Consider the following 1,057,879-nt stretch of genomic DNA (forward strand, 5'->3'; position numbering starts at 1 on the left):
TTTAATATTGCTAGAACTGTAATAATAGAAAAGTATCTTGCTTGCTTTCTCATTGCAGTTGGATGGAGGCATGGGTCCTATCTAGTTAGTCAGTGCTTAGTATATTAGTGTGTATAGGTTTGAAGCCTCAGTTTAGTGCATTAGTATTTTGTCTGAGCTTTAGCTTAGTTTAGTTATAGCTATGTATACACATATAGTGTGTGTGTGTGTGTGTGTGTGTTATATACTTACCTTTTTTCTTTCTTTTTCTTACTCCTTTTTTTCTTCTGAATGTCAATTAGATTGTCTGCATTAAAACTAATAAATAATTACAAGGAAAATAGTGTAGGGATCAAGAACTGTATCTTTACTTTCTCTTTTACCTCACTCCTCTCTCAAAAGAGAGGTTGCTCACATTAAAATAGTCAGAAAGTACATAGTTTTAAAACCAAAAATGTACATGCAACTCTTGCCTCCAGAAACTATAAAATTCTATTAAGATCATATATAAAAGAAATCTTGCACACAGAGCAAGATAACCTGCAGTTTTATCATCACAAAGCTGAAAAAACACACTTTTATAAATATAATCCAATCAATTCTGTAACATACAGAGTTGCAAAAATTCATTGTCATCTGTGTAAGAAAGGTATTGTAGTCCCTGAATAACACGTTTATAACTTGTCCACATACACAAAAGTCCTAGCAGATTAATTCTAGGACACAAAAATATCTGGCATGTTGATCACATATCTTACAAAGGTCACAGTTTGTAAAGGTTACAGTTTGATCCAAAAACCATTTTCAAGCATGTACAAAATATAGCAGAAACAAAAATCCAAAATAATAAATCACAACTTCATAAAAAAACAGAAGCAGTGATACTATTAAATAGGCAAAAGTATTTTTCTGATCTTACTGATCAGTCTATATGACAGGATTGCATCAAATAAATCAGAGGAGGACCACATCATATACATGGCACATATTAGAAGGTCTAGATATTTACTATATGCCTGGTAAGAAATTTGAAATATTAAAAATAAGCTAAATTCCCACTGGTTACTTGGCTAAGGAATGCAATGCCCAAGACAAGTAATTTATTTTCCCATCTCAGCCTCCCAGTTATTTTAGGTTCATTTCCAGCTTCCTAACCCCTCCAGAAGGAATGTTTGTTCATCTGTATTTTCTATCTGTAATAGGCATTTGGGCATTACTCTTGAAAGTGGCTACTAAGATCTTCAGCAGGAATGGCTCTGAATCTTTAGAGTTGCTGCTGCTGCTCCTAAAATTCCAGATTCCCACAGGTGGTTCCTTCAGCTTACTGTTGTATCACAATTTAATTTAAACAATTTGGCAAAGATTACATCCATTGCCTCTTATCAGTCTTATGTTTTGATTTTTGTCTTTGTCACTGCTCCCACCCAATACTCTGCAGGACATATCATGTTTTCCATGTTATATTGCATTTAGAAAACTAAACCAAAGTTACAAGTATGCTAAACTGATTGCCCGAGCCTCTGATTAAATTAATAACTGGCTGCTTTCACTTGACATATATTACAACTGTCTAAATCAAATCTAAAATACTATGCCCTTTTCAATTATTTCAGTAAGTATTATATATCTTTTAAGTTCTACTTTACAGCTTGTCTTAGGTTGTGCAGTTGTCTCTCTATCTTACCCTCTTCTAGACTGCTTAACAAATTGTGTGTGTGTGTGTATACACACACAATGCCAATATTTAATAATGTAGTGGACCCATCCTGGTAACATGTACTGATGCTCTTGAAACTGATCCAAGATATCTCTTTGCCACATCTACTACTGAGAATGAAGATACATTTTTTCACTCAGTTTGAGCAGTTTAGATTATCTAACTTGACAATAGAATTCAAATGCATTAATCCCCCCCCCTCCTTTTTAAAATACTGGAATAGCTTAATGCTTATTTTTGTGTCAGTTTCAATCAATTTTTGTTTTTCTTGACCTTTCTTCCAAAATGCTCTGAGAAATGGAACATTTTCCTATACTACCTACCTCACCATTGACATTTTTTCCTATGGCAAATTGAGGCTCTACTAAACCTTTTCCACGTTAGGCCAAGTCTTCATGTGCATTTAGGGTTGAGATATTCAGAGAAGGTACTAGGTTTTTTTGTGCTGGTTCAATCACCTCTGAATAAGGAACAGTATACTTTTGATTGTCCTGAAATACCTTGTGGCGTGACAGAACAATGTAACAGCAACCAGGTTGTTGCACAATATAACCAAATAAAAGGGCATTTGTTTCTATAGTGTCCCTTAACACTATACACCGTAGATTTATCCTTCAAATCTGAATGCCTTACTGTAACCTCAAGTATCCTTTCAGTTCAGCTGCCATGTACTTTTTTTTCAATTTGGAAATAATACGTATAGCATCCACATTTAATAGTGGTTCAAAGAGAGAAGGTGCTGAGTTTGTTTAGTAACTACTGGTGAGATTCACTAGTGCAGGAACAGGTCTTTGTATCCTCTTAGAAACTGGCTGGAATTTGATTATAGGAAAAATACTAAAAAGAATAAAGTGACTTCTAAAATAGATTTATGGTACTGCTGAATTCCTCAATTTTGGCTGTATTTGCTGTAAGTGACTTTAAGTGCTGTAAGTGGCTCCCTTGTTTAAGGAGCTCCACTGGCTGCCGTTCATCTTCCGGTCCCAATTCAAGGTGCAGACCATCATCTATAAAGCCCTGAACGGTTTGGGACCCACCTACCTCCGTGATCGTATCTCCTTCCATAAACCTGCCCGTTCCTTGCGATCATCCGGAGAGGCCCTGTTATCACCATTGCCTATATCCCAGGCTCGCCTTGTAAGTACAAGGGAGAGGGCCTTCTCTGCTGTGGCCCCCCGATTGTGGAACTCACTTCCCACTGAAATAAGGCAAGCTCCCACTCTGTTAGCTTTTAGGAGAGAATTAAAAACATGGCTCTTCCATTGTGCTTTCGGTGAGTAATGTCTGTCATATATCTCCGTATTACTCCCCTCCGAACTTCTATCCTCTAGATTACCCCTTCCAAATGTCCCTGCCCATAGTGGAGTACTTCTCTGTCCCTCTCACTCCGGGTTTTATCTTTGTGTTCAAGCGGCCTGCCCTTGATTTATTGTTTTTTTGTTTTTTTTTATTTCTTGATGTTCTGTTTATTATTATTTATTGTATTTTAAATGGTGTTATGATATGTTGTTCTTATATTTTATTATGTTGTATTGCTCTGGGCATGGCCCCATGTTAGCCGCCCCGAGTCCCCATTGGGGAGATGGTGGCGGGGTATAAATAAAGTTTTATTATTATTATTATTTATGCTTAAACTATATTCCATCGGTTTATATCATTTCTACCTTATCAGGTGAAATGCAGCAGACCTACCAAGTCTGCGGCTCCAAGTGCTTTGTAGCCTCTGTTATTGCTGGCTTCCCTAGGACTGTGAAAAAGACATTGTTAAGTATCTGGCATGCCATAATACATCATTGCATTCAGCTTTGTGCACCACAAGTTGTGCAGGCCAGTATACAAAATAATGCTTATTAGTCAATCAGAGACCTGTGTGTTTGGGATCTTCTTAATCATTCACATATGTAATTCAATTATGGCATCTCTTTCTTGTTCCTTATTAATTCCAATATGACCAATCACAACCTAGCAGTGGACACTTGGACTTAAATCAGAGCTGGGTGTTTCCCATCAGCCCTCCTTAATTTGGCTAAAGGTGAGGGACACTGTACTTCATTCACATTCAAACGTTCAATGATTCCACATCCATTGCTTATTTTCCAGTTCCAGTATGGTTTGATATTATTTTAAATGATATTTTGAAAGATTTCTCAAGTCTCCTTTTAAACCAATATGAATAATTTATATTGAGGTAAGAGCAGCTGATAATTACTTATCCCAGCAAACAAAATCCAATCCAAACCAACTTAGCTTTCTTTGTGTCAGCATCATTTCCTGCTAGATGCTTGGGAGAGAAAGGTTTGCTTCCAAAATAAATTATGGGCATTTATCTTTTTAAAAACACAGCATGAAATTGTACTGTAAAAATGACCACATTTGTGTTTGTGATTGCAAGTACAAATCTAAAAGGACCTTGAAACATTTGTAGGCATGGAAAGTATACAATACAAGGAGAGCAAAGCAGAGGTGTAGAAATCCAGGGGCATCTACAATAAAATTAAAAATACTATCATTGAAATGAAACTTGAATGACTGAGGCTGCAGTTCTTTACCTGCTTACCTGTAAATAAGGCCTGTTGAACTTTATGGGACTTATTTTAATTTGACATTTATATGATTGCGTTATGAAAGGAGGGCATGGGTTTCTGTTCATTTCTTTTATTAAACTGCTTTAATATTAAGGACTATTCTAACCTAACAGAGCAAACAGAAGTACTGAAATCTGTCAACACTGGCTTGGCGGTTACCAGTAGATGTTGACTTAACCCAGGAGCACGAGTTTTTAAAAGAGCTTGAAAAGTTCCTTAAAACAAAACAAAACACTACAACCCATTGTGCCATAACCTTGGGGATTTCTCAGAGTTTTAGTCCAAAAAAACTATTTCCCCCAAGCTTTAGTTTTAAATTTAGTCAATATACAGAGAAAAAAGGCATTTTCTTTAGAGTAATAATTGCCAGTCTCCAATGAAAAAGAATAAAACTTTCCAGATCAGAAGCCATAATATCCATAAAGGAATGGGTAGAATGTGAAAGTTACCTTGTTATCTCACCACTGCCACAATTCAAATAATTATACAGAAACATTTCACAGGCATCTACATACTGGTATGTATCAAAACTGGCAAAAATTGTTGCAGCTCTTCCACAATCTCCTCTCTGAAATGGGAAAGGGAACATACATAAAATTGAAAGATAAGAGGTTATGTCCAGATTTCATAAAAGCATGTCATCTGTTTCCCCAGTGAAAGTGAAAGACATCCAAATTTGCCTCTTAACTGAAGTATGTAATTCAAGGGTGAGATCGCCCCCCCCCCTCCCAAAAGTTCTTCCACATCCCTTGGCCTATATAGAGAAATGACTGGTTGTCATTCTGCCTGCTACTTAGGGGGCATACTTGATCATTGCAGTCATTGCCTCCACACTCCTCTGCTGAAAATCTAGTAGGATTTCTTGGAAGCCCTGCTAGACTGACAGAATGTCAATTAGACTGGCAATCCCCACTTAGGTGGTAATAGGGCACATGCTTGTATGGATTTTCTACTTAAAAGATGCTACCTTTGTACAAAAGATGAAGAAAATCCAGCCATTCTTTTTATGCTGTAATATTCTGCAATGCTTAAACATACTCCTTCCCAGGTATAATAATCTCCATACTGATCAGTCCACAGCAGATCTTTTGCCAAAATGGTATTTAAGGAGGTTTAGATGGCATTACTAGCAGTTTAGAAAAAGGTTGCTGTAAATGAGAAACACCTACAGATTCATTGTAGCTTACTCTGGGGTTTTCTGTACTACAAAAAAAACCCCACCCCATATTAGCCTGTAAGAACAATCTGAGTACAGTGTAGAAGTTGGTAATTTGAGACCCAAATAGTTTCACTGCCAAGAAGCCCTTAATGAGGAAGATGGGGCTTAACACAACCCATTCAAAACTATGAATGTAGTAGCACATTTGGAAAGTATTTTGCCAGATAAGATGGTATAGTCACCTTACAAGGAGGATTGTCTGGAAGGAAGAATTACAGCAGGAGCCTATGTATATCTGCTTAGAAGTAAGTCCAAGTTGAATGGGATTATTCCTAGGACTGCAGCCTTAGGTGTATGCCCACATTGATAATTTAGGGTAGTTCAAGCCATTTGTGGCCAGAGGAAAAAGTTAAAATGCAAATATTGTCACTTTGAATAAAACTGTTAAGGGGAAAACTCAAATTTTGGCCACAACACAGAAAAGGAGACATGGCGTGCAAGAGACATAAAAATATATATCTACATTTAGTTTTAAAAGCACACTTGTATTTGGCACAGTTTTGCTTTTGGGAGAATGTTAAAATTTTCATCTTAAAAAAGTACAATAAGAAGCTGAAGTTAAAGAATATCGATAAGGCCACATGGCAAGTTCATAAAAGTGCAGGTATTAGCCAAAGAGAAGTCCCAAAGTATCCTGCAGCAAAGGCATGAGAGGTAGGTAATCCACTTCTAAAGATCCATGTCAATGGTACCAGAAGAGGTCTTCAGTGGCACAGAGTCAAAACCATCAGATGTTCTCTAAAGACAACATAAAAGGAAGTCTGGTTAAGGCTAGGAAAGAAAGGTTGCATTTTTCTCAGATTATGCTTTCCTATTTCATATCCCACTTCTTTAACCACGCTACTAGTGACTTTCAGTAAACAATTCTCTTAAGCCTCCATCTGCAGTGACCACAATAATTACTTTCAAGTTGTTATATAGTTGGGATAAGAAACTTTTATTATTTTTACTCTTAGAGAAGTGGCACTATGGAGGAAAATAGATATATGCAAATATCCAACATCTAGTCCAGGATGGGTAAAGTGCATCTCTCCAGATGTGGAATTACAACTCCCATCTGCCCTAGTCAACATAGCAGATGATGAGAAATGCTAGGAGAAGCCGCCAAGAACCTTTGGAGGGCTGCACTTTGCCTATCATGATCTAGTCTGAAGAGCCAAGGTTGATTTAGATAGCATAACTTGTGTAAGGGGAGGGGAAAAATCCACTCACACTCTTCACTCACTTCACTTCACTTCACTTCACTCACACTTGCTAAATGCCTGTACTTTATCCCATGTAAATATATGATCTTGCTATTGCTCTCACTACCCTCTCAGGCTCCTTCCACATGGCTAAATAAAATCTCACATTATCTGCTTTGAACTGGAATATATGGCAGTGTGGACTCAGATATCCCAGTTCATAGCAGATATTGTGGGATTTTGTGCCTTGATATTCTGGGTTATATGGCTGTGTGGAAGGGCCCTTAGAAACACCATTGGCAGTTCTGGCTCTGATTCCTAAGGGATGAAGCTGAGCAAGAGGCAGTCAATTAGGCAGATAACACAGAACCCATCGTGCATTTACTCTCAAACGTACAATGAGCAGCCATGTATTTAAGAGACAAGATAAGTTCCAGCCATGGTTAGATTATAATCTTGTACTTGTATCTTGAATTAATGCCCATTAGTCTGTCTAGTGCACACTTCACTCGCATGTCTTCTTCATCCAAAGAAAGGAGGCTACAGCTCTAAAAAGCTGGCAGCTGTGTTAGAGTTTCTCATAATGCAGGCCCTCCTCTATGCCCCAGTCGGACCACATGGTCATCTCATCTAATGGAAATGGATTGTTGCATGTCCTCAGTTAGCTGGTTTGCTTTTAGACACAGACACACAAAACAATACCATTTATATTTGATCTCTATCTACCTGGAAGACTCTTCCTCTTAGTTCACTGAGAACAGCCCTACACACAGAGTTCTGCCAACCCTGACTGTACCTAAGAAAAGCCTACAGGAAAACAAATAGCCACATTAGAAAGTAAAAACAAAGCCAGAACATTAGTCAATGCAGTAGGAAATACAACAACACATGCAGAGAGTCTCACGGGGCTGAAGAAAGGTCATAGGTCTATCCTGGAGAAAGGATCCTATGAACATTTGTGATGCTTGTCTAACACAAGGAAAGCTAACTGCATCTGGTGTGTTAATTTTTGGAAGGAAGTACATTTTTCTCTTGTACTATCCTTCTCTGCCAAGAGTTTTAGGAGGGTAGTGGAGAATGAGGCTCACATCAGTCTTCGTAGTCTTCTGTCTTGTGTAGTGTTCAGTTTACACTCATTAAGACAATTAATTACAAATAGCCCAAGTCAAAAATGAAAGGGATATTGACTTGAAGAAGAAAATATATGCATGCCTCAGTGATATCTTGCATATTAGGTGGATTGGGACAATGTCTATTTAGATATGACCTAGAAAAATAAACTGGACACCGCAAAATATCTGTCAGGTTAAATAAACAGTGGAATCAAGCCCAAGGCCTCCATTGCTTCATTTTTCCCATTGTAGCAACAGGGATCCACAAATACCTCACCTTGGTAGTGAATGCCTTTATTTTGCCAAAAAGAGAATTCTTGCTTGTGAAAATCAGGTCATCCTCTACATCTTCCCCCTCCATGATGGCACAACTGTCAGCAGCAGGCAGCTCACTGTCCTTGGCACTGGCATTCATCACTAGCTTTGAATATTTATATTCCAGTCTTGAAAGAGAGAGAGAGAAAAGTAAACTTGAGGGAGAAAAACAGCTTGCAGACCTCTTTTTGACATCATCCTTTAATTCTCTAAGCACATTGTCACTTTTTGGTTACTCCTCCTTTCAGCCCCCGCTTCTTCTAATCACAAAAATTCCTTATTCTGGTACCTCCTCTATAAACAAATGAATTTATAATGTGTGAATTGATAATATACAGTCAACCCTCCACAATTGCTGGAGTTAAGAGCACAGGATGCCTGCAAAAGGGAAAACCCAAAAATTAAAAATTCTATTTCTTTTACTCGAGGGAACATCTTTCTAAGATTTTCTAGGTCCTCCAGCATGAATCTGTGGTCACTTTCTTGTGGAAGTTGAGCACAGAGTTGTGCATTGGAGGACCTAAAGATTCCCTAAGAGAATATCAAATCTGCAAATAATGAATTCAGCAAAAGCCAGGCTTGGCTGAAGTATAACAATGTATAAAGATAAACATATATGATTCAATAGGTAATGTTATTTGAAAAACAAATTCAGCTTCTACTTTTGTCTGTCTGTTATGTTGTTCAAGGTTATCATCTGACATAAAAGGTAAACTAGAAGAGGATACTATACAGTGCTATCTATGTAGCTATAACTAAGAAGCAGATGTTGGGACCTGTCAAGAACAGGAGCTAGCTTACTTCTGATTTTTCTTCCAGAAGTAGCATGTCATAGCTGTTAGCAGAACAGCAGCACAAGTCCCAGCTGAAATTCCCACTTTGAGCCAGAAGTCCATGGTTTTGCAGATACTGACTTTTTGCTCTGGGAGCAGGATGCCTCTTGCACAGAGCTTTGGCTCCCGCCAGACATATGTCGTTCGCTGTAGAAGAAAAAGCAAGTGTGCTTCTTTTCAGTCATATATACTCCTAGCTCATATAGACAAACAATAGTAATACTTTGTTACATATAAGCAGCAGTAACAGTTGCTACAGGGATCTTAAAAGAGATAAATATATCTTAGCAAAGATAGTAAGTGAGCTGTTGCAAGATGCTGCCAAAGTGTGTCATCATTTAAAAGCTCTGTGTACTACACATACACATCTGAAATCAGTAGTAGTAGTGTAAAAATGTTTTAAATCTGACTATGAGTACTCCAAGACCACACTTTTATTGTGAAATCACTCTATGTACCTCTCTGTTGTGGCAAATCTGATGGTACCCAGTGGGGGGCAGGGGATGGGGATGGCACTCACCACCTCACGCCCCACATCGCCCAATATAGCCCCACAACCCACATCACCCAACATCCTACGGGGGCGAACAGTCGGGGGAATTGTCGACTGCTCAGCTTCTGTCCATTGTCTCAACATGGGAAGCCTCCTGTGTTGCTGCAGTGACATGCACCAGATCTTCTATAGTTTTATAGTTTACTAGCTGTGCCCGGCCATGCGTTGCTGTGGTGAAGTATGGTGGTATAGGAAATAAAGTATTGAGGAACTGGTGGTAGTTAAGGTAAAGGGTAAGGATTTCCCCTTGACATTAAGTCCAGTCATGTCTGACTCTGGGGGTTGGTGCTCATCTCCATTTCGAAGCCGAAGAGCTTGCGTTGTCCGTAGACTCCTCCAAGGTCATGTGGGATGACTGCATGGAGCGGCATTACCTTCCCGCCGGAGCAGTACCTATTGATGCACTCACATTTGCATGTTTTCGAACTTCTGGGTTGGCAGAAGCTGGGGCTAACAGTGGGGGCTATCTCCGCTCCCCCACTCTCACTTATTCAACATAAACGGGCCGGCAGAATGTTGGATAAGTGAATATGTTGGATAATAAGGAGGCATTAAGGATAAGCCTATTAAACATCAAATTAGGTTATGATTTTACAAATGAAGCACCAAAACATCATGTTAGACAACAAATTTGGCAGAAAAAGTAGTTCAATACGCAGTAATGCTATGTAGTAATTACTGTATTTATGAATTTAGCACCAAAATATCACGATATATTGAAAACATTGACTACAAAAATGCGTTGGATAATCCAGAACATTGGATAAGCGAGTGTTGGATAAGTGAGACTCTACTGTAATTATTACATAGCATTACTGTGCATGGAACTACTTTTTCTGTCAAATTTGTTGTATAATATGTTTTGGTGCTTAATTTGTATAACGGTGACCTAATTTGATGTTTAATCGGCTTTTCCTGAATCCCTTCTTATTATCCGACATATTCATTTATCCTGCCAGCCTGTTTATGTTGGATAAGTGAGACTCTACTGTATATTGATAATCTTATATTATCTGCTTAGAACTGGATTATATGAGGCCCCTTCTTCACAGCTGTATAAAATGCACACTGAAGTGGATTATATGGTAGTGTGGAGTCAAGATAATCCAGTGCAAAGCAGATAATATAAGATTATAAATGGGTTATATAGCTGTGTGGAAAGGACTTGAGCCTATACTGCCATATAATCCAGTGCAAATTAGATAATCTGTGGAAGAGGCCTAAGTCTGCCTGTCCCCTGGGCTGAGTTGGTTGCTAGGAGACCAAGTGGGCAGAGATTAGCCCTCTAAATGGCAGCAATTGGATAAAAACAATTATTCCTTTCCTTCTAATTAGGACTTTATTTTTCTTTTCTTTTTGTTGTATCAACCTAGAGGCGTGGATGATGGGTTGTGTTGTCAAATTTCGAGGTTGGGGGGGCCTGTAGTTTTGTTGTTTTGTCGGTCACCGTGATGCCATCATTCATTTATATATATAGATAGATAGATGGAGCCCTGTCAGAAGTAGTTCAATGTCCAGGGGCAGCTGAACCTATACGCAAACTACGCAAATGCAGAAGGCGCCAATCCCCTGGGGGCTCTATTGAGGAACCCTCAGGTTTCCCTAGGCTGGGAAGGTGTCCCGCGGCACTTCGTAGCTGCTCTTCATGGTCAACACCAGGCTCTGGGTGGCGGCGCTGCTGCTGCTTTCCATCTGCGTGTTTATATGTGAGGGGAGTGCGGCTGTTGTTGCTGCTGCTGCTGCCCGTGAGGCGGTGGGGCCTGAGAAAGATGGCGCCTGTGGGTGCACGAAGGAGGTGGGAGGAAGGCGGGGTACCTTGGCAAGAAGCCTCCCGTTCTTCTTCTTCTTCCTCCTCCTCCTCCTCCTCCCCCCCCCCCCCCCCCCCGCAAAGGCCTGGCCAAGGAAAACCTGGGGCATGTTGCTAACACGCCCCGCATTTCCCAAAAGTTCCCCAAAGGGCCTAGGGAAACCCAGGGCGCGTTGCTTTGCAATACGCCCCGCATTTCCCCAAAGTGCCGGGCCTTTGCAGGAAGGAGGAGGAGGAGGAGGAATGGGAGGCTCTGGGCAGCAGTGCTAGTGCGAGGAGCCCTCCCTCGGCCTGCCCCCTGGATGTGCACACCTTCACCATGGCCGCCCTCCAAGGCTGAGAGAGTGTGCCTTGGCCAAGGGCCAAGGAGTCTCCACTGAAGCTCTATCACCAATCCTTGTTTCCACAGGGCACAGGCAGCAAAACAAACACCACAGGCGTGTTAAGCCTTCCCTGTGCTACGCAAAGCTCTCTCTCTAAAACAGGTACATATTTCAAGTGTAACTCCAGCCAAAGGTAGATAGCCCCATCTATTAATCCTATAAAGAAGCTCTTCCCTCCGGTAAAGGCCCGGCACTTTGGGGAAATCTCCATGGCTCTCTTCTTCCACTCTCACTACTTTTGGGGGGGGGGGAGGCAAAATACTCTTTGCTTACACTTGAAAATTGCCTAGGGCTGGTCCTGTAAATGTCATCTGATAGGAGCTGGCAAGCTCTGTCATAAAACCATAGAAGAACTGGTGCATGCCACCGAAGCTAAGCCCATTTTATGAGGTAGACAGTTATTGTTTGTAGCAAGGCAGAAGGGGTCTATATGTTGAATTTCATTTACAACCCTTCCTGTTACATGGAATGGGAACAAGAAGTCATTGTTTCTTTCTGTTTGGCTCATGTGCCTTTTCTTACATACGTGTTCATTAATTTCGGTTTGCTTTTCCTGCATGGCAGCGGATTGGACTAGATGGCCCATGTGGTCTCTTCCAATTCTATTATTCTATGATTCTATAAACTGACAGTTGGGATGTGGTACCTTGGGAAAAGCTCATTTTAAAATTCATGTAATTCTATGTACAAACATGCAGCTTGCAAACCTGGGAAACAATGAAAACTCAAAAAATGGATTCTAAATCTCTACCTGTATCCCTCCAACACAAGCACTGGTGATGGCATGATAATCATCTGTAGAACAAAGGGGGCAAGCTTCAACAGTCTCCCACAGGAAATGAAAAGTGCATCCATCACAGGTTCCATCAGGGCATTTGCTATTTGCAAATTACAAGAAGTAATTTTGAATGGAATTAAATCATTTCAATCACTTCTCCAGTAGTAAACAGTCTCAGAATCTATGGATTAGGCATTAGACCTTTCTTAGCTACTACCGAAAATCCTTTAACCAATTATTCTACAGACCAGGGATGGCCAGCTGCATTAGCCCCCAGGATATCTTGGAGGGCCATCCGGCCAAATCTCCTCCCACAAATAACATTTATTATTTCTGCTCTCTAAGGGTTAAGGGGGCATATTCACCATGTACACAAAATAGGAACTCTGCTATGCTCCATCATCAGAATCAAATAAAAGGATAAAAATGAAGTGTAGGATACTTCACTTAGGCAGAAAAAATGAAATGCCCAGATACAAGATGAGTGACACTTGACTTGACAACAGTCCATGTGAAAAATATCTTTGAGTCTTTGTGGACAACAAGTTGAACTGTAGGAACATGATCCAACAATGTGATCACTGTCTCCCAAAGCAGTTACTATACCCCCAAATTCAAGAATGGAAAATAGATTGTTGGTGGAGAGAAAAAGATATTTAAAGATGGGCTTAAAGCTAACATTAAAAACTGTGGCATAGACACTGAGAACTGGGAAGCCCTGGCCCTTGAGTGCTCTAATTGGAGGTCAGCTGTGACCAGCAGTGCTGTGGAATTTGAAGAGGCATGAATGGAGGGAGAAAGGGAGAAATGTGGCAAGAGGAAGGCATGTCAAGCCAACCCTGACCAGAACCACCTTCCACCTGGAAACTGATACCCTTATTGTGGAAGAACATGCGGGTCAAGAATAGGGCTCCATAGTCACCTATGTATCCACCACCAAGACACTACATTTGGAAGGCTATCATACTCAGACAACGGGGATCGCCTAAGAGAAGAGCCGCAGCTAAAAAGCCCATGGGATTTTGGGCTATGTCAAAAGGAGATCAAGGGAAGTATGGTGCTCCTCTTTTCTGCTTTGATCAGATCTCACTTATACAACAATGCTTGTGTCAAAAATACTTTTTTTCTAAGTTATATTTCTAAGCATGAGAACTAAAGTCAGTTCTAGCAATTATGATTGCATCAAACTAGACACAATAACAGAGATATCTTTAAGCAATTGTGATACCTTACATAGGAGCTCCACTTCTTTAACCAAATTAAAGCATGGGGGACAAGAATGTAACACTTCCTTTTACAATATTTTACACACACCCCCAGTGTTGTCTTAATGCATGAGCATGCTGGGCAATTGCCTGGGCGTGGGTGGGGGGCATTAGTTTCAATCAAATAATTTATTGTACAAACCCAAGGCCATGACAAAAAGGTACAGGTACAGGGTGCACTGAATAGTACCCTCAAAGCAAACAGGAAAAAGGATAACAAAGACCATAATCATGTTCACACAAAGAGCAAAAACAATGGGGCATAAGCATAGACGCTCCATTCTAACCTATATACAGACTAGAATGTAACACTAATTTTCCACCCCTCTCAAACATTAAACTCTCCTGCTAACTCCATAAAAGAAGAAAAACTATGGCTTATAGCTGAGAGTTGGCATGTCTGCATTCATGAGATAAATGTTACTATTTTTAATGCTTGCAATGTTATCAAAGCAAAATATTGTAATGGATTCACGGGAGGCAGTGAATGGCTGGAGACAACAGTTGTTTCCATTATTGCAAGCAGAACCTCTGCTGTTTGTGTTCCAGGAATTCTATTTGTGTAATGAAAGGTTAGAGGTAGTGTAAAAACGTGAGGGAAAAAACTGTAGACTTATTATGTAATACTAATATGATTCTATGATTCTATGATTCTAATAAATATAAGCTTATTTTATCAATAATATGCATTTTTATTCCTGTAAGTGGTTGTGAAGGCAGGGTCTAGTGCACTGCTTTACCTGAGGGCTTATAATTCTGTTAAGATGGCTCTGATATAACCCACCCAAACAAATATCTGCCTTGATATGGACTGTTCGGTAAAATATATGCACTTGTATGTTTTGGAATAGGAAGGAAATTCCAACTTCACTTAGAATAAATAGTGGGGCAACAGAAAAATTTAACTGGCAAAAATGATACAGAAGGGCAAGACTTGACCTTATCTCCTCAAGTGCTGGATTAGTTATGTTGATTTGAGACGCATGTGGTTAGTATTTGCAAAAAGCTTTAGGAAACAGAGATGCAAGTATATTTTTAATATGACTTTACTAGGAGAAGAATGGGATCATGGACATATTTAATACTCATTTAAAACAAAACTATCAAGATGGTCAGAAAGGAGATTCCAAGCAGGAATACATTCATTTATAGGTGAATTCATCATTACTAACCAACACACGAGTGTGTGTGTGGGGGGGGGGGGGGGGGGGCGGGCGAGGGGGAAGAGGTCTCTTAGAAACTTTTAAACCAATGGAAATAATAAGGTTTTTTAACCATAAAATGACCATCACAGGGTTTTAGTAGGTACTTTTCTCAGAGGGCTTTCCATTGCCTCCTTTGAGGCTAGAAAAGTGTGACACGCCTAAGGTCTCCCAGTGAGATTCCATAGTTAAATGGTGATTCAAACATAGTCAAACACTCAAATCACTACACCTCATGGGCTTTCATAGGATATATACAGAACATGCATTAAAATTAGAAACAAGCATACACATCCGAAGTGTGAAGTACACAGAAACTGGGCCTTCTCCATAGGTGAAAAAGCATGCCAACTCCCCTTCAGAGGTACAACAATAATTCCCGAAATGTATGAAAAAATATCTGTTCTCTTGCCTTCTGCATATTATATATCTGAACTAACAGTGATCGCAGACTTCAATTTTTTTGACATCTCTTAAATTAGCCTCTTAATTACTCCCTCTCTGCACCAATTTCTGGTGTGCCCCATTGTGGAGGTTAGGGCAGATTGCCAATGGGACACAGCTGCTAGCAAGAAAAATACTAGCCAGCAAACTTACTTTGGCACAGAAAAAGTTCCAGTCTGTGGCTTTAGGGGATTACATCTCATTCTGATGGCAGTGGCTCTCCCCTCATTACATGTCTGGGTCACATCACTGGATCTGCAAGTTAACCAAATATATTAGCTTATGATATGCCTGTAACAAGTGGTAATCCCACACCCTGGATAGAAATCAGGCTCATGTGTAGAGTTAGACAGAAGACTGAACTCATTACATGGATTACAGGAGGGTGGGAAACATCATTCTCCAGCACTAAAGAAAAAACTTTAATTTTCTGTCTTGTTCTCTAGTTACTTGTTACAGCTATTTTCTGGTTTAGAAAGCAAAGTTTATTTATTTATTATTTATTTACAGTATTTATATTCCACACTTCTCACCTCAAAGGGGACTCAGGGCAGATTACAATGAACATACATATGGCAAACATTCAATGCCATCAGCCAAACAACATACAGACACAGACAGAGGCATTTAACATTTCCAGCTTCACGATTCCGGCCACAGGGGGAGCTGTTGCTTCACTGTCCACTAGTGACTGTACTTCCTCATTCCTTTCCGGCATGTTGCTGGCAGTTTTATGGTGTTGTAAATTAGTTAAATTAGCCTCCTGCATAAAGCGTACCTAAATTTCCTACCTGACAGATGCAACTGTCTTTCGGGCTGCATAGGTCAACAGCAAGCTGGGCTATTTAATGGTTGGGGGCTTAACTCGACCCGGGCTTCGAACTCATGACCTCTCTGTCAGTAGTGATTTATTGCAGCTGGTTACTAGTCAGCTGCGCCACAGCCCAGCCCTGTTCCCTCTGATGCTAAAACATCGTAAAAATATTCAAGACAAAATTCATTTCATTGCTAAAAATGGACAGTACCTACTATTTATCTTTGTTTGACAATCTTTAGCTTACCTGTAAAAGAATATCACATCTGGTAAGCCCACATTAGCAGGGAAATCATCAGCAAGAGAGGTTATGTTGTCCAGAATAGGCTGTGTTGTTACGCCTGCAAATTAGTAGCAAACCAGTAAAAAGGAGACACTGCATAGGGGAGGATGTAATTCTAACCTAAATTAGCATGAACCCTAATACCCCAAAATACACTGTGCTATAGAGTTCCTCCACAAAAGAGAACAATGTCATATCATTGCCAATTTCAGCAAAGAGACTTGTTTGTCACCCCTGCCCTCCAGCTTTTTTGCAAATTTGAATTAGGTCCATGGCATCATGTGAGTTTATGATACCTTTGGCTGGGGAAAGAGTCTTCCAGAACCTGTTCAACCCTCAGCAGTCCTAGTCAACATGGATGATACTAAGGGATAATAGGAGCTACATTTCAACAGCACTTAATAGTCTGCACAGTTCCTAGTTCTGGGTTAGGAAATGCCAGTTAATGTGCATTTGCTTTGCGTATTGCATTACCAGTTTTTTAAATCATAAAAATAAAACCTTTATGGTTGAGCCTAAACTGGGGCATGAAACCCAGTCTAAAAACAGTGTCATTCTTATACAGTTTTAATATATAGTGTTAATGTTGTTATTTCTAAAAAAATACAGTCATGTAGGAAAAACCCCGGATAGCTCCTTGCTTTTCTAGGAATTGAGTCAAAAGTTCAGCTAGAACTTAGTGTGGGAAAGACTAAAGGGAACAGATACCAACTGGCATTAAGTTTCTTGATTCAAGAAATCATATTTTTCAACTGAAAACCTATTTGGATCTTGCTGGTTTCCAATCTACCATTTTTATCTAGCAAACAGATGGGCAGGGTTGGTCTAGTCACTTCAATCACTTCATTTAACATTCCCTAAAGCTTCCATCGAAAAATTGCATCAGCTCTCAGGTCAAAACACAGAATGACGGTAGCTCTCACCTATGAAGTGGTCACCCAGGCTCACAGGCTGTGAAGACATCACTGTTTTGTAGCCCATTACGTCAGAGGGGACAATGACAGACTGGCATATGTAGGACAAAGTTGCTTTGGAGAATTCTGTCTCCTTGCCAAGGTCATGTATATCAGTGACATTATCAATGCAAGTAGCTGTCTTCCTTCCCTTCAGGAAAGGAGAAAGAGAAGGAGAAAAAACACTGTCGTAGTACTTTTATTTTTCATTGAATTAAAAATTCTTTTGGAAAAAAATCAAAGATTCAACTTCTCCACCCAAATAGACAGATGCATGTCAACAGTGGGACATTTTTATTAGGTCACAGTTTCGACCCTCCTAAGAGTTAAAGAAGGGAATACTATCAATCAGCAGGTGCTAGAAAGGATTCATATGGTATAATCAGGCAAAGCAATATATCAAAAACTGTAATGAAAGTTTTCTGTGTAGTATTGACTCTAATGTTACACGAGAGCTTGGAAACTCTCCACACAATAGGGGTTGACCATATTGTAGAATGGTTTTACAAGTTATAGGTCTCTGTGAAGGAAATATGTCTTGAATATCTTGATGTGACTTGCCATATATGTGTACATGTACTTACATTGTTCCCACAGAGGCTGATGTTGAAGTGATGAAAATACTTCAGTCCTTTTGAGGTAAAGCTGGGTCCTGATAGAAAGGATGTGCTGTTGGCCAGTGCTGAAAATTCATACTCCAGAGTCCTGCCATTTGTGTGGACTGAGAGGTAGCAATCATTGTAACAGAGAGAATGGATCTGGGGAAGAAGAGAATATAAAGTCAGTTTATTGCCCACAGAGCCATTCAGAAATTATCCTTTTCTCCGGTGGTACTTTTGACCTCTTAGTTCTGAGACGAATCAATCCTGATTTGAGATTATTCTAATGCAAGCCACAACCATACCACTCAGGAATCCAATATGCTTCTGTCCACATGAATTGCTCATGCCAATACAGGATGTCCACAAAACCATGTGAATGGTTTCACAAAACAGATATGAAGCGGGAATTGCTCACCTGCTTTTGGGTTTCTTCCATTTTGACAGAACATACCATCTTTCTGAGAATATGTGCACGTGGGGCTATGGCAGGAGGTGTATTTGTGAAATAACAGGATATTTCCATAAATAAGGAATCCTTTCCTATCTCTATTTTCTAGATAAAATACACACATGTATATTTATTTATGTATCAATCAAAGTGTGTAATTTTATTAATTGATTGATTGACTGAAATATTTTCATCTTGATCTATTTCTAAAGATCTCGGGTTTAAAGCTATACAAACATGCAAATCAATGTAGAACGAGTCAACAGGCATATGTGTATGTATATATTTATGGGCCATGAGCATATGTGCATGTATCTGTATATAAACATAAACAAATTAATATATGTGTGACAAGAATTACATATATTTAAATAGATGGATGAATTGGTCCATGGAAGGGAGGAATCAAAACAACAGAAGGATAATGCTCCTGCTGTGTTCAATTAATATACTTCAGAGTACCAAACAAATATGATCTCAAAAGTCAAATCACAATGTTATAAATTTTGCATACTCCTATTATAATTATATTACCCTGCTGTTGCTGCAATCTAATTCAATAAATATCCTTCTGTCCATTAAGTTAATTACTGGCCTCTTATACTGTTCTTCTGTTTAAGCCAATCTAAATCTATGCAGCTATCTCAGTTTAGGAATCATCGACAATCAACACAGAGGGTGAAAAAACAGTACCTTGTTGCTTGTTGTGCCAGGGCCACAAGGGATGCAAGCCTGATTGCCATAAGGCTGGTGAGCTTTCAGATAAGTATTAGATGCACATGGATAGCAGCCACCAGAATCTCTGTCAATGTAGTGTCCATGGGGACAGGAAGTACAGGATGAACCAGAAGATTCGAGAGCACATGGCCGGCAGTAGGAAGCTACACCATCAATGACATTGGTCACATTGACAGAGTATAGCTTGGCAACGTCATTTGTGTATTTTCTTCCCTGGAACAAATGCAGACAGTACTATAAATGAAGCAGAAGTATTTAATAAAGGCAGAGAGCTGCAGGAAATAGCTTCACTTTTTAATTATAATCTCTTCTATTTTGTAGGACACTGAAATATTTCCACCATTCTTAGTGAGAACTTATGTAAAAGGATAATTAAGAGCAGCAGATCTCCAAGGAATCCACCATCCTTACCGCCTCATGATATGCTGTCCTTTGGAAAGCCCATGTGAAGCTCATGGTGGCATTCTTCTCAATGATGTAGGTGTAGGATTGCTTTCCCTTAGACCCAACCCAGGTTTCCACAGGTGTGTTCGTTCTGGAATTCACACCCTATCAGGAAGGGAATGACAGGGGACCAATGAAAAAGGAATAGGCACTGATTTCCAACTAAAGAACTCTTTACTACAAATACAAAATAGTAATACTTCCATAATCTGAGGATGAAGTAGGGGAATAATGCTAGCAATGAGATAAAATTTTGCAAATGGCAATCTGATAGCCAACAGAATGGGGCACCTGCAGAAAAGTGAAAAGAGGGAGATGGAGGGGAAACGTGCTGAAGTGGCTACAGTATCTTGGAGAAATTTCTATTTACATGTATTGCTGAAAAACTGAGGTAGGTTTTACCACTAAAAACATGGAGAAGGACTGAAATATTGTGGTTTATTCAATTATTCATGACCTGCAGAGAATCTAAATATAAATGTAAAATTTTCATCGTTCTTATTATTTTTCTTTTTTTGTATTTGTGTATCTATTTGTGGATTTGCTAATTCTAGTCTATTTCTACATACATTTGTTGTTGTGTTTCTTCAAGTCATTTCCAATTTATGGTAAGTCTAAGGTGAATCTATCATGGGGTTTTCTTGGCAAGATTTGTTCAGGAGGTGTTTGTTTTTGCCTTTTTCTGAGGCTGAGAGAGTATGACTCACCAAGATAACCCAAGGGGATTTCATGTCTAAGCAAGGATTTGAGCCTGTGGTCTACTAGTATCCTAGTCCAACACTCAATTCTTTAACAACATAGAATGTCATAGTCAAAGGTTCCAGATACACCATGCAAGCTCTCTCCAAGATATCTGCTATTGATCTGTCTGTCTGTCTGTCTATCTACACACACACACACACACACACACACACACATATACAACATAATGTATACATACACACACACACACATTCAATATTTTTAATATTCTCATACTAATCTTATTAACAATATTAGCATTACCAATGGAGAGATTTTTAATTAACAGTTATCCTTCCACTTTTGTGGGTTCATGCTTGTGGTTTTGATTATTCACGAGTTTAAAATGCTGCCCCCACCTCCCAAAGTTGTGGCTGCCATGTGAACATTGTCCACAGGAGGTGAGCAAGGGGGCTGTTTGGGAGATGCAGCATGTTTGTTTTGCTGAGCACTTTCCTTCCTTTGCCCAGCTGTAACAGACATTTGCAGCAGTGTAAGTAAGAGGAGGAGCTAGTTCCGCATGCCACTTCACTTGGGCAGCAAATCTATCAGATGTTCTGCAAATGTCTGTTTTGTCTGAGGAAAATATGACAGTTTTTGGGGTAATGGGAACATAAAGCACACACACAGAGAAAGGCAAGCTGAATCTTCAAGGCAAGTGACATTGTAGGCATGCCTGGAGCTGTTCCCCCTCTTCTTCCTGTTTGCTGCATGTTTCTATCTTCTTCCTTTGCACAGGCAAAACAAAGATCCAGGAAGAATAAAAGAACCAGAGATTCTCAGGATAAGTGAAGTGCTTTCCCAATTCCCCCATGAGCGGCATCCATAACCCCTGACAAAATCTGAGAGATTACTACATACATATTTTTAATTGAATACATTTTTCTACATCCACTCTGTTCAGCTTCTGACTGGGGAGGAAAGTGGGGTTGGGTTGAGAGGAAAAAAGATATAGCATAAATTAATCAAGGAAGGAATGTACAGCTTTTCAGTTTAAAGTTCCAGAAATTATAAAGACATTTTTAAAATTGCCAGTCTTTCATGGATTGCAGAGAAGAAGGAATTTTATTCCTTTTGTAGGCTGTCTTGTCCTATGGCTGAGAGCTCAGAAACTCAAGCAGAGTAGATCAAAAGAAAACTTATCTACTTTAGATGGATAAGTTAATTGGAAAAAAACTCACCACCATGAAATAAAGCTCACAATTCATACTGCAGATAGTTTCAAAGACAAATGTTATTTGTGCTATCTTCTTATTTTCAGAATCCTCCATTACCGTTTGTGGAAGACTGTAAAAGGACAAGAAAACCCAGATGGCATTAACTGTTTGAAATATTAGTGAGAACTTAGCAGAGGACAGTGAAAGAGAGCAGGAATGCCTAAAGGTGGATGCACTCAGTTAGTGGTTCTCACTTCAGCGGTGAGAAATTAGAACATATTTGTGAAGGATATGTTTCAGGAATTTGCATGGATATGTGGAACTGTAGATAATAACAAACTCTAAATGAAGGATTTCTGGTGTAAGAATACAATAGAGTCACACTGGAACCTAACAGATGACACAAAAATGCCTAAAGAAAATATATGGTAATTTGTTGCATGTGGATAAAAGAAATTACAGATACCTGTTCTGCAGATATGGAGGTTGTACTGTATTCTAATTTGCAATACATTTGAAGAAGCTAAGGGTTCTTACTCAAAAAGAATTCAGTGCTTGACTATAGAGAGCATGTAGCAGCTATACACAGTTCATACACATAACAGGTTGTTACTATTGTGATATAGATGGTTGAGAAATATGTGCATAAGTAAACAACCATTCTTCTAAGCCTGCAGTGTAGAAACCAGTAATAAAAGGCTTAGGATATAGGAGAGTGCATTCCTAAAATTGACCTTCATGTCATCTCCATGTTGGCTGTTTGAGAGATAAGAAAGAGTATATTATGATCTAACCTGCCATTGTTCACTCTCTTGTAGAAGTATAAGTGTGATCCTGTATATAGTGTAGTGAAAAATGTAAATAAAGCTAAAGCCACTCTTCTGAACTGAAAGAAGGCTGTGGCTGATTTATTTGATGGGGTCAGCAGAGCAAGATAGCCTTGTGCTCAGAAAACAGATGTTTTCCTGTGTACTCAGAAAACATATTTTCCTAGGTCGCAAAGGGGAACTGTCGAGGAGATTTATGGAAACCTCAGTTTCCACACCACCATCAGTTACACAAAATAGGAATTCAATCCCTCATCTACTCTTTCAGTTGCTATGCATTACTGAGAATAATAAATTAAGAACTGTGGAATTATTGTAAGCACAACACTCTCACTGGAAGAAGAAACACTGCTGCGTGCAATATTTTACTGCACCTATTGCATTTTGACTGTATTGCCTTACCAACACCAACAATTGTGAATACTCACTTGAATCCATGAATCAACAATGTCAAAATCATGAAGTCATTGTCAGAAGCTCCTGCTGCTGTGTAGATGTAATCACCAGCCACTTCCCATCCTGAAAGAAGCAATCAAAATCTAACTATAGTTTCTTTTTAAAAAAGAGTATTTCTGAGCATGATTCTATCAGATCAAATAGGTACCATAATTCCTTAAACATGTACATTTCATCAAGGCTAGAACAGAATTTCATAAACGTTGAATGATGGCAGCTGCTGAAAGCAACAACTCTCTGTCTCTGTTTTATATGATCACATTGCTAGAATGTCAGCAAGATTTTTACCACAATGAGTGTTTCTTGACCTGTTCTATATTCACTTTTTAGGTACTCACATGGTTAGGAAAATTCACATGGTAGTAACAGTTTTGTAATATTATAAGTTATCAGGACAGTTGAACGAAGGGGACACAGAACTATTGTCTGTGGCAGACACTGAATGCAATTTCCAGCTTGATACCTGTATCACTTTCCAGAATGGCTTGTTAAGAAAATAACTTCTATTTTGACTAGGTGGTTTTTACACACATTCTTTTCCTATCCTTTCAGGTGAATTAAAATGCGCTGCTCTTAAAAATCTAATACTAAGTACTAAGTGAATTGATATTTTCATTGACAGTGCTTTCCGAGCAAGCCTAAAGCCCATAGTTATCCTTCCAGAAGAATAATTTCCCCCAGCAAACAGCTAGAGAAGATAAGAGAAAAATCACCTCTTGGGCTCTTAATCAGTTATTTACAATCACACAGAGGTTTATATTCCAACTTGAGCACATACTGATTAATATTTATGATTTTTTTTATTTGTAGAGCTTATGTAAGTCAACTTCTAAATACTTGCAATATTCAACTTCATCATATTGATTACTTTTCTATCCCTTCCTGTTTTTCTTCAAGGACTTTATAAGGCATTCACTATTTGGTTTTCCATTTTATTTTTATATCCATCTAGTAAGAAGTAAGTTGACTGGGAGATGGTTCTCATTATTGTGTCTTTCAAGTAGTTTCTGATTTAAGGTAATTGTATCATGGGGTTGTCTCAGCAGGATTTGATCAGAGGGAGTTAGCCTTTGCCTTCCTCTGAGGGTGAGAGTGTATAATTTGTCCAAGGCCACCCAGTGGGTTTCTATAGCTGAGCAGAAATTCAAACCCTGCAACCCAGAGTCGAATGTTCAAACTATTATACCACATTCTCAGAGAATGAGACTGAGAAATGGTGATTTTCTACCCAAATCCACTTTACACTCATTGCACCACATTGGTAATTAACAACTGATTCCAACAAGAAGAGCTAGTCAGCCCCACAGTTTAATTGCATGTGAGTAAACAGGCTGCATAATAAAAAAAAATGGAAAGGACTTTGCATATCATCAAAGAATGTAGTTGGCACACTAAAAAGTATATCCATTCCATATATGCTGTATAACAGTATGTCATGAAGGTACCTGTCATTTGCTTGTATTCAAAACTAATTCCACTGAGGACTGTTGTTTCCATGTTAGAGGGCAGAGTGTTCCACCATTTATATTCAAAACCTAGTGCTGGCTCAGTCCCGATAGGACAGTTAACACAACCTGGGAACAGAAGGAAATAGCATTATTAGATCTCAGTAGGAAATGCAGCTTCCTGAATGCATTCCCAACTCCTGAATGTAGTAAGTGATTATTCTCTAAATATTTGGAACAACAAAAGTCAAATCTAACTGGCATCATCAGTGAGCAGAGGCAAGGGGGACTGTAAGCCAAAATATCTGGAGCTTACCGGGTTGACAAAGACTGCCCTAGGAGAAAACTATTACTAAGTGGCTAGTAACATCCCTTCACATGTATCATGCTGAAATTCGTTTTGAAATACATGAATAAAAATATACTACAGAGACAACTTTAATAGTACAGCTTGAGAATCCCTTCTCCAAAATGCTTAGGATCAGTTGTGTTTTTTATTTCATATTTTTTAAAATACTTGCATAACTAGAAGATATAGTGGAGATGAAATTTATTTATGTTTCATATACATCCTACAATCATACTCTGAAGGTAATTTTATACAAATATTTTAATAATTTTGTACATGAAACAAAGTTTGTATATATTGAACCATCAGAAAGCAAAGGGGTCAATATCACAGTCATTCATGTGGCAGCTTTGAGAGTATTTTGGAATTCCAGATAAGAGATACTCAACTAATACCATAATATGTTTGAGTTCTCATGAAGAGTAGCTGAGTTTCTTCGCTCAATATTATGTGGTAAAGTGATTTAGTTTACCATATCTAAGGTACATTAGAAAAATTATATTCCTTTTCTAAAATTCAATAATGTTCCTGCTTTCACAAGAGTAGATCACCTTGTAGGTTGTGATTAAAAAATAGAAAGCAATTACATGGTGATTTTTTTTTTCATTTCCAAAATGGTTGGGTGCAGTCAAGTTCATGAAGAAACCAGTAGCACTCTCTGTACAACTCTATGAAATTCACACCAAAAAGAGGGCTCCATTCACCATTGCTTAAAATTAAGTGAGGTAAGTAGGGAGAAGAAACCAGTGTAAATCATGAATTGGCTACAACAACTTTTCAGGCATTTCAGGCTATACTGGCTATGCTAATATGACTGATGGCAATTGTAGTCCCACACCCACCCCAAAATCTGAAGGATCACAGCTGCCTCTCTTTAGTCGAAATAGATCAAGCAGCAATTTTCCTGGTGCTCTTTTCAGTCCCATTACTCTGCTGCCACTGATAAAAAATATAGATAATTAGAATTAATGATGAAGAAACCAAAGAGTGGGAACAAAGCTCGCACAAACAGGACTAGACTTGTTTTTTATAACTTCTGAGTCCAGAAGGCACAATTAAAATAGAGGCTTTAAATCCCAAGTCTCTGCTGCTTAGGGAGTGCATTGCACTGATAATTGTAGAGATCCCTACCAGTTTCAGAATTTTTAAGGAACATAATTCATGTAATAACTTTTGCCAGACTCAAAAGGTAACAATGGAATAGCATTACCAGACCCATTCGAATAAGTTCCATATGGGCAGGGCTCACAGGAACTGGTATTTGTCTTGAAAAATCCAGGGTTGCAAGGCGGACACACAGTTTTTATGCCCGACGGGGGCAATTTGACAGCCTTTGGAAGATCTTCATTACAGATCTTTGGCTCAGCCCATTTGTACATTAGCTGAGTCTGTGAAGACAAAGTGATATAAAGCTATTAATACCAAATGTTTCAACAACACATTAGAGTGCAAAAAGATCGATTCCCCTATATCAGATATCAGATTTGGCTGGATATCAAGCAGAACCAAGCCTCATAAGACTTATTTGTGTGCTTTTCAAAACTGAAATAGAACTAAAGTTAAACCTGCACAAAGACTTATTGTCAATTAAGCTTTGAACTGGCTGGATTTGTACCATGCTGGGAGAAAGGCAGGATATATTTTATTTTATTTAATAATTTACTTTGCTTATACCATGCCCCCTTTCCCTCATTGAGGGACTCAGAGTAGCTAACTGCTGGCGATATAAATAAAATGAATAAAATAATTGGCAAGATAGTATATCATGACAGATGAAGGAAGGAGGGTTGATAAGTGCATTTTCTAAATACAGAACACGTTTTACTAGTCTTTTCCATTACTGTGCTTTGGAGACAAGGATAAATGCAATTCCTTATTTGCTCAGCTGTTAACTGTTCTTTGCAGCAGAAAGTGAACAGTACAGTACTTGCAAATCTCTGAAGCTCTTGTTCTGTGCCAGAACCTGTCTTCAATTTTTTTGGGACATGATTTCAATTATTCCTTCCCAAACAATAAACTAACTATTCTCTGTGAACTTTCTTTATGCCACAAGACCTTTCTTTTATATATATATAGCAATCCTTTATCTATGCCAATTTAAGCAGGCAGTTAAACCATTATTTTCCTCTAGGAAGAAAGAATGCATCTCATTTCCTGTTGTCCTTCTTCATGTTCATACATATGTTTTAATTATTATAATCAGAAAAGGAGATAGATATTGTAAACGGAAGTGCCTAACATCCCGAAGGCACTAAATTATCTCTGATCTTGGAAGCTCAGCAAAGTCAGGCCTGTTTCATACTGGGAAGGGGAACTGCCAAGGAATACCATGTGCCTCAGGCTGAATTTCAGAGCAAGGAAACCCACCTCTGACTATTTTTTCTTTAAAGAAAAAACATAATTCATAGGGTCACCATAGGTTGATAGGCAGTTTGAAGGCAAATGTACATACACATACACAAGCAGCAAAACAAAGCCAAGAGAGCTACATTCATTGGCATTTGATCATCACCACAAACAACAAAGCTACAACCGTAAGTATTTTTATGCCATTATCATTATCTCACAGATTTTTTTCTGGAAATTCCTTTGTTGATAATTCCTGTTTATTTTCCCTTGAAAATGTAGGCTTATTTCTTTAATTCATATCATACATTTTCATGTGCACACAAACTCCTTATTGTCTTCCTCCTGAGTTAGAACAATTTAAGTTGAAGCAGGAATTTAAGCCAGTACATCATTACTTTTAGGAAAGCTAATTATTTGGGATTCTAGAACCTTGTAGAATAAATAAACATAACAACAACAACAACAACAACAACAACAACAACAACATGTAAAACTGTGGTCAGCAAAGAATACACTCAAAGGGTCAGAAAAATTCTCAAAAGCAAGCTCAATGGAGGCAACACCATCAAGGCCATAAACACCTGGGCCATACCTGTCATAAGATATACTGCTGGTATTATAAATTGGATGCAGATAGAACTGGACAATTTGGACAGAAAAACAAAACTCATGACTATTCATCATTCACTTCATCCTCGCAGTGATGTTGACCGGCTATATCTGCCTAGAAGATCTGGTGGCAGAGGACTCTTACAAGTAAAACAAGCAGTCAAAGAAGAAGAACATGCTCTGGCAGAATATGTAAAGGAAAGTGAAGAACCTGCTTTGATTGAAGTAAAAAATCAGAAACTCCTCAAAGCACAGCAGACAAAAAATCAGTACAAGAAAACTGCACTACGAACTAGAGCTGACAGCTGGCACAACGAAGTATTGCATGGGCAGTTCCTTGACAAAATTCAAGGAAAGGTTGATAAGAAGAAGACCTGGCTATGGCTCACGAATGGGACCCTGAAGAAGGAGACAGAAGGCCTGATTCTTGCAGCCCAGGAGTAAGCCATCAGAAAAAATGCAATTAAGGCCAAGATCAAAAAATCAGCCAGTGACCCAAAATGCAGACTGTGCAAGGAAGCTGATGAAACTATCGATCATATCATCAGCTGCTGTAAGAAAATCACACAGGCAGACTACAAACAGGGGCACAACTATGTGTCCCAAATGGTTCATTGGAACTTATGCCACAAGTACCACCTACCAGCAATAAAGAACTTGTGGGATCACAAACCTGCAAAGGTAATGGAAAATGAACACACAAAAATACTGTGGGACTTCCAAATCCAGACTGACAAAGTTTTGGAACACAACACACCAGACCTCATGGCTGTGGAAAACAAAAAAGTTTGGATTATTGATGTCGCCATACCAGGTGACAGTCGCATTGATGAAAAACAACAGGAAAAACTCAGCCGTTATCAGGACCTCAAGATCGAACTGCAAAGTCTCTGGCATAAACCAGTACAGGTGGTCCCAGTGGTAATCGACACACAGGATGCCGTGCCAAAATATCTCAGCCGGCATTTGGAAACAATAAACATTAACAAAATTACCATCTATCAACTGCAAAAGGCCACCTTACTGGGATCTGCACGCATCATCCGAAAATACATCACACAGTCCTAAACACTTAGGAAGTGTTCGACTTGTGATTTTGTAATACGAAATCCAGCATATAGATCTCGTTTCCTGTGTCATTTTTTATTGTTGTTATTATTTGAGAAAAGGTTACAGTTAAATATACATATTCTATACATTTCCCCCTCTTTTATTTACATTCACCCATGTCCTCCCCTCCTCCAGAGCCATCTCTTCTTCTGTAGTCCCACCAAAAGTTCAATTCTTCATTTGGAGGTAAATTCCCGTCTTCTTTTTTCCAATAATTTTTCTAGAAATTTTCTCCAAATACCTTTGAAGTCATTTTTCCCCCATAATCCCTTCTTTACTTTTAAATTTGAAGTTAGCTTGTCATTCAGTGCCATTCTCCAAACTTCTTTATACCATTCACTAATTTGTATTTTCATTTCTCCTTTCCAATATTTTTCAATTAGTAATCTAGCTGCTGTTAATAGCATATCTATTAAATTTTTTCCCTCTTATCTTTCTCATCGTGTTTTTTAATTAAAAGTAATATTTCCACTGGATTTCTTCTAATTTTTATATTCATAATATTTTCTATTTCCCTTATAACCAATTCCCAAAAATCTTTTACATGTTTACAATTCCACCACATATGCATGTAGGTTCCAATTTCCTGGCACCCCCACCAGCATTTTTCATTATTGTTTTTATTCATCATATTTAATCTCCTCTGTGTTAAATATCACCTCCAAATTAGTTTACAATAATTTTCTTTTATTCTAATTGACATGTTTTTAATTGTCTTGTTTTCCATATCTTCTCCCATTCTTTTTCCGTTATCTTTGTTCCTACTTTCTCCTCCCATGATTCTCTTAATGTTAATCTTGTCTTTTTTCCTATGTCTTTAATTAATATTTTATATATTTTACTTGTTGTTCCTTTTAATGGCTCACTATTTTCTCTTTTTAATGCTTTTATTATTAATTCTTCAAACTGCATCATTTGCTTTCCAGTTTTATTTCGGGCCCACCAGTTTTCATTCCATTTTTCTAATTGAATCCAATGAAACCAAGAAATGTTTATACCTCTCAATTCTTCTCTCATTTTTACCTTTTCCATGTTTTGTTCTATCCAATTTCCCACCCTTTTTAATTCCCTTTTTTCTAATTCTTTATCTAGCGTTCCTTTTAGTTCCTTTGGGAAATCTTTTTCCATTATTATCAGTGTTAAAACTGAATTCTTATTGATTAACTGCCCTTTATATTTGCTCCATATTTCCATTATATTTCTTAATATATATTTCCAATTTGTTTTATCTCTTTCTTTGAGATTTCCTTAGAGAATATGTTATCCTTTCTCCACTCAATTGCCTTATTCCCTAATGCCATCCATTCCAAACGTTCTCCGCCCATCATCTTCTCTACTACATATCTTAATTGGTTTGCCTCATAATATTTTTTTATATTCAGAAGGCCCAGTCCTCCTTCTTTTTGGGGTTTGTACCAAAGTTGTTTGTTTAATCTGTTCTTTTTACCATTATTGCAATATTTGTTTATCATTTGTTGCCATTTATTTGTTTCCTTTTCTGAAATCATTAATGGTGTAATTCTGAACAAGAAATTTATTTTGGGTAAGACTTTCATTTTTTTTACTAAGGCTATTCTGCCGAACCATGATAATCGTAGATTGTTATAATCCTTTAACTTCCCCTCCATATCTTTTCCTAATTCTTCTAGTTTTTCCTTTCTATAGATTTTAGATCTTTGGTTATGGTTATTCCAAGGTATTTTATATTTTCTTTTATGCATATTCTCATTTCTTTTATATCCATTTGGTTTTTAAACTCCTCTTCCTCCTGCTTGGTATAATTAAATAATATTGCTTCTGATTTATTCCAATTTATCTTCAATCCGGGCGCCCATTCAAATTCTGTTAAATGTTTCTTAATTATTTCCATTTTCTTCAGTATCTCCTTAATTGTTATCAATGTGTCGTCCGCAAATAAGCTATTTTTTCCTAACTTTGTTCCTATGCCTTCTAGTTCCTTGTCTTTTCTTATTACATTAGCCAGTAATTCCATTACCATTGCAAATACTATAGGCGACATAGGGCATCCTTGCCTTGTGCCTCGTGTTATTTTTATCTCTCCTGTGTCATACTATGTCTTTGTGTCAATGATGATGATGATAATAATAATAATAATTATCATCATCCTAATTATCATAATAATAATAATAATAATTTCAATAACAGCTGGAAAGTCACATGATTTCCATACAACTTAAATTGTAATAGGAGCCCCGGTGGCAAAGTGTGTTAAAGTACTGAGCTGCAGACCGAAATGTCCCAGGTTCAAGCCCCGGGAGCGGCATGAGCGGCCGCTGTTAGCTCCAGCTCCTGCCAATCTAGCAGTTCGAAAACATGCCAATGTGAGTAGATCAATAGGTACCACTCTGGCGGGAAGGTAACGGCGTTCCTGCAGTCATACCGGCCACATGACCTTGGAGGTGTCTACAGACAACGCCGGCTCTTCGGCTTAGAAATGGAGATGAGCACCACACCCCAGAGTCAGACATGACTGGACTTAACGATAGGGAAAACCTTTACCTTTACCTTTAAATTGTTCTAACTCAAGAGGAAGGCAATAAGGAGTCTGTGTGCACATGAGAACATATGATGTGAATTAAAGAAATAAGCCTAAATTTTCAAGGGAAAATAAACAGGAATTATTAACAAAGGAACTTCCAGGAAAAAAAATCTGTGAGATAATAATAATAATAATAATAATAATAATAATAATAATAATAATAATAATTTCAATAATAGCTGGAAAGTCACATTATTTCCATACTTGTTTTGGAGTCATGCACAGTGGTTATTTCTTAAACAGTTTGAACTGCTGATTTTCTAAAGTAATTCATTATGTTACTATTATACTCAGCCTGGAAAATGCCAGCATCAGTGCTTCTGAAAAGGGCAACTTGCCTCTTAATTTATCATTGCCACTCATATTTATATAAGTTATGTGGAGTAGATTTTTTTTTGTTTTTTGTCTTTTTAACTGTTGGACAAATGTTTCCCATGTTTCTCAGAGTAGCACAAGGCTTCATGTGCCGCTGCCTCCAAGTTCTGATGCTGAAATTCAGGTCACTGTACTCAGCAATGTGAGCTGCTTCTGCCCGCCACAGGGAGTTCAGGTGGCTCCCAGTAACATTTATGATAGTTGCTACAGTGTGGCTTCTTAAATAACATAATTTCAGCATTGGAATGGGTGCTGTTCAGGCCAATTTGTCAGCTGTTAACTATGCAGAACTCTCACCCTTAGTTTAAATGAAAGTCAGCATAATGAATAATTAATACAGTCTATTCCTCATCACAGCAAGAGGACTCGTGTTAATGTTGTTCTTCCACTGCCACCTCATTCAAAAAATGAACAAATTATTAGGGGTAACAGTGTTGCTTTGAATGTGTTATGTTTAGGCCCTGTCACTCCTTAGCACAACAACATCATTTCTTTCAGATGCTGGACTATGCCACATGCTTCTGTTGAGGCTGGCAGCCTTACTGAAGATCTCCAGAACACCACCACAGAGATCATGTGACTGAAGAAAGCAATGGTGAAGCTGAGAATTTTGCAGAATTGTCTCTTGACATGGTGAGGAGAAATAAGGGACGGACAGTGACAGTACATCTTTTTTGTATGCAAGTGGATTCTAAATCCAGCCCTTGGTCTCTCCAAGTTCACCTGTCTTAAACCACAGTGAGCCACTAACAATACAGGTAAAGAATATTGAGATAGAAGGGCTAATGATCTACTATAGTAGGAAAAAAGCTTCTAATATCCATCCCAAGGTTGAGGTGCTTATATTATAAACTAATCCTGTGCTGCTCTTCTTCATGTGTGCAAAAAGCATTGTGAGGATATTCCAGTAGGAGAAAAAATGGTTAGCTTCACCCATGTCAGCTGATGGGACAACAATCAAAAGTCAGGAATAGAATAAATCTGTCCCTCCCTCTCCACCTTCTGTTTCTTAATGTAATTGCAGGGTTTGGGTCAAGTGTTTCAGTCTGTTAACATTTTTAAATCCCTCTTTATAAAGCAAGGGTTGGGGAGTTTGACTTTTGAGTCTGCTTTCTTACTCAATTCATTGGTGCAAAATGAGCACTGCAGGGGGAAAGGGGACAGTTCAAAGCAGTTGCATGTTAGACTACACAGCAGCTTCCTGCTGCACTCAGTCCAAAAGATGTGAAACACAGCAGGGTGAAGAGGTTCAGAAGAAACGTGCTCTCATCTCTCTTCCCTCCCATCTCAGTTGACCTTGAGAACTGCATGTGGGCTGCTTGACTGAGAGAAAGATTTCCCCTCTCAGCAACACAATTTCTTACTGCTTCTCATCTCCACAGGTGAAAGAAGAAGTATTTGTATCCTTGCTATTACTGATGCTTGGAGTCAGTTCAATCTCTCTAGAGTTCTAAGAACTAGCAGTCCCCAATTTCATTAAAATTATTCTGTTTCTTTCAAGCTACAATCAGGTTACACATTAAAAAATGTCTGTCAAAGGCCAGTTAAATCCTGTATTGTAGTACCTGATTCACCTGTTGGGTACTATAGGTGAGTCATTCTGAAAACTGTCAACGTCACAAAGCAATGAATTAATGGAGTCTTAATGCCACTGCTTGCCAAAAACCCAAAGCAGCCCTGTTTTTGTGAACAAAATGCATTCATTTTAAAGGACATGCCAACCATCTGCAAACATTGATCATTAAAAGTGCTCTTAAAAAAAGCAAAGAGGCATTGCTTGCCATGTGTTTTGGGTTGTAAAGAAAAGAAGATAAAAATGATGATGACTGGTTTGTCCTTATGTGATTAACCATTTTTCTGGTGTCAAAATACTTTCCTGCCTGTAGTATTAAAGATTACGAACTGCTCTTCTGCTCTTTCTTTCAGTAGTAAGAAAAGAGGGAAATAGTACATGAAGATACAGCTAGAGGAAAGTGGCTGTGCCATGTTCTCCCCTCCTTTCCACTTTAAAGATAAAAAGAACTGGGCATAACAACTCTTTGACAAACAGAACCACCCTGGAATAACAGGAAAGGGGTACACTTTAATTTTGAAAATAGATCACCATATGGTGGTGCTATAGGTACAAAAGCATTAGTCATCAAGGAATGCAGAATGCTTCTAAGCAGGTACAAAGGTATTGCACTTCAAAAACCTAAATAAGAACCTAGAAAAATCCCACTGTTAACATGTCACCATTGTAATGAGAATGAACTAAAGAAGCTGCATACCTCTCCATTTGTATCACATGCTGTATGAGTATAAAAGTAATCCTTATCTGTACAGGCTGGGCGTGGCTTGCATAATGAAGAACCTGGTTCTTTATTGCAGAAAGAAACAATGGTTATAGTCACATAGAATGAAAAAAAAACACAGAAACAACTAAGTAGAAAGCTGTTTTAAAGATATGTGTATGTACATATACATGCATGCACACACAATCCTCTTTTCCAGTGCCAATATTTGCTCTTCTAGAAACAGTTGAGTTCTACAAATAATGTCTTATATTTGCTTAAGGCACTTGGTTCTGATAGAAACAAAGTCTAAGTTTTTGTATAATTATCCTATGTAATAGGAGCAGGCAATTACCAGTCTTAAGCATGTTTCCCTTAAACGTGTCCTTCTCCCCAAGTTGAGTCCTGAAGTCATGGGGAGGAGGGAGCAAGCTTGTTTTCTGCTGCCCAGGAGACTAGGATGCAGAACAATGGCTTCAAACTACAGGAAAGGAGATTTCACCTGAACATCAGGAAGAACTTCCCTACTGTGAGAGCATTTCAGCAGTGGAACTCTCTCCCCTGGACTGTGGTGGAGGCTCCTTCTTTAGAGGCTTTTAAGCAGAGGCTGGATGGCCATCTGTCAGGGGTGCTTTGAATGCGATTTCCTGCTTCTTGACAGGGGGTTGGACTGGATGGCCCGTGAGGTCTCTTCCAACTCTACTATTCTACGATTCTATGATTCTATGAGAAGGAACCACTCAGGAGCAAGTAGCTCACTATTAATCTTCCCAGTGCTTTCTAGTATTCTAACAAATTGCATCAAACAACACATTTTGCCCATTATAATTACCCCAATTTAGGATAAAGTGGCACCAGAGTTTTCAAATTTGTGGATTTTTTTTCAAATTTGAAAATTTAAAAATTCCAATATATGTGCACACTATTATAGAACCTTTTTGACAGAATTGGCTGGTTGTTACCAAGAGCTTTTGGAGAGTTCTTAGGGAAAATCTCCACCTTGGAAGAACTAAGCCTGGATAGGTTCCTCTGCCATTACTAATAACCATGTATGCCAGGTTTGCGCTTCCATTACCCACTTCTCTAAACTTTTCCAGGTTACCAAGGAAAGGGGGAAATGAAAGATGAGGACTGTCTCTAAATTTACAGGACACTATAATGAGCATGTAAAGTTTCTGAGAATGCTCATACTCTTTGTTGATGAAAATATGACTTTCTTTGACAGAGAACAGAAGAAATTGGGTTTAAAGTAAACTTGAACAACAGTATAGTGAAATGAAGTTGTCAAATTTTCAAACAGCTAGGGATGTGGGACACTTTACTTATTAAAGTTGGGGAATCAATATCTTTTATAGTGTTTAGATAATCAGTGGAAACATCTAAAATGTTACCTGAATACATTGCTGGTTCACATTGCTGGCAGGCAGTTGCTCCCTTGCTAGAGAAGGAGTTTGCTGGACACTGTCGGCAGGATGAGGAACCCAATTTGGATGTGTAGGAGCCTGCTTTACAAGGAAAGCATTCTGAAGTATACGCTACTCCTAAGGAAGACAAGAAGAAAATATGTGTGGAGGGGAGGGGTTGAAAAGATAGACTGGACTGCAGTGAATAAAACAGTATTTTGGCCCCTAGCAATACTGTAGAGGCAACAGGCACTGTGGCAAATAACTACACTGCATGTGCCAACCCAAAAAACAAAAAACAACAACAAAAAAACCAACCTGTAATTGCAATGTTCCTCACCAACACGGGCTTGGGAGTTTTGGACCACACAGAAAAGGCTGTTGTTCTCCAATATAAGGCATTATTGCCACGATTCAGCTTTACCTGCAAATATTAAACTCAAAGTTACAATATTGAAATGGTGTACTATTTGCGATTTTGAGACTGTTTAAAAGAATGTACAGATTTTCTACAAAGCATTAACAACCATTGGTCTACAAGAATAATTATTATTATTACAAGCATCATGACCATCTATGAATTAACTTCTTCACTTACACTGTGCACCTCCCACCCTTTCTCTGTGGTCGTCATCCATCGTGATTCCTCTACTGTGGGCTGGCACTGATCATTCTGAATCTGCAACAAATGAAAATCTAGAATAAGGAAAGTAATTGACTGGATTTACTTAAGATATCAACCAAAAGGTTAATAGCCATGTCCCACCTTCTGCAGGTGGAAGAAAAACCCTTTGTATGAGCCAAATTTAATAACGCAGAAAGAATGCCTTATCAATGAAAACATGAAGGATAAAATGTGATAAGTTTATTTGGGCTCCTACAAAGTGAATTCTAGGACAAATGCTCTAGTGAGTTAGAGCATCTTATTAGAATTGTAACAAATACTTTGAATCATTTTATGTTCATTTAATGCACTAGCTCACCACTTCCTTAAAACCAAGTAAAATACAGTAAAATCAGTAAAATACAGTAGAAACACCTCTGTAAACAAAATAATCACAAAATACTTGAGTATTGTTAAGTCAACTACAAAGCAATTTAAAGACAGTAATGTTGTATGAGTTCTGTCAACCTAAATTCAGGTGCAAATGTTGTCTGTCAGGAGTGCCTTGACAGTGTTTTTCCTGCCTGGTAGGGGTTGGATTGGATGGCTCATGTGGTCTCTTCCAACTCTATGATTCAATTCTATGAAGTCTTTTGGTTGTCATTATAGTGAATAGGGAAGAAAAGCTGCCCCAAAAAATTATGGTTTTTTTAAACACACATTATCTTTGGAATGTAAGGAAATTACTATTATATATTAAGAAGGAATGCAAAAAACTATTCCTATCAAAATGAATTGGCCAAGAACTATACTAGAAAGAATGGCGCAGTAGACAGGTAAAGAAGCTACTGTGTGTCATTAAATTACAGTTGGCCCTCTCAATTTGCTGTGATTATGGGCATAATACCTCCACAAAAGTGAGAAAATATTTTTTTTTACCTGAGAGAACATCTCTCTAGGAATCTTCAGATTCTCCAATATGACTCTATGGTGAATTTTGGTTGGAAGTTGACCATATAACTATTCTGGAGGTACTACAAAAGTTTAGAGAAGTCTTCTCTCTTAAAATCTTTAGGTCTTCCAGCATGATTATACAGTTAACCTCTGGCGGAACCTGACCATAGCTTCTACAAGAAGCTGAGGGGCATAGAGATTTCTAGAAAGAACATATTCAAATCTGTGAATAATCAAATTTGCAAAAGTTAAACCCTGCAAATATGGACAGCTGACTGGAAACATGAATATCTATTGCCTTTCAGTATCAGTTTTAAATCTCAGAAATCCTTCCCCTCAGCTTTGAAAATGAACTTTATTTTTTTCTTACATAGTCTAAGATGGCCTCTTAGTCAATGTATGAAAAAAATAAAGTTCACTTTATTTATGTATATGATTACATATGCAGAGGTGATAATTTTTGTAAGATCGTACATTTTCAACAGCATACAGTAATACAAATCGAGACAAGTTGTGGGAAACATACAAAGAACTCAAAGACGATGCTGCTGTCTGAGTAGATGTACTCAAAGGAGACGGTGCCAGATTGTTTGAGATTAACTGCATACATCAGAGTGGCAGTGCACTCATCTGTGTTGGAGGCAATGTAATCTCCCTTAGGAGTCCATGTTGACCTGGAACAGAGCAGAGAAAGAATCTCAGCAGTTAAGAATACCACTCCACAGTTCAAGAAAAGAGGTACTTTCAAGATGTTACAAGGGAGTCACATTAACAGCTGGCATGAAAAAGCTAAAAGCATATATGCTAGACATTATCCCTCCAATGAAACAATAGCTGTAATATTTATAAAGAATTCATTCCGTCTTCTAAGCAAAATGCAGAAGTCGCAGAAGCAATCTGATTCTTTGATTAAACTGTGCCAGGTTAGAGTTGATCTGAAGATCAAGAGCAATTAAAGAAGGCAGATGCTCTTAGCTAAGTCATGCTATCAGAGTATACGGAAATACTCACATCTGTTGTACCAAAACGGTCAGCAACCCAGTACACATTCTGGATATTACTCATTTACTATATGCTAGGGATCTATAATGAGTAAATCATTTATCATGCAAACATTTTTTTTCTTCTCCATACGACTCTCTTCTCAGAGGCTCAGAAAAACATAGTCATCCCCTGACTGCAGTCACCCCAAGACCTGAAACTCCCAGAAACTTGGCCTCAAAAGGTGCAATTTGCCAAGGGCAATATGATAAGGCGGCTCTCTGACTACTGAACCACATCATATGATCACAAACCTTACTAAAATATACGAGTGGAAAGTGACTCTGCTGCACAGGTAAAAGTTGAGAATTTTGTGAAATTCCTAGTAAACACATTCTTATCAAGAAAAAGAAACAGCTCTAAGCATGCTGCCAGATTCAGACATTACTGCTTCTGTCTCTTCAGTAGAGAGACACTACAAAAGTTGTTTCTCCTCTTTTTCTGGGAAACGCATGAAAGTCTTCCATCTACAAAACCTACCATGGGCATGCTCTCTGAAGCTTGTGCTTCCTATATCTATGGCACAGAATCACTGCCCAAAGGGAAGGCCTGAAATCAGTTGTGTAACTCCATGGTTCTGGATTCTTCCCAGTACTTGCCTTCTCAATTTGGTAGTTTCAGTCATCTCCAGCTAAATCTCATCTCTGTTACCCTTCTAGCACAATTTGATCTGCTGTGTCCTAAAATCCCTAATGATCTTTCATGAGTCAGAGTGTAGTAGTTAAGTGTCAAGCTCTCTGCCTTCTTTTCCACCACACAGGCCAGTTTGGACATGATGTTGGGACAACTTTTTGCATCATCATGGAGGAAAACAATCATAGTACAAATGTTGCAGGCCACCGCAGAACAATCCATGCTTTTTTGTCCTGAGTATGCTGTGGCACAGCTCCCTGGACCTTCTTCTCATAAATTGTCCCCCCACTAAACATCTGCACAAAACACCCATTTACTCTCCCTCTTAATGAGTTTGTGTTTATAAGTCTTTGAAGTTGTGAGATCAACTATATAGCTCTACCTCAAACCAAATCATTCGCTCATTTCTTCTTAGCAGTGTCCCCTCCTCCTCAAACCATGTGCTCAACCAGAGCTCACAAGTCCAGGGAAAAAAGCTCACAAGCAAACTTCCAAACAGAGTCCACAAGACTGTGAAGACAATGAACAACATTTTAATAGGTTGGTAGAAATGTGACAATGTTTGTGAGGTCCTCATTGTTATTTAATTCTGCTCGCTTCTCATGTATCCTGCTGTAACGAAGTGTGAATTTTAGTTTACAGATGCCATGTTTAACTGTGTTTTTAAAAAGGTTAATATTTCAGTTACTCTGCACCATGAGTTGGTTGCCATGGAGAAGGGGGCGGAGCCAACTGGGTTAGCTGAAGAGAGAGCAGAATTTGGAGGGAAACTCAGTCAGTCAGTCAGTCAGTCAGTGTCTGTGGTCAGCGAACCACAGGGAAGTCCAATTCTCAGTTGGAGGATGAGGGTCGCTCAAATGTGGGATTTTGAGTCAATTCTAAAATAAGTTTGATGACTTATTTTAGGTAGTCTGGGCTCTGTTGAAGCTCAGGGAAGGCTGATCCTAAGTTAGGGGATCAGGGATAAAATAAGTTTGGTAGCTTATTTTAAGGTAGTCTGTTAGTGGAGAAAGAACTGACGTTTTAAGAAGTTTGGAACACCTCAATATAACTTTGCAACTGTTCAGTAATGTGCCTCAAACAAGAAGAAAAGTTATTGTAACCATTAAGCTGTGCCTGAATAAACTTGTTATTGTTCTCTCAAACATCTCAGTCTGTCATATATACACACATCAAGAATAAAGAAGAAAAAAGAAAAATAAAAGTCTCCTCTCTAAGTAGCCAGTGGCTAAATCTTCTAATGGTGGTGGCAAGAGTTGATAATCCCCCTAACATTTGGTGGCAGCATTATAAAGACATTTGGTGGCAGCTTTTAAATAAAAATATCTTTATATTGGTGGCAGCGGATATATAATATAAATATAATTAATTAATAGAAAATCCTCCACATCTCCGCAATCAGTGTCAGAGGTGGGATTTTTGAAAAGATTTCCCCCTTTCTGACATCTCCACACCTGCCTTACTTATATACATGTCTGCTTTTCCCCAAACTAGGCAATCATTGGGTTGTTGTATGTTTTCCGGGCTGTATGGCCATGTTCTAGAAGTATTCTCTCCTGACGTTTCGCCCACATCTATGGCAGGCCTCCTCAGAGGTTGTGAGGTATGAAGAAACTAAGCATGGAAGGTTTATATATATCTGTGGGAAGTCCAGGGTGAGGGAAGAACTCTTGTCAGTTGGAGGCCAGCGTAAATGTTGCAGATAATCACCCTCATTTGCATTGAATGGCTACATCTACTAGCTACTTTCTGCCTGGGGGCATTCTTTGTTAACTGCCCCTAGTTCCCATGTCTCAGAGTGTTGCTTCTTATTTTCTGTTCTGATTTTTGAGGTTTTTAATACTAGTAGCCAGATTTTGTTCATTTTCATGGTTTCCTCCTTTCTGTTGAAGTTGTCCACATGTTTGTGAATTTCAATGGCTTCTCTGTGTAGGCTGACATGATAGTTGTTGGAGTGGTCAAGCATTTCTGTATTCTCAAAAAAATACTGTGCCCAGGTTGGTTCATCAGGTGATCTGCTATGGCTGATTTCTCTGGTTGAGTTAGTCTGGAGCCTTTCATGTTCTTTGACTCGTGTTTGGGCGCTGCGTATGGTGGTCCCTGCCATTTCTAGATGTTCTGGTCATCCGCAAACCCAATCAACAATTGGGCCACAAAGTTTACAGAAAACCTACACACAAAGATAGATACCTTCATAAAAACTCCAACCATCACCCAAGTCAAAAAAGAAGCACAATCAAAGCCCTGACAGACCGTGCACAAAGAATCTGTGAACCTCACCTCCTCCAAGGTGAACTAAGCCACCTAAACTGGGCTCTACAGGCCAATGGATACTCTGCCACAGACATCAGAAGAGCTGCAAGGCCAAGAACAAGCCATGAGAGTCAAAACAAAGATTCACCCAGAGGAAAGGTGTTCTTACCATACATCAAGGGAACCACTGACCGCATAAGCAAACTGATGAAGAAGCACAACCTACAAACCATCTACAGACCCACAAGGAAAATCCAACAAATGCTACGGTCAGCGAAGGACAAGAGGGATCCTCTCACCTCTGCAGGAGTCTACCGTATACCATGCAGCTGTGGACAAATCTACATAGGGACCACCAAATGCAGCGCCCATACAAGAGTCAAAGAACGTGAAAGGCACTGCAGACTAACTCACCCAGAGAAACAACTTCAACAGAAAGGAGGAAACCATGAAAATGAACAAAATCTGGCTACCAGTATTAAAAATAACTCAAAAATCAGAACAGTAAATAAGAAGCAACACTCTGAGACATGGGAACTAGGGGTAGTTAACAAAGAATGCCCCCAGGCAGAAAGTAGCTAGTAGATGTAGCCATTCAATGCAAATTGGGGTGATTATCAGCAACATTTACCCTGGCCTCCAACTGACAAGAGTTTTTCCCTCACCCTGGACTTCCCACAGATATATAAACCTTCCTTGCTTAGTTTCTCCATACCTCACAACCTCTGTGGATGCCTGCCATAGATTTGGGCGAAACGTCAGGAGAGAATACTTCTAGAACATGGCCATACAACCCGGAAAACATACAACAACCCTGTGATCCCGGCCATGAAAGCCTTTGACAATACATAGGCAATCACTTTGATCCCCCAAATAACATTCCTCGTTTCATCAAAAATACCTTGCTTTCTAACCAGCCTTCCATTCCTTCCCAAGTCATTATAGTTAGTTTAAAAATGCACACAAGGTTGGCTTTACTTTGAAGCATCAGAAGTTTAGATAAATCTCCCAAGTGCATAATATAAGCCAGCCACATATTTTGGAATTTCATGAACATTTATGAAAACCAAAAGAAATGTGTTCTATTTATTTGCAATAAGAGCAACTCATAACTTTCAGACAAACACACACACAATGGCAGCAACTATGCCATCTCTGGTCTGCCATCTCCACTGAGTGGAAAGTTCTCCTGAATCGAAGACAAAGTGGCAGATCTAGACAACTCTTAATGAGACAAATTCGCAATGGTAATCTGCCGCTCTGTTCCCATGCACAGACTTAGAAGTTTGATGAATAATTTAAGTGATATGAGAAGTAGGTTACATTTGCAAGTTGCACAAACACTTCACAGCACCAGGTTGTTGAGTTTTTCCTCCAAAAGTTCCTCTCTAAAGTCTGTCTCTTGTCTGATTAGTCTGAGCTCATTTTTCCTCAGCATCAAAATGATCAAAGCACCAGGAAGGAAAAACAAGGTGGCAGTATTAGACTCCAGTAGGTAACCGTTAGAGTCTGATGGATAGGACAAAGAGCCCATCTTTGACTAGAGTTAACTTATTGCACACTTTAAAATCACAAGCTCACAAAATATTCACATCACACCAGTATTAGGCTTAACTGCTACAACTGGGATTAAACCATAGGCAGACAAGAGCAGAATAGAAACTGCTAAAATCCATGTTGGCTGAGTTCGGGCAGCAGGAGCGGACCATGCATCATAATGAGCCTCCAGTCCACAGACCAAAAAATGTGCCCAACCACTGTCAGTTTTGTTAAGGCGGTCAGTTGTTTTGTGTTCCAGCTTCTTGGCTTGATTGTGTTCAGTTCAATCCAACTGTAAGAAGCATTGGCTAGGATCAATAATAATACTGGAGCAGCTGCCTGGGTGGGCGCAAACATGGCAAGTGGGTTAGTGGGGTGCAGTTTTAAATAATGATAATAATTATTAGATTAATATGATCAGTGATTACCACCATCCCTTTTCCATGCTTCGACACTAGCACAAAATAACGTCAGAGTAGAATCAAACAAATAAGGATGTGCTCCTGCCGATGTCATGTACAGGAATCAGAATGTTGAAGTAATTTGTTATTGAAAACAGCTGCTACCTGTTTCAACATAACTTTTAAGGTAAGTGGAGGGCTGGGAAACATGCACTGATGCTGGTGTTTGGACTCCAATGAGGTGTACAATAAAGGTAATGGTTTCCCGTTGACATTAAGTCTAGTCATGTCCAACTCTGAGGGTTGGTGCTCATCTCCATTTCTAAGCCAAAGAGCCGGCCTTGTACATAGACACCTCCAAGATCATGTGGCCGACATGACTGCATGAAGAGCCACTACCTTCCCACCGAAGCAGTACCTATTGATCTACTGACATTTACATGTTTTTGAACTGCTAGGTTGGCATAAACTGGAGCTCACCCCATCCACAGATTCGAGCTGCAAGTTCTGCAGCTTAGCAGTTCAGCCCACTGAGCCACCACAGCCCCTTAATGAAGAGTATGTTTACATATTATTTGTACAGGGCAGGGGAAGTGTCACCTTACCTTGTATATAAGGTGGTCTTCCTCTGACCCATAACTTGGCACCTCCTAACCCTAGAATGTTAAATACAGTAGAGTCTCACTTATCCAACACTCGCTTATCCAATGTTCTGGATTATCCAACGCATTTTTGTAGTCGATGTTTTCAATAAATCGTGATATTTTGGTGGTAAATTCATAAATACAGTAATTACTACATAGCATTATTTCATATTGAGCTACTTTTTCTGTGAAATTTGTTGTATAACATGAAGTTTTGGTGCTTAATTTGTAAAATCATATCCTAATTTGATGTTTAATAGGCTTTTCCTTAATCCCTCCTTATTATCCAACATATCCGCTTATCCAACGTTCTGCCAGCCCGTTTATGTTGGATAAGTGAGACTCTACTGTAATACCTCCAAGGAAGTGTCAGTTCTTCTGGAACTGGAAGGCATGTAATGTGTTATTATAGGGAGTTAATAGTTTCATGCGTTGGTTCAAGGAAAGGAAAAACTCTTTTCTGGGAATGGTATAAAGGAGATCAAGAAACATATTAAAAATGGTACATGGGGAAAATGTTTTACAACTCAGAGAGTGCCAAAAAGTTGACTGATTACTTCAATAATCACAGCAAGTGTCAAGTATTTGCTTTCCAACCAAGCAGGTTGTTAAAATTAGAAGAGACTTTGTAAATTGTGCATATTTGCCTGACATGTGGAATTAGAGAAATAAGTCTTGAGAAAAGTAATGAGGAGTATAATGAAAAACAAGGCATGTCAAATCAAACTTGAAATTGACCCCCATTATCATTTTCATTATGCACTATTTTGCTAATATTGTCTTTTTCATAATTAAATGGTACACATTTTGAATAATAGGCGAAGTTGATGAAAAACTATTCTTCTCATTAAACAAGTGAATGGAAAAAATCATATTAAAAAATGAAGAAGCAATTATTTCTTGCTGTGAAGCTAAACAGAAATTTCTATAGTGAAGTTTAAAAAATAGGCAAGATTTGGTTTTGTTTATCTTTTCTTTCAGTATCTTGCATCTATTTCATGAGATGTTTGGATCTTTTCCCTTCTAAATAAATCAAATTTTGGAACACAAAAATAATTAATTATTACATTCAACTGATAAAACTGCATGATTAAAAATTACTAGAATTTTAAATAGGTTATATTTTTGTAATGTAATAATCTTTCTTCTGAAAAATCATGTTGATTTGAGTCAGTATGGTATAAAGATTTGAATGCTGGACTGCAAATCTGGAGACCAGGATTTGAATCCCTCCTGATCTATAGAAGCCCACTGAATGACCTTGGGCAAGTCAGACACTCTCCACCGCAGAGAAAGGCAAAGGCAAACCCACTCTGAGCAAATCTTGCCACCAAATCCCCATGATAGGTTTGCTTTAAGGTCACTATAAACCAGAAATGACTCGAATGGCACACAATACACACACACACACACACACACAAATGCTATGGCTATAACACAAACAATCTTGGTTTACAAATTAAATTGTCCTTTTTTTTTAATAAACACCCTAACTTGTGGTCTAAAAAGAAGAATAAAGAGAGGGAGACAAACTGCTACAAGTTAAAATTAGTTGTCCAAATAGTCCAAAGTGGATGGAATATGGAATTACAAGAAGCATTGTTAACTACAGTCCCACTGACTGTAGCATATGATCTTATCATCTATCATCAAAGTGAAGTCCCTGATCAAAGGAGGATGAGTGGATTCCCCCCATTATTGTCACATATGGAGACATTGTGATCCATATCCCATACTCTGATTTAATGCTGAGAATTATCAAATCAATTTCAGGATTGGCACTTTGCCCTTATTTTTAGTTCATGCCTCTCCCCTTCCTTTCAGGTAAACATGCACATGGGGAAGTCATAGGGAGGAGGGAGCAAGCTTGTTTGCTGCTGCCCTGCAGACTAGGACACAGAACAATGGCTTCAAATTACAGGAAAGGAGATTCCACCTGAACATCAGGAAGAACTTCCTCACTGTGAGAGCTGTTCAGTTGTGGAACTCTCTCCCCTGGACAGTGGTGGAGGCTCCTTCTTTGGAGGCTTTTAAGCAGAGGCTGGATGGCCATCTGTCGGGGGTGCTTTGAATGAGATTTTCCTGCTTCTTGCAGGGGGTTGGACTGGATGGCCCGTGTGGTCTCTTCCAACTCTACGATTCTATGATTCTATATGTCCATTAATTAAATCACAGTGTGAAAATTGATCATAATGTGTCCCACACAACCAGATCAAATACCTTTGTCAACTGTATGTGCATGCAGGCATGCATCAGTTAACTGTAAGTAAAACAAAACAAACAGGCCACACAGTGGAAATCATAAAATCAAGAGCAGAATAGCAGAGAATTAATGAGTTGGTAGTACTCTGGAAACAAGTTTGGGTAATGTAAAACCTACTCACTTCAATGGGGGAGAAATTCACAAGTATGTCAAATCAAACATGCTGCCTAGTTTTTCAAATCTACAGCAGTCGTGAAGGTACTAACTGATGCTGAGCAGCACAGATGGTGTATTCCAACATTAATGATAACAAGCTCACTCACATGCTACAATTTCCCAAGGATTCTGTGAGGCTGTAATCAACTCCAAGATTGGTTGCCACACTGGCAAAACCATGGGGCAGTTCATCCCATTCATCAAACCTGATGCCGGTCCCCAGAGAATACGTGCCCTCTGCGCATGGTTTGCATGACTGTTCTTTCATATCCAAAAACGTGCCTGCTGTGCAGGAAAATGCTGAAATGTAGAAGAGCAAAAGCAAGATCAGGTGAAAGGGAGAAAAAACAAACAAAAAACAAATAGAGATTTTTTAGATTGATTCCTAGCATTCTGGTGAACCTACAGATAAGCGGAGTAGTGCCTGCTGAACCTGGAGTGAAATCAGAAAACATTTTGATAAGGTTGATTCTCTTCTATGCATCTAAAGGCTAAAAGATTTATAAACAAACCAAGGCAAAAAATATCTATGATTTATCTGTTAAAATCATTGACATCTTGCCTTTCTATTGCATACAGTTGCTCAAGGAGCCCAACATACATTTCATTGGGTTGTTGTATGTCTTTCGGGCTGTGTGGCCATGTTCCAGAAGTATTCTCTCCTGACGTTTCGCCCACATCTATGGCAGGCATCCTCAGAGGTTGTGAGGTATGGATAAACTAAGCAAGGAAAGGAAAAAATAAATATCTATGGAGAGTCCAGGGTATGGCAAGGACAGCTAATGACTGAACAAAGGATGCCCCCAGGCAAGAGACAAAACCTTTCCAATGCTAATGAGGGTGATTAACTGAAACATTAATGCTGGCTTCTCAGTGACAAAGGCCTCTTGCCACACTCTGGACTTTCCACAGATATATATTTTTTCCTTTCCTTGCCTAGTTTATCCATACCTCACAACCTCTGAGGATGCCTGCCATAGATGTGGGCGAAATGTCAGGAGAGAATACTTCTGGAACATGGCCACACAGCCCGAAAGACATACAACAACCCTGTGATCCCAGCCATGAAAGCTTTCGACAACACATACATTTCATTGCGGCAGGGGGAGGGGGGCATGAAACCAGATACTAATACTGCAGTGCTAAACATACCTATGAGGGACAAATCCTATTGAACTCTGTGGAGCTTATTTTTGACCAAGACTGCATTATAAAGTTCTACACACACCTTGGGATAACTCTCATTGCACTATATGGATTTTCTTCTAAGTAAATATGCTCTAGCTTGTGCCATAAAATCTTCTACAGGCACAAGAATAAAGCCAGGTATCCTACTATACAAACAAACCATAGTGTTTTTGCCCTTTGTACAGTTGTGAGAAAGTGATTGAACATGTCCACTGCTGATTTGAGTTTAATTGGAAGTCCCTATTATCTTGAATCAAGATTAGAAACTGTGACTTGATCTTAGTTCATTCCCACTAATCTGAGAGTAAACAACCATAGTTTCCTGAGCTTGGATATAACAAAAACTGTATCTTTGACATGTGGAAGAGAAAGGATGAGGGAACCACAAAAATCAAATACAGTAGAGTCTCAGTTATCCAACATAAACAGGCCGGCAGAATGTTGGATAAGCAAATATGTTGGATAATAAGGAGAGAGTAAGGAAAAGCCTATTAAACATTAAATGAGGTTATGATTTTACAAATCAAGCACCAAAGCATCATGTTATACAACAAATTTGACAGAAAAAGTAGTTCAATACACAGTAATGATATGTAATAATTACTGTATTTAAGAATTTAGCACCAAAATATCGCGATGTATTGAAAACATTGACTACAAAAATGCGTTGGATAATCCAGAACGTTGGATAAGCGAGTGTTGGATAAGTGAGACCCTACTGTATATGGAAGTTCAACTGGCCTATAGTAATAAGTTAGTTTTTTTTCATGATGATGAAAAGCGTGCAGGAAAACAAATGGGTAATCTGCAGCAAGGTGTTGCAGAATCTAGAGTCCTCTCTCGTGTACCCACCAGTTGAACATATAGGGACAATACCAAGATCTTTATGGTGGTAAGAAATAAATTCTGGATTTTCAAATCTTGGTTCTCTCTATTACTCTCACAAAGCAGACATTAAATTGCCATATCTCAAATTTTTAAAATCTACCTGTTCCTGCAAAGTGTTGTGAAATTTCTGTATGCAAAGGAGAATTAAGGGGGGGTGACATTTTAAACCTTCTCAATGGTTTTAGAAAAGAGAAAAACATTAAAGAAAAATAAATGAGTATTGACATACTAGGCTGTTTTTTTTACATATTTGAAGTTACAGCCTAGCTAATCAAATTGATTTTGTAATTATGATACAATAATATTTGTATCATAATTTAATGGCTATTTAAGATTGTCTTATATCCATAGAGAAAAGAGATCCAAAGAGCCCCTGGATACACATCACAACTTACATCAGATTTTGTTTACTGTACCACACTCCATGTAGACCTGCCTATCAGAAGTATTCAAGAACTACAGATGCCACAAAATATTCCAGACAGATGGTTACTGGGACCAGTTATAGTATGCATGATCCCCTTGCTAACGACAGCTTCACTGGCTTTTGGTCTGTTTCCAGGCACAATTCAAAGTACTGGTTATTAGTGATAAAACCCTGAGTCAAGACTAATCTGAAGGATCATATTCTCCTCTACAAGTTTGCCTAGGAGCTGAAATCTTCAAGGGAAACCTTTCTTTCAGTATCATCATGCCTCAGTAGTTGCCTCCAGTCTCTGATACTCTCTTTTTCAGGTGGGCCTTTGGTGACTGGCATTTTTCTTTCTACAGGGAGGGCTTTTTCCTGCATTAGTGCTGTTTTTCCTTTTGCTGTTTTCAAATGTTTCAGCCCTTTTATCCTTGCAATCTTTTTGTGTTTGTCACATTGAGGCACACTCATTGGAGAAATGTGGGGTATAAACTGAATAAATCAACAAGCCTGTTTATACCATTAAATTCAAGATGTGAAATCATTATTACAATCGAAACAGAAAAAAGCACCTTTCAGTTTAGTGGGAAGGACCCATGTGCCTGTCAAATTTGCTTATTCTGGGCAGGTCACTTTTAAGTCCTTACTCAAATTTCTTTAGATAATTTATCTTTAAATTTGACATGCATCTTATCAGCCTTCCAAGTAGAGGACATGTTCAAATAGAAAAATGGCCTCTGTAAAAGTAGGACCTGTGGCCCATGACCATTGTGTTACTGTAACCACCTATTATCCTGCTTCTTCTTTCTGTGACAAGCAAAATGTAAAAAAAGGAATTGGTTTCAGCTTGAAAACATTGGTTATGCCTCTACAACTTGGATTCTGATCAAAATCTGACAGTAGCAATTTAGTTACCTGGGAGAAGTTATTTTTGGGTAATGACATTTTTAGGAACCCACATTTCAAAAATAATGCACTGAAGAAGAATGAAATGAATTAAAGCTTCTATTGACTGTACATTACGAATTTACTTTTAAGGAGCATTATTAAGAGACATTTAGACAGGGGGTTGTATTCGGTTTTTTGGACGTCTTATATCATTCTCCTAATCGTCCTATATCCAAATCCTGCTGGAATAATAGACTTTCCGAAACTCTGTTACATAAGCTGCTACATTTTCTTAGAGCCTGCATTAGTGTGTGATCCCTAGTGCAGTCAATTATTCAGCAAGCACACACACAAACACACAGACCTCTCATAGTTTTGACTTGGTAGGTGAGGAGACAAAGAACCTTTGTACAATTTTGATGAGTTGAAGATGATGGTACTAAATGTACAATCAGTTGTCAAACTGTGGGATGCATGTTATACTAAACATTTGCAGGTTGAGTATCCCTTATTAGAAGTGCTTGGGATCAGAAGCGTTTTGGATTTTGGCTTTTTGGGGATTTTGGAATACCTGTATTTGCATATAGTGACATAATGAGATATCTTGAAAGTGGAATCCAAATCTAAACATGAAATTAATTTATTTCATATACTTTTAATGTACATAGCCTGAAGCTAATTTTATACACCATATTTTTTTTTAGTAATTTTGTACATGAAATGAAGCTTGCATACATCGAACCTTAGAAAACAAATGATAATTTCAGATTTTGGAGTATTTTAGATTTTGGGATTCCAGATAAGAGATACTCAATCTGTATAGAAGCTTTATTTTATGCTCTTAAAAGAAGTAACAGAAAGTAATATAAAAGTCATGAGCAGTACAACAAGCAATATAACATGTTTTAAACATTAAACATATTATCAGGCAACTCTGCTGCCCAATTAACAATGAGCATTTTTCTGTCAATGAACTGAATATGTCAATTAAATAATGATACAGCAGCCATTTTACTGCAGCCCTTGCTAATAATAAAAGAATGTCAGCAAAATGTCATTTTAAGGCCAGATATGGTAATACTAACTCTCTCAATATTTTTACTCTTCAGACATAGACATTCAAACATTTTTTACAACAGGTCAGAGGAAATGCCAACTGAGGGGTATTCCAGATCATTTGGCATTTCAATCTCTTTCTTCTCGTTGTTCAAACATTAGAAGAGCTGGGGAATCAGTTCTACTTCCAAGCAAGCAGAACGGTGACGTGGGTTTTATTGAAATGACAGCACTGCCTGTGTATCCTGAAAATAGCTCTCTCATGCCAGTGGTTCAATGAGGCCTAGAAATCTTCAATGTGCTGGAAAAAGCTATGAGCAGGAAAGATGCAATGGCAGCAATAATGGCTTACAGCATTCTGTGCCTTTGATGGGGTCTGGCAAGCCGGTGCAGAGTCCTGGAGTGTGTGGCACAGCTACTCTCCATCTGGAGCCTATGCTGTCGCATGCTGTGTATTCATAATGGTATTCAGACTGGAAGAGAAAATACAGGGATAAAACAACACTGTGTGCATTTAGCATATATGACAAACACTTTCCCCATTACTACAGGAGATTGTTTCTCCATAGGAAATAAGTGAAGTTGATTATTTTTGGATATACTGAAAGCTGAGCAAAAGGAAAACACTACTCCATATCTTAAAGATTTCAAAAATGAGGTACAGTAACTCCAGAGTCACATTCTAAACATGTCCAAACTCTACCTCATAGAGATGTCTGTGGATGTGTGCATGTGCACGAGCACTCAAGTTACCTGTCAATTTATGGCAACTTGATGAATTTAGTAAGGCAAGGAATATGTGGTGGTGGTTTTGCCATGGCCTTCCAAGAAATATATTCAACACCAAATGGTATTCGTTGGTGGTCTCCCATCCAAGACCTAACCAAAGTTGATTCTGTTTCACTCCCAAGATTAGAAGAGTGCCTTTAGTGTTTTTAGAGCAGTCTCAGGCTGGATCTACACTACCCTATATCCCAGTATCTGATCCCAGATTATCTGGCAGTGTAGACTCATATAATCCAGTTCAAAGAAGATACACTAGGGAATCAGATCCTGGGATATAGGGCAGTGTAGATGATGCCTCATAGAGACATAAATACTGTCAAATCTGCATGTGCAAAAAAGCTGCTTTGACTCTCATTATCTTAGTCCACTTTGACCCCTTTAATGCCACACACATCTATTTAATCTGATGTGAGATCGGCCTTACAAGTTACACACATACCACATGCTACTCCACATTTCTCCTACTTGAGAGATAAACAAGGTTTTATAATCATACGCAAAGGGATCTCGTAGCACCATAGAGATGAAGAAAATAAAGTTGATAGCATAAGCTTTCATAGATCAAGATGCATGTGAGGAAGTGGACATTTAGTGTATGAAAGCTTATGCTACCAACTTCATTCTCTGTTAGTCTCGAAGGTGCTACAAGATTCCTTTGCATATTGATATTCCAGACTAACATAACTATTTGAATAATAGGTTTTATAGTTATTTACATATGCTCTCAACTTGGGACACAAGGCATCTGATGAAGTAGACTTAATCTACAAAAGCTTATTCTAGCAACTTTTTTCTCTGAGCTAGTCTCAAAGTTGCTACAAGATCTTTTTCTTCATTTTCAGATAGTTATCATGTTTTACTGTTGATTTTACTTGCAATGTATGCATTGTTTGATGATGGTTTATTTTGGGAAATTAGATAGTAACAAGGGATGCTTTACTCTCCATACACCTGTAGATTTTGCACTACAAAACAACGAATTATACACATATGCTGGAGCAAGAGGACTTGAAATGAGTAAGAGCATTACAGTCAGTCCTCTCTTTCCATGGATTCTGCATTCATAGATACAACTACCCATATCCAGAAAATATTCTTTAAAAAATCCAAAAAAGCAAATCTTAATTTTGCCATTTTATATGCTACTAGCTGTGTCCGGCCACGCGTTGCTGTGGCAAAGTGGTGGTGGTATTGGTTAAAAATTGTTGTGTAATTTTTATTTGACGTTATTTGTATTTTTAAATTAATTTTATTGTAAGTTATCTTTTTATTTAATATATATTATTATTTTCCTGTATTATTTTTAGTTATTTTCTGTTATTATAGTATTTTATTGTATTCATCTTTTAGTGTTTTTAATTATTTTTTAGTGTTTTTTATTATTTTTTATTGGGTTGCTAGGAGACCAAGTTGGAGGAGCTTAGCCTTCTAACTGGCAGCAATTGGATAAAAGCAGTTATTCCTCTCCCTCTAATTAGGACTTTAATTTTCTTTTCTTTTTGTTGTATCAACTTAGAGGCATGGATGATGGGTTGTGTTGTCAAATTTCGAGGTTGGGGGGCCTGTAGTTTTGTTGTTTTGTCGGTCGCCGTGATGCCATCACTCTTTTATATATATAGATTGTATATAATGGGACTTGAGCATCAATGGATTTTGGTAACCACAGTGAATCCTGGAATCAAAGCCCAGTAGATGCCATGGGTCCACTGTACATGTGTGAAGAATGGCATCCTTTTTCTTGTCTATTTGCATCACTTTTACATATATAGCACTAAACAGTACAAAGCAGTTTAACACATCTGCACACGTTAGTCAAATAAACATATTAAGCATCAATATCAAGCAATAATGAAACATTACAACAAATAAGGATCACATAACTATAATTAAGTGATAACAAATAAACATTTAGAGACAAGACTTAAAATTGGGAATAATAAAAGTTAAACAGAATTTAAAAACCAAAGTAAAAAGCGATTTCCATAATCTTTTCTTTTTTGTTTGTTCCAGATGTCCTCCTCTCTGTATGCTTGTTAGCATAAAAGGGTCTTTATATTTTTAAAAGAGTGCAAGGAGGGGGCCGTTTTGATCTCCTTAGGAAGTTCTAGAGATGGAGGACAACCACAGAGAAGGCCCCGTCTCTTGTTCCCACCAGCTATGCTTGAGAGCAGGGCCTCATCTGCCAATTGTAGCACCCGAGCAGGCTTGTATGCTGTGAGTCTCTGGTTATAAAATGTCACAAACTGAATTTGCATGCATTGTGTATTGTTGTTAATTTATCTTTAAACAACATAATGAATAATAACCTTTATGCTAGATTTCAAAATATTTAAATGCCCCCAACAACAAAAGAAAAAATCAGTATAGGTGACAACGCTACACAATTATGTTGTTTATTCCAATAAACAATATGAATCCTTGGGGTACATTAGCAACTATCACATTTTGTTTAGTAAAGATTTTTACAGACTGTAATTCACTTCATTAGACATGGTAGCACTCATTCTGCTGCCGTACGACAAGAAACACATTCACTGTTATCTAGCCACAAATCTGAAACAATCTGGGATGGAACACAGGGATCCGCTTCATAAGTCACACCATTAACTCATCTAGCTCAGTACCGTATGCACTAACCAGCAACAGGATTTCAAATGGGTGTTCCCCACAACCTTAAAGACTCATACCAAGAAAAAGCAACATAGCTAATCCTACAAGTATCACAGTATTACCCTCCTAGATTACACAGTCTCAATAAGTCTTTGTGTAGAAAGATTACTGTCAGATGACAGCAAGAATAATATTTTGTCCTTTGTTCTATTCCTGAATACCCTACAGCTCTTGGCTCCAGCACAATTCTCATCATTATTTCATAACTCTCCCAAGTCTTCCTCGTACACTTGCCTTTCTTTTTTCCTTTCCTTTTTCCCCCATGCCCAACAGATCTTTGTGCCCATGAGCTTTTGTTCATCCATCTCCTTCAATGTGTCCACCACCCTTTCTCCTAGACTTGCCTCTCTAAATCATACCTCCTATCAAATCACTTATTGTCAGCCCTTATTGTAAGTACATAAATTTAAGTATGGATGCATCCCGACTTGATTGAAAAATCCAACATTTTGTTTCTAATATTTCCAATTTTATATTGGGTTAAAATAAACCTATTAAAAGGTATCTGACCATACTGGGTTGTGACAGGGAACATCATAGGATAAAGAAAACATTATACATAGCCAAACTAAAATCAGATAGAAAATAACAAAATCTGGGATTTTCCTGTCTTGTAATCAGCCAGGATGCAATAAACCAAAGCAATTACATCTTTTTTCCCTGTTTAGCTCTAACGCCTCCATTGCCATTTCCTTCCCTCTCTCTGTTGGTTTTCCTCTGTTCTAATTGTAACACATCTTCCTATACTCTGTAAAGAATGATGCACACTAATGGCACTTTATAAAAAAAAATACTATTATAGTATCCTAAATGTTATTCCCTGTGGAAAAAAATATATAGAGAGAGAGAAGGAGCGAGCAGGAGAAAGGGGGAGTGATTGGTGTGATTTTCAGAAGATTTTTTCATCATTAAGCAGAGAAGCAGCTACTAGGATATGTTGACTTATTTTAGAAACTTAAGAACATTAGCTACATAGAGCCTATCATCCTGCACTGTTGTGGTGTTATATTAATCCACAAACTGGCATTTTAAACAGATTCTGGCTGGTGATTTATCAGGTGTGCTTTGACTGTGTGATACTGAATGGCAGGTGGGTTGGATTGAATGGCCATTATAATCTCTTTATGTTTCTGTCATCCCCTACAATATTCCACTAAATGCATGGATCTTAGAATGGGGAAAGAGAGTGGGAGTCAACCCTTTGAACACTAGACAATTTTGGTAATATTGGACCTCTAAGACTTCTATGAAGGTTCCACAGAAATTATTAATCAGAAGAATACTAAATAATCACAAGCTAATATTAAGACAGCTACTGTTGTTATTCACAGAAATAACAAAGGCTGCTTGAAATATATGCTGTAAACTTATTTGTGAATAAGCAGTACTGGATTCAAGGAGAGTATTTCTAAGTATATATTGTGCATCTTGTAAGAATCTTCAGATTTAAGAAAGTTTCAGTGATAATGAAGGAAGGAAGGAAGGAATTTGCCTTCTCTCTGCAAGTAGGCAAAATTACTAAAATCCTGTTTGCCTATATTGACCACCACCCTAAAAACAGTTCTGAAATCCCTATCTAAATTCCAGAACTCTGAAGAGGGCATTTGGGATCCATCCATCTGGAAGCACCTCAGATCTAAAAGATTTCAAAGGTACTGACCAGTATTTTGATCTCAACCAAAGAAAGTTTTAAACTATGAGTGCTGGGATCACATCTCATGCCCCACCTGCATTAAAAATCTACCAGCTGCATTCTGATCTAACTAGAGCCTACCTTGAGTTGGACAGGAGCTGTTGCAGAATACAGTTCAACTCCATGAAATGCTTTCCAGGACTTTAAATAACCTCCTAATTTCTCTTCAATTGAAAATAATAGCAAAAGAACTCTGTGGACGAATATCTGACCTAGATGTTCTCTAGGTTCTCTATACTCTTTCTTCAAGAAGTATGGCACAACATAAAATAGGAGTACCTCTTCCTTGTCTAGATTACATTTAAATTGATTGTCCCTCATCCAGTCCATTACTTCTTATGGGCACAGTAAATAAGAAAGGGGGCATACTGGCTTGGGGAGTTCTTCCAGGTACCGTCCACACAGAAAAAACATCAAAGTTCATCACTATCAGCTAGGTAGAGTACTGTGTCTATAAATTATTAGGATACTTTATAGATTTGTTAATTGTATGTATAACATGAGCTGTTACGAGCTGCTTGTCTTACTCATCCCATTCCTTTACTTTAAACCAGTGGCCCCAAGCTTTGGGCCTCCAGGTGTTTTGGACTTCAGCTCCCACAGTTCCTAACAGCTGGTAAGCTGGCTGGGATTTCTGGGAGCTGAAGTCCAAAACACCTGGAAGCCCAAATGTTGGGAACCACTGCTTTATACCAATACCTTCTGATGAAACTGAAACATAATTAGAAGCTTCATAATACCTCTACCCTTTGAGAGCTCATCTTGAATAAGAGGGTACTAGAGACCTGTAATGAAGATATGTCTCAAAAATATAACTGATAGGAAGTTTTCCAAAGTGTTTTCCATGACCCCTGTTTTAATTTTAAAGGTACCTTCAACATACCAAATAGCACACAGAATGGTGTTTGTCCTGGCATTATGGGAATTAATGTGGCAATGCCTATTGTTCATTAAAGTTGCTCCAGGAGAAACCCAGATGTAGAATTTCAGAGATGCCAGCAAAAATAACACAGTTTCTTTAGTGCTTAGAATAGATAAAGAATCAAAGTATTAGTGCACTGTGCCTCAGTATAACCTGAACAAGAACATGCTGTCCAAGTCAAGGATAAGTGGCAGTGCAAAAAAGCACAGAAATAAGCCTTCCATCTCTTTGTTAAATTCTTGTGGTTAGCTGAGATAGGAAACTTCTTAAAATGCATCATATTTTATGTACCTGTTTTCCATAGGTCTTGTTAGCCAAATTTTCCTGTTTTTCTAACGTTTTATTAAACTATTGCAAAGGCTGCCCTGCTTGTGTTTTTATTATTATTATTATTATTATTATTATTATTATTATTATTATTATTATTATTATTATTATTTTCTCTTCAGTATAATGTAGCTATTTCTATTTATATGGAAAATATCAAGGTCATGGGTATTACATGCCCTACTTACTTATCTTTTGCAGTATGTTGTTATAAATTTAACATTTATTTGACACTGATAATCCAGACTCCAGGATGACTACCTCCTTCCTTCCTTGGTAAGGGTCTGTTTGTTTTATTGCTACTCTGATTTAAAATTTTCTTTTAAAACTACCTGATACATAATATCAGGATCTATAGTATTAGAATAAAGTTGTGTGTGTCTCTTAAAATAACCTATGGCAATCTCATGGATTTAATTGGGATTTTTTAGGCAAGAAGTACTCAAATACAGGCTTGTTTTGGGTATTCTACAAAGAAGGTTTTTCTTCATTGCCAAAAAATAGTTCAGGGTGCAATTTTCAGCAGTTTGACTCCAACACATTGCTTGAACATTTGCAAAAGAACAAAGGAAAGTTAGCAAACAGTACATAAATGCCTGATCAAAGGGAGGAATTGCTATGTGCCTGGAATTAGAAGTGAAATTGTGCAGTTTTGTGAATTAACTTTTTTCAAAAGGAATCAAACAAGGCAAAATAAGATATTGATGGCTTTGAAGTCAGAACTCTTGTCTGGTTGCTGTAAGTAAAATGATTAGCACTATGGCCATTGGGGAAGTGGAGTAGTTTAAAGTGATGCCCCCAACATGCCCAAAATCACATGTCACAGGATGTTATCACATAAGTCTCCTAAAATTGTTTCTCTTGTAGTAAACCTGTCTTGGCTGATATAGGAGTTTGACTGCCTAGCCCCACACAAATCCTTTTTACAGGTGCTTTGAGCTTGCACTATGCAATGAGATAAACCATGGGGGGGGGGGGAGGATGAGATATCCATTGTGGGCTGTGTTTCCTGACCACAGATCAAAAAATCTCTCCCCCAGCCCCTTGGCAAATCATTCTCCTTAGCTCAGAGTGCAGCTACACTCAAATTCATGCAATTCGACAGCTCTTTAACTGCCATGGCTTGATGCTGGGGAGTTGTGGTTTCATAAGGTCTTTAGCATTCTCTGCCAAAAAGTGCTGGTGCCTTACCAAACTACAGCTCCAAGGATTCAACTTGCCATTCCTGTAACTGGGATGGCTCAATGCTAAATAATCCTGGAAACTGTGCTTTGGGGAGGTAATAGCACTCTTTGGCAGAGAAGGCTTAAAGCCCTATAAAAACGATAGGTTCTTCTATACTGCAGAATTCTTGTACTCTGGCACCACCTGAACTGCCATAGATCAATGTTATGAATTCTGAGAGTTGTGGCTTTTCAAGGTATTGAGCCATCTCTGCTAACAGTGCTAATGCCTCACCAAACCAGAATTCAGGATTCCACAACATTGAGCCATGGCAGTTAAAATGGTGCCAAGGGAGAGAAAGGACCCATTTTTTATCTTTGCAGCTGGGAAGGAAAGAGTTAATTTTTAGTTTTCTGCCTTGAAGCACAGCCTACAATGGACTTCACATCCCCCATCCTTCTCAGACCCCTCCTACACTGCCATATAAAATCCAGATTTGCTTTGAATTGGATTATACGGTAGTGTAGACTCAAAATCCAGTTCAATGCAGATAACGTGATTATCTGATTTGATAATCTGGGTTATATGGCAGTGTAGACAGGACCTCAGATTCAGAGTAATAGGGGTTTTTTTTCATCACAGGGTTAATAAAGCTGGGTGGAAATGGGTTCAAGAGAAGTTTCCTAAACATATTCATTACCTACAATTTTCAGGTGACTTGAAGCTTGTTTAGGAATGAAATTATAATGATGTCATGTGGTAAATTATGCTTTTATTTGTGTCTAAGAAATCACCAAGGTGGCTTAAGCTGTGGTATAATCATCTCTACATTCCCCAAATTCACTGTTGATGTGCTTTTGTATTACTGCACCATCTGAAAACACTTTGAACACCGATTCAAAGTATTTTCAGCTACCTAAAATGACAGTCCCCTGTTTTTTGAAATGTACTTTTTTTAGCATGAGTTGAAGACTGGCTTGAGGTAGATGTAGAATGACACTGTGTGATAGTAAGCACCTATGTTCATGGCTGGGAAACTTCAATTCTCTGCTACCTGCCATTTGTGGTAATGCCCATAGTGCCATATATTCCCAATATTTACTTAGAAATATTTTGGAGCAGGGCATTCAGTGTAATAGCACCTCCATCAGAACTTCAATATTGTCCAACAGCACTTAATTTTCAGTTGTTAAAAACATGGAAAAACTTTTATTTCAGCAAATATTCATTGACTAATCCAATTCAACATCTATTTCTTATAGTTAAAATGTGTGTTATGTTCTATGTTTTATGCATGTTTTCTTACGTTTTATTTATGTATACCCTAATGTTTTGGAAATAAGTGATATATAACAGGACCATAGCCAGAAAAAAATCAGGGGGGAGGGGTTCGAAACTTTTTTTTAGAGAATCACTAAGAGTAGTTCCATAACACAAAATAATTTAGAAATCAGGCTCCGTCGATAAACTTCAGTGCACACTCAAGACAGATGAACTTCAGTGGAAACTCATGAGGCTTTAGTTAACCAGTTAAAATTTATGAGTAAACCAGTATTTTTTAACCTGAAAAATTTTGTGTTGGGGGGGAAGTTTGAACCCCTAACTCCCCCCCCCTACATATTTGCAAATAAATAAATGAAATATACTAAATATACTAAAAACGTACTATTGTTGCTGGACCCTTTCTTTATTGTTTAAGGATTATGCTGTGTTATTCCAAAAGCTTTTGTTTTTTTGAGATTGGTATTATATTACAATAAGCCAATGTGGTATTGTGGTTTGAATGTTGGACTATAATTCCAGGAGACCTGGATCCAAATTGTCTCTTAACCATAGAATTCCACTGGGTTACCAATCACACTCTCTGTGTCACAGAGGAAAGCAATTGCAAACCTCTCTGAATTAATTTTGCCAAGAAGACCACTGCTGGTGCTGTCATAAGCGGGAGCTGACTTGAAGGAACATAAATACATTATAATATTATTAGTGAGTGGATATATATTAGCTAATAAGAAAAGGTTAATCAGAACCTTATGTCTGCTCTTCTCCTGACTGTGAATAATTTCAGGCATTTGAAGCAATACTGACTTCAGGCATTTGAAGTACACAGCCACTGATGCATATTGCATAACCACTTCTTGTCCTATTTGAAAGAGAATATGCTAGGACTGCAACTACTTATGCATTTGTAACCCAAGTTGTCAAACCGACAGGCAAATCTGCTTTGCATACTCTGCTGGTGGCCTTTCAAGTAACATTATATTTTGCTCTGAACTGTTCCTAATTGAATCTGAGTAGTTTGTAGTTTAGCCACAGATTAAAGTGATACCATATTCTTCAGCCCATTTATTTAAGTATCTGCCTCAGAGGCAGGTAAAATAGACAAAATAATTTTACATATCCTTCAAAAATAAAAATAAAGAGAACAGAAAAGTACTACAGACTATATACAGCCTACAATACTGGCTATACAATACTGGCTAGCCTGACAACATTTCTAGAGGGAATGTTCCCAGACTAGCTATCTTCTTGAAGGCCAACCCGAAGGTCTCTAGTCCCTACCCTCAAATTGCACAGTAGTGTACGGAATGGTTATCAGCTTATGGCAGCATTATTTCTTTTCAGTTATGATATAACAATTCCCACTGCTGATATAATTTCTTATAAACCACTGTAATTATTAATATGAGAAACATGAGCAACTCTCAACTAGAATAGACCCAATCAATCGTTAAATGTTGAGTTAATGCATAGATGCATACTATTCAATGAGTCTAAAACTATGAATAGGGTCCAAGTAAGTAACTGATAAGATGCCTGAGTAATCTGCTTCCAATAAAATTTAATGGATGCAAAAGTATACTATCAATGTTATATAAAACAAACTGCTCATTTATAATAAGATTAATCATATCATTCCACATCAAAAATCGTGATTTTACTCCCAGTTCTTTTTTTTAAAAAGGACATAGCTTGGAATAAATTACAGCAGAGTCTCGCTTATCCAACCTTTGTTCATCCAACATTCTATATTATCCAACGCAATCTGCCTCCCACCCAGATCCACAGATGGTTCTCTAGGCAGACAAGGATCACAGATTTTTTAAAAACTTCACAGGACTGAACTTTTTACCGATTTAACTTCCGACAGTGTTGTTACTATAAGTTCATTTTATGCAATTCTATCCTTATTTGTAGTCAATTTTTTAGTAACCAATGTTTTTTAGTCAATTTTTCAATACATTGTGATATTTTGGTGCTAAATTCGCAAACACAATAATTACTACATAACATTATTTATTTGTTTATTTATTTATTTATTTATTTATTTACAGTATTTATATTCTGCCCTTCTCACCCAGAAGGGGACTCAGGGCGGATCACATTGTATACATATAAGGCAAACATTCAATGCCATATACACATAGAACAAGGACAGAGACAGACGCAGAGGCAATTTAACCTTCTCCTGAGGGGATGTTTGATTCCGGTCACAGAGGGAGCAGCTGCTTCATCATCCACTGCGACAGCACTTCCTCATTCCAATGGTGGCTGGATGATTTTTATGGAGTCGTAAATTAGTTAAATTAGCCTCCCCACTTTATAGTGGTACCTTAATTTCCTACTTGATGGATGCAACTATCTTTCGGGTTGGTAGGTCAGCAACGAGCAGGGGCTATTTTTTATTTTTAATTGTCGGGTGCTCACCCTGCCATGGGCTGGCCTTGAACTCATGACCTCTTGGTCAGAGTGATTTATTGCAGCTGGCTGCTCACCAGCCTGCACCACAGCCCGGCCCCTGCTATTACCGGCCCCAATACATTATCGTGTATTGAACTCCTTTTTCTGTCGATTTGTTGTAAAACATCATGTTTTGGTGCTTAATTTGTAAAATCATAACGTAATTTGACATTTAATAGGCTTTTCCTTGATCCCTTCTTATTGTCCAACATTTTTGCTTATCCAACATTCTCCCAGCCCATTTATGTTGGATAAGCGAGACTCTGCTGTAGTTCCAAATAATTAATTACATGTATTATCTCCTTTTTCTAAAGCTATGTTTACATCCAAAGGGAAACATAATGCAATTGGTGGTATAACTAACACTAAGTGCATTTATTTTAACAGCTATAGGAATGTAGTCTCACTAATGGAAGAAAAAAATGCAGTGTTCAAGCGCTGATTCATGCTCTCTCTTGAGGTCTGTTAATGGATGTTGAAGTAGCAATGTACTAGAAGGGAGAAGAGTATTTGTTCAATTGTAAGCTAGCAGCTTATAGCATTCAAATGTTCTTAAAGTAACAAATATTTTAATATAAGGAGATAGTAGCAATTTACTTTTTTAAACATTGCAACAGAAACTACTTTTAGAGTCCTGGTACTAAAGTAGCCATGAAATTGTTTTTCAGAATAACTATCTATAAACACTGTTTAAAACACCAAATCCACCAGTTGAGGCTCATTCTCATCGCCCCTAATAAGACATATGTAAGTAGAAATGCATACTGTAGGAGTTTTGGAGTATGGTACCACATATATGCAAATGACACCCAACTCTACTACTCCTTTCCACCTAATGCCAAGGAAGCTGTCTTGACCCTAAACCAGTGCCTGCCATCAGTAATGGACTGGATGAGGGCAAACAAACTGAAACTTAATCCAGACAAGACAGAGGTACTCCTAGCCAGATGGAAGGCAGATCAGGGAATAGAGATGCAGCCTGTGCTGGATGGGGTCACACTCCCTCTGAAGACACAGGTCTGTAGTTTGGGGGTCCTCCTGGACTCAGCATATTGGACCAGGTATCGGTGGTGGCTGGAAGGACCTTTGCACAATTAAAACTTGTGCACCAACTGCGCCCGTTCCTTGAGAAGCCAGATCTGACCATGGTGGTATATGCCTTAAGTTACATCCCATCTGGATTATTGTAACACACTCTACATAGGACTGCCTCTGAAGGGTGCTCGGAAACTTCAACTGATCCAAACACCTGCAGCCAGGCTGCCAACTGGGGGGTGGCTACAGGGAGTGGACAACCTACTGTTGAAGCAGCTCTACTGGATGCTAGTCTGTTTCCAGGCACAATTCAAAGTGCTGTTTGTGACCTTTAAAGCCCTAGACAGTTCAGGTCCAGGCTATCTGCCTGACCACATTCCCTTGCACGAACTTGCCCGGGCCCTGAGATCTTCAGGAGAAGCCCTTCTCTCAGTCCTACCTCCATCTCAAGCCTGGTTGGTGAGAATGAGAAAGCAGACCTACTTGGTGACTGCCCCTCAACTCTGGAACTCCTTGCCCAGGGAAGCCAGAATGGCCCCCTCCCTGCTATCCTTCCATTGGCAGGCCAAAACCTTTTTATTCGGGCAGGCTTTTAAAGAAGAAGGCTTTTAAGATGGGCCACTGTGCTTTTATGTTTTTATGTATTTAATCTGAATTTTTAAAATGCTAATGGTATTTAATGCTGTTTTAATATTTGTATGTTTGTATATTTTAAATTGTATGCTGATGTTTTTATGTTAAGCTGCTTTGAGTCTTCTGCGGGAGATATAAAGCGGGGTATAAATAAATAAATAACAGGCCCTTGGTATCTGCTGGTAGATGTATGTAATAATATAGCAAAATGATGTTCCTTAAACAAAACCACTTTGGGGATGAATCTTTGGATGCAGAATCTATAGATACAGATGGTCGACTGCATTTAGATGCATTTAGATTTATAGTCATTAGAATTCAGAGCTCCCCTTCAAACACAAAAGGACACAAAAGAGTGAGGATAAATCAAACATATAAATTTACTGAGGAAATCTTTGACCATGAATATATCCTGGCAGTAATGGATCATTGCCGTTAAAGGGGTGGGGGTGGGGATTAACAAAAAATGGGAATCTCAGTTTTCCTTCATATCTACAACATACAATATTTCAAGTATTAATTACTGTACCTTTTTAAAAAAAATCAATATTAGTACTTTATTTAAGAAAAAATGTTATCACAATCTGAACACATAAAAACACAAAAAATAATGGTTAAACATCACTTTAGATTCAAAAATATAGGCTAGATATTAAATCTTAAGAGTTCTACAACCTGTTCTAGCATATAACAATTTCTTTGTCAGGAAAAAAAAACCTGACCTGCAAGGTGTAGATCATGTGCTGTTCCTTTTGTAAAGAACAGATACTACCTGATCTGAGCCAACAGGCCAAGACAGAGTAGTTTCCTCAGTAAAGAGTTTATGATACACAGTTGAGATCCTTGCACCTTGATCTTTTCCAATGAAGCAAAGAAAACAGTCATTCAGATTATGCTCTCAGACATAAAAATGCTGGCAGAACAGGCCTCTCTTCTGTGAATTTTAATGTCACTGTTGCCAAGATGGACAAATGAGGCGGGGCAGGGAATTACTTTTGTGAAGTGCTTGAACCTTTTTTTTTATTGCTCAGTGAAAATGCATTTTATAAACTAGTCTGTGTATTTATATAATAAAAAATAGCTGGAATTGTACATTCTTAACTATTAAAATTTCCCCATTCGTTCTATTACACCTACATTTATACATAACTGAACCTGAAATTAATTACCATATATTGACTTTCATTCAGGTTATTCCATTTAAATAGTTAATTAGTATCAACATTGAACTGAAAAGAACTAAACAGATCATGCTACTGTCTTTGACATTATTACTATTATGTTTATATATACCCTGCTTTTTCTCTCCACAAGGAGATTCAAAGAGGTTTAGAATGACATTGATTATACTATGTTTTCATCCTTGTTCGCTTTATCATGTCATTTAGTAAGCTGCTTCCAAATATTAGTGGCAAACCCAAACAACTTATTTTTTTAAGAAATGGATTCTTGGGAAAACCAGAGTTCTGATGACTACAAAAAGGGAAATTTGAGGTGTATGTGGACAAGTGCCTCATAGGCCACACTTTGCTCACCCCATTTTACACTCATATCTCAAATTCTGATATTTGTATCTCTTGTTGACATATTCATATACTGTATATTTTAATACAAGAGCATAAAAGGCACATAAAATCTCTTTTTATATCTGGAAAAATATAGGTACAGGTATTTGCATTATTCAGTCAGTTCATGAAACATTTAGAAGCAAGGCAATTGTTATTTACATTGCACTACCCATGGGGAAAATTTTCCCCTCCTTCATCTAATAAAAATTCCATCTACAGGTAATAAATTCAATCTATATGCACTGTAAACAAATATATCTCTAAGGCCTTCTTTGTGTTTGTATGTCCAGAGAGGATTGCACTAACATACAAGTACACCTTTGAGCTGTTGCTATTATGGATTCTTTTTATTATATATCTTGCTTGGAAATCTATCACATGTAAAAAGAACAATTGTATGCTAGTGGACTTTAGGTGACAAGAGCTCCCAACCATCTCTAGAAAAGGTTTTATACTTGGTCTTATTAAAAAGTTTAAATTGATATCTTTTCCTATGAAACTTTGTAAGACTATTTACCTGCTTATGGAAATTCCATAAGCTGTTACAATTTATTTATGGTCTATATTTCTGTGTATAAGATAAATTGCACTTAGTATACTTGAGGTGGTAGCTATCACTTTCTTAATGGACTGCCATCCATCTTGGTTACATTGTATTGTCTCCAGATCCTCCATAGTGTAAAAATATCATTCAGATCTCATTGGTAAAAGGCCGTATGATCTTTGAATAGGTTTCTTTCATCAAATATCTCTGTGAGTCTACTTAAATCTATCCATAAAGATATTATTCAACTTAGGAGCAAAAGATTTGGCATCTGTTACAGAACCTTGAACCAGGAGATATTAAAAAAAACCTAGGGTTGCCAGGAAACATAAGAAAGCTAAAGATGAAAACCATATTAATTCATCCTTTTATCTGAAGTCACTTCAACAACATCCACAGCATTATATTTAGGAAAATTTGTAGAAAATGAGATCACTTCTATACTTTATCCTTCTGAGCTTGTACCAAGTGCAATTTGTTTTATTCACACATGTTTAGGCCACAAAAACTGCAACATACTGGGTTTCTGTAAACAAGCAGATATTCTTATAACCCAGTTTCATATACAAAGGCATCAAATGAGAACAGCAAATTTGCTTTTCACAGACACTTGTCTAGTTTTAACTTTATCTTGCACTATGCTCTGCGCTCCATATGGAAGAACAGCTGTCTCCTGGGCTAATGTTCCCTTGTAGCTAATTACCTTGAAAACTGACACCCTCCAAGCAGAGCTCTGAGAAGGATGTTTATGCTCAGGTTATGTTAACATTTAAAGCAAACACAACCACTTGGAACATACAGTCTGAATGTTTTCCAAAACACATACATCAGTTTCAAATCCACTCCTCACTTCAGTAGAAAAGTAAAAAGGTGTTGCTTTTAAAAGAGAAAACTCAGCACCTCATTTTTGAATGAAATTATTTAAACAACAAAATATTGCATCTGAGAATAAGTCTCACATCTGGACAAAGATATACAGGACAGTTGCATAATATAAACACTATTTCTGGGAAATAGCTTTTTTGTTGTTGTTGTGTTTGGCATCAGTTCACACACACCCCTTTGAAACTATTGGTGTAATGATCAATGAGGAATGGGGCCTTTTGCCTGTTTCTACCTGCAATTCCCATGTTTAGCTTAACTTGTCTATAATGGTCTTTTTGGGTAGAACTGAAAGCAGGTAGACTTAATCTCCATAATCAGTAAATAGTCTTAAAACTCTTGGAATACTGAGACATACATAACAGAAGAAACATTATGAGATCAATCTTAATTATTCAGCACCAGGGAGGAAAAAAAATAGAGGGTTGAAACAAAGGTTATCTTTTCCCCAACAGGCAGAAGAGCATAATGACCCAGCTTGAAACTACTAAATGACTGGGTAAATAAATATAGTCCAAGTGGCAGAAAGCTCATTGTGAGTATGAGCAAATGTCAAGACCCAGGCTACAGAACACCAATAACCATGCGCAGAGGCCGGATTCTATCTAATATCTTTATTATAGGAATATATAAAGTCAATAAAAACAAGTGAAGAATATAGTTCAGAAGTAGACCTTTCAGGAAAGGTCAAATATAGTCCAGGAAAACAATGTCCAATATGTGATATTAGAGTCCAAAGTTATAATCCACTTGACCGAAACACACACTATTTGGCAAGCAATAGTGTGGGGAACAGTCCATAGTCTTTCGAGGCTTAAGGTAAATCCGAAGGAAACTGGAAAACAAGGCTTGAATCTAGGAAGCAAGGTCCGTGGTTTAAAACGCAAGGCAAGGCAAGACTTGAAACTTAGCAAGATCAAACTTGAAACAAGGCAAACATGAAACAAGAACTGAGTCCATAGAAGTCCGTGGAACAAGGCAAGGCTGGAAACTTGATCCGGGAAACAGGGAACTGGAGTACGAAGTCTACACACGATCTCACTCCTCAAGCTGACGAATTGACTCCGCAAGGTTTCCTTCGCGGCAAAACCCCTAAATAGGGTCTCGTTTCCCGCCAGAAGAACACTTTCCCTGGAGAACTAGAAGTGAAACTCATCTCTGTCCAGATGCATGACTCCTTAGAATTTCCCAAGGGAAGCAGACCTAATCAGCTAATTGTTTGGCTGCGATTCTGGCGCTCCGGCGATTCGCCTCCCTCGCTCCTCTATCTCTATTATAATTGTCCTTTCGAGAAAACGGGGGAGAATTCTGCCCAAGGCTTGTTTGGCTGACTTCTTGAGGGCAAACATCCTGCAGGTGCAGGGGCTCCGATTCTGGCTGAACCGGTGGAAATCCCATGTTTTCCTCTTCGTCTGCCACAATAGTACTAGGAACGGGACTACAAGGCCCATGAGACATCACAGCAAACACAAGGGAGAACTGCTGTATGGAAGCGGCCTTGGTCATTCTCAGGTGATGGTGCTGACATGCCTACTTGAGACCCCTGTGTTAAGATCCACATTTGAGTGGTGGGTGTCTTCCTGGATTCATTATCCTGTAGAAATGTTGGGTTGGAATACTTTCTATCAACTTTTATTAGCTCATCTGCTCTGTGTCTCTTATATATATAAAGCAGACCTAACCTCAGTTATGCATACCTGTTACACCCCAAGGCAGCGAGAGCACCGAAAACCAACACAGAGACCAATAACAATATAATATCTTTATTAAAGCAAATAAAGTTCCAAAAGGAAATAAGCAGCAAAGTTGAATAAGCAATTGACCTTCCAGAAAAGATCAAAATTAGTCCAATAAGTGATAGTCTTATGTCCAGTATTAGAGTCCAAAGTCCCAAAACCAAAACACACTCAAACTCGGCCCGAGTATTGAGTGGGGAAATGGATCAAAGAGGCAATAAGAGTTCTCTGGAGTAAATGTCCAAAAGCAGGATTTCAAAGCAAGGCAGGAACTAGATGAACAGGAGCTGAAATGCAGTCCAAACTTAGGCAGTGAGGTAGACCGGCGCCCGGTCTACTCAAGAGTAGCGCACCTTCAGGCCGCTTGAATTCCAGGAGCTAGAGACGATGTTGCTTTCCAGCCAGAAGTAAAGTTGACACCACAAAGGAAAGTTCTCAGCGCAGTACTTTTATTGAACTTCATAAGCTCCCTAAAACTTCCCAAGAGAACTGAGCTTGTCACAGTCACCGCACCAGGTGTCTAATTCCCAAAATCTTCCCAAGAGAACACGGTTTAGCCATAGTCTCCACGCTTCGCTAATCTGGCGCTTCTCTGCAAACTTTGTCTTTGCGATCTTTCTGTTTGTACAAATGCCCTACAATCAAACACTAAACCTTCCGGAGAATCTGGGAGAGCCGGCACAGTTTCAAGGGCATCCTTAATAGGTTCTGGCTCAGAAATGTCAACATGAGGCATCTGGAAAGGAGTTGAATCTTGCTGACATGGGAAAAAAACCAAGTCTTCTTCGTCCTGGACAGTAATGCCCACAGGGTTAGGGGCCAAAGGTGCCATAGGCATCACAATACCATACTTAAAGCCAGACAGAACTATGTCAATGCAACATGGAGCTGCCTTTAAAGATAACCTGGGAACTTTAATCGGTACAGAGTGACGCTGCTTCATTCTTTGTTATTAGTTGAACAGACAGACTACAGCCCAGATCCTACACACTTTTGACACCGCATGTGCCAGCATAATTTTGCAGGATCACACAGTTGTATAACTGAATACATGAGGTCACCATGAACTTGAGGATTCATTGTGCAATGGTAGACAAGCACTCCTTCCACCAAATCAAAGGAGTCAAACATGAGAGTCGTGGTTGTATGTATGGTTGGTTACTGTAGGGACAACACTTATGCCATTCCTGAGAAAATATAGTAATTTGTGCAATGGGTTCTACACCAGCATAGTGCCCAGGATCCCAGTCTATCTTGGACCAGTCCCATAACAGTCTCATTGGCTATCAATAAATGTCAAAGTTTATTTTTAAGGACTGCTTTTGTTTTTTGGAATATTGAATGATTTAGGTCAAAGGATATCTGAATAATCAGTAGATATACCTGCTCATATTTTAAGATCATAAAAAAACCTATTTATTGGCATAATACTAACATAAGATTGACAGGCATTTGGTTAGCACCTCCTGAGAGATGTATACATAAGAAATTAAATAAATAACCAGTGTAGAGACCCCTGCTTAATATAATCAAGTTCACAACTCACAAAAGCATAAGTTCCACAATTCTGTTGTTGTTTTCAGAAAAGTAGGTATCAAATAATGCAGAACCATATAATAATTGTCAAAACCTGATTCTAGAATAGTCTTGGAATACCTATCTCATAGCCTTGGTAAACCATTTTAAAAATGCATGAAGTACAATGTTGATTAAGGATGACAATTGAGGAAATTGTTATCATTGAGTTATCAAAAGTGAATTAATAACAGTTCTTAAATTTGTTTCATCAGACAAATACATATCTGAATTGGAAAATACACACTGAAGTTAAAGAGAATAGGCCCAAAAGCTCAAAGCAGCATCTAATGATACTTCATAACAGCAGCAACTATTATTACTGCAAATATGACATTTTTCTATCTTTTTGCTTTGTTTCAAAACCAGCCTTTGGGCTTACTAGCTTCTGTTAAATAAGGACATTTTGAGACTACAATATAGCATGTTCTTTAAGAAAGACAAAGGGCTCACAAAAATTTAGAGCCCTCCAAAAACACCAGTTATTTCAGCCTAGTCATTACCAATGCATAAAATTGGTTTTGTTCCTAGACGGATAATAACTGATGTGTAATATTAGCTGGTTCAAAATAGAAACTAAAAAGATAAAGTTTCACAGCACTTGAATATCGGGAAAGGCAAAAGGCAAGGCAGGAGTTATATTAAGTCTGTTTGATAGGGAAGATTTTTGAAACCCCTTGATCTTTCTCAGCACATCCAGAACTTCAATTGTTACAGAAAGGTACAGCCACTCACTTGTTTCTAGAACAGCATCTGCCAGCTGATCAGAGAATAATAATCAGATGTGAAAGAAAATGCATTTTAATAAGCCAGGAAATGCTTTCTCTTTTTCTTTTTTTCTTTTGCTTTGAAAAGCACGCACCCTATACTTTCCTCTATAGAATACAATACATGTACATGTGAAAAAGATCCAATGACTGCAAGAGTATTTCAGCTTTGTGGAGTTAGAGCTTGAAATTTTGAACATTAGTGCAGATCAGGAGCTAAATTAGAAACATTGACTGCACTTCACACAAGTATAGTGCAGATCCGTTGGTGGCTGGGTCCAGTGCTCCCTGGATGCAGGTGAACTACAACTCCCATATGTCAAGGACAATCACCGCCAAACCCTGCCAGTATTCATAGTTGGCCATGTGGGGTCTGTGTGCCAAGTTTGGTCCAGATACATTGTCATCTGGGTTCAGTGTTCTCTGAATAAGGGTGAACTATAATTCCTAGATTCCAAAGTAATCACCTCCAAACCCTGCCAGTATGCATAGTTGGCCATGTGGGGTCTGTGTGCCAAGTTTGGTCCAGATACATTGTCATCTGGGTTCAGTGTTCTCTGAATAAGGGTGAACTATAATTCCTAGATTCCAAAGTAATCACCTCCAAACCCTGCCAGTATGCATAGTTGGCCATGTTGGGTCTGTGTACCAAGTTTGGTCCAGATCAATGATTTGCTGGGTTCAGTGTTCTCTGAATATGGGTGAACTATAACTCCCAGATTTCAAAGTCAATCACTTCCAAAGTCCACCAGTATTCAATGTTGGCCATATTGACACTTTGTGCCAAGTGTGGTCCAGATCCATCATCTGCTGAGTTCATGTTCTCTGAATACTAGTGAACTATAACTCCAGGATGCCAAGTTCAATCATCTCCAAACCCCATCAGTATGCACACTTGGCCATGTTGGGTCTGTGTGCCATGTTTGGTCCAGATCTCTTATCTGCTGAATTCAGTATTCTGTTATAACCCAGCCAGCCATGGCTTCAGAGCCTGATCAGGAGCTGAACTCTGAGGTTTCAGAGTTGAGGTTTATTATGACTTTTCACCCAGTTCCGAGAACCCTTTGCAGCTCCAGGAGCCTGGAGAAATCAGCCAGGAAGAGCAGTTAATTGGAAAGGAGTCTCCCTTGTCTTGGCCAGATGTTCTCACCTCACCTGAGAATGTGGGTTTTAATCGGAGAGAATTTCTGAATCGTGAGAGAAGTGTTAAACAAGGCTTTTGTAGAAGTCAACGTCTGCTGTCCCGAGGGGATAATGGTTAGAGTTCCTATGGGAACTTTTTGGGATTATTGCTCTCCCTACTTGGGATTCAGTTTAGGATCCATAAAAGCGTTTTGCAATGTAGATTCCTTGCGGTGTCAACGTTGCTTTCTTCGAGAGAGGTTTCTCCGTTTTTAGCTCCAGTTTCCAAGCCAAATATTTCCAGTACCAGTCGGGCCGAGCTGAGCCGCGACACTCGAGTAGACCTTGATTTTACTCCGGTTGTTATTTCCTTGTTCCTGTTTCAAGTTTGCCTCTGCTTTGACAACTTTGCTGCCTTGATCACTACGAAGTATCGCCAGTGGATTGAACCCTGTTTCCTGCCAGCCTTGTTTTCTTGTTGCAATTCATGGACTTTGATTGCTTGGGAGAGCTAACGAGCTCTCATTGTGGATGATAATATCGGACTTTTCCTTTTACCCATCTGGAATCATTATTGACTTTTCAGAAAGAACTATTTCCTCCTCAGACTCTATAACTATTTTCATCTGGATTTATATTTGCTTTGATTTATATTTCATGGAATACATGTGAACTATAACTACCAAAGTTAAAGGTCAATCACACCCAAAGTCCACCAGTATTCCCAGTTGGCCATGCTGAATTTGTGTGCCAAGTTTGGTCCAGATCTGTCATAAGATGGATTCAGTATTCTCTGAATACAGGTGAACTATAATTCCTAGATGTCAAGGTCAATCACCCCCAATCCCTGCCAGTATGCAAAGTTGGCCATGTTGAGTCTGTATGCCAAGTTAGTTCCAGGTTTATCGTTGGTGGGATTCAGAGTGCTCTTAGATTGCAAGGAACTATACATCCCAGTCCTTACAACTCCAATAAATGATGGTGAATTCTCCCCAAACCTCTCTCTCTCTAATATGTTCAGTTGCTGTTTGCCATATGAAAGAATAGGAAAGAGTTAAGGGAGAGGCAGTGGGTGGGATCATGGAAATTCCACACCAATGGAGACAGAAAGGAGCACTGGGATGTGGTACTCACTATAAGCTGCAGTGTCAGTGGAGGGAAGGCTTTGGGGGCTCCCCAGCATTGTCAGTTTGTGGAGGCTGGAAGCTGTCTGTGTAAGCGGGTACCCCTGCCACATACACACATACACATTTTCATTTTTATTGTGTGTATAGAATGGATAGATGGGACTCATAGTGAGTAGTTTTGGAGGTCATGGGTGATGGGCTCATGGGTGGGGGTAGGAGCGGAAAGCTTGGACAGAATATTGTAACGTATTTGTTTGGGGTAATGACATCTTTGTATCAGATGTATTTAATTATTTCTAAACATTTCTCCTTTTTATATTCTGCATGCCATTAATTTCACTCAACAATAATCTTTAAAAAGACACACACACATAGGTAAATCACATTATTCAATGTGTTTACTTCAATTAGGATTGATAATAAAATATAAGCCTGTACATCTACCACGCATTTCATGTACAGGATTTTCTAATTTTACACATAGGATGTCTGTTTCTTGGGATTTTATTTATGTATGATCTTAATAGGAATCTTACAGTATATATCAGACATTTTCCCTGGGATACATCCAGCTTCCTTAGTCAGCTGTGTTCCACATTATGACACTCCAATTCCCATAGGTCTCTCAGCCATCTAGAGCACACCAAGTTGAGATTGGCTGGAAAGATCTTGCACAATCCATATCTATATTTTGATATTATAGGCCTGACTGAATTGCTCATAGGTTAAATAAATCTTTCTCAACCTGACACTCTTCAAATGTGATACTATGGAATCTGTTCCCCGACACACATAGGTTCATACACACAGCTCGTACTATTGCAATTAAAGTTAAGAATAATGTACTTTCCACATCTGAAAAATCAAGGTCTCAAGTTACATTAGCAAATGACTTCAGGTAAAACTGACAAGATATTCCCAGTCTTTTAGCTGTTACATACCCTGTTTGGTAAAGAAGTAGTGGTGCTTTAGGCAGTTCTCCATCATTACGTACTTGCTGAAAAACCAAACAGATCCCCAGCTAAATAACAACTCATAGTCACAATGCTAAATGAAATGCATAATTTTATGCCCACCTTGTCAAACAGAAACAAGATATTACAGGCTTTACTCTCTGTACAGATGGACCTAATAATAGCCTTTGCTAGAGCATATTTTCTGAATTTATTTGCCTAGCAGAGTATCAGGATATTTTTGGTTTAATTTTCTTTCAGTTCTATATTTAGCAACAGCCAATCAAAATATTAAATTCATAATATATAGTTAAAGTAAAACTGGTGATATTGGATGAAGCCTAATAGGAGTGGAAGCACATGGTTAAGTGTTCAAAAACCTCAAGAATATAAATTTTAATATCAAGAATCTCTGTCTTCTTTTGAGGCTTTTGACAGCCTCCAAGCCTCTTGGTAATTTGTTCATACCACCTACTCAGTTTTGCTCTACTGGCAGAAGGTAAAAACTTCAAGCAAAATGGAACCCACTTTTATCTGGCAAAATACTAGAGGCAAGTCTTTTGATTCCACACATAAATGCAGTAGTGGATGTGCTTAGGAATGACAGAAAACCCAGATAATTTCAGATCTCCCACATGCAAGCTGACCTGCTAATTCACACTACTCAATCCCCCCCCCCCCCCGACATGGGTTTTTCTGCCAGCAGGAATAACATGGGCTTTTAATCTATGGTTTAACTTGGTTACATTACAATTCCCAGGTTCCCCAATGACCATGTGAGCTATGGGAGTTGTTACCCAGTAAAGCAACTGTTCCAAATTCTGATTAAGCATGATATTGAAAATTGGAACTTCGGCCTCCCTTTCATCTAACAAGCCATACGAATAAGCCACCATTGATTATCACTGGCCAACACACATTTTGGTGCCTCAAATGTTAACCTGTTTCTAGGTATATTTGACCTACTAATTCCCAAAATGGCACCATTTCCCCTTTATCACCTCTAGTTTTTGAGATATAGAACACACATCATATACCAGTCAGTATCTACTAGCCCATAAATAATCATGATAACCATATCTAAGGACCTCATCAGATGCAGGGTTCCCCATTTCTAAACACTTTAAAAACAATTTAAAGATGAAGTTCCACAGAGCCCATCAAATGACACAAGACTACTTCTGGCAGTTCCCTGTGGGACTCCATTTTTAAAATGTTTTTAAAATGCATAGAAACTGAAGTTGTTCGAGTTAGGGAGCAATTGTCTTCAGAGCTTCCAATTCATGCAGAAACAGCTAAAGGTGCTTATGAGATCGGAACTTCCCCCATTTTAGATCTTTGTAGCGATGATCTAAAGGGCCCCTGGTGGCACAGTGTGTTAAAGCGCTGAGCTGCTGAACTTGTGGACCAAAAGGTCCCAGGTTCAAATCCCAGGAGCAGAATGAGCGCCCGCTGTTAGCCCCAGCTCCTGCCAACCTAGCAGTTCGAAAACATGCAAATGTGAGTAGATCAATAGGTGCCGCTCCGGTGGGAAGGTAACAGCGCTCCATGCAGTCATGCCGGCCACATGACCTTGGAGGTGTCTACAGACAACGCCGGCTCTTCGTCTTAGAAATGGAGATTAGTACCAACCCCCAAAGTCAATCACAACTGGACTTAACGTCAGGAGAAAACCTTTACCTTTTACTTAGTGATGTTAAAGAGTGGGTGTTCTTTTGCGTGGTCTCTAAATGTGCCTTGATGCTTTTTTCTCACTATAAATCCTTTTGCATGAAACTTGTACAGCAATTTTTGAAAATAGTTTATTTTTCCGGAATTGTGAAATTTCAATACATCGCCAGTGTGCTGTAGCAATATTTCCCCCCTTTTTTTGACCTGGGTTTTCCCAATTTCGAATTTCTGCAATTATGAAGTTTCTCTTTTTTTTTAAACTAAAAATGAATACAGAATGGGCAGGGAACACATTCACCCATGTGACAGTTCATAACGTGGAGGATTTGTGTAGAAATTGAGAAAATACATCACATGTGAATGGGGGTGAATATATTTTCTGTTTTTCTTATACACTGAAAGGACTGAAATGCTACGGTTAGAAAACAGGGAGCTCTGGCATGGACTGGTCCATGAGGTCACGAAGAGTCGGAGATGACTAAACGACTAAGCAGCAGCCCCAAATAATGACAGGAACAGGCCTATAAACCAAGACACCAAGAAATTTTATTTTTTGGTTGGGCTGTGTTATCACTCTGGTTTATTGGGAGGGAGACAACCCAAAGTTCCTAGTCTAGACATCATGATAAACCAGGAACTGGAAACAGAGCCTCTAGATTTCTTGGGATGAAAACTCCAGTAATCCCTGGGCTGGCAATTATGGTATTGTAGCCATAGCTGCCCATTCCTACACTAAACAAACCACAGACAGAAAAGCCCACGTCACAGCAGAGCAATCAACCAGTTTGTACCTGCACCTGACACACTCATGGTAAATACATTTTTAATGATGACCAGACAGTTTAGAAAAAATAATTTTTGAAACTACAACATCCAGAATATCCTGGCCAGTAAGGTAAAATGGCTTGCTGGGTTTCTGGGAGTTGCAGTACCAAAACTTCTAGCTTCAGGGATCACAACAGTGTTATACTACTTCACATACATTAAAAATGATTCTGCTTGCCTACCATTGCTCTATGAATGCATACAAACTAGGCAAGGGAGTGTTTGGCAGATAAAGAAAGCACTGACACTTTCCCAGGCAATTTAGAAATTCCACTTTTAACTGAGCTATATCTTCTGTGATATTCATGAAAATCCTGGACATGAGCTTGCTTTTTCAATCCCTTTTATTTTCCTGACAAGAGAATGACATTTGCTGCTGGCACATGTCTTGAACTGTTCTTTATTTGGCACATGTCAGGATAACCTGCCTGAGTGTAATGAGTAAGAATACATCAGGAAAAGGGAGGGAGAATCATCCTATTTACAAGCTGCCTTTCCAATAAAGAAAATAAAATATTTATCAAATTAAATAGAAAACAAGAGGCTTATAGTGAAAGGCACAGAACTGAACTATTATTTTAGATTGAATGGTTTTAATTATTGGTTTTAATGTTTAGATGTTTTTTAATTTTCTGGTTTTTAATGTATATGTTTTTTATTTACATGTCTGTTTATGTGGCATCGAATTGTTGCCTACTTGTAAGTCGCACTGAGTCCCCTTCAGGGTGAGAAGGACGATGTATAAATATATCAAACAAACAAATAGGGCAGTCTTCTTATGTAGAAAAAGATGCTGTGGGATAAAAAAAACAAACAAAACAACCACAGTTGGTCTATCGTGGCAGAGAAGAGTAGTAACACAAGTCTATTTAAATGATTATTAACTCTGGTTTGAATCAAGAAGAGAGGCACCTAGCCCTCCGCCCTTGGAACACATAGGCAAATATGCATACCCCACCATCACCAGCTTTATAAACTTCCTCATGTGAAAAGCTGTGAGTCTTAAAAAGAGGTTCTTGCCCATATCTGCCACACCTCTGCTCTTCCAATGTCTTTCCTCATGTAGAAAATCTCCCATCTGAACAAGAATCTCTCTTCTTTGGACATAATAACTTTCAATTTTTTATTAACACTACTAATTCTGTTGTTTTATTTTTATATCTCCATCAAGTGCACACAGCAATTTACAATAAAGCAAAATAAAAACAAGCAAAAACAATGGGTCCTGTCAGAGGTGTACAAACTACAATATGTGTGTCTGCCTACCAAAAGAAAAAAACAACAAATAAAAAAACTACACAATTGCAAAATAAACCATCCAATTACATGCAATTAAAAAACACAACATAATAGAAAGTCGACTGACAATACATGTAATCAAAATATACTAGACTACAAAATGAGCAAAGTGGTGATAGGAGGGGAAGGATCAGACCAGGTAAGTAATTCCTGAATCAAACAACAAATGTAGAGTATGCGAAATCACCTCCATGTAGCAGAGGAAAACAAAGATTCCTGTCTGAAGCTCCATGGAGTTGCTATGCCAGGATAGACTAGCAGCTCACAAAATGGTATATGCCCTCCCCACACCTTACATTGGTCACTATGCCAAAAAAATTCCCTTACCTACTATAAAATTGGATCCAATGGACTTCCAATGTTATTTAAAATATTTTTCTGCCCAGATTGGACTCATAATCTTGTAGTACACAATCGAGTTTCAATGAATTGATAATTAAGGAACTGGCTAATCTTATAACTTCCTCCAATCTTTTTATCTACCAGGAACAGGTTGGAATAACCTGTAAAACAAGAACAGGGAGTTCTTATCTATACCCACCACATATTCCTTTAGGCATTTTGAACCAGATGGCCTGCAACCTATTGAAATCATGTACAGGCAGTCCTCAAGTTACAAACAAGATAGGTTCTGCAGGTTTGTTCTTAAGTTGCATTTATATGTAAGTCTGAACAGGTACAATTTTAAGTCCTTTGGATAACATAGGGAAGGGTTAACACCCCTGTGGTGTTTGTTTGCTGTCTGTGCCTCTATTCAGAAGATTTCACCTCCCTTTCTATCCTTATGATAATTGGATTTTGAAAAATCATGGCTTGTTGTGAAAACAATGATTGGTGAGAAAGCTTCAGTGGAGACCTTTCTCCCATGATAACTCTTTCAGGAGTAAATTTCCCTTCCCATGGGTAGATTTCTCTCACTTCCTGCTGTCTCAACCCTGTTCTTAACTGTGAGTTTTTTGTAAGTTGGATGCTTGTAACTCAGGGACTGCCTGCACTGGACATTAGCTGGCCATACCAGCCCCACTACCTGCTTCTTGTTCATGCAAAGCATATAGTGCTAATTGGTAACCTCTGTCTCCTTTAGTTTGGTGGTGGAACAATATTTCTCATGCAATGCCAGGATCTACTGGTACTCTCACAGAGTATCTGTGTACTGTCTCTTCTACAAAAATATTTTCACACATGTTGACTAATATTTAATCCCTTTGCTAACCATTTATGAAATAAATGGCTTTTCACGCTCAGTGAAGTCTTGCAATACTATAAACCCCGTTACAAATCCAAACCACTAGCTTTTCCAGTTTTTCTGCGTGTGCACACAATTTGTCAAAGTGCTTTCCCCATGGGATTGCATTGCTTCATTCACTTCTTTTTCAAAAGCATGAGAAATCCACATAATTCTGCTACCCAATCATGGGTTTCACAGAGAATCCACATTAATTGGGTCAAACCAGGGCAAGACACTGCACACTGGAACTGGGATATAGCCCTCATCTGGATTCAGCTCTGGATATTACAAACTACAGAAATTAGCATTTATTTCTCTTTGCAATAAATCACTGGAAGTTTAAAAACATATTGTATGGTATATAGATCAAATTAATTAATATGTATAGGGTCAGCCTCACATGAAATACTATGGATCAAAATTTAGTTAGGATAAACTAGAGAACAGCTGAGATAGAGAAATTTGTTTCAGTCAATCATACATAATCATGGCATGACACAATTACCAACGTACTAGTGCCTCTGCTAAAGAAAACTGTGTGACCCTCCTTCCCGGGCATACATTGCAATAAGTGGTAAAGACAAAAGATACTCCATTCTTTTTTCATTCACACAGAGTATTGTAGTATATAACATGAAAGATTTCAACTTATTGAATTCAAAAGGTTTTTGGAAAGTGTTATTATGAAGAAATAAAATTAATTGTGTAATATACCACATCACATTTTCACATCACAGATTTTCACATTTTGGAAGGATGCTTGGAAAAACCTGACTTAACATAGACTACAAAGCATACATCAACCAAACTTGGAGGCTCTTGGGGAGCCCAAATTATTTATTTCATTCATGTGTTAAATAGAGTCTCTGAGCAGGCATGATCTCTCATTTGAGTACCAAAGAGGTTGGCATTCGACATTCAGAGCAATAGAAAAGGATGAAAATATAAGCATATACACGAAACATGGATTTTTACAAATTAAAAAGCAGCTATTCTGAGTGATACTAATTTAGCAGCAAATTATCTGACAGACAGGAGCGGCTCCAGTCATACTGCAAAGTACGCAAATGCGGAATTCCACGATTCTCTGGGGGTTGCCCTCACGTGGATATACATAGTTTGTGTATAGCTGTTGAACCACTCGGAGCGCCATTGCTTCTCCCCTCACGTATCTTCAGAAGGGCCTTTGCGCTGCCATTTTCCCCTCAGAGAGCCTTTTCCCACCCAAATGGGGTGGGGCTTCACTCCCATCGCCTCCCCTCTCCTCCCTCCCTCAACCGCGCATGCACGCCCCGGGCCCTGCCCGCCCGCCCACCTGCCGCCCCAATCGAAAAGAGGACTGAGGGAAGAAGGATGAGAAGAAGGAAGGGGGAAGAGAGAGAGGAAGAGGAGGAAAAGGAGGAGGAGGAAGGCCAGGACATGCCTCTGAGAATGGGCAGAGGGGGAGGGAGGGGCTCTTTGGGGCCTGGCCACTCCATCTGGGACACTCCACCTTCACCCCCACTTCCTACCACAGAGCACATCCTGCCAATCATATATATGCATTTCAATAGCATGGCATTTTCTCTGTTTTGATTCAGGCCCCTTCTATAATAATGATAATAATAATGATATAATAATGATAATGATAATAATAATAATAATAATACAGTAATAATAAAATATATAATTAGAATATATAATAATAATATTACAATAATAATAAAACAATAATGATAATAATAAAAAACTTTATTTCTATTCTGCCCTATCTTCCCAAAGGGACTTTTTATTATATATTATTATATAATAATATAATGATATAATTATTATATTATAATAATATAATACCGTATAACAGTATAATGATAATAAAATAATGGTAATATTATCTATATATATAAAAATGTTCTGATCATAATTCCCTTAACTTAAACAGCAAAACTACTGGAGCAAATCACACCAAATTTGGAAACAAAAGACATAGTCACATGATCTGTGTTTTTACATCAAAAAGGTGAAGGCACCTCGGCACCACTTTTAACTGCCATGGTGGCCAGGCCGCCGCAGAGGCCAGGCCACGGCAGCGGAGGCAGGAAGGCCACGCCTGGCCAAAGGTGCCTCAATGGCGCCCTGTAGGCACCCCCTAGAGGATGGCGCCTTCAGCAACCATGTTAGATCCCAGCCATCCATGGCACCAGGGCCTGCAGTGATTCAGGACATGAACTTTGACACAGATTATTTTGAGGACTGTACAAACATTTTCCCCTCTACAGAGGGGCCTCTGCAGCTGCAGGTGCCCGGAGAGATTGACTTACTAATTGGGGAGGATTCTTCTACTCGTTCCTCGCTGATAGAGCCAGATGTTGTTGAGATGCCTCAGAATGCGAGTTTTAATCGTAGAGATTTTGTGACCAGAGAGTGAAGTGCAAACCAGGGGGTCCGCCGGAGCCAGAGATTAGCGAACAGATGGGATAATGGTTAGTGTTCCCATGAGAAAGTTCTGGGAGTTCGTACTCTCTAATTGTGGACACTCTGAAATCTGTTAAAAGTGTTTCACCCAGTAGTTTTCTTGCGGTGTCAACCTTGCTTTTCCTTGAGAGAGGATTCCAGTCTCCAGCTCCTGCTTGTTTCCATGCCAAGTTTCCAGTTCCAGTCGGGCCATTGCCGTGCTGCGACTCTCGAGTAGACCTGGACTTCAATCCAGTTGTTTCCTTGTTCCTGATTCAAGATTAGTATCAGCCTTGTTAACTTGCTACCTTGGATTACTACGAAGCATTTCTAGTGAACCTGAACTTGTTTATTGCAACTCTGTTATACTGCCTCAATCTTTGGACAACCTATCTTCCTTAGAGAGAGCTATCGAGTTCTCATTGTGGATTATAATATTGGACCTTTCCTTTTACCCATTTGGAACTACCATTGACTTTCTAAAAAGAACTACTCCTTATTCGGACTCTATACCTAATTTCCTTTGGATATATAATTGCTTTAATAAAGTTATTGTGTGTTATATTGGCTCTTGTCTGGTTTTCAAGTGTTCACGCTGTCTTGGGGTGCAGCAAACCGCTTACTTTGCCTAATGGTTGAACCGCCCCTGTGAGCGAGTGAGATTGTCTCGCCATGTTGCCGGGCTGCTGCGTGCCGCTGCAATCACTGGCCCCCCTCCCTCCACCCCTTCGTGAAAGCCTAGGCAGCCAATTGGTGCCCAGACTCCGCCAAGCGAGCGTGCTGATAGGTTCATGAGGCAGAGCAGCCTCCGCCGCCTGGTGCTTGTGTATCGCAGCAACAGCAAAACCTGCGCGCTGCCAGGCATGGGCAAACTTAGGCCCTCTTGGTGTTTTGGACTTCAACTCCCACAATTCCAAACAGCCAGAATTGTGGGAGTTGAAGTTCAAAAGACCAAGAGGACCCAAGTTAGCCCATGCCTGGAAATTACAGATAAAATATACACAAATATATACAGAAAACCTGGCTCCCACCATTAAAAGACTCTAAAACCAAGACACTGAATACAGAACAACATTCTGAAAACAGGGGAATTCCAGGCAGGAAACAACCAGGGCCAGCGAACACCTCCCAACCACAGATTTCCGCCCAGGCAGGAAGCAGCCAGGCTTTGAAGCTGCAAGGCCATTACATGCTAATCTCAAGGTGTCTAATTACAACATTCATTCCTGCTTCCAACAGAAAACAGTGCTTTCTCCCACCCTGGACATTATTCCACAGGTATATAAACACTTGCCAGGTGGTTCCTACCTACAGAAATCCATTGCAAATGAACAAAACTTGCCTCCCACCATTAAAAAACTCTAAAACCTGGACAGTGAATAAAGAACAACACTCTGAAAACAGGGGAATTCCAGGCAGGAAACAACCAGAGCCAGCTAACACCTCCCAACAAAATATTCCCCAGGCAGGAAGCCACCAGGCTTTGAAGCTGCAAGGCCATTACATGCTAATCTCAAGGTGTCTAATGACAAAATTCATACTTGCTATTCAAACTGGGCAACCAATGATTCCACAATGTAGAAAGCAGCCAGGCTTAGAAGCAGCAAGGCTATTCAGTGCTATTCAACTAAGCCAACCAACATTATATTGCATCTATATATATAAAAGGATAAAGTTGCGGGCGCAGTGACTATAACAACACAACTAAATGCCCTAGAAATACAAAACTTGTCAACACAACGCAAAAGCCTTGCCTCCCGGTTGTAACAACACAATCACACCACAAAACCACACTGGACCCACAAAACTCACAACAACGCATCGTGACTATAACAACACAACTAAACACCCCAGAAATACGAAACTTGGCGACACAATGCAAAAGCCTTCCCTCCCGGTTGTAACAACACAACCACACCACAAAACCACAATCCAGACCCATAAAACTCACAACAATGCATCGTGACTATAACAACACAACTAAACGCCCCAGAAATACGAAACTTGGCACACAACTAAATGCCCCAGAAATACAAAACTTGACAACACAACGCAAAAGCCTTGCCTCCTGGTTGTAACAACACAACCACACCACAAAACCACAATCCAGATGCACAAAACTCACAACAAAGCATTGTGACTATAACAACACAACTAAACGCCCCAGAAATACAAAACTTGGCACACAACTAAATGCCCCAGAAATACAAAACTTGACAACACAACGCAAAAGCCTTTCCTCCTCGTTGTAACAACACAACCACACCACAAAACCACAATCCGGACCCACAAAACTCACAACAACGCATCGTGACTATAACAACACAACTAAACGCCCCAGAAATACAAAATTTGACAAAACAACGCAAAAGCCTTGCCTCCCGGTTGTAACAACACAATCACACCACAAAATCACAATCCAGACCCACAAAATTCACAACGATGCAGCATGACTATAACAACACAACTAAACGCCCCAGAAATACGAAACTTGGCAAAACAACGCAAAAGCCTTGCCTCCCAGTTGTAACAACACAATCACACCACAAAACACAATCCGGACCCACAAAACTCACAACAACGCATCGTGACTATAACAACACAACTAAACCGGATGGCCATCTGTCTGAGAGGTTTGGGTGGGTTCTTCCTCCATGACAAAAAGAAAGAAAGGGGTTGGACTGCATACAAACTACAAATTCCAGCACCCCATGGCATGGAGTCCATGCATTTCAATTAGAGGCCTCTTCCTTCTCCCTTTCCCCGCCATCCAACCCACTGACCCAGTTCCATGGCTCTGCAGGCAGGAAAGGCTGGGACGGATAGAACGAAGGAAGGAGGGAGGGAAGGGAAGCGAAGGAATGCCAAGTACAAGAGCCCTCCCTCTCTGCCCGGAAGGCCAAGAGCAAAAGGGACAGAAAGACCATTGATCCGGTTATATTTACCCTCCTTTCTGACCAGTGTGTTCTTATCAGCGAGCTCAGGATCGGAGCAGAGAAAGGGAACAGCATAGGCATAAAGGAAACAAGGAGAGCACCCACTCTATCTATTCATCCACTCATCTTTCCATCCACTCACCCACTAATAATAAACACCTACACAGGCAAGAATCAGCCATGCACTGAGTCTACAAGGCCATTCGGTGCTCATTCACCTCCCCAATCCCTACATTCACACTTGACCTCCAAAAAAACAATTACAATAATAACAATGACAACAACAACAATAAGAATCTACACCATCACAGGCAAAAGCAGCCAGGCACTGAGGCTGAGAGGCCAGTCAGTGCTACACTGGGCCTCCAAAAAACAATACAGTAGCATCTAACTTATCCAGCCTTCATGACCACTACAACAACAACAATAATAAACACCTACACAGGCAAAAAAAATACTATTGTACCACAATAAGATGTAAACCGCACTCAGCAGAATCAGACATCACGATTAACAACAAACCAAAGACAACAGGGATCTCAAGCAATTATCAATCAACACAAAATTTGAAGAAGGTAACAAACTTCAAATACTACTACTTATGTGAGTATAAAGAAGGGTGGAGGTCACAGCATAAATACAACCTAATGTAGACTGACCAACACCACCAGACTAAGCCACAGCAACGCGTGGCCGGGCACAGCTAGTTATATTTATAAAACCCTCCCTGATGCTCCATTCCAGTTTTGTACTTCATCTCCCACAACCCCAAACTCCCTACCGGTACCTGCTGTTAGTAATTGTGGGATTGAAGTCCAAAAGACCCGGCGGGCCCAACAACATGGCACAAGTCCCTACCGTCTCACATAACATTATAATATAGACCAGCCATGGGCAAACTTAGGACCTCTTGGTGTTTCGGACTTCAACTCCCACAATTCCTAACAGCCGGAATTGTAGGAGTTGATGTTCAAAGCACCAAGACGGCCCAAGTTTGCACATGGCAGGTAATTACAGATAAAATAGACACAAATATATGCAACAAACTTGACTCCCGCCATTAAAATAAAAACCAGGACAGTACATAAAGAACAACACTCTGAAAACAGGGGAATTCCTGACAGGATATAATCAGGGCCAGCTAACACCTCCCAACAAAGAATTCCCCAAGGGAGCAAACAGCCAGGCTTTGAAGCTGCAAGGCCATTACATGCTAAGCAAGGTGACTAATTGCAGCATTCATACCTGCTGCACCGAAACTATTCATTGTATTCGAGCTCACCAAACAAGGATTCCCATAAGAAGAAAACGGCCAGGCTTTGAGGCTGCAAGGCTATTCACTGCTATTCCACCTGGCCAACAAATGATTCCCATAAGCCACAGCAACATGTGGCCAGGCAAAGCTAGTAATAATATAATATTGTATAATAATATATAATATTATAATATCATAATATTATATCTTGTAATATAATAATAATATAACATTGTGATAATATAATGGTAATATTATTTTTTTCATGTCAGGAGCAACCGGAGTTGCTTCTGGAGTGAGAGAATTGGCCGTCTGCAAGGACGTTGCCCAGGGGACGCCCGGATGTTTTGATGTTTTTACCATCCTTGTGGGAGGCTTCTCTCGTGTCCCTGCATGGAGCTGGAGCTGATAGAGGGAGCTCATCCACACTCTCCCCAGGTGGGATTCGAACCTGACAGCTTTCAGGTCAGCAACCCAACCTTCAAGTCACTTAGTCCACTACGCCATCTGGGGGCGTATAATATAATAATAATAAATCTGTATTTAATTGCCGCTTTTCTCCCACAAAGGGACCCAAAGCAGCTTCCAGCTTGTTATAAAGCAATTAAATGCAAAATAAAACCAACCATCAACAACAAATGCAATATAAAGTCAACAACAATCAATAAGTAAAGGTAAAGGTTTTCCCCTGACGATAAGTCCAGTCGTGACCGACTCGGGGTTGGTGCTCATCTCCATTTCTAAGCCGAAGAGCCGGCATTGTCCGAAGACATGTGGCTGGCATGACTGCATGGAGCGCCGTTACCTTCCCGCCAGAGTGGTACCTATTGATCTACTCACATTTGCATGTTTTCGAACTGCTAGGTTGGCAGGAGCTGGGGCTAACAGCGGGCGCTCATTCCACTCCCGGGATTTGAACCTGGCACCTTTTGGTCCGCAAGTTCAGCAGCTCAGTGCTTTAACACATTGTGCCACCAGGGGCCCCTAATCAATAATAAGCAATTAGTAAAACCTAAATAGAATCCTACAGTTGGAAGAGACCTCGTGGGTCATCCAGCCCAACCCCATTCAGCCAAGAAACAGGAAAATCGCATTCAAAGCACGCCTGACAGATGGCCATCCAGCCTCTGCTAAAAGCCTCCAAAGTAGAAGCCTCCATCACACTCCAGGGCAGAGTTCCACTGCTGAACAGCTCTCACGGTGAGGAATTTCTTCCTAATGTCCATGTGGAATCTCCTTTCCTGCAGTTTGAAGCCATTGTCCCGCATCCTAGTCTCCAGGGCAGCAAAAAACAAGCTTGCTCCCTCCTCCCTATGACTTCTCCTCACATATTTATACATGGATATCATGTCTCCTCTCAGCCCTCTCTTCTGCAGGCTAAACATGTCCAGCTCTTTAAGCTGTTCCTCATAGGGATTGTTCTCCAAATTCTTGATCATTTTACTTGCCCTCCTCTGGACACTTTCCATCTTGTCAACATCTCTCTTCAATTGCGGTGCTCAGAATTAGACATAGTATTCAAGGTGTGGTCTGACCAAGGCAGAATAGAGGGGCAGAATGACTTCCCTGGATCTAGATACTATACTCCTATTTGTGCAGGCCAAAATCCCATTGGATTTTTAAGGCACTGCCACAGTGTTGGCTCATGTTTAACTTGTCTCTTTGGAGACATCTACACTGTAGGATTAATGCAGTTTGACCCCATTTTAACTGCCGTGGCTCAATGCTATAGAATCAAGAGAGCTGTGGTTTGATGAGATCCCAACACTCTTTGGCAGAAAATAATAATAATAATAATAATAATAATAATAATAATAATAAAGGCTTTCATGGCCAGAATCACTGGGTTGCTGAGAGTTTTCCGAGCTGTATGGTCATGTTCCAGAAGCATTCTCTCCTGACGTTTCACCCACATTTATGGCAGCCATCCTCAGAGGTTGAGGTCTGTTGGAGACTGGGGAAGAACCTACAGCCCGAAAAACTTACAGCAATCCAAAAAATGCAGTGCTTTCTCAAAGTGTTAATCCCCCCTCAATAGTGTTTCTTTGTATTGACTCTTGTTTTCTAAAGTTTTAATTTGTATTTATTTTACACTTGGTAACTGAGGGTTATATATACATCTTAGAACCTAAATATCCTAAAAGTAACTCCCATCTGATTTTGGGAGCTAAGCAGTCAGCCATAGTTAGTACAGTACAGTCTCGCTTAACCAACCTTCACGTATACAGTGTTCTGGATTATCCAACGCAGTTGGCCTCCCACCCGGATCCACAACTATTTCTTTAGGCAGCAAAGACTGAAGTTTTTACGGATTTAACTTCCAACAATGTTCTTTTTGCAAGTTTATTTTATGCAATTCTATCTTTATTTGCAATCAATTTGTTAGTAGCCAATGTTTTTGTAGTCAATGTTTTCAATACATTGCAATGGTTTGTGCTAAATTTGTAAATATAGTAATTCCTACATAACATGACCATGTATTGAACTGCCTTTTCTGTTGATTTGTTGTAAAACATGATGTTTTGGTGCTTAATTTGTAAAATCATAATGTAATTTGATGTTTAATAGGCTTTTCCTTAATCCCTCCTTATTATCCAACATTTTCGCTTATCCAACGCTTTTATTTTTCAGTGATTGGTTTGGGGGGGAGGGGCGCCAAAATTCTGTTCACTTACACTTGAAAAATACCTAGGGCTGGCCCTGCTGACAGAGGTAAAATGATAGTTAACCTCTGGAAAACCTTACACAACCAAACAGGCCATTTGAGAAGAAAGACAGCTAGTAAGGAACAAGCAAAGCAGGATGTTGTAGCCACTGGTCAAACTAGAACATAGCTAGGGAAAAACCTAAAAATTCTTCAACATGAACGAATATGCAAAAATGACTGCACCATTAATGGGAAGGGGTGAACAAATAGGCTTTGGGGGGATGGGTACTGATGTGGACTTTAAAAGTTTATGCTAGCCACAACTCACTAAATGTGCTTAATTGCAAGCAACTGTATACCATGATCAAAGACTGTAGCAATAGATATACCACCATTCACTCAATGTATGCTGAAAACTAATTTATGAAACTAAAAACAAAAATTGCACTGGCATGAAACCTTCACCAGCTTCTTCCAGTTTTGCCCACCAGCCAAGTATGATGAACCTGACTGGCTTGTTTTTCCCCACTCTTTCCAAAACCATTGGAAACTATAAGGGCTCTTGGGAAGAAGACATCTGATGGCACAAGAAAGATGGTGACCATCTGTCCTACTCTTCAGCGTTTCAAAAATCACTCACTGGTAAGTCAAGGGATGCTACAATTGAAAATACTAAACATCTCAATAATTATTATGAAAGATTAAAGAGAGTAAGGAAAAATTCATCTTGCCCAAGATGTACAATAAAAAGAGTGAGGCCATTATGTATACATGCAGCAATAGTTGAACTATCAAACATCTGTCATTAATATACGACAGCCATACAATTTTCCAAAAGTCTTTGAGTGTTTTCAAAAGGGAAGATGGCTACTAACATATTTAACAACTAGTAGAACTTTATAAGTAGTCATTTTATTGTACATACAATAAAGTTCAATTACACTTAAAACTTACCAAGGACTTGTTCACTCCTTTCAATGTGTAATTATTACTATTAATTTTATTTATAGTAACAGATGACAACTCTACTAAATGGTGGAAGAAGAACATTACATGGTTCAAAAGCTTGGCTAGACCTCATTTTGGAATATTTCGGTGGCAATAACAAAGATAAGAGGTGAGTATATTTTGTACCATAAGCCACAAGGTTGTTGTATTGATGTGTGTTTTTACAAGCAACCAAGAAGGTATTTGAAAATCAGAAAGACTAAGGGGTATTTTTCATAAACAGATATGTTAACTTTATATGTTACTAATTTATGTTACTACTTAGAGGTAGTGTTGGAAGTAACAAAATACTTGTTGAAAATAATTTTCTAAGCTCTGCCTGATATCTATGATCAACAAAAACACCTAAAAGAGTTTTTCTACCTCAGACTGATGGGAATTAGCCCTAGGATTTTTCTTCCCTTTGTCCAAGACAGTGATCTTCCTGTAGAGCAAAGAAATACAGTCCCAAGAAGACACATATGTGCTCTTGATGCCTTTCTACTTTTTCCTCTTCTCTGCATCAAATACCTACTATTTCTCATTCTCCAGTTCAGATAAGTGACATTCAGGCCATGATGTATGCTCATAGCAACAATTGTATATGATCGCAAAGAAATGTAATTCTACACCAGAATAAGGATAGCATTGGTTTTGCTTTGAGAGTGAAGATGAGTTTAATGTTAAGATCTTTAAATATTAAACATCTTCTTTGCTTCAATAAAGCAGGAAGTGATTCTCACACTACATATACCAGGCATGGAAACCTATCAGTCCACTATCCCCAAATCCAGCCCAAGGATCTCTCCAAGTTATCCCTTCCCCACCACAAACTCCAACTACTCAGATGGAGTCTCAAGTAGCCCATCCACTTTGCTATCCTCTCCCATGAGAAGGTGGCAAAAAGGATGAAAACTAGATGTTCAAATGAAATGGTGTCTGTCTGGATTCCTCAATCTGATGTCATCCTTTCTTTGACTGATGACCAGATGATATCTGGAACGGACTCTATTTATCTGACAGTATCTAGCCTTCCAGCAGATAAAAATTTCCCAACTGACACATAGGAAACTGCTCATCAGGCCATTTATCCATTCTTTTTGTGGGAAGTCATATAATCTATCACTCACCTACAATATTAGTGTGCTGATTTACAAATAAAGTCTTCCTGAATAACATTGATGTGGGAGGAGAGGTGTTTTTATTCAGCATTTAAGCAAATAACAAGCAAAACAAACAAAAAATAAAAAGCAGCAACATCTACTCATCTTAATAACTCTTGTCTGAAAATAAGATGACTCTTTGTGTGCCAAGAAATTTATTCATAATGTATAGTAGCACAAACATGATTGAAATAAGCTATTCTCTTCCAGCTCCTACTGAGCAAGCAGGAAAGTATGGAGGAGTTCTTAAATATCTTACTGGGAGAGAAATAGGATTGCCTGGTTTTCAATGAATGGCCATTTGTCTAGTAGGTTGAATTTGAAAGAAAATACTTGGGTTTTTATTAAAACACTTTTAAAGTATCTTGAGGTAAACAATGGGTTTATGCAAGATGATTGACAAGAAATGCAGAATAATTTTTTAATGTTAATTCACAACATGCCTAAGGCCATAAAACATGTCAACGATATTCTAAGCCATTCAATTTTAATGTAGCTTTCAAAATTAAAGAAAAAATAAGCCTCTAAAATACCTTTTCTTTATAGAGATCAAATAGCATGCAAATCATATTCTACCCAATTGCTTAGACAGAATAGGAGATCACAAATTTCAGTCTTAAATGCAGATAATACAAGATGTTTGAAATAAGCTTATTGATTTCAAGCAGATTATGCATCTGCACTTAAGCATATATTATTATGCACTACCTCTTTCTCCCCTTGTCAAATTGTTTTTAAATTGTATTAAGGATATTTCAAAATATATTAACATGTAGATAGTAGGAAAAAGGAAAAAAAGGAAAAATGGAAAGAAAACACATTAAAAGACAACAGAATTACAATGAATTTCAACTTTCTTTGCAGCGATTATAAATTTTAATATATAAAATCTTAATTCTTCAGCTAAAAAAGGAATATTTCACATGTTTTTTCCACTACTTCAAAGCTATTAATTATCAAAATCTGCAATTATTATATTCTCTTTTTCTTTAAAAAAGCAATCAATGGCTCTCAATTCTTCAAGAATCTTGCCAGTGATTTTTCTCTGATCAAAGCGATAATTAATCCTTTTCAGCTAAAATCATTCGATTTTTAAAGCCAATGCACTCTTCCATTTTTGTGCATATAGCAATCTTGCTGCAGTGCTCATATATCATAGTAATCTTCGATATTTCCTTTTCATTTTCTCATCCATCCATCCATTCATCCAAATAAAACAGGTTTAAGCTATCCATTAATCTTCAAAACCTTCTGTATTAAAATATGTATTTGAGGCCAAACTTTTTAGCTTTTTCATATATCTATCATGTGATAAAATGTCCCAACATCTTGCTTACACTTCCAGCATATATTTGAAACATCTTTATGCATTCCAGCCAAATTTTTCTGGGATCAACGAACGGTCAGTATATTGCTTTATAAAAATTATCCTTTAGATCATAACATAAAGTAAATTTTAATCCTCTTGATCACATGTTTTCCCACTGTTCCATCCATGTGTTATATTCAAATTTCTAACCTGTTTATCATAGAGTCTCAAATTTTCACAGATGTTTCTACATTTTACCAACCAAATGACCATCATATGTACATAACTTCACTCAAATTCTGATTTGTTTTGTTAAAAATGAAATGTTTTTTGTATTTGGAACATTATTTCACTTTGTGAAATAATTTGAATGTAAAGATCATTTCTTCTATACTCTTCCATCTACATGAAATCTTTGTCTTCAGCCTGTCTGCTGGAAAGTCATTATTTTCTTGTGTACAATTCTGATTGGTGTCTCCTTCAGCATGATCACATCTTTTGATTCATTTTCTTAATGTTGCTGTAGAACTTGATCTCTGGTCCACTTTTCCACACAGTGAACAATCACATTCTTTGGCAAATTTCTCTGTGTTGTGACTCATGAATTAACTTTATAGACCTAACCCACCTCTAAATCCATCCCTGCACTTTATTTCTCCAAGAAGGTTGCCAATATCTCAATCATTCTTTCTGATTCTTTCAATTACTCTCGAATAACTCTAAACTTCAGGCATTCCTCCTTTTCGCTTATCTCTAATAAAGCAACAGCATTCAAATATCATTCTTAATCTATAATTTGTCTAGTTGAATTCTGTTGTCATTTGACTTGTTTTTGTATAAATACACTATTTTGTACTGGAGCGTAAGTATGTTAAATCCCAGCCTAAGCAAATGAAGAAACTGATCCACCAGTTTGGGGCTGACAGACTGCAGTAATTTCACGTTTGTGTTGTCAACTTGTCGTTTCCATAGCATCTCTTGATTCACATGAAAATACTAGTACAACTAGGTTATTCCTTTTGTCCATGGAGGGGAAAACCTTTGGCTTCCAGGCATAATGCATACAAGAGTGCATCTACTGTACACTGTAGAATTAATGAAGTTTGACTCTAAAGACCTCATCAGATGGGGCCTTTTTCAGCGGCATATGTCAGCTCAGCAATAGTTTAGCCATGGAGTCCATCAGCTCCCATCCCATGACGTAATACTACTTCTGGCTGGGCTCTGTGGTTAAACTATCACGAGACTAGTGTATGCCACCATGGCAGCAACACAAAAGGCTTCCCATGTTTCACCAGCAACAATAGGCAGAAATCAGGCAGTCGACACTCCCCTCCCCACACGGGAAAGGATTATTGGTGAGTCAAGCGATGCAGGGCATGGGATGATGGATTCCTCATGCCCCCTGACAGGCACCGCTGGATTTGCCACAATGTGGGGCAATTCTGGCGGCCTGTAGAATAAGGCCGTTAGTTGCCATTGCTCAATGCTATGGAATCCAAGGATTCATCCTTTAGCAAAGAAAAAGCTGCTGTAAAACTTCCACAATTCTATAGCATTGAGCCATGGCAGTTAAAGTCATATCAAATTGCATCCAAACAGTGTAAATACACCCACACAGAGACTTTTAATATGGTCCCTTACCCTTCCTAATGTTTTTGCAGAGCTCTCTAGGCTATGCAGTCCCTTTCCATTGTTCTTTCTTTCCCTTGGAGGAAATGTGGCGAGGCTGCATATAAGTCCCCTTTTCCATACCATCTAGCTGTGCTCCTGACTAACTGTAACTCACCCTTCTTTTCACTTCTGACCATGGAGAACAGTTCCTGGTTTTCTGCAATACATTTGCACTATTCACTACTACAAGCTAGTGGTGAATTGGAGAACTAAAAGCATTTTGTCAGAAGAATTTAAAATGTTTGCACAGGCACAGTGCCACACCTACAAAGAAACCTCAGACCCTAGCTTCACAGACATACATACAAAATAACATAGAAGTCATATGTTTCCCATGATACATTGACCCAAGATGCCATTGAGACTCAAATGGAATGAAAGTACTTTCTAGCAGTTGTGCCACTTTTTGCAGGTTCAATTTTCATTGCAATGAGATGGAAGGAATGCCGATAAGCCTGTCATGAAACTGCAACAGGGAAAATAAATCTTCCGTCAGCTGTGTGTTGCTACCTGTTAACATACAAAGAACCTGGCATTTCCAGATCCCCCCAAAAAACGAAACAAAACATGCATGCAGCAAGAAGTGTGAACCACTTCATCCAGTTCAGCTCATGGAATATCACAATGGTGTCTCCAGCAGGCAAAGTAACAGCTGTACACACACCCTTGCACCTGGCAAATGTTTAATGAATTTCCTGTCTTTGTTTCACTGCCTTTGATTTTTGTTTCCATAATTCATATTGTTCCTATCACTTTCCACTTGTTGGAGGGGAGAGAAAATGAAACACAAGGAGAAAACAAAACAAGAACGGTAATACTTAGGGAGAAGCAAAATGTAACTCTTTGTTGACACAATACTGGCACCTGATTCACCAACTGCCACGTTATCAAGAAGAAAAAAGGAGTTGCGCATAGTAAAGTTTCTGAAGATAAATTGCAGCTCAGTTTAATGAGGGGTGTGGGATGAAGGAAAACAAATATTAGCTTCAGATGGCTAAGCAGCACTGCTCTTCCAGTTAAGAGACAGTCAATCTCTCTTTATTCCCAACAGCAAACTGTGTACTGTACTCCTGATTATTTGTGATTAAAGCTAAGGAAGGCTATGGAGAGTTTTAAGAGGACTACGGAATCAGCATAATTGTTAAGGTTAGACAGAGACCCACCGAAACAATGCCAATTGCTATGGTATATTATTCTGCCTAAATACACTAAAAATAACAGATCATGTCTAATATGTGAAGCTAACCCGGTTCCATTCTGCTTAATACTTGGATGGGAGCCACTGACCCAGGTGGTGTTGGCTATATTTCAAAGAAAGGAATTTCTGAGTATTCTGAGTATTCTTAGCCTAAAAAACCCTTATGAAATTAAAGGGGACACTATAAGTGACTTGAAGGTACAGGTGCAAAGACATGTTATATTGAAAGACTTTAATCTAACTCCTCTCCTGTCTTACATGGATGTGGAAATTCAATACAGATAATATCCTAAAGGCACCTAATTCTGCCAGATTTTGGAAGCTACTCTGGATCTGCCCTAGTTAGTATTTGAATGGAAGACCACCAATGAATACCAGATGTCGTAGCCTACATTTCAGAGAAAGGAACCACCCTGTGGATAATCCTTGCCTAAGAAAGCCCTATGAAATTTATAGGGTTGCTGTAAGTTGATAAGTGACTTGAAAGTGCATGTACCTTAAAAGACCTTGATGTAGCACAAGGCTTTGCAGCACAACAAATACATTCACTTTACAAGCCTGGAAAGATGAGCATATTTATCATATCATAACTTTTCAGTGCAAGGGGCATATGATTCCCACAGACCACAAGAAATGTTTCTGAAAAGTAAGCACAAACCCAGTGCAAAAGAAAGAAAAGAATGGCATTGACCTTTGAGTGCCTGATCTTGGAAGCTAAGCAAGGTCCGCCCTGGCTAGTACTTGAATATGAGAGCACCAATAAATACCAGGTGTTGTAGGCTATACTATAGAGGGAGGGAGCAGCAAACCACCTCTGAGTATTCCTTCCCTAAGAAAACTTTATGAATTTCATGCGGTTCCCATAAGTTGACAGGTTTCTTGAAGGCAGGCATATGTTTCTTAAAATACTTTGTTGTAACACAAGGCTATGTGGCACAACAAATACGGCAGACTCAGTTAACCGAATTAGTAGATGCCAGATAAACCAGTTTCTGGTTGCTTGAGAGTTCATCTTTAAAAAAAGACCTAACTAATCTTATACCCCATACTATACCATATCATAAATTCTGTACTGACTAATATTAATCTTGAAATACAAAAATTAAAAGCAAATAAAGACCAACCTAATGTAACACAGTTTTACTGTATTATAAAACAGCTTTTTTTTTAAATGAAAGTATTGATGCATTATTAAAGGCTTTCATAGCCAGAATCACTGGGTTGTTGTAAGTTTTCCAGGCTGTATGGCCATGTTCCAGAAGCATTATCTCCTGATGTTTTACCCATATCTATAGCAGGCATCCTCAGAAGCTGTGCGGTATATTGGGAACTAGGCAAGGGAGGTTTTGCAGACTCAACCAGAGAAGTCAGCCATAGCAGAGCACTTGATGAACCAACCAGGACACAGAAATGTTGGACCACTCTAACAACTACCATGTCAGACTACTCAGAGAAGCCATTGAAATCCACAGGCATGTGGACAATAACAATAGAAAGGGGGAAATAATGAAAATGAACAAAATCTGGCTACCAGTATTTTAAAAACTCTAAAATCAGGACTGTAAATAAAGAACAACACTCTGAGGAATTCCAGACATGAAACAACTGGGGAATTCCAGACATGAAACAGTCAAGGCCAGCTAACACCTCCCAAGGTAGGAGTCAGCCAAGTCTTGAAGCTGCAAGGCTTTTCAATGCTAATCAAGGTGGCCAATTGCATCATTCACACTTACCTCCAACAGACAAAGAGTTCTTTCTCTCAACCTGGACCTTCCACAGATTTATAAACCTCCCTTGCCTAGTTTCCAACAGACCTCACAACTTCGGAGGATGCCTGCCATAGATGTGGGCAAAATGTCAGGAGATAATGATTCTGGAACATGGCCATACAGCCCAGAGAACTCACAACAACCCATTGAGTTCTGGTTAAGGGAGAATCTACCGTACCGAGTCTACATTTTATGGTGGGATGAAGATATCTCTTATGACACTGCCTTTTAGCACAAGGGGCACCTGACTCCCAGGGACGACAGGAGAGGTTCCTGAAAAGCCAGCACCTTTCCCTCTGCCTGCTTCTTCACCTGCTTCACCTCCTCAGAGAGATGGAGCCTTTTCATAGAATCATAGAGCTGGAAGAGACCTCGTGGGTCATCCAGCCCAACCTCCTGTCAAGAAGCAGTAAAATAGCATTCAAAGCACCCCCAACAGATGGCCATCCAGCTTCTGTTTAAAAGCCCACACCACACTGCAAGGCAGAGAGTTCCACTGCTGAACAGCTGTCACAATTAGGAAATTTTTCCTAATGTACATGTGGAATCTCCTTTCCTGAAGTTTGAAGTCATTGTTCCGCGTCCTAGTCCCCAGGGCAGCAGAAAACAAGCTTGCTCCCTCCTCCCTATGACTTCCTCTCACATATTTATAAATGGTCATCATGTCTCCTCTCACCCTTCTCTTCTGCAGGCTAAACATGCCCAGCTCTTTAAGCCGCTCCTCATGGGGCTTGTTCTCCAGACCCTTTAGTCACCCTCCTCTGGACACATTCCAGCTGGTCAACGTCTCCCTTCAATTGTGATGCCCAGAATTGGACACAGTGTGATTCCAGGTGTGGTGCGACCAAGGCAGAATACAGGGGTAGCATGACTTCCCTGAATTTTCCTCCCTGCCAAGGAGGCAGCGTCCTCATCCAACCGCCTTGGGCTCCACAGACTCTGGATCACTTCAGAGTGGAGTTTGAGGGAGAGGAGGAGGCAGGCTTGGGTCTATTCTCCCTCGGCCCTCATGTTGTCGCCCTTCCTGAGGAAACGTCCCCTCTTTCTCCCTTACCTCTTTGCAGGCGTGGAGGTTCTCCCCTCGGGCCACAGCACCTGCCCAGAGAAGCAGCAGCGAGAAGAGGAGCGGGAGGGACCTTTTCCCGGTCCCAACAGGAAGGCACGTCGCCGGGGAGAGTGAGGGACAGCACTCTTCTATACCCAACAAGGGATGGAGCCCGCCAGCCTCAGCCATAGTAGCGAAGGGGAGAAAGACAACGAACAGGTGTGACAGCACCACCACCCGCCGCCTCGTCTTGTATCCTCCTCCTCCTTCTCCTTATTGGCGGCCCAAGAAGGATGCAGCGGCGGCGGCAGCCTCGCCTCCAACTGGTCCCGCCTCCTTGTCAGGTTCGCACCGCCCACACTTCGTCGCCTAGCGACCACAAAGCTGCCGGGCCTCGGAGGCGGAAGCGCACCTGAGGGCTTGGAGAGGAAGATGCTCTTCTTTCTCCCCCTCCCCCACCCTACCTCCTCATGAGCGCGCGCGCGCACCCGAGAGAGAAAGAGAGCCAGCTAGCCGGAAGCGCTACTAGGAGGCCATGCTTGGTTGCGCTCGCGCGGCTCTTTTCAAATGAAAGTGAAATAACAGAATGACAGAGAGAGAGAGAGAGCGCGGGGGGGGGGGGGAGAGAGGAAAGAGGGCGGGGAGGCCGCGTGCTGCAGGCCTGGAGCGCGCGAAGGAACGGTGGACACGCACACACACACACACCTATATCAGGCATAGGCAAACTTGGGCCTTCCTTCCAGGTGTTTTGGGCTCCAACTCCCACCATTCCTAACAGCCTCAGGCCCTTTCCTTTCCCCCCTCAGCCGCTTAAGTAGCTGAGGGGGAAAAGGAAGGGGCCTGAGGCAGTTAGGAATGGTGGCAGTTGAAGTTCAAAATACCGGGAAGGCCCAAGTATGCCCATGCCATATATATAGGTATATAGATAGATAGAGAGCGAGCGAGAGAGGTCTTCTAGTAAAGGTAAAGGTTTCCCCTGACGTTAAGTCCAGTCATGTCTGACTCGGGGTTGGTGCTCATCTCCATTTCTAAGCCGAAGAGCCGGCATTGTCCGTAGACACCTCCAAGGTCATGTGGCCGGCATGACTGCATGGAGCGCCGTTACCTTCCCGGCGGAGTGGTACCTATTGATCTACTCACATTGGCATGTTTTGGAACTGCTAGGTTGGCAGGAGCTGGAGCTAACAGCGGCCGCTCACGCCACTCCCGGGGTTTGAACCTGGGACCTCAGAAGTGGAGTGGGCAGATCAAAAGACAACTTGGCAAGGTGGCACTACCTGGAGGAATCCTCCACCTTGTGTGACTGTGGAGCTAAACAAACAACTCAGCATATGTATGCTTGCCCACAATGCCCTGCCTCATGTACGGAGGAGGAGTTGTTTAAAGCTACAGACAATGCGGTTGCTGTTGCCCGCTTTTGGTCCAAAACTACTTAGTTGCTTGTGATTTCTTTTTTATTTATTTTTTATTTCCATTATTTGAAATGTATTTGTTATACAATGCTTTTGACACGAAATAAACCTGGGACCTTTCAGTCTCCAGCTCAGTGCTTTAACGCACTTCGCCACCGGGGCTCCTAGAGGTCTTCTAATTAAGTATATTTAGATATAGTTACTGTAGTTATATATAACTATATATATAAATATATAAATAAATATATTTATATAATTGCTATAATTATAAATGTTTATGATGATTTTTACATGGAGGAGATAATTTTATATATCCCCTTCTTTAATTTATATATAAATATACATACTGTATATATAGACACCCACCCACAATGATTACATGTTACATATATGCAATATGTAATTAATAATATATCATTATTTAGTTTTATATATTTATATATGCTTATACATAATTATTTTTAGATACTACTGTATATATATATCATAATTAAAGAAGGGGATATATACAATTTTACATATAATATTATTTTATTTTATTATTAAATTAATTTAATTAATCTTACTGGAAACCGCCCTGAAGGCCCTTTAATAGTAGTGTAGAAGGAAAACAAAAAGACTGAGCAGTCGTGGATTGTCGAGGAAGCAGGGATGCAATAACCCTGTCGTATGAATGCAGTTTGCCTCCCCTTTCATTGCCCTAGCTCAATGCTATGGAATCCTGGGATCTGTAGTTTGGTGAGGCGCCAAACTATAAGCGAAAACTACAAGCGAAACTGCACCTAATTTTCGAAAAACTCCAACATTTTTTAATTTGAATGGAAGGGAAGGCTGGTCTGCTGAGCGCAGAACGTTGTTGCTTGTTTGCTACGGCTTCCACATCTGTCCTTTGTGGCAAATCCTTCCTCCGGCGCCTGCTGTTCCTCTTTCCAGCCCTTAGGGGGCGCTTGAGAAGCTGGCTGTTTCTTAGCAACTTCGATGGAATCCTAAACAAAGCTGACAGAAGCCCAGGTCTGGTGCAAGTATTTGTGCTGCTGCTGGTTCTGCAGCCTGTGCTTTCGGGCCCTGGAGCATGGCCGCCACCACCATGAACCCCCTCCCATTCCCAGACTCTGAAAGTGAAAAAGACTACACTGGAAACGAGCAGACTTTCCCGGTAAGAGATAATTTTTTCAAAAAGAGTTATAACTGCATTAAATACAGTAGAGTCTCACTTATCCAACACTCGCTTATCCAACGTTCTGTATTATCCAACGCATTTTTGTAGTCAATGTTTTCAATATATCATGATATTTTGGTGCTAAATTCGTAAATACAGTAATTACTCCATAGCATTACTGTGTATTGAACTACTTTTTCTGTCAAATTTGCTGTATAACATGATGTTTTGGTGCTTAATTTGTCAAATCATAACCTAATTTGATGTTTAATAGGCTTTTCCTTAATCTCTCCTTATTATCCAACATATTCGCTTATCCAACGTTCTGCCGGCCCGTTTACGTTGGATAAGTGAGACTCTACTGTATATGCACATTCATTTATTTTATATGCCAGGAAGGGAATTTTAGAGCAGGCATGGGCAAACTTGTGCCCTCCAGGTGTTTTGGACTCCAACTCCCACATTTCCTAACAGCCTCAGGCCCTTTCCTTTTCCCCCTCAGCCGTTTAAGTCCAAAACACCTGGAGGGCACAAGTTTGCCCATGCCTGTATTCAAGGCAACCCCCCTTCCTTCAGGCAAGAGGACAGTTTTTTATATACTGTATTTCTTTTATTCTAAGACACAATTTATATATATATATAGTGACACCCTGTTTTTAGAAATGCTTATATGGAGGGAAAGTGTGCCTTAGAACTGAACAAATTGTATTTTTTTTATTGTGTCAGAGGCGAATTGAGAATATACTGCAAGTCGCTTCTGGTGTGAGAGAATTGGCCGTCTACAAAGACGTTGCCCAGGGGACGCCTGGATGTGTTACTGTCCTGTGGGAGGCTTTTCCCATGTCCCCGAATGGGAAGCTGGGACTAACAGATGGGAGCTCCCCCCGTCTCGCGGATTCGAACCACCAACCTTCAGGTCTTCGGGTCAGCAGTTCAGCCAGCACAAGGGTTTAACACATTGTGTCACCGTGGCTCCTAAGAAATGGGTGTTAATAAAGCATTGGGTTGGTATGATTTCTATTTTATGATAAAGTTACTGATCTTTCAGCAATATCTGGCCTTAATATCAGAGGAAACCGGGGGAATCCAGGAATAATTATAATAATAAAACTTTATTTATATCCCTCCACCATCTCCCAAAAGGCACTCGGGCGGCTTACAAAACACCTAGTAGTGCAAAATACACAAAATACAGTAAAAAATACATAACATAACATTGTCAATTTACAGAAAACTAATAGTATATATAAAATAGCATAATAAATTACAGATCTACAAATTTAAATGCTTGATCTGCATAAATTGATGGAATACAAGATACGATTGCTAAGCATGCACACACACACACACAGAAATGATTATATATTAAAGATATTATATACAACAGAAAATATTTTTATTAATTTGGGAATATATATATACAGTATAATTTTATATATTTATATATGATTGTATAGAATATTTTTAGACATTACTGTATATATATTATGTAATTAAGTAAGACTTCCTAGCATATATGTAAGATTTCCTGGTAGTCCCACAGCCTTGAAATTTGAATCCTGTGGAAATGTTGTTGTCTTCTGTCTTCAAGGCATTTCTGACTTGCAGTGACCTTAACACAGGGTTTTCTTTGCAATATTTATTCAGAGATTTGCCATTGTTTTCCTCCGAGGCCAAGGGAGGATAACTTGTCAAGGTCACCATCCAGTGTGTTTCTATGAGATTCAAAGTCCTACTCTAGCATTAAAACCATTACTTTCCCACGCACTTTGCATCTTATATATGTCACAATGTCTTTTCTTAAAAGTTAATCCAGATAAAAAACAGACAAGAGATTCAATTTCTGTACAAACCATCTCAAAAATATGTCAATACATCTCATAAACATATTTTGCCAGGCGGACTGGCAGCAGGCAGCAGCAACAACATGTGTGATCCATCTTTTCTTCTGCAACCTCTTTCCGTTGTCTTTCCTAGCTCTAGGTGGCTGAAGAGACCTATTCTTGACCCGCATGTTCTCCCACAGTGAGGACATAGGTTTCCAGGTGAAAGGCGGTTCTGCTCAGGGTTGGCTTGACGCTCCTTCCTCTTGGCACGTTTCTCCCTTAAGCCCTCCATTCGTGCCTCTTCAAACTCCACAGCATTGCTGGTCATAGAAAGTACAGAATGGGTCAAAAGTCACTGATGTTTTCATAACTGTTTGAAAACATTTTACACATAGTGAAATGTAATTTCCTACATATACTGTATATGATGATGTATAAATTCAAAACAACAAATAAATATTGAAAACATATTGGGAAGGGATTACATCATTCAAGCTAAAAGAAGAAGAACAAGGAAGACACCTTTTCATTCTCATTTTACAGTCCCCAGTGTATACACTATGTCACTCAGAGGCTCACCAGGCTCCTAAAGCCCCATCACCCTCCCCTCCTCATGTTGATTCATGTAGGAACCAATGATACGGCTAGGCATACCTTTCAAAAATCACAAATGATTTTCAAGCTCTTGGAACAAAGCTAAAACAAAGTAATGTACATGTGGTCTTTTCATCCCTTCTCCTCATTGTAAGATGTGGTCCTGCAAGGGCCAGAAAAATAGTACAGGTCAATAAATGGCTCAGAAAATGGTGTCAGAAGGAACGTTTTGGCTTCCTTGACCATGGCCTGCTTTTTGAGGAGGAAGGCCTACTGGCAAGGGATAGACGGGGGGGGGGGGGGGGGGGGACAGGACGGGGACAATAGCCTTGTGAACAGTATTTTACCCACGACCACAGGGAATCGCCATAAGGCTAAATGAAGGGTTGCACAAACACAACAAGGAACAATTACCAAGAACACAATAATCCCAAAGGAACATCTCAAGGGAAGGTCCCAGGGGTTTAATTGTCTTTACACTAATGCACAGAGCATAGGGAATAAACGAGACGAACTCCAATTTTTAGCACAACACCGCACTTACAATGGCATAGGCATCACTGAAACATGGTGGGATGACACCTATCACTGGAATGTAGCCCTTGAAGGCTGTAACCTCTTTCACAGAAACAGAAGAAAGGGGAGAGGGGGAATAGCCCTATATGTCAAAAACATTTATGCTGCAGAAGAGATGCAAGACGGCAATCCGGGAAACCAGCCTGAAAGCATCTGGATAAGAATCAAGGGAAACGGGACTCAAAAAGATCTCGTCGTGGGTGTCTACTACAGATCTCCGAACCAGGATGAAGAACTTGATGAAGCCTTCTGTCAGCAGCTGACCAAACAGGCACAAAGAAGAGATATAATAGTCATGGGCGATTTCAACTATCCTGATATTTGCTGGAAAACAGACACAAAGAAGAGATATAGTAGTCATGGGCGATTTCAACTATCCTGATATCTGCTGGAAAACAAACTCGGCCAAGAGTACAAAGTCCAACAAATTCCTCGCTTGCCTTTCAGACAATGTAATGGTCCAGAAGGTAGAAGAGGCAACAAGGGGATCGGCTAACAAATGTGGAGGACTGTGATGACTCATGGGCCTTGTAGTCCTGCTCAGGACATTGTAATTCCTGATGAAGATGAAAACTTGGGTTTTTTACCTTCCCAGTCTGAACTGGATTCCTCTCAGCCAGATCTTTCCCAGGCAGATCTGGGAACCTTGCACCTGCAAGAAAGTTGTCTCCCAGAAGTATGTCAAACAAGCCCAGAGCCTACTTCTCCCGTATTCTTGCGCCGGGAGTTTTGTAAACAACAGAGAAGTTTAGATTCAGCTTCGCGCAGGAGTGCGAGGATTGCAGCTAAGAATGTGGCCAATTAAGACTGCTTCTCGTGAGAATCTTTGGGGAGTCTCACATCTGGTCTCAGAGTTAGCTTTCGGTTCTGATTCCCAGAGAACTGCTTCGGCGGGAAGCTAGACTCTATTTAGGTGTTTTACCCGCGTAGTAACTTCGCGGAGTCAATTCGTCAGCCTACGGAGCGAGTTGTGTCTGGACAGCGCGCTCCGGTTCAAGCCTCGCTCCTGCTCAAGCCTTGCCTTGCTATCCAGCCTTCGCCTTGCTTCCCAGCCTTTGTTTATCTACGGACTTTGCCTTGTTTCCCAGGATCAATCCTTGCCTTGTTCCACGGATTTATCAAGTTATTCCACGGACCTTGTTCTTGTTCTTAGTTACCTTGTTCCACGTTCAAGCCTTGTTTCAAGTATCAAGTTATTTCCTAGCCTCGCTCAAGTTTCATGGACTAAAGGACCTTGTCATCTCCCCTCACTTTGCTTGGCAAAGTGAGTGTTTCGGTTATTGGATTACAACTTTGGACCTTAATATTTCTTATTGGACATTGCTTTTTTGGACTAATTCTGACCTTTCCTGAAAGGTCTAATTCTGGACTATTTTCTACACTTGTTTTTATTAACTTTATATATTCCTACAATAAAGATATTAGATAGATTCTGGCCTCTGTGTATGGTTATTGGTGCTCTGCAGCCTGGGTCGTGACAGTTTGACTCCGCCACCCTAAGCACCAATTAACCTCGGCCAGAATGTCTACCGGAACCGTACCTGGGCCGAGCGGCCAGCCGATTACCTACACCATCGACAAGGAAGAGGTGGACCGAATCCGTGATAAGCTCAATGCACAGGATGGAGAAATAAGGGGTTTGAAGGAACGCGGAGTTCGTCTTCCGGCCATGGCGTTGCCAACCAAGTTTACTGGAGAAGCTTCTAAGGTTCATGTCTTCCGTCGCCAATGTCAAGCTTATCTGGAGGCCCGTGCTGCCGAGTTCCCCCAAGAAGACATCAAAGTGGCATGGGTTTACAGTCTTCTAGACGGGCCAGCGGCCAGCTGGGCGACGGCACTGTTCGACCAAGCCTCTCCACACCTAAGATCAGCGCAACACTTCTTGGACCACCTCAAGGAGACTTGGGGAATCGAGGACAATTTGGAGGCAGCCGGTCACAAACTCCGTCGCCTTTTCCAAGGAGACAGACCTATGTCTCAGTATATAGCCGAGTTCCGAGTGCTGGCCCACAACACCGGCTGGAACGATGTAGCCCTCAGGGGACAATTCCGGGAGGGTCTCAACATTGAAATGCTGGAAGAAATCTCCAAGGTGGATCCTCCCCAGACCCTCGAGGCACTCATTGATCAATGTTTACGGGCTGAAGTCATGATTGCCAACAGGAAACAGTGGGTTCGAGGCCAGGGCAGTAGAGCCGGGGCAAAACCCCCCGCTCCCGCCAGCGTTCAGCCACGTCCGGTGTGGAGACCCCCACCGCCAACCCCATACCCCAGAGGAGGCGAGGAGGTGCCGATGCAGTTGGGCAATGTGCGTCCCAGACTAGATGCCGCCGAGAAGGCCCGTCGCCAACGCTTAAACCTCTGCTGGTACTGCGGGAACGGGGGCCACTTCGCCAGAGAGTGCCCAGCCAAAGGGAAGCCTGCCGCCCGTCTTGCGGCGGCGTCCTCCACGGAGACGAAGGCGTCTGAGCCGACTGGCACACAGCCGGCGGGGGAAGCCAACGACCGGGTGTAGAGGGGCTCGCCAACCCGGTCAAAAAATCCATCCAAGAGCCGCCAACCGGGGTCCTGTTCCTTCTCGTGGTCACATTATGGTCAGCAAAAAGGGGACCCGTCATGATCCACGCCATGATAGACTCTGGAGCTACCAACAATTTCATCGATAGAGAGTATGCCGACTCTCTGGGATTACAATATCATGATTTCAAGAATGCCCGTGTGGTGCAAGCCATAGACGGCCGTCCCCTCAAGACGGGCCCCGTAAGTCAGTGGTCGGAACCCACCAGGATGTGGATAAGGGAACATATGGAAGAGATTTCCTTCTTTGTTACCGAGGTTCCCCATTTCCCTGTGATTTTGGGAATTCCATGGCTGACTCTCCACGACCCTAACATCTCCTGGTCCAACAGAGAACTGCAGTTTGCTTCACCGTACTGCCAAAACCATTGCCTCGTAGCCAAGGTATGCCATGCCACAGACACCGAGCCCATCATCACCTTGCCAAAGAAGTACTCCGAGTATTGGGATGTATTCAATGAGAAAGAAGCCGAAAAATTACCCCCACATAGACCTTATGACTGTGCCATTGACTTGGTGGAGGGGGCCCCGATCCCGCGAGGGCATCTCTACTCCCTGACTGAACCAGAGCAAGAAGCTCTCAGGGAATTCCTAGAGACAAACCTTCGCAAGGGATTCATCAGACCCTCTCAATCCCCAGCCGCCTCCCCAGTGATGTTTGTGAAGAAGAAGTCAGGGGAACTACGCCTGGTGGTGGACTACAGAGCATTGAACAATATCACCAAGCGGAACAGCTATCCCCTGCCTTTAATCTCGGATTTACTGGATCGGCTTCGAGGAGCCAAGGTTTACACCAAGCTGGATCTTCGGGGGGCTTACAACTTAGTTCGCATCAGGGAAGGGGACGAGTGGAAGACCGCCTTCCAGACCAAATTCGGATTATTTGAGTCCCGAGTTATGAATTTCGGTTTATGCGGAGCCCCCGCAACGTTCCAGCATTTTGTCAATGACATTTTTCAGGACTATCTAGACAGGTTCTTGATAATCTACCTGGACGATTTTTTGGTGTTTTCCAGATCACAATCAGAACATGAGAACCACGTCAAAATGGTGTTACAACGATTGCGGGATCATGGACTTTATGCCAAGCTGGAAAAATGCGCTTTTGATCTACAAGAGGTAGATTTCCTTGGTTACCGCATCTCGCCTCTAGGGCTTTCCATGGATCCAGCCAAAGTTTCAGCAGTATTGGAATGGCGGGCGCCAACTAACAAGAAAGAGGTGCAGCGTTTCTTGGGGTTCGCGAACTACTACCGCAAGTTCATTCCAGATTTTGCCCGCTGGTCCGACCCCATCACTAGCTGCATCCGTGGAAAGCAGCCTTTCCGCTGGACTGATCAAGCAGAGAAAGGGTTCCAGCAACTAAAGAAACTATTCACCTCCCAGCCAATTCTACAGCACCCAAATCCTGGAACCCCTTTTGTGGTGCAAGCGGACGCCTCTGATGTGGCAATTGGGGCTGTACTCTTACAACCGGTGGGAGATCACCTCCACCCCTGTGCCTTTTATTCTCGTCAACTAACCACACCAGAGAGGAATTACACCATTTGGGAAAAAGAACTACTGGCCATAAAGGCAGCCTTTGAAACTTGGAGACATTGGCTAGAAGGGGCCAAATTTCCCATTGAAGTCCACACTGATCATCGTAATCTAGAACATCTAAGAACTGCCCGCAAACTAAATCAGAGGCAGCAACGTTGGGCTTTATTCTTTGAACGTTTCAACTTCCAGATCCATTATGTGACCCCAGCCCAAACCAAGCAAGCAGACGCCCTGTCACGTAAACCGGAATACGCTGCAGGACGCAAGGAGACCTTTGAATCCCAACTGCTACAACCTGAGAACTTTGCCACGCTCACGGTGGGGAACACCAAATCCATTCCCATTGGTTCAACTTCCCCTACTCCAGGACCCATCTGTGCTCAAGAAATCAGGGCTAGTCAGCAAGCAGATGCCTGGGCGCAGGACCAACTTCGCCAAGGTCTGCATTTTCCCTTTTCACTTAAAGATGGGCTGCTCTGCTATAGAAATCATGTCTATATCCCACCCGGACCGGGCAGGGAAAAGGCGCTTCGTCTGTGTCATGACTGCAAACCAGCAGGACACTTCGGACTATTTAAAACTATGCATTTGATCCTAAGGGATTTTTGGTGGCCCAAGATCCGCAAGGATGTGGAAAAATATGTCAACACCTGCCCAGTATGCCAGCGCTCCAAGATACGAAGGGAGAAGCCCTCAGGGCTTTTACACCCCCTTCCTACCCCATCTCGCCCATGGGAAATAATCTCCGCGGATTTCATCACTGACCTACCACCTTCCTGTGGGTTCACCACGATCTTAGTGGTGGTGGACCTATTCACCAAGTTAGCCCATTTCATTCCCTGCGAAGGCCTCCCCACGGCCAAGGAAACTGCGGATTTATTTCTTCAACATGTCTTCAGACTACATGGATTGCCCAAGAGTTTAGTCACAGACCGTGGATCTCAATTCACCTCTCGTTTTTGGAAGGCACTACAAAAACTATTGGGCATAGACTCTCGCTTATCTTCAGCTCATCATCCCCAAACAGATGGGCAAACGGAGCGCACCAATGCCACTTTGGAGCAGTATCTTCGCTGTTATGTAAACTATCAACAGGACAATTGGGCTTCTCTGTTACCACTGTCTGAGTTTGCCTACAACAATGGAGTTCAAGCTTCTACAAAAGAAACGCCGTTCTTTGCAAACTACGGCTTCCATCCACGTTTCTTTCCCCCTGTCATTGAAACTTCAGAGGTTCCCGCAGCAGAGGATTGGCTGCAGGAACTCACAGCGGTGCAACAACTTTTGCTCCAGCAACTGGACCAAGCCAAGGAGGACTATAAACGCCACGCTGACAAACATCGCCAGCCGGGCCCCGAAATCAAGGTAGGAGATCGGGTTTTCCTGTCCACTCGCTTTCTGCCCTCCCACCGCCCTTGCCGGAAGTTAGATGCCCGTTTCATTGGCCCCTATCCAGTGGTGGCGCAATTAAACCCCGTGACTTTCAAACTCCAACTTCCGCGTTCAATGCGCATTCACCCAGTGTTTCACCGTTCCCTGCTCCTTCCGGCGGATGGTGTGCGTCCTGATACAGACCAACCGGCCCCCCCTCCTGTTTTGATGAATGGGGAGGAGGAGTTCGAGGTTGAGGACATTTTGGATTCTCGCTTTCACCGCCGCCGCCTACAATATCTCATTGACTGGGTGGGTTTTGGCCCTGAAGAACGCTCTTGGGAAGACGCCTCCACAGTCCATGCTCCTGATCTAACCCGTCGCTTTCATCAGACCTATCCCGCCAAGCCGCGACCTCGCGCCTCGGGGAGAGGGCCCCAGTTTGGGAGGGGCCTTGAGGAGGGGGATAGTGTGATGACTCATGGGCCTTGTAGTCCTGCTCAGGACATTGTAATTCCTGATGAAGATGAAAACTTGGGTTTTTTACCTTCCCAGTCTGAACTGGATTCCTCTCAGCCAGATCTTTCCCAGGCAGATCTGGGAACCTTGCACCTGCAAGAAAGTTGTCTCCCAGAAGTATGTCAAACAAGCCCAGAGCCTACTTCTCCCGTATTCTTGCGCCGGGAGTTTTGTAAACAACAGAGAAGTTTAGATTCAGCTTCGCGCAGGAGTGCGAGGATTGCAGCTAAGAATGTGGCCAATTAAGACTGCTTCTCGTGAGAATCTTTGGGGAGTCTCACATCTGGTCTCAGAGTTAGCTTTCGGTTCTGATTCCCAGAGAACTGCTTCGGCGGGAAGCTAGACTCTATTTAGGTGTTTTACCCGCGTAGTAACTTCGCGGAGTCAATTCGTCAGCCTACGGAGCGAGTTGTGTCTGGACAGCGCGCTCCGGTTCAAGCCTCGCTCCTGCTCAAGCCTTGCCTTGCTATCCAGCCTTCGCCTTGCTTCCCAGCCTTTGTTTATCTACGGACTTTGCCTTGTTTCCCAGGATCAATCCTTGCCTTGTTCCACGGATTTATCAAGTTATTCCACGGACCTTGTTCTTGTTCTTAGTTACCTTGTTCCACGTTCAAGCCTTGTTTCAAGTATCAAGTTATTTCCTAGCCTCGCTCAAGTTTCATGGACTAAAGGACCTTGTCATCTCCCCTCACTTTGCTTGGCAAAGTGAGTGTTTCGGTTATTGGATTACAACTTTGGACCTTAATATTTCTTATTGGACATTGCTTTTTTGGACTAATTCTGACCTTTCCTGAAAGGTCTAATTCTGGACTATTTTCTACACTTGTTTTTATTAACTTTATATATTCCTACAATAAAGATATTAGATAGATTCTGGCCTCTGTGTATGGTTATTGGTGCTCTGCAGCCTGGGTCGTGACAAGGACCAGATCAATGGAGTTGAAATGGTTGGATCCTTAGGGGCAAGCAACCATGTGCTCCTTCAGTTTGCAATGCAAAGGAAAGCCGAAACGAAGACAAGTCAAACTCGCATTCTGGACTTTAGGAGAGATGACTTCCAAAAAATTAAGGAAATACTGAGCGGCATTCCATGGGCGCCAATACTAAAAGACAAGGGAGTTAAGGATGGATGGGAGTTTTTCAAAAATGAAATACTCAAGGCGCAAATGCAAACAGTGCTGACAAAGAACAAAAATAAGACAAGTGCAAATAAGCCAGAATGGATGTCCAAAGAACTTCTAACTGGTCTAAGATTCAAAAAAGACCTGCACAAGAAGTGGAAAAAGGGAGAAATCACCAAAGAAGAATTCAAACGAATAGCCAACTCCTGTAGGGAAAAGGTTCGCAAGGCTAAAGCACAAAATGAGCTCAGGCTTGCCAGTGACATTAAAAGCAATAAAAAGGGCTTCTTTGCTTACGTCAATAGGAAAAGGAAGAACAAGGAGGCGATAGGGCAACTGCGAGGAGAAGATGGGGAAATTCTGACGGGATAGGGAAAAGGCAGAACTATTTAATGCCGTCTTTGCCTCAGACTTCTCACAAAAAAGCCAGTCTCAACCTCAGCAACATGGAGTACATGAAGGATTGGGGAAAATCCAACCCCAAATAGGGAAACAAGTCATCCAGGAATATCTGGCCGCTCTAAATGAATTCAAGTCTCCAGGGCCGGATCAATTACACCCAAGAGTATTGAAGGAACTAGCGGAAGTTATTTCGGAACTACTAGCAATAATTTTTGAGAGTTCTTGGAGAACGGGAGAAGTCCCAGCAGATTGGAGGAGGGTGAATGTGGTCCCTATCTTCAAGAAGGGAAAAAAGGACGACCCAAACAATTACTGTCCAGTTAGCCTCACGTCAATACCAGGCAAGATTCTGGAAAAGATAGTTAAGAAAGTGGTCTGCAAACACTTAGAAACAAATATGGTTGTTGCTAATAGTCAACATGGATTTATCAAAAACACATGCCAGACTAATCTGATCTCATTTTTCAATAGAGTTACAAGCTGGGTAGATGCGGGGAATGCCGTGGATGTAGCCTATCTGGATTTCAGTAAGGCCCTCAACAAGGTCCCTCATGACCTTCCGGCAAACAAGCTAGTCCAAATGTGGGCTAGTCAAAACTATGGTTAGGTGGATCTGTAATTGTTTAAGCGAACGAACCCAAAGGATCTTCTTCATTCTAGAAAGAAGTCACGAGTGGAGTGCCACAGGGTTCCCTCCTGGGCCCGGTTCTGTTTAACATCTTTATTAAGGACTTAGACGAAGGGTTACAAGGCACAATCATCAAGTTTGCAGACAACACCAAACTGGGAGGGATAGCTAACACTCCAGAAGACAGGAGCAGAATTCAAAATGATCTTGTTAGATTAGAGAGATGGGCCAAAACTAACAAAATGAAGTTCAACAGGGACAAATGCAAGATACTTTACTTAGGCAGAAAAAAAATACAAAGATACAGAATGGAGGACGCCTTGCTCTACAGCAGTGCGTGTGAAAAAGATCTTGTAGTCCTCATGGACAAGTTAAACATGAGCCTACAATGTGATGCGGTGGCAAAAAAAGCCAATGGGATTTTGGCCTGCAGAAATAAGGGTCTAGATCCAGGGAAGTCATGCTACCCCTCTATTCTGCCTTGGTCAGACCACACCTGGAATACTGTGTCCAATTCTGGGCACCGCAATTGAAGGGAGATGTTGACAAGCTGGAAAGTGTCCAGAGGAGGGCGACTAAAATGATTAAGGGTCTGGAGAACAAGCCCTATGAGGAGCAGCTTAAAGAGCTGGGCATGTTTAGCCTGCAGAAGAGAAGGCTAAGAGGAGACATGATAGCCATGTACAAATATGTGAGGGGAAGTCATAGGGAGGAGGGAGCAAGCTTGTTTTCTGCTGCCCTGCAGACTAGGACGCGGAACAATGGCTTCAAACTACAGGAAAGGAGATTCCACCTGAACATTAGGAAGAACTTTCTCACTGTGAGTGCTGTTCAGCAGTGGGACTCTCTGCCCCGGAGTGTGGTGGAAGCTCCTTATTTGGAGGATTTTTAAGCAGAGGCTGTATTGCATCTGTCGGGGGTGCTTTGGATTAGATTTTCCTGCTTTGTGCAGGGGGTTGGACTGGATGGCCCGTGAGGTCTCTTCCAATTCTACGATTCTATGACTGGCTCTGTGAGCAGGGCTGCCCTAACTCACAAATAAATTGCTATTCAGGAAAATACGTTTCTTCAAAATATAGATGTTTGCAACAATTATTTCAAGCTCTAATGCCTTTTATTGGTCCAGAAAACACCTTATCCAGAGCGCAACCATGTTGTCCCAGAGCAAGACCCTTGGAGTCGTCTCCATGGAACACCTACCTTAGCAAGCATCCGAAGAGAAATCTGGTACTTACAACCTGAGGTAAAAATATTTTTGCTACTTTCTTCTTTGTTTATTTTCCAGTTTGCCTTTCCCATCCCATCATTCTTCCCCTTAAAATGTATGACAGGTACAAAGATAAATTGTAATTTTCCTTTAATGAAGATCATTTAGTCTTCATGTTTACATTGGAAGTTTCTCTCGTAAAAGGATATTTCTTGGAGTTAATCACACACAAAGTTATGTTATTTGCTTACAGCAAGCCATTAATTTATGCATATAAAAATGTGAATACTGATTTGTATCCACAATTCATCTAGCCTTCGAAAGACAGTCTGGATTTTCATCTCACCGCTCTGTACAATCACCATGAAGACCTGCTTAAAGACAAGAGCAAAGTAGTTCTCCATAAAGAAACACTCTTTGATACCCATGGGTAAGCATAATTCATTGACTGCCTAGCATTCAGCCAACTGTAGGTTCCCACAACATTTATATTCATATTGGTAAACCGCATCAAACAAAAGATTGTAGCTGCAAAGCCAACAGTGGCATGTGATTAGATATACCATATGATACACAAGCTTGGAAGCAAGCACGAGCACTTTAAATGTTTTCATGAAAACTGACCTTTGTATCATCTGTAGTAGAGCCATATTTCAAGGCTTTCCCTCAGAGCAAATTGGCCGTGCTGCCAATTCACCATAATAATGTTAGAAGTTTTTTAACTTTGGCTGGGATTGCACATCATCCCACATTAGATTGGTGTTGAAATTTGCACACAGTATTTAAGCAAGCAGCTTTTTGTTGCAGATTGGAACTCAGCCTAGTGAATGTTTACTTCATAGAGGGGGCTATTTGCTCAGCCTACTTTATATGTGCCAGAATATCAATATCTAAAAGTGTAATAGGAAATTTCTAGAGGTCTGAATTGGCAGAGGCTATTGTCATTATTGTACCAGTCATTGTAGCTCTATAATCAAGTTGCAGCATCAAGATCTAATTTTTATCACTTGAGTATCAGGTCATAGGACTGGAACACAAAGCCAAACAAGTGAGCACAATGATTGATAACTGCTACATATATTCATTTACATGAATATAATTCCCCTTGCTTCTTCTGTCATAGCTAGGACTAGGACTTCTACTTATTTATGAGCTTAGTATATATAAAAGTGCAGTTTGCCCAAAGATCTGTCAACTGAAGGCAGTGTAGACATGAACTAGCTTGTACTGTTGAAAGTAAATGTACATTTAATTTGCAATAATGCAAATATAACTCTGGTTAAATAAATCCTGCTGCTTCTTACAGAAGTGTTCCCTAGCATTTGTTTTATTATATCTCCCAGTGTTTCAGTGATGTACAATCTGTGTATTTCAGATCACTTTAGCATTAATAATATGCTAACACTTATCCCCCCTCTTGTTTTTGAGCACTGTAGGATACCAAGGGTTTTAGAGCCTGGACAGGAACATGTTGAACCTTCAATTCATCGTCCCACTTCCAGGGGAATCTGTGTTAGACATTGGATCAGTCCAATAAAAGAGTCAATCCACAGTATTGAGGGGGCCATTGGTAAGCACAACTAGTAGATACCTATTAAAGAGAAGTTAGCATAAGAATATAAACCCTCCAGAGTGTATAGACCCTTACTTTAAGCAGATCAATACCCTAAACACCTCACTTACTTGGGTTCCTAATTATTTTGACTGTCAAGCCACTTTTTTTGGAGAATGTAATCATTTATCCTTGAACCTTGCCACTTGTTATTACTTATATGAAAAGTGATAAAGAAAAGTGATGATTGTGAAACCCAATAGGGGCTTGTATGCTGAAAGCTTGCTCATCTGGTGATCTATTGAAATGTATGGTATAGCTCTTAAGTAGAAAACAGCAAGATTAGAGAACAGTTAGCAGTTCTAAAAAATGCTCTTGGATAGTTTGAATTTTTTTAAAGAAAAAAAGGTGGGTTAGATGAAAAAATGTTTTTATAAAATAACTAGACCTATCTAAATTATAGGGCTTTATTCTACTCAAAAAGTAACCTGTTATCGTGTATCTATTTTAAACACAACCATTTTCCTCACTGTTGTGATAGAGTGGGTTTCCTGTATGTACGAAAAATTCAATGTTTCTGTTATTCACAATATATAGATGTTTTCCAAAAGCATGAGGATTATCTTAAACCAATGTGTGGCAATCCTTGGTGCTCTGATAGTTGAAAGGTTTTTCAGTATTTTGAACACTTGGGCCCCTTCTACGCTGCCATATAAAATCCAGATTATCTGCTTTGAACTGGATTATATGACAGTGTAGACTCAAATAATTCAGTTCAAGGCAGATAATCTGCTTTGATCATCTGGAATATGTAGCAGTGTAGAGGGGGTCTCAGGAAGAAATTGACACTATGGCTTTTGTTGTTGTTTTGCAGAATCTCCACATACAGCAGCCACTAACAGTGGATACTCTCGCAAGGAGAATGGAGGGATCTTCTATCACTAAAGATGTCACCCAACTGACTGGCCATGCTGATGCTTTGATCCTTTCAGCCTGTAATCACTTAGTCCTGGGCTAACTCTGCTTGGAGTTCCTTCATTAAACCACGCAGCTTCACAGAATTCTAGTAAGGGCACAGTGATATTGTATGCCAGTGGTTAACAAAAAACCGTAGGCAAGGTGTTTCCTACTGGTAGGTGAATCTGCAAACCCAGCATGCCTAAAAATCCAAAGATTTCATGATGGATTTAATCAGTCCATACTGAGGTCAATTTAGACTGAATCATACCTTATTTGATTCTACTCTCCCATATTAATCTAAGATGGTTAAAAATATTCACAGTAAACTAGCTGAATAAAAGCCACATAGATAGCTTACTCCCAAACCTATCAAGTCTTCTGAACATTTGTTGCAATATCCCGAAAAACTTGTTTTTTTTGTTCTGTATTAAAGTCAAAACTATAGGAAAATTCCAGGAAGAGAGTGCATTATATTTTCATAAACCATGTGAACAAGTGTGTGCTTGCCTTATGATTAGAACTAAAATGTATGCAGCCAGAAGTAAACATTTAGTTTTTTTCTGATAGATTTGACCATACATGCCAGCAAACTTGAAAACATTATCAATGCAAATATCAAATAACCCTTTCTGTATTACAAATAACTTGGCACACATCTCCTTTGACCTACAGTTTAAGGATACTGTTTGTCTGTTCCTGTGAATCCCAAAGAGCACTATTTCCTTTAGCACTATATCTTAAGTCAAATGCTCCAGGGCAAGTCTCCACAAGAACGAACTGCTTAGAGGCTCTGAAGGCTGTAACCATTATATTCAGTCCACTAACCTCCTTCCAAGTGAACCAGGAACAAGGATGGGCTGAATGCCAAAATACACACACAATACTTTGGAAGAACAAAATGTAATACTGATGAACGGGACAAAGCCATTGAAATACTTTCATTATCACAATGGCAGTGTGCAAACTAACTAGAACAATAGCCTGTCGCCAAAAAACAATTGCAACCCTGACTGGTTCAAATCATGCAGTCCCATATTGCCATCAGGATTTGATGGCTACTTCCTCAGGATGGCAACATAGCTGCTATTACTACACAATTTAGCAAGTTTGCTCAACCTGGTACTTCCCAAATGTCTTATTACGATTATAATATTTATTTATATCACACATTATCTCCCCAAAGAAGGTCTTGATTAAACTCCTTTCATTCCCAGTCAGCTTGGTCATCCGAGTGGAGAATATTGACTGGGAGAGACTGTGGGTGCCTCTACACTTTAGAATGAATGCAGTTTGAAAACACTTTAACGGCTTTAGCTGAATGCTATGAAATCATGGGAATTCTACAGTGCAGATGCACCATGTTCCAGTACATCTTTAACCCCCTTCCAGTTCCTGTCTACACTCTTTCTGTTCTGCTTTCATCCCTTTCAACAGTACTTTCTTTACTCTCTCAGTATAACTTCTGATTTGTTTAAAATATTTATATTCCATCTTCTTCCAGATTCTTGATTGATGCTTGATTCTAATTACTTTTCCTTACCCATGCCTCATTCTCCTGTTATTTTCCCTTTACATTAAAAACAAAGACACTAACACATTCTTCATTTAGCATTCTGAATCATGTACAGTAGAGTCTTGCTTATCCAACATAAACGGGCCGGCAGAATGTTGGATAAGTGAAAATGTTGGATAATAAGGAGGGATTAAGGAAAAGCCTATTAAACATCAAAATATGTTATGATTTTACAAATTATGCAACAAAACATGTTTTACAACAAATTGACAGAAAAAGCAGTTCAATACATGGTAACATTATGTAGAAATTTACGAATTTAGCACCAAAACATTGCAATGTATTGAAAACATTGACTACAAAAACATTGACTACTAAAAGGCAGAAAGCGTTGGACAATACAGAACGTTGGATAAGCGAAGGTTGGATAAGTGAGACTCTACTGTACTTCAGCTTTCTTTTCTCTGTGGACTTAATAGTCCTCGGACTTCGTGTCTAAGGTTTTTAATCCCATCCAAAATATCCATTTTGCTTCCTGAATAAGAATGCCAAACTGTTCAGTTCCTGGAGCAATTAAACATCTCATGCATTATAACATTCCAGGAAACAACCTTGAGGTTTCACTGTTGCAAGTATAATACTATAAAATGTAGGTCTACAGTCAAAGACGGCTATTTAAAGCTTTGCTCAGCATTTGACTATCAGAAGAAATACTCCACACAGCAAAAATGAGTTTGTAGTGAATTTTCTTAGTAATCATTTCTGATAAGTAATGTCAACAGGCTTGTTAAGAAACAAAAATAAAATCCTTACTAATTAGTTTTATTCAATATTGACTATAAATAAAAGAGCAACATTCTGGGGAGAAAACAAGATGGAATACAGTACATCCATACTGACACAGCATGTGTCACAATTAATGAGACAAAGAGCTCAACTCTTTCACAAGTACTTAGCAAACAATTAGCTTTGCAGAAAGAAAAAAGAGCTGAAAGAGAACTATAAAATGCCTTAAAGACAAGATTGTAGGAGAATGGAGAACAAAAGAAAAATTCACACTTCTGCAAGATCAAAGAAATGGCAAGAGGTACGGATTTTATTTTATTTTTCAAACCTGAATAATCAATTCCTCTGACATTGAAAATGCTTATCGTGAGATGATATCTAGGATCAGTGAAGTGTCCTAACTAGGGGATATACAGCGAAGAGTCTAAATTTGTGGGCATTTGGGTACAGGACCAATGTGAAAATGAAAGGAGAAAACTGCAAATTAAAAAAAGATTTTTTTTTCTGAGTGAACATCTCTTTAGGAATCTCTAGGCCTTCGAGTTCAGCTCTGCGAGAAGTTGACCACAGAATCAAACTGGAGAATGCAGATTCCTAGAGAAATGTTCTCTCTAGGTCCTTAAGTACGTCTCTTCCTATGGAAAAACCACAGGGCACTGGTACTGCAATAATGTCCTTTTTAATTGTGTATCAACCTCCACAAGGTGGCAGCATTCTTAGATGCTCTGAGATGTGAATATGGCTCTGAAACATTCAAATATTAGGTCTCCTACCAAAGGAAGCTCCGCATTGTAGCCATATTTTACTATAATGCAGCCTGAGCCCTGCCACATGCACAATTGAGGACCTTCTCACAGCGACACCAAAGGGACTTCAAGTGCCCCAGGCAGGAACCAGCCAGGGTTTGAAGCTGCAAAGGTATTCAGTGCTAATCAAGGTGGCCAATTGAAATATTTACACCTGCCTCCAACAGGCAAAAGCTTTCTCCCATCCTGAACATTCCACAAATATATAAGCCCCACTTGCGTAAGTTTCCAACACCTCACAACCTCTGAGGATGCCTGCTATAGATGTGGGCAAAACGTCAGGAGAAAATGCTTCTGGAACATGTCCATACAGCCCGGAAAACTCACAGCAGCCCAGTGATTCCAGCCATGGTTCCTTCCATCTCTGTGCATAAACAACTTTAATGATTTTAATTCGGTATTTCACATTGTAGATTCTGAATTGTATTTTTTCCTTTAATGTTGTGAGCCTCTGTCTCCATCAAGTGATAAAAGCAGGATATAAATAGTAATGGGTTACTGTGAGTTTTCTGGGCAGTATGGCCATATTCCAGAACCTTTTTTCCTGATGTTTCGCCTACATCTATGGCAGTCATCCTCAGAGGTTGTGAAGATTGTTGGAAACTACGCAAGTAGGGTTTATACATCTGTGGAATGTCCAGGGTGGGACAAAGAACTCTTGTCTGTTGGAGGCAGGTGTGGATGTTGCAATTGGCCACCTTGATTAGTCTGTGCAGTCTGACATGGTAGTTGTTAGAGTGGCCCAGCATTTCTGTGTTCTCCAATAATATGCTATTAGTGTTGACATAGCCTTAGCCAGGCAGGGGCAAACCTCGGCCCTCCGGGTGTTTTGGACTTCAACTCCCACCATTCCTAACAGCCTCAGGCCCCTTCCTTTTCCCCCGCAGCCGCTTAAGCTGAAGTCCAAAACACCTGGAGGGAGGGCCCAGGTTTGCCCATGTTCGCTTTAGCTAAACGCAGGCACGTCTAAAGGCACCTCAGAAGTTGAAAGTTGCAAATATCGTGAGAACTTTCACACGAGAGCGCGAGCTAACAGATTTCCCAAAATGCGCTGCGGCGAAATCAATAAAAGGGCAGGGCTTGCCGGTTCCTCGGTCAGTAGCCGGGGCGAGAGAAAGGCGCGTGAGCGGTGGTGTGAAAGGTGCGAGAGGCTGAAAGGGCGCGTGGAGCGTGCGAGTGAGTGAGAGGCGCGCGAATGAGGCCCCGCGCTGCGACGTTTACAATTCTGTTACACGTTGATCTTATTTGATCGGGGCGAAGGGCCTGCCGCCGCGTTCTCGCCCCGAAATGAGAAGAGCCCCTTCCCGTGAAGCCCTTGCCAAGGGCGCTGTACGGAGAAGAAGCTGGTCAACCGAGCCGGCGGCACGTTTTGAGTCGGAAGTGATGAATTGATCAGATAGATGAGGCCCCGAGGCTGGGCCCGCCCTCCTCTCGGCCGATGTGTATCGAGGCGATTCTGATCCGACTTCAACGCGACTGGGCCGCATCTACACTAGAATTAATGCAGTTTGACTCCATTTAGGGCCCTTTCAGACAGGCCCTACCCTATATCCCAGGATCTGATCCCAGGTTTTCTGTTTATCCCTGATTATCTAGCAGTGGGGACTCGTATAATCCAGTTTTAAAGCAGAAATCCTGGGATCAGATCCTGGGATATAGGGCCTATCTGGAAGGGCCCTTGAACTACAATGGCTCAGTTCTATGGAATCCTGTAAGTTATAGTTTGACAAGGTCTTGAGCTTTCTCGACCAAATATTACTCTTTATGTTTTGTGTTGTTGAAGGCTTTAATGGCTGGAATCACTGGGTTGCTGTGAGTTTTCCTGGCTGTAGGGTGGCGAAGTGTGTTAAAGTGTGTTAAATGGGAATTCCAGGCAAGAAATAATCAGGGCCAGCTAATCACCCCCCCCCCCCCCACCAAAAGATTCTCCCAGGCAGGAAACTGCCAGGCTTTCAAGCTGCAAGGCTATTCAGTGCTAATCAAGGTGATCACAAGAATGTGAATGTATATTATTGTTAGAAACTTTTTTTATATGTTTTATACTTTTTATTGATGTATGTGGATTATCGTTTACATGATTTTAAAACGATGTAGGCTGTTTTGGTTCCCGTGAGGGAGAAGAGCGGGATATAAATATTTATTATTATTAATAATAATTGTAATATTCACATGCCTCCAGCAGACAAGAGTTCTTTCTCCCACCCTGGGCCTTCCACAGATATATAAACCCGACTTGCCTAGTTTCCAATAGACCTCACAACCTCTGAGGATGCCTGCCATAGATGTGGGTGAAATGTCAGGCAGGAGAGAATGGGGTGTTGTGAGTTTTCCAGGCTGTATGGCCATGTTCCAGAAGCGTTCTCTCCTGATGTTTCACCCTCATCTACGACACACATCCTCAGAGGTTGGGAGGTCTGCTGGAAACTAGGCAAGGGAGGTTTGTATATCTGTGGAATGTCCAGGGTAGGGGAAAGAACTCTTATCTGCTTGAGGTACGTGTGAATGTTGCAATTTGCCACCTTGATTATCATTTTAATGGCCTGCAGTTTCAAGACCTGGCTGGTATCTGCCTGGGGGAATACTTTGTTGGGAGGTGTTAGCTGGCCCTGATTGACTTGTCTGGAATTCCCCTGCTTTTTGAGTCTTTATTTACTGTTCTGATTTTGGAGTTTAAGAGAGTGCTTCCGGAACATGGCCATACAGCCCAGAAAACTCACAGCAACCCAGTGGTTCCTACCATGAAAGCCTTCAACAACACAGCAATGATAGCTGGCAAGACATAAACTGGCAGAACTCTATGCTAGGGAATCCTGGGAGCTGTAGTTTTGTGAGGCACTCTTTGACAGAGAAGGCTAAAGACCTTGTGAAACTAAAACTCCCAGGATTCCATAATCTTGAGCCATGGAAATTAAAATGATGTCAAGTTGCATTAATTCCACAATTCACCCCATGGCTGTGCCCACAATGCAGAATTGTATCACTTTGACACCACATTAACTGCCGTGGCTCAATACTATGGATTTCTGGGATTACTGGTTTTGAGATACAGTGTTCCCTCACTTATGGCTGGGGTTAGATTCCAGGACCACCTGCAATAAGTGAAAATCTGCAAAGTAGGGATGCTATATTTATTTTAATAGTTATACATTATTTCAGTAGTTATACACTATTTTAAGTCTTTATCAACCAATCGTGTGTTGATAAATCACCTTCTCCCGTTGGCACTTGGGCTCCTTTTCTCTCCCTTTGGCTTCTTCCTCCCTTATGCTGTAAATTGTAATTTTTTATGATTTATAATAGTCTTTTAGAGTTTATTGAAAAACTGCGAAACAGCGAATCCGTGAAAAGTGAACCACAAAGTAGTGAGGGAATACTGTATTTAACTTTCTCTGAAAGAGAGTATTGATGCCAAAACAAACTACAAGTCTCAAAAGACAAGAGTAGGCATGGGCAAACTTCGGCCCTCCAGGTATTTTAGACTTTAACTCCCACAATTCCCAACAGCCTCCGGCACTTTCCTTTTTCCCCTCAGCTGCTCGGCTGAGGCTGTTAGGAATTGTGGGAGTTGAAATCCAAAACACCTAGAAGGCCAAAGTTTGCCCATGCAGTTATGGCAGTCAAAGTGGTGCCAAACTGCTGTAATTCTGCCTTGTGGATGAGAGGTTTGGTTTCTCGGTTTGCTTTGAGAACCTATTTTGTGGAGACTTTCTGGAAGAAAGGAGGAGGTGGTTGAACAAAATACCTCTTTTCTGTCAATCCTGCGTCAGCCTCCATAATTGGAGTCTTTAAAGAAAGCAGATACATTTTGAACATAAAGTACTGCCAATGTACTTAGGTAGAGAGAATCAACAGCTCAATGGGGCTAGGAGCTTTACAGCCATTTCAATCACTGGGTAATTATCTGTACCACTGTTCCATGGAAAAAGGAAGATATAGCTTGCATAGGACATTGCATCCCTCTTCACATAAATATGTAGTACAATTATTAATTATTTCTAATCTGCCCTCTCCCCAAAGGGACCCAGGGCAGCTTCCAAGTACAAAGGCAAACATTCAGTGCCAGATGCAATCAAAAACACAGCACAATAAAATAACAAATCATAGTTTAAAAGCGCATATAAAATAGTCTATGGGGAAGATACTAATAGTAGTAAGTACTGTTTAGGTGTAGAATCTAGAAATGTGAAAGTGGCTCTACAGTGTGTTATTCCTTAACAGGACATTTTTCAGGAAGGTGTTACACTTGTGTAACTACCAGTTATTCCAATGTTAACACCTGAAGCTTCTTGACTACCCATAGCCAAATAACTGGTTGGTGTTCTTGGTCGGTATTCAACATTGGTATTCTGCACTAGTAGTAGCTCATTTTCAGAATTAGCACAAAGATGCTTGTCAATAGTTTTTTGTTGCATAAGCAACGGTGAACACAACTGTAATCCTGGACAAATAGGCTCGCAGGGATTTTCACCCTGCTAGCAGTATGTTGGATTTAGGCCATAGTTTCCTATCCCTAGACTGTCTGTATGAATTAAATAGCAACATGTAATGAATTATCCGAACTACTGATCATTATTGATCAAAAACTAGAATGACAGCAAGATGTTCCCCTCTATAAAGATGAAAAGATCAATGTTTTAATCCCTGTAATTCTCTAGAATTCATTTGCCTGTTTAGCAAGGTATTTTTAGAAGGTAAAAGAACCATAAACTGCTAAGCTATCTCAGAAATGTTTTCAATAGGATCATAGTTCTTGAGACAATTTTATCTGCTCTGTTTTGCAGTGAAATTAGCAAAGATTGCTGCTGCTCAGTCTCCGATTCTTCGTGACCTCATGGACCAGTCCACGCCAGAGCTCCCTGTCGGCCATCACTGCCAAGCCAGTCACTTCAAGGATACTGTCCATCCATCTTGCCCTTGATCGGCCTCTCTTCCTTTTTCCTTCCATTTTCCCCAGCATCGAGATCTTAGTAAAGATTAAAATTACAAAATTATACTTACCTTGGTTGTATGTCTTTCGGGCTGTGTGGCCATGTTCCAGAAGTATTCTCTCCTGACGTTTCGCCTACATCTATGGCAGGCATCCTCAGAGGATGTCTGCCATAGATGTGGGCGAAACGTCAGGAGAGAATACTTCTGGAACATGGCCACACAGCCCGAAAGACATACAACAACCCTGTGATCCCGGCCATGAAAGCCTTTGACAACACATATACTTACCTTGAAAGAAAACCCCATTGAAGTTGGTACAAAAATATGACTGAATCAAACATATTTCTAACCGCAACTGAAATGTTTTGTGAAACTGACCCTCTACTTTTCAATCTAGAATCTAAGAGTTGATAAGACCCGTTTTTATTTCTTCAGATCCCAGCTAGCATGCATAATCAAAAAAAATTTAAAGGAAGAAACTATTCCAATGTGTATTAAATATAAAATATGGGAAAGAAAAATAAGGCAGATTTATTCATACACATATTGCTGGAATACCCGAGGCTAAGACAGGACTTGAATATGATAAATTTCTGTCTGAAAAAATGTACAAACTTGGGAAAAAACAAACTTTCTTTTCCAGATTTAACCAGCATTATACAAATAATTGATTTTTTGTTGTTAAAAGATTAGGTCTCAACCTTGAAATCACTTTGGAGTCTGTATAATTTCCATTAAAATAAACTTCAAATATACAAGTTAAACATGCTTTTTAATGCAGGAGATTTACCTCCAACACTTGAAGCACAAGGTAACAGGAAAGGACCATTCAAATTAAAATGTGGAATAAAGAAAACTAATAACTGTATAATTAAAAATAAAGAACATAAACACAAATCTTCACTTTTAAAGTCTGTACACTTTCCAAAATATACATGTTATGATCTTTCAATGTGATTTAAACATTTTAGCATCTATTAACTTAATGTAACAGTATATGTCCTCACTGCTTTCTCCTACATTGTCAGCCAGAAACTGGCTATGTTTATGTTGTTGGCAATTCTTAGTTGTGGGCTAGGATTGATGGAATGTGAAGCATTTCAGGACTCTTAGCTATCTGTAAAAGGTAGCAAGACTGTTACTTATTCCAAGGTAGATGTGAATAGATCACAAAACATCAATTCCTTTCATTTCTGGTTAAGATACTGTCTTTGTTCAAGAATACAGAGCACATAAGCACTTCTCCAAAGTATGCAAGAAATTTACTATTAGCTAGTTTTCTATATAGTTTTCCAATAATTCATTTGTATAATAGCTTTGTCCCCAATCTTAAACTGTATTAATCAGAGGAAAAGAAATTAAAGCAAACCTTTATCTTCCCTCACTGTTTACTGTCAATTTTTAGATATTTAGAGCAATTCCCTTTAGAACACCAGACATGAAAACGTTTGCCTTTTCTAACTCTGCCAGACTTTGGGGAAAGCCTTTCCATTTCTATTTGCCAGAAACAATTCATCTTGCCCATTTCTATTTACCACAAACGTATGATGTTTACTTTCTGCAGACTGTAACACTTATTTTAATAATCTGCACATGAAACACTATTTGTTGACATTCAAGCTCTACTAGAAGCACAGAGAGTGGTTGTTATTACCAAAACTACTCCCTTGGTCTGAAAGAAGGCTTGGCCATAGGAAAATATCCTCTTGACATCCGTGTAAGGTCCTGTGTACGTTCCTCTAAGAGATAATGTCCTCTGAAGCCAAAGAGATAGGCCTTCTATAGCATCATTCAAACAGCACTGTCCGTCCGATGAGCTGGGATTCATTTTATGAAAAGGACATAAAAAGCCATGACAATGCAGGACATTGCTACTGCTGCATGGAGTCTTGTACCAATCACTGCAGCTGTAAAACCAAAACATATTTGACACAATAGTACAGAGTATATGTTACTTGTTTCAATTGTGAGAATTTGGCAAGTTCTATTTTATTGCTACAAACACTAAAAGCACAATCCTGCTTCATGCCCCTTTAGTTGTGGCCCTCATCTGCAAGACATTCATGGGGTCAGTTTTACAGCAAATAACTATTGTTCCACTTCAATGGCCATAGCTCAGGGCTATATAATTATGGGAGCTTAAGTTTTATGTGATCTTGAGTCTTCTCTGCCAAAGAGTGCCAGCGCCTCACCAAACCACAACTCCCAGGATTGAAGAGCACTGATCCGTGGCAGTGGGGGCAAACTGTTCATTCTACAGTACAGATGTAGTCTCCATGCCTTAGTTACATCTAAATTGGATTACTGCAATGCACTCTATGTGGGGATGCCTTTGAAGACAGTCTGGAACCTGCAAATGGTGTAAAAATTGGCAGCCAGGCTGCTAACTGGAGCTAGTTACAGAGATGTAACCGCATCTCTCTATGAATCGGTGTGAGTTCTTAGATCTGCTAGGGAGGCCCTTCTCTCGCTCCCATCTGTCACAAGTACGGTTGGTGGGGACAAGAGAGAGGGCCTTCTCAGTGGTGGCCTCCCAGCTCGAACTCCCCAGGGCGATTAGATTAGCCCCCACCCAGTCCACTTTCCATAAAGACTTGAAAACTTGACTGTTCCAGCATGTTTTTGAATAATGGTTTAGTTCGCGATCTTGGCTGCCCAGCTCTAATCTAATGCCTTTTCCAGCACTTTATTTCCTGCCCCGGCCCTATTGTTCTGCATTTTGCACAAGCCTTGCCCTTCCTCTCATATCTGAACATGTCCACTTTTTCCAGCACTAATTGTGATGTTGATTGCTGTATTTTTATGATGTTTTTATTTTCTAGTTTTTAATTGTTTTAATTATATTGTTTGTTTGTTATATGTTTTAATTATGTAACTTTCAATTTCTGTGTATGCTGGGCTTGGTCCCCATGTAAGCCACCCGAGTCCCTTACTGGAGATGTGGCGGGCTATAAGAATAAAGTTTTTGTTGTCATTATTATTATTACCACTCTTAAGCTGTGTCCTTTGACACATCACAAAATCCTCAAAAAGAAGCCACTACCAGGTGAAGACTTTTGTAATACACAAAAGAACTCTCAAACATGACCTCCTGCTGCTAGAAATGTTTTCACAACCTCCTGAGAAGGCACCACATGATCTTCTCTCCTTCAAGTTGCCCAAAGTTGCATCTCCACTGTAGAATTAATGGAGTTTGCATAAATTAGGGAGCCGAGTATCTTTAGCATGGAGAAAAAAAAGGCTGAGAGAAGGGGACATGATAGCCAAGTTTAAATATTTGAAGCTCATGGAGACTGACTTTTGTCCAGGTGGCTTTTTTGTTAACTTTGATATGTTTTAAATGTGTTTTTAAAATGTGTCCTGATAATTTATATTGTATATTTATATCCCTCACTAAGTTGAATGGTTTTATAAGTATATTCTGACATCCTCTGTATGGTTGTTTATTATTTGAAGTGCTTTATTATATTATGTTTTATAGGCATTGAATGTTTGCCAACCTTTTTGTTGTACACTGTCATGAGTCCCTTTTGGGAGATAGGGCAGTATAAAAATAAAGTATTACTGTATTATATTATTGTTGTTATTAAGGGATTTTACATTAAGGAAGGTGTGTGTTTCCTGCTGCTCTGGAGCCTAAGACACAGTGGATGAATGGATTCAAATTGAAAGCAAGGGGATTCTACATAAACATTAGGAAGAACTTCCTGAAGGTAAGAGTTGTTTAGCAGTACATATGCTACCTTCTCGAGGTTGTCTGGAGGTTTTAAAGCAGAGGTTGGATGACTATTTGTTTGAAATTGTGTCTTCCTGCATGGCAGAATGGGGCTGGACTGGGTGGCCCTTGGGGTCTCTTCCAACTTTTGGGATCCTGCCTATCTTCACAACTGCATTTTCCTCTGTGAACCAGCATGGGACCTAAGATCTGCCGGGGAGGCCTTCCTCTCGCTCCCGCCACCATCACAAGCACAGCTGGTGGCCTCCTGGTTCCTGGTTGTTTGAGATTTGTTGTGATAGATTTTAATGTTTTATACTCTGCTGTTTTTAATTTTATAATTAGATTGTTATATGTTTTTAACTGTATTTTAGTTTGGTAAGCTCTATTGTTGCTCATATTGTTGCTATATTGTTTGTTAAAGAACTGGGCATGTTTAGCCTGCAGAAGAGAAGGCTAAGAGGAGACATGATAGCCATGTACAAATATGTAAGGGGAAGTCATAGGGAAGAGGGAGCAAGCTTGTTTTCTGCTGCCCTGCAGACTAGGATGCGGAACAGTGGCTTCAAACTACAGGAAAGGAGATTTCACCGGAACATTAGGAAGAACTTCCTCACTGTGAGGGCTGTTCGGCAGTGGAACTCTCTCCCCCAGACTGTGGTGGAGGCTCCTTCTTTGAAAGCTTTTAAACAGAGGCTGGATGGCCATCTGTCGGGGGTGCTTTGAATGCGATTTCCAAGGCAGGGGGTTAGACTGGATGGCCCTTGAGGTCTCTTCCAACTCTACTATTCTATGATTCAGGGCTTGGTCCTGCATGTAAGCCGTCCTGAGTCCCTTCGGGGAGATGGTGGCAAGGTATAAAATTGTTGTTATTATTATTATTACACATGCTCATAGAATCACAGAATAATAGCGTTAGAAGAGACCACATGGGCCATCTAGTCCAACCTTGTGCCATGCAGGACAAGCGCAAAGTACCCATTATTTAGTACTGTGGAACCATGGGAGCGGCAGTTTTACAAGGTCTTTAGCCTTCACTGAGCGCCTCGCCAAGCTACAACTCCCAGGATCCCATAGCAGTGAGCCATGGCAGTTGAAGTGGTGTCGAACGCCCAACCAACGTCCCCAACCGTCCGTTGACCCGCTTCCGTCCTTACCTTTGTAGAAGACCCCCCAGACGCCTCTCTTCTCCGAGAGCAGCCAGGTTTTCAGCCGGGGCACCTTCCGGAAATAGGCGCAGGTGCATATGAAGAGCAAGCCGAAGACCAAGAGCCCATCCAGGGAGTACACTGCGGTGGAAAGAGAGAGTCACTGCCAACCGCGGCCTCAGGTTGGCAAGGAACGCAGGGAGGAAGTGCGCCTCTGAGGCCAAGGGGAGCTGTCAGGAGGAGGCCACCGGCTGAGTGCGGAAGTGGGCCCAATCCGGCGCCAGAGAGATCAGGCCAAGCCGAGGAAACCCATCTTGATCTGCCCCCGCCCGGCCCCCAATCCCGCTCCAAGGCTCACCATTCGCCATGACAGCAACCCGCAAGAACCAGATCAGCTCCGCCGACTCCGCATCGCCCAGAATGGAAAGCCAGCGCGGCACCGGAACCGCCAGGCAGCGCCAAACGAGCGCCGATGCAAAGGGGGCGTTGTCTTTCCCTCGCCTAGGCCTCAGCAGCGATGGGTCAGGCAGCACTAGTCGAAAGCCGAACCTCCGTCCTCGGATTACAGACCCGGATTTACTGTCTCGATGTCTCATCACACTAGAGTGGGCATTGGGAAACTTGGGCCCTCCAGGTGTTTTGGACTCCAACTCTCACAATTCCTAACCGCCGGTAGGCGGTTAGGATTTGTGGGAGTTGGAGTCCAAAACACCTGGAGGGCCTAAGTTTGCCCATGCCTGCATTAGAGTTACCCTGGACTGTGCCCTGACTTACAAGAAGCACTGCTTGACTATCAAGCAAAAAGTGGACGCTTGAAATAACATCATTCGAAAGCTGACTGGCCCAACCTGGGGCTCACAACCAGACACAGTGAAGACATCTGCCCTTGCGCTTTGCTACTCTGCGGCTGAATACGCATATCCAGTGTGGAATACATCTCACCACGTTAAAACAGTAGATGTGGCTCATAATGAGATATGCTGCATTATCACAGGATGTCTATGTCCCACACCACTGGAGAAATTATACTGTTTAGTCGGCATTGCACCACCTGACATCTGCCGGGAAGTAGCAGCCAGCAATGAAGGGACCAAGGCAGTGACGTCTCCGGCCTACCCCCTGTTTGGGCATCAGCCAGCACACCAACGTCTTAAATCAAGAAATAGTTTTTAAGAGCTACAGAAATTCTCGCAGGAACACCTCAGCAAGCGAGAGTCCAAAAGTGGCAGGCTAAAAAACCCAGAATCTCAATCAGTGGCTGATGCCGGATGAGAGACTCCCTGGGAACACAGAAGGCTGGGTGACTTGGAAGGCGCTGAACAGACTGCGCTCTGGCACCACGAGATGCAAAGCCAACCATAAGAAATGGGGTTGCAAAGTGGAGTCCATGACATGCGAGTGTGGAGAAGAGCAAACCACAGACCACCTACTACAATGCAGTCTGAGCCCTGCTACATGCACAATGGAGGACCTTCTTACAGCAACACCAGAGGCACTCTAAGTGGCCAGCTACTGGTCAAAGGATGTTTAGTATAATGCCAAGTTGTTTTTAACTTTATTTGTGTTTTCAAATACATTACAACTTGTACCCCCAGTTCACTTCTGACACGATAAATAAATAAATCACACTAGAGCATGAATCCACTTTAAATTCGGTTTCTGCCTCTTGCAGAATTCTGAGGTTTGTAGTTTGATGTGGTCCAGGACCTCTCTGGCTGAGCATTTTAAAGCCCCTTCTCTAAAGTGAAAGATCATCAAGGCCATAGCTGTGGCTTCATGGCTTCAAGGATAAGTCATAAAATTATAAAACATAAAATATTAAAAACATACACATAAGGGATCCCACCATCCCCTAATTCGAAGGTACTGGGGGCATCTGGTCCCGGATGGAGTCTTTGGGGTATGGAAGTTGACCTGGAAGGTTGGGGCTTGTCAAAGGGGCAGTTTTGCTCTTGCTTTTTTCGTGTCAGGAGCGACTTGAGAAACTGCAAGTTGCTTCAGGTGTGAAAGAATTGGCTCTCTTCAAGGATGTTGCCCAGGGGACGCCTGTATGTTTGTTGTTTTTACCATCCTTGTAGGAGGCTTCTCTCATGTCTTCGCATGGGGAGCTGGAGCTGAGAGAGGGAGCTCATCTGTGCTCTCCCTGGTTTGGATTTGAACCAGCAACCTTCAGGGTAGGAACCTGACCTTCAATTCAGCAGTCCTGCCGGCACAAGGGTTTAACCCATTGCACTACTGGGACACCTAAAGGGGCAGTAGAAATGGGGAAAAGAAGGGAGAGAAGCCCTGCTTGGGCTGTGAAAGTAAAAAAGGAAAGCAAAAAAGGAGGCAATGAAGGCTACAGTGAAGCAAATATGAGGGCAAAAGAACACCGGGGTGTCCATTTATTAAAGGGGTTGTTTTGGAATTCATACAACTTCCATTCTTCATCTTTGCAGTTTACTAAAGTTCTTATAGTCCTTATTTCTTTTTCTTTTTCAACCTATCTTTGCCCCAATTCTTCATTATTAAAGCAAATTGGGCCTTCCTTCTTTCTCTCTTTTCCTTAAAAAATATCTTTATCCTTTCCTTTGATTTTCATACATTATTTGAAGGGTCACCAGTCCGTTGCTCTTATAAAACCACCTGAACTTTTTTTCAATAAAAAGACTAGTCTGTCCATATCCATAATGTCAATTATTTTTTCTATCAAATCATCTTTGGTTGGGACTTCTTCTTGTTTCCATAGTCTGGCGTAGGCCATCCTTGTTGCTGTCGTTAAGTATACAAACAAAATATCTTTATTAGTGTCCAATTTCGTATCCTCATTCATCATACTCAGTAAAAAAATATTCTGGTTTCAGCTGTATTTTCGTTTTTAAGATCTCTTGACAGATTTCGTGAACCATTTTCCAATAGCCGCTTTTTACACGTCCACCACATGTGGTAAAATGTTCCTTCTTGCTCACCACACTTCCAACATTTATTTTGTGAATTTTTATACATAATTCCTCATTTTTGTGGTGTCATATACCAACGGTACATCATTTTATAGCAATTTTCTCTTAAATCTGTTGCATATGTATATTTTGTTTTCATATTCCACCACTTATTTAATTTAATTGGTCTGCCTATATTAGCTGCCCATTTTATCATGCAATAACAAGATTATATAATAAGCTATTGGAATGGTCTACCAAAACAGAATTAGTAAAAAAAAATTGCATGATAAAATATAAGCCCACATCATCATATGCAATACCTGATATAAAACAAATTTATATAGCTGTGGGAGTGAGATAGATTTATTAGGATCCAGAAAGATGCAAATCATGTCCCTTATCCTAAATTTTCAAAGAGTTACAGTGGTTAGCAAATGTTGATGTGTGAATGCATGCACCAGGTCTGACACTATATACATTGGATTTGTCCAAGTTCATTATTTGTTTGACCAGTTTTTGTATTAACTGGCAAATGTTGGCCCATTTAAATGTGTCCTGTACATGACTCTGGGCTGGACCAAAATCAGTTGTAGCTGAGAGAGAAACACTCTCCAGATATGACAGTGTTATTTTTTGTGATCTACAGCTTCTTTTAGTGTGCAGAACATTTTTTCTTTATTGATTATTGCCATCTTCTTTATCAGCCATTTATCATTTTCAGAATGGTTTCACAGAATAGCAAAACTATTTTTATCTTGAAGTGGACACTTTCCTGAGTATGGCAATATGTGATTCGAGGTACAGTAGAGTCTCACTTATCCAACATAAATGGGCCGGCAGAACGTTGGATAAGCGAATATGTTGGATAATAAGGAGGGATTAAGGAAAAGCCTATTACACATCAAATTAGATTATGATTTTACAAATTAAGCACCAAAACATCATGTTGTACAACAAATTTGACAGAAAATGTAGTCCAATACACAGTAATATTATGTTGTAATTACTGTATTTACGAATTTAGCACCAAAATATCATGATATATTGAAAACATTGACTCCAAAAATGCGTTGGATAATCCAGAACGTTGGATAAGCGAGTGTTGGATAAATGAGATTCTACTGTAATTAGGATATGTTTTAGGGATTTGGATATTAACACCTTGTGTTTTGATTTATCTCATGGATTTAGTGGTGTTGCAGAAATGAGGGATAGGGAATAAGTAACCATCTTCAGCCTTGTGAGCAAGTGAGGAATGTATCAAGTGCCATCTGTTTGCAACAGAAAGTAGGACTGGGGGTGGGGAGAAATAACAAGCTACTGGAATCAAAACAAGATAAAGCTCCTTAGATTTACAACTTGATCATCATATTTAAACAGGACTCTTGCAAAGAAGACTGAACCTCAGTGGAGTAAATCGGGTGGAATTCAGTGGAACCTCTGACTAAGTTGCTTTTAACTTTTGTATTAAGGTGTTTTTAGCTATACAGTAGAGTCTCGCTTATCCAACATAAACGGGCGGGCAGAATGTTGGATAAGTGAAAATGTTGGATAATAAAGAGGGATTAAGGAAAAGCCTATTAAACCTCAAATTACGTCATGATTTTACAACTTAAGCAACAAAACATGTTTTACAACAGAAAAAGCAGTTCAATACACAGTAACATTATGTAGTAATTACTGTATTTACGAATCTAGCACCAAAATATCACAATGTATTGAAAACATTGACTACAAAACATTGACTACTAAAAGGCAGATTGTGTTGGATAATACAGAACATTGAATAAGCGGAGGTTGGATAAGCGAGACTCTACTTTGTTTTAACTTGTTGCAAGCTGCCTTTATGATAACATATGAAACAAAATCTAAAAGAAAGAAATAACAAGGTAGATAGCATCACATACACATAAATATGTATTTACAAAACAAGGGATTTCAGCAAAGTCTGCCTCCAAAACCTGTGATTGGCAACTGATAGTTTTTGCAGCATTAAGAAGAGAAAGAGAAGATTTATCAATACACAATCTACCAATTTGCTGAAGAGATACTAGAGGCAATATTAGATTTTGAAATGTGATTTTAGATTAGATGTTTGGTTTTGAAATTATACATATATGAGGCTTTTAAAGGCATCTCAATACTAATATTGTGGGAGAATAACAAAGATATACATCTAATTGGTAATTTATTATGTTATCGAAGGCTTCCATGGCCGGAATCACTGGGTTGTTGTGAGACCCACAACCTCTGAGGATGCCTGCCATAGATGTGGGCAAAATGTCAGGAGAGAATGCTTCTGGAACATGGCCATACAGCCCGGAAAACTCACAATAACCTTGCTAATTTATCGTTGCTACACGCCTTTATGTCACCGTAGAGTTATAGCCATCCTATCGTAGGGTTTTCTTGGCTATTTTTTTTGTATTCATAGGTAGTTTGCCATTGCCTTCTTCTATGGCTGGAAGAGTGTGATTTGCTTTAAGTCTTCCAATAGGTTTACCTGGATGAGCAGAAATTCAAACCCATTCCTAGTCTAACACTCAAAATACAACCTATGCTGGCTTCCCAACAAAAATAACCCCCCTGAAGCAATTGGAACTTGGTATGTCAAAATGTGTGGAACTTACATTGATTAAACCAGGGGTCCCCAAACTAAGCCCCGTGGGCTGGATGCAGCCCTCCAAGGTCATTTGCCTGTCCCCTGCCCTCAGTTTTAGACTTAGACTTGTCCAAAGTCTGAAATGACTTGAAGGCACACAACAACAATCCTAATTAACTTGGCTATCTCATTGGCCAGAAGCAGGCCCACACTTCCAATTGAAATCCTGATAGGTTTATGTTGGTTAAAATTGTTTTTTATTTTTAAATATTGTATTGTTCTTTTATTGTTTTTTTTTTCTCGCACTACAAATAAGACATGTGCAGTGTGCCTAGGAATTTTTTTGTATTTTTTTCAAATGATAATTCTCCCCCTAAATATTCTGAAGGATTGTGGACCGGCCCTCTGCTTAAAAAGTTTGAGGACTATCCTATGAAATGTATGGAATCACAATCAGTTATAGGTAACTTAAAGGCATACATACTGTGGCAGTATAATGGACCTTGGTTTTTATTCAAAGTACAATCACCTCGTTCCTTGGTGAAACTGATTTCCACAGTAGTTTATATGTAATCAAAATCAATGTGCAGTGAAGTGAATGAACCCAAAGTGTGTTCACCAATGCTTCCTCTTCATACTGGAGAGAAGTGATGAGTGGAGTGCCCCAGGTTCTGTCCTGGGCCCGGTTCTGTTCAATATCTCTATTAATGGCTTAGGTCAGGGGTCCCCAAACTAAGGCCCATGGGCTGGATGCGGCCCTCCAATGTCATTTACCTGGCCCCTGTCCTAAACTTTAGACTTAGGGTTGACCTAAGTCTGAAATGACTTGAAAGCACACAACAACAACAATTCTAATTTTGAACTATTTCATCATAGTCTGGCCCCCCAACAGTCTGAGGGACTATGAACCGGCTTTCCACTTTGAAAGTTTGAGGACCCCTGACTTACATGAAGGGTTAGAAGGCATGACCATCAAGTTTGCAGACAACACCTAATTGGAAGGGATAGCCAGTACTCCAGAAGACAGGAGCAGAATTCAAAACGATCTTAACAGATTAGAGAGATTGGCCAAAACTAACAAAATGAAGTTCAATAGGAAAAAATGCAAGATGCTCCATTTAGGCAGAAAAAGTGAAATGCACAGATACAAATGAAATGGCTCAACAGCAGTACATGTAAAAAAGATCTTGGAGTCCTCGTGGACAAGTTAAACATGAGCCAACAATGTCACGCAGTGGCAAAAAAAAAAAAAAAGCCAATGGGATTTTGGCCTGCATCAATAGGAGTATTGTTCTGCCTCCATGCTGAACTAAATGAACTGGAAGGAACCATAGCACGAAGGACAGATCGGAGACTGTATTTGGTGAAACAAAATATTTTATTAATAGACAAAATTGATCTCTTTTCCTCTTGTTGCCACTATGAAGTCTCTTGTGAGGAAAGAAATCTTTAAGTCTATGCAGTTCTGGATAGATATTGCCACAGAGTATAAAGTCTTGTTATGACTGGATTCTTTGTATCTTTGAGATGACTTCAATGCAATGTAATGACATCTATTGATGTAGTCTATGGCTTTTAAATCTAATTTGAATACAGTTCCAACGTGACGTGAATTTCTGTGATCCTTTTGCTTCCTACACTTCCTTCCAGTGCTTCACCAACTGACAAATCTAACTGACAAAAAATAACTGCCATTTCAGGCTGGCAGGAGCCAAGGCTAAGCTCCGCCCTTTTAGAATCTTAAAGAGACAGGACAGCAGGTGATATTCTGTCTCCTCGTGGCATGACAAGTATAGTGTCTAGATCCAGGGAAGTCATGCTGCTCCTCTTTTCTGCCTTGGTCAGACCACACCTGGAATACTGTGTCCAATTCCGGGCACCACAATTTAAAGGAGATGTCGACAAGCTGGAAAGTGTCCAGATCAAGGGTCTGGAGAACAAGCCCTATGAGGACCAGGTTAAAGAGCTGGGTATGTTTAGCCTGCAGAAGAGAAGGCTGAGAGGAGACATGATAGCCATGTATAAATATGTGAGGGGAGCTCATAGGGAGGAGGAAACAAGCTTGTTTTCTGCTGCCCTGGAGACTAGGATGCAGAACAACGGCTTCAAACTACAGAAAAGGGGATTCTACCTGAACATTAGGAAGAACTTCCTAATTGTGAGAGCTGTTCAGCAGTGTAACTCTCTGCCCCGGGGTGTGGTGGAGGCTTCTTTAAAACAGAGGTTAAATGGCCATCTTTTGAGGGTGCTTTGAATGCGATTTTCCTGCTTCGTGGCAGGGGCTGGACTGGATGGCCCACGAGGTCTCTTCCAACTCTGTGATTCTATAAAGTACAAAAGTGAAATGAAGAAATGGGGAGTAAGTAATCTTTCAGACAGGTTGGTGGACTCAACCTGCTTCCCATTTCATTTTCCTTTGCTACCCACCCCCAATTTTGGGAGAATTGGTGTTTTCCATGGATATTCTTTCGCCATCATTTGTGCTTGGTCTCCCTGTGTGTTTTCCCTGTATCCTTCCTGGCAGCATAAATGTTGAATATACTAACTGTTTGGCCAGTCTAGCAATACATTGATTGAAGTGATATATAGGATTTCCTTGTTAGACATGGCAGCTGAAATCGGTTTTACCTGATGTGTAGTAATCCACTGGTCTGCTAAATCCTGTGTCATCCTAAGAAGTGTTGTCAGAGCATCAGACTCGGAGAATGACATCCCCTGCTTAATCAGCCCAAGGTTCTTAAAGGAACAGGTCACATGACACTTGTCTTTCTCTGTCTCTCTGCCACTGCTCCCCTTCTAACTACACACTCAGGGATTAGTCTAAGGGCTTTAATAGGTTTTGTGAAGAGCCTGCTAAAAGAAGCAGGGTCTGTCCACAATCACATTATTGTCTCTTCTGCAAAGAGAAGATAAACAGATAGGGAAACTTGGTTCATCATGACGAGGCATAAAATCTGCAGCAAAAGTGTGCTAATAATATTGGGATCCTAGTCTTAAACTACTCTAGCAGACTGGATGACTTGTAAAGTACTTCAAAAGACAACATTTTACTGCTTGAAAGGAAACGAAAACAGAGAAAAACAGAGGGGGGAAAAGGAAGGCTCCCTCTTGATCAGGGCCATGGGGGCCTCCCAGTCAAAACGGGTGAGTAGTTTTCCTCTTGATGGTCTGTCAGAAGGGATGAAGCTTAAAGGACTTGTCACATCTCATGATATGGCAAGATCTCTTTGATCAGCAGAATCTATTCCCCTGCCTTTGTTGACTGTATACAGAGTCTGCAAGTGCTTCCAGATGAGGTTGTCATTTTGTAGTCGTTCTGGCTCATTTGTGGATTTTGTATGGGACTGGGAAAATCAATGCTGTCTTTCTGTTATACTGCCCACCTCTTCCATTTTTTCACTGCTCCCATCAGTTGAGAAGGTAAAATTGGAGGAATAGTAGCGCCAACTCTTTGGGTTGTGATTGCTATGACCCTATGAAAAGAGATATGTGACCCTCCTTTTTAGCAACACCCACCTTTCTTACCTCTTTTTGAAAGTAAGTCGAGATTACACATGCTGGTCAGCCATGCCAGTTTATACACAGCAAGGGTGGCGCTCCCCCCCCCCTTGATATCTGGACTACGCAAGTGTTATGGCATCGCCTACGCATGAGGAAATCATGTGTCTAGTTTCCCAAGGGTGCAAAGAAGTGAACAGTTGATCATGTACTGAGTATAGCCATGTGATGTCACTTAAGAGCTAAGTATTAACCTTTTGCAATGGTGAACTCTCTAACTCACAGAGCTATTGTGCTATAAATGTTAATTGATTTTTTACAGGCGGAAGAAGCAAACAGTTCTTGCACCCACACAAAACTGCCCTGCTGTAATAACTCCTAGATAATGTGCAAACTTGCTGTCGTGACTGGTCTACATTTTCACTCTTTCACTGATCTAGTGCACACAACTGTTTTCCCCTACATCCTCTCAATAGCAGCCCAAGCACAACTAAAGCCCAAAGGGTTCATTAATGCCTTTCCAAAAGGCACTGGGTTGTTGATACCACAGAGGAAGCAGAATGCAGCCTTGCCTTCCACAATCCCATCTCATTTGTTTAGTTGCAGAGAAAAGCATCACTAATCAACATTTCAAATCCAATCAAGGAAGAGGGAGAAAGTTCAGAGTGAAAGATGGAAGAGGTACTGACAAAACCACATGGGTATTCCTGATCCTCCCAAGACCAGAAAGAGTGGTGTGAATTACAATGTTGAAATAATTTTCTTAGGAAAAACAACATCATGCAAGGAAAGGGAGCAGCTCACTTTACAGGGAGAATTGCTGAAATTCAGCATCCACGGAAGGCTTTGGAACTAATGAAGTGTCTGCAAAGTTTATCTTTTTTGCCCCATGAACGATAGCTTCATTCTACTGCCTCAATACATTCTACAAGTAAATACGCTTTTTGCTTATGTTCTCTGTATGGCTGGTCCTAGTACTAGGCAGAGTGCATAAGGCCCCCACTTGAAGTGGAAATGGCTGTAAGATAGGTGGTGGCTCTGGCTACTCTCATCTTTTCCAACTAAGAAAGAAGTGTTACTGGCCATTAAGAAAGAAAACTGTGGGGAAAACCAGCGGTATTTTGATTTAAGTGTACAAAGAAGCATCTTGTGTGGTTTGCTCCTATTATTTAAGACTAGCTGTGCCCGGCCACGCGTTGCTGTGGCGTTGTCTGGTGGTGTCTGTATTTTATAGGCAGTGTGGAAGAGGCCTAAGTGAGGCCTAACTTTGCCTGTCCCCTGGGCTGAGTGGGTTGCTAGGAGACCAAGTGGGCAGAGCTTAGCCTTCTAACTGGCAGCAATTGGATAAAAACAATTATTCCTCTCCCTCTAATTAGGACTTTATTTTTCTTTTTGTTGTATCAACCTAGAGGCGTGGATGAGGGGTTGTGCTGTCAATTTTTGAGGTTGGTGGTGTTTAGTTTTGTTGTTTTGTAGGTCGCCAGGATTCCATCACTCTTTTATATATATAGATAGCATTTGTTTGAATAAGCAGTAAGCAGATATGAAGCACAACCATGAGTGAGCAAGCACCGGCAAATACACTCATATGTTACTCCTGAGGTAGCTTGATACTCCCTGGTTCAGTAATGGATGCTATCCCATTACTAATGCTAAAGTAAGATTCATCTGCCACTTCATTCAGCTTCACTGGGTTGAGCAAGGTGTGTATGTGTGCGCGTGTGTGCACATGTGCTTGCATGTACGTGCCTGTCTGCCTGCATCTGTCACATTGTCTTTCAGACCACACAGTTGTTAATGTGTGTTATTCTCAGTTCCTACCGTGTTTCCCCGAAAATAAGACAGTGTCTTATATTAATTTTTGCTCCCAAAGATGCACTAGGTCTTATTTTCAGGAGATGTCTTATTTTTCCATGAAGAAGAATTCACATTTATTGTTGAACAAAAAAAAAATGAACATTTATTATATACTGTACAGTAGTTGTCATCACAAACCAGCCTAACCAGACAAACTGTGAATCCTATCAAGAATTTCTTGTTACTACCAATATTTCCATGTACAGCAATCTATGGTATGTACATTTACCGATCCTGCATGCTCTGGTGTTCTGTTCGGTGGGCATGCTTCCAAACACAAATTTTGCTAGGTCTTACTTTTGGGGGAGGCCTTATATTTAGCAATTCAGCAAAACCTCTACTAGGTTATTTTCTGAGGATGTTTTATTTTAGGGGAAACAGGGTACTCATGATAAGGAAGGATACAGCAGAAACATAGACAGTTGTTTTTCTGCTTTAGAGCAGAGAACAAGTTGCTGCATATGTTTGGCTAGAGAGGTCTGGATTAGCATTTGATGGGGTGACCACTTTTTGGGTGATGTCTGTTACTATAGTCGATATATTTTGTTTAAGTTACGTTCAGCCTTTCCCCAACACATGACCCAAGAGGGCTTACAACAAATTAAAACAAGGTATACCTAAAGTCTTATAACACCACAGTATTATACAAAAAAACCTCCTCAATTATATTAAAAGCATACCGTTAAAATGGTTTAAAGTATATTTGGAACATTAAAAAGCAAAAAACACAGTACACTAAATTAAAAGACATTTCTGCCACATGTCCTAAGAGTAAGCACTACCTACATAAAATGGTATTTACAAAGAGATAGTAAAGAGAGGCCAACTGCCTCTTCCATGGGAAGAAGGTACTACTGTATACTGTTCTCCACATCTTGTGTAGTGTAATGATCTTATGGTTGTAGTATTGGACTGAATTCTGGGAGAAACTCGCTGGACGACCCTGGGCTGGCCACTCTTTCCCAGCCCCCTTGTCTTCACATAATTGTTGCGAGGATAAAATGGGGATAAGGAGAGCCAAGTATACCACCTTGAGCTTTCTTTTTTTCCCCATACGTTTTTATTGAGCATTATCAAAAAAATTTCACATAAAAAGAAAAGAAAAACAAAAAGGCGGATAATGATAGTGGCATCCTTGTTAGTAAATTAAATCTTTACAAATGTCTGTTTTGTCACCGAGGGAGAAGAAGGGAGTTGGGGGGGGGGGGGGAGAGAGAAGCCTTGTATTAGTTACAATTATTACATCTATTACTTCATCTCAATTGCTATTATACACACTGTCTAAAAGTATTAAAATTCCATATTTTTTCTATAACAAAAAAGAGTATACTCCTGTCATCCAATGTTAAAACTGGTAGTTATGTCTTCTTATGTTGTCCCATGTTCTTTCTGTCATCTCTTCCAGATCTTACCACCTTGAACTTTCTTGTTGTTACTGGCATTATTGGTTTGCCTGTATTACTGGGGTTAACATAAGAGTCAGGTTAACAACACCACCCAATTGCCCAGCTAGAGTTCTTCTGAAAGACTAGTGAGAGAAAAAGTAATTAGGACAACTAGTGGGAACTCCAGTCTTCATGCCTAATGCCATCAGCATATTCTTAATCTTGCAATAGTGTCCATGAAAACTTTGGGTATTGGGTATTGATAGTGGTAACATTACAATATTTTTCTACAGTTTTCTTGGATGAGGTACACAACTTTAACCTGACAGACGATGGGCTAATCAGCAGTGGATTAAAAGGAAATCTGCTCAGAGATAGAAAATCTAATCTTTCAAAGCTGCACAGAGAGCCAGAAGGATCCAGAATAGCCTTATCATTTTCAGATAATCTTATGAATGATTGAGACAAAATAGAAGAAATCTAGAGCGGTGGTTATATGGTCTGTCTAGCTTAAATATTTTGTGCAATGCTAATGCATTTTTCCATCAGCTGCCAGACTGGTCGGAAAGCCTAAGTAGTGAAGAAAGCAAGACTTATGCATGGTAGACACATGAAGATGCCAGAATGTATAGAATCATACAGTTGGAACAGACTACAAGGATGATCCAACTCAACCTTATGCCATACAGGAATACACAATCATATGGCCATCCTGTCTCTGTTTAAAAACCTCAAAACAAGGAGACTCCACCACACTCCAAAGCAGTGTATTCCTCTGCCAAACGTTTCTTACTATCAGGAAGTTCTTCCTAATGTTTAGGTGGCATCTTATTTCCTATAGTTTAAATACTTTGCTCCACCTTATAGTCTCTGGTGTGGCAGAAAACAAGCTTGCTCACTCATCAAATATTCAGACATGGCCACCACTTAACCTTTTCTTCTCCAAGCTAAACACACTCAGATCCCTAAGCCACTCCTCATAGGGCTTGGCTTCCAGACTTATTGATAGATCTAAAGCAAGGGTGAAATGTCTGTTAAACTGTAGTTCCCATTCTCCTTTACCAGATACTGTCAAACTGTTTCCATACTCTTCTACCAGCACAACTAATAATGAGAATGATTCATTTGACTGTTCAAATGGAAGATCTGTATGCCACGTTAGACCAAAGGCTGAAGTTGGTGTATTGGGGAAGCACAAAAGAGAGAGGAAAAGAGAATTCAAACTCTGGAATGTGTCTGTGATGAACATTGCCTGTCTTTAGAGAGTGGGTTTTGCTGTTGCGTATACAGGCTCTGTATTCGTAAGTTTATTAACATTTTGCAACACTATACTCTTTCTTTGACCTCTTTCCAATAAAATGACAGCAGGTAACATTCAGGGACCTTGGAACGTTTTACCACTCAGAGAAGTGGGTGAATCATGTAATTTGGACACTATTTATTCACAGCTTTCTTGGAAAGTCATTTTCTTCCCTAATTTCATCTTTTCTGTGTTAGGGTGAATACAGAACCCACAAGAGCAACCGGAACCCAGGTAAGAATACACTGCACACCTATACCTTTCACTGAGTCCAACACAAATTCATAACAACCCACGATTCCATGAAGGCTGTCTAACACCTATTGAGTCTTATATCCTGAGGAAATGCTAGACATTTTTCTGTGTTGTCTTCACATTGAATAGATATTGTTAGCCTCCTATCTTAATAACAAAGAAAATGTATTTTCCTTCTTTATATTTTATTGATTACATTTACATCAGTTTTCCTTCAGGTTAATGTACAAAAGATAGGTTAGACCACAGATTCTCAAACCGTGCTCCTCCAGATGTTTTGAACTTCAGCTCCCACAATTCCTAACATCTGGTAAGCTAGCTGGGATTTCTGAGAGCTGAAGTTCAAAACACCTGAAGGAGCACCGTTTGAGAAACACTGGGTTAGACTTTGGACAGATGATGGTCTTAAGTCACCCATTGGTTGAGAAGGGATTTGAAGGTCATTCATTCTTGTTTGTTCGCCACAACATGTCACCTTAGGGTCACCATAAGGCAGAAACAATTTGAAAACACACAACAATAGCAGTAACAACAAGGAATTTTAGTTATTTTCTACATTCTACTTTACTGCTTTCTGCTGTTTTATCCACACTGTTGGTTTTACCTTTCCTAATTTTAATTGTTTTATCATTGGGATTAGATTGCATTTATAATTTGTACACAGCTGGTAACTGAGGAAAATGTAAAATATTAATCAAATTGATTAATGGATAGTTGTCCTAAATATAAATATGTCAATAAACATAATTTATGTTGTATTTTTAATGGAGCCAAGAATGTTTCTCAATAGTTCTACATGTAAACAATTGTATAAACCGCTATGCCCTTGTGTAATGAAAATAACAGTAAATGTCAAGAGATTTCAAGTTCCAAACATGTTTTGAGGATGGAATTTCTGGTTTCACCACGTGGGGGCGCATTAATATAATAATTAACAGAGGACGTGATACAAGGTCTCTTGATGGACCATTTGTGTGACTGACTTTCTATGGCAGCCGAATTACGAAGAAAATCTCAAAACCAGAAAACCAGTCAAGATTTCCTTGCATGGCAATTGCTTGGGCTCAATCAAGTCATCCAGTATTGCTCAGGTATTAAGCAATATGCCTGTCCATGCCTTTCCATCTCTACAAAGTTAGAAAACTCTCCCCAGTTTGATACTGGAAAAATGTAGGACCATGGAGAACTCTGCAAAGGAACTTTCTAGGCACTAAACCTAAGAAAGCAGAATGAGCCGAATGAGGAATTCTAAGGAATTTTCCAGCTGCCGCAAAACCCTGGCTCCTGAGCTATATCGCAGAAGGCCTCTGTTACCACACTATTCTCTTCCAGAAGGAGACAGAAGTTTTGAACATGGGACCTACCAGGCATCCGAGAGCCACAGAAATCTCATTGAGCCCAAGAAGCTGCCAAACCCAGTGAGAGAATCTAGGCATCACCGGGAGTTGCACCGAGAGCTGCTCTTCACACAGAGGAGGTGAGTGGGACTTCATTAAGCATTGGCTGTTTAAGGGAGTTGGCACTCTTTTTCTACATGCAACATGAGAGGCAAGCACAAGTCATTGATGCAAGGAGACTGCTACTGAATGAAAATGAGACTGTGGTATCTATAACTAGATAGTGCAAAATGGAAACAGTTGTGGCCTTGTGCTTTTGGTTTGCTTTGATGTAATTCCCGACCTACAGTCATTCTGAGAAAATGGCAATTCCCAGAACTCTGTACCAGCAGGCATGACCTTGGCATATGCTTTTTGGTTGCAAGGCTTGCATGATACAAAGGATTTTGACTGAGCCAGTTAAAAAATTGCCAATTTTATACCCCGCTTTTTCTCTCCACAAGGAGACTCAAAGTGGCTTATATTAAAAGCATTTCAGTACAATTTTAAATCTACAAATATATAAACATTAAAACAGAATTAAACATCAATGGTTTTAAGTTTACAGTTTAAATCCATAAAAACATATTCAAAACTAAAAACCACAGCACCCCTGACTTGATCTTAAAAACCTTCTTCTTTAAAAGCCTGCCTGAATAAAAAGGTTTTAGCTGCTGCTGGAAGGACGACAGGGAGGGGGGCCATTCTGGCTTCCCTGGGAGGAAGGGAGTCAAAGGGCAGCCACCAAGAAGGCCCGCTCTCTCGTTCCCATCCGTTGAGCTTAAGATGGAGGTGGGACTGAGAGATGGGGCCTCTCCTGAAGATCTCAGGGCTCAGGCAGGTTCGTATAAGGAGATGCAGTCAGCCAAATAGCCTGATATGCAGAGAATATTGAAGTATCACACTTACGTGGACACTGGTTAAGTGGGTTTAATGAAAGAGCTAAACTGAACATATAGAACCCTGGTTATTTTCCAGCTGACCAGATAACTATCCCAATTAGATATCTCCGCTGGGGAGATGGTGGCGGGGTATAAATAAAGTTTTATTATTTTATTATTAGTTTTATTAGACAGAACAGACTAAAGAAGCATGAGTTCTTGTGACATATTTAAATTCTGATGCCAGTAGAATCTTGGGTTTTCATTCAATCTGGATGAGAAAAAAATGCAAGATTGCTGTAAGGACAGGGGAAAAAAAGCTGAGTTATAGGTGTTTTGACTTAGGCTGTATTGTTGTTTCTGTAGGGGCTTGCTTCCAGAACACAAGCCTGAGCTTCAGCGAGTACTAGAAGCCAGGAGAATTAAGCAACTGAAACAGCAAGAAGAGAATCAAAAGCCCTTGACAGATCTAGAAGAAGAGCTCAGAAAGCGACAGCAGAAACTTGACCAGGTTTGTTCCTTACCATTGCATCATCGGTGCCTTTTGATCTTTCATAGCAACATCAAATTATCTTCTCCATCTCAGAATTTAGCAGTATCTAATCTTGTTGCAAGGGAACCCTCGGTGGCTTAGCAGGTTAAACCGCTGAGCTGCTGAATTTGCTGGCTGAAAGATCGGTGGTTCGAATCCGGGTAGTGGGGCGAGTTAGCCCCAGCTTCTGCCAACCTAGCAGTTTGAAAACATGCAAATGTGAGTAGATCAATAGGTGGCGGGAAGGTAACGGTGCTCCATGCAGTCATGGCGGCCACATGACCTTGGAGGTGTCTACGGACAAGTCCAGCTCTTCATCTTAGAAATGGAGATGAGAACCATGCCCCAGAGTCGGACTCAGTTAGACTTAATGTCAGGGGAAAACCTTTACCTTTACTAATCTTATTGCAATAGTAGGCAGTATTATTTATTTTAAACATGTGCATGCCGCTTTTCAATTGTATGAACAGCTGGGCTCAATATGATCTGTATCTTGTTTTAAATTATTAAAGCCATAACCTGTTTGGGCACAGTTACCTGAAAGACCACTATCTTCTCCCATTGGTACCTCCCTTTCAGGGGGCAAATGAATGGAGGTGGATGGCTGTCAGGGAGAGGGCCAATTCACTAGTGGCATCCCAGTCATGGAACAGCCATAATCAAAAGATTCACATGGCATCCCCTTTATAGGAGGGGTCTCTGTGCTATAAAGGCCATTTTGCTCATTTGAACCTCTTGAATAAGCACATCTTCTAGTGAGGGCTTCTTATTTTTAAAACCTGTGTTTGGAGCTTATTTTTATGCTCAGTAACTTTTATTGGTCCATGTGTTAACTTTTGCCTTTTTTTAACCATCCAGAGAACTTGTATTATATTGTAGGAGGAATGGGAAAAATATTCCTTATACAAAGTGTTCCCAGAGCAAGCAAACTAACAAAAATCAAATGTTTTCTGGCACTTGAAAAACTCAGTGAGGAAAAATAATAGAAAAGCTAGAATTTAGTGTAAGTTTCTTCCAGTTTTCAAACTTCTCAAAGTGCTGTGGAGAAAATATTCAGTGTAGAAAAAGTCATGTGGAGTTTTGAACTAAAATACTGTTTTCTTCACATTAAAATTGTGCTAAAAGCCCTCTGTTTTCTACATAGAAAAGTTTTCTGCTTCACATTTTTTCTGTTCAGAAAATGAGGTATTTGTGAAATAAAACCATATGTTTTTCTATGCTGAATAATTCCTCCACAATACTTTGAGATGTTTGAATGCTGGGAGAATATTGCAGAATACTAAGTTATCTCTGTGTTTTTTTTGGTAGTTTCAAAAACAAATAAACATTATTTACAAAGCTGTAACAGGGAGCAGGAGGAAAACAATGTCTATGAATGACTGGAAACTATGCCTTCTCAATCCATGTTAGGTCTCTTTAGAAAACTGATATCAAATCAGTGTTAGTGAAGTTTGAAATACCATTATGTGGTCAGTCACTTTATGATAGCTTGTTTTATAGAGAGTTTCTGGCATGGGATTTTTGCTTTTGCTACAATGAATGATGAGGCATTGAGATATTTCCCTCTTTCTCTCCTTTGTTTGCAGTACGAGCGAGAGATAGTTCTGAAGGGAGAGCAAGATGGCAGGCCTGAGTTCATCCTTGTCAAAGAGAGCCTGAAGAAAATTAAACTTTCCACAGAAACGGACATAAGGCAGACATGAGAGATCAGCTGCAAATGCCGTTTCTGTCAGAATGACTCCTTGACAAGAAGTATATGTGAAGGAAATAAAAAAAATGCTTCAAGAGCACTTTCAGTGAACATCAGTAAACTTCCTCTCTCTATGGGCTGTGAAATCTGTGCTCAGGCTAAACCCAGGACAACAGGATGAAGACAGGAGAAAGGACTATCCATCTGATAAATGGAGTACAGATGGAGATTAGCTGTCATTCAGCCTTAAGAGGGTGGTCATTTGGGAATTGATGGGCAAACTTGAACTTGCTCTGCAGACTGTTCAACAATGCATTTTTATGAAGAAAATATTGGGATTGTTGAATGTATTCCAACTTTTAGTAGGTTCCCATCCACTCTAGCTAGCTTTCTTCTAAAAAAAAAAAAGAGAGCGAAATACTGGTAACAATTTATCTGGTAGCCCCACTAGTAACATTTGCAGCAACTTATCATTGATGCTAAGGTTGCTGCGGAAGATTATGGTGGAAAAGTAATGGTTGCTACCAGAACAATCTTTTTAGATTTAATCCACATCTTTAGGATTTAACTAAATAGCCTACCTTTCCCCCAAGGATGATTACAGGGCATGGATTTCCCCAACATGTATTGCTACCATCCACCCTTCACTTTATTTATTGTTGTGTGCCTTCAAGTCATTTCTGACTTATGGTGACTCTAAGTGGAACCTATCACAGATTTTTTTGTCCAGATTTGTTTAGAAAGGGTTTGTCATTGTTCTCCTCTGAGGCTGAGAAAGAGTGGATTTGCCCACGGTCACCCAATGGCTTTTCATGATTGAGGAGAGACTCAAACCCTGGTCTCGAGAGTCATAGTCTAATATGCAAACTACTATACCATGCTGGCTCTCAGTTTTATTTATATTCCATCTTTTTTCCAGATTGAGACTCAAGGTGATAGAAAATTACAACAAAAACATATATAATTAAAATATATAAAAGTTGAAATTAAATATTAAATAACAGAATGTAAACAATTTTAAATATTATTTTAAAATCAAAGACAAAAACATTACAACATCATGGAAAACTCTTTTCTTTTTGGCATGGCCAGTGGCTTGCTTAGAATGGAAAGATCTTTACCTGGTGTCAAAAAGACAGGAAATATGGAGCTATCCTAGCCCCCTAAGGAAATAAATTCCAAAGTCTAATAACAGCTGCAGAGAAGATTGTCTCTTACCTTCCCAACAAACATGCCCAGGAAGATGGTTGCATATAGAGAAGTGACTCCACTGAAGATCTAAGAAGTTCTAAGAGGCTCATATGAGAAGATTCACTTCTTCAGATAGCCTGGACCTTAGCCAGATGCTTTACCCACCAAAAGCAGAAGCTTCATAGATTTCAGACTTGAAGGAATTATTTATATTTTACTAGAATCCCAAGATCCACCAACCTCATCCTGGTGCTCAGAAATCTGTTTTAATACCATAACGAGACACAGCTCATACAACGTATGTTTTGTTGTTATCAAATGTAGTCTTCATTTTAGGGGGTAAAGTCATTTTGATGTTGGTTGCTCGCTATTGTTGAACTACAAGGTGTTTCAAAATGATGGACCCAGTTTCAAAGCAGTTTATTTCATGATGTCAGCATATTACATCATAAAACGAGTTATCAAGTTTTACTAACCATTTTGATCCAAAAACAAAACAAAAATAATCCTGCAAATGGGGAATATTTCATTAGGCCTTACGTTGAGGGATTGCCATCTTGCAAATGACTGAAGCTAGGGGCTGTTTGTGAGTTGGGAGAGGCAGCTTGTGGTAATCGAACTCTATTCGCCACCCTTTCAAGGGGTAAGACTTTCATTCATGGGTGGTTTGTGATTGCAGTGATATAGCAATTTCAAATCAGGTCATATTTTTTAAAACATCTTGATTAATAGTGATACATCTGTTGCTAATCTATAGCAAATCATTCACATCTACAATAACACCTTGGGCCCACTTTGATTATACAGCTATAATCAAATGAGATTCAAAAAGATAAAACTGGGAAAAAGAAAGTGAGGTATACTTGATGACACAAAAACAGCACTGGTGGCCAGTTCAACCCTCTTGTGAATTGCTGTGAGTTTTTTTTTAGTAGGATTCAATTTTACAGTTTCCTGTAATAGATGTTTCAGCAGATCCTGACAGCATTTAAATCCACCTGTCTCTGAACAGTTCTAATAAAAATTAACATTATAATGGTGTCTAGCGTTTGTTTGACTACACCTTTATTGGTCTTTTAATTTGCTGAGGTGCTGTTTAATTACTTCTTTAACCTGCCATCACCTTCCTATCTGAGCATTTTAAAGCATTCTAATGCAAGCAAACAAAATATGTTTCTGGTATCCAGAACAATGCTTTTGGTTCCTTTTTTAAAATCATATTTTCATACCAAATGACTGGAACGTAAGCTCAAAAAAACTCAAAGGGATTTGTTGACCCTATTTGGGAGAGGGTAGTGTTATTCATTATTTTTAAAAGGCTATGATTAGATTTCCTGCTGTTTCCATTCTCTACTCATTTCTTCCAGTTAATAATTTTAATAATGATCTAGTATTTTAATTTTTTTCATGCCAGGAGCGACTTGAGAAACTGCAAGTCGCTTCTGATGTGAGAGAATTGGCTGTTTGCAAGGATATTGCCCAGGGGACGCCCAAATGTTTTGATGTTTTTACCAGCCTTGTGGGAGGCTTCTCTCATGTCCCTGCATGGAGCTGGTGCTGATAGAGGGAGCTCATCCGTGCTCTCCCTGGGTTGGATTCAAACCGGCAACCTTCAGCTCATCAGTCCTGCCAGCACAATGATTTAACCCACCGTGCCACAGAGAGCTCCGTAATATTTCAAATTAATTATATTTATATTTGTCATTGTAAGGCATCTTGAGTGCCACTGCTGGGGCGTATAAATTTGCTCAATAAATACAACACAATTTAAAATATTTTATCTAAAAAATAGAAAATCATCAAACTGATAGATGCTGAGAAAGTATCCAGTATAATTCCTAATTGACGAATTAGTCACTTACCAGTCAGACTTTACTCAGAAAAATGAGAAGCATATTTTAATGAGATGCTGGCTTGAGTGCAGAAACAAAATATCCTCAACAACTGTATTCGTTTCTCTTTGGAAACAGATAGGTAGATTTATTGAACTGGCCAATACCAAGTTGGATTGTTGACAGTGAATTATATGAATAATAAAACATCAGCATGGCAATCAGACAAGAGCTGCAGGTAAGAAAATGAAATGTTAGTGTAAATAGGCTATGTGGTTTTTTATGTAATGAATTGGATAGCAGAGAAATAAGTAGAATAATTATGAACTCATATTTTGCTGGGATGGGGTAGGGGAGATTTAGATCACAAATAAGCTGGTGGAACATTCACTTTATACAGTGTATATCCAGGAAAGAAAATAATAAAAACATTCTAGCAGTAAATCCAAACTCAACTGAAGCCTGTCCCCCTGCTATTCGGGAAACACCACTAGTACCTAATTATCATGAACATGCCAGCAATGCCATATATGCATGGATGAAGCCAAATTCACAGGAAATGGGCATGCATGTACACAATGACACAGTAGTACCCTGAATCCCACCAGCCCCAATTGCTCAGCCAGCAATGCCCTTCTACTTCAGCCAGTTCTTACACTTTTGCAAAGGCATGGCTTCAAATCCTCTTTAAATGATGGCTTTCAAGCACAACATACAAAGATGGTGGAGAACCCATGCAAATCAGCACAGCAGTTATAACATTTCCTGACCAGGGGGCTTAAATGAAGCACAGACAGTCTTCTTGGGATCAAAATTTATCTAGGAAGGAAAACATTATTTTGCTAAGCAAATCAAATGGGTGGCAACCAGAGACTCATTGCACCAGCTAATTCTAGTAAACTACTGCATAAAGATTGTTTGGACAGACCAACATTTAAACTGCCCATGGTCTCTTATAGTTTGAACAAAACAACAAACTTTGATTTGTTTAAAATGGAACCAGTGGGTCTCAAAGCTTGGGGTGGAGAGGCAAATATTTTTCTGCTTTGTACACCATGTGAAGAGACCCCCCCCCCCCGACACACAACATTTGATTTTTAAAAAGTTTAGTTTTAAAACTGTCCAAAGTATTGAAAGTAGCTCGTGTTCCATCACACTAAAGCAGTGGTTCTTGACCTTCCTAATGCTGTGACCCCTTAATACAGTTCCTTATGTTGTGATGACCCCAACCGTAAAATTATTTTTGTTGCTACTTCACAACTGTAATTTTGCTACCGTTATGAATCATAATGTAAATATCTGTTATGCAGGATGTATTGTCATTCACTGGACCAAATTTGGCACAAATACCCGATTCGCCCAAATTTGAATACTGGTGGGGTAGTGAGGGGGATTGATTTTACCATTAGGGAGTTGTAGTTGCTTGGATTTATAATTCACCTACAATCAAAGAGCATTCTAAAGTCCACCAACGATGGAATTGAACCAAACTTGGCACACAGAACTCTCATGACCAACAAAACATAATGGAAGGGTTTGGTGGGCATTGACCTTGAGTTTGGGAGTTGTAGTTCACCTACACCGAGAGAGCACTGTGGACTCAAACAATGATGGATCTGGACCAAGCTTGGCACAAATACTCAATATGCCAAAATGTGAACACTGGTGGAGTTTCGGGAGAATAGACTTTTGGCATTTGGGAGTTGTAGTTGCTGGAATTTACAGTTCACCTACAATCAAAGAGCCCCTTGAACCCCACCAACGAGGGAATTGGGCCAAAGGACAGGCAGACAGATCTTCATCCTTCTCTGCCAAAGGGGCCTAAGACCATCAGAAATATGTGTTTTCTGATGGTCTTTGGCGACCCCTCTGAAGCCCTCTCACAACCCCCCCCCCAAGGGTCCTGACCCCCAGGTTGAGAAGAACTGCATTAGAGCATGGCTCCACTTTGAATCCAGTTTCTGCCTCCTGCAGAATTCTGGGACTTGTAGTTTAGGGAGGGGCCATTAAAATGCTCAGCCAGAGAGATTCTGGGCCTCACTAAACTACCAACCCCAGAATTCTGCAGAAGGCAAAAACCAGTTTTAAATTGGACCCATGCTCTAGTGTGATGAGGCTGATTTTTTGAAAGATAAAAATATGCTAATGGCATAATAAGTTTTCACAAGAAAACTTCTGATTAACCCTAACTAGGCAAGAAAGGCAAGACTGTTTAAGAGATTTATTTTGTTTGGAAATACTAGTCATAACCACAGTGAAACTACTGAATAATATGAGGTCCCCGAGCTGCCTCTGTATTCGTTGTTTATGCAGTTAAATTGCCACAATCTGGTTTCAGAAAAAAAATTCACACACCTACTGTTCTCATTCATCATTATTAGAAACACTCTTCTTGATAAGTCCAGAAAATCACGAGTCCACTAGAATTTATGCAGGACAGGACAGGAGGCAGGATGAAAACTTGCATCAAATAAGGAAGAGGATGGTGTGTGCACACATTAGATCACTTTCTGGAATAAAGTTATCAACCAGCCCTTTAGATATTGAAGCAACAGTTCTCGCTCATCAAGTAGATGAGACGTGTCTCACAGACCCCCCAGTTGTACATCTCATTATCTGCCATAGTCAACTAGCCAACATGAACTCTGCAATCTGAAAAGTGTAGATGGGTAGGATGGTTGGTTGAAGAAACTCTGTTGCAGGGCTAAGAATAGTATGGACTTTGACATTGGTGAATGCATATCACAACATCTGTCACATTCCTTATGTTGGTTAAATTATGGTGAAATTGAGAGATATTGATGAATTTTATCAATAACGAGGGATGGCAGAATCATAGGGAGGAGCAGACCAGCAATAGGATGCATACAACATCATTTGATAAGGACCATCAACAAAGGTGACTGTCCAGCTGCAATGACCATTTGCCAGCCGCCTGCAATAAAGTCCTATCTGTCAATTTTATTCCTATTCAAACAGTTCATGGCTAGTGCCAGGAATCAGAGTGACATATGCAAAGGCGGTTCCCAGTGTTTCACCTCAGTATCAAAATGCAGTCTTACACATCTACTAAAATGTACATCCCTATGATTTCACTCTGGCTTATAGTCCCAAGTAGAGACAGTCCCTGAGTTACAAATGTCCAACTTACAAATGACTCCTAGTTAAGAATAGAGGTGAAACAACAGGAAATGTGAGATAGCTACTGCTCAGAAGAAAAATTCACTCCTGAAAGAGTTATCATGGGGAAAAGGTGCCTCCACTGAAGCTTTATCACCAATCCTTGTTTCCACAACAAGCCATTTTTTTCAAAATCCAGTTATCACAGAGACAGAAAGTGAGGTGAAATCTTCTGAACAGGGGCACAGAAAGGAGAATAAACCTCCAGAACATTTTTTTTCATAAGTTAGGGACTGCCTGTACATGGTTATAGAACCATAGCCTTAGTGTATTATTTTAATGCTCTAGAAATTATTAAACTGGTAAGTAGCAACTGATATTTAATGATACAACTGCAGCGTATGTTGTAGCATCTAAAGCTGATCATGATAATTGGATTGCCCCTTTTTGAAGCTGAATACTTTGATTTTGCTTATATTGACACAGACATCCTTTTGTGAATAGTAAATGTATCTCAGTTATCAGCTCTGCAAAAGATAATTAAAATAAGTCTAACAGGAACATTTCTGTCCTTCAAGGGGGACTCCTTCAGTCCTCAAATAAGTACCAAGGAATATGAAAATCCCATAGACTTAAGGATCTTTTAATGGAGGTTGTTTTATTTCTTCTTGTTGCTCTGTGGGTTTTTTTTTTAAAAAAACCTAGATGATGTTTTCTGTTGTTGAAAGTATTTTCTGTAAATTCTCAGCACCAGCATTAATGTTTTATTTCCTCGATTGAGTGCTTTTCTTTTTCATTCTGAAATTGGAATAAAAAAGTACCAATCCTCACTTTTCTGCCATTTTTAAAAAGAATTAGACTTCAACAGTGAATCAGTGACATGAACCTTATACACTATAAACTCAAAAATAAAATCAACAAAATTGTCTTTCAAATCATAGAACCACCTCAACAAATTATATCCTTTTTTAAAAAAGTAATTGGATCTGGTCACTGAAAAGCCAAGAAATTGCCATAAACAATCACAAAAATGGAATACTTTTATGTGTAGGAGCCAGCAATTAACAAAATGTAGTGAAATGTATCACGAAAACTAACACTTCTTCAGACTCACCCAAAGGAACTTTCATTTCTTCTATTCATAATATGTTTTTATACCAAACCATTTAAGATAACTTCCAGATACACAGAATGCAATTGTCACCCCAATCTCTTAAAAGGTGCAGCTTCAGAGACAGGGCCAACAAAATAACCAAGCATTTCTTGCTCCTAGAAAGGAAGTTGTATTCTGAAAAAACTCAGAAGAGGTAGAAAAAAATACAGAGAACTGGAGCTCCAGTGCTGGCACCAAGATGAAGGATTGCTGAGCAGTGACAATGTATTGGCTTTTATAGTTTTATAGTGTTGTACCACCCTTTCGGGTGTTACTCAATCAGACAGTTTCACACCATGGTCCATGTCCCCACCCTATGGCCTCCCTTTGTCCAGTTCTTATCAGTAGGGTCTGTTTGCCTCAACCCAACATGTACGCAGCGAGTACTGATGTCAATCAACAGGGGAGGGTCAGGCAAGCCTCTGGCTTACCAAGGCCATCTGTGTCCAGCAGGGTAGGTGACGGGATACTCACACCATCTTATTCCAGCCTTCAGTTCTAACCCAATCCAGCATCTATTTGCTTCAAGCTAATGAATGGCTTTTTGGGTTCCAGCCTGGTTTTTTTTGTCTGCTGAGCAACCATTAACTATGCAAACTCAAAGCTACAAAAATCAGCTTGATGGACATTTGATTGACTGGCTGATTAAATAAAACCTTTTATCACAATGTCAATTCAGCACGCACTGGACCACTCTGTCAGCAGCTTACATTTTGGAAGAATATTATCTGCAAATGAAGCAAATAAAAGCTGCCTTGAGTTGTGTAAACCACTCTGAATTCCAGTATAAGAAAAAGGTGGGTAGATAAGTAAGTAAGTAAGTAAGTAAGTAAATAGTAGTATATTCAACAGGTACAAGTGATTTGAATAGTGTCCTGGTCTGAATCATGATCTCCATTTGGAATTTAACTACAACCATGACCCATTGAATGTAACACAAAACCAGTGTAATGGTTGTGCATTGCTATTTTTTCATTTTTATTTCCCTATATAGAATGTTAATTTTAAAATAAATAAATTAGAAACAATGTATCAATATTTTCTAAACACTTCACATTTTCACTGACTCATGAGTCTGTATCTTGATAATCAGTTTGGCTGCAGGGAATACATACAGATATTTTTCTTCTTTTTCCATATCTTGATATTCCAGTATAATTGGACCTGATGAAGAGTTCCAGAAAACTTTAAAACTTGCTAAATTTGTGACATCTTACTGATTCAAAGAAAGGTATCACACAATTCTGGTTTTTATTTATTATTTAATCATGCAAATATCTTGCCTATCTGTGCAAGAATAAGAATTAACTTTGCCATCCAAGAAGACAGTAGAACGAGAGTCTTCAACAGCTGCAAAGGCTGGAACAAAACCCTGGAACAGAACCTTTGTCAGTTAACATTTCTTTGTCTACAGTAGTTTTGTCCTTTTTTTTGCACTTGTTGCTTCAGAGCTTACACTTTTATACTGATCATTTATCATTAATTCAATACTGTTTAATTCATACTGCGTAGATGAGTCATTTCAAATTCTAAAGTATATAAAATGTTTTGCTAATTGGCTTGTAAATAATTAATTGACTGTTACCTTGCTCCAATGTGGTTTTGAAATGAAAAGGAGAGCAGCATCAACATTTAAAGAGTGTGGAAAGGAGAAGAGCAAAGGTAATACTGGAAAGTTACATCTATATATAAAAAATGAAATGCCTGATATGGTTAGGTTAGGCACAAATATACAGTTTCCTTTAGAATGATTTACCAAACACATTAGGCATTTTACAATTTTATAAATTTAATTTTCTGATGCCACTTTAATGTTTTTCCTTTGATAAAGTGTAGTATATTAAAATGTTGATGTTAATAACTTGCAGAAGTTGTTTCTTACTTATACATAATGGAGCATTTCACAGAAATTTGTAAAATTTAGGAGGAAAGGATCTTGCTTAAGAATGGATTTTTTCCCTGGTGATTGTAAAGCTTAAAACACATGTATCAGATTCAAGGCCCAAGAGCTAAATCCGATCCTCCAGATGCTGGACCACAACTCCTGTATTCCTCATCATTAGACATCACAACTATAGCTGACGGAAGGCTGCAATTTGTTCTGTTTAGTCAGGATAATAGGGTTTGAATTTAGATCCAAGTCTTGTGGATATTATATCTGACTTTATATTGTCCTTTAACCTTTCCTCTGAGCCACAAGTGATGTTGGGTTGCTATTCCCACTATCCCCAGTCCACATGGTGGATAATCAAAAGTGATGGAAGTTGTCATTCAATAACATTTGGGGACCCAAAATAGACAAAAATAGAGAGCACTGGCTACTATGTAAATAATTATTTTAGGCCCTCTGTATCCACAGATTTTCCATCCATGGATTCAACATGGATTTGAAAGCAACCATAAGGCTCATGTGCACTTGGTAGAAAATGAGATTGACCACCCTGGCTTAAAAGTTGTCAGAGTTCAAATGGATATCTTACCACAAGTAAGCCATTAGACTTGAGAAGCTATTCTTGATAAGCACTATGTGATATTTCCTTTGATGCATGCTTTAGGGACAGTGGTATTTATTTTCTGTTTTCATAAAATCTGCAGTGAAACAAGCAGTCATCACTGGATTGCAAATGATAATAAATGCACATACTCGTCAGACATAAGCATTCAGACACCTACTTTCTGAAATCTTAAAGGATTTCCAAAACTGGGTCGATCTCAAGCATTCAAGTTGTTGTTGCTTGACTGAAACAAACCTCTACTTCTTCATGAAAAGCAAGAGGAAGTTACCACTAGAAAAACAAGAAAACCACTCCTTAGATACCACCCACCTGCCATAGATCGAATGTGCTTTGGCGTCCTCTTGCAACAATATTGCTAAAGAATCTTCAGTGAATCCTTGCTAAGAGATGGAAGCTGCTCAGTTGGCAACTACATCAGCAATGACAGAAAACTGGAGCAGCAACTTTGAAGCATACCCCATTGATTATGATGGATTAGATTCAATGAATATCTGCCACCTGGAACTGCCATTTGCTTACATCTTTATCCCCATTCTCTATTTCCTCAGTTTTCTTATTGGTTTCTTTGGGAACCTATTTGTGATCCTACTGATGGCACGAAAACAAGGCAGCAAAAGGCTTGTGGATACCTTCGTTCTCAATCTGGCCATAGCTGACCTGATCTTTGTATTTACTTTGCCTTTCTGGGCTTTGTCAGCAGCTCTTGATGGCTGGCTCTTTAGTGAAGGACTATGCAAGCTGAGCAGCTATACCATCTCTGTCAACCGCTGCTCAAGTATCTTGTTCCTGACTGGCATGAGCATGGAACGCTTCCTTGTGATGACCAAGCGTTGGGATGCCAAGTCCATTGGAACCAGGAAGAATGCCATCACGAGCTGTGGATGCATCTGGGCAATCTCACTACTGCTAGGAATACCATCACTGGTCTACAGAAACCTGACCTTCAAGGGAGACAGCAAATATTCATGCCAGGGTGACCCCCCTGCCACCTTCAGTGTGGTCATGCTCAGCTTAACCTTCCTGTTGCCTTTGGGAGTCATCTTGTTCTGCTATTGCTCTATCTTCTCCAAACTTCGGAGCCATGCCAGACTAGGCAAAAGAAGAAACAACGCCCTTAAAATCATCTTTACCATCATTGGGGCATTTGTCTGTTCTTGGCTGCCTTTCAACACCTTCAAGATGATCTTCACTATGACTCAGAACATTGAGCTCTCTTGCCAGGCCCTGAGAACTCTCTTCGGGGGACTCACCATCACCGCTTGCCTGGCTTTCGTAAACAGCTGTATCAACCCTGTCATCTATGTCTTTATGGATCAGCACTTTCGACGGCAGGTCCTGATGTATTTCCCTGGATTTTGCAAAGCAAAGGGAAATATGCAAGCCTCCAGCATGTCCTTTTCATCTACAGAATCAAGTGTTTTGTTTGGCAGCAGGAAAAAGCTCCCACCCGCCACATCTGTTCAGATATGAAACACAGTAAAAGATGTATGAGTTTGTAAACCTCCAAGATTTGGCACGTTTTTGGCTTGGACTGCTGAAAATAACCACAGGCTTTTTGAATTATGTTGATTACGAAAAAGAGGGTAAGGAGATGGTCTGTAAATGTGGGTGGAAAATTGATATATTTTGACTATCTGTTGTAAATTACAATAAAAAAGAATATATTTTTATCATTTCTAATGTGTATACACAAAATAACTACCACTTATATAATTTGACCCAATTTCTATTGCATAATAAGAATAGAGATTTAACATATACTCATCTTTATAAAGCTATTTCTGCTTGCTAAAATTGAGATGTGCTATGACTGAAAAGGAGTGGCTTGTAATTACAAGTGTATCTGCAGCTTAATGTGAATTATTTTGCTTTTACTTCCAATTACATATGTTCTCCCCACCCCATTATTGGATTTTTGTGTAGTTTTTGTAAATTTGATGACTAGATCTTGATTGCTCATTGAAAATGTTTAGCATGAAAGAAAAATAAACAACATTGTAATTCTAGAGCAGATTTTTTTAAAGCAATAAGACAAGCAGGGAGACAAAACTCCACCAAATCCTGTATGCTTAATTAAAGAAGAATATAGAACTAAAATTGTTCTGCTGTTGTGACATTATTCAAAAATTCTTGACAATTTCCTTTGTATCTAGGTTTCTCACAATATGCTTTCTTAGTTTTGATTAAAACTGTAAATCTAACACTGCGTGTGTAAATCTTTGTAAACATGATAATTACAAATTAACAAATAATTAAATATGTGGGACCTACTCTTCCAGTCATTTTACATTTTCAAATCTAAATTGGCCATTGATCTACTGGCTCTTAGGAATTGTGGGAGTTGGAAGTGCAAAACACCTGGAGGGCCAAGGTTTGCCCATGCCTGCCCTATATCCATCAATTCACTCACAACACAGCAATCTGATTGTCTCTGTTCTTTTAGGAAGGCATAGGGAATTTTTAGGCTTGAGAGATATACTTGATTTATTTTAGAATCTTGAAACCCATCAATGAGAGACAGATGCAAAATTAGCACTTTGGAAGGGTGGACATAGAATTCCCAAAAAAGTACCTCTGAGCCTATATGCCCAAGTACCTCGCCAAACTCTGTAAGATGCAGCCATAACAGTTAAAGTGGAATCAAACTATATGTATATGTAGACACACGCATTCACACATTCCAGGTTAGAGTCTACCCCATTGTTATTAAAAAGAATGATCAATGCTATTTTGCGACAGACAAGATGAAATCATTGCCTTTTAAAACTGATCACATTGTCTGCTAAAAAAAACCCCAAGCTATGTGTGAAAAAGAAATAATATGACTAATACCCATGCTGACTAATTATGAAATGCAATCTGTTAAAAGTGGGACTTTGATTTCCAGCCTCACCTAGGTTTTGGTGAACCTTAATAAATCTTGCCAAGATACGATTGCCGTAAGCTTAAGTTAACCCGAAGGCACATACAGCATTTTAAAAATCCAGTGCTTAGTACCTTAGCAGTGTGCTAACAAGTTTGGCAACAGTATCATAAAATAATATTGGCATGAGAATCAAAAACATCACAGCACCTGTCTGGTAAACATTTTAATTTCCCTGGAGACAAAGTTATAGATCTCAAAGTAGCCTCTTCCACAGAAGACAAACAGAATATGAAGAGCAGAATAGAAACTCATATTAACTTCGAACTGAGAATTGCAAGTTTGATGCTCGTTACAGACACATATTTTGTAGCTATATTCTATTCTTGCTTGCCATGTTTGATTCCATTTGTATCCTGTAGATATCTCCTTACACTTTGTACCTGTCTGCATAGCTCCATATACAAATGGGACCTACATTGAACTAAAGAAAGCGTTCCTTAAGACTCTGACCAATAAATGGCAGATATTCCCTTGAAAAAAATGAGCTAATTCTTCAGTCATCTTTGCCCATTCTGAAGTTCATAACACTCTTCCTTCAACATGTTTATATGAAATATGCCCACCTCTTACACACAATTTTCACTTTATTTGTCTTTCTTCCTCATATATATTCTGGTAATTCTGTGCTGTGTTTCATAGACATTTATAAGACTAGAACTCACTTCATTAGAGGCTTCTACGTCACAAAAGTCCATGCATTTTTTAAAAATTGCATTTTTGGTTCTGTTTTGATTTTTTACTACAATAGAACAGAAAATTCTAATGCGACTTGATTTATCACCATCTGATTTCTTCTCTGAGGAATTGCTAGAGTCGTAATAATGCAATTTAGAGATGCCAGGGTAGAAATCAGTTAAATGGCAGTTAAGACATTTGTTAAATCTGAGGATAAAGAAAAAAATAGTTTTCAAAATGAATCACATAGCACACCTGCAAAACAATTTGGCTCCTATCCTGTATGAAGGTTAGGAAGCCATCACCAAAAATGGTGAATAGTGCAGGAGAATGAGCATTGCAAGACTGTAACCACAAAACCAAGTTGCTGTAACAAACATCAGTGTTACCCCAATGATCAGAAAGAAGTGGGCACAGGTCACTAAGCAAAAATGCTAGAAGGATGCAAGGAGCCATGCAGGCAAAGGAAATACAAGGCATCCCCCCCCCCCCCCAAAAAAAACATGTATGGAACAATAATAAGTTATAACTCTGGTCATTTTAGAGTCATTTACTCAACCCCACATACAGTATATATATCTTAATAGCTTATCATTCTGAAAATTCTTTTTAGCAATCTCCCCCAACCCCAATATATAATAATAATAAAACTTTACTTGTATCCCACTCTATCTCCCTGTGGGGACTCAGGACGGTTTCCAACACAACAGGCAAACATTCAATGCCTATATAAAATGGAAACCATAAAAATGTAGACAAAGAACAATACTAATACTACACACCTCAAGAAAATTAAAGATTGCAATAGTAGATAAGCACTGCAAAATTAGAAGATAAACTTTTAACTGAGGTCTGTAACTATGTGCTTCAACAATGCCAGTCAAATTGGGATAGCACACACACACACCCTTTAACTGCTAATAGTAGCTATAGTGATTATTGGAATATATGTATTTGGGGCACCCTATAGGTTCCCTGCCTGTGACTGTCTTCACATTCCCACTGTACAGCCACTTTCTAAACTAGTGATGCATCCACACTGCAGAATTAATGGAGTTTGACACCTATTTCACTGCCATGGATTAATGCTATGGAATGCTGAGCGTTGTACCCTGTTTCCCCGAAAATAAGACAGGGTCTTATATTAATTTTTGCTCCCAAAGATGCACTAGGTCTTATTTTCAGGGGATGTCTTATTTTTCCATGAAGAAGAGCTCACATTTATTGTTGAACAACAAAATGAACATTTATTATATACTGTAAAGTAGTTGTCATCACAAACCAGCATAACCAGACAAACCATGAATCCTATCAAGAATTTCTTGTTACTACCATTATTTACATGTACAACAATCTATGGTACCTCTTGCAATTTAGGTTTCACAAGGTTTCCACGCTGATTTCTCTCTATTCTAGTTTCAATGTAGTCATGAATGATGAATAATATAATATACTATAATAATAATATGATAATATAATAATAATATAATGATATACAATATATTAATGAGATAATATAATATAGGATATAATAATAACAGAATATGATAATAATATGGTATTAATAGGATAATATAATAATGGGATATAATAACAGAATAGCATAATAATATAATAATAATAGGATAATATAATAGAATAATAGAATGGAATAGAATGATATAAAATATATTAATAGGATAATATAAAATGGAATATAATAATAACAGAATATGCTAATAATAATAAAATAATAATATGATAATATAATAGAATAATAGTATAGAATATAATGATATAAAATATATTAATAGGGTAATATAAAATGGAATTTAATAATAACAGAATAATAATATAATAATATGAAAATATAATAGAATAATAATAGAATAATAATATAATGATATAATAATAATAATAGAAAAATATAATATAATGATTTAAAATATATTAATAGGATAATATAATAATGGGATATAATAATAGTAACAGAATATGATGATAATAATATGGCAATAGAATAATAGTATAAAATAATCAGTTTCATGGCATAGGATAGGAAGATGAGAGGAGAATCCCAATGCGTCCTGTACCTTTAAGGAGCGAAAGCAGCAGGACGAAAGCCCTCTTCCTTCCCTCCCTCCCACCCTCCCTTGCCCTGGCTCCAGGAGCCAATCAGAAGCCTCTGGGAAGCAAGGCAGCATGGCCAGGAGGGAGACGGAAGGAGGGAAGAAATGGCAGCGCAGTAGCAGCCACGGAAGGTTCTTCAAGCCTCGGCTGGGGGACAGACAAGGCAAGGCAAGGCAGGGAGGCACAGAAAGCAAGCACTTTCCCTCCCTCCCTCCGGTGTATGAATGAGTGCTGCTTCTGCCCCGCAGCCATGCTTCCCAATGGAACTCTGCTGCAGCCTTAGTTGCTAGGTCTTACTTTCAGGGGAGGCCTTATATTTGGCAATCCCCCCAAACCCCTGCTAGGTCTTATTCTTTGGGGAGGTCTTATTTTCGGGGAAACACGGTAGATTCATGAGGCACCAGTGTTATTTGGTAGGGGAGGCTAAAACTGTAAAACTACAACTTGCACGATTCCATATCCTTGAGCCATAGCAGTGAAAGTGGTGTCAAACTGCATTAACTCTACAGTGTAGTTGCACCCTGGGCCATTTACTTGCCAACAAGTTTGAAGGAATAGAAAGCTGGGAGACCAAGAAGCAGCTTGAGAGTGTGGAGCCACCTGCTTGTTACTTGGGAAAAGTTACTTGAGAAGTTACTTGAGAGAAAACCCAATAGCAACCCCTCAGACCTGCATTTAAGGCTCATTTGCATCTGTTTCTTATCCTCAAAGTGGCAAAGCCTCACTGCATTCACACTGTTCTCTTCAAACAGTACATAGCTTACAAGACAAGATGGCTTTCTTGCTGTTTTTGAAAACCAGCAGTTACAACAAGAGTGAGGAAACACTGATACAGGTGAACATGAATTTGGTTCCTGTCTCCTCCGGTTTCTATATTCTTCAATTTTCACAGTAGGCAATGAAGCATTGCAAACCCCTGCCACTGACACAACTTACTTGAAAACAGACCGTTTTGCAAAAGAAATTGCTGCAGCAATGATGAGAAGCATGAGTGAATTCATCTTTAAAATGCAAACTTTAAACACAACGAGATGGAAGAGTACAGAACGAAAAACCACAGGATTCATGACTCAGTTTATTTAAAGATGGCCATCATGCAACTTAAATATATAGGTGTACCAGATCCCCTCTAATCTTTCAAGCCAACCATAGTTAGCCAGAAAAGAGCTTGCAAAACCACCTCTGAGGGTTCTTTGCCTAGAAAAATCCTGTGAAATTCATGGGGTCACAACAAATCAACAGGCAACACAGAGGCACACTTTCACACACATAAAAACACACATATCTCAGTTAACAAAGTAGTTGTGTTTCTGAGCATTACGTCTTTAACAAGAAATGTGATACTAGCAGCAGAAATAATGTAGAAATAAAATAAGCAGTTTCCTAAATCACCAAATAGAAGAGAATTTTAATATGCTTCAACAAACTTTTAATCCAAAACTAATAATTTCATACATACAAAATTAAGCAATCTGGTCAATCTTTTACATTGGTGACTATAAAAAACATTGCTAAAAAGGAACTTCGTAATTAGAGACTTTGTTAACTGAACAATTTGTTTGTTCAGTTTTGTTCAGTTTGTTCAGTAATTTGTTTTAATATAGGCATCTTATTGTATGCATTCGGAGCCCCCAGATGGCGTAGTGGACTAAGTGACTTGAAGGTTGGGTTGCTGACCAGTGGAAATTGTCATGAAGTGTTCCTGCACCCTTTAATTTTCCCCTAAACCATGGAGGAAGTTCCTGATGATTCTGTTCTCCCTCCACCAAATATAATTTTTTTATTCACTTCTTCCTCTAGAGCAGATAGCATCTAATGTCAAAATGTCAGAGAAAAATTAGTGTAATTTGAAGTTGAGGAAGTTTTATGAATCATGAACCAGCAAAAGTCTGCTAACTCTGGGAACCAGCAGAAATGTTTCTGTGAAATGGCTCAACTTTGATCTCTCAATATTTAAAAAAAAAATTAGTTTACACTTATTATATATGAGGATCAGTTCATTGGGCATGTGATTTTACCCTTTCTCATTTCTAAAACAGCAGCATTTATTCACTTCATCTCCACCCCACAGTGGAGCTGCGGTTGCGCAATGGGTTAAACCCTTGTGCCAGTTGGACTGCTGATCTGAAAGTTGGGTTGCTGACCTTGATGACTGTCACCCCGGCTTTCAAATTGATTTGGACCCGCAGCGGAGAGTTCCGCAGATCCATCACCAAAAGGAACGGAGCGGGACCGCAGCAGACTATTATTAAAAGATCTTTTTTTCTTCACTTTCCCCTTCCCTGAACTATGTAACAAATCCCCCAATAAAAGTAGCCTTCATTTTTAACAGTAACACTCTCTATCTGGTTATTTTGTGTCTTTCTCTGACTCCTTCCTTTGCATGCAATTTCTCTCTCTCTCTCTCTCACTAACCCGTCCGATCTTTAAACCCTGGCGGAGGCTTCGCCCGCCATAGATTAATACGGTGGGCGATATAAATTGGCTCATATCTTTATCAAAATTACCCCTAGCACACTCTTCTTTTAGTCCTAACCCTTTCTAAGGCTCCTGACTCAAGGACCACCAGCGGAACCAAAATCGGTCCAGTTCTCGGCACCTCATCAGCTGACTGTCAAACGGGACCGACTGCTCTTTTCAAGCCAGACTGCTCTCTTCCAGCCTTAGCCCGGACTTTCCTCTCCCCGCGACCCGCGGAATGGTTTTAGGAGATCCCTGGTCCCTTTCTGTGAACTGGGGATGGGGGATCGCTCTCCCGCTGGGGAGACATAGTTCTCCAAGGACCCTCACCCTCCCTACAGCTGCCAGGAGGGTGCCTGGACGGGCGCACTCCACGTTTCATTCATACCTTCATAATTTTATGACAGAGAAGAACACTCTTCCCCAGACCTATCCCTGAACTTATGAAATCTTATACTTCCAAAGACTGCAACCCACATGTGCCTCTTCCCCATGCCATCTCTATGAATTCCTTCCACCACAGATGAACTCCTTTCCTCATGTATCCGTGAATTTTCATATTCTATGTACCTGGACACCCTCATGAATCACTGTTGTATGAATTTCTAATCGTTGGGCTACCTTCATGAATTATGAAATCATGCTGCTAAAACTCCACTTTTATGAATTTCCATATTGGGTTCCCCAGATGTTGTGAACTTCGTTCTTATCAAATGTTTTCAAATTGTTTATATCATTCATGATTCCCCTTTATGCAATGTAACCCACCTCTATGGATTCTCCCTTACTTCCTTGAAATCTATCTATCTGCCTATATGTATTTGTACTCTTTGGGATCCCCGGAAAATATGTATTTTTCCCAGCTGGGTTCATATTCCAACTTTATTTTATTTTTTCATTTTATTTCATATAATTGCCAAGTCATGAAATCAGATAGGGAATATTTCGAAACTCCACTTGAACCCCAGGACCTGCCCCATTTCCTATGACCCAGGTTTACCTTCCCAGAAAAAACAAAAGGTTAATCCGCTGCTGCTTAACCTAATCAGATTCAGATTGCATGAACAATATAGGGCTTGAGTCGCCGAATTCGGAGTATTTTGACCTAAAGGTGATTCACCCTCAAGGCAAACATTGTCATATCTCCTCCAAAAGGAAACCCAGGACATCTCAGGAAGGCGCCCTGCTGGGCCCATTTCCACCCATCCTTACTTCCACCTCTGACACCCCAAGGCATATCTGAAATCAGTGTACATGACAGGGACCCCTGATTGCTGTCATTAATCCCTTTAGAATCCGGCCGGGCAGGAATTAATCTGATCCTTCCTGCTCAGTCACTTCATTGTTTCAATAACTCCCGCCTTCTCCTCTCTGATTGGCCCGAGTGGGGACAAAAAGCAGCTCCCTATTGGGCCAGCAGAGCAAGGCGGGAAACGAAAGCCCGCCTCGTTCAACACTCTAGCCTATCCGCGATCAGATGGGCGGGGGAGCGGGGCGGGAAATTCAAGGGGCTGTCAGACTGAAACATTGTATAAATATGGCTTTATTTTGGTTATATGGTACGCTAGTAGGCTGAATGATCGCTACTAGTGTCCTTTTCAGCTGAATCGCTCAATAAAGACTCCTTGGCGGATTTTCCTTCAACTTTGGCGGACCTTCTTCATTTCGGCTCCAGGTTGTATTGCGGCTCATATTCTCCTATTGGCTCCGCCAAGGTCCGTTCTCTCAGGACCGGATCGGCTCTCTCCTTAAGGGGCCCGATCCCCTAGAAACGCGGTCGACAACATAATTTGGCTTTACCACGAAGGGACTTGCTTGGAAGTTCCAAAAATCAATTTCTAGGCTAAAATTCCAAGCGGCGACCTTGGTCCAGATATTCTGGAACAGGTTGGGGAGAGAAACGGCTGCAAGGAGGGCCCTCCGACCAACAATTTGACCTCATTTCACATCCAAATTTCTCTGGCAGTCCCTTTCTCTCTCTAGATCTGATTCAGGGTACTGAACAAAGGAGCCAGATAGGAGGAAGCAGATTTTTAGCTCCTCGAAGGAAAGGCGCCAACGTGAAACAGGGGACGCCCTGAAAAAAGGGAACCGGCTCCGTTGTTGAGACCCAGGTGGGCGGAGCTCTGGAGGTATTGCACTTCGGATCAGGGCTCGGTAACAAATTCCTGGTGAAACGCGGGAACATCTGGCACCTGAAGGCGTGTGAGAACAGTCTGGCTTGCAGATTACAGGTTCAAGGATCGTGGGGTAGGGGAACAGTTGTGTTCCCGGGTCACCTGCGGATTCCACGAACGCCAGCCATTCAGCCTTAGTGGAAGGAACTCTTGAAAGGACGAGCTGCATCCGGCCGGTTGGGTGAGTCATTACTCCATTAACTGTCAGTGTAGGCAGGGGCTGAGCTAAGGATGGGTGTTTGTTCAGCACGTCTAGGGTGTCCCACCCCAGCAGACATCCCCAGGGATTCTCCATTGGGCAAGATCCTGGCCAATTGGGGTGGGCTTGCATCGAAAAACATGGTGCAGGCCAGGTTGGGCTAACTCAGCGCGCATAAGTGGCCCCTTGTGGCCCTTGAAGGGGGAACAGCTTGCCCCCCTCCGCTTGAAGTCGCCGAATTAAAGGTGACTCGCCATGGGGAGGGCAGGTGGTTCCAGCTTGCTTATGCCACGATGTTCATGGCCCTAAAGCCAGGGAGAGAATTGGAGGGGGGAGGGGGTCCACGTCTTCCCATGCAGAGATTTGGGCTCCAAAAACAACCCCCCCAAAGATTCCTCTCTAGACCCTTTCCCCTTACCCCCTCCTCCAGAGGATTTTCTGGACACATTTGCTTGCCTTCTCCCCACCCCATCAGCCCCCTCCTCCAATCCCTATCCCTACTTTTTCTCCTCACCCTGAGTCCTACACTGATCCTGGACTCCCAAATTGGCCTTCCAAGGGAACCCTTACTTCAGGGATCCCCCCCCCAAGAAATTCCCCTCCAGAGAGTTCAGCCCAGTCTAACGTGGAGGAGGGCTCCCAGCCCCCTCCCCTCTCACCCCGAAACACACCTGATCCAAAACACTGTTCCTCTTCTCAAGACACACACACTCAACTATTCTCCACCTCTCCACCCCCCCCAACCGAATCCCTCTAAGCCTTTTCCCATTCCACCCCAAAACTCCTTCCCCCTTGCGGCCCCCCTCCCTTAATCTCTCTCTCTTCCTCTCGCTCGTCTTTTCGGCCAGAGGAACAGGGGGAAAGGAGGGGCCGTGGGGAGATGAGGATCATCAGGGGAAGGAGGAACTGACTGTTCAGAGACCATAAAACATCCATTGCCATCCTGTTTTATCTGAAGCCTGCATATTGAGTCAATAGTTTTCCAAAGAATCATTTTCCCCTCTCTCCCTCCTTTTAAAAGCTATCTATTTTTGAATTTTTTTTTGAGTCACAGTTCAATCCCCTTTTTCCCCTCTTCTTTTCTGTTTGTTTTCAAAACATTACCCATAACTCCAGAAACTCCCCAAAGATCCCAGAGGAACATAAATTTTTAGACTGTCAATTTGCATTTTTGTTGGTTACAATTTGCAAGTGGGATCTTTGATCTGGCATTCTTTCAAAATCGTCAGATCACATCTTGAAGTTAGCTCAAACTAAAGGGTCCTGTGTCCCCAAAGACTCCTTTCCCTTTTTCTTTTTTTCTTTTCTTCACCCAATCCCTTTGGGCAACCCTGCAAAAAAACCCCTCCCCTTTTTGAATCTCTCTCTCAGCCCCCCCCTCTCTGGGGGTTATTGTGTGTCTTTGGAAAACCTTCCATCTTCAGGGACTGGCTGAGTCCTGCCTGGGGCTTCCCTGTTCTCTGAGTAGTATTCTTTGTTTGTTGCCTTGATTTTGGAGTTTTGTCTGTCCTTTAAATATGGGGAACCAAGTTTGGTTCCTCTTTCTCATGGTTTTCTTCCTTAAGCTATCCTTTCTGTTTCTCTCTCTCCCTCTTGTTTGCTATTTCTTGAATGACTGTGTATACAATGGGTTAGGGGTTTTACTAACACTCTCTCAGTATAAAAGGGACTGTTGGAAAATATAGAATGGGAACCCTGGCACCCCACATGGAAGGCACCCCACTCCGACCTGGACTACCAGGACCATCATCCGCTCCTGTGGCTGTAAAGGGACTCTGAGAAACCCAGCTCAGATAAGGCAAGAGCAACCAGTGGGGTGCCATCACGGTGATGAGGCCCCCACCCACAAGCTGGCTCCGATCCCTGGCAGGGGTCGTAAGACTGACCCTGAGCAGAAGAACATCCCCCTTCAACTGCAGGGAGGAAAGGGCGCCCCCACGAGACCAGGAGAAGGCTGGCAGGTAAGGGCGACCCCCCCTCACCTGAGAAGAGGCGGCAGAGGCTAAAGGTGTGTCCCCATGGAGCCACGAACAGGACCCTCGCTGTTGGTCGCTGGGTCAGGCGCGAGTGGGGAGCCCTAACATGGCTGCGAGGATGCCAGAGGAACCTTCAGTATTGGAAACGTCCCAAAAGGTACGAATGATCTATTCCATTTTTTTCCCTTTTTTTCCCTTCCTTCTTTACAAAATTAACCCTCCACACATAGGGTCTTGGGGGGAAGGGAGTGGGGATGGGACACGTGATCTCTCTTCTTTGCTGTCCTGAGGCGTTCTCTACCCCTTGGACTTCCTCCCGGGTGGAGGTGCTGGACCTGGCTGTGGTCACTAGGAGGCGCCTGGTGAACATGGCATCCCGACCTCCTCGAAGTCCTCCTGACCTCCTACACCGCTTGCAAGGTGCTGGAATCCGTGCCAGGATCCATCAAGAGTGCTCCGGAACCAGAACCAGCCCCCACCAGCGGCGAGGAAGACAAAGACCTGTGGACTGCTGAGCTGGGAGACGACCTGAGGGTGTTGTTCCGGAAAACACCTCCTCAGGGCCTGCCGCCCGCAAACTGTCCTGACCCACACCCTCCCGCGGCCTGGAGAAAGACCAAACGCCAGAGACAAAAGCACAAGACCCCCTCCGAGGATCCCTCCAAATCCCATCCCTCTAGCACCATGGGAACACCCCTTTTTGGACCTACAAACATTTGACAGCTCAATTTGACAGCTGTCAAGTCCACCTGCCAGCTGATCGGCTCTCACTTCAACCCCCACTCGGAGGGGCCCGCACTGCGATACCGCTGGGAGCTGTCCATGGTACTACCTCAGGAGCTGTGAGTTCTAATTTTCTCTCTATTTTTTTCCTCTCTGTTTCTTCCCTACCTTTCACCGCTGGGAGCTGTCCAGCGTGCTAACCCTAAAAATGCTAACCCTAAAAATGCTAACCCTAATTCTCATTGTTTCTCTAACTCTCCCTGTCAATTCTAGCCCGGTTTTGTAAAGGATTTCTCCTCTTTCTAGCTGTAATCCTTTCTTCTAATAATAAGCTGCTGCTGGTCGCATTTCCCCGCTCTGTTCCAAATTTGTCGCAAAAGAACAATTCGAACCCCTCTCAACAGATGGCCATGCTGCCGCTGAGAGGTTACAATGCTTATGCGGTAGGGCAGGGGCGAAATGGGCTCCTCCCACTTCGCCCCGCCCTCCCGAGTGGGGAATATGATGACCGTCACCCCGGCTTTCAAATTGATTTGGACCCGCAGCGGAGAGTTCCGCAGATCCAGGACCACGGTGGCACAATGGGTTAAACCCTTGTGCCGGCTGAACGGCTGACCTGAAGGTTGGTGGTTTGAATCCCCAAGATGGAACGAGCTCCTATCTGTTAGCCCTAGCTTCCCATGCAGGGACATGAGAAAAGCCTCCCAGCAGGATGTTGGCCACAATTGAGCAATACTGCTCTTTAGAACCAGCAAAATGTCACAAAAGTTGCAAACTCTTGATTTCTTTAGAACTCTTCATTGGGCAAAGTGGTATAAAAAAAACAGAAAATAGGGCAAGAAATAGAATTTAGGAACAGGGTTGTAGAATATCAGCCCAGCCCCAATTGTGTTACCCAGAAATAATTCTCACTGTGATCAAAAGGACTAAAGCTTATAAAGCTAACATACAGTGCAGTCCTAAAATGCCAAGTTAGAATAAGTCTGACTGAGGTCATTGGGCTTTATTCCCAGGTGTAGGATTGCAGGCTGAAGCTGACTGATTTGAAGAACTTGAGAACTGAAGGACCTCACAATTGTTTCTTGTCCTTTGCTCAGTCTGCCTTTCATTAAGCCGAAAAGGATCATCTTACCTTGCCATGCAGTTTTGAAACATATATTGGATTTCCCTAAGGTTGCCGTCTCCAAACTTAATCCATCCTTATCAGATAAAACTTCCTTTGCTAGTCGTTGTACTGAGAAAAGACATAAATAGTTTCTAACTGTTTGTTTTTGCATATTCTGAAAACTCATGTTAAATGAGGACTGAAAAAGTCATAAACCTGCACCTTTGTACCTGTGGGAATTGTCAGGCAGAGTAAGAGTATTGTGGAAAATGATCTCTTGAGATTCAGTATAGGTTAGCACACCACATTAGAGATCTGTATGCAAAACCTACATATCCTTGCTTAGTGCTTTGACAGTGTAAAAAAGTATTTTTGGATTTTGTATAAACAAATATCTCCATTTCAGCAGATTCATAATGTGGATGGTTAGTACATGCATGCTAAAATAATTTGAACTGATGTCTAGATTTAAACTGGGCAAAAATCTCAGGCTTTCAGAATTACGTTCTGTGCTTTTTAAAGAAAAGGCAAAAGTAGTGTTGAAATTGCACAAAAGACACAGTGAGTTACCCTGGCTAGTTGTATTACAAGTATGAGAATGTGTTGCCACCTAGTGCTGATTCCTGTTTTACAACATCAGGACAGGCTCTCTCAGGAGGCAGAGTGAATTGCATGTACCAGGCAGAAGATTTTAGATGTCATGATAGCAAATATTTAGTTAATAAGTTGTCATTATATTGTTAGCACTCCAGATTTTTTTTTTCATGTTCGGAGTGACTTCAGAAACTGCAATTTGCTTCTGGTGTGAGAGAATTGGCCATCTGCAAGGATATTGCCCAGGGGACGCCCAGATGTTTTACCATCCTGTCAGAGGCTTCTCTCATGTCCTCGCATGGGAAGCTGGAGCTGACAGATGGGAGCTCACCCTGCTTCCCGGATTCAAACCATTAACCTTATGGTCAGCAGTCCTGCCAGCACATAGGTTTAACCCATTGCACCAACAGGGGCTCCAGCACTACAGATGAAATGAGGGGATTCTTGATTTTTCTGCTTCCTACATGAAAATAATGTATATTGCTTTGGACACGGTGCACCTTTACAGTGGAGCAGGTTCTATATTGTATACAGTTCCATTTATCATCATCATCATCATCATCATTTTTATCCCTCTTTTCACATGATATTAGGACTCAATGCAGCTAACTGTAAATATGAAACAATGTGAATATATAGAGATATAAACATTAAAACACAATAATACTGTTTCTTATTCAAACCATTAAACATTACAATATTAAAATACATTGAAAGGTTAACTCATCTTAAAATCAATCACATCATGTTTATAAGACTGCCATTCATCAGATTATAAATCTTTGATGGCAGAGTAATATTTTTACCTGCCTGTGAAAGGCAAACAGGGATAGGGTCCTCCTGGTCTCTTGGGAGGAAGTGCCAGAGTCTGGGCACAACTACTAAAAAGGCCCTTTCCCTTGCACCCACCAAAAAAGCTTGAAAGGATTATTGGATAGGAAAAAGGCCCCCTCCAGACAAGAACAGTGTTCTGAAGGTTTCATAGAGAGAGCAAGAGATAAGGTCCTTCATATGACCAAGACTCAAGCCTTACAGGGCTTTCTAGCTCAAAACCAGTAGTTTGAATTGTGCCCAGAAACAAGGTGGCAGTCAATGGAGAAGTTGTGTGTTTCCTCATGGAACAATTGATTTGGGGGGATGGGACAACCCTGTATAATAGAAATGTGTGGAGAGTGCAGGAATGTGTCCCCTACAAAGAGCTCTGTGTTGATGTCAACATGATCTGATCTACTTTGCATGGGATTTTGATCCCATTGTGAATAGAAGGAAATGTGGCATATTATATACACAAGACAGGAAATTCAGGAAATATTAGTGCTGAACAGAGTCACATTATATTCAAAATTTGAAGACCATGTTTTTGAGCACTTCTGGTGCACCATTATTTTATTGATGGCACACTGCTGTATCATGTATAGTGAAATTTGTAATTACAAGGCAAAATGTAATATGGTGCAGCATGTCACTGACATTGGGTGCATTTACTCTACAGAATTAATGCAGTTTGACAACACTTGAACTGCAGTGGCCCAGTGCTTTGGAATTTTGGGAATCATAGTTTCACAAGGTTTTGAGCCTTCTCTGCCAAAGCGTGCTGGTGCCTAACCAAACTCCAAAGCCCAAGATTCCATGGCTAGAAGCCATGGCAGTTAACCTGGAATTAAACTGCCTTAATTCTACAGTGTAAAAGCACCCATTATAAAGGTTTTGTGGAGCGTACCATAATGAACCATTTCAGAACTACTTTGGATGCCAGTTTAGCTACAATGAAATAAGAAGATTAAACATGGTTTAGAAAAAATGTTGGAACACTGTAGAATCTAGAGAAATATCTTAACACCATAGTGCTTATACACTTAGTAGGCAGTGAGCTCTACTGAATAGTGTCGACAAAAGTAAACAATTCTGTTGTAAATCAGTTGAGTTCTATCTACCTACCTGCCTAATCTACCAAATTTATATCCTGTCTTTCTCCCAAGATGGAACTTAAGCAGTTCCCAAACTGGATATTTTCCTTTCTAAGTTTCTTAAGTTTTCCAAAAATTCAGTGCTATATTGGAAATGTACTGTATCCTCCTGGCTGGTCAGTGCAATGTTGGCAGTGCTCAACCATAGGGTGGGTATTTATTAGATCCACCATACACATATATAGTCATGAGCATAAACTTAGACTTTTGAATGCTATGATTTTAACATATCATTATAAGATATGCTTCTTAGCAGGGGGTTGGACTGGATGGCCCATGTGGTCTCTTCCAACTCTACTATTCTATGATTCTATGATTCTAGATGCTACAGTTCCTTGTACAATAAATTATAAGAAAAAAGTCCCTAAAGCTTACCATCGTGCAGTTAGGTACACATCCTCTTTTCTCCTGGTTTCCATCACTAGAGAATGAGTCTTGAAAGAACTGCAAGATGTTCACCACTCTTTTGATTTGCAAGGCATGGGAGTGAGGTGGGGGGGTTAAATTTGTGGCTTCAGTAGCATAACTGTTCTTACCCAGATGACCGAGAGAAAAATTTCCTACTGCCTAATCTGCCAGCCATTCAAAGAGGATGTGGTCAGCTCAGTAAAAGGTCACATTTTATCTCTGATTCATCTCAGGCACTTTGTGGGCACCTAGAAGAGCATTTTCTCATGGGGTATACAGACAGGGCAACCTAGATGTGTCTGTTACCTCTGCAACCTGCTTTGACTACTGCTGGGAGTGAGAACAGCAAGTGCTTGATGTAGCCAACTACAATTCACAAACTAGACCAGAACTGGCATGTAATGAAACCAGGCTGATTTAGGCCTTCCTGAGGAACTTTGTAGAAGATTGCCACAATTAATTCTATTAACAGAATGAAATCAACCAGAATTTGTAACATATATATGTCAACCTGTAACTTTGGCCAACTTTTGAATGGTAGCTGATGCCGACTGAGGCTGGTAGGCCATAGGATGGGATCATCAGATGTGGTACCAACTACATTTAGGCAATGTCTTACCTCCTCACTTACAAGATATCAGAATGTGTAATGCCTCATCTACCCCAACAGTAGGGACCCCCCCCCCCCCCCCAGTTCTGACACAGCTTTTGTAGAATGGGTTCAGTCGATTCATCATTTCCTAGTCTGAACATGGTGATGGCTGGATGGCCATCTGTCGGGGGTGCTTTGAATGCGATTTCCTGCTTCTTGGCAGGGGGTTGGACTGGATGGCCCATGAGGTCTCTTCCAACTCTACTATTCTATGATTCTATGATCTGCAGGCAGTAAATAGCAGGAATTGAGCCCTTAGGTAGTGGTATTATCTGTGTTGTGAACCAGGAATCTCATGTCTGTACTACTTGAATTTGCAGGATGGAGGAGGATAGCTGTGCTTGCCTTGGGTGCTAGGATGACTTCCATTAACCTTGCCCTAAGTATATTTTCAGAGCAAGCTTGCTCAACAGTCAGACTCTATCCATACTTATATTCTCCAAACCACTGCTTCTTAAACTGTGGATCCTGATCTCAAATGGGTCCTCTTAGCTCAATGTTGCAGTCCCAAAATTGGCAACAGTAAAGGTTTCCTGAATGTTACCTAATGGCTGTTTTAGATGTTTACAATAATCTGTTGTGCAGTGTTTACGGTGGAATCTGCAGAAGATGCTTCAGTTGTACTTAGTAAAAAGGGAAAACAGCCTTGCAAATGTTGATTTTTTTTACCAGTAATGTGTCATCAGTTTGATTTTTATAACTATTTTGTACACCTGTATACCCAAGGTCATATAAAATTTTCTTAGGTGGTGTTGTGTACTCATCTTCTCCTTAGCAGGAGGTAGAACAGGAGGCTGAAGATGTAGGAGTTGGGGATTTGGGGCCAAGTGTTGAGGAGGAGGAAGACGGCGAGGAGACCATACTGCTGGTTCCTATGTTTCAGGAACACCGAAGGGCGAAAGAAGAAAGGAGAAGGTCAGCTAAAATTGCTGCAAGGACTCTAAATAATCAGACTTCACCCTAGGAGCACCTGTACTGAGAGCTGAGGCTATAAATCAGCAGTAAAGCAAGTGGTCTATGCTGGCAGCAACCATTCTACTTTATACTCCGGTTTCCTTGCTTGCAGCTCCAGTGTCTGTGAAGCACCTTGCAAAGACTTTTTGCCAAAGACTCTTGTTTCATGTCTGATGTAAGACGTTTTGCTTTGCTTTTGGGATTTAATTTCTGTTCCCTTGCTGCTGTTTGTTACATTAATATCATTTTGCTGAAGTAAAGCTTTCTTTAGTTGCTTTAACCCTTGTTGTAAGGCTATTTCTGGGACAAAACAAGACAGGCGGGAAGGAGTTGTGAGTGAAAACATTTAAGAAGTTCTGCTACAAACTATAGATTCTTCTGTTGTCTCAGTGTTTCTTTCTTATGTTCATCAGGTTCCTTGTTTGCACCTCTGTCCGCCCATATTTTCATTCATGAATGAATTCATACTTCAAACCATGGCTTGCAACTGACTAGTCTTCTGTCTTAATCATATTATGGATCTGTAATTGCAGACTGCTTTGGGGAAGCATTTGCCTAATTCCAGGCTGCTTTACAGTCCTTTCCTGAGGGACCCCTGGCTTTTGAGTGGGGTACAGGAGGCAATAGAGAGAAGTGGGATTAGAGAATCGATCATGCTAGTCATCCATCCAATATCTCTTTGCATAGACCATGCTGCACACTCACACTTTACATTTATTTATTTATTACAGTACTTGTATCCCGCCCTTCTCACTCAGTAGGGGACTCAGGGTGGCTTACAATAAAACATATATAAAAATAATACAGAACATTCAATCAATTAAAATTAAATACAATAAACATTCATAAAAATATACATATAATATACAATTGGCGCATTTTAATCAGCACTTTGGTTCATGGGGCTTGGTATGAAGAAAAACAACAATGTTGATAGATGGATTATGCAAAAGGACAGAAATTGGGGTAGCTTCTATAGCATCTTTCTTGAAGTAGGCCGAATATCAACAAGAAAAGGAGGAGTGATGTATTTCGGTAAACAAGTAGATATGGGGTTGGCCTTTGTACCTATTTGGCTGTTTAAAATGAATTAAATAAATAAATATACAAAATGTACAAGCAGAGCAAAGTAAGTCTGATGCCGTGATAAGCCTGAATAGTTATTTTGCTAGTGTGACGTTTGGTTAAATATACAGAAGATTTAACTCAGGCTTTTAAAAGATAAGCTTTGTAAACGGTAGGCTGTCCAAATTAAAGGAGTGGCATTTACAACCACACAATACCTCTGCAGATGAGTAAACATTTGATTTCCCCCCAAATATAAGCCTCCTCCTTGACAATTTTCCAGAATTCCCCAGTCAGCTTGTTGGAGTGTTCTGGAGGATGTAGTCCAAAAAAGGAACTTTGACAAGCAGGTTCATTGTCAGAAATAAGATTTCAGAATTTAAAAGCATATATTTTACCAGTCTTTGGCATAATACTAATTTTATATTCAGCATTGTCCCCACCTTGTAGAGAAAGATGACTGAGAAGAGAGATGGAGGGTCCAGTTCAGGTGGCTAAAGAATAAATTATGAGCAGAGCTAACAATAAATACCATGTTTGTTCAATATGCTGATTTTAAGGACTGGAAGATAAGGCAGGGATCTTAACATACATTGTTTAGGATTATTATGCAGTGCATGAGGTGCAGACCCACAAGTAATAAGAACATCAGCCCTGGCCTTGTCTTTCTCAACTGCAGAGTATGCCTGTCTTGTTTGGCACAAGTCTGCCCATGCAAAGAAGGTGGACATAGCACTGAATGAAACATGTAGAATAATCACAGGATGCTTTAAACCTACACCTGTCGATAAACTCTACACGTTAGCTGGCATTGCCCCTCCTGACGTGCGACGGGAAGTTGGTGCTAACTGCGAGAGAAATAAGGTCGAACATTGTGAAAGCCACCCACTGCATGACTATCAGCCTCCTCCCACCAGACTCAAATCAAGGAAGGGCTTCATGAGAATCACCACTCCTTTTGATGTTCCTCCAGCAACAGCAAGGGTGTCCTTCTGGGCAGCTAAACCAGGCAATCCCAACTGGATGGCCCCTCCAGGAGCAAACCAAGAATGGGCAACTTGGAAGTCCCTAAACAGACTGAGAAACGGAGTGGGTAGATCAAAAGACAACCTGGCAAGATGGCACTACCTGGAGGAATCCTCCACCTTGTGTGACTGTGGAGCTGAACAAACAACTCAGCATATGTATGCTTGCCCACAATGCCCTGCCTCATGTACGGAGGAGGAGTTGTTTAAAGCTACAGACAATGCAATTGCTGTTGCCCACTTTTGGTCCAAAACTATTTAGCTGTTTGTGATTCCTTTATTTTATCACTTTTACACTTATTTATTATGCAATGCTTTTGACACAAAATAAATAAATAAATAAATAAATAAAGAATGCTTGTCACATGATGCCATTATACCATTATAGCAATTAATCCTGCTTTTGCCTCATACTCATGACATGACATCATGGCTCTCCTGCTGTTGTTCTGCTGTAAAGTAATTGGGAATTCCATTTTTCTGTGTGCTGGAAATAATCCATTAATACTTCCCTTTCCCACTATGGTTCAGCAAGCAGATGATGTGTGAATGTCTCATTCTACTTCATTGTAGAAATTATTGCAGAGTGGGCATTGTGTGGCTGTGGTCTGGGGGATCCCTTCCTTGGAAATCTCTGGCAGGAAAGCCTTGGGTCATGAGGAGGGAGAACAAGAATTCCCAAATAAATACCTGTGTTTCCTTGGTTATCTGTGTTTTATGCCCTTGAAACCCCTTTTACTTCTAATTTTTTTATACTGCAAACAATTTGCAGTTATAGTGCAAAAACATTGTGGTCCTGAACAATTGGAAATCTCTTTTCAGATGCCTTAACTGTATGGAATGTTTTCCAGCTATTCCTCCTTTACTTTCTTGTAGAACCATATACCACACTGTAATTTATGTTTCATTATTATAATTTGTAATGCGTTAAGGCATAGCATAATAGCACTGTTACATTATGCCATGATTGTATTAGAACAACTAAAAAATATTTTAAGGCAATGCAGTCATGACATAGCCTGGGCAAAACTAGGCAGTATGAACAACACTGTCAGTACAGGGGACCCCCTTGGTGGATTGTCACCTTGTCGTGGTGAGGGGGCTTGTGTGTTCCAGTGAACACGTAGGTGTAACTACCAGAGGGGCAGCAGGGGTGGATCCAAATGAAGCAGAGAATGTTTGAGGATCGGGACATCTGTAGGGAGACCAAGATGCATGTTTATAAAGCTATTGTCCTCCCAACCAAGTTATACGCCTGTGAAATGAAGACTGTCTACAGATGTCACACACAACTCCTGGAACGATTCCATCAGCGTTGCTTCTGAAAATCCTGCAAATCTCATAGGAAGATAGGCAGAGCCATCCTGAGGTAATTTTCCTTAGTAGGTAAAGGTACTTTTTGGCGCCCCCCCCCCGCGCGGCGTGGGAGGTGGGGCTGTGCGGTGCAGGGGTGGGGCCACGCGGGGGGCAGGGGGCGGGGCCAGGCTGCGCGGCACGGGAGGCGGGGCCAGGCCACATGGACTGCAGCGGGAAGGCCCAGCCAGCATCCTGTTAGGCATCCTCAGAGGTTGTGAGGCATCCTCAAAGTCTCTGAGGATGCCTGCCCTAGATGTGGGTGAAATGTTAGGAGACAATGCTTCTGGAACATGGCCATACAGCCCAGAAAACTCACAGCAACCTAACTATATTGTAGTTTGACACTGCTTTAACAGTCACAGTTCATTGTTATGGAATCATGGGAAGTTGTAGTTTTACAAAGTCCTCAGGCTTCTCTGCTGAGTGCTAGTCCCTCATCAAACTACATCTCCCATGATTCTATAGCACCGAGCCATGGTAATGAATGTGGTGTCAAACTGAATTAATTCTGTTGTGTAGATGCACACCCAGTCTACCACTTCACTTCTCCAAGCAACGCAGTACACTGCTGGCTTCACCTGTGATTTTTCTGTTTCACTGAATCCTATTATATTATCCTGATCATCTTTTCCCAAGTAACTTGGAGGCATTCCTGGCCCCTGCTGTGTGCTAGCTTATTAGTTTTGCCATGCTAGGCTTGGTCTCTCTGGCAAAGAGTTCGGCTAATCCATCACTAATACGACATTAATAGCCAGCTGCCCTGCACACTTTCCTTCTGGGGGGATCTCTCTGATGCCATTCTTTCACACGTTCTCACGGCACAAAAATCCGCCACAGGGGAGGCATTGTATTGCCGGGAAGAAGCGCTTTGATTCAGCAAATGACTCTTTCCTACCACGAGGGCCGAGGCAAGCTGGGCTGGAAACGGGGGTCAGAGGAAGGGAGGGGGTGGCTAGCATTCCCTTATAAACTAGAAATTAACATAAATCACTAATATCGCCATATGAAAAAAGAGAACCTTGTAGCGTGGGATGTTTTTGCGCTACATTTCCCAGGGAATTCTTGGAAATTTTCCCATTCCTTTCTAGTGGAGCACATTGAGGAGAGAGATCCCCCCATTTTCTTCCAGGAATGGTCTGCTCCAGGGACAGATGTCTTCGGGTCTTTTAACATTTGGGATGTCGCTAATGCCCAAGTTACACGAAGTGTACACGAAGGTTGACTAAAGTACCGAGAAGAGCAGGAGAAACCTGGAAGGCGGAGGAAGCAGCAGCAATAACCCCCCTTCCTCCACTCCCTAGGCATAGAGGAGAAAGCCAAATACATGGAATGACTTGCTTTTCAAATAGGTAAGTGAAAAGTTGGGCAGAACTTTTTGAGACGAGTGAAATGAAACCACCTAGCCATTCGGAGGGAATATGTGTAACTAAACGCAGATGTGATGGAATCAAGGCACTCTTACAAAGCACAGATCCCCTTTTCATGTAACTTGGGCATTAGCTTGTTCATAGAAGTTCTCTTTGACTATCCGAGTTGGAATTTCCCTTCCTGAAACCCTTTGATGGGCACCCAGAGTTAAAGCAAAGTGCAGACAAAAGCTGGATCTTCTTCCAGTAGCTCCTGTTGTTGGAGTCCCTGCTACTACCAGTGGTACAAGATCTCAGCAAATGGTTGAGGAGGAAATGGTGTGTGTGTTGATGGTTCTTGAAGAAGAAACTGATGAGCAGAGTCTGGAGAAGTTACTCTTTTGAAGCACAACTCCCAGAGTTGCCCAGCAGTAAGTCCCAGAATTGAGATGTTAAAAAGTTACTTTTCTCGTATCTGGTTATGAAAGATAAAAATAGGGAACTTCTTGTTGGAAAAGGATCACCTCCTTAGTCACAGAACCAGAAGAAAATAAATGGTTTGTATTTATTTGGACTTTAAAAAGTAGAAGTATGTGAGTAAACAATTGTTTCTGGGCATAAGAAACATCTGCAGCAGTTTAATTCTTCTCCATGCTAGGATACATTTGTCATTCATTAATGTTTTCAAATGTCATTTTCTCCACAGAACTAAATTTCTTAGGGAAAGATCTTTAGACATGAAAACTTTGGACTAACCACAGCAAGTATGTGACAAAGAACTATGAGTGAGGTTTAGTTTGCTCCATAACTGAACGAATGAACTGGTTCTATACATGTGTAACTAGAATTTAAAATTGCTTGTAGTGCATCTGAGGAAGTAGACTTAGCCTATGAAATAATGTGCTACCAACTTCATTCTCTCAGTCTCAAAGACCCCTTCTACACTGCCATATGAAATCCTGATTATCTGATTTGAACTGGATTATATGGCAGTGTAAACTCATGTTTTTGTGTCAAAAGCAAATTGAGAACATACTGCAAGTTGCTTCTGGTGTGAGAGAATTGGCCATCTACAGAGATGCTGCCCAGGGGATGTGTTACCATCCTGTGAGAGGCTTCTCTCATGTCCCTGCATGGGAAGCTTGGGCTGACAGACAAGAGCTCACCCCAACTCATGGATTTGAACCGCCGACCTCCAGGTTAGCAGTTCAGCTGGCACAAGGATTTAACCCATTGCGCCACCACAGCGTCTATCCGTTTTAATAATATGGATTATATGGCAGTGTAAAAGGGGCCCAGGGTACTGCAAGACCTCATTATATTCTTTCATGTATCTGCACATGAAAAATTAAAGGAACCTAAGCATCAGACTCCTAGTCATGTTTTGGTCATATTTGCCAGAAAGTCAACTTCAATTTACTGTATTTTTTTCAATTCTAAGCTACCATTGATCGTAAGTTGCACACTAATTTCCATACACCAATAGAAATAAAAGCTCTCTCTCTCTCTGTATATAAAAGCACCCACAGTTCTAAGATGCACCTTATGTTAGAAAATGTATCTTAGAATTGGAGAAATGCAGCCCTACAAATAAGAGACCTCTAGGAGCTCCAGTCTTCAATGGCTCTGTTCTGGTCTTGCAAACTCAGGGCTATAGAATCTTTGATTGAATCAATCCAGCAGTGGTCATGCTGTCTGGGGAATTCTGGGAGTTATGATCCAAAAAGTAACATTTTCAACAACTGTCAATATCAACAGTCTCAGGGTCACTATCCCTTTCCACTTTTTACCATTTTCACAGTCTATTGCAGTTTTCCTGATAAGTACCATGCACTCAAAACGCTTTGTCTACAAAACAATGGAGCATCATTACTTGTGGTAACTGTGGAATTGGCTTCAATAAAAGTTGGAATGCCTGAAAAATGATCAGGTACACAGACCTTTAAAATAATAGTTACATATCCTTTTAATTTATGACTAACATGGTTAATAGGCAGGGAAGTGGGACAGATATGCATCTGTGATAGGCTTTATCTTTCTGGAGCAAAAGGAGTTGGCCTCTCCTCCTGGCCTTGATGGGATGATGGATGGCCTGCATGCAGGGGGCACTAAAAGGGTGTTTGTCCTTCCGTGCTCTTTATTTGCAGAGGGCACGTCTGGCATCCATTGGAAAGAGGGAGATGAATCCCTTCAGTGTTATGAATTTCCCTCCTGTGAGGCTGCCTCTGATGACAGAGCCTGGGAGAAGAGAGATAGGACATGGTTCTTTGGGAGAAAAGCCAAATGGGATGATTGGGGTGTTTATGATAAGCTTCCTCCTCATAGTAGATCTGGGAAAGCTTTCCGGAAGGCACAGTGCAACACAAGTTATTTTGTACAGTGCTTCCATTGGCAAGGGGACAGCTGAAAGAGAAGTGAGGAAGAGTTGGCTGAGAACCTAACTCAATTCCCAGAGGCAAGGGTACTGTACTCAAAAGAAAAGGCTGCTGTTTGCAGATCAACGGATTCTTTATCTGGCAGTACCTCTCTGCAGTCCTGAAACTTGGCTATCTCACATATATCTTCCAATGCTCAGTTGTTGTTGTTTTGTTAAATCATAGTGAAAAGGTAACAAAGCAAGTTAGGTTGGACACAATGTAAATGTCCCAAATGTAAAACAATATTTCCCGTATGCATCTTAGGTATGCTGTTTTAATTATATACAGTATTTGTATCAAAGTGACCGCATCATCTTACTGAAAGAGCTACAATACGTAATATTCAAAAGAACTCCTCCAGATGGAACTAATGTGTAAAAAGGTTGTTTCTGCAGTTCCTGGTACCCTGCATACCCCATTTGGTCTTGAGAATTGCAATGGGAGTGAAGTGAGACAAAGCTTCTATTTCACTAGTGACCAGACACAAGTCAGATGCAGTGCTTGATGTAGGCTGTGATCACTGATCCATGATTTGGAAACCATCTTGGGTCTCACTCTAGGAAAAAAGCATCATACAAATAAATTAAATAAATATTGTGCTTGGAGCCCCCTGTGGGGCAGCGGATTAAACCACTGACCAAAAGGTTGGCGGTTCGAATCTGGGGAGCGGATTGAAAACATGCAAATGTGAGTAGATCACATTTACCTCCCACTCCGGCAGGAAGGTAATGGTGCCCCATGCAGTCATGCCAACCACATGACCTCGGAGGCATCTATGGACAATGCTGGCTCTTCAGCTTAGAAATAGAGATGATCACCACCCCCCAGAGTCAAACACGACTAGACTTAATGTCAAGGAGAAACCCTTTACCTTTACCATGGTGCTTAGCTTCTCCCTTGGTGCACAACTCAGTTATTCCGTGCTATTTTTGTTATTACTTACTGTGGACAATTCAGACAGTTCATCACCTGTAGCTATCTGGCTGGCGATAAATGTCAAGTAACTCAGTTATGTAGAAACTTCAATGAAAGTGCCAATGTGGTGTAGTGGTTTGAGTGCTAACTAATCTCATAAATGCAAGTATGATGGCATTATGTACACCTGGTGGTGAGGTTTTTCAAGATTGACCTTGTAGAAAAGATAAACTACCCATCAGGGACAGTATGATAGGATAGTTTGAGTGTCGGATTATGACTTTATTGACCAGAGTACAACTCCCTGCTCAGCCCTGGAAACCCACTTGGTAACCTTGGGTAAGTCATAAGATTTATTTTACAGCTGGGAGGGTGGGTAAGTCACACACTCCCAGTTGTAGAATAAACCTTGTAAAGAGAACCTTATGATAGACCTATGATAGGTTGGAGTCAACTTGGAACTATATACCGGTAATAGTAGCAGTAAACTTAAATGAACATTTGTTCATTAGTCTCATCCCCAAATGGCAGTCTTCATCCAGAGCTGAACTCTGATATGTTTGTGCCATACCATAGTAAGGGACCAAAGTAGGACTTGCGGAAGCAACTAAAATGTTTAACTTCAGTTTTCATGCCTGTCAGCTGTCTTGTCCAATCACTCTTATAATGGTCAAACTATACATTATGTTAAATATGTGGGTATATCTGATCCAGCTGTAACCATAGTGTGAAGGCTTGATCAGGAACTGAACCATGACACATAGGAATAAAGATTTAACATTCCAGCTGCTTCTTCCAACAAAGACTGCGATTTCTTTAAGAGAGAAGCTGCTACAGAAACAATAGTTGGGGATGGGGAGGATAAAATCCCTCTATGTTTTGTGCTATTGGTTTTGATTGTTGCTGTTATTAAAACAAAAACACTCAGAAACATTTAACGTAGCATGTTGTTTTGTCCACTGTTTTCTTAATGCGGCAGGAATGAATATGCAACAGAGGTCTTTTTGAATAAGTGTGGTCACTCTTTTCCTCATTATGATCATTTTTCAGCTGTGGTACTAACTTTTGTTTATATAAATCATGAAAAATATGGATCCTCTTAAAAGTCAGTATGCTATAACATTTGATTGTCCTGAGATATAACCTGTACTCAGGACAAGAAGGTACTGTTAGGGCAGAATATGTAGAAATTGAATGGTTTCCAATTAGCAAGTGAGTTAGGCAGGACTGCATTTTATCACGTTATCTGTTTAACTTGTATGTTGAACATATATATAAAGCAGGATTAGACTCAGAAGATGGTGTGAAAATTGGAGAGGGAACATCAATGTAGGATATGTAGATGATACCATATTACTAGCAGAAAATAGGGAAGTCTTAGAACAATTATTGAAGAAAGTCAAGGAAAAAAGTGAAAAAATGATAATAGATGATTTGTATTACAAAAAAAGATTGAAATAGTTCAAGATTTTCCATATTTTGGCTGAGTCGTTAATTGGCATAGAGACTGCAGTACAGCTATGAGAGAACTAGATAAGATCCCAAAGTGTAAAGATATATCACTGAATGTTAAAATGGGCACTATTCATGCCATCATCTTTCCATTTCTATGTATGATTATGAAAGCTAGATAGTGAAGAAAACTGATAGGAAGAAAATCCATTCATTTGAAACTTGCCGCTAGAGAAGAGTTCTACAGATATTGTGACTACTAGAAAGACAGTAATGCTTGGTAAGGCATAAGGCATTTGAAAAAGATGAAAGCCACATTCCAGATGAATAGAGCCAATCTAGGAAACCACCGCCCTGAGCCTGCAAGACCTGAGTAGAGCTATTGAGGACAAGGTGACTTAAGGGTCTCTCATGCATGAGGTTGCCATAAGTCAAAGTTGACAGCAGTTAATGACAATTAACCAGTTTGCTCCAGGAAATTCCTTCTGAAGCAGTAAGACTTGGAAAAAAGGTTTTTAGAATGGTAACTTCCTAAATCTCCAGCTAGTTTTTTCCATAGCTGTAAAAAGTAGAGTTGGTACAGGCAGTCACCACATTACAAACAAGATAGGTTTTGTAGGTTTGTTTTTAAGTTGAATTTGTATGTAAGTTTGAACAGGGATATTTTTAAAATTGTCAGCCACATGTATATAGAGAGCTTTTATAGCTTTGGAAAGAATAGGGAAGGGTTAGCATCCTTGTTGTGTTTGTTTTGCTATGTGTGCCCAAGTTCAGAAGATTTCACCTCACTTTCTGTCCCTTGGATTTTGAAAAATGTGTCTTGTTGAGGGATTGGTGAAAGAGCTTCAGTGGAGTCACCTCTTTCTCTCCTTCCCCAAATTTTGCTATTGAGCAATTCCATCTCTTTATTTCCATTAGGTTAGCAGGAGTAGCAACATTGTCAACATTTCTGAAAGTTAAGGAGCTGCTTGCTCTTGTGTTGCTTTCTTAATATATTTCATGGGGCTTATTGTAGTACACTGAGAAACATCTGGCCTATTATTGAGGCAAAAGAAGCTGACCACCTGTCTAGCAATCAAAGTTCAGAAGTCCTCTTCCTCCCTCAGACTTCCAGAATCCTCCAACCAGCAGAGCCACTGGACAGATTCTAGAGGTTTGTCATTCAAAAATATTTTTCTAGTTTGAGAAAGTGACCATATTTTCAGGAATAGTAATTTAAGCATGTACGCTTCAATCCTTCCAACTCTGTAAACATTCCTCGTACCAGCGCCCTCTGGTGACATTAAGACACAATATTTTGTTAATGGTTTTGTAAACCTTTATCTCTCTGGATGGTTTTGACTCACAATGCACAGAAGAGCTACCTAACATAGTCAGTGTTGAGGCAGTTTTGGGAATTATACTGGAAAACTTCTGGAGAGCCAAAGGTTCCCCACAACTGCTATAAGGCATCTATTAAAACCTCACTAATCTTTAGGAAGTAGCTGCAATGAGGCTGCTGCTGGAAGAACCACGATTCATAAGAAGAGTTTCACATGTATGGTTATTTGACTTGTAGGGGATATTTGCACTTTGTATCTGCTTTGGGTTTCAATTAAGAGAGAAAAGCAGGGGGATAATGTGCACAATATGTTTTCCAATGGATAAAATGCCAATCACTAGAACATGAGAGCTGACCATTCTGTCTGGTGGGAGGATAGGATTTGTAGTTCAAAAAGGTAACTTCTGGACTTTGTTCCAGTTCTCAGTATCAAGAAACACATGCTTGAGAGAAAAGTTGTAAATTTTTATTGTTGTTGTTGCTGCTGCTGCTGTTCTGTTTTTAAGCATTAAAAACAAATACATAAAGTTAAAAAGAAACAAGCAGCAACTATACACACTGCATTTCTAAATGTGGTTTATTTGTTATACAACCTATTGCTTTTCTTTCCGGGCAAGACACAAACAAAGGGGCCCACACTTCAGAGCAGAAGGTTATCTAAACCATTTTCAAAAGACCTTGACTTTCTTTCATCAGGAGGTAAGTTAGATCCCAAGTATTGTTCCTAAATGCTTTGTAAAGTACTTGGGAAGTGGGAAATTGTCAGGGTGGGTAATCTTATCATTGATTATTAGGCAAACATTTACTTCTGAAGCTCTAGCATGTTTGTACTTCCTGACAAGGCTCCTTTAAAACCTGCATTACCAGCAAACATTTTAACAGAGTGAAGCATTTCTCATTGCTTCATACTGGAAAATACAGGCTGTCCTTTTTCTTGTCTTTTTCTGAACATCACCACAAAGCTGTGGTGGAGGAACTTGGCAGCATGTGAAAGAACTTGCTAACTGAAGTCTCCCGCCTTTAATATTTTTATTGGCATTAGGGATCAAATGCATAGCAGTAGATCAAGGATGGAGAATGCTTCTTTTGCAATATGTTTATTAGGGTAATACGGCAAGAGCAGTTTCCTATGTAATTCTCAAAAACCAAACACACATGATCAAAAGTGATTCCTCTTTAAAAAATTATTGTTGCTAACAACATTTTCGAAGCAGCCAAGATTTCAGATTACCAGGAATTATTTTTGAGAGCTGAATAATATGTGTTGAATCTGTTCCACAGTCCAATGGCATATGATTCTCATAACAGGGCAATTGACAAAACAGTACCATGTGTTAGGAGAAAAACATGTGTCTGTACAAGTTCTCTGTTCTTTGCTTCAATAGCATATAAAATCCATTCCATACATTGTGCAAACTAAGCCTGTGTTTGACACATGAGGCTTCAGATGATTTCTGGGTAAGAAGTAGTAAACTAACCTGGGGTATGTTTACACTGTAGAATTAATGCAGTTTGACACCACTTTAACTGCTATGGCTCAATGCATAGGAATCATGGCAGCTGTAGTTTCACAAGTCTTTTAGCTTTCTCAGTCAGAAAGTGTTGGTGCTTCAGCAAATAACAATTTTCAAGATTCAATAGCATTGAACCACAGCAGTTAAAGTGATGTCAAACTGCATTAGTTCTTCTGTGTAGGTACATCCTTGGTCAGACAGAGAGGGAGTGATTATAGGAGTGGCGAGAGGAGAGAAAATAAAACAACAGCTGATTAAAAAGTAATGCATTGCTGGGCTGCGTTCTTTCTTGAGGCACTTACTATTTTATGCTAGATAGTTCTGCTACTGCTCTGAACCACATATCCCAATCCCTCAAAGAAAGGGAGTGAGAAAACCCCATTTATTTCTATAATGTAGAGACATACAAAGATTAAAAGCCTTACCAGCAGTCAAATTGCTGCATTTTGAACAATGGAAGTTTCTAGATTTCAGTGACAGATCAATGTAGTGTGTGTTTCAATAATAATCTACTCTTATTGTAACTTATAGGTGTATGTGGTAAGTTTTAACTTTAGGAAAGTTGTCACTGGTATACCACTACACTTAGCACTCGATCTATAAACAGTTTCAATTTTATTCAATGCTAATCAAGGTGGCCAGTTGCAACATTCACACTTGCCTCCAACAGACAAGAGTTCTTTCTCCCACCCTAGACCTTCCACAGATATATAAACCCCACTTGCCTAGTTTCCAACAGACTTCACAACCTCTGAGGATGCCTGCCATAGATGTGGGTGAAACTTCAGGAGAGAATGCTTCTGGAACAAGGCCATGCAACCTGGAAAACTCACAGAAACCCAGTGATTCCAGCCATGAAATCCTTCGACAACACAGTTTTCAATTTATGTACACTTTTCAAACCTGCCTTTTATGAGGGAAATAAAGCCTTATTCAGAACCTGTTAGCTATTCAGACTAGCTTCTCCAGCCCAAACCAAAACAATATTGTTTGAATTAAAGCTCAGATTTGCCCATGTTTGTATCTCTTGTGACATAAAATTCTCAATCCTTATGAACATAATTCCTAGCTTTTATGATAACATCCCATGGGGAAAATCCAACTGCCTTAACTATATGGCTACTCTTAAAAGCTCAGTGATATTGCTAAGCCTGAATGTTGAAGCTTCTATTTTGTACACATCAGAACAGAAGGGAAAATTACCACAAATCTGTATTGGCATTTTACCTTGAACTGTCATTAGCAAGCCCCGAGGATTTGTTCATCTGAATAAACATCACATTTCAAATTTTATTCAGTTATACATGGAGACCAGAGCAACAACAGAGTAAATACAATTCCCAGGATGGAGATTTTGTTTGTTCTGCACATCTGGTGTTGGTGCCTCATTGAAGTGCAAATTATTTGTTCAAGTAAAAACAGTTGTTCTGATTGAGCACCACAATTAAAATAATGTATATGGCATTTTAAGTTGAAAATATTTTGCAATTCCCTTCGTGTTCATATCTGGGACGACACTATGAAACAGGTTATTCTGGTTTGCCACTTGGAGAAATAGGACTGAGTCTTGATTTACTCAGCGTGAGTCCACTGATGAGCAAGAAGTTGGACTTTGGTCTTATGCATCCCACATTCACTGATGGTCTTTCAGAGCTGGGTTGTGGGAAGCAAACAGAGATGAGCCAGGGAATTAGAGTTATATAGTAGTCAAGGACTGAAATTCTAACTCAGAACCATAGGACTTATAAGAGGCAGCGGCAAGAAGCAGCTCAGAAGGACTGAAGAACAATTCAGGACTGAGGGATAAACCAAGAGGCAGAACTGGAAATCAAGCTAAAAGACAAGTCCAAAGAACAACCAAGGATCCATGAACATGTCAGAGCCAGTAAGGCCTTGTTACTTAAATAAGGCTTAGTAGGAACAGGGAGTCCTTTTACACTCCTTCCTGTCCAGACGTTCTGATAGCCAGCCTGGACTTGAACATGCCTCACTGAGAAGATGCCAAGTTCTGTTGTGGCCAACCACAGATACAGCATCTCCTGACAAGTCTTCCCTAGTGTTTGAGCCGTAGGATGTTCAGACAAGGAGCCCAGAATATCAAGGAGTCTGAAAAGGTGGGGAATCTATGCCAGTGTTTTTACTATTTCTGATGCCTAATGGAAAAAGAAAGAGGAAGGAGTTCACAAGGAGGAAGGTGATTGGATCTGTGCCATACAGGAATGTGTGTGTGTGTGTGTGTGTATACAGAGGGGGAGGGGGACTGTTTTGACTGCATCAACATACAGTAAGTTGGGCATTGACGGATATATGGTAACAATGTAAGTATGGGAATGAACATCTTTTTTTACATTGTCTCCCCTGTCCCTATTCTTAGTAGATTAAAAACCAGAGTCTGCATCTTTCTGACGGCTCTTTGATTTATCTGTATGATATGCATGTTGATCAAACTGATTTATGGGATTTTGCTATCTAAACGGAAATTCTGATTCCAGTCCAAACTGATCATGTGTAGATCTGGGGAGAATGTTATTTTCTTGAAATGCAAGTTGGCACTGGTAGATGGAGGATTCTGAATGTTGTGGTCTAGAATTTCTACTTTTCCAAGTATTATTACCCTTGACTGTTGTATAGTTGAAAAATATTGGTCATTATAGCAGAAGCATAACTAATGGATAAGCAGCAGCAGCACAGAGGAGATGCATGACAGCAATGAATGTGGTAGAAAATAATGGTGAGCAGGCTTGTGGGTAGTCAATGGGGGAACAGTTCATTGCTCCTTCCAGATCACTGCTATAGTTTATGGCAGTGTTTCTCAAACTCTGCTCCTCCAGATGTTTTGGAATCCAGTTTCACAATTCCAAACAGCTGGTAAGATGGCTGGGATTTCTGGGAGCTGAAGTCCAAAACACTTGCATGAGCAGAGTTTGAAAACACTGGTTTATGGTATGGATAACCCTGGTGATGGTGAAATGTGGTACATTTGGATGGTACCATATTGAAGGGGGCTTTCAATTTTGGTGACAAATGTACACATAAATTTGGGATTGGTACATTATAAGGAATCTAAATACCTTAAAGGTGCCAGTTCCATCAGATCTTGGAAGCTAAGTGGGGTCAGTCCTGGTGAGAACTTGGATGGGAAGAGCACCAATGAATACCAGGTTCTGTAAGCTATATTTCAGGGAAGGAAATGACAAAATCACCTTTGAGTATTATTTACCTAAGAAAACTCTGAAATGCAGGAGGTTCCCATGTTAACAGGCAAATTGAAGGCACATACACGAAGGGAAGCAACAGATTTTAACAGTTTAATTGTCCCTGATAACATTGATCACTCCTTAATTTGGCCGGGACCTGGCACCCAGATCAGGGCTTTTACACTGTTTCTTCCTGGATTTGGTTTTCCTCATTCTATAGTACAGACATTATTGTCCTGCTTCATTGTAATGGGCATGGTTTAGACAACAGTAGGCACCCGCATGAACCCTGACCTACTGCACAGTGTTTATTGCAAGATCTGGCTTAAAGCTGGCTGTGATAATGCTTGGCTTGGCTTCCATACCCATGTCTGCAATAGTTTAAATTGAGGAAACAGCTTTCCTGCTTTTGAATTATTTTTCTTGTCATTCTTTCCTTGATTTATATGTACTTTTGAACTCTCTCAGCTATTCTTGACCAGTGACTATTTAATTGCAGTAATTCATAGAAGAAAGATTCAATCCTTGATTTAATTTGATTTGATCTGATTTTGCATTTTTGATTATCAACTTACTAATATATAAACGGAAGATTGCACTTTCTAGACGTGGGGAGGAATTCTTTTTAAAATACATTGTCTTTCAATAATGTGTGCCGAAGTTGCCATGTTTTAAGTATTGCTTTTCTTGGAAAAAAGTGGCCAGTTGGTGGCTTTTCATTAGTGGCATTTGCTTTTAATTTGAACCTTTAAAGAGCTATCAAAAGTATTGGACCTATTTTCATGTATTATTGGTACCTTGGATAATTTATTTAATAATCAAACTAAAGTTGGGAATAGATTCACCCCTGGCAGGTTGGAGTGGACAGCAGCCACTTAAAATAGCAATTTAAGAGTGGTTGAATCCCTCTTCTATTACTTTTTGAATAATTCAAATGTGAGCAATAATCAGAGCTCATACAAATATGGGAAATTCTACTTGACTGTCAGGACTGAACTGTTTGCTCTTGCCAATGCAGTTTCAATTTATTTCCTGACACTTATTTTAGTAAAATGAAGGAGCTTTAGGAGGAAAATATCTAGGATCCCATGGACAATGTAGAAATTGCAGTGAAAAGTACTGTAGCAGATAGAGGGATGTATTGTGTACCCTCATATCAATGCTTCTCTGCTGTAAAATCTCTCCTCTGAAAGCTGTATTTCTTTAACACTACTTGTCATGGCTTTGTTATGTGTCTGAATGACAGATTTATTTGTTTTTATATTCTCAGTCTTTACCAAAATACAAAATGTTGTTGTTGTATGCCTTCATACTACTTCCTATTTATAGTGATCTAAGACAAACCTATCATGAGGCTTTCTTGGCAATATTTGTTGAGAGGGGCTTGCCTTTGCCTTTCTCTGTGGCTGGGAGAGTGTGACTTCACCAAGATCACGCAATCACTTTCCATGATCAAGCACAGATTCAAACTCTTGTTTCCAGAGTTGTAGTTCAATGGCCAGTTGCATGCAACCACAAGATGCAGAGCCAACCTTAAGAAATGGGGCTATAAAGTGGAGTTCACGACATGCGAGTATGGAGAAGAGCAAACCACAGACCACTTACTACAATGCAGTCTGAGCCCTGCCACATACACAATGCAGGACCTTCTTCCAGCAACACCAGAGGCACTCCAAGTGGCCAGCTACTGCTCAAAGGAAATTTAGCATAATGCCAAGTTTTTAACTTTATTTGTGGTTTTTTAAATACATTATAACTGTATTCTCAATTCGCTTCTGACACGATAAATAAATAAAAGTTCAATGGTCAAACCGTGCTCGCTCTCAAAATAGTGTAGCAAAAGGTGCTCTCTAAAGTTATTAGGAAAGGCTTAAATACCAAAGGCACTGGGCCATATCTGATTTTGGAAGCTAGGCAGGGCCAGCCCCAATTAGTATTTGGATGGGAGGTTGTAAGGTGCTATAGGTAGGATGTCAAAGGGAGGAACAGGCAAAACTGCCTCTAAGTATTCTTTTCCCAAGAAACCCAATAAAACGCATGGGATATGTTGACAGGCAATTTGAAGGCACTCAAAGTACAATAAACAAATTTTAGTATAGGAATAATCTCATGTTTAAGTGCTAATGAAATGCCAGATAAAGGCTCAAAGCACGTTTATTTCACAGGAAGTTTTAATAAATAAAATGAGAGTTTCACTGCACATGGGCAAGATGTATTCTTGGTCTTAGCCTGGCTATGATTAAAATATTTCTACTTTTTTTTGTCAATCAATTGGTTAAGAAGCGGAGGGGATTCCTGGCTGCCTTTTGCAAGAAGCTTCTTTGCAAAGTCCCTCCCCTCGAGTGCCATGTGTTGGCTTGTCCTTCTGCGCCTGGAAGGATTTGGCTGTGCTGATTCTGCCGGGACTGAGAAGGTATTGCTCACCTGCCCCTCCCCTCTGACTCAAGTCAAGACAAGTCACACCGTTTGTTTGGCATAGCCAGAGCCAGAGCAAGAGCAAGAGCAAGACAGCACCTGGAAGAGGGAAGCAGCCAAGGGATCGGAAGTGTGGACTGCACAGAAAATTCAGTACCAGGCTTGGTTTTCAAGCACTGGAATAAACCTGTCAAGAGTTTCCTTTCACTGATTTTTCTCTCAGTTCCAATTGCTGAATCAGGGACTCAGTCCAGCAGGTAAGAAAATCTGGAGGCTTTCTTTTATACTGAACAAGAGGGAGAATTGCTGTTTATTCAAGACCAGGACAATCCAATCTGTTAGAAAACATTGTCTAAACTCTTTAATGATGGGGTTTTCTTGCTCCTTGATGTTCAAGGGGGTGGAATCAAATTTGCTGGTTACTTTCATGATTTTATTAATACTGGGATGATAGTTAAATTAGAGGTCTGATTAAACCATCTGTCCATTTCCTATGTGGGTTATTTCATTCATTACAAATTCTGTACAAAGAGGTGACCAGTATGACATATAGCTTGCCATGTGTTACTTGTGTATTTTTTTTTTTTTGCTTAGGCCATTTGTAGCTTTTGTATGTGTGTGATAGTCAGATAAACTACATACAAGTTATCCTGTATAGCTATTACTTTCGTATAGGAAGGCTGTTCTGCAAGAAAGGGCTCTGAAGCTTTTTAAGCAAGATGCTCCTCTGTTGTTCTCTTAAGTGGTTTCTGTATCTAGAAAACAGGACTGAAGAATTGGTATGGGAAGACATCCAAATGAATAAAGGCAGGATTGAGAAAGAACAGACAAAAGACAAATTTTGTTTCCATCCTTATTTTGAGCTTCTTGAATGACAAGATAGAGAGGAGTGGGTTCTTGGAAAGATTACTTTTGGACTACAATATCCAGAATTCTTCCAACCAGCGCGGATGGACATTCACTATGCAGGCTCAGGGGAGGGATTATGAGATTGGGGAAGGATTCTGGGAGACTGAGAGAAAAAACAAAAATATATCCATGCTCTGGAACTGTATGGTTGCAGTGAACTCTGGAACTTTGTGACTGTTACTGTGAAGCCCTTTCCTTAGCAGTAAGAGGCTGCCACTGCTGACCTGTCAGTAAATAGAAAGGGAAGTGAACTTAGTACCTGTTCCAGTGGCAACAGTTAAAGGGTCTTCAGGTCAGCAGTGTGGGAACAGAGCTGCTGCTTAGCTAGTGTCCCCAAACATGAATACATAATATGATTATCCATGGTCCTCAATACTACTTGCTCCTCAGTCAGCAGTTGCACACCTGCATAGTGCTGACCTAGCAACCTCCAATGCCTTCTCCACTGGTGTGGAAGTCATGCTCCTAAGGGCCTCAAGTTCTTCTCTTTGTTGATTGCTTTTCAGTATTAGTGGCCTTTTAGGCCCCATCTACACTGCTAGATAAAATACAGATTATCTGCTTTGAACTGGATTATATGGCAGTGTAGACTCAAATAATTCAGTTCAATGTGGATTATCTGATTTGATAATCTGGATTATATGACAGTGTAGAAGGAGCCTTAGGGAACCCTTCCAGTGATTGTTGCTGCTTCTAGTCTTAGCATATCTCAGAGACATCTGCTGGCCATCCTAAACAAAATAATGTCTTACTTTGTATTAGCATTTAAAACTTCAAGTCTAATTGGAAATAATGTCTTACTTTAAATTAACAATTAAAACTTCAAGAGTTGTCCCCTTTGAGTGGTATAAACAGTGAACACATAGTCTCCACAGAGAATGGAATAAGGGATGGGTACAAAATCACTAAAGCTTTGTTGATGAGATAGATACATAGTAGTTCAAAATGAAATTAGGAGAAACTTGTTGCTGCTTTTGTGATTGTCAGGGAGATAGTTGGTATCCTTGGCTTTAGGTGTCGCTCCAGTCTTAGACTGAATGGGATGCAACATTTATTTCTGTTGGATGTAAGCAAGACAAGATAGCACGGTGTAGTGCTTAGAATATTGGACCTGGATTCCGAAAAACCAGGATTCAAATCCCCACTCAGCTATGGAAACCCCTCTGGGTGACCCTTGATCAAGTCACACGCAAACTAACTACGAGTGTGGCAAACCTCCTCTGAGTAAGTCTTGTTAAGAAGACATGATGATAGAGTTACGAGCTGACTTGACATCAGAGAACAAGAACAAGCATGATCTACATTTCCTAACAATTAAGGTCAATGAAATTTCATAACTGCAGTTCCCCCCAGCAGAAGAAATTGCTCAAACTTCAGAGCTGGGGAAAGTTTGTTTTATGGACTACAGTTTTCAGAATTCCTTTCAGCCAGCAAAATTGTGCTAGTGGGAAATTCTGTATCACCATCCAAAAAAGCATTTTCCCCCTCTCAAACTTGTCATGTTTAAACTATTACAGAAGGTTTTAGTATTTTATTGATTGGGTTGCTGTGAGTTTTCCAGGCTGTATGGCCATGTTCCAGAAGCATTCTCTCCTGACTTTTTGCCCACATTTGTGGCAGGCACCCTCAGAGGTTGTGAGGTCTGTATTGTATTGATGTTGATGATGATGTTTATTTATATCCCGCCTTCTCTCTCCATAAGGAAACTTAAAGTGGCTCACAATTAAATGTATTATAATACAACTTAAAATATACAATATACAAATATTAAGATAGTATTAAAATTATTAATATTCAAAACGATTCAAGTTAAAACCATAAAAGCATATAAAACCACAGCATCCCCTGACTTAAACACCTTCATTTTTAAATGCCTGCCTGAATAAAAAGGTTTTAGCCTGCTGCCAGAAGGATAGCAGGGAAGGGGCCATTCTGGCTTCCCTGGGCAGGGAGTTCCAGAGTTGAGGGGCAGCCACTGAGAAGGAAGGCCCACTCTCTTGTTCCCACCAACTGAGCCTGAGGTGAGAATAGGAATGTATTAAATATGTATATAAATATTTATCATTGGATACATATTACTAGTAAAAGGTAAAGGTTTCCCCCTGACATTAAGCCTAGTAGTGTCCAACTCTGGGGGTTGGTGCTCATTTCAATTTTTAAGCCCAAGAGCCAGCGTTGTCCGTAGACACCTCCAAGTTCATGTGGCCGGCATGACTGCATGGAGCGCCGTTACCTTCCTGCCAGAGCAGTACCTATTGATCTACTCATATTTGAATGTTTTCAAACTGCTAGGTTGTCCGAAGCCAGGGCTAGCAGTGGGAGCTCACCCCACTCCCCGGATTCGATTTTGGTCAGCAAGTTCAGCAGCTCAGCCGTTAATCCGCTGTGCTACCCGGGGGCATATTAGTAACTGTGGAAAATAGGAAGAGAGTTTAACAAAATAGGTACCTCTGGACAGTATAATATTACAAGAGGCCCATTTGGAATCCACAGAATTCTTCCTCTGCCCTGGAGGAAACATAGATGTCCAGACCTCTCAGGGAGTGGGGTATCTGGGAGGATTCTTGTGAAAGGAGGTGATAATTGTAATTCAGTATCGAGATTTTAATCTTATAATGTTTCAATTAGTCAATTAAAGTTGCACAGTTAATTAGAAATACAGTTCAGCCAGTTGGCAGCCCTATTTCTGGCTCAGAGAGTAGAAAGCAAATAAAAAGGAGCTCACTCAGCACGAGTTACTTTTAAAACTGCTCAGGGGCTTGTTGAAACATCCTCTGACTTCGATAGGGGAAGAAATGAAGTTTTTGAGTCACAGTCTGGGATTGGGTGCCTGGAGGACCTTTCCAGGAGGACATTTTATTGTTACAAATAAATCCAAAGTTCTTAATCAAGACCCATGGGCAACAGGGGTTGGGGGACAGTATTTCCTGAAGCAGGGCTTCTGCTTGGAGAATATTTTACTTCTTAAGCAAATCATTCACAGTGACTTGTAACTGTAATGCTGTATTTATTCATGTCCCATTACATTTCCCTTGGAGTGCTGTGTGCACTGCATTTGCAAATGAGTCTTGATTGTCTACCGGCTAATGTTTCTGTCATCAATACAATTTATCCTCCCACCCATGCTGCATACTGGGGAAGTAAAACAGCAATTATAAAATAATAACAGTTTATATTATGTAAATTAATTACAGCTATTATTATATGTATATTATTATACTTCTGAATTATTCCAGCATAGAATGCCATGTTTATGTCTTCCTCACATCAGTGTTTCATATTTTTTTAAATTAACCAATACCAATCCCTTTTTCTTTAGTTCTAAATCAGAGCTTTCCCAACATTTCATATTGGTGACTCACTTTTTAGATATGCATTATTTCACAACACAACAATTCAGTTTTACTAACTGACCAGAAGTTAAACCAACCCCTTACAAGAAATATCTCATTAAAACCTTTCTTTTATATATTTTCAATATATGCGTTATTGCTTACTTCAAATAGAATCAGAGGTGTCTCATTACATTTGCGCGACACACCTACACACTGTAGTCAGTACACTAATGTGTCATGAAACACAGTTTGGAAAGCTCTGTTCTAGACTATACATTCCCCATTGTGCCTGCTGTGTTATGTTGTGTCTGTGTTTTCAATCAATTGGCTGCTTTACTGAAATCCAATCAACCCCCCCCCCCCCCACCACCACCACCACCACCACCACACAAACATTGTTCTCCCATCTCGTTCAAGACCCTTCCCTTTATTTGGACATTTACTGTGGACATTAGTGGCCAAATTTGGGTGGGAAGATATCTGGACATTAATTAATTTTGTAACCACCACTGCCTTAATCCTCTAGCTTTACTTAAATGACAGTAATATGCTTCCTGTAGCTTTCTAAATGCTAAGTAATCAGTCTTTCATATAAGCTATGGGATAAAAGGCCTGGAGCCCCATTTTAATCATTGAAACACAAAGGGCAGATTTTCATTGGGAGCCAGAGCTTGAAAAAGTTATCCCCAGCACTCCTCAGCCAGCATAACCAATTGAGAATCCCAAGACCTGCTGCTAGAACGGAGTCCAATGAATACCTATTTTTTCTTTCTAAAATGCTGCACAACGCAGTAGTATTGTAGATATATCCTTCAGTGGGAGGCTAGTCTTACCAGGATCAGTAAATGAGCTAGAAATGCAGATGAGTTATTACTTTTTCAGAAGTGAGGTGTATTTTAGATGGTTGGCTCCAGTACCTCATGACGATTTTGTTTTCCCTGAGTAGTAAGATCATCCGGGGAAGCCCTGACTCGCAGGCGTGACTGTTGGGTATGAGAGACAGGGCCTTCTCGGTGGTGGCCCCTCAGCTATGGCACTCCCTCCTCTGATCATCAGGAAGAAAGTGAAGACATGGTTGTGGGACCAAGCCTTTGGACAATGATTCCTAGTGCAATAATGATATCTTAGTGCAATAATGAATAATGCAAGTGACAACCGGAATGGCCCCTGGAATATGCTTTTAGTTTATGTGATTTTATGTGATTGATTTAAGTTCATATGTTTTAATTAGGTGATTTTAAATAGACATTGTTTTATACTATTTATGTATTCATGGCATTGAATTGTGCCTTTGTTTTGAGCCGCTTCGAGTCCCCTTTGGGGTGAGAAGGGCAAGATATAAAAAGCAGTAAATAAAAAAAAAATAGGTATGGTCCACTTGTATTCAAGAGGGAAGAGTAGATGTAGAGAACTATCAGGAAACATTCGCACAGCTACTTATTCCCTGCTCAAATGAATTTGTTGCTTGTGTTTGAACCAGTTGTTCACAGGTCAACTAATAAGTTGGAAATATTTGTGGTTCTGGTATGCACAACCATACTTCATCTACATGGGATCAAGTCGCTATGGAAATGAGGTTGTAGATAATGTGTAAACATTGTGCTAGATATGCCGAGGTCTACACTGAGTTCCCCCTGCCTCAAGATGACTCCATTGTGCCATGCTACTAGTGTGTGATTTGGTTTTTGCTTTCCAGCAGTTGCTCCTGAACGTTTCAGGGGAACTGTAAAGAACAGGGAACTGACCAGCATGATGTCTTGTTCTTTAAATAGACTAGTATTGGCATATGCTTTCCCAGTCTAGTATCTAAGATAGTGCAGAACTTAAATAAAAACTGGGCTCTGTGCCCAGGGAAACTGGAAACTAGTGTTCCCTTATACAACAGGTAGATATAATGCATCTTCTGATTGGCTGCCTATGGCAAACTTCTCTTTGCTAACAAACACACGGTGATATTCTTTGTCAAGCCAACAGGTTTGTTTGGAACTTTTCACCATCATATATCCAGACTTTTCTTTAAACTATGAGAGCTGGAAACTTTTTTGGGGGGATGGGGGTAATAAAAAAGGAAGACAAGAAAATTTCAGGATTTGAATCTTCTATGTTTCTCACCTGGTCTTCTAAATTTTCACGTACATTAAAGCAATCATGTAGCTCTGGGGAAGCCAGTCAATGAGGAAAAGGCTGGACAAAGTACACAGAGAGGCCAAAAGGGAAGGTAAAAATAGGAATATGAAGTTCAGGGTAGCTTAATGCAATTTTAAGTAAGAAAAGGGTGGACTTTAAGAATTGTATTTGTGTGTGAATAACGTCTTTCTGCAAGCAAATTTTGAATAACCTCCCTTAGGATCATATGAATTAATATTTGCCTAATGCCGTGAGTAACAGACATCTCTCTACTTCCAGAGAGAGAGTTTCTAATGCTACCAGTCAAAAAACAATGCCCCTCTCCCTTTCAAAATGTTTTTGTAAGTAAAAGACTTAAGGATAATTATTACACAGCAAAGGGCTTTTCTTTCTTGAACCACCTTGGGCCTCTCCAGTTTTAGAGTGCTTTCAGACCTAGCACAAACAATCAGAAGGCATTCTGCAGCAATTGTATCTCCTCTTCCCTCTCTCTTGCTTTTTCTTGTATGAAAAAACCTGCAGGAGTGACTATGGGGTTTCAACCTAGCCCATAAAGTTTAGTGAGTAAGTACATAATAAATCTTTATCTACAGACGGGATTTTTGGACTTGGTGTTTCTAAACATGATCAGACATATTTACCAGGTAGGGATTAAAGGCAGGAAATCTCAAATAGAAGTGTGGAAATTTTTCATGTAAAAAAGATGGCCATGTTTGGCCACTGACTGGCCACACAGTCATATACTCGGTTTCTGATGCCCTTTGCACGCTTGTTCCTTCGAGTCCTATCACACGATGCATGGTCTGCTTCGTAGAAAACCTGTAGACATCTATAGGTAAAGGATCTGCCAATAGTACCTTTTGCAAAATGGGAAATAGTCGACTTCGCTCCTCCTTTATTTCTCCATGTTTGTCAGAGTGTAGCTTTTGAGATGAGGTGGTACACTTGTCTGCAAGTCATCTGCAGTTTGGCCTCTGTTAGCAAATTGTGGAGTTTTCCATGATTGTCTCCTTTAAAAAAAAATGGAACTGAGCAGCTTCACAGAACCAAAAATATATTTTTACATTTCTCCTTTTGTATGGAGGTTCTGAATTGGTATGGTTGCGCAAGATCAGCCAGAAAAAGAAAAAGGGAAGGCCGTGACACAGGGGAACATCCAACACTGGGAGGAGTCATCCCTCTGCCGTGTGATAAGTCAAAGGCACATTGGTTTTTTAGACATGGAAAGAAGAGATCCAGATGTAATGGGCTGAGTATGAATACATGAAGGTCTCAGTCCCCACCTCACCCCAATATTTGTTCACTTACCTTAAAAAAAATAGCCTGGTTTGGCTCATGGTAGGTACTAGGGACCAAAATGTGCCCCTTGTCCACACCAAAGTTGCCCACCCATGCTTTAAGTTGTCACAATGCTCTTTGTTGTTTTTGCTTCAACAGACTAAGGCAGCTATCTATCCCACCCGAAATCTACGCAGGCAGATTTGCTTTTGGGATTCAGTGTTTCCACATGCTTCTTAACTTGGCTTTTTACTGTGCAGTCACTGAGCCACACAGAGTTTTTACAGAGGTCCAATGTCATAATTGCCTTCCCTCTGTAATCCTGCCATCTTCTTCAAATCCCTTCAAAGAGGAATAATCAAAACAGTTGCATAATATCTTTTGACTGGTAACCCTTGTAGCCATCCAACGGAAGTCACCCTCCTTCTCTGGTTATAGCTACCTGGAGGAGGAAAAATACAGAATTCCTTGAATGATTAAATCAAAGGCACATAGCATTCTGTAGGAGCTTGCAGCAATCTATATGTTTTGGTTGTGCAAGTAACTAGTCATTAAAACTATCTATTAGTCACATCACTGAGGCTAGTCTTCCTTGCTTCCTGGCCTATAAGTATGAAAGAAGTATGTTTGCCCTGGTATCCACCTAGTGAGTGTGGTTCATAGAATCATAGAGTTGGAAGAGACCCCAAGGGCCATCCAGTCCAACCCTTTTCATGCAGGACACACAATCAAAGCACTCCTGAGGGATAGCCTTCCATCCTGTATTTAGAAACCTCCCAAGAAGGAGACTCCACCATGCTCCATGGCAATATATTCCACTGTTCAATGCTCAGGAAGTTCCTCCGAATGTTTACTTTTTTATCAGTTGTAGCTGGATGTCTTGTTTTTCCTTTACATAAGAGGACTGCTCCGGCGGGAAGGTAACGGCACTCCATGCAGTCATACCAGCCACATGACCTTGGAGGTGTCTACGGACAACGCTGGCTCTTTGGCTTAGAAATGGAGATGAGCAGCAACCCCCAGAGACGGACACGACTGGACTTAACATTAGGGGAAGCCTTTACCTACCTTACCTAAGAGGACTGTGGGACAGTGTACATAGTAGTAGTAGTAGTAGTAGTAGTAGTAATAATAATAATAATAATAATAACAATAACTTTATTTTTGTATGCCTCCTCCATCTCCCCCAACGGGAATCTGGAGTGGCTCACATGCACGTCCATAGCAATCTCTCCATTACATTAATGCAGTGTCCAAGCATAAAATTTAGCCTGGTGCCATTTTGAAGAAGGCACATTCTGTACTGTTAGTAAATTATGTAAAGTGCATTATATCTATGGTGGTAAAATATCCTAAAGTTTTCCCAGCTAGTTGAAAGAATTAAATGTGCGAACTGCTTGCATTTTTTTTCTTTGTAGCTTACATTACAAAATTGTGTAGCCACTGGCTTTCAATACAGTAGTGATCATGCTTCTTATTTCTTTCCTGACCTTTTTCCATTTTGCTAAACTCTGAACATTTCTCAACTTTATCATAGGATCATCGAATCATAGAGTTGGACATCCAGTCCAACCCCCTGCCAAGAAGCAGGAAATCGCATTCAAAGCACCCCGATCAGTTTCAGTTTGGAAATGTTTATGAACTACAAAATCCTCATTATGTTTACATTTGGACAGAGTCCCCAGTGGTTAGGCTGGTTGGGGATTCTGAGAGTTGCAATCCAAAAGATAATGGTTATTTCAAACTCAGAGTAAAGTTAATAAGGCTGCCTTAACATAACTCACTTCCATTAAGCTTGCAAAGCTGAATTGCTTTGGCTACTTTAAAATGCCATCAGATTTTGTTACACAACAACTTGTGAGATATCAATGCCTTGAAGTAATGGCATGTCATGGCCTATCATTTTCCATACCTGAAAGCATACCAAGATTGTTCCTCGCCATCTGATGCCCTCACACGTCTCACTGTCTCTCTCGGTTTTATTCACAGTATGCATTACACACCACTTACCTTGTATACCCTGAATGAGATTCATGACGCATGCTTACCACATTTGAAAGGAAGACCAACTGCATTATTTTCAAAAAGAAAATACTAGTCGAGTATCTCACCCAAATACTTAAAAATTGTCCATATGGGTGGCTAAGATAGGGCCATCTTTGCTTTCTAATAATTTGGTTTGTATAAAGTTTGTCTTATGCACCAAACTATTTAAAAAGCTTGTGTATAAAATTACCTCTAGGCTATATGTATAACGTATATATGAAACATAAATAATTACGTGCTTAGACTGGGTCCCATCTCTCAAGATATCTCAGTATTTCAAAATGGAGATATAGAATACTCAACCTGAACTTCATAATCACTTTTTAAAAAATGCTTTTGGGGAAAAAACAGGAAAATATGTCATATTTATCCTCTCCCCCCCCCCCAGTGTTTCCCTCTGATTCTTCACATATCTGCTCTAATGAGCACATGTTTGATTCATGTCAGCCAGCATTATGTAGTTTCTTGAGTATTAGACTATGACTCTGAAGACCAGAGTTTGAATCTGAGCAGAGGCTCAGTTATGGAAACTCATTATCTCACTTTCTCAGCTGGAGAGGACAACCAAGTCAAAGCCCACTCTGAATGAATCTTGCTAAGAAAATCTGGTGATAGGTTTGCCTTAGGGTCACTATAAGTCATAATTGACTTGAAAGTACACAACAAAAATCAGGCTTAAAATTGACAGCATAAGGTTTGCAGTGTGGGAATGCAGCCAGCAGAGTTACTTTACTCAACCTTCTTGCCTAAACATGTCTTTGTTATTAGAGCAACAGGCTTCTCTAGCTCCAGCAAAGCTTTACTTCTACCTACCTACATCTAACACAGAGAAGCTCTCACCCTTTAAAAATCATTGATTCAAAACCCAGACATATTCTGATGCCATTAGAGCAAAGACATTTTGGACAATTCAGCTTTAAGGGCCTTCTTTCCATGTTGTTTCCATCCTCGCAACAATTTTTGTACCAGTTTATCATCTATTCCTTTTAATAAAAAAGAAACAGGAAAGTATTAGGCTGGTAATGTTTATGAGAAGGTATGGATGTCTTTTGATGGTAACTCTTCACACAACCATAGGACTGAGTGGATTTGGACAAAACTCATTTTAAGATGCAGTAGTCATATGACTGATTTCCTATACCTTCATTTTATTATGCAACTAATTTTTTTCAGTCTGTTACTTAGCCTCTATCTGATAAAGTAGCATGAAAAATTTGGTTACTTGTGTGTAGTGGGCAAGAAATCACAAAACTGCTTAGTCTCTTGCCACAATACAATGAGATTGCTTGGGCTATGCAGTTGTCATGCCAATGTGGTTGTGTGAACTGGCCACCAGAGAAAGCAGAAGGATCACAGCAGCTGGTATAGGATAGTGGCTAAGGGAATGCTTTCTGAGCTGAAAATGGCATGACCAAGATGACAGTTGTATGTAAATGAGTGCTTAAGAGTGCCTGTACAAATACATTTATGTCCTTCATATATTTAATTCTCATATTTTTGTATCTTATCCACCTAAACGTTCTCTAATTCATGATGCTTTCCCTATATCAGTTTATGTCAGTGTACATGTACTGTGTCATATGGGAAGCTCAGGAAAGAATCTCTTTTGTACACATCATATGAACACATAGAACACATCATATGACATGTGGGGCTTGATGAATCCAAGGCTGGAATTAAAATTGCTGGAAGAAACATTAACTACTTTAGATATGCAGATGATACCACTCTGATGGATGAAAGTGAGGAGGAGCTGAGGAGCCTTATCACCAAGGTGAAAGAAGAAAGTGCAAAAGCTGGGTTTCAGTTAAACATCAAGAAAACCAAGATTGTGGCAACCAGACTGATCAATAACTGGAAAATAGAGGGAGAAAATGTGGAGGCAGTGACAAACTTTATATTTCTAGGCACAAAGATTACAGCAGACGCAGACTGCAGCCAGGAAATCAGAAGACGTTTCCTTCTTGGGAGGAGAGCAATGACCAATCTCGATAAAAAAAGTGAAGAGTAGAGACATCACACTGGCAACGAAGGTTTGCATAGTTAAAGCAATGGTATTCCCCATAGTAACCTATGGATGTGAGAGCTGGACCATAAGGAAGGCTGAGAGAAGGAAGATAGACACTTTTGAACTGTGATGTTGGAAGAAAATTCTAAGAGTGCCTTGGACCGCAAGAAGATTAAACCAGTCCATACTCCAGGAAATAATGCCCGACTGCTCACTTAGTGGGCCGGCGGGGGGGGGGGGGGGGAGGAGGAAGGATATAAAAGACAAAGATGAAGTACTTTGTATCATGAGTATCATGAGAAGACAGGAAAGCTTGGAGAAGAGAATGATGTTGGGGAAAATGGAAGGAAAAAGGAAGAGGGGCCGACCAAGGGCAAGATGGATGGATGGTATTCTTGAAGTGACTGGCTTGACCTTGAAGGAGCTGGGGGTGGCCACTGCGGACAGGGAGCTCTGGTGTGGGCTGGTCCATGAGGTCATGAAGAGTCAGAAGTGAGTGAATGAATAAACAACAACAAATGACTCCCTAAAACATAAACCAGTTAATACTGTGGTCAACATTATGGCTGACTATTTTAGCTGGAAATGCCTGTAATACCCTGCCTTGGTCATGCAGCCCTGGTAACCGGAAGCTGGTGCCTGGTGTAGAAGTTTCATGCCTCAAGACCTGCATGGGTTAATGCCCCAACTGAGTGAATGTATAATTCTGGGGAAAGTATTCCACAACTTTGCCTCATGAATGGACTCACCATTGCAATCAAGATGGAGAAGTACACACCTACATAGCCTCTTGTGCTAATGTGATTTGAGCAATAAACCAGACAAGTTCCAGTGATGTTATCCCAGGCCATCTTTGGATTGACACCAGTGTCGTGAACCTTGTCCATCCGGCTCTTTTTGCCATTTGTTTCCTGGGAGATTGGCAGTCCCAGGATAAGCTCCAGACAGAAACTCAGTGTGACTTTCAGATTGACTCATTCAGATAGGGGTGGAGAAGTGCTGTGTAAACACAAGCATGGCTGCAAGTAGGAGAAAGGTCTGGAGCGATGCCTAGCTATAAGGAAAGCAAGAGGATCTGTTCCTACCAAATGATGCCACAGGATCTGAGTGACACGCCCTGGCAATGGGACCTTGAACAACTGTCACCTGTTCTTTTGATATTGAAACTTCGGTGGGGGGAGTATTCATGGCCTGGGTGAGCATCTTTATAGCATTTTCTGCACTGGTTAGTTGTGTGCTTTATCCACCCTGCCTGCTTTATGGTGACATTTCCCATGATATGTGAGATTAGTGTGAAAAAGAAATGTAGCAGGAAGTGAACTGATCAGACATATGGTATTTTAACAAGGTTAGAGAGACATCATGTAAAACCAGCTGCAGGAGCTAAAACTGCATATCAGATTGCCTCTGGAAGCCCTAATAACTAATACCATATCCTGACAGACAGCATGCTTATTTTCTCTAATATCTATATTGCAATAGTAAGATATTGTTTTTTGATCATAGCAAAAGATTATGTTTCCCTCTCAGTTACCCCATCTATTTGCTTTGTGGTCTGGTGTAGATATAAAAATGACAAAGCCTAGTTGGCAATGGAGTGACTGGGCCATGAATTTATTTACTGAGTTCATCATTCAGAGTGAAAGGCAAGGCATTTTGTCTCGGGCTCTCCCTCCATCCCCATATGAAATATGAAATCACAGACCTGATGGTTGTGAACTGCTTTGAACACTTTAACAAGGTCCATAGCAACACTAAAGTATTATTAGATGTACAGAATGATAGTTCAGTTTCTATGCTATATGTGCAGCTACACTTGTCACATCAACGTGTATTTCAGATAAATGAATACCCCACGTTGTGTGCATCAGATAAACATTAGAAATCTTTTGGAGGACTCCCTGTGTTTACTGGAGTGAATAGTGCCTTTGAAGGTGTACTGTCAGGCCTGTAGCGGGAGGGGGTGTGTGTTCAAACCACCCCTGAAATTGTTCAGGTTAAAAAAAAACTTGGTTTACTCATGAATTTTAACTGGTTAACCAAATCCCCATGGTAAGTCTATGAGACACAAAAAATTAAGAGTCCCTCTAGGAACTATCTCAAGCAGATATTGACAGGTCTGTAGCCCGGGGGGTGGGGGGGTGGGGGGTTAGTGGTTCAACCCCCCCCCCCCCCCCAAATTTTCAAAACCCTCTTCGATTTTTTTTCTGGCTACGGTCCTGTAGTACTGTGGATATGTAACATACAGGCAAATCTCAATTGACATAAAAGCTGCATTTGTGGAGCTGTGGTGTACATTATTCATCTAACTGTAGTGTTATAAGCAGAATTACCACTTTTGGCACTTTTAATGTTAACTCACTTGCCTTCACACCATCACGATTTATCTGTTGAAGCTGAGAGAGAAAACCCTTCCCTCCAGCTGCACCAGAACTCCAAGATTCTAGCCTCTTCCTCCCTCTCTCACATGGCATTTCTAAATGGACAAAGGAAACCCCTTCTTTCTAACCATACCAAGACTGTAGTTACTTTCTCCCTGTCTCTATTCTTTCTACATAACAAATGAAGAAATCCAATTCAATCCGCTGTTCCTCTGCCAATATGCCAATAAATGCAGTCTCTTGACATTGCATCTTCCTTAACTTCACAGGGACACTGGGGGAGCTGTGCATTATGGATGTGACTTGCACTTGATGATTTATTTCTGGAGAATCATGGTAAATTTGAAGTGTTGTAAATAGGGATAATGTAAATCGAAACTTGCCTTTGTGTTTTTTTCAAGCATGCCTTAGCATTTGTCTTGTTGGTTTTGTTTTAGCAGAAGACATTACGGCACTTTCCAGGTGTGACCACACCAGCTCCCCAAACCGCCCAGAGCTTGGCCATGAAGAGCAGGAGTAAGGATGAGACTAGCGACACAGACAGTGGGATCATAGTGCAGTCAGGTAAGTGAGTAATGGGGGGAATTCCTGGATTTCTTCCTGTGTCAACAATTACTCTTCTGTGAGGTCTTCCTTTCATCGCAGGACCTGGAGCTGCTGTAGACTGTGGTCAGAAGACTAAGCTAGTAGCTGCCTGAACATTGTGGCCCGTGAGATAAAAGCATAGCTGCAGAGAGACAACCTTGCCCCCTCTCTCTGTTACTCATGGCAGCTCCCATATTTTTTATCCCAGCTGGGCTGTGACGTAAGCCAAAATATTCAGATGGAGGTGTGCAAGGTTCCAAAGTATGACTGTGGTCTTGCATTAGCACATATAGCCAGGAGCAGGTGATATCAGCATAGTGGAAGGGTGGAGTCTGCTCTTTTGTCTTGTACTTTTTAATATCCCTTATCTTACAATGTAATTAGTAACCAACAGAAGAATAGTTCCTTAGAAAAGAGGTTGTCTTAAAAATTGAGGCAGAATTTTGTTGAAATGAGGAATGAACCCTTTTTGAGTAGGTAGCTTTTGCAAGTGTTTCACTAAAAACCCAGGACTGTGTTGTTTCTGGCATCCCCCCCCCCCCCCCCCCCCGCTATAAGTGCATCCCAGTATTTCTGTTTCTGCTTTTCTGTTGAAAAATGCTAAAGAAGTCTAAATAAAATGCCAGTAGAAAAGGTAAATCAGGAGGCCAAATTGGAAATGCATAAACATAGTTAGATTATCATGTATGTAGAGAAATGTTGCATATGAAATGTGCTTTTATGGTTTTAAATCATTTTTTCACAATAATAATAATAATAATAATAATAATAATAATAATAATAATAATATTAATAATAAATTTATTTTCACCCCACCACCATCTTCATGAAGGGACTCGGGGTGGCTAACAAAATACAGCAAAGTGCCACATATAGACAATACACAAGGTGGTTCATCCACTCAATTTGCTCTAATGAAGAAATGTTACATGAGATCCTTAATCCATGGCATTTTTCTACACAAAAGCTGAAGTAGAAAGCGTGGAGGTTTAGATGGTGGACTAGTGTATTTGCCAGTAAGACACAAGATGTGTCCTGGATTCTCCCATGCTACAGTGTTCTTGTTTGGCAATGGGTGAAATATTTCCTGGTCTTTCTTCTGTATTGAAGTTAAGAACAGAAAGGAGAAATGCAGCCTAAATATGATTCTTAGATTTATAACCTTTTCAGAATTCAAGAAAGTTAATGTTTGACTAAAACTTCCGAATATCAAAATGCAATAGTAACTGAAGGATTTAGAAAATTGCAGTGTACTAAATAGCTTTTCCAGGGCTGTCTAGGACCACAGCAATTAAGTGGCAAGGAAAGAAAAGAATAAAGTTATTCAGAAAGAAAAATGGGTACATTCTGAACATTGTCATTTCATGACACTTATTACAGAAATGAAGTAATACAAAACTTTGACATTTCAGCCTCTCCTTCTGAAACTCTGATTTCTTGTGCAATTCCCAGTGCTTGTTTGTGTATTTCAGAACACATCTGAATAGGAACCGATCCATTTCAGTCATTCAGTATTAAATTAGAGAAATTTCCTGGGTACAATCTGACATCAGAAAACCTTCTGTACCCATTCATCTTGAGTCATAGCTGTGTAATTGTCTCCTGCTGGATGATGAACCAATGCAGACTAAGACCTATATATGACTGGCAAGAAGTGAGTGAGTTAACTGAGTACCTCTGATCTCTGGAAGAAATCCTGTGGCTGATGCCCCTTAAGTGAGGTCTAAAATTTTCTGGAGCTCTGTCTCAAGACTTTGCAAAGATCAAAGTCTTTCTCCCTCTTTCTGTCTCTTTTTCCGGTCTATAGGCAGAGCAGCAAATCGGTTTGCTTAGTTTTCCAATAAACCTAACAATCAGGAACATGTCCAGGTCTTCTTTTTATCTGATCTGCAGTGACCTTGAGCTGCCTACAGCCTGTGAAGTAGGAGCTAATCAGTCCCTGGTGCTGCACACATTCCTTGCCCACCTGATGAGCTGTCAAAACAGTCGCCCCTTTGAAGTTCCGCATCAGTTTTATGATAACTGCTAATGACATCGGGCTTTAAGATGCATTTGCAAGGCCTGCAGCTGGCTCCAGCCAGCTGCCAAAGGGCATCCCCATCTGGCTCGTTAAACATTGTGGATTCTCTTTTCTCTTCCCTCACTGCAACTGGCTGAAGTGTCTTTCTGTGTCTTCGGTGTCTCATTCAGGACTAGACAGCCCCATGGCTCCCATGAAGGATCTCACCCAAGCCATGAGGAAGCAGCAGAAGGCTTTGGAGGAGAAACTTGAGGCCTGCGTGCAGGAGCTGAGAAGGCTGTGTTTGCGTGAGGCAGTAAGTGGCCAGCAAAGCTTTGGGGGTCTCCACAACCTAGTGTGTATTGGGAAGGGGGGGTGTATATAAAAAGTTCTACTAAAGAGAAGAAAACACATCTTTGGTGCCCAACAAAAGGGAGAGGCTTTCCATAGAGTTGCTAGACCTGCGAGGCACTCAGATAGGAAGAAAGCAGGATTGGCAGGTCTCGAGGTGCCAGCAAGAGTATCAGGGAGTTGCAATGTTTCCCCATCTTTCCAGCTGAGCAGATAAATATCAGGGCAAGCAATGCTGGGAAAAAAAGCTTGTCTGGCTTGCACCTGTCACATTACAAGGCCTCTGGTCTAAGTTTTTGGCTCTGAAATCTCAGGGAATGGGATGTTGTTGACCTGGTAGCTCTAAGGAAGATGTAATCCAATGGCAACACTAGTGGAAAATATCTGGAGGCAAATAAAGGGCAAAGTGGGTATCAGTACCATTGCTCTGTGTAAGATGTTTCTGTATTATTCTGAACGTATCATAGTAAAACTATGAAAATGCTTTAATTGAGCTTAGCTACACTACAGGGATAGGACCCCATCATCCTTCAATATTGCCTATGCTCGGTCTCAGGAAAAGGGAAAGGTAAACCTTCTCTGAACAAATCTTGCCAAGAAACCCCATGATGGGTTGCCATGAGTCAGAAATGATTAAAGCTGCACAACTACAAGTAGCTGCAATCATATTCTAAATAACATCTGGAGTACCATATGTTGATCACATAATCAAAGGTCCCCATTTCAAATTTTTGAATGAATCTCAAGATGTCATTCCCCCCTCTATATATCTAAATACAGATATAGTTATTTATTCCTCTTAACCTATTGTTATCCTTCCTAATTCTTTGTCATAAGATGGAAGAAATATAAAAAAGCTAATATCAAATCAGCACCAAAAGATATTCCTTACTTCTGCAGTCTATGCTATAATCCTGGGAGGCTAGGAGGGGTTTTTTTTGGATCAGTCCAAAGCTAACTTTGGTCATCACCTCTAAAGCCTGATAATAATAATTAAAAAAATTAAAACACAAACAATTTATTATATTAAATGACTTGCTGTGGGAATGTTTGAAATGAACATTGTCCCAAGTATTTTGCATGGTAGCTTTTATGTGCCATTTGTGAAACAGTCCCTTGTGCCAGATGTTAACTCATGGTTATGGAAATATGAACAGCTGAACATTAACAATGAACTGCCCCATTAAAAGAGACAAGACATATTTTGTGAATGACTCTCAAGATTTACCTTCAAATCATGGGAAAAGGTAAAATAAAATAAATATAAAATAAATAATCTGAAGTGCTCTATTAAATGGAGGAATTAAATATTTTTACATGCCCTCTTTTCCAGCTAGCTTTAGATACTTCAGATACAAAAAAAAGAGTCAGGCCTTGAAGCTGGCAAGGCCATTGATGCTAATCAAGATAATTAATTACAACATTCACACTGGCCTCCAACAGACAAGAGTTCTTTCTCCCACCCTGGACCTTCCACTGATATATAAACCTCCCTTGCTTAGTTTCCAATATACCTCACAACATCTAAGGATGCCTGCCATAGATGTGGGCAAAATTCCAGGAGAGAATGCTTTTGGAACATGGCCATACAGCCCGGAAAACTCACAACAACCCAGTGATTCCGGCCATGAAAGCCTTCGGCAACATTTCAGATACTTTCTTGCCCAAGACAGTAGAGCAAATGTTATTTCCCTCCACACCCCCATCAACCAAGGTCTAGGACCACTTAAATTATTTTGGCACTTTTATCAGTGGTGATCTCTGTTGTAAACTGTGACCTACTCTTCTGTTTTCTTGGCAGGAACTGACAGGATTGCTCCCTTCAGAGTATCCCGTGAAGCCAGGAGAGAAGCCTCCAAAGGTGCGCCGTCGAGTTGGTGCAGCTTTCAGATTAGATGAAAAGGCCATTCTTTCAAGAGGAGCGGTAAGGGAGTTTCTAGATTGGGATGAGAAGAAATATACTTTGCGACTTACACTAGAGCACTGTTAGCAATTATGGCTGGCTATGGTTCTGGCCTGTGAGTCTGTACTACAAATACACCAGTCTTTCTGACCCTTTTCTGATGGAATCTGCATTCATCATGGCCGAGGAGCCTTATTAATGAATACTATTCCCAGTATCCCCCCTCACACACACACACACACTGGCCAGACTACATGGAGCTAATGGCAAGACAATTAGCTATTTCTAGAGGGGCAGTGTGCTGGTTCCTGACAATGCTATATCCCATTAAATTACATCATCCCACCAGGGATCAAATTGGCATTCACTTAAACTGAAAAGGAAATTCTGATATTCTCTGTAACAAAAAGAAGATTCTGTGTAGTGTGAGCAATAAAGCCACAGTAGTTTTGTTTGTTGTGTGGATTACTTCTCCAAGGAGAATAATTTTGTCCTCTTATGAGAGATTTTACACACCTTAGTGATTTCCTGTGGGTAATTTTTGTCAGAGGTTTGCCACATAAACTTGCAATTTTAACAGGTAATTAACAGGCATAGAGATGTGAGGGGGTATTTTTAACTCTTGTCCTTTTGATAACAAATTAAAGCTACTCCAGAAAACCACAACCTTTCTATGTAGGGGAAGGAAATATCTTGAATAGAATCTTGCTAACTATGAATTCCTATGAAGTACAAGATGTCAGATATAGTTGTCAGCGTAAAGTATTAATTCTACGTAAAGTATTAATTCTACGCTTTGTTTGGAAAGGCAAAGGGATGTGGAAGTTTCAGGCTTCAAACAAAAAAATCATAGTAAAAGCCCATTATCATCAAAGGTGCTTCTTAGGTTGTGCAATTTCTCTCTCCCTCTTTCCTGTGGCCTGTTTTAATAAAAATCGTAGTAGGAGGCAATCTGGGTGTGACACTGTTTATTCTTTCTCTTTGTGCTCTTAGTGGGTGGCAAAGGGCATGGCCGCTGTGTTGAATTGTTCTTTTGCTGACCATAGATTTTTTCTAATACATGCACACAGGAATATCATTTAAAAAAAAATATTACTGACGTGTTGCTTACAACTCAGAGAGCAATTTCAGAAATGATTTTTATCACACCATAATTTTGCCTCATGAACTGAATTTCAAAGAGGCTTAACAATATGCATGGTATCCTGTTAGTGATACACATGGCAAAGTCACATTATGCACACGAAGTGAATTATTCACCGTGGTGGAACATATATATTCTGCTGACAACCGTTTAAACAGAATTGCATATACAGGAATGTTGTGCATTGCATCTGAGCATTGTATTTTCATATTGCACAACAGTACCCAGTCATTAATATGTGTTACACATTGTTGATACTTTGCATGGGGGTTGTGTAGTGCTGCGATAGCATATCTCATACAGAGATATCTCCATTATGCTGAAAGGCTGTTGGACTGCAGCCAGTGTCTCTCACCATTTGTAGCTATTCCCTGTTTTTCCATCTCTACATCTCTTTTCCTCTACCAAAGAAAATCTGTCAAAGAGAAAAAGGTGGAATAACTGCACAGTGCTTTCTAATGGGTAGCCTCAGGAGCTCTCTGTCTGGAAACGCCTAGCCTGAGCTTTCTTTGCCCCTTCCTTCATTCTTAGGCACAATCCCTCTTTGTAGTCTTCTTTTTGTAAATCTCCTGGGTTTTCCCTGGCTGCTGCTTTTTTTCTTCCATATCAAGGGGAGAAAGATGGAATGCCTTTTTATCAGTAAGATTAGTAATCTACAAACACCCTTAGTCTGTGAAGAGTTTACTTCATTCATATTTATGGGCTTATTGGACAGGTGGAAACCAAGCCTGGGACTTACATCTCATGGTAAATTCAAAGGAACACACCCCTTAAACTGCATATTATCTAAATCCAGAATAATTACCATCTCTGGCTCATGAGTCTCAAAACTCTCACTGGATTAAGCAGACATCAAAGCAGAGGAAGGTCACCTCTATATTTTTTAATCAACTGAATTGCAAGAGTGACAAGAAGGCTGAACTGGTTAAAGGAAGCATTCTTAATTTGTAGTATTTTCAAAGTCTTATCTCTATTAAAGTGTTTTCACCACCCATTGCTTTCCTCATTAATCCAAGAAATAATGATATTATGGAGATTGGGCATTATCCTAAAGTGTTTGCATCTCTTGGACTATTCCCAGAAGATTTTTGCACATTAATGCTGTCTAATGCACACACACTTTTGACATATATCTGCATAGTGTAATACTGCCATTTTCTATCCTGTAATCTGCCATATTGCTACTGAAGCTCCCATGGCAATTCATACCTGAAGGAGAGTGAGAGTAAGTATCTGGTTATGTCCCCTAATGAGTAACAATGCAGGTATGTATCTGCTGAGTCCCTCCTGGTCTCAGCAGCTGATATAATTACAGTAGAGTCTCACTTATCCAACACTTGCTTATCCAACATTCTGGATTATCCAACGTATTTTTATAGTCAGTGTTTTCAATGCATCGTGATATTCTGGTGCTAAATTCGTAAATACAGTAATTACTACATAGCATTACTGCGTATTGAACTACTTTTTCTGCCAAATTTGTTGTCTAACATGATGTTTTGGTGCTTAATTTGTAAAATCATAACCTAATTTGATGTTTAATAGTCTTTTCCTTAATCTCTCCTTATTATCCAACATATTCACTTATCCAACATTCTGCCGGCCCGTTTATGTTGGATAAGTGAGACTCTACTGTACTTTATGTCTGACTACAGGGACATAGCCTGACACTTTTGCAATCCTTCCCTCCAGGCATGAATAGCTGTAGATGAATGTCTTCTGACCTCAAAAACTGTGGCGTAAATACTGACAACTGGGACGGCCTGCCCCTTGAGCACTCTAACTGAAGGTCAGCTGTAACCAGCAGCACAGTGGAATTCAAAGAGGCACGAATGGAGGGCAAAACTTTACTTACTTAGGCGATCCTTTGTTATCTGAGTATGATGGTACTCCAAATGTAGTGTCTTGGAGATGGGTACATAGGTGACTGTGGAGTCATATTATTGACCTGCGTGTTCTTCCACAGTGAGGACATCGGATTCCAGATGGAAGGTGGTTCCGGTCAGGGTTGGCTTGACATGCCTTCCTCATGGCACGTTTCTCCCTTTCGCCCTCCATTCGTGCCTCTTCAGATTCCACTGCCCAAATGTGCAGAATTCAGATATTTTGCTCCAAATTAACACATTATTAGAAAGGAATTCAAGCATGGCTGTAACTGTGAGTGGGAAAATGATTCCCCCCCACCATCACTTAGATTTTCTTATTAACTTGTAAGCCTCTTGGGATGTTATTCTGTGCACATCACAAACAAGTTTTTGGTTTTGGTGCCAGTAACATTATTGGTTTGAAACATACAAGTCTTATGCCAGCATAATTTCATACATCATGTTTATGCCAGCATCTTATGCTAGCATCTAAACTGGAGTGTGAGAAGGAGAGAGCTATGTATGGGCCAAATGTAGCCTCCAATGCTGTTTTTTGCATTTCTCCCAGACTCCTTTGTGAACTGTACCATCAAAATTTGAATTCAAACTTGGAAAACCCAATGCTAGTATTTTGCTTGAATTTAATGGTTTGCAGTAGTTTGCTATGAAATTTCAGGTGCAACCTAAAATGGATTTGGGAGAGGAATTCACCTTTGAATTCACTAAAATGGCTGAACATGTTTGTCGTCCCACCCCACACAAGATATGAGTATCATCTAGGTTATATTTTTCCCTTGTTTCGTTTCCTTTGGAGTTCTATTTCTTCATTTTGTCTCTTGCTGCCATGTACTTCCTCACCCAGTATTGAAGCATCAAATTTGTGTTTGGAGGGGGGGGAAGTAAATTTGGTTGCTTTCTCCATATAAGCAAGGGTTTTTGAAACATAGCAAATGTTATCCCTACCAGATTTCCACTACATAAAACATAGTTGCAAAGTCTGTGATGTATTCCAGCCTGTCCTAAGAGAAAGGTGGGATATTAAATAAATATATATATAATGTAAATAAAAATAAAGTGACAAGTGTATACAGCTCTAGAATGTGCAAATAATATAACTAGGAAGAGAAAGCAATCAACACTCATCATCTAATTTGGTTTACATTGAAAAGATTCTTCAATTTAAAGAGTTGAAACTGAGGACAGAATCATAATAGTGGAAATAGCTTCGATACACCCACTTTCCCAGAGTACAGTGTTCCCTCACTTATTGTGCGGGTTACGTTCCAGGACCATCCGCAATAAGTGAAAATCTGCGAAGTAGGGACACTATATTTATTCTATGTGTGGAGGAGAGCAAACCACAGACCACTTACTACAATGCAGTCTATACTTTATTTTAGCAGTGAGGGAGCGAAAAGTGAACCGTGAAGTAGCGAGGGAACACTTTACTTTGATTTTTGCATAGCTTTGACTTCTAATTCCAACATTTTGGTCCCTATGTGCTCCCTTTAAGATGCTAGATCACCTCAACCTTTCTAAAGAGTCATGTCAAAATGTCATAGTTTGATAAAACACTTGTCTTCCTCACAGGATCCTCTGAGCACACTGGAAAGAGACCTGGCTCTCCAGCTGCAAATCGCTGAGGCTTCACGTTGTCTTTCCCGGGAAGAGAATCTCACCAAGCAGGTTCGGAAGCGTCGGAAAAGTGCTGTGTTGAAGGAAGAAAAGAAGCTGAAGGAGCTGGAGCATGCCCTCATTGAGTATCACTTGACAGCCAGGCATTCGTCACAGCTAAGGGCCAGTGCTCCCGCATTGGAAGGTGAGCTGAATCTATTTGGAAATACAGTTCTAGGCTAAATGGTCCTGAGATAATTCCCAAAGGATTTCAAACACAAGAATATTAAGTGTCTGAGGGGAGAGAGAGATGATCTTAAGGAAGAAGGTGGTATAATAATGAAAAATTAAAAGTATCTAAAAGATTGAATAGGGAGATATTTGATGTCACTGCGAAGTAGGACAACATTAACTACCTTTGTAAACTGAAGTAGCTAATATCAGGAAGTGTTTCCAAAGGAGTAATAGAACAAAAAACAAAAACAAAGACCAGAGTCTTCTAACATATTAAAGACTGGCACATTTGTTATAGTTTGACAAAGCCTATATCATAATGTTTTCTTAAACTCAAATGTCACAAGACACTACACTGTTATGAGGAAGTGGGTTTTGTAAATATGAGTTGTATGGAAACAAGAAAGAAATTTGGATTAAATACCTGTCCCTGGAAATCACAAGAAGTAGGTCAAATGAACTTTTGGCAGGCATGGTTTAGTTGGAATTCATCCCAGATCAGGGCAGGAAGCTGGCCTTTTATGGTTTTTTCCTGGTTTAATAATCTCCAATCTGCAATTTTCTGTAAGCGGTTGCCAAAGAGAGCTCATGAAAGAACAGGGAGAGCCAGCTGGAGGAGGAAGCATGTAGAAACCTGTAGTGATTGACGCAAAGATGTGTAGCATTAGATTAACCCTTAGTAAATATTAGGAAGAAGAAAACTTTGTTTCCAGTCCAAATCACCCCCTCTTATGCAATCATATGCAAAGATACTAAGAATTAATAGATCACAGTGAGACTCAGTTGCAAATAAGATAATCAGGGATCCCCCATCCCCTGAATCCACTGCCCTAACACATACATAACTGAGATATTCTATGTATCTGCTTCCTAAACCAGGAATTTTAGTAAGGAAATGTCTGTACTGAGAACAGTTCACTGGTATGAGTGGGTGGTTACTTATGTTCTCAGTTCAGTGGTGTTCCTTGAAGAATGAACAACATTATATAGTTTCACATGAAAAGTGAAAAGCCATTTCCTTCACATACGACATCTCTGAAACATGGACCAGAATCCTGTTTATGCCTTCCATAGGTATGCGTTCCTCTACAGAACTAATTGGATATTTTTATCCAAAGTGCCATAGCACCCAATATTTCTTGAAGAAAAAGGAATGGAAACTTTCATTTCAAAGTTAAGGAATTGTCTCTGTAAATGTGCATTCCTGCCCAATTCATATTTTTCTGGCTCTACTGGAATTGACAGCAGTGCTCTTGCAGTTGTGCAACACTGACATTCAACAAAAGAATTGCATGACACTAACAATAGCTATGGTGTAAACTCACGTATAAATCTAAAAACTTGGGTCAACTTAATCATAGATCAATATAGGTACTGTACTTTAGCACGCGTTCACACACGCACACACACATGAAACCATCTCTGAGCAGAGTGGCAGAGCAGAGCTTAATCCATTCTAGGAGACCCTAAATAACCTCTACTCTCTGCCCCAATCCCATTACAGTCTTTTTGAATTCCTGGGCAGGAAAATGGCAGTGGTAGCCATTTCTCCTCTCCACAACATTACCCAAGACCTATCTACAGATCATATCAAAATACATAATTTTGGCCTCCAAACCTGCCCTTGACTTATACAGAAGGCTGATTTCTACATGAGTATATGTGGTAACTCTTCTTGTAGAGGTTTGTACTATGCAACTCTGATGTAGGATTGAGCCATAGAAAACCTGCTTTATATCAGATTAGAATATTAGTCTGGTACCAACAATGGCTCTCCAGACTTTCAGACAGAAGACTTTCCCAGCCAAACCATACAGGAGACTTTTGTATGAAAAACACATGTGGCACCACCACTATGCTGAGGACCCTCTGCCAGTGTGGATAGTCAGAAGGTTCAATTGTAGGATGTCTTGTCTGATGAACTTAGTTCCCCATTCAATTCCAGAGCTAACCTTTGTGGATAGTGAAATGGATTCAGTATGTGCCAGCCACACTCTGCTGCAGAGTTAAGTGTGCTTAACCCAGTCATGGGCAAACTTTGTCCCTCGATGTGTTTTGGACTTCAACTCCCACAATTCCTAATAGCTTCAGGCCCTTTCCTTTTCCCCCTCAGCCTCATAAGCCATGGAGCATAGAAGTAAGAGGCGCAGAGAATCCCATACTTATGGAAGTACAGAAAATATATGGAAGAATTCTAAAGGAGGAAATATTCTAAAATAGCTCAATGAGAACTGAACCTGCTCATTGATCACAGAATGCTGCCATACTGTTGATGGAGGGGGCGGATATCAAATGGAAAGTGTGGAATGAAATTATACATTTCAAAACTTCAATAGCAGCACTTTGTATGGCAACGTTTTGTTACAAGTCCTGTTTTTCAAGGCCCGTTCCTATTTTTCTCCCAGGATTCAGTGCCTGTGATGAGAGCCTCCTGTTAGAGCCTTCTCAGGTAGAGAAAGGTAAGCTGGAAGTTAATGATCTCAATTTTATTGTCACCTTATGCATATCCCTTTCCCTCTTTTGCACAGGCAAGCGTGAGAACAAAGTTATGGGAGTGGATTGCAGCCTTTCCCAATGCAAATCTTGTTTCCCAGGCTGTGATAGATTTGAGCAGTCCCATGCCCGCTATGACACTCCTCTTCATGGCTCTCCATTCCGTACAAACCAGCCTTCTATAAGATTGTGAAAGAATGACAGAATGCAGAATGGAGTACATCAGCACTATAGAATCAATGCAGTTTGATGCCATTTTAACTACCATGGCTCAGTACTGTGGGGTCATGGGAACTGTAGTTTTACAATATCTTTAGCCTTCTGTGCCAGAGTGCCTATGCCTCGCAAGCTACAAATCACAGGGTTAAAATGCATTCATTCTAGAGGGTAGGGGCCCCCAAAGTATTTATTGCATGGATCTCAGTAAACTGCAGTGTTTCTGAGAGCTGGTTTTCTGTCAATCAATCTTTCTTGGGTCCATATGAGCTGGCAAATATACCAGATGCAAGACACTAAATTGGAAATGGTGAAAGTCCAAAAAAATAAATAAATAATGGAAAAGAGATCTTGCTTCCTATTAAAAAGGCTCCAGGAAAGGCAAATCACATTTCATTTTCAAAGAAAAGGTAATCTAGAAAATCTGAAGGAGTACTGCCAAGTTATGCACTGCTCCCATACAGATTGCACCCTATTTAGCGCAGATCCCTTACCCCATTGCCAGACTTCAGAACTATCAATCCACGGAGTATCCATTTTACTCGGATTCTGGTTTTTGGCCTCCATTCAGCTTATTTCAGCATCTAGACTCAGCTGATTCTCATGCCATGAAAAATAGATTACCACTTCTCCATGATCTTGTATCACACAATTAAAGAATTGGCTATGCCATCTTAATAAACTCAAAAAATAAGCAGGATTTTATCTAAGTTGGTACACATGACCTAAGCAGTTCAAAGACTGCAGAGTCATTTCTAATGGGTCTCATGTAAATTATCAAAGGGAGCCCATGCACATATGAAAGTGTGTGTCTGTGTGTGTGTGTGTGTGTGTGTATTCTATATAATTCTGAAAAGCTGTTAAATTGAACAGCCTATTTTCAGTTCAATTTAGTGATGATAACCTTCGGTGTGGATTTTGAATGGAATAATGAAACTAAGATCGCTGTCTCTGATGCTACCATCTAATTTTCTATTGTTGGCAAGTTGTAATTTTTTTCACATTTTTTTTCTTTAAGAACCCCAGATGGTGAGCCCTAGTCTTCCACCAAAGCTTCCAGCTTCCACACACTACCAACCCTTGCAGAATCCTTCAGTCCAGTCCTCTCATCCTGGCTTGCCAGAAAGACAAACTCACAATCAAGCCACCAGTGTGGAAAGCTCGCCTATCCAAAACAGCCCATGGAAAGAGACCAGTCTGGATAAACCCTATGAGAAGCCCAAGAAAACTTCAGAGCCCAGCAGTGTGCCAAGGTGAAGAGAGTTCACTCGTCCTTCTGTTGTGCCTTTGGTATAGGACAGTTTTCACGGATCTTTTAATACTGAGTTGAAACCTTCATATGTAAACTATAGCCTTCAGGCAAGCAATTTGATAGCACGTATAGCACAGTCAGGTGTTGCCAATGAAGTGCATTATCTTGAAGTCATTGGATCAAATATCCATTCATGAACTCTTAGCAATCATATCTGGCAATATTATTCACTTTAAAAGGTTGTTATAAGAATGATTAAAATAAGGTATTTGTGAAGCTTTGTTAGGAAAAAGGCTGTAATATTTATTCCAGAGATGAACATTAGGAAGAACTTCTTATTGTAAGAGCAATTCAACAGTAGAACAGGCTTTGGCTTTGGAGGTATTTAAGCAAAGGTTGGATGGGCATCTTTTAGGGATGATGCAATATGTGTATTTCTGCATGGCAGGGAGTTGGCCCAGATGCCTCTAAGCGTCTATGATAGAAACTGAACTTGTTTGCAGGATTCATTTGTTTTTGAAATCTCATCTGTAAGAAAAATCAGTCAAACATTGAAGGGTGGGTCATTCAGTAGGTGGTACTCTGGTCCTTTTGTATGGGAAGCAGTAGATTGCTTTTGGAGTCAGTTCATGCACATGCATTAGAAGTATTCAAGAGAAACTTGAATCTTTTTATGCCACTTTGGATTGATCCATGCTATCTCCATGAAATCCTGTGTGGAATCAATTATTTTGTGCTTTTGGTTTAAATGTTAACTAAGGTTTTAAAAGTGTTTGTGGAATAGGCTTCACTTGTAATGCCACTATTTATTTTACCCATCTACAATTTTAAAGAGGGTTTCCCCCTTTTGTTTTCCTGTTTTATTCTGGTTGTTTTATATTTCTTCAACTAATTCCTAAGTGTGGTAACACTGAAAGGCAGTCTATAAGTCTGCTAGATAAAATAAAATGTAAAGTATGTACATATCTTTGCATTAAGGAAGATGCAAATGCAGAAAAGCTATTTAGTGGCCTATAGACAACTACTGACCTAGAGACAGCAGTTTCAACTAAACAGTTAACTATGCCAGAACAGCTGACTTTGCAAATATGCTTAGATCTGTGGTCCTCATTGTTTTGCTGGCAAGGAAAAGTGATAACAACTAGAGGCTAGAGAAATAGACTATTCTCTAATATGTCATTTCATTTTTGTTGTTGTTTGTTTTGCAGCAGTCCAGTTGTGGTGGCACAACCTGCACCCAGTCCTGCTGCTCAGAGGAGAACTGAGGCTTCTGCCTGCAATGTTGTTCCTCCTAGGAAGCTGGAAGGAAGGAGGCAGGCTGGTTCCAGTGCTCCACCAACACCAGAATTACTGGGAAGAAGAGGGCAAGCTCAACTGATAAGGTACTAAATGTTACTCTATGAAAAAAGAGGTCCTGATAAGGTACTCTAAAGTGTAATGCCGATGTGAGAAATTTGCCCTTGTTACCTGACTTTGAATCTGGAACCTAAACAGACTCTTATTATCTTGTGCCTCAAATAAAGCACCAAGTCCTGATGTTCTTGAGGTAAGTAGAATAGTTGGCATAAATTCATTGCATACTTTGAAAACTGTGCCCAATATCTGTTTTCCTCTTCTCTGATTCTGTTAAACTATCTGAGATTTGGGGTATAATGGGATGATGTACTCTTGCATGAGAACAAGAATTGCTGACATTTGGAGTTCTAACTATACCCTTCTGGCCAACAGGGTGTCTTCATCCCGGGACGGTTTGGAGCCCCACAGAAGAAGCGCATTGCCAAGGCGACGCCCCACCTACTACACAGTCACTGTCCCTGAGTATTGCTTTTCTACATCTAAACCCAATCCAGCCATCAAACCGACCTTTCACTCTGCCTCAGAAGACAGCAATTCAGATGCTTCCAGCATCTCTTATACTACGTCTGCAGGGAGCAGCAGTCCTGACATCTCCTTCTTGAAACCAGTGTCTTCAGTGCCCATGGAGGAACCCTTCCAGCCCCAGACCAGCAGAGGACAAGAAGCAGAATACCACTGTCAGTGTCCACAGAAGCTGTTGTCATCTTCAGGTTACTTCCCTGCTGTGGAGTATATAGCTGATGGTCACATTCCTGCTGGGATGGAGTTTTGTCGAGGTCGGCCACCCTTTTTGTCTGCCAGCTCTGCCCACTTGGCCTTCAAGGAAGAGGTGGTGCCAGTCAGATTCCACAGGTCCATTGTTTCCCAGAGTCGGGTGGTACGCACACCCTCACTGAAGGACTGCCCCCCAATAGGCCCTCGGGCCCTCTCCAAGTCAGTGGTGACAGAAGAGCTAAAATCATGGCATGAACGGACTCGGTTGCGCAATGCACGGCCACATTCACTGGACAGGCAAGGGGCTTTCCACATGCGCAGTGGGCCAGGCAGAGAGGCGCTCCTTTCATCTTCCAGAGGGCAACAAGTTCAGGTAAGATCTAATCTGGGGAAAGGAGAACCCATATTTCCCATGACTCTTTGTTCACAGCCCCATAATTCCCTTAACAGACCAGCTACTGTTATCTAAGAATGCAAGCTAATGTGCTAGCTTGTTAACCTTTTATTATAAACCAAGAGTGAGCAACTATGGCTCTCCAGAAATTAGCAGACATTGGCTGCCATCCTATTTGTTAGTCCCAGCTAGTAGATTAATTCAATAAGTTGTTGAATTGTGAGTCAATGTAATTTTCAGTTATTCAGTAGTTCTGCTCTAGGCAGGACTGATAACAGGATTTAGTCAGTAAAGCCCAGCATCCTTCAACAACGGTTTTGATGAACATTAATGGTGGGAATTGCAGTGCAGCGAGGTGACCATGTTATGAGCAAATGAATGTGTGAATCCCTTAAAAGGAGTGCATAGTGTCTGAGTGCATTTTTCAAGGTGGATGAAGGCTATGGATTGAGTTTTATGACTACTAACAACAGAACTGTAAAAGCAAATCATAGTGTGTTGTTTCACTCAAGAAATACTGCTCTCAACTTGAATGACCTTTAGTTGTCCTTACTGATACCATCACATAGCTACATTTCAATTATTATGTGATAATGTTGCTGTTTCTAGGAAGATAATATCCAAGTGAAATTAAAAATGAGCAACAAGTGCCTGTCCTTGCAGTTTAGTTAGGAACCGAATTCAGCCAACCGATCTATTTCCTCCTCCAAAGCAGATAATAGCTCAGTTATTCTGAGTCCAGCTCAGACCACATTGCTCTCCTGATGACATAATTGAACCATGATAGAATCTGATTATAATCTTCCCTGGAGTGCTGAATCCCCACTTTTCCATTTTCATTTAACTAAGCTGGATGTGGCAACAATAAAAATTCTTGTTGGAAATCCCCCAGCCCCATTTCCTCCTAAGGCAACAGGAGGTATCTTGCTACTTGCTCACTGATGTCTTCTGGACTGGTGCAAAAGCAGTGCCACCAGTGCCAGGATCCTCTGGGCATGCTCCTTGCCCCAACTTTGGGCAGCCAGAGAGTGGAAGGAATTCAGTGAGAACTTACTTTGGCATTGCTGCCAGGAAAAATAAAGAGGGAAGACAGGAAGGTGGCCAGAGTAATTCAGAAGGCTGCAGCTCAGGTCTCATATTGAAAGTGAGCTGTACAAACTACTCGGGTTTACCTTCCAAACTTGTGACTGAGGCCTTTTCATGAAATCATTACCACAAAAGCAGGAGCCAATTGCCAGAGTCCTTTTAATGACCTGGGGTTAAATTAGTATAAGTCCTTTTTTGGTTGTCGCAAAAGAATGTATGGAGTGTATATTCTTGCACAACTCCTTACCCCCAGAAGGCACATTGCAGTAATGCGGCTGGGGAAAGAGAACTGGTAGTATGTTCCCAGATGGAAATACTGGAGGGTGGTGTCAACTCCCCACCACAGAACTACCCAGGCATCTACTATCTTTCCAGGCTAATAAATGGCTGTTGTAGGGTACTCCAATGATTGAAGCATGTCTTCGGAAGCATGGCAAGAGCATTAGAAACGAACTGTGTAATGGATGATTCTTCGCATTGAAGAAATCAGCCAGGACAGTAGCTTGAGGAAAGTTGCAAACAATATGAGTCATTGTTTGAAGGAAAGTACATTCAGAGCCCCTTTGTGGGCGAACACTTGACATGACTTAGGGCTGACAGATTATTACAGTAGAGTCTCACTTATCCAACGTAAACAGGCCGGAAGAACATTGGATAAGCGAATATGTTGGATAATAAGGAGAGATTAAGAACAAGCCTATTAAACATCAAAATAGGTTATGATTTTACAAATTAAGCACCCAAACATCATATTATACAACAAATTTGACAGAAAAAGCAGTTCAATACGCAGTAATGCTATGTAGTAATTACTGTATTTACGAATTTAGCACCAAAATATCATGATGTATTGAAAACATTGACTACAAAAATGTGTTGGATAATCCAGAATGTTGGATAAGTGAGTGTTGGATAATTGGACTCTACTGTATATTTTATTATATTATTTTTTCTTTTTCTGAAAAAGCAGTCCTCCAAGGGAGTGATCTTGAATAGAAATATCATGAGAGCAAAAGGGGTACTTTCATTTCTTTCCCATCAGCTATTGAGTGCTTCAAATAACCCTAAATTTCTTATACAGATCAGTAATTGAAAATGGCTTGAACATTCAAAATTATTCATGGATTATAAATGTCTGTATCAAGGCCTAACACATTGCTTAATGTTTGTGATTACGAGAGATGATGTTCTCTAATCATAGTTAATATGTATTATAACACCTACATTTTGTCTACTGGATGTCTTCTGAACTTCCTTCTCAGCAAAATCCAGCTATCCATAAACTTCTGAACCTCTTAATTTATATGCTTACTAGCTGTGCCCGGCCACGCGTTGCTGTGGCGTTGTTGGTGAGAAATTGTTGAGGTAGTGGTGGTATTGAATGTCTGTTGTATGGTTGTCTTTATGTTTAGTATGCACACTGAAGTGGATTATATGGCAGTGTGGACTCAAGATAATCCAGTGCAAAGCAGATAATATAAGATTCTAAATGGGTTATATAGCTGTGTGGAAGGGCCTTGAGTCTACACTGCCATATAATCCAGTTTAAATCTGATAATCTGTGGAAGAGGCCTAAGTGAGGCCTAACTGTGCCTGTCCCCTGGGCTGAGGCGGTTGCTAGGAGACCAAGTGGGCGGAGCTTAGCCTTCAAACTGGCAGCAATTGGATAAAAACTATTATTCCCCTCCCTCTAATTAGGACTTTATTTTTCTTTTCTTTTTGTTGTATCAACCTAGAACCATGATTGATGGGTTGTGTTGTCAAATTTCGAGGTTGGGGGGCCTGTAGTTTTGTTGTTTTGCCGGCTGCCCTGATGCCATCACTCTTTTATATATATAGATTGGAGATGTTGTTAGATGTTTATTCTGATGGTCATTGTTTTGAGGGCTAGTTACAAAGGCACAATCTTCTGGAAATTTTGCACACTATACTTTTGACATTCCTTGGGAAATATACTCAATGAGATGTGTTCTGTATGATATATATCCTGGTTTTGTCTTTGTGAATTATGTCTTCTAGATGTATGAAACTGTTGCACACCCTTCCTTGGGTATCTCCCTAGCCTGAGGCACTGGGAAGAGGCCCAAACCATGCAAGTGAGAGCTTGCCTTTTGGGTTCCTCCCATTCTGTTCAATGCTTGCCTCCACTCTCACAGACAGGAACAATGAAATTTTAATCTAACAAGGATGGACCCCTCCTGGAACTCTTTGCGCAACAAGAAACAGGTCTCTGGACTACACATTTGTGTGCCTTTGTCCACTCAATCCACTTTCATTGGAACTCGGATCACGCAATATTATCTAAACCTGTGGCAAGATAATGGTTAATGCTGAAATTCCAATAGTGAGGCATATGTGTTTTTTTGAGTGTCTTGACTTTATGAGCCTTGGAGCTCAGTTTCAGGTGAAAGACTGGTCTGGTTTCAAATCTTTTTTGCATGATGAATGGAAGCGCATGGTTTTGATTCTATAAAATTCCTTTATAGCAAGGTCTGTGCTGCTGCTGTTGTTAAAATTAAACAATTAAAAAAAATATTAAAAATACATAATTAAGGCACACATGCACACCAGCATGATTAGCAAAACCCAGCACATTATATAAATGGGTTTATACAGGAAACTATAAGGATTCTTATTGTTATGTATGATTTAGTATAATTGTCAAATGAAGCAGTCTTGAGTCTACGAATGCCACATTAGTCTTCCATGAGGATTTTAAGGTATCTTGTAGCAAAAGACAGAATATAGCAACTCTTCTAAAACAAATAGTTGGAATTCTAGCTTTGTAGCTACTGGGCCTTTGGGTGTCACAAACATGAGAAGCAATACTTGAGATTTCGAGCTCATTTGTGAAACAATTCAGATCTAGTCTTAGGGCGGGGAGAGGCAAGTAATTTGTATCCTTAAATGCCAATACTGATGTAAGTAAGAACTGTCTTGTCTCTGGCAAAGTACTTCCCTACTCTTGGTAAAACCCAAGATTTAAAAAAAAAAATCTGAGTTGTCTGATTCTATGCTGCTGTGTTCAGTGAGTTAAATTTTTCTATACACTCTGTGAATTTTGAATATTTGGTTGCTGCCAGACACTCAGCTTTTAAAAGTGAATTCCTTTAGGAGATTATAGTTAATTAAACACTATTGAATATGAGGAACAGAAGAAAAACAATTTCTCCCCTTGACTTAATTATAAGAGTGGAACTAATTTTTTTAAGTAGAGCAAAACAAATCACATTTTCCTGACACAAGAGAGGTGAGAAGTGACTGTAACGCATAGCATATATTTTAATATTGTCTAAATGAGAAAAATCTCTTTAGCAGTTGTGAAATATTTATTGGTGGACACTGCTATTAAAAATTGGATTTTGCATTTTGCAGGTGCCCCGTATCCATATCTTGAAACGCTCTCCAGAAGGAGCCCCTGTGCAAGTCTATGTGCCAGAAAATGGTGAAATAATTACTCAAGTCTGAATCTACCCACCTTGCAGAAGTTGGCATTGTCAGCAGGCTGACCATCTAGAATAAGGACCTGGACCAAGCATAATCCTGAATCTACCAGTTTTGCTATATGAGAGAACATTAAGAAGCTTGCAGAAGAGAGTATACTTCAGGATTTTTCTTTGCTCTTATGGTCATCTGACAATGAATTTACCATTATGGATTTACCACCCAATAATTGGGTTTCTTTGTGCTGTGTGGATTGCAAAGGACACGGAAGACCTTCAACACTAATTAGCCTATTTATTCATTTCTGTCTGTGCTGGAAACATCTGGGGTGCCTGTAGGTTATGAAAACAAGATTTAGTCTAAAGAGCCATTCATAGCTTCTATGAGAAGAACCATTCTGAGTGTAGTTTATTTTATAAACCACTGTTCTGCTTTGCTATGGAGGCTGCTATAGAAATTCTGTCTCTTTGGTTTTATGTATGAATTGCAAATTCTGTATTTTCGGTTTTAATAGAGAATTGTACTCAAAAGGCAGATCATTTTCATGGGTGAAACATACTATGTTGCTCTGTTTTTGTAGGTATTTAACCCTCATTACTTTATACAGTGGAGACATCTCTTTCTACTTTCTTGCCACAAGATTAAGTCTAGTCATAGTTTCTACTTGCTGACCAAACTAGAGGGTTTTTAAAAAATTGCAAGTCAGTAGGGCGGGCAATGAATGTACAGTAAGACAGCTAGTATTGTCCTGAACTCTGGTGCAAAAACATTGGACATGCCATTCACAGAAAGCACCTGAACATTACAAAGCATGTGTGTCTGCATGTGTTTAATTTAGGGCAACCCCAATACATTTTATAGGATTTTCTTAGGCAAGCAATACTGAGAAATTGTTTTGCTAGTTCCTTCTTCTGAAACACATCCTACAGCACATAATATTTGCTGGCACTCTCCAATGCAAATATCAACCAGAGTTGACCCTACTTAGATTCTGAGATAAGTCACAATCTGGTCCTTTTAACAAGAATATGTGTTATTCCAACCTTTTGTCTTTTGCAGACATCTGCTTTAGCTTCTTACTGCATATTACACGACCATTTCCAAGCACCTCGTTCTACATAATCCTTGCCTTTTTTCTGTAGTAAAACTAGGGATGCCAAACCACTACTAATCAGACATGATGGGTAAGGATGTAGTTTCTGCAGGACTTATTGTCAATTAACCAAGTTGTGCAAGTTTTGTTTCTGAAGTGCCTGTCTCTGTAATGGTTATCCCTGACTCGGCAGTAAACAGTGTTAAATCTATTTGGACACTTTATTTTGAATAGAATACATCATTGAAATTTCATGTTTTTCTTGACACTTCAGCTTTCATTTCTTTTTTGGAGACAGTCAGTGTTCTATTTGAGCCCCAAAGGCATGCTCTAATTTAAGTATGGAAGTACTATTCACTTATAAAGAAGAGTTTGGATCTCATGCTACTTAATTCTGCTTAAATCTATTTGTTAATGGCTTTATCTGCTATTTTCTACTGGACTGGAGTCACTTGGTCAAATCCACATCAAAAAACAAATTCATTAATTTAGTCTGTATACTATTTGGAGAACCTTTTTGTCTCTTTCTTATTTAAAAAATGCAATGATTTTCTTAAATTTATTTATTAATAGGAGAAACAAACACGTTCATTGGAAAACCATGTACATCCAGAACCTTAAATAACTTACACTATTTACACAGAGGTATAAAATATTACACACCTTATTATCCTTTCATACATATGCGCGCGCACACATACAAAAGACCATTATGCCAGATGATACAGCTCCTCACAGAATCCCCAAACAAGCACCAGCTTTTTGTTAAAAACACACTAAAACCCCAAAACACAACCCTTTCAGGACAAGAAAAGGCACATGCTTTTTGAAGCAAAGTCTTGTGTAGACAGAGACCAACTGGTGGAGCAAACAGCCATGTCTTAGGTTATTTATGTGCATAAGGACCTTCCCTGCAGTGCCTCTTCTTGGGATGCAGGGAAATTGTACTTTACTCTATCACCAGGAGGCCTCTCTTAATTGAAAAGTTGTGCCATTGGGACACCATGTTAGTATGGCTTAAATCTCCCAGTGCTGCTGGACAAACTAAGAAGATTATGTAAAGCCACCTTTGAGTCTTATTACAGTGTCCCATTGATGAACATCAATAGGCCACTAGAAACAGATGAGATTTTCGGCTTTTGTTATTTTTAATCCTTTCCACTATGTGCTTCAAGTACTATCCCCAGGAGGGCAAACTCTCCTTAACAAATTCCAATAAAATGCTTCCACCAGATTGCACCTGATTTCAGTTTCTAGAGATTTGCACTTTCTGCCACATCCATGGGAACAGGAGGAGGGAGGGAGGGAGAGAGAGAGAGAGAGAGAAAATGAGAATAAGTATGAGAATAAGAGTAAATGTGGCTGGGGTTTCTTCAGTATGAGGAAATATAATCCCATACCCTAATTGCTAAGAATAGCATTAAGGCACTTGGGACTATATGGCAATATGGTCAATAATTTAACAGATGAGAAGAGTGCCCTCTGATTCAGTTATATCAAGTATTATTTTATAGGACATTTTATATTCTTTGTTCTACACAAACTTCCTACGAAAATATAGGAAGGCTTCAGGTGAAATGTGTGTAGCTAATTCACAATCTATTCCTAATTTTTTGTAGGCAAAAAAAAAAACATTCACAGGTGACTACAAGCTTCCCTAAATACTAGCCAAGTTAGCCTAGGTAGCTATGTGAGGGGAATGGGGATTGTGCCAATTTTGTTGCCAATGGAAGATGGTATCTCTTCCATGATTTAAACAACTGAATCATTTCCTAACTCTGTCCAGAATGACAATTCAAAAGACTAAAAAGACAACATGATTCAATAAATATCAGGCTTAACATTTATGAACAGCTTATTCAAATGGTTCAGCTGGCAAAAATACAGCAAGGCTTGAACATTGCTTGCCAGCTGTGAAGACAAAGCAGAGAGCCCAGCTGTTCTCAACATGCCTTCATTTTGCTGTTTGAGCTCTTCAACTCAGAAACCAGGGCCAGTGAAAATGTGCGTTCCCCAGACCAATTCAAGTTTCATTGACATTAAACACAAACAAACAAAACTCCAAATACCTTAGACCATGAGGTAGGTTAACTCAAAACAAGTCCTCACCTTCTTAAAAGCATTCACTCTCACACAACCCCCTCCTTCCTGCTACCCCCCCTCCCCCAAATAAAGCACAAGACAATATGCAGAACCTCTTGAATACTCATATAAAATTACAGTACAATTTCCTACTCCAATGGAAGAAACCACAGCTTCACCACATAGAAGTGAGGTCTTCACAATGCCTGTAGGTGGACAAAGTTCATAGCCAGCCCAGTTTATTAGAACAGATGCTTCTTTCAAACCAGGGCAGGGGAAATGCTGTCAAAGAGCCTGAAGCATCTGGGAGGCAAGGTCCCTTCAGTCTGATTGTCCACATTTGACTACCAGCATGCTGCTTTCCCCAAGTCTGCTGGCCATGAGCTGTGATGAGACTTCAAGTATGAAACACATTACCATCCAAGTGAGGGAAAGGAGAACCCAATAAACACTCCAATGAGATCCGGGCAGCTCTGGAATGTTTGAAACAGGTGAAAGCGGCTGCTTCTTTCTTACATCAAGTGTCCATTGGTAAACTCAAGTAGGTTGAAAAATGTCCAGTGAAATTCAAGCTGAGTGAAGCATAGAGAATCAAACCTCTCCTGCGTATTTTCCTTGTGGTGGCGACAAGAATATACTGTAAATATGAAGAAATAGTATCTCTATAGTTCAAACAGGTGTAAACAAAAAAGGTGGATTAATGAGATTAAGGAACCAAGCTCATTTTCTTCAAGGGAAAGTGTTGTCACTCTTGTCATTGTCACTGTCAAAAAGTTCTAGTGCCTTACCCTGTTTGAAGGCTGAGGGGGAAACTCACCACCATCATGACACACATATCTTTCTGCTCCCAGACAAAAAGGTATTTTCTCTCAGTGTAAAGAGTCTTTTTTTCTGTATTTTGCGATTGAGAGAAAACAAAGTAAACAGATCTGCAGTCTAAAATTATTTTGGATTTGCCAGGCCACTTGAGAAAAATGTTTACAGTGAAAATCCAATGCATATTCCAGAAGACTGACCCTCTTTTTTGCATATCCAAAACAATGGGCAAAATATCTTATAATTTCTGGTTTGAGACTGAAATCCCAAAATTAACCTTCCAATTTAAAGAAATCCCAATTCCATTAAAAATAATGCACTAATGTTATAGTTCTCATTGAAACAATGGAATTGCGCAATTTTAACATGAGAAAGGCAGCATGACAACCACTTAGGTATCTCAAAATGAAAACATTTTGAGCCATTATACTTTTGAAAGGAAAACTGAGAGAAAGCACACATGCACTCAAATCAATGTAACTCTTTTTCACATTACTTCTTCCCATCCTTCCCCCATTTAAAAATAATAATGGATGAACAAGCAAACTAGAACAAGAAATATTCTCTAAAATCTGCCAATCAGCTGTGCAAGCATTTGGCATGTGTAGATTTCATTTTGTCAGTGTCACTGTTAAACCATAAAGGCCTAAGCTGGAAACAGGCAGCTCCATGGTCATATAGGAGATTGCAGACATAGCTCCCTAAGGTATTAGGGAGGGAGCGGGGGATCTCTCACTTTTATCTTTTAGCAAAACTCTGGCCTACAAACTGAAAAAAATCATCTATTCGCAGAGCTCGTCACCCATCTTGACAGGGAACTATATATATGGCAAAGGAATTCCAATGACTTGAGAAACACATTCAAAGGCCCCAGCTTCACCTACTTCCCTTGCTGGCAATTTACAGTTTCATTTTATCCTTCTGTTAATATTGCAAAATCTTATCACACATGAAAATGGTAAAGGAAAAGTGATTCCCTTACATCATTCAACCAAAACACTTGCTGGTATATATAATACCTAAAAACCAGGCTGCCATCTGTTCATGAAGCTTTGAGCATGGAAGATTCCAATGGAAAGCTAAATACTACATCTTAGCCCCAGAAAGCTAAGTTCAGCAAGGACACCACATTTGCCTTCTTGCAATCCCTACTGTGGTCCATCACGTCTACTTTTCCCCCAGATTCTAGGTGTGGTTCTTCAGTAGCTTCCTTGCACTCCAGAGCTTCACTGTCAAATCACTGGGAAACAAAGAGGAAAAGTTGAGAATATGAAACCTATACAGTCAAGAGATGACAAAGGGACAGGCTAGGAACTTGTAAAAGGCATGCTTATGTGGCCACATTCATTCTGAAACATAAAACTGAAGAAAATTTGCCATTGGGGACCACCAGTCTGGCTCATGCTCCATGATGGTTTCCTGTTCCAAATCCCTCAACAGTTGCTATTTGCCTCCTCCTATTTATTTATTTTTACTGTAAAGAGCTCTACTGGAGGCAAAGAATAGCTGAGAAGACGGTGGCAGGAAAACAGGCATATCTCTTGTCAATCCAAGTCAGGATTCCTATGTAGCTGCTTTCAGCTTCAAACTAAAATGGGCCAGCTTAGGCATGCTTTTTTAAAAGTGAGATTAACAAGACATGCCATCTAACAAGGCTGTGACATCATCTTATTTTAGTGTGTCCAGAAACAGTAATAACAACAAAGCCTTGGCTTCTCTCATCTTTTGTCCTTTAGAGTTCCCAAAGGCACTAAGGTTAATGATATGGAGAGTTTCAATATCTTTGCTATTGTAGAAGAAGGCTGCAAATGAGGGTGGCTTATAGTGCCACCACAGAAAATCATGTGCCCCTTTTAATGGATCCCAAGTGACCCTTATATATTGAACCTGAACCAGTTTTACTGGAAGCAAGGTTCATTTATTTCACAGTCTGGGACAGAGTGCTAAGTGAAGCATGCAGCTTTAGCAGTGTGATTGTGATGGAAAATAAGGAAGCATAGTGAGATAGGACTTTAATGTATATTTTAGAGGTGGACTAGTAGGGAGTCATGTCTCCCATGGAAAACACCTTCACATGCTGCCCTAAAAGGAAAGAAAAGCAAGTAATCATTGCATACCGTTAGGAAGTAGCTGAGATCAGCTCGCAGAGAGAGGGGTAGGGTAGAGAAAGAAATGGGGGAGAGAGAACAGAGTAAGAAAAGGTAAGCAGAAGAGAAGACAGGAGGAAGGTCAAGGCAGACTGGTAGCACGGCCCTTGATGGCAAGGACACGTCGTGGAAGGCAGGGGGTGAGCCCAGGCACGTAATTCCATAACTTTACCCGGCAGTCACTGTGACACAGAGAAAGAGACAGAGGAGAGAAAAAGAGAAAGACAGAAAAGGGAAAAAAGTAATGTAGCCGGAAAAGAAAAGACCAGAGACTGCATAAGGAAGAAACTGAGTGATTCGGTCTGGATTGCCCTCCCAAGGAATGCCCACTTGATTTTAGTGTGCATGTTCCACTCTCAGAATCCCTCTGTGTCAATGGCACCAACGTTTATCAAATGCTCCTCTAACTCTCCTCTCTGTTGGTTATTATTGAGATAAGCCATTGTACTCTGCCTCAGCCAGAAAAGTATTTTTTAAGTTGTCCAAGTACCACTTACTGGCTATATCAAGGCACAATTATATAATAAGCAGTGTTGGAGGAAAAGATCTGCATAGTACAGAATCTTCTTGCAGACATACAAGGAAGTGATGAGCAAAGGAAGCCTCACAGAGATTCTGTTTCTTGGCTTCAGGGACTCAGTTATTGGCTCTGGCAGATTCCCCAGTGCTGAGTGGACGCCAGGAAGGAGTCAATTAAGAACAATGGTTCTCTGCAGTTTGTCTTTCAACCAGGCACTCAAGCCTACAGCCAGCTGATCTCTTAATTAAACCTTGTATAGTGAATTGCCTATTATTTATTTATTTATTTGTGACATTTATATCCCGCCCTTCTCACCCCGAAGGGGACTCAGGGCGGTTTACAAGTATATATACATACAATATATTATATTAGCCTAGCTATAAGTACTGGGACTGAGTGGGAAAATAGCTTTGAGGATGTTGGTCCAAGATAAAGAGGAACCCTCACCCAAAGACTCACCTGGAAGCAGTGAATATGTGCTTGGAATTGGTGCAGATGGCATTGATGGGACTGTCATGTCCCTTGATGTCCCCAACGGGTGTGAAGTTATCAACATTCCAGACCTTCACTATGCCACCACGGCAGGCGCTCAGCAGCATGGGCCGGCTAGGCACAAAGGCCAAAGCACAAACCCAGTCTTTGTGTGCATTAGGGATTTGCTAAAAGCAGAAATTACAATGACTGGAATTAGTAAGAACAAACCATCATACACAAGTCATTCTACCCACAAAGGCTTTCAAGAGCCAATGGACCCTTGATGTTGGGGCTCAGATGTCCTCTCCAAGCACCCATTAAGATTGTGGCCCGCTCAAGGAATCTCCACTTTTACTGACATTCAGTGATTGGAGATAACTGTAGTAGTCCGCCTCCCTGCTAGGCTCCAAGGGATGGAGTTTGGGAACTTCCACAGACCAGACTGGATACAGACTAGATGCTCCCCATTCCCAAGTCCACAGCATGCTTCTGCCTCTTCATACCTGGATGAGCTCTTGCTGTTCTAGGTCCCACTTCTTGATCCCATTGTCTCTGGAGCCACTAAAGAGAATGTCTCCATGAATAGCTAGGCACTCAATGCCATCATAATGTGGAGGCTCAAAATTGTGAGCAGGGCCAAAGTTCCCACCAACTCCTTCTGCAATCTCGAACATCTGTCAAAAAAAGTGTTCCAGACAAACTATTTAGACTCAGTTTGCAATATTTTGGTTTCATGTCCTGCTTTACTTTTGAAGGACTAATGTGTTCTCCTGCTTCGCTCTCCAATTGACTCTTTTCCTAATGAGTAGTAAGTCAATAAATGCTAATAGTGGGATTCGGGAGACCTTGACTTTCTTTTTAAGACAACTACATTCCTTTCCTATTGTAGACAAAAATAGAACATGAGGTGGGTTTCAGCTCTAGGGACAATGTAGATTATTTATTTCATCAGTACACTTAGGCTTACTCTAACACTTAGTCTGCACTCTAAAATACTTTGGATTAGTCCCATAATGTCCTTGGAGTGTTGTCTCATTCTACTTAAGCAGAGAGCCTTTTTTGCAGACTGGCAGATGTATATATAGGATACCATGAGAAACACAGGAAATGTATTGATGACTTGTAATGTGAAGTATGACAATCAAATTTGTAGTGGGTGGAATATTAGGCTTTTCTTACTGATAAATAAGAGGCATAGATGGAAAAATAAGAGATGGATTATCAAAGAGACAAGCAAAGCCCTTAAGAAAGTTGAAGACAGTGTTTTCAGCAAAACATGGTAAATACCTTGACGTAGTGATCTTTAGATCCTGTGATGACCAAATCATGGTTGCTTGGAGTCTTGTTAACTGTGAGACACATCACAGGGCCAATATGGCCTGACAGCTTCCCGATGGGTTGAAATCTAGTCAAAAATAGGATGGCAAGGTAGGGAGGAAATAGCAGTGAGAGTCTAACATTTAAATGCTTGTGTATGAAACCGAATATTCTTTCCTCACACAGGCAAAGAACCCAAATGAAAAGGAGCCTAAGTCAATCAAGTTAAGTTAACCAAGGAATTGAATGCTGCAATAGTTTGTTATACTGAACTAGATTTGACAGGCATCTTTAGTTATAGCTGCCTATCAGTTAACAGGTTTATGGCAAGCACGACTAAGTCTAGAACTAGCCCCAAATAAAATACTTCAGAACTATAGCCCAAACTCTTCTCTTGGTAATCTCCCCTTGCCCTTTATATCCCATTCAACATGCATTGAGAAGCTACCCTAGATCAGCCTCTGTGACCTGATAGCTTCCAGATGTGTTGGGACTACAATTTCTATCATTTGTAGCTAGCACTTTCATTGCAGTCAAACACGCCAGGGATACAAGATTAGGGAAAGTCTCTTTAGGTAACCCTGGGTCACAGTATTCCCTCTGACCTGTTCAGCTCCCAGATGCGGACAGAATTGCCACTGGCTGCATAAAGAGTGGTGCCTGTGGGGTTAAGTGCAATCTGGTTGATCTGGTGCTCGCCTTGCACACTGGTGATGGTGCGGGTAGCAGTTCCAGCACAGGCATCGCCAGAAATCACTTGGCCTGATGAACTAAGAGAAAGAGAGAGAAAGGGGAGGTAGAGCTGAACTAAAACTGAAACAGATAACGAAAAGCAGTAGAAAATCTGACTTCTTCTTCCCTTTCTCCATCAGAAGGGCTCTTGCCATTTTTGCATGTACTTTTAAAAAAGTATTGTAATATGGAAATGAAATTCTACCTTAATACTGGAAAAAATATATCTCAATGTGTAAGAGGCGATTTAGTATAATGTATGACTATTGCTCACCATGGCTAAAACTTTCTTGAACTCCAGATTGAAAACTCCTAAGAGGTAACACCAAAATTTGGGAAAGCTCTAAGGCATGGAATGAAGATCTTCCAAGTACTTACGTGAGAGTGCGGATACACTTTGCAGAATCCCGAATGTCCCACACTTTGATGTAAGAGGTAGAGACTGTGAATACCAGGCCAGAATGGCTGCAGTATTTTATGGAGACAACATTGTTTGGATGGCTTTTTAAAGAGACAATTTCCTGGCCAGTCACCAAGTTCCACATTTTGCAGCTTCGATCTTTGGAAAGAAAATAACACTTTAGTTGTGACAGTCTTGACCTTGCTTCTCATCCAAAAGTAGAAGCTATCTTCTGTGAAAACCAACATATTTCTCCTGTTTTAACTATATGTGTCTATAATTTCTTAAAAATCAATGCATGTAGCATGTAAAACAGGAAGCACTTAGTTTTAACTCAAATATTTATTTATTTATTTACTTACTTACTTCATTTCTACCCCCCTTTCTCACCTGAAGGGCGGCTTACAAGTCTGGCAAGAATTCAATGCCAACAATAACAATAAAACGTAAAAACAATATGGGATCTGAATGGTGCACAATAATTTCCTGTTTTATGGAGTCTGCTTTTATATCTGCATATAAATTCACAATAGCTTCTTTGTTTTAGAAGACAACTGGGATGTGATTATTTCTAAAGTCATTATACATATCATATAAATCTAGAAATTATAGTAAAAATATAGACCCCCAAATCCTGGGTCAATTTACCCACAACTCAATGTAAGTACAGGATCTAAAACTTATCAAAAAAGGATCCATCCCCTTCTCTGAGTAAAGTGGTGATAAGAGTGAGCTTAGTCCATTTTGGGACAACCTAAAAGACTGATTCCTTCTACTCTCTCTGCTGAGATGCCACTTCTATACTTTTTGAATGCCTGGATGGGAAAATGGTGGTGGCAGAACCTAGGGGCAGCTGGCTCTCTAGGGCAGAGCTAGCACTTTCTCCTCTCCGTGCAATGATCCTCAACTTATCTATTGGCCATATCAAAATCCATAATTTTGACCACAAACCCTGCTCTCAACTTATACACAAATATATATATAGCACTCATACCTACACCTAAAGACAGCCTGCTTGAAATTGCCGGCATTGAGAACCTCTGGCCCAGAGTTAACTAGTTCCAAGTCATTAGAGACAATCACTGCCCTTCCGTAAACACACACACACACCTTTGGATCCAGAAAACAACAATTCATCAGTAGCATCCAGGCACAGAACAGGCTTGGTGTGTCCCTCTGCCACAGAGATGCATTGCAGTGGGGCTGTCCGTGCACTCCTGGAGCCTCCCACTGGGTTAATGATGCCCCTTGCATGGGAGAAAAGGAGAGTTACTGAGAGAGAGGCTTCTTGCAGCCAGAATAAGCAGGCATCTTAACAGCAATCAAGCATGCACCAGGGAATTCACATTGCTCAGAAGACATGACCTGCTGAAAAGGCCAGTTCCACATCAAGCTCCAAGTAAAAGACAGGCAGGCACATGCACAATTAATCTAAGGAGCACACCATAAAGTTCTGGGCACAATGCTCTGAAATATTAAGAGACATAAGATGTCTTTTACTGGTGTTAATACCACTTTGTAAGTTGACACACCCACTCCAATGTGTATAGAGGGCACAGGAAATCCATACATAGGCTGTAATTTGCCTTAGGAGGAATGGGACATAGGATATTGCCTATCACTGATCCACCTGACTGAAGAACATCTACACTGACTGGCAGTGGCAAATACAAGAGTCATTCCAACAAGGCTAGACCTTTCTGCAGGAAAAGCAGAAGTTCTAACATCAAGCTACATCCCCCTTCTCATCAATAATTCAAATGCACTATAGTTTCATTTTCTATTTTCCTTTTAAAAGGTTCTGACTAAACAAAATATTAAATTTTCTTTGTGTAAGACCAGGATGCAATTTAAGATAGCTTTGACTTAACAACAGTGCAACCAAAGGCCCCTGGCTTCAATATGTAACTAAAGACTGTTTTGTTCTTGCTCACAATGATTGTATGGATTCGAAGGTCAGTTGTTTTAGACATCTACTTGATTCAGCAAATGTATCAGATGAAAGGTTTCAGATGTATAAAGGCAATGAAATAATTATCTTGTATCCTTTTACTGTACACAATCGCAATGCTATGATTTGACTTTAATAGGGGTAGCATTATATCCTATGGAATTATGGAATTTGCAGTTTGAGGGAGGATAGAACCAGAGAGAAGTAGAAATCAGAATCTCTACTTCTTCACTAATCTACTCCAAAACAAATCAGAGCCTCTACAGAAAAACACCACTATCTTGCGTATGCAATAAGTACACTACCTCTGGCTGATATAGAAGTACTTCTATGTTTCCTGATAAGCTTGGCTATGATGACCTTAGACACAATCAGTAAGGTATTTTATCATCCCCACATAGTCTAGATTTCTGCACCTGTTGTTAGTGCCCAAACCAAACCAGAAGCCTTTTCCATCAGTAGCCTCTTAGACATGCACAGGACTGAAAAGGCCAGGAAGAAATGGCTCTCCTTAGGAGATTTAGCTAACGCTATTTGAGTGATGGAAGAAGTGAACTGCAGAAGAAACACAGTTTTCATAGCGAAAGTACAGGTCATAGTTGTCAAATGAAGGATATACTAAGGTTTGGACCACCAGTGGAAGCATTAGACAATATTAAATCTGAAATATTTAAGGTTGTTTTTTTTTTAAAAAAAAAAACCCAAAACCCAAATGTTTGAGTAAATGGAAATGATAGAATTGTATACAGATTATTATTTTTAATGTACATCATAACATATACCCTGGAGTGACCACAAAGGCTTGCCAGGAATCCTAGGCAATCCCTTCAGTTGCAACATCTGCTACTAGAAAGTAAAGAAGATTCTGAAAATTCACTTTCAGCATCAAAATTCATACACAGGAAATTGTATTCTGTGCTTGAGTGCCCCTGGTGGTAAAACTGAGTTAGCAGAACAGGCTTTCTCCCCTTACACAGGCAAAAATATACAAACACATTCATCTTCAATGGGATTGGGTAATGACTAAAGTGTGCTTTACATGCAAGCTATTTAAAAAGGATGGAAACTCATTCATATCCTGCCAGTTCCTGCTTTAACACCAGATCTAGTTACTAGAATAACTAATGTCTCCTGTTCTGCCTTCAGAGATTCTGGTGTACACACAATACAAGTCTGGAATGCATTGTGCAAGTTAGAAAATGCACCTATATTTAGCTTCCATAACATAATAGGGATTTCTAAAAATGGGGCTAGAGGATTGACATTAGGAACAATAGCGCTACAGAAGGAAGGACCCTGAGCCTTGAAGAAGAGCTGCCTGCACATTTCCCAGACTTCTTTCTACCACCATGAAGGCTAAAAGTGACTCAAAATTTGAAACAAATCCAGCACTCAAAACCAGATTCATTAAAATCTTGACACAGTGACAATGCATGCAACAGATTAGCAGCTACCCTTAGGTTATGACTACACACATGCACTACCTGGAAATGAGTGTGGCTAGTCCTGGTCCAGAAATTGGTGTTTTTAAGGTCTAGAGGAACTGACTAAAACTTTCAGATGCAGTGAGCCCTTGGTAGCCACTGGGAATATGTTCAAAAAGTCTCTGTGAATACCAAAATCTGTGGATGCTTATGTCCCAATATATACAATGATACAGCAATATGGTGTCTCTTATATACAATGGCAGAATCAAGATTTGGTGTTTGGATAGTTTAAAAAATATTTTCAAGCTGTGGATGGTGGAATCCATAGATGCAGAAAAGGAGGGCCAACTGTATAAGTGTCTTGGTGCCTTGTTTAATGATATCATGTGCCCTAACTACACAGGCAACAGTTGCTAGCATCAGTGCAACAACAACAGGAGGGCAGGAAAAACATGTTGCCCTAGGTAACCTATGAGGATGGGCTGGCTTTCTATAGAGAGCTGAGAAAGCAAATCTGCTGCTCAGAAAGCAGAAGCAGCTCAAAAAAGAATCACCACACGAGGTTTGGTTACATGCAGGTTTTAAATGCAGGGAAGGGGAAAGTGTGAAAAAAGAGAAAGGCTGGAAAAGTTATGCAATAAACAGTAAGTTTAATACCTCAGCACCTCCGAGATAGAGGAGTCACTGTCATCAGACCTAGGGGACAGAAAATTAGCAGGATTATGGGTAATAAAACCAGGAGAAGGAAAAGCAGCAGCAAGAAGTCAGAAAAGGGAAGGTTGTTATTGCATCCAAGCTAGCGGGCAGAAAGGAACAGCAAACCACAGAGAGAAAAGGGTCAGAAGCAGAGGGACTTGAAGAGAAACCATTTGAAATTTCACTAGGCATTTCATCACATACTTTCAAACTTATTGTTACAAAGGCTAGAAACTGGCTTTGAGAAAATATTCATGAATGACCACACATGTCTGCTTCTTCCAGAGCAATCTGTATTTTATGCACACAAATCTACCCAAAGTCCATGGCCATTTATTGTGGCTTCCATGCATGCGATATTGTGATATCCTCTGCATGCAGTTATGGACAATGTATTCACAGAAATCATTAAAAAAATAGGTTTTAACTGCCTACCCTTAGGTAGGCTTCAATAGGCACTTTTCTTTCTTTTGAAAACAGCCTGTGTCCTTAGCCTTAATGATATGATAAAGTACATTCTGTTCCATTAATGTCATTGAAAAGGCCTTGCATAAACCACTATATTAAATGGCATTGAGAAGGCCTTGCATAAACTAAACATATATCAGAACAAAAGGCAACCAACCCAACAGATTCAAAAGGGAATCCACTGGTATTTGGAAGGCAAATGACACTATTCAAATTCTTCATTTTTAATGGAGATATGTTGAATAATCAAGGTAAGTCCTGATCAATGCACAGTTGTGGTCAAAAGCAATGATACCTGGCCTATTAAAAACTGGCAAGAAATCCAGGTTGGTACAGACAGGATGCATAGAGGGTTGGGAAATGTACACTTCTAAGCAACAAACCAGTTTTACAAGCATGGGAGAAAAGGAGCAAAAACATCAACAGGAAGATTTTCTAGGGGTATAAATCCTGCAACACTCCAGATACCATTGGAATGCAACTCCCAGCATTCTTCACCATTGGCTATACCAGCTATGGCTACTGAGACTTGCAATTCAACAATATCTTCACAGTTACTTGACTCCCCACGCTACTTAAGACACTAACAAAGATGCTTGGTTCTGGGTAGAGGACCTTGGTTCAGAGGCCTTCCTATAATAGTGTCATTTAAACTCCCTACTTATTTGGGGAGGTTTTAAGATGCACAAAAATGCCAAGGTGAAAGAGAAAGAGGATTACTTCTAGTACAACCACCAGGAGGCTAGAACAAGAACAGTCAGTTCTTGATGCTGGGTAGAGGGGGATGTGACTACATAATATTTCTAACATTAGTAGCTGCCAGTTTTTCTGTTCATCCCTGGGATAAGTGTCTCTTGAAGTCTCAGGGGTGGTCTTACTTGTCTAGAGCTGAACCCAGGCTCTGGTTGCTGGTGAGGCGAGAGAAGACGTTGCGGTCATTGCGCGGCCTACTAGGAGGGGATGAGGGAGGAGTGTATCCTACATCTGGGTTTCTAGGCAAGAAAAAAGATGCAGGGATTTAAACTGATGAGAAAGAGGGTTACTTCTAGTACAAGTACAACAATTACCAGGAGGCTAGAACAAGAACAGTCAGTTATTGATGCTGGGTAGACTACACCACAGGGTAATGTAGTCATGAGCAAAGCAGAAAGCTCTCAGTTGGATATACATTCATTCTCTCTCTCTCTCTCTCTCTCTCTCTCTCTCTCTCTCTCTCTCTCTCTCTCTCTCACACACACACACACACACACACACACACACACCCCTTCAAAAACTCACCTGATGGGCTGACCCCGGTCATATGACTTCCTTCTTGTGAGGGGTGATGTGTCTGCACCACGAGACTGTCGGGGGCTAAAGAAGAAGTAGCCAGGGTTAGCAAGTGTTCTTTCCAAAGTTGTGGTCTCCCAACTTGGAACTATGATGAGGATGTGTGAAGCTTGACTGCATATTACTCAGAGCAAACAGAGGGTGGTCTGCAGGTTGCATTGTGCAAGCACATCAGGGATGCTGGAGAACACAGAAATATATTCCCCTCTGTGAATGCATACATTGCATAGGCAGAAATGGAGAAATTCTGATAGGGATCTTCATGTAAACTGCAAGATAATAGGGTAGATAGTGGACTGCACGTAGGGAATTTTCATGTAGGGACTGAGAGCTTCTGTTGTGCCAAATGTTATGGGACTACAGCATTCATGACAGCCAGTCTTAATATTGGACTACAACTCTGGAGATTAGGGTCTGAATTCCTACCTGAACATAAAAACCCACTGGGTGACCTTGGGCAAGTCATGCCCTGTCAGTCTCAGAGGTGGGCAAACCAACTCTTCCTCAAACAAATCTTCCCAATCTAAACATATTAGGGTCACTGTAAACTCAACAAGATTTGAAGGCACACAGCAACATCATTCACGCCCTTTAACTATGTGGTCTTGAGAAGATGGGTCTTCTAAATCAACAACAGCTGGAGCTTCGCCACCCCTTTGCTCTTGGTCTGGGAGTTGGTAATGTTATTTCAATTTTCTATTTCTATTTTTCAAGCCCAAATGAGCAATCGTATTTGTTTCAGTCTTTGCTTGTTACTTGCCAGTTTGTCATTGCTAGAGGCTAACAGAAGTGATACCACCCAGACTTCTGAATTCACAACAGTAGTAGCATCCAGGAGATGAGGGAAGAGGTGCTATCTGTGAAGTTGTTGGTTGTGTGGGGCCTGTGAGAAAATCTGGTGGGAAATTCCACAAGGATAAAGTATCTAATTAAGCAGAATCTCCCCATGTTGCTGCTACTTCTCATACAAGTTTCGGCAACAAAAGAGAAAGTTTACCTTGGGACAAGAGCAAGCTGGGGCACACTGTTTCCTCCTACTGCACTCTCCACCCCCAAACCAAAGAAGAAATTTCATTTGTCAAATTTTGACTGATATTTCCCACATAAGGGATAATGCAGATGTATTAGTCCATAAACCTCTACCCAGTTTGCTCAACAGGACCTGCACAAAGGTGGATGTCCATAGTGACCATGGCTTACAATGTGCTCCCCCGGATGGGGAGGCTGATGGTACGGGAGACTCTCTCTTTGTAGTAAGGATCACGAATAGAAAACCCAATGCCATCCTCTTTGATTTCCATGAGTGATGCTAATGACTTGGTGATGTTTTTGGTGGAGATGTCCAATGTAGGGCCCAGGCACTCTGCAGATACAGCCTTCATCTGCCCAGAAAGTTTGGGCTCTCCCTAAAAGAAAGCCCAGAAGGCAGGAGTCAAAGAAAGAACATCAGTCAACATGACAATATGGAAGAATTTCCCTGGCTAACCTCTGCAGGAAGCACTTACACTGAAACCAGAGAAAACCAGAACTAGAATGCTAGCAATTCTTTGTCACCTTTTCTGCAGAAACCCCTCAGAAGGTATCCTAAGTAACTCTGGAAGCTCTTGCTGGCTGGTTTTAAAATTGGCATGGTCAGGAGCAGAAAGCACATCTTAAGACTGAGCAGCAACTGCTGTGTCACAAGAGCACTAATGAACTTGCTGTGATCACCACACAGGCTACCTTTAATGCTACTCAACTGAGTGGCCACCCCAGGTTGTGGGCAGTGGTGTCTTGTCTTGCTAAAAAGCTTATTCAGCAAAATCATGGCCGGGAAAGATAGAAAGAGACAATTAAGTCAGCCTAAGCTACATTTTACTGCTGACTCATTGCAGCAGTATCAATGCTCACACAGCCAGAAAACCATGTCAGAAATAACAGGAGCAGGGTTGAAAAATTATATGAAACATAACATCACATAGGTTAAAACTTCTGGTACTATCATTTGGTTAAGATTTTTCTGTGCTGCCACTATAACTAGAAAGCCAAAACATAGAACATGTTCTGAGCATGTTAAAATGGGTTTATTCAGAGGTAAATAAGTATAAATCTGACCACATGAAGCACCTTCACAATATATAAAATCTACAACATAGTGGCACTTTAAATATACCTCCAAGGGGCACACAGATGTTAAGGAAAAAGCTCATTTTCTGTTTGTAGCCTGGCTACTTGCAATGTTGAAGTCACATAGTGGCTCTTATCCATCCTTCCTGTTATTGCAACCTATACAAGCAAGTAAGCAAGTAAGCAAACATCCCTAGTGCTGTATTTGCCAGGAGACAACTTACCCTGCATTTGAAGTCATCCTGACTGGCAGAGCCCTTCATGGAGAAAGACTGGGAAAAGCTATAGGACACATAAAGAAACAATGGGAATATGGAAAAATTGACAGTAAAAACTGCAGAACTTTGAACCAACAGCCCACCAAAGAATTTCCTTCCACCCCCAAGAAGTGTTTCAGTCCCATACTCAGGAATGAAGCATCTACACATTCCTGGAGTGTGTTCCTAGTCCTCCCCAAAACAATATATATCCATGCTGGGATTTAGGAGATGTTACAAAGTACAGGAGTTCATTGATTCTAAAGCAGTGGTTCTCAACCTGTGGGTCCTCAGGTATTTTGGCCTACAATTCCCAGAAATCCCAGCCAGTTTACCAGCTGTTAGGATTCCTGGGAGTTGAAGGCCAAAACATCTGGGAACCCACAGGTTGAGAACCACTGTTCTAAAGTGATTTTCTTCAGTTTTGCTGATCAACAGGTGGGGCTTTCTACTTTTTAAATGTCAGTATTGGAGAAGGAAAAATGAGGCTACAATATCCTCTTTGTCCTCTTCTTTCTCTTGGACCACTCACCTCCCCTCTGAGGCCAAACTGAATTCAGAGAGCTCCTCATCTGTGCTGGCATATCCATTTTCTGCAACAAACAAAGCAAACATCCAAGTTATATTAATTAGCATTTTTCATCAGTAAGGTGGTGTTATCATTTGGAGAGCCAACAAAGTCAATGTATTAATGATCTTTTATTTATTTATTTATTTATTTCCAGCATTTATACCCCGCCCTTCTCACCCGGGGGGACTCAGGGCGGCTTACAACAGTTGGCAACATTTAATGCCAAGAACATAATAATAAAACAAAAACAGTACATATCATCAATTAAAACTATAAAAATACATCACTAAAATACATTATAACATTAAAAACATATTTAAATTAGATCCATTTGTCTAAAAACCTCATGCTTCAGCCTTAAATCGGACCATCTTTTAGGACATTTGACTATGACATTGTAACCCACCCCCCCCCCCCCCAAAAAAAACCAGGGTGGAAATCTCCTAACGTGGATGGAAAAACAGGTTGTCTTAAATATTTTATTATTCTAAAATAAAATATTTCATAATTAAAAATATTTTTATTATTTTTCCATTAAAAAGCTGAGGGGAAGGAAATGTGCATGATATGCCATAAGAAGACTGCTAGCTGCCATGCAATTCCACATAAAAAGTAAAATCTCATTATCCCACCTTGCTGTACATTGTGGATAAGTGCTTGCAGCTCCGGGTGTGATTCTGCCTTTTCCCGCAGGGCATCCAGGATATGATGGTTTTGAGAGGAGCCAGTTACATCAGTTTGTTTCAAGCGTCCTTCCAGCAGACGGATTTGAGCTTCCTTCTGAGCTACCTGTAAGCTCTGTTTACAGAGAATCAAATGTAAGAATCAGGTGTATTAGTGATGGTTTTCTAACTCTTAAGAAGCAGCAATGGAGGATGTGAGGATGGGGTTTGGGCTTGAGCTGTTTCAACAGAGCTATACTTAGAGCTTTTACTTAGCCATATATGAGCATAGCTCCAAAATTATGTTATTATAACTGCCAATGGGGTTCTGTGTGTCTTTATTTTGGATTCTGAAGAAATGGGGAGAATGCAGATCTCAAAACTCCCAACCCTAATGGAGCCTACTGGAGATTTTTTTAAAAATTTCTCAGTAAAATTGTAATGATTGGATAGACCACGAAGCCCCAAAAGAATCTTGGGCCAAATGCAGAAATTTCAGTTTTTCAAAACAAACACGATTTTGAAATTGGTTATCCAAGTTCAATATCTTTATTAATTAGAAAAACTGACAGCTCTATCTTGGATCTTTTAAAATTAGACTTGAACAAATAAGCTGTGGATGGAAGATTTCTAATTCTGTTTTGACCTACTTTGTCTATGGATGCCTTAAGGAAATTGTCCAGCAAAAGCCTTGCCTCAGCCAGGGAGCAGGAGCTGATCACCACCGAGGTGTCGGTAGAATCCAGTTCTTCCTAGGAACAAGGACAGACTCATGAAGGACAGACAGTAGAAGAAAGGCTAGGAAAGGGGTAAAAGTGTTCATTTTATTAGCTTCACATGCGTCATAGCCTAGCATACACCTTAGGAGATCAAATCAGTAGATTCTTGCATGCAAATAGTTATCATTTTCATATCATCCACTCACCCCCTAAACACAAACCATATGCACTATGAAAAATTAGAAAGCTTCTCAGGAAAGTTCATTTCAACATGGGTACCACATTCTTTCAGTTCTGAAGAAGATAGTTTTATAATCTTTGCTCCCTCTACAGGGAAAGAGAACAGGTGCAGGTCATTCACAGGTCCCTGGCATAAAATAAGAATTGAAATTGTAGCTGTATACTGATCTGTTTCTGTGACCAAAACTCCATTTTGGCAATAGCTGACATCTCCCTATGGCCTATATTGTTTGCTGAGTACTATATTTGTGCTTTGCTAGAAAAGCTGTAAAGGCAATATTATACATACAGAGCCACCAACCTGATGTTATGGCTACATATAGTGGCAGACCCTGAAAAACATCCTCATCAAGAAATCATAAAAACATTCTGTGCTAGTCACACAGACCTCAGATAAGGATTAACACATATGTATTAGATATTGCTCATGTACACTCAGTCTTTGTGTAAATGAAATCAGTGCTGGGCTTAGTAGCTAATTTGGCCAAAGTTATTTTTGTTGTTTATCTGCATCCCTGCTTTTCAGGGTTCATCCTAACTTTGTTTCCCACCTGAGAGGATACTGTACATCCTAGTCAACAGATTGGTTGTTTGGTGACTCGCTCCACCTCAAAACCTCTCCAAATGTGCTCCTAAACCATAGCAGTTTGCTTCCTGTCCTCCCAAAACCTCCCCAAAACACAAAATAAAAATTTAAAATAAATTAAAACGGCATTCAGAAGTGATTTCGCTTTACTTTGGGCATGCTGAAACACACCATTGCTGCTTGCTCAGTGTGAAAATTACCCCTGCAATCTGCACAATTTCCTATTTCTGCTATATGTTCTATTTCAAATATTTGCCTATTTTCAACTTTCAATTTAGAAACAGAGACCTTTTGGATTCACTTATTCTAAATCAAAACCGAACTGGCCTTATCTTATCTCTAGTCTCACATCCAGAACTACAGTATGCCCCTCACTAAACCTGTGTACATGTGGGGCGCACCTTGGTCTCTTCAATCTGCATGATGGTGGCCTGGCAGTCTGAAATGCTGTCATTAATGTAGTCAATATTGGCTGCCAATACTTCAATCTCCTCATTCAGTTCCTGTAGCCCCTTCAGCTCTTCAGGGCTTTCTGTTTGCATTTTCTCTCTCTTCCCAAGGAGCATCTCCTGCATCAGTGATAGTTCTTCACGTTTCTGAAAGCGAGAATAAAAGACGGGACTTTTCCTTTCAGCCAGCGCTCTACAACCCTGTCCAACCTTTGCCCTCTGCTCTATGGAAAAATGGCTTCCTCACCTTGATGAGTCTCTCCATATCAGATTCCAGATTAATGACTGTCATCCTCTGCATGACAATGTCAAAGACACGACGTTCCAGTGACTGCCATTTCATGCGGGCTGTTTTACTGAAGGTCTGGTTTGCTCCTTTCTTTGGGAACTTCTTCCTACAGATAGAAATTATTTCATGTGAGCTGGACAACATAATCTTGCCATTGCTCTAAACCAGTGGTTCCCAACCTTTGGTCCTCCAGATGTTTTAGATTTCAGCTCCCACAATTCCTAACAGCTGGTAAATTGGCTGGGATTTCTGGGAGTTGAAGGTCGAAACAACTAGAGGACCAAAGGTTGGGAACCAGTGCTCTAACTACTCAAGCCAAGTAATTCTAAGGTGATACACTTGAAAAAAGACCTACTCTGAGTGCTGCTGAATAAAGGAAGGTTCAGAGAAGCCAGTGTTTCCTGTCCTGTCCTGTCCAGTCCTGTCTTTCTTTGTTTCTTCCCTAACTCATCTTATATTCAAAGAGGAATGATATAGGCAATTTAAAAAATCATTAAATAATTTAAAATAATTTTAAATAATTCAATAACTAATCCTTGGTTAGTCAGAAATCAAAATATACTCAGATTTTAAACTTCCCTAGAGCCTGACCTGATGGTTCGAGACCCATTTACAGATGAAGGAGGGTCTCCCAGAAAGGTGTTGATTTTCCGATTCCACTGGCGCACAATACTGGAAACCGAACGAGAACCAGATTCGTGATCTGAGGAGGTGGTGCTGGTGGACACCTCAGCACCTGAGTCCACCATGGCTTGCTTCTGGTTCATCCTTCCAGCAACCCGGTCAGACATAGGTTTAGTCAGACGACGCAGAGCAGAGACCTGGAGAAAAAAAAAGGTAATAATTTCACTGTTTTTTATAAGATTGTTATGCTGTCTGAGTTGGGATGCAGGAACCCTGTATTGCAATGCTTTTTCCCTAAACACTGACGGTCAAATTCAGAAAGTTGTACAATAGTGCTCAGTGCTGTTTTATGCATCATACTGTTTAACACCTAAACTGAACCGCTTGGATAGATAGTCCTGAGATATGGGCTGGTGCATAACCAACATATAAGGATGACAGCCAGTTCTATATTTCTCCTTCATCTAATAGAGGCAGTTGATTCTCTGAGACAGTGTCTGGATTAGATGATAGACCACTAAACCAATCATCAGTCTACAAAATAGAAATATTTTTTATGGTTGGACCATATGACTAGTTGAGTGGTTTTACATCTATTTAGGAGTATGTTGCACTCTTACAAATGACAAAAACATAGCTGGGGGAGGGGGGTCCTACACTCAAGTGGAAAACGTGAAGCCCACAGGTCTCCGAACCCTGCTTTTGCAGCTTCCAAAGCCACTCAATGTAACCTTTTAGTGCAATAATTGAGTTTTTACAAACAGAATTGTATAGTAAAAGGTCATACATACATATAATAAAATAATAATAATAATAATAATAATAATAATAATTATTATTATTATTTATTTATTTATTTATATACCGCCCTATTTCCCGGATGGGACTCAGGGCAGTTTCCAATCATAAAAACAACACATACATTACATAGAAACATAATAACACATTATTAAGCAAGGTAAAACAATACAATTATATAGCAATAAATAACACTTACACAACCTGATCAAGGGGACGGGAACCATAAACCCAATATATTAAAGTGTATCATTTTAGGCTAAATAAAATCTTGTGCAATATATTCAGGCCCAGAGATCGGCGGTATTCTAATGTAATTACTCAAAAACCTGCCGACACCACCAGGTCTTCAGTTCCTTATGGAAATTGGACAATATAGGGGATTGCCTGATCTCTTTTGGCAGTGCATTCCAGAGCCGGGGGGGGGGGGGGGGGACACTGCCGAGAAGGCTCGTTCCCTCATACCCACCAGCCGCACTTTATATCTATATCTATATATATAATAAAAGTGAAATCGGAGTATGTATCAGCGTTTTGATTGGCCTGGCGGAATATGTACTCGCGTTTTGATTGGCCTCGCAGAATATGGATCAGCTTTCTAATTGACCAGCCGGAATATGGGCCAGCTCTGATTGGCTGCCACTTTCACAGGCCACTGGGATCGCTGAGGGAAAAACTACTACCAACTGGCTTCGTTCGGCCTACTTCTCTTCTCAGAACGATGCTAGCTTTGCGACAGTTAACAGCCTCGGCTTACACTTTGGTAATCCAAAACACCACTGCCACCACCAGAAAGGCCGGACCTGGACCAAACCTGACACACATCACCGCATGAACCCACTGACAATGGATGGCCCCCTTTGGCCCCACTGCTGACATGTTTAAGGCCTTCCAGGCTGGCCCCTCGCTGCTAGGCCGAAAAGGAAGACACCATCTTGCCTCAGCTTTCAACTTCTTTGTAAGGCCCTACTTGCCTCAAAAGACAGCAGAGAACATTGTTATTATCTTTTTAACGATATGCTTATGAACACTTCTAGCCCCCAAAGCCCCAATCCAAGCCTCCTTTGATCATTTTGCTAACACATTTCAGGCCTTGCAGCCTGGCTCCATTGTGCTAGGCCGCAAAAGAGGCAGCCATCTTCCCTGTTCCATATGGTTCCAAGCAGAGCAGTTTTTGCCTGTGTCTTTTGGATACAGCACTCTCCTTCAACAAGGTAAGGCGGCAGTACGTAAATACTATTCACAGCAGACTAAAGAGAAAATAATGACTATCTTTTTATTCTTTCCTTTTAAGGATCGTTTACTCCCCCCCCCAGTTTTTACTGAGGCAAAAAACTACCACAGAGCAGGCTTTGGCCTACTCACTCTAACAGGCCTGACACATACAGTCCCCATGGCCTACTATACATCCAGGCCCTGTTTGGAGTGGGATGGACCATGGATGATGGACTTGCATATGGGAGTTGTAGTTCACCTGCCCCACTGAACCCTGCTATTTCTTATTTATACTACTATTGCTTGACATTACTTTTATGTTTTATTTATATGGTGGATGTTAGCATGTGGCTTAATGACCTTGCAAGCCACTTTGGGTCCATTGCAGAAAGGTGGGGGAGAAATATCAGAATTAAATAAATACATAATAAATACATGTCTCAATGGTATGTATGGTTGGAATGACCTTCTGTCGGGAGGGCTTGAATGGTCTCTTCCTTTGTGGCAGAAGGGGCTGGACTGGATGACCTTCAAAGACCCCTTTCAAATCTAGGACTCTATCTATCTCCCAATCGTATGTATGACTGGATGGCCATCTGTCAGGAGGGCTTGGATGGTGTCTTCCTTTACAGCAGAAGGGGCTGGACTGGATGACCTTCAGAGACCCCTTTCAAATCTAGGACTCTCTCTATCTCCCAATCGTATTTATGACTGGATGGCCATCTGTCGGGAAGGCTTGGATGGTGTCTTCCTCCATGGCAGAAAGGGGTTCGACTAGATGGCCTTTGGGGCCCCCTTCTAACTCTAGGATTGTATGGAAGCCTTTAAACCAGTCATGGGCCAACTTGGGCAGGTGTTTTGGACTCCAACTCCCACAATTCCAGAGAGCCTACCCCATGATGCGTTTTATGTCCTGGTGCCGTTTGCAGGATGATGGACCATGGATGATGGGATATGTAGTACTTTCAATCGCTACGATTCCCACAGACCACTGACATGCCCACCAGTGACGGAACTGGACCAAATTTGGCACACAGATGGGACATGCAGTACCTTCACTCGCTTCTTGAGACCACAGCAACTGCTACATATGACAGAACTGAACCAAATCTGGTATATATATATCCTAAATGACACACTTTATATGTTGCAGCAGTTTGGGGGAGGATGGACCAAGGACGATGGGATTTGCAGTACCTTCATCCAATTCACCTCCCACAGGCCACTGTGATTCCCATGAATGATGAAACTGTACCATACTTGACACACAGGTGCAATGTGGCCCCCTTTACGCCCTGGTCCAGTTTGGCGCAGGGTGGGCCATGGATGATGGGATTTGCAGTACCCTCACCCAATTCACCTCCCATGGACCACTGTGATACCCATGAAAGATGAAACAGTACCATACTTGACACACAGCTGCAATGTGATACAATTTATGTCCTGGTGTGGTTTGCAGGAGAATGCACCAAGGATGATGGGATTTCCAGTACCTTCATCCAATTCACCTCCCACAGACCACTGTGATGCCCATGAATGATGAAACTGTACCAAACTTGACACACAAGTGCAATGTGGCCAGCTTTAAGTCCTCCTGCCGTTTGAGGAAACAACTGACCAGGGAAGATGGGATTTACAGTACCTTCACTCACTTCCTCAGACCACTGCAACCCACACCAATGACTGATCAAGATCAAACTTGACACATTGCGTCCCCATGACCTACTTTACATCCTGGCGCTATTTGGAGGGGGATGGACCATGGACTTACATATGGGAGTGGTAGTTCACCCATACCAATTGAAGACAACTGACACTGGATCGAGACTAAACTTGGAACAAAGGCAAACAATTCCATTCTCAAATAACCCGGGCACCGTCGGGCCCCCAAGCTAGTATATATATAAAAGAATACTATGAACATGAAGTTTATCAAAGTGTGAGATGCAATCTGTTTACTTCTGAATTACAATAAGATCATGGAAAGGCTGTTTTGCTGGAGCTATTTGTGATGTCTCATGGGCCTTGTAGTCCCGTTCCTAGTGCTATTGTGGCTGATGAGGAGGAAAACATGGGATTTCCACCGGTTCAGCTTGAATCGGAGCCTCACCACCTGGAAGATGTTTGTCCTCAGGAAGTTGACCAAACAAGCCTTGGGCAGAATTCTCCCCCGTTTTCCCGAAAGGACAATTATAATAGAGATAGAGGAGTCAGGGAGGCTAATCGCCGGAGCCTCAGAATCGCTGCCAGACAATTAGCTGATTAGGTCTGCTTCCCTTGGGAAATTCTAAGGAGTCATGCATCTGGACAAAGTTGGGTTTCACTTCTTGTTCTCCAGGGAAAGTGTTCTATTGGCGGGAAAACAAGACCCTATATAGGGGTTTTGCCGCAAGGGGAACCTTGCGGAGTCAATTTGTTCAGCTTGAGGAGAGAGATCGTGTGTGGACTTCGTACCCCAGTTCCTTGTTTCACGGATCAAGTTTCCAGCCTTGCCTTGTTTCACGGACTTCTATGGACTCAGTTCATGTTTCATGTTTGCCTCGTTTCAAGTTTTGATTTAGCCAAGAATCAAGTCTATTTTCCAGCCTTGTTGTCAAGTTACTTTGGACCTTAAAGACCCTGTCATTTCCCCACACTTTGCTTGGCAAGTGTGTGTTTCGGTCAAGTGGATTAAAACTTTGAACTCTAATATCTTATATTGGACAATACATTTCTGGACTATATTTGACCTCATCAGAAAGGTCTGCTTCTGAACTATATTCTTCACTTGTTTTTATTGACTTTATATATTTCTATAATAAAGATATTAGATAGATTCTGGTCTCTGCGCATGGTTATTGGTGCTCTGCAGCCTGGATCCTGACACTATTGTACTGAGAGAAGTACAAGTGAATCTAACATCTGGAATATTCAAAGAATTCTAAGATGAATTATGTCTGGAGAAAATGAGGGATGTGTAGAAGGGAATAGAAAATGCCCAGATAATTAAGAAATTTGGGATGGAATACTGAAAGCAGTGAAATTAATAGAAGAGGGTTTGAATCAGATGGTGGCCATTTGGACATAGTTACAAACATCATAAGACAAATGTAAATTAGCTTTTTTGTTGTTCTTTTTTGGTTTCCTTGATGTTTACTAATGCTCTCCTTCAATTACTTGTTTCTTTCTTTAACTGTAATTTACTGTGTTGGAAAATATCTAATAAAGTATTATAAAAGACTATGTCATCAAGACCAAGAGAATACATGCATACAATTTTAACAGCAGAGATGGTAATATCAAAAACAGTAATGAACAAGCTAAAATTAAGGTAAGATAAAAACAACACTGAAGATTTCAATGCAGCAAAAGATAAGAGGAATACATCCGGGGCAAGAGGGATGAAGCACTTGTCATATTTGAGGCCAGTAAACCCAACACTCACCTCTTGTGTTTTCCTGCGCAGTACAATCTCCTGTTGGCGCTTCTGAGATTCTAGTGCGCGGATCTGAAACTACAAAGATGGTGGGGGAAATCAAAGTTTCTTTTAAAAAGCCTCAAGATAAAGAAAACAAAATCTGTACTGTTATCTTTAAGTACTCTTTATATCAACACGAATCTTGATAGGGTCAACATTTTACTGAATTACTCATAAAGTGAAAATGACATTTAAAAAAACCATAGGATCCAGAATATTCATGAAACCAATATTGTCAAAATTTCCAGGAAAGAGACATCATAGACCTTGTCCCATCACCTAAAGCTGAAGCATCACTGAAGGTATGTACTCAAACCTCAATAATTTCTTAAGACATTTTGTATTAAATAGCATAATTTAATACCAAACTGCTAATTCCATCAAGTAGACTCTTCATCATGTGTTAACCTCATCCAACCTCCCAATGATTTTTGACACTTCTTGTTCTTCCTTCAGTAAATGAGAATAATGAGTAAGGGATACTCATTACAAATTTCTCGGTATCTTTGACAGAAAGCAAAACTGATAGATATCACACTCACTATCTTCATTCTCTTGATATCAAGGATTGCTCTTGAGGCATTACAAGGTATCTCTACTTTCCTTTTAGCCATTTTTCACTATGACTGTCAAAAATAGCTGAAGCACAGGCTTCTAATAGAGCCATAGAGACAGCCTGAGGCATGGTCCCTTCTTGCTCTGAGAAGCCTAGCACCAAGCTAAGTAGTAATTCAACCAATTTTATGTTCTTTAATTTTCCAATAGAAGGTCATTTGGCTATGGCCCCATCATGTACGCTGACCATATAATGCATTATATGAGTCTACACTGCCATATAATGCAGTACAATGCAGTTAAACATCATTATGGAACTTGCATTATATGGCAGTGTGGATGGGGCCTAAGATAGACTGGAGCAAATACCATTTCATGAACTTATCCTTAAGAGATTGGTTCTTTTTGACCCCTCTAAAAATGTGAAATTGTGACAATGTAAAATTCATATTAAATCATCTAACTTGTAAGAACAGGGTGCCAAGTTTTAAAAAAGCTTTTAGGGTCCTCATCTGATAGATTCTTTATCAGATCTACAATATAATTATATCAGCCACATAGCATTACATTAAAAGTAATATTACAATAGGTAAGATAAAGGTATTCCCCTGACATGAAGTCTAGTTCGAGTCCGACTCTAGGTTGTGATGCTCATCTCCATTTCTAAGCCGAAGAGCTGGCATTGTCTGTAGACGTCTCCAAGGTCAAGTGGAAGGCATGACTGCATGGAGCACCATTACCTTCCCTCTGGAGCAGTACCTATTGATCTACTCACATTTGCATGTCTTCGGACTGCTAGGTTGGCAGAAGCTGGAGCTAACAGCAGAAGCTCATCCCGTTCCTCGGATTTGAACCGCTAACCTTTCAGTCAGCAAGGTCAGCAGCTCAGCAGTTTAACCCGCTGCGCCATTGGGGATTCCAATATTACAATAAGGAAGCATTATCAAATCCACTGGCCCAACTTTTTATTATGGTCTGTTTCTTGAACTATCATGTCCCTTTCTCAAAATACTGTCTTCTATGGCTATAGATCCTACCAAGGTCAACTTCACAGTCTTCATAAGGGACTTCACTGACTACATAAGGGAGGAGCAAAACACCATCAGCTAGCAATGATACTTTTCTCCAACAGTCATACACCCCAAGGCTATGCCTTCAATATTCACATATTCCAGCTGAATAAATAAGGCTCCATGACTTCACAGCTCAAGCTTTCAGGCCATGGCTCTGCAGATGATCTGTGAAATTCATCAAAACATTTGAAAACTATGTTTTCGTGCATTTTTCTAGGAAAGGGGACTATAGTTTTCATCAGATTCTCAGTCTTTGGACTCCATGGCTCTCAGTTACCGTTGAATTTAAGAACTACTGGAATACATGTACTTGTGTTATACTTCCACAATATTGGGCTCTGCATATAGGGCATGGCCATAGAAGCTTTCAGGTGTTGAGGCCACAGGAAACTGCCAGAAACTCCCTCTTACTCAGATGCTCACTGAATGTGCAGTGTTTGTCCTCCATGAAAAGGACCCAGTGCAGGGGAGCATCTAAACTTTCATTGTCCTTGATTCCTCTTACGGTTCCTTTCCTCTTCTCTCTTCCCTCAACAATCTATGGTGAATACTTCAGCATGCTACAGGTGTCATTCTCGCCTACCTCTTGCCTGCGCTGCTCTTTCTTCAGCTGGGCAATCTCCCGGTTCCTCTTGCTCTCTGCCAATCTCCGCCTCTGCTGCTCCTCACGCATTTGCTTCATCAGTGCCACCTGTTGGTGAAATGGTACCGGTAGACTCAACAGAAGGCATAGCTAGAAAAATGGAGTTGCTCTGATGACTACAGGCTCTGAGTGTCGCTGATTGTGGTCCTGTCTACACGAGACAAATTATGCAGACTTATCTTCCAGCCGCTATTGGGAGTTCACAGATGGATTCTCAAAAGAAGTGCTGCATCTAGCCATTAATATGGTTCAAGGGGAAATGAGATTTACTCTGGAGTCTCCAGGAAGCTCTGGAGTCATCCTCGACTTTCAGAGATGTGGATCTGACCTGAACTATTTCCAAACTTCTATTGCATTGCTAGCCACAAGCAACTCCCTGGCAGAGCTTATCACTTCTGATGAGATCACACCAGGTCATGTCACCAGGAAATTCGATATCACCTGCAAGCCTTGTGATTACCAATGTGGCAGTGCCCTTGATTTTGCCAGCAGTGTGGATGCACCTTTGCTGCACTGCAGCAGATACAGAATAGTTTTCCCTAGATTCATTTGGTGAGTGTGATTTCATCTGAGTTAACAGATGTATGCTACAGCAACTAGTACACTGGTTATAGGAGCTCTATCTAGGATCATGTGCCTGCTAGCGTAAAAACATATTAAACAATCAAGGACTGGTCATTAGCTTTTGACTGAATTGATCAGGTTGTTGTCAGGATTAAATTCTGACAAAAGGAAAGGAGAGAGTGTTTATAGCTTCCATATCACATTAGTCAACAAAAATTCCCTGTGATTGGCAGTGTCTCTGCCTCCAGCTTGTGTCCATGAGAAAAGTACCAATGAAGAACAACTCATACTCAAAAGCCATTTTTCCATCAAGCTACCTTGGCCTTTTTCATTTCTGCAACCTCTGCATGCAGTTTCTTTAACTCTCGCTCATATCGAGACTGGTTCTTGAGGAGACGGGCATGTTCCTTCTGGGCTGCCTGCAACTTCTGCAGATCCCTGTTCATTTCCCTCAGACGTTTCTCATAGTCTGCTTTGATCTTGTTGGCCTTCTCTTCTGTGTAACACTCCATTGAACCTGAGAGAAGAGCAGTCCAATGGGAGAAATTAGGCCAGTCTTCTCCCCAGCACCATAATCAAGCAACAACTATATGGGGAGAGAGCATTCAGCAATGACCCAGCATTTCCTTACTGAGATTCTGTAAGACCCTATCTCTCTCCAATTGGGTGTCACGGATCTTGTTTTGCAGCAGAATCAACTTCTCCTCATATTGGTGCTTCAATGTCTGCAGGCGCCTTTGGCTGTTCTCCAGTTCATCTATTAGCTTCTGTTTGATCTCAATCTCACAGGTTAGGTCAGCTAGATCAGCCTGGAAATTTGCAGCTAGATATTTAAAGAAAAAGAAGGAAAAGCTCACTATCTTGAGGAAAGTGGGATCCAAACTCATTACAGCCTCTTTGTAATATAGGAATAAGCACTCTACTTATTAAACTGCAGGAGAATAGAAAAGGTCTAAGAGTCTTTCCCACTTTGAATGTACTGAGCAGCAACTTCCATCTTCATACAGTCAGTGCAAGCACAGCTGAATTAACATTAGAGAAGTTTTTACAAAAAGCTTGGTGGAAACTTTATCACTGGTCATTTCTGTGTCAGTGGAGTGGCTAAAGTTTGAAAAGTAGTTTATTCATTTAGATGCCATCTTTCTGTCAGAGTGGGACCCATGGTGGTTTCCAATATATGGATCTATTTTGGGTATAGGGTGTATTAACTTGCATAGTGCCTTTAAAATTCGGACTAAAACTTGCAGTAGATTCACCACACAACTGCGGCCCCATCTACACTACCACATAAAATCCAGATTACCTGCTTTGAACTGGATTATGTGGCAGTGCAGACTCATATAATCTAGTTCAAAGCTGATAATGCAGATTATCTGCTTTGATAATCTGTATTATATGGCAGTGTAGATCGAGCCTGAGATGACCACCAACTATTTACATAGGTATTTACACATGCACGGCCAGGCAATGTGCATACAATGTTTACATCTGCAGCTAATGCAAAGATCTTGCCTCCGTATGCAGCTTGAAGACTGCTGCATATCCACCTGTGTATCTACAAGGACTGCATCAAACTGCAATGTCATAAGCACATTTTGAAAGCGCGAGTCAGTCTCTTTTATATCTGTGCATTAGCCTACCCTTTTCTTCAGCATCTGAGTCAGAATCCACTAAACTTTCTTCACTTCCTGAATCTTCTTCTTCTTCTTCCTCTTGACCGCCCTCTTCCTCACAACCACTTTCATCTCTTTCTTCCTAAAAAGGAGGAGAGGGAGCATAGCAATATGAGAAGAACAGCCATGGGGAAGTTCATTCCTAGCTGCTGTAATTCCAACTACAGCTCATATTTGGCAGGAATTTTCTGTCTTTTGTTCATTAATTCAGAGTAAAATATACATCAATAGACATACTGTTGATAAAATCAAATCTTGGAAGAATATATACATATACAGCAGGGATGAGCAAACTTAGGCCCTCCAGGTGTTTTGGACTTCCAACTCAAACAATTTCTAACAGCCAGCCCTCCACATTCTCTGGGGTTAGGGGCACAGGATCTCCACAGAACCGAGAAACCACAAATTAAAATTTGTTTTTTCAAAAAAATCTGAGGAAGCATCTTTTCGGAAGACCTAGCTTCTCCAGCATGATTTTATGATCGACCTCCACTAGATTGTATTGGAAGACCAAGAGATCCTAGAGAGGATTCTCTTTAGCAATCTTTAGGTCTTCCCGTTTGACTTACAATCAACTTCCATCAGAAGGACCTAGAGATTTCTAGAGAATATATGAATCAATTCTTGAATAACTAAATTCTCAAGTCAAATCTGCAAATGTGGAGGGCCAACTGTACGTGTGTGTGTACACACGCACGCACACACACACTCACTCACTCACTCATAAAGAGAGGGGGCATATTTATATATATGTATTAAAGTAACTTTGATGTTAATCTGACTGGGAGAAATTAGCACATTTTGGTGCATTATGAACACTGTCCTAGAATCCTAGAATCATAGAATAGTAAAGTTGAAAGAGACCTCATGGGCCACCAAGTCCAACCCCTGCCAAGAAGCAGGAAATCGCATTCAAAGCACCCCTGATAGATGGCCATCCAGCCTCTGCTTAAAAGCCTCCAAAGAAGGAGCCTCCACCACAGACCCGGGGAGAGAGTTCCACCGCCAAACAGCTCTCACAGTGAGGAAGTTCTTCCTGATTTTCAGGTGAAATCTCCTTTCCTGTAGTTTGTCCTTTTATTAAAGCAGTCATTTGTATTTTGAGGGATACAAGACAAAACATAGATCAATTGCACTAAATAGGCCCTGGCTTCTTTACTTCATATATCTAAGAGTCAGAGTAAAGGGAAACCTAGCAGAAGACCTTTACTGAGCTCCAGAAATAAGTTGACTATTGAGAAGTGCAGAGGTCTCTGGATACAGCAGTTAAACTTAGTTGATGAAAAGAGACTTATAAAAATGGGCTCTGGTTTTCTTATTGTGATGAAAGGTAGGCATATCTTCACAAACATGGTGCCATCACAGCCAAGTGATGACCATGGCACACTTGACAGGATTGTAAAGCAAGCCAAGATCTCTTACCTCTTCCACCTCATTTTCATCTGCCTCATCGACCTCACTTCCCTGCTGCAGCTTCAACCTCTTTTTAAACGCTTCTTTGTCTGGACTGTAAGAAAGGAGTACATATATATGTAAGCATATATGTTTAATATCATTCATTTGTATTCTGGAAACATAAATGAATGTAATGTTTAAGTTTAGGTCCAATCTTTAAGACATCTCATTATGTTCATTCAAATACAGGCATTCCAAGATAGGTTCTATAGTAAGTAAGTAAGTAAGTAACTTTAGTCTTATATCCCGCGACCATCTCCCAACAGGGACTCGGGGCGGCTAACAAAACAAATACAACAGTTAAAACACATTACAGTAAATAAAGCCACAATAAAATCGACACTATAAAACAATAAATTACAATGATCATAAAACTCATTTAAAAGCATAGGTTTGTTCTTAAGTTGAATTTGTATGCAAGTTGAAACAGGTACATTTTAAGTGTATTCTAGCCCCATTTTTTAAAGTTTGGGATAGCAGAGGGAAGGGTTAACACCCTGTAATAGCTATCTGTGCCCCTATTCAGAAGATTTCACGTTCTGTCCCTGTGACAACGGGACTTGGAAAATTTTGGGTTGTTGTGGAAACATAAAGCTTCAGTTGAGACACCTTTTTCCCATGATAACCTACAAGAGTGAATTTCTCTTCCTAGGAGTAGATTTCCTCTCACTTCCTTTTGTCTCACTCCCATTTGTAACTAGGAGTCATATGCAACTCAGGGCCTGGCTGTTTTCAAATCCAAAATAATCTGAAATGCAGAACACTTCTGGCCTCAAGCATTTCAGATGAGGGATACTCAACCTGTACTACTATGTGGTTATTTTCCTCATTCTGACTTCATATTTACTGTCTATCCCAAAACAACAAGTAGTAAATTTAAAAGCTTTTTTATTCCCTTACTTACTTGCCAGAGCGAAGAAAACCTATTAACTACCACAGAAGATCAAAACAAGTTATCTGTGCGACTCTGAAAAAATCCCCCAGCTCTGCTCTGCTGAACCATCCACATCTATACCCTTAGGTATGGAAAGAGAAAACAGAAGTCACAGGGAATAAAAGAATTACACTCTCTCACCTTATAACCTATAGATGTTTTAGAGTCTGTCCTGCTAGCATGACCACTAGTCAGGAATACTAGGAACTATTGTCCAAAGCATCTGTTAGGCAACAGGTTGGGGGAGACTATTCTAGGCAATGATTGCTATGTGAAAAAGAATTGATTAGACAGAGTGAGAAGGAAGAGCATATACTATATTTTCCCCTCTGAAGTTCTGAAGTTGTGACTCGCAACCCATTCAGACAGAAATGTCATACCTTTTCCTTCGCTGTTTAGTTTCCTTTTTGAGCCGTTCTAAGTCTTCCTTGGCACACTGGAGGACCTCAGTAACTTCTGCTTCCACAGAGGTAACAGGGCTATTTGATGCCCCCATCCCAGGGCCTGGAGATAAACCCAGGGAATAGGGAAGCCTGGACGAAACCCGTGACAGATTGCGACGCAATGACTCATTCATAGCTTCACTCTCTAGGAGTTTTGTCCTATAGAGATGACAAACAATGGAAGAAAGGTTTCAGTCTGCCAAGATACAAAGCCTCGCTTACTTGGAAATTAAAACGTTTTCTAGCCCCAAAGTAGTTGTGGAGAGTCACAGCATGGCCTACCGATTTGAACATTTGACTAGGACTCTGGAGCCCACTGTTTGAATCTCTACTCAGCTACAGAAACCCACTGGATGACCTTGAACATGTCATACACTCTCAGCCTTAGAGGCAAAGGAAAAACAGAAGTAGGAAATATATGGTCCAAAGACTGTGTGCTGTTAAAAAGTGTGTTTTGGGAATTCCCTCATCCCAGAAAGATTTTTAAAATTGGCAAAAAAAGAGCTTGTGTAAGCCTCTGGGTATAGTTGTGTTCAATTCTCCAACAGAGGCCATTCCTTGCCTCTGAACCCTGGGGTCCCAAGTAGTTCTTGCTTGATAGATGATACTTCTAGAAGTGATATTCTGGTCACTCCTAGTTTTGTCAAAAGGAGCTGTGCAGAGCGGGGTGACTGAAGCCATTCCCTAAGACAGTTGTTTACTCCTGATTTGAAAAATACAGGTCGCAAAAATCTGGAAGATATACAGATATAAGGTTTTGCCTGATAACTACTTGAATAGTCATCAATAAAGTTTATCTGAAAAGGATCCAACTCCATTTTTTCTCAAGCAGATATCACTTTATGTAAGATGGGGAAAACAAAGCAAGTACAGCTTCAAGTTACCTGAGCTCTTCAATTTCCCGAATGTAATTCTGGATCAGAGCACCAATAGCCTCATTTCCATCACCTGAAAAAGAATGAAGAAGCAAAACATTAAATGGTATTAAAATCATAGCAATAAGCTAAGACAGCAAGCTAAAGAAGAAGCAAGTTCACAGTGTAATCAGACAAGCCACATTGTACATAACTTGGTAAAAGTGCTATATCTTAGACCTCAGAAAATAAGGTTTTACTCCCAAAATAGTTGAAACTACAAAAGAAGTGATAAGTGAGAGGCAGAAAATCAACTACAGAAGAACCTATCAATGATATTTGGAATTGTTTGGTGAGACTTTGATTTTGTAAAAAAATATTAATGAAAAGGGTTTGTCAAGTGATGTGATACTCAACCCTGTTTTTGGGAGGGGTCAATGCAAAGCAAGTGCAGAGATTCCAATCCAGAACTTGTTTACAATTTGGATCAGGTCTGGAAAATACTCCTGACCTAGATGTTATTTGTCCTCAGTAGTAATGTTGGCAGTAAACAACATCTGCACCCAGAAAAACAACAGAACAGGACTGTCACCCGAACCTAGATCACATTATGGCATCAAATCTGTTTTTCTCCATATAAATATGGTTGCATATTTCTTTAACTACAGGATGAACATCACATGTAGTATTTAAGAAAATATGCTAGAATAAAGCCAAGTGGAAACTTCAGCCAGTGGCCTTCACCGTCTCACCTGCCTTGGCAAGAATCAAGTTTGCTTCCTGACTCATCAAGTGGGTAACCCGGATGTTGATAGCATCAATAGCTTCTTGCATGGCTTTTACCCGCATACGCAAAGTGGTGTTCTCTTTCTGAAGCATGGCATTCTCATGAAACAGGTCGCTGTAGCCGTCTGAACCATCCTCTCCAATGACACGCTTACCCTGTAAAGAGAAGACGGCATTCTCATGAAAGGAGTGGGAAGGACTATATCTAAGTATCAGTCAATTAAGGTGGAAATGGCTGCCCTGCAACAAAAGAGAAAATATATGGTTGTCATAGGACTGTCATAGGACTGTCCCACTTCAGATCCATCAAGATCCATGTAATCTTACATTCATCAGACTCTGAAGTTGTTGGACCTTAAAATATCTCCTCCTCTGCATTCACTCAGAGGTAGACCTTCAGTTTCTCCATATTCAAACAACAGATAATTGCAGACTATATTGCAGAAAATGAACTCCATAAATGGAAGAAAGCATTGATATCGGGTGGACAAAATAGCTTTATGTCACTCCCGTTCTTTCATTTAATTTAAACTTGTATTTCAGAGGCTAAACCTAATTTTACTCACAACTACAGTATTTTTTGAAATGGATGGAATTTGTCAGTAAACATGAAGGTGAATTCTATTAAATCAATTCTCATTTCTGTGTTATTCTTCCTGACCAGGTTTCCCAGGTGTAAGGAAACAACAACATTTTTTCCTCTAATTCTACAGTGGTGCACCTGAAATAATCAAAGGTGGAGATACTATCACTGGGAAAAAGGGATTGTTTGTAGTGCTGAAGGTCCCATGGTTCAAATTCAGCAATCACCAAGAATGAATCCATGGCAGTCAAATGTTCGCGGCTTCTCCTTACCGCCTTGTACTCCATGAGCTCCATTTGGAGCCGAGCAATTTCAGCTCGCAGGGCACTGATCTGCTGACTTGTCTTATCCTGATTCACCACCACTTTGTTCTTAATGTTGCGAGCACGATTGGCATACTTAAGGGTGTTCAGAGTTTCCATAAAGTCCCGATCTGAAGGGCTCACACAGGCAATCATTACAGTTTGGCTGCAGAGGAGGAAGAGCAGTTCAGGTAAGCAAAGTGGAGTTATTTGATACCTTGTTATATCATCTAATGTGCAGCATCAGGATAACAATATGGTGGTCAAGACATCCCCAACAATGGCTTCAGATGCACAATGCAATCTGACAGCTCAAACCATCAAACTGGTGTAATATACTAAGGTTCAGTAGATTGTGAAAACAAAGTGAAGAGGCACACATGAGAAGTAGATAGTGCTTCATGTAGCAAGATTTGGTAAGAATTCTAACAACCTTGACTTTCTCTGCCTTTCTGTCCAAAAATAAACAAGAAACAGGGGATCTCAGATACAAAACAAGAATTGTCTAGACAGATCATGAGGAATAAAAGAGCATCTGTTAAGGGGAACAGACTAGAAAAGGAGGGCATAGGAGAACAGATTACAATGATCCCATGTTAGGAGGTTCTTTTGCCAACATTTGGGATCAAAAACAGCTTAGGGATATGTTACATAATCATTCATTATGCAGAAGACAAAAATCGTATTTGGACCTCAGGGAATAATGAAGCTTGGGAAGTGTTTGAAAATGCCTTTTTTGAAACATTTTGCTTCAGGGAGCTCATTAATGAAGCGCAGCCATAGCCATATATTGCTAATAGTAGCACACAACCTAGGATATTTTGTCACCAATGCCAGCAAGCCTACATAGGCTCTTCCAATTTTCTCATTTGCTACAATTAGATGTTTAGTGACTCTTCTCATTACCTGTTTCCACCAAGTGAGTCTTGGAGAAGCCGTGTCAACTTTGAATCCCGGTAGGGCACATGCAGGGCTTTCTTGCTCTGATCTCCAAGAGCACTGATGACATTTCCCAGTGCTAACTGTTAAGGAAATGTACAGGTCACTAAATAAGCTTGGTGACTTTGCCTTGTCGCGTTATTTTAAAATCACTGCTTCAAAAACAAAAACAAAAAAAATCAACAAAAAGTAACCCAAAGGTCCAAATTGCCATTTTTTCCCAATTGCAATTAGGTTCTTTTACACATATTCATTTATTTATGTATTTATTATTTACTTTATTTTTACCCTGACTTTATCCCCATGGGACTCAAGGCAACTTGCAATTACATTACACAACACAATAAATTTTAAAACAAAAAATACAAAAATTAAAAAACAATTAAATATTTGTGACATGGATATTAGTTAAAATATAGTTAAGATACAATACATAAGGTTAGAATTACATTTAAAACTCATAATCCCCCCAGAGCCCACAACCTCCCCAGCAGTATGCCTTTCATCCTCCCTGCTGGCACAGGAATGTCTTTATATGCTTGCAGAAAGCAAGCAGGGATGTGGCCACTCTGGTTTCTCTTGGGAGGGAGTTCCAAAATCAGGGAGCAGCCATCAAAAAGGCCCTTTCCCATGTTCTCACCAAACATACTTGAGTGGCTGGTGGGACAGAAAAAGGCCTTCCCCAGTTGATCGTAGGTATCTGATAAGTTCTAGAGAGAGATACAGTCCTTCAGATAACCTGGATCAAAGTCGTATAGGGCTTTGTAGGCCAACTAGAAATTGGTTGGCAGCCAGTGGTGCTGTTGCAACTGCTCTTTGAACCAACTGAAATTTCTGAGCACTTTTCAAAGGCAGCCCCACATAGAGCACATTACAGTGATCCAACTGGGATGGAACTAAGGCATGTACCACCATGGCCAGATCCAACTTCTCCAGGAATGGGCACAGTTGGCACACTAGATTTAATTGCCTGGGCCTCTGGGTTCAGAGCCAAATCCAGGAATACCCCCAAACTGCAAACTTGAATTTTTAGGGGGAGTGTAACCTCATCTAACTCAGGGTGAATCCCTATTCCCAGATCTGTCTTACAGCTGGCCAGGAGCACTTACTAGGTTGGAAGTGAGCCCTCTTTACTTAAAACAAGATCAGACTGGTAAAGGTCAGTAATTTTCCATTTGGGGTTTACTATGATGCTTGAGGAGCCACCTCAATGGCTTTGCAGACTATGTAGTTACACATCTCACTTATCCCTGCTATAAAACAGGAGTGGACAACCGTGGCCTTTTAGATGGTTTTGGACTAATACTCCCATAATTCCTCAGCATTCGGTGTGCTTGTGAAGGTTGATGGGAAGTGTACATATGGAAGTCAATAAAAATATCTGGAATACTTCAGGAATTGCTCCTTCTTATATTAAAACATAGGGAGTAGCAGTGAGACAATCTTATATGGAACTCTGTACCCATATTTATCTATCTATGTAACTAAAGTCATACCAAACCACAATTGATGGAGATCCCTTCTTTGGCTCTCTCGCCTGTAGCACCTGTCCGCTTCAACCTTTCTGAGCCAGCCAGATCAACAAAATGAAATTTGGCTGTTCGTGTCTCGTACTCGCTGGTAGGCTGGGATCCCTCAAGAAGACTGTTTGTGTCTCCATTCACCTATGATCAAAAAGTACCAAAAATCAGAATTTGATAAATAATTGAGACATTAGTATAAATACTGACTATTGTTGTTCGTTTGGCCACAGATAGCAACATTTGTCTACAGAACCCATAAATGAGATTGTTGCTCTCCAGACAAGCAATGGTCAGTTTCCTATTATTTCTTTATATGGCACCATTGATGTATCATACAATATTCAAAGAATAATACCAGACATTCCTGCCAGTAAAAAAGAAATATAAGAGAAAGGAGTGGCAAATACAAAATACGTAATCTTGATATGCAAAACTATAAATGTAAAATTAATCATTTCCTCAAATAGTGGAAGACGATTTGATTTCTCTATTCCCTGCTTTCCACAAAGGTTCTTGCACAAGTACGAGGGTTGAATGAAAAGTAATGCCTCCACCTTCGTAACTCCTCAACAGATGGCAGTACTGGTATGCGGCTGGTACTGGCTTGTTCAGGAGACCTTCCTCTACAGTTCCATTTGGCAGGAAGCCTTAGCATTGAACAGTTGTGTTATTGAAGTGTGAAGTATGGAACCCTGCGCAGACTGTTGGTCAATGTGACTTAAGCAACATGCAGTCATTGAATTCTTTACAGCAGAAGGTGTCACCCCAAAGGAGATTCACCAGAGAATGCAAATTGTTTATGGTGATTGTGTTGATGTGAGTACTGTGCGTCGTTGGACGAGTAAGTTTAAAGATGTTGAGGTGGGAACATCTGACTTGCATCACAAACAAAGAGTTGGATGTCCTGTGATAGCAACCACCGAGTTTCACAAGCAAAAGGTTGACAGATTGATTCAGGACAATTGTCATATCACTCAGATAAATTTCAAGCTTAACTGGCATTTCACAAGAACATGTGGGTCACATTGTTGCTTTGCTTGGCTATTGGAAGATCTGTGCACAATGGGTACTGTGAGACGCTGGTTGTCGAAACAGAGTGTCGACTTCTTTCATGACGGCTTCAGAAAACTTGTTCATCGTTGGCAGAAATGTATTCAATTGTTTGGTGATTATGTGGAAAAGTGAATAGTGGTAGTTAGAGCACATTCTAAAGATTATTTCTGTGTTTGATTTATTAAAATATTCCCATCCAAACCCAAATAACGAAGGTGGAGGCATTATTTTTCATTCAACCCTCATATCTCATGAATTTCTCTCCAACTACAACAAAATGTTAGGATGTTTTTAAGATGTTTTTAAAGATGTTTTAAGATGTTTTTAAATTGTTGATTTTAGCCGGTTCTTGTAAGCCGCTCCGAGCCCTAGGGGAGTGGCGGCATATACGTTTGAAAAATAAATAAATAAATAAATAAAAAAGGGATGCACAGACAGTGCTTCCATACTCTCATCTCACTTACCAAGTGTACAGGAGAGCAGACACGCATTTGGCAAAGGTAGATGGTGAAGATAGCATGGGAGCGGGAGCTCTGGACATTCATCTGGGTGCTGGCTGTGGTTCGTGACAGAGCTCCCTGCTTCAGGCACTGAATCAGCTACAGCAGAAGAAAGCATCTGTAGTTTACATTTGCTGCTCAGATGCAAGCTTCCCAATCCTACCCCTCCAAACACATAAATGCAAAACAGATTATTTTCCAAGCCCTGTTTTTAAAAGACTGTAGTTAAGTTTCCTGTATGACATTTATTTCACCATTAGCTTTTATAAGACTGAACCCTTTGGCATATTATAACAACCAGGGCCAAACTAGATCCTATATGCTATGCTTTGAGTGTCTTTCTTCTAGCTAAAAGAAGTTGCTGAAGAAAGAGTTGTGGTGAGGGAGGAAAGGCGAAAGGGATGCTTAATCTTCTTTGCTCTGGCTTTTTCTCTATTCAAAATAATCTCCCCTGAGCACAGTTACATGGGAATTAAGTCCAACAAAACTCACTAGAACATACTCTCAGGTAACTGTGTACAAACAAGGTGATGAAATTCAACTAGACCTCAGAACAGTTCAGAAATGTGCAATATCTTAGGCAAAACCTTCTGCCTTTAATCTTCTAGGAACTTAATGAGTGACCAAAATTGCCTCCAGAATGAACCCAACCACACTAGAAGTGGCTGATAATCTTCCACTGTTTTTTAAATGGGTTAAAAAATAATGCAACAAGATTATATGACCTAGTCCAAAAATAAAATGCTGCTAGTGGAGCCTTCCAGAAGAGGTGAGCTACATTTATAGCGGTAGTAGTTTCCCCAAGAAATGCTATCTAGCACATATTTTAACCATTTTTAAAAAACTAAATGATGCAACAACTATCTCTTGGTGGTTGCTAGGCTATTTATTACAAAGCTCTGTAGACAATCAAAACCTCCAAATGATTCTCTGTTCCAAAGTATGGAGAAATGTGCAAACACAATTAACAAAAAAAACACCCAAAAAACAAATGAGCAAAGTCAGAATACAGAAGGATAAATTCACAACCAACAAGAGGAGAAGCCAAACACTAGATTCCTTCTTGTAGCTGCTCTTTATGAAAAACAAGATAAGGAATTTGTAACAGTAGCATCAATTTTGATCCTCAAGCTTTTTAAAGGAACAATATCTACCCAGGACCATCATGATAAAACTAACTTCAAAATTCAGAGTGCTTTCCACCAGGTAACACTCATACTACAGTTAGAATCTTAAGAAGGAACAAGATAACTATTTTAGCAGAGGAGGGGTGTAAAGAGAGAAACAAAAAGGAAGATGTATTCTGCATCATCAAAAGCAAAATGCAGATGGATTTGAGAGTTGACTCATTGAAAAACAGACTGGTTTATGCACTTTTCTCAAATAAGGGCATGCCAGTGAGGATGCCATATAGAATAGTAGCCTTTTAGCATGTAATTATGCAAGAGCCTGAAACACAGTTAGGGAATTCTCATGTAAAAATGTTTCCAAGGCAACAGGAGACACTCATAACTTTTTATTACATCACATACTCAATGTCCCTTCATACAGATAGTTTAAAGCTAATCTTAAAGATAACTTCTATTACATATGACAAACGTCAGCCATTTTACAATATATGTAGGATTGCAATTACATACATGCATATGTGTCCCCCATATACACTCCTTACACATGTGGACAATGAGGAGATCTTAACTTCTGTGAGTGCTTGGAATCAGGAGGAAGTAGTTACATACACTAATGAACATGGGATGCAAGAGCAGCTTAGTTTACCCACCTCGTCCTGCGAGCCAATGAGACGTGATGTGACACCTGTTGTATAGATCCCACCATTGGCATCTTCATGGATTTTGATGTTTGACTTCCGGTGGCGGGAATCAGGGTCACGTGTGCTATCAAAGAGGTCCAGGATCTCCTCATTATACAACTAAATAAGAAAAGAGAGAGAAAGTTATTTAAAAAAACAAGTTGCTTTGTTCTCAATAGATTGCATAAGGATAATGTTCAAGCAAATGTATACAATGCCTGCATCTCTGAACATGAAGGTTGCCTTAGGAGTTCATCTCACAAGGGAGGGAAAGCGGGTGCAAATGTCTTCTTTGCATGGGCTTTCATGGGGTCCCGTCTTTTAGAAGACAGAGAATTTACTCACCCTCATCACCCAGGATCACATCTTTCTCTTTCTAGCTCAATCATCTCAAGGATGTCAGTACATTTTCTAAAACAGGCATCCTTTTTGAGACACCACTTTCCATTGGATCATTTGCCCTGAAGCCCCTACACTAAAGGAGACAGAGGCATCCTTTCCTTTGGGAAACAAGTATCACTTTCCATGGGCTCATTCCCCTGAAGCCTCTATACAAAAGTAGACAGGCACAATTTTTAAAACTTTTTTTCAGTGGGACCCACATTGTCTATAAACCATTAACGGAAATAGAAGGAGCATTAGGAGACAGCTCACATAAACACTCACAGTGAAACAACACAGTGAAAGTGTGAGACAAATCCACCACTTCCCATCACAAGGAAAAACATCAGTTTTAAAATGTTTCTATCTGCAGGGAAAGCATTGGATTCAACTGGTGCCTGTCCTTAAAATCCTTCTGTTTTTACATGCTGTGGAAATGGACTCCCACAAGTAACCACCGGAAGCAGTCCTGCGTCATTTGATGGACTCCATGGGAGTCTGTCTTTGAAGTGTGTAGTAACGGGTAGCAACGGAGGAAAACTTCCATGTGACAAGGTTCTTAGAGATCAGCACAAGACTTTGTATTGGGGTAAAGCCTAGATTTGATGAAGACATCAAAGGTTGCATAATAATCAATATGTCTCAAATTCTGTTTCTGGAACAGTTTGTTTCACCCAATTTATTTTCTTTGGTTACAAAATTTGATGCTGTTCTTTTGGCAGGAATTTGGTTGACACTTTGGTATGTTCTTTTGGCAGGAATTTGGTTGACACTTTGGTATGTTCCAGGGAGAGAATATAAGACAAGGCTGAGATTCTAGAAATCCTCGGGGCAAAGCATGATCATGGGCCATGGAAAGGTAGTATGTTATGCAAAACAGTTCACTTATTTATTTATTTATTTATTTACAGTATTTATATTCCGCCCTTCTCACCCCGAAGGGGACTCAGGGCGGATTACAATGAACACATATATGGCAAACATTCAATGCCAACAGACAAACAACATTCAGTTTTAGACAGACACAGAGGCATTTTAACATCTTTCCAGCTTCACGATTCCGGCCACAGGGGGAGCTGTTGCTTCACCGTCCATTGGTGGCTGTTCTTCCTCATTCTTTTCCTCGTGAGCAGTTTTATGGTGTTGTAGATTAGTTAAATTAGCCTCCCGCATAAAGCGTACCTAAATTTTCCCTACTTGACAGATGCAACTGTCTTTCGGGGCTGCTAGGTCAACAGCAAGCCGGGGCTATTTTTTTTTTAATGGTCGGAGGCTTAACCCGACCCGGGCTTCGAACTCATGACCTCTCGGTCAGTAGTGATTTATAGCAGCTGGTTACTAGCCAGCTGTGCCACAGCCCGGCCCCAATGGTCACCATTGACAAGCCTGCTACAATCAGAAAGACTATCGGTCTTGTAGGTGCCCTGGGTCTGTTTCAATCCTATATGGAAACCTATGTGAAATAACCAGTTCTGCATCACTGGTGGGATTTGTAGACTGTTACATGAATCAGCTGGACTTTTTAGGGAAACCCTGTACTTGTTATCAGGAGTATAGGATATTCTTAACAGGGCCTCTTAGTCATGACAAAAAAAGTTATGACTACAATCAAATCCACTAGTACACAGAGACCAAATAGCAATATGCCTATCAGCAATTCCATCTATTTTCACATATGAATTCTCTCTTTTAAGTCTCCATTCTCACCCAAATACCAATGCACTTACCTCCAAGAACTGTGCACTAACTTTGAACTCTGGTGCTGGCACACCTTGCTCCTGTGCTGCTCTTTTGCGCTCATCTATCCCATTGAACAAGTGGGTAATGGCCCGTGGGATTATACCATTTTCTTCTTCAGAGATGCTCATATCAAAGCCAGTGCCCATGGTATACGTCTTACCTGCACCTGTCTAAAAGCAAACAAAGCAGGTGTTTCTATTAGTAATGTGCCTCAGGGTCAACATTTCACTTTGATGTAGTGAGAGACCGTACACTCTTGGGCTCTCAGCTATGCAGCTCTATTGGCCATTGAGGTACACACACAGAATCACTGCTAAGTGAAACTAAGACATGTAAACAAGCCTGTTCTTAGAATCCCAAATCTAATAAGGAAACTGGACACGCTGACACACAGATTCTGGGAACTAAAGTCCAAAAATTAATTCTTCCAAGTTCAGATATATTTTACTTTATCATTCCAGTTCAAACATATATTTCCATGTATTTTCCCTAATTATTCAAGTTATAGAGTCTACAAAACTTATGTCCCTTAACAATGCAACAAACCTGTCCATGTGGAAGGGGGAAAAGAAGGAATATTTGTAAAAAAAAAACAAAAACAAAAAAAATAGATTTATGCAATCTTTTTAACTTGATTACTTAAGCTATGTTTTGAACATTAAACTGAATGGCCTTCTCATTGCACTTAATTCATTTCAAATTTCTTCCCAGCCTTTCCTAAGAGCTGATGCAATGTGAGCTGGTATGTGAGACTTCCAGCCTCAGATCCTCACACAGCCATAAAGTTCCCTGGGTGGGCTTGAGTGAACCAGTATTACTCAACTCCACAGGACTTCCATGAAGCTAAAGTGCCACTCCTTAAAGTGTATGCCTCTTGAGAGAAAGGTGCCAGAAAGAACAATGGGGTTCAGCCAAAATCTTTAAAAAGGTGTATGACAAAAACAGAATTTGAGAAGAAATGTGACATTTCTCCCTCGCTTTATTTGTATCCCACATTTATCCCAGTTTCAGGCTTTTTGTTCAGATCTGCTGTTATCTTTCCCTAAACCCTATTTGTTGGCCTTCTCTATCTTTTAAATTAGAGAGGGCCAAGAGAAAGAGAGAGAGTGCAATAGTACAAAACTATACACCCTTCATGTGCACCATCTGCAGAACAGGACTGCTTAGGATGACCACAAATGAAAAAGTCATGCTTAGCTTTGCCATGTGCACAATTGGACAAAGTTATACAAATATCTGCTTCTAAACAACAAGCCTATCCCTGTCCAACATAAGCAAACACTAGTATAGAAACATCCTTCAGGATTATTGGCAAAAATATTACGATCCACTCACAGCAGAGGTTGTGAAAGGGGCAGAGGAAACACCTACCTGACCATACGCCAACACTGTGGCATTGTACCCCTCGAAACAGCCCTCGATAAGCTTGCTCACACAGGTTGTGTAGATCTGCTCTTGCCAAGTTTCCAGATCGAAGACAAAGTCGTAGGTAAAAGCTTTGTCCTTTCCCAGAAGTACCTGAGGTTCTCCGGGTGTCACTGATGTGCAGATGTGACATCCTTCGATCTTCTCCTTTGGCATCTGAGGACGGATCCTTTAAAAAGGAAGAAAGAAAAAAAATAAAGATTACTTCCTTTTAATTCTACAACTATCATAGATTAATTACTAGAGAAGAGGGGAAGTTGTAAATGCTATTGTGGGACCCAGACATCATGGAAGCCTTCAGAATTGGTCCAGAAATTATGTTTCTCAAAGGCTGGTTTCCCTCACTACATTTCATGGTACACATGTCACACTGTCAGAAAGTTAAAAACACAATCTATTCATTATAAACAAATTTCATTTTAAAAAGTATAGATTGGGGAAATACATTTTAGAAATCTAGAATTTTGTACTATTTCTTTAAAAGAAGAATAAAATATGCACTTTTTTTTGCTTATTTGCTGGTTTTGGATAAAGTAATTCCTTTCTTATCTTATATTGCTATTCAATAATATTATTAGCCACCTGATATTGTGGTATAGTGGTTTCAATATGATTTTGGAGATCAGGTTTGCATCCCTGCTTGGCTATGAAAACCCATTGTGTGACCCTGGGCAAGTCACATTTTCTCAGTCTCAGAAAACCCTGTGATAAGTTCACCTTAGGGGCACCATAAATCAGAAATGAGTTGAAGTTGATGTATAACTAGAAAGTGCTGAATTAGTAATACCAAGTAGTCCAATACTATCGAGACATTGACATATTTAAAAATCAAAATAATCCTTCAAAACTAATAAATGCATTGGGCCACCAGTTCTTCATGGGTTAGTGACATAAAAAGTTATTCTTAGTTGGCAAGCTACACTGACCTGCACACATACAGAGTGGGGATTTTTATCAAATGAAATGCAAGAGATACAGTCTATGAACATTTCTCTGTAACTGGATACAAAAGACACAAGCAGTGACCTGTGTCTGATACAGATAAGGAGGCATTAGTGTTTCCCATACTGGATACTTGGATTTTTTTTAAGGATGAGATTCTGACAAGCCATCCTTTCTCCCTCCTATATTGTCCATGAGAGCAAGAGGAAAGGGAAGTGGCAAGTCCAAAAAGACTGCTTAAGACAGGAATGGGGAACCTTTGACATTCCTAAGGTTGCTAGATGTCAGCGCTCACTAAAACTGACTACTGGCAATACTGTCTGGAGCTGATGGGAGTTGAAATCCTACAATGTTTACAAGCCCACAGGCTACACAGCTGGCTTGTTCCGACTTGACCACATAGCATTTAAGAAAGGCTCTGGGTTTTGTTATTCTGAATAGCAAACATTAAGGCCACAGAACAAGTAAGGAAAGGTTTAAAGCTAAATGTGTTATGGCGTGTAGAGATCTACTAAACCAAAAATTGCAGAGGGAAATACTAAAAGATGTTTGGCATACTTTATGTGCTTCTCCAGATTGTGGTTTTGTAGGCGTGAATATGGAGGACATGCCACTGCTAGGAACCATTCCCTTACTGGACTGTCTGCTAAATAGCTTATCACAAACATCAATAATGGTTTCAGACTCTGGTGAGGAAGGAGTGGGGAGGGAATCTAGTAGGAACAGAATGTCTCATGGCTCCCCACCCCAGTTCAGCCCCACATGCACATGCCACCTGCATCTTAGAGAAACGACAGCTTTGCATTTAAGGAGATGGAAGTAGCTAAGCTATTACTATGTGTAAACCAGGGCTTAATGAGAGTCACAAGGTAATAGCACTAACATGACCTGGCAGGTGTCACCCTTCTGAGCTGTTATGCCACAGCGTGGAGAGCACTGCAGTGCCACAGGCACAAAAGGCTGTATTCATTCAATACATGACCTCACAAATCCATAGGAAAAGGCACACTGAAGGCTCATTCCTTTCCAAACCCTTCAGACAAGCTGCTGCCTTATTTGCCCCCCCCCCCCCCTCGTTCTCAGAAGAGAACGATACCAACGAGTATTTCACTAACAGACTAGAAGAGGCTTAAGTACCCTGCTGTGTGGGGGCTAGGAGTATTAGAAGACAATGGGGGTCACACCAGGACTTGGTTTTAATGCCTTCCTGATGTAGCCATCTGCTATTACCTCTTTACTAAGAAACCATGGATGTGAGTGACCACACAAGAAGGTTAGAACATCCCTTCAATCCTCTACAGGTACAAAGTGGTACAAATGTGAAACATCTTTTGCGTTTTCAAACACTTCAGTGCCTGTTTACCAGCCATTACTAAGATTTTAAGGAAAATTAAGAGCAGGCCAAAAATTATACGGAAGCAGTATCTCATAATATAAAATGGACATGAAATAGGAAATAGACTTGTACTAAGAGATATAAAGGAATCCTGTAGCATTTTTGAGATTAACCATGAAATCTCCAGCATAAGTTTGTTAGTTTCAAAGACACTATAGTTGCCTTTATATCTATTTATGCTTCAGCAGATCATCAGAGCTTGGAATAGCCTTATAATAAGTCAAACTTTTCTAGTTTAATATTGAAATATTGTGCCTGGCTTTCCAATGTTTCAAACTGGGGCCTTTCTCTCTCCTACCTGGAGACACCAGAGATTGGGACCTTATGAATGCAAAACATGCACTCTAACATAGAACTACAGTCTTTCCCTTAGGTTAAAAACAACCCCAAGAAAGCCTTGCATGGATCAACTTGCCTGCAGTAGCTTGAAAACTAAAATCAATTATTTTAAAAGAAATTCTTCTAGTGACAAAAGCAGACACGGTACTTGATTAGTAGAACAGAGAAATATTCCGCTGGTCTGAGTGGCATGTGCAGATGGTATCAGATAAAAATGTGGTAACGTGAGGCTGACAGTACCAATTTTGCACTGTGCTCTCCTTTTGTGATCATAGTTTGACAATAACAAGCTCATCTTCCAAGAACTGTGCATGTCACACACACACACACACAACACTACATGCTATTTCAGTGAAGCAGAATTCTGGCAAAGTAAAATTCCTGACCTAGAAAATTATCATGCATGAAACCAAAACTCAAATGAGCAAGGTCTCCAAATTGCTTTTCTGGCCTTTCCCCATCCAAATTGTGACATGATGCATCATCCCTTGATTTTTCTGACATTACCAACTGATTTCATCAGTCCAGATTAGGGTGTGCATATAAGTATTTTTTTAAAACTCTGACAAAATTTATTTCAAGATTTTTCTCTTGCCACCCACCTCTTTTCAAAGGATAATCTTTTGGGACAACAGGAATAGAGGTAAATAAATGTTCTTCAGGGAGAGGCTACTGACACAAATGCGTATTCGGCCTTCCTTTTTCTCCATAGTGTGAGACCTGTGTGATGCTAAAACAACTATACTTGATGCTTTTCATGGGCCAGGCATACTTTGCATCTTTAACTCTACCCACCATGTACACAAGTTCAAGTCCACCTCATGTATACACCAGAATCAGGTTTTGGAGCCAACATTAATGGATTTTTATATGCTGAAGGTCATTGAACAGAGAGGCGAAAGCCCCAATGTTGCCCCAGGCGGCCTGCCACCCTCGCCAGCACTCCTGTGTTTCTTCCCAGGCATTTAAAAAAGGCCAGAAGTGGCACCATGGTGGAGGCAATAGAAGGGGTCCTTTTAGGTTTTCCTGGAATGGACGAAGTTCTTGCCTTTCTCCACTCTACTCAGTGGAGAAAGGAGAATGGTTCCTTTTTTGATCAATGTTAAGGTGTAGCACACATATTTACCCATGGACAAGTTTTTTGGATTAATTTTCTGACTAAAATTTATGGACTTATACATGAGTATATAGGGTAAGCCCACAAATACAATTAGTGCACATCTGACAGTGAGATTCTTCAATGCTGTGTAGTCATTCAGAAGAGATAGACTGTCCATCAGTGAGCCCACATCCAGTCTGCAAAGCATCCACAAAGCCCTCTGCTGAAATAGAAAGCCTGCCCCACTGGTAGCTTGGATATAAGTCTCTCTGTGTCGGCAAGGTAGAAAAACAGCAGCCCCCATGACATGATTGCCTTGACAACCAAGCCTTTACAGAAGAAGGAGGAGGAAAAGACAACTTGAAAAGGGGACACACTGACACACTATATAAAACACCACTCAGGCATTTTCTCCAGTGGCTCTGACATACACAATGGCCTGACTGTTCAGCTCCATCAGCAAAAGCCAACATTTATAGAAAGGGGAACCATTTGGGCTGGGGTCCAAGGCACAAATGGGCTCTAGTCTTATACTGAAATCCACAGCCCCCGGGGCCAAGAAGGAGCTTTCCCTTTTCCCCACCCCCTTGGCAGCCTTACTATATAGAAATGCTTAGTCCACAAAGACCCCCATAGAGAGGATTTTGTCCTAAGACTTCCCTGATTCCATCCTAATCTTGCTTTTGAGAGCAGAATGCATCCTATAACTATTACTGTTAAAGAGAGAGATTAAATTCTTCTTCACACAGAGATGGCAGAATACAGAACCTGGCAACTAACAGCTTTTAAAAATCTTAATTTAGGTTTTTTTTTTAATCCACCATTCTCTGAAGGACTCTTTTCTTCCGCCAGTTTTCTTGCAGGCCAAAAGATTATCTCATACTGGATAGAAAAGATAGCTTGGGATGGAGCATCTTATACTGGCAAAGTTTCATCTTTCAATCTGCAACAATGAAGGGTAGCAATCTTAGGGGGCATGAAAATGTAGACCCGAACAACTCCAGTCTACATTTCTAGTATTTAATTGATATAGATAGAAGCCCAGGTAATTAAATGGTGAAAAGCTTAAGCCTGGCAGACTCAATCAGCAAATGTACCTCCCGTTCCGCTGTCACAGATTAAGAGAGGCCTTTAGCTCTTTAATAAGAACATTAGTGCTTTCCCAAACTTGTTCGTATAAAGCCACTAGGAAGGAAATCCAGATGTATATATGACAAAGGATATGTGAACAGTAAAGCCCCTTTGAGAAAATGAGCAAAGCAAGAATGTGATCAAGCTGGAGGATAAATCTGAGGAATATGGCTTGGTAAGATATATGCTTCTTCTCTTTTAGAATCATAGATCATAGAATCATAGAATAGTAGAGTTGGAAGAGACCTCAAGGGCCATCTAGTCCAACCCCCCGCTAAGAAGCAGGAAATCGCATTCAAAGCACCCCCGACAGATGGCCATCCAGCCTCTGCTTAAAAGCTTCCAAAGAAGGTGCCTCCACCACATTCCGGGGGAGAGAGTTCCACTGCCGAACAGCCCTCACAGTGAGGAAGTTCTTCCTGATGTTCAGGTGGAATCTCCTTTCCTGTAGTTTGAAGCCATTGTTCCGTGTCCTAGTCTGCAGGGCAGCAGAAAATAAGCTTGCTCCCTCCTCCCTATGACTTCCCCTCACATATTTGTACATGGCTATCATGTCTCCTCTCAGCCTTCTCTTCTGCAGGCTAAACATGCCCAGCTCTTTAAGCCTCTCCTCATAGGGCTTGTTCTCCAGACCCTTAATCATTTTAGTTGCCCTCCTCTGGACGCTTTCCAGCTTGTCAGCATCTCCCTTCATCTGCGGTGCCCAAAACTGGACACAGTATTCCAGGTGTGGTCTGACCAAGGCAGAATAGAGGGGGAGCATGACTTCCCTGGATCTAGACGTTATTCCCCTATTGATGCAGGCCAAAATCCCATTGGCTTTTTTAGCTGCCGCATCACATTGTAGGCTCATGTTTAACTTGTTGTCCACGAGGACTCCAAGATCTTTTTCGCACACACTGCTGTCAAGCCAGGCGTCCCCCATTCTGTATCTTTGATTTCCATTTTTTCTGCCGAAGTGAAGTATTTTGCATTTGTCCCTGTTGAACTTCATTTTGTTAGTTTCGGCCCATCTCTCTAGTCTGTCAAGATCGTTTTGAATTCTGCTCCTGTCTTCTGGAGTGTTAGCTATCCCTCCGAGTTTTGTGTCATCTGCAAACTTGATGATCGTGCCTTCTAACCCTTCGTCTAAGTCGTTAATAAAGATGTTGAACAGAACCGGGCCCAGGACGGAGCCCTGCGGCACTCCACTTGTCACTTCTTTCCATGATGAAGACGACGCATTGGTGAGCACCCTTTGGGTTCGTTCGCTTAGCCAATTACAGATCCACCTAACCGTAGTTTTGTCTAGCCCACATTTTACTAGTTTGTTTGCCAGAAGGTCGTGGGGGACTTTGTCGAAGGCCTTACTGAAATCTAGATATGCTACATCCACGGCATTCCCTGTATCGACCCAACTCGTAACTCTATCGAAAAAAGAGATCAGATTAGTCTGGCATGACTTGTTTTTGGTAAATCCGTGTTGACTATTAGCAATGACCGCATTTGTTTCTAAGTGTTTGCAGACCACTTCCTTAATGATCTTTTCCAGAATCTTGCCTGGTATTGATGTGAGGCTGACCGGACGGTAATTGTTTGGGTCGTTCTTTTTTCCCTTCTTGAAGATAGGGACCACATTCGCCCTCCTCCAATCTGCTGGGACTTCTCCTGTTCTCCAAGAACTCTCGAAGATGATTGCCAGTGGTTCTGAAATAACTTCCGCTAGTTCCTTCAATACTCTTGGATGTAGCTGATCTGGCCCTGGGGACTTGAATTCGTTTAGAGTGGCCAGGTGTTCCTGGACAACTTGTTTCCCTATTTGGGGTTGGATTTCCCCCAATCCTTCGTCCATTCCATGTTGCTGAGGTTGAAGATGGCTTTCTTTTTGTGAGAAGACCGAGGCAAAGAAGGCATTAAGCAGTTCTGCCTTTTCCCTATCCCCTGTCACCATCACCCCATCTACTCCTTGCAGTGGCCCTATCGCCTCCTTTTTCTTCCTTTTTCTACCAACATAAGCAAAAAAACCTTTTTTGTTGTTTTTTATGTCCCTGGCAAGCCTGAGCTCATTTTGCGCTTTAGCCTTGCGAACCTTTTCCCTACAGGAGTTGGCTATACGTTTGAATTCTTCTTTGGTGATTTCTCCCCTTTTCCACTTCTTGTGCATGTCACTTTTGAGCTTTAGCTCAGTTAGAAGTTCTTTGGACATCCATTCTGGCTTCTTTGCACTTGTCTTATTTTTCTTCTTTGTTGGCACTGTTTGCATTTGCGCCTTGAGTATTTCACTTTTGAAAAACTCCCATCCATGCTTAACTCCCTTGTTTTTTAATATCGGCGTCCATGGAATGCCGCTCAGTAATTCTTTCATTTTTTGGAAGTCAGCTCTCTTAAAGTCCAGAATGCGTGTTTGACTTGTCTTAGTTTCAGCATTCCTTTGTATTGCAAACTGCAGGAGCACATGGTCACTTGCCCCTAAGGATCCAACCACTTCAACTGTATTGATCAGGTCTTCCACATTTGTTAAGATTAGATCAAGAGTTGCTGATCCCCTTGTTGCCTCTTCTACCTTCTGGACCATAAAATTATCTGCAAGGCAAGTGAGGAATTTGTTGGACTTTGTACTCTTGGCTGAGTTTGTTTTCCAGCAGATATCGGGATAATTGAAATCGCCCATGACTACTATATCTCTTCTTTGTGCCTGTTTGGTCAGCTGTTGACAGAAGGCTTCATCAAGTCCTTCATCCTGACTCGGAGGTCTGTAGTAGACACCCACGACAAGATCTTTTTGAGTCCCGGTTCCCTTGATTCTTATCCAGATGCTTTCAAGCTGGTTTCCCGGATTACAGTCTTGCATTTCTTCTGCAACGTAACTGTTTTTGACATATAAAGCTACTCCCCCTCCTCTCCCCTTTGTTCTATTTATGTGAAAGAGGTTATAGCCCTCAATGGTTAAATTCCAGTGATGGGAGTCATCCCACCAGGTTTCAGTGATGCCTATGACATCGTATGTGTGGTGCTGTGCTAGGAGTTGGAGTTCGTCTTGCTTATTTCCCATGCTCTGAGCATTAGTGTAAAGACATGTAAGCCCCTGTGACCTCCCCTCGAACTGTTTATTTGGGATTATTGTGCTCTCTGTACTTGGTCCTTGCTGTGTTTGTGCAGCCCTCCTTTTAGCCTTTCGGCGGTTCCCTGTGGTCGTGGGTAATATAGTGTTCGCCAGGCTGTTGTTCCCCTCCCCCAGTGGATTTAGTTTAAAGTGCGCCTGATGAGGTTTGTGAGTCTGTGTGCAAAAAGATGTTTTCCTACTTGTGTGAGATGCACCCCATCGCTTGCCAGTAGTCCATCCTCTTGGAAGAGTCACATTACACATAGATACGACATGTATTTATTTACATGTATTTATGTATTGCAGTGTGGTCAAACCTTTAGTTACCCGAGGGCCAATCAAACTTTAGTATAGGAATGTGAGGGCCAGAGACATTCCAGAAAGAAAATGTTTCTTAAAATTTTAAAGCAGTAAGAAGGGTAAACATTTTTTCCAAATATTTTTCCAGTAAGAAGGGCAAGGGCCAACAAAAATGAATTGGTGGGTCGCATGAGGCTCGTGGGCCGTGGGTTGGACCACACTGATGTATTATATCTGAAAACACCAGGTCCCAAGATACAATGTATAAATATTTTAAAACATTTAAAACAAAATACACAAATAAGAACTTATAAATGTGGATAAAAATAACTGAGAACCATAAATAGGTAAAACAGCCAAAACAATCACTATCACTTTACGTAACACAAAGCATAAAAAGAACAGTTTTAGCTGTTCATCAGAAACTCAAAAGATATGGAGCCAGTATATATTCATTTGGGATTGAGTTCCATAATTGTGGTACTGCAACAGAAAGAGCCCACCACCTACCAGGTTGCACCCACCAACCTAACCACAGTAGATGATAGAATATGTAACAGGGCCTCCATTGAGGATACTAAATTCCCAGCAGGTTCATATAAGAGAAAGCAGTTTTCAGATATCCTATCCACAAGTCATTTAAGGCTGCATGGGTTAAAACGAATACCTTGAACTGAGCTGTGAAGCAAATGGAAGAAAGTCCAGTTCTTCCAATATCATATAGTCTCTAAAATGCACACCTAACAATAATCTGGCTACTGGCATTTTGTATTAGCTGTGGCATGCAAGCATTTTCCATGGACATTCCCACACAGAGATCATTATGGTAGCCTAATTGGGAGGTAAATAAGAGATGAGGCACATCTGCCATCCCTCAGATAAGGTACAGCATGAATGCCAAGTAAATCTGGTGGTGGCGCTTTTAGCAGCTACCTGGTTTTCTAGACGTAATCTCAGGTTCCACAGCATCTCCAGACTATGAACCTGATTTTACGGGGAGCACAAACCCATTTAAACAGGTTGTAATCCTAATCCCAGGTTAGTTTTCCTATTGGCCAATAGAACTTCCATTTCATCTGAATTCAGAGTATTTATTCATTCACATCCAGTCCTTCAAAGCATCCAGATAACAATTCTGGACTTCCACATCCCCCTTGGCATCAGTTGCAAAAGATAGAAAAATCTTCAGCATACTGATGACATGTAAACCCAAGAAATATTGACCAATATAGAGAAATATAGAGCCCAAAAGCTAATGGCAAAGAGGTCAAACAAAAGTCCTCCAGCAATGTTTGAGAATGCTCAGACGAAAAGGCACATCATCATTATAAAACAGTTCCCCTGAGTACCACACTAGTCAAATGGACAGTTAGAAAAGTCACAAGAAGGGAACCTAATATCAATATTTATGATATAAACAGATTAAATGAACACTGTTGCTTAAAAAGTCTGCTCAGTCATGGAAACCCACAGGGTGACCTTAAGCAAATCACACATTCTCATTCCAAAAAAACCTTAGGGTCATCAGCAAGTCAGAAATGTCTAGAAGGCACTCAACAATAACAAATGTATTCAGATGGTCCTTGTGGTCTCCCTTGAAATCTATAATTCTATGTCTGAGTGTATTTTCATATTAAAAGGATAAGACTTATTGAGATGTTTAAGACTCTAAGTAGCCATTTTCGGTGATAAACAATCCATATTTCCAGTTGTAACCAGAGTCAATTTTCTACATATTTTATATTTCTCCAGATTTTGCATGCTGCAAGAGTAAAATGTCTTCTCTGTTAATACTGGCTGTTAAACACCTGATGTATTAAAATCTTTCAAGCCTCCTTATTATTCCACTAGGAGAGAAGGACAAAGTGATCCATGTCTTTATGAAGGATTTAAACTTCAGTCATGATAAAATGTATACAGTTTTGGAGATATACACAAAGTAAAGAACAATGTTTTAGTTTTTTTCCCATCCAGTTTTAAGTACAATACCATCCACCTTTCCCCATAATATAATTTTACTATGGGAGAAAACTAACCTTATTCAAGCTACAGAAAGACAGTGCTTAATATGGATTTATTTCACAAGGCACAGCTCTTTACAAACATTTCCTGTTAATGTATACTATAAAGGATTGAGAAATTCTGAAGAAGCCACTCAGAGCAGAATATGTAGTTACTGACTCCAAACTTCAGAGAAGAATGCCTAAGCACTACGGTCTTTTATCAAATACACCCGTCATGTGCATCATGTGAGCACCAGGCTTATAAAATGTTTGGAAATCCAGATGAAATCTGTGAAAATTATTGTGGCTGCAGAGTTGCTTTCAGGCATAGGCAAGTCCAGCTCCCCATATCCCAATTCTACTTGTGGCTCTGTACGGGTGAGAATATTATCCCTGTGGGAAATGTCAGTCCTTCATATCACACTAGTTTCAAATGTCACCTTTCATCTCAATATGAAAACAAATCATGGTATTTATAACATGTCTAAGTCAAACCAATCAGCCTCTGAGCTCTGTCTTGTAGTCACCCTTCAATTAGAACTGAAACTACGTTCAAGGTTCACATGCAAAGTGTGTGCTCACAGGAGTTTAGAACAATTTGTGTTCTTTTGCATTGGCAAAAGCTTACAAGATATACTATATGGGGGGATGCCAAAATGTATCTCAGCAATCTTTCACCAAAAACATCAACTAAGCAATATCTTAGCAAGAACTGAGCTGAATAATATTCTATTGAAACCACTGACCACAAACTTTATGTCTCAACATTCTCAAAAAATATGGCTTGAATCATTGAGCATTTTCTTGAGTAGATTAATCAAGAGTGCAAAGTGCTATCCACATGCAACAGAAACACGGTTTGTAGAACAAAAGTGTACATTCTTTGCATCTTGTAAGAGAATCCACAGTGTATTTTAAGAACTAGCCAGATCCTTTAAACAAGCTTCCATTCAACATGTAAGAAGATCAAGGAAGAGGCTATTTAAGCCATAATGTCTATGACCAGGGGACTATTACCATGAAAAATAGATTAGACTAGGCACAAATGATGAGGCTTTAGGGTCCCATTTATCAAGGGAAGAGCTATTATCTTCCCAAATGCAGGCTGGGGAAGCAGGAATGACAGATACGAGCATAATCTAGGCCACACAGACAAACAGCTTCTGGATGCTTTTTCTAGTCCTAGTGCTAACCTTGCAAACTCTGGCCTGTCATTATCCAATAAATTTGGGTACATCGTGCATGTTTTCCAAACATCAGTACTGAGTAGCATTAAACCTAATAAGTGACTAGACCTTAAGTATGTGTGCTGGCAAGGCTTAGAAATTGCGATGTGTAACTCCAGAAATTGTACCCGCACAAGATAATCTTTTAAGAGACTTAGCATTTCCTACATGGCTCCAGATCCCAGTTAAATCCATATACTTATAGCTGTCTTGAGAGGTTGCTTACCCCATTTCAATACCAGCGAGCAGGAGGATATGTGCCCCTCCAGATGGTGTTGGACTAGAAATCCCATCTGCTCCAGCAAGTGGTGAGGAACGGTATAAATTCCAATTCAATAACATCTGGAGTGCCACTCATTCCCAGCTATTCAGGTTCTTTTCTCTCCTATTTGCATCTCTGTCCATTCTGCCTTGCAGCATAAAGCAACCATACACTCGGCAAACATATTTTCAGTCTGGCTTGTTTTGAGGGCATAGCCAGGAGTGTGCTGTAGTTATTTCATCCAAGTGATATTCACAATGAGTGTTCTTCCATTTCAAAATGTTTTTAATACAATAGCTAGAGTTTATTATACTTGTACATTATGTGAATTAAGAACAGTGGCACATATTAGAATAATTCACAGAATTAGTTCTGCTTCTGGAAATCACTTGAAAAGAATGGGCCAAGAAGAATAATGTAGCCCTGTTCCCAGACAAGCCCTACAAAACTCTTACACCATGATTCACAGGATTCACAACACAGTAATATATGTTCAAGCCTTCTGGGTCATGGGTGTATTTTTTTAAAATAACAGGATTGGGATTTTTGGGCAGGTAGAATTCTATGTTTCCATACATTTGAACATTTTAGGACAATGAAAATAATCAAAAGTCTGGAAACCATGTCTTGCCACACCCTGGACTCTCCACAGATATATATTCTTTCCTTTCCTTACTTAGTTTATCCATACCTCACAACCTCTGAGGATGCCTGCCATAGATGTGGGCGAAACGTCAGGAGAGAATACTTCTGGAACATGGCCACACAGCCTGAAAGACATACAACAACCCTCTGGAAACCATGTTCTATGGGGAGTGGATTAAAGAGCAGAATATGTTAAACCCTCAGAAGAGAAGGCTGACCCGAGACATGATCACCATGTTTAAATATCTGAAAGGATGTCATTAGTAAAAGGGAGTAGGTTTGTTTTCTGTCACCCTAGAGACTAGGACTCAAAGTAATGGGTTCAAATGCTAGGAAAGGAGATTCCACTTGAACATTAGGAAAAAATTCCTGACCGTGAGAGCTGTTCAGAAGTGGAACTCTCTGCCTTGGAGTGTGGTGGAAACTCCTTCCTTGGAAGCTCTTAAACCAGTGGTTATCAACGTGTGGGTCCCTAGAGGTTTTTGGCCTTCAACTCGCAGAAATCCTAACAGCTGGTAAACTGGCTGGGATTTCTGGAAGTTGTAGGCCAAAACACCTGGGGACCCATAGGTTGAGAACCACTGTCTTAAACAGAGTCTGGATGGCCATCTGTTAGGGGTATTTTGTGCTTTTCCTACATGGCAGGAGGTTGGCCTGGATGGCCCATGTGGTTTCTTCCAGCTCTATGATTGTATGTTAAATACTCACTTTGAACTTTGCACAATGCTGCATCTTGGCATTTTTTCCATGCAAAAGGGAGGACACTATAAGAGATAGGTTGTAACTATTTACAATTTTAAAAATACATTGGACATACTTTCTAGAAACAAGGTTGCAGATTGCTTGCCTTATCTCGAAAACAGATATGCATCAACTCTATGCATTTCTCTCAGAACAGAAGGAAGCACGGCCATATCTTCTAAAAGTAACACATCCTTCACATTCATTTCTAGTGTTGATACACCAAACATATTGGTTGTCTGAGGGACAACCCTACCACAAGGTACAGCTAGGAGATCACTTAGGGATCAATGGCAGTAGCAGCACACATACACATACCAGCCAATTTTCCTGCACCCTACCCATCAACATGGATAAGATCAACAAGTACAAACTCATAAAATACATGTATCTTATAATAGATATTTGTTTCTGATAATAAGTTACATTAGTTGGAGAAAGAATTTTACTGGGGGGTCAGCACTTAGTTATCCACCTCAGTTTGAAAAATGACATCAGCTGACCCTACTTGTTTCTATGTGCTTAGAGCAGTAGTTCCCAACCTGTGGGTCTCCAGGTGTTTTGGCCTACAACTCCCGGAAACCCCAGTCAGTGTATGTCAGAACCCTGGCAGCAGAGCACCAATAACCTTACACAGAGGCCAGTCTCTATCTAATATCTTTATTAAAGAAATATATAAAATCAATAAAAACAAGTGAAGAATATAGTTCAGAAGCAGACCTTTCAAATGAGGTCAAATATAGTCCAAAAATGTATAGTCCAATAAATGATATTAGAGTTCAAAGTTTTAATCCACTTGACCGAAACACACACTTTGCCAAGCAATAGTGTGGGGAAATAACAGAGTCTTAGAGTCCAATGAAGCTTGACAACAAGGCTGGAAATAAACTTGATTCTTGGCTAGATCCGTGACTGGAGACAAGGCAAACATGAAGCATGAAACAGAGTCCGTGGTAAAACCGTGAGACAGGGCAAGGCTTGAAGCTTGATCCGGGAAGCAAGGAACTGGGATTACGAAGTCCACACACGATCTCTCTCCTCAAGCTGATCAATTGACTCCGCAAAGAATCTGTGACGACCCATGGGCCTTGTAGTCCTGCTCAGGACATTGTAATTCCTGATGAAGATGGAAACTTGGGTTTTTTACCTTCCCAGTCTGAACTGGATTCCTCTCAGCCAGATCTTTCCCAGGCAGATCTGGGAACCTTGCACCTGCAAGAAAGTTGTCTCCCAGAAGTATGTCAAACAAGCCCAGAGCCTACTTCTCCCGTGTTCTTGCGCCGGGAGTTTTGTAAACAACAGAGAAGTTTGGATTCAGCTTCGCGCAGGAGTGCGAGGATTGCAGCTAAGAATGTAGCCAATTAAGACTGCTTCTCGTGAGAATCTTTAAGGAGTTTAACATCTGGTCTCAGAGTTTAGCTTTCGTTTCTGATTCCCAGAGAACTGCTTCGGTGGGAAAGTTAGACTCTATATAGGTGTTTTACCGGCGTAGTAACTTCGCGGAGTCAATTCGTCAGCCTACGGAGCGAGTTGTGTCTGGACAGCGCGCTCCGATTCAAGCCTCGCTCCTGCTCAAGCCTTGCCTTGCTATCCAGCCTTCGCCTTGCTTCCCAGCCTTTGTTTATCTACGGACTTTGCCTTGTTTCCCAGGACCAATCCTTGCCTTGTTCCACGGATTTCACCAAGTTATTCCACGGACCTTGTTCTTGTTCCTAGTTACCTTGTTCCACGTTTTAAGCCTTGTTTCAAGTATCAAGTTATTTCCTAGCCTTGCTCAAGTTTATGGACTAAAGGACCTTGTCATCTCCCCTCACTTTGCTTGGCAAAGTGAGTGTTTCGGTTATTGGATTACAACTTTGGACCTTAATATTTCATATTGGACATTATTTCTTTGGACTAATTTTGACCTTTCCTGAAAGGTCTGCTTCTGGACTATCTTTTACATTTGCTTTTACTAACTTTATATATTTCCTTAATAAAGATATTAGATAGAATCTGGCCTCTGCGTATGGTTATTGGTGCTCTGTAGCCTGGGTCGTGACAGTTTGACTCCGCCACCCTAAGCACCAATTAACCTCGGCCAGAATGTCTACCGGAACCGTGCCCGGTGGGCAGCCACTGAGCTACACCATCAGCAAGGACGAAGTGGATCGCATCCGCGACAGACTCAACGCCCAGGATGGAGAAATAAAGGGCTTGCGGGAGCGCGGAATCCGCCTCCCGGCCATGGCGTTGCCTACCAAGTTTACTGGAGAAGCTTCTAAGGTTCATGTTTTCCGTCGCCAATGTCAAGCTTATCTAGAGGCCCGTGATGCCGAGTTTCCCCAAGAAGACATCAAAGTGGCGTGGGTTTACAGTCTTCTAGACGGGCCAGCGGCCAATTGGGCGACGGCACTGTTCGACCAAGCCTCTCCACACCTAAGATCAGCGCAACACTTCTTGGACCACCTCAAGGAGACTTGGGGAATCGAGGACAATTTGGAGGCAGCCGGTCACAAACTCCGTCGCCTTTTCCAAGGAGACAGACCTATGTCTCAGTATATAGCCGAGTTCCGAGTGCTGGCCCACAACACCGGCTGGAACGATGTAGCCCTCAGAGGACAATTCCGGGAGGGTCTCAACATTGAAATGCTGGAAGAAATCTCCAAGGTGGATCCTCCCCAGACCCTCGAGGCACTCATTGATCAATGTTTACGGGCTGAAGTCATGATTGCCAACAGGAAACAGTGGGTTCGAGGCCAGGGCAGTAGAGCCGGGGCAAAACCCCCCGCTCCCGCCAGCGTTCAGCCACGTCCAGTGTGGAGACCCCCACCGCCAACCCCATACCCCAGAGGAGGCGAGGAGGTGCCGATGCAGTTGGGCAATGTGCGTCCCAGACTAGATGCCGCCGAGAAGGCCCGTCGTCAACGCTTAAACCTCTGTTGGTACTGCGGGAACGGGGGCCACTTCGCCAGAGAGTGCCCAGCCAAAGGGAAGCCTGCCGCCCGTCTTGCGGCGGCGTCCTCCACGGAGGCGAAGGCGTCTGAGCCGACTGGCACACAGCCGGCGGGGGAAGCCAACGACCGGGTGTAGAGAGGCTCGCCAACCCGGTCAAAAAATCCATTCAAGAGCCGCCAACCGGGGTCCTGTTCCTTCTCGTGGTCACATTATGGTCAGCTAAAAGGGGACCCGTCATGATCCACGCCATGATAGACTCTGGAGCTACCAACAATTTCATTGATAGAGAGTATGCCGACTCTCTGGGATTACAATATCATGATTTCAAGAATGCCCGTGTGGTGCAAGCCATAGACGGCCGCCCCCTCAAGACGGGCCCCGTAAGTCAGTGGTCGGAACCCACCAGGATGTGGATAAGGGAACATATGGAAGAGATTTCCTTCTTTGTTACCGAGGTTCCCCATTTCCCTGTGATTTTGGGAATTCCATGGCTGACTCTCCACGACCCTAACATCTCCTGGTCCAACAGAGAACTGCAGTTTGCTTCACCGTACTGCCAAAACCATTGCCTCGTAGCCAAGGTCTGTCACGCCACAGACACCGAGCCCATCATCACCTTGCCCAAGAAGTACTCCGAGTATTGGGATGTGTTCAATGAGAAAGAAGCCGAAAAATTACCCCCACATAGACCTTATGACTGTGCCATTGACTTGGTGGAGGGGGCCCCGATCCCGCGAGGGCATCTCTACTCCCTGACTGAACCAGAGCAAGAAGCTCTCAGGGAATTCATAGAGACAAACCTTCGCAAGGGATTCATCAGACCCTCTCAATCCCCAGCCGCCTCCCCAGTGATGTTTGTGAAGAAGAAGTCAGGGGAACTACGCTTGGTGGTGGACTACAGAGCATTGAACAATATCACCAAGCGGAACAGCTATCCCCTGCCCTTAATCTCGGATCTACTGGATCGGCTTCGAGGAGCCAAGGTTTACACCAAGCTGGATCTTCGGGGGGCTTACAACTTAGTTCGCATCAGGGAAGGGGACGAGTGGAAGACCGCCTTCCAGACCAAATTCGGATTATTCGAGTCCCGAGTTATGAATTTCGGTTTATGCGGAGCTCCCGCAACGTTCCAGCATTTTGTCAATGACATTTTTCAGGACTATCTAGACAGGTTCTTGATAATCTACCTGGACGATTTTTTGGTGTTTTCTAGATCACAATCAGAACATGAGAACCACGTCAAAATGGTGTTACAACGACTGCGGGAACATGGACTTTATGCCAAGCTGGAAAAATGCGCCTTTGATCTACAAGAGGTAGATTTCCTTGGTTACCGCATCTCGCCTCTAGGGCTTTCCATGGATCCAGCCAAGGTTTCAGCAGTATTGGAATGGCGGGCGCCAACTAACAAGAAAGAGGTGCAGCGTTTCTTGGGGTTCGCGAACTATTACCGCAAGTTCATTCCAGATTTTGCCCGCTGGTCCGACCCCATCACTAGCTGCATCCGTGGAAAGCAGCCTTTCCGCTGGACTGATCAAGCAGAGAAAGGGTTCCAGCAACTAAAGAAACTATTCACCTCCCAGCCAATTCTACAGCATCCAAATCCTGGAACCCCTTTTGTTGTGCAAGCGGACGCCTCTGATGTGGCAATTGGGGCTGTACTCTTACAACCGGTGGGAGATCACCTCCATCCCTGTGCCTTTTACTCTCGTCAACTAACCACACCAGAGAGGAATTACACCATTTGGGAAAAAGAACTACTGGCCATAAAGGCAGCCTTTGAAACTTGGAGACATTGGCTAGAAGGGGCCAAGTTTCCCATTAAAGTCCACACTGATCATCGTAATCTAGAACATCTAAGAACTGCCCGCAAACTAAATCAGAGGCAGCAACGTTGGGCTTTATTCTTCGAACGTTTCGACTTCCAGATTCATTATGTGACCCCAGCCCAGACCAAGCAAGCAGACGCCCTGTCACGTAAACCGGAATACGCTGCAGGACGCAAGGAGACCTTTGAATCCCAACTATTACAACCCGGGAACTTTGCCACGCTCACAGTGGGGAACACCAAATCCATTCCCATTGGTTCAACTTCCTCTACTCCAGGACCCCTCTGTGCTCAAGAAATCAGGGCTAGTCAGCAAGCAGATGCCTGGGCGCAGGACCAACTTCGCCAAGGTCTGCATTTTCCCTTTTCGCTTAAAGATGGACTGCTTTGCTATAGAAATCATGTTTATATCCCACCCGGACCGGGCAGGGAAAAAGCGCTTCGTCTGTGTCATGACTGCAAACCAGCAGGACACTTCGGACTATTTAAAACCATGCATCTGATCCTAAGGGATTTTTGGTGGCCCAAGATCCGCAAGGATGTGGAAAAATATGTCAACACCTGCCCAGTATGCCAGCGCTCCAAGATAAGAAGGGAGAAGCCCTCAGGGCTTTTACACCCCCTTCCTACCCCATCTCGCCCATGGGAAATAATTTCTGCGGATTTCATCACTGACCTACCACCTTCCTGTGGATTCACCACGATCTTAGTGGTGGTGGACCTTTTCACCAAGTTAGCCCATTTCATTCCCTGCGAAGGCCTCCCCACGGCCAAAGAGACTGCGGATCTATTCCTTCAACATGTTTTCAGACTACATGGATTGCCCAAGAGTTTAGTCACAGACCGTGGATCTCAATTCACCTCTCGTTTTTGGAAGGCGCTACAAAAACTATTGGGCATAGACTCTCGCTTATCTTCAGCTCATCATCCCCAAACAGATGGGCAAACGGAGCGCACCAATGCCACTTTAGAGCAGTATCTTCGCTGTTATGTAAACTACCAACAGGACAATTGGGCTTCTCTGTTACCACTGTCTGAGTTTGCCTACAACAATGGAGTTCAAGCTTCTACAAAAGAAACGCCGTTCTTTGCAAACTACGGCTTCCATCCACGTTTCTTTCCCCCTGTCATTGAAACTTCAGAAGTTCCCGCAGCAGAGGATTGGCTGCAGGAACTCACAGCGGTGCAACAACTTTTGCTCCAGCAACTGGACCAAGCCAAGGAGGACTATAAACACCACGCTGACAAACACCGCCAGCCGGGCCCCGAAATCAAGGTAGGAGATCGGGTTTTTCTGTCCACTCGCTTTCTGCCCTCCCACCGCCCTTGCCGGAAGTTAGATGCCCGTTTCATTGGCCCCTATCCAGTGGTGGCGCAATTAAACCCCGTGACTTTCAAACTCCAACTTCCGCGTTCAATGCGCATTCACCCAGTGTTTCACCGTTCCCTGCTCCTTCCGGCGGATGGTGTGCGTCCTGATACAGACCAACCGGCCCCCCCTCCTGTTTTGATGAATGGGGAGGAGGAGTTCGAGGTTGAGGACATTTTGGATTCTCGCTTTCACCGCCGCCGCCTACAATATCTCATTGACTGGGTGGGTTTTGGCCCTGAGGAACGCTCTTGGGAAGACGCCTCCACAGTCCATGCTCCTGAGCTAACCCGTCGCTTTCATCAGACCTATCCCGCCAAGCCGCGACCTCGCGCCTCGGGGAGAGGGCCCCAGTTTGGGAGGGGCCTTGAGGAGGGGGATAGTGTGACGACCCATGGGCCTTGTAGTCCTGCTCAGGACATTGTAATTCCTGATGAAGATGGAAACTTGGGTTTTTTACCTTCCCAGTCTGAACTGGATTCCTCTCAGCCAGATCTTTCCCAGGCAGATCTGGGAACCTTGCACCTGCAAGAAAGTTGTCTCCCAGAAGTATGTCAAACAAGCCCAGAGCCTACTTCTCCCGTGTTCTTGCGCCGGGAGTTTTGTAAACAACAGAGAAGTTTGGATTCAGCTTCGCGCAGGAGTGCGAGGATTGCAGCTAAGAATGTAGCCAATTAAGACTGCTTCTCGTGAGAATCTTTAAGGAGTTTAACATCTGGTCTCAGAGTTTAGCTTTCGTTTCTGATTCCCAGAGAACTGCTTCGGTGGGAAAGTTAGACTCTATATAGGTGTTTTACCGGCGTAGTAACTTCGCGGAGTCAATTCGTCAGCCTACGGAGCGAGTTGTGTCTGGACAGCGCGCTCCGATTCAAGCCTCGCTCCTGCTCAAGCCTTGCCTTGCTATCCAGCCTTCGCCTTGCTTCCCAGCCTTTGTTTATCTACGGACTTTGCCTTGTTTCCCAGGACCAATCCTTGCCTTGTTCCACGGATTTCACCAAGTTATTCCACGGACCTTGTTCTTGTTCCTAGTTACCTTGTTCCACGTTTTAAGCCTTGTTTCAAGTATCAAGTTATTTCCTAGCCTTGCTCAAGTTTATGGACTAAAGGACCTTGTCATCTCCCCTCACTTTGCTTGGCAAAGTGAGTGTTTCGGTTATTGGATTACAACTTTGGACCTTAATATTTCATATTGGACATTATTTCTTTGGACTAATTTTGACCTTTCCTGAAAGGTCTGCTTCTGGACTATCTTTTACATTTGCTTTTACTAACTTTATATATTTCCTTAATAAAGATATTAGATAGAATCTGGCCTCTGCGTATGGTTATTGGTGCTCTGTAGCCTGGGTCGTGACAGAATCCCTCGCGCCAAACACCTATATTGGGCCTCGTTTTCCCGCCAACAGAACTCTTTCCCTAGAGAACGAGAAGCGAAACCCAACTCTGTCCAGATGCATGACTCCTTAGAATTTCCCAAGGGAAGCAGACCTAATCAGCCATTTGTTTGGCAGCGATTCTTAGACTTCTCCGATTAGCTTCCCTGACTCCCCTTTCTCTAGAATAAATTTCCTTCCTGGGAAACGGAGGGGAGTTCTGCCCAAGGCCTGTTTGGCTGAATTCTTGTGGGCAAACATCAACATCCTGCAGGTGAAGAGACTCCAGTTCTTGTTGAACCGGCGAAAACCCCATGTTTTCATCTTCATCTGCCACAATAGTACTAGGAACAGGACTACAAGGCCCATGAGTCATCACAGTGTACCAGCTGTTAGGATTTCTGGGAGTTGAAGACCAAAACATCTGGGGACCCACAGGTTGAGAACCATTGGCTTAGAGTATCTGCAGCATCAAAGCAGTAATCAAAGAAAGGCATGATAAGACCCCTTTAAATCTGGGGCAGGACTCACACAGTCCTTCAAAGGATATCCAACTGCAGGTCCCATCAGCCCTAGTCAATCGTAAGGAACACTTATACCTGTAGCTCAACAGTATGATTCATACCTCTGCTGCTTAGGTCTGGGTTTCTCCAGCATAATTTTCTAGAACCCTAAGTGTCTGCAAGGATTCCACAAGTGATAATGCTTGGGGAAAAATAAAATATTTTTGAGCTTCAGATAAAGTATAACAAGTGTACCTCCAGGGGAAATAATTTGAGAAACACTGGCTTAAGTCCTAGATCACATACACTTAATCACTTATGCACATGTGTTCAGGTAACGAAAAAGGAAATATAGATTTTAACAGCAGCTGCCCAAAATCAGTAATGGGTAAGAATTTTACATCATACTGATTTTAATTAGAATTCACCCCAAATACCTAAAATTCTTTATATTTGGGATGAAAGGAAGAGTTAAAACCCTCAAAGGCAGGAGGGAATAAATCAAAAGTGGGAGATTTCACCACTGTCACAGCATTGTCTCAGGGGAAGTCATCCGAGTTAGATTTGCATGTAAACTCCTCTTTGCACATTCCATGTCCCAAGCCTGTCTTCCATTTCATGTAACAACAGAGCATATTTTGACAGTGTCTCATACAGGATACTCCCCCAGAGCCCAGAAGGTCAGTTCAACCAGGCACAGTTAGGCAATAAATATCTACATTCATTTGCTCTCTTCAACCCCCAACACTCCTAGAAGGAAAGCATCTTCTGTTCTGCAGATCATTGTATGGATATGCAATTTTTAAAAAATCTCTTTCTCTCATTAGTTTTAATCTGTCAAAGATTTTGCTATTGCTCTTCCTGTTCCAAAACCTCCTTCTGTATCCTGTACACTACTACTTAAAACATTCACATATATATGCCTATGTGGCCCAATCATCTTTGTTACAAAAATATTTATTAATGTGCTTATCTATCTGTCACACTTTTGGTGTATGAGCTAATGGGACTAAGCAAAGATCAAACCAAGGTTTTGGACCCAATCTATCAAATACTTTGAACACCCCAACAAACAGTTCAAATGTTTGCATGATTTGCTTTGCAACACACATTTATGTACTGACCACAATTGCTATTTACGTCTAAGTGGGCATTCCAATTGTTTGGGGTGTTAGATCAGCACCTATCACCTTAAAGAATCCAGTAGGCTCAATTTTTAAGACCAAACAATAAGGATATGTTACATTTATTTTATTCCATGCTCATTTCAACTACGGCTACCAACAGTCATGGTAACCTCCAAGCTTTTTGTGTTTCACCTCTTTAAAAGTCTAATTGGCTTACATTTGATCAAACAACTGAATCTGCAGGATATAATGGGAGAAGTTTAAAAAACACCACCCACATTGTGATCTGCTCTTAACTTTGTGTTAATAGTACACCAAATATTATGCCTTCCTGAACCTTGTGTCTTGTGATCCTCACAATACCTCAGTCATCTCCATGGGATTTGCTACCATTTGTCTTTAGTGCAATAGGAGGATTCTACTGGAAGAAATCTACAAAGGAAGCTCCTATCAGGCAATGGCTTCCTTTCTGGGAATTAATAAAATTTGTGCCTTGTCTTTGCCTTTCATCTTGAGCTCTTGATTGGATGCCATGCATATCCTTTGGCAGATCATATCAGTTTTGTAATAACCTTCCCATTTTGTCTAGATCAGTGGTTATCAATCTGTGCGTCCCCAGATGTTTTGGCCTTCAACTCCCAGAAATCCTAACATCTGGTAAACTGGCTGGGATTTCTGGGACTTGTAGGCCAAAACACCTGAGGACCCACAGATTGAGAACCACTGGTCTAGACTAAATTTCATCTTCTTCAGTCATTTATCCCCAACTACTTCCAAGCACCTATCCAGAGTGCCGCAACTTTCCTGGGATGTCATCTACATACTGGTGATACTGTTAGCAATGCTTGCCAGGCTGTGCCCTCATAATTATAGTCTAAATTCCATATCACCACTAGATTTCACACTAAAACACGAGAAGAAAATAATGAGTCTCTCCTCACATCACTGTTTCTGCAATTTGCATAAAATCATTCTGAACAAAACTATCTTTTCCCTTTCTGAAACAAAATATGCAGGCATAGCAAGATCAGAATTATTGGTGAGGTGATTAAAAATGACACAACCAATCCATCAGATATTTCTAATTGCAAATGTTCATGCAACAAGGCTACAGCTATGGTAGTATAGCTATATAGTCAGTATAAATATTGTTCATGCAAATGCAAAAACTCTCTGGAGACCAACAAAGACATCTCAATGTCTTCTAAATGAGATTTTTTCTGTAGTTTTTTTCTCCTTACAAGCTAAAACAAAAAAGCATCTTGTGTGTGGGTTTCTGAAAAAACTGCTGCGTCCCTCTTGCTCCCTGTTAATCCAGAAAACTCTGCCATGCCTCTCTGTGGCTGAAGAACAATATAAAAGTAGAGACCCCATTATATATATGTTGGTCCAAACTTCCTCTTATTTTTTGAAATTCTATATTGCAGTTCTGTCTGAACAGACTGTTAATAAATAAAGAGATAACATGAGGTTTTTTGGCTAAGCACCAACTGCGTACTGCATGAGAAATCAGTGAGGTCAAACCCAAAGCCACTATAGTAGTGAAATAAATTCCCTGGCATGGTGCCAGAATACCAGAAAGAAAGGGGCATTCTGTGAGAAAAAGATGTAAGCTAAAACTAAAACATTCCCTTTAATATGGCCATATTACCCATGAAAATTGCTTTGAAGTTCTACACAGTTCCAGAAAATTTCTTCTCTGCAGATAAAGCTAACAAGAGGAATGAACCAGAGAAGAGAACCATTATAACTGTCAACACGCCCTGCCCTTTATTTGCTTCACGTGTTTGGAGCCCTCAAGGCAAGATCTGACACAAAGAAAAGCAGAACTGTCTAAAGCTCAGCACAGGCAAGGACTGATCTAATACTCACTGTAGGAGTCAATGCTCCATTAAAGCCAGACAGGCAAAAAGGAAAGATCAGGGAGTGTCTCTCTGAGTATCTAAAAACTGTACACTTACAAACAGTGGAGGTTGCCCCTACTATTAGGCAACAACAACAGGCAGCAGACTGTTGGAAGTAACAGAAACACATTATCTGTTGAAGGATAAAGTTGTACGAGTCATATCTCCTATTTCCACAAACAACCCTAGTTTCTCAATGTGGGGGAAAGGATGCCACCAATATTTAAGTGTGAGTTCTGCCTGCTATTGAACGAGGAATAGGTTCAGTTTGTCCTTTGCATCAGATAGAAAAAAGACTCAGTACACAACACATGGGAATGATCTGTAAAGTAATATTCCCATCCCACCCTAAGCTTACTCTACCACTCATGAAACAAAATATTTATTTTATGAGATCTTTGAAAAAGCTGGTTAATACAGCCCTTATTTCTGTGGACAAATCATTTAAGAAATTTTTATCTCCAGTGATTACTACTATTTTTGTATTTTATTGGGTTTTACCCATATTTGGGATGATTTTTATGCAAGTTTCTGGAACAAGTATGTCTTATTACTCTCATTCATAATGCATTCATATTCATTGAGGAATGAACCTTTTCTAGCAATAATAAACTGGAGTATTACTGCAAAAACGGCTGCAATTTCATTTTCTTCAGATGCTTCATCCAGATGATTATTCCAGGGTACTTTGTGGTTGGGGAAAATGTTAAACAAAATAAAACAAAATGTCAAGAGTGAAACAAAAAAAAATGAGGTTAACAATGGATGGGTATGTCATTATTTTACCTCAAAGTCCTAAAACAAATGCAACATCCAAGTCACTTCTTGATATTGGTATTTTTGAGATGAAAACTGAATTCTAAAATGTGGGAATGTACATACAGTAGAGTCTCACTTATCCAACACTCACTTATCCAACGTTCTGGATTATCCAACGCATTTTTGTAGTCAATGTTTTCAATATATCATGATGTTTTGGTGCTAAATTCGTAAATACAGTAATTACTACATAGCATTAATGTGTAATGAACTACTTTTTCTGTCATGTTTGTTGCATAACATGATGTTTTGGTGCTTAATTTGTAAAATCATAACCTATTTTGATGTTTAATAGGCTTTTTCTTAATCTCTCCTTATTATCCAACATTTTCACTTATCCAACATTCTGCCGGCCCGTTTATGTTGGATAAGTGAGACTCTACTGTAATTGGAAGTACTACTGTGTCAGAACAAGACAAGTATCAGGCTTGTAAGGGACAAATTATTATTTATTTGGAAATTTTTGCATTTTATTTTTCTCTTGCTATTAGGTAGGTTTACCTAAAATATAGAACAAATGCAACTTCTCTCCTGTTCCTACCTAGAAATATTCCCCATTGAAATTATTAATACTGATTTCTAAATAATCTGGTGAGTGTTGTGGGCATTCCTTATTCAGAGAAAAAAGGGCGTGTGATATCAGGATGGAGTCCCCTACGACCATAACTAAATCCATTATATATATTCCCTCTGTGTGTTATGTGCTTCCTTTCAATATCAACCCAATGGCCAACACGACTTTCCATTTGGGTTGAAAGTGATGAACTGTTTGTGAGAGTCTCAGAACAGAGTACATAAACAGGCTGTCTTGCTTTGCTAGCTCCTTCTCTGCCTTCCTTGCTCTGACAGATTCAGTGATGCCAAATGAGATCTTATTGACGTGACATCAGACCTTCCAAGAACCGTAGGTAGCAAGGCCCCATTTGTGCTGATCATCAGCCAAAAGCAGCATTTATATCTTTCATTGGCGGACAGTTTTAAGACAATGGGATCCCACTTGCAGTGTATTGTTATGTTTTGGAACTTCACAGCCAAGGGAATTAATAAGCCCTACCAGGCAGAGAAAAAATAGCTCATCCCCCAAACAACCACACCACAACAGACTCATTCATTGAGGAATACCATCTTTGCAGATTTGGTACACACACAAGCATATATACTACCTACATGCTTGCAGAGACATTAAATGAGTGGTAAGGTATATTCTTTACATCTAAAAACTAGGGGGAACATTGGAAGATTGAAGAAAAAAAAATACTTGGGAGATGTGTGTGACCTGCAGGTACATTTTATCCATGCTTGGAAATTTGCATGTATCCAGGGATAACTGCCATTTCAGATCTGGAATGTATCAAGCACTTCCTGTTTTCTGATCCATTTTAATGTTATATACTGGACAGCAATACCTCAAAAACAAAACAAAAAACCAACATTGAGGTCATTGATACTTTAAAATCAGCATTTCAAACTTCCTTTCCCGACTCCAAGCATACCCGCCAATTATATCCTGCAAAGTTTTCCTTCTGCTGAGATGAAATCAGAGCAAATACTGAGGGCAAGGAGCAATGATGCAGGGAGATGTTCTCAAACACATCAAAGACCCACCTAGCCAAAAAGTTACAATTAGTAAGCCATAATTTAAGACCCACTCCTCTGGCGTAAAACATGCTTTTGTCAAAAGTTGCTAGTGCTGAAACATGATGCCCTTTCATCCTTACAAAGGAGGAAAGGCACTTGGCATATGCCAGAACATAAGAGGGGATTATCAGCAACAGAACCCCCACTTCCATTTCTTTGAGAGATCAAGAGCATGGCATGTTGCAACAAGAATGTTTATAAGACTGGCTGAGGTCTGGAGGTTGCAAGGGTTTAAATAAACTTGAAATCTACTTCCTTTCCTGGTTTCACAAGCTTCGTTTCCTGACTCTTCTCAGCTCTGAAAACAGTTCACAGACACTACAGGAAACATTCAGTGGAGGCTAATTTAAGTTTTAAATTTCAAAAAACACTTGTCTTTGATTCTGTTGTAAGCTCCCACTTAACTTTCTTTCTAATTAGTACTTCCATTTGGCAGTTCTAAGCTAAACCTTTAAGACCCCTTTTTCAAACAAATGAAAATTGTGTCTCTCCAAAGCAACCCTTGCATCACTTCATTTTCTTTGACTGTCAAATGTGATGGCAGACTTGACTTGACTGGTATCATAAGTCTGCATGCTCTGTGTCCCTGCAGATCCAAGATATTATGAATGACTAGAGCTTCAATTTCCATACTTGTGGTTTGTAGAGGAAACAATAGGAATAAAAATCTTGGGAGAGCCAACACGCAAGCACTTCTGAGGAGGGTGTGGATGATTTCTGAAGTAAGGCGGGGATACGTCTGCTAGATCACAGCACAAGCAGGCAGGAAACCCACAAAGCACTATAATCCATTTAACTGCTGCAAAAACACTGACAACAGCCAGAGCCTGAGAAATTATTTCCACCTTCAAAACTGGAGTTAATGTTATGTCAGATTAAAATCAGGCTTCATTAATTAGGATCTCAAATGAAATCCAAACAAAAAATATCACTGTGGCAAATCGGGACTGATTTGGAGAGATCGTTATGTCTTCTTCAAACTGAATGTGTAAATGAGTTTAAGGTAATCAACTTTCAAGACAATCCAGAGACAAAATAAGTATGATTTCTGAGTGGTATTTAAGGTCTTTTGATCATTCCTTCTTCACCGTCTGACTTCATTGTAGGATAAATGTCAGTGGAGAAATGTAATGGAGTAGTTAACACAGGCAGATTTACTAACAAATGTACCCAGGCTATTTTGCGCATGTCTATAAAACATGCACATATGACATCAATTGTTTAAGAATTTGTTTCAGAACAAATGGCCATGTTTCCCTCTTTTAAACATTCACTCAAAGAGTGGGGGCAGGTAAATCCTTGACCAAGCACTGACTGCAATTGTTTAGAAAGGAAGAAGAGCATCACACATGTATTCTTCTCAATTATTTGTGTACAGGGTGTTTTAATATGATGAATCCAATTTCAAATAAGTATATTTCACAATGGCAACATGTTACAATTACACAAAAAGTTGCAAACACTTAAATGAGTTATCAACCATTTTGAGCCAGAAAAAAAATGAAAAAATAACTCCCCAATGGAAAATATCTCATATTAATAATATAAATATCTCTTATATTGCGAGGTTGCCATGTTGTGAATGACTGAGGCTAAGGGCTGTTTGTGTGCTAGGAGAGGCAAGCAGCAGTAATAATTTGAAACTCTATGTCCCGTCCTTTCAAAGGTAAGAGTTTCATTCATGAGTGGATCATGGATGCAGAGGCACAGCAATTTTAAAGTGGGTCCATCTTTTTGAAACACCTTGCATTTTACACACTCTGTGTAATATTGCCATTAGATGTTTGAATTAAACCTCTTTATCAAATCTTTGGCTCCTGAGCTACAATACAATTTTGATGATCAGGGTATTCTACTTAGTAAATAATAAAGAGAGCTGAAAGAGACCTCGTGGGCCATCCAGTCCAACCGTCTGCCAAGAAGCAGGAAAATTGCAATCCTGACAGATGTCCATCCAGCCTCTGTTTCAAAGCCTCCTAAGAAGGAGCCTTCATCACACTCTGGAGCAGAAGGTTCTATTGCTGAACAGCTCTCACAGTGAGGAAGTTCTTGCTAATGTTCAGGTGGAATCTCCTTTCCTGTAGTTTGAAGCTGTTGTTCCGTGTCCTTGTCTCCAGGGCAGCAGAAAACAGGCTTTCTCCCTCCTCCCTATGACTTCCCCTCACATATTTGTACATGGCCCTCATCATATCTCCTCTCAGCCTTCTCTTCTGCAGGCTAAACATGTCCAGCTCTTTAAGCCACTCCTCATAGGGCTTGTTCTCCAGTCCCTTGATAATTTTAGTCGCCCTCCTCTGGACACATTCTAGCTTGTCAACATCTCCGTTCAATTGCGGTGCCCAGAATTGGACACAGTGTGATTCCAGGTGTAGTCTGACCAAGGCAGAATAGAGGAGTAGCATGACTTCCCTTGAGATTTTTATATATATATATATATATATATATATATATATAGAGAGAGAGAGAGAGAGAGAGAGAGAGAGAGAGAGAGAGAGAGAGAGAGAGTAAAATAGGACTCTGCAAGGCTGTGTAGTTGTCAGGGAGGTACAAACACGTGGTTTAATCTCCCCCTCATTTTGTGTATTGCTTGACAAGTTCAGAAGACAAGAGAACTGACATAATACACACTTCCTATCAATTGTCAATACATCCTTTGTATTCTGTCCTGTTCAGCTCCAAACTGAACTTTTCTGGGACTAATTTTAGCCTCATATCCTTTGTTTCCGGTTCTTCTAAGCATTTTATGGTCAGTATCCCCAAACACTCAAAGCATGGAAATATTCTTTGAAAAAATACTTTGTATCCCTAGAAGGTCAAAAAATGAAATACATTTTGAGGTGTGTTGTTTTTGTAATAATTAACATTTTTGTTAATGGCAATGATCACAATTTTAACATCAAGAAATTAGCTTTGGTTTAACCATTCAACATAAAAATGTAATCTGTTGACTTAGAGGTATTTCATTAGTAGGACCTCCATAAGTCAAAGTTAACTTGACAGCAGTTGACAATAATAAAACCTTTTAAAACTCCATTTGAATGCCACATTCTCCACCTTTCTGTAGTGACACTGACAATATCACATGAGGCAGCGTGATATTATTCTTCAATCATTTAGTGAGGCACAATTCTGCTTTTCACAGTAAGTTATGAACAGACATGCAGAAAAGTGGTTTAGGCTATACTGTGTAGTAGAACAGGAAAATACAAATCCTTCTCTTTCTGGGCACTAGCCACTATTGCACTGAACACTATTAAAAAGAAGAAACCATAATCCCTGCTACATCTATGAACCTGAAATATGTGGAATGATACAGCCCCTCTAAAACATTTATTTTATTAAATAAAGAAGAAACAAAAGACACAGAAAAGCCCAGCTTTCTTCTCATTTCAAATGATCTCTTAGCCTTCCACACAGAGATCTCCATGTCCCTAAAACTGCAGCATTATAAACTCAAATCAAGTTTGGCTTTTTAAAAATATCATGTGAAAAGGATTAAAGAGACATCTGGATAAACAGATCAGCTGATAAGGCCAGCATTTCTGTTTGGAAGCAGGCTGATAGGCAAAGGAAGCTGATCACACATTTTTAAAAAATATATAAAGGCAATTCCCATGTATGTGGCATAAGGGTATTGTGGTTTCACCAACTATTTTTTTAACAGCCTTGACTTTTGCATGCGTGACACATTTTGCTTATAGTAAGCATAAATTCAGTAGCAGATAAAGGCAGCAGAAGGATGGTTACTGATGTGGAAAAAGCACACATGAGGAACAAGGCAGCAAGGACTTACAAAAGGTAAACTGTGCCAGATGATGACAGTGCAACACGCTGTTCCAGGCTACAAGAGAGAGGGTCTTCATCAATCACATGCCATGTCACAACCCATGGATGGAGTGGTGCCTTGATCTCAAAGGAGTGTGTGTGCAACTATGCATGTTCTGAAGGCTTATGCCTGACTAATCTGATATTCTTTTTAGGAAGACAATTAGTTTTCTGGGCAAGGGAATTGCAGTATGACATGGACAATCATTAACAAATGGCAGAAAATAAACATCCAGCAAGATGAAATGAGAACAGCCTATCTACAGGGAAACTGAAAAAATCCTTGGGGATCAATCAAGAGGTCTGTTTTTATCAATATTTTCCTTAGTGACCTTGAGATACACAATATATTTATGACATTGATTGATGCCATCACGTTAGACAATGGTGCCAATAAAGTGGATAATTAATATCAAGTAGATGACCTTTAGATTAGTGTTAGGCCAACAGCTTGGAAGCCTTTGTACAGTAACTGCAAAACATAGTCATATGGCTGGAACTAGCTATGCAATGATGGGCTTTTAAATGTTAAAGCAGCACTGAGCTGATGTCAGCTTAGACCCTGTTTAGCTCCTTTTCCTTAGCACTGCAAACACCAAATCTTATGGTCAACACTACAACTATGTAGCTCATGCTGAAAATCACTAAATATAGACTAATAGATTAAAACAACCACAAGAAGACCAGTATAAAATGGCACAGAATCATAGAGTTGGAAGAGACCTCATGAGCCACCCAGTCCAACCCCCTGCCAAGAAGCAGGAAAATCGCATTCAAAGCATCCAGACAAATGGCCATCCAGTGGGTACTGGAGCAATACAGTGTTCCCTCACTTATTGCAGGTGTTACGTTCCAGGACCACCCTCAATAAGTGAAAATCCGCAAAGTAGGGGCGCTATTTTTTTTTTAAAATATTTACACATTATATTAGTAGTTAGGTGGACTTTCTCCCCTTTACAAGTCTGTGCTTCTTCTTGGTGGCCTCCCCTCCGGCACCTTCCAGTTTCCCTTTTGTGTATGCACCACCCTCTCATTGGCATCTAGAGAGGCCCGGCTGGATGCTGGCGAGAGGGAGGGCACATGTGCAAAAGGGAAACTGGCACCATTTGTGCATGTGCCACTGCTCAGAAAAAAACTGCAAAGCAGTGAGGGAGTGTAAAGCAAACCGCAAAGTAGGGAGGGAACACTGTAATATCTATGTGATCACACAGAATATTAACAAAAGCTCCTGAAAGTGTTAAGGAAGTTGTCCTTGTGATAAGCTATTCCAGACATATTAATGCCAAGCTCACTCTGGGAACAAAGCTTTCAGAAGCATCCCTATGGCTGCTGTGATGTATGTATCAGATTTTCCTCTGCATGTTGAGCCTTGTTTAATGTGTTCTGACCTTGAGAGGCAAAGCACACATCCTTCCTTTTGTTCCCCATTTTTGGGGCTGTCTCATTATCAGAAGAGTCAATCTTTGTTGACTGACATATTGAATGGAGAGGACCAATACCATTAAGTATCAAGATAGCATGACCCTTTAGATTGCCATCTTCTCTTTCCTATCTCCCATTTATCACTAGCATTCAGCACTCAGTTCAAATGATTCTGTTATCCGATTAGTAAGAGTTAACTCATCATGCACTCACAGATGTATGGCCTTACAGTTGCCTGATAATATTTTCCCTCTGGTCATGACTCTCCAAGCAAACTAATCTAAGTTCAGTTTAGGATACCACTGAACTACTTAATGGTGTTGGTACATTAAGTAACTTCTGATGTCTGCTCTTCTGACTAGTTTGTACTTCACATGCATTGTTAGAAGTCTGAGAACTTGGACCTTCCTATGATCAATTCCAATGGAAAGCAGGGAGGTAGAGAAGATGCAGTCCTGGATCAGTCTTCAGTTCTCCTTAAAATAAACTACTTTCCCTTCCTCTATGTTTCTCTTCAGCTTCAAACATGGTCAGGACTGAAAAGGGAAATTAAGGTACCATTGGTTGGACTTAATCAATACTGAGAGCTTGTATAGCAGGGTACAATCATGGCAGAGACATGTCTATACATATTGTACCTGCACAAGGAGAACCGCACAAATCTCCCTCTCTGCTTTTTGTTGGCAGGTTTACAACTCCTCTTGTTAATTAGCCTCTCAGCTCACAGATCCTCTTTTAGATACAACTTTGCCAAAAGCTTTTCAATGAACTTTTAGCACTTTCCTCCACCCACTAACACTCATGGACAATTCTAAGTATAAGTACACGGTGAATGAAGTAACACATTTTCTCCTCCTCGCTTTCTCTTGTTTCCCTTGTGACAAATTATAAAATTCTGCCTGAATTATGCATATTAAGTAGCCTTGCATGCATTTGCTTAATTTATTGTTCTTTGGGGAGGAGAAGAATTAGAAACCTATGCAGAACCTGAATTCAGGGAATGCAGCTCTGTCTCTCTTGAGCTGACAATACTTTAGGAAAATGTTTAAAGCAGGGATTTTCTCTGAACTAAAACTCATTTTCCCCCCTCAACAAATAAAAAATTAGCTTCTCCTGAGGTTTTTTTATCATGTCAGAAGTTAATTGAGACAAGTCACTTCTGGAGTGATAGAAACGGCCGTCTTCAAAAACGTTGCCCAGGGGACGCCCAGATGTGTGACCATCCTGCGGGGGTCTTCTCTCATGTCCCTGTACAGGAAGCTAGGGTTGACAGATGGGCGCTCACCCCATCTCGCAGATTCAAACCGCCAACCTTTAATTAATTATCTGCACTAAAATCAGATCCTGTGCTCGTGTGACATAAATATAGACAGCATACACGGTGATGGTCTATTCTCCAAAGAGGAGTATTTATCTAAAGCAATAATTCCAGAACCAAATCTAAGACCTTTCTCTAGCAGCTCTTCATCTAAAGTAGGTGTGGTTTGATTTCAAAATCCCTCCTCAAGTGATCAGGTCAAGAGTGAGAGGAAAATAAAGACAATGGATGTCCACTACCGCTAGGCTATAGCCCAACCAACTACCAGTTTTAGCACAATATGAATGCAGTTTTAGTCCCTGAAGGAATGCAGCCTTTGACGTAAAAATTAGGTTCCCTAGCCCTTAAACATGGGGAAAAATATATTTCATATATTCCAGAAGTACAACTCCCAAACTACCCCAGCCACTATGGCAGTGTTCAAGAATGCTAGGAGTGATAGTCTAACAACCTTCTGAGCTCTGTCTGTCCCTCTTGTTTCAGTACTGGGACAAGTCACAGTTCAGCACTGGGAAAATGGATTGCAGGTATAGCTGATTTTGTTTAATTTTTCTACACATGCCCAAGGGCTGATCTGTCCAGCTGTAGAACAGTCTCCTATAGGAATCACCAGCATGCAATTACAAAAGTGGGCTGCTGTATACATCAGAATGGTCTCCTCCTGTCTTCCCTTTAACGTCTGTCTCTTAGAGAGCCAGCTGTACGACACAAAATGGCCTAAAGGCAGAGAGCACACAAGCCAGAAAAGGGAGGCAGCAAAAGCATCCTTTTTTCACAGCCCCCAGGCCAATGAATTGACTTGCCTTGGCCAAGCCTCACTGGCGGGAAACAGTAGGGATGAGCAAAGGGTTAGCTTTTGCTTTGCAAGGAAGCTTCAGTATGACAATACACGATGGGAAAGCAATGCAAGGACACATTTCTGAATCTGAAAGCAACAAAAATGGAGGGAGCCCTTTTCCAGCACCTTGGGTGCAAAATGAAGAATAAGAGAAAGAAATCCAGCTCTGGATTTAGCCATGGCAGGCACTGCCCTCACCTGGCCTCAGCATGTCCACTTTTGTTCCACATTTTGTACAGAGAATTTATCCTTGCCTGGCAAAAGCATTGATGCCTTGCCAAAATGGCAGCCCCTTTAGTCTCTGTACTCAATATACCCTAGTCTAACATTTGGGGACAAAGCCCCTCTCCTCCCCACTCACTCCAAGTCAACAAAGACCTACTTGACCTCATAATATGACAGGCGGTATTCCTGAACAACCTCTGAGAAAAACAAGTGTAACCCTTCTTGATGTAAAACACAGCTGTAATTCATAGTTAGTACTAGATGTAGTCTCCAGGTTCTTAATAAAGATTCTTAATAAAGCTCTTTCAGCTATACAGGCACACAAAGATGTAGTGTCGATACAAAAGAAAGAGACCTCGGATAGCTTTGTCACTGCATGAACACCACCCTTCCTTCCCATGGATGAAAACGGTTGCCCGGCTTCAGGTGGGAAGAGAAAGGAAAGCTCTACCTGCAGCACATTTACACTTGACATCCATTGCAGGCAGGAAATGCTCAGAGGGCTGCAGCATTCAGCAAAGGAAGGCGAGAAATGGGTGTGAAGCAGCCCTATTCAGCGAAACTGGCACTGCATTTGACAAACCCCACCCCAAATGAAGGGAGGATGTTCAAAGGAGGATATTATGCACCTGCATATGATGACAGATTATGGCACAAACATGGTATAGGAAAAATTAAGTCTCTGCCAAAGAAAATAGATTTTCTGTGGCAGGGAGATAAGAGGTGAACAAGGGGAAGGAACCGGCCAGCCCCCTACGGAAACCTGACAGCACTGGATTTATCAGAAATATCAATAATGGAGAGAAAGGCAAGCTTCCATGCAGCCACCCAGACAGAAGCAAAAGGAGAGGCAGAACAACACAGAGAAAGAGGGCAAATGTGCGAAATACAGGATTTCCTGGTTTCTCAGGCTGGGTAGAAAAAGAGGAGGGGCAGCCCTGGGTTTCTCCAAAAGACTGAAGCACACACATCTCTTCTATGTAGCTATGGCAATAGCAGGAAATCGGCTTTGATGGCAAAGAATTTTTAAAAGGCTTCATAAGAAGGGATTGACTTTTTCAGTCACTGGGAGGTTGCTTATGAAGGGGGAAAAGGTATGGAGAGAGAGAGAGCAACCCAGAGTGACAAAGAGAGAAGGGGGAGTGTGACAAGTGATGCTGCCCAAAGCACTGATACAGTGAATGACATGCAGAGACAGAGAAAGAGATGGGGAGGGAGGCAGAGGTAAACAGATACAGGGAAAAGGAGGAAGAGAGAGAGATAGAGAATCATAGAACTGGAAGAGACCTCATGGGCCATCCAGTCCAACCTCTGCTAAAAAGCAGGAAAATTGCATTCAACGCACCCCCAACAAATGGCCATCCAGCCTGTGTTTAAAAGCCTCCAAAGAAGGAGCCTCCACCACACTCCGGGGCAGAGAGTTCCACTGCTGAACAGTACTCATAGTGAAGAAGTTCTTCCTAATGTTCAGGTGGAATCTCCTTTCCTGTAGTTTGAAGCTGTTGTTCCGCATCCTAGTCTCCAGAGGCTGGATGGCCATCTGTCGGGGGTACTTTGAGTGCGATTTCCTGCTTCTTGGCAGGGTGCTGGACTGGATGGCTCATGAGGTCTCTTCCAACTCTATGATTCTCCCTATGACTTCCCCTCACGTATTTATACATGGACCTCATCATGTCTCTTCCCAGCCTTCTCTTCTGCAGGCTAAACATGCCCAGCTCTTTAAGCCACTCCTCATAGGGCTTGTTCTCCAGAGCCTTGATCATTTGAGTCACCCTCCTCTGGACACATTCCAGCTTTAGAGTCAGCATCTCCCTTCAATTGTGGTGCCCAGAACTGGACACAGTGCGATTCCAGGTATTGTGAATAGTCAGAATAGAGGAGGGAGCATGACATCCCTGGATCTAGGCGAGGCATGGGCAAACCTCGTCCCTCCAGGTGTTTTGGACTTCAACTCCCACAATTCCTGGCCTCAGGCCCTTCCTTAAGCTTAAGCGGCTGAGGGGGAAAAGGAAAGGGCCTGAGGCCAGGAATTGTGGGAGTTGAAGTCCAAAACACCTGGAGGGACGAGGTTTGCCCATGCCTCGCCTAGACACTAGACTCCTCTCGAAGGAGAGAGGGAGGAGAAGAAAGAAAAAAAGATGAGAAGGGGAGGGGAGACATACAAAAACAGAGAGGAATACAGACACACAGCGAGACAGAGAGAGACAGAAAGCGAAATAGAGAACTACAGAGAAAAGGGAGGGAGGGAAAAACAGAGACAAGAGAGAGGGAGACTGATGCAGAAAGAGAGACAGGGAGAAAGGAGGTCCTGCGATTGGACCGTGGAGCCTCCCACTGTGTGGACCTCTGCAGAGGAAACAAAGAGGTATACTACGTTACTGCTGCCAACGCGTGTCTCTCTCTGTGTGTACGTATACACACGCGGACAGAGGTCCGTAAGGGTGCCATGCCCCAGGCGTGGTGCTGCTGCTGCCGCCGCCCTCGGGCACCTATTTGCAAGCTGCTACCTAAACCCAAAAGGCTCCAAAAACGCCCAGCAAAGCCTCCCTTAACCCCCGCCCCCTTAGAGATGAATGGAACAGCCCGGCGGCATGAGCGAGAGAGAGGCTGGGCGCGAGCAACTGTGGAATGGGGGGGGGGGGGTTCTCTTTGTCTCTGGGTGAGAAGCCCCCCAGCGGCCCGCTCACCTCACGGCCACCTTGACGCTGCAGCTGTCCCCCGGGGCAGCCATGCCTGCCTCCTCTTCCTCTTCCTCTCCGCCTTCCTCCTCCTCTTTCTTCGCCTCCGCCGCCTCCGCGCTGCTCTTCAACCACCATGGGGCCAGGCGAGGGCCAAGGCGAAGGCTACAAGCACGAGGCTCCGAGGCCGCCCCTGGCGAGGGAGGGCATGGCGCGAGAGCGAGAGAAACAGAGAGAGAGAGAGAGAAAGCGCTACGCGGCACCCCACTCCATCCTGCCCGCCCCGCAGCGCCAGCGGGACTGTCGAGGCGCCGCGAGTTGCGCGTTGCTGGGCGCAGGAGGCGGGGGAGGGAGAGGGGGAGGGGCTCCGGGAAGGGGGGCAAGCCACGCCCCCACCAGGAATTGGGGGGCGAGAGAGAGAGAGGGAGGGAGGAAGGGGCGCCCTCAGTGCCTCAGTTGGGACTCTAGCGGGGCTGTGACTCTCTTTACGCACGGAATGAATGGCGTTTGGCGGCACTTGAACTGCCAGGGCTTAGTGTTAGGGAAGCAGGGGAGCTGTCCTTGGGCAAGAAGGCAGGTGGGCAAAGGTCAGCGTTCTCCGTGATTGCATTTCCCCCTACCAACCCAGGATCTAGGAGCCTCCGGTGGCCTAGGGGATAAAAGCCTTGTGACTTGAAGGTTGGGTTGCTGACCTGAAAGCTGCCAGGTTCGAATCCTACCCGGGAGAGGACAGATGAGCTCTATCAGCTCCAGCTCCATGCGGGGACATGAGAGAAGCCTCCCACAAGGATGGTAAAACATCAAAACATCCAGGCGTCCCCTGGGCAACGTCCTTGCAGACGGCCAATTCTCTCACTTCAGAAGCAACTCAGGTTGCTCCTGACACGAAAAAAACCCCAAAAAACCAGGCTCTTCTGGGAAGGCCCTCCTCTCGCTCCCGCCATGGTCACAAGCACGGCTGGTGGGGACGAGGGAGAGGGCCTTCTCGGTGGTGGCTCCCCAGTTCTTCCCAGAAAGATTAGGCAAGCCCCTTCTCTATCTATCCTCTTTCCACAAGGATCTGAAAACCTGCTGGTTCCTGCAGATCTTTGAGCAGGACTAATCCTTGGCCCTCCGGCAATGACCCCACTCAGCACTTGATCCACTTCCTGGCCCCATGCCATCCTGTTGCCCTTGACCTTCCTAGCACCTTATAGTTGGCCACTCCCAGTGTTGTACCCCTGGTTACTGTATCTTGGCCCGCCGATGGAATATCTTATTAGTTTTAAGTCTGTGGTTAATCGATTGATATGTATGTTTTGTGTACTTGTGTTATTTCATTATGTTTTGTTGTTGTATGGTTTTAAGTTATTGTATGGTTTTGTTGCTATGTTGGAAACCGCCCTGAGCCCCTTGAGGAGATAGGGCAGTATATAAACAAAGTACAGTAGAGTCTCACTTATCCAAGCCTCACTTATCCAAGATTCTGGATTATCCAAGCCATTTTTGTAGTCAATGTTTTCAATATATCATGATATTTTGGTGCTAAATTCATAAATACAGTAATTACAACATAACATTCCTGCCTATTGAACTACTTTTTCTGTCAAATTTGTTGTATAACATGATGTTTTGGTGCTTAATTTGTAAAGTCATAACCTAATTTGATGTTTAATAGGCTTTTCCTTAATCCCTCCTTATTATCCAAGATATTTGCTTATCCAAGCTTCTGCCGGCCCGTTTAGCTTGTATAAGTGAGACTCTACTGTATTATCATTATGATTATCATCATCATCATCATCATCATCATCATCATCATTATTCTGGAGGAAGCAAAGACCACCATGAATGATTCTCCACCATCAATTTTGCTGGACTGGCTTGCTGGAGCAGTGGTTCTCAACCTGTGGCCCGTGGACCACCAGTGGTCCCCAAGAACTACCGTAAAATGTGGTCTACGGCCTTGGCATTACTATACCGTTGCAACGAGAGCGGCTGCTCTCACGAACAGCTGTTATAGTTCTGAGGCAATGGGGGATATCAGAAGGAGAGAGGGCTGACTACCCACAAAAGGCACGGCAACAAGCCTCCTGACTACTGCTTATTTATTTACTTCAATTGTAAACCACTTTTCTCCCCCTCACCTGCCCCAGTGGCGCATCGGGTTAAACCGCTGAGCTGCTGAACTTGCTGTCCGAAAGGTTGGAAGTTCGGTTCTGGGGAGCGAGGTGAGCTCCCGCTGTTAGCCCAAGCTTCTGCCACCCTAGCAGTTCGAAAATATGCAAATGTGAGAAGATCAATAGGTACCGCTCCACTGGAAGGTAATGGCACTCCATGCAGCCATAGTGGCCACATGATCTTGGAGACGTCTTCGGACAGCGCTGGCTCTTCAGCTTAGAAATGGAGATGAACATCAACCCCCAGAGTCAGACACGACTGGACTTGTTGTCAGGGGAAAATCTTTACCTTTACCTTAACCTTTACCTTTCCTCCCCCCAACAGGGACTCAAAGCGGTTTCCAACATAATTATGGCAAAATGAAATGGCTTACAAACAAAGACCTAACACAATAATAGTAACATACAATAATCGATTAAATCATAAAACAACAACATCGTTTAACATTGCATCATTTAATATTTGCGCTTCTCCTGAAAAGCACAACAACAAACCTCCTGACTGTTGCTTCTCCTCCTCCTCTCTCCCCCTGAGCAGGGCTGTTCCATGTGGCGCCTGGAAGCAGGGGCGCCTTGGTGTCTTTGTTTTTAGGCCTGTTTCTGGGGCTATTTGGGGTACTGATTCAGAAAATTACATTGGATAGACCACATCAGCTCTAGATTATTGAATATGGTTTTCTGTGGGCGAGCAGATTACGACTGCTGGATGGCATATGTTCTGTATCAGAAACTAGAGCTGATGTGGTCTATCCAGTGCAGTTTTCTGAATCAGCACCCCAAATAACCAAACCAAATCTAAAATTGACCACAAACGTCATAACCCTTTTGGTACTAATGTTGGAAAGTGGTCCCTGGTCAAGTGGTCCCTTGTCAAAAAAACAAAAAAAAACAACAACATTGGGAACCACTGCTTTAATGGGTACAAAACATACAGTTGGCTGAGAAAGCTGGCTCGCCCTCCTCCCTTTCCCAAATCCCAAATATTGTATATGGTAATACTTCATGCCATTTGACATAATGAAATTATCTACATGGTTTAAAATGTACTTAAAACTAAGTGGCCGAGGGGGAAAAGGAAAGGGCCTGAGGCTGTTAGGAATGGTGGGGGTTGAAGTTCAAAACACCTGGAGGGCCTAAGTTTGCCCATGCCTGTTCTAACTGGAGGTCAGCCATGGACTTAGAAAAGGCAAAAATAAAGGGAGAAGTGTAATAAGAGGAAGGCACTTCAAGCCTTGTTAGGACTGCTTTCCACCTGGAAATTAGTGTCCCTGCTGTGAAAGACCATTTGGATCCAGAATAGGTCTCTGCAGTAATCTATGGATCCAACACCAAGACTATCTCTGGAACACAATCCTGCTCGGCCATAAGTGATCACCCATGCACTTTGACATGATCTTGAGCTTTCTCTACCCAACAGAGCTGGTGTCTCATAAAACTACAATTCCCAGGATTCCCTAGCATTGAGCCACAGTAATTAAAGTGGCATCAAACTACATTCATTCTACAGTGCAGACACACTCTTGGCTATGGAAGTCCACTTAGGCCAAATCACACACTGGGTTCACCATGAGTAGTAAAAGACTTTAAGAGCAACATCTGTTTTCTGTCCTTCAGTCCTAAACGTAAACCAGGAAACCGTAATAGAGAGCTTGGCAAAGTATGTGCAAAGTGCATCTAGATTTGAATAAAAGAAACCAGAAGAGTTTAAGGAGCTGTAGCAAACTGTAAATGTGTGAACATGATGTGTCTTAGTTGCCATACAAATCAGTGATGGGAATAAGATGTGTGGAGTGAAAGTAGGCTACAAGGACAGGACAGGATGGTTGTAGGAAGGGGAATGATGATTTATAAACACAATTCAGTATTGTTCTAAACTAAGGCTGCAGTCCTATATAAGACATACTTGGAAAGGTACGGAAACCCAATATGTCTTTCTTTCTCAGAGTGTATGTATTGGATTACACAATTAAAAATGCATAGGGAGATCTGCTATCTCACTGAATGGGCAGATTTGTTACATTTTAGTAACTAAAAGGCAGTTGAGAGCTAGTGCAATGAAGTAGATGGAGTACTGGACTAAAACATTGAGAGACTTGGTTTCAAATCTGTCCTTGGGCATGAAAACCCACTGTGATAACTTACACAAGTCATGAGTCAGAGGAAGGCAAAAACCACCTTTATTTGAACAAATTCTACCACAAAAGCCCTGCCATAGGTTCACAATAGGATTGCTGTAGTCAGAAATGACTTGACCTATAGCAACTCATTTGACACAACAGCAAAGGGAAGAAAACTAGAGAGAAATTACCCTGTGCCCCCTACTGGACATACTGTATGTGTTGTCAAAGGCTTGCATGACCAGAATCATTGGGTAAATAAAGAGCAACACTCAAATAACAGGAATTCCAGACAAGATACAATCAGGGCCAGCTAACAGCTTCCAACAAAGAATCCCCCCAGACAGGAAGCAGCCAGGCTTTGAAGCTGTAAGGCTATTCAATGCTAATCAAGGTGGCCAATTGCAACATTTACACTTTCCTCAAAGAAACAAGAGTTCTTTCTCCCACCCTGGACATTTCACAGATATATGAACCTCACTTGCCTAGTTTCCAACAGACCTCACATCACTGGGGATGCCTGCCATAGATGTGGGTGAAACGTCAGGAGGAACATGGCCATACATCCCAGAAAACTCACAGCAACTCATACTGTTTATGGTTAATTTTGTGAGTGTGAATTCAAATTTGGGTTTAAGTACTCCAAAAGCACCAGATCCCATCTGATCTTGGAGGCTAAGCAGAATCAGGCCTGATTAGTTCTTGGATGGGAGACCACCAACAAAGACCAGGTTCAGTAGGCTATAATTCAAAGGAAGAAACTAGCAAAACCACCCCTGAGTACTCCTTGCCTATGCATACACACATGCCTTTAAATTTCCTGTTGATTTACGGTGACCCCAGGAATTTCATAGGACTTTCTTACGGAAGGCATGAGATGGCAGCACTGAATGATTTGCTCGTCCACTTGTTTCATTCAGAGTGAATGACCTGCCAATTCAGAAACTTATTCTGACATATTACATCAAATTATGGTTCCTTGTCCATCACAACAGGTAAGCATGTGGGCCAAGAAGCATATAAAATCACTATTGAGTTCTAGGGTGTACTGTAATTTGCCTAATGTATACGTGTGATATATATTTTGGTTTAAATTAAAATGTGAAATACACTTATGTTGAATTTTGTAAATATGTTGAGTGTTTTCTTTTAACCTGACACAAGTAATACTTTTAATGCTGAAAATTAAAGAAATAAAAGCTTAAATACTAATACATACTAAGGAGACTGAAGAAAACAATAAAAGGTACCCAACCAAGTCAAAATGCATAGTAGTCAGTCCTCCTTATCAGTTTGATTCAACCAATGGCCCGGACTACGTTTGTGGATCATGTGAAGTATTATGTTGTATTCTGGTATATGCTTTTAATTGTTTAATTGTATTTTGTAAGTCTGTTTTAAATGTTTTTGTGCACTGTTTTAAAGGCATTGAATTGTTGCCTATGTTGTAAAGCCACCCTTCGGGATTCCGAAAGGGGGGGAAGAAGTGCCGCAAATAAATAAATAAATAAATAAATAAATAAATATTTTTAAAGCAGCTAAGAAAGTGGAACTTCAAAGGATGAACCACGACTGTGCCTTTTAAATCCAGACAGTTGGAGTGTATGTTTACGACACCACTGAAAATTATTGAACTTGAGAAAATCACACCACTTTTGCCTAACATAGGTGAAAAATGTTGGATAGGATAGACATTGCTGAAATGCAATTGCCAGAAGTCCTGGCCAGCATAAACCATGGCGAAGAGTTATGAGAGCTGTAGTTCAATAATGTTTAAAGGCCCACTCTGGCTCTGTATTTGCTTGTGTGAAGGGGTCCATTCTTGTCATGGCCCTCCTACATCTGTTTCATAGCACAGTTGGAGTTCTCTTATTAGCCGTAGAAGGTGGGAGGAGTGGGCAGACAGCAACCGTAGGGCATAATCCATGAGAGAAGACAAGGCTGCTTCATCTCTGCTACCTCAGAGAGAAAGAGAGATGCATGTTCTCTAAACTGAGTATTGACAAATGTTTTATTGTATATATGCCGTATATCTTCTTCATTACACTACAGAATGAAAGAAGATGATTGAAGAGTTCTTTCTGAGTCAAATGATTAAAAGCTCAGGGCTCTGGATGAACTACTTCAGTATATGCTGTTATAAATAATTTGTTTCATGAAGCTGTATTGGCTGGACTAAAAAAAAAAGATATCCTTCTGGTTACCTTAGTCTCTTTTTGTAAGCCAGTGCTGTGTTAGGTGTGAAAATCCTAGTTTACAAAGCCCATGCACCAGCTGGCTGAGCTGGCAATTTTCCTTCCTGGAAGGAATTATTTGTTCCTTTCATATTTAAATACTGAGCGCAGGCCAACAAAACCCTGCTGAGATGTGTTAATCAGAACCAGCATCCACATTTGAGCTTTCTACTGATGTGCATTCTAGACAGCTGGTTTTAGATATAATATTATATACTTTATTTATATTCTGCTCTATCTCCCTGAGGGGACTTAGGGCGGATTACAGAACACACATATGGCTAACATTCAATGCTGTTATACAGTTCACAAGGACAGACAGTACACAGACAGAGGTAAATTATTATTTCTGGCATCTTGGAGACTGTGCTCGACTCCGGCCACGGGTGGGTGTGTGTGTGTGTGTGCGCGCGTGTGTGCTGTCACTCCATATTCCATGTTGAGGAGCTTTTGTTGTCCTTAGACATCCTCCCGATCAATGTCCTTAATAGCGCCTTTTGTTACCTCCCCGCTAAAAGTGGTATCTATTTATCTACTCACATTTCTGCTTTCAATCTGCTAGTTGGGCAGGGAGCTGGGGCTAATGATGGGTGCTCACCCCAACCTGGGCTCGAACTGCTGACCTTTCGATCAGTAGGATTTTCTGCACAGTGGTTTTAGCCCGTTGTGCTAAGCCCTGCCCCTATATGGCTCAGTAATATTTAGTCCCCTGGTTCCCAACAGGAAGCATGCGCTCCACTCGGGGGCGATTTGATTTTTAAGGGGGGCAATTCAAGAATGAGTTATTAAGAGTGATTTTGGGCATTTTTTATGGTTCTAGGGGCCTCATATACAGTACTACATATAGATAAATATTGTGATAAAATCAGAAAGTATACCATGGTCAGCTATTGACAATGGAGAGGGGCAAAGCCTGCTAATAGAGAAGAGTGGTGAGCGCATAGTTAACTAGAAAATGCGTGAGCACAGAAAAGTGAGGCAACTTGCGTTCCAAACTCCCCTACTTCTCTCAGTGTTCTTTTAACATTACAAGCTATACAGAATATGTAAAAATGACTTTTTGTTCTGCATATGAATGTAGCGAGAAATCTGTGAAAAAAAATCCAAAGTACTTTAGCTGTTCTTTCATTCTTTGATTTTTCTCTTTCATGGATTCCATGTTCTTTGGAAGCTTGTTTGGACCAAGTTAGTGGCCTTTTAGGCTTCCTCCATGTGAATAGGAGTTCGCTTTTTGAATAACAACAATTGTATGTCATGGGAGGTGGGGGCGTCAGGATTTTAGACATGCTTAGGTGGGACATGGCCAAAACAAGGTTGGGAACCACTAGTCCTTCATAAAGTTGTGGTATTATAACTCTCATCATCACTCTCCATTTGATGACTTGAGCTGGTGAAAGCTTCAGTGTCATGATATTGGGTCACATGTTGCGCATCTAAGAGCTGCTCTGTTCTGGCTTCACTGGCACTCTGTAGTCTGCATCAAGCTGGCTGTACTTTGTACTTAGCTAAATGCTTTCACTTTTCTTCTTTCAGCAAGTAAGCTAATTATTTTGAAACATGCTTACTCTGTGTTGTCGAAGGCTTTCATGGCCAGAATCACTGGGTTGTTGTCTGTTTTCCAAGCTGTATGGCCATGTTCCAGAAGCATTCTCTCCTGACATTTTGCCCACATCTATGCCAGGCATCCTCAGAGATTGTGAGGTTCACACCCTCTGTCCTTTATCCACTGATAATACAGGTGACCTTCCAGATATTGGACTCTAGCTCCTATCATCCTTCATCATTACTAAAAGTGGGGAATGGGGACTATTGCAATACAGTAACAACCATGGGTAATGTACTCCCCATCCCTGATCTCGATCCATCGTCATATCATCCTATGCTCCATCGGTTGTCATTGGAGGCCAATCATCTCACCAGGCTACCTTAACTGTATCTATCTCAGCTTGCATTCATTTTCTTCCTCTATGCCCATTCAAGTTCTTGAAGTGTCATGCCTTTTAGACTGTAAACTTGTTGAAAGGGGCTGTATTATTGCTTTAGGAGCAGCTCAGAGAGTCTCCTTGGCTAGAGTGAGGAGGAATTACTTTCAACAAGCACAGAGCTTTAAAAAAACCCCATTGCTTATAATTATATGAGACCCTCTGCTTTCTTGCAGTTCAGGGGCACAAGACCCTCATAAAAGTGGGGAAAATACATTTTTTTAAAATTGTATTTCAAAAAAAAAAAAAGCATCTAAAAAGAATCTCTAGGGATTTCATCATACTTAAGACTGGGATTCGCCATGCATCTTGGCAAATCTGGTAGGGCCCGGTGTGGGATCCCTGTCGCTCCATGCCCCACATCACATGGCTTCCTTCTCACCCCATCATACAGCAGAAAGCATCCATTCCCCGCCTCCCCCCATTGTTGCCACAACCACAGCTTACCTACATCACGAAGCCCCGCTGGATGTAGACCTATGTCGTGGTGCATGTGAAAAAGGAGTGTTGTACGACGGGCAATTTTTCCCATGAGGTAGTAGGTCCTCCAGTGCAGCTGTGTGGTCAACTTCCACCAGATGTTAACCATAGAATCACACTGAAGGACCTCTAAATGTATAGAGAAGTGATTTCTCTAGGAATCCCTAGTGGAAATTGATCTTAGAATTATACAGGAGGACCTATTATTGTGTTGTCGAAGGCTTTCATGGTCGGATTGTTGTGTGTTTTCTGGGCTGTATGGCCATGTTACAGAAGTATTCTCTCCTGACGTTTCCTCCACATCTTTGGCAGGCGTCCTAAGAGGTTGTGAGGATGAAACGTCAGGAGAGAATACTTCTGGAACATGGCTATATAGCCCGGAAAACACACAACAACCCTGGACTTATTATTATTATTATGCTTATTTATACCTCGCTTTTTCTCTCCACAAGGAGACTCAAAACAGTTACAAGGAGACTCAAAGCAGCTAGAGATTCCTAGACAGGCCATACTAATCAAATCCACAAATAGTCAAAAATTAAATCCACAGATTTGGATGGAGTGCTGATTGTAATGGTGTTTTTCAAATACTGAAGGCATAGCCACATCACATTTTGATTTGTAATTTAATGATATATAATTTTGCATCTTTTAGTAGTGCTCCTGCAATTTTTAAATTACTTTTATAATTGTGGCCATGTGATCTCAATGGAATTTCATATGATTCAAGTGTTGATGTTGTGCCTCAAGTTACCTTTTCAACTATATAAGTGGGGTGGAGGGGTTATCTAACTGTAATAAATAATTTTAAACAAGAAAAATTCCAAGCCCTAAAATATGTGGAGAAATCTGTCTCCAAGAGAGAAGCGAAACAGGAAAGGATTTATGGCCTGAGCCTCCCAGTTAAGGAATAAATGAGATGCAGATTTGTCTGAGCAGAGGCATCAACCCAGTTCTGTCTTTAGTTAGGAAGTCATGGAAAGGTGATCAGTAAAGGAGTGAGGAGTAACTCATACTCCCTTCCCCATTCCTGATCTAATATACATGGTAACCTGTCACTTCAGGATATGGTTTCAGACCACATTGTAATGCAGACAGGCTTAACGGCTCCTGTTGTTAAAGATTTGTTTGCCCATTTGAAGCTAGTATGTTGGCCTGGCTGTGAGAAAACTTTATACCATTGCAATTGATTCTGTGCAGTGCTTGTCTTATAGTCTGTATGTACAGTCCAAAATTGTTTCAAGAAAGGGTATAATGGATAATCATAAATATCTATATCTATACACATAATAAAAGTGAAACGTGTATGTGTGTATGTGGCACAGGTGTCCACTTACACAGACGCCCACCTCCACAAACAGCTATATTTCCTAGATGTTCTGTTTTTCCTCCAGAATGGACATCCCAGGGTTCCTTACTTTGCATGACCCTGCCCACTGCCTCTTCCTTAACCCTTTCCTATCTTTTTCTATGGCACACAGTTCACAGAGGAATTGATCAGCAACTGAACAAGAAGTTTGGGGAGATTCACCATGATTTACAGGAGTTGTACTTGACCTACACCCAGAGAGCAGTGTTAATCCAACCAATGATGGATCTGGACCAAACTGGGCACAGAGAAGCCTCATGACCAGCTGAACATACTGCAGGGGTTTTAGGGGAATGGACCTTGATTTTGGGAGTTATAGTTCACCTGCATCCAGAAAGCACTGAACCCAGCTGACATCAGATCTGGACCAAACTTGGTACACAGACCCAACATGGCCAATTGTGCATACAGGCCGGGATTGTCCTCGCATCTGGGAATTGTAGTTCATCCTTATCCAGAGAGCCCTGAACCCAGCTGATGCGGATCTGGACCAAACTTAGCACACAGACCCAACATGGCCCACTGTGAATATTGGCAGGGTTTGGAGGGGGTTGCCCTGGGAATCTGGGAGCTGTAGTTCACTCTTATCCTGAGAGCACTGAACCCAATCAATGACAAATCCGAACCAAACTTAACTGATATTACCTAACATCCCAAAACAAACAATGCCTTCTTCTAATAACCCAGGCACTGCCAGGTCCCCAAGCTAGTATATATATATATATATATATAGAGAGAGAGAGAGAGAGAGAGAGAGAGAGAGAGCCCGGTGGCGCAGCAGATTAAACCATTAAGGGAAGGAAAAGAAAGAACCAAAGGTATAACAAGTGATATTTACAAATTGCTAATAGATAAAGAGCAGGAGCAGGATCACCTTAAAGAAATGTGGGAGTTAGATTGCAATAAGGAAATACACCCTCAAATCTGGAAAGAAATGTGGAATATGCGTATATTAAAAAACATGTCTATAAGAATAAAAGAGAATTATTATAAAGTGGTTTGGAGATGGTACCTCACACCAATTAGATTAAATCAAATTGATAAGAAATACTCTAAGCAGTGCTGGAGGAGCTGCCAGGAAAATGGTACATATATACATATGTGGTGGTCCTGCAAATATGTTCAAAAATTTTGGGAGAACGTTTTTAAAGAAATAAAGGGAATCACCAAAACAGAAATAATAGGAACGCCTGAAATAGCACTGTTGTCATTTATGGATAATATTCAAGTATCAAAAGAGTTAAAGGAACTAATCGCCAATTTGCTAACAGCAGCAAGATTGTTAATAGCCAAAAAATGGAAAGGTAGTGAGGAGTGCCAATTGGAAGAATGGTATAAGGAGATTTGGGATATTGCGATAAATGATAAATTGACATGTAAGATTAAAATTAAAAGAGGGATATTAAAAAAGGATGATTTTGGGAAGATATGGGGAAAATTTATAGAGTTTGTATATGTAGAAGGTAAGGGGAAAAAACCTGTAAAAGAAACAATTGAATTTTGGAAATAAATATTGTAATTGGCTGGTCTGGGGTGAAGGGATAGCACTAGGTGAGGGGTAATAAAAGGTAAATAATATGAGTATGTAATATAGAGAGTGAAAATACTATATGAGCTTGATATACATAACTCTGTATTGCAAATTTGTTTAAGAATGTATAAGTTTTAAGTATAAATAAATAAAAAAAATTAAGCATTAAAAAAAAGCTGCTGAACTTGCTGGACGAAAGGTTGGTGATTTGAATCCAGGGAGTGGAGTGAGCTCCCGCTGTTAGCCCCAGCTTCTGCCAACCTCACAGTTCAAAAACATGAAAATGTGAGTAGATCAATAGGTACCACTCCAGATAACGGTGGTCTGTGCAGTCATGCCAGCAGCATGACCTTGGAGACATCTACGGACAACGCCAGCTCTTCGGCTTAGAAATTGAGATGAGCACCAACTCACAGAGTTGGACACAACTAGACTTAATGTCAAGGGGAAACATACACAAACTCTCTCTCTCTCTCTCTCTCTCTCTCCCTCCCTCCCTCCCTCCCTCCCTCCCTCCCTCCCTCCCTCTCTCTCTCTCTCTCTCTCTCTCACACACACACACACACAACATAATGCTATCTAATCTTAGCTATAGCGGCTATGATAATGAGATATTTCCCTGGTTTTCCAAATCTCGCTGCAGTCCTGATTGTAATTCTGGAAGTCATTTAAGTTGCCCCCTTGGGATGAGCTTCCAATCTGATAGAGACATTGAATAAGGCTTCATGGCAAAGAAGATTTGCATAAATGTCAGCTTAATTGGCATTAGCTAGTCATACCATTCTGCTCATAGAGCAATCAGGAAATGATATTGGAGAAACTGCCTAGGAGTTTATGTTTTGTAACTCTTAATTACACATTCAGTACTTCAGGATTATTAACCTTAGTCAACTTCCAATATTAATGTTATTATTATTATAGCACATTATATGATGAGTGATGCTTTACGAGCAACAAAATGTATGATGGGTAGAATTTGGTAGATCCATCATATTTACTGCAGAGGGAGAGTACTATTGCTTTCTGGATATTGATTTTTTTTTCTGGATGCTGAATGTTGAATGCTGAATAACAGTCAGCAAAAAAGCAAAACATTCTATAGTGAATCATTTCCATTTCCCTGGAAGTAATATGGTATGTTGTCAACATGCCTTTTCCTCTACAAAGACTTTAAATACAGTGTGTATTAACTTGTCTTCCCCTTTCCGCCAAAACGTTGGTTCTACACAGCTACACTAGAAGTCCACTGTTTAAAATGCATGACTCTGAGAATCAGTTGAGAGCCGAGTTGAGCCTGAATTTGACTATAAATCCCAGTAGTCTTAGCCTTCCAGATGTTGGACTATAATTCCAGCAACCTTAGCCAGGATAAGCAATGTATATCAAGAACAGCATTTCAGCAACAGCTGGAAAGCTGCCTGCTCCCACCCATGCTCTACTACATCATTATTGTTGTTGTTTATTCATTCAGTTGCTTCCATCTCTTCGTGACCTCATGGACCAGCCCACAGCAGAGCTCCCTGTCTCATCACTCCCAGTTCCTTCAAGGTCAAGCCAGTCACTTCAAGGATACCACCCATCCATCTTGTTCGTCTTCCTTTTTCTTTTCATTTTCCCCAGCATCATAATCTTTTCCAAGCTTTCCTGTCTTCTCATGATGTGGCCAAAGTACTTTATCTTTGCCTCTAATATCCTTCCCTCCAGTGAGCAGCCAGGCAATATTTCCTGGAGGATGGACTGGTTGGATCTTCATATGCCTTACTAAATAATTATTTATTCTGTGCTGATCATTTTAATAAACTTTAAATAGTTCTTCTGTTGATCCTCAGAAAAAGAACTGGGAATTGGATCTTTAAGTACAAAAAAATAAAAAAGAATCAGTTGAGAGGAAAACAACTTGGCTACCATTGGGGAAATAATTCTGTTGACAAATGATAATAGGAAATCTAATCATCATTTGTCTTGACATAGAAAGCATGATAGATTGATTAATTAATGGACTCACTGACAAGTAAGTTTTCAAGCTTACCATTACCCAATGTACTCCTTAATGTGTATTTATTTTATAATAACTTTCAAAAGCTTTCTTGTGGGAATGAATGGCACATTGATTCTTATATCTTATTTAATACCCACCTCAATTGAATAGGTTTTTGTAGTTACCTCTCCTGTTTTATGCTGTTAAGCAATTTCTGACTTATGGTGACCCTAAGGCAAGCCCATCACAGGGCTTTTATGACAGAATTTGTTCAGAGGGGTGTTGCCCTTGACTTCCTCTGAGGCTAAAAGAGTATGATTTGTCCAATGTAACCCAGTAGATTTCCATAGCCAAGTGGATCTACACTTTCAAATAATACAGTTCAAACTGCATTATTTGTTTCTATACTGACCATAGTATAGCAGTAGATTCAGCCTCATTTTTTGTTAAATAAAATGAAATTGTGAAGTGCAGGAGTTCTGCCAAAAGCAAATCTAGCATCCCTGATGACGGTCGCCCCCGCTTTCAATCTGATTAAAAAAAAACGCAGCAGAGAGTTCCATAGATTACTCTCCAAAGGAACGGAGCGGGACCGCAACAGACTATTATTAAAAGACCTTTTTTTCCTTCATTTTCCTCTTCCCTGAACTATGTAACAAATCCCCCCAATAAAAGTAGCATTTATTTTAACAATAACACTCTCTATCTGGTTATTTTGTATCTCTCTCTGACTCCTTCCCTTGCATGCATTTTCTCTCCCTCCCGTCCCTTTAAACTCCGGTTGAGGTTTCTCTGCCATAGATTAACATGGCGGTCGATATAAATTGGCTCATATCTCTATCAAAATTACCCCTAGAACGCTCCTCTTTTAGTCCTAACCCTTTCTAAGGCTCCTGACTCGAAGACAACCAGCAGACCCGGAATCGGTCCAGTTTTCGGCATCTCAACAGCTGACTGTCAAACAGAACCGCGTTTCTCTCCAAGCCAAGTTGCTGCTTTATCCCGGGGTTTTCTCTCCCCGCGACTCGCGGAATGGTTCTCCCTGGCTCCTTTCTGTGTACTGGGGATGGGGGGAATCGCTCCCTCGCTGGGGAGACATAGTTCTCCAAGGACCCTCACCCTCTACAGCTGCCAGGAGATGCCCGGACGGGGGCCCTCCACGTTTCATTCATAATTTCATGGTTTTATGAAAGAGAAGAACATTCTTCCCCACACCTACCCCTGGAACTTATGAAATCCTATACTTCCAAAGACTACAGCATACATGTGTCCCTTCCCCATGCCATCTCTATGAATTCCTTATGAACTCTTTCTCCTCATGTATTTGTGAATTTTCATATTCTATGTACATGACTCACTGTTGTATGAATTTCAAATCGTTGGGCTAACTTCATGGATTGTGAAATCATGCTGCTTGAACCCCACTTCTATATTGGATTCCCCAGATGTTGTCTTATCGAATGTTTTCTATTGCTTATTTCTATTGTTTATATCATTCATGATTCCCCTTTATGCAATGTCACCCACCTTTATGGATTCTCCTTTATCTACCTATCTGCCTATATGTATTTACACTCTTTGGGATCCCCGGAAAATATGTGTTTTTTTCCCTGCTGGGTTTATGTTCCGACTTTATTTATAATTTTCATTTTATCCCATATAATTGTCAGATCATGAAATCAAATGGGAAATATTATGACCCCAACCTGAACTCTAGCCCCATGACTCAGACCTCCCCTTCCCAAAAAACAAAGGGATAATCTGCCACAGTTAATCCCATCTCACTCCGATCGCATGGACAATATAGGGCGAGTCACCAAACTAAAGGTGACTCGCCCCCAAGGCAAACATTGTCACATCTCAGGCCAGGACGCCGCAGGAAGGCACCCTGTGGGGCCGTCAATGATGGCTCATCAAATCACCACTTCCCGTCTGACACCCCAAAGACATATCTAAAATCTGCGAACGTGACAGGACCCCGGACATCCTTGATGGGTGTCATTAATTCCTTTAGAAATTGGCTGGGCCAGAATTAATCCGATGTTTCCTGTCCGGTCACCGCATTGTTTCTATAGCTCCCGCCTCCTCCTCTCTGATTGGCCCGAGGGGGGACAAAAAACAGCTCCCCATTGGGCCAGCAGGGCAAGGCGGGAAACGAAAGCCCGCCTCGTTCAACCTCTCAGCCTATCCGCGATCAGATGGGCAGGGAAGCGGGGCGGGAAATTCAAAGGGCTGTCAGACCGAAACATTGTATAAATATGACTTTATTTGAAACATATGTTACGCTAGTAGATTGAATGATCACTATTAGCGTCCTTTTCAGCTGAATTGCTCAATAAAACTCCTTGGCGGATTTTCCTTCAACGTGGCGGACCTTCTTCATTTCAGGCTTCAGGTTGTATTGCGGCTTATATTCTTCTTTTGGCTTCGCCAAGGTCCGTTCCCTCAGGACCGGATCGGCTTCCTTCTAAAGGGGCCCGATCCCCCAAACGCGGTCGACAACATAATTTGGCTTTACCACGAAGGGACTTGCTTGGAAGTTCCAAAGATCAATTTCTAGGCTAAAATTCCAAGCGGCGACCTTGGTCCAGATATTCTGGGACAGGTTGGGGAGAGAAACGGCTGCAAGGAGGGCCCTCCGACCAACAATTTGACCTCATTTCACATCCAAATTTCTCTGGCAGCCCCTTTCTCTCTCTAGATCTGATTCAGGGTACTGAACAAAGGAGCCAGATAGGAGGAAGCAGATTTTTAGCTCCTCGAAGGAAAGGCGCCAACGTGAAACAGGGGACGCCCTGTAAAAATAAAAGGGAACCGGCCCCGTTGTTAAGACCCAGGTGGGCGGAGTTCTGGAGGTATTGCACTTCGGATCAGGACTCGGTAACAAATTCCTGGTGAAACACGGGAAGATCTGGCACCCGGTGGTGTGTGAGAACAGTCTGGCTTGTAAGATTACAGGTTCTAGGATCGTGGGGTAGGGGAACGATTGTGTTCCCGGGGCACCTGCGGATCCCACGAACGCCAGCCATTCAGCCTTGGTGTAGGGAGAACTCTTGAAAGGACGAGTTGCATCCAGCCGGTGGGTGAGTCGTTACTCCATTAACTGTCAGGTACTGGGCAGGGGCTGAGCCAAGGATGGGTGTTTGTTCAAGCACGTCTAGGGTGTCCCACCCCAGCAGACATCCCCAGGGATTCTCCATTGGGAAAGATCCTGGCCAATTGGGGTGGGCTTTGCATCGAAAAACATGGTGCAGGCCAGGTTGGGCTAACTCAGAGCACATAAGTGGCCCCTGGGGCCCTTGAAGGGGGAACAGCTTGCCCCCCCCCCGTTTGAATCACCGAATTCGGAGTGTTGACCTAAGGTGACTCACCATGGGGAGGGCAAGTGGTCCCAACTTGCTTATGCTGCGATGTTCATAGTCTCAAGCCAGAGGGAGAGTGGAAGGAGGGAGGGGGGGTCCAAGTCTTCCCATGCAGGGACGTGGGCTCCAAAACCTACCCTCAGAAGCTCCTCTCTAGACCTACTTCCCTTCCCGCCTCCACCAGAAGAGGAACTTCTGGAGACATTTGCTTACCCCCCACCTTACCAAACCCGACCCCCATCCCTTGCCTCACCTCATCCCCCGTTTTCCCCCTTGTTCTGAGTCTTGCACCGACCCAGAACCCCCAAATCGACCCTTCAAGGGAACCTCTGCTTCCCGGGATCCCACTCTCCCAGACTCACTCTCTCAATTCTCTGCCATTTCCCCCCGTCTCCCTTCCGTTTCCCAGCCCTCTACTCTCTCTCTCAGCCCCATTTCCCCTCCGTTGCCCAACCTCCTATTCCCTCTCCACCCCTCCCCAACCGAATCCCTCTCAAGCCTTTTTCCCTTCCACCCCAAGACTTCTTCCCCCTTGCAGCCCCCCTCCCTTAATCTCTCCCTCTCTTCCTCTCGCTCGTCCTTTTTGACCAGAGGAACAGGGGGAAAGGAGGGGCCATGGGGGGATGAGACCTCAGAGGAAGGAGGAATTGACTGTTCAGAGACCAAAGAACGTTCATTGCCATCCTCTGTTTTATCTGAAGCCTGAAAATTGGGTCAATAGTTCTCCAAAGAATTATTTTCCCCTCTCTCCCTCCTTTTCAAAGCAATCTGCTTCTGAATTTTTGAGTCACAGTTCAATTCCCTTTTTCCCTCTCCTTTTCTGTTTGCTTTCAAAACTTTACCCAAAATCTCTAGAAACTCCCCAAAGATCCCAGAGGAACATAAATTTTAGACTGTAAATTTGCATTTTTGTTGGTTACAATTTGTAAGTGGGACCTTTGATCTGGCATTCTTTCCAAAGCATCAGGTCACACCTTGAAATTTGTTCAAGCCAAAGGATCCTGTGTCTTCAAAGACTCCTTTCCCTTTTTCTTTTTCCCTCACCCAATCCCTTTGGGCAACCCTGCAAAAACCCCCCTTTTTTTGAATCTTTCTCTCTCAGCCCCCCCCCCCTTTCTCTCTGGGGGATATTGTGTATCTTTGGAAAACCTTCCATCTTCAGAGACTGGCTGAGTCCTGCCTGGGGCTTCCCTGTTCTCTGAGTAGTATTCTTTGTTTGTTGTCTTAACTTTGGAGCTTCTGTCTGTCCTTTAAATGTGGGGAACCAAGTTTTGTTCCTTTTCCTCATGATTTTCTTCCTTGAGCTATCCTTTCTGTTCCTCTCTCTCTCTCTCTCTCTCTCTCTCTCTTGATTGCTATTTCTTGAATGACTGTGTATACAATGGGTTAGGGGTTTTACTAACACTCTCTCAGTATAAAAGGGACCGTTGGGAATTGTAGAATGGGGATCCTGGCACCCCACATGGGAGGCACCCCACTCCGACCTGGGCTACCAGGACCATCATCCACTCCTGTGGCTGTAAAGGGACTCTGAGAAACCCAGCTCAGATAAGGCGAGAGCAACCAGTGGGGTGCCATCACGGTGATGAGGCCCCCACCCACAAGCTGGCTCCAACCCCTGGCAGGGGTCGGAAGGCTGACCCTGAGCAGAAGAACATCCCCTTCAACTGCAGGGAGGAAAGGGCGCCCCCACGAGACCAGGAGAAGGCTGGCAGGTAAGGGCGACCCCTCCTCACCTGAAGAAGAGGTGGCAGAGGCTAAAAGTGTGTCCCCATGGAGCCACGGACAGGACCCTCGCTGTTGGTCACTGGGTCAGGCGCGAGTGGGGAGCCCTAACATGGCTGCAAGGGTGCCAGAGGAACCTTCAGTATTGAAAACGTCCCAAAAGGTATGAATGATTTATTTCCATTTTTTCCTCCTTTTTTTCTTCCTTATAAAACTAACCCTCCACTCATAGGGTCTTGGGGGAAGGGGAGTGGGGATGGGACGCGTGATCTCTTTTCTTTGCTGTCTTGAGGCATTCTCTATCCCTTGGACCTCCTTCCTGGGTGGAGGTGCTGGACCTGGCTGTGGACACTAGGAGGCGCCTGGTGAAGATGGCATCACAACCTCCTCGAAGCCCTCCTGACCTCCTACACCGCTTGCAAGGTGCTGGAATCCTGGAATCCATGCCAGGATCCATCAAGAGTGCTCCTGAACCAGAACCAGCCCCCACCAGCGGTGAGGAAGACAAAGATCTGTGGACAGCTGAGCTGGGAGACGACCTGAAGGTGTTGTTCCGGAAAACACCTCCTCAGGGACCGCCGCCCGCGAACTGTCCTGACCCACACCCTCCCGAGGCCCGGAGAAAGACCAAAAGCCAGAGACCAAAGCACAAGACCCTCTCCAAGGACCTCTCCAAATTCCATCCTTCTAGCACCACGGGAACACCCCCATTTGGACCTACAAACATTTGACAGCTCGCTTTGACAGCTGTCAAATCGGCCCTCACTTCAACCCCCGCTCGGAAGAACTGAATACCTTAGTTTTCCTGCTGGGAGCTGTCCGGCGTGCTGAATCAGGAGCCGTGAGTTCTAATTTTCACTCTATTTTTTTTCTCCTTGGGAGCTGTCCGGGGTACTAACCCTAACCCTAATTCTCATTTCTTCTCTAACCCTCCCTGTCAATTCTAGCCCGGTGTTGTCCATTAGCTTCCCATTGACAACTCTCTAAATCGCACACATAGAGAAAAACTGTCTCATTTGAATGCCCATTTGGTCCTGCCCCCAGGATGGTTTTTCCTGTGTGGACAGACAGCCTATGGTTATCTACCTGCCAATACCTCCATGGGGAATTGTGCCTTGGGTAGGCTGTCTCTTTTTATGCCTTCCAAGAACGACCTAGAATTGGCACACTCTTTGGGTCGGAAGGCAAGATCCATTCAAAACTTGGATCCAAATTGTGACCCCTCAGTGGTGGAAAAAGGCATCCCACAATTTGTGGCGGCTGCATTGTTCACTCCTGGAGTGGCCTCAGCCATGAATTATAGGGCCATAAAGCATCTGGCCTGCGCTCTGGTCAAAAACATCAATTATACCTCTCAAGCCTTGGCATCAGTGGCAAAGGAAATGCATGAGCTGCGGGAGGCTGTATTAGATAACAGGGCAGCTATTGATTTCCTCCTATTGAAAAACCACTATGGCTGTGAGAGTGTAAGGCACATGTGTTGCTTTAATTTGACAGACCAGACTCCTATGATTCATAAATCCATCGAGGGTTTGGATGATTTGGCCTCAGGAATTAAGGAGACGACTGGATTCGACCTTAGTTTTCTGACCGATTGGCTCCCTTCTTTAGACTGGTTGAGGAAAGGTTTTCTCCTCTTTCTAGCTGTAATCCTTTTCCCTCTAATAATAAGCTGTTGCTGGTCGCATTTGCCCGCTCTGTTCCAAATTTGCAGCAAAAGAACCATTCGAACCCCTCTCAGCAGATGGCCATGCTGCCACTAGAGGTTATAATTTTTATGCGGTAAGGGCAGGGGCGAAAATAGGCTCCGCCCATCTCGCCCCGCCCTTACCGAGTGGGGATATGATGACGGTCGCCCCCGCTTTCAATCTGATTAAAAAAAAACGCAGCAGAGAGTTCCATAGATTACTCTCCAAAGGAACGGAGCGGGACCGCAACAGACTATTATTAAAAGACCTTTTTTTCCTTCATTTTCCTCTTCCCTGAACTATGTAACAAATCCCCCCAATAAAAGTAGCATTTATTTTAACAATAACACTCTCTATCTGGTTATTTTGTATCTCTCTCTGACTCCTTCCCTTGCATGCATTTTCTCTCCCTCCCGTCCCTTTAAACTCCGGTTGAGGTTTCTCTGCCATAGATTAACATGGCGGTCGATATAAATTGGCTCATATCTCTATCAAAATTACCCCTAGAACGCTCCTCTTTTAGTCCTAACCCTTTCTAAGGCTCCTGACTCGAAGACAACCAGCAGACCCGGAATCGGTCCAGTTTTCGGCATCTCAACAGCTGACTGTCAAACAGAACCGCGTTTCTCTCCAAGCCAAGTTGCTGCTTTATCCCGGGGTTTTCTCTCCCCGCGACTCGCGGAATGGTTCTCCCTGGCTCCTTTCTGTGTACTGGGGATGGGGGGAATCGCTCCCTCGCTGGGGAGACATAGTTCTCCAAGGACCCTCACCCTCTACAGCTGCCAGGAGATGCCCGGACGGGGGCCCTCCACGTTTCATTCATAATTTCATGGTTTTATGAAAGAGAAGAACATTCTTCCCCACACCTACCCCTGGAACTTATGAAATCCTATACTTCCAAAGACTACAGCATACATGTGTCCCTTCCCCATGCCATCTCTATGAATTCCTTATGAACTCTTTCTCCTCATGTATTTGTGAATTTTCATATTCTATGTACATGACTCACTGTTGTATGAATTTCAAATCGTTGGGCTAACTTCATGGATTGTGAAATCATGCTGCTTGAACCCCACTTCTATATTGGATTCCCCAGATGTTGTCTTATCGAATGTTTTCTATTGCTTATTTCTATTGTTTATATCATTCATGATTCCCCTTTATGCAATGTCACCCACCTTTATGGATTCTCCTTTATCTACCTATCTGCCTATATGTATTTACACTCTTTGGGATCCCCGGAAAATATGTGTTTTTTTCCCTGCTGGGTTTATGTTCCGACTTTATTTATAATTTTCATTTTATCCCATATAATTGTCAGATCATGAAATCAAATGGGAAATATTATGACCCCAACCTGAACTCTAGCCCCATGACTCAGACCTCCCCTTCCCAAAAAACAAAGGGATAATCTGCCACAGTTAATCCCATCTCACTCCGATCGCATGGACAATATAGGGCGAGTCACCAAACTAAAGGTGACTCGCCCCCAAGGCAAACATTGTCACATCTCAGGCCAGGACGCCGCAGGAAGGCACCCTGTGGGGCCGTCAATGATGGCTCATCAAATCACCACTTCCCGTCTGACACCCCAAAGACATATCTAAAATCTGCGAACGTGACAGGACCCCGGACATCCTTGATGGGTGTCATTAATTCCTTTAGAAATTGGCTGGGCCAGAATTAATCCGATGTTTCCTGTCCGGTCACCGCATTGTTTCTATAGCTCCCGCCTCCTCCTCTCTGATTGGCCCGAGGGGGGACAAAAAACAGCTCCCCATTGGGCCAGCAGGGCAAGGCGGGAAACGAAAGCCCGCCTCGTTCAACCTCTCAGCCTATCCGCGATCAGATGGGCAGGGAAGCGGGGCGGGAAATTCAAAGGGCTGTCAGACCGAAACATTGTATAAATATGACTTTATTTGAAACATATGTTACGCTAGTAGATTGAATGATCACTATTAGCGTCCTTTTCAGCTGAATTGCTCAATAAAACTCCTTGGCGGATTTTCCTTCAACGTGGCGGACCTTCTTCATTTCAGGCTTCAGGTTGTATTGCGGCTTATATTCTTCTTTTGGCTTCGCCAAGGTCCGTTCCCTCAGGACCGGATCGGCTTCCTTCTAAAGGGGCCCGATCCCCCAAACGCGGTCGACAACATCCCTAAGTCATTGGTGTCAAAATAGCCACATTGACCAGTATGAGTTGGTGAGTATTGTCCACTTTCCCTGGCATGATAACACTTTTCATCATGCATTAAATGAAGAGCATTTGATCCTTACAGACAAAGGCAGCAGGAGACAGAAAGGAGAGCCAGGCATTAATTTTGTGGCCACAGGCCTTCTTGCTTGTCCCCATCTGTCCCATGATTATAATGAGCTGTGATTAAAATTTTTCCTTGAAATAGCAAGGTTGAGAGTGTTTGCCTATGAAAGATTCTCCTTGTGAGTAAGTACCCTGGTCTCTGTTCCTTAGTATGCCTTCTTTTCCTAAATTATCCCCAGACTGCTCTTTATAGATATATATTATGTAATGTAGCAGAGATTACACAAGGGTAAAAATCAAAAAGGACTGGGAAATGACAAAGGGCAATTGCAGTGCAAGTATGGCAGAGAATATCCTAAATTTCAAGGCTTAGCTATAAAAGACAACAAGAAAAGCACGTCCCATTACCACTTTCCTTCTGCAGCCATTTGCTTCTCTTCCTAATACTAATTTATAATTAAATGTTTTGACATGGAAACAATTCCTTGGACAGCTGGGCATGTAGCTGCTCATTGCTCCTGGGCTTTCCATTGCTGACATTGGCTTTAATAAGAATTTGGCCTCCAGAGAGATGAGGGTTTCCTTTAACTATGAGGGAGAGAGAGGGAGAGGTCTCCTGCTCCCTTTTCACAGCAGCATGGATGTGTGCATTGCTTCCTAACAGCCCCTCACCCATTCTCCCCTTTTTTCAAGTTAACAAATAGAAGCCCTGAAAGCAGCCAGCTCTGTTGATTCAGCACCTCCCTGGAGATGCATAATTCCTCAGTATTTTAATATTTATTAATGCTGAGGTGAAATGAGTTCTGGAAGGAGTGGGCTGTTGTGATTCTTGCAAACACAGAATGTTGAGAGAGGGCAATATGCCATGACAGGAGAGGCATTTTGGATAGGAGATGCACTGAAGGGATTCTGTTACTTGCAAAATGGCAACAAGATTTAATGGAGGGGGGGTGTTTTACCATCTCAGCTCCTTTTGTCAGGAGAAAAGAGTTGCCCTTAGGAAAGTATTTATTTTCTTTGCAGTGAACAAGCAAAGCTTTCAATGGCCCTATGAGGCATTAATATCTGCTAATATTAGTATCTGGTAACATTGTAGATGTTAAAGGCACATGAGTAAAGGCTTGGGAAAATATTGGCAACCCTGTAACATAAAATCATAAATAAGATCCACTAAACCAGATATTGTTCCTCAAAATTATTACTCTGCACTTGTACTGAAGTTCTGCTAGAGAAAATGGATGAAAATCCCATTATCCTCCAAATGTATATGAATAACTGCTGACTAGTGTTTAGATTTAATTGGTTTTGAATGTATCACCATGGAGGTTTTTATGTTTCCTTCCAACATTTTTTGAAGAGTAGGTTAGATATCACACTGACTGTAAAATATCATTGAATACCAAAGTCAAAATAACCCAGCTTAGTATTTCCAATTTCTGTATATGATTGTGAAAGCTGGATAGTGAAAAAAAAAAGCCAAGTGAAAGAGGATCAACTCATTTGAAATGTGATGCTGGAGGAGAGTTCAGTGGATACAATGGACTGACAAAAAGATGAATGAATTAGTCCAAGCCTGAACACCCAGTAAAAACTAAAATGTTAAGTCTGAAGGTACTGTACTTTGCACATATCAAGAAATGACATGGCTCATTAGAAAAGATGATAAAGTTGAAGGCAGTAGTAAAAAAATTAGTATAATTTTACACATGGATATATCCAATCAAGGAAATCATAGCTTTGAGATATGATTAGACCTGAGTAGAACTGTTGAATACTGCGACTCTTGAAGGTCTTTCATTCTTAGGTTGCCATAAATTGAATCTGACAACAATTAATAAAAACAGCAGATTATACATATTAGAATGTCAGGTACATTTGAAGAAATAACTCACCATTCTTGGGTCTTTCAGTTTATTAAAAATGCTAGTTTTTAACCAGTGTTACTTTTTTTAGAACAAAGTTATCAGAGGGTGCTTTTCAATATGTTACGAAGGTGCCGGGGCCAGGGGAAGAGGAGCCTCACAAAAGTGTAGAGACTGTGATGAAAGATACCCCATTGCCCCCCATTTGAAATATCCTGGTCATCCCACTCCTAAAATCACCTCTCTGGACATTCAAGGGAAAAAGGTATTCCCTCCCCCATCTCTTCCATTTGCTCATCATGCTGCAGTCAGCAACCAGTCAAAGGTCAGTAGTGACAGCTTTTCATGGTAACCAACCACCCCAAAGCAGACAAACAAGTCACTCTGCATAGCAGCACTGCCAGAGAAAAAAGGTCTGGGGACTAAATCTTACAATCTGGTATTTGTAATGGCCATAGTCTGGGACTTTTACAGAGATGTAGTTGAGCTTTCTCTTCTCTTCAACAATGTGGCAGCTACCTCCTCTACCTCGGTCACCTCCATCTGGAAGGCAGCAGCCATCTCATTTCTTGCAACTTTCAGGAAGGAATAGTCTTTTGCTAAGGAGTTGAGTCCCCCAGAGGTCAGTGCCTATAGGAAAGAGAATGTAATGTGAGTTGGGACTATGCCAAGCCCATAGGAAAAAAATCTCAAACATTTTCAATGCAGCTATGCCAGTGGTTCTCAACCTGTGAGTCCCCAGGTGTTTTGGCCTACAACTCCCAGAAATCCAAGCAGGTTTACCAGCTATTAGGATTTCTGGGAGTTGAAGGCCAAAACATCTGGGGACCCACAGGTTGAGAACCATTAAGCCAGATGCTTAGTTGCTCTGCTTGAACCCTTGACAGCAATTAACTATATAGTGCTCTATTGATGTGTTTATATATTTCATATTACATGGTCGAGTCCTCATGTTTCAGACACTTTAGTGTCTTTCGTTATCAGAGCTCTCATGGATATTGCAGCAGGGCTTTTTAGCAAAATCTGTCCTCTTAAATAATCTATCATATAGTGGCACAGCATGGTCACAAAGCTTTGTTGTGGATAAAGAAATGGCAGCAAAAGATAAATACCAAATCTCATGCTCTAAGAAGAACTAGTGAAAAAAATGTGGAGAGAGAGAGAGAGATAGAAGAAATATCACCCTAATAAACCGCATCACAGAAGATTGTGCAAGGTATTGATCGAGGTCATATCTGCCTTATCACACTAGAGCATGGATCCACTTTAAATCCAATTTCTGCCTCCTGCAGAATTCTGACAATTGTATTTTAGTTAGGCCCAGGACCCCTCTGGCATGATCAGTTTAAAGGCCCCTCCCTAAGCGACAAACCCCACAATTCTGCAGGAGGCAGCCACAGGATTTAAAGTGGAGCCATGCTCTAGTGTGATGAGGTCCTATATAGTTTCTTTCGATCTTCTGTCTATAGATGTGTGGCCTTTTCCCTGATTAAAAGCGGTACATGCTTTCTCTTTGTTTGGGTGAACAGATTCTTCCTTTATAATCTCTTCCATCTCAGTTGGGTTATATACATTTGGGCATTTCTTGTCTAGTAGGATCAATTTCAGAGCATCTCTTGGTTTGTGACCATAACAATAAAAAAATTCTGGGAAGTAAAAAAATTCAACAGAATAAGTGAAACATTTTTTTTTCTACCAATGAAAGTGGGAGTTAAATAGGGTGTGGGAATGAGGAAACCTTTCTCAGATACAGAACAGGTAATAATATTCAAGAGTAAGACCAGAGTGCAGCTCTCACCTCACAGGTGTTCCTCTGCTTGTTTGTTTTTTTGTTTCTTTGTAATGTAAATATCCTGCCCTCCTCAGAACCAAGGTATAATGCTTGTAGAAACCAGCCTTTTCATGGACATTTTCCATTTGTCACACCAACACATTACATAACCATATCCCATCACAATTTCTCTATTGCAGGGGTCCTCAAACTTTTAAAGCAAAGGGCCGGTTTACAATCCTTCAGACTGTTGAGGGGCCGAATTATCATTTGAAAAAAAAACCCGAACAAATTCCTATTCATACTGCACATGTCTTATATGTAGTGCAAAACAACAACAACAATGAAAGAACAATACAATATTTTAAAATTAAATCAATCTTAACCAACATAAACCTATCAGGATTTCAATGGAAAGTGTGGGCCTGCTACTGGCCAATGAGATAGTCAAGTTAATTAGGGTTGTTGTTGTTGTTGTTGTTGTTGTTGTTGTTGTTGTTGTTGTGTGCCTTCAAGTCATTTCAGAATTTGGGTGAGCCTAAGTCTAAAATTAATTATTTATTTACTTATTACATTTATTTACTACATTTATATCCCACCCTTCTGTGATGACTCATGGGCCATGTAGTCCCGTTCTTAGCGCTGTTGTGACAGATGAAGAGGAAAACTTGGGTTTTCCACCGTTTCAGCCAGAATTGGAACTTTCCCAGCCAGAATTGGAGCCCTTGCACCTGCAGGAGGTTTGTCTTCCAGAAATCTGCAAACAAGCCCTGAGTCAAAATCTCCCCCATTTTCTCGCCGTAATTATTATCAACAAAAAGGAGTTCAACAGGCTAATCGCAGAAGCCTGAGAATCGCAGCCAGGCATTCAGCTGATTAAGCCTGCTTCCATGAGAAACTTTAGGGAGTCATGCATCTGGACACAGAGATTGACTTTCGGTTCTGTTTCCCCAGAGAAGTGTTCTTTGGTGGGAAAACGAGACCCTATTTAGGTTCTTTGCCCTGTAGGAATCTTGCGGAGTCAATTTGTCAGCTACTGGAGTAGGTTGTGTGTGGACAGCGCTACTCCCGCTTCCAAGCCTTCGTTCCCGCTTCCAAGCCTTCGTTCCTGTTTCCAGCCTTGTTTTGCTCCACGGACCTTGCCTTGCTTCCTAGGACTCAGCCTTGCTTTCCAGGACCTTGCCAAGTATTTACCACGGATTTTGTCCCTGTTCCTCGTTCCTTGTTGCCTTGTATCAAGCCTTGTGTTTCAAGAATCAAGTTTACTTCCTAGCCTTGCATCAAGTTCCTTGGACTAAGAACCTTGTCATCTCCCCTCACTTTGCTTGGCAAAGTGAGTGTTTCGGTTATTGGATTACAACTTTGGACCTTAATATTTTATATTGGACATTGTTTTCCTGGACTATAATTGACCTTTCCTGAAAGGTCTTCCTCTGAACTATATTCTACACTTATTTTTATTGACTTTACATATTTCCTTAATAAAGATATTAGATAGATTCTGGCCTCTGTGTATGGTTATTGGTGCTCTGCAGCCTGGGTCGTGACAGTTTGACTCCGCCACCCTAAGCACCAATTAACCTAGGCCAGAATGTCTACCGGAGCCGGACCGGGGACCCAGCCACTCAGCTACACCATCGACAAGGATGAAGTGGACCGCATCCGTGATAAGCTCAATGCGCAGGAGGGAGAAATAAGGGGATTGAAGGAACGCGGAATCCGTCTCCCGGCCCTGGCGTTGCCAACCAAGTTTTCTGGAGAAGCTTCTAAGGTTCATGTTTTCCGTCGCCAATGCCAGGCTTATCTAGAGGCCCGAAATGCCGAGTTTCCCCAAGAAGACATCAAGGTGGCGTGGATTTACAGTCTCCTAGACGGGCCAGCGGCCAACTGGGCGACGGCACTGTTCGATCAAGTCTCCCCACATCTGAGATCAGCGCAACATTTCTTGGATCACCTTAAGGCGACTTGGGGGATCGAGGACAATTTGGAGGCGGCCGGCCACAAACTCCGGTGCCTCTCCCAAGGGGACAGACCCTTGTCCCAGTACATAGCCGAGTTCCGAGTGCTGGCCCATAACACCGGCTGGAACGACATAGCCCTCAGAGGACAATTTCGGGAGGGTCTCAACATCGAGATGCTGGAGGAAATCTCCAAGGTGGATCCTCCACACTCTCTTGAAGGACTCATTGATCAATGTTTACGAGCTGAAGTCATGCTTGCCAACAGAAAGCAATGGATCCGAGGCCAGAGCGGTAGGGCTGGAGCGAAACCTCCCGCTCCCACCGGCATCCAGCCGCGTCCGGTGTGGAGACCCCCGCCACCAGCCCCATACCCCAGAGGAAGCGAGGAGGTGCCGATGCAGCTGGGCAATGTGCGTCCCAGGTTAGATACTGCCGAGAAGGCCCGCCGCCAACGCCTAAATCTCTGTTGGTACTGCGGAAACGGGGGCCACTTTGCCAGAGAGTGTCCAGCCAAAGGGAAGCCCGCCGCCCGTCTGGCGGCGGCGTCCTCCACGGAGACGAAGGCGTCTGAGGCGGCTGGCGTGAAGCCGGCGGGGGAAGCCAGCGACCGGGCGTAGAGAGGCTCGCCAACCCGGTCAAAAACCCCACTCAAGAGCCGCCAACCGGGGTCCTATTTCTCCTAGTGGTCACCTTGTGGTCAGCGAAAAAAGGACCCGTCATGATCCATGCCATGATAGACTCAGGAGCCACAAACAATTTCATTGATAGAGAGTATGCCGACTCTCTGGGATTACAATATCACGACTTCAAGAACGCCCGTGTGGTGCAGGCCATAGATGGCCGCCCCCTCAAGACAGGTCCAGTAAGCCAATGGTCAGAACCCACCAGAATGTGGATAAGGGAACACATGGAAGAGATTTCCTTCTTTGTTACAGAGGTTCCCCACTTCCCTGTGATTTTGGGAATTCCATGGCTGACACTCCACGACCCAAACATCTCCTGGTCCAACAGAGAACTGCAGTTTGCTTCAAAATACTGCCAAAACCATTGTCTTGTAGCCAAGGTCTGCCATGCCACAGACGCTGAACCCATCATCACCTTGCCCAAGAAATACTCAGACTTTTGGGATGTATTCAATGAAAAAGAAGCCGAGAAACTACCCCCGCATAGACCTTATGACTGTGCCATTGACTTGGTGGAGGGGGCCCCGATCCCGCGAGGGCACCTCTACTCCCTGACTGAACCGGAGCAAGAAGCTCTCAGGGAGTTCTTAGAGACAAACCTCCACAAGGGGTTTATAAGACCCTCTCAATCCCCAGCTGCTTCCCCAGTGATGTTTGTGAAAAAGAAGTCAGGGGACCTATGCTTGGTGGTGGACTATAGGGCATTGAACAATATCACTAAGCGAAACCGATATCCACTGCCTTTGATCTCGGACCTCTTAGACCGGCTTCGAGGGGCCAAGGTTTACACCAAACTGGATCTTCGAGGAGCTTATAATCTAGTTCGCATCAGGGAAGGGGACGAGTGGAAGACCGCTTTCCAGACTAAATTCGGTTTATTCGAGTCCCTGGTCATGAATTTCGGTTTAAGTGGAGCTCCCGCAATGTTCCAGCATTTTGTCAATGATATCTTTCAGGATTATCTAGACCGGTTCTTGATTATCTACTTGGACGATTTTTTGGTGTTTTCTAGATCACAATCAGAGCATGAGAACCACGTCAGAATGGTGTTACAACGATTGCGGGATCATGGACTTTATGCCAAGCTGGAAAAATGCGCTTTTGATCTACAAGAGGTAGATTTCCTGGGATACCGTGTCTCGCCACTAGGGCTCACCATGGACCCGGCAAAGGTTTCAGCAGTATTGGAATGGCGGGCGCCAACCAACAAGAAAGAGGTGCAACGTTTCTTGGGGTTCGCGAACTACTACCGCAAGTTCATTCCAGACTTTGCCCGCTGGTCTGATCCAATCACCAGCTGCATCCGTGGGAAACAGCCTTTCCGCTGGACAGAGCAAGCAGAGAAAGGATTCCAGCAACTAAAGAAATTATTCACGTCCCAGCCAATCCTCCAGCACCCAGATCCTGAAACCCCTTTTGTCGTGCAGGCGGATGCCTCCGATGTGGCAATTGGGGCTGTACTCTTACAACCAGTGGGAGATCATCTTCACCCTTGTGCCTTTTACTCCCATCAACTGACCGCACCAGAGAGAAATTACACTATTTGGGAAAAGGAACTTTTGGCCATAAAGGCAGCCTTTGAAACTTGGAGACATTGGTTAGAAGGGGCCAAATTGCCCATTGAGGTCCATACTGATCATCGGAATCTAGAGCATCTAAGAACTGCCCGCAAGCTAAATCAGAGGCAACAACGCTGGGCTTTATTCTTTGAGCGTTTTAACTTCCAAATCCATTATGTAACCCCAGCCCAGACCAAGCAAGCAGATGCTCTGTCACGGAAACCGGAATATGCAGCAGGGCGCAAAGAGACCTTTGAGTCCCAACTGCTGCAGCCCGAGAACTTTGCCACGCTCACAGTGGGAAACACCAAATCCACTCTAATTGAATCAACTCCCTATACTCCAGGGCCCCTTTGTGCTCAGGAAATCAGGGCCAGTCAACAAGCAGATGCCTGGGCTCAGGACCAACTTCGCCAAGGACTACATTTTCCCTTCTCGCTTAAGGATGGGTTACTTTGCTATAGAAATCGTGTCTACATCCCTCCAGGACCGGGCAGGGAAAAGACACTTCGTCTGAGTCATGACTGCAAGCCAGCAGGACATTTCGGACTATTTAAAACCATGCATTTGATCCTAAGAGATTTCTGGTGGCCCAAGATCCGCAAGGATGTGGAAAAATATGTCAATACCTGCCCGGTATGCCAGCGTTCCAAGACAAGAAGGGAGAAGCCCTCAGGGCTATTGCATCCCCTTCCTACACCATCCCGTCCATGGGAAATAATTTCTGCGGATTTTATCACCGACCTACCACCTTCCTTTGGATTCACCACGATCCTAGTGGTGGTGGACCTTTTTACCAAATTAGCCAATTTCATTCCCTGCAATGGCCTCCCCACGGCCAAAGAGACTGGAGATTTATTCCTTCAGCATGTTTTCAGATTACATGGATTGCCCAAGAGTTTGGTCACAGACCGTGGGTCTCAATTCACCTCTCGTTTCTGGAAAGCACTACAAAAACTATTGGGCATAGACTCTCGTTTATCTTCGGCTCACCATCCCCAAACGGATGGGCAAACTGAGCGCACCAATGCCACTTTGGAACAATACCTTCGCTGTTATATAAACTATCAGCAGGACAATTGGGCTTCCCTGTTGCCGCTGTCGGAGTTTGCCTACAACAATGGTGTCCAGGCTTCAACTAAAGAAACCCCGTTCTTTGCAAACTACGGCTTCCATCCACGTTTCTTTCCTTCTGTCATTGAAACCTCAGAAGTCCCTGCAGCAGAGGACTGGCTGCAAGAACTCACAGCGGTGCAACAACTTTTGCTCCAGCAACTAGATCAAGCCAAGGAGGACTATAAACGCCACGCTGACAGTCATCGCCAGCCGGGCCCCGAAATCAAGGTAGGAGACCGGGTTTTCCTGTCCACTCGTTTCTTGCCCTCCCACCGTCCCTGCCGGAAGCTAGATGCCCGTTTCATTGGTCCCTATCCAGTGGTGGCACAACTAAACCCCGTGACTTTCAAACTCCAACTTCCGCGCTCTATGCGCATTCATCCAGTGTTTCATCGCTCCCTGCTCCTTCCGGCGGATGGTGTGCGCCCTGATGTAGACCGGCCGGCCCCCACTCCTGTTTTGGTGGATGGGGAGGAGGAATTCGAGGTTCAGGACATTTTGGATTCTCGCTTTCACCGCCGCCGCCTTCAATATCTCATTGACTGGGTGGGTTTTGGCCCCGAAGAACGCTCTTGGGAAGACGCTTCCACAGTCCATGCCCCCGATTTAACCCGCCGCTTCCATCAGACCTACCCCACCAAGCCGCGGCCTCGCGCCTCGGGGAGAGAGCCCTATTTTGAGAGGGGGCTTGAGGAGGGGGATAGTGTGATGACTCATGGGCCATGTAGTCCCGTTCCTAGCGCTGTTGTGACAGATGAAGAGGAAAACTTGGGTTTTCCACCGTTTCAGCCAGAATTGGAACTTTCCCAGCCAGAATTGGAGCCCTTGCACCTGCAGGAGGTTTGTCTTCCAGAAATCTGCCAAACAAGCCCTGAGTCAAAATCTCCCCCATTTTCTCGCCGTAATTATTATCAACAACAAAAAGGAGTTCAACAGGCTAATCGCAGAAGCCTGAGAATCGCAGCCAGGCATTCAGCTGATTAAGCCTGCTTCCATGAGAAACTTTAGGGAGTCATGCATCTGGACACAGAGATTGACTTTCGGTTCTGTTTCCCCAGAGAAGTGTTCTTTGGTGGGAAAACGAGACCCTATTTAGGTTCTTTGCCCTGTAGGAATCTTGCGGAGTCAATTCGTCAGCTACTGGAGTAGGTTGTGTGTGGACAGCGCTACTCCCGCTTCCAAGCCTTCGTTCCCGCTTCCAAGCCTTCGTTCCTGTTTCCAGCCTTGTTTTGTTCCACGGACCTTGCCTTGCTTCCTAGGACTCAGCCTTGCTTTCCAGGACCTTGCCAAGTATTTACCACGGATTTTGTCCCTGTTCCTCGTTCCTTGTTGCCTTGTATCAAGCCTTGTGTTTCAAGAATCAAGTTTACTTCCTAGCCTTGCATCAAGTTCCTTGGACTAAGAACCTTGTCATCTCCCCTCACTTTGCTTGGCAAAGTGAGTGTTTCGGTTATTGGATTACAACTTTGGACCTTAATATTTTATATTGGACATTGTTTTCCTGGACTATAATTGACCTTTCCTGAAAGGTCTTCCTCTGAACTATATTCTACACTTATTTTTATTGACTTTACATATTTCCTTAATAAAGATATTAGATAGATTCTGGCCTCTGTGTATGGTTATTGGTGCTCTGCAGCCTGGGTCGTGACACCTTCTTACCCCGAAGGGGACTCAGAGCAGCTGTATGAACATACAATATATTATATTATTAGCATAGCACAATATTAGCATTATACATTACTACAGTAGAGTCTCACTTATCCAACGTTCTGGATTATCCAACGCATTTTTGTAGTCAATGTTTTCAATATATCATGATATTTTGGTGCTAAATTCGTAAATACAGTAATTACTACATAGCATTAATGTGCAATGAACTACTTTTTCTGTCAAATTTGTTGTATAACATGATGTTTTGTTGCTTAATTTGTAAAATCATAACCTATTTTGATGTTTAATAGGCGTTTTCTTAATCTCTCCTTATTATCCAACATATTCACTTATCCAACATTCTGCCGGCCCGTTTATGTTGGATAAGTGAGACTCTACTGTATATTGAACTATACCACTATACTGTAATACTATATGTAATATATAACATATAATTAATATTATTATATGGTATTATTATTAGTATTATTTTGTATAACATTATAATATTTTTATCAATATTATATGTGTATACAATATATTATATTATTAAAACTGATATAAAAATATATTATAAAACTGAGGGCGGGGGCCAGGTAAATGACCTTGGAGGGCCGCATCCGGCCCCCGGGCCTTAGTTTGGGGACCCCTGCTCTATTGTATCTCACCTTGTAACCAATCTCCATAACTGATTTTTGCTCCTGCATGTCAGTCTTCTGCCCAAATGATAAAGCTCAGGAAAAACTTGTTTCTGATGCTTGTAGAAACTGGTCTTTTCATGTTCAGAGAAGGAATAGCAAAGAGGTCAAGTTGCTCTTGACAACTCTCTGTACCCTCCCAAGGAAATGTTCCTTTGCAAGTTAAAATTGTCACACCTGCCATAACCATATCCCTTCACAATTTCCCTACTACATCTTGCCCTATAAACCAATGTCCACAATGGGGGGTTGTTCTTATTCCTGCTGATGTAAAACCATTTTCACCTCTTGATTGATCTTCACCCCAAACTCACACTTCAGACAAGCAATATACCAAGGTTGCTGAGAAACAGAGAACTAATAAACATTTGTAGAACAGGCCCGAGATTTTGAGCAGTTTTGTGAAACACTTTGCTTTGCAGGGGTATCTCACTAATTTTCCAGCACATTTACTTGGGAGTAAATCCAATGGATTTACTATAAATTTTAGTTCCCATTCTCCAAAATATAACATATCAGTGCCTTTTAAACATTGGTATCTGCATATAAAAAAGCATCTTCAGGTGTCTGCAAAATACTTTTAAATTGTTTTATCAAAATGAATTCAAACATTTGCAAGTGAAATTGTTTCAAAGTCACTGTTGTCCTTATGAACCCACTGTGCACCATGAACTGTCCCTGGTATTTGTCATATTCCAGCATGAAAGTAGATCCAGTTAAAAAGTATACAAAACTTAGAAGTGTACCTCCTGGATGAGCTGGATAGTGGCTGGAGAAGAGGCATCTGTATCTCTTTGTGTCTTTCCTTCACTTGTACTTGCAGACTGTGATGGTTTATCATCACCCGCCTCCTGTGATTTATTTGAGGGAAACTGCAAAGAAGGAAGAACACATATAACTCAAAGTAAGCTTCTGGCAGTGGCTGCCCATCCCTATGACTCTGAGTACCATAAGCAATTGGCTACCTGTGAGGATGTGTTAGAGAGGATGTGAGATGCAACTTTCTGCAGTAGAAAACCTAAGTATGGGTATGGAGGAGTGGAATCTAAAAGACCATTAATTATGTTTGAGCAATGGATTTTCTGTTGAAGTGGGAATGATTGTATATAGAGTTGTTTAAATGTAATTGATTTATAGTGATAAAATGTGAGCTGGAGATTGCATCATGCACTGTCTGCTGTCCACTATGCGAGTGTGTAAAGAGTTAACTGTGTATTGCATCAGACAGCAGAGGTGGTTATAAATAGCTCCCTGTGTTATCTGTTCGCTCTCTGCCCTCTGCTTTCTGCCTCTCTGCACTCTGTCTGTACATATCGTTTGTTGTTATCCGTTTGTTAGTAAATCTTTTGTAGATAGCCAAACAGGCTTCAGCCTCTTTATTGGTGCCAGTGATTCTTCGTTGATCTTCCGCTGCATGTGTGTTTATCCAAACAATGTACTGAATAGGGTGGACAAATATGGTTAGACAGAACACCACAGTGAATGCTATTGATAACAAAAGCTGCTTCCATCCTAGCCCCTTCTTTGCTATTGCCAGCCTTTTGTGCACAATACAGATGATGTCCCCGTTGTTGTTGTTGTTGTTGTTGTCCTTTCAGTCTAATTTCTCCTATTTTAAAAATCCAATGCAACTACAGACTCAGCCTTCCTAATGTAAACAAGCCAAGACATCTGAAGGTTTTCTGGGCTTGTGGCTCTTCAGTTAAAGGCTTCCTGCCTGCTCTTCTGTGTTTTGTTGCTTATTTTGAATGTGGCTGATAGATAGTCAATAAAATGTTCACTGTTTCTGTCAAGGGTTTTTTCCCATTTTTATATGAGACATTTATTCCTGATTTCCTCTAATTATTTTTATTATTATTATTTCATTTAAATATAGTGATATAATTGCTTATTTTGCTCTCTCTATCTATGTGTGTGTGTGTGTGTGTGTGTGTGTGTGTGAGAGAGAGAGAGAGAGAGAGAGAGAGAGAGACAGACAGACAGACAGACAGACAGACAGACAGACAGACTGAAAGCGTTGTCTGGATAAACTAAAACAATGGTCCTAGGCTCACGTTTACCTGCATGATGGAATATTCTACTTCCGAATGGCTATTTATACCTTGTGCTGGCAACTCACTCCTTTTTCCTTGAAGCTTTTTAGGCTGGACATAAGATTTGTTAGCTGGATGAGAAGGAAAGAAATATGTTGAATACTGGAAATATTTGTTATGCAAGCATTGTAACCATGTCTTACAGCACGAGCAGAAATAAAAAATGGTAATGATGGACCAATGTATCAATATAAAAACATCTGAATTATACAGATTAGAACTCACCTCGAACAGATAACTGAGGAGATGGTGGCAACGTCTTATCTCTTCTAGTTTCATTCTCATACATCATCCTAAGGGGCAAAGCATGATTGTAAATACTCTATCCAAAACAACTATTTGTACAGGTTAAATTGAAGATGCCTCTAATGATTGTAGTTTTGCATCGCTTTACCTGCCATGGCTCAATGCTATGGAATCTTGAGATTTGTAGTTTGGTGAGGCACCAGCAATCTTAGCAGGAAATTGCAAAAGACCTTGTAAAACCAAAATTCCTACGATCCCATAGCATTGAGCCATGGCAGTTAAAGTGTTGACAAACCACATATCTTCTACAATGTAGATGCATTCTAAAGTTTTGTTTTTTAGTGTAACTCTGTCCAAATGTCTCCATACATTTCTTTTCATACACACACACACACACACACACACATATATGCAGTATCACAAAAGTGGATGGCAATCCATGTTTGGCTTCCATACCTTTCATACATAATAGTGCCTTTTCAATACAACGTTTTGAAAAATGAAGGCTACTAAAGTAACAACAAATAGGAACACCTTGTGGCTATTGTAAGCTAGTGAGAGACTATTACTGATTAACTGATTGATTTGATTTCTATACAACTTTTCTATTTATTTATTTATTTATTTATTTATGTATTTTTATATGCATTTTTAAAAAAAATTATCTCACTCGTCTCCCAATGGAACTGAAAGCAGCTTATGATACATATAAAACAGAACTGCTAAAACAATACAAAATACAAATGTTAGAAAAGCATTAAAACCATATGTCTTTTTAAAACTATGGATGCAGTTCAGACCACCCTCAACATATGTGTTACAGGCCCTGGGTTCTTGTAATCCTTCAGGACACTTCTATCTAGGTGTGCATTCAGCCATGCAATGTTGCCATTCAACAAAAGTGTCATGTGGCATTCTCAACCTGTGATGCAGCATGCAGAAATTTACACTGCACAATCCTGATGTAGGCCCAGGTGTCGGCCGTGGCTGGGAGGGCCTTTGCACAACTAAAACTTGTGCGCCAGCTGCGACCATACCTCGAGAAGTCTGATCTGACCATGGTGGTCCATGCCTTAGTTACCTCTAGACTGGACTATTGCAATGCGCTCTACATGGGGCTGCCTTTGAAGACGGCCCGGAAATTACAACTAGTACAACGTTCGGCAGCCAGGCTTTTAACTGGAGCGAATTACAGGGCGCGTTCAACGCCTCTGTTTAAGGAGCTCCACTGGCTGCCATTTATTTTCCGGGCACAATTCAAGGTGCAGGTTATCACCTACAAAGCCCTAAACGGTTTGGGACCCACCTACCTTAGAGACCGCATCTCCCTCTATGAACCCACACGTTCTCTTCGCTCGTCGGGGGAGGCCCTTCTCTCGCTTCCACCACCCTCGCAGTCACGGTTGATGGGGACGAGAGAGAGGGCCTTCTCCGTTGTGGCCCCCCAGCTTTGGAACTCTCTACCTAGAGAGATCAGGCAGGCCCCTACCCTCCTCTCCTTCCGGAAGAGCTTAAAAACCTGGCTCTTCCAAAAGGCCTTCAATGTTTAGTTGTTGCTGGATTGATCTATCTGTCCATTCCATAATAGTCTCATTATTGTTGTCTTGCCATTTTATACCGCACTTTATTGTCCATTCAACTGTGAAATTTCCTTTTCCCATTTCGTAACACTCTGCACTTTGCCTGGGATCTACAAATTAGTCTCCTGTTTTTAACACTGTATCCTGCTTGTTGATTTTAATTATTGTTTTTATTGATGTTGATGTTTTTTACTGGGATAATTGTTTTATTGCTTTGTTACTGTTATTTGTTTGTTTTATCGGGCCAGGCCCCATGTAAGCCGCCCTGAGTCCCTTCGGGGAGATGGGGCGGGGTATAAAAATAAAGTTATTATTATTATAGGTTCTCAAAACACTTTCAAAGGAAACATTTCCAGGGAATGTGGCAGCAATGCTCACTATCTCATGGAACTGCTCCTAGATACAACAAGCAGGCAGGAATCTTTCTGTTTACTTCCAAAAATTAATTATCTTTGTTTTTCTATTTTTGCTCACCCAAACGTTCCCTCATTTTTTAAAAAGAAGGCAAAGAGAACATCTGGTTTAAATTTTTATCTGCAGATTCAGAAATGCTGCTTGATGCATTCTCTAGGTTGCATATCATCATTCATGACCAAACCAGAAATTAATGTTGATACTGAGCGATTTGCCCCCATGGCCTTTTTTTCCATCTCCCACAATAGGTTTTACCGGGTTGCGGCATTGTTGTTGGCATTGCTGTTGCTGTTGTTCACATTGGTGCCTCCTCCTGCTGGGAAATCATCAAGAAACACAGGGGAATCCAGCTCTTCACTTCCCATCTCGGTGAATTGCAGAGGTCTCTGGCTGGCCACATGGGGTGGAAGAGGGCTGCTGGGTTCCATGAAGGTATCAACTTGGCCAAACAAACCACCTGTCCTCTGAGATCAAGAGAAAAGTCAGGAGCTGTGTCACTTAATTGCTTCTTAAATCCTTTATATCCCATATTGGGGGCGGGGATGGAGAAAGAACTAAACATTCAATCATTCTTAAAGTCAGGCTGGACATTATGTTGAAACTGTCTCAGGCTATCATATTTGTCACTTTCTTTAGAAAATGTATTTATAGATGACTCTGCATTGTTCAGGCCCATAGACTGAAACAATAGAATTTAACCCTTCCACCTAATTCCATTTTTATTACAACTGCTCATTACAACTAAAAAAACCAATTGGTGGTGGTGGTGGTAATGATGAAGAACGATGTGGTGTTTCCATGTGAGAGAGGTTGATGTGGTGAAAGGGGGTGACTTGTTGTGTGAATAGGGACTGTAAGTGGGTCACGGACACAACTATGTTTGAGGGATATTTTAAATGCCCATTATGGGAATATTATTTCCATGCTCACTTACCCTATAGATGCCTTCCTCCATTGCTGCCTCTACCATTGCCCTTTCAAGCTCCTCTTCTGCAGTCAGATCCCCAGAGATTGCTCTTTTGATCTCAGGAGCAGTTTCTTCTTCAATGGTCCTCAGGCCAGCCTCGTGAAAAGTGGGAGGAAAGGATTACTATGAGTATGTGTCATTCGCACTACAGTGGGAAAGTGATGGTGCAGAAGAGTGGGGAGAAGAGTGTGATCCAAGTCACCTGCTCCTATTTCTTTTTCTATCCATAAAATAGACCTGGGGATTGGGCTTGTGCACTATTTTCCAAACCCTATCGAGTAATCTCCCATACAACTTTCCACACAGTATGAATTGATGCTGATGTTGATACCAGGGACAGGGGATGTTTCTACTCTGGCAGCTTCTAGGGCTACCAAAACATGATCTGCTGTACCTACAAGTAGAGGATGGGAAAGTACTGTTTGGATTATAACTCCCTGAGAAGTGTGATCAAAAACATTAACTTTGAGAATCACATATGTAATAACATGACACATTTCAAAGTATTTGACATTTTCTGTATGTGCAGATTTAATGATGTTCTCTCCATAGAAGTCATTGTGCCAAAGTTATGTGGGCAGGAAACAGGCAAATGATTGGGTTCTTTAAAATCACTTTTAAATTTTTCACAGAAATAGTTTCTCATTTAAATATTATTGTAGGATAAATTACAATATTTTCCAAGTGTTTAGTAGAAATGAATTAAGAGAACAGAGGAGATTAAAATCAATCAATCAATCAATCAATCAATCAATCAATGAATAACACAGCTAAACTGTCATTACCTAGAAAAGTTATATTCCAAAGCTGAACAGTCAATTAGTAGATGAATGGCAATAGATCCAGATGCCTGAAGCTTTCAAGAATAATTTCAAAAACCATGGGTCTTCAAAATACAAAAGAAAAGCACTAAGGTGATCGCCATCTGTAGAAACTAGGCTAGTTTTGATGCTTTAACAGACAGTACCATTTTGAGGTTTCAAAAGATAAAGAATATACGGAAGAAAGATGATTTTATGAAAATTGCCGTATTAGCATGTTATGCTCAGCCAGGTTTTACAGGAATAAACCTCTGTCATTTTGAGTAAAGTCTTTTGCTTTTGTGTGCCTCCATCTCTCTTTCTCCTATGTAGTCTGGGGGGGGGGGGGGGCAATATACTATGATTCAGTTGCTATTTCCTTGATTCCCAGCTTGTTATATATGGACTTTGATATATAACAAATAATTCAGATGCTAATAGGATAGCTGGTTTGTTTAAAAAACTAGAATTTATATTAAGCTTGGTTCACATGTACCAAAAACCAGTAAAATGGCAAAGGGAAGTTGTGTCACACCTTTTTCTTTCTTCTGATTATGAAGAAAGACAGGAGAAGGGGAAATGTGTGAACCAGATGATCCAGTTAAACTCAAGCTTATGCATGAATTGTTATGTACATTTGTGTCTCACCCTCTTGTTCTTCATTGTAGTTGGAATACGATTGCTCTTAGGACCAGGTGGAAACATACTGGATTGCTGTGCTCCATTTTGTACTGACCTGGATTTCAATAGCATTCTTCTTGGGTCGGTAGCCATAATACTCTTCCTGACGCTTCATGAATTTTCTGAAGTGCTCCTGGATGAGGAAGGTAGCATAGAACTTTCCCACAGTCACCTCATCGTCTAAAGAAGCACACACCAGGGAAATAATTCTGTTTAATCAGCAACAGTACCTGGGCCAGTCTGCACATTCCAGGCTGTACGGGAATATGCAAAGCTGATTCAAGATAGGTAGCCTACTCACAAAGTAGGAAGAGGTATGAGGGTAGTACATTCTTTCTTGATTGCCAGGCTGAAGACTTACCTCCAATTGGTGGAATGACTTGATCCAAGAGCTTCATGCTGGTTCTCTTCCAGATTTTTTTGATAATCATCCTCAACTCTTCATTGGCTTGTTCAAAGTTACCTACAAAATCACCAAACAGTCTTTTCAAATGGTTCTATACTGTATTGGATCATTGGCCTATCTGACCCACTGACTTCTGCTTCAACCAGAAGGCTTTTTATTTGAAGAAGCCAGGGTCTGAATGTGAAATGTACAGCATCTAGTCCAGTAGTGAGCTGGATTTTGACAGTGAGTCAGCTACAGTGATTTGATCACTGTCCTTGCCCTTGATTTTATCAGCTGCTACTCATGCTGAATTTGCCAGTGGCCTTTTAATTAATTAGTTTATCTACAAAATTGGTTTAATTTCACAACTTTTCCACTACACAATGCCACACTTGTGTGGAATCATAGGATGACTTTTCACAGGTATCACATTTTACTCTCATGATGGCTACATCTAAGGACAAGTGTAAGTAACAATTGAGTCCACTAGACTATACTTACCCAAGTACATAAATGCATCAGTAGGTGATGTAACATTTAAAGTGTATTTACATATAATTGAGCATGTATTATTTATTTTCATCAAACAAAGTTTATTCATGAACTAATATTATATTTTAAAATATAATAGCTTTATTAGTTGTGGGTGAAATTTAAGATTACATGTATTTGTTGACTGTTTTCCTTGTATTGCTTCAGATAGGTGTATATTTATTTATATGTAATTGTTTTGATGAGTTGTTGTTTTTCCGTTGTCATGTGGTTCAATGCCTTGAATTGTCTCTAGACAAGATTAGATTATAATTACTATGCTTACATTAATAAGAATGTTCTCGTGTATCAGGTCTCAGGTGGATGAAATTCTTTACATTTGTCTTTTGTAAAGCTTAGGTTCTTGAAACTGCTCCGGAAGTTCCAGAAACAGCTTGTTGGCATGAGTCCACGCTGAAGGTACTTATGTTAATTTACAACAGATGAGAATGTGACACTTTGAGGTCTTATGATTAAATGCACCAGAAAGGCATTTGTTACTGTTGATTTATAGCATCTTCCGTTGGGCTTGTGTAATTGTGCAGTAATGGATTTTAAGGTCAGCAGAGCTCCTACTAGCATATAAAGTGACAAATGTTCTTTCACACTCACAAGATGAATAATGGCTGCTATGAAAGAGCACAATAGAGTCATTCAGATTTAACCATGGATAGGTTTCGTCTCTCACCTTCTGTCTTGATCTTGAGGGCGGTTCTCACCAGAGCAAAGAGGGTAGCATTGAAAGTAACTGTACCATCACTATTCAGGGGCATATTCATGCCTACCAAGCGCTGAAAAAAAAGCAACCATACATACAAATAAATGTGAGTGTTGTCCCAGGGGACAATGATTCAGGTGTTGAAGAGAATAGGGGAAGGCATTTTCCTTCTCTACCACCACCCTCCCAGTGAGAAAGCTTTAAGGGAAACTATAATAGTGTACTCATGTAATTGTCATAAAGCTCTACATTAATGGGAAGCACGCTTTAGTAAGATTTCTGATCAGAGGGTTCTTTAGTTGTGTTCACCAGGATATTGTTACATTTTCCCTTCAGACCTTTCCATAGGGAGGTTCCAAGAGCTGGAGATGCCATGCACATTCCTGTTCCCTCCACAGATAAACTTATCAAATGTCTTTAAAAAATTCTCCTATTTATCTTTCTGTTCACACATGCATAGATAAACTCAAAATACATCTAGGTCTCTCAGCGTTGACAGCCATCATAATGTATTGACCTTAACATCAGATTGTAGCATTAAATACCAATCTTTGTACATTTATGCCTTTTCAAAAATTACTATAGTCCATGGGAGATTATGATGTTGATTGGTACAGAAGACAGAAATAACATGGGCATGAAGATAAGAACTTAGTCCTAAGTTTATAATGAAACACTACCTTGCAAGCTACACGATGTGGACAAAACTTCCCAAAGCCCAGGGGAGGCTGGATTCGTCTCAACAGAGTGACCACATCTAGATGTTTGATTCGGCCCCTGTGAAGAAGAACAAGAGAAAACTGTGACATCACCTGTTGTAGAAATGGCTCTTCAGTTCCTCACTCTGGGAACCTGGAAGTCACAGTTCAGTTATTTATTTGGCTCATGCTTTCTCAGTTAAGATATATACAACACCTAGTTATATGCATTTGATCTGCTGATGTCACATACAGTCCAAAGTATATTTTTGACCCATTCCTTAGTGCTCATGAACAGCGATAAGGCCGCTATGTAGACTGAGTGGATCCCAGTTTCCTCCAAGCCTAGTGAATAGGTAAACGCTCACTTACATAATCCTTGTGAATCTGTATATGATTGATATAGACAGAACTGTATATGAACTGTGAATCTGTATATGAAATTATATAGGCAGAACTATATGAATCAAACTCCTTCTCTCTCTGTTCGTTACATTTCAATGTTCATTTATCTACAGGTTTAACATATGAGAATATAGATTTTTGTTTGTGAGTTATAGCACATTGTGATGTGAGCCAAAGCTAGAGTAGACTTCAGTTTCATTCTTGTAGAAGATAAATAGCTTTGACACGAAAGAGCTGTATTTCATTTTTTGCAGGATATTGAATACATAAACCAGCCATTGCATGTAAATTATGAGTTCAGAAAAACATCCTAAGTCTCAGGAAGATCCTTTATACACATGATATAGCTTCAGTATTAATACAAGCTGTGCAGTCTTCAGAATGTTAATCCATTCTAAATTTATCCTGCCATTCCTTGGGTATAAAATACTTGTTGTTGTTGTTATTGTTGTTGTGTACATTTAAGCCATTTATAACTTATGGTGGCTCTATGGCTACCATATAATGATGGTTATTATTTAATTAGAATGCGGATCCCTGTCTTTTTTAAATAGTCAAGTATAGGAAGGAAAAGACTGAGGAAAGGTAGCCCAGTCATACCTCAATTATAAATGTCCTTTCAAATAAATTCATGGGAATTCCAGGTAGGCATCTTGAGATAAATGTTATTAGGACTGAAATACCTTGCAACCAAAGGGAGCTGGAGGAGGGAAACCTCAAATTACTGTTGCTCGTTTTTGTAAATCAAGGGTGGAAATCCTGAGCTCCATGTGCCCCCTTCCTTCAATGTTTTTTGATACTTTCTATCATTTTGTCTCCTAAATTTTGTTTTGGGGAGCTTCCCATCCTGAATCAGCAAACAGGGTGCCATTCTGGAGACTGGACATGATTTCTGGTCAACTGAAGCAGCATTTCCGGGCACTAGTGGGTATGCAACTGCAGGCCAGTGGGGAACTGAAGAGGCTAAAATGGCTCTTGAACCCCTTGGATGTATCAACTTCAAGCTACATTGCCTGGCAGTAGCTGTTCATAATTTAAGAGAAGGAATAGTTTTCCAGTCCACCCCTACCTTAGTCTGCTGACTTGGCATGGGAATCATACAATCAGTCTTGGTGGGGTAGTGGGTAGGACTAATGCAATCCTTCAGATCCACACTGATTTCCCCAAATCCCTTCCATCACCACCATCAATACATCTTCAGCTGAAAAATACTTGCCCTCCATTTAAACATTGCATTAATAGACATTTAAACACTGTTAGGACAGAGGGTTTTTTTTTCGTGTCAGGAGTGTCTTGAGAAACTGCAAGTCACTTCTGGTGTAAGAGAATTAGCCGTCTGCAAAGATGTTGCCCAGGGGATGCCCAGATGTTTTACTATCCTGTGGGAGGCTTCTCTCATGTCCCCACATGGAAAGCTGGAGCTGATAGACGGGAGCTCATCCCGCTCCCCAGATCTGAACCGCCAACCTTTTGGTCAGCAGTCTTGCCAGCACCATTGCTCCACTGGGAGCTCCTGTTGTGACAGTGAAACAGCTAAAACAAAAATCAATCTTAACATTGACCCAAAAGCTGACTAAGAGTGATAAATTATTACTTCTGGTTCTCCAGTGTATTATGGCTCTTCACAATTTTGGAAGAGCCAAAATAGCATGGTATGGCATTCTGGGCTTCATAGCACACAAACTCCTTCTGTAGTTCACATATGACTAAAGGTTTTCTAAGCATTATCTAACTTCACATTTTTTTTCTGTTAAGAAATGCCGAGTTGTACTTTAATTGCCAATTGAATAATTAATTACAAGTTTAGTAACAGTATCTCACTTGGCCTCTGGATCATATTCTGCCCATATTTTTTTGAACTCATCCAGATGATGTGGACCTAATATGGACCAGTCCCGTGTGAGGTAGTCAAAGTTGTCCATGATGACAGCAACAAAGAGGTTGATAATCTAAGGAGAAATGAATTGACAAAACATATAGAAACATGGTAAGGTGTGATGCTACTGAGCTGGAGTGCAGTCAGCCAACAACTCATGGATCAATCCTTCAATAGCATTTTATTGCAGCAAATTGTTTCTGTGCAGCTGGCTGATGAAACTTGGCAGAGATTGGGGAGAAAAAACTAAAGTACAATTTCCAGAACCACACAGCCTATGTGACCATTGAATGGCCCATAATAAAGGATCAAAGCTTTCAGAAGACTAGAGTTTATTTTTTTTCTTCAGCAAGAAGCCTTTACAAATATTTCTAGGGTTGATATGAGTAATAAAAAAATTTAAAAAAATTATGTTGTGTTTTTACTTGGCTAATATGAGGAGACCCAACAGAGATCAGGCTCTCTGCACACAAATAAAGGAGGTTTGATCCCTCCCATTTGCAGGCTCCCCTCCCACTAGTTTTTGTTAAGGGTGTAGAAACTAAAAATGGAGAAGAAGAAAAATGCCCTTGGCAGCTCTGATCATTTTCTCAATTTATAGCCCTTCCCCACCTCAAACAAATGGGGATGGAGGACAATTCATTTCCGGAAAGTTTAAAGTTTCCTTATTCACTTGTTTCAGGCTTGATTCAGATCAGGTTCCACATGCTTACTTGTAAAGTAATTTGCACACAACACATTAAGCACAGAACATTAAGCCTGTTTCAGCGGAGACATTCTTTCCCTTTGCTTTCCACTTTCTTTCTGCTTCAGAACCAATTTTGATTGTATTTGGTTTTGAAAGGCAATATATTAATTCTGGTACCTGTTGCTTAGGCAAACCATCCATGGTTCATTGGTCTAATAGGACTACGGGCACTTTATCTATGAGAAAGCTTTTTGCTAGGTAGACTTGAGGATCACAGGCAGTCAATGGCTGAAGTGTGGAGATTTAAGTTAAGCATTCACTAACACCAATTTACTGTGAGCTGCCCCGAGTCCCTTCGGGGAGATGAGGCGGGATATAAGAATAAATTTATTATTATTATTATTATTATTATTATTATTATTATTGTTGTTGTTGTTGTTGTTATTATTATTATTATTATTATTATTATTATTATTGAATAGCCTGCCATCAGTGAGGAAAAAAAGAGTTACACCTAGCAAAAAGACTAAGCCTGGGGAATGCAGGAGAGGAAGCAATTTGATATATTTCCCCTGTGTGTTCAGTTTATTATAAGCTTCTCGTTTAGCCAGTAAAGATGCTGATGAAAGTATGTTTACTCATGTTCCACAATAATATGATACTAATCAAGGAAATACACATGATAGGACAGCAAAAAAGAACATACCAAGAATGCACAGAGCATGTAGAAGCTGATGAAGTAGAAATAAGCAAATCCTGTGCCACAGGTGTATTCTTCTCCAGGAGAATACTCTGATTCAGGGTCACACAGCTTTCCATAGCTGGCAGCCAATAGGATTTCCTGCCAGCCCTCCCCTGTGGCACACCTGGTGAAAGAAATGAGCTGAGACACGACCAGATTTCCAGAATGCATTAATTGGACAAAAGAGTGTATGCTAGTTTCAAAAAGGTGTAGAAATCAGTACTCCTGAAGTCTAATTCCATATGTTGTAAAATCAAAAGCAATCCTTTGTCTTTGATTTCCAAATTGCAGGAATTAAAATGGGGGGATATAAAAAATCACAAACAAGGATCATCTGCCACATTGTAGGGTGAATAAAACGTGAAGTGCCACTATTCACTATTAATTGCTCCAAAGCTCAATTATTTTTTATGCAGATTGTATGTTTTGGCACACATTGCAATTTGCCCTGCAAGTTGTAAGCCTCAGAAACAGAGCCATTGAACGCAGCTGTTTCACAATAAATGAGAAATGATACAAGGATTCAGGCAGGACATACAATTGGTGATATGGTATTCCGTCCTCATGATGGAATAACATATCACCTTTTGATCTGAGATTGGCACTACAACAGTTATTTAGGGGTGATAAATAATACATAAGGATTTGCTTTACTTTTTATTATTAGTGGCCAGACAGGTCATTGCCAGTAATTGGAGAAATCCTACAATACCAATAATAATAATAATAATAATAATAATAATAATAATAATAATAATAATAATAATAATTTATTTTTATACCCCTCCCCATCTCCCCGAGGGGACTTGGGGCGGCTTACATGGGGCCAAACCCAGGCAACAAGCAATATAAAACTCAGCAATAAAAACAAATCATAAATAAATAAAATCACATATACCAATAAACAATAAGCACACTTTGATAAAAAATACCTATGATATAAATGTGAAGCTTGTCAAATGTACCAAATTCATCTGAACAATTTTTATAGAAATGGGGAAAAACATGCTGAGGATATGCATTCTTTTGCTATAAAACACAGTTTTCCAAGCCCTGTAACTGATGATTTGGTACATTTTTTAGTTGATCTGTACGTAATATTCTACTCCTAGTCAACAGTATGCTGTCTCATATAACTCATTTTTTCTTTTCCTTTTTTTGATTTGTTTCCTTTTGGAAAACAAGCTCCACAAAGGGTTTGCAATTTGGCACTATCAGAAACACTGACATGATAAGTGAGACTGGGAAAAGACAAGAAAGATAATAATGTCTTTGAGGCAATGAAACTCTCATTTATTTCTTATGCAAATCAAACCAATGAGGGAGACAGTGATATTCCACTGACCCACAGGCCCCTTGGAAAGGATTAATACAACAGAATGAAAATTTTCAAAGGAATTAATTTTTAATTTCAAAATTATGAAGATATAATTCATGTTCCATGTAACTATTGTTAATGTTTTTATCTTGGTGCTCTATTTTTAATGTTAATATTTACTTTTTAATGAATAAAATTATTAAAAAAACAAGAAATCATAGAATTGGAAGAAATCACAAGGACCATTAGTTCAGCCCCCTGCCATGCAGGAAAATACGATTAAAGCACTCCTGACAATAGGCCACCCAGCCTCTGCTTAAAAGTCAAATGTTCCAAGATTGGAAACTAGTCTATGTGTACCTCATTCACAGATTTGCATTTGAAGCTCTGTTAGGGAACAGTCCTATATTGGAAAATGTCCTCTGTATGAAAAGTTGTCCAAATCCAAGATTTAAAAAAAGAAGGAAGAGTGGATGTCTTGAGGTTGCCCAACAATTATTAGGTTCTGAGTACTAGACTAAGCAGGCGCTGAGATTCTCAGATCATAGTATTTGCCATTATGATGAGATATATTGTTGTAATTATTTCTAAATGTGCATCTGTACATATACATTAGTGTATGAACAATTCATGTAAAACAGTATCCTTTTCGTGGTGTATTTTTTCTTCTGTTCATCAAAAAAGGCTTACCTGAACAGCATCAACACTGCTTGTGGAAAGGTCTGAAAATTGTTGTTCCGATTTATTTGAGTTCCATCAACCAAAGCAATTTTCCCAAACATCTGTAAATCAGAAGGTTAGTTCATCATTGCCAAGAACCCATTCTTGTGCTAGGCATCTATTCCTGTTGTGGGTTTCTCTAATAAATCTGTATCTTTTTATCGGTTTCCTTGCTGACACTGTGGGTTTTTATTTCAGCTGTTTAGTTGGGTGCTTAGGTAGACAGCTCCTAGTGGTATAATTTAAAAAGCTACTATTCCATCCTTCCTTCCTTAAAAGGTAAAAGAAGCTGTAGGAAAACATGAGATGATTGGGCTAGCCATCAAATTGACATCATTTCAGGGCACCCATCACTGCCCAGATTTCTCATTGTGAGAGGTCATGCTGATAGAGAAATAGATTACACCACCCCCTGACATTTTGATGTCTTTATCTTGTTAAAAGCAAAGGTGTTTATCATGCTAGCCAGTTGTTTCTGGTTGTTCTGTTAAAAAAACTTTCATGATTTCCTGTTATAGTGCAATACTGTTCTTATTGCATAAATGGAATTACCACTCTGATGGCACAATGGTATGGTGGGATAAAGGCCAAGGCCTTTAAATTAACATGTAATTTGGCTGTGAGAAAGACAGAGATTCTGAGATACAGCAAGTCTTCCAGAGAAAGAAATGAAAATGTGATTTCTGACCCTCTCTCCCGAGAGGTTTCATGACTGGATTTTGCCCCAGGGAAATGCAAGCACCGTCCCATATTCTTACCTGCATTCCAATTACAGCATAGATAAAGAACAACATCACAATCAGCAGGGCCACATGAGGCAATGCCTATGGGGCAAAACAGAGAATTAATCAAGGATCATACATAACTGCTACACAAAGCGATTGGATGGAAACTGTGCGGAGAAAGGTGGGATAAAAATAAAGTAAATAAATAAAATAATACCTGCCTCCACCTCAACCAACCCTATCCCACTTTCAGAACCCCTCTTTCAACTGGAGTAGTGCATGTACCCTTCCAGCCAAAGTGATGTTCTTACCTGAAAGGACTTGATAAAGGTCCAGAGTAAGTTTCTAATGCCTTCACTTCGGTTTAGCAGTTTTACCAGGCGCAGGACTCGGAAAAGCCGGAAGAAAGTGATGGAGATCCGGCCAGTTTCATCAGGATCTATGGCAGAAGCCTATGGAAAGAGCATGTGGAAGTGAGAGAAAATAAGCAGACAGAAGCAAACTAATGGCTATCTGTCATTATATCTGTTTTGTTCATCATATATGGCCATTACAATAAAGCTATTATCCATGATTTAATTGTGGATGAGGAGGGGAACTGACATGGAATGCATTCTGAAACTTGTTAAGGAGAGGCTAAAAGGTGCTGACTTGTCTCAGTACTGTTTACCTGAATTTTCAATACTGAAAAAACACACAGCAGGAGTATACTATGCACTATAATTTATTCCCTCTCCCTCTCCAAGATTTCACTTTAGCACAGCACCACTATAGAGTCTTGATTGTATAGTATATTTGCCACCCTTGTTTAACAATCTCCTTTGCTGAGCTACAGGAGGTGGTCTCAGACATGGTAATAAGGCCTTCAGCTTGTTCTGGGTAACCTCAACATCCAAACAAAGGCTAATTTGTCAGTGTTGGGGCAAGAGTTCATGGCCATAATGGCACTGTTCAAATGTGTAATTGTCCCAGTACATGTGGCAGATCAGCCCTTGACTTGATCTGAGAAATAAGATGGTGATCTGGGAGCTTTTGATGTCAAGCGATTATATTTTATTCTCCCAGGCTTCTGAAATAATTATTAAATTTACAGTAGAGTCTCACTTATCCAACATTCTGGATTATCCAATGCAGCCTGCCTTTTATCAGTCAATATTTTTGTAATCAATGTTTTCAATACATTGCAATGTTTTGATGCTAAATTCGTAAATACAGTAATTAATACATAACATTACCGTATATTAAACTCCGTTTTCTGTCAATTTGTTATCAAACATAATGTTTTGGTGCTTAATTTGTAAAATTGTAATGTAATTTGACATTTAATAGGCTTTTCTTTAATTGCTCCTTATTATCCAACATTTTTGCTTATCCAACATTCTGCTGGCCCGTTTATGTTGGATAAGTAAGACTCTACTGTATTTCAAATACTACACTATGCTTTATTTTCATATGATGTCCACTTGAATGGGGTGTATGACTATTATAAATAAAGAATTAAACAAGCATACCTGTGATGTGGCTTCTCCAGCATTGATGGCCTCCTGGATCATCAGTGGTTGGGTCTGTGAACATATCCCATGGCAATAAGCACAGCAATGGTTGCAACACAGGTAGAACTAGGGGCTCAGGGTCAACAGCATGCTAAATTATGGGATGGGATAAAACTACATTGTTGATTGCATGCTGATGAAAAATACAGGAAGATTCATGCCATCACCATTACACTGATTCCCAATGGTAATTCCTTCCTGGATTGTCACTGTTTGAACTCTTGGACTGCTGGCTTTAAACAAAGAATGAGTCTGAACCATCAGAACTTATAGGAACAGCATGGCATGATGGAAATGAAAGGGAAGATCACAAGGCATAGTATACAGGTTGTCAAGAAGAAGGTAGCACTGGATGATCTAGTCCCATCACAAATGGTATCTATGCTACTAGTGAAAATTGGAGAGATGCTATAATTGAAAACACATCTCCCAGCCTTAGGAACCAGTCTTAGTAGTTTGGTGTATCTATGAAGAGTTACAGTTAATAACATCTCTTTCAGGCAGTTAAACTGGTTTAGATTTGTGGCACAAATATGTTCTAACACTGCAGGGAAAAGCACATCAGTGGCTATCTAACAATCAATCTTGTGCCATTTCTGCAGACTAGTTCACATGGGTCTGTGTAATAGGATGCATTCAGTGTCAATCTGATCCATAGATTTCTGTTTCTGCAGAGTAGGAAAAGCATTATTCAGAGTTTCATTTGATAGATAGTGCATAAGCTACAGGACATTCTATTTTGACTGTATCTTCTTCAATAATAAAGCTACACAGTACAGTTTTCAGCCTGGATTGGGAATGAAAATGGGATTTTATATATCTTAGAGACAAGCTTGCAGGCATTTGCTGTACATCAGAAAGCAAAATTGGCAATTGTATTGCCAATGCTGTTCCTGCCATCTGTTTTGTAGGACTGCTCCCTCTGTGAAATTATGGGCAAAAAAACCCATCAAAGCAGTACTAGATATTTAGCATAAAAAGCAGAATGCAAGAAGCTGTTAGCACTATGCAATAGTACATTTTACAGGTCTTAAAGATAAATAAATATAAATAATATTACATATTCTTGCTCGCCATCTATGCATAATATGCAATGCTTTATTTCTGAGCAAGCAATTAACAAACAATGTTCTTATCTAGACATCTGTCTTTGGTAGATGTTTGGGACAAGGGACAAACAAAGGAACAACAATTAATTGCCTTCAAAGCTTTTACACATTCAATTAATTCAAGACCATTTCTTTTGGGGGTGAATGCTATACAAATACTTCAAGAAGTTGGAAGGGTGGTAGACATGCCTTTAGGCTTGTTCCCTCCCAGGACCAATGTAATCTCCAGAGACTGACAACTTACTCTCTCCTCTATTAGAGGACTATTTCTGAAAACTCACTGTTGTCATCAGTCTCATGCAATCCACACTAACACAGCAGGACATGGCAATAAGGAATGGTCTAGGAAGGGAAAGAAAGGGATACATGAACAAAACAGATGGTCCACAACAAGCTCATGCAGCTGATATTTACAATGCCATTACAGCCACCGCTTAGGCAGTACAAACCACCACTGGAAGCAAGAATTGTCTGTCAAGAGAATAAAAGAGTCAGGAATTCCACAACTGCAATGCAAAGATAGAGGAATGGGAGTCAGAATGAGTTTGAAAGACAAGAGGAAGGAAGGAAGGAAGGAAGGAAGGAAGGAAGGAAGGAAGGAAGGAAGGAAGGAAGGAAGGAAGGAAGGATTAGAGGAGTGAGAGGAGCCTTTTTTGATTGAGATTATAGAAGATATACTGTGACAGCTACAACAAGAAAGACAGGTGGATGGAGCAAGGAAGGGAAGGAAGAGAGGAGTGAGAGAAGTCCTGTTTGACAGAGTAAAATAATGAAAGATGCTAACTATGCAGCTACAAGACAAACAGGTAAAGAGAGAGAAGGAGGAAAGGAAGGAAGGACTAGATGAGTGAGAGCTTATTTGACGGAGTGAGATTATAGAAGATACTAACCATGACAGCTACAACAAGAAAGACAGGTTGAAGGAGGAAGGGATAAAAGGAAGGGATAAAGTAATGGATGAAACAAAGCAATTAGATACAATAAGGACATGGTCTTGATCAATGAGTGAAAGAAAATATCACTAAACTGTAAACTGTATAAATAGCACTAAACTGTTCAACAGTTCCACAGCTCCTCCATCATTACGGCAATTTTTAGCTGAAACACAGAAAATTCAAGAGATCTAGTTTACATGAAACTGGGAATAGCCCTAAACACAGGGACATTCTTGGCCATTTTAAAAGATTTGTATGTTCCTCTGTTAGATGCCTACATCAATCTATGTTGCATGTATAGCTATAGTCAGATACTAAAGAAATCACTAGTGAGTGAGATTTAAAACAGATGTCAGATGTTTTATGCACCTCATAAGAGATCAGGGCTCTCAACATCAAGCCTCCCTATTAGGAATATCACTGTGGAATTTCATGGCTGTATCTTTGGAAGGAATTGGCTCTCAGTCTGCCTCACATTTTACTTTATCATCTTCAAGAGTGGGGAATAGATTTTTTCCCTTTATCAGTGGAAATAACTGCAATAAAAACTATCTAAGAGAAGAAATCTTTTACATCATTTAAGAAATTAACCCATTTCCTGATCCTGTATGTAAATTTACATTTACGTCCCTGTGGCCACACTTTTTTCATCATGTCAGAGGTGACTTCAGAACATACTGCAAGTCGCTTCTGGTGTGAGAGAATTGGCTGTCTACAGAAACGTTGCCCAGGAGACACCCAGAAGTATTACTGGGAGGCTTCTCTCATGTCCCCAAAAGCTAAGGCTAACACACGAGAGCTCACCCCATCTTGCAGATTCGAACTGGCAACCTTCAGGTCTGCAACCCAACCTTCAGGCCAATAGCTCAGCCAGCATAAGGGTTTAACCCACTGAACCACTGTGGCTCCCTTGTGGCCACACTGAATCCAGCAGAAAAGAAATGTATGTATGTATTTGCTGTATCTGTGTTCCAATATGTTCCTTCCTTTTTCTTGGCTACCGTTTCTATCTGAATAATGTGTTTCTCATATACAAACATATGATATCTGGGGAAGTGCCTTAAGTAATGCAACTGGAGTTTTTTAATGGTCATAAAGGATATCATCTTTACGCTCATCTGAGCAGGGAATTTATGAAATCAATATATCAATATAGACATTATTTCAATGAATGAATTAGGGGAAAAGAGAGGAAGCTAACACAGAAAGCACAAACTTAGCATAATCACTAAGTTTACAAACTAAAGATACAGTATGCTGGGATGAAAGAAACAGTAACAGTGGGAATGCCTTTCTGTCTTATGGAACAAAATGGGGTTATGTGATTCTGCCAGCACCAGGGGATGGGGGAAACTTCTATGATAATCCTGATCTCTTCTTAGATTTTTGCAGCCAGTAGCCATTCAAAAGGAAGCACCATTCTAATATGAAGATCAGTCACATGAAAGATAAAATTAGGGCAAGAGCTAGTCCTGTTTCTGATGATGAACAAAACAGGAAGTTCTAAAGCAAGGAGAAGGGAAAAGGTGACAGATCTTCCCTTTGAGACTTTTGGCCATCTGCTTGATAGGTTATACTCAGTGAGAGAACTAAGTGTTTCTGTAAATGTGAATAGACTCCCAAAGCCTCCGAACTAGGTCTAAAAGGATAACTTTTATCCTCAGAAAGAATGTTTTTGAAAAAATCAGCAGACTATTGATAGGAAATATTTGAGTACAGCTTTAGACCAGCCCTCTCCACTTAGGCTTGGAAACTATCTCTTCAAATAGACTGGTCTTTGAGCAGCTGATTTCTACAACTTCAATACTGGCTGATAGGGTAAGTTTGGTCTTTAAAGAAGGGCAGCATTTTTTTTCCTGGATGCTGGAGTCTATAAAGGAAGGCAGAGTTTTAAGTTTCATATAGGAAGACATCCTTGGTATGATTTCTTAGAAATAAGGAATTAGTCATGACCATTACTGGCCCAAAGCTAACTCAAAATATAAGCAATAGCAGTGCACCAAGCACAAAAAAGCACATGAAGACATTTAAAACCAGTAAGTTCTACTTGTGTATTCTGTACCTACAGATGTACAGGGTGTGGTACACACGTGCTATCTACATATGATATTTTCTGTACTCTATCAGTCATACACAGGTATACAAAAAGGCTGCTTTATATAGCAGTATAGCAGCAATAAAAGACAGGCACACTACATATCAACATAATAAGCTGATATTTGAAAGATGGTTGCCATGGACAGCAAAGTAGAAATTATCTGCAGTTACCATAAGGCAAGGCATTTCAAGCTTCATTTAATACTAAATTTGCCAGCTACGTATTATTTGCCGAGAGTATATATTAAAGAGGACACAGGGATAACAGAGCAGATGAAGTCTTTGAGGTATAAGTCTGTAAGCTATGATCAAGAATAGGTCTATGGGTGGAAAAGAATCTTGTTGTCAATGCGAGCTTATGCTACTAACTTCATTCTCTCAGTCAGTCTTTAAGGACCTCATCAGATGCAAGCCCTCTCCTGTTTCCACGCACTTCTAAGACATTTCAGGGACAAAGTGCCATGGAGCCCTTTACACAATGTAAAACTATTTCCAGTTGTCACGCATTGCATTTCATCCCTGAAATGTAGTTTAAGTGTAGAGAAACTGGGGAGGGGGGACTGGGAGAAATCACCTTCTGAGCTCCTGATGCAGGTGAAAATGAGAGAAAGAGGGGAAATGGGATATGTCAGATTCCTTGGGTCATTTTGGTTCAGTGACATGGAGCAATGGGTTAATGCTAATGCTCCATCAGACGGCGTGGGTCCCACTGAAAGAAGTGTTTAAAAGGGGTGCCTTAACTCTCCTTCAGTGAAAGGATCCTGAGAGAAAGGACCCCAGGGAAAGCAGTGCCTTAAGAACAGGATCTGCTTCAGTGGAAGGGTCTTGAAGCAAAAATGACCCCAGGAAAAATGATGTTTCAAAAAGGATGCGTGTTTTTAAAAAGTGTGCTGATGTCCTGATTTGGGCCAAAACTTCCATTGTTAACAATCAACATGGCCAATGGAGTTGTGGACCAGGGTATCTGGAAAGCATCAAGTTGAGAAAAGCTCTTCTATCTTCAGTTGGAGGTTGGGAAGCTGCCCAACCCCCCCAACCTCTTCTTCAATTTTACAGTTGTCCTTCGGAAATGTTGTTGCGGCTGCTGCTGTTGTGCCTTCACTTCATTTCTTTTTTTGCTGTACAACCAAGAGCTTTATTGGTCGGAAGGGGGGGAGTGTACCATTGTTGGGATCATCTTCGCCCATATATATATATATATATATATATATATATATATATATATATATATATCACAACCAGGACTGGCTCAGATGTGGATTTTGGGGGGAGAAAAGGAGTGTTTTGCTATAGTTTGATATAGGAGTTTGCCTTTGAATGTGACATACCCAAGGTCATCCAGTGGGTTTTCATGATCAAACAGAGATTTGAACCCTGGTCACCCTGTCTCCTAGTCCAACACTCAAACCAACACCCCCTCCCCAAATCCCTGCAATGCTAGTTGTCCTCATTTTACACTTACATCAATCTGACTCAGGATGACATCAATGATGCTACCGATGACTATGAGGAAATCAAAGACATTCCAAGGGTCCCCAAAGTAGCCCTGGGGAAAAATATATAAAAGAAAGTGGTCTTCAAAGAAGTGGAATTAAGCTGAAGCACAACAAAATAGAGGGTCTTTCAGCTTGTGCAGATTTATTAGGGTTATAAACTGACATGCAATCACACATTCCTCCACTTGCTAGCGCTCTGGTAGGAATACTCCTACCAAATGTTTGTGACAATTACAGACCAATCTCCAACCTCCCATTTCTGGGCAAGGTTCTGGAGCGGGTGGTTGCCACGCAGCTCCAGGGGTTTCTCGATGACACCGATTTTCTGGACTGCTCGCAGTCTGGTTTCAGGCCTGGGCACAGCACCGAGACGGCTTTGGTTGCCTTGGTGGATGACCTCCGCAGGGAACTGGACAGGGGGAGTGTGACCCTGCTGGTTCTCCTGGATATCTCAGTGGCTTTCGATACCATCGACCATGGTATCCTTCTGGGGAGGCTCTCCGGGATGGGGCTCGGTGGCACGGTTTTGCAGTGGCTCCAGTCCTTCCTGGAGGGCCGCTCCCAGATGGTGAAGCTGGGGGACACCTGCTCGGACCCCTGGCCATTGACCTGTGGGGTTCCGCAGAGGTCTATCTTATCCCCCATGCTATTTAACATCTACATGAAACCGCTGGGAGAGGTCATCCGGAGTTTTGGAGGGCGTTGCCATCTCTACGCAGATGACAAGCAAATCCACTACTCGTTTCCATCTGACTCCAAGGAAGCCCCTCGGATGCTGAACCAGTGCCTGGCCGCTGTGGCAGACTGGATGAGGAGGAACAAGCTGAGGATCAATCCCGACAAGACAGAGGCCCTCCTGGTCAGTCGTGCGTTGGATCGGGGTATTGGGTGGCAGCCTGTGCTGGACGGGGTTGCACTCCACCTGAAATCACAGGTCCGCAGTTTGGGGGTCCTCCTGGATTCAGCGTTGACACTTGAGGCTCAGGTGTCGGCGGTGGCCGGGAGGGCCTTTGCACAACTCAAACTTGTGCGCCAACTGCGACCATACCTCGTGAAGTCTGATTTGACCACGGTGGTCCATGCCTTAGTTGCCTCTAGACTGGACTACTGTAATGCGCTCTACGTGGGGCTTCCCTTGAAGACGGCCCGGAAATTACAATTGGTCCAACGCTCGGCTGCCAGATTAATAACGGGGGCAAGTTACAGGGAGAGATCCACTCCCCTGTTTAAGGAACTCCACTGGCTGCCGTTCATCTTCCGGTCCCAATTCAAGGTGCAGACCATCATCTATAAAGCCCTAAACAGTTTGGGACCCACCTACCTCCGTGACCGTATCTCCCTCCATAAACCTGCCCGATCTTTACGATCATCCGGGGAGGCCCTTTTATCACCACTGTCGTTATCCCAGGCCCGCCTTGTGAGTACAAGGGAGAGGGCCTTCTCTGCTGTGGCCCCCCGACTGTGGAACTTACTACCCACTGAAATTAGGCAAGCTCCCACGCTGTTAGCTTTTAGGAAAGACTTGAAAACATGGCTTTTCCGCTGTGCCTTCGGTGAGTAATTTCTGTCATATATTTCTGTGTTACTCCCACCCCGAACATCTATCCTCTAGATTACCCCACTTCCATATGTCCCTGCCCGCAGTGGAGTACCCCTCTGTCCCTCTCACTCCAGGTTTTATCTCTGTGTTTATGCGGCCTGCCCTTGTTTTATTGTTTTTTGATTTCTTGATGTAATGCCTATTATTATTTATTGTATTTTAATGGTGCTATGATATGTTGTTTTTATATTTTATATTGTATTGCTCTGGGCATGGCCCCATGTTAGCCGCCCCGAGTCCCCGTTGGGGAGATGGTGGCGGTGTATAAATAAAGTTTTATTATTATTATTATTATTATTTGTTTATATTGAATCTTTCTAGACTGGCTTTTGGGATGTTCCCCAGCTAATATGCAATATAAAACTGAAATTTAAAACATGATTTTAATTTAAACAATTTAACAGATAAATCAATTAAAATGAAATACAATTTCATTTTATACACCAGTACCTCACTACAGTGAACAGCACGAAACCTTATTCCATTAAAGAGTGGACTGCATTACACTACTCAGAATTTCAGACTGGGAACCTTATACATCCACTCACCTTAGCTTTGAAGGCTATCAGTTTCAGGATCATCTCCACAGTAAAGAGAAGAGTGAAGACTACATTGAAAACATCTGAAAGGTGGTCCATTGTCTCTGATTGATTATAATGCTGCAGAGATGTTTGAAAAGTAAATTATTTATAAAGCTGTCAGAACTCAACCACATCATGCACAGGTTTACAGCCCTCATCAAGGAAATAGATAGCCTTTCCCCCATTGCCCTCTTTTTCTGCCTTTCTCATTTTTCTCCTCCTATTTCTGTTAGACTGAGACTTCTCAGGGACATGCCTCTTTTTATTCAAAGTTTCTAGCCACATGGCAAGCTTATGAGTCCTCCTGTGAGCATGGAGAGAGAGAAAGAGATGTCTGCAGAAAGCTAGATAGTTAGATAACTAGTGTTGTATCCCAGCCACAGGCTGGCCAGATTCTAGATGAAGATGGAGGGGATTCTGGGGATTCTGGATTTGGGATTCAAGATCAGCAGTCTGAGGCAGAAGTTAGCTCAGACATGCAGTTGCAGGATGAGCTGCTGATTCCAGGAGAAACAGATAACGGTCAAGCTGACATGAGAAATATTGAGGGAGAGACTTCAGGCTTGGAAATTAATGAGGATGACGGTTTAGCTTCTGACCAGGTGCAAGATAACGAAGAGTTATCTAGAGAGGACCATTTGTCTTGGATGGGTTCCCAGGTCCGTAGGAGTGAGCGTTTGGCGCGCAAATGTGAATCTAGCTGTGGGAAGAGGAATGCATTCCTAAGTTGTTATTAAAGCATGCTTTCACAGACTATTTTTTGTCAGTGCAATTTCATCGCTTCATCTGTGTGGAAGTTCTACCTAGCCAGCGTTCTTGGATTCTTGGGCCTTGTTCTTTGGACTCTTTGCCTTGTGGTTTATCTTGGATTCTTGGACCTTGTTCTTGGACTCTATGGACTAATTCTTCACCTTGTGGATTATCTTGGATTCTTGGATCTTGTGCTTTGGGCTCTATGGACTAATTCTTTGTCTCATGGATTATTGTTCCTGCTATGCTCTTTGAACCTATGGACCTAGCCTTTTGGATTAAATAGACATTTATGTACTTTGTGAATCTCTTGGACCTATTGACTCTTTCACTACAACTTTGAACTACCTTTTGATTGCTTGCTTGATTTATATTCTGCTTTGCTTAATAAAAACTTCAAAAGACTACCTGTGTGTCTGACTGGGTATCTATAGGAAGGTGAACTTAGCCTGAGGTGAGACAACTAGGCCCTAACTTAAGTATAAAATTTTAAATAAAATATAGATCTTACAGAGATAGATCAGGAAAAGAGCACTGATATGCTATACAAAACACAGGCTCATAATAAAGAACAAGCTGATTTCTTTTTTTAGAACTCCCAGAACAAAATTCACCAAGGAAGTTCAGTTATTTGAAATTGGATTTAACACACAATGAAGAAGGAACCACTCATACTACTGTTCTTCCACCAGCAGGCATACTTCAGAATCCCACCACTACCACCATTATGGTCCAAAGCTTGGAAGAACTTGTATTCATCCATACCTGCATGCCCAAACAGACGGTATTCAGTGTGATCAGGAAGAACATGAGGTACTCAAAGTAAGAAGAGGTCACAATATACCATATCTTATACTGATAGGGGTTCTTGGGAATGTAGCATCTCAATGGGTGTGCTTTTAATGCATACTGGACACATTGGCGCTGGAACAAGAGGAGAAGAAGGTATGAATGGAGCTAAAATGATAGGCAATACCATGCATGCTCAGTTCCGTTATTTACAACGGTATAGTAAAATATTATCCCTATATAAAATAGCAAAATCAATATTTTCTTTTTAAAAGGGTTGTGGAGGGAGGATATTTATCAAGCCATAGATAGTTGTATATGTCTTCTACTATTTCAAATATCCCAGATGTTTCCAAAGCTAGTGGGTATAGTTTAAAACTTCCACAGCCAGACCTGTTATTATTCCTGGCTGAATGGAATATCTCCATCATACTTAGCATCCACAAACGAACTTGTTTTTGATCCAGGACCTAACATTTTGACCTATAACACTATGTAACAAAATTTGAAAAAACTACGTTCCTGGTTTGAAAGTGTTATTCCTGTTTAATTGTGGAGTACTTATTTTGAAAGTAGTTGCTATACTCCAGAAACTTTGTTTTTGTGGCTACCACAATTGGTTGAGATGCTATGAGATAGCCATTGTAAAACTGTAGCAAAACGTGCTGCAGGATGACCTGCAGAAACAAATTTTAATAAACTTTCCCCATATTTTTATGATAAAAACCAATTAAGAAATGACATTTATAACCCAGGAACAAAAATCATGTGACATAGTGAAATCCAAGAATGAATCTTTGTTCTTTCGATACCTTCCATACCCATCTTACTTAGAAGCTCAGCTTGCAAATAGGTTTAGTTTTTGCCCTTTGGCCCAATGTACTATACCTGATTCTTGTCCAGTTCACAGTCTTTGTATTCTGTTTCACCTTGCTCTTGGAAGGTTACAATGACAAAACCAACGAAGATATTCATCATGAAAAAGGCTATGAGGATGATATAGATGATGAAGAAAATGGCAATGCCCATACGATAATTATATATGGGCCCCATGTCTTCAGCGTGGGTATCAATTGCTATGTAGAGCAGTCTGCAAAGAACAGCATAACAGTCAAGATTAACTGACATGGCTGAGAAGCCATTGAATCAGTGGGCGGTGAAGGTATACTGCATGGTAGAGGCATGGATAGGGATAGGGTTATTTAAATTTTAGCAATTTTCTTGCTGCTGCTTGATTTTCAAAGTATTCACGAATCAGATCTTACTCTGTAAAACATGCATATGGGAGAGGGTTGCCCCGAAAAGAGCATTTTATGCACAAAAAATGTTCTGTGCAGAAAATCCTGTTTCCTACACAGAAACTATTCTAGCTGTGGAATTGCTCTGAAGACTGTTCACATAGGATTTCCTGCACAAAAATTTACATTTTTTGCATAGAAAATTTATTTCTTTGTTTGTTTGTTTAAAACATTTATATTCTGCCCTTCTCACCCTGAAGGGGAGTTAGGGCAGAGCACAACATATATACGGCAAACATTCAATGCCTGAACATAAAATAAACCATAAACATACATAAACACTAAAATCAGCTATCTTCACATTAAAAATGCTGTTTCCTTGGCAAAAAAATTGTGCAGTGTACGTCACAAGCTGCAAAATTTCTTGTCAATATAAAATTCTCCTTGTCAGAGTTTCTTAAAACTTGAGAAACATGTTTTTGGACAATTTTCTGAATATTTTTTAATATTCTTTCCATCCCTAATAATACACAACAGGGGTATGCCAGCTAATTCATAGCAATTCAGTTTTCACCCTCTCTCATAGTGGATTTTGCACTTACTTAGGCCATCCTTCAAAAGTAGATACAGTGAAGAGAGACATCATGGCTGAAAAGACGTTATCGAAGTGAAAGCTATTGTGGAACCATATCCGCTCCTCTAGCACAACTTGTGTTGGATCGGCATCAACATAAGTAATGTACTGTCCGCTGAAATGTGAAAACTCATGTAAGTTAAAGACAAAGAGCCTGGTCCTATTTAATGTTATTGCAGAGCAATGTCTACAGGGAAGTAAGTTGTATCGAGTTCAATGGACACTTATTCCAGAATAGAATCCAATATTGAACGGCAGTCTTAATTTCACTCACTCTTCATTAAAATAAAAATGGATTTTGTTCATCTTAAGTTTTTAAAATAGACCAACACACAAATTTTCACAATATTCTGTATGTCTGCTGCATTGTTGCTGGAGATAATAGCAACAGCAGCATAAATATGGATATTGTTAGGTTAAACTTTAGGAAATATTTTTTTAAAGTCTGATGTGATTATGGGAAACGGTTGCTGGGAGAATCTACTGAATATCCCCTATGGGCCTTTAGGCAACTTAGAATCAAGAAACAACTCCAAACTATGTATCATACTGATCAGGAAAAGTTCTACACCAGCTTGAGGAGGTTGCCACCATAAAATCATAGAATAATTGAGCTGGAAGAGACCTCATGGGCCATCCAGTCCAATACCCGACCAAGAAGCAAGAAAATAGCATTTAAAGCACACCAGAAAGATAGCCACCCAGCTTCTGCTTAAAAGTCTCCAAAGAAGGAGCCTTCGCCGCCCTAACTCCTGAATAGGATGCTCACATTATGTGAGTCACAGATTCACAGAATCTTTATCAGCTTCACATTGTTGGCCCCTATCCAGCATATCACTTCCGCCATTCATTACTTTAGCACCATTTTGATTCAGTATTATTTTAATGTTACTGTTATGAAAGCTTGAAAATATTATTTGACAATTCTTAGTGGTTTCACATGGATATTAAATAGAATGAGAAAAAGAATAGAACACTTCAAGATTCTATGAAACTTAGGGTGTTATCACATCATGCTGATCATACCATGATGATGATGATGATGATGATGATAATAACTTTATTTTTATACCCTGCCCCATCTCCTCAAAGGGACTCGTGGCGGCTTACATGGGGCCTTGCCCGATACAACAATCAAATATCAATAACAAAGCCATAACACAATTATCCCAATAAAAACATCAACATCAGTAAAAACAATAATTAAAATCAACATGAATCATACAATGTTAAAATCAGGAGACTAAATTCATAGATCCTGGGCAAAGTGCAGAATGTACCAAAATGGAGAAAGGTAATTTCACAGTTAAAATGGACAATAAAGTGCAGTATAATAATAGTAAGACATCAAGGATGGGGCTATTATAGAACGGGCAGACAGGTCAATCCAACAACAATTAAACGTCAAAGGCCTTTTGGAAGAGCCAGGTTTTTAAGCTCTTCCGGAAGGAGAGGAGGGTAGGGGCCTGCCTGATCTCTCTAGGGAGTGAGTTCCAAAGCCAGGGGGCCACGACGGAGAAGGCCCTCTCTCTCGTCCCCACCAACCGCGACTGCGAGGGTGGTGGGAGCGAGAGAAGGGCCTCCCCTGACGAGCGAAGAGAACGTGCGGGTTCATAGGGGGAGATGCGGTCTCTAAGGTAGGTGGGTTCCAAACCGTTTAGGGCTTTGTAGGTAATAACCTGCACCTTGAATTGGGCCAGGAAAGTAAATGGCAGCCAGTGGAACTCCTTAAACAGAGGCGTTGAGCGCGCCCTGTAATTCGCTCCAGTTAGAAGCCTGGCTGCTGAACGCTGTACTAGTTGTAGTTTCCGAGCCGTCTTCAAAGGCAGCCCCACGTAGAGCGCATTGCAATAGTCCAGTCTAGAGGTAACTAAGGCATGGACCACCATGGTCAGATCAGACTTCTCGAGGTATGGTCGCAGCTGGCGCACAAGTTTTAGTTGTGCAAAGGCCTTCCCGGCCATGGCCAACACCTGGACCTCAAGCGTCAGCCCCGAATCCAGGAGGACCCCCAAGCTGCGGACCTGCGCCTTCAGGGGGAGTGCGACCCCGTCAAGCACAGGTTGCCACCCAATACCCCGATCAGACATACGACTGACCTGGAGGACCTCTGTCTTGTCGGGATTAAGTCTCAGCTTGTTCACCCTCATCCAGGCCAATACAGCAGCCAGGCACAGCAATACATTAGTCCCACTTTTGCTTTAGGAAAGAAGCCCTGTGTGCAAGGACATGAGGCTCTCCACTACTTCTTCTTTCTGTTGGTACTGCTTCTCACTCCTGGCACACAGGGCTTCTTCCCGCTCTTTGCCACTTCCGCCTCCACTTTGATGGAGCCCAGAGAGAGAGAAGCCAGATCCCAGATCCAAAGTTTTCCAGTCACTCCAAGCAGGGAAGCTGGAACTGGTCATAAAAGAAAGTTTGCTCCAACTTTAAAGATTTTTCTCCTTGTAGCAAATCAGTGTCAATGAATTATGTGGCTCCAGTTTTCTCAACTGCTGCCACTGCTCCTGAAACTTTTTTTCAGTGATGGCAATGACAAAGAGCAACAGCCCAGGGAGGAGAGGCTATGAACATCTGTCAAAAGGCAGCAGCAGTGGAAAGGCTTTCAGCAAGATGTCCAGGAGAGCAGGGTAGCAACACAAAGAAATAAAGCTGGGGTGAGGACTAGAAAAAAAATTCCCCAAAATTGAAGCAAAAAGGGGATATATCTTACAATCAGTACTACATTTCCCCTCAAAATTACAGCTCTAGAATCAATAATCTTAGAATCAATGGCATCTTACAAGTCATGAAATACAGTAGTTTTGATTTATGTTCTGTTGTGATTGTATTGTTCTGAATAGCAGAACGTTATTGTAATCAGCAACCAGGGAGTGGCTTACTTGCATTCATCTGCAGTTATCTTGGTTATATCCGTACAGCTGTAAAACTTCCCCTACAATTAAACAGAATTCAAAATAATTATTGACATTATTGTTTAGAAGTAATGGAGGAGGGATTGGTCATTTTTCTATTCAATTACAGTTTCAACAGACTAACAAGTTAGTGAAGTTTGAGAAGTGAGATTCTCTTAAGTTACACAATGGCAAATACAAATTGCTACTGAAGCGAAAGAGGCAGCAAATTCTAAATGGAGCATCTTTGTCCTTGTTGAAGTAAAGAACAGTAAACATTGTGGGTGTAGAAGCAGGGGCTAAGATCTTGCCAATTTGATTTGCACATTGACTGAAGGGAAATATGCATTACAATAACACTATTATGTCTCCGCTCAGAAAGTACAGAATTTACTGTACATCATCAACTCTCCTTAATTGTGTTCAAGTTAATTCATCTTATATATACAATGTATATGCCTCTTGTTTAGATCAGAGAATTTTGCCAAATTATGCCTACTCCAAAAATAAAGCTATATATTTCCAGATATTACATTTAAAAAACAGATTTTGTAGATACTTCCTGGATTCATAACATATGAAGACATTGGTTCACACAGAAAATGAAATAATCAAGTTGGAGGAATTTCACACAGCTGGAGATAAGGAGGCGTTTCTACCTAATCCTTTCTTCATGCATGATAGTAATGGAGATGAAAAACCAGTCCCCTTCTGTCTACTCATCTTCCAGAAATAAAAACTCCAAGGGCTAATCTGCATGTGTCAGCAATTGGCATGCATTTTGAAAAGGGATTACTCAGATCCACCCCAAGTTATTTTACTCTCAGAGACTGAGTAATAAATGGTACTATTTAAACTAAGATAAGGTAAACTGTGCCAAGTTATTTTTTCACCTAGAACAGAAAATTCCATGATCATTTACAACCCAACATCTTTGGCAATAAAAATGCAATAATATATTTTCAACCCTTTTGTAACACTACCAATAAATTGCCTGTGGTAGAATGTCTAACTCTTCATTATGGTGAGGGGTAGGGCTTATGCCTGAGATTATTTTTATTCATTGAACAAGAAACATGGTCCCAATTTTAGTCTGGTGAGTTGAATCAAAAAGCACCGCTTTAAACCACCAGCTGCATAGCACTTCATGACTCCAATATTTGGGAATGATTCTGACTGTGGCCTTCCTCTTGAGTGTCTCATGAAAAATTCTGATGCTTTAGTATGTCTTCTTTAATGAGTTGCATGGTTAAAAGTTTTTACACCATGAAGACACAAACCTAGCTTGCTGATATTGTTCAAAGGTGAGAAGATAATAAAGGATACATTATTTCACATATTCAAAGGCAATGTGTTGTTGAAGGTTTTCATGGCCGAAATCACTGAGTTGTTGCGAATTTTCCGGGCTGTGTGGCCATGTTCCAGAAATATTCTCTCCTGACGTTTCACCCATATCTATGGCAGGCATTTTCAGAGGTTGTGAGATATATACCTCACAACCTCTGAGAATGTCTGCCAAAGAAGTGGGCAAAATGTCAGGAGAGAATACTTCTAGAACATAGCCATACAGCCCAGAAAATTATGCAACAACATAGTCAAAGACACTTTGCATATTACAGTAGAGTCTCACTTATCCAACACTCGCTTATCCAATGTTCTGGATTATCCAATGCATTTTTGTAGTCAATGTTTTAATACATTTTGATATTTTGGTGCTAAATTCGTAAATACAGTAATTACTACATAGCATTACTGTGTATTGAACTACCTTTTCTGTAAAATTTGTTGTATAACATGATGTTTTGGTGCTTAATTTGTAAAATCATAACCTAATTTGATGTTTAATAGTCTTTTCCTTAATCTCTCCTTATTATCCAACATATTCGCTTATCCAACGTTCTGCCGGCCTGTTTACAATGGATAAGTGAGACTCTACTGTATTACATTTAGGCAACTGTGTTGTTGCAAAGGAAACCCGAAGTTGATACATTTGCAATTGTTCTGGAAATGACTTCTACTGGTACATTTATTTCTTTTGGGGTAGAATCCCCTTTCCAGGCTGAACTTTTTCCCACAAAGACAGAAATCTTAAAATTATACAGGAGTTTGGTGATACTTCTGCATTTCTCCAAACACTCATAATAGGCATGCCACTGGGATTGACACTTTAGACCCAGGGATTATAGAACCCTTGGAAAAGGGTGTGTTTTCCCAAGGCTAAGCAAAGAGGTCATCAATGCTTACTTAGATTCACTGGCTTTAAGGCCTCTGACTCAGGGATCTCTTGTTTGTAAGACTTGGGGGACTGTCTCCTTGCTCTCCTGTCTCCATTTGTTGGTACCAATGGTTTCTTAACCACTAGAGCCATGTCCACATTACTGCATGATTAGGGCCATGACCTATACTAGTAGAGTTGCTACTTCACACATGAGGACTTCTATGAAGTAGAGTACTTGAGACAGACCAAAGATATCTGGCAAATCCAACTTTGGATTCCAAGTTTAGGCAAACAAGAATAAATACTTAAAAGAGCAACACTGAATAAGTGATCTCTGGAAACAAGCATAACTAACCTGATTTGCAAAGAAAATCCCTTGATTACAAATTTATAGAACAGAAAAGAGCAAAAATGTTTTTAATGTAACAAGGAGAAAAATTCACCTTGAACAGCTGCACTCCAATGCAAGCAAACATGAACTGGAGCAAGAACATGACTAAAACAATGTTACCGATTGTCTTGATAGCCACAAAAACACACTGGACTACATGCTAGAAAAAGAGAAAGAAAGAGAGAATTGGGCTGAAATATGTCTACCCACGATTTTCTTAATAATCTCAATAAGAAGCAAAATACAAGAATAAAATTGATTTGCATAATTTTTGAAACTTGAGAGCCATGAAGCATCACACCCCACTTGCTATTACTTATTCCTAGGTTATCCAATAAATCAAAACATTCACATCATGACTATGCTTACCTTCAACCCCTTTGCTCTGTTAATGGCTCTAAGTGGTCGCAGAACTCTGAGTACCCTTAGGATTTTCACCACTGAGATGGCACTAGACCTGTGGCAGCAAAATGGGAAGATACCTTAGCTAAACGTTAGGCTTTTGTGCTTGTAATATACAGTTTCAAACTTGCCCATCAAGGCATCATTTGTCTTTATGATATCATCTTTAGATGAAATGGTCTTTGGACTATTTTAGAGATGGAACGAGGCACATCATGGCTTGGAAAATTAGTCATAGAATTCAGCAGGACTTGTCTAACTACCAGGACAGCTTGAAATAACTGTTCAAAAGACTAGCATCTCTGTTTTTGCCCTGAGACTTTTACTGAATTGTTTTCAAATCCTCAGGTTCAGAAAGGGAAGCATACAATTTCCATCAAATGCATGTAGTAAAGCAATGGCAATATGGGAACTGCAATCTGTACAGTTCAAATACCACTCTCTCTGGTATCACCTAAACATGCAGAAGAAGGGCTTGAATGAAATCAAAAGACATTATGCAGCTACAGTCAGCCCTCCTCATTTGTTGGAGTTAGGGGCCCAGGACCCCATGAAAGTAGAAAAAAGTCTGAAGAAGCAATAAGAAAATATGGAATGTTGAGCAAATGTAAGCTGTCATTGTTTAGACTTCATGTAAAATATTTTGAATGAGGTTGACCAACAGCACAGTATAAGCCTCAGTTGAATGCTCTGTAATGAAGATGGAAAAAATCTAGGTACCTAATATTACCTTAATTGTGCCACTAGCTGAAACAACTAACCATAGTAAATAACTGAACCTGAGACCCTTTGAAGAGGTTTTGTGAGAATAATGAATCATCACACACAATAAAATCAGTGTTTCTTCACATTTAAGAACCCATCACATGACACAAATTCGTACCGTGGGTTCCAGGTATTTTGCCATTTTAAAGGAGTGCTTTTTCCCCTACATTCCTAAGTCAATTGTCAAGGACTTCTTTTTTAATTCCCCATGTGTAAAATGTGAAATTTAATGTGTGATGGGAATTCCCCATTGACCGCTAGTAAAGATAATGATGACATTGATCTGGAGGGAGGAGCCAAGATGGGCAGTATAGGATCTTTTCTACATGGAGCTACCTTTGAAAATTGTTCAGAAGCTCTAAGTAGTCCAACAGGCAGCAGTTGACAACCCCCCTTTTAAGTCAACTCAACTGGCTGCCAGTCTGCTACCGAGCACAATTCAAAGTGCTGGCTTTAGGCTATAAAGCCCTAAATGGTTCCAACCCAATTTACTTGTCCAAACACATTTCTCCCTATGAACCTGTGAGAACATTAACATCTGCAGGGGAGGCCCTGCTCTCGGTCCCACCTCCTTCGCAAGCACGGCTGGTGGGAACAAGATAGAGGGCCTTTTCAGTGGTGGCCCCTTGGCTGTGAAACAGTGACATCAGATTTGGTTTTCAGGAAAAGTGAAGACATGGCTGTGGGATCAAGCATTTGCATAGTGCAATAGAGAACTGGCATAATTGTAGCAACACAAACAATGACTCCTAGACTAGGTATTATGGTTTTTAACAGATTTATGGTGTTTATATGTTTTACTGTTTGTTTGTATGTATTTAATATATTGTATTTTATTTGTTTGTATATGCAGCATTGAATATTGCCATACTGTAAACCATTCTGAGTCCCTTTCAGGGTGAGAGGGAGTGCGATACAAATATAGTTAGTTAGTTAAATTAATTAATTCTTCTGCCATAATCTTCAGAGCTGAGGAGGAAGGAATTGTAATTTCTATCTTTTTTAACAATATAAATTCAATAGAGTTACGTTTTGAATTGAGAGGTATCTGTAATTATAAATTGCAATGTAGAATAATATAGAATAGAAAAAATCCCATGTAATGATCTCATGTTAAAAGGTACTTCCATGAGAACAAACACAGAGGATTTCTTCAAGTAAAAGAAAACAAGGGAGAAGACAGTGGGAGGAGAATGGCAAATGGATATTTTGAAAAGAAAGCTGAAGAAAAGCTTGTGATGGGCAAGGAAAAATCATTTGTTTAATTACCAAAAGGGGTGTTGAGAAGTTTAAGGAAAAAAGAATGATCTCCAATGCTTTATTTATTGTATTGCATGAAGTCCTAACAGTGGAAGGAAAAAGGAGAACTATATAGCCAATAAAATCCTTACAGAGCTTCCCAGCAGCATTTAATCACAGGAGCTCACTGCACCTCCAATTTCAAACTGGGAAGGTGGTAGCAGGAAATTATATACCACTTTCAGCATTTTGATTGATAACATAAATATTGTCCTCAGCTTTGAACACTTCAGTCCTCTCCAGTCTTTATGAATCTTTTAGACTTCAGAATCTGATGTGCCACTATTATATAACGTCCTCATATTTCTTCATATACGGTATATCCTTAATATATTTCATAATTATTCTTACGTTGTGGCAAAATATATACACTCCCATATGATCACATTCCACAGACTCGGTTACCATCATGGAAACATAGCTGAACATCAGTACCATTTTGCCTCTGAGAGAAATAACACTGCAATGTTACAGATTGTCTTGCACTGCACAAGGAATCTAGAAAAGACCCACTGGAATCCCTGACTCTGTGTTTCATGCTTACTCAATGCCCATGGAGATGAGGGAGACTGCGACCACAAGCAAGTCCAGGATGTTAAAATAGTTGCGACAGAAGGAGCCCTTGTGAAGGAAAGCACCAAAAGTAGTCATCTGTTGGGGAAAAGAAGCCATGGTTAGTCTGCAGTAGATCCATTTATGATTATTTTCGTGAGATAGCTAGATGATGGGGAATAGACCATAAGCTCAGGCAATTAGCAATCTTTCATTTGGGGGCTATTAACTCTCTGTAGTGGAGATACGTTCTTGTGTAAATTGATTTCCTTTATAACTCAAGGGCAAGTTTTGGGTTTTTATATTCCAGAATGATCCTCCTTGGACCTTTGTCAATGAACTGATTGATAAAATGTCTTTAAACTTCCTACTTTTTCTGTATCTCTATGCTTTGCATTTTTCTGCTTTCAATTAATATGTCAGCAATGTGTAATGACTGTCCTAGTCCATATGTATCTTTCATTTCCTCTTACATACATGAGCGTTTTCAAGTTAAACACATGAAAAGATTTTTACAAACACATGTACTAAAATGTTCACAGAGAAGCTAGCAACTCAAAGTAAATAACAAGCTAAAACAAGTGATGATTACAATAATTGATATTATCATGGATTTCCATGTTGTCGATTGTGGGCATGTGTTAATACATTCTTTCTAAGGCTGAATCCAGATATAGACCTATATTCTAGGTCCAGTGTACAATATCAATTAATCGGAACACAAAACGGTCTTGAAAGCCTCACAGTTCCACTTCCCACTAAAACATAATCCAGATTATCAAAGTAGATAATCCACATTATCTGCTTTGAACAGGATTATATGAGTCCACACTGCCATATAATCCAGTTCAAAGCAGATAATCTGGATTTTATATGGCAGTGTAGAAGGCACCGAGTTTCTCAAACCCTCCTCCAGATGTTTTGGACTTCAGCTTCCACAATTCCTAAGAGCTGGTAAACTGGTTGGGATTTCTAGGAACTGAAGTCCAAAGCACCTGAAGGAGCATAGTTTGAGAAACACTGTAAAATGTTACATACCGTAAATGAAAATATGCAATGGTAAGAAGAAGCTCTTTGTGAGAGTATATATAAATGTATGTAACTCACCTTTAGAACGATTTCCACTGTGAACACAGAAGTGAAGCCAACGTCAAAATGCCCTAGAATCTGGAGATAAACCCCACAAAGAAAGGTGTTAATTTTTTTTACAGTACTCATGCAAAATTGAAGAAAGGAACATCTCCTTAAAACTTTTTTTTGGATTCTGTGATGAAAAATAGGACAAACAGCATTATCCAAATGTTGATTAAGTGAAGCACCTTCTCATTCATACACATGGCAAGGTTTCCACAAATTCCAATGCAATTGCTATAGATATATACAAGCAGCATCCTGATTGCTAAAAAAGCTAAAGATTACAACTGTTTTGTATTCTCCTCAGGGCATAAAGAAAGAAGTGGTTATATTGCACAGGAAAACATAGAAGTACAGAGGTGCACAGCTGTGAACCACTAAGAGAACAAAAGCCCAGTTTCACAAAATTATGAACTCTCAAAGAAAGAAAACAAAACAGAGAGGGCATACATGAAGATGGGGGGTGTACAGTTTAAAAGGAATTACATCCCTGCAGATGCTGTAAGCTAAATGCACTTAGAGGTTTCTTGAAGGGCTTTCAATAAAGCTTGATGTGATAACAGGAGGTGTTAGAGTAGCTAGCTAGCTTACTCCAGTCTCAAGTAGGAAGGGTTTGTGACAACAGAATCCATTTTAGGAGCCTCATGTGGTAATGTCTCTAGGAGTGTCAGTGGCAATAATGCCAAGATCCATCCTCTGTTCTTATGCTCATGTTCAGGGAAAGGGTGATAGCACCAATGTCCCATATGGACAATGGATTGGGCTGAATCAAATCCAATCCAACTAGCCAGACTGCTCCAAAGCCGTAGGAAACTTCAAAGTTTCCAGCAAACTCTGAAGCATCCCCAGACTTTTCATGATGCAGGACAAAGCCAGTTTAAAGTTTAAACTCCAAGATGTGCATAATGAAGACAGCCTTCCATTTGCAGTGAGCCCTGGGATTTTGGCTTGTGTGGACAAGCCCCAAGGCTTTTTGTTATTCAGGCAGTTAGACTGCTGAAGAATATATTTAACTTTTTACTTTTTTTTTTTTTACTATAGTTACGTATCTCCTGATTTTTAAATTACTGTGATATTGTAAACCATTGTAAGTGTTCTTTGCTCCTTGCCATTGCTTTTAGCATTTTTTTCCAATTCATACCAAATAGTTTTTACCAAGAAAAGGGCTGCCATAATGCATGCAGACTTCTTGTGAGTCAGTCTGGAAGATCTGGTGTATCAAGCTAGGAACACAACTGCTTTGTAGTCACCTTATTTCTGAAGGACTCAGCCCGTATTGGATCCTCAGCTGCCAGTGAGATACTGCTAAGCAGGATGAAAAGGAGGATGAAATTGGTGAACCAAGTAGCATTCACAATTCGGTGGCACAGCACACGGATCCTGAAAAGAAGGTTGGAGAGAGAGGCAAATTAATACTTGTGCCAAGCTATGATACTTAGTTATTACAGGTGTACCTTTTTTTCCTCTCTGGTGTTTCTAGTAGTGCACACAGGGCTATCAGCTAGTCCTATGACATTTGACAACCTACATGTACTCCCTCCATGAATTAAGTGCTCCAAACATGTTGATGCTGGTACAGGTCTATTCATCAGTGGAACAATGTGATGAGAGAATGTGATATCCCCTATAGAGCTTTATGACAGATCCATTCTGAATATGGACATCCTAGCAATTCTTGACACACATCAAAAGTTCAGAATCAACTGAAATTATGAGCGTATGCTTATGAGACATTCCATCCCAAGATTTTAACATAGAAATTGCTATTTGTTGGCACTTTGACTGCTCTGTTTGCCATGAGTATAATTTGATAATCATTCAGGGAAAGTTTCAAGACCAAGATATTCATGTGGAGATACCTTCATGTTACCTTCATCTCTAGGCTTGGTCATATAGGAATATGTGTCTGTTGGCAACCAGAAAATCATTTGAGTGTGTGGGAGACTGGAAAGAGAAAGGAGATACAGAAGAGGAAGATGAGCAGGACCTACTTGTTGGTTGGGCTGAAGATGAAGAATGAACTGGATTCAGGAATGGGCACAGCCTTTTCCTTCAACTGCAGCTCTGCAAGAGGCCGTGGTCTTGGGCTCAGTGGGATCTCAGGCTCATCTTCTTCATCATCACCTACAGGGCACATAGCCAGTCACTAAAAAACCTCATGGCTGAATTTTTCAAACCAAAAGACAATTCACACATATTGCAGACCTGAAATTTTCTTAAGAAAGGCTTAAACATTATTGGTAGGACAGTGCTACTGTGTTTAGTGTACCAGCAACCATTTGTATTCTTAGGTTAGTCTTAGCAGGGCTCATCAACATTTACAGCTAGCAACATCATACTTAAGAAATGATGTTAACACCTTCTTTTCTCTTGATTATTTGTTTTGAACCTTCCCTCTAGCCATTCTTCCAATCTTGCCACTGCTTTTTGAAAATCAAATTCCAGACAATTTGAAAGCACAAACCAAATTTTCAGTTGGTGCAGTCAGTTCACAGGACCATGTTATAATATACCACCCAAGTATGTGTTAAAGATAAGGACTTTAAAAAAGAGGCTCCTTGCCCAAATTCAGACTTACAGCCTCATCAGACAAACTGATTTGTCCATTGTATGCCGCTTGCTCACCACTTTCGACACAGAGCCCATCATACAACTCACAGGAACTTCTAGCTTGGCTCCATGCCAAAAGAGGAGAGCAAGAGTCGTACACCGCCGCCGCAGCATAGGAGGCTTCCCAAGTTGCCTTAGGGGCAACAATGCTTTTCCCTGTTGGATGGGGATCAAGGTAAGGCAGGCAATACAGGGCATGAAGTGACACGTTCATGCTCCCCACCAAGCCCCCATGGATTTGCCATGGCGTGTGGTGAATCCATGGGCCTTTGTCTTTCCAAGAGTCTGGGGCCTAGATTGCCAAATATGTCAATCTGGAATTCTCCCATGTATGATTTTTAATATCATACATTTTTTCCATGATAGATATGAAGAGTTTGTAAATGTTAGTAAACTCTTAGAAAAACTATAATATTTTACAGCCCTTTTGTTTGAGAACAGAGAACAGATATGTTACTAGGAACTATTTTTCAACCCACTTGGATGTATGTAAAACTAGGTGATAATTTGTTTTCAGTAATTTTTATATTTGGGACCCTAATAAACAGTAGTACTCACCTGTTCAGAAAATAACTCTCAGAATCAGATTTTGGCTGAAGTGACTTGTAGACAATTTTGGTAGTAGTGGAATAGACAGGCTGAGCTGAAACATCCTTACCTGGGAAGTCAGCAGAAGGATAGGGGTCCTTGATCTCATTGACATTGGATTCAAACTCATCCACTTTCAACTGAACATAAGGGGGTGAGGGGCAGGAAGAAAAAAAGTCACTGTTATGGCACTGCCCTCCTGCACCAGCAGGGAACAAAAGAGTAAGACCAATGAATTGAAAATACTGTATAAAAGCATGCAGTAGAAAGGCCTTTTTTGCTTTAGGAACCCTTTGTATATACAAGCATGGAGCAACACATGTACTTTGTTGCACACAACCACAGTTTATGCCTGTATTTTTGCTGTATACACAATTCCAAGGAAGACATAGTTAGCTTTGAAACAATAACATATATTGCTATTATCACATATATTACATATACCGTGTACTGCAGTTTTATAGTCTCCAATTATGTTATAATGAATTCTGAATTCTCAGTAAGTTACAATCTACCTTGAGACGGTTAAACCTAAATGGCAGTACAATGGCTAAAAGGAATTCAAAATTAAATACATAGGAAAACTTTCAGAGAGAAAAATATACAATGTGTGAAGTGGCTTTTATATGGCTCTTGATATGTGAAACAAATGTTTTTTTGCTGTCAACACAAATATTATTCTGAGAGTGAGGGTGAGGGTTTGGGAGCCTTTGGGGAGTTTCTTGTTAAGATGACCGGTGCTCTCATTCAAGTCCAAGTTGTTCCTAAGAATCATCTCATTGGAGTCAGAACTCAATCAACTCCCTGGTTTACCTGTGAACTAAGAGTAGGAAGCAAGGCCACAGGTGGTGTAAAACCCAAATATGAATGTGAGCAAGAAAGTGCTTTTTATAGCATTTAGTGTTTAGGCGCTTCTTCAGCTTTGCCCACTTCTTGAGCAATGTTAAGGAGCTCTCAGTTGCATGCTGCATTCTAGACATTTAAATGATAATTGTTCATATGTGGCACAGCTTCAATGCCAAATAGTCTAATGTGAAGCTTATATGTCTAATGTATCATCTCATCCTATTTTGTAGGATGACTTTCAGTTACTGTGGCCTGAAGGAGACATAGCCCATATGCCAATGAAGCTTTCATTCAGATTGTTGTTGATGGTACAGGCAATGCACAAAGAGCAATGCACGACAGTTATATAATATTTGCTGTCAAAATGGTTGTGGGTTTGTTACCCTGAGGCATAAAATATTGTGATGTGACAATTCCACCAAAACATTAGGGAAAACTTTATGAAAGTAAGAGCTGTCTGACAATGGAATATGCTGCCTAGGAGTGTGGTTGGGTCTCCTTCTCTGGAGATTTTTAAACATAGACTGGATAGCCATCTTTCAAGAGTGTTTGATCATAATTTCCAGCATGGCAGGGGGTTGGTCCGGATGGCCCTTGTGGTCTCTTCCAACTATGATTCAATGTTTTGTACTGAAAACCATGTTGTAAGGGGCTTTGCTTTGGGTAACTGGGTAAAAATACTTACACACATGCAATAAATAAAACATGACATTGGTAGCTGTCACCCATGGCTGACCTTGGCTGTGGTAGGCATTCCTTCTCCCTTGGCTTTAAATTCAAGTTTCCTAGCCAGTGACATTTTTTCCTCTTCAGATTTCTCAGGATAACCTCTAGAGACAAAATGTAAGAAAGCAAGAGGAGAGCAAAGTGTAATGTTTGGGATCAAAGAGAACAACTTACAATTGAGCAAACCATCCTGTCGTGTTTCACAGGGGAGATGTGTCCTGAAGGAATTAGTGCTGTGGGGTCTTTATACCACTATGATCCTACTTCAACTGCAATAATAATAATACACTTTATTTATATTCCGCCCTTCTCCTCTAAGCGGATAACAGCATTTACATACATAGGCAAACATTCAATGCCTTTACAATCATATACACACAAACACAAACAAAAGCAGATGCTTCTCCATTTTCATTTCCGTCTTTGGAGCCAGTGCTCATTTCTGGCTCTGGCAGATTCTCTTTCTCTATTTTCAAATTGCGGAACTAGCGACGTTACCTCCTGGTCATGTAGCCTGCAAGAGTGCTTGGAGCGTATCTTTGCCTTTTCCTGAAGAAGCAGTACCTCTTTATCTACTCACATTTTCATGTTTTCGAATTGCTAGGTTGGCAAGGAGCAAGGGCTGACAGATGAGAGCTCACTCCCATCTCACAGATTCAAACTGCTAACCTGCAGTTCAGCAGATTCAGCAGCACAAGGGCTTAACCCATTGCGCCTGCATCTTGTACAATTTTGGGGTTTGTAGTCTGATAAGGAACTAATGCTCTCTAAATACTCAGCCCTAAACAGCAAATCCTATGATGCTGTAGGATAGAGAAATACACTTAGGACATTATCCCACACACACACACACACACACACACACACACCGGTTTCTCCACACTTGTAATACAGAAAGGAAACTTTGTATAACAGAGCCCATCCCATGACACGGGTACTTCCTAGCTATGTCCATCATGCCCTGTTAAAAAAGTGTTTCTTAAGTGTCAGGACAGTAGAGTGGGGGGAAGAAGATGGGCAGAGATCATCTTTTGAGCTCAGAAATCTCTATACAATTGGAGAAAATGACAAAAAAAATGTGAAATGGGATCTGTCAAATTCCCCGCATTGAATCGAATTGATGATGTGGAGTAAAGAGCATTCCTATGGGCATGCTCCCACCAAACAGTGACATTTCTCTCCCAAAATCCTGCTTCATGAGCCTGGAATGGTGCATTTTAAATATTAATTTAATCATGAGCAATACAAAATTTCAAAATATCATAACTTCGTTTTTCCTGTCATTTCTCCATCACAGTAATCTAGCTAGAGACTAATGAGATTGGGAGGAAGGAGAGGAGTCCAGGCCAATGCCTCCTGTCTCCTCTGGAGTTGCCGGATTGGAAGGGGAAGTCTATATCCCCCCTTAAGGTTCTTTTTTTTTTTAATGGAGTGGGAGAGAACTGCACTCACTTGTGTGATTAATCTGAAAATGGATGATTTCAGGAGAAAAGACAAGAAAAAATGTGATGGGATCTGAGAAATGATACCATTTGCTTTCTAATGTGACAGGACATAATGCCACTGATATATTATCCCCCCCCCCACACACACACACACACACACACACATACACGGGATACCATCCTTCAAATGGAATCACAGTATAATTTTCCAACGGGGAAGGTCCCATGATCAACAAAAGATAGAACAGACCTGCCCATTTTCTTTCTCCTTCTCTCCTCAGCTTTGTCTTTCTGAGCAGAAGTTAATGTTTCAGCCTCAGCAAGATTGTCAACAGCAATAGCCAAGAAGACATTGAGTAAGATATCTGTAAGGTGAGGAGGGTTAAGAAACTTTATAATATGAGTTAAGGTGGCATGAAACTAGTGAGTCAAAGGTTTGGGGGCTTTTTACTTAAGGAGGTGAATTGAATGGATTCACATCCTTAATTAAGAAGTGAATCCACTCAATTTTTCAGCTAAGAACAAAATCAGAGGCATATAAAACAGAGAGAACAGCATCCTGGGGTTTCCTCATGCCAGAAATATGAAATTCGATGTGCAGTTTTTGAAGCCAGCCCTAGGTCCTCACAAAAGCACACAGTTTTGACAGATGAGAGTTGATTGACTTTCTGGCACCTATACATGTAGGACCACAGAGTGGGAGAAAACACTGGACGCTCATCTGATGCTCAAATATGTCATGTGGAATGAATAGGAATTCTGTTCAACAACTGACATCAAGCCAACTGCATCTTTTGTAAATACAATGCTGTGGAGGAAAAGGGGGATATGAGTTCAGCAGTGGCCAAGCTGCATAGCCAGCACAGGATGTTGCAGCCAAGTGACAAGCATTACGTACCCATTAGAGCCAAACTCTTCAAATTTTCTGCCATGACAACACTATCTTGGCATAACAAACCAGATCTGATGATGCTATGAGATGAATGCATCCATCCTATATTTCTAAGGACAAAAGTTGCTATTTACACAACCCTGTTTTGTTACATCTTTCATATTGCTTGGCTCTGAATGAAACCAGAAACAATATTCCAAATCTCATGATGTTGTGAATATCTGTCTGTGCATATGATTCTGTGTGTATTAGTACACATGCATCAGCAGAGAAAAGGAAACATTCAGCAGTATAATGAATAACCAGCCTGGGCCAGTGATAACTGTATTGTAAAATATATTGTATATACTTATGCACAAGTCTAGAAATTTTAGTTAAAAATGGACAAACTGGGCCATCTTATCAATGTGAGTGTTGTACCTTAACACTTATAAGAAAAGAAGAATCCCTTTCTCTAAGTAGAGTAGTGAAAGAGAAGATTGAGCTCAATACACTGCTATATAAAATCCAGATTATCTGCTTTGAACTGGATTATATAGCAGTGTTGACTCAGATAATCCAGTTCAAAACAGAAAATGTGGGATTTTATTTAGCTGTGTGAAAGGGGACTCAAAAAAACCTCTATTCTCTATGTCATGACACCACTTCATCTTTTTTCAATATCTGGACAGGAAAATGGTGTACCCAAAAGAGTACAAAAAGAGCAGAGGGGAGTAATTCTTTTTTAGGTTATTCTAGTTAGTACTGTATCTTAATTTTAAAAGGAAACATTCACTACTCTCAGCAGAGTAGGAAAAAAACCTTTTTGAATGCCTGGGTGGAAAATCTGCATTATTCGGATAGATCTTTAACATTTAAAATGGGTTGGTCTTTAAGATGACCATACTAGTTCAATGATGTTATTACTTGTATATTGGTATGTTTTAACTGTACTTTGTTTTCATGTTTTAATTGTATCATTTATTTGAATTGTATTTGCTTCCTTCTGTACTATTAGAGTAAAGAGGCAGGATATAATTTAAATTCACAAATAAAAAATAATAGTGGACTATCTGTCTACTACACTGGCAAACACACATTTTGTAGCCTGAGAGTCTACTTTCTTCTAGTTCAACAATAAAAGGGATTAAGGGAATAAAATGGAACGTTTTTGAATACCTTCTTACTTTTTTATTGTGTCAGAAGCGATTTGAGAATATTCTGCAAGCCGCTTCTGGTGTGAGAAAATCAGCCGTCTACAAAGACGTTGCCCAGGGGACATCCTGTGGGAGGCTTCTCTCATGTCCCCACATGGGAAGCTGGGGCTGACAGAAGGGAGCTCACCCTGTCTCACGGGTTCAAACCGCTGACCTTCACGTTTTCAGGTCAGCAGTTCAGCTGGCACAAGGTTTAACCCATTGCACCACCGTGGCTCCCTCTCACTGCAATGTTGCAAAATGAATACAATCACAATCCAGTGAAGAAGAGTTTTTCCTCTTAACATGAGAATAGACTTAATGGAGCAACAATACTCAAACAATAGTCAAAGAAAGGATACAGTTCCCACAGACAAAGAGAACAACAAAGTAAAGGCAGACTAGGATCCCAGGATAGCTTGGTCCTCCATAAGACAGAATCCCATTGTACATAACTGAAGTCCAGTCTTCTCCAGTCAGGACCTAGAAACAAAGAAGGCATTTCTGTGAGCAGTGAGCACAACTAACTGTGTTAGGTCTTCAAATGAAGAAGAGAACCTACAAGTCGCTATCCCTTTTCTCGGGTTTCAAAAAAGTCTGGTCACAGAGCCCATAAAATATCCCAGGAATCAGGACATCTCTGTTATTATTAGAATCATAGAATCATAGAATAGTAGAGCTGGAAGAGACCTCATGGGCTATCCAGTCCAACCCCCTGCCAAGAAGCAGGAAATCGCATTCAAAGCACCCCCGACAGATGGCCATCCAGCCTCTGTTTAAAAGCCTCCAAAGAAGGAGCCTCCACCACAGTCTGGGGGAGAGAGTTCCACTGCCGAACAGCCCTCACTGTGAGGAAGTTCTTCCTAATGTTCAGGTGGAATCTCCTTTCCTGTGGTTTGAAGCCATTGTTCCGCGTCCTAGTCTGCAGGGCAGCAGAAAACAAGCTTGCTCCCTCCTCCCTATGACTTCCCTTCACGTATTTGTACATGGCTATCATGTCTCCTCTCAGCCTTCTCTTCTGCAGGCTAAACATGCCCAGTTCTTTAAGCCTTTCCTCATAGGGCTTGTTCTCCAGACCCTTGATCATTTTAGTTGCCTTCCTCTGGACGCTTTCCAGCTTATCAACATCTCCCTTCAACTGTGGTGCCCAGAATTGGACGCAGTATTCCAGGTGTGGTCTGACCAAGGCAGAATAGAGGGGGAGCATAACTTCCCTGGATCTAGACGCTACACCCCTATTATTCATGGTTTTATTTAAAATGTTCTCTCTAGTAATCTCTAAGTCAGTGATTTTCAACCTGTGGGTCCCCAGATGTTTTGCCCTTCAACTCCCAGAAATCCTAACAGCTGGTAAGCTGGCTGGGATTTCTGGGAGTTGTAGGCCAAAATACGCAGGGACCCTCAGGTTGAGCACCACTGCTCTAGATCCTCTACAATGAACAGGAGGTCAATGTACTTCAGTCATGCTGGAAGACCTAGAGATTTCTAGAGAAACATCTTTCTAGGAATCTCTAGGTCCTACAGTGTGATTCTGTGAACAGCTTCCAGTAGATATTGACTACATAATCATGTTGGATGGCCCAGAAATTACAAGAGAGGTGTTATCTCAGATTTAACCATAGCAATTTCTTTATTCATGTTTTTTCACTTTCCTTGGGAACCTGGGCACCTAACCCCCGCAAATGTGGACAGCTGGCTGTGATTCTACTATGTACCTTCAATCATAGAAAAATTTAAAAGCTCTTTCAAATTTCAAACTGACTTAAAATAAAATTTTACAGATCATCCCACCCATATTCTTAGGCATTTTGATAGATTCTGCTGATAAAGATTCTAGTTAAAACACCAGCGTGAACCACAAGAACAAGTTTAACATGCATAGTTTAGACATAGTGTTTGCCTATTGTTAGTTAGTGTATGTTACTACCATTGCTTTGATTGGTAAATGATGTTGCTGGGCAGTTTTACATGACTGATAAACTTGATTTCTCCTTCTGTTTTTCCTGACTTCCTAAATAAACTGGTTCTTCAGGCAGCTAAGCCTCTACTATTTCAACCCTAAACAGTTATTACCTCCACAGTCCTTCCCTTAACTTGGTAACAAAATACCATACATTGTACCTGGAAAACAGTGATGAGAGCCTGGGGGAAGTTATCAAAGGTGCTGCGCCGTATCTCTGTATCATCAAAATCAAACTTTCCTCCAAAAAGCTGCATTCCTAGCAGGGCAAAGACGGAAATGAAGAGGAAGAGTAGGGTGAGGAGTGAGGCGATGGAGCGCACTGAATTCAGAAGAGATGCCACTAAGTTGTTCAGAGATGTCCAATACCTGGAGAGAGAGAAAATCAGGTGATAAGGTAGATATGTGCCTAACTTTGAAGAGATGCTGGGATGCATTCTTTTAAATATTGTCTTATTTAACACCATGCCATCTCAGTATGGTGTAAATATAAAATCAATACAAGACGTTTAAGAAAATTTTAAATTTCAAACAGTGGAAGTTATTTAAGTAGACTAAATGCATATTAAACAATTAGAGGATTAAAACAAATGTAAGTGGTTTTAGAACAGTTTTAAAACAGTTTAAAACCATGTACATGTATGTTTTGTATTAACTCAAACAAGCTTCAAAGGCTTTAATAGCAAACATGGTTTTACTTAACACCAGAATGGAGTCAACATTAGTGCCAATAATGTCTCCTGTGAGAAGGTATTTAAATCCAGATGCCACAGCTGAGAAAGCCTTTTCCACATCTTCATGCCTGTATTAATATTCTCTTTGACAGAACACAAAGAAGGACCTCTGTAGCAGACCTCAGTCAATGGGCATGTTTATATAAGGAGAGGTGTTCCTTCAAGTGTTGAGGTTCCACAATTTTAGGGCTTTGAATGTCATCCCAAGGATATTTAATTTAGTAAATTGACCATTAATGCAGTTCCTTTGAGACTGGAGTCATTTGTTTGATTATTTTGATTTATTAAAATATTTATATACAGCCCTCTATCCAGCATAACGAATTTAATTAGTTGTGCACATGATACTCTGGTCAGAAACCTAGCTACTGCATTTATACCAACTGCAGCCTTTGGGTGATCTCCAAGGACAGTCCCCTGATAACATAGTTCACTAGAAAAACACATAAAATATAAACTATTCTAGTGTCTAACCTTTATTATCACTTGCACTGCCACTTTTATGAATACAAGGAGTGTTACTGTCAAAGCTAATTCTTTAGTATGACTGCAGTCCTGAATACAGTTCTGAATACAGAAGACTAGGCAACTGGGAAGGCGCTGAACCAACTATACTCTGGAACCACGAGATGCAGAGACAATTTTAAGATATGGGGCCACAAAGTGGCGTCCATGACATGCGAGTGTGGAGAAGAGCAAATCACAAGCCACCTATTATAATGCAGCCTGAGCCCCGCAACATTCACAATCGAGGACCTTCTTATATATAGCAACACCAAAGGCACTCCAAATGGCCAGCTACTGGTCAGAGGATATTTAGTATAATGCCAGGTTTTTAACTTTGTTTGTGTTTTTAAATACATTACAACTGTACCCTTGGTTCGCTTCTGATACAAATGAATAAATAAATACAGTTGAGAAGGTAAAACAATATACAAAACATTAACCTTTATTTATTTGATCCTGTTTCTGAATTTACTTCTGTTAATAGTCACAAAACCAGTTTTGCAAGTAAACAACCACAAGATATCATATAATGAAAGCAAAAATAAAATTATTTTAAAGATCAAATGCCAACATGAAAAACAGCTTAAAAGGTCAGTTTAAGGATATGTGCTTGATATCTTTCTAGCAGTTTCAAAAATGTGAGGTAAGTTATAACTCTGAAAGGAGAGCATTGCAAAAAACTGGGGTTAGTCAAACTTCAAGATAAGTACAATGGAGGAAGACAATAAAGATGAATATAAAATAAAGAAGTAACCCTAAGCATGCTTACTAAAAAGTAAGACTTGGCAAGCAATGTGTATTCTAAATACATAAGATGAATCTACACTTAGCCAAATAATCCATTAACTGCTCTGTAATTTATCAAAGCCCTCTTGGGCTCTGGAACATCTTGAATTAAGACAGCTGCTTGAATGATGAGAACAGCACAGGGTTGTAACCACAGGAATGTAGATATTAGCGATATATTTTAACAACAATTTTGTTTCTACCAAATGGAAACTTACTTAGTTATCTTGAAGAGTCTCAGCAGCCGAATGCACCGCAAAACGGAGATGCCCAGGGGTGTCATTGAGATAATCTCCACCAGTATGAGCTCCAGGATGCCAGTGCACACCACAAGACAATCAAAACGGTTGAAGATGGACATGAAGTACTGACGAAAGCCTAGAGCATACATCTTCAGAATCATCTCAATTGTAAAAAGGGCCAGAAGAACCCGGTTGGCAATGTCTGCATGTAGGGAAAAAACATCTGATGATGAATGGGTTTAGAATGAAGCCTTTCCCTAGAGTCCAGTCATTCCTGAGACTGAATGAGAAAGGGGAGAAGAAACCTGCACTACTTACTTTGCTCTACCTAATTCTTTCCTATTGTGAAGCAGCACTTCCACTTCTAGCCTTCAGCTAACATTAGTTATTAATTATTATGTTTGCCAGGTCCAATGTTATGGATTAATGGCTAGTAGGCAATGCATTGCCATTCCTACACTCCTAAATAAAAGACATGAGAAGTTTATTTTAAGACACTAGTCAAGAAAAAATGCCACATACTACAGTGGGGAAGGGGTCAGGAAATAAATGGAATATAGTTACAATGTGGGTGGGTGAGACTAGGGCCCCTTTTACACTGCCATATAAAATCCAGGTAATCTGCTTTGAATTGATTATATGGCAATGTAGACTCATATAATCTAGTTCAAAGCAGATAATGTGGATTATTTGCTTTGGTAATCTGGATTATATGGCAGTGTAGAAGAGGCCTAAGACATTGAAAAGCAAAGAGAGATCATAACACAGTTGAGAAAGAAAATTTAAGACAGACAGCAGTACAGTCTCTTATGATTTTTTAATCACAACCTCAGGAAATTCCCAAAATGCTTAACTCACCTTGGACATGGGTGAGCCAGTTCGGCTGATTGTGATGCTCAGAGGCAATTGAGATGGTGTTGAAAGCAACTATGATGATCACAAACCAATAGAAAAACTTAGACTTAACCACTTCACGACATTTTCTCCGGAAAAGACGATTCCATCGACGCCAGTGTCGACTAGATGGAAAAAGGGGACAAGGAAATCTAAAATCAGGATGTGGACAAATCAGTTCTGCAGGTCAGCTTGCATTACTGACTTCAGAATCAGTACAAAACTTCAGAATCCCAGATCTTCCAAAGGCTCACCTCCTTTAATACTCCTGCTGTGACACAGAATGTCATAGAATTTTTGAAATATTTTTCAACAAAATGGTTTTGAGGCTGCACTAAGGCAGACCTGCAAAACATAACATCATTAGAGCAACTGGAGCTACTTTCCTTACTATTTGTAGCCTCCCAGGAAGGTTCTAAATATGTATTATTTGTGTCTGGTTGCAGGGAATATATATATATATATATAATTATATATGAGAACCTAGTCATATCAAGAGAAATATTCTCTCAGGGAAAAAATAGAATTTGTGATTTCTATTTATACAGTAGTCCAGATATCCACAAATAATCAAATCTGCACATTCTTAACACACAAATGTGGAGAGACAATTTAACAAAAAATGAAAGGAATGTGCATGTGAGACTGAAGCCTTTCTTTTAAATCCCTTCTCAAGGGGGTGGTAAGATATGAGAGAGGTGTTTGAATTTCCAGTTTGTTTGTTCAGTTTGTTTTTCAGGGAAGTTCAACTATGTTTTTCTCTGAATATAACTATTTTCTTTTCTGTACTTTTTGTACTTTGTGCAGGGCACAGTCATATCCCTGCACTGTATCCCTTCATGGTCAGATGTCTCTAGTTCCAGATTGGCCATGATGCTGAGGTATGCTTGAGCACAGGGCCCCGTTGGCAGGTCCACTTTCCTGCCAAAAAAAAGTTTTTTGTAATGGAATTTCCTTATGTTGTGCAATTCTTTATTTGAAGGCATTCTGTTTTGGAGCAATTCCAGACATAATGATAGAGTTGATAGTCTATGGCAGTGGTTCTCAACCTGTGGGTCCCCAGATGTTTTGGTCTTCAACTCCCAGAAATGCTAACAGCTGGTAAACTGGCTGGGATTTCTGGGAGTTGTAGGCCAAAATACCCTGAACCCACAGGTTGAGAACCACTGGTCTATGGGATTGTGTCATGGGCCTACCTGGCCTATCTCCTTCACGGCCCAAGTGTCTCATTGGTCCTAAATCGGTCACTAGATATCTCTTTGAATGTGTCTTCAGTTTGCCATTTGGGTGCTGTCAAATTGTTGTTGTCAGATAGGTAGATCAGACAGTTAGATCAGATGACTTCATCTGCTAGCAATTAGTTAAGTCAGGTTATCCCACTCAAGAAGCCCTTCATAAGGGAAAAATCCCTTTTTTTCATGTAAGACTTTTAATGTATATATTATGTATATTTCTGTGAATGCTATATTTGCATCTGCGTGCACATTTGTATGCCAAACTAGAAAAGGGGGTGGGGATAAATCTTGAAGGGGGTACTGAGTGGATAGTTTGAATTCTGTATATTTTCATGCAAATGAATCCTGCAATCCCAGAATGGTTCCAAAGGCACAAAAGGGAAAGAGAGCAATTCTTACCAAACAGCATTTTTAGAAACATGATTGGAGTTAGAGAAGGGTCAGGTGTGATAAGAACCCTATCAAACATGGGTGCTGTTGACAATGATGAAACCCAGAGACTTTTTAATTGGGTGCAGCAAGTGAAAATTATGTTGTGACTCAGCCTTTGCCTTGTGTGACTCTGATGAGGAGTCTGGGATGCAAGTGCATAATGATGGGATTCAGATTCAGGATGAGTTTCAAGATGACTCTGATGGGAATTATGGGATTCAGGTGCAGAGTGTTCCTGCTGTGGGTGTTCCTGCAGTGGGATATGAAGAGCAGGGAGTTTTTCCCATGGGAAGAAATGAGGTTGTTTCTGATGATGGTTTTCAGGTGCAAGAAGCAGAAGGCGAGAGTAGCTCTGATAACACTAACAAGCTCAGTGGCCTTAACAATGAGGCCTTGAGCTCGATCGCGCTAGTTGGCTGGAATTTCGGGGGGTGCGTAGAAGCCTCCGAATAGCAAATAAGAGGGAGGTCAAAGGGCAAAGAAATGCCTTCATGTTATGCCATTAAAACAGTCTGCTGAAAGAGAGATCTTTGTCAAAAACAACTTCTTAGCTAGAGTCAAGAACCAAGTCTGCTTTCCTGTATCAAGTCTGCGTTCCTTTATTACCTCGTAGCCTGGATATATTCTCATTGCTGGGACTCTGACTTCCTTTGAAAGGACCTTGTTTCATGCCTATGCTTCTATGAATTTGATGATTACAGCCTTGTTTTGTAACTATATTTTGGAATTGAACTTTTACCTTTTATGAATCATTTTACTGCCTATTTCCTAATAAGCTACAAAAGACTATGTTCTTTTTGCAGCCTGGTGTCTTTAGCAAGGTGAAGCTAACCTGAGGTGCGACAAAGTAGAACACAGAGAAACCCAGTCTGGTATGGAGATGTAAGAAAGTAAAGGAACTGAAAGATGCAAATATTGAGAGATATGTGATGGTTTTTTAAAAGCAGGTATTTGGAGGTGGGGGAGAGAGAGAAGGATATGCTATAAAGCAGAGGGAAATGGGAGTTTCTCAGACTGGCAAAAAGAAAGTTTCAGAAAGATTTGTAGTCATGCAGGAAGTCTAAAAAGAATGTGCTATCAGGTACAGGGAGAAAGGTATAGATTCATGATTTTTGTAATCAATTCTTTTCTGCAGATAATATAAAAATGATACTCAAGAGTGATTTGATTTGTGCATTCCTGCACTATAGATCATGACAATGTTAAGAACTGTATGCAGGAAACTTACAAAAAAAGAATCCATTTATTCATGCCTTCAATCTCGTAGAGGCTGTCTGTCTCTGAGCCGCCTTCATCTGATGACATTCCTGAGGAAAACAGGAAAGAGTTATGAGAGAAGTCAGCTGTATTAGATAATTTGAGGCACAGATTAATTTCTAACAAGGTGTATTTATAAAACTAGTAATACAAGCACTTGGTATCACATCCTGCAACTTGTCTAATCTAGGTCTGAGATGTTGCACTTCTGCTAACTTTCTGACCTTTTCCTCTAAGATTATATTCCTGCAACTTTATATCTGAAAACACCACAAACCTCTAAAAATAAAGACAACAAGCATTTCTGGATGTTATCAGGAGATATTCTATGATCAAGGGGTACCTGTTGAGAGCTGTATTTTCCAAACAGACTAACATTTCCAGAAATGAAGAGCAATTTGACACTCTTAAACTAAGAGGGACTAACACATTTGTGGCATAAGCTTTCATAGATCCCATCTGATGTATCCCAGATATCACATGCAAACCATCTGAACAAACAACAAAAAACTACAGATACAGGGCGAAAAGGAAGGCATAATAAAAGCAATTAATCAACTGCGGAAATTGGCTGAAACCATGAGATATCCCTCAAGTACTTTTGGGCTGGAGCACAGAAAACTTTGTGTCTCAAGTCTGCCTCAATCTTCATAAGGCTTTTAATCTCCAAGTCATTTTCATCTAACTGTATGCTCCCCAGGAAAAAGAAGAACCTTCCTGGAATTAATTGGTCTGTAGATGTATCTGTTGCATCTGTGCAATGGTCTAATTGCTGCCGGCTATGCTACAGGACAAAGGTAAGGACTTCTTTCTCTTGCCATCCTTATGCACAAGCACAAATACAAAATGGCTGGGCAGTGGGCAACCATGGTTTACTGAGCAAGTTCTCACCAGACATGTGTCATCAAACCCTTTTGAGAATGTAATCAAAAGCAACAGAAGACATGAAGGCAACATTCAGAAAATTAGCATTTTGTTAAATGGAATTTTCAAAAGAAATAGTGGGATGGACATCTAATCTGAACTGGAAATGGATGTATGTATTCATGTATTTAAATACTTGCATTTTACCATGGTTCTAAAGGCAGTGTAGAGGAAAATGGATTTAAAACAATAAGAATAAGTTGAGAATACCACGTAACAGTGAAAATAGGGCAATTTAAAACCAATTAAACTAGTTTAAAGTAATTGAGACCATAACACATGTGCCAATTTGGTTAAAATCAATTAGGCCCAAAGACTTTAATTAAAAAGCTCTATTTTGACATTGTGCTAGAATGACAACAGAATTAGTGCCAGTTGGGCCTCTAATGGGAGGGCATTCCATACCCGGAAAGTCCTATTCCTGTGAATTGCTCCTGTCATTCAGAGGGGACCCCCTCCAACAGACCTCTGTTCTTGGACAGTCATTTGTAAGAAATGCTTCTTCAGGAATCCAAATTCCAACATATTTAGGACTAAAGGTTTATTATCAACACTTTGAATGTATACCAGAGCTGTGTTGGGTTATATATTGTACATAGACAAGTGCAGCTAAAGGGACCAGAAATGAAAGTCATGTCCAGAGTGAAGAGGGAAGGTGTCTGAAACAATTTCTCCTCAGGAAATCCATGATCCTCATTCCATAGATTCTGTTTCAGACTGGATTGCGCCCCATGTCTGTTCTTTTCTTTCTGCTCCAATGGAAAAACCTAATCTATGAAGGGCCAAGTCACTTCATGCCCAAACCAAGAACAAGATAACCCCATGGCAGTGGCTAACCACTCATCATATTTTATCCTTAACCAAATAGCATACTCTGGAAAACTCTTTATCAGAATTTCCAGGAGTTTCTGTCCTGTAAAATTTCCCTGGAGATCTTTTCTTTTTTCAGTTAGTCAGGCAATGCTGCTTGATGAGCTATAGCACCTTCACCACGTGTCCGTTCACTGTCCATGACTTCTGCATGTACAATCCAGTCCATGTAGCCTTTCATGTCCTCCTCTAGTTGCTGCTTTTCCCTCAGTTTCTGGAAAGTACCCCGTGATTTTGCTTTCTCACGCTCTTTGCTGAACTCCCTGAAATGAATTTAGATGAGAAGTGGTATTACATAATGATTAAAGCTCATGAATTGTTGTTCTCAGTTGGGCAGCTCAGCAATGTCTGGACAGCTTCATGCAAGAGCCAGGTCTCAATCTGGAATACACGTACTGTAAATTATCTTGTTTTACAGACTTGTTGAAGAGAGTACTTAAGTAATCTACATGAAAATGCACTGAGCCCCAAATTAGAATGGACAAAAGTGATTTTATCTACAATGAATTCCTTAAAGCTATTTCTAAAACACTAAAAGGAAATGAGATAGAATGACCTAATCTCATCACCTTTAAACCAGGCGTGGTGAGATGAGAGGAATATAAACAGTGTAGACATTCTCAAAGGTTGTTGGCATTATCGTCATTATGTTATGAAATCCAAGCTTTCATATTTTCTTCCCTGATTATAGGTGTCCTATTTTCCAAGGAAAATATTTGTACACATGGGGAAGGAGAGGAATCTTTGCATCCCTAACTCCAGATTTACCCTGAATTTAGTTGCCTTCTTCTAACATTAGTCATTGCTAGATAGATGAAGATGCAAAAGAAACTAATGGCCCTAGCCAGAAGGTTGCACTAGTAGATTGTTGTGTAAGTTTCAGATTTTTACACAATTACTTGTGTAAGGCCTCAAGACATTGCATAAGGTCTGCTGTGCTAGTGAAGCAGAACTTGAACTACTTTGTATGTGTTCTCAGATAATAACTGAATGGAAGCAAGAGAGATGTAATTTCATTGCAATGTATCCCATCACTTAACAGTATCAATTTTATTTATATCTTGCTTTTCCTCCAGCACAGGAAACTGACTTGCACCATTAACATTAAAAAGAGACAGGAACATTGCCCCCGGGAGGCTGCTGCCTCCCGGGGGCAAAAATACACCATATCACTCAGAGGCTCAGCAGGCTCCTAAAGCCCCATCACCCTCCCCACCTTATGTTGATTCATGTAGGTACCAATGACACCGCTAGGCATACTTTTCAAAAGATCACAAATGATTTTCGAGCTCTGGGAACAAAGCTAAAACTGTATAATGTACATGTGATCTTTTCATCCCTCCTCCCTGTTGTAGGACACGGCTCTACAAGGGCCGGAAAAATAGTACAGGTCAATAACTGGCTCAGAAAATGGTGTCAAGAGGAGCATTTTGGCTTCCTTGACCATGGTCTACTCTTCCAAGAGGATGGACTACTGGCAAGCGATGGGGTGCATCTCACACAAGTAGGAAAACATCTTTTTGCACACAGACTCACAAACCTCATCAGGCGCACTTTAAACTAGATCCACTGGGGGAGGGGAACAACAGCCTGGCGAACACTATATTACCCACGACCACAAAGAACCGCCGAAAGGCTAAACGGAGGGCTGCACAAACACAGCAAGGACCAAGTACAGAGAGCACAATAATCCCAAATAAACAGTTCAAGGGGAGGTCACAGGGGCTTACATGTCTTTACACTAATGCTCAGAGCATGGGAAATAAGCAAGACGAACTCCAACTCCTAGTACAGCACCACACATACGATGTCATAGGCATCACTGAAACCTGGTGGGATGACTCCCATCACTGGAATTTAACCATTGAGGGCTATAACCTCTTTCACAGAAATAGAACAAAGGGGAGAGGAGGGGGAGTAGCTTTATATGTCAAAAACAGTTACGTTGCAGAAGAAATGCAAGACTGTAATCCGGGAAACCAGCTTGAAAGCATCTGGATAAGAATCAAGGGAACCGGGACTCAAAAAGATCTTGTCGTGGGTGTCTACTACAGACCTCCGAGTCAGGATGAAGGACTTGATGAAGCCTTCTGTCAACAGCTGACCAAACAGGCACAAAGAAGAGATATAGTAGTCATGGGCGATTTCAATTATCCCGATATCTGCTGGAAAACAAACTCAGCCAAGAGTACAAAGTCCAACAAATTCCTCACTTGCCTTGCAGATAATTTTATGGTCCAGAAGGTAGAAGAGGCAACAAGGGGATCAGCAACTCTTGATCTAATCTTAACAAATGTGGAAGACCTGATCAATACAGTTGAAGTGGTTGGATCCTTAGGGGCAAGTGACCATGTGCTCCTGCAGTTTGCAATACAAAGGAATGCTGAAACTAAGACAAGTCAAACACGCATTCTGGACTTTAAGAGAGCTGACTTCCAAAAAATGAAGGAATTACTGAGCGGCATTCCATGGACGCCGATATTAAAAAACAAGGGAGTTAAGGATGGATGGGAGTTTTTCAAAAGTGAAATACTCAAGGCGCAAATACAAACAGTGCCAACAAAGAAGAAAAATAAGACAAGTGCAAAGAAGCCAGAATGGATGTCCAAAGAACTTCTAACTGAGCTAAAGCTCAAAAGTGACATGCACAAGAAGTGGAAAAGGGGAGAAATCACCAAAGAAGAATTCAAACGTATAGCCAACACCTGTAGGGAAAAGGTTCGCAAGGCTAAAGCGCAAAATGAGCTCAGGCTTGCCAGGGACATAAAAAACAACAAAAAAGGCTTTTTTGCTTACGTTGGTAGAAAAAGGAAGAAAAAGGAGGCGATAGGGCCATTGCAAGGAGAAGATGGGGTGATGGCGACAGGGGACAGGGAAAAGGCAGAACTACTTAATGCCTTCTTTGCCTCGGTCTTCTCAGAAAAAGAAAGCCATCTTCAACCTCAGCAACACGGAATGGACGAAGGATTGGGGGAAATCCAACCCCAAATAGGGAAACAAGTTGTCCAGGAACACTTGGGCTCTCTAAACGAATTCAAGTCCCCAGGGCCAGATCAGCTACACCCAAGAGTACTGAAGGAACTAGCGGAAGTTATTTCAGAACCACTGGCAATTATCTTCGAGAGTTCTTGGAGAACGGGAGAAGTCCCAGCAGATTGGAGGAGGGCGAATGTGGTCCCTATCTTCAAGAAGGGAAAAAAGAACGACCCAAACAATTACCGTCCGGTCAGCCTCACATCAATACCAGGCAAAATTCTGGAAAAGATCATTAAGGAAGTGGTCTGCGAACACTTAGAAACAAATGCGGTCATTGCTAATAGTCAACACGGATTTACCAAAAACAAGTCATGCCAGACTAATCTGATCTCTTTTTTCGATAGAGTTACGAGTTGGGTCGATACAGGGAATGCTGTGGATGTAGCGTACCTGGATTTCAGCAAGGCCTTCGACAAAGTCCCCCACGACCTTCTGGCAAACAAACTAGTAAAATGTGGGCTAGACAAAACGACGGTTAGGTGGATCTGTAATTGGCTAAGCGAACGAACCCAAAGGGTGCTCACCAATGCGTCGTCTTCATCATGGAAAGAAGTGTCAAGTGGAGTGCCGCAGGGCTCCGTCCTGGGCCCGGTTCTGTTCAACATCTTTATTAACGACTTAGACGAAGGGTTAGAAGGCACGATCATCAAGTTTGCAGACGACACAAAACTGGGAGGGATAGCTAACACTCCAGAAGACAGGAGCAGAATTCAAAACGATATTGACAGACTAGAGAGATGGGCCGAAACTAACAAAATGAAGTTCAACAGGGACAAATGCAAGATACTTCACTTCGGCAGAAAAAATGGAAATCAAAGATACAGAATGGGGGACGCCTGGCTTGACAGCAGTGTGTGCGAAAAAGACCTTGGAGTCCTCGTGGACAACAAGTTAAACATGAGCCAACAATGTGATGCGGCTGCTAAAAAAGCCAATGGGATTCTGGCCTGCATCAATAGGGGAATAGCGTCTAGATCCAGGGAAGTTATGCTCCCCCTCTATTCTGCCTTGGTCAGACCACACCTGGAATACTGTGTCCAATTTTGGGCACCACAGTTGAAGGGAGATGTTGACAAGCTGGAAAGCGTCCAGAGGAGGGCGACTAAAATGATTAAGGGTCTGGAGAACAAGCCCTATGAGGAGCGGCTTAAAGAGCTGGGCATGTTTAGCCTGCAGAAGAGAAGGCTGAGAGGAGACATGATAGCCATGTACAAATACGTGAAGGGAAGTCATAGGGAAGAGGGAGCAAGCTTGTTTTCTGCTGCCCTGCAGACTAGGACACGGAACAATGGCTTCAAACTACAGGAAAGGAGATTCCACCTGAACATCAGGAAGAACTTCCTCACTGTGAGAGCTGTTCGACAGTGGAACTCTCTCCCCGGGGCCGTGGTGGAGGCTCCTTCCTTGGAGGCTTTTAAGCAGAGGCTGGATGGCCATCTGTCGGGGGTGCTTTGAATGCGATTTCCTGCTTCTTAGCAGGGGGTTGGACTAGATGGCCCATGTGGTCTCTTCCAACTCTACTATTCTATGATTCTATGATCTATGATTCTATATCAGTTCAGGAAATGTTTCCTTTACTTTATTTCATAATATAAAAAATCACCCAGAACCAAAGGACTGGATAAGGTTAAGTCACATTTAAGATATACTCCTACTTCCATGAGAACATACAAAAGGTAAATAACATCTCACATGCTCAGATGAGCTTACCCACTCAGCACGCCCAGGATCAGGTTAAGGATAAAAAATGACCCAAGTAAGATGAGGCTAACAAAGTAGATCCAGGGCCACTCATTGCCAATGGCATCATTTACCTAAGGGAGAACAGAAATGAGACAATAATAATCATGAGATTTTTTGTATTCATGGCGCACTGTGAAATTTCCAATTCAAAAAAGAAAGTATAGGGCCTGGTGAGCCAACAAGACAACACTGAGGACAGACAATCTTTATCCATCAAACTGCATAAATTCTATAAAACTGAGAAATCTGGAGGGTAACTGCTAATCGGGTTTACACTTCCATCAATATTTTGTGATGGATTGATCTGAATGAATCATTCCTAGTTTGAATCACTGCTGACTTCAAGATGCTTATACAAAGGAGTTTTTGTGTGTGTCAGGAGTGGCTTGAGAAACTCCAAGTTGCTTCTGGTGTGAGAGAATTGGCTGTTTGCAAGGACATTGTCAGGGGACAGCCAGATGTTTGATGTTTTACCATCCTTGAGAGAGGCTTTTCTCATGTCCCCACATGGAGCTGGAGCTGACAAAGGGAGCTCATCCATTGGATTCGAACCAGCAACCTTCAGGTCAGCAACCCAATCTTCAAGTCAGCAGTCCTGCCGGCACAAGGGGGTTCCTCTTATACAGAGTGCGGCTCCATGACTTATCAGGATCTTGGAAATGGAGCCCTTGTCTTATATCCCCTGGTTGTGTACGTCTTCCTTCACTAGTGGGATGTTCTTTCTGTTAAATGGTTTACTCACAGGAACCACAGAGTTATACTGTAGCAAGTGACACTGTTTTACAATGACATTTCATGTGTAGCCTACCCAGTAGAGGACTTGAGTCCACCCCTCCATGGAAATACATTGGAAAACAGTCAGCATAGAAAACCCAATGTTATCGAAGTGGGTGATGCCATTGTTGGGTCCTGGCCACTTGCCCCTGCACTCAGAACCGGGGATAGTACATTGGCGCCCATGGCCTGCGCTTGTACACGGAGCCGGTTTGACACCTTCCACAGTAGCCAAGATGTCTGAGGAAGGAAAGAAAGAGTCACTTGTAAGACTTTAAAGGAAGGTTAATGCATATTTCTATCTATCTGATTTTATTTATATGTCACCTTTTTCCCAAAATAGGATCCAAAGCAGCTCACAAACAAAATTAGTTAAAAGAATACAATTGTAAAAATAATTTTAAAAAAGTAAAATACAAAAGTTAAAAACATAAAAACAGAGCACATATCCCATTTTCTTCCCTGAGAATGACTACATTTCAAAAGCCTGATTGAGTAGAAACATATTTGCCTTCTCATGTCCCCAACAAGTAAGCCTGTGATGGTGATAGGATTGAAAGAAAGCCTCCCTTGTAGAGTTTAGGTCCCTGCTACACTGCCATATAATCCAGATCATCAAAACAGATAATCCACATTATCTGCTTTGAACTGGATTATCTGAGTCTACACTGCCATATAATCCAGTTCAAAACAGATAATCTGGATTTTATACAGCTATGTAGAAGGAACCTTAGAGTTCTGGCAGGCTGTACAGAGAGATACAATCTTTCAGATAGTCTGGACCTAAACCATATAGAGTTCTATAGGCCATGATCAGCACTTTGAATTGTTTCCAGAAATGAAACAGTGGTCAGTGTTGCTTTTTTAAACAAGCAGCTATAGCAGGCATGGGCAAACTTAGGCCCTCCGTTTTTAGACTTCAACTCCCACAAGACCTACCGGCTGTCAGGAATTGTGGGAGTTGAAGTCCAAAACTTCGAGAGGTTTGCCCATGCCTGAGTTTTAGGGTACCTATAACTGGCTCCAATCAGCATCTAGATAACCTAACATGTAATCCAACCTCCAGTTCTAAGTAAAGCAGAATTTCAGAAAATTCAGTGCCTTGTCCCAATTCCTATGTACACAAGAACATCAGATGTTGATACTCTGCTTTGTTGTCATTCCTCAAAGTATCTGGGGCATCTATTGCCTCAAACGTCTTTTGCATCTTTGTTGTTTTGGCCAAATCATAGGCCCACCTACCTGTCCCATTGTAATAGCAGGTCTTGTGCATCTTGCCCTTGAAAAGCTCCTGCCCCATGATGGCATAGATAATGATCATAAAGACAACCAGCACAGCAATGTGAAACAGGGGCAGCATGGCTTTGACTAAGGAGTTCAGTACCACTTGCAGACCTAGAATAGAGAGCAAGAGAGCAAATTATTTACATCATCGTTATTCTTCACACCTAAATTCCAAACATCACACACTACCGTATAAGCCCAACTCCAATTTAATCTTTATTGCCCTACATCTCACAAGTCATAGCAACAAACAAAAATTACTTGAGGGAGGAAACGCTGTGCTATTTTACCCATTTTAAAGCATAATATTCTTATATTTGCCCCACCCCCATGTTGTTGATCCTGATATGTACAAATGTTATCCTTGAATACTACAATTAGGATGGTTCATGTTATTTCTCCATTCGTTGAATAGTGAAGAAAGCTGATAGGAAAACAACTCATTTGAAATGTGCTGCAGAAGAAGTGCTCTATGGATATTGGTGGGCTGCTGCAAAAAGAAGAATATGGGCCCTAGAGCAAATCAAGTCTGAACTTTCCCTAGAACTAAGATAACTGAATTATGATTGTTGTACTTTGGACATGTCATGAAACACAGGAGTCACTTCAAAATACAATAACACATGGGTAAGTAAAAGGCAGGAAGGAAAAAGGAAGACAACATTCCAGTTGGATCAGCTCAATCAAGGAAGCCACAGCCCTGAGCCTATAAGACCTTGGCAGGGCTGTTGATGGTAGGGTGACTTGGGGGGTCTCTCATTCATAGGGTGGCCACAGGTTGAAGCCACATCATGGCAAATAACAACAAAAACATTGCCTCCACTTCCACTTCTGCTGTTCTTTATAAGGACCATTTGTTGTGATTTCAGCAGCAGTGTTCCAGTTTTTTAATGGGTTGTTTTGCTGCAGTGTTAGAAGGGCAAATGTTCCTCCTCTCTGAATGTTCTTTTAGTTACAGAGTTACAGTGCAAAAGTGCCATTTCATTGATGTACTGATGCATTATATATGAAGAGAGCAGAAGGGAACAAATTGTTCTGATATGTCTCAGAATGAAAAAGAAACCTACTTAATGGCCAGAATCAAATGTTGCAGCTACTGGCAGGATTTCACAGAAAATAGTCTGGAGCAACAGTAACATTATTTGGATAGTGAAATGAAAACTTCAGCAGTGAATACCATAACCTCCCATCATATCAGCCCTCTCTAGAGGAACTCATTGTGTATTGTAACTATGGTATCTGCTTATTCATCACCATCTTCCCCAGCTTATTATAAGAACATAATCTATTTCTATTTTTTATTTCTCCTACAATCTGTGCATGAAAAGGATTATAAAAATTGTGTCCAAACATCCCATTCTAGCCTTCCACATGCATCCAATCATCAAACTTCAAGAAGGTTTTACTCACTTGGTATTCCCGATATCAGGCGCAGGGGCCGCAGGACTCGAAAGGCTCTTAAAGCTTTGACATCAAAGCCTTGTCCACTAAGCAGCGCATTTTCCATTACATGGATTCTCTCCAGGATGACTGTAATGACTCTATAAGGAGATGATGAGGTAAAAAAGACAGGTACGAACAACATAGACATGCAAGATGCAACTAGAGAATGAAAAATAAGATGGGTAGAATAGATATTTTCTCCTTGTATCTTAAGAGAGAGGTGAAGGTGGGTTCCTATGTTTCTGTTGGGATGAATGCGCATTTTGTAGTCACTTTATGGTCTTTGTGAGTGTGAATAGCTGCCTTCAAATTGCCGGTCGACTTATGCCAGCCCAATGACATGTATAGGGTTTTCTTAGGCAAGGAATACTCAGAAGTGGTTTTGCCAATTCCTTTCTCTGAAATATATCTTACAGAAACTGGTGTTCATTGATATCTCTGAGCCAAATACTAACCAGACCTGACCCCACGTAGGTTTCATAATAAGGTAGGCCACATACTAACTAACTATCGTGAATTGTTTTCAGATTAATTTTCAATTTGTCAAAAAATTGTATCCTTTATATCTACATTTCTCTTCTTGTTCTGATCGACTCATTTCCTCATGTTCTCTGTTTATTGACTTTCTCTATTTTTTCACTCAGATAGTGAGACAGTGCATATTTGTGCTTCATATACAACCAGTTATTTCTCCTCTCCTTAAACTGCTAACATTTAGATATACTTTAATTTAATTATAATTTATATAATTAGTATCCATGATGATAACTTTGACTAAAAAGCTTTTAAAACTATTTTTTAAAGAAAATTTTCGAAATGTAATTTAAATTTTCAAAACCCTATTTTGATTATGAAAGAAAAATGCACATACTTAATTTTTATCAGTCCTATTCTTCCACACTGCCCTTTATCCCAGGATCTGATCCCAGAATATCTGCTTTAAACTGGAATATATGAGTCCCCACTGCCAGATAATCTGGTTAAACAGATAACCTGGGATCAGATCCTAGGATATAAAGACAGTGAACAAGGACCCTAAGTCATTTTATTACATCTTATCCACTCTATGTGCTAGCATAGCAAAAATAGTCAATTTTACACAGATAAGATGCTGTAGATTTTACAGTGTAAAATAACAATTTGTGGCATGGCACGTGCCTCCATGTTGAGTGATTTAATGTGTCCTCTCCATGCGACAATGAAATAGGATGACATTCATCAACATTATTGTTAATGTTGCCACTAGCAATTCTGTTTCAGTTGATGCAGCAAATGCTGACTTCTTGCCAGCTTCTCCACAGTACAGGTATGTGAAATATGACAGGGAATATCCATGACATTTATTTATTTACTTACTTACTACATTACTACAGTATATATACATAATGAGAGCCAATATCATCATAGCAGTTTGAATGTCAGGTTAGGAATTTGGGAGACCAGGTTTTGAATTCTTGACTGAAACCCACAGGGTGATCTTAGATTTGGCACATCAGTCTCAGAAAAATATAATGGCAAACCCAATCTGAATAAATCTTACAAAAAAAACCCCATTATGATAGAGTTGCCTTACAGTTTCCATAAGCTGGAAATTATTTTAAGTCAGTCAAAAACGACATTTATGGCATAACATGGAATACATATGTCAAGTGGGATTGCTGGTTCACACAAATGTTTCTTTAGGACACTTCTGAGCATGCAGAGAAAATAACTCAAATTTAAAATTGTACATTAAATATGTATACTGTTTGCTGTAAACAGAAGTGAAGACACATCTCCTCAACATTCAGGAATATTACAGGCTGCAGCTTCTAGGCGCATATGGTTTCCAAAACCTATTTTCGCCACATTTTATGACAGAGTTACAAACATAGTTACAAAAAAAATGTTTAATGTGCAATACTCTATGTGTCTAATCAAGAGGTAGATGACTATAAGGATATATTCCTAGGTATACAGGATTGTGGCTTCTATGTTGTTTTTGTGGCCTTCAACAACTTATGGTCAATTTATGGTGACTCTAAGCTGACTCTGTTGCAGGGTTTTCTTGGCATGAGTTGTTCAGGAGAGGTTTGTCATTGCTTTCCTCTGAGGCTAGGTGAGAACGACTTTCCTAAAGTCACCCAGTAGGTTTCATGGCTGAGTGGGGATTCTAACCCTGGTCTCCAGAGACCTAGTCCAACACTCAAACCACTAAACCACACTGGCTCCTTGCTTCCATGTATATGAACACAATTTCTTCCAAAAAATAGATTTTTTTCCTGGCAGTCCCTGAACCATTTTTTTACACACAAAGCTAAATAAAATAGAGTGACTTTACCCTAGAAAGACTATGGTAAAATCCAACACATTCCAGCCACTTCGGAGGTAGGCATCTGCATGGAATAGAAATCCATAGGCAATGATCTTCATCGCTGCCTCAATGGCAAATACTATAAGAAAGAAGTATTCTAATTTTTCCTGCAGGACACCCAAAAGGAGAGGGAAAAGGTGTGAAAATGTTAGTAATATGGATAAAAGTATGAATTATGAATATACTTCTAGGCATGCACATGTGTGTATGCATGCACACATTACTAACTGATTTATATCCTGCCCTATATCACAAGATCTCAGACAGCATACAAGTAAAATAAATCTAAAACAATTAAAAATTTAAACAGTAAGAAATAATTTAAGGACTCTAAAATTACATAAAATGGGATGGGGGTTTTGTACCAAGTACCCTTGTAGATTTGAAGGAAATCATTGGTTTCTAATGGCTTTGATCTTAAAAAAAAGTCTTATATGCCAGGATGAAGGCAATGACCATTCCAATCAGGCCTCCAAGAGGCAATCCACAATAGGAATGTTAAAGTAGAAAAGGCTCTCTCTCATACACTCATGTGGTACATTGCTCCCATGATTGGAAAACAGAGCAAGGATCCTCCAGGAAACCTCAATAATAATAATAATAATAATAATAATAATAATAATAATAATAATAATAATAATAATAATAACAACAACAACAACGCTTTATTTGCATTCTGCCCTATTTCCCCAAGGATACTCAAGGCAGATTTCAACAGACAAAAATATAAAGGCAAACATTCAATGTTTTGAAACTAAAAAAGGTTGGTGCACCACATTGGAGCCTAAACCCCAGGGATGCATAAGTGCTGTGCCGGCGTCAGCAGTACTGTTTTCACTATACATTCATTGAACAGTAGTGCAATCCCAAGGTAAGGATAGCTTATAGGCAGATATATTTAGGGAAAGGTGCTCCTCCATGTATCAAAGTCTGACACCATTTGGGATTTAGATGTCATTACCAGGGAGAGTGCAGCTCTATTTAGGGCAAGTCACTTAGCCAGTTCCATAAACCACCAACCCACTGAACCTCCTTCTCATTTGGGGTCCAGCTTCAGTTTACTGGCCCTCATCCAGCCTTTTGTAGCAATGAGTATTGGTATGGCACCTACACAGCCCCAGCTGATTCCAACAACAAGGAAATGTAGAGCTGACTGCCATCAGCTTGTGATAGCACCAGCCATCTTTATTGCCTCAGTCAGATTAGTATTGATAATAAACAGCACAGGGGATCAGAATAAGATGTGTGGTATTTCATAGCTTAATAGTTATCAGTCTGAACATAATTCCTCCAATTTCATTTTTGAACTGGTCCCATGAACATCAGCAGTATCAGCTCAACACAATGCTTCCTGCTCCCATCCAAGATAGCCCATGGTTAGATATGTAAGCAGGAGGATAAAAAAAATTCAGGTTATTTCAGTCCCACACCCTGGCTTGAAATCAACCTGAAATTGCTTTGCCACACTTATGCTCAAGTAGCTTCCCCAAAAAGGGAGTATCAGCAATGGAGCAATTGTTCTCAGATAGGTCTGTGCCTATCTGAGGTCCTCTTTAGGACCTGTGTAGTGCAACCGTTCTAAGTAACAGGCACACACTCCTAACATAGGGGGATGCCCATTACTACTAGGTGTTATCAGTCAAAATGGGCCTAGGAAAAGTTTTATGTGTGGTGGCCACAACAACTGAAAACGATCCTAAAAAACAGGCCAGATGGGACATGTTTACTTTTTAAATAAATAAGCTAAATTAAGCTTCGAGGAGTAGATTCATTAAATCAGTTGAGTTAATACTTGTGTAAATGCCATTGATCCATTTGGTCTACTGTAATTACAGCTGACAAAAGGATTTTGGGCCTGGTTTGGAAATGTTGTTCAGAAAATTAAGATCATATACATAGCTCTTTTAATAAGTACTTTTAATCTTTTGGGGATTTAACAAATCCAACCTTTTTAATTTTGTGGGAACTTCAAGGTTACCCACTACTTTCTATTGTTTTCTTTGTGCCATGTGCACAAAGTGTTCTGTCTAGATAAAACCCAGAAAGTTATACAATTGAAAGACATCACTGCCCAGATGTTATCTGTGTGTAGCAGAATTAGAACTGTTAATGGGACATTATTTGAATTTAGCTTCAAACACTTCTCCCATCTCTGAATCATTTCTCTTGTACAATGTTGTTCTTGTTTTCTATATAGGCAAATGAAATTCCCATCTAGGCTTAACCATGAAAAAAGAATGCAGACATAATATCAATCCTTTCATTTACAATTAACTTTTTTTTTAATCAGCAGAAGCACTGTTATAAATTACTTTTTAAAATAGTAATTCTCAGAATTCCTCAGGCAGCATTGTAGCGGCCAGAATGTTATGGGTGCTGTTGTTGGAAAAAGTGTTTTTTTAAAGCTCTTTTCAAATCACCTGGTTGTTTCATGTCAACTGAACAGTGATTTCATTTAGGAGCTGTCCAAGGTGCTGTCCAAGGGGGTTAAGGTTCATTATCTTGGGTAACTCACTTACAATCTCATCACATTTACTTTTGGAAGCATCCTACAATGCTTCCACTCTGGCTGGAGGACGAATAGGCCCACCGCCCATCACACAACATAAGGGAGACCCCTCCTCCAACTGGAAGGAAAGTGTCGTACAAAGCTTCCCTCTCAACATGGGAGGTTTCCCATGTTGTACTGGCTCGAATGGAGCCAGCACACTTCTGTGGTGCCTGGGCAACTCTTCCCCATGTGATGGAGGAAGGGTTGCTGCAAGGGAGCAGCGTGCGGGGTGACGGATTTTCCCCAGCTGCCCCTCATTTTGGCAGTGAAGCAGGAGACTGCCTGGCTAATATGATAAGGTCCTTAAAGTTTAGGCTAAAACTCAGAGCACATTCATCTTCTGTTACATTAAAGCTGTGATCCACTGCCCATTCACTTCATCTGGTTTGACCCTTTGAAGCAGGACTTCTGGTGCTTTACTTAAGCATAGCTGTTTATATTTTATTGAACTGTGACTAATGTTCTCTCTGATTTGTTGGAAACAAACCCAATTCAAAATGTTTTTAAAATTAAAAATAGCACTTTAATGTATTATTTAAGGTTCAGAAGATGCTAAGCAGATTATGCAAACATTTCCAAATCCTTCTCTGTAGCCACGCTGAAGGAAGAGACAGGAGAGGGATGCAAGCAAGCCCAAATTCTAGTGAGACTAATTAATGTCAATCTAAATTATGGTTCAGTTGTGACATCTGAATGCAACCAGATAATTCTGTTTAGCTAATGCAGGTCATACGAAATGATTCAGTGGGAAAAATAAGAGTACAATTATACAAGTACACAGAGAATAACACAACTACATATTTACAACATGCTTGTAGAGTGTGAAAATCTAGTCAGCAATTGCACCATGATTATGGCTTAAATTAAATTAAAGCTGAATAGGAGAAACTTTCCATATTCAATCTAGAAAACGAGGTATTTTGTTATGATTAGCAGATATTAAATACAACTACACAGGGCATTAGCTTTGAACCTGTTAAACAGACTACCTAGATTCTTATTCTAAGATAGAGGTTATCAAACTTTGGTCAGTGAACTCTATTCAGGGCATCTTCAGAAGATTTTCACAATTGTCAGGAACACTTCAGTGATCTGTTTTGACCAGAGCTGGATTATCAAACAATCCAACAAGGCCCTGACCATTGATTTTTATAATTCAATGTTGATGCAATAATAATAATAATAATAATAATAATAATAATAATAATAATAATAATATCTTGGACATGCTTAAAATTTTATATAATGTGATTTTATTTTGTAATGGTATCTGTTTTATATGAATTGTTCTTTTGTAGATTGTTTTATATGAATTGTCATTTTTACATTGTTTTTAGGCATTGAACTTTTTGCCTATTTATTTTAAGCCGCTTTGAGTCCCCTCGGGAAGAAAGGTGGGGTAAAAGTGATGTAAATAAATAAATAAATAAATAATTTGTTTTTAACCCATCCTCTCTCCCCCTGGGGATTCAAGGTGGCTTCTAAAGTAAAAATGGCTAACATTCAATGCCAGTGCAATAACATCATAAACAATTAAACAAACCATTAAAAGTAAACAGATTGTGTTTACAATTGGCTAAAACATGTGAATCAATATCCCTCTAATGATTGATGACTAAAGGACATTTTCAGTGGGCTTCCTGTGGTTCATGGTGATGATAATATGATGCTTGGCTTAACAATGATGATAGCATTGAAAAATGTGTAAACATTACAATATGTGTGTGTATGTACATACAGTATATGCATATATGCTCACAGATTGATAACGAAGACAATTGTGTATTTATACAAAGAAATTATCTTCAGCATAAACCAGGGGGTCCCTATTGCCTTTTGAGCAAAGTGATTCTCCATCAGCACTTTTTCTAACTAGAGTGCATCTCAGGCCCCTTCTACACTGCCATATAAAATCCAGATTATCTGCTTTGAATGGGATTATATGGCAGTGTAGACTCATATAATCCAGTTCAAAGCAGATAATATAGATTATCTGCTTTGATAATCTGGACTATATGGCTGTGTAGAAGGGGCCTATGTCAGTACTTTGAAGTATGAGAGACATAATCTAATAAGCATCTAGCGAGGGAAAAGAAAATTTTATAAGCACCACCGAGGGTCTGCTTTTTGAAAAAAGAGGACACTGACTGGACTTAATACTAATCCATCCTCAGCCACTTAGTGCCACATCTGACTTGACTTTCAGCATGGCTGGCCACCTTTGGCATACACATCTTGGAATAGTCACTGTGGTTGTACTTTTCTCTCTCCACCCTATCCACCAAGTTCACATCCGAGACTGCTCTTGCCTGCTTCTCATTCACAGCTGCAACTGTCCATCACCCTTAACTCCCTGCAAAATGCCGAGTGCCTCTACTCCACCAAGCTTTGCATGTTTCAATAGGAAGCTGTTTGAGGTTACCAATGTTTATCTTTATTTCAGTTACATGGAACAGAGACGGCACTTACTGTTTTTAAGTAATCCTTTAGTGACTGTTTTTGAAAAGCTTTGGCGGATAAGAATATGATTTGACTACAACTCGGGGGGAAAGCTCCAGAGGTGGAACTTGTGGGTTTTATTAAGGACTTCTTCCCATCTTTTCCTTCATACTAGTGGTTTCTTTCACTGGCATTCCTTTCTCCCATTTGGGATGGCTATCTAATAACTAGAACCACTAAATGCCATCTAATGCAAGGCTCATATTTCTACAGACAACATTCCCAGGTCTTAATGTGGCTCTCCTCTCTGAGTTGCAGTGATGACAGTCAACATGCATCCTGGACAGGTCGTCTATGCCTTTAATAGTTTGCACACATGGGAAAGATTAAGAGACACAGCTGTGATGTTCAATGGAGCTGAACCTGACTTCTTGAGAAAGCCATCTCATAGTGGACATTCTCTCTACTGAAATATCATTCTTCCTATCCCTGTCCCATGGTGTCACACCTGTATGTGTGACATTATTTGGGATTCTACTTTATTCTTCCACTTTGCTTCTTTTTCTCTCCTTCATGTTTGCGTTATCCGCTTGATTAGTGTTCCCATTATAGAATTTAAAATGTAAGTTCAGAATATAAAAGGTGGAGCTTGCTATGTATCAAGTTTCTCTTTCAGTACTATCTCTAACTATATGAAGAATTCAGCATTCACAAAATCTGTATGAATGAAAGAAAGTATCAGGTTTTCTACTATATGTTGCTGTGAGCCCCTTTTTCACATTTCTAATGTAAGGAAAACACATTTATCAGTTACAAAAATGATGGCCTTTTCTATTTTGCCACCCTGACTTTGGACTATCCTCCCACAGGATGCATATTTAAACATTGCTCATTTTAACAGTGCTATAGACCACTTGAAATGTTTCAAAATGCACCTAGAGATTTTTTTTTGTCTTTCACCAGCCCTTGTTTTAATTATGCTGTCAATTTAAGTGGAAAGACTTATAAAACTGTGCTTCCTTCATCTGTGGGAGACAGTTGACTTGCTTGTTGAGGGCAAGCACACAATGCAGTTGGATTGGCTGAAGTAAAATCCAGCTGTTTCACATTCCAAGCCTCATTGCATTATATATTGCTGATATGCAGCTGAACCAACACTAAATGTTTATGCTTTTATACCTATATTGTTGTCTCAGTGTCAATACTGCTGAAAGAAACCCTCCAGTAAAACACAAAATTAGGTGGGTCAAAAAGATTTTGTAAAATCTTCTTTGTCAGAGACTTTGTTAACTGAAGTGTGTCTGTAATGTTTAATGGTGTGCAATAATTGAGGTCTATCTGTTCACAATAATTAACTCAATATATGTTTCACAACTTATTATACTACTATTATAATAGTTGTTATTAAGTAACATCTAAAGCAGGCATGGGTTATCTTGGGCCCCTCCAGGTGTTTTGAATTTCAACTCCCACAATTCCTAACAGCCGGTAGGCTGTTAGGAATTGTGAGAGTTGAAGTCCAAAACACCTGGAGGGCCCAAGTTTGCCCATGCCTGATCTAAAGGGCCAGAAGTTTCAAATGTCTGCATTAGGGACTAGGTCTAGTCTTTGCAATGTTTCTTTGAGAATTTTCCAACAATTATGATACTGCAATATTATGTAATGTTAGAATGTTAGTAAATACAGTAGAGTCTCACTAATCCAAGCTAAACGGGCCGGCAGAAGCTTGGATAAGCGAATATCTTGGATTATAAGGACTGATCAAGGAAAAGCCTACAAAACATCAAATTAGGTTATGATTTTACAAATTAAGCACCAAAACTTCATGTTATACAACAAATTTGACAGAAAAAGTAGTTCAATATGCAGTAATTTTATGTTGTAATTGCTGTATTTATGAATTTAGCACCAAAATATCACGATATATTGGAAACATTGACTACAAAAATGGCTTGGATTATCCAGAGGCTTGGATAAGCGAGGCTTGGATTAGTGAGACTCTACTGTATAACCATTTGTTGGAGATGAGGAAGCTAATATGATAAACAAGCCAGGAGAAAAAGAGGAATTTCTTACCAGTCTTGTATTCATTTTGTTTGTATCATCATGAGGCATGGGCAGGTAGATAGCCAGTGCTACACAGTTGGCAATGATGGTTAGCAGGATAATGGTCTCAAAGGGTCTGACAGTGCTCATTAAAGAAAAGCTTACCGTATCACAATATTTTTGTCAACAGCCTGAGAATGGTTAAAAATCATTAACAAATGTTACTGAATCAGGATTGTGGAACTGGGACCTGCAAACTGGTTTGACACCAGATTCTATGGTAATAATAATAATAATAATAATAATAATAATAATAATAATAATAATACAATAATAAAAATAATAATAACAACCTTATTTTTGTATCCTGCCTCCATCTCCCTGAAGGAACTCAGGGCAACTCACACAGGGAAGCCCAATGACATAGTTAAAATGTAACATATTAAAATTCAAATAACAGCATCATAAAACAATATAAAATAAACAGCAATATTTATTTATTAATTTATTAATTTATTTATTTATTACAACATTTATATCCCACCCTTCTCACCCAAGAGGGGACTCAGGGTGGCTTACAATAAACAAAACACACATATAAAAATTATACAATACACTATAAAACAAATTAAAATTATTAACTTACATCAACATTCATAAAAAAATATTCTGAAATACAAATTGACATGTTCAAGTTCAAAAGACTGGGTCTGTCAATTGAATTCTGGAGTACATAATAATAATTGGCGCTGCTGATTCTTATTCGAAAGCCTGGCCCCATAATATAACACAGTATAAAATAGCCATCAACAACAACCAGTGACCTAAAATAGTAAACGGTTCCTGGACTCAGTGGGCGAGGTAGTAAGAATCAGTTGTGAGAGCAGGGCTGATGGATAAAAGTGCAAATGTCAGATGGGAAAAATTAGGGATAGAAGGCAATATAAGCAGAGCACTATAATCCTGGGTAGGAAACAGTAGTAGAATGCAAGGACTACAATTTGGATCACAGCTGGGGCCAAGGTTTTCTGGGGAATCGTCTAATCAAAAGCACATTGGGACATCCATGTTTTTAGCTCTTTGCAGAAGATGGACAAGGTAGGTGCCAGCCTGATCTCCCTGGGGAGAGTTCTATAGCTGGGGGGGGGGGGGCACAGAGAAGGCCCTCTCTCTCGTCCCCACCAGTCGTGCTTGTGATGGAGGTGGGAGTGAGAGGAGAGCCTCCCCTGAAGATCTTAAAGATTGTGCAGGTTTGTAGGAGAAGATGTGATTGCGAAGATAGGCAGGTCCCAAACCGCTCAGGGCTTTAAAGGTGATAACCTGCATCTTGAATTGGGACCGGAAACTTATTGGCAGCCAGTGGAGCTGTTTGAACAGGGGGGTTGACCGCTACCTATAATCACCTTCCTGAACTCAAACTGGTTCCAGACATGGCATTCAGATAGCACAATCTTTCATCACAAACTGATTCCAAGATGGATTATACTGTTAGTGCAGAAGCACCCATAGTCTAAGAATTCCTCACACAAAACCCTGCTATAGCTTCTGTGTCAGTCAACCTAGGATTTGCCATGTTGATGTGATAGCCACATGCAACAACCATTCTATCATTGGTAGAGAGTAGAGGGGATTAGAGAAGTATCTGGATATGTTCTCATAGCCAGATGTAGACTGAAAACATTTTCCACCAAGATCCACCAGGTTTGTCTGGAGGTCTTGGCAGATAATACGGTTCTGCATCTGGCCATGGGAATATCCTGGCCTGATCCCCTTCACATTATAACAGAATGAGCTTTGGGGATATCTATCACAGTGACACAGTGAGTTGGATACGGCTGGTCATTGAAGAGGGAGGGAGGAAGAGTATTTTGAATAAAAGAACTCTATTATTTGCTACTTAATCTCTAAAAGTACACATCATTTATTCTCATCATGCTCACTAAGTTCCTCTTACGCCTGAAAAGTGTGGGTTTGCAATGCAATAGTAAAATAACAGGAAGGCAAAAATCGGGAAATGTACTTTCTCTGCTCTGTCAAAGCAAAAATGTACTTTCTTTGTTCTTCTACCTGAGCTTTTCTGGATGCAAGGCAGTTTACAACATACCCAGAGAGCTGGGGGCATGCAAGGTTGTTTGTGATGTATACTAATGTAATTTGATGCAAAGATCTCTCTCTCACACACACACATACATGTTTCTGTTCCTTGTTTGTTATGAGAGATCACTTGACCTTCTCAATGATTAATGTAATTTATCTCCCTCTCACACATCAAAGGGCATTAAGAACACTTGCACTGAAACAGTTCTTAACTTTTCTCCAGTTTTAAGGCCAACCCATATATGCCACATGAAAAGCATAAAAGGTGCTTCAGGCTTATTTTGAAAATGTCATGTCATACCTAATAGCTGAACTGGAACAACAAACACTGCTTGATCTATGCTTTTGGGAGGACAATACCTACCATATTTATAAGATAATAGAATTTGTCAAGCAAATTTTCACCTTTATTAGTACCATGCCTATTTGTATATAATTTGACTTCATGTATACATTGTGGGAAGGTTTTGGAGGCAAAAGTATGAATTTTGATGTGACCCATGAATAAATCAAGGACCATCCTGGACTTAGTTCAATCTGGATGAACATAAAATGAGTATTTGATCCCCTACTCTCCCTGCTCTCTTCTGAGAAGAAGTGCCAAAGAACTGCCACTGCCTAGGCATTCAGAAAGGCCAGAAACAGAATAAAGAGTGTCAGTGTTTCTTTTAGGTCTTCCTGGGACAGATTAAGCTAGGGGTCTCCAAAGAAAGGCCCACGGGCCGGATGCAGCCATCCAAGGTCATTTGCCCGGCCCGGCCCTAAACTTTAGGCTCAGGGTTGCCCTAAGTCTGAAACTACTTGAAGGCACACAACAACAATCATCCTAATTAACTTGACTATCTCACCAGTCAAAAGCAGACCCACACTTCCCATTGGAATGTTGGTAAATTTATGTTGGTTCAAATCGTTCATTTCAAATATTATATTGTTATTTTGTGGGGGGTTTTTTGCACTACAGATAAGATGTGTGCATAGAAATTTGTTCATTTTTTTTCATACTAGACCACCACTCCCTCCCCAAAATCTGAGGGACCATGAACCAGCCCTCATCTTAAAAAGTTTGAGGATCCCTGGATTAAGCCCTTGCCTTTCACCACTTCATTCAGAGAAGGAATGGTTTATTTATGTATATAAGAGTCCAGGTACAGTACCCATAGATAAGTTGATCTATAAACTACAGTGTGAAAAAGTATTAACAGTTAAGATTGGAAGGGGCAGAGATAGTTTGTGGAGACACTGACAGTGTTTGAATTCAACTGTTTATAGACTCAAAGTTTGAAGAAACCAGTAGAGCCATCCAGCCCAAATCTCTGGCATGTAGGAATGCAATTTAGATTGGTTCCTGCTGACTAACTCATTGCTTGGACCATTACTTATCAGAACAAAGCAAATTGACAGATAATGAAGTGGAGCTTGTCACAATTGACCCTTTGGATAAGTTTTGGTGAAGCTCCTACAAAAGTGTTTCTTTTGATACTTTAAAATTGTATTTTTTCCATCCATTCAGTCCTTTATTTCTAAATACTTTGTCACCACCATCAACCCCAAACCTGGAACTCAAAGAGGCTTACAAATCAGAGAGAATTACACTAAAAACAACATGGTTTAATAGACCAAAAGCTGGGCTTAAAATAGCATTGAATTAACAACAATATTAAAACCATTTAAAGTGGAGGTCTCAAACTTGTGGCCTCCAACTTGCAGAAGCCCTAGCCAGTCTATACAATGACCAGAAGTTCTGGGAGCTGAAGTCCAAAACACCTAGTGTTTGATAATCATTCTGTACTTTAAGGCACACAAAAACAACAGTAATAAACCTTGATTTGAATTGTGCAGTCAGTGGAACTGTTTCAACAAGGGACTTGTGTGCTCCTTGCAGTCAGTCTAGTTAGCAGTCTGGCTACAGTGCTCTGGAGCAGTTGAACTTTTCTAAACACAGGTCAACACAGTAATTCAAAAAGGATGTAACTACAGCATGTATCACTCCGATCAAGTAAGACATTTCAAGGAACAGGCTTGGTTGGTGCTAATTTTTACTGTTTAGAGCTGAATCCAGAAGACCATCAAACAAACAACCTGCATTTTCAAGAAGAGTGTAACCCCATCCACCAGAGGTTGATTCCCTGATCTGCCTTTCAGCTGACATGGAGCACTACTGCCTTGACTAGATTAAATTTCAACTTGTTCCATCTAATCCAATTAAACACTACCTACAGACTCCCCATGTAGAAGTGAAAATCTTCCTTGGAGACACACTGAAAGGAGGGATAGAATTGTTGCACCAAATTCCTGATATCTAGACAACCTCTCTCAGGGGTTTCCTGCACATCTTAAATGCCATGTGGCAAAAACAAAACACAAGCCAATAACCAACTTGGAATACAAAGTCAAACAGTTGTCTGGGAATGGGGGCATCCCAAAATATTAGTCTGCCTAATAATAAAGGCAAGTGATGGATTTCCTTCAATCCTTATTCTTCAATTTGTAAGGCAGCAGGCAGGCAGTAAGCCTTTCTATTTTAATGAATCTGTCAAATGGAAAAGCGGCAACTCTGATAATTTCCTATTACTTTAACAACTCTAGCTCATCAAAGCATATATTTAACTTCAGCATTAACTGGAGAAACTTATCCTATGTTAAGAATTTCATCACACAATGGAAATTCAGTGTCCTAGGGCATTTCTGCTCCGGTTGACCCACAGAGCCCCATGCCATCCATCACACGACATAGCCTTACTTCTGGCAGAGCTCCATGGGTCAACTGGGGTGGCAGCATTGTAGGACACTGCACCATCAACATGGGAGCCTGCATTTGGAACAACAGGGCTAACGCGAGGGGAAGCCACACAGTGACACTTCTCCACGTGTGATGGGGAAGCTTCAGCTGGCCATGAGGTTTTGCCCTGCTGCTCCACTGATTCACCATGGAGGCTGGCAAATCAGAACTCAGTGTGATGAGGTCTTAAGACACATGTAACCAACCACAGCAACAACAAAAATCAATACATTGATGATGTAATTATCAAGAATTTATGTTTTCCCATTTAGGAGTCATTCATTTATGTACTGGGATCAACATACAATAAATTATTTCCAGCTAAATTTTGAGATTCATTTAGAGCCAGTGACACGGTACCTATCCAACAGATAAAGATAGCAAGTCAGTTCTAATATTAGGAACCAAACAGAGTGAATCAGTTTCCAATATATGAAGGGGAAAAGGTCCTATAGCCATCTCAGGAGACACTAAGTTAGGAAATGCAATGAAGCAAAGCAACTCATGATGATCTTCAAGTGAAAGCCAAGGACAGCTGTATTCACAGGAGAAAATATTTTTTCTCTCTATTTTACTTGTGAATAGATGCAGACACATAGGAGACACATCCATTGAGATGTTCCAGGCAACATAAAAGACCTTCATGCACTGTTCACACCTCCTAAAATCACCATCTCTTTGCAACAGCCTCCAGTGTTCCATTATCTTCAACATACTTCATAGTTCTGCTACTACTATCAGAAATAGTATTAGCTCAGTTATATTCATAATTTATTTTATACATCAATATTATTAACCCAATGCTAAATACTGAGTGTGAGGTCATGGCAGAGGTAAAAGTTTTAGCCTTGAATTCCCTGGATCAGAGTGGTGTCTTTTATTACTACTTTTTTTTACTAGTTATATTCTAAGGATGAGAATCTAATTTCTCTCCCCCATAAATTCAAGAGTGTTTTTTTCCCTCTAACAAGTCAGATTTCCTGCTGCTAGCTTTGATGGGCTTAAAATTGGGGCTTGGAAATACCTTTGTCAAAAGTATTCTATTACTTACTACAATCCTTAAAAAGTGACCTGTTCCTGCTACTTATGATGATGATAGGGAACGTTTACTCATCACATTACTCATTCTGCTTTTTATATTTACATTAATGTGCTGTTTTGAAGGTAAAAACTTGTAGTGTTTTGGCACTTGAAGATGTCTGGTCAAAGTGCCTCTTAAATGCCATTAACAGTACTTTTTAATAACATGCTGCTACATGTACATGTAGCTTTGCTTTTACTTGTTATGTTGTTTTTAAACTTTGATTTGTAATGGTTACACACTCAGTGTGTAACAAAATTAACAGACAGCAATGATACTTTGTATCAGTTGTTTCCAAATTCTGCCTAAAATCAATGTGTTCAGAGAGTAATCTTTAATCTCCAACTGAAAGATGGCATCACCTGTAATTTGTTTTGTTGTTCAAATTATAAATGAGCTTAAAGACACAAACCTTCTTACTACTGTACACAGTCCTAACACAATAGTTTTATACTAAACTAATTGGGAAAAGAGACCCCGGTGGTGCAGCGGATTAAACCACGGAGCTGCTGAACTTGCAGACCAAAAGGTAGGCGGTTTGAATCTGGAGAGCAGGGTGAGCTCCTGCTGTTAGCCCCAGCTTCTGCCAATCTAGTAGTTCGAAAACATGCAAATATGAGTAGATCAATAGGTACTGCTTTGGCTGAAAGGTAACAGCATTCCATGCAGTCAGGCCGGCCACATGACCTTGGAGGCATCTATGGACAACGCTAGCTCTTCAGCTTAGAAATGAAGATGAGCACCAACCCCCAGAATCGGACACGACTAGACAATGTCAATGGAAAACCTTTACCTTTACTAATTGGGAAAAGAATAACATTTCATTTTCCATCTTTTAACCAATATTAAATAACAACTGGATTTATATTTTATTCTATGACTCATACAGGAATGATCAGTTTCTTGACTCCAGTTATGATCTTTTTTACACCACTAACTTTAGCATAGAATCATTAGGCTCAGAGACACATAAAGAAGAACACCTAATCCAAAGCTCTGTCCTTCTTCTCCCATTATCAGCCCAGAAGTACTTCCAAGATTTCAAAAATAGCTCTTTGGAGCAATTTATTCATTTTGCCCAAGTTATAGTAAGTCACAAATAGAAAGCAAGAGAAAAAAACAACCACATAGGAGACACGTTTGCTCATTTCCAAAAATTGCTCCTCTAAAAAATCTGATTACTCCAGCAAGCAAGACAAGCTCCATGCTATCAAGGAAGGTTTGTTGTAATTTTTTTTAGAAATCCACACCAAATTGATAGCTGATTTTGAGTTTGTGAAGATTATATCCTGACATCAAATAAAGCAATATGTTGACTCTTAAGCAAAATTACTCCTCAGAACTACCACAGAGGAAAATGCATTGGCCTTTGTATCTAATGTTATTTTACTCCTCAAAAATGTGTAATGGGTTGGGAGGAGTTGTATCTATATTCAATGCACTTCATTTGAGAAACCAGATGAAATAACCTGTACACATTCATTCTGTACTCATATCCCTTTTGGAATCTATGACATATCCTTTTGAACCATAATGGATTCTACAATTGTACATTTCCAAGTGTTTCTTAATCTTTGAATGGCCACAGAAGACTATAACTCCTGTTCCAGTAATTTCCAAATCACACTCACATCCACCTACCAATTCAGTCTGGGTCAACACAGTCCTTTTCTCTTGAATTCTCTCCCCCCCCCCCTCCGCCCCCATCTCAATGCTTCACCTAGCAGAGATAAATGCCAAAATCCAGTGGCTTTCTATCATTTCTAGAGAAGAGAAAATCATATTCAGGGCTTATCTTTCACAAGAGAGATTCATTGATAACAAATATTCACCAGCCCTTTGCCTTTTGTTTCAGCTGGTGCCCATAGCACCTATACATCAGCCTAGAGCTGGCCCCATAGTTTCCCCCAAAGGATACTTCCATTCCACAATAGCGATGCAGGCCTTGCGCACTGGGTTCTGGAGAGTGAGGCAGAAGAGAGCTCGGGGAGGCCTGGGAGGAAGTTCCAGGGCTGCTTTCTTAGCTTTTTCCTTTTGTTGCTTTTTCTTCAAGCTGTCATCTTGGGCCAAAGTGGTCTCCATGATCACTCCCCTTCAGTTGCTTCCTCCAGACAGAGTTGTCTTGTCCCTTCTTCGGCTCTCCTTTGTCCTACAAGCAGCCCCCCACCCTTCCCCACACAAGGGCGGCTGAAGCCCCCTCTGGGTCACTTTCCTGCTGAGCCAAACTTATCAAGGCAGTGTGGGATGTGGGGCTGGGAATGACATTCCCACAGACACAAATACACCCAGCGCAGAGTTTATAATTAGCCCCCAGCCTGGCTCCCAGGGCTGTCAGATTTCCTGAGACAGCAAAAGGAACAGCTGTTCCTTCTTCGTTCTCAATCCATGGCCATTTTTGAGCTACCAATCCAGGTCAGGGGAAAGGATGTGGGTGGGGAGGTGGGCTTCACATATCAGAGCTTAGAAAAGAAACGTTTTAATTCACTTTGATTCATGTTTGACAGATTTATCAAGGAGTAGCTGCTGCCTGTATTATCAGGATCGAAGCCACTTCAACATTAGCAGTGTATGGATTACATACTTTGATGGTTTTGAAACTGGCAGGATTTCACAGTAATGGAGATTTTATATGTGTGTGTGTGTGTGTGTGTATATACACACACACACACATACACAAACACACATGCACACACATATATACAATATTTCTTCAATTCTAAGACACTATCAATTGTACGAAGCACACTAATTCCAGTACCAACAAAACAAAAAATATTTAAATATATCAAAAAGCACCTGTGTCCAATACAGTATGTTGAAGGTACACCACAGTGGAGAAGATTGGAAGTCACATTTTTCTTTTTCTTACTATCCCACTTCCCTTTCCCAGATCCCTAGTAAATATGTTTTTTTCTTCTTCTTTTATTGTTCACTTGCTGTAGTATTCCCCTATTTTAGCCCCACTCCCCCCATGCCCCTCTTTTTAAATTGTAGATAATAGAATCCTGAGTTCCTAATTAATAAAAATATATTTTACAAAGACAGTATGTTGAAATACTATGAATTGTATATATTATGATTCTCACTTTGATTTATATTCTTTTTATTATGATATGTTTGTATATGTATGGAAATGTATTCAGTAGTAGCCAGCAACAAAATACAACAAAACCCAAAAAATCCACAAAACAGTGGAATCTTTAATGGTGTAACTAAAAAGCACATGATGCAAGCTTTCAAATCTTCACTGGCTTCTTTGTCAGGTAAACATATTAAATATCATATAGGAGAAAAAAAAGCGATGATACCAGAGCCATAGGGCATTTTGGATGATGTGGTGTTCTATTGCATGGCCAACATGACTACCTCTGAATATGTTTCCTGGATTTGAAGTTATCAAATCTAGCTGCAACAAGGTAAACTTTAATAAGAGGAAGCTAATGGATTGGGACTTTGAATTATATATGCAGCAGGATTGTTGAGAATCGAGTGACTTGTTGATAGTCTCTCCTTCATAAATTCACCATAAATTGAAATCAGATTGAAGGCAGTTAACAACAAATAGATAAAATGGGAACTGCAATTGACAAGTTTAACCTATTTGTTGCTAACTTTGATTTTCCCTCCCTGAGCTTGCAGAAGTGGTCTCTGGCGTGGTGCTGGCCTCCCAGCGCCTGGTGGTGCTGGGGGACTTCAACATTCACGTGGAGGCCCCTTTAACTGGTGCAGCTCAGGACTTCATGGCTGCCATGACAACCATGGGACTGTTCCAGGTCATCTCTGGACCCACCCATCAGGCAGGACACACCCTTGACCTAGTATTTATTGCCGACAGTGGATTGGTTGGAGTGGAAGAGCAAACTATTCTTCCATTGTCATGGTCCGACCATCACCTGGTCACTTTAAGACTTACCGTGACCACTAACCTCTGCAGGGGTGGTGGACCCATTAAGATGGTCCGCCCCAGGAGACTAATGGATCCAGACGGCTTCTTGAGGTCTCTTGGGGATCTTCCTGTCATTGAGGCTGACAATCTTGTTGATGTCTTGGTCGATCGCTACAACAGCAAGATGGCCAGGGCGATAGACACGATCGCCCCTGAACGTCCCCTCTCAACCCGCCGACGCACCAGAGCTCCCTGGTTCACAAGGGAGCTGGCTGTGATGAAGCGGTCGAGAAGGGGTCTAGAGTGCTCCTGGCAGAGAACTCGTAGGGTATCCGACCAAACACGGGCTAGAGCCGCTATTAGGGCCTATTCTGCGGCCTTGCGGGCAGCCAGAAAGGCTTTCTCGGCTGCCCGCATAGCATCTGCAATCAATAGACCAACGGAGTTGTTTCGGGTTGTTGGGGAGCTCCTCCATCCTCCCCAGGGGGAGGAGACCCCTGACAACCCAGCAACCCAGTGCAGCGATTTCGCGCACTTTTTTGCAGATAAAGTCGCTCGGATACGCTCTGAGTTAGACACTGGGGTTAGTGCAATGCCAGGTGAGGTGCCTGAGGCATCTGTCTGTCCGATCTTGATGGATTCGTTTCGGCTTGTTCGCCCTGATGACGTGGACAAGTTCCTTGGAGCTACGAGAGCGACCACTTGTTCCCTAGATCCTTGCCCCTCCTGGTTAATCAAACTGACCAGGGGAGATTTGTTAATTTGGCTTGAGAAAATTATCATCTCATCTCTGGAACAAGGGATTTTTCCATCTAGCCTAAAACAGGCAGTAATTAGGCCTTTTCTTAAAAAAGGCATCCCTGGATCCGTCTACTCTTAACAACTATAGACCAATTTCCAATCTCCCTTTCTTGGGCAAGGTACTGGAGAGGGTGGTTGCTTCTCAGCTCCAGGGATTCTTAGACGACACTGATTTTCTGGACCATTCACAGTCCGGCTTCAGGCCTGGTCACAGTACTGAGACGGCTTTGGTCGCCTTGGTGGATGACCTCCGCAGAGAGCTAGACAGGGGGAGTGTGTCCCTTCTGGTTCTCCTGGACATCTCAGCAGCTTTCGATACCATCGACCATGGTATCCTTCTGGGACGGCTCTCTGGGATGGGCCTTGGGGGTACTTCGCTCCAGTGGCTCCAGTCCTTCCTGGAGGGCCGTTCCCAGTTGGTGAAGCTGGGTGATACCTGCTCAGACCCCTGGCCTTTGAAATGTGGGGTCCCGCAAGGTTCCATTTTATCCCCCATGAATTTAACATCTACATGAAACCGCTGGGCGAGGTCATCCGGAGTTTTGGAGTTGGGTGCCATCTCTACGCAGATGACACTCAACTCTACTACTCATTTCCACCTAATTCCAAGGAAGCTCCTCAGATACTGAACCAGTGCCTGGCCGCTGTAATGGCCTGGATGAGGGCGAACAAGCTGAAGCTCAATCCTGACAAGACAGAGGTCCTCAAGGTCAGTCGCAAGTCTGATCGGGGTATTGGGTGGCAACCTGTGCTCGATGGGGTCGCACTCCCCCTGAAGGCGCAGGTCCGCAGCTTGGGGGTCCTCCTGGATTCATCACTGACACTTGAGGCTCAGGTGTCGGCGGTGGCTGGGAGGGCCTTTGCACAATTAAAGCTTGTGTGCCAGCTGCGACCATACCTCGTGAAGTCTGACTTGGCCACGGTGGTCCACGCCTTAGTCACCTCTAGACTGGATTATTGCAATGCACTCTACGTGGGGTTGCCCCTGAAGACGGCCCGGAAACTTCAGTTAGTCCAACGTGCAGCTGCCAGGTTGTTAACTGGAGCAAACTACAGGGAGAGATCTACTCCCCTGTTTAAGGAGCTCCACTGGCTACCGATTATTTTCCGGTCCCAATTCAAGGTGCAGGTTCTTACCTATAAAACCCTAAACGGTTTGGGACCCGCCTACCTTTGTGACCGCATCTCCCGCTATGAACCCACTCGTCCTCTTCGTTCATCCGGTAGGGCACTTCTTTCGCTCCCGCCACCATCCCAGGCTCGGTTGGCGGGGACGAGGGAGCAGGCCTTTTCTATTGTTGCTCCCTGGATCTGGAATTCCCTTCCGGAGGAGATCCGGCAAGCACCCACCCTGGCTTCCTTCAAAAAGCTGCTTAAAACCTGGCTCTTCCGCTGCGCCTTTGGATAACTGAGCCCATAGCTATAGTAGTTGCACAGGCCACCTCTTTGACTTGAAACACTGCACTTTATTCCTCTGCCCCAAAGCATCTTAGAATATCACATTGCATTTTAGTTCTAGTGGTCCCTCCAGGCCATCCTCTCCTCCATCCCAGTGGTCTTTTTTTTTCTCCTCTTTCTTTGCAGATTCATGTTATTTGAGTGATTATATTCCTTCTGCTTATGTGATTGTTTTAGTCAATTGTTATGTTTTGTTTTTGTTTCTAATTCTTATAGCGTTTTATAGTGTTTTCAGTGTTTTATTGTACAATGTTTTATGCTGATTTTATATTGGAAACCGCCCTGAGTCCCTTTCGGGAGAGAGGGCGGTATACAAATAAACTTTTACTTACTTACTTACTTACTTACTTTTATGATGAACTTATAAATGAGAGACCATTACCTAATCAACCTATCTTCAATAGTTCTGCTGCAGCTATAATAGTACTGAGACTTCTTGAGAAATTGGGTGTTCTCTGCCTGAGAAAAGGACAGTTAGCCAACTATTGTGCTATATATCACTTGAACTCTCATGGCAACTTCCTATGGAATTGGGATTTGAAGTTCTGGGATGGGCATCTATAATTTTCAGCCACAGAACCCAAGTGCGTCACTACAAACTCAGGATTCCATAGGATATAGTTAAGATAGTTAAAGTGGAATCATAACTGTTTTCTATTGCAAGGGGTTTCATGTATTATATGTTCCTGCCAATCTATGTGTCAGAATTTCATGTGTCCCAGGACGTCCTTCCTTGACTCTTATCTCTCATGCTTTGTTCATAACTGGAGTAAGACAAAGGCCTCTTCCACACAGCTTTATAAAATGCACATTGAACTTGATTATATGGCAGTGTGGACTCAAATAATCCAGTTCAAAACAGATATTGTGGATTATCTGCCTTGATATTCTGGATTATATAGCTGTGTGGAAGGGCCCAAAATGAAACAATTGCAGGCACAAACAATGGCTGCAAAAAGCAACAGCAGCAAAACACACACACACACACACACAACCCATATCTTTTAATCACAGGTCTTGCCACCTTGCTAAAGCTGCTTCTTTGAAATATCCAAATCTACATGATAGTTTCCATAGTGATGAAGTCAAAGGTGACCCCCCCCCCCCCAAAAAAAAAATAGAAGATAGTTTATAATCAGGGAACCTATAGTTTTGCCAAGGACACCAAGCTGGGTAATACGAGTTAAATCTTGGACAATCACAAGGAAAGCTTCCCATGTTAAATCTGTGTACTTTTGACCAAGGGTTATACAGTATTCTATATTTTACATTTCATACATTTATAGCAGAAGGTAACTGAGATATTTTACTGGAGTTTACTGTAATTTACTAAAACCCTGGCACAAAGGGTGTTTGATCTTTTAGCCTGAGGCAAAAATTAACGATTCTCCTAATCCTTTCCTACACAAACAAAAGGACTCCCTTTTGTCTAGAGTTGAGACATATCTAGGCTAAAGGTTAACAAAGGAAAAAAAACAATTTTAAACAATATGCTTTACAATCTTGCCCTTATTTCTCAAAATTTGAAATGTATTCTTCTGCCTATCTTTCTGCCTCTCTGTATCACCTTTGACACACATTTTTCTGTTCCTTTAGACTAGACTCTACTGCCCATTTTGCTCCTTTTCCCTTGCCATTCATTTCCCCCTCCTCTCTCTGTTTCCAACTATTTAACCCATAATCCCCTTGTACCGGATTTCCTATCCCATCTCATGTGTGTTTTCCTTTGTCTCTGGGCACATTGCCTCTGACCCCAGGAACATGTCCCCTACTATCCTTTTCTATAACTTCATATTTCTCCCCCACGAGAAGGCATGAGTGAGGTAGGAGCCTCTCAAAGGCCCTTGTGGGCCCCAACTGTGTGTAACCCAGATCTCCACAGGGGCCGGCCTCCACAAGTTTGGGTCCCCCTCAACCCCTATGGATTCCTTATGTGTGATCCCCCACTTTGCCCCCCAGGGGAAGTGCAGGGGAGATCAGAGCCCCCTATAGCACCTTGGATGAAACTTGCATCTGTCTCCCACCATGATGGAGATGCTGAATATCCTTTCTCCTCCATTATGAACACTATATGTGTCTTCTATCAATTTTATTATGTTTTTATTATATTTTATGATTTCTTATAAAGTGAAGCAAGTGACCTCGTTGTGAACTCTGGCCAGCATTCCTTTTGACTTAGGTGCCACCAGCCAGCCCCAGGACCACATTCTTGCTTAATGGACTTATCATGATCACCATCTGCAATAACTCAATGGCCTCTTTCTTAAGCTTCGGAGGGCAAAGCCAGACCACTTAAGAACTGAGCAACTTTTGGACATTTTAATCATCTTCCATGAATGACAGATCCCCTCTGTGGAGAGACAGGTATGCTCCAGCTGTTCCAAGACAATACCATATTCCTTTCCCCAGATCCTAAATCACCTAATCCCATCATCAGCCATTGCCTCGACTATTGTTCAGAGATCTGCCAGCCCCTTTTTCATCATTGGACAGAGGGAGAATTTGCATCGAAGGCAGGCGGCACTCTCATTGAAAGAGGTGTGCCACACTCCCACCTCTCCAGGGAGCCCCTGCCAATCACAGCAAGACTGGGTCCAGCAGGGGCAGTCGGAATTTTGAACCTGGAAACTGTATAAAAGTGCATGCTTTGCTATGTTGTGTATTTCAGCTTATTTTGGCGAACTTTCGCAGGCTGACATCACTTTCAGCTGAAATTAAATAAAATACCTCGGTGGCTTCTGCTTCTACTTAGTGAGATATATTCTGTAAATTATTGGCTTCTTTTTTCTCACCAGGCTTAACCCACAGCTGCTTGGATCTCACTATCCAAAGCTGCTCTAAATTGCTCAATATCAGTGACTAGAAATGCTAATTTGGCTAAACCATCTTTGCAATGGGCTATAAGACCTCTGAATATTTTTTCTATTGAATATCAGTACATCTGAATCAATGAGAAAACAATAAGCAATTAAACCAAAGCCAAATATTCACCAGTTGTTGCTGTTGTTTTTAGAGAAGACAACATTCAGGCCTAGCCTACAGCATCTCATTTACATCTTGTTAAAAGTTCTATTGTTTTCACTGAGTGAGTGAGAGTGAGTGTCCTGAGTGAGAGCTGCAGAGTGCTTGGCAAAGCTCCTGATGCTTGTAATGGACCATGGATTACAGTTTATTTAAAAATAGCATCTGCGTAATAGCCTCTGGGTAGTAATAATTTTAAGATGAATAGGACAGCTCTGAAACACATTAGCAAGTTATTATTATAACAGCAGCAATACAGGTTCTCAAACTTGTAATATATGTGTAGCCTTTATTGAATAAGTGTTCAGGGTTGTCTGCAATATTAAGAGCTAGGTCATTCTTTATCTTTTGTCAGCATTGTTTTACAGTTTTCAATGTGATGACTTGACATTTGGTATAGTCCCTAAACTGGTCCCCCTCTTTCTGAGGAAATATAGGTTGTTTTCAGACAAGACAGTAATGAACAGGGAGAGCATGCCTTTGCCCAATATAATGACATCTTGAGTTGACCCTAAAATACATGTGAGTAGACCTTAAATGGGTTTGCCAATAGCCAGTTTGCCTAAAGTAAGATTTGAGTGGAGGTGGGGGGGGGGGGAGAGACTTCCCAAGTCCCAAACCCTGAGCTGTTGAACTTGCTGACCAAAAGGTTGGTGGTTCGAATCCGGAGAGCAAGGTGAGCACCCGTTGTTAGCCCAAACTTCTGCCAATCTAGCAGTTTGAAAACATGCAAATGTGAGTAGATCAATAGGTACCACTTCAGCAAGAAGGTAACAATGCTCCATGCTGTCATGTCAGCCACATGACCTTGGAGTTGTCTATCGACAACACTGCCTCTTTGGCTTAGAAATGGAGATGAGCACCAACCCCCAGAGTAGGACACTACTGGACTTAACATCAGGGGAAACCTTTACTTTACTATATCTGATTTTTTTGCTGTGGACTTTCATATGTCATTATTACCTGTGTTTTATTTATTTATTTATTTATTTATTTATTTATTGGTAAGAGGTAAGTAATTTGTAACATTTTCACAATTGCATATAGAAAACAAAATATTATGTTTTACCTTATATAACACATTCTGCTGATTACATTTTATTGTTTACAGTTCAATACATCTATTACTTAAACCTGTCCATTTCCCCCCTCCCTCTTCCTTCCTCCCACCCCCCCCCCTCCTCCAGGAACAGATGTAACTATAGTCATTGGTTTATATTATTTGTTGGATCATGAAGATTTTTTGGTTCAGATCCTTATATTTTCCTTTCACTTTTGCTCTGACTATAATCTCTTTCCACCTTAACTTCCAGTTCTTCTTTGGATGACCATTCAGCTATTTTGCTCTCCTTTCAGATATGTAGTCTTGGAGAATATACTCCGACAAATATTCAAGCAATTTTTAAAATTCCCTTTTCACTTCATCTTTCCAACCTAAGGCAACTGTTGCTTGGGTGGCTGCTAGCATATATTTTGCAGTTTGAATCTGATCTTTATTCCTCCCATTATCTTCAGTTTGTTGGGTAAAGAATTGTTTTTCGTTTAATTCAGTTTTTCTCCTTAATAATTCTTCCATCTCTAGATATTTTGTAGCTTTTCACAATCCCACCATATATGAATAAACTCTCCCATTCCCCCGCATTTATGCCAACCAAGTTTTGATTTTTTAAAAATGTGGGGCCAATTGATGTGAGGTTTGATACCATTTTGTCAAGTGTTTAATTTCCTTAATTGCTCTTATCCAATTCTCAATGTCATTCTCCTTACAATTCTGATTTCTGACTTATTATCATGTCTTTCTCTGTTGGTTTGCTTTCCCTTTGCCAAGCCTAAGGGCAAGTTATAAGCATGCCCAATATTAGGACCAGGAAGTCACCCAGATCAGTACTGGACATATATGATCATTTCAACATTGCTAAGCTGACCATCTGGGCAGTTTTCCAGTAAAAGAACCAGCTGACTTCTGCCACACAGTCATGAGAAGAGGGGACGGCTTGCAGGCATTTTTGATCAACAGCCAGATGCATAAAGAGATGGGATAGAAGACTCTGCAGCTGTCCCGATCTATCTTCCTTCAATGTGATGGGAAGCCAAAGGCCTATTGTAAAGCAGTAAAATTAATAGCAGAAGCCCATGCAAAGTAGAATGCACATTACCAGACAGGAATCCCAGAACACGAACTGATATAGTGCTTTTTGGACTGCGAGTCCCAGAATCCTCCAACCAGCATGGCTGCTATAGCCCAAAAAATAACTTTCCCAAACTCTGAAATGGAGTCATGATAATGGAACCTATCTTGCACACATCTTAAGGAGTTTTCCTAGAGGAAGATATAGATCTCACAGGAACTCCAACAGGTTTTTTTTTCGTTTTTTTTTACTGTGACTGGTACCAATTTGAAATCTGCATAATTACACCAGAATGACCTGTTAAAAATCTATGAGGTTGTGATCTGGAAAAGAGTAACTTTCCTCTGTTCTGATGAATCTGCTTGCCCATTATTCAAAGCCATTAATTATGTCCATAGCAGGAGTTTTAACTGCTTCAGAATTCATGTGTTATTGTAATATAAACTGGAATATATGCAAGCAGTATGTCGGTGCTTACAACTCACTTCTTCCAGCATCACCCCTTCCTTTGAGCAAATAGGTAAAGAAACCATTCCATCTAAATTACAATATGTTACAAGGCGAGGACAGATGTGCAACATGGAAGGGTTCCAACAGACACAGCTCCTCCAGGTTAATCCAGCATTGGGTGAGATAACATCTTGGATGTTTCCCATTCCTTCTTTCTTCTTCCACCAAAAAAATGTGTTTGTATTGCTTTCCTGATTATTTAATTATTGAAATCCTGATTTTTTAATTATTGAAATCCTCTGAAGATCCGGTAAAGATCCATTCTCACCCTGATGGAAAAAAATACAAAAATTAAGAGCATGTTTATAAAATGAGTATGACAGAGGTCTCTTAAAGATTTAGCAAAAGAGGTAAGGAATATAGAGAATCATGTGCTTTAAAGAATAACACACTGATCCTGAAGCAGTTAAAGCTCTTGCTATGTCTCTATTGGAGCCCCGGTGGCAGAGTGTGTAAAAGCACTGAGCTGGAGACCGAAAGGTCCCAGGTTCAAACCCCAGGAATGGCGTGAGCAGCTGCTGTTAGCTCCAGCTTCTGCCAACCTAGCAGTTCGAAAACATGCCAATGTGAGTAGATCAATAGGTACCGCTCCGGCAGGAAGGTATCTGCGCTCCATGCAGTCATGCCGGCCACATGGCCTTGGAGGTGTCTATGGACAACGCTGGCTCTTCGGCTTAGTAATGGAGATGAGCACCAACCCCCAGAGTCAGACATGACTGGACTTAACCTTAGGGGAAAACTTTTACCTTTACCTATGTCTCTATTAACTATGGAAGGGGGATAATATTTAAGTATCAGTCTCTGGAGACATCTAGTGGGATACTGGAACATAGCAATTTTCAGCGGAGCAATAAGGAACAATTTAAAAGCACTAAGAAAAAAAATTGGGTTATGCTGTGTTCTTGTTCTTACTAATGATATTACAATGTTACTAAACACGATTTTCCGACCAATTCTTGCCAATATCATATTTTCCCACACCCAGGAAGATGCCAGGGAAACAACAATAAATATTCAAAGCCCGAAGACACTCAGTTTGCTTGATGCAACCCTTGAGATAATTATAGGCATATCTAAGGTATCTGAGAAGGAAGCTTCTTTTTACAAAGTCTTTTTATGTCTGCCCAGTGCCCAGTACTATTTATCCCTTGCTTTTTATTTAGTCAGTGTCAGCATTGGGAGGATGGTGAAGGAGTTAGATCAAAAGACATAAAAGCATGTTTGTAGTAAACATTACAAAAAAGCTTTAGCAGAGAAAAATCAATAAAGTATAAACCCCACTTGCCTAGTTTCCAACAGACCTCACAACCTCTGAGGATGCCTGCCATAGATGTAGGCGAAACATCAGGAGACAATGCTTCTGGAACATGGCCATATAGATCGGAAAACTCACAGCAACCCAGTGAGTCTGGCCATGAAAGCCTCAAACAAAAACCAATCAAATTGTCATCATGTGTGCCTTTTTACAACCACCAAGGTAAACAGCAGCTGCCTTTGGAATCCATTGCTGAATAAAAAAGAACAGCAAAACAGAGAAACAAAGGGAGAATAAATAAAGCATGTAATCTTATTTTAAAGCATAGATATATAAGTCTGGCCACCCAAATGGAAAGTATTAGAAAGTAAAAGAGAGTGGGGGGATTTTCTCTTGATGTGTTTTTAAAAGAAATATCTTTTCTGTTCTTTTGTGTATGTTTTTGTTCAGTCATGAAGTGTTTTCCTGATCTGGTTGTTTCATTTCACATGTTCATAACTTTAGTTGTGAATAAAAAGTCTGCTGAAACATGTTTAAGATGCTCATCTTTCCATGTCTTTGGCACCAAAATTTCAATTACAGAAGTAATATCCAGGAACACATCTACTTTGTTAAGTAGGAACAGGTACATTGGTACATTTTTAAGTATAACTCCAGTCACTCATATATATGTGTGTGTGTGTGTGTGTGTGTGTGTGTGAGAGAGAGAGAGAGAGAGAGAGAGAGTATATGTATGTATATATATGTATGTATATGTATGTGTGTGTGTGTGTGTGTGTGTGTGTGTGTGTGTATAAAGCTTTGGATGGCATAGGAAAGGGTTAATACCCTGCGGTGTTTGTTTTGTTTTGCTGTCTATGTCCCTGTTGAGAAGATTTCACCTCACTTTCTGTCCCTGTGATAATTGGATTTTGAAAAATGTGGCTTGTTGTGGAAACAAGGATTGGTGCAAAAACTTCCATGAAGGTACCTTTTCCTCATGAAAACTCTTTTAGGAGTGGATTTATCTTCCGAGGGGTAGATTTCTCTCACTTCCTGTTTTCTCACTCCTATCCTTAACTATGACTCATTTATAAGTCAGATGTTTGTAACTCAGGGACTACCTGTACCATAATTGATATAGGATTAAAGTACACACTCCAACTGTCCCGATTTTGCAAGGATGATCCAATTAATTCTCTGCAAACCCACCTTTTCAGCTGCCTTTGGGATGTCAATGTTTTTTTCTCCTCTTTCTTTTCCCCCTCTTTGTTCTCTGCATACTTCAATTACTTCGAACTGGGAAATGCAAAAGTTGTCCAATTATCTTGACAGAGGGAGAGAATAGCGTCTTATCCTTCCCACCAGATGACTGGTTCTCAAAGGATTAGGCTGGCTACCTCTTAGCTGAAAAGCATAGTGCAATGTTCTGTGGCTACCTCTAAAGCCTTGAAGGTCTTGGAAACCAAATATCTGAAGGAGTTCCTCCCCCTCCTACCAAACTGTGGGGACAAGTCAGTGAAGTCCATGTCAGGGAAAGTTCTGCATAAGAACCAGGCAGCATTTAGTATTAAATTTTTATCCCACTTTTCTCTACCAAACGGCAAATCAAAGCAGGGAATCAAACCAACAATCAAATATATAAACAAATAAAGGTCAACAAACATTAATTAATTAAAATTAATTAAAATTATTTAAAATCATTAAAGTAATTAATATTATTTTAAGTCAGCCGAAGCACACTGGGCTAAACATTTCCTTTCCATCAACTCAGGAAAACTGTAAATCTGCCTGATTAAAAAGCTCTTTGCCTGATAACAAAGAGAAGACTAGATGTTTAGCTTGGAGAAAAGAAGGCTGATATAGCCATGTTTAAATATTGAAAATTAAATATTTGAAAGGATATCACATTGAAGCGGGGGCAAGCTTGTTTTCTGCTGCTCTGGAGACCACGAGAAATAGAGCAATGGATTCAAAAGGCATAAAAAGAGATTCCACCTAAACATATAAAAGAACTTCCTGATGGTAAGAGCGGTTCAGCAGAGGAATATGCTGCCATGGAGTGCGATGAAGTTTCCATCTCTGGAGGCTTTTAAGATGAGGCTGGATGGCCATATCTGTCAAGGGTGCTTTGATTGTGTGTTCCTGCATGGAAGAATGAAGTTTGACTGGATGGCCGATCTTTTCCAAGTCTATGAGTCTATGATTGGGAAGGAAATCCCTCATTTTTAGAAAGTCCTCCCCATTCGATTTTGATTAATGCCAGTATTGTTATAATTTTGCCGCCAGATTAAATGTTTTTTTCCTCTTTAAATACATATTTGGAAGTGTTGCCTTGACATGTGTTTCAGCATGTGTTGCTTTTTCTGTCTCTGCTGTGTTTTTACTGTACATTTGTTTTAAATTTCTATTGAATTATACTCACTCATGGTATGTTTTGGATTTTATGGCTTTTATTCACTACCATGGGATCTAGGACAAAATAAAGAATACTTTAAAGGGTAAAGGTACTGTTGAGCTATCCCTTGACACAATCAGCATTTGTTTAAAAAATGAAGTGTTGGCCAGGCCTAAGGCATGATTAGCAGAACGTCAATGTTTGGAGGCAGGGGAGATGGAAAACCTCCCTCTTCAGCTACAATCTTGATGACACGTCCATATGACAGCCAGCATTGGTGGGAAGTCTTTGACACAAAGGGAGTGTTTTCTTCCCAGATGCTAATGGGCACATGTGAGTTTCAATAAGATCCTGGTTTTGGAAAGACTTAACACACTCACACCCCGCTCCATATGCTGTCACCTCCCTTTGCAGATGCCTGCAATCTGGTTTTGCAAAACCGTACAATGTGACAGCTAAGTGTTTAACATCATGCAGATTAATCCCTTGTGAATGCTAGTATGGAATTGCTACACATATGGAATGAAGCAGGATATTAAAGTCTGCTTGTATCCCTTTCAGGGTCATGCCAGAGATTTATTCCCACTGCCTGTACTTTATGCAAATCAAATCCAGAAAAGCCTTGATGCTGTGTCATATCTAGGTTAGACGGGAGAGTAGGAGGCTTAAAGCGAAGAGCATTACTGTAGCAGAAGTATTACTCACTTGTTAATTAAGGTACAACTTGTTCACAGGCCTCAAATAACTGAAATACAGAATACAATTAATTAAATTTAAGTTTTGTATATTTATTAGCACAATCCATATTTCTGGATAAGACTCTGAAGTCTGTTAAACATGACAGACCTAAGGCCCTTAGTATGTTTTATTTTGACTTTCCAAATCTGCAATTCTTAATTTTTAGTATGTTGTTTTCTATGACACACAGAGAGAAAACATATGATATTTGAAGGATAAGCAAAACATTGCAAGAATAATGTACATTTGATGTTATGTCGTCCACTCATTCTGGTTAAAGTGCTCTATAAAAACAACGTGAATGTAAGGTATGTGAAGTGAAATGTAAAGGTAATAGCATTTGATTTGACAGCCATATATTTACCTGTGTCTGGAAGAACATTGAACTACTTAAACTGGATCCATTAACTTTATGAGAAACCCAGAACCACCTTCTATGTTTCTCTGAAGGAGCCAGATGGCAGCCGAAGAAATCTATAAAAATGCTACAAGCGGATTTCTGTTTCCATGGCAAACTGTCCTTAGAAACGTCATCAGAGCATCACAGCAGTGTAGTTTAATGGAATCATAGCCACCCTTCCTCGTTTAAGTACATTTCAAACCATGTAGATAATTTCCTTATGTCAAATGGCATGAAGTATTATCCTATACAATATTTGGGTTCTGGGAAGGTGAGGAGGGTGAGCCAGCTTTCTCAGCCATTGTATGTTTTGTACCCATTAAGCATACAGTCAGACCGTCACAATTGTTGGAGTTAGGAGCACAGGACACTCCTGAAAGTGAAAATCTAAAAATAAAGAAACTGCTATTTTTTAAAAACCTGAGTAAAAAAGCTTTAGGAATTTCTAGGTCTTCCAGCATGACTCTGTGGTTGGCTTCCACTGGAAGCTGACCATAGAATTACACTGAAGGACCTGGAGATTCCTAGAAATGACTTTCATGGTCGGAATCATTGGGTTGTTGTGGGTTTTCTGGACTGTATGACCATGTTCCAGAAGCATTCTCTCCTGACGTTTCTCTCCTGACGTTTCACCCACATCTATGGCAGGCATCCTCAGAGGTTGTGAGGTATATTGGAAACAGCTTCCTAGAAAGATTTTTTTAAAAAATCTCAAGGTCCTCCAATGTGAATGAAGGAAGTTGACTATAGAGCCACACTGGTGTATCTAGAGATTCCTAAAGAGAAGATTTTAATAAAATAAATGAATAATCAAACCTGCAAAAGTCAAATCTGCTAATGTGGAAGAAAATTGTGCTTGGGAATCATTCCATTTCTTGTCTCCCCGAAACACATTAAGCAGAATTCACTGCAGGGCACCATCAATGACTGGCTTAGGACACTGTATTTTTCACTTAGGATTCTGAATTTTCACATTAAAAAGGAGTGTGAGGTCAAGATATCCTACAGCTTGTGGTCTTTCTGCACTGTTCAGTATCTCTTATGATGCTACCTGATGCAAGGTGCTTTACTTACTGACAATGGAAAGGGGCTGTTGGTGGCATATAGCTCTTACTCATCAATGGGCTGTGATATATTACTGTCCCTGGTTCAGTTACTCCAATGCTAGAAATTTGAAGACTGAGGCCCCTTCTACACTGCCATACAACCCAAATTATAAAAGCACATAATCCATATTATCTGCTTTGAACTGGATTATCTGAGTCTACACTGCCATAAAATCCAGTTCAAAACAGATAATATGGATTTTATACAGCTATATAGAGGGGATCCGGAGGAAAATTTCATGGGCGAGCAGGATATGCCCTGATCCTCTCCCCCCCCCCCCCACACACACACCAGCATAGTTACACTCCTGATCCACATGAGTGATTTTGAACTAGCACAGAGTCCCTTCACTTATTAAGACCTTATTACACTAGAGCATGGATCCACGTTCAATCTGGTTTCTGCCTCCTGCAGAATTCTGGGACTTGTAGTTTAATGAGGCCCAGGAGCTCTCTGGCTGAGCAGTTTAAAGGCCCCTCCCTAAACTACAAGCCACAGAATTCTACAGGAGGGAGAAATGGGATTTAAAGTGGACCCATGCTCCAGTGTGATGAGGTCCTAACACATAAAACTCATAACCTTCTCTTTTAAGATTAGTGCAAAAAGTATTGTTTTAAAAAGGATATATTGGGCTAAAAAGTGCTGGGCAAAAATATCTTGCCAAACTCTCACCAGAGGGGTTCAGACCAGCCTCCCTTTCTATTAAATGAAAAAAGATTCCAAAAGATTCCAACAGACTAAGGACTTCATCACAATACACAAAAAATGCAGGTTGAACTGGATCTTGCCATAGTATTCCATGGTAGCCATGTTTTAATAAAACTGAGAATTCAGTCTCCCCATCACATGTGTCCATCTCATCTACAATCCCCTACTTCATTTGCCATCACATGAAGTGGCGTCCCCGCCCATCTTGCTTTCTGTCTCCCCCTCCCCTTTTAAAAAGATTTACTGTGCAAAACCAGAAGTATGAAACCTCACGATTTTTGAGAAACGAGAAAAACGATAAGACAAATGGCATCTGCTGCTGCTGTTCCAGATGTTTCCCTGCTGAAACGTTCCCCTAAAATGGCTGTTTTCCTAATGAAATGCGTGCATTGCTACTGAACTGTTTACACACGTAATTTACCTTGCAAATTACTTCACTTCACTTTATTTCTTAATTAGTCACTCTCCACCAGAGTGCTCCGCGCGACTTACAATTTAAAATATCATTCCACAATATAAAACATTCAACATAAAAACATTCAACAGTGACTATTTGGCACTATTACTTCATAATTACTTCAAAAAATATTTCCAAATGAGAATTCCTTCAAAAGGAAAGAGTATAATGTTAATGCATCGAGTAATGAAGATGGAGTAATTTCAGAATGTCCTAAAAAATAATAAAAGAAAACTTACCTCCAAAGGGTTAGTTCTCATGGAGTAATGGTGGCATGAGAGAAACTGAGGGAAGGTGTAAAGACTGACCACAAATATACTTCATAAAATGGTATTACTCAGAGAATTCCAACAGTTTATATCACACATGAAAGTTCATGTGTTTTGCCACTTCCACGTGCATAGAAACAAGTGGAGCTGATAGATACCTGACTCTGAAAACTCCACGTTATTATGATATATAAAAACAGGATCCAACAGGTAACTCTTGGAAGTAATTTTGCATCATGTGATCACCACCATGGAACTTCCTTTTCAAAATATGAAGAAATGAAGAAATTTCTACATGTGATGAGGTCCTAAATGACTTCATGCATTTCTTTTGTGTCCTAGGTTACTTGGCTTAACTGAAATAGATTAACAAACAAACAAAATTCTGTACCGGTCCAGCTTGTTAACTGGAATGACATCTTAGGGTGATGATTAATATTTGGAAGTAACAACAAGGGTGACAAATGTTGTGAATCATGGGGCATGGCTAAGGGTTACATGATGTATTGATGACCATTAATTAATACTACTCAACCACAATTACATGGATCTTTCTGGTAATTCTATTAGAGCCTTCTAATGAGCAATTAACACTTAGTTACAAGTTGAAGAGTTGTGACAGAAGCAGTTCATGTTAGTTTTCTTTTAAACAGTGACCCAACAAACTTGGTATTCTCGTGTGGAAATGTTGTTAGTGGCATATTCAAGTATAATTTCACCTTATGCTTGTATATGCATTGTTGTTGTCTGTCTATGAGAACATTGTCAGCACTTCTTCAGTTCCTCTCTCCACCTTCCACCAGTCACAGAATGGCCATGGGCAGGTAAAGGCAGGGACATTGCAGCAACATAGCAAGCCCTGGAGTTGGTATCTGTAGTGTAGTTCTGCCTACAGAGCACCTACATTATATGTAAGACAATGACTAGTGGTGTTCAATGTTGGGACAATGCAATTCCAGTATCATGAATCCTTCCATGTTTTATTTTATCTGTTATGATTTTTTCATTTGCATTGTATAATTGTGTACTGGATGATGATCTTATTCTGCTTTTAACCATGCTTGTATTTGCTTGTGTATCAGGGAACACATCTTTTCCAGAATTGTTTAGCTACATAGCAAGTAAAAACTACAGCCAGAAACTGCAAAACTGTTCTTTTGAGAGAATTAGTATGAAGAGGGAGAAGCGATAACTCTTGGGGTGTTTTTATCAATTGGCAAATGGGATTAGAGCAGGTGTAAAGAGGGAATCTTTTTATTAATGGACAAATGGGATTGTAATATGTGTTAAGATTGACTTGCTTATCTATAAATGTGCTGTGGAACTGTCCCTGTAACAACTATGTGCTGTGATTTACTTGCTTTCATAAACAAATCTTCTAGGCTTTTGTGAGCTTTTACTTTCTGAACTAGAGTTTACTTATGTGACATTCAGTCACAATACAGACACTTGCTGCCATACCTTTGCCTGAGAGAGGAGAAGCTGTAAATCCTGATAGTAATATCATATGGGGAAAGCTCTTGGTTTCTGCTTAACATGTTCATAGTGTTGTTATACTGATTGCATTATAGAAGCATAGGATGTAATGTTCCTTGGGTAGCAGACAGCAGATAGAAACCAAATCCACCACCCTTAATTTCAAATAACTAGTCTTACACCAGCTACACTGGATACATGAAGTCTGGCTGAAGGAAGGGTGGCATGTCAGTAACGCCAAAAGATTTACTTTACTAGTGAATAACCAAACATTTCCAAGCACTAGGGAACAATGGGCAAGATCCTATAACAGTAAACTGCTGCTATTATGTATGGTCTGTTATTCTCTCTGTGCCCAATCAGGTGGTGGCAGTGGCAGAACTGTGAGGAGAAGCAGATAAATTAAAGTCACAAATATCTTGAATGTCTAGCCTCCTTGTCGGGACTCAGGGCCAAAGCACTTCCGTGGGAGAGATGGTAATCCAAGTTTCCTCCCTCATTTGAGGGCATTTGAGTAATGGGCTGCTTAGAATAGGCAAAGTTCTTTTTCTGTTCCCTCCACCAACCTTTTTCTTATTTTCCTTTCCATGGATGCCATTATTGTCTTTTTCTTATTGCTGCTATTATCAGCACCACCATCACCTCTGTCTTTCGTGTAACCACATTATCAGAGGTTTAAGACCTTCAGCAAGATTTCTAGATCAAAAGGTGTGATTTCTAGCCCTTGCACTTCTTAGAAAGTATGCATGGATTGAATAAGAATGGCTTGTGGGAAATGGATACACATATGCAGCATATTTTATAAAAGCTTGGCGCATTTCACAGATGTGCTTGAAGAGCAATTTATGTGCATGGAAAATTGATTCTGTCTTTAACTCACAATCTGCTTTTGTCTTACAACTGGAACTTATGTTGCAGTACAATATGATTAAAAAAACTTTTTGTAACTGAAATAAAATGGTTGAGATTTTTCATATAGCAAACAAAATGAAACACGCCGCACCTGCACAATTCTGTGTCCCTCCTTACTCCACATAATTTTCCTTCCTTTCAGAGCTTAGAAAGCCTGCATCTTAATGTGTAACAAGATCAAATGAAATATGAATATGTGATATGTTGGTATGAATGGAAGAATGAATGTGAGCTAGTAAATTTGAAGACACCAGTCTGTGAACGAAGTCCTGCAAACCATTAACTACCTGCTTGCTGAATTGTAATTAAAACCTGCTAATGAGACCTGAAATAGTTGACCTGCCTGGTAAACAGTGATAAGAACTGTGAATGATAAGAGAAATGTTTACATCTGTTAACATCTGTCAACATTTGCTGACTTGATAAACTTTTGGGGCAGAGCTGCTTGTTTGCTAACACCAATCAAAAGGAATCAACATCTGGTCCAAGAAGCTGGGATATTCCAGGATGGAAGATGTCTATCATTCATTTACAACTTTGGAACAACATCAGCAAAATATTGCTATATAAGTGACCTTATGATAGTCCAGAAAGTGTGACAGACAGAGACACTGTTCACCTGCTATGCTCTGCTCCATTGGGAAGGAGAGAGATAGTGTATGTGTCAGATCTGCTATGGGAAATCAGGATTCTGTTCAATTTTTAGAGCTTCCTTTTCTCAGGGAAAGAGGAAGGAGTGCATTTTGAAGTCATGGTCTTTTTGGAGATTTGAAGCTTTGAAGTTTTGGCATTTTGGAACTACAGTAGAGTCTCACTTATCCAACACTCGCTTATCCAACATTCTGGATTATCCAACGCATTTTTGTAGTCAATGTTTTCAATATATCATGTTATTTTGGTGCTAAATTCGTAAATACAGTAATTACTACATAGCATTACTGTGTATTGAACTACTTTTTCTGTCAAATTTGTTGTATAACATGATGTTTTGGTGCTTAATTTGTAAAATCATAACCTTATTTGATGTTTAATAGGCTTTTCCTTAATCTCTCCTTATTATCCAACATATTCACTAATCCAACATTCTGCCGGCCCGTTTATTTGGATAAGCGAGACTCTACTGTATGTGTTGGCAGGCGGCAGTGGAAGCTGGGTCTGGCCTAAGCAGGTGCTTCTCCAAGGAGGCAGAAAAGGATATGGTAATATTTGTATGCATGAAGATGGATGCATGTAGATGTGTGTGAATGCTGAATAAAATGTACCTCCCTTTGTTTGTTCTTAGCCAATGCATCTGAAGGTTGTTTATGAATCTAATGTAGTTGCATAGAATCTGAATCTCTGTATATCTAATGACATTCTTTGTTGTTCTGTAAAAGTTCTGCTATATCTCTCAGACTGAAATTGCAATAAAAAGAACCTATACTTTAAAGTTATTGAAAAGTTATTCATAACATTTTTGGTGTCAGAAGTGAGATATTCTGTTCAGTCTGAGCAGGATATTTTAACCTTTGTTTTAAAAGTATTCATGACACATTGTCTGAATTGCTTCTCTCCAGCTCCTTCCCACTGAGAAGCAACTTGATAACTACCAGGGAGTGATTGTGAACAGTCCACAAAGCGATAAGAGAATAGTACCTTATCCTTAACAAGAAGAAATATATGCACATGTATGTCACTAAAAATTTGCCTATGCCTATTCAATTCAATGCAGACGATTATGACATCTCTTATCGAATGTGTTTTTGTAGTTTTGAAATGGAATATCCCGATTCCTGAGTCCAGAAGACAATATCAGACCACCTTCTTGCCCTCCTTTTTTATGATTGTTTCTGATGTTAAACTGATGAATCATGCCAGAGCTGATAGGAACTTCCCCTGCATTGTCATAAATTGCACTCTCAATGGACTAGAAATGTTTTCAAAGGGGGGGGGGCACAGGATAATGCCATAAGTTATACTATAATGCAATGAAACCAATCATCATATTAGAACAGTGGTTCTCAACCTTCCTAATGCCGTAACCCCTTAATACAGTTCCTCATGTTGTGGTGACCCCCAACCATAACATTATTTTTGGTACTCCTTCATAACCGTCATTTTGCTACTACTATGAATCGTAATGTAAATATCTGATATGCAAGATGTATTTTCATTCACTGGACCAAATTTGGCACAAATTCCCAATAACCCCGATTTGAATACTGGTAAATGATTTTGTCATTTGGGAGTTTTAGTGACTAGGATTTATACTCACAATAAAAGAGCATTCTGAACTCCACCAACGATGGCAGTGAACCAAACTTGGCACACAGAACTCCAACAGAAAATACTGGAAGGGTTTGGTGGGCACTGAATTTTAGTTTTGGAGTTGTAGTTCACCTACATCCAGAGAGCACTGTGGACTCAAACAGTGATGGATCTGAATGAATACTCAATATGCCCAAATGTGAACACTGGTGGAGTTTGGGGAAAATAGACCTTGGCATTTGGGAGTTGTAGTTGCTGGGATTTATCCCCTTGAACCCCACCAATGATAAAATTGGGCAAATTGGGTTTTGGTGGGAGAATTCACTGTCTGTTTCCAAAAAGGAAGAGAAGGACAGGAGAAGAGATCTTCAGCCTTCTCTGACAAAGAGGTTCCTAAGACCATCAGAAATATGTGTTTGGTGATCCCTCTGACCCCCCCCCCAGGGTTCCCGACCCCCAGATTGAGAAACACTTTATTAAAAGAACAGCTAGTTTTTTTAAAAATTAAAAGGGCATTAGACCAAAAAAATAATAATTAGGCAAATGCCTGCTGAATCACAGTTTCCATAAGTGCATCTAATCCCTTCTGTGTTGATTTTTAGTTGTCACTTCGCTGCTAACAGGATGTCTATGAAATCACCTGTCATTTCTAAAGCCAATTCATGAGGTTGTTGAGTAGTCAGTATGACTCCCCTGTCCTGCCTATGCAAAGTGTCAAGGATGTTTATCTGCTCTAAATGTTTGGTAATATTTATAACACTGCAATTCATGATCAGAACTTCAGCTAATGACCATCCCAAATTCAATTACTGGAATGGACATGAGCGCAAGTCTTATGACCTGGGCCTGCTTATGTACAAATGGGATCCACTAATTATCTCTCTTTGAACAGCCGGTCCAAAATCTGCATGCCATTCTTTCTATTCATTCTGAATGTCTTTCTAAAAAGCAAATTGTTCACCAGCTGGTTTTCTGTACAGTTCTTGCTATCTTCTGCCCTCTGCATTGGGAAGAATGGTACCTCAGATCCTCAAAAGACCGCATGCTCTGTCTTTTGCAGCTAGTGGCTTCCTGATGTATTATCAGTTAGGGGTGGTCCGGGCCCTGAAGGAACTAGCACCTGAAATGATAAACTCACTCTCCAGGGTTTATGGTTCTTCCGGTGGAGCACTTGTTGCAGCAGTAATAACCTGTGATGGTGATTTAGGTAAGCCTTTGAAAACTTTGGTTTATTCATGGGGTGGGCACATGAGGAGAGTTGAAGGACCATTTGAGATCCTTCTAATTCCACCTGGGTGGAAACCAGCCATGTTCCTAAATCTGGAAGTGAGATCCCTCTCACTTCTGCTCACTGTTTTTGCTGTCTGGGTGATGCTTTGGAGTAAAGGAGATGGGAGCAAAAACAGTGAGAACACAAATCTCATGCCCTCCAGAGGTGTTTTTGCATTAAAATTGTGTTAGGCTTTAGCTGAGTTTTTAAAAGCCTGAGATTTGGGGAGAGATTCAGGTTGTAGCAGGGCACATGAGTAGCTCCAGACTGCATGCAACCCTGCAGACTTTCAAATTCCCCATCTTGTTATAGGCAGAGTAATATTTACTGGATGCTATTGCCCAGCACATTTACAGATTAATATTATGGATGTGTGGGTGGACTGGGTTTCAAGCACACATGCACACAACAACATGCGTCTTCATACTTATGTGTTATTCAGGTGTACAGTAATCCTATACAGAGCTTTGTACTTAATCCTTTTTTTTCTTTCATAACAAAAGTATATATAGTACATCATAACTTTAATATAAATGCAAAGAGTGTAGTTTAAATTCTAGTTAAACAGTGGAAGAGGAATACCACAATTTGAGTTTGTTTAATATCTGAAATTCTGTGAAAAACTGGAGAGTTGTTTTTTCAAAAGGATATGTATACATAATGGTTAGTAACTGCCAGAGGTGGGAGTTTGGAACTATACATGTACCTGCAGTAATTGGTTCAATCAGCCATGTAATAAAGGATTATAGACTATGCTGAATTGGCCTGTTTGCAGAACCAGATGGTTTAGGTCTTGTGAATTCATATTTTGATGATACAGAATACACTTTAATAAATAGTTAGAAAAATATGGAGAGAAGAAAAAAGGAAAGAAGAAATAGGAAAAGGAAAGTGCAACAACATAGCATCGGTAGTTATGCATAAATGCCAATAGAAGGCAACTGAAGCAAGAAAAAGCTTGGCTTCACATGTGCTAACCTAGCAAAATGCTTTTGTATTACCCTGGTCTTCCCTCCATAAAAACAAGGTATCATTATATAGGTTACATTTTTCCCTATGGCATTAAGAGATTGGGAATGGGTTATGTAGTAAGAAGGCCTTCTCTGTTCACCTATTAGAAGTTCAAATGGTAGCAGACTGAGAACAGGAAACTGCAGAGGACAGAAGGAACGCACACAACACGCTCACAATCAGACATCACTGACTCCAAAGTTGCTGCAGAAACGGCTTGAGATTATTACACATCTGAAAACACTTGGAAGACTAATTGAACACATGTTCAGCAGCCCTAAAATGGGTTCCTCTGTTTTCTTCTGTTTGTGAATTTAAGATTGGTTTGTAGTGGGTTTGGGACAATGTCATGCAATGGTAAGTTTTTTCATTTGTGGCTAGGAAACCTCCAACACATATTGCAACTCTCATGGGGAAAAGTCCTGAGTTAACCTTTTGTTCCCACCCTCCCTAGATGCTTTTCAAGAATGTCTCTTCAAAGCTGTGGAAGATTCCAGAAGATCATTTTGGGGTCCTTTTTCACCATTTGTTGGGGTATTCCGGACATTAAAGGAAGGGTTAATTAAAAATCTGTCAGAGAATTCTCACCAGAAGGCTTCAGGGAAACTCTACCTTTCTCTTACACGTGTGTCAAACTTGCAAAATGTCATGGTTTCAGAGTACAAGTCAAAGGAGGATCTAATTGAGGTAAAATTTGATTGATTCTTCCATATAAATCATTGTTCTTCCAATTCAGTTATGCCAAAGGCATTGCGGATATTAACGCATGAATTCGGGTGATACAGGTCTGAAAGCATCAATGTTCTCTTGAGTTTAATCCTTTAGACTAGTGCTTCCCAAAGTGGTCAATACTGTAGTAGGGGGCAGTATAAACATACAGAAAAAAGAGAAGACAATTTTGAAAATCTGTTCATACATGCTTCATCTGTTGTGTAACGTCATGTAATCATGGCATTTAGTTCTGTTGTGTTCCAAATCACGATGTTACTTATCACATGCCATCTGATTTTTCTGGTTTCTCTGTTACTATTTTCATCCTTATCCCATGAGCAAGTGGATTCTCCCCCCTCCCCCCTTTTTTTTAAAAAAAAAGGAGTCTTACTTCAACATTGCAAGGGATCAAACATTTGCAGTATCAATATTTGCGTTTTAAATGAATAGAAAAAACAGAAAACCTCACTATTAAAGGCCAGGAAAAATAACAATCTACTAAAGTAGTGATATTTATTAGTTTTTTTAATTACCAAAAATGATTGAGCAACTGCATTATGGCAGAGTACCGGAAACTCATTTCTGGTTAGAAGACTCTCTATAGGACAGTCTATTTGCCCATGTCATCGATTAAATTCAATGAGAGCTATTATGACAGTGGCCATCCCATGGTTTTTTGTTTTTGTTTTTTGTTTTTTTTGGAGTTTTGAAATGGAATATCCTGGTTGCTGAGTCCAGAAGACTATCTCAGACCGTCTTCTCCCCTCTCTCTTTTTGAGGACTGTTTCTAATGTTTACATAGTGAATCATGATGGGCACAGGCAGGAAGTACCCCTGCATCATGGGATGGACTGTGTCCTTTTTCACTGCCTCAAGGGATTAGAACTGTTTTAAAATTGGAGTAATAGCAATTGTTATTTTTCAAATGAACACACAAAATACAAGTCATAACTGATAAGTGGTCATGTCTTTTGAGCAAGTGTGCATTATCAGGAACTCCACCATACATATCATGATTTGTTTACAATATGATATTATAAATGGGTGACAACTATGAAATCAATTTAGATTGTTTCTGAACGATGTGACAACTAGTTCATATTAGTGCGGGTGCAATAAGTACTTAAAAGTTTAAGTTCATGCTGCTGACAAAATAGAGATGAACATTAATAAACTGTTAAATAAAGAATGTAGGTAGAAATATAAGACCTCAGCAAATGCAAGGTTGTCCCTGTTTCTACACACTTTAAAATCAGAGTCCCATGGAGCCCATGGTACTCCATCTTTAAAGTATATAGATATGGGAAGATTGTAAAGTCAGGGAAGAATCAACTTCACTGCTCTCCTTGCACATAAAAAATGGCAGGTGGAATGGAAACTATTGGATTTTAAGGATGGGAACTATTGGGATGGGAACTGTTGTCTGCAACCAGTCTGTCAGTTTTTGCAGCAAGTGTTGAGCATATAGCTTTGAGGTGATGTTAAATAAGCTTTCGACTGTAGAAAGATTCTGAATAATGAAATAATAAACTTGCTGACCAAAAGGTCAGCGGTTCGAATCAGGGAGCGGGGTGTGGGGTGAGCTCCTGCTATTAGTCCCAGCTTCTGCCAACCTAGCAGTTCAAAAACATGTAAATGTGAGTAGATCAACAGGTACCACTCTGGCGGGAAGGTAAAGGCATTCTATGCAGTTATGCCGGCCACATTACCTGGAAGGTGTCTACAGACAAAATTGGCTCTTCGGCTTAGAAATGGAGCTGAGCACCACTCCCAGAGTGGACATGACTGGACTTAATGTCAGGGGAAAACCTTTACCTTTACCTTTTAAGCTTCACAAAAACTGTTTTATGTAGCTTACTTATATTTCTTCTTCATGGTCTCTGTGAAAATTGCACTGATGGTACCCCTTGCATCTGCGCAGTGGCTCCGGAATCTTTTAGCAAGCATGACATAAAGCCGGGAAGATGGACAAGGATGTCTGAATTTCACAGATGACCACTCAAAGAAACACCATTCCTTCTTCTTTGTGGTCTCTGTGAAAATCACACTGATGGTAGACTAGCAAGCTCCTCACCCTTTGATGGTGGTTCCTGCAGGCACAGTTAGTACCATCAGTGCAAATTTCAGAGATGACTACTTGAAGAAACATGGTTACAGATAAGCAACCATTCCTTTTCTCTGTTTTTCCCAGGCTCTCATGTGCAGCTGTTTTATTCCAGGGTATGGTGGTTTGATACCACCCACCTACCGTGGTGTGGTGAGTCAGCTTTTTCTTTGTTAAAAATATTATTTTATTGGCTTGTATAAAAAGAGTATGGCATTTCAGCATTATATTTAAAAAGTATTAAAGAAACAAAATCAACCAATACAAGGAAAACATATTACATATTCTTCTGGTATAACTCATTTTTTACTCCTTTCTAATTCCTTCTTAGTTTCCTACTTATACCTATCTGCTTCCCCCACACACACACACACCCACTCTCCTACCTCCCTCTGTGAACAGTTCTGATTCAATTCCAGCTTTTATTCTATTTGTTGGATCATGAAGATGGTCTGATTTAGTTCCTTTTATTTTATTTTCCCCTTCACTTTGGCTATTGGTTCTTTCCATTTTGAGATCCAGTTCCCCATAGGATGTCAGTTTATATATTTATTTTTACTTTCAATAATATAAACCTGGTCAGAGCTTTTTTTCTGTACCCTTTCCAAATACCAGAAAAATGAGATTTTGGCTAGATATCCAGGGAGACACAATTCTATCAGTCTCGGTTTCCCTCCGTTTTTCATTTTTTCTGTCTTAACTTATTTGTTGCTTCTGCATGTGAATTCTTTTAAAGTGCTATGAAAATTCCTATGTATTTTTATACATTATAATATAATTTTTGCAAGTAGTTTCTCATAACATTATGCATTGTTGTATACTACTAAGGGTGCAACTGCATTGTAGAATTAATGCAATTTGACACCACTTAATTGCCATAGTTCAGTGCCATGGAATCATGGGAACTGGAGTTTGGTAAGGCATCAGCATTTTTTAGCAGAGAAGGTTAAATACTTTGTAACACTACAACTCTCATGATTCCTAAGCATTGAACTGTGGCCGTTAATATGGTGTCCAATTGCATTAATTCTACAGTGTAGATCCACCTTGAAATACATGTTTGTGTGCAGATTCCCCTAATATGCAATTTTGGTGCACATTGATTAGTGCAGAAGTTCTCAAACATTTTCAGCTGCGAAGCCCTTTTTGAAGCAAAAGTTTCTCGTGGAGCCCGAAGAAATCTTTATATATTATATTATATATAATGTATATATATCAGGCATGGGCAAACATTTTGACACACTGTGTTTTAAAATTTGACAGATGGGCAAGGCAAGTGGTAGATGGATGGAGAGTGTTTGTGTAAACTAGTTGAAAAAAAACATGAACAAATCCCTATGCACACTGCACATATTTTGTCTGTAGTGAAAAAAATAAAAAGAAAAGAAAGAACAATGCAATATTTAACATGAAGAACAATTTTAACCAAAATAAAATTTGCAGTATTCCAGTGGAAGACCCCAGGGGCCATCCACTCCAATGCCCTCCTGCCATTCAGGAAAAGCACAATCAAAGCACCTCCCCCAACAGATATAATAATAATAATAATAATAATAATAATAATAATAATAATAATAATAATAATAATAATAGAAGAAGAAGAAGAAGAAGAAGAAGAAGAAGAAGAAGAAGAAGAAGACGACGACCCCAGGAGCCATCCAGTTCAAGTCCTCTGTAGTGAACCATAGGCCGGGAAAGAAGCCTGGGTAACAGTGAGTGAGGCAGATCTCCATTTTGTAGAGGAAATGCCAGGCAGCCATTTTGAGTGTGGTTAGAAAGGGGGAGAAGCTTAGAGAGAGACTCCTAGGATTGGCCAACCAGAGCAGATGAGAGGAGCCAAGTCTTAGAGTGCAGGAAAAAAAAAAGAGCTCCAGGGAGTTCAGTTTTGGAGTTTGGAAAGGAAAGAGCAGTTTGGGAGTTTGGAGTGTGTGTGTGAGAGAGAACTGAAAGCTGTGGAAACTGACAGGCTAGGTCAGGCAGTTTGGATCTCTTGAGAAGAAGATAACTCAAGGGATTGACTCTCACTTCTGGGCTGGTTAATAGAAGGACTCTAGGTTAGAGTTAATTAACAACCCAGGGGAACTCGTGACTATTCTCAGCAAATAGAGCGAGGGTTTTTGTGACCAATAGATAGATTGGTTGGTTGGAACTGTTTGAAACTAAGTGAAGTAACCTGAAACATACAACTAAGTCAAGCTGAAGAACGTCTATAACCGTTTATGCTAATGTACCTCTCTGAAGTAATCATTTGCTTGTTTTAAGAAAATAAATTTTTATTCTATTTTTCAACTTTCAAAAGCCTCCACAGTGTATATTTCTAGCAAGAAACCTTTATAAAAGTTCCAGCAATACAACAATAAAATAACACAGAAAAGCCTCATAGTGAACATCAGTTTGGGAGCCAGGTGTAGAAACAGTGTGGGCAGGGAATGGGGGAAGTTTGCCTCAGGCACATTTTAACAACAAAAATCCTAAAGACATTTTAGGTTGGTGGCATCTACCAATTTAAAAGGAAATCTAAAATCAGACAGCATATCCTCGCCTCTCACATACGTGTGCGTGTGTGTGAGAGTGTGTGGAGTGGAGAGGTGTTCGTTATATTTGGCTTCAGCTCTCTTCTTTTCTATTTGGTGTCTTCCCTGCTCTTCCTTTATATTGGTGGCAGCGGTGGGATTAAAAGATTCCCCCCTGCCTGAAGGAGCTGCTCTCTGCTCATTTCCTTTATATCCTCCCATACAAGAAAAGCACAGTCAAAGCACCTCCTGAGTGGTGGGAAGGAAATAGGCTTTTGGCAGCCAGGGAAGTAAGGGAAAAAAAAGACTTTTGGTAGCGAGGGAGGCAGTGGAAAGGGAAGATCAGGAAAGAGGAAGGAAAGCCACCCTGAGTCCCTTCAGGGAGAGAGAGTGGGTTAAAAATAAAGAATTATTATTATTATTATTATTATTATTAGCTTGGAGGGGGAGGGGGAGAGTGCGGAGCCCCTTAGTAAGTTTCACGGAGCCTCATGGGCTCCGCGGAGCACACTTTGAGAACTGCTGGATTAGAGAATTGTATTACAAAGTTGAAAGAAATGCAATTGCTAAATATTAACCATATTTCCATTCAGATATTGCCTCATGGAGTATTTATTGGAACCTGTAAATTTTTAATTTCATGGAATCTGAATTAACGTTAATAAAGATGGAATTGATCATAAGTGTGTCTGTGCCTGCTCATCTAGACTGCTGGAGAACATTTACTTTTTGAAGAATATGACATGACATGCATATACACATGCACATATATACACACGTATGCACATTAATACACACACACACCAACTTCATTGCTCATAAATAGTATTGGGAATTTGGGGAGATTATGGCATAGTGCTACCACCACTCTAAGTTGTAAACATATACAATATTTCTATACTGCTTTCCAGTAGCTCAGTTTTGTTTTTATCAAATGTTGGAGGTGTGAAGATATTTATGCAATGACCACAAATGTTTGAATTTCCCATTCAGCATAGAAAGCACTATAATAATTTAGTCTGGTTTTCCCAGACTAACCCAGGAGGGGTTACTGCAGCTTTAGCTAATGAAAAACACTTGTTGCCATAGATGTTGCCTGGATAGCTAGAGGGATGAACAAATATTAAAAACGGATATCTGTACTATCACCCACTTTATTTATTTGTGTATCACCTTCTTTTTTCCTTTGTGCTAGAGATATATGGATGGAGGCTTTACAAACATGCAACCTTGCCATGATGTAGAAGGAGTGATTTCAATATCTCCCTTTACAGGAGAGATTGATATTTGTCCAAGAGATAGCCAAGCTCTTTTCAGCATAGTAAATATCTTTGGAACCACCATTCAGCTTTCCATGGGGAATTTTTCCAGGGCATTTCATGCGGGCTTTCCACCAACTATCACGGTGAGCGTTTCAATGCAAGTTTTGAGAATGTAACAAAGGAACTTAAATTTTTAATGGGATGGGAATTTTCCAGTTTGCCTGGCAATCGACTGTTCTCAGTTATTCCACCAATTTATGGAAAGGTCCTTCCACATGTTGATGGCGAGTAAATCCATAAAGGGATACAAGTAGAATACTATTCCATGAATAATGAGTGTTGATTTCATTGTGTCTTTCCTGTTCCGTAGGTGATGGAGCGATACCATTCACTGGGCTATCAGAATGCCATATCCTTCTTACTCATGACTAGTAAGTGTGTTCTGAACAACACTGCCCTGTCGCCGGGATAAAGCAAAGGTTCCTCTGTAATTCAGAAGAGCTTTTCTTAGTTTTCTCCTTGCTCAGGACAGCTCTTCTTTCTGTTGTGCACTGATCATCTGATTCTACTTCCATGGGCAGAAATATTAGCATCTAAAATTAATTAAACAATGTGGGGGGAAATCAGCTTGACCAAATAAATCTGATAATCCATTTGTCCTGCCCAGGGAGGCATCAGAAGTAAAAAGACATTTAGATTAGACAAAATTTCTGCTGAAAAGATCTCTTTTATTACACTGATTTGCAACTGGGGTAGCTTCATTCATGCCTGTCTGTCATCAAATGGACGAGATGACAAAACTTGACAAATTCTCAGATCTTGGTTTTTATCATGACTATCTTTGTTATGGTTCATTTAGCTTAAAACCTTTAAAAAAGCAACATATTATTAGTATGTGTAAATTTGTTAAGCATATTTGAGGTCACAAAATAAATGGATAGCACATAATTTGTCCAGGATTGCAGCTAGGTGTCAAAAGTAAGTGATTTGAAGGTTCAGTAATTTATTTTAAATACTGAATTCTGGCAGTTTTTTCTGTCGGTATCATATAACTACTTTTAAAATGTCAGTTGCAATCCTGATGCTGTACCATTGTTTTCAGGAGATATGAAGAAAAGCATAACTAAAATCAGTTGTAGCAACTCAACTTCACCAATCAAAAAGGTACAGTACAAGATTCCTATTAATTTTTCTGCTTATTATTGGCTGAGTTCAACTGTTGTACAACCAAGTAAGACCTCCTTTACATTGAATGTGGTCTCAGATGAATTAACTTGATTTTTATAATTTTATTATTATATGATTTTGAAAAAACACCATTCAGCAAAGCCTTATTTATGTTTGTACTAAAAGTGACATGAGGTGTTTACTACTTCAACTGCAATGGTTTCCCCAAAGATTCTTAAGAGCTGTAGAAAGCACCAAGAAAAATTTAGTTATTTGGAGGAAATGTTCTAGAGCAGGCATGGGCAAACTATGGTCCTCCAGGTATTTTGGACTTCAACTTCCAAAACACCTGGAGGGCCAAAATGTGCCCATGCCTGTTCTAGAGCATGCGGGAACCTCTCCGCTCCTAGAGTTCCTGGATGAAATGGGGTTTTTAGGTCCTTTTTAATCTGGCTATAGGCCTGACTATGGAACTAAGACAGCTTTGCTTGCCTTGATCTACATAAGGAACTGGCAGGGAGGGCCATAAGGAACTGGAGGGGAGTGTTTGTTCTACTGGACCTTTCAGTAACATCAAACACAGTATCCTTCTGCAATGTGAGATTGGGACACTGTTCTACAGTGGTTCCAATCTTGAATAAGTCAGAAGGTACAGTCGTGCGGGATTTCTACTCTACCCTCTAGCCTGAAGGGTTCATAAGAGTTCAGTTTTGTCCTCCATGCTGCTCAACATCTACAGGAAACCGCTATGAGAGGTCATTCAGAGTTTTGGAGTTGAGTATACTGATGACACACAATTTCATGTTTTCTTTCCATCTAATTCTAGAGAAGATGTTTCAAGTGCTAAACCAGTGTCTGTTGTCAGTAATGGACTGGAGGAGGAAAAATAAACTGAAGCTGACTCCAGACAAAAGAGAGTGACTGGGGTTACACTTCCATTGAAATCTCAGGTTCACAGCTTGGTCTGTGCAGTTTGAATCCACACTCTCTGAAAAAGTGTATCTCTCTGTATAAGCCTAACTGAATTTTAAAATTTTCAGATAATGGCTTTATCTTAAGAGAAATGTTTGTAGAGGATCCAGGAAAGAGCCTTCTCAGTGACTGCTCCAAGATTGTGGACTTTTCTCCTGTAGAAAATTACTTTTTTACTTTTTTCCTTCCCTTTTTCCTTTTCTTTCACTGGTCAACTAAGACCTTCTTATTTAGGCAAGGCTTTGGTAAAAAAAAAAAAAACTAGTATGTAACAGGAAGGTTTTTTTTTCCGTTGGTGTATTTTTTAATCTTTTTTACTATGATAGATGTTTTATGTTATTTTAAAATTTTGCTTTTAATTGAACTGTGATTTAATACTTTTAAAAAAAATCTGTAGAAAGTATGTTTTAGTTTTATCCTGTGTTTTTCAATACTGTAGGTTGCCTTGGATCCTGCATAGGGAGGAAGGTGGTAAATAAATAATCAGCACTATCAACATCATCATGTTTTATAGCTAAATTTTGATTATGCTTTATTTTTAAAAGTATTAATTACGTGGCTGTTTTATATTCTTACGTTTTACTGAATTTGTGTTTTTAACCTTTTTGTTATTTTTAACTATGTTTTATTTTAATTATGTTTTTGCTTTGATGGACTGTTTGTATTTGTGTCTATAGGCATTTTGTCCCATATGTAAGCCACCCCGAGTCCTGTTTGGGAGATGGTGGTGGGATATAAGAATAAAATTGTTGTTGTTGTTGTTGTTGTTGTTGTTATTATTATTATTATTATTATTAAAAATTGACATGATTTCAAACTCCTCCATGAAGGGCAGGTATACATCTGAATACTAGCGCTATTTTAGTACCATGGGATTGGCATCACATGGACTTAAGAAAATGACAGATAGGAAAACTCTTTGTGGATGCCTAGGACACATTATGCAAGATTGTAGATGTCCTTCACTTTAACTTTGGAGTCAAGAGAAACCATTATTAAGATATGTATTCCTGATAATGGAGAGGACAGAGTTTCACTAACAATTTGAAATCTGACTGTTTATTTATCGTGTCAGAAGCAAATTGAGAATACAGCTGTAATGTGTTAAAAAAACCACAAACAAAATTTAAAACTTGGCATTATGCTAAATTTCCTTTGACCACAAGCTGCCCATTTCAATTGCTTCTGGAGTCACTGTGAGAAGATCCGCCATTGTTCATGTGGTAGGGCCCAGACTGCATAGTAGCAAGTGGCCTGTGGTTTGCTTTTCTCCACACTTGCATGTCATTGACTCCACTTTATGGCCCCATTTCTTAAGATTGGATCTGCAACTCGTGGTCGCAGAGCACAGTCTGTTCAGCGCCTTCCAAGTCATCCAGTCTTCTGTGTGCCCAGGAGGGAGTGTCTCATCCGGTATCAACCACTGATTGAGGTTGGCAAAACCAGGAGTTACATCAGAATCTATCATTAAAAAAATCTACAAATAGGGCAAAGTTTTTGGGTAGAAACATAGGCCCAGTTTCAAATTGGAGCATCTTGAAAAAATATTTACAAGCACACTGTTTGATCAATTTAAATGAAATGTGAAAAGCTGCTCCCACAAGTGGGTTCAGCCTGCTTTCCCAAATCCAAATCCAATGTGGCTCGCTCCAAAGTAAACTGCACAGGATTGTATCCCGATATAAAATTTAAGACACAAATGTATCTATTAAATGTATATATGGTATATTTTATAAGATATTAACGTAATAGCCTTCAAAATACACATGTGCTAGCAGAGTAAACCTCATGGATAGAATTGTCAGTGGAACATCCTGGCAAAAGATCTTCTATTATTTGCTGAGGAATTGCTGAGGAAGGGATACTTATCACTTCATTACCATTCTGTATAAAAGAGGAGAAAATCAGACTTTGACAACTCTCCAAGTATTGAACAAGAAATAGTTTAAAGGTTTAACTGACATTTCCTATACATAAAACATGTATTGTGACTTCATAGGCTGAAATCCAATTGATGTCAAATGGAAGTATAACCTTCTTGCATTGTCTCCTCCCAGCTGTAGAGTTGTCCAGTTGCTACCTGCTCACTTGCTAAATTATCTGAACTGATCCATAGTCCAAAACTGCATCTGGTAAACAGGAGACCACAGATCTGCACCTTGAAAATAAATTGTCCAATCATGACAACAGTGACTTTGAATACCATTTGGTCTTTGAAGCAATGGCAGTATCATTAGACTTTGTATTCCCATGTACATGTTTGAAGCAGTTGACTGTAGAAACAAATACATATATTTCTGTTTGTCTTCATATTTACTTTTCAGATAATGAATTATTTAAAGCCAGTAATGAGGGTAGAAATTGCTCTTGACTCTTGACTTTGAGGCCATTTGTGGCCACACAGTTGTGATGTTAGACACAATTTATGGACTTTAATAATTTGGGGAGAAGAAAAGAGGAAACCTGACAATAGAATTTTGACAAGCAATGCATCTTTCATTCATAAAGATAGAATGGCTGAATGCTCTTTGCAGGAGTTTCAGTTCCTTCGATTCTTTATTTTTTTTAAGGTTTTAGATTAAAACCATATTGATTTCTTAACAGTTTGCCCTGGTTGCATTAGACGAAGAATCCTTTTGGGGGGCTTCTGAATTGTCTTCCAAACCAGATTATCTCTTCCAAAACTTCCACAGATGTTCTAGTCTTTAGGGGGGGAAAGACAGAAAATATACATTATAGGCTCGGAACAACTGTAAAACATAACATTTTGCAATCTTTTGAGTCTAGACAAAGACACATATCCCATCTCATCTATAAAAAAGCTTATTTAAGATCACACTTTTGTCTATGATTTAAGGCAGCAGAGTCACCAGAAGCAGAAGCACTTTGGCACAGGAATTTAAAGATGACCCCATCTATACTGCCATATAATTTGAGGCTTATTATATGGTAGTGTAGATGGGGACACCTTCTCTATGACTTCATCCAGCCTGTACCTTGGTGACTGGCCTCCCCAAAGCTGCATGAATAGCTCTAATGTCCTATACACCATCCACTATGCTAAATAATAATAATAATAATAATAATAATAATAATAATAATAATAACTTTATTCTTGTATCCCACCACCATCTCCCCGAAGGGGTGGCTTACACAGGGACAATCCCAACACAACAACATAGCTTTACATAAAAACAGTTATTAAAAAAAGTAGTTTAACACAATACAGCAATAAAATATGCACATTACATAATAATTTCTTAAAAACTTAGCATCAGTAATGCAAGCCAGATTTGCTTTTTCATCCAGGATTAACTCCTGGATGGCAGTTGTTTTGCCATTAATGGATCTGGTATTTAACAGCAGGACCTTAAGTCCAGGGGGTCTGTCATGTAGGCTATCTCGTGCACTTCTCCCTGGACTTACAGACTCGATCGTGTCCTCTCCTTCCCCACACAACCCCAATAGTGTCCCCCCGGCCCTGGACCCCCCCCCCCAAGACATAGACAGGGGCAGGGTCCAAAGAGGCTAGTCAACTCCTTGGCCCTGATGGGCTGAGGAGTGTACTACTGAGTAAGGAAGCTGATAGGGAAAATTCCTGTGCTAGTTGAAAAAAGAGATTATTTTGCATGTTTGGGGGTGAACTATTCGAGGATGATGTCAATAGTATGGGAAGCTCTAATTTCCAATCTAGTTTCATTATATCATTTCCAAAGAATACTAGCATTACTAGATAAAAGGCTGATGCAATACCTAAGGGAGTGTGGTAATGATCGAGTCATAACCATGTGAGGGTTATTGCAAAGGGGTTGCATCAGCCAGCGTCCTTTACTGATGACCTATCAGCAGGTGGATATATAAGGAGGATGAAATGTTCCATCTTTCTCTCTCCTGTGTGACTTGGTCGTGAGTATCTGCCTGTGTTGTAAATGAATATCTGAGAATCTGATTGTTTGCAAGTACAGTAGAGTCTCACTTATCCAACATAAACGGGCCGGCAGAACATTGGATAAGCGAATACGTTGGATAACAAGGAGAGATTAAGGAGAAGCCTATTAAACACCAAATTAGGTTATGATTTTAAAAATTCAGCACCAAAACATCATGTTATACAACAAATTTGACAGAAAAAGTAGTTCAATATGCAGTAATGCTATGTAGTAATTACTGTATTTACGAATTTAGCATCAAAATATCACGATGTATTGAAAACATTGACTACAAAAATGTGTTGGATAATCCAGAACGTTGGATAAGCAAATGTTGGTTAAGTGAGACTCTACTGTACAAAGAAAGTGGATCTGATTGTTTGCAAGTACAAAGAAAGTGGATATCCTGTTTGTACATTTTTATATATTGCAACTGTTAGGATCGCATCTTCAACTATGAACCTGCACAAACTTTAAGATCTGCCGGGGAGGCCCTTCTCTCATTCCCGCCGGGAGCAAGGAAGAGGGCCTTCTTGGCGGTGGGCCCCCGACTTTGGAGAGAAATTAGATTAGACCCCACCTTGTCCACTTTCCAGAAAGACCTGAAAACTTGGCAATTTTGATTGATGAGTTACAATTTGACTTGGCCCTTCTACCTCTACCTTAATATCTAACTCTGCACTTTATTACCAGCCCCTTGTACCACTTCACATATCAACATCCCAGGACAGTTCTCTGATAAGAAACATGCTTTTATACAGATCTTTTTACATTCAGTTTTTGTCATCACTAATTTTTTTAAAAAGATGAAGAAGATGGGATAAATGGTCATATGAAAGCCCTCTATCTGAAGGCCTTGAGAGTTGCTGCAAGTAAAAATACTGTATGCATATGCAAGACTAAAAAGGCATATACAACAGTGGCATGGCAAAGCAAACGAGATCTACCTTGGAGGACCTAGGTATTCCTGGAGAGATGTTCTCATGCCTCTAACTCGTGTGAAAGTGGAGGGTCTACAGTACATAGTTTTGTATTTTTTTTTTAAAAAAAAAACCCTCAGAACTACATCATATTATTTTGAGAAGTGTGCAATCCAAAGGATAAAAGTACTGTAAAACCCAGAACCTCAATCAGTGGCTGGCGCCAGAAGAGACACACAGAAGACTGGGTGACTTGGAATACACTGAACAGACTGCACTCTGGCACCATGAGATGCAGAGCCAACCTTAAGAAATGGAGCTACAAAGTGGAGTCCACAACATGTGAGTGTGGAGAATAGCAAACCACAGACCACCTACTATAATGCAGTCTGAGCCCTGCCACATGCACAATGGAGGACCTTCTTATAGCAACACCAGAGGCACTCCAAGTAGCCAGTGACTGGTCAAAGGACATTTAGTAAAATGCCAAGTTTTTTAAACTTTGTGTTTTCAAATACATTACAACTTGTACCCTTGGTTCACTTCTGACATGACAAAATAAATCCATAAGTATACTGAGAATGTACAGGTTAACTCGGTGAGTGCATATTAAAAAACTTAGCTTCCATACTTAAATGTTTTACAGCTTCCTTACTTAGTCTCTATCTACTGTTAGCTTTTTCATACATCAAGAATCTAATTCAGTTTAAGGAAATGTCCTATGTAGACCTATGGTGTTCTTAAACAGTGAGCAGCACCTATTTTCTTTCTGCACCAGGCCAGCATGATGTAGTGGTCTGGGTGCTGGTAGACCAGGATTCAAATCCCTTCATGGCCTGGAAACCCACTGGATAATTTTGGGCAAGTCAACTTCAAAGGAAAACGGGCAAAACACCTCTGAACAAATTTTGCACAGTATAAGTTCTCCTTAGGGTTGGCATAAGTCAGAAATGACTTGAAGGCACACAACAACAACTAGCTATTCATTTCTCATCAATACAAAATACCATACTGCTTTTAACTGATAGGTGATGCCATGAGAGACTGCATCAAAGAATCTCAAACATGATGTTTTACCTTTTATAGAAAGACCATGCAACTCGTGTTGGACTTGTCAAATGATGCAGCATGAATCCAGCTACTGAGCTTAACAATCCAGACTTTTTCTGCAAGTTCAGCACAGCAGAAGCTACAAGCAGAATCCAGAGTGGGAGGGTGAGAGGGTGGGAAAATAATAATAATAACTAATAATTTCTTGTGGGCAATAGAATCGCATCTCAACCCCACCCAAAAATAATCATCACAAAATATTTCTCTAGCTACAACTTTGAAAACATCTGAGAAGTCCAAGTGCCAACTTCTCATATTCTCAGTTGGGTCTGGTAGCTCTAAAACCAGTAATTTTCAATTTACAGTTGATCTTACAGCCACATATTATTACTACTCTACAGAATTCAACATCTCTGAAAACTCTGTCCTAGCTCTACCCATTACTGGGGATGCATGTCGCCACTTGAACTATCATGGTTCAATGCTATGGAATCATGGAAGCTGCCCTTTTACAATGACTTTAGAGTTCTCTGCCAAGGAATGTTGGTGCCTCACCAAATTAGAAATCCCATGATTCCATAGCATTGAGCCATGGCAATTAAAATGTGTCAAACCACATTAAATCTACACTGCAGATGCACTCTTGAGTTTGTTCTTGGTCCATTCAACTTCTTTCCATAGCAAGTACTTCTTTCCATAGCAAGTACTTCTTTCCAAGGCAATTGTGAAGCTACAATTACAAAGCTATGTATTTCCTGACCAGTAACAAAAAAATAAATAAATGCACACTTTCTGAGCCTTTTCTTTGTCAATCACAGACCCCAGAAATTAACTTCCTAAAAGTAACTATTTTTTGTTATTGTTTTTTGTTATTGTTACAATGCTTGAGAAGTACACAATCTACTCATATAAATTGTTACAGCAGGAGAAAATGTAAATTTGTTGCATTATTTGTTGTTCTACTCATTATTTTATTTAACTTTGTGCTACTTTTCTAAGAGGAAAAATGTAAACATGATGAGGAGATAAAACTTGAAACATTTTTGTCAAAATCTTTTTAGTGGCTTTTTAGAACCCATGCCTCTGTATGCATTTTCCATGAATGCAGTTTCTTGCAGTTTTCAAACACCTGAAACTATATATTCAGAGGTCTTAACATTGCCTTCCTCTAAGACTGAGAGAGAATGTCTTGAAAAATGTAAGACAGCTCTTATAAAAAAATAAAATTACTTCCTTCTGCAGTTTTCTAGAGGTGTAGCCTGTTATTCTATTGCACTAACAATAGTTTTCTGGCACATTTAATATGGATTAAATAAACTTTCAGAGACACTTTAGCAGATTCATGTTGTAGAATTCACTCTGCATTTTGCCATTGTCCTAATGCAGCTTGCATCTCTGATTACTCACAAAGAATGAAAACAGCCAGTGAGTGCTCCAGCTCTAGTCTCTCCAATGAATGCTATCTAAAAAATATGGGTGGGTTGGAATAAAGTCTAAATATTTACAAATTGGCAGATTTTCAAATCTTCTGAAAATCCTACTGGAGAAGCTAATCTGTACTGTGAAGAATGCAGATCAGGAGTCCCTAAAAACTCAGCAGAAATGTCTTCTGCAAGCTGAGCCTTCTCATCCATGGAAGTCAGATGCTCACAACCCACTGTATTCATGGTTATCTTTCTGGAAGGTTTCCTCGTTGATAACCACAGCACATTTTCTCAGACAGGCATTCCAGAAAAAGTGATTCATGAAAATTAAATGGACAGCATGATACTTGAACTCCTTACCTTTTCGACAGCGTTGGGGTAGGTGTTGCAATACTCTGGTGAAAATTCTGTGTAGCCTGCTGATTACAGAATGCCTTAAGAAGTTTTTTAAAGATGTCCCATTGGCTGCGTTGAGGACTCCCATTCCTGGTTTTTGGCAGGAAGTCCTATCCCCATCATGGAACAAATCATTTTTGCTGAACACACCTACAAATTCAAATGTCACTGTCTTGGCAAGACAACCATGGTCAAAAATATCTGTAAAGAAAAATAAAAAAAATATTCATAAACAATAGCATAAGATGAATCTTTTATGCACAGAAAAGGACACAAGCTTCTGTAGACAGGTACTTCCCACAAGCCTTGTTCCATGAAATTTGGTGGTCATGTTCATCCCATAGAACAAACAGTATAAACAGCAATGGATAAAATCCAACATTGCCTCAGTGGTTTGCAGGGCCGTAGCCCTCCCTTTCGGGAGGGGTTTTGAAAATTTCGGGGGGGGGGGGGGGTTGAACCCCTAGCACATACCCCTCCCCGCTACAAACCTGTCAATATCTGCTTGAGGTAGTGCCTGGAGGGACTCTTAATGTTTTGCATCTCATAGACTTAGCATGGGGATTTGGTTAACCAGTTAAAATTCATGAGTAAACGAGATTTTTTTTATAACTTGAAAAATTTCGGGGGGGGGGGGGGTTGAACCCCTAAAAAAAGAAAACCTTCCCTACAGGCCTGGTGGTTCGCAACCTGTGGGTCTCCAGGTGTTTTGGCCTACAACTCCCAGAAATCCCAGACAGTTTACCAGCTGTTAGGATTTCTGGTAGTTGAAGGCCAAAGCATCTGGGGACCCACAGGTTGAGAACCATTGGAAGTGGACAACAGGAACAGTTAAAAGTGACAAAAAGAAGCCATACATTTATGACATTTGCTAACATGCATAAACGCTTGTCAACCTACTGCAAATCACACAAAGTTCTACATGGTTTCAGTGCGTCAGATTCTGAATTAACTTCGCCAATCTTTTCAGAGACCAAAGGAAGAGAGGATGGTGGAAGCTGGAATCTGATCATATTCTGAACCTAAAAACTGACAATGCTCTATCTAACTCAGAACTGAAGCATATTAAATTATTGGATTTGAACTCACTCATAGAGGTGCTGTAACAGAAGCCAAGTCACTTGCAAGAGGCATTTGAGTGGCTTTTTAAGTGACATGACACCTCCAATAACTCCAGTGCGGGTCTGTAAACCAGGGGTCCCCAAACTATGGCCCGGGGGCCACATGCGGCCCCTCGAAGCCATGTATTTAGCCCCCACAGCACCGGCTCCCTCCTCCTCCGCCAAGGAAGGCGGCTCCTCCCTCACCCGGTGTGCGCCTTCCAAAGCTTTGCTTGTTTATAATGGTATTTTAATTATTATTTAATTAATAATTAATCATTAAGGGGTGCTTTGCTAGTGCTTTTGGTGCACAAAGGCAGAAGGGGGTTGGACTAAATGGTCCAAGGGGTCTCTTCCAACCCTCTTTATTATTATTATTATTATTATTATTATTATTATTATTATTATTATTATTAACAACATTGAGGCTGGGTGGCCATCTGTTAGGGGTGCTTTAGTTGTGCTTTTGGTGCACAAAGGAAGAAGGGGGTCGGATTAAATGGCCCAAAGGGTCTCTTCCAACCCTCTTTATTATTTTATTATGATTATGATTAACATTGAGACTGTATTTGTTCCCATTTTGTTTTTTTATTCAAAATAAGATATGTACAGTGTACATAGGATAGTTTTTTTTAAAAAAAAACTATAGTCCGGTCCTCCAACAGTCTGAGGAACCATGAACTGCCCCCCTGTTTAAAAAGTTTGGGGAGCTCTGCTGTAAACAAACCACTTCTAACATGTGAAAAACAATAAATCTGAGTTTTTCCAGCTCATTGTCAATAGGATATGTGCATTTTAGAGCTTTACGAAGAGATATCAGAGCTTAGGGGTGTTATTTTTTGGACAACTTCACTAATCCCCCAGTTCCCATAGTCACCGGAGATGTAATTTAAGAAAAGTAAGCTTTCTAATCTCTTTCTGTATAATGTAAAGCAGTGTTGTTCAAATTGCTGGTCCATGGACCAAGGCCAGTCCACAAACCTCTACGGTATGTGTGGGTCTTTGATGAATTTCCCGGAAAGAAACAATTGTAGTAAAGAATAACACTTTCTTCCTTATGGTTCAGGTAACACTTACTGTTTCTGTGCAAGAAGAAAATGGCATCTCGATACCCTTGTGAATAAAATTCATTCAAAACCTGTGGAAAGACCCACATGTCATAATAACAAGCAAACAGTATTTATGAGTATGGCTGTGTTAATTACAAAGTTAAGCATTTCAACTTTTAAAAATGTATCCTGGCAAGTTTTGTATGTTTGCCAGGATTGGAAAGAGAAGTATTTAATACTAAGGGCAGAGTTCCAAATCTTATTTTTCATGTGAAGACTAAACAAAATGTAGTTTTTAAACAAAATGTAGTTTTTAGCTGCCATGACTCTGGAGACATGTTTGGCATTACTAGTTGGCAATGTCTACCGAAATTTCACAAGCTAGTGAAGCAACTGAGTAAGATGCCAATAATTTAAAGGTAAGGGTTTAGTATTCTGCAGAACTTGTTGCCTTCCCACTATTTTCAAAGCCCATGCCCTCAGATGAAAGCTGAGAAATATATGTACGTTCCATTTATTCAGTGATTCATCTGTAGTTAAAACTGGCAGTTAAATTGGTATCAAAACAACTATTGAATAAATCACACAAACTAAGAAAAATATTGAATAAATTATACAGCTTGTAGAAACCTTACAAGATAATTGCATTTTTAATTACAGGTCTTGATTTCATTACCCTTTCTCTCTTTTAATATTCATAGACTTTGAGTGATATCAACAGGCAAATTAAATAAGTTTTAGTATGATACTCCTTGCTGCCATCTTGAAATAAAATGTTTAAAAGATGTGTGTTGAACTGTCCTTCCAGCATGGCCAGTGTAGAATGGGTCCCAAACCTATCAGAAATGTTATGATAATGTTATCATTATTATGTTATGAATAATGCTATGAACACAAACTACACCTTGTACGAGAGTGGAAGAAAAGGAGGGGCCAAACTAGGTGCGACATTCTATGGTTAGAATGTCCTATTGTTTGTGTTCTACAGTACTGGCTGCTTTTAAGGTTAGAAGCACAGTGATGGTCAACAACTTGGCGAGTTGCTTTAAAAAGGCAAAGTTATAATATTATCCTCATATCTAGCTATCCATCCTTGAGATGATTTGCATGATGAACTATAGCAGGGGTCCCCAAACTAAGGCCCAGGGGCCACATGCGGCCCATCGAAGCCATTTATCCGGCCCCAGCAGTGGCGGTGGCTCCCTCCTCTTCCACCGAGGAAGGCACGTGCGGCGCGAGGGAAGAGGGAAAGGCGCACAGCTTTCCGACCTCCTCCCTCACCTGGTGCGCGCCTTCCAAAGCTTTGCTTGTTTATAATGGTATTTTAAGTATTATTTAATTAATAATTAATTATTAAGGGGTGCTTTGCCAGTGTTTTTGGTGCACAAAGGCAGAAGGGGGTTGGATTAAATGGCCCAAGGGGTCTCTTCCAACCTTCTTTATTATTATTATTATTATTATTATTATTATTATTATTATTATCATCATCATCATCATCATCATCATCATTATTGACACAAAGACACAGTATAACACAGCAAACAAGATATGTATGCTGGATTTTCTATTATAAAATCACAAGTTGAACACTTCCCAAGGGTTTAGGACTGTGTGATGTATTATTATTATTATTATTATTATTATTATTATTATTATTATTATTATTATGACACAGCAAACAAGATAGATATGCTGGATTTCATATCACAAAATCACAAGTCGAACATTCCCAAGTGTCTAGGACTGTGTGATGTATTTTCGGATGATGCGCGCAGATCCCAGCAGGGTGGCCTTTTGCAGCTGGCAGATCGTAATTTTGTCAATGTCTATTGTTTCCAAATGCCAGCTGAGATCTTTTGGCATGGCACCCAATGTGCCCATCACCACCGGGACCACCTGCACTGGTTTCTGCCAGAGTCTTTGAAGTTCAATCTTGAGGTCCTGGTAGCGGCTGAGTTTTTCCTGTTGTTTTTCGTCAATGCGACTGTCACCTGGGATGGCGACATCAATGATCCAAACCTTTTTCTTTTCCACAACTGTGATGTCTGGTGTGTTGTGTTCCAGAACTTTGTCAGTCTGGATTCGGAAGTCCCACAGTATCTTTGCGTGCTCATTTTCCAATACTTTTGCAGGTTTGTGATCCCACCAGTTCTTTGCTGCTGGGAGGTGGTACTTGAGGCATAAGTTCCAATGAATCATTTGGGCCACATAGTTGTGCCTCTGTTTGTAGTCTGTCTGTGCAATTTTCTTACAGCAGCTGAGGATATGATCAATGGTTTCGTCGGTTTCCTTGCACAGTCTGCATTTTGGGTCATCAGCTGATTTTTCGATCTTGGCCTTAATTGCATTTGTTCTGATGGCTTGCTCCTGGGCTGCAAGGATCAGGCCTTCTGTCTCCTTCTTCAGGGTCCCATTCGTGAGCCAGAGCCAGGTCTTCTCCTTATCAGCTTTTCCTTCAATTTTGTCAAGGAACTTTCCATGCAATGTTTTGTTGTGCCAGCTGTCAGCTCTAGTTTGTAGTGTGGCTTTCTTGTACTGGTTTTTTGTCTGCTGTGCTTTGAGGAGTTTCTGATTTTTGACTTCAATCAAAGCAGGTTCTTCACTTTGCTTTACATATTCTGCCAGGGCATGTTCTTCTTTGACTGCTTGTTTTACTTGTAAGAGTCCTCTGCCCCCTGATCTTCTAGGCAGATACAGCCGGTCAACATCACTGCGAGGGTGCAGTGAATGATGAATGGTCATGAGTTTTCTTGTTTTTCTGTCCAAATTGTCCAGTTCCATCTGTGTCCAGTTTATGATGCCAGCAGTATATCTTATGACAGGTATGGCCCAGGTGTTTATGGCCTTGATGGTGTTGCCTCCATTGAGCTTGCTTTTGAGAATTTTTCTGACCCTTTGTGTGTATTCTTTGCTGACCACAGTTTTCACATGTTCATGCTTGATGTTGTCAGCTGTAATATGCCCAGATATTTATAGGCCTCTGGCTGGTGACACTTTATTGTTTGGCCATTAGGCATATTTATGCCCTCACTTTCAATGATTTTTCCCTTCTTCAATGCCACTGTCGAACATTTGTCCAAGCCAAACTCCATGCTGATATCAGTGCTAAAAATTCGGACAGTGTTAGTCAGAGACTGGATTTCAGTTTCCGTTTTTCCATACAGCTTCAGGTCATCCATGTACATCAGATGCGAAATTTTGTGAGAATTCTAGATGTTTGATAGCCGAGATTTGTTTTTTGTAAGATTGTTGACAGAGGGATCATGGCACTAATGAAAAGCAGAGGGGACAATGAGTCTCCCTGGAAAATTCCTCTCCTGATGTTGACAAGTCCATAGCTTTCATTTCCAACAAACAGTTCAGTTTTCCAGTGCTCCATCATGTTTTCAATGAAAGTGCCAATGTTTTTACTAATCCCGATGGCGTCCAAGCACTTGATGATCCAGCTGTGTGGGAGTGAGTCAAAGGCCTTTTTGTAGTCAATCCACGTCATGTGAAGATTAGCTTTTCGGCTTTTACAGTTCTCCAGAATCATTTTGTCAATCAATAACTGGTCTTTTGTGCCCCTGCTTTTCCGTTTGTTGCCTTTCTGTTCATCTGGCAAGATGTTTTTTTCTTCAAGATAGTCTTGAATACTGTCAGCTATGATGCCAGTCAGTAGTTTAAACATAGTGGGCAGACATGTTATTGGCCTGTAGTTTCCTGGTGCTGCTCCTTTTGCTGGATCCTTTTGTATCAGGTAAGTTCTTCCAGTTGTTAGCCATTCACTGATACTTCCTTTCTGCAGCATCTCATTGAATTGTTGGGCCATTTTTCCATGTAAACTAATCAGATGTTTGAGCCAAAATCCATGAAGTTGATCACTACCAGGCGATGTCTAGTTCTTGACTTTTTGCACTCGTTTGCTGATCATTTCAGTTGTTATTTCCATCTGTTCCATTTTGTTCTGTGAGAATTTTCCTTCAAACTCCTTTATCCACCCAGCGTTTTTGTTGTTTATTATTAATTATTAATTATTATTTATTATTATTTGATGATGATGATGATTATTATTATTATTATTATTAACAACATTGAGGCTAGGTGGCCATCTGTCAGGGGTGCTTTGCTTGTGCTTTTGGTGCACAAAGGTAGAAGGGGGTTGGACTAAATGGCCCAACTGGTTTCTTCCAACCCTCTTTAATATTTTTAATATTATTATGATTAACATTGAGGCTGTATTTGTTCCCGTTTTTGTTTATGTTTTACTTAAAAAAAAAGAGATGTGCAGTGTGCATAGGAATTTGTTCATAGTTTTTTTTTTTTATCAACTATAGTCCGGCCCTCCAACTGTCTGAGGGACCGTGATCTGGTCCCCTGTTTAAAAAGTTTAGGGACCCCTGAACTACAATCACAATGGATACATATGCCTCTAAGTAGTCATCATGATCCCAGAGCAGCCTGTAGTCTCAGCAAGAGGAGGAGACTTCACCACAAAATGTCCAGGTGAGACACTTCCATCCATTCCATTTGGATTATGAGCCTGTCATGATCATAACGAGCTGCCTTTATGTATACGTATTATTTGCTGGGGAATACAATCACATGTGTAGGTTTGAGTATATGAAGTTACTGTGTTCATGTCCTTCTTGTGGCTTCCCTTAAGCATCTGGTTGGCCTCTGGACAGGCCTCGGGTCTGACCCAGCATAGCTCTTCTTATGTTCTTATAAGGCAGAGCTCTAAGAGAGATACTTAATACTTTCCATTAGCGCCCATTGCTTGATCTGCGTCATTCCTCCTCCCAAAGCTGCTAGTAATTCCATAGCTAACTTAACAGCAGCCGAAAGCAAGATAGGAAAGAGAGTTATAGCTCAATAGCAGAGCAAAGGCTTTGTACACATAAGGTCCATTCTTGGTAATTTTAGATACATTTGGGAAAGGCTCTAGCCTGAATGTCTGGAAAGCCATTACAGAGCAAGATGGAGCAAGGGGCTGATTCAGCACAGGGCAGTTTTATATGTTTCTGAGGTGCAACTGCAATGTGTCCAGAGGTCATTTTTTTCCTGGGAGCCACAAGGACTGTCAAACTGACTGAAAACAAACATATAAACAAAAACTGAAGAGTACAGAGGTCCACTTCTAATTTTGAAACATGGGTTTTTGAAATGTCAAAGGGTGAAGGTTGCAAGAAATGAAACCAGTCACATTTTGTTTCCTAACCAACCTCTTCCCTTTTAAAATCAATGTATTCCTCTGCAAACCCTAGCAAATACCACTGTGCTGTTTCAGAAAGAAAGATCCAGTACAACCAGCTGCTGGATTGGAAGAATTATGGTCACAAGGCAAGGAGACATAATTATAAACATCTCATTGAATGTTATATGTGTTTATAGTGAACATCAAAAATATTTGGCTTTAGCAAGATCAGTCTGGCAATTTTGACTCATACTATTCAGTTGCACATATTGTGCAAAATAAACACTTTACTCCACCAAATCCTTGCTGGCCTTCTGGCTGCTCCCTTTCATACTTTCACCCATGTTTATGCAGCCTTCATTAATTTCTCTCACTCTGAGTCTATTAAAAATTAAGAAAGGAAAGGGGAAGTGACTCATCAAGCAACAATTTAGTCATTAGCTGTACTAATTCAGGATCTTAAGAACCATACTTTAGAAAATTAATTTTCCTAAAGCTCTACCCAAACCAATCTTTTTGGCCCAACATCTGATAAATGCAGTAATCATATGACTGGAAGAACTTACCCGGTAGCTGGGTGGGAAGAGAGCATAGCCAATCCTGCACAAGTTCTCTATGGAGACCTGAATGCTGCCATGCACAATATGCAAACTGTAGAAAATGGCTGGGCAGTCTCGAGGACAGATATCAATCTCTCCTGTAAATGGAGACACTGTAATGGCAGTCTCCAGGTCAGAACGAGGTTGTAAGTTAGTAAAGCCACCATCAACATAACGCTGTAGGAAAGCAACAAGAATATTTCAATATATTTCAAGATAATAAATGAAACAGAGATGAAGCAGAACTATTCAAAGAGCAAAATATTTGAATACTAGTATTATTACATTTTGTTCTGTTCCAAATTATTATTTTATTCTGTTCCAAATTTATCTTTTAGGCATTTATTTTGTTTTATAGCTAGCCAGTCTCATGGCTGTAGATATGGCCAGCCCTGCATATCCATGGATTCTGCATCCATGGACTCAATCATCCATTGCTTGATTTTTCTAAAAAATTCAAAAAGCAATCCTTCATTTTGCCACTTTATATAAGGGTTGCCATTTTACTAAACCATTATATGAAATGGGATGCGAGCATCCATGGGTTTTGGTATCCATAGGGAAAGGGTTCCTGGAACCAGACCCCAGCAAATGACATGGATCTACTGTATGCTGGAGAATAGAGATACATGTTTCTCTCTCCACATGACTGTCTATAAAAATGTATATTTTGATACTGAATTCTCAATGATACTGATCCAATTGTGTATGCTTTCATTGCAAAGAGGAGAACAGATTTCCCTGCACTTAGGAAAGAATAGGAAATTACACAACCATTCAATTACCATGTAACTAAAACACCTCTGCTTTACTTGTCTCTTAGCCTAACAAGACAAAGTGCAACTAAGGTACATTCTGCTGTGATGACTGATTGTCTGGTGAACATCTGAGAATGATCTTAAAAAACAGAACAACCAAACTCTTCTTGGTCATTTGCTCATGCAAACTCACCACACCTCGGAAGGAGGGAGGGATGAATCCAGCATAAATTGGGACAAAGCAACTGCAAATCATTGCCTGTGGGAAAAGAAGGAAAATGTAGAGGAGAGGCAACAAGAATGTTTCATAGAAGCACTGATATGTCATGTGGTCAGAAGATGTGATTATGCCATATTATTGATGGAGAGTAACAATTTCCAAGGGGTTGTCAGGCTAGTTTTGTGACACTATAGAAATGGATAAATTAATACCAAGAGCTTTCTTGGATTATATTGCACTTCATTAAATGCATGACAGGTCACTTTGAGTTGAGAGTGTCAATACAGAAAGTGAGATTAGGGGAAAATTAAATCCAGAAAGTATTGGGAGTGGCAATTCTAGTATTAACACAAGGCATTCAACATAATAAGGTAAAGGTTTCCCCTGACATTAAGTCCAGTCATGTCTGAATCTGGGGGTTGGTGCTCATCTCCATTTCTAAGACGAAGAGCCGCCATTGTCTGTAGACACCTCCAAGGTCATGTGGCCGGCATGACTGCATGGAGCGCCGTTACCTTCCAGCTGGAGCGGTACCTATTGATCTACTCACATTGGCATGTTTTCAAACTGCTAGGTTGGCAGAAGCTGGAGCTAACAGCGGGCGCTCACTCCGCTCCCGGGATTTGAACCTAGGACCTTTCAGTCTGGTAGTTCAGCAGCTCAGTGCTTTAACACACTTCGCCACCGGGGTCCCTTGCATTCAACATACATAAGAGCAAACAGGCAATTTCTTATGGAAAATACATAATAACATCACAAATACGTAAAGGTAAAGGTTTTCCCTTGACATTAAATCTAATGGGTTTTCCCTTGACATTAAATCTAATCTAATTTGCTGGCCACACTATTATTATTATTATTATTATTATTATTATTATTATTATTATTATTATTATTATTATTATTAAACAGTTGACAAAACAGAAAAACATATACACATCTCAATGGCTGTGCAAAAAGGAAATGAAGTGAGGACAGGGAAGGGATAAAACAATAATGGGGAAGGGGTTGGGGTGGGGAGAAAGACATTGACTCTAATCAGATAGAAAGATTTGAGTATAAATGTCCTGAAGTGAGGAAACAAAGCAGCATAAGGTACAATTGCCCTACGCCCAACCAGAAACGAGGAGATAACAACAACAACACAAAAAGGGAAGAAAAGAAAAGAAAACCAAATTTTGCTGGCCACACTTGATGCATACAAATGTATTGATTCAGATTAGAACTTTATAATACAACCTTGCTATCGATTAGAGTCCTGCTGAACTCAACTGAATTTCTCAGCCAGCCCAGTAGCAGTTATTCCCCAATTTTGTAAGATACAATGAAAGAGACAAATTATGGTTTTTGTTGAAACTATGCAGTAAAAACAAATCCTGATAATAAACCTTTGCATCATTTTCTTTCATGCATGCATATTTCAAAGCACCATAGCCTCTCTTTGTCTCTCCTTTATTACTTTACAATTTACTGCCTCTCGTGCTCATCCCCTCCTACAGTTAATTCCTTTACTGTACTGCCAACATTTGGATGCTCAACAGACAAATACATTCTTATTGAGGTTGTCCATTGTCAACAAGGTTACTATAATTTGGATTGGAACTGTAGTTGTAAATGGATGGCACACAACCTCAGCTCAGCTCCCCACATGTAATTTATAGGCCTGCCTTTCGAATTATATGTGTGAGAACACCCACAAGACACAGAAACTGTCACGTAGGATGCATGGACAGTGGGGGGAGGCTGAGTGTGCCTGCCTGACAGATGGTGGAGCAGACAAAAGTACATATCCAGCCAAGACACATATAGGAAAGGCTAAGGATGATATGTATATCCCTAGCAGTGAAAAAGAACAAGACACACTGCTGAGTTCCAATTAATTAGGAAGCTGCAATCTGTCACCAGATAAAGGAATCTTAACACATGGTGGCCTATATCCGGTTGATTAGTCTCCACTATAGTACACCCACTGAATCCAATTGTGAGTAAAATGTGAATAAATCTCATTGTTTCAATTATTCTATCAAGTTGAGACAAACAATAGGATTTAGATCATATAACACATTTAGGCAATAACACCACCACCAACAACAACAACAACCTCTGCCTTGTGACAGGATGTTGATCTTACCAGCAACGGTTATGTGAATAGCTTGTGTTAATAATAACTACCAGTACTTTCTGCACATAATTTCACTCTTACTTTACCAGCTATTATCTTCTCCCCCAGACATGTGATGTATACTGTAACTCCAGATAGTGCTTTATCCAGCCCTCTGATTAGATGAGTTATAGTCTCTGAAATTATATGCTACTGTGTTTCCCCGAAAATAAGACAGTGTCTTATATTAATTTTTGCTCCCAAAGATGCTCTAGGTCTTATTTTCAGGGGATGTCTTATTTTTCCATGAAGAAGAATTCACATTTATTGTTGAACAAAAAATGAACATTTATTATATACTATACAGTAGTTGTCATACTAAACCAGCATAACCAGATAAACTGTGAATCCTATCAAGAATTTCTTATTACTACCATTATTTCCATGTACAACACTTTATGGTACGTACATTTACCGATCCTGCATGCTCTGGTGTTCTGTTCGGCGGGCATGCTTCCAAACAAAAACTTTGCTAGGTCTTACTTTTGGGGGAGGCCTTATATTTAGCAATTCAGCAAAACCTCTACTAGGTCTTATTTTCTGGGGATGTCTTATTTTAGGGGAAACAGGGTATTACAAATGTGCTATTCACAAAGCACTCTGCTCTATTTTGATTTAAAATATTAATTTGATCAATTTCATTGTTTTAATGATTGCATATTTAAGATGGCAATCCTAAAGTGGAGAAAGTAAAGGAATAAATGATCCACTATTTCCAAAGCCCAGACGGCTTTATAGGTTATGGCACCAGATCCTGTCTGATCTTGGGAGTTAAGCAGGATCAGTCGTGGTTGGTATTCGAATGGGAAACTGCTAATGAATATCAGGTGCTGTTGGCTATATATCAGAGGAAGGAACTGGAAAACCGTCTCTCAGTATTCCTTGCTTTAGTAAACCCTATGAAATTAATGGGGTCATTTCATAAATCAATGGGTGACGTAAAGTCGTATATACAACCTTTGTTGTACTCTTTATTATTGTGGATGGTTATTTCCTTGATGGTTATTTGTGAAGTTATATCACCAGGAGTAATATTATGTAGCTAAAACTGCACTTTACTTTAGTTTTTACATAAGTGGTTTGGAAATAGAAACATAAACAAAAAGAGGGGGAAATGTTGTTACCTGAATAAGCTCCTCCTTGGAATTGTACTCTGAAACCACAACATTCTTCCCATCCATTAAACGTGTGAGAGAAATATAAAGCCTCCCTGTAGCCATCCGGTGTGAGTTCTCTGGCAGAATTTGGTGCAGCCTTCTTTGCAGGATCCGAAGAATGCTGCAACCAGGGGCAAAAGGACCAAGAATGGTTCTCCGGGCATCTCTTGCAGCTCCATATAAGCACTTTTTAACATCATCTGTCCAAGAGAGTGGGAAAAGATCAAGCCATAAGGACATGCAAATCAGGATTGTTAGAACTAAGGTAAAGGTAAAGGTTTTCCCCTGACATTAAGCCTAGTTGTGTCTGGCTCTGGGGGTTGGTGTTCGTCTCCATTTCTAAGCTGAAGAGGCGGCATTGTCCTTAGACACCTCCTAGGTCATGTGGCCAGCATGACTGCATATGAAATTATAGATCCATACGCTAATAAGGATTTTTAATTTATCAAGAAAAAAATGAACTAGGATGGTCTAAGATTATCCTAGAGTTATGTGGGTGGGGAAAAGTTATCAAACAATAAATGAAAAACAGCCATAAGACCACACACAAAAGGTAGTTACTCTGGAGTACTTTGAAATGTCGCTCTTTGTCAAGGGAAATTCTTCACATTTTTCTGAGACTTCCTAAATTGCTACTCCAGACTCTCCCGCATGGCTTATCCAATTGCATCATGACTAACATACTGGTGGCTAAGAAAATGTATTTGGCTTTTGTGTAATAGTAAATGATCAATCATGGGTGAAGAGCCAAATCAAAAGCGTAATATTGCAACAAATTGAAGTGAAATGCATATTTGGCCACTAAACCCAAATAGAACGGAATATACTCTTGCCTGAATTGGTGCCCTCCATATATGCTAGCCTGCAACTCACTGCACCCCCCTCGTGATTTATCCTGACTGTGGGATGCTGGAAATTGCAATCCAATGTATTAGGAGAATATCAGGTTGGCAGAGGCCAGTAAAGTATATGGCCAGAATGGCCATACAGACATTTCTCGTATTCTGGCAGGAAATTAAGAGTCTTGTAAATCTGAAGGCAATCGCTTGATTTATCCAGAGAATATTGCTTTCCATTTGGCAGTGATAAGGTCTTGGGTGCTATTTATTTCATGTATCGCCATCACTCTAATTTATTTCTATAAGTGGGCAGAAATTGTTTCAGTTTCAGCATTGGATCCAAACAACAATTGGATCCAGCTTTTATACATAAACAATCATAAATCTTTTAGCATTAGCGATCTCCATACTGGGGTAAACATCATTTTTTAGATATTTAGTCTGGCAACCCCACCCTACTTTTGAGAAAGGAGACATAAAGTTAAATATATCATATGCTTATGCAAATGATTAATGTTGACAATATCAAATGAATTGCCACACAGAAACTCATGCATTACTTTGATAGGTTGAAGACTAAGGTAACCCAAGGAGCCTGGTCTAGAAAAAAGGGACAGGCAGACAAGTTGGCAAGCAGACAGATTAGATAGGTCAGAAATATCACAGTGTCCTGAAGATACTGGACCTTTTGGAATTAGGGCTAATATAGATGTTTGAGTTGAAGTAAGGGAAAGTGCAGAGCCAGTGCAAATAAGGTCGTGATTTTGCTAAACATGAATTACTGAAATGTGCCCAGAGAAAGGCAAATTCTGACTGCTTGATCGTTACAAGTATAAACTATGGAAACATTGAACTCCTTGTGGCTTGGAGCCCACATTAGCAAGAGGCCCTTGAACTCCTAAATCATAACAAAATATCAGTCAAATGGGACAACTAACTCTGGTACAGAATGTACAGATAGTTTCTCATTATAAGCTCACCCATGTTGACATGGAGATCCCAAGCATTATTTATGGCATTGAATGTTTGCCATCCTTTTCTGGAAACTGCCCTGAGTCCCCTTGGGGAGATAGGGCGGGTTACAAATGCAGTTGTTGTTGTTGTTGTTGTTGTTGTTATTCAAAGATGAATCTCATAAATTCCAAGGGACTTATTGGGAAGCAAATGTGCTAAATATGCAACTAAAGAGATACATAACTAAAACTGCTGATATACATATTATTCCTTTTTTTTAAAAAACCCTCAGCTTTCCAATTATCAACACCATTAGGACAGGAACCTTTGAAATAGTTATGTTACTTGGGGCAAGAAAAACAGCAGAGATGATTTTAGCTAAAGTTTTCATCACATATTCTGATTTATTCACACTTTTAAGGGAAAGGTTCAAATCATGCTTTTTTGTTTCTTTTTTTAATTTCCATAAGAATATACTTTTAAGGTAATGGAAAAAGATAAAATAGCAGCATTATGCCTTTTGAAAGGACCAATTCCTGATATGTATTCTTAGTGACCTGTAATGTTTTCCTTTTTCTTCCTCTCATGACACACTCTGATGCTATTTTTATATGGATGTTTTTAACAAGCCCAGTGAGGAAAGGCTTGCTCTTTTTGCTCCCACTCAAACACATGAAGGATTTTGCTATTAATTTTAATGGGATCAGGAGGACAGGCTTCTCTGTCAGGTGCATGCCGTCTACTGAACTGAACAATGTAAGGCATTCCCAAACAAACCCAGCTGCAGAAACTGGCAGGACCGTCACAGCTCTTCCAGTTCCCAGAGATCTGTTGGACTGTGGTGGGAGAACACCAGTGTAAACCAGGAGTGGGAAAGCTGTAAGTCCACTCTGAAACTGACAGGGGCAGGGGCTGAACACACACTATGGCTGCTGTGCCCTACTGAAAGCTGACAATGAAAATACAATGGGCTTTGGTATCTGCTGAGGTTTTGGTTCCAGGAACCTCCAGGGATACCAAAATCCACGAATGCTTAAATTTCATTATATACATTGATATATATAAATGGTATCCCTTATATAAAATCGAGCTTTGCTTTCGGGATTTTTCTTTGGATGGGAGAGGGGAATATTTTCACATCATGCATAATTGAATCCATGGATACAGAATCAATTGATGCAGAGGGCCAACTGTGACCAGAGATCCATTTTAGGTGCCCCCAATGCTATACACATCTTTAAACTAACATATATGAGTAACATGTGTCTTGTTTAAAAGAACACTAGTGTTTGTAAGCAGCCGAATCGTCAGTGAAACTAAGCACAAATTGGTTATAGGCATTACAACTGCATCAATTTCAGTGACAGCAAGGGTTGTGGCAGGGATCATAAAAATGGGCAGAGAGCCATATGAGGTCTGCATATCGAATTTGTTTTAAATCAACAGATATAAAGTGTGGGTCAGTATGTACCCAAACAGTTTCCTATCAGTAATGCATGAAATCAGTTTCATTGTAATCCATGCAGTTAAACTGATGTGCTCCAGAGATTTAATTTACACAGTCATATTCTATCTATTGTTTTCTTCCCATTACACTTGGATAATATATGACTACTCTAAAACAGGAGACCAATATCATAAAGTTAGCACAAAAAGGTGTTACTGGGTCAAATTCATGGCCAAAAATTATGAGGTAAATTTCATTATGCTTTGTGATCACAAGACTTTTCTTGTGTAGGCATCAAGAAAATTGAATTATTTTCCCCTCGTGGAAGAAATTCTGTTGGAAACATGTACAGATATCCATTGATCTAACAAATCATTGCACTGCCAGCAACTTTTCATATTTAAATAGTGATTAATTGACATTTTGATAATGTTTTTGATGTTAGTTGGAAACAAAACTACTATTACCATCTCATATAAAAGTGAGCTCTCAACATTACCTTTCTGTGCAAAATTGAGAGAAGAATGAAACTCTGAGGACTGGATTTGTGAAAGCAACATCACTGCAACAAACACCCCCTCCATTAAATTTCAAAATGCATTCTCTGTTAATAGATAATATAAGGGCATCAAGAATAATCCAAATCTAGATCGCTTACCGATACTGAGTCCACACACCACAGCTGCAGCTATGATCGATCCAGATGATGCTCCATATACCTTTGGTGCAGATCTCAAAATTTCTGGTGCTTGTTCCAACAAACCCTGGATTACACCTATTTCATAAATGGCAAGAAAACCACCACCTGAAAAAGAAAGAGAAAACGGAGTACCAGACATACTTAAATCCACTTCAACCAGCCTCAGCAGAATGATGGCAGAGTTGTCAGTCTCTTCTTAGGTAAGTTTTCCATTCCGTTTAAATGTCAGCAATTCAGTTGGACTGGAAGATGCTCAACATTTTCACTACTATTGCTCACAAAAATGCACTTTTTAAGCTCCATGTGTTTTAGATCAGAGCTACCACTGCTTCTCTGGCTGAAAACAATGTTCTTGTCCCACTAAAGTAGCTCTAGAGACTTCAAGCAATGCCTTTCTTTCTTTTTCAGCTGGAATGAGGCTCTGCTTTTAGATAATAAATCTCCAAATAGATACAATATACAGTCGGGAGACTGATGTTTGTATCATGGAGCTAATGCTTGCCTGCTATTGCATTTTCTTTGCAATTTTTTCATGATGTTTTTTCTTCCCAGGTCTTCTTCATGAGTATTTTTCTAAATTGGATTTTCTTCTTAGAAACAGCTCAGCGGCACTGAATGAGGAGAGAGATCTGTGCAAGGAACACAGGAGCTGTTGCCCAATGGATTACACAGAAGGCAGGGCTATGTTATATCACAAAACATGATGAATTAGTTCAGTCTTGGGGCTGTTCCTAGCGAATGTCTCCTAAGACAAGTCACGGTTGCTTTTCCCACCAGTAGAGCTACAGTGGGATTTTTACATGATCTGGAATTTACAGCGTATAAATTAGTCTTTCTGCAATCTCCTCCTCCCTATATTATAAGCTTCCCATTCATAGGCAGGCTTGTCTTTAACATTTTAAAGAAATAGTGTCTTCAACAGAGAACTAATCAAGTGTACAAACTTTTAAAAAGCATTTTATCAAAACTCTACAAGTATACTGACTTTTCTATTATGGTTGTTGTTCATAAAGTCTGCAATGTGTGCTCTATGATGGAAAGACTTTGAAAATATTTGGAAGCTCTAGCTAGTGCAAAATGTACCATGTTATGTGTGACTGAGGCCCCTTCCACACAGCTGAATAAAATCCCACATTATCTGGTCTGAACTGGGATATATGGCAGTGTGGACTCAGATAACCCAGTTCAAAGCAGATATTGTAGAATTTTCTGTCTTGATATTCTGAGTTATATGGCTGTGTAGAAGGGAATTTTAGAGAATGTATAGCAACAGTCTGGCCCGTAGCTAGGATTTTGATTCGGGGGGGGGGGGGGGGGCTGAGTCTGAGTGAGAGAGGATCTACCCTAGCAAACCTTTTGTATCGTTATCCCAATACCCCCATGCATATGGGATATATTGAGCATGGTGATCAGATCATGATATGAATAAACATAACAGTTTAAATAATAAATATAAGGCCTTCTCACAGACTACCTTGAGAATTTCGGGGGGGGGGCGGAACCCCTCAACCCCCCCCCCCTCCGGGCTACATGCCTGGCAACAGTCATGAATTAATGCCTCAGATTATCATTTATTTCTATATTCAATTCATGGTATTGGTATTGACCAGATTTCCCAGCATTATAGCAATATATGCTAATGCTATTCATTATTTTTCTCCTGGGGATGCATTTGGGAGAAATGCATAATTTGTTTTGAGTAAAATAAAAGTGTTAATTTTTGAATCCCCCAGGGAACAATTTTCTATTACTTTTTCTGGTGGATTGGGTGGGAGGATAGGCACCACAGACCTGATAAGGTGGACCAAGACTAAGCTTTACTTGCCTATTTTTATCTCTTTCAGTTAAAACTATTAATACACACCAATGCAAGACCTTATAGATTAGAATGTAAAACCTGTACTTCCATCATCCAATGCAAGACAATATACATCCTAAGCTAAGATCGTCCTTTGTAAAGTGGAGGGCAGCGGGGGAAATCGTGAGGCAGCATAGAGAACAGTCTGATTGTGTTCCCTACTGTCAGGGCCCGTGCCATGCCTTCCCACAACTGTCCTGCTGTCCACTTTGGCTCCTCTGCCTTTTTTGTATGAGGAGTCAGGTGTATACTCAACTCCTCTGGGCTCCATTTCTCTCTACTGCCGGCACGCAGCCAGCACAGCATCCCACAGAATCCCACCAAAAGTGGCCCTGTATCATGGATGGACTCTGTGGGACTTCTCTAGGCCAGCAGCACAAAGAAGCGGGGAGAAGACGCTTCTCTGCCTTCATCTGATGAGGTCGTAAATCACACAGGAAGCAGCAACACAGTCCTTCCAAGCATCCTAGGACTTCTGATGCTCCAGGAAGTGTTTGGCTGTGTTGTTTCCTCTGCCAAGACTTAAGATCTCATCCCACAAAGGGAGGACGTGGGTGGAATCATCTTCTTTGTGTGGTGTTACATGATGTTCTGTCTTTAAAGAAGACAATTTATTCACCCTCATTACACAGGGCCACCTCCTTCCATTCCTAGCTCAACCATTTCAAGGATACCAGCACATGTTTAAAAAACACTTCTTTCCATTATATCATCCTCTTTAAACACCTTCCCCTTGTTTTAGTAATGAATTTTATTCAAAATATTTTTTAAAAAATTAAGTAAAATAAAGATGCTCAGGAGAAGTATAAGATGGGAGGGGAAGGGGTCTTTGGGGACAGGAATAGGGAAAAGGGGAAAGGAAAAGGGGGGAAATTGTTGACTTCCCATCTCCTTCCTGGTGGTATATTCAGTCTTTGTCTCTACTCCTTTATGATTTCTCAGTGGTTCTCCTTTTCTTCCAGTCCTTCCAGGATAAGTAAAGGTAAAGGTTTCCCCTGACGTTAAGTCCAGTCATGACCGACTCTGGGGGTTGATGCTTATCTCCATTTCTAGGCCGAAGAGCCAGCGTTGTCCCTAGACATCTCCAAGGTCATGTGGCCGGCATGACTGCATGGAGCGCCCTTACCTTCCCGCCGGAGCGGTACCTATTGATCTACTCACATTTGCATGTTTTCAAGCTGCTAGGTTGGCAGGAGCTGGGGGCTAACAGTGGTCGCTCATTCTGCTCCCGGGATTTGAACCTGGGACCTTTTTGGTCTGCAAGTTCAGCAGCTCAGCGCTTTAACACACTGTGTCACCAGGGGCCCCTTCCAGGATAAATATTTATTAAATCCAATGGATTAATCTAATTTTTTAAACTTTGTTTTTCTTGAACCATATAGTCTTTTATTTGATCTCCCTTTGTGTTTCAACAAAAGTTGTGTTAGTTTGTCTATGTTCATAATTTCCAAAAATTTTTACCTTCCATTGCTGCATTGAAAGGATTTCCTTTTCTCTCCAACATCCCATGAAACCTTCTCTCAAGGAGAAAGCATCCTTATTAAAACACTTATTTCAATGGGATCATACTCTTTAAACCTCTTTAAAATGTATCAAAATGTAACCTAGAGACAGCCACTTCTCTGTGACCCTGTTTAGCTCCTAAGAACAGAAATGTTGAGCAACTCTCTCTAGCTATTTCCCAAGCCAGGCAACTACTGAAACCATTGTGTTCATATAAAGATAGATTATCCTCTTTATCAGCCAGATAAATTCATGATGTTTGCTCACCTATCCAGAGGCTGAGAGTCTGCTGAAGCAGGGGCTTAGAAAATATGCATATATTAACTTTATTTACTGACAGTCTATCCCTCAATTGCTCAGGACCAGCACCTTTGTGTTCTGCGAACTGCTTTTTTGGCCAAATCATTATAAACCTCTGTGTCTTGTCTTCAAACTGGTAAGTTCATTTCTCTGTCCTGGCCTATCTGGTTTAGCTTATACTCGCTGAGCATAGATCCTTAACCACAGTCCTAACTGAAATCATTACCGGAGCGGTACCTATTGATCTACTCACATTGGCATGTTTTCGAACTACTAGGTTGGCAGAAGCTGGAGCTAACAGCGGCCACTCCTGCCGCTCCCGGGGTTTGAACCTGGGACTTTTCGGTCTGCAAGTTCAGCAGCTTAGCACTTTAACACACTTCGCCACCGGGGATCTTAACAAATGTGTGCTAATATATTTTCTTCATTTATTAAACCTGGATAGTTTTTTTGAGGGGCATGTTCTGTGAAACTGTGGTTGATAACTAATGTATCAGGTTTAATGACATCACCAGCCTCCCCCAACCCCACTGCCCCCTGTGGCATCACAATGGGTCATCTCCAGCTCTTTGGTTTTAGCTCTGAAATCTGAGGGCCTGGCAAACCTATGACAAGTATTTGATGTCTGCTATGGATGAACTGATCTGAATCTCTTACTAGCCATAAGAAGCTATACTGTCTTCCTTGCCTTATTTATTTGCTATACTCTTCACTCTGTTACTGAAAACAAACCCCAAAAATGAGGAACTAATGAATTGACTCACAAGGTCCCACACTGTCCTTTCTCCCAAGTCCCAAAACCACACAAGGCTTCCCATCAGGGCTCTGGCCCCAAATTGCATAAGCATTTCACCATACTTACATCATCACAACAAGCAGGAATCAGTGTTGGATGGTTTTCCCTGTGTCATAAAGTTCCAAGTCCAGCAGGTACTGAAAGGCCATTTACCCACCTCGCTGCCCCTTTATCATATCTGTGGGGTCCATCAGGGCACCTGAATGCCCACTGTCTCTGAATCCCAGGACTTGAGAGCTGTGGTCCCAGGGAGAATCCTCTCAAGCACCCATAATCTCCCAGCTGTGCCCAAATTCCATTCGCAGACCCCCCCAGGAAGGTGGACACACCTGGCAACACATAGCTTAAAATTCAATCAATGACAGTTTATTAAAATTTCCACCAGATCACGCAGCCAATCAGCAACCAAAAGTCACAGACCTTTAAACTTTCAGCCAATTCGCAGCCAGACACAGACGATATGCATCCAATGAAATCACAGATCCTGAAACTTCTCCAATAATCTCTGTTCTTTGTATTTATGTAACTTTTCTATAAAACATCCAGAGAGACTCGCTGCATTTGGGACTGCCTCCAGTGCCCACTCTGGTCAGAGCTGAATAAAACTGATTTCTGTCCTGCCATCGACTCCTGCTGTGTGTGTTCCATTGGGCTGATTAGCAGCTGTCGCACACCGGGAAAAATCTGATATTTTGAACAACTCTAACAATGGATTTTCATTAACTGTGCTGCCACCCTAGAGAATGCATTCACAGCTATGCTCACTAAGGCTGATGAGAGTTGCAATTCAACAGCATTTTGTGGGGTTGCATGATTTCTACCAGTCTTAAAACCTAACTTCTGCTATTGAAAAACAGGTAATCTGAAATTTTCACTCTGAACATTTGGTTTTGCAAAGGCCACATCTGGCCTTTGGAACTGCAATATGAGTCTACACTAAATATATAATGCATACAACTGCATTATATGGCAATGTAAATGGGGCTTCATAAAACAGTCCAATGCTATTAAACTGCATTATACCATATAATGCAGTTCCACATTCCATTGGATGGCAGTATAAATGGGGCCAAAAATAATAAATATAGAATATGTTGTCCTTTGCTAAAATAATAAACAATAAAATGGAATTTGAAAAGACTAATACTGCTAAATCTTGGGTATCTAGAATATGATGGTTTGACACTCAAGAACATTTCCCTCAATGAATCAACCAATCTATCTATATGGAAATGAGTAGGGTCAGTATAGATAGGATTGCCAGCCCACAGATTTCAGTACTCATTACAGCCATTTGTCCATGGAGAAATTACAGTCAAACCATTAAGGATGGTCAATTAACCATGGTTGCACAGAAAATACCACTCAAATAAACAGGAACTCCAGTTTAATGAAAGAGGGAAGCATATCAACATACGTTTTTCAAGTCAGCATTCTTCCTTAAACATATTTGGAGGTTTATGGCTTTCATGCTATCTTCACGCTGTATTCTCTGGGGAATGCAATACTGCACAAAAAGCATAAAATCTTTTGATTCCTGGTGTTTTTTGGGGGCTAATTTTATTACTCTGTTTACTGTGGACCCAATTATTCTTTCACAGTTGCACAATATGATTCATGGACTTTGTAATGTTTTGTTCAATAAGGAGATTTCATTTCTTGCTCAGTCAGAAAAATCTGGGACAGTTAAGACATGCAAAGCTTTAAAGTACTAAACTGGCTTGGTGCCATATTTCAATTAAAATTGTGATTTCAACTGCTCTCCTCCACGAGATTATCAGTTCTTGGCCGCTGCTTAGTTATTTATTAAACACGATCACAATGATGTGCATAACTGAAAAACTAAATAAATTGTACACAGAAGACAATCAGAACAATATGCTCTGGCTCCTGTGGAAATATCCTACAAAGATTAAAATATGATTCACTCATACTTCGAAGTTTGTTCAGACAGCACTATAATGTCTATAATGAAAACATTATTAACTTTGAAATTATTTAGATTCCACTTTGCCCATTGTTTTAAAAAATGACAGTCAGAACCCCCCCCCCCCCACACACACACACACACACACAAAATCCCCACCAAAATATATCTGCTAGTACCCTTCTGCCTACTGTATTGCGTTGTTTGGATGTTATGCAGATGGAAAAATGAAAATGCGACACAATGGGAAAATGACATTTTATTACATCAGCCTTTTATGGAATACACTCTGCAAAGTAGGAACTCTGTGCAACGCAACCACTTACATATCACAACACCCTCATAAACTATTTACCTTTTTCATTACTATTAACAAAAAAATCTACCATTAGCCTTTTTATCTTAGGCACCATGTGCACTGCCATATAATGCAGTTTAACTGGGCTGCATTATATGACTCTACACACTGTCATATAATGTAGATCAATGAATATTTCTATGTAAATGAAGCTCATTTACGTCTAGATTTTAGACCCACACGCGCGCACACACTTCTTGGCAACATTCTTGTGTTTAAAATAGTTTTTGGTGGTTTGGAAAGGCATCTCTAAAGTCTTATCTTAAAAGTAAATTTTATTAATGGGTTGCTGTGAGTTTTCTGGGCTGTATGGTCATGAACGAGACACATTCTCTCCTGACATTTCGCCCACATCTATGGTAGGCATCTTCAGAGGTTGTGAAGTCTGTTGGAAACTAGGCAAGGGAGGTTTATATATCTATGAAAGGTCCAGGATGGAAGAAAGAACTCTTGTCAGTTTGAGGCACATGTGAATGTTGCAACTGGCCATCTTTATTAGCATTGAATAGCATTGCAGCTTCAAAGCCTGCCTGCGTCCTGCCTGAGGAAATTCTTTGTTAGGAAGTGTTAACTGTTTGTTCTAGTTGACTGCTAATTTTTCTGATCTTGACTGTCTCAATAGATCATTGACACAGAAATATGACTCTCTATATGTATGTGTTTTCTCTATTCCGTAAAATGCTCCCAAAGGGACCCCCCAAGGGACATCTAGCCCAACCCCCTTTTGTCAGGCAGGAATGCAAGCTAATAATAATAATAACTAAAGAACTATCATATAGCTCTATAAAGTCTATTATGAATCATTTTTTAAAAAAACAAGTCATCAGAAGGTTGTTGTATGTTTTCCAGGCTGTATGGCCATGTTCCAGAAGTATTCTCTCCTGACGTTTTGCCCACATCTATGGCAGGCATGGCCATACAGCCCAGAAAACATACAACAACCCGGTGATCCCGGCCATGAAAGCCTTCGACAACACAAAGTCATCAGAAGTATGAAATGTGATCCTCAAATAAATGAAGTCAGAGACAAAGGAAATAATAATAATAATAATAATAATAATAATAATAATAATAATACAGATTTAAACTCTCTTATCTAGAATTCAAAAACACTCCGAAATCCAAATTGTGGCTGCAATAGTGAAACATGTACTTTCTAATGGCTGAAGGTACTCAGTGTGAACACAACATTATTAAAAATATTGTGTAATTTCTTTCAAGAATTGTGTGTAAGGCGTATATGAAACTCCAATGAAATTTCGTGTTTAGATGTCTTCAAGACACAGTAAATAAAGAACAACTCAGAAAACTGGAAAAGTCCAGGCATGAAACAACCAAGGCCAGCTAATACCTCCAAACAAATGAATGCCCCAGGCAGGAAGCAGCCAGGCTTTGAATGCTAATTCAATGCTAATCAAGCTGGCCAACTGCAACATTCACACCTGCCTCAGACAAGAGTCCTTTCTCCCGGCCACCCTGAACATTCCAGATACATCAACTCCACTTGCATAATTTTCCAACAGACCTCACAAACCCTGAGGATGCCTGCCATAGATGTGGGTGAAACGTCAGGAGAGAATGCTTCTGGAATATGGTCATACAGCCTGGAAAACTCGCAGCATCCCAGTGATTCCGGCCATGAAAGCTTCCGACAGCACATTTCCCATCTACTCTTTGAATCTGCGAAAACGTTTTTAAATACCAGATTATCAGTCTATTAAAGGCACTGAGCACCCAGCACTTCCGCTTCCAAACTTTACCCAGCCTGCACTGCGCTTCATTGCCCCACGGCTCTCACGGTAAACCTTACATCTCGCGAGACTTGGTTTCCTAGTTCTGACGAGAGCGGGAAGAGGCGTTCCCTTTCCTGGTCCATCGAGGCGGCAAGATGAGGTGGGTTCCTCTTAGGGCTTGCGGCCTGTCGTGTGAATCCGGAGCCATCCGTGTTTCTAGGGCCTCCTTCGGTTCTGTGAAACGCACCTCGTCGAGCAGGAAGGCGAGGGCGATGCGAAGGGACGGGGTTTAACAAGAGGAGGATTGCAGGAGAAGGGCACCGGGGAGGAATAGGGAGGGCCCCGCTCTGTTAATGGAGGCCTCCTGCCTTAAAGGGAGGGATTGGTTACCCTCCACACGCGCCCATTTTAAGCATGGATTCTTTTGTTTTCCCCTCTTCCAAAAACCTTCATTTGGAACTTAATTGGAGTAAATCTACATTGTAGAATATAGACAGTCTGACACCACTTTCACTGCCGCAACTCGATGCTATGGAATCACGGGAATTGTAGTTTTACAAGGTCTTTAGCCTTTTCTGCTCAAGAGGCTTGGTGCCTCATAAAACTTCATTAATTCTGCATTGGGTAGTTTGCACTATCCAGTTTAGATGAAGTCTAAATGGAGTTGTTAGTCTCAACTAGAGTAGACTTGGAGTGCATCTGCACTGTAGAATTAAAGCAGTTTGATAGCATTTTAACTGCCTTGATCCATGTCATGGAATCCCGGGAGTTGTAGTTTGGCTTGGTACTAACATTCTTTGGCAGGGAAAGCTAAAGTTCCCAGGATTCCATACCATTGAGCCATAGCAGTGAAAGTGGTTTCAAGTTGCTTAATTTTGTGGTGTAGGTCAGGCATGGGCAAACTTGGGCCTTCCAGGTGTTCTGGACTTCCAACTACCACAATTCCTAACAGCTAGACTGTTAGGAATTGTAGGAGTTGGAATCCAAAACATTTGGAGGGCCAAAGTTTGCCCATACCTAGTGTAGGTAGACCAATTTTCAACCATTTACTTAATTGATGGCAGTGCATAAGTCCCATTGGTTAATAGATCCACTGTAATCACAATAGCAGTTAGATTTGGGTGTTGGTTAAGATCAGGTCTGTGGTAAAAATGAACCTCATCCAGACTATCCCATTGTCAAATGATTGATAGTGAACACAGATTGAATATCCCAGAAATGGTCCAAAATTGTCCATGTGGAAAGTAGAGATAATGACACCTTTGCTTTTTGGTAGTTCAGTGTACTCAAACACTGCTTCATGCACGAAAGTAATAAAAAAGGTTACTTTCAGGCTAGGTACGAAAAATGTATAGGAAACGTCAATGAATTTCCTGTTTAGACTTGGGTCCCATTTCTCAAGAAATCTCATTATGTATATGCAGATACAGTAGAGTCTCACTTATCCAACATTCACTTATCCAACATTCGCTTATCCAACATTCTGGATTATCCAACGCACTTTTGTAGTCAATGTTTTAAATACATTGTGATATTTTGGTGCTAAATTTGTAAATACAGTAATTACTACATAGCATCACTGCATATTGAACTACCTTTTCTGTCAAATTTGTTGTATAACATGATGTTTGCTTACTTTGTAAAATCATAACCTAATTTGATGTTTAATAGGCTTTTCCTTAATCCCTCCTTATTATCCAACATATTCGCTTATCCAACATTCTGCCGGCTCGTTTATGTTGGATAAGTGAGACTCTACTGTATTCAAAAATCTGAAATACAAGCAGTTCTGGTCCCAAACATTCAGATAAAGGGATACTCAAGCTGTACAACTGTAAGCCTAATGGGTTCCTGCATATGCTTTATATAACCTGATTTGGAAAATATGGTCATTCTTCCTGGCCTGCTTCCTGAGTTAATAGACTGTTATATCTCTCTCTCACACACTTCTCTCTGAAAAGCACAGAGGTTTAGGTAGATAGAGAAAAGGAGCTCTCTTTCCCTGTGAAGTAAAACATGCAAATCGGGTCTGTGGAACCCACGGGGAAGCTACCACTGACTTCCTGGGACCTGGCAGATTATCTTGAAGGAGCATCTGTTTTCACTAATGGATGTACTCCAAAGATTAGGCAGATCTTCTGCACCTCAGTTTCTATAGTTCTTACCCACTGGCCTTTTTGACTGGGGCACCAGATCCCATCTGATATTGAATGTTAAACAGAGTTAATTCTGGTTAGTACATAAATGTGAGAGAAATGTGCAAGAGATACCAGGTGCTGCAGGCTATGTTTCAGAGGAAAGAAAAGGCAAAACTACCTCTGAGTATTTGTTACCTAAGAAAACCCTTTGAAATACAGGCAGTCCCCAAGTTACATTTGACTCCCAATTACAGATTCAGTCTTGAAGAAGTTGCCAGTGTCTGCCAGCTTTATCAACAATCCTCGTGTCCACAACAAGCCAACATTTGTAAAAGCCGATTATCACAGGGACAGAAAATGAGGTTAAATTTTCTGAACAGGGACATAGACAGCAAAAGACATCCTTACAGGGGTGTTAATTCCCCCCCAAAAAAAACCCTAAAAACATACATACCCTGTTTCCCCTAAAATAAGACATCCTCATAAAATAAGACCTAGTAGAGGTTTTTCTGAATTGCTAAATATAAGGCCTCCCCCAAAAGTAAGACCTAGCAAAGTTTGTGTTTGGAAGCATGCCTGACGAACAGAACACAAGAGCATGCAGGATCGGTAAATGTACCTACCATAGAGTGTTGTACATGGAAATAATGGTAGTAACAAGAAATTCTTGATAGGATTCACAGTTTGTCTGGTTATGCTGGTTTGTGATGACAACTACTGTACAGTATATAATAAATGTTCATTTTTTGTTCAACAATAAATGTGAATTATTCTTCATGGAAAAATAAGACATCCCCTGAAAATAAGACCTAGAGGATCTTTGGGAGCAAAAATTAATATAAGACACTGTCTTATTTTCGGGGAAACACGGTAGATTTGACTGGAGTTACTTAAATGTTATATTAGTATTATACAACTTCTAAACAAGTTGTATAATAATATAACAAATCTGCAGAACCTATCTTGTTCGTAACCTGGGGACTGCCAGAACATTGACAGTCAACGTAAAGGCTCATCCCAAGACACACGCATAGGGAACTCTGAACATCTTCTTTGGATCAACCATGGTTGTCTTATAAAACCTTAATATATCTGGGCGATACTGCAGGATGTTCCTTCTGAGTATGCATTGTATGCTCAAGGCCTCTGGCCAGATCACTAGTAGAGCAGACCTAGTTTTGCTCTCGTTAAACTTTAAGCAGTTTGTGGTAAAGCAAAACATAACATGCATGTTGTGTTATATTGTCTTCAAACTTTTTAGGAACCTTTTCAGCATGCAATATGGTTTTTAAGCTTATGAAGCTTGTAGTACATGAAACCGGATTCCCTCTCATATTACACTATGTAACAATCTTTTTTAAAAAAAAAAATGTTCCTGATTTGAAAGTGTTACTTCCTGATAATTGTGTGGTACTTACTTTAAAAGTAGTTGTTATACTTCAGAAATTTTGTTTTTGTAGCTGCCACAAACTGTTGAATTGGTTGAGACTCTGTGAAATATTTATTGAAAAACTATAGCAAAATGTGCTGCAGGATATCCTGCAAAGGTTTTTGCAGTTTAATAAACCTTTTCTCTGTTTTCATAACAGGACCAATTAGCAAATGACATGTATAACCCAGGAACAAAAATTGTCTTTCATAGTGTTATTGATCATGTAGCATCTCATGATAAAAAAAGATAGAAACGGCAGGGTTGCCACATCAAAATGGCAAATTTCCTCTTTCAAAAACTATACAAACCAAGGTAGCTTCTCGCCTTTTGTCACAGTGCTTGCTTTATGGAAAATAAGAGAAATTTCACTATTTGTCCAGTATAACCTGAGAGCGGTATTCTTATGAGAGCTTTTCTTCAGAGAATTGTGTATTCAACTCCTATTGTGCCTTAATAAACATGTTTCACATAACTACTGTGTTTTTTCCTTACAGCAAGGTCTCCCGTGACACGCTGTATGAAGCGGTGAAGGAAGTCCTTCAGGGGAGCCAAACGAAGCCACGCAAGTAAGAAGTTTACCTCTTTAATTCTAGTTCATACCTCTTAATGCTTGATTAGAAATACTTTGATCCATGAGAGCTCACGGCAGAATGACAAACTAATCCTATGCAAAATGATAAATAAAGGCCCTATAGGGGTTCACTTCCCTTCCAGTTTTAGGATTGGAATTTGAAGGATGTTGGGCATGTTGTGTTCATCTCTTGCCTATTAAGTGCAGTTTAGCAGTGGCAGCCAAGGTTCTATCCCACAATGCTTTCAAAGAAGCATGGCAGGTTATGTTTGCCTTATAACAGAGGAGAGTGCAGTACTTGTGAACTGTCAATTCTTTGTTCTTTCTCAAAGGATGAGGAAATAAAAGGCAGCTGGCAAAGTAGGCAGTATTTGAGTGAAAATACCCTTGTTTTAATGTGATAGTGTGGGGAAATGGTGTTCCCTCGCTACTTCACAGTTCGCTTTTCACTGACTTGTTTTGCGAGAAACTTGTTGGATCTTTTTACGGGTGTTGTTGCTGCTGCTGCTCCTTCTCAGGGCTGCTCCATGCCCACCATGTAGACTTAATTATTGACTCTGCCTCCTCTTCCAAGTCCTCCACGCTTCCCGGCTGGAGCAGTGTTCCTTATTCCCTGGCTGCAGGAGCAGAGGCAGCGAGAGCAATATGGTGGGCACAGTACAAGGGACCCGCCGGCGGTGGTAGGGAAGGCTTCACTGTCTCCCAGGAACGGGCAAGTTAATGCCAGAGCCCAAGGTTCTGCAATCCTGGGAGTTGTGGGTTTACAGCGAACAGTTCAAAATGGTCCATGGGCCTCCCCAGGGAGAAAGGCCACCTAACTATTAAAATAATGTATAAATAATAAAATAAATATAGCGTCCCTACTTCACGGATTTTCACTTTTCACAGGTGATCCTGGAACGGAACACCCGCGATAAGTGAGGGAACACTGTAATCAGATCCTGAATGTCTGAAATAAACACATTTCCCTCCGCTTTTTGTTTTGTGTAGTACCAATTGCAGAGCAGAGTTGGGGAGCTTTAAGCGTGAAAAGACAAAGTTGGAATTAGCAAGTCTTAGCCCCTCAGTGAACCACTCGAGCAACTTGGCCCTGTTCCCTTTGGATGGGATAGAGGAGGTTTAAAGGCTTCTTAATATAGTGTAGGGATTTGCGCTTATCTCTTCCCCCAAAAAGGAATTAAATCTGTGATAATTCCAGGAGTAACTGCTCTTAATGTTTCTAGTGGGCAAGTTTCTCTTTCTGATTCATTATATTTAAGTAGATTTGTCACTCATCATATTAATATGTTTCGGGGCCATGGTCTTCCCAAATTGCCTAGTGGAAACTGGGATCCTTGATCCTTGAACTGTAAAAGTAAAAATGCTTCTAAAGTGAAAGCTTCTAATCCATTCCTGCAGTGTGGATTATATTGCTTAATTTGCCCCAATTGCATGTGGATATACATATTTTGAGTGTTACCTAATTCTTTTTAAGCCTATTGTCTGCTTCACATTCTGTTTCTTTAGATTCTTGGAGACTGTGGAGTTGCAGATCAGTCTGAAAAACTATGACCCACAGAAGGACAAGCGTTTTTCTGGCACCGTCAGGTTTGGATTTCTTCCTGTTCCACCCAGCCTTCAGCCTGCACCCTGCTCCTTATTATGAAGCTCTGAGTTCAGGCTATCTGTTGCATAGTTGTAGCGTGTTGACTGCTACAGTGTATAGTAGCTGGGTGTAATGTTGAATTGCCCGGGTAGTTCAGATCCTCCCACTCTGTAAAGTGGGTGTGACTGGACGGACCCCTACCCTGGGTCTTAAAACATGAGGGAAGGTGTGGTGAGGCTGTCGTGCTGATCCCACCGACCATTTTTAAAAGCCAGACATAAACGCTGGTGGATGAAGACTTCCCAGCTGGTAGCGGTAAGGCTTTCCGGCTATGATCCTGAACATATCTTTCACGTTTTGTGTTGCTCTGCCAGATGTGCAATGTGGTTATTGGTCACATCCTATCCTCTTTCCCTTAGGCTCAAGTCCGCTCCGCGGCCAAAGTTTTCAGTTTGTGTGTTGGGGGATCAGCAGCATTGTGACGAGGCCAAAGCAGTTGACATCCCTCATATGGACATAGAGGCTCTGAAGAAACTGAATAAGAACAAGAAGCTGGTCAAGAAATTGGGTGAGCAAAATTGGAAAGCGGTTTCTGAATCACTGAATGAACTATGTTAAAATGTATGGACCTAGTAGTTAAATTTATATCCCACAGTTTCTTCAGTGGACTTATGGAAAGATACATGGGTATTTCTGTGGTCCTCAGAACAACCCTTTGCAAGTAGATCAGGTTGACTAATCCAGGATAACCCACCTAGTTTAATTATTTATTAGGAACAAACCTAGGTTTTTACATCCCACTTTAACACCAAAGACTACAAAACATTGGTTCTCATTCTTGGGGTGTCAGACTGTATTTATTTTACAAGTAGATGAGAGAAGGAAAAACACTACTTGCATTCAGATATCATGACAAGCTGAATTTGTAGAAGTGGCTAAACAAAATTGATACCAAAGGCTTCTCTTAAGATATGATGCCATCACAAATGGGTATGTAAACAGCTAATCCTTCACTGTAAGTTTTGACATTAAAATTGAGTCTCAAAAATGCTAGGAGTGAATCTTATTTGGTGCCGTTTGAAAATATCTGTACTCTGAGGTGTAAGCCTTTGTGTTTTCAGTGATCTTAGTGATACATATTAAATTTCGGGGTTTTTCTTCAAACAGCCAAGAAGTACGATGCTTTCCTGGCCTCTGAGTCCCTGATCAAGCAGATTCCTCGAATATTGGGCCCGGGACTGAACAAGGCTGGCAAGTTTCCTTCTCTCCTCACTCACAATGAGAACATGGTATCAAAGATGGATGAGGTTAAATCCACTATCAAGTTTCAAATGAAAAAGGTGATTTTAAAAAAATGCTACAGATGGTCACATTTTTGCTTAGATTGTATTGTTTGATTTTCCTTAAAACCTAGCTATAAATTACATATCTAGATTGTGGGTTGTATGATTTAGTTGTATGGAATAAGCTGAGTCTTTGAAAATTACAACTAAGATGGCTTTATCTTATTCAAAAAAAACCTAAATTGATTGCGGGAGAAGTGCAGGCAGAGGACAAAGGACAAAAGATCTAAGATCTTTAATGTTGTACAAGTTGACAGTTTTTCTGTGACAAATTGCTTAATGTGTTCAGTTCTACATTTTAAAACTTTTGTTCTGATTCTCACAAATGAGGAAATTGTTACCATCTCTCACCCTAAAACCATTTGTATCCTCTTCTGCCAGATTTCCCATTTTAGCAGAAATCGATATCACTGGCCGACACACATCTTAGTGCCTCAAATGGTAGCCTGTTTCTTGGGTATATTTGACCTGCTGATTCCAAAAAAATAATGCCAGTTTTTCCCATCAGCTCTAGTATTTGAGATACGTACATAGGCTATATACCTAGTCGCCAACTGCTTGCCCATACAAAACCATTTTAACCGTATATAAGAAACTAGAACTGATTCAGTTTGTTTACTGATTTAATGAATCAGCGCCCCACATAACTCCCAGAAACAAGCCTAAAAACAAAGACACCAAGCATTCTAATATAACAATTCTTTATTCAGTGTGAATTTAAATTAGATTAACTTCTATCCTCTTCAACTTCATGCCTAAAATGTATTTGTCAATACAATACATCTAGGCTATCAAATGGAGCAGCTTCATATCTTCATATTTGTTTTACCTGTGTACTACACCCTCCTTATTTTTCCTGAACTTTTATCACTTTATTTCCTGAATGTTTTAATCCACTCTCCCAGGTGCTGTGTTTGGCTGTGGCTGTTGGCCATGTCAAGATGACCGAGGATGAATTGGTCTACAACATCCACCTGGCCATCAATTTCCTGGTATCTTTGTTGAAGAAAAACTGGCAAAACGTGCGGGCCTTGTATATCAAGAGCACCATGGGGAAACCCCAGCGCTTGTATTAATAACAATACAATTGGTTTTGTCTACCTTACTTGTGTAGCTTTTTGATTTATAAAGTTCTGGAACTTGGAATCTGAGTAGTTAAAATGAGGTCCATTTAGGGATTACTAGCAGCAACATTCAGATGAATGTGTAAGCCAGAATTGCAGAGAAACAAGTTGTGATAATATATCAGTAGAATGCAAAAGGATATTTAGAGGTTCATCATCGGATAAGGTTTTATAAAACCTGTTGGTGGCCTATTCAGGAGAATACACCTCATTAATAAGAGCAAAATAAGGGACATAGTGAATCCAGGATTTACTTCTGTCTCAATTCCAACAGATCACTTTCAACGCCTACAGATTTTGTATTGGGTGTGAATGCAAATATGTGATAGGAAGAGAAATGCGATCACCCTCTGAATAAATTCTGCCCAGAAAACCCCATAGTGAGGTAGCAATAAAAGGTTTGAGGGCACAACACCCTTTTTCCTTTCCAATTTTCTTTATTGGGGTATCTCACAAGGCAGGCATTCCAACAAAAGTTAATTCATCTGTCTTTAGCATATATAGCCAGCCCTCCAAATTTTCACTTTTGACTTTTGCAGATTGGGTGGATCTGTAATTGGCTAAGCGAACGAACCCAAAGGGTGCTCACCAATGCATCTTCTTCATCCTGGAAAGAAGTGACAAGTGGAGTGCTGCAGGGTTCCGTCCTGGACCCGGTTCTGTTCAATATCTTTATTAATAATGTAGACGAAGGGTTAGAAGGCATGATCATCAAGTTTGCAGATGATACCAAACTGAGAGGGAAAGCTAATACTCCAGAAGACAGGACCAGCATTCAAAACGATCTTAACAGACTAGAGAGATAGGCTGAAACTAACAAGATGAAGTTCAACAGGGACAAATGCAAGATATTCCACTTAGGCAGAAAAAAATGGAATGCAAAGATACAGAATAGGGGATGACTGGCTTGACAGCAGTAAGTGAAAAAGACCTTGGAGTCCTTGAGGACAGCAGGTTAAACATGAACCAAGAATGTGATGCAGCATCTAAAAAAGCCAATGGGATTTTGGTCTGCATCAATAGAAGTATAGTGTCTAGATCCAGGGAAGTAATGCTGCCCCTCTATTCTACCTTGATCAGACCACACCTGGAATACTGTGTCCAATTCTGGGCACCCCAACTCAAGGAAAATGTTAAAGCTGGAATGTGTCCAGAAGAGGGTGACTAAAATGATCAAGGGTCTGGAGAACAAGCCCTATGAGGAGCAGCTGGCCTGGACATGTTTAGCCTGCAGAAGAGAAGGCTGAGAGGAGACATGATAGCCATGTATAAATATGTGAGGGGAAGTCATAGGGAGGAGGGAGAAAGCTTGTTTGCTGCTGCCCTGGAGACTAGGACACGGAACAATGGCTTCAAACTATAGGAAAGGAGATTCCACCTGAACATCAGGAAGAACTTCCTCACTGTGAGAGCTGTTTGGCAGTGGAACCCTCTGCCCCGGAGTGTGGTGGAGGCTCCTTTGGAGGCATTTAAGCAGAGGCTGGATGGCCATCTGTTGGGTGTGCTTTGAATGCGATTTCCTGCTTCTTGGCAGGGAGTTGGATTGGATGGCCCATGCGATCTCTTCCAACTCTTATGATTCTATGATTTGACTATTCACAGATTAAATTAAAAGTTTTTTTCTCCAGAACCTCTTGGTCTTCTGATTTGACCCTAGTCAATTTCCTTCAGTCATGATGGAGGACCTAGATGTTTCTAGAGAGAACACCTCTCTAAGAATCTAGGTCCTTCAATCATTCTTTTACCATTTATCTTCTAGAGAGGAGTTCTCAAGTAAAAAAAAATCACAATTTATTCACTTTTTTTTCATTTTCATGGGGATCGTGGTCCCCTAGCCCCAGCTAATGTGGAGGGCTAACTATATAAGTTTTCACTGCATTTAGAGAGAACGTTAGGTCTTATATTGGAAATTATATTCCCCTCAAAAAGAAAATCCTATGAAATTTTATGGGGTTGCCATAAATCAGCAAATGACTTGAAGGCAAATGCTCACATCATAACAACAGTAGCTTTTACATTACTAGAAAAAAGCAAGGTCTGATGGATCCTTTCTCCAAGCTGGTTGTGCAGTTTGAAACTCTTGGGCTCCTGTCATCTTCCTCCGCTTTTTGAGATTCCTCCCTGGACAATGTACTTGAACTCCAAAATGATTCCTTATGTGGACCAGTGGCTGACTTGTTCTGTGTGTTGACAGAGATTTGCATGATCAGATTTAATCAGAACTAAATTGACAGCCAGAAACGGTTGTAAAAAAGATACATTAAAATAGGTGGGCCTGTGCTGTATAGAGACTCACTAACATGCAGGAGCAGATTGGAAGCATTAAAGAGGTGTTTGAATAAGTATAGCTATTAATCGAAAGTTAAGAGTGTCTTCTGGATATAAAGAGCAGATCCACTAGAGTTATGGCTCAGAAGATGAGAGTAGCAACTCAAGAAATAGGATGTGGTGCTGAGAATAAAACCTTAGTATTTGAAGAAACTAGTTTGCTATTGCAATGCTAAACATTTCTGATGTGCCAGATTGCAGTACTTATTTGAGGAGAGTAAAACTGCCCCGAATTACATTCACTCCAAACAAGCACTCCAAAAAAGAACTAGTTTTGGGGAGGGGGGAAAATTAGTGGGAAATAATAGAGATCTGAGGTATAACTGTCAGGAAGCTTTACACCACACAGTACTGTGACCAGACAATTTCCACTCAAAAATACTCTGGCCCTACACTTTCATCATAGCATTAATATATACTAGTAAGCATGTGTGATTAAAAAAATGGTTCTAAACTGTGTTCAAAAATAAGGGGTCTTTCTAAAGTCTCCGAATTTTGGGGGTAGAGTTTTCAGAACTCTAAACTTAAGAATCCTCCTAAGTACTTTGTTAATGGCGGTCGCACATGCTTCATAAGAAAGACAGCACTGCCAGTGGGAAACTTCATTGGCCTCATTTTTAAAGCTATTGAGGTGAAACGTGCTATAATGATAGAATACATTTACCACTGTTAGCTCACCAAATTTCAGAACATTTGACTTATCCACATATTTTTGGCAAATTTTCATTTCAAATTTTTATTTAATTTTTTTTAATAATAAAGAAAATCTCCTGGTTTGAAAGTGTTATTTCCTGTTTCATTGTGTGGTCTTTACTTTAAAAGTTGTTCTACTCCAGAAACTTTATTTTTGTGGCAGAAACTTAAATTGGAGACTCAACAAAGCAAAATGTGCTATATAATATATATAGGACGATGTCCCTTGCACAAAAACAGTTTTTGTAGTGTAATAAACTTTTGCCATGTTATTATGACAGAACCAATTGCTGCTCAGTCATTTAGTCGTCTCTGACTCTTCGTGACCTCATGGACCAGTCCACGCCAGAGCTCCCTGTCAGCCGTCACCGCCCCCAGTTCCTTCAAGGTCAACCCAGTCACTTCAAGGATACTGTCCATCCATCTTGCCCTTGGTCGGCCTCGCTTCCTTTTTCCTTCCATTTTCCCCAGCATCATGATATTTTCCAAGCTTTCCTGTCTCCTCATGATGTGGCCAAAATACTTCAGCTTTGCCTCTAATATCCTTCACTCCAGTGAGCAGCCGGGCATTATTTCCTGGAGGATGGACTGGTTGGATCTTCTTGCAGTCCAAGGCATTCTCAGGATTTTCCTCCAGCAGCAGAGATCAAAAGCGTCTATCTTCCTTCGCTCAGCCTGCCTTATGGTCCAGCTCTCGCAACCAATTAGGAACTGCCATTTATAACCCAGGAACAGAAATCATAGGACAGACACCATCAAGGGACATCTAGACTGACACCCTTCCGGGCAGAAAGGCACCATCCAAACTTCTGACATCCAATTAATATGCTTCCCCTATTGACACACAATGCGCACCCTAATTCTGAGAAGGTAATTTAATCAAAAAAAGGTAAGCATTAGAATCGAATATGTTAATATGCCATAGGATTCTGTGTCTTCCTTAAAAAAAATCAGTTTCCTGAGAAATTGGGCTTTGCTTTCTTTTACTATTGTTGAGCAATAAAAAGGAACCTGATGTTGAAGAAGTGCCTCAGTGCTTTCAACTCCATTAGACACTGATAGAGTGTGAGAGGTTATTCCCTGATCAGAATTACATTCCAAACTTTACCCCACTCCCACTAAATAGTACTAAATTACCTTGAGATTTCCATCCCCTCTATTTCATTTTGTGCAACTGAAATATTATTTCTTTGCACTTCAATATCTTGTTTCCAGAGAATAAACTGATGGAAGTAACAGCTTCACAAAGAAGTAGTTGGTTACAGCAAAAGCTGTAACCAATAGAATAAAAGATGTGTGAAAAGATGCATTGCACAACCTCTGCAACAGAGAAAGATCCCTTTAAGATTCTCTCAAAGTGCAAGATTTGGGGCTCAGAGTCATTTCCAAATTATGGTAACCCAAAGGCAAAACTATCGCAGAGTTTTCTTGGTAAGATTTGTTCAGTGGAGGTTTGTCTTTCTCATTCTCTGAGGCTGAGAGAGCGTGACTTGTTTAAAATCCCTGAGTGGATTTCCATAGCTGTGCAAGGGTTCAACCTTGATCTCCAGAGTCATCATCCAGTGCTTAAACCACACTGGCTTCAGTCCTCTGCTTTAAAGAGATCCTAGAAAGAAGCCCAGGACTCATTGCTGTTTGCTGATCTGATCTGGCATACCTTTTCAGCTGCACCAAAGAGGAGTTGTGAAGAGCTCCACCTTCCCATCATGGTGTAACTTGATTTGGGCACATGAGATGATCAAGGATCCCACAAAGAAGCTCCTTTCTAGCCAGTTACAACCGCTTCTCCTTATGCTCAGACAGACATCACTGCAGCTTATGACTGATCAAAAGCAACAAAGCTTCTTTCAAGAAGGATTGTGCTGGGGAGGGGATGAGTTTTGTTGGAAAGAGTAGCTATATCATGGTTGTAGTTCAGTGCTATAAAAAATAGGTCAGAAAGCAGGGCTGTCCTTTGACATTTTGTTACCTGGAGTGACATGTCAGGTATTAAGATAGCCTGCATGCAATATAATTTGAGTGAGAGCTGTCTGCATATTCTCATCAGACGGCCTTTCCTCCATTCATGTTTTGAAGGTGCTTACTCCAAGGAGGCATGCTTTAGATGTGATTAACTACAATTCCAATCATCCCAAGCCAGCATGTCGCAATGTATTTGAAGGGTGCTGGGCTGGATGAAAAAAAGTTTATGAGAACTGCATACATTTGAATACGAATGGCAATCCATCTGAAGTGGGGAGGCATAGTTTTGCTTTAAGAATTGTGCATATGGAAGACCTCAGAAAACCTACAATAGGTTCACTGTGACTCGTAACTTGGAGGCACAGAAAAATGACAATAAATATGAGGACAGGAAATATTTTTTTAAAGGACTCCTATGTGAAGGAGAGCAGCATATGGGTGAGGAGAGATTGTGCCTCTTTGAGAATAGCTCTTGGCAATAATTTATTATGAATTCTGTAATAAAAAATTTCTCAGGAGTAACATTTTAGCTGATCAGATTTATTTCAGTGACTCAGTCAGTTAAACCTTGAAACACTCAATAAAAGAGGAAGAAACAAAATCAAAGGGCTGAAAATTAAGAATGAAACATTTAAATTGAGCATTTGCAGATAACCTAGTGGTTACAATAGAAGACCCAACAGAAAACATAGAGAATTTACTACATACATTAGAAGAATTTGGAAAAGAAGAAGAGAAGAGAAAGTTGAAAGAATTATCAGGATTACAAACTGAAAAAAAGTAAAATACTTAGGAATAACACTCTGAAATAAGAATATGACACTATTTCAAGACACTTATGAAAAGACGTGGAAAGAAAATCAGATTTACAAAGATGGAGCACATTAAAGTTGTCACTGTTGGGAAGAATATCTGCTATCAAAATGAATATACTAGCAAAAAATGCTATTTCTTTTTAAACAATGGAAAAAAGACTTAACCAAACACATATGGCAAGGCAAGAGACTTAGAATTAAAACCAAAATTCTGAAGGATGAAAAGCAAAGGGGAGGATTGGGGTTACCAGACCTGAAATTGTACTTTGAAGCATACATGCTAGTTTGGATGAAAGATTGGCTAACCTGAAGAAATGAGAGACTGTTAAAATTAGAAGTTCATGATCTACGTTTTGGATGGCATGCCTAAGCAAAAGTACACATAGACTTTAATCACCAATTCAACAGAAGAAGCCTTTTACAAGTGAAATACTGAGAAAGGAGAACCCTGGATTACGTACAGAGATTAATAATACATGAACATAAAAAATACAGACTAAAAACTCAAAAAGTGTTGAACCCCAAAGGTACAAAAGCAGTCTGAAAACCACACTGGGGCCAGGTGTTCAAACAAAACAGTTTATTGAGGGTTATATATATATATTTGCAAGCAAACAGCGGAAAGAGTCAATAGAGTAAGTAGTCCATCATATAATGCCCACAATAGTTCAAAAGATAGTTCTTCAAAGTCTTTCAAAGTTGTAATCCACAAACAGAACTCAATGAGTTCCAGCAAAGAGTCAATGTCAGTAAGCAGCCAAGAGTTGCAGGAATCAGGGACAAGACACTGCAAAACGACAACTGGAGGGTATTCCTTGGAAAGCAGGGAAACGAGTAACAAGGCGGGGTATATTCGAGAGTCACAAGGCACGAACTCCAACTGGGTATCCTGGAAACGGCATGGGAACAAGGCAAGGATCAAGAGGCAGGAATGGAGATGCTTCTCCCAAGAATGGCAATGTTGACACCGCAACGAAAACAAGGAATGAGGTCCCTTTAAGGAAACCTCAAGGCTACCGTTCAATGAGATCCAGGGCAATCACAGCTTCACATGGGAAAGTTTATTCATTACAGTGCTTGAGAGCCAAACGTTTACTTCTTCTCAGCACTTCCCTTTGACTCCTATCCTGTGAGATAGATTGTCTCCGACCAAAAGACACATCCTCCCCTACAACAACTCCATCTGGTGAATCCAGCCTTGAGTTAACATCGGAATGTTCCCCAATTAGCTGTTCCTCTGGAAGCACAACTTCAGGCACTTGCAAAGTCATTGGGCTCTGATCCAAATCACAGAGAGGCTCAAAATCCAAATCAGCCTCTGAGTCCCACTCCGTCTCCTGTGGAGGGCCAGATCCTGACAGCTGAGCTATAACAAGAAGAACTGAAGGATGCAGGACTTCATCTATAGTGGTACAAATATAGGCAACTGAAAGAAAGATTTGCAGTAGTCAGTAAAAATATAGGATTCGAAAGAGACCAATCGAAATTTGAAAAGGAACTGTGTACTAATGAATAATACCTTATTGAAAAAATATAAAGTATTACGGAAAATGGAAATAGAAACAGAACTGATAAAGGATTGTATAATGAAATGGGCACAAAATGTCAAGCACACCATAGATATAGATAAATGGGAAAAATGTGGACTATTGACTTAAAGAAAATTCAATGCTATGATCTTAGAGAAAATTTTGTGAATTTAGTACCTAATTCCAGCAAAACTAGCTAAAATGTATAAGGCAAGAAACAACAAATGCTGGAAATCTAAAGAACAGGAAGGAACTTTCTTTCACATGTGGTGGTCCTGTAAAAAAGCAAGAGAATTCTGGAGCAAGATAACAAAAAACACAGCAAGAATTTTTTTCATTCAAAGATACAATTGGAGACTGAAATAATTTTATTGGGAATGTCAAATAACCAAACAAAACCACTAAACTGTGATTATAAAATATTATATTGCATAATCATAGCAAGAACAGTTTGCGCACAGTTCTGGAAGAAGGCAGACCTTCCAACAATAGAAAAATAGATAAAGTCTTTAAAATCCCAGAAATTGACAAATTAGCAATGATGAACAAAGAAAAAAAACACAACAAATATTTATCAAGGACTGGGAACCATTTCTAAACTATGAAAAAAAGAAAGAAGGAAAAGTTTTTGTAGATGGCTTCATAATTTAACCTGTTAGAATCTATATAGGGAATTTATAAATAATAAACATCAGGCCAGAAGGAAGAACAGACAAACAATGTAATAGGAAGGAAGAACAGAATTATATATGAATGTCTCCAACCCAAGGGACGGGAAGTCACTAAATTGGGAGGGGTAGGAGGAGGGGAGAGCATAACCAAACACGAATATTGTATAGATGTTCAGAGGTATTGTATTGGAGCATGCATATATACATGTATATGGATTTGTTTCATTGTTTTTATAAATATGTAAATTGAAAATAAAGCATATTAATCAATAAACAATTAAATGCTCACAGCACATGTTCAATGATACATATATGTGTATATTGTATTATATTGTGTGTGTGTGTGTACATATCTGACTGCTTTATTATGTTGTAGCACTCAACCATGACATTTTAAATACATCATCTATGAACCTTTCACAATTTATTCAAATTAAGCCTTGATTAAGGTTCCTAAGGAGACAGCTGCCATTGAAATGCCTTGAACAATGCTGATGTGATTGTCTGAAATGATCTATTTTGTGGAGGCTGCCCTGTTAGGTCAATATTTATAGCCTTTGCAATATATCCCACTACTTACTTCAGCTACATAATGGCATTTTCCTTCCAAGATGAGATGAAGTAATTGAAGCAAAATCAGGTTTTCAGCTTCACTAACTCACTGCTAGAAAGACCAGCACAGTGTTTACAAGACGGTAGTCATCCGGTTTATAAACAAGGGGCTTCACCAGTAGCTGTAAAAGTGCATTCCAAAGATGTTCAGTTTGGCAAGAGGCAAGTCTGCTTTCAGGGGGGCAACAAGAAAAGCAGTGCTTGGTTTCCACAAGTCGGTTTCACAGCATAAACCTTTGTCCCCTGCCTCTCCATCTTGGACTCTTAATGCTCCCTCCTGCAGGAAGGGAATGCCTTTGTGTAGACTTTTTTTTATACCTTGTGACAATACTCATATCCTTATCCAGGTAGGTCATCTATTCTTATATTTCATATTTAGATGAGGAAAGCTGAATGCAAAGATCAGAGATCACAGCTATGTTGAGACAAAACTATGTGGACTCTCCCTCTTTGGTGCAGCTGCATTGTAAAATTAAAGCAGTTTGACACCACTTTGATTGGCATTGCACAATACTGTAAACAATGGGAGCTGTAGTTCTGTGAAGCAACAACACTTTTTGGCAGAGAAGGCTAAAGACATTATGCAACTACAACTTTCAGGATTACATAGCATTGAGTCATGCGGGTTAAAGTGGTGTTAGTCTTCATTAATTCTATAGTGTAGATGCACCCTTTGTTTCTTTGCTAGTGTCTCAATTTAGTGTAATTAAGACCAGAGCTTGTGAGCTTTGAAATGAGATTCAAGAGAGAAGAAAACCACATATTTTTCTCCAAGATCAAAGCAAAATATTCTTGAAGGTGGTTAGCATCTCCAAACATGATTTAGGAACCCAGCTGACTGATGTTATGGCTTGATATGTGGGAAAATGGGAGTTTCTAGACAAGAACAATACAGCAGAATTGGAGGCAAAAGTAGACACGGGGAGAAACTTTCCTCATAGTAAAAGAACAGATGGTAGATAATGGAGACATGTTGCTGTTTTATCTTTTGTTTTCCTCCATGTTTGTCTGTGTGTACTATAAATGTTATTGAAGTTACCTTACATGGTGTGGCGTCACATGAGTCTGGCTTTTAAAAATTATGCAATACAGTTATTTCAGATTGGTATTGGCAAATGTCTCTAGAGGTCAAACGTCTGTCTACCCACGGACCCTGTGAAGGCCAAAAGAATGGCCCAAAACAGAACTGGCAATAGCTAAAATTCCACTTCTGGTTTTTAAGAATTGATGTTAAAAAATGTTAGTGAGTCTACTTAAAAGTTGAACTGTTGTTTCCAGAGGCTTCTAGAAGAAAATCCCTGGGGGGAAGGGATGAGTCAGGAAAAGGGTGTCCGGACCCTTTGGCTGACCTCAGAGATTATACTTCTATACCCTTAAACATTTTACAGATGACCACTGTGACATATATGGTCCAGCAGCATCAGAGCATGACCAAGATGACAAAGTTTATTAATTAGAAAGGACCTACAGCCTAAGAGAGGCTGGAACAGTTTGCTTTTGCCTGAGTTTACTAGGAAGGGCCTCCTCCTGTCCTCTTGCTCCACTGAGTTTGAGTGCAAACTATTTTTCCACTTTGAAGTCAGCTTGAAGCAATTGAAGTAAGCTGAGAATAAAGGGGGAAAGTGGGTGGAAGAGAAAGAAATTGGGATATTATCAAAGAAGACAAAAACATGGGATGACAGAGGATTAATTGGAACTGTTCCTGCCAAATCAGGTCAGTTAAAGAGTATGCAGTTTGCCCATCACTCTTTTAATAAGTAAACCTTTCCTCCTAACCTCTTAGCATGTGACGTAGCTCGTCGGCATGTGAATAAAATGTTTTATTTCAGCTGCTGTAGAGAGAGTATGACCATGAATACAGCATATGTTGAGTAGCTTGAAGGGGAAAAAAGCCTACCTCTCCTGAACCCATGTGGAACAGGTTCATTCAGGTAGAGAAATCAATGTGCTGCAAAAAGAATGGAACAAACCAACTCCTGAAGAAAAATAACACATCTCTGCCTCCTCTTTTATCCTGTTCTCTTGAAGTGTGGGTTGGGGTCCTTAGATCGAGAAGAGCTGAAGACTTTCTAAATCAACCGATCCCTTCCTGCTTGTTGCCTTTCTGTCTCGGCTCTTTGCCCTTGGCTTGGATTATCTCTGCTTTTTTCTGCAGGATAGGCTTAGGCACAGGGAGCTCCCAACAGCTTCCTGTGCATTATAGTGATGATGAACAGGCTGTGAGGAAAGATCTGTCATAAACAGGTGCTCTCAGAAGAAAAGAATGTCCTACTGCAACAGCTATGAGCTCTCCATAGTATCCCCCTGCCTCCTTTGCCGTTCTTTCTGCTGCGCCTCTAAAGCCATTCCGGGATCCTTGGAAGGAAGACTCATGTGAAGGTGAAATGAGGCACTAGTTAAGTTAGTCATGCTGGTTCACATGTACTTTTTGCTCTTTCTGCGTGGACAGAATTGTCTGTAGCATGATGAAGTCTCCCAAAGAATAAATAGCATTTGCTGTGACCCTGGAAGCTCTCTTTAACCAAACAAGTGGAAATATTTCATAAAACAAAGAGGTATGTATTTCATGAGGGTGTTTATATGACGGTCTCTTTGCAGAACAAAATTGCTCGTATATGGCTGCTCCTTCTGGGAATACAGGGCTGGGAGAAGATTGTATGCAACTCCCCCAACTGTTAGCAACAAGTTCTGGCTTTTTCAGGACATATCTGGACATCTTGAAGAAAGCATAGTTTCAGTGCAGCCATTATTACAGCCAATCTGTAAGTAAATTCGCTTCATTATCTCTGTTCTTCAAAGGTTGGAAAGAGGATTATGTCTTGTATGTTATAAAATATTAAACTGTAGAGCATATGGTTATATCCTCCTTTAATGAAAGAAAAAAGGAATTGTATTTTAAATAAAATTAAATCTTCCCACATATACTAGCCTTGATAAGTTTCAAATATTGTCCATGTGTGTATAGCTGCCATGTATGTTTTTATAGTGCATTTTGATCTGTAATCTATCATTATTATTTTTTGTCTTCTGCATTTATCGTTCGCCACTTAAATTTGACACTTCACAGGCTTCAAAAGTGGCAGTGTTTGCAAATCTCTTAAGTGTGTGTCTCTCTGTGTGAATAATGGCCTGGTTCATATGGCCAATTGCTGAACCATAATAACTTCCCACAGATAATTTGCCTTCAAAGTAAGCATAAGATTCCATGGGGTAGTAGTTTTATACACAGGCCTGAAAATGTTGGTTACACTTCTTGGGCTAGTATGCTACTGTTATCATTAACTGAATTGATATCCCACCTTTTTCCCAGGGTAAAATCCATCTTCCAGTCATTCTAAAACACTACAGGCAGTCTGCAGGTTGTGAACAAGATAGCTTCTGTAGGTTTGTTCTTAAGTTGAATTTATTTGTAAGTCAGAACAGGTACATTTTAAAGTGTAACTCCAAGGTATATGTATGTGTATATGTACTGTATATGTATATGCATATGCATATGTACATAAGCTTTGGATTGCATAGGGAAGGGTTAACACCCCTGTGGTGTTTGTTTTGTTTTGCTGTCTGTTCCTCTGTTCAGAAAATTTCACCTCACTTTCTGTCCCTGTGATAATTAGATTTTGAACATTTTGGCTTGTTGTGGAACCCAGGACTGGTGATAAAGCTTCAGTGGAGACCCCCTTTCCCCCATCATAACTCTTTCAGGAGTTAATTTCTCTTCCTAGGGGTAGATTTCTCTCACTTCCTGTTGTCCTGCCCCATTCTTAACTATGAGCCATTTGTAAGTCCAATGTTTTTAACTCAGGGACTGTCTGTATTAAGTTAAAATCTAAAAGAAAAAGAAATAACAATATCATTTAAACATGCCTAAAATAGTTAAAACATATTTAAAACATAACGACAGATAAAAGATAAGAAACACCACACCACTCACAGGCATTACTGCCACATAATTGAAACCTCAAAGGCTGGCCTGAATAAGAAGGTCTTCACCTGTTGGAGGAAAGAGAGCAGGAAGAAGGCTCGGAATCAAATTCAATTAGTGCTGAATTAAATATGATTTAAATAGCACCTAGTCTATGTGCCTATGCTGAATCTGGTTTGAAAAAGAAAAGAAAAACGTTAGTAGCATCTACTTCCTTATGTTTATGAAATGAAGTGCCTTAGAACAGACCTTTTATAGGCAGTTTCAATGTATGAATAGCCATAGAAATGCTATGTGATATGGTGACAAATGGAGTTTTAACAGTGGATGCTGGGAGACAAAGGCAAGAGGAAAGATGGGTTGCTGTGAGTTTTCCAGGCTGTTTGGCCATGTTCTAGAAGCTCCTGATATTTCACCCACATGTATGGCAGGCATCCTCAGATGTTGTGAGGTTTGTTGGAATCTAGGCAAGTGGGGTTTATATATCCGTGGAATGTCCAGGGTGGGAGAAAGAACTCCTGTCTGCTTGAGGCAAGTGTGAATGTTGCAATTGGCCACCTTGATTAGCAGTGAATGGCCTTGCAGCTTCAAAGCCTGGCTGCTTCCTGTCTGAGGGAATCCTTTGTTGGGAGGTGTTAGCTGGCCCTGATTGTTTCATATATGGAATTCCTCTGTTTTCCGAATGCTGTTTTTTAAATTTACTGTCCTGATTTTAGAGTTAATTTTAATACTGGTAGCCAGATTTCGAGGAAAGATGTTATCCAAAGTCAAAGTGAGTAGATAACCATATGTATGATGGAAGAAGTTATTGTTATGTAATGAGATGCTGACTGGGAACCAGAAAGCAGATGTGATAAAGTGGCCAAGAGAGCCCTCATGGCATGGAGTGTCAACCAGTGTTATAATATGTGCACTGTGCCAGGAAGCCATTGTTCAACTTGCTTTCAATGGACTGGAGTTTGTGGATATACAGTATTCCAATCCTGCTATTTCTCTATCCAAACTTCTTTTGTAGTTTTTGGGTTTTCGAACAGTTGTTTTGGGGTCAGAAATGAAATGCCAAGGAAGACTGAAGTGTTCTGCAATTGTTTTTTTGTCTATTCAACTCTATATTCCACTTTGTATATCCATTTATCCTCTGGCACAGAGGCAGGTCTGTTTGCCCAGTGTAGAGTACTGAAGGGATTGTTGGCAGTGGATGGTATGTATCAAACTAGAAGATGAGCAAGAGAAGTACCTCTAATATTATGTGATGTAATTAGGTCCTATGATGTCATTTCCTGAGTAGATATGTGGGCAGAGTTAGCACCTTGGTCTTCTACCTGTCTCCCCATCCATGTTGTGTTGTGTGTCATCCTGCAGGTAAGTGACTGTTTGAGATTGGAAGGTTGTCTGTAAGCCAGTAAAGGCCTGCCACCAAGAGCCTTTGAGGACAGCATTATTGTCCAGAATAGGTAGTTAACTGGTGATACATCTGCGTGCTCTCACTTGGGAACTGCATGTGACCATCAGTGTAGTTCTGCCATTTCCTGTCTTCAGTCCGTTCTGTAATAGATTGGTCCTGGGTACAACTCTTGTGTTGTAGTGCCCCCCCTCTCCCCCTCACTTCATTAATGTGGCTTGACAAATAGTTAATTGTAATTCCATGAATTTGGCATTCTTGTTCTGTGAGCTGAGCAAATGCAATTGTGTCAGAAGAACTGGCTCAAAACTATGAATTTGCTAGTGTTTTCAAGGGAGAAACTGGAGGCATGAAAATACATCTAGAAGTTAATCAGTGTGCAATATAGTGTGGTACTCAGATGTCTGTTGTTAGCTATGAAGTGTCCAGGAAGTGGACTTCTTCTGTTGATAGCTCCAGACTGAGTTTGGAAGTTGGAAGTTGCTGAAATTCTGGTGAAATGTATTGAATAAGTAATATCTACGAATACAAATTATATAGACATCAACAATGTACTTTATGGCATGTCTTTGAATTTTACACCAAATGTAATAGAAGCAATATTTGATCAATCCACATTGATTAAAGAGTATAGTGAACATTGTCACAAAGTTGTAACTCAGGCCAAAGAGGGGCTGGAGATAAAGCATCAAGATATTGTATTTCACCATCATGGGCTGTCTTTCTGCATATTCCCATCTTTCATCTCTCTGAATCTTTTGTTCTTTCAAAACTTTGTGGTAGAGTTTTCTTATTGAGTTTGGCTAGCTGAAAGTTGTGCAGCTACACATTTGCTGCCAATTCATAAGATCGGGAAGTAAAGCAGTAACTTTTAAAGAGAGTTTGTGAGGATAGGCGGGTAAGAAAAATTATTATTATTATTATAAGTACAAATATCAAGACATGAAAACTGCAGTGAGAGATCTTTCACAAATTCACTTTGCACATGACAATTGTTCTACATTGATATCCCATCTGTTTTGGAAATCTTATATGTATACTATCATGGATTTTTTTTAAAGACATCCAGAACTGCAGGTATATACATGATGGTAAACATTCAGCTTAAAGGACTGTAATTTGTTGGAAGTTGCCCTAAATTTGTAAACTTCTTAGGAACTTGGGTTAGTGAAAGATTTGATTAGACTATTTATCGCTATTAGCCAAAGGGAACGGAACTCACCAACACTAAGATAATTCCACTGGCCCTACTGTTAAGCAAAGTGAGGCAGCCACCTCAGATAGAAAATATTGTGGGTCAGTCCTAAAGCTGTTGTCATTAAACTTTTCAGTTGTTCTTCCCTGTGAGATGATAACTAGCTTTCAGCTTCCTAAACTAGTCAAATGACTTGGATGTGGTAAAGCAGTGTGGTCCAACCCGTGGCCTGCATGTGGACCACCAATTCATTTTTATTGGCCCTTGCCCTTCTTATTGGAAAAATATTTTAATTTAACATTTGAAAAAAAATCATTTACCCTTCTTCTGTTTTAGGTTTTTAAGAAACGTTTTCTTTCTGGAATGTCTCTGGCCCTCACATTCCTATACTAAGGTTTGATTGGCCTTTGGGTAACTAAAGGCTGGACCACACTGTGGTAAAGGATTCTATTATTAACTATATTCCACTTTGACTGCCATGATTGTCTTCAATGGAATTCTGGGATTTGTAGTTTGGGAGACCTAAAGCTCTCTAGCTCAGTTATAAATACCCAGATTGTAAATCCCAGGATTCCATAAGATGGTTCAATGACAGTTAAAGCGGAATATATCCATTTAATTGTGTAAATTGGAAAAATTTACACAAATAATATTTTACTCATGACCCAGTTAGCTTTTGTATGTCAGGTAGAAAGGTTATCAGCAGTAAGCCTGGAAATGGGTAAGGCATTTGGTACTCTAAGAATCTTATGAATTAGACCAGTGGTGTCAAATTTGTGGCTCTTCAGGTGTTTTGGACTTCAGCTCCTACAATTGGACATTGGAAAAGCTGGCTAGGACTTTCCAATGGGAGTTCGAGACCCAAACATCTGGAGGACCCAAGTTTGAGACCTCTGGATTAGACACTCATAAAGCTGCATGAAACTTGAGTTGGTGCCATTAACTTCTCTTTCGCTTTATTCAGTCTCCATTTTCTACCTCTGTAGTAAGAACAATTTCATTGCCATCCAAGACTTCATAGATTAGAAACTGGGATACCTGCAACCAAGCCACATGAGAGTGTGGTCAAAAAGATGTGTTTTGACAACAAGAGGCAAAGGATAGTAATGGGGACAACACACCAAACTCTTATTTTAAGCAGAGAGATTCTGGAATATATGCACTCTGTTTAGGAAGGGCAAGACTCTGTCTTCTCTTCTTCCTGCTGAGTTAACTGAATGCAAACTACTTCTATATTTTGAACACAGCAATTGAAGTAAGCTAGAGCAAAGATGAGAAGTGGAATGAGGTCACAAAAACTGGAGCATTTTAAAGGTTGCTGAGAAAGTGGGACTGCAGAGAATTAAATTGAGCTAAACCTGCCAAAATTGGTCAGTTGGAGAGCATGGAAAGGATGCAAAAATGTAGGTTTTAGTGTGCAGTGCAATTGCTTTTTTAGTATCCACTAGAAAACCACAAGAAAGAAAATAATACTATAATAAGATTGCTGGTATTTTTTAAAAATACAAAATAATATTAACAGACATTTCTCTCACTCCTTGGTCACTGCTGAAGACCAAAATAACTTATTTTCCCTTCCCTCTTGTTATGTAACTGAAACCAAACTGATAAGAAAGAGCATCCCATATCAGAGAAAGGAAGAGGTAGGAATATGAAGATGCAGCTTCTCGTTGAATGAAAGAGGGGTTTGAGAGCTAGGGCTGAAGTGGTCTGATAACAATCATAATGACAGTCGCCAGGCAGTTCACTTGCAGAATCATGAAGAAGCCAAAATGCTTCTGATTTCCAGATAAGTAATTCAACACTTCAGTTGAGCATTTAGAAATACAGTTCAGGCATCTAAAGAAAAGGAACAGCTGCTATTACCTATGGAATACAAATGCAGTAAATATAAGAATTCTGGGTGTGAACAATTTTTACCATCTCACTCTGCAATGTTAGACATTCAGGGAATGAAGAAAAAAAATTCAAGGAGGAGCCAGAATTCTTAATGGGGGAGCCATGCCCCTATTTTGCCCTCAGCCAAATAGATAGGTAAAGGTAAAGGTTTTCCCCTGACGTTAAGTCCAGTCATGTCTGACTCTGGGGGTTGGTGCTCATCTCCATTTCTAAACCGAAGAGCTGCCATTGTCCGTAGACACCTCCAAGGTCATGTGGCCGGCATGACTGCATGGAGCACCGTTACCTTCCCGCCAGAGCCACCTATTGATCTACTCACATTGGCATGTTTTCGAACTGCTAGGTTGGCAGGAGCTGGAGCTAACAGCGGCCGCTCCCGCCGCTCCTGAGGTTTGAACCTGGGACCTTTCAGTCTCCAGCTCAGTGCTTTTTCAATACACTTCGCCACCGGGGCTCCTTATTTGCCAGCCAAATAGATAGATCCCATTATTTTCTTTCAATCCAATGTTTGCCCCTTTTTTTGCGTATATGCCTTCAAATTGCCTGTTGATTTATGTCAATCCCATGCATTTCATAGTGTTTCTAAAAGAAAGGAATACTCAGAGGTAGTTGTGCCAGATGATTCCTGCCATTCTGATTCCAATGAGGTTGAAATTCTACATGTTCTCAGCAGATGGCCCTCTTTCTCTGTCTTTAACTTGTTTTCCTATCTTCTGGATTAGCAGGTACTTACTTAACAGCTAGCTGCCTGGAAGACTGCAGGGCCCAATTGCCAGTGCAGTGGAAATGTGATAGATGCAAACCTTACTGTGGGTTTGTGACTCATAGTTTTTTGGGGAAATGCCTTTACAGGGAGCCTCTCTGTGTCCAGTTTACCAGGGAGGAGAAGGTTGTGGCAAGAACTCTGCAGCATTGGCTGCCAGCCTCCTGGGCCGGCTTGGAGATGGTGTGGTGCCGCAGAGGTAAGGTTGCTGAGTCCATGCCAGGCAGCATCTGTGGGTGATGCTTGTGTGGGAGGGAAGAGGGTGACTGCAAAGCAATGCCTGCAGCTGCAGCACCCCATGGAAATGGATCGTGCTGGAGAAAGTGGTCCCGAATGAAGTAACTTCTGCTTTAAAATCCATCCTGCTCAAGGATGTTCAGAGGTTCTCATTGCAGGGACTGTAACACTGTGACAGGGTGATCAGTTAGAGGAATCTTGTACAAGTCTGCTTGAGCACAACACTCTCCTCTGTGCTAGTGGAGCCCTGCGATCATTAATTTATCCTGTTATTTACCCTTCAAGGAAAGAAAGGCTGATGCAGCAGCCAGTGGATCTGGATGGGCTTGTGCTGTCTCTGGGCAGAGGTAAGGTCACAGGGCAGCATGGGGATGGTAGCTCTAGGCAAGGCAAGGGCTGTGCCTCATTTCAATGGGGCAGCTGCCTGAAATGGTTTGTTAGGATTGGCAGAAGCCTACTGTGTTAGTTGGGGTTTCACCGCTTATCAGTTGTTCAATGCTCTTAAGGGTTTGCATCCTAATTCAGCAAGGTGGTGTCAGGTGCTTTGCTAAAAGGGACCTCTTCAACTTATTATACAAGTGGAATGAATTGTTTCTGTCTTGTGTATCTACCTTCAAGTCACCTGTCAATATATAATGACCCCATGAATTTCGTATGGTTTGTGTTGGCAAGAAATACTCAGAGGTGGCTTTGACAGTTCCTTCCTCAGAAACAGAGCCTGACATCACCTAGTGGTCTCCCATTCAAGTACTCACCAGGACAGACCCTGCTCAACTTTCAAAATCAGATAGGCTCTAATACCTTTAGGATATTTAGGCCTGTATTCTTCTGGTATGTCTTAATCACTAACTGTGAAAAGCACAGCTCAGATCACTGACCTTACAGCCTTCACAGGCTCCTGTTTGTTCAGACAGAACACAATAGGAACTCAATTACGCATATCCAGTCGCTTTTTGCTCTGTTATCACTCCCAATTTGTCTCACTCGCCCTCTCTTTTTATCTTCCATCATAGCACTTCACAGCCACAGTGGAACCAAAGTGCTGATCTGATTTACCCAAATGTATTTTGCATGCCTTGGCTACTTAAAATGGTGTCTGCTTGGTTATTTACCCTTGCTTTCACAAGAAAATTCAGCATTACTTTCCCTTTTATTTTTCTGACATGAAAGTTTTCCATATTAGTGGCTTATTTGTGCTGCTGGATAGTGCTGCCTTGTAAAGTCTCTACACTAGAGACTTTCCAAGGTGTGAGAGGATGGTTCTACTACTGTTATGCCTCCTTCTATATTGAGATACCTCTGATTGATTATAATAGTTTTTGGACTGGTTCTAGCCTGAAATTTCCTGGTCAGTCTGGTTTGATCATTGTCTTTGGTGCTATGTCTATTAGGAATACAGTAGAGTCTCACTTATCCAACATAAACGGGCCGGCAGAACGTTGGATAAGTAAATATGTTGGATAATAAGGAGGCATTAAGGAAAAGCCTATTAAATATCAAATTAGGTTATGATTTTACAAATGAAGCACCAAAACATCATGTTATACAACAAATTTGGCAGAAAAAGTAGTTTAAAACGCAGTAATGCTATGTAGTAATTACTGTATTTATGAATGTAGCACCAAAATATCACGATATATTGAAAACATTGACTACAAAAATGTGTTGGATAATCCAGAACGTTGGATAAGCGAGTGTTGGATAAGTGAGACTCTACTGTATATTCATAACCTGTTAGAATTAAGATACCAGTATGGTTAGATATTGGTGCAGAGTAGCAAAAATACAAAAGTCTTGGGGTTTATGTGAGCAGAGGTGAGAAAAAGACAAAATAGCCAGCCTCCCTTTCCTTTTAAAAGAGTCATGCGCATAAAATAAGCATCAGAGACATCAAAAGTAAAATAGTAAAAATATTTTTACTCACAATCTTGTATGATGATGGTCATACAGGTAAAAACATCTTAGTTCCAAAAAGAATACAGTTCAGAATACTACATATCTCTTAACAAGTAACATCAGGCAGTATGACTGGATCAAAAAGCAGGAAGAGGTGAAGTAGCAGGAAAAAAGAGAACAAAAGAAAGTCTCCCCTTTTATGCCCCAAATTCTAAAGGCATATGTAACTTCCTGTATGTCTCCAGGAAGTATACTCCCATTTCCCACATTACATGCAAAACCCCTAAAATGGTGCCATCGACTTTGGAATGCAGCTTTGGCTTCAGGTTACTAAGCGACAAACAAGCTAACTACACAAACCATCCCACATTGAAAATACATGCATGATTGCTAGATAACCCAACAATCCCATCTTCTCAGGTTTAAGTAAATCTCAAATAAGCATTAACTCCTTACTTGAAATGAGGCTTTCACCCACTCAAAGACTCTTAAGACCACCTGGTTGCTTTGCACTTTATACCAAAGAAGAGCAACTTGTTGTTTTCCATATGTTGTTACCAACAGGTACCATCAGCCCTAGCCAGCATAAATAAGTGAGAGGTAATAGAAGTTGCAGTCCAGCAATGTCTGGAGGACCATTCTCTGACCCTGTCTTGCAGTCAAATAATGAACACACAACACTATTTGAACTCTCTTTATAAAGAGCAAACTTGTTTGTCTACAACAATAGCACGCTTTTGCTTTTCTGTTGTAATTTGCCCCTTGTCCTTTGTGCTACTGGAAAGGGTTCACTTGGCACAAATGAACATCAGAGCCTGCTTCTCTTCTAATTCTACCATGCTTCGTTGAAGGATGCAAAAGTCCAATGATAACACTAATTCTCCTGCTGGCTTCTGATTTTGAGAGTGAGAATTCCAATCTATAATGACTTGACAGAAGCAGTAACACACCAGAACCTGAGATGAATAAAATTCTTGCCTTTTTTTTTTGCACTTTATTTGTAGGAGTAATGGCCAGTTCAGAAGACAACTTAGAAAGGACGGGTGAGGAGAAAAGTGAAAATTCTGAGAGCACAAGAAAGGTAGGTTGGACTAGGTTCCTTTTACTTTTTTATTTGTTTTCAAAAATAGGATTTGTGTGGTGCTGATAAGGCCCTTCTAGCAGTGTATCTGTGGCACTTTTACATTATACCAGGGGTCCCCAAACTAAGGCCCATGGGCCGGATGAGGCCCTCCAAGGTCATTTACCTGGCCCCTGTCCTGAACTTTAGACTTAGGGTTGACCTAAGTCTGAAACGACTTGAAGGCACACAACAACAATAACAATCCTAATTTTGGACTATTTCATCATAGTCCAGCCCCCCAACAGTCAGAGGGACCGTGAACCGGCCCTCCACTTTAAAAGTTTGAGGACTCCTGCAGTATACAGTTAGCGCATTATGGTTCCATCTTTATTAACATGGTTCCATTCCTTTAAAACTTGAGATTATAGTTTGGTAAGGCACTAGAGTGTTCTGACTGAGAATTGTTAAAATGCTTCAGTAAGCTACAAATCCCTGTAGGATGGTGCCATGGCAGTCAGATGTGAAATCGTCTATATATTTAAAAATGTAGTGTGCGTTTTTACTATGGAGTAAACAACAAAACCATGAACCAAATCACACCAAATTTGGCCACAAAAAACATAGTCATCCAATCTATGTCTTTCAATTTAAAAACCTAGAAAAATAGTCTGAATTACAGAGGACGAGAAAGAGCCTTTCTCCCCCTAACTGCCAGTCAGAAAGGTAGGCCCTGCTGCCTTTAGGCCCCACGCCCTTCGTGTCCTAGCAACTCCCTCAACCAAAATGGCGCCCAGGTCACAGGCAGAATGCACTTAGGGCTCATCCACACTGCCTATAAAATACAGATTATCTTATTTGAATTGGATTATATGGCAGTGTAGACTCAAGGCCCTTCCACACAACTATATTACCCAGAATGCCAAGGCACATAATCCACAGTGTCTGCTTTGAACTGGATTATCTTGAGTCCACACTGCCATATAATCCAGTTCATTGTGGATTTTATATAGCTATGTAGAAGGGGCCTCATATAATCCATTTCAAAGCAGATAATATACGATTATAAATATAATATATAATAATTACTGTGGTATAATAATGCAGAACAATATAATATCTAAAATCAGGACAGTAAATAAAGAGCAACACTCTGAAAACAGGGAAATTCTAGACAGGAAACAACCAGGGCCAGGTAACACCTCCCAACAAAGAATTCCCCCAGGCAGGAAGCAGCCAGACCTTGAAGCTCCAAGGCCATTAAATGCTAATCAAGGTGGCTAATTGCAGCATTCATACCTCCTGCACCGAGACTATTAACCTGGCCAACCAAGGATTCCGCAAGGTAGAAAGCGGCCAGGCTTGCAAGCAGCAAGGCTGTTCAGTGCTATTCAACCTGGCCAACCAAGATTTCCCCTAAGTGGAAAACCCCCAGGCTTTGAAGACACGAGGCTACTCCATCCCATTCAACCTGGCCTAGCAAGGATGCCCTATGTAGAAAGTGGCCAGGCTTTTAAGATGCAAGACTATTCAGTGCAATTCAGGCTGGCCAAACAAGGATTCCCCTACAAAGGAAGTAGCCAGGCTTTTGAAAGAATGTGCCTGACCCAGGGTTACACAGTGCTTTCTATGGCTGAGTGTGGTTTGACCCCTACTCAGAATCCATGTCCAGCATCCAAACCACACTACACACTGGCTTTCATACTGAATTATATACAGATGCACATTTGGAAATCATTTATTAAATTTAAATTAAATGGAAAGTAAATTAAATTCCATTTTGGGAAAAACAATGCTAGTTCATTTTGCTATCCAAATATTGACCACCAGTGAGCATCTGCAAGGTCCCTTTCCTCCTTCTATCTTGAAACTGGATAATGCAGCCCATTCAATGAAGACCTACCCCCTCCTCTGCAGCAACTGAGATATGGCTAACTTGCAATCTATCTAGAGAACTGCTTTTTTCTTTCTACCTATTCAGCTGCCTCCTCTGTATAACTTGAGAATTGCCTGTGTCACTCCTTTTTTCCACTACTCAAGATTCTAATTCACACTGTCACATTTACATTCCATTGTAGCTTCTGTTTTCTTTTTACCCTCAGCCTTCTGCTAGGAGTCCCCAAGAACAAGCAAAGAGGACCAGGCCTGGCAGCAGAGAACTTGGCGTACACTTTGAAGACAGTGGTGAGAGCGATGAAGGTTGGTGAGTGAGTCTTTGCCATTGCTTTCACATTTGAATTCCTTCCCTGGAGGTGTTTTTCCTCCATTAATCACTATCCTCATATTTTTTACTTTTAATTTTTTGCATCTTGCAGATCCTCTCCCACCCATTTCCTTTTATTTTAATTCTTTTTCATTTCGCTTCTGCCTCTTCTGCTTTCTCACTGTGAACTTCTCTTTCAAACTCTCTACATCCCTAAAGGACCTGCATGTTCCTTTTTTTGACCCCAAAGAGAATGGTTGCTCATGTGTAGGTCACTAGGCACAATCCTTAATGGGCTCCACACAATTCTTGTTCTACCCTTTCCCAGAATTCACCTGGGTAAACCTGTTCCTCCCACCCAAGTCCTTCTTCGTCCTTTTTCAATTATACCTTTTTGGACTTAATTGTTTGGCATTTCCAAATGAAAGCTACAGGCCTGAGGTATCCAATTGTAAATGCATCTCCTCTTTGAGTTGTATTGTCATAATAGGATAAACCATGTATCTGCAATATCCGTACACATATATGATTCATAGTATGTTAACTAATATGGCTGCATCCAGCAAAATCCCAGCATTTGTAGTTCTGTGAAGTATTGAGAATTCACAGTAGATCATGACAGAGACTTCTACGGCTGGTACATCTGTGGCCAGTCCAGACTAAAAACAATCCAGATGGAAGTGGCCATACACACTTTCCTAAATCAGTTACAGCACTGCATTGGCATCTATGCAATCCAGCCTGGCCGAGACCGCTTTGATCCATCTGAACTATCACCATCACATGACTAATCCTCCCAGGTAGATGCATACCTCATGTAAGCTCCTGGCTGTTACAGGCATCCAGAGCTGCCCATGCAGCCAGGAAGAAGGAGGTGCCCATAATGGCCAAAAGATGAGATGGAGCTCTGTCTGAACTGCAGTGTGCAGAATCTAGTGGCAACATTGTACAGGGAATGGCAACTGGGAATGGCAGCAGCAGTGACATGTGCACAACCCATCCCGTTTTCACTGCTCTGATCAGTGGACCGGTCCAAATCATCCCAGTTCAGTTGTCCAGAAGGCAAAGTTACAGGAGTCTCCATCAGACTCCAGAACACCCCCCAACTTTGCCTGAAGCAGGACAAAGCCAGTTTAACCCAAGAAAACCCTGAATACTTACTAAAAGTAGCCAAACATTGTGAGGACAGTTAGGTTAGTCTAGGTTTTCTTGCCCCTGTAGATTTGTAGTTCTATGAAGTATTCTTCCAAACTGCAAATCTTAATAATTCTATAAAATATAACCATGATAGTTCAAGTGATATCTGACCACGAGAATTCAGCAGGCACATCCCTAGTTTTATGTGCTTTTTACTATTGTAACACTCTTCTTTAATGTTACCTTTTAAATAGACTATAGGAATTTGTATTTTGCAATTCTACCACCAAAATTTGATCTTGCTAGAACAATCTTTTTCACCATATACAGCATAGCAAAACAATTTACTCTCCCTGTACCATGTCGCCACTAGTTTCTGCACACTGCAGTTCAGATGAAAATGTGCTGATGTGCATTATGGAGTGGGTGGGGCAAAGTGAACGTGCACTGCTGAATGTGCAATGAAGTAATCACGTGTCTAAGTTTGCAAAGCATACATGGCATTAAGCTATTTAGCATGGCCAGCTAGTCTAGGAAAATAATATTCAGATCTACTTCTGTACTGTTTGATGGATTTCAAGATTGCTATTATAGTCTGTGCGGAAGGACATACTGGGTGAGGTACATATACAGAATATGTCCATGCTGCAGAAATACTTCTTTTTAATATTTTAAATAGTAAGTTTCTAACCTTGTGGATTATGAAGATATATTTCTATGAGCAGTTTCTGTGGAGACCTCTGAATTCTGTAGTTTTAATAAAAATTTCCACTGGTTAACAATTCCATTTTGAGTGTCCAACTCCTTCCCATTACTAGCAAAACTGTAATAAATGTATTGCAAATCTTATTCACCAAGCCCAATTTAGTATCTTGGTTCTGACATACAAAGCCCTACATGGCAGGATACCTTCTTATGTGTCCCCTTTTGCATTTTAAGATATTCATTGGAGACCCTTCTCTGAGTACCCCCTCAAATCAGAAACTCAGATGGAAGGACTGATCTGTAATGTGTCATCCTTTTATGGATAGTTCTGCCCCATGAGACATGTTTGGTATCAACAATGAAATATTTTTTAGCAAGGAAACTTTTTTATTCGCTTAGATTTAAAAGGTTTATTGACTTAATTTTCAGCATTTTTATGTTAATATTAGAATGGAGCAGCTATTATTGGCTTGTCAAGCAATGCATTTATGTATGGGATTGTTCTTGTGTTGCGTTTACTTACCCAAGACAAATATAGATGTTTGCATTGCTTTTATTTGTTGGCTTCAGTGTTTAATTTCAACCTATAAAAATTGAAATTTACTCTGAGAACCTTTGTTTTGAGCGAGCAATGCATATAGTAAATACATACGAAATAAGAATGATGCAGAATTTCAGTGTTTGTAGTATAAGAGTAGACACAGAAAAGGAAAACTGCCATGGGATTTCTAAAACATCTTGGCCTCCATTGCCCTCTTTACATTCTTAATCTTTTGTTCCTCTTGAATCTGTGTTGTCCATATGCTGCCTTCCTCAGAGAGGCAGAGTGGCATTATAGCTTGAGTATTGAACTATGGGGCACAGTGTTTGAATCCTAACTCATCCATGAAAACCCACTGGATGACTGAACAAGTCATACCCTCTCAGTCCAAGAAAACTCTGTGATAAGTTTGCCTTAGAGATACCATAACTTGGAAATGACTTGAGGGCACACAATAGCTACAACAGCAACATGCTTCCCACTTGCTACCGCAACTATATTCAACAATCTTATTGGTTCCCAAGATGGAGCTAGGGGAAAAGAAACAGCATTTGGGGATAGTGATAGTCTCTATATTATTTTGGTTAACTCATTCTTTGCTTATTTATTGTCTTCTTAAATGGAGGTATTTTAGTAAGATCGGTGCTTTTAACATTTTAATGCTTTTTTCCCAGCAAGAGCAGTTACTTTTGATGTTGATAACATGTTTTCAGTCATTGCAATGGTTCTTTTTAAAGTTATGTTAATTTGACCTATGTATTACTGTTTTTTGCATTGTTTTTACTGTTACTTGCTGTAAGCTACCCTGAGTCCCTTCTAGGAGAGGGAACAGGATATAAATAAAACTTATTATTATTCAACAAGAACTCTATTTTGTAGCAAAAAGTTATGTTAGAGGCAACATTTTCTTTGTTGATTTAGTTTGGGTTCTAACTATAAAGCCCTAGTAGTAATTGGCAACCTTCAAAACAAATATGTAAAATACAGTACATCAACTGGTTTTGATCATTCTTAGCCTATTATACCTTGAATTTTTACATGTACCAGGATAATCTTACATGGACAACAAAGGGTTTTTGATGTTTCCTTGTCTGGCTTGTTGGTCTGTGTTGTTGATTTTGTATTTTGTTGTCTAGATACAGATCACTCGGAGGACTCGTTGAGTTCTGCGCTAATGGAGCTTTCTGTCCTGCAAAGGCTGGGCCTACATAGGTAGGAACCTTCTGTGTGTCTACCCATTGTCTGGGGTACTTCGCTCTAATAAAGTGATGTCAAGGTTTGGGTGAAAGTAAGTAGCTGCTGTTGGAATATAAATCCATGCTAAAGAATATCAAAGAATATTGTAAGATTACAGGAAGTGTTACCAAATTAGTGCCAGAACTATCCCCTTCAAGTATATTCTGAGGAGAAAAAGTACAGCAAACTGTAAACTAGTGGATTGTAATTTAACCTGCTATCCTTTGTCTCAGTCCTCTCCTGGCCGAGAATAAGAGTGGCCCCTGTCTATATTAAACCAAACCAAAACAACATCCAGTGCAGAAGTTACTCTAACACTGTTGCTGTTTTTTTCTTTTCCTGTGTGATTTTTTAAATGTCCTTTGCCTGATGAAGAAGCCACTGAAGCTTCAAAAGCTTGCATGATGTGTTTTGCACATTTTGGCTAGCTCTTTTGTGGACTATGGATTTTGTTTTTATAGATCTGTCCATAGATAGATAGATAGATAGATAGATAGATAGATAGATAGATAGATAGATAGATAGATAGATAGATAGATAGATAGACAGACAGACAGACAGACAGACAGACAGACAGAAATAGAGATATAGTTATGGAATAACAGTGCCACTAAAATCCTTTGGAACTGTCCCTGTTTGAGTTTCCTTGCCCAGAAATTCTGGCAGTAGACTGGTGAAGGATGCATCAAGGTTGTACCCAATACACACACAAAGCCATGAACAGTAAGGGATTGGGTATCCTACTTCTATCCAGTTCTATATCTTCACTAAAATGACCTCAACAGAAAGGAAGAAAAATGATATGTCTAAGCAAATTTATTTGGCACAATATCAATAACCTATTGTTTGTACAGCCAAAAAATCTAAAGAAGGGAGAAAATGGCTCCTGTCCCAATGCCACTTATGCAGTGCTCCCTTTATCTTATTTTCCTTTCTGTGCCAGGGAAATGAGTTATTATTTTCCCTAAGCTTTTTAGATGCTGTTTTGATTTTGCTGTTTCATACTATCTTATGATTTAAAGGCTTATACCATCGTTTATTATATCAACATATTCATTGTTTTCCTCTTTTTTTGTTTTTTGATAAATCCTGGGACTATATTTGAAGGGTATGATTTTTTAAAACTTCTCATAAATCAATAAGGAGGTTGAAAATCACAGACCCTTCTCTTTGCTTAATTTTGCCAAAGATACATCTACACCAGCGTTTCTCAACCTGGAGATCAGGACCCCTGGGGGGGGGGGGTTCAGAGAGGTTACCAAAGACCAGTATTTTCTGTTGGTCATGGGGATTCTGTGTGAGATGTTTTGTCCAATTTGATTGTTGGTGGAGTTCAAGGGGCTCTTTGATTGTAGGTGAACTATAAATCCCAGCAACTACAACTCCCAAATGTCAAGATCTATTTTGCCTAAACTCCACCAGTGTTCAAATTTGGGCATAAGTTTGTGCCAAGTTTGGTCCAGATCCATAACTGTTTGTGTTCGCAGTGCTCTCTGGATGTAGGTGAACTACAGCTCCCAAAGTCAGTGCCCACCAAGCCCTTCCAGTATTTCCTGTTGGTCATGGGAGTTCTGTATACCAAGTTTGGTTCAATTCCATCATTGGTGTAGTTTAGAATGCTCTTTGATTGTAGATGAACTATACATCCCAGCAACTACAACTCCCCAGTGACATCCTGCATATACATCCTGCATATCAGATAGTTACATTATGATTCATAACAGTAGCAAAATGGCAGTTATGAAGTAGCAATGAAAATAATGTTATGGTTGGGGGTCCTCACAACATGAGGAATTGTATTAAGGGGTCGTGGCATTAGAAAGGTTGAGAACCACTGATCTACATTGTAGACTTAATGCAGCTTGACACCACTTTAACTGCCATGGCCCAATGCTATGAAATCCTAGGATTTATAGTTTATGAGGCACCAACACTTTCTGGCAGCTCTCATAATTGAACAATGGCAGTTAAAGTGATATCAAACTGCATTAGTTCTACATTCCAAATCTTTAGGGTTCTGTCCTTCATGGCTTTGTATGTTTTTCCTTGGCAGGATTGCTTTGACTGAGCAGGATGTGGAGGTGAGTACTGCTATCTTAATTTGACTGAATATAACCCATTCGCTGCACCTCTTCAAGTTCTTCCACGAAATATTCTGAGGCTTACCAATTTTTTATTAGACCAACCGCAATGATGGTAAAAATCATCTGTAGTCTCACAGCTGGCTTTCTTATTTTCTTTTAATCAGTCAGTCAGGCCTTCTGGGCATCCTAATGGCAATAATCAGCGCAACTAGCCTTCAAGCAAAAATTGGAAATGAGTCATGTCTGTTGGTTGAAGTGAAGTAGAAAGAAAAGATATTGCATTCATTTTTTCAATCAGAATCTAAAACATTTCAGCAAAACACAGTGGCACATCCTAAGATGGTCTACACACAGGTAGTCCCAAGTTACAAACATCTAACTTACAAACGACTCATAGTTAGGAATGGAGCTGAGACAACAGAAAGTGAGAGAAATCTACCCCTAGAAAGGGAAATTCACTCCTGGAAGAATTATCATGGAGAAAAGGGGTTTCAACTGATGTTTTATCACCAATCCTTCCCTGTGCTATCCAAAACTATCTGTCTATCTATCTATCTATCTATCTATCTATCTATCTATCTATCTATCTATGGCTATCCAAAACTATATATCTATGGCTATATCTATATCTATATCTATATATTTGGCTGAAGTTACACTTAAAAATGTACCCATTCCAACTTACATGCAAATGCAACTTAAGAACAAACCTTCAGAACCTATCTTTTTCATAACTTGGGGACTGCCTATATTTTTTCCTCACAGCAGAGGCTATAAAAACTCTTTCCAAGCTTTTGATACTTTAATGGTACTAGTGAAGGCTCTGTTTTCCTATAAAAGGCTTTTCTTGAAGACTCTGCCCGAATGCAGTAGAGCTTTCTTATCAGTATGGTTTGTTTGACCAACTGCCTTCTTTGGCAGGCAGCTTTTGCACACTTGGCTTTGGCCTTCCGGTGTGACATGTTTACGTTGAAACGGCGGGTGCAGGTTGAAGAGCGGGCAAGAAACACAGCCGAGGAGAATATTCAGATGGAGTTGACAGACTGCCAGACAATGTTGCAGGTCAGTGAAGCCAATCCTGGGCTCTTTTGAATATTTCTTGTTGCATTTCTGGGATGAAAATCATGGTCCATAACTAGCATTGCATATTCACAAAAAACTAGATACAGATTACTCTGAGGATAGATTGGTAGGAACCTTCAGGAGATGGGTTGATCCCAGATTGTTCATGATCCTTCACTCCCACTTCAGTAAATGGGACTAAAATCATAACTTACTCATTACATTAATTTCAATGGGGCCTTCATTCAATTGACATTTGAAGTCAAGCCAGTTTCTACAAAAAATTGGTTAGGTTTCGGTGTTCCTGCAAGCACCTGGGTTTTGCTATGTGTGGTTAGCGTTTGAGCCAATCCTGGGAATTTGATCATCTTGTCTTTGAGATTAAATTCAACTAAGGATTTGGCTGATTCCTGGTTAACCCAATAATAGTGTTCCCATCCCTACAAATGGTTTGGACATGTTCACTGGTTGCAATATTTTTGTTGCATGTATTATAATATGCTAATTTTATATTACATGTGTCTCAGAATATAATCTTTTAACAATCAATATAGTCAGGTCCTGCAAATTCTTACTGTTGTCAAAAGACTTGCACTCCAAGGCATCTGTTTTCAGTGTTCAGAAGTTCTCACTGCTTTAGCTACTATAAATACTCATGTATAAGTCTAGAAAAATTAGCCTAAAATTTACTCCCAAAACCTAGGTCCACTTATCCACAGGTAAGTAATGTACTGTCATTGAGTAGATTGGAGAAATATGAGTGTTTCATTGATCCTGGGAAAACCCAAAAGAAGCAACAGTCCCCTCTATTTTCTCTGCCATTGCCTTTTTGAATGCCTGGGTGGGAAAATGATAGTGGCACTTTCCCCTCTCTGCGGAAGTATCCTCAACTTTATCCACAGATCATATCCAAATTCATAATTTTGTCCTTCATACCTGCCCTCAACTTATACATGAACAAATACAGTACTTGTGAACATGTATTTTATGACGCCAGCTTCAAGAAAATGTTATTTTGGAAATAAGATCAGCTTGCCTATCCCATCCTCATAGCCTGTGTTTTCTCGCTCCCCTCCCTCTTCTTTTTCTTTCTTTGTAATTGTACTTTTAAAAAATTACATATTTATGTATATGTGTGTGTGTGTGGACACGCACAAATGAACTGACATGTGAATTAATGTATTTCTTCTGTTCTATTCCCCCCAGAAGCTGGACCAGGCCTGCACAGACAGCAGGTGCAAGGAAATGGTAGAACACCTGAAGAGCAGTCTAACAGTCCTGGCAGGTGCAATCGAGAGGGCAACCGTTGCAGCAGAGAAATTAGGAGCTGTCCACCAGGTTAGGTTTTCCCCCCTGAAAGACTCATAATTTGACAGAAATAGATAAAAATAGCTCTGAGGTCTTTTAATATTTGAGCTGTATCTCTATGCTGTTGCAGGAGAGAACATTAAATAGAAATCAAATGTACATTCCTGCCAGTAATGATCTTGCATTTACATCACTGACTTATATAAAGGAAACCAGTCTTGAGCCTCTTGTATAAAAATGTCCTAAGAAGTTAGGAAAAAGTTAAATCAGGGAAAGTCTCTGGATCAGTAGCAGGCACAGCTAAGACCACAGCAAATTGGAAATAGGTAAAGGTAAAGGATTTCCCTTGACATTAAGTCTAGTCGTGTCCGAATCTGGAAGTTGATGCTCATCTCCATTTCTAAGTCGAAGAGCCAGCATTGTCTGTAGACACCTCCAAGGTCATGTGGCCAGCATGACTTTATGGAGCACCGTTATCTTCCCGCCAGAGCAGCACCTATTGATCTACTCACATTTGCATGTTTTCGAACTGCTAGGTTGGCAGAAGCAGGGCTAACAGAGGGAGCTCACCCCGCTCCCCGGATTTGAACTGCTGACCTTTCGGTCAGCAAGTTCAACAGTTCAGCGGTTTAACCTGCTGTGCCATCGTGGCTCCAAATTGGAGATAGTCATGTGAAAATCTTAGAAATTTGTCTACTGCAATAACTTTCAGGCATCTCAGTCGGCAATATCTTTAACCTGATATGAGAGAAAGACAAAGGAAGTTCTTCAGGCCAGATGATCCATCCCTGAAGGTTCCTTCTCCTTGGACGAAGATTAACTACTTCTTCAAGATGTTACAGAATATTCCCTTGAGAATAATGTCTCCTGGCTTATGCTTGAGTATAACATGGAATCTGACAGGTCTTTCCTGATGTTTGCCTCATCAATTTACTTACAATATTGCTCATTACTGTAAGATCAGAACACAGTAAAGATAAAATGTTTTGCAGGTAGTCCGAACCTATGCATTCCTACCACCATTGCTACTTCTAATTCTTAATGTTTGGAATGATTGAAAAAGATAGTGGTGAGGAACCTCTTTCGGATATTGAGCCTAGACTTCTCCTCACCATATGTACAGGGAAATTGTCTAGACCTCAGCTGGTCTGATTTGGCCTCATCTATAAAGTAATGTGTCCCACACAGGGTGAAGATTGGCTTGCACATCATTTCTAACATGCTCTTTAACTGTTTACAATCTTTCTCATCATCTCTTCCATCCCTTCCAAAATCATCTTCATATGTGAAAAAGCTGTCTTGTTTCTTATACTGCCCCCATTGATGAAGATATCTCATTACATTGATATTCTGATGTCAAGGGGAAAGGTAGCCTGACCTAACAGTGGGCCAAGACTATGCTGAGTGTTTGTAAGATGCAACTGCTATGTAGTGCAACAAAATCTGCAAAGCACAATTTTAATTTTCCACAGTGCCTCTCGTGTGCTGTTCCTAAGCATTGTGGGAAGCTGAAATGCCATGTTCAATTTTAATCAGCTGTAACATGCATTATTAATGTATGAGCAATACTTTGAAATTATTAGCAATTTGGTGGCATGAATGAGGTGCAGAATGTGTTTTGTTTTATTTTTCTACATTGTGATTTATTTTAGCACTGCTTTTTAAAGATCTTGTTTACAAATAAGTGGAAGGAGAGAGTTGCTGCTCAGGCTTGCTTAAGTTTATTTTGAACCAAAGGTAGCTAGTAGATAGAACCAACAGATACTTGAAAGTGGTCATTTCACTATGGATAATATAGCAAAACCTCTTGGTAGTTTTGCATGATTTTGCCACATTTTAAACAGCCAAAAAATGATAGAAGCATTTTTGTACTGAGGTCTTGCAGAACATTGAAATAAAATCTTGTTCAGTGAACCATTGGTAGATATTAAAATCCATGGATGCTCAGATCCCATTATATATAATAACATATTAAAATGGTGCCCCTTATATAAAATGACAAAATAAAGGCTTGCTTTTTAGAATTTTAAAAATCTTTTCAAACCATGGTTAATTAAATGTATAGATATAGGCTCCTTGAGTGCAGAGAACCAAGTGCATGTTTGCTTTGAAAGCTAATATAATGCAATAACTATGAACTGCTTTCCAAAAGTCTCTGGTTGAGTTTTCATTTTGCTATTACTTTTATACAATGAATGGTCATACTATGAAGCTTGGTTGTTGGTATTTTTATTATTATTATTTATATTCAAGAAAGAGAAAAAATAAAACAAGCATTTAGAGATATATAAATGCCCAAATTACTAAAACTACACAACAATATATTATCCATTCCAACTGAACTACAACGAAGCAATTATTTGATAACAAAACAGAAAAAAACATACAAAGTTTCCACTCTCTGATTACTGTTATCCACTATTCATCCATTTGCTTTAAATGATAATGTGATCACATTTCTACTTTAGGTAACAGTCTGCTAATTTATGAACCTGACAATTGATAAATGGTTAAATGCCCCCATCGTAGTTGTGAAAAAAATGAGGAACAGGTCCCAATCTTTTGTAAAGTTAGTCAAAGATTTCTCCTATATCTGCATAGCCCATTAGACTATTTCACATATCTTCCTCAATCGTTCTTCTTGTGTTAGGATATCTGGTTCCTTCCATATCTGAGCATATATAATTTTTGAGGCAGTTATCATATATATACTGTTAGGTTCTTCAGCAATCCAGCCCACCGTCAACAGTCTGTAATATGGAATAATAAGAAATGTACTTCAGACAGTCTACAAAAATGCCAAATAGTACTAGTGCAATATCCATCAATCAATGCAAATTTTAGTAACTGAGAACATTACACTTGAGCTATATTGTACCATTTGTGGGAGAAGTGCTTGGTAATCTGTGTTGAGGTTTCCTCCAGGATGGTTGCACTGGATGTTCTAGAACTGTCTGACTGCTCTACTGCTTTGTTTTAATCACCCCTTTCCTCCAATCCCTCAGGAGGCCCGCATGAGCAGAGCAACGGAGGTGATGGTGCAGCATGTAGAGAACCTGAAAAGGCACCACCTGAGGGAGCACACGGAGCTGGAGGAGATGAAGAGGCTGATCCAGCAGAACTCCCGCAACCGACAGCTGGCAGAAAACAGGGGTGAGGTGGAGCCTGCCTCCATGCAGAGGATTGTATTTGCTTCTGGGAATAGAAATGTGGGAATAGAAATGCAGTAAAGTGGCTGATGTACAGTTGTGCAAGATCTTGGGAATGAAAAAACACTTATCACTGGAGCAGATTCCTGGGACAATTTGGGTGGACCTCATTTCTGTCTGTTTGAGGCCACACAACACAAGGCTCTGTGGACATTCCAGTAGGCTGTAAAGGTACCTGAAACGTGTTGGATGACATTGTCTCCATAAACAATGAAAAGGGGCAAGGATAATGTTTTGGGGGAGATAGTGGGAGGGCAATCCAAAATACTGTGTGTGTGATATTATTTTAACACAAATAGATGCTGCAATCACACAATGGTTCTGAAGATGTGATAGGATATAAAACAATTTTGCTTGAGTAGAATTTTACAGAGAAAGCAATTGTAATGGTATAAGAGGCTCATGTAATAAGGCTCTAAGTCTTTGCTGTCCATCGGTTTAGCTCAACTTAAACATGTTCCCCAAAATTAGGGTTTTTAATAGTTCCAACCACACCAATTCACCTATTTCCTGAAGCTACTTCATAATCCATCAGACTGACATTATTTTCCCAGCCATTGACATTATTTTTGCAAGCAAAACTCTTTCATTTGGTCCTGTAGGTTGCGACTTTCAGCTTGTGCTTCTTTACCTTATTTAAATAGGAGCTGCGGTGGCACAATGGGTTAAACCCTGTCCCTTGTGCTGGCTAAACTGCTGACATGAAGGTTGGGTTGCTGACCTGAAGGTTGCCGATTTGAATCCGCAAGACGGGGTGAATTCCTGTCTATCAGCTATATTTTGCGGGGACATGAGAGAAGCCTCCCAGCTAACACATCCGGGCGTTCCCTGAGCAATGTATGTTCTCAAGTCACCTCTGACATGATTTTAAAAAATCTTATTTAATTTGAATTGGGTCTTCTGACAATGCCACTGATTCTAGATTACTAGAAGCAGAGCTTAAAAATAATATTTTAAAGTTATGGATCCCATAATTAATTAGCCAAGCGACTGAGGAGTTCTAAGAGTTATAGATCCAAAACAAGGATTCCAAGTCATGATTGGAGCCTCCGATTTAGAGGGCTGATTAAGTGACCTCTGACAGTTGAAGCTTGTACCAATTAGCCATTTACTTGGTGGTTACAAGCTCATTGGTTCCAGGATTACTAGTGCTTAAGAGCTGAAAGCCCACTTTCTATAGCCTTTATCAGGATAATAAGATGATGTGCCAATTCAAGATCTTGGATTTCTGTTGGAGACCACTAGCCTGATCCTGTTTTTTTTAAAAAAACAAAAAAACCTTAAAAGTTTATATTGCAGCAATTTAAGAAAGCTTGTTAATTAGTTAAAACATTGGGGTTTAACCCATTCTTCCTCTGTTGCTCGAAGAAAATCCTCCAGAAGCAATTTTTTTCAGATTTTCAGCAGGAGAACAAGGGGTTACATCCCTTGCCACTGTCTTCAACTTTAACTTCATGCATAATTTGGTCATAAGTAAGAATTGCTTTGTTATTTTATTGTTTCATTGTGATGAGTAGAAAAGATGAGGAAATCTGACATTGGCTGTCCCAACTCTTGATTATGTTTTCCTCACAATATCTTATGAGGGATTTTATTACGTGATATTACAAATCAATTTGTTAAAGTTTGGGTGTCAAGTCTTGCCAAGGAAGTAAGATCTTTGTAGGACTCAGAGGCAACTTTTACACAAATTAGTCAGTCCAGTTGTACATCCCTGCTCTCTGCAAAGCATGATTCACACTGTATCCGCCCTGAGTCCCCTCGGAGAGATAGAGCAGAATACAAATAAAGTTTTATTATAGTTTTATTATAGTGCAGCTGTGCTGCTCACCTAAGCTGTTCACCTAAGCCTTATATTGAGCAGGCAGACATAAAGGAACAGCCTGACCCCATTCTGAATGTAACTGCGATCTTCTGAATATGGTTGCCATCTTCCTTCTGACCTTTCTGCTCAGGGCTTTAAAACTGTGGATGGAGGGAGAAGGGATGGCTGTCTATATTTCTGTGTTCATTTTCCAGCTGCATGTTTTCTGTACATAAATATCATGCCACCTGAAACATTCTGTGTTAAGAAGTAATAATCATCTCAAAACATTGAGACATATATGGCAGGCATGCTCCAGAAAGGTATGATTAGTCATGTTTTCCTAGCATATTTCTACTGCATAGTTTTGTGCTTTACAAGTTAATATTTTCCATGATTTGCCATATGTTGGCAAACATGACTGCAATTTAATTTGAGAATCCACTGTTAGTAAAAAATTGAGTTGAATGTATAGCCAAGGCAGGGCCCATCTCTGGAAACCTAAAGGAAGTGGGAATAAAACACTAGAACTGTGAAAGCCATGCAGCTTAATGTAAAGCAAATTAGTGACTGTATTTAGATTATTTTATATCATTGTGAATAAGTTCCTGTCTGTCATTCCTCACTTTATGCAAATTGCAGTTAAATCCAAAAGAACCTCTTTCTTCACCATTGTGCAGGTTTGACGAACTATGACGAACAGTTTTAGAACAAGCCAGGATCTTAAAGCTGTTTTAATATCTTGTTAAATTGTTTGAAGATGTTTACTTCTTTGGAGGAGAGCAATGATCAACCTCAATAAAATAGTGAAGAGTAGAGACATCACACTGGCCACAAAGGTCCGCATAGTTAAAGCAATGGTATTCCCCATAGTAACCTATGGATGCGAGAGCTGGATCATAAGGAAGGCTGAGCGAAGGAATTTAGACGCTTTTGAATTGTGGTGTTGGAGGAAAATTCTGAGAGTGCCTTGGATTGTGAGAAGATCAAACCAGTCCATACCCCAGGAAATAATGCCCGACTGCTCACTGGAAGGAAGGATATTGGAGGCAATGATGAAGTACTTTGGCCACATCATGAGAAGACAAGAAAGCTTGGAGAAGATAATGATGCTGGGGAAAATGGAAGGAAAAAGTAACCAAGGGCAAGATGGATAGATGGTATCCTTGAAATGACTGGCTTGACCTTGAAGGAACTGGGGGCGGTGACGGCTAACAGGGATCTCTGGCGTGGACTGGTCCATGAGATCACAAAGAGTCAGAAGCGACTGAATGAATAAACAACAACAACAACAACAACAACAATTGTTTGAACACTTGTTTATTGTAAAAGTATAACCATAGTTTCCTATTCAATCTGAAATGGCAACCCACAGTTCATTAGAAATGTTCTGTTTTTTAACCATAGCTATGAAAATTAAGGGAGGGGGGTTGTAGGTGCAAATGAAAGTCTTGTTAATATTTTGGCTTATTAAATTAAGAGATTATAATTCATCCATTTAAATCAACCACAATAAAAGTCCAATGAAGATCTTCCACTGCTTTTGTTAGAGAAATCAAGAGAATATCTATCCATTGTATCCCCCTGCATGTCCTCCAGGTCTGTCCATTTGCTTGGGGGATGTTTTGGAGTAGGTTTATCTTGGCTCTGTTTCCTGGAACAGATGTTGATTCCTCTTGATTGGTGTTAGCAAACACAAGCAGCTCTGCCCCAAAAGTTCACCAAGTCAGCAAATGTTGACAGATGTTAACAGATATAAACATTTCTCTTATTAGTCACAGTTCTTATCACAGTTTACCAGGCAGGTCAACTATTTCAGGTCTCATTAGCAGGTTTTAATTACAATTCCTAAGCAGGTAGTTAATGGTTTGCAGGCCTTAGTCTACAGACTGGTGTCTTCAAAATTTAGCTCTCTTTCATTCATCACTCACACATAATATATTCATATTTCATTTGATCTTGTTACAGAAGTGGACTTCTCCTTGTCCCAGTTTGTATTTTGCTGCCAGTCGCATGAAGCATATTCTAAATGAGAGAAGAGCAGAGTGGAAACCTCCAGATGTTGTTGGACTATAGCTCCCTTCACCCCAAACAGGATCTAACATGATTTTAAAATTGCCTTAAGGAGCATCAGAAGTTGTTTTATATCAGATCTAGCATTTCAACAGCAGCTGTTCAGGATTTGAGCCCGTGGTTTCATAGCAATAACTAGATGTGCCATGGATAGCACCGGTTGTATGCAAAGCACATACAGTAGAGTCTCACTTATCCAACACTCACTTATCCAACGTTCTGGATTATCCAACGCATTTTTGTAGTCAATGTTTTCAATATATCGTGATATTTTGGTGCTAAATTCGTAAATATAGTAATTACTACATAGCATTACTGCGTATTGAACTACTTTTTCTGTCCAATTTGTTGTATAACATGATGTTTTGGTGCTTAATTTGTAAAATCATAACCTAATTTGATGTTGGGAAGACGTTACTTCAATTGGGATGGTTTAATCTAATTACGAAGACTCAATCCAATTGTAATGGTGTCAAAGCAAATTGTAAATGCTGCTTCCACTGCTGAGGGGATTTTTGAATCTTTTAATCCCTCTAGATTATATATATATCACCTTTATAGGAGGGGAATTACAGGGGGTGATCTTTATTTCAAGATCCCAGCCTCTGTTTCTGTAGTTAGGGATTTCTGTGTTGTTGTTCCCTTTCTGAGGTAACTGTGACTATTACTCTTCCCCAATTAGGTGATTTATTAAGGTAACTGCCACCAACGTGAGGCTTTTGAATTATCACCGATGAAATTTGGCTCCACAGACACAGATTAGATGAAATGAGTCAGTTGTTAACAAAGAACAACAAGTTTATTGCGTACAAAGCTTATGGTTGCAGGTTGATTGATTTACTTATGGAACTTTAGATAAACAAGTGGTTTAATAACTCTTATAACCACCGCACCAGTAATTCCACTCTCACTCTCCTACTGATGATATAAATTGTAGTGAACTCTAACCTCAGCTGAGCTCCTTAGTGAACAATGTCCCAACTACAATAAAAGCCTTTAATTTGATCTACTACCGATCAAATTCCTGATCACTAGTCCTTCCCAACTAGAGATCTTGACTAGGCTCCCTTTAGTCTGCCTTGACTAAAGATTTTGGCCAGGCCTGTCTCCTCAGCCCTTCTTGACTGAAAAGCCTCCAGCCACGCACTCCTGGCTTTTTTTAAAAACTCCCACTTTTTTCTTTTCTTGGCTCCGCCCACTTCTCCCTCTGGTGAGCTAGCCAGCTCCGTCTCCTTGGTAATAGCACTACTGTGGATTGAAACAAGATGGCTTCTGTTTCAGCTACTGTGTCAACTAAACACAAATGCATACTCTAACAGTTAAAATCAAACATAATAACTATGACTTCTCCACAATGTTTAATAGGCTTTTCCTTAATCTCTCCTTATTATCCAACATATTCGCTTATCCAACATTCTGCCGGCCCGTTTATGTTGGATAGGTGAGACTCTACTGTACTTTTAATATGTGAGCTGTGGCTTTTTCTTAACGGACTGCCTTTGTTTCCATAGATGATGGTGAGCAGAGACCAAAGCATCCCTCAATGCGAATGTTTCAGCAGGTAAGGAGATGGAGAACAAGGACTGAATTGAGCTTTTTAGCTGCTCCATGGAGCACAAAGCCAATCTTAAAATTATGGCATAGAAGTAGGAAGCACATGAGCCAGTCATCATCTTATCTTACCATTCTCTTGAAAGGGCAGCCAGAAGCATCCATTTTCGTCAGACAATGCCAAATGTTGACTATAGAATTAGATTAGAGGAACTACAAATATTTAGAGAGGTGGTCTCTCTAGAAATCTCTAGTTCCTCCAGCACAACTGTATGGTCAACATCCTCCAGAAGTTAACTATGGGGTCACACTGGAGGACCTAGAGATTCTTATAGAGAGCATATTAATCAAATTAGTTAATAACCAGATCCACAAAAGAAACCCATAAATATGGAGGGCTAGCTGCATTTAATATTAATCAGATAAGGTCTAAATGAATGCAATATTTTTAAAGGCACTCATTGCTAGACATTGGAAAGCAAAAAAAAAGTTTTCCTTCTGCCTGGTCAGTGGGAAGAATAGCTCTTGCACATGTACCATTATAGGCACATGTGCAAATGGAATAGAGGTCTCTTTTAATGAAAATGTAATAATTAGAAAAGAGGTTTGAACATACAAAAAAGGACATGTTGCTTGCCATCACCTCTATAGACCAGCTAACCAGAATTCTCCCTTTTCCTGGTAGGGATCAGCTCGTCGTCGTGTCAGCATTGCAGTTATTCCCCGGCAATTAATGGTAAATAATTTATTCTACTATGAGCTTTTTTTTTTTTGGCAAGGAAACAATTTCTTGCTTGTTCTCATAATCCTGACTTACTATGATATTCACTTGGCCATCTTGTACTATATTTCACACCTTCCATTCAGGGGCATAGTTTTGAATTTATCCACAAATTTATTAAAATATTTTGTATTTTTGAACTCAGAATAATAAATGTATATTAAACTGTGTTTATTAAGGCTGATCAATACGGAAGATTTTGTCATTCCAATATGCAATTGCAATGCATTTTGGGAAATTTATCAATTTCCTTGTCTGTTGTATTCCAGCTCCCAACATGCACTTTTTGACTCCAGTGTAACCTGAGACAAACATGACCAAGAGTATGTTCCCTGACACCTCTGAGGAGATGCAAAAGTTTCATTCTAATGGCAGGCACTGAAACCTTTGGGGCCTCTTAGGCTAGAAGTGTCCCAGGAGTCACAATTTGCCCACCCCTTCTATGAACACTGCTGATGCTACAGAAATACTCCTGAGCCACAGAACACAGTACACCTCGTTGTCAGTGTTCCTTTTTAAAATGCAGTCTTCCCTAATTCTTCTTGCAGCAGTTTCACGGCTCTGAAAATGGGAAAGGAGCTGAGGGAGAATCAGTTAAGCCCAAAGCAGTGGAGGAGGAAATCCCAAGAAGGTAGGAATAAATGTATTAAAACAGTCAGAACCTCATCTATTTGTTGACAATGTTCTCCCTTGTTCCTTGGCATAACTGGTTATCTGTGTTTCCTCCAAACAGACAATCCCACTGTCTCCAGGAAGACTCCACCAATAATTATTTTGCTCTCCATACCACAAAATGTCCCAGCATATCACATCAGAACCTTCAGGGACCCAAAAATATTGCATGTGATAAAGGCAGAAGCCACTGCATAGCAGGGTAAGATTAATTATGCAGCTTTCCTATTAGATTTGGTTTTCATGTTCGTGTGTCATCCATCTATAGATTTTTACTTTGCACTGTGGAGTGAATGTTTTTGCCAGAAGTGGATGGGCATTTCTCAAAACATATGCATTATAAGGAACTTTACATTTCCCTGTATCTGGAAGGTGTGACTAGACTGCAAATTCCAGCACATGTATGTTGGTATTTGAAGATACCAATCAGTTACTCTCACTTTGTATGTTGGGAAACACTGGTTCTCTGTGTTTGCCATGTAAAAAGGAAGCAGGCTTCTGATGCCATAAAGCAGGGGTTCTCTGGGGAGCACTTGGGGCTCAGTGGGGGATAGTGAGGGGCTCCCCAAAGCCGCCTCCTCTTTCCTCTTGAAAAAGTGGGAAAATAAAGTTTTGAACTGCTGGAAACAACAGTAGCAGCAGCAGCATCTTCCTGAGGCACAGGTCCTTTCTCCCCCACCTCTCTCACCACCCAGACTCTTTTCTTGCTGCCCCACTTTCTTTGTTTCCAAAACCCAATTTCTCTCCCACCATTTAGGGGATGCTTTGATTTTGTTATTCCTACATGGCAGAAGCGGGTTGGATTGGATGGCCTCTGGGGTTTCTGCTGCTGCTATTATTATTATTATTATTATTATTATTATTATTATTATTATTATTATTATTACAAAGGCTGGGCAGCCATCTGTTGTGTTTTTGTGTTTTTACTGCATGGCAGAACGGGGTTGGACTGGATGGCCCCCGGGGTCTCCCACTGAAATACTGTTACGTTTATGTTGGTTAACATTGTTCTTCATTTTCAATATTGTATTGTTCTTTCTTTTTTTGCACTGTGTGAATTAGTTCACACAAATGCTCTCCATCCATCTGCCACTGGCCCGGCCCATGCCTGATATATATACATTATAAACTTTTCTTGGGACTCCGCAATAAACTTTTGCTTCAAAAATGGCTCTATAACTTTAAAGGTTTGAGAACCTCTGCCATAGAGTGAGGCACTAAGGTCCCTTCTACACTGCCATACAATCTATATTATCAAAGCAGAGAACCCACATTATATGAATCTACACTACCATATAATCCAATTCAAAGCAAATAGTCTGAATTTTATATGGCAGTGTATGTCCCTTCCACACTGCCATATAAAACAGAATATCAAAACAGATAGTCCACATTATCTGCTTTGAACTTGATTATCTGAGTCTACACTGCCATTTAATCCAGTTCAAAGCAGATAATCTGGATTTTATATGGCAGTGTAGACGGGGCCCTAGAAGGGTCCTTAGTATTCCTCTGGTTTTTCTCTAAAATGTGTCCCAAGCTTCAGAGATGAGGGTTCCCAAAGAAATTCCCTTCCAATGTTTGACAAGGCATTGTCAGCTATAAACTCCCATCTCTAGCTGTATTTAACACTCTTTTTCTGGGGTGTGAAACAAGCAGTAAGGGATCCCCATACTCTTTCCTCCCAGGAGGGGATCTGAATTTAGAAGCAGAATCAACATCAGCCAAACTGTACCAGAAGAGCCCCATGAAGAATTGGGTGGTGAGGAGGTCAATGAAGAGTGTGAGGACCTGGACACTGACACTTTCCTGTGAGTGAATGCCCTCTTGCCATCCACAACACTATATCTAGTAATTTTAAAATTATGTCACAAACAAGGATCACGTGCTCCATACAACCATTGGTGAGAAGAACAGTGGAAACCAGGGCTGGCAGGTGGATCCGTGGCCACAGGATTTCAATTTGTTTCTTTGCATTTTAATACCTCTCCTCCAATATCTTCTCTAAATTGAATGGGAACTCTGTTGGTGCTGAAACTCCTATTCAATGTGGACCACATCCTCTTGGAGTGGATCTTCATCCATCGTTCCATCCCTGGTGGAAGCGGGAGTAATAGGCTCGCTCTTCTTTTAGCATGGTTGCAAGCTTATTGGATTGTTCTAGTTCTATTTGTTCTTCACATTTATTATGAAAACATTATATAATCCACAGTTCAGGTTGCCAAAAATTGAGGAGCTGGAAAAGGTGTAGAAAGGACATGCAAATGACTGTGTGACTAAAGGATAATTTCTATGAAGGCTTCTTCGTTTATTAAACATGTGACATTACAAAGTAGATAAGGGCTGGATCTACACTGCCATATAATGCAGTTTGAATTGCAGTATATGGTTAGTACAGACCCGTATAATTTAGTTCAAACTGCATTACATGGGTCTACACTGACCATATAATGCAATTTAATGTACATGTTTTTATTTGCCAGATATGTGTTGTATGGCATCGAATTGTGCCTCTGTGTGTGCTGCTCTTGAATCCCTTTCGGAGTGAGAAGGACAGGATATAAAAATGGTAAATAAATAAATGAATTCAAAATGCATTATATGGCAGTGTAGATCGAGCCTTAGAGAGTCTTTGGCCCTCTGGACATTTTGAACTACAGCTCCATAAAGACACAGGCAGTAAGGGACAGAGGAAGTTGTAATAGAAAACAAAAAATATCTGTCTTTGTGATAAAATGGTGCATGATGTGTATGCATGTGAAAAGTAGATGGTCTCATGTAATAAAATTGATGTGGGATGGACAAAAGGATACATATATTCAAACCACAGTTGTTTCATAGAATTTTCTACCACTGGTTGTAATAATGATTATCTCAAGAAAGAACTAATGGAAATTTTAATTGACATATCTGCACACATTTCATGGATTTGAGCTCTCCTGTACTATAAAATGGTATCAGATTGACAGATGTCTGATTGTACTGGATAATAATTTCGCTATTTATTCTTGGCAGGTCAAAAGGATCTAAAATGGAGCTTTGCAGAGCCTGGTTCTCAATGCCCACCTACTACTGGGTTTTGTTGTGGCTGTTTTTCCTGGGGATTGCTTGCCTCGTTTTGATCCGGATCCTGGAGTTGCAGAAACAATACCCATTTACAACCTCAGACTCCTAGGCACAGGAGAAGCAGATGAACTGTTCCAGAACCACAAGATAGTTTATATATGAACAATAAGAATAAGTAAAAAGGTGTTCTCAAGCATGTGTGAAACCAAGATAGTATGGGCTAGGATGTGATGCTGATGGTTAATTGTTATGAAAAGAGCAGGAGAAATCTATAGATAGCTCAACACATCCTCTGAACCCAAGAGGGTATAAACTGCCATTCTATTGATGGTTTCAGTGTAAGTCCAGTTAGGACATTTGCTGAGAGATGTCTAATTGGGATAATGCTTGCAGTTCTGCAGAATAGTAACACCAAGATATTTCCAGTGCATTGGAAGGTTAGCAATTTGTGCGGACTGTAGCTCCCAGAGTCCCCAAACACATAAACCCACCGGGGATTTTGGGGGTTGTGTTCTCAAAATAACTTCCAAGTTCTGGATATTATTCCAATGTTTTGAAGTTAAATACGGCGGGTCCTTGGTCTCTGCTGAGGCATGGTTCTAGATCCCTTGATTTATACCACAATCCATGGATGCTCCAGCCCCATTATATGCAATGGCAGAGTCAAATTGTGTCCTTTATATAAAATGGCAAAATCAAATTTTGCTTTTTGGAATTTGTAAAAATATTTTGAAGCCATGGATGGTGGAATCCATGGATATCGAATCCATAAATACAGAGGGCTGACTGTATTCTTTCAGGTTTCTCTAAAAGAGCAGCAATTCCATTTCCATATTGGTGAATTTAGCACATTCAAGGCTTTCTCTGCAATGCAGTCTTAGGCTTCTCTACTCAGAATTCCTCTCTATCTGGTCGCGCATTTCAACTACTACTCAGTTTGCAAGTGAATCCCATCTTTGTAAAGTTATTAGTGGTTACAATGTCCTTTGTCAAAAAGGCTGTTCTCAGGTTTTACCAATGTTAATGTTATTTGTATTGCAACAGCATGGTTGAAATATATGATTGTACACATTGTTCTGTGGAGCTTTTTAAAAATATCTGAAAGCAATCTATTCTGTGAAAACACATAGCACAAACTCATGCTGCGGATGGGATGCATTGCCACGCAGCACTCTTCTTGACCAAGAGGTGGTGCTGAAGCTCACACAGAGCCACTGACCGGCATCTGGCAATGCAATAAAAACAGATGCTTACAGAGATGGGAAAGGCAAGGATGGAAAAAGTATAGCCCTCAAGGTCAGGGATGGGAATTGTGCAGCTCTCCAGATGTTGCTGCCAGCAGTTCCAGTGATAATAGCCAATGGTCAAGAATGCTGGGAGCTGTAGTTCAACAAAATGTGCAGGACTGCATGATTCCCACCCCTGCTCTCTATGTGGCTGAATTACACCTTTCAGCATTTTTCACTATGCTGACAGAATTATAGTCCAACATAATAAGCACTTCCCTCAGCTCATCTAGGCTCTAAAACTACACTCCTTGCAACTGGGAGTGAATTCCATTGAACTCAATGAGACTTCTCGACAAACATTCTTAAGACTAAACTTGTATGAAAAGAAAAACCCACATTCTGTCTGAGAAGACCCAATAAATAAAATCACCTCCCTGTCTGACAGAACTCAATAAAGATAGTCCCCAAACATAAAGCCACAAGATTCTGTCTGATTGTGGAAGCTAAGCAGGGTCATCCCTGGTTAGCATTTGGATGGAAGACTGCCTAGGTGCTTTGGGCCAAGGAAAGAATTGGCAAAGCCAGCTATGGAAACCCTATGAAATTCATAGGATTGCCATAAGTTGATAATTAACTTGAAGGCGCACACACGCACACACACATACATTTTATGTATTTTGTTTTAATCCTGCTTTTCTTCAGAAATAGTGACTTGAGGCAGCTGGGATAGGCCCTACAAGTAGGCAGTGATGCAGTTACATCAGGCTGTAGATGTTGTGGAAAGAGTTTTTTTTTCATGTCAGGAGCAACTTGAGAAACTGCAAGTCGCTTCTAGTGTGAGAGAATGGGCAGTCTGCAAGGATATTGCCTAGGGGATGCCCAAATATTTTCATGTTTTACCATCCTTGTGGGAGGTTTCTCTCATGTCCCCAGATGGGGAACTGGAGTTGACAGAGGGAGCTCATCCACACTCCCCGGATTTGAATTGGCAACCTTCAGGTCAGAACCCAACCTTCCAAGTCAGCAGTCCTGCTGGCACAAGGGTTTAACCCATTGCGCCACTAGGGGGCTCCTGTGGAAAGTGATTTACAGCAAACGGTCTTGAACAAGTCCTGAGGAAATAACCCGTGAATGCTCATCATTTGCAAAATACATCTTAAATCAAGGTCTGGCACCTATGAAGGGGACAGGAGCCATTTTCACCTCACCCCCACCTTAGGAGGCTGCATAATTGCAGTTCAGCACATCATTTGCAACTGCCATTGGACTGATATTTGGCTGTTGGGCAGGAGTTAGCTATTAAGAGAAGTAAGCCAGTCCGGGGAAAGAAATTATCTGGAAATTAGCATGATTCTTAATAGGGTCTAAGGACTTTGGAGAGGGATCCGGGGAGTTTAAAGGGCCCAGTTTGGAGTCTGTAGAGCCATATGCAGCCCACCACTCACTCCTGTTTTAAATGCCCACCTTTTGTACAGACTCCCTGATGGCTGGAAGGCAGAACAGGACAGCATTTATCCTTTTGGATCAATGCATATAATGCTGGGGGAGGGGGGCAGGGTGAGAGAAATGCGAAGATTGTTCTGCCTGACAACTCACAGGCCCTGTGTCCATTGTCCCTTGGATTTGGAAATCATGTGTTATTTACCTCGAGTCAGGATGCAATCACAAGATGGCAAGAAACCCCTGGGAGAGTCAACAAAGTCTTTCAGAGGCAATGATATGTCACCTGCAAACACAGTATGGTACCTGGGCTGAGGACAAATCCTTGCTCTGAGGTTTGCTTAAATACATCACAGTGTTCACGTCACACAACTCCAGCCTCAACATTACTATAAAAAAATTGTTTAACATTCACCATGTTTTGTTTACAGAGAAAGCATATCACTCCACCCTGAACAGACTTCAGTTTAACAAGAGGCTGCATGCCTGTTTGGAAAGCAATGTCAACAGATTTCAAATCAAACTTAAATTAAAAAATACAACAGCTGAGAGATCTAACACAGATAACCAGGTAGAAAGTCAGGGGAGCAGTTACTATGTGGGTGGGAGGGTGTTTCAGGTGTCAGGCGTATTTCTTTTGGCGCATGTGATACCAGCAAGTAGTGCAGGGATAAAGCTGCAAATCCCTTTGCAGATTACTGATAGTCCAAATGGCAGATTGGGAGCTGGCAGGATTATTATTGCAGGTCAGACTCGTGACATAATTCCACAAGGTAGGAACTGACATGCATATCCCACAAAGTAAGTGGAACCACTTCCTCCCTTTTCCCACTTCCGTTCTACTTTGAGTTTGGAGTTTTTGATTACTAAATCAGCCACAAGAGAAGCTGCCACTTAAATGTGGGGTTCAAGACTGACAATAGAGGTAATCAAGGGGAAATTACAGCTAGTGAATGAAATCAGCAATGAAATCAACAAACAATACAAAGAAAAATAGGCTATTGAAATTATTTTCTATATTGAATAGCACTGTAATTCCAGAGAGTCATTTTAGGATGATGTACAACAATGAATGCCAGTTGTCTAGGGTGCAAAGAATACACAGGATTGAGAAACATCTGGAGAGAGGCCTGTCCTACCACATTCCCACATCATCTGCTGCAGTTGCTTCACTGACAAATGGAAAAGCCAGTTCTGTAGCCAAAGCTCAATTCACTTCTGCAAACTGTGTTGTGGTGGCTACTTGCAATACAGATGGCTAAAACCTGGGTAGGAAACTCCACCACATCCAAGAACCATCCCCCCCTACCTATTCTCTTTGGGGTTCATAGAATATTTAAAAGTTGAAAATGTGAAAGTAACTGAGGGAATATTTCCTGGTTTGGGGGAAAGTGTTATGTTAATGGGGTTATGTGCAATGCATTTAAAAGATGAATTGTTTCTCCTAGAGGCTTAAGGAAGAGGCAGTTTATCCCCTTATGGAGAGAAATGGGGCAATCTGAAAGTGGGGCACATAACATCATAAAAGCACACACTTGTGGCTGCAGGATTGCAGTTTGTCTACTTCATGTCAGAAGCTGTCTCGTGGCAAAACATTCATGGGAAGCACTTTCCCACTGAGGTCCAGTTGTTGAAAAATCACATGAAAAATCATATAGATAAAATATATATAGTATACGATAGCTAAATTTGCTGATTGCCATTTATGCAAATAGAGCCTATGCAGTGGTACGGGTTACATGTGGTTTCATTTGCAGCTGGCACCATGTTGTTTGTGTGTATCTACACCAGACCTAAAAGCCTTTTTCCTGCTCTTGTTCCCTAATGTTGAATTTCCTGTAATAAACCATTAGTCTTGAAAGCAGCGTAAAAGCACATAAATGAGATCCACCATCCTTGCTAGAGCTAAACCAATGGATGCTTAGAGACTTTCCAGTTTCGTTGCCATGGTAGAAAGGAAGGATATAAATCAAGGATGGGCTCCAGATGTTTTGACCTACATTTCCCAGCAGCCCTACCCAGCTCAGCCAACGATAACACACTGAGGTCTCCCTATTCTTGATAATGAATGATAATGACATATGTAGGGCTGACATGTTGGGATTAAAAAACAATAATAGTCTATGATATCTCACTCTATCTCTCCTGTAAGGGACTGAATTTATCCAGTAGTGATATTAGTGAGCTACCCTAGTTGGAATATCAAATATTTGGGAATGATTTGGTTTTTGATTAAAAAAAACCTAAGTGCCAGGTTCTACAAAGGACCTAGTACTAGTGCCATTAAAAATGCCACGAGTGACTTGTTGATGTGGATCTATATAACTTCGTCCATCTTTTGGATTCTTCTTGTGGCAGAGGATACATGTCAGTATTTAGACTCGGCTATGACACACTGCATTCTGCACCAGGGGCTTTTGAGACTTCACTGCTCTCTTTCCAACAGCTCACATTTTCAAACTCCATTAGTAGGTCTCTGTACTTACTTTTTGTGCCTGTTGTTAGTTTGAGGTCATCCTCATGGACACGTTGAAAATGCTTCCCATTCAGTTTCTAAGGGCACATCTACATTAATCACTTAATGCAGAGTGAAACTGGCAGATGAAGAAATTCCAATATGGAATTGAGTCCACACGAAGTTCAGGAATCAGGTGGAGGCCTGGGTGGTGCTTATTACATACAGAAATTGCCTGCTACCCAGTTCCAGGATATGCAAGATTCACTGTGGTGGGAGATTTAGATTGTTTTTCTTTTCAACTCCCTCTGTCCCAGTGGTATGGGCAAGTATGAATTGCTTGAGTACTTGTCCTTTTAATAGGTTTCGCCTTGCAATGTGGTTCACCTATGTGCACTCGTACACATTAAGGGCCTAGCTTAAGGTCTCTCATTCACAATCCTGCCCACATTTGCACTGTTGTCCCATCTACACTGACAATTGAATGCAGTCTGAACCTAGATTTAAAATAAAAACTAAAAAAAATGTAAACAACTTTTAAAAGTTTGCATTAGCTTAAAGCGACAGGGAGCAGATGGCCAGGCAACAAACACTCACAAAAGAGTGCAAAATAAAGCTCTGGATGCACATCAATACTCTGTGGTTTGTGTACATCCCCATCGGGGCCTCAGAGTGGTTCTAGGGTTTCCTCTGGAATACCGGTTTGGAAACTGCATAAAATGATTGGTATTGTAAGGATTGTTGGGTTGCTGTGAGTTTTCCGGGCTGTATGGCCATATTCCTGAAGCATCCTCTCCTGACATTTTGCCCACATCTATGGCAGGCATCCTCAGAGGTTGTGAGGTCTGTTGGAAACGAAGCAAGCGAGGTTTATATATCTGTGGAAAGTGCAGGGTGGGAAAAAAATAATAATATGCTGTGTCCAGGTTGGTCCATCAAGCACCCTGCTATGGCTGACTTCTCTGGTTGGGTTAGTATGCAGAGCCTTTCATGTTCCTTGATTCGTGTTTGGACAATCCTGTATTTGGTGGCCCCTATGTAGACCTATCTACAGTTGCATGGTATACAGTAGATTCCTGCAGAGGTGAGAAGATCCCTCTTGTCATTTGCTGAATGTAGCATTTGTTGGATTGTCTTAGTGCAGGGGTCCACAAACTACGGCCCGCAGGCCACATGTGGCCCATCGAAGCCATTTGTCCGGCTCCCTCCTAATCTGCCTAGGAAGGTGCAAGGGGTGCGAAGGAGAAGGAGGGAAAGATACACCTTTCTCTCCTCCCTCACCTCACAGCACCTTTCCCACCACTGCCAAGAAAGACACACACAGGATGAGAGAGGAGTGAAAGGTGCACGCCTTTCCCGCATCCTCACTCGTGCCACATGTGCCTTTCCCGCCTCCTCCCTCGCTCAGTGTGCGCCTTCCAAAGCTTTGCTTGTTTATAACAGTATTTTAATTGTTATTTAATTAATAATTAATTATTAAGGGGTACTTTGCTAGTGCTTTTGGTGCACAAAGGCAGAAGAGGTTTGATCTAAATGGCCCAAGGGGTCTCTTCAAACCCTCATTATTATTATTATTATTATTATTATTATTATTATTATTATTATTATTATTACAGTAGAGTCTCACTTATCCAAGTTTCTGGATTATCCAAGCCATTTTTGTAGTCAATGTTTTCAATATTTCGTGATATTTTGGTGCTAAATTTGTAAATACAGTAATTACAACATAACATTGCTGCGTATTGAACTGTTTTTTCTTTCAAATTTGTTGTAAAACATGATGTTTTGGTGCTTAATTTGTAAAATCATAAACTAATTTGATGTTTAATAGGCTTTTCCTTAATCCCTCCTTATTATCCAAGATATTTGCTTATCCAAGCTTCTGCCAGCCCATTTAGCTTTGATAAGTGAGACTCTACTGTATTATTATTATTATTATTATTATTATTATTATTATTATTATTATTATTATTATTATTATTATTATATTGACACAAAGACACAGCAAATGAGATATATATGCTGGATTTCATATCACAAAATCACAAGTCAAACACTTCCCAAGTGTTTAGGACTGTGTGATGTATTTTCGGATGATGCGTGCAGATCCGAGTACGATGACCTTTTGCAGTTGACAGAGTATTTATTTTTATTATTATTATTATTATTATTATTATTATTATTATTATCATCATCATCATCATCAAACATTGAGGCTGGGTAGCTATCTGTCAGGGGTGCTTTGCTTGTGCTTTTAGTGCACAAAGGCAGAAGGGGGTTGGACCAAATGGCTGAAGGGGTCTCTTCCAACCCCCTTTATTATTTTTATTATGATTATTATTAACATTGAGTCTGTATTTGTTCCCGTTTTGTTTTTTTACTTCAAAATAAGAGATGTGCAGTGTGCACAGGAATTTATTCATAGTTTATATATATACACACACACACACACACACACACACACACACACACACACACAGTAGCTGTGCCCGGCCACGCATTGCTGTGGCAAAGTATGGTGGTATGGGAAGTAAAGTATGGAGGTAATTGTGGTAGTTAAGTTTAAGGGTAAAGGTTTTCTCCTGATGGAGCTTAGCCTTCTAACTGGCAGCAATTGGATAAAAAGAATTATTCCTCTCCCTCTAATTAGGACTTTATTTTTCTTTTCTTTTTTGTTGTATGAACGTAGAGGCATGGATGACGGGTTGTGCTGACAAGTTTAGTGTTTCTGGGATGTGTAGTTTTGTTGTTTTGTCCTAGGCCGAAATTTCATTACCCTTTTATATATATACTAGCTGTGCCCGGCCACGCGTTGCTGTGGCGAAGTCTGGTGGTATTGGAAATAAAGTATTGAGGAATTGGTGGTAGTTAAGGTCAAGGATAAAGGTTTTCCCCAGACATTAAGTCCAGTCGTGTCTGACTCTGGAGGTTGGTGCCCATCTCCATTTCTAAGCCGAAGAGCCGGCGTTGTCCATAGACTCCTCCAAGGTCATGTGGGATGACTACATGGAGCGGTGTTACCTTCCTGCCGGAGCAGTACCTATTGATGCACTCACATTTGCATGTTTTTGAACTTCTGGGTTGGCAGAAGCTGGGGCTAACAGTGGGGGCTCTCTCCGCTCCCCCAATTCAAACCTGTGGCCTTTCGGTCCAGAAGTTCAGCAGCTCAGCGCTTTAACACGCTGCGCCATCAGGGGATATTATTTCCTAAAGGTTGTGAATATACAATATTTCTGATTGGTTTTTTTTGTTTGTTGGAGGCAAGTATGAATGCTGCAATTAGGAAAAATGATTAGGATGTAATGGCCTTGCAGCTTTAAAGCCTGGCTGTTTCCTCCCTGAGTGAATTTTTTGTTGGGAGGTGTTAGCTGGCCCTGATTGTTTCCTGTCTGGAATTCCCTTGTTTTCAGAGTGGTGTTGTTTGCGATATTTTATGTGCTTCTACTGTCTGTGGCCCTGAGAAAACAGAGGATTTGCCAGACTTTGATGATGGGAATACTTTGTTGGGAGGTGTTAGCTGGCCCTGATTGTTTCCTGTGTGGAATTCCCCTGTTTATTTACTGTCCTGGTTTTAGAGATTATATTGTTCTGCATTATTCTATCCCAGTAATTATTTCATATTAAAGAAGAATCTCACTTATCCAACATTCGCTTATACAATGTTCTGGAATATCCAACGCAGTCTGCCTTTTCATAATCAATGTTTTTGTAGTCAGTGTTTTAAATTCATTGTGATATTTTAGTGGTAAATTTGTAAATACAGTACAGTAGAGTCTCACTTATCCAACATAAACGGGCCGGCAGAATGTTGGATAAGCGAATATGTTGGATAATAAGGAGGGATTAAGGATAAGCCTATTAAACATCAAATTAAGTTATGATTTCACAAATTAAGGACCAAAACATCATGTTAGACAACAAATTTGGAAGAAAAAGTAGTTCAATACACAGTAATTCTATGTAGAAATTACTGTATTTATGAATTTAGCACCAAAATATCACGATATATTGAAAGCATTGACTACAAAAATGCGTTGGATAATCCAGAACGTTGGATAAGCGAGTGTTGGATAAGTGAGACTCTACTGTAAATACTACATAGCATTACTGCGCATGGAACTACTTTTTCTGTCAAATTTGTTGTATAATATGATGTTTTGGTGCTTAATTTGTATAACGATTACCTAATTTGATGTTTAATTGGCTTTTCCTGAATCCCTTCTTATTATCCAACATATTCACTTATCCTGCTGGCCTGTTTGCGTTGGATAAGTGAGACTCTACTGTATATTTCTAATCTTATATTATCTGCTCAGAACTGGATTATCTGAGGCCCCTTCTTCACAGCTGTATAAAATGCACACTGAAGTGGATTATATGGTGGTGTGGAGTCAAGATAATCCAGTGCAAAGCAGATAATATAAGATTATAAATGGGTTATATTGCTGTGTTGAAGGGCCTTGAGTCTACACTGCCATATAATCCAGTGCAAATTAGATAATCTGTGGAAGAAGCCTAAGTGAGGCCTAAATCTGCCTGTCCCCTAACTGAAACCTGGCTGTCCCTTGGCTGGTTGCTAGGCAACCAAGTGGGCAGAGATTAGCCCTCTAAACTGGCAGCAATTGGATAAAAAAATTATTGCTCTCCCTCTAATTAGGACTTTCTTTTTCTTTTCTTTTTGTTGTATCAACCTTGAGGCGAGGATGATGGGTTGTGTTGTCAAATTTTGAGGTTGGGGGGCCTGTACTTTTGTTGTTTTGTGAATTGCCGTGATGCCATCACTCTTTTATAGATAGATAGATAGATAGATAGATAGATAGATAGATAGATAGATAGATAGATAGATAGATAGATAGATAGATAGATAGATAGATAGATATATTTAGTCTGGCCCTCGGTTCCCTTGATATATGGTAAGAACAGGGATAAGGATTGTATTAGTCCAGGCACGGGCACACACACTTCGGCCCTCCAGGTGTGTTGGACTTCAACTCTCACAATTCCCAACAACCTACCGGACTAGGGCAAGGCCTTAATTCGCACGAAGCGGGCCGTGTGGATTTATTTTGCGCCTCTCTTTGCCTTGAAGCGGCTTTTCAAAGTGCCCGGCCGGCGACTTAGCCCCGCCTCTGGGCGAGGAGGCTCCCACTCATCTCTCTCTCCGCCCCCCGCCTCCCCCCCTTTCAAGCCTCGATGCGCCTTTCCTCTCCGCCCGGGGCCACCGCTGGACGCGCCCACCCCGCAGCTTCGGAGGGGGGGCAGCTGAGAAGGAGGATCTTTCCGAAGGAGAGGAAAGAAGAAGCAGCAGCAGAAGGAGGGGGCCGGAGGGGAGGGGGAGAGAGAGAAAGAAAGGAAGAAGAAAGAAAGAGAAGGCGGCTCTCTTCCTCTGCTTCGGGGTAGAGGCTCCGGAGCGCCTTGGGATCCCGGACAGAGCAGCGACGGCGCTGAACGTGAGTAGAAGGCTTGCCTTCAGGAGGGAAATGTCACCTTAGGTCAGGCATGTGCATGGGCAAACTTGGGCCCTCCCTCTAGGTGTTTTGGACTTCAACTCCCACTCTTCCTCACAGCCTCAGGCCCCTTCCGCTTAAGCGGCTGAGGGGGAAAAGGAAAGGGCCTGAGGCTGTGAGGAAGAGTGGGAGTTGAAGTCCAAAACACCTAGAGGGAGGGCCCAAGTTTGCCCATGCCTGACCTAAGGTGCATCTTCACTGTGGGGTGAATGCAGTTTGACACTGCTTTCACTGCCATGGCTCAATGCTGGGAGCTGTCTTTTCATGAGGCACTCTTTTGGCAACCTTGGAAAGCTACAACTTGCATGATTCAGAGCCAGTGGTGTCACACTGCATTCATTCTGCTTGGCGGATATACAGTACACCTCTTCTCTTGGGCCATCCAGCCAAGAGGAAGGAAGGAAGAAACGCTATTTGGTTCAGTATTTGGTTTATATCCCTGGCAGGCAGGCAAGGCAGCTTTTGGCATATTGATTACACTATGTAAGACGATTTTTTTTTTGTGTTGTCGAAAGCTTTCATGGCCGGGATCACAGGGTTGTTGTATGTCTTTCGGACTGTGTGGCCATGTTCCAGAAGTATTCTCTCCTGACCTCCATACCTCACAACCTCTGTGGGCGAAACGTCAGGAGAGAATACTTCTGGAACATGGTCACACAGCCCGAAAGACATACAACAACCCTGTGATTTTTTTTTTTCCTGGGAGATAAATGCAATTACCTAATTGGTTCTATCATTTAAAAAAATGGAAAATGTCATCCTGCGGCACATTTTGCTATTGTTTTTCAGTAAATTTCTCAGTCTCTCAACCAGTTCAACAAAAATTGTGGCAGCCACAAAAACGGAGTGCCTGGAGTATTATTATTATTATTATTATTATTATTATTATTATTATTATTGGGTTGTTGTGACTTTTCCAAGCTGTATGGCCATGTTCCAGAAGCATTCTCTCCTGAAGTTTCGCCCACATGTATGGCAGGCATCCTCAGAGGTTGTGAGGTTTGTTGGAAACTAAGCAAGGGATTAAAGGGTTGTTGTATGTCTTTCGGGCTGTGTGGCCATGTTCCAGAAGTATTCTCTCCTGAAGTTTTGTCCACATCTATGGCAGGCATCCTCAGAGGTTTTATTTATTTATTTACTATATTTATACCCCGCTCTTCTCAACCCCGAAGGGGACTCAGAGCGGCTTACAGATTATGGCAAAATTCAATGCCGCATTATACAACAAATAATAAATATAACATATCAAATTATAAAACAATTAAAACATATACATGCAATAAAACATTAAAACATAGTTTTAAAGGAGCAGATGTTCCATCAGGCAATGAGACAAAACTGGTGTCGCAGTGCCAGCATTCACTCGAGAGGGCCCAGGTGAGTCAAGGACCATGGCCGGAAGAAAAAATGCCAGTATCTCTGTGCTGACCCCAGGATGCTGAAACGGAGGTGGGTCAAGATGGAGTCTGGCAGCACCAAGTGGCCAGAGTCCCCAGGAGCTGAGCCAGGGGCAGCAAGGGAAACAAACACTGCCCCTTCCCTCCAAGCCCCTGGTGATGGTACCTTCACTTCTTGCTTTGCCTGAGGCCCTGCAGGCGACATCCTTTTTATGCTCCAGCCTCTGAGCAGCAGGTGTTGCTTGCTGGCTTTGCAGAGTCAGGGACACAGTTCTGCCAGGAGTGAGTCCCCAGGAGCTGAGCCAGGGGCAGCAAGGGAAACAAACACTGCCCCTTCCCTCCAAGCCCCTGGTGATGGTACCTTCACTTCTTGCTTTGCCTGAGGCCCTGCAGGTGACGTCCTTTTTATGCTCCAGCCTCTGAGCAGCAGGTGTTGCTTGCTGGCTTTGCAGAGTCAGGGACTCAGTTCTGCCAGGAGTGAGTCCTCAGGAGCTGAGCCAGGGGCAGCAAGAGAAACAAACACTGCCCCTTCCCTCCAAGCCCCTGGTGATGGTACCTTCACTTCTTGCTTTGCCTGAGGCCCTGCAGGTGACGTCCTTTTTATGCTCCAGCCTCTGAGCAGCAGGTGTTGCTTGCTGGCTTTGCAGAGTCAGGGACACAGTTCTGCCAGGAGTGAGTCCCCAGGAGCTGAGCCAGGGGCAGCAAGGGAAACAAACACTGCCCCTTCCCTCCAAGCCCCTGGTGATGGTACCTTCACTTCTTGCTTTGTTGTGAGGTATGGATAAACTAGGCAAGGAAATTGTTGTTAAACTAGGCAAGGAAAGGTTGTGAGGTATATCCATACCTCACAACCTCTGAGGATGCCTGCCATAGATGTGGACAAAACTTCAGGAGAGAATACTTCTGGAACATGGCCACACAGCCCGAAAGACATACAACAACCCTTTAATCCCGGCCATGAAAGCCTTCGACAACACTGTGGAAGGTCCAGGGTGGGAGAAAGGACTCTTTGTCTGTTGGAGGCAAGGGTGAATGTTGTAATTAATCACCTTGAATAGCATTTAATGCATCTTCAAGGCCTGACTGATTCCTTCCTGGGGGAATCCTTTGTTGGGAGGTGTTAGCTGACCCTGATTGTTTCATGTCTGGAATTCCCCTCTTTTCTGAGTGTTGTTCTTTATTTACTGTCCTGATTTTAGAGTTTTTAAAATATTATTATTATTATTATTATTACTATTTATTCATTTCTATCCCACTTTTTCCCATGGGTGGGAGTCAAAGCGACATAGAAAGGATTAAAAAAAAACCAAATACACATACATAGGTACATAAAATACATGATCAACTAAAAACATCATGCACCAATTTAGAAAATAACCCAATTTGAACACCCCGTATATAACAATTAATAACTTACAACAACCCCATTTTAAAAAAGTATAACAACTACTTTCAAAGTAAGGACTGCACAGTTAAACAGGAAATAACACTTTCAGACTAGGGACAGAATATTTTTTGAATTTTGTTACATAGTGTTATTATAATAATAATGGCATCAGTAATAATAATGCAATGATGCTAGAAGTTTCAGTGTCAAGCCTGGAGAAACCCCCCTCAGTTATGAAGCATGAGCGAGATGCTGGACCTCTGGTTGGATCCCATTGCCCCTGGTTTTGGGTCTGGGTCATTCCAGTCCATTAGGTTCTGAGGTTTGATTTTATGGCCAGACGATTTGTCCTCCCTGCCAAACCTGTTTGGAAAGTTGTATAAGATGTTTTCCTCCTCAGAATAAATTAGCGAGAGGTCGTTTCCTGCTTCCTGATTTCTTTTTCATTTTCATTTAGGAAATAAAGAGGAAGAGTGAGCATGTCTGAGCATGTGCAAAGTGCTCGCTGTTGGCACTGGTATTGAAACACTTGACTGTTAGGTCAAAGGCCAGCTTTCAAAAGGGCCCTGTGTTTGCTTTAGTTCCAGGAGGTATTGATCCGGCAAATTAATGCTTTGCTTCAACAAATAGAGATAAAAAGCTACTTTTCTAAGATGTGGGTCTTATTCAGAGGTGGAACTACAGAGGAATGGGATGAGGGTACATCTCTCCCCCTCCCAATAATGATTCTATCCCCCTCTAGTATTCAAATTTTTAGCGTTGCAGAGTGTGAGACACTGAAAATTATTCACATCTAGAACTCTTGGGGAACCTTCTTCAGTCCCTATATCAGGAGAAAGGCAGAATGAAAATAAAGTAAGTAAGAATAAAAATAAAAGTAAGAATAAAAATAAAATAAGTAAGTAACTTGAATAATGTTTGGTATCTCAACTATAAATGCTCCACTGACATGTTAAGTTACTACAGTAGAGTCTCACTTATCCAACACTCACTTATCCAACATTCTGGATTATCCAACGCATTTTTGTAGTCAATGTTTTCAATACATCATGATATTTTGGTGCTAAATTCGTAAATACAGTAATTACTACATAGCATTACTGCGTATTGAACTACTTTTTCTGTCAGATTTGTTGTTAAACATTATGTTTTAGTGCTTAATTTGTATAATCATAACTTACTTTGATGTGTAATAGGCTTTTCCTTAATCCCTCCTTATTATCCAACATATTCGCTTATCCAACATTCTGCCGGCCCGTTTATGTTGGATAAGTGAGACTCTACTGTATAATGCAGAACATTTGGGGACTGAAGGGCAGAGTTCTTATTCAGAGTTCTCAATTTGCTCCCTTCAGTAGCTACAGATCTAATCCTGTTACTCTGTCCTGAACCCGATTCTCCTTTTGCCTTGTAGACAAGCAGGCACCGTATCTGTAAGAAAAGCAGGGCAGGTTGCCTTCTGTGCCCTTTAGCTGCAGAAGCCAAAGCTACGTTTTGCTTAGCAGTCCTGATAACGTTGCACCTGGGCAAAGGGAGTTGGCACTTCCTGATTTTCGCTCTTACTTCCTTTAGGCCTCAGGCAGCTTGATTGCTGAACTGAAATAGAACCTATCTACTGTTTGGTTTTGGCCTCTAATAAATATCCCTACAAGACAAGGGCCCTTGCTGAAAATGGGAAATGCTACCCAATGCCTTTTCCTCTTAGGCAGCAGAGAGAGGAAGGGTACAGTTATATGAGCTGATGAAACAGGGTGCAGTTATATGAGCTGATGAAAGTCTTTGCTCATTAGAATGGGGTTTCCATTGCAAATTTTTCTTTTTGCATGTACTGGCTGTCTTGTGATGTAAAAAATACAGAAAGGGTGATTAGGATCTAACGCCTCCTCACTAGCACCACAGTGAGTTCAGAAAACCACTTCCTGGAGGGCCCAATATAGTACTAGGCTATACAGTTTATGCAGCTTCTTGTTCCTGCTTAATAATCCAGATGGGTCCCTTTCTTTTAAACAGCCAGGTGGCATGAAGGCTTGTGGCTCTACAGTTATGGACAAGAGTCCAGAGACAGTCTTTGCTGTTATACCTGATAACTGATATTTGACTTCCTTGGCAGCCTATATAAAAATACTTGCATGCTTAAGAAAACAATAGAAACCTTAATCCAGATGTGTGCCTCTTGAGACCTTGATGTTGCCAGATGTGTTGCTTGCAGATTAAGGGCCCATACATAGCCCAGTTCCCTTGGAGCCTCATTGCCTAAGCCTTGTCCACAGTGCAAGCATTTTCCTAGGAGGCAGAGTATGTACTGTACTAGAGCAAACTCTCTTTGTATCTTGTTTCAGACCAGCGGTTAGCAGCATTGCTTCTTTGGATTTGTTGTTGTTAAGTGCCAACAAATCAATTTCAGTTCATGATGACCCTATGAATGATGACCTCCAAGTCATTTTTATCATCAGCTCTTGCAGATTCTGAGCAGTGGCTTCCTTCATTGAGAATCCATCTGCAATGCAGTTTCCCCCTTTTTCTACTGTCTTCTGTCTTACCAAGCATTGTTGTCTTTTTTAGTGAGTCATGTCTTGTCATGATATGCCCAAAGTACAACAGTCTTTGTTTCATCATCTTGGCTTGTTTTTATTGCAGTTCACAGTAGCCATAAAACTCCTCTCCAGCACCCATTTTAAATGAGCTGATTTCTTTCTATCAGCTTTCACAAACATACATAGAAATTGGAAATACAGTGGCATGAATCACCCTGATTTAAGCATTCAATGCCATATCTTGATACTTCAGGATCTTGCCTAATTCCTTCACTGTTGCCCTTCCAAGTTATAGCCTTCTTCTGATTTCTTGATTGCAGCCTTCATTTTGTTTAGGAACTAAACCAAGGTATGAAAATCTTGAACAATTTCAGTGTCTTCAACATCTACCTTCAATTTATATATAGCATCTTTGAGTATTATCTTGGATTTCTTAATGTTCCTTTTCAATCTCCTCTCATTTTGTCCCAGGCTTCAGCCCAGAGTGCTTCTGGACCCTAGTCAATTAGACTTAATAGTGCAAATATATATTTCCTATTATCTTTAAATTCTAAGTGGATGTTCTTCAAATTTTATTTTGGCAGAATAGTTGGCTGTTCAGCTCCTGGCCTTAGTTTATCATCTCCTTCCAATTATGTAGTCTACTTTATTTCTATATTGATCATCAGGTGATGTCTGTGTATACAGTTGCCTCTCTGGTTGTTTGAAGAATGTGTGTCCAATTGCCTCACAAAATTAATTCAATCACTCTCCTGACTCATTTCTTCATCCTAGAATTTTGATTCTGCTTTATTTTCTGCCTTTGCATTCCATGTTTAACAAGAGATCCTGTTTTGGTATGTGATCAATTTCTTCCTGAACTCCAGCACAGAATCTTTACATTCTTCTTCCTCCTCCTCTGTCATTGGAGTATAAACAGGTTAAGATTAAATTTATGAATATTCCTAGAAATTTTTTTGGCATGATTTGGTCAGACTGTCTCTGCATCTTTCCTCATTGTAAATGACACCCAGTTTCTACTTGGATTTTCATTTTCTGAGTACAACTCTGTGTAATTATCTGACTCAAAATATCTAATTCCTGTCCAATTTAATTCCATTTACACCAAGTATTGCAATGTTGTTCACATATTCCATTTCTTGTTTAACTATATCCAGCTTCCCTGATTCATGCCTCTCACATTCCATATCCCTATAATACGTTTTGTGCAGTTTTGGATTTTCCTTTGACTTCTTAGTGCATTAACAGCTGAACATCCTTTGGGCCTGAGTCCAGTTACGTCATTTGCCAAAGCACAATTTGTAGTTTTCCTCTGCTTTATCCCAGTAGCGTGTTGCGTATCTTCTGACTTAGAATTTCATCTTCTGACACTATCTCCTGTTTCATTTTGGATTATCTCATCATGGCATTTCATGGTAAAAGACATTCAAAAGGGATTTTCCATGCTTCCTTCTGCACAGTATTAGCAAGTGTTAGTTATGGTGCCAGTGCCGTTTTCTCTGAGAGATCCTCCACCGATGTCACTGCCTATTACTGCTTTTGCCCAGTAGCTGTTTGCCATATTTTGTTGGGCGTCTCAGCAAAAAGCCTGCCTTACAAGGAAGACCGTACCAACAATACTGCTGCCCCATCAGCATAGTTTCTTGCCTCACAGGAGAATGCAATCTCACCACTGCAGAAAGTTAGTGCCATGGAGTCTCTAATTTTTTGGATTACAGATTCTGCAGTCCCACAGTCTGCACTGGTGTTTGGTTTCAGGATCCTCCATGGATACCAAATTATATGAATACTCAAGTCCCTTTATATACAGTGCTGTAGTGAGCAGGGAAGAAAAGACCAGTGCATGCAACTGTTATATTCTCCCTTTCGCATTATACAGTTATAGTTCTGGGGTTTCACTTTAATTGCTATGGCTTCATGCTCTGGAATCCAAGGAGGTGCAGTTTAGAGAAGGCTATCCAGCCAGAATTCTCTGGTGCCTCACCAGTCTACAAATCCCAGGATTCCATAGTATTGCAGGTGCAATGCAAAAAGCAATTGCACAATTTTTCTGAGCATGGAAGGGATCAATAATTAATTATGTCTACAATATTTTTAATCTTTTATCGAGTGACTTTATTTTTTCTGAAAATAATCTGCTTAGTCAATGTACAAATCCAGCTTGGGGATGCTTACTTGTGGCATTTTAAAAAAAGCAACGACTGATTTTCAGTAAAGCCCTGCCATTTCATTAATTGCTCGCTATTAAGCATCTGCCTATTTCCTCTGGATGTCTTTGCGCTCAATAAGAAAAAAAACTTGCACAGGATTTCACATTAAGTCTAAATTAAGCTGTTAAGATGCTTTCACAGATTGCATAGACAAGTCTTAATAACAAACCTTTGCTTTTATGCCGGATGTGCTTATTGCATCTGCATTAACCTATATTACAGACACGTCTGTCATAGTGTTGAACTAGAGGTGAGGAATGTGCCAGCCCTACAGATCAACTCCCAGCACCCTTGACCAGCATAGCCAATGCTGAAGGCTGATAGGTGTTGCAGTCTAATACCTGGGGGACTATATTATCCTCTGCTAAAACATATTTTAGCATGACATGCATATGCAGAAAACAGAATAAAGTCTACGGTTCATGGCTTTCTCGTCCTTCTCCTGCACCTTCTATATATATAAAAGAGTAAAAAAACTGGGGGCTGTGAAGTAAGCAACAAAACTACACATCCCCAAACCACAAAACTTGGCAGCACAACCCACCATCCTTGCCCCTAGGTTCCAACAACAAAAAGAAAAGAAAAATAAAGTCCTAATTAGAGGAAAAGGAATAATTGTTTTTATCCAATTGCTGCCAGTTAGAAGGCTAAACTCCACCCACTTGGTCTCCTAGCAACCCACTCAGCCCAGGGCCTCAAAGCTCCAAGGCCAAGGGGAGGCCAATGGCTAAATGACAAGGAGGGCTATAACTACTCGAAAAACTGTAACAACAGCCAGCTATACTAACAATAAAACACCCCCATTCAATACCACAGCCCAACCACCAGTTACCAACCATGCATTTCCACAACTACACATATGCATACCCACCAACCACAATATTGACCAGGAAGAAGAAAATAATAATACCAATAACACACCAATACCATCATATAGTGGACAGATCACCATGCAGTCCCACCCCTCAACCATTCACTACACCTTCAAACCACATCTTACAGAAACCCATCCAACCTCACCACAACAAACTTTGACATTGCTAAACTCTGACACCCTGTGTTGCCTCACCACTTAAAACCAGACACAACACAACTGCACACAACACACTATCCACACACCAATGCAATCCCTACCTCCCATGTCCACTGCAGCCAGTACACATGCATACCTACAACAACAACAACGACCACAGGGCAAAAGAACCCAAACACATGCACAACAACAACACCAAATACACAAAAAGCAGACACCCAGCCAAGATATTTGCAGAAAAACCAATTCCCCAAACCAACGAACATACAATATCATTCACACTTCAACAATCAGAAATATTGAATATTCACAAGTTTTAGGAAATAATATACCCTGATGGCGCAGGGGAGTAGATCAATAGGTACTTCTCTGGCGGGAAAGTAACGGAGCGCCATGCAGTCATGCCACATGACCTTGGAGGACTCTATGGACAACGCCACCTCTTCGGCTTAGAAATGGAGATAAGCACCAACCCCCAGAGTCAGACATGATTGGACTTAATGTCAGGGGAAAATATTTACCCTTTACCTTAACTACCAACAATTCCTCAATACTTTATTTCCCATACCACCATACTTCGCCACAGCAATGCGTGGCCGGGCACAGCTAGTGTTTTATAAATCTGAATGCTTCCTGTTCCTCTCTAATATTGCTTGCATTAACTGGGGAGAATGCTGACATTTTGGGGGAAACAGCTGGACATTGCTTCTGTAGGAGATATAAGAGATAATTACTAGCGCATGTCAGAGTTGTCCTGCAGATCAGTATGCTACAAAATGTATCTCATATTGATATGTTTACAGCCACATTGCAATTAGATGTGGTTGTTCATCACAATCATTTGTGAAAGTTTGGCATTTTCCTAGATACAAATGGAAAATGTAATTGGTTGAATGGAAGAAGAGTGTGTCTCTTTACCAGAATAGTTGTGACAGATAAGAAACAAATGCACTTTATGGCACTGTTGACTGCTCACGTGACAGGTTTTCTCTAAAGAAGGAAACCACCCTCTGCAATTTCTTCTGTTTTGCTTCTGTCACCTACTAAAGGTTTAATATTTAAATATACATCTCTGGGACTCTTTGAAATGCTTTACTAAGTAAGCCCAGCAAGCTACTTTCTATGCAGATCGTTTCAAGCTGCTAAGGGCTTGTTCCAATGAAGAAAAAACTTTGAATAAATTTCCTCTTACCCCACAATGAGGTTGTTTTGACATCTCTTAAGACTTGAGCTGGTGAAATCGTTCCAGGATATCCTTATGTCAATAGGAGTGATTCATAAAGACTTTCTTATGAGCAATGGTAAATCTGTTGTCATTCTCCCTGTTGCTTGCCAAAGAAGTTTATTCTCTGTATTACAATATCCAACTAAGGTAAGAATAACAGTTAAAGATAAGCATTTTTGATACTTGCTTTTTCTTCTGGCAAATCATTGCATTTACTATGGAGGAGGAAGTGGGAAATGTTTCCATCTTCTAGCTAGATCTGGTTGCTGAGCAAGTGAGAATTTTTTGTTTTGAGTTCCCAGGATTTCAAAAAACCAAAACCATTTAAATATTTTGCAACACACTTCCAGAACAAGTTTCCAGAACAAGTTCTGTAGATGGGGTTCTTGGTCAATGAAACTTGGCCAGCCTGGTAAACAAGTTTGGATATAGAATTTGTAAGTGAGAAAGACTATGGAGGTGGATTTGGGTTTATTGTTTTGCAAAGTATATCTGATGAAAAATAAGGATATAGATAGTAGGATGCTTTTTGACATTTTAAACTCTTCATATCAGGTTTCTGAAGGAAGGCCTTTCTTCATATATACTTACCACAAGACCTTCTTCAAAGGCCAATTCTTGCACAAACACAACCTCATGGAGTAATTAATGTCTGGTGGACAATGTGGCTACAGGCAGATGACTTTCGTTCCTTTGGTGTAGAATTACTCCAGAAAAGTTTATAATTGGCTTTAAAATGCAAGAGTAAATATGCTGTTTCTGAGTCTCACACACAAATACTGTACAGAGTATGTTTGTATTGTGAAGTTAAAGAAGTTTGCACCTTACTTAGCCTGACCAATGGCTACTTTTTTCTGGCAACTTTCCATTTTCAGGTTGCTACATAATTTACAGCTGCCTGTGCATATCTGCTTATTAATATGAACAGTTTATAGTGCAGATACTAGGCAAAAAAGTGGACAACTATAAAAAAACTCCATTGAGCTTCTGCCATTCAATTTTACCATGTGGATTCCTAATGCCATTGAAATAAACAAGAGATAGGTAAAATTATTACTGAGATATTCATACAGAATAAGGGAAGGATTGCTACTAATCTTTTACAATTGTTCAAATGCAAAGATTGGCTGGTGTAGTGGATATAAACCATCACTGTTCACTATAACACAAACAATCCTGAAGCCATATAACAAGCAGAGTTGTTTGTTTTATTTCAGGACAAAGTCAAAATTACTTTAGGTGCAGATGAACTTTATTTTATTTTTATACTGAAGCCATTGATTGTCTCTTGATCTAACAGCAGCCCCTAGATGATGAAAATCAAATGCCTTTATTTTCAGAGCCACGCAAAAGAGCACAATCTTAACTGTTTTCTGGAGACTAAAAATAATGAAAGCCAGCCTGACTTTCCTTGGAAGGGAGTTCTCTTTGGGATGCTGTTGCAGAAAAAGCTCTGTCATATGTATCTGGCACCATAGCATCAGAGGGTTAAAAATAATATGAAGGAGAGCTTCATATCCTCTACACTATCATCAAGGCTTATCTCTAGACCTTTTGATATCCCTTGTGTTGCCGTGCTTGCACTAAATAGCTTCCTTGGACTGAGAACTAGAAGCCCATGATGAGTACTGTTGCACAGAGTTCCCAATACTCTTTCCCCACAACAATATCCTGCACTAATTCCAAATAAGGAAGGCAGATTTGGTTTCATTAAAGTAGAATTGAGTATGAGCTGGATTGAGATTAGCATTTTGTAGAATCAGCCCAATAGTAGATGGCCTGGTGTACTCATGAGTGAAATACTGTTTTATTTTTGTATTCATGGTAAACTGAATATAAGTAAAACCAAAGGACCAAATTTTGGAAATGCGAGTTGTGACAACTAGCCATATGATCACAGGAGCTGTGTAAGTCCTGTTTTGGCTTGCCACTGAGCTGCATTGAGAAATATGTTGTCTGTATCTACCTATGTGTCATTTCTTTTGTGAACTCCATTGGGCAAGAGTTTCTTGAATGCAGTAATACTGCATGTTTTGAAATACACAGGACTACCTTTAGGTTTCTGGCCAGGACTACTGGAGTTAAAATCCCACAGTATCTGGGACACTGTCATTTTCCTGACCCCAGGTTTAGCAGCAATTACTCAAGATCAGTTATCATGTATTGCTTACTCCTATTAGCTATCTCATTGTGTGCACACAGGGTAGGTTGAAGACTTGGATATCGTGGTTTCTGCTCATAGCAGACATATGATGTCAGGTTGCAAAAGTTACCTTTCGGACTTCGAACTTTCGGAATACCCACCCAGCATGGTTCCAAAGTAGATAATGCAGAAGTAGCCCCGAATCTCTAGTTTTCATGAGTCCTATTTAAGAAGGAGATGAGAGGGCAGATTCTCTCATTTTTATGAGTTTGGCTCCAGACAAGAGGAAACAATCTTCACTTCACAAATACATCTTCACTTTAGCTAATAGAATAGCTCCGTAATTTCAAAAAGAAAATGCTGTATATTTTGTGTGTGTTTACGTTATAAATTGTGAGCAACTGTGTCTGGCACTTTATTGCTTGTTGACCTCTTCAGGAACCTGAGGAACCTCAGGGTCTGGGATGATACTGAGCTGGAGCCCTAGTGACATTACTAAATATTTGCTATAACAGCTATAACAGTACATTATATAGTCAGTGTAAAGGTAAAGGTTTCCCCCTGACATTAGTCTCATCGTGTCCGACTCTGGGTATTGGTGCTCCTTTCTGTTTTCTAAGCCAAAGAACCGGCTTTATCCGTAGACACCACCAAGGTCATATGGGCAGCATGACTGCATGGACTGCCATTACCTTCCCTTCGGAGCAGTACCTATTGATCTACTCACATTTGCATTTTTTCGAACTGCTAGGTTGGCAGAAGCTGATTATTTGAGTCAGTGTAGACTCAAATAATGCAGTTTATGTATGTATGTATTTATTTATTTATAACAAGCATTTATATCCCACCCTTCTCACCCCCGAGACGGGACTCAATTTAACTGCATTGAACTACATTATTTGAGTCTACGTCGTTCTCATAACGTAGTTTCAGACTGCATTATATGGCAGTGTAGATAGGGCCTGAATTCTACAAATGTTGAGTATCAATGAGTCCAAAAGAAAAACAAGTCTATTTCACCTTTGGAAAGTAGACCACATGCAGATATCCCAGGGGTTAGGACCATTGTAGAGAAAAACATAATCAAAATAGGTACCTGCAGTAGTATTCTGACTCCTTATGTATGCATTAATAACAAATGAATTGTTCTAAGGTCAAATGGTTTCCCACAGATGTTCCAGTAGTTTTTTCTTCCAGATGCATCTCTGTCTAATGAATATAATGAACAGGAAAAAATGTGACAAGCAAATGCAATCTTGGCACACTCTTGGTACAGTCACTTGCTGCTGCAGAGTGTTTAACAAGCTGTGCCAAACCTGTCTCTGTAATTATCATTGCAAGTATTTATTGGTTGAGGAAACAACCGGTTGCTTAGAACACTACATAAATAAGTCTGGGGTGGTCAACAGTCTCATCTTTCCTAGTCAATTCCTTTATATCTAGAGGTAGATTTAACACATTTTGATTTTTTGCGAGTTACTCAACATTGCCAAAGGATATTATTCCATGCCCAAATTATGTGCTTCAATGAGCATGTAGCTGATGCCATTTAACATCTCCCTGGTGAATTTAAATATATTGCTTAACTACCTGCACAGTGCAAAGTCCTGTGTGAAAAACAACACCACATTGAATGAAAGAGCTCTCCCTTCCTCAAAGCATAGAATCTAGTGATAAATAGGCATATAAGGAAAAACAGAACGAAAGGGAAGGGAAGAAGACCTTTGATACTGGTGTCATGAGCAGTATTTCTCCACCTTGCTCTCATTCATCACCTGCCAATTGAGAAAGTAAGGAAATACCAAAAGAAAGAGGGGGGTCAAGTCACATAAAAACAGTAAAGGGTTGTTCATTCCATAGGGCACACACAGAACACGAGAGGAATGGGATTGGGTTCGGGTTTTCTCTGACAACACATTAAGTGAAATGTCAGCCAGGGAAGTCTGTGCACACAGCTATATTCTCAGAACCCAGCACCTGTCCAGGACTCCTGTGTATAAGAGGTTTCAAGAGCCCAGAGGTTAGAGTGCAGTCAGCCCTTCACATTTATAATAATAACAACTTTATTTTGTACCCCACCTCCATCTCCCCAAAGGGTCTCGGGGTTGTTAACATGGGGCCAAGCCCAGGTAATTACAATAAAACAAAATAAAATACATACATGACATGCATCATAAGCAGGTAAAAGTGCAACAAAGTAAAAACAAAATATACACAGTAACATGGTAAAACAGTAAAATAATAATAACATAATAAAACATAGTATAAAAACAAAACAGGAATTAAACAAAGGCGAACTGGGCCAAGGTGCAAGGAGTGAAATTATGAACCCAAAGGGTAAGGTAGATAGATAAAGTGCTGCATTTAGTAAAGGACTTGGGGTGGAATAAACAAAGTAATTATCAACTGAAGGGATGGAATAAAGTGCATCAGATAAATCATTGACACTGAGACAGGACCTGTCATGGGGATTGATTATTCATTCTTCAAAAGCACACTGGAAAAGCCAAGGTTTTAAACTTTTCCTAAAGGGTGACTGGGTGGGTGCTTGCCTAGTCTCCCTGGGGAGCGAGTTCCAGAGCCGAGGGGCCACCACGGAGAAGGCCCTCTCCCTCGTCCCCACAGGCCGCACTTGTGACAGAGGCGGGAGCGAGAGGAGGGTCTCCCCCAAAGATTGAAGAGATCGCGCAGGTTCATAGAGGGAAATGCGATCACGAAGGTAGGCGTGATCCAAACTGTTTAGTGCTTTGTAGGAAATAACCTGCACCTTGAATTGGGATCAGAAAATGAATGGCAACCAATGGAGTTCCTTAAATGGGGGATTGACTGCTCCCTGTAATTCGCTCCGATTAGTAGGCTGCCGATCGCTTTGTGGGAATTAGGGACACAGGATCCAAACAAAAGTGAAAAACCACAAACTGAATTTTTTAATTTTTTTTCTGAGAAAACACTTCCTTAGGAATATCTAGTTCCTTCAGGTTGACTCTGGTCAACTTCCAGCAGCCTTCCTATGGCCACTCAGATAAAAAGGTTTTCTGATTTGTATCCTGTTTGTTAATTCTTACTTTTTCTTTTGGTTCTTTCTGCTTTTCTGTATGATTTAAAACTCAGAGGTAATTAATTCGACAGTTTCCTGCCTGTATAAAAGTGAGCAAAGCTTAATCATACATGGAGGGATTACATGATTGCTTGTGTGGTGAACAAATTAAAAATGCAATTCTGTATAACTGCTGTAATGCTTTGCTTTCAGAGTTAGCATCTAAATCCTGAAACGTATTTATGTGAAGAACATATCCCACCATGTTTGATCAGCTCTGGTCAGTTGACGGAGTTGGGGGTCACAAATCCACACTAGGACAGAAATAACCCAATCAAAAATGTGCCCAGAGCTCCTGAATGTATACAGTCTCCTCCTCCACATGGCATGACTCAGTGGGCTGTCAGACCTCTACATGGTCCATATGGTTTGCATTTCAAGTCTGTTTAATGCAAAATGTCTGAGAAGATGGCACACAAGCTGGAATGTGAGGAAGGCAGGAATTCAGTTATTATTGCTGCCTTTTCTAGAAGGACTAGTCATTCAGGAAATGTATAATCCATTCTTACAATAAATAGCAAGTTTCTAAAAGTGTTGCCGAGTTTATTTGTTATCAGGTAACACTGAAATCAAAGTACAATGAAATGTGTTTTCTTTTCAGGATAATGGGTGGGAAGGGGAAAGCTGAGCATTTTCTCTTGTGGAAAAAATGTATGTGTCATGCAGAAAGAGCTGGAAGTTGACCTCTGGGTGACATCCAATTTTTTTAAAGTCTTCTCTTAAAAATGTAGTTGCCAAGGGATCTCAAAATCATGATGAAATCTAGGGAGGCTTATTGGGGCAATTTTTGAAATTGGGATTCAGGGACATGGTGAGGTAAAACTAGGAATCTTGAGTTTTCCCACAGTCATTGCCTCTGTTGTGGCAGGCAACTGGGGATCTGCCTCGGGGTCATGCTGCAAATGCTTGTCTCAGTGCTTGGAAGGCTGCTGCAAACATATTGGAATATACAACTAAAGCGCTCCTGAGAGATGGCCATTCAATCAAAGAGTGGAGTGTCATCTGCACGGATACACACTCACACTGCCTATTATGTGGTGAAGGAAGCCACTTAAATGAAGCTTTTTCCATAGCATAGTAGTCACCATCGCATAATAGTCCCCCCCCCCCTATTTTGGTGTCACTATTATGCGATGAAATATAGTTAATCATCTGCTTAGAAAGATGATAGTGTTATGTGGCATTAAAAAAATCTGAAAAGCATATAACCAATAACTGTAAACCCTCTGGATCTATAGTGATTTGGTTCCAGAAGCAACTACAAAAAAGCAGACAATTATATCTCATATTATTTATTGGCAGGAACATGCAAGTAGATGCTTCAACATGGACACATTCATGATACCACAATTTTATGTATATGATGTGATGATCCACAGTTGGTGGAAATTCATGATATGGACCTCTGTCTACTGTACCCTCTATATATTAATCTGTAGCTAGGTGAATAAATGTATGCTGTCAGAGTCCATGTACTGTACTGATGATACAGTATTTGAGAAAAGTTGAGAGTTCCACATTGGAGAAAAGTTCTGAGCAAGAATCTTTATATACGGGTGTCTTCAAGTTGCCTATTGACTTATGGCAACCTCATGAAATGTATAGGATTTTTAAATGAAAGTAATACTCAGAGGTGATTTTGCTAGCGCCTTCCTGTGATACATATAGCATATAGTACTTGGTATTCTCTGGCAATCTCCTTTCAAGTACTAACCCAAGCAGACCCTGCTCAGCTTCCAAGATCAGACAGGCTGTGGTACCTTGAGGATATTTAGACCTATTAGTCAGAAAATCTCACACCCACACACACTGTTGCTCAAGAAATAGCTGGGAAGTTGCTTGATGGGGAAATGGGACTTCCTTTTCCTTTTGATCCTTTCACATCCCACACTTAACCTCGTGTTCCCCAAGACTGGAGTATACAACTTGTGGGGAAATACCTTCCTTTCTTTGACCATGTTGTTTTAGCCAATTGATATGATAGACAACTTTAAATATTTGAAATGTCGTAGAAGAAGGATCAAGCTTGTTCTATGCTATTTCAAAGATGCAAACCAGTGTATTCAGATGTCAAGAAAAGTGATTCCATTGAAATACTAGAAAAAACTTCTTATTAGTAAGAGCTTTTTGACAGTGTAATTGACTGTCTCATAAGGTGGGGGAATTTTCCTCTTTTGATGACATGGAGTTCTATTAGGTGTTCCCATACAGCTTGATCAGTGAAAGATTTGGTGCTCACTTTAGATTTTCCCAACCAGTCTTATGTAAGGAATACATAATTCCCAGACAGGAGGAGACTTCAGAGGAGTCAAGGAATATAAAAGCAAATAAAAAAACCCATAGTAAACAGTTAATATGTACATGTGTAGGGTGAATTTTAAGAGGGCGCCTCACTGCTTGTAACAATAGTCTTACTGGGCGTTCATGTATTTGGCATGGATGACTTGTCTAAATTTAGGAGGAGCAGTGTTTTTATTCGCAATGACACAAGACAGGGCACATAGAAGCATTACAAAAGAGCTGGCTCATTTTTCTAACCGCAGTCCCTCGGTTTCCTGAGTAACCCTCCTTCTTCATTCTGTACACATTTTCTCCACTTCTTCATGGTTGGGAACATCCTGCCATTTCACAAGTTGGTCTTTAAAGAGGACTGGGAACTGTTCAGGCCTGGAGATTCCTAGAGAAAACACCTCTCGTGTCTAGGAATTTCTATGGCCTTCATTGGTCAATCTCCAGTAGAAGTTGTGCTGGGGAACCTAGAGTCATGCTGGAGAACCTAGCGATTCCTAGAGATGTGTTCTCTTCAATATAAATATAGCAATATTTTTATTTGCAGTTTTTCATTTTCAAAGGAGACTTGTGCCCCTAAACACAGTGGATGTGATGAGATTACTGTAGCAATAACCCACTTTATAGGGTAGTTGTAAGGAGTGCTAAGATTTGGCATCCAACATGTCACATGGAAACCTGCCACACATGTGGCCAAGCAACATCACAGTGCAGTCAAGATGGCCAAAGTTATTAACGGGGAAAAGCATGCAAGTTAGGAAAGGCTGCCACAATTTGCTTGTGCCCAAGTCTACAGGAATGGGTAAGATTCTGCCCCTCCTCTCCTCTCTCCTCTCTCTCCTCTCCCTTCTATACTGCCATATAAAATCCAAATTATCTTCTTTGAACTGGATTATATGGCAGCGTAGACTCATATAATCCAGTTCAAAGCAGATAATGGGGATTATCTGCTTTGATAGTCTGTATTATATGGCAGTATAGAATCTCTCCCTCAGACAAACTACTTTTTGCACTTTAAACACAGTTTGCAATAATTGAAGCAAGCAGAGAACAAAGGAGGTAAGTGGAAGGAGGAGAGAGAAACTGGGATATCTAAAAGCAGCTGAAAGACTAGGGCCCCTTCCACACTGCCCCTATATCCCAGGATCTGATCCCAGATTACCTTCTTATCCCAGATTGTCTGGCAGTGGAGAGTCACATTATGGAGTTTAAAGCAGATAATCTGGGATCACATCCTGGGATGTAGAGCAAAGTAGAAGGGGCCTAGGATGACAGGATTAATTGGGACTGTCCCTGCAATACTGGGTCAGTTGGAGTGTATGGAGATGTTATTTAACAGCATCAATCTTAAATAGCTTTACAGCCATTAGTTAATAACCAAAGACAGGAGCATTCTTCAGTAGAAAACTAGTGCAGGTCTCCAGTCTTTATTGGAAGCTTATTCCATACTGCACTTCCACAGCTTTTTGATTTCTGAAATAAAAATGGTTACCTTTATTTCAGTGGTTACAACTAGCATCAAATGGAGCTTTAAACCACTGAGAAACCTCAAGCCAACATGGTCACAGGGTTTTCCAGAAGTTCCTCTGTAGTTTACCAATACAGACAAATGCAATCATTCCATGTTTTTGAATAATCTTTTGTGTGTTAACCATTATACATTTTGCTTTTTAAAAACTGGTAGGATAAAAGGGATCCCACTCCCATTTTTGGTTTGGGCATCTACATTAGCCTGGGGATCTTTTGAAACTCCAGATGTTATTAGAATGCAGCTTCCATAATGCTACCTGTTGTAGTCCTTGATGGGAAAAGGTGGACGTTGAAGCCCAGCAACATCTGGAGGATTACATTATTTCTATCCCTATACTTCCAACTGTTATTGGTATTGCCAACTATCAGTCTACATAAGGCAACTGAACTACAACTTTTTAAAGCATCCTCTCCATGGCTTATTGCCAAAGCATGGGCACAACCATAAGACTCAACCTTACCCAACATACTCTTTCTGATCTCACTCTGAATTCAGTGAGGAATTCAGGAAGAGCAATTACCTGGGTATCTAAAATCTCTTGGTGGAGGGCTTTTCTGGGAGCTGTGTAGATAGTGTAGTAATTGAGGGGGAAAGATGGAAAATTTCTGCTGTGTGTGCTTCTGAGGAACTACAACTATTTCTGCACATTGGTTAGGTCTCTGGTATGGTGCTCCTGCCTCCTGTTGTCTTCCCCTAAACACAATTTGATGCAAAATTTGGCCCAGTCCTTTAAAAACTTACTCTTTTGAACTACAGCTCTTGGAATTCCCAGTCAGCATGTCTGATTCAATAGATAAAGTTCATAAAATTGTGGCCCTTGTAGTACAAAGATGAACTTATCAAGGCTCTTGTATCACCCAGAGAAGCTGTTTTTATTGTGTTTGTATCTAGGTAATCATGACAATCTAATTTGCCACTAAGGAATAATGAAAAAGTAACATTCTTTCAGCCTAAAAGGAAGGCAAGGACAAACTTCCTCTCAATGAATTTTGCTAAGAAACCCCAAAGATAAGGTCAGTGTAAATCAGTCAGTAAGAAGACACACAGCAAAATGCCATGACCTGAGCAGGTTGGAATAGCAAGAGAAATAATTTCGTTCTTAACCGAGCTTAACGCACTGGCCAAAGCATTTTGTCACTACCTGAACTTAAGCTCAGGATAATTAGATCTCAAGTTCTTATCTCTGGTCTGAAGCCTTTGTGTGCTCTTTTGCTTCATGAGATAATATCTTAGGCAAAAAGAGGGAAGACCACTGTTTCCCCGAATGGCCGCTTTGCTTAAAGTGATGATGAATCGGAATCTAACATATAATTAGTCCATGGCTTCATCCCAAGATTTTGAAACACTGCCACAGTGACTCTGATTCATAGGTCAGTATATCAACCATTCGACTATAATAGGCCTAGTCATGAATAAAGAAAACCACACATGATCTTGTATAGCAGCAATAATACAAGATGAATATTTAACTGTGTAAGAGCTGTTTAGCCTAACATAAAGGAAGAAGACATAGTAGTGCTAGCCTGAAATATTGGTATGCAAAGGGATCTTGTAGCACCTTTGAGACTGAGAGAAAGATGTAACATGAGCTTTCATAGATTTAGTCTACTTGTTTAAATGCACGTGAATTGGTGCCTAGGAATGTGCCTTTCTTGAGTAGACTGTTTGAATAGCCATAGAAATGCAAAATTTGTGGGTATGCTGACAGGGTGAGAAGCTCAGTTTTAATTCTGGTTGTTGAGGGACAAAGGCAGGAGTGACGATGTTGCCTAAAGCCAAGATGAGTAGATAACCCTATGAATGGTGGAGAGTTATTGGCTGGGAACCAGAAAGAAGATTTAATAAACCAGCTGAGAGAGCCCTCATGAGGCTTGGGTGTTAACTGGAGTTATAATATATGTTGTGTGCCAGGAACTCATTGTCTCTGTTCAACCCACTGTTGATGAACTGGAATTTGTGGATATATTCCAGTTCAGCTGTTTCTCTTTCCAATATTCCTTTGTAATTGTTTTGTTCAATAACAACTGTTTGAAGCTCAAAAATAGAATGCCCAAGAAAGTTGATGTGTTCTGCAACTGGTTCTTATGTACTCCTGTTCCTAATGTCTGTTTTATGTCCATTTATCCTCTGGTACAGAGCTTGGTCTATTTACCCATTGTAGAGTTCTGAAGGGTATCGTTGACAGAGAATGGCATATATCACATTCGAGGATGAGTAAGGGAAAGTAGCTCCAATATTGTGGATGATGTGATTAGGCCCTATGATGACATTTCCCAAGTAGATGTGTGGCATCTGGGTTTGCGGCAAGATTTTGTATCTGTCCCCCCATCCATATTGTGTGTCCTCCTGTAGTTCAAGAACTTTTTGAGATTGGAAATTGTCTGTATACAAGCAAAAGCCTGTCACCAAAAGCCAAAGGAAAAGGAGAGGTATGTGGGAACCTAAAGGCATAAAGAAACATAGGAAGCTAAAGGTTCTTAGGCAAAAAGCCTGAGTTGTTCTACTGACTACTAAAAGTGGCAAATAGGAATTAGTAGATTGGCTCCTGAATTTTTGAAGAGTGCAAGTTCACTATCCCAATAAAAACTTGGCACATAATTCCTTGGAACTTTTCAAGTGCAATCAGGATTTATATGCTTGAATGCTCCCTCCATATGTAACAGTAACAACATTCCTCATATGTAATATATCAACATCTAAGTAAATATTCTTGACACATTTTTTCTATTTCTGGAAATTCATGTTTGTGTGTGCTTTAAATGAGACAGTGTTCAAACCCACAGTTCCTTCATTCTAAAGTGATATAGTCTGAAAATATCAGTATCATCTGCTTTTCTTTTCTTTTGCATATGTAGATCCACTCAAGATGAATAAAAATGATCTTAGGTTATTATTACTAATCACTCATGTGTGCCTAGACAAGACCTCCCCTTATAAGGAGAATTGCTCTTATGCCTAAATTGGAATGCACATTGAGTTCAAATTCAGAGATGACATTAAGCAGGATCTGTATGTAACAATGCAAGGGCATAGAAAATTGGGGAAGTCAAATTTTCTTCATTCTCTCAATTGAAAGACACAGTTGGTGGCATCTACATCATATGGTCAGGCCTGGTACTTGCAGATCCAAGTTTCTGATCTTCCCAAAGTATAGGAATTGCTCATGTTTTCTCTCATACTTACTTCTTCTCCCGTCCAGGCATCATTCTTGACCTTGAATTGCCAGGAGGATGAGCCAACAGGATGAAGAGCAATCCAATCTGTCTCACTCCCTCTTCGATGCCTTTCTCCATGCCAAGCAGTGCAAAGAGGTGTTGGACAATTTTGAAGCATTCTGTAGACACCTGGGCCTGGAGCACACTGGCCAGCTCCAATTCTATCACAAACTCAAGTCTTGCCTCAACTATTGGAGTGCCAAGGCTTTGTGGACCAAGCTAGACAAAAAGGCTGGACACAAAGATTATGATCAGGGGACAGCCTGTGCCAACACCAAGGTAAGGAGGCAGAACATAGTTTCCACAACCAGAGAAAGTGCAGCTTATGGGCAGTACGTGGGTCAGTGGTGTCCACATTGTGGATCTTGACACAAAGGGAAACAACCTAGCATGTTTTTTTTTAAACAAAGAACAATGCTAATCACTGTCCCCCAAAAGAACATGTAATGTAGCAAGTTTTAAGAGCTTGTGTACCTTGAATGTAGTGCCTCTGAACCTGAGATGACCAGCAGAGTTAAGCAAGTTAGAATGCATATGACCGATCTTTGAAGTGACTGTCAGAATAAGCCTTAAATGTGTGCCTGCAAGCCCTGGGAGCAGAACCCAGAAGTATGGAAAGAGCTCTTGCAATGCCCTGCTAACAGGCCTCTTATCTGCCACGACTTGTTGGATGTAATTTCAAATTGGGGAGCACAGGCTTCAGCCTGGTCCCTTGAAATGTCAAATGTTCAATGCAGCATTCAGGACACCAGGTAATATAACTGGCAGTATCCACACTAATGGTGATTAGCAAATACTACTAGTTATACAGAAAAAGGAAACTCAATTGAAAGTGAAACCGCTGAATATAGAAAAGGGCATTTTAGTGTTCAGGAAACTCAAAGAAATCTAAAAAAGGAGATGAGATGGGTCCATTCACACTGCTGAATTGTAGTGCTATAAGCCTACTTTAATTGCCATGGTTCTATGGGATTCTGGGATTTTCAGTATAGGGATGGGCATTTAGAATTGTGAATCAATGCCTCAGCAAACTACAATTCCCAGGAAACCATATAATATAATAATGGTAGCTAAAGTGGAATCATTAATATATTTCATGAAGAAATTGTAATTGTTCTTATATTTTATTGTAAATGTTTTTTATGGCCCTTGCAAGACACCTTGGGTCTTACTCCTAGAGAAAGGTGGCAAATTAAATAGATAATTTGCTTTAATTTTGTATTGCAAATAGGCCCAAGAGCTTACCTTCCACCACCGAAACAAAAGCAAAAAATCTTTTGTGGACTGTTTAAGCAGTGGTTTTAGGACTGGATGTATAACATTGTTGGTTTCAAATGGCAATTTGTCCTCTCATGTGAATGAATGACTGTTCTACATAGAGAAAATGCTGATACAGTCAAGTTGTTTGTGTGGGCTAACTACTTATGTTTTTTGCTCTGGCAGTTTAAACAAGCAGGAAGCATACATTTATTATGTTTCAACAACTATATTTAGAAAAAGAGAAGAAGAGGGAATCGTTTTAAAATAGCACCAATAATAGAAACACAATGGAGAGAAAATGTTTCACTTGTCAGCAATGATGTCATATGCAGGATTCGGTAAAAAACAGTGATGTTCATGTAACTTCCAGGGAACTCAAAATCTAAATAGAAATAATTTAGTAGCAGGATCAATGCATTCACCCGCAAATAAATATTTTATTTATACTCTCAGGAAAATAAGAATGCTGTCTTGAAGAGATATTATTTGTATCTCCTTCAAAAGAGGTGGGGAACATTTGCTCCTCCAGATGTTTCGTATTGCACTCCCCAGCCATCTAAACAATATGGCTAATGTCAAGATACTGTGGGACTTGGAACCCAAACATCTGGAGAGGCAAATATTCCACAACCTTGCTTTCCAATAACAAAGTTGTTAATTATTTGGTGATCTCTCTCAGCCTTATAATATCTTGAAAAGTCCATTGTTAGAATTTGAGATGGAAATGATGTGATTCTTCAGCCGTTAGACTGCAACTGACAGCATTCCTCACCATTGTCTGTGCTGGCTAGGGCTGATGGGTGCAGGTACCTTCTGGGATGGCTACATGATTCCCTCTCTCTATTCAAGTAGTATTTGAATAGTCCTTGCTTCCTTAGGCCCATTCTACACTGCCATATAATCGAGATTATCAAAGCAGATAATCCAGATTATCTTCTTTGAACTGGATTATCAGAGTCTACACAGCCATATAATCCAGTTTAAAGCAGATAATCTGAATTTTATATGACAGTGTAGAAGGGGCCTGGGGGTGCTTCCACACAGGACTTAAACTCGTATCGGTATGGGTTTAAGTCCCCACGGGCAAGCAAAAGAACCAGGCTTTCCCAGGGGTTGTCCCCATTCCAACTCAAAAAGTCTTAAAATAAAATTAAAACTTACTGGTCCGCTGTGCCTCTTTTCTGGCAGCCCTTCTGGCATGTAGAAATGATGTGCCAGGAGGTGGAGGGGGAGCAGTTTTCCTGTTTTGTCCCAAATTAATCCTCTTTTACCTAAGGTGTCGTTTGGATGCATCAGGTAAAAGTTCGACAAGGCCCACATTTTGGACCCTGTCTAAAAGGGTGCTTAGTCACAGTGAGACTCTTGGGCTTTCCTTTGTCCCTCGCGCGAGCTATATTGTGGCTATTGTTTTGATGTAATGCTGATCAGTCCAGTTTAAGCTGACAGCTGACCTCAGATGGGGTCAACTCTGCATCTTAGGCCTGCTGAAGCCAGGGCAGTGTGTGAGTGTGTGCCCTGTCTCCTTTGCAACAGACTTTCCAAAGTGACCATTGGGTTTACTGATTTTCTAGTGCCTGATCATTGGGGCAGGTCCCTGTGGTCTGCGCTCCGCAATTGAACTGGCCTTCCTGGGAGCCCAGGTGGTGGTACTGGAGAAGAGAGACACGTTTTCCCGGAACAATGTGCTGCACCTTTGGCCTTTCACCATTCAGGACCTTCGGACATTGGGAGCCAAAAAATTCTATGGCCACTTCTGCACAGGTTCCTTGGATCACATCAGTAAGTATGATAGGAAGGGCGGAGGTGTCAAAAACTGGAGGCAGTACTTTTTTGGATCAGAATTCCCAGAATTTCCTAGTAGTTAGGCTGGCTTGAGGGTATCTGGGGCTTGTAGTCTTTAAAAAATAGCCTTACCAACTTTGATTAGTAGTAGCATGGATAATATGTTATTGATAGCGAACTAGCAATACCAGCTCATGGAAACTAGAATTCATTATAAGATCACAGTTATGTTTTTGGGTAGGGCTCGGGCTGTGGCGTAGGCTGGAGAGCAGCTGAAATGAATCACTGCAATGAATCACTCTGACCAGGAGGTCATGAGTTCGAGGCCTGCTCGGAGCCTATGTTTGCCTGTCTTTATTCTATGTTTAAAAAGGCATTGAATGTTTACCTATATGTGTAATGTGATCCTCCCTGAGTCCCCTTCGGGGTGAGAAGGGCGGAATATAAATGCTGTAAATAAATAAATAAATAAATAAATAAATAAATAAATAAATAGGTGCATAAACATGGGAAAGGTCAGCACAAAATATCAATTTTAAGGCATCCACAGAAAAAATGCAGACAAGTCTCCATATTGTCTTTATTTATTATATGATCCAAGCCTAAAGAGTTTTGGCGTATTTGCAGTTGGCCCTTCACATTTGCAGATTTAATTTTTGTGCATTTAATTATTCACAGATGTAATATTGTCTCTCTAAGAATCTCTGCATCCTCCAGTGTGCCTTGTTCGCACACTGGAGTTCTTCTAGCAGACACTAACCTTAAATTCACACTGGAGGACCTAGAAATTCCTAAAGGGGTTTGTTAGAGCTTATGGGAGTTTATCTCCCAACAACTTCTGGAGGGCACAAATTGTCCATCCCTCCTTTAAAGGCAATTATCGCTTAAAAGAAGCTTGGAAATGAGTGCAGATTTGTGTGCGCCTATGACTTGTACAATTTGGTTATTCCCTCTTCTCCCAACTGCAGGTATCCGTCAGTTGCAGCTGATCTTGCTGAAAGTTGCCTTACTCCTGGGGGTTCAGATTCACACCAATGTGCAGTTTAAGGGACTTGTTCCACCAACAGCCAGTTCCAGTGGACAGGGTGAGAGCATCGTGAGACCACTCCATTAACTTAAATTAAGGCCTGTTTCATTTCCATACATTTTATGTTTTAATTGATGACTGAATAGTTCCTCAGCAAGTAATGTTCCAGCATAGGAATTGTCTAGGAAAGTAGATCAATGCCACTTTAAGATTTCAGAGTAGGACACTGGGGTGTCTTCAGCAATAACCCAACAGGCATGGATTGAGAATTGCTTGCTAGACTACTTCCCTGCTGGTGACCTTTTATTGAATACCTGTTTTATTAATGTGCCTGTTTGGGATAGGAAAGTGGTTTTGGCAGTCTTTACATCAGGGATTGTGATTCCATCTTTAAAAAAAAAGTTGAACATTGTGAAAGCCATCCACTGCATGACTATCAGCCTCCTCCCACCAGACTCAAATCAAGGAAGGGCTTCATGAGAACCACCACTCCTCTTGACGTCCCCCCAGCAACAGCAAGGGTGTCCCTCTGGGCAGCTAAACCAGGCAATTTTAACTGGATGGCCCCTCATGAGGGTCTGCCTCCAGGGGCAAACCAAGAATGGGCAACTTGGAAGTCCCTAAATAGACTGAGAAGTGGAGTGGGCAGATCAAAAGACAACCTGGCAAGATGGCACTACCTGGAGGAATCTTCCACCTTGTGTGACTGTGGAGCTGAACAAACAACTCCTCATATGTATGCTTGCCCACAATGCCCTGCCTCATGCACGGAGGAGGAGTTGTTTAAAGCTACGGACAATGCGATTGCTGTTGCCCGCTTTTGGTCCAAAACTATTTAGCTGTTTGTGATTCCTTTATTTTATCACTTTTAAACTTATTTATTATGCAATGCTTTTGACACAAAATAAAAAAATAAAATAAAAAATTCCATCTTATCATTACAGTCAGTGGCTGGAGAGCTGTATTGCATCCCAGCTCCTCTCCGCTGAGTCAGTATGAATTTGATGTCCTCATCTCTGCAGGCGGCGGCAGGTTTGTGCCAGAAGGTGAGCTATTGTTTAAAGCCTACAGTTAAGGTAATGTTGGAGAATGCTTAAGTTAGTGGGGCAGAATTTGAGGAGTATTCAGATATTTTTCCTTTTTTATTTAAGTAGAGCAGAGAGTCAGCATGGTAGAATAGCATGGTGTCTGACTATGGGTGCATCAACACTGTAGAATTAATGCAGTTTGACACCACTTTAACTGCTATGGCTCAATTCTGTGGAATCCTGGGATATGTAATTTGTTGAGGATTGTGTGAAATTACAACTCCCAAGATTCCATAGCTTTGAACAATTGCAGTTAAAATGGTTTCAAACTCTGACAGTCTCAGATAGGGTAGCCATAATTGAAGGCCAGTTAAATGCATACAACAAGACGGCTCCAATTTTCTTCCTAATAATATTGTAGAGCTACACTCTCAATATTGTCCTAGGAGAAGCAAGTATTGTGAGTCTTCCTCTCTGGCCTTGGGGTGCTGTAAAACCCTTTTAGAGCATAGTAACCCCAAACTAAGGGTGTGTTTTGTTATAAATACTTAAAAGGATTGCTGTATGAAAGCAAAAGCACTTGCCCAGCCTGACTTGGCTCTGCCCTGTCATTTTATAACCAGCAACAGCAACCATTGATCTCAATAGCTTGGACCATAAAAGAAGTCTGAAAGGCATCTTGCCTTGAGGCAAGATGGAGATGCGAAACAGGGGAAGAAGAAAGCATCTGCTGGGCTGGCCCTCGTTAGATCATTTGCTGGTACTCATCCAAGAAGTGTTCATAAATGGCCTGTGTGACCACAAAAGCATCCTCTCCCTCATCTTTCATTTCATTTCTCACATTCTTGGGAGATTCTTACAGAATGTTTTCCAGGCCTTCCCTACAATTCCGTAGATATGAGGGATGGTGCAGCCTTTGTGTAATAAAGTGTACTAGGCCCACTCTTTTGTAAACTGATTTTATGGAGCAGGAGAGTCACTTCCCTATTATGCAGCTGAATCTGTTGCTTAGAGCTGCTAACTTGCATCTATTTCATCATCATAAAGTACATTTTTAGCCCATTTTCCAGGATGTATATCCTTGCAACCTGGATTACATACATTCAGCTCCTCCATATCTATGGATTCTCCATCCATGGATTCAACCATCTATGGCTTGAGAATATTAAAAAAGAAATTCCAAAAAGCAAATCTTGATTTTGCCATTTTATATGAAGGGTCACCATTTTACTACAGGGCTGTATATAATGGGACTTTGAGCATCCATGGATTTTGGTATCCACTGGTCCTGGAACTAAATCCCAGCAAATACCAAGGGCCTACTGTATAATGATAAAATACAACAAACTAAGGGCCCTTCCACACAGCCATATAACCCAGAACATGAAGGAAGATAATCCACAGTATCTGCTTTAAACTGGATTATCAGAGCCCACACTGTCATATAATCCAGTTCAATGTGGATTTTATACAGCTGTGTGGAAGGGGCCTTAAACTCCAGAGGATTAAACTAGCATAAGACCTAAACAGAATAACAACAAAAACTGAATAGCAACAAAAACTGATCTTCCTGGTGAGGAATATTCTAGGGGTGACCAAAGATCAGACTGCGGTCCCATGAAAAGAAATCAATTTGGAGTGATTTTGAAATTCTGGGGTGCGGAGGAAATGTTTGATGTCGGATCTTCCACTACTGAAAGTATAAGTGCCAAGTTAGTCCGAACCATATTGCTTATGATGGGACTAGCCCCATTTTACTGGCCTGACCATTCTTATTGTAGCTTTTTCCTGAAGTGTTAGTCTTCTCCTTTCCTTCAGGATTGATGAGTGATTCTCTTGTGTGTTTATTGTAGGCTTCAAGAGGAAGGAAACTCGTGGGAAGTTAGCCATCGGCATCACCACCAACTTTATTAACAACCACAGCCGAGCTGAGGTGGAGGTGGCTGAGATCAGTGGAGTAGCTCGCATCTACAATCAGAAATTCTTCCAAAACCTCAATAACAAAACAGGTCTGAGTCTAATGCTTCACAACTTACAATCAATGATTCCCTTCTCTCTCTGTGCCTTGAAGAATATATAATCCCTTTCTAGTGAAATAAAACAGGGAGACTCAGCCAACACATAGAAGAAAAACAACCTGACTCTTTCTCCAGGCCCATCCAGACAGGGCCCAAAATATGCGAGTTCACATACTTTTACGAAAGGCATCCAAATGACGCCTCCAGTAAAAATGAATTAATTTGGGACAAAGCAGGAAAACTCTGCGTTGTCTCAAATTAATTAGGTACTGGATTAGAATTGTGTCTTCCTGAAAGACACGGGTCTAATCCAGTATGAACACTGTGTGAACTGCCCTCTCACTTTTTCCGGGCTGAATACTATTCTTTGTTAGTAGCCATTGATAACCATTTGTAATTTAATTCTCCATTTGTCTTTCAATAATGTCAGGTATTGACTTGGAAAACATTGTCTACTATAAAGATGACACCCACTACTTTGTCATGACAGCAAAAAAGCAGAGTTTGCTGAAGAAGGGAGTCATCTTAAAGGTATGTGAGAAGCGGGATATTTTAGTAAGTACCTGGTAGAAGATGGGGAGACTCCAAATCATCTTTTGAGTCCACATGCATTCAAAGGTGAAACATCCTTCTAGGTTTAGAGCTGATTTGCAGTTTCTTTGGGGTGGCTGAGATTTTTTTGGTCTTTTGCAGTGCATTGAGAATACGCCACTGAATTGTACTTTTGGCGGGCTGACATACACAAACTGCATCATCTGTTTCTGCATGAATCTGAATTTAAGGGTGGAAAAGGAAGCTGTGTAAACTGAATTGTACAATTCACAGAATTAGAAAGTAGATTATGCTGAACTGTATCTATTAGACTGTTGTTTCTGATTTTAAACATTTCCTCCTTAGAGGAAACAGTCTTCAAGCAGACAATAGCATCTAGTGAAGACTTTGTCCTGAACCCCATTCTCATGATTGCTGTCAATGTACAGACATCATTTATTGCAAGGGTTATTTGCCTTTTTGTGAGGGTATACATAACTCCCTCTTGCTCATACACAGAGTGCCTTGAAGCACTATACTATTTATTTATTTATTTATTTTATTTCCAACATTTATATCCCGCCCTTCTCACCCGAAGGGACTCAGGGTGGCTTACACAATTGGCAACAGTTTGATGCCGACACATAGTTAAAATCATAACAATATATAAAATCCATTAAGAACAATTAAATACAATATAAAAATAAAAATTGTTACTAACATAGGCATTCAGGTTGTAGACTAGTGTAACAACCTTTCTCCAAAATCTAACTGTGATGGAGTGGTAACATTTAGAACTTGGAAGCTAAGTAGTATCAGACTCAGGATGGTGCTTGGGATGGAAAACTATATGAAGTGGGACAAATTTGGAAGGATAGCAAATAAATTAAGATGCACCAGAGTGGTACAGTGGGAAGGTCAGGATGCATTTCCTCTGGTCATGTGGGTAATTGAACACCTTTTCCTGGTGCTCATATCATAACCCCTGTTAGAAGAAGGGTTATGATTTTACGATACATTGTTTTTCTGTGACCTCTGTGCCCCCAAATAATCTGGGAGAGTCAAGGAACTGCACAAATGTAACCTGTATCATGGGACAGTATTCTTACAATGGAAGATATTATGGTGTTTATTCATTTCTAGGATAAGCTAGACATAGAAAGTTTGCTGTCTCCAAAGAATGTGAATCAGGAAGCTCTTCTGGCTTATGCGAAGGAAGCTGCCAACTTCTCCACCAACTACAAGCTCCCCAATTTGAAGTTTGCACTGAATCACCGCAATCAACCTGATGTTGACATGTTTGATTTCACCTGCATGAGCCGTTCAGACAATGCAGCTCTGGTGCGTGACTGTAAAGGCAAAAAACTGCTCATTGGATTGGTAGGAGACTGCCTAGTGGAGGTAAGGACATCCTTAATAATAACAGAATAAATATATTAAGAGTGGGGGCTTTTTTCACAGTGGAAGCTGTGTACATCTCCAGCATCTTTGATTGGAGCTCTTCTTCAGTTATCTTTGCATTAGAATTAAATTCTATGTTCACATAATACACTTTTCTGAGACTGTATTTCTACAGAATACATATAAGGAAGGTTGTGTTATTGAACACTGTTGTGTGCCTTCAAGTCATTTCTCATTTATGATGACCCTAAGGCAACCCTGTCACACAATTTTATTGGAACAGTTTCTTCTGAGAGAGGTTTCCATCATCTTCCTCTGAGACTGAAAGACGGTGCCCAAAAGATTTCCATACCTGAATGGGGATTTGAACCTCAGTTGCCAGAGTTATTTTAACAGTCCAACCATTACAGCACACTGGCTCTGTATTTGAACACATTTTCACTACTGTTAGAAAGCCTAAGCTATAATGTTTTCCATTGTGTGACCCTTCAAGCATGTGTTTTCCTCTGCAGTTGTACAATCAAAAGACACAACGGTGGGATATTTTTCTGAGTGTGGTTCATTTCTATTTTCCTATTATAAGGCCTTAGAATATCCTTTTGTTGAAAGGAGTACAAGTAGAGTTTATTAGCCCTGCACTTTGTTTATCTTTGATGATTATGCAACAGCTGGGAGACGTATTGTGTCCTATCTGGCTTTTCATCTTTTGTGCTCACATACTCTGCTCTGCTAGTTTATCTAGCAAAGCTCAACTTACCAGCTGATACTTGGGAGGGAATGGGCTGTGCACAGAGGGACTGTCATAATAAAATGTAACTGCCAAATGAAACACAGAAGTCCAGTTCGCAGGTATTTTGATCTACTGTCATTATCTGTTGGCCAGCATGAAGTATATCCTATGGGGGCATTTTTCTTTTTGTTATTATATGCCTTCATGTTTACACTATCCTAGAATTTTCTTTGCCAAAATTTCTGCAGAGGCTGTCTACTACTATTTTCCTTTTAAGCCAAGAGAGAGGGCAACTTGCTAAAAGTCACAAAATGAATTTCCCTCAAACCTTGCTGTTGCAGACTAACACCCAGGCCACTACACCATCCTTTGCAGTAGGATTATACTTCTAACTGGACAAAAAACTTGATTCTTTCTATGTATTTTTTGTTCTTCAGCCATTCTGGCCCTTGGGCACTGGTGTAGGCAGAGGATTTCTGGCTGCTTTTGATGCTGCCTGGATGGTAAAAAGGTGGGCTTCAGGGACACCTCCTCTGGATGTGTTGGCTGAGAGGTAAGTGCGCTTGAGAAAGGGCATTTTTTATTCACAGCATTGGATTTTTATTGCAGTGGGATGAGTAGGAAGCTTATGTTATTTGTTAATTGTAGAAAGAACTTATGATGGGCAATGTTGCCTGCAAGCTCACCACAAAGTGAAAAACTAGAGGTGGGTTGTTCAGAATGTATAAATGAACAGAAAAGAGGGAAATAGTTGAGCAGTCCTTTCCTTTGTGCCACTGCCAAACTTGTAGTCTCAGAGGTTCTCAGCAAAATGTAGCAATAGCCAAGAGGCCCAGAAGATGGAAAGGTGGGAGGCAAGCTGGTTTCATGAAGTTGCAAGAAAGACTATGTATGTAAAATATTTCAGTATTGCTCCCAAGCTTTGCATCACAGCCAGGCAATATGGGAGAAGATGAACTTTGGCCAAGGAGGAAGAGAACTGGAGGTGGGTGGGAGTGATCCTGCTATCTTCCCTGCAGGCAGCAAAATTATGTTGGCTGACTGAATGTGAATCTTAAGCACTGCTGAGGGATAAGAAGGGAATATTCTTCTTCACACAGAGAGAGTTTATATCAGCGGCTGTCGCAGACTTCACCAGACAACACCAATAAGAACATCAATCAATATAGCATTGACCCTATCACTCGGTACCCAAATATCAATCTTCAAGCTATCAAGGCCTCTCAGGTATTCAAAGGACCTACTTTAGGGGAGCAGGGAGGAAGAAGTAAAGGCAAGGGCAGATCTGAATCTTGGCCCATTGTTTGATTTTCCTCTTTGCTTTGTAGCCTTTTGCAATTTTTAAACCGTTGGGATCCCACTGGTTCTGCACCACCATGAGCCACATTCCAGAAAATAACAGGAATGTTTAAGGCACAGGTGGCAAGGCCTGGAGAACAATGTGTTCTGCAAGATGTTCTTGCTCTGCTCCCATCTAGGAAATAGAGTGTGGTGTATTTTCTAAGCTGAGAAAATGAAGGTCATATCAATTGATCCTCAGAGGAGTTGTGGGATCTTTCTTTGTTTTATTTTGCATCTAAACTGTGAAAGGCAGTACCAAATAACTGGGTGCATCTTTTTTCAGGTGCGAAACCTATATGTGACAGGAGAAATTGAAACTGATCAGAAGAAGAGAAGAAGTCGTGCCAGTCTGGAGATAGTTTATAAAGGCAAGTCTGCATAACTTCTTCCCCGGCTCCTGTTTGCATATATGTATCTGAAGGAAGGCCTCCTACTGTATGTTCTTCCTCTCTTGGATGCAATAACTTCTTGATTTCTCTGTGGCCATGTGAACCCTTCAATGAATGCAAATCACAGAGCTGAGAGTTGAAAGTAATCTTGGAGTTATCCAGTCCAATTCCCTATCTAATGCAGGGTGCAGATGGAAGTCTAGCCTCCATGGAGAAGTCCTCTTTTCCTGAGGCAATCTGTCTACTGTCTAACAGTCTGTTCATTGAAAAGATTCTCATGTTTGGCTGAAGTCTTCCCTGGAGTGCCTATCTGCTGGTCCATTTACCCTGTTTGTCACCATTGCCATCCACTCTACTATTGTTTCACTGGGTCCCTGCTTTACATCTGAATAACAACAGCCTTTTTACCCCAAGATTCTGTGTTCTCTCTCATGCTAATGATCTGTTTTTCTTTCTGTTGTCTGAGGAAAGCAGTTAAGATTATGACATGTTAGTATGCAAAAATCCTTAGAATATAATGCAGAATTAAGAGCCAGTGTGTCACAGGAGTTAGAATTGCGTAGCTGTCCAGGTGTTGTTGAGCTGTACCCTGGCCAGCACAGCCAGTGGTTAGGAATATTGGGAATTGCAACATCTGGAGGATTGCATTCTTTCCATCTCTGGGTTAGCAAACTGGACTGAAACTAGTACGATCTGGGTTCTAGTTCCCACTGGGCCATAAAAGTCACTGGGTAACCTTGGCCCAGTCACTCTGTCCTGGCCTGATATACCAAACAGATCAAGCAAACAGAACAAACAATGCAAGTCATGTTGCATTCAGTAAAAGAGAGATGGGAGATAAATTCAAATAACATCAACTAGCTCCAGTATAGTTGACCCTTCATATTTGCAGGTTTAGTTTTTGTAGGTTTTATTCTTGGTGGAACTGATTAAAATGTTGTCTCTAGAAATCTCTAATTCTAGTGAATTTGGAGGGCTAGCTGTAGTTAAGAATGTCTTGAGGCTGTGATATAAAGGTCGTCTTGGCAGTTCCTATGTCAGGCCATGTTCTTTGCTCTCTGCTCATTTTCTCCTTTCTCCATGAACCTTCTACCTCCCCCTAGATGCCAACAGAGCCTATGAAGAGCTCCTTAGCTGGTGTCAAGTGAGCACTGCAAGGTACTCCAGAGTCAAGGTAGAGGACTTCACACACTCCTGGAAAAATGGACTGGCCCTGTGTGCCCTCATACACCACTTCCGACCAGACCTTCTGTAAGTCCCCCATATTGTATGGAAGTTGAAGGGAAGGAATCCCTGCTAACAATAGGAAATGTGATACCTATTTGAAACTCTGTGAAAATGTGGGAACTATTCAATTCCCTGCCTGAAGCACAAACAAGTCACATCAATTGGGTGTTTTGGCTGGATCACCTTCTTATGTCATATCATACATATTTGAGTCAGAACTTCAAAATTTCACTTTTCTGGATCATGTCAACCAAGTTCCCACAACTAGGAGGTATTCTGGCAATTGTAATTCCAAACTTACGTTTTTATTTTGAATTCAATTACTATCCACGCTGCATCTTAGCATAGCTTCTTTGGAGTATTAAGTACATAATATTGCTGAATGCTGATTGCTTCATCTCAGCATTACTTTTTCGGGGTATTAATTACATTGAATGGCTTTTTCAAGTTAATAATGATGCTGGGCTTTTGTAGGAAATACATTTAAAAAATTTGCTGAGCAACTCAACTTGTTTTCCTACTGTGTGCATTTTCTGAATGGTGACTAATTTATATATACACACATTATGTGCCTTGACAAGCAAAATGATTCAAATCTCTTTCAGCAAATTGTTTGCATTCTAGAGGGCTAAAGTAAGAACTAGTTTATACAGGCTTGCACACCATTGAAAGTTCACAAAGGGGGTTTACAGTGAAACACAGGTTTTGTCAATGCTGTGTCTGTTTGGTCTATAGCAGATCTTGCACAGATACAGATGGCTGTTTGAAACACAAGTGATGAATATGCATTAGTCCATGAGGCTCTGAGCCTGAGCCACAGATCTAGTGGGCTAACAGGTTTCTATGACCGATCTGGTAATTTGCTTGGTGTTTGAGAGGCTCCGTACTGATTAGCATCTTTGAGAAAATGCAACCAGAATGGATCTTTTCCTACTATATATAGTTTCCAGCTGAGAAAAGTGTCCATAGTAATGAAAATCCACTTTAGCCTTTCTGGAGATTCAAAAAGTAGATTCCATCTGCTTCAAGCCATGTCTTCACGCATTCAATTAATCCAAGGTAAACTGCTCTGGAGCCTCCCCAGTGCCCTTGTAATGCCCAGACAGCCATCTGGACTGAGAGCACATTAGGGCCACTGCTGCTGTGTTGCTAGCCAAAAGCAGTTCCCTGGCAAAGGCTTGCTGGCAATGTTATATTTCCTGGGCACATAGCTGGGTGCCCTATTGTAACCTTACCAGGCTAGACATAACTAAGAAAGCTTTGCCAGGGACCTACTTGTGGCCAGCAACACAGTGATGAATGTATTGGACATGTGGACACGCCTCCCAAACTCTGGGGTCACTCCATTTCCACTTGAACTGGATTAATGGCTGAATGTGGCACTTCTGCTGTGAATCCAAGCTTGTATCATGTAAACTCCTTGCAGTAGAAAGGAAAGCCCATGTAAAACACATCCTTAAACATCAGAGCCAAATTGGGCCAAATGTGGGAAACTTTGTCCATGGTTTGCTTTCACCTAACTATCATGGGCATGTTGGTCACTTTATGCACTGACATTACTTCAGAACTGGGACTCAAGGTGACATTATGCTACCATGGCTCAGGGCTCTTGACTCAGTCATATATGTCTTACTAGTTATAAAGAATGAAAGGGCTCTTGCAAAACTGAAGTGTGAACATGAGCTTCAAATGTGCAACCTCTTGTCCTGTTTATATTTCTTCAATGCCTTCTCCTTTCAATCCCTGGGGCCAGAAACTCAACCAATGCAGAATAGTTGCTTTGCTGTGTTGGCTGTCAGATCTTGATAGAAAGGTCACAGCATATAATTTACTCATGGTTGGTGACCAAATGAGGCATAATAATTTCCACTTTCCTCCTCATCAAGTAAAGTAGAATAGGAGCCAAGTCCTCTCAAGGGAAGAGAGCTGGCAGGGGTCCATTTACTAGAAGTGATGCCATAATTGCCTGCGGATGCCTTAAACTGGCAGACAGTTTGCACAAATGATCTGTCATGTGCCTGGGGTTGCTTTTTTAAAAGCAGCTGCTGTGCAGATCACCTGGTTTTTTTCTGTAGTTAAATAATACATGTATATGTAACAATGCACAGATAGCTAAGCCAGAAGGTAGTTTTGGAAGGCTTCCTCCCATGGCTGTTAGCAGCAAGGATCATACTGTCTGCTTGTCCTGAGTGCCTACATATATTATATACTGTATATATTATTCTTTCACACAAAGTCTGTGGTTATTATTTTACTTTGGACTTCAGCAAAAGGAACAAAGAGGCCCCCAGAACAGTTTGAATGCCAATGAAAAAACTCAGATCCTCTCTGCAATCAGGATTACAAGGGGAGAAGAGTGGTGGGGAGTTAAAAATTCAGGCAGCAGGTAATGCAATCATGTGTCTTCAAGTTGCCTGTTGACATATGGCCACCACATACATTTCATAGCAACTCTAAAGCAGACTCCTCAGTACCTGGTATTCCCTCATGATTTCCCATATATTGGCCAGCGTAGCTTCTGAGATCCGATGGAATCTGGTGTTACATAATTGAGAAAGGATAAGTCAAAAGCTGCTGCTTTTAAGACAACAGATGGTGGCCATGCATCTTTTATCTTCCTCTTGTACTGTAAGCTGAATGAATGGGTCCTGTAAAGTGACATTTTATTAAAGAAACAGACCTGTTTCATGGAAAAAATAAGGTGACCAGAATCCTATATGGTCTTTATGAAGGCTTAAATGTTATAGTTCAGGTGTAACATACTAAATTCTATTTTGATCTCCCTATTCCTTAAGAGTCAGACACTGTGGTCAACCAAGATCTTTTCCCTGCCATTCAGAAAGCAGCTGGATGCCATTTTTATCCCCCTCCTGTGAGTGATCTCTTCTGCAACAGGCAGAAGAAAGACCATGTCACAGTCCCCCTTCACACTGAAAATTGTTCACATGAGGGGAGGTGATGGGTGGGCATGGAAGCCAGCTGCTTCCTGAGCAACAGGGAACAGACCTCAATTGATTGCAGTGGCTGCTTCCTCATAATGGCAGATTGGGGGACTTTTTGTAATCTTTTTGTAGCTCCAAAACTAGGAACTATCTAGGCATTGTGAATCCAAAACACTCGCAAGGGCATATCTCTAGCCTACACATTCATAACTGCTGTAAAGGAATCCCACTGACATCTCTGTCAGTCACTCTAATGTGTAACTTTCCTTTCTAGAGACTTCACCTTGCTGGACCAAAATGACTCCATTGGGAACAACCAGCTGGCATTAGATGTGGCTGAGCAGGAGCTAGGGATCCCTCCAGTCCTCTCCAGTGCTGAAATGGCTTCAATGTCGGAGCCTGAGCAGCTTGGCTTGATCACCTACCTGAGCCAGTTTTATGATGCCTTCAAGAACTCTCCAGGTAGAGGCTGTCAAGATATTCAGTTTTGAGTTTGGCCAGTTAAGACTTAAATATGGCACCAATAGTCTGCTAGATATTTTGTAACCAGTATGATAGATTCCTCTGTGGCCCATGGGACTTAAAGTCCTTACTGAAGAAAAAAGAGTTGCGGGACATGGAGAAAAGAGGTGTCTGCTTGGCCAAACCAAAAACGGCAAAGGTTTTCCCCTGACATTAAGTCCAGTTGTGTCTGACTCTGGGGGTCATCTCCATTTCTAAGCCTAAGAGCCGATGTTGTTCATAGAAACCTCCAAGGTCATGTGGTCAGCATGACTGCATGGAGCACCGTTACCTTCCCGCCAGAGCGGTACCTATTGATCTACTCACATTTGCATGTTTTCGAACTGCTAGGTTGGCAGAAGCTGGGGCTAACAGCGAGAGCTTACCCCGCTCCCCAGATTTAAACTGCCGACCTTTCAGTTGGCAAATTCAGCAGTTTGGTCGTTTAATCCGCTGCACCACCGGTGGTTCCTATCTAATATAAACCAAAGGCTTATCTAATCCGGCCTCTTGTATGGCCTTCTGTAATTGACCAGTAGTTAAACTTTGAGATGTATCCTACCTCTGATACTGGAGAAAATACACAGTAATTTTGACTGTTGATAGTTACCATAGCCTGGATTGTGTCATCTTCCTTGGTGTTACTCCTATTTCAAAGCCAAATTTTGTGGCTATTGTGAATTGAATGTCAATCACATCAAAACAGATTTAAGATCAATGAAGCTAAGACAAGTCAGTAGATAAAGGCTTTATTCAGTAATTAATGGATACTGCAATTGTTTACATTGGTAAAGTATACATTCAGTTGTTAGAAGCCCATCTTCCTTTCAGTAGTATGTTGGGTCCTCAAAACACACAAAGGCCATTCCACATACCCACATAACTTAAATGGCTGCTGCTATTTAACATGGTGGTGAATCATTCCATAACAATCAACTTGAGGCAAGCAAGAACCAACAACAGTGGGTTCTGGGTCCACAAAACAATGTTTCGATGTGTTAAGATTTTGAAATGTGGCTCCCATTTGCCATCCATTATGGTTGCTATCCATTATGGAGATCCCGATGACGCAGCGGGTTAAACCGCTAAGCTCCTGAACTCCCTGACCCGAAAGGTTGGTGGTTCGAATTCGGGGAGCGGGGAGAGTTCCTCCTGTTAGCCCCAGCTTCTGCCAACCTAGCAGTTCAAAAACATGCAAATGTGAGTATATCAATAGGTACCACTCTGGTGGGAAGGTAACAGCGCTCCATGCAGTCATGTTGGCCACATGACTTTGAAGAGTCATGTCGTCTGTGACAACACCGACTCTTTAGCTTAGAAATGGAGATGAGCACCAACCCCCAGAGTTGGACATTAGACTTAATGTCAGGGGAAAACCTTTACGTTTACCTATGGTTAGTTTGCCATCTGTTCCGGTTGGGGGACTAGGAAAGCCGTAGACCAAAACAAAGCTCTTCTGTAAAGATATAATGATACAAGCCCTCTATCTCCATTCATTTGAAGACTTTTCCAGTTATGTATAGCCACTTGGGTAAGAATTGATGGGTTTTTGTTAAGCATCATCCATTTGCCTGTTTATATGAGTGAAGTGATGGAAAGATTAAGCTCAGACCCAGGAAACACTGTGTACTTTCTTGCAGAACCTGAGGAGAAGACAGCTAGGTTCCTAACACCCCGAGGTACAAAGGGAGCTATCCTGTTTCTTAGCAAGCTTCAGAAGAGTCTGTCACTCTCACGTAAAAGGAATCTGGTGAGTCTGTTTGCCCAACAGCCAGTGCTAAGTCCATTGCTAGATGTTTCCAACAATGTATTTTGTAAAAATGCGCATATTGGATTGTGTCCCTTTGGCACTTGATAGAATCTCCTCCCAACTCATCCCAACGTCCATCTCCATTAGATGTCCCTATGGGATATCCTTAAATTTGCTTTGAGACCTCAGGGCTCTGGGTCTTCAATTGTGATTGTTGTACTAAAAAGACTAACATTTGTCTATAGGAGGAGAATTCCACATGGGATGAACAAACTAAGAAGAAAAAACAAGAGCCTGGGGTGAGTTTACAGATATTATAAACTGTAAACTATTAGTTTACAGACATCTACAAATTAATGGGAATTTTGATTTTTTAAATAATTGTCTAAAATGGAGAAAAAGGGGAATCTGGCAAATTTCTCTTGGGTATAACTGAAAAAGGGGTTTGTCTCTTAGACCAGTTTGCACAACTTCACTCCTTACCTTAGTCTATTTTCCCTAGGTAGCAAAAGGCTAGCTAGACCAACTGAAAACCTCTGTAAAGACATGTCCCCTGAAAAGTGATTGTGTGGGATATATTTGGGTCAAAGGAAAACATTATCTGAAAATCACCTAAATAGAAGAACAGGGCTTAAACATCTGAAAGTTTGCGGCATCTTAACACTCAGCTGTTCAGCTATCTAATCCCATTATATGGGTTGTTCATTCTTCCAGTAGATTTGCTGAAAGGTAACCCTTTATTCTTAATTTTATCTCACACGTGGCCAAAATTCCTATTCTTCTTGAGCCTCTGATTTAGTTAAAACATCCCAGATCTGATTTAGTGATTTTGACCTGGGATTTGGACTGTGACTTCCTGCTGGAAATGTAAGACCGCTTGGATTGTCTGACACAAAAATAAGAGACGGAAAAAATAGAACAGACTGGTCAGGTTTCATAGACTTTATTAAAAAAATGGAATGGCCTTCATAACAGACTTATCTAGTATATGAAAGACAACTCAAAGAAGGAGAACCAGGAAACTAAGAAAAGGATAAAAGGACAAAAGAAGAACTCTTAAAATGAAGTTTTATTAAGTTTTATTAAGATGGGAAGTCAACATTTTTAGAACCCCCCCCCCCCCCCCCCCCGGTGCTTTTTCTGGGTTTTGGGGTTTTTTTATTATTCTTTTTTCCTTGTTTTGTTTTGTTTTTCTCTCTTTCCTCCAAATCTCATTCATTCTTTACTAAATCAACTGATGTTCCCCCACTTTTACTGTATTCATGTCAATAAGTTAAATAAAATTATTAATCAGAAAAGGAAAGGTAAGATGGCTTGGGACAAATGGCTCTAAGTAGAAAAAAAACATTGGTCTTCTGACAGAGCCCCCCCATCTCTCCTGTGAGGAGCAGCGATGCCTGCTATATCTGTGGCGAACACGTCTACATCGTAGAGCGGGTCAGTGCTGAGGGGCGCTTCTTCCACCGAAGCTGTTTCAAATGTCACCACTGTAAGACAACTCTGCGGCTGGGAGACTTTGCCTTGAATGAAGATGATGGTAAGTAGAGTGGAAGGTCCCAGGTTCAATCCCTGGCATCTCCAGAAAGGGCTGGGAAACACAGAGCTGAGCTTTAAGTAGACTGAATCAGTTCATAGAATCATAGAATCATAGAATAGTAGAGTTGGAAGAGACCTCATGGGCCATCCAGTCCAACCCCCTGCCAAGAAGCAGGAAATCGCATTCAAAGCACCCCCGACAGATGGCCATCCAGCCTCTGTTTAAAAGCCTCCAAAGAAGGAGCCCTCCACCACAGTCCGGGGAAGAGAGTTCCACTGCCGAACAGCTCTCACAGTGAGGACGTTCTTCCTGATGTTCAGGTGGAATCTCCTTTCCTGTAGTTTGAAGCCATTGTTCCGTGTCCTAGTCTCCAGGGCAGCAGAAAACAAGCTTGCTCCCTCCTCCCTATGACTTCCCCTCACATATTTGTACATGGCTATCATGTCTCCTCTCAGCCTTCTCTTCTGCAGGCTAAACATGCCCAGTTCTTTAAGCCTCTCCTCATAGGGCTTGTTCTCCAGACCTTTGATCATTTTAGTTGCCCTCCTCTGGACGCTTTCCAGCTTGTCAACATCTCCCTTCAACTGTGGTGCCCAGAATTGGACGCAGTATTCCAGGTGTGGTCTGACCAAGGCAGAATAGAGGGGTAGCATGACTTCCCTGGATCTAGACGCTATTCCCCTATTGATGCAGGCCAGAATCCCGTTGGCTTTCTTAGCAGCCGCATCGCATTGCTGGCTCATGTTTAACTTGTTGTCCACAAGGACTCCAAGATCTTTTTCACATGTACTGCTGTCTAGCCAGGCGTCTCCCATTCTGTATCTTTACATTCCGTTTTTTCTACCGAAGTGAAGTATCTTGCATTTGTCCCTGTTGAACTTCATTTTGTTAGTTTTGGCCCATTTCTCTAGTCTGTCAAGATCGTTTTGAATTCTGCTCCTTTCTTCTAGCAATTGTGCTCGTTTGTTGAGCCTGAGCAATGCAAGCAACTTCTTTCACCTGACTACAGCCATCTTATTTCATTCTTAGGTAATTTCTACTGCAGCCTCCACATTGCAAACTCCACAGATGCGGCTGCAACCAGTAGCAGAATTCCTTCTGAAGCAGAATATAAAGTAAGCAGGATTTGTTACTTTTTCAGAATTAAACTAGTAAGATGGTGCTAAAATGTTAGTTAACTTTGTGTTCTTGTTCAAAGTACTTTCTTTGTAGTATATCCAGCCATGATCACAGTATTATTATTATTATTATTATTATTATTGACACAACAACATAGTATGACACAGCAAACAAAATAGATATGCTGGATTTCGTATCACAAAATCACAAGTCGAACACTTCACAAGCGTTTAGGACTGTGTGATGTATTTTCGGATGATGCATGCAGATCCCAATAAGGTGGCCTTTTGCAGTTGACAGATCTTGATTTTGTCAATGTTTATTGTTTCCAAATTCTGGCTGAGATCTTTTTGCACAGCACCCAGTGTGCCAGTTACCACCGGGACCACCTGTACTGGTTTCTGCCAGAATCTTTGCAGTTCGATCTTGATTATTATTATTATTATTATTATTATTATTATTATTATTATTATTATTATTATTATCTTCATTTATACTCCGCCTTTTTCACCCCATAGGGGACTGAAGGCATCTTACAACTCCAGCAAAAGAAAACAGATGGTATTATGTGTGCTTTTTCTAGGAATCCTCCCAGATCTGCAGTCCTTCAGGCAAAGGCATTCTGGACTTGGCTGCTAAGGAAGATAAAATGGAAATAGATTCAAGACAGCAAAGCCCATCATCCTGTACAGATCAACTGCTAGCAGGTCAACTTGAAGAATCTCATAAATTAGCAGGTGAAGAATCAGACCTGTCTTCATCCAGAAAAAATGGAAGTGTTGCCACAATAAAACCATACCAGCACCTGCACCAGCAGCCCTCCCTTGCAAAGAAGTTGCAGGACTCTGAGGCCAATTTAGTTTCACAGGTTGGGCACCACAATACAGATGTGGACAGGGCCTATGTTGAAGAACTTGACTTAAGAAGTTGGATTGACTACCAGTTGCAGGAAGAAGCACAAAGGGACTTGGTTACAGGCATGCAAGGAGCCAGTATACACCCTGCTGTTTCTCCAAAGATGCTGATTGCGCCAAGTTTAGTACTAGAACAAGGGGAGTGTGGGAATGCCCAAAGGAGAAAAATCTGCCTGTCAACCCTGGAAAAGCATAAACTATCCAGATTGAGTCCAATTTCAGCCTCGTTTAATTTTCCAGATTTGAGTCTGGAAGAATCCAGCATCAGCAAAGACTCAGAAGGTAATTATGTGTAATTTATTAGCTTTTGCCCAGGAGAATGATTAGCCATCATTAATTATTATTTAGTTCAATTCTAATGTCAGTCTCTTTGTGTGCTTGAGTTCCTCATGTTACGTATTAGTCTCAGATGCCCTTATAGGACGGGGGATGGGGAGGAGAGCATATCTGTTCAATTCAACCAACAAATGCACTATTCTGTGTGAATGGAAAAATACTTGAGTGACTACCCAAAGAGAATTTTGTGTAATCCATGAATGCAAGAGCCTGCTTGGCTAATGCAGAATAAAATGGAACTTGTGTATTCTGTATAGACCACATCTAAAGTCAAAACATTCTTTCCGGCCACAGGCTTATGGGTTGTGCTTTCACTTTTTTCTCATGGGATCGTAGCACTATGTAATCCTACATTCATACAGGGAATGAGAGTTTGTGATGTTAAATATTTATGTTTCAACTGCTGCTGTTTAAATAGAAATGTTGAGTTCCTCCTTGTAAAGCAAACTTGTATGGTCCATAAAGAGAAGCTGCTCATTCCGACCTTTCCCTCTAAAGTAACAAATGTTGACACTGGAGCAATCTCCCATTTATCTATTCAGACCAGACAAATTCAGATAGCTTATCAGTTCCTTTTCTGCCCGCTGACAGCTGCTAAAATTTCCAAGAGCTTGCATTGTGCTTGACTAGGCGTCCAAGAATCCCAAATTTGAATTCCACATTCAGCTATGGAAACCCAGTGAGGTTCCTTGGACAAGTCCCAGTACCTCTGTCAGAGGAAGGCAATGGCAAACCCTCTCTAAATAAATCTTGCCAAAAAAAATCCTGTGATAAGGTTTCTATAGCTTAGAACTCAAGGCACATAGTAACAATAAATATTCCCACCCCTATTGGCATCATTTTCTTCCTTAATCGTTTTTTTAATTAAGGGCCAAGGTGTTATGCTTATTACACAGCATTGAGTTGCATATTCATTTTTTTTATAAATGTATCACAACCTTGGGGTGAAGCATTACTTATAATGCTGTACTTGATAGAAGAGGTTGGTTTATGTCTCTCTCTTCGTTAATCCTCACTTGCATTCCACCCAAAAAAAATCACTGCTACCCACAACCTCCCCACCCTCCAAACATTTTGCAGCTTTATGGAAAAGATCCTTAAGCCTCCAAGCCCACACAGAAGAACTTCAGAGTAATCGCCAACCTACATTAGTGCTTTTGTAATTAAAATATGAGACTTAGTGATATGCTACACAAATATCCTGACATGTAATTTGGCCGTTAGACATAGGCCAGAATCCTTTTTCTGACTTTTGCCAGCTTAATGCTCTGGCATTTCAAGTTGCGCACATTGGCAGGGGGACAGAAAGGAAACTATCTTTGTTGCCATAGAAAGCTGCCCGGCTAGCTACTGAGCAGCTTAAGATCAAATAGGTTAAGCTTGCTCTCTTGACAGACATTATTTCCTGAGCCAGCCAAGCTCCATTGCATTTTACCCCTCCCACTGCACTATTGCTACACAGCCACTGCCATCTCTGCCAGTGGAATTATATTGCCCAGCAGTCATCATATCAGTGCCATACAACTCAGATTGCATACTGGGGCCTCGGTCTATGCAACACATTGTCTAACTTTCAAAAGTTCTTTGTCTCTTATCTGACACCAATAATTAGAGGTACTTGCAGAGCAGCTCACAGGATGGACATGGAACACCTGCAGTCCACACTGAGTCAGTGAATCCACAGTTTCTTATCCCATTCTACAAAGAAACATTTTATCTTTTTAGCTAGCATACTGTGAAATGCTTCATGGATGTTTCAAATGAATTATAGTACTTCTTTGAAGCAATTGTGTTTGATTTCAGATTAGTAAAGAAATACTCGTGCTTCAAATATTGTAGCACTTTCCTCTAAGTCTGATAAGTATCATAGACATGGAATGAATGCCCTCCAGGCTCCTGTTGGATGTACAGCTGTAAAACATTTTGCCACTCTACCCATAAGCCTAGGGAGACTCTACAGTGCCATCTAAGTAGAGGTCAGTGTGAAAGTAGATTATTTCTCCTCTAAAAGCTGTGTGTTACAATAAATGCTGTTCTTTCATAGATTCGCTGGAGATTGGCAGTGAAAGTGAAGAAGAGGAGGAAGAGGAGGAGGAACAATATGAATCAGGGAGCCATGACCTAGGAACAGAGATTGTGAGTCTAAATTTGAATTTCTCTAGAGCAGAAATCTTATAATCATTCTCAAGTCTAAAAGAGCCTTTGATCACTGTATCAACAGATATTTCTAATTTATAACAATAAAAAACACTGTTAATAATGGAATCCTGTTGGGTAATGTAAAATGCCTATTTCATATTCACAGTCCTTATGTAGCCCTTTGTTTAGGGGGTATATAGGGACCGTGAAAGTCTCCCAGTCCCTATCTACTGGGCACCAGCTGCTCTGATTGATGGGGATGTTTCCCCTGTAGCTGGGGAAACAGCTGATTGACAGCCTGAGCCAGCCCCTTCATTTCATAAGGGAGGGGGGGATCCTGCTTTTGTCTGTCACACTGGAGATCAGAGAGAACTTATAGGAGGAAATAGGATTATCAAGTAACTCTCCCTGATTGACGGGAATAGACCCCCCCCAACTGATCAGAGCACCTGCTGCCTGGTAAGCAGGAACTGGGGGGACAGAGAGCCACTTCTTAGCACCATAACTACTATGTTTATGCATTTGTCACTCCCCAACAGGATTCTGGCCATCATTTTTAACAAATCTTTGTTACGTCCTTCCTTTCTTATTAGCATTACTACAGGCAACTCTGTACCCTTTCCAGGTTTTTTCCTCTCCCATTGCGTCTGAAGCATTCTTCTTTTTCTGTTTCCCTGGTAATTTACTTCAGTTAAGACATCTCTCAAGCCATGGAACCATGTGGTGTGGCTAGCTGAAAACTGATACCCATCCCTTCTGGCATCTTTGACTCCACCAAGAGTGGATGGCAGCAGGGCTGGAGCTTGCCCTCCCCATTCCCACACTTTTGTTTGGCTGTTGATTTCTCAGGAGAATCTGGCAGAACACAAATGGGGAATGTTGATATTCTCCCAGAGGGGCTGAAAATAAGGCAGAAAGGGGGGGGAGGCTGCAGTTGGGCTGTGGACCCACAGAAACAGAAAGCATGTATCTACTGCAAGATGACTAACAAGACTCTGGCAAAGCCATATAGACAGAAATCTCCACTGTAAATACAAAGAACACCCTGTCTGCTTTACAAATTGGAGGCTGAGTCAGTCAGTTCCTTAAGTTTCTTACAGCTGCAGGATAGTCTAGTCCCCAGAAGTCAGTTTTTACTCATACAAGCCTCATTGTTTTCCCACTGGATATCTACTCTAGAGGAACTGGGGGAAGGGGGAATGCTTTCTATAGCTGTGTGCAAGTCGTGAAGCTATACAGCCTGAAGAGCCCATTTCAAACAGTTACCATTCATTAAAAATATTGTTGCTTTTTATTGTTGCATTATTGTTGCATTATGACCTTTGGGATAGGTCATCAGTAATTGCTTTTGAAGATTAGTAAATGTTATTATAAGTTGAAATAAGCCTATGTTACCTGAGTATGCAAGAACTGTAAAATGATAACAATGTGCTTACTAGAAGTTGGGCAAGAGAAAATATATTACCAATATCTTGGGGGGGGGGGGCTTCCCTTGCCTCTCCTCTCCCCTTCCTCTTTTATAGTTTGTTGACTTCTTGTTAGTGTAATTAGTTTTTTGGGTGGTTTTGATACATTTCATATGTTTGTGTGTATTATTCCGTATGTGTGCATGTATTATAAAATTGTTTCTTTTGTACATATATATTTTTTAAAAATAGATATTATTACTGGTTTCTTATTGTTGTTGCAGTTCTTTAACTTGACTGAAGAGGGCCAATATCCAACATGGAAAAAGACTTTGATAAGACGAGCCCGAGATGCACAAATGAAGAGGTTTTGCAAAGCTCAGGTAACACTTAAGGCTGAACCAGCAGAAGGGTGCTTTCCCTGCCCTGGCACCCTACAAAATATAGCTGCTCCTGCCTAGCTCTAAGAAGGGGACATCCAGGTTTTTTTTTAATGTGGCATCTTTTACTTCTGAGGTCATTAAATGTCCAGTTCTCAGTCTTGAGAGCACCCAGTCCTGGCTTTAATGTGACATGCACAACTATACACTCCTTGCCTTGTTTTAGAGCCCTGAAAGTATCCTATATAGCAGGCATGGGCAAATATAGTCCTTGGGTGTCATGCCAACCCCAAAGCACATGCCCTGAAGCCCTTAGAACCCCCACACCCAGTTTTCTTTTATAGTAGTGATTTCCAGCTTCACTTAAAGACTAGCCCTGCTATCTTCCCCGCTAAAGACTCTAAATTGAGTGGTTTACTTCCCTCACTCTGCTTCCTAGCACCTTAAAACCTAGAAAAGGGGGAATGAAGATTGACCATAATTATAGCCACCAAGACATTGTGGTGCTCCCCCTATTAAAGCTGTGGTGGGGATAGGTACTCCTGCCATCTCTTGAATTGCACAATTTCTGAAGAGGTTACCTTCCTTATAGTCTCTCACACAGCCTTTTTCTCATTCCTCTAGGCCACCATAGATTTTCCTTACTTGTCTCTCACTGTTGCTGATATTTCTGTATTTTGCCACCAAGGACATGAAATTCTAAACTGGTCACTCAACTTCATTTGCTAAATAAGTAAACCATTGACTGCTAGCTCAGCCCTGTAAGAGCCCTGCCTGTCCCTGCAGGCACTCCCCCTTTGCCCCACAGTGAGAGTTTTCCTATTTTCAATATCCCCCCTTGCTTTGGCTAACTCTTGATCTCTTGGGCTTTGCAGTCAATCCAGAGGCGGCTAGAAGAAATTGAAGTGACTTTCCGCGAGCTTGAGAAACAGGGGGTCAAACTGGAACGTTATCTACGGGAAGCAGCAGGTGAGAGAATGGGCCACCTCCAAGACAAACAGAAATGAGGAAGTATCTTATGGTCAATAGCCAGCAAGAAGCTAAAGCTGCTTTGTATGTCAGCTCTGTTAGGATAATTTCTCACCTCCTTTATCCTCCAGGAACAGAGTCTGAACTAAAGAGGGCATGGATGAGCCAGTTGCTCTCACTGGTCCAAAAGAAGAACAGCCTGATGTGTGAAGAGTCTGACCTCATGATTGCGTAAGAAGCTGACAGATCCTACCAGTTTTGATCTAGTACTCAATAGTAGGATTGGCCCAACTCAGCAGTAGCTTACTGGTTTAGAAGGCAATTCTCAGGAATCCTAGAATTTCATAAGGGAAAGTACATCCCATAGGCTGCATATGACCTACTAGGGCCTTTTTTGTGCCCCTGATTTTTAAATACTCTCTATGTCAATGGTTTTCAATCTGTGGGTCCCCAGGTGCTTTGGCCTTCAACTCCCAGAAATACCAGCCAGTTTACCAGCTGTTCAGATTTCTGGGAGTTGAAGGCCAAAACATCTGGACACCCACATGTTGAAAACCACTGCTTTTTGTCCTGTTGGGGAGGATGTGGTGAAAATTTTGCCACTTTTAATTAACTCTCCTCTCCATGCTGTTAATGTCCAGGAGAGTCCTTTTTAAAAAAAAAAAACAGAACAAAACATGGGTGTGCTTTCTAATTGCTTATTGTTAAGAAAAATGCCTCTGCTGAATCTGTAAAAAGGGCTAATGCCATCTATGGGCAAGCCTCTTTCCATACTTCAGCTTTTGTGATGCCTCCCATAGCACCCCATACAAGTATGCTGTTTTTTATGTCATATTTCTAATGACCCTTTTCCTAAACCAGAAAAGACACTGCTAAATACTGTACAAACACATTCACAGTACCAAATACCAAACATGGTGAGAGTGGGAAAGACTGAGATTTAATAGTTTATAATTTTCTCCATTGAATACATTGCTCTCATTTCCTTTCTTTTAGTCAGTTTTTAACAGCTAAGTTTTTAGAAATAAAATCATGTATCCACAGACTGCCATGGGTTATTTCATGAAACAAAAATGATTAATTTTACATTATGTACCATCTTACATTAGAATTAACCCATAGCAGCCTATGGGTGTGTAACTGTCATTGGACCAACCCTAATGGCTGGAAACTTGTTGGTTAGTTCCAAAAAGAGTAGATCCATCAAATCAATTATGGAATGGTGAGTCAACACATAGGTAAATTCTATTGATTTAGTGGTTCTTCTCTAATTGTGAGTAATACTAGGATTTTGTCTAGTGTTGAAAATCTTGCTTACGGCTATAAAAGAAACATTTCTCCTGTCTTATTCTGGGCTTAGTGAAGATTCACTGAATAGTACAAGTATCTATTACCACACATGCAGTGTCTCTGGAGACTCCCTGACTAGAGTCAGGTACAGCACACATAACTAATTCATGACTGCTGTCACTCCTGCCTTCTGGCTCTTTCTCATTAGGTTTTAGCTTATAAGGCTACTTGAGCTGATGGTGTAGAGAGAATAGCTAGTCATCAAAAGGAAATGGAGAGGCCTCACAGGGGAGGACATCCCTTATGCTTCATGAGTTTCAGATACTCAAGGAGTTCTCAATTTCCATTTCTTTTGCCTCCTAGGGTGCAAGAGCTGAAGCTAGAGGAGCAGCAATGCCAGTTGGACCAAGAACTACGCCGATACTATAATATGGATGGTAATAATTAGTCCACAGTTCTGCTGAGGCATAAATAAATACTAGGCGTGGTCAAGGGCATGTGAAAAATAAGTTATTTTTGTGAACAGAGTGAAGATAACAAAAGATGATAATGTTTGGCAAGGTGGAAGGCAGTGGAAAAGGAGGATGCATTGGAAATGGAGAGTCAAGAAAGCCACATCCTTGAGTGTGCATGACCTTAGGAGGGCTATCAGTGACGATGTCTTGGGACGTGTCTCGTTCATCCACCACTAAATCAAAGCCAACTTCCCATCTAATTGCTGTTGTGCATCTGGGGAACAAGTAGCAGCCTTCAACCTCATCTCCAGAGGGAGGGGGAAGTTTGATTCTTCTCCAGGTGCTCAAAGAATAACTACACTGGTTACACTTAATCAGTGTTTCCTACCATGGTGCTACCTTTCCAGCTAAATGGCAGCCGGGCAGTCCCAGAGTGAGTGTGGGAGCAGAGCTGCACCCAAGAGCTTCCAGTAACCTGATTTTTCCATGGTGCTGGCTTTAGATGCTCCTATAAGACAAGAGGATATGCTGATGGGAATATTGCTACTGGCAGGGCCTTCCAGGTCAGAGATTTTTATTGAGGAGCCAGATTAAGGTTGCCATCCTTTATGATCCAACCATAGAAATTCTGCACGTTGAACTACATCTGGCCATTCACCAACCCCTACTGCAGAGTTGCTGCAATCCCTCACACTATTCTTTGCCTGGTGAGAGCAGTGGAGGATTGAGGAACTGTCTAACTATGTCTCTTTTGCTAGTAAAATTACATCTTCCACTGGGGGCTCCCAAGGATCTCAGCAGATGATGTAATGTTTTCACATCTGGCTACAGGAACATAGCCAGATGCTTCTCTGATGCCAATCTCAATCCTGGCATGGATGGGCTGCAGCAACTCTACAGGGGAACTTTAGTCAGTGGGGAGGGGGGAAGAGAGTACCTACCTGTGTATTGACCATAAAGAGTCATATGCTGGCATATTAATTTAACACCCACATATGCCATTAATAAGATGTGCCTTCAATACGATGTATGAAACTACTGTGCAACAGCAGTAGCATGGTGTGTGCATGTGACACTGGTGGATGCAGGCAGTGGCCCTTCAGCACTGTGAAGATGGAAGCAATGGTAAACTACTTTTGAATTTATTTTAGTGAAAATCCTATGAGGAGACAATGGAGTTATTTTGCCAAAGATCTCCTGCCCACTTAGGACCATCTTTTTATTATATTAAAATTCTTTAGCTGATTAACATAACTGGTTGATAAAGGGATATGCACTGCACCTAACAGCTACCTGGAATGGCAACTGAGATGTCAGTCTTAGCTAGTTCAGTTTGTTCAGTACACAAGGCTGTAATTCTGGGAAGCTTCATTTAAAGGCATATTAGCTTGTCTAGGTTCACTTTGCTCAACTTTATAGGAGTGCTGTCCATTTGTCTGGCAGATCTAAGTGCAATAAAAACACAGGCTTGGCATCTCTGCTCTGAGTAGGCTATGAGTGATGGACATACGTAATCTGAAGGGACCCTTTAATATTTGGATATAAACCATTGATATCCAAGTGATAACCATACATGTACATCCCAGGCAGCATTTTAAAGAACAGTAAAATGTGCTAAAGCTTCTCTTCAAATCTAACCCATCAAAATTGGGGATGGGGAGGCATTGTCAAGTCAAGGTGTAGAATGCCCTCAGAACTATCTCTTAGTTGCATACATGGACTGTAGTAGGTATTTGAAACACTCACCTTTCTGTTAACAGCAATGATAGTGAATGTCGGCCCTCCAGATCTTGTTGGACTGCAGTTCCCATCAGTCCCAGCCAATATAGGTTGGGATGATGGAAATTGTAATATAAAACATCTGGAGAGCTATCAATTGTTGGCCTTTGCTTTGCAGCATTGTTTGACAGCATCCCACTTTAAGCTGTGTTGTGAACTTGGTTTTTTTTTTAAACAAAAAAACAGAGTCTTCCAAAACCCGTGAGGACCAGCAGGCAGAAAAGAAGATCCTGTCTCAACTGTTGGAGGTTGTGAATCAGCGCAGTGCCCTAATCGAGATGCAGGAGAACAAGCGTCTCAGCGAACTTTCTGAGCATGGTCCACTGTTGGGAAGTATCTGAAAAATGTCTGTTGGATTAAAGCCTTCTGAGACACTGGGACCTTCTCTTTATGCTGAAGTTCGTTTGGCACAGACAAAAACAGGAAAACAAGCTCCTCTTTAGCAAAAAGCAGTCTTAAGAAGCAACTTTGCTGCCACAGGAACAGAAGAACTGTACAGATACTGTTCAAACTGTTACTGAAAGCAGGCCCAAAATGCAACGGTGCTGCAGTATACTTAAGCAGCACTCCTGCCAATATATCTATTGCATCCAATTATTATCCCAGATCACATGGGAAGGCCCTGCCAGAGGTATGGCCCGTACCTCAAAACTGGCGCTCATGTGGAGTTTATTTATTGCATACTACTTGCTGCTTGAACTTTACCTGGCTGATAAAAAATACAACAGAATCAAAAACCATGAAATAAGACATATTTTCTATCCTCAGATCATTACTTGATAGTCATTCTTTGGCATCAGAAGAGCAATCCGGACTCTAACATTGCTCCAGATACCAAGTTGTGTATGTTTTTATGGTGTACTAAGACAAGAAATATGATTTATTCTGCCAATAAAAACATTTTATTACATTGGGTCTTATGACCACAATCAGTGTAATGAGACATTTGAAAGACAAATGCCAGTGGAGAAGTGATGGGGATGTTTTATGTATTTTAGTTGTAGTCTCCATGCCCTTCTTAGCCACCCATTTTTTCTCATATCACATCATGAAGCTATAATGTTTGTGTGCGAAACTGTGGTGTTGTCCTGTACCTTTAAAGACGGCAGAAGGGGCTGCAGTGCATGGGTTGGCAATATACAATAGCTCTCAGCTCAATTTCCTTTTGTCAAAGCTCTCCCCAGTGATGACAATGCAATGCTGCCCCCCTCCACAGCAGGTTTGTAGGATTCTTGTGAGTACAATAGGCCATTCACTGGGGTTGGTGGTGCAGGGCCCTCATACTATTTTTTAAACCTGAGAGAACACACTCAAAAAATTTCTAGATCTTTCAGTGTGACAAGTTGTGCTGGAGGACCTATGGATTCCTATACATGTGTTTCTCTAGGAGCATTTAAGCCTCCCAGCATAACTCTATGGCCTACTTCAGGTAGGAGCTGCTCATAGTAATACTGGAGGACCTAAAGATTCCTAGAAACCATATTAATCAAATCGACAAAAGTTAAATCTGCAAATGTGAACAACTGACATACTGCTGTCTGTTCTTTCTTTGCCAAGCTACTCAGATACATCCCAATAGAAGACTGGAGAGGGGAGTCGCACCAAAAAAGCATATTAAGTTTTTGAAATAACGTTACAGCTCCAAGAATCCCCAGGCTGGCATGCCCAAAATTTAACTTTTAAGTCAGCTGTACAGTCTTCCCAAAAAATTATATATAGAATGGCCTAAGCCTGGGAATTCCGCTTATTACCCAACTCCTAAACATTTTGCATTGTATATGTTTTTAATAGAAGCTATAAAGCCATACAAGTGTGGCTTAAAGGTGATATCCCTGTATTGGTAGCACAGCCATAAGAGAAGCCGTATTAACTATGCAGAAGTGTGCATTTACCTCACAAACTGCTCCAGCAGAGAAGCTGCTGTATAATTTGTTACACAACCACACACAAGCTTCCTTCCTAATTAAAAAGAAATTGCTTTATGTTATAATCAGAAGGTGCCTGAATTAGTACAAACAGCTGTCCTTTTTACACACCGTTCCTGTATCAATAAAGGCGCATGGAGTAAGGAGGAAGTGGTATTCTGTCTTTTCTTATTTCTGTTCATTTTACAACAGAGGAACTAACCCCAAACATTGTTTCTTGGTCTCTGTCAAGCCTTTTGAGAATCCTACTGTCTATGCTGCCGAACTCTCTACGTCTTAGAATTGAGCAAAACATTCCTCAAGAGGGTTTGAGCAGTTCTCCATTCACCAGATTCTCTGGACTGATCTTTTTCTGGTAAGGGAAGTGTGAACTGCCCCTCTAGGAATGGCAATTCATCTTTTTTTAAAAGGCATGCAAAAACCAGTACTATTTCACATAAAAGAATACCAATCTATCAGTATCGAATGGAGTCCAAATCACTTTTGCTCCCAGAGGCAGGAAATTAACCTATTAAACCACTGCAGTTGCCTGCCCGTTACAGCTAAATGAACTTAAGTCTTTAAGCTGTATGATAAATCTCTGATGAGGTTTTAGCCACATAAAGGGCATGGATGGGAGTTAGGACAGGAACCATTTTAAAATCTGCTTTGTGTGTCTTTAGTAAAGACAAGGATAAAAGCTTAACAGACAAAGAAGGGGAGGATGAACTGCAGCTCCTTCCACAGACTTTTAAAAAAAGCTTCAACACACTGGTTTCTTAAACTGTGGGTCCCAGCCGAAATAGAGTCCCCTTAGTTCAATGTTGGGGTGCTGAAAAATTTGGCAACAGTAAAAGGTTTCTGAATGTCATCTAGTACCAGTTTTAGACATTTCCACAAATTGGTTGTGCAGATTTAAAAACAAAAAACATTTTAGGTGGGGTAAGGGCTAAGGAGGAATAAAAAGGGGGCTAGGGAGACATGGAGCCTGTGGGTTGCTTTTTCAAACCTGCTTTATACATCAGGTTGGACTTGCTAAATCCCACAACACTTCAAGAATAGTGTTCACATCCACTAAACCAAATCAACATAGCTGAATCTATCATTATTTTATGCCCACAAAACCATATGTAAGAAAGGACCACAGAAATAAATGGAAGGTCAGTGTTGCCTCAGATGATGACTCAGGTTGTAGACAAAGAGTTACTTTACACATGTATGTAGTTGGTATGTGTCTCATGTTAATAAAAGTGTGGTGCCCGGATAGGTGTTAACTTTCAGTATAAACCTAGTGCTTTACAAAAGCGCTGCAAGGAAACAAAGGCTCTTGATGAGAACAACTTTGTACATTAAAGATAATTGGATACTGTTTCCAGAACAATAGTAAAGGTAAAGGTTTTCCCCTGACATTAAGTCCAGTTCTGTCTGACTCTGGGCGTTGGTGCTCATCTCCATTTCTAAGCCGAAGAGCTGCCGCTGTCCGTAGACACCTCCAAGGTCATGTGGCCGGCATGACTGCATGGAGCACCGTTACCTTCATGCCGGAGCGGTACCTGTTGATCTACTCACATTCGCATGTTTTCGAACTGCTAGGTTGGCAGAAGCTGGGGCTAACAGCGGGCACTCCACTCCCCGGATTTGAACCTGCAACCTTTTGGTCTAAAAATTCAGCAGCTCGGCGCTTTCATGTGCTGTGCCACCGAACAATATTTCATCAAAAAATCAATTTTCTGGAAGATAGATTTCTCCTGGTCAAAATAATTCCAAAAAAGTATCTGTGTACAACTAGTGAGAGCATTTATTTTAATTAATTTACATCAGCTTTTGCAGTACTACCTTGTCTGAGTCATTCTGCATTTTATGCAGTTTGAGCAACATAACTTCTTTTTAAAAAATTAAAATGCTGGTTTCTCTATACAGTACTTCAGTCCCATATCATTCCCATTTTACCTTCAAAATTCTGTTTTTTACAATAGGGTTTTAAAAATAATTTATTCAATGGAAAGATAGACCCATCCATTGAAATGTTACCCTCCTAAAAAATGGCTAAAAATCCTTTACAGTATCAAATGCTAGTTATTACCAAATACTTTACTACTTCCGCTGAGAACACAGCAGAAAATGGAGGATGTTCTGCTCGCAAGTTTGCCAAAAGGTCTCTTGGTCCCTATCACAGCTTCAGGAACAAAAGGCTTCATCCTGAGCTCAGCTTGTCCTGGAGGGTCTGCAGCCCCAGCCGCATTTCCTCCTCTGTTCCCTGCAGCATCCTCACTTCAATGGTGTGGAAGAGATACAGTACAGCTGAGATGAGTAAGACCAACACAGCCAGCAGACTAAGCAGGGAGAAGGAGAACTTGGGGAAGGGCTGCTGTATGTTTCCACCCAAGATGGAAGTCAGGCCCATGGCTCCTTGAATGAGCAGCAGCAGCAAAGCGAGGACAGCCATGCGGCCGCAGGAATACCGCTGGCGTTCTGCTGAGTGAAGTCCCACCCGCACCTCCATTCGTGCTTCATTCAAGATGTCCACCACTGTTGGCGCTTTAAAAAAAAAAGACAAGGAAAAAAAGGAGATGGAACTCAACGATAATGTATACTGAAGCCAGTCAACCACAAATGATGGAAGTTTAGGTGTGGGTATCTAAAGACTCAAACACTACTTTATTCAAAGAGAACTTCAACAGGAAAGTCATGGCACTAATATTTTTCACTCTCTAAGGGTGTGTGTGTGAGCAACTGTGGAAGGCTAGGGGATGACATTTAACCCCAGCAAATCTTGGAGAGTTGCATTCATCTCTACTGTTCCTGCAAAAATACCCCAAACTGCTCCCAAATCTCACTGGATATATAGCCACATTCTCACTGTGTTTTGGGTTGTATTTTCAACAGCAGGGAATGAGCACACAATACTTCCTGTCTCAAAAATGGCACCAAAACATAGTAAAAATGCCACCCTCCCCTCCTCCCCCATCCCCAGGACCATTAATTTTGGCAGCAAATCATTTTTTAATTCTTTAGAAGCCCAGTGGGTCTTTTAATGTAGTAGAAATGTCCTTAGGGGCCACTTTAGGGATATTCTGGAACAAAACATGTTTTTTGAACCCCGGAAGACTGTAAACGATAAAAATAAAATTAGCTCTGGAGGCCCATGGGTCATACTTTCTATACTCCTGCTCTAAGAAGAGAAGAAAACAGGTGTTGAAGAAGCTTGTTAAGAATTAAAATGGGGGAGGGACTCTAATTATTGAGGCTAGGTAGTAACAAAGACTAAGACTTGAGCACTCACCAACTGCAGGATGGTTTAGTTCTTCATCTGATTGTTTTTTAGCCACAGATAGGGTGACCATGACAGCTTCATGGTCAGAGTAAGGAATGTCCTTGTTAGGAGCTTTCCCAGTTGTAGTTTTATGGCTATTGCACCTTATTTCATACTGAGATAATCCCTACAAGAAGGCAGGCAGGATGGAAAGTTACTCTTTAGCCAATGTTTTGTAAAAATAAAGAGAATTGCTTATAGAATGTCTACATTTAGATGGTGAACTGTAAGTGAAAAATGCAGGAGGGCAAGAGTGAACATTGGCAATGGACATAGTATTGGAGATAAATTTATTAAAAAGTCAGCAACAAGAACAAAATCTCTCCATTTTAAACTGATGATGCTGTGAAAGGCAAACTTGTTTAGTGCTTAGTGTCACAAAAGAAAGGCTTTATTGTTCTCTAGCTTTCTGAACTGTGTACATCACTTAGCCCACTTTTCCTAAGGCCTTGAATTTACACATACCTTATAAAGAATGTAGTCAATACGAATTCCTTGGGGGAAACACTGTAGTTCCTTCTTGTTTGTGAAGCAGTTGGCTGGCACCAGAGTACAGCCATCCTCACAACCCTGATAGTAAAAGCAGAATCCCATTTATTTTCATTCTTTATATAGATTCAGAGCACCCACCCATAGGGACATATTCAGGTACTCCTCAAACTTTATCAGATGGAGAGAAGGAACCAGCATTCATTCCCCTTTCTTACTTATTTCATAAGCTGACACCTAGATACTCACCTCAACCTTTTCTGCTGTGATGAAGGAGTCCTGTAGCCCAACCCAACCTTGCAACAGCCGAACGACAACATCCTCTGGATGCATATTGAGATCTCCTCCAAGCAGAACCACATCAGCTCCTTTGCAAGTATGTCTGGGAAGATAGGACAATGCCATGAAAAGGAGGAAAGTAGCAAATAGCCCTTTTGTTAGGCTGTTTTCTGGGAGCGATGTAGATGGTATTAGACAGGAATTCTTCCACTCCCTGATGGGATACCCATACCTCTCTCATGGGAGAAGCTGGCATTAAATTAATTCCAAATCAGAGCTCTTGGTCACTGCTTTATGAGTGACCTACTTAAGGGGAAAACATATACAGTAACTGCATTTCCACCACAGGACAAATTTAATTTTTTTTAAAGTCTCTCACCATCACCTACTTGGCCTATATACCCTAAAGGCACCAAATCACACCTGGTCTTGCAAGATAAGGTGTGTCAGTTTTGGATGGGAGACCACCAAAGTATACCAGATGCTGTAAGTTATATTTCTGAGGTGGTAACTTGCAAAGCCACCTCTGAGTATTCCTTGTCTAATAAAACCCTATGAGAGTCATGAGGTCGAATAGGTTGAGAGGCATCCTGAATGCACATAAATGCACACACCACAACTTACTGTATAAACTGGGCAAGTTCCCAGGCCTGAACCACTCGATGGGACAGGTAATAATCCTTTTCCCGAGAGTATTCTGCATGGAGCTGGAGTGGAATCAGAGGACAAACATTAATTCACACATATTGATTACAGAACCAAAATGCAAAAAACGAACAAACAAATAAACAACCCCCAACCCATTTTGTAACTGATTTGGAATCTTGTTTTCACGTTCAAACCAGGGTAATAAGGTAAAAAAACAGGTAATGGCTGTTAATTGGTTTCGTTCTAAGCATCTCAAGATAAAATAATAGTGTAGATGAAAATAAATAATAACTGTTAGTCATACCTACATTGGTAAGATATGGGGAGCAAAAGAGAAAACTAAAAAAAAATGCTTTTCTTTATGTTTAAATACTTTTTTCTTTTAAGAAGGCATCACCAAAAAAGTCTCAAGCAACTAATATTCTCCCTCTGCTGGTAAGCAATTAGCAAAACCAATCAATTTATTTATTTATTTATTTATTTCTCACATTTATATCCCACCCTTCTCACCCAAAGGGACTCAGGGCGGCTTACAACAGTGGCAACAATTAGATGCCCATACAAACCAATATAAAACAGCACATAAAACAGTTAAAACTATTAAAATACATTATGAATTAAAAATATACATTTCAAGCATAAAATCAGATCTGTTCTTCCTCATGTTTTGTCCATAGTTCAGTCTGTGGCATTTTCACCATTTATTGATTAAAAGCCTGGGCACACAGCCATGTTTTTAGGGCTTTCCTGAAGCCCAACAGGGTTGGAATTTGACGCATCTCTCTTGGGAGGGTGTTCCACAGCCAGGGAGCCACCACTGAGAAGGCCCTGTCCCTCGTTCCCACCAGCCACGCCTCCGAGGCAGGTGGGACCGAGAGCAGGGCCTCTCCAGATGAACTCAGGGATCTTGCTGGCTCATAGGAGGAGATACGTTCGGACAAGTAGATTGGGCCGGAACCGTTTAGGGCTTTATAGGTCAAAACCAGCACTTTGAATTGGGCTCGATAGCATATCGGCAGCCAGTGGAGCTGGCTTAACAAGGGGGTGGTACGCTCCCTGTAAGTCGCCCCAGTTATTAATCTGGCTGCCGCCCGTTGTACTTGTTGGAGCTTCCGGGCAGTCTTCAAAGGCAACCCCACATAGAGGGGGTTGCAGTAGTCCAAACGGGATGTAACCAGAGCATGGACCACCGTGGCCAAGTCAGACCTCCCAAGGAACGGGCGCAGCTGGCGCACAAGTCTTAGTTGTGCAAATGCTCCCCTGGCCACCGCTGAAACCTGGGGCTCCAGGCTCAGCAATGAGTCCAGGAGAACACCCAGACTGCGAACCTGTGTCTTCAGGGGGAGTGTGACCCCATCCAACACAGGCTGTAACCCTATTTCCTGTTCAGCCCTACGATTGACCAGGGGGACCTCTGTCTTGTCTGGATTCAATTTCAATTTGTTCTCCCTCATCCAGTCCGAAACAGCAGCCAGACACCGGTTCAGGACCTGAACAGCCTCCTTAGTGACAGGTGGAAAGGAGTGACAGAGCTGGACATCATCTGCGTACAGATGACACCGCACTCCGAAACTCCGGATAATCTCTCCCAGTGGCTTCATGTATATATTGAACAACATGGGGGACAGTACTGACCCCTGCAGGACCCCACAAGACAACGGTTGTGGGGACGAGCAGGTGTCCCCCAATGACACCATCTGGGACCGACCCTCCAGGAAGGACCGGAGCCACTGCAAAACAGTACCTCCGAGCCCCATCCCAGCGAGGTGCTCCAGAAGGATTCCGTGATCGACGGTATCGAAGGCCGCTGAGAGGTCCAGCAAAAACAAGAGGGACACACTCCCCCTGTCCAGTTCCTGGCGTAGATCATCGACTAAGTCAACCAAGGCTGTCTCGGTACCATGCCCCGGCCTGAAGCCAGACTGTGTCGGATCCAGAAAGTCAGTGTCATCCAAGAATGCCTGGAGTTGTGTGGCCACCACAAGTTCCACGACCTTGCCCAAAAAGAGGAGATTGGAAATAGGCCGAAAGTTCTCCAATTGAGTGGGGTCCAGTGATGGTTGAAGGCTCGCTGGAAATATGCCAGTTTGAGGCTCGCTGGAAATATGCCTTCCCGAAGGCAGGCATTCACCACCATCTTCACCCACTCGGCCAATCCCCCTCTGGCTTCTCTCACCAGCCAGGATGGGCAGGGGTCTAGGATGCATGTGGTAGCCCTCACCTTTCCAAGCACCTTGTCCACGTCCTCGAGTTGAACAGATTGAAAAGAATCCATCAAAATGGGACAAGCAGGTGCTCGTGTTACATCCCCAGAGACTGCCGTTAATATGGTGTCAAAGCTAGTGTGGATCAAAGCGACTTTGTCCACAAAGAACCGAGCAAATGCTTCACAGCAGGCTGCCGAGTTGTCAGGGATCCAATCCACGGGAGCGGGATATAACAAACCTCTGACAACTCGAAACTGCTCTGCCGGACGGTTCTTTGCGGACGCAATATTAGCTGCAAAGAAAACATTCTTAGCAGCATCTATTGCTGCGGCATAAGCTCTGAGATAGGAGTTTAGCCGTGTTCGGTTTGACCGATTCAGCTCTGAACGCCACACGTCCTCTAGTCCCCTCTTCTTTCGCTTCATCGCTGCCAGCTCCTCAGTAAACCAAGAAGATGGTTTAGCTCGGGTACTCGAGAGGGGACGTTCCGGAGCGATCGTGTCTACTGCCCTGGACGCTTCCTTGTTCCAGAGAGCAACCAGAGCATTGACAGAGTCACCAGCCGAGGTGGCGGGAAACTCCCCAAGAGCCGTCAGGAATCCATCCGGATCCATAAGTCTCTTGGGGCGGACCATCTTAATTGGTCCTCCACCCCTGCGGAGGTTGCGGGGCGCAGTGAGCCTAAACCTGATCAGGTGATGGTCGGTCCATGGCAAAGGAGCGATGGTGAGCTCCTCCACACCGCCACCTTCTTCCCCAGAAAACCAAGTCAAGTGTATGCCCAGCTCTGTGGGCAGGGCCAGATACAAGTTGGGACAGCCCCATGGTTGCCATGAAGTCCTGAGCCACCCCAGAAAGAGTGGTCTCGGCATGGATATTGAAGTCCCCCCAGCACAATAAGCTGTTGAGACTCCACTGCCAGGCCTGAGACCACCCCCGCTAGCTCAGGTAGGGAGACTGTAGTGCAGCAGGGTGGTCGGTACACTAACAGAATCCCTAAACTGTCCCGGCTCCCTACCCTCAGATAGACACATTCAAACGAGGTAGACTGCGGGATGGGGCACCTGGTCAGGGGGATGGACTCCTTATAGACCACAGCAACCCCTCCTCCCCTCCCTCCAGATCTTGGTGCTGCACGGCATAGCCTGGTGGACAAAGCTGGGTGAGATTGACACCCTCAGCCTCGTCCAACCAGGTCTCCGTTATGCATGTCAGGTCTGCCTGCTCATCCAGGATAAGTTCCTGGATGATAGCTGATTTACCGTCAATTGCAATTTACCATCCATTAGGAAAATGCAAGCAGTCAAAATTGCTGGATCCATTTAGCCATTTCAAAAGGATATGCTATCCTACACTCACCATATAATATTCTTCACATCTAGAGTTTCCACCCCACTGTATAATTTTAGGTATCACTGTATCCTTCTGGGATTAGAAAAATTGCTTACATATAAACACAAATAAATAAACAGACTTACATGTGTTACATAGATGTTGAAAACAATTCCTTTGATCTTTAGCACCACCAGCCCCACAGACTTGCCACCAAACCAATCTCCATGTTGGAACTGTCAACAGGAAAGAGAGTAGTGATGCCTTGACTTAAGAGTTTAATTCATTCTGTGACTGAGCTCTTAGCTCAAAATGCTCTTATCTCAAAGTGAATTTACCACTGAAATGCTATTAATTCGTTCTGCCCCCCAAATTCCCCCATTTCTTTGGTTATGTGTTTTGAAAATAAGAAGATGTACTTTATAAATAACAAATAATGTATAAATGCACATTCACATGGAACAATAAAAAGAACGATCAACTTTAAAATGGTAGAAGCACGAAGTCATGGAAAGGAAGCAAATTTGAGGCAACAAAATGTGTATTGCCCAGTGTAACAGCAAGGCAAAACTTGCACATTCATACGGAATAATAATAAAAGAAAGATCAACTTTACAATGGTAGAAGCACAAAGTTGTGGCACAATGGTAGAAGCACAAAGCACAAAGTGAAGAGGCAGAATTATCATTTTCTTCATACTTTACTCATTCCAGCCTTCCTCCCTCTCTTGCTCTCTCTCTTCATGAAGCCAAACGTACCAGGAATAAAAATCACACAAAATCAACTAACCCAAAGTTCCGCAAAGCAGACAAGAGCAAAGCAGACAGCAACCTCCCAAAACAGACAAGAACATGAGGCACAGAGGCTACGCCCTTGAAGCCATAAAGCCTTGTACTCATGAAAACAGTCTTTTGAGAGCTCTTAACTCAAAATGCTCTTAAGCTGGGATGCTCTTAATTAGAAGTTCCACTGTAGAGACTGGGGTATAGCTGGTCATAAAGCATAATTACAAAAAGGTGCCTCTGGCTCTCTTCCCAAGAAAAACAGCACTTACTCACCATGTAGGGATAACCATTTACAGAATACTGGTGCTGGAAGGTATCAAGTATTTGGTGTTTGGAGAAGACACAGACCCCGCTGCCAATCACTCCACTAGGAAACAGAGAGACACCACAGTCATCACAGAGAATCAGACAGAGCTACCAGAATAATCACTACCATCCTTACCACCTCACCACTCTACTTTTAAGCACAACTGGAAGCAAATAATCAAACTTTCTAAAGTATATCTCAGTGACCAACACCTGAAAGTGTTTATAGAACTAGCATTCACTGCCCTTTGGAAAGACACCTAGGTCTAAAGAAAGGAATATAAACCTCTAGAGATTAAAGACTAGAAAGAACTCTTGCCAAACCAATTAACTGTGTAACAGGACAATAGAGCCAAGGATTATATGTCCAACAAAATATAAACATAGGAATAGTTTATACCAGCCATTAGCAATATGGTCCCCCTAGGTCAGTGGTTCTCAACCTGTAATGTAATGTAATGTAAACTTTTATTACAGTCAATGACCAGCTCATATCAAGGGCACCCATTTCTGGGATTTGAAGGCCAAAATATCTGGGGACCCACAGGTTGAGAACCACTGTCCTAGATGTATGTCAATATTATACAGAAGCTACTTAGTTACATTTGGATAACTAATAATGTCTGCTTCTCCCACATCTCACCCAGCCCACCATAAAAGTCAGCAACTGCTCTAGATGTATGTCAATATTATACAGAGGCTACTTATTTACATTTGGATAACTAATATTGTCTGCTGCTCCCACATCTCATCCAGGCCACTATAAAAATCAGCAACTACATCGGGCAAAGGAATCTGTTCAGCTAGTGACTAGGGTGAAAGAAGGATGACATTTCCATCTTCCTCCCAGCAGTAAGCAAACCTGTGACAAGGATTTGTGATAGGGCACTGTTTCTGATTATTGCAGTCTCATTGGTTGGGAAGGGATAGTGGAAATGTCATCCTCCTTGCATCCTGATCAGAAAGGACCTCCTTTACCCAGTTTGGCTGCTGGCTCTTAAAGTGGGCTGGCATTCACAGTTTCACAGTAAGACTATTAATCTTACTCAATACAGAGCAGTATGAACCTCTAACTCTTGGTTACAAATCCATAGCTGCAATACCAAATGCCAGACATTTATTGGAACTCCGATTAGCCCTAATTGGCATGTTGGGAGTTCTGGACCAAAACATCTCACATGAACCATGATGGAAAGGTTGCTAAAAATGTGAAACAATGTTTGTTAGCTATGTATGAACAAACACCCACAATTATAAGACATTTCTTAGAAAAACTGAAATCTATAGAAGCTAAAAAAAATATTCATGTACTTCTGCTTGTTCTAAAAGTTAGTCAGGTGTATATACTTCTCTTCATCAATTATTTAATCTAACTTTAGATTATGGGTTCCAGATTTATCAGCCATTTTTGCCTCCAGAAGCAGTAGCCTCCACTCAACCTTCAATAATGGGCAGACAGCTGGCTTCTCCCTTTCCTCTCATAGGTCCAAATCCAGCAAATCTGGTAGTAGAATGTATGGGTTAAAAAAAATCAAACTTCAAGACTAATATTAACCCCAACCAGAATAGATTCACTGAGTCAAGGAACTTAGTTCTGTTAGCATAGCAGGTCTTCTTTGTCTCATCTTGCTAATCTGCACAAAGCCGTTTGAAGTAAACTACTTACAGCCTGCAGATCTGCAGGCTCCCAACATTGGTTGGGGTGGACAAGAAGGTAAGAATCCAGGGTAATAAAGGAACATGTTCCATATTTATAAGGCTCTGCAGAAGAGCTATCCAAATCAGTTCTTCAATCAAGTGCAGCTTTTGGATTGGGAAACAAAGCTAGAAAGGTGTAAATTACAAGAAGATGGCTTCAGCATGTTCTGGCCAATATCATATTTATTTATTTCCGATATTTCTACCCCACCCTTCTCCCTGAGGGGACTCATGGCAGCTTACACAACTGGCAGGATCACTACCAGTGTATCATAATACAATAAAATAATACAACAATTAAAACAGTTAAATAACATAGTAAAATACAATATATAAAAGATTTTACACAGTGCAACGCCGAATATATATGCCAGTCATCCATCAGACCTTGTGCAAGAGCCTTAATCCAATCCATGTCAACGCTGAATTCATTCATTAAACATTTGCGCACATAGCCAGGTCTTCAACTTAACATTAACATCTGCCTGGTACATAGATCTGGAAGTCCCTGAAGTCTTATGGATGCCGGTTCTCCTGACCATTGAAATTTGATAGCTTGAGAGAAAAGGCCCTGAAAGGTGCTATCTATTGGCTTTTGAAACATGTTCTCACTTTGTCCCATGCTTACCTCCCACTTGTGAAAACCTGTAGACCAGCTTTATATCAAGTATATGCTGGAATGCTTCCAACTCATGCTTCCAGCTGTAAACCAATGAGGTATATTTCAATCTAGTGTGCAGTCTAATGTGGGATTAATTTTTCAGATGCAGGACAATTGATCTGATTAACATTCCACAATATGTAGCATATCAGGAGTTGTCCTGGAACTTGTTGTACCATCCTTCGAGTCATAGATTTCAGAGCTAAAAGGTAGCCCAAAATAATCTAGTCCAATCACATATCAGTGCAGTAATCAACAGTTCATGTATTACTGATAAGTAGCTACTTAAAATTTTGCTTTAAAACTGCAAAGAAAGCTGTGTCTGCCATGTTCAAGCAGTGGCCCTTTTCTTCTCTCATTACATTACAGTGTTTACTTTGTAGTCTAAAAAGACCTCTAGAGGTGCTACCCATCCTATATTTTCACATCTAATTTTTTTTCCAGCCCAAATATAGTACCTTTCATGCATCACATCAACATTCCTTTTATTACTTTTGGCCCATTTCTCCAATCTGTTGAAATCATTCTAGGAGATTTGAAAATACAGTCAGCCATCTATATCCATGGGTTCGGCAGAATCGACCAATAATGGCTCAAAATAGTTGAAAAGAAATTCCAAAAAGCAAGCCTTGATTTTTGCCAAGCCCTACGGTGATGTGTAGCCCTCCCACCATTTCATAGATCCTTAAACTCTCTCCAGCACTCGTTCAAGTTATTAAGCATTTTATATAACGAACACCAATTACTGCACCACCGTATATAATGGGACCTGAGCATCCACAGGGGGTCCTGGAACTAAACTCCAGCAGATACCAAAGACCCATTGTATAAATAATAACTTAGCCATTCCTCCTGTTATATGGTGGAGAAAAGTTGGGTTCTCATTAGTGACAAAAGAATTGGACTAGAATTAGAAGTGAAAGTGGAAACTCAGCTATTTTTCTAGATCACATGCAAACATTTTGCTACATCTGCTGACAAAAGATAATTTACTTCCCCAAGAACTTGTTGAACATTCATATGCATTTGTCTCATGGTTGGAGAAAATGAGAATAAAACCTTCCAAGATATAAGGATACAGACTTTTAAAATACACTTTCAAGTGGCTTAATCAACCTGGCAAGTAAAATGATTTAAGGATTCAAGGATAATTAAAGAATAAAGGAAAATTATGTGTTGGAAAGATAAGGTATCTAACACAAGTGCAAATGGTTTGAAAACAGTTAATAAAAGGACAAACTTAAAAAAAAAATTCTGATCAGTTAAAGGGCAAACACTTTGCAAGAATAATCTATCCTCTGTGTTATCCTAACTTTTTTATTCAAAAGATAATTGACAGGTGCTTTCCCACCAGTGCCCCATGACTTCATAGAGCAGCAAATGGTAAGCATTCAATGTGACTAAGTGGTCAAAGCCCATCACCATACTTAAAATACTACCTAAGCTCTTTTTTTACCTTTTGAAATAATAGGAAGATGGGTAGCAGGTACACAATTTCTTCTTCAACTCCCAATAATCTTTCTCACTCCACACCTGAAAAAACAAGGCAAGGATAATCACAATGATTTCAAACTAAAAGACAAAAGTAAGCAGCTAGTTTAAGGGTAAGTCCTAGACTGCTTCAGGTATCCTACCCCTCAATAACACTACCTTAGTGATAATTTTTCCATAGGACTGCTCAGTATGCACAGTGCTCTAAGACTGAACACCAGCCCTAAACATACCACTGTTGCACAACAGGCTAGAAATTTGCCATAGATATCCAAAGGATCCATGGCCAATTTGAATTCCCACTTTCAGATCTAATGAATCCCTTTATAGTCCTACTTACCTCTTGTAGAAGGACCAAGTCAAATCCTTCCTGGTTGAGAACATCACCGATCAATTCTACACGTTCCTGCTGTAATTTACTTATGTAGCGAATACCCCTGAAAGAGGTGGAAAAGAAAGAGAACACAGTGAAACTGAGGTCTCCCTAGATGATCACAGTCTACTACAATTTCACTTTTAATTTTTATAAATATAATAAAGAAACAAGCATCAGTTTGAAGGCCAAAGTAAGTGTGAGTGAGAAATTTAATCTCAGTGCAAGCAGCACTATTACTCTAGGCACAATAGAACCTTGAAAAGTTACTTTTGAGGTTACAACACAAAGGATCTCCCAACTAGCATGAGTACTTCTGGGAGCTGCAGTCCAAAAAGGAAAATTTCCAGGCTTTGGGATGCAGTGCAGAGAGATAATGTTCCCATCTGCTGTACTGCCATGATTAATTATTGTTCCCAGTAGCAATTTCCACTTAAACACACAAAAACGAACATATGGTAAATGCAAAGCTATGTGTAACTTCATGTAATTTGGCCGCGAGGCACACTAAATAACTAGAAGCAGTCTGTGTAGACACAGCACAAAGTTGATTCACTTGAAGGCTAAGTAAAACCTCCAAACATGGTATTCTGAGAGAGAAACACATTCAGAGAATCTCTGGAGGAGGCCCTGAGTAGTTAAGCCTACCCCGCCCCCAATAAATGCATTCTCTAACAGAAATTATAGAGAATACAGATTTGTATTCCATCACTGTTTGTTTACCTGCTCAGTGCTGAGAACGTACAGACTGCTGTGGAACATTTGGGCCAAATGTACAATCTCCTCTCCAGGATCACACTCATGAAAACACAGTACTACTGATTTGTCATACAGAGCAAGCCTTAACTGGTGCCCATAATGCTTCCAAGAAGCACCCCCAAGAAGTCTTCCAACTTTAAAACGATCTGGTTTTTTTCCCTGGCACTCTAAAACTAAGGCACTTAATGTTGAGGGTTAAGGCCTGGCAGAATAAGGCATGCTGTAGAACTGGAAGAAAGGACAGGGCTTGCCCCACAGAAGGAAAAAAATTACTTCCTCTTCCACAGTACAGAAACAACCCCTGTATCCAAGAGCCTGCCTGAAACTGTGGATAATAGGGAACCTGATTATTTTCAGTGACACAAATGACTTCTGGCTCAAAAATAACAGGAAATCACACTGGACACCTAGAAATGCTTAGAGAGAACATATTTTTGGATACGGATAAGTAAATCCATGGTTATGAGGCTGATACTGCGTGTCTAAATTCAACCTGAATCATGTTTCATGTTTTGTGAATATTAGAAAGATAATTAGGAATTAGAAACTACAGCTACTCAAATCAGCTGATCCATCTTCTTCATCTGCAACACCCAACCTCCTCAACAAATTGGCTTGCCATGCATATAGCACAGGAATGAATAATAACAGCCTATTTAAAGCAGAGAGGAAAGTGGGAGAAAGGACAGGGTAGGGAGCTTCATTGTACTAGATCGCACACTGAAGTGAAAAGCAAGATTCAATGGGATTCATAAAAGTCCGAGCTAACTGTGCTTTATGGACAAGACATTCTTCTAGGATCATAGGCCCCATTTTCACTGCCATATAATGCTATTATATGACTTCTGGCAGGCAACTCAAAACAGACCTGAATCATCACTAGTTTAATCCACAATGAAGTTTATTTCTCAAAATGCAACCAAACTTATCCAACTGCTGTGTGTGCTTTTATAGACCATCATGACTACCTATTTTATAACCAGCTAAATAGAATTATTATTTTCCCCCAAAAAAGATCAGGAAGATTCGTACACAGGTGCACTGCTGTAGAATGACACTGAACAATACCCCACCTCTGTTCTGTGACTGGTGTCATAATGCACATTCAATCGGTTCCATCAATGGTCCAGACAAAACTGAAACAAGGCAAAATCTGGCTGTTTAACAGTATTACAAATAAACTACTGTACCAGGTCCCTATATTGTTAAGAATTTACAGACTTCCTGGGATATAAACATTTTGTCATTTCTAATGGCTAAGAGGGTGAGATAGAAATAGAAATAAAGTACTTGCTTGAATATTTCTGAACCAGGAGCAAAAATCCACTAGGCTCTATAATGTATGGGAAACAAAACATCACTAGATCATTTAAAAGAATACTCTTCCCTCCCCATTCTACACATTGCATGCAGTTCACAACTAGCCCCACTGCCCCAAAAGTAAATGGCGAAATTTACCAGCAATTGAGATCAAAAATACGCAGCTGCAGCAAAGATGCCTTCTCCATCACTGTCGCGATGGGTTCAAATAGACGTTCAACTGGACTTGAAACATGGACAAGTTCTGCCTCTCAATAAACAGGAAGGTGTCTGGCTTTGACTCTCCCTCTGCCAAGAGAACAGGGATTATGACTGCTGTACTGTAAATAAGACCTGTATGCTGGCAGTTGTGCGCAACGAAGGATGAAGGAGCTGAGGCAGTTGGTGGCACTGATTTAACCAGCTGCGTGTGCTCTTATGTACAAGGACAGGAGATGCTTCTTTCAGCTTAAACCCCATGAGGCAGAATATGGAAATCCTTGATAGCAGGAAGAGGTGCAATGATGACCTGCAGCTTAGCAGGGTTATATAGCATTAGAGCAACATTGGGAGGTCAAATGAGGCACATCTTTTGCACTGCTCCTTACTAGTGCATTTCTTGGCAGTGTCTAAGCTGTTGCTACCACTGCCATCCTATGTTAGGATATGTGGTATGAAATAAATGGGCATTAAACATATTTTAGACAACATTCAGTTCCATATTTGTTTTTATCAGTTCAATTTCTTTAAATTGCAATTATAAATTACTTCATTCACATAAAGAAAAATACAGTCCTAAAAGAAACATCTCAGCTGTCACCCAACATGGTCTGGGTAATTGGAGGCTCTTAAAATAAGTCTAAAGGTCTATAATTCTTAGTTCATTATCTAGGAAACAATGAATTTGCTGTTAAATCTCTATCATAGAATATGTGATGGGATGTTTCATTGGATTAAAGCATTTACACACTAATAATACAAAAAGACATTTTATTGAAGATCAATAGAAACAGAGGCCTTAAATATGCTAGTTAGCAATGCCACAATCCTATGCACACTGTAGAGGCAAATCGCAGAGTTTCAAACATCCAACTTACAAATGACTCATAGTTAAGAACAGGGATGAGACAACAGAAACTGAGAAATCTACTCTTCAGATGGGAAATTCATTCCTGGAAGAGTTATAATGGGGAAAAGCTTTATCACCAACTGAAGCTTTATCACCAATCGTTGTTTCCACGACAACCCAATTTTTTTCAAAATCCAATCACAGGGACAGAAAGTGAGGTGAACTCTTTCAAACAGGGGCACAGACAGCAAAATAAACACCACAGGGGTGTTATCCCTTCCTTATGCTATCCAAAGCTAGAGTTACACTAACTCTAACTTAAATACAAATTCAACTTAAAAACCAAACTACAGAACCTATCTTTTTAGTAACTTGGGGGACTGCCTGTATTTCATGATATTAGAGAGTGAGGTCGCACTTCTATGCCATGCTTATTGGGGGTAACATCTCATTTAACTGAAGAGGATTTAAATTATTAATAACTTATCCCATTGGTTTGATCAAAATTATGAATAAGGAGAAAGGGGCCTGCTAGGCAGGTTTTAAAAGGCTGTAAAAAGCTCTTCAGCGGGTCTGTTAACTGAAGCATCTCTGTATGCGCAGACTACGCAATATAGCAATGCAAGACTAATAGTGGATGCATAGTCAGCCCTCCACATTTGTGGGTTTGACTTTTACAGATTTGATTAAAATGCTATGAACATCTCCTCCAGTGAAACTCTACGATCAATTTTTGCAGGAGGTTGACCATAGACTCAGGTGGAGGACCTAGTGAGACCATCTCTAGGAATCTCTCTATCCCAAATACGATTCTATGATCAGTATCCAGTAGATGCTGGAGGACCTAGAAATTCCTTTAAAAATTCTCATAGGTTAAAAAAGGTATTTTATTCATGTTTTTTTCACTTTTATGGTGGTTCTGTAAAACCCAAGCAAAGTACCATAAATTAAAAACAAAATTCAATGGGATTTACTTCCATGTATTCATGCATAGGATTGTCACCTGTCAAATTTGCAACTAATCTTAGCTACAGCAGGTTTTCAGTCTTGCATGGGGGCTGGCAGATGTTGGATAAATGCAGTTTCTGGCTGCTTGAAAGTTGCTATCAAAAGAAGACCTAAAACCCTATACACCATACCATAAACTTTGCATTGACTTGATATATATATATATATTCGTGTCAGGAGCAACCGGAGTTGCTTCTGGAGAGAATTGGCCGTCTGCAAGGACGTTGCCCAGGGGACACCCGGATGTTTTGATGTTTTTACCATCCTTGTGGGAGGCTTCTCTCATGTCCCCGCATGGAGCTGGAGCTGATAGAGGGAGCTCATCCACACTCTCCCCAGGTGGGATTCGAACCTGGCAACTTTCAGGTCAGCAACCCAACCTTCAAGTCACTTAGTCCACTACGCCATCTGGGGGCTCCTGACTTGATATTGAAATATAGTAATTAAAAGCAAATGAAGACAAAATTAACTTGACATAACACAGTTTTAATATACCATATGTGTATTTTAATTTTTATTTAAAGCATTATTTCTTTGTTTGTTTGGGTTTTTGGGTTTTTTTGCTGGTTTTTTTTTAGGAGTTCCAGTTGCTTGACTTTCAGTTGAGAGTCTATTGTATATTGAGTAGAGTATCAATGCAAATTTGTGATCAGTAATGGTACTCTAATTGGAGTCTCACCAAATAACATACGTACAATGATATCAATTGCAAAATCTCTCAATTATCTTCATTTTTTAAAAACCCTCAAAAGTAATACCTTAAATACATTAATTCCAATTAATTTTAATCCAGCACACATTTAAACAATAGTTAATAAATAAAAACAAACTAAACAAAACAAAATGTGTAATACATCTCTTCTGTAATCACAATAATAAAAGCATGACACCTTCAAATTAGTCCCTTGAGTTGTATTTAATTAGGCAGATTCCCATTCAGGTTTTGTTTGTTCAGTATTATGTCTCCTGGGAAGGAAGCATAATTAAGCTGGTCTTCTGGGCTTTGATCCCAACCGAATTTGAAAGGCTCAAAACATGCCAAGAGGGCACTTTGCACAGATACTGATCCAATATTTCAAATCACTGATTAACCAAAAGTCAATGCCATGGGGGCACACTTCTTAGGAAGGCCCATTTATACTAGAAATTACACTATGTAGCAAAATTTGAAAAATGTTTTGTTCCTGGTTTGAATAGTTATTTCCTGTTTGTGCGGCACTTACTTTGAAACTGTGTTGAGTTGGCTGAGACTCTAGGAGATATTCATGGAAAAATAAATGCAAAATGTGCTGCAAGATGCCTCACAAAAACCAACTTTTCGCAGTTTAATGCAAATTTTTCATGTTTTTATGATAGAACCAATTCGGAAATGATATTTATAACCTAGAAACAAAAATTGTGTCACATAGTGTTATAAAAGTAGGATTCCACTTTAACTGCCATCACTCCATCCTACAGAATCCTGGAATTTGTAATTTAGGAAGGGAAACTTTGAATCCACAGTCAGAATGTTCTAATACTTCAAAAAACTGCCAATCCCAGATTAGAGAGGATGTCTCATGGAAATTAAAGCGTGGCTCTCAGGATGCATCTACACCAGGCATGTGTAGATTAATTCTACAGTGCAGATGAGGCATGGGCAAACTTCAGCCTTCCAGGTGTTTTGGACTTCAACTCCCACAATTCCTAACAGCCGGTAGTCTAAAACTGTTGTTAGGAATTGTGGGAGTTGAAGTCCAAAACACTGGCTAATAGGAATTGTGGGAGCTGAGGTCCAAAACACCGGTTGTCAGGAATTGTGGAAATTGAAGTCCAAAACACCGTCTGTTAGGCATTCTGGGAGTTGAAGTCCAAAACCTCGACTGTCAGGAATTGTGGAAGTTGAAGTCCAAAACACCAGCTGTCAGGAATTATGGGAGTTCAAGTCCGAAACACTGGCTGTTAGGCATTCTGGGAGTTGGAAGTCCAAAACACCTGGAGGGCTGAAGTTTGCCATGCCTCATCTACACTGTAGAATTAATCCAGTTTCAAACCAACTGAACTGCCATGGCTCAAAGCTATGGAATCCTGAGAGTTATCGTTTGGTGAGGCTCCAGCACTCTTGGGTGGAGAAGGCCAAATGCCTTTGTAAACTACAACTCCCATTATTCCACAGCATTGACCCGTGCCGGTCAAAAGTGGTGCCAACTCGCATTTATCCCACAATGTAGATGCGCCCCTAGACTCTGGGATCCCCTCTCAAGCATAGTGACCCATTTGAGGCGGGTCACACTCTCTCAGCCTCAGAGGAAGGCAAAGGCAAAGCTGCCTCGGAACAAATCCTGCTAAGAAAATCGCTTGAAGGCACAACAGCAGCAGCAATGAAGTCGCCAGGTGGCATTCTCGCATACCTGCTAAAAGGAGAAAATTCCCCTCAGGCGAGGAGGCCTGGGCTGCCTTCGACCACACTTCCTCCTCCTCCTCCTCTTCCCTTCAGGGTTTGCGCGGAAACCGCCTCACGCGTCGAAAAGGCGCCCAGCCGCCACAGGAGGGAGAGCGAGCGAATAAGCCGGCCCTACGTCACCGTCGGCCCCGCGGTGCATTTCGGGGCTTGTAGGCCGCCACTTCAGGTGAAGCGCATCCCCTCCCTCAGTGCCACAACGCGACGCTTCCACCAGGTGCCGCTGCCTGCTCTCGAAAGAGCAACGTTCGAAGTGAACTACAACGACCGAAGTGCTTTGCGGTTTGCCAATGGCGCCCACTCTAGGGCCCTGTTTAAGGGCTTTTCTAAACTGTGATGCATTAGAGCAGGCATGGGCAGACTTGGGCCTTCCATGTGTTTTGGACTTCAACTCCCACCATTCCTAACAGCCTCAGGCCCCTTCCTTTCTCCCTTCAGCCGCTTAAGCTCCCCGTGGTAATAACTATGGATGTGAGAGCTGGACCATAAGGAGGGTTGGGAGAAGGAGATAGACGCTTTTGAACTGTGGTGTTAGAGGAAAATTCTAAGAGTGCCCTGGACCGCAAGAAGATCCAACCAGTCCATCCTCCAGGAAATAATGCCCGACTGGTCACTGGAGGGAAGGATATTAGAGGCAAAGTTGAAGTATTTTGGCCACATCATGAGAAGACAGAAAAGCTTGGAGAAGATAATGATGCTGGGGAAAATGAAAGGAAAAAGGAAGAGGGGCAGACCAAGGTCAAGATGGATGGATGGTATCCTTGAAGGAGCTGGGGGTGGCGTGGGCTGATCCATGAGGTCACAAAGAGTTGGAAGTGACTAAACAAATAAACAACAAAAGAATTCAGATTCTAAGAAACAGATAATTGTTTAAGAATGTGGCATATTCCAAGAAGTCCTTTTTTGCCATTGTCCTGTTATGATCCTATACCATCTAGCTTTACAAAAAGCCAGTGAGATTCTAAGTTGCATTAATAGGAGTACATATTATGTCTAGACCAGAGCTTTCCAAATGGTGTGTCGGCTGCAGTGTGTAGGTGTGTCGTGCAAATGAAATGAGATATGGCAAAAATATTGGAAATGTATGTTGTGACCATAGGTAAAGGTAAAGGTTTTCCCCTGATGTCCAGTCGTGACCGACTCTGGGGGTTGGTTCTCATCTCCATTTCTAAGACGAAGAGCCAGTGTTGTCCGTAGAAACCTCCAAGGTCATGTGGCCGGCATGACTGCATGGAGTGCCCTTACCTTCCCGCTGGAGCAGTACCTATTGATCTACTCACATTTGCATGTTTTCGAACTGCTAGGTTGACAGGAGCTGGGGCTAACAGCGGGTGCTCATTCTGCTCCCGGGATTTGAACCTGGGACCTTTTGGTCTGCAAGTTCAGCAGCTCAGCGCTTTAACACACTTCATTTTTACAATTTATGTATGTATCTGAGGCCCCTTCCACACAGCTGAATAAAATCCCACATTTTATGCTTTGAACTGTAATATATGGCAGTGTGGACTCAGATAAGCCAGTTCAAAGCAGATATTATGGGATTTTTTGCCTTGATATTCTGAGTTAATATGGCTGTGTGGAAGGGCTTTGTGTCTCTTAAAAGAGGTTGGTTTAATCTCCAGTTTGCTAGTAGAACTGAATTACTGTGTCACAAAATGATCCATGTCTAAAAAGCATGTCACTAACATAGTAGACTGAGGGAAGTCATAGGAGCTAAAGTTCAAAACACCAAGGCCCCTTCCATACAGCTGTATAAAATACACAGTTTAAAGCAGATATTATGGATCATCTGCCTTGATATTCTGTGTTATATGGCTGTGTAGAAGGGCTCATTTTCCCACTCTATTCTGTTTGGTCATGCCTCACCTGGAATAACACTGTGTTCAGTTCATGAATGTCTCCAGAGAAGGACAACCAGAATAAACCAAGCCCTATGAGGAAGCTGGGATTTTTAGTTTGGAGAAAAGAAGACCGAGAGGGAACATGATAGCCATGTTTAAATATTTGATAGAATATCACAATGAGGAGGAGCAAACTTGTTTTCTGCTGCGTTGGAGACTAGGAACCTCATCACACACACACACAATTATACAATGCAAGACTACTTCTGGCAGTTCTCCGTGTGGGTCCATCTTTAAACTGTTTTTAAAGTGTGTAGAAACAGATTTTGGAGTCAGGGAGCAATCATCTTCAGAGCTCCCAGTTTGTAGAGAAATTGCTAAAGGTGCTTATTTTAATATGGGGTGGGAATTATCAGATTCCCGTTTTAGAGTTCTAGTGACATTAAAGAGTGGGTGTTCCTGTGGGTGGTATTGAAATGTGGGTTCCTGTGGGTGGTATTGAGGTCCTAGGACATACAGCAATGGATTCAAATTGCAAGAAAAGAAACACCAGGAAAAATGTCCTTATTTATTTATTGTTTCAGAAGCAAATTGAAGGTGCAGTTATAATGTATTTAAAAACACAAAGTTAAACTTGGCATTATACTAAATGTCCTTTGACCAGAAGCTAGCCACTTGGAGTGCCTCTGGTGTCACTGTGAGAAGGTCCTCCATTGTGCATGTGGCAGGTCTCAGACTGCATTGTAGTAAGTGGTCTGTGGTTTGCTCTTCTCCGCACTCACATGTCGTGGACTCCACATTGTAGCCCCATTTCTTAAGGTTGGCTCTGCATCTCGTGGTGCCAGAGCGCAGTTTGTTCAGCACCTTCCAAATCACCCAGTCTTCTGTGTGCCCAGGAGGTAATCTCTTATTTTTCTAAATATTTGTCATTTCCATCCTGATTGAGAAAAAATTTCTGATTTTTTTGGTTAATTTCTATTTTTTACAAAAACTTTACCTTTATTAATTTTTTCTGTGATATAAGTATTGGATACAATTATGTAAAGATAATAATCTTAGCCATATAATTTAGGAACAGCTCATTTAAAAAGTAATTCCTAGATTGTTTGCAATAAAACAATAAAACAGTAAGACAGGCCTGTGTATAAATGTAGTGTCTTATGCCATTAACCAACTACAAATGAGATCCAGTGTGTAACACTGGTGCTTGGAAAAGTTATCTTTAAAAATAATTTTTGTGTCATTTCAAAAGGATTCTCCTGCTTCGACAGAGGAGGACATGTTAATGTTAGCATTGTGTATGCATGCATGTACACAGTGTGCATGCACACACATGCAATGTACATTTGTAATTTATTTCCAGGAAGAAAAATCTAAAAAATAAGAAATTAGCCAAACATACCCCTTCAAAATGCTCCTAAAGTATTCACTCTCAAAAGTAATGAGAATGTTTAAACACTGTTACAAAAGGAAACAATTGCTAGGAATTGTGTTATTTGTAAAAGGAAAGTTCATATGACTTCATTAACTAAAGAAACAACACATGACATAATGAAATATTGCTTGTATTGCTCTACTACAGAGTTCTGTGCAACTCTTTTTTTCTCCATTCTGCAGCTGCAACAGCATAACGATTAGGTGTTGGCTATTACCAGGCAAAATAATTAGGTGTTTGTCATTAACATGCAAAGTTTCCTTTATTCAAGTAAAGGCATCTTGAGTTTCAGGTTTTCCTTCTCCAATGTAATTTTGCTTATTACCTTGTAAATATTTTCTGCTCCTCTGTGACCAGAGTTTCCCAAGGTCACAAGTAAATACATGCATACTTCAATTAACAAGAGACCTACATCCCTTAAAGGCACCAAATCCCCTCTGATCTTAGACACTAAACAGGATCAACTCTAGTTAGTACTTGGAAGGCAGAGCACCAATGAATCCCAGGTGCTGTAGGCTGTATTTTAGAGGAAGGAACTGGAAAAACCACCTTTGAGGATTCCTTGCCTAAAAAAACCCTGATTAATGGGCTTGCCATAAATTAATTAAATTAATGGGGTTGGCATATGTCAAGAGGCAACATGAAAATACACACATACAAACAGAGTACAGTTGTGTAATATTTGCTACTTCCGTTTTGGGAACTGGCAAGAAAGGGTGTGCTAAAAAGAGAAAAAATAACGGGAAGAGACTATTGTGTGCCTATCTTCTTCACTTCTTTGCAGCTTGAATTAAAAAAAAACATATGGCAGTAAAAACAGCAATCTTGGGACACCCTTAAAGGCTCTGAACATCATCACACCCTAAAAACTTTGCACAAGGCAAGCAAACCATCTTTGCAGCTGGACTATCACCTTTGGTGACAGTCCCGATCACATAATGCCATATGCATCCCACTTCCAGTTTACCTGCCACAGTGATTCTCCCACCAATAGTTCCTAATTCTGCTAAGTTCCCAGCTCCTACCTTCTGCCAGCAGTAATGTGATATCACTTGGTTGGCTTCTCCTATCTCTTCTCCTCATTATTTCCAAACTAGCTGCTTTTCTGTCATTTCATAGTATATGTTTTGTGACTTCATATGCTTGTTCATCTTCCGACGAGATATATGGGTCATTTGATAAAATTCAACATTTTATGTACAACATGCAGAAATGTAAGAGGACATTTTAGTTTCACATTACACACTGACATTGACTTTAAAGTGGTTATGCTTAAATAAAGCAGCTTCAAAAGCAGATTGTTGCATATATTCACTAGACTACAATTTGAGCTGTTTTATCATCTTTGAGGAGCCCCCAGTGGCGCAGTGGGTTAAACCCTTGTGCCAGTAAAACTGCTGACCGAAAGGTCAGCGTTTCGAATCCGGGGAGCGGTGTGAGCTCCTGTCTGTCAGCTCTAGCTCCCCATGGGGCACATGAGAGAAGCCTCCCACAGGATGGTAAATCATCAAACATTCCCTGGGCAATGGTATTGTGGATGGCCAATTCTCCAGGGGGGGGGAAATCATCTTTGAGTAGAATCAGGACTCAACAGTTTCATTATCACGTTTATCTACCAGTGCCAGAATGTTGGTACTTTCAAAAACACATCATCAAGCAACATAGTCACTGTTAAGCTTTTAAGTAGTTATACTTCCGGCATTTCGTTCTGATTTGATGATCTAGAATTCCATTCAGTCACATCCTGACACACACACACACACACAATATACATAGACTCACAACTGAAGATTGCACTTTATTGTTCAGATGGTGTGGCCTCTAATTCACAAATGCTTGCACCAAAAGAAAGATGTTGATTTTTAAGGCATTACAAGACTCCCTGCTGTTTCTGGTGCAACAGACTAAAATAATTATTACTGTAGAATATTTGTTAGTAAATCTAGTACCAGTTCAGTTGTATTTGCTATTTGTCCTCCTCTGCTTAAGGTTGCAGACATGTAGAATAGCCACATTGTTGCCAAGAATGTTGTGGGACAGAATATTATGGCCCTATGGTTCGATCTTGATTTAGTTGTACTCAGAGTAGTGCTAACCTAAATCTCCATATGACCAAGTCAACTTGCAAGTTCTTATTGCTGGTGGAATCATTTGCAAATGAGAGAAAACAAAAGTATGGACACAAGAAGGTTTTTGAGCCAACCCATGAACAAATAAGTTTAATAGTATTCAGCAGACCATAGCTTTCTAGAAGCTTCACTGTCTCATCTACTGGGAGATGGACATACAGTAAACACAACAATATATGATACAACCCATCACAGCTGGATTAAAAAATACACAAAATATAATACATAAAAATGGTTTTACACTGTGGACTGACAGAGCTCTAAAAAAGGTGACCATAACCCTGGTAAGCTTTACAAAGTCTTTAAAAAAATAAAACAGTACTTCATGTGAAATTCATAAATACATGGGATGTGGGGGGTGGGGGTTGGTTATTGAGTTTTGTGTACCTGTATTATGTTCACCTAAGAGGATTCACGAAACCAGTATTTTCCTTAGCCTTGCTGCCATTCTCTTAGGGACACCAAATGAGGAGTGGTTTGTGTCCCTGCAAACCTAAGGTGAAAAGGTGCAAGAAATTTTGCAACAGGAAGGCTGGGGATGGACTTGAACTTCATGTTGCACAAACACAAAGAGTAGTATGGCATAGAAGAAACCAAAAGGAAAGGATGAGAAATGTAATGTAGTCCAGTTTAAGAGGATGTTCATTCTGAAAGCTCTAGCCAGGTGGAAGGTTGTGGATAAAATGCAAAAAAAAACCAAACAAAAAACAAACAAAACAAAACCAGGTTTTATATAAAGACAGTTGTGGTTAGGCAAGACTAAGGTCCTGTTCCACTCTCCACACACATACGCTGAAGTCTTATGCACCTTTCTTTAAAAGGTATTTTAGTAGAAAACAGGTATTTTATTGTACATGGACTAAGGAAAACGGGGGGAAGTTTAAACCTTAATTCCCAGAATTTTTGATCTAGGAATGAAAATAAACATGCTACATATAAATTAGCCAGAATTCCTGACCTTACAGAGATTCTGACAGCAATCATAAGATATTCAACATCCTGACACCTTTTGACTATACTCCTTCCTGCTTTGACTCCAAAGATGCTGTACCTCTCCCCAAATGCCCAGGGGTTAGAAAACGTACCTGAATTTCAAGCTGGCTTTTACTGGGCAGCCTATTCATCCTAAGAATAATACTTAGGGGGGAAGGCTGTGGCATTTTATATATATTGTGTGAAAGATCAATTTACCAAAAGCATCACACACGACCATATCAAATTTGCCAAGAAGGATGGTGCACCAAGATTAAAATACTGTTGACAGGAAGCAAAGAAGATGTCCCTCTGAATTTAGCTTACTGGTTCTTTCTGAACTTGTAGTAACTTTACTCATTCCGAAAGACTGCTCTAAGTGTACTGCTCCTGAGCAATTTGAGACCTGCATACGCTCCCAGTCTCCATGTACCGTTCCATCAGTTGAGCACCTTGGGGTCTCAACATAACAAGAAATGAGTGTTCATTGCAATGTTCTAATGGAGCTTCCCAAAAGTCCTTGGGTGGCATCAGTTAAAAACACTTCACAGGTAAAATTCTTAACATTAATTTTAAATGTCCTTCAATATTTTGAAAAACTATTTTGTCAGTTGTCATTGTAGTGCCACTTCATAGCTACACGCTGCACCAAAACAATAGTCCAAAAGCTCTTACGCTCATTCATAGTCTGCTGATCAGGGTTTCGATTATCCATTGCCTTTGTACCTGGCCCTTCAGGTAATAAGTAACTGCCATTTTAATCACAACATGGGTGCTATGTCAATAATGCAGTGGTGATACAGGCCCACACTGAAGGTGAGGCCCAAGTCAGTTATGAAAAGTAGAGCATGAAGACTTTATGAGGTTTCCATGACTTCACCTCCTACTTTAAGAAGACAAACAATTCAGAAAAGTTAAGGCAAAAACAAAAACAGAATAACAAAGCAAAAAAAATGTGAAGAGGAGATGTCTTGGATTTAACCTGAACTTCATGTTAAAATGATAAGAACTCAACTTTCTGCTTCTGAACAGTCACAACCCATCTCTTGTTAATATTCTTGCAAGTCCCCATCTCTGTGTGTGCTTCTCCTGTATAAGGTGGGATTCTACACATCTAATGCCAAAATTAAAATTAGTCTGGTGATGAAATTTCTCCGTATAACACCTTAAAGGAGGTTCCATTTAAAACTAGACAGATATCAAAGACGCAGAATCGGTGTAATTCTCTGCATTTTAGTGGCAGCCACGTATTCTTCCTCCCGTTTCTCAAAATTTATTGCACTCCCCACTGCCCCAAACATATGCTTTGAGGCATCCCAATAAGAATCACTTTAGGGATTTAATTAAAACATAGCCATGTTAGTCTGGAAAATCAGTATGCAAGAAGACCTTAGAGACTAACGGAGAGAACAAAGTTGGTAGCATAAGCTCTCATTGACTAAGTCTATTAATTCAGATACTACTCCAGGAGTCTTAACAGAGCAGTACATGAGGGATCATCAGCTTGACTGGATTCAGAAGAGGACAGACTATAAAAAAAGAGAGAAAAAGAAGGGGAAGAGAGAGAAAGAAAAAAGGTAGTGCCCACCTAACCCATACTTTTGACTCCGGCCCTATCCCAACGTTAATATGTGGTAAAAGCCATATTACCTACAAGGAAAAAAAGCCCTCAACAGAAAGAAGTTCATCCCTGGACTGAAAAAAGACAGCACAAGAAGAAACTTCTAATGAAAACCAACCAACTAAAATACAGTGTACCGAAGGAAAAAGCGGAAAGACAAAATGAGAAAAGCTCAATGGTACAAAAAGGCACAAAGTTTACATTCTGTTAGTTCCTCTATTATTCATATAGTGACAAGTTAGCATTTAGACAAATTATAGTTGAAAGCTATGGGCTCAAGGCCTGGAAGAGCCATGGAGTGCAGGTACTGAAATCGTGACACTATTCATGTAACAGGATTCCCAAAAGCACCAATCTAAACGATAAAGCCCACACTGTGAGATTTGATATTTGATGTAGAGGAGCTTGTTGTTACTCTTATCCCATACACAGAAACTTTCCCAACATTTCAAACAGCAAACAGTACAGTTTCCTAATGACAAAGCATTATTTTATATTGAGTTGTACTGCATTCCCTCTTTCAACACCTCCCTGAGTTTGAACTGCCAGAGTACTCAATTTTCACTTTGGTTCTAGCAGTCTCCACAAGGGCATGGTGCACAATACAGGGAAAGACATGTGTCCCAATGTTTACATCCTGACCATAGCAAATGAGGAGAAAAGCAGAGGAAAAACTAATACCTTATCAAAACAATGTCCAGGCATCAAAGACTTTGGTCTAAGCTTTTCCCAAATTGTTTTTGACATGACAGACGTTTTAAAAATACTTCTCTAAGAGCTGGTTAAAATTCCCTAGATTTTTAGGGAGGGAAAATCCAAGCTACGTGACCTAAGCAAGTGAAGATATTTCTCAAGACAGACATGTCATGGCCCTCCAATTGTCAGCCTGCTAATTGGCAGGTTGCATAATTCAAAACGTTGGGAACTGCTTCCCTCCAGTTCACCGCACAGTCTTCGTCCTAATACATACTCAAACCTCTTATTATGTCAAACAGAAGCCTTTAAATTCACTCTTTTCTCCTTAGGGTACACAACGTACAGACACACACACTCCTGTAGCATATTCCCATCTATTTTTTGAATACCTGAGACATGGATGCAACATTGCCGTACTCCTACCATAATCAACAACTGACGCGCTTCCGCATTAGAGCTTTGGGGAAATGCAGTAGTTACTGCAACTTAAAAAAAATGCCCAGGTTATTTTGGAACCAAACCCACATGTATTTAACCAGTGGGTAGGTGCCACAAAAAGACACAATCTGTTAGTTCCCTATATTGGTTCTGCACACTAATTGTAGCAAGTGACTGAGAAATAAAAACAAAAAAAATATTTATCTTTGTCAGTATTAAAAACAGAATAGGATCTGTTACAAGGCAGCATCTAATTTCCCATCGTTTTCTCAGAAGACATCTTCAGCAGGCCCATGCAACTCTTTTCTGCAGATGAAAGGCACCAAAGGTTTCAAGGATAAAATCCTGATCTTGACATGGAAAATATAGGCACATCCAGAGATTAAGAAGAGGCTGGCAGTTTCATTTCATCCTTTTACAGTGCTGTGTGGTGAGAAAGGCATCAAGGGGTACCGGGCTTTGGCACTGATGTCTCCTGAAATACTGATGACACAGTCCCAAGCAACAGTTTTCTCTCCATCTCTAAGATATTTCTCCATCCATGCTATGCTTTTCTGTGATCCTTTTTTCTTATTGTTTTTATTGTTCATAAGTAGAAAACATCTGATTGTGAAAACAGTTTTTATTTGGCATTGCTTTTTTGTTGTTCATTTTAAAAAGACTTTTGTCAAGGCATCCTATACTGGTGGCTTCTCAGACGAGGCTTCTCTCTTCCTTAAATTTCTTGCTTATCCCAGAAGAGCCTTCAGTCTTTGACCAACTTGTACACATGATGCTGGGCCCCATGCTCACTGGTGGACACCTCAAAAACAAAGGCTATACAGAGCAATGTTTCCTGGGTATCTCTGTTTGTAACAACCTGAGGTAAGAGGAACAAAACACACAGAGATTAGGGAAGGTTGAAGAGAAAGTCAGATTAATGAGATCACAGAAATTACATGGTTTTTTTTTTAAACTTTTAAACAAAAACAGACTGCAGAAATGTACCCAAGCTTTTCCTACATCAAGCCTATTTGTTTAAACTCAATTAATATAATAATACAAAAAATAAAATCTGCTGCCTCACCTTGCCACCTCAGTCTACTTAATGGTAGGATCAGCTTAAACAAGAGATAAGAAAGCTGGCTTTCAGCCCCTTCTCATACTATGCTGAAAGCTCAGGCACAGCAACTGGAGTACAATATACATACAATATACATGCATATTATGACAACTGACAAGGATACATGTATATATCACATAGAGCTGGAACAATTATCCCCCCCCCCCCCCAGGTCTTACTTTTTCCCCTCTCTTCACTGTCTCTCAATAAGGGGAAAGATGTAGATTATTCTCATCACAACCCATACAACATACATACAGAGTTGCAAGGCAAAGTAGAAAACTAGGATAATATTTATTTAATTAGTTAGTTATTAAATTTCTCAACTGCTCTACAACTGAAGCTCTCTTGAGAGTTCACAGATACAAGAATAAAAGTAAAATGATTCTGAGACTGAAAAAATAAGGAGTTTATCTTTTAAAACGGAACACTCTTCTTATTCTCAAAATAAATTACACACAAGCTTGCTATGTAGTCTCACAATTTCGAATTAAAGAAAAAATGACAAATACTAATCCATGATTTTTAGGAGGGAAAAACTAATGATGTATCTAGCACCGTGAGAAGGAAAAACAGTGAGAAGAGAGAGAAAATAGCAATTTGAAGGCCATAAAATCCCACCCTGATCCTGAAAACCAAACGAATATCAAACAGTATTAACTTGTATAAAAATACTGCTATGTGTAAATAAGACACATCAGCAATATAAGCTGGAGGAGGAAGAAGGGGAAGGATGGAGAAGGTTACAGAATAGAAGGAAAGGAAGCAGATTCTTTACCTGCAAGATGGTGAAATTCTCCAGGACACTGTTCATCATGTACTTTTCTGGGAGGTGTTTCAGTTTATGGATGAAGTTGATCATATACTCGCACATAGGAGATCGATGGATTCGGTACACACACCTTCCATTCTCCATCCGTGCAAATTCAGTCTGCAGAAAGACATAAAAAAACTTAAAAGCTTCCCCAAGAAATATGATATGCATCTATTTGTAATATTTAGATTTGCATGTAAGGAAGGTTGAAGAAAAATAGAGAAAATAAGTATTCAATGAAAGAAAACAACACACTAATCTGGTTCAGAAAAAGTCCCCAAATAAAGAGGATCAGAGCCCAAAACATTAATTAAAATTCCTAAATCCCTAAACATAAACAATATCATGTTGATTAGAGAATTCACTTATTTGAAGTTCAATAATGTAGCACTACATACAGTATAACTTAACATATGAACCTACTGGAATCAAAAATTTGAATGCATCTTTAGACTTTAAATTTCTCCAGACTTGTAATGTAATGCAATCCATCCAATCCCATATTAACCAGTATGTGGCTCAGCTTCTCTTCCTTCTGTTAGACCCAAAGAGGAAGGAAGAAAAGGACTCACCTCCACCTTTTCGACAACTTGCTTCCCAAAGGAGCACACCTTCGTGGAGACTGTGATGGTCATGTTTTCTGCACTGCTATATTGACTGCTTACGCCATAAAAAGCACCAGGGCCATCCTGAATGGTGCTGTTCAGATCCGCCTGTAGCAAAGGTAGGAAAGAGGTGTTAGACTTCAACTATAGATTAGAAAGATCTGCCTATCTATATCTAGCTAGCTATAGATCTACAGATTAGAAAGTTTTTGCATCAAGATAATCAAAACACTGGGGTGCATTCACTGAAAAGCCAACGTGGATAAGGGGGATTCAAAATTTGCAAAGCCTAAATTCTCCTCCTTCAAATCCGCAGCTGAATAGTCAAAATATATTAGAAGCAGCTAGGTGTTATTAATTGAACCACAGCAGTTCAAATATTTTAAATCAAGAGCTGAGAAGATGAACTAAAGTTGTTCAGAATACATTCCATAGTGAAACCACCATGTTCTTAGATTCATTGGAGAGAAACCAACAACTATGTGGCAATATTAAGCATGGAAAGTGCATGATTGAAGTATGTATTTTTGTAGGACCTGAATAGTCACAAGAAAATACCATGGTTTTGCAGAAAGATTTTTAGTGAAGTTATTTCGTAACATTTTCTCTACAGGTACTGAGCTAATTCTGCTTTAGCATACAAAAGTGGGCAAAACTATATCCACCACAAAACCTCCAAAAAGGCCTGCATCAGATAGTACAACCCATACCCACTATCACCTACATTTGAATTAAAGTACAGGAACCAAACCCAGCAAAATCCTTCTGCCTAACTGCTTGCTCTGTCATATGGTGAAGAAATGCCCAACAAGGATTTTCAAACACTTCAACCTGCATGTTTCTTACCCAGAATTTGACAAGGAAAAAGGAGTTCTGAGGTCCCCTCTCATAAAGTTCCTTCAGGCCACCTTTCTTCTCAGGGAACTTGTCATAGATCTGGCGGATGTCCACTGCTTCCAGCAATGGGTCACTGTATGAGGGATTCGTCTGTCCAATATGCACAAAGAGGTGCTTGCTATACTGTAGTGGGATGGAGAGGGAACATGAAACGCAAACATGTGGGAACAGATTGTATCATTTCCTACCTCCAAAATTAAGTCATTATAAAAGTGATATAGCTGCTAATTCTGCAATAGGAAATTTAAGAATAGGTTGAATTTATTTGAATTTTTTAATTGCTAATCACCACCATATAGACATGAGAACTTCAAAAGAAGTCAGAGTAACATGCTACATTGTGCAAAGCAGCATGGTAGTAATAGTAAGAATTCGTGTCTTAAGCACCTTTTTTAAAAGGGAGCGAGACAGAGCTAGTAAGAGGGAAGTTCAGTCTTCACACAATCACAAAGGTTGTTGATCTTTGATGATCGAACAATCATATTAAGTACAGCAAAATTTGTAAACTGTTCCGAGAGGAGGGGGGAGAAAGAGGGAAAATGATGGAAATTTGTTTTACCAATGGAAAATGTCTTGAATGCTTGTATAATTTTGTGTAGTACTATATACAATTAATAGAAAATGGTAAAAAAAAAACCCAAAACATAATCACAAAGATAGTAGTCAACACAAATCACTTCTTAAAAGCAGACAAATGCAGCCACACACATTTAGCCAGTCCATGTGGACAGCAGTCAAACATTTTTTCTTAAGAGTTACCGTTTCAGGGTCACGCTGCACTTCCATGAATGCTGAATACTCAAGGAGCCGCAGCTTGGTAGAGGCAATGGTGCGGTCCTGCCAGACTGGCACAGCCGAGGCAGCAGGTGGGAGAGGAGCCAAGGGCTCGTAGCCTGAAAGAAGGAAACACTGCAATATTTCTGAGCATTATAAGGATAGTATCAACTTCAGAAGCAAGGAGAAACCAATTAGATTCCCATCTGGTTCAAGTGCATATCCTTCCAAGCAACCCTGGACTACATTCTTCATTATTCATCTGATGAGAATTGCAATGCAGCCAGCCTCTCTCAGATTGTAGTTTGAATTGTACATTTCTTTTATGCAAAATGCTCTGGGTTTTTGTACATACAGGCAACAGCAAAAGTGAAATGGATTAAGCTCATCTGTGCTAATTACCAAGGCTACTTGAAAACAAAGAGGTGGAACTGAGAAGGAACTGCAAATCCCTGATGAACCAGAAGGATGGAACACACTATGTACCCTAAATAATACATAACTTAAATTTCCAGCAGTCAACATCCTACCCTTGCTGAAAGTTCTCTGAGCAAAGCACATCAGGAAGCTTTGGCAAAAGAGTATCAAGACAGACAAGTTTCCTAATGAACTGCATAATTTCTGCCACTAGTCTGATCTTCCACCCACATCCCATCTTTTAGATACTGTCACTCTTTTTGCTGGCTGTGAAAACACACAGAATTTGGATCCCACACAATTCCATGCATATATATCCCAGGCAATGCAAAGCTGTTAACCATGCAGTTAAGCTAATGGGATGTTCCTTCCTTACTTACTTTTTTTTTTTTTTTTTTTGGTAAAGCTTAAGAATAGAAGCAGGGTAGCACAGTGAGGATAACTATCTGGAGCAAAATGAAAATAACTAATTTGGAGCAAAATGAGAATAACTAATCTTGTGACAACAGCTACTGAACTTTGTTTCTTGCCTAGATACATCAAGAGTTAGCTAGAGAAAACAGTTGAGTACAACTTACTGGCTAGTGATGGAGGCATGGGTGGCTGGATGGGGTAGGCTGGTTGTGCAAAAGGTTTAATGCTGGAAAACAAAATAGTATTAAACAAGTTAGTCTCAGTGGGCAAACTTTCATCTAATATATTCATGTTGCACATCAAGTCAAAGCTCATGCCCACTAGAAATTAAGCAGACCTCTTCTTCAAATCTGAGTTTTTCATTTTGGTGTGAAAATGGTGAATTGCTGCTCTTGGATAAAGCAAAAAAAAATGTGGATAGCCTTTAAAACCCATCTCTCCAAGTCTCCTCAATGACCATCAGCTATCAACTGAAAATGGCACCCAAACAGTATGGTACAATAAGGGGACAAAGATGGGCTCCTGGACCTGCTGTACCTGCCTACCCCTAATATTGCCACCTGGTGGGAACCATGGGAACAAAAAGCTAGAGTACGTTCATGATTGCTCTGTTTCAGCCCGACTCTTATACGGAGAGCAGTTGTGGATACCATCTGTTTAAAGGCATCCCAATCTGCTACTGAATATTGTGCTATGTCAAAAGCTTACTGCGACATAGAAGAACCTTGTCACTGAGCATCTCTCTGTATTTGGATTTTGAAAATGGAATGTCATGTTTACATGGAGAAATATTTAAACAAACATGATACTTCGGTTAGAACAATCTTCATGTTCAATTGTGCCATTATGGGTAGGCAAAGTGTGATACTCCAATCAGACTGTAATACTCAGTGCCTCTAGCATGCATAGCCAATTGAAAGGCACACTGAGAGTGGCAATTCAAAATTATATACAATCACATTTTGTCCTCCCTCCTTCCACTTGCATCATCCCCTATTTTGGAAAAAAAACCCAAAGAACATGGAATTTTGGGAAAGTGAGCATAAAAGGATAACTTGCTCAAAAAGAGATAAGAGATTTGGCATCATCCTCTGTAAAACATTTTGGAAACACACTGTTATTATCTTCCTCCAACTTCTCTGCTATGTAACTCCACATTCTAAGCAATTTGCTCCTGAAAAGTCATGTTCAAGAAAGAACTACCTAAGGTTTTACTTACTCCTGAGAAGGTCCAGACTGTCCTGGGATAGGTCCACTCCAAAACTGCAAAAACATAACCAACACACAAAATGTTAGCATTCCTAACAAAGGACTCCACAGTTTGTTCTGTTCAAGACAATGTGTCTCAAAGAGGTTGATCTTGTTATTATAAGTCAGTGATGGTTAGCCTATTTCATAAAGTAGAAAAGCTTACAAATATTTTCTCTACAAGGCTAAGATGAGCTAGGAATAGATGAGCTGGTGTTTCACACCAAATCAGTGCACTTCCTCATTAAGGAAAAGAGTTGGATCAAATTCTCCACAAAAGAGGTTAGTGTATGAGAAAGGTAAGGAGGATTAGATGAGGGTCTGAGTATGGAGGGGCTGAACAAAGCTATCATGTGTGGGTTGAAAGGAACATAAACTAGAGGGGAAAGATTCTAATTTGTAAAAAAGCAAAAATGTGTATGGATGAATTGTTTATTGTACCAGCCATAGGCCATGTCATCAAATAATATACAATCTTTAAAACTACAATATGCACTTTACAATATAAACATTAAAACTTATTCTATATACTGGCTCTTTAAAATTACAGTAGCAATGACATGGTAACAATAACAATGTAAAAATATATGTGTGGGGTTCAAGAGAATCAGACAGAGTTGATGCATGCTGGATGCAGAACACAAAATGAAAAGACACATTTAAATACTTCTAAACCAATGGTTCTCAACTTGTGGGTCCCCAGATGTTTTGTCCTTCAACTCCCAGAAATCCTAACAACTGGTAAACTGGCTGGGATTTTTGGAAGCTATAGGCCAAAACAGCTGGGGACTCACAGGTTGAAAACCACTGTTCTAAACAAAGCTTATCAGTTAGCACTTCATTGTCAAATTAAGAAACAGATCATTGTTTCAGAATCTCTGCTTGAGATATATTGAGAAGGGAGCAAGTTTGTTTTCTATTGCTCCAGTGACATGGAGCAATAGATTCAAACTGCAGGAAAGGATATTCCATCTAAACTTTAGGAAGACCTTCCTGATAATGAGAGGCATTCAACAGTGGAATACACTGCCTTGGAGTGTGGTGGAGCTCCTTCTCTGAAAGTTTTTAAAGAGAGGTCAGAGGCTATCTGTCAGAAGTGCTTTGATTGTGTTTTTGCCTAGCAGGGTGTTGAGTTGGATAGCTCTTGTGGTTCTCTTCCAATTCGATAACTTTATGAACCACACTTAGCACTACTCTCTCCATGACAGAAGCAGCTGACATTATGACTGGAGCATCTCTTACCCTGGGAGTAGCAGAAAAGACAGCCTGAGGGAGTGGAGGAGGGGGGCTGAGCTTGTTCTGCAAGACACTGGCAGATACAATCTGTGCTGATGACATGGAAGCCATACTCTGCAGAGCCTTGTCCTTCGAGACCTGATCCTTCAATATAGAATGGGAGAGAAACAGAGTTACTGAATTACTGACTTCTTGGGGGGGGGGGGGGTGGGTGTAGTAGCATAGTATTCATCTGATTACGCAACATTTGTTAGTGGATTCACACTAGCAATGAACTACTCTGACACATTGTTTCTGGTTAGAGTTTTGCTACTATTATTCTTAAAGCTCAGTTTTCAAGCATTCTCCTAATCCTGGAGGATATTATTTTTTAAACTGGAATTCAGAGAAGTGGAATACCAGCACCCATGGTGGTGTTTAGGCTAAGCAGTGCTCAATTACTTCAGAAAATACTTGACATACAGGTACTCCCCAAGTTACGAACAAGTTAGGTTCTGTGGGTTTGTTCTTAAGTTGAATTAGTATGTAAATCAAAAAAAGTAATTTTAAAGTCTAATTCCAGATAGATAGATATAGTTTGGATAGCATAGGGAAGGATTATCACCCCTGTGGTATTTCTTTAGTTATCTGTGCTCCTGTTCAGAAGATTTCACCTCACTTTCTGTCCCTGTGATAGTTGAGTTTTTAAAAAATTGGCTTGTGAAAACAAGGGTGGGTGATAAGCCTTCAGTGGAGAGATCTTTTTCCCATAATAACTCTTCTAGGAGTGAATTTATCTTCCTGGGATAGATTTCTCTCACTTTCTGTTGTTTCACCCCTATTCTTAACTAGGAGTCTTTGCAAGTCGGATATTTGTCACTCGGGAACTGTCTGGATATTAATATGTCAGTTCCAGTTACTTTGCTTATCATTTGGTTTCAGAAAGAGATGCATTTCTACCCAATAGATCTTTTCCATGGTTACACCTTACTCAGAGAATTAATGGAAGAGAGACAAAACTGAATAGTACTCACCAAGTTCATAGCCTGTGTGAAATGGGAAAAAAGGGGAAAAATTGTTAGAACTTTTTGCCATTACATTGGGCACTGAAGAATGGAGCCTGTACATAACAGCTTTCAACAGAAATGATCTTCAGCACATCAAAGAATGTCAGGTTTCATTTGCTATATAAAGGTTGTCTGAGCGAGACTGATTCTACAGCTCAAGAGGAATGAGGAACAAGAAGTGAACAGCACGAAACTAATCTTGGCAAATCATGACTTCATCTTAATAAATCAAGGGGACTGTGCCTGAAGTCAGAAAAATGGAACAGACCAATTTGTTTGGTGGTTCTATATAGGTGAATCAGTACTGGCCATGGATGATAATTTTTTAGTGACACTAATGCACACTCTGACAATGGTATGTACAAGTATAACTGCACAGAACAGTACTAATGTGCTGTGGCACATGAACATCTGTAGGTTTTTGGTCTGTGCGCAAATATCTGTCAGAGTAGTCAGGCAGAATAAGAGGAATACCTGTGTAATTAGGTATTTGTGGAGAGCTAATTTGTACAGGTCTAAGCCTGCATGGAGAAAAGCGCTTGGGCCAACATTCTTTTCATTTTATCTTTAGCTCTTCCATTAAAGACAAAGGTGGTCCTAAAGGGATCCTCTACTTGGAAACAGATTTTAAAAAGCAAACAGACACTAGGCTAAATTATGTTAAGTAAGAAAGGAGGTTGCCGAAAGAAGAGAGAATTTATGGATATATAATTTTTTAAAAAGTTCCTCTGATAACAGCACAGTATGGTGAGAAATAGGGAACCTGTTTTTGAGCACTCTCTTCAATATATCACCCTAATAGTGCTATCTTTAACAGAACTGGATATTATGGGATAGCTACAGCCACACAATTATTTTTTCAACTTGGCTTATTTGGCTGATCCTCCTTTCCTTTCTTCTTTTCTGTGACTCATCCTGAATCAGACTGGAAGTTTGCTAGTAGGGCTTGTTGTATTTCTATTAAGTATATAGTGATTTTAAGTTGCAGTTTTAATAACAGTTTAAAAGTAACAGCTACACTTTTTAAAAATAATAATAATAATGAATTAGGTCTTTTAATACATTTTATTCCACACTTCCTCCAAAGAGCTCAGGGAGCCTAAATACATACCCTATTTTATCTTCACAACATGCCTGTAAGATGGGTTAGGCTGAATGCAAGTGATTTAAGAATTCAGGCTGAATAAAATTTGTGCTTTTTCTTAATGTTGACTGCTGCTCTTTTATTTTGGGCATACCTGGAGTTATAGGAAGTAGCTGGTAAGACATTTTGTTATGCATACAGCACTAGGGAAAACCTACCAGTACCTCACCCTTTTTAAGAAATGATTTATTGCTAAATGTCTTCACTCCAATTTATAATAACCCCATCCCAGAGTTTTCTTGGAAAGATGCATTCCAAGGCTAAGAATGTGTGACTTGCCCAAGGTCTCCTGGAATACAAATATTAAAATATTAAAAGTGCCATATATACTGTGGCTTTTTGGAGCATTAAAAAAAACTAACCACAGTTAATTAGTATCAACTGTCTAGCATGACATCCCTAGAATTGTGTATTTGCTGTGCTTTGTAAACGTGAGATTGTATTATGCTGTACTGAATTTTGGGTAATGTATGTAGGCAACTTAATCTGCTTGTGGGTTACTTGGGGGCAGAAAGTAAGGAAAGTCTCTAACCCATAGAGTATTCACTACAGCTGCAATCTGTTAATTGCAGTTGCGGCCTTGTGAACTTTAGAAAGGAAAGGTATTTTGAATTGAATAATGGGCACAGTTTACAGTGTCGGAATATTAGGTACTTTCCAATGCACATATCAGATGATGACAACAAAGAAACAATCAATGTAAGGTTGAAACACCTCCACCATGTCACCCTCCCTTAAGACACCCACTCCCTGTGTGTACCTTTTACACACAATTCACAAACACACAAAGGAAAGGGTTATAGGAAAGGTTAGCCAATCTCGAGTTACAGAAGAAAGAAGAAAAGGAAAGCCAACTATAGAAGGAAAGGAAAGGCAATCACAGGATAAAAGCTCTCAAGTTTTTATCCCTGCTCAACTTCCTTGGCTCCTGGTCCCATAAACTTGCTCTGAGTAATGTGAATCTGCATAAGGATATTTATAACAGAGGATGGTCATCTTCAGTTCTTTATTTGCATTCTAACCAAATTATCCTCTTAGATGTGCTTTCTTGACCAAATAAATATCTTACCAGATACTAAGAACAGCCACATTTTTCAGTTCATGTAACACACAAGAGACTCTGAGCTCACTTTTGCTACACCGGCTTAGGTAAAGTTGAACCATCACAGAGGCACATAGACAACTTTATACTGAAACCTTGCTTACTAACAAAAGCAATCTAACAATCAGAATATCTATATAAATAAAAGGGTAATGAAATTTTGGCCTAGGACAAAACAACAAAACTACACATCCCAGAAACACTAAACTTGGCAGCACAACCCCTCACCCATGCCTCTACGTTCATACAACAAAAAGAAAAGAAATATAAAGTCCTAATTAGAGGGAGATGAATAATTGTTTTTATCCAATTGCTGCCAGTTAGAAGGCTAAGCTCCACCCACTTGGTCTCCTAGCAACCCACTCAGCCCAGGGCCACTTCAATCAGGCCTCTTCCACACTGCCTATAAAATACAGATTATCTGATTTCAACTAGATTATATGGCAGTGTAGACTCAAGATGAGCACCAGACCCCAGAGTCAGACACGACTGGACTTAATGTCAGGGGAAAACCTTTACTCTTTACCTTAACTACCACCAATTCCTCAATACTTTATTTTCCATACCACAAGACTTCGCCATATATATATATATATATATATATATATCTCTCTCTCTCTCTCTCTCTCTCTCTCTCTCTCTCTCTCTCTCTCTCTCTCTCTCTCTCTCACACACACATAAACAACTTTGGATTTTTGTATATGGAAATGTTTTTCTGAAGAATAGATTTTTATGTATTCTGTCATGTTTTGGGTCTGTTACCCAGCTTTGAAATTGCAGCCTTGGAGTACTGACTAAAACAGTACTACTATAAAAAATTAATCAATCTTGCAAATACAATGGCAGTTAGTGAGATGGCATTTAAGTTTTTCAACTTTGTAGAGACTTTACCCCCAAAATAATAATGATTTGAGGGGAAGAAAGAGTGCTTCATTCCCTTTTCTGGAGGTACCTTCCTACTAAGCAAGAGTGGCAGTTTTTACTATTGTCTCATGGCCACTGGTAATCTGGTTTAATTTCCCTTGCACAGAGAGGAATACCGAAGACTGATATATGGAATGAGAGTAGCAGTAGATACTTTTAAGCTTTTATTTGCTGTCCACCAATCTGTGAACACCAGCTATAACTGGAAATGCACGCTTTCATCCTCTTCAGTGCAATTATGTCCTGAACTGGGATGACTGCACTGTCTTGGAAGAGAGGCACAGGACTGTTTTGTGGCAGCACTCCTACATAGATTCTGCCAAGCAGAGGTGCTCTATGACTTTTCCCCCCCTTGCAGCTCTCTTTTCCCTCAGCAGGACTTTGAACATGCCTGGTCCCAGGAACAAAGGGAGGGGAGCAAAGACATAAAAGGAAAAGAGCAGCAACCACAGAGCGCAGTGTGTTAGTCGCCAGCATGGCCATGGCTCAAAAGTAGGAAAGCCGGGGAAGCGCGTACCTTCAGCTTGGACTGAATCTCGCGAGATTTCCGTCTGGCTAGAACCTGCAAGTGGCTAGAGACCTGCAGAGAGAAAAGCAGAAGGAGAGGGGAAAAACAGCAGAGCCGTCAACCAGAGGAAAGGAAAGGAAGGAGAGGGGGCTGCCCATGCTCACACACCACGGATGCATGGGCAGGCGCTCCAACGTACCTTAATGCCAACCTGGTACTCTCGCACCTTCTTCCGAGCTAGAACCTGTATATGGCTAGACACCTAGGCCCCGCCAAGCCATTCAAAAAGGAAAACACAAACAGAATGAAGACATGATCCCACACTGCTCTGCATGATAACAGTGATTCCCAGGTGACATACACTGGTCACCAAAGCCAGCTGAGGCTCCAGGAATAGTAATAACTCTGAAAACAAATGATATTCTGTGCTGATAGATCAAATGGAAGAAAACTGCTATAGTCCAAGGCAGATCTAAGCTTAGTATGTAACATTTGGGGCCATTATCCTTGAGAACAGCATTACCGTCTTGCAGAAACTCCTAAGACACTTCTGTTCATCTGAGTTTCATGAACCACTCACACCTTGAACGTTGGATTGCAGGTACTTCCAATATAAAATGTTGCAGCTTAAGGATTGTATTGTTCACCACAAATATACAAATCCAGATGTGTTTATTTAGTTCTATTAGACAACTGTCTAGCTAGTTGAGTTGGTGCCCTTCATACAACCCAGACAGCAAATGCTGAAAATTGTTTCCATCTAGGCTTCAAATTATCTTTGTAATTGCCCTCTAGGTTCTCAAATGTCGATATTGAAACAGAAAAATATTTCAGGTCTTTGCAAAACTGCCTTCAGAGGTAAAGGCAAAGATAAATACTGCAGTAGGGTCATAACCCCCATCAGTATTGCACATGTCTATTTCTTCCTACCACAAAACCATAACCATATTTACTGCAACCACATGAGTTATAAAACACTGTGGAATCCAGTTTTGAACAGAGAAGCCTGAAACTTCCTTAGACAGAACTCTTTATCATAAACCCTTCTAGCTCCAGGCACTGTGATATTTACACAGGTGCTTTCTACCATTAACCACTAAGAACAAATATATGGTGGGCTCATTGCATTTAAAGCCCTGACCCAGTTCTGCAGAGCAGAAATGGTCTATTAGCTAGACCATGGCTTTGAAAAATCAATTACTATTTTGAATAGAAACACTGTTCATACAGAAATTGGTTTAAAACCACCTCCTGAAAAAAAGCTATACAGGAAACCTAAAGTACTGTATTATCAAAATACAATTTGAATCTTTTAATTGCTCTTTTCAAATTTGTGAGGAGACCAGAGACTTGCACCAACTTTGGTATTTGCTAGAGACAGCCAATGGAGACTTTCCTCCTTGGTTAGTAAGCAGGCATCTACTCTAATTCATTATTTTGGCCCCTCGAATGGACTTCGTCCATGCATTTCTAATGACGGGAATTGCTAATGAAGTGTGTTCTGACAGAAAGTTGTAGGGGCTGCAAAACTTAAAGGGGGCATGTGGGCAAAAACATATATGTAAACTCCATAAAAACTGAATCTGCAAAATACTCTTTTCATCAAGTCAGTATTGGTCCCTACAGAAACCAACAAAGATATGGCCTTGCTGTTCAAAACTTCTTTGTGCCAAGGAAAGAAACAATCCAGACTCAAAGAAAGGGAGTTGATGAGATCTTGCTATATGGATACTTAGAAAACATTTTGCTTCTCCTGGCATATTACAACTTTCATTAAAATATCATTCAATTCATGATAATTGAAATTCTACAGTTCCCCACCATGGAACCCTAAAATCCCCGAATTCCTCTTTCATATTTGGGTGGAGCAGGAGCTTGACCATATTTTCCATACCTCTTTTGAAAATAGAAAGTGCAGATTAGGTTTTGTTTGATCTCCTGCCAACTGTTCCACGTATTCCTAAATCACCAAAAATGTATACAGAACGTGGAGACTGCAGAGCAGGAGTGTGCTGAATGTACAAGAGAAACACGCACCATTACTACCTGGAAGTTTGCATGTCCCAGATTGTTGTTTTTCCCTCAAAGTTCAGATTAAACTCATTCAGTGGATCTAATCTTCATGGCCAAGCAAGAGAACTGCATAATGGATAAATGCAGTAGAGCATCCATCCATCCTTCACCCATTATTTTATTTTCTATGCTTTCAGTTGTTTACTAAGACTGAATCATCAGAAGCATAGGGACTGCTATACAAAAATATATTAAAAATTACCCAACCCAAGATGAAACAAAGAAGCTTTTAAGATGCAGTGTTCACCTAAATATCAGCCTTTTGCGCATCAGCTTCCATCATTCACAGAAGGAGAAGCTACAGCCTTCATTATAGCTCATCATTCATTACTGCTTTACACTTCATTTTTTTCCTGACATAAAATCTTAAAATGGAAATGAAAACCTCATGTTGTTTTCTACCTGGCTGCTGTCCCACCTTTTTTTTTTTTTTTTTAACCGTAAGGGGCTTTCTCTTTTTATTGGTGCATGTGAATTTAAATCAACAGAATCACATACATTTTATCTGCTGACAGGAACAAAACACCGTTATGTTCATGATCTGGTATTTGTCTAATCTAGTATTTTCCAGACTCTGGTCTTCCAGGTGTTTCAGATTTCAGCTCTCAGAATCCCTGATCATTGGCCAAAGCCACTGAAGTTTTTGGAAGTTGAAGTCCAATAAATTTGGAGGATGCTTGAGGATCTCTGGTTTAATCAGATCCTTTCCTTTTGGGCACATGGTATCCAAATGAATTAATGAGGAAGATTAAAGCTGTTTGTATTTAACAATTATTAAGGATTTAACACACACACTCCAATACTAAAGGAAAAAGAAATCAATTTTACAACAGAGGAAGACAAAGGGAAATGTAATCAGGACAGTAGTGCTCATGCAAGACACATGTCCTTCGCCTCTCTACATTCAAGCGGTATCTGCTGCAGAGAAGAGATAAGGATGCAGCAATCACTTCTGAATGGTTTTCCCTATCAGCCTTCTGCTTTTGAAAAGTATACCTGGACCAGGCGTCCTTTTAACCTGCCCATTGGAATGGTATTAACAAGTCATTGTTCTGGATAGGGGCTTATATAGGGTGAATGATGATAAATAAATCAGCAGATTTACTGTGGGAAACAATTCAAATCTGCATGACTCCTGTATTCCATTTAACATATGAAATATGATTTTTAAATATGTGACATTTCCAAATTCTTGTAATGCAGCAAAGAATTTGGGAAAGATGTTTTTGACTAGAGATTCCTTGGCTTTATGCAGTGGCCTCCAATCAAAGTTCCAAAAATATTAATATCTAATAGATGAAATTATCATAACAATGTTTCATCTTTGTTTGATACCACCATATCAAAGAAAAGAAAACATTAGCTACTAACAGAACCAGAAAAAGAAACCTTAAAGCCATAGGCTGTAACCTACTATGCCCCAATCCACTTCAAGGGTGAACCAATTTATAATAATGGAGCATGCAGACACACATAAACACGCATGCACTTGCATGCATTCACATGTGTACTTTCAACAGGACAATTTTCTCATTTTCAGTATCACACTTTTATTAAAGAGGAGGAGCATAAAACACATTTTACCTGCTTTCTTGTTCTTGTTTTCCCTGTTCGCAGCTTGATGTACCTTGCTATCAATTCATTGCGACCTAAAACACAGAAAGCAAAGAGAAAACATGAAGAATGTTAAGAGTTTTGGCCCACATTTGGTAGCATATCAAAGGCCAATCTCTAGGACGTTAGAATTATCCCTTTACATCCTCAATGTAGAAAACATCCAAAGCATTATTCCAGTATCAATGACATTTTACCAGGAGATGGCACTAGTGCAACAGTTGTTGAAGTGAAGAGCCCAAGCCAGCCTGAACAGGCTGTGTCAGGGCCCTTGCAGTTTATTCATTAAACAAAATATATTCAATGTGATGGACCAGCATTTTTAACTCAAGTGTCAAATCATTGCTTCATTAGCATAGATATTGAAAAGAAAACCTGGACCAGCAGCCAATGGGTTGCAGACAGGCACTGGTCCATGGACCACCAATGTCAGTGATAACCTAGAAAACTCAGCACTAATGGCAAAAGAACATGGAACTGAACCATGTCTCTTGTGCATTCAGAATCCAAACTGGAGATATACTGAAATCTAGCATGGAAGTAAGTGGTGACTCTCACTGTCTGTCTAACCCATGTTGGTCATTGACGAAGGCCAAGCTGGCAATCTAGAATGCTTCTTGACCAGACTCACAGCACTCCATCAAAGCTCTTCCAAATGACCAAATTGTTCTTGATTTTTCAAGGATCATCTGCCTTCCCACATACATGTGTTTGTATGTGTATATAAAGAAACTTTTCAAAACAAAGACATAGAACTTTTCTCAAAGAGTTTTGGGTTTGAATTTGCAACATTGGCCATGCAACCTCACTGGGTATTTTAAGGAGCTCTGGCTTTTTAAAACAGCACTTCCCAATGTCCTCAAGCTAATTTGAAGCAGAAGAGTGTTTGCACCACATTTTACAGGCCAGCTGTGGCCAATCTAAACTCCAACGTCAGAGCAGCTGGGAGCTCTCTTTTCCCTCCTCCCCATCCCTCCCAACCGGAGGAGGCTGGGGAGGGGAGATGGGGCGGAGAGGCAGGCCAGACTTATTTTAACAGACCAGATGGTGGTGGCTGAAGCTAGCTGAAATGCCCTTGCAGCCAACTCATCTCTGTTTAAAAAGAAAGGAAAATAAAGGAAAGCTAAAACAACTTAGTTGATCTGACAATGCTAATGGCTGGTATTCTTTTCAAGGCAGGATGTCAGATTGGAGAACAGCCTTCTCTCTGCAAATGAAGATGTTCCACAATCCCTAATCCCAGACGCCCTCCCACTCTTACATCTTCAACAGACAAGGCCAGGTGCTTTATACTAGGGTCAAAAAATATCATGGGAGAGGGAAAGAGAAAGATGTTACTATATACTGGAGTAACAATACCCTCAGCATAAAAACCAGCTGACTTACAGCATGTTTTTTCATATGAACAGTTCTTGACAGGAGGGAAAAAATAGGGCCCAAAAGATTTACTCTCTCACACTGGTGTCTGTATAAAGAATACATCCATAAACCTCTTTAGTGTGTATTCCCTTTGGAACCTTTCACTGGTTGAGTAAAGCCTTCTGTTTTGTAAAGACAAGCAGCTGCATTTGAGGCAGATTGTTCATTTGCTCTAAGCCACCTTTCTGCAACCTAGCACTCTTCGGATATTTTGGAATACAACACCCAGCACTCGTAGCCGACATGATCCATAGCATTAAATGCAACTCTCAAATATTTAATTTAGATTTTCAACATTGACACTTCCCCTTCTCCCTGCAAATAAATTCACAGTTCAAGAAAAAAACAGCAGAGATCAAAGAATTCCCTATGAAAGCATAAAAGAACACCTGGGCATCTTGACTGACAGTACAATTCCACATAATTTTCATTCCCTATATGTTATACATTTTGAACTTTAAAAAAAAATAATTGGGTTGGAGTGGGTTTATATGTGAAGGTAGTGGTGGGGTTTCCTGAACAGGCAGCATAGCAAATTTGCAATTCTGAGCCCTCAGGTCGATTCCATGGAGTACTGCTGTCCAATCTTTGGTCCTCCAGGTGTTTTGGACTTCGGCTCCCAGAATTCCTGACCATTGGACACGCTGGCCAGAGCTTCTGGGAGCTGGAGTCCCAAACATTTGGAGTGACACAGGTTGGCCACTGGTGCCATAGAGCTTTCTTAGGCAAGATGTATTAAGAGATATGCCATTGTCTCCTCTAAATTTGAGGGAACATGACTTGCTCACCTTTGAGGTTCCATAGCTGAGTAGTGACTGGAAACCTGGCATCTTGGAGTGCTGATGAGGTGTATAGTTTGAGCATTGGACCAAAAGTCTGCAGGCCAGAATTCGAATCCCTGTTCAGCCATGAAGACCCACTGGGTGACCTTGGGCAAGTCAGCCTTAGAGAAAGGCAACAGCAACAATTTTTTTGCCAAGAAAACCCCATGGCTAGGGTCACATTAGGGTTGCCATAAGTTGTAAACAGTTTGAAGGCACATGACAACAATCTAGGAGTTTTAGCCCAACATTCAAACCACTATGTCACATTATTAGACTATTTTTGTTTATGGAAGTAAATAAAGTTTAAAAGTATGAGATTTACTGCTTGAATGTGTGCTACCATACACATGCAGACCCTGAATCCATACAAAGTTGTGCTTTTAGACCACTGTACCACCACAAACGGCAATGTACCATGGGGGGGGGGGGGGACAGGTGGGCAATCTCAGTCTACTTCTGTGTTATCTCCACATACATACACTGCCCTTCTGCTCTTTTCCATGCATTTCTATAACACCTTGATACTTGCAATAGAGACTGGCCACCCATGACATCTGAAGCAGCTATGCAAATAACTTCGAGATGCAGCTAATTTTGCTAAGCAGTATCCAGCTAGTCTTTTCCTTACTGTGTCTCCCTGTATTTCATATTCATGTTTGTTAGCTGATATCTGAAATTAAAATCAAATGAGCAAACACAACCAGAAAACTAGGAGCAACTGTTCATGACCAGCTCTCCTGAACATGGGATCTGACATTAGATCAAAGGGTCATTTCTTTTCAGAGGCAGAAGTGCTTTAATTGACTCAGGATGTCCAGTTCCTGGGCTGTGTGAATCATTGTTTCCACAGATGCAAAACCTCACGCTCACTGCCTCAGAGAAAAAACTTAACTTTTGAAAATACTCTTCCTATGGACTTTTGTAGAGAGCCACTGTGATATAGTAGTTTGAATGCCAGAAACCTGGGTTCAAATTCCTGGTCTGCCATAGAAACCCACTGGATGGCCTTTGGTAAGCCTCACTCTCTCAGCTTCTGAACAAATCTTGTCAACCACTCTTCCATGATAGGTTCATCTTAGGTTTTCCATACTTGAAGGCACACAATAACCACCACCACCACCATGGACTTTTTAAACTCCATATTTCCCTGAGGGAAACACTGCCTTGTGTCTTATTCCATTCAGCATATTAAATACTGAATTTGTAAGCCATCTTGAGTTCTAGTTTTGAGAGGGAAAAGAGTAAATAAATTAAAAACATGAAGATGACACTCCATTTTTGTGTGGTGCTATTTTTTTGATTTTCCATATGGATGGATTTGTATTCAGTCTTCCTTTACTATAGCTGACACAAGTGGTGAACATTGTGGCTTGAAAGAAATAAAGTGAAAGTGTCCAAGAAGCAGAGTCTGCCTTGGTTCTTTGATGGAGGAACCATTTTCTTGATTTCCTCCACAGATCTTAATTACTTCATCACAGAACTATTCGTTTTCCTTTCATCTCCACGACAGGGTGAGAAGGAGGCAACATCTCTTCCTGCATAACTTGTCTGGGCCTGCTAGGGGCTGGACTTCCTGGCACATAAGTTTATTTAACTATTGCAAGCGCTTGTAGCAAGCTATAAAGCTGTCCAAGGCACATTTGAGAGGCAAAGGTTGTCCATGACAGATGTGAATTCCAAATATGCTCAATGCTCACGGATAAGTCTACTCCACAGATAAATTGAGGGCATGTTTTGGGGACAAAATTATGGCTTCAATATAACCCATGGCTAAGTCAGGAGTCAATCCATGGAAAGGGGAGAGCACTAATGTCACTTCAGGGTCTGCTATCCCTAGCTGATGCTGTCATTTCCCACCCAGGGATTCAAAAAGGCCAGAAGTGGCACCATGGCAGGGAGTAGACTGTGCTTCTCTCATGTTCTTACAGGATGGACTAAGCTCTCGTCTTTTCTCACTCTACTCAAAGGAGGAGATGGTTCCTTTCTTGGTAAAAATTAAGGTCCAGTGATCACACTGGATTTCTGAGTTGATTATTTCACTAAAATTTCTAGACTTATATACATGAATATACTATATAAAGGAGCCCCGGTGGCGAAGTGTGTTAAAGCACTGAGTGCTGAACTTGCAGACCAAAAGGTCCCAGGTTCAAACCACAGGAGCGGCGGGAGCGGCCTCTGTTAGCTCCAGCTTCTGCCAACCTAGCAGTTCGAAAACATGCCAATGTGAGTAGATCAATAGGTATCGCTCTGGCAGGAAGGTAACAGCGCTCCATGCAGTCATGCCGGCCACATGACCTTGGAGGTGTCTATGGACAACGGCGGCTCTTACAAATGGAGATGAGCACCAACCCCCAGAGTCAGACATGACTGGACTTAATGTTAGGGGAAAACCTTTACCTTTACCTATATTATATAGGGTAATTCTCAAATGGAAGATGATAAAGAAGGAGATCAGATCATCACTGATGGTGAGACTGGGTATTTGTCAGGCATGCAAAGAAATGCTTCACCTTTGTAGATTGTTATAGTTGATAGATTTATAAGCAAATAATACCACATTGATGGGTTTCAAAATTTTAGTTTGCCAACAATTATTTTAAAATTATTTTTGTAGTTGTATGAATCTATAGGATCATGGCCTTATGTATGCCAGCCAATTTCCTTGCCACAGTGTAGGTACTGTACACAATTGCAACCTTAGTATATTTGTTAAAAGAGTCCCCGGTGGCACACTGGGTTAAACCCTTGTGCCGGCAGGATTGATGTCTTGATAGTTTGTTTGCTGACCTGAAGGTTGCCGGTTCAAATCCACTCCGGGGAGAGCATGGATGAGCTCCCTTTATCAGCTCCAGCTCCATGTGGGAACATGAGAGAAGCCTCCCACAAGGATGGTAGAAACATCAAAACATCTGGGTATCCCCTGGGCAACGTCCTTGCAGACGGCCAATTCTCTCACGCCAGAAGTGACTTGCAGTTTCTCAAGTCGTTCCTGATTCACACAAAAAGTATATTTGTTGATTATTTCACAGTTTGGATAGATTATAATAAAAGGAGGAATTCTTCCATCTGCATTGAGTTCTTGTAAATGACTTATCTGTTCAAGTACTGTGCTGCTGGGTGATAGGATGGAAAGGAGATATGAGAACAATCTCACTACAATAGAAATAGAACTTTAATTTGTTATATTTTAATCTTGTTAATGTAATAGTAAGGTAAAGGTTTCCCCTGACTTAAGTCCAGTCATGTCTGACTCTGGGGGTTGGTGCTCATCTCCATTTCTAAGCCGAAGAGCCAGCGTTGTCCGTAGACACCTTCAAGGTCATGTGGCCGGCATGACTGCATGGAGTGCTGTTACCTTCCCGCCCGAGCGGTACCTATTGATCTACTCACATTGGCATGTTTTCGAACTGCTAGGTTAGCAGAAGCTGGAGCAGCAGCGGGCGCTCACTCCGCTCCCGGGATTTGAACCTGGGACCTTTCGGTCTGCAAGTTCAACAGCTCAGTGCTTTAACACACTTCGCCACTGGGGCTCCTTTGTTAATGTAATACTACAACATAAATTTATTTTTATCACTCATAGTTAAATGGAGATGTGTAACGGGGGTCTGTGTTAGATACTTCCCTCTTTCGAGACACATTTATATACTGACATGTATCCTAAATATAGGAAACATGAGCCCTATGATCTCAGGGGCAAAAATATCATAAATGTTACTCTGGGCTTGGTATTTTGGTGGTATGCTGCCACAAGGGAAAAAAATAACTGACAACTGACATGAACATATTTGTAATTTCTAATTAAAAGGTAGCTTTATTAAGAAAGTAGAGCAAAGGTTAATAACAGAAAACAAAAGATTGTATGTGCTAAAATGCTCACCCTAATTATACTGAGGTGGACTGATTATCTTACAAGACTGGCAAGATTGGTTTCTTGCAGTAACCCTCCATTACAGACAGACCAAAAGAGGCAATACCGATCTTATCAGTTCTCTGTCTGAGCATGAGGAGCTTTAGCTTCTGGGTAATCTTCAATAAGCAGAAAGAAACACTGCAAGCTAAAGCATCGACAATCTTTTGCTTAAGGCTGTCTATGTCTGCCATTTAAAATGTTGTAAAGCCTCAACAAAAATAATGGACACTTAGACTTTACTGGTCCATATGTAACTTATATTGAAGGTCTAGTACAAATGCAATTTTATTTATATACCATCCTATCTCCCCAAGAGGACTTAGGGTAGTTTCCAGCATAAAGGAAAACATTCAATTGCCAAAAAGGAAAACCATACAACAGAATTAAACATCACAAAACAAAAAACACACAATCCTACTAAAAACCCACAAAAATTTAAAATCCAGTTTCAATTTACTCCATCAGATGGGTTCAAAATACCAGTGGTCAAAATTACAGAATGGACAAGGGGTGAAAACAAGATTACTACATGCTTGATGAATACAACAGGCATGAGTACATTGAAGATGTTTCATTTAGATACAAATAGCTTTGAATACCACAGAATCACTGAGGGCAATCTGATAATATTTGTTTCTTCTCTCTTTCTTTTCTAACTTTATAACCTAAACATTTAAGTGGTTTGTTTCCCGATTCAAAATATTTGTATTTGATATATTTTATCTTTTTCTCAATTTCTCAACAGTTTATCTTTTCTAATATTTTTGTGTCTTTTCTTCTTTAATTTTTCTGCTAACTTTTACATTTCTTGAGTTATTTTGTTTTTGTTCTCTATTTTTAATTATGAAGATTGTTGTAAGTAGAATCCTCCCATTACTGCTTTACTTGTGTCCCAAACAGTCCTTCATTCTGTACCTTTGCCTAAATTATCTTCAAACCAGTTTATCAGCCACTTCCTTGATTTCTCTGCTATGTCCTCCTTCTGTGAAATAGTTCTATTAAATCGCCAATTAAAGGCGGGGGTTTTGCTCTTCAATTTCAAAATATTGGGTTATGATCTGCTAAGACTTTTGGCAGACTTTATTATTCTTGTTAATAGAGATTGTAGACCTTGTAAAACAACAACTCCTGTGATTCCATTACATTGACCCATGGCAGTCAAAGTGGTGTTAAACTGCATTAATTCAACAGTGGAGATACTGTGTAAGGGTATCTTAGAAGTGAGATCCAGAAAAGCAAGACTCCAGGCAGCGAAGGGACAGCACAGCAAGCAGCATGAGCCAAGTTACCCAAATGATTAAACTTCTTGTATCGTGACTTTCAGTTCTCCCACTCTCAGGCTGTAGTAACCTCTGTTCTTTCTTCTTTTTAAAAAGAAAAGGAATAATTATCACTCTTCTCAGGTACGTTTGGAAAGCAATATCATTCTTTATTCATTCACATCTACTTTTAACATGTTCCTTTGAAGCTCTGTACAATGAATGAACATGTTAAGATTTGAGGGACAAAATTGTTTTGACAAAGGAAGCAAATTAATGATGTCACTACAACTGTTTTATTATTTTCAGTAACAATTTATTTGGGAAATAACGAGGACACTTTGAAAATGATTCCAAATAAACCACTGGCTCTGGAAGGGCTGTCTGATAAGGGAATACCAGCAACAGGAGGAAATCTTTAAGATACCAGATGCAGAACAGAACTGCGAGTAGCACTGAGATTAAATCTGGGGCGGCAGGGGAATCTGGAGTGAAAGACTGACCAAAAAATCTTATTTGTTTATTTATTCTTAAAATACTTTTCTTCTCCAAAAAAAGGGATTTGTAGAAAAACTTACAAAATATATAAGCATCACAAACAAGTGAGTAAAATGTGGGCTACAATAAAACTGTTAGATGGATTGGGAATTGGGAGAATGATGGAACACAAAGGGGGTCACCAATGGATACTCTTCATCCTGGAGAAGGGTGCCACAGGGTCTGGCCAGGGGCCAATGCTATTCAACATCTTTATCAATAACTAGGATGATGGAATAGAAGGCATGAAATCTGCTGCCTCAGAGACTCCTTCTGTTTTTTAAACAGACCTGATGGTTATCTGTGATCTGACTGTGTATTTGTTGTGAATGGGTTGGCAAGATGGCCATTATGATTGCTTCAAACTATATCATTCTATGGTAATATTCTTAGGACTCATCGACAACAAGCTAAAAACAGAAATAAGGACATACATATACTTTCCTTGGAACCAGAACTAATCAACAGCAAATAAAATTAAGCAGTAGAATAAAATGTTTGTTTAAGGAAAATACTTTAAAACTGCTGGTGGGGCACAAATAAAAAAGAACATGGAACAGGAAACTCCATATACTGGGCACTGATGTTTCCTGAGGCATACAGACTTACACCACTCTATTCACATACAAACTACATCATATAGCCCAAGCCTGGTTGTCAATACACTTTCTGTCTGTATTCAAGGTGTTTATGATGACTTTCATAGTTTGGAACCTAAAAATGTGAAGGAGTGCATCTTCCTATAGATTCTGCCATACTCTCCTTCAAGCTTTACTAGTGAAAGCAATGTAATAGGTAAGGATATAGGGCATAGCCTTCCTAATTGTGACACACTAGTTGTGGAGACTGGCACAGCCCCTGTCTTAAATCTGGAACCAAGTTATCAGAGCCTTTGGAAATAAATAGATTTATTCCAACATGGTTTTAAATTTTTTAAATCTCTTTTAACTTGTTCAATTGTTTTAAATGGGTTGAACTTATTTAACTTGTACACAATTGTAAAATTCTATATTTAGCATATAGGGACACAGAATACGCAGGGATGAGTATCCTCATAAGCCATTTTCACCAACAGAATGAACCTGTCAGAAACCCAATTTTTTTTGGGGGGGGGGGGGGGGGCAGAATACAGTATATGAAGAGAGTTGGCCCTTTGCCATTTTCACTGTCCCTTACAGAGACACTCACTCTGAGTTCTCTAATTAAACACATTAAAATTTGATTACACATTTTCTGGCACAGAATTTGGAAAAGAAGGGAAAAAAGAGTCTCACTGTAGAAACTATTCCACTGTAAACCTTCAATCTTATCCACATTCATGAGTGGAAGCTCCACTAAACTATCTGGAACTTACTTCTGAGCAAATCATATAGAATCGCAAAAAATACTAGGAAAAAAGTAATCCAACAAGAACCAAACATGCTCAAGGGACACAGAACATTATGCCAACTGCTACTAATCAATGTGACCACGTGGGCAGCAGGATTTAAACATGAGATATCCTAGGAAAACACTTGATTATTTGTAGATGTGCAGAAAGCTCTTTGCCTTAGTTTGTTCCTGTACAAGACTGAAAAATAAATGGGAGATTAGTGTAGCAATATCACTTTTAAAAATGAGTAAACTCCTTGAAGCTGAGGACATAAATACAGTGGTATGGGGTACTTAAAGATGTGTGTGTATGTGCCTTCAAGACCCCTGTAGACCTATGGCAACCTCATTAAATTTCATAGTATTTTCTAAGGCAACAAATAAGGGTGGCTTTTGCCAGTTTCTCCCTCCCCTTGAAATACAGCCTATAGCACCTAGTTGCATGTAGTTGCATGGGCAAAAAAATGGTTTGGTAGCATGTGCTAAGTGAGCGGGGAGGCTAGAGAGAAAAGATTAAGCAAATATTCTGTCTTGCTCTTCCAATCAACCTGTCAGCCATCCGAGACTGCTTTCCAATAAAACAACAGCAGCAATCATTGCCATTGTTACTCTCAAAAGATGCTGATCCATGTCAAATTTGGTCCTAAAATAGAATAGCAACTCACTTCACAAGATTGTTGTATACACTTTTAAGTGCTATGAAACATTTTGCAAGTTAGAAACAGTATAAAAATAGAATGTGTGCCTGTTCAGTAGTAACACTTTTTGCAAATCGTCACCTTCTCTTTTACGCCATTTGTTTCTGATTGTGCCCTGAATCAGAAAGGCTTTGCACATCCCCCCGCACCCCCCAGGCACCTGCTATGGCTAACTGTCTCTCTCTGGTACCGGCAGGCACTGCAGACCTGCCTCTGCTCAGCTGTCCCAGTCCCGTGATTCACCAGAGGCAGTGCCATTCCCTCTCGGAGGGCACGTCCTCCTCCAAATTACTACATTCCCCAAATTCCTTTTCCCTGACACCACCACGTGAACCAGTTGGACAGCTCTGTTAAAAATAACCTAGTGGGGCAACCTTCCAGCCAACCAGCATTCAGCAGCATACCAGCCCTGACGGAGCGCAACTCAAGTTACACCTGCTGTCTGGGGCAAGTGCTCAGCCTCCCGTGTGCTTGGCTTAGCTCCCTAACCCACCGGAGGAGAAAGAAAAGCCCCTTGCCATACAGGGACCAGGCTCTCCACTGTCTCTCTGCTCCTGCCCACTGGCCCTCATTCAAGTTGTATAGGTTACCACAGGTCACAACTCTTTCTCCTTCCCCTCAGCCGCTCTTTGCAGCAGCTGGGAGATCAGTCCCCATGTCAGTAACTGGCTCACCCTTTAGCCAAGTATGACCCATTTATTGTAGGCGTTCGGCTCCCATAGCCAATGTTCTGGGATTCCTGCATCCCACTTCTAACACCTGCTTCAAAATGAAGCTATCTTTGACCTCCCAGAAGCCCCCATGGTTCAACTCTCCCACTGACCCATCCAAGGTTGGAAAGTTAGGGAAAGAATGTTTCACCAAGTTCAATCCAGACAAGAAACACCCACGGCTATAGAGTGCTCTTCCTATTCCAATGCCAAAAATAATTTGTAACTTAATTGCTAGGTTTTTGATACATAACATGGTGCATTTATATACAAACAAGAGTATAGGGAGACTGCATTTAAATAATGCCAAACTCTGCTGGAAATATTATTATTATTATTATTATTATTATTATTATTATTATTATTATTATTATTGATATACAACAAGATGAATATACAGCAAACAAGATCACTTGTTGTATTGGATCACACGTCAGACACTTTCCAAGTGTCTAGGACTATGTTATGTATCAGGGAATAATGCATGTAGATCTGAGTAGGGTGGCCTTTTGCAGCTGATATGATGGTAATTTTGTCAGTGCCAATTAGTTTCAAGTGCTGGCCAAAATCTTAAGGCACTGCACCCAATGTGCTGATCACCATTGGGACCACTTTTACTGGCTTGTGCCAGAGTCTTTACAATTTGATCTTTAAATCTTCATATCGCATCAGCTTTTCCAGCTGTTTCTCATCGATTCTGCTGTCACCTGGGATTGTAACATCATCGATGGTCCATATTTGTTTTTTAACATAACCGTAAGGTCAGTAGTATAGTGCTCCAAAACTCTGGTCAGTCTGGATTCGGAAATCTCCGAGTAGTTTTATGTGTTCATTTTTTGTAATTTTTTCAGGCTTGTGATTCCACCAGTTCTTTGTCACAGGCAGATGGTATTTGTAGCACAAGTTCCAATGGATCATCTAAGCAACTATATTATGCCTCTGCTTGTAGTCCATCTGCATGATCTTCTTGCAGCTACTGAGTATGTGATCCATCATTTCGTCTGCTTCCTTGCAGAGTCTATACTTGGGATCTGTAATCAACTTTTTAATTCTGGCTTTGATGGCATTTGTTCTAATTGCTTGTTCTTGGGCTGCAAGAATCAGGCCCTCAGTCTCTTTTTTCCAAGTTCCATTTATGAGCCACATCCGTGTTTGTTCCTTTTCAATTTTGCTCTCAGTTTTCCCCAGGAACTGTCCATGGAAAGCCTTCTTTTGCCAGTTTTCTTTTCTGCTCTGCATTGTATTTCTACAGTATTCACTCTTTATCTTTTGTACTTTAAGCGGTTTTATATTATATTATTATTATTATTATTATTATTATTATTATTATTATTATTATTGTATGACACAGCAAACAAGATAGATATGATGGATTTCGTATCACAAAATCACAAGTCGAACATTTCCCAAGTGTCTAGGACTGTGTGATGTATTTTCAGATGATGTGCGCAGATCCCAGTAGGGTGGTCTTTTGCAGTTGGCAGATCATAATTTTGTCAATGTCTATTGTTTCCAAATGCTGGCTAAGATCTTTTGGCACGGCACCCAATGTGCCAATCACCACCGGGACCACCTGCACTGGTTTCTGCCAGAGTCTTTGAAATTCAATCTTGAGGTCCTGATAGTGGCTGATTTTTTCCTGTTGTTTTTCGTCAATGTGACTGTCACCTGGGATGGCAACATCAATGATCCAAACCTTTTTCTTTTCCACAACTGTGATGTCTGATGTGTTGTGTTCCAGAACTTTGTCAGTCTGGATTCGGAAGTCCCACAGTATCTTTGCGTGCTCATTTTCCAATACTTTTGCAGGTTTGTGATCCCACCAGTTCTTTACTGCTGGGAGGTGGTACTTGAGGCATACGTTCCAATGAATAATTTGGGCCACATAGTTGTGCCTCTGTTTGTAGTCTGTATGTGCAATTTTCTTACAGCAGCTGAGGATAGGATCAATGGTTTCGTCGGTTTCCTTGCCCAGTCTGAATTTTGGGTCATCAGCTGATTTTTCGATCTTGGCCTTAATTGCATTTGTTCTGATGGCTTGCTCCTGGGCTGCAAGGATCAGGCCTTCTGTCTCCTTCTTGTCCCATTTGTGAGCCATAATAATAATAATAATAATAATAATAATAATAATAATAATAATAATATTAATCAAAATATTATTTTGAGTGATGCACACTACTTCTATATTGTGCACTATTTATGCATAGAGGCACACACCTCACACAGAATGTCCCAGGGCATTTTCTCTATTATTTGAATGGAAAGCCCACATCTCTAGTGTACATACACACACATCCTGGAGAACTGAGTTACACTTGGTTTGCTTATGTGAAAACAGTGTACTCCTCTAGAAGGAGGAATCCCAATGTCTGCCTGTTCTGTCCTCAGCTCCTGTTCACCCAACACTTTAGCTCATTTAAGTGATCCTCACTTGGTGTTATGCCTGCATGGAAAATAATACTGCTTGTATCTCATGTTGGGAAAATGTAATAAATATTACAAAAATAAAAATAATAATCTAATGTGTGAATCTGGTCCACAATCAAACTGAGGGACTGTGTAACAAGTATAGCTACACTACATATGATGAAATGCATAACCCACATCACATCAAACTATCTTCTCATTGTACAATGGTCAACAATTAAAGTGTGCTGGAGGACAGACTTATGTAACACCTTAAAAAGTGACTTGCTGTCCACTTGCACAATGACAATGATGATACAGTCATTGTGCATCTTAAAATGTCCAATCAAACAGTGTAGGAATCTGTCATCCTTTCATTTCTTTTGTATAATTCTTCTGTGCATTGTTTCCATTATCTTTTTATTACTACTTGGCCACGTACTGATGTCTAAATTCCCAAGTCTTGATTTAAATTTCCCTGTGATTTCTCAGATCCTGTGGAAGGGGTCTCTTGCTCTGCCTTTTTGTGGTCACTTTCTGTTTATCTACCTTGATTATAATAGCAGTTCTCCTTGCCCCTATGCATAAGCCATTGAGGAGCCAGACTAAATGTGCAAAATAGCAGCAACAGTAGAGGATAATACCAGTGAAGGATCTCTCAAGAGAATGGCAATTGTACCATCATAGCTAATGCTTGTTAATGAAGCGCAGAGAGAGGCACAGTGAACCTCCTTTTGAAGATGTTCAGTGCTTGACATGAGAGGTAAAAAGAAAGTCTGAAGTTTCACCACATGCATTACAGAAATATGGAATGTGGCAAAACTTGCTAGCGATAGCAAAAAAAGAAATATAAGCAATATTTGAGGTAAGCAAATGAACATGGATAGGAGTGGGACATTTTGAGCCAGATAATCACATAGTGTTTAACTTAGGAAATGAAAATCAAAGAAATGTGGTGGTATTCATAGTGAGGAGGGATGCAACAAAAGCAGCATACAAAGTCTGACCAAATCATGCCAATATAATTTCAGGGGAAACCCATCAATATAGCCTTAATCCAAGTCTATGTTCTAACTAAAAGAGGCAGAAGAAGAAATCAAAAGATTCTATGCTGGAATCCAGGAGGAAAGTGATCACACAGCAAAACACGACTTCTTGTTAATCAAATGGGATTGGAATGCAAATAGGAAACAGAGTGGAAAATTTGGCTCAAGTCCAAGAAATGAAGTAGGAGACAGACTAAATTTTGCAATGCCAACTGTTGTTCAAACAAACAGGAAGCAACTGTATACATGGATATTATCTCACGACCAATATAAAAATCCAATAAACTATATAATTGGAAACAAGATGGAGAAACTTCATTCTCTCTGCAAAAACAAGACCAGGAGCAGATTGTGGCACAACCCAAAGCTAAAGAAGAGCACTAAACCAACAATCATGTCAAAATACAACCGGAGGAACATCCCCAAAGTAATTAAAGAGAATGTGAAAAATATATGTGCACTATTACAAATAACTGACTGGAAGCCAGAAGAACTCTGGACTGAAGCTGGGGGAATATAAAAGACACTATCTGGAGTCAAAAAAGAAAGGAAAGCCTTAATGAATGATAGCTGAAACTCTTCAAGGAGATATACGCAGACAAAAAGCAAAAGTAAAAGGTGACAGAATAGAGACAGAATCCTGATTGCTACTGAAGTTTCTACTTACAAAAAGTGGATTGTTCAGGATTACAACAAATAAATAACAGATATTAACTGCTGCTTGCTGTTTATTTATATTTATATGAATAATAGCATGCACATGGAACAAGGAACACAGGGCTATGATGTGCACATACGAAGCTGCCATAAAATTAAGTGAACTTACAACGGGCCCTCAATATTACCTGATGATACTGTAGATGCTGAATTCCCACTATACTGTATATCAGGGGTCCCCAAACTAAGGCCCGGGGGCCGGATGCGGCCCATCGAAGCTATTTATCTGGCCCCCACAGCACAAAGGCAGAAGGGGGTTGGGCTAAATGACCCAAGGGGTCTCTTCTTCTCTTACAACCCTTATTATTATTATTATTATTATTATTATTATTATTATTATTATTATTATTATTAACATTGAGGCTGGGTGGCCATCTGTCAGGGGTGCTTTGCTTGTGCTTTTGGTGCACAAAGGCAGAAGGGGGTTGGACTCAATGGCCCAAAGGGTCTCTTTCAACCCACTTTTTATTATTGTTGTTGTTGTTGTTGTTTATTATTGCTCAGTGGCCAACTATAGTCCGGCCCTCCAACGGTCCGAAGGATCATGAACTGGCCCTTTGTTTAAAAAGTTTGGGGACCCCTGCTATATATAATACAGAACCCATATATACAGAGGGCTAGCTGGGTACACTTGTTATCTTTGGCCATTTAATTTGTCTTCTTAAAATGCAAATAACAAAAGACAAATATGTGAAGTCACTACTGCTTGCAATAAATACTATAAAGGCACTAGGTCTCATTTGTTCTTCGATGCTAAGCATGGTCAACCATGGATAGAATTTGAATGGGAGACCGAGGATAAATACCCAACTCAGAGGAAGGAAATAGCAAAGCCACCTCTGAGTATTTCTTGGCTAAGAAAACTCCACAAAATACAGAAGAGTAACTATAAGTTGACAGGCTACTTGAAGGCACGCAAACACACACACATAGTACACAAAGTTTCTATCACAATAAGGTTTAAGAGTGCTTCTGGGCTGGGACTGCCAACACTACAAATCAGAATAAATATTTTCCTCCTTAAAGATTTTTTACATTCAAAAACAACAGGAGTAGAGCATGAAAACAGAGAACAGTTGCATACAGTAGTTATCTGAGCCACCTGTAAAATACTGTACTTGGGTAGGGGTATTTCAGGCAAACAGGCTTTTCTGGAAGGACCATAAGGCACTATAAGAGAAGTGGAGGGTATGTGAACCTTAAGAGTTGTTGGACTGTAGCTTCCATCAACCATAGTAGAAAGAGGAGAAATGATGAGAGTTGAACCCAACAATATCTCGAGGGCTGCACATTCCCAAACTATGTTTAAGAAAACGCAAGAATTTCCCTTCAAGGATCCAGAACGTATTTAACTCAGAATGCGAAATTGTGAAGGACCAAAATATTAAGATCAGATGTATACAACTTCATTCCCTAGAAAGATATGCAAAGTAAGCTGTTGAATTGTGATGTCCCCCCCCCCTTCTTTCAAAATATCTGGCTCAGCTGCTGCTCAGGAACCATATAAACAGAACACATACATGATTCTGCTGCAGCCCATGTGAATTTGCACCACACAGCCTTGCAAAGTCTATTGAGCAGAAGAGAAAGGAGTTTACTGAGATCAATGGCAGAGCACTGGTTTGCTTCAAGCCTTCTTCTCACAAAAGGGGTTGAGGATAAGAACAAGGGAACTCTAGAGATCAGATGGACCCCTCCAAGCCGGTGCTCAACCCACCAAGACAGGTCTTGAACCTGATTCAGCTTTCACTGCACTTCTGGGAAAATGGCCAGCTAGAAAAACCCACTCTGTTCTGAATCAAGATACAGTCTAGGATAGATTGTTGACACTTAAAGAAAAGCAGAGGTGGAGCAAAATATCAAGCAAGGTAAAAAAAAACATTTCTAAATTGAAGAGTGACTGAACTAAAAAGATAGAAACACAACAGGGCTGCTGCTTCTTTAAGCAATTGCCAGATGTCTCGAAGTGACTGGAAAAACCAGTTTGTACACTTGGGCTTGATGAACAAAGGCCAAGCACCCCGGCGGCACTCCAGCTATTCCTGGAGAAATCTTAAAAATGTGCCTCTTCAAAAACCTTCAATTCTCGCCTTTATTGCAGAGACCCTATGCCATGGGGACTTGTGCAAGTTGCCTACATCTGGGGAAGGATAAAGGGAAATAGGGTGCAATGTATCACCTTCTTTGGGTGATGTCTTTGCCTGGGATGTAGGAATGGGGACATGTTTTCCTTTGTTGCCCTTCAGAACAATGGGAAGCACAAAGTAGGGCAGATAAAAGGAAAGCTTTGGCCAAGGTTTAACCTCGAGGCTTAACTTCACTGGCAGTACTCAGCTCTGGAATAAGTGAAGATTAGGAAAGAGTACATCTGAACAGGAACAGTTTCCTCACTACATATGAGCACAGCCCATGTATCTCCATCTAGGATTAGTAGCAGGTTTTCCATATCAGAGAATGGAATATTCCAGCATGCTAAATTTTGGAAATTAATATAGGGAATTACTAAAGTGCACAGCAAAATTTGGTTGATGCAATGGAAAAGCAAGGAACACACTTTTATCTACATAACTGCAGTTTTCAGCACCCCTATACAAAGTTGTATATGTATGACCATTATCCCAATCACTTGGGAGCTTCATATTATTCCTGAGCAGCTCTCATATGCTGTGAAAATATAAGCAACTATCTTCCCCATGGAACTGGCAGGTGTCTCTTTGGACATGGTGCTAATGCATAGGAAAGGCGTGAGCAACTGGGGCTCCACTAAATAATTGGTATCATTTAGTTGTCCCATCATGTTCACAGGACAGCCTCAGAGATAAAACATTGACTACACAGTAATCAAAGTCTAAAGCTTGGATGGTAATCATGTCTGTACATTCAGGTCTGTACAAAGAGTTTAAAATTTACTGAGTAATGATTGCAAAGAAAAAAATTACAAGATGATGTATAGATGGCACCTAATACCAGGGAGGCTTTCTAAAGACTTCTTCATGCTTACCCTTTTTTCAGCGGTGTGATGGGTTTTGTTTTTTTTTAGCTCAGCCATGGAACCTGATGGCTCCCATCACACCCCAGACAACTACTTCCAGGGCAGCTCTGTGGCTGAACTGCCACCGCTGTCGAAAAAGTTGCAGTGGCAAACAATGGCAGGCTCCCTGTCTTTCCATTAGGAAAGGCTTCCCCCATGTGATGAGGTGGGGAAAAGCTGCGACGGAGCAGGGCACGAGGCAACAGGCCCCCACGTCCCTTGTGTGGGCGCCACCAGGACACAGACAGACACCATTACTCTGGCAGCATGTGTAACAAGGTCATAAGATGTATAAAGATAATTCTAGTAAATGTTGGAGATGTGAAAAAAATGTTGGAACACTTTACCATATGCGGCAGTCTTGTAAAAAGATCCAGGAATACTGGACTCAATTACATGTTGGAAGAAATTGTTAGGGTCAAAATCATGATGAAACCAGAGTTTTACTTGTTAGAGATCCTGGATGATCAACTAGAATGAAAATACGAAAGACTATATATGATATACTGCAGCAAGAATAATCTGTGCCCTAAGATGGAAAAAACTAATTATCCCAATAAAAGAAGAATGACTGATGAAGATATGTGAATTAGCCAAGATGGACAAATTTGACAATGTTGATTAAGGAGAAATCCTTGACTAATTTTAAGAAAGATTTTCCTACAGCAAAGATGGGGACAAAATTCAGCTATTGGATTTCTGATTTAGAACAGTATTATTAAAAGTAGAAGGGTGGATATACAAAGATATTGTAAGAGCGGAAAGTAAGGAGTAAAAATCAACAAGCAATGAGTTTGATGTTTGGAGAGTAGTTCTTGTTGTTATATGTTTAGTATATATTTTGTGGAGCTCCTGGTGACACAGCGGATTAAACTGCTGAGTTGCTGAACTTGCTGACCAAAAAGTCAGTAGTCTGAACCCGTGGAGTGGGATGAGCTCCCGCTGTTAGCTCCAGCTTCTGCCAACCTAGCAGTTCAAAAACATGCAAATGTGAGTAGATCAATAGGTACCGCTCGGGCGGGAAGGTAGTAACGCTCCATGCAGTCATGCCGGCCACATGACCTTGGAGACATCTACAGTCAATGCTGGCTCTTCGGTTTAGAAATGGAGATGAGCATCAACCCCCAGAGAGGACACAAATAGACTTAATGCCAGGGGAAAACCTTTACCTTTTATATTTTGTAGTGTGAGTTGTATAGATTAGGATGAGGTTTTAGATATAGTTCTGTTGGTTATAGTCTAGTTTTATATATAAAGAAAAACAGTTGTTTTGTTTCTTCACGGGAGGGGGGGGATATTGTTCTTGCTTTTTGTAACTACAAAAAAACCTGTTTCTATTTATTTGTATGTTTGTATTTCTGTTCTTCTGAATGAAAATTAAACAAATTAAAAAGTGTGTGTTGGAGGATAAGAGCCCATCTCTGATCCACTTCTTAAATATAAAAAATCCAGATGCTATCATACTTTATATAGCCAGATTCTGAACGAGCTAATCCTCAGTGTGTTGTTGCCCTGGATTTCTTTCCCTGTCACAGTATGGTTTAGTGCCCGCCCAGGCTCATCAGAGCCGTATCCTGTTGTTGCAGAGTGAATTGTGTAAACAGGCATTGTGTTGCTGCTTCCTACTCAAGAGCTCTTGCTAGAGTTCCTTTTGTGATGTCATCCTCTGTTTGTGACCTCAGAGTGCAGTCTCCATGGGAATGCATTGCTTCGTTAACAAACACTGCATTCATGACTATGCCAAACAAGTTGGGATTGGGGAGATCATATTGCCTGTTGCTTTAAGTCAGGGGTGGGGAAATGAAACCTGGCTGTTGGTCCCAATGCCATTTTTTCAGGTCCTAATACCTCTAAAACCCTTTTTATTTCTTTAAAAAAAAACCTCTTTGGCTTTTGGCTTACTTCCTGATTAGAAAAGGTCCTTTTCCAGGCTTAGATCTGCCTGCTCCCACTTCCAAAATGTGGTAAAATTGTCCCTATCCATTTTGAAATTAGAATATTGTGCTCCCGTGAATAAAATTCAAGAAAAAGGTTAGTGGAGATTCCCAGCTATTGGCAGTTGCTCATGTCTGATTTAAGAAAAAAAACATGTTTTTTCTTTTTTTGGTCAAAGTTGGTTATCATTTAAGTCATAATTTAAGCCTCCCAAGTGTAATAGCACCCTTCTGTTCACCTGGTGGGACCATCTTGCCCTTGATTAAGTTTCTTATCTTATATAGATTGGAATAACGAAATCCTCCAAATGTCATTAGACTACTAAAATACTACCTCTTCTTCTCCCCTCCACTCCAAGTGACGAATCAATATATAGTATATGGTGATGTCAAGAATATACCAGAGATTAATTTGAGCACATTCTGTGTGACTGACTCACCTGAAGAATTTGATGTTGGAATGGTGAGCTTGTGTAAGTCTATGGTTCCTATGTCATATACTACACAGGTGGAGCACACAGTATTAAGATTTTTAATAGTACTGTGGGGTGGGGATTTCAAGCTAATTGTTGCCATATTATTGGATTGTTGTTGCCTTCAAGTTATTTTTGAGTTATGATAAACTTAAAACAGACCTATCATGTGGTTTTGTCCAGATTGGTTTGCCTTGTCCGTCCTCTGAGGCTGAGAGAGTGTGACTTCCCCAAGATCACCCTGTGGGTTTCCATGGCTGGATGGGGATTTGAACCCCTGGACCCCAGAGCCATACTCCAATGCTCAACCCACTACATCAGTGGTTCTCAACCTGTGGATCGCCAGGTGTTTTGGTTTACAACTCCCAGAAATCCCAGCCAGTTTACCAGCTGTTAGGATTTCTGGGAGTTGAAGGCCAAAACATCTGGAGACCCACAGGTTGAGAACCACTGCATTACATCATGTTGGCTCCCTTATATTGGAACCAGATGACATATTAACTCATGGCTTATAAAACCATGACAGTTAAAATCTACAACATAACATATTCATAAAAATGGAAAATAACATGACTTTCAATAGATTAATATCCTATAGTAAATACGTTTCAATGAATGAATAAGCAAAGTATTCCACTAGGGCAAAATATAAATACCCTAATTGAGAAGGTAAGCAAAGGCTATAATTGGTGATGTTGCTGACTTAATTAGGACACATTTGATATACAGAGATAGGAGATGCTATCCTAATGGAAACTATTTTACACCACAATCCCACACATGTTTTCTCAGAAGAAAGTCCCATTTGGGGAATTATACCTAGGAAGAATAAATACAAAACAGAAACCTCAGCCTCTCTAGATACAGCAAACAAGAAAGCCATAGATTCAGGTCATATTGTGACATTTGACAGAAGTGAACACAAGAAAGGTGGCAATGAGCAAACCTTGAGTGTTTTGTTTATGACCTGTATAAGAGGCCAGCTACACCACCTTTAATGCCTGAAGGCAGGCATGTGGGATCCTCAAGCAGACTAAAATCAATCTCTCCTTGACAGGAATGAACTTACCAAACCAGTCAGTCAAGCCAGGCAGAGAGAAGAGTGGGAGGGAAGGGAGAGGTGAGGCATAAGGGGGTGGGAGGGATATACAGAGTGAGGGAAGTATGAAAGACATCTGAGTCACCCATCTAAGGAAGAAGAGTTCAATGCTACCCTAGAGTTCTTTATTCAAGATGGCCAATCCCACAAACATTTCATCTTTTCTTACTGCCACCCATTTCAGGTAGTTCATTTCTTTCACTATCACTCTAAGTCATCAGGGAGATAAAATACAGCAAAGGTCAAGCCACTAAAATGAACAGACTGAAGTGCCAGGAGCAAAACCTGTTTTTTTTTTTTGCCCTTCATGTCTGTGTTTCAGAAGTACATATTTTAAACTTCAAATGTTCATAAAAAGTAAAATCCCACTCCCACATCTGGATCTCAGTAGCCAGAAGTTGGAGGGATCCAGTGTGTTAATATGGACAAATATGGTAAATGGATGGCTATTTCAACCAACTTTTTAATCATCGAAAATAGACAGACAAACAGAGAGGCAAAAGCACCCAAGATCCAACCCTCAGATACAGAAAGATTGGTTGATATCATCTTCATCATGATAAATTTCATAGAGTACATTGGCAAAAATTACTCATAGACAAGCTACAACAATATTGTAGCTTCTTCTCCTATTTGTACAAATACCCACTCTAAGTATTCCAAACAGTATGTCAGAGCATGTCTTCTTATTCAACGAGGCCAATGTCTATTGCTGAGTTTTTCCGTGATAATCTTTATTAAGAAATTTTCCATTATTGCATTAGTCTATCTAAAGGAACGGTTGGGGTGGGAAGGTCGAGGTAAGTGGGTATGGGAGGGGTAAGGAGTAGGAAAAAAAGGGTAGCCCTATCATGCGTTTAGGGGATGTGGAGGGATATCTCATGTGGGTCAAGGTAGGGTTCTGGATTGGGAGAGGACAAGGAGAGGCTAGGGGAAAAATGGGGATGGGGGTCAAAATTCGACTCCCGGATTGGGTCCCTATCTAAAGTGGGGGGAGGGGTTGGTTGGGGGAGATGGACTTCCACTCTTCTTTCTTCCTTCTGCGTTCTCGTATTTCATTTTCCTTTCAATTCTTCCTGTAGGTAAATTTCCAGCTCAGACCAGCTCAGACCAGCTGAGTTTTACAGACCATTCAAACTACCTCCCTTCCACTAAACCTTTAAAAAGTGTAAAAGTATGCTTTAAGTGGCCTAGGATTTGGACTTAGGAGACCAAGCTTGAAATCCTAACTCTGCCATAAATTTCACTGCATGAGTTTGAAATGGTGATGCATTCTTAGCTTAACCCATCTTTCATAGGAACTGAAAGGTAAATGGGGAAAGTGGAAAAGTACTATGTACATCACCATAAACAACTTAGAGGAAAGGTATGGTATCAGGGCATACTTCAGTAAATAATAAATAAATATTCCAATTGATCACAACTGGAATATTCAATGCATCATCGTCCGAGCATGTCTAGATCCTGATTGAATGCTGTAACATGGCCTGGTCTCACTCACCATACATTTTGCCCTCATCCGAGAGGATAATCTTCCGCCGGCCACAAGGCGGATATATTGCCAGCGCCTCCTGGAAGCTCTGTTCAATGTCTGGACTCCACACTCCTTCGGCATCATTGTCCAGACTCTTGTCCATACCGTCCTGTCCATCTTCTCGCCCCTCCCCGGGGCTGCCGCTGGCGTTCCAGCTGTTGGACGCTATTGTGATGGCTGCCCTGGGCTCTGACTCTGAGCCCCAAATGGCAACTCGTTAACCTGAAAGCAAGCAAAAAGTGGCCGATTAATCAAACTGCCATTGATGGTATCATAATTCTAAAACAAACACACAGCCTCAATCGTTAGAGCAGAAGCATACAGAGAAGGTTCACTTACAGAGACTTGTGGAAAAGGCAGAACTAAAAAGTAAACTGCCTGCATTATGCATTTTGTATTTTAAAAAATAGGAAGGCAAAGTTGCAGAAGCAGAAAAACTCTTCATATACCAGGATGGGACATGGTTCAGATGCATTTTCTCTTACAAAAAGTATATAAAAGTAGACCTACAAGATAGTCTTTTTGGGAGGACGGTGGCCAAAGTATCACCTATGGGTTGCATTTTGCCTGCAGGTCTACCAGGAGAACCTCAAAGTTCAAAGGCTTTGGGCTTTGGTTGGTTTTGTCCATCTCCATGCAAAATCACACTCAAATATCATGCTATTATTTTCTCGCTGGGGGGATGAGCTGCAAATGAAACTAGAAGTGAAATTATACCATTTATGGTCTGAAAAACCTGTCAGGATTGTGTGGCAGGTGAAAATTAGCCCCCACCTTCAGTACAGTTGTCCACAACTGCTCTAGATACTGTCACCTACATAACTTTCAGCTACTTGCCATTTCCAGTTTCCTTTCAATACACACAACACACTTTTTTGCCATCTGGTCCCAACCAACATAACATACTGACGTGTAATAATGTCCTACGGCATTTTAGAGGCAAACCTTGATGCAGAGAAACTAAAGTGAAGTATTCTGGTTGTCAGTAGGCTGGACCCATTAGGGAACGTCTGCAATGTCTTTCATAGGTTGGGATTTATAAAAGTAGGAAAATATCCCATGATTCATAAAGAAAAGATACACTTCTTGTAAAAAAAATTCTTTAGTGTTTAGTGCCATTTATTTGTGTTTTCTGGATCTGAATATTCCCTATATAGATACACTGGAATTTTCTCTGGGATTGGAATATACGTCATGATACGAATAATTGAAGAGATGTGTGTGTGTGTGTCTGTGTGTGCACGCGTGCTTCTCCCATAGTAGCAAATTTATAGGCATAAATTATAGTTAAGGGATTATCGTGTTTTCTGTGCTCTGTTTACAATCAAGAACATATTCCTTATATCAAGTTTGGAAAGAATCACACATAGAAAGGTGACTGAATTGTATACACATACATCAAAGAGAGAGTTTTTAGTAGCTGGAAACCAATACAGAAAACGATGTTTAGTTTTAGTATTTTGTAACTGTGAATGCCTTCTATTATACATATTTTAGACCTGTGTGTTTTCAAAGGTAGTGTTCTCTTAGACATAAACCACAAGTTTCAGTTCAACCAAAACTTTTCCACTGAAGCCCAAGGCTAACATGATTACTCCCCACATGACTGCAAATACACCACATGGCATCAAATGGGTCTAGAATCTGATAGTAAGGAACCTCAATATATTTTTAAAATGTTATTTAAAGCAATTTTCTAGCTTCTGCCATTCTGTAGAAAAAACTATTTAAAAAGCAGTTTGATTAGTTCTTAGCAGCTGGTGGGATAGGGAAGGGGAAATTTTTCCAATAATAATTGGTTCTCATCCCAACACAGTTTCTAATTTTTCTCAGTAAAACCTTCATGCTTGTTTAGACACTGTTTCCTGATTCCCAAGGCATTTTTTAAAGTAACAGTAATGTGTCCAAATGAACACCCAATGTTGGCTTTTGGACACTCAGTAGAAACAAGTGGGCACTTACTATTTAAACAGTGGACCTCATTCACACGCTATTTTAATACTTTCTGCAACCTGAAATTAAATTTATTCCCCAGATATGTATCATTTGCAATCTCAGTTCAGATTGTGTTTTTAGCAAGTTTTAACGTTTTTTTCTCAACTTTAATAAGGGAGTTTTGTTTAAAATTCACCTATTTTCTGGTGGCAGGCAGGATAATAATAACAAATAGGATATTGAAGTGTGTAAACATATTTGCAGCTTTGTACTGACTTGTTTTAAAAATATTTTCAATACAAAGTTTCCAATTGCAATCCTTTTGAATGGGAGAACTGATTCACAGTAACAATTTGTTTTAAAACAAAATCATAGATTTGGAAGAGACCACAAGGGCTATTCAGACCAACTCCCTGACATGCAGGAACATAAAATCACTCCCAACAAATGACCATTTGGGCTTTTATTCTCCAAAGGAGGAGATTTCACCACACTCCCAAGGCAGGGGATTCTTTGGTTGTGCTCCCCCCCCCCCCCGCCTCCCGGCGTTGGACTGGATGGTCCCTGGGGTTGCTCCTATTACTATTACTATTTTGACAAAGGCTGGGTGCTTTGATTGTGCTTTTCCTGCATAGCAGAAGGGGGTTGGACTAGATGGTCCATGGGGTCTTCCACTGAAATACTGTTGAGTTTATGTTGGTTAAAATTGTTCTTCATTTTAAATATTGTATTGTTCTTCCTTTCTTTCTTTTCCTTTTTTTGGCACTACAAATGAGATATGTACAGTGTGCATAGGTTTTTGTTCGGGTTTTTTTTTTCAATGAGTTCACACAAACACTCTCCATACATCTGCCACTGGCCCAGCCCGTCTGTCACATTTTAAAACACAATGCATCAAAAAAGTTTACCCATGCCTGATATATATACATTATATATCATAAAATATATCATACATTATATAAACATTTATTGGGGCTCCATTAAAATTTTTGCTGCAAAAAGGTCTCAGTGGCTGAAAAAGTTTGAGAACCCCCGAGATAGAGAAATCTGTGGTTATTTGGATGAGTAAGAATCTTCCTTATTCTTATCATTGAGCCTACTACAGGCAGTCACCCTATTACAAACATCTGACTTACAAACAACTCATAGTTAAGAATGGAGGTAAAACAACAGGGAGTGAGAGAAATATATCCCAGGTAAGGAAATTCACTCCTGAAAGAGTTATCATAGGGAAAATGTGTCTCTACTGAAGCTTCATCATCAATCCTTTTTTCTCTAACAAGCCACATTTTTCAAAATCCAATTATTACAAGTACAGAAAGTGAGATAAAGTCTTCTGAATAGGGCACAGATAGCAAAACAAGCACCTCGGGGTTGTTAACCCTTCCCTATGCTATCCAAAACTTGCTCTCTAGATAGATAGGTAAATAGATTGCTGGAGTTACTCTTAAAAATGCACTTGTTCTGAGTAATATACAAATTCAACTTAAAAATGAACCTACAGAACCTATCTTGTTTGTAACGTAGGGACTGCCTTAACTTTGCCACCAAATTTCAGAAAACTTTTTGAAATATTTGTACAGCACATTTTAATTTTAGACAAGACAGTCTTACAATATAATTGAAAAGTGAATCACCGCTCTTGGAGGCTTCCAGGAGAAGCATCCCTTTTCTAACTTGCAAAAGCATGGTTTAGGACTACAAAACTAATGCTGGTCTCACTTTGCTTACTCCTGTGTTAGGGAGAATCATCGGAATCAATAAAATGATGTATTTGATGTGTCATTATAATTTGAACAGTCTTAAGAATACAAGGGATTCAGTCTTAAAATACCTCTAACGGAAAAATGAAGACCCAGTGTCCACATTTTAGACAATAGTATAAAGAAACTCAGATACATAGGGCTATATCATTTATATATTTCTTTCTCTTGAAGAATAAAATATATAAAGTGCAATTATCAATACAGATCAATTACACCAGAGGTAAAGTTTTCACAGAACCTGTAATTTTATGTATTTTAAGTACAGTCAATTCTCGTATTTAGATGCGAGTTACCAAGTAAGCAAACAATGATGTACATGTCAACACACTTCTAGAATCACTACACTGTTAGCAGTGATATTTCGGCACCATTCCTAATTGAGTGCAATGCCAGAAATACTCCCATGTCTCAAAATGGGCCAGGTAGAAACAATTGTTTTGATCTATAGCTCACTCCTGAGATAGGCTCAACTCCTTGTTTTAGTCCCAGACCCACAGATGAGTGAAGACTGCCACAAAATCCACAAGAAGTACTGGGTAGGTTCCCCAAATTTAAGTTCACAATGGAAGTTGCTTTACATGTGAATGCCCAGCTTCTAATTCATCTTAAGAAAGAAGTCCGCCATCAATTTTTGGACACATGAAGCAAAACAGAGAATAGTAGGTTGAATCAAAAGCATCACCCAAACACATTGATATATTGGAAAACAATTAAGAAAATTCTGTTGGAAGGGCAAGAGGGGCTTTTCTGATCTCTCCTCTCCCCTGCAACTGAACAAGTCCCCTGAGAAGCACTTCCTGACAGTCAAGAGAACTGGGTTGCTGTGAGTTTTCTGGGTTGTATAGCCATGTTCCAGAAGCATTCTCTCCTGATGTTTCACCCATATCTATAGCAGGCATCCTCAGAGGTCACGAGGACCTCTTGAATAGAGCTGACTGAGAGAGCAAGGAGGAACTGCTTCAAATCCTGAACTTGGTTTACATCCATGTCATGCTCAGTTTTCAACACCCCAGCAGCTATTGGCTAACCCATTCTGGAAGATTCATTGACCGTCATGAGAGTTTTTCTAGAAACGTGAGGGATTGTAGATTGAGTAATTATTCTTCCTTGAGTGCTTCTTAGCATCCAAGCCATAGGAGAACTTCTAGGACATACTATTTTTGTGATACTTGAGCAGTCCAAATAAAATATATTGCACAATTTGAACAAAGCAGAAGAACTTCCCAACAACAAACAATAGAATAGGCTACCTTAGAAGGTGGTAGACTATCCTACATTGGAGGTTTCTAAGTAGTGGTTAGACAGCCATCTTGGCAGCAGATGTGAGCATGATGGGCGGTTGGACTAGCTGAAGTCCCATCTCTATGGCTCTGGATGATCCAAGTATTCCTTGCAGGTTTCAGAAACATCCCTTGCTGATGTGTGCAGGAGCCAAATCCCTCTCTGCAGCTAAGTTGTATAAGCAGGCCTGGAAAGAGCGCCTGCCAGTATTTCCTTTTCCCTCTCTCCCCTTCGCTCCCCCAGAACAGCTGAGTGTTTTGCAACAACATATTCCGCAGCAGCACCATCAGCTGCTCATGCAAGGCTGAGAACAGAGAGGTGTCTCCTTCGGCTGAGAGGCTTCCCAAACAGAGCACAACAAAGGTCTCCAGTACACACATCTCCTTTTAAAGAAACTGTCGACAACAAGTTGGCTCAAGGGTGTCGGTTTTTTTAAAAAAGAAGTAACTTCTTGTCTGCTGCTCCCTCAGCCTTGTGATGTCATGCAGCCTCTTTTGCTCCCCCTCCCCTTTCACCCACCCCACCCCTTCTTTGGGAATCATGTTGCCAAATAAGGAGATCAGAATCACAGCAGCTAGCCAAAGGAAAGGGGAGGGATGAAGGGAGGGGGAGCTGCTGCTGCTGCTGTCCGCACATGGCTTCCAACACTCTCTTATTCATCGGCTCTTGCTGGATTGCTCTCCTCCGCATGCACACAAACAGACCCAGAACTGTGAGGGGGTGCCCAGGGATCACGCTGCCAAGGAACATTCAAGAGGCACAAGCTACGCCAGGAAGTTCAAGAGGAGGCAAACGTGTGTAAAGATGTTTGCAGAATAAAATCATAGAAGACACTAAGAACACAGTGAGGTTGTAAGTGGGTGGCTCTGGCTCAAGGAACCTCATGAATAGCTCTGGTGGCAAAGTTGCTTTTGCTGAACATCAATCAAAGCAAGATTGCAGGGCGGAAGAGGAGGGGAGGAGGAGGGAGAGGGAGGACAGGCATGTTTGTTCTCACACCAACACCTCCCTACAAAAGTCCTCGCAGAAAGCAAAACTGAGTTTCAACATCCCATTTAGACCAAAAGATGAAACTAACAAACTTCACAGGCTCCAGATCTTTGGAACCCTGCTACACAAAAAATTATCTGTATGCCAGGACCCCCTCTGGCTGCTTGCCCTTTTTCTTTGAGTACAGACCTCACCACTGAACAAAGAGAAGGAGGGCAAATAAACTACAGTAGAGTCTCACTTATCCAACACTCGCTTATTCAACATTCTGGATCATCCAGCGCATTTTTGTAGTCAATGTTTTCAATACATTTTGATATTTTGGTGCTAAATTTGTAAATACAGTAATTACTACATAGCATTACTATGTATTGAACTACTTTTTCTGTCAAATTTGTTGTATAACATGATGTTTTGGTGCTTAATTTGTAAAATCATAACCTAATTTGATGTTTAATAGGCTTTTCCTTAATCTCTCCTTATTATTCAACATATTTGCTTATCCAACATTCTACCGGTCCGTTTATGTTAGATAAGTGAGACTCTACTGAACAGGCAGTCCTTAAGTTACAAATATCTGACTTACAAACAACTCTAAATGAATTATGTCCTCCAGGGCCAGATGAACTACATCCAAGAGTATTGAAGGAACTAGCAGAAGTCATTTCAGGACTACTGGCAATCATATTTGAGAATTCTTGGAGAACAGGAGAAGTTGCAGCAGACTGGAGGAGGGCAAATGTTGTCCCTATCTTCAAGAAGGGGAAAAAAGAGGACCCAAACCATTACCATCCAGTCAGCCTGACATCAAAAGATTCTGGAGCAGATCATTAAGGAGGCAGTCTGCAATCACTTAGAAAGGAATGCGGAGATTAATAAAAGTCAACATGGATTTCTCAAAAACAAGTCATACCAGACTAATCTTATCTCTTTTTTCTATAGATTCACAAGCTTAGTAGATGCAGGGAATGCTGTAGATACAGCATCTATATTTCAGTAAAGCCTTCGAAAGTTCCCCATGACCTTCTTGCAAGTAAACTAGTCAAATGTGGGCAAGGCAATGCTACTATTAGGCGGATCTGTGACCAAGTCCAAAGAGTGCTCACCAATGGTTCCTCTTCATCTTGAAAAGAAGTAACTAGTGGAGTGCCACAGGGTTCTGTCCTGGGTCCAGTTCTGTTCAACATCTTTATTAATGACTTGGATGAAGGTTTAGAGGGCGTGCTAATCAAGTTTACAGATGACACCAAATTAGGAGGGATAGTTAATACTCCAGAGGACAGAATTCAAAAATGACCTTAACAGATTAGAAAGCTGGGCCAAAACTAACAAGATGAATTTCAAGGACAAATGTAAGATACTACATTTAGGCAGAAAAAAAATGAAATGCAAAGATACAGGATGGGTGTTGCCTGGCTCAACAACAGTCCACGTGAAAAAGATCTTGGAGTTTTCGTGGACAACAAGTTGAACATGAGCCAACAGTGTGATGCAGCAGCTAAAGAGCCAATGGGATTTTGGGTTGCAAAGGGAGCATAGTGTCTAGATCAGGGGTCCCCAAACTACGGCCCGCGCGCCACATGCGGCCCCCCGGGGCCATCAGTCCGGCCCGCGCTGCTTTACAGCCTTTCCTGTCTTGTCCACTCCTTGCACAAGCCTTGGAGCCTTGCGTTTCTGCCTTTCCCGCCACTTTTCTGCTATACGCAACTTCCCTGGCTTCCCACTCTCCCTGCACAAGCCTTGGAGCCTTGCCTTTCCCGCCACTTTTCTGCTGCAGGAGACTTTGAGCCTCTCCTGGCTTCCCCTGCTCCCCACACGAGTCTTGGAGGAGCCTTGCCTTTCCTCCATTCCCGCCACTTTGCTGCAGGAGTCTTTGAGCCTCTTCTGGCTTCTTCCTCTCCCTGTACAAATCTTGGAGGAGCCTTGCCTTTCTGCCTTTATGCCACTCAAAAGATATTTTAATTATTATTCAATTAATTTTTAATTATTAAGGGGTTTTGCAATACGCTGTTTAGCCATATGCTCAGGATTTATCCCAGGACTGCAAGCCTTAGTGGAGAGAAAGTGTTTCTTCCCTTCGCTAAGGCCAGGAGACTTGGGATAAAATCCGGAGTATAGTGCTACTGCTGATTAGCCATATGCTCAGGATTTATCCCAGGACTGCAAGCCTTAGTGAAGGGAGAGCGTTTCTTCCCTTTGCTAAAGCCAGGAGTCCTGGCATAAAATCCGGAGTATAGTGCTACTGCTGATTAGCCATATGCTCAGGATTTATCCCAGGACTGCAAGCCTTAGTGAAGGGAGAGCGTTTCTTCCCTTTGCTAAAGCCAGGAGTCCTGGCATAAAATCCGGAGTATATTGCTACTGCTGATTAGCCATATGCTCAGGATTTATCCCAGGACTGCAAGCCTTAGTGAAGGGAGAGCGTTTCTTCCCTTTGCTAAAGCCAGGAGTCCTGGCATAAAATCCGGAGTATATTGCTACTGCTGATTAGCCATATGCTCAGGATTTATCCCAGGACTGCAAGCCTTAGTGAAGGGAGAGCGTTTCTTCCCTTTGCTAAAGCCAGGAGTCCTGGCATAAAATCCGGAGTATATTGCTACTGCTGATTAGCCATATGCTCAGGATTTATCCCAGGACTGCAAGCCTTAGTGAAGGGAGAGCGTTTCTTCCCTTTGCTAAAGCCAGGAGTCCTGGCATAAAATCCGGAGTATATTGCTACTGCTGATTAGCCATATGCTCAGGATTTATCCCAGGACTGCAAGCCTTAGTGAAGGGAGAGCGTTTCTTCCCTTTGCTAAAGCCAGGAGTCCTGGCATAAAATCCGGAGTATATTGCTACTGCTGATTAGCCATATGCTCAGGATTTATCCCAGGACTGCAAGCCTTAGTGAAGGGAGAGCGTTTCTTCCCTTTGCTAAAGCCAGGAGTCCTGGCATAAAATCCGGAGTATAGTGCTACTGCTGATTAGCCATATGCTCAGGATTTATCCCAGGACTGCAAGCCTTAGTGAAGGGAGAGCGTTTCTTCCCTTTGCTAAAGCCAGGAGTCCTGGCATATAATCCGGAGTATATTGCTACTGCTGATTAGCCATATGCTCAGGATTTATCCCAGGACTGCAAGCCTCAGTGAAGGGAGAGCGTTTCTTCCCTTTGCTAAAGCCAGGAGTCCTGGCATAAAATCCGGAGTATATTGCTACTGCTGATTAGCCATATGCTCAGGATTTATCCCAGGACTGCAAGCCTTAGTGAAGGGAGAGCGTTTCTTCCCTTTGCTAAAGCCAGGAGTCCTGGCATAAAATCCGGAGTATAGTGGTACTGCTGATTAGCCATATGCTCAGGATTTATCCCAGGACTGCAAGCCTTAGTGAAGGGAGAGCGTTTCTTCCCTTTGCTAAAGCCAGGAGTCCTGGCATAAAATCCGGAGTATATTGCTACTGCTGATTAGCCATATGCTCAGGATTTATCCCAGGACTGCAAGCCTTAGTGAAGGGAGAGCGTTTCTTCCCTTTGCTAAAGCCAGGAGTCCTGGCATAAAATCCGGAGTATATTGCTACTGCTGATTAGCCATATGCTCAGGATTTATCCCAGGACTGCAAGCCTTAGTGAAGGGAGAGCGTTTCTTCCCTTTGCTAAAGCCAGGAGTCCTGGCATAAAATCCGGAGTATAGTGCTACTGCTGATTAGCCATATGCTCAGGATTTATCCCAGGACTGCAAGCCTTAGTGAAGGGAGAGCGTTTCTTCCCTTTGCTAAAGCCAGGAGTCCTGGCATATAATCCGGAGTATATTGCTACTGCTGATTAGCCATATGCTCAGGATTTATCCCAGGACTGCAAGCCTCAGTGAAGGGAGAGCGTTTCTTCCCTTTGCTAAAGCCAGGAGTCCTGGCATAAAATCCGGAGTATATTGCTACTGCTGATTAGCCATATGCTCAGGATTTATCCCAGGACTGCAAGCCTTAGTGAAGGGAGAGCGTTTCTTCCCTTTGCTAAAGCCAGGAGTCCTGGCATAAAATCCGGAGTATAGTGGTACTGCTGATTAGCCATATGCTCAGGATTTATCCCAGGACTGCAAGCCTTAGTGAAGGGAGAGCGTTTCTTCCCTTTGCTAAAGCCAGGAGTCCTGGCATATAATCCGGAGTATATTGCTACTGCTGATTAGCCATATGCTCAGGATTTATCCCAGGACTGCAAGCCTCAGTGAAGGGAGAGCGTTTCTTCCCTTTGCTAAAGCCAGGAGTCCTGGCATAAAATCCGGAGTATATTGCTACTGCTGAGTGTATTGCCAATGGCATGGCTTAGAAACCGGGAGCATATTTCTAATCATCTCTTAGTGGAGGAAGAGGGAGAGAAATGTCATTCTCCCTCTATTGAGCTCTCGCCGAGCTCCTTTCCACTGGCTGCCCCAGGAGGAGGTGCGGAGGAGAGGGAGGCAGAGGCTACAGATAACCGGAACTCTGTTGTTGTTGTTGTTGTTGTTATTGTTATGGCAGAAGAGGGTTGGACTAAATGTCCCAAAGGGGTTTCTTCCAACCCTCTTCATTATTTTATTATTGTTATTATTAACATTGAGGCAGGGTGGCCATCTATCAGGGGTGCTTTGCTGTGCTTTTTACCTCAAAATAAGATATGTGCAGTGTGCATAGGTATTTGTTCATAGTTTTTTTTAAAAAAACAAACAAACTATAGTCCGGCCCTCCATGTTCTGAGGGACAGTGAACTGGCCCCTTGTTTAAAAAGTTTGGGGACCCCTGGTCTAGATCGAGGGAAGTCATGGTGCCTTTGTATTCTGCTTTGTTTAGACCTCACCTGGAATACTGTGTCCAGTTTTGGGCACTACAGTTCAAAAGAGATATTGACATGCTAGAAGGTGTCCAGAAGAGGATGACTAAAATGATAAAAGGTCTAGAAACCATGCTCTATGAGGAGCATCTTAAAGAACTGGGCATGTTTAGCTTGCAGTAGAGAAGGTTGAGAAGAGACATGATAGTAAAGGTAACGTTTCCCCTGACATTAAGTCCAGTCGTGTTCGACTCTGGAGGTTGGTGCTCATTTCCATTTCTAAGCCAAAGAGCTAGTGTTGTCCGTAGACACCTCCAAGGTCATGTGGCCGGCATGACTGCATGGAGCGCCGGAGACATGATAGCCATGTATAAATATGTGAAAGGGTGTCTTAAGGAAGAGGGTGCAGGCTTGTTTTCTGCTGCCCTTGAAACTAGGACTCAGAACAATGGGTTCAAATCACAGGAAAGGAGATTCCACCTGAACATATGGAAAAACTTCCTGACCATACGAGCTGTTGAATAGTGGAACTCTCTGCCTTGTGGTGTGCTGGAATATCCTTCCTTCGAAACTTTTAAACAGAGGCTAGATAGCCATCTGTCAAGGATACTTTGAGTTTTTCCTGCATGGCAGGGGGGTGGACTAGATGGCCCATGTGGTCTCTTCCAACTCTATTATTCTGTGATTCTAACTCATAGTTAAGAACACGGGTGAGATAAAAGGAAGTGAGAGAAATCTATCCCTAGGAAGGGAAATTCACTCCTAAAAGAATGATCATGGGGAAAAGGTGTCTTAACTCAAGGTTTCTCAGTAATTCTTATTTCAACAACAAGCCAATTTCTTCAAAATCTAATTATCACAGGGACAGAAAGTGAGGTCAAATCTTCTGGACAGGGTCACAGACAGCAAAACAAATACCACAGGGGTGTTAACCTTTCCCTATGCTATCCAAAGCTAACTATATATTTTTGGTTGATGTTACACTTACAAAATGTACCTGTTCTGACTCACAAACAAATTCAATTTAAGAACATACCTACAGAACCGATCTTGTCTGTAACGAAGGGACTGCCTGTAATGGGCAGCGAAGGTGGCAGCTAAATTAGTTCACTAGATTCTGATGTTAACAGTTCACTCACGCAATTCAGAGAAGAAAGAAAGAGAGCACTTTTGCAAAAGCTCTGCTCTGACTGATAGAACCCAGCCAGGCATTCAAACCAGGAATGAACAAGTGCTATGGGCAGTTGTAGCTGCAAAAATGGGTTTGTGAGGCTGACTGAGATGAACTGGAACAACAACTGTTCTATGGAATGCCATCCAAACAATTGCACAATACAATCTCCTGTGGATAATAGTGAACCCTATGTATTTGGGATAGAAGCCCAAGCATAGTATCACAGAATCACATAGGAGAACTTAGAGAAGCCCAGAAACACTTTTTTTTTGGGGGGGGGGGATATTTTCTCTGGAGCATAGGTAAGTGAAACTGTGGTGGCGTTGTACTATAGTAATGTTAAATCAATTACATGAAGGCAAAAACATACACACACCTCTTCAGTCTCAGATTCCAAACTACTTATATGACATATGCGATATTTTAAAGCAGTTACAGAAGGACTTCAGCCAGGTAAAGTATCCCTGATGCCAAATGCTAAACACACAAATACGCAGACATGGGGCCTAGTTAAATTAAGTAATTCCAATTAGAAGTGGGTTTTTTTCCTACAACTGCTTTGAAGTGTTAAGTTCAAAAGAACACAGGCTAATCAGCATCAAATTATCATTATGCCATAATATACATCATAATTTGTCCTACCCTCCCATCAGGTGAAAAAAAGGTCAATGCTCAGAGAAAGAATACCAAGGTGAAAGAAGAAAAAGAAAAACAGTTCCCTTGAAGCTGTGTTGTATTACCTACCTGGTTTCCTTCTCAGAGCTACAAGCTAGGATTTTTTAAATAGAGGTTGCCAAGAATTAAACCTTGGGACTTCTGAATGTAAAACATATTTTTCATTATCTTTCACTCCCTATATCCCACCCACCTTTAAATGACAGGTGAAAGGAGTACTGCCAGACTGGTTTGGGGTTGAAAGGAAAGAGCCTGCTTGAATTGCTTATAGCATTTATAACAGATATCCAAACTCAAGCTTATAACGCCTAGACCCCTTCTAGACCAAAATTTCAATTTCCTGGAAGAAAAGAGCTAACAAAAACATGTCAAGAAATTTAACACAAAGTCTATTAGAGATTAATCCAAACTCTTACAAAACAGCAGCAAAAGCCAAGTCGGAAAGTAATAGCATGGGGTTTTCAAGCAAGCATTTTTAAATAAATACAAAACAGAGAAAGTGTGCCCTTCTTTAAAGGCATCTATATCAACAGTTCTACTGTATTATGCTTCACTTCATGTGGCCCTTTGACACGACACAACTATAAGCACTTTAGCTGCTGTGGCAACATCCTATGAAAACTTGAGATTTGCAGATATGGAGGGGTCTTTATCATGCTCAGCTATAGCGCGGTATGCCTCCCCAAATTATAAAACCTCAGGAATTCACAGAATATAGCCATGGCAGTTAAAGTGGGATTATAGGTCTATAACTGTGTAACTTAAAAGGTCCCACAGTCATTTCTTCTGACTTAGACAAATCTTTTGCACTTCCTTCACTTGAATCTTAAGATGAATAGAGGTCTTCCCATAAGATAAAATCCTGTTCCTTTACTTATTAATGTTTTCATTAGCAACAAAAGCGGCAGCACAATTTCTATTCCACTTTTTCCTTTCTAAATTAGAGGGATCCTCAGATCGATTGTGAAGTGCAACATGATCCCCTATCTGAGGAAACCAGTATCTACAGTTTCATTTATCCATGTCTGACAAAATATGCCCTCTCTATGCATTTTCTATGTCTTCTAGCATGACCCTATGATATTCCTGTGTCAGATGTCCTTATTTTCAATAGGTTGATATCCATGGTTATGGTATATCCACATGAAGTACACAAACATATCCCTTGCGGATATGACTGTCGTAATGAAGTCAAGTTTATTTTCTGTTACATAAAGTTACCAGAAAAAAATAATGCAGGCACCTGAGGGAAAAGGCTGATTAGAGTTCTGTTCTATGCATGTTTACCTCTGAAATTAAAACAAGCCTCTGTTAATCAAAGGAGAAAGGTATGACAACAAGCAAAAGCTGACCAAATCAATCACGCAAAGCTCTAGGCCAGAATTTTCCAAACATTTCATGTTGGTAATACACTTTTTAGACAGGCATTCTTTCACAACACATTAATTCAGTTTTATTAGGAAACTGAATGTTAAACCAATTCCTTAGAAGTGATACAGACTCTACATAAATTATAACACCAAAATGTATGGGGCACAACATATCTCATGAAAACCTTTCACACGCATACACATATATATGAGAATAACATACATTTTCAAGATTTTTGTCATCTCTCACTATATTTGTGCGACATACTGACGCACTGCAGCCAACACATTAATGTGTCACGACACACAGTTTGTAAAGCTCTGCTAGACTTCTATGATGTGTGTGCAGGAGAACCAAAACAGTGAAAGCCATAGACTGAATTATGGTCTACTCCAGTATTTTTCAAAATGGTGTCCCTTGGTCCAGTGCCAGTCCCTGAGCCATCTGCTGCACTCTTTGGAGAACTTCCAGGGAAGGAAGAAGCAACTGTAGCCAATTGGCATGCATGTGGTACCAATCCCTGGCATACTGGGGAAAACAAATGCCAATCCCCCACATAAAATAGCCTGAGAAGCACTGATCTATACCTTCTTCCTTCTGGAAACTCCTACACCTGTCTCAGGATATATTTACTATTTTATTTATAGTTCACTTTTCTCTGAGTATGGGACCCCAGGCAACTCACAATATAGATTAAAATGAAATATAAATCAGAGCAAGACACAAATGTCACAAAATTAAGAAACAGTTAAAAAACGACCATGTTATAAAAACACCGCTAACATAAAATCATTTAGAAGCATGTATATTACACAAACAGCACATATTCTGGTCAATGGAAAATTAACAAATCAATGTAAAATACAAAAAAAGAACAAAGCAAAGTTATCCCCTCTCTCCTCTGTTGATTATTTTGGCTTTTGACGTGTTAAACAGAGCCATAAGACAAGAAGAGAGGATTAAAGGGCTTAGTTGGGGGGGTTTTTTGGGGTTTTTTTTTTTTAAAAAAAGACTTAACTTGAGAGCCTTTGCAGATGACACAAACTTTGTGTTTGAAAACTCTGTAGATAGTATGGATGTGTTCCTAAAATTTTAGAGGATTGTTGAGATGTGGTTTAGTTTAAAATTAATACACAAAAGATTATGATTACCAAGAGTATGAGAAAATAAGGTAAACCGAATTGATGGTTGAAAAAAGTTGAAATATTTAAGTATTACAGTGTTATAAAAAACCTCCACAATATTTCAAGAGAATTATGCTAAGACCTGGAATGAAATAAAACAAGACTTGCAGAGATGGGATAAATTTGTCAGTAAGAAGCATTTTTGGCAAACAAATTTTTTTTTGATTCTAGATGAAATGAGTTTTGACCAACAATGCCGTGTATCAATATAATTCTTAATTTCATTCCCAATTTTATATGTGCTCTTTCCTGAGGTTCATGTAGGTTCCTATTATGTCAGTCTGCTCTTGCTAGGTGCTACCACTTCAAAACAGTCACCAGTGATTACAAAACACGGTTTCTCTCTGTTAACATCTCAACCTTTCAAGCTTTAATAAAGAGATCAGATAATAGGATGAAATCTGCCTGCAGTATTTAAGGTAGCTAACTAATGCCATGGCCCTGGAAAATTATTTCTTCTTGTCCTACCCACTCTTTCTGATTTGGGTTTATGAAACTATAAACACTGACTGTCTAATTTGGAAAACAAAAAGTTTTCCAGGAATTATAAGATCATAAAATACTAGGGCATTAGCAATGATGTGCAACCACTGCATCTTTTAACTTGATGTCCAAATTGCTTCTGATTGTTTCATATACAGATAAAAATGAGACTAATTATTGTTAACAGGCAAACTACTGCTATGAGAACATAATACTAAGACACTAAATTCTGCCATTTAAATTTTACAAAACATAATAAACAACCAAGATCACCAGCCTGCCTACCAATTCAGATAAACAAAGCACAGGTGTTGTGATAGTAGTCTGGTGGTCCTCACTATCTTTTTTTTTCATTCAGTCCTTTATACTGAATTTTGTGCAGTTCACAGGCTGGCTTTATGACTGGCAAATAGCGAGATTTTACTTTCTGCAGGTAACACTATATTGGCATAGCTTTAAAGAAGACTATCCAATCATGTTTCTAAATCCCATTTCTTCTGAAGGTTTTGAAGATTCAGCTTTTCTTGAAAGGAAGCGAACAAACAAATGCTGCTACTGAAGGCTTGTCTAGCAAAGAGCATTTCCGTGAAGTCTACTATCAACATTCAAGTTATGTCACTGATTTAAGGAACTTCAAGTCTTTTCCCCCCCCCTGCATTGAGTCTGACAGCTCTGCTTCATCCAGCCCAGTATACTCTACAATAACTGGAAACATTTCTTTAGCATTTCAGACATCATTCTTCCACAGACATACCCAGATATACCAGGGATTTATTCCAAGACCTTTTGTATGCTGTGCTTGTGGCTCTTTCACTGTGCCTTTGACCTCTTCATAGTGACAGAAAAGCACAATCATTGGATTTGTTCTAGTTCATGTTGAAGTTCATGGGCCAGTCAAAGTGGTCACAAATCAAATGCTGATGTGGCTAAGAGAAACTCACTAGTTTTTCATGTGAAATCCCTATGCATAAAGGCTTAGATATTAAAAAGCCAAAATAATAAATTGCACTGAAATCCATTTCAGTCACACTAAATTCAAATTGATACCATAGCCATGTGTCTTTTCAGTCACTTCTCAAAAAGTCATTTCAAAATGGCTTGGTACCAGCCATATCAGGAGGGAAATTTTCCCACTGAACAACAGCAAAATGTGAAGCAAATATTTTAGGATGCAGAGAGAAGATAGTATCATGTGTAAGACCACCACGTTAATAATACAGTAATGCTTACATGCTCCTAACTTAAAAGCAGTAAGTAAAAATAAAATAAAAAGTCCAATAAAAATAAGATAAAAACGTTTCATACTCACTGCTTGGAAATTCTCAATCATCCTGTCCACAAAAATGTACACAAACCTCTCCTCTTAAGAAGCAGACTAACAACACGTCTCTAGAGTCACATTCCTTTGATTTTAATCATCCCATGCTTACAAAATCTTTTATCAGCAACAGCTAACAATAACCAGGTGTAGCACAGCTGTCATGAGTTCATGGGAATGTGGGTAATTTTAGCTAAAACAATACAGGAGGACAAGGCCACTATTATTGAATCCCTTCTGCATATATTCTGCATGGAAGGCAAAGAGCACCAACCATCCAACTGAAAGAAAAACCACCAAGAAATGTGGAAGTCTTAGTTTCTGAACAACACAAAGTAATGTTGAAGATCTGGATTAGTGTTAAGATCAGAGGAGACAGATAGAAGACTCATTTACAATTTGAGTAAGCATACTGATAAAGGTATAGCAACGTAATGCTGTTTTCCCTATGCACCAGGCAGCTCAGCTTCATTTATTATGCCTGATACAAAGGCCTCAACTTAAATAACAAGCGGGTCTGCTGATCAAACTTGATAGGGTTCAAAGGGGCATCCCCTCCAAGCTAGAACAGCATGTCAAAGGGCTGGGCCCCCAGTTATCAAATACTGTTTTTAACAGCTTATATCAACCCTATCACATTTGATCAGCAGACCCGCTTGTTAGTTACATTAAGGCCTTTGTATCAGGCACAATAAATGAAACTGACTTGCCTGGTCTATCAGTATAACTAGTCAGATCAGTAAGCCTAACCAACCATGAGAAAAAAAATAACGGGAAAAGGAAGCAAAAAATGTTTCAAAAACCCATTAGGTTGGAACAAGTCTGTTTGCGGTGTACTGTACAGCTATCCCTCAGATATGTGTGGCAAGGTGGGAATCCAAGAGAAAGGAAGGGATGGCCTGCTGCAGTCCCAGACATTTTAAAGCTCTGCTTTCCCTTTTGAAAACTGTTTTTGTTGCTTAACTTAGTTGGAAAAAATTATTTAAAATAAAATTATTTTAAAATTTAGCTAAAAAAAAAAAGCAAAAAGGTAAGAGAAACACCTCTTAAAATGTGGGTAGGTAAACTTCAAAAAAAAAACCTATTCCTTCTAACTCACTATTGCCAAAAAACCACAGAAAGGATCAGGCTAGCAATATTTGCCATTAATTTGGAGATAAGTTCCTATTTCTTGAGAAATTATATTTCAACTTTCTTCAAAGTTTTGCCAAACTCTAGCTATCATTAAAAATGTAGGCTACAGAAGATATTCACTGTAGTCAAGAAGGAATATCTTCTTGACTACTGTTGGCAGGGATCTAACAGAAGCTGAAGAGATCAAGAATAGGTGGCAAGAATATACAGAAGATCTGTATAGGAAGGATAATAATATAGAGGATAGCTTTGACGGTGTGGTGAGTGAATTAGAACCAGACATCCTGAAGAGTGAGGTTGAATGGGCCTTAAGAAGCATTGCTAACAATAAGGCAGCAGGAGACAACGGGATCCCAGCTGAGCTGTTTAAAATCTTGGAAGGTGATGCTGACAAGGTGATGCATGCCACATGCCAGCAAATATGGAAAACACAAGATTGGCCATCAGATTGGAAAAAATCAATTTATATCCCCATACCAAAAAAGGGAAACGCTAAAGAATGCTCAAACTTCCGTACAGTGGCACTTATTTCCCATGCCAGTAAGGTAATGCTCAAGATCCTGCAAGGCAGACTCCAGCAATACATGGAGTGAGAGTTGCCAGATGTCCAAGCTGGGTTCAGAAAAGGCAGAGGAACGAGAGACCAAATTGCCAATATCCGCTGGATAATGGAGGAAGCCAGGAAGTTTCAGAAAAACATCTACTTCTACTTTATTGACTATTATAAAGCCTTCGACTGTGTGGATCATAATAAACTATGGCATGTACTTACTGGTATGGGGATACCAAGTCGCCTTGTCTGTCTCCTGAGAAATCTGTATATAAAGACCAAGTAGCCACAATAAGAACAGATCACGGAACAACAGACTGGTTCAAGATTGGGAAAGGAGTGCGGCAGGGCTGCATACTTTCACCCTCCCTATTCAACTTGTATGCAGAACACATCATGCGACATGCGGGGCTTGAGGAATCCAGGGCCAGAGTTAAAATTACTGGAAGAAACATTAACAACCTTAGGTATGCAGATGATACCACTCTGATGGTCGAAAGCGAGGAAGAGCTGAGGAGCCTTATCACCAAGGTGAAAGAACAAAGTGCAAAAGCTGGGTTGCAGTTAAAAGTCAAGAAAACCAAGATCATGGCAACTACGCCTATTGATAACTGGCAAATAGAGGGAGAAAACGTGGAGGCAGTGACAGATTGTATATTTCTAGGCACGAAGATCTCTGCAGATGAAGACTGTAGCCAGGAAATCAGAAGACGTTTACTTCTTGGGAAGAGAGCAATGGCCAACCTCGACAAAATAGTGAAGAGCAGAGACATCACACTGGCAACGAAGGTCCGCATAGTGAAAGCAATGGTATTCCCCATAGTAACCTATGAATGCGAGAGCTGGACCATAAGGAAGGCTGAGAGAAGGAAGATAGACACTTTTGAACTCTGGTGCTGGAGGAAAATCCTGAGAGTGCCTTGGACTGCAAGAAGATCCAACCAGTCCATCCTCCAGAAAATAATGCCTGGCTGCTCACTGGAGGGAAGGATATTAGAGGCAAAGCTAAAGTATTTTGGCCACATCATGAGGAGACAGGAAAGCTTGGAAAAGATCACGATGCTGGGGAAAATGGAAGGAAAAAGGAAGAGAGGCCGACCAAGGGCAAGATGGATGGACGGTATCCTTGAAGTGACTGGGTTAACCTTGAAGGAACTGGGGGCAGTGACGGCCGACAGGGAGCTCTGGCGTGGACTGGGAGACGACTAAATGACTGAGCAGCAGCAAGAAGGATTCTTAACATTTTGGCAATCTTGACAAAGCCCAGACTCCTTTCTTACAGTCCTTTGAGAACACATAAAGCAACTACATGCATAGCTGGAGCAACTGAGAGAGGCAATGTTTTCATGCACATTATTTGAGGGAATTGCAGCGACATGTGTAGTTCTTGTACGGAAATCATGTGATGGTAGAAAATGTCATGGTGGGAGTTCTAGCTTTGTACTTAGAACTGGTAAAAGACACAAATAGCTTCATAATAGATAGTGCATTTGTTACCATTCTTCTGGCCTGTCAGAAGATTTAGAGTGACAAACCACGAAACCACAGCACAAACTGTTCCCATTAGTACACAGGCATTAAAGAGATGCAAACTTCTCACCATCCACAACCATAGAATAAAAGGTATACTGACAGGAATATACAGATAGCTTGAAGATTTTGATGTGTCACTTATCTGCATATTTTGAAATGCCAACTGATGGAACGTAGGCTTCACAAACAACAAGATATTATTTCCAAGATTTCAGAAACTTATTAAAAACCCTCTGGTTACATTTTTTAAACTGTTTCAAACCTTTCATCTAAGCAGTTAGAACTTGATGATGACCACAGATACAAAATATGCTACATTTGCAAAGGAATGCCTACAAGCCATATTCTGAACCAAAACATATTGGCAGTGATCTATATACAGATGTTGTATATCAGAAAAAGAGCCAGCAGTAGTCGTCTGCTTCCTCAGACTGAGTCCTGGGCTTCAGTCAACAGACAATAGTTGCTATGTTGTGGCTCTTCTTCCAGCTCACATTGACTCCATAGAAAATGTACCTATCAAATACTTACTTACACTGGTTGCAGAAAGATGGCAAAGAAATTTTAAAAGATGACAGAAGCAAAAGCAATAAACAGCATGTCTGACAGATACTTCAAGTGCATGAATATCATCAAGAAAAAGACGAAGGCAAGATGAAGTCATGCAGCGACTATTGTGTTGCTCTTCAGTGCCTCAGGGCAGGCCTGTGAGAGTGGAAGGAGCAGGGTCCATGTTTGTGGGTTTCACATAGGAGCAGGTCTTTATTTGAAAAAGGATAAAAGTTCACTTGCAACAAGTCCAGGCAAGAGGCTGCTGCCTTGGAGCGAGAGCAATAAGCTGTGCCTCTCACCTGCAAAGACGAAAAGTTTCAGCTTACAGCTTGGGCGTGATCTCCCCCAGCAGAAAATGTTATCCTTTAGAGAAGGGAGAGGAGGGAGCAGAAAAGTCAAAACGATGAGCACTTATTTGCAGAAATGTGTCAATACAGTGGCACTTGAAGCTTCTTGTCCATCCCCAAGAAATAGAGCTATCGTCTTCATCTCTCCAAACCTGGGGTGGTCAGGCCAGAATCTCAGATTGAATGCCACAGAACAGCAATGTGGAGGTAACAGAGAGAAGCAGGTTTGTATTGTATACATTATTTATTCTATAGATGCTTGACACACTAGTTCAGGCCTAAAGTAAACGTTATTGAGTATTCTTAAATACTGCTCCAACCTCAGCTTTTCCCTTTTACAATAATAGGTTTCTCATTATCTGAAATGCTTGGGACCAAAAAGGTTTTGGATTTCAGAATTTTCAGATTTTTGAATACCTTCATTTGAATATATTACATAATGAGAGATCTTAGATATGGGTATTCCAAAATCTTTACAAATCAAAAATCCAAAACACTTCTGGTCTCAAGCATTTCATAAAACGGACATTCATTCTGTACTCCTTTCCCAATTTGATTTGGTCTTTCTGAGTCCCAGAGAACTAAGCAAAGTGCTCAGAGCAACTATTCTAGAAGAAGCCCTGAGACCCCCAATTAACACTTCCCGTTTCATAATGTTCAGAAAACCTCTCCTGCAGGTATTTATAGCTCCAAAAGACTGATGAAAATCTTTTGCCAAGTCCCAGCTTTCCAGAGTGATTTCAGCAGCCAGGAGGCCTGGCAGAGCTCACAGCCACCCAGGGAAGATAGTGAAAGGCTGTCTATAAGCAGAACATGGTCCTTCCTGGACGAAGGATGAGTCAAGGGAGGATGAGACACAACCTTGGCTGGAATTCATTTCCCTCCAAGACATATTAATGAATGGTCCACAGCAAGAACACTTAAGTTCAGAATAAGTTACTGAAAACTAGAAGCAGAAGTCTGCAAATACTATATTTCAAAGACAAAAGGGTGGTTTTTAAGTACAAGGTAAGAGGCATCGCACTGTACAAGAAATTCAAAGAGAACGGCTTCACATCTGGAACAGTCAGCTGTCCATCGGCAGCAGAAACTATAGACTGGTTGAAAATAACATAGTTTCACAGTTACATCTGTCCTAAACATGTAGCACTTAAACAAATGGCTGGGTACTAGCACTCCTGTGTAAGTGAAAACTGTCATTGGGTGACTTTTAAAAATAGCTGCCCATTTATCAATCTTGGGTTAGAATAAAATGCACATTTCTACAGAAGCTCTGGGGAATGTTGTTAAAAACGGCTTCTTCTTTCCTTCCCAACACATAAAAGTAGCAGTCAAATAGCACAAAGCAGAACACATAGGAAGATATACATTATGTCTATCTAGGGATCTTTTCTGCAGTCCTAAAAACAACCAAAAATTTTCAAAGCGTAAGATCCTCATTAATTCACCACTGAATTTTAGATTCTCCTTCACTCAGCTTTGCAAATTGGCCACAAGCATTTCAATCAAGCACATATGTTTGAAAACATGTATTCTTTACATAACATGTTTGGCAGTTATTTTTTTTTCCTCACCACGCTAACATTTCAAATAATCTTAATTTGTAATAGCCAATTAAGAAAAATTGCAATGTGTTTATGATCACCCAAAATACACAAAGCTGAAGTAAGATGTAACAATTACTTTCTTAAATCTAGCTCTTAATTCAGTGCTTTATCCGTTCACCTGTATTGCATTTCAGTCTTTACCTGGCATGCTGACTTATGCCAACTTCAGTTCTGATACACATAAAAGAGCTCATTTGAAATCATCAAACAGTGTCCTGAGCCTCTTTTTTAATCTTTGTGCTGAAGTTTGAGAGGTGCGTTTCGTAGCCTAAAACCAGGTTCTGTTACAGAGAGATTTCAGAGTAGTGAGTCACAGGTCTTTACAGCGTGGCTTGTAAGTATTTGTGTGAAGAACAGGCCATGTCTCTCTCTTTGAGACAACAATAGCATAACGGCTCTGAGAATTTTCAAAACACAAATCTCTTCTACACCCAGTTAGGCAAGAAAATGTATAGTCTTGAAAGAATGCTGTGGACTTCAACAGAAGGAAACAATTTGTAGGCACGCAGAGGCTTTCGTGAATATGCTTCTAATTTTGAGAAGGAGAGTGTTTGCCGGAGGCATTCTCCATGACTCCTCTATACTCAACAGGCTTTATTCTCAGCTCCTGCATAGTTGTTTTGTCTGTGCACTAATGTGTTTTATCCACCCATATACATGGAGGAAGGGGGCAGAGGAGAGAACAGATGGTAAAAAGGAAATGGGTTCAGATAGCACCTGCAAAAGGTAGCACAGCTCAGACATACTCTGAGGTCTCTGGACCTAAAGGCATTTCTTCCCACAGAGATATCTAAATGCACCCTTTCCAGTAGACCAACATCATGATAGATAAGATGAAACCACCAGATAGATAGAGTCTTTCCAGAAACACAGGAACAGGCAAGCAATGAACCAGGAGGTTTTTTTTTTCCAAATTCTTTTGGAAAACTGAGTGAGATTTGGTGACTTAAGTATGCTTGAAGTTCTATGGATTCAGCACAACAAATATTGAGGGTGCAATAGCTTAAACAACTGTCAGAAACATAAGTTCTAGATGAAATATGTGCCCTATTACAAAGTCTGGTGAATAAAATTATGGAAGGTCTCGTATAATGGGATAATGAAAGTTATTCACTTAATGAAGGACTGGACACCGATCTTTTCAAGATGTAATCAATAACATATTTGATTGACTTTTTAGATTTTGCAACTTCAACATCCCATGGCCAGGAGTACAAATTGCATCATTCAAGCAGAATTAACTGAAAACAAGGTACAGTTGGCCCTCTATATCCATAGTCAATAATTCATTGCTTGAAAATATTTTCTTAAAAAATTACAAAAAGCAAACCTTGTTTTTGCCTTTTTATATAAAGGACACTATTTTACTATACCACTGTCCATAATGGGACTTGAGCATCGACGGATTTTGGTTTGAAGGCAGGGGCTGGAACCCAACCCTAGCAGACACTATATTATCATGGGCAATCACTTATGGCCAAGTATGATTGTCTTCCAAAGGTAGAGTCTTAGTGGTGGACTGGTAAATGACTGTGAAGACCTATTCTGTACATACAGTCTGTCTGACACAGCAGATAATGTTTTCTTTTTTAGCCCTAAGAAAATATTAGTTGATAGTAATTATCCCCTTTCCCTCAGCATCAAATGGAAAATAGAGATGAGATGGACAAAGAATCCATGCCAGCAAAAGCCTAGGCTAGAGCTACTCCATGGTACTGCCATGGTAACTTTTCTCTCTTTTATATCACACACCACTATCCAAAGCTATTTCCGTTTCTTTTTTTCTCTTATGATCACCTACACCCACCATTCCATTCAGGTAGTTCTTTTGATATGCAGATCTAGCAGACACAGAAGGCTCTGGAAGTCCATGCCCCTATGGATTCACAAAGTTGCTGCTCACTCCTTGCTCAGGGAGCAGAGACTTCCTGAGCCTTGCAGGCAGGAAAGCCCATTGGAAAAGGGAATGATACCAGATATGCCAGAGAAATGCCCAATTTTGACCAGTAAGCTGCTTGTGATAACAAGGTGCCCCCTCATCTCTATACAATCCCGCACAAGAATCTGATTAGAGTGAAAATACATTTTCAAGATCCATGCATAGCTGAATGGATACATGAACCACTAATCTAGAATATTCCAAAGCCATCTTAGAAAGCCCTAAATCAGTGGTAGGCAACTGTGCATGGGGAATGGCAATTTTCCCACTCTATGCCTACCTGGTGAGCTGCACCCATGTGTTTTAGTAAAGAGGTTTTGTGAATGTTGTATTTTGAAAAGGTTTGAGGGACTTTGAAGGACTGAGGGAAATAAACTGTTATGGGTTTGACACACTTAGGACAGTTTAGGGCCAAAAATCACTCAGAAATTGGTCCACATTTCAAAAAGATTACTCTGGGACCTTTGTGGGACTGCATAAGGCCCCCGGACTGCACTTTGCCCAGCTTTGCACTGAATTAGTAAGATTCATCTATCTTCTTCCTCAGGTAAATGCCTGTTATTAATACTATTTGCTGCTACTCAAAAATGTTTAACTTGGTTCTATGCTCTTTTGCCTTTTGTTTCATCCTTCTCACAGTGTAAAAGTGAACAAATGCATATCATTTAAATTATTAAAACCTTTGGCATCCACCACATAAGGAATCAATGTAATATGTTTTATAACTACAGTAGAGTCTCACTTATCCAACATAAACAGGCCGGCAGAATGTTGGATAAGCGAATACGTTGGATAATAAGGAGGCATTAAGGAAAAGCCTATTAAACATCAAATTAGGTTATGATTTTACAAATGAAGCACCAAAACATCATGTTATACAACAAATTTGGCAGAAAAAGTAGTTCAATACGCAGTAATTCTATGTAGTAATTACTGTATTTATGAATTTAGCACCAAAATATCACGATGTATTGAAAACATTGACCACAAAAATGCGTTGGATAATCCAGAATGTTGGATAAGCGAGTGTTGGATAAGTGAGACTCTACTGTATACCCTTCTCCAAGATATCTGTCCTCTTAATATGTCCTTATATTTTCCAAATCCTCTCATTATCTTCATTAAAACCCAGCATCAAAGCAGTACTATTGAAGCAGACTGCACTATCTCACAACTTTATGTGTCATCTCATATCTTAAATGAGTTGATTCTCATAAATGAATCAAATGTTAGCTACAATGAAGATGGCCAGAGAAGGGGACCACATTTTCTGATAAGCAAAAGCAGCAAACAACCTGTGGGTTTCCAAGCCTTGACACATCTAACCATATTGAGCAATGAAGAATTTAGATGTCATGTTATAAGGTATTACAGCTTAGAAAAGTAAAGGTGGAATCAAACTGTTGAATTTGCAATACATAATGCAACTATAATAAGGATGAGCAAGACTTAAAAGTCAATTTTCCACCTCTCAAGACCTAGTTTTGACTATATCAGCTTCCTATATGAAAAAGAAAATGGTTAACCAAAATTAAAATCTCTTCCAGTTTAAGAAACCCCTATTTAGATTGAAACACAGGGAGGCCATTTGTTTTAATGCAAAAAAATCACTATTTTTGGAGACCACAAGGACTAGAATTTGAATTTTCATTTTTTTTTTCCAGAGGGATGGGAGGGTCCACAAAAAGTATGCAAAATGGCTTGTGGGGCCCACATGCCACCCATAAGCCGCACAGATTCTCTGATAGGTAGCTTTTCCATAGAAAGAGAGCTCAATCACTTTAAAAAGATTTATTTATTTATTTATTTGATAAGTGAATTTATATAACACCTTTCACTCAAGGCAAGATCCCACCGCAGCCTGTTCCTCTGTCAAACTTTTTTTTCCTGTTAATCTTCAGTCAAAAAATTGGTCCCAATAATTTTTATCAATTCATTCTAGGTCCTGGCTTCTGAGGAACCACAGAACAAGTCTGTTTAGCATTTAGTGCTTCAGCTATTTAAAAATTGCTGTTGTGTATCTCCTTCATGTTACCATTTACTCTCTCACCACACATTTATTTTAGCCATTTCCTTGCATCCTATTGCTAAGGATTACTCTTACAATTTCACTTGCGTAAGGGGAATTTTGCATTCAAAACTCACCATAAAGGTCTCTCCCACATGATTGGCCAATTAATCCTTTACCACCTTCCTCCTTTACATTGTAATTCCACAAGCCCATGTATAACTATTAGGCCATAGTTTATGAGTGCTACAGACAGAGAATGGAGGTAAGCAGAGGCACAGCTCAGTGACAGCCTTAATTCAAGACAAAGATATGCCACAAGAGGGGTTCTACAGCTGTTCTTTTAATTGTAGGACTGGCACGCCTTTCAGTTGATTGGTCAAATGTTGTCAAACTGACTTTCTATTATATGACCACAATCAAATATTTCACCAAGGGCTGCTGCTGATAATGCTTGAAGAATTGGCATGTTGCCTACTTAGCACAAGCGCCTATAGAAATAGATATTTGCTTTTAAATATTATGTGTTACTTCTGTTTTAATTTTTTCCACAAAGTGTAACTTTTCCAGGACAAAAAGTTCTTCAGTGAATTGTTCAAATGGCAGAAACTTTACTTTCCAGGAATTCTGCAGTACAACCCTCTTCTCTCCGCAAAAGCCTGGAAAGTGCCATGATTTCAAGCAATCAGAAGTTGTTCTTATGTTTGGGCTGTTCCTACAAAAAGCAAATGTATTTCCTTAGAGTGGAGGTCTGTTCACTGCTAGAGGGGACCACAGTTTTTATCCAAGATCACTGATATAGAAACTATATTTACTGACTTGTTCGAATGCAATTTGGGGAACCACATGATGCAGAAAGGCAATCAATCTCTGTTATGGTTGAGCCTTCTGGCTCCGGTACTGGGAGACGGGGTCGTAAGACTCCTCGAGAGTCAGACTCTTTTGAGGAGCGTGAAAGGAAACGGCTCCGGGACTTATTTGCAGAACCAACAGATGAAGACTCATTTGAGGGTTTTACCGAGGGAATGGAGGAAGAGATGGTTAGCTCAGAGGAGGATGACATGGAGTGGACTCGTGTGAGGGAGGATTTGGGTGTCACCGGCACTGATAGCATGGGAGGCGATTGGCGGGTTGCAGGATCAGACCCATGGACGGGCTGGAGGGATGGAGCGGGATCCGCAGCTGGGGATGCTGTGGGGTGTAGTCAAAGTTGTTTTAGCTCTGATGAGGATGATGATGATGAGGCACCTGGAATTAGGATAGCAGCTGACAGCGATGAGGAGTTATGAACTGGGATAAAATGGGGTTTAGGATCAATGGCTAATTGCGTTGGGCAAGGTAATCTGGACGAACGCTTGGGCTCTTGTTGGGGAACTTCCTGAAGACGGGTGTGATTCGTTGCTGGATACGTAAGTTACCAAGGACACTGGGCATAGACGGCGGGAGGAACTGTGTGGGGTTTTTCTGTGCAACTTGTGTTTAATCTTGATAGCTTGGACCTCCGTCGTCTTTTTGACGGACATTAATTACCTACTCTGGATTGACGCTGGACTGACTGACTGACTACGACCTTGGACTATCCCTTCTGTGGCTATCGGTGGAACTCGTGGAACTTTAGACGCCCGCACTTGGCTTTCGACCTCGGACCGGACTGGGACCCTGCTGACCGCCGTGATCCTGATTGATGTGCCTGGACCCGGATTTCACTCGTTGCACGGAGGAGTAACAGCCTGAGTTACTCATCTGTAGCTTTTTGGTAGCAGAGAGGAATCTGCTGCCAGCTTTTGATGTTCATTTTGACCTTTGTTTACCAACTTTTGTTTGTTTAAACTGCCAGGCTGAAGTAAGCACTTTTGAGTTAATCCGGATTAAACTCCTGTTTAATCCGGTTTATTCCTTCGAACCGTTTTAGTTCAAACGGAGCTGTTTCTGTTACTTTTCACACTGAAGACAAGTGTTTGCCTAGTCCTTTGTTTTCTACGGGCATTTTTTGTGTTCTGTAACTTTAATAAACTGTGTTGTACTCTGTGTTGTCGAAGGCTTTCATGGCCGGAATCACAGGGTTGTTGTATGTCTTTCGGGCTGTGTGGCCATGTTCCAGAAGCATTCTCTCCTGACGTTTCGCCCACATCTATGGCAGGCATCCTCAGAGGTTGCCTGCCATAGATGTGGGCGAAACGTCAGGAGAGAATGCTTCTGGAACATGGCCACACAACCCGAAAGACATACAACAACCCTGTGTTGTACTCTATTTGGTGGCGTTCTGTCTATGACAATCTCTCTTTATGTCTCTTCTCACAAGGTTTGAAGAATAAATATTGCCAGCACCTCCCCAGTCATCTTCTCTATGTTCCCATGGAAAATAGTCTATGTCTAAGTCTTCCCTTAGAGAGGCATAAGCCATTAAGATAAGACTTTTAAGTACGCCTTCTCTGGGATTTAATGTGAACAGAGACAAGATTTTTGTCCCAGCCATGACATACACATCCAGATGGATGCTCAGCCCAAGTTGAGCACAGGAACAAAGAGGTTGCTCAGATTCAACCAAATACTAAAAGATGCTTATAAATCTTTACAAAAGAAGGGCTCACCATTTCCCATTGCAATCTCTTTCACTTGGTCCACTTATCACCAAAGTAACAGGCATTTCAAGCTGGTTGTTTAACCATTTTGACTTTTCACCATGTTATCCACATTCTGGACTGAAGAGAGGCTGTTGAAGAGGAAAGATGAAATCTGCAACATCCTTTGATTTTTCTAGCTCCTTGTTCCCCTCTTTTTATTTTATTTCGTGTCAAAAGCATTTCACGACAAATACATTTCAAAATGATGGGGGGGGGGGGGGAAAGAAAATCACAAGCAACTAAATAGTTTTGGACCAAAAGTGGGCAACAGCAACCGCATTGTCCGTAGCTTTAAACAACTCCTCCTCCGTACATGAGGCAGGGCACTGTGGGCAAGCATACATATGCGGAGTTGTTTGTTCTGCTCCACAGTCACACAAGGTGGAGGATTCCTCCAGGTAGTGCCATCTTGCCAGATTGTCTTTTGATCTGCCCACTCCGCTTCTCAGTCTGTTTAGGGACTTCCAAGTTGCCCATTCTTGGTTTGCCCCTGGAGGAAGACCCTCGTGGGGGGCCATCCAGTTGGGATTGCCAGGTTTAGCTGCCCAGAGAGACACCCTTGCTGCTGCTGAAGGAACATCAAGAGGAGAGGTGTTCCTCATGAAGCCCTTCCTTGATTTGAGTCTACTGGGAGGAGGCTGATAGTCATGCAGTGGGTGGCTTTCACAATGTTCAACCTTTTTTCTCTCGCAATTAGCAGCGATTTCCCGTCGCACGTCAGGAGGGGCAATGCCAGCTAACTTGTAGAGTTTATCAACAGGTGTAGGTTTAAGGCATCCCGTGATGATTCTGCATGTTTCATTCAGTGCTATGTCCACCTGCTTTGCATGGGCAGACTTGTGCCAAACAGGACAGGCATACTCAGCAGTTGAGAAAGACAAGGCCAGGGCTGATGTTCTTATTACTTGTGGGTCTGCACCCCATGCGCTGCCAGTCAGTTTCCGCAGGATGTTGTTGCTTGCAGCTACTTTGTGCTTGGTGTTCATGCAGTGTTTCCTATATGTTAGTGTTCGATCTAAGGTGACACCAAGGTATTTAGGATGGAAACAGTGTTCGAGCTCTTGGCCTTCCCAAGTAACTTTCAGTTTCCTTGTTCCCCTCTGAGAAGTCCTGATTTAATTTCACTTTCCTCTATCACTTCCTGTTCTTTCCGGTCTGGCATAAAGCTCAGGAAACAATCCAAATAAGAAACTGCAAGAAGGCACGTGGCTAGGAGGCCACAAGGGATACCACAACACCAAATGGTAGGGAGCCATTTAAGGTCTATGAAGCTGCAGCAATCTAGAGAAGGAGACCCAGACTGAATAGTGTTCTCAAGCCTTGGCACTTTTTCTTTGGCTACTAGAAAGCCCCATGGCTATAAACCAGAATATAATGGCACATTTGGGATGGATGACTTGCAAAAAATTCGTAAGGCAGTGGTTCTCAACCTGTGGTCCCCAGATGTTTTTGGCCTTCAGCTCCCAAAAATCCTAACAGCTGGTAAACTGGCTGGGATTTCTGGGAGTTATAGGCCAAAAACATTTGGGGACCCCAGGTTGAGAACTACTGTCATAAGGCATAAAGGATGACTAAGATTATTTGATTCAAAATTGAGAAAATTACAATATTTGCTTGAAGAGAAAAGCAGTCACCCTATCTCCTATATCACTTCATTCTTTACAACTAGCCAATGCCATCTCCCTTAGAGTTTATAAACAGATCCCTATTTGCTCCCCATGTTCAGGGCAACAATTGCTATCAGTTCCAGCCAGCATGGCATGGTGGAAACTGCAATGCATAATATCAGGAGGATGCCAGATTAAGTAACATCACATTTGTCTCATCTTCCAGCCATGGCAGCTGATGAAGTGGTGGCCATCAGTATGTGGAAACATGTGTACTCTCAAATATTTGGTACACAGCCCTTTATTTTGCCCAAGCTTTTAAGTATATTTATTTCTACTGTAGTCATTAACAAGAAGTGAAACGTACAGTATAACTCCCTTTATCCACACATTAATGGCTTCACCTTCATATTATGCAAACAAATATTCCTCTGAAAGTGTTATGGGCTTTAATAGGTCCTCCAGTGCAATTTTGTGGTAAGCTTACGGCCCAACATACTCAAAATATGGGGTTCACTATTATCCACAATTTTAGGATTCCATAAGGATTGTCTTGGGGGAGCCTTCCACACCTATGTGCTCTGCTTCCACAGCTTGAAAATATTTTTAATAAAAAAACATACAGTGGTTTTGCCATTTTATATAAGGGATACCAGCACTACAGCATTGTATACAACAGGAATTGCGCATCCATGGATGGTGATATCTGCAAGGAGTTCTGGAACCAAAAAAGAGCATTTTCCCTAATTCTGTTGAAGGAAGAACTGAAGCAATGGAAAAGTTAGGACTCACTCTTCTTTTCTACTAAGGAAATTGCATTTCAGTAGGACTACATCAGGCAAAACAACCCACATGAACAGAGGAGCAAGCTTTACATACACTTGGGGTGGGAAATTTTTTTTTGGCAGAAGGGCCAGTTTGCTATTTAGAAAACCTCCTAAGGGCTGTGGGCATAGCACCATTGGACATGGCATGGTACACAATTCTATTATACCACATCAATAAAAACAGGCAAATCATTCTCTCTCTTTCTCTCTATAAACATATAAACACATGTAAACTATGCCCTTCATACATGCATACTTTCACCTTCCCAATCTGCTCTGCAGCTGATCCATCAGCTGCAAAGTGGAGCAGTGTTTCATATTTGGTTCTGAAGAGATGTCTCCAGTAATGAGCAAGGGTTTCCAGGTCCTATCTCACCCCAGTGATTGGAGATTAAGAGGTGATTCCTTGTCTTGCTCTCCAGCAATAAAGAAGAAAGGAAGAAGTTGCCTAACTGGCTATGCTGTTTACATGGGAGCATTTTGACTTCACCCTGTATTCACCACACATATACTTATACAAAACCAGGTTTATCACCTTAGTGTTAGTAAAGAGCATTTAGAAAGTATATGGGGAAAGGCTGCATTCAGAACGGTAGATGAGTAGATTTCCACCGATCGGTGGTATAGCTTTAGTGTCAATTGCAGCTTCATGGAACAGGAATGATACAAATGTAGCAATGTAATCCAAATGATACAATTTACACAACTTGCACGAAAGTTTAACAAACAGAATCTTAATCTTCTTGATTAGAATTTAAGAGCACTATATACATACTCCTGCGCTACTGATCCTCATATATTCACCTCTTTTAAGCAATTCTATTACACAAACCAGGTGCTTACCAAGTCAGAAACATGTTCAACCATAACATCTAAAAGTTAATAACTGTATTGAACAGTTGCTGTATATTTCTACTCTTATCTCGATAGGCTCTTACTATATTTATGTATTTTCTTTGGCATAAGCGTCCATGGAATATAGCTCACGTCATCAGACACATGAAGTGCTGCCTCAGTTGGCAGATCATTAAAGAAGTACATGTACTTGTTTCTAGTGGAGGGGGTTGTAATTAGTTGAATGAGAAGGAAATGACATACAAAAAAGTACTGTGTTCATTACTTTGACCATGCCCATTAACAACCAATAAGCTGTGTGACACACATAACAGGATTGTAAAAAAAAACTTTGCCCACACAAGCCACAGGAGAGTTTTGTTGAGCAGTTTGCCGAAATCTGTCTTTGAATGTCTTGTTGTTGGGAAAGAGAGTTCATTCAGAAATCAGAACAGATCACCTGTAGAGCACTTCCAAAACTAGGCCAAAAGAAATAGGTTACCCACACCAGCCATAAACAGATTGGGACAGGATATCTAAAAAGGACAGCATCCTACCCCCTCATTGAAGCCACCTGGAACAGTCCTCTTCTGGTTTCTCTTTCAATCCAAAGCATGATTGGCAGAAACATGAGAAATAGTTTTCCTGATTTAAGCATCCAGTCTCAGAATGCCCTACTTTGGGTGGTTTGTTTGATCCCCTCCTTGTTTAGTTTCTATTATCTGCTTTGTTTTGTCAAGCCTTTGTCTGATTTGTCTGACTGACCTGACACTCACTCTTAACTACTGTTGGTTGAAGCTTAACTGGCTGCTGCATTTACTGCTTTTTAATTATGTTTGATTATTATATTCGAAAGTTATTTCATTAGTTGATCCTGGTGATATGATTTTTAAACTATAAAGCTAGGAAAAATTCTAATGTTTATATTTGGTGATTGAAGCCCCAGTAAGCCTTATCCCAACCTCAAGTATACATTTAATAAAGAAACACAAACGATGTAGATTTAGAGTGATACCACATCCCCCCTTGCCATTCACCAATTGATCCAAATAGAAAGCAGCACAAGAACACAATGTATTATTCATACATACATAGTTTGTTTTTTCCAATACTGAGACCCAAGAGGCTTACAAAAATGAAAACAAATAAAGCTAAAGGCACATACAAAGACAGAAGAAGAAACATGTGAAAAGTTAATATTAAAAAACAATTGAACTCAAAGTTAAAAAAATTTAAAAAAACAAATCCATGAGAATAGTCGGCAGAAGACCGCACTATTTAAAGCGCTTTGAAACAGTTCCTAAAAGCCTCTTGGAATATGAAAATGTTCACTGCAAATGGAAGGGCAGCAAGGAGGGATCCCTAGGAAAGGAGCATAAAAACCTGGGAGTGCCCACCAAAAAGGCCCCTCCAAACAAGCCTTGAAAAGTTGGTAGGACCAAGGGAAGAAATCTTGGAGCCCAGGTTCATACAGTAAGATATGAACATTCATATATGCTGAACCCAATGTTGAGGGGTTTATAGGTCATGATCAGTATTTTCACTTGTGTCCAGAATTGTTCTAAGGTTATGTTGCTATATACCATTTACTCTCATCAAACAGACACTTAAAATCCTAAATAGGAGGTAACCTGAAAAGGTCTGCCCAACTCTAGACAAGCACATTCTATTAAAAACCTATCATTACCATTGACAAGAATGGGATTATTACATGGGAGAAACCTCATTCACCATAGTGAATATTACTTTTGAGTAAACAGACAACAGATAGAACATGTTTACTAGGCATTTATTTGAAAGTTTAACTATATTTGCTGGACAATTTACAATTCCAGGGGCCTAGTAATTCCCAAATAAAGGTTACCACAGGACTGCTTCATTACATTTATACCCCACCATTTAGGACAAAATCTTTAGAAGGAAGCTTAGAACAATTAACACAATAGCAAACAATAACATAATTTCAACAAAACCAAGTAGCCTCCCAATTAAAATAGCAGTCAGCCATTAATGAAAACCTAAGTAGAAAAAGTATTCAAAATTCATTTACTACTCATTTGTATGGTCCTCCAGTGGAGTGGAACTTATGATGTGGAGCTAATACTAAAATATATTATTTTTGTAGCCACTCTGTATTAAACTCAGATTTTTAAAAAGTTATGACATCTGTTAGATGTCCAGAAACTCCATTTTCTGAAAATGGTGGAAATGGTAATCTTCTGGAAATCTTCTAGGAACATTAACCAACTTCCTATGGGAAAGGGTGAGATATACTGAATAAATGTAATTAGAATAGAAACTAAGCCTCTCTGATTTAGGCCAAGCAATCAAAAACACAGAATAAAAGAGAAGCTCCAATTTTCAAGTTTCCCCCCCTCATACCAGCTCCTGTGCATGGATACAGCTGCAAAAGCTGTAATATGTCATTATTCATAGGGAGTAAATCAACCTAAGTTGTCTTCACAGACAGCAACATAGTTCAAATCAGAGTCATCGCAGATGCTGTAGGCTATACTTCAGAGGAAGGAACTGGCAAAACCACCACTGAGTGTTCCTTAACTAAGAAAACGCTATGAAATTCATGGGGTTGCCATAAGTCACCACCAACACATCCCATCTCTCTGGAAGAAGGCAGAAGTCCACTTTTTAACCATTCATTAACTACCAAATTGTTTAGGCAAGTTGGTTAATGTGTTAAATATTCAATTGTTCTTTGTTGCCTCACATTGCACCTAACCTGCACCCTCACTAATTACTAATTGATATTTACACACTAATTTTATTTTAACAATCAGCCAAGCAAATGTTCAATAGGTTTTAAATAAATAAAATTAAAAAGTATAAAGGCAATTCAAAAAACAAATTAAATTGATCACAATAAATTTTATTTAAAAACTAAAGTTGAAAAAATATTACTTTATTCCCCTCCTTAATATCCTAATCCTAGAGAACGCCTGTAATCATTTGTCCCTTAAATCAGTAGAAGCTTTCAAGCGCAAGATCATTCTTTAATTATAAGTTAAGAGTTCTCACAGGAACACCTCAGCAAGCTACAGTCCAAAAATGGTAGGCCAAAACCCAGAACCTCAACCAGATGAGAGACTCCCGCCTGGACACACAGAAGACTGGGTGATTTGGAAGGCGCTGAACAGACTGTGCTCTGGTACCATGAGGTGCTGAGCCAATCTTAAGAAATGGGGCTACAAAGTGGAATCCACGACATGTGAGTGTGGAGTGTGGAGAAGAGCAAACCACAGACTGCTTACTGCAATGCAGTCTGAGCACTGCCACATGCACAATGGAGGGCCTTCTTACAGCCATACCAGAGGCACTCCAAGTGGCCAGCATCTGATCAAAGGAAATTTAGTATAATGCCAATTTTTTAACTTTGTTTGTTGTTTTTCTATACATTATAACTGTATTCTCAATCCTGTTCCGACACAATAAATAAATAAATAAATAAATAAATAGTTAAAAATTAGTGTTCCTTGCCGAGCTATATAAAATATTAAAATGACTAAGTACTAGTCATGTGCATTCAGGACTTAACTTGATCCATTTTGTGTCCTGGTTTTCGGCGGTGCCCTGATTCGTTTTCGTCTGAGCCTCCAGAAATCGGGAGGTCAGACATTTGTTTATTTTCGGGGACCTAAAGATCAGTTTTCTTTTGGCCCATTATATTTGGGGGGGGGGATTGGGGGGACTTCACCTGTAGGCCCAAAGTGACTGGGCCTCAGGTGCAGGCTTTGGGCCTATGGGTGCAGGGCTTTGGGCCGATGCACCCAGGCCTTGCAGGGCCTGCAGCCAATTGCTGATTAAGGAACACTCCTTACTTGGCAATCAGACGCAGGCCCTGCGAGGCCCAGGTGCATAGGACCGAAGCCTGCACCCGTAGGCCCAAAGCTCCTAGGCCTACAGATGCAGGCTTTGTGCCTACACACCCAGGCCTCACAGGGCCTGCGGCCGATTGCCGAGTAAGGAGCGCTCCTTACTCATTGCTCAGCTTCAGGCCCTGAGAGGGAGTCAATCAATCTGAAAAGCAGGCTTGGAGCCAATATCGGCTCCCGCCTGCCTTTAGTTTCGAGTTGGTTTTTGTTTCAAGAGGGTCCTTTCCGGTAAGAAACGGAAACACGAATTAAACAAATGGAACAAATACCGCACACATCACTACTAAGTACTAGAACACATACAGACAGCTAGAAACCTATTGCTTCTATTTTCTGTATGTGTCCCTCTGTGGAGTCTTCAATATATGTAAAGCCAGTATTGGTTATTCTGCATAAAATAATATAAAGGGGGTTTTTTTCAGAGGAAAGACTTGGCAAATTCATCTCCGAGTATTCCTTGCCTAAGAAAATCCTATGAAATATATGGGGTCATCATAATTAAGCAGGTAACTTGAAAACACTTACATCCAAATATAATCATGGGTATGTCATAGACCTGAAACAAGTACTTGTGTTTTCACACTAGAAGAGTCCACTACCAGAAGGGATAGCCTAGTTTAACTATTAACTCACCTCTTAATTTCTCACAGTCTGTTTCTGAGCTCCCAAAGAATGTCAGAAACAGAAGCTTAATCTCTGAAACTGCAGCAGCATTCATGCCAGACATGGCTTCCCAATGTCAGAATAATGCACATTCATTTCAGAACTTACATTTAGCCTCAGGACAGATGAATGTGGAACATCTTGTAAAATGCTTCATACTGGGACATTGATAGCATAGCAGGGCCAAACACACACCACTTAAAAAGCAATTCTCAAGGTATCTCCTGCACACAAAAGCCCTTTGCCTTGGGCTGCCTGCCCTTCCGCCCCTCTTAATACAAAGCAGCCAGAAGATAAGTGTTGTTTTAGAGGCAGGTTTTTGCAAGCCTCATCCATGCTTTATGACCAGGCCCCAGGGGAATCCAAACCAACCAGAACACTAAAGCAAATGAGATTTCAAAAGCCCATCCCAGATGAAGTATAAATAAACTGGGCAAAGTCTAGTAAAAACCTAACAAAACTCCCCACCTCCAAATTACTTTTTTCCTACGCACACCATCTCAGCAAAACCAGGACATTTATCCACATGTGGATTTCACAGAATTGATACCCACACTTCGCTCACCACGCATTTTCCTACACTGTGGCTCCCTTTCACAGGGCATCACTTGCATTTCAATTCTCCCAACTTACATCAGTACATTTCATGTACTAAATACAAGAAATGGCCTGTAGGTGGTCACACCATGTACTGGGTAATTGTACAAATTACAGCCAGCCCTCCACATTGGTGGTTTAACTTTTGCAGATTTGATTAATATGCTCTCTCCAAGAATCTCTAGGGTTTACAGTATGAATATATTGTCATCTTTCTGCTGAAAGTTGACCATAGAGTAACACTGGAGGACCTTTGAGATTCCTGGAGAGGTGTTTCTTCATTAGGAAAAACATTTTATTCATGGTTTTCCACTTCTCCTGTGCCCCTAACCCCAGCCAATGTGGAGGGCTGACTGTATATCTAATTTTAATCATATTCAGGCAATTTCAAATACTTCACACTATAGCCAAACATCAAAAGTTTTAGATATCTACCCAGAGAAGATTGATGAGGAAAAGATATTACAAGAGGGGTCATGTCTTTCTTTGTAGTCTCTAAAGTGAATCCAAATATAAAATAGACTAATGCAGTTGTCCATATATTTCCATGTGGTACAATTTCTTTTTGAAAAGGGGTGCGTGTTTTTAATAACATTCTTTAGAAAAAGGACACATAGCCCAGTGAAACGAGCATCACCATTTGAGAAAACCTATAGAGCAAGGGTCCCCAGACTAAGGCCCATGGCCCAGAAGCAGCCCATATACGGCCCTTCAAGGTCTTTTACCTTGCCTCCACCCTAAACTTTAAAAAGTTAGGGTTGCCCCAAGTCTGAAATGACTTGAAGGCACACAACAACGATCCTAATTAACTTGACTCTCTCATCTGCCAAAAGCAGGGCCACGATTCCCATTGAAATACTGGTACATTTATGATTAAAATTGTTCTTCATTTTAAATGTTGTTGTTCTTTCATATATATTGTTGCACTACAAATAAGGTATGTGCATAGGAAATCATTTTTTACACTATAGTCTGCCCCCCCCCCCCCCCAGACACACACACACAGTCTGAGGGACTGTGAACTGGTCCTCTGTTTAAAAAGTTTGAGGATCCTTGCTTTAGAGTATCTTATCCAACAGGAATTAAACCAATGAGTGAGGAAATATACAGTTAGATGCCCTCATGCAGATGGTAATGGGCTCATACTTTTTAAAATCTGGCCCATTTATGATCTGCCAATTTACCCAGAACCTGCCAACGGTGAGGGGTTTAATACAGGCACATCAACTACAGACAAAACTGAAGTAATAATTTTGAGAATGCCAATAGCACAAGAAAGATGGTGGTATGGATTTCTCTGATGAATGCAGATTCTCATTCATAGGGTGCCATAAACTAAAGCGGTCTTGACAGCAACATATTCCTTCAGTTGGATACTGGCATATAGTAGGGCTAAAGAGTTAACCAGGAAGCCTTCTTGTCCCTGCCATATGTGAAAAGGCTGCAAGAAATACAAACATAGCTGTTTTTGAAAATTCAGCCAGATTTCTGTGAATTGCACTGTACCAGGTTCATGCCAAGGAGTTTCTAAAAACATCAAAGACAGAATGGCAGGGGGTTTTTTTCTGATGGAAGAATCTTGCCCCATGTTCCACTATCTTCCCTAGCTCCATACGGGGCACAATGCAAAGTGCTATTTTTAAGTATTCCTAGGAACAAATATTGAGAAAGTAATAAGAAAGGGTTTACTCTGAAGAAGCCATGTTGATTTGATTTCTTCTAAATGCTTGCTAATTTTATCTTCATAATGCATTCCACCAATCTAACTGGAAGAGATAATAATCTAACAAACTGTAATTTCTTGGATTCCACTTGGATACCCTTTAAAATTGTGTTATATTGGCCTCTAGTACTCAGCACAATCTCAGGGGTCTTATTAATTTGGTGATGTGGAGAAGTAAACGATTTCACCTTTTAATTTGGAAAAACGGTGGAATTCTCCCCCTACCCAGATTGGATAATTTGTTAATTTTTATAAATAAAAAGTACTGGGATTTCGTCTCTTTGTATCAGTATGAGATTTTCTTTTTGAAAATCCAGTTTCCTCTTTTTGTTCAGTGGTATTCCAAACTGGTGTATTACTTCTTTGCATGATTATATTTAAAGAGTTTATGGCTACTTCTATGTAGTATTTGTAGCAATTTGCTCAATTTTTGTGGCATTGGTTATCATCTGCTTTCATTGTTGCACTACTTATGTTCTCTTTGCACCTTTCATTTTGGCAAGATCTCTTTTTGCAGAACATCTTCTTGATTCTAACAGTTTCCTTGGTTTTTTGTTTGTTAATTAATTATGCTTCCATCCCTTGAACGTAGAATCATAGGTTTGGAAGGGGCTCTATGGGCCATCAAGTCCATCCCTTTGCTTAATGCAGGATCTCCAGCCAGAGCTTCCCCAGCAAATAGCAGTTTTGAAGACATCCAGATAGAAAACCCATCGCCTCTCTAGGCAACTGGCTTCATTGCTGAACCACTCTCACTGTCAAGAAGTTCCTTCTAATGTTCAATCAAAAATTCATTATCCTATAACCGAAACCCTTTAGACTTACTTCTAGCCTCTAAGGCAGGGGTCCTCAAACTTTTAAAGCAGAGGGCCGGTCCACAATCCTTCAGACTGTGGAGGGGCCGAATTATCATTTGGGGAAAAAAAACCGTTCAAATTCCTATGCACACTGCACATGTCTTATTTGTAGTGCAAAACAACAATGAAAGAACAATACAATAATTAAAAATGAAAACAATTGTAACCAGCATAAACCTATCAGGATTTCAATGGGAAGTGTGGGCCTGCTTCTGGCCAAAGAGATAGTCAAGTTAATTAGGATTGTTGTTGTTGTTGTTGTTGTTGTTGTGTGCCTTCAAGTCATTTCAGACTTTGGACAAGCCTAAGTCTAAAATTATTTATTTATTCATTTACTACATTTATTTATTGCATTTATATCCCACCCTTCTCACCCTGAAGGGGACTCAGAGCAGCTGTATGTACTTACAATGCATTATATTATTAGCATAGCACAATATTAGCATTATATATTACTATATTTAATGATACTATACTGTAATATTATAATATGGTATTATTATTATTATATTGTATAACATTATATGTATATACAATATATTATATTATTAAAAATGATATAAAAATATATTATAAAACTGAGGGCGGGGGCCAGGTAAATGACCTTGGAGGGCCGCATCCGGCCCCCGGGCCTTAGTTTGGGGACCCCTGCTCTAAGGCATCATCTGCATCCTTCCCAGAATTGGTGATAATATTCCTGATTTGTGGTATATATTTTTTGATGAACATCAGTTATGGTAGCTTTGAATAGCAATTACATTTTGTCATTTCCCAAAGCATCAATGGCGCTTGACTTTTTCCGCCAGGTTCTAGGATACATTTATTTAGGTAATTATAAAGGTTACCAAATTGTCATGTCCAAAACACACATTTACCTAGTCTACATGAGAACAACTGGAGTTAATACAAAACCTTTTAATGTCTCCCTGGTTTCATTCTTTATCTCAATATCATCCTGGTCATAAGCAAAGGAAGAAACAATGTGTCTCTTATATCAAGTTACTTTGTGGGGGCAGCATTGCCACCCACAATGTTTTTCTGGAGGAGTTTGTCCTATTTGAGATTCCTAATTTGTTTGACTGTTATGCCTTTCCTGCTTCTGGGAGGTGGGGAAAAGTGGCTGGATGAGCTGGCACACACATAAGGGCCCATCCTCCACTAACTGGAAGTCATCCGAAGCCTGTGAACTTCTAACATCTTCTCTGAAAGTTAGTTAGTGACTATAGTGAACAGCTGGATCTAATTTAGGAGGAGATGGGAGGAGAGAGTCATCAAGCAACAATAACATATCTCAAAGCTGTTCACAAACCTCTAATTCAAATCACTTCTTCCCCTCCCCTGCCCTAATAGTGTTGCTGGGACTTTTTAACCAGCCCAACCACTACCCCTAGAGAAAACTAAGTAGGGAGAGTAGGTAAACACTCACTGTCCAGATTATACAATATGGATTAAGACATTTTAGGTATATTGGAAATTAAGAATCATTTATGCTGGTTTTTCTTGTCCTCATTTAATTAAAAATGTGAAAGCTGCACATAGAAGGTAAGACTTTAATTTCTTGCTGAATGCAGAAGCTTATCAATATTCTGTCATTGTGAGGCTAGAAAAAGGTACGTTTAGTAGAAAAGCTATCAGTGCCAAGCAATAAAAAGTGCAGTCATTGGAGATAGCTTTGTAATTACGTGAAAGAAACAAGGCCTGCTCCATAAACCTAGTCACTCTGTGGTGGCAGATCCATTTCAGTTGCTCTGTTTCCTTTAGGAGAGGCGTAAAGCACTCTTTGCAGTCAAGGAAGCAGGGAAACTAGGACAATACACTCAAATTCAGCTGCATTTTGCTTTAACCTCAGGTCACACTGATGCAACAAATTAATGCTTGTTAACAGATGCTCTGAATTTTCGGTACATGTTTTAATTAAACAAGGACAAGAAAAACCAGCATAAATGATTTTTAATTTTCAATATACCTAAAATGTCTTAATCTGTATTGTATAATCTAGACTTGATATAACACATGTTAATACCTCCCCAGTTTCATTCTTTATCTCAGTATCATCCTGGTCATGGGTAGAGGAAGAAACAATGTGTTTCTTATATCAAGTTCAAATTTTAAAAAACATGTTGCTCCATGATAAATTAATAACTGGATTTTTTAAAAATCTAAAATAAAAAAACAGCATTAAACAGAGGCTACTTTAAACACAGGAAATGTGGTTATGTTGAGGATTAATCAATACGTCATAAAACACAAATGAAGCTAATTGGTCACATGGTTACATATTATCTCACATACACACAGCCAACTGTACACATAGCAAACATCTTAAGAAAATAAAAGTTGTTTATTTATAGTAATTGACAGGTAAGATGATACAATCCGTTTCTTTATTAAGAAGAATGTACAGTACAGCATGCCTCTGACTCTTCAAAACATGCTTCAACTCATACATAACTCAGTGTCTAAAAATGGGATGCCTACCCTTTGTGCTTGCCACGCCACCATATATATAAAAGATGAACATTCATCCTGTGTTCCAAACTATTCCATAATGGAAATGCTAGAAAAGACAATAATTCACAATCTCTAAACTGTAATAGTGTTAAACCAATTATGCTTCTATGAACTGAAAGCCACCTACACTAAAGAAGTGCTGTTCAGACACCCATCAAGAACAATCAGTTTATCAAAAGAGCTTTGTTAGAACAGAGAGTGCAAAAAAAAGAGAAAAAACTATTTTACAAACTAGTTACCCGAGATTTCTGCAAACATCTAAATGTACTGTTTACAAAACTGTCTTCTACTAAATTGCCCCATCACAACACTTGAAACTCTGGGTCCAGGGCAGACCTGGAAACTGGCCAATAAAAAACCCTATTAAATGAGGACAGTTTCACACATTACAATATTTCTATAAGGGCCATTATGCAAAAAATGAGTTTCATAATGCATTAAGTGTTATACAATAGGCTCTTATTTTCCTAGATCAAAATATCCCTATGCTGGAAACTGCGATGTGCAAAAATGTCCTGAAATTCCATGACTAGTTTTAGAACATGTAGATCTACTTCAAGCTAGATATCTTTGAGGGGGAATGGAGATAAGAAGATAAGATTTGGATCCTTTGATATAGCATTTTCTATTAGGTCTATAAGCCTATGTGTAGCTCTGGAACACCAACTGCATTCAGCTGCAAATTGCTATGACCAGTTAAAGTCAATGCTTCATGAAGTCCAGTGCAGTAAGTCCAATGCAGCAAACTTGTCCAAATACACTATCTAGATCAGGGGTCCTCAAACTAAGGCCCGGGGGCCGGATGCGGCCCATCGAAGCCATTTATCTGGCCCCCACAGCACAAGGGCAGAAGGGGGTTGGGTTAAATGGCCCAAGGGGTCTCTTCTTCTCTTACAACCCTTATTATTATTATTATTATTATTATTATTATTATTATTATTATTATTATTATTATTAAAATTGAGGCTGGGTGGCCATCTGTCAGGTGTGCTTTGCTTGTGCTTTTGTGCACAAAGGCAGAAGGGGGTTAGATTCAATGGCCCAAGGGATCTCTTCCAACCCTCTTTATTATTATTATTATTATTATTATTATTATTATTATTATTATTATTATTATTAACATTGAGGCTGGGAGGCCATCTGTCAGGTGTGCTTTGCTTGTGCTTTTGTGCACAAAGGCAGAAGGGGGCTGGACTCAGTGGCCCAAGGGCTCTCTTCCAACCCTCTTTGTTATTATTATTATCATCATCATCATCATCAAGGCTGTATTTGTTCCCATTTTGTTTGTTTTTTTACTTCAAAATGAGGCATGTACAGAGTGCATAGGAATTTGTTCAGTTTTTTTAAAAAAAACAAACTCTAGCCCGGCCCTCCAACAGTCTGAGGGACCGTGGACTGGCCCCCTGTTTAAAAAGTTTGGGGACCCCTGATCTAGATTATACTGCTGTGAAATATTTGAAATGTTCTATTTCCAAACATCTACTTCTCCATGTGTGCTTTTATTACAACTCCCACAATTCTCTAGCTATTTTGCACCAGGGGGAGGGACAGAAGAATAAAAATAGAGTGGCCTACCATAATCTTACAACCAAGTTCAGCTTTACCACCTCCATTTTGCAGGTTGGGGATGGGGTGGTCATATGGGATGGGGGCCGATATGACAATTGTTTATTAAAAATCAAATAAAAGCTTCAAGCACCATGATATTTACTGTGAAATATGGAAGTGAGCAATTTGGGCTTTCCAGATGTTGTTAGACTGTAATTACTCTGATCAATCTGTCATCTCCAACATCCAATAAGAATTAGAAGATAGGAGAGCTCTGTTATTCTGGGCTCTATAGTTTAAGGCACAGTCATTTCCTGTTTTTCTTTGGGTATAACAGGAACATGAAGTACTTTTAATTGATGGTGGTTGGAAGTCTTTAAGATACTAGAAGAAGCTTATTAAATGTCTCTGATTCCTTTAGGCAAGGAGTGAAGAAACCAGTCTAAATTAGCTCTTTCTTTATTGACATATGCATTGCTTTAGCATTGCACGCTGGACCAACAAATACCTAAAGTTCTCAAAGTGATGCATAAAATCATAACAAGAAAATAATTAACATGAAAAAGACATAATGAAGCCAAAATTAAACAAGTAACGAAGATTTTTTTAAAAAAATGCAAACAAAAATTCAAAGTAAGACTCGACCAAAACAGGACACTACTAAAAAGTAGAAGGATTATGCTAGTATTCAGTTGTAATACAATTTAACTTATTAACAATGTAATCTCAGAGTAATTCATGGAAACTGATGAATATGAGCAAGAGCCAGGTCCACTACTCTGCCTTTTCTTAGCAGAAGAAGCATGGATTTCCATTGTAATGAAACATCATCAAGCGCCAAAATCTGTCTGGGAGATCATGGTGGCTGACATCCAGGGATCCTACTTCATATGTTAAAGGAGAAAGTGCAAATCACTCCTTTAATATGGTATCATGCCAAGTTCTGAGAATTAAAACCTTCCCACTGAAACAAAGGCTGGATTTTAAAAAGCTAACAAAGGCCAGCTACTTGGTATATCACACACACAAATAATACTATATAGGCTTTAAGGTGTGTCCTAATGTTCATCCAGGAAGTTATATGGGGAGGAAAAAAACCCTCTGAAATACTGCTTACTGGTATATAATTACTGAAAGTGATAGAAATGATAAATTTATCTCTTTTTTTACAGTAATATATGAGTAGAAAGAAGTTAAACTTGGAAAGCATGCCTTATCAAATCCTTCTTCGCAATAATATGAGCAAAATGTATCCTAAAAGCTCAGAAAAACAGTAATTTACAAAGAACAAACATCTTGAATTGTTGCAAAGTAGGAAATAGGACCACATTTCAGGGCATAGAAATACACACAAACACACACACGTCATTATCACATTCATTCTTTGTCCCATCTATTCAATAAATGTTTTAGAAAATGAAAGAGGAAAAGGAAATGAAGGCTTGTTCTAAAGAGATCTTACATCTTTGTAACCTACTCGTGAAAGACTTCTTATTCTTATCAGTTCTTTCACAAATCAAGGTGAGATATAAGAAGCAACCTGATAATGAGGCAGTTTACCTTCGCTCAGTATATCTACCAACCAGCAGTAATTCTCTGGTGTCAGACAAGAGTCTTTTCCAGTTCTACCTAGAGATATCAAAAGTCAATCTGGGTTATGTTTGCAAGACACGTTGCAAGCTTCCTACTACTAGGTTCCAGCCCTTCTCCAACCTAAATAGGCAAGCTCCAATGCTGAGAAGGATAAACACATTCTGGAAAAACAAAACAAAGACCTAACCTGTCACTAGCTGCTGCTGCTGCTGCATGAGAGAAATATTTAACCTCTCCATTAGTTAAGAATGATAGGCCTTCCGAAAGTAGGGAAGAGATACCTGAATGAGATAATAAGGAAGTTTGGATACTTAGAATTAGGGATGGTGGTTGGCATAGAGGGTTTTGGAAGCCAAGCTTTGGTAATGTTAGTGAAGAGAAAGGGACAAGGCAGTCAAGATATAGAAAAACAACATGCTGAGATCAGAAAGTCTACAATACACCCAGAAGTCCTATAGCCATATTCCTTCTTAATAAAACTTGTGAGGTTGGGGCAGGGGAGCAAAATTATGAGCGTAGCAACCTGGTAGAGCTTGACCCAATAAACTCAACCAATTTGTATTAAACAATGCCTGCATCCTTGTTTATCCACTCTCGCCAAAGAAAATATTTTACTTGACTTCTAAACTGATAAATCAACTTAATCTTTCAGTCCCATCTAAAAATATAAAATAGATTAGATAACACCTATAAACATCACAATTTTCCCAATTAATGTAGCAAAGACTAAATCTATAGTTGTTTGGAACACGTTACAAGCAATATTTGGAGCCTAATGATTACTACATTGGATACAGATTTTGATCCTGAAGTCTAAAATCAGACCCCTAACCTTCAAGTTGCCCACAAAAGGACATCTAAATATCTCGGTACTGACCTCACCCTACTTTAGCTGAACTATGCCATTCACTTATATAGAGGAGCATTTAGATTACTACCAGTTATTTGGGGAAATCCTAGCCCTAGTTCAGTTTTTCTAGAAAGGGATTATAAAAATGTCTGCTAACACTTTGCTTTAACTGTTTCCATTGGACTACATTATAAATTCTAGCTCAAGTGGCCAGGATCTTCCGAGTAGCAACAACAGTGATTTCATTTTCTCATGCTCCACTTTAGAATAACTTGCCTCAGAAACATGTAACAACTGTGAAGCTTCATTGTGTGGTTTCTGCATAAACCCATACAAAATTCTTCAATACAGAAAATGTATGGTGCATACTGTAATGTGATGTATCATATCAATGATCAGTGTAGCAAGAAAGCACAGTTCAAAATCATAACTGTAGTGTGCACCCAAAGTGTTATACTTGAAAGAGGTTAAGAGACACCAAAAGATCTCAAGGAACACAAACATAAGATTTCAGTCATTTTCTAAAAGATAAGAGCAATAAATGACATTATCAATGATGCCTTACTGTGGGAAGTAATGAGGACAAAACAACATTGGAAGTGGGGTTGTTTTGGAGCTACTCGAGGAATCTATTTTCGGTTCCCTACCCAAATTGTTAGTGTAATATAAAATGAGAAATACTAATATGTTAGCTTTTTAAAATTATAGCAGAGGACTAATGTTGAATTCAATCATAATGGTCAGTCTCAGATAACTGGGTTGTTGTATGTCTTTCGGGCTGTTTCATCTTGGAACTGGAAACATCTATACTGCCATGGTTAACTAAGAGACAGGAAAAGTAAGTGTCTTTTAATAAAGTTTGCATGCCTTATCGTTGTTTTTTTAGAATGAACAAGTTTACTGGGGGTTTTTTTGGGGGGGGTTGCTTTTATTAACGTTTTAATTTTATTATTCCATAAACTGCACCAGGGCTTATGTGGGATGAAAAGTAGCATTTAAATTTAGTTAACAACAACAACTTTTATGAAACCATAAGATCACCAGATGCATGGCGAAGTTTATGGAATAATAAAATCAAAACAGTAATAACACCAGATGTATTAATTAGAAACACACTTATAGTATTTATTGGAAAATATGTTTAGCTATCTTGTCTTATTTGAAAACTTTAAAGTCCCAGGAAAGATGCAAAAAGAAACCTGACACAATGCACAAGTATACCGGGGAATCAACATGCAAGACAGTTATGAAATGACAGACATGAGTCCTTTTAAAGCACAGTCCTAGCTTTCTCAGGTACGAACCCCTCACACCTGTGCTTTAGACTAGGGCCACATCTATATGGATACTTTATACTGAAAAGGGGGGGGGGAGTGAATAGCAAGCATCCTCAGAGGTTGTGAGGTATATGATATATGATATACCTCACAACCTCTGAGGATGCCTGCCATAGATGTGGGCGAAATGTCAGGAGAGAATACTTCTGAAACATGGGCATACACACAACAACCATTAAGGAGCTGCCTTATATGATCAGATCTTTATGACTGATGCTGACTAGCACTGACTAGTCATTTCTTTCCTAGTTCTACCTCCAGAGATTGAACCTGAAATCTTTTAGATTACAGAGCATGTGTGAGAGTTATAGCCCTTCCCAATGTCAAGAATAGAATGAAATATCCTTGGACCATTCACCAGAATTATAAAATTTAGTATTTCATGACACAGAAGTCACAATTTGAGCTGACAACTTGGGCAGAAGCAGTCACTGAATTCTTTCAAATATCCAATTGTTCCTTATTGCTTTCACCAAACTTATTGCAAAGTTTGGTGAAAGCTGCACACTATATCATTTCACTTCTCTGGTATTGCCAATGTTGAAAAATTCTGATGAACTATATAGTGAAATGTGTGAAATTTGGGTTTTTTGTATAATATACAGTGACCAATGCTCAAAAACATTTGCCAACTGGGCCAGTCTCAGCTCTTTTACCTTTGAAAATATGTATAAAGACTAAATCATAATACCCTCCTACAGTCTTAGCTTTATGTTATGCAAAGTTTCACTTACTAATTTCTACAAGACACAAATCAAAAGTACAAGAGTAGATTTGTTGTGACTGCGCCTTCGGGGATTATGGTTGATGGGGATGGAATTCGAAGAGGAAGAAAAAACCCTCGTGATGAGGGTTCACTGGAGGAGTTGCGCAGGAAGCGACTTAGAGAGCTATATGGGGGATCTTCTGAGGAAGATTCAGATGGGGAGATGGATGCTGAGGAACAGGTGGTGGTTGGGGAAGCGGGCACTGAATGGGCACAGCCACCGGAGATGTCTGGGGATTTGGGGTCTATGGATACTTCTGAACCTGGGGTTTCTGCAGGAGCTGATCCCAATTGGGATGCTTGGAGAAGGGAGGATGGTTCTTTAAGTGTTCATGGGGCTAAGTGTGGGCAGGATGATTGGGACTCCGACGAATTGCTAGGTACTCCAGATCCACGAGCTCTAGCTGTGTGGAGCTCAGACTCTGAGTAGATTTGGGACACCTGATGTTTGGGTGTGAGTGTTTGGTCACCCAGGAGGAAGGGGAATAAAATGGGAATGTTTGGCCACTGCACTTTGCGTGTGGCAAGGTGTTGCTGAGGCGCCATTGGGATCTCTGTGTTTCCATGAAGACTGGACTCGGACTATGATTTGAATCTGCTGTTATCACCTAGCTTGGCTCTCGCTGTGTCTTATCGTGGACCTGTTTTGGATGACTGCACCCTCTTCAGACCTTGGATCGAAATTTGACCTTGCTACTGCCTTCGCCCTGTGATTGATGACTACTATTGGCTTTTGACTCCTGGCTTGCTCTTTGGACACCGCTGTTATCTCCTGACCTGACCTTGGAATCCCGGACGACGTCTTTTCACCATCCTTTTGGAGCCTTCGGCTTTATCCACATTGTGGAAGCAGTCTGCTGCATTCTTTGTTTGTTTGTTTGTTTCCTGACCAATTTGGTGTTTCCTTTTGGGAACTGTTCCTTTGAAAACTACAGAGCCAGCTGGCAGGGCTAGAACTCAGAAAGTGCAGTTTGCACTAAGTTTGTTTAGCTTTGTTTTTACCTGCTTGTGTTGCTGAATTATAATTTTGTTTGAACTGCTCTTGAAGCACTGATAGTGAAGTGTTTCAAGGTTTTTTCTGTGTTAACATTACTTTTTGGCTTATCTGCTGAATAAACTCTATTTTTGTTCGCTAATTGGCGTCTGACTCTTGACAGATTGGATCACATTTTTCTGACCCATTGGCAATCCAACATCTTTCTTAATACAAGTAATGTGGCTATATGAAGGATACAGAAAATGAGAACATATATTTTGCAGATCTGGGTTTGTATTTTTGAGTTTTTTAGAGAGGTCTTCTTTACTCATATTGGTCAAAAGCTTAGATAAGAGCTGCATCCTTTAAACAGTGAAGCTCAACACAGCAAATGGCAATAAAATAAGAATTAAGAACATAAGAAAAGGTGAAGACTACTCAACCCTCTTACTTTTTTGTGTCAGGAAAAACTGCAAGTCGCTTCTAGTGTAAGAGAACTGGTCGCCTGCAAGGATGTTGCCCAGGGGATGCCCATATGTTTTGATGTTTTTACCATCCTTGTGGGAGGCTTCTCTCATGTCCCCACATGGGGAGCTGGCGCTGACAGAGTAAGTTCACCTGGTCTACCCGAATTCGAACTGCCAACCTGCCAGTCAGCAGTCCTGCCGGCACAAGGGTTTAACCCACTGCGCCACCAGGGGCTCCAACCCTCTTACTAAAAACCTAGGACATCAACTTAACACTGAATGCATTCAGACTTATCTGACTGACAGTCATGTACTGTACCCTCCCATAAACTAATGATAATGCACCATTATCACACATACTCACACACAGAAGCTATTAAATTATCCACAATAATAAACCTTCTTCAAGAGCATTTTCACAATAGAAATCAATATGCTTCAACTTCCTGTGACTGTACTGTTTTTCGAAAGAGATGCTATTTCTCAAAGACCAGTACCAAGAGAAAAATCATGGCAATCTATATGCTGTGGGAATATCTTGATACCAGACTATTAGCATTAATACCACAACGTTTCCCCTAAGTAAACACCTAAACATCAATAACCATGGCTTAGCATGACATGCAATATTTGCCTGAGATTAACAGTATGTGCTAACATGCACTCGATGAACCCCATTCAAGAACGGTCAGTTTATTACACGTCCCATTTAGTATTTGCTCATGAAATATACCAAAGAATTCACAAGACAGAACAATTTACACAAAATGCAAATAAGGATAGGATTTCTTGTCTGACAATTCCAGATAACCAAACCCAGTAAAATTATGGAGGTGACTGCAATTAATAATAATAATAATAATAATAATAATAATAATAATAACAACAAACTTTATTTGTAGACTGCCCTATCTCCCTGAAGGGACTCATGGCTGTTTCCAACACTTATGGCAAACATTCAATGCCAACCAAGAAACATATGAACAAATTACATTTAAAAAAGTAAAATAAGTTAAAAAATTAAAACAACCATTACTAGAACTTAATACGAAATAGCAATTATAAAACAAAAAAACAACTAGACCACCCTAACAATCCTATGGTGCAGCTAGTTTGTGCTTTTTACTGAAACTGCAAACAAGGAAGGTCAGTTACTGTCAATAGGGCTGGTGGTTTCTCCAAGACAAGCACAAGTCCCATAAGGAAACTGGACCAAGAGCTGTCAAACTTGTTTCACTAAACAGATCAGATTGTGACAGCTGCCATTACTTGCAGTTCACTTCAAAGTTACTTCAGAGTCCAAAATAAAAAGTCAAATCCCCTTCTCCGCCATGTTCACAAACCTATGTAGCATTCGTTTGCCTGGAAATAAACTCAGTGAGCACTGCTTCCAATAGCAATGTTTTGTAAAGATTGTTTCACACGAAGTATAGAATTTGTTTTTATCTTAAGCACTGAAACTGTTTTGCATTCATAACTTCCACAAGTAGCATGTTTTATTTCGAGAGAATCCCTGCCTGCAGGAGGAAAGGTTTACGAGTAGGAATGGCGTCATTACACATGCTGCAATGCCACATTGTGGAATTTGTCAAATCCTTAGACATAGTTACACAATTTGTGGATTCTGTTTTTTCTGCTGGAACAACATCAGTATGTATCATTTCTAAATATCTGAATACTTACTTGGGAAAGCACTACAAACTGGATAGAAATTTAGTAAAATAATTATTTCAGAGAATTGTTTTCTTGGTGACAGACTTTCCCAAGACCAACTTACAAAGTAATGAGAGCAAGGCTTTGAATTTCCTACACCTTTCTTCAGAATGGGATATTCAACAAAAAGGCTTCACCAAAAGGTACTGAAAGAAATACTTTTTAATTTTTTATATTAAAACTTCAGCTTTTCTCAGATGAATTCATGATTCTTTTTTCTTCCCTTTACCCTCAGAACAACCCTGACAGGTAGGTTAGGCAGAGGGAAAGAAACTAACCTACTATTGTGCAATGAACTTAACAGTATGGCAGAATTAACACAGATCTCCTACTTAGCACTCTTATCATGACATAAAAATACAGAAAAAAATGAAATGCTCCTAATCCTTTGAAAAAACTAACTTTTATTTGGGACATTTTGTAGAAAAAACTAATATTAACAAAATTAAATTATATTTATGTAGTAAGCACAATGTAGAAACCATCAGGTCACCTAACACAAAAATTACTAATAGCTTATCTACCAAAGCATTTAATCATGGTTTAGCGATTTCCCCCCATAAGCAAAGTAAAATAATATAAAACTGCCAGTGCTGAAACTATATCATCTTATCATGTGAAAGCTAATACTGTATGTTCAGTGCCTTCAAATTAAAACAGGATGGTGAAAGCAAATTTTGCAACCAACAGTTTCACAATTTCAAAATCTATTTTTAATTTTCAAAAGTTTTAAAGTTTGCAAAATCAATGGAATGTATAATTCAATTTGAAACTTGCTAATGTGGGAAATTAGTTGGATTTCAAACAGCCATAACAAATAGTTTCAACCAGTGTTAACCATTTATGGAACTTTTTGAGAAATGTAGAAACTCAGCAGCATGCATATTATGACAAAGTCTCCAACTGACAAGATCTTCAACTTTGTTTAAATGTAGCACTCTAGTAAATTTGCAAGTGATCCACAATCACCATCTTGTCAAACGTTTATAGACATATATTGTTAAAGTGATGCCTAAATATCCTAAAGGCACCAGATCTTGTTTGATCCTGAAAACCAAGCAGGGTAAGTTCTAGTTAATACTTGAATGGGAGATCACCAATTAATGCCTGGTGCTGTAGGTCATATTTCTGAAGAAACTGGAAAAACTGAGCCCTTGGTATTCACTGGATGTTTGGTCCCATAACTCTGTTGTATGTATCAAAATCGAAGTTTGCTCAAGTCCCATTACATTTTTTTTTCATGTCAGGAGCGACTTGAGAAACTACAAGTCGCTTCTGGTATGAGAGAATTGGCCGTCTGCAAGGATATTTCCCGGATGTTTTGATGTTTATACCATCCTTGTGGGAGGCTTCTCTCAAGTCCCCACATGAGGAGCTGGAGCTAACAGAGGGAGCTCATCCATTATATATATATATTTATGTCAGGAGCGACTTGAGAAACTACAAGTCACTTCTGGTATGAGAGAACTGGCTGTCTGCAAGGATATTTCCTGGATGTTTTGATATTTATACCATCCTTGTGGGAGGCTTTTCTTATGTTCCTGCATGAGGAGCTGGAGCTGACAGAGTGAGGTCATCCACGTTCTCCCCGGGTTGGATTCGAACCAGCCACTTTCAGGTCAGCAATTCAATTTTCAAGTCATCTGTCCTGCTGGCACAAGAGTTTAATCTACTGTGCCACCATTATATTCAATGACGTATTAAAATGGTGCCCCATATAAAAAATTGCATACTTTAAGTTTGGATTTTGGATATTTCAAAAACAAATCAAATCTTGGGTGGTTGAATGCATGGGTATAGAACCTGTGGATAAAGAAGGGTGGGTGTAGTCTCAGAAATAAGTCTTGCTGTTTACATTCAGATCATTTTATAAGGGACTGCAGCCTTACTAAATCTGCCCTGATTTTCAGATGCTATATGTGCCTCACTGAAAAAGATGAAACATGGCTTTTCACCCCTTGCCTTAGTTTCACCATGTGAAAAGTAAGGAAGTGAAATGTATCACTGACCTGAAGGGCCCTGCTTTTTTTTTGTTTACATCCCATCACAGTTCTAATTTGCTTAAATCGGTCTTGAAGGCATTCATAGAATCATAGAATCATAGAATAGTAGAGTTGGAAGAGACCACATGGGCCATCCAGTCCAACCCCCTGCTAAGAAGCAGGAAATCGCATTCAAAGCACCCCTGACAGATGGCCATCCAGCCTGAAGACAATGGACCCCTCCAAAGCAGTAGTTTTAGAAGCTGTGATTCTGCTCAGCAACACAAAGTGCGATTTGGGTGCTATTTTCAAGACAGTTGTTTCCGGATCGGAGCAAGCTCTTACATGTTTGGATCCATGTGATTAACCATATATCCAACCCTGCAGGACTGTGACTGTACAGCAACTTGGCTGAAGGCCTCTCCATGAAAAAGTAGTATCCAGTACAAAACATTTTCCCTCTTTAAAAAAAGAAGAAGCCTATCTCAACAATGCCTTGTCCTCGTTTGCAAAAGGATGTCCCACTGGAGTGTGTGGTTTCCCTCAGTAATCCCTGCCGAGCGCCTTCATATGTAAGTTCATACAAAACAGGCAAATGCCTGCCTCCAAAACATTTGATCTTCAAAACTATCCAACTGGCTTAGGATGCATCTACACACTATGCAGTTTGACATCATGCTAATTGCCACAGTTCCATGCTACAGAATCATGGGAGTTGCAGTTTTACAAGGTCTTTCGACTACTTTGTCACAGAGGGATGGTGCCTCATCAAACTACAACTCCCATGATTCCATAGCACTGAACCATAGCAGTTAAAGTAATGCCAAACTGAATTAATTTTACAGTAGAGATTAGGCATGGGCAAACTTTGGCCCTCCAGGTGTTTTGGACTTCAACTCCCATAATTCCTAACAGCCTCAGGTCCCTTCCTTTTTCCCCTCAGCCGCTTAAACAGCTGAGGGGAAAAAGGAAAGGGACTGAGGCTGTTAGGAATTGTGGGAGTTGAAGTCCAAAACACCTGGAGGGCCAAAGTTTGCCCATACCTGGTATAGATGCATACAATTCAATAGGACGGCTACAGATGCACCCCCAGAAATGAGAACATGCTTCAAGAGTACAGTACTCCTCTACTATGGATGCTAGCAACAGAAACTCTCCTAAAACATCTCTATTTTTTCCCCAAGTGGAATACAGCATTCATTGACCCTGACCACTCTCATACCAATGCTATTGTCATTTCATATTGGAGCTTTCGTATATACGTTTAGAGGCACGACGAATCTACAAGTGTTTGTCTTCATCCACGTGACCATGGAATGAGAAACAGCATTACGCAAATCTCCCATACAAAGGTAATTAATTGAGGAAATGTGTTTGTGCAATCTGTGAGTTGTCAACACAGTGGCCCTATGGCCTAGGCACAAACTGCCAGTAAACACACTGAATAAAAGAACAAAACTTTTTGAAAATGATATCCCCTCCTACATCCATAATAAAAAAAACTTTTAAAAAAATCTAAACTTGTGAAGCAAAGTCGTAAAACTTTAGAAAAAAGGGAGGAAATCACACCTTTCTCTATATACAGCGGAAAGTCTGGATTACACACCAGAAGGATAAAAAGTTGGTGAAACAAAGTCTTAAAACTTCAGAAGAAAGGGGGGGGGAGTCATAACTATCTTCATATACAAGCAGAAACTCTTGATTAAACACCAGAAGGCTAGGCACAACCCTCCCAAAAAAAAAAATCAAAGTTCAAAAAATAATAAAGACACGAATCCAAATCACAGGCCACTGCCTTCAAAATTCAAGAGAAAAGTGAGGAAAAAAACACAACTTCTTCAACATATCTCTGACTGAAATGGAAAATATATTTTTAGGACCTTGGGCTTCTCCCCAAAGCTCAGTGAGGGGAGAGAAACTTGTACCCAAAAAAAGAGCAACTTCAAAAATTTTCATAAAGAAGGCGCAACAAGAAATAATATAATATTTTTGGAAAGGCCTTGGATTTCAAAACTTGGTGAGGAGAGAGAAGCTTGTATCCCAAAAGAGAAGCTTGTACCCCAAAAGAAGTTGCCTACACAAGGCACAACAAGAAAGTATACAATCTCAATATTTTTAGGACAGGAGGTTCTCCTCAAAACTAGGGCCTCTTTTACACCGCCACATAAAATCCAGGGTATCTGCTTTGCACTGGATTATATGGTAGTGTAAACTCATATAATCCAGTTTAAAGCAGATAATGTGGATTATCTCCTTTGACAATCTTAATTATATGGCAGTGTAGAAGAGGCCTTGTTTGAGAGGAGAAAAGCTTGTATGCAAAAAAAAGAAGAGTGACCCCAAAAAGTTTCATAGATAAGGCGCAAGGAGAAAGTATATAATATTTTTTAAAGACATTAAGATTCTCCCCAAAATCTGAGTGAGGGGAGAGAGAAGCTCCCAAAGGAGGGCCCTTCCAGACCACATTGCCATATATCCCAGTTCAAAGCAGATAATGTGGGATTTTATTCAGGTGTGTGGAAGGGACCGTTCCAGGCAGGCCCTATATCCCAGGGGCCTTCCACACAGCCCTATATCCCAGAGTATCAAGGCAGGAGATCCCACAGTATCTGCTTTGACTAGTTCAAAGCAGATATAGTGGGATTTCCTGCCTTGATACTCTGGAATATAGGGCTGTGTGGAAGGGCCCCCAGGATCTCATCCCGAGTTTTGTTTATCCAAGATTAACAGCCAGTGGGGACTCATATAATCCAGTTTAAAGCACAAAACCTGGGATCAGATCCTGGGATATAGGGCCTGTCTGGAAGGGCCCCTTCCACATAGCTGAATAAAATACCACATTATTCTGCTTTGAACTGGGATATATGGCAGTGCGGTATGGAAGGGCCCTCCTTTGGGGTACAAGCTTCTCTCCCCTCACTCAGATTTTGGGGAGAAGTCTATCCCAGTTCAAAGCCAACATTGTGGGATTTTCTGCCTTGATATTCTGGGTTATATGGCTGTGCGGAAGGGCCCTGGAAGAACCATGAAAATGTTACCTCCCAAGGGCCCTTTCACACAGCCATATAACACAGAATATTAAGGCAGAAAATACCACAATATCTGCTTTGGACTGGAATGTATGGCAGTGTGGACTCAGATAACCCAGTTCAAAACAGATACTGTGGGATTTCCTGCCTTGATATCCTGGGATATAGGACTGTGTGGAAGGCCCCTGGGATATAGGGCCTGTCTGGAAGGGCACAAGCTTCTCTCTCCCCTCAACTCAGATTTTGAGGAGAAGCCTATCCCAGTTCAAAGCAGGCATTGTGGGATTTTCTGCCTTGATATTCTGGGTTATATGGCTGTGTGGAAGGGCCCCAAGAGGTTTCAAGGACAAGGTGCAACAAGAAAGGAGATAATATTTGTGTTGAAGGGAGAGAAGCTTGAACCCCGAGAGAGGAGTTGGATCAAGAAGTTTCCTGGACAGGGAACAACAAGGCAGGGCCAAGGGAGAGGAAAGAGGGGTCTCTCCATTCTCTGCTTAACATGACCAACTATTTGGGAGGGAAGTTGTACGTGAGTGAGAGAGAGAGAGAGGCTGCGGTCTGGGTCCGGGGGAGGCCAAGTATGTGGAGCGAGGGAGGGGGCGGGGAAAGGCCCTCCCCCTCCCCCCTCCCTCCCCTTTGTGGAAAGTGAGGGGGGGGGTCTTTCAGGAGGGAGCAACAGGGAGGGCTTTCCGAAGGCCGGGCTGCGAGGAGAAGCGCTTGTTTGCGCGCTTCCTTCCTTCCTTCACTCGCTCGCCTCACTTACTCACCTCGCCTGTTGAAGAGGGAGGGCGGCCTCGCCGTCGGGAGCCCTTCGGAGTTCGGGTCCGGTTCTGTGGAGACGCTGACAAGGCGGGAGGGGGAGGCCAGACTCGGGCAAAAGCGGGCAAACAAATCTGCCGATGGAGGCTTGTTGTCTCCGAGCCGGGCGCCGAGCGAGAGCGACGGGAAACTTTTGCGCGGAGGAAGGAGGGAGGGAGGGAAGGAAGGAAGGAAGGAGGGAGGAGCAGAAAGTTGGGAAGGGAGAGAGAGAGAAACAAGGAGGGAGGGAAGGAGAGAAGGAGCCAGCGCCCGCCCTCCCCGTCCGGAGGGACAGCCTCCTTCACCGGCGCTGAGGGCTGAGGCCACCTTCGCCCACTCCGCCTCTGGAGGGACTGGACACTCCACCCCCCCCCCCCCTCTCTGTCTCTCGCCCACAAACACTGAGGGGGAGTCTTTCTGCCTCAGGCAGGACGCGGAGGGGGAGGAAGGCTGGGAGGAAACGGGATGTATTTACTGGAAAAGGCCGGCTCATGAAGCCCGAAGGGGAAAGAAGGGCAAGGAGGGGAGCGGGCCTTCGGGGCGCTGGGGCCGCTTCCACACTGGCACATCCAATCTAGTTTATCCATATCTCACAACCTCTGAGGATGCCTGCCACAGATGTGGGCGAAACGTCAGGAGAGAATACTTCTGGAACATGGCCACACAGCCCGAAAGACATACAACAACCCTGTGATCCCGGCCATGAAAGCCTTCGACGACACACCTATCTAGACCATCTGCTTTAAAATGGATTATATGAGTCTACACCAAGCATGGGCAAACTTGGGCCCTCCAGGTGTTTTGGGCTACAACTCCCACCATTCCTAACAGCCTCAGGCCCTTTCCTCCCCCCCCCCCTCAGCCACTTATCAAAAAACGTTGGATAATAAGGAGGGATTAAGGAAAAGCCTATTAAATGTCAAATTACGTTATGATTTTCCAAATTAAGCACCAAAACATCATGTTTTACAACAAATCAACAGAAAAAAGCAGTTCAATACACAGTAACGTTGTGTAATACAGTAGAGTCTCACTTATCCAAGCTTTGCTTATCCAAGCTTCTGGATTATCCAAGCCATTTTTGTAGTCAATGTTATCAATATATCGTGATATTTTGGTGCTAAATTTGTAAATACAGTAATTACAACATTATTGCGTATTGAACTACTTTTTCTGTCAAATTTGTTGTAAAACATGATGTTTTGGTGCTTAATTTGTAAAATCATAACCTAATTTGATGTTTAATAGGTTTTTCCTTAATCTCTCCTTATTATCCAAGATATTTGCTTATCCAAGCTTCTGCCGGCCCGTTTAGCTTAGATAAGTGAGACTCTACTGTAATTACAGTATTTACGAATTCAGCACCAATACATCACAGTGTATTGAAAACATTGACTACAAAAATATTGACTACTAAAAAATTGACCACAAATAAAGATAGAATTGCATAAAATGAACTTACAGGAACAACATTGTTGGAAGTTAAATCCGTAAAAATGTTCAGTCCTTGCTGCCTAGAGAAACAGCTGTGGATCGGGGCAGGAGGCAGACTGTTGGATAATCCAGAACGTTGAATAAGTGAAGGTTGGATAAGCGAGACTCTACTGTACATTTAAAGTGTAACTCCAACCGTGTGTGTGTGTGTTCAGAGGGTTTTTCTCTGAATTCCTTCGCAGGTTTTGTTCAAAGGGGCTTTTTTGCTTTTGACCCCCGCAGAGGCTGAGAGAGTGTGCCTTGTCCAAGGTCGGCCAGGGAGCCTCTACCAGCTGTTAGAATTGTGGAAGTTGAAGTCCAAAACACCTGGAGGGCCAAAAGTTGCCCATGCCTGCTCTGTAATATAGAAAGTGTGTGTGTGTGTGTGTGTGTGTGTGTGTGTGTGTGTGTACATACATACATACATACATACTTTCTACAGTGTAGAGCACGTATGGGTGGGCTGCAACTTCCACCACTCAGAATTTGGGGAGAAACAGAATATCTTTCTTATATAATTAATAGAAATAGTATATTTATAGTAGTATATAAATATTATATACTTTCTTGTTGTGCCTTATCTATGAAACTTCTTGGGCTCCCTCTTTCTTTTTTGGAGTACAAGCTTCTCTCCCCTCAACCAAGTTTTGAGAAGAAAATCGCTTTGGATAGCTTACTGAAAGGTTAATACCCCTGTGGTGATTGTTTTGCTGCTTCAGAAGATTTCACCCCACTTTCTGTCCCTGTGATAATTGGATTTTGAAAAGTTCGGCTTGTTGTGGAAAAAAGGATTGGCGCTAAAGCTTCAGTGGAAACACATTTCCCCCATGATAACTCTTCCAGGAGTGAATTTCCCTTCCTAGGGGGAGATTTCCCTCACTTCCTGTTGTCTCATCTTCCTTTCTTAGGTAAAGGTTTTCCCCTGATGTTAAGTCCAGTCGTGACCTACTCTGGGGGTTGGTGCTCATCTCCATTTCTAAGCCGAAGAGCCGGCGTTGTCCATAGACATCTCCAAGGTCACGTGGCTGGCATGACTGCATGGAGCACCATTCCCTTCCTGCCGGAGTGGTACCTATTGATCTACTCACATTTGCATGTTTTCGAACTGCTAGGTTGGCAGGACCTGGGGCTAACAGCAGGAGCTCACTCCGCTCCTGGGATTTGAACCTGCGACCTTTTGGTCCACAAGTTCAGCAGTTCAGCGCTTTAACACACTGTGCCACCATAGTATTGAGCCATTGTAGTTAAACTGGTCTCAAACTGCAATAATTCTTGTGCAGATGCACACACAGTCCAAAACTCAAATCACTGCATCTTGTTTTTACTCTTTATATTGTTTTCCTTTTTGCAAACCACTCTGAGTCCTTTTGGGGAGAGGGGTCAGGATATAAATAAAGCTTTATTATTATCATCATCATCATCAGTATTATCATTAGCACCTCAGAGACAAAATAAAAAAACAAAGTTGGAAGCTTACCAACCGTTCCTAGACACTTCATTCCATGCATCTGAGGAAGTAGACTTAGGGTGTGTCTACATAGTAGAATTAGTGCATTTTGACATCACTTTAACTGCTGTGGCTCAATGCTACACAATTATGGGGGTTGCAGTTTTATAAAGTCATTAGCTATCAGTGTGAGTGCTGATACCTCACCAAACTACAACTCCTAGGATTCCATACCATTGAGCCATAGGGCAGTGGTTCCCAACTTTTTTTTGACCAGGGACTACTTTGACTAGGCACCAAAGTCTGGGATGCTAATTCAGAAGAATGCATTGGGAAGCCCCGCAAGGCTGAGAAAGTGCTGGCAAGGGCAATGAGCTGGCATCTCCTTCCTTCCTTCTCTCTCTCACTCTTCTTCAATGGAGCATGCACCCCGACGCCAATTTTTCCCGCATGTCTCGTGGCCCACGGCCCACTGGTTGGGAACCACTAGGTTAAAGTGATGTCAGACTGCAGTGTAAATGCACCCTTAGAGACCATCCACACTACATAAATAAAAGGGTTCAACATCATTTTAATTGCCATGGCTCCATCCTCTGGGGTGTCTAGTTTACTGTGTGCGGTGGCATCAGACCTGTGACAGAGAAATCTCAATTTCACACAAAAATACAAATACCAAAATTTCTTTGCATTGAGCCATCGTCATGTATTGCCAAACTACGATGATTTTATAGTATGGAATACAGCCCTCCTCCATGAATTATTTAGCTGAGTCCTCTTGGGGAATATAAATAACGTTATTATTATTGTTATTGTTATTACTGCAAACCTCAATCTCTCGGGGTGCATCTACCTTGTGGAATGAATTCGGTTATGAGGCCACTTTAACTGCCAAGACTCAATGCTACAGAATCCTGGGAGTTATAGTTTGGTGAGGCACCAGCACTCTTTGGCAGAGAAGGCTAAAGACCTTATGAAACTATTACTTTAACTGATACACTGTATCGGTTAAAGTAGCATCAAAGTGCATTACTTCTAGTGTCATTGTAGTAACAAGATCTTGCTGCCAATAAGTGCCAGCTCTTCATCAAATTACAATTCCCAAAGCATTGAGCCATTGCAGTTAGAAGTGGTGTCAAACTGCATTAATTCCACAATGAAGATGAACCCTTAAGTCTACAGAAACTTTATTTTCTCAACCTCTAATGTGCACAGGTAGGATCTGGGATACAATGTGAACTTCCTTTGGGTTGCTGTGAGATTTCTGGCCTGTATAGCCATGTTCCAGAAGCATTCTCTTTCACTCACATCTATGGCAGGCATCCTCAGAAGTTGTGAGTTATATTGGAAATGAGGCAAGTGGGGTTTACATATCTGTGGAAGGTTCAGAGTGGGAGAAGGAACTCTTGCAGGCAAGTGTGAATGTTCCAATTGGCCACCTTGATTAGCATTGAAAAGCCTTGCTGCTTCAAGGACTGGCTGCTTTTTTTTTTGGAGAAAATCCTTTGTTGGGAGGTGTTAGCTGGCCCTGATTGTTTCATGTCTGGAATTCCTCTGTTTTCAGAGTAGGTAAAGGTTTCCCCTGATGTTTAGACATGTCTGACTCTGGGGGTTGGTGCTCATCTCCATTTCTAAGCCGAAGAGCCGGCGTTGTCCGTAGACACCTCCAAGGTCATGTGACCGGCATGACTGCATGGAGCGCCATTACTTTCCCGCTGGAGCAGTACCTATTGATCTACTCACATTGGCATGTTTTTGAACTGCTAGGTTGGCAGAAGCTGGAGCTAATAGTGGGCACTCACTCCTCTCCTGGGATTTGAACCTGCAACCTTTTGGTCTGCAAGTTCAGCAGCTCAGTGCTTTAACACACTTCGCCACTGGGGCATTCTTTATTTACTGCCCTGATTTTAGTTTTTTGTTTGTTTTTTTTAAAATACTGGTGGCCAGATTTGGTTCATTTTGATGGTTTCCTCCTTTCTGTTGAAATTGTCCACATGCTTGTGGATTTCAGTGGCTGCTCTGTGTAGCCTGACATAGTGGACTACATAGTGATCTTCCTTTTATTCTGAGAGTGGGGAGAATGGAGAGAAACCCGCCTGGGTTACAGAAGCTTTCCAAAAGGGATGGGCTTTTGGAGGACCTGCTGTCTCAAAGGCCCTCCTGGGCAGGCCTAACCTGTCTGGAACAGGTTGGGCGGGTGGCGATCGTCTCCAGCCCCGAGGGAAGAGGGCGAGGGAGAAAAGGGGGCTCGGTGTGTGTTTTGGAGATTGGGGAGGGGAGGGGAGGGGGCGAAACTGGAGGAGCAATCACAGCCTTTGCACTCCGCTGGTGACGTCACGCACTGCGCCCTGTTCCAGCCGAGCCTCTCGCTGCAGCACCCCTAGAGGTTGAGGCCGCAGCGGCAATTTGATTACAATTGAGAAGCTGAAGCCAAGAAAAGAGGAAGTCGGCCAGACGCTGCAAATCTGTGTTTTCTTCCACGCTTTGCCAATAGGCGGGCTGCGGGAAATGGATCCGGAGAAGCGCAGTCGCCGCTTTTAAGTGCAAATATCTTCAGACTGAGTGCATCTACAACAGGCTTGGGCAAACTTGGGCCCTCCAGGTGTGTTGGACTTCAACTCCCACCATTCCTAACAGCCTCAGGCCCCTTCCCCTTAAGCGGCTGAGGGGGAAAAGGAAGGGGCCTGAGGCTGTTAGGAATGGTGGGAGTTGAAGTCCAACACACCTGGAGGGCCCAAGTTTGCCCATGCCTAGAATTAATGCCATGACTCTTGGCACCAGCCTTCTTGGGCAGAAAAGTTCTTGTAAAACTACCAATCCCATGATTCTACATCACTGAGCAATGACAATTGAAGTGGTGTCAAACTGCATTAATTCGACAGCGTGAATGCACCGTCTGATGTTGGTTAAATAGGACTAGGGAAAATTCAGAGTCTTAGATATCTGTCGTATCAGAAGCAAATCGAGGGTACAGTTGCAATGTACAGTAGAGTCTCACTTATCCAACATAAACGGACCAGCATAATGTTGGATAAGCAAACATGTTGAATAATAAGGAGTCATTAAGGAAAAGCCCATTAAACATCAAATTAGGTTATGATTTTACAAATTAAGCACCAAAACATCATGTCATACAACAAATTTGACCAAAAAAGTAGTTCAGTACGCAGTAATGCTATGTAGTAATTACTGAATTTACGAATTTAGCACCCAAATATCACAATGTATTGAAAACATTGACTACAAAAATGCATTGGATAATCCAGAACGTTGGATAAGCAAGTGTTGGATAAGTGAGACTCTACTGTATTTAAAAACACAAAAGTAAAAAAAAAACTTGGCATTATACTCAATGTCCTTTGACCAGTCACTGGCCACTTGGAGTGCCTCTGGTGTTGCTATAAGAAAGTCCTCCGTTGTGCATGTGGCAGGGCTCAGACTGCATTGTAATAAGTGGTTTGTGGTTTGCTCTTCTCGATACTCACATGTCGTGGACTCCACTTTGTGGCCCCATTTCTTAAGATTGGCTCTGTATCCCGTGGTTCCAGAGCACAGTCTGTTCAGCGCCTTCCAAGTCGTCCAGTTCTCTGTGTGCCCAGGAGGGAGTTTCTTATTTGGTATCAGCCATGGATCAGTTCTAAGTTTTAACCTGCCACTTTTGGACTCGTGCTTGCTGATGTGTTCCTGCAAGTATCTCTGTAGATCTTTTCAAAAGATCACAAATGATTTTCGAGCCCTCGGAAGTAAGCTAAAATTGTGTAATGTACAGGTGATCTTTTCATCCCTCCTCCCCGGTGTAGGACACGGCTCTACAAGGGCCGGAAAAATAGTACAGGTCAATAACTGGCTCAGAAAATGGTGTCAAGAGGAGCATTTTGGCTTCCTTGACCATGGTCTACTCTTCCAGGAGGATGGCCTACTGGCAAGTGACGGGGTGGATCTCACACAAGTAGGAAAACATCTTTTTGCACACAGACTCACAAACTTCATCAGGCGCACTTTAAACTAGATCCACTGGGGGAGGGGAACAACAGCCTGGCAAACACTATATTACCCACGACCACAGGGAACTGCCAAAAGGCTAAATGGAGGGCTGCACAAACACAGCAAGGACCAATTACCGAGAGCACAATAATCCCAAATAAACAGCTCAAGGGGAGGTCACAGGGGCTTACATGTCTTTACACTAATGCACAGAGCATGGGAAATAAGCAAGACGAACTCCAACTTTTAGCACAGCACCACACGTACGACATCATAGGCATCACTGAAACCTGGTGGGATGACTCCCATCACTGGAATGTAGCCATTGAGGGCTATAACCTCTTTCACAGAAATAGAACAAATGGGGAGAGGAGGGGGAGTAGCTTTATATGTCAAAAACAGTTACGTTGCAGAAGAAATGCAAGACTGTAATCTGGGAAACCAGCTTGAAAGCATCTGGATAAGAATCAAGGGAACCGGGACTCAAAAAGATCTCATCGTGGGTGTCTACTACAGACCTCCGAACCAGGATATAGAACTTGATGAAGCCTTTTGTCAACAGCTGACCAAACAGGCACAAAGAAGAGATGTAGTCATGGGTGACTTCAACTATCCTGATATCTGTTGGAAAACAAACTCGGCCAAGAGCACAAAGTCCAACAAATTCCTCACTTGCCTTGCAGACAATTTTATGGTCCAGAAGGTAGAGGAGGCAACAAGGGGATCAGCAACTCTTGATCTAATCTTAACAAATGTGGAAGACCTGATCAATACAGTAGAATTCGTCGGATCCTTAGGGGCAAGTGACCATGTGCTCCTGCAGTTTGTGATACAATAGAAGGCTGAAACTAAGACAAGTCAAACACGCATTCTGGACTTTAAGAGAGCTGACTTCCAAAAAATGAAGGAAATACTGAGCGGCATTCCATGGACGCCAATATTAAAAGACAAGGGAGTTAACGATGGATGGGAGTTTTTTAAAAGTGAAATACTCAAGGCAAATGCAAATGCAAACAGTGCCAACAAAAAAAAATATGGCACGTGCGAAGAAGCCAGAATGGATGTCCAAAGAACTTCTAACTGGGCTAAGATTCAAAAGTGACATGCACAAGAAGTGGAAAAGGGGAGAAATCACCAAAGAAGAATTCAAACGTATAGCCAACTCCTGTAGGGAAAAGGTTCGCAAGGCTAAAGTGCAAAATGAGCTCAGGCTTGCCAGGGACATTAAAAACAACAAAAAAGGCTTTTTTGCTTACGTTGGTAGAAAAAGGAAGAAAAAGGAGGCAATAGGGCCTCTGCAAGGAGAAGATGGGGTGATGGCAACAGGGGACAGGGAAAAGGCAGAACTGCTCAATGCCTTCTTTGCCTCGGTCTTCTCAGAAAAAGAAAGCCATCTTCAACCTCAGCAACATGAAATGGACGAAGGATTTGGGGAAATCCAACCCCAAATAGGGAAACAAGTTGTCCAGGAACACCTGGACACTCTAAACGAATTCAAGTCGCCAGGGCCAGATCAACTACATCCAAGAGTACTGAAGGAACTAGCGGAAGTTATTTCAGAACCACTGGCAATCATATTTGAGAGTTCTTGGAGAACGGGAGAAGTCCCAGCGGATTGGAGGAGGGCAAATGTGGTCCCTATCTTCAAGAAGGGAAAAAAGAACGACCCAAACAATTACCGTCTGGTCAGCCTCACATCGATACCAGGCAAAATTTTGGAAAAGATCATTAAGGAAGTGGTCTGCAAACACTTAGAAACAAATGCAGTCATTGCTAATAGTCAACACGGATTTACCAAAAACAAGTCATGCCAGACTAATCTGATCTCGTTTTTTGACAGAGTTACGAGTTCGGTTGATACAGGGAATGCCATGGATGTAGCCTACCTAGATTTCAGTAAGGCCTTCAACAAAGTCCCTCACAACCTTCTGGCAAACAAACTAGTAAAATGTGGGCTAGACAAAACTACAGTTAGGTGGATCTGTAATTGGCTAAGTGAACGAACCCAAAGGGTACTCACCAATGCGTCGTCTTCATCTTGGAAAGAAGCCACGAGTGGAGTGCCGCAGGGTTCTGTCCTGGGCCCGGTTCTGTTCAACATCTTTATTAATGACTTAGACGAAGGGTTAGAAGGCACGATCATCAAGTTTGCAGACGACACCAAACTGGGAGGGATAGCCAACACTCCAGAAGAAAGGAGCAGAATTCAAAACGATCTTGACAGACTAGAGAGATGGGCCGAAACTAACAAAATGAAGTTCAACAGGGACAAATGCAAGATACTTCATTTCGGCAGAAAAAATGGAATGCAAAGATACAGAATGGGGGACACCTGGCTAGACAGCAGTACGTGTGAAAAAGATCTTGGAGTCCTTGTGGACAACAAGTTAAACATGAGCCAGCAATGTGATGCGGCTGCTAAGAAAGCCAGTGGGATTCTGGCCTGCATCAATAGGGATATAGCGTCTAGATCCAAGGAAGTCATGCTATCCCTCTATTCCACCTTGGTCAGACCACACCTGGAATACTGCGTCCAATTCTAGGCACCACAGTTGAAGGGAGATGTTGACAAGCTGGAAAGCGTCCAGAGGAGGGCAACTAAAATGATCAAAGGTCTGGAGAACAAGCCCTATGAGGAGAGGCTTAAAGAACTGGGCATGTTTAGCCTGCAGAAGAAAAGGCTGAGAGGAGACATGATAGCCATGTACAAATATGTGAGGGGAAGTCATAGGGAGGAGGGAGCAAGCTTGTTTTCTGCTGACCTGCAGACTAGGACACGGAACAATGGCTTCAAACTACAGGAAAGGAGATTCCACCTGAACATCAGGAAGAACTTCCTCACTGTGAGGGCTGTTCGGCAGTGGAACTCTCTTCCCCGGACTGTGGTGGAGGCCCCTTCTTTGGAGGCTTTTAAGCAGAAGCTGGATGGCCATCTGTCAGGGGTGCTATGAATGCGATTTCCTGCTTCTTGGCAGGGGGTTGGACTGGATGACCCATGAGGTCTCTTCCAACTCTACTATTCTATGATTCTATGATTCTATGATTCTATGATTCTATGATTCTATGATTCTATCTCTGAAAAATATTTCTTGATTTAAGGCGTTGGCATGCTGCGTGATAGCCAAACAGTGTATGGGCTGGAGATGTCACTGCTTTGGTCCTTTCATTGCTGGCTGCTACTTCCGAGCAGATGTCAGGTGCTGCAATACCGGCCAAACAGTATAATTTCTCCAATGGTGTATGGCGTAGACATCCTGTGATAGTAAGAGCCACATCCACTGTTTTGATGTAGTGAGATGTGTTCCAGACTGGGCATGCGTAGTCAGCAGCAGAGTAGCAAAGCACAAGGGCAGATGTCTTTACTGTATCTGGTTGTGATCCTCAGGTTGTGCCAGTCAACTTTCGTATGATATTGTTTCTAGCACCCACTTTTTGTTTGATAGTCAAGCAATCCTTTTTGTAAGTCAGAGCACGATTCAGGGTAACTCCCAGGTATTTTGGTGAGCTGCAATGCTCCAATGGAATTCCTTCCAAGGTAATCCACAGAACCCGAGATACTTGTCTGTCCTTAAGGTGAAAAGCACAGGTCTGTGTTTTAGACGGATTAAGGATCAGCTGGTTTTCCTTGTAATAGGCAATAAGAGCACCTAAAGCTTCAAAGAGCTTTTGTTCAACAATTTCAAAGCTCCCTGCTTGAGCGGTGATGGCATGATTGTCAGCATAGACGAAACTCTCCCTTCTGGCAGTGGTCCTAGATAAGTTTCTAATAATGCCACATTTGCTTCAACTGAATGCGAAAGTATTGGGCCATAGCAATTGAAGCAATGTCAAATTGCATTAATACTACATTTTTACTACCTTTTTAGAAAGCATATTTCAGGAGCAGGTTTTTATATTGCTTTCTGTACTTTTGCCATTTCAAGGGTCCATTTTACTTATGGCTGACATTCCTTTTCTTTGCAGAGGCATGATTAGCAGTTACTGTTTCCAAATCCTAACATGAAAGACCTGCATTTAATAGAGCTATAAATAATATTTCCTTGTATCCGAGCCTAAGCAAAAAATAGTTGAGGCTCTGGAAAACCAACTACTTTCCCCAAAATAGTTCAAAAGAATTCCTTAAAAATATTTACTAGTTGTGAAAATAAAAAGGCCCTCCAAATTCATAACTGCAAAATTCATGTTCAGGTGCCAAAAATGCCCCTCCTTTTTAAAAAAGATCGAAATTTTGAGAAGTATTGCAGGGTCCATTTGGAGTCGCTTTCCAAAGTACAGTTCCTTACAGTGTTTTACTAAATATGTGGTATATATAATCAGTGATATCATCATTTTTGTCCATGGGCTTTTTTTTTTCCACGTCAGGAGTAACTTGAGAAACTGCAAGTCGCTTCTGGTGTGAGAGAATTGGCCATCTGCAAGGATATTGCCCAGGTGATGCCCTGATGCTTTGATGTTTTTACCATCTTTGTGGGAGGCTTCTCTCATGTCCCCGCATGGAGCTGGAGCTGATAGAGGGAGCTCATCCGTGCTCTTCCCGGGTTAGATTTGAACCGGCAACCTTCAGGTCAGCAACCCAATCTTCAAGTTATCAGTCCTGCTGGCACACAGTGTATAAAATCCCATATTATCTGCTTTAAACTGGGTTATATGGCAGTGTGTACTCAAATAACCCAGTTCAAAGCAGATATTGTGGATTATCTGCCTTAATCTTCTGGGTTATATAGTTGTGTGGAAGGGCCGTAAGGCTGGGTCTATACTGCCCTATATGCCAGGATCTGATTCTATATTGTCTGCTTTAAACTGGATTATGAGTCTACACTGTCAGATAATCTGGGATAAGAAGATAATCCAGGATCAGATCCTGGAATATAGAGCAGTGTAGATCCAGCCTTACTTCCAGGTATGTACCTCCTAGAATTATCCTATATAATGATAATGTAATATGTAAAAATGTCTTTATTTTGCTCCATTTTAGAAGATAAACTGAGATTTTACAACATTCTAGTAATATTCTAGTTTAGCTCATATTAAATGAATGGAGTTACCTTATTTTAGGTCCCATCTACACTGCCATATAAAATCCAGATTATTTGCTTTGAACTGGATTATTTGGCAGTGAAGACCTATATAATCCAGTTCAAATAAATAATGTGGATTATCATTTTGATAATCTGGATTATATGGCAATGCAGAAGGGGAAAGTCAACACAAATAATCCAGTTCAAAGCAGATAGTATGGATTTTATGAAAGTGTATGAGGGGCCTTAGATCATGCCCAGCTACAGTTGTGTTTTACTTTTGCCCCTAGTTTAGCATCCTGCAACATGTGGACCTGCAGATGTTTTGGAGGCCATTCCATCCTTCCCTGTCAGTTGTGCTGTTTATGAACCATCAAGATGTACTTCTATAAAACACATTTATCTCCATTAAAGTAGAAAACTGATTTTAATTCAAAACATTTACTGCAATACAAATTGCATGGTTCTGTTCATCACTAATCAATTCCAAATGGAGACTTTGGGTCTTTGTTGTTGGAAATCCTTTTTAGACTTGCAAATAGGATATAAGGAGGGCAGAAAAGGGAACTCATAGTTTATTAGCTTCTTCCCTCCACCGTCCATCAGTTTATGATATATGTGGCTGAGAGGCTTACGGTGTGTCTACATTGTAAAATTAATGCTGCATGACACACTGTAACTGCCATAGCTCATTGCTGTGGGGTCCTGGGAATTGTAGTTTTAGAAGGTCTTTAGGCTTCTCTGCCAAAGAGTGATGATGCCTCACCAAATGGCAACTTCCTTGATTCCATAATATTGAGCCATGACAGCTAAAGTGGTGTCAAATTGCATTCATTATACAATATAGAAGCCGTGTGAATTGTGAATCAATAAATGTTCTATTCAAAATCTGCCTTGATCATGAACTACCTTCAGACAGACTCCATTTCTTAGGCCCCTTCCACACAGCTGTATAAAATCCACATTGAACTGGATTATATGGCAGTGTCGACTCAGGTAATCCAGTTCAAAGCATATATTATGGATTATCTTCCTTGATATTCTGGATTATATGGCTGTGTGGAAGGGCCCTTAGCCCCAGCTTTCTACAACAAAGCGATTTGACTAACCTACCTTCCAGAATTGTTTTTAAAATAATTGAGGTGCTGCGTGTAAATGAAAATATTCAGGATAAACATTAATTAAAGTAAGTAATGCCTGAGCTTCTTGCTGTCATTGTATTTTTTTTCCAGAATTCTGATTCAAAGACAACTTGTAAACTCTAAACAGAAAGCTTGTACACCATTAAAGGTATTCACAGAATAACACAATATTATAATGGTGAGAGTTGTACTCACCAGTTATATTCTATGGCTAGATGTATGTTCCTGGAATTGTATATCAGGAACACCTCAAGCAATAAATAAAATGCCCCCCAACTGCAGATGCAAGGGGTTTGGAACTATGTCACCGATAACCATTCACAAAATTTAAAAGTCAGTTAAGTTCTCCTTGAGTTACATAGCCTCCATCTAAATCTGTGGGATTATTTGGAAAATGATAGATATTATTAATTATTCAAATCCTTGGAGAGCACGGATGAGCTCCCTTTGTCAGCTCCAGCTCCCCATGTGGGGACATGAGAGAAGCCTCCCACAAGGATGGTAAAACATCAAAATATCCAGGCGTCCCCTGGGCAACGTCCTTGCAGACAGCCAATTCTCTCACACCAGAAACGACTTGCAGTTTCTCAAGTAGCTCCTGACACAAAAAGAAATTAAGCACTGAAGCTTCTGCTATACAGGATTAGAAAAATCAGCAGGGATGTTAATTTGAAGAATGATATTGCAATCTGATGCAACAACTTTGTTAGCAACTTTGTGTTCATTTTGTTTTTGGAAGGCTCTGCCAAACTGATGGGCTGGGATTCTTGTTCATAGTCTTATCACAGGTCAGAAAAATCTTGCACAATTTGTCTTGATCTGGCTATCTGCAATTCTGTAGCTCCAGTGGCAGTTTGCCCAAGCCTATAACAGTTAGATAACATCAACCTGTTGGGGTTTTGTTGTTGTTGTTGTTTTAAACAGAGGGAAATCATCTTACATTGAAAGGATCAAGAATAGGTTTCTGTCTCATCTTTCTAAAATCTTAAAAGGAATTCTGCAACTCCTCTGTTAATATATTCCTCAGAGTTTGGCTATAAGCAGACACCAAGCATGACTGAAAAATCACAAATCACAGTTCACAAGAGTCACATTTCAAAACTAAAGCCTTGCCAAACAGAAGTCCTATAGTTCTTTCAGTTCAGAAGGAGTCAATAGGAAGTATGGATGGATAGGAGCGACCTTCCTTGAAGCAGAAAAACTCTCCACGTTTCAGCCGTGGTACCAACAAACTGATTTGTGCCTATGAAACACATATCATGAGACCTTCATGCAACTTCAATGAAATTATAGTAGTACATATCTTCAAAAGGAATGTTCAAAGAAAATAAGTTTAAATCTGAATGTATATCTGCCTTAAGTAACTTCAGTTTTTGATATCTCCTTACAGCCTATAGTTTTGGCATAAACATATAAATGTCATATTTTATTTAATCTTTGTGTGTGTGTGATTTTCCTTGCAAGGCCTTTTTCATACTACACAGGTATGGCACTTGGATATCACTGTCTTGACTACATCATTTGGAATTCTAAGATATGTAGTTTTATGAGGGATTTAGTATTTTGTAACTGTCAGATCCAGGGCCACACAAAATAATTATTGCCAAGATTCCAAGGGGTCTTGTCTTGGCAGTTCAAGTGACATCACAGTGTTATAATTTTGTCATGTGCAAGAGACCTCCATCTAAAAGATGGTTTTTACAGAACAAAGCTTCTTCTCATGAATGAGAAACTGATTTGCAACCCTTTCTAGATGGGATTACAACCCATCTGAGAAAACAGAATCTCATTTTGAGAACACATTCAGATCCAGCATTATACATAGAGATCTAAGTGGTCTTTTGATGTGGAGTGCTTTTGCAAGCCCTTCTATTTCTTTGTAAGCTTTTTTTGACCCATGACTAATAAAAAGGGGTGTTGAAAATGTAGAAAATGAAAGTCAATACTTCTCTGATCGTCCCTCAACATTTTAAACAGTTGAAAGGATCAAAACTGAAATGGGTTCAGATAAGCATTTCAGCATTTGTAGTCTGTTCCCATATGGATGTGGGATCCACCCACCTCAAAAGTAAATGGAATTTTAGCTTAGAGTTTGGAAAAGTTAGCTGTTCGTGTTAGTTAGGAAGGATCTAGGAGTTGGAGTCCCCCTTCAAAAACCCAAACTCACAAACATTTCCAAGCTGTGATAGAACTGAAGTTGTAGTGGGTGTTTCTTAAAGAACTAACCAAAGATTGTTGGATTTTCCATCAGAAAAAGTATCAAATTGTATGTAATAGACACTGTAAATTACTACCTTGATGGAACACAGGGTGGGGGAGGGAGAGAAGGCAGAAACCTTCAGGACTGCTGGTTAGGTGTCTTCCCTCAGTCAATTAATAAGAATAACAATAACAATTAATTATAGCTCACATGTACAAAACATCTTCCAACCTTCCTTCCACACCTACATGTATGATTCATCATGACTAGGGAGGCATTTAACATATCACAGCAATAACACAGAGAGGCAACAGGATAGGAGGAGAATTCTCAAGCTCTGTCCAATTGAAACCCAGAAGAAGGAAGAGTTGTTGTTACTTAAACAACATCCATGTCCTCACCAAATTTAAGTACACCTACATAAAACCACTGCATTAACCCACATAATGGCAAGTGTTCTCTGAAAATGGATCATCCTACCCCTCATCGATACTCTTGCAAAGTGTTGCACCATGACTCACAAAGAAGAGCACCACACCTTTTGAATCATTGTCACCTAGCACTTCCTGCAACAATTTGGCCGTCACTTCAGTGCTTTCTTCTCCCTCAACCAAGAAATGGCTTCTTCTAGTCTTGTTTAGTTTGTAGTCTCGCTAATGGTAGTTCATAATACAAGAGGATGGATAATAAAGGAGAACCCAACTGCTCCAGCCAGGTCTTAGAACAGACTTCCGGGTCTCTTTGTAAATGCTCACAATGAAAAGGATGCAAAAGCTACTTGTCGCTGTTAACTTTGAAAAATTGATGATTGAACTCCTCCCTCCAGTATGAGTGAGTCTAGGCATCTAACACACTGCACCATGTGTTTCTTAGTCTCCAAGCACTGTTGCTTCAAGAGACAGCTCCACAATAACATTACCTTTAGCACAAAGTATCTTTAGTTTGTCCCTAATGACATAACAATAGCAAAGATGAAACTGAATAATTTATCAGGGCAGAAGGGAACACTATTGAGATCATAGAATATGCACAGGAGATTCTTGTTGGTAACACTCTTGTTTTATATATAGACTAACCTCTTTGTCAGCCAAATCACTCCTCTTTATAGGTATAAATCCCCGTAATAAGGGTCTTAGCATAGCCTGTGTGTCTATATCATGCATAAGAAGGAATGAGTATCCCAAGTAGAATATTCTTTAAGATTGTGTTAGGTGATTCCTCACTCAAAAAGGGTGGAGTTGAAACCTGGCAAATGACTACGACTTAGGCACAACATCTGGGCAGACATATTCTTTTGTTAGGTAAACTTAATTGATAGTTATCAGTGAGATTAATTGTTGGACCATAATCTTTAAATGCTAAGGAAATAAGCAGAAGTTGTTTTGAAAAGAGGAGGCCATTTTAGAGATGTGGGCATGCTTAGGATTTAAAAATAAAGAGAACTGAATTCTATGCAGGAGCATCATACCACTTCATCACATTAACTAAATTCCACAGTGTGCTACACTTAAAATTCGGGAAGCTGTGGGAGTATCCAGGTCTTTGGGATTCAAAAGCTGGATTATATGGCAGTTTAGATGCCCCCCCCCCTTAATCAGAGGCAAGTGGGAATAGTGCAATTGGCCACCTTGATTATCATTGAATAGCCTTGCAACATCAAAGCCTGGCTGTAATTCTGCAATGATACAAGTATCCTGATCTTTGGGATTCAGAAGCTAGATTATATGGCAGTGTAGATGGGGGCCCCTGTATCAGAGGCAAGTGGGAATAATGCAATTGACCACCTTGATTAGCATTGAATAACCTTGCAACGTCAAGGCCTGACTGCAATTATGAAAGTATCCAGATCTTTGGGACTCAGAAGCTAGATTATATGGCAGTGTAGATGGGGCCCCCACGTATCAGAAGAAAGTGGGAATAATGCAATTGGCCACCTTGATTAGTATTGAATAGCCTTGCAACGTAAAAGTATTATACAGTGTATATGGCCTTTGTTCCCAGAGCACATAGAGCTAAATTGCAGTTTGTCCCCCTTCCCCCATGCCAGAAATAACACTGAAATACCTGATCCCTCTTTCTTCCTCCCTCCCTCCTCTCTTCTCGGCAGCATCCCAAAGGGACAAACTGAACAAGCTTAGGTGGAAGAGAGGCTGAGATTTCAAAGAGAGGAGGATTTCTTTCAACAAATAATGTGGGGGGAAGGATGGTGGGTGGGGCCTCAGTACTGTAATGTGATGAGAAATTAACTCAAAGAATGCTGATACATATTGAGTTGCATGGAAGTGTGATGAGGATAAGCAATTCTACCGTTTCATAGGAAATGGAGCTCTACTCAGCCAAATGTTTTCATCCCTTTAATTGCCTTTATTTATTTATTTACAGCATTTATATTCCGCCCTTCTCACCCTGAAGGGGACTCAGGGCAGATCACATTACACATATAGGCAAACATTCAATGCCTTTTAACATAGAACAAAGACAGGACAAACATAGGCTCCGAGCGAGCCTCGAACTCATGACCTCCTGGTCAGAATGATTCATTGCAGTGATTCATTGCAGCTGCTCTCCAGCCTGCGCCACAGCCCGAGCCCAGTGTGCAGCTGCTCTCCAGCCTGCGCCACAGCCTGAGCCTTAATGTGAGGAAGTCCGTGTAATCTTCTGCTCAGTGTGACAACATGTACATATGTAAACACACATGTTACAAAGTAACTGAAATGTTCCACTAACCTTATTCCAAACTTGGGGAAACTCTGCTCTCTTGAGAATTTTTACACCTCAAAAGTATTAGTGTGCAGTGTGCATATACAGTGTTCCCTCACTTATTGCTGTGGTTAGGTTCCAGGACCACCCACAATAAGTGAAAGTCTGCGCAGTAGGGACACTATATTTATTTTAATATTTATACATTATTTTAGTAGTTGTACACTATTTTAAGTCTTTATCAACCAATCGTGTGTTGATAAATCGTGTCCTTCTCCTCCCATTGCTGCTTGGACTCCTTTTCTCTCCCTTTGGCTTCTCCTTCCTCCCTTTCTTAGACTGTAAATTGTAATTTTTTATGATTTATAATAGTCTTTTAGAGTTTATTGACAAACCGCGAAACAGCGAATCCGCGAAAAGTGAACTGCTAAGTAGTGAGGGAACACTGTACACAAGATGATTCTTCATGCTATCCCTTTAATTATAGTTGTCACCATCCAAATGTCATATCTCAGACCCCATAAGAAGCAAGTCGTGTATTTATAACCAACTAGATTTTTTTGTGTGTCAGGAGCGACTTGAGAAACTGCAAGATGAACACCAACTAGATGAGTCTTTAAGAGTTCTAGTGCATGACTGGAAGACTTGTGTTCAAAAGGCCAAAGACAGCTCCAAGTTGCCATTTGGTAGCCACTGTCATGCTAGCCTAATTTAGTGTCTCTTATGCTGCAATGCATCTTAAAGAACGTTTCCATTGGTGTCAACACAGGCTTTTAAAAGCCTAATTGCATTGTGTGGAGCAGGAATACGGGATTGCTGCTGGGAAGGAAAAAATCCTCCCCTCCCACTGCAGTGAGGCTTTCAAAAGCCTCCACTGACACCAAAATAGTGGTAGGCTGAGCAGGCCATGATTTTCAAACCAACAAACTGGAGTTTCTCCCACCAATTGATCTTTTATTGACCATTATCAGTACAGAAAAAGCATTCTTTTCCCATGTAAATTATAGATTACTAAACCAAGCCACCTACTAACCCTGCAAATAATCTATGAAAAGAAAAAGAAAAGTTCATGGATTCAAACAGCTAGTTTTGATAATTAGGTATGTATGTACAGGAAGTGACTATTTGATAGTCCTCATTACCTGGTTCCAGATCCCCTGAAAATGAGTAAATTAACAGAGAATACAAAAAAAGAGAGCATTTCCTAGAGTCACAGTCCAAAACATTGCCTTTTAAACCAGCTTTTCACTGGGTTTCAGCACTGTTTCTTTCAAAAGGCCAAGGACACATGTGTGCATATGGTGTTGCCATGCTAAACAAACTATAAATAACATATTTGCCTGCTTTAATTCAGCAAAGTTTTTTGTTGTTGTGCCTTGGCAATATGTAGCTATACTAGTTGAACTGTTATTCCTCTTCATGTCTTCATAGTTGCCTTGTATTGTCAAGCAAATTCTTTTCTTCCATAGCCAGTCCACAGAAATAAGAGTTTGCCTTGTTGGCCCAAATTCAGTACAATGAAATCCAAGGCATACTATTCACAGGCCAGCTTCCCGTCAAAGCTGGACAGAGCAATGGCAAAGGCTTGCACAGCACAAAGTGGGTAGTTGTAATCCAGGGTAAAAGCATCATCAGCGACACGGCCAAACTGCAAAACGATGTAGTCAGCTGTAGGAGAAGAGATAAGGTACCATCAGTTCAGTAGCATGAGGCTTGCTACAATGCTAAATAAATAAATAAAAATTAAGGACACCTTTTGTTTCTGTTTTCCTGGTATGGCAATATTAAACAAAGGATGATAAAAACACACATGATGCTGGTGAAGTTCCAAGAGAGTTTCTTTCCCATTCTTTTTATTTAGTGTTTTAGTACAATAATTCTGGAAATGACATCTCAACATGAAGACCACACCAAGGAATGATGTGACATGGGATGTAAAGTGGTTTGGGTATTAATTGCATGGCACTCCTATACATAAAACAAGTTGGCTGTGAACCAACATGAGCTCAAAGACTGGCAGTGTTTATTTTTCAAAACCATGTTGGTCTACTCCAATAGAACAATGATAGTCTTATGACACCTTTAAGACTAACATTTGTTTCAGCATGAGTTCCTGAGGACTATGGTCCATTTCTTTAGGTGCATGGACATGCAGATGTTTATACACTTGAGGAACTGGACTGTAATTTTCAAAAAATTATGCTATAACAAATTTGTTATAGCTAAGTCCAAGAGGCATAGTAGTTTGAGCATTAGACTGATTCTGAAAACCAAGGGTTGAATCCCCGCTTAGTTATGGAAAGTGTCTGGGTGATTTTGGACAAGTCACACTCTCTGAGGCCCCATCTATACTGCCATATCATTGCAGTTTCATAATGCAATTTCATATTGCAGTTTAACTGCATTGTATGTGTTTACACTGCCATGTAATGCAGATTAACACAGACCCCTCTTACACTGCCATATAAACCAGATTATTAAAGCAGACAATCCACACTATCTGCTTGAACTGATTATATGAGTCTACACTGCAATATAATCCAGTTCAAAGCAGATAATCTGGCAGTGTAGAAGGGGCCTTAATCTCACAGGAAGGCAAAACCAAATCCCGTCTGAAAAAATCTTGCCAAGAAAATAGGTTTGCTTTGGAGCCACCATAAACCATAAGCGATTTAAAGGCTCACACAGCAACAAAGTAAAACTACTGAACTGAATAGGACTTCTTAGTTGCTGCTCAGACAAATTCCATAGATGTCTTTCCCAATAGGTTTTCTCTATTTGGGACTAAATTGAACTTAACCTTTTTGATCCTAAAGATGCCAAAAGACTTTTTGTTATGGTGTCACATACTTCCCACAGCAAACACTTATCCTGAAAATGACATGTCATTTTTCTGATTTTCCACAAAGAATTTGGGAAAATGCCTCCTAGTATTCATTCAGTCTAACCTCCAAGATAATGACTAACTATCACAAGAGGAGCAAGAGAGAGGAAAAATAACTATTCACAGAAAAGTAGAAGGGGAACATCTTTATGCCACATGGTCATTCCCACTATATTTCAGACTTGGTTAGAAAGCTCAATTAAAATAACATTATTATTCTGACACTATCGTCCAGAGGTGGACAATGCAACCTCTAAGGGCATGCTTGCACCCCATGATCCCCCGCTTCCAAATTCCTACTTCATTTCTGGTGAATCATCTTGCTGAAAGATGAGTTGCTTCTAAGAGCAGCAACTCATCTTTTAAGTGTGATTCAGTTGGCCCCTATATTGATTTTAAAAACATGAAGTGGACCTCAAGTCACTTTCAGTTTTTGATTTACTGTTTTTCTGTAACTTTAAACACTTGGTATAGACCACATAGAGACTGGCAGGTAGAAAAGTATCAGTGCCTGACCTGTTGTACACATCTGAATGAAAACTGGATGTTATTGAGATATGATCACCCTTAGAAATGGCCTTCGATATATGATATTCCCCGCAGACATGGACCAGAAAGCCATTTCTAAGGGTGATAATATCTCAATAACATCCAGGTATATATCCTTTCTTTCTGTCACCAAGCCCTGCAGCTCACATACATTTGAACAAAGTTATGTTGAAAGTGTTGTCGAAGGCTTTCATGGAAGGAATCACTGGGTATCTGTGAGTTTTCTGGGCTGTATGGCTATGTTCCAGAAGCGTTCTCTCCTGACATTTCACCCACATCTATGGCAGGCATCCTCACAACCTCTAAGGATGCCTGCCATAGATGTGGGTGAAACGTCAGGAGAGAATACTTCTGGAATATGGCCATACTACCTGGAAAACTCACAGCAACCCAAAGCTATGTTGCTGAGGGGTCTATGCTCAAAGCCAAGGATAAGGGAGCGTGATGGACAGAGGGGAGGAAGAGCAAAACAGAGTTCAGGAGTTGACTGGCCACCTGCCGGGCAACGCATGGATGTTTCTTCAACAGAGCAACCAAGCGAGTACATTTCTTTTTCCAGCTGGGCGAGGAGCGCAGAGGAACCAATACATACTGCCTCCCCCAGGAGAGCTGCCCCCTCACCCGAATTCCTAACCAAGACATTTGAGGCATTCTGGAGGTCTCTCTGACTCACTGCCTTCGGTCATGACTCCCTTTGTTACCAGTGAGGATAAGAAGAAATCTGTAAAAATAACTGGGGGCCCCAAGCAGGTTCTTTCTGTCCTGTAACCCTACACCCCAGACAGTAACATCCCCTGATTGGGCTGGACAGGTGACAAGCAGACATGTCACACACTCTGTAAATATTGCCCGGCTGCTTCTGTTTGCTGCTTGGAGGTGGATTCCACAAAATACCCACAGCCCCAACACACTCTCAGGGGGAAGGGGTGCTAGAGGTACAATATTTTGTCCTTGTTTTGTATCTGAACAGCTGCTTTGGGCATCAGTAACCAAGGCATTGCCAAGAGGCTTTGAGCCAGATTTTTGCAGGCACACAGATTTCTAAAGGGTATGGATCTCATTTACACAAATAGCTAAATGTGCAGATGAACTCAGTATGCATCTTGCATACTAGGATGGGTCAGTATTGAGTGGGTGACTTTTGAGCCTACTGGAAAGCACAATCTGAGACTAGAGGATTGATAAATGTATTCAACTTATGCTTTTACTGGGAGGATGGAATGTGGTGTGTATGTGTGAGACATCTATCCATACAAATGGCAACTATGTAATTTTTTTAAAAAAAAAAAATGCCAGGTAGCAGTCTTCTGCCTTCTGTTCATCTCTCAGTTCTTATTAACCTGGACTAGGCCTTTTGCCTTCTATCTGAAAGGGAAGAAAGGTCCTATTAGTGCTAATGGGAGTTTTCCTCTCAAAGTAAGCAGGAGGAAGATGTGTGCTCTGCACGTGTCGAAAGGAGGACAACCAAAACTAAAGACATCTGGAAAGCATGCCCTATGAAGAGTGGCTTAGGGAGCTGAGTATGTTTAACCTGGAAAAAAGAAGGCCAGAGATAACATGGTAGCCATGTTTAAATATTTGAAAGGATCTCAAACTGAAAATGGAACAGGCTTGTTTTCTGCTTCTCCAGAGATGAAGACATGGAAAAAAAATATTCAAATGACAGGAAAAGAGAATTCACTGAAACATTGGGAAGAACTGCCTAATAGTAAGAGCTGTCTGACAGTGGATCATGCTGCCTTGGACTATGGCGGAGCCTCCTTGTTTGAAAGTTTTAAACAGAGGCTAGAATGCCTTCTGTTGGGAGTGATTGTGTATTTCTGCATGGCAGAGGGTTGGACTTGATGGCCCTTGTGGTCTCTTCCAAGTCTATGATTCTATACTTGAACCACAATGGTAAACAATAGGTTAGAAAAACCGTTCTTGCTCAGATCCTGATTCGGAATGGCGTTTGCTCTCATTATTCTAAAAAATACTTCACACATAATACAATTAACTAAAATGGCTATCTATTTGACCCTATGCCTCAATCTACTTTATTGGATCAGGAGGTGCAAATGTAAGTTTACCTCATCTCTCGCATAATCAATTATTTTTGCGTCTGTAAATGAGCTTCAGCTCTAATCTTTGCATTCAGTGAATGGGTTAGAGGTGGAAATATTTCAGGACCTTCAACTAGGACAAGGTGTTCTCAGTTCATCTCCTGATCATTCAGGAATTAGTAGTACTAATAATTACCCAACCTTTCCCAACTTCATGCCTTCCAATAATCTTCACTAATATGCAATCCAGGATACCCAGAATGTAAGGCTAAGATAAACTTGTGATTTTGGGGGAAAAGAGAATCCCGTGAATGATGTAAGTGACCAAAATCATATCCCAGGATTTCTTATATAATGAGGTGTTATGCTAAATCAGAATAATAACTCCATGGTAAATCTATATGGATTTGGATTATGTAAACAAGTCTATATGTCTCTGATAACTAGGGACATTCAGAACATTCTCTTAAGTTGAAGACCATTGTCCAAATGAGATCATTTCACCCTATATAGTTATGGCATTATGATTATGTTTGTATATGCAGTGCTTTATTATCCTATGGAATCTTTGGGTTTGTATTTTTGATGACCGTCACCCCAGCTTTTAAATTAATTAAAAAACCCAGCGGAGAGTTCCGCAGATTGCTCAACAAAAGGAACGAAGCGGGACCGCAGCAGACTATTATTAAAAGACTTTTTTTTCTTCACTTTCCCCTTCCCTGAACTATGTAACAAAATCCCCCAATAAAAGTAGCATTTATTTTAACAATAACACTCTCTATCTGGTTATTTTGTATCTTTTCTCTGACTCCTTCCTTTGCATGAAATCTCTCTCTCTCTCGTCCCTTTAACTCCGGCTGAGATCTCTCCGCCATAGATTAACATGGCGGTCGATATAAATCGGCTCATATCTCTATCAAAATTACCCCTAGAACGCTCCTCTTTTAGTCCTAACCCTTTCTAAGGCTCCTGACTCGAAGACAACCAGCAGAACCGGAATCGGTCCAGTTTTCGGCACCTCAACAGCTGACTGTCAAACGGGACCGACGGCTCCTTTCAAGCTAAAATCCTGCCTTATCCCGGACTTTCCTCTCCCCGCGACTCGCGGAATGGTTTTAAGAGATCCCTAGCCCCTTTCTGTGAATTGGGGATGGGGGGATCGCTCTCTCGCTGGGGAGACATAGTTCTCCAAGGACCCTCACCCTCTACAGCTGCCAGGGGGTGCCCGGACGGGTGCCCTCCACGTTTCATTCATACTTTTCATGATTTTATGAAGGAGAAGAACACTCTTCCCCAGACCTACCCCTGGACTTATGAAATCCTATACTTCCAAAGACTGCAACCCACATGTGCCTCTTCCCCATGCCATCTCTACGAATTCCTCCCATCACAGATGAACTCTTTTTCCTCATGTATTTGTGAATTTTCATATTCTATGTACTTGGACACTCTCATGACTCACTGTTGTATGAATTTCTAATCGTTGGGCTAACTTCATGAATTGTGAAATCATGCTGCTAGAACTCCACTCTTATGAATTTCCATATCGGGTTCCCCAGATGTTGTGAACTTCGTCCTTATCAAATGTTTTCTATTGCTTATATCATTCATGATTCCCCTTTATGCAATGTCACCCACCTTTATGGATTCTCCTTTATTTCCTTGAAATCTATCTATCTGCCTATATGTATTTGTACTCTTTGGGATCCCCGGAAAATATGTATTCTTCCCAGCAGGGTTTATGTTCCAACTTTATTTTAATTTTCATTCTATCCCATATAATTGTCAAATCATGAAATCAAATGGGAAATATTATGACCCCAACATGAACTCTAGCCCTATGACCCAGACCTCCCTTCCCAAAAACAAAAGGATAATCTGCCACAGTTTAATCCAATCTCATTCCGATCGCATGGACAATATAGGGCGAGTCACCAAATTCCTAAAGGTGACTCGCCCCCAAGGCAAACATTGTCATATCCCAGGTCAGGACGCCGCAGGAAGGCACCCTGTGGGGCCGTCAATGACGGCTCATCACCACCCATCACCACTTCCCGTCTGACACCCCAAGGCATATCTAAAATCTGTGAACGTGACAGGACCCCGGACACCCTTGATGGGTGCCATTAATACCTTTAGAAATCGGCCGGGTCAGGATTAATCTATCCGGTCACCTCATTGTTTCAATAGCTCCCGCCTCCTCCTCTCTGATTGGCCCGGGTGGGGACAAAAAGCGGCTCCCCATTGGGCCAGCAGAGCAAGGCGGGAAACGAAAGCCCGCCTCGTTCAACCTCCCAGCCTATCCGCGATCAGATGGGCGGGGAAGCGGGGCGGGAAATTCAAAGGGCTGTCAGACCGAAACATTGTATAAATATGGCTTTATTTGAAACATATGTTACGCTAGTAGATTGAATGATCGCTATTAGCGTCCTTTTCAGCTGAATTGCTCAATAAAAACTCCTTGGCGGATTTTCCTTCATCTTTGGCGGACCTTCTTCATTTCAGGCTTCAGGTTGTATTGCGGCTTATATTCTCCTTTTGGCTTCGCCAAGGTCCGTTCCCTCAGGACCGGGTCGGGTCTCTCCTTAAGGGCCCGATCCCCTAAAGTGCGGTCGACAACATTTTGATGAAGTACTAAGAATCCTAAATGCCTCTCCTTGAACTGCAAATCCCAAGATTGCCTTGGTTGTTATCATGACAGTTCAACTGGAATCATAGTACTATAATTTTGTAGTGTGAAAAGACCCTTTCCAAGACATATCCTGGCCACTGTAAATGTAGCCTGAACAAAAACTGGATTACTAGCTTGGGTTATTGGGGAAACTTTGCTGTTTCTGCAGTTTACAAGGGCCTCAATAAATGTATGTTCCATACTGTGAACTGAATACCCAGGAGGGAGCCTAGTCTCAAACAAAGAAACAAAAGCAAACCTAATTCGCCTTTTTGGCAATCCAAGATGCCTAGCAAATAACTCCAAATCTTATTCCTGGCTGCCTACTCTCATGCACCCTCTAGTGGATCATTTGCACAGACACAACTCTTATGTGATAAGCCAATGGAGAGGGGAGGGGGAGTTGCTGGTGTGATCACAGCCATGACAATATAATTGAAACGTTGCCCTGTGGTCCTCTTGGAAGTTGGTTTCAGACAGGAGCAAATTCAACTTATTGTGTGACCCCTGTATCGAGAAGAGATACAGGAATTCGCATGAATATGTGAAACATTGGATAATATTGTCAATGGTGGTACCAAGAAGGGGGTGTAGTATGTACAGGAGAACCTAAGTAAATAAGTGAAACCATGGATAAGTGAACTGCATATATTAGCTCCATGGTATCTGTATATAACAGATTGCATATTTATATTTGTTGTTACACACATGGGACCACATTTATCTTGACAATCTTTTTGAACCTTTTTTGTGGACCCAATAATTCTTGAGCCAAGCCTGTTCGGTCTACACTTTCATGGGTCACAAGTTCTGTGGGACTTACGGTCATTGCAGTGGACAATCTGGAAGTTCTTGACGGAAGCATGAGTAACTCTTCCATGGAAATTCAGCACATAGGACTGGGTCTCATCATTCCACACTGGGGCTTTGTTATGCAGTTCAATTAAGTTGTCCATGATTTTACTCTGCCACCTCATAAGCAGGCCATCGTTATCCTTGGGACAAATGAGAAAAGCATTAGAGCTAGTAATGCAAAGGCACTTAATGGTGCAACTCATAGTCTTTGCTAACATTCAGCTGTGTGTGGTTGGGAGGTGGAGACACCAAGAAACAACATATGAGCATACATACATACATACATACACACCCTGCCAATAGCTCAAGGTAAGACCTCTATTCCCCTGGACCTGATTCTCCCATATATTTAAAAAATAATTAGCTTTTTACTCTTGTCTTTCTTAAGAATACTTGCCTAACAAACACTTTGCACAGATTATGGACTTTGCGGTGTCTTCCAGCTCTGTAATTCTATGATTCTGTAAGCATCCCTTATCTAGAATTCTGAAATCCAAAATCCATCAACATCAAAAATGTCCACATCGGTGGCTGAGATGGTGACATGATTGCTTTCTGATGGTTCAATATACACAAGCTTTGTTTCATGCACCAAATTGTTAAAAATATTGAGTATAAAATTACTTTCAGGTATGTCAGTTACAAACAACAGACTTACAAATGAGTCCTAGTTAAAAACGGGGGTGAGACAACAGGAAGTGAGAGAAATCTAACCCCTTGGAAGGGAAGTACACTCCTGAAAGAATTATCTTGGGGAAAAGGTGTCTGCCTTCACCGAGGCTTTCTCACCAATTCTTCTTTCCACAACAAGCCAATTTTTTCAAAATCTAGTTATCACATGGACAGAAAGTGGGGTGAAATCTTCTGAATAGAGACACAGGCAGCAAAATAAGCACCACAGAGGTTTTAACCCTTCCATATGCTATCCAAATCATGTATATGTGTGTGTGATATATGGCTAGAGTTACACTTTTAAAAAGTAAGTGTTCCGACTTACAAATTCAGCTTAAGAACTAACCTACAGAACCTATCTTGTTTGCAATTTGAGGATTCCTGTATATGAAACAAGGTATATATGAAACATAAATTAATGTTGTGTGTAGATCTGGGTCCCATCTCTAAGATAGCTCATTATCTACATATTCCAAAATACAAAAAATATATCTGAAATCCTAAGGACTTATGATTCATTGCATTTTAGATAAAGGATAACCAACCTGTATTGTGAAAAATGCATTGTTATTATGGTACAAAGATGGTATGTGTATTCTAGTTCATTTGGACCTCGAGAAAAGTGTTTGCAAGCCCATGGAAATCAACACCCATGTTCACTGCATCACAGACTGCAAAGCTTAGCTTAAAAAGATCCCTTTCACCCCCAAAGTTTTGAAAACCTCTAGAATCAGCACTTCTTCTTTTAAACAAAGTCTGCATGGCAGATTCAGCTATGGAATCTTTTCAGGCAGGTTATTCTACAATTTGAGGGCAGCTGAAGGAAAACTCCTCTGGGTCTAATCTTGGCTGTCAGAAGTAAATAAGCAGAAAACTTAATTGCACAAGGCAGATCGTATGAGAGAAGGTGATCTCATAGGTAACCTTGCCTCAAACCATGTAGGGCTTTAAAGATAAGAACCAACACTTTGTACCTTGTTCAGAAACTAACTAGAAGCCAATGGAATGATTTTAAAATAAGTGTAATATTACTCCTGGTTGTGCACGTGCTATAGTTGATTTCAAATTGCCTAATTTTTAACTAATACATATTTTGGTTTTTTTAAATTATAATAAGTGTTCATTATCTTAAATTGATTTTATTGAAAGCCTCCATAACATAGCTCCAGATATTAATATTTAAATAAGCACACATACACACACAGAGAGAAATTATTCTGACTTTATTTTGTTTTATGTAAAAGTTCTATTAGCAACTTACATTTCGGGGCCGGATTGGTACCCTCTCGCTGTCAGAATTCATTCCAGGGATAACCACTGTCATTTTTCGAGGTCCCTTAAACCCTAATACATTTGTCTCCTGAAACAGAAACCCTAGTCATCATATAAATTGTTGAAGATCTTCAGTTCCACAAAACACAGATGGTTCATTTATGTTGCCAAAGCAAGCTGGTTCTCAATAGATTCAAGCAGTTATTCTGCCAATTATAAGCTTGTGCTAACCTGTGGCCCAGCAGTTGCAAACCTCGGAACAATATAAAAATTGTATTGTTATAGCTTGAAGGGATTAGCATTATTATTATTATTATTATTATTAAACTGTATTTGTACCCCGCTAGCATATCCCGAAGGACTCGATGCGGCTTACAAAGGCCAAGGCCTCAACACACAATATAACAATACAAAACAAAAGGCAAATTAAAACAATTAAAACAGTATAAACAACAAGCAATAAACAATACGCTAAAACACAATAAAACTGGGCCGGGCCAGAGTAATGGGTACAAGATTAAAAGTGCTGATGTGACAGGTGATATATAAGGCTTATAGGGCAAGTGCAGAGTGCGATATACGATCTTAGTTCTAATAAAGTGCTTATGGGACTTGGAGTTGGAGATTTCCTATTAATCTGGGAAGGCACATTGGAACAGCCAGGTCTTCAAGTTCTTTCTGAAGACTGCCAATGTAGGGGCCTGTCTGAGATCCTTGGGGAGGGTGTTCCAGAGTCGGGGGGCCACCACAGAGAAGGCCCTGTCTCGTGTCCCCACCAACCGCGCTTGCGACGCAGGCGGGATCACGAGCAGGGCCTCTCCAGATGACCGAAGTGAATGCGTGGGTTCGTAGACGGAGATGCGGTCACGGAGGTAGGATGGTCCCAAGCCGTTCAGGGCTTTGTAGGTAAGCACCTGCACCTTAAATTGGGCTCGGAAAGTAAATGGCAGCCAGTGGAGCTCCTTGAACAGGAGGGTTGACCTCTCTCTGTAAGGGGCCCCAGTTAACATCCTGGCTGCCGCTCGTTGGACCAGTTGGAACTTCCGAGCCGTTTTCATGGGCAGCCCCACGTAGAGCGCATTACAGTAGTCCAGTCTGGAGGTGACCAAGGCATGGACCACCCCGGCCAGATCAGCCTTCGCGAGGTACGGTCACAGTTGGCGCACGAGTCTCAGTTGTGCGAAGGCCCTCCCAGACACCGCTGACGCCTGAGCCTCGAGCGTAAGCGATGAATCCAGGAGGACTCCCAGACTGCGGACCTGTGGCTTCAGGGGGAGTGTAACCCCATCCAGCACAGGTTGCCACCCTATACCCCGGTCAGGATTACGATCGACCAGGAGGACCTCTGTCTTGTCGGGATTGATCTTCAGCTTGTTCCTCCTCATCCAGATAGACACAGCGGCCAGGCACTCATCCAGCACCCGAGAGGCCTCCTTGGAATTAGGTGGAAAGGAGTAGTAGAGTTGTGCGTCATCTGCATAGAGGTGACACCCAACTCCAAAACTCCGGATGACCTCTCCCAGCGGTTTCATGTAGATGTTAAAGAGCATGGGAGACAGAATAGAGCCTTGCGGGACCCCACAGCTCAAAGGCCAGGGGTCCGAGCAGGCGTCTCCCAGCTTCACCATCTGGGATCGACCCTCCAGGAAGGATCGGAGCCACGACAAAACCGTGCCCCCGAGACCCATCCCAGAGAGTCGTCCCAGAAGGATACCATGATCGATGGTATCGAAAGCCGCTGAGATGTCCAAGAGAACCAACAGGGTCACACTCCCCCTGTCCAGCTCTCTACAGAGGTCATCTACCAAGGCGACCAAGGCTGTCTCGGTGCCGTGACCAGGCCTGAAACCAGACTGTGACTGATCTAGGTAGTTGATGTCATCTAGAAAGCCCTGGAGCTGGGAGGCAACCACCCGCTCCAGCACCTTACCCAAGAAAGGGAGGTTGGAGATTGGTCTGAAATTGTTCAGCACCGTGGAGTCAAGGGAAACCTTTTTAAGGAGTGGACGAACCACAGCTTGTTTCAGATGAGATGGAAAAACCCCCTGCTCCAACGATGCATTAATGATCAACACAAACCAATCAACCAGCCCCTCCCTGGCCGATTTAATTAGCCAAGACGGGCAAGGGTCCAGAGCCGACGTGGTTGCCCTCACAGCCCCAAGGACCTCCACCACGGTCTCAGGAAGAACAAGCCTAAAAGAATCCCACAAAATCAGACAAGCAGATGCATTCCACTGTATAAGGGAGGGAAGGGAAAGGTACCATTCTCCAGATTTTGTTGGACTGCACACCCATCATGCCTGTCCACTGGCTATATCACTAGTGCTTCCAGGCTCTGCCCCACAGAATACAGAATGCAAAATAAACAAACAAAACATCACATTTGATTAGACAAAATTCTGGTGAGATTGTTAATGAACTATACTAGCTTTACTGGATTCTAGCCAACATAATGCATGCTTTGCTTTAGGAATACTCTGTACATTCCTCTCTACAAAACACTCTACATGTGTAAGAAAAGTCATAGAAAGCATTAACACACCTTTGTTTTGGATTAGCCGTGGATGCCCATTACATGTGGAGTAGACACTGCATATTTCCTTTACATTGGGGCACATTTTGATTGACTGTTTAGATAAGCCTTATGGTTCTTGTTCACTTGGGAACAGTTTTTGCAGTGGATGGAAAGTTCTCAACATTCCCTTATTGTAAAGACCCACAACAAGCACGAAAGCCTGATATGTGCTGGCTGCTGTAAATAGCTGCCTGAAGCTAGCAGCTAAAGGAGAAAGAACACAACATGCTTGCTTGCACACACACACACACACACACACACGGCTGGTTACTTACATAAATGACAGCTGCAAGCTCTTGGCGCACATTTGACCAATCTGCATTTCCCCTGTCGGGGTTTACACCATTGTCAAATACTGAAAACCGAGTGCCCATCAAATTGGACCTAAAAGGGAAGGAAGAAATCAGGGATGAGAGCACTGATAGAAACCTGGGGGTATAGCTATTGTGTATTGGGGGGCGGGGGATGAGACTTTGTCTTCCAAGTAAGAATTCTGCTCTCTAAAGTGAAATTTTCTTTTATTCCGCAAATTTCTAGTACTGCAGACAGAGAGAAAGACATTGGAAATTGTTCACACCTGGAACTCTTACAACTGATGTGTTTGCAGTCTTCTGGGAATTTATCTTGCTTGTCTTTGAATGCCTAAGGTGTACAAAAGGACCACCTTATCTATACTCCAAAAATATTTACTCCCAGAAGTATTTGTGTGTGGCTACAGGTCCTCCAGTGTGATTCTATGTTATGCTCAAGTATGATAAAACTCCCTTGACACTCAGCAAAGAAATAAAATGTAGGGTTTGTTATTATCTGCAGTTTCAGGTATCCACAAGGTGTCTTCAATGTATGCCCAACTTTTTTTGAGGGGGTCAAGGGAAAGGTTATAAAATAGGCTGGATAAGAAAGGTCAGAAAGGTCAGCCAGGATATCTGCATTATTTCCAAACACTGGTGAAATTGCAACATGCTTCTCCTCTCCTTTGGCTAGAACCAGCCAAGTGACTTCTTTTTTGCTCCCTGCCCCCAGGAACAATCTCCACACCAGATCGAATAACAGATTATGAGGATGTATCTGGCTAGTGGCTAACCTATAGGAAGGGATAATAAGACCTGGGCTCCCTATCCAGGCAAACTGCTGCAGTAAGGGAAGGACGGGCCCACATATTAAGGAGGACTGATACAACACAAAAATACATGAACACATACTCTGATGAAGTGGACTGGAAACAAATGTTAGTCTCGAAGGTGCCACCCTCTAAACAAATCTTGCCTAGAAATCTCTGAGACAGGTTCACTTTACAGTTGTCATAAGTCATAATGACCTGAAGGCACACAACAACAATCTGTTATTTTCTGATTTTGCATATTAGTTGGTAAAGAAGTCTCTCCCTTGACATTCAGCAAAGAAACTGAGCAGGACAGGCTCTGTAGACCACACAAGGAACCTTTGTGGAACATTCTGTGGAGAACATTTGGCATTTCAGGTAGTTTGAACTTCATCTCCCAGAGGTTCCAACTAGTAGATCAGAGGCCTAATTCTCCACAAGGAAGCTTCCTATAGTCTGATTCCACTCAGCTAGAATTCCATAGTTGTCAAGACCCAGGCTGCAGAGCACCAATAACCATGCGCAGAGGCCAGAATCTATCTAATATCTTTATTAAAGGAATATATAAAGTCAATAAAAACAAGTGAAGAATATAGTTCAGAAGTAGACCTTTCAGGAAAGGTCAAATATAGTCCAGGAAAACAATGTCCAATATGTGATATTAGAGTCCAAAGTTATAATCCAATAACCGGAACACACACTTTGCCAAGCAAAGTGTGGGGAAATGACAGGGTCCTTTAGTCCAATGGAGCTTGACAACAAGGCTGGAAGCAAACTAGATTCTTGGCAAACAAGGCTTGATACGTGGCAACAAGAGGCAAGAAGCAAGAACGAGGTCCGTGGCAAGATCCGGGGACAAGGCAGGCTTGGAACTAGAACAAGGTCCGTGGCAAGGTCCGGGGAACAGGGAACTGGAGTAGCGTAGTCCACACACGATCTCACTCCCGAAGCTGACGAATTGACTCCGCAAGGATTTCCTTGCGGGTAAACACCTAAATAGGATCTTGTTTTCCCGCCAAGGAACACTTTCCCTGGGGAACAAGAAACGAAACCCATACTGTGTCCAGATGCATGACTCCTTAAGATTTCCCAAGGGAAACAGGCTTAATCAGCTAATTGTCTGGCAGCAATCCTGGTGCTTCTGCGATTCGCCTCCCTAGCGCCTCTATCTCGATTATAATTATCCCGGCGAGAAAATGGGGGAGATTTCTGCTCAAGGCTTGTTTGGCTGACTTCTTGTGGGCAAACATCTTGCAGGTGCAAGGGCTCCAATTCTGGCTGAAACGGTGGGAAACCCAAGTTTTCCTCTTCATCTGCCACAATAGTACTAGGAACGGGACTACATGGCCCATGAGTCATCACACTATCCCCCTCCTCAAGGCCCCTCTCCAAAACGGGCCCTCTTCCCGAGGTGCGGGGCCGTGGCTTGGCAGGGTAGGCCTGATGGAAGCGACGGACTAAATTGGGGGCATGGACTGTGGAAGCGTCTTCCCAAGAGCGTTCTTCGGGGCCAAAACCCACCCAGTCAATGAGATACTGAAGGCAGCGGCGGTGGAAGCGAGAATGCAAAATGTCCTGAACCTCGAATTCCTCCTCCCCATCCACCAAAACAGGAGTGGGTGCCGGCCGGTCTGCATCGGGGCGGACACCATCCGCCGGAAGGAGCAGGGAGCGATGAAACACTGGATGGATGCGCATAGAGCGCGGAAGTTGGAGTTTGAAAGTCACTGGGTTAAGTTGCGCCACCACTGGGTAGGGACCAATGAAACGGGCATCTAGCTTCCGGCAGGGACGGTGGGAGGGCAAAAAGCGAGTGGACAGCAGAACCCGATCTCCTACCTTGATTTTGGGGCCCGGCTGGCGATGACTGTCAGCGTGGCGTTTATAGTCCTCCTTGGCTTGGTCCAGTTGTTGGAGCAATAGTTGTTGCACCGCTGTGAGTTCCTGCAGCCAGTCCTCTGCTGCAGGGACTTCTGAGGTTTCAATGACAGGAGGAAAGAAACGTGGATGGAAGCCGTAGTTTGCAAAGAACGGGGTTTCCTTGGTTGAAGCCTGGACACCGTTGTTGTAGGCAAACTCTGACAGAGGTAATAGGGAAGCCCAATTGTCCTGTTGATAGTTTACATAACAGCGAAGGTATTGTTCCAAAGTGGCATTGGTACGCTCTGTTTGCCCATCTGTTTGGGGATGGTGAGCTGAGGATAAACGAGAGTCTATGCCCAATAGTTTTTGTAGTGCCTTCCAGAATCGAGAGGTGAATTGAGATCCACGGTCAGTGACCAAACTCTTGGGCAATCCATGTAACCGGAAAATATGCTGAAGGAATAAATCTGCAGTCTGTTTGGCCGTGGGAAGGCCATCACAAGGAATGAAGTGGGCCAACTTGGTGAAAAGGTCCACCACCACTAGGATCGTGGTATATCCAAGGGAGGGTGGTAGGTCGGTGATAAAATCCGCAGAAATTATCTCCCATGGACGAGATGGAGTAGGAAGGGGATGCAGTAGCCCTGAGGGCTTCTCCCTTCTTGTCTTGGAATGCTGGCATACTGGGCAGGTATTGACATATTTTTCCACATCCTTGCGGATCTTGGGCCACCAAAAATCTCGTAGGATCAAATGCATGGTTTTAAATAGCCCAAAATGCCCTGCTGGCTTGCAGTCATGACATAGGTGAAGTGCCTTTTCTCTGCATGGTCCTGGAGGGATGTAGACATGATTTCTGTAGCATAGTAACCCATCCTTAAGTGAGAAAGGGAAACGTAGTCCTTGGTGAATTTGATCTTGAGCCCAGGCATCCGCTTGTTGACTGGCTCTAATTTCTTGAGCACAAAGGGGTCCTGGAGTAGAGGGAGTTGGTTCAACTGCAGTGGATTTGGTGTTTCCCACTGTGAGCATGGCAAAGTTTTCAGGCTGTAGCAATTGGGATTCGAAGGTCTCTCTGCGCCCTGCAGCATACTCTGGTTTCCGTGATAGAGCATCTGCTTGCTTGGTCTGAGCTGGGGTTACATAATGGATCTGGAAGTCAAAACGCTCAAAAAATAAAGCCCAGCGCTGCTGCCTCTGATTTAACTTGCGGGCAGTTCTTAGATGTTCCAAATTACGATGGTCAGTATGAACCTCAATGGGAAATTTGGCCCCTTCTAACCAATGTCTCCAATTTTCAAAGGCTGCCTTTATGGCCAAAAGTTCCTTCTCCCAAATAGTGTAATTTCTCTCTGGGGCTGTTAGTTGACGGGAGTAAAAGGCACAAGGGTGAAGATGTTCTCCCACTGGTTGCATGAGTTCAGCCCCAATTGCCACATCGGAGGCGTCAGCCTGCACAACAAAAGGGGTTTTAGGATCAGGGTACTGTAGAATTGGCTGGGACGTGAATAACTTCTTTAGTTGCTGGAACCCTTCCTCTGCTTGCTCCGTCCAGCGGAAAGGCTGTTTTCCACGGATGCAGCTGGTGATTGGGTCAGACCAGCGGGCAAAGTCTGGAATGAACTTGCGGTAGTAGTTCGCGAACCCCAAGAAACGCTGCACCTCTTTCTTGTTGGTTGGCGCCCGCCATTCCAATACTGCTGAAACCTTTGCCGGGTCCATGGAGAGCCCTAGTGGCGAGACACGGTATCCCAGGAAATCTACCTCTTGTAGATCAAAAGCGCATTTTTCCAACTTGGCATATAGTCCATGATCCCGCAATCGTTGTAACACCATTCTGACGTGTTTCTCATGTTCTGATTGTGATCTAGAAAACACCAAAAAATCGTCCAAGTAGATGATCAAGAACCGATCTAGATAATCCTGAAAAATATCATTGACAAAGTGCTGGAACGTTGCGGGAGCTCCGGATAAACCGAAATTCATGACTAGGGACTCGAATAATCCAAATTTAGTCTGGAAGGCGGTTTTCCACTCGTCCCCCTCCCTGATGCGAACTAGATTGTAAGCCCCCCGAAGATCCAGCTTGGTGTAAACCTTGGCCCCTCGAAGCCGGTCTAATAGGTCCGAGATCAAAGGCAGGGGATAGCGGTTCCGCTTTGTGATATTGTTCAATGCTCTATAGTCCACCACCAAGCGTAGGTCCCCTACGCTGTTGGGGTCGTGGAGTGTCAGCCATGGAATTCCCAAAATCACAGGGAAGTGAGGGACCTCGGTAACAAAGAAGGAAATCTCCTCCTTATCCACATTCTGGTGGGTTCAGTCCATTGGCTTACTGGACCTGTCTTTAGGGGACGGCCATCTATGGCTTGCACCACCCGGGCGTTCTTGAAATCGTGATATTGTAATCCCAGAGAGTCGGCATACTCTCTATCGATGAAATTGTTTGTTGCTCCTGAGTCTATCATGGCATGGATCATGACGGGTCCTTTTTTCGCTGACCACAAGGTGACCACTAGGAGGAATAGGACCCCGGTTTGCGGCTCTTGAGTGGGGTTTTTGACCGGGTTGGCGAGCCTCTCTACGCCCGGTCGCTGGCTTCCCCCGCCGGCTTTGCGCCAGCCGCCTCGGCCGTCTCCGTCTCTGCGGAGGACGCCGCCGCCAAGCGAGCGGCGGGCTTTCTTTTGGCTGGACATTCTCTGGCAAAGTGGCCCCCGTTCCCGCAGTACCAACAGAGGTTTAAACGTTGGCGGCGGGCCTTCTCGGCAACATCTAATCTGGGACGCACATTGCCCAACTGCATCGGCTCCTCCTCACTTCCTCTGGGGTATGGGGCTGGTGGTGGGGGTCTCCACACTGGACGTGGCTGAATACTGACGGGAGCAGGAGGTTTTACTCCTGCTCTTCCACTCTGGCCTCGGAGTCACTGTTTTCTGTTGGCAAGCATGACTTCGGCTCGTAAACATTGGTCAATAAGTCTCTCAAGAGAGTTTGGAGGATCCACCTTGGAGATTTCTTCCTGCATCTCGATGTTGAGACCCTCACGAAACTGTCCTCTGAGGGCTACATCATTCCAACCGGTGTTTTGGGCCAGCACTCGGAACTCGGCTATGTACTGGGACAACGGCCTGTCCCCTTGGAAAAGGCGCCGGAGTTTATGGCCGGCCGCCTCTAGATTGTCCTCGATCCCCCAAGTCGCCTTAAGGTGATTCAGGAAGTTTTGCGCGGAACTTAGGTGCATGGAGGCTTCATCAAATAGCGCCGTCGCCCAATTGGCCGCTGGCCCTTCTAGGAGACTGTAAATCCACGCCACCTTGACTTCTTCTTGGGGAAACTCGGCTTGGCGGGCTTCTATGTACGCCTGGCATTGGCGACGGAAAACATGAACCTTGGAAGCTTCTCCAGAAAACTTGGTTGGGAGCGCTAGGGCAGGGAGACGGGCTCCGCGTTCCTTCAAGCCCTGTATTTCTCCCTCCTGCGAATGGAGTGTATCACGGATTCTGTCTAATTCATCCTTGGAAATGGTGTAACTGAGTGGTTGGGCTTCCGCCCCGGTTCCTGTAGACATTCTGGTCTAGGTTAATTGGTGCTTAGTTGGCGGAGTCAAACTGTCAAGACCCAGGCTGCAGAGCACCAATAACCATGCGCAGAGGCCAGAATCTATCTAATATCTTTATTAAAGGAATATATAAAGTCAATAAAAACAAGTGAAGAATATAGTTCAGAAGTAGACCTTTCAGGAAAGGTCAAATATAGTCCAGGAAAACAATGTCCAATATGTGATATTAGAGTCCAAAGTTATAATCCAATAACCGGAACACACACTTTGCCAAGCAAAGTGTGGGGAAATGACAGGGTCCTTTAGTCCAATGGAGCTTGACAACAAGGCTGGAAGCAAACTAGATTCTTGGCAAACAAGGCTTGATACGTGGCAACAAGAGGCAAGAAGCAAGAACGAGGTCCGTGGCAAGATCTGGGGACAAGGCAGGCTTGGAACTAGAACAAGGTCCGTGGCAAGGTCCGGGAAACAGGGAACTGGAGTAGCGTAGTCCACACACGATCTCACACCCGAAGCTGACGAATTGACTCCGCAAGGATTTCCTTGCGGGTAAACACCTAAATAGGATCTTGTTTTCCCGCCAAGGAACACTTTCCCTGGGGAACAAGAAACGAAACCCATACTGTGTCCAGATGCATGACTCCTTAAGATTTCCCAAGGGAAACAGGCTTAATCAGCTAATTGTCTGGCAGCAATCCTGGCGCTTCTGCGATTCGCCTCCCTAGCGCCTCTATCTCGATTATAATTATCCCGGCGAGAAAATGGGGGAGATTTCTGCTCAAGGCTTGTTTGGCTGACTTCTTGTGGGCAAACATCTTGCAGGTGCAAGGGCTCCAATTCTGGCTGAAACGGTGGGAAACCCAAGTTTTCCTCTTCATCTGCCACAATAGTACTAGGAACGAGACTACATGGCCCATGAGTCATCACAATAGTCCATCTACATATGGACTAAGCATGCTACAGAGAAAAGGAGGGAGGCATATATGGAGAAATTCACTATGCGATTCCAGCAGCTGGTGCTGTCCTGGTCAGCTGTGGCCATTCATGTCTGAATTAATAACGTGAACCAAAGGAAGTCCTAACCTCAGCTTTCCAATGAAGTTATCTCCATCTCGAGACAGGTCAGTGGGATCAATGGAAATCAAGTAATTGGAGGTCTTGCTCTTTTTGCGCTTTCGGCCAGCTAACAGAAAGACCTATGTGAAAGAAGAGGAAATGGCTTCAGATATGGCTGTCCCTATAGTATTGTATGGTATTTATCTTGATTCTAAGTCAGAGTTCCCTTGATTTTATATGACATTTTGAGGCTCCACATTTTGCCACAACTCCATTGAATTCAAAGGAAGGATGAGGGAGAGCAAACTAAGGCTTAATCAAGACAAAACAGAAATGCTTCTAGTCATTCAACATGGGAATAGGGATTCAGTCTGTGCTGGATTACACTTAGCGTGAAATTAAAGGTTTGTAGTAGCTTGGGTGTACTTCTAGACCAGTGGTTCCCAACATTTGGTCCTCTAGGTGTTTTGGACTTCAACTCCCAAAAATCCCAGCCATATTATCAGCTGTTAGAAATTATAGGAGCTGAAGTCCAAAACATCTGGAGGATTAAAGGTTGGGAACCACTGTTCTAGACTCAGTCATGAGCCTAGTGGCCTAGTTTTGGCAGTGGTGCTAACTGTATTATTTCTGGAGATGTCACTCATAGCTATGGTGTCTTATGCCTTGAATATGCCTCATTTGGACTACAGCAACACACATTATCTGGACCTGCCCTTGGAAACTGTTCAGAAACTTCATTAGATCCAAAATGTTATGGTCTGAGAATGCTAACCAAGCTAAATAAAAAGCACAGATAACACTATTGTTGAAATACCTTCATTGATTAGCAGTTAATATCTGGCAGAATTCAAAGTACTAGTTATGACCTATAACAATTCAACATCAACATATATGGAAGAGAGCAGATTAAAATGGTTTGCTTAGGAACTGAAAAATTTTGGGCTGGAGACTGTGGTTCTTTAGGACTCTTCAGGAATTACTTTCCCACAATCAGCTAAAATGTTAAATGGTGCCTCCATAGGATACGGAATAAAACACTTCATTTTCTGACAATATTAGTTCTTAAAGCCAAAATATTTCCACAGTGCTTGCTTGCTTTTTTTATACATTTTAAACCACATTCCATCTTTATCAATACCATGCCATACATCATGTTTTACTTAGAAGCAAAAGTTGCTTGTTCATGCAGTTGCAATAAATCAAAGCTGACTTGACAACAGTTTGCAGAAAATTAGAAGGAAAAACCCTTAGGGGGAAAAAAAAACCTGTCAGACAATATCTTCCTAGAGGACTGTATTTAACAAAGGTGATAAATGTATCATATCATCCCTAATTCCTTTCACTGGAAGGCAATCTTCCTTTTTTCACAAAAGGGAGGCCTCTCCTTTAGCCACTCACCTTTTTGTCATTATCAAGGTGAAGGTAGTAGGTTGGGTAGAGGCCCCGATCCATCCCCTTCTTGTCTCGAGTGACCCGACACTTGATGGTCACTGCCTGAGGAGCCGGTTGAAGCACAAATTCCTCCAGGTTCTCCACTTCAATGACTGGAGAAGGCGGCCTTTCTTCCTTCTGCAGTTCAGCACCAAAAAATTAGGGAAGATCAGTTAGATAACATACTGTCCAAGGCATTTTGGCAAAATGGCTACAAGCTGACACTATTTCAGCAGTTGATTATGTTTGTATTGGCACCTTTTATTCCAGTGTGCCAGAAATTAGTAATGTATTTGTGCCCCCTGGTTATAAATATACAACAGAGATGACTAGGGTGAGGCTATAAGCCTCATCCCAGCCATCTCTGTTGGTGGATCTAAACTGTAGAAATAACACCATTTGACACAACTTTATCTGCCGTGACTCAATGCTATGGAACCACAGATGTTGTAATTTTACAAGGTCTTTAGCCTTCTCTACTAAAGAGTGCAGATGCCTCACCAAACAAAAACTCCCATGATTCCACAGCATTGAGCCACAGCAGTTAACAAGCTGTCAAACCGTTTTACTTCTGCAGTGTAGATGCACCCTGTGTTGGTTCCTTGCTTGGCTTGAGCTCTCTACATAGTTTTAAAGAGATCCTCCACCAACCTAGCTCCTTTCAGATGGATTCATCTGCAACTACCTTGATCCCCAGTCAGCATAGTGGTTGACCATGTGGGTTGTGAATGATCGGAATTGTAGTGAACACATCTCAATATTATCATCTTGTGCTACTACAGACAAACAAGATGCTGTAGCAGATCCTTCTATTTTCGAGACTTTGAAAATTACCTGGGATGATACAGCATAGGTGAATGTTGGTGATGGCATGAAACAGATTGGCATCAATGTGATGTACGAGCAGCACATTTTCAAGTCCCACCTCTTTCCCATTCAATAAGCCCCTATGGGGTTCTTGAATCAGAAATAGACTGCTCTTAAGTTTCCCAGAGCTCCCCTGTTCAGAGGACTTTTGAAACCCCCCATTGCCCCATGACCATCCTCACCTTCTTGGACTTCTTTGCTTTCCCTTTCTTGTTGGTGTTCTTCTGAGCTGCCTCCTCTTCCTCACTTTCATTTTCAGCGGCTTTTGTGGGAGCTGTAGGCAAAAATATTCCATAATGACCCAGTCTGTACATGGCCTCTAGAGCCCTCTGGAGTAGCGAGTGGCATGCCAAGAGAAACTGGCCCACTCTGATGACTTACCACACTTTTACCCTCATCCCCAAACTGGACAATGAATGGCAAACTTAATGTCTTAGTATAAACTTTCTGACATTTATCTGGGTTGGGGTCTTCTGGTTTACTTTAACTTCAACAACATTCTTTAAAATACAGGATAACCATGGAATCTATTGGGAAGCTGATTCTTCACCCTCTGGTTCTCTGTAGGCTGAGTGATGTTATGGAGTCTAGCCATGCACAATTATGTCAATGGGAACCTAAATTGTAGAGTTTTTCCACCTGGCACTTTAGCTGGAACCGGGCTTTATTCCTCCACTATTTTTGATCAGTAATCAGAAATATTGATAAATCCTTGATATTAACTAGTCCAGGGACTGCATCACGCAATCCCTGGATCCAATCCACACAGCACTCTGGGCTTATTTGGGCTCAATGAGCTTGGAAAACCTCAAGGACACCAACCCCCTCCCCAAATCCCTCAAAAGAAGCCCATAAAAATTAAAAGAACTTACTTGGCCAAGTCCTCCTGGCAAATAGAAATTATGTGTCAGAAGACAGGGGGGATGAGGAGGGAAATTGCTCCCCCTGGTCTCCTGGTGCATCATCTTTATGTGCCAGGAGGACTCCAGAAGTGCTTTAATGGCAGCCAGGTAAATTCTTTTAATTTTTACAGGCTTCTTTTGGGGTTTTTTTGGGGGGGGGTCTGGGTCCTCTCCTGGAAGCTGTTTTTAAAAACCAATGTGAAAAGCTGGCAGCACAGAAGTCTTCATGCACACATCCATTTTTGGGCCAACAATCAGATCTCCCTGAATCCTCAGTTAGCCTATTAGCAAAAAAAAAATGTTAACAAAAGAAACATGGGAATATTCAAGAACTGATAGAGGAAAAAAAGAGGAAGCGAATTATACCCGTTCCTTAATCTCAAGGTCTAGCCAGCAAAAGGCCTGGAGCACTTTCACCAACTGAACCATTGACAATCTGTCTTTGGCCACATCCATTAGTTTGTTCTGGCCTTCAGATAATGTGGGTTGAGATAGATTGCTGTGAATAGGACACAGCATTCTTCTAGGGAAGGATCGACAACAAAGGAGCTCATACATTGAGACCTAGTTCCAGAATCACAGGGAATTGTGGGAAATTGTGGGTTGAAGCAACAGCACTGGGGGACAATGCAATGAGAAAGTGGCCACATACAAAGGGGCTTTAAGACTGGCTTCAAAACAGCACTTCACATTTTCTTTTCATTTTGCCTCTCCGTCTTTCAGTATTCATTTATTGTGAGCATAATATTTTAAATAAATGCCAGTTTTGCTGAAGCATAAATCATTCTGCTTTGTGCTGGAATGAACTGTCTTTCCTCTAAGACGGAGAGAGTGTAACTTGTCAAAAGTCACCCAGTGGGCTTCTATGGTCCAAGGAGAGCTGAACTTTGCTCTCCCAGAATGTTAATAGAATGCTAATCCAACACTCAAACCACTACATTATACTAACTTCCCCCTGCAAAGAAATCCAATTATATTGACCATAAATGTCCTGAAACATTGTCTAGTCTAGGGAATATGGCAGGTACTGTATTTTGCCATAATTTTGGACCCCATGGGCCGTCATAGATCCAGGAGAAGCCTTTTAAAAAAGAAAAATGCCCCCAACACCTTCCCAAAAAGCATTAAGGGTAATTTATTGTCACCTTAGTGGCCCTTGCACTTTCCTGTCCCTGGTGTAAGCCATTCCAAGCTAGAGTAATCTGACTTGATATAAGGCAGCTTCCTGTTTTCTAAAAGCACAAATTGCTGGTATGCCCATTATAAGCTTATTAGAGTGTCTTACAGTGCTGTTCATCATGTGAAGCCAGCACAACCAGCTTGCATTACAGATATGCAAGGGGGAAAGCTGTGTTAACTGGTTGCACAAATGTTAGTGGATAACAACAACAACAACTTTATTTATATTCTGCCCTATCGCTATAAGGGGACTCAGGATGGATTCCACACAAAAAGGCAAACAACAATAAATACAGACACAATATCAAACCATCCAAACCCCAAAATAGACCAACATATGCCAAAATAAACCCACATATACCAAATTAAACCCACATATAAAACCAAAGTGTAACATACAACCTAAAATCAAATTAAATTATATCTAGCATAAAAATATGAACTATAGTTACTACAGCTGTCTATAGTTGTGGCAGAACTTCCAAAGATATCCATTGGAAGTTGTTCCATGAGCAGATAGAGAGTGCTGGATTTTGATTCGGGGGGGGGGGGGGAGGCTGAGGCTGAGTAAGAGAGGATCTACCCTAGCAAACCTTTTGTATCATTATCTCAATACCCCCATGCATATGGGATATATTGAGCATGGTGATCAGATCATGATATGAATAAACATAACAGTTTAAATAATACCAGTAAGGCCTTCTCATGGACCACCCTGAGAATTTGGGCGCAAGGCGGGGTTAAGCCCCTCAAGCCCCCCCCCCCCCCCGCTACATGCCTGCGCTGGATGCTATTCACGGTTTTAATTAAGGGGGAAGGGTGGTTGGAATATTCCATTTTCTGTTCAATTAAACAGTCTTAATTTACAACAAAAAGCCAGCTTGGCATCTGGGAAAATGGGACATTTGTAAAGGCTCAGAAGAATCTTAAAGGGTGCAGACGTTTATATTTCACGATTTGGAGCACTTATGCTGACTTCTGCATTTCCCAAACCTGGATCAATGGAATGCATTGGCAGGATTTCCAACTAAAACTACAGAGGACTAGCCATGGGATAGAAACAATCTGGTGGTTTGTTGCGGCGCAGGCTGGAGAGCAGCTGCAATGAATCACTGCAATGAATCACTCTGACCAGGAGGTCATGAGTTTGAGGCCTGCTCGGAGCCTATGTTTGTTTGTCTTTGTTCTATGTTAAAAGGCATTGAAAGTTTGCCTATATGTGTAATGTGATCCGTCCTGAGTCCCCTTCGGGGTGAGAAGGGCGGAATATAAATGCTGTAAATAAATAAATAAATATAGGATGAGACTTTCCCTCAGATTTTCAGAATCCAGGGCATTTAGAGCTTTAAAAATGAGAAACACCACCTTGCATTAGAACTGAAAAGGACCTGAGAACCAGTGAAAATATCACACCCTCTAAGATTTCATTGATGAAAACTAGGGTGCATAATGGCCAAACAATATCAGAATGTCACCAAGATGGCAAAAGCTATTAACTATGAAGAAGAGGTAGACTAAGACAGGATGCAGCAGTTTGCTTTTGCCTGCCCTTACTGGAGAGGGCAAATTTTTGTCTCTTTTGCTCTTCTCTCCACTGCTGAGTAAAGTGAGTTGAAACCACTTTTGCACTTTAAACTCATGTAACAAGTGGCATAAGATAAGGACAACTGGACACGTTAAAATCTCTGAAAATGTGGAAAGGTTGAAGATTAATTAGGATTGTTCTTGCTAAATTGGGACAGTTGGAAAGAAGGGACTCCATGAATGTGTCTTCTTGTTCAATCTCCTTCCAATCTTTGTTGCAGCAAGGGCTGCCCTTACCTTTCTTTTTTGTTTTCTTCTCCTTAGAGGCCTCTCCTCCAGTCTGGAACATTGAAGCTGTGGTCTTCTTTTTCTCACTTTTGGTTGGCTTAGCACTGGAATCAGAGTCATCTTCTGCCTCACTGGTTTTCGGATCTGCAGTGAATACAGTAGAATGTTTATGCAAAAGGAAAACAGTCAGGGGCTACATTTTTGTAGCCATCGTATTTTGTAACAATATCCTAACTGCCATCACAAAATGTCCATTAATGCCATCACTTCTGACCAATGCAAGAACAAAACACTAAAAGAAAACAATAACATCATTCCTTAATGCTAAGGGTTGTAAAGCTGTTGCTTCCTCACTTCTAGTCTCACATACCCCCATGCAAGTTGGGACAAGAATAAAAATATACACTGAAGATTGAATGTGGGAATATCTCTAAGTCTATATTTTGACCCCCAAGGGATGCATGTGCCAATATGTGGTTGTGGATCAGGAGCTACATGCTTCAGGACATGGCTAGAACCAATCTTCCTATCACCTACTTAATGAAACACAAACATGGCTCCCTGACATTTCACCAATCAAAATGATGCACAAAATACATTACTAAGCAAAGTATGCTTAGGAGACTTAATTGGTAGCTACAATTTACAGAATCCCCTAGCCAACTCATAGTCATTGCCGAGGGGTTCTGAGAACTGAAGCCCAAAGTGTAACATCTCCTAACTTTGACACAAAACAGTCAGTGGTTTCACCCCTAGAAAAAATAAATATGTCTCTAGTTTATTCCTCGGTAATCTAAATAATTCAGAGCTGTTATTCATAAATAAACAAGCAAGTCAGTTAACCCACAAAACTGCTTAGGCCCCTTCCACACAGCTGAATAAAATCCCACATTATCTGCTTTGAACTGGGATATATGGCAGCGTGGAAGGGCCCATAGTGTAACAAGGAAAGGCTATTTGAGTCCTGGAACTAAGAACAAAGTCGGTCACCTTTCTTTTTGACTTTTTTGTCTTTCTTGTCTCCATTCACTTGGAACACAGAGATTGGCTCCTTCTTCAAGGCCTTTGTGGTCCGTGCCTTGGCCTCAGGCTCAGCTTTCTCTCCTATTGGAGAGGAATAGAGTTTCATCAGGAGTAAAGTGCGAGTAGAGGAGATGAGGACAAAAAAGAGGGTGACAAGAAAAACAATCTGCCATCCCTAGTGAAGAAGGATTTACAAATTCTGGAAGAATTACAAAAATCTGTAAACACTGATGGAAAGATATTTGATAGTAATGTTTAATATTTGATAAATTAAATTTTAAAAAGGAAAAAAATGTACTTTTGCCACCATAGCCAATGCTGATGGAAGTTGAGCATCTCTTATTAAGTAATTCGAAATCCAAAATACCTCAAAATCTGAAATTGCCCACATGGGTGGCTGCAATAAAGACCATGACTTTTTAATAGTTCAACATACACAATGTTAGTTTCATGCAAAAATTATTTAAAATACTGTATAAATTGACCTTCAGGATATGTGTATAAGGTGTATATGAAGTGTGTGTTTAGACCTGGGTCTCATCTCATGTATATGCAAATACAGTATTCCAAAAGAAGAGAATGGTGGAGAAGAGATACTCAACCTGCAGTAGCATTGTACATAATTGCAAGCATCCATCTTAATGTAGAATGACAGAAAGCAACCAAGGAAATTTAAAATGAAGGATATGGAAAAAGGGTGTGAGAAGTAAGGCTGAATCTACATTGCCAATATAATCCAATTATCAAAGTAGACAATCCACATTATCTGCTTTGAACTAGATTATATTAGTCTATATTGCCGTAAAATCCGGTTCAAAGCAGATAATCTGGATTTTATATGGCAGTATAGAAGGGGCCTGAGATGGATGGTAGGCTTTCACCATAACCCATCCTCTTTATTTGGAATAAGTGCATATCATAAATGACTTAAGTGCCTTCACACCATTTCTGCCACTTCTGCCTAGAGTCCCTCTTGGATCACATCTGTCCCATTAACATTAAATGTCTTAATATATGAGCTAGGTCCAGGAGTTGCCTATACTACTTTTTGGTTTTATTTGACACTTCAGCATATATCAGAGAAATACAAAATGGATTGAAACAATACAAATCAGGGGCATTGTTTACATAAATAAGGTGTATATAGGTCTTCAATGGTCTTTAATATACACTCTGGAGCCCCCAGATGGCGTAGTGGACTAAGTGACTTGAAGGTTGGGTTGCTGACCTGAAAGCTGCCAGGTTCGAATCCCACCTGGGGAGAGTGTGGATGAGCTTCCTCTATCAGCTCCAGCTCCATGCGGGGACATGAGAGAAGCCTCCCACAAGGATGGTAAAAACATCAAAAAACATCTGGGCGTCCCCTGGGCAACGTCCTTGCAGACGGCCAATTCTCTCACTCCAGAAGCAACTCCGGTTGCTCCTGACATGAATATATATATATATATATATATATACACACACACACACACACACACACACACACACACACACATACACTCTGTTAAATAGCTCTTAACTCACCCTTGTTAACATAGATGTATTATAATATTTATCTATTTGTCCATCTATTTGCATGGAATTGATTCATTTTGTAACAATGGATTGTTTTACTGACATGGTATTTGGATAGTAAAAAAGTGGAAATTTCCAATAAACTGATCAGTTTTCAATGCTTTGTTTACATAATCTCAGCTATAGTGCTTATGTACAAAGCCACCTCTCTACATAGCTATCTGTTTTATCTCTAGTATTTTCTGGGAGAAGCAATAAAATTTCTTGTTGAACCACTATCTCCTCACCTTACATCTTGTCGGCTCTGGGGACTTTGTTGTAGCGTTTACATCTATCTTCTCCTCATACATACCTCTATCTTTGAAGCAGGATAGGGTTAGTCCCATTCCTTTAGCTTCAAAGCCATCAAGTTGTATTCAGTGGTAATTTTAAGATAATTAAAAACACTTCCACTCTTCCTAGTCACAATGTTTTGTGAATCCAAGATTTACAACAGCTAAACTGCATTCTCTGAAGGATGTTCCTGAGTATTGGGAGATCTTCTAAGAGACTGGGCAAACCCTAGGAAGATGTACTTTTCTGCAACAGAACTCCCAGAATCTTTCAGTTGATTTTGTCTGAGCAGTCATAGAGAATTCCATGGTTCTGTATGGCACAAAAAGGCAAACTTCTAGCCATTCAAGGAGACCAGATAACCTTGTTTAAGGAATATACAAAACCAGTGAACCATGCTTTCCATCATAATTAAGTAAGAAGACTTTGGGTGCATCTACATTGCAGAATTAATACAGCTGGACACCTCTTTTATAGCCATGCCTCAATGCCATGAAATACTGGGAGTTATTGTTTGGTGAGGCACCAGTACTCTGTGGCAGAGATGGCTAAAGACTGCAGAACTATAACTCCCAGAATTCCATATCATTGAGCTGTGGCAGTTAAAGTGATATCAAACGGCATTCATTTTGCAGTGTCGATGGACCATTCAGTTTCTTTTTTCACATCTTCATAAATTAGTGATTGTGAATCTTTCCACAAACTAGATGGAGAGATCACATGGTGTCATGATCTGATGTTGACAGGTATATTACATTATTGTTGTTGTTGCTGTTGCAGCTGCTAGTTTCCTTCAAGTGATTTCCAAATTATGGTGAATCTAAGTTTCGTTTTGGCGAGATTTTTTCAGGGGAGCTCTGCCTTGCCTTCCTCTGAAGCTGAGAGAGTGTAACTTGCCCAAAGCTATCCGGTTGATTTTCAAGGTTAAGCAGGGATTCAAAACATGGTATAATCCAATGCGCAAACCATTAAGCTATATTGGCTCTCATGTCTTCCAACACATCATACATGAAAACGGGGACACATGTACCCAAGAAATATCAGAGTGTGCCAAGATGACACACTACTAAGGACGAAGAACACACATGCTATTATTTATTTATTTATTTATTACAATACTTATATCCCACCCTTCTCATCCAATAGGGGACTCAGGGCGGCTTACAATAAAACACAATATAAAAATATTACAACAATTCAATCAATTAAAATTAGATACATTAAACATTGATAAAAATATACATATAAATATACAATTGGTGCATTTCGAGTCTGATAGCTGGTCTGTCATTGAGTTCTAGGATGGTAATAATTGATGCTGCTGTTACTGGTCGAAGGCCTGGTCCCACAACCAGGTCTTACCTTTCCTGCAGAAAGATAGAAGGGAGGTAGCCTGACTGACCTCATTTGGGAGGGCGTTCCATAGGCGGGGAGCCGCTACTGAAAAGGCCCTGTCTCTCGTCCACGCCAGCCGCACCTGTGAGGCTGGCAGGACCACCAGCAGGGCCTCGCCCGAAGATCTTAAATTCTGAGGTGGGTCATAGTGGGAGACACGTTCGGATAAGTAAGCTGGGCCAGAACCGTTTAGAGCTTTATAGGCTAATGCCAGTACCTTGAATTGTGCTCGGTAGCTAATCAGCAGCCAGTGGAGCTGGCGTAATAGAGTAGTACGCGCCCTGTACGCCGCTGCGGTTATCAACCTGGCTGCCTCCCGTTGGACTAACAGGAGCTTCCGAACAGTCTTCAAAGGCAGCCCCACGTAGAGCGCATTGCAGTAGTCTAATCGGGATGTAACAAGAGCGTGGACCACCGTGGCCAAGTGTGGCTTCTCAAGGTATGGACGCAGCTGGTGCACAAGTTTTACCTGTGCGAAGGCTCCCCTAGTCACCGCTGAGACCTGGGGCTCCAGGCTCAATGATGAGTCTAGGATCAGCCCCAGACTGCGAACCTGCGCCTTCAGGGGGAGTGCGACCCCATCCAGCACAGGCTGTAACCCAATACCCTGATCGGCCTTTCGACTGACCAGGAGGACCTCTGTCTTGTCTGGATTCAATTTCAATTTGTTGGCCCTCATCCAGACCAACACAGCAGCCAAGCACCGGTTCAGGACCTGAACAGCCTCCTTAGTGACAGGTGGAAAGGAGTGACAGAGCTGGACATCATCTGCATAGAGATGACATCGTACCCCGAAACTCCTGATGATCTCTCCCAGTGGCTTCATGTAAATATTAAACAACATGGGGGACAGTACCGAACCCTGCGGGACCCTACAAGTCAATGATTGTGTGGCCGAGCAGGCGTTCCCCAAAGACACCATCTGGGACCGATCCTCCAGGAATGAGTGGAGCCACTGCAAAACAGTACCTCCAAGACCCATCCCCGCGAGGCATCCCAGAAGGATACCATGGTCAACGGTATCGAAGGCTGCTGTCAGGTCCAGCAGAACCAGCAGGGACACACTCCCCCTGTCCAGTTCCTGGCGCAGATCATTGACTAAGGCGACCAAGGCTGTCTCGGTACCATGCCCCGACCTGAAGCCAGACTGTGCCGGATCCAGAAAATCAGTGTCAACCAAGAAACCCTGGAGTTGCGAAGCAACCACATGTTCCAAGACCTTGCTCAAATAAGGAAGATTGGAAATAGGCCGAAAGCTTCCCAATTGAGTGGGGTCCAGTGATGGCTTCTTCAACAACGGCTTGATCACAGCCATTTTTAGGCTCACTGGAAACTTGCCGTCCTGAAGGGAGGCATTCAACACCAGGATGGGCAGGGGTCCAGGATGCATGTGGTCGGTCTCGCCTCTCCAAGAATCTTGTCCACATCCTCGAGCTCAACCAATTGAAATGAATCCATCAAAACTGGACAAGCAGGTGCTCTCGTTACATCCTCAGAGACTGCCATTAATATGGCATCAAAGTCGGAGTGATCAGAGTGACTTTGTCCACAAAGAACCGAGAAAATGCTTCACAGCGGGCTGCCGAGCTATCAGGGATCCCACCTTGAGTGGTGGAAGTTAACAACCCTCTGATAACTTGGAACAGCGCCGCCGGACGGTTCTTTGCAGACGCAATGTTGGCTGCAAGGTAAACTTGCGGCTTTGATTGCCACGGCATATGTCCTGAGATAGGAACACAGCCATGTTCGGTCTGACTCATTACACTCTGAATGCCAGACGCACTCTAGTTCCCTCTTCTTTCGCTTCATCGCTGCCAGCTCCTCAGTGAACCAAGGAGCTGGTTTAGCTTGGTTACTTGAGAGGGGACGCTCCGGAGCGATCATGTCTATTGCCCTAGTCATCTCTCCATTCCAGAGAGAGACCAGAGCATCAACAGGATCACCTGCCAAGGAGGCGGGAAACTCCCCAAGAGCCATCAGGAATTCTTCTGGATCCATAAGCCTCCTGGGGCGGACCATTTCAATAGGTCCACCACCCCTGAGGAGGTTAGTGGATGCAGTAAGTCTAAACCTGATCAGGTGATGGTCGGTCCATGGCAACGGAGCAATGGTAAGCTCCTCCACACCGCCACCTTCCTCCCATCCCTGGCAGAAGACCAAGTCCAGTGTGTATCCTGCACTGTGGGTGGGGCCTGTTACTAATTGGGACAGCCCCATGGTTGCCATGGAGGCCGTGAAGGAGAGTCTGCAGTAGTTTGCTTTTCTCTGAGATAATTAGGAAGTTCATCATAAATTACAAAAATAATTAACACTATTTTAAACCACCATTACAAAGTAAAAAGCCGTATTTTTGAAAAAAAGAAACAGGTCTCCTGCTATTCATATTAATAATGCCACTGATTTTTGAGAACTGTAGTTTGATGAAGATGCTGCCAATTGTGCACTGGAGGAGAAACTATTACACAGAGATGGCACATGAAGTCACTGACCTTTACTTTTGGGTTTCCTTTCCTTGATTTCACTAGATGGAGTCTCTTTGTGGATCTTTCTTTTTGGCTTTTTTGGTGGATCTTCAGGTTGTACATCTTCCTCCTCATCTTCCTCAGAGTCTTCATCTTCAGAGTCTTCTAGAAATTTGACATATTAACAAATAAACATTTATAAAAGAGAAAAAATAGTATCAAAGAATATAGTCACTTGTTGTGTTTGTACAGTTAAGGATGGTGTACGTCCTGTGTCCATTCCTTGAGATGTTAGATTTGGTTATGTTAATATATGCTTTGGTTACAACCTGTTTGGATTACTGTAACACAGGCATGGGCCAACTTGGGCCCTCCAGGTGTTTTGTACTTCAACTCCCACAATTCCTAACAGCCTCAGGCCCCTTTCTTTCCCCCCTCAGCCACTTAAGCGGCTGTAACATGCTAACTGACTTAGGTGGATACAACAGTTCCACTAAATCAGGGGTCCTCAAACTTTTAAAGCAGAGGGCCGGTCCACAATCCTTCAGACTGTTGAGGGGCCAAATTATCATTTGGAAAAAAAAAACGAACAAATGCCTATGCACACTGCACATATCGTATTTGTATTGCAAAACAACAACAACAATAACAATGAAAGAACAATACAATATTTAACAATCAAAACAATTTTAACCAACATAAACCTATCAGGATTTCAATAAGAAAAGTGGGCCTGCTTCTGGCCAATGAGATAGTCAGGTTAATTAGGATTGTTGTTGTTGTGTGCCTTTAAGTCATTTTAGACTCTGGGGGAGCCTAAGTCTAAAATTATTTATTTATTCATTTACTACATTTATTTACTAAATTTATATCCTGCCCTTCTCACCCCAAAAGGGACTCAGAGCAGCTGTATGTACATACAATATATTATATTATTAGCATAGCACAATACAGTAGAGTCTCACTTATCCAACATAAACGGGCCGGCAGAATCTTGGATAAGCGAATATGTTGGATAATAAGGAGGTATTAAGGAAAAGCCTATTAAACATCAAATTAGGTTATGATTTTACAAATGAAGCACCAAAACATCATGTTAGACAACAAATTTGGCAGAAAAAGTAGTTCAATATGCAGTAATGCTATGTAGTAATTACTGTATTTATGAATTTAGCCCCAAAATATCACGATATATTGAAAACATTGACTACAAAAATGCGTTGGATAATCCAGAATGTTGGATAAGCGAGTGTTGGATAAGTGAGACTCTACTGTATTAGCATTATATATTACTATATTGAACTATACCACTATACTGTAATATTATATGTAATATATAACATATAATTAATATTATTATATGGTATTATTATTAGTATTATATTGTATAAAATGATAATATTATTATCAATATCATATGTATATACAATATATTATATTATTAAAACTGATATAAAAATATTATATTATAAATGAGGGCGGGGGCCAGGTAAATGACCTTGGAGGGCCGCATCCGGCCCCCGGGCCTTAGTTTGGGGACCCCTGCACTAAATGGTGTTACAGTTAGTAGAGCTATTATATCCATCCCAAGTCAGCAAGAATTACAACAGCTACACTAACTGGTGGTCATTTCTAGGTCCAATTCAAAATGTTCCTTATGATGCAGAAAGCCCTATATGGCTCATATCCAGGTCATCTGAAGGACAGTATTTGACCATATGAATCTGTACATGTTTGGGATCTTCTGGGAAGACAGTTCTCTCTGTTCCACCACCCACATAGGGAAGATGGAAGTGGTACTTCCTAGGCAATATAATACTGTTCGAAACTGGTCAATGTTGCCACAGTAGCTGCACCCAGGCTCTGAATTCCCTTCCCATAGAGGTTAGACTTTTCTTTTTTAGCAGGCTTTGGAAGATTGGTTGTTCAGGGGGAAAGGACCTTGCCATACGTGCTCGATTTGCTATTTGCTGTTGTTTTATTTAATGATTTATATTCCAAACAGATTTTAAATTTTTGGTTATCAATATTTTTAATGTTTATGTTGTGAATTTTAGCTGTTGAAAGCTGCCTTGGATCCCAACATGGAGAAATGTATAGTAATGATAATGACAGCCACTACTAGAATAATAATAATAATAATAATAATAATAATAATAATAATAATAATAATTTTATTCTTGTATCCCGCCCCATCTCCCCGTAGGGACTCGGGGCAGCTCACATGGGGCCTTGCCCAACATCACAATATAAAAACAAATCAAAACACATAAATTTACAACAATAAATCAACAATATCAGTAAAACCATCATAAAAACAATATTGCAGGAAAAAGCGTTAAAAACAGATATAAAACACAAGTCTAGGCCAAAGGGCGAATGTGTCAAATCGGGGGGAGGTAGTTACGTAATTGACATAGTCATTAAAGTACTAGAAATGACAATAATGACAATAAGAAGGCGACTCAGTGGATCTGTTATTATGTAGGCAGACAACTTGAACCAACAGAATTCACTCATCAAAGGCTTTCCGGAAAAGCCAGGTTTTCAGGTTCTTCCGGAAGGAGAGGAGGGTGGGGGCCAGCCTAATCTCCCTAGGGAGCAAGTTCCAAAGCTGGGGGGCCACGACGGAGAAGGCCCTCTCTCTCGTCCACACCAACCGCGCCTGCGAGGGTGGTGGAAGCGAGAGAAGGGCCTCCCCCGACGAGCGAAGAGATCGTGCGGGTTCGTAGGGGGAAATGTGGTCTCTAAGGTAGGCGGGTCCCAAACCGTTTAGGGCTTTGTAGGTAAGAACCTGCACCTTGAATTGGGCTCGGAAGGTAAATGGCAGCCAGTGGAGCTCCTTAAACAGAGGCGTTGAACGTGCCCTGTAATTTGCTCCAGTTAGAAACCTGGCTGCCGAGCGTTGTACTAGTTGCAATTTCCGAGCCGTCTTCAAAGGCAACCCCACGTAGAGCGCATTGCAATAGTCCAGTCTAGAGCTAACTAAGGCATGGACCACCATGGTCAGATCAGACTTCTCGAGGTATGGTCGCAGCTGGTACACAAGTTTTAATTGTGCAAAGGCCCTCCCGGCCACGGCCGACACCTGAGCCTCAAGAGTCAGCCCCGAATCCAGGAGGACCCCCAAGCTACGGACCTGTGCCTTCAGGGGGAGTGCGACCCCGTCAAGCACAGGTTGGCACCCAATACCCTGATCAGACTTGCGACTGACCTGGAGGACCTCTGTCTTATCAGGACTATGTCTCAGCTTGTTCGCCCTCATCCAGGCCAACACAGCGGCCAGACACTGATCCAGTATCCGAGGGGCTTCCTTGGATTTTGGTGGAAAAGAGTAATAGAGTTGGGTGTCATCCGCGTAGAGATGGCACCGAACTCCAAAACCCCGGATGACCTCGCCCAGCGGATTCATGTAGATATTGAAAAGCATGAGGGACAGAATAGAACCTTGCGGGACCCCACAGGACAATAGCCAGGGGTCCGAGCAGGTGTCCCCCAGCTTCACCATCTGGGAACGCCCCTCCAGGAAGGACTGAAGCCACTGCAAAACAGCACCCCCAAGGCCCATCCCAGAGAGACGTCCCAGAAGGATACCATGGTCGATGGTATCGAAAGCCACTGAGATGTCCAAGAGAACCAGCAGGGTCACACTCCCCCTGTCCAGTTCCCTGCGGAGGTCATCCACCAAGGCGACCAAAGCCGTCTCGGTACTGAAACCAGGCCTGAAGCCAGACTGTGATTGGTCCAGAAAATCCGTATCATCCAAGAATCCCTGGAGCTGAGAGGCAACCACCCGCTCCAAGACCTTGCCCAAAAATGGAAGGTTGGAGATTGGTCTGTAGTTACACAAGTATAGTATAGTAATGATAATGACAGCCACTACTAGAAGCAAGTTTTTGTGCACAGACATATCCCCTTAGTTTTTGGAGCAAAAATATTTTCTTACTGAATAGTCAACAATTACTGTTAACATAACAACTGATGATTTATCCACAAGAGCTTGCACATTATGTACTGACATTATGTTCATTTGCATTATTGTTCCACAGATTCTTCATGGTGCTAGACAAAACTTTAAAAAAACACACTCAAAGGAAAAATGCAGAATTTGCAACATTAGTTTTTGAAATTATTTTTATTGTTGAAGAGGATTCATGAAATTAATTTATTGTTGTTAACTTTAATACATGAAAATGTTTCAATTCATTATATCACTAGATAACATTATATAACACACTGCAACTAAATCGTTATTTAATCCCTTAATTTTCAAAACAAATCCTGGGATTTATAGAGGATGGTTTATGGATTGTCACTCTGGCTGGATCTACACTGCCATATCATGCAGGTTATCCAAGAAGATAGTCCACATTACCTGGTTTGAACTGGATTATATGAATCTACGCTGCCATGTAATCCAGTTCAAAGTAGATAATCTGGATTTCATATGGCAGTGTAGATCCAATTTTGTCATTGAGTCAAAGTATCCTTTTTGTTATTTTAAAATTGCTCTCTCTGGATAGCAAATGTTCAGTTCCTCCCATTCCACTTCTCATAGCCCCCGAGCTCTCCAACCATCTATGTGGACCCTTCCACACAGCTGAATAAAATCCCACATTTTCTGCTTTGAACTGGAATATATGGTAGTGTGGACTCTGATAACCCAGTTCAAAGCAGATATTGTGGGATTTTCTTCCTTGATATTCTGGGTTATATGGCTGTGTGAAAGGGACCTGAACTAGCACATGATAGTTAAATGTAGCTAGTTACTTCCAGTTTCTGATAGTGAATGTCTTTATCCAAGAAATTAACTAGTCAAGCCTCACAAAAGGAGAGGAAATGAGGCTAGTAACACATAACTAGTTAGATTTAAATAATTATTTTCAAGCAGTAGAAATATGTGCTGTAAAACTGGAAAGGTGCAGTTTAGGTAGGTGATTATATGTATGCTACAGGTTTGTAACCAACCCAACAGGTGGAGAAAATAATGGTGCAGCCAAATTTTAAACATCAGAGGCCAGAATTCACTTCCAGTTATCCTTTCTACACGTCCATATAATCCATATTATCAAATCGGATAATCCACATTATCTGCTTTGGATTACATGAGTCTACACCGCCATATAATTCAGTTCCAAGCAGATAATCTGGATTTTATGTGGCAGTATAGAAGTGTGTTAAAGCACTGATTGAAGTGTGTTTAAGCACTGAGCTGCTGAACTTGCAGACCGAAAGGTCCCAGATTCAAATCCCGGGAGCGAAGTGAGCGCCCGCTGTTGCTCCAGCTTCTGCCAGCTTAGCAGCTCGAAAACATGCCAATGTGAGTAGATCAATAGGTACCGCTCCGGTGGGAAGGTAACGGCGCTCCATGCAGTCATGCCGGCCACATGACCTTGGAGGTGTCTACGGACAACGCTAGCTCTTCGGCTTAGAAATGGAGATGAGCACCAACCCCCAGAGTCAGACATGACTGGACTTAACGTCAGGGGAAACCTTTACCTTTACCTTTTAAAACCCAAAAACATTTGGGGACCCCAGGTTGAGAGCCACTGCTCTAGACCTAAATGGTCATGGAAGAAGGTTCTGCTGGTGGCATGTGTGTGTCATTGCACAAAGGAAAGAGTGTATGCCTCCTTCTTCAATGACTGCTAAAGAAGATAGCCATAATTTCACATTATATCCACATATGACACAAATAGGAACCCGGGAGCTACAGTACCTTTGATCTTGTCAATCTTACTTGTCTGAGGACATCAGACTTGCTGAAATGGGACACTGTTTTATAACCAGTTTTAAAAGGTCAACAGGGACATTCTGATGACAAAACAGCAGTTCCTGCTCTGCTGGTTTCACTGGTCTCCCCTTCCCACCCCTCTTACCCTTTTTGGAGTCCCTAGTTGTTTCTTCAATGCAGAATAATGCCTCCAATGCAAAGCTATAATACTAAATCAATCAATTAAAGAAACATACATTCACATTTTACTTTGATTCCCCCCTCCCTAAATTCCCATTCACTCTTACTGTATAAAATAAATGAATAAACTGGAGTCATCCTGCCTGCAATCCATTTTCACATGCTTAACTGGACAGGTTGCGTTGGACAACTGGGATTGTGCATCTACATGCAGTTTGACCCCACTTTAACTGCTGTGGCTCGATGGCATGGAATACTGGGAGCTGTAGTTTGGTGAGGCACCAGAACTCTTTGGCAGAGAAGGATAAAGACCTTGTAAAACTTCAACTCCCATGATTCCATAGCACTAAGCCATGGCAGCTAAAATGCCGTGAAACTGCATTACTTCCACAGCATAGATGCACCCTTTGGAGGTAGACTTTTCCACTCTGGCAGATTTTTGATGCAATAACTGCAAACTGCAACTCACACCTACTCATTTTTCTGTTCTTAGCATTAGACATGGGAATGGGATTGAAGGGGGATCTACAAGCTGCACCTTGAAATGTCATTTCACGGTAGGGACCTTCTAGGTTAGACTATCAAAACACGTTACCTTGTTTCTTCTTTGGTGCTTTGGACACATTGAAGTGGATAGCAGGTTTTTCTTTCTTTTTTCTAGGATCTTTAATAAACTTGGCATATGGATCCTTCTCAATTTCATCTTCTAGCTTCTCTTCTTTCTTTTTCCTCACTTTCTTGACAGCAGCTTATGATAAGAGATATCAGTGTCAGGAAAAGAAACATATAATGACAACAGACAGACAATGGGAGATGATGAAATCATGAGAAGTTGGCTAGCTGATGAGAGAGCCATTCCTTAAATGGATTTTTAAAAAAGGAGCCATGTTAGTATCTTAAAGCATAAAAAGAGTCATGGAAGAGGCAGTTTTTATGTTCGCATGTGCTTTCTTGGAAGTGGATTTATATCCACGAAAGTGCGTGTTAATATATTTTTAAAAAGTTTTGTTTTCACCCTCCCTTTTTTCTATTTATGAAGCTGCACATATGATGAGTAACACACCCAATTGGGGAAAGAAGGGATTTTCCTAATCTTTGGGAATTAAGAAACCCCTTTTCCTTTGTTCAGAGAAAAAACCTTGTCTTATCCTTGTCTTGTGAAGGGGCGAAGTTTCGCCTGCTTGGGGTGTGCCTGCCCTCTCCTGGATGAACCCAATTAAAACACTGCAGTTGGAAGATAAGTGTATGGGTCCAAATAGTAGAGTTTGGAAAGTAACTTTTGGACTACAGCTCCCAGCATCTCACATTCAGTATAAACTCTATTCAAGAATATTCATTTTGTACATACATTCTTTATTTTTATTTATGAAATTAATTTCTACCCGTGTTATCGAAGGTTTTCATGGCCGGAATCACTGGATTGCTGTGAATTTTCTGGGCTGTATGGCCATGTTACAGAAGCATTCTCTCCTGACGCTTCACCCACATTTATGGCAGGCATCCTCAGAGGATTTGAGGTTTGTTGGAAACTAGGCAAGTGAAGTTTATATATCTGTGGAATGTCCAGGGTGGGAGAAAGAGCTCTTGTATATTTGAGGCAAGTGTGAAGGTTGCAGTTTATCATCTTGATTAGCATTGAATAGTGATGCAGCTTCAAAGCATGGCTGCTTCCTTTGTTGGGAGGTGATTAGCTGGCTCTGATTGTTTCTTGTCTGGAGTTCCCCTGGTTTTAAAGGTTGTTCTTTATTTACGGTCCTGATTTTGGAGGGGTTTTTTAAATACTGGTAGCCAGATTTTGTTCATTCTCGTGGTTTCCTCCTTTCTGTTGAAATTGTCCACATGCTTGTGGATTACAATGGCCTCTCTGTGTAGTCTGACATGGTAGTTGTTAGAGTGGTCCAACAAACCTCACAACCTCTGAGGATGCTTGCCATAGATGTGGGTGAAACATCAGGAGGGAATGCTTCTGGAACATAGCCATACAGCCCGGAAAACTCACAGCAACCCAATTTCTACCCTGCTTTTAAAAAAATCTAATATCACAAACCAGTTTGCATTTTTAAAGAAAATATAATACATAATAAGTCTAAAAATGTAACAACTGTGAGAAACAATTATTGCTTCAGTAGTCTAGCAGCTACTAACTTTAATTCTTGAAATGTCATGGTGAAAAGATAAATTTTGGCTGCATGCTAAATGTCAGCAGAAAAAGGGTGTGAGGGAATGAGAGCCAAAAGAGTGAGGCTTATTCCCTGAATGTCTCTAAAAGTTAGATTCACCTTTTCCCTATCCAGTTCAAGTAAACTGCTAGCATGCTGAGCTCAGATGCTTTTCGCCGTCTGCTGTCAAATCGATATGGCGGCAGAACATGAAAGGATCATGTTCATTGGCCAAAAGTAGAAGTTGCAATTCTGTATTTTTCATTTGGTATTGCAATGTTGAACTGGGAGTATGATACAATCCTTCAGGGAAACACCTGGAAAAGGGAAGGGCCCTCCTTCAACCAGAGATCATATGCTTTGTATGTGTAAGATCACGAGTTTCATCCCTGTCATGTCCGATTCACTGTTTCTCAAGCAGAATGGTTGGGAAAGATCTCTTGAGAGAGACTGTGTGCAACTCTCTGTCAACATGGACAGCAGCAGGACCATCAGACTGATTCAGCACAAGACAGCTTCATGTGCTAATTTATTGGTTTTCTTAAAGACTGATCATGCCCCTTACCTGGTGGCCGGGCAGCAGGATCCTCTGTGGGGTTTGATTCCTCTTGCTTTTTTACCCTGGATTTTTTGGGCTTGGCTTCCAGTGTACCCTCTGGCCGTTTCTTTTTTAACTTCTGCACCAAGAGATGTGGCTACATAAGGAAATATCGGTTGTGAGAATCAAGAGGAATACCATTTTTCTCATCTGAGATGATTGTGAAATAACGAACTGAGGATGACATGACTAGACTTGCCAAGGTGAAATGTTTACCTTTTACATCACAGAATCATAAGAAACATAAAGTTGGAAAAAAAACATAGGGATCATCCAATCCAGAACCCTTCCATGGAGGAATATACAAGCAAAGCACTCCTGACATATGGCCATCCAACCTGTTTGGAAACCACCAAAGAAGGAGACTCTACCACACTCCAAGGCAGCAGATGCCTCTGTTGAACAGATTCTAATGTCAGGAAACTCTTCCTAATGTTTAGGTTGAATCTCTTTGCCTATAATTTGAACCCATTGTTCCATGAACTGCTCTCTGGAGCAACAAGCTTGCCCCTTCTTCAGTATAACAACCTTTCAAATATTTAAACATGGGCATCATCTCACCTCTCAACCTCTCTTCTCCAGGCTAAACATATCCAGCTCCCTAAGTCATTCCTCATAAAGCAAGATTTCCAGATCTTTCATCCCTTTGATCACCCTTCTCTGAATACATTGAGAAATCAGAACTTGGACGAGACCAGAACTTCCAGAATTCTTTAGCCAGCATGGTTCCGGCTTGAAATGGGATTTGTGAATAGGCAGTATTTTCCAAAGTAACCTTTCTGGGAGTAAAGCTATGAAGAATCAATAATCAAAGGCTATGCAATTAATATAGTCCACAAGGTTCTATAAACTTAGTGCCTCATTTTAATAACACCAAATAATACCTTAAATTAATACTTTCCTAATAACTTTTTCTTAGGAAAGAACCAATAAGGAGAACAGGAATCAAATCAGTTAACAGTTTAGGTATTTGTTGGAATGTTCTCCAGGGTCTTTTCCATCCCCAATGAAGCTTAGGAGAAATGGGTTAGCTCCTTGTGTCATTCTTAAAATTGAGAGGGATGTACTTTGCATCAGTTGATAGACCACCAGTCAGAATATAGATGAAGGTTAGTTTGGACATGCCTTGTAGTGATCACAAGGTAAGTCCTCTTCAATCGTGATGCCTATTATTCTCATCCCCTTTAACAATGTATTCTGCATCTCCATGTCTTCCTTCCTGTATTTTCCTTTGCTATTTTTTACCATAAGCTATCCAGGTTCCCTGAAAACAATATTCAAAGAGTGTTGCTAATTTACTCTAGATGCCAAATTAATATAATTGGGGTTTTTTTTACATCTGCATATGAGAACGTACCCCATGGTATATTTGGGTGGGTGTATATCAATGTCTACATAAAACAAACAGTGAGATGTGAGAGATGGCCAAGAACTGAAACCCAGAAGTAAACGAACCATTCCCTTATGTTTGCAAGGTATGAAAAAGAGGATGTAGCAAATTCATGCCTACGCACAGTTGAACAATGCAGGGAGGAGTAGATGAGAAAAAGATCTTAGTTTAGGAGGGCTTTGTAGCCATCAGGGATATAAGGCCCTCCTAAACTAAGATCTCTTCCTCATTTACTCCTCAGTGATAGTAACTGGGTGTGTTCCAAAATAAATAAACAAACAACCCCACATTGCCAATATGTAAAACCAATCTGCTACTGCCAATCCCACACGCTTAAAACCCATGAATCATGCCTTCAAAATGAAGAGGTTGGTAAAAAAGAAACAATGTTTTGGGTGTTTTTATGCCAGTTCTGGTTTGCAAAAACGAAAGGCATAAACCAGAACTTTGTTATCATGGGTTCTTTGTAACCATCAGGGTTAGAACATTAATTTTTTTTAAAAAATGAGAGGAGATCCGCAATAATTGATTTTGCCTTAATTCCAAATCTGTGGGTTGGATCCTGATTTATGAGTCACACTTAGAATACACCCACTGAAATAAAGGGGGCTTAATCATTCATGACTTACTTGCCTCATAGATTTCAGTTGGCATGACTAAGTCTGGATCTAACCCACTATTAAATAGCAAATGTACTTCTGCCACCCCAATATTGTTGATCTTTCCCCCCACTTTCACAACAAACAGGACCAAAAACAATGTGTCAGGTCCAAATTGCTAGTGAACCATACTGAGGAGGGAACCAGTTACGCCCATCTTTCATGAGCCCTGGATTATTTAGGATTAATATCAAGATTAGCACCACTAGATTGCTCAGCAATATGTAAAAGGAGAGAATAAACTAATTGGTAAAATGAATAAGGAAGGATTCTATTCATCCCTGTTGAATGTTGCCATAGATGTATAGATGTGTATCAGTCTTAAAACACATTGCATAAATATAGAAATGTGTGACAATCAGGCAGGTACTTTGGCCAATATTATCATACGCTAATAGGAGTTTTATAATAAGTCATTAGCTTTCTCTGTCCAAGAATACTCTTGTTCCACGAAACTACAACTCCCAGGATCCCATACCATTGAGCTATGTAAGTATGGACCCAGTCTCTGAATCCACAGCTAAGGTTTGGTACAGAAGTACCACACTTTGATAAAATAGCAGTAATTAATGCAACTTACCCATCAAAGTCCCATAGGATAGCAAGCAGGTAAACAAATGCCAAGATATTTATTAGGATACTAATAATTTGTTTTATTACACTATTTATCTCAGATATGGAGGTAAAAATGGTCAGCTGGCTAGGATGAGGACACAACACTATATTTAAGCATTGATTTCTTGCAAGACATGTGCACAACTCTAATTTTTTTCTTTCCTTTTTCTCCAACAAGAGAGAATATTTATTTCTCTATTTCCAAATGCAATTTTCAGGAACTGATCCTGCTTATACTAGATTCTGGAGAATATGCTTTTGAAAAAACTCTACAACTCCCAAGTGGACATGCTGGCTGGAAGTTGTAGTCCAAAGAATATTTTCCAGCTTCAGTTTCAAATGAAATAAAATGTTAAACAATTAGGGATGGAGATACGTTATGGCTAAAGTTAGCATGGTGTAGTGCTTTAAGTACTAGACTAGCACTCTAGGAAACCATGGTTTGAATGCCTGCTCCACTATGGAAATCTATTGGATGATCTTGGGCAAGTCACACTCTCCCAGCCTAAAAGGAAATCAGTGGTAATCACTACATACCACAACCCACAGACATACACAGAAATACTATACAGTAAACAAAGAAACAAAAAATACTCATAAACAACTGTCAACTACCAACCAAACACCACCAGAAATGTAAGATTTGATTTTCTACCCTCCTAGCTGATTTCATAAACACAATTATGTCCCACTTCCTTTACCATACCTAATGCTATTATGCATGTATAAAATACCACCTATTATTCAAAACTCACAAGTGTTCTTTTTTCTTGTCTTCTCTATATAAATGTGAAATAAAGTTCTCAATTTTTACAACACTTTCCAAAGACTTCTCTCTGATTAAAGCAGATAACTCACTCATTTCTGCCATTTCAAATATCTTCAGTATTCAATTTCCCATTGCTGTTGTCTCTGTTTACTTCCATTTCCGAGCATAAAAATAACTTTTACCATCTTAAACACACTCCAAAGTGGTTTTACTACCTGTGTTACAGTTTTCATTTGTGAAATGTTGGAGTGCATGTAGCATTATCACAACATCTCTATATTCTTCAGTACTTTCAGGTATGTAGAGACCATATTCTGAGGGATAGCCAACCAGGGATGGGAAAAGTGTAACCCATGGGCTGCATGTGAGCCTCAAAACCATTTTGCAACCTCCAAGGGCACTGTCTAGTCTAGTGGATTTTAATCACGTCCTGTTTTGGAGAAACTAGCCCATCCTGCACCTAAATCAAACCCCGTAACATTGCAAATTATGGCCATATGTACAAGAGGGTAAAGAGGGACATGCTGAATATAATACATTGGAGAGGACATTGATGGTGCAGCTCTCTGGTGCCCAGATCTGAGGAAACCGCCTAGATCTCCAGAGATGTGGAAACCAACTATTCTAAGGGTAGGGATACAACTAGAGATATTGGTCCTGAAGACCAGGAAAAAATGTGGAAGCCAAAACAGGTAGTATATGCAGGAAGAGTTATATGGAGAAAGAGCACTGGAAGAAGTTAAGAAGAGTGGTTTTGAATGATCGCGCCTTGACAGCCGAAAGATTGGCAGTTTCCCTGAAAAGAGCCATTCTCTTCTCTGGAATATAATGAGCTTGGGTGAGCTGCCTAAGCAGGCCATTTGCCTACGTGATATGCTTTTAGCAGGCATAAAGAATCATGGTGAGGGAATGTTAAGCAAACTTCTTTCTTTCCTTACACTGTGCAAATGCTTGTATTAAGAGATATGCATCTATCACATAGTTACAGCTACCTATATTACCTCTCCAAAGCCCATTGTATCTGCAGCACAGACATTCCTCAATATCAACATTTCAGTGTTGTCAGTGGGGAAAAAATGCATCCAGCATTTTTTCTTTCCAAGAAGGGTTGGGCAGAACTTGGTTGGCAGAACTTGGTTGTTGTATGGACAGACTCTATGATGACCAAAAAGTGACTTGCAATAGCTTGTATAAATCACTGAGTTGTTCCATCAAAAGGATGACAGGCATAATCAGGAGTTAGCTTATGCACAGAATCATGCACGTGTGGAGAACCGTACCTTCCAACATTTCACAGATGAAAACCCGGACACATGTGGTCAGGAAATGTGAGCAAGATGGCAAAAGTTATTTCTGAACAGGATCACATAAGCTTGGAGAGGCGATGCTTTTGCCTGACTCTACAAGGGAGGGCAAGATACTGCTCCTACCGCTCCCTCTTGTTACATTTGAATTCAGTTTGTAGCAGCAAAGTTAAAGGAGGGATGGCAGAGAAAGATACAGAAAATAGGATATTTAAAAATGGGATGACAAAGTATTAATCAAGCATGTCCCTGCCAAATCAGGGCAGTTGGAGGATATGCACAAGCCTGGGTGTTCTGAACAACAAGACCGCAATTCTTCGAAACATCAAAGGGAAGTCCTGCATAGTACCTTCAAAAGGATACAGAGGACACAAGGTTTTGCATGATTCTGAACCTACAAAACACTGATATGAAAATAGGTTGAAGGAACACCATGATCCTAGGAGGTGTGCATAAATAGCCTGCAATGGCACAGTTCCTCTGAGATTGAGGTCAAACAGAGTGACTGTGTGGAGGATGCAGATGGATCAAGATTAGGTGCATTGCCTCTAATCCCATTCTTCAAAGGCTATAAATAAACATGGTTGATCACATGTGAGTCATGTGGCTCGGGCAAGAAAGGCTTGTGAAACAGGTGCAAGCAGAGAGCCTGAAACCTGGGACATGGTGAACTCAGAGACAGTCTCAGCATCGATAAACAAGTTAACTGGGTCAGACTCAGCCCCTACTGCTATTCAGAAAGGTCTGGACGAGATGTTGCCAAGGAATGCCATTGTGAAGTAGTAGAAAGGAGCAGCCATGGGGAGATTTGAGTTTGAGCCTTCACTTAGCCATCAAAATGCTGGCTGTCAGCATCTGTCAGGTTCAGCACAAGACCACAGGGCTGCCATGAGAAGCAAAATGGACAACTGCAGGTATATTGCCATGCTGCAAATCAACTGGAGGAAATGTAGAAGACAAATTCAACATCACACCCAAATACGCAAAAGTTGGGGCTTGGCCAATCTGACCCTAGTAAGGCTATGACCATCAAATGGACACTTGGAAACTAGTACTTTCAAGATAACCAAAACTAGATGTGGCTTCAGAATTGTCTTTTGTATCTTACAGCAGGAGTCTGAGGCATTGCCAATGCCTTTGTCACATTTTATATCTAATTAGGGCATAGGGTAGAGTTTGGGGAGTACAATATCCAGAATCCCACAGCTATCATAGTTACTGGCTATGCTGCTGGGGGATTCTGAGAAATGTAGTCTCAAAAAGTATCTTCGCCCCCCCCTCCCCTGGGCCAGCCTCAGCCCTCCTTTATTTATTGTCTGGCAACTACCTCCTTTCTTTCCTTTTTGTTCACCATTGCCTCAAAGCATTGTAACCCCAATCTAATTCATTGGATGATAGGAACAAATTCTTCATGCCCTCTTCAAATCTAATATGTGGCATTGCTGCAATAGAAAGCCCAGTGGGTAGCCAGGCACATTTATGAGTCACTAGAATCTTTATAAATACAGTTGTAAAGGATTCAATGTGAAAGGGTTTCCTACCTGTTTAAGTCTCTGTTGCTGAGGGCTTCCAGATTCCTCATTCACGCTAATGGAAGGGGGAACAAAGAAAGTAACATTAAATAGGAGGCAGACTTACTTTGAACATGTTTATGAAGCACACTTGTCTTGATTAAAAGTACACAAAGGGTGCACTTACACTGTAGTATCATTGTAGTTTGATACTACTTTAACTGCTATGGCTCAATGCTATGGAATCATAAAGTTGTAGTTTTACAAGCTCTTGACTTCTCTGCCAAAAATTGCTGGGGCCTTACCAAAGCACAAACCCCAGGATTTACTAGCATTGAGCTGTTAAAGTAGTGGCAAACTGCATTAATTCTGCAGTGTGGACATACCCAGTCACTATAGTGTCCACTGTCCAGTAAGCTATGTGTGATTCTGTCCCATGCCAATAGATGGCATTGCAACCTATCATATTGTTGATGTTCCTTACCCATTTTGCCATACACTGTAGGTCGCATGATTCCATCAAGAATGGTTATGATAATTTCATATCCCAATTATCACCCACCTCCAATGTATAGGGTGTGAGACAAGATGTAAAGGAGGACAGACGTACACTAGTATCTTTGACAGTCAATAGGAGAGGAACACTGTGTTCCACCATAAACACAACTCCAGAAGCGACTCAAGTTGCTCCTGACACGAAAAAAAACAAAAACAAAAAACAAAACTAAACCATAAACACAATAAATCCGTACTGCAAACACATCCACAACCTATTCTATATGAGGATTTGTCTGAAAAATGCTAGGAAAGCTTTACTTGTGTAATTCATTATCGGTATTTACTTTTTTGGGACATACCACTTCAATAGTTTTGTTTAATGTGTTTTAGCATCCACTTCATTTCCAGGCCCATTTCAACTGCTGCTTGTTATGAACAAAGCAGAATCACTGGGGTGCTATGTGGTTTCTGGGCTGTATGGACATGTTCTAGCAGCATTTTCTCATGACATTTTGCCTGCATCTGTGGCTGGCATCTTCAGAGGATCTTCTGAGGATGCTAGTCACAGATGCAGGTGAAACGTCAGGAGAAAATGCTGTTAGAACACAGTCATACAGCCTGGAAACCATACAATACTCTAAGGACCGCTGCCTCTCACATGGATATGCCTGGTTTTCTCCTAAAAAGCCCATGGCAGTAGATCTGCAGTTGGCTGGAACACAGAATAAGGTCTTCTTAGTTGTGGGTTTCGTATGTATAATTCCCTTACCAAGAAGAGAGTGATCATCTCACTCTTGCTGATGATTTTTATTTCAATGTTTAAACTCCTTTTAAAGGCTGGGACTAGTTTTAAATTCTTTCATCTTATACTGATTTTTGGGAGAGAGAAGTGGAGCTGTCTTAATGCTTTCTGCTTTTGTAGTTATACTGTATTATCATAGGCCTCCTTAAGGAGCTATTGCATGTAATTGAATAAATGCATGCATGAATGAATACCAAAAACAACTATTCAAAGATGAGTGGGGCTATAGATGAGGTTCATTGCATAGTAGAACCTTTACACATAATCATTCCAAACAATCAGGGATCTAGAAGTGGGTCTGTATATAGATGACTGCTCAATAGAAAGTGAACTGGGGGAAAAACAGGCTTTACAATATGTTGTCAAAGACTTTCATGGCCGGAAACACAGGGTTGTTGTGTGTTTTCCGGGCTGTATGACCATGTTCTAGAAGCATTCTCTCCTGACATTTCGCTCACATCTATGGCAGGCATCCTCAGAGGTTATGAGGATGCCTGCCATAGATGTGGGTGAAATGTCAGGAGATAATGCTTCTGGAACATGGCCATACAGCCCGGAAAACACACAGCAACCCGGCTTTACAATAGCTATTTAGTTGAGCTATTTTACCCTTTCAGTGAAGGTAGATATTATGAAATAATCCATGTTGATACTCAATTGATCAGCACTACTAGCAAACATATATTACTTATTAGTGGCCATAATGATTATACAGTACAACAATACATCATACATCACTACAGCAACAAATATACAACATTGCAATATAATATTATCAATATAAATATCTAGGCAGATATTGGGTGAAGGAATAAGGAAATATAGGATTTATATAGTCTTCTTCAAGAAAAGAAGACTTTGTAAGAGAGTTTCACCCCAATTATGGCCGGTGGGTCCCATGTCAGTAAGGCCATGAATTCACTCCACTTCTAGGTCAGACTTTACTGGAGTTATCCAAGGTGCTGAACCACTGAACCCAAAACAGATTCAGTACTTTGTATAGTGCCTTTGAAGCTATCCAAAACCTGGTGCAGGTTCACCATCCCATGATATTGGACCCATCAGCTGCCACAGATTCAAGCACATTGAAAATGTGTTATAATCCTTACATAAACTCTGGAAATTGGCTGAGTATTACTATGTCCATATTGCAAGTGGGAAGCTTAATCTGAGAGATTATAGCTTGCCTTTGGATACCTGGAGAGGTCACAGCAGGAGTAAGATTCCCATTTTGTTTTATGGCCTAACCTTCCCCGATCTGGTGCCTTCTAAGGAATTCAGACTTCAACTCTCATCATCTCCAGCCACTATGTCGAATAGCCATGGTTGGAAGTGTTGGGATTTGTAGTTCCAGATGGTCTAGTTTAGTGAAATCTTGCCCCAGATAACCTATAGGCTTTGAAACAATGTCAGCTCTGTTTCAGTGTCAAGCTATCCTTGTTTAAAAGTAGAAGACATTTGGACTTACCCATCTGCTGTCCACACTTCCCGGAGGATATCTGACTGAAGGGGCATTGCAGGCAGTCAAGGTCTCTTGTTCAGAAGGAATGAGGATCTGGAGGGAACAGAATAGATGCCTGAAAAGAGGATTCCCTCCGCTTCCTTCCTTCCTTCCTTCCTTCCTTCCTTCCTTCCTTCCTTCCTTCCTTCCTTCCTTCCTTCCTTTCCTGATGTTGGCTTATGCCAAGGAATATATATGAACAAGTTGCCTGATTTCAGGATTGTGTAAATCAAGGGGGAGACTTCAGTGCACCCACTTGAGGGGAACTGGGAATGCTCTTCCTTGGCTTTCTCATCACTCTTTTCTTGCAAGGAAGCTCTAGAATGTCATGCAGATGATGTCTCCCAGAAATGTAATGCAATCCCTTGATTCCTATACGGTCAGGATCAGCAGCAGCCACAGCAACAGGTGACTCTAAGACCGGCTTCTTTGGCTACCTAAGCAGAGTTAGTGTTTCCACAGGGAAACAGATGAAGAGAGGGAGGCGCCAAGCTGGGAAGATGATGAACTTTTTCATCAAAGCAGGTAATAGGATTTCAAGGGTTGATAGACTGCCAACGGGCCTCCTAGGAGATTCAGAAGAAAGGAACATCTGTCACTGTAATTCACTTAAACAGGGCCAAGAGAAGATTATTCTGCCTTGGGGAGTGTCTGATTTGACAGTCAATGACAGGTCCAGAATGTGTGAAACTATGGATCCTTCAGGAATGTTGTGTGTATATGTGTATGTGTATATATTTATATATATACACACACAGAGGGTAAAGCTAAAGGTTTTCCCCTGACATTAAGTCTAGTTGTGTCTGGCGCTGGGGGTTGGTCTCATCTCCATTTCTAAGCCAAAGAGCCGGCGTTGTCTATAGATACCTCAAAAGTCATGTGGCCGGCATGACTGCATGGAGCGCTGTTACCTTCCTGCCAGAGCAGTGCCTATTGATCTACTCACATTTGCATGTTTTCCAACTGCTATGTTGGCAGAAGCTGGGGCTAACAGCGGGAACTCATCCCACTCCCTAGATTCGAACTGCCGTCCTTTCGGTCAGCAAGTTCAGCAGCTCAGCAGTTTAACCCACTATGCCATTGAGGGCTCACACATGCATACATACATACATACATACATACAGATATATATATACACATGCGCACACACACACACATACATATATTGGAGGCTTCCCCCACTTTTCGTAAAATGAGGTAGCATGTGTGGGGGAAACCCTAACAGATAACATAGATGTACAATCTCTGAAGAGAACAACGTACTTTTGGAAAGCATATAACATGCCAGTCAAGTAATTTTGTATACATGACACAAAGTTATCAAGATTTGTTATGTCATTTCCTGACAACTTCATGCTGATGATACTCAGTGATAGAATTAATCCCTGTTTTACAGGGCTGACCTGGAATGAACAAACCACAGTCTGACTCATTACCTCTTCGTTTCTTTTACTAAGCCATTATATGCACAACAGAACATATAAATAGTCTTGCCAAAACTCCTAGTGTTTTATTGGTCCCACCAGTAAAGCTATTTCCTGTCAAGTAATCAGGAATAAGGCCTAGAGAGTGGACAAACTCCCGATTCAGTGAGACATTAGAGTCTACATTAGTGCTACTAAGGTCAGCCTGGTTGGCTCCAGGCCCAACCTACTGGATTCTTCTGTCTTGATCCCTCCTTTCTAATTTGCCAACCTGACTTCAAACCACATTTATTGGATTTGATCTTGCCTTCATAGTTTCTGTCCTGTCTGGGGTATTTTTTCATTTTGGAAATGGTAATTTTCTTTTCTTCTCATCAGAAAGGAGGGTATCCATCTCAGTTCAAAGCACGTGGCATAACCCAATGGGTGTTGAAATTGACATAGTTAATTTCCCCTCAATTACTATAAAATGAGCAGCAATGGATTCAGCCAAGTGGGGAGCATCCTTTTCCATATCTGTTAAGACAACCTTTCCTGATGGAGTGCCTCCCAGATATGTTTTTTTCCCTTCCTGTCAAGAGCAACTTGAGAAACTGCAAGTTGCTTCTGGTGTGAGAGAATTGGCTGTCTGAAAGAAAGTTGCCCAGGGGATACCCGGATGTTTAATGTGGGGAGCTGGAGCTTACAGAGGGAGCTCATCTGCTCTCCCTGGATTGCTCAGCAGTCCTGCCAGGGCAAGGGTTTAATCCATTGCCCCACTGGGGTCTCTTTCCAGATATGCTGAATTGTATCAATACATTGTCTCTATTATATAAAGTATTGAGGGTTGGCAAGGCTTTGAATGGTTTTACAACAAACATGGTCCTTATGGAAACAGAAGCTGAAATTGCTAATCAGTATGAAATAACACAGCAGTGTAAAGTTTTGAACTCTCCTTGTAGACATGGCTACTTATGATGAGTATCTCTACTTCAGCATTTCGATAGATGGAGACAAAACTGAACCTCTTTGCACTGTTTCAGGATTTTCAGAGCAGGCAAAGAGTGTATTTAATTCTACTAAACATTTCTGCAGAATGGACTCCATCTGTAGCCATGGAAAGGAGATTAGGGAGGCTATTCTGAGACCTTCCCGGGAGTTGTGCTGAGCCTCTCTACTGAGCGGTTTCAGATTTGATCACCTTAAGGGAGGCAGTCTGATAACTGCAACTTCCTCAGCATATTAACTCCTTCCACACCAGCTCTTCTCAGTCAGATACATGCTACAATAGACAACTATGTGCTTGCTAATCTTATCCTAAAGAACAGATCTAAAACTAATCTTTTCTATATTTACAATATTCCAAATTGTTAAAGAGAAATTCAGAATTGAAAACTAGTAAAATGTGTGTCTTTCAGTTCATATGCTTTAAGCCTTATTTTGCTTTCAGCAATTCAGATATAAAAGCACAGGAATGTTTCATACCACTGATAAGTACTCTGAATGTTATTTATTAAATGTTATCAGGGTATTTCCTAACTGTATTCCCTTTATTGGAATCAATTGTAAATCCATCTTGTCGTGCCCTTACATCAGGGATCAGATGATGAAAAAACTGCATCTCTCATCAGCAGTCAGTGAAGTGAAAAGGTGGGTGTTGCAGTACAACAAAATGTGGAGAGTCAGAAATTGCTCCTATTCCTGGTTGACACTAAATCATAGAATCATAGAGTTGGAAGAGACCTCATGGGCTATCCAGTCCAATCCCCTGCCAAGAAGCAAGAAAATCACATTCAAAGCACCTCCGACAGATGGCCATCCAGCCTCTGTTTAAAGAAGAAGCCTCCACCACACTATGGGGCAGAGAGTTCCACGGCTGAACAGCTCTCACAGTGAGGAAGTTAATTCTAATGTTGAGATGGAATCTCCTTTCCTGTAATTTGAAGCCATTGTTCCGTGTCCTAGTCTCTAGAGCAGCAGAAAACAAGCTTGCTCCCTCCTCCCTATGACTTCCCCTCACATATTTATGCATGGCTATCATGTCTCCTCTCAACCTTTTCTTCTGCAGGCTAAACATGCTCAGCTCTTTAAGCCACTCCTCATAGGACTTGTTCTATCATGTTCTTCTGCACATTACAATCCAGGCTAGTGTTCTCGCTTCCACTCTCCTCACAACTACGTCTCGTGGGGACGCAAGAGAGGGCCTTTTCGGCTGTGTTGCCCTGTCTCTGGAATTCCCTCCCCAGGGCGATTAGGTTAGCCCCTCGCTATTGTCCTTCAGGAAACAACTAAAGACTTAGATGTTTCAGTTGGCCTTTGGTGAGACAAGCATTAGATAGTTAACCTCATATGGTATTATCCGATATTTATTAGGTCAGTATTTTATTATCTATGCATTTTATCTCATCACTGTACTCTTGCATAGATATTTTAGTTCCTCCACCTAGGTAGATGACATAATAGTATTGATGGTTGATTGATATTACTAATTATTATAATACCACTCTTTTATATTGTTTTTTGTTTTTATTTTGTTATATTGTAAATTGTATGTATGTTGTTTTTAACTGATCATGAAGTTCGGGCTTTGCCCCATGTAAGCTGCCCCGAGCCCCCTCAGGGAGATAAAGTTTTATTATTATATTATTATTCTACAAGCAAAGATTATATTTGGGAGAAGGGACATAGGGCTGGCTTTATCTTTAAGCACATCAAAGCGGTGGTCTAAAGGAGTGGATTTAAGGTACCACAAAAGGAGAGGAAACTGTCTGTTAGTGTGATATTGTTGTAGTTTTACTCTGAGGAAGAAGTACTTGAGGATCAGGGCCAAAATAACCTTGACTAGTTTTGGACATCATACAACATAGTTCCTGGAATGGGTTACCATTTTTTATTTACTTCAAACAATAAAATGGTTTAGGCTAACTTTGGAATGAGGTTGTAACTGGTTTAATGGAAGGAGTATATTGTTGGCATACAGGCTACAGGAAGGCAGGATCTACTCCCCTGCCACAGTTTAGCCTATATGAGAAAGTGCCTTCCATTTCCCATTGGTGAAGTAGAGAGACAAGAGTTGTAATCACAACATTACAAAATATATCTGTAACAGATCATTGAAGAGATGCGATAGTCATTCCTTCTCCTCAGAGCATCCTGGGTATATAGTTTTACAGTATAAGGATGGAGGCAGTTGTTTTTCCTCTCATATTACCAAGCTACAATTTCCAAGAGCCTTTGAGAAAACTTGGACAAATATCAAAAAAGGAAAGCTGATTTTGCCATTTTAAATAAGTAGCATCATTTTAGTATGACATTTTATATAATAAGACTTTAGCATTCACAGATTAGGGTGTCCACAGGGATCATGGGCCAAAAACTAGAAGATACTGATGTCCCATTGTACAAAATGGGGAAAGGCAGTAGCTCTTGCATTTTATCACAATCCCACAGCAACTGTTTTTAACAGGAGAGGGGCAGATAAATTTAATTAGAAGCACTTAAACTACCCACTCCCTGCTCCCTGTAGGCATCCTTAGTGTGTGTGATGTAAAACTTTACAAAGAGCCTCTCTGTTCAAGTGGAATACTAACCAAAATGGCCAAGATAAGGGCCATTAGCATGTTTATATACTGGTTGACTAGCAGAAGTGCTGATCCACGTAGCTCAGAAGTGACAAGGAAGAGGTCAATGGCTGAATTCAGTGAAGAACATCTATGTAAGTGGACTTACATCTGTGGGAAACAGAACTGAGCAATTTCAAAATGTCTGTATTTAGCCAGGGCTGCCATGATATTACAGCACGAGGGAACCAGTAAAGTGACTGTTGCACATTGGGACTGTTGAACATCAGAACATCAGCGAGGGAGTGTCAATGTGCATTGGTAGAGCCCAAATACATATTAGAACACCAACATGGAATCCAGATGCATATTGGTAGAGTTGGTGCTCTGATACACATCTCTGGAATTCACTAGAAAAGTTCCAAAGTGCCTCTACTACATAACTATATCTATAAGTGAGGTTGCTCAACTTAGAATAGCAGCCAATGGCCAGTCCTACCCATAGTCACATGGCTAGTCCTATCACAAGGCAAAGGAAGACTATAACTCATGCGGGAGATGTTAAGGGCAGGGTTTTCCAGAGTGTTCCTCTTTAACTTCATTTTGTTCCTCTCTATTGGAAAGCAGAGCTAGCTGTGTGTGCTACATGGCTGGTCAGAAGCCCTTCCGCCTCAGCTGTGGTAGAAGGCCTTTGAGTGTGATGGAGCCTTCTTTTCTGGAGGTTTAAAACAGAGGCTGGAATACCATCTGTCAGGAGTGCTTTCATTGGGTATTCCTGCATGTCAGGGGATTGGTCTTTGGGGTCTCTTCCAATTCTATGATGCTTTGATCTCAGAATTTGGACAATGACTCTGTGGACAAATCCAAGTTAAGATGGCTACTAACCTTGTTGGCTGGAGGATTCTGGGTGTTGTGCTCCATTGTGTTCCTCTCTGTTGGAAACCAGTTAACCTTAAGTTAACTTTTCCAACCTCAGAGCCATCTTATCAATTGCTGCCCTCCATAATAGGGGACCCATATGGTCAGTTAACTTGGGCTATAAAAATGTCTTAGGTTGGCACTGCGTGCCTGACTGTAAACTCCTCAAATAGCTGTTCTGTTAGTAGAGTTCTGTTGCAAAGGGGTTTTAAGGTAAATATGGAAGAAAATAAAGAAGCCTGTCTCTGATTCACAGCTTTATTGTTATCACTCTCATTGAGGAAGAATTTCAGGATTACATCTGCTTTTTCTTCCCAACATTTTTTTTTGCCCAGTTGATTTGCAGCATCCTGCATTTGGTCTTATTTCACAACACAAAGCATCTTGGCCCACTAGATGGTGCCTTACTGCTATGTATTATCCACATGGATTTCAAAGGATTTGCTGCTTGCAGAAAAGAAAAGTGTTGATCTCTGTGTAGAGGTGCTTTGATTGTGTGTTGCTGCATGGCAGGGAGTTGAACTGGATGGCCCTTGGGGTCTCTTCCAACTCTGTGATTCAATGGTTCTCCGTGGCCTTTCTATATTTGCTGGAGAGCAAGAGGAAATTGGAGAAGCACCTGGCAATTTCTACAGCCAGATGACAAGTAATTACATTATCCACTGAGAGCTCCAGAGGAACACAGTGGACCTCAATGGAGGATGTAATCATTTTGCATTGGTTATAGGGATACACCCAAATGGTTCTCTGATCCATCATTGCAATTTTACAAGCACAGAATGAAAGTTGGGGGGGGGGGGGGCAGATGCCCTACAGTAGGCTTGGGGTTGACAAAAGCCATCTATAAAGTTCTTTGTTCCTCTGTATTGGAAAGCAGAGCTAGCTGTGTGTGCTCCATGGCTGGGCCTTGGAGAATTGTGGTATATGTATGTGTGTGCATGCACATATTCTTTACAGCAGAATCTCTTTATCCACAATTTAAGTATCCATGGTTTTGCTTACCCACACTTCGAAAAATCCCCTCAAGTGTTTTTGGGTCTAAGTCTTCCTGTGATGTTCTATGGTGTGTTTCTAGCCCAAGTATAGTGAATATATAGGATTTTATATTATTTACTATTTCAGGTATCCATGGGGATACAGGCATTGTCCTATATCATATATGTAGAGTAGGGATGAGCCAAGTGTGGCAGGACTGCAACTTGCATAAATTTTTGCTAGTGGAGCCAGTGGTGATGAATATTGGGAACTTCAGTTCAATGAGTATGATACTCCTGATGTATTTTTTGTACTTATTTGTTAAAATATCATATTCCTGCCTGTATAGTGGGATGTCAATTTAAGACAATAGAAATAAAATAGATAGAATAGAAACATATTAAACAATCTGACAAGTTAAAAACATTAGTTTAAAACAAATTAAAAGATTATAAAAACATTTTCTTTGTGACGCAGAGATTCCGGAGTAGAATACCAAAGTGACCTAATGAAACAATGTAGCAGAGCATCATATAAAACATGGGGCAGGGCAGTACTGGGATGAGGTTTTGCCAGGAAAGTATAGCGGACCACTGTTGCACTTTTATAATGGACAAAGGAGCAGATTTTATGTGGTTTGAATACAGTGATTTTCAAGCAGGATTGTTTAAACAGGGCAGGGAGCAAAGATACTTCTAGGACTTGCATATGCTACCTGAAAATCATGTCTTGCCTATCCATGTTCTAAGATTTGAGAAGGAATATATACAAAGACACAAACCATGACATGGTGAGGAAAAAGTCAGATTTTATTGTTGTTTCATGGATTGACAGAAGTAGGGGGTTAAAACACTTCCCATAACACTGATAAGTGCTTTAAGTCATTGTAACAAGTGCTTCGAGAATGTCCTACCCTTCAAGGATGAACAGATCCTTGGAACAATCCACCTCTGCACCACCCCAGTAGATAACTGCCTTCCCTACTCAGTGTATATTCCATGTAATAAAATTGCTTTGATTTCTGCAAGTCTGTAAACTGTTACCTTTCACTCTGTAAAGCCATGACACATGAGAACTGCATTGTTTTGTTGTGCTATGTTTTAGGGGGAGACAGAGGTTCATGTTGCCAAGCTGCTTTTTGTAATTTAAAATTGTTTTGGAGACATTTCTTCATAAAGCAAGACCCAGGGACGGGACCGAAAAACAACAGAACTGGCAAAGTTGACTGAAGTGATGCATGATGGCTTGTGCTGTACACATACTACAACAGACCATAATTGTTGTGGGGCTGTTGCATTAGAAAATTGAATTAAACTGTTTTTATTCTATTTGATTTGGCAAAACTGAATGGGGAAAGTGGGATCCAGGTAGATTTTCTTTACTACATTATTCCTAATTTCTGTTTGTTCTATGAGGTAATCACAGCTGGACACAGAAAATTACCAGACCCTAAGGATTCTCTCCAAGTATGTATAAGGAAAAGAGCCATGAAGAGGGAAAGAAGATACAGTATTTAAAGAACAGACATATGGGCCCTGCAATTTGAATACTATCTTGGTTGTAAGCCTTGCCCTTCCTCTTTCTGCTTTCTGAAGAGGTCCACTTAAAGTGGCATGCACTGAAGTTGTCATTTTCCCCTATCTTACTGAAAATGCAAAGCAAAATTAGATGCAAAATTGTTCTGGAGATTCACAGGAGTGTGTACACACATGTGGCCAAACACAAAAGACAGCTAGAACATTTGTAACTGGTTTACCCTTGATACTATAAACTTGCAGAACCACTTTCTCAGAGCTTGCCCTGAAGAGGAAAACCTATTCTAGTGCTGACTATGGTGAAGGAACTATCACCTTGCCTTCCTGCTCTTAAAAGTGTTCTATGTTTTCACTCTCAAAACAGACAACACATGTAACCTTTCCAAAAATTTAAGGCTCCAACTGGTTTTTAAAAGGTAACTAAAAAAGGGGGTGGAATCCTGCTTGTGTTGGTAAACATGTTTCTGACTTCAGTTGCATGGAAGAGAGAGGATTCAGATGTCATGCTGAGCTCCTGAACCTCAAAGGTGGTTAGAGAGAAAGGAAATGGACTCAGAAAAACCTTCAGCTTTAGAAGGACTCCAAATGAAGAGAGGAAAATATATGAATGAATGCTGCCCGTATGGCTGTGCTGTCTGTATTTTGTTGCATTAGCAGCATATTCTTAGGAAACATCAGAGTATTATCATTCCTCACCTCTGTTCGGTTCTGTGCTGAGCTAGGCTAAAAATTGGTTGAAAGAAGATATATGGTAGCCCTGCCTTGGCATCTATCACTGGAGCAAGGCATTCTCATTCCTTTCTTGACGAAGAAGGGTGGCTCAGAGTCTTTAGCCCTGAGGTAGATCACCTGCTTTGCTCTTCTTTCCTCTCCCTTTTCAAGGCCACTTTGTGTCATTTTCTCCTAACACGGAGATGAATATTCATCCAAGAAAAGTGCATTAAAAGGTAGTGTGTGGATGGGCCACACTTTTATTTCACTCTGAGGTTGACAAGTTGTGTGGTCCAATAGAGAGAGGCTGGATCAGAGATGTGAAAATGCAGAATTCATTTTGCAGCCTTAGCATTTTCAAGGTGAGGTAAATAATTAGTGGAACAAATACAACACATCAGGACACAACTACAAAAACAAATGTTCTGGCTGCTAACGCCACTTTATAATTTGATGTTTGCCTATTCAAATGGGATAAGAAATAATAGTTTCTGGGTAAGTATTTAGATGACTAATTCTGTGCTAGAATTGCTATAATGCTATGCTGTGCTTAGGACAGACTTGTGCCAGGAAGGCTGAATGAGGTTGTAGTTATTTCATTCTAATAACAAAGAATATACAAAGCCTGCAGTTCCAGTATCACAGCTCTTTATGTTGGAGAAAGCTAAATTATAGAGCAAAGATGCAAATCACACGGCCCTCTCCATTTTGTTGGACTGCAAGTCCCACAATGAGAGTTGAGGTTCAACACTATTCAGAGGACTCCCCACACCTGCAGCAGAAGTCTTATGTGAATACCTGTCTCTCCATCTCCCACAGCAAATGCAATTAAGCTGTTATTGCTCATGCTGTGCCAGCAATAGCAGAACGGCAGGCACATGTTTTGCTATTTTCCCATGTGGGCAATAGGCAGGATTGGTTTTACTCACACATACCAGCTACCATCAAGGCCAGTCAAATCTGTGGGCCTTTTGTTATTGGCACTTCAACAGCAAAATCAAGTGAAAACAGAGACATTAAGTTAGGCTAAATTAGTTACATATTCCAGATGTTGAATTAAGACTTCCAGAAAACAGATAATATTTTGCAAAATGTCTAGATTTTTATAGTTCCAGAATAAACTGTATTTAAGCAACAACAACAAAAGTCCAAAAGGAGACATCATACAGATCTGATTATTTGTCATTTTCTCAACTTGAGATGTGTCACAAGTGGACATTGAACTCTCTCTCTCTCTCTCTCTCTGACTGCCAATGTATTGTTAGTGGCAAATGTGACATTTCAAAGCTGATTTAATAAAGACAATTTCAGTCCATTGGTACAACAGAAATAGGATGAGTGCTTTTTTTCTGTCTCTGACTCAACGAAGTAAACACCAGACCAGTAATCATCAAAATAGAACAAGATGACACTAATTGGTGAAGAATCCATCTCTACTGCATCCCAAGCACATTAAGAAATATGTTGATTAATTAATGGGTTAGTGGAACAATGGTGGGGGGCAGCTTCTTTCAAGTGAAAGAATTATGGCTTTCTGTTTTTAAAGTCCACAGATAGTAGGGAAGTCACCCCATCTAGACACAATTTATAACAGTGGTTCTCAATCTGGGGTCCCCAGATGTTTTTGGCCTACAACTCCCAGAAATCCCAGCCAGTTTACCAGCTGTTAGGATTTCTGGGAGTTGAAGGCCAAAAACATCTGGGGACCCCAGGTTGAGAACCACTGATTTACAAGAACTAAGGAGAGAGCATAAAAAGGCAGTAAAGGGACAGGAAGGATTTTGGCACAATAAGAAGCCATTTCTGCAAGTTGTGTGCTATTAACTTTAATTATCTCAACAGGAAACTCCAAGAATGTAGTTTTGAAGTACCATACTAACAACTAGATGCCTCGCACTCTCTGTCGAATAGTACAACTAGTCCCTACTAATATCAAGCATTTAGAAGCCAACAATAGAGGAATGTGTAATCCATTTTTGAGAGAAGATTTACCAGTTTACATTTTGAAGACAGTGGATAAACTAAGAAGTTTTGCTTTCCTCTTACAAGAGTTGTCTTATCAAACTCTAATCCAGGAACCAATAATTTTGGGGGTAGTGAAAATAATTTGGAACAAATACAAGAGGTTCTGCTCAGCAGGGAACAGGATTTCTGTTGAAGCCAATTCAATTTAGACCAAGAAAGTGAATATCTAATGGCTGTATTCAAGAGCAAAAAAGTCACTTATTACTGAGGTAGATGCAGTTATCTTGATGTTGAAGCTGACATAAAAGTAAAATAAAAGGAGGACAGACATTTACAGGATTGCAAAACAGGAAGTTGCTTAAATATGCACCTGTAAAAGTTTAAATTTCCAGCCACAACCACCACATCACACACTACAGTCAGACATCAGACATCCTCACCAACGTTCTATAGTCAGTGGGTAACATTATGGAAAATTAAGAGCAACAGAGTTCTGGGAAGAAGAGAAAGGAAGTACCCAAGACAAAGGGTTCTTGAGGCTATGAGACATCTATCATGTATCATTATAAACTGGAGAAACAATTGTGTGAATTACTTGGACAGATATACTGGCTAAGTAGATGTTTAGTGTCAGATACAGACATTAAGAGTTCTATATGCCTTATAGAACTGGATTCATTACAAGATTTGGAGGCCTGCCAGGCCCAGTAGAAAACCCTGACAGTGCAGGCACACAGGACCTGTGTTCCTTGGCCCAGTTGGGGACAATGAGGCATAAGGCAACTGCACATGTGTCACTGGATCTTATGCAGAGGAAAAGGATGCCAAAGGAAAGGACAATTGCTCCACAAAGGTAGAGAACTGTAAGACATATCCATTGGTTATGGTGATGATCTCAAACACTCTGACTATTCCAACAAGATTCCTATTCTATGGCATCATTAGGACCACTCTGATATTCATATTCATGGAGAGACAATACACAAGAATACAACATTTGGAACATTTTGAAGGGCAGTAATAAGAGCATATTAGTGATTCTCCTCTACTAGAGAGGAGTTTTCACACACCAAACCACTGTCTACTGAAGATAAAAAATCTTTTTGGCAGCTGAAGAGTCACAGTGAAACTGAAACCCTAGTTACCATTGTAAGTAATCAATCATTATTTGAAAAACCACAGGGAGAGCCTTTGAAAATCCTTTGTCTCACCAAGATGGACATAAAATTATATTCATTTGCAATCTACAAGATGACAGTATTCATATTCCTTCAAACAAAACAGAATTGAACACACAGACAAAAAGGAACTTTGAGTGCTGTATCAACTCCGTTTTCACTTGATGTCAGCACTGTAGTATTTCAATATGAGGCACATTGAATTTATTTTAACATTATATATATATAGCCATCTTGATCTCATGTTAGTTTATTAGGAATAGGTTTAAGGCTTTCTCATAACTCATGTGGACTATGTTGTTACTAACCTGGAGATCAAAAATAAAGATGTCTTGCAATCTGAATTACTTCCTCCATATTTTGTCAATTTGGTTCACATAACATTTAAACTTATGATATGATAATAATAAAACAATATACTTGGCCATGTAGCAAAATAAACCCTCTCTCACATGTTCAAAGTGCTGTTCAGTGCATATCTAATATAACATCATCCCTACATCTCATTGCACCCTGTTCAGTAATCTTGGCACATAAAGAGTGTTCAACAGCATTAACAAGAGTTTTGAGGGCCAAGATTGGTTGTTGGTCTCCTAGAATGTGATTGCTTGAGAATATCCCTGGGTTATTGAGGCAAATGGTGCCATACTTTCAATGCAATATGTTATCAATAACATATTGCTCTTCTTTGTTTTTTTGTGATCATACATAACAGTAATGTGGAAAGGAGAGATAACAGGGAACTATGCTATCAGTAAAAGCAGGAATAAGAAAAAAGAAAATTATTTTAACAGTGAAGAAAATCAACAGTAAAAGTTTTGATTATTTGTTAATTCCCTTTTGAAAATTAGAATAAAAAATTAAATTGGTGTAAAAGCAGTGTTACCCATCTGACATATAAGAAAACACAATGCCCTAAAATGTAACGAAGCTATAGCTGCTTATGCTATGAATCTGTTTTGAGTTCCATCACAGATCAGTAAACAAATCATGAGGAAAATTAGGCCTACAAGTCCCAGTAAGTTCAGTGGGGCATGTTCACTATAGGTTGAAACTATCTTTTTCTAGAAATGAGTACACAATGTATTCTAGTGCTATTGTTGGTTTTGAGATTGATAGGATTCATTTGCTGTGAAAGCCCTTTGCTTTAAACTATATCAGTTCTGACTCCTTCAGATTGTGTTTATGTCAGAATTGATCCTCTCTGCTTGATAAAACAATGACTAACAAGATGGCAACATAAAAGGAAATCCAAACAAGAATCTGGGATAAGAATCCTAAAATGAGCAAAAAATGTTATGGCCAAATGATAAACTTAATTTTAAAAACATTTTCACTGTGATGAAAAGACAATTAACTGCATTGCTAGTCGAGTTAATTGTCAAGATTTTCTCTAATTTCAATATCCTGGTTATTTGGTGTAATATAATTTTAGAAAAGGCACAAAGCACAAAATCCAAATCTGTTGCTGACCATATTTGCCTCAATTCCTCAAAACAAAAGCATAAAAAGAAATTAGTCACTTGAGTATTTGAGAGTCCTCGATGATTACATTTAACAGAAGTTGGAAGGAGTGACAAGGGGGTAGCTAACTCCAGTGCCCTTTTCTTCTAGCAGCTTGTTGGCAGGTGCACTTCAGGTGCACTGAATCATCACTCCCTCAGGGACCTGCTAGCAAGCAAAACTTTAAGAATAATGTGATTTGGACTACTCAGTTCCCTGAGAAACCAGATTGTGCTACAAGAAAAAAAAACACACACATCATAGGCTATACGGAACAGACGGAACAAGATCCCGGGAGTCTGGCTTTCAACTGGCTGTCATTTGGTTCTAGTAGTGCTAAAATGATGCCTTGAGTTGGTGGCACTTGAGGCCCTTTTTTCTTTTTTAAAACACAGACAACATACACCCATATGGTGCTACTACAGTACAATCAAATGCAATGCCAAAATTATACAGCTGACTGCTCCTATACGCTGACTCATTTTATAGAACCCTGGTCACTGCCTTTAAAACAGATGCAAACTGAAATGAGTTCTACTTTAACCGCTTCAATAAAAATCTTCTATAGCCAAGAACCATTGTGTGTATTTGTATTTTTAACCATTTGTTCCACGTGGAGTGGTCCCATTCTGTCCTTCTGTGCATGTTCCACTGCTGAGCGTGCTCAGAGCAGTGGAGATGGTTTTATAGTTCCTTGTGAAGCTGTGCTGTATAGGCCTTTTTGCTTCCACAACAACGCCTACTGTAACAAGCTTTACAATAAACACTGTTGAATTCTGAGTTCTTCAGAAACCTGTTTGAGTGGAGGCCAAATTCAGAAGGATTGTCTCTCTGCTGCACAGTCATACGTGGCCCTCTGATTCTTTGCCTTCTGTCACTGTCTTCGTAAGATCAATTTCAGACGATGCCTTTTCTTCCTGCTCTTCTGGGGTTTTACTGGCCTCCTCCTGTAACCAGGAGCAAATATTCCATATGTAGGGATTACTGCAGAGTTATATGTCTCCAAAACATAAATCTGAGATCCTTATATCTTTTGATACAGAAAATGATAATTCAAAGGAAATTAGCAATATTTTAGCAATATAATTCCCTATTTTCTGAGTATATGTAGTATTGCCAGACTGAAAACTAGAGAGGGTTCCTATATAATTATGGTTCTGTAAAAGAGGAGTTTTCAATTAGGTGTTCATTAATTGGGAACAAGCAATACCTGCTAAAATTCTCTCTTCTACACAATCCTTAAAGCAGGGTGTCAAAACTCATTTTTTATTGAGGGCCATATCAGCTTTATGGTTGCTTTCAAAGGGCTGTTGACTCAATTAACCGAGTATACGTGGATACAGAGGGCAAACTATAAATTTTGTACATAGTGGTCAGTGCTCTTTGAGTTCCCAGATGTTTTTAAGCAACTATTCCCATCACTTTTGATTACTCGCCATGAGGACTGGGGATAATGGTAATTCTAACCCAACAGCACTTGTGGCTCTAAAGTTGGGGAAAGGTTAAAAGACATTTAACTTCAGATATCGTATCCACAAGCCTTGTATCTAAATTCAAACCCCTGACTAAACAGAACAAATCACAGCCTTCCAAATGTTACAACAGCTCTATCCATGATGGCTAATGAGGAATACATGAGTTGTAGTTCAGCCTCTGGAGGGCCACATAAAGTGACATGGTGAACCAGATTCGACCCGTAGACCTTGAATTTGACACACATACCTTAAAGGCACACGATCCCTCTTCAGTTTTCTATGGAACAATGTTTGGTGAATAACAACCAAAACTAACTGCATTTAACACAGCCCCTTAACTTTCTAGATGAATTATACTTGCCAGATGAAAAAGAGGACAGAACTCCTGATCCTTTAATGGTTCTGTAGAAGAGGAAATTTCAGCACATAGAGCTTGTGTGAAAATCCTTCGTCTATACAACTACTAAAGACATAGGAGCCCAGTCCTCTTTTTTCATGAGGCAGGCAAAAGATGAATGCAGAATAGGACTGGAAAAATACAATGAACTTGCATATAGCACCATCTTGAGAATGTGAAATGATAGGGTGCTTATTACTTGCTGTGTACAAAAACTAAGTTTTTTTCCCCTGAAGTCATCTCATAAAACTAATAGATTAGGAAACTGTCAGTCACAAAATGAATGCATTTGTGGCTTGCAATATGTTCTCCATCTACATTCTGGCTCTGATTCAGAGGCCCATACATGGGCTGAATTCCTGTTGTTATGAGACATGTAGTTCTGTAACAGCAAGGTCATTTCCCCTTGCTGTTGTTGATTATAAGAAAGCATTATTTCTATATCTGATCCAGCTATGCATATGAAAAGCCCTTTATTATCACTGAAACCAGTGGAAAAGGTTTGCTGATTTTAACACAACCTATTCTTGCTTTGACTATGTCTTGTACCAAGTCATTTTTTGTTTATTATCTAAATGACCCCCCCCCCAATAAAAGAAAAACCCTTCTGTACCGAGATCTCAGAAGCTTTATGTTCCTAAGACAACCAACAGCCTCTTTCTTGTGCTACTAGGAGAGTAAATTTGAAAGTTCTTCCATACGTGCAAGCTTGATCATTTTCTCCCACAGCTTAAAAGAAAAGAAATAATATGTTGCTAGTTTTGGTTTTTTTTGTGCGGGGGGGGGGGGGTGTGTGTGTCTAATATCATACTGTTTGACAATGGTTGGAAGGTAGCCATATTGGTATGGTGCAAACCTTTGCATCTCTTTCTGCAAACTTCTTGAACATGTTGGCATATATCTTTCGGTCACGCTCATTGTGTTCCTTTGTTTTCTTCTGACAAATGGTGATTTGTGATCTGGCTGCCTTGTTTTCTGGATTCACTTCTAGCACTCTCTGAAAGTCACATTTTGCCAGCTCAAATTCGTTCATGAGTAGACGTGCTTCTCCTCTTCTGTACAAGCCCTTTTCATTGGCCTGGTCCAGTGCTAATGCCTGAAAACATACATTCCTACAATTAACATAACTCAAATGATTTCACATAGTAGGAGAGAACACAAGAATGGGGAAAATCTGAGTCACAAAGGAAATGTGGGCAGAAAAAAATATTTGTCAAGGGAAATATTTGACACAGAAGGTCTGTGGTGAAGTGTATCATTATTTTATTTTGTTTTAGTTAAGGATAGAAGCCATAGAATAATGTGTGTGTGTGTGTGTGTGTGTGTGTGTGTGCGTGCGTGCGCGCGTGTGTGTTTCCAAGTCACCTGTCAATTTATGGAGATCCCATGAATTTCATAAGCTTTTCTTAAGCAAGGAAGGCACAGATATGGTTTTACCAGTTCCTTCCTCTGAAATATAGCTTATATATTTCAACTGGTATTGAAAGCCATTGGAGTAAAAATGGAATATAATAAATTTGACTAATAAAAATATTTCTAGAGAATGGGGACCCTGTAAAAAAGCAAGTGTAAGAGTGGAGGAGTGCAAGCACATAGAGTTCTTTGTCTCCACCCCAAACAGATCCAACACCAAATTCCTAGACATGCTGTATGTTTATTAGCATAAGTAACTAAACTCTAATTGTCAGTGTTTTTTAAAACAGAAAAATAGCATTTAAAGTTCACAGTTAAAATGTAATGAATATTACAACTAGAAATTCTGAAGTGAAATGTCTTTATCAGATCCTTCTGTAATCAAATAAGCATTTTAATACAAGTAATACCAGTACATATGTATATGAGATATGCACATATATCAACATAAATTTCAGACACATAAATGTATTAAGATGACATAAATCTTGTACACTAGTCCACAAAATGCATTTTGTCTCTAATACTAATTGGAAATGTACATATTTTAGGGGTCCAGCTATCTATAGCTGTAAATAGAACATTCCATAAAGTGCAATATGATACACTGACTAAATGTGAATGGATATTATGCTTAAAGCTTCCAAAAAAGAGGCCCAGAAGAAAACCTATGGGCATGTTTTGGTGATGATTCACAAACCCCAGATATTTTTAGTTTTATCCATAAGCACATGCCTTAGTCTTTGCATATTTATCTCAATAATGTAAATGTTCTGTTGCAGTTTTAACACTTTGTTCTGGCTGTGGTACATTCAGAGACTTGCATCTTGAACAAATAGGAGTAACCACATTCTGCATACTTCTCTTGAAGCCCAGATTGTGGTCCATTCTATAATAATACAGTTATGCATGATTAACTGATAGAAAACAGTGGGCAATCTGAATAAAACTCCATTGGAACAACCTACTAAGAAGTAAAAACATGGAAGCCATAGCTTTCACACCACATCCCCTTTTTCACAGAGATGTTAAGCAAAAATATGTGCATACCATTAAATGTCAAAGGCATTACCTGATTCTGTATTGTGAGCACATTTTTTAAAAAGGAAAAGATGACAACTCTCGTAGACCTCTAAGAGCATCATATCTTCAATATCTACTGTGCATATAGCCCTATTGTAATTTTTGCATCAGGCCTGCACAACCTATGGCCCTCCAAGCATTTGGAACTCCTACTCCCAGAAGACCTAGCTAGCTTGTGCTATGATCAGGAATTCTGGGAGCTGAAGTCCAAGACACCTGGAAGGCCACAGGTTGTGTAGGCCTGGTTTTCATGTACAAATAGTGAGGGTTGGGATCTTTAATGAGGAATTCTAGCATTGGTTTTCATTCCTCTCATTTAGAGTACATGAGCTAATTCACAATAAAGACATCTAATGGATTCGCTAAAGTACTTTTATATGTAAACTCACCCTAAGTTTCCAAGATGACATAAAAGTGTTCATGTTCTAAAGGTAATTATAGCAACAGTCCATCAGCACCTGTTAGGAAGTGATTTATTTCTACATCTATTAGGCAATAATTTACTGCCTTTTTGAGCATTGAGAAGGCATTCCTTCTGAGGTGTTAGAAAACGAAAGTCAATGGTTGGGATGAAAGAGAGGTATATAGGACAGAACATGGGTGAATGTACACTGTAGAATTAGTGTAGTTTGACACTAACGGCTGTGACCCTGTGCTATGGAATCCTGGAGTTTGAAGTCTGATGAGGAACCAGCACTCCTTTCAGTGGAAAGACCTTGTAAAACTGCAACTCCCATGATTCCACAGCATCGAGCCATGGCAATTATTCTTATTCTTATGTTTATTTATACCCTGCTTTATCTCTCCTGAAGAAGACTCAACTGAAGTGGTGTCAAATTGCATTAATTCCACAGTGTAGCTGCACCAAAGGTCACTCCCTGCCATTAATAACTTCCTCAATCCTTTACAGACAAATGTGGTACTACCTTATTGCAGTACTCAATTGCTTTAGTATAATCCCTCAGCTTCAAGGAGCACATGGCAAGGTTGAGGAAGGCAGCCAGCAACAAGGATTCTGAAGCTTTAGATTCCCTTTCTGATAAGCCATATTCCATTTCTAACCAGGATACAATCTTCCCGTACTGAATCACTGCTTGCAGGTACTTGCCCTCCTAGGAACAGAGGAGAGGAAACCAGACTATGAAATTACTTCTGAAATACATGTTATGATTTGAAAGCTAATAAGTTTAGAATGAGGAAATGGAAGAATATAAAAAAGACAAGGCTGTAAGAGGAATTGGAGTTATAAGTGTGGGAGTAAAGAAGTAAAGAACCAGTAAGACTGGTGTCAACTGTTCTGGCAATTCTGTCAAGACCACTACTTGTTTGGGAGAGGGGAGTATTAGTATTAGAACTTATACCTAGCCTTTTCTCTGCCAAAGGAGACTCAAAGCAGCTAACAGTAAAAACCATAACAATGTGCGTATTGCAACCTAACCCATATAAACATTAAAATAAAATTAAACATAGAAATATTACAAATATATAGTTAAAACCAATAAAACCATTAAACAAATCTATTAAACTACATAAAACACAGCACCCCCTGGCCTAATAACTACAGCTGATATCCTGAACTCCCCTGGGTTTTTGGCATATATATTGAGAATTTATAAAGTATATTTTAATTTGAAATTGTAACAGAAAAAAACATATAAAAACAATGTCTATACCTATATAAACGTAAGTATACTTGAACAACATATCTTAAACAATTATAAAACTAACTTGACAACTACTAACTAACTCATCTTGACTATTCCTATTTATAAACATGTTGGTCTGACCTTGAAATAAACAGTCCCTTTCTCTTTAACAATGGCAGCCTGTTCAAGTTTCTCTTTGGTGTCCATTTCCCAGGATTCTTTGGCCTATAAGTAAACATTCATAGCAATTGTTTAATAATGGTAAGAAAATGAATGCCAGTAAATCAAAGCAACTTTTATGGAAATCGTGTTTGTACCTCTAAACACAATCTGTTTCATAGAATCTTGCTGTTTCCAATATTGACATTATCATTTCTATTATCAAAGAGCAGTGGCTTTTTCACTATACCAACAGGAAAAGTGGACAGTAACAACGGAGAGCATTATTTTGCATTATTTTGCTTAAAATATACTCTGTTACATCTGGCTTTAGAAATTAAACAAGATCAAGATACAGAGTAATCAAATGTCTATGGCGTTGAGATAAAATTGTAGAATTCCCCATGTCCCAATTTGATCTCAATTGAAGACTTCTTGAAAGTACATTCCTCAAGAAGTATGTTAGGCTGAGAAAGTGATGAAAGGAAGTCTCTACAAATTTCTCTGAGGCTAGAAAGGGTGGAGAAAAAACCAATCACCAAAGCTTGCTTCCTGAAAACATTTCCCATTATAGACTTAGCAGCACAACTCCACCTTATGTACATCTTGTTCCTTCACTGTAGTGTACTGTACAGAGATGGGCACATTCTTCAACACCCCGAAGAGGGCACAGCCTGTTCAGCAATTCTGCCCTACCCTCCTTTCAGGACTGTTTGGCAGGACATGGTTTTTTTTGTCTGCAGCCCAAGGGGGAAAAATACAAAAGGAACAAGTCCAGGACAAGTCTTGGACCCCACCCAAAACAATAAAACAAACTAACACACAAGAACACTGTGATCTTAGTTGACGTATCTGTTTTTACCAAGCTTTGTCACAAACATATTGAGGGATGACAGGAGAAACAGGACATCCTAAATATTTTCATTGCAGAAGGGTTACTATGGGTAAATGTCAAATATGTATGTGTCTGTTTGTTATTTAAAGAAATTCCATTTTTACCTTTTCAAAACTTTTCAGTATAACTTCATATACAAGGTCAGTATTTGGCCCTATGCCAAATGCAAGCTTCCCTGCTTCACCAAACCCATATCTGAAACAAAGCAGAGAAACAAGACACTAAGAGAAATGGCACAAGCTCAGGCTTTTTATTTAGCATTCTGAGTATTTATGCTCACGTGGAGATAACATCAACTAGTTACACATTGGGCCCTGGAGACTAAACAGATGTTGCCTAGGAAACAAGTGGCTAAGTAACTTGCGTGTGTCAAAACACAGATTTTATGTACTACACTGGAGTCATCTGTATGATTTCTATTAAATGCAATTATATACTGTGTATTCCATTAATATTTCTTAAATGGATCATGCATTTGATTTTTCACTAATGCAATTTTTCATAAGCTCCTTAGAATCTCTGATGATCACAGTAAACATTATTTTTCTTTCCACTCTTTAAAAAATGTTTATGGCACAAGTAACTGCTGAATACATGATGACCAAAAGATATAATTTGGATACTACTTCTGTCAAGGTTTGTATTACGGCAGAAAATAATTTAAAGATAGTTCGTATGCAGAATTGACTTCCTTTGATAGATATTACTGGTTTCAACTGAAACATAGGTTAACAAAGGAACCATGGTAAACTAGCTGTATAACTATATCTCTGCTTAGAGTTGTATATTATAGAATCTGTGTACTATGTATATATGTATATAAAACGGAGTGGGAGAGCGACAGACTCCCAAGTTTCTTACTGAGCTCCAATATGCAGAATGCAGTGTTCCCCCCTTTGCATCTTCTCCAGGGCTTTGTCAATTCCAATGGGAATATCATGGTCTTCTCCTTCTCCAACAGTGAAAGCTACATCTCTGCAATCAAACATTCTGCCATCACAGAATCCTTTCAGATGGACTATATGGGAGAAGAGGGAATCATAAGCTGCAAAGCACCATCTACTCACAATATTTTGAGAAGCATTAATGAGGAATATAACCAAAATGTATTTTTGCTACCATTTGTATCCCATAATGCATGGGATGGCTGCCAAAATAAACTCTAAAGCCACAGTGCTGCTAAATACTCTCCATTTCTGAAATGCGACCACCACCACTGACTTAAGACTGCATGAATGAACTGGTAGCAACAACATTAACATTGATTATTGCCAATTGCTCCTATTTTGGAACAGCAGCATCAAAGTTAGGGATGTGTGGGGAGGCATAATGCTATCCCTTAATTCATTAGAAACTGCACCCCATCAGTACAACTGGAAGTTAAGAAAGCCTGCATTTTCCTTTAGAAAAAACACTTCCATATCCAGACAAAAGTGAGTGGGGAGCTCACTCTTTATTTGACAGCCAATTAGCACTTCTCAAAGACTTCAAGAAAGGCAGACAACATGATGTTTAGTAAGAAACACTGTGAGAATAAAACACCATGTAAATACTATATCATTTAAAACTGACCTGAAAGATGCAGAGACAACAATCTTATAGTATATAATTTTTCTGAGGTACAGTTCCTCAAACGTAGATATCACACAAAACCAATTGGTATTTAAAAATTGATATAATGGAAGCAGTGAGATCAAAGGAAATAAAATGCAATAAAGTAACAAAACAGAATGTAGATGCATCTACATTGTAGAAATAATGCAGTTTGACACTGCTTTAACATCCATGGCTCAGTACTACGGAATTGTGGGGTTTGTAATTTAGTGAGGTGTCAGCATTCTTTAACAGAGAAGGCTAAAGAACTTGTAAAACTACCATTGATTCCATAGCATTGAACTATTGCAAGCAAAGTCATGTCAATATGCATTAATTCTATAGTGTACGAGACGATAGATGCACCTGGGATCTGCCAATAAAATTTTCAGCTAAAGATAACACTTCATGCATCTGGCAGAAGATGCTCCCAGGCCAGAAAAACCTACATCAGAACAAATCACCTAGACTTTAAGATACTATGAGACTGTAGTTCTTGTAGCGGCAAACTACCATAGCTAACTTTGAAATTTGCTAAAATATTAAGGCCCAAATTCATGATTGGAGTTACAAATGAGAAACCTAAGAGTTACACATCCATAATGGGTTTGTATTTACAATCCCAACATATTCATGATTATGGCAAGTGTATGGAATAGGTAGGTATTCTAAAAGTTCCACAATCTTGCCTTAACAGGAAATAGCGCCAGTGAGTGATGGAGATCTGTTCTTCTGTCAATTGGGAGGCAGCAGACGGATTTTTCCTCCACCACCCCAGTGATCTCCAGGGTGAGGAGAAATTGTAACAGGGATCCTGGTTCTGCCTATTGCACCAGGGATTACAAGTGGGTGGAAACATTTGCTTGCTATATCTCAATTTATAGGAGAACAGGCCTCAATTGCTCAAACTGGCTGCTGCCTAATTAGGCAGAACTGCAGGATTAATAATAATAATAATAATAATAATAATAATAATAATAATAATAATAATAATAAACTTTATTTATACCCCACCACCATCTCCCCAATGGGGACTCGGGGCGGCTTACATGGGGCCATGCCCAGAACAATACAATATAACAAAATATAATAGAACAACAAATCATAGCACATTAAACAACACAATAAAAGAAAATATACACTACATTAAACAAGGTCAAAGAACAATAAAACCAAGGGCGGGCCACATGGACACTAGATTAAAACTCGAGGTGAGAAAGGAAGTAGGAGTAAAAACCACAGAGGACAGGATCATAAAGTGGCGGTGCGATCTGGAGGACAAATATTGAAGGAGAGCAGCAAAAGGAATGTATGAAGTGATTACTCTCCAAAGGCACAACAGAAGAGCCATGTTTTCAGGTCTTTCTTAAAGGCTGCTAGTGTGGGGGCTTGCCTAATCTCACCGGGCAGTGAGTTCCACAATCGGGGGGCCACAGCAGAGAAGAAGATTAGAACAGGAGATGGTGTTTAGTTTAATATACATAAGCAGGCAATTGATTTAGAATCTCATCCATAGATTGTGACAGAGCAATATCTAATCGGACTGCTAACCATCAGTAACTACTGGCCTGTGATCTGATTTCTTAAGGTAAGAGACAACACTGGTGTCATAATTTATCTCTGCGCCTCAAAATCAGAAAACAGTTGTGATGTCACAGGAAAATGTCAACGAAACTCTAAACATCATTTCTAAGTCTCACAGTGTTTATTCTCCACATACACTATATTTGCACACAGTGCTAAGTCAAGATTTGTTTTAACCATGATTTACTGAATTACACAAAATCACTGTTGTAACAATGGCTTATTCAGATAATTTACATTGTTGTTTTTACCCTTTGACTCTTCTACCTGAACACTGATATTCCAAATCCCCAGCAGCAATAAAGGATTGTTTTTTCTGTTTTTAAAAAGCAATTGGTTTAAAGCAAGGTAGGGTACATATGGTCCACATTCACCCTGGTGATTTCTCAACCATTACCCCCCCCCCCCACACACACACACACACACATACGCACACTGCAACAACATGATTTAGACAACCTAGAAGTGGCTCCCTCCGACACCCAGCAGCTCTAACTACATTTTTGTGGTGCAGCCTTCACAAAGTTTTTAGGGACTTTAACTGGCCTCCAGACATGTCAAAGGTGCCTATCCTGCCTAGAAATCTATCTGTAAGTGAATGGTCATTGAATTAACTTCAATCAAATCAGGCATATTGCTGTCTAAATGCCTGTTATTCATAATTGACAGCACAGGAGACTTACTGGAGTGAGACTGACAACACCACAAGTGTAATTTTTTCTTTCAGAATTTCCTCTATCATGGGTAGTGCAATAAAGGCTATACCTCTGCCAGAAGTAATGCTTCTTTGTTGGTGGAAGTTGGTTGCCATAACTTTAGTGGAAATTGGTTTTAGATAGTATACCAATAGATTGTGTGAATCATGGAGGAAGCTTGATAGACCCAGAAGTAATAGCTCTTCTTCCTTTTGGCACCCTATATGGGATGAGCCCACAGCTCTAAACATCATTACGGAGTTGGGAGCTACATCCAAGTCAACAGTTATTATGTGCAGGGGGTGGGGAGGAAGGTAGCAGAGGATGAGAGTGATAGAAAGTGAAATCTGAAAGGGATGGTCTACAAAGCAACATAAAGAGAATTGAGAGTGCGCTCAAAATGTCTGGTTGGACTACGTATGTAGAAATGAGAAATTCTTCCTAATTGGCTCAGGCTGTCAGTGACGCATTACAGCCGGGATTTGAAGCAGGATAAGGGGATTTCTGGCATGACAAACTCTTTGCCTTTATGGTTGGGTTTTAGGGCTAGGGAATGCAAATATATTGTTGACTTCTATGTGCTACTGTTGCTGAATGGCTAGAGAAAGCTCTGGTGATTCCAGGTTTGGTCTAAGTCACATGAAGTGTCCTTTTTGATCTTATTCAAAATGATATGTTGTATTACATATCCAAAAGCTGTATATGATTGGGCTTAGATGTTTATCTAGATCCCTTTGCAGTGAGGTACTGGAGGCTTCTGGCAGTACACTCCTTTTCTGAGCATTTGCTCTGATCCTCTTCTTTGGCTGCTTGGAAAAAGTGTCCTTTTCTTCCCTCAAGTGGAAAGTGATGTAATCTTTGTGCTCTTTGACTGTGGTTTCTTCAATGGAGCTTTGTGGATATTGTCCTATGAGCCCTGCTACCTCACCTTCATGTATTTTGTTCTGTAACAGCTGTTGATAAACTAAATGGGATATTAACTCATGCCTGCACTTAAACTGGAGACTTGAAATACAAGTTGAACATCTCTTATCCAGAGTTTCAAAAGCTGAAACACCCCAAAATTCAACGTTGTTCACATGGGTGGCTGAGATAGTGATACCTTTGCTTTCTGGTGATTCAATGTACACAAACTTAATATGCATAAAATATGGCATATAAAATTACTTTTTAAATAAGTTTATAAATTATATATCAGACATAATTGAATTATGTTTTTATACTTGGGTCCCATCTCCAAGATATCTCATTAGGTATATACCAATATTCCAAAAGCTGAAACAATCAAAGATCCCAAATCCTTGTGGTTTCAAGCATTTTGGATAATGGATAATCAACCTATACTGGTCTGTGGAACGGAGGGTAATGCAGTGGGGAATCAATAACGCCATCTTGAATATTATGTATCATGATGCTTTTTGTGCATTGGGGACATGACCCTATCGTTGTGCTCATTAGCTCCCTGTAGAGAGAGAACAACATGTTGCTAATTTAGTCCCTAAGAAGTCATGTTTGTGTTGATGTCTCCAGGAATGTTGAGAAAATTATCATTTTTACACCATATTTCTATTTACTGGTTCTGTGTTCTTCTCTTCTCACTCAGGATTGTTGGGAAATGTTAGGCTATTTTGTGAGTCCATTCCACTCAAAATTAATGTAGCACCCATTCTTTTAGTATAATGCAACTACAGGGTGATATTGCTCTCCTTTTTCTTTATTATTAGCACACAGATGTGAGAGGTACCTGAATAAAACAGTGCACAATTAATTTATACCGTATAGCTGTGATTAGGTATCAGTTTGTCTCCCCAGCACATACAGGAAGAGCAACAAAAACAGGACTGTCCTTGCTGGACAACAGGATGAGTTATTGCAATATTTTCTTATCTCTGCATGTTTAGATCTGGAATGTCCAACTTGGAACATGGTGTGTAAGTGTCAAAAGTCATCTTTCTTTTTATTTATCAGCCTCTGTAATCGTGTAGGACTTGGGAGTCACTTGGTTAGATTTCATTTTAGGGGTGGGGGTGACTCTTCTCTAATCTACAGGCATTTGATGGCTGGGGTTTGTTATTAGAGGGAATGATTCCACATGAATTGCAAATGTAACACAGAAGAGAAATCCACAACTTGATTATCAAACTTTAGTTAACTGCTCTTTGAGAGAGATTGTTGGGCTTGAATTACACTTGGATTACAGAGCAAGAAACCCCAGCCAGGCTAGGGAACATCGCTTCAGCTGCTGAGCTAACTTATTGTTCTCTCAGTGCCTAGAGCGATTTTGTTTTGAAGAGCTCAGAACACTGTGTTCTGAATGTGGCTGGCACATGAACTCTGTGCACTGACAGCAATTTGTACTCTGATTAAAACAGCAGAGGGGCTGTAACACAACTTGGAATGCAAATATTCAACTGTGTTGTGTTTTAGGAAGCAGAGATGTGAATTATGCCCTATCACTCAACCTAATAACACTGTCTAGAAAAATACAGTGCAGAAACATTCACATTTTCTCCCATTCTAATTATAGTAGTGCTCTTATGAATCTTTTTAAATTAGCTCCCAAGTTAATACTGGGTTTTACTAGAACTCAGCAGAAACATTATCCGCTAATTCATTGCTGCTGAGGTTTTACCACCTGCTTGCTTTCAAAATATAATAATCAAACAACCTGCTCTAATTCATTCCAAATCATCCACACATTTCTACTTCACTCTTGCTGACAAGGAATGTGAAATGTGGCTCAATCCAAACACTTTACTCTCTTGGAACAAGGCATGTTTGCAATTGTATGTTGTTTTTTTCAGAGAAAACTCATTTTCCTGCCACACACTCCTAATTTCTAGTACTTTATCACATTTACTAACAAAAAATAATCCATAATATGCTTTGAAACATCAGGAAAAGAACAACTTGCTAATAATTTACAGCTCAACCAAACCATCACTACTCAGAAATTAAACCACCAATGGAGAAGAACTCTACCAGATGAGCTACAATTAGGCTAGGGGCCACCTATGGCCCTTGGCCTAATTGCATGGGGCCCTCTGCCTAATCCCAAAAGCTCATTGTGTGTGAGCAGTTCATGCCTCTACTAAGAGTAATCTGTCCCTCTCCCATTAAGAAAAATGGGGAGAAGGAACCATCAATACCAGAAAGAGAGTATAGCTCCATTTACAACTGGCTTTGTAATACCCCAAGCTGCATGATACCTTTGGTTTCCTCATGCAATGCTGTATTAAAGTTCTTTAACTCCACTCCAATTCATTCATTTCCCTCCCAGTAACTGTGGGTGATTTGTTAATTCCCTGACCAGTTATCTGTTTTGTATTAACCCTTTAATACATTTTTTAGCCTATAAAAAGCATCTGTGTGTGTCTGTCTGTGTGTGTGTGTTTTTTAAGATTGTGTATAGTTTATTTCAGGGTGCTTTGTTGATTTGTTTGTCTCACATGGAAGCTGTAGGTTGATTTCTGCTTACCAACAGGAAGAAAAAACACTTTAAAACCTGCAGTTGCTTGAAAAAGTATTTCTCAGGTGATTTCCTTCAACTACATTACTGTTTCATGAACTTCTATTCATATTTTTTACAATTGAAGTAAACTTAAGCAATTCTTCTTGTAAACTTCTATCATTTATGCAAGAGAAAGAATAAGGTAATTAAGGTTAGAATAGACTGAAAGGTATATAAATCACAGTGGTAACATCTATTAAAAATAGCAAAAAACAAGAGCCAAAAGTCTGATATACTTAGGGAACAACTGGATTTTGTAGCGGAAACCACTACAAGGGATTACAATGCATAAAATCATGAAATGGAATTTGCTAGAACTATTGGACAGTCTGGGAAAGCCCAGTTACCACAGAATAAAGTTACCACAGAATAAATATAATCCTAAATAATTTCCAATACCCAAGGCTGAAATGGTTTCCATTTCTTCTGCCTTAGTGTCACCACTGCAAGCTCTTGGTCAGATTGGCCAACTAAATTTTTACTGTACCCTTGAAATTAAGTACTAGCAGCAGGATAGGTTTTGAAGTTGGAGTTTGCAAGAGCTGTTGAAGTGCTTAAGACAGACCTGTAGCTTGAATGGCAGAATTTTATTGTTTTGGATAAAACGTGCAAGCATGGCACTAGATCATCTGCCAAAGGGGAAAAAATCAATTCTTTTTGCAGGACTATCCCAGTCTTCCTTAGAAGGGAGGCTTATGTAAACACAGGGAAGTATTAGACTGGGAACCCCTGTCTGGAGACTCAACTTCCAAATTACTTTTGATGCCACAGATTGTCTTGTGGTACAGGGGCAGAAGTGAAAGCTTCTCATAAGAGACAGTGGAAAAAATTAGTACAGTAGAGTCCCACTTATCCAACACTCACTTATCCAACGTTCTGGATTATCCAACGCATTTTTGTAGTCAATGTTTTCAATACATCGTGATATTTTGGTGCTAAATTCGTAAATACAGTAATTACTACATGACATTACTGAGTATTGAACTACTTTTTCTGTCAAATTTGTTGTATAACATAATGTTTTGGTGCTTAATTTGTAAAATCATAACCTAATTTGACGTTTAATAGGCTTTTCCTTAATCTCTCCTTATTATCCAACATATTTGCTTATCCAACGTTCTGCCAGCCCGTTTACGTTGGATAAGCGAGATTCTACTGTACTATTATAGTTGTTATTTAGCAATAGTTATATGCCCTCCCTTCTGCCAGCAGAAGCAAAACTACAAGTTTATGTTGGTTCAAATGCAGGTCTTTTTCAGTAGGGAAAATGTGAGCTATTGTGAAAGTTTAATAGTCTAGAACAGTGATTCCCAAAGTGGGCGCTACTGCCCCCTGGTGGGTGCTGCAGCGATCCAGTGGGCGGTAATGCCACCTATTAGGACACGGGGGCAGGGCCAGGGGAGGGGAGGGGCCTCTTCCCAAGTGCCAGAGACAGGGCTGAGTACCTGAGGCGCCTGTTAGGACACAGGGGGTGGAGCTAGAGGAGTGAGCATAGCTTCTTCCCAAGAGCCTGAGACAGGGCTGAGAATCTATACCTCTCCTGAGAGGCCTTTTAGAAGTAAAGGGCGGGGCTAGGGGGGCAGGGCCTCTTCTTAAGAGTGTGAGACAGGGCTGAGCCACTGTATACCTCCCCTGAGGCGCTTGTTAGAACACAGGGGCAGGGTGTAGAGGTTCAGCCCCGTCAGGCACTTGGGAAGAGGCCCCGCCCCCTCCTCTAGCCCTGCCCATGTCCTGGCAGGCACTGCAGGACAGGGATAGAAGCTCAGCCCTGCCTCAGAGCTCATAACTCCGCCCATCCCAGTCCTAGCTGCCCATTTGTGGCCCTGCCCACCTCCTCCTCCCAGCCCTGCATCTTGGACTAGGGGAGAGGCTCAGCCTCGCCCTCTTGAGCAGGAGCCACACCCACCCCTCTAAGCTACGCCCCCCTTTCCAGGGGGCGCTGAGTAATATTTTTTCTAGAAAGAGGGCAGTAGGCCAAATAAGTTTGGGAACCACTGGTCTAGAACAAACATGTGGCCTGTGGTGCTTTCAATGCAAGGGCAACATAGTTACATTTATAAGGTCTTGCAATTATAAACAGCCTTTTGAAGGCAACCATAAGGCTAATGTGAGCCTTAGCAAAATTGACTTGGACACCCTAGTCTAAAGAGTTACTCTCCCTTCCAATGCTTCTTATAATAGCCAGTGAGTAATGTATATTCCATTCCCCCATGATGGATTAGGGCAAACAAGTCAGAAATAACTCTATATTACAGATATATAAATAATGGGGAAGTGGGAGAGAATTGGTGGGAAGGGGGCTTCTAAAATGTTGCAATATACTCTGTTCAATGTTACTATATACAACATACTAAGGCAGCCACTGTGATAACACTGTGTTATGATCTCTATATATTACTTGTGGGATGACACTGATATAATAAGCATACAATGATTGTACAAGTATAATGAAGTACAATTATCTTTGTGCATTTTACTGGTGGAATAAAGTACCACAAAGACATGTTTCTACTGTAGTGGAGAGCACTGACAAGAAATTAAGATATATAAAGAACAATTATGTAACAGGATATAAAGTATTTTTGAGTTGATTTGTTTTGTTAATAACAATACAGCTAAAGCATCTGAAATTGCCAACATAACACATTTTCAGAAAACATACAGAGATGGCAAAGTGCATTCCCCTAAATCGAAAGAAAACATAACTGACTGCAGCACAATTCAATCTACTGAAACTAACCCCCACAGCCCTATTTAGCCCCAAAAGCCAGCGCTAATGCAGACATGTTGTGTTTTCATTATTCCTAACCATATAAAACGAAGATGCCAATTAAAAGCTAAGAGCTGGTAACAAGCAGAGACAGCAAACTGCTACTGCTTTAGTTTCTATCTATCCCACCCATCAGCAGTCGGCTACTGAGCTATAGTTCTGTCTCAACATCAGAACTTACTTTGAACAGCTGCTCCTTCATTAGGGTTGGAGTATCCTTCACCTTTCTGTTTGATTCTGCGGATAATACCTCCATTCTCAAATAAATCCTCTCCCTTGAAATCAAGCAATTCAATCTGAAAAAAGATCAAACTTCAAAGTAATAATATCACCTAAAATTGAACAATGTAAATGTCATTTTTTGTATAAAAGGACAAGAGAAGAAAGCATGGAATCTTAGGGCTAACTGATGCACATGGCTATTATTCTAATCAGTTCATGACAAATAAGCTGTATGAATTATGCAGTCCAACTGTGGCATCAACTCAAAGTGAGTATTCAGACAGATTCACCATGAACATGTTAAAACGAGCAGAGGACTCATGAGAATGAGCTCTACACAACAACTTATTAACATCAGTGATGGAACCCAAATGACCTCGATCTAAGAGAAGTCTAAGAGAAGGCAACTCCCCTATGAAAAAGTCTTGCCAAGAAAACCCCATGATAGGGTTGCCATAAGTTGGAAATGACTTGTAGGCACACAGCAACAACTAAGAGAAGTAATAGGAAGTAATGAGAAAAATGGAATTCTATGTATTCCCTCTTCTTATCGGCATTATGCTCACTAGAGAAAGGAACAAGGTAAAGAAAATGAAATCCAAAAACTGTTTTCCCAGAGTCATGGCACAGTATTCGTATTCCATTCTATATCATCAAAATGTCAAGGTGGAATTTTTCTGTTTGCTTTGCACAAGTTTATATGACCTTGTAATTAGGCTTGTACGGGCAGCAGAGTTAAGAGCAAATCACTGTGCCCTTCAAGTATGTTCTTTTCAAAAGGCAACATATATTGAATAAGCCACATGTGTCTTCTCATAGAGTGGAGAGATTGGTGGTTGTTAGTACCACAAATAATGAAGAAAGTGGCATGACAGCCAGTTTTCAGGACACCTTTAAGCTTAAACAGCCATTGCAAGATAAAATCATCCTTTTGCAGAAAGCAGATGTTTGCATGTACACAAGATTAGGTGGGAAACTTTTAATTCCTAGGAAAGAGAAAAAAGACAGGAAAATCACGTAGCTAGTTATGTTGGGTTCATTGCTCCCAGACTCTAAAACTCTTTCCCAAGGAAGGCCTGTTGATCCATTTCTTTGATGCTTTCTGTTATTATGCAATAATGTTTTATTGAGAACACATCCCTTTAAGTTGATTGTTATGGGCAATGTAAGTACAGACAGTCCCCGAGTGACAAACATCCGACTTACATACGACTCATAGTTAAAAACAGGGGTGAGATAACAGGAACGGAGAGAAATCTCCCCCTTGGAAGGGAAATTCACTCCTGAAAGAGTTATCATGTGGGAAAGGTGTCTCCACTGAAGCTTTAGCACCAATCCTTGTTTCCACAACAAGCCACATTTTTCAAAATCCAATTATCACAGGGACAGAAAATGAGGAGAAATCTTCTGAACAGGGACACAGACTTCAAAATAAACATCACAGGGGTGTTAACCATTCCCTATGCTATCCAAAACTAATAATGTTTGTTTATTTATTTATTTATTTATTTATTTATTTGGCTGGAGCTACTTTTAAAAAATGTACATGTTCCAACTTACATAAAAATTCAACTTAAGAACAAACCTATAGAACCTATTTTGTTCGTAACTTGGGGACTGTCTGTATGTTGAAATTTGTCCAACTGGTTGTTGTCTTCCTTGATTTTGACCTGCATGTATCTACTTGTATTTTACTTTGTATATTATTGCTGTTCTCTACCATCAGCATTTGGAGAAAAGGTAGAATATTAATGTAACATATAATACCAATAAATAATAATAAAAATACTTACCTCAAAGAAGAGTGTTGCATTTGAGGGGATCTTTGGAACACTACCAGCAGAACCATATGCATATTCTGGTTTGCACAGCAAGTGGCAGATTTCACCTTTTTTCATGGTGGCAACCCCAATGTCCCATGCCTTGATGACCTGGCCTAGTAAAAAGAAATTTCAATTAAACAGTTTGTGTCAGTAAGCTCTAAAAAAGAAAAAAAATGTAATTTTATTGCCTTTCAATTTTTAAAGCCATACATTTAATACTCCATTATACTTTGGAAGTGTACATTTCAAAATTCTGGAAAACCCAACAAATTTATCTGTAAGTCTCAACTGTTTCTACACTAACAATTTCTTTAAATAAGTTGTGAGCAGGTTTGTCCTACAATTTTCATTCACTGTGGCAGGATGAACAGCTTTTGGTCATGTGTCTATATCAGTGTTTCCCAAATTTTGATTCTCCAAATGGTTTGGTTTTAGCTACCAGAATTCCTAACTTTTGGCCAAGTTGTCTGGGATTTCTGGGAACTAAAGCCCAAAATACCTGGGGGACCAAAATCCGCAAATCACTGATCTACATGTAGCCATTGGCCAACATTAATGTTGCAATGGGCTGCTGGGATGCTGCTCAAGTACTCCAAAGCACAACTGAACAGATAGCGTGTGAATGAAAAATACAATTCACTCACAATTGTAGGTAACAGCAGAAGAGATTCCGCATGTTCAGCAGTTCTGTAATCTTAGTGATGACTGCTATAGGATAGGTGAGATTTTCTCTTCTACTAATCTGCAGTTAACACAACATGCAGGAATGGGAGATTTAACCACTCCTCTCATATCTACACACTACAGTCCTTGGGACTACAAAAGAATTTGGGCAACTTCATTTTACATATCAGACACTGCTCAATATAATAAACCATAAGAATTTCTGTCCTTGCATGCTCCACTCTCTCTATTCCTCCATGCATGAGGAAAAGTTTCAAAGCACGGTTTTCTATTAAAACTTTGTAACAACCTTATAACAAACTTGGATAGCAAGTTAATCTGGAAAAGATATGCTATACTATGGATAGAATCTATTGTTTAAGAATTGCTATAAGTTTAAGAATAGAATAAAGACAAACTGTCAGAAGGGAAACACATGTTAGTACCAAACATGGTTGCATCACTAAGGATTTTAAAAACACTTTTAGAGCTCTATAGAGCTGCAGACATTCATTTAGTATGGTAATTCATTCATCCCCAAACACTAACAAAATGTAACAAAATTGGCAAAATCAAAACTGAAAAAATCATGAGGAGTCAAGTACTTCCCCCAAGATGTTATATGATTGCCAAAAAGCAGCTCTCTCACTGTTGTCAGAAGAAACTCGGATTCATTCTTTTATATACCTTGTGTGGAAGCTGAGACATGGGTATAGAAAATGGCTTTTGATGTCACCAAATAATACTAATTACTGTAACAGACCTTGCTATCACAACTTTAAACCCATGCTTATAATATGAATACATCATACTTAATATATTCAAATCTTACAAGATCATAAATATGATCAAGAATGAAACAACAAGATTTAAGTATAATGTTTTTCATATACAAACTTCTCTAATTTAGTATCAATGGAAAAATGAGCTGGTTATACATTTGTTTGGTGTTGAAGACTTTGTAGCTCCTATAGTTCCTGATACATTTTAATAAGAAAAGGTTCTACCATTTGAATTCTTTGAGTGCAAAAATCAACATGCATCATATGAAACTATTGAAGATGTAAGCTTTCTTCACAGTTGCAAGCAACTATGGATTAGCTTAATAAAAACTTGTAAATGCATAAAAAGGAAGTAGCTTCAGCCACACTTAATGAAATACACTGGAATAAAATGCTCCAAAGCGGGTCCAGTGGCAGCATGGGAATACACACGTAAGATTGTAGAAGTGTCCTGAAGCCCTTTTGGGGTTCACATGACCAGCTGGGCCAACAATTCTCCTTGGGGACATCACCATTATTTCGCCATCCAGACGCAGCTCCAAGCAGCCCCTTGGTAGAGCTTTGCTGGCAACATTACTTCTGGTGAGGTAACAGGGCATCTCGCCATATGATCACCAGAAGCAATGGCTCCAGCAAGGCATGCTTCTAGTCAGTGACAAAGCAGTAGGTCTGTTTGACAAGTGAATACTGGATGGGACTGGATCCAGCTGTCCACACCTTGATAAACACCAGGATCATTTGAGAGCTTCCAGGAAGTGCCAGAGTAAATTCTGGTTCTCCTTTTTTCCAGATTAATGCTGGAAACAGCACTTCTGCTATAAAAGCAGCTGTGTATCATGTTTACTAGGCTTGCTCAAATAATTCGTTTTCCCCGTTTACCGTTATTGATTCGTTATTTTCGTTTGTCTTGAAGCAATATCGAACCTTGGTTGTCCACACGCCTGGATATCGCGGTTTCGAACCGCGATTGGCCGTTTTCCGTTATGGCGCCTTTTTTTTCGTTTTTAAAAAATGCTTTGGCAAATCATCCAAACTTGTTTAAGTCCACTGGGGCAATCTAGCGTGTTGTTTGCACCTTGTAGCCAATCAGAGAGCACGTTTAACCAGGGGGAGGGGCTGGTAGGACGTCCTGAGCGTGCACACACGCCTCGTGGCTCAGTCGCACTGGGAATTTTGGAGAGGGTGGAAGGGAGATTTTGGTGCAGGCACTGGCAGGCAGGAAAGATTGCTGCGTCACAGCATGGCTGTGTGAAGACCGGGAGAAAAGGTGGGGTGGCTGGCTGAGTTTGGGTGGTGTGTGTTAGTTGGGTCTTTCTTTTTCTTTTGTTTTTGCAAAGGGCTGTCCTGTGGGTGTTTTTTTCCTGGTGCTGCGCCATTTTTCCTCTTGCGGGCGGGGTGGGCTTTCTCCTTTTTTCCACGCAAAAGTGTTTTTGGAAACAAGGGATCCGAGCCAGGGACGCTTCCTGATAATCCTAAGCCAAGTTTGGGAAAGAGTTGCATATCCCATACTTCCCTGTACAAAATACAACTCCTTTTGGGGAAAGAAGGGGGGGTGCCTTTGTCCCTTCACCGCTCTCAAATACAAGCGGGGCTGCTTGTGTCTCAGCCGGGGACGCTTCCTGATAATCCTAAGCCAAGTTTGGGAAAGAGTTGCATATCCCATACTTCCCTGTACAAAATACAACTCCTTTTGGGGAAAGAAGAGGGGGTGCCTTTGTCCCTTCACCGCTCTCAAACACAAGCGGGGCTGCTTGTGTCTCAGCCAGGGACGCTTTCTTATAATCCTAAGCCAAGTTTGGGAAAGAGTTGCATATCCCATACTTCCCTGTACAAAATACAACTCCTTTTGGGGAAAGAAGGGGGGGTGCCTTTGTCCCTTCACCGCTCTCAAACACAAGCGGGGCTGCTTGTGTCTCAGCCGGGGACGCTTCCTGATAATCCTAAGCCAAGTTTGGGAAAGAGTTGCATATCCCATACTTCCCTGTACAAAATACAACTCCTTTTGGGGAAAGAAGGGGGGGTGCCTTTGTCCCTTCACCGCTCTCAAACACAAGCGGGGCTGCTTGTGTCTCAGCCGGGGACGCTTCCTGATAATCCTAAGCCAAGTTTGGGAAAGAGTTGCATATCCCATACTTCCCTGTACAAAATACAACTCCTTTTGGGGAAAGAAGGGGGTGCCTTTGTCCCTTCACCGCTCTCAAACACAAGCGGGGCTGCTTGTGTCTCAGCCGGGGACGCTTCCTGATAATCCTAAGCCAAGTTTGGGAAAGAGTTGCATATCCCATACTTCCCTGTACAAAATACAACTCCTTTTGGGGAAAGAAGAGGGGGTGCCTTTGTCCCTTCACCGCTCTCAAACACAAGCGGGGCTGCTTGTGTCTCAGCCGGGGACTACACCAATTTAACAAAGTTTCAGCCACAAAAACAAAGTTTCTGAAGTAGAGCAATGACTTTCACAGTAAAGACAACCCAATTTAACAGGAAATAAGACTTTCAAACCAGGAACAGATTTCTGCAATTATTAAAAAATGGTTTATTATAAAAGCTATGAAAATTTGCCAAAAATCAGAGGATAAGGGAAACGTTCCACATTTTGGTGAGCTATCAGTGTTAAATGTGTTCTACCACTGTACCAAGTTTGAAGAAGATCACTCAAAAAATGAGGGCGGGAGAGCCCCCTAAGTCCCCCCCCCTTCGGGCTGTTTTTGGGCCACCGCGCATGTGCGTCCGCCATTAACGAATTAATTTCGAAAATAACGAATTTTCGTTAATTTCGAAAAAATTTGGGGGCCAAATTCATTATTAGCAACAAAAACGAAAAAATGCCCCCTCTAGTTTTGAAACGAGTTTAGAATCAAATTTTTCATGGATCGATCAAGCCTAATGTTTACTCACTGCAGCAGTTGCAAAGTGAGTCTGCTTGATTTGGCCCATGTAGACATAGATGGCGAGCAGAAAAAGGAGTAGACAAAGGCAGCTTTTTCCATCCCATTTTAACACCTTACTCATGCAACAGGGAACCGCAAGAATGGCATCCTCCTTCTACTTGCAGCAGAAGCAGTCAAACAAACTAAAGGACATCACAGTTTGTTGTACAAAACCAGGTGCAGCTGCTGTTTTCATTTGTTTCTCTTCCAACAAACCGGATTTGTTGACCATAAAAAACCTAAAACAGAGCATGGATTGATTCCATATCTGGTTTTCTGGGAAGGAAGGAAACCAGAGTAGTAGCTGCCTCTGGGTTTGCACAGATAAATCACAGAGCAAGGCTCTTAGTCACTCCTGCAATAAGAAGGAATGGTTAAGCAGTGTGCATTGGTACATTACTTGTTCATGATAAGCCAGGGTTCTTACTTTACCTCCTTTACTTGTAAAAAAAAAACCCTAAACAAAATCAGTGTATCTCAGTCTGGATATTCAACTGGAAGCCAAATTTGAGCCAGGAAAAATAAGCAAACAAACATGCACATTTAGGAGGAACATGCAAATTAACTGGTTTAAAGTATCTATGCTTGTATATTGGCTCCCCAAATAAAATGTTATGTATACATTTAGGATGATAGAATATAAACTAATAAATTGACATTGTTTTCTTTAAAAAAACATGCAACTTGTAACTTTGTGAGGAATATCTTTTAGAGATTCCTAGCCTACTGACAGAAGAATTAATGCTGAAGTTTCTTAGCCTATATTAGCCCATTTCAGTTTGCCACGTTTGAGGATTTGTATCTTCAATGTGACTAACAAAAACATCTTTGCATTTGACATAATATTTCACAATAGACAAAGTAACAAAGTGACTGCCTTGCATAGAACTGGCAGATCCACACAGCTGCCAATTCCCAGCCCTTCCTGTATTTGCTCTTACTCATAGTCTCACAGGCCTTTTGAAACAGGATTATATATATAAACTGTCATTTAATTGACAAGAACCCACACTATATCCCTAAAGCTCTCTTTACCTTTCTCCACCTTTTCCACTCTTTACCTTTGCCCAGGCTGAAGATAAATGGCTCATTCCTGTCACGGCTGGAATCAAACTTTTTCCCATTAGCCAGCTTTCCTTTGTAGTGAACATAAACCTTGTCTCCAATCATTGGAGATTCATCTTTATTTCCTGGCCTCTTCACAATCTAGAAAGAAGATATGAAACATGAAATAGGTAGGGGCTCATGTGTAGTGCCTGAGCACTTCCGAAAGGCCATCAATCAAGTACAGAAGTCTGTAAACATAGGTTCAGTATCCAAATATAAAAAGATAACATTCTTTAAGACTCAATTTGCTGTACTGGTTGATTTTTTTTAAAAAAAAAACTTGATGATTAAGGGTTATTCATATCATCAAAAATGCATTGCAAAGGAACTGTCAATCAGCATTTATTACCAAGTATTGTACACTCTATTTCAGAGGAAGGCAATAGCAAACCATTGCTTGCCTAAGAAAACTATGTGAAATTCATGAGTTGACAGGTGACTCAAAGGTACATACATATATCCTGGATAGGAAATACTAAATCTATATATATAAAAATGTAATATTCATTTTACTATGGAGTAAACAACAAAACCACAAAACCAAATCACACCAATTTGGCCACAAAAGACATAGTCATCCAAAATATGTCTTTCAATCAAAAAAACCTAGAAAAATAGTCCAAATTACAGAGGATGAGGAAGAGCCTTTCTCCCCCTAACTGCCAGTTTGAAAGGTAGGATCTGCTGCCTTTAGCCCCCCCCACCCCGCCGCTGCCTTTAGGCCCCGCCCCCTTCGTATCCTAGCAACTCCCTCAGCCAAAATGGCACCCAGGGCATAGGCAGAATGCACTTAGTTCTGATCCACACTGCCTATAAAATACAGATTATCTGATTTGAACTGGATTATATGGCAGTGTAGACTCAAGGTCCTTCTACACAGCTATATTATCCATTTATAATCTTATATTATCTGCTTTGAAATTGATTATCTTGAATCCACACTGCCATATAATCCACTTCAGTGTGGATTTTATACAGCTGGGTAGAAGGGGCCTCATATAATCGACTTCTAAGCAGATAATAAAAGATTATAAATATAATATATAATAATTACTGTGGTATAATAATACAGAACAATATAATATCTAAAATCAGCACAGTAAATAAAGAGCAACACTCTGAAAACAGGGAAATTCTAGACAGCAAACAACCAGGGCCAGCTAACACCTCCCAACAAAGAATTTCCCCAGGCAGGAAGCAGCCAGGCTTTGAAGCTGCAAGGCCATTAAATATTAATCAAGGTGCCTAATTGCAGCATTCATACTTGCAACACCGAGACTATTAATTGCTATTCAAACTGGCCAACCAACGATTCCGCAAGGTAGAAAGCGGCCAGGCTTGCAAGCAGCAAGGCTATTCAGTGCTTTTCAACCTGGCCAACCAAAATTTCCCCTAGGTGAAAAATCCCCAGGCTTTGAAGCCACAAGGCTACTCCGTCCCATTCAACCTGGCCTAGCAAGGATGCCCTATGTAGAAAGCAGCCAGGCTTTTAAGCTGCAAGACTATTCAGTGCAATTCAATCTGGCCAAACAATGATTCCCTTCCAAAGGAAATAGCCAGGCTTCAAAGTGGCTCTTTGACTGAGGGTGCTACTCCAGCTACTCCAGAAAACAGCCAGGCTTTGAGGCTGCAAGGCTATTCACTGCTATTCCACCTGGCCAACAAATGATTCCCATAATCAACGCGTGGCCGGGCAAAGCTAGTGTTTAATAAATAAACATATCATTTGATTGCAGCATTTATTTTATTAATAAAATTTAAGACACAAGTGAAGACCTGTTTCTTCTGGCAGGCCTACTCAGACAGTTTTAAAGACAAATTTTAAACTTCCAATCTATGTCTAATTCTTGTTTTGTACATTTTAATATGTACTTTATAGAAATATGCTTTAATATGTGTATTCTACAGAGTGTTGTTAAATGATTATGTGCTTTGATTATGTGTTTTAACAATGTTGTAAGCCACCTCGAGCTGTGAGTAGAGGAAGGTAAGAAAAATAAGAATAATAATAATAATAATAATAATAATAATAATAATAATAATAATGAGGTTGTTTTCAAATTGACACACATACCCCAAATAAGCTGCTGGAAAAATGTTACCAAAGCATATCCGAGATCCTGTTGTTTGTTCTTGGTACCTTTAAGTTGAGACCTCTTACTTCATCCTTGCATGAGAGGAATAGTTGTCCTCAATGGAAAGTTTTTAGGTTTGCCTTGATATATTTCAAATTTGTTGGGCTGTAGAAGGAATGTTTAGATAAGATTCCTCCCCCCCTCCCAACAACCTCACCTTCAAAACTCCTCGATCCTTGATTGGTGTGATGTCCTCGCCTTGTTCAACAAGAGTAGCTGTTGGGACATCTCCTTCCTTCTTTGTAGCCTCATCAGTTGTCATGTTCTCATTTCACAGGCACTGCCTTTGCAAAGGAACACACAGTGACAAAAGCTGAATATTAGTCACTCATCCTATCAAAATTCCAAACAATAAAGGAAAATACAGTTGGCTACCCATATACGTGTATTCTGAATTCACAGTTTAAACCAGCCATGAGTTGAAAATATCCCTCCCCCACAAAAAAACAAACAAACCAAAAACCATACATTCAGAGAGTGAATGGTATAACAAAATTTAACTACTGTTTTTGGGGGCAGGGAACTTTTTTACCTGTTGAGAACCTATTCTCTTAAAAGTAGCACCTATGGTAGCATGCTGGCCATGATCAGGAGGGATATCTCCTCTCTGCCCAATTTCCTCTCCCTCTTTTCTCTCCTTTTTCTGCTACCGAGGCAGGAACCATCTTTAAAGGCAATCTAGCTACATCCACACATGCTTGGAATGATAGTAAGTCAAGCAGGTGGCTAAATGGTGCAGCAGGGATAGAAGCTTGGTTGTTTAGATTTAAACAAGATATAACTGGATGTGTAACTGTGTGTGATAGAAGATCTAGTAAACTTGGATCTGGAGAGGGGAAAAACAAACACTGATATATATATATATATATATATATATATATATATAAGTTTTAAAAAACCGTTAGCAATGTGTAATCAAGAAATGCATAACAGAGAACCAAAAAGCAACACAAACACATAGAAGATTTGAGTAATATGACTGTGAAACTGCCCCTAACCATTGAAAATAAAATAGGCAACAGCACAATTCTTTAACTGAAAAAAAAAACACTATATACAAATGGAAAGAAAAGGCATTTGATCTTTTTAATATAGTGGATTTTTGAGAAATCTAACAAAGTTGGCTTTGCTGAGTTTTTTTTTTTGAGCAACAATGCTTGAAATAATGGGGAAGAATTTTTTGCCTTTGTTAGAAGTAAGGCTTGTTATAAACAGCTTCCTCTTTATAAAGATTTTATATGCAAAATGGAAAAGGTCAAAATGTTGTAAACTCATAAGCCTGAAAGCTAATGTAAGTGTTACAACACCCTTGCTACACTTCAAAAACATACTTTCCCATGATGAAAGACCTCATGTGACCTTCAGATCTATCTTTACATGAGGGACATAAGTTCTAGTGTGGAGATACTCCATATATTTTAGTTGTCACAAGGTGAAACTGTATTTAAATGGTATGCAGTTCTGTGTAGGAATTGCTTTTCCAAGGATACAACATTTAAACTGACTTCTCCTAATAGGCATCCTATTTCTAAATTAAATTAAGGAGCGGATAAATTGCAGCTTTAGGATGATACTACATAAGAAATAAATGTGTAACAGCACCACTCATTACTTTGTCCACCTAGTATGGGGACGTGCTCCTAAACAAGTAAGAATTTGTCTCCTAAAATGCCCTGTCTTTTTCCAGGGTTCAATGCTTTACTATTTTTTTCCACAATATCCGACTACTGATTATCTTTGAATAACTTCTGTTACAAGGTTTCTAGATTTCCACAAGCCCAATGGAAGACAAAATGTACCGTCTTTCTTTCAGAACAGGGGTTATGTACTTGATACTTCTGATATTACTGGGTATGACTTGATGTGGACCATGTTAGAACCTGCTCCTGTCCTGGTCTTCTTCAAGTTCTATTGTAATTGAGCCACAGCATCCCTCTCCCAAAAAGAAGTTATAGTACACCAAGAGACTTCAAAGCAAATAATATTAGTGCTTTTTCTTTAATCTTTTCTGCAAACCCGGAATTTTGAAATGTTAAAGCACTAGGCTCTGGAATGGACCTAGAAGTAGCTGTACCCTACAAATTATCAAATCTAACCCTTTAATAACATGTACCAATTTGATGATTTTGTATAACTTGTATCTTTTATGTACTGTGTCAATTCCTAAAAGTATAAACTGTATCAGATGAAAAGTTTCAAAATGTATCTAGAAGGCAGCTACCTCTCCATGCCTTCTATTTGCATAATCCCTTGGGAAAGGAAATCACAGGATCCCTCTAGCTATTTCCCAAACCAGATCAATATAAAACCTGTGTGTGTTTGTAGATTATCCTCTATGACATCAGGGTAATCTCAGGATGTTTTTTCATTCAGCTTGAGGCTGAGAGTCTGCCGCTCCTATGGAAGTGGGGACTCAGCAAAAATCAATGCACTAGCTCTCTATACAAGCAGCTAAGCCATTGATTGTCTGGAATCATCACCTTTGTCTTTTGAGTCTTGCACCTTTGTCTAGCACGGAACTGGACACTTGAATTAATCAGGGACTCATTCAAATATCCACACCACCATTTCCTCATGAACTGGGCCCTCCCAGAGGATGTCCCTGTAACTGATTGGCTCTTTGAACTGACCAACCACCAGCTGTCATTCTTCCTGACATGGAAATCTCCTGTAGGCTATGATTTCAGGGGAACTCTCGACCAATCCAGGTACAGATCGTAGCCTGCCTCTCTTTCCAGCCAATCAGGGGAGAGAGCAGGAAGCCTGAATAGCTGTTAGAATTGTATTAAGATGTCTTGCATTTTTATGTGAATTTATTCTCACACCTTTTGAAGTAAATTGCATGTACTTGCATCCTTTTTGGATGAAGTGCAATAAACCTCTGTGGCTTTGCCCTCAACCTAGGAAGTTTGTTTCTCTGTCCTGGCTGATCTTGTTTAGTGGATGCTCACGGATGTCTTAACTATGGTCGTAGTTTAAATCACTACATTATCTGCCCACTACTGTCCCTGAGAGGACAGTTCTGAATGTTCTAGCAAATGATTAAGGGAGGAGGAATGGACGACAGGAATGCAGAAAGAAAAGGGGCCACTGCAAGCTTTTTCACAGTGCCAGGGCTTTTAAACAAGAAGAGCAACACTAAGAAGAGCCACAGAATTGGAATCTATCAACTCTAGCAACAGAGTCATGTTGGATGTAACAGAAAACTGCATCTAACACCAAGGGTCAAAACTCATTTCAGATCAGTCTGAAGTACCTCTAAAGTTAGATTCTATCATTGGTTTTTAGTGTGTTATTCTTTTCATTTCATTATATTGTTGAAGAATTTGCTCACTCAATAGCTTCATGCAGATAGAAAATTCATTAATAGAGCTGCTATTAACACAAAAAGGAAATGGGTTGACATATATTTTTCTATTCCTTATTACTACAGAAGATCTAAAAGTTTTCATATCAGTTTCAAACTAGTTTCAAAAAATCTATCAATTTGGCAGCCTAAAGATCAATATTTTATTCCATGTCTGAAGGGTACCTAAATATAAATAACACAAAATGAAAATAAAATAGGAGACTTGTTTAACTGGCAGCTAAAACAAGCAGAAAAATCAAAGCCTGGAATATTCTAGAAAGCAACATCTGGTAGTGTTTGAACAAAGTACTGTGATCATTAACTAGAAAGACACACAAATGCCTTGGCACAATGTATCACTGACACAGAAGGGATATTGTATAATTTACCCGTCTCATTTTAAACTCAGCTAATGAAATTCTATCATTTTTATTCTTTCATGTCTGTTATTTCCCAAACACAACCCAGAACATTTGTGCAAGTCGCTGAAAATATTGGCTTTCATTTAACACTTTTATCTCTCCAGATTGAGATGGTTTGTAGCCCATGCATTCTAGGAATATGATATTCAGAATATACATGCATATTCAAGAAGAATTTTGAAAACCAAAATTGGCCTTTTTCCAGAAAACAAAATCTGTCTTAAGCACAATATGTCTAAAATAAAAGTCAAAGATGCAAAATCTTCATTCTTAACAGTATCAAAAGGCTTATTTCAATATTTATGCAAGCAACCATATCATCTTTAATAGCAGATAAAACATATGCTAAATAATAATATAATCCCACCACCCCTCTAGCAAACTTGGGAATGTGGACTTTTAGGAGGCTTTTTGATAAGTGACCCTAGTCCAGTGGATCTCAACCTGTGGGACCCCAGATGTTTTGGCCTTCAACTCCTAGAAATCCTAACAGCTGGTAAACTGCCTGGGATTTCTGGGAGTTGTAGGCCAAAACACCTGGGGACTTACAGGTTGAGAACCACTGTTCTAGACACTAGTATTATAAATCTTGAAAACCACCCCCTCCCCAGAACTATAATGGAATAATTTTGTGGATTTATTGGAGTCCTGGGTAGAATTTTATGCCCTTCTAGTTCTGTACTTATATGCAGTTGTGTTCTTTTGAGTTATTAAAAATGATGTGCTACGTTCTGGTGACAGAAATCATCAAGGTTTGGAAGTGGAGTAAATAACCTACCTTAGAACTCACTAAAAGAAAATCTACTACAGATATAAATCATTGAGGATAGAGTTTACTTAAACATGCAAGGCCCTGACCAGGAAGGTTTGCTTCATTTTACCACACCTTTCAAGTGTTATCTGAAAACTCCTGTTTTATAACATTTTTGAATTAACTCTGGAGTTTATCTTAACTTCATTTGTTGTTGTTGAATATGGTCTCTTGGTTATCTTATTGCTTATTCTGTTTCACTTTTCAAGTCTAGCTTAAGCTTTGCTAATGAATGGAACAATAATATGGTACATATGATGCTAAGGTGGAAAACAAATCCCTTGAATCCAAACATTAGTACCACGTACACACTTTTTTCTTGGCATGGAAATTATCTTGGTATTGGAAAATCTCATAAGCAATGTAGCTCCCATAAGGTCTGTTGCTCAGAAAAAATAGCTTCAATAATGCCAGAGTTTTCATATTTTGTTCTTCCCAGCCAAATCATTCATTTACTAATCAAACACAATTTGAAAGGAAAATTCCTCAGAACTGCTCATATATACACAAAGTGCTCAGTAGAGTAACTTTAGCTCACATATATTGACTTTTTAAGGCTCCGGGTTTATCATCTTTGGCATTTGGACAAGTGTACATACAAATCTCAACCACAAGTGGAAAATGTAACAATGCCAACATTCAGCACAGTGTGGTGGAAAAGCTTCCATATATTGCCCTCCTGTTTTTAAAATTGTATTGATTTATAAAATTAGTAACATACTGATAATAATAGAAATCATAATAGTGGGTGCAATAATAACCACAACACAAAATTAAAATCAAAGTTTATCTAAAATTTTCAGGTGATTATTGCTGGAAATTATATTTGTAAACTTTAGATATGGTAAAATTAACAATTTAATGGTTTCTGATGTCTTTATTTTTCCTCCAGATAATATAAACAACATATTGACATGATATACTACTGAGCAGTGATAGACTATATTCTGATGCAGGAAGGGCACCACAACTTGCTGCTATCTGTGTCAGGTCACTGACACTACTAAAGAGTTTTTAAAAATTCCAATCAAAACAAATTTTAAAGTTTTTTAAAAAATATACAATTTTTATTCCAGAAAATAAACCAACAGATCTACAAATAAACAAAAGTTTAAAAAAATCAGTACAAAATACACAAATGTAAAAAAAAAACTATCCCTCACTCACAAAAACATAAAAAATAAAGATGCTTTTTTCTTAATATAAAAATCCTTGCACATCTAGCAAAAAAGAAACAAAAGCAATAATCCCCACTACAACTACCCCAGTACCCCATCACTAAACATATACTACTCATACAACTGCAATACCTAATCTACAAAGCCTCACACTCTGTCTGGTAGTTTTAACTTTTCAATTTTCTGTGCCTATAAAATATCACTAATACCACCCTTTTCCTTATATTGGCACACTTCTAAGTCTGAAAACCAATAGAAACTTGTCTCCATCTTTGATTGAAAAAGATAATAAATAAATCCCTGCCTTTCCTAAATTGGTCAATGATTTCTCCTTAATGAACATTGTCAATCTGTCCATTTCAGCTAGTTCACACATCTTCATGTATGACGAAAACAAAAGTTTTAACATGTGCACTTCATTGACTCTGCTGTTAAAACATTTCACTTTAACTACTTTAGCCTATCAGAAAAAAACTTTTGCAGTTACTATTACTAAATGTATAACCTTGATTGCAGAACACTTCTGTTTCTGATACAGTTGCCCATCTATATTTGTGAGTTTAACCTTCATGGATCTGATTACTCGTGGATTACGTGCTGCTTTTCAAAAATAGGGACTTCAATAAGTCCCTATTTTTTTAACAATGGTTAACATGTCTAACATGTTTGATGATTTTTAATAGTTTTTAAACAGTTTTAATTCATATTTATATGTTATTGATTTATATATGTTATGGATTGTTTTTATAGTATATGTGGCAGTGAATTTTTGCCATTTATTATGTTGTACACTACTTTGAGTCCCCTTAGGGGTGAGAAAGGCAGTATAGAAATACAATAAATAAATAATAAATAAATAACACAAGGATTCATCTTGAGTTGTGTTCACTCAAGTCAAGTTTAGTCAGTAGTCAAATCTTTGATTGCTGAGAGGAACTCAAACTGGTGTAGTGGCTGTGCCTATCCATATGTGTGTCCATCGTTTGGGGGAGGGAGGAGGAAAGAGCTGGGGTGGGTGGCATAGAAGAGGGTATTGGTAGTGAAAAGAGGTTGCAGCAGAATCTTTTACAGCTTTCTGCCCCAGAGATCCTTGCATCACCCACTTTCCATCCTCATGCTGTTCCATCCCATGCCCATGCGATCTTAACCCTCACAAAAGTGTAAAGTGAACTGTACAAAATAATAACAAGTAGGTTACTATTGCTTGAGGGCATTAAGCCATTTTCTGGAAAATTGACATCATTGCTGAAACTCAGAGGTAGCAGTAATTGGTATATCTCCTGGGAAGGGGACTATGTGTTAAGATGGTACCAGTGAGCATCTTTAATACTGAATCCATATCACAATATAGGAGACTATGAAAACATTTTTTACTTCAACTATTTCACAGAGACATTCAGGCTCCAGTCATATGGCCCTTGGGATCTCCAGCGTTGAACTGGATCATAAATGGGCAGATTTGGGTAGTGTACCACAACAAGAACAGGTATGTTCTGAGTACTGGGATGCAATATTCAACCTTTGCCTTTCCTTTATATGCTTTATAATGGCAGAGGTGTTAAGGTATACAAAAAACAGGGTGAGTTTTGCAAGGATTAACACCAAGGTTGGAGTAGATATGTGTTAAGAAAAAAAACTCATTCTGGTGGTCATTATATGCAGGTGCTAATTATGGCAAGTAAGTTTGGGCCACACCTGGTGGGCTATAACTAGGTGTGTTTTGGGATACATGGTGCTCTCTTCCTGCTCACTCTCTGGGGATTTATGCATATGCATTCTCTGCATTTATGTGATACATACAAGGACTATGTAAACTTTGTTACTCTGAAGAATTTATTTTTGATGCAATGCCACAAGTTTATGTTTTTGATTCTGATGAAGAAGAGTACATTTATGTTTCCTCTTTCATCTGTGTGAAGCTACTGTGTATTTGATTGACTATATTCTGCATAAACCACAACAAGGGGTAGCCCAGCCCAAAGTTTTCCCTATTCAAATAAGCTTTTAAAGCAATTTTGAAAGGAAAAGTATGGCAAACCCTCCCTACTACTCTGACAGGAGCCTGGTGGGGTTAATGAAATGTCAGAACACTTAATGACAGAGCATTTGTGAATTTCATTGTATTTTATGAATAATTAATTGCATTAATTGCAGCTACAGTAGAGTCTCACTTATCCAAGAAACGCTTATCCAAGGTTCTGGATTATCCAATGCATTTTTGTAGTCAATGTTTTCAATATATCGTGATATTTTGGTGCTAAATTTGTAAATACAGTAATTACAACATAACATTACTGTGTATTGAACTACTTTTTCTGTCAAATTTGTTGTATAACATGTTTTAGTGCTTAATTTGTAAAATCATAACCTAATTTGATGTTTAATAGGCTTTTCCTTAATCCCTCCTTATTATCCAAGATATTTGCTTATCCAAGGTACTGCTGGCCCGCTTAGCTTGGACAAGTAATCTCTACTGTATTTGGGTCTATTTTCTTTATATATAGCTGTTAATTATTTTAAAAATACACACTTTTATATAAAAAGTGCAATGCACTTTCCCAACCTCCATAAGGACATGTATCTTCACAAGTTTGTTGTCTCTACAAGCATGCCCCTTTCCATACCTGGATCATGTTGGATCTGAGGTATGTGTCAAATACAGAGCAGCATGCCATTTTCAATATTTACTTTGTTAATAAAGTTACCACTACTGGAAGCTTCAGCAACAAAATAGTCCAAGATCAACACTGATTTGTTTCTTATATATTCCCTTACTCACGTATCTTCCATGCAATGTTGATACTAAATGTGCAAATTATTGTTACTAGCCAATTGTACTAGGTAGATTTTATTACTATACAATTCAATTAAAAATATATCCAAAGACCAGAAGATATACAACCACAAATCTGGCGGATGAATGGCACAAGCATTTTGCACTGTTTTAATTTTGTTTATTGTATATATGATACTATTTAAATGTTTTAACTGTTTTAATGTTATTTTATTGTATATTGGTGTATTGGCATTAATTGCCATTTTTGTAAGCCGCCCTGAGTCCCCTCGGGTGAGAAGGGCAGGGTAGAAATGATAGAAATAAATAAATAAATCTGGAACTACATCTGCTGGTATCTGTCGATCATAAATATTCACCATTAGAAGAAGTGTCGTCATTAAACTGACACATGATCTAATACTTCTTTGCTGAAGTAATTTTAAGAATAAAACAATATGCCAGATAAGAATAAGGTTGCCTAGTCACAGAAAAGCACATTAAGCTTTACATAGCAGTCTATCAAATCCCAATCTCTGCCCTGGAAAGTAATTATGTTTCTTCGTAGCAGGAAAACTATCAAACAAATTGATATGAATTTCACACGAAGGCTGCCACAGAACTCTGTAATATAAAAATTAAAGGTATGCTATAATGGACAGCTGGAGCCCCTGGTGGTGCAGCGGATTAAACCGCTGACCGAACTTGCTGACCGAAAGATTGTTAGTTCGAATCTGGGGAGTGGAGTGAGCTTTCACTGTTAGCCCCAGCTTCTGCTAACCTAGCAGTTCGAAAACATGCAAATGTAGTTAGCTCGATAGGTACAGCTTCGGGCGGGAAGGTAAGGGTACTTGATGCAATCATGCTGGCTACATGACCTTGGAGGTATCTACAGACAATGCCACCTCTTTGGCTTAGAAACAGAGATGAGCACCAACTCCCAGAGTTGGACATGACTAGGCTTAATGTCAGGGGAGAACCTTTACCTTTATAATGGATAGCTAATCCCCCCGCTCAAAATAATATTTACAAGGAATAACAAAGATGTAAAAAATTGAAACTAAAGCAAAAGTACAGAATACAGTACAACTGTAGCATCCACGGGGAATATGTTCCTGAACTTACTGAAGTAACAAGAAATATACCACAGAATCACCTAGTTGACATAGAAATGCTGATGTATTTTGTGGGATATAGATAGGTGAAAACGCAGATACTACTCATGCGAGTATAGGGGTCATACTGTATACAGGCTGTTTGAAAAAGAACTCCCTAGTTTTAATGTGTTTTAACTTAAAACTTGGGAGTTCATTTTCAAACACCCTGTATTATAACTTTCGAAATAATTTTTGAAGCTGCAGAAACTTTCACCATAACCATTTATAAATGGCAACCATTTTGAGTGTGGGAAATGGTAACATTATTTGTTCTTTTACTGTATCCCTGACGGGACTTGTCATTTTTTTTTCCAAAAAAAGGTTTTGATATTGAAAGCCTCTATGAAAAGTAAAACATACACACATACAACCTTCCATCAAGTTTTTCTTAACTTTTTATGTACTCTAATTCAAAAGAAAGGCTATAATATAAAAACCCTTGAAGCTATACTACTAAAAACACTTTTAAACCATGCAGTTAAAAAAAGATCATAGTTAAATTTAGAACTGATGGCTTACAATATACCAAGAGATACAATTCTGAAAATTCATCCTGCAATTTTCTCTCAATTTAATAAATGTATATAATTTTCCTGCTTGCTTCACACATAAAGACCAACAATCAACCAAAGATGGAACTCTGGAAATAGCCCAGGATCCAGGGCCTATTATACGTACACCTAAGAACTAGATCATGTTTTGTGGGATTACTCTTTAAAATTAGCATCTCTCAAACCATTTTTATGGACTACTTTTGGAGGTTCTGTCATTACTCAAGGCGGCTTACCAGGTGGCATAGCTAGCTGCTACCTGAGAAATAGAAGATGATCATCTGAAGAGCATGAGAGCAGTGATGTAGTCCTTTCCACTCCAGCAATAGATACAGGAAAATAATGAAAAACTGAGATCTGTGGTTCTACAAAATATACATTCAAAAAGGATAAACAAATCAATGAATCAGGAAGAGAATCCTGCCCCCTTATGTCAATTCACTGTCAGAATGCTGGCACAGAAGTGCAATGGAAAACACAAGGTAAATTATGGGAATGTGAAGGAACTGTCAGCTATTAATGGGTTTTGCCCAGTTACCAAGGGAAATTGGTTGATTACAGGAAGGAGGCAGACAGGCAGCTGGATGTGAATGGCATCAAGCGATAGGAAATGTCACCAAGATGCTACAATGCAGGTTGCATGTCTTATACAGGTTGCAGTCCTCACACTGGCTTCACATAGGTGTTTGTGCATGCTCCTGCACACATAGCAATAAATCTAAACAAATCACAGGAGCCAAAGAACTTATCTATATATATAAAAGTGATGGAATCGCGGCACCGAGCAAAACATCTAAACTACGGGGCCCCCAACCTCGAAATTGGACAACACAACCCATCATCCACGCCTCTAGGTTGATACAATAAAAAATCCCGTCAAAAACCTCCACGGGGCCTTAAAACCCCAGCCGTCAGCTTGGCTGGAAGGCCCCATGGTGGTCGGAGGAGGAGGAGGGGCCTCCACGCGGCGGGGCCGCGGAGTAAACATTGTCAGGCCGCAGTGGGGCCCCAGCAGGCATGGAACAACCCCTCCCCCCCCCCGCGCGAAGAGCCACTTCCATGCGCCACAGGCCGGAGGGAGTCCGCCCGCCCCCAAGAGCCACCTCTGCCTCCCGCCAGCCGGAGGGAGGCCGCGAGGCCCCAAGGTTTCTTCTTTTTTTTTTTTATGTTGAGGCCTACAGCGACGAAGGCGGGGGGGGGGGCTTCCAGAAAGCCCCCCCCCCCCCACGAAGAGCACCGCAGCCTCCTCCGTGCCCCGCAGGCCACGAGAGAGCCGGAGCCCGAACCTTCCCCCCCAAGAGCCACCTCCGCCTCCCGCCAGGCCGGAGGGAGGCCACAAGTCCCAAGGTTTCTTTTCTTTTAACTCTTTTCTTTTGGAGATAGACGCCTCAAGGGGTGGCCTCAAGACCGGGAAGCGCCCTGGCCCTAAGAAGGGAGGCCCCCAGGCCGCAATGTTTATTTGTTTTCTTTTTTTTAGATGGAGGCCTCCAGAGGCGGAGGCAGGTGTGGTTGCAAGGCCGGAAAGAGTCCCCCCCCCCCCGCCGTGTCCTAAAGGGTCCTAAACTCTCCCTCCCCTTTTCCCCTCTTCGGACGAGGGCCCTCCCTTCCCAGCCTCAGCTGCCTGGGCCTCTCTCTCTCTTCCACCTGCCTGTACTCTCAGGCAACAAATATAATATCTACAGAACAATATAATCTCTAAAATCAGGACATTACATCAAGAACAACACTCTGAAAATGAGAATTCCAGAAAGGAAACAACCAGGGCCAGCTAACACCTCCCAACAAAGGATTCCCCCAGGCAGGAAGCAACAATATAATCTCTAAAATCAGGACATTAAATAAAGGACAACACTCTGAAAATGGGAATTCCAGAAAGGAAACAACCAAGGCCAGCTAACACCTCCCAACAAACAATTCCCCCAGGCAGGAAGAAACCAGGCTTCCAAACAGCAAGGCTATTCACGGCTGTTCAACCTAACCAAGCAACATTTCCCCTTCATAGCACACCCTCAGGGTTTCAAGCCATGAGGCTACTCCGTCTCATTCAGCCTGCCCAAGAAAGGATGCCCCTATGTAGAAAGCAGTCAGTCTTTGAAACAGTGAGGCTATTCAGTACAATTCAAATTGGCTAAAAAACCATTTCCCTACAACACAAGTACCCAGCCTTCCAATCAGCAAACTTATTCCATTGTATTCCAGCTCACCAAACAAGGATTCACGTTAGGAGAAAACACCCAGACTTTAAGGCTGCAAGGCTATTCACTGCTATTCCACCTGGTCAACAAAGGATTCCCATCAGCCACAGCAACGCGTGGCTGGGCACAGCTAGTAACTTTATAAAGACGTACCGTGTTTATCATTTCTAAAACATTCTACTATCATTCATTTTAAAGATGAGCTTGAGATACAGGCATACAGCCAACAGTAATTCGTTAAATTAAACATATCCACCTCCCCAAAACAATTTTAATGTGTTACATATATATGGTTCTTCAAGGTTAAAAACCTCAATTAAGCACTGGGGAGAATGAACAATTTTATAGAAATTATTCTGGTACTCAATAAATTATTTATAAACAATTCATGCCACACTCCAGCAAGGAATATTTCATACATAAAACCGACTTTTAACCACACATGCAGAAAAATCTATATGGGGAAAACCTATTTAGTTCCAGCCATATTTACTAAGTTCTGTATTACATTTTATTCTGTTTTATTTTTTTATTTAGCACTCTAAGGTTCTACAAAATGTTGTAGAAATCTTGAGCAGCATAGACTCCTGTAGTCAAGTTGTGCATCGGAAGCATATGGGATGTGTGGAACTTCTGGAACATTGCTCAGCAATATCATTTAACTAAGATTTTCCACAACATATGAACAAGCAACTAACAGGAAAAGATTGTGCTCTCCCTTCTCCCTCCCAGTATATTGCAGTAAAAGCTAATCAAATGCTCACATGCACTGTGCACAGTTAGTGACTTGAAATATATGTGATGTTACTGAATTTTCAGGAGATTTTTGCATGATCAAAAGGTAAAGCATGAATCACTCCCCTGTATGCACATCAGCATGATTAATGCCTACGTCACATGACGCATGTGGATAGATAGACCTAAAATGGAATGGCTTCTGTTTTCAATGAGCTTCTATCTCACCATTCCTCTGATGGCTTCTGCCAATTCTGAGATGAGACATGGTTCCCCCATCTCAAATTATGCATTTGAAACAATGTAATAATATTGATGTCATTTTGTATAATAATTATGGTGAATCATTACTGTGCAATCTGTTAAGCTTTTATTTTCCTTTTAGATGTCTTAAGGTGTGCCAGTTCAATTTTGTATAACACTATTGGCAAAAAGTAAAAACATTTTTAAGTTTACAGTGGTAGACACCATATTCCTTTAAGGTTTAATGTTCTAAATATGGATATCTTTTATAGATCCAAGGGCCAATTTTTTGCCTCTATGATTTTTGTAGGAACTACACACATAAAGTAGTGTGTACTTTAAATGTAACATTAAATAACCAGCCTTCAAACCTATTCAAGCCTAGTGGTCCACCACTGGTTTTGAAAAGTGTTTTTTTATATACATTGAATCTGTAATCTATCTCAAAGGTGAAGTACTTCTCCAGGAAAGGAACTTCATCCTTTGAAAAAAAATATCTATTCTAATTATAGCAGTCTAAGTCAATTCAAAAGACCATAGTTTAGGAGTAGAATTTTTGAATTTTCTAAAATTTCTCTTTCATGATATCTTTTCTACAAGGACAGAGAAAATATCATTTTAGCATTATACTAGTAGTATCTGTGAACAATGCAATTATTTGCAGATGTTGTCACTATTACAGTCACAACATACTCCTTGCTTTCATTTGTTTCAGTTGTAAACTGACAGTTGCCACTGTCAGTATTGAATTGATCCATGGAAGGGCTGCTCTCCACTTTAATGAAAATGTAGAAGAATAAATACTACTATAATCCTATCCATATTAACTGAGCAACAATGCCTCCTTAAATTAATGTAACTTAATTTCGTAAAGGCATGCATAAGATAACTCTATGAAGTACATAAACCTAAGCCAATATTATTGCTCTCTGAAATATAATTCACATATTATTCCTGAGACAAAACAGGTGTGAGGAAATGATATGTGAAATGTGTCAAGAACACAATCTGTCAATGATAGTATCCAGCAGGTACCCATCAATGGACCTTGACTCATGTAATGATGTTATGGGTCTGTTCACTTGCGATTGGCATTTGAATTTAGAAACAAGGGTGCAAAAATGAATTTGCATGTGGGTGCACACTTTTAAGTCTCCTGATGATTATGGCAACCTCATCAATTTCGTAGGGTTTTCTTAGGCAAGGAATGATCAGAGGTGAATTGTCTATTTCTTCCTCTGATATATAGCCCACTGCACTTGGTATCCATTGGTGGTCTCCTGCAAATAAGACTGGCTAGAAAATATCCTAGCATTCTAATCAAGCTGCATCTTTTTGTCTGCTGGCAGTTAATCTCATGAGAAGTACTTGGAAAGCAGAGTCTGATGTTCCAGCCATACGACCTACTCATACGAAAAAGTGGGCCATGGAATACAGCAAAGAAGCAAGTCCCTCATTAAAAGCATAACATTTCCTGCAATAAAACCTAGAAGTGGAACACTAATCATCAACTCCCTCTTGGGCTGAGGCATGAACTGCACCAGATTTCCCTGGTTTGAAAGCAGCTGGTCTTTCCAGCTGCCAAAATATGAAGAAAAAACATGCTACAAATCGAGACTTGTAAAAATAGAAAGTCAATTTGAATGTGGAAGAGTTCTTTTGGGACAGATGAAGACTTTCAGAACTTGGAAAGCCATCAGAACATATGACTCATAGAAACTACCTTAATAATATTAAAGAAAGTCCATTACATGCTGCATTAAATAAAAATTCAATTACCATTTATTTAATTTGGTTGAGCAGCAGCAAATTATAAATTTAAACCTACATAGCTATAAGTACTATCAATCCATGATGATGATGTGATATTTCAGTTACTCTGCCCCCAAATTGTAGAGGGTATATGCTGGAAACAAGCCAGTAGCCAGGTAAGCAAATTTAACAAGATACTTACTGTATATGTTCCCTGTAACCAGTTCTGGTAAGCACTTGGGCTGTTACTTTTGGACTAGCACAAGTTTCTATACAGGTTTCAAAGGTTAATCCATGTAGAATGTTTTACAGTAATCCAAATGTGATATAATCAAGGCACAAATAATTATAGCCAAATCTGACACCTACAGGGATAGGTATAGAAAGTGTGCTACATTTAACTGTATAAACATACCAGTAACTCCCAAAGCCTTGGGCATCCAGAAACAGAGTTGGGCATCACCAGCATGTTAACCATTTCATAAGTTAGTATTCCTTAGGTCTAGAAATTGTAATCTTCTACATGCTTCTAAAAAACACATTAATATGGAATGCCACAGATCTAACTGAAGTACAAGAAACTCATGTTCTCACAAATGTATCTATTCTTCCAAGTTACAGATGGTAGTTTTTGTCTTTTCTTTTGGGTTTTTGGAAAATGCCCATAATTTTAGAAGGACTGATAATATAAAGTTGAGATACAAATCAACAAGGAGGCGAACAGTATTCCTACTAAGCAATCTTCAGCATCACTTCTGAACCTTTAGCATCACAAAAATGATCTGGAATAATGAAGAGGCGTAGACAAATCCAACTATTCTAAAAATACATTGAATTCTATGTTGCTGGAGGCTTTTGCAAACCTTATACTATCACCTCTCTATATTTGTTTGGGCAAGGGGTGCAAGAAAGTCAGAAAACTGAATAAAAGCCCACTATTTTTTCAACTGGGAGAACTTCTCTTTAGGAATCTCTAGATACTCCAGCATAAAACTATGGTCACTGTCTATGGAAGTCAACTACAGTAGCACTGGAAAACCAGAGATAAGAACATTTTAATCAAATCTGCAAATAAGCAAATCCATAAATGTCATACCAGCAAATGTAGAGGACCAACTGTCAATCAGTATAAAAACCACCATTACATTGATGCCAGATCTGATTGAAAATTCAAAATATTTACAAAACCAATAATGACATTATGTTCAATATTTCTCACATGTATAGTCTTGGGATAAAAAAAAACCCTGGAATTTGCTTGATGAAACCCTTAAACTCTCTGGGAGGGAATTCTGCATACCTCGTGAAACTACAAATCCCACAATTCCACAGGATAGAGCCATGACAGCTACAAAGGTGTTATCACCGCACATAATGAAAGAGATCTAAATGAAATGCATTAAAGAGGAAGACATTTGTTTCTTCTGGTTCAAAAAAGTGTTGCAATTAGTCACTTTGCATTACAAAAGTAGTTTGAAATGTACAGTATTCCCCTACCTGCATTTCCTGAATTTAGGAATGAAACATCAAAATCCAATATAAACTGATGATATTAAATGGCCTGTGATTGTACTAAATTAAACATATTTTACTATGACAACATTGTTGAGCTAACTTCCTTGATAACTGTTCTTTCCCTATGAATAGGACTTTTACTGAAACTGTGCTTATCATTCATTAAATAAACTTCTATCAACAGCAAACTGCAGCTCCAAGTTTTACAAATTCCAAATATTATCTCTGATTTTGTAATGTACTACAAAGGTTAAGTTAGCTAAGGTTTTCTTCCTTTTTTCTGTTTCCCTATTAGGTTTTATGAGCTTTACTAACAATTTGGAAGTTTAAACTGTCCTAGCTCCCCCAAGTGGCAGTATCCATTATTCAAAGATTTCTGGAGTACAAGATCAGCTTTATAAGCCTTTAAGTAGATCTGCTGGTTGTTACATTTTAACCAGTGTTTCTCACTGTTAATGCATCATCACAGATTGGGTATCAACTGTTCCTAGAAATAATGTAGCTCTGGGGGAGAAGAGTGACTGGGGGCATAATAGGAAATGAATTCCCACCTAGCCTTTTTTGTGTGCATTACAACACTTATTTGTCCTTACTCAAAGTATTTCTGCACTTAGTTGTTAGCACATTATTCAAATATATTTTGAAATCATAATATTATGCACATTTTAAACAAACATCACGTTGGTGTTATTAAGGCTGAAAATCATTTTCCTCCCACTGTCTCCCTCCCAATAACCCCCAGTACCCACTCTTCTTCTGCAAATCTATGACACTGCCATGCTGTGTTTACTCAGCAGCAAGCACTGCTGTATTCAGTGGCACCACAGTATGTGTACATGGAATTGCACCACTAACTCCATGAGGCCAAAGGGGCGGTAAAATACAAACTAAGAATCTTCTTCTCAAAATCTAAAATCTATGCTCTCCATTCCAGTTGTGAAGAGCTATGTGAAGTTGATATATGAACAGGATGGATGTTGATGGAGACCATTTTTTGCCACCCTTTTTCCTGATCTCACTTCAGGACAAGCAAGTAACTAGGAGAGGGATGTGTAAAATCATTTTGCTGAACAAATGCTCAGATATCTATATCAATAAAGCTGGCACTTATTAGATAGAACACTGTATTAACCTGAAATAGAAAATATATTTTCTGGTTTGACAGGATAATAAATATTCATGATATGATAACTAAGAAAATTGCAGAGCTTAATTTAGTTAAATAACATGGAATGAGAATGTGAAATCATACAGGAAGGATGGAAACCACAGTAATCAGGGGAAAGTTTTAAAAAAACCTGAATTGCTAGGATTTAAAGTGCTGTGAACACTTAGCAACATGTGCATAGGGGCTTTTCTCCACCTCCCAACAGAATTTCCAACCAGGTGGCTTGCAAAAAAACCCTAGAGGTAATATCTCACTGGATATAACTTAAACTGTATGTTAACTGATTCATGCAGTCATTTCAGGGTTGCTTTATAACTTATTACTCAGGTGAGCCCATTTTAATCATATATAGAATCATAGAATCATAGAATAGTAGAGTTGGAAGAGACCTCATGGGCCATCCAGTCCAACCCCCTGCCAAGAAGCAGGAAATCGCATTTAAAGCACCCCCGACATATGGCCATCCAGCCTCTGCTTAAAAGCCTCCAAAGAAGGAGCCTCCACCACAGTCTGGGGAAGAGAGTTCCACTGCCGAACAGCCCTCACAGTGAGGAAGTTCTTCCTAATGAATATTAAATTCATTTAAATATTAAAATAGATTTTGAATAACACACAAAACAGAGATGCAAAACCTCTTTGTACATTTGGAAATAAAATGTATGAAGTGACTATTCATACAGGATTTTGATAGATGTGTAAATGAGGGATTACTTATCTGGAGAGTTCTCTAGATAGGTAATTTCTCATTTTATTTCTTGGATGACTAAAGCAGAAATTAGAAGCTTGTGGCTCTGCAGATGTTCTTGGACTACAACTATCCTCATCCTTCATTATTGCCTATGCATACTACAGCTGATGAAAAGCCACAGGTTATTCACCCTTGTTCTAAATAAATCTATTCTAGATATAATATATAGGAAATTATAACTTTGTACTTTTATTTATTTATTTATTTATTTATTATTTACAGTATTTATATTCCCCCTTCTCACCCCGAAGGGGACTCAGGGCGGATCACATTATGTACATATAGGGCAAACATTCAATGCCCATAAACACATCGAACCGAGACAGAGACAACAGACAGACAGACGCAGAGGCAATTTAACCTTCTTTTACACAACTGTCACTATATTACTGTAAATCCCCATCCCCAAAATGTTCCCATACATCAAACTTTTTATTTCCAGATATTTATTTCCTTTCCTACCTATGTAAAACAAATTCCTGCACTGGGAAACACCAGAATGTTTAACTTTGTCCTAAAAATACTGACCCTCTTTCTAGAATTGACTTACTGTAATGACCAACATTTTGCTATTGATCAATCAATGACAACCCGTCCAAGCGAGAAAAAGCATCATTTGGAGGCATATAGATTAAATAGTTCAATGGAAACATTTCATTCAACATTGATGCACACTAAACCTTATACAACTACCCCCTCATATTAAAAGTGGCAGAACAGATGAAGAAAATCTCTGTCAATACTAACAGTAAATACATGAACAAGTTGTCTAAGCTTTCAACTCCCTTTCTGACTCATAGAAGACTTATGCAATCTTGTTATTAAAACTCACTTTGTTACATAGAATAAGGCTGATATTCATCAGCTCTACCATTTGATTTATTAATATTCTTCTATTAACTTGATTCCCAGGGATTACTGAGCCACCAGTGCTGAAACAGTGAGAAGAGCTGTTGCTTAGGAGCTCAGTTGAATACATTTATTAACTTCCATAAAGAGAAGAGCTTTTTAAATACATATACACACAATGTAAAAAAACAATTTGCCTTCTGTACTTGAAATCCAAAAGAAACATATAGGCCTAATTTTTCCATTTTATAGAGGGAAAATCAGAATTAGAATGATCACTTTCAATGTCAAATTGATCTAAACTATTCACAGATTCAGTTAGCTACCCATATATACTGTGTAAAAGTTGAAGGAGAAACCTCCGGCGTTCAAAAAGGCCAGAAGTGGAATTATTGTATAGAGTACAGGGATGCATCTTTTAGGACCTAAATTTTAGGTTTCCCAGGATGAACCAATCTTTCACACTTCACCAGTTGGCTCTTTATCTACAATAGTTAATATACAGTACTTCCATTGACCAGTGCATAAGTTGACCCAGATTTTGGGGGTCAATTTGTTGACTATATAGAGTATATAGGGGTATCTCCTTTACACATTCTCTCTAGCACTGAATATTAATTTAGTCAAATATATATATACTGGTCTAATAAAAAAAAACTTAAGACAAATAATAATATACTTAAGAGATATAAGCTTCCAATTAGGTGAATGTGTGATCACTTGGAAATTGACCACAGGCTCTAAAAACCAGTCCAATCAAATGGTACACAACATGAAATTGGTTGAAAGATTTTATAAACTTTGAAAAGAGCAGAACTTGAAGATATATGGGATAGTTAGTAATAGTGCCATACAGTGGTTCATTTCATACACTGGAAGAAGCCAGACTTCTAGGGATCCCTTGCTTATTGTGACTGAGCAATCATGCAGCACAAGCAGCCCAACCACTGCCAGGAGGATTAGCGAAACAAACCATGGAGTCTACCGGATACCATGCAGCTGTGGACAAGTATACATAGGGACCACCAAACGCAGCGCCCAAACAAGAGTCAAAGAACATGAAAGGCACTGCAGACTAATTAAACCAGAGAAATCAGCCATAGCAGAGCATTTGATGAACCAGCCTAGACACAGGATATTATTTGAGAACACAAAAATGCTCGACCATTCCAACAACTATCATGTCAGACTACACAGAGAAGCCATTGAATCCACAACCATGTGGACAACTTCAACAGAAAGGAAGAAACCATGAAAATGAACAAAATCTGGCTACCAGTATTACAAAACTCCAAAATCAAAACAGTTGATGGGAACCAACACTCTGACGGCTTGACTGAACAAAGGATGCCCCCAGGCAAGAGACAAAACATTTCCAATGCTAATTAGGGTGATTAACTGAAACATTAATGCTGGCTCCCAGTGACAAAGGACTCTTGCCACACCCTGGACTCTACACAGATATATATTCTTTCCTTTCCTTACTTAGTTTATCCATACCTCACAACCTCTGAGGATGCCTGCCATAGATGTGGGCGAAACGTCAGGAGAGAATACTTCTGGAACATGGCCACACAGCCCGAAAGACATACAACAACCCCATGGAATCTCAGTTTGTAAGAACATCTGGACCACTAGGTGGTGGAGCCAAGTAGCAGCATTCAAGAAATTTATTTGACTCTAAGAAGCATAATGCTAAAGTCAGTCTCTCAGTAGGATAAGAATTGTCCTGGGTACATCTACATGGTAGAATTAATGCAGTTTGACACCACATTAACTATTATGATTCAAAACTATTGAATCCTGGAATGTATAGTTAGGTGAAGCTCCAACACTCTGTCAGAGAAGGTTTAAAGACCTTGTAACACTGCAACTCTCATAATACCACAGCACTGAGCCATGGCAGTTAAAACGATGTCAAACTGCATTTATTCTACAGTGTAGGTGCCGTGGCATTATATAAAGCACAAAGGAGCTTTATAAAGCTGGAAAAATCCAAAAAAGATTACAGGAGAGTCTCACTTATCCAACATAAACAGGCCGGCAGAATGTTGGATAAGCGAATATGTTGGATAATAAGGAGGGATTAAGGAAAAGCCTATTAAACATCAAATTAGGTTATGATTTTACAAATTAAGCACAAAACATCATGTTATACAACAAATTGGACAGAAAAAGTAGTTCAATACGCAGTAATGTTATGTAGTAATTACTGTATTTACGAATTTAGCACCAAAATATCACAATATATTGAAAACATTGACTACAAAAATGTGTTGGATAATCCAGAACGTTGGATAGTTCAATACGCAGTAATGTTATGTAGTAATTACTGTATTTACGAATTTAGCACCAAAATATCACGATATATTGAAAACATTGACTACAAAAATGTGTTGGATAATCCAGAACGTTGGATAAGCCAGACTCTACTGTATTTGAAGACTCTCTGAATTTAATAGGAATCTTAATACCATATACAGATGTGTAGAGGATTCCCGCCCTGGCATATTTACTTTGAAATATTAACTCAATATTTGGAAAGAATACACACATATATTCATAAAATCACAAAATGATTAAGGAACTGCCCTACACATCATCATTCAGATCTCAGTAATATTATAGATACACATCTGAATCCCATGTGAGAGAGCTCCTAAGCAAATAGGGAAGCACTGGGCGGGGAACCAAAAATGGCAGACATATTGTGCTCTTTGGGGGCTGCCTCAAAGAAACACAAAATCAAGGCTACCACATTTCCAGTTCCAAAAGAGCAACCTCAATGTTGTTGTTAGACCAGTGATTCCCAAAGTGGGCGCTACCACCCCCCGGATGATGCTGGAGTGATCCAGGGGGGTGGTGATGGCACCTATTAGGACATGGGGGCGGGGCCAGAGGAGGGCCGGGGCCTCTTCCCAAGAGCCCGAGACAGGGCTGAGCCTCTATACCTCTCCTGAGAGGTCCTTTAGGACTAAAGGGTGGGGTATATATACCGGTACCTCACAACCTCTGAAGATGCCTGCCATAGATGTGGGCGAAACATCAAGAGAGAATGCTTCTGGAACATGGCCATACAGCCTAGAAAACACACAACAACCCTGTAATTCCAGCCATGAAAGCCTTTGACAATACTAATATTTCAATTCAGGGGCATTCTAAGGATGTATGATAATTCCTATGGCACTTTTTGTTCAAATTAATTAATATGGCTTATCGGAAGTCTCTCTGAAAAGATGTTTCAAAGAAGGATTCATAGGAAGTTGCATTCCAATGTAGATTTTAAAAAGTCACATTAACAATGCAGTTATAAACCCTTAGTAACCAACGTTATCAGTACACCTGCTGGTTTTATAGTACAGCCAACAAATGAATGATGAGAATCAAAATAAATAAATACATAGAAAGAGCAAGAACCTAGCTGCGATAAAGCATACTTCTAGCAATGTGCCATTTTTGTGACCAATAAAGTCCACAGGGTTTTTTTTCACATTTAAGGCACAATTCAGTGGGAATTTCTTCTGTGTACGTCCCAGGAAAATAAATAAGAGCTGTGCAAGAACACTAATGTGTTCTCAACAATCATACCACACCGCCTTCTACAGAATGCTCTCTTCTTGGTAATGATTTTAGTAGGGCTTCAGCAGGAAATCTTTCCAATGGATTAAGAGATTCCTCTTTTTCTAAGGAGATTCCAGTAACTTTTGGCAAAGTGTATAATATCCAGAAAGTATGTGTGTATGTGCCCCCCCTTGCAAAACATAAAACACTGTTATCACACAACTTCTGTAGACTACTTTTGTCCTACTTTGATGAACAATAAATGTAAACTTTATACATTATGTGTGGAAAGTGCCCCTAGATGTATATTACAGCTTCGTTAACAGGAGTTTTTAAAATAAAGATAGAGCTTGACATTTCAATTTTTGGTATCTTTCCATTAAGTATAAAAGGACAATAGAGCCCACATACCCTAGAGCAGAGTTGTGTGTCGCATTAACACAATGGGAAACTTCTGAGTCGATGTGAAATAAGCAATAAATCATATATATACAAATATATAAATAAAAGCTTTTATGACATATGGTTTCCGAATACATTTCATTATTACAATTTATGTAAAAAAGGTAAAGGTTTTCCCCTGACAATAAGTCCAATCATGACCGACTCTGGGGGTTGGCGCTCATCTCCATTTCTAAGCCAAAGAGCCGGCGTTGTCCGTAGACACCTCCAAGGTCATGTGGCCGGCATGACTGCATGGAGCGCTGTTACCTTCCCGCCTGAGCGGTACCTATTGATCTACTCACATTGGCATGTTTTTGAACTGCTAGGTTGGTAGGAGCTGGGGCTAACAGCTGGCGCTCTTTCCGCTCCCGGGATTTGAACCTGGCACCTGTATCTGTATATCTTATAAGGGGTTGGTTTAACCTCCGGTTTACTTGTAAAACTGAATTACTGTGTTTCAAAATAATGTGTGTCTAAAAACTGTCTCCAACATGAAGGGCCTGGAGAGCCCTGCCCTAAAGGGTTCCAGATTCTGGATGATCTTAGAAGCTAAGCTGGGCCAGCAATGGTTAGTACTTGGATAGGAGGCTGCAAATGTAGGCTACATTTCAGAGGAAAGACTGTGAAAAGTATCCCTTGGGGAAGAAAATCCTATGAAATTGTTGGGATTACCAAAAATCTACAGAGTAACTATATTAATTGTTCTGTCCCTGAGTTACAAACATCCAACTTACAAAAGACACCTAGTTAAGAACAGAGGTGAGACAACAGGAAGTGAGAGAAATCTACCCTTGAAAGGGAAAATTACTCCTGGAAGAGTTATCCTGGGGGAAAGGAGTCTCCATCAAAGCGTTATCACCAATCCCTGTTTCTACGAGAAGCCAAAATTTTCACTTTAAAATGTATCTGTGTGTTGTCAAAAGCTTTCACGGCCAGAATCACTGGGTTGCTGTGAGTTTTCCAGGATGTATGGCCATGTTCCAGAAGCATTGAAGAATATCCATTGAAATCCACAAGCATGTGGACAATTTCAACAGAAAGGAAGAAACCATGAAAATGAACAAAATCTGTCTACGACTATTTTAAAAAAACTCTAAAATCAGGACAGTAAATAAAGAACAACACTCTGAATTCCACATAAGAAACAAATCAGGGCTAGTTATCACCTCCCAACAAAGGATTCCCCCAGGCAGGAAACAGCCAGGCTTTGAAGCAGAAAGGCTATTCAATGCTAAACAAGGTGGCCAATTGAAACATTCACATTTGCCTCAGGCAGACAAGAATTCTTTCTCCCACCCTGAATATTCCACAAATATATAAACCCCACTTGCCTAGTTTTCAACAGACCTCACAACCTCTGAGGATGCCTGCCATAGATGTGGGTGAAACGTCAGGAGAGAATGCTTCTGGAACATGGGCATATAGCCCAGAAAACTCACAGGAACCCAGTGATTCCAGTCATGAAAGCCTTCCACAACACATAGAAATATTACAGTGACCTACAAACTACAAAAGATGTTCTGCTTGGGAAGTCTAAAAACCCATTGCTTCAGCTGAGGGTGGGTTTGAATGGGGAAAATAAAATGCCTCTTTTCCTCATATAAACAAACCAACTTCGGGTTGCTATCTTTTCAATTTCCTGACAATAGGAAGAGGAAAAATGGGGGGGGGGGGGGGGAGAGGAGAGAAAGTAATAAGAGATCTGAAATCCTGTAAAAAAAAAAAAAAGGGGGGGGGGGGAGAAAAGCCTGTCATTGTGTTGTCAAAGGCTTCACTGGGCTGCTGTAAGGTTTCCGGGCTGTATGGCCATGTTCCAGAAGCATTCTCTCCTGAAATTTGCCCACATCTATGGCAGTCATCCTCAGAGGTTGTGAGGTCTGTTGGAAACTAGGAAAGTGGACTTTATATATCTGTGAAATGCCCGGGATCAGAGAAAGAACTCTTGTCTGCTGGAGGCAAGTGTGAATTCTACAATTAATCACCTTGATTAACACTGAAAAGCCTTGCAGCTTCAAAGCCTGGCTGAGTCCTGCCTGGGGGAATGCTTTGTTGGGAGATGTTGAAAATGAACAAAACCTGGCTACCAGTATTTTTTAAAAAAACAACAAAAAACCCTCTAAAACCAGAACAACACTCTGAAAACAGGGGAATTCCAGACAAGAAACAATCAGGGCCAGCTAAAAGTCAGCAGTGGCACTCTCTGCCCCGGAGTGTGGTGGAGGCTCCTTCTTTGGAGATTTTTAAGCAAAAGCTGGATGGTCATATATCGGGGGGGGGGGGGGTGCTCTGAATGCAATTTTCCTGCTTCTTGGCAGGGGGTTGGGCTGGATGGCCCATGAGGTCTCTTGCAATTCTATGATTCTAACATCTCCCAACAAAGGATTCCCCCAGGCAGGAATCAGCCAGGCCTTGAAGCTGCAAGGCTATTCAAATGCTGCTTCCTTCCTGGGGGGAATCCTTTGTTGGGAGGTGTTTTAACTGGCCCCGAGTGTTTACACCTCCCTAATTGTTAACACCTCCCAACAAAGGAACGCCCCCAGGCAGGAATCAGCCAGGATTTAAGCTGCAAGGCTATTCAATGCTGCTCCCTGCCTCGGGGGGGAATCCTTTGTTGGGAGGTGTTTTAACTGGCCCTGTTTACACCCCCCCCCAAAAATGGATTCACCCAGCAGGAATCAGCCAGGCCTTGAAGCTGCAAGGTTATTCAAATGCTGCTTCCTGCCTGAGGGAATCCTTTGTTAGGAGGTGTTTTAACTGACCCTGATTGTTAACACCTATCAACAAAGGAACCCCACAGGCAGGAATCAGCCAGGCTTTGAAGCTGCAAGGCTATTCAATGCTAATCAAGCTGGCCAATTGCTACATTCACACTTGAATCACGCAGACGAGAGTCCTTATGTCCCACAGATATACAGTAGGATAAACCTCCCTTGCCTAGTTTCCAACAGACCTCACAAGCTCTGCCATGGATGTGGGGGGCGAAACGTCAGGAGAGAGTGCTTCTGGAAGGTGGCCACACAGCCCGTGAAACTCACAGCAACCCACAAGCCTGTTATTCTTCCACCTCCTCCTTACATAATGAAGATGAGGCGCCGAGAGGGGAGAGAGAGGAAGAAAGGGCGGCTCATCACAACATCATTAACTTTTCCCCTCCGTAGTAAACGTGGAGTTTGTAAAATGGTAAGAACAGAAAACAACACATACAAAGCGAGGAGGGGGGAGAAGCAGAGATGGAGCTGTCTATCCCCAAGGCATGGGCGAACTTGGGCCTTCCCTTCCAGGTGTTTTGGGCTCCGACTCTCGCCGTTCCTCACAGCCTCAGGCCCCTTCCTTTTCCCCCTCAGCCGCTTAAGCGGCTGAGGGGGGAAAGGAAAGGGCCTGAGGCTGTGAGGAACGGCGGGAGTCGAAGCCCAAAACACCTGGAAAGGAAGGCCCAAGTTCGCCCATGCCTGGTGTCACATTTCCCCCTCAGTTTCTGCCTCTTTCCCAGCCAATGGCCCACTGGTACCTGCTTCTCTCCCCGCCGCTCTTCCCTCGGTGGCTCCTGACGAGAATGACACCAGCTACCGGCGCTGGCCGAGAGTCCCCTTCTTGGGTGAAGCCCCGCCTCGTGCTCCCATTGGCCCCCGCCCTTGTCCGTCCGGAACCGCTTCTCTCGATTGGTCGCTTCTCCTTATATATGTGTGTATTGGGTACATGGTACCGCCTTCTCTGTTCACAATCCGCCGCCTCAGGGAGAGGGTCCGAACTTGTCTCTCTCCAGTGGCAAAAGAGAGAGTGGGAATAACTCGCGTGTAACTAAATAACTCGGCTCAAAAAATTAAGACACGTGTCCTCCAGTACGCCTCACGTCCTCTTGTTCATTCCTTAAGCATCCTTAAGCCGCCTGGAGCCCCCCCCCCCCCCCCGCCCCGGGGTAGATAAAGGCGGGATATAAATATGGTAAATAAATAAATTTTATTCAGGGCGAATCACTTAATTGGGTGGTTGTGCATTTTTTCCGGGCTTTATGGCCATGTTCCAGAAGCATTCTCTCCTGACGTTTCGCCCACATCCATGGATGTGGGCGAAACGTCAGGAGAGAATGCTTCTGGAACATGGCCACACAGCCCGGAAAAATGCACAACCACCGAGTGATCCCGGCCATGAAAGCCTTCGACCATTACTTAATTACTTCACAATCTCTACGGATGTCTACCATAGATGCAGGTGAAACGTCAGGAGAGAATGCTTCTGGAACATGGCCACACAGCCCGGAAAAATGCACAACCACCGAGTGATTCCGGCCAAGAAAGCCTTCGACCATTACTTAATTACTTCACAATCTCTGAGGATGCCTGCCATAGATGCAGGCGAAACGTCAGGAGAGAATGCTTCTGGAACATGGCCACACAGCCCGGAAAAATGCACAACTACCGAGTGATTCCGGCCATGAAAGCCTTCGACCATTACTTAATTACTTCACAATCTCTGAGGATGCCTACCATAAATGCAGGCGAAACGTCAGGAGAGAATGCTTCTGGGACATGGCCATACAGGCCGGAAAAAGCACAACCACTCAGTAAGTGATTCCGGCCATGAAAGCCTTCGGCAATGCTAATTAATCATAATTAACCCACTTAACTAATCAGCCTCTCCCTCCGCCCTCTTCAATATTTGCTTGTTTGGGTTGCGTCTTTACGCTGTAGAATTAACGCAGTTCGGCACCGCTTTAACTGCTGTGGCTCAATGCTATGGAATCATGGAAGATGTAGTTATCTACAAGGTCTTTAGTCTTCGTGATGGTGCCTCACCAAGCGACACATCCCAGGGTTCCATAGCAATTAAAGTGGAGTCAAACCGCGTTAATTCTACAGTGTAGACGCACCCTCAGAGGAGGAGAGCAACGGAACAGAAACAAGATCGCCCCGTTGCTGGCCGCTTTGATCCGCCTTTGTAACATGACCGCCTTTCCAACTTTTGACAATACTGAACTGCTGTGAGATTATTGGACTGTATGGCCATGTTCCAGAAGCATTCTCTCCTGACGTTTCGCCCACATCTATGGCAGGTATCCTCAAAGGTTGTGAAGTCTGTTGGAAACTATATCTGTGGAAGGTCCAGGATGGGAGAAAGAACTCTTGTCTGTTTGAGGATGTTGCAATTGGCCAGCTTGATTAGCATGGAATGGTCTTGCAGCTTCAAAGCCTGGCTGTTTCCTGCCTGGGGGAATCCTTTGATGGGAGGTGCTAACTGGCCCTGATTCCAGACAAGAAATAACCAGGTCCAGCTAACACTTCCCAACAAAGGATTCCCCCAGGCAGTAAGCAGCTAGACCTTGAAGCTGAAAGGCTTTTCAATGCCAATCAAGGTGGCCAATTGCAACATTCACACTTGCCTCAAACAGACAAGAGCACTTTCTCCCACCCCGAACATTCCACAGATATATAAGCTCCACTTGACTACTTTCCAACATAGCTCACAACCTCTGAGGATGCTTGCCATAGATGCGGGCAAAACGTCAGGAGAGAATGCTTCTGGAACATGGCCATACAGCTCAGAAAAATCACAGCAACCCAGTGATTCCGGCCATGAAAACCTTCAACAACAGATAGATAGATAGATAGATAGATAGATAGATAGATAGATAGATAGATAGATAGATAGATAGATAGATAGATAGATAGATAGATAGATAGATAGATAGATAAAAGGATGCAGTGAAGGAAAACAAAAACTCGGGACTGGATGTTGCCCCCTTTGTTTACAACTCACGCCTTTGCAGGCCATGTAGGCGAGTCACACTCTCTCGGCCTCAGGAAATCCCAGGATAAGAGCACTTTAGGTTCGCCGATGTGAAGGCGGACAGCAACAGCAACAACAAAAGCGACGGGTGTTTAAAAGCCAACTTCTTTCAATGACAGTGAAGATAAAAGAATGCCTCTCTTCTCCTAACCTGAATGACCAACAATGGTAGAAAGCGGGATGATTCTCATGGAGCATCTACGCGGTAGAATTAACGCACTTTGATACCACTTTACTGAGTGATATGGAATACTATAGGGACCCCCGTGGCGAAGTGTGTAAAAGCGGTGAGCTGCTGAACTTGCAGACCGAAAGGTGCCCGGTTCAAATCCCGGGAGCGGAGTGAGCGCCCAGCTTCTGTCAACCTAGCAGTTCGAAAACATGCCAATGTGAGTAGATCAATAGGTACCGCTCCGGCGGGAAGGTAACGGCGCTCCATGCAGTTATGCCAGCCACATGACCTTGGAGGTGTCTACGGACAACGCCTGCTCTTCGGCTTAGAAATGGAGATGAGCACCAACCCCCAGAGTCAGACATGACTGGACTTAACGTCAGGGGAAACCTTTACCTTTTATGGAATACTGGGAGTTTGGTGAGGCACCAGTAGAGAAGGCTAAAGACCTTGCAAAACTACATCTCATAGCATTGAGCCATGACAATTAACTGCGTGCAGTGCTATAAAGTCAACATGGATGGAAGCAGATTGAGGGTGCATCTACTCCAGGCATGAGCAAACGTCGGCCCTCCAGGTGTTTTGGACTGCAACTCCCACAATTCCTAACAGCCTACCGGCTGTTAGGAATTGTGGGAATTGCAGTCCAAAACACCTGGAGGGCCGAAGTTTGCCCATGCCTGATCTAAACTGTAAAATGAATGCAGTTTGACACCACTGTAATCGCACTGTTTTCACCTCACCTTTCTCCCGATTGCTACAAGGGCCCCAGGGCTGCCTCCCTCTCCTTCTCGGCGTGGATTGCGCCCCAAGTGTTTATGTTTTCTTTGTTTTTCCGGGAAGGTCCGCCGTGTGTTACGAAACCTTGATCTTTCTCTCCCTCTCGGCCAAGACTCAGCCGCGCGGCTCCGGTGTTTACACGCACAAAGGCAGCAAAGCGAAGGGGAACCGGAGAGGTCATCTAGAAGGGGCCCTTATCCCCCCCGGAAAGGATTACTACACTGTCATCTTCTGAGGAAGCTGTGGTGGAAGAGCCTAGAAAGGTGAGCAGGAGTCGTGGATCTTGCCTTGGGGGCATCTACACCCTAGAATGAATGCAGTTTGACACTACTTACCCTGCCATGGCTCAATGTTATGGAATCAGGGGATCTGTCGTTTAGGGAATCATGGGAGTTGTAGTTTTACAAGGTCTTTTGTTTTCTTTTCCAAAGAGTGGTGCCTCACCAAACTCTGACTCCCATGATTCCCTAGCATTGAGCCATGGCAGTGAAAGTGGTGTCAAAACTGCAGTGTAGGTGCCTTCATGGAATCATGGGAGTTGCAGTTTTACAAGGTCTTTTATTTTCTTTTCCAAAGAGCGGTGCCTTACCAAACTCTGACTCCCAGGATTCCATAGTATTGAGCTATGGCAGTGAAAGTGGTGTCAAAACTGCGGTGTAGGTGCCTTCATGGAATCATGAGATTTGCAGTTTTACAAGGCCTTTAGTTTTCTTTTCCAGTGAAAGTGGTGTCTAACTGCATTCAATTCTCCAGTGTAGATTCACCCCTAGAAACTTTCTTCTACTTTTAGCCCACACATTTATCCACAGGTGCATCCACATTGTAGAATTAATCCAGTTTGACACCACTTTTAGTGTCATGGCTCAATGCTATGGAATCCTGGGAGTGGTTGTTTGGTGACAGAAAGGCTAAAGACCTTACTTATTTATTTATGTATTTACCGTGTTTATATCCCATGTTTCTCTACCCCACGGAAGACTCAAGGCGGCTTACAGATGGCACTTGCATAGTACCTTGGACATAAAAACATAAACTTGAAGTAAAATTAAATTAAAATTAAATACATACATGAAAACAGAATTAAAATACATTCCAATGTTAAGACCCATCATCCAAAAGCAAGGTCTAAGGCTGATCCATAATCAATTGCACAATTTCCAAGTCAACTTTGGAATCATGACTCCCAGGATGCCATAGCATTGGGCCATGGCAGTGAAAATTGTGTCAAAGCTGCAGTATAGATGCCTTTATGGAAACATGGGAGTTGTAGTTTTACAAGGTCTTAGTTTTCTTTTCCAGAGAGTGGTGCCTCACCAAGCTCGGACTCCCAGGATTCCGTACCATTGATCCACAGCAGTAAACATGGTGTCAAAACTATGGTGTAAATGCCTTCATGGAATCATGGGAGTTGTAGTTTTACAAGGTCTTTAGTTTTCTTTCCCAAAGAGCGGTATCTCACCAAACTCCGACTCCCATGATTCCGTACCATTGATAATGGTGCCAAACTGGATTAATTCTACAGTGCAGATGCACCGAGAGACTTTCCTCCTGCTTTTGACCCATACATGTATCTATATATTGAAGAAATTTAAGGGTTTTTTTTTAAACAACACCACCTTTCCCTTCCATCAGATGTTAGCTCTGTGTGGCAATCCATACCACCCCCTGACCACCCAAAAGACACCCCATCTGAACAACAAAACAAGGCTCTGTCCTTAGCATTTGGGGATAATTGCCTTTGCACATCTTGTAGGTCACTTAGGACAAAATAAGACAAGGGGTAAGGATGGAGTTAAATGCTCACTGGACGCTGATTTTCCTGGGTTTTGTGGGGTTAATACTAGACTGGCAGCATTATCTGAACACATCATTCTTTCCTATTTTGCCTCCTCGGCATGTATGTGTGCACGATGGAGATATATATCCTAAGGAAACAAGCTAGGAAAGAATGATGTGTTCAGAGATATTACCGGTATATGTTACTGTGGGGAGGGGGGGAAGCTGTGGAAGTCAAAGGATAGAAACCAGTAACCCATGTAGTGGTGGAAATAATTTCCTACATTCATCATTCTTTGATTGGTTTGTCAGTCGATTGTACATGCATACGTTTCCATATGATGAAAGGAAACATTATTAGAGAGGATGCATGAATAGGTGGCATTCAGCCTTCTTTGACCTGGTCTCTTATATATGTTTTGAACAACAAGTCCTTTCATTCTTGTTAGCCATGATGGCATGAGCAGATGGGAGGTGCAGTTCATGGCATGCATAGGCTGCAACGGGCATCGTTTTAGAAGAGATACTCCATTCTGAGGAAGAAAGACGTGATGGTCAAGGGAAAAAAGTATAAGGCATATCGTACACTTCAAGTCAACATTGCCATGCAGCTAAAAAAGCTAATGTGATTCTAAGCTGCATCAATAGGGATATAGTATCTAGAGCTGTGGTTCTCAACCTGTGAGTTCCCAGGTATTTTGGCAGACAACTCCCAGACATCTCAGCCAGTATACCAGCTGTTAGGATTTCTGGGAGTTGAAGGCCAAAAACATCTGGGGACCCCAGGTTGAGAACCACTGATCTAGAGGGAAGTCATAGTCCTACTTTATTCTGTTTTGGTCAAAGCTCACCTGGAATACTGTGTCAAGCTCTAGGCACCATAATTCATGAAGGAGATTGATAAGCGAGAACATGTCTGGAGAAGGGTGACCAAATGATCAAAGATTTTGAAGCCAAGCCCTATGAGGGAGCTGGGATGTTTCACTTGGAGAAAAGAAGGCTAAAAGATGATATTATAGCCATGTTTTTACCTATTTGAAAAGGTGTTGTGTTGAAGATGAAGCTGGCCTTTTTTCTACTGCTCTGGAGACCAAAAAATGTCTGAACGTATCTCCCCCTATGAATCACCTTGGAGTTTAAGATTGTCTGGGGAGGCCCTGCTCTTGACCCCACCTTCTTTGCAAGCACGACTGGTGGGGACGAGGGACAGGGCCTTCTCAGTGGTGCCCCCGCCTGTGCAACTCCCTCCCTAGCGATTTTAGGTCAGCCTGCTCCCTCCTAGCCTTTAGAAAGAGAATAAAAACTTGTTTCTGGGAGCAGGCCTTTGATAAATAGTGCAGTGCAATAATTTCACCTGGCAATCGTGCAATGGATTATGGAACAGCTGTAGACTTTGTCTTCGGATGAAGTGTGTTATATTGGAATGTATTTTAATTATGTTATTACTGTATGTCTGTCTCAATTTTAATAATTTATTTTATGTTTATGTTTTATGTCCAAGGCACTGCACAAGTGCCATTTGAGTCCCCTCGGGGTAGAGAAAGGCGGGATATAAATATGGTAAATAAATAAACAAACAAACAAATAAAAATGGAGTAATGGATTCAAACTGCAGGACACTCCACCTAAATATTAGGCAGAACTTCCTGACAGTAAGGGCTGTCTGACAGTGGAATATGCTACCATGGAGTATGGTGAAGTCTCCTTCTCTGGAGGTTTTCAAGCAGAGATTGGATGGGCATCTATTGGGAGTGCTTGATTGTAGGTTCCTGCAGAGCAGGAGGTTGGACCTCAAGGGTTTCTTACGATTCTAGGATTCTAGAATTTCCTAACAAGTATTAACCAGGTTTGACTCTGTTTAGCATGCCAAATCAGACAGGATCTAGTGCCATTAGGATATTTAGGTGTTCAACAGATATGGGGTGCAAAGTTGAATTAGAAGAGAATTCAGTTGGCTCTTCTCAAAAATGTCTAGCAGAGAAAATAGCCTATTCTACTATGGCATCTACTAGCTCCCTTTCCCCTTAGAATTTGTTTGTGTGGCACACTCACCTGTTTTAAATTGAATCAATTCAAAATCAAATAATAGATTATGATTTGTAAAGTCGCATATGCTCAAATCTATCCTCTCTGAAGGTCCCTATCTCTTTGTATGAGCCTACTTGGGTCCTCTGGGTGCCTCTACACTGTAGAATTAACACAGATTGACACCAGTTTAACTGACATGGCTCCATGCTATGGAATTATGATTGTTTGCAGTTTACAAGATTGTTAGTCTTCTCTGCCAAAGAGTTCTGGTGCCTCACCAAACAACAAATCCCAGGATTCCATAGCATCAAGTCCTGGTAGTTAATATGGTGTCAAACTGCAGGAATACTGTACTACAGTGTGGATGCATGCCCAGATCCTCCAGGGAGACCCATTACTTGGTCCCACCCCTTTCTCAAGTTTGTTTGATATGGGAGCAAAGGAGAACGGTTTCTTGGTGGCTGCTACTCAGTTCCTTCCTTATTACCACTTCATCAGCAAATAAAAACTTTTCTGTGGTCACAAGCTTTCCAGATATTGACTGAGAAGTCTCCAAATTTTCTATGATGTGTTGTTTTTCTGTTTTTTATCTTTTATTTTTAATTGATTTCTTTGAAATGGGTTTAATTGCATTTTAATAATAAATTGATGCACACACACACACATATCCTCTTTTTGTAACTGTATTTGTTTTGCCTTTTGTAAGCTGCTTTGCCTCCCAATTGTCACGACCCAGGCTGCAGAGCACCAATAACCATACACAGAGGCCAGAATCTATCTAATATCTTTATTAAGGGAATATATAAAGTTAATAAAAGCAAGTATAGGAAATAGTTCAGAAGTAGACCTTTCAGGGAAGGTCAAAATTAGTCCAAAGAAACAATGTCCAATATGAAATATTAAGGTCCAAAGTTGTAATCCAATAACCGAAACACTCACTTTGCCAAGCAAAGTGAGGGGAGATGACAAGGTCCTTTAGTCCATGAAACTTGAGCAAGGCTAGGAAGTAACTTGATTCTTGGAACACAAGGCTTGAAACAAGGCGACAAGAAACGAGGAGCAAGAACAAGATCCGTGGTAATTACTTGGCAAGGTCCGGGAGCTAGGCAAGATCCGGGGAGTAAACAAGGCTGGGAGCGGAGGCTTGGAAACAGGAACGAGGCTTGGAAGCGGGAGAAGCGCTGTCCACACACACTACTCCAGTAGCTGACGAATTGACTCCGCAAGATTCCTAAAGCGCAAGGAACCTAAATAGGGTCTCGTTTTCCCACCAAAGAACACTTCTCTGGGGAATCAGAACCGAAAGTCAATCTCTGTGCCCAGATGTATGACTCCCTAAAATTTCTCATGGAAGCAGGCTTAATCATCTGAATGCTTTGCTGCGATTCTCAGGCTTCTGCGATTAGCCTGCTGAACTCCTTTTTGTTGTTGATAATAATTACGGCGAGAAAATGGGGGAGATTTTGACTCAGGGCTTGTTTGGCAGATTTCTGGAAGACAAACCTCCTGCAGGTGCAAGGGCTCCAATTCTGGCTGGGAAAGTTCCCTTTCTGGCTGAAATGGTGGAAAACCCAAGTTTTCCTCTTCATCCGTCACAACAGCACTAGGAACGGGACTACATGGCCCATGAGTCATCACAAATATTGATAATTTAGGTGCTATTTTGAAAAGTAAACATATGTTTTCCTTAGTGTAAAAATGTTTTATTAATTTAAAGGTTTGTAATTGATTACCCTAATTAATCTCCATAGTTACCTTTACAGTTGCAAAAGCACTTAGTCCCATTGAGTCTAAAGGTCTATTCTAAGTACTAAAGTCTGAATCTAATCCACTGTGCTTCATTTCCAATCCATTGTACAACTCAGACATTGAGACTAAGCTTTCAATGCACTTGGCCAATTAAATTTCAAAATGTGAGTTGAGGAGATCAGAACTGAAGGGTGTTCTCAATTGCCAGGCTTAAATTGGCATTAGCAACACACTTCCTGCTTGTATGATAGGAGCGTACAATCTTTTCCATTTCCATGTATGTATTGCTTACATTATTATCCCACATTTCATCCAGTGAGCTCAAGGCAGAATGTGTAACTCTTCTCTTCCACACGTTGTGCTCACAATATCCATTTGAACTGGATCAGATTCAGACCAGGTCCCTAAATTAATACCCTGCTTTCATCTCTTAAACAAGACTAAACCAACTCGTAACGATGAAAAACAATGCAATTTGAAACCTACAACATATAAATATTAAAATAGGATTAAACCTGGAATTGTTAAAGCAAATCAGTTAAAATTACAGAACCATTAAAATAATTAAAACACTATACAGCATCCCTGGCTGATTCTTTAAAAGTTTCTGCATTCCTACTCAGCTGCTGCAATGCAAGGGGAAAGGGAGGGGCAACATACTCTGCTATATTTGACAGATGAAAATCAGGAGACATTTAGCCAAGTAACATCAGGTCAAACACACAAGCTAGGATGGACTGCAGTGGCTTGCTCTTGCCTGAGCCCACTGGAAAGGGCAAAAATCCACTCCTTTTTCTCCTCTCTCCACTGAGTGCAAACCAGTTTTGCATTCTGAACTCAATTTGCAGCAGTTGAAGGAAAATTAGGGTGAAGAAGAAAAGTGTGTGCAGGACAGAGAAGCAGGGACATTTGAAAAGCAACTGGAAAAATGGGATTACAGATTACAATGAGAACTATCCCTATCAAATCAGGATAGTTGGAGGGTATGGAGTAATGAGGTATGGAATGGCAGATCTACCGGTAGCAGTTCCTTTGACATGCTGTCAATAGAGCAAAAAGGAAGGGTGATATAGAACCAAAATATTTTTGAATGCAAGTTGGAGCAAAGGCATTGAGGGAGGATGGACAGAAGAAATCACCTATATTGCCTGGCTCCAGCAGAAATGGAAATGGAGAAAGAGAGACCTCATTTACACTGACTATTTAATGCAGTTCAAAGCTAAGTTAAAACTGTGGTGGCCAGACAACAAACACACCCAAAAACTGTTGGGTTATCTAGCAATCATGCATGCATTTTCAATGTGGCATGGTTTATGTAGTTAGTTTTGTTTGTTGCTTAGTAACCTGAGCCAAGCTGCATTCCAAAGTTGATGGCACCATTTTAAGGGTTGCACATTTGAAGTGAAAAAGGGGAGTATCCTTTCTGGGGATACATAGAAAGTGATGTACATCTTTAGAATTTGGGGCATAAAAAGGGGATACTCTCTTCCTGCTCTTTCTCTGCTCTTCCTGTTTTCTTGATCCAGCCATGCCATGCTGATGTTACTTCTTTGTTAAGAGATATGTAGTATCCTGAACTGTATTCTTTTGGAACTAAATTTTTTTTGCCTGTATGACCATCATGATACAAGATTGTGAGTAAATATATTTTTACTGTTTTATTTTTAATGTCCCTGATGCTTATTTTATGCACATGACTCTTTACAGATAAAGGGAGGCTGGCTATTTTGCTTTTTCTCACCTCTGCTTACATAAACCCCTAGTATTCTGCGTTTTTGCTACTCTGCATCAATATCTAACCATATTGGTATCATAATCCTAACAGGTTATGAATATATTCCTAATAAAAACCCATGAAAGAAAGCCTTTAATTCATATTAGGGCTTTATGGTATGCGTAATCACTGTCTGGGCCTCAAAGTAGTTTCAGGATTTCCTATATAATCATCTTCACAGATAAACCACTTTCTTCAATACCAGTTTGAAAGTGATTTAAATTGTCACTGTAGATGGAAAACAAGATTGAGATTATATATAACAAGTTTTTTTTCCGTTGCCCCACATCTTTCTCTCTCAATATTAGGGGAGGAAAGCTGCCATAACTTGCTGGTTCTGTCATCTTCTCTTCCTCCTCCTCCTCCTCCTCTTACAGCAGGGAATGTGCAGAGTGAGTGTGTTTGTGTGATCAGCACTGGGAAGCAGGCACAATAACTTTTTTAAAAAAACAAGGATCCTCCTAGATGAGAGACAATGAGTTATCCAGGGTAACCCACCGAGTTTCATGGTTTAGTGAGGACTAGAACCTGGATCTCTCAAGTTCTGAACCTTTTGACAAGGCTGCTTTCTGTATCCCATCCCTCACGAACATTGCCACATGTGTACCAATGATGCAAGAAGGGTTCACAGGGCTCATTTATTAGCATTCTCCAAAAAGCTTGCATTTGGAATAGGAAGGAATGATTGTGGGATTGCTTTGCCACCACTCAACTTGCAACTGAATAAATGCATGTGCGTCATTACCATGCACTTGAAAGCCACCTTGCAAGTAAGATATGTGGAAAAGTCTCACATGGATCTGCTCGAGCCACATTCCTAGTACATCATGTTGAATGTGAATACTTCTCATTGCTTCTACCCTCATCTCCAGTATCAAGAATTTCATGCTTCCTCTTGCTAAGTTTTAAAAGAGAAGGAAAAGGAGCAAGGCTAAGTTCAGTATTGCATGATGACTATATGATACCAGGGCTGTGCCAAACTGGCACAGAATTTGGGACCATGTACCTTCTCTGAGAAGCTTACATTTTTAAATCTTTAACATACAGATGTGGATACTGCTTGGTGAAATATCAAATACTGAGTAAAGATCTGGGATGAAAACAGTGCTCATCAGCCTTGCCAGAGGCAGGATAGGGCTCCTGTGCAAGTTTAGCACTAAATTTTGTGTTTGAATAGCACAATTGTGGCATCCCATTGCATTCGGGTAAAGGTACGTTTTCCCCTGACATTAAGTTTGGTCATGTCCGACTCTGGGGGTTGCTGCTCATCTCCATTTTTAAGCCAAAATGCCAGCATTGTCCATAGACACCTCCAAGGTCAAGTGGCCAGCATGACTGCATGGAGCACCGTTACCTTCTTGGCGGAGCGGTGCCTACTGATCTACTCACATTTGCATGTTTTCAAACTGCTAGGTTTACAGAAGCTGGGACTAACAGTGGGAGGTCACTCCACTCCCAGGATTTGAACCACCAACAAGTTTAGCATTCCATGTCTGTGTCTTCTGTTATTATCAAAACCATCACCAAATGTATAAAATCAACATGTCTGTGTATATCTTTTTGATTTGTATGATGTGTCTGCAGAATCTCTTGTTTCTTGATGAAAAATGTGACTTTAGCAAGGATTTAAAAAGATACTTGCAAAGCAACAGGACATGAACTGCAAAACATTGGGCAATTGCTATTTCCACAATTTTTCTAATGCAGTTTCTCTCTCTTTGGACTTGCTTGCCCTGATGTACTGATAGTGTGGATTCACATCATATCCATGTACAAATAAACATACCACAGAGAATGTGGCACAGCTACAGCTTGGAAATCTGGCAGCCTTATCAGAGGCCTCATAAGATATAGCTTCAAGGACACTGTCAGTGTACTGGGTCATCCCTCACATCCTTTTTGTGTGCGTGCTAAGTGCCTCAGTTATAATCTCTTCTCCCACTTCCTGCTGTGTTTTAGCAGGAGAAGCAATCAGGGTTTTAAAATGGTGACAGTAGGAGAGAGTAACAAATGGCACAATAGAGAGAATAGTGTTCTTTCAGTGACTGATCCAGAAAGATTACTGTTCCTGGTTAAGGGCTCATGACATTTCTTGGTAGGGAGTGTAAAAGTGCTCCATCATTTTGCCCCACCATCCTTTTCCTCTCCTTTCACTCAAGCTGTCTTAAATCTGTCTTTGAACATGTACTTCCATCTTTCTTTATATGCACGATCTCTCTAGACTGGCTTTGCCCTCTTCTCTTGGTCCTGTGACACATTCTTTTCTATTTTCTCTGTCTCTTCCCAAATACTACCTTGGCTCTCTCAGTCTGCTTCTGTCCTTGTTTATTTCACCTTGCAGTATTTTACCGAGGCCAAGACACAAGCATCTTTTGTGGGAGCCTGTGTAAACATGCAAAACTGTTAAAAGTGACCCATGGTTTCACAATATATGAGTAAACTCATTTTTTTCATGTCAGGAGTGATTTTAGAAATTTCAGGTTGTTTCTGGTATGAGAGAATTGGCTGTCTGTAAGGATGTTGCCCAGGGGATGCCTGGATGTTTGATGTTTTTACCATCCTGTGGGAGGCTTCTTTCATGTCCCTGCATGGGAAGCTGGAGTTGACAGAGGGAGCTCACTCCGCTCCCCTGATTCGAACCACCGACCTTTCAGTCAGCAGTCCTGCCAGCACAAGGGTTTAACCACTGTAAACACACGACCGATATTTACTGTCAGACATGGTAGTATGATCTGTGAAGGATCTCTATCAGCCTTGCCCAACCCAGTACCTTTTAGACTTTTGAAACTATGGATCTCATCAAAATGAGGCACATGGAAACTGAGCCTAAAGACCATCTGATGAGGTCCTATATCACCCCTCCAGCCCAGTTGATAATGGTTTAGGATGACTCACCAGCCAATGTCAAAACACCAGGTTTTAGATGGGTAAACGGCACATTTGCTCCCATAGTTCTGTGGCCTCTCAATTTGACCACTTGTACTTGTTTCCAAAGTAAGCATATTGTAGGTGGGCTGCCCTGCCCTTGGGCTCCAAGCCTTAGTCAATGTACCCTTGGCCTTATTTATTAGTGAGCTGCATTGCAGCAAACTGAAGCAGGGATCCACATGGGGTTGTGTGACAACTCCTCATTGCACCATGGCTTGCTAGTGGAGGGGGGCTAGACACATCATCTTTCAGCACTTCTCTTTTCAATGCCACAGAAATCTTTTGCTCAGTATGCCTCCATGTCTTTTAAGGTGAGTTGGAAAAGGAGCTTTGTAGCCATAGCAATGGGGCCACTATCATAAATGTGAACATGAAGTAGTTATGAGGTCATAAGTCTAGCTTACAACATCATAACTGTCTAACAGAGTGCCAGCCATAATTTAAAATATATCTGCAAAGAAAATATAGCATCTATCTGGTAAAATGCAAACGGTCAGTTGCTCAAAGCCTATCTTGATAAAAGACCTTTGTCTGTCAGCAGAAGGACAACAGGTAAGGGGCAATCTAGCTTCTATTCAAATGAATTTTATAGTCTGAGAACAGCCAAGATAGTCCTCCATCTGGTCTCTATCAAATTGGCTTGGGGCATGTATGTGGAGAGAACCAGTGAGGTGCAGTGACTTGAGCATTGGACTAGGATTCTGGAGACCACCATTCAAATCCTGACTCAGCCCACTAATTTTGGGAAAATCACACTGTCTGGAAAACAATGACGGACCCGCTCTGAACAAATCCTGCTAGGAAAAACCCATGATAAGTTTGCCTTAGGGTCTCTATAAGTCACACATTACTGAAGGCACACAACAATAACAACATGTATAGCACGACTGAGAAAAGATCATATAGGTTGGGCAGGTTGGGGGATATGGCCCTTCAGATAGCTTGGATACATGTCCTATAGGGCAGAGCTTCTTAACGTTTCTACTCGTGATTCCTTTTGGCCTGAGAAATGTTTCCATGACACCAGGTATATAGGTATACAAAATAATGATAAAAAACAAATATTTACAGGTAACAACTCAACATTTGTGAGGCTTGCTAAACAGGCTGTTTATGAAGCACAGTGGAAGCATTTACTGAAGAGTCCACTGTAAATACTGAACAAGAGATGCATGTAAATGTCTGAAACAGCCACTAGGTGATATTCAGAAAACCTTTACTGTTGTCAAATTTTTGGGACCCCAACATTGAACCATTTGGGGTTGGGGCCCACAGTTTAAGAAGCAGCGATATTGGGTTTAATAGATCATTATGGGTCATGGTTACAGATAGGTAGTAAAGCTATCATATAATGAAGAAATTTTACACTTCCTTTAAAAGGCCCCAGGCAACAGTAGTACTTTACCACGGCTCTCCTTTCCATTTCTAATTATGGTGCTTTGGGAAGGAGTACAGAAAAATTTATCTGGGTTTCAGTAAGAACATTACAGAGGACTTGTCCAAGATGATGAACCACTTACCCAAACAAACCCACCACCAAGGTAGGCTCTGATTGTGAGTGCTATAACATTGTCATATAAGAAAAACACAGGAACTTGTCCATAAAGGCTGGAATTTCTTTTTAAAACCACACTCCTCTTTGGACAGATCCTCTTGCAATGCACAAAATAGCTTCATTAATGCATTTTCTCAATAAAATGACTTTTTATCATTTCACTAAGAACAAAACACCTAAGAGTTTCTGTGACTATGATGCTGCCAACTAAGCAGGAAACAAAATAAAACAAACCCACACGAATAAAGCTTTTTCACTTTCCTAGTTCCTTTGGTTATCTTTCTGATTTTTTTTTTTTTACAAATTTTGTACTTTGGGGCACTTTTACAACATAAATGTGCACATTTCCCACAAAAATGGAAAGGGAGATCCCTTTTAAGTATCCTTTGTTTTTAAAAAAATCAGTTTGAAAGTGCCTAGCACAACCTCCTTTGAACCTATCCTTCTGAAGAGATGAAGGTTTCTTTCATCATGGTGCCTCTGTGCAGTATGTCATTTTTATATTACCATTATATTTATTTATATTGCAACTTTTTCCAGCTCTGCGAGTCAAGGTGGCTTGCAAAAGTTAAAGCAGTTACAACTACAAGTACATACTGTACTAAAGTCACTATATAATTAAATGATCTACAGAATTAAAAGCAATCAAAAACACTCCCTTTAAAAAGAATAACCGCAAATATAGGCAAAACTCCATATGACTAAAGGTCTTCTCCCCACAGGCAATCTGGCCTCAAAAGTCTGCCAAAACACAACAAGTCTTCACCAGTAGCCCTTTTGCACAACATAATTATAAGACTTTAACTGCCATGAGAATGTCCTATGGGATCCTGGGATCTGCAGTTTAGTGAGGCCCAAGAGCTCTCTGGCAGAGAATTTAAATACTCCTCCCTCACTGTAAATCCCAGGATTCCACTGGATGTTCCCATGGCTTTTAAAGTAAAATCATAACACCATAATTAGGCTGTGCGAAAGAGCTCCTGCATGTAGAAAAACAATAAGGGGTGCATCTATACCAGGCATGGGCACACCTCTGTCCTCTGGGTGTTTTGGACTTCAATTTCCACAATTCCTAATAGCCAGTAGACTGTTAGGAATTGTGGGAGTTGAAGTCCAAAACACTCGGAGGGCAGAGGTTTGAACATGCCTGATCTACACTGTAGAATTAATGCAGTTTGAAAACACTTTCACTGCCATGACTCAATACTGTGGAATCATGAGGACTGTAGTAAAGTTTTCTCTGCCAAAGAGTGTTGGTGCCTTACCAAACTACAACTCCTAGCATTCCATAGCATTTAGCTATGGCAGTTAAAGTGGTGTCAAACTGCATTAATTTTACAGTGTAGATGCACCCAAGGAGGGTGACAGCCTAACCTTTCTGTGAAGGGAATCTATTCAGCCAGCCATGAAGAAGGCTCTCTCTTATGTGTTCTCACCAGATGTACCTGTGAGGATGTTGTGACAGAGAAAATATCCTCCCCGGAAATGATGTAATTATAGGAACTGTTCTGATGAAACAGAATCTGTCAAGGCAAATGCATCCAATTGTAACATGGCATACCGCAAAGACCGCTCTTACATACACAATTTGTTACGGTTCTTCCCCACAGAAATGTTGATTATGCTGGCAAATTTCAGCTCTGCAATGCTATTAAAAGGTTATTGGAAATTCCCTTTCATAACAAATTGAATTTCAGGCTTAGTTGAATAACATTCCCTACATATATTTTTCTGAAATCTGTCAGCCTCAGAAGGGACTTGTCATCAAGGTCCATCAGATAGTAAACAGGTTATATATCCAAGTCATATGTTCATGGTGTTGACATACAAATTGAGTTTAATATCACCAGACTTGTTTAGCAGTTTATATACAATTGTTGACATTCATCTGCATGGACCATCAATGGAGAGTCACAAAGTATCAGGGTGTTATATGTTGGGATTCAGATCTATTGCTGAGTCCAGCTGAACAGTTTCCAAAATGGCCTGGGTGAAATTGGGCTCTTTTCCATATTGCCTTGTCGGGGGCTGAATCAAATCTTGTGGTTGACAAGTCATCTGCAGTACATATACTCAGGTGCTCCCTGAGATCACATTGTAAATAAGAGGAAAACAGCAAAGGCCTTTTCCAGAGCTAACACAAGGAATGCCAAATTCAAACACAACTCCTCCAGGACTCTGAATTTAATCAATCACAAACTGGGTCTCAGTCTTAGCTGACAAATATTTCAGAGGCAATGAGGAGCTAAAGATCTAAGAAAACCTACATCAGCTATCCTCAGCCTAGCATTCTCCAGATGTGCTCAAACATAACTTATGCTGGCTTAGAATGATAGGAATTGTGAGTCAATGCATCTGAGAGTACATCTACACTGTAGAATTAATGCAGTTTGACACTACTTCAACTGCCATAGCTCATTGCCGTCGAATCTTGCAATCTTTTTGGTGTGGCACCAGCACCCTTTGGCAGAGAAGGCTACAGACCTTGTAAAACCCCAGATCCCATGACTCAATAGAATTAAACCATGACAGGTTTAAGTTGTATTAATTCTGCAGTACACATGTACTTCTATTGGCATAATACTGGAGGGAAGCGGATCTACAGGATAATTAATAACATTTCTCCATGTATTTGGTAGAAGAGCAACCTCAGAGTTTGGGCGGAATTGAATTTAATTTAGAAGGCTTGCAAATAAGCAACTGCCACTTCAGTTGCCCCACAAAAAGGAAGCAAACCAGAATAGAACAACAAAGATCATTGATTCAGTTCGACTCCTGCCCTCAAACAGAATACCCTTCTGGCCTTTTATGAGTCAGACAGGGAAAAAATTGCTGCCCTTTCTAATGGAACAACGGCTTCTAAAACATGGATGAATAACATGCTTCTATAATACCCCCATAAATCTCTCCCACCTTCCACTCAGCCCAGTGTTCTATATATGTTTAAGAGGAGCATCCCAGTTCCTATGGCAATCCATAGAAACAGGAAAACAGTGACAGGAAACATAGAAAGGGCTAGTCGGTTTAGTGAGGGGATACCATGGGTCATGCATCCGGTACAACAAGTACGCCCCTAGCTAGGGCCTCCTTCCTCTGTCCTCGTTCAATTGCAAATGTACTAAACTTTCTAGCATGCTTCCCTAGCGAATCATTACAGCAGGGATTCAGGCTTTGCTTTATGCAATGTCAATTGTCGGACAAGAAGTGGAAGAGAAGTCTTCATGATTAAGAGAGCCTAATAATTATACTTTTGCTTGCTTTGAACTTTCATTTTTTTCAAGTTGTGTTTTCACATTGAATAATAATAATAATGTTTATATTTATATCCTGCTTTATCTTTCCTGAAGGAAATATGCAAATATGCACACAAATATGCAAACAGAATGAAATACAAACAGTACTTTAAAACTCACAGTTAAAATCCATTAAAACATATTCAAATTTAAATAAATCAATGGTGTTAAATTATAAGTAACAGTACGTTCACATTTTTACATCTGAGTTCATTGCTACACTCTCTCTCCCTACACACACACTCACTCTCTCTCACACACACATACACATACTATTTACATTATTGCTTGTGTGTAGTTCCCATGATCTAAATAATAGGTAACAACTCATAAGTAAAACTACTGCCTTGTTAAGTGTCCCTGCAGTCATCGCACAGTAGTTCTTACAGTTTCTGTACCAGTCCAACCAGAGCCACATGAAATCAAGTGTGTGTTGGGGAGATTGGGTAGGAGAGCTTAGGGGAGAGAGCAGCATAGCTTCTTTCAGACAGAGTGTGTGTTGCCCCTCCATGTGACCTGGGATATGACCTCTGGAGAAATGTGGCACCTAATTAAACAAAAGTTGCCGGCTTGTATTCTAAATCAGCGGTTCGCAAACCTTTTCGGTCATGGAACCTTTCAAAAGACTCCCTTCCTCCCCCCAACTCTTTCCCCCGGATTTTCCCATGGAACCCTGACTTAGTCCCTAAGCATTGTGAGCCCACAAAGGTCTCCCTCCTTTCTCCTCCTCCTATTGTCTGAGTGTTTTGGATAATGTAGTAAGTTTGTAAAGAAAAAGAAAACATTTGAAATATTTGAAACATTGATTTGGTACAAGAAAACATTGGCTATAACAACAAACATTGATTTTGGTACAGGAAAATATTGGATTCACACCTAAAATGGTGAATGAAATTTTTTTCATTTTTATATTTAAAATACTTTTGAAATTGCGCTTTTTGTCCGACAGCTGAATACATAAATCCAGAGTGGCATCTAACTAACTCTTAAATTAGTCTTTGGTCTAAGTTTTTTTTTTTTTTGTGTCAGGAGCAACCGGAGTTGCTTCTAGAGTGAGAAATTGGCCGTCTGCAAGAACGTTGCCCAGGGGACCCCCGGATGTTTTGATGTTTTACCATCCTTGTGGGAGGCTTCTCTCATGTCCCTTTGGTCTAAGTATAAGCTGAAAAGGCTGATTCACATCAATACATGGACACAATACGGGGCAGAGTTTGGATGGCCTTTCTAGCTACTGACTAGTGTATGTCTATCAATCCTACCCAAATTTCATTTTAAAAGCAGAGGTACATTGAATTTCAATAAGATCTTCATTCTCTAGCATGAACTTTTAAAAAAATTAAAATATATATTTTAAAGACTTGTTGTGGAATCCCTCGGGTGCTTTTGCAGAACCCTAGGGTTCCACAGAACACAGTTTGGGAACCGCTGTTCTAAGTCATATATGGAAATCATAAGAATTCAAATGTTCAACTGCAACTCATAGCAGCCCTTGATAGCAAAATCAATGGTGAGGAATGCTTTGGAACAACATGTGGGATGTGTGTATGTGTACATGTGGGCACATGTCCTGCGCCAATCTAAATTGCTAGAAACGAGGCTGCAAAATATGAAAAATACTTGGGAAGACCTTCATATTTAAAATTTGTACTTTTGTGGGGAGTTATTTCAGAGGTGGGAACTAACAAAACCACCTCTGAATATTACTTGCCTAAGGAAACCCTATGAAATCAATGGGGTTTCCATAAATCAGCAGGCGACTTGAAGGCACATGCACACTTTAGACTTGTGTGTGTGTGTGGGGGGGGGGGGGCTTGACTATTGTTTTTAATACTCTTTTGAAGCTCCTGACACTGGCAGCCTGTGATCCTTTCCCCTTCATCTACCGCTTCTATGATCAATCTTTCATCTTTCCCACATCACTCCAGGCGGGTCTGCCTGGCATAGATTGTGTATTTTCTCAGCAGGAACTATTTTATGTCTGTGTTTTGTACATTGCCTAACCTACCACTGGCACTAAATAAATGTTTCTTAGTAGAACGATGTACTGTAAACAGGATACCATGGGCACAGCTCATGAAGCATGTGGCACAGAAGCATGTAAGAACAATATAGAAACAAATGTCAGAAGCTGCGGTAGGCTACAGTCGACCCTCCACGGTTGCTGGGTTGTAGTACCGGTAGGACAGGATCACTGCAAAAGTGAAAATCTGTTCTTTTTTTTAATCGGAAAGAACACCTCTCTAGTAATCTCTAGGTTCTCCAGCACAACTCTTACGTTAGAAGTTGATCATAGAATGGCACTGGAGGAACTAGAGATTCTAACAACCTCATCAGATAGGTTTTTTCCCCATCCTAGCATGCTGCCGACACACTCCCGGACAGAGTCTGCCGGAGCCCATCATATGACGCAGAGCTATTTCTGGTGGGGCTCCGTTGGGTTTCATCCTGGCAGCGTCCTGGCAGCGTGCTAAGAGGGAGCCCTGAGAATATGGGTGACTATCCATATCCTCATTTGTGTTGTGTGATTGCATCAGGAGTGTAGCCGCAGAGGGAATAAGAACATTGTCTCCCAAATAAGATTTCTGCTCCCCCAAATAAAATTGTCCTGCATATGTCTGAATTTCTAACATTGCAGCAACTTAAATATTCATCTGTGCACACAGAGGCGCAGTTTAGACATTTAAGTAAAGATGGCAGACAAAGTTACCAAGGAGATGCAAACATAGCAAAATATAGGAACTCTAGGTGGGGGTGATTTTCCTTGTCTTATTTTTCTGAAATGTTAAAACTTTGAGGATTGTGGGAAATTTTTATTGAGGTAGTACATATTCATATTTGGGTGGAAATTGCCCTTATTTGTACCTCCCCATGTAGCTCACCATGTGTGTAGTGTGACAGATCTTTTAACTACTCAAAGAGTCAGGCAGAGTTCCCACACTAGTATGAGATGTGGCCACATACAAATGATGGTTTGTTTGAAAAACAGAATCAAATAGCAGTCTTTGCCATCCAGACAACCCTGTGTATCTTAAAAGATGTAAACATAGGAACTTAGACCTCTTCACACGGGACATTTTTGCCCCATTTTTCCACTTTTATACATAGCTTGGATGGGACCTGCCATGTGCCATCACACAATGCATGGCAGGCCCCGTCCACATTCCTCCCAAAGTGGGATGGAAGCACTGAAAGGGCCTTCCCCTCCACCACTACAGAGAGGAAAGTGTTGTTTGAGTAGCTCCAATGGAGCTACTCACACTTTCCTCCCCTTTTTACCATGTGATGGCAGAAAGGGTGGGGGGGCAACATGCATTGCCACCATTTTTACCACTGCACCCTGTCCCGTCTCCACCGTATGATGAGGGGAGGAGGGAGGGCATGTGGGGTGACACCAACCTCCCCATGCGCCTTCCCTTTAGTGGTGCAATGGCACGGCCTGAAAGGGCCATGTTAAAAGGTCCCTATTCCCATGTAATCATGATGTTTAGTCCTGTAGCATTGCAAATGGCTATGTTCCATTATTAATTACTTATCACATTTACTGCTTTCTTCATTACTAACAGTTTTCATCATTATTCTATGAGTGAATGGATTTTCTGCCCTCCCTCCCCTTTTTAAAGGGTCTTCAACATTGCGAGAGATCGAGCTCTCTTGGTATCAAAATTTGCATTATTAAAGGCAAAAAGATAGCATCTACTGAAGTAGTGATATTTGTTGTATTTTTTTTTAAATTCCAAAAAGGATGAAGAACCAGGGACTTACTGCTGGTTAGGAGACCGCCCACAGGACAGCCCATTTGCCGACATTATAGATTCGATTAAATGTGGATGATTCTGACAGCTCTTATCCCACATGTTTTTATATTTTTGAAATGGAATATCCTGGTTCCTGAATCCAGAAGACAATCTCCAATCATCTTCTCGCCGCTCGTCTTTTTTAGACTGTTTCTGAAGTTTAACTGACGAATCGTGATAGAGCTGTCAGGAAGTTCTCCTTCATCATGGGAAGAGCTCACGTTTATGATGATAAACTGTACCCTCAATGGGGTAAAGTCTATGTTTCATTTTTACTTAGATCTAAATTGGTGCTGGTTTTAAAGAGAAAGAAAATGGCAAACTCCACATTCAAATAATTCTGGTATTTATGTAAACTGACAAAAGCCAGGAAATTCTTTGTTAAGGCAGCCACTGTTATCCTTGACTCACCCTGTTGTGCCTTGTGTATTGCAGCAGTACATATGTTATGTAAGACCACCTCATTCTGACAGCTTGGTAATGCTTATGCTAAAGCAGTTGAGTGCTGATCAAAATACATGCCTCACAATTGTTGACTTTCTCCACCTCCAGCTGAATAAGGAGCAGATGCAAAAGTGAAGCAACCATTGCTCAGCTTCTAATTCATTGCACGTGGGCAGGCTGTCCTTGCCTCTTTGCCAGCACTGGTTTGGGGTGTATCTCCTCCCTCTCAGAGTTCACTACCATCCTGGCGTGTGGAAATGACCGATAAATAATGAGTTACTTGGGAAATATTTCATCACCACCCCCAATAATGGATAAAAGGAATAGTTTTACTGTAGGTGTTGTGTAGCTGTACATTTTAGTAACTTTAGTAAAGTTATGGAGCTATGGCAAAACTAAATGGTGGAGGGACATCAAATGGTTAAAGTACTGGCTCTTGCTTTACCTTGTTCTGCTGCATCTGTTGTGGTGTTGAGGTCACACTAATGTACACAACAGTATTCATTGTAGTACTAGTTTATTACTGCAAGTTTATTAATGCTAAACCATAGGCTATTTGCATACAAAATAAATAAATACAGAGAAGTATCTGTTTTCTATCACAGACCAATGACTTGTAGAATTTTGATGTTTTTAAAGAAATTATAATAGTTGCTTTTCAGAAACAGGAAAGCAAAATTATACAGTTTTAACATTGCAACTACAATGGTACCTAATTTATTTATTACATCACTTCTACTCCGCCCTTCTCACCCTAACTATACATGGGCTTTGAGTTCATAACAGTAACTACAGTAATTCGTTTTTTAAATAAATTTCAATGGTATGCTGAGTGTTTTCAGTCTTCTATATTCCAAGCTGAGCTGTTGTATACTCTATTGGCCAAAGTCCATTTGGTGTGTCCCAAGACATCTGTACCTCCTAAATATAAGAGGTCCTTAAATCACCTTAATCCATGTCAGTAGCACATCCCACTCAGTAAAATGAAAGATGAAATTACCCTTAGGGGAATGAGATAACCTTAGGCAGAATAGGAAATCATATTTTTTCATTAGAAAAGGAATCGGAAGCACAATTGAACTCCAGTACTAGAATGGGAGAAGCACACAGCTTTCAAATTACTAAATGCAAAAAAAATAAATAAATGGTGAAACATGACATAGTGATCCCTTTCCACATTCCTATTTAATCTTTAGTCCTCCACCCTCATAGTGCAGGGGAGAATTTCCATAGGACAACAGCAAGCAGTCCCTTTCCAACCTCTCTTCCTGCAGACTCTCACCGGGGTATATGCCATGATTTTAAGATCTCCAGATAATACAGTGAGTTGGAGGTTCATTTGTAAATTCTTTTTTTGGGGGGTGGGGGGGGGGCAAGTTGATTGAGAAGACAGTTGCCCTCTACCTCCAGGCAATCTTAGATGACACACACTTCCTTAACCCATTTCAAACTGGCTTCAGAGCAGGATACGGAGTTGAGATTGCTATGGTTACCTAGTGCAGTGGTTCTCAACCTGTAAATGCTTTGGCCTACAACTCCCAGCAATCCCAGCCAGTTTAGCAGCTGTTAGAATCTCTGGGAGTTGAAGGCCAAAACATCTGGGGACCCACAGGTTGAGAACCACTGCCTTAGTGGATGATCTCCGTCTCAACACCGACAGGGGGAGTGTGTCCCTGTTGGTGCTTCTAGACCTCTCAGTGGCCTTTGATACCTTTGACCATGGTATCCTTCTGGAACGCCTGGAGGGGCTGGGAATCGGAGACACCGTGTTACAGTGGTTCCAGCCATACCTTTCAGGCAGGCTTCAGATGGTGGCACTTGGGGATAACTGCTTCTCAGGAAAGGAGCTGCTATGTGGTATCCTACAACGTGCCATTCTATCCCCAATGCTCTTTAATATTTACATGAAGCCGCTGGGAGAGATCACCTATAGGCATGGGGTGAGGTGCTATCAGCATGCTGATGACACCCAAATATATTTCTCCATGCCTTCCAAAACAGCTTCAGTTTAGGATAGTGTGTCTCCTTGGAATGAATGCCTGGAGGAGGTAATGGGCTGAATGAGAAAAAACAAACAGATTCCAGACATAACAGAGGTGCTTGCCATTAAGGGTCTTAATCTGGGGATGGAGGTATGTAAACCAGTTCTGGATGGGGTTACACTCCCCCAAAAGACTGTGTTCGCAACTTGGGAGTGCTCCTGGATCCATCCCTCCAAATGTCAGTCCAGGTAGATGCGACGGTCAGGAGTGCTAACTACCAGCTTCAGTTGATATGGCAGCTGTGCTGCTTCCTAGATTTGGAGGACCTGAAGATGGTAGTGCATGCACTGGTAACCTCAAGGTTGGATTTCTGCAATGCACTTTACATTGGGCTACCTTTGTACCAAGTTTGGAAACTTTAGTTGATTCAAAATATGGCAACCAGAATGGTTACAGGAACATCTAGGAGTGAGCACATTACACCTATCCTAATGTCACTCCACTGGCTACCAATTAGTTTCTGGGCATAGTACAAGATGTTGGTTTTGACCTCTAAAGCCCTACATGGTTTGGGTCCAGGCTACCTTCTCCCATACAATCTGCCCCGAACACTTAGGTTTTCTGGGTTGCATCTGCTCCAGCCTTCCAGAACCCGACTAGTGACCACCACCCAGATGACCTTTTAATCGGCTGTCTCAAGTCTCTGAAATGACTTGTCGGTAGAGCTCCAACAGCTAGATCAGCTGTCGGAATTTAAAAACCTTCTAAAGACACATTTCTTTCAACAGACCTACCCAGAAAGTTTTTAACTATGAATCTTAAACTCATGTCCTTGTCCATGTTATGTATTTTAATATGTATTTTATAGTAATGCAGTTTTAATGTGGATCTTCTATAGAAATATGTATATTTGTTAAATTTTTGCAATGTTCATGTTTTTTCATTGTGTTGTAACCTACCCCAAGCCGCAGGGAGAGATGGGTAAGAAATAAAATTATTACTATTATTATTAAAATATTAGTGGAGTTGATGAAATAATCAGATAAGATGAGCCCATTTCTAAAAGAGAAGGCCCTTTATCAGGCAGGGGGCAGTAAATAAATGAATAGCACTCCTTCCCACCACACTCTCAAAGGGAGGTCAGGTGACAATGAGGAAATTGACTTTTTCAATGGCTGATCTCATGCTCTGGAAATGGCTACATAGAGACCAGTCTGAGCATTGCCCAGTTGCCCTTCTAAAATCTTTTCATTCAGGGAAGCTTTCAGCAGTTGGGTGATTATTGAGGAAGAGGCTTAAGGGGGCAAAAAAAAACCCCAAACCCATATAGGTACCCCTTCTTACCTTTTCAAATTGTATTAAATTATGTTTTTATTCAATTTCCATTTTAATAATTTCATTTGCATTTTGATTTTTATATTAAAACAGTTACTGTTTTTAAGATAAAAACGATAAAAACAAAGAGACAGTAGGTCTCTTGGGACCTCATCACACTTACCAATTTAAGCATCCTAGGATACTTGCCAGCCAGTTGAGAGCTGGACGGGCATGTAGCCCATCACACAATGTTCCTCAACTTCTGGCAGAGGCCCCACCCTCAACTGATGTGGAAGCATCGTAGGACGCTTCCTCATCAATAGGGGAAGGCTCCCATGTTGTTCTGGCTCCATTGGAGACAACACACCTCTGCCCTGGTTGGGTAACACTTCTCCTGTGTGATGGGGGAAGTGTCGCCACTCTGGATTGGTGCGCAGGGTGACAGAGTCCCCTGGCTGGTGAAATGGCATGGGGTGGGCATATGATAAGGTCCTTGGATCCCATCTTGAAAGAAAGACAATAAATAATATAATAACTAAAAATAAAATACTGACTGGTCAGTAGGTTATCACCTGGCTAAGAAAGAAACCTTTATATGTTTGGCACATCATCAGTCAAAGACAAACACTAATTAATTATTAATTCATGGGAGATCTAAATTTTTGTTCTCATAGAGCCATGAAATTTACTGGGTGTCCTTGGTCTCATAGCCTAACCCACCTCATAGCATTGTTTTGAGACTGAACAAGGGTAATATGGGCTGCTTTGGGTTCATTTGGAGGAAAGCCAGGATGTAATTGTAGCTAATAAACAAAACAAATGATTTATTTACTCCAAGCCAGTAAATACATCCCATTTCTAAATGGAAGATTACACCTTTAAATGGCTATACCTTTTTTCAAGACCAGCAGGCAAACTAATAAAGGATAAGCATCATAAGGCTATTTTAGAATCTGAAGCCCCCCCGCAAATTTCCTGTGAAGATCTTTGTTAAAAACTGGTGTTCTACCTTTCCGTATTCAGGTACCAAGGCTGAATTGAGCAGTGGTGTTACCATGGTTATTTCACGACTGTGTTGCTCCAGAACACTTAGAGCTGATTCAAATGCTTAGGGAAGGCACGTAATACACTCCTCTGGGGACTATACCATCTCGGAATGCACATGGAGATCACATGGCGACGGTCAACAAGGTCCCTCTGCAAACTGACTCCCTGCAGATCTGAAGCCGGTGTGCTGTTCTTTCCCAGGAGGTCCGAGTTTTGTATTTACAGGGGATTTTTTTTTTATATACTGAGGTTCATTAAAACGTTTCATTCCATTTTGAGAGAACATCTCTGCATTGCAGATTTGAAAGGGAATTCAATGCACATTACATTCCTGTAGTCAATGGGTGACAGTTGACTTCAATCCAGTCCTCAGATATTTTGCATGAATTTGGGAAACCACATTAACAAATCCTTGTCCAAAGTATTTCAGATCAAAGTAACTAGTTGGCTTCCATGGGGATTCTTCAGGGGTTGCTAAAGACTGTAATGATATATTTAGTCCCACACCACGTATTCAAGGAAGGAAAAGAAATATTAGAAAGTTTTTTAATTGTCTATTTTGTTTTGATTAACTTGGGCTGGCTTGACTTTGCATGGAATAACAGGAAGTTTTTAGTGTAATTTAAACGAATAACTAAGCATATTATTACTTAACCAATGTGGCTTGGGCAAATTAAAATCCTCCTTTGTTTTTCTCAAGATTAACAGCTTTTACAGAAACAACCAGGTTACCTTTGTATATGTGTGGGCACAAAGTGGCGGAAGTACATTCCACAAGTGGTTATGAGCAATTAAACTCTTACTTTTAAAGTGTGAGGCATTGCAAAGCTCCTTACATGTTCACATCTTGCATTCCCCACATCTGGAAATTAATTTTGTATCCTGAAGGGAAAGAAGAAATTATGCAGCATTCCTTTCTGTGTTGAGAAGATACAATTATGTTAGCCTGGAATATCGATATTAACTATTAATTAGACTATATCAACACTGCCACATAGTGCAGTGTAGACTCATATAATGCAGTTTAACTACATTGAGCTGCATTATATGAGTCCGCGCTGACCATGCAATGCAGTTTTAAATGATTGCATTTCTAATGAAAGTGTGTACACTTAACGTGGCTCCTATTAACTTCTTTATGGGCCTTTGACATATAGTTCTCAGGTGAACATTTCTCTCACAACCTCATCACAAAGGGCAGTTTTTGGCGGCATATGCCAGCTCTGCCCTACATCACCCATGGAGCTTGCCAGCTCCCATCAAATGATGCCAACACGGCTCCATGAATGATGAGTAGAGCTGGCGTGTGCTGTTGCCCATGTTGCCATAAGGGAAGCAGTGCGGTCAACACTTCCCCTGTAGGATTGAGCAAATCTGGAGGCGGGTCATGCGGGTCATGGGGCACTGGGTTCCCCACGTCCCCTGACAACGTGAGGTGATTCCTGTGGCCATGTGCCACGGTCATCAAAGCAGCATTTTGCAAAATGAGGATAGAATTTAAGAGTTACGAAAAAGCTTAGTGGGGAAAAAATGAAGTTTCAGTTCTAATTACCAAAATGATTGTGAAACAGTGTTTTTCAGCTGAGACACCGTAAATACCATGAATGCTTAGGACCCACCCTAGAAAGCCATGACAACATTGCCCTTTGCTTGGTTCCCTTGCCAAATGCCTTCAGCCTGTTCCTTTGGCTTCTGTCCTCAGAATCTTTCCTATAAGCCATGGTATTTCCACAGTAATCCACCCAAGTGGACCACTTAACAGAAACCAGTCCTAAAAATGGGAACACCTTCCATGCTGAACACTAAATTCAATTTCAGTAAGTTCTCAGGGCCACATTCCAGGAGTGAGTAGGGACAAAGGCCATAAACTAGGACACAAAATTCAAACTTAATACTCTTATTGCTAGTAATTAAGCTTTAGAAGAGATATTTTGGTCTTTTAGAATTGGGGAGGCGGTAGTAGATGCTGAGAAATTACCTAGTAGTGTGACAACAAAGGTAACAAGATTACTAGAGAAACTCAGGGCATCTGGATCTTTCTCCAAGCCTGGGGTTCCCCACTGCTGCTCTGTTTAAAGGATGTCAAAGGGCTTTTGTCATTTTAACCACTTTAACATTGCTTGGCAATACATGTCCCAGTTTTCTTCTGTGAAATGCATGATTTTCATAGAGTTTAGGCAAGGAATACTCCAAAATGATTTGCCATTGCCTTTCTCTGAATGTAGATTTCATCATGTGATACTCCTGGGGGAGCCATCTTCTAAGTAATAGCCAGATCTTGCTTAGGTTCGGAGATCAGATGAGATCTGGTTCCACAAGCTGCATGGGCAAATTCAGGCATGTTGCTTCAGTACTTTGGCATTCAGTGGCTCGTTTTTCTTTAGATCTGCTACTAAAAAGTGTTGTGATGGTCACTAAGATCTTTTTTAAAGGAGAAAGACCTATATGAATGTGGAAAATATCTCAGCAGTTCCTCTCCAGAAAGGCCAAGGGAATTCTAACGTGTTTCCCCGAAAATAAGACAGTGTCTTATATTAATTTTTGCTCCAAAAGATGCTCTAGGTCTTATTTTCAGGAGATGTCTTATTTTTCCATGAAGAAGAATTCACATTTATTGTTGAACAAAAAAATGAACATTTATTATATATTGTACAGTAGTTGTCATCATAAACCAGCATAACCAGACAAACTGTGAATCCTATCAATAATTTCTTGTTACTACCAATATTTCCATGTACAACACTTTATGGTACGTACATTTACCACTCCTACATGCTCTGGTGTTCTGTTCGGCGGGCATGCTTCCAAACAAAAACTTTGCTAGGTCTTACTTTCGGGGGAGGCCTTATATTTAGCAATTCAGCAAAACCTCTACTAGGTTTTATTTTCTGGGGATGTCTTATTTTAGGGGAAACAGGGTAAGGCAGTCTATTTTGCTGCTATTGCAAATGGTAGAGATACACATCCATACTTAGCATCAGCATGCAGCATGATTAGGAAGTGCCTGAGACCCAATATTCCCATATGGATCATAGAATCATAGAATCGTAGAGTTGGAAGAGACCTCACGGGCCATCCAGTCCAACCCCCTGCCAAGAAGCAGGAAAATCTCATTCAAAGCACCCCCGACAGATGGCCATCCAGCCTCTTCTTAAAAGCCTCCAAACCGGCAACACTTCAAACCAATCTACCAAGGATGATACTGGCAATACTTCAAACCAATCTACCAAGAAGCCAAGCAAAAACTCCCACAATCAACTTATTTTAAAGTCCTGAGTGGAGAAGTCCACACCCTCAAGATGCCCAACTTGCGGACTTTGTGTGCCTTTGGCAGAAAGTAGAGCTTGTGGGAAATTTTGGATTATGCCTCCCAGGATTCCTAGACAGCATATCCAATTACTATGTTAGCTAAAGATTATGGTTGTAGTTTCTAAAACCTTTTAAACATCTCAAAGAAAGAAGCGGAGAGTTAGATGCAGAATACAGAATACAAAAAGCTGCTCTATACTGGTTCATACCATTAGTCTATGTAGCCCAATACTGTCAATCCTGATTGTGGCAACAACTCTTTAAGGTGGGGCTAGGATGAACTGTAACAGTCCCCTTCCATGACCTGAGGTCTTCCTCTTCCCCTCCCAGAACCAGCAGCAAACCCTAACATCATGAAGCCCATTTCTCTTTCCACGTACACATTTTGACTCAGCTTTTTATTCTAAGCTGGTCCTGATCATATGCAGAGGGGACCACCGTTCCTTCGGATATGGCAGGGTCGAGTGCGGGTTGCATGGAGCTGAGCCCACCTGAGGGTCTCCACCAGTGAGCCCCAAGCCTCCCAGATGATCGTCCAGGTCCCGATGCTGCAGTGGCAAAAGGAAGTCCCCTGCTTCCAAGCTGTTAACTGATCCTTACCAAACCATCGCCCAAAGGAAGCCTGACCCCGGTGGAGTTTTTTTAGGGACATATAACCTTCATTACAACAAAACTGATATATAATTCCTATGATTCTACAATGTAGCTCCATTTTTGGACTTCACCAACACATTCCCCTTTAACCCTATACTATGTATCTCTTCTCCTTCGAACCTCCACTGCAGTGCAGAGATAACAATAAGAACAAAGGGAATGGTCTCTCCTATCCTTTGTGCAGCCAAGACAGACCCCCACATCTCTTATTTCTATGACCTTTTGACCTTGCTTCACATCCCTAGTTCCTTATTTTATTATTTTATTACTTTATTTTACTGCTTTATTTTTGATATGAATATATGACCTACTGACAGACCCCACCTGGACATGGAAAGCGCCTTAAATATATATTTAAATGTATAATTATGTATATTTTTAATGTATATTCTTAATTTTATTGTAATTTTTAATCTTGATGGATTTTTAAATTTGATGAAAACTGTTTTTTGATGTGTATGTTTATATTGTAAGCCAACCTGAGTCCCCTGATGGGTGAGAAGGGCGGGGCAAACTAAAATGAACTCTTTAGCATCTTGAGCAATCTCAAATTATTCTGGGAATTCTCCTCAATGCTGGGTGGAAGGCACCCAGCTGGAAGCCATGCATTAGCCCCCCGGACAAAGACCCAGGAAGACATTTTGACAACACAATAATCTTCAATAGACTTTTTCTGGACCGTTTCTTTGTCTTTCCAGCATGGGAAAATGTCTGGGGACCCAGCATCCATTGTCCCTGCATCCTGGACCCATTACCTGCATAATCCAATCGATTCACCTATCCAAACACTCATTGTTTCCTACATTCCAATGCCACCTGCCCAGGGACCTCCCCACCCCAGGAACCACCTCCATTGGCTGATTGGAGGCTTTAGGGCTTCCCTGCCTAGCCAGGAGGGGATTCCCAGCTGCGTCACCACCTCCTCCTCCAATCAGCATGCACACTGGCTAAGGCCTGCCTCTCGATGAATCAGAGGTCTGGGAAATGCCAGCTGGTTTTCTGGCACTGACCAATCAGGGGAATGGGCGGGAGATTTGAACCATAGTAGTGTTAACTACAGAAGAGTACAGAAAACTCTTCTGTATAAAAATGCTTGATTTTTCCTTGTGCATTACACTTGTACACTTTGAACATCTGTTGTCGTGAAAATGTCCCTTCTGCAGTTTGAATAAAGCTTCTGTCGTTTGCCTTCATCCTGGTGAGATCCTGATTTCTGTCTTGGAACATTAACAGTTAGCAGAATTCACCAGGCTTCCTTCGGTATCCACAGGTCCTTGGAAAACCTCAAAATTTCAGCTCCATTAACCTCAGTTAATCTTAGGCAAGATTGCTGAGAAGGGAACAGAGGGCATGTGATGTCATGACCTCAAAGTCCAGCAGTGACCCAGACAGGGAAGTTGAGAGACTAGCAGTGCTGACAGAGGTGAATTTCTGGAATGTTAGAGTAGAACAGTTGGGTCTTGAAATACAGCAAAAACTTAGACTGGTCTAAGACATTTTGCGGGCTAAAACATAATACAGAATACAAGATGTTACCTTCATTCCATATTCAGAAACCGACACAATTAACAGTTAAATATACACTGGTGAAGTGCAAGAGAGTTCTTCAATTCACCCGAGAGTCAAAGCATAGCACAGGGAGGGCAGGCAATGTGGGAGATGCAGCTTGAACCTCAGATTTTTCACATCAGTTTCCCATCTCTTGGCATCTCCTGATATTGAGTTGCTTCACCTTGCCTAACAGTAGGACAAAGTGAAACCTGATACTCTACAAGCAAACTCATACCAAACAAAGATTCATTAAAGCTGTTCTAGAGCATAACCTGTAGACCTGTACATAAAATATTCCATGGGCGCTGGCAATCATGTTAAAGAAGAACATATGATACTAGTAGCTTCTCACAGTAACACGCTGCACCTCCACTAAAGATTTGCATTTACTCTATTAGAGCCTAAAGAAAAACCATATAAAGTTCATTGGTTGTGGCTTTTAAAGAGTAACCTATAGCTTTCCAAGTCAATGGTTAAGTGGGGAGAAAAATGGGTGAGATAAAGTAGTGACATACGCATAGAGAAAACGGATGAGTTTATTTACTTCTGGTTCTGGTTGCAGGTAATTTCTATATCATCTCATGCCTGGACAGTTAAAATATCGCATGCCATCATAAATGGATCAAAAGAATCCATCCCACAGAAAAATATCTAATGGGATTTAAAAAAAACTTCACACACAGAAATAAAATCATATAGTTAGAAGAGACTGCAAGGGCCATCCAATCCAAACCCTTGCCATACAGGAACACAGCATAAAAGCCCTCCCTCCATGTCCTAGTCTCTATAATACCCAGCTCCCTAAGCCATTCCTCATAGGGCTTGGTTTCCAAACATTTGATCATTTTGGTTGTCATTCTCTGAACACATTTCAGCTTGTCAATATCATTCTTGAATTGTGATATCCGAACTGGACACAGTATTTCAGGTGAGGTCTGATCAAAGGAGAATAGAGTGGGACTATTACTTCCTTCAATCTAGACCAGGGGTCCTCAAACCTTTTAAGCAGAGGGCCAGTCCACAATCCTTCAGACTGTTGAGGGGCCAAATTATCATTGGAAAATAATATATGAACAAATTCCTATGCACACTGCACATGTCTTATTTGTAGTGCAAAACAATGAAAGAACAATACAATATTGAAAAATAGGAACAATTTTAACCAACATAAACCTATCAGAATTTCAATGGGAAGTCTGGGCCTGCTTCTGGCCAATGAGATAGTCAAGTTAATTAGGATTGTTGCTGTTGTTGTTGTTGTTGTTGTTGTTGTTGTTGTTGTTGTTGTTGTGTGCCTTCAAGTCATTTCTGACTTTGGGCGAACCTAAATCTAAAACTGAGGGTGGGGGGCCAGGTAAATGACCTTGGAGGGCCGCATCTGGCCCATGGGCCTTAGTTTGGGGACCCCTGATCTAGACACTAGTCCTGATACTCCTGTTGATGCAGCCTAAAACTGCATGGGCTTTTTTCATGTGCTCAGTCTGACAACCTTATCACATTCTCCTTGGTGCCGTTTCAGCAACAATTTCAACCTGGTTGGAAGTGGAGCCACAGCTGGAAGTCGCTCGATGTGTGATGGCTGCCATGTGACTTCATCCCTGAAGAAGGCTGTAAGATTTTTTTCGGCAATGTGATTCTGGCCTGCATAAATAGGGGTATAGCATCTAGATCCAGGGAAGTCATGCTACCCCTATATTCTGCCTTGGTCAGACCACACCTGAAATACTGTGTCCAATTGTGGGCACCTCAATTGAAGGGAGATGTTGACAAGCCGGAAAGCATCCAGAGGAGGGCAACTAAAATGATCAAGGGTCTGGAGAACAAGCCCTACAAGGAGCGGCTTAAAGAGCTGGGCATGTTTAGCCTGCAGAAGAGAAGGCTGAGAGGAGACATGATAGCCATGTACAAATACGTGAAGGGAAGTCATAGGGAGGAGGGAGCAAGCTTGTTTTCTGCTGCCCTGCAGACTAGGACACGGAACAATCGCTTCAAACTACAGGAAAGGAGATTCCACCTGAACATCAGGAAGAACTTCCTCACTGTGAGGGCTGTTCGGCAGTGGAACTCTCTCCCCTGGACTGTGGTGGAGGCTCCTTCTTTGGAGGCTTTTAAGCAGAGGCTGGATAGCCATCTGTCAGGGTGCTTTGAACGCGATTTCCTGCTACTTGGCAGGGGGTTGGACTGGATGGCCCATGAGGTCTCTTCCAACTCTACTATTCTATGATTCTATGATTCTATGATGAGGTCATAGGAGTGTGTGTGTGTGTGTATAAAGTTGGGCCTGCATGTCCATGAGTTCTGCACATATCGATTCAATTGTCCATAGCTTGAAAATATTGCAAAAAAATCCCAAAAAATCCAAAAAGCAATTTTGCAATTTTATATAAGAGGACACCAAATTACTATGCCATTATATATGGATTTGAACATCCATAGATTCTGGTATCCACAAGGAGTCTTGGGACCAAACCCTTGTGGGTATCAAGGGCCCACCCTGTGTTTATGTATGTATGTATTTGTCATACATATTTAAACTGAGACTGAGTTGATGCCTCTTGCATGCTCTGGATAAACTATTGCCTCATTCAGGCACACCAATGTTGTTTTTTTCCTCTCCTTGTACATTTTTCTAAAAATATTTGTTCTGAGGCTGGTATCTCAGTGTGCCAAGTTTTAACCCAAAGGAGGAGGAGGGGGAGAGAGAGAGTATGTTCTCGTTGCGCAAGAATCCTTTATGTTTTCGAAGTTTACAATGGGGAGTGGTTTAAGCAGACTGAACTGTGCAGCCGGGGCAGAAGCAGCGCTGCTTTCCCCTGCTAAGCGGAACCTAGGTCTACACACGTCAGTGGGTATAGGCAGTGTTTACTGCTAGCTGGGGCCTCCAAATTACACAATAGCCTGCCTTCCCTTAGCACATTCTGTACCAATTGTAAGCACTGGGTGATACAGCTGCTCCAGATGACAATGTAAGTGCTACAATAGATAGCCCTAAACAATTCTCAGTTACCTTCCTTGCATTAGAGGGTCTTTGCAGCCTTAATCATGGTGTACTCCCATTGCTAGCACTGACATGACACCCTTGTCAGTAAAAACAAAACCAGGGACAGGATGTTCTAACATAGAAGGGATTAAAGGAAAAAACTAAAGTGACTTTCAGCCGCCTAAGCCTGCATTCTTTCTCCCCTGAAGACTTATTTTAAAGGAGTCAGGAGGACTCGGTGGTATTTTGTTTCTCCAATGAGTGGGCTGCATTTCCAATATGAGATGTTTTTAGCTGGGTGGCGCAAGCTCTCAGGAGGAAACTTGAGTGACGAGTTTGTTCTGGCTGCCCCTATCCCAAATATTTACTGGTGACAATGTAAAGAGTACTTTCTGTGCCGTTGCCTGAAGTGAATCAGTATGGGGAATTTGTGTCATCATAAAGCCCTGTGATCCTGATGAACGGTTTTATTCTACAAATCAAATGGATTAAAGGGAAGTAGCATTTGCTACAAAACCACAGAGCTGATAACATGTCCTTGTTTCTGTACTACTGCTCTAGTTATTATAGTGATAACTTTCTTCATAACAAAAAAAGATAACAAATACAAGTAACTCTAGGTGGGTGGGGGTTGTAATTAAACTTCGTTATCCAAATGTTGCCAGGAAGTCTTATCACATCCTTGAATGTCTCCTGATAAATTCCACAGCCTTTGTTCATAACTATACATACTGTGCTCCAGTTCCAAGCAACCCTTCCCATACAACCTTCCCACACAAACACAAAGGGAAACCAGCTTCTGAATTCAGAATTAATTATATATGTCAATGATACTTGCATATGTTCATAAATTGTTGTGCATTACAGTCTTTGGGTTTTTCATTTGTTACATGCTCTACAGATTAATGAGGCAGATTGTAAACCATGTATTCATTTTAAGGAAATAATTACTTTCGAGCATTTGAACTTCTACCCCAACCTTTCCAAAGATTAAAATTCCTACAGTTCCCAGTCAGCATGGCCAATGCTTGAGGAGCTGTAGCCAGAACCTTGTGGAAATCATGGAGCCTAAGTTGGAATAGATTAGCAATAGCAGATAAAATCATTTTATTTGCAAAATATAATGCAGACTGGTCACAGAAAACTTCTAACAGTTCTCTGGCCATACTTGCACCAGTGTATGGCCTATCCCAAAAGCCCTATCAAGAAACAATGGGTAGATGCAGAGCACAGAACAGAGATATCAACTCTCTTCTCCATCATCTCTGCTATTGAGTGATCCATGGCCTGCTCTAGACTGAACTCATTCCAGATCTTCTGCCAGTCTAGTACCACTTGTTGATTTTGCCAGTTCAGGTATTCTGGATACCTTTTAGGTCAGGATGGTAGGAGTTGTGTACTCTGACACATCTGGAGAGCGTTAAATTAGGGAAGTCTCTGGAGGACTATTAATTGTATCTGTAGGGAAGTCCACCCAACACACTGAGAAACACCTGGATGCATTACTTTTCAGGGAAGCTCCATTAAAATAAACTCCACAGCATGCATGTGGAAATGGACACCTGCATGACAGTGGTATCTGGTGGTATGCCAGGCAGGCATACAGTGAATTTGCTCAAGATTTCTTCCAAACTTTAAGAGACCTGAATCTATTTTATAGGAAAAGTCTGGCATCTTGGACAGTTCCTTTCAAGCCCAGAGTAAAACCCAGAGAGCCGTACATTTCAGCCTGGCCAACTGTGTGGATAACATGGAACACTTCCACACAGTCTGCTTGCCCTTTGTATCAATAGAAGATAATGACATTGATAGAGGCAAGAGGTGCCAGCAAGAGCGAGTGGCACTTCTTCTATCTCAGATGAAAGAACTGTAACACTCTTGACAGAATACTCTTGTCATTTTATGACCTTTGCCTCTTTTTTCCATGTGGTCATACATGCTTCTCACCCTGCAGCACTTTACAGACATTTTAAATAGCAATAACAAGAAGAGCAGGTTATTTCGCATAATGCAACAGGGCAGCCCCATCCATTATGTTGACCGGTTGAACAGTGGAATGGGCAAAGGCTGCAAAGGATAACACAGGGATCAAGGTCAAATACACAGCACACGTGTTGAGCATGAATCAGATTTGTCTAGATGTGGAGGAGTTCCACCTCTAAATGTCCAGATGTGGAAATAACTGTCAGACTTCTTTAATTTTTTTTTTTTGCAAAGAGCAGCTGTTTTGGTGGTGGGCATTGGCAATGATTTGGACTACGACTTTCATGAACTGAGATTTAAACATTTTTCCTTTGGTGTTTTTCTGATACAAGTTGCCCCCTCCTCTTATTCTTCTTTGTTCAGTTAAAAAAAGGATATAGAAGAAAGAGTTTTGGAGGAAAGGGTTTTCATTGCAAGAAAAGCATAGGGAGAAATGCTAACACACTCTCTCCTGTGGAATCGTCCCATTCCTTCCAATTACTATTTGCAAATATTTAAAGACAGTACGTAAAGACATTACTCACACATCTGTGATTCATCTGCAGTTTGGATCTAAGAAGTTCACTTGTTTCTCTGTTTTATTACATTTTTATGTGCCTCTCTCTAAACCATAGAAATCTGAACTATGCAATCACAGCAAATTCCATTTCCTACATGGAATTCCCCACCACCACCACCACCACCACCACTGTAGACCAGTGGTGGATAGTTGTGGCCCTCCAAAGATTTTTGGCTTGCAGTTCATGATAAGGAATCATGGATGTTGAAGCCAAAATATTCTGAACAGGCAAAGATGCCCATTGTCGGTGTGGAAACTGAAGGTACGTAAGTTATATTAATCTCAGCACTGTTCATGATTAATCAGTGATACTTGTGCATCCTAGACTGAAACAACATAACTTGAGAACTTTAAACCCTTAAACCAAGAATGCAAGCACATCCAAGTACTTGTTTTTAAAAGTCATATATGTAACTTTTCTAATTTTGAGGTAATATAAAGATTACCAAGGAAAGTGCACTGCCAACAGCTTGTGGGGAATACGCTTTTGCCTCCCTCTGTACCTTTCGGGGCTTATTGGGATGTTTAAATAGGAGGAGCTAAGCCATATATTTTTCATTTTTTGAATTCAGTGACTCCCTTATAAAGATCTCATCTGATGGTTTGAAAACAATAACCTCTATTATCCATTTTCATTAGACATGGTGACTAGAGATGATGACAGTTGTAGCCCAAAACATCTGGGAGTCACCACATTGATGAATGAGTTTTTTATTTAATCCTGTGACATTAATTTCTGATATATGTTCAGAGTAAAACAACCCAGGATCAATAATGTACAAAATGTACATACACAGGCAGCATACCCGAGGGGCCAATGTGGCATTGGACTACAACTCTGAAGTCAAGGATTTGAACCCCTCCTCAGCTATGGAACCCACCAAGTGATTTTGGACAAGTCACACTCTGCCAGCATCAGAGGAAAGCAGTCAGCTTCTCTCTGAATAAATCTTGCAAAGAAAACTCATGTCAGGTTCACCTTGTCATAAGTCATAACCAGCTTGAAAGCAAGCAGTAGCAGCAGTAGCAACACCCCTCAATTTCAGTAGAGAAGCATTAGGGGCATATCTACTCAACAGACTCCACACTGGTTTAAAATCCTTATTCTGTCTTCTCCAAGGGCTCTGGAAACTGTGATTCTCTTGGGGAATATGCAGCACAGAATATGCAGCACATTTATACAACTACAGTTTTGACAATTGTTTGAGAGAAGCAATGGGAATTAAAATGGAAATAATACCAAAGGCTTGTCAGAAAGACATGCCTTGATGTTAACATCAGCCAAGATCCTGTTCAATAGTTGCATAGCACATGCCAGTATAGCTGCTCCAGAATTATGCTGTGCCAGAATTATGCAGGGATATACTTTCGTACAACCAGTCATATAATAGAGCAGCAATGCCTCATGCAAGCCTACTGTGCAACGGGATCGTTACTTCACAAATGTCAAGCCAAATGGAGAAATTTTGCAATCTCCTTAAAAGTCGAACCACTTTATCCCAATGTGACCCATCTTGTGCAACCCAGGTTAGGATGCCTCTCATGTGTAACCTCCTAGAAAATACAACCACTTGCTCTATGGTGTTTACAGAAATATGTGGCACCACAAGGATTCTAGCCATAAATGGCTGCATAAATGTTTTTTTCCTGCTCTGCATAAAGATCAAGAAACTGGTATAGACTGTGGGTTCCCCATGCATGCATTAAGACTTGTTATCATTTAATAGCCCTTTACATTTATGAAATGATGCACATTTTAAATTTGGTTTCCCTTTCTAACTTTTCTACAAGACATGTATTCTTTCTATTTGACATATAAGATGGAAAAGAGGGCAGAAGATGAAAGGCAGGAGTAATTTGCTCAAGGGTGTATGTACATATTTCCTCAACATTTCATATGTGAAAACCATGTAACATCAGAGTGTGGCAAAAGTTATTGAGGTGGTAGAACATAGAAAGTAGGATAGAATGCAACAGTTTGCTTTTATCAGAGCCAACTGGGAAGGCTGAGATTCTGCTCTTTCTTCTTTTCTCTTGCCTTTTCTCATCTCCATCCCCAAGTTAACTGAGGACTTTACTTCATGAAGCCATTATCTCATGGCATCCCTGTGAGCTGGAATAGCAGCTTTGGTATTTATCAGTATTGTTGTTCTCTTCATTGGGCCATTGTTGGTGTCATGCAGAGGCAATGCCTCAGCAGTGCTGGGTGAGCAGCAGAATTTTGCCCTCCCGCTGTGCAGCTTCCCCCTTGTAATTTTTAAAATATACTTCATAATTATGTGAATTGTACTTTATAATTGTGTGAAGAGCCCTCGATGGCACAGTGGATTAAACCCTTGTGCTGGCAGGACTGCTGACCAAAAGGTCAGCAGTTCAAATCCAGAAAGTGGCATGAGCTCCAGTTTGTCAGCTCCAGCTTCCCATATAGGGATAAGAGAGAAGCCTCCCACAGGATGGTAAAACATCAAACATCCAGGCGTCCCCTGAGCAACGTCCTTGCAGACAGCCAATTATCTCACACCAGAAGTGACTTGCAGTTTCTCAAGTTGCTCCTGACATGAAAAAAATATGTGAAGGGTAGGACCATTTTTATTTTTAAATCTTACTTTTTTCAACAAGGGGAGAAGACAATGCCAACCCTTACATTACTAGTATGTCACCACAGAAGTCCCCAGATCTAATCGTACAAGTAAGTCCTGGGACGGTAGTGTGATCAAGAGCTATTGAGAGATTTTTCCTTTCAATAGCCAGGGATGACTTCAAAGTGGGGAGGTGGTGGACCAGCAACGGCTATCACAGTGAGGTGGTGGACTAGCAATAGATGTGTGACTGTGACCTTTGTGCTTCTATGGTGGTTTGCCATCTCCATGAAATAAAGTCCTGGGTGCAAGCTACTTTTGCTTTTTGAACTCATTTTATAGCAAGTGACGAACATCAGCCAAGAACAAAGGAAGAAAGTGGGAGGACAAGACAGAAATTAGAACATTTTAAAAGCACAGCTGTTGGGTATAGATGTAACATGTCTCATGCCAATTGTTCATGTTTTTAGAAACCTCAGCCATTATGCCACTCTGCCTATGTCCAAAATTAGTCCTCTAACAATCCCCTTAAAGTTGACCCTGTAAGGTCATTTGCCCTCTCTAATTGAGAGGCCTCAAAGTTATTCCAGGTGTTTTCTAGGACTGTCTGATATCACTGCATTTAATGAGAAAACGATGCACAAAAGCTTTCTTTTTTTCCTGGCTTGCCAAGGTCACTCTGAGCCAACAGCAGCCTGGGGCCCACTCTTCCCCAAGCTGACTGCCCTCTAGCCAGTATGTATTCCTGCCTCAGCACAGATACCAGCACAAAATAATGGAGATCACTCCCACAACACACAGAGGATTGTATCGACTGTTGCTAAATCTAAATTAATTGAGGGTCTGCACACTGTCTAGAAAAGCAGGCAGAGAGCGTTCTGTTTGGTTTCTGCTCTTTAATGAATGTTTTTTTTTTAAAAAAAAGAACAGGTCATCCTCCTCATAGATAAAAGCATGCAGGCAGACATACATAACTGACAGCAGGATGTAATTGAGCCTGGAGCAGGGAAGTATAAATAAAGTCCAGCTTCTGAGTCCTGGACCAGAGCCACTTGTAACACAAAGTACATTCCGGCCTGAGTGTAACAAACCGTACCAATCTCCTCCCAAGCTGCTCAATTTGGGAATTGAGAGGGGGATCCGGGGGGAAAAGCTTCCTGCTGAGGAGGTTACAGGATGTAGAATGAGACCGTGCCATGCACTATATAGCGTACTGATGTAACCAGCTTGGAAAAGCTCCTCTTGAGGACTGCAACTCCCACAATACTCCAGCGAGCTGGTTTGCTACTAGAAGCCCTCTTGCTAAACTTTGGGTTACTTTCCGCAAAGAGCATGTTTCCTCCATGTAAGATGTTTTATTCAATGGATCCCATCATTTTGAAAGGAACCAGCTAATGACTGACTTTTCCTCTCCCTCTTTTTCCTCTTGACTCGGACAGTCATCTTTCCTCAAATTCTTTTGGTGCTTGTGAATCATGTTTACACACTCTCAATAATCCATTGGGCAAATTCATCTGCTTGTGCTACCCGGTCCCAAAAACACACAACTCGGAAATGACTAACGTGGGCTGTTGCCTTGGTTGTGGCTGAGGTGTTCAGTAACAAGATAGTGTCTGTATGATTTGGCTTTGTGAAACATCCTTGCATGGCAGTGTCATAATTTAAAAATCATAATTTTACTCAACATGGTATTATTCTTCCACTCCCTTCTTAGGCAGAGCTTGGGAAAATTACTTCATTGAACTGGGATTTCCAAATTCTCACGACCTTCATGCCTTTTGGGCTGATGTACTTACTGTGAATCCCCTTGGCCATGCTAGTTGAACGATTCTGGGGCTTATAGTCCAAAAAGTAATTTCCCCAAAATGTATTCTTAGGGCATAGAAATACAACAAATAGTTCATTTTTGCTTCTGCTGATTACACAAGTTCAGGGGGAATCCTGTTTCTATGAATATTGGATTGGAACCCAGGTGCCCATTTAGACCAATTCCTGGCCTCAGGCTGCTTTCTTTCCCCCCTCAGCTGCTTAAGCTTAAGCAGCTGAGGGGGGGGGGGGGGGGGAGGAAGCAGCCTGAGGCCAGGAATTGTGGGAGTTGAAGTCCAAAACACCTGGAGGACCGAAGTTTTCCCATGCCTGGTTTGGACCAAGGTAGGTCAACCCTCTGAATATCATTGGACTGAAGATCACATCAGCACTAACCAACACAGGAGAAGGATGATGGGAGCTGCAGGCTACAAATATTTGGATGACCACAAGTTTCCCCCATCCCTGCCCCAGTTGTTTTAGATGGCTGCCCATTCAGAAAGCTATTTGTCTATAAACCATTCCTGTGTAGTTAGGATAGCATTTCAGAAACCTAACAATGTAGGTAGGTTACGATGATATGGGGCTTTCTATGCCTTGCCACCCTCCCTCAAAGTGGTGACTGAGTGGGTAAAATCTGTATAATTACTCCTCCTGCATAACATATGTGAATGGGTTGGTTAAATGTGAAGAAGTGATTCCCCAATACCTGGCAGAACAGGCACCAAATATGATTTTAATAATAATTGGCAACAAAAGCCCAGTAAAACAAGGAAGTGCTTTTCATTTCAAGAATTGGTGGCTGAATTATTGGGCTCCCAGATTATCCGCTTCTTAAATAAGAAAAGCTCAGCATAGATCCAAATGGGCCTTGAAAGTATACCATGTCTTTAGATTGGGGAAGTCATAGGGAGGAGGGAGCAAGCTTGGATGGCCATCTGTCAGGGGTGCTTTGAATGTGATTTTCCTGCTTCTTGGCAGGGGGTTGGACTGGATGGCCCATGAGGTCTCTTCCAACTCTATGATTCTATGATTGTATGATTCTATGAAGCAAGTAAAAGGCAGCTCTGGGGTTGTTGGTAATCTCAAAGGCAGCTTTTGTGATCCTTAACACTTTGTAGACTCCCCAAGCTCTTTTCTTGCCAAAGGTGAAGGATGCCTCCAGGAGTAACTTTAAAACAGGTTAATAGGGCTCTTCTGGACCTTCCAATATTAAAAAGTACCTGCTTTTCAAATCTAGAAGTGGGTTTCTAGTTTGGGCAATCTACATACATGCCCTTTCCTGAGAGTCCAGGGGACAGATAATTGGCCCCAGACCCACTAAAGTTGTTTTCTCCAGATATAAAATGAAAATAGTATGTAATTTGATCTTGTGAGGGAGTGGGAAGGTCAGAAAGATGGTTATTCATTGCTGCCTGACTTCTTGAGGCACCACAAAACATTATGATAGTAAGGGAGTAGAATGCTCTACGGCAACAGAAGGACAGAGGTAGTTGATCATGGTGGTTGAACAAAATGGAACTTCAAGGCATTACGGAGGGGCTGAATGTTCTGCAAAGAAGAGACATACCATCAAAACTTTCAAGTGATTCAGTCTGATTCCATCTGAGATTGGTGAGGCCCAAAGCTGATGAAGCAACCATCTCTCCTGGCAGATATGAAGGGACAGAAACTGGCAGTGAGACTGGTGGATAGCGCTGCCATATGGCCTGTCCTCAAGCTCCCTACATAAGACCGCTGCTCTTAAGAAGATGCAGATCCAATGCAAGTACAGCTTAGGCATCCCCTACTCGGAAAACCAAAATCCAAAATAGTCCAAAATTCCAAAAATATCCACATGTCTGGCTGAGAAAGTCACACATTTGCTTTCTTATGGTTCAGACCTTTCTTATGGTTCAAACCTTGTTTCATGAACAACGTTATTCAAAATATTGAATAAAATTACCTTCAGACTCTTGCATAAAGTGCATATGAAACAAAAAAGTATTTCATGTTTGGACATGGGTCCCATCTCCTAGACATTTCATGATGTATACATATGGAAATACAGGTATTCCAAAATCTGAAGGAATCTGATAGCCATGATACTTCTGGTCCCAGGATTTCAGATAAGGGAAACTCAATCTGTATCAAAAGTAATCTGCCAGTCTGATGATGTTGTAAACATGTTGTGGGAAGGGTATTATCTTGTTTTTTGCCTCTTGTAACAAAATACTTTTGGCTAACATGTCTGAAGGTAAAGGTGGTCTCATAGCGTAACCTCACCCAGAAGAATTATGTTCTTATTTTCCAAGAAATGTCTGCATTTACAGTTTGGCTGATGTGTGGCTAGCATACTGGTCAGTGTAGTACCAACAACTAGCTACATATTCCCACTCATTGACCCTGATGGTTTGTACTTAAGGATCACTTAGGTGTTTTCAAGATATAATCTAAGAGATATAGAGTGCACCCATACTACAGAACTAATGCAATTTGACACCACTTTAACTGCTATGGCTCAATGCTATGGAATCACGAGAGCTGTAGTTTTAAAAGTTCTTTAGCCTTCTGTGCCAAAGAGTTCTGGAGCCCCACAAACTACAGTTGCCAGGATACCATAGCAGTGAGCCAGGGCAGTTCAAGTGCTGTAAAACTGCATTAATTCTACAGTGCAGATGCACCAATACACCATGCAGTTGACACAGTATTGACACAGTATTGTATGTATGCACCCAGAGACCACAGGTAGGCTAAGAACAGTACTAAAGTCCACATCGGCAGCCTTGCTAGATGGGAGATACTGAGAGTCATAGTTCAAAAAAGCCACTTGTTCAGGCTTCATGTAAATGTCACTTTCCCAAGCAACAAGTGTGTCCCTGTGTATTTATATATTCTATGGATGGGAGCAAAGATGCAGTGATGGAGTGAAAAAGTCTTCATCCTGGGGCCCCTCAGAAATCACTACAATGTCTTACTATAAGTGTGTGACAAACATGTGTCTCCCAGGAGACGGTGCTGCGGCCATGCATGTCAGCTCTGTATGGGTCTCGTGTCATTGGACTTGTTTGCCTCACTTGATGGTGATGATTTACATTCAGAAATAACAGACAGGCAGTAACGGGGAGATGACCTGAGTTAATCTCTTATGAAACTAGTGGTTTTGTTGTTTCTCTCCAGCCCACCTCAGCCACCCCTGCGATGCCCCATCTTTATGCAAGGGCTTCCTCCTGGCTTTAGCGTCCCGGCTTCCCCTGCCGCCCCATCAAGCTGAGGAAGGGGGTGGGGAGGGGAGGGTGGCTGAGCTGCAAACCAGCCCTCAGTGCAAGTTGAGAACACAAACAAGAGTGAGAAGCTGATGTGAGCTGGGCTACGTGCCAGCGAGGCAGAGCTGGAACACAATGTACAGAGCGCGAGGCAGCAAAGGGAACAGCCTGACTCAGCAGCCGGGGAAGTGGGTGTGCTGTGTCGCTAGATAAACCACTCCTGCGGGCTTGTGGTCAGCAGCATCAGTCCTCCTGACACACAGCACCAGGCTTCTGAGAAGACGGCAAAGGCATAAAGAGAGACATTCATAAAGGCCAGCTGTCTGTCTGTCTTGTGCTGTCTCGCCTGCCATTCCCAAGTGAAACGCACACATCCATAGGCCAGAAGCACTGTACACAAGACCACATTGCTGCATTGTATATTCCTCTGGTCTCTGTCCAAAGGCCATTAAGAGCAATAAGGGGTGCAGTTTTACCCAATTCTAAAAGGAGTGGGCTCAGAACGATGATGCTCGGAAGCACAGCAAGGCAATTGGAAATTCATGAATGGCACAAATACTACACTGTGAATGTTCAGCAGTACTATCGCATCTCTCATTTACACTCCACTAACAGGAATTTTTTATATTGAAGTTCACTATTCATGATTGGTAATTATGGCTAATAATTTACTGTTACAGTCTGGGAAAGGCAATTTCCTCTCAGTGTGCGTCCTTTAGTTTAATCTTTCTTTTAAAACCTAGTCTAAAAACATAGTATCAAATTTTTGCCCAGGTTATTTTCATCCAGGAGAGATGTAGGCAGATTTCAGATTGACAAATCATGAATCATGGCATGGCTAAAAGCAAAAAAAAAACCTAGAATCACAATATCCATCTATTGCAGAGATAGGATGTGCAGCTACAAATCCTGGTAATCCTCACTATTGAACAAGTTGGCTAGAGTTACTAAGAATGTTGCAGTTCAACAACATCTGTATAACAACTCTAGAGCTATAGGACCATGTCTAAATTAATGGTCAGATTCTATAATCAATAATTACTCTACAATGCGAACACCCAAAAGGTGAACTATGGTCGTGCTGTTAGGCTGAAAAATTCTGAACTCTGAAGTCTATAAAAGGAACATTTCCTAGCTTGGCTATTACTTTACTATAGACCAGTGACTAAGGATGGAAAGAATATTTGTTCCTTCTTATTTCCTGGAAAAATAATGGGTTTCCTGACACTCAGAAAAACCCCACTGAGAAGAATAGTACCCTGGCAAGATTCTTCGCTCTCCATGAAGTTTCTCAGATATTTTTTCTGTGCCAAAGTACATGTGTGTTTTTTCTGTGCACAAAATGTGGGTTTTGTACAGTAAAAAAACACGTGTATTTCTGTGCGGCATCATTCCCCGAGAGACTCCGCAAAGCGCAAATATGTCTGGTGGACTGTACAGAAATCTTTTTTTCCCCCATAGTGAAGCAAAAATTGTGGAGACTCTCTATACTTGTATAGCAGGATAAAGAATGCAAAGATTTACATTCATACATGTGACTACAAAACAACTGGGTGCAAATCCAGTAGATCTCAGTTGTTTTCTCCCTACTACATTCCCAGGGCATAAAAAGATCTGTACATTGAACAATAGAAGATGGGGTTGCTAAGCAGGGAAAATATTTTACCTAAGGGATTCAGTGATCCTTGGTGATTTGTATGGGAGTATTGGCTAATCTCAAACTAGTCCAGATTACTTTTAAGCAGTTTGGAAATGACAACTTTCCCATAACTCAACAAGTGAGTTTTAAAGTTCATGTACTCAGTTCTTGATTGAGCAATGATTCAAATACTCTTTCACTTCTGTAGGGCCAATGAGGCCACATCACTTGAATATCTCCTTTACACATTTATGAACCTAACACTGAAAGTAAGAAGGCAAGACTGTAGCATACGTCTGTATACACCGTTACCCCATAAATTGTTTTCACACATTAAATATTTCAAGGTTCTTGCATGCAATGCTTATCAGTATTCTTGGCAAACCTCCAGAAAGACAAACCAAGTATCCAAAAACAATATACAGTTGAAATGATGGCATTGTCTTCATTTTAGGGTATCTCAGGCCATGGAAAAAATGGTGCAAATGCAATGGCTGCCTCTGTAGAACCCATTTTTCATGTAGTTTCTCCTAGAATATTATAGAGTTTGAGTCTGGGAAAGCTTACATGTTGCAAATGTTGAAATGTTTTGAGGAAAATCTCATTTAAATCTCAGCTGACATTAGGGTGGAGGAAATGAAAAAAGAGCACAACTGTGCGTGAAATGGCTCTCTTTCCAGTGTACCAAACGAAGACCCGTTTTTAAATTTAATTTTCTTCACAGTTGTTCTAACTACAGTACCTATCTTTTACAGTTGCAATTCTTCATCTTTTTTTCTAAGTTAGCCACTTGAAATAGTTGAGAGAGCTCAACTTTCTACTTAATGGCTCCATGATCCAAAACATGTGTATGAAATGTTTTAAAATAATATTTGTGTCTTCTACGGTATCTCCTTCATCATCAGAATCAAGGCTGCATGGTGAGAGTTATGGACCATAAGATGGCTAGTTTGTTTGATCACTCAGCCCTATTCAAAATGCCCTCATGATGAGAAGAAACAAGAATTACATCAAATATGGGACCGTGCCTGCTTTTCTAAAATCTTCCCATACATCATCAGAAGAAAGCATGCAAATTCATATGGCTCAGTGCTATGGAATCATGGGAGCTGTAGTTTTACAAGGTCTTTAGCTCTCTATCAAAGAGTTCTGGTGCCTCACCATAATAATAATAATAATAATAATAATAATAATAATAATAATAATAGCAACAACAACAACAACAACAACAACAACAACAACAACAACAACTCTTTATTTTTATATCCCGCCTCCATCTCCCTGAAGGGACTCGGGGTGGCTTACATGGAGCCAAGCCCAAATGATAACAGACATAGTAAAACACATCAAAGTAAAACATATCAATAAAACAGATCAATAAAACATGGATTGAATAAAAACATGAAAAACGCATAAAAATGACTGGGCCATAAAGTGCATACAATGAGGAATGTAATCAAAAAGAAGTAGGTAACCCGAGACTGTTATCATTGGTAAGGGGCTAAGGATGAGATGTGTAGTTCACCAAACTACATATCCCATGATTCAATAGCACTGAACCATGGTATTTAAAGGACTATCAAATTGCATTAATTCTACAATATAGAATTGGAAAACTTCTGTTCTATAGAATGGCAAGATCCTAGCCAATTCTGTAAATGTATCATTTACCAAGTGATATCCAATCTTTTATTAGTAGTAACTTTTAAACCATGCACAACTATTTGCATACAAATCTATAGGTGGTTTAAACAATGGTTTTCACAACACTGAACTGGACCATGAAAAATTACCTTTTGACATATAGTTCCTGAAGACTCTCAACTAGCATGGCCAGACATTATGGGAATTGCAGCATAAACATTTCCAAACTGTGTCAAGAACTGCTGTAAACCAATGAGTGAGTGAAAAAGAAGCACATGACCAGCACACCTATGGACTGCCATTATTTTGGATTTGATCATGCAAAAGGTAGCAGATATGTAATTGTCATGAAAAGAGGTGATATATTCTTGGCACATTTAAAAAAATAAGTATATAACCCAATGCAAACTGTATTCTGAGAGAATGCAAAAAAAGAACCCATATGTTTGAGAAACAAAAATTAGGGGAAAGGGAAAGGCAAATAGGAGAAAAGGTAGACTGAAAAAATGAAGTGATGAAAGAAACTGGAAGGCTGGCTCAGAAGAGAAAATGTAACGTGTTGCCATCAAGGACCTCTTCACATGTTGCTCCATTTCCCCGGAAATTGTCAGCAAAACAGTAGGTGCATGGGGTGCCTTGCGGCACCCCGCATGCCCTCCCTTCTTCTCTGTCCCTGTCCCCATCAGATGAGAGAAAGGGTGGCAACATGCATTGCCATGTTGGCCTTTTCCCCATCAGATAGGGGAAAGGCACCAAAAATGCGGTAGCTCCTTTGGAGTTACCCAAAACCTATTTACTTTTCTGTCATGAGCAAGGAAGCATTTTGCAATGCTTCCTCTCCACTTTGGTTGGAATGGGGACAGAGTCAAGCCAGCATCAGCTGATGGTGCTCAGCAAGCCACGTCCCATAAATGAGAAAGGGGCCAAAAAAACCCTGTGTGATGAGGTGGCTAGTCTCACTGTATTCTGCTTTGGTCAGAACTCACCTGGAACACTGTGTCCAGTTCTGGTCACCTCAATTCAAGAAAGATATTGACAAGCTGGTACGTGTCTAGAGAAAGACAACCAAAATGATAAAAGATCTGGAAGACAAGTCCCATGAGTAGTGGCTTAGGGAACTGGGTATATTTAACCTGGAGAAGAAAAGGTTAAGAGGTGGCATGGTAGGCATGTTAAAGATTTATCAGGATGTCATCTTGGGGAAGGAGCAAGCTTGTTTTCTGTTGCTCCAAAAACTAGAATAAAGGAGCAATGGACTAAAACTACAGGAAATGAGATGCCACCTAAACATTTGGAAGAACTTCCTGATGGTAAGAGCTTTTTGACAGTGGAATACGCTGCCTCCAAATGTGGTGGTAGTCTCCTTCTTTGGATATTTCTAAACAAAGGCTGGATACTTGTCTGTCAACTCTTGTAGTATTAATAATAACTTTTAAGACATTATAAAAAGCCCCTTGGGGAAAAAAGGGGGAAGATGGTCACTCTAAATATCATTGACCTTTTTTTTAGGGATCAATGTACATGTCCATACTTTGCTTGTAATATACAGGAATTCAAAGATAATTTATTCCAAAAGATTTCATACACATGCAAACACTATTCCATTTTAGTTCAAGTGAAAGTGTATTATTCAGAAGAGTTGGGGAAAACCAGAAAGAATAAAATGACCTGGACAGAATCTATGGCTTCATGGCAATGGCAATGCTTTTTACTCATCATTCATAAATAGCAATTTTTTGATGTTGGCAGGGGTTCTTTGCCAGTTTTGCCCCGGAGCCACCCTAGAAGTACTTCTCCAGGTGTGATGGGAACTGTTATGCTCTGTGGCAAAACTACCAAAAACCCAACACTGCTGCCAAAAAACAGCCCGTGTGAAGAGGTCCTACTTCTGCATTTTGAACTCAGTCTGCCACACCTGAAGTTAGCTGAGCATAAAGAAGTGGAAAGATAAATCCGGACATATTAAAAGCAGCTTAAAAAGTGGGATAACAGAGGATTGATTGGTACTGTCCCTGGCTAAATTTGGGACAGGTGAAGGGTCTGTATGCCATGTCACCGCTAGACAACTATTATGCATGCCACAGAATCATAAAGCCTCTGAAGCATTAGAGTGAGACCCTGTCTGCTTCAGATACAGAGCTCATGGCTTCTCTTTCATGCCGTGTGGGGCCTGGAATTTGCACCAAAAAGGCAGTGTCTGGAAAAGCTGATTCATCCAAAGGACACTCCCCCCTCTCTTACACACACTTGTTTTTTCAAAAGGAGAAATTCTTTCCAGAGATAGCTGAGCTGCTCTCTTCCTTCTCCATCAAGGCTAAACTGTGGTGCTTCATGTTCTCTCCCATGGCCCTGGCCAGCACTCTCTGTCCGCAGGAATGTGCCAGAGATGGGGAATTATCCTCCCCTGCAGAGCAGTAGGAATGGCTGCCAGCGTCATTGCACTTGGAAACGCCAGATTTCAAGGTGGGGGAAGAGTCGCCTCTATAGGCATTTGAGAAGGATGCTGTTCATAAGACCTGCGTAGTCATTGCAAAGTTTAGGCATGGGGTCATTTGGGAGGAGCAGGAAGTTGGTCCCTGCCTGTGTCAACAGCATGGTCCTCACACAGTGACATTGGTGAGTAGGATCAGGGCCATGGAAGGAATATCTCAGGCTTTGTTTATTTATGCATTATTTCAGGTCACATTGGCCTCCTGTTCTGCAAAGCCCTCTATTCATTTCTGACAGTTCTATGAATAGCTGGCTTCCAGGCTACCGTGAAGGTTGAGAAATGGACGCAAAAGGTATAAATGAGATGGGCACCCCTGCATCCCTCCCCAGTCATATTCTCTCTCTATATTGAACATTATGCCACACTTATCTACACCCTGAACAAACCCACCTACTGAAAATCTGCTGAAATATTCCATAGAGCCTTGCACTTGCATTGCTCTGACCATTTCCCTCATCTTTCTAGGTGTTGTTTCCACAACAAACCATTTTTTTCAAAATCAAATTGCTACATGGACAGAAAGTGAGGGAAAATCTTCTGAATGGGGACACAAGCAGTGAAACGAACATCACAGGAGTGTTAACCCTTTCCTATGCTGTCCAAAGCTAGCTATATATATATATGTGTGTGTGTGTGTGTGTGTGTGGCTGGAATTACGGTTAAAAATGTACCTCTTCCGACTTAAAAACAAATTCAACATAGAAACAAACAGACAGAAGATATCTTGTTTGTAACTTGGGGCTGCCTGTAATTTTTCCAATACTACAGCATCTAAAATCACAATTGCAACTTATTTATTAAATGTATGAAATGTGCCTCTTGTGTATACTTGCTGCTGTAATGGATAGTAAAAATATTACAAGAACTTCCCATAAAACCAAGAAACGCAGGAGTAAAATAATTCCATACAATAAAATGTGGAAGCAATATTAACAAATAGAAGAATGACATAAAATGCAACCACTGCACTAAAGGTCTTGTGGGATAGAACAGCCCTCACTACACATATAAAATTAAAAAGAATCTAATCCCACCTCTCTCAATAATTCTACACTCAGGATGTTGCTAATGAAAATACCTTGTTTCAAGCACCTACCAATTTAGATGTCTAATAAGGGAACATGTAGTTGGCTTATGATGATGATGGATGCAAATTACAGGCAGGCTCATTTATATGGATTATTCGTTCTCTTGCTCTTTCTTTACATACATTTAGAGTAGATCATTAAGATGTTTAAAGACTTCAAGATTTCCCATACCTTGGCTCAATCATTAATACTTTTTTGAACTATAACTCCTGTAATTTATAGTCAATATAACTAGCTACACACCACCAGATGGGTTTTTTTAAAGGAGAAAGCATCCCCCCGCCCTGCACCCCACATAAAAAACCCCATGTAAGTTGCTCCTTCAGCTATTCCATGTCTGTGATCCCAAATTTGGTTAAATGAAAATAAACTCCATCAAAATAAATAGAAATCGTTTGACGAAGAACAAATGTTTAAAATACGAGTGTGTGTGAAATATACACACATTCCTCCCTACTGCTACAATGTATTTTGCTCTTTATGGCATTTCCCTGGTTTCCCCAAAGAAAGATAGATTTTTTAGTTTTCAGGAGTCAAATTTAGATAAATGAAAGCGGTTTGATTTCCCAGAGGACTGACCATTTTTCCTGTATGAACATGGAGCTGGAGGATGATGGCAAGACAAAGGCTGGGAGGGGGGCTCTTGCCCAGTAAATAAATAAATAAAAATCCTAAAAATGTCAGTGTTTCCCTTAAAAGTGAAGCCAGCTGTTACCAGATGGCTCTGCTTATCCCTGTGTGCTATCAGTGAAACCACGTCATCTTCCTTGCAGCTTTGTTACCCAGGAACAGCCAACCTGCGGAGAAAAACCAGGGTCAGAAGGAGGAGCGACAAGAGAAGCAAAGACAGTGGGAGCCACAGGGGCCGAGGGGAAAGAAAAGAAAAGGAAGGCTCATCTTGCTTTTCAGTGACACTCATGAGGGAGAGGTGGAACGAGGAAAGAAAACAGACAGAATGAGCAAGAGTAGCTTTTTCTGTGCCACCTCAATAAACCACACACTGGTGACTGCCCAGGTGCCTCTCCTGCTAGACTGCCAGCCAACCCTTTTCAGGAAACCCCCTTGTAAAAATAGGCTGGGTTGAAAGTTTATGATGATGGGAGGCCAATGGGTTTGCTTTCCACTCCTGGGATGATGAGCAACACACAGTCTGTCGAGGAGAGTGGGGGCGGTGGAGCAGCCACAACTTGGGTATTGTCTGAGCTGGGAGCTGCTGCGCAGGAGTGGCAGAGCAAGGGTTAAAAAGGTGAAGGCCATGCGCTCGCTCGCCTGAGAGAGAACAGAAAGAGGGGTGGGTGTGTGCATGAGAGAGAACAGAACATCCTGTACCCTTGAGCGTTAAGAAAAGGCCCTGCAAGGGCGGAGGGAAGGAGGGAGTAGGGGAAGGAAAGCAGGAGTTGTCTTTGGGGAGTAGCTGCACAGAAGGAGCACAGGGTCTTGGTGCGTGTGCTTTCCCAAGAGCAGGACCGGCTGGGGCTGCTTTAGGCTCAGGGAGGCCAAGCCAGTTGGAAACTGTAGACAGGACAATGATCCATGCAGTGGTAACCCGTGGTCTACACTGACCATTTAGTGCAGTTCAAAGCTAGTGTCAAATTGCGGTAACCAGTCAACAAACTCCCACAAACTCCCACAAACTCCCTTGAAAGAAAGCCCTTAATGTACATCAGTGCTTTGTGGTTTGTGCAATCACAATCTGGGCCTCAAAATGGTTCCAGGATTTCCTATGTAATCATCTGCACAGTGAAACTACTTTCTTCAATACTTACTTACTTAGGCGATCTCTCGTAGGTCGAGGACAATTGTCTTTCATTTCTGGTGTCTTGGGGGTGGGTCTGTAGGTGGCTGAAGAGACCTAGTCTTGACCTGCATGTTCTCCTGCAGTGAGGACATTGGTTTCCAGGTGGAAGGCGGTCCCGGTCAGGGTTGGCTTGACACTCCTTCTTCTTGGCATGTTTCTCCCTTAAGCCCTCCATTCGTGCCTCTTTGAACTCTGCAGCACTGCTGGTCACAGCTGCCCTTCAATTAGAGCACTCAAGGGCCAGGGCTTCCCAGATCTCAGTGTCTATGCCACAGTTTTTAAGGTTGGCTTTAAGCCCATCTTTAAATCTCTTTTCCTGCCCACAAACATTCCATTTTCCATTATTGAGTTGGGAGTAGAGTAACTGCTTTGGGAGACGGTGATCCGGCATTTCGACAATGTGGCTAGTCCAGAGGAGTTGATGGTGTAGGAGCATCGCTTCAATGCTGGTGGTCTTTGCTTCTTCCAGCACGCTGACATTTGTCTGCCTGTCTTCCCAAGAGATTTGCAGGATTTTTCTGAGGCAACGCTGATGGAAACCTTCCAGGAGTTGAGTGTGACGTCTGTAGGCCGTCCACGTTTCGCAGACGTAGAGCAGGGTTGGGAGGACAATGGCTTTATAAACGAGCACCTTGGTATCTCTACGAATGTTTCCATAGTTTTTCTGAACTACTTACCCTTAGTAAGCGTGCAGATGAAGAGGTCCTACATGTTTGTAGGCAGAGGAAATATTAGTATCTCTCTGCACTGATCGGAGAGGAATCAGAGGGAGCCAGCCGTAGAAAGGTGTTCCGATCTTGTGAACTTTTGCAAATTCTGGAATTTTGTGAATTTTGGTAAATTCCAATTAAAAGCAAATTGAATTTAAATTTTCCTCCCAGTCCTATTTTGAACAAACTGCTGTCCACTAGGGTTAGGTTCCAGTTAAAACTATATTGACTAACTAATCAAATGAGATTTCACCAGTTAACTCTGCATGTGGCTAACGGTCCTTTCAACCTACAACCATAGCAGTATGGTTCCGCATTAAATTCCATGTCTGCATCCTATGGGATCATGAATGTGTAGTTTGGCAAAGCATCAGAATTTTCAGGCTGAGTTCTGAATGTCTTCGTCCTAAACAACAAATCCCAAGATTCCATAGGATGCAGCCATGGCAATAAAAGTGGAATCATGAGCCTCTAGTTGTATAGAGTTTTAAGACAGAAGTTTTGAAAAAGTAAAGAAGGCACCAACAGCTTATGGTTTGGTTGTGTGACGAACTCATCCTGCCATTTTGGGATGAGTCCCTGCTTCCCCAATTAGAGATAGCCCTTGAAAAAGGACATATATTCTTTGTTCTGAGATGTTGCACCATAGGTATTATGTTACCATAGGTATTATGTTAGAAGAGGCATTCCCTTTTGTATAAAAACAGGTTCAGGGGATAAGTCAAGAGTCATTCTGTGGAAGGGGAAAGTGCCAGCATTGCCTCCATGGATCAGTTGCTCCCGGCCACTGCTTTCAGCATTTTCCTTCCCGGCATTCAAAAAGACTTCGTGCCACTCTGTTCAAAGAAAGGAATACTTTTTTGGATGAAAGTTAAAATACAAGATCAAAACCAGAATAATCGCCTTCTTTGAGTAGAGTAGTGAAAGATGAGAGCATTTGGAGAACATAAAAATCACTAAACCCTTCTGCTCCTTTGAGGGGAAGCACAAAAGAGTAGCCACCATCATTTTCCCACCAGAAATGGGATATAAGAAGTAGCGCCAGAGCAGAGAGGTCAGTGCTTTGCTTCTCTTTGGTTTTCCTGGGACAGACTGACCTTTTGTCTTTCATCACTCTATTCAGAAAAGGGGAATTCTTCCCTTTTTGATATGAGTTAAGATATAGTAGTCACACCGACTCATGGATTTGTTGACCCAGGGTTTTGGGGTCAATTTCTGGACTTATACATGAGGACAGTAAATAAACACTACCCATCAAAAATACTATCTTGGATAGCCATTCAGCATAAACTATTACAGGGCAACATGATTGTCCAGATGGTTCTGACCTGTGAGTCCCAAAAGCCATAGCCAGAATAGTTAATAGTTGGGCAGTATTGGAGTTACTGTCTTAAACATCTGGATACTCAGTTGTGGTATGAGATTATCTAATAGCACCACTGTTTATCAAACACCTCTTTGTAGTCTAAGGGCAGTTCTACATAGACATTAGCAGCTGGATGGAGAGCGTGGTGTCCACAAAATCTACAGTCCCAATGTGCATACATTAAGCCTCAAGCAGCACATTGAAAAACCTCACCAGAAAGTCCAGAACAAGCCAGCTACTTGAAACCAAGATAATCCTGAATGGACCTGGATAAGCACATCAGCACATCTTGGTAGACTGGCTAGGGAAAAAAGCCCTGCATTTCCCAGCAGCTGTCTAGCAGAACAGATACTGAGGTCCCTGAGTTCAGTTCCAATTCACATTCAGCAGATACTGTGGCCACTATTCCAGCTTCAAACCAGTTCCTGAGTTGCTTGTGTAGGCACTGCACAGTGAATCCACTTCCTTTTAATCCACTTCCAAACTGGATTATAGTGTCTGTGTAAAACTACCCTAAAGCGTAAGTTCACAAAGATGCTGAGGCCTATAAAATGTAATGAAGAAATGTGTACAGCTCACAGTACAAGGCAGGAAGGTGCGTTCTGCCAATTGTGGTTGTTAAGCCAAGTACACACAGGGACAGGCAGTGACTGTCTTTGCAACATCCACATTGAGAAAGATGTAGAAATTAGAGGATGGATGTCACAACATCACCAAATAAATAAACCTGGACAAAATGTTGCAAGAGATCCAGAGGTGCTACTGAGAACAATAATAAAGATAAAAGTACAGTCCCAAAATGGCAATATGACAATGGACACAAAAAACTTAATAGCAGCTAATATGTGGATTTGAGAAGTTAAAATTACATGCAAGTAGAATTTTATGGACAGGGGCTATTTTTATGCCCAGTAAGATGCTCTGAATCAGGAAGGGTCAAGTTGCAGAGGTCACCGAGTTGTGTTTTCATGCTTCAAGTCACATCGCTTATTAGCTCCCACACAACTCTCTGCAAAGCTGTTCGCATCAAAATTAAGGGCTTGTGCATATGTGAAATAGCTCCCGAGGGCCCTGTTACAGGTTGCACTTCTCGGTTCTGGCAAGCAAGCCAGGGCTGGGAAAAGGTGTATTGCCCACGTGTCTCACATTTTCACATTTCCCACCGCTTTCTGGATGGCTTCCCCTGTAAAGGATTTTATCCCTGAGAATGTTCCAGAAAGTCACTTCTGTGCCTAAAAATAATGAATTAATTACAAATGGCTTCCTGAAAGGTCTGGCAAGGCAAAAGGTTTTCTTGCCAAAAGGGTTAAGTCATGGGTCTATTTTGCAAGCGGGATCTATAACAAAATGTTACAGTACGGAGTGCTGTTTTTCAGCATTCTAGACATTCCACTCTATTCCTCTTCTTCTTCTCAGTTTTTCCATTTCCACTAGCCAGTATACGTTGTCACCGGAGTATGTTCAGACATCCAAGGGCTGTTTTGTTTTTGTAAAATCTCATCTCCTTAAGGTTCCTCCCCAAGTCCCCTTTATTTTATTTTAGTTCTGCAAACCTTAGGATTTCCTTGAGCCAGCTGGTACATCCTTGAAGAGATTGTGCCAGTTTGGCTACAGAGACAACAACCAGTGAGGTGGTTAGAGATGAATCTCAAGGCTGAAGTCCATATCCCAAAAAAGCATGTCTCTTTCCAAAATAACTAGCCTGACAATGGCAATTGATAAAGGCAGTGGCAAAAAAATGATACTGGTTAACAAAACATCTTTTCAATGTTTTAAAAATATTGGGGAACTGGCCAGGTATAGACATGATTATAGATTTGGCATTATTATTTTAATTGTCCAAATATCAACCCTTTCTACAACAAAACAAAGCTTCTTCTCAAGTGATAAGATTATCATCCACCAAAGTGCTGAAGTATTACAAGGAGCCCCCCAGTGGTGCAGCAGATTAAACCACTAAGCTGCTGAACTTGCTGACCGAAAGGTTGGCGGTTTGAATCCGGGGAGCAGAGTGAGCTCCTGCTGTTAGCTCCACCTTCTGCCAACCTAGCAGTTCGAAACCATGCAAATGTGAGTAGATCAATAGGTACCGCTCAGGTGGGAAGGTAACAGTGCTCCATGCAGTCATGCCGGCCACATGACCTTGGAGGTGTCTATGGACAATGTCAGCTCTTCAGCTTAGAAATGGAGATGAGCACCAACCCACAGAGTCGGACACAACTAAACTTAATATCAGGATAAAACCTTTAACTTTACTTAAAGTGCTGAAATGGGACAAAATGGGCAGAATCCTGACCTTCCCAGTAAGTTCAAGCAAAAGCAAACAGCTGCAGCACCTCCTAGCTTGTCTACCTCACTAACAAATTTTGCCATCGTTTCTACATTTTTTTATTTCCTGGTCATTTGTGTCCTGGATTTCATATGTGAAATGTTGCAGGATATAGAGGTTATTCTGCTCATCTAACTTAGCAGAACTCCCACCTTCTGACTTGATGGTAAAATGTGATTTAAAGTTGTAATCGAGAGGGTGGTGGTGTAATTGAGTTTAAAATGTGCAAATGCACTGAGTGAGAGTATATTTTTAAAATAGTTGGGGAATCATTGAATGTTTGTCTTGTTTTTGCTGTTTTGCTTTAATATATCAGGAATGTAAGCATGGAATTTGAATAGGAAGGGGATCAATCATAGTTGTGTGCTTCATAGAAGTAATACTCATGATTCTAGTTACTTCTAGGACTATATTGTTCCATATCATCCTAGCTCAATGCCAATCTAAAAAGCTGGGATATTTCCCAGATTTCAGGGGCAGATCTATTTTTGCCAGGCCCGTGGAAAAGGAGAAAAATGTTGAGGTGAGAGCACTCCTCTGACAGGAAAAGATTTTTCCAAATACTGGGCACTGCTGTCCCATGATTGTTTTGAAATAACTGCTGTAGATTCTCCCGAAACTTAATTTCCACCTCTTCTTTTTTATTAGACTTGTTTTTTTTAATTGACTTGCTATGAGCAACTGTAGCTGATGCTTACTGTATCAAATTTAATGACATCACCAGGCATGGGCCCCTCGTCTCGGATGTTGGCCATCAAATCTCAGGGCCTGGGATGCTGCTGACCTGGCAAGCTTAAACTGGGAGGAATAAACAAGTTCAGCGTAGATTGCACAGTCTCAACACACTGGATTCCCTTGTGAATGCAAGGGCAACTCAGAGATGGGTGTCTCTTTTTCCAGTACATTCCATGTTATACATTGCAACCTAAACGCAACTGCTGGCCTCAACTAGAGTAGTGTGAGTTAATAATTATGAATAATTGTGAGAAAGGTGGGTGTGATATAATAAATCTACATATGATTGCTATTTCAGGATCATCTCAAGTCCTGAAGTTTTCATTCCAAAATCTGAGATGGAAGTATCATTATTGAAAAGCATGTCTTTTATAAACCAAACCAAAATATGTGGGACTTGGGAAAATAGTCACACTGGTTTGGGGATTCTGATAGTTATAGTCCAAAATAGCTTTCCCAAGCATGAAAGCATCTAGGCGCTTGCCATCAGGCAAACCAATGGGAATGTCAGCAGCTGAATTTTGTACTATTTGGAGCTTCCAAGCATTACCCAAGGGCAGCCCCATGTATAATGCATTGCAGTAATCCATCTGGGCCTGGCTGAAACAATTATGTTGGATCCAACATAATCCATGCAGATTAGAAGCAGTGCAACTTGATCATGTAGAGCTAATGTTCCCAGATTCGTGAACCATTCAAACCACTATATCCCATCCTTTGAGAATTTAGCTAAAATCTATTGACCCTCATGCCATTTCTGGGTTGTTAATCACTTCCAAAACCTTGCATAATTCCAATAATAAAAGAAAGAGACCTAAAGATGCCTAGATGAGTTCATACAACACCTTCATACAGATCAAGGATGGGAATCATGCAGTCTTTGGGTCTCCAGGATCCTCTTGATCTAAGAAAATTTGGACGGAAAACACCTTAAGGGGAGCACAATTTTGTACATAGAATCATAGAGTTGTAAGAGACCACATGAGCCATCCAGTCCAACCCCCTGCCATGCAAGAAAAGCACAATCTAAGCACCCCTGACTGATGGCCATCCAGCCTCTGTTTAAAAGCCTCCAAAGAAGGCCTCCAAATATAGTACCCGATACGAAAGATTGGATCATTAAAACAATGGAAATTAAAGACATGGATAAACTAACATTTTTGCTAAAAGAAAATAATGGTAGTGGATTAAAGAAGATGGACTGGTCAATGTTTGAAAATTATTTGCTGAAGTATTAAAGACTTAAGAGGGAAAGAAACTTTTTTTTCTTGTTGGTTTTTACCTTAAATAGAAAGTATATAACTGAACAGAGGGATGAAGAACGAAAGTCACAAACTATCTCCTTTTTTTCTTTTCTTTTTCTTCTTCTTTTTCTCTTTTTCTATCCTCCAAACTTCTAACTCTATTTTTCCTACTTTTTTAATGTATATTGTTCCCCCACTTTTATGTATATATAAAAACTTTCTCTTAATAAAATTTATTTTTTAAAAAAGCCCCCAAAGAAGAAGCTTCCACCACACTTCGAGGTAGAGAGTTCCATTGTTGAACAGTTATTCAATCAGACAGTTCTTCCTAATGTTAAGTGGAATCTCCTTTCCTGTAATTTGAGTCCCAGTCTTGTTCTCATCATTAAGGCTTCTACTATACCCATCTTACTTTTGTTGTAAATTCCTGAAAACTACTTAGGTTTGTCTCTTTATCTCTCCCCCACCCCCCCACCCCCCACCACCCTTGGCACTTATCCTTAAAAAAATGCTGGTTCCATTTTTGAGGGAAGGGCTTTTTCTGACTCCCTTTGATTCAAATTTGCCTTCAGCCTTCTGTTCTTTTCTTCATTTAAGGAATTATCTTTATAGTTACTGTTAACGTTACTCAATAGTTGAAAATTCCTAGACCTTGGCTGTGGCATTCTGTGAATTGCAGTCTGCAACCATCCCCAAATCCCACCAACATTTCCAAGCTCTGTATTTGCTTAAGAAGGTGGGTAGTTGTAGGTTTAGTGAGATGCATGCCAAACATTGTGTGTTGAATGCAGGATAAATTCTACCTTCAGTTTCCTCTCATCTAGCTAATCTGTTTCATGACAGAGCTTTTGTGTGTGTGTGTGTGTGTGTGTGTGTGTGTGTGTGTGTGTGTCAGGAGCGACTTGAAAAACAGGTGAGAGAATTGGCTGTTTGCAAGAACGTTGCCCAGGGAATGCCCGTATATTTTTTTAATGTTTTACCATCATTGTGGGAGGCTTTTCTCATGTCTCTACATGGAGCTAGAGCTGATAGAGGGAGCTCATCCATGCTCTCCCTGGATTGGATTTGAACCGGAAGCCTACAGGTCAGCAACCCAACCCTCAGTTCAGCAGTCTTGCCGGCACAAGGGTTTAACCCACTGAGCTATTGGGGGCTGGAAGGTTGGAAGTGTACAATACGGCTTGCAACATACAGAAGTGTGGCACTCTTCATTAAGACAAGCAAGAAGGCTCCTGACCAACTCAAGGGTTTTGCTGCCCTCTTCTGGGGTCTGTCCAATATTCACTAAGGCATTTAAAAACCAGAACATAATGGGTATCTCATATCCAAAATGCATGGGACCAGAAGTACCGTATTTTGGGTTTGGGGCTTGGTTTTTTTTGGGGGGGGGGGGGATACATATATTTGCACATACATATATACATAATGTGATATCAAAAAGACAGGAATCAAACGGATGAAGCGTTCCTTGAACAGATGCACAAACATGCAGAAAGAAGAGCTATAGTTGTAATGGGAGATTTCAACTATTCTGATATTCGTTGGAAAAAAATCTACCAAGAGTACAAAGTCCAACAAATTCCTCACTTGTTTTGCAGATAGTTTTAGTGTTCAGAAGGTGGAAGAAGCAACAAGGGGATCAACTATTCTGGATCTGATCCTAACCAACACTGAGAACCTGGTAAATGGAGTGGAAGTGGTGGAATCCTTAGGTGGGAGCGGCCATGTGATACAGAGGTAAAAAGAAACTTATCAGAAAGCACAAGTGAAGCATCCTGCTTTGCCTGGCTTTCGCAAGGAAAGAGGGAGCAACAGGGCAAATCTGTCACCCTGTGCACAGCTCTCTCTCTCTCTCTCTCTCTCTCTCTCTCTCTCTCTCTCTCTCTCTCTCTCTCTCTCTCTCTCTCTCCGACACTTTCCTCATCACATGGGGAAAGCATCACCCTAACGGGGAGGCCCTGTGCTGGCTCCAATGGAACCGGCACAACATAAGAAGCCTCCAGTGTTGGGGTGAAAGCGTCTACCAATGCTTTCACTCTGTATGGGAGCAGGGCCTACTCCAAAAATCACACTGCCTCATGTGATGTCCTGCGTAGGCCTCTGTCCTCTAGATGGGGTGAAAGCATCCTAGGATGCTGATTTTGCTCCATCTGATGAAGGCGTAAGAGAAGTCAGACATGCAGTCTAGATTTTAGAAGAACTGACTTCAGGAAATACTGAGTGTGATCCCATGGATAGGAATGCTTAAAGAGAAGGGAGTCAATGCTGCACAGGAGACACAAAACACTTTCTAACTGCATGACAGCTGGCACCAGTTTGATGCCCCCTCACACAGATGCTGACATTTTATGACTCTTATTTGTTTGCTCCATTTCTTAGCTTCCTCCTAACAAAATTCTCTGTCCAACTTGCAATGAAAAGACATAAAAACAGACTGAATATCTGTTAAATGGAACATGAAACCATATCGTCAAATTTAAAATACATTAAAAACCCCTATAGTACCTCAAAATCAAAACATGCAGGTTAAAAAAAGGAGGAAATATTTGTTTTTTCCCCCAAAGCTATCTAAAATGGTTAACCAAACAGAAGGGTCTTTACTTGGCCCCAAAAGTACCAAAGAAATGGTGCAAGGAAAGGCTCTTTTGGAAGCATTTTTCATAACTAGGGTAGCCATTACTGTTACCTGGGCCCATGATGTCTACGACCTCATCACATGGGGTAGTTTTCGGCAGCATGCACTAGTTCCTGCCGACCCCATCCCATGATGTCAAAATACTCCATCGTAAAACTATTGTGGAACCGGTGCATGCTGCTGTTGTGGCAACACAGAAGGCTTCCTGTGTTCAAGAGGAGTCAAGGGGGGGGGGGGGGGGAGCTGGGCAGCAAATGCTTCCCCCTGTGGGGAGGTGTGGGGAAGCCGGGTGATGCAGGGCATGGTGTGATGGGATCCCCTGCCAGGCACCACAGTTTCACCACACTGAGTGGCAATTCCAGCGGCAAGCTGACGAGGTCACTGGTCTCTCAAGCTAAAAAAAGAGATTTAGGAAAGAAGAAACAAGAACTATTTCTTATTGGCATGAAGAGGAAATCACATTTTGCTAGCTAGGCATCAAGCTTAGTGAATTCCTCAATTCCTTGGTAAGGTTTTTAAGTATTTTGTTGTTCGCTAATTGGCTAATTTTCCATAACTTAACATGCTTCTAACCGGCTACATCCTATATGCATGTGTGTGGTTTTCTTTGTGAGTGAACAACATGTGTTCCCTGCCAGGTGTTTGTCTTCATACCCTTGGCTTTTGTAACTTTTCTTTCTTGAAATAATGTGCTCATGTTTAGGCAGATAGAAGGTGTCATACCTGGCATAGATACTTGGCACAGTATTTGCTCATCCCATGTACCAAACTTATCACTCTCATATTTATTTATAGAAACGTTTAGTGCTTTGCCTTGTACCAGAAAATCTCTCATGTCCAGCCTATCATTACCAAAAAGGTTCTCTCCAGGATAGTTATCCATTTTGTTCAGAGTGAAATGTTACAGAAAAGCTAGGCATGACTATTCAAGTCTATGGCTTTGGGTTGATTGTCTTTTTGTTTTCATGCCTAGACAGAAGGCTTCCCAATGGCACCATCTGGGATACATTTAAAGAAGGTAAGTCCAGGGTCACAAACAGCATATAGAATGTCCTTTGTCAACTGGGAGCAGTTGTTCAAAAACTAGTAAGTTTTCCAACCTCTGGTAAGTAATGGTGGCAGCCATTATGGCACTGGCTCTAAAGGGTAGAAATAGGTGCTTCGAGGAAACAGCTGGATAGTGTTTGTAACCACTGCCTCACTCTCAACATTACTTTTCAGAGGCAGCCACTTTACTTTGGCTAAGACTGGCCTATGTTTTCTCTACATTTCCCAGTAGAAATGTAGAGATTACAGGCATGGCCTTGCGATATCTCAAAGAGGATTCCCTTGCTAAAGGTAATCCAGTGAGGAATCTCATTTTGGCAACTAAGATAGAAATTGTTAGAAACATAAAGGCTAGTGAAACCTAAAAGCACAACAATCCCTGAATGAACTTTGAAAAAAACCATCAACTGATCTCCAGAAAGCTCACAATGGTTTTGTTTACATATGCAAGGCTTCCCTGACTTTGCGGATTCATTTCACATGTGCATATTGTTAGTTTTGGAAAAGATGTTTACTCACATGTTGATCATCTCTTCTTTGTTGTGGTATAGGGACTCAGCTCTACTTTTTCCATGTTACTTCTGATATCGAGCTAGGATTTGGGGGGATCCCTTTTTGTAGGGAACCCCAGCTCCTGCCCCGGCCGTAGGTCCGAGAATCCTGGCAAGGGGGGGGGGGGAGCCTCTAAAGATCAAGGTTTTTCTCTACAAAATCTCACCCTCAGACATTTATTTATTTCGTGTCAAAAGCATTGTACAACAAATACATTTCAAATAATGGAAACAAAAAAAGAAAGAAGAAATCACAAGCAACTAAATAGTTTTGGACCAAAAGCGGGCAACAGCAACTGCATTGTCTGTAGCTTTAAACAACTCCTCCTCCGTGCATGAGGCAGGGCATTGTGGGCAAGCATACATATGCGAAGTTGTTTGTTCAGCTCCACAGTCACACAAGGTGGAGGATTCTTCCAGGTAGTGCCACCTTGCCAAGTTGTCTTTTGATCTGCCCACTCCACTTCTGAGTCTGTTCAGGGACTTCCAAGTTGCCCATTCTTGGTTTACCCCTGGAGGAAGACCCTCTTGGGGGGTCATCCAGTTAGAATTGCCAGGTTTAGCTGCCCAGAGGGACACCCTTGCTGTTGCTGGAGGAACATCAAGAGGAGTGGTGGTTCTCATGAAGCCCTTCCTTGATTTGAGTCTACTGGGAGGAGGCTGATAGTCATGCAGTGGGTGGCTTTCACAATGTTCGACCTTTTTTCTCTCACCGTTAGCAGCAACTTCCCGTCGCACGTCAGGAGGGGCAATGCCAGCTAACTTGTAGAGTTTATCAACAGGTGTAGGTTTAAGGCATCCTGTGATGATTCTGCATGTTTCATTCAGTGCTATGTCCACCTGCTTTGCATGGGCAGACTTGTGCCAAATAGGACAGGCATACTCTGCAGTTGAGAAAGACAAGGCCAAGGCTGATGTTCTTATTACTTGTGAGTCTGCACCCCATGCGCTGCCAGTCAGTTTCCGCAGGATGTTATTGCGTGCAGCTACTTTGTGCTTGGTGTTCATGCAGTGTTTCCTATATGTTAGTGTTCGGTCTAAGGTGACACCAAGGTATTTAGGATGGAAACAGTGTTCGAGTTCTTGGCCTTCCCAAGTAACTTTCAGTTTCCTGTTGGCTTCGCGGTTACGTAGGTGGAAAGCACACACGTGTCTTGGCAGGATTAGGCTTCAGGTGGTTCTCTTTGTAGTAGCTGGAGAGATCTTTCAAGGCATTGGTGAGTTGCTTTTCAACTGTTTCAAAATCTTTTGCTTGTGTTGTAAGGCCAAGGTCATCAGCATATATAAAGCTCTTTGTGAGTGGTGGTTGTGGCTGATCGTTCGTGAAGATATTAAATAAGGTTGGTGCAAGAACGCTGCCTTGGGGTAAACCATTCTTTTGCCTCCTCCATCTGCTTTTCTGGCCCTGAAACTCCACATAGAAGCTGCGGTTTTCTAAGAGAAAACCCTCAGACATGAAGAAAGAAGATCGAGTTGTTTATTCAGTTCAGCTGAAATGGATGACACCCGTGATCGTTCGTCAAGGAGCCATATCACGCATTACAGATCAACAACTTTTATAATACAGAAAAATGGGAGGTGCGATTTGAATTTCGCGCCGTTCATTCCCCCGCCCCCTTGCGCGCTGATTGGTCCCCGAAGCAGCGGTGCAAACCCCCGTCCAATCAAGGAGCTCCTGGCGCCTTGGTGTTTCCACCAATTAGGGGCAAGGAGGTGGGCTGAGCCGAGAACAATGGGTTTGTTAGGGATTATGTTTGAGTCATTGAGTTAATATGCAAGAAGGAAGTACCGAGAGCCTTGACAAGCCCTCGAGGTAGTTTCCAGACTGCTTCTTGGGGTTTAAATATACATATTTGTCTGGCAGGCTTTGCTAGATTTCAGTGAGCCAAAGCTGATCAGATGGGCAGGATTTGTTTCTCAATAAGTCCAGTTCATTTTGACAGCTGGGACAATCATAGGTTTTGATTGTCCCCATTGTAAGTAGTCAGAGAACCAAATAGTCATCTTTCCATTAAATGGGCCAGCTCCAACGTTTAATGGGGGAAGACCATATCTATTGTCCATGCAAGATGAGCATCTGACAGTCTCCTGGGGCAAGGAGAAATCTCCTCCAGTCAGTGTTGCAACTATCTGTTCATTTGATTCCTAGGTCAGATTTCGGTCATTCTTTAATATAAAATATATTTCATGGAAATAAAGGGAAAAGGAAACATGAGGATACACAAGACACATGTAGAAACATAATTCATTTTTTTTACCTATCGCAAAGCCCCAAGTTTTAATGCAGGGAATTCATAAAGTAGTAAAAGTTCAGAAAGGGGGGTTTGTCACGACCCAGGCTACAGAGCACCAATAACCATACGCAGAGGCCAGATTCTATCTAATATCTTTATTAAGGAAATATATAAGATTAATAAAAATAAATGTAAAAGTTAGTTCAGAAGCAGACCTTTCAGGAAAGGTCAAAATTAGTCCAAAAAAGCAATGTCCAATATGAAATATTATGTTCCAAAGTTGTAATCCAATAACCGAAACACTCACTTTGCCAGGCAAAGTGAGGGGAGATGACAAGGTCCTTTAGTCCATAAACTTGAGCAAGGCTAGGAAATAACTTGATACTTGAAGCAAGGCTTAAAACGTGGAACAAGGTAACAAGGAACAAGAACAAGGTCCGTGGAATAACTTGGTAAAATCCGTGATACAAGGCAAGGTATAGTCCTGGAAAACAAGCAAGGTCCGTAGGTAAACAAAGGCTGGAAAGCAGGGCAAGGCTTGAGCAGGAACGAGGCTTGAAACGGAGCGCGCTGTCCAGACACAACTCGCTCCGGAGGCTGACGAATTGACTCCGCGAAGTTACTACGCGGGTAAAACACCTATGTAGAGTCTAACTTTCTCGCCGAAGCAGTTCTCTGGGAACCAGAAACGAAAGCTAAACTCTGGGACCAGATGTTTGACTCCCTAAAGATTCTCACGGAAAGCAGTCTTAATTGGCTACATTCTTAGCTGCAATTCTAGCACTCCTGCGCGAAGCTGCTTCCAAACCCCTCTGTTGTTTACAAAACTCACGGCGCAAGAACACGGGAGATGTGGGCTCTGGGTTTGTTTGACATACTTCTGGGACACAACTTTCTTGCAGGTGCAAGGTTCCCAGATCTGCCTGGGAAAGATCTGGCTGAGAAGATTCCAGTTCTGACTGGGAAGGTAAAAAACCCAAGTTTTCTTCTTCATCAGGGATTACAATGTCCTGAGCAGGACTACAAGGCCCATGGGTCATCACACTATCCCCCTCCTCAAGGCCCCTCCCAAACTGGGGCCCTCTCCCCGAGGCGCGAGGTCGCGGCTTGGCGGGATAGGTCTGATGAAAGCGACGGGTTAGATCAGGAGCATGGACTGTGGAGGCGTCTACCCAAGAGCGTTCCTCAGGGCCAAAACCCACCCAGTCAATGAGATATTGTAGGCGGCGGCGGTGAAAGCGAGAATCCAAAATGTCCTCAACCTCGAACTCCTCCTCCCCATTCATCAAAACAGGAGGGGGGGCCGGTTGGTCTGTATCAGGACGCACACCATCCGCCGGAAGGAGCAGGGAACGGTGAAACACTGGGTGGATGCGCATTGAACGCGGAAGTTGGAGTTTGAAAGTCACGGGGTTTAATTGCGCCACCACTGGATAGGGGCCAATGAAACGGGCATCTAACTTCCGGCAAGGGCGGTGGGAGGGCAGAAAGCGAGTGGACAGAAAAACCCGATCTCCTACCTTGATTTCGGGGCCCGGCTGGCGATGTTTGTCAGCGTGGCGTTTATAGTCCTCCTTGGCTTGGTCTAGTTGCTGGAGCAAAAGTTGTTGTACCGCTGTGAGTTCCTGCAGCCAATCCTCTGCTGCGGGAACTTCTGAAGTTTCAATGACAGGGGGAAAGAAACGTGGATGGAAGCCGTAGTTTGCAAAGAACGGCGTTTCTTTTGTAGAAGCTTGAACTCCATTGTTATAGGCAAACTCTGACAGTGGTAACAGAGAAGCCCAATTGTCCTGTTGGTAGTTTACATAACAGCGAAGATACTGCTCCAAAGTGGCATTGGTGCGCTCCGTTTGCCCATCTGTTTGGGGATGATGAGCTGAAGATAAGCGAGAGTCTATGCCCAATAGTTTTTGTAGTGCCTTCCAAAAACGAGAGGTGAATTGAGATCCACGGTCTGTGACTAAACTCTTGGGCAATCCATGTAGTCTGAAAACATGTTGAAGGAATAGATCTGCAGTCTCTTTGGCCGTGGGAAGACCTTCACAGGGAATGAAATGGGCTAACTTGGTGAAAAGGTCCACCACCACTAGGATCGTGGTGAATCCACAGGAAGGTGGTAGGTCAGTGATGAAATCCGCAGAAATTATTTCCCATGGCCGAGATGGGGTAGGAAGGGGATGCAGAAGCCCTGAGGGCTTCTCCCTTCTTATCTTGGAGCGCTGGCATACTGGGCAGGTGTTGACATATTTTTCCACATCTTTGCGGATCTTGGGCCACCAAAAATCCCTTAGGATCAGATGCATGGTTTTAAATAGTCCGAAATGCCCTGCTGGTTTGCAGTCATGACACAGACGAAACGCTTTCTCCCTGCCCGGTCCGGGTGGGATATAAACATGATTTCTATAGCATAGCAGTCCATCTTTAAGCGAAAAGGGAAAATGCAGACCTTGGCGAAGTTGGTCCTGCGCCCAGGCATCTGCTTGCTGACTAGCCCTGATTTCTTGAGCACAGATGGGTCCTGGAGTAGAGGAAGTTGAACCAATGGGAGTGGATTTAGTGTTCCCCACTGTGAGCGTGGCAAAGTTCTCGGGTTGTAGTAATTGGGATTCAAAGGTCTCCTTGCGTCCTGCAGCGTATTCCGGTTTACGTGACAGGGCGTCTGCTTGCTTGGTTTGGGCTGGGGTCACATAATGAATCTGGAAGTTAAAACGTTCAAAGAACAAAGCCCAACGTTGCTGCCTCTGATTTAGTTTGCGGGCAGTTCTTAGATGTTCTAGATTTCGATGATCAGTGTGGACTTCAATGGGAAATTTGGCCCCTTCTAGCCAATGTCTCCAAGTTTCAAAGGCTGCCTTTATGGCCAGTAGTTCCTTTTCCCAAATGGTGTAATTTCTCTCTGGTGTGGTTAGTTGACGGGAGTAAAAGGCACAGGGATGAAGGTGGTCTCCCACCGGTTGTAAGAGTACAGCCCCAATTGCCACATCAGAGGCGTCCGCTTGCACAACAAAAGGGGTTCCAGGATCTGGGTGCTGTAGAATTGGCTGGGACGTGAATAATTTCTTTAGTTGCTGGAACCCTTTCTCTGCTTGATCAGTCCAGCGGAAGGGCTGTTTTCCACGGATGCAGCTAGTGATTGGGTCAGACCAGCGGGCAAAATCTGGAATGAACTTGCGGTAATAGTTCGCGAACCCCAAGAAACGCTGCACCTCTTTCTTGTTAGTTGGCGCCCGCCATTCCAATACTGCTGAAACCTTGGCTGGATCCATGGAGAGCCCTAGAGGCGAGATACGGTAACCAAGGAAATCTACCTCTTGTAGATCAAAAGCGCATTTTTCCAACTTGGCATAAAGTCCATGATCCCGCAATCATTGTAACACCATTTTGACGTGGTTCTCATGTTCTGATTGTGATCTAGAAAACACCAAAAAATCGTCCAGGTAGATTATCAAGAACCTATCTAGATAGTCCTGAAAAATGTCATTGACAAAATGCTGGAACGTTGCGGGAGCTCCGCATAATCCAAAATTCATAACTCGGGACTCGAATAATCCGAATTTGGTCTGGAAGGCGGTCTTCCACTCGTCCCCTTCTCTGATGCGAACTAAGTTGTAAGCCCCCCGAAGATCCAGCTTGGTGTAAACCTTGGCTCCTCGAAGCCGATCCAGTAGATCCGAGATTAAGGGCAGGGGATAGCTGTTCCGCTTGGTGATATTGTTCAATGCTCTGTAGTCCACCACCAAGCGTAGTTCCCCTGACTTCTTCTTCACAAACATCACTGGGGAGGCGGCTGGGGATTGAGAGGGTCTAATGAATCCCTTACGAAGGTTTGTCTCTATGAATTCCCTGAGAGCTTCTTGCTCTGGTTCAGTCAGGGAGTATAGGTGCCCTCGCGGGATCGGGGCCCCCTCCACCAGGTCAATGGCACAGTCATAAGGTCTATGTGGGGGTAATTTCTCGGCTTCCTTTTCATTGAATACATCCCAATACTCGGAGTACTTCTTGGGCAGGGTGATGATGGGCTCGGTGTCTGTGGCATGGCAGACCTTGGCTACAAGGCAATGGTTTTGGCAGTACTGTGAAGCAAACTGCAGTTCTCTGTTGGACCAGGAGATGCTTGGGTCGTGGAGAGTCAGCCATGGAATTCCCAAAATCACAGGGAAATGGGGAACCTCGGTAACAAAGAAGGAAATCTCTTCCATATGTTCCCTTATCCACATCCTGGTGGGTTCCGACCACTGACTTACGGGGCCCGTCTTGAGGGGGCGGCCGTCTATGGCTTGCACCACACGGGCATTCTTGAAATCATGATATTGTAATCCCAGAGAGTCGGCATACTCTCTATCAATGAAATTGTTGGTGGCTCCGGAGTCTATCATGGCGTGGATCATGACGGGTCCCCTTTTTGCTGACCATAAGGTGACCACGAGAAGGAACAGGACCCCGGTTGGCGGCTCTTGAACGGGTTTTTTGACCGGGTTGGCGAGCCTCTCTACGCCCGGTCGTTGGCTTCCCCCGCCGGCTGTGTGCCAGCCGGCTCAGACGCCTTCATCTCCGTGGAGGACGCCGCCGCAAGACGGGCGGCGGGCTTCCCTTTGGCTGGGCACTCTCTGGCGAAGTGGCCCCCGTTCCCGCAGTACCAACAGAGGTTTAAGCGTTGACGACGGGCCTTCTCGGCGGCATCTAATCTGGGACGCACGTTGCCCAACTGCATCGGCACCTCCTCGCTTCCTCTGGGGTATGGGGTTGGTGGTGGGGGTCTCCACACTGGACGTGGCTGAACGCTGGCGGGAGCGGGGGGTTTTGCCCCAGCTCTACCGCTCTGGCCTCGAACCCACTGTTTCCTGTTGGCAATCATGACTTCAGCCCGTAAACATTGATCAATGAGTGCTTCGAGGGTCTGGGGAGGATCCACCTTGGAGATTTCCTCCAGCATTTCGATGTTGAGACCCTCCCGGAATTGTCCTCTGAGGGCTACATCGTTCCAGCCGGTGTTGTGGGCCAGCACTCGGAACTCGGCTATGTACTGAGACATAGGTCTGTCTCCTTGGAAGAGGCGACGGAGTTTGTGACCGGCTGCCTCCAAATTGTCCTCGATTCCCCAAGTCTCTTTAAGGTGGTCCAAGAAGCGTTGCGCGGATCTTAGGTGTGGAGAGGCTTGGTCGAACAGTGCCGTCGCCCAGTTGGCCGCTGGCCCGTCTAGAAGACTGTAAACCCATGCCACCTTGATGTCTTCTTGGGGAAATTCGGCAGCACGGGCCTCTAGATAAGCTTGGCATTGGCGACGGAAAACATGAACCTTAGAAGCTTCTCCAGTAAACTTGGTTGGCAACGCCATGGCCGGTAGACGGATTCCGCGTTCCTTCAAACCTTTTATTTCTCCATCCTGGGCATTGAGCTTATCACGGATTCGATCCACCTCATCCTTGTCGATGGTGTAGGTAATCGGCTGGCCGCTCGGCCCAGGTACGGTTCCGGTAGACATTCTGGCCGAGGTTAATTGGTGCTTAGGGTGGCGGAGTCAAACTGTCACGACCCAGGCTACAGAGCACCAATAACCATACGCAGAGGCCAGATTCTATCTAATATCTTTATTAAGGAAATATATAAGATTAATAAAAATAAATGTAAAAGTTAGTTCAGAAGCAGACCTTTCAGGAAAGGTCAAAATTAGTCCAAAAAAGCAATGTCCAATATGAAATATTATGTTCCAAAGTTGTAATCCAATAACCGAAACACTCACTTTGCCAGGCAAAGTGAGGGGAGATGACAAGGTCCTTTAGTCCATAAACTTGAGCAAGGCTAGGAAATAACTTGATACTTGAAGCAAGGCTTAAAACGTGGAACAAGGTAACAAGGAACAAGAACAAGGTCCGTGGAATAACTTGGTAAAATCCGTGATACAAGGCAAGGTATAGTCCTGGAAAACAAGCAAGGTCCGTAGGTAAACAAAGGCTGGAAAGCAGGGCAAGGCTTGAGCAGGAACGAGGCTTGAAACGGAGCGCGCTGTCCAGACACAACTCGCTCCGGAGGCTGACGAATTGACTCCGCGAAGTTACTACGCGGGTAAAACACCTATGTAGAGTCTAACTTTCTCGCCGAAGCAGTTCTCTGGGAACCAGAAACGAAAGCTAAACTCTGGGACCAGATGTTTGACTCCCTAAAGATTCTCACGGAAAGCAGTCTTAATTGGCTACATTCTTAGCTGCAATTCTAGCACTCCTGCGCGAAGCTGCTTCCAAACCCCTCTGTTGTTTACAAAACTCACGGCGCAAGAACACGGGAGATGTGGGCTCTGGGTTTGTTTGACATACTTCTGGGACACAACTTTCTTGCAGGTGCAAGGTTCCCAGATCTGCCTGGGAAAGATCTGGCTGAGAAGATTCCAGTTCTGACTGGGAAGGTAAAAAACCCAAGTTTTCTTCTTCATCAGGGATTACAATGTCCTGAGCAGGACTACAAGGCCCATGGGTCATCACAGGGTTGAATCTGTGGCAATCCGGGTGAAAACGGCCCCACTGAGTCAAAGGTCAGCGGGGGGGCATTCTGAAGGCGAGGGCAGTTCATGAGTGGCAGGCAGGTAGCCCTGGGTGGCCCCCTCCGCACCCATCACGTAATCTGAACCTTTGTGGGTCTGTTCTTGTAGAGAAAATTGTGCCGCAGTGCGAGGAAACTCCGTTTTGACAGCTTTGACAGGTTTTGACAATCAGCTGATTTGCTTCTAAAAACTTTATTAATTTGAGAACTGGTGGTCTCCTTGTGACGGTGAGGCCCTTTGAGTTAGTGATGTAGAAGATGGTCATGCTTGGGATCCAAATGAGGGAGATATGACTGGAAATAGGGGCTGGGGGGTGAAACCGTGGTTCCACGGTTTGCCCAGAGCAAGAGAAAGGGAGGAGAAGGCAGAGCGGCTAAGATCGCGAGGGAATTCATGCTTCAGTGCAAGGAAAGATACAAAATAGCCATAAGAAGAGAGGTTAGAGTAAAGAGATTCTTTTATTAGGGGTTTGTTACATAGTTAAAAGTTTGAAAGGCACAGGGAAGGAGCAAAAAATACATCTTAAGTTGCTTCTCGGGCATGCAGGCATGGCCGGATTGTTCCCAGCATGGCTCCTTCCGATCGGCGGAACTCCCTGCTGCATGTCAGATTAAGCTGAATGCAGATGGCTGCCCAGGTTCAACCACACTTCTGCCTCTGGTACCAAATTGTCAAAGAAGTAATGGCTCTACTTAATTGAGATATACCTGTACCAAGTAGGACTGTTTGCCTGCCTAACCTGATATTTTTTTTATTCTAGCAATGGTGAGAAACTTCTGAAGTTTGTGGTATTTTGCATACACTGGGAGCTACTGTGTCCTTGCCTCTGTTAAATTTGTTTCAGTGGCAAAAAAAGATGACTTTTCTTTTAACAAAGTGTGTGCTACTCTAAAATATAAGTAAAAGTGTGCTTGTATGATGTATCAGTAGTGAGGTTTTATTTGTAAACAAGATATACAAGGAGCATGCATGTTATTTTTTTAAAATCTGTTCTTTTTCTTGATTTTGGGCAAATTCTGTACATGCAAGGGCAACAGGAACCTTTGGGAAACCACAACAGTGACCAGGGATGCATCCACTCTGTAGAGTTTGTGCTATTTAATACCTCTTTGACTGCCATGGCCCAGTGCTAGGGATTCATGAAAGTTGTTGTTTACAATGTCTTTAGCTTACTCTGCCAACAGTAGTGCTGGTATCTCACCAAACTACAACTCCCATGATTCCCTATCATTGAGTCATGGCAATTAAAAAGTGTCAAACTGCATTAATTCTGCAATGTAGATGCATCCTAAGGAGATTAATGAAACTCATGACCCCTGTATTAGCTATCGCTGTTCTGGACATCAGGACAGAGTGGAATCTTTTACAGGACTAGCTACCATGGAGATGACAAGAATTTACCCTGTGATCCTGGCTTATGTTCTACTTACCGTTGAGCTATGATTCCTCCCACATCTTACTGCTTAAGATCATCTTAAGAAATATTCAGGAGACTTATCTCTCATATGCTCTCACAGTGATGTGCAACTATTGACATGATAGCCATAGGTGACATCACAAACCATGTACAATGAATGGTCTTGCATCTGCATAGGTGGGATACTTGCCTGTGGCCAGAGCTCAAGCAGATACCATAGAAGATACCATGATGAGATACTATGAGCTGCTAACTAGAAAAAATGTGGTCATGGCAACTACAGGAGCTACAGCTATCTATCTGGTATCTAAGACTCTTCTTGCAATGTTCAGAAGCCCACCCTACAATCCAGAGCTATTCAAGTTAGCCGGTGAGCCCTGTAAGCTACAGGAAGATAGTAAAGCATTCTAAGTGTATGCTTGTTCTTTGTCCTTACAGAAGGGAAAAAACCATGCAGCTCAATAACCAGACCTTGTGAAAGTTAGTTTTAGGGACTGTGATTCTAAGAATTTTCCAGACTGTAGAATTCTGGGAGACTTGATTCAACCAAGGAATCTTTTCCGTCTCTGTCAGTATCCATGTCTTGAAACTTTGAATTTCTTGCTTTAAAAAGTTTGTTCTTCCATCATTATTGTGCTCTCTATCTCACCTGAACAAATGTTAAAAGAGGCAAAGAAAGCTGGAGAGATGAGATAGCTCACTTGAGTTGTTTCTATAGCAGAAGGGGCAGGGAGTAAAAGGGTCCTACTGGGATTTGATAAGCAACAAGTTGATGTGTGCAGCAGAGAGCCCATTTCCCTAATGAAAACAAGATTCTAATTTCTTTCTCCTTCTCATGATCCCCTTCTAAAGGCACTTCCAGACTTCAATTATACACATTCTGAAGTGGGTTTAAGAAACCCACTTCGGTGCACATTATAGTCCCCACACTTCCCCCCAAAACCCACCCTTTCCTGGTTGGAGTGTTTAAATGCTGTCCCACTACCTTCCGGGAGTGCACCCAGACACACAGAAGCTCCCAGAAACAAGCCCTTAACATTAAAACAACTTACCTGGCTGCCATTAAAGTACTTCGGGAGTCCTCCTGGTGCATGGGGGGGGGAGGAGCAATTTTCCTCCTCACCCCCTCAACCCCAGTCTCCTGGCCCAATCCACACTGGGCCCACACCTGGAAAGACCCAAAGCTTGTCAAAGATCTGGGTCTTACCAGGTATCAAATTAAAACAGGGTTTTCCTGCTTTGTCTCAAATTAATTTGGTTTTACCGGAGGCATTGTTTGGTAAAAGTGCGAGAGCTCATGCATTCAGGGTCCTGCCTGGATGGGCCCTAGGAAGAAGAAGGAAACCCTTTCGACTCATGATGCTCCTATGAATGAGAGTGCTCCAAGAGGTCATCAACGGCATTGCTTAGGTCTGGCAACTCAGGCCTGTGGCTTTTTTTCATTTAGTCCAATCCACTTGTAGAGTGTTCCCCGTCCTTTCCTACAACCTTCCATTTTAACAGGCATTATCGTCTTTACCAATTAGATGTATCATCTCATGATTCATTTGAGTTAAGACAACCTTAGTTAGAATCTTCCTGCTAACATGGCCATTGGCTATGCTGGCTGGAGAATTCTGGGAGTTATAACCCTAAAAGTAACTTTTCCAGACCCAACCTATAGGACAGACTAAAACTCTCATCTATAAGAATTTTCCATACCTCCCCTTGCTCTGATGTGAAAACATATGGTATTGCATTACAAAAATGTTTTCAAGTGATTTCTGGACTTTTTTGATCCCAGCAGGGCAGTGTTTCACTTCTGGATGATTGCTTCTAGGAGTTCCTGTTGAGTACTACCCAATGTCATCTGCACTAGTGAATGTTCCCGGGGAGCTCAGGAAACTCCTGGAGGCCCTCAGCCCAAATCTTGATGATGATTCTAAGAGGACAACACTTCATAACATCACTCAGTACATCTATCTGAAAGAATCAGAGGTGAAATTCACAGGACATAGAATGCAATGTTGAATATCAAGCCTCAAACAGTTCTGCAGCTCAAATTCAGCTTCTCTCTTGAGACTTCTCACAATCCTGTTTATATTTCACTAGCAATCAATGGTACTCAGTGCACTTTTATACACTTGTATAAAAGAAACCCAGAAAGGCAAGCCACGTGTTTCAGCTAGAAAGGGATTCAAGTGCCCTTTTGCACCAAGAAGCATTAGACAGGAGTTTTATCAGAAGCTGACATATACTACAAGAGATGGGAGATTGTAAAGGTTGGGCAGGTTTTTGGATGAATCAGGTTCTAGTCTCCCTTGAGGCATCCAACTCACCCCAGCATCTCAGACCAATTTTTTAAAATTTATTTATTTATATCTTTCTTTTCTCCCAAATGGGATTCAAATTGGCTTACAATATGAATTGAAACTGAGCAGTTAAATGATTTTAAAAAAACACATTAAATACTACATTTAATTAAAGTCCTGTTTATTATTTTTATGTTTAAGTTTAAAACAATTTAAATACTTAAAATATGCAATGCATATTAAAAGAACACAACCAGGTGCACATCACTCCAATCTGGTCAGCCAAGGCTGAAGGCTGGTTTAAACAATCACATCTGCTTGCCAGTGAAAAGAGGGCAGAAAAGGAGCAGATCAAACCTTCCACAGGAGCAAGTACTAAAATTTAGTAGCAGCCACCAAGAAGCCACTTTCTTAGTTTGGAAGGGTAGTTGGATGGAGGGAAAGTCCTTCCCGTAAGACTCAGGCAGGCTCACATGAGGACATGTTTTTGGATAGGCTGGACCTAAGATATCAGCGGTCAAAATCAGTACTCTGAATTGTGGCCATAAATTGACCATTTGCCAGCAAAGATGCCTTCAGTAAGGCAGTTATATGCCATATAATATTTAATCCAGATGCTTAAGATATTTTGCCATGAAAAAATAATTACTGAAACTGAAACTGAAGGCCCTGCCACAGCATACAATTATAATACTTTGATATCACTTTCACAGCCATGGTTGCGTTTTAGTGTATCCTGGGATTTACTGCATCCTGGGATTTGTTTCTAATCCTGTGATTTGTAACTTTTGGCAGAGTATTCTAAATTAGGCAAAAGTAAAGGTTTTCCCCTGACGTTAAGTCCAGTCGTGTCCGACTCTGGGGGTTGGTGCTCATCTCCATTTCTAAGCCGAAGAGCAGGCATTGTCCATAGACACCTCCAAGGTCATGTGGCTGGCATGACTACATGGAGCGCCGTTACCTTCCCGCTGGAGCAGTACCTATTGATCTACTCATATTTGCATGTTTTCGAACTGCTAGGTTGGCAGAAGCTGGAGCTAACAGTGGGTGCTCAACCCGCTCCCCGGATTCAAACCTGGGACCTTTCGGTCTGCAAGTTCAGCAGCTCAGCGCTTTAACACACTTCGCCACCGGGGGTTTCGTATTATAAATAGCCCTCCCTAAATTACAAATCTCAGTATTCCATACGATGGAACCACAGCAGTTAAAGTAGATCATATTGCTATAAATGTGCAATCACCCTGTTCCTCATATTGGGAGAAAAGTAGAATATAAAGAAATAAGTAAGTACATCCATGCTAATAATCCAGTGGGCCCGTGGTATCCATTGATATTTAATTCCAGGAAAGAAAACATGTTGCATGCAAACTTCCACGGACTCCAACCAACTGCATTTTAATGTTTTATCTAGACATTCTTTTTTTTTCTCAATTAATCTCCAAGGTATTATAGGATTCCTTATACCCATTTCTGAAATTCACCAACTCTTCACCTGCAAAAAGGATGTGAAATAGTTAAATGAGTGTGGAAAATATTTAGCATGCAAATTCTGTTTGGTGTACATTTAAGTTCAGCCACATTCACATTAGATAATCTTTTTTTCTACTTTCCAGGCCAATATCTGTACCAACGATGATATAAAACTGGTAGCATCATTCCTGGATGATGACAATAAAGTCATCAAAACAGAGGCACTGAATGCCCTCAAAGCTTTCACTATAATTTGGAGGTTTAAAATCAAAATCCAGGTAACCATTTTCATTTCTAACATGGTTGAATTATTGCAATAGCTCTTCATTTAAATACCTCTTTAAAGCAAAAAAAAAAAAAGCATTCTATAAGCAAATGGCACTATACAGCAAAATGACACATGCAGCACAAAATCATAGTATCAAATTCAATACAAATAACTTGTTAACAGTGTTCCCTCTTCCCCAAACCAAATCAAGAGAGTACTTAAGGATTTGGGTTGCTGTGAGTTTTCCGGGCTGTATGAACATGTTCCAGATGTATTTTCTCCTGGTGATTCAGGAGAAAATGCTTCTGGAATATGGCCATACAGCCCGGAAAACTCACAGCAGCTTGGTGGTTCTGGCCATGAAAGCCTTCGACAACACAAGGATTTCATCAGCTGTTGCACCACCCATAATCCTTTTTGCTGCCGCATGCTTTTAATTGTAATTCTCTGCTGAAATATTTTTAATTTTACCTCTTTATCAGAGCTGATGATTTTAACCTGTTGATGGCTTTGTGTTGTGGTGTCATTTGACTGCATTTGCATGTTTTCTAATAGAATGTTTCAGTCATTGCTTTTTCTTTGGTATTTTGCTCTTGTAAGATGTCCAAGAAATGTATTTGGGAATATGAGGCAGAAACAACAATCTGATAAGAAATGAAAGAAATAAGGACTGGAAGGGGAAAAGGCATGCCTCTGAATGATACCTTGGGAGAATTTAAACAAGAAAAATGATATGTAGCAATGGTTGAGTCCTCATTTATCAACCATTCAAAGAAAAATCATCTGGATTTTGGGACATTCATATAGTGGGAAAAAACTGTGTGAAAGTCTCACTGCTCTATTATATTTTCCAGTGGGATTTCCTGACTATTGAGAAACACATCTTTGACAAAGGAATAAAGAATAAAGAATTTTCTTTCACCACTGCTTTAAAGTAGGAGTTGAGACAAAATGGTTAATCATAGCTATTCTTTCCATTACTTCCTGAGAGCACAGTGCCCTCAGTGGCAGCATTTTTGACTTTGTTTTTAATTTATTTGTTTTCTCAATGTTGAATTGAAAAGGATTACAGAAAGGACAGAGGTTGTCCCAGGTGGCCAAAAAGCCCAGATTCTATGACACAGGGAATCAAAACGTAAGTCAGAATAAATGTTAGGAAGCTTGGTCCTTTTGTCTCCTTTACATTTATTCAGGCTGAAGTACTGTATAATCTCTTCCTGCAGAATGTGACATACTTTGAAAGTATTAGGACAGCAGAATAGGGAGGCAAGAAAATGGAAGGGGAAAATGGAGAATGTTAATCCTGCTGTAAGGACCAGCTAATTTTAGGAAACTCAAGGATAGATGCTCCCCCCAGGTATTCATAGAACCATCGAAATTTGGGCTACTATGATGCATTTCGAGTGACAAATGGGAGTTGTAGTTTAGTGAGGCACAAGCGCTCTTTAACAGATTAAGCTAAAGTCGTTGTAAAACTACAACACTCAGGATTCTGTCGTACTGATCTATAACAGTTAAAGTAGTGTCAAACCGTATTAGATACATTCTGGGATGCTGCCATCTGTCATGAAGCCTGGGATTTGTAATTAGTAGAGACAGTGGAACTCCCTGGCTGAAATTTCCAAATATCCTTTCTGCAAATCCCCTGTCCTGGAGGACATTATCATGGCAATGTAAGAAGACTTGGAGAGCTATAATTGTTTAATATGAAATGTCTCTTAAAGTGATACATTTTGCCATCTCTGCCCCTCAAGTGCAGAAAATACTACAGTTGAACCAGTTGCAGTAACTGGTTCCCATCTAGATAATATTCTCCAGAAGGATAGCTTGTACAATTTTTAAATGAACCACAGAGAATGCAGATGTTTTTGGTTTGCTATGCAGGAATATGTCCCCAAAGTTGCTGAGTTGGTAACAAATACTTGGGACACCAATCTGCAAGTAGCAGGGTTGAGGCTACTGAATGGACTGCATATACCAGACAACACTCACCCATTGATGAGAAGACTGCTATCAAATTTCATGGATATTCTGCTTATGGCAAACACTTTGGCCAAGGTACAAAATTACATCTCTGCTTCTTTTTCAACATTGTCTGGTACAGGAAAGTTAATTTTTTTTAAATGACACACGTAACCGTATCTATACAATTTGTGTTGGTAAAGTTCTCAGAACTATTGGGATCATAAACATTAGTGCAGACCTCATGCAGACCACAGGTTTCCCACTACTGTCCATCCTAGCTCAATGTGTTTTTTTCCAGTTTCAACTCAGGCAACTTTCTTCTTGGCTCCTAGTTTGTTCAATATTTATTGGATAGTGTTCCTCCTCCTATAAAGATGATTTTTGCACTTCTAGAAATCTTTTAGTTCCATTAATCAAGAGGTCCTCAAACTTTTTAAACAGAGGGCTGCTTTTCCATCCCTCAGATTGATGTGGGGCTGGACTATAGTTTGAAAGAAACATGAACAAATTCCTATGCACACTGCACATATCTTATTTGTAGTGCAAAAAACATGAAAAAACAATACAATATTTAAAATGCAAAGCAATTTTAGCCAACATAAGCTTACCAATATATCAATGGGAAGTGTAGGCCTGCTTTTGGTTGATGAGATTGTCAAGTTAATTAGGATTGTTATTGTTGTGTGTCTTCAAGTCGTTTCATACTTAAGACAACCTTAAGTCTAAAGTTTAGGGCAGGGGCTGGGTAAATGACCTTGGAGGACCGAATCCAGCCTGCAGGCCTTCGTTTGGGGATTCCTGCCTTAATCTAATACTTCATCCTATGTGTGCAGTGCCATGCTGGCTACCAAAGCTAAGTTACATGAAGAGCTATAGGATTTCCCCATGTTGACAGTTTCAAAAGACTCATCCAGATTGGCCTAAAGTGTGAATTCCAAAAATAACTCCTTGAATTATGTGGGATTTTACCTGTTGTTTTTCCCACCATGTATTCAATTCCTTTGGGGGAATTAATAGTAATTTCTTGGATTTGTACCAAGGTTCTTTAAAGTTTTCTTAAACTGGGATATATAGTGTGAAGGGCAAATATTGTTTTTGATTTTAAAAATTGTAGTGCAAAAGTGTTGTTCAACTGATGTATTATAGCACAACAACAACAACAACAAAAAGGTTTTTTGAAAAGAAAGGAAAGGAGAAAAAATGTATTGCTCCTATATGGCTTGGAATAAAAAAGAAAGCACTAAACTAAAGATTGTTATTGGTATCTGGAGTTTCCAGAAAATGATCTGTGTCAACAGAAACATTGCATGGACATTTTAAATGTCTTGAGAAGTACAGGAACAAATATCACAATCTCTTGACACATTCACCTGAAGGAACCCTAAGACTGATATTCTCTGTTTTCTCAGGTGCAAGTTCTCAAGTTTCTTAGCACATTAGCCCAGGAAGAAGACCTTTTGTACGACATCATGAATAGTCAGGTAAGGGCCATATGAAAGTGTCATGGTGGGAAGGGAGATGAAAATGATCCTTGGAAAACTGCTCTAGATATGGCTGGAACAAAACTATATGTGCATATTGCCTGAGTTATGCAGCACTATTTTCTAAATTTGAATTTCCTCACATGGGTATTTGGAGGGGAGTCATACATGCCTCCTTGAATTCCTTGGGGAAATGTAAGTGTAACAAATAAATACACAAAGAATTAGTATGCCATGTAACACACCCCTAGTATAATCCTCATGTGGATGAAGAGGAGGAAAAACTTTTACTAACACCAGCTGTAATCTCTCTCTCCAAGGCACCCCCTGAATTCCTGAGCCTTTTCCAGCCTTCTTTACCTGGGAACCTACTTTGCGAGTTGTTAATATTTGTGGAGCGGCTTAGTGCTGGGCGCCTGTCCCCGCAGTACCAGTCAGTACAGTGGCAGTACAATGACAACTCTCTCCATGAAGTCATCTTTGGGGACAACTCTCGCCTCTCTGACCGGTTACTGGCTCTCATAATTCATCCGGAGGAAGAGGTACAGACTGAAGCCTGCAAAGTCATCCTCAGCCTCCGACTCAACAAGGAAGAGAGCCGGGTTCTCAGTGGACCTCCCTTTGGGGCCAACATCAGTGTTGGCCCCTTGGAATCGACAGGAATTAGCCAGGCCAACACCTCCAGCCTCAGCAACCACCCACTTAATTCCAGAGCTTCCCACCCCTCTGATACTGTGGGGAATGATGGCACCCACGATGAGAGTGACCTCAGCTTTTACCCCCTTCAAACCTTGGATGACACTGGCCACAGTTTCCACCCCATGGACAGCGGACGGATCGTTGAGGACAACTCCAGGAGCAACCTTCACCCAGTTGATTGTTTGGACAATGACAGTAGCAGCATTTAAGAACTCAATTTATAGAGGGGGAAAGAAACTAATAAAGAAATTGGAAAAGAGATGACAGAACCATGGGTTTTAGAGTTCAGTTTCTTCTTCTATCTTATTGCTCACTGATGTGATACATACTTCAGGTAAAGGTAAAGGTTTTCCCCTGATGTTAAGTCTAGTCATGTCAGACTCTGTGGGATGGTGCTCATCTCCATTTCTAAGCTGAAGAGCCGGCGTTGTCCATAAACACCTCCAAGATCATGTGACCAGAATGACTGCATGGAGTGCCATTACCTTCCTTCCAGGCGGTACCTATTGATCTACTCACATTTGCATGTTTTCAAACTGCTAGGTTGGCAGAAGCTGGGGCTAACATAGGAAGCTCACCCTGCTCCCTGGATTCGAACTGTCCACCTTTCGGTCAACAAGTTCAGCAGCTCAATGGTTTAATCCACTGTGCCACCGGAGGCTCCATGATACATACTTACAAGCGCCAAATTTATTCACAAGCTAAGTAAACTACAAATTATGATAAGATTTTTAATTTAAAAAATGAAATGAAAAAGATTTCACCTCAATATTATATGTTGGAAGGATAATATTTTTGTGTAGTACTGTGGGCCCCTTAAACTGGGCATAAGTTACCGCATAGACAGGCAACACTGTCACTGATGAAGGCCAACTTTCACTCTTACTGGTGGGCTACATAGCCATGGTTTTTTTTTTAAATTAACTAAGAAGTGACATGACATCCACTAATTTGGGAGGCATCAGAGAAAATATTTTTTTTTAGCCTTAAGCCCAAGAAGTTAGACTCCGGTGTTTTAGGGGTCCCTGCATAAACAGGGAAGTGTAAGAGCTTGATCTGTTAACTGGTTTTGTACTTTTCTGATAAGCTGTTATGGTTTTGACCCAGATAGTTCACAAGTATCAATAAACAGGGTGAAATACCTGTGATTTGAAATGCGTCTTTGATTACTTTACTGACACTTCTGTTTGCTACATGAAGAACTTTTTCTTAAATCAGTTGGGAGACAGTTGATACTACCTCTGCTATCCACATCAACATGACTACTCTATGGTCAGTTTTCATGGCAACTCAATGTAGTTTCCTCCAGCAGAAGAAATAGCAAGTCAGCTAATTTTCTGCAGAATATTCATAAGAGAAATGGAAATTCCATGTTTAGGTCTTTCTTCTTCTTTTGTATCATTAGTATTTTTCTGTTCTGGAAAAGCTGGCATGCTGATGTTGGTGTGTTGTTGTTTTTGTTGTGTGCCTACAAGACATTTTTTACTTATGTCAACCTAAGGCAAAAAGTTTTTTTTGGAAGGGGGGGGGTCTTATTAAACAAAGTTCATTATCACACAGTGATATACCCTGCCTCTGCTGCCCTTTGCAAACTAGTTTCTATGGATCCTATCACATGATGCATGGTCCTTTTCAAAGCTAAGCCATAGGCACCTGTAAGCAAAATATCCTTTTGAAAGACAGATTTCTAATCATCTTCACTCATCCTTCATTTCTCTGTGTGAATCAGAGGTGCCGCTTTTGATGTGTGATCATACTCCCATTTGCACCTCATCTGCAGTACTGATGTCATGTCCTTTGTGGTGTGATATGAGGGAGTCTTTTCCTACTGCTCAATTCTTCTTTGTTGAATTTACCGACATGACACTTCCAATTGCAGCCACAGAAACTTCCTGAGTAAAGCCATACAAGTTTTCCACTTTCCCAGCATTGTTTTCTTTTTACTTTTAAAATTTTTTGGAACTGCATAACTTTATAGGAACAAATGTATGTTTTAATGTTCCTCCTTTGAGACAGAAGTCACAAATTTGCATGGTTGTGCATGGTCTGTTATCGAGCACTTTAAAACAGCAGTGGCTGGTGAGATCCAGGCTGCTGTGGTTAAGCCTAGTGAGAAAAAGAAGCCAATATTCCAGAACAGATCTCACCAAGTTGATGCAGAAGCCACCGATGTCTTTTATTTAATTTCAGCTGAAAGTGATGCCAGCCCACAATAATTTGCCAAAAATAATCTGAGATACATTACACAGCAAAACAGGCATTTTTATACATGTCAGATTCAAAGTTCCCAACACCCCGAGCTGGACCTGGCTTGATTGGCCAAGCCTAGATGATGTCAAGAAGGTCTCCCTGTGGAGGCGGGAGTCTGGCATGCCACAACCAATGGGAGAGTGCTGGCTGCTTCTGATGCAAATTTCCCTTGGTCCAATGATGAAAGAAGGGCTGGCAGGTCTCTGAACATTGGGTGAGATGATGGCTGATGGTGGGATTCAGTATCCCTGATGTATGGACACAATGACCCTGATGGATCCCAAAACCTTTTGTGATGAGTCATGGGCCATGTAGTCCCGTTCCTGGCACTGTGGTGCTAGATGAAGAGGAAAACTTGGGTTTTTCACCGTTTCAGTCAGAATTGGAACTTTCCCAGCCAGATTTGGAAACCTTGCACCTGCAAGAGATTTGTCTTCCAGAAGTCTGTCAAACAAGCCCTGAACCTAAATCTCCTACGTTTTCTCGCCATGAGTTTTGTAAACAACAGAGGGGAGTTCAAGCGGCCTCTCGCAGGAGTGCGAGGATAGCTGCTAAGCATTCAGCTGATTAAGTCTGCTTTCCATGGGAAACTTTAAGGAGTCACACATCTGGACTCAGAGAATAGCTTTCGTTTCTGGTTCTCCAGAGAACTGCTCTTTGGCGGGAAAACGGGACCCTATTTAGGTGTTTTACCCACAAAGGGATCTTGCGGAGTCAATTCGTCAGCTACCGGAGTAGCGTGTGTGGACAGCTACTCCGTTTCCAAGCCTCGTTCCTGTTTCAAGCCTTGTTCCCGATTTCAAGCCTTCGTTTCCAGCCTTGTTTTACTCTCCGGATCTTGCCTTGTTTTCCGGACCTCGCCAAGTAATTCCACGGATTCTATTCTTGCTCCTTGTTTCCTTGTTGCCTTGAATCAAGCCTTGTGTTCCAAGAATCAAGTTATTTCCTAGCCTTGCTCAAGTTCATGGACTAAAGGACCTTGTCATCTCCCCTCACTTGCTTGGCAAGTGAGTGTTTCGGTTATTGGATTACAACTTTGGACCTTAATATTTCATATTGGACATTGTTTCCTTGGACTAATTTTGACCTTTCCTGAAAGGTCTACTCCTGGACTAATTCATACGCTTGCTTTTATTAACTTTATATATTTCCTTAATAAAGATATTAGATAGATTCTGGCTTCTGTGTATGGTTATTGGTGCTCTGCTGCCTGGGTCGTGACAGTTTGACTCCGCCACCCTAAGCACCAATTAACCTAGGCCAGAATGTCCACCGGAACCGTGCCGGGGGGCCAACCGATCAGCTACACCATCGACAAGGATGAGGTGGACCGGATCCGTGACAAGCTCAATGCGCAGGATGGGGAAATAAGGGGTTTGAAGGAGCGCGGAATCCGTCTCCCGGCCATGGCGTTGCCAACCAAGTTTTCTGGAGAAGCTTCTAAGGTTCATGTTTTCCGTCGCCAATGCCAGGCTTATCTAGAGGCCCGTGCTGCCGAGTTTCCCCAAGAAGACATCAAGGTGGCGTGGATATACAGTCTCTTGGACGGGCCAGCGGCCAACTGGGCGACGGCACTGTTCGACCAAGTCTCCCCACATCTAAGGTCAGCGCAACATTTCTTGGACCACCTTAAGGCGACCTGGGGAATCGAGGACAATTTGGAGGCAGCCGGCCACAAACTCCGGCGCCTCTCCCAAGGGGACAGACCCTTGTCCCAGTACATAGCCGAGTTCCGAGTGCTGGCCCACAGCACCGGCTGGAACGATGTAGCCCTCAGAGGACAATTTCGGGAGGGTCTCAACATTGAGATGCTGGAAGAAATCTCCAAGGTGGATCCTCCCCACTCTCTTGAAGCACTCATTGATCAATGTTTACGAGCTGAAGTCATGCTTGCCAACAGAAAACAATGGGTCCGAGGCCAGAACGGTAGAGCTGGGGTGAAACCTCCTGCTCTCACCGGCGTTCAGCCGCGTCCAGTATGGAGACCCCCGCCACCAGCCCCATACCCCAGAGGGAGCGAGGAGGTGCCGATGCAGTTGGGCAATGTGCGTCCCAGATTAGATGCCGCCGAGAAGGCCCGCCGCCAACGCCTAAATCTCTGTTGGTACTGCGGAAACGGGGGCCACTTCGCCAGAGAGTGCCCAGCCAAAGGGAAGCCCGCCGCCCGTCTGGCGGCGGCGTCCTCCACGGAGACGAAGACGTCTGAGGCAGCTGGCGCACAGCCGGCGGGGGAAGCCAGCGACCGGGCGTAGAGAGGCTCGCCAACCCGGTCAAAAAACCCACTCAAGAGCCGCCAACCGGGGTCCTGTTTCTTCTAGTGGTCACCTTGTGGTCAGCAAAAAAAGGACCCGTCATGGTCCATGCCATGATAGACTCCGGAGCCACCAACAATTTCATTGATAGAGAGTATGCCGACTCTCTGGGATTACAATATCATGACTTCAAGAACGCCCGTGTGGTGCAAGCCATCGATGGCCGCCCCCTCAAGACGGGTCCCGTAAGCCAGTGGTCGGAACCCACCAGAATGTGGATAAGGGAACATATGGAAGAGATTTCCTTCTTTGTTACCGAGGTTCCCCATTTCCCTGTGATTTTGGGAATTCCATGGCTGACACTTCACGACCCAAGCATCTCCTGGTCCAACAGAGAACTGCAGTTTGCTTCAAAATATTGTCAAAACCATTGCCTTGTAGCCAAGGTCTGCCATGCCACAGACACTGAACCCATTATCACCTTGCCCAAGAAATACTCAGAGTATTGGGATGTATTCAATGAAAAGGAAGCCGAGAGATTACCCCCACATAGACCTTATGACTGTGCCATTGACTTGGTGGAGGGGGCCCCGATCCCGCGAGGACATCTCTACTCCCTGACTGAACCGGAGCAAGAAGCTCTCAGGGAGTTTATAGAGACAAACCTTCGCAAGGGATTCATCAGACCCTCTCAATCCCCAGCCGCCTCCCCAGTGATGTTTGTGAAAAAGAAGTCAGGGGACTTACGCTTGGTGGTGGACTATAGAGCATTGAACAATATCACTAAGCGGAACAGCTATCCCCTGCCCTTAATCTCGGACCTACTACACCGACTTCGAGGAGCCAAGGTCTACACCAAGCTGGATCTGCGGGGGGCTTATAATCTAGTTCGCATCAGAGAAGGGGACGAGTGGAAGACCGCCTTCCAGACTAAATTCGGATTATTCGAGTCCCGAGTTATGAATTATGGATTATGTGGAGCTCCCGCAACGTTCCAGCATTTTGTCAATGACATCTTTCAGGATTATCTAGATCGGTTCTTGATCATCTACCTGGACGATTTTTTGGTGTTTTCTAGATCACAATCAGAACATGAGAACCACGTCAGAATGGTATTACAACGATTGCGGGATCATGGACTTTATGCCAAGCTGGAAAAATGCGCTTTTGATCTACAAGAGGTAGATTTCCTGGGGTACCGCGTCTCGCCACTAGGGCTCTCCATGGACCCGGCAAAGGTTTCAGCAGTATTGGAATGGCGGGCGCCAACCAACAAGAAAGAGGTGCAACGATTCTTGGGGTTCGCGAACTATTACCGCAAGTTCATTCCAGATTTTGCCCGCTGGTCTGACCCAATCACCAGCTGCATCCGTGGGAAACAGCCCTTCCGCTGGACAGATCAAGCAGAGAAAGGGTTCCAGCAACTAAAGAAATTATTCACGTCTCAGCCAATCCTACAGCACCCAGATCCTGAAACCCCATTTGTCGTGCAGGCGGACGCCTCCGATGTGGCAATTGGGGCTGTACTCCTACAACCAGTGGGAGATCATCTTCATCCTTGTGCCTTTTATTCCCGTCAATTGACCACACCAGAGAGAAATTACACCATTTGGGAAAAGGAACTATTGGCCATAAAGGCAGCCTTTGAAACCTGGAGGCATTGGTTAGAAGGGGCCAAATTTCCCATTGAAGTCCATACTGATCATCGGAATCTGGAGCATCTAAGAACTGCCCGCAAGCTTAATCAGAGGCAACAACGCTGGGCTTTATTCTTTGAACGTTTTAACTTCCAAATTCATTATGTAACCCCAGCCCAGACCAAGCAAGCAGATGCTCTGTCGCGGAAACCGGAATACGCTGCAGGGCGCAAGGAGACCTTTGAGTCCCAGCTGCTACAACCCGAGAACTTTGCCACGCTCACGGTGGGAAACACCAAATCCACTCCCATTGAATCAACTCCCTCTACCCCAGGGCCCCTTTGTGCTCAGGAAATCAGGGCTAGTCAGCAAGCAGATGCCTGGGCACAGGATCAACTTCGCCAAGGGCTACATTTTCCCTTTTCGCTTAAGGATGGGCTACTTTGCTATAGAAATCATGTTTACATCCCCCCAGGGCCGGGCAGGGAAAAAGCACTTCGTCTGTGTCATGACTGCAAGCCAGCAGGGCATTTCGGACTATTCAAAACCATGCATTTGATCCTAAGAGATTTCTGGTGGCCCAAGATCCGCAAGGATGTGGAAAAATATGTCAATACCTGCCCAGTATGCCAGCGCTCCAAGACAAGAAGGGAAAAGCCCTCAGGGCTTCTACACCCCCTCCCTACCCCATCTCGCCCATGGGAAATAATTTCTGCGGATTTTATCACCGATCTACCACCTTCCTGTGGATTCACCACGATCCTAGTGGTGGTGGACCTTTTTACCAAGTTAGCCCATTTCATTCCCTGTGATGGCCTTCCCACGGCCAAAGAGACTGCAGATCTATTCCTCCAACATGTTTTCAGATTGCATGGATTGCCCAAGAGTTTGGTCACAGACCGTGGGTCCCAATTCACCTCTCGTTTCTGGAAAGCACTACAAAAACTATTGGGTATAGACTCTCGTTTATCTTCGGCTCATCATCCCCAAACAGATGGGCAAACTGAGCGCACCAATGCCACTTTGGAACAATACCTTCGCTGTTATGTGAACTACCAACAGGACAATTGGGCTTCCCTGTTACCGTTGTCAGAGTTCGCCTACAACAATGGGGTCCAGGCTTCAACTAAAGAAACCCCGTTCTTTGCAAACTACGGCTTCCATCCACGTTTCTTCCCCCCAGTCATTGAAACCTCAGAAGTTCCCGCAGCAGAGGACTGGCTGCAGGAACTCACAGCGGTGCAACAACTTTTGCTCCAGCAACTGGATCAAGCCAAGGAGAACTATAAACGCCACGCTGACAAACATCGCCAGCCGGGCCCCGAAATCAAGGTAGGAGACCGGGTTCTTCTGTCCACTCGTTTTTTGCCCTCCCATCGCCCTTGCCGGAAGTTAGATGCCCGTTTCATTGGCCCCTATCCAGTGGTGGCGCAACTTAACCCCGTGACTTTCAAACTCCAACTTCCGCGCTCTATGCGCATTCATCCAGTGTTTCATCGCTCCCTGCTCCTTCCGGCGGATGGTGTGCGCCCTGATGCAGACCGGCCGGCTCCCACTCCTGTTTTGATAGATGGGGAGGAGGAGTTCGAGGTTCAGGACATTTTGGATTCTCGCTTTCACCGCCGCCGCCTACAATATCTCATTGACTGGGTGGGTTTTGGCCCCGAGGAACGCTCTTGGGAAGACGCTTCCACAGTCCACGCTCCCGATTTAACCCGCCGCTTCCATCAGACCTATCCCGCCAAGCCACGGCCTCGCGCCTCGGGGAGAGTGTCCCAGTTTGAGAGGGGGCTTGAGGAGGGGGATAGTGTGATGAGTCATGGGCCATGTAGTCCCGTTCCTGGCACTGTGGTGCTAGATGAAGAGGAAAACTTGGGTTTTTCACCGTTTCAGTCAGAATTGGAACTTTCCCAGCCAGATTTGGAAACCTTGCACCTGCAAGAGATTTGTCTTCCAGAAGTCTGTCAAACAAGCCCTGAACCTAAATCTCCTACGTTTTCTCGCCATGAGTTTTGTAAACAACAGAGGGGAGTTCAAGCGGCCTCTCGCAGGAGTGCGAGGATAGCTGCTAAGCATTCAGCTGATTAAGTCTGCTTTCCATGGGAAACTTTAAGGAGTCACACATCTGGACTCAGAGAATAGCTTTTGTTTCTGGTTCTCCAGAGAACTGCTCTTTGGCGGGAAAACGGGACCCTATTTAGGTGTTTTACCCACAAAGGGATCTTGCGGAGTCAATTCGTCAGCTACCGGAGTAGCGTGTGTGGACAGCTACTCCGTTTCCAAGCCTCGTTCCTGTTTCAAGCCTTGTTCCCGATTTCAAGCCTTCGTTTCCAGCCTTGTTTTACTCTCCGGATCTTGCCTTGTTTTCCGGACCTCGCCAAGTAATTCCACGGATTCTATTCTTGCTCCTTGTTTCCTTGTTGCCTTGAATCAAGCCTTGTGTTCCAAGAATCAAGTTATTTCCTAGCCTTGCTCAAGTTCATGGACTAAAGGACCTTGTCATCTCCCCTCACTTGCTTGGCAAGTGAGTGTTTCGGTTATTGGATTACAACTTTGGACCTTAATATTTCATATTGGACATTGTTTCCTTGGACTAATTTTGACCTTTCCTGAAAGGTCTACTCCTGGACTAATTCATACGCTTGCTTTTATTAACTTTATATATTTCCTTAATAAAGATATTAGATAGATTCTGGCTTCTGTGTATGGTTATTGGTGCTCTGCTGCCTGGGTCGTGACACCTTTATTGTTTCTTATGTATCCCGTTCCTGATTGAGCCCTGCATCCCGAACACCAGACTCCCATGCAAATTCCAACAGAAAGTATTTTCCATTTAAATGTTCAATGTCTGGGGATAGAAAATGGGAAATGGCCTTTCCAAAAACAGTGGCATGGTTCTCCGCGACTGAAAACTCCATATCAGGATGGCAAATGTCAAGTATCGTCCAAGCAGCAACACAGAGGTCAGGTGGTCCTCCAGGACTCCGTTTGACCTCTGTGTCACCTTGGACTTATGGGTTCCATTGAGGTAACTGATTAAATCCAGTCATATGTAAATAATGCCTGGCAAGATGCTGGCTGATCTTCCCAGGAAAGGAAAATGTAGGTGAAAGGTCACCACAAGGCTGAGCTGGCAACTTCTATAATAATTTATATATAGTGATACAAAAGCATGGCAAGATTATACACATATACACATGAGGGCCCATGGTTGCCGGGGTATCCTATGCTGGAAGCCCGATCTTCACAAGTTAGGGCTACATACAGATTGGGGTACACAAGGGATCCTCTCTCCCTTAGTCCTCTTGTGGGGAGGAAAAATATATATGAATTTATAGAAAAGGATAGTGGGACATCCACATGAGGGTCCAGGAAGGCAAGGAAATCTATATTAGATAGGCTGGCCTCCCTGGAGAGGTGAGACATACGCAGAAAGTACCTGGATGCAGGAGGGAGGCCATCTAGATCTCCATATCCACAGGGGGTTGGGTTGACACAGGTAATGGGATAAGAAATCTGGTGCAGGAGAGGGGATAATGGATTAGGTAGTTATTGTGTGTGTGTGTGTGTGTGTGTGTGTGTGTGTGTGGAAATGAATGGCAAAGGGAAAAAGGAAGCAAAATCGGGCTTAACATAGGAAAGGGTCCTTGTTGTGGATTACAAACTATCTTTTATTAGGAAGGATCACCCTTGATATCATGGTCCTCCCAAAAAAATAAAAAAGGAAGACAGTGATGTAGGCAGGCCTGTAGCGAGGGGGGGGGGGGTTAGGGGTTCAAACCCCCCCCCTCCCAAAATTTTTCAGGTTATAAAAAAAACTTTGTTTACTCGTGAATTTAACTGGTTAACCAAATCTATGAGACACAAAACATTAAGAGTCCCTCCAGGCACTATCTCAAGCAGATATTGACAGGTTTGTAGCGGGGGGGGGGGGGGGGGTTGAACCCCTAGCACCCCCCCCCCCCCGCTACAAACCTGTCAATATCTGCTTGAGATAGGGGTTCAACCCCCCCCCCCGAAATTTTTTTCTGGATATGGCCCTGGCTGTAGGGCAGGGCTTGTTAAGCTTTTTTTCAGGTACAATCCCTTTTTACACAAGATTTTTCAAGGAAAGGCAGGGATGTGTGTACCTACACAAAGGAGGAGGCTCAAAGGAGGAGTGAATCCCCTTCTGGGCGAGAGAGGGCAGGGTATAAATACAGTAAATAAATAAATAAATAATTCAGGGGACAGAAAAGGAGGTAGGGAAATTTGTCTTCTACTGTAGAACTGTTTTTTTCCCCCTTGTGCTCATTGTAATTTGATTTCACCATGCCATTTGCAAAGTTAAATGTCAGAGTTTGTTGGTGCCGCTGCATCTTTCTACTAGGAATTTCTCTACCCATCCACCTCCTTTATGTAAGATCATCCTCTTTGAGTATCAATTAATTAATTAATTGCAATCGAAAGATTACTTACCATTTCCTATACCTCATGGACTATAAATGTTGTGGAACACTAGAGATATAATTATTTGAGTGTACTATGTGTTTTAACTGAAGAAAGGGAGAGAAGGAGGGAAGGAGAAAGAGTGTGTGGCAATCTATCCACCTCTGGTGGAAAAACTAAATTCAACATGCTGTATAAAATATGTTTGTCTATTATTTATTCAACCATTTGCTTAACAGCCCACTTTTCTTTTATAAGGAACCCAAAGAAATCTTGGAATATGAGGCATGGGGTACAGAAAGGAAGGTGACCCTAATATACAGTTATGGCTAACCAAAAGCTCTGGCTTTTGGTCAGCCATAACTAAAGAGATTGGACTGATTGGAATGAGTCATTTGTCATGTGAAAAGACAAAGCTCATTATTTTATTAGATCCAGGAAGGAGGGAACCACAAATGTGATGTGGTTTGTATGTATCTAGTATGTATCCAATCCTCTTTGAACCTTCAAAAGCTAAGGGATGCCTACGTAAAAGGTGTTTCCAGCTTCATGTGTGATAAGGTCCTAAGACATGCACAGCTTCTCTTTGTTATATCTATTTCCAGGATAAAATCCATGGCTGCAAGCTATCAGTCACTTCAGCCACATCCTTTCTCTTATCATCAGTCTTCCCATTCTTACCATATCCTTTTGTCTCCTTTCTACCAATAGTATTTCTTTGGCTTAGGAAAAAGTAGCAGTGAGACCTGATAGTTCAAGCACCCTTTCTATGAAACTCTTGCTCATTTCATGGTGCTTTTACTTAGAGAAGTGGTTCTCAAACTGTGCTCCACAGAGCCCGTAGGGCTCCACAAAGCACATTCAGGCACTCTGCACTTTCCTCCCCCTCCTCCCCCTCCAAGGGCATGGCGGTGGGGAAGGAGGCACTGGTCAGCTGGTTGCTTCTTCTTTCCTTTCCCTTCCCTTCCCTTCCCTTCCCTTCCCTTCCTTTCTCCCTCCCTATCCTCCCTCCCTCCCTTTCTTTTCCTTCTCTTTCCTTTCTTCTCTTACCCGCCATGCAGTCCCTCTTCACCGCACGCTCCTTGTTCCCAGAATCTCTTTCCAGAATGGCAGAAAGGGGTTTGACTGGATAGACTTGGAGTCTTTCACTGAAATATTGTTAAGTTTATGTTGGTTAAAATTGTTCTTTCTTGTAAATACTTCTTTCTTTCTTTCAACTACAAACGAGATATGTGCAGTGTGCATAGGGATTTGTTCATGTTTTTTTCTCAAATAGTTCACACATTCTTCATCCATTTGCCACTGGCCCAACCCATCTTTCAAATTTTGTAATGCAATGTGGCCCCTGTATCCAAAAATTTGCCCCTGTTTGAGATATACACACACACACACACACACACATTATATATGTAATATATAATATAATATATAAATATTTCTTGGGGCTCCACAAGAAACTTTTCCTTCAAAAAGGGTTCTGAGGCTGAAAATGTTTAAGAATTCCTGACCTAGAGTATTGAACTGGATTATCAGGAGAATACAACAGCAAATGTGCAACTTTTTTGTTTCCCACCTACCTTGAGACAGTAACAGATGCACCTGCTGACCTTTCACGGAAAACTAGCATATATGTATAATACCATTGGGTGAGTGAGAACAAACTTGGGACCTCATCATAAAGGTCGCCAGAATCGCCACACATCATGGCAATCCTAGCGATGCATGTAGTGGCACGTGGCAAACCCCTGCCACTACATGCCCCACATTGGCCAACTTACCCAGCTGAGCATCCCACAGGGGAAGCATTGACCATCTGGTTTCCTCCCATTGTTTTTACGGAATACCGGAAGCTTCCCCAGTTGCTGCAGTGGAAGCATACTTGACTTTGCTGCCCCTTTAAGCATGAAGCCCCGCAGAAAGAAGTTGTGTGTTGCATAATGGGAGCTGGCGGGCTCCGTGCTTAAAGGGGTGGCGAAGTTGCGCATGCCACTGATTCTTCCCCATCTGATAATGTCATTGGAAAGGCACTGGAGTAGTTTCGAGACTGCATCAACCTGTTCAGTTTTCAGTTTAGATACTGAAACGGCAAAACCTGGGAACATGGTTTTGTCCCCATTGGGTAGCTGCAGCAAAACAACATGGAAAATGCTCTGCTCCTCTGAAATTCAGTACATGGAATCTCAGTGTTGATGTTTAAAATTTCAAAGATTTCCCAGAAGTCAAAGTATATCAAAGGCTAGATGTAAAATGCAGTTTGAAACTGAATTATATGGTCAATATTGACCCATATGATGCAGTCTGAACTGCATTAAACTGCATTTTATGTGTCTATACCTATGGCCCTCCAGGTGTGTTGAACTTACCTCAAAGAATTCCTGGCCATTATGCAAGCTGGCAAGGGCATCTGGGAGTTGGAGTCTGAAAGGTCTGGAGGGTCACATGTTTAACACCTCTGATCTATCTATATATATAAAAGAGTGATGGCATCAGGGCAGCAGACAAAACAACAAAACTACAGGCCCCTTAACCTCTAAATTTGACAACACAACCCACCATCCATGGCTCTAGGTTGATACAACAAAAAGAAAAGAAAAATAAAGTCCTAATTAGAGGGAGAGGAATAATTGTTTTTATCCAATTGCTGCCAGTTAGAAGGCTAAGCTCCGCCCACTTGGTCTCCTAGCAACTGACTCAGCCCAGGGGATAGGCAGAGTTAGGCTTCACTTAGGCCTCTTCCACAGATTATCTAATTTGCACTGGATTATATGGCAGTGTAGACTCAAGGCCCTTCCACACAGCTATATAACCGATTTAGAATCTTATATTATCTGCTTTGAACTGAATTATCTTGACTCCACACTGCCATATAATCTACTTCAGTGTGCATTTTATACAGCTGTGAAGAAGGGGCCTCATATAATCCAGTTCTAAGCAGATAATATAACATTATCAATATACAGTAGAGTCTCACTTATTCAACATAAACAGGCCGGCAGAATGTTGGATAAGTGAATATGTTGGATAATAAGAAGGGATTCAGGAAAAGCTGATTAAACATCAAATTAGGTCATCATTATACAAATTAAGCACCAAAACATCATGTTATACAACAAATTTGACAGAAAAGTAGTTCCATGCACAGTAATGCTATGTAGTAATTACTGTATTTACAAATTTACCACCAAAATATCACAATGAATTTAAAACACTGACTACAAAAACATTGACTACTAAAAGGCAGACTGCGTTGGATAATCCAGAACATTGGATAAGCGAATGTTGGATAAGTGAGATTCTACTGTAATATGAAATAATTACTGTGGTAGAATAATACAGAACAATATAATCTCTAAAACCAGGACAGTAAATAAAGAGCAACACTCTGAAAGCAGGGAAATTGGGAATTCCACAAAGGAAACAATCAGGGCCAGCTAACATCTCCCAAGAAAGGATTCTTCCAGAAAGGAAGCTGAGAAGGGAGCAGTGTTTATTACCAAAGTCGTCATTATTATTATTATTATTATTATTATTATTATTATTATTATTATTATTATTATTGTGTTGCTGTGAACTGTGAAAATGAATACAATCTGGCTCCAAGTATTCAAAAACACTAAAATCAGAATATATAAAAATTACTGTGGTATAATAAAACAGAACAATACAATCTCTAAAATCAGAACACTAAATAAAAAACAACACTCTGAAAACAGGGGAATTCCACATAGGAAACAATCAGGGCCAGCTAACACCTCCCAACAAAGTATTCCCATCAACAAAGTCTGGCAAATCCTCTGTTTTCTGAGGGCCACAGACAGTAGAAGCACATAAAATATCTCAAACAACATCACTCTGAAAACAAGGGAATTCCAGACAGGAAACAAACTGGGCCAGCTAATACCTCCCAACAAAAAATTCACTCACGGAGGAAACAGCCAGGCTTTAAAGCTGCAAGGCCATTACATGCTAATCATTTTCCCTAATTGCAGCATTCATACTTGCCTCCAACAGACAAAAAAAAAGAAATATTGTATATTCTCAACCTTTAGGAAATAATATCCCCTGATGGCACAGCATGTTAAAGCGCTGAGCTGCTGAACTTCTGGACCGAAAGGCCACAGGTTTGAATTCGGGAAGCGGAGAGAGCCCCCACTGTTAGCCCCAGCTTCTGCCAACCCAGAAGTTCGAAAACATGCAAATGAAAGTAGATGAATAGGTACTGCTCCGGCGGGAAGGTAACGGCGCTCCATGCAGTCATGCCGGCCACATGACCTTGGAGGAGTCTACAGACAACGCCGGCTCTTCAGCTTAGAAATGGAGATGAGTACCAACCCCCAGAGTCAGACACGACTGGACTTAATGTCAGGGGAAAACCTTTACCCTTTACCTTAACTGCCACCAATTCCTCAATACTTTATTTCCCATACCACCATACTTCGCCACAGCAACGCGTGGCCAGGCACAGCTAGTTCTGACTATATAATGTAGTTTGGAACTATATATATGACAGTGTAGATCCAGCTTAAGAAATCATTCCTCCAAGGCTGGAACTATACTGTCTTATAACGCAGTTTGAAATAGACCATCTGTTCCTAGAATTGCTCTTTGATGACCAGAGAAGTTTCTGAATTGGTGAAGAATTTCCCAGTTCACATACAGATCAAAGTAAAAGAAGACTACCTTCATCTTTTTTAAACCAGCAAACTCGGCCTGTTAAGTCCCTCTTCCAAAATTGCACACGGCCTAAAACAAGCCAATCTGTACAATAGCCAGATTGCATTAGAGAGAATTGTCTAGAAGAAGGGAAAGAATTTAAATGTGAGAATTTTTAGAAATTGGATGGAGTCTGCCCGGACGAGCTGTTTTATACTGCATTATCAAATGGACAGAGGGAGGGTCAAGAATTGATTTTGTGTTTCCCTTGCCTTGATTAATTGCAGATAGGCTCCATCACAAGCCAGGTCAAGTTGCTTTGCAGTTGTTTGGATCCAAAAGTTAACAATCTATCAGCTAACTGAAATGTAAATCATTTCTTCCCACCCCAGTCTCCTAGACTTGTGCCCTGAATGCTCCTATCCTTCCAGCAATCTCCCTCCCTCTCCATCCCTTTTTAGTCCCCTCCCTTCTCTAAACAGTTTTGTGTTTTAGCCTTCAACATACCTTTGTTATTTTAGTCCTTTAGATGTTAATATACAATGCTGTACATTAAAATATGGGTACATGTCTGTATAATTGGAGCCAACACATATAACCCAAAGGCCAAAGAAAACTAAAATATTACACAATTTGGAAACGTCCTGTGTAATCAGTGGGATTTATTACTGAGTAAATATGCATGGAGTAAAAAATTAAGCTTCCTGGGTATGTCAAATCAATATAGTAAATTAAGTAGCTTTAATGGAGTTACCAAACAGTAAACTAAAGTACTGTTAGACTACTTCTCTTGCACGTAGAATGTATATTGCAGAAAAGTTCATAAGAAAAAAAATCCCCTAAATAGCACAATGGGGACACTGTGAAGCATTAACTATGTCTTTCATGCACATAATTTCAAGGAATCATGACCAACAATGTGTTTTCCCCAAAGAAGTTCTGTTAGCCAGAATATTGTAACATCTTAAGCTATACTTCTTTTAAAGAAATATTCCTGAAATTTGTCTAAATATAGAATATTTTCAAATCTAGCAGAACTGCTCGTCTTTTGCAAGGTGAGAAATATCTTTCAAAAGAAGAAGTAAATCAAAAAAATTAAAAAACCTTTGTAATAGTATCAAAAATATTTATGAAAAGATGGCATGAAAGATGTGTGTTGAAAAAATGTAAGAACAAGACAGTCATTGTTTAATTCCTTTTCTAGACACCAAACATCAAAATGGCTACTTTATGGTCAGTTTTCATGACAACTTTTCAGTTGTCACATCATTGCAAAAGCCTAGGAAGTGTTGTGCTCCTCTGAAATTCAGCACAAGGAATCTTCGTATTCATATTCAAAACTTTCCAGAAGTCAAAAGATATCTTAGGCTGGATCTGCATTGCCATACAATGCAGTTTGGAACTGCATTATATGTCAGTATAGATCCATATAATGCAGTTAGAACTGCATTGAACTTCATTATATGGGTCTTTAATGAAAAAGATTGAGTAAAATACAGGATAAATTATTAATAATGTCCAGAGCTGGCAAACTAATGGCAGTCTCACCAAAGGCCAACCGGCACATCCAGGTCCTTAACTGTTTCTTGAAGGAAGATAGAGAGGGGGCTAATCTAACCTCCTTAGGAAGAGAGCTCCAGAGCTGTGGGGCACAGCTGAGAAGGCCTTCTCTCCCGTCCCCACCAGACGTATCTGTGAGAACGATGGAAGCGAGAGAAGGGCCTCCCCAGACGATCTGAGAGATTGCATAGGTTCATAGGGGAAGACGCGGTCATGAAGATAGGCAGGTCCCGAACCGTTTAGAGCTTTTTAGATAATGACCTGCACCTTGAATTGGGCCCAGAACGCTATCGGCAGCCAGTGGAGCTGCTTAAACAGGGAGGTTGACCGCTCCCTGTAAGCAGCTCCGGTTAGAAACCTAGCCGCCGACCTTTGCACCAACTGCAGTTTCCGGACCATCTTCAAGGGCAGCCCCACATAGAGTGCCTTACAGTAATCCATCTTTGAGGTAACTAGAGCATGGACCACCATGGTCAAGTCAGACGTCTCAAGGTATGGTCGCAGTTGGCGCACCAGCTTTAGTTGTGCAAAGGTGCTCCCGGCCACTGCCGACACCTGAGAATCAAGTGACAGCTATGAGTCCAGGAGGACCCCCAAACTATGAACCTGTGCTTTCGGTGGGAGTGTGACCCCGTCAAGCACAGGTTGCCACCCTATACCCTGATCGGTTGAACAACTGACCTGGAGGGCTTCTGTCTTGTCAGGATTAAGCTTCAGCTTGTTGCCCTCATCACAGTGGCCAGGCACTGGTCCAGAACCCGAGGGGTTTCCTTGGAAGTAGGTGGAAAGGAGTAGTAGAGTTGAGTGTCATCTGCATAGAGATGTCACTGAACTCTGAAACTCCAGATGATCTCGCCAGTGGTTTCATGTAAATATTAAAAAGCATGGAGGATAGAATAGAACCTTACGGGACCCCACAGGTCAAAGGCCAGGGATCCAAGCAGATATCTCTCAGCTTCACCATCTGGAAATGGCCCTCCAGGAAGGAGTGGAGCCACTGCAAAGCAGTGCCCCCAATCCCCATTGCAGAAAGCTGTCCTAGAAGGATACCATGGTCAATGGTATCGAAAGCTGCTGAGATGTCCAAGAGAACCAACAGGGACACACTCCCCCTGTAAAGTTCTCTGTGGAGGTCATCCACCAAGGCGACCAAAGCCGTCTCAGTGGCGTGACCAGGCCTGAAACCAGACTGGAATGGGTCAAGATAATCAGTGTCTTCCAAGAATCCCTGAAGCTGAGAGGCAACCACTCACTCCAGAACCTTGCCTAAGAGGTTTGAAATCGGTCGATAGTTTGACAAAATAGAGGAATCAAGGGATGCCTTTTTCAAAATTGGTCTAATAATTGCCTGTTTCAGGCTAGATGGAAATTGCCCTTGTTCCAGTGAGGCATTGATAATCCTCAGAAACCAATCGATCAAACCCCCCCCCCCTCCCCTGGCAAGTTTTCTAAGCCAGGCAGGACAAGGGTCAAGAGCTCATGTGGCCAGCCTCATCACTCCAAGGATCTTGTTCATGTCATCATGCCAAACCAGCTGAAACGAATCCATTAAAGTTGGATTGACAGATGCTCTAGGTACCTCACTTGGAACTGTGTCAATGATGATGTTCAAGTTGGAGTGTAATCGAGCGACTCTATCAGCAAAATGATGTGCAAAATCGCTGCATCAAGTGTCCGGGTTGTCAGGAGGCTCCTCCCCCTCATGAGGATGAAGGAGCTTCCGGACAACCCGGAACAACTCCGCTGGTCTATTAGTTGCAGACGTGATGCTAAGACTACTTGGCTGGCTCTTCTGTTTTTTCATTGGCCAATGGGATGCCAAATTGAGCAGTCATTTGCAGAAATGCTCTCAGTAATTCCTTGCATTTGTTCGAACCTGCTCTGCTGATAAAAAGGAAATCATCTAAATAGTGAACCACCCCTTTTATGTCCCATGCACACCTTGAATGCCTATTCTAAGAATGTGCTGAATTTTTCGAAGGCTGCACATGATACGGAGCACCCCGTGGGTAGGGCCCTGTCCATATAAAAAGCACCCACCGAACACAAAACCTAAATGCTCTAAATCATCAGGGTGAACCAGAAGCAGCCAAAAGGCTGACTTGATATCACATTTTTCTAAGTCTGCAGCCATCCCCTTACCCCTGATGATGTGAACCATCTTATCAAAGGATGAATGCCGTACAATACACATCTCGTCCGGAATGGCGCCATTCACTGACCCGCCTTTGGGGTAAGGCAGGTGGTGAATGAGGCAATATTCCCTATGGGCTTTCTTGAGGACAATTCCCAATGGTGAAACTCTGAAATTGTCAGTAGGCAGTGAAGTGTAGGAGCCCAAGACTCTAACTTCTCTCAGCTCCTTGCAGATCTTTTGCTGTACAATAGCTTCCATTCCTATAGTGGATTTTAGATTCTTTGCAATAAATGGGGTTCTTGGCTCCTGGGCTTGAATATGAAAAGCTTCCTGAAAACTGCAAATATCTAGTGGCTCCCCTATCAGGATATGTTTCCAGCCAAAATTTCAATTGGGGCACTTTAATTGGGCTGGGGCCCTTTGGGAAGGCGAGCAGCCCCTTGCCTCTTCCTGAAATATTGGTTATCTCTTTGTTGGGACTTAAAGGATTTTCCTCTGTTACAGTTTCTTGCTGAATCAGCCCCACCACAATGTACGCAGGAATGTTGAAACCTGCATGCCTTCCTGGAGCATAGCCCCTGCACCAAGAACTCCCAGCATGCTGCCTTCTGCTGCTGCTGCTGCTGGGATGGGGGAGCATTAGAAAGGGCTGCCCCCTTTTGTAGCTTTTAAGAGGTGTCCACTATCTGCCCTTTTCCCTTGTATTGCCTGCAACCAAATCTGGTCCAATATTTTGTCCCATCTAGGCGTAGGCTGAATGGCTGCTTTAGTCCTAAAGAGCCTGTCATACTGCAACCATGCATCGCCAGAATACTCAAGGTACGCCGAATGTATGATGCTAAGGTAAAGGGCCAAAGATACACCCCTGTTGGGGTAGCCTTCATAACCACTACCATGTAAATTAGGTAACCTTTGTGCCAATTTGCCCAGTTCTCCTCTACCCTCCTTTTAAAAAAATTCTCCTTGTGGTGCTCGGTCAGCTCATCCATCTGTTTCTTGTCCAACTACCTATAAAGTAAAGAAAACATCTCTGCGTACTTTGCCTCCAGTATTCTTTCCACTATTCTCAGAGATAGGTGATTGTTTATCTGAAGATCACTCACCCCAACCCGGCCGTTAAAGGCCATTCCGGAGTGCCCCAATACTGTTAGTTGCTGACTTGGCTTGGCGTGCTAGGCACCAGCTGGATCTCTTTAGCTTGAGCCTCCTCTGCCAAAGCCCCCATTTTTTGACTGGAGACAAGGGTGGGCACGCCTGTAGGCTTTGTGCATTGACGTCTCCCCATGGGTACACCGTTGTATCCATACTACCTGAAGCTCAGTACATTAAAATATGGATACGTGTCTGTATAATTGGAGCCAACACATATAACCCAAAGGCCAAAGAAAACTAAAATATTACACAATTTGGAAATGTCCTGTGTAATCAGTGGGATTTATTACTGAGTAAATATGCATGGAGTAAAAAATTAAGCTTCTTAGGTGTGTCAAATCAATATAGTAAATTAAGTAGCTTTAATGGAGTTACCAAAATGTAAACTAAGGGCATGGTGGAGTACTGTTAGACTACTTCTCTTGCACGTAGAATGTATATTGCAGAAAAGTTCATAAGAAAAAAAATCCCCTAAATAGCACAATGGGGACACTGTGAAGCATTAACCATGTCTTTCATGTATATAATTTTAAGGAATCATGACCAACAATGTGTTTTCCCCAAAGAATTTCTGTTAGCCAGAATATTGTAACATCTTAAGCTACACTTCCTTTAAAGAAATATTCCTGAAATTTGTCTAAATATAGAATATTTTCAAATCTAGCAGAACTGCTCGTCTTTTGCAAGGTGAGAAATATCTTTTAAAAGAAGTAGTAAATCAAAAAATAAAATGACCTTTATAATGGTAGCAACAATATTTATGAAAAGATGGCATCAAAGATGTGTATGGGGTATGCAAGAGCAAGGCAGCCATAGTTTAATTTCTTTTCAAGACACCAAACATCAAAATGGCTACTCTATGGTCAGTTTTCATGACAACTTTTCAGTTGTCACACCATTGCAAAAGCCTAGAAAGTGTTGTGCTCCTCTGAAATTCGGCAGATGGAATCTTGGCATTCATATTCAAAACTCCAAAGATTTTCCATAAATCAAAAGATATCTTAGGCTGGATCTACATTGCCATACAATGCATTTTGGAACCGCAGTATATGTCGTTATAGACCCATATAATGCAGTTAGAATTGCATTGAACTGCATATGGGTCTTTAATGACCATATAATGCAATTTGGAACTGCATTATAGAATGCATTAAAGAACCATGGAACTGATTGCAAACTAACCCTGTTTAGTCCCTCTGTCACAATTGTTCGGGGCCTAAATGCAAATCAAGACATATGTGTAAAATAGCCAGATTGTATTAGTGAGATTCTCTAGAAGAAGAAGAAGAAGAATTTAAATTTCTGAGTCTTTAGAAATTAATTGGAGTCCTTGACAGGAGTAGTTGTTTTATGTTACATTATGAAATGGACAGAGTAAGGAATGGGAACTGACATTTCCCTTGCACAGGTTGATTGCAGATAGGTTTCATCTCAAACCAAATCAAATTGCTTTGTGGCTCTTTGAATCCAGTTCAGACAACATTCTCCCCATACTACGTAAAATATTTTGGAACTCTCTTTGAATGAAGTACTTCTGTTTGAAATAGAGCAATTTAAAGCAGTTGCAGATAGTGAGACCCAGGCCATGGATAGCAAAATCCAAAGTGTGGATACCGAGTCCTGTTAAGCAAATATCGGTACCGACAGTGGGCTGTCTGTGGATCCATGCGCCTGGCGAGATGAAGAAAATAATCTAATGTTCCCAAATCATGAAATCTCACCAAGTTGAAGAAGGAAACACCGAGGTATTTTATTCAAGTCAGCTGAAGTTATTATTATTATTATTATTATTATTATTATTATTATTATTATTATTATTATTACAACATTTATATCCTGCCCTTCTCACCCAACAGGGGACTCAGGGCGGTTTACAATAAAACGCACATATAAAACCTGTACAATACACTATAAATCAGTTAAAAATTAACTTACATAAAACATTCATAAAACACATTATAAAATACAGATAGGCGTGTTCAAGTTTAAAAGACTGGGTCTGTCAATTGAGTTCCAGCGTACATAATAGTAATTAATGCTGCTGATTCTTGTTCGAAGGCCTGGCCTCACAACCAAGTTTTAACCTTCCTACGGAAGGATAGGAGGGAGGGAGCCTGCCTGACTTCACTGGTGATGCCAGCTCACGGTAATCCACCAAATCAGCTGATATGCCATAAAAATGAAAAACAGACATTTTTATACAGCAAAGTTTTTTGAAATTCCCATTCCCAACCCAGCTGGAGCCAGCTTCACCATGTTTGGCTAAATACTGTTGATGTCATGATCCACTGGGCGGGATTCCCTGTTGAGCAGCACTCGCCAGCCAATCAGAGAGCATTCCCCACTTCCAATGCCGAGTCCAATGGCTGACGAGCGGCAGGATGAAAGCTTCAAGCAAAGAAGACATAATTTTATGATTGGATTACATTGTCCCAACTCTGGACAAACAAAGCAGGATCTTGGGTCCCATGAATGTTATCAGAGATCAGAAACCTAACTAATGTGATTTACAATGAAGTGACAAAAAAAACTTGAAATGATATGAAGAAAAAAAATAAGGAAAACAAAAAAAAAAAGAAAAACCATACAGCACACCAAACAATTACTGGATCTAAACAGAGAGAGGGATAGGAATAGGGAAAAAAGGGGGGAGGGGGAGAGAAAAGAAGGGAGAGAAAACAAAAAAGGAAAACAAAAGAAATACACAGTGCACTAACAATGAACATAAGCCGGCTCTAACAGACAGCATTTACATAGTTACGTGGCCATAACACACATCTTTAAAATTGACTTCCATCTATTATGTGGTGTTTCCTATAATATGCCCTTGGTACCCCCAGTACCCTTAGATCTCCTATCTTATTTCTGTATCGATTCTTTGTTCTTTGTTCTGAGACAGATATAATGCCCTTTTTGTTCATCTGATATCTCTTTATATTATAACTTTGCATTTCTCGTTTTTTAAATAATTTTTTATTAATTCCCATTCTGTTTGTTTTTTTGGTTTGCCCTGAGTATTGATAATAGGTATGTTAATTTATCCATGTTCTTAATTTCCAAAATTTTATTAAACCAAGAATTTATGTCAGGACTATTTTTTGTCCTCCATTCTTTTGTGTATATCATTCTTGCCGCCGTTGTTAAATAATTAAACAAAATTTCTTTATTCCTATCTTCTAGGTCTAGCATCCCTAAGAGGAAGAATTTGGGGTCTAAGTTAATCTTAATTGACAATATTTTTGTGTTCTTTGTTGTATTTCTTTCCAAAATTCTTTGGCTCTCTCACAGGTCCACCAGCAGTGGTAATAGGTGCCTTCATGCTCACCACACTTCCAACATTTGTTTGAGGTTTTTTATAGAGTTTAGATAGTTTTTGGGGGGTTAGGTACCATCTATGGAAAGTTTTTAACCAATTCTATTTAATGTCCGCCGAATACGTATATTTTAGTCTATGGTTCCAACATTTCTCCCACTCCTCTATTCTGATTGGCTTCCCTATATTTTTGCCCATTTGATCGTGCACTCTTTGATGAATTCCTGTTCTGTTGCCCATTCTAATAGTTTTTTTAAAATAAATGTTTGTTGTAATTTTAGATTCTGATTGTGTTATTTTGTCCCAAAAGGTTTCTTTATCTTCAAATCCTATTTTCTTGTCTTTATTAAAATGATCCTTAATCTGTACTTATTGAAACCACCCTATATTTTTAAATTCTTGGTTTATCTTTTCCTGTGTTTTTAGTTTGTAGTTTCCTTTCTCTTTAATTAAAATGTCTTTGTATTTTGGCCAGTTTGCCCCTCCCATTTCTCTTCTTTGACAGGCTTCTAGGGGGGATACCCATTAGGGAGTTTTTGAGAATAAATTTCCTTTGTGTTTTTCCCATACTTTTATAAGGGATGAACAAATGAAATGATCCCCAAAATTCTTTTCTATTCTTCTTTTCTCATACCACAAGTAGGCATGCCAGCCAGTTCGTAAGTCTACCTCCCTAGCGTCAATAATTTGGGGTTTTTTAGCATTGTCCAATCTCGAATCCACATCAAGCAGCAGGCCTCGTGGTATACCGTGTTTCCCCGAAAATAAGACAGTGTCTTATATTATTTTTTTACTCCCAAAGATGTGCTAGGTCTTATTTTCAGGGGATGTCTTATTTTTCCATGAAGAAGAATTTACATTTATTGTTGAACAAAAAAATGAACATTTATTCTCTACTGTACAGTAGTTGTCATCACAAACCAACATAGCCAAACCAGACAAACTGTGACTTCTGTCAAGAATTTCTTGATACAGTAGAGTCTCACTTATCCGACATAAACGGGCCGGCAGAACGTTGGATAAGTGAATATGTTGGATAATAAGGAGAGATTAAGGAGAAGCCTATTAAACATCAAATTAGGTTATGATTTTACAAATTAAGCACCAAAACATCATGTTATACAACAAATTTGACAGAAAAAGTAGTTCAATATGCTATGTAGTAATTACTGCATTTACGAATTTAGCACCAAAATATCACGATGTATTGAAAACATTGACTACAAAAATGCATTGGATAATCCAGAACGTTGGATAAGCGAATGATGGATAAGTGAGACTCTACTGTACTATCATTATTTCCATATACAACTGGTATGTACATTTACCAATCCTGCATGCTATGGTGTTTTGTTTGGTGGGCGCCGGGCATGCTTCCAAACAAAAACTTTGCTAGGTCTTACTTTTGGGGGAGGCCTTATATTTAGCAATTCAGCAAAACTACTTTACTAGGTCTTATTTTTTGGGGATGTCTTATTTTAGGGGAAACAGGGTAGCTGTAATTCTGGTAAGGCTAGTCCGCCTCTTTTTTTTCCATTTATCATAGAAGTTCTTTTGATTCTCAGTTTTATTTATGTCTTTGTTCCATTTTTTAAATCTTTGTATGTTTCTAATTATCGGAATACATTGGAACAGGAGGAGCATCTTGGGTAAGATTGTCATTTTGACTACTGCCACTCTCCCCAGTAGTGATAATTTAAGATCATTCCGATTTTCTAGGTCTTTCTGAAAATCTCTCCATTTTGAGTCATAATTATTTTCTATCAGTTGTGAGTTCTTGGCCATTAGTGTTATACCTAAATATCTTATCTTTTTACTAATTTTAATTCCTGAAATTTCTGTCAGCTCAGATTGTTTGTTCTTCATCATATTCTTTGTTAGTAACATAGTTTTGTTCATATTTATTTTAAGTCCCGATATTTCCCAAAGTTTTCAAATTTTTCCAGCCAGTTCCCTACTGTTTTGATCGGTTCTTCTATTATGCAGATCAGATCATCTGAATATACCTTGATCTTATAGTTTTCCTTTTTAATTTTTGCGCCTTTTAATTGTGTATCTTCCCTTATAGTATTAAGTAGTATTTCTAATGCGAAAATAAATAATAATGGGGAGAGCGGGCAGCCTTGTCTGGTTCCTTTTGAAATTTTGAAGAATTTGGAGTCTACTGTATTTATTCTTATTTTGGCCTCTTGTTTGTCATAAATTCTGTTGATTGCATTGTTAAATTTAAAACCTATGTCCAATTCTTTGATTAATAGTTTAAAATAATCCCAATTTAGATTATCAAAAGCTTTTTCTATGTCGATCGCTAATAATGCAATTTCTTCTTTATTGCTTTTTTCATAAAATTCAATAATATTTATAATTTCTTTTACGTTATCTTTCAGCTGTCTTCCCGGTAAGAACCCTACTTGTTCCTTCTTAATCCATTCCTTCAAGAATTCCTTCATCCTGTCAGCTAGTATTCCTGTAAATATTTTATAGTCTTGGTTCAATAATGAGATGGACCTGTAATTTTTCACATTTAGAGGGTCCTGACCTTCTTTGTGAATCATTGTAATTGTAGCGAATCTCCATGAATCTGGTATCTCATTATTATCAAGAATCCTATTCATAATTTTTTTCAAGTGTGGGGTTATTTCTTCAATGAAGACCTTCTAGTATATCCCTGTGAGTCCATCCGGACCTGGTGCTTTATTTCCGTCAATTCCTATTTTTTAAATTTCTTGTTCTGAAATTTCTTTGTTTCATAACTCCCTTTGTTGCTCTATTATTTTTTCTAATTTTTGTTTGCCTATGAATATGGATATTTCTTATTTTCTTATTTGGTCCTTAATATAAAGTTTACTGTAAAATCTATTAAATTGTTTGGTTATCTCCTGTTTGGTAACATATTGCTTTCCTTCCGATTGTATTTCTGTTATGCATTGGGTCTGTCTTTTTTTCCTAATTTTTTTCCTAATCTTCCAGGCTACATGGTTTGTTTGCATGTTGAAATTGTTGTTGTTTTATAAACCCGAGTTGTTTCTCTATTTCTTCTATTTCCTAATTTGTTTTTTGTTTATTCAGAATATCTAATTCATGTTTTACTCTTTTATCATTTGGATTTTCTTTTAATTTTTTCCCCCCAGACTTAATTTCGTCTAATACTTTATTGAGAGCTTCTCTTCTCTGTTTGTTTTTTTTGGGGGCATTTTATTGTATAAAATGTCCCTACATGACGGCCTTACTGGCATCCCAGATTATTTGCAGTGATACCTCTTCGGAATCATTTATGCTAAAGTATTCCATAAGAATTTTTTTTGTTTTTCTTAATGTCTACGTCTTATTTTAATAAGTTACCGTTAAGTCTCCATGTTCGTGATTTCTGAATTTTATTTATTATAAATTCTAGAGGGCAGTGGCCTGAATGGTTTCTTGGTAAGATTTTAATTTTTGAAATCTTGGGTATTAGTGATGTTGACATCCATGCCATGTCAATTCGGGATCATGTCCCGTGTCTATTTGAAAAAAAGGTGTAGTCTTTTTCTTTTAGATGGTGGGTTCTCCACGCATCCTTTAGGTCCCAATTTTGTAAAAATTTCATAAAATTTATTGGTAATTTTCCTGTTTTTGTTTTCTTTTTCCCTTTTGGGTCCCCTTTTTTGTCAATTTTGGGATCTATTATCCTATTGAAATCTCCCATGATGATTAATTCCTCAAATTCTTGTGCCAATATTTTTTTTTCTTTTAATGTTTTGATAAAACTTGTTTTTGAGCCATTTGGGTTTCTCTTCTCTGACCCTTTTTACCTTACTTCTTCTTTGCAATTTCTTCGACTTTTTATTACCGCCCTGGGAACAACCAGGTTGGCCTTCTTTCTTGTCCCCCCTTGTCCTTCGTCTGCTTCTCTTCCGCATCTGTTCTTTGAACCCATCTGCTTCTCGTCCTTGTACTCGTTTGCTTCTCGTCCTCGATCTTGCCGCTGACCTTGTCTGCTTCTCGTCCTCGTCTTACTAACTCGGCCCTTATCTTCTTAAGATGAGGCTTTTTTATTATATTTACTTCTGCTGCGTGGCTTCTTTGCAGCCTCTCTAGGAGTGCTGCTCCTTCTTTTTCTACTGCTCTGGATGTATTACCTTCGTTTTCAGGCCCTCTTTCTCCCTCTTTCCGGTTTCTCGTCTCTCCTCCTCCTCTTCCTGTGTCTCCTCTTGTCTTCCCTTCCTGTCACTCACCTCAATTCATTCTGGGTACTTCCCTCTGCACTGGTCTGTATTGCCTCATACTGCGCGTTGGTGTGGCTTTAGTGTGGCATTGCTGGTGCGGCGACTCAATAGACACAACAATCCCTTCTCAAGGTCAGCTTTGGCTCTCTTATCTGATTTTCCAGGAGATTAATCTCTCACCCTTTTTCTTTGCCAGATCTTCTAAATTATTTGAGTTAACCAGATAGCCAATTTCTTCCGTTGTGTCCGTTCGTATTAATGTTTTTGGATAGTTCTTCTAGATAATTTTGGTTAAGCTTGCCAGTTGGTCATATAATGCAGCACCAATATATTTTATAATCACGGGGGTGTTTGGGCTCCCCCCTCTTTGTCCTTTCCAATTAGTCCCAATTAGTCTCAGTCTCTTCTCCCTTTTCTCCTGAGTCTTAAACACATACAGCACATATAGGTTTCTGCTTCGTACACTCACGTTTCATGTCTCCATCATGTCCATCATGTCTCCATCATGTCTCCATTTTCGTTCTCAGCAAAAAGTACGGCTAGGTTGCTGTAGCCGGGATCGGATTGCTCCACTCATGCAGCCTCATCCCTTCCCGCTACCCATTGGCCCCTCATCCGGATCCTTCTGGCTATCCTCCTTGAGGGAGAATAGCACTTAGGATCATCGGTGGGGGTCCTGTTGGATTTAGCTTCCCCTTAGGTTTCAATCCACTTCAGGGAGGGAGCTTTCTGCTCCACCTGGATGATCTGAGAGGCTGGTGCTCAAAAGCTCTCTCGAGCTACTCAGCCAGCTGCCATGCCGCCGTACCCGGAAGTCAGAAACCTAACTATTTCTAATGTTTTTGCCATGTTTGCTAAATAGCCTCTATTTCAGACACAGTAGGACCCATTACTGACTGAAGTGAATAAGAAGACACCAAACCCCAATAAATTTCTTGCAGAATTGGCAAATGTTTAGTCAGAGAACTCACAAATACAAAGCATCCCCTTTTATACCCACATTCAATATAAACTCAAAATGTATTATATCAGGGCTAATAGGCTAAAATATGGAACCTGATATTTCTATTACTTTAGCTATATCTCAGACAGGGTAGAATAAGGAAGATTGGAGATGGGAAGGCATTGTTTTCTCTTTCTTGTATCTGTGGATTCTCTTTCTAAGAAAGCTGAGATAAACAAACAGGCCATCCAGATCAACATTACCAAACCCAATGACTTCTAATACCCACCGTCATCAGCAACAAATCATTCTGGATGCAGAGATTTTAAAAAGTTGTAGTTCCGTACATCTGGAAGGCACCTGGTTTTTTTATATTAATGTTTTTTTTATTGTAAATAGAGGTAGAATCATATCAAAACCAGTCACCATTTCAAATTCATGCAAAAATGTTGTTCTCTTAATATTCTTAACATTGCCGATTCACATTTATCTCCCACCTGTGTCTATTGATATTACTCCCCTCCATGCCCCCTCTCACTGCACCCTCCAGGAACAGTACTTTCTATGCTCTTTTAAACCCAAGGCCACAGTTGCTGTGGCCACAATTGTCATGTATTTTATAATTTCTGCCCAATCGTTAATGTTTTTGTTCTTGTTTAGTTTCTGAGTAAATAATTCTTTGTTATTCAACATCAATTAATGCCCTATTAATTCATCAATTTCCTTATTTACCTTGTTATAAACTTGTGTGCTTTGTCACATTGCCACCACTTATGCACAGAGGAGCCAATTTCTCCACATCTGTGCCAACACAATTTTGTGACTGATTTAGTTATGTAAGCTAATTTAATTGGGGTTCTATACCATTTGGTCAGTATTTTCTTTTGTGTTCCTCTAGTTCTTATGTAATGTAAGATCTATGAGCCAGGGCAAATTGGATGTGGTTATTGGTGAGATGTCAAGATTAAAAATAGACATTCTGGGAGTCAGTAAACTGAAATGGACTGTAATGGGCCACTTTACAACAGATGACCACCAAATCTACTACTGTGGACAAGAGGAACACCGAAGAAATGGAGTAGCCTTCATAGTTAATAATAAAATTGCTAAAGCAGTGCTTGGATACAACCAAAAAATGATAGAATGATCTCAATTCGAGTTCAAGGAAAGCTGTTTAACATCACAGTGATCCAAATATATGCCCCAACCACAGCTGCTGAAGAAGCAGAAGTAGATCAGTTCTATGAGGATCTGCAGCACCTATTGGATAATACACCAAAAAGAGACATTCTTTTCATTACAGGAGATTGGAATGATAAGGTGGGCAGTCAAATGATAACCGGGATCACAAATATGCATGGTTTGGGACAACAGAATGAAGCGGGACGTAGGCTGATAGAATTTTGCCAGGAAAATTCACTGTGCATAACAAACACTCTCTTCGAGCAACCTAAAAGATGGCTTTATACATGAACTTCACCAGATGGTCAACACCGAAATCAGATTGACTGCATCCTTTGCAGTCAAAAGTGGCGGACATCCATCCAGTCGGTGAAAACAAGACCTGGAACTGACTGTAGTTCAGATCACGAACTTCTTATTGCACAATTTAGAATCAGACTAAAGAGATTGGGGAAAATTCACGGACCAGCTAGATATGATCTCACAAACATTCCTAGTGAATATACAGTGAAGGTGAAGAATAGATTTCTGGGACTAGATTTAATAAATAGAGTCCTAGAAGAACTATGGAGAGAAGTTCACAACATTGTTCAGGAGGTGGCAACAAAGTACGTCCCAAAGAAAACCAAGAAGGCAAGATGGTTGTCTGCTGAGACACTGGAAGTAGGCCAAGAAAGAAGGAAGGCGAAAGGAAACAGTGATAGGGGGAGAGATATGCTCAATTAAATGCACAATTCAGAGGTTAGCCAAAAGAGACAAGGAACTATTTTTAAACAAGCAATGCATGGAAGTGGAAGAAGACAGTAGAATAGGAAGGACGAGAGACCTCTTCAGGAAATCAGAAACATTGGAGGTAAATTTCAGGCAAAAAGATGGCAAGGACCTAACAGAAGCTGAAGAGATCAAGAAAAGGTGGTGAGAATATACAGACAATCTGTATAGGAAGGATAATAATATTGAGGATAGCTTTGACGGTGTGGTGAGTGAACTAGACATCCTGAGGAGTGAGGTTGACTGGGCCTTAAGAAGCATTGCTAATAACAAGGCAGCAGGAGACGACGGGATCCCAGCTGAGTTGTTTAAAATCTTGAAATATGATGCTGTCAAGGTGATGCATGCCATATGCCAGCAAATATGGAAAACACAAGAATGGCCATCAGATTGGAAAAAATCAATTTATATTCCCATACCAAAATGGGAAACGCTAAAGAATGCTCAAACTTTCATACAGTGGCAGTTATTTCACATGCCAGTAAAGTAATGCTCAATATCCTACCAGGAAGACTCTAGTAATACATGGAGCGAGAGTTGCCAGATGTACAAGCTGGGTTTAGAAAAGATAGAGGAACGAGACCAAATTGCCAATATCCGCTGGATAATGGAGGAAGCCAGGGAGTTTCAGAAAAACATCTATTTCTGCTTTATTGACTATTCTAAAGCCTTCGACTGTGTGGATCATAATAAACTGTGGCATGTTCTTGGTGGTATGGGGATTCCAAGTCACCTTGTCTGTCTCCTGAGAAATCTGTATAACAACCAAGTAGCCACAGTAAGAACAGACCACAGAACAACAGACTGGTTCAAGATTGGGAAAGGAGTATGGCAGGGCTGCATACTTTCACCTTCCCTATTCAACTTGTACGCAGAACACATCATATGACGTGCGGGGCTTTACGAATCCAAGGCCGGAGTTAAAATTGCTGGAAGAAACATTAACAACCTTAGGTATGTAGATGATACCACTCTGATGGCTGAAAGTGAGGAGCAGCTGAGAAGCCTTTTAACCAAGGTGAAAGAAGAAAGTTCAAAAGCTGGGTTGAAGTTAAACATCAAGAAAATCAAGATTATGGCAACCAGACGGATTGATAACTGGCAAATAGAAGGAGAAAACGTGGAGGCAGTGACAGACTTTATATTTCTAGGCACGAAGATCACTGCAGATGCAGACTGCAGCCAGGAAATCAGAAGACGTTTACTTCTTGGGAGGAGAGCAATGGCCAACCTTGATAAAATAGTGAAGAGCAGAGACATCACACTGGCAACGAAGGTCCGCATAGTTAAAGCAATGGTATTCCCCATAGTAACCTATGGATGCGAGAGCTGGGCCATAAGGAAGGCTGAGTGAAGGAAGATAGACGCCTTTGAACTGTGGTGCTGGAGGAAAATTCTGAGAGTGCCTTGGACCGCAAGAAGATCCAACCAGTCTATACTCCAGGAAATAATGCCCGTCTGCTCACTGGAGGGAAGGATATTAGAGGCAAAGATGAAGTACTTTGGCCACAGAATGAGAAGACAGGAAAGCTTGGGAAAGATCATGATGCTGGGGAAAATGGAAGGAAAAAGGAAGAGAGGCCGACCAAGGGCTAGATCAGGGGTCCTCAAACTTTTTAAGCCGAGGGCCGGTCCAAAATCCTTCAGACTGTTGAGGGGCCGGATTATCATTTGAAAAAAATACAAACAAATTCCGATGCACACTGCATATGTCTTATTTGTAGTGTAAAAACAACAACAACAACAACAACAACAACAACAACAACAATGAAAGAACAATACAATATTTAAAAATAAAAACAATTTTAACCAACATACATTTATCAGGATTTCAATGGGAAGTGTGGTCCTGTTTCTGGCCAATGAGATAGTCAAGTTAATTAGGGTTGCTGTTGTTGTTGTTGTTGTTGTTGTTGTTGTTGTTGTTGTTGTTGTGTGCCTTCATGTCATTTCAGACTTTGGGTGAGCCCAAATATTTATTTATTTATTTATTTATTTATTTATTTATTTATTATTTACTGCATTTATTTACTACATTTGTATCACACCTTTCTCACCCCAAAGAGGACTCAGAGTGGCTTACAAATTATATGTACACACAATATATTATATTATTAGCATAGCACAATATTAGCATTATATATTACTATATTGAACTATACCACTATACTGTAATATTATTAGTAATATTATGTGTAATATAGAATATATAATTAATATTATTATATGGTATTATTATTGTATTGTATTACATTATAATATTATTATCAATATTATATGTATATAGAATATATTATATTATAAAACTGAGGGCGTGGGCCAGGTAAATGACCTCGGAGGGCCTTAGTTTGGGGACCCCTGGGCTAGATGGATGGATGGATGGGATCCTTGAAGTGACTGGCTTGACCTTGAACGAACTGGGAGCAGCAACGGCCGACAGGAATCTCTGCCGTGGGCTGGTCCATGAGGTCACGATGAGTCAGAAGAGACTGAACAAATAAACAACTAAAGTTCTTATGTACTTGGTTTTTTTTTAATTTAATTGATCTAGTGTTCAGTGTCTGACTCATTGCTATTCAGGTCCTCTTTCCATATCTCGGCCAATGTTTATTTCAATTTATATTGTTTCCCAACTAATTTCTTGTATATGAAACCCATCAAGACTTTTTCCTTTTCTAGTTTCCACTTTAAAATTTGGTGAAAATCTGTTTTTGGTCCTTCCTTTTTCCTTCAGTTTATAATCCATTGTTTTAAACCATTCCATAGAAGCCAGTTACATTGACCACAATTGTCCTTTACTGTCTTCCAATCCTTTATTGTCCCATCTGGGTTTAGGAGGTTTCTTATCAATTTCATTCCATTTTGTTTTAAATTTGTTGTCACTTTGCCAAATATCTGTTCCTTTTTATTGTCTAGAAACTCTATTGGGAGTATATCTCTTTTATTTATTGAAAATTTACCTTGTTATTTTTTCTAACACTCCATGAATGAGATCATTGGGCCCTCTTTAATATCTCTTAGAGTGTTATTGTCCACCTATCCTTTTAAGCACAGGCTATGATCCCATCAGTTTATTGGTTTTTTTTTCCAATTTTACCCATCTTCTTGAATCATCGAAGTCAAATTCTAACGCTTTTATTAATTGGCAGGCCTCAAAATAATCCTGTAGACTTGGTGCTCCCCCCTCCAATCTTCCATTACCTTATGGTGAGTAAAATATTGAATTGGCAATTCTATTTTTATTTGCTTCTGCTATCCAAGTTTTTATTGAGTAGTCCTGGTACTTGATTATTTTGTTGGGGATTCTATCTGGTAAGACTTGGAACAGGTATAAATATGAGGGGAAACATCATTATTTTGCTTGACATATACCAATAGAATGGTTGCCGATGTGTAAGGCCACTCTGAGTCCCCCTCGGGGTTGAGAAGGGCGGGGTACAAATGTGATAAATAAATAAATAAATTCGGATTATTCCTCTCCTTCTTTTATCAGTGGATTCTCTTTCTAACAAAGCTGAGATAAACAAACAGGCCATCCAAATCAACATTGCCAAACCCAATGACTTCCCATACCCACAGTCCTCAGCAACAAATCATTCTGACGCAGAGTGATAGAAGGTGTAATTCCGTACATCTGAAAGGTACCTGGTTTGTTAAGGCTACCCTAGATGATTAAATATGCTAGAGCATTTATCCATTATTGTTTTGTTTTTTTCATCAAAAATGTGAATAAAAGTACAGACATGTAAACTGAATGGATGTATAAAAATATTGGGAGAAAATAGCATGAATATGGTATAATATCTATATCTATATCTATATATCCACATAATAAAAGTGAAAACCTGTATGTGTGTATGTGGCATGTGGGTCCGCTCACACAGACAGCTGACAGCCTCCACAAAGAGGCTATATTTCCCAGTGCTGAGGATCCACCAAGTCATTCCTTCCCAGGACATTGCGGTTACAGCGAGCGCCATGAACATGTAGTCCAACCCCTGCCAATGTCCTCCCCAAACACTACGGCCCACCACCCAAGGAATGCTTTCATATGGGGACCATTTCATCCTAGATTTTGCATTTTCTTCCACCACAGGCAGGCATCCCAGGGTTCTCCATTGGTGTGGAATTTGCATGACTCCGCCTACTGCCCTTCCCTTTTAAATCTGTCTGCATAACAAACAGAGCAGAACTGAGTAGCAATTAAACTTACTGGAGGAGTTTGGGGGATTGACTCCGCATGGTGGAAGTTGTAGTTCACCCTGCATCAAGTCAGAGTACTGTGACTCCTACTGGGGAATTTAGAGGAGTTGTAGTTCACCTACACCCAAAACGCTATGAATCCAAACAATGATGGGTCTGGACCAAACTTGCCATGCATACCCGATATGCCCAGATTTGAATATTGGTGCGTTTTGAGGGGATTTGGCATGGACATTTGGGAGTAGTAGGTACTGGGATTTATAGTTCAACTGCAAGGGAGTAGTAGGTACTGGGATTTATAGTTCACCTGCAATGAATGAACACTCCGAACCCCACCGATGATGGACCAGGACCAAAATTGGCACTCAGAGCCTCCATAACCAAGAAAACATATTGGACAAGTTTGGGGAAAAGGGAGTTATAGTTCACCTGCATCCAGAGAAACAGTGACCCCCACCAACAATGGACCAGGACCAAAATTCACACAAAGAAACCTCATGACCATCTGAACATACTGCAGAGGTTTGTGGGAATGGACCTTGATTTTGGGAATTGTAGTTCACCTGCATCCAAAGAGCACTGAACCCAGCCAACGACTGATCTGGACCAAACTTGGCACACAGACTCAACGTAGCCTACTGTGGATACTGACAGATGTTTCAGGACAATTGCCCTGGGAATCTGGGAGTTGTAGTAGTTCACCCCCATCCAGAGAGCACTGCAGCCAGGCGATGACCAGCCAACGACAAATCTGGACCAGACTTGGTACGCAGAACCAAATGGCCAACTTTGAACACTGGTGGGGTTTGGGGAGGATTGACCCATGATTCTGGGAATTGTAGTTCACCCAATCTAAACTGAGAATACCTAACATTCAAAGACAAAGAATGCCATTTTCAAATAACCCGGGCATTGTTGGGTCTCCAAGATAGTGTGCTATAAAAGTGAGGGTTCCCAGCATTCTGAATTAGAGGTATTTTTGAAAGTATTTTCACCTTAAGCAAATGCAAGATTATGGTGAGGGGGAGTGATGGTTCATGAATTTGTTTAAAAAGCTGTGCAACTATGTTGGAATGCCTTTTGGAGCAGAAATAATCATTAGCAGCCACAAAGCTGACAGAAGGAGATGAGCATAAACATCTTTAATGTGTGTCTTCACTTTCTTTTTGCTGGGTCCTTGCAGATGCCAAAGTCAGAGTTGGTGATACCTCCCACAATTGTCCAGTCTGCATCACAAGTTAAGCCACTCTCACAGGGACACCTGTAGTATATTCCATAAATATGCTGCAAGAGATATGGAAATGCCAATCAGAACACAGAACTTTACAAGATCAAAACTTGAAAAACTTCCTTTGTAGGGAGATGCGAATTCCCAGAATCCTTTCCAACTGTTTGTGCTAGCTGGAGGTTTCCGGGAGTTGTTAAAAAAGAATTTTTCTAATTTCATAGAATCTTAAAGTTGGAAGAGACCACAAGGGCTACCTAGTCTAACCCTCTGTTGTTCAAGGATATACAATCAAATAATTCCCAATAGATGCCCCCCCCAGCATCTCCTTAAAGAGCTCCCTAGAAGGAGATTCCATCCACCCCAAGACAGTATAATCCACTGTTGAGTAGCTCTTGCTTTCTGCAAATTCTTCCTAATGTTTACGTTGAATTTCTTTTTCTGTTGTTTGAATCCATTGTTCAAGGTTGTAGTCTCTGGGGCAGCAGAAAACAAGTTTTCTCCATCTCCAAGATTACATCCTCCCAAATGTTTAAACATAACTACAGTAGAGTCTCACTTATCCAAGCCTCGCTTATCCAAGCTTATGGATTATCCAAGCCATTTTTGTAGTCAATGTTTTCAATATATCATGATATTTTGGTGCTAAATTCGTAAATACCGTAATTACAACATAAGATTACTGCGTATTGAACTACTTTTTCTGTCAAATTTGTTGTATAACATGATGTTTTGGTGCTTAATTTGTAAAATCATAAGCTAATTTGATGTTTAATAGGCTTTTTCTTAATCCCCCCTTATTATCCAAGATATTCACTTATTCAAGCTTCTGCCGGCCTGTTTAGCTTGAATAAGTGAGACTCTACTGTATCTAGTCCCCCCCCCCCCCTTCAGCCTTCTTTGTTGGAGGCTAAATGTACCCTGCTCCCTACACACAGGGTTTGGTTTCCAAACTTTTGATCATTTTGGTCACCATTCCCTGGACACATTCCAGTTTGTTAATATCTTTCTTGAATTGTGGTCCCCGGAACTGGACACAGTATTCCAGATGAGGTCTGATCAAAGCAGAATAGAATGGGAATATTCTTTTTCCTTGATCTATACACAATAGTATTGATGCAACCTAGAATCGCATTAGCTTTTTTATGTGTTGCATCGCACTATTGATTCTTGTTCAGTTCCTTCCTTGTCTATTAGGATTTATAGACCTCTTTCACATGGACTGCTCTCAAATCAGGTGTCACCCATCCAATAGATAAGCATTTCATTTTTTCTACCAAAGTGTATAACCATGCATTTCTTCCTGTTGAAATTTGTTTTGTTAGAGTCCAGATCTCTAATTTGTTAGGCCCATAATCTTTCCAAAAAACACATTTTAGCATCTACTAAAGATGATTGTTTATTGTAGTAAACCAATGTGTTTACTACAATAAAAGTTTTATATACTTTTATACCTTTTCTACTTAGAACCAAACTTCAGAAAATTTTGATCCAGAAACTCAAGTGATTTACTGAGCTTAAGGTGGTGCAGTGGGTTAAACCCTTGTTCTGGCAGGACTGATGACTTGTAGGTTGGATTGCTGACCTGAAGGTTGCCGGTTTGAATCCAACCTGGGGAGAGTGCAGATGAGCTCCCTTTGTCAACTCCGGGTGCATGCGGGGACATGAAGAAGCCTCCCACAAGGATGGTAAAAACATCAAAACATCCAGGCATTCTTTGGGCAACATCCTTGCAGACGGCCAATTCTCTCACATCAGAAACGACTTGCAGTGTCTCAATTCGTTACTGACACACACAAAATTATTGAGCAAATGAAAACCTTACAATAATTCAAGAAAGGAAAAAGAAGGTTAAATATGAAGATCAAACATATTAGGCTTGCAACCAATGAGTAACCATCTTATGAGTATCTTGAGCAATGTCTCTTCTTGGATCCCATTGGATGCCCACCAGCTTTTCCTTCCTCTGCAGAAGGATCAGACAATTAGTATTAACTAAACTGTAAGCAATGCAGCTTGTACCTTCCGGGAACATTCCTGATTCTCAGCTGCTTTGTCGGAACAACGTGCCAAACTTAACCCACTTGTTCTATGACAGCATCCGCTTTTGCACTGGAGGCTTTGCATACATAGCTCTCCATTGTCCTGTAAGAGAAATAGAATTCGATGAAATGCAAACAACAGGCTAGATGTCAGTGACTTCTCCTTCTGCTTTTTATCTTAGACAGATGTATTCATCTTTTTATATGATAACATGTCTCATGTAATGTTTAAGCTTTGGATGAATTGGGCAGATTTTAAAACATCTCACAAGTACATCAATCATAGTATTAGGACAGTTGTTCTCAACCTGTGGGTCCCAGGTGTTTTGGTCTACAACTCCCAGAAATACCAGCCAGTTTACCAGCTGTTAGGATTTCTGGGAGTTGAAGGTCAAAACATCTGGGGACCCACAGGTTGAGAACCACTGTATTAGGGTAACACGTGGCATCATAATATCACTGATATCTTACAGTTTCCATTTACTGAATTGACAAATAGTGACTTATAACTCTTATGTGTGACTGACATACAATCATTTCAGCAGTTCATATTTACATCCAAGCCACCTTTCGTATTAATGTTTTTCTCTGTAAGTCCAAGTATCTCCACACTAATTTGTGGAGATTGATTTAAAAATGGCCATCAAAACTTACGGATTCTCTCTCTCTCTCTCTCTCTCTCTCTCTCTCTCTCTATATATATATATATATATATATATATATATATATATATATAACATAAAACTGACCAGTGGCTTCTTACCAGATTGAAGATGAGTCCCCTTGGACTGGCAAAGGACTCTGCCAAAATACAGGTGAATAGCAGCAAGACCCAAGCTCTTTCCATTGTCTCTTCCAAGTAGTCAGCAAGTTAATCTGGTAGTGTGTTCTTGAGAAGCCAGACCTACTGGGATATTGCTAATTTATAAAGAGTGCCATCAAAGTCACATGAAAATGCCTTCCAATAAAATATGCATACGTGTTTCGACAGCTGAAGGTAACAAACAAAACCCAAAGGCCACAAAAGACCAAAATATTACACAAGCTGGAAATTTCAACTGCTTCTTTATCCAATCTGTGGAATTTATACTGAGCAAATATGCACAAGATAAAAGTTGTTGGGCATGCTCAAATCAATATAGGAAATCAAATAGACTTTCTAGAGTTGCCAAGCACTAAACTAAGTATATGATGCAGTAGCTGTTGGCCTACTTCTCTTGCACCCAGAATGCATATTGTTGAAAAGATACTAAGTAAAAGCATCTGAATACATAAAGGGGACACTGTGCGGCATTTTTGCAAGCACATTAGATCAGGGAAAGATGACCAAAATTGTGATTTCCCCAAAGAACTTCTGTTAGCCCAAGATTTCCTTATTAGAGACAGAATTTGTGTTACAGTATAAGCTATCCTTCCTTTAAAAGGAATATGCCAGAGGTTGAAATTGTTAAAATTTGTGTAAGTATGGAAGATTTTCAAATTGTTGCAGAGCTGTGTGTGATTTGCAAGGAAGGGGGTATCTTTCAGTGGCTGTTACAAATCACAAAATACAATGCTATGAAAAGACACTAGTAAAGTTATATGTATTTGCAGGAGGGAAAGTAAGAGCAAGGCAGACAATGTTTAATCGTATTTTCTAGCCACAGCAGAAATAATTGCATGTCAGCACATTTTCTTCTCGGCTTTTAAATAGATAGATAGATAGATAGATAGATATCTCATATTTTTGGAGTTAGGGGTCTTTCTTGTTCTCATGTAGTATTAGTGTCTTTCTAGTCTGGGAAAAGTTGGCCTGCTCACACTGATGTGTTGTTGTTGTGCCTTAAGAAGTTTCACACTTATGGCAACCCTACCAAGAGTTTTCTTGGCAGGATTTGATTGGGGGGTGGGGATGACACTGCTTTCTTCTGAGAAATAAGCTTGGCCAGAATCACTCAAAGGATTTCAATGGCTGAGTGATTCAAACCCTCGTCCTCAGAGCTGCAGTTCAGCACCCAAACCATTACTGGCACTCAAAATGTTTTACACGCTTGCAAAAGGAATCTGTATACCAATAGAGAAAATGCCTTTTTGGCTTAGCACTGAGGCCTGATAGTTCAAGCACCCTTTCTATGAATCTCTTACTCATTGCATGGTCCTTTTATCTAGAGCAGGGGTCCTCAAACTAAGACCCATGTGCCAGATGCAACCCTCCAAGGTCATTTACTTGGCCTCCGTCCTAAACTTTTGACTTAAGTTTGAAACGACTTGAAAGCATACAACAACAACAGTCCTAATTAACTTGACTATGTGATCAGCCAAAAGCTGGGCCACACTTTCTATTGAAATACTGGTAAGTTTATGTTGGTTAAAATTGTTATTCATTTAAAAAATTGTATTGTTTTCATTATTATTTTTTGCACTACAAATAAGATATGTGCAGTGTGAATAGTACTTCATTCTTGTATAGTCTGGCCCCCCCAACAGTCTGTTTTAAAAGCTTGGGGACTACTGACCTAGAGTATCAGACAAGGCTGTCAGCCGAATGAAAAATACAGCCGAATACAACACCAAGTGTGAAAAATTGGCTGTTTCCCACAGAGATTATTTAAACAGCCTGATAGGAAACTACCTTGAGCCAGTAACAGATGCAATTGCAGGAATCTTTCACAGGGAACAAGCAGATATAAATCATACTGTTGGGTAAGCAAGGCCAGACAGGAGAGGCAAAGAGCTGGCTTATAGAATGTATCCAGCTGTACAGTTTTCAGTTTGGACACCACAGCAGAACACGGCTTTTCTTGAGTTACACCTCCCAGAATCCCAGGGAATTGTAGTCCAAGATAAGTTACATTTCCAAGTTATACACAACAGCAACTTTTCACAAATTAATGTTTCCCAAATATGTTGTACTATAATTCTCAAATCCACCACATTTGGAGGGAATCTCAAATCCACCACATGGAGGGAATCAGATTGGGGAGAGTTAGGTATTGTCCTCTTAGGCTTTCCATTACTTTAGCAATCTTCTAGATAGCTTTTTTCCCCATTGGGCTTTCAGCAGTGAATAGCCTGGAAATTGCTCTGTTCTGGAATATTTCTGACCAGGTGAAAAATTCCCCAGTTCGTATAGAGATCAAAGTGAAGGAAGGCTTTGAACAGTTAAATCTGTCTGTCAAAACAGTGCAAAGGGCACAAACACACATCATGGTACTTTTAGGATATCCAGTTAGCATATGAGTACCATCCAGGAGAAGCAGATTTTAAATATCAGAAGCTTGTGAAATTAGAATGAGGGAAGGATTTTTCACCTGCAGGAGTTACTTTATGCTGCACTGTCAAATGCTCATAGCAAAGGCTGGATGAGATATTACATTTCCCCTATGTAGAATGATTGTGCATATGTTTCATCATGCAGCTAGATTAGTTGCTTTGCAGTTAGTCACATCCAGTTTTAAGTATGTGTAACTGGGCTGGGGGAACAATGCTTCCCTACCCCAGTCTCTCCATACTACAAAGAGGTTAATGTAAATGGGGTGGGCTATGATATGGGGAGGGGACAGATGAATCCACTCCAAATCAAGATCAGGCACTTTTTGTGGGCAAATTCTTTTTGGCCTGATGAGGCAGATCTCAGATCCAAACCTCGGTTTTTATGGTACCTCAAAGATTCTGAAATACATTTTTACTGGGGTCCTTGCTGGAAAGTGGGTATCCTACAAAGCTATCAACATAACTTCTAGAAACCAAGACTTTCCTAGAACCTTTGTAAGTTAGTGGCTAAGAGATCAGTCCTATGAATGTTTGGTTGTTGCTATGTGCCTTTAAGTAGTTTCTGTCCTAAAGTGTCCATATCTGGTGATTTTCTGGGTTGAGAGTATGTGACTTGCCCAAGATCACCCAGCTGATTTCCATGACTGAGAGGGAAATCAAACCCTGGTATTCAAAGCTATAGTCCAAAGCTCAAACTATTACTTACTCAGAAATAAGTGTCTTGTTTTTATGCAACCTGAAAAGCATGTTGATGAATGAAGTGTGTAAGAAGGACTGATAATGTCCCCGGTTCATATGTTGGCACAGCCATTAAGGAGATTTTAGGCTAACCATGGTCTCTTAAACTCAGTTTTTCCTGCACCTACCTCCATATGGGATAAAGACAGTGACCTGTATTAGACAATTTCTGTCAGTTCTGCTGAACTGAAAAGATAAATGCTTTGACTTCTCAACACACACAAAACATAAATGATAACTTTAGGGTAGCAAAGTTAACAAATGATATATTCAGGGAAGCAGCAACTGGTGGTTCCCTTGCTAGTGTTGTGTGTATATGTGTAGGTGTAAATTTGAACTTTAAAGGGCTATCTAAAATGCTCAAACTATTTGGAGCAACAGGATTCTACACATTGTCCAGTTCAGACTAAACCCCAGAATGAATTTATCACCATGCAGACGTGGAAACCCCCAGCGGCCTCTAACTCAAGGGATCCTTGTTAACACACAAAAGGTGTGACAAAACCAATTCTAGGATTTATGAATTCAAAGTAGAAGTGTGATTATACATCATCTAAAGGTGGTAGACTGATAAGGAATAGAGACTATCCGATTATAATGAATGGGAGGTTTGTAGCTAAGCCTTTTTATTTTATTAATTTTAGTTTTGTGTGTACATTTTTGTGTTTGTGCTAATAGGTATTCAGTTGTACTTCTAAAGTAGTAGAGAGAATGTAGTTGTGAAGTTTTTAGTATTATATATTCCCCCACCAATGTTTGTTTGTTGTATCATTGCTCTATTTTTTTCTTTCCTTCTTGAATAAAAATTACTTATTTTAAAAAAGGGTGAAGAAACTGAGTCTGCCACCTTTTGTAGCTTTGTAGTAACCCTTCCTCTCAACAAGATGGAAGAGTTCCTGAGTGTATTTGTTAGGCAACTTGGAAACGTTTATGTTGAGGGGAAATAATCTTTCTTGCCCATCCAAGGAACAGCAACAAAGCCAACACTGCCGGGCCCTTCCTTCTCACTGAAATCTCCTTTACTTTCCCTGGATGTGGCTTTTCCTTGGCTGCTGTCCGTGGTCCTGAAGCAAGAGGCACAGGAGGTGAAAGGAAGCAGCAAGAGCAGGAAGCGATTCCTCCTTGGACCCAGTGATGGCAGCAGAGCAGGTGGCTGCAGGGGCTTCGTGTGTGAGAGTGGATGATTTCCCTCGAAGGGGAGGGGTGAGGTTGGCAGCCTCCTGGGAAACGTCACGTCTGAGGAAAAGAAGACAAGTAGCAGCAGCGAAAGGCAGAGATAAGCACCCTTCAGACTCCAGCAGCCTCTGGCTGAGCTGATCAGAAGAGAAAGGAGACAGTGAGACTGGTGCCTGAACTCTGTGGTGGGGACTCAGAGGGTGACAGCTCCTCCTTTGGGTCTTTATCAGTGAAGAAGCTCGACCTGCCACCTTCAAGAATACGGAGTCTGTATTTCACACTCGCCACACCCCCTTGCATCAACAGAGAAAGAGAGAGTTGTACTTTTGATGCTCCAAGCCTGATCTTCCCCAGCCCCCTACCCACTTCTAATCCTTTCGCTACTTCTTTTCCTACAAGAGACGACCCACTCCAACCTCCGGCATCACCATGTCGAAGATGCTTCCGGCCCAAGAGGCAGCCAAAATCTACCATACCAACTATGTGAGGAACGCCAGAGCCATGGGAGTCCTGTGGGCACTCTTCACACTCTGCTTTGCTGTGATCATGGTGGTGACTTTCATCCAACCCTACTGGATAGGGGACAGCATTGACACACCACAAGCTGGCTACTTTGGTCTTTATTCCTATTGCATTGGCAATGCCCTCACAGGCGAGCTCATTTGCAAGGGCAGCCCGCTGGACTTTGGCACCATTCCCTCCAGTGCCTTCAAAACAGCCATGTTTTTTGTGGGGGTCTCTACCTTCCTCATCATTGGCTGTATCCTCTGCTTCAGTCTCTTCTTTTTCTGCAATGCAGCCACCGTCTACAAGGTGTGTGCTTGGATGCAGCTGGCAGCATGTAAGTTGGGCAAAGGGAACTTGGGAGAGATTATTTATTTATTTATTTATTTATTTATTTATTTATTTATTTATTACAATATTTATATCCCGCCCTTCTCACCCAATAGGGGACTCAGGGCGGCTTACAATAAAACACATATATAAAATTGTACAATACATTGTGAATCAATTAAAAAGTTATTAAATTACATCAGACATTCATAAAAACACTTATAAAATACAGATGGGCATGTTTAAGTCTAAAAGTCTGGGTCTGTCAATTGAGTTCCAGCACACATAATAAAAATTAGTGCTGCTAATTGTTATTCGAAAGCCTGGCCCCACAACCAAGTTTTAATAAGTGGCAGGTGAAAACCCTGTCCAAATGTCCACCTGTGTGCTAATATCATCAGATGCCAAGGGATTATTATGTTCAGGGAGGACATAGCTCTTTGCCTCTGTTCCTCCAGACTTGTTATGTGAAGGTCATCTGTGAAGCAAAGATACTCCTGGTAAGAGCTATTTGGATTAAAAGTCCATTGTCACCTACAAAGCCATGTTGTGTGTCATATTTTTTTTCTGTTGAGACTCTTCTATTCTATGAAACAGCACTAAAGCAAAAAATTTATGGCAGGGTTTCAGTACAAATACTAGTTTTTTGTAGTAGAATTAACCACCTTGTTATCTGTTTTATTGCATGTACTATTTACGCACAAACCAAATTTTGCCACTAACACAGACTTCCAAAGTATTTGCACACTATCATGGCCCTACACTTGGCATTCTTACAGAATACATAAATTGGCAAGTTCATGTTTGTACAAGCCACAATTTACATATTTGCATGCACACTTATGATTTCTAATGAAGCAGTCTATCTTTTTTGTCTTCAGTGACTTGTCCTAGAGTAGACAATGACATGGCTGGACCTTAATATTTAGCAGCAGCCTTCCAGCCAAAATGTTGGTTGTACAATTTAGAACTAACTCATCACTACAAACACAAGCAGCTTCTAGATTCTGATAACCATGCTGTCTTATTCTGGCCTCTATTGTGAGATTACCTAGCTTTCTGTAGTAATATCAGAAATCAAAAGATTTTGCTCATGTCCTAATGTTGAAAGTGCTACCTAATTGAATTTTAAGGATTTCTAGACTCGTTTAGATGAATTTATTCTTTTTGAAAACTTAACTAAACTAGCTGCTCTCAGTAACTTTTTCCATAGTAACATAAAATGATAGAATTGGAAGGTACACCAAAGGCTATATAGTCCAAGCCCATGCAAATGAAGGAATACATCACTAAAATATTCCTTAGAGATTATCATTTTGCTTCTGTTTGAAAACCTCCAGGGGAGCACAATTCAGCACTATTAGCATTTTCTAACAAGATTGCCAATATTAAATATTTGTTTGAATACCTATAATGTATTGGATTGGTTAGTAAGTTGGAACCATGACTGGGAGGTCTGGATTTGAATCTCCATTGACTGCTAAAATTTACTGGGTGTCTTTGGGTCCTTTTTCCTCTCTCAGTCTGACCTGTATCATGGCGTTCATATGAGGATAAAGTAACCCACTGGGTGGTCTTGGGCAAATCACACTCTCAGCTTCAGAGGAACACAATGGCAAACTGCTTCTGGACAAATCTTGCCAAGAAATCCCTGTGATAAGGTCGCCTTGGGGTCTCCATGAGTCAGAAACGCCTTGGAGGTAAAGAATAACAAAGTAGTAGGGGCTAGGAAAAGCTATGTACGATGCCATGAGTGTATTGAAAAAAAGAGGGGAACAAATCCATGCAGAGACAGTTCACTATCTCTACCAAAGGTAGACAATTGTAATCCTCCAGAAATTATTGGACAGCATATCCTAGGATTTAGAGGCGGCTCTTTCTTGGTGGCTTTTAAACATGCTAGATGGCCATCTGTCGGGTGCTTTGAATGCAATTTTCCTGCTTCTTGGCAGCAGGTTGGACTGGATGGCCCACAAGATCTCTTCCAACTCTATGATTCTATGATTTCTCACTATTCGCTATGTTAATTAGAGGTTTCTGGACATTGCCATTCAGCAACCCTTAGAGGAGGGAGGCCGCTTAATTTATACGTAGAGCTACAATGTAGTGTAGTAGTTTAAATGTTGGACAAGAGCCTTGGGAATCCTGGGAACTGTAGTTTGATTAGATACCAGCACTCTTTGGTAGAAACAGCTAAAGGCCTTGCAAAACTACAACTCCCATGATTTCATAGCATTGAGCTGTGCCAGTTAAAGTAGTGTCAAATGGCATTACCTCTAGACAGTAGATGCATTCTTAGTTTAAGAATAATGTAAACAATACAGACAGGAAGGTTATGGAGAATAAGCAGTATGCAAACTGGAAGAATAGTCAAAGGGAAAAACAGAGAACCAGAACAAAATAATCCAGTTTGAAAAGACAAATGCACTTTGTTCATGCATGACTGAACAGAATGACAGAACATTCACTTTGAAGTTACAGTTACCCTCCTCAATCTTAAGAATCAAAGGAGTAGCCTTACTTAATACAGATGGAGATAGGATTTCTAGTGCTATATATAACCTACACCTAGAAAAAGCTCAAATTGTGTAAGATGACAAAACTTTCAACTTTGCGAAAGGATTTGTAGCACCTTTGAGACTGAAATAAAGAAAGTGTAACATTTATCAAATCCTACAAGTTCCCTTTTGCATACAGATATTTAGCACTAACATGGCTATGTCTTTGAACTTTCCATTTTGCCTGGGATCTCCTGCTTAATCCAATGTTTATGTGATTAACAGAACTGATTGTTTAATTACATCCTGCCAATAATAGCAATGTTTGTGATGAGGATGGCAACTATTCTATGTTGTTGTTTTCCACCCCAAAAGTCCTACGAGATCTGTATGATTCTACCATGGGAAGTTGCTAAAGTGCAGTAAAGACACGTAAACCCTTTTAAAATATTCATGTTGAAAAGAAAGGTGGTATTCTCCTGTTACATTGTGTGCAGAGATCCCTTCAGAGGATCAGAATACGTACATTGGGTCAAGTCACTGGCAGAATAAATTAAAAATAATAACATAGTGGCAGGATCATCGCTGGCATTTTAAATAAGCAATAGGGGGACCAATAGCATTACAGAATGCTCTAATTCCCAAAGCATAAATAGCTTAAGAATAAGAAGCTTGAAAAGACCTCCAAATAGCTCACAGTGGCCATGCTCCATTATGATAAGCTAGCAGAGAAAAGCCACACAGTTTGGCTTTAAACACAAAGCCAAGCATCCTGGGAACTGCAGTGAGTGTTCACACAAGTTCCCAGTAGTGCCACAAAGGCAAGATTTGGGGTTGTTCCCCACAAATGCCATAAAAAGGCTGTGAAAGCTCTGGAGTGAAAATAACAAAACACAGCCCTCACCTAGCATCCAATTTGTAGAAATGTGTTGAAATAAAAATAAAAATTAAAAATAAAATAAAAAGTTTAATTCATCTCATCCCATTCCATCTCTTGGAGGAAATCCCTCACACCTATGAGGAGCAAAATGAGGACACTGACCCCATATAATAATTCTGCCCTCCCCCCACAAATTACATTTTCCTTCAGCCAGTACTGCAGAAAGTGAGACATTGAAAATCATTCATATCTAGAACCCTTAAATGTATTTGTTTGCATTTCTTTGGTAAATTTCCATGAATTTATTTTTGTATTTCTAGAGCTCAACTGAAGTTTTAAGTTACAGCACTGCTAGAAATTTGGAGAATGAAGAGATATTTCATAAAGGAGGGCAGGATTCTTATGGAGGGAATGCCTTCATGCCCCACATCCAGATAGCTGTAGTGCCATATCATACAAACTGCATTTTAAATCCTTCTCAGAATAGAAGGCTCAGAGTTTCCCTAGGCCACTGCTTCTTAAACTGTGGGTCCCAAAGCAAAATGGAGTCCCCTTCGCTCAATGTTGGGGTCACAAAAATGTTGGCAACAGTAAAAGGTTTCTGAACAACACTTAGACATTTACTCAAATCTGTGAGCAACAATGTGCAATGTTTACAGTTGACTCTGCAGAAAAGGCTTTGGCTCTGCTCCACAAAAAGGAAAATCAGCCTGTTGAGCAAGTCTTGCAAATGTTTACTTATTTTCAGTTGGATGTTTATACTTATTTTATATACATATGTACCTGGGGTCACCTAAAATGTCTCAGGTGGAAAGAGGTCACAAGTGGAAAAAAGTTCCTCCACTGTAAGTGTAGGCAACTCAAAAAGGATCTTAGCCCATGTTTTTCTCCCTGTCACATCAGAAGTCTAATTTAAACACTTTCTCTTCTCATTTTAAAGTCTTAAAGGGGGGCTGAGAAAGGCAACTGATGGAATATCCTTAGTGTGCTGTCTAGGAAATAGAAGGGAGCCAGAATATACCACCTTTCCTCCTGCTTCACTTTAGCCAATTTGACTGTCTGATGAAATAATGGATTTATCTCATTAAGATAAAAGGGTTTGGATAAAGCTAAGATTCTGCCTTTCTCTTACCTCCATTTCAAGCCAACGTAATTTGGACACAGTAGCTCTCTTGTCAGCTCTTCTGCGAGAGACAGAGGGGGTGAGGCCCAAAATCACACCCTTCCTCAGGTCCAATCTACAGGATCCATACAATGTGGGCTAAAGTAAACCCACCTGAGAAAATAAAGAGATACCATGGAATTACATGGTGCGTGCATGCAATTGTTGTGCCGCATATGGCCATTCACACATGGATTTGGCACTTCTGCAGAACATTTTGAAATCGAGTTTGGGCATGAATTTTGCTCCCCAATGTTCATGCATAGTTGGGCTACTGGTTACCTCTAGATATCAATGAAAGGTCTATAGATATCATGTAATACACATTTCTGCAATATCATTTGTGTGATTTTAGAACAATCTCTCATCAATTCATTGGGATTCCTGGGGGTTGTAATGCAGGACAAAAAATTATCCAAAGTAAATATGCTACGCTACATCTGTAAAGTAGTGATTTTACATGCCCTAGTACAACTATTGCAGTTGAAGATCTGGAAACCAAGCCCTATGAGGAGCTGCTTAGGAAGCTAGATATGTTTATTTTGGAGAGAAGGATGAGAAGGGACACAATAGCTCTGACTGAATATTTGAAAGGGTGTCACTTTGCTGAGGGGGAAAGCTTATTTTCTGCTGCTCTAGAGATTAGTACAAAATGCAATGGACTCAAGCTGAAGGAAAAGTGATTCCACCTAAACATTAGGAAGACTTTCCTGATAGTAACAGCTGGAAGGACTGGTAATTTGGTTCGAGAGGATAATAAATTCCTTGTTGGAGCAAGGGATTTTTCCATCTAGCCTGAAACACACAATAATTAGGCCCAAAATAAAAAAAAGGGCATCCCTTGATTCCTCCATTCTTAACAACTATAGTCTCCAACCTCCCTTTCTTGGGCAAGGTGTTGGAGCGGGTGGTTGCTTCTCAGCTCCAGGGATTCTTGGAAGACACCGATTTTCTAGACCATTTGCAGTCTGAATTCAGGCCTGGACACAGCACTGAGACAGCTTTGGTCGCCTTGGTGGATGACCTTTGTAGAGAGCTAGATAGGGGGAGTGTGTCCCTTCTGGTTCTCTTGGACGTCTCAGTGGCTTTCGATATCATTGACCATGGTCCTTCTGGGACGACTTTCCAGGATGGGCTTCGGAGGCACTGTGCTACAGTGGCTCCGGTCCTTCTTGGAGGGCCGTTCCCAGTTGGTGAAGCTGGGGGATACCTGCTCGGACCCCTGGCCATTGATCTGTGGGGTCCCACAAGGTTCCATTTTATCCCCCATGCTTTTTAACATCTACATGAAACCGCTGGGTGAGGTCATTCGGAGTTTTGGAGTTCGGTGCCATCTCTACGCAGATGACACTCAACTCTACTACTCATTTCCACCTAACTCCAAGGAAGCCCCTCGGATACTGAACCAGTGCCTGGACGCTGTGATGACCTGGATGAGGGTGAACAAACTGAAGCTTAATCCTGACAAAGCAGAGGTCCTCCAGATAAGTCACATGTCTGATCGGGGTATAGGGCGGCAAACTGTGCTTGACGGGGTCGCACTCCCTCGGAAGGCGCAGATCCTCAGTTTGGGGGTCCTCCTGGATTCAGCGCTGACACTCGATACTCAGGTGTCAGCGGTGGCTGGGAGGGCCTTTGCACAAATAAAACTTGTGCGCCAGCTGCGACCGTACTTCGTGAAGTCTGACTTGGCCACGGTGGTCTATGCCTTAGTCACCTCTAGACTGCACTATTGCAATGCACTCTATGTGGGGTTGCCCTTGAAGACGGCCTGGAAACTACAACATTCGGCAGCCAGGTTGCGGGAGCAAATTACAGGGAGCGGTCAACCCCGTTTAAGGAGCTCCACTGGATGCTGATTATTTTCCGGTCCCAATTCAAGGTGCAGGTTCTTACCTATAAAACCCTAAACGGTTTGGGACCTGCCTACCTTCATGACCGTGTTTCCCCCTATGAACCTGCACGATCTCTTCGTTCATCCAGGGAGGTCCTTCTCTCGCTCCCGCCTCCATCGCAAGCTCGGTTGGTGGGGACTAGGGAGCGGGCCTTCTCAGTAGTGGCCCCACATCTGGAACTCCCTCCCTAGGGAGATCAGGCAGGCACCCACCCTTGCATCTTTTAAAAAGCAGCTAAAAACTTGGCTTTTTCATTGCGCATTTGCATAATTCAGTCCCCATAACCAAAAATTAAATTAATACACTTTCTTCCGCACAGGACCCTTTTCCTATAATAAATTGGACGTCCACCTCCCACCCCTTCGGTCGAGAAATGTTTGCACTTTGTCCTTTTGCCCTGAAGCCCTTTAGCCCTATCGCACTTTAGTTCAAATGGCCCCTCTACGCTATCCCCCTCCACCAACCTGGTGGTCCATCTTATTTTATTTTTACTCGTTATATATTTTAAATTAGTTTTTATGGTTTAATTACTGTTTTGCTTAATGTAATTTTGCATAATGTCAATTTTACTGTGTTTTATTGCAATATGTTTTAATTGTTGTACTTTGTCTACTGTTTTTGGGCCTTTGTCCTGCTAGCTGCCCTGAGTCCCTGCCGGGAGATGGTGGTGGGATAGAAAAATAAAGTTACTTACTTACTTTGACAGTGAAATAAACTGCCTGGGAGTGTGATGGAGTCCTCTAGAGACAAATGGCTGGATGGCCATTTGTCTGGAGGGATTTGATTGTGTTTCTGCATGGTAGGGAGTTGGACTGAATGATCCTTGGGATTTCTTCCAATTCTATGATTGAATAAATGAGTTCCAAAGACTCAATGTTAATTTGGAGGATTTATATATCATTGCACAATGACCATTTAGGTTAGTTAATTGAGACCTCAGATAGGCCTGCAATGTGAGCTATTATATGTAGTTTAATTTATTGATGTTAGGTTTGTGGGGTTTCTCTGGGATTTTGTCAGTATTTGTTTGCTGATAATTTACTAAAGAACCCTACATTCTTTCAAGGATGGTCAGAAACTGGAAATGTGGGCATTTCAGACCACAACTGCCAGAACTGTACTAGCTATAATTGAAAAAGTAACATTTCCAAATGCTGAAATATGGATGAAATCATTGCTTAGCTCTGCCTGACCCCACCAAATTTAAATATGTTGACCTTTCTCCTCTCCATAATTTATCGTTTTCTCAATGGGAGCCTCTCTTTAGACATTTCCAGAATTAGCAAAAAAAAATAATACATCCATATACTTTAGGCATAACACAAGCCCCTGAATCTTCCCTGAATGAGAATGACAGTCACTGACATATTGTAACGGTACTTCCCTCCCCATTTCAGGTGCTGGTTTGGCAATTGGTTGCATGCTCTACCCTGATGGTTGGGACTCCCCTGAAGTGAAACGGATGTGTGGAGAGAAGACAGACAAGTACACACTGGGAGTGTGCACTGTGCGCTGGGCATACATCCTCTGCATCATTGGGATCCTTGATGCTCTAATCCTCTCCTTCCTGGCATTCGTACTTGGCAACCGGCAAGACAATCTTCTTCCATCTGACTTCCAAGTGGAAAATAAAGGTAAGCTGACTTTTCATAAAACAAATATCAGATTCTGCTTCAAGTCCCAGACATCAGAGATGTAATATAATGGTTCAAATTTGTTATGATGGGATTTAAGACTGAGATTCTAGTCCTCACTGAATCATGAAACTCAATGGATGACCTTGGGTCATTCATTCTTTTATCCTGACCACTGAGACTTGACAATTACATGAACCCGGTACAATGCTTTCAGATAATGGAGGAAAAATGGGATCTAAGTGTATATAATAAAATTAGTAATATTAGGTATGCATTAAGAACACCCAGTGTTTCAGAAGATGATTCAGGAATCATTTACAAAGCATTGAAATTACGTTAATTTTATGAAAATCAGCAAATGTCCAGAGATCCCATGTTCTGATTATGTGCATAGCTGACTTTAAATAGTGCTAATTGGACATCTATGAAGGCTTGACTTCGTGGAGTTTATTGTTGCTGGAGGGGGAATGTAACATATCCCAGACTTGCTTTACGTCTGCATTGTGTCATTTCTGGATTAAATTCTGAGATGCACTTACTTGGGTATCTGTATGATTTACACTTACAGTACTAGGTAGGAGGGTGGAAGTCCCTTTTTTGTCTGATCCATGTAATGTTCTTTTGTCTTGCAGAAGAAGGAACTGAATGAAGATGAAGAATAGGGCAATCTTAAGACTTTGATTGAAATGGGCATACCTGCTCCCAGCACTGAGCCAAGTTAAAAGGACTCTTTGAGATCCATGGCAGCCAGGCACAACCCCATACTTCGATTTTTAAAAAGTTGTCCATTCTGACTGTGGAAAAGAGACCTCAAAGAGAAGCTTCAAAGGGGTGGGTGAATCTTTCAAAATCCCCTCCTTCTTTGTATTGGAACTTCAGATTTTCCAAACACAGAACTGGCATTCGCACCTGGAGTCCGTAGGTAGCTACTTAGACACCAGAATCCTAGCAGGGTCTACTGATGCTTTTTCTTTACTTCTGCTCTTTCAATTGCCCACAGAATACCTCTGATGTAGGGTTTCTTATGGGTACCACGAAGAAATAAACATGGAAAGTGGACCCAGCCAACTGGTGCTACTTTGAATCACTATTTCCATCCATTATCAGATAAACCCTATAGGAATAACTGGTATGTGTTGTGGGGCATGACAAAGCTTGGAGAGTTATTGTGGACTAAATTCCCAGAAGCTACAAGCTAGCTTGGTTTAGAGATTAATCTGGCTAGGGGAATATGGAAGTTGTAGTGCAAATAAGAAATTTCCCTAGGCTCAGTGATCACTTCTAATCTGCCCCTGTTCAAAACAGATGCAAAACATTTTCATGGAGAGAACCATAAACATTCTAATGAAGACACCAGTAAGTTCATACACTTTTTAACTGAGCCATTCAGCCAGGAGACAATGCAGACCTGCAAGATAGTAAGCAGCCTGTAGAAAATTATCTGCTTTATTGGTTGCACTTCTCACAGGAAAGGTCCTTACAGAATTGATCCTGCACTATAGACTACTGTTGAAATTGCCTCTTTTCATCCGGATTCATGTGAAGTATCAGAATGTAGTTGTTTGCCATGCTTTCTGGGTTTTGTCTTTTATTCTGTCTTTGCATCCAGTGTTGCTATCAGAGACTAACTGTATTGCACACACAAAATTGCAAATATTTGAACAGCTCAAAATATGCAGTAATACTGATTCTCAAGAACAATGGTTCTATAGCCAGGCTCAAAACCATAACTATGGCATCCCATCCCCTTATCAAATGTAGTCTTTTGTTCATCATTCACAGGCTAATAGCCTGTAGTGAAATTTTCCAGCAGACTTTATTTGGTATAGAGAACACGCTTCTACCAAATCAGGTAATGTAACAGTATTCAAACTTCGGCCCATTCCAAACTTAAATGTTGAATTACAGGGACATAACAACACTACTCCGAATCTGGCTATCAAAAGATTCCCTTTACTATTCAATGTCAGATTTTTCATTTTATCCTTGTTATCACAAGATGTGTACCGCATATGATACTAAAAGTATCTGATCAATGAATACAAGAATTAACTCAACCTAACAATAAAACCATTTTATTGAACAGAGAAGTAGCCAAACTTACTTTCTACTTTAATCCTGTTGCTACATCGCTGTATTATTCTCACCCCATATGACAATTATATCAACACACTTATATTTAATTCTTGTACCTGATTTAGATAAAAGAGGTTCTACTGCAGAGATCTGGATGAATACAGACAGCATATCAAAAGTACCTGTAGATTATTTAATAACCTCTTTATTGTGCTGCATTTACAAAGGAAAAAAAGACAATGCGCCCAATAGAAAGAATAAAAATGTATTTGTTTTTCCTTCAGGTTTTAGGTAAATAAAACAAGTACAAATTTGTTAGTGAACACTTTATGGCAATTTGGAAGTTGAGTGAACCTGGTGAAAGCCACAAAATACAGAGGCAATCCTGTCAAGGTGCCATTTGTATTATGCCGGCATGTCTCTTTTAGTACAAAAGACATGGAAACAGCTCATATTCTATGGAGCAGAATCTGTATTAGATTGAAACACTGCATTTTTGCACCGTTCAGGTAGCCAGGATGGATGTGTTGACATTGGAAATTCAGGTCTCCCTGCCGACAAGTTTTCACAGTTATTTAAGAGAAAGTACTATTATACATTCTAGTCCCATCAAAAAAATTTTTAGACAGGTATGGAAGTGCTTTTGGGAGGTAAAGGAGATACTCCAAGTAACAGAAATAGCATTAAGAAGTTGCTAACATTTTCCTTTTCGTTTTACGGTTATGCACCGAGAGTGTTACTTAATACCATCTAAATGCGCATGCAACACTGATCCCACTAAACCCCCAGTCAGGCATCATATGATAGCATGGCCAAATTAGACTGTGAAGGGAATACAGCACTTAAGACTTTAATTTAAAGAAACAAACAAAAATAAAATTGCACCACATTTCTGTGTGCAAAAGACAGGAGAGGGGCTTCCTATAAACTGGGATTTTCCACACAGAAAAATAACTGAGAAAAGGTACTCTACTGCTGGCAGTTTTTGCATTGAATAGTACTATACAGTACCTGAAAATCTGAATATTCCAAGGGTTTCCAGCCCTGGATAATTTTTAACATTAAAAGTCTTTTTGGTCCATAGTCAGGAAGAGCTGTTGAACTTCCTAACTTCCTCAAATGTAACATTAGAGCAGGCTGGAGGGAATTTTTTAGACAACCTGTTGATGCCAGGCAATACTCACCACAAAACTTTTTCTAATAAAATAAGAAAGTCTAGATGGGCCAGTCAGTTACTTCACCTCTTCAAGGAGTTTAAAAAATGTTGCTGTTGATCTCCCAATTTTGCAACAGTTTTGACAAACAGAGAGCAATACAGGGTTGTTGTATGTTTTCTGGGCTGTATGGCCATGTTCCAGAAGTATTCTCTCCTGACGTTTCGCCCACATCTATAACAGGCATCCTCTGAGGATGCCTGCCATAGATGTGGGCAAAACCTCAGGAGAGAGTATTTCTGGAACATGGTCATACAGCCCGGAAAACATACAACAACCCTGTGATCTCGGCCATGAAAGCCTTTGACAACACAGAGAGCAATACCTTATCTCTGGATGGGAAAAAATCCTATTACACTTCCTTTAGAATAGATTGTTTCTCATATGTTCATACATAAAAAACAACTCTTTTCAGAAAGATAATTTCTAGAGTCCAGCACTATAGACCCATTAACCAGCTAGATACCATTAAGTTCTTTAAGTTCTGGAAATGCAGTAGGGATCACAATATGGGCACAAAGTATGGCTTGAAAGACAACCTAAGAGATTAATACCATATTTTCTTGAGTAAGAATATATCCTATTTTTCTCCTGAAAACTGTTCTCTACTAAACATACAATTCTACACAAGGCCCAGATGATAGCATTGATGGCACAAGACTAGCCCACATGACAAAGCGGCCAGCCACATGCTTGGTATTACCCTTGTTTTTGCCACTCTTTGAACTGCAGAAACAATGTTCATGCAGCTACTAGGCCACAATACAGAGTTGGCAGATCTCCTCTTTGTCTAGGAACTGCCCACTGGACAGGTTTGGCACAGAAACGAGGCAACCTGGTTGCCCTCCTGCAGCCAACAAATGCATAGATCCATATCGTTGAGTAGGACTGCAACTCCCATCAGCTCCAGTCAGCATAGTTAATGATGAGATCAGATTTATGGGAGTTGCAGTACTCCACACCTGGAGGAGTGAACATTCCTCACCTCTACTGTAGAGACTGTTCATTTTAGGACTTCCCATTGCTTTTATTTCCCTTGTGAAGTTTTCTCAAGCACAAGATGCTTGAGATTTGAAGAGCTGCTTATTTCACTGGGCTCGGTGAATCTTAATAAAGAGGGAACAAAAAATAATGCTTAAATACATATAGGTACGTGCATATCTCATACAGACTTTTTCAAAAGGTTCAATGGCTAGAACTAGATAAAAATATGTTTGAAAAGAATAAGACAAAAAATGACACAAGCAGCTGAACAGACACCTAAGGAATGAGTTGAGTAGAGTTCAGTGCTCCACATGGAGCTACCACCTTGGTGCCATCTGCCATTTCTCCTCTTACTATCAGCAACTGGATGTGCACTAAGAAAATGACTCCCGGAGTCAGCGAGCTAAAGAGGGATTCACAGCTCTTCACATCCCCCTTGGGATGACTGCAATATACTTAAAGGGAGTGTATCCCGATGAAGATTCCCCACACTTTAAAGGGTAAGGTACTTGAGTAAGGAAAAGAGTCAGGATAAGGGAGGGGCTTAATTTCACATTCCCATACAAACTCTTTGGCAAACTCCAATCACAGCAAAACATACTGGATGCCCACTGGCTGACAACAGTCCCTACTGAGTCAAGTACACAAACTCACATGAACAGTTAGATTTATCTAAAATCTTAAAAGCCCCAAGGAGAAGCTTCACTCTGAAAATCAACAAGGAAAAAATTGACTCGGGAGAAGAGGGGAAGGGCAACTGGGACATCTAGGTCTGTATATATATTATGCTGTAAACCCAAGTAGAGGGCCAGGGTGCCAGGCTTGAAGCATCTAGGAGTTCAGCCAGGGATGCCTGAGACACTGAGACGCTGTAGCTCTCTTCTCAGGATTCAGCTCCAGCATAGGCAATAAGAAGTCTGTGAATGCAGCTGCGTCCTCTTGGGACCACTCATATTTCTCCACCAAAACTTCAAAAAGGCCCCATGGCTTCAGTTTGGTGATGTGCTTCAGATCACCTGAGAACAATGAGAAGGGACATTAAACAGAATATCCCTAACATAAACATGAAGGTCAACAGAACAATATTATACAGCTCAATACATAGCCTAACAACAACAACATTTCTTGGTGCTTTGGTTTTCAGGCCTGGGGTCATTTGAGGTGTTGCTTCAAAAATTGCATTGAATAGACCACATCAGCCCTAGTTTCTTAGATATGGTTATCATTATTTTCTATGGGTGAGCAGATGAAGACTAGTATATGGCATATGCCTTGTAACTCAAAATCTAGAATTGATAGGGGAAACTGGTGCCATTTTTGGAACCAGCAGGTCAAACATACCCAAAAACAGAAATAGCATTTGTGGCACCAAAATGTGTGTTGGCCAGTGTAATCAAAGGGGCTATTTTCCCTCTTCCAAACAAGGCACCTAATTTGGCAGCTTCATATATCTTGCTAGAACAATCTTGTGTTTTAAAGCACTCTTTGGAAATATTGGCCCAGTGTTCTGGATGTCTGTTGTAATTCTTGAGCACATGAATCTTCTTTAGGAATGATACAAAACAAGAAAACTGTTCAAGGTACTTTTCTAGTGTAGTGAGACGTCATATTTCTGGGAAGAATCTTCAAAAGAGGGAATCTCTAGCTATCTCATATGCTTTGGACTGTAACTGCCATAATCTCACACCATTGACCATGCCAGCTTTTCTTCTGGGAACTGAAGTGAAAATCATCAAGATTCTCCGCCTGTTCAAATTGACTTTATATGAACTTTCATTGTTCAATCAACAGTGAAAAAGAGAGCCAACCTGGAATGTAAGATCTCTTATGCATCACTTGGAGTGTACCCTCGAACACAAATATGACTGTTGCCCCAAAGAAAAAGATAACATTATTTGCCATGCCTCAAATTAGTTAAGAAGACAATTTGCTGTTAAAAGAAAATAAACAGCCCCCAAAGTTGGATATTCTAGTTACACCCACAATGTAGCTCTCGTCCTTTTGAAGACTAAACATATTTTACATTCTTGCCTCCTTACCTTTTTTGGTGAAAAACTCCTTGGAGTATTTTCCAGCCACAATGAGCTTGCGAGGTATTTTTCCCAGAAGTTCTATGATTAATGCAATATGGTCTGTCATCCCAAGGAGGAAATGAAAAAACAAAACAAAACAGTAAACGTAAGTATTAATTCAGTTTTAGTTTCTTGGGAACTTGAGTGGAACATGAAACTTGCCTACCAAAGAGGGAAATATTAATGACAGATAGATAGATGGACAAGATCTTGATTCATTACACATTTCTGAGACATCTTAGTTTTGGCCTGTTGCAACCTGCTGGCATATTAAACAACTTTGGTTCTGTAGCTTCAGCCCAGATGGACTGAAACTTAAATTTTAAAAAGTAACTATTTAAAAACAGAACACATGTATGAATATTATCAGTTAATAAACTATCATTGCCAGTATAAAGTGTAAGGGTTTCCCCTTGACATTAAATCTAGTTGTGTCCAACTCTGGGGAGTGGTGTTAATCTCCGTTTCTAAGCCGAAGAGCAGACATTGTCCATAAACACCTCCAAGGGCATGTGGCCAGCATGACTGCATGGAGCGCTGTTACCTTCCCGTTGAAACGGTACCTATTGATCTACTCACATTTGCATGTTTTCGAACTGCTAGGTTGGCAGAGCTGGGGCTAACAACGGGAGCTCACCCCATCTGCAAATTCGAACCGCCAACCTTCCGATCAGCAAGTTCTGCAGCTTAGTGGTTTAACCTGCTGAGCTACTGCAGCCCCTATCATTACCAGTATAAAGATGTATATTTAGTTATGACCTATGACCTTGTTTTCCTCCATATCAAATCTAGTTTCTCCAACAAGGAAACTAGTAGTTGATTTCAAACCACATAATTTCTACCCTGTAAGTTTTACAGCTGTGTGCAAAATATGGCCACAGAGTACATTGCAGGTAAGTCCACTGAAACTCATAGATTTACGCAAATTCATTTTATCACATAATGTGATTGTATTTTATTTTAAAATTAGCAGTATCTAAGTAGAAATAAGGTCGAAATCAGCTTTGCTTAGTTTCATCTGTTACTCTTGTTAATCAGCACTTATGAAATCTCAAGACAATCAGGTATCTATTTTGATTCATTTAAGTTATCAAGATCTGCACTGCAACACTGGGGAAAGTGTGTGTGGGAGCATGAAGGGAACAGATCAGCTCATGCCACATAGAGACAAAATTTAACTCCTAATCACCTGCCATTCAAGTGAGAAGACAATACACATTTCCCATTATTTGAATCCGTTAGCTTGTTTCACTATATTGCAAACATACTGAGAAATATATTAAAAATCATCCCTCACACCATTTGATACATTCCTGGCAGTTTAGACAATTCAGGGAATAATGTTTACCTTCATCCCGTGAGTAGTCTTCACCAGAGTGAGGCTCAAATAGATAGTCACCTGTAGCCAATTCAAAGGCCTAAATAACAAAATGGGAGACATATTTCAGGCTTTTTAAATTTGAGAACAGATTGTCTGGGAATAGCCACAATTCTAATTAGTTATTTCCAGGTGGCAGCTGTGCTAGTCTGTTGCAAGATATAAACATCAACATATTTTGTGGCATGTTAAACACTAACACTTTTTATTTGCCTTTTTTGTCAGTCAGGTAAAAAGAACCAAGCTAAAAGGACAGTGATGAAAAGTCATCATAATCAACGGCAGACTGCTCTCAATTAAACTAACCTGATACATATAGGGTCTATATACTAGAATGTCTTGATTCGGACTTCATATTTGTAAATTACTTTGATCAATAGGTCTGCAGTAAGGAGATAGGTTACAAAATATAGGACTATTACTGTGCTGCCAATTAAAAAACCAATACAAGAATGTCTAATAAATGTAAGGCTTCCTTTAAAATATTGTCTTAACACAATTCTATGCCACAATTCATTCAATCAGATTTCAGCAGAGTCTAAAACAGATGCACCTATTCGGTTGTGGACATATTTCAACTGAATTCTGAAATCCTGACCACTGACAAGCATTAAGCAACATGACATGACAAAGCTCACCATGCAAGCTGTGCTCCAAATATCGGCTGGGGTACTGTACCCGGCTCCAATCAGTACTTCCAAGGACCGATATTGCCTTGTCTGAATGTCCTCAGTGAAATGTTTATGCTGCAGAAGAAAAGCATGTTATCTCAGAACTCAAGATCAAGGGGGATAATAATAAAAAAATAACTTTATTTTTGTATCCTGCCACCATCTCCCTGAAGGGAGCCGGGGCGGCTTACATGGGGATCAAGCCCAGCATTAACAAAGATTACAAGTTAAACACAATTAAAAACATAATAACACATAAACAACCTAATTAATATAATTAAGTAAAAACATCATAAAATACATCGACCAACATGACCAACCAGTAAACCAGGACATGGTGGGCATGATCAGATTCGAGAGGGCAGGGCAAGGACTTGTGCAAAACGCAGACTATAGGACTCCATGACTGATAAAGGAGAAATAAACTGGAATCAATACTTCTTGATTCTTCAAATTCAAGTTTCAAAGCTTTTTAACAGTACAATAAATCAGTTTTGCATAGTATGTAATCCATTGTTGTAGACATGATGTCATCCAGCAGCACTTTACACTTCTGACATCATAATTGATATCTATACATATATATAAGCCTGATACATTCATGAAAAAGCCATCTTAGGACACTGTGATACCAAGCAAAACACACTCTGTAACTATAGGTTTTTAAATTCTCGAACAGAATTTTCTTGAGTTTCTTCGAACGAGTCAAGATGATTACATGATAAAAAAAAACCTTGTCTAGAAGTTCTTTCAGTGAATTGAGTGGGATGACTGATCAACCTTGTATTTGATTAAATGAGCAGGTGAATAAGAGTCCTGAATAGAAATAGTCTGTTTTAGTGATCTGCAAATGTTTCACACTAGACACCATTTGGAAAACAATCATCTATCTAGAACAGAAATAGTAGTTTTCAAAGAGATTAGTCTATTTCAGCATAAAATAGACAAATAGGAAGGGGATGAAGAAATCAATGAGCATCTTTGAGACTGAATAATTTCAGTTGCAGGGTTGTGGGAGGTGGAGTTGGAGTGTAATAGTGTAGTTTTCTGTCACCTATTATTCTGACCCCCACTACAACTTCAGTCTCCTGCAACTCCAATATTCTTGTGGCAGTACACTTATCTCCAGCACTGCATCTGAAGAATGGACTGACATCCATGGAAGCTCATGCTATAATAAACAGCGAGTCTCAAGGATGTTGCTTGATTTCTTAATTCCTCACTTTTCCATCTCTTCTATAGATTCCACACAGATTAAAGCTTTCCTTACAGCCTTGATAATTGATTGAAATGTTTTAAGTCTAGCCAATTTTTAAGTCTACAAATTTACTATAGTACCTTGCACTACACCAATTTCAAAGAGTGGATAGCTGTGGCAGCTAGTGAAAGTGTGCAGCTGCCAATATATAATACTGGAGACATTTGTTTTTTTCTAAGCTGAGGGAAGGGCTTTTTTCTCTGACACTGGAGTGAAGGCACTCAGGAAGTAGTGCTGCTTCCATGTGCCTCTGAAGTTTGGAAAGTGCATGGGGAAAGGCTCTAACCCTCTATGCTCCATGCTAGGCTTAATAAACAAATATAATCACTGCTAGCAAGCTTGCAGCCTACATTACATCAAAGCTGATGGCAGAAATCAACAGCTCCTGTCACTCATAAAGAAAAGAGATTTAAACTTACCACCCAGCAGGCGTTTCCTAGATCAGCTATCTTCACTTTAAGCTTATCTGCATTCCCAGGCTCAAGAGGATTAAGGAGGAAATTTCCAGCAGCAGATTTTCCTAGATATAGAATGAAGAGCCCGTTACTATCATATGGAGAGAACTATCATCTGCCACACAAACTCAAAAAGCATTTTTAGGAGAACACAAATAAGAGATAATGAGGAGCTTTTTTTTTTTTTTGGTGACAGGAAGAAACTTTAGGCTCATATGCACCCAACTCTTCCATAACATGCCCATGAGGAGGCAACTGATAGTTTTCATGTCCACTTTTGATTAACAAGAGTTTGCAGAAACAACAAACTTGTAATTAAACTTATTAAGTTGCTGGAATCTCTTGCTGATAAGTGGAGTACCTTTATTATTCTCAGAAGATCCATTATTTTCATTCTCATCCTCGGAAGGTATTTCTGCCCTGATGCTCTCTTGTAAATGGCTGATCTGCTGCTCACTGAGATACTGTTCGTCACTTGAGGTCGCCTGGCATACCATGGCATCCAGCACCTCTGAAATTAAGGGTGCACAGGACTCAGATCCAGGTTCTTCTATTCTGTCCTCTGTGCCACCATTACTTTGGTTGTAAGCAGAGGTCTCATCCTCTTCTTGCTCCTGAGGGGGGCCGCTACAGTCATTGGCATTGTGAACATCTTCCTCGAGACTCACGGACACTTGATTAATGGAATCTGAGAAGGCAGCCATTTGTACCATTCCATTGCAATTGATTTCGGTTACGCATTTTTCAACCCCTTCCATTAAGATTGTTTGCTCAGATACAAGAGAAATATCTTCTAGAGAAAAGGAATGGGATGGGGGAAGTGAGAAAGTAAAGTCAGACACAAATGAAACCCACCATAGCTTAGTTGATCATATACACAAATGCACCAGTCAAACAGCACCCACACCCCAGTTCTGGTGATTTGCCAAAACAATTTAAAATTAAGATGCCCATCATACATGCTGGGGAAATGTAGAGCTAACTGTCGTGCTTAAACGATAATGCTCAACACAATGCAATGTAATCAATACATTGAATATCGTGTTCTTCCCACATTTCAGAAATGTGCAACAACACCTATCTTAAAACTTACTTAGCTTGAGACTACAAACTACTACCAAATACATCTAACATATATGAGAATTTTAGAGAACAACACCTGTCTTTCCTGGTACATCTTCATCTGGGGGGGTCTCTTTCAAAAGCAGCTCAAGTGGCCTTGGAACCTCTTGCTGGGCTTCAGGCTGAGCTTCCAGAGGGCTTGCTTCCTTCTCCATTTCCTCAATTTCTTGTATTCTTTTCTCCAGCAGCTCTGCTTGTCGTTTCTGTTTCTTTTTCAATTTCTTTTTCTTATTTTTAGACATTTTATCAGCCTGTGGGTTAATTGCAAACACAAAAGCTCTCAGGTACCTGTTTCCCTACTGAACTTCAAATAAGACGAAGGAAAGATCAAAGAGGAAAGAAGAAAGGAATTTCCCTTGGATTATAGATGCAAGAAGGAATATTTTCACAGATCTGTTGATGCTAACACTCAAAGTGCAACCCTATAGTTCAATGATGCTTATTCTTAGTTAAATGAGTATAGGATTTTAATCATAGTCTACTCTTTCAATTCTATTCATACTTCTGGTATGATATATGGCATATAGCACCCCAAATGAACAATAAAAAGGACGATAAAAGAGAATACTCAATATCAGATATAGCTTCAAGCTATCTTCTTAATGAAAATGCACTTTTTAACAAAATGATATATCAATGGTATATGACACTTGAAAAAGCTTTCTAAGATATCTAAACAGGTTTCCAACACTTGCTAGAAATGTAAACAGCATGTCTACCATATGTGGTAGACATGTAAACATGCCAAGAAATATTAGATTCAAATGCCTTAGGCAGTGGTTCTCAATCTGTAGGTCCCCAGCTGTTTTTGCCTTCAATACCCAGAAATCCTAACAGATGGTAAACTGGCTGGGATTTCTGGGAGTTGTGGGCCAAAACACCTGGGAACCCACAAATTGAGAACCATTGACCTAAGGTATGTGGGGGGAAATATCCAGTTAAAACCTGAAAACCAAAAACAGAGGATTGGATGATAAAAATGATGGACAAATCAACATGTTTACTAAAAGAAGGGACACTAGATTTTTTTTTGGAAAAATTTGAAACCTTTTATTCACTTTTTACACGTGGAAGAGAAGGACCTGCCAATTTTGAGTTCTGGAGAATAATTGATTTGGGGGGGGGGGGGTTTGAGAAAGGAATCAACATTGGGAGGCCTAGAGGGTGAAGCTTATGTTGTTTTCTTTTGGCCAGATGAAGATAAATTGGAGGTTATCTATTTTTTTCTTTCTGTTCTCTTTTGCTTTTTTCTTGGCATTTTTTGAGTTTCTACACTATATTTCTTTTCTCAATTCACTTTTTTGACTTTAAATGTAACTTTAAAAACTTTTAAATAATTTTTTTAAAAAGAAAATGCATTTTTATAGTAGAAATATAGAATGAAGCTTCCAAAATTATTTTAACACATGCATTTCCACTTGTATTTAATTCTGAATGTGCTCAAGATATTTCAGAGATTAAATTAAGAATACTCACATGGTACAGAACTATTCATAAAACACTTATTTTGACACCACCCTCCCCCAATAGAATGAGACCAGGCCAAATGCCTATGTGATCCAGAATGCTGTCCATAAAAACTATATCATATTCATCACAGGCAATTGCAATAACTGGGAGGAGGGTGTGGATGCTTGACAATTCTCTACACTAATAAGGCAAAGGAAGAGCACCAGATAACAGAACTGAAATAAATATGCAGCACACTATAATTTACTCTACAAAGCTAAGTATTTTTAATATCTAAACAAACATCTTAGGGCATTTTAATAAGCTTTATATATTACCCAGACTACTCTGTCAAGATTATGTAAATCCAAATTTACATGCAAAGTCTAATTCAATTCAAAAAGGAACAAATTACTACACTTACTGGTTTGGGCTGTGGTGCAGTACTCACTGTGAAAAGAGAAACACAATTAGTGTGACTGTGCTAATGCTACCAAAGCAGTATATGGCAGATAATCTTCTAATCTTCTATTGCAATTTTTGCAATAATAATGTACTATACAAAAAACAAAAAAGCTCTAGCAAATTATTATCAGATTCCATTCTATCAGGAGGATGGCATGGACTTAAATAATCTCTGTAATATTAAAAACCTGTGTTGAATACTAGACGTTTCCCATGTGAGAAGAATGAACTTCACTGCCAGATTTTCAGGATGGTCATAACATTAATTTTAAGGCCACACAAGTGCCATGGCACTAAATAATTTATAGATGTAAATTATTGATAAATACAGAGATATTCAAGGGTCATTGTTCTTGACTTTTCACTGTCATTCTGAAGCAACAACTCCCATTTTAGTCACCACTCAGATCTAGCCATCTCTTCTGTGCATTTACCATTTCTAGATCAAAAGATTGATCTTTAAGAAAAATGTAGACCAGTCAATGGCACATTTACAGTGTTCCCTCACTTATCGTGGGGGTTACATTCCAGGACCACCCGCAATAAGTGAAATTCCACAAAATAGGGGCACTTTATTTATTTCAATATTTACACATTATATTAGTAGTTAGGTGGCCTTTCTCCCCTTTGCAAGCCTTCTTCCTGCGCTTCTTCCTCTCCGGTGCCTGGCAGTTTCTCTTTTGTGCATGCACCTCCCTCTACTCAACATCCAGAATGGCCCTGCTGGACGCTGACGAGAGGAAGGGCGCATGCACAAAAAGGAAACTGGCACAATTTGTGCATGTGCACCTCTCAGAAAAAACCGTGAAGCAGTGAGGGAGCAAAAAGCGAACCGCAAAGCAGGGAGGGAACACTGTACCCCAATTAAAATAAGTTCAATTTCTCACTATCATCAAGAATTAGAAAATCATTGATGGCACATTGAACTTTCCACATTTAGTTCATGAATAAAATAGAAACCATGATAACCTAACAGGTGAAGGAAATGCTAAATCGGAAGTATTGATGGGCATTTCTAGTCATGAGCTTTTTTTGGTTCTTGCGGAGGCCAGAATTCCATTCAAAGATTGAAATTCTGACAGCTGTAGCAGACCGCCTGAAATTTCAATTACATAATGGAGAAAGAATGGTTGCTTACCTGTAACCATGTTTCTTCGAGTGGTCATCTGTGAAATAAGCACCTATTCAGCAATTAACTGGAAACCTCTGGAAAGCTATAGGCTGTGCCCCGCCCAGCTTCCACAGGAGGCAATACAGGCCATAAAAGGGGCTGCAGCCTGTTCCCTTTCGCCGCCGTACCGCGGCTCGAGGACTGAGCATGAATAGTGGGGAGGATGGGTGGGGAGGTGCTAATTTCACAGATGACCACTCTAAGAAACATGGTTACAGGTAAGCAACCATTCTTTCTCCTTCGTGGTCTCTGATGAAATCAGCACCTATGATAGAATAGCAAGCCACAAATCTTGGATGGTGGGCATCATGCCAGTGCCGAGAAAAGTACTGCTCTGCCAAAGGCGGCATGCCTCCTCGACTGATCATCCATCTTGTAGTGGGTGGCGAACGTGAGGGGAGTAGCCCAGATTGCTGCCCAGCAGATGTCTTGCAAACCACCCATGAGGAGAGGCATTGCGGAAACAGGCAAACGCTTAGCATCATTCTGATACTTCAAGAAGAATCTTGGGGATTTTCGGAAATCCTTTGTTCTGTCCAGGTAAAAGGCCAATGTCCTATGGACATCAAGGAGATGCAATGCCGTTCCAAATCTGTTGACGAGTCTTGGAAAAAAGCAGGAAGAATAATATCAGTTGCAACTTTCAGGAGAAAGGCATTGTCCGTTATGAGGACAACTTTATCCTGGTGAAAGCAAAGGTATGGTGCATCAACACACAATGCCCAAAGTTCGCTTGATCTTCGTGCTGACGTGACTACTACCAAAAAAGTGACCTTCCATGATAGGCAGGAGAGGTCAAGAGAGGCCATGGGCTCGAATGGTGGTTTGGTCACCAAATCGAGCTGCCATGAGGGCGGTGGGGGGGGGGGGGATACTGGCGGTTGGAAATTCCGGTACCCTCTGAGGAAGAGTCGTACAAGAGGATCCCGGAACCATGAGGCACCGCCTTTCCTACGACAGTAAGCAGAAAGAGCAGCCAGGTAACATTTCAATGATGAAAGCACCAAGCCGTCTTGAACCAACATCGCTAGGAAATCAAGTAGGAGGGAAGTAGGGGCTTGCAAAGGATCCACTCTTCGTTCTTGAGCAAACTGAGCGAAACAGTTTCATTTCGCAACATAGGACCGCTGTGTGGATGGGCGATGCGCAGCATCTATGATGTCTGCTACTGAGCGGGAGAGTGGCTGGGCCGGACTCACCATGCCATGAGGTGAAGGAGGCTGAGGTCTGGATGGCGTACGCAGCCGTCCTGGATTGTCAGTAAGTCCGGCAGATTGCCCAGAGGAAGGCACTCTCCAGCAACCATCAAGTTCAGGAGCGTGAACCAAGGCTGTCATGGCCATTTTGGTGTGATCACAATGACACTGACATCGTTGGTGTCAATCTTGGCAATCACCCTGTTGAGGAGAGGGATGGGCGGGAAGATGTAGAGTAGAGGAACAGTATACCTAAGCAAACGTTGCTGCGCTTCGTCCACCAGAGCAATGAGCAGCGTATCGCAGGTGGGGCAGATAACATCCGGCTCTGTCTGTGTCAAAGAGGATCAAACACTTGGAGGAACCATGACTGGAGTGGGCGGAAGTGGAGCCAGGCGAATGGTGTGACTGCCATTGTTGAGGCCATGTGTGGACTGTACATGCTTGGCATCCACAGATGGTGACTGCATTATTCGCAGGACGGCAGATTGCGGAAGCACTCCTCAGGAAGAGGGAGTTGATCCGGGCGCCTATGAACCGTACATCCCGTGTCAGCTCCAAGTGGGATTGTTGGAGATTGACGACGAGCCTGACTCTGCAAGATGGAAAGGGTGAATTTGATGTGGTCCAAAAGTTGTGAGCGGGAATTCCCGGCGAGCAACCAATCGTCGATGTAGGGGAACACCGTGATACCCTGGCGACGCAAGTGAGCTGCCACCACTGCCATGCATTTAGTGAAGATGCGAGGCGCCATGGATATTCCAAAAGGAAGAACCCTGAAAGAAAAGGCCTTGTGGCCTATCTTGAAGGACAAGTACTTGTGATGGCATGAATTGATGGCTACGTGGAAATACGCGTCCTTCAAATCAATTGTGGCAAACCAAGCGTGCCATGGAAACAAGTGAAAAATGGTCAGAAGGGTAACCATACGAAATTTGCATGCCCAGATGTAAAGGTTCAGCCCTTGGAGATCCAGAATTGGCCTCTGGCCTCCATCCTTTTTAGGGACCAAGAAATAGGGGGAGAAAAAGGCTGACGCAAACATCGAAGGGTGGAAAGGCACGATAGCCCCTTTTTGGAGAAGGGTGTGAACTTCGTCTCACAACACAGAAGAGGGAGTTGTCATCCTGACGATTCCTAACTGCGGCCAGTTTTTAAACTCAATGGTGTAGCCATTTTGAATGATGTCAATTACCACTTGTCAGTAGTGATACTGCACCATGCTGCAGAAAAACCAGCCAATCTTGTGCCAAACCGAACAGTCAAAGTGATGTGTTGAGAAGGGTTGTGTGGGGGATTCACATGAGTCCCGTGATTAGTTGAATCACCACTGTGCAAAGGTAGAGACGACACCCGTGCGGGAGGGGGGAGGTGGCACTACTAAAAGCGCTGCTTAGTCTTGTTCTGGGCCTTCCCTTTACCTTGTTGACGCAAAGTAGCTTGCATCTGTTGCTTTGGCGAGCGTGGTGGTTTCGTTTGAGAGGAAGCTCGCAAAGAAGGGAATATGGCCTGCTGTTGTAAGAAGAGGACTGCTGGCCTCTTGATCTGGAGCGGTAAGAGGTTTGTGGAAACCAAACTTGTTCGCCGCTTGTCTCACCTCTTGAGTATCTTTCAGGTAGGTATTTGTTTCCGGATTAAACAGACCATCATCATGGGCTGGGAGATCCTCTGCCAACAACTTGCCTTCCTCTGAGAGGGTAGAGGTGCATAGCCAGGCATGTCTTTTAAGGGAAGTAGATAAAGAAAACATCTTCCCTGCGTTGTCGGCAAGATGCTGATTGAGATCCTTCTGGGCTTGATTCAGCAACAAAGCCTCTTGGCAATAGGCCTTAGCCATACCTTGGTGCTCAGGTGGCAGCAAGTCTAGGTATGGCGCAACCTTTTCCCATAGAAAAGCATCATAGGAGGCCATATATGCTCCATAGTGAGCCATACGGTGGCGGGAGTGAAAGGACTTGTGGCGACAACACAGGTGGAGGTGGAGTAGCCTTAGAAGCACTATGAGAGGAGGGATGCTGAGCTGGAACAAAGCAATAGGCCCTCCCTCCAGAGGAATAATGAATAGAATCAGGGTGATAAGAATGAGGATTACGACCTGATGGTGTGTGGCTTGGAGAATGGCTTCCATATCGTCGGCGGCTCTCAGGGGAGGCATAAGACAATTCCCTCCTGGGCTGTGGCCTCGGGAGGAGTAAGAACGCCAGCCAGGAGACTGACTGTGGGATCTGGAACGCCAAGCGTCTCCTGGCCTCGCAGAGCAGCGGGAGGGGGGGAGATCACTTTTCCCTTAGCCACGGCGACGAGCGGCTCGCTAGCTCCGTGCGCGGCTGCTGAGGGCTCGATGGCCAGGACTGCTGGCTAGGCCCTGCCGCTTCCCTAGTACCCAACAAGGCCGAAGCCTGTTCTAAGGGCAGGGAGGGCTGTGCTGGTGGAGGGAGTTCCACATCCTGCTGTTCCGGCTTCCCCGCATGGCAGAGTAGAGGCTCCAGCGGAAGGCAATGGCAGCCCGGGCGACTGCCACAGTAAGGCAACTTGCAAGGCAGGCTGAAGGCTCAAGACTCCACGAGTCTTTTGTTTCCTTTTGCCTCCCTTCTTCTCCAGAGGAGTTGTAAGGCTCTGCGAGCTTTTGCGCTTGGAATCGCCATTAGCACCGGTCGGGCGTTTTCGAGCCTTGCAACGGTCCTGAGGGCTCTGAGGCCACTTTCAATGAGCTAGCTGCCTCTGGGAGAAGGGCCTTCTCACACAATAAAGCTTTAAGACGCCGTTCACGGTTCTTCCTCATTTGCCGCGTCAATGCTGTACAGACAGGGCAAGATTGTGCAGAATGGGTTTCCCCCAAACATATAAGACAAGTAGTATGCCCATCTGAGTCTGACATGTCTCCCCCCCCCCCCACAGGAGATACATTTTTTAGAAAGTACCGAAGCCATTTATACCAACCAGGGTCAGATGAGAGCGTTGTCATTAAACAGTCCAAAATCAGGAGAGGAGAGATTACCAAAATCCATTAAACAGTCCAAAGTCAGGAGAGGAGAGATCACCAAATCTGTTTAAACAGTCCAAGTTATATCACTTGTAGGTTATATGTAGAGTAAGAGAGGTTCCTTACTACTACTGCAAAGGCGGCTGGAAAAAGGGAACTGAGGCTGCAGCCCCTTGCATGGCCTATATTGCCTCCTGCGGAGGCTGGGCGGGGCACAGCCATAAGCCTATAGCTTTCCAGAGGTTTCCAGTTAATTGCTGCATAGGTGCATCAACTATCACAGGTGCTGATTTCATCAGAGACCATGAAGGAGAAAGCCAAACATGCAAACAATGCCCATCACCAATACTGAATAAGATAGCTCTTGTTCTAGTTGCCATCTGAAGAGAGGTTTGGAAGACAAATAGGACTGAACACTATTGGCGATTCAACTCACTGTGGATCAGCTTCTTTAAGATTTAAAAGTAGCGCCACTTATGTTAATAGTCTTCTTTTCACTGTTGCTGTTTTCAACACTGTTGCAGGTAAAATCTGATAATATAAACACTCCTGGGGATAAGCCAAACCAAGCTAACTCTATCACAAGAACCTCTCACTGGATGCTGGATATAACCCAAATCTCAACTGACTAATTGATACTATTTCTGAAGACAACACTCTGGTAAATCTTTAGACAGGGGTGAGAACATTTGGAAATGCTAAGTGATATGCCATGGAGCTCAGCTCAGCTTATACACACTATGATAATGCCCCAGTAGCATACATTATTGTTTGACCCCGCTTTGCTTTGCAAGACAGGACACTTACAGAAGTAAAATAACTATCAGAGCATGTATCTATAACACAAATGTTGAGACATAAATAGATATATCTCCCTGCGAAAATACAAAAAGATTAATACAAAGCACATCCTACATAATGACTTCACTGCAGAATCTCTCAAAATGGAATGCTATAGAAGCTCTTTTATATAGTTTTTTCATGACTTACTTAAACAATATCAGATAAGAAACAATATGTTAAATTATACATACTCTTATGAGTTTACTGTCTATTACTTTTCATGGAATAGTTTAATCTTACAGAAAGCAGAAGTATCTCATATTAATAATGCTCTAGATACAGCTCAAATCCTAACTAATCACTCAGAAGGAGCTAATTTTAGAGGAACAGAGACAAGAACAAAAATGTACCTGCAGAGCCTGAAGGAGGGGGTGCTCCAGATCTCTGCCACTCTGTTGCTTCGGCAGCCAATCTGCGGATGTATTGGTCATTAACACACAGCAAAATGTTTTCTGGTTTAATATCAGTATGGATAATTCGACATTTAGCATGTAAATAATCCAGGCCTTGCAAAACCTACAAGAGGAAGAAAATGGGCATTTAGGTGACATAAATGATAAATGGTGAAAATTATAATGAGAAGTCAGAATGCAGTATGTATTATTAGAGGGAATAATGCTTTTAGAGCTTTTAGTGGGTTATCAGTATATGCAAGTAGGTTATCAGTGGAAAGATACCTCCTACTACACCCAAGGGGAATCTGATAAAGGGAATAGGGGGCAATGGGATAAGAATCATGCAGACCTTCAGATATTGTTGGACTGCATATTTCAGCAGCCCTAGCCGTGACAGCCCATAATGCAAAATATTGGGAGCTGCAGTCAACCACCATTTGGAGGACCATATGATTTTGACTCTGGGCACAGGTCAAAGCAAATGAAAACAGTCATGGCTAACATACTCATGAGATCCTTTTCCACTGCTTCTTTGGAATTTTGCACATATAACGGCATAATTTTTAGAGGAACTGCACTTCTGTGTATCTTGGGATTTTCCAAGGTATGCAGCCTTTTTGTGTAATTCCACAGCTATCAAAACAGCAGCGATGATTTTGCTTTTAGATGAATCGAAAACAATACTAGAAGAATTAACTACATATTTACAACGACGAATTTCTTTATTTCTAAGACTGCATAAAAGTGATTTGATCTATTTTCTTAGCATTTTAAAACAGGCAAACAAGATTAATATCAAAATCACAATGCAATTTAGATTTGTTCAATTGGTATGAATTCAGCAAAATTGATAATGGTTGACTTTTTTGGATCAGAATTCCTAGAAGTATGGAGAGATTCTAGGAGTTGTAGTCCCAAAAGTTACTTATCCAAGATCTGGCAGGAAGATGAAATATTATAGTCTCTAGTCGCACAGCTAAATGGGCACAATTTGAATGAGCACCATACATTTGACAACATATACTTTACAAGCATGATAAAGTTGAAAATCAATCTATTTTAAGAATTTTTTAACAATTTGACAACATCCTAAATTGTCAAATAAAGGGAGAACATACTTGCTGGATTATCCTTTTTACACAAAGAAGAGGAAGCCCCTGATAATTCGATTTGATGATCCATTTCAGAAGATGGTGTCCTATAACTTCAAAAACCATACAAATATCTGTAGATGAGTCAAGGCTGAAATTCCTGGGATTTCTATAATCTGAGTCACTGCTGAAAATATGGTCATTTAGTACAAGAAAAAAGAAACCAAATGATCCCTTTCCTTCCAGCATGTTGTTCCCCAGAGTTATGCTTACTTTGTGACCAAATCTGTTCAGAAGTTATGGGTGGGTGCAGAAATTTCTTAAGGCAATACAGTAGAGTCTCACTTATCCAAACCTTGCTTATCCAAGTGTCTGGATTATCCAAGCCATTTTTGCAGTCAATGTTTTCAATATATCATGATATTTTGGTGCTAAATTCATAAATACAGTAATTACAACATAACATTACTGCGCATTGAACTAATTTTTCTGTCAAATTTGTTGTCTAACATGATGTTTTGGTGCTTAATTTGTAAAATCATAACCTAATTTGATGTTTAATAGGCTTTTCCTTAATCTCTCCTTATTATCCAACATATTCGCTTATCCAAGATTCTGCCACCCATTTAGCTTGGATAAGTGAGACTCTACTGTATAACACAGCTAAATTAAAAAAAAAAACAATTGGAAGGCAACCCAATAATCTCAGTCAAAAACACTGTCATTTTTCAAAGCTTTATTCTCAATATACACATTTGTGTGTGTGTGAGCAGGCAAGAGAATACCATCCATAGGCAGAACAGAATGAGCTTGCTATATAAGCCATAACTGAAGCCCTGCAAACCTTATGACGTTCCAGGGATGCAGCAGTTATTTTATTGCCTATTGTTACAGATTAAGATTGGAGAAAACTGTAATTTAACCTCCAGCTGTCATGACAAAAACTGCTTCTCATGACTTATTTTTTTTTCCTGCTCTATACAAAGGATACGGGATCCATTTACTCCTGAGATTTTGAAATCATCTAATAGCTGAACCACCCTCTCTCTGTTTGGGTCATCAGGGTCTGTGTTTCGGACCTGTATGGGGAAAACCAAACAACACAAGAAATCATAGTGATTATCTCTTCACCAAGCCTCATCCTTTCCCCATGCCTTTCATTTTGGAAACAAAAAGCTAACGTTTCTATGAACACATTAATTTCTACAAACACATTAATCTTGCTTTGGTCTCCAAATGCAAAACAAAACAAAAACAGGTTTAATTCATCCCTAAACAAAAACTGTCTCAGAGCCTACACTGGAGTGCATTTCTTGGGCTTGTGCTTCTCCTTCATGAGTCCGTCCTTTTAAATTACTTTGAAATGTACTATTGGATGCAAGGGAGTAAAATTACAATAAACTATTTTAATGTGAAAACAGGATGCATACAATTAATAAACACCAAGATCAAGCCTTTAAGCCTATTTGAAGAATTACAAGACCTATGGCAAAATGACTAAAGAAAGAACCTTCCCTCTATACCAGCTACTACTAATACTGTGGACTTAGAGGAAACAGTCAACCAGCAGTTGCTGGACTTAATCCTCTTTTCCTTTTGTGTCTTTTAAAATTGTAAACCTGAGGGGCAGGGTACTGTCAAAGTAACAATTTGCAAGCTGCTCTGGGAACTTTATTGGTCAAAGGTTATGGTATAAATATTTGAAATTAATAGTTTAGTTAATTCCAGAATCTTTTAAACTACCCCAGACATTGAGGTGAAACGCTTTACTGATAAAAAAAAGCCTAATCTCTACACTGTGGCCAAAACGCAACATCGTTGTCAGTCTCTCTCCTCCACCTCAGCTTTCTCCATCACCTGAAAATCAGATTGTGGTGGGCGTGATTCTAGTATTCCAGAAACTGTTTTGCAGTTATATATGAGGTATTAATGGAAAGAGAGGATCAGCCCCATCAGATTCTGCTGGATCCTCTCATACTACTAGAAAACAATGACTGGACCTTTACTTCTATTACAGGACAAAGATTCCACAGACCTAGGGGTCCACTAACACTGTAGAAATGATGAAGTTTGATACCACATTGATTGTCATGTCCTAATGTTATAGAATTGCCAATTTACAAGTTCTTTAGCCCTCTATGCCAAAGAGTACTGGCATCTCCCGAAACTACAGCTCCCAGGATTCCATAGTATTGAGCCATGGCAATTAAAGTGGTGGAAAACTACATTAATTCTATAGTGTATATGAACACTAACAGTCATATCCTGATGTTTTAAAGGATGTAACACTTTGCATACTCACAGACTTCAGCAGCTTGATTTCATCCAGTGCTGTTTCTGTGTAGTTTTCAGCACTTTTTACAACTTTCATTGCAACAAACCTTTTAGCCCTAAAGAGAAATCAAATTTAGTACAAAATTGTTCTGGGGAACCAAAAACCATCAACATAAGATGTAAGTTCTGAATGTTTGGGACACTTGCTGGAATAAAAATACATTTATGAATACGATCAATTTCTTTATACAACTTGAACATAATACTGTTATTATACTATTACAAAATGCAGGAGATAACTGATTTAAATGTGAAAACAAGAAGAAACTTGATGTGCAAAAGTTTCATATTCTTACGTCCTGAATGGCATCCTGAGCAATAAGAAGAAATTCACCCAAATAACAAAAACTTACTGGATGTCCCAGGATAGCCACACTGTAGAAAAGTGTCCCCATCCCAGCTTCCGGATCACGTGGTACCTTCCATTAAACAAGTCTCCTATTTTTACGAGATGATAGCCCCCTAAGAAATGGAAAAAAGAGTTATTCTACTAAAACTCACAATGGCACTGAAGAACTTACAGGTCAGACTACTCATTCTTATAAGCTATAAGTTTCAAAAAATGAACATTCTACCCAGACTAGGTTTCTTGTTCCAGAATATTCCAACTGACATCAAGGAAAAATAATTTACTGGAATGCTGAACTTACAAGATTTATTTGGAGGGAAGAAATCTATATATCTATAATAAAAGTGAAAACCCGTATGTGTGTATGTGGCACGGGTGTCTGCTCACACAGACAGCCTCCAGCCTCCACAAACAGGCTCCAGTCCCCAGTGCTGAGAAGCCAGCAAGTCACTCTTTTCCATTGACATTGCGGGGACAGTGAACGCCATGAAGATGTAGCCCAACCCCTGCCAATGTCCTTCCCAAACACTACGGCCCACCACCCAAGGAATGCTTTCATTTGGGGACCATTTCATCCTGGATTTTGCATTTTCCTCCACCACAGGCAGGCATCCCAGGGTTCTCCATTGGTGTGGAATTTGCATGACCCCACCCACTGCCCTTCCCTTTCAAATCTGTCTCCATAACAAACACAGTAGAGGAGGAGTTTGGAGGATTGATTCCACATGGTGGAAGTTGTAGTTCTCCCTGCATCAAGTCACAGCACTGTGACTCTTACTGGGGAATGTAGAGGAGTTGTAGTTCACCTACAACCACAACACTATGAACCCAAACAATGATGGCTCTGGGCCAAACTTGCCATGCACCCCCGATATGCCCAGATTTGAATACTGGTGGGTTTGGAGGGGAATTGGCCTGGACATTTGGGAGTAGTAGGTACTGGGATTTATAGTTCATCTGCAATTGAACCCCACCGATGATGGACCAGGACCAAACTTGGCACACAGAGTCCTCATAACCAATAGAACATTTTGGGAAATTTTGGGGAAAAGGGAGTTATAGTTCACCCGCATCCAGAGAAACAGTGACCCCCACTGATAATGGACCAGGACCAAACTTCGCACAGAGAAGCCTCATGACCAACTGAACATACTACAGAGGTTTGTAGGAATCGTAGTTCAACCACTCCAAACTGAGAATACATAACAAAGACAATGCACTTTTCAAATAACCCAGGCACTGCCGGGTCCCCAAGCTAGTCTATAAAGATGAAAAATCTACAAGATACTTTTCAAAGAGGAGGCCTGGCCCTCCCAAACCTAAAATTATATAGAGAAGCAGTTATAGAGAACTGGCTAAAAGAATGGATCAATCTTGACAATCAAAACTTCATAGCTCTTGAAGGAGGTGGTCTAAAATGTGGATTACATGCATACTTAATCTATGGAAAATTAGGAAAACTCTGATGAAAACCTGGAACAAGCAAATAAAAAATTCCAAAAGTCTCACTTATCCAACATAAATGGGCTGGCAGAACGTTGGATAAGCGAAAATGTTGGATAATAAGGAGGGATTAACATCAAATTACGTTATGATTTTACAAATTAAGCACCAAAAACATCATGTTTTACAACAAATCGACAGAAAAAGTAGTCCAAAACACGGTAACGTTATGTAGTAATTACTGTATTTATGAATTTAGCACCAAAACATCACAATACAGTAGAGTCTCACTTATCCAACATAAACGGGCCGGCAGAACGTTGGATAAGCGAATATGTTGGATAATAAGGAGAAATTAAGAAAAAGCCTATTAAACATCAAAATAGGTTATGATTTTACAAATTAAGCACCAAAACATCATGTTATGCAACAAATTTGACAGAAAAAGTAGTTCATTACACATTAATGCTACATAGTAATTACTGTATTTACAAATTTAGACCCAAAATATCACGATGTATTGAAAACATTGACTACAAAAATGCGTTGGATAATCCAGAACGTTGGATAAGCGAGTGTTGGATAAGTGAGACTCTACTGTATATTGAAAACATTGACTAAAAAATTTGGCTACTAACAAATTGACTACAAATAAAGATAGAATGGCATAAAATGAATTTTCAGTAGCAACATTGTTGGAAATTAAATCCATAAAAAGTTCAATGCTTGCTGCCTAGAGAAATAGCTGTGGATCGGGGCAGGAGGCAAACTGTGTTGGATAATCTAGATCGTTGGATGGATGGTAGATAAGTGAGACTCTACTGTATACAAAAATCCAACATCCAATTGAAAACAAGGACAGAAATAAACCATCAGGGCTACAACCTGAACTAGTTTGATTATGCACAAATACATTATCAATATCAAAATGATGTACAGACAGGATTTGATGAAGAAAAGACTGATCCTGATAAAATACTGCAATTAAGAAATAAACAAATATCGAAGTTCTACAATCTCCAGCTAAAGTTACACATAGAAGATGAGTATGTGAAGGAATGTATGATAAAATGGGCCAAACATACTGGCCGTTTGATCAGCTTAGATGAGTGAGTATACCCCTGGAGAGTAAAAATAAAAATACAGTACAGTCTCACTTATCCAACACTCGCTTATCCAATGTTCTGGATTATCCAACACATTTTTGTAGTCAATGTTTTCAATACATCATGATATTTTGGTGCTAAAGTAGTAAATACAGTAATTACTACATAGCATTACTGCGTATTGAACTACTTTTACTGTCAAATTTGTTGTATAACATGATGTTTTGGTGCTTAATTTGTAAAATCATAACCTAATTTGATGTTTAATAGGCTTTTCCTTAATCTCTCCTTATTATCCAACATATTCGCTTATCCAACATTTGCTGGCCCGTTTACGTTGGATAAGTGAGACTCTACTGTATTCAGAAACTATTTACTTCTGGAAAATTTCAACAAAACATTTTATCAATCTTATATAACACCTGGCAAAATAGCCAAGTGGAAGCCACAATTGAAAAATACTCGTTGGAAATGCAAACAAGCAACTGGATTATTTTTTCCACATATGGTGGTCCTGAAAAAAGGCAAAAAACTTATGGATTGAGATTCATAAAACAATTGAAAAAGTATCAAAGCTTAAAATATCCATGAACCCAGAAACATTCCTAATAGGAATAAAAGACAGATAACTTTTGAAGATACATAACAAACTCTTCACCCTGATGACAGCTGCTACGAGAATTGTTTATGCATGGACTTGGAAATTGAAGGAAAGACCGGAAGTGGAGGAATGGACTGTGAGGTGGCTGAGATGGACATTCTGATGGGATACCTTCAGTCAAGAGACCCTTCAGAGATTGGGAACGTCTGAGAACCCTTCAAAAAGCTTATAGAAGGAAAGACTTATTTCATTGTGGAGATTTCATACTTAAAATGGAAACTTACTATTATAAAATCCAAATTTCCAATATATTGTTCAATTCCCTCTTGAATAAAGACACAATGAAGAACCCTTTGGAATTATTTGGAGTGACTTTCTTTTCTATAGTATATGTATTTCTACACTTCTCAGGGAAAGTAGAAATCAATGTTTTAAAATTAAGATTAATGTTAAGAAGTAATATCTGAGACATTTAATTATGAGAAAAATCAGATATGGCATTCTTTGTTCTAGCACTTCTATGGAATGATAAATCAGTTTGTGTTTTTCATTAATAATAATGTTATCCATATTTGCCTAACAGTACCCATAAAGAAAAAATAAAAGGTTAATGTCGTGTTTTACTTTATCTGCACTTTATCTGTTATCTTGAGTTTACAACTTATAATGCGCACTTCAGCTTATCTATTACTGTAACCTCACTGGTTTTAATTCTGTTTCATTAAGCGTGTTTTTATTTCATAGGTTAATGTTTAGATTTTGTAATTGGTGCATGTTTTTGTCTATTGATGTATTGTATACTGTTGTTGTTTTTATTTGATATTTCTGTGAGCCGCCCCAAGGCGGCTCACAGAAAGGAGGCGGGATATAAATATTATTATTATTATTATTACATCTAGAGTAAGTTTAATAAATCTGGTATTTGAAATGAAGGCCAAAGTCTTGTACCACTCCGTTTCCTGGAAAAGCTTTTCCCAGGAAACGGAATTCAATAGTGCTAAAATCAAGATTTGGAAATCTAAAATTATGAATTGGAAGTGCTTTACTTTGCTTGATTGAGCCATGTTTAACTTATTTTTAAATAAGAACTACTTACTCAGAGGGAGATTTACTTTTATACTGTGAGGTTACAGAAAGAGATAGATATTCTTTTTGCTCAGGACAGAAAAAAACTGTAAATGTTATTTCATTACAACCGAGATAGTTAATATGCTATGAATATTCTTGTATTGAAAATGTTGAGATTTAGAGTGTTAAAATGTATCTAAAATGTTCAACATCTAAAAAGGAAATTAAAAAGAAAAAAAGGAGAGGAGAGAAGGAGGTGGCTTGTCTTCCACATTTTTGGATTTCTTCCTTCTTGCTTACCCTATATAATGAAGCATGTCCCTATGGGGCTGATGTGATCATACATCAATGTGTTGGATCTGGGGCTGCTCCAGGCCAGATATCTACTTGGCTAACTTGCTCAGTGTAGATGTGGTCTGTGTTTACTATGGTTGAGAAGAGCAATTGTATTATCTAGCGTTGTTCTAGATTGGTGAACAAAAGACACCAAGACAGATTTCCATTTCTGAAGCCTCAGTATCACTTTATTGAAGATCAGCTGAAGTAGATAATGCCAGAAATTGTAGTGAACAAAGTGAAAAACATTGTGCCACTTGAGGTGGAAATAGCACTGTATATTTTCCTTTGTGTATGTTATGCTCCAACCATTGTTCATTTTTAATCCAAGTATTACTAGAGTCTCACTTATCCAACACTCGCTTATCCAACATTCTGGATTATCCAAGGCATTTTTGTAGTCAATGTTTTCAATACATCGTGATATTTTGGGTCTAAATTTGTAGCATTAATGTGTAATGAACTACTTTTTCTGTCAAATTTGTTGCATAACATGATGTTTTGGTGCTTAATTTGTAAAATCATAACCTATTTTGATGTTTAATAGGCTTTTTCTTAATTTCTCCTTATTATCCAACATATTCGCTTATCCAACGTTCTGCCGGCCCGTTTATGTTGGATAAGTGAGACTCTACTGTAATTGGTAAGTTCTTCATTTTGAAATTACGCAAGTAACGTTCAACAGCTTATCAAACAAGAAAAGCAGTTACAATGTAAATTAGGTAGTCTCTTTCTCAAGTGTTGTAGCACTAATGGCCCTACAAAGTGCTCTCCCCCTTCAGACTGGTTGCAAAGAGAATAAGCAGAGCAGCATGGCTATCTGCATGTGAAACTACCCGTTAAGAAAACCAATCTATTGATTTAGCTAACAAAAACACATTCTAAGTGTGAAAGCCACCCTCAAACCTAGTACTGTTCTAAAAGAATTTCAAATTCAGTATTCAAATACTTTTTGTATGATGGTAGTGCTGGAAACATTGTTTACTATAACCAGGAAGTATGGCTGTCCTTTAGTTCTCTATGGGGATGAGCGTGTTAACATGCTATAGCCTTCATGTGTATAAGATGTGCCATTTGGTGCCCAATCAAGAGAAACACTGATGCATCCTTCAAATGTAATGTAATGTCCTTTTCAGTTGACATTTATAAGGTCTACCTCTCAGGTTTCAGAAGGCTATTCTGCTGACTTCTTCACAAGCTACTGAGAACATGAAAAACAAGAACTGCTTAGCTAAAGAACAGCCATGTCCTTTAATGATGTCATCCCAAACAGGTCCTAAGGGTACTCTAACAGTCTTAGCCATCAGAAAAAGTAGTTTGCTTGATAATGTGCTTGGTACTAAGGTCATATTTGAAATATATCCACTCTATAAACGTCTACATTTTTTCTGCTATTATGTACATAGCTGAGCACTTACTGATTCAGAAAGCTAATACTAAGGGACACTATTAATTCCTACCTTTAGTCTAAGACCTTGATCAATATCTAAAGAAATTAGGGTAGATATGGTTAGAGAAATCGTAAGGGACATCAGGATACTTGATATTTATCTCTGGATTAAAATTAAAGGTATACATCAGTTAACAGAGTATACAATCTCCCCACCATTAGTTCTTTAAACAGAAAATTTGATGCCATAAGCAAAAACAAAATAAAACAAAATGTAGAAATAATAAAAGAAAGGTTCCTACACACAAAAATGCACAGTTCAGTGTGTTTTAACAAAAGTGTTAGACAAAACTAATAACACATGCAAGTGAAATAAAACAAGCAGATCAAATAAGCCTTATATGAAGTAAAGAAAAACAGTGTAAATCTGTGAAAACAATTTGAATGTTTCTTCCAAAAGGCATCCAAGGAAGACTCTTTCATCAGCTCTCTTATCATTTCTATTGTGGTGACCAAACTTACAGATCTATGTTGTTTTTTAATACCTCCTAGGATTGCTGGAGAAGCAGGCTTGTCTGCCTTTGTTTTGCTGTTCACACTTGTTCAGATTTTGGAGACAGCTGCTGTTTACATTATCCGTGGCAGGCATATACAGCTCCTCAGGGTAAGCTAAAACATAACCCCACTCTTCCAGCTGTAGTTTTATCACATTGGTTACTGCACACATGCAACCTGATATCGAAAGTCTATCTTACCCATTCACCCCAATGTAAAAATCTAGAAAGAAAATGTGAGGAAAAGGAGGGCTGGGGAAACACAGACTTTGTGAGAATAGGTGTTTTGCTGTCAGAGGTTTTGCTAACTGAGGTATGTCTGAATAACATACGTAAATTCTCTTTAAAGAAGTCCCATAAACCACTACAGGAAGGGAAATTGATTCTTGAAAGAGTTATCCTTTAGAAAAGGTGTCTCCACTGAAGTTTTATCACCAATTCTTGTTTCCCAACAAGCCAATTTTTTTCAAGTAAGGTGAAATCTTCTGTACAGTGGTATAGACTGCAAAACAAACACCATAGGGGTGTTAACCATTCCCTATGCCATCCAAAGCTTGCATGCATGCATGCATAACATGCACAAAATATATATGTAGAGAGAGTGTTACACTTAAAATGGACCTGTTCCGACTTACAAACAAACTTACAGAACGTATATTGTTTGTAACTTGGACTGCCTGTATTCCGCCTTTTATTCTAGCTCTCACATTAGCTTCATATGTGTGAAATATTTCATAGGTGAAAGCCACACAAGTCAAAAACATGCTTTCCACACATGCTAGCAAACAATCTAGTGTTCTCACAAAGTTTGGAATTCTGAAGCATGGCTGCAGTCATGCCATAAACATAATGTGAGATTTAGACTTACAAGACTGTTATCCATCCCAGTGTCTGATCTTACTAACTCCTGTTTGAAGTTTATCACTACAGAAAATAAGGAGGACTGTGATCCTCCTTATGAAAGAGAACCAATAGAAAGGGGAGGGGGGGGTCTTCTCTACACATGTCAGATCAGCAATTTAAGAAAGGGATTAGTGCCAGGGTAGGAATTATGGGATTCTAAATGCCATCAACCCCAACTGAGATCCCAAATAATCATAGGTAATGACAACTACAGTCTACCTCCACTGCAGGAATGTCATCCTAGCAGGAGATCACCTGCCAAGTGTAAGAAGTGAGGGAGACAGGACCATAATGTCTGATGCCATTCAAGTCACCCTTAACAAAAAAGGAAGGAAAATACTGACAGAAGATATTACTTTGGGGGAGGGTTCCGTATTTTACCTATTTCCTAAGCTACCTGTAACTAAAATTGCTTCACAATGCACAAAACAAATATCACTCCAAATAACAGCTTCAGTCAGAAATATCTGAGCTTCCTTCTTGAGGAGAATGTGGAGTAATCTATTCCACGACTCTGACAGACACTATCACAGCAAAAAATAAAATAAAATAAAATAAAATGAATCTCTATTCATCATATCAATATTTTTGACACCTTTAACATTCACAGCTCTATCACTAAACTCTTTATATTGTTTTAGTGGGAAGAAATCCAACCAAATTTGCCACTTTAGCTTTATGTATTAAACTGAACGTCTTCTTAAGATGTACAGTAATTTTCCTTTCTACCACACAATTTCAAATACGTAAGCAATAAGGGGGCGTGCTTTGAATGCAATCTTTTTTTCTGATTACCACATCTGATAGCCACCACCTCTATGACTCACAAAAGCAATACATCAATTCTAATCACTCAGCTGCATGACACACCTACACATTTTTCATGTTAATATTTCACTCTGTGTCCAGCAAAGAAATAGAGCAGTTGAGCATCTTTCAGTCCCTCTGAAGCTAGCCGCTCTGTTTCTATGCTGGACATAAAAATGGTTATTTAATAAATAAAGATACTGAAAAAAGAATATTGAAAAATACATAAACCAAACATATTCCTTCTTCTATTACAAACAGGATTATGTATAATCAGCCAGATTACAAACTGCATAAATGAGCTTCCATTTCCATCTGTAAAATGAATTGACTTAGTAGACTATATAGCTAGAATACCAAAAAGGTTTATAGGTATAATTACTGGTCTCATCTGAGGAAATTAAAGGGGTTTTTTTTGGGGGGGGGGTTGGGGGGGGAAGCCAGACTTCACCAACCTTTACAATAATCATTCGGATCTTCCTGTTCATCATCATCTGATCCACGGATTTCCTCTTCTTGTTCAGGTTGATCATTCTCTGTAATGGTAGCAGGTCCTCGATGTTGAGTTTCAGGCCTGTGAGACATACATTTATAAACCAAGATTTATTGAATGTAAATACTGGAGGGAAGAAAAAAGATGCTAAGACACAATGCTTTTTTTGTATCACATAAATAAAAATCTCAACCATGTTAAATTAGGCAGAACACACTATCTCGCCAAAACCACTCCAGACTCATTATCAATGGGTACAGTGATCTCCATATGTACAGTAAACCTTGCACTCACTCCCTCTGAATGTTGGGCAACATTTCCAGATTAGCTTCTGAAGAAGCATTTTGAAAGCAGTTGACAAAACCAAAAACCATCAGTTGCTTGACTAGCAATGGCATACAGTAGAGTCTCGCTTATCCAACGTAAACGGGCCGGCAAAACGTTGGATAAGCGAATATGTTGGATAATAAGGAGAGATTAATTAAAAGCCTATCAAACATCAAATTAAGTTATGATTTTACAAATTAAGCACCAAAACATCATGTTATACAACAAATTTGACAGAAAAAGTAGTTCAATATGCAGTAATGCTACGCAGTAATTACTGTATTTACGAATTTAGCACCAAAATATCATGATGTATTGAAAATATTGACTACAAAAATGTGTTGGATAATCCAGAACGTTGGATAAGCGAGTGTTGGATAAGTGAGACTCTACTGTATATCGTATGTTTACATCAATGACACCTTCATAGTTTTGAAAACTGTTTGAGGGCAATGAAGGAAAATCCTTGGATTAAGTAGAGATGTCTTACAGAACTTTGGTAATGCAATCTGCTTTATTGTGGATGCAATGTGGATGGGAAATTTTGAGATTCATGCTAATTTTTGTATTGATATCTCCTTTTATAGCATTCTGGCAGAATGGGTGAAAGGTGTAATCAATGCCTTCTTGTAACAAGACAGAATTCCAACTTGCCTAAAGAAAGCAGTTGTTAGGTCATTGTTGGGGAGGGGCATTGTTGGGCAAGATATTGGAGCATAAGGTGGCCTTCCCAGCTTAGTTGGTTCCTGGATGAAATGGCTTATCTAGTGAAACAGCTTTAGTCACCTTGATGAATGACCTATAATAGTAACTGGACTCAAGGAGTGTATCTCTGTTAGTTCTGCTGGACTTCTTTGGCAACTTTTGATACTTTCCTAGTATTCTTCTGGGCCATCTAAACATGATAAGAGTTGGAGACACTATATTAATGGCTCTGTTCCTTCTCGGAGGGACAAATCTGTAAGATGGCACTAGAGGACTCCTGTAATCCTGATTGTTTAGTTGTTTGGTTTCTCAGGGTAGTTTTGTCCAGCACACAATTCAACATCTATATGAAGTTGCTTGGAGATCATCTGGGGTGTGATGTTATCAAGATACAGGTGACACCCAGGTCTACTACTCCATTCAACCTCAATTAGATTCAAGGTTGCCTTGAATCTAATTCAATTCAAAGTGCTGGTTGTGACCTAGAAAACCCTATATGACTCATGTCAGTACTATCTGGCAGATTGCATATGAGCTTGCATGGGCCCTTGAGATCATGAGATGCCCCTTTCTTGGCTCTACCATCGTCACTCACATGGTTGGTGTGTGGAGGCGAGAGGGCCTTCTCAGTGGCTGCACCTACTTTCAAACTCCCACTCAATGTCGGCTGCAATGCTCCACTCCCTGCTTTCCTTCTGTTATCAGGCTAAAACCTTTTTATTCCAACAGGCTGTTAAAATGAACTAGGGATTGCTGTATTGTTTTAATCTTTTTTATTGTAATTTTATCCTTTTTGATGTGTGAATTACTTTAATATCATTTTACTAAATTACATTCTATTTAATTTTTTGTATGTATATAGTTCTGCTTAAACTGTACCCCCCTAAAGTCCCATGTTTAGCAGAAAGGGTTGATATAAATAAATATACTGCTAATAATATCTTTCAATTCAGTCATATCTTTGCAGGTACATATAAATGCTCAAACCTATGGACGTTGAGAGGACAAAACCCATGTTTGGAGCCAACTGAAAATTAGCATTTATGTGGAACATTAGACCATTTGTCCATCTAGCCTAGTGCTGTCAACACTGAGTGACTGCTAATAGTTTCCCAAGGCTTCAGACATAAACATTTCCTAGTCTTACCTAGAGACTGAATCTGGCCCCTTTTTGCATAGAAAACACATGTTCTACAGCTGTTGCAATTTAATAAAAGGCAGTAACTGAAGACATTTTTCCCATTAAAATGTTTGAGCTTATTTAGAAACATATTACAGCCCATTTATGTTGGATAAGTGAGACTCAACTGTACATCAATTCTAAGGCCTGGTGATGGACTATTGTAATCTTAAATGAGACTTGATGCAAATAGAAAACACATAGGAATAAACATGAAGTCATCTAAGTTAAGTAGTATAGCTTTGAAAGCTGCAGGCAGTGAAAATAAAATAAAATACTAATAATTAAATCCCAAACATAGAAACAATCAATATGATCTATCTAAAAACCACACCCATCACAGCAAAACTATTTTTAAAATTACATTGTAAAAACTGGGACACTGAATCACTATTTATTATACAGTACTTCAATTAGACAACACTCTAGGGAATTGACAAACAATTGGATTGCACTGAGCCTCAGTGGTAATGATCTGGCCACCATGCTATTCGAAATGCCAGATAGTCTGCAATCACTAGTCTCTTGCACAAGCACAAAATTTCTGCAGCAAGGAAGTTACCAGAAAGCTTCTCACAACTGTCTTGACCCTTTATCTGAAAGGAGGCAAAATGTTGTATTACTAATGTATATTACAAAAAGGCCAGGGCCCTAAATCTTTCATATTAAGCATTTCAGGACCCAATAACCCAGAAAGTCATTAAACAATCATTTGTCAGACAGTATAATACACTAGAGGTGGGCTGTAAAGATTTGATTGTAACTCAAACACAATACTCTTTTTAGATAGTACTTCTACCATTACATCATTGAATATTTTCAGGATTAACCTTCTAATTGGCTTTTGTCTCACCTTCCTGACCCCCCCCCCCCCCCCCGGCCGTCCTGATGAGTACCAAATTGAATTGCAAAGCATGCATATACTATGCAAATATCTTAGAATTAAGTAATATTTAAAACAAGAATTAATTCAAGTAAAGCATTAATCAACGCACAGAGAAAACATCTGTTCATTTTGTACATTGAAGCAATTCCAAATCCAAGTAAGGGTAAACAAAAGGGTGGTAGTGCAAGAATTCTATAGGGTGCATTTCTATAGAGACAGACAGGTGTTTGAATTGGTACATGACAATAAGGGTATCAAGTACTAATAGAAGCTTTGAATACAGTCTTAGTGCATCCAAAGAAGGACAGTAGCGTTTCAAACATCTGCTATTATTACACCCTATTTTCATTGATATTATTTAGTAATTCTGAAACTGCATATCTGATAAAGATGACATTTTGGGATTGGGTGGGGAAATTTAGTCAAATTGCTTTATTTTCAGGCAGATCTGTATGTTTTTATATATTCACAAAAGTCCTCATTGAGAAAATCCAATTCCCCTAGTTCTTCCCTGACGAAGCTGCAATAAATGAATATAACACCTTACCTGCATGAAGCACGGACTCCCATTGATACAGATATCTCTGAAGGTGGGCCAACTGTTTTCGAAAGAGCCATCAAAAGTCAAATTGCCCACAGGTCCAGGAAACAGGGTACATAAATGGCAAATTGGGTGCTGGCTGTTCCTGAACACAGCAAAGCTTTGTGCAGAAGCAAAAGAAAAGGAATTTCTCTCCACCACCTAGCTGCAGATGCATAGCACTGCATTGCAGGTAAATGGTCTGCAGCATCACTGGAGACATTGGTTTCAGCTAATTTGCTTTCCGCAACATTTAGCCATATTTCGGACTGACCAGATTCTGTGTATTTACCAACTTCCAAAGTCTTTTCAGTCACACTAATGTCTAAACTTCCTTTCCCTAAACTGAGGGGCCAAGAATTTCACATTCAATCAGCCACTTCCTTCAAGACTTCAAAAAACCCAAAAACAAAACCCTGTGTTTGAATACCTTAACATTACAACTGAGCCATAAAAAGATGTTGTAAGTACTGATGATTATTCTAACTCTGCTTTAAATAATTGTATGAATATCGAAGCAGACTTATTTGGTAAATTAAACCAAAGCTTGTCTATCCCAGAAGTTCACAACAAGAACTGAAAAGTTAAGAACCCCAGACATAAATCCCAATACAATTCTGGCCATTATGAGCTACTTCTCTCGTATGACAAGGTATATGCCTAAATGTATACAGTACCAAACAATGAGCTATTAAAAACCAAATACAATAGTGAACTTTCTTAGAAGTAGTGGAAGGATGAGGAGAGGAAAAAATAAGAACAAAGCACATAGCTTAAATCACTGTGACCAGTGGATTCTCTTATAAGCAAACTAATTTGCAATATTCTGGTCAGATATCACAAAGAATACTGTCTTTCTCTCCATGGTATTACTTGTGAAAGTTAAGACAGAAATTCTATGTAAGCAAGTGAATCCTTCTAGTTTCAATTTTTAATTTGCCATTTAACTCAGCCACTATTAAATCCTTCTCTTAAATAGATCTGATTGCAAGAAATAACTGTAGCCTAGTGTGTGAGGCCCCAGACTGAAACCTTTTCATGCTATGTCTAAACAAAAGGAAATAAGCAATGGTTATCAACTTCTATGGTTCTTCAGGTAGGCACAAAATATGGGTAAATGAAGAAAATAACTACAATCATCCCATTACATTTGAAATTTTGTTTTGTGGATTTGCTTATTCACAGATTTGATTAAAATGTTTTCTCTAGATATCCATAAGTCCTCCAGTGAGACTTGATAGTCAACTTCCTTTAGTCATGTTGGAGGACCTGAAGATTTCTAGAGAGAACACCTGTTTAGTAGGACTCTATAATCCAATCTGTGGGTCCCCAGATGTTTTGGCCTTCAACTCCCAGAAATTCTAACAGCTGGTAAACTGGCTGGGATTTCTGAGAGTTGTAGGCCAAAGCACTTGGGGACCCACAGTTTGAGAACCACTGTCAGAGACAAAGCCAGCATAGTGAATTCCATGCACAATATATGCCATCTCCAAAAGAAGGCACGGAATATAACAACCCAGAGCTAACTTTACTAAATTACTACAATGCATGTTTCCACATGTGTAGGGTTATCTTCTTATATACAGGTGAGCTGTATTTTACATTGCTCCAATTTATGACATTTTAACACCCCTGAATAAATATACGCATGAACTCGCAATGCACATCTCTCAGCATGCCTGTAAGTTGAGTCAGGTGTGAATAAGAGGAGAATGCAGTGAGTCTGTTGGGTTATTGGGAGTCTTATTGACTTCTCAAGTTGGAAAAGTTAAGTCCTGATGTAGAATCATAGATTCATAGTTGGAAGAGACCTCGTGGGCCATCCAGTCCAACCCTTTGCCAAGAAGCAGGAAAATCACATTCAAAGCACCCCCGACAGATGGCTATCCAGCCTCTGCTTAAAAGCCTCCAAAGAAGGAGCCTCCACCACACTCCAGGGCAGAGAGTTCCACTGCTGAACAGCTCTCAGTTAGAAAGTTCTTCCTAATCTTCAGGTGGAATCTCCTTTCCTGTAGTTTGAAGCCATTGCGTCCCAGTCTCCAGGGCAGCAGAAAACAAGCTTACACTCTCCTCCCTATGACTTCTCCTCACATATTTATACATCATGTCTCCTTTCAGCCTTCTTTTCTGCAGGCTAAACATGCCCAGCTCTTTAAGCTGCTCCTCATAGGGTTGTTCTCCAGACCCTTGATCATTTTAGTCGCCCTCCTCTAGACACCTTCCAGCTTGTCAACATCCCCCATAAAGTGCGGTGCCTAGAATTGGACCCAGTATTCCAGGTGTGGTCTGACCATGGCAGAATAGAGGGGTAGCATAACTTCCCTGGATCTAGACACTATTATGCAGGCCAAAATCCCATTGACTTTTTTAGCCGCCACATCACATTGTTGGCTCATGTTTAACTTGTTGTCCACAAGGACTCCAAGACCTTTTTCACACCTACTGTTGTGAAGCTAGGCATCCCCAATTCTGTATCTTTGCATTTCATTGTTTCTGAGTAAGTGGAGTATCTTGCATTTGCCCCTATTGAATTTCATTTTGTTGGTTTTGGCCCATCTCTCTATTAAGATTGTTTTGAATTCTGTCTTCTGGAGTATTAGCTATCCCCTCCAATTCAGTGTTGCCTGCAAACTTGATGATCATTGTTTTATGCTTTAAGCCTCTTAAAACTGATGGCAGGTTGAGTAAGTTGGTTAGCTTTGAGGTCACTTTGGCTCCATCAAAATGTATTCCTTAGTCTCAAATGATCTCTTTGGAACTGTGGCTACCCCAACATATATCAGTCTCACTTATACTGTAAACCCAAGAATGCAACCTCAGCTTAAAAAGAGACCTGCCCACATATCTCAGAGTCACCAAGCTGGAATTCAGCAACATTATGATCAAGGCCCTTTCCCAGCATACTGTGACTTTAATCTGTATGCAGTTCTGGTTATGTCCATGTTACCTTGTAAGCCTATCATTATTTGATTAAAAGATATTTTTAACAGTAGCATAGCCATGGGGAAATGTTATAATGGCTATTAACTTTACATTAAACAACCAAATTGAACACAAACTGCTATCACTTTTCTAGAACTGGGCCAAGTGGCAAGGGCTGCATTTTGGGGGCCACACTTGGGGTCTGAAGGCTGCACTTTGTTCACCCTCTATTACAGCAATATGCAAGAGAGTGCCAAATGGTTAAATTTCATTAAAAACAGCAATCAAGTTAAATTTCTTTTCATAAGATGGAATTTTCAACATGCAAGTCTTTCATTGCAAACATTGTGGACCTTTAAATAAGAACTACGTGCTTCCTAAAACCAGATGGCAGTTGTGTGTGTATGAGAGAGAAAGAGAGATATTTTTCATGTGTTAACTTCTAGCACTATGAATTCTCCTGCTTGCCCCTCTAGACTCAAGGAGAAAAAAAAGAGGGAGTATAAGAACAAATATATAGAAGAAGCAATTAGACAGGAGTTTCTTGTCCCTCTCTTAGGTATATTTTTTCCACACTCAATGCAGAATGCCAGTGACAGTGGAAAAAAAGAACAGCAGACATTACCGATAAATAAGTATATGTACGTTAAGGTATTTTACATTTATTAAGAGTTACATAGAGCTGTCTCTACGTGACCAAAATCCAACCCACTTTCAGAGGTAAACGTCACCTGCACTGTTTACACTGTTTTAAATACAAGCCAAAATCATATTCATACAGTTCTTTCAGGTCCCTAGGGGCCAAACATACAGCATAAAGCTGAACACCATTTCTATAATTTGTATAGAAGTTGTAAGAATGGTAAGATATATAAAAAAGTAATACAATAAAAATAAAGAATTGATTCATAGTACCAACCAGTAAAAGGAGAATGAGTGATAATGAGGCAGCAGACTCCTCCACATCACATATCTATCTCTATATCACTGTCTACACCTCTAGTAACTCCCCAGCATCTACCACATAACTGCAGTGCCTAGCTCAACTACAGAACAGGGCGGTGGCTTGCTGGAAGCTGTCAAGGTTTTGCAGTTCTTCTTCCTCTAAAGTCTGGCCAAAGAGTTATACTTCCATAAAGGTGTACACTAAGATGGATCGTATTCAGGAAAATGTCTATAAAATACAATGTACCACTGTGCCAAACTAACTTCTCATTTTCAGGGTTCAGGCAAATGATACCTCACAATGACTTTTAGCTGTTGACACCTCACAATGACTGTATTGTATTAGTTAGGTCATCTAGGAATTATGATTAAGAATTGTTGCATGTTATATGCTTCACATAAGCTTCTGGTTTCTCCAAGACTCTTTGAAAGAAGGAAAGTAACAGTATTCTGTTGCATGGAAAGATACTACAGAGGAATGAAAAAGAACAACAAGTGCACATAGAGGTAGTAGTGCATGATTTGCAGTGTTTTAGTAGGAGGTGGTACCCTATGGCTAATATACACGTGTTCACAGCCAATAAGAAATAAAGGAACATATATTATTTCTATAGCTAACTACTGTACATTATTTTGTTCACCACTTATAAGACTGTACAAAATACAAAACAAATCTAAGTATATAGAGATAGGAAAGAGCAGTGAATTCAGACCAACAAGTGAACACACATATTTTCAAAAATCATTGCCTGTTTGTATCTCATTAGGTTATCTGAAGGTGTATATAGAAAAATACCAATTATGCATAAGCATGAGCATTAATTACTAGAGAACACCCGGCTAAAAGGCAGCGTAAGTCATTTACATGAATCATAGGTTGTAATTCCATGAATACACACATTCTGCCTCTATTGTCATTTATTATAGCTACAGGAACTCCCAAGTTACAAACAAGATAGAAATTCAGCTTAAGAACAAACCTATAGAACCTATGTAAGTCAGAACAGGTCAATTTATAAGTGTAACTCCTGTCAGATATATATACGTCTCACTCTCGTTTGTAATATGAGTCGTTTGTAAGTCAGACGTTTATAAAATTGGGGACTGCTTGAATATCTATAATTAGATATAACTTAACTGCTCAAGTTCTTCTCTTTGCAGATCATCTTTTAACAAAGATCTTGTCTAATGCCACCATGTTTTTGGAACTTGCCAACAACCATTTGACTGGTTATGATAAATATTCTGAGGCATAGATGGCTGCCAAAAGTTGGCTCTTTTCAGAAAACACATGACCTATACTCAAGTGTGTAGGGACAAGCAAATTAGAAATATTCTATATATGGTTTTGCATGTTTATGGACAAGCCTGCATTACTTATTTAGACCTTTCTATGGACTTCCTCATCACTGCACTCGAGAAGGTTTTCAATAAATCGACAACTCTATATATGTATTAACAATGGTCACTGCTCAAAAAAAAATTCCATAAAAGGAAGCAGCTTTCTCAGGGTAAGTTTGTGCTAATTATGAACAAAAGATCATTTCCATCAACTCTAGACAAGTGTCATCTTTCCCAACACAAACAGCAACTCTGGTAAAAAAAGACCAACCTGGGCAGTTAATGGATGGGGAGAACTGGATAGGGTATGAGGATGCAATGTTAAGACTCCAGTTTACTAGAACGGCATACCATACATATGCCAAGACGAAGAAGAAATGGGGCTCCATCATACCTTATAGGATTTCATAATGCAGGGAACAGTATGTAGTAAGACTTCTAAAATCATAATGGTACAGCACAACTCAGATTGTTGTTTTGTTATTCTGTGTAAAAGGACAACTCTAGCTATCTTAAGATTCTAAAACTGCTTGGTATTACCATCACAGATATGAAGATGTAAAATAACACATGGTCAACATAGCTTTTGCTGAAATGACAGTAAACTGTTGTGTTGACATTTAGACAAGAATTGGGACATTTTTACTCTTCTAATAACATGATTCAAAAGTATCATTCCCAGAAAGTTGTGCCTATCTTATTTTGTCTGAGAAAGTCACTCAACTCAACCTACTATATCAATTTCAAAATATTTTTGCAGTGTATAATTAACTAAATTTGCATTCCTGTAGGGCAGGTATGGACAATCTGAAAAGTCTGGGGGCCATTTTCTATTCTGCATCCAACTTACTATTGGGATCATGAAAGTTCTAACGTTGGTGCAAATTTTGAAGAGGGAGGTGGAAGAGGAAATACTAAAAAAAAAGGAATAAAAAAATGGAAAGTCACTTTGTTACTATACATTATCTATAACTTGGTTTGGGGTAAAAATACCATGTTTTAATAGTTCCTACACCATTCTAAAAGAAAATTTCCCATAATCTATTTCCAAATTTTCCAAAGAAACATTTTTTTAAAGCCACTGTAAATTTTCAGTTTTTCCTCAGGCCTTCATATATGTAGGCATGACCAGTCTCTTTCACAAAAATTGGTAAGGGGGCTGAAGCAAGATGCAGGTTCATCTCTTGTTGTAAAGAGATGAAGGCTTCCAGAGATGTAATCTCATTTTCAAGGCCCCATAACTAAAGGGCTGCAACAATGAGCCAAGCAAAAAAACCAGGTTCTTTAAACAGATATAACAAGAAAATACAAACTTTACTTATCTGCCCTAGAAGTTAATTGTAAGCAACAATCAATCTGAAGATTTCTCAGCACTAGCCATCACAAAAAAGAACAACTAAAATGGAGCCACATTCCAGCCAGTGGAAGAAGTGATCCTATTGTGTACTTGCTCCATTACTCCATTAGAAAGGATGAATAGGACTAGACTATCAGTTCAGTCAACAGAGACCAATCCCAAAAGCAACTACCAGAGTAACAAAAATACTTTGTATTCAAATCAAGGGCAAGATGTCTTTTTCAGAGATAGATGGATTCTCTTTTGTCTTTCACTTTTGAATAGTCTGGATCCAACTGTGTAGATCTGCTGGTGGAATAAGACAAGGGATCCAGCAAGGAACAGTACCTTCCCACTCCTATGTAGTCACCATAAATCCTCAATACCTGCTCTAGAGAGTTGGAAAGAAAGATAATGTCTTGTTGGGAAAATGGGAGGAATCTAATGGCTATTGCTTTCAGTGGAGCTACTAAAGAGGGCTGCAGGTTTCATTAAGCAAACAAAGGGTGTGCTATATTGTGCTAACAGGAACATACTTGTGTTTAGAAATTATTCCAAATAAGGAACTGTCAGTCACTGCAAATACTATATTTTTAGCTACCAACAATTAGGTCAATGGTGAGTTAGCAATATTATTTGGATATGGACAGGATATTAAGGTGATTTGGGCAAATAATAAAAACTAACATTCAAAAAAAATCAAAATTTTACAAATAAAAATTGTGGAGTACTTTATTGTCAAATCTGTGTGTTAGTTCCTGTAAGAGGCTGTAAAAAGAACGGATAGTATGTACTGAAATATTTAAAGTAATTTCTTCTTCAGGGAGGTGCTTGTGGTCTTTTCAATTATATTCTGTTATAGAGAAACCATGCCTATTGTTTATATATTAGCTTTATTTTCCAACAAAGGTAGTCCAGATCCTGATGCACAAGCTAATATTTACAAATGTTTGAGAAATAAGTTGCACAACTCTCTTATTATGACGGAAGATAAATCATACAGTTTGACCCCACTTTAACTGCCATGGCTCAATGCTATGGATTCATGGGAGTTGTACTTTTAGCCAAAGAGTATTATTGTCTCCTCAAACTACAAATCCCTGGATCCCACAACAATGAACCATGGCAGTACATATAAAAAAGACCTCCCATTACTTCAGACTGTACCATCTTGTCCTGGTTTAAAAAGAAGGTGGGGAAAGTGGTTACACTTACTTTCTTTGGGCCTTTTCTTTCTTGGCTTTGGTCCTCTTCTTCCGGGCTTGCAAAGCTAGAACTGGAAAGACATGGAAGAATAAAAGAGTCAAGAAATCTCAACTGAGGAAAGAGAAAGAATAATTAAACTCATCAGAGTTACTCTGCTTTAAGAGTAGCCCTTTCTTCCCATTGATGCTACATGAAGTCAGACAAACCAAATGGAGACATGCACACTTGTTACCAGAATCTTTAAATCTCACTGAATAGAAGGTGGACATCCCTCATCCAGAATTCCAAAATAATCTAAAATAAATCCATATGGGTGGCTGAGATACCGACGTCTTTGAATGCATCTACGCCAGTGGTTCCCAACCAATGATCCCCAAGAACTAAAATATGGTCCACGGCCTCATCGTTACTACACCATTGCAACGAGAGCAGCTGGTCTCACGAAACCCTTATATTGCTGAGGTAAAGGGGATGTTGGAAAGGGAGAGGCTGTCTACCCACGAATGGCACAACAAGCCTCCTGACTGTTGCTTCTCCTCCTCCTCCCCTTCCCTTAAGCACATCCATTCCATGTGGCGCCTTAGTGTCTTTGTTTTTAGGCCTTTTCCTGGGGTTATTTGAGGAGCTGATTCAGAAAATTGCATTGGATAATCACATCAGCTCTAGATTGTTAAATATGGTTTTCTGTGGCGAGCAGATGACGACTACTGGGTGGCATTGGTTGTGTATCAGAATTGGAGTTTATATGGTCTATCCAATGCAATTTTCTGAATCAGCTCCCCAAATAACCAAACCAAATCTAAAGTTGACCCAAAACTGATTTGTAACCCTTTTGGTACTAATGTTGGAGAGTGATCCCTGGTCAAAGTGGTCCCTGGTCAAAATAAGGTTGGGAACCACTGATCTACGCTATAGGGTTAATTTATTATTTATTTACTGTACTTATATCCTGCCTTTCTCACCCTCAAAGGGGGACTCAGGGCGGTTTACAACCTATCGCAGTAATTCAATACCAGTTTCAGACAACAATATCAGTAAAACACAATATTATAAAACTGTAAAAACATATAAATATCAACTGAAACAGTCTTTCAAACGATTAAAACACATCAAAAGTCTAACATTAACTCAGCTTTGTAAACACTGAACCAATCGCTCTGCTGTTCTTCCGTCATACTTACGGGTCATATTAATCCCTAAAGGCTTTCTTAAATAGCCAGGTCTTAAGATTCTTCCTGAAGCTTACGTGTAAGGGGGTTGTTCTGATGTCACTGGGGAGGGACATGAGAGCAGTTTGACATCATTTATTTATTTTATTTATTTATTTACATCATTTCTATTCTGGTATCATGGTAATTGCCATGGTTCAATGCTATGGAATCCTGGGATTTGTAGTTTGGTGAGCATCAGCATTCTATGGCCCTGTAAAACTACAAAATTATGTAACATTCAGCCATGGTTGTGAAGTGGTGTCAGTCTATATTAATCCCACAGTATACACCAACTTTGCTTTATGCACGAAAATATTGCATAAAATTACCTTCAGGCTCTTTATGTGAAAACATAATTGAATTTCGCATTTAAATCTGACTCATCTCCAATCATCTCCATTATGCATGCATGTATGTACGTATGTATGTACAAATGTAGGTATTCCAAAACCCACCCAATCGAATCCGACAAATCAATAAAACAAAACAAAATCTGAGCGAGCTCATTATGTATATACAGAAATGAGGGTACTGTATTTCAAAATCCACGAATAAAATAAAACAAAACCAGAAATTCAAAATCCTTCTGGTTCCCAGCGTTTCAGATAAAAGGATAAGTAATAATAGCCTACGTGGAAGCCTGCTATTATGCCACCCTCTCGAGGATCTACGCAAAGCCTCAGGTGCCCGAAAGGCAGGCCTAAAACTGTTAACTCCCAGTCAGAGCTCTGAAGAAAAGGACACGGAAAAGAAAACGGAAAACCCGTCCGTGTGATTACTGGCTCGAGGGAAACGGAAACCAGCTCCGAAGGGGGTGAAGCCCCAACCTGGGAAGAGGGAGGCCAGGGAAGGGCGCCTCCGCACCCGGAGAACCTCGCCAAGACTCACCTTTCCGCTCCATGGCGGCCAGTGATGGAGGTCCCCCGGTCCCCCCTTCGCGCGTGCGCTCTAAAGACGCTCCTTGCGCCTGCGCAGGGAGAGGGCGGGCCGGCCGGCGCGTGCGCAAGGCCGGGATCTTCGCGCGCCGCTGCGCGCGCCACCAAATCTCCTCGCCGCGGTTGCTGTCACTTCCTTCCGAGCTGGGGCTGCTAGGGAGGAGGGGCCCTCTCCATGGCTCTTCCGAGCGGCTGCGGCACCGCCCTCTGCTCTGCATGAAGGCCAGGAGGTGGATCCACGCGTCGGGCGCCTCCCCCGACTCCCCTTGGCCCATGGGCGGAGCGCATGCGCTGTCTGCCTCGGCCCGACGGGCTCTCCCCGCTCGAGGCGAAGCCGGGGTTTGGTGGGGCCGCGCGGGCAGGGAAACGTCAAAACTGGGGTGACGTCTTGTGCCGCCGCCGGGATTGTGACGTCCTCGCCGCTTGTTCTGGCTGCGGGCGAGTTTAGAAGCCTCTCGGGCCATTTGGGGCTGGCTGGGCGCCTGAACGCCTACGAGGAAATGGGCCCTGCTTCAATGCATTACTCTCGGTTGTGGGCGTCCCGAGGCAGCAGGAGGCGCAGGGATTCGGAACAAACTAAGCTAACCCTGGATACCCCCACACTGCACAATTAGCACAGTTTGACACCTCTTTAACTGCCTCTATTGACTGCTATGGAGTTCTGGGATGTATAGTTTAGGGAGGCACCAGCAGAGAAGGCTTTGTGAACCATTGTTCTTATTCCATTGTATTGAGGCATGGCACTTTAAGTGGTTCCAAACTGCATTAATTCAACCGTGTACCCAGAAGCCCACAAAGAGGCATAACTGAAGTTACAGCAGACCGAGGCTGTAGGCATGGACAAACTTCGGCCTTCCAGGCGCTTAGGACTTCAACTCCTGCAGTCCCAATTGCGGGAATTGACGTCCAAAACACATGGAGGGCTAAAGTTTGCCCATGCCTGAGCTACACTGTACAACTAATGCAGTTTGGTACTGCTGTAACTGCCATGGCTCAGTGCAATGGGATCATGAGAGATCTCTAGCCTTCTCTACCAAAGAGGGCCAGTGCCTCACATTACAGCAGTGCTTCTCAATCTGGGGTCGCCAGATGTTTTTAGCCTTCAATTCCCAGAAATCCTAACAGCTGGTAAACTGGCTGGGATTTCTGGGAGTTGCAGGCCAAAACATCGGGGACCCCAGGTTGAGAACCACTGCATTACAGATTTTATAGCATCGAACCCTGGTAGTTAAAATACTGTAGTATCATAGAATTAATCACATTGCATTAATTCTGTAGTGTGGATAGATCTTGAGTGTCCCTTATCTAGAATGCTTGGGACAGAGGTATTTTGGATTTCAGATTTGTTGGGACTTTGGAATACCCATGTTTGCATATATGTACATAATAACATGTCTCGGGACCCAATTCTAAACATTAAATTCTATTTGTTACACTTTATCATGTTCAGTACAGCCACAGGGTCCCCCCTCCCCCATCCCAAGTTGCTCTTTCATTAACTTTGCACTTAAGCCAAGTACCTTTTCCCTTCTGTTTACAAAACTCATTTGCTGCACTCTACCTAGTTTGTTTTTATGACTCTTACCCTAGGTGTCTAAACCATGTCCTACTATGGTCACCATTTTAATTTTAATTTTATGATGATAATTGTGTAAATTTTATATTGTGTTGCATTTCTTTGTTGATGTGTTTTATCTTGCTTATTGTATTACCTAGGCATGGCCCCATGTAAGTCGCCCCGAGTCCCTTCACGGAGATGGCGGGATACAAAAACAAAGTTGTTGTTATTATTATTATTATGTTTTCATATATAGCCTATACACAGCCTGAAAGTAATTTTATACATAATGTTTTGAATATTTTTTATGCATGAAACAAAATTGGGGCACATTAAACCATCAGAAAGCAAAGGTGTTGGCATCTCAGCCATAGGGATGGTTTTGGAAATGGGAATTTCAGTTAAGGGATATTCAACCAGTAGTGAGAGAGTCTGGATGATGTGTTTTAGGGACAACTGCTGTGTTGATGTCGCTCAGATTTTGTTTCAGAATGATGCTTTTCAGTCCATAAACCAAAATTGGGGAATTTGTTCTCCAGATGATGCACTTGAAGTCCCATCACTCTTGGCATAGCCAAAGATGAGGAATTACAGAAATCACAGCCTAACATCTACAGGACAACATACTGTGTTTCAGACTGGAGTTTATATGACCTTCATCTGTTGAGTTGAAGTTCATATATTGAGCATGAATTTGAATTTTATGTATGCTACCAAAATGAAGCATTATTTTAGTGAATATATAGTTTTCATTTGAAAATAGAAATAAACACTGGATACCACCTGCTCTGTCTATTTTCAAAAACAATTAACATAGGTACAAATATGTAAGATACCAACATAAGCTTTGCAACATCAGCCTAGCTCTGCTTATGCAACTATGTACACAGAGATGGTGAAAAGATTCTGGATTCTGCATCTGTGCAATCAGCCATCCACAGCTTGATTTTTAAAAAAGCAAAAAAGCAAACATTGATTTTGCCATTTTATATTAAAATGTTACTACTACCATTGTATATTAGACAGGATTTCGGTATCTACAGGCTACTTGAAACAAAACTCCAAATGTTATTAAGGGTTGTTTTGGGTCTTGACCAAGAGAGAAAAGTGGGGAATAAATTGTGTGTTCTATGATTAAACTATTAGAGATCTGGATTTAAGGAGCAAACACACCAATGGCTTGAAAAAAGCAAACGTAAGCTTTATTGTAAGAACGCCATTCTAAGAGAGGAAGTTTACTCAGCAAATCTAATTTAACCTAGATACATCTTGGAAGGTTGAGAGAAGACTCATGGAAAGAAGAGGTGGAGAAACTGAGTATCGGTTAGGGGTTCAAATACTTATGCAAAAGAGGGAGGACTCTTCGAGTCATTTAAACTCTCTAACCCTATTATTACTGCCCACTATGAGGCATTCTTCACTCTTCAGTGCTAAACATTTCCAACATAGATTATTATTTATCATATCAGAAGCGACTTGAGAACATGCTGCAAGTCGCTTCTGGTGTGAGAGAATTGACTGTCTACAGAGATGTTGCCCAGAGAATGCCGGGGAAGGAGGGCTTCTCTCATATCCCACAAGCTAGAGCTGACAGACGAACTCACACCGTTTTGCGAATTCGAACTGGCAACCTTCAGGTCAGCAGTTCAGCTGGCACAAGGGTTTACCAATTGCGCCACTGCAGCTCCCTTCCAACATAGATGATGATGATGATAGGCCCACTGTACTGACAATGGATCTAATAAAAATGTGAAAACCAGCAAATAATTTTATTTCTTACCTGCCTCCTCGTGGCTTGAGGCGGGTTACAGCATAGTTAAAACTCATAAACATTGTAAAAATAGCACAAATGCACTTATTAAAATGTATTCCTGTAAAAGATACATATTAAAACTTATTTATATAAAAGGCATATTAAAATACACAAAACAGATTAAACAAAGGACACACAATCTAAATTAATGTTTTCATCCAGGTTGAGTGACAGCAACAAAAAATATTTGTCATAATATACCAGATGCTTAATTCTTATATGCAAAAATAATATCCCATGGGAGTAGAATAAGCACAAAGACTGCAAGAAAAAGTTGCACCACCTAGTTGAAGATTTGGCAGAGAAGCCACAAATGTGGTCTTGGATTTCCCAGGGTGCACCAAACTTATTTGGCCTACTGCCCCCTTCCCAGAAAAAATATGACTCAGTGCCCCCTGGAAAGGGGGATGTGGCTTAGAGGGGTGGGCGTGGCTCCTGCTCAAGAGGGCGGGGCTGAGCCTCTCCCCTAGTCCAAGATGCTGCCCACAAATGGGCAGCCAGGACTGGGATGGGCAGAGTTACGAGCTCTGGGGCAGGGTTGAGCTTCTATCCCTGTTCTGCGGTGCCTGCCAGGACACAGGGGGCGGGGCTAGAGGAGGGGGCAGGGCCTCTTCCCAAGTGCCTGATGCAGCTGAACTTCTATACCCCACCCCTGTGTTCTAACAAGCGCCTCAGGGGAGGTATAGATTCTCAGCCCTGTCTTGGGCTCTTGGGAAGAGGCCCCGCCACCGCCCCCAGCCCCACCCTCACCCTTTAGTCCTAAAAGCCCTCAGGAGAGGTATAGAGGCTCAACCCTGTCTCGGGCTCTTGGAAGGAGGCCCCCGCCCCCTTCCCTAGCTCCGCCCTCTGTGTTCCAACAAGCGCCTCAGGAGAGGTATAGAGGCTCAGCCCTGTCTCGGGCTCTTGGGAAGAAGCCATGCCCACTCCTCTAGCTCTGCCCGTGTGTCCTAACAGGCACCTCAGGGGCTCAGCCCTGTCTCCGGCACTTGGGAAGAG

General features: G+C 40.7%; 21 protein-coding genes and 1 non-coding gene across 51 annotated transcripts; 11 read left to right on the forward strand and 11 right to left on the reverse strand.

The window, feature by feature from the left end:
- Positions 1–325: 325 nt before the first annotated feature.
- elapor1 (endosome-lysosome associated apoptosis and autophagy regulator 1) lies at positions 326–97,330 on the reverse strand. 2 transcript variants are annotated; one of them, XM_062978415.1, is made up of 23 exons: positions 96,920–97,330; positions 50,582–50,702; positions 45,908–46,100; positions 37,397–37,544; positions 35,911–35,991; positions 35,631–35,736; positions 35,301–35,450; positions 33,907–33,995; positions 25,844–26,021; positions 24,285–24,413; positions 22,812–22,902; positions 21,581–21,686; positions 19,626–19,763; positions 19,170–19,427; positions 18,011–18,184; positions 17,397–17,577; positions 16,438–16,531; positions 15,530–15,631; positions 12,439–12,565; positions 8,913–9,091; positions 8,074–8,239; positions 7,411–7,491; positions 326–6,238 (listed from the first exon to the last, which is right to left on the reverse strand). In XM_062978415.1, exons 1-23 carry the CDS (start codon positions 97,097–97,099, stop codon positions 6,170–6,172), a joined length of 3,141 nt encoding a protein of 1,046 aa, XP_062834485.1. In that variant the 5' UTR covers positions 97,100–97,330; the 3' UTR covers positions 326–6,169. The 2 variants fall into 2 exon arrangements, with proteins under 2 accessions (XP_062834485.1, XP_016848823.2); XM_016993334.2 differs by lacking the exon at positions 7,411–7,491 and having other exon boundaries at positions 96,920–97,327.
- Positions 97,331–98,914: 1,584 nt separating this feature from the next.
- Positions 98,915–114,809, forward strand: cfap276 (cilia and flagella associated protein 276). The gene is made up of 5 exons (XM_003220414.4): positions 98,915–99,478; positions 111,764–111,880; positions 112,159–112,274; positions 113,281–113,414; positions 114,271–114,809. The coding sequence occupies exons 1-5, from the start codon at positions 99,395–99,397 to the stop codon at positions 114,339–114,341; spliced, it is 522 nt and encodes a 173-aa protein (XP_003220462.2). The 5' UTR covers positions 98,915–99,394; the 3' UTR covers positions 114,342–114,809.
- Positions 114,810–118,520: 3,711 nt separating this feature from the next.
- Positions 118,521–118,926, forward strand: LOC134299105 (small Cajal body-specific RNA 2). Its single transcript, XR_010006243.1, has one exon. It is a non-coding gene; the product is annotated as a small Cajal body-specific RNA 2 (non-coding RNA).
- A 3,958-nt stretch (positions 118,927–122,884) lies between these two features.
- tmem167b (transmembrane protein 167B) lies at positions 122,885–127,864 on the reverse strand. The gene is made up of 3 exons (XM_003220413.4): positions 127,612–127,864; positions 127,263–127,394; positions 122,885–124,297 (listed from the first exon to the last, which is right to left on the reverse strand). Exons 1-3 carry the CDS (start codon positions 127,847–127,849, stop codon positions 124,215–124,217), a joined length of 453 nt encoding a protein of 150 aa, XP_003220461.2. The 5' UTR covers positions 127,850–127,864; the 3' UTR covers positions 122,885–124,214.
- Positions 127,865–134,967: 7,103 nt separating this feature from the next.
- LOC100553970 (protein FAM107B) lies at positions 134,968–147,777 on the forward strand. 2 transcript variants are annotated; one of them, XM_003220424.4, is made up of 5 exons: positions 134,968–135,920; positions 141,014–141,050; positions 142,404–142,548; positions 143,695–143,839; positions 145,447–147,777. In XM_003220424.4, the coding sequence occupies exons 1-5, from the start codon at positions 135,792–135,794 to the stop codon at positions 145,561–145,563; spliced, it is 573 nt and encodes a 190-aa protein (XP_003220472.2). In that variant the 5' UTR covers positions 134,968–135,791; the 3' UTR covers positions 145,564–147,777. The 2 variants fall into 2 exon arrangements, with proteins under 2 accessions (XP_003220472.2, XP_016848822.2); XM_016993333.2 differs by having other exon boundaries at positions 142,407–142,548; positions 145,447–145,661.
- Positions 147,778–147,894: 117 nt separating this feature from the next.
- Positions 147,895–157,563, forward strand: gpr25 (G protein-coupled receptor 25). The gene has a single exon (XM_062978417.1). It carries the CDS (start codon positions 155,750–155,752, stop codon positions 156,830–156,832), a length of 1,083 nt encoding a protein of 360 aa, XP_062834487.1. The 5' UTR covers positions 147,895–155,749; the 3' UTR covers positions 156,833–157,563.
- Positions 157,564–178,710: 21,147 nt separating this feature from the next.
- inava (innate immunity activator) lies at positions 178,711–228,391 on the forward strand. 5 transcript variants are annotated; one of them, XM_062978420.1, is made up of 10 exons: positions 178,711–179,082; positions 206,832–206,958; positions 209,170–209,294; positions 211,131–211,253; positions 215,832–216,060; positions 218,495–218,548; positions 219,817–220,051; positions 221,262–221,432; positions 221,779–222,493; positions 226,976–228,391. In XM_062978420.1, exons 2-10 carry the CDS (start codon positions 206,898–206,900, stop codon positions 227,066–227,068), a joined length of 1,806 nt encoding a protein of 601 aa, XP_062834490.1. In that variant the 5' UTR covers positions 178,711–179,082; positions 206,832–206,897; the 3' UTR covers positions 227,069–228,391. The 5 variants fall into 5 exon arrangements, with proteins under 5 accessions (XP_062834490.1, XP_008108008.1, XP_016848820.1 ...); XM_008109801.3 differs by having other exon boundaries at positions 178,715–179,082; positions 221,259–221,432; XM_016993331.2 differs by having other exon boundaries at positions 178,715–179,082; positions 206,835–206,958; positions 221,259–221,432.
- Positions 228,392–228,682: 291 nt separating this feature from the next.
- Positions 228,683–311,105, reverse strand: kif21b (kinesin family member 21B). Of its 4 annotated transcripts, XR_010005456.1 has the most exons (36): positions 310,685–311,105; positions 273,652–273,874; positions 272,268–272,450; positions 270,130–270,279; positions 268,314–268,448; positions 266,770–266,937; positions 265,241–265,356; positions 264,305–264,500; positions 263,416–263,605; positions 262,694–262,757; positions 261,747–261,968; positions 260,400–260,484; positions 258,945–259,059; positions 257,936–258,127; positions 257,622–257,821; positions 256,681–256,788; positions 254,437–254,505; positions 248,967–249,196; positions 248,334–248,481; positions 248,039–248,233; positions 246,743–246,844; positions 246,063–246,228; positions 245,392–245,452; positions 244,827–244,884; positions 243,697–243,902; positions 242,446–242,520; positions 242,046–242,159; positions 240,661–240,699; positions 237,736–237,872; positions 236,604–236,784; positions 236,099–236,263; positions 235,464–235,581; positions 234,680–234,850; positions 234,162–234,361; positions 233,153–233,364; positions 228,683–232,275 (listed from the first exon to the last, which is right to left on the reverse strand). XR_010005456.1 is itself a non-coding variant. In XM_062978418.1 (35 exons), exons 1-35 carry the CDS (start codon positions 310,726–310,728, stop codon positions 232,221–232,223), a joined length of 4,881 nt encoding a protein of 1,626 aa, XP_062834488.1. In that variant the 5' UTR covers positions 310,729–310,996; the 3' UTR covers positions 228,683–232,220. The 4 variants fall into 4 exon arrangements, 2 of the variants coding, with proteins under 2 accessions (XP_062834488.1, XP_062834489.1); XR_010005455.1 differs by lacking the exon at positions 240,661–240,699 and having other exon boundaries at positions 310,685–310,996; XM_062978418.1 differs by lacking the exon at positions 233,153–233,364 and having other exon boundaries at positions 310,685–310,996.
- A 24,346-nt stretch (positions 311,106–335,451) lies between these two features.
- cacna1s (calcium voltage-gated channel subunit alpha1 S) lies at positions 335,452–426,902 on the reverse strand. 2 transcript variants are annotated; one of them, XM_062978421.1, is made up of 45 exons: positions 426,555–426,902; positions 418,710–418,815; positions 411,611–411,750; positions 409,258–409,388; positions 407,806–407,958; positions 406,598–406,803; positions 405,757–405,860; positions 401,125–401,273; positions 399,188–399,266; positions 396,257–396,417; positions 395,375–395,600; positions 393,291–393,498; positions 391,532–391,652; positions 389,353–389,467; positions 387,668–387,761; positions 386,156–386,225; positions 384,879–385,011; positions 384,138–384,267; positions 382,861–382,920; positions 381,746–381,852; positions 379,105–379,192; positions 378,788–378,895; positions 376,115–376,167; positions 373,201–373,347; positions 372,249–372,450; positions 371,337–371,495; positions 369,789–369,899; positions 367,607–367,690; positions 363,527–363,583; positions 361,962–362,015; positions 360,762–360,902; positions 360,484–360,549; positions 359,696–359,787; positions 357,652–357,811; positions 356,203–356,330; positions 353,959–354,055; positions 353,249–353,351; positions 352,003–352,104; positions 351,697–351,821; positions 350,128–350,256; positions 349,449–349,657; positions 347,179–347,246; positions 346,921–347,024; positions 345,607–345,732; positions 335,452–336,049 (listed from the first exon to the last, which is right to left on the reverse strand). In XM_062978421.1, exons 1-45 carry the CDS (start codon positions 426,716–426,718, stop codon positions 335,888–335,890), a joined length of 5,532 nt encoding a protein of 1,843 aa, XP_062834491.1. In that variant the 5' UTR covers positions 426,719–426,902; the 3' UTR covers positions 335,452–335,887. The 2 variants fall into 2 exon arrangements, with proteins under 2 accessions (XP_062834491.1, XP_008108003.1); XM_008109796.3 differs by lacking the exon at positions 363,527–363,583.
- Positions 426,903–449,057: 22,155 nt separating this feature from the next.
- Positions 449,058–460,157, forward strand: LOC100568175 (omega-hydroxyceramide transacylase). Its single transcript, XM_016993327.2, has 7 exons — positions 449,058–449,594; positions 451,123–451,355; positions 453,571–453,636; positions 457,192–457,401; positions 457,629–457,689; positions 458,361–458,422; positions 459,837–460,157. Exons 1-7 carry the CDS (start codon positions 449,402–449,404, stop codon positions 459,855–459,857), a joined length of 846 nt encoding a protein of 281 aa, XP_016848816.1. The 5' UTR covers positions 449,058–449,401; the 3' UTR covers positions 459,858–460,157.
- A 277-nt stretch (positions 460,158–460,434) lies between these two features.
- Positions 460,435–484,232, reverse strand: LOC100553180 (omega-hydroxyceramide transacylase). Its single transcript, XM_003220420.4, has 8 exons — positions 483,235–484,232; positions 479,304–479,536; positions 475,992–476,057; positions 475,008–475,217; positions 469,294–469,354; positions 467,081–467,317; positions 465,324–465,435; positions 460,435–462,100 (listed from the first exon to the last, which is right to left on the reverse strand). The coding sequence occupies exons 1-8, from the start codon at positions 483,413–483,415 to the stop codon at positions 462,067–462,069; spliced, it is 1,134 nt and encodes a 377-aa protein (XP_003220468.3). The 5' UTR covers positions 483,416–484,232; the 3' UTR covers positions 460,435–462,066.
- Positions 484,233–491,795: 7,563 nt separating this feature from the next.
- Positions 491,796–499,925, forward strand: rpl10a (ribosomal protein L10a). Its single transcript, XM_008109795.3, has 6 exons — positions 491,796–491,911; positions 495,816–495,887; positions 497,399–497,479; positions 497,897–498,045; positions 498,645–498,817; positions 499,726–499,925. The coding sequence occupies exons 1-6, from the start codon at positions 491,907–491,909 to the stop codon at positions 499,894–499,896; spliced, it is 651 nt and encodes a 216-aa protein (XP_008108002.1). The 5' UTR covers positions 491,796–491,906; the 3' UTR covers positions 499,897–499,925.
- Positions 499,926–517,686: 17,761 nt separating this feature from the next.
- LOC103278729 (inositol 1,4,5-triphosphate receptor associated 2) lies at positions 517,687–545,432 on the forward strand. Of its 4 annotated transcripts, XM_062978422.1 has the most exons (16): positions 517,687–517,934; positions 518,258–518,319; positions 520,873–520,949; positions 523,031–523,127; positions 526,651–526,726; positions 528,804–528,831; positions 529,756–529,896; positions 531,103–531,234; positions 534,210–534,357; positions 539,802–539,851; positions 540,527–540,577; positions 541,171–541,253; positions 541,356–541,496; positions 542,983–543,105; positions 543,778–543,863; positions 544,310–544,437. In XM_062978422.1, exons 1-15 carry the CDS (start codon positions 517,813–517,815, stop codon positions 543,824–543,826), a joined length of 1,380 nt encoding a protein of 459 aa, XP_062834492.1. In that variant the 5' UTR covers positions 517,687–517,812; the 3' UTR covers positions 543,827–543,863; positions 544,310–544,437. The 4 variants fall into 4 exon arrangements, with proteins under 4 accessions (XP_062834492.1, XP_016848814.1, XP_008108001.1 ...); XM_008109794.2 differs by lacking the exon at positions 543,778–543,863 and having other exon boundaries at positions 517,688–517,934; positions 544,310–545,432; XM_016993325.2 differs by lacking the exons at positions 542,983–543,105; positions 543,778–543,863 and having other exon boundaries at positions 544,310–545,432.
- Positions 545,433–554,652: 9,220 nt separating this feature from the next.
- mical1 (microtubule associated monooxygenase, calponin and LIM domain containing 1) lies at positions 554,653–609,374 on the forward strand. The gene is made up of 24 exons (XM_008109793.3): positions 554,653–554,934; positions 577,037–577,331; positions 579,884–580,091; positions 581,063–581,179; positions 582,066–582,167; positions 584,003–584,158; positions 584,598–584,698; positions 585,842–586,099; positions 587,267–587,382; positions 587,930–588,056; positions 588,454–588,538; positions 589,663–589,810; positions 593,003–593,190; positions 594,870–594,979; positions 595,225–595,278; positions 596,342–596,516; positions 597,546–597,631; positions 598,219–598,831; positions 600,930–601,021; positions 602,715–602,813; positions 603,686–603,779; positions 603,911–604,010; positions 605,433–605,506; positions 607,490–609,374. Exons 2-24 carry the CDS (start codon positions 577,068–577,070, stop codon positions 607,642–607,644), a joined length of 3,522 nt encoding a protein of 1,173 aa, XP_008108000.1. The 5' UTR covers positions 554,653–554,934; positions 577,037–577,067; the 3' UTR covers positions 607,645–609,374.
- Positions 609,375–610,987: 1,613 nt separating this feature from the next.
- smpd2 (sphingomyelin phosphodiesterase 2) lies at positions 610,988–629,474 on the reverse strand. 4 transcript variants are annotated; one of them, XM_062978425.1, is made up of 13 exons: positions 625,007–625,147; positions 624,843–624,881; positions 624,622–624,684; positions 622,757–622,853; positions 622,382–622,458; positions 618,534–618,627; positions 618,175–618,213; positions 617,622–617,711; positions 613,913–613,995; positions 613,259–613,391; positions 612,986–613,090; positions 612,491–612,647; positions 610,988–611,745 (listed from the first exon to the last, which is right to left on the reverse strand). In XM_062978425.1, the coding sequence occupies exons 3-13, from the start codon at positions 624,651–624,653 to the stop codon at positions 611,402–611,404; spliced, it is 1,251 nt and encodes a 416-aa protein (XP_062834495.1). In that variant the 5' UTR covers positions 624,654–624,684; positions 624,843–624,881; positions 625,007–625,147; the 3' UTR covers positions 610,988–611,401. The 4 variants fall into 4 exon arrangements, with proteins under 4 accessions (XP_062834495.1, XP_062834494.1, XP_062834496.1 ...); XM_062978424.1 differs by lacking the exons at positions 624,622–624,684; positions 624,843–624,881 and adding an exon at positions 629,315–629,474 and having other exon boundaries at positions 625,007–625,156; XM_062978426.1 differs by lacking the exon at positions 624,843–624,881 and having other exon boundaries at positions 625,007–625,144.
- A 5,356-nt stretch (positions 629,475–634,830) lies between these two features.
- Positions 634,831–735,491, reverse strand: tead3 (TEA domain transcription factor 3). 3 transcript variants are annotated; one of them, XM_008109787.3, is made up of 14 exons: positions 735,165–735,491; positions 677,350–677,604; positions 654,385–654,449; positions 650,927–650,989; positions 650,737–650,799; positions 647,017–647,028; positions 646,010–646,147; positions 644,739–644,782; positions 643,684–643,745; positions 642,674–642,807; positions 641,864–642,037; positions 640,985–641,125; positions 640,377–640,529; positions 634,831–639,355 (listed from the first exon to the last, which is right to left on the reverse strand). In XM_008109787.3, exons 2-14 carry the CDS (start codon positions 677,483–677,485, stop codon positions 639,242–639,244), a joined length of 1,299 nt encoding a protein of 432 aa, XP_008107994.1. In that variant the 5' UTR covers positions 677,486–677,604; positions 735,165–735,491; the 3' UTR covers positions 634,831–639,241. The 3 variants fall into 3 exon arrangements, with proteins under 3 accessions (XP_008107994.1, XP_008107995.1, XP_008107996.1); XM_008109788.3 differs by lacking the exon at positions 650,927–650,989 and having other exon boundaries at positions 735,165–735,490; XM_008109789.3 differs by lacking the exon at positions 650,737–650,799 and having other exon boundaries at positions 735,165–735,489.
- An 18,597-nt stretch (positions 735,492–754,088) lies between these two features.
- On the reverse strand, positions 754,089–806,082 carry tulp1 (TUB like protein 1). 2 transcript variants are annotated; one of them, XM_062978427.1, is made up of 14 exons: positions 804,869–806,082; positions 802,131–802,176; positions 795,820–795,931; positions 793,691–793,843; positions 787,209–787,346; positions 781,444–781,557; positions 780,463–780,597; positions 776,743–776,834; positions 775,661–775,831; positions 774,287–774,399; positions 766,955–767,063; positions 764,091–764,189; positions 762,126–762,297; positions 754,089–754,824 (listed from the first exon to the last, which is right to left on the reverse strand). In XM_062978427.1, exons 1-14 carry the CDS (start codon positions 804,913–804,915, stop codon positions 754,691–754,693), a joined length of 1,635 nt encoding a protein of 544 aa, XP_062834497.1. In that variant the 5' UTR covers positions 804,916–806,082; the 3' UTR covers positions 754,089–754,690. The 2 variants fall into 2 exon arrangements, with proteins under 2 accessions (XP_062834497.1, XP_003226536.1); XM_003226488.4 differs by having other exon boundaries at positions 795,820–795,949.
- A 6,463-nt stretch (positions 806,083–812,545) lies between these two features.
- On the reverse strand, positions 812,546–872,604 carry fkbp5 (FKBP prolyl isomerase 5). 2 transcript variants are annotated; one of them, XM_062978428.1, is made up of 11 exons: positions 872,489–872,604; positions 845,687–845,813; positions 843,349–843,493; positions 837,886–838,028; positions 836,052–836,166; positions 826,579–826,735; positions 825,822–825,912; positions 824,805–824,888; positions 823,944–824,129; positions 821,378–821,617; positions 812,546–819,596 (listed from the first exon to the last, which is right to left on the reverse strand). In XM_062978428.1, exons 2-11 carry the CDS (start codon positions 845,789–845,791, stop codon positions 819,492–819,494), a joined length of 1,371 nt encoding a protein of 456 aa, XP_062834498.1. In that variant the 5' UTR covers positions 845,792–845,813; positions 872,489–872,604; the 3' UTR covers positions 812,546–819,491. The 2 variants fall into 2 exon arrangements, with proteins under 2 accessions (XP_062834498.1, XP_003226528.1); XM_003226480.4 differs by lacking the exon at positions 872,489–872,604 and adding an exon at positions 846,062–846,227.
- A 3,192-nt stretch (positions 872,605–875,796) lies between these two features.
- LOC100551564 (armadillo repeat-containing protein 12) lies at positions 875,797–955,975 on the forward strand. 7 transcript variants are annotated; one of them, XM_062978433.1, is made up of 8 exons: positions 875,797–875,979; positions 934,712–934,850; positions 936,722–936,766; positions 949,352–949,509; positions 951,437–951,571; positions 953,446–953,619; positions 954,936–955,007; positions 955,328–955,975. In XM_062978433.1, the coding sequence occupies exons 4-8, from the start codon at positions 949,375–949,377 to the stop codon at positions 955,913–955,915; spliced, it is 1,104 nt and encodes a 367-aa protein (XP_062834503.1). In that variant the 5' UTR covers positions 875,797–875,979; positions 934,712–934,850; positions 936,722–936,766; positions 949,352–949,374; the 3' UTR covers positions 955,916–955,975. The 7 variants fall into 7 exon arrangements, with proteins under 7 accessions (XP_062834503.1, XP_062834500.1, XP_062834499.1 ...); XM_062978430.1 differs by lacking the exons at positions 875,797–875,979; positions 934,712–934,850; positions 936,722–936,766 and adding an exon at positions 947,691–947,835; XM_062978429.1 differs by lacking the exons at positions 875,797–875,979; positions 934,712–934,850; positions 936,722–936,766 and adding an exon at positions 947,708–947,902.
- A 35,544-nt stretch (positions 955,976–991,519) lies between these two features.
- On the reverse strand, positions 991,520–994,606 carry clps (colipase). Its single transcript, XM_003226487.4, has 3 exons — positions 994,423–994,606; positions 993,640–993,762; positions 991,520–991,676 (listed from the first exon to the last, which is right to left on the reverse strand). The coding sequence occupies exons 1-3, from the start codon at positions 994,504–994,506 to the stop codon at positions 991,548–991,550; spliced, it is 336 nt and encodes a 111-aa protein (XP_003226535.1). The 5' UTR covers positions 994,507–994,606; the 3' UTR covers positions 991,520–991,547.
- A 4,160-nt stretch (positions 994,607–998,766) lies between these two features.
- Positions 998,767–1,009,304, forward strand: lhfpl5 (LHFPL tetraspan subfamily member 5). Its single transcript, XM_062978437.1, has 3 exons — positions 998,767–999,666; positions 1,007,492–1,007,728; positions 1,008,364–1,009,304. Exons 1-3 carry the CDS (start codon positions 999,255–999,257, stop codon positions 1,008,378–1,008,380), a joined length of 666 nt encoding a protein of 221 aa, XP_062834507.1. The 5' UTR covers positions 998,767–999,254; the 3' UTR covers positions 1,008,381–1,009,304.
- Positions 1,009,305–1,009,992: 688 nt separating this feature from the next.
- On the reverse strand, positions 1,009,993–1,053,938 carry srpk1 (SRSF protein kinase 1). 4 transcript variants are annotated; one of them, XM_008119328.3, is made up of 16 exons: positions 1,053,466–1,053,938; positions 1,051,376–1,051,436; positions 1,039,901–1,040,019; positions 1,031,242–1,031,350; positions 1,030,857–1,030,944; positions 1,029,546–1,029,633; positions 1,028,582–1,028,688; positions 1,027,419–1,027,584; positions 1,020,835–1,020,860; positions 1,018,999–1,019,212; positions 1,018,201–1,018,629; positions 1,017,804–1,017,904; positions 1,016,094–1,016,201; positions 1,015,426–1,015,495; positions 1,014,045–1,014,137; positions 1,009,993–1,013,021 (listed from the first exon to the last, which is right to left on the reverse strand). In XM_008119328.3, exons 1-16 carry the CDS (start codon positions 1,053,785–1,053,787, stop codon positions 1,012,837–1,012,839), a joined length of 2,286 nt encoding a protein of 761 aa, XP_008117535.2. In that variant the 5' UTR covers positions 1,053,788–1,053,938; the 3' UTR covers positions 1,009,993–1,012,836. The 4 variants fall into 4 exon arrangements, with proteins under 4 accessions (XP_008117535.2, XP_003226525.3, XP_062834506.1 ...); XM_003226477.4 differs by having other exon boundaries at positions 1,018,201–1,018,632; positions 1,053,466–1,053,817; XM_062978436.1 differs by lacking the exons at positions 1,051,376–1,051,436; positions 1,053,466–1,053,938 and adding an exon at positions 1,047,458–1,047,735 and having other exon boundaries at positions 1,018,201–1,018,632.
- Positions 1,053,939–1,057,879: the final 3,941 nt, after the last annotated feature.

This window comes from Anolis carolinensis, chromosome 4 (assembly GCF_035594765.1).
Source record: "Anolis carolinensis isolate JA03-04 chromosome 4, rAnoCar3.1.pri, whole genome shotgun sequence".
Lineage (NCBI taxonomy): Eukaryota > Metazoa > Chordata > Lepidosauria > Squamata > Dactyloidae > Anolis > Anolis carolinensis.

Bases quoted from the DNA above. Each gene is read 5' to 3' on its own strand.
- elapor1 (XM_062978415.1), bottom strand. From the start codon at position 97,099: ATGGCTGAGGCTGGCGGGCTCCATCCCTTGTTGGGTATAGAAGAGTGC. The intron at 33,996-35,300 runs GTAACATTTTAG...TCTGCAATAAAG, and splicing joins TGAACCAGCAATGTATTCAG to AACCAGGTTCTTCATTATGC. The intron at 21,687-22,811 runs GTGAGTATTCAC...GTCCTTTTACAG, and splicing joins TTGTTGATTCATGGATTCAA to TCTTCCACAAACGGTAATGG.
- cfap276 (XM_003220414.4), top strand. From the start codon at position 99,395: ATGGCCGCCACCACCATGAACCCCCTCCCATTCCCAGACTCTGAAAGT. The intron at 111,881-112,158 runs GTAAAAATATTT...CAATTCATCTAG, and splicing joins TCTGGTACTTACAACCTGAG to CCTTCGAAAGACAGTCTGGA. The intron at 113,415-114,270 runs GTAAGCACAACT...GTTGTTTTGCAG, and splicing joins CAGTATTGAGGGGGCCATTG to AATCTCCACATACAGCAGCC.
- tmem167b (XM_003220413.4), bottom strand. From the start codon at position 127,849: ATGAGACATCGAGACAGTAAATCCGGGTCTGTAATCCGAGGACGGAGG. The intron at 127,395-127,611 runs GTGAGCCTTGGA...TTTCCACCGCAG, and splicing joins GGTTGCTGTCATGGCGAATG to TGTACTCCCTGGATGGGCTC. The intron at 124,298-127,262 runs GTAAGGACGGAA...TTGGTTTTACAG, and splicing joins CTGGGGGGTCTTCTACAAAG to CTGCAGTGATTGGTACAAGA.
- LOC100553970 (XM_003220424.4), top strand. From the start codon at position 135,792: ATGACTTGTAAAGTACTTCAAAAGACAACATTTTACTGCTTGAAAGGA. The intron at 141,051-142,403 runs GTAAGAATACAC...ATTCTCTTCCAG, and splicing joins CAAGAGCAACCGGAACCCAG to AAGGAGACAGAAGTTTTGAA. The intron at 143,840-145,446 runs GTTTGTTCCTTA...CTTTGTTTGCAG, and splicing joins GACAGCAGAAACTTGACCAG to TACGAGCGAGAGATAGTTCT.
- gpr25 (XM_062978417.1), top strand. From the start codon at position 155,750: ATGGAAGCTGCTCAGTTGGCAACTACATCAGCAATGACAGAAAACTGG.
- inava (XM_008109801.3), top strand. From the start codon at position 206,898: ATGAAGAGCAGGAGTAAGGATGAGACTAGCGACACAGACAGTGGGATC. The intron at 209,295-211,130 runs GTAAGTGGCCAG...TTTTCTTGGCAG, and splicing joins GGCTGTGTTTGCGTGAGGCA to GAACTGACAGGATTGCTCCC. The intron at 221,433-221,778 runs GTACTAAATGTT...TCTGGCCAACAG, and splicing joins GGGCAAGCTCAACTGATAAG to GGTGTCTTCATCCCGGGACG.
- kif21b (XM_062978418.1), bottom strand. From the start codon at position 310,728: ATGGCTGCCCCGGGGGACAGCTGCAGCGTCAAGGTGGCCGTGAG. The intron at 257,822-257,935 runs GTAAGGAAATGC...CTCTTCTCTCAG, and splicing joins TAGGGTCTTACAGAATCTCA to GTTCAATGGAGTGTTACACA. The intron at 236,785-237,735 runs GTGTGTGTGTGT...TTCTTTCCAAAG, and splicing joins GTTGTTTTCTGGATCCAAAG to ATCGAAGCTGCAAAATGTGG.
- cacna1s (XM_062978421.1), bottom strand. From the start codon at position 426,718: ATGGAGACCACTTTGGCCCAAGATGACAGCTTGAAGAAAAAGCAACAA. The intron at 401,274-405,756 runs GTAAGCTCATCT...AATTCATTTCAG, and splicing joins ATCCTGGGCGTGCTGAGTGG to GGAGTTCAGCAAAGAGCGTG. The intron at 373,348-376,114 runs GTAAGCCACTCC...TTCACATTTCAG, and splicing joins ATAACTGCAGATGAATGCAA to CGGACAGTACATTACTTATG.
- LOC100568175 (XM_016993327.2), top strand. From the start codon at position 449,402: ATGGTACCTCAGATCCTCAAAAGACCGCATGCTCTGTCTTTTGCAGCT. The intron at 453,637-457,191 runs GTGAGTCAGCTT...CCTTTGTGCTAG, and splicing joins CACCCACCTACCGTGGTGTG to AGATATATGGATGGAGGCTT. The intron at 457,402-457,628 runs GTGAGCGTTTCA...CCTGTTCCGTAG, and splicing joins GCTTTCCACCAACTATCACG to GTGATGGAGCGATACCATTC.
- LOC100553180 (XM_003220420.4), bottom strand. From the start codon at position 483,415: ATGTCTGGTACTCCGTTTTCTCTTTCTTTTTCAGGTGGTGGTTTTCTT. The intron at 469,355-475,007 runs GTAAGTTCTTCC...GTCTTTCCACAG, and splicing joins TCTTCCCACCCAGCTACCGG to GTTTTGAATGAATTTTATTC. The intron at 467,318-469,293 runs GTAAGTGTTACC...TTTTCTTTACAG, and splicing joins TTTCTTCTTGCACAGAAACA to ATATTTTTGACCATGGTTGT.
- rpl10a (XM_008109795.3), top strand. The intron at 495,888-497,398 runs GTAAGAAGTTTA...CTGTTTCTTTAG, and splicing joins AGCCAAACGAAGCCACGCAA to ATTCTTGGAGACTGTGGAGT. The intron at 498,818-499,725 runs GTGATTTTAAAA...CCACTCTCCCAG, and splicing joins TCAAGTTTCAAATGAAAAAG to GTGCTGTGTTTGGCTGTGGC.
- LOC103278729 (XM_008109794.2), top strand. From the start codon at position 517,813: ATGCCTTTACAGGGAGCCTCTCTGTGTCCAGTTTACCAGGGAGGAGAA. The intron at 517,935-518,257 runs GTAAGGTTGCTG...TTACCCTTCAAG, and splicing joins GATGGTGTGGTGCCGCAGAG to GAAAGAAAGGCTGATGCAGC. The intron at 518,320-520,872 runs GTAAGGTCACAG...CTTTATTTGTAG, and splicing joins TGTGCTGTCTCTGGGCAGAG to GAGTAATGGCCAGTTCAGAA.
- mical1 (XM_008109793.3), top strand. From the start codon at position 577,068: ATGAGCCAACAGGATGAAGAGCAATCCAATCTGTCTCACTCCCTCTTC. The intron at 586,100-587,266 runs GTAAGGACATCC...TTTGTTCTTCAG, and splicing joins TAGGAGACTGCCTAGTGGAG to CCATTCTGGCCCTTGGGCAC. The intron at 596,517-597,545 runs GTAAGTAGAGTG...TTTCATTCTTAG, and splicing joins TGCCTTGAATGAAGATGATG to GTAATTTCTACTGCAGCCTC.
- smpd2 (XM_062978424.1), bottom strand. From the start codon at position 625,056: ATGGAGAAGGCATCTTTGCTGCAGCTGCGTATTTTTGATCTCAATTGC. The intron at 622,854-625,006 runs GTAAATTTCGCC...CACCTCTTTCAG, and splicing joins ATTTTTGATCTCAATTGCTG to GGGTATTCGCTACATAAGTA. The intron at 613,996-617,621 runs GTAAGTCTGTTT...ATTCCACTCCAG, and splicing joins TCAACATCTATGTAACACAT to CTCCATGCAGAATACTCTCG.
- tead3 (XM_008109787.3), bottom strand. From the start codon at position 677,485: ATGGACAAGAGTCTGGACAATGATGCCGAAGGAGTGTGGAGTCCAGAC. The intron at 642,038-642,673 runs GTAACTCTTAAG...ATCCCACTACAG, and splicing joins TGCAGCGTGACCCTGAAACG to TATAGCAAGCACCTCTTTGT. The intron at 639,356-640,376 runs GTAAAGAATCTG...CTCTTACCTCAG, and splicing joins AGAATTTCACCATCTTGCAG to GTTGTTACAAACAGAGATAC.
- tulp1 (XM_003226488.4), bottom strand. From the start codon at position 804,915: ATGCCCCTTCAGTCAGATATCCTCCGGGAAGTGTGGACAGCAGATGG. The intron at 793,844-795,819 runs GTAAGGGGCATG...TCTTATCATAAG, and splicing joins TCCTGCTGCCCGGCCACCAG to CTGCTGTCAAGAAAGTGAGG. The intron at 787,347-793,690 runs GTAACGTGTTTT...TCAAATTTCTAG, and splicing joins AGCACCAAAGAAGAAACAAG to AAGACTCTGAAGATGAAGAC.
- fkbp5 (XM_062978428.1), bottom strand. From the start codon at position 845,791: ATGACAACTGATGAGGCTACAAAGAAGGAAGGAGATGTCCCAACAGCT. The intron at 838,029-843,348 runs GTAAAGAGTGGA...TCTTTTTACTAG, and splicing joins TATCTTCAGCCTGGGCAAAG to GCCAGGTCATCAAGGCATGG. The intron at 825,913-826,578 runs GTAAGAAACTTG...GCTTTGTTTCAG, and splicing joins ATTCTGCATATTGGAGCTCA to ATATGGGTTTGGTGAAGCAG.
- LOC100551564 (XM_062978429.1), top strand. From the start codon at position 947,761: ATGATGAGATACTATGAGCTGCTAACTAGAAAAAATGTGGTCATGGCA. The intron at 947,903-949,351 runs GTGAGCCCTGTA...GATTGCTTCTAG, and splicing joins AGAGCTATTCAAGTTAGCCG to GAGTTCCTGTTGAGTACTAC. The intron at 953,620-954,935 runs GTACAAAATTAC...CTGTTTTCTCAG, and splicing joins TGGCAAACACTTTGGCCAAG to GTGCAAGTTCTCAAGTTTCT.
- clps (XM_003226487.4), bottom strand. From the start codon at position 994,506: ATGGAAAGAGCTTGGGTCTTGCTGCTATTCACCTGTATTTTGGCAGAG. The intron at 993,763-994,422 runs GTAAGAAGCCAC...TTTCTCTTACAG, and splicing joins GGGGACTCATCTTCAATCTG to GACAATGGAGAGCTATGTAT. The intron at 991,677-993,639 runs GTACAAGCTGCA...TATCTCTTGCAG, and splicing joins ATCAGGAATGTTCCCGGAAG to CATATTTATGGAATATACTA.
- lhfpl5 (XM_062978437.1), top strand. From the start codon at position 999,255: ATGTCGAAGATGCTTCCGGCCCAAGAGGCAGCCAAAATCTACCATACC. The intron at 999,667-1,007,491 runs GTAAGTTGGGCA...TCCCCATTTCAG, and splicing joins TTGGATGCAGCTGGCAGCAT to GTGCTGGTTTGGCAATTGGT.
- srpk1 (XM_003226477.4), bottom strand. From the start codon at position 1,053,787: ATGGGCCAAGGGGAGTCGGGGGAGGCGCCCGACGCGTGGATCCACCTC. The intron at 1,040,020-1,051,375 runs GTAAGTGTAACC...TATGTCTCACAG, and splicing joins AAAGAAAAGGCCCAAAGAAA to GCCTGAAACTCAACATCGAG. The intron at 1,019,213-1,020,834 runs GTAAGTGTAGTA...ATTAACCCACAG, and splicing joins CTGCACCACAGCCCAAACCA to GCTGATAAAATGTCTAAAAA.